The sequence below is a fragment of the Mustela lutreola genome, chromosome X (genome assembly GCF_030435805.1).
Source record: "Mustela lutreola isolate mMusLut2 chromosome X, mMusLut2.pri, whole genome shotgun sequence".
NCBI classification, from domain to species: domain Eukaryota; kingdom Metazoa; phylum Chordata; class Mammalia; order Carnivora; family Mustelidae; genus Mustela; species Mustela lutreola.
This window is the reverse complement of record NC_081308.1, coordinates 106,591,316-107,744,748: the sequence shown is the minus strand read 5'-3', so window position 1 is coordinate 107,744,748 and position 1,153,433 is coordinate 106,591,316. Positions and strand designations below refer to the sequence as shown.

At 37.6% G+C, this 1,153,433-nt stretch overlaps 5 protein-coding genes, 1 long non-coding RNA gene and 4 pseudogenes across 10 annotated transcripts; 4 read left to right on the top strand and 6 right to left on the bottom strand.

The window, feature by feature from the left end:
• Positions 1–50,268: 50,268 nt before the first annotated feature.
• Positions 50,269–52,049, bottom strand: LOC131821876 (T-complex protein 1 subunit zeta-like). Its single transcript, XM_059158226.1, is given in 3 exon segments — positions 50,269–50,798; positions 50,801–51,296; positions 51,298–52,049. Coding segments are annotated over 3 exon segments (1,590 nt in total). The 5' UTR covers positions 52,015–52,049; the 3' UTR covers positions 50,269–50,421.
• An 18,286-nt stretch (positions 52,050–70,335) lies between these two features.
• LOC131821055 (testis-expressed protein 13D-like) lies at positions 70,336–71,905 on the bottom strand. The gene has a single exon (XM_059156837.1). It carries the CDS (start codon positions 71,903–71,905, stop codon positions 70,340–70,342), a length of 1,566 nt encoding a protein of 521 aa, XP_059012820.1. The 3' UTR covers positions 70,336–70,339.
• Positions 71,906–72,286: 381 nt separating this feature from the next.
• Positions 72,287–146,462, top strand: LOC131821054 (large ribosomal subunit protein eL18-like; annotated as a pseudogene).
• Positions 146,463–211,134: 64,672 nt separating this feature from the next.
• On the top strand, positions 211,135–1,012,251 carry TENM1 (teneurin transmembrane protein 1). 4 transcript variants are annotated; one of them, XM_059156964.1, is made up of 34 exons: positions 211,135–211,825; positions 228,062–228,128; positions 454,319–454,599; positions 525,227–525,487; positions 527,134–527,190; positions 668,160–668,400; positions 698,235–698,473; positions 733,191–733,343; positions 755,135–755,334; positions 756,597–756,807; positions 761,541–761,642; positions 762,932–763,126; positions 766,868–767,068; positions 833,655–833,840; positions 835,424–835,447; positions 837,504–837,650; positions 848,658–848,874; positions 866,107–866,226; positions 872,428–872,689; positions 875,171–875,438; positions 889,455–889,598; positions 897,753–898,002; positions 906,208–906,228; positions 911,065–911,297; positions 938,452–938,606; positions 965,098–965,464; positions 967,507–968,017; positions 980,190–980,362; positions 981,265–981,500; positions 995,583–995,879; positions 1,001,791–1,002,178; positions 1,002,908–1,004,128; positions 1,004,903–1,005,045; positions 1,006,826–1,012,251. In XM_059156964.1, the coding sequence occupies exons 3-34, from the start codon at positions 454,383–454,385 to the stop codon at positions 1,007,582–1,007,584; spliced, it is 8,199 nt and encodes a 2,732-aa protein (XP_059012947.1). In that variant the 5' UTR covers positions 211,135–211,825; positions 228,062–228,128; positions 454,319–454,382; the 3' UTR covers positions 1,007,585–1,012,251. The 4 variants fall into 4 exon arrangements, with proteins under 4 accessions (XP_059012947.1, XP_059012948.1, XP_059012950.1 ...); XM_059156965.1 differs by having other exon boundaries at positions 211,135–211,829; XM_059156966.1 differs by lacking the exon at positions 211,135–211,825 and adding an exon at positions 211,911–211,993.
• LOC131822254 (5S ribosomal RNA) lies at positions 665,372–665,495 on the top strand (annotated as a pseudogene).
• Positions 864,524–864,593, bottom strand: LOC131822435 (small nucleolar RNA U3; annotated as a pseudogene).
• Positions 965,206–989,258, bottom strand: LOC131821155 (uncharacterized). Of its 2 annotated transcripts, none has more exons than XR_009349849.1 (4): positions 989,117–989,258; positions 988,883–989,012; positions 988,192–988,484; positions 965,206–965,338 (listed from the first exon to the last, which is right to left on the bottom strand). It is a non-coding gene; the product is annotated as an uncharacterized LOC131821155 (long non-coding RNA). The 2 variants fall into 2 exon arrangements; XR_009349848.1 differs by lacking the exon at positions 965,206–965,338 and adding an exon at positions 982,570–982,618.
• A 2,814-nt stretch (positions 1,012,252–1,015,065) lies between the features above and the next one.
• SH2D1A (SH2 domain containing 1A) lies at positions 1,015,066–1,037,682 on the bottom strand. The gene is made up of 4 exons (XM_059157949.1): positions 1,037,304–1,037,682; positions 1,023,238–1,023,301; positions 1,017,848–1,017,980; positions 1,015,066–1,016,799 (listed from the first exon to the last, which is right to left on the bottom strand). The coding sequence occupies exons 1-4, from the start codon at positions 1,037,438–1,037,440 to the stop codon at positions 1,016,759–1,016,761; spliced, it is 375 nt and encodes a 124-aa protein (XP_059013932.1). The 5' UTR covers positions 1,037,441–1,037,682; the 3' UTR covers positions 1,015,066–1,016,758.
• On the top strand, positions 1,024,251–1,024,332 carry LOC131822257 (U4 spliceosomal RNA; annotated as a pseudogene).
• An 11,400-nt stretch (positions 1,037,683–1,049,082) lies between the features above and the next one.
• On the bottom strand, positions 1,049,083–1,051,774 carry LOC131821864 (testis-expressed protein 13D-like). The gene has a single exon (XM_059158207.1). It carries the CDS (start codon positions 1,051,634–1,051,636, stop codon positions 1,049,087–1,049,089), a length of 2,550 nt encoding a protein of 849 aa, XP_059014190.1. The 5' UTR covers positions 1,051,637–1,051,774; the 3' UTR covers positions 1,049,083–1,049,086.
• Positions 1,051,775–1,153,433: the final 101,659 nt, after the last annotated feature.

Below are 1,153,433 nucleotides of genomic sequence, written 5' to 3'. Positions count from 1 at the left end.
ATAATATAAATATAGATTTAGATATCATCTATATATAATATATATATATCTCACATCTTTCCATTCATCAATTCATTACCCTTTTCAAACAAAACTAAGCATGAATGTACCCCTCTGTTACTCATAAAGTGGCATTAAGAACACATAATCCACATTGAATCCCTGAAAAACAGTCATTCTCATTTAATGACCATGCCAAATAAAACTGTAAAATACAGCTGTTTCATATTTTCCAAAAATGTGACATTGCTGATCAAAAGGTTGAAAGGTATCGTATAATAAACATAATGCTTCTCTCTGGAGCATCTAAACAGTTCAGTTGGTGTAGCATCTAACTCTTGGTTTCAGCTCAGTTCATGATTTGGAGTACTGGGATGAAGCCCCACATCAGACTCCATGTTCAGCAAAGAGTCTACTTGAGAATCCTCTCCCTTTCCTCCTACCCCTTTCCCCACTCATGCTCACACTTTCTCTCTCTTTCTTAAACAAATAAAATCCTTTTAAAAATAATGCTTCTTCCTGATTTGTTATGGAAAATGTACAAAAATACTAAGCAAAATAAACAACCATCAATACTAGTTAATGATGATATGCTAGGTATCAATAAACTCTGATTTCAAAATTAGTAATTTCTGTCTTCTAAGTCTGTAAATCTTCTTTTTGTCCTGCTATCCATTATTATAATATATTCTTTGTCATTAGAAAAATGTGTACTCTTAAAAAATCTGAATAATAAATAAATGTCTCCTTTCTAAAATAAAATGCACCTAGAGGGTTTTAAGGATAAAGTGATTAAGTTGTGGCTCATAGTTCTTCATACCCAAAAGGAAAATATAAAGGCCCCTAGAACATTGGCTCATTTATGAGAGTGAATTTGCCAATGAAATCTACATAACCCTTAACAGAATTTTTTTCTCAATTTTAAGTTCTTTGTCATTTATTTTTATGATCTCATGGCAATACTCTAAAAGCTTAATAAAATTGAGGAGGGTACAACTTAAAATTTTCATCTGAATCAACAAGTTCCTATAATTTATCAATTCAAAATTTAAAAGTTCCTGGGCCAAGCAGTACTTACTTGTGGTACATTATGCACATCTAAACCTGTATGAAGGATTATTCATGAACAAACATTAAGGGAAATCAGGCCAGTACTAAATATTATAGTCTAACAGGAACACCAGAAGCAGCAAAGTCTTCCCAACTCAATAAACAAAACCATTTTCATATTCATGGGAACGATGTGATCCGTAACAAACAAGTACAAAAAAATTCCTGGTACAGATAATATTTCTATTTCCCTGAAATTATTCAATACCTCAAGAAGATTTTATATACTGTCCCTTGGAGCTCCATGAAGTCCTACTCTTCCAATAGAATATGTCCTCCATTTTAATTTTAGAAATGTCTACTTTATATCAAAGAGAGGGAAAAGATTTATTCATTCAGTCAGCCATTCAAGAAATAGTTTTAGTGCATCTATTATGGCAGGAAATAGACCAATAAATAATTATTTAATAAATGAAAAGTTGATAGATGATATGGAAAGGATAAACAAAGAAATAGGAACTGATAGGGTAGAAAAGTGGAAGTGTTGCCTCACAGATGAGAAAGACTCAAAGGGAATGCTGTCAGGAACAGAATGATCCAGGATTCTAGGAATCCCAGACTCCTTTCAGAGACTGATGTGAACAGGACAGAGGACATCATAGGATTCATCCAAATAATTTCAGAATACATAATGGAGGTGAAGTTAGGACACTAAGGGGTCCAGAAGAGTGGTGGATCAAAGTCCTAGGCCCTTCCCTTCAGTCTTGCCAATGATTTCTGGGAAAGAAGGTAATTTTATCCTGAATTAATGGAGTCCTGGGACTCCTTCTTTACTTTTCCTGAGTAAGATATAGAGGCCTCCACATAATAAAATAGAATGTGCATTTTTTTAACACCTTAGAAACAGTGAACAACCTATTAAATGAAAAACAAAGGAAATGTTTTTACAACTATAAATAAAGCCTCACACCCACACTATTTGAGAGATGGCAAAGACTTGTGGACACACTGACAGACTTTAGTGAATTCTTTTTTTCTTAAAAAACTGTACAAGTTCATGGGGCTAGAAATTGCTGATAGACTTTACTTCATGTCTTACAGATATTTTATTGAATAGCACAATATAAAGCAAAGTACAGTAATCATGTATAGTTCACATTTATTCTTGAGTTTCTACTATATTTTACTATCCACTAACATAAAAACAAGTAACCTGAGGCACTGGCAAGACTTTATTGTGGCATTCTTCAGTAACTTTTATATACTGTTTCCTTACATAATTTGAGAAGCAATAATGATTTTTGCTATAAATTTCTTCATAAATATTTTTACTGATGGATGATGCATTTATTTAAGCATCAGTGGACAAATAAAGTTATCCACGGGTGACTAACAACCTTGAATAAATACCACTTCACTTGGTTGCTATCCATAGTACCTAAGAAATGCAATTACATGCTGGGACCTATTATCCCAATTAATGGACTGTTTTATATTCACTGTGCATTATACTTCAAACACTTTAGAGGCCTGGCCTTCACTTAGCTACAGGCAAAGTAAAATTTATAACAAATAACCAAAAAAAGGCTTTCATTTACTTACCAAGATATGTAGCGTGTAATTATACTTTAAGCATAACTAGGCAGGAATCAAAAATGCCCTTTGATTTAAACCACAATAAAAGTATATTTGTAAAGCTGTAACAAATATAAGTTTGTAAGGAACAAGTTGTCATGGTTTGCTGCAACACTGGCGGTTTCATTATCAACTATGTCTATCTTTCTCTTCTTGTAAGGATATGGCCAAAGGTTAAATCTGATTATTATTTATTATATTCAGAGAGAGAGTCTCATTATTTCAGGCATATAAACTAAAAGAGCACCAATACATGGAGGTCTTCAGCTAGCTAGATGGGTAAAAAAAAATAAAATAGTCTGCTAAGAAGTACACAATCCCTGTTGTGTTGCTATTTTGTAAATGTCAGCCTTAGGCTATGTTTTACTGCAATGGAATTTGACCACTGAAGTTTAACTCTACTCCCTCTGGTGGTTTCCAAAGCTGTATTACCAAAGCTATAAAATAAAACACAGTTGTAATTCTTCTCCTTATTGTAAGAAGCATTGATTGCCTCTGATTGTATATTATAGCAAAGGGGCAGTCTATTACATAAATTTATTGCATTTTCTTCCTGATAATTACTGGAAGTTATTGAGCAAGGCAGGGAGTTATAGCCAGTAAGTTCCTGCTCTAGCTGAGGAAGCAAATCTACAGATATTTAGTGGACCTAAATAGCTGTAAACAAAACATCATGTTTACAGATTACTAGAAATTTATAATATACAGTGCATTTGAGGTTTTTCTAAAATCATACTCTCAATTCCACAAATATAGAATTGAAATATGAACTGTAGCAAAATACCATGCTAAGTACATCATCTTTGTTTTTTTAAGCCAATTTGACAACCTTTTAAATGTCAAAAGTCAAACCATCCGAACTTGGTATTTCACTTTCCTAAGACAGAGGTGTTTTGTTAATTTTTTTTAAATGTGTCATGTGTAGCAGATAGATCATCTATGGTCATGTTAATTTCTGTACTTGAAATTATAATTATTTATATATCTAAACTCATCCTTCTTTAGCAGAAAAACTGTCCAATAATCAAAAATATAACCAAATTTAAAAGCATCCAGGTTACTAAAAGAAAAAGATACAAGTTAAAATACAATATTTAATGTCTCTTTCTGCAAAATACAATATATAAAATAAAATATAGGGGCACCTGTGTGGCTCAGTGGGTTAAGCCTCTGCCTTCAGCTCAGGTCATGATCTCGGGGTCCTGGGATCGAGCACTGCATTGGGCTTTCTGCTCAGCAGGGTACCTGCTTTCCCCTCTCTCTCTGCCTGCATGTGATCTCTCTCTCTTTGTCAAATAAATAAAATCTTTCTTAAAAGATTTTAAAAATAAAATAAAATATAAAAAAATTAGAAAAATAAAAAAATAAAATATTTAAATATATAGGTATCCAATTCATGCTACCCTAAGTCTGAACTAAAGTTAAACTAAAGTTATATTTATACAGCATAACAGTCAATAAAATGTAGATTGAGATTCAGCTAGCACCATTCACTAGCTTTTCTTATTCATATATTCTAAAATCTAATTGTTTAGATGATCTCTCATAATGGAAGATTAATTTTTACAAGATCAACATGCCTACAGATAACAATTTGGGGGAAAAAACTCTGAAGACACTGGAAAGCAAGCAAAAGGAGGCAGATACTTTAGGGAGATTAAACTTGGAAGGAAAGGGCAAAGGTTGAGTTTTCATATTTTAGAGCTTTTTGCCTGAAGAAAGGCCCAAGGCAGTCCCATCTGAGGTAGAAAAAATTGAGTAGAAAACCCAAAACCTTAATGACTTGAAGAAACAAACAAGAGACTTAGGAGCAATGACAATAGCTGGAAAGTGGAGGCAGTAATTCATAAAGAAGAGAGCCCAGAGGGAGGCCCTGAAACTCAGTGTACAAAATCTTCCTGTATATCTAGGTCATGATCTCAGTGTTGTGAGATCTAGCTTGTGAGGTCTGCTTAAGACTTTCTCTAAAAAGAAGGAAGGAAGGAAAGAAGTAAGGAAGGAAGGAAGGAAGGAAAGAGAAATAAAGAAGAAAGAGAATCCCAGCGAAGAAATAAAACTATTTTTCAAAAGCCAAAGGGAAATTGGGAAAGGAAAAGAAAATTTCTGAGACAGAAATTCACCTGAATGGATTTATTACTATCAGATGGGAGATGAAAGAATAAAAGGTCAACAAACATGAAGATAGATCAATAGAAATTATCCAACTTAAAGAAAAGAGAAAAATTATTGAGTCTCGATAAACCTAAGGGATAACATCAAAAATTTAAATATACATGTAAATGGAGTATGAGAAGAAGAAACGAGAGTAATAAAATGGGTTGTGAAAACAAAATATTTAAAGAAAAATGACTAAAATTTTCTCAAATTTGATGAAAAATATAAGTGTAGAAATTCACAAAACTCAGCAAACCCCTTATAAGTTAATAGAAGGAAAACCATACCAAGGCATACCATGTCATTTTACTGAAAAAGATATAAATAGAAAATGCTAAAAACAAAGAAAAATGGTAAATCATATAGGGAAGACCATTTATATAAATTATTGTTGATTTTTCATTAGAAATAATGAAGGCAGAGTACAGTGAAATGACATTTTGAGATAAAAACAAAACTAGTTTGTTGTAAATAAAATTCATTAAGTTGAAGGAAAAGGATATCAGATAGAAATTTAGGTCTTCAGAAATTAATAAAGAACACCAGAAAGGGAAGTATGTGAGCAAATGTAAAAGATTATTTCTCCTCTTAATTACTTTAAAATGTATATGACCATTTAAAACAAAATTATTATATTGTGAGATATGTAACAAATGCAGATGTAATACATATGAAAACCTTAGCATAAAAGATTCCTAGAACTAAATAGTAATTTAAGCATAGTTTTGTGGTACAAGACTAATGTACAAATATCATTTTCACTTTAATAAACTAGTAACATTTAGAAATTATCATTTTTAAAAAATTGATTATTTATTTATTTATTTGAGAGAGTGAGTGCAGGGGGAAGAGCTTGTGGAGGGGGGAGAGGAAGGGGAAAAATCTTAAGCAGATTCTCCTTTGAGCATGGAGCCTCAGGTAGGACTTAATCTCATGAACCCAAGACCATGACCTAAGTCAAAACCAAGAGTCAGATGCATAACCAACTGAGTCACTCATATCCCTGAGAAATGATCAATTTTAATGCAATTTTATTCAAAAACTGCTGTAAAACATTATAGTAATAATTTGAACAAAAGGTATGCAAAATCTCTGCACTGAAAACTACAAAACATTGCTTAAAAAAATCAAAGATCTTAAAAATAGAGAGATATACTATGCTCATGGTATTGGAAAGAGACAACATATACTTTAGTATATGTTAATTTCTCCAAAGTTGTATTTATTTATACATATAGATAGATAGATAGATATACTGAAGGCTTATAAATTGTATATAAATACATGACATGTAGATATTATATAGCTCTTTTATATTATATATCCAAATATCTATATATTTATATCTCTCCCTATATATAATCTCATCTTTTTCTATATCTATATCTGTAATGTGTGTGGGGGGGGGTGTGTGTGTAGGCCATTTGGAGACTTTGATAAGTTGTAAAATTTATGTGGATTTGCTGAAGACCTAGATTATCTAAAACGATCTTGCAAAAGAATAGTGTTGGAGGGATTATACTACTTAAATTCAACATTCATTATAAAACTACAGGAAATAAGACAATGTAACACTGGCATAAGAACTGATAAACATCTGGCCAGACTTATCCAAAAGAAAAGAGAAAGGATCCTAATTAGTAAAATCATGAATGAAAGAAGAGAGATAACAACCAATACCAAGGAAATACAGGCAATTGTTAGAACATATTATGAGAACTATGTGCCAAGAAATTAGGCAATCTGGAAGAAATGGATACGTCCCTGGACACTTATAAGCTACCAAGACTGAAACAGGAAGAAGTAGAACATCTGAACAGAACAATAACCAGCAAGGAAATCAAAGCAGTACTCAAAAACCTCCTAGAAAACAAGAGTCCAGGGCCAAATTTCTTCCCAGGGGATCCTAAAAAAAAAATTTAAAGAAGAAATAATATCTATTCTACTGAAACTATTTCAAAAAAATAGAAATGGAAGGAAAACCTCCAAATTCATTCTATGTGGGCAGCATTACCTTGATCTCAAAACCAGACAAAGACTCCATCAGAAAGGAAAATTACAGACCAATATCCCTGATGAACATGGATGTCAAAATACTCACCAAGATACTAGCCAATAGGATCCTACATTAAAAGATTATTCACCACAACCCAGTGAGATTTATTCCTAGGATGTAAGGGTGCTTTAACATTTGCAACTCAAATAATGTGATAGAGCACATTAATAAAAGACAAGACAAGAACCATATGATCCTCTCAATTGATGTGGAAAAAAGCACTTGACAAAGTACAGCATATTTTCTTGATTAAAACTCTTCAAAATATAAGGTTAGAGGGAACATACCTCAATATAATAAAAGCCATATGGAAAGCCCACAGCAAATATCATTCTTAATGGAGAAAAACTGAGAGCTTTTTCCCTTAAGGTCAGGAGCATGACAGGGATGCCCACTCTCACACTACTGTTCAACATAGTACAAGAAGTCTTAGCCTCAGCAATCAGAAAATAAAAAGAAATAAATGGCATTCGAATTGGCAAAGAAGAAGTCAAACTCTCTCTCTGCAAATGACATGATACTTTATGTGAAAAACCCAAAAGATCCCACTCTAAAATTGCTAAACTCCTACAGTGATTCAGCAATGTGACAGGATACAAAACCAATGCATAGAAATCAGTCGCACTTCTATACACTAATAGTGTCTGAAGAAAGGGAAATTAGTGAATCAATCCAATTTATAATTGTACACAAAACCATAAGATATCTAGGAATAAACCTAACCAAAGAGGTTAAAGATCTGTACTCTAGAAACTACAGAAAACTTACGAAGGAAATGGAGGAAGATACAAAGAGATGAAAAAGCACTCCATGCTAGTAGAATGTAAGAATAAACATTATGAAAATGTCTATGCTGCCCAGAGCAACCTACACATTAAATACAATCCTTATCAAAATATGATCAATATTTTTCACAGAACTGGAACAATCTTAAAATTCGTATGCAGCCAGAAAAGACCCTAAATCACCAATGAAACATGGAAAATGAAAAACAAAGCTGGGAGCATCATGTTGCCTAATTTCAAGCTATATTACAAACCTGTGATCACCTGGATAGCATGGTACTGGCACCAAAAGAGACACATAGACCAGGGGAACAGAATGAAGAGCTCAGAAATAGACACTCAATTCTATGGTCAACTAATCTTTGACAAAGTAGGAAAGAATACCCAATGTGGGGTGGGGGAGAGAGTTTCTTCAATAAATGGTGCTGGGAAAATTGGATAGCCACATGCAGAAGAATGAAAGTGGACCATTCTCTTACACCATACACAAAGATAAACTCAAACTGGATGAAAGACCTCAATGTGAGACAGGAATTCATCAAAATCCTCAAGAACACAGGCAGTAACCTCTTTGATCTTGGCCACAGAAACTTCTTCCAAGACATGTCTCTAAAAGCAACAAAAACAAAAGCAAAAATGAACTATTGGGACTTCATCAAGATAAAATGTTTTTGCACAGCAAAGGAAGCAGTCAACAAACCTAAAAGGCAACCCATGGTATGGGAGAAGATACTTGCAAATGACATAACAGATAAAGGGCTGATAACCAAGATCTATAAAGAACTTATCAAACTCAACCTTCCAAAAATAGATAATCCAGTCAAAAAATAGAAGACATGAACAGACACTTCTCCAAAGAAGACATACAAATGGCTAACAGACACATAAAAAATGTTCTACATCACTTGCCATCAAGGAAGTGCAAATCAAAACCACAATGAGATACCACCCTACAGTGCTCGCTTCGGCAGCACATATACTAAAATTGGAGATACCACCCTACACCATTTAGGATGGCCAAAATTAACAAGACAGTGAACAATAAACGTTGGCAAGGATATGAAGAAAGGGAAACCCTCTTATACTGTTGGTGAGAATCGAAGCTGTTACGGCCACTCTGAGAAAGAGTATGGAGGTTCCTCAAGATGTTAAAAATAGAGCTACTTTATGACCCAGCAATTGTACTACTGGGTATTTACTCTAAAGATACAGATGTAGTGAAAAGAAGGAGCATGTGCACCCAAAGGTTCATAGCAGTAATGTCCACAACAGACCAACTGTGGAAAGAAATTAGATGTCTTTCAACAGATGAATGGATAAAAAAGATGTGGTTCATATATACAATGGAGTATTAAGGCAGCCATCAGAAATGATGAATACCTACCATTTGCATCAACATGGATGGAACTGGAGAGTATTATGCTATGTGAAATAAGTCAAGCAGAGAACAACAATTATCATATGGTTTCCCTCATATATGGAAAATAAGGAATAGCCCAGAGGACCATAGGGAAAGGGAGGGAAAACTGAATGGGAAGAAATCAAAGAGGGAGACAAACCATGAGAAACTCTGGACTCCATGAAAGAAATTGAGGGTTGCAGAAGGGATTGGGTGGGGGCATGGGATAACTGGGTGATGAGCATTAAGGAGGGCATGTGATCTGATGAGCACAGGGTGTTATGTGCAACTAATGAATCATTGAACACTACATGAAAAACTGGTGATGTATTATATGTTGGCTAATTGAATGACATTTAAAAAAAAAAAAAGAACAGACAACTATATCAAGGGAACAGAAAAGAGCACCCAGGAATAAATCCACATTAGAGGTCTATTAATTTTTTACAAAGGCAGCAAAGCAATCCAATAAATGTTCCTAGAATAATCTACCTTACATCATACATAAAAATTAATGTAAGGTGGGTGATAGCCCCAAAGTAAAAATAAATTATAAAATTTCCTGTAGAAAATACAGAAAATTGTTACTTGAGGGTTAGCAAAGGTTTTTTTTAGACATAACCCAAAAAACAGCAATAATAAATGAAAGTGATGAATTTACCTTTATTGAAAGTAAAACTTCTGCTCACTGATAGACACAATTAAGGAAATGGGTGCCCAAAATACAGGCTAGTAGAAAATATTTACAAAGCATAATATGATAAGGGACTCATGACTTGAATTGACATTTTAACAAAAAAGGTAAACAAGGGGCCAATAAGAATATGAAAAAATGTTCAACATCATTAATCACCAGGCAAATGTAAATTAAAACCAGTATTATACACCATTACACACCCTCCAGAGTAGTTATAATTAAAAGATTTGACAACATCAAATGTTGGCAAAGATGTAATCAGAACTCTCATACACTGTTGTTCAGAATGTAAATGATAATAACCACTTTGAAAAAGCATCGAATAAGTTTTTTTAATAAAACTAAACTTATATTTACACTATCACCTAGAAATTTCACTTCTAGCTATTCCCCCCAAGAGAAATGAAAAGAGATCTTCAAAAAAAGATATAAGAGAACATTCAAAGTAGCATTATTCATAATATCTAAAATCTGAAATCAAATCAGTTGTCTGTGACCAGAAAAATTGATAGACAAACTGAAATACATTAGTACAATAGAATTCTACCTTGTAATAGAAGGGAATAAACCTCTGATAAATACAACATGGATGAATTGCAAAAACACAGACCTAAATGAAAAAAGGCTTATACAAAAGAGTAGAAAAATCAACAGTAATGTTTATATGAAATTCAAGAACAGATTAAATTCATGATAGAATAAATCAGGTAAATGCCTTCTTAGGGTACTAGATGCAGAGACTGACTTAGAGGGACATTCAGGAATTTTCAGAGGTAATGTAAATATTCTGTGTCCTCATTAAGTTACCTTCAGGATTAGGTTCGGAAGTATATGCATTGGTTAAAACTTTAGCAAATGTTGCTTAAGATCTGTGAATCTCATTGTAGGTCCATTTTCTTTCTAAAGAAAAATATGTAACCATATCCTGGATTCTAGTTAAAAATATTCATGCTAAAATGTTTAGGGATGAAATATGCCAAGTCAACTTATTTTGAAATGCATCAAAAATAAGATATCTTGATGCATCAATAGAGGAAGGGTAAGATAGATAAATGTGTGATAAAGCAAAGCTGCCAAAATTATTATTGTAAAATGGTGCTATATAGGTGAGCACTGTGTTATTCTTTCTACTTTCCCATATGTTTGAAATTTTCAGATTTTTAAGTGTTGGAAAGATATATAATTAAAGAGACTTGGCCTTTTAGTTACCTACTGCCAATAAAGAAACTATTCCAAGACCTGTAATTTAAAATAACAACAGTTTTACTTTATCCCACAATTATGAGAGTCAGGAATACAGACAGGATTTCGCTTGACAATTCTTCATGTGTTGTTGACTGGGATAACTTTAATATTCATTTAGCAACTAAAGTGATCTGGAAAATAAATGGTTTCACTCACATACAGGATTGACTAGAAGACTGGGCACAGCTGGGCCCCTTGCCCTTTTCATATTGTTTCAAGAGTTCTCCTACTGATCTTGCCATCCATATAGTTGGACTTCTTACATGACAGTTCACTGTTCTAAGAATCTATTGTGAAAGCTGTCTTAATGGTTAGGCCATCATATTTTGTTAATCAAAATAATCACAAACCAGATCAGATTTAAAGAAAGGAATATCAAATAATTTGTACCTGTCTTTAATCTGCCAAACTTAGCATAAGGGCTTTAACTGAAGCAATGTTGGTATTTAAGTGTTTGAACTATTGAATACAAATTTATTGACTTCCCAGTATAAGTATTCAGAATTTAGTGATACATGGTTTGATAACATGATTCCTACCCTCAATGAACTTAGAGTTTAGGTTGATAGGGAGAGGAGTAAATATAAACTTACAATACAATATGATAATTACTTTAATAGATGTATATAAAGTGTAATTGGGAACATAGGGAAGGGAGAAGGGAGGAGTCAGGGAAATTTTACTAGAAGAGAGAAAAACTCTGTAGATTCTAATCTTACTAGAAGAGGGAAAAACTGTTGATTCTAAAACAGTAGCAGAAATTTGCCATACAGATATTAAGAAGATGGTATTCCATAAAGAGAAGAAAAGCATGTTACTTGGAAATCCTTTATTGTCCTTTTTATCCACTACCTAAATAATACTCCCCACTCCTTTATGTCCCACTATAGTTACATGCATTTCCATCATAGCACTGAAATTATCCATTGTATTTATTTACACACATATCTCCCACACTGAAACAAAAGCTCCTTTATGGCAGAGAAGATCGCTTACTTATCTCTGTATCTCTGATGAGTGAAAGATCTCAGTTAATAAATTTTTATGAATGAGATTAAAAAAATTCTAGCAGTTGTTCAGACTTATTTTGGGGTCCAAATTATGGGGATATTTTAGCCTGTAACTTCACAAAATTGTCGAGGTATGTGACTTTGGGCATTGAGCTGGAAACTTTCTTGAAATCCATCTCAAAGTGGGAAAAGAGATGCATTTTAGTATTATAAAATTGCCTCTGTAGAGACAGCCAAAAGGAAAGAGGCCTCGAGCTCTGTTTCTCACGCTGGCACTTCTTCATTCAGAAAAGTGTGAAAGGAATGCACTTGTGATGAACACCAGGATGTTGTATGTAAAGAATGTTTCACTAAATTCTACACCTGAAACTTATATTACATTGTATGTTAACTAACTAGAATTTAAATAAAAACTACAACAGAAAAAAAAGTAAAGCCCCAATCTTCAATAACATAAAAGCATGAAAGTTAAGGAACTGGAAACATTTCTATAAATGTATGAATAAATGAAAAACTAAAATAAAGCAAATAAAAAAATAAAACAAATGATGAAATAACTAAATGTCAACATTAATTCCATATGGGAAGAAGGGACACTACGTGAAGCCCTTAATTTTCATTTTTAAAAATTAGAGTAAATAAAAAGCTAACAGATGTTCTATCAACTGAGGTGAAAAAAGCTTGTTTCCCCTCTGATCCTCTGCTTGAAGAAAGGAGTCAGAGTATGAATAACATCTTCAAATTTCTTCAGTGAGACAGCCAAAAGCAGAGAGTCCTTTTCTCAGTAGAGCCTTGATGAAATACTTTCATACTAGATTCCCATATGAGCCAGGACTGTCTCAATCATTTCCCTGTCTAATCAGCAATATTAAAACCTATAACAGGAGATGGTGTAACTGGGTGATGGGCATTAAAGAGGGCATGTGATGTGATGAATACTGGGTGTTACAGGAAACTAATAAATTACTGAGCACCACATCTGAAACTAATGATGTATTATAAGTTGGTTAATTGAGTTTAAATATAAATAAATAAACAATAAATAATAAAAACCTATAACAAAGAAACTTCTGTCTCTTCATAAAAAATCAGCTTTACCTGATACCAAAGGCCTTGTAGTAAATTATCATTAAAGAGAATAAAATTATCACTCCTTAGTTCAAGAAGTCTTCTCAAGGCCATTCTGAAAACCCCAATTATGAGAAAAGCCCAGCCTAAGAAAACAAGTGTACAATTTTCATATGGTTGTAATATTCAGAAACACTGGCTGTCACTTAAAGCAATTAATGCTGTAATAAACAAGGACACTTGTGAGAGGCAAGTAAGAATTGTGAGCAAAAGAAAAATAAATACAACCATAACTAATATGTTACTGTACATGTTAATAATTGCTCTCTTTGAATTTGAGAGGCAGGGTGGGGTTCATGGGGTCTAGGGAGGGGAAAAAATGAAACAAGATGGGACAGGGAAGGAGACAGACCGTAATAGACTCTTAATCCCAAGAAGCAAACTGAGGGTTGATGGGGGATGGGAGGGGAGGGATAGGGTGGTTGGGTGATGGACATTGGGGAGGGTATGTGCTATGGTGAGTGCTGTGAATTGTGTTAAGACTAATGATTCACAGACCTGTACCCCTGAAGCAAATAATACATTATATATAAATAAAAAAAGAAAAAAATAATTGTCTTCTTTTTAATTTCTTCTTTAGCTACAGATCTTTTATTTCCATCTTTCTCTCTCCTGTGTATATAATTTGAATGCACATTTACTCTGATTGTAAATTTTTTCATATTAGTACAATTATTTTGTCATTTGAATAAAGATTTATCTATACAGCACATATACTTAGAGCTAAAACTGAAGAAAAAAATGAATTTTGATACATATTTCCAAACTTCTTTTGTCTATAATGGAAATTATTAAAATCGTGTTGTTATTATTATGAATGACAAGCTTCCCTAAATATTGTTGGCTTAACAAATATATATGTCATTTTTACTTTATATTTATTGACACATCATATTACTTTGGAGAAGATAAAGGATTTATCTTTAGTATAAAGCTATTATTGCCATAATATTTCACAAGTGACTTGCCAATTTCCTCCATTATCATAAAATCCAAATTATCCCTGATGATCAACCAAGTCAGAAGTAAAGACAGAATAAAAGATACCATATTAAAGGAAAATTTAAAACAATTCATCATTGTCCCAGCTTGATTTTTAATATAAACAACTTTAGATAAAATATTTAGAATTGTGCCCTTTAATCTTTGTTTTTAAATAAAATGGAATTATAATGTCTTAAGATCTTCCATCCCTAAAAAATCTTTCCTCCCCAAATATTAACATTTATTTTCTGTTCAATGCATATTTTATTGTTTACCAAATATAGGTGATTACTGTTACTTAATAAAAGCTGAATTCCTATAATGTGCCGGTTACCATTTTAATTGTTTCATATAATATTAACAATAACATTAATAATGACAGATAACATTTAACAAGTGTTTACTATTATATCTCATGTATTATTCTAAGTGCTTAAATTCATTTAATTATAAAAGTCCTATGAGATAACATAATTTTTACATTTTTACAGATGAGAATATTGAAGCACATCAAGATTAAGTAACTCATGACACCAAAAACGATAGCAAGAACAAAAAAGCTTTTGTTCTTAAAATAACATCAACAAGAAAGTGAAAAGATAACCCACAAAATGGGAGAAACTATTTCCAAGTCATGTATCTGATACAAGGGACTTGTATCTCAAAAATATAAAGAACACTTACAATTCAATAATAAATGACAAATAACCCAATTACCTAATTAGGAAATGCGGAAAAGTCTTGAACAGACATCTGTAAAAGGAAGATGTATAAATGATATCATTATTCACCATGGAAATACAAATCAAAACCATAATAAAATACCACGTCAATCAAATGGGATGGCTATATAAAACGTCAGATAATAACAAGTGTTAACAAGGACATAGAAAAAATTAAAATCCTCATGCAATTTTGGTGAACCATGTAAAATGGTACAGTCATTTTGGAAAACAGTCTGGCAGTTCCTCAAATGATTAAATATAGAGTTACTATATGACCTAGCAACTCCACTCCTAGGTATTTATATACCCAAGAGAAATGAAAACATACACCCATACAAAAACATATACAAATGCTTATAGCAATATTAATCATAATGGCCAAAAAATGGAAACAACCAAAACGCTCATCAGTTTACAAATGGAAAAACAAAATTTGATATATCTATACAATGTAATATTATTCTGCATAAAAAGGAATGAGGCTGGGGAGCCTGGGTGGCTCAGTGGGTTAAAGCCTCTGCCTTCGGCTCAGGTCATGATCCCGGGGTCCTGGGATCAAGCCCCGCATCGGGCTCTCTGATCAGCGGGGAGCCTGCTTCCCTTCCTCTCTCTCTGCCTGCCTCTCTGCCTGCTTGGGATCTCTGTCTGTCCAATAAATAAATAAATAATTTTTTAAAAAAAAAGGAATGAGGCTATAACTCATGCTAAAACACAGATAACTCTCAAAAACATTACACTAATAAAGAAGTCAGTCACAAAAGACCACATATTATATGATTCCATTCATATGAAATGTCCAGACAGGGAAAACTACAAAGACAGAAAATGGATTAATGGTTGCTTAGGGCTAGAGTTGGGGGTTGGGGGGTGGAGAGTGGGGGGATGGTGGGATAATAGCTAAAGGATATGAGAGTTTCCTTTTGTGGCAGGGAAAATGTTCTAAAATTAACTGTGGTGATTGTTACACATATATATGAACATACTAAAAATAATTTAATTGTAAACTTTAACTGAGTTAATTACATGATATGAATTCTATTTCAATAAAATGGTTTCTTAAAAAAATAGTAAATAACTTGTTCAAGATTTCACAGCTGTTAAGTGACAGAACTGGTAATTAAACTCATGCAGTTGAGTTCCTGAGTTCAAAATTTAAGCACAACACCTTTAGAATCTTATAAGTTTTCTTTTGTTTAATCTTTACAGTAATCCAGAGATGTGGGTACTATTAATAAAATACATGTTTTAGATAAATAAAAAATGAATATATAGACATGGTCTTCACCTTCAGGGAATCTTTAATTAAGCATGAGGAGATACATGCATTAAAAAAACTAAGCATAACACAAGACAAAATAAAATGAATATTGTAAAGGAGGTATGGAATATTGGTAAAAAATGCAAAGAGATCAAAGAAGCATTTGTTATATAAAACTTTTGTTGGATCTCATTAAAAAAAATTAGTCTATAAAACACTGTTACTTTGAAGTGACCAAAAGGGAATTAGAAATAACATTTTTAGAAACTATTCAAAAACCTTCACTTCTCTTTCTATCTTACCCACCCATCATCACACTGACCACAAAATGAAATTCAAACTTCCCTTTGATGATATTTAGGATCTACAACCCTCTAACTTTAAATGAACTTCTTACATCATCTAGATCCTAATACACATCCTATGCTTTAGCCATAGTAAGCCATTTCTTTTCAGGCCTTACCACTTCTTGTCATGATTCCAGTATGGAATCCCATTTCTCCCTTCTCTTTTTATTAAAAAGGCAATTTTCATAGCTCAGTTGAAATTTCAACCCCTCCACTATGTTATGCAGTCTCTACCTATAGGTAGAGACAATCCATCATATATTCATTCCTCCTTTCTAGAACCTTAAGCACCATAAATGTTTGTTGAATAAATTTCTTCTAATTCCAAAGAACAATTATAAAAGTGTTCCATTGTACCTATTTTTTTTTAATTTTTTCAGTGTCCCAAGATTCATTTTTTATGCACCACACCCAGTGCTCCATGCAATATGTGCCCTACTTAACATCCACCACAAGGCTCACCCATCCCCCCAACCCACTCCCTTCCAAAACCCTCAGTTTGTTTCTCAGAGTCCACAGTCTTTCATGATTCATCTCCTCCTCCAATTTCCCCCAATTCACATTTCCTTTCCTTCTCCTAATGTCCTCCATGATATTCCTTATGCTTCACAAGTAAGTGAAACCAGATAATTAACTCTGTCTGCTTCACTTATTTCACTCAGCATAATCTCTTCAAGTCCCATCCATGTGGATACAAAAGTTGGGTATTCATCCTTTCTGATGGAGGCATAATACTCCATTGTATACATGGACCATATCTTCTTTATCCATTTGTCTGTTGAAGGGCATCTTAGCTCTTCCCACAGTTTGGCGATGTGGCCATTGCTGCTATGAACATTGGTGTACATATGGCCCCTCTTTTCAATACATCTGTATCTTTGGGGTAAATACCCAGTAGTGCAATTGTAAGGTCAGAGGGAAGGTCTATTTTTAATTTTGTAAGGAATCTCCACACTGTTTTCCAAAATGGCTGCACCAACATGCATTCCTACCAATAGTGTAAGAGGGTTCCCCTTCCTCCACATCCTCTCCAACACTTATTGTTTCCTGTCCTGATCATTTTGGCCATTCTAACTGGTGTAAGCAGGTATCTCAATGTAGTTTTGATTTGAATTTCCCTGATGGCTAGTGATGATGAACATTATTTCATGTGTCTGACAGCCATTTGTATGTCTTCATTGGAGAAGTGTCTGTTCATGTCTTCTGCCTATATTTTTTTTAATTTTTATTTTTTATAACATATATTTTTATCCCCAGGGGTACAGGTCTGTGAATCACCAGGTTTACACACTTCACAGCACTCACCAAAGCACATACCCTCCCCAATGTCCATAATCTCACCCCCTTCTCCCAAACCCCCTCCCCCCAGCAACCCTAAGTTTGTTTTGTGAGATTAAGAGTCACTTATGGTTTGTCTCCTTCCCAATCCCATCTTGTTTCATTTATTCTTCTCCTACCCACTGAAGCCCCCATGTTGCATCACCACTTCCTCATATCACGGAGATCATATGATAGTTGTCTTTCTCTGCTTCACTTAATTCGCTAAGCATGATACGCTCTAGTTCCATCCATGTTGTCGCAAATGGCAAGATTTCATTTCTTTTGATGGCTGCATAGTATTCCATGGTGTATATATACCACATCTTCTTGATCCATTCATCTGTTGATGGACATCTAGGTTCTTTCCATAGCTTGGCTATTGTGGACATTGCTGCTATAAACATTCGGGTGCACGTGCCCATTTAGATCACTACATTTGTATCTTTAGGGTAAATACCCAATAGTGCAATTGCTGGGTCATAGGGCAGTTCTACTTTCAAAATTTTGAGGAACCTCCATGCTGTTTTCCAGAGTGGCTGCACCAGCTTGCATTCCCACCAACAGTGTAGGAGGGTTCCCCTTTCTCCGCATCCTCGCCAGCATCTGTCATTTCCTGACTTGTTGATTTTAGCCATTCTGACTGGTGTGAGGTGATATCTCATTGTGGTTTTGATTTGTATTTCCCTGATGCCGAGTGATATGGAGCACTTTTTCATGTGTCTGTTGGCCATCTGGATGTGTTCTTTGCAGAAATGTCTGTTCATGTCCTCTGCCCATTTCTTGATTGGATTATTTGTTCTTTGGGTGTTGAGTTTGCTAAGTTCTTTATAGATTCTGGACACTAGTCCTTTATCTGATATGTCGTTTGCAAATATCTTCTCCCATTCTGTCAGTTGTCTTTTGATTTTGTTAACTGTTTCCTTTGCTGTGCAAAAGCTTTTGATCTTGATGAAATCCCAATAGTCCATTTTGCCCTTGCTTCCCTTGCCTTTGGCGTTGTTCCTAGGAAGATGTTGCTGCGGCTGAGGACGAAGAGGTTGCTGCCTGTGTTCTCAAGGATTTTGATGGATTCCTTTCGCACATTGAGGTCCTTCATCCATTTTGAGTCTATTTTTGTGTGTGGTGTAAGGAAATGGTCCAGTTTCATTTTTCTGCATGTGGCTGTCCAATTTTCCCAGCACCATTTATTGAAGAGGCTGTCCTTTTTCCATTGGACATTCTTTCCTGCTTTGTGGAAGATTACTTGACTGTAGAGTTGAGGGTCTATTTCTGGGCTCTCTATTCTGTTCCATTGATCTATGTGTCTGTTTTTGTACCAGTACCATGCTGTCTTGATGATGACAGCTTTGTAATAGAGCTTGAAGTCCGGAATTGTGATGCCACCAACGTTGGCTTTCTTTTTCAATATCCCTTTGGCTATTCAAGGTCTTTTCTGGTTCCATATAAATTTTAGAATTATTTGTTCCATTTCTTTGAAAGAGATGGATGGTACTTTGATAGGAATTGCATTAAATGTGTAGATTGCTTTAGGTAGCATAGACATTTTCACAATATTTATTCTTCCAATCCAGGAGCATGGAACATTTTTCCATTTCTTTGTGTCTTCCTCAATTTCTTTCATGAGTACTTTATAGTTTTCTGAGTATAGATTCTGTGCCTCTTTGGTTAGGTTTATTCCTAGGTATCTTATGGTTTTGGGTGCAACTGTAAATGGGATTGACTCCTTAATTTCTCTTTCTTCTGTCTTGCTGTTGGTGTAGAGAAATGCAACTGATTTCTGTGCATTGATTTTATATCCTGACACTTTACTGAATTCCTGTATAAGTTCTAGCAGTTTTGGAGTGGAGTCTTTTGGGTTTTCCACATATAATATCATATCATCTGCGAAAAGTGATAATTTGACTTCTTCTTTGCCGATTTGGATGCCTTTAATTTCCTTTTGTTGTCTGATTGCTGAGGCTAGGACCTCTTGTACTATGTTGAATAGAAGTGGTGATAATGGACATCCCTGCCGTGTTCCTGACCTTAGCAGAAAAGCTTTCAGTTTTTCTCCATTGAGAATGATATTTGCGGTGGGTTTTTCATAGATGGCTTTGATGATATTGAGGTATGTGCCCTCTATCCCTACACTTTGAAGAGTTTTGATCAGGAAGGGATGCTGTACTTTGTCAAATGCTTTTTCAGCATCTATTGTGAGTATCATATGGTTCTTGTTCTTTCTTTTATTGATGTGTTGTATCACATTGACTGATTTGCGGATGTTGAACCAACCTTGTAGCCCTGGAATAAATCCCATTTGGTCGTGGTGAATAATCCTTTTAATGTACTGTTGAATCCTATTGGCTAGTATTTTGTTGAGTATTTTCGCATCTGTGTTCATCAAAGATATTGGTCTGTAGCTCTCTTTTTGGATGGGATGCTTGTCTGGTTTTGGGATCAAGGTGATGCTGGCCTCATAAAATGAGTTTGGAAATTGTCCTTCCATTTCTATTTTTTGGAACAGTTTCAGGAGAATAGGAATTAGTTCTTTAAATGTTTGATAGAATTCCCCCGGGAAGCCGTCTGGCCCTGGGCTTTTGTTTGTTTGGAGATTTTTAATGACTGTTTCAATCTCCTTACTGGTTATGGGTCTGTTCAGGCTTTCTATTTCTTCCTGGTTCAGTTGTGGTAGTTTATATGTTTCTAGGAATGCATCCATTTCTTCCAGATTATCAAATTTATTGGCGTGGAGTTGCTCATAGTATGTTCTTATAATAGTTTGTATTTCTTTGGTGTTAGTTGTGATCTCTCCTCTTTCATTCATGATTTTATTTATTTGGGTCCTTTCTCTTTTCTTTTTGATAAGTCAGGCCAGGGGTTTATCAATTTTATTAATTCTTTCAAAGAACCAGCTCCTAGTTTCGTTGATTCGTTCTATTGTTTATTTTGGTTTCTATTTCATTGATTTCTGCTCTGATCTTTATGATTTCTCTTCTCCTGCTGGGCTTAGGGTTTCTTTCTTGTTCTTTCTCCAGCTCCTTTAGGTGTAGGGTTAGGTTGTGTACCTGAGACCTTTCTTGTTTCTTGAGAAAGGCTTGCACCGCTATATATTTTCCTCACAGGACTGCCTTTGTTGTGTCCCACAGGTTTTGAACCGTTGAGTTTTCATGATCATTTGTTTCCATGGTTTTTTTCAATTCTTCTTTAATTTCCAGGTTGACCCATTCATTCTTTAGAAGGATGCTGTTTAGTCTCCATGTATTTGGGTTCTTTTCAAACTTCCTTTTGTGGTTGAGTTCTAGCTTTTGAACATTGTGGTCTGAAAATATGCAGGGAATGATCCCAATCTTTTGATACCGGTTGAGTCCTGATTTAGGACCGAGGATGTGATCTATTCTGGAGAATGTTCCATGTGCACTAGAGAAGAATATGTATTCTGTTGCTTTGGGATGAAATGTTCTGAATATATCTGTGATGTCCATCTGGTCCAGTGTGTCGTTTAAGGCCTTTATTTCCTTGCTGACCTTTTGCTTGGATGATCTCTCCATTTCAGAGAGGGGAGTGTTAAAGTCCCCTACTATTATTGTATTATTGTTGATGTGTTTCTTTGATTTTGTTATTAATTGGTTTATATAGTTGGCTGCTCCCACGTTGGGGGCATAGATATTTAAAATTATTAAATCTTCTTGTTGGACAGACGCTTTGAGTATGATATAGTGTCCTTCCTCATCTCTTATTATAGTTTTTGGCTTAAAATCAAATTGGTCTGATTAAGGATTGCCACTCCTGCTTTCTTCTGATGTCCATTAGCATGGTAAATTCTTTTCCACCCCCTCACTTTAAATCTGGAGGTGTCTTCGGGCTTAAAATGAGTTTCTTGGAGGCAACATATAGATGGTTTTTTTTTTTTTATCCATTCTGATACCCTGTGTCTTTTGACAGGGGCATTTAGCCCATTCACATTCAGGGTAACTATTGAGAGATATGAATTTAGTGCCATTGTATTGTCTGTAAGGTGACTGTTACTGTATACGGTCTCTGTTCCTTTCTGATCTACCACTTATAGGCTCTCTCTTTGCTTAGAGGACCCCTTTCAATATTTCCTGTAGAGCTGGTTTGGTGTTTGCAAATTCTTTCAGTTTTTGTTTGTCCTGGAAGCTTTTAATCTCTCCTTCTATTTTCAATGATAGCCTAGCTGGATATACTATTCTTGGCTGCATATTTTTCTTGTTTAGTGCTCTGAAAATATCATGCCAGCTCTTTCTGGCCTGCCAGGTCTCTGTGGATAAGTCAGCTGCCAATCTAATATTTTTACCATTGTATGTTACAGACTTCTTTTCCCAGGCTGCTTTCAGGATTTTCTCTTTGTCACTGAGACTTGTAAATTTTACTATTAGTTGACGGGGTGTGGGCCTATTCTTATTGATTTTGAGGGGCGTTCTCTGAACCTCCTGAATTTTGATGCTCCTTCCCTTTGCCATATTGGGGAAATACTCCCCAATAATTCTCTCCAATATACCTTCTGCTCCCCTCTCTCTTTCTTCTTCTTCTGGAATCCCAATTATTCTAATGTTGTTTCGTCTTATGGTGTCACGTATCTCTTGAATTCTCCCCTCGTGGTCCAGTAGCTGTTTGTCCCTCTTTTGCTCAGCTCCTTTATTCTCTGTCATTTGGGCTTCTATATCACTAATTCTTTCTTCTACCTCATTTATCCTAGCAGTGAGAGCCTCCATTTTTTGGTTGCAACTCATCAATAGCTTTTTTTATTTCAACTTGGTTAGATTTTGGTTCTTTTATTTCTCCAGAAAGGGCTTTTATATCTCCCGAGAGGGTTTTTCTAATATCTTCCATGCCTTTTTCGAGCCTAGCTAGAACCTTGAGAATTGTCATTCTGAACTCTAGATCTGACATATTACCAATGTCTGTATTGATTAGGTCCCTAGCCTTCGGTACTGCCTCTTGTTCTTTTTTTTGTGTTGAATTTTTCCATCTTGTCATTTTGTCCAGATAAGAGTATATGAAGGAGCAAGTAAAATACTAAAAGGGTGGCAACAACCCCAGGAAAATATGCTTTAACCAAATTAGAGGAGATCCCAAATCGTGAGGGGAGAGAAAGGGGATAAAAAGAGGTTCAAAAGGAAGAAAGAAAAAAAAATAAAACATAAAAAAAAGAAAAGAAAAAAATTAAAAAAAAGAAAACAAATAAGAAATATATAAAAAAGAAAAAATGTATATATTAGATAAAGTAGTTAAAAAACATTAAAAAAGAAAAAGGTAAAAGTTAAAAAAAAATTTTTACCAGAAGGTGAGAAAAAAAACAAAAAATGAAAAAGAAAAATATTAAATTAACTGCAAGACTAAAAAAAATCACAGGGAAAAAGCCATGAGTTCCATGCTTTGCTTTCTCCTCCTCTGGAATTCTGCTGCTCTCCTTGGTATTGAAACCGTACTCCTTGTTAGGTGAACTTGGTCTTGGCTGGATTTCTTGTTGATCTTCTGGGGAGGGGCCTGGTGTAGTGATTCTCAAGTGTCTTTGCCCCAGGCCTAATTGCTCCGCCCTTACCAGGGCCCAGGTTGAGTAATCCGCTCGGGTTTGCTTTCAGGAGCTTTTGTTCCCTGAGTGCTTTCCATAGAGTTCCGGAGGACGGGAATACAAATGGCGGCCTCCTGGTCTCCAGCCCGGAGGAGCCGAGAGCCCAGGGACCCACTCCTCAGTGTGCCCTCAGAGAACAGCGCCAGTTACTCCCGTCTGCCTGACCTCCGGCCGCGCTCCGAGCTCACCGAGCCTGTGACCGGTTCAAGGTAAAACCGAGCTGTGAGCTTACTGTCGGCTCTGTCTCTGTAGCCGGCTTTCCCGTTCCAATACCCGCAAGCTCTGCGACACTCAGACACCCCCGATCCTTCTGTGACCCTGCGGGACCTGAGGCCACACTGACCCCGCGTGGGCTTAGCCCCGGTTTAGCCTCTGGAGCGATGTCCCTCAGCGGAGCAGACTTTTAAAAGTCCCGATTTTGTGCTCTGTTGCTCTGCCGCTTGCCGGGAGCCGGCCCCTCCCCCCGGGGTCTATCTTCCCGTCGCTTTGGATTCACTTCTCCGCCGGTCCTACCTTTCAGAAAGTGGTTGTTTTTCTGTTTCCAGAATTGCTGTTCTTCTTCTCTTCGATCTGCCGATGGATTTTCAGGTGTGTGCAATCTTTAGATAAGCTATCTAGCTGATCTCCGGCTTGCTGAAGTAGTCTCAGCCTGCTACTTCTCTGCCATCTTGATTCCTCCCCTACTTTTTAAAAATTTTACTTTGAACTCCAGTGTAGTCAACATATATTGTTAATATTAGCCTCAGATATACAATATAGTGATTCAAAAACTGCATCAATCACCCAGTGCTAGTCACAAGTGTACTCCTTAATCCCCATTATCTATTTTACCAATTTCCCTACCCACTTCCCCTCTGTTAACCATCAGTTCTCTATAGTAAAGAGTCAGTTTCTTAGTTTGCCTCTCTTTCTTATTTTTTGCCCTTTGCTCATTTGTTTTGTTTCCTAAATTCCACATAGGAGAAAATCATATGGTATTTGTCTTTCCCTGACTTATTTTCTTTAGCATTATACTCTCTAGATAACCCCCATGTCATTGCAAATGGCAGGATTTCATTCTTTTTATGGCTGCATAATATCCCATCATGTATATATGCCACATCTTCTTTATCCATTCATCAATTGACAGACACTTGAGCTGCTTCCATAATTTGGCTATTGTAGATAATGCTACTATAAACACATGGATGCATGTATCCCTTTGAATTAGTGTTTTTGTGTTTCAGGGACAAATACCCAGTAATAGGAGTGTAGGATCAATAGAGTACTTCTATTTTTAACTTTTTGAGGCACCTCCACACTGTTTTTCAGAATGGCTGAACCAGTTTGCATTCTTACCAACAATGCAAGAGGGTTCCTTTTTCTCCACATCCACCCCAACACTTGTTTCTTGTGTGTGTGGGTTTTTTTTTTTTTATTTTAGCCATTCTGACAGGTGTGAGGTGATATCTCATTGTAGGCAGAAAAATTGCACAGGTATTTCTCTAAAGAAGATATCCAGATAGCCAACAGACACATGGAAAGATGCTCAACCTCACTCATCATCAAGGAAATGCAAATCAAAACTACAATGAGTTATCATCTGACACCTGTTTGCTGATTTTTTAAACAGGTTGCATTTATGCTGTTGAGATGTAGAAGTTCCTTATATATTTTACATATTAACCCCTTATCAAATATATGATTTGTAAATATTTTCTCATTCCCTTGGTTGCCTTTTCACTCTCTTTTTCAGTGCAGAAACTTTTTTAGTTTGATATACTCTCACTTGGAATAGGAAAAAGAGAAAGAGGAAGCAGCAGTGGGCAAATGTCTTTATTGGGAGTCTAAATGGAATACACAAGCAAAAGACATAAGGTGATTTTATTGGTGTGTTTGAATGTCGGTAAGTCACAGTCAGGAAAGGGAAAGAAGGAACATAATCTAGAGACCAGCCTTATTACATTGGTGCACTGGTCACCCGGACAGGGTGCTTAAGCCTATCTGTGGGGATGTTGAGGCAGAAGGAAATTATGAATTTTTAAAAAATTTAAAAGTGTTATTTTTGTGTGTTAAACCTTTGTTGCCATCACAGAGATAAATCCCACTTGATCAAGCTGTCTTATCCTTTTTAATATGATGTTGAATTCTGTTTTCTGATATTTTATTGAGAATTTTTTGCATTTAAATCCATAAGCAATAATGTACTGTAGTATTCTGTGTTTTTTTTTTTTTTCTGGCTTTGATAACAGAGTAATACCATCCCCATAAAATGAGTTTGGAAGTACTCCATACTCTTTGATTTTTTGGAAGAGTTTGAGAAGGACTGGCATTAATTCTTCTTTAAATGTTGGTAAAATTCACTAGTGAAGCCATCTGGTCCTGGGGTTTTCTTTGTTGGGAGATATTTGATTACTGATCCAATCTCCTTACTAGTTTTAGAAATGTTCGAATTTTCTACTTCATCATGATTAAGTTTTCATAGTTACGTACTTCTAGGCATTTATGCATTTCTTTTAGTTCAGTCAATTTGTTGACATATAACTGTTCATAGTCATCTCTTTTAATGCTTTTTTACTTCCGTGGCATCAGCTATAATGTCTCCTTTTTCATTTCTGATTTTGAGATTTTATTTTTCTTAATCTGTCAATTTTGTTTTTCCTTTTAAAAAAACAACTCAGTTTCATTAATTTTTCCATTGTTTTTCTATTCTCTATTTCCTTTATTTCTGCTCTTTTGCTATTTCCTTCCATCAGCTTTAGGCTTAGTTCTTCTTTTTCTATTTCCCTGAGGTGTAGAGTTAGGTTGAGAGTTTTCTTCTTTTATTGTAGACATATATGGCTATAAACTTACTGCTATATTATTGTTTTTGCTGCATCCATAATTCTTAGTATGTTGTGTTTTCATTTTCATTTATCTCAAAATACTTTCTAACTTTGCTTTTGTTTCTTGGTTTGACCCATTCGTTGTTCAAGAGTGTGTTGTTTAATTTTGACATATATGTAAATTTTCCAGTTTTCTTTCTGCTCTTGATATCTAGTTTTCATTACACTATAGTTGGAAAAGATACTTGGTATGATTTCAGTCTTCTCAAATTTGCTAAGACTTGTTTTGTGATCTCACATGTGATTTATCCTGGAGAAATGTTCCATGTGTGCTTGAGAGTATGTGTTGTGCTGTTAGGCAGAATGTTCTTTATATATGTTTATAAAGCCTGTTTGGTCTTTAGTATTGTTCAAGTGCTCTGTTTCCTTATTGACCTTCTGTCTGTATGTTCTATCCATTATTGAAAGTGGGATATTGATATGTCCTACTATTATTGTGTTACTATCTATTTCTCCCTTCAGTTCTGTTACTGTTTGCTTCATATACTTAGCTACTCTGATGTTGAGTGCATGTATATTTATAATCGTTATATCTTTCTAGTGAACTGACCTTTTTACCTTTATATTAGGTCTTTCTTTATCTCTTGTGACAGTTTTGGGCTGTGTCTATTTTTGTTTGATGTAAGTGCAGCATGCTTTCTTTTGGTTGCCACATTTGTCGAACAAAATGGAATATATCTTGATTTTTATTCATTCAGCCACTCCATGTCTTTTAGTTGGAAAGTTTAATCCATTTAATCCAAATTTATTTATTTTTTTAAAGATGTTATTTATTTGACAGACAGAGATCACAAGTAGGCAGAGAGGCAGGCAGAGAAAGAGGGGGAAGCAGGCCTCCCGCTGAGCGGAGAGCCCAATGAGGGGCTCCATCCTAGGACCCTGGGATCATGACCTGAGCTGAAGGCAGAGGCTTTAACCCACTGAACCACCCAGGCACCCCAGTTTAATCCATTTATATTTAAATTAATTATTGATAGGAAAACATTTACTATAATTTACTATTGTCATTTTGTTAAGTGTTTTCTATTAGTCTTGTAGTTCCTTTGTCTTTTCCTCTCTTGCTGTATTCCTTCATATTTCATTGATTTTTTTTTTGTAGTGACATGCTTTGATTTCTTTCTCTTTTTCTCTTGTATATTTCTTATAGGTATTTTCTTTGTGGTTACCATGAGGCTTACATAAATCATCTTATACTTACAACAGTTATAATCTATTTTAAGCTGGTAACAATTTAGGTTCGGTTGCATACAAAAGGTACACTTATTTCTCTCCTCCTCCAATATATTATGTTACATTTATTACATCTTTCTATGTTATGTATTCATTAACATATGTTTATAGGTAGTTATTTTTATTCTTTTTATTTCTATGCCAGAGTTAAAAGTGATTTATGCATCACTGTTACAGTATTACAGTATTCTCTATTTGTCTATATATTTACATGAGCTTTATACATTCATATCTTCTGTGTTACTGATTAGCATATTTTTATTCCAAGTTGAAGGACTCTCTTTAACAGTTCTTGTAAGGCAGATCTGATGGTGAACTCCCTTAGCTTTTGTTTGTCTGGGAATGTCTTTATCTCTCCTTCACTTTTAAGATATTTTTGCCAAGATATTCCTGGATGGGAGGTATTTTAATTTTGGCACTTTGAATGTATCATTCTGCTTCTTTCTGGCCTGCACAATTTCTGCTGAGAAATCCACTGATAGTTTTATGGGGATTCCATTGTACATGATGAGTTGTATTTATCTTGCTGCTTTCAAAATCCTTTGTCCTTGAATTTTGACAATTTAATTATAATACGTCTCAGTGTGGTCTTGTTAGGGTCAAGTGGTATTCTTTTTCTCGGGGGGGGGGATTTTTTTTTTTAATTTTCAGCATAACAATATTCATTATTTTTGCACCACACCCAGTGCTCCATGCAATCCATGCCCTCTCTAATACACACCACCTGGTACCCCAACCTCCCATCACCCTGCCACTTCAAACCCCTCAGATTCTTTTTCAGAGTCCATAGTCTCTCATGGTTCACCTCCCCTTCCAATTTCACCCAACTCCCTTCTCCTCTCTAACTCCCCTTGTCCTCCATGCTATTTGTTATGCTCCACAAATAAGTGAAGCCATATGATAATTGACTCTCTCTGTTTGACTTAATAATCTCTTCTAGTCCCGTCCATGTTGCTACAAAAAATGGGTATTCATCTTTTCTGATGGAGGCACAATACTCGATAGCGTATATGGACTACATCTTCCTTAACCATTCGTCCATTGAAGGGAATCTTGGTTCTTGTCACAGCTTGGTGACTGTGGCCATTGCTGCTATAAACATTGGGGTACAGATGGCCCTTCTTTTCAGTACATCTGAAGAACATGCAGCCAAGAATACTTTATCCAGCAAGACGGACATTCAAAATGGATGGAGAGATAAAGAGTTTCCAAGACCGGCAAGGCTTAAAAGACTATGCAATCACCAAGCCAACACGGCAGGAAATATTAAGGGGGGTTCTATAAAAGAGGAAAAATCCCAAGAACAGCTTTGAACCAGAAATATAGAGACAATATACAGAAATAAAGACTTCAAACATAACATGATGTCAATAAAAACGTATCTATCAATAATCACTCTCAATTGAATGGCCTAAATCCACCCATAAAATGGCAGGGGTTGCAGATTGGATAAAACGACAGGACCCATCCATATGTTGTCTACAAGAGACCCATTTCGAACCTAAAGATACACCCAGACTGAAAGTGAAGGAATGGAGAAGCATCTTTCATGCCAATGGGCCTCAAAAGAAGGCTGGGGTAGCAATTCTCATATCAAATAAATTAGATTTTAAACTAAAGACTGTAGTCAGAGATACAGAAGGACACTACAAAATTCTTAAAGGGACTATCCACCAAGATGGTCTAACAATTGCAAATATCTATGCCTCCAATATGGGAGCAGCCAACTACATAAGAAAATTGTTAATCAAGATAAAGAATCATATTGATATGAATACATTAATGATAGGAGATCTTAACACTCCTCTCTCAGAAATAGATCATTGAAGCAGAAAATCAACAAATAAACAAGAGCATTGAATGACACATTAGATCACATGGACCTCATAGATATATACAGAACATTCCACCCTAAAACAACAGAATACTCATTCTTCTCAAATGCACATGGAACCTTTTCAAGAATAGACCACATGCTGGGTCAAAAATCAGGACTCAACCAATACCAAAAGACTGAGATTTTTCCTTGCATATTCTCAGATCACAATGCTTTGAAACTGAGCTCAATCACAAGGAAAAGTTCAGAAGGAACCCAAACACCTGGAAGCTAAAGACCACCTTGCTTAAGAATGCTTGGATCAACCAGGAGATCAAAGAAGAACTAAAACAATTCATGGAAACCAATGAGAATGAAGACACTTTGGTCCAAAACCTATGGAATACAGCAAAGGCAGTCCTAAGGGGGAAATACATAGCCATCCAAGCCTCCCTCAAAAAAATTGAAAAATCCAGAACACAGCAGCTGTCTCTACACCTTAAAGAACTGGAGAATCAACAACAAATCAAACCAACTCCACACATAAGAAGGGAAATCATCAAGATTAGAACTGAGATCAATGAGGTAGAAACCAGAGATACAGTAGAACATATCAACAAAACTAGAAATTGGTTCTTTGAAAGAATCAATAAAATCGATAAACCAATCCAAAAGAAAAGAGAGAAAGCCAAAATTCATAAAATTATCAATGAAAGGGGAGGGATCATGATTAACACCAAGGAAATAGAAATAATCATCAGAAGTTATTAGCAAAAGTTATACCTCAATAAGTTAAGTAGCCTAGAAAAATTAAATGCATTCCTGAAAACCTATAAACATCCAAGACTGAAACAGGAAGAAACTGATAACCCAAATAGACCAATATCTAGTAATGAGATTGAAGCAGTAATCATAAACTTCCCAAAAAACAAGAGCCCAGGACCCGACGGATTCCCTGGGGAATTCTAAAAACTTTCAAAGAAAAAATAACATCTATTCTCCTGAAGCTGTTTCAAAAAATTGAAGCAGAAGGAAAACTTCCAGACTCTTTCTATGAAGCCATCATTACCCTGATACCCAAATCAAGTGGTATTCTTGAATCTGGATGCCCATTTCTTTTCCTAAATTTGGAAAAATTTGGCCCATTATTTCTTTAAATGAGTTTTCTGACCCTTTCTCTCTTTTTCTTAAGGAACTCCTGTAATGTGATGTCTCACCCATCCCTTAGGTTTTCTTAATATTTTTTTTTCGTTCTTTTTAATTTATTGCTCTTTTGAATAGATAATTTTAAGTGGCTTCTCCTTGAGTTCACTAATCCTTTCTTCTACTTGATCAAGTCTGCTCTAGAATCTATATAGTGAATTTGTCTGTTCAGTTATTATATTCCTCAGCTCCAAAATTTCTGTTGATTCTTTTGTGTATTTTCTCTTTTTGTTGAAATTCTTATTTTGTTCATGTAATATTTTCTGAGCTCACTGAGCATCTTCACAATAGTTATTTTTAATTCTTATATTCAGATAATTCACATACCACATTTCTTTAGTGTCGATCGCTGGAAATTTGTTTTGTTCCTTTGTTTGGACAATTATTACCTATTCATGTTCCTTGTAACTTTGTGTCAGTATGCATACATTTGAAAAATAAATAAATAAACCAGCCACCGCTCACAGAATTTATAGACTGACTTTGAACAGAAAAAGACCTTCACCAGTCAGCCTGGATAGAGATTCTGAGGGCCTCTCAAACTGTTTCTGTGGATGTATCTTCTCCAGCCTTTTATTTTATGTTCTCCATAAAGGATTTTTCCAGTTTCTTTTTTTAGGGGCCTGCCATCTCCTGTTCCTTCTAATATTTGTCTGCTATACCATGTTCCCTTTGAACCACAGAGTAGCAACCTACCACCCACCTCCTTTTGTTCTCAGTGGTCTCCAGGCATCTATAATATGCTGTGTCCTGTCTACTTCCTAAGTTAGGTAAGACACAAACCAATTCCTTGGGCAGCTCTCCAAAAAAAACTGAATATGATATACTTGCTCCACTCTTTGTTCACCCTGAGGAAAAGTCCATTAAGCTATATTCTCTAATTTACCAGATCCTCTGGAACAGTAGCATGAAGCCCAATTCTAATTTGTTCTCAGTTCCCCCAGGCATCTAGACTATGTCAGATCCTGTCCATACTTGAGACATGTGAGACAGAAACCTATCTCTTGGATCGCCCCCCAAAAAGCTGGAATGTTGGATGTATGTTACACTCTTCCTCCCAATGATGTGGTATTGTGCCAGGGAGAAAGAATATGATGAGAAGATGTAACAAATTTTCCAACTGGTTTTAGTGTAGATGATTTTGTACTTGCCTGGGGTACGAGAGTCTCTTAATCGGCTTCTGATTTCTCACAAAGGGAAACAGTCCATGTATTGTTGAATTGGTGTCTCTATGAAAGGAAAAAGGGCCCAGAACTTATTAATCTACCATTGTGCTGATGTCACTTCCATGCATCTTGATTGGTAGTATACAGATAGAATTATTTGGGAATATTATTTTCATTCCAGTAAAATTAAAAGAGATTTCAAAAGAATTATGTCAGATTATGTTTTTCTAAGATCCAAATGCATGTTTGTCATGCTCTTTTTAACAGCAATCAAACCACTTAAACTTTGCCCTTCTACTTTAACAAACCAACTTCATTAGCTAGGTCTCCTTTAATTTTAGTCTAGTTTAGTTTAGCAGTTTATTCATTTACTTATTCATTCACCCATTAATTCACCCTTCCATTAATTCACTTATTAACATTCTGCACTTTCATGAAGGGGCTTAGGAGAAACACAGATTCCAGAGGTAAGCATACTATGACCCAACTCCAACACAACTCACTACCTGTTTTTATTAAAGTGCTATTTGAATACAGCCAAGCTTATTCATATTATCTAAGCATACCTTCATGGTACAATGGCAGAGTTGAGTAGTTGTTATCATGACCATATAGCCCACAAAGCCTAAATATTCATTACGTGGTCCTTCACAGAAAAATTTTGTGTATCCCTACTCTATGCTGTAGTTAGTTCTCATCATTGGCTTGTATAAACATTGTTCTTCATATAAGATAATGGTATTTCGAAATGTTTGCATTTAAATTATATTTATGTGAGTTGAAACGTGCTATAGGAACGCCATCTTTAAGTTTTGCCATCCATGAAGGAGTCCTTTTCTAGAACAAATAGTACAATGCAGATGTTCTACCAGATTTAAAGTATCACCCAGATAAGGTGGATGACATGCCAGTGGAATGACATCAAAGAGCATTTTGGTCTTAAAAATAGGATATATGTCTTTTATAATCCACTATTTAAAAAGTTTCCATTTTGAAAATAAGGTATACACAGAAGCATCATATACCAGAGCTAAGATTTTAAATTATGACCACAGAGCTTTAGAGGTGGAATACTTGGCATTCATTTGAAACATAATTGTGATTATTTCTTAATTTCTTTTTCTATTTCTTTTAAACTTGTATTTTTATATAACAGACTATTTTAAAGTAAGTTGAAATTTTACATTTACTTATATTTGTACATACACCATGCACTTTATACATATAAATATATTGTTCATGTTTGCATGAGTAACTGCAAACCAGAGCCCTGTTCCTAACTTATGTATTACATTACTATTTTATCTAAGAACCTTCCAAAATCTTCCTATAGTTGTATTATGTTACTTTTTAAAATTTTCTAAATGTACCTATTTTAAATAAAGATACCCTTATGAGTAATAAAGTGCATTTTATTCAATCATGTGTATATGTTAAATAGAATAAATAAATTCAATAATCAACAATATGTTATTCAGCAGCTACTGTAGTAGAAATCATTTGACATGTGGCTTTACCCGTTTTCTAATGCTCTAATTAGAAATGGGAAAAAAACTAAATTCAGTATTTCTCAGAAGCTATGTATCATTATCGATATATTAAAAAATCCAACTTTTTATTAGCAAAGTTAATCAGCTTCTCTTCTGATTTTTATTGTAAGTAATTATGTCATAAATTGACTTTGCCTACATGATTAGAAAAAAACATAGTATTCCAAATTAAGTATTCCACTATTTAAAAATGTGCAGTCATGATTAACAATCTCAGCTTTTTATATATAATACTTATCCATATATCTTATTTTCAAAACACAGAATATGTCATTTTTAATAGTGAATTTTAAAACACATGTTTTATGTTTTAAACACCAAAGGCCTCTTTGGTGTCATTTTGCTGACACACCAAGCCACCTCTAAATGTGTACTAAAACAAAGAAGTTCTCATTTTACAATTTAAAACCTCCAGAATGTATGCCACTATGCCTAAAACATTTATATTTCTGCTTAAATAAAGGATGGATGCTCCAATCTTCCCAGTTCTTTATTTTACCAAGCATAATCTGAGTAAAATAAAATGACCTTGGCCATATTTTAAAAAGAGATGTTTCTTTGTTAGAAATTCTGTACACTTTGGCAAAATTATTTTTATGGTGAGAAAAGCAGCTACAGTTGCAATCCATTAATTTAGTGTCTATTCTGCTTTTATTAAGCTCAGCTAATACAGATAGCAAGGACAAGAGTTGATCCCAATCTGAACTTATTGAAACTATTTAAGCAATTGATATGTGAGTAAGTCAAAAGTTGTCCTGTTTTAAGATGATGGTTCACTCATCATTTTAAATCTTTATCATCATCTTTATCATGTTTTTGTCCTGTTTTAAGATGATGGTTCACTCATCATCTTAAATCTTTATCATCATCTTTATCATTCTAACAACACAAGCAGATTTAATTTACTTTAATTTAATTTAAGCAGTCAACAAACATGAAGACCATGTACACCATGTAAAAAGGTACTACATTGGGCACCACCAGTTGTAGATAAGTAAAAACCAATATCTGTGAACTGGATCTTTAGAAAACAATAAGGTGCAAATGTCCAAACAGCTATAATATATGGCAAACCATACTGCTTACCATTTAAGTGGTAGAGTACTGGAGGGGTTCAGAAAAGGTAAAAAGGGCATCTGACTAAGGAATCCTGAGACATTTTATGATTGAGGTACCCTTAAAATAAGCCATATCTAAAAAAATTAAAAAAATAAAAATAAAATAAGGCATATCTGATTATAATTATAATTAAATACTGTATTACAGAAATACATATTTAATGTATGTTTCCCTAAGTAGAATTTAAATTTCATGAAAACCGTAACTATGTTTGTCTTATATCCAGTACAATGCCTACAACATTGTAGGGATCCAGTAATTGTTGAATGAATAATATATGAGTTAAAATGCAAATAAAATATTAAAGAAATATGACACATTTTAGTAATACTAGAGGAAAATAATGGAGCTTTATATAATTATTGTAGGGAATTTCCTTTAAGAGTAACCATAAAATAGAGGGAGCATAAGTTCTAGAGCAAGACTGCCTGAGTTTCAATCACGACTCTCATTTATAAGCTGTAACCACAGAAGAGTTATTGAATTTCTCTGTGCCTGATTTTCCTCATCTGTAAAATGAGAACATTAATGGTACAGAACCCATTATTTATTGAGAAGTTAAATGAGATAATGCTAGTATAATACTATAATAAAGCCTGGCATACAGTAAGCACTCAATAAATGTTAATTGTTATCATTACTGCTGCTGGTACTACTACTATCACTGTTATTATATATCATAAACTATTATTAAGGGCCAAGGATCCGAAGGTGGATAGTACCTCTCCATAGATTTTCGGGGAAAGAGATAAGGAAGTGAGTGATTACAGCAAATATTAGCTATTATTTTTAAAGACAAAAAATGGGATTTTTATATTAGGTATTGTGACTAATATAATGTTGCTATACCTGCTATGCACAGATCACCAATCCCCAAGGATTTTAGCTCCAATGAAGTATACTTGATGCTAAAAATAAAACTGCATATCCTAGAAGAGAATACAAGAAGTAACCTCTTTGACATCAGCCATAGTAGCTTCTTACTAGATATGTGTACTGAGGCAAGGGAAACAAAAGCAAAAATAAAGTATTGGGACTTCATCAAAATAAAAAGCTTCTGCACAGTGAAGGAAAAATCAGCAAAACTAAAAGGGCACCTACAGAATGGGGGAAGATATTTGCAAATGACATATCTGATAAAGGGCTAAGATCCAAAATACATAAAGAACTTATACAACCCAATACTCTAAAAACAAATAATTCAGTTAAAAAGTGGGCAGAAGATATGAATAGATATTTCTCCAAAGAAGACATCCAGATGACCAGAAGACACATGAAAAGGTGCTCAACATCACTGATCATCAGAGAAATAGAAGTCAAAACTATGATCAGATAATGCCTCACACTTGTTAGAATGGCTAAAGTTAACAACACAGGAGACAACAGATGTTGGCAAGGATGTGGAGAAAGGAGAATCCTCTTACAGTATTGGCGGGAATGTAAACTGGTGCAGCCACCCTGGATAACAGTATTGAGGTTCCTCAGAGAGTTAAAAATAGAAGTAACCTATGACCTAACAATTGCACTACTAGATATTTACCCAAAGGATACAAAAATACTGATTGGAAGGGATATATACATCCTGATGTGTATAGCAGCATTATCAAAAATAGCCAAATCATGGAAAGAACCCAAATGTTCATTGACTGATGAATGGATAAAGAAGAGGTGGTGTGTAATGGAATATTACTCAGCCATAAAAAAGGAAAGAACTCTTGCCATCTAAAACAACATGGATGGAGCTAGAGAGTATTATGCTAAGTGAAATAAGTTAGTCAGAGAAAGACAAATACCATATGATTTCACTCCTATGTGTAATTTAAGAAACAAAAGAAATGAACATGGTCGGGGAGAAAGAGGCAAACCAAGAAATACCTCTTAACAATCGAGAGTAAACTGATGGTTACTAGAATGGAGGTGGGTAGGTGGACAGGTTAAATAGGTGAGTGGATTAAGGAGTGTACATGTGTTGAGCACTAAGTATTATATGTAACTGTTTAAGCACTAAATAGCAAAACTGAACTAATACATTGTACATTAGCTAATTGGGATTTAAATAAAAATGTGGGGAAAGAAAAAAAAATAACGAGTATTTGGGACCCAAATCCCTTCTTTATCCAAACTTGGTAGATGCCTGCTATGTCTATTCTCACACCAGCAGAAGTTGGGGTTTTATTAAGTAGGGCAATCTCTGAACCACAAGAGGCCAGGCACATACCCTCACCCCAACCCCAACCCTAACCCTAACCCTAACTCTTAATTCCTAATCCGTAACTCTAATTCTAACCATAACCCTAAACCTACCCTCTGAGAGGTCTCTGAAATGCAGGATATCAAGCACATATCCTCACCCTAACCCTAACCACTAACCCTGAACTCCTAACCATAACCATAACCCCTAACCCTAAAGCTATCCCTCTAAAAAGGTCTCTGAACTACAGGCAGGATAGTAAGCACATACCCTCACATGGTCCCTAACCCTAACCCTGACCATTCTTCTGGCCCTAAACCAAACCCAGTGGAATATTACTACATCATCAAAAATATGGAATCTTGCCATTTACAATGATGTGTAATATTCTCTATAGTATATTATGCTATAGAGCATAAAGTTAAATCTCAGTTTTAATAATTTGACTATGGGTATATAAGGACATTAACAATCTGAATGAAGACATTGAATAGAATTATGTCTTGGGTGCCAAGACATATATACAAATACACTATATTTGTATAGAATATACTATAGAGAGTATTATGCTAACAAGTCAGTCATAAGAAAACTAATACTGTATGACTTCACATGAGGAATTTTGTATCTGGAATTTAAGAAACAAATGAGCAAAGGGTGGGGGGAAGCAACAGAGAAGCAAACCAAGAAATAGGCTCTTAACTACAGAGAACACACTGATGGTTACTAGAGGGGAGGTGGGCAGGGGAATGGGTGAAAAAGATGATGGGGATTAAGGAGTGCACTTTTGATAAGAACTGGGGTTTGTATGGATGTGCTGAATTACTATATTGTACACCAGAATCTAGTATTACACAGTATGATAACCAACAGGAATTAAAATTAAAAACTTAAAGTTTTTAAGTTTTAGTTTACTTCTTAAATAATTCAAATGCAATTCTACTGTTTGCATTGTTTCAGGGTCATAATTCAATGACAAGCTATCAAGTATGGGAACACCTGTTAATGGACACTCTGGTTTGTCAAAATTAGAGGGAACCAAAACTGATATTTACAGAAAGATAATATGTTACAGGAGTATATTTAGGATTAATCTATTAATTTATCTAAATAAATTGTTCATTGTGAAAATGCTAGCAGTAAGTCTACCCATCTTGGGTATAACTAACTTAAACATGAAATTAACTGGAGCAAAACTGATGCAATGAATAAATATCACATTATTTTATAAAGTCTACTCTAACAAGACTTCAGGGAGAAATAACTATGACTATTAAATTACATTTAATGAAATTAGCATAAATAAATGAGATTATTTGTCAAAAGCATTATACATCCACTGTTATTCCTTTACTCATTTTAGGAGGAGAGGGAGCAAAGTGAACACTATACAGCATTTATTTGTATGTCTGTGTGTGTCTGTGTGTGTGCATAAAATACATATATGGAAATGAAGACTTACATGCTCTCTATTCTTGATCTTGCTGAGAAATACCTAATATAGGTACAGTAAATACCACATATGTTCCTTTAAAATTAATAAGTATAAATCCCAGTATTTGATAAGAAATTAGAATTCAAGGACTTTAGTTAGTTGAAGACATGAGTATATCTGTCTTCAATTATTTCTTCCAACAAAAGATTTTTAACTTTTCATTAGTAAACTTGATCGCAAAGTCCTACCAATTTTCAGGAAAAACAAATTTTTTTTTTTTTGCACTGAAAGAAAGCTAAAACACTGGCAGGGAAAAAAACAAGCACATTTTAGAATTTGGAATATTTCCTTATAATGATATGTTTTGTTGATTCTATTATGGGAATGTAGCAGTATGCCCTGTGCTGCTTTTTGGATAAAAATACTGAAATAGCAAGAAACCCCTTGATCAATCATCAGAATGTGAAACTTAGACTAGCTGCTACTGTTGGAAATCTTGGGATTTTAGAACATTTGGTCATTGTGCAAGGAAAACTGAAAGAAATAAGCCCAATGGGAAACAAGGTTTTCGTGCTCAGATAATCGAATCTATCTACCTCTAAAAGTTCAGGTTTTTCTCCCAGTTTGGTGTGGAAATGCACCAATTCTACATTTTCTTTTTTTTTTTTTACTTTTTATTTTCAAATAATTTTAGACTTACAGAATAATGGCAAAAACAAGACATAATTCTTTTTTTAAGTATATTTTATTTTATTTTATTTTATTTGACAGAGAGAGAAACAGTGTGAGAGGGAACACAAGCAGCAGAAGAGGGAGAAGGAGAAGAAGACTCCCCACAGAACAGGGAGCCCAATGCAAGGCTCAATCCCAGGACTCTGGGATCACAACCTGAGTTGAAGGCAGACAGTTAAGGACTGAGCCACCCAGGCACCTCAAGACATAATTCTATTCAATGCCTTAACTCAGCTTGTTAATGTCCTTATATACCCATAGTCAAATTATTAAAACTGAGATTCAAATTTGGTACACTACTAGTAACTAAACTAGAGACTTTGGATTTAACCAGTTTTCTAATAATATATTTTTAATCTTGTAATTTTAGAATTTGTAATTATTGGGACACCTGGGGGGTGTAGTTGGTTAGGCATATCCTACTCTTGGTTTTGGATCGGGTCATGATCTCAGGATTGTGAGACCAAACCTTGCATTGGGGTCCATACTCAGCACAGAATCTACTTGGGATTTGCTCCCTTTGCCCCTCCCCCACCCTGCTCATGCACTCTCTCTCAAGTAAATCTTTTTTAAAAATATGCATTCCTCTAACAACTAATGATGTTGCACATCTTTCATGTGCCTGGGGGACATTTATATATCTTCTTTGGAGAGAAGTCCACCTGGATCCTTTGTCTATTTTATGATTGGGTTATTTGTATGCATATGGTTGAGTTATAAGAGCCCTTTATATATTCTGCATATAAATCCCTTATCAGATAAATCGTGAGGAAATATTTCCTGCCATTCTCTACATTGTCTTCACTTTCTTGATAATGTCCTCTGATCAGCTCTCTGGTGGTCTACTGACTAGGATAATGTCCTTGAAACACAGAAGTTTCCAATTTTGATGAAGTCAGTTATCTTTTTTTAATTGATTGTTCTTTTGGTGTCATAACTAAAAAAACTGTGAGCTAATCCAAGGTCATGAGTATTTATGCCCATTCTTTTCTGAAAATTTTTAGCTTTAACTTGCATTTAGGTCCATTTTGAGTTGGCTTGTGACTGCCGTGAGGGAGGAGTTAAAGTCCATTCTCACAGCATCATTTGCTGAAAAGACCATTCTTACCCCCACTGAATGGTCTTGGAACACTTGTCAAAAAGAAACTAATCATAGATGCATGAGTTTATTTATGGACTCAGAATTCCATTCTTTTTCATCTATATGTCTATCCTTATGCTAGTAACATACTGCCTTGATTACTGTGGGTTTACAGTAAGTTTTGAAATTGTGCAAGTGTGAGTCCTCCAACTTAGTTGTTTTCCTTTGGCAAGATTTTTCTGACTATTTAGGGTCCCTTGAATTTACATATGAATTTTAAGATCATCTTGTCATTTCTGCAAATTATTGACTCCTATGATCAATTTTGGGAATATTTACACATTTAAAATCCTTAATCTTCCAGTCCATAAACATGATATATACTTCCTTTTCCTGTGTTTGCTTCTAAGATTTTCTCTCTCTTGTTGACTTTGCACAGTTTTATTGAGAACTGTCTGTGTCTGTCAAGGTTCTCCAGAGAAAGAGTATATAAACATAAATATAGATCTTAGATACCTGTATATTTACATGTAGAGATATATCCACATTTGGAGAGTGAATTAGAGAGAAAGAGACAGAGAAAGGAGAGATATTTATTTTAAAGAATTGACTCCTGTGGTTATAGGAGTAGATTAAGCCTGAAATCTTCAGGACAGGCTAGCAGGCTGGGTATTCTAGCAAGAGTTGATATTGCAGTCTTGAGCTCAAAGTTTGGAAACTACAGCAAAATCTCTCCCTTGCAGTATGAAGGCAGAATTCCTTCCTCTTCGGGAGACCTCAGTCTTTGCTCCTATGGCCTTCAGTTGACAGGATGAGGCCCACCCACATTATGATATGTAATCTATTTTATTCAAAATATACTGATTAAAATGTAATCACATCTTTTTAAAAAACCTTCAAGCACAGACTAGCTATTGTTTGGCAAAAGAACTATAGGCAAGCCCAGGTTCACATATAAAATTAACCATTATAGTGTGATTTTCTTATTTTGTTTGGTATTTCATTGGGCTTTTAGAATTAGTGGCTCAATGCTTTCCATCAGTTTTAGAAAATCTTCAGCTATTATCTCTTCAAAAATTGCTTATGCTTCATTTTTTCTCTTTTCAATATGAGACTCCATTACCATATATGTTAGACTTTCTGTATATTTTATGCCCCTTACATTCTGTGTATTGAGTTATTTTGTCTCTGTGTTCTTCAGTCTAGTTATTTACCTGACACATTTTGTTTCCCTAAGTAACTCTTTAGCTGAGCCTAATCTTCTCAAGACCATCCATTGAGTTGATTTAGTTCACTGTATTTTTTAAATTAAAAAAATTTTATTTGGTTCTCTTTTATAATTTTCAGTTATCTGTTTCTGTTTACTGTTTATACTCCTTTATCTTCATAGGTAGTTATTTTAAAGTTTGGTTTTCATAATTTCATTAGAATTTTCTGTGTTTCTCTCTGTGTTGTGTATTGTTTTTCTTTCGCTAATTTGTTTGGTTTTGGTCACTCTATCTCATTATCTTCATGTGCCTGGTTTTTTATCAAGGGCTGGCTATTGTATATTAACATCATAAAAATGATATTGAGGTATGAGATGATGCCATCTTCCTCCAAAGAAGATTTGAATTTGCTTCTGGGAAAAGGGCTAGGATACTAAAACAATACAGATCAATGCAACCCAGTCACAGAGTATGATATTTTTTGAAGCATACTTTCAGTTTCTGAGCGTTCCAGAGTATTTCTGGCTCACCCTTAATCTGTTATAATCCTTTAGAGTCTCAACCCCAAGTATAAAGGGTTCATAAATTTTCCCATTCCTTGGTAAGCCCTAGAGAACCATATAACCTATGCTCAACTTCTCAGGTTTTCAACAGCCTCTTCTAATATTAGCAGATATAATTTAGGGAAAAGCTCACCCAAAGCAGAACTAACTGGTTTAGGGTTTCTTTGTTCTCTCAGTTCTTGACTCCATAATTCCTCAATATTAGCTTTCTTTAGTCTTCAGATAGATGTTTTAAAACATTTTGTTCATGTCTTCTATTTGTTCACAGTAGGACAATTGATCAGCACTAGCTAGTCTGTCAGAGGAGGTGAAAGTTTTCCTAAATATGACTTTAATGAAAATTTTCAAACTTCTTCCAGCCACTATGTTGGAACTTGATTGTTTTCTCCTTTTTCTGCCCTAAAGTTCAATTACCCAAAAATAGGTCAAAAGAGAAAGGGGAAAAAAGAAAAATAATGCACAACTTGGATAAATCCTCTTAACAATCAAGAACTAAGTCATTTTAAATTAAAAATAAAATGTGCATTAATTAAACTGAGATAATCACTATGATGAATACTGAACACTAATTATTTCTAAAACTTTGTTTTTTTAATTAAACTTTTCATTGATTAGTCCCTCCTTTCTCCCTTGATCTAAATGCCACTTCTGTCATATACCACTTTCTTATTTATGTGTATTTCTGTTCTGCTGATTCTTCTCTCTCTCTCCCTAATATGCTACTCAATATTTTTGCATATATGTTTCTGATATTGGCCTGTTACTGTCCTTTACTTTACTGTTCTTATCAATATTATGTATCAGGGTTATGAAATTCTCATAAAATTAGGAGAAAAAGTCTTTTTCTTCTATTTTCTGGCACTGTTTGAATAAAGAAAAGAATCACCTGTACCTGGAGGGTTTGTAAAACATGTCTTTTTAAACCCACTAGATCAAATTCTTTCGTAATATTAATTCAGTGTATTTAATGTTCATAGGACTATTCTGAGTGTTTTAGTAAATTGATCTTATTTTGAAAATACATTATCTCTGATTTACTTCTTTTGCTTAGTGTCATACCCTCTAGTTCCATCCACATCATTGTAAATGGCAAGATTTTGGTTTTTTTGATGGCTGCATAGTATTACATACTATATATATGTCACTTCTTATTTATTCATTCATCTGTTGATGGACATCTAGGTTCTTTCCATAGTTTGGCTATTGTGGACATTGATGCTATAAACATTCGGGTGCACATGCCCCTTTGGATCACTACATTGTATCTTTAGGGTAAATAAGCAATAGTAAAGTTGTTGGGTCGTAAGGTAGCTCTATTTTCAACTTTTTGAGGAACCTCCATACTGTTTTCCAGAGTGGTTGCACCAGCTTGCATTCCCACCAACAGTGTAGGAGGGTTCCCCTTTCTCCACATCCTCGCCAACATCTGTCATTTCCTGACTTGTTAATTTTAGCCATCCTGGATGGTGTGAGGTGGTATCTCACTGGTTTCAGAGAAAGAAAATCATCTTATGATTGTATGATAATTATCATATGATCTTTCTGATATGAGGAATTTGAGAGACAAGGTGGGTGATCATGGGGGATAGGGAGGGAAAAAATGTAACAAGATGGGACCAGGAGGGAGACAAACCATAAGAGACTCTTAATCTCAGGAAACAAACTGAGGGTTGCTAGGGATGTGGGGGAGGGATAGGGTGGCTGGGTTATGGACATTGGAGGGTATGTGCTACGGTAAGTGCTGTGAATTGTGTAAGACTGATGATTCACAGACCTGTACTCCTGGAAAAAATAATTCATTATAAGTTAATCTTTAAAAACACATTTGTTATTATGTACTCATACTCTTTAAATAAGTATAATGATGTATTAAACTTTTGTTTCTTTTCTTTCAAAAAATTATAAAGAAAATACAGATTTACCTGAACATTTTTCTCACTTCATCTTGGTTTTCTAATTTATAGAATGAGAAATATCCTGTTATTAACTTCAAACGTTCCTACCAAAGCAATACAATGGTCCCCTTTTCATGATAATACTTTTTAATTTTGTTTTTTATTTGTTTAACATTATTGTCAGAAGTTCCTATATCTTAATAATTATTATAAATATTTAGTATTTCAATTTTTAATCCTGTTGTTTCTTTGTATTTTCTTTAATATCTGTTTTCCTACTTGTGATTTTCTTCTATTTTTTGGTTTTATACTAATGTTCTCTGTCTAACTTTTCAAAGTGAATGTTTGCCTCAGTGATTTTCCATCTTTCTTCTTTTCAAATACATTTATTTCAGGCTATAAATGTCCTTCTAAATACTGGATTTTTCTGCATTCTACAAGGTTTGATTTACAGTGGTTCCTTTGTTCTTCAGTTTTAAGTATTTGATAATCTCCATCATGGCTTCTACATGGTTTCTTATATAAATCTTTATTTAGAAATTTCTTCCTTTAGGTGTTTCTGATTTCCACATATGGCAGTTGTACATGCAAGCTTTATTTGGGAGACACATTGACAGGTTTGCAGGCATGCAGGGAACTCCCTCACAGCATGTGACTGCTCAAAGGCTTTGGTGATGGTGGTGGCTACCATCCTGAAGGGGATGACCAGGGAAATCCAAGGTGAGGGGTATATCAGAGATGGGTCTCATGGTTCTAGGTGATGTCCCTCAGCAGCACCGCAGGAAGTCTTTGAGTTCAAAAGGTCTGAAGAGCAACAGTGGTTAAGAGCTTTACAGTTGGAGGATTTCTCTTATCAATGGTTAACATGTCTTGTAGTTTCACAGGGTATGCAAAGCAGGCAGATTCTAAATGGCTAAATATCTGCTTATTTCGGGTATGTTTAAAACAATTAGATGTGCAGGGGCACCTGGGTGGAATAGTCAGTTAAATCTTGACTCCTGATTTTGTCTCAGGTCCTGAGATTGAGCCCCAAAGGGGACTCCATGTTCAGTAAGGAGTCTGCTTGAGATTCCCTCTCCCTCTGCCTGTCCCCCCACTCTCCTTCACTCTTTAAAATAATCAATCAATCAATAAATAAATAAATCTTAAAAGAAAAAACAATTACATGTGTAAAAATTTGAGTTTAGTGCCAAAGGGAATTTAGGATAATGGATCTCACCCTGCTGTGTAGGAATAAACAGTCTAGGGACCAATATACAGAGACCATCTTTGGTTCATTTATATAACATGTAAAATAAGGGCATGTGCATTCGTCCCATATAGCATGTTGCCTGAACTGCTACGTTTAGTTTTTTGCCAATGGAGCATTATGCAGAAATAATTTATATTTCAAGTATACTAGGCTGATTTCTAAGGAACTATTTTTAACTCTATTACTAATTTCACAATACATGGTAGTACAGTAGTAACTGGCAGCCTGTGGCCAAAACCTGGTCTTTCTATATGAGCCAAAGTAACTAAAATGTAAGATATTTGAGAGGAATGAAACTTGGAGCTAGATAATCTGATCCAATGCTTCATTTAAAAATGAAAAAACTGAGTCACAGAAAGACTAAATGTATTATTTGCAGTTACATACCTAATTAGCGACAGAACTACAATTATAATTCAGATCTCTTGGTTCCTAGTCTAGTAGTCTTCCTGCTATGCTATAACAAGGTAAATCTACTAGGTATATTAATAATTTTATAAATAGTATCTACCAATTGCTTTGTTTCTACAGTAATCACTTATGTATTTTAGCTACATTCTTCATTTTTGCCTTTACCAAACCTCATGTTACAAATGATGGAAGTATAGCAAAAATGTAAACAGATATAAAGCCAGGGTTCACATCTAGATTTTGGTTCCCCCAAGCTCTTCCTCTTCGTGATACACAATGGTAATAGTGAGGATACATTTATAGTTAGTAGAGATACAGTTAGTACTACATTGCTATGCTGAAATTCCATCAAGACAATCATTGTTTCTTAATAAATCAGTTATATCAAAGTGTTACATGAAAAGAGCAACACCGAACAGGTTTATCAATTTCAATTATTTCTTACCAATGGGTTGTCATTTCAATAAATACTTATCTGAGTACAAACAAGTTTCTGCTTGCTCCCTAACAACTCTAACATCACAAGAAAGAGAAGGTGTATTATGAGATATGAGGGATATATACAATGGGTTTTATGTTGTTGTGCTCATTGCTGTTTCATGTTTCAAACAAAGTCTATTAATAACATTTACCATGCATTTATCATTATCTCTTGTCACTCAGATTTTTAAACATATAGACCTTTATGAGCATGTATGTTTGTTTAACTACTGTCTTGAGTTATAAAATTGAAATCAGGAATGCTTACAAGTTGCTTCAGTGCTCATTTTAAGTTTAGACACATTTTTCTCTTCAAGTGACATCTTAAAGCTAATTTTGGCTTAAAAAAAAAGCTGAGTATACAGTAAGCACAAAATTTACATTTACACACAGACATGAGAAAAGCAAGAGAGTCTGCTCTGAAAGGTGAATATTTCAGAAATATTTCGAGCATGCATATTTCAAAAGTAAGTTATGCTGATAACCTATCAATCTTGGATCATAGGTCATCTGTAACTAGAGTAATTCACCTGAGTCATGTTACTTTTACAGAATAAGGTATTTCTTCTTGGTTTATTAGTCTTCTTTTATTGCTGTTAGTACAAAGTGCTCCATAAGAAAAGTAACACTGATGACCAGACAATAGCATTTCATAAGTGTCTCTGGCATTAATCAGTGTGCTTGAATCCATGGAGCTATTATTTTATCCACATTTAAATCCTGATTACATTTTATTCTGTCTTGGCAATGCTCACAATGTGATCTTCATTAGAATGTATTTTAAGCTTTCACATGCTGGCATGACCATTATTTGTATCCAACGCTGTGAGCAGTAAATCATGTGGAAGATATCTAGATACAGAGTTCCAGGCTCCAAAATTGCCTTCTTGTTTTCATTTCATTCTTAGTGTTCTTCAAGGTCTGAAAGCGAGTTTAAAATGTAACTATCTCTGGAAACTAAGCACTTTAACTGGAGAACCTTAGAGCCCTACCATTTGCAAATAAAGATGTCTACCCACTTCCCCCAGTACCTCCCTCTGATGAGTAAACATGAAGTAGTTCGAGTGTATCTGGCTATCTTAGTCCATAGTCTTAGTCTGCTGAATTATTTCAACTGTTTCAGGTATTTGCAGCAAATGTTAAAAGGCCTGATGTCCCAAAGCTCTTCCTATACCACTTGCATTTTTGTGTCCCCACTCTGGAGGTTCTTTTAATTCCCTTAAAAAGGGGCCTCGAGTCCTCACATTTTGTACATTTCCTTTAAGCAGTGTGAAGCTCTAATATAAGAAGCTATTTATGATGAGTTTTCCAATAATTGTGAGTTAGGTCAAATCTGGTATCCAGACCTGGCTTCCTATAACATAAAGCCTTTCATTTTGCTTGCTATTCAGGGCTTATCAAAGTCATATTCAATAGAGACAGTTTCACATAATGTTGAAATCACAAGATTCTGAATTAGATAGACTTGAGTTTGAGTCCTAGATCCCTACCTTATAAGCCTCTAACCTAAGGCAGTTGTTTTCAACCCAAGATAATTTTATACCCTGCACATTCCATGCCTAGAATACTTGGCAGTGTCTAGAAATATTTTTGGTTATCACAGCTAGTGAGTGCAACTAGAATCTACTGGGTAGAGATTAGGGATGCTGTTAAACATCCCACAATACACAGAATAGGCCCCTAAAACAAAGATTATATTAGCCCAAGTGTCAATAATGTCCAGGTTGAGAAGCCCAAATAATAAGGCAAATTATTTGAAAGTTTTTAGCTTCCTCATATTTAAAATGAGAGGAGTATAGTCATCTCTCAATCATAGGGGTCAAACTGACTATTTGGACATTAACTTTGTTTAGAGTTCAGTGATTGACTCAGAATGTACACCTTATGAGGAGAATAATTGCTCATTTTACCTCTAGACATATAAAAGAGGAGGCAAATTGCCCTGTGGTTAAAGCAGAGATAGAGGAAGAGGGCCAGAACTCCTCTTGCTAGGCCTCTCCATTTTATACCAGTCCCCAATTTAATCAGATTTATATCTGGCTAAATATCAGAGTATAACAGAGTCCTTTCTTGGCAACTTGAGTTAGTGCCCTTCTAAAGATAGTGCCCCCTCCTTCTCATTGTGTTTCCCATCAGTGATTCTCTAATGGCTAGAGTTTCAAATCAAGAAGGAACACCATGAAAGTGCATTACAAGAGACAGTTTTCTTCTATTTGGTTCTTTCAGTATCCCACACAGCATACAATGGAGGCAGCTAGCTATCCTTCTGAAACAAAATACACCTTGTGGGTAAGTACATGAGACATTTATAACAACACTTATTTAGCATTATGTGCAAGGCATTATGCCATCTAAGTCCTTTACATTATTCACTCACTTTAATCCTCACACAAACAATATGAAGTAGTTACTAATATCTTCTTTTTACAGATGAAGACATTTGGACACTGGGAGACTAAGTACCTTGCTCAAGACAATTATACAGCTAACAAAGTAGAAGGGCCAAGATTCAAAACCAGGATATCTGGCTCTAGAGAATCCAGAGCCTGTGCTATTAACAACTATACAAACCAGAGTCTCAAATAAGGAATATAGAAGAAACTTGGAGTATAAAGATCTGTATTCCAAATAAATCTTGTTAAAAAGGCAATTGGATTTTTTATTTTTTATAAACATATATTTTTAGCCCCAGGGGTACAGGTCTGTGAATCACCAGGTTTACACACTTCACAGCACTCACCAAAGCACATACCCTCCCCAATGTCCATAATCCCACCCCCTTCTCCCAAACCCCCTCCCCCCAGCAACCCTCAGTTTGTTTTGTGAGATTAAGAGTCACTTATGGTTTGTCTCCCTCCCAATTCCATATTGTTTCATTGATTCTTCTTCTACCCACTTAAGCCCCCATGTTGCATCACCACTTCCTCATATCAGGGAGATAATATGATAGAAAAATAAATAAATAAATAGATAGATAGATAAAATTTAAAAAAAGAAAAATAAAGCTATTAACTATTTGGTTAATTGGTTATTGGATAAAAAAAAGAATACTGCCTTTTTAAAACTAATCTGGGCTTTTGTAGACCTGTTTGTAAGACACATATTTGCTGTAATTTCCACATGTTTAAAGACAGAGAAATATGTTTTACTTTACCTATGAAATATGAAATCTTACGTATACATTAAATTTTTTTCTAAAGACTTAATGAAAACCAAACCCTCTTGACTATAGTGAAATGAATAATCTTGTATGTGTTTCATATTTTAACCAAGTGTATTCCATTTATGTTATTGAGTAAATTAACAAGATTTTTTTACTAAAAAAAAAAAAAGGTAATTGGAGGGGTGCCTCACTGGCTCAGTCAGAAGAGCATGTGACTCTTGATCTTGGGATTTTCAATTCAAGCTCCACATTGGGTGTAGAGATTACTAAAAAATAAATAAACAAACAAAAAGAGGCAGTTGGAGTTTCATGAATTGGGTGGGAAGAAAAGTACAGTTAAATGCATAAAAACAAGTCAAATTTTAAAGTGGAAGTTAATGCAGCATAGTGGAATGTATACTGGCTTTAAAATCAGAAAGATTCTGGGCCTAAATTTATCTAAATTTCTTAGATAAAAGAATTTAGTGATCTTGGGCATATTACGATAGTCCATGATCCTTACTTCTTTTTGAAGGCAAAAATAACCAAATTTGCAAAATACCTCTAACAGTACCTAGGACATAATAGGCATTTTATAAATGTTCGTTTGCATTCTTTCCCCCAACATTCTGCTTACATCTGTTCTTCCTGAAGGAACAAATGAATGTTTTCCTTGGAGTGCCCTAATCTACAAAAAAACATATCCTAGATCACATAGAGGAAATGGTGTCCTAGACAATATGGAGAGCTGTAAATTCTCATCGTGCTTAGTGGTGATGTATTTCTAAAACCTTTGAGTATATGTCTCTCTACCTCATGAATGAAGATGATGTAGTGCATCCATCATCATCAGAGATTCCACCTTAGAACACAGAGTATTAGTGGATTAAAAAAGGCAATATAATGGTCACCCAAAAAATTTTTAATAAAATAAACTAAACAGACTTATAAAACCAAGCAATGAGCATAAATATTGTGTTATGAAATAGTTGTTTTGACATATATACACACAGGCATATGATTATGTTCATATGCATATATTCTTATGTGCATACATATGTACATCTACAATCATAGATGGATAAATAGAGAATAAGCCTTGACATAAAATGCATTTGTTTTGTGGGGGATAGATACATGATACTCTTGATGTAAAATGCATTTCTTTTGTGGTAAATCAAGATTGAAAAGCACTGTGTCAGAGTTGTTGGTTTTTTTTGTTTTTTTTTTAATCTGACAGGATATGTTCACAATGTGCCATAAATAATCTCACAGAAAACCGCCCTTGTGATCAGGGCCCTGAAATTATAAGGTGACTAAGCTAACATGAGTAGGGCAAACAGGCTTACATCGTAAAAATACGATGTAAGAGAGTATTTTTACGTATTTTTTTTTTGTTTGTTTTTCAAGTTACATTTAGTAACAAGGTAGATAACATATACTTAACTAACATGGGACTTTTGTTATCACTCTAGCTAAAGCAAACATCCTTCTCATTGGGTAAAACCGGTCTGCTTGATGGGTGTATACTGCAGTGCGATTTAAAAAAAATACTGTAATTTCAGAACTTCAGAATTTAGGTGTCAGTGTTCTCTGTTTTCATATGGGAAAAGAAGATGCTTTTGAAAATTGTTTGAAGCTTGGACAAAATTGTCGCTATATTCTTAGAATCACTCTATAGTCTTCATGATTTGGATGACATGAAGGAAGCTTCAAATTCAACCTTTTAGAGAAGACATTCCAGCTCGCATGATCTCATCAACCAAGAGAATGTTGGTGGCAATCACAGTGCAGGATCGAAGCAGCTGCTTCTTTACAAAATAGTTATCCCATATGCCTACTTCGGCTGCTACCATTGGCTCACCTGTGTTCAGGTCCACACCAACAAGTTGACCTGATTCTGAATGTTCTGCTTGAACTTTAACTAGTGTTTCCTGAAGGTCAAAACCAGAATTCTGAGCAAGTACCTCGGGAATAATGAGCAATGCATCAGCAAATGCTTGAACTCCCAGCTGGGCCCTGCCCTTTACACTGGGCTTGTACTTAATCAAGGCTTCTGCCATTGCCACTTCTACTGCACCTGCTCCTGGAACTCACAGCCATCATCAAGAGCATTTTTAACAGCCCTCAAGCCATCTCTTATTGCATCTTTGATTTGTGTGAGTGTGTGCTTATTTGGTCCTTTGATCAATAATGTGACAGAGCGAGGATTGTTACATTTCTCAATAAAAGTGAACTTCTCTTCTCCCAATGTATATTCATAGACAAGTCCTGCATGTCCCAAACAATCAGGACTTAGGTCATCAAAGGAATTTAGAGCCACTCCACCACAAGCAAGAGTCAGCCTTTCCATACTTCTCCGTTTAGCTCTACACAGAGCTACTATACCTTCTTTTGCAAGAGCATCTAAGGAAAAGGGGTCTATTCCCTTTTGATTAATAACAATGAATCCTTTATCTGAATCACCACAAACTTTCTTTTACAATTCTATTATTTTTTTAACTCTATCTTCAATGAATTTTCTTTCAGCCTTTACAAGCTTCTCTCTCTCTTCCGCACTCTTGTAAAAAAAGCCAGAATTCTCTTCTGTTTTTTTCATATTCTAATGACACATTGCATGTGAGGATGTATGCATCTTCTACTCTTTTTTTCATATCCCCATGTGCCCCATGGTCCAAAACAAGACCTCTGATTAAGCTTGTATCAGTTTCAGATTTATGTTTCATCTCCATGATCTCAACCATGAAGAGGTCGATAGGTTCATCTTGTTTTTTAATGGCCAAAATGGAGTCTACCACAGCCTCTGTTAAGACATCAGCAAGTTCAGCATACACTTTAGTACACAGAGATGTTTTGACCACATCTATAAGTGTTTCCCTGTCCATTTCTTTGCTTACTTTGACTTGTTCCAAAAACAGAAGTGTCTTTTCCTTTGCAGCTTCAAATCCTTCTGTTATCATTCTGGGATGAAGACCTTCAGAAATGTAGAGATCTGCCTGCTTCAGTAGCTCACCAATGATTAGGACATTGGAAGTGGTACCATCACCAATTATGTCATCTTGGGCTGCTGCTACTTTGGCTATTAAGGAGGCTGTTGGGTGCTGAATTTGCATTTCATGAAGCAGTACATTGCCGTCTTTAGTGAGCTTGATGTCTCCAGCTCCCGAAACCGGCATCTTCATGGTGCCTTTAGGCCCCAAGTTGGTCCTCAGCACATCCTGCAGGTCCCGGGCCACGCTGATGTTCACCGCCAACGCTGCCTGGGCTCGAGCTACCTCGGCCTTGGGGTTCAGGGTCTTCACGGCCGCCATGGCTAACCAGCACAGGAAGAAGAAGAGACTTGGTGGCGCACTGAGTGCCCAACGCTGGCGCAGCATGGCCTATTTTTACGTATTTTAAGTATTTTACGTATTTTAAGTATTTTAAGTATCATATTTTTACGATGTAAGAGAGTCACTAAAAAGGACCACATAGTTATTTCTTGGTGTCCCACAGTACTCTCAATAGAGTAAGAAGTTAATAAATAACAATCGATTCACGTTCATGAAGCAATGCAGTAACAGATGAAGCACTACTTAGAACTTTCAGAACCATGTCCTAAAGCAGCCACAGGAGAACTTTTGTACTGACTCAACAAAATTTGCAAAATATATAGATAGATAGATATAGATATATATTTTTTATGTTCATTTTCTATTCTGGCAGGCTCAATAATTAATAGTCCAAGAATATACCCAACTTATCTTACCTATTCCTTTTTTAGCATTTTTTTTAAATTTTTATCTTTACAGTCATATTCCATCCCTTCATTGTATTTACCCTTATTTTTGTGTGTATATATATATATATATATATATATATATATATAATTTTTTTTCTTTCTTTAAAATTCTGGGAGGTAGTTTCTTCTAAGAGACCAAAATACACCCAAAATCAAGTGGGTGGCTCTGCTCTATTCACCAGTCTAACATATACATACACACACACACACACACACATACACACACATAATTATTTGTTTAATTCTTTCCCCATTTCCTCTTCCCCCAGTTTTGGGTCTCTTCTGATTCGGTTAGCATACGTTTTTCTGGGGACTTTGCCACCCTTTTAGTATTTTATTCTCTCGTTCATATATTCTTATCTGGATAAAATGACCAGGTGGAAAAACTCATTTACAATCAAAAGACACAAGGTATCAGAATGGATTAAAAAAAAAATCAATATACTATCTACAAGAAACTCATTTTAGACTTAAAGACACCTCCAGATTTACAGCGAGGGGGCGGAAAACAATGTACCATGCTAATGGACATCAAAAGAAAGCTGGGGTGGCAATCCTTATACCAGAACAAATAGATTTTAAGCCAAAGACTATAATAAGAAAGGAGGAAGGACATTATGTCATACTCAAAGTGTCTGTCCAACAAGAGGATCTAACAATTTTAAATATCTATGCCCCTAACTTGGGAGCAGCTAAATATATAAATCACTTATAAAAAAATCAAAGAAACTCATCACCAATGATACAATAATAGTAGGGGACTTTAACACCCCTCTCACTGAAATGGACAGATCATCCAAGCAAAAGATCAACAAGGAAATAAAGGCCTTAAATGACACGCTGGACCAGATGGACATCACATATATATTCAGAACATTCCATCCCAAAGCAACAGAATACACATTCTTCTCTAGTGCACATGGAACATTCTCCAGAATAGATCACATCCTGGGTCCTAAATCAGGTCTCAACTGGTATCAAAAGATTGGGATCATTTCCTGCATATTTTCAGACCACAATGCTCTGAAGCTAGAACTCAATCACAAGAGGAAATTTGGAAAGAACCCAAATACATAGAGACTAAACAGCATCCTTTTAAAGAATGAATGGGTCAAGCAGGAAATTAAAGAAGAATTGAAAAAATGAACAAAACTAGGAGCTGGTTCTTTGAAAGAATTAATAAGATTGATAAACCCCTGGCCAGACTTATCAAAAAGAAAAGAGAAAGGACCCAAATGAATAAAATCATGAATGAAAGAGGAGAGATCACAACCAAAACCAAAGAAATACAACTAAAAGAACATATTATGAGCAACTATACACCAGCAAGTTTGACAATCTGGAAGAAATGGATGCACTCCTAGAGACGTATAAACTACCAAAACTGAACCAGGAAGAAATAGAAAACCTGAACAGAACCATAACCAGTAAGGAGATTGAAGAAGTCATTAAAAATCTCCAAACAGGGGCACCTGGGTGGCTCAGTGGCTTAAACCTCTGCCTTTGGCTCAGGCCATGATCTCAGGGTCCTGGGATCGAGCCCCTCATCGGGCTCTCTGCTCAGCGGGGAGCCTGCTTCCTCCTCTCTCTCTCTCTCTCTCTCTGCCTGCCTCTCTGTCTGCCTCTCTGCCTACTTGTGATCTCTGTCAAATAAATAAATAAAATATTAAAAAAAAAATCTCCAGGGGTGCCTGGGTAGCTCAGTGGGTTAAAGCCTCTGCCTTCAGCTCAGGTCATGATCCCAGGGTCCTGGGATCGAGCCCCATATCAGGCTCTCTGCTGAGCGGGGAGCTTGCTTCCCTCTCTCTCTGCCTGTCTCTCTGCCTACTTGTGATCTCTGTCAAATAAATAAATAAAATATTTTAAAAAAATAAATAAAAAATAAAAATAAAAATAAAAATATAATCTCCAAACAAACAAGAGCTCAGGGACAGATGGCTTCCCAGGGGAATTCTACCAAGCATTTAAATAAAAATTAACACCTCTTCTCCTCAAACTGTTCCAAGAAATAGAGATTGAAGGAAAACTTCCAAACTCTTTTATGAGGCCAGCATTACCTTGATCCCAAAACCAGTCAACGACCCCATTAAAAAAGAGAATTACAGAAAAATATCCTTGATGAACACAGATGCGAAAATTCTCACCAAAATACTAGCAAAGAGGATCCAACAGTACATTAAAAGGATTATTCACCATGACCAAGTGGGATTTATTCCAGGGCTGCAAGGTTGGTTCAACAACCACGAATCAATCAATGTGATACAATACATTAATAAAAGAAAGAATAAGAACTATATGATGCTCTCGATAGATGCTGAAAAAGCATTTGACAAAGTACAGCATCCTTTCCTGATCGAAGCTCTTCAAAGTGTAGGGATACAGTTTACATACCTCAATATCATCAAAGCGATCTATGAAAAACCCACCACAAATATCATTCTCAATGGAGAAAAACTGAGAGCTTTTCTGATAAGGTCAGGAACACAGCAGGGATATCTATTATCATCACTGCTATTCAACATAGTACTAGAAGTCCTAGCATCAGCAATCAGACAATAAAAAGAAATTAAAGCATCCAAATCAGCAAAGAAGAAGTCAGACTATCACTCTTGCAAATGATATGATACTTTATGTGAAAAACCCAAAAGACACCCCTCCAAAACTGTTAGAACGCATAAAGGAATTCAGTAAAGTGCCAGGATATAAAATCAACGCACACAAAATCAGTTGCATTTCTATACACCAACAGCAAGAGAGAAGAAAGAGAAATTAAGGAGTTGATCCCATTTATAATTGCACCCAAAACCATAAGATACCTAGCGATAAACCTAACCAAAGAAGGAAAGTATCTGTACTCAGAAAACTATAAAGTACTCATGAAAGAAATTGAAGAAGACACAAAGAAATGGAAAAACATTCCATGCTCATGGATTGGAAGAACAAATATTGTGAAAATGTTGATGCTACCTAAAGCAATCTACACATTTAATACAGTCTCTATCAAAATACCATCCATTTTTTTCAAAGAAATGGAACAAATAATCCTAAAATTTATATGGACCCAGAAAAGACCCTGAATATCCAGAGGAATGTTGAAAAAGAAAACCAAAGCTGGTGGCATCACAATTCCAGACTTCCTGCTCTATTGCAAAGCTGTCATCATCAAGACAGTATGGTCCTGGCACAAAAACAGACACATAGATCAATGGAACAGAATAGAGAGCTCAGAAATAGACCCTCAACTCTATGGTCAACTAATCTTCGACAAAGCAGAAAAGAATGTCCAATGAAAAAAGACAGCCTCTTCAACAAATGTTGTTGGGAAAATTGGACAGACACATGCAGAAAAATGAAACTGGACCATTTCCTTACAGCACACACAAAAATAGACTCAAAATGGATGAAGGACCTCAATGTGCGAAAGGAATCCATCAAAATCCTTGAGGAGAACACAGGCAGCAACCTCTTCGACCTCTGCTGCAGCAATTTCTTCCTAAAAACATCGCCAAAGGCAAGGGAAGCAAGGACAAAAAAATGAACTATTAGGACTTCATCAAAATCAAAAGCTTTTGCACAACAAAGGAAACAGTTAACAAAACCAAAAGACATCTGACAGAATGGGAGAAGATATTTGCATTTGACATATCAGATAAAGGGCTAGTATCCAAAATCTATAAAGAAGTTATCAAACTCAAGACCCAAAGAACAAATAATCCAATAAAGAAATGGACAGAGGACATGAACAGATATTTTTGCAAAGACATCCAGATGGCCAACAGACACATAAAAAAAGTGTTCAACATCATTCAGCGTTCAGGAAATAGAAATCAAAACCACAATGAGTTACCACCTCACACCAGTCAGAATGGCTAAAATTAACAAGTCAGGAAATGACAGATTCTGGCAAGGATGCAGAGAAAAGGGAACCCTCCTAAATTGTTGGTGGTATGCAAGCTGGTACAGCCACTCTGGAAAACAGCATGGAGTTTCTTCAAGAAGTTGAAAATAGAGCTACCCTAGGACCCAGGAGTTGCACTACTGGGTATTTACCCTAAAGATACAAATGTAGTGATCTGAAGGGGCACGTGCACCCGAATGTTTATATCAGCAATGTCCATAATAGCCAAACTATGCAACTGTCCAAAATAGCAAGCTATGCAAAGAACTTAGATGTCTGTCAATATATGAATGGATAAAGAAGATGTGGGATATATATATATATATATGCAATGGAATACCATGCAGCTATCAAAAGAAATGAAATCTTATCATTTGCAATGACATGGATGGAACTAAAGGGTATTATGCTGAACAAAATAAGTTAATCAGAGAAAGACAATTATCATATGATCTCCCTGATATGAGGAATCTGAGAGGCAGAGTGGCGGCCTTCGGGGGTAGGGAAGGGAAAAATGAAACAAAATGGTATTGGGAGGGAGACAAACTATAAAAGACTCTTAATCTCACAAAACAAACTGAGGATTGCTGGGAAGAGGGGGATTATGGAGATAGTGGTTGTGCTATGGACATTGGGGAGGGTATGTGATATGGTGAGTACTGTGAAGTGTGTAAACCTGACGATTCACAGACCTGTACCCCTGGGGCAAATAATACATAATATGTTAATAAAAATAATTTTTAAAAAACCAACTAAGTGCAGCATGGGAATGACATGGTTTAGCAACAATACATATTTCAAAAAGAAAAAGACTGGACATTTTAGTTTAAAGTGAATACAAAATGAGTCAACCTTCCAAAAGTGCATTACAATTTAGGTTATATTACTATACAGGCAAAAATTTTAAATAAAGGAGTTGACAATCTTGCTCAGACCATACCTGAATATGGCACTCAGTTCTGAAAGCCATACTTTAGAATTTGTTTATGTGAAAGCAGTCAAACTGATGACAGAACTTGAAACCATTTTATATGAAGAATAGGTAAAAGAACTAGTAATATCTAAGCTGTAAAGGTTAAGCCAAAGAAAGAATACTAAACTACTTTTGTGAACTCCTAAAAGAAGATACTGGGACTTCTGGGTGAAAACTGACACATGTCAGCTTGCATCTTTTTTTTTTTTTTTTTTTTTTTTTTGACAGAGAATGAGAGAGAGAGATCACAAGTAGGCAGAGAGGCAGACAGAGAGAGAGGGAGAAGCAGGCTCCCTGCTGAGCAGAGAGCCCAATGCGGGGCTCAATCTCAGGACCCTGAAATCATAACCCGGGCTGAAGGCAGAGGCTTAACCCACTGAGCCACCCAGGCACCCCTGTCAGCTTGCATCTTAATGTAAGAAAAACTTTGCTGTCTCCAGAGATTATAAATCCCTGGATGGAATGATGGAGTTTTCATTTGGAAACCAGTCATTTTTCAGGAATGTGGCAAATAAGATTAAAATATTATTAGAATATGATTTATAGTGACTTTTAAGGTCCCTTCTATCTTTCAAAGTAAATAATTTTAAAAATAAGTGCTATACATATTATACATCATTTTGTGGCCCTAGGATTGTCCCTAAATAGAAAGAAGAAGAAGAAGAAGAAGAAGAAGAAGAAGAAGAAGAAGAAGAAGAGGAAGAGGAAGAGGAAGAGGAAGAGGAAGAGGAAGAGGAAGAGGAAGAGGAAGAGGAAGAGGAAGAGGAGGAAGAGGAAGAAGAAGAAGAAGAAGAAGACGACTAAAAAGAGGAAAGAATATTAAAAGTCCACAGCCTGGTGGTGGGTATTAAAGAGGGCATGTATTGCATGGAGCACTGGGTGTTATACATAAACAATGAATCATAGAACACTACATCAAAAACTAATGATGTACTGTATGGTGACTACCGTAACACATTAAAAATATAAAACCACAGGATTACAAATTCTTTTTTTAAGATTTTATTTATTTATTTATTTGACAGAGAGAGATCACAAGTAGGCAGAGAGGCAGACAGAGAGAGGGGAGTAAGCAGGCTCCCTGCTGAGCAGGGAGCCCGATGCAGGGCTGGATCCCAGGACCCTGAAGCCATGACCTGAGCCGAAGACAGAGGCTTAACACACTGAGCCACCCAGGCACCCCAGGATTATAAATTCTTATATCAAAAATTACGTGATAAATATTAGCTGACATTGCCTTTACGTTTGGCACCAAGCAAAACTAAAATCTGTAGTAGAATGTATATTTTAAAGGAATAAGTATAATAAGCTCCATGATAGACTTCAAGTAGTTAGATGAAAACTAATATATCTCTCTGATGCCTAACAGATTATAAGAGACAAAATTTCACCCAAGTGTTTTTAGAACACCTGTATGGTAGATCTCACACCTATTTTAAAAATTGAGGTATCACAGATTTTTTTTATATTTTTTTATTTTATTGTTAGATAAATGGAACCTGAATCCTCAATTGCAGACTGATTTTCTGGGAGCAAATTTGAGTTGGCTGCAGACATCCAGATGTTCTTCTATTCATTTGGTAGCTGGCAAATAGCAGAATTAGTTCAAATACTGCCCATTTTGGCAAACTGCTTTTTCAATTGTAAAAAAAAAAAAAAAAAAAAAAAAAAAAATCCCCGGAGGAGCATTCTTAATAAGATAATAGTCTTTCAGTTATTCAATCATTAAAACACAGAAAAATATGTAAATAATCAAAAAGTTGGATTATTACCACAGCACTGTTGAATTTTTACCATTTGTTTATAAATTCCCCTGAACAGGCTCTTTGCTGTGAGTTGTCTCTTTTGGCAGGCCACTTATCAAAGAGTTTTTAAAAGCACACCAAATAAAATGATTGGTTTCACTAATCATGTCATTGATGGTATTAATCATTGTTTTATTCCTAATCATGTTTATCACTGCTTCTAGGAGAGCAACTATATAGCCACTAGGCAGTAAGGGACCTTTCAATACATAATAGCATAGTATGGCACACCAAAGTATATCATAACATACAATCATCATGGAACATAGATATTTAAAATATTAGGTGATCAAAGTATAAATTTTATCTGCATGAATGTATTTATGTATATAAAAATGAATGATTTTCATCCCCAGGTCTGTGAATCACCAGGTTTACACACTTCACAGCACTCACCAAATCACATACCCTCCCCAATGTCCATAATCCCACCCCCTTCTCCCCAACCCCCTCCCCCCGGCAACCCTCAGTTTGTTTTGTGATAAATATATGTTTATAAAAAATAAAAAATTAAAAAAAAAAAAATGAATGATTTTCAGCCGTAATGGCTTTTGTACAGTCTAAAGCTGAGGTTATTAAATGTTGAAAGTTAACAGAAAATGGTAACAATGAACACATGCAAATACACCAATATATATTTTTTCTTATCTTGTCAATCTTATGCATGTTTGCATTTAATTTATTTTTTAAAGGAAAAAACGTAGTCATATAACATGTATTATCTTTCATGCTATTTATTTATTTATTAAATCGCTTTCTTATCATTATTACTGGGAAGTATTAATTTTTTTGATCTCATAACATCTTACAGAATATTACAAGTGCAAACAAAGAAGATCAAGAGAAAATTAATGTCATGTGCATTTGTAATATACCACAGCAGATAAAGTCATTTGTTTATTTCATTACCTTTTCTCTGGCAAAGAGAAGCTATGACTTTAAGCTTCAGAAAAAAGTTGGTCTTATCTATTTTACACACATGAGAGATCACACACACATACACACGCCCACAATTATAAATTATTTTAATCAAAAATAAAGTATCCAATGTGTAAAATCAAACTGTATGCAAAAGAAAAAGTGACTTACTCCAATCTAGTAATAGATACCACATTTTTCTTTTAAAAGTGAGGAATATTTTCGCTTTTGTTTCCTTTGCCTTTGGAGACATAGCTTGAAAGAAGTTGCTGTGGCTGATATCGAAGAGATTACTGCCCATGTTCTCCTCTAGGATTCTGATGGATTCCTGTCTCACATTGAGGTCTTTTATCCATTTTGAGTTGATCTTTGTGTACAGTGTAAGAGAATGGTCGAGTTCCATTCTTCTACATATAGCTGTCCAGTTTTCCCAGCACCATTTATTGAAGAGACCATCTTTTTTCCACTATATTTTTCCCTGTTTTGTCGAAGATTATTTGCCCATAGAGTTGAGGGTCCATATCTGGGGCAATGGGTGTGGTGAAAAAATAATGAATACTGTTATGCTGAAAATAAATAAATTTAATTTTAAAAAAAGAGAGAGAGGGGCACCTGGGTGGCTCAGTGGGTTAAGCCACTGCCTTCGGGTCAGGTCATGGTCTCGGGGTCTTGGGATCGAGTCCCGCATCGGGCTCTCTGCTCAGCAGGGAGCCTGCTTCCCTTCCTCTCTCTCTGCCTGCCTCTCCATCTACTTGTGATTTCTCTCTGTCAAATAAATAAATAAAATCTTTAAAAAAAAAAAAAAAAGAGAGAGAGAGAAAAAAATAAAAGTGAGGAATATTAAAAAAGTGAGGAATTTAACAAAGGGCCACGCTGTAAATATATTTCTTCTAAACAAAAATGTGTTTTTCTTTTCTTATTATCTTAGCTCAAAGCAGCTTTATAAAGCATTCATTTTTTTCCCAAGTGATACAATGTGATTATATGTGAATTGTTCTTTGCTAGTGTTTTAACTCATCATGTAAGTCATTATTATGAGGAAGTCAAATCAATATGCTCACTTTGCTTTTCTTATAAAGGCAAAAGGATGTGCAATTTGAATCCTTACCAAGTTGTGATTTTTTCAAGAAACTTCAGAGCAAATCCTGCACTTTCAGTGTTCCTCATTACAAATCTTCCTACTCATAATAAATCAAGAAAAAAAACAGTTTTTCATTTGAGACTTGTTTCTACATGTCTAAATATTGAACCATACAGGGGTATGATAAACTGCACAAAAAATAGCTGAAGGTCTTAGATATATGTAAGAATTTTCTGTGTGTGGATTTTAAGAATTAGCTTATTATTTCAAATTTCTGTTGCTACCTATCTCTCATAAGAGAATAAGAGAGGTTTCTGTATTTTCATAATAAATTTTAATTCATTCTAATTCCTTTAATTATTTTTCCAGTGAAATACACGATCAACTTATTCTTCAGTGAAAAATAATGCTGTAGTGTATGGTTCACTGATACAAAATATGATTTGTATTCAACAAAAAGTAAGTTAAGAACCAAATGCATATATCAAAATTAGTGTGAGGTATTCATAAAGGTGGAAAGTTTTGTCTTTTAATTTTCAAATAATTTCATAAAATTAATTTTAATTTTGACTTTACACATATGTAAAATACACTCATTATAAAACTTTAAAAGACTAGTAACATTTTAAACAAAGTATCTCTTGAAATCAAAAATCCTTTCACGTTTAATATTTTTTCACTTCACTTTCTCATATTTCTATATATCCACATACATACATATTTAAAATATCTTGTAAAAGAAATTACAGCAAATGGAAAAGAAAACTAAATAGTGTAAGAACAGTGAGCTAGGAGAAAGGTTTCATGATTTCAAACATAAGAGAAATGCTGGGAGTATGTATCAGTACTTGTGATGGGCAACTTCTAACATGAAACCCAATGGTCCTTGTCTCCTGGAATTCACAACTTTGTGTGATCTCCTCTCCTCTGTAGTGGGCTGGACCTCATGACTTTCTTCTAACAAATGTAATACACCAAAAGTGATGAGATGTCATTTCTGTAACTAAGTTACAAAATACTGTGACTTCCATCTTTCTAGCACCTTCTCTGTCTTGTTCTTGCTCTTTCTGAGCGTTTGCTCTGATGAAGCAAGTTGGAGGGATCCACATGGCAAGGGACAGAGAACAGCCTGAGGCCAACCACCAGCAAGGGAGTGAGGCCCTCACTCCAATAACCAATCACCCTTGAAAAACTGATTCTTTCTGGATTTGTTTACTATTGTTGCTATAATAAATGTTCACATACTTAGCATTTTAAAACAACACAAATTATTATTTTATAGTTCTAGAAATCAGAAGTTTGAAATTAATCTCACTGGGTTAAAATCAAGGCACCAACAGTGCAGCATTCATTTCTAGGGGTTCTAGAGAAGAATCCATTTCCTTGCCTTTTCTAGCTCCTAGAGGCTGCCTGCATTCTTAGCTCACACCCCATCCTGCCATCTTCAATGCCAGCAATAGCCAGCTGAGTCTTTCTCATATCACATCACCCTCACACTGATTCCTCTTCTGTCTCCCACTTCCACCTTTAATGCCTACACTGGGCTCACCCAGATAATCTAGGATGATCTCCTTATATTAAGGTCAGTTGATTAGCAACCTTAATTCCATCTGCAACTATAACTCCTTTTTACCATGTAACATAACATATTCACATGCTTCAGGGATTAGAATATGTACTTCTTTAGGGAACCAATATTCTGCTTACCACATTGATCAATAACCAGGTTAGTGAGCTTGGAAGGTAATCATTCCACAGTGGAGACTTCATGTGAGTCCCTAAACCCTGGCTGATACTTCGATTGAAGCCTTGTTTAGCAGAGAACCAAGCTAAACCATATCTGGATTCCTGACCCACAGAAACTGTGAGATAATAAATGTACATTGTTGTAAACTGCTAAATTCTGGGTAATTTGTTACACAGCAATAGGTAACCATTACAGTACTTAAAACTAAATTATTGTTTGTATTTGCACATTTCCCTTAGATTTTATTTTGGCAGCCATTTAATTAAAAATAAATGTACTCCATTGATTTCAAGTTGTGGAAATTGCAGGTTACATTTAAGTTACCCTAACCAATAGCTAAAATGATCAATTATGATAGTGTTTATAATGAAAAGCTCCAATTTGCTATACTCACACAGTAATTCTATTACATCAACAATACAAATCACTCTTAGCTACAGACTGATCCTCAGAATAGGATTACAGTATAGGAAGATGATCAATCAGAAAAGGCATGGTGGCCCAGCTATACCACAATGCTTGTAATTATAAGGAAATTGTGGTGCATTCAACAGAAATTGTAGCTACTGGAATCAAATTAATGTGTTTTTACTTACATTTGTTATTCTTCAGAAATTAAGGATGGTTTCACTTCTTTATAAAACAAGGAGCACCAAGAAATGAAATTACTATAAAAACTGAGAAGCTGACTTATCTTTTAAAGCTTTTGGTATAGTAAATGAGTGATATCTATTCCAACTGATTTGTAACTGACTCACGCAATTAAACCATAGGGAAAATGACTGAAGCTAATTGCCCTAGATAGAATAGAACTCACGACTGTTTCCCTAGCACTAGAAAACATCATGAATATTGGCAGAAGCTTTGTCTCTCACTAGCAAGAAAGTTTAAAATTATGCATTTCCAAATATATTTTATTTGATAACTTTTCAGACAGATTCCTTATTTAATGCCTATCATTTGGGTTTCACTATTTCTTCTAAGTAAGGGGGAAAATTATACAATTGTCTTACAAACTGAAGGTAGCACTGTTTTAAGTGTGTTTTCATATATTATTTTATTTAATCCTCACAACATCCCCTGTTCAGTACATATAATTATTCTAATTTTATAGATGGGAAAATTGAGCCATAGAAATAATAAGCAACTTTGCTTATCTAGCTAGCAGTCACCAGTGAATTCAAACCTAGTTTGAGAATTCAAACCTAGTTTATACCCTATACTAGAAACAAGTTCTGAGAGTTTAGTCTTAATAGTTCTTAAATTCAGAATCAAAGTAGAAAAACAACATTTAAGTGTCTTAGAAGTTAAATTATGTCCCCTAAAAATTCAGATGATGAAATCCCAAACTCCAGAACCTCAGAATGTGACTTTTCTTGGAACAGGGTCATTGCAGATGAAATTAGCTGCAGTGAGGTTGATAGGGTGGGCCCTAATCTGACTAGTGTCCTCATAAAGAAGGAAATATGGCCACAGAGGCAGAGACACATAGAGGAAAGATTTTGAAGATGCCCTGGTAGAAGAAGCCATCTACAAGCTAATGAGAGAGGCCTGTAACAGATCTTTCTCTCAGGGCCCTCCTAGCCCAACTTTGCTAACACCTTGATTTTGCACTTGTAGCCTCCAGAACTGCAAGATAGTAAGCTGCTTTTTGTAGACCACACAAACATAATAGATTGAACTTTGAGATGTTAGAAAGCTCTACTGAACAATGTCTTCTTCTAAGTTCAGGAAAACCGATTTCATTTAAAAAATGAGTAACGGAAGATGATAGGAGGAATTTTCAAACAAAATTATTATAAACAAAAAAGAGAATAAGAAGCAGAATGACATCTCTCCTGTCAGTGTGGGTTTGTCCTGGAAGGGAGCTCTGGCTGCAGTTTTGAGAGCTCATAATGCCTAGATAATTCAACCCCTTCAACCTTAGGACGTATCACTTATACTCATTCTAGTTTCACTTGCTTTTCTCAACTCAGCCAACTGTTTTATCTAATTTGTACTTGTAGAGTATTTTAATTTGTAGAGTATTTTAGCATTTTCCTATCTTCCAGTCTGTCAGATGATCCATTGTTTCTTTATGATCACCCCCACACAGATTGCTCAGGTCTTACAGCTGTGAATTGCCCCCAGCCTCTTTTATTTAGAGCTCATGGAAACATGTTATCACCTACTTTTTTGTAGATGTTGTCCATGGATTAATTAATTACATAATGTATTGCATGTTCAATTCACTTACCCTTTGTGGCCTCCATGGTTCTGTCCCTGCACATCCTCTGGGCCAGAGGCAATCCCCTCACATCCAGCCTAGTGCCTGTGAGATAAAGCACCACAGGCAGAGAAAGGCATGCGTGAGAAGGGAGGTTTGTGTGATAGGTGGCCTGAGCCAGACTCCTTATAGACAAGTCTGGGATAACCAGAGTCCAGCACCCAGGAAGGGCAACCCAGCTATTTCTTTTCCCAGGACTCCTCTGCCAGCCATGTTAGATCTCCTGAGATCTCACGAGATCATGTTCCTCTGGGAAGAGTGATACCAGCAGCAGCATTTCAGATGTAATATCGACATCCTCTGAACCACATTTAAACCTCAGTCTATCCTAGCCCATCCTCTCTCTGTCCCTCTACCTGGACCTGAATTTACACCCCTATACATACCCGAAGCTACAGAGCATATCTGGAGGGCTCCAACTGCCCTGTTTGCCTTCTTTGGAAAAGCTACACTATATCCAGCTGGACCAGTCCCCAGCAGATAAGTGTTCTTCCTAGTGTTCAAAAGAGGTAAACATTTCCTGATGGAGAGGCTTGGGTGAAGGGGCCATCACTCGGTGCTGGCATTTGGACGAGGTCAGAGAGAGCAGAGAGCAATGCCTTAAGGCTGTACTTCGGGGTGAGAGGCTGGAGGTACAGGTAGCAATGATCTCCTGGGTCAGATTCTATAAGCTTTGCTTCTATGGAGGGAGAACAACTGGCCCCAGCGATGTGTGATGGGACAGTGCATTTCAGTTGTTTCAGCCTTGGACCTTGGCAGACATCAGATTGGAGCCTCAGGGTTGTGTACCAGAGGCCCGTGTCACTGCTGAGGGGCCTTCGACCTCCAAGAAGGCAATAGACTTGCTGCCAGTGCTTGCACAGTTTACCCCTCCATTCTGGCCTCAGGCAGTCCTGCCCCACATTCTAGTCTAGCCTCTAGATTAGAATCTGGTCCCTGACACCTGGCCATAGGATCCTGGGGTGAAGTACCACTGCCCCTGTGACTCTGAGTGGGGTGTGGGGAGGCACTAACAAGGATTGGAGTTTGATAGGTAGTGTGTTGGGACCTTCACCTAGCAAGGACTAAGGTATAAAAGGAAAAAATTAATATGTTAATTAAAAATAAGATTATATTAGGTATAAAGTTTCAGTAATGCAAGATAGAAAAACACTAAGGAACTGCTGTACAATGTTATGGTTATAGTTAGTAATGTAGTTAAATTTCAGTTAAAATTTTGTTAAGAGAATAAGATATCATTGTTTTTTTAGCCACCACAAAAGATAAGGTTATAAAATATTCTGTATAATTCCACATAAAGGATATTTTAAAAATCTATCCCACCTATCTCTGTGTACATATGTGGAATTAAATACATAAAAATGTAAACAGTGGTACTTATCTCCAGTGGTGGGATTATGATTAAATGTTTTTTTTTTCCTTTTTCTGCATTTTCTAATTTTTCTAAAGTGAAATCAAGCTATATTTATAATCAGAGACATACTTAGAAAATGGTTTCTTCTGTTTCAGATCTCCTTGGTTCTCTTTTCATTTCTGAAATCAAAGAGGACTGGCCCCATCAGAAGACAAAACTCCTGTCTAGGATCAGACATCTTCAGCTGAAGTATGGTTTTATCCCCCAAATAATTATTTTGAATTACTCCACCATTTCAGTCCCTTGGTCTTTACCACATATAATTCTCTCATCCCTAAGGGATCTTGAAGAATGCTGAGCCCTTTGTTCCTGTCCCTTCTGCCCCCAGAGGCTGCTGCTTCCTCTTGCCTACCACAGGAAGTTTTTCCGTATCCCACACCTGTCAATATGGTAGCTGCAGATGCTCCTACAGGAACTACTCTTATTAGAACCACTTCTTCTAATTCTGCTTTTGCTAGTGGAAGTGGAAGGAGATAGAAGTGGAAGGAGATAAACGATAGGTGGTATATTAATTGTGGAAATGGGAATGAGAGTTTGAAGGCATTGCTCCCATGAAGGTCTAGTTGCAGGTATGAAGTGAGGAAAAGGGTGAGAATGTGGAGTACAGGAGGTTATTGCCATGATCCTCTGCCTTTTCCACACAGAATTTTGCCTCTCCCACTTTGGAGATCCCCCAGAATCTAAAAGTCTTTTTCCCACATCCCCTGCACTCTCCTGTTCAGAAAAATAGCTATTCTCATTCTTTTATCACTACCACCTTCATAAGTGCCTGTAAGGCAGCTGTACTAGGCCCACCCCTACCAACAGTAACTGTAGTACTTGCTGCAAGGTCTGATTCTTTCTCCTCTTTCTCCAGCACCATTTGAACTCTTCCTTTATTGTACCAGCACTAATCTTAGACCCAGCAGGAAAAATATCAGTACCTGCTCATCTTTCTAAATACACAGGAGACATTAGGATCCACAGGATATCATAGTATCTCCTCTCCTCCCCAGCCAAACAGTTATATGTTTGTCCCCTCCCCCCCCCCCCCCGACAGCCCTCTTTTATTCCTGCATTCCTATCCCAGGTAACCAAGGCCCTCCCTGTTAGTCATATCTCAGAGAAAAGGGATTTCTGGTATGACAGGATAGTTTTTGTTGTCCACACCCTCATCTCACTATACCCATTCCAAGAAGGTGTCCAGATCTTTATCCCCGCCTTATACCAGAGGAGATTTACAGTACCAGCCTGTATTTAGTTTTATATAATCCTGATCATTTTTTTTCTAAATTTTTCATTTAAATTCAATCAATTAGCATGTATTGTATTATTAGTTTCAGAGGTAGAGTTCAATGATTCATCAGTCTTATATAATACCCAGTGCTCATTATATCATGTGCTCTTCTTAATGTCCATCACCCAGTTATTCCAACTCCCCACCCCCGCCTGTCCCACCACCCTCAGTTTGCTTCCCATGATTAAGAGTCTCTTATGGTTTGTCTCCCTTCCTCATTATCTTGACCAAATTTTGCTAAGGAAGAGAGGAATTACTTAGAGAACAGAGTGAATGGAGGAAGAATACTGTTTATGATACCTATGCACTCTTTAATCCCTGCCATGACCCCAGAGAGAAGATAGAGTCCCAGAGGGGAATGGCTACCTGGTGCATGTAGGGAAATGGACCCTAGGCATTAGGGCTTCCAGCGTTGGCAGACATCTCCAAACCCCACTGACCCTGAAGAAGCAAACATGCTTAGCTTCAAGGAACCATCTGGACTTGGTCAGTAAGGGTAGCATGGAATGAAGGCCCCAGAAAATACACTTCCCCCTCCCATTCTTGGGTAATTCTTATTATGAAAGGGGCCCTCTCATAATGAACAAGATTGAACTTTCCTTCACTTTGTTGGGAAAGAAGGAAGACACAGATTTAAGCTGCCACCTCTGACCAACCTGTCCCAACACATGACACAGAAGATACAGGGGGCAGTGCATACTCTTTATTACTAATTTGGATCAGAAAAACCCTGGAAGATATTGAGCTAGGTAAGCTGGGCAGATCTCATGGGGGAAACTATAACATCTTTTAACTATAACATCTTTTAACTATAACATCTTTTAACTTATAACTATAACATCTTTTGTTCAGACTGAAGATGATCTACCTCCCCACCCCTTGGGCTCAACCCTGGCTCCCTCCTTCAGCTACTTCAGAAGAGCATAGATACTTGTAGAGAATACACCAAGTGGGAGAGAAGGGGACCAGGGGAATTCTCAAGAGTGTTTGTCCCAGTCCAGTATTATTTTTAATCTAATCCAAGAGAAGCACGATGTCTGTCCACCTTGTGAGCTCTTCATCCACTCTTGACTGGAGAGGGACTTGGGATGGAGGTAGACAAGACTGAGGGTTCATGTGTATAGCCAATACTCCCTCAAACACTTTCTTTAAGTCACCCAGTAGTCTTTCAGGCAACCAGGAAGAATAGTTTTTCCATCTCAAAGGAAGAAATTACACTTTCAGAAAAGTCCTGCCTTTACTTCCTCATGCTACTTTCCAAATCTTTGCCACTGCTCATTTGTTTCACCTAAGAGCAATGAGATGATTAGTCTAGTAATTCTTCTCATGAAAGTCTCTTATGTTGCTCCCAGAACTGCAAAAATAACTGTTATTTTAATTAGCTTTACCCAAAGGCCATAGTATACACAAGGCAAAGAAGTCACCTCTTATCTCAAAGTATGCTCCCTCTTATTATCTAAACAAACTCACCAAAAAGTTATGATGTGTGCATTAAATATTAACATATGGCTCTAGCTCCTAATATACACTAGGTAATCAACAACTACTTGTTTAATGAATTAAATGTAACCCATAAAATTTGCTATCGTCTATAGAATTTAACATTGCAAACCCCTCAACTCTTCCAAATTAATCCCTTGTCCCAACAGAGAAATTAAATTCTAACAAAATTGTTTTGCTGTCCTTTCCCCCCTAATGAGTGCCAGAGCATCTCTTCTTCCCTGACTTCCTCTCATTCTTCTCAGTTACAGCCAATGGGGGTCTCAGTGAGGTGTGGGTCAGCTGGAATCAAGGTGTGATTTCTTTAGACTCCTGGGAGATCTTCTAATGGGATGGGTTCGGCTTCTTCAACAACAAACAAGTTCCGCAGGCTCAGAGACACAAAAACAGGCCTTCACCTATAAAACTTAAAAACAAGAAGCAACATGAACACTGTAGTAATTTAAAAAGGAATAATAACATTTTCAAGGAAAAACAATACTCCTGAAATTCAATACAGTTGTAACTTGAAAACACATGGTTGTTACTAGCCAGCAACATAACATTTTCAGGAAAAAGAGGTTAATAAGGAAACTGAAAAAAGTGAAAAAGGAAAAGGCTTCATAACTTCAACCTCTCCAGGGTGTCAACCAGTCAGCATCAGTTATCCAGAATCCACCATCTGTGAACTTAAATGAAATTAGGAAAAATCCCCTATTTAAAATGTGTGATACTCAAAAAGTAGTCTATCCTTGTTAAAATAGATATATAAAATAAAAACATAGATATATCTATGCTCGTGTGTGTGTAATCAGAATGATAAAAAGTGATTATTGGTATTGGGATAATGGACTACTTTATTTAATTTTTCTGTACAATAATTTTGGTTTTCAAATTTTCTGTGAAGTAAATGAGCTACTTTTTGATCGGGGTAGGGGGGCGTCTTACGAAATTGGTTTTTCTTTGGAGTGTTTCCATTCTTACTTACCTTCCTAAAATTAGTGAGGTTCTCCTGTGTCCAGGCCTCCACTCTCAACTGCCACACAGACTTTCTTGCATTGATAGCAGGGTGTGCACCATGAAAAATTCATAGCTTTACACCATGGGCAGTCCCAATTCTTTGGACTGCATCCTGAGGCAGGCTTCTCCTGGAGTTGGGAATCTGAGACTTTTTTCCCTTTTAGTGGCTTGGCTTTCTGCCCTGGAGGTTGCTGTTTCTTGGGGCTTTTTATCACACCACTGCTCCTGCTGCTTCCCAGTGGGGATGTCCCCTGGGGCCTCTCTTGATCTTCTTGGCTGTGGCTCTTGCTGTTCTCCAGGGGGTACTTCTCCTGGGGCATCAATGGACATTCCTTATGATTGGAACTTCTGTCTTCCAGGGGTGTTGTCCCCTGAGGACTCTCCAGATCTTTCTGGCTATGGCTTCCACTGTCCTCCAGCGAAGTCTTTCCCTGGGGACACACAGGACCTTCATCTTGGCTCTGGCTTCTGCTGTCTCCCAGGGGACATCCTCCCTGGAAGGTCTCAGAACATTCCTCCTGGTCACAGAACCTCTGTTCACACAGTGGTGCCATCTGCTCCTGGACCCCCACTGCAGCCCATTGGCCAGGTGGGTAGACCCCCAGGGGTGGCATGAGGGGCATCTGGAGTGGAACTGCTGTTGCTGTTGTTGTTGCTGCTGCTGTGTCTGCTTCCACAACTACTGAGTGTGGTAGAGGTGCCCAGTATGGGAATCCCATTTGGAATGATGCAGAGAATGGGAATGGATGTGGCACCTGCACTGGCAGAGAGGTCTGCAAAGCCTGGGCCCAGGAGCTTGGAAGTGCCTGCACATAAAGCATGGCTGCGGGAGCTGCTGCTGCGGCTGCCGGAACTGCTGCTGCGGCTGCGGGAGCTGCTGCTGCGGATGCCGGAGCTGCTGCTGCGGATGCCGGAGCTGCTGCTGCGGATGCCGGAGCTGCCATCCGGGCCTCCAAATGGTGCATGGCCTGTGCCTCTGTGGCCATCATCTTGCTCTTCTCATCCATATCCCCTGGCCAGGCAGCGGCCCCACCTTGTTCTGCTCCTGACTCAGAGGTGACCTCCTGAGGAGGTTGGTCAACCCGGCCCGACTTCTCCGCCCGGAGCAGTCGCCCACGCAACACATTTCTCTCATCCACCACATGCTGCAAAGCAGCCTGCGCACATCGAAGCTGCGCAGCCACCTCCTTGCGCTCCCTGCATAGCCGCTGCAGCTCGGAGGCCAGGGCCCAGGCAGCAGTCTCGCGCTCCTCTACTTGCTCCTGCAGCCAATGGACCCGGCACTCCTGCTGCTCCCGCTGCCTTGCGCCCACGCGCACGCTCAGGGCCAGCGCGCTCCAGGCGCAGGCCCGTTTGATGGCGTGCGGCACCTGCGGGTCCGCCACCACGGCCCGAAGCCGGTCCTCGACTTCGTTCCAGGGCCGTGAGCGGAAGGCCACGTAGAAATCTGGGCCGCCACCGTTCAGGAGGACTTCATTGTTGATGAACCTGATCACCTCGGTATGGCGGAACCCGCTGGCGTGGTCCCCAAAGTTAACCGCCATGGCTGCTGCGGCCTAGTTAACCGACTGACTGCTGGGGCCTAGTCAACCGCCCGCCTCACAGGCGATGCCGCTGCAGCCGCCAGTAAAGGTCCACCCCTCAGCTCCCTACTGAGTCCTGCCAAAGTCCTCTCCCAGTCCTAGCCTCCTCCTTGGCTTCTTTTCTCCCTCACTACCAAGTTTTTCCTTTAAAAAAAAAAAAAAAAAAAAAGGAAAAGAAGAAGAAAGAAAGGTGGATTCTCTCACCACACCAGCCCCCAGTGCGTGAAGGGCGACAATAGCGTGATGCGTCACAGACAACAGCTCTGAGCTACGCACGCCACCGCAAGGTGTGCTGGGACCCATCTTTCAGGCTAAGTGCCCCCTGGAAGGCGAACCGGGTGGATGACTGCACTGGGTAGTACAATGGTCCTAGACAGGGACGAGGCACATCAGATTCCTCGGCGATAATAATAGTTGTCGCTCATGCACATAAGGTCTTGGGTGGGACTTTCAAACACACATACTCCCAGTCTTAAAGAAAGGGTGAATCAGAGAAGGTCAGAGAATTTCTAGGGGAGGGAGAGAGTCGAGGTGGAATCTGATGTTGCCAGACCCCCTGTTCGGGGGCATAAATAGGGTGCAAGTCTGGGGTCTATCAAAATCTAGAAAAGGGACAGGACAGTGTTGACAGTGAAGGCTGTGGTTGTGCTACCGCTGTGGGAAAGGGAATGAAGCTGCATGTTGGGGCAGCAGTGGGAACCAGGTAAAGAACAGGAATATGTCACCCCAAAATATGCTACTTTGGCACATTACTTTGAGTTGAAGTTACTTAAGAAACAGCTGATAAGCAGGACATTCTAACCCTCCTTTGTGCCCCTGAAAGGAGGAACTAAATCACCCATGTGAAGTATATCCACTCTATACTCTATACCCAAAGAGTAGAAGGCACCTTACCACCAGAAATAGGGAATGAATTTAGGGCTAAGAAGGCTACATAAAGGGGCGCCTGGGTGGCTCAGTGGGTTAAGCCGCTGCCTTCGGCTCAGGTCATTATCTCAGGGTCCTGGGATCGAGTCCCGCATCGGGCTCTCTGCTCAGCAGGGAGCCTGCTTCCTCCTCTCTCTCTGCCTGCCTCCCTGCCTACCTGTGATCTCTGTCAGATAAATAAATAAATAAAATCAAAAAAAAAAAAAAAAAAAAAAAAGAAGGCTACATAAAATACCTTATTACTTCCTCACTAATTTACAACCCCAAACTCAAACCTCTTTGTCTTATGAATTCTTTACATTTTGCGGGGGGGCGGGGGGGGTGGCGGGGAGAGGGGATTGAAGTTATAAAAGCTGCCTGCTTGGGGCACTTGGGTAGGCTCTCTGCTCAGCGGGAAGCCTGCTTCCTCCTCTCTCTCTGTCTGCCTCTCTGCCTACTTGTGATGTCTCTCTCTCTCTCTGTCAAATAAAATCTTTAAAAAAAAAAAAAAGCTGCCTGCTTTGGTCACCTTTTTTTGAGTCATATTTATATGGAGTTCTTATATGTATGAAATTAAATTTGTTTTTCTCCTATAAATTGTCTCATATTTATTTAATTATTAGCCCAGCCAAAGAACCTAGAAGGGAAGAAAGGAAAAGTTCCTCATTCCCACTTCTGCAGTTTTGGCCCCTGGCCTATGACCCTCCGCTACCTGGACATTACTCATTCTGGGGCTGCTGCACCTGAGAGATCCTGGGATCTGAAAAGAGAACACAGAAGGTAATAATTCTTACCACATCAGTCTCCTGAATCTCATGGGGTCTGGCAGAAGTGAAAGAGAGGGTCCTTTTCTTTTTCTAAATTTAATTTTGCAGAATATATTTGTGTGATCAAGTTCCTTGGATATAGTGACTCTGGTAAATATTTATTATCAGTACTCTTGTTTTCTTATTTTTTAATATTTTATTTATTTATTTATTTATTTATTTATTTATTTGACAGAGCACAAGCAGGGGGAGGTCCAGGCAGCAGGAGAGGGAGAAGCAGGTTCCCTGCTGAGCAGAGAGCCCAATGTGGGGCTCAATCTCAGGACCCTAAGATCATGACGTGAGCCAAAGGCAGACACCTAACTGACTGAGCTACCCAGGCGCCCCCAGTGTTCTTGTTTTCTATTGATCTCTTTCCTCCCAGAGATGGGCATTGTTTTCTTTGGTCTCTGTCCTTTGTGTCATTTGTCATAAGGAGGGAAACAATAGGGTAGAATACTTCACAAACTGATGAGTTCACGGTTCTCACCAGACTGGCATCTGTTTAGACAAACTTGGCTGTGGGTCCTTTATGTAAAAGCCAGATGAGGTTTTCTTTTCATCTTGTTCTGTCCTGAGCATATGGCCTTGTGACCAATAAGAATATTCCCTCTGGTCTCTGCCAGCCAGAAAGTACAATTACTGGCTTGCATCTGGTAGCCAGCCAAATGGGCTGGGAATCCAACATATGAACTCTCAGGCAACATTCTCTTTGTCCAACTGTGCCAGCTCTCAGGGGAGTTTGCCATGAGGTATCCCAGTTCATAAAGGGCCTTTGTTGTCTAAACCACTGTTGTCTTGTTAGTGCTGAAAAAGTATAATTATTTTTTTTAAATTTATTTATTTGACAGACAGAGATCACAAGTAGGCAGAGAGGCAGGCAGAGAGAAAGGAAGAAGCAGGCTCCCCGCTGAGCAGAGAGCCCAATGTGGGGCTCGATCCCAGGACCCTGAAACATGATCTGAACAGAAGGCAGAGGCTTAACCCACTGAGCCACCCAGGCTCCCCAAAGTATAATTCTAATAGCACCTGCTCAGTGGCACAGATTAGTGGGTCTGTGATTGGAGGCATCTCGTTCTCATGAGAAATTGGAAACATCATTTTCACTACACCATTCTTACTACTGGTGACAACAAATGTTTTGTTTTCTTAGGCTAATTCTGGGATTGAGCTCTCTGGATCTTGTGAACACTGCATCTTTTGCACTCTCTTTTGGGATGCCTCTTATGTTCATGATTAAGCTATAAAAAGTCTTTTTGGTTTGAGTCTCTATTGAAATTAATATAAGATCCTGCTTGTCAATGCCAGACAATAAATCCTTTGAATTAGAAAAACTTCAATATTTGAAAAATAATTAAAGAGCTGTCATCCTAAACAACTGCTTTGTTGTACCTATGGAAACACCAAATTATAAAATGGATACAGAGGAGTATAATTGCTAGCCTTAGAGACTCCCTTAATAAGATTAAAGAATAGAAATTAGAACAAAAATTAAAGTCCACATCCAATATAAATTCCTCTTTTTAAAATCCAGCTGTGTCACTAAATTGTACACCTGAAACTAATATTACAGTGTATGTTAACTAACTGGAATTTAAATAAAAACCTAAAACATAAAATAATAAAATCTAGCCCTATCTTCTCAGCAAATTCCCTTAGCTCCTAAAACTCCTCCATGTTCCCCAGAAAATCCCTTAAACATCTAGCTGCCTGTTTAAACCTCCCTTTCCCTACAAGATTTACTACAAGCACTCTGGCCTGGTTTCCAGGTCTAGGGTATACATGTTACTCATGTAAATGCTGAAAGGCAGGAAGTGAATTTAACAGAAACACAAAGATGGGTGGTACAATTCACTTTGCCCTGTCCCTTACAACTCCCCATCCTCTCCAGAGCTCTGTAATTGGGCTCATTTGTATTTCCCTTGGATGCAGGGAACAAATCATATTTCAATAGGAAAGAACAGATTGGATTTCTGGTGACAGTCAATGGTCAGAAAGATATTTCTCTTTTAGTTGAGAGGCAAAGTGGGGGGCTTGGGGGTAGGGAAGGAAAAAATGAAACAAGATAGGATCGGGAAGGAGACAAACCATTAGAGACTCTCAATCTCACAAAACAAACTGAGGGTTGTTTGGGAGAGGGGGTTAGGGAGAGGGTGGTTAGGTTATGGACATTGGGGAAGTTATGTGCTATGGTAAGTGCTGTGAAGTGTGTAAACCTGGCGATTCACAGATCTGTACCCCTGGGGCTAATAATACATTATATGTGGATAAAAATTTAAAAATTAATAAAAAGAAAGATATTCCTATTTTGCAGTAGATTGAGCCAAGAAAGAAAGAAATGAAATAAGGTAAGAATCAACAGTGAGAAAAAGGTATACAGGTCTGGTCCAATCATCTTGGGAAAGTGGTCTCCTTCAGCTATCATCAGCTTCAATTCCTAGAAATCTTTATATTCACATCAGCAGTTGGAGTGCAGATCTAGTCAGGTTTTGGTGCTTTCTGTAGATGTGACACATGGATACAAGGGTCTATTCTTTGGAGTTTGGCAGCACAGGGTTGGTTAACAGTACCTGATATGGGTCTTTCCAACAGGGTTGAAGAGAGTCTTTCTGGACATGTCTTTTCTAATAGATGAAATTCCTGGGCTGCAAGGTATTATGTTTAAGGTCTTTGTCTCTGCAGAGTACACTGTGGAAAGATTGCTCTACTAAAGCATGGTGATTCCCAACAGAAGCAATTAGGCCTTTGCAATATTTAAGCTTATCTCCTTTTACCATTCCTGGATCAAAAGAAGCAGGAGCAAGGACACTGGCCATCGTGTGAGAGTTAATGAATTCCAAAAGGGGTTGACCTGAAATTTAGAACCACTAATGGCAGTGCTGTTGGTTGGGATATTTGAAGATTCTCTACAAATTTTGCCCAATAATGCTATTAGTGCTTTCAGTTAACTCTGAGGATTGAAGGCAGTAAGCACAGTAGAAGTGTTGTAACACTGGTCAAACATCACAGACCTGTTAAAGTGAGTTCCCTGGCCACTATGGAGTTTGAGAGGATTTCCCAGGTAGGGGTGATCTTTTCTAGTAGAATTTTAGCCACAAAACTAGCAGTCCAGTAAGAAAACATACAAACCATTACCAAGATATGTTTATATCCATGAGATAGGGGAAGCTAAATAAAATCCATCTTCCAAAACTTGAGTGGTCCATTGGGCAATTTGAAGGGTCCAGGAGCAGTTGTAGACTGCTTTTTCTGAATTATATTTCGGGCAGGTGAGATAAGCAAAGTAGGCAGTCTGTGATCTTATTAATATTTAGTCACTAGTATTGGCTTATAAAGGTTTTTATCAGTAGACTAATGATTCATTGCATATGTAGTAATGGAAATTTTAGAGTCTCTGGCAGCACCGGATTATTATTTGACTAAAACCAGAATTCCTTTTTTATTGAACCAACATTTAGATTTCCAATATTGTTTTACCCTTTTCTGCGGCCAACTGTTGGACATCTCTAGTCTATTTTTCTGGATTATTATTTGAGGGAACATCACTTTGGCCTAAGGCAGAGGTTTAGTTGTTTCTTCCTTTGAGAGCAAAATACTTTGCAGAAATAATCACCCTGGTGGTTTCCATTAGCCTCCAGGGAATCAAGTTTGGAATGTCCAAGGAACTTGATACTGGACAAAGTGCCTGCAAGAATATGACATCTAATAATATCTGTATATAAAGGCCATTGTTAATTTTATCCCTGCTGGAAGTAAGAAAGCCTTACTGTTTCCGTAACATTTTAAAGTCAAAAGCTATTCCAACTTACCTACTGTTAGTATAAATATTTACAGTTTGGCCTTTGGCTAAAATGCGGGCCTAAGGGGCACCTGGGTGGCTCAGTCATTAAGCGTCTGCCTTCAGCTCAGGTCATGATCCCAGGGTCCTGGGATTGAGCCCCACATCGGGCTCCCTGCTAGGTGGGAAGTCTGCTTCTCCCTCTCCCGCTTACCCTGCTTGTGTTCCTTTTCTTGCTGTGTCTCTCTCTATCAAATAAATAAATAAAATCTTTTTTAAAAATGCGGGCCTAATCAAGAATGGGAGAAGATATTCTCAAATGACAATACAGACAATGGGCTGATATCCAAGATCTATAAAGATCTGCTCAAACTCAACACACACAAAACAGATAATCACGTCAAAAAATGGGCAGAAGATATGAACAGACACTTCTCCAATGAAGACATACAAATGGCTGTCAGAGACATGAAAAAATGTTCATCATCACTAGCCATCAGGGAGATTCAAATCAAAACCACATTGAGATACCACCTTACACCAGTTAGAATGGCCAAAATTAACAAGACAGGAAACAACGTGTGTTGGAGAGGATGTGGAGAAAAGGGAACCCTCTTACACTATTGGTGGGAATGCAAGTTGGTGCAGCCACTTTGGAGAACAGTGTGGAGATTCCTTAAGAAATTAAAAATAGAGCTTCCCTATGACCCTACAATTGCACTCCTGGGTATTTACCCCAAAGATACAGATGTAGTGAAAAGAAGGGCCATCTGTACCCCAATGTTTATAGCAGCAATGTCCATGGTCGCCAAACTGTGGAAAGAACCAAGATGCCCTTCAAAGGACGAATGGTTAAAGAAGATACGGTCCATATATACAATGGAGTATTATGCCTCCATTAGAAAGGGTGAATACCCAACTTTTCTATCAACATGGACAGTACTGAAGGAGATTATGCTGAGAGAAATAAATGAAGCAGAGAGAGTCAATTATCATATGGTTTCACTTACTTGTGGATCATAAGGAATAACACGGAGGACATTGGGAGATGGAGAGAAGTGAGTTGGGGGAAATTGGAGAAGGAGACAAACCACGAAAGACTGTGGACTCTGAGAAACAAACTGAGGGTTTTGGAGGGGAGGGGGGTAGGAGGTTGGGCGAGCCTGGTGGTGGTTATTATGGAGGGCATGTACTGCATGGAGCACTGGGTGTGGTGCGTTAACAATGGATTCTGGAACACTGAAAAGAATTTTTTTTTTTTAAGAGTATACAATTCAGTCTGTTGGGCCAGTTTAGCCTAGGGCAAAAGTGTTGCTTCAGTGACTTCAAAAGGAGTTTCAATAGCATACCCAGCATCATATTTATCATTTTCACCTTTTAAATAAGAACCATCAGTAAACCATGGAGAGTTAATGTTATACAAAGCAGTTTTCCATAAGTTAACATGGATAGGAGGTGATCTGTCAGAGTCAAAGGCATGATGGGTATTGCTATAGAGAAGGGAAGACAAGTGGAAGGGTTAAGATTATTACAGTGAGAAAAAGAGAGTTTGAAATCCAATTTTGACAGTAGCCAGCTAGCCTGAGAAAACCTAATTAGCACTCAGTTTGGGGATGTTCAGGATGCCATGAAGCTTATTTGGATTTAAATACAGCCCTTGTTCTGAATATCAGGTCCCGCAAATATCCAACCTGAGTCTGAGCAAATTGCAGTTTCTCTTTGGAGACTTTTGTCCCTTTAAGGTTAGAAGTTTTAACAGGTAGATGTTGCCTTCCTGCAAAGAGGCCTGAGAAGGGGAGGAGAGAAGCAAGTCGTCTACATATTATAATAAAGTAAAGCTTCCAGCTAACTTTATATCATTTAAATCCACTTTTAAGATTTGGTAGTAGGGAGGATTTTTAGTAAAACCCTGGGCCATTACTGTCTAGGCACACTGCTTTCCTTCCCAAGTAAAGAATTATTAACTGACCTTATCCACAGAGAACTCAATCACAGAAAAAATCTGATGGAGCAAATAAAAGATATTGCAATGTCATCTGATTTACTTAGTTGACTATTTTGGTTGCTATCAAACTCTAGAATCATCTCACCCTTTCAGGAGAAAAATTCCAGCATGATATTTCTCTAAAGAATCTCAGCCTAATACATGAATAAGGGTGGAGGAACTAAGAAGAAAAGGGAATAAGTTTATAGATAGAAACCTTTTTGTATTTATTAAAGATCCCCTCTCTTTGAATTGTTTCAGTACTTTGACATAAGGAGCTATTTAATAACAATAGGGTCAAGCACCAAAAGTGTAGCTCCAGTTCATAAGAAGTTCATAAGTTCATAAGAATTCTCTAAGCCTGGTAAGAGGAATGATTGGGAAAAGCCCTGTAGTTCCTCAGAACTGTATAGCTGGGTGTTTGAAGGGTATCGGAAAGGGTGGTTAAAGGGCTAAACACACATAGGATGCTTACATTTGGAACAATCTTTCCTACAGCATCTTGGTTTTTGCAAGAGTGGCAGAGGCCAGGAGGGGTTTGGTTTTGTTTAGGGGCTTCTATTTGTTAGATCTGGAAATCAAAGATCTTACTGGTGTTCCTTTTACTTGAATCCTCTAGGATATAGGTGAGTTGATTTGCTAAAAAACTGAATCTAGAGTGGATAGTTTTCCATTCCATCCTAGTTCTTTTAACTACAAGAGAAATATCCCAGTTCAGCCCTTTAATGAACAAAGTTGAAGGTTACCTTAGTGGATTCAGCATCCATAAGGAGGGCAAAATTTTCCTTAAAAACAATGTGGAAGTGATTGTAATAGTTGTTCACAGGTTCACTGGGTTTCTGAATTGCCCAGCCTGATCATATAAAAAGGCAATGGGGTTGGTCTCTCATTTAAAATTCTAGAGATTTGTTCAGGATCATCCCAATTAGCTGTTTTCATCCAGCGTTGGGCTTGGCCTTCACCAACATGCATGTGAAGTAGCTGGAACAAATCTAAGGAACGTGTTTGGTAAGTCTGAATGACTATATCAAATTCCTTGGCAAATCTATGGAGAACATCAATAATTCCAGGAAAATCTTTGTCTATGGCTTATAGTTCAGCTTTAGTCAAGGGGACATGGGAAATTAGGGGCTTAGCATTAGGATCTTAGCAAAAGAGGTGATTTCAGAGTCCTCAATACACTTGGAAGCCTCAAGATACAAATTGAAATAGGGGTTCCATTCAATTTTTTCATTTTAGAGCAATGGTTCTAAGGAAAAAAAAAAAAAACATCGGGGAGATCGAAAACATCCCATGATAGCCATTGGAATTCTAAATTATTTTTGGTTAAATTGGTCCAAGTAGTAAAAATTGCACATGAGCAGGGACCATAGGGTTTGTTTGTGTTTTTTTTTTAAAGATTTATTTATTTATTTTAGAGAGTGAGAGGAAGAGTGGAGCAGAGGGGTAGAAGGAGAGGGAGAGAAAACTTTAAGCAGTCTCTGCACTAAGCACAGAGCCTGACTCGGGGCTCGATCTCATGATCCTGAAATTACAACCTGAGCCAAAACCAAGAGTCAGACATTTAACTGACTGTGCCACCCAGATGATCCAGGACCATAATTTTTGAACATAAAACTGGCCTGGGTAATAGAAGGAGGTCCCTCCTAAGAGAATTTAGCAGATGGGGATCCCATTACTCAAAACCAGAGGATCAGAAAACAGAAGAGTACTCAGCAAGAACAGCAGTGCCTTCATAAAAACAAGAACAGATCCTGAATAAAGTCAGAGAGCTCAGCCAAAAGGAAGGAGTTCATATCCAAGAGGAGACTTACTTAACTAAAAGGAAGAAGATGACTCACAGAAGCAGAGAGCATAAGGGACTCAAGTGGGTACTTCACATGATTCCGGAGATCATTAGTTTCTGATGGGTTTGTCTCCTTTGGGTCCCTTCCTGGTCACCATAGTCACCATGTAATGTTAACCTTAGAAAACGAAAAATCTAGTTATTTTACTACCAATTTAGTGCATTCAGGAATAGCAGAAAATTGCAATTCAGGACAAGTAAACTATGGCAAACCATTGGCAAGTCTGGAGGATAGATGAGATGAGCCTGCTTTTATACAAGAAAAGAGGAAGCTGGAAGGGGCTGTTTTGCTGAGTTCTCATTGGCTCAGTTTTTGCTGGTCAAGGAGAAATTCTTCCTCCTGCTGGGATATGAAAAGTTTCTTTCTCATGGGGGAATGTGAAGTACGATGTTCTAGAAATAATTCTAAGTACACTTAATTTAACAACCTCAAACCTCCTCTCTTCATCTGAACATGTGTAGATATTATAAAAGATTGGGACTTTAGAAACAGAACTGTCCTGTACTTAAGAAAAAGATAGAAACTTACTTTTAAGAAATAATTACCCTACACTTCTGATAGTAGAGAAATATACCACAAAACTCCTAAGAGAAAACATAATTTTTGCTCTATCCCTTGAAGATCTAAATCTTAACATGTCTTTGAAATATAAACAACCCAGGAGATAAAACTCTGCTCACAATCACCTGAGACTAAAGAAAAAAGGGAAGAAAGAAGCTTTTTAATATACAAACTTCATTAAAGGCTCCTTTGCCCAAACACTAGTTCACAGCCTTCTTAAGATTACTTATCAAAAACAAATACAATTCTTAAGAGTCTTCTCCACAAATATTAGTAAAAAGTTTTACTTTTTAAAAGTAGACTTTTAAAAGCAGGTACACATTTTACTTCAATTACAGAAACAGTTTGAATCCAACTGTTATTTATAAAATAGTGAGTTCTGTATTACTGTACCTAATTCATGACCAAAATTTAGAATGAAATTTATAAGGTCTCTGTATGTTTATGTATGTCTATAAATGTATGTCATGTATATGTGATATTTTCTTAAACCAGGATGGTATTGCCAAAATTAATTTTTTAAAGGCTCCACTTAATGGCTTAAAGAAAAATAAATGCTGATCAAAATAAATACTTCTAAGCTTTCAGAAATATATTTGAAACCAACAGAAATGTTTTTCAAGTTCACGTGATTTGGAATAATCTTCAGTAAATAAAAGCTAGCTTAATTATATTGGTTTAATTTTTAAAAAATAATGTCTTCAGAGTTATCAGCATTAAATGTAGGGCAGACATACAACTTTTATTCCACCTGGTCTTATTTGTCAAATAAGTTCATGTTATCTCTGTTAGAAAAGTAACTTGAGATGATGGCTAGCTGCTTTAATATCTCGTGAAATTTTCATGAGCAATCTAGATATGATTGCTTTAAACAAATGATTTAAATAGATGTAAATGAGATAAAAGTTAATAAGTAAAGTTTTCAATAATAATTAGATTGTATAATATGTCTACTTAAATAGTTTCCAAAATCTTCTTTGGTAACTTTAAACCTTAAAGTTTTGATAAATTAAGTTAAATGATGGAAACTCATTGACTGAATTATTTCCAAACAAATTAAATACTGAAAAATTAGTTACTAAACATAGGTCTAACCCCTTTTGGCTTCTTATTACAGAGAAACTAAAGATATTTGGCTTGGTCAGTAAACATGTCTGTGCCACACTGAAAAACTGTACTATATAAAAAAAGTATATGCTTCTAAAAATCATGAAATATATTCATAAATCTGCCAACCTAAAGAATGTTGGATTTAACAGATAGTTCACAATTGCTCCCTTTTCAGCTTTTACTAGAAATTAAAGTTTCTAAGGGTTAAAAACTATAATTAATTTAATAATTAGTTAACTAATGAGTTAATTTAGTAAGTGTACTTAAAACTCCCAGAAATAGTAAAGGAAGTGGTTTGGGCTTCTGCCTTCAGCTCGGGTCATGATCTCAGGGTCCTGGGATCGAGCCCCACATAGGGCTCTCTGCTCATCGGGGAACCTGCTTCCCCCTCTCTCTCTGCCTGCCTCTCTGCCTACTTGTGATCTCTCTCTGTCTATCAAATAAATAAATAAAAATCTTTAAAAAAATTAGGATGTGTTTTTGACTAAGAAAAGTATGAGGTATGGAAATGTATTTTGTTAAAGGAAAAATAGTAATTTTGTTTAACATAGAAAATCTGGTAATTTCTGATTAACAAAGAAGAGAATAGAGAACAAACTAAATGGATATAGAAAGTTGAAAAGGAAGAAGGAAAAAAATCTTTCCTTATGTAGTCAAGCGGGCTAAAATTGAATAAATTTAAGGGCTTTTAAAATAAGTTTTAATAAAAATTGTATAATTATGCTTATGTAAAACTAAAATTTAATATTCTTTCTTCTGCTAAAAGGACAAAGTTTTCTTTGACTATTGATCTGCTTCTGATAAGAGATTATGAAAGACTTTTTTTTTTACCTTTTAAGTAATCTGATTAGAAAACAAAGATTCTGTGTTTTATCAAAATAATTTAGTGTGTTTCATGCTGTCTTCATCAGGTCTTTCATTGTTTAAAACTCAGTCTTAATGTTAGAAGAGCTAAATTTTGCTTACAACTCTGTAACCTTTTGTAACTGCCTTTAAATTGTCACTTTGGTTAAATGTATTGTTCCACAGTGATCTGTGATCCTATTTAATCAAGTATTTTAAAATCTTTCAATATTTTTTTAAAGATTTTAGGAATCTTATACAATTTCTTGTATAGAAATTGACAGAAAAAGAGTACGAGTAGGGAGAGGGAGAAGCAGGCTCCCTGCTAAACACAAAGCCTGATGAAGGGCTTGATCCCAGGACCCTGGGATCACTACCTAAGCCAAAGGAAGACACTTAATGGACTGAGCCACCCAGGTACTCCATAACCTTATAATATTTTTGACAAATTTCCCCAAAATCAAATTTTAAATGAAGTTGATGTAGGAAAGACATTAGGGTTCAAAGCTGATGGCCAAGAAAGAATTTTTGAGATGTATTTGGTGCAAAAAGTTAATTTTATTAAAGCAAAAGTATCCATGGGCAGAAAGCTTCACTGGGGTCATGAACAGTGACCTATTATATACTTTCAAGTTGGGAGGGGGTTAGGGAGAGTGTAAGTCTCTAAGGAATTTTGAAAACAAGTTTTCCAGGACCTTGTGGGAGCTAGCTATTATTGTTAAAAGGTCATTTATTACCATCTAACAAAACCTTAGTCATGAAACCCTTCAGATGTATATTGGTGGGCCATATGCTTGGGGAAGATTGATTGTCAATCTTGGGGGTTTAGAGACAAAGGAAATTTCTAAAGGAAAGTTTGTATGTTAAAGTAGGCTTGCAAGATCCTGGAGTGAGGGGGTGGGGGTCGGGCTATGATTGCCTTTTGCCCTTAGCAAAGTGTCAACACCAAGGCAGTTGAATCTCTAGAGGAATGTCACTCAGTCTGTTTCAAGCACAGAGTCAATTACAGTCAATGGGCTGTAGGTAATAAGAAAATTTAACAATTTTTCTTCTGCCTTTGGTCCCCACATCAAAATCATTTTAATGTGGAACAAACTTTGAGATTTCCAGAGGGTCCATGGAACATCTCAAAGTTTTGTTCTCTCTCCTCCTAGTGAAAGAGATGTTAAACATTAGTGTTGTTTATGTTAAATTACATGGTCAAATAAGCATTGTCAAATAAGAAGTGATATTTAACCTCCTTAGGTTATGTTCATATGGGTATAGGTTATTAATGTAAGTGTTACAGAAATTGTATAAGATTCCTAAAATTGATATGTAGTGTTATCAGTCATAATTCCAATTATTAATATTCCATATTAAAGTATATGTCACAGAAATAACCAAATTTCCTTGTCAATTGTATTATACTGAACTCTTATCAGATCTTTAATCATGGCCATTTTTAAGTCCTTTACCATTTATACACAGTTGCTGTTTAACTCTGATGCTTTTGCAAGGATGTTCCTGCAAAAGTATTTCATCTTCAAGGAGACCCACAGAAGGGATTCTAACAAGTACATATTTCAGATGACTTTCAGACCATACCACTAACTAAGGATTTACAGAACTCTAATGAAGAACATGACAGCTTCATTAAAATGCTAATAAAAGATCAAGACAAAAAAATTAATTACTTGGGACTGAATGAACTGATGAAGATGATTATATAATTTAAATGAATTTTTGAAACATTTTCGCTTATTTAATTTTTTATCTAGATTTAAGGAAACTATTTTCTCTTTTCTCTTAAACTACCAGCAGTTTGGTAAAGTATACCTTTGTGAAGATAAAACAATTATTTTTTTCCTTACCTGATCTCACCAGAATTCATAAACTCCTGGCAAGTATTCTTATTTTTGTGGTAGTATAGTTATTTGTAGAGTTCCATAAGAATCTGTTCTTCTTATAACATGACATAATTGAAACATTAGTTATATGACCAAGGCTTTGACTGGAATGTCATATTTGAAAAAGATGTACATAGACCCAGATATGACCAGAAATCCGTAAGGACCTAAGGTTGACTTTCAGTAGCAAATATAGCCCCTTGGAAAAACAGTCTAGTAACTTGTTTACAAGGTTCTGGACAATCTCACCAGATGAGTAAGGAGAATTCCTTCCTGCAGGCTCAGGAATAAGGATATTTTGGGAACCTCAATAAGAAAGGAATTAATCCAAATGTGTAAGTATTGCAGGTCAAGACTGATGTTGTGTGTGTCCTTGGCTTGGTTTCCTAGGCTCAAGAGACTTCAAAGAGTTCAATCTGAATTTTTTTAATGAAAAGTTCTAGTGAAACAGACTTAAAGGAGCCTATATGGTCTATCACTATATTCTTGCTGTACTTATGAAAATAATCAAGTTTATTGTTTAAGGCCAAGTTTAATGAGACTAGACTTAACTTGCAAACAAATTAGTCTTACTTTGTTTATCTCTGATAGAAATGAGGTGACTTTCAAGAAAAAAAAAATGTTTTCAGTAAAATCTATAGCAGTCTTGTGGATATCAGATTCTGAAAGACCCGCGGATCCCCTTACCCAAGAATCCAACACTGCCACTGGATGCAATCAGCAAGAGGTTCTTTATTGTTACGCAGGCGCCTGCGGGTGGTCAGCAGCTCCTGCTAGCTGAGCACCCCTGGCTGGGGTGGTGCAGGAGCAGTTAATTAGTTAACGACGGGGGGGGGGTGGTCTTTCAATTCTAGTCTTATTTATTGTCTTTGAGGTTTTGTTATCTACCTATAAATTGCACTAGACTATCCAGAATTCTTCCACCACAATTCTCCAAAATAACATTTCTAGTTTTTCTCTCTCCCTTCTGACTTGAAACGACTAAGAACTAAAACTGCCCTTTTCCTGAAGCCATGCAAGATAAAACTGGATAACTAGATATAAACTTCAGAGAAATTACAGCAGTTCATGTATGGACAGTCTTCATGTCTGTTGCTGTGTGGGCCACTCAGAAAGATCACCAGAGACATTCAAAGTACAAACTAGGAAAATCTGTCAAAATTTCCACTGCTTGCCTGCCTTCACTCCATCACAAGATGCTTTGAGCAAGACATCTAAAAATTTTTTGACTGGCTGCCCTCAGGACTCATACTGGGTTTTTAGTCCACTCCAAATATTAACCATTGTTTTCCTTTTGTTTCCATAGGAATACCTCTTATTAAATACCTGATGTACATATTTACACCATACAGGCCTAACTTTGGGAGCATACCTACAGCACTGCCTCCTGAAATGAAACACGGTTATTTAACTAAACTGACCAATTTTCAAGACTAAAAGACTAGCTCAGTTAAATGGAGAGATCTATCAACTCAACTTCTGAATTGTGAAATTTCTTGCAAGTTTCAAAGGCAGGACTGAAGGAGAGCAGAATATGCTACCCCAAAATATGCCATTTTGGAATATTGATTATTTTGAATTAAAGTTACTTAAGAAAGAGCTGGAACAAAAAGGACATTGTAATCCTCCTTTGTCTCCCTGAAATGAGGAAATAAATCTCCCATGTGAAAGGTACCCTTCCTGAGACAGAAAGGTAGAAGGCATCCTTATCACCAGAAATAGGGAATTTAGGGCTGGGAAGGCTGTATAAACAAACTTTGTTTCTTACTCACTAATTTACTACTCCCAAAATAAACCTTCTTGTATCCTCAATCCCTCACAGATTTGTTGTTTCTTTATTTAGAAGGTATGAAAGCTGGTTGGTATGGGCACTTCTTTAAGTCTCATATTTTTCTGGGGCTCCAGGACATATGAAGTTAAATTTTTCTCCTATTAACTTATCTAATGTCAATTTAACTATCAGACCAGCCACAAACCTAGAAGTGAAAAAGGGAAAAGTTTCTACACCTGCATAGGTTCAGTTATGTACCTGACACATGAGTAAAGGGAGAACCTGACAGCTATGAGGGATTGTAAGTCTCAAACCATTGGGGAAGTTTGGCGATGGGCACTAGAAAGAGAACCACTGTGATACTTGAGTGGATAAGGAAGAAAGGGAAGCCAGACCAAGATGCTCTGGAAAAATAGGGAGCTATCAAGAGCAGGAGGTTATAGTGAAGATGAGTGACCTGATTCTGTGAACAAGAGGGAAAGACATTTCTGATTTCAGCATTCCAAACTGGAGTACTCTGATGGATGATGAGACAATGTTTATGAATATGTATGGAAAGGTGACTTGTGGATGCTGAATCTCAGATCTTTCTGGGGATTTCCAGAGGATACCACAAGCCATGTAGAGTGGTTTACAATTATGGAGTAGAGCAAAGGGAGCTGCCCTTTGCTCAGCTCCTTCTCTTACTTCTTGGTTGCCAAACTGTCCTCGAGCCTCCTGCTTAGTTCCTGCCTAACTTTTTCTCACAATAAACATTAAACTTTCCCTTATCAACAATCAAGCTAACTTCACATATGATTTAGATCCCAGCCTCTTCCATCTCTTCAGAAAGTTCAGTCCAGTCATGGTCTCTCCACTCTCTTTTCTATTTCAGTCTCTTCCTCTCTACTTATTCCTTCCCCATCACAGTATGAATAAGCTTTTAAGCTTTTTCTATGCTGTATAATGTTCTTGTCTACATTTCCTGTACCTTAATCTCCACCCATAAAACTGCAGAAAGTGTTCTAAGGGCACCACTAGTAACCGTCTCCCCTCTCTTAATCCAACTTTCTTCTAACTTGAAATGTCTGTGGTCTTTGACTAGGTTGACCACTCCCTTTTTGAAATTCATCCTCCTTTTTCTTTTGGAACACCAAACACTCTCAAATTTTCTCCCATCTTTATGGCTACTCCTTCTTAGTTTCCTTTTGCTCCCTGCTATGTTTTCACTCATTCCTAAATGCTGGCGTCTCCCTGAAAGTTGTCCTCAGACCCCCTTCTTTTCCAGGCACTTTCCCTCATTTCAAATACTTTATCTGATCTTGTCTATTCTCTTGATCTTAACTACCATCATTAATTGTGAAAGACTCACACAGCTTTCAAGTCCTCCTCCGTGTCCTACTAAGCTTCAGATTCATGAACAACTTTCTAGAAAGCTTTACCTGGATCTTCCATATTCACCTTATTCTCTACAAGTCCTATTGTCATCAACACTACTTTGAATTAATGGATTGCCAACTTTCTCAACATTTCTAAGGATCTGCTTCCTCAAAGAGTTGTTGCAAAGGTAAAATAAGAGCATATATATTATATGTATATGTATTCATATATATAGTCTTATATATATGTATATGTATCCATCTATATATTCTTACATATATATGTATATATATATATATATATGTATTCATATATATGTAATTCTCCCTTTCAACATATCATTCTCATTAGTATTAAAGAAGTCTTCATGCAGAAGGTGGGAGTTTATCTGGAAAGTGTGATTTGGACAGCAGGTAGAATTTAAGTGAGGATAGTGAGAGGGGAAACAAACCTGAAATTGACAAAAGATATTACTCTGTTATTTACTAATGACCTGCTTGGCCAAGATTTGTTCCAGGTCACCCTGTTCTGCCATATCCAGTTGAATTATATTGCTCAATTCATATGACAACTGCCTCTTGTGCTTTCATTCCATTATGTTTTTAGAAGCTGTCATCTGGTCCCCCACCTACCTGCCTTCTACATTTCAGCTATTTCCATGGATGCTCTTTGCTAGAGCTACACATCTAATACCACCAAGGAGGCACCATGTGTGTACTGGCATTTTTGATATTTGCAGGATCTATGTTGCCTTCTGGGTGCTGAAGGCATCATCTGCCTCTGATCAGAAATGAAACATATTCTGTATATGCAAGTAAAAACGGTAGGGTTGTTGAAGCATAGAATTAAGACTACACTTGAAATATGCAGAAAAATAAAAATTCATATTAAGGGGATAATTATGAGGGTAAATGATTTTGTATACAATAATCATCTTTTCTTAGGCCAGGAATAGAAAAAGAAAAAGAAAATGGACAATTCCAGCATGACCCTGAAATATGAAAAAGCCACATTTGATGTGTTTATCTAGTGCTTTATATAGATAAGATAGATAACACCTTTACCTAAAAATAATAACTTTTTAATGTTTGGACCAGTTCAACTTGCTTATCATTGAGTAAATATTATAAGTAGCAGCACTGTTTTTACTAGCTATATAAAAAATCATTCAGGTGTAAGAGGAAAAATTATCAATATTACCAGCTCTAATTTTCAAATTGACTCTAATCATTGTTGCATATTAAGTGAAGGTAGAAGTGATTCCATTTATACTAAAAGTAAAGTTGTTCACTGATGATCTTTTCAATAGTCATTTGCATATTTATGTTATAAATAATAATAATGGTGCCAACAAAAAGTTTCTTTACTGGCCTTTTTAAAATTTTTATTTATTTACTTATTTGACAGACAGAGATCACAAGTAGGCAGAGAGGCAGGCAGAGAGAGAGGAAAGGAAGCAGGTTCCCCGTTGAGCAGAGAGACCAGTGTGGGCCTCGATCCCAGGACCCTGGGATCATGACCTGAGCCGAAGGCAGAGGCTTTAACCCACTGAGCCACCCAGGCATCCCTTTTCTGGCCTTTTTAAACAGTAGTAAATAATAGACAACTTTTTAGTACTTACTCTGTGCTATATGCTTTGCACACTTGGTGTGCTTTATTTTATATAATCATCACCACAACCATGTAAGTTAAAAAGCAGTATTACCTCCATTTTTTAAATAAGTAAAATGGGGCTTGAGAAAGCTACATAACTTTTTTAAGAGCCCACAGCTAGTGTATGGGGAAGCCAGAATTAATACTTTGATTGTTTCAGCACAAAACCCATGTTCCTAATATTATATATACTGCCTGCAATGACATGTTTCCCCAGAACTCTGATACCCAAACTAATAAAATCAATGTGTGATAATGTGATAATATATGTGCCCATATACAATCCAGCTGTCCCATCAGGACTACCCCAGCACAACATGCACCAGGACACCCCTGGCCCATGTACACTCTAACTCCTGCTGTCCTGTAATTTAAAAAAAGAATAATCAAACTGAAAAATACACTAGAAAGGATCAAAAGCTCTTTAGATGATACAGAAGAATGGATCAGTGATCTGGAAGGTGAAGTAGTACAAATCATACAGAACAGCAAAGAGAAAAAAAAAATTAAAAATGAGAATAAGGGACCTCTACAACAACATCAAGCACAGTAACATTCATGTTACAGTTGTCCCAGAAAGAAGAGATAAAGAGAAATGAGCAGAGAACATATTTAAATTAATAATGGCAAAAATTTCCCTACTGTGGGAAAGGAAACATACGCCCAGGTCCAGAAAGCACAGAGAATCCCAAATAAGATGAACCCAAATAAATCCACACTAACACATACTTTAACTAAAATGGCAAAAGTTAATGATAAAGAGATTATCTAAAAGACAGCAAACAAATAGTCACATACAAGGGAAACAATTTAAGACTATCAGCTGTTTTTTCAGCAGAAACTTTGCAGGTCAGAAAGGAGTGGCAGGATGTAGTCAAAGTGTTAAAAGGGGAAAATTTACAACAAAGAATACTCTACCTGACAAGATTATCATTCACAATTGGAAGAAAGATAAAGCATCCCAGACAAGCAAAAGCTAAAAGAGTTCATCGCCACTAAGCTGGCATTGCAAGAAATGCTAAAGGGTCTTCATTAAAGTATAAAAAAGGATAAAAGTTGGTTCACAACTAGAAATGAGAGAATATATGAAAGAAAATAAATCTCACTGGTAAAGGCAAAAATAGTAAAGGTCATAAATCAGCCACTTTAAAAGTTAGTATGAAGGCAAAAAGACAAAAACAGTGAAATCAACTCTAACTACAATATGTAGTTAAGGGACATGCAAAATAAAAAAGATGTAAGATAAGGTGTCAGAAACATAAAGCATGGTGGGATAGTGAATAAAATTGTAGTGTTTTTACAATGAATCTGAACTTAAGCAACTATCAGCTTAAAATAGGCTATTATTTATATAGATCAGTATATATGAACCTTGCAGTAAATTTAAACCAAAATTCTACAGTAGATACACAAAAATAAATAGAAAGGAACCCAAACATAACATTAAACAAAACCACCAAGCCAAAGGGAAGGAACAACCAATAGAGGAAGAAAGGAATAAAGAACTACAAAAACAACCAGAAAAAAAATAATCAAAATGGCAATAACTACATGCTATCAATAATCACTTTAAGTATAAATGGACTAAATACTCCAATCAAAAATCACAGGGTCAGAGAATGGATAAAAAACAAGGCCTATATATATGCTGCCTATAAGAGACTCACTCAGATCTCAAGATATACACATATTGAAAGAAGTGTATGGGAAAAGATATTCCATGCAAATAGAAACAAAAAGGAAGCTGGTGTAGCAATAATCATATCAGACAAAATTGACTTCCAAAAAAATACTAGAAGACAAAGAAGGGCATTACAACATTATAAAGGGATCAATTCAAAAAGAAGATATAACAAAAAAAAAGATATAACATTCATAAATATTTATGCACACAACATAGGTGCACCTAAATATATAAAGCAAGTATTAATAGACATAAAGGGATAAATTGACAGTAATATAATAATAGCAGAAAAATTTAACATCTCACTAACATCAATGCCTAGATGACCCAGAGAGAAAATCAATAAGGAAACATTGGCCTTGCATGGCACATTAGACCTGAATTATTTAATAGATATATATACAATGTTTCATTTTTAAACTACAGAATATACATTCTTTTCAAGTGCACATGGAACATTCTCAAGGATGGATCACATGTTAGGTCACAAAACAAGTCTCAATGAACTCAAGAATATTGAAATCATTTCCAAGCTTCACTCAAGCATCTTTTCTGACCGCAATAGTTTGAAACTTGAAATCAGTTATAAGAAGAAAACTGGAAAAACACAAACACATGGAGACTAAACAATGTGCTACTAAACAACCAATGAGTCAAAGAACAAATCCAAGGAAATAAAAAATACCTTGAGACAAATGAAAATGGAAACACAACTTCTGAAAGTCTACGAGACACAGTAGTAGCAGTTTGAAGAGGGAAGTTTATAGTGATATAGGCCTATCTAAAAAAACAGGAAGAATCCTCACAGAACATTCTTACTATATACCCAAAAGACCTATAAAAATAACAAAGACCAAAGTTAGTAAGGGAGAAAACAATAAAGATCAGGCAGAAACAAATGAAATCAAGACAAAAAAAAAATAGAAAAGATCAACAAAAGTAAAAGCTTGTTCTTTGAAAAGACAAAATCAAAAAAACCTCTTCCCAGACTTATGAAGGAGAAAAGAGGACCCAATAAATAAAATCACAAATGAAAGGGAAGTTACAACTACTACAAAAGATCTTAAGAGACTGCTACAATTATCTGCCAACATATTGGGCAATCTAGAAGAAATGGATAAATTCCTAGAAAGACACCACCTTCCAAGACTGAATCATGAAGCAAAGGGAAATCTGATTAGGCTAATCACAAGCAATGAAATTGAGTTAGTAATTTTAAAACCCCCATAAAACAAAAGTCCAGGAATAGATAGCTACATAGGTGAACTTATATCAAACTTTTAAAGAAGAGTTAATACGTCTACTTTTCAAACTATTGCAAAAATTTGAAGAGGAATGTGTGATTTCAAACTCGCTTTATGAAGCTAGAATTATGCTGATAATAAAACCAAATGAAAACACTACAAAAAATAAAATTATAGATCAATATTCCTGATGAACACAAAATTAGTAAACCAAATTCAACAATACTTTGAAAGGATCATACAATGTATCAAGTAGAACTTCATGGATTCAAGGATGGTTAAACATCCACAGATCAATCAACATGCTATGCCACATTAACAAAATAAAGGATAAATCATATAACCATCTCAATAGATGCCAAAAAAAGTATTAGAAAATTCAACAGAATTTCTCAACAAAGTGGATTTAGAGAGGACATTCCTCAACAGAATAATAGCCATATATGACAAACTCAGAGCTAGCATCATACTCCATGGTGAAAAGTACAAAACTTTTCTTCTGAGATCAGGAACAAGACAAAGATGTCCACTCTCACCATTTTTAGTCAACATATTATTGGAAGTCTTAGCCATAGCAATTAGGCAAGAAAAGGAAATAAAAGGCATCCAAAATGGAAAGGAAGTAAAACTGTCATTATTTGTAGGTGACATGATATTATATATAGAAAACCCTAAAGACTCCACCAAAAGCTATTAAATAATGAATTAAGTAAAGTTGCAAGATATAAAATTAGCATAAAGAAATTGGTTGTATTTTTACACACTAATGAGCTATCAAAAAGGGAAATTAAGAAAAAAATCTTATTTACAAACTGCATTAAAAAAATAAAATACCCAGGAATAAATTTAACCAAGGAGGTGAAAGACCTGCATTCTGAAAATATAAGACACTGATGAAAGAAATTCAAGATGACACAAATAAATCTAAAGATACACCATGTTCATAGATTGGAAGAATTAATATTGTTAAAATGACCATACTACTCAAAGCAATCTACAAATTCAATACAATCTCTACCAAAATACCAGTGATACTTTTCACAGAACTAGAACAAATAATCCTAAAGTTTGTATGGAACCACAAAAGATCCTGAATAGCCAAAGCAATTTTGAGAAAGAAGAACAAATCAGAAGTTATCACACTCCCAGATTTCAAACTTTTCTAAAGCTATAGTAATAAAAACAGCATGATACAGGCACAAAAATAGACATATAAATCAATGAAACAGAATATAGATGTCAGGGGGCGCCTGGGTGGCTCAGTAGATTGAGCCGCTGCCTTCGGCTCAGGTCATGATCTCAGGGTCCTGGGATCGAGTCCCGCATCGGGCTCTCTGCTCGGCAGGGAGCCTGCTTCCCTCTCTCTCTCTCTCTCTCTCTCTCTGCCTGCCTATCCATCTACTTGTGATTTCTCTCTGTCAAATAAATAAATAAAATCTTTAAAAAAAAAAGAATATAGATGTCAGTATTAAACCCACATTTATATGGTCAATTAATCTATAAGAAAGGAGGCAAGAATATAAGAATATAAAATGGAGAAGACAATCTTTTCAATAAATGGTGCTGGAAAAACTGGACAACTTGCAAAATAATGAAACTGGACCACTCTCTTACTTAATTCACAAAAATAACTTCACAACAGATTAAAAACTTGAATGTCACACCTGAAACCATAAAGTTCCTAAAAGAAACTACAATGAGGAAGCTCTTTGATATTTGTCTTAGCAACATATTTTTGGACCAGTTTCTTCAGACAAGGGCAACAAAAGCTAAAATTTAAAAATGAGATTACATCAAATTAAAAAGATTTACACAGAAAAAAAAGTCCAAGTGGAAAGGCAACCTACTGAATGGGAGAAGCTTTTGCAAATCATATATCCAATAAGGAGTTAATATCTAAAATATAGAGAGAACTTACACAACTTAATATCAAAAAACAACCTGGATAGGCATTTTTCCAAAGACATACAGATAGTCATCAGATATATGAAAAGAAGCTCAACATCACTAATCATCAGGAGGATGCCAATCAAAACCGCAAAGAGATATTACCCCCACACCTGTCAAATTGTCTATTATGAAAAAGACACAAAATAACAAATGTTGGCAAGGGTGTGGAGAAATGGGAACCTTGGTACAGTTGGTGGGAATTAAAATTAGTGCTCCCACTATGGGAAACACTATGGAAGTCCCTCAAAATACTAAAAATAGAGCTACCACATGATTCAGCAATTCCACCTCTGGGTATTCATCTGAAGAAAATAAAAACACCTATCCAAAGAGATATATGCACCCCTATGTTTACTGAGGAATTATTTGCAATAGCCAAGATCTAGAAACAACCTAAGTATCCACTGCAGAAGAATGAATGAAGATGTGTGTGTGTGTGTGTGTGTGTGTGTGTGTGTGTGTGTTGTGACAATATGGGTGGATAATGTGTATGTGTGTGTATCTATAGATATAGATATAGATAGATATAGATATAGATATATAGTAACAATACAGTTGAACCTAGAGGGTATTGTGCTAAGTGAAATAACTCAGAAAGAGGAAGGCAAATACTGTATGATTTCACTTATATGTGAAATCTATAAAAAAAACAAATGAACATACAATATAGAAAAAGGCTCATAGATACAGGAAACAAACTGATGGTTACGAGATGGGTAGATGTTGGGAGGCAGGTGAAATAGGCAAAGGGGATTAAGAAGTACAAAATTCCAGTTATAAAACAAGTAAGTCATGGGGATGCAATGTACAGCATAGGGAATATAGTCAATAATATTGTAATAACTTTGTAGTGACAGATGATAACTAGACTTCTCATAGGGATCATTTCATAATGTATAAAAAAATCAAATCAATATGGTATATACCTGAAACTAATAAGATATTGTATGTCAACTATACTTCAACTAAAAAATTAACTAAAAGGTAAAAGAAATTACAAATAGTGACATTTATTTTAAAAAAAATTTAAGATTATTTATTTATTTATTTGACACAGAGAGAGAGAGAGAGAGAGATCACAAGTAGGCAGAGAGGCAGGCAGGGGGGTGGGAAGCAGGTTCCCTGCTGAGCAGAGGGTCTGATGGAGGTCTCGATCCTAGAACCCTGGGATCATGACCTGAGCCAAAGGCAGAAGCTAAAATAAAGTTTTAATTATATGTTATAGTAACTGCCAAAATTCCCCTAAAGCAACACTCCTCCCTGATTTTCTACTTCAAAAATGGGCATTCTATAGCTAACAAGAATTAACAATTCATTTTAGATGTCTCTAATAGGATACTATTGCTTTTGATTCACCTCTTTAAGTCAGCATTGTTTATTTTCATAGTAGCAAGCAGTGTATTATATTTTCTAGAAAAATTATTTATTACTCTATTCTTGTGGTCTTGCTTCTGTTATTTTCTTCTCAATATTCTTTGCCAGAGAGCTAAAAATATTGTATTACCTTTCTCAGATTGCATTTTAATTTGACAGGAAAATTAGGATACAGTCCAATCCCTGCTCCTATAGTTGTATGTCAATAGGGCAAATAAAGCCTTGAGTAATAGTAATCCATTTGGTGTCAATTCAGACAACATTACAAATAGTTCAATGGGTAAGTGTTATAAAAACATAAGAAATGCCTTTATCCATTTCACAGGTTAATGAAGCCCCCACAAATAACCTTTTTATTAATAAATGCCATGGATCTGCAAGCCACAAAATTATCTAAAAATTTTAATTTTTTTTCAATCTGTATTACATCTTAGAAGTTAGAAATTATAGTACTCTTACACCTGCTCTATATAAAAGAAAGGAAGGAAACATCCTTCTATTAATCCTAAATATTGCCCTCTTAGCTTCTCACTAAATGCTTAATTTCCTGCATTCTGGGCCTTATAACCCACTACTTTACACTTTTCCACTGGTGATAAAATTACAGCTCAAGTGTTCAAATATTGCCTATGTTCTCATAACTCCTACATCTATATCTCTAAAGTAAATCAGTCATTCAGGCTTAAGACTTGTACTAAACTGCACGCTAAGTGTCTTATAGAAATCTTAATACTACAATTGAATTCATCTCTAAATTCCATATTATATAGTCTCCTTCCTCTATAATTATTTGGCATCTGTCATCATCTACTCAATCACTAAAACCAGAAGTTTTAAAGTCATCTGGACTCCCTTCGCTCCTTCCCTCCCCCATATCCAATTGGTGACTATATACTTCTTAATATTCTATGGGTCTGTCATCACTTTAACATCCACACTATCATTACTCAAATCAATCATCATCATTTGCCTAGACTAACACAATGTCTTCCTAACTGTTTCCCAACCTCTTATATATTCCCCTTCAAATTTATCTGCCAAAAAAGTTCCAGGCCAAACTATTTAAAACTTTACATATAAGCACATATAAGCATGCTTTAAAAGTCTTCAGTATCTATATTACTTATATAGTAATGTCCAAACTCCTTAATATATTATTTAAGCTTTTCATGATTGTCCCTATTGGCCTTACCAAACTCATTTTTTATCCATTCCTCTATTAAATGTTACATTCAACCAATGCTGAACTTCTTGTCATCATTCACACATCTTCTTGTTTCTCATGTATTTCCTTTGTCTTTTTAATTTAAATTCAATTAGCCAACATATAGAACACTATTAGTTTCAAAACACAGTTCAGTAATTCATCACTTGCATATAACACCCAGTGCTCATCATATCACATGTCGTCCTTAATGCCTGTCACTCATTTGCCCCATCCCCCCACCCACCATCTCTCCAGCAACCCTCAGTTTCTTTCCCAAAGTTAAGAGTCTCTCCTGATTTGTTTCCCTCTCTGATTTCGTCCCATTCCATTTTTCCCTCCCTTCCCATATGATCCCCTGCACTGTTTCTTATATTACTCATATGAGTGAAACCATATGATAATCGCCTTTGTCTAATTGACTTATTTTGCTCAGCATAATACCTTTCAGTTCCATCCACGTGGATGCAATTGGTAAGATTTCATCCTTTCTGATGGCTGCACAATATTCCATTATATATATGTATATCACATCTTCTTCACCCACTTATCTGTCAATGGACATCTTGGCTCTTTCCATAGTTTGGTTATTGTGGACATTGCTGCTATAAACATTGGGGTGCAGATACCCCTTTGGATCACTACATTTGTATTTCTGGGGTAAATAACTACTAGTGTAATTGTTGGTTTGGAGGGTAGCTCTATTTTTGAGGAACTTCTATGCTGTGTTTCAGAGTGGATGTACCAGAATGCATTCCCACAACAGTGTAAGAGGATTCCCTTTTCTCTGCATCCTCACCAATATCTGTTGCTTACTGACTTGTTAATTTTAGCCATTCTGACTGGAGTGAGGTGGTAGCTCATTGTGGTTTTGATTTGTATTTCTCTGATGCCAAATGATGTGAAGTCTTTTTTCATGTGTCTGTTGGTCATTTGTATGTCTTCTTTGATGAATATCTGTTCACGTCTTCTGCCCATTTCTTTACTGGATTATTTATTTTTGGGTGTTGAGTTTGATAAGATCTTTATAGATCTTGGATACAGCCCTCTATCTGTTATGTCATTTGCAAATATTTTCTCCCATTCTGAAGGTTGCCTTTTAATTTTCTTGATTGCTTCCCTCATTGAGCAGAATCTTTTTATCTTGATGAAGTCCCAATAGTTCATTTTTGCTTTTGTTTCCCTTACCTTTGAGACATGTCTTGGAAGAAGTTGATGTGCCCAAGGTCAAAGAGGTTACTACCTGTGTGCTCCTCTAGGATTTTGGTGAATTTCTATCTCACATTTGGGTTTTTCATTCATTTTGAGTTTATCTTTGTGTATGGTGTATGAAAATGGTCCTGTTTCACCCTTCTTCATGTGGTTGTCCAATTTTTCCAGCACTACCTATTGAAAAAATTCTTTTTTCCATTGGATATTCTTTCCTGCTTTGTCAAAGATTAGTTGGCCATAGAGTTGAGGTTCCATTTCTGGGCTTTCTATTCTATTCCATTGATCTATGTGTCTTTTTTTTGCCAGTACTATACTGTCTTAATGATCACAGTGTTGTAATAGAGCTTGAAGTCCAGAATTGTGATGCCCCCAGCTTTGGTTTTCAACATCCCTCTGGCTATTTGGGGTCTTTTCTGGTCCATACAAATTTTAGGCTTATTTGTTCCAACTCTGTGAAACATGTCCATGGTATTTTGGTAGGGACTGCATTGACTGTATTGATTCATTGATTCATGCTTAGGTTTATTCCTTGGTAACTTATGGTTTTTTGGCACAATTGTAAATGGGATAAATTCCTTAATTTCTCTTTCTTTTGCCTCTTTATTAGTGTATAGAAATGAAACTGATTTCTGTGCATTGATTTTATATACGGCCACGTTGTTGAATTCCTTTTTTTCTGCTATTAAGAATTTTCTTCCTATTTCCAAACACTTTTCACCTGGTTGACTTCTAATCATATTTTAGTATTTAAAGTATGTATCACCTTATCCAGAAAGCATTCTCTGACATCTCCACCTCAAGTTTTTTCCCCACTACCATATGAGTTATTTTGCTTTATTCATCTTTTTATCTCCATCCTCTAACATGGTACCTGTAATACAGTGAATGTGTATTGAATAAAGGAATCCAAATGATAATTCCTATTAAATATTGAGATTTAATGAACATCTCTAAACTTATCCCTTCCCTTACAATGTGTAACCTTCAGCTTTCACCTTCTTAGACTAAAGAAAGCTACTCTTTATACTCTACTTTTAAAGATCTTGCTCATCAATCATCCTGATAACTTGTTACTTGTATTTAGAACTTTTCCAGTTCAAACATATCTTCTGGATATGGAGGTAAATCTTTAATTTTCGCACAAAGTAGAATATTGCATTTTTATGTTTAATATCTACCATGATTATGCCCATTATTTTCTTAACCTTTTGGCCACAGCAGCATACTAAATTGATGCCCTTAGGACATTCATGTTTTCAACAAATACTTAATAAATGTCTGTTTTGTGCTAGGAGCTGATCATTCACCACAACAAACATAGCAAGAAAAACAAGGTCCCTATTCTCATGCAGTTTGCATCTTATTTTGAGCATAGAGGAAGTCAACACAGACAACAAACAAATAAATAAAGAATAAACAATAAAATATGTGTGGCAAGTGCTATAAAGAAAAAAAAAAAGCAGGTGGATGTGATAAAGCATCCTTGGGTGCCCAGAGAGGCTACTTTAGGCAGACTCAGCTCCTGTCTATACATGTAAATGGTAAACTAGGATTCCATTAACATAAATTTAATTTGTGTTATTTCCTTCAAATGCATGCTGTGTACCACAGTCTCATCAGTGTCCTGCTCATTCACCTTTACAAGTCATACTTACTTTCTGTAATCAGTATGACACATCTTCCAATTCATTTGTGCCAGAGAAATGTTAAAAGTTATTCCACAGAGTCCCTGGTTGAATTCACCTGCTCACATTACAGGAAGTTAGAATGATTTTACAGAGAATGACTTTTTCTGTTTTACAAACTCCAACTTAGCATTTCACTTCCTAAAAGACTATGATGTTAACTGCAAATTTGCCAAATGTATTGTAGATTTACTCTTCCACATAATTTTATTTGACAAACATTTAGCAGACATTATATTATAAATTTATGAAAAGCAAGATTAGTCTCAGCATCTATACTTCTGAGACATCCCAGTTTCTACTTGTCTACCCAGAGAAGTATTTGGCTAGCTTCAGTATGTCTACCCAGAGAAGTACATAGCTAACATAATAAAAAGTGTATGGCTAATATAAGTATTGAGCTCATGTGCTCAGTAACCCCTTCACTGTGATAAAACTTTTGTTTCTTTTTGAAAAAATACATTTAAAAATCCAACTGCTTTTGTTGGTATAGAAATAAAGAGAAAGAGAAAATGAGAAGATCTCTCAGAAAGTGATGGTTCCTAGCCAGCAAAATAGAACTTTTACATGGGAAATTTTAGTGATTATAGTGCTATTTGCAATATTGAGAAATTCTAAAAGTCTCTGGATATGTCTTTTGTGAACATTAAGAGTCTACAGTAGTATTTTCTAAAATTGCCTGATCATCAAAATCACATGAGTCACATGCAAAAGACACAGATTATGGGCTCCCTTCTCTGGATACTATGATTCATGAAATAAACTGAGGGTGAGGAATCTGTATTTTTAACAATTGTACCAGGTGACCGGAATATACTGGTCTATATTACTTTCCTCATAGGATAAAGAACTTGTGAAAATGGATTGTGGAGGTTTTCACAAATAATAAGTACTTCATAAATGTTATCATCTTCTCTATTTCTTCCTTGTTTTTATGGCCCTTCTATGAAGTTGTAATATTTAAGGAAGTCTATATATCTCACTTCTAGAGCTCTGCTTCCTATGTGAAAGTTCTTGCATTTAATTATGGTCTTCTCCCACATTATTACCATATAATCCCAACACGTTTGTTCACCCAAATACCATATTACTAACACGTCAAACCTTCTCGGTAACTGAATTTTATTCAAGCTTTTTTTTTTTTTTTTTTTCCAAATCAGAGAGAGAGAGAGAGCATAAGCAGGGGAATGGCAGGCAGAGGGAGAAGCAGGCAGCAGGCAGAAAAAGAAACAGTCTCCCCACTGAGCAAGGAACCCAATGCAGGACTTGATCCCAGGATGTTAGGATTATGACCTGAGCTGAAGCCAGCTGCTTAACCGCCTGAGCCACCCAGGCATCCCTAAGCTTTGTGTTTAGGCCATTCATCAGTATTATTTTACATTTGTCATGTTTTCCATTCAAGTGACTTTCAATTCTCAATATTTTTCTTAGGCTTAAAATAAAGATGATTTCATCCAATTTGTCATGCTTTAGAAAGAACAGATTGTATTACTATGACAGTATTTTAATCAGGACCATCATAGAACTAATTAGAGGAAGAAGTAAAACTTGAAAAGTTTTATTAATTCTTAGTCCAATACTCTTCCCATCACATTGCACTGCATTAATGTAAACAATTATAAATGCTCATTTCAGAACAATAAACAAATTGTTAGCTATTACTTATTCTAGAACATCTTTGTTCTGCTGAATCTATAAACCATTTGTACTCAAACTCAATAATATATTTGGAGTAAATATTAATTTAATTTTTGAATTATCAAATAGAATTAGTGTTATCATTATACATTTCTAACCCTTTTACCCTTTTACATAGCAGAACTAGATATGTCAAGTTTCACTGTAAAGGTGAAAAGCAGGGGCGTCCAGGTGGCTCAGTGGGTTAAGCCTCTGCCTTCAGCTCAGGTCATGCTCTCAGAGTCCTGGGATCAAGCCCCGCATAGGCTCTCTGCTCAGCAAGAAGCCTGCTTCTCTCTCTCACTCTCTCTCTCTCTCTGCCTGACTCTCTGCCTACTTGTGATCTCTCTCTGTCAAATAAATAAATAAAATATATTTTTTTTTAAAGTGAAAAACATTCTAAGATGCATTCACTTCTGTTTACCTAAGTTTCTCAGAAATGACATTATTAGGAAAGCTTCCAGTAACACATAGATTTTTAAATATGCTGCATCACCTAATATGACACAGCAGAAGTTTATGGGCTAATTATAAATTATATTTGAATTTATATTCTTCTTTATATTGTTAGTTTCTCATCCATATGTCCTGTTTTCCCATACTAGATGATCAGCTCTCAGAGAGCAGAAACAATATGGTAATTTTTTTTTTTTTTTTTTTTACCCAGAATGAAGTAAATTGTCATTAAGTACTTGCTATTTGGTTGATCATTTTCTCAGAGTATCACAAGGCAAAACAGAATCTCCTGGAAGCATCTAACTGATTTGGACCCCTTATTAAAATGAGGTGAATGGGGGCGCCTGGGTGGCTCAGTGGGTTAAAGCCTCTGCCTTCAGCTCTGGTCCTGGTCTCAGGGTCCTGGTCTCAGGGTCCTGATCCCAGGGTCTTGGGATCGAGCCCCATATGGGGCTCTCTGCTCAGCAGGGAGGATGCTTCCCTCTCTCTCTCTCTCTCTCTCTCTCTCTCTCTCTGCTTGCCTCTCTGCCTACTTGTGATATCTGTCAAATAAATAAAATATTTTTTTAAAAATGAGGTGAATGATTAAAACGTAGTTTTCACAGACTTCCCTCAAGCTGAACCTAGTCTTCATAGAACAGTCGTCATCAGATTTTTAAAAGAAACAATCTCAATAGTTCTACATCCGCACTTTTCTGACATTTGTTACCTGCCTGTCATAAAGTAGCCACTGATGCCATTCTCCTCATGAAAATCTCTAGAGGAAAAGACTTCAAATATATAAATCATCAATTGAATAATCAAGAGTTTGCTTAGTAACCAACTCAGACTTCACTTTCATTTTCTTGCTTCTTTTCTACTTTTCAGTGATTAGACCAAACAAAATATTTCACATTACAAATCTTATATTGAACGATTGTGACCAAACCACCCCTTAGCCATCCATTCTCAAGGGGAAATAAACCTAATTCATTTCATTCATTTTCACAAATCTATTTTTAATACCTTTCATTCTATTTCACTGATTCCAAACTCACCATCTCCAATCCCCACCACCACCAGTGATTAGAGCCAAATATAAACAGAACCATGTTCATTCCCTTACTTTAAACCCTTTCTGGCATCCTGTTGACTTTAAACCATTTTTGGTTCCCGTTAACCAAATCCCATTACTATGGCGTATAGGCCCTGAGGACCCAACTTCTAGAAAATTCTTCCACATAAATTCTTGCCATTCCTGTTTTTCATTCTATGCTTCAGCAACTTTATACTTGTGTTTCCCATTGTTTACTTATATGCTTCTGCTCCAAATGCCCTCCCAACTTGGAGTACCCTTACCAAGTTGTCTCCACCAATTTCTTACTCATCCTTTAAGGTTCCAGCTTATTCCCATTCTCCACTGATTTCCACAGTGAGGTGCACACACCTGAGGGGGTACACAGATGATGTACTGGACTGTGGAAAATACTGGAACTTTCATGTGTATGTAACCTTATCTTTTTATTATTGACTTTCTTATTGTATCTTTAATAAAAAATATAAAATACACACATGTACATCTAAACTAACATACACACACATGCCTAAAGGCTAAACACTTTTATAAATGAAATACATTACCAATAACATTTAGAGTCTACTGCTTTCCTCTTTTCACTTTTGATTTCTCTAAATGACAGTGTAGCATCATTTAACATCTAAGTATTGATGACTACCACATCCATATTGTGAACCCAAACATTGCTTCTAACCTTCACATTTAAATTTCCATGTAGGTGTTCTGGACTTATTTCAAAATCAATCTTTCTTAAGTTTGAACCAACATTTTGTTCCTCCTTATCTCCCCAATCTGTTGTTCCTCATTTTTTTTTTACTTTCATTAACTACAAAATTTTCTGAGTGAGCAACCTAGAAGCCTTTCTTGACAGCTCCTTCATTTCCTCCAAATACATTTTCTATTGTATACCCCCATGATGATATGTTTATTTTAAGCCCTCAATTTTTTTATTATAACTGAGCTGTTGGAAGCCTCTTAACTAGTTTCTCGACGTCCAGTTTTATTTTCCTTCAGTTCCTCCTTCAGCCTACTGCCAGAGAATCCTTATGGATTGCAAATTAGATTATGTCATTTTTCCTTCTTAAGACTTTGTCAGCCACCACTGATTTCTCAGTAAAATGCATGTTCTCTTAGCATGGCCTGGCAGGCATAGAAGGCCCTTAATGATGATAGGGATCTGGCTATCTCTCCAGAGTCATCTTTGTCATCTTTTCACCCTCTCACAAGATATAGACAAGGGCTTGCTGTTTCCCATGCACCATGCTCTTTCATTGTTCAGTGTGTTTACTTAGGTCATTTGCTTTCTCTAGAATGCCCCTCCCTTAGAGTCCCTTGCAAAACTCAACTCATATGGCCAATTCAGTTCAATTGAATTCAAATTCAAATTCCTCCTCTAGAAATTCTTTGCTGATAACAATTCCTTCCAACATTTGTTTTGTCCATCAACTGTTAACAAAGAAACAATTAATTGTTAACAAAAAACAATTAATTGCTTATTAAAAATTGATCACATTAATCTTCTTAGGTGTTTCATCCACAGTTCTATTATGTGTACAGTGTGAATAAATATTATTTTTGAATGAATGAATGATTTGAAGCTATTTTCTGAAAAATCTCCAAGTTACCCATATATCATTAAAAATTCAAAGGAAAAAGTTTATTTTTATTAGATCTGAACTATTTCAGAAGATGGTGGAAAGATGACTTCACTATAACAGATTCTGAGAAATTTAGAGCTATAAGGTAACTATAGCCGCTGATTATTCTCACTCCCATTTTGCTGGTGAGAAAACTAAGACTCAGAGTTTACATACTTGCCTAAGCTATGTAATTAATAAGAGGCAGAGCTGGAAATGAAAATAATCTCTCCTGTCTCTCTTTTCAGTGTGTATTTTCCTGACTACACTAGAAGTTCCTAACCCTTTTTGTGTCAGAGATTCCTATGACAATCTGATGAAACTTATGAATCTGTCCTCAAAACAATATTTTTAAATAAATAAAACATATAAGATTACAAAGAAACTAAATATGTTGAAATAAAGTTATCAAACTTGTTGAAAATTGTGATACAGTAAAATATATGTTTATTAAAGCATTAAGTAATAAGATCGATTGGCAGGTTTAATAATTATTCTAATTTTGAAGTAGTGATGACCATAACTGATGTTTTGAGATAGCTACAAGAACTATAATGTGGAGGTGCCTGTGTTGCTCAGTGGGTTGAGCCTCTGCCTTCAGCTCAGGTCATGATCTCAGGGTCCTGGGATGGAGCCCCCCCTTCGGGCTCTCTGCTTAGCAGGGAGCCTGCTTCTCTCTCTCTCTGTGCCTACTGGAGATCTCTCTGTCAAATAAATAAATAAAATCTTTTTTAAAAAGGAACTATAATGTGACTTTTATTAATAAAAAAGTAATAGGTACTCCTAATACAACTGTGTAGGCTTTTAGTTTGTTTGTTTGTTTGTTTTTTAACCTACATTGATCATTGAAGAAAGTGCAAATTTTCAATAACAGAGTAGTGGAAATAAAGAAGTAATAATTTTCTGATGAAAATTCATGGACCAGATATTTGAAACTACACATGTGATAAAAATGTATAGATCTAAACACGCATACCTACACACACATGCACACACACATGTGTGTATGGGTATAAATCTAGAGAAATCTGAATAGGATCAGTATATTGTATAACTCTTAATGTCCTAATATACTATAGTTTTGCAAGATGTTTTCCATTGGGAGAAATTAGGAAAAGGGTAGATAGAACCTCCCTATGTTTTACAAATATATATGTATCTAAAATTACCTTAACAAAAATCTCAGTTAAAACATTCAAACTCCAAGTTAAGAACCCTCACACTATCAAAATCTTGTTGCAGTATTTCCCAAAGTGTTCTTGAAGATTTGTTCTAAGGCATATGAAAAGGACTGGGAAATCAAGAAACATTTTTTTAAATGCTCTAACTCAAACTTGTCTAAGAATATTTGCAAAAAAAACCACATTATCTTTGTGAAATACTTAGTATCTCAAGTGGACTTGCATTCCACAAACTCCAATTTAAAAGTGCTGCCTTGTTCATCACAGGATCATGTCATCCCTTATCACAACAGCCCATGGAGAACATTCAAGATAGCATTTGAATTAGAATATTGCAGCAGACTGTTACCTCTCTTCTTTCATCCTTGTTTTTGAGCAACATGGCTTACTTTGGGGTGGTGTCTGTTTGGAAGGATAAGGCAACCAGGTGGAAGGGCTATGTGGGTGTACTATAACACTTTCACACTCATTATTTTCCTTTGCAATTCAGTGAGCTGTACCGAATTGAAAATAAATCTGTCAACAACCAAATCAAAAGAAAAAATTAAAATGTTCAGGGCAAAAGAAGAATCAAATTTAAGGGAACATAGCAAAAAATATTTTAAAATAAAAATACACTTACTATAAGATATGTACAGAATTCTCTTCACAAACTTATATACATAAACTCACATTTGAAGAAATTGAAGCATGATCTTTTTTGCATTTTCTTAGAGAAGGGACCCACCCCTAGGTTGAGTTTTGTTCAGCATATCAGTCTTTCTGAATTTTTCCCCCCAAGATTTCTGAGGGACTACTACTTTGAAATGACTATAAGTTGTATTCAACTTAATGTAGTACAATATAGTAAAAAGAGCACTCAGCTTGGAAACATGCAATGAGGATTTTAATCACAACTATGCCACTCACTGTGTGACTTTAAGCTAGTCATTTTGCCTCCCCTGAACTTCTTCTATATGTGCTTTGTTGCCTACTCTGACAAGTGAAAGAGAATAAAGTTTAGACTAGCTGATCTCAAAGGAATCTTCTAGCTATACAGAAAACTTCTTGTCTTTCAATTATCATATGATCTTTCTGATATGAGGAATTTGACAGGTTGGACACAGGGGGAAGAGAAGGTAAAATGAAATAAGATGGGACCAGCAAGGGAGACAAACCATAAGAGACTCTTAATTTCAGAAACAAACTGAGGGTTGCTGGAGGGGAGGAGAGTGGGATAGGGTGGGTGGGTAATGAATATTTGGAAAGGTGTGTGCTATGGTGAGTGCTGTGAATTGTGTAAGACTGATGATTCACAGACCTGTACCCCTGAAACAAATGATGCATTATATGTTAATTTAAAAAATAAAAATAAAAAACTTTTTAAAATTAAAAAAAGAATTCTTGTCTTTGATCTACTATACAAAACATATATTATGCTCAAAATGAAAGTATAACTGCCAGCATTTAATGAATACTACTATGCAATAACTATTTCATGTGCTTTACATACATTAGTTATTCTATTATTTATTTATTTGTTTGTTTGATTATTATGTTACTTGGATTCTCACTAGACCCTGTGAGGTAAATATTACTATTACTCCTGTTTTATAGATGAGAGACATAGAGAAGCCAAGTAACTTGTCCAATGTCATGCAGCTAATGAGTGGAAAAGCAGGAATTTGAACATAGGTAGTGTTGATGTGATACACAGAGACAGAAGAAAAATTATTAAATTTCCTTATCCACTGACAAGTCCTTCAAACAGGCAGAGTGACATTCCTCTAGGGACTCAACTACCCCCACCTTAAGGCTTTGCTAAGGGCAAAGGGCAATCCTAGCCTGACTGACTCCCTACCCCCAAACAGGATCCTGTAAGTCCACTTTAACAATAACTTTGGAAACTCTATCTGTAAACCCTCCAAGATAGTGTTGACAATCAAACCCATGTATATGGCCCACTGATATACATCTAAAAGGTTTCACAAAAACATTTTATTACTGGTAATGAATAACCTTTTTCTCAATAATAGCCAGCCCTTGCTTCCAACATTCCTTAGAGACTTACACCATCTCTGACCCCCTCCCAACTTGCAAGCGTATAATGAACCACTTCTCACAACCCCAGGACAGCAGCTCTTTCTGGCCACGGGTCTTATCCCCACACTTTAATAAACCACAATTTTGTACAAAAGATGTCTCAAGAATTCTTTCTTGTATGTCGACTCTGAACTCTACATTATTAAACCTTATCTATATACTAAGACTTCATCAGTCTGACCTCAGAAACTATGAGTTTAACCAAGATATTCAAGGGGAGCAGAATTTGCCACCCCAAAATATGCCTCTTTGGCATAAGAATTATTGCAAGCTGGTTATGTTTTTAATTGAAGTATAGTCTATATACAATGTTATATTAGTTTCAGTTATACTCCAAAGTGATTTGACAATTCTGTACATTACTCAATGCTCACCATAATGATGAAGTTCTAGAACCTAGGTGAGGTTTGGTGGGCTGAGGTCCGGAGCCGATGACCAAGAAAGAATTCTTGAGACATCTTTGGTGCAAAATGGTGGTTTATTAAAGCACGGGGACAGGGCCCGTGGGCAGGCAGAGATGTGGCCGCCCCGGGTTGTGAGGGGTGGTTGGTTATATACGCAGGAGTTGGGTAGGTGAGGACAAAGGGGTATTCAGAAGGGCTATTGGGGCAAAGAATACTATCAGAATATTGAAGGCTTAGTTACTATCAAGTAAAGACAATTGAGAGTCTCCTGGTGGAATGTTACATTCCTGCTATCAAGCATCCTTGTTAATGAGATTTAGGTTTAGAAGAAATTTAACTTTATTTACTTTTCCTTCTACCTCCACCTCCTTCGGTTTTTATGGAGGGGAGGGTGACATTAGGCTTGAGGAACTGAGTTCTGTGTCTTTGGAAATTGGGCTATTGATAAGGTAACTTCTTTGTTGTAATCTCAAGGACATTTGCAAACCAAGGGAGACTCCTATCGTGCAGGATTGTGATCTCAGCAAGTTAACTATTTATCATTTTATGGCAGTCAGGGGTGCCTGAGCAATGCTACACCTCTGGAGGGGAGCGGATGAAGGGGGGGGTGCAAGGCGCCAGCTCTTGCTTTGTCCTCAGCCAGCCTCCTGCTCCCTCATCAATAATAAGTATATTCACCATCTGTCATCATACAACATTATTACAACATTATTGACTATATTTTCTATGCTATAGTTCCAAATTACACAAGCTCGTTATTTTTAAGAAACAGCAGACACAGGGGAAGCTTTGAAAACAGGGTAAAACTACCCTTTTGTAAGGGACATTTACATTTATAAGGAAAAAATCTCCATTTGTAAGGATGTCTCCCTTCTGTACCAGGTCAGAGATCACTCTAAATTTCTAGAAATACTTATCAATGGAGAAGACAATGATCTAAATCCGTATAACACTCATACCCTTGTTTTTTGTGCTTTTCCTGATACCCTCCTGGAACTGGTCCTCCCACTCTGGAACATTTTTTGTTTGTAGATAGAGATGGCATTTAAAGTAATAGCTGGGGGACCCCTGGGTGGCTTCATTGATTAAGGATTAAACGTCTGCCCTCAGCTCTGGTCAGGATCGAAGGGTCCTGGTGATGAGGGAACAGAAGGCTGGCTGAGGACAAAGCAGAAGCTGACACCCTCCAACTATCCCCCACCCCCACTCCTGGGTGGGACATATGTTATATTCTTTAGGAATCTCCCACCCATCTTAATGTTAATACCTTGCTAGAGGGCAAAACGACCTTGGCAATGGCAAGGCTTCTGGTATCCAGTATCTTGTCGGTCTTCTTAAGCATATGAAAGTTCTATTGACACCTCCCTTTTCCTTACCTGCCCCCAATTCCATGGTACATAACCTGCCACCCCTCACAATCCCAGGCAGCAGCTCTTCCTGCCCACAGGTCCTGTCCCCATGCTTTAATAAACCACCATTTTGCACCAAAGATGTCTCAAGAACTCTCTTGGTCATCTGTCTTGGACCTCACCGCACCGAAACTCACCTATATTCTAGAACTTCATCACTGGGGCCCAGTGTCCTGTATCAGGATCCGTTCTCAGTAGGGAGCCTTCTTTTCCCTCTGCCTGCAGCACCCCTGCTTGCTCGCTCGCTCTCTCTCTCTTTCTGAAAAATAAATAAAATCTTTAAAATAAATAAATAAATAATAAAGTGATAGCTTGGGCCATTTGGGGGTGTTTCTCAGTTTTCTGGGTATATTCTGGGCAGACAAGAGATATGTATAATATTAAACTTGTTTTTCTCTTAGTAGTCTGTCTTTTAGAGTAGGGAGTCTCAGCCAAGAACCTTAGAAAGGTAAAGGGAAAATTATTTTCCTCCCCTAAAATATGAAAGAAAACTGAAGAAATAAATACACATGCAGAGAGAAGATGGACCAAAAAAAAGAAGAAAAAATGCTCTAACCATCCAATTTCAGTAGTTATGTATTCCATATGTATGTCAATACCTTAAGTGGTATTACACATATAGAACAACATGAAGCACTCAGGAAGCTGTTTCACTGTTCTGAAAGTTATCCAATAAAAGAAAGACACTATTAGAGAATAAAGCTTTAGTGGCCTCAAATCCTTATTCCCTGGACTTATTTCTCCACTCAAAAAAAAAATAGATCAATGTGTTGTTGCAGCAGCTTATGAATAAAATGTTTTTCTTCTGGTACATTCTGTTTGGCACATATAAAATAAAGTGTGTGTACTTTGTAGATAAAGAGCACTAGCCTATATGCACAGAAGAAATCTTAATAGTTTCCAATTTACCAGTGAATGGTTATACAACAATATTTTGGTTGGCCATTGTCCTTAGTTGCTGGGAGATAACTTCTAATTCCTTGGGATTTCCCAAGTGATAAGAATGTCTTTGTTATTTATAGTAGGCTGTGATAGTTTATGCTATTAAGGTAACTCATAGTGGGCTCCTATATAGTTTAAACCAACTGAGATGACCTAGGTTAGGAGATGGCCAAGGCAAAACAAACAAACAAACAAACAAAAAAACAGCTATGTGATTATATGTTGAAGGCTCTAAATCCTTTAACCTCTGGGGAGGGAAGGTGGTGGAAGTTGAACACCATCCCATAGCCAGTGATACAATTAACCATGACTATATAATGAAACTGGAGTAAACAGTCTGGACACTCAAGCTTACGTGAGCTTCCCTGGTTAACAATACTCTGTATATACTGTTACATATAAATATGCCAGGAAGATGAAGCATCTTGACTCCACTGGGAAAGGACACTGGAAGTTTCATATTTGGCACCCTCATAGATATAGCCATCTACATCTTTGCTTTTGGCTGATCTTGAGTTTTACACTTTTTGCTATTATAAAACTATAATCATAAGAGGCACTTTCTTGAGTTTTGTGAGTCATTTTAGTGAATTTATTGAACTTGATGGGGGTAGTGGGAAATCCTGAATTTATGGCCAGTTGATCAGAACTGCTGATGCCTGTGGACCTCCAAATAGGTGACTGATGAAGACAGTCTGAGGAAGATTGTGCCATTAACCTATGAAGTTTGAAGTTTGGCCTAATTCCAAATAGTGAGCATCAGGACTCATTTTAATAGTGTAGTAAAAACTTAGAGTATGACATCAAAAATATTTAAGAGAAATTGACTATAATGAAAATTTCTGGAAATTTCTATAATGCTTCAGGATTATACAAACAGCTCTTCATATAATATGCTTCTAATTTTTAATAATATAAATCATAATAATTTTGAACTCTAAAATAATACTTTTATAGTCAGTCATTAAACCAAACTCATAATCTATGAAATCATGCATTTCAGTGCACTCAAAACTGAATTTCTTGGTGTAAACCAAGACATTCGCAATTGCTTTTTCTTTACTAAAATCAAAACCTTTCAACTTAGATATTATCATGACACTAGATTGACTGATTATATCCATCAGCCTTATGTCAGCATTGGGTAGGCAATTTTTAAACAAAATTTTATTTTTCTTTCACTGAGTCTAAATCCAAACTTTAATTTTTTATCTCTGTCTTTCAAACTCAACTTTCAGTGACATCAACAAGGTTAGGAAAAAGTCTTATTGTGTAATATGAAGATAATAGTGATGAATTTTCAGTAACATCACAGTTCTATGAATATGTCCAGTGATATAGAAACTTGTTATCAATACAAAAGAAAGCCATTTTGGTTGCTGACTATAATGGATTAATCTTATATCCAGATTAAAAAAAAATATCTCATTAAGTGAAAGAAGGCTAGGGTGAAATAAGGAATGTAGTAAATAAGGAATTAATTGAACTCATCCCCAACACTTGGAGGGTGAGTTGATTTATTTAGTATTTCTGAAAGAAGCTGTGACTGTCCAGACTGATTTTCTAACTAAATGAAGGATTATTGACCATTGCTGCTTAGTTCAGTTTTCCAATCCTCATGACAAAGAGTAGTTTTAGATCTAGTGCTTCATTTATCTTTTCAATTTATTTAGTACTCCTTATGTATCCAGCACTATGTTAGGTACAAAGAAAATAGGAATTAAAAAAAAAATTCACTTCCTCCCCTAATGAGCTCTTATCCAATGGGAAAAACAAGCAAGAGAGCAATATGGTAAATTCTGTAAAAGTTATACTCAGTCTATTGGAGCAGAGAAGAAGGAGAACTTACTTCTGGCTGGAAGTATCAGAAAAGCTTTCACAGAGGAGATGGATTGATTGGGCCAAGACTTCAAGCTGTAGTTTGAAAATAAATCAAGGCAAAAAAGGAGAGTTGTAGACATAGAATAGAGGCATGGAAACAGGGTCACTACACATCCTGCTTTTGCCAGAACTGAGGGGACACAGGATTTACAGTGCTAAAACCAGGAAAGTCCCAGGCAAACCAAAATGAATTGGTCATATTTCAAGGAAATTGTATTCCTTTAGTAGGTGAGGACCAGAATTTTTAAAAACAAAGAATGTATTGCAAGGTTATTATTTAAACATTTTTGTTTCAGTAATGTGAGGGGCATGTGTCTGTGTGCCTGTATGTGTGTCTGCATGTGTCTCTCTGTGTGTGTATGTGTGTACATGCACATGTGCATAAAGAAAACCCAAATCTAAAAATATTTTTTTAAAGATTTTATTTATTTATCAGAGAGAGAGAGGGGGAGAGAGCAAGCACAGGCAGACAGAATGGCAGGCAGAGGCAGAGGGAGAAGCAGGCTCCCTGCGGAGCAAGGAGCCCTATGTGGGACTCGATCCCAGGACGCTGGGATCATGACCCGAGCCAAAGGCAGCTGCTTAACCAACTGAGCCACCCAGGCGTCCCCCAAATCTAGAAATCTTTTTCAGATTTTTTTTCAACGATTTTTAAACACTTTTGAGTGGTTACCTGTTCAGAGAATAAACAGGGACCTATTTTCCCAAATAAGCACATCTTGCAACTAAGATAGACTTTATGTGCATAAAATCCATGTAGTAAAGAGACTCTGATCCCAGAGGAGGCCTCACATTTGATTTAATGTTCTGCTGTCACCATCGTGAAATTCTGAATACTTTTTGGTGTGCATGTGTGTTTTACATATGAAATCCAATGGCACAATGGAGTATGGGCATGCTGAAAGGAGATATGCCTCGTGGCAGCACCCACACCACCACCACATAAGCACTGAACTTGGGGCCTGAGACCCACTTGCTAGCTTAGGGTAGTCTAGGCTCTTCAGGGACCTGAAGAAATGACTGGGCCCAAAACCAAGGCCCAGATAGAGAGATATAATGGTGGCAGCAGCAGTGGAAGTAGCAGTGATGGTGATAGTGGCTGTGGTCTGGGGAAAAGAAGAGGTTCCTCAAGGAGGCAACACTCGACTTGCAGTGGGAGATCAGCTTGCCCATCCATCCTAGCATACTGTCCCTATATTTAAAGAAGTGTTAATACCTATTCATCTCAAACTGTTTCAAAAAATAGAAATGGAATGAAAATTTCCAAACTCATTCTACAAGGCCTGCATTACCTTGGTTCCAAAACCAGACAGATATACAACTGAAAAGGAGAAGTATATTTCTATATCCCTGATGAATATGGATGTACAAATTCTCAGTAAAATACTGGTGAATCAAGTGGGATTTATTCCTACAAAGCTACAAGGGTAGTTCAATATTCACAAATCAATCAGTACCATACACTACATTAATAAAAGAAAAGATAAGAACTACATGATCCTCTCAATGGATGCAGAAAGGCATTTGACAAAGTTCATCATCCATTCTTGATAAAAACTATCAACAAAGTAGGCATAGAGAGAATGCACCTCAACATCATGTAAGAAAGACCCACACCTAATACTATCTTCAATGGGGAAAAATTGAAAGTTTTTCCTCTGTAGTCAGGAACAATACAGGGATGTTTATTCTCATCATTGTTATTTACCATAGTATTGGAAGTCCTATCCTTGGCAATCAGACAACAAAAAGAAGTAAAATCATCTAAGTCATCAAGGAAAAAGTCAAACTTTCATTATTCTCAGGAGACATGATACTCTTTGTAGAAAACCCAAAAGACTTGACCAAAAAACTGTTAAAACTGATACATGAATTCAACAAAGTTGCAGGATATACATTAAGGTACAGAAATTTGTTGCATATCTATACATCAATATTGAAACTGCAAAAAGAGAAACCAAAGAATCAATCCCATTTACAATTGCACCAAAAACCATTAGATACCTAGGAATAAACCTAACCAAAGACGTAAATGATCTATACCCTGAAAACCATTGAATATTTGTGGAAGAATTTGAAGATGACACAAAGAAATAAAAAAAAAATTCCATGCTCATGTATTGGCAGAACAAATATTGTTAAAATGTCTATACTACCCCAAATAAACTACATTTACTGTAGTCCCTACCAAAACATCATCAGAATTTTTTACAGAAATAGAACAAACAATCCTAATATTTGTATAGAACCACAAAATACCCCAAACAGCCCAAGCAATCTTGAAAGAAAAAGAAAAGAAAAGCTGGAGGCATCATGGGGCTCCTGGGCGGTTCAATCAGTTAAACGTCTGTCTTTGGCTCAGGTCATGATCTCAGGATCCTGGGATCAAGTCCTGCATCATGATTGCTGCTCAGTGGGGAGTATGTTTTTCCTTCTCCTTCTGCCTGTTTCTCCCCCTACTTGTGCGCTCTCTCTCTCTCTATCTGTCAAAAAAATAAATAAAATCTTAAAAAAAAAAAAGCTGGAGGCATCACAACTCCTGACTTCAAGCTATAAAGCTATAGTCATCAAGACAGTATAGTAGTGGCTTAAAAATAGACATATAGTTCAATGGAACAGAATAGTAAACCCAGAAATGAACCTACAAGTATATAGCCAACTACTCTTTGACAAACCAGAAAAGAATATCCAATGGGTATTCTTTTCTGGTTTGTCAAAAACAATCTGAGGGGTTTGAAGTGGCAGGGGTGGGGTGGGAGGTTGAGGTACCAGGTGGTGGGTATTATAGAGGGCACAGATTGCATGGAGCACTGGGTGTGGTGAAAAAATAATGAATACTGTTTTTCTGAAAATAAATAAATTAATTTAATAATAATAAAAAAAGGAATATACAGTCTCTTCAACAAATGGTGTTCAGAAACCTGGATAGCAAAATGCAGAAAAATTAAACTGGACTGTTTTGTTATGCCAAACAAAAAAATAAATTCAAAATGGATGAAAGACCTAAATGATAGACAGGAATCCATCAAAATCCTAGAGGAGAATACAGGCTGCAACCTCTTTGACCTCAGCTGTAACACTTCCTACTAAATACATCTCCAGAGGCAAGGGAAACAATAACAAAAATGAACTATAGGGACTTCATCAAGATAAAAATTCTTCACGGCAAAGGAAACCATCAACAAAACTAAAAGGCAACCTATGAATGGGAGAAGATATTTGCAAATGAGATATTTGATCAGGGGTTCATATCCAAAATCTATAAAGAAATTATCAAGCTCAACACCCAAAAAACAAATAATACAGTTAAGAAATGGGCAGAAGACATGAATAGATATTTTTCCAAAGATTGCATCTAAATGGCCAACAGACACATAAAAGATGTTCAATCTCACTGATCATTATGGAAATACAAATAGAAACTACTATGAGATTCCACCTCATGTGGTTAGAATGGCTAAATTAAAAACACAGAAACCACAGATGTTGGCAAGAATGAGGAGAAAGGGGAACCCCCTTACACTGTTGGTGGAAATACAGGTTTGTGCAGCCACTCTGGAAAACAATATGAAGGTTCCACAAAAAGTTAAAAATAGAACCACCCTATGACCCACCGACTGCACTATTAGGTATTTACTCAAAGGATACGAAAATAGTGTTTTGAAGGGACACTTTCACCCTGATGTTTATGACACCATTATCAACAATAGCCAAATTATAGAAAGAGCCAAATGTCCATGGACTGATAAACTGTGGTATGTATGTATGTGTGTGTGTGTGTGTCTGTGTGTGTGTGTATATATACCACAGTATGTATGTATGTATGTGTGTGTGTATATACATATATATACAGTATGTATATATGTGTGTATGTATATATGAGTGTGTGTATATATATGTGTGTGTGTGTGTGTGTGTGTGTGTGTGTGTGTGTATACATACTAGAATATTACTTGGCCATCTAAAAGAATAAAATTTTAACATTTCCAAAGGTAGAGGAGCTAGAGTGTATTATGCTAAGCAAAACAAGTCAGTCAGAGAAAGACAAATACCATATGATTTCACTCACATGTGGAATTTAAGAAACAACAGATGAATATAGATGAAGGGGGAAGAAAGGAGAAGGAGGGAAACCATTAGATACTCTTAACCATAGAGAACATAGGGTTGATGTGGGGGAGGTAGGCAAGGGTGGGCTAAATGGGTGACGGGTAATGAGGAGGACACTTGTTGTGTTGAATGCTTGGTGTTATATGTAAGTGATGAATCACTAAATTCTATTCTATTCTATTCTATTCTATTCCTGAAACCAATATTACACTATATGTAATATTATGTAACTAACTTGTTATATGTTATATGTTAACATACTTGAATAAATAATAATTTGAAAAAAATAGTTACAAATCATGTAAGCACTTTCATTTCTTCAACAACCTTAACAAGTTACAGAAAATGTCAGGAAATATTAAAATGCCACCATATAAATTTACATTTAAAATTAAATTCAAACTTACATGAAAGTGATTTGTATGAAGTTAAGTCTTTTTAGAAAAATTGTTCTGTAAAAGAATAATCAGTTTAAATGTGCTAAAATTTGTATTTAGAACTAATTTATAAGAAATTATCCCAATGGTGTCATTGCCTAGATAAAACTCATAATAGTTGCATCACTAGAAAGATCCTTATCAAACTTAAAAATTAGCAAAACTCATTTGCAATTTTCCATTTGCCAAGAGCAACTGATGTCATTTGCAAATCAGCGATTGAAAATAAAGTTACTAAAGGTATATATTTTAATGATCTTAATGACCTAATAAATGAGTTTACAGAAAATGAGCCAGAAAAATATTTTGATGGGTCAAGATATCACATTAATAAAATATTATCATTTATCATATAATATAAAATAATTATACAAAAAATTCTTTGTTCAATTTGCAAGGTTATGTTATCAATAATATGTTGCTAATGCCCTCATTATGGTTTCTTTAACATTTGTAATTTAAATTCAATTAATTAACATATAATGTATTATTGGTTTCAGAGGTACAGGCCTGTGATTCATCAGTCTTATATAATACCCAGTGCTCATTACAACATATGCCCTCCTTATGTCCATCACCTAATTATGCCATCCTTCTACCTCCCTCCCCTCCAGCAACTCTCAGTTTGTTTCTTATGATTAAGAGTCTCTTACGATTTTCCTCCCTCTCTGGTTTTATCTTGTTTTATTTTTTATTGCTTCCCCTATGATCCTCTGCTTGGTTTCTTAAATTCCACATCTCAGTGAGATCATATAATAATTGTCTTTCTCTCACTGACTTATTTTGCTTAGCATAATGCCCTCTGGTTCCATCCAGGTCATTGCAAATGGCAAGATTTCATATTTTTGATGGCTTCCTAATATTCCACTGCATAAATATACCACATCTTCTTTATCCATTCATCTGTGGATACAGATATGGGCTTTTTCCATAGTATGACTACTGTAGACATTGCTGCTATAAACATTGGGGTGCGGGTGCCTCTTTGGATCACTACATTTGTATCTTTGGGGTAAATACCTAGTAATGCAATTGCTGGGTAGTAGGTAACTATATTTTAAGGAAAAATGTTTCATAGTTTAGTGCCTTCACACTTTCTTCTTGCTTTTGAATAAGGGATCCCACATTTCCATTTGCACTAAGCCCTGCAAATTGTGTAACCTGCACTTATTACAAGTATTATCATAAAGAGAAACAAAATTTTAACCATTCTCCAAATAAATTTTTATTTTTAATAAATAACACAGTAAAAAAAATGAGGCTATGGTATTATAAAAGTTATTGTCTTTGTCTATTCAAGATATTTTCCCAGCCCCATTTCTTGTAAAAATAAGTGAATATGTGACCCAGGCTAAAACCATTATAGTAACCCAATTGTATGACCCCAGTGACTGACACAGGATAAATATGCCATACTTTCATGCAAGCCAAGTCCTTCTTTGGGATTTTTCAGCTGTAGGTAATGGTGAAATGTCTCTCTTATCTCTAGTCAAGGAACTGAGAGGATACCAAAAAATTATAAGGATATGTCACTAGAAGTGTCAGAAGCTATTTTTTCTGTCAGGTATAAAAGCCTAGGAAGAAGAAACTAATTCGTTTTTTTTATATTTCTTATCAGCATAACAGTATTCATTGTATTTGCACCACACTGAGTGCTCCATGCAATATGTGCCCTCCCTAATACCCACCACCTGACTCCCCCAACCTCCCAACCCCCGTCGCTTCAAAACCATCAGGTTGTTTTTCAGAGTCCATAGTCTCTCCTAGTTCATCTCTCCTTCCAATTTCCCTCAACTCCCTTCTTCTCCCCATCTGCTTATGTCCTCCATGTTATTTGTTATGCTCCACAAATAAGTGAAACCGTATGATAATTGACTCTCTCTGCTTGACTTATTTCACTCAGCATAATCTCTTCCACTCCCGTCCATGTTGCTACAAAAGTTGGGTATTCATCCTTTCTGATGGAGGCATAATACTCCATAGTGTATATGGACCACATCTTCCTTATCCATTCGTCCATTGAAGGGCATCTTGGTTATTTCCACAGTTTGGTGCCCATTGCTTCTATAAACATTGGAGTACAGATAGCCCTTCTTTTCACTACATCCCTATCTTTAGGGTAAATACCCAGTAGTGCAATTGCAGGGTCATAGGGAAGCTCTATTTTTAATTTCTTAAGGAAACTCCACACTGTTTTCCAAAGTGGCTACACAAACTTGCATTCCCACCAACAGTAGAAGAGGGTTCCCCTTTCTCCACAACCTCTCCAACACACATTGTTTCCTGTCTTGTTAATTTTGGCCATTCTAACTGGTGTAAGGTGGTATCTCGATGTGGTTTTGATTTGAATCTCCCTGATGGCTAGTGATGATGAACATTTTTTCATGTCTCTGACAGCCATTTGTATGTCTTCATCGGAGAAGTGTCTGTTCAATATCTTCTGCCCATTTTTTGATATGATAATCTGTTTTGTGTGTTGAGTTTGAGGAGTTCTTTATAGATCCTAGATATCAACCTTTGTCTGTACTGTCATTTGCAAATATCTTCTCGCATTCCATGGGTTGCAGCAACCTAGATGAAATGGATGCATTCCTGGAAAACTATAAACTTTCAAAATTGAACCAGGAAGAAATTGACAACTTGAATAGACCAATATCTAGTAATGAAATTGAAGCAGTGATCAAAAACCTCCCAGAAAACAAGAGTCCAGGACCTGGTGGATTCCTGGGGAATTCTACCAAACCTACAAAGAAGAAATAACACCTATTGTCCTGAAGCTGTTTCAAAGAATTGAAGCAGAAGGAAAACTTCCAGACTCTTTTTATGAAGCCAGTATTACCATGATCCCCAAACCAGGCAAAGACCCCACCAAAAAGGAGAATTTCAGACCAATATCATTGACGAATATGGATGCTAAGATTCTCAACAAGATCCTAACAAATAGGATCCAAGAGCACATTAAAAAGACGATCCACAATGACCAGGTGGGATTCAGCCCTGGGTTACAAGGATAGTTCAACATTCACAAATCAATCATTGTGATAGAACAAATCAATAAGAGAAAAGAGAAGAACCACGTGGTCCTCTCAATTGGTGCAGAAGAAGCATTTGACAAAATCCAGCATCTGTTCCTGATTAAAACGCTTTAAAGTATAGGGATAGAGGGAACATTCCTGAACTTCATAAAATCTGTCTATGAAAGACCCACGGCAAATATCATCCTCAATGGGAAAAAGCTGACAGCCTTCTTGTTGAGATCAGGAACATGACAAAGATGCCCACTCTCACCACTCTTGTTCAACATAGTATTAGAAGTCCTAGCAAGAGCAATCAGGCAACAAAGAGAAATAAAAGGTATCCAAATTGACAATGAAGAAGTAAAACTCTCTCTCTTTGCAGATGACATGATACTTTATATGGAAAACCCAAAAGACTCCACCCCCAAAGTACTAGAACTCATACAGCAATTCAGTAACACGGCAGGATACAAAGTCAATATACAGAAATCAGTGGCTTTCTTATACACTAACAATGAAAATACAGAAAGGGAAATTAGAGAATCGATTCCATTTACTATAGCACCAAGAACCATAAGATACCTGCGAATAAACCTAACCAAAGAGGTAAAGGATCTGTACTCCAGGAACAACAGAAAACTCTTGAAAGAAATTGAAGAAGACACAAAAAGATGGAAGACCATTCCATGCTCTTGGATCAGAAGAATAAACATTATTAAAATATCTATACTGCCTAGAGCAATCTATATTTTTAATGCCATTCCAATCGAAATTCCATCGGTATTTTTCTAAGAGCTGGAGCAAATAATCCAGAAATTTGTATGGAATCAGAAGAGACCCTGAATTACTAAGGAAATGTTGAAAAACAAAAATAAAACTGGTGGCATCACGTTACCTGATTTCAAGCTTTACTACAAAGCTTGATCACCAAGACAACATGGTACTGGCATAAAAACAGACACATAGACCAGTGGAACAGAGTAGAGAGCCCAGATATGGACCCTCAACACTATGGTCAATTAATCCTCGACAAAACAGGAAAAAATACAGTGGAAAAAAGACAGTCTCTTCAATAAATGGTTCTGGGAAAACTGGACAGCTATATGTAGACGAATGAAACTCGACCATTCTCTTACACCTTACACAAAGATAAACTCAAAATGGATAAAAGACCTCAATGTGAGACAGGAATCCATCAGAATTCTAGAGGAGAACATAGGCAGTAATCTCTTCGATATCAGCCACAGAAACTTCTTTCAAGATATGTCTCCAAAAGCAAAGGAAACAAAAGCGAAAATAAACTTTTGGGACTTCATCAAAATCAAAAGCTTCTGCACAGCAAAGGAAACAGTCAACAAAACAAAGAGGCAATCCATGGAATTGGAGAAGATATTTGCAAATGGCAGTACAGACAAAAGGTTGATATCCAGGATCTATAATGAACTCCTCAAACTCAACACACACGAAACAGGCAAACATATTAAAAAATGGGAAGAAGATATGAACAGACACTTCTCCAGTCAAGACATACAAATGGCTATCAGACACATGAAAAAATGTTCATCATCACTAGCCCTCAGGGAGATTCAAATTAAAACCACATTGAGATATCACCTTACACCGGTTAGAATGGCCAAAATTAACAAAACAGGAAACAACATGTGTTGGAGAGGATGTGGAGAAAGGGGAACCCTCTTACACTGTTGGTGGGAATGCAAGTTTGTGTAGCCTCTTTGGAGAACATGTGGAGATTCCTCAAGAAATTAAAAATAGAGCTTCCCTTTGACCCTGCAATTGCACTCCTGGGTATTTACCCCAAGGATACAGATGTCGTGAAAAGAAGTGCTATCTGTACCCCAATGTTTATAGCAGCAATGGCCACAGTCGCCAAACTATGGAAAGAACCAAGATGCCCTTCAATGGACGAATGGATAAGGAAAATGTGGTCCATATACACTATGGAGTATTATGCCTCCATCAGAAAGGATGAATACCCAACTTTTGTAGCAACATGGACAGGACTGGAAGAGATTATGCTGAGTGAAATAAGTCAAGCAGAGAGAGTCAATTATCATACGGTTTCACTTATTTGTGGAGCATAACAAATAGCATGGAGGACAAGGGGTGTTAGAGAGGAGAAGGGGGTTGGGGTAAATTGGAAGGGGAGGTGAATCATGAGAGACTATGGACTCTGAAGAACAATCTGAGGGGTTTGAAGGGGCGGGGGAGTGGGAGGTTGGGGTACCAGGTGGTGGGTATTATAGAGGGCACGGATTGCACGGAGCACTGGGTGTGTTGAAAAAATAATGAATACTGTTTTCCTGAAAATAAATAGATTGAAAAAATTAAAAAAAAAAGAAATAATAGAACTGAGATTTGGGGGAAACTATTGACCCAAGTTTATATAATGGTAAGTAGCTGCTGAACCACTGGTTCCCCTTGACAACCAGTATTTTCTATATTACGATTGGCTCTGTTTTTGCCATTGGCTACACAAAGGTGAGCAAGATTTTAGTCCCTAGTCCCAAAGAATTCAGAGTCTGGTGCAATGGTTCACAAAGACATACTCCTTATTTCTTAGTATGTCCTTTTCCATATTGTTGAAATGATGAGTCTGGTGGTAGGTTTGTACTAACTACATTTACCAAAAGTTCTCATAGTACCTGTGAGATAGAAAAATAGATAGATATCATATTTTAATTTTTATCAAATGATAAGATAATTTCCTGGATAAAAATGACCTCCTTCCATGGGAAATCTGCTGCATCCAGTACAGTATTAAAACGTGGCTTGTAATGGACACTTAATGAGCTATATTGTTGCACTCCCCACTACCACCTCCAATTAGTCTTATTTAGAGGTAATGTATTCGGGTACTTAAAAGATTGGGATTTTGAGGGGTGCCTGGCTGGCTCAGTCTCTTAAGTGTCTGCTTAGACATCTCAGATCATGATGCCAGAGCCCATGTGGAGCCCCAAATGGAGCCTCGTACCTGGCACCTCCTCAGGGAATCTGTTTCTCCTTCTCCTTCTGCTCCTCCCCAGCTCAGGCTCTCTCTCTCTCTCTTTCTCTCTCTCTCTCAAATAAATAAAATCTTTTTTTTTTTTTTAAAAAGATTGGATTCTTGAGACAAAAAGGACTTGGTCAAATTTCTGTTCTGCTACTTATGAGCTCTATTACTACTAGAAAGTTTCATAATTTTTTTGTGTGCTTTACTTTCCTTATATGTAGCATGGAAATAATAACAGTACTTATCTCAGGATTTCAGTGTAAGGACTAAATGTAGTGTAGCAATGTAAAGCACTTAGCCTATATTTTGCTGCATAATAAATTTTAAATTTGGGGCTTTTTTCCTAACTCAAAGTTAAAATAAAGTATAAGAAATACCAGCAGGTTATTACATAATCAAAACAGTGTGATCTATAATAAATAAAAGGCATGCACAATGCTATAATAGTACACTGTCATAATTAAATAAATGAGAAAGGCTTACAGACAGCACTTTATATGATTTTGCCACTAAATATCTTTATTTAATTCTGTTTTGACATTACTATTGATATCACAACCACATTATTTGCAAGCACCTAGTTTATGAAACTTGCATGGTTCATATATTATCAAAATTAAAATAAATTACAAAGTAAACTGTTAATTCTATAGTTGACGTCAATAAGGAATATCCATTGAAATCTTTTTTCCCCTATTTACCTCCTTTTGAGAATAACACTACCCAAATTTCTTTTGGGAATTAATATTATTTAAGAATGAACATGAATTTAGAAGTATTCAGTGGATTAATCTACATATCTTGTTAATTTGTAGTAATTGCCTTAACTTTTTTCTATTCTATTTTTTAAGAGATTTGAATAGCAAAGTAGCATGCATTGATTAAATTTGTAAATTGACAAAGTCTATTAATTTGGGAAGCATACATTTTATGCAAAATATCTGTAACACATCCTACTTATTTCAATGTAGGATGAGCGAATATGGTGATCAAGATGCATGTAGATCAAATACCAGCTTCAGTCCTATAATATATTTTTTTAAGATTTTATTTATTTATTTGACAGAGATTACAAGTGGGCAGAGACACAGGCAGAGAGAGGAGGAAGAAGGCTCCCTGCTGAGCAGAAATCCCAGATGCGGGGCTTGATCCCAGGACCCTGGGATCAGGAGCTGAGCCAAAGGCAGAGGCTTTAACCCACTGAGTCACCCAGGCACCCAGTCCTATATTTTTTTAAAAGAAAGAGTTGCTTTCAGATGCTGAATTTCAGTTATTCCTCATAAACATTTTGAATAGTTGCTCAGTTATAATGCATTTATTTAATGTTTACAAATACTGTATGTATTTTGGCTTACCAAAGACTTCCTTTGTTTCATAACATTTCCGTAGTATAAATCAGGGGTCTGCAAACTGCAGCCCGTGGGCCAAATCCAGCCTGAAATCTATTTGTGAATAAAGGTTTTTTGGAACACATCCACCCACTCCCAAATGTTTACGTATTGGTTGCTTCCTTGGCTTTATAATGACAACAGTATTGTGACAGAGACAGGAAGACCCTGAAAATGTTTGCTGACCTCTCATTGAAATAACTCAAACCATTACATCATTTCTCTAATATCATGAATCTGTTCCTTTCCACTGGAAGTTTCACTAAACCAAATTTGATTTGGGAACTCCTTTCAACTATGTTTCACTTTCTTTCCTCAGTCAAATTTGTTTAGATTTAGTATAGACCCATTGGTCACATCTAATAAACATATATTCATTCCATGCCCAACTGTTCTATTTGAAGTTTCCTAGAGTTAAACAATTTTAGGAGTCTCTTTTTAATCTTTACTATTCTAAACCTCTCATACATGACACATATGATCATCCCACCAAGAAAGAACTCCTCTCTCATTGTTTGGCTCAGATATATGATAAAATATATCTCTCATACCTATGGGTGCTCTTCTATAACTCTTCTTCCTCTCACCCTCTGTGAATGTTCTTCTTGGCCTTCTTCTAGTTTGACACTATGTATGTTCATTAAAATTTTCATTTATTCTCATTATTTTAATCACATCTATGACTGCTGACTCCAAAAAGACCACCAACAAATATCTGTTGGTCAAACAAATTTGGAAAATATTACTTGTTGTAATTAGGGAAAATACTACTTTGACAGTTTTTGTAGTATCTTAGAAAGGGAAAGTCAAAGGCAGAGGTTTATAAAATTTGAAGGCTTGATTTAAGGTACCTTTTTCAAACAGGGATCTGATTAGAATTGGACAAAATTTGTGATATAGATTTTTAAATGTATGAATTGGTGAATACAGCAAAGCGAGAGTTTAAAGTAAGTCTTGTGTACTTTTTTGATTAATGGAGGAATTTTCCCACTGACTAATCTGAGAATGGGGATATTTACCCTGATGAGTAACCTCTCCACTTGAGAAGAGCAACTATTTGAGCCAGCTTACTATTTAGATAGGTAACTTCTCAGAAAGTTCCTGAAACAAAGTTATTTGCAACTTTATCTTCATAGGCAACAATTTCCCAGATAGTAATGTTAATACCAATATCCTTACATTTCATCCTGTTGAACAGTATGTCTGTAAGAAATTTGTTTTCACTTCTATTTTAGTAACTATCAAACATCAGCTACAAAATGGTCCATTTACTCTGGTTCCCTACTATACCAGCTCTCATTCTTAGTTTCCTTTCTTTTTCATCTATTTCAGGCATCCTTCCTACACCCACCCCTCTGGCAACCATCAGTTTATTCTCTCATAGTTGTATTTGAGTGTGTTTTGAGGAGGTGAAGTTGTTCGTTTTGTTTTTTAGCCTTCACATATAAGTGAAATCATATGGTATTTGTCTTTTTTCATCTGACTTATTTTACTTAGCATAATACCCTCTAAGTCCAACTATGTTGTCACAAATGGCAAGATCTCATTCTTTTCTTATAACTGAGCAATATTTTATTGTATATATGTAGGGGTGTGTGTGTGTGTGTGTGTGTGTGTGTGTGTGTATATATATACCAAATGTATACCAAAACGTTTTTATCCATTCATCTATGAACATTGCATTGTTTCCATATTTTGGCTATTACAAATAATACTGTGATAAACATAGGGGTAATATATCTTTTTCAAATTAGTGTTTTCCTCTTCTTTGAGTAAAAAACTGCATAGTGGAATTACTAAATATGACATTTCTATTTTTCATTTTTTAAAAAGATTTATTTATTTATTTATTTAACAGAGAGAGATCACAAGTAGGCAGAGAAGCAGGCAGAGAGAGAGAAAGGAGAAAGCAGGCTCCCTGCTGAGCAGAGCCAGATGTGGGGCTTGATCTCAGAACCCTTGATCATGACCTGAGCCGAAGGCAGAGGCTTTAACCCACTGAGACATCCAGGCGCCCCTATTTTTCATTTTTTATTTTTTATTTTATTATTTTATTTTATTTTTTTTAAAGATTTTATTTATTTATTTGACAGAAATCACAAGTAGGCAGAGAGGCAGGCAGAGAGAGAGGAGGAAGCAGGCTCCCCGCTGAGCAGAGAGTCCCATGCGGGACTCCATCCTAGGACCCTGAGATCATAACCCGAGCCAAAGGCAGCGGCTTAACCCACTGAGCCACCCAGGCGCCCCTATTTTTCATTTTTTAAAGAAAAAAATACTCCATACTGTTTTCCACAGTGGTTGTTCCAATTAACATTCTTACTAACAGTGCATAAGTATTCCTTTTTCCTCCATATCCTCACCAACACTTGTTATTTCATGTCTTTTTGATTCTAGCTATTCTGACTGGTGCAAGGTGTTATCTCATTGTGGTTTTCATTTGCATCTCCCTGATAATGAGCGATCTTTTCATATGTCTGTTGGCCATCTGTATGTCTTCTTTGAAGAAATGTCTGTTCTTATCCTCTCCCCATTCTTAATTGGATTATTTGAAAGTTTGGTAATATCTTTATATGTTTAGGAAACTAATCCTTTATTGGATATGTCATTTGCAAATACCTTCTCCCATTCCATAGGTTACCTCTTAATTTTGTTGATTGTTTCCTTTACTAAGCAGAAGATTTTTATATTTTGATGAAATCCCAAGAGTTTGTTTTTACTCTTGTTTCCATTGCCTCAGGAGACCTATCTAGAAAAAAAAAATTTGCTCAGCCAATGTCAGAGAAGTTACTGTCTGTGTTTTCTTCTGCGATTTTTGTTTTCAGGTCTCCCAATCAGGTCCTCAATATATTTTGAATTTATTTTTGTGTGTGGCATAAGAAAGTGGTCCAGTTTCATTCTTTTGAATGTTGTTTTCCAGTTTTCCCAACACCATTTGTTGAGGAGATTGTCTTTTTACCATTGCATATTCTTGCCTTCTTTGTTGAAGATTAATTGACCATATAATTGTGGGTTTATTTCTGGACTCTTTATTCTGTTCTATAGATCTATGTATGTTTTTGTGCCAATTATATACTGTTTTGATTACCATAGCTTGTACTTTATCTTGAAATCTGGGATTGTCATATCTCTAGTTTTCTTTTTTCTCAAGATTGCTTTGTCAATTCAGGGTCTTTTATGGTTCCATACAAATTTTAGGACTATTTGTTCTAGTTCTGTGAAAAATACTGTTGGTATTTTAATAGGGATTACACTGTTGGTATTTAATAGGGATTAGTTGGGCAATATGGACATTTTAATTATATTAATTCTTCCAATCCATGAACATGTCATATCTTTCCATTTGTTTGTGTTGCCTTCCATTTCTTTAATCAGTGTCATAGTTTTCAGAGTACAGGGCTTTCTTTTTTAAAAATGTGTTATATTTATTTCACAGAGAGAGAGCATGAGAGAGAGAGATCACATGCAGGGAGAAGAGGTAGAGGGAAAAGCAGACTCCCCATTAAGCAGGGAGCCTGACACAGGACTCGATCCCAGGACCCTGGGGTCATAACCTGAGCCAAAGGAAGATGCTCAACCAACAGAGCCACCCAGGTGCCTGAATACAAGTCTTTCACCTCTTTAGTTAAATTTACTCCTAATATTTTACGATTTTTGGTGCAATTGTAAATGGGATTTTTTTCTTAATTTCTCCTTCTATTACTTCATTATTAGCATATATAAATGCAAACAATTTCTGTATAATTTTTGTATCCTGCAACTTTACTGAATCCATTTGTTAGTTCTACAAGTATTTTGGTGGGGTCTTTTAGGTTTTCTAAAAATAATATCATGTCATCTATGTCATCTGTAAATAGTGATGGTTTTACTTCTTCCTTAGCAATTTCAATGCTTTTTATTTATTTTTAATTTTTTATTTGTTTGTTTGTTTTGCCTTACGGCTGCAGCTAAGACTTTGAGTATTAAGTTGAATAAAAATGGTGAGAGTGGATATCCTTGTTGTTCTTGATCTTAAAGGAAAAGCTTTCAGTTTTTCACTATTGAATATAGTGTTAGTTGTGTTTTTTTAAAAGTCTTTATTTATTTGAGAGACAGCAAGAAAGAGCATGAGAGGAGAGAAGGTCAGAGGGAAAAGAAGACTCCCTGTGGAGCTTGGAGCCCAATGAGGGACTCAACTTCAGGACTCCAGGATCAGGACCTGAGTCAAAGGCAGTTGCTTAACCAACTGAACCACCCAGGTGCCCTAGCTGTGGTTTTTTAATATAGGGCCTTTATTATGTTGAAGTATGTTCCTTCTAAATACACTTTGTAGAGAGTTTTTACCATAAATGAATGTTGAATTTTGTTAAATATTTTTTCCGCATCTAATTAAATGATCATATGATTTTTAACCTTCATATGGGTAATATGATGTATCACATTGATTAATTTGAGGATATTGAACCTTCTTGTATCTCTGGAATAAATACCACTTGACTTATTTTGTTGAGAATTTTTGCATCTATGTTCATTAGGCCTACTGAACTTTAATTTTCTTTTTTTGTAGTATCTGTCTGGGTTTAGTATCAGATAATGTTAGCTTCATAGAATGCATTTGGGAGTTTACTTTCTTTTTCTATTTTTTGGAATATTTTGCGAAGAATAGGTGTTAGTTCTTTAAATGTTATTAAGAAAGTCATTGGGAAGGCAAAATACATTTGTAGTACTGTAGTTTAAACAATCCACATATAAGTGGACCCACACAGTTCATTCTTGCTTCTCAAGGGTCAACTGCACAAGGAAAATCTTCATTTGCAAGGCTGTCACCTTCTCTATAACAGGAAGAGAATAATGATTTAATCTCTAGAAATTTTTATCAATGGAGAAAACAATGACCTCAGTCTGTATAACAATTATACCCTTGTTTATTGTGCTTTTCCTGGTAACCCTCTATAACTGGATTCCCCACCTCCCAACATTTTTTTTTGTCTTTAGCTGGAGATGGTATTTAAGGTGGCAGCTTGGGCTGTTGCAGGGACTTACTTAGTTTTCCTGTATATCTTCTGGTTATATGTGAGGTATACATGCTATTTAACTTCTATTTCTTTTTCTCCTTAATCTTTTATTAGATGGGTGTCTCAACCAAGAGCTAAGGAGGGTAGAAAGAAAATTATTTTTCCTTCCCCACAACTTTCAGCATTCAACTAATCATTATGTGCTACCTGTTTACTCTATGAATCTCTTTGATGAAACTCTACAAAAAGGTGATGAGATTGGTCTAAAGAAGAAGTAGTTGCACAGAGTTATGTAGCATAAGACCAGAAGATGGCCAAGGAGAACATTCACAGAGAGTGAGGAGAGAAATATAACCGAGAGAATGTTATGAAGAGGTAGGAGAAATGGGATATTACTCTGTGTCAGAGCCAGGGAATAAGAGAGGACTTCTTTTGTGGTGGGCCAATCCTAATTGTCATGAATAAAATGTTTACAATAATAATTAAAACGAGAATAAGTACTTATATTAAACAATGCAAGAGTTAATTATTAATTTGAGGTTTAGGATTATACAACTTCCAGAATTGCAATATAGAAAGAAAAGTTTAACTTACAGGGTAAATGATGGGAGAGAGAGATCTGGAAACCATTGGTAAAACTGAAAGCAAAATTTGCAATGCTATGAAAAATCTTAATTCAAACCTACAACCAATTAGAAGTTAGAGGTCCAAATCATTCAATTTCAGTATTCAATCAGTATACTAAGTATAAAGTAGAATGAGTATTAGTTGAATTGAAATAATGAACCTTCACTATATTTGTAAATTCTCCAGGAGTAAAGGCAATATATTGTTGCTCTGTCTTAATGTACCCCAGAAGATAGAAGCTATAGAAACTAACAAGTCTCAACAAGTTGTTGAGCTTCCCTCAACCACTTCAATTCCTTTCCTCCTGCTGATATTCTGATCATGGATAGTTTGAATATTTGGGGAAATTATTCTAGTTACCCATTGTCAATGAAGTCCCCATTGTAACAAATAGACCTAAGCTGTTTTGGCAATTCTGTGACTGTCAAGTTCTTCTGGTACATATCAGCAGCCTCTAATGATTAGAATAAATGGGGGAGGATCAAACTCAACATCCCAAAACCAAAAAATTCAGTCAAGAAATGGGCAGAAGACATAAACAGACATTTCTCCAAAGAAGACATACAAATGGCCAACAGACACATGATAAAATGTTCAACATCACTCAACATCAGGGAAATCCAAATCAAAACCACAATGAGATACTACCTGACATGGTCAGAATAGCTAAAATTAACAACTTGGGAAACAACAAATGTTGGTGAGAATGTGGAGAAAGGGGAACCCTCTTACACTCTTGGTGGGAATCAAGCTAGTGCAGCCACTCTGGAAAACAATATGGAGGTTCTTCAAAAAGTTAAAAATAGAGCTAACCTAAAACCCAACATTGCACTATTAGGTATTTATCTAAAGGATACAAACATAGTGATTTGAAGGGGCACATGCATCCCAATGTTTATAAGCAGCAATACCTACAATAGCCAAACTATGGAAAGAGCCCAGGAGTCCATCAACAGATGAATGGATAAAAAAAGATGTGATATATACATACAATGGAATATTACTCAGCCATCAAAAATAGTGAAACCTTGCCATTTGCAGTGATATGGATGGAAATAGAGGGTATTAAGCTAAGTGAAGTAAGTCAGTCAGAGAAAGACAAATACCATATGATTTCACTCATATGTGGAATTTAAGAAACAAAACAGATGAACATAGAGGAAGGAAAAGAAAAATAAAATAAGATGATAATAGAGTGGAAGGCAAACCAGTAAGAGAATCTGAACTCTAGGAAACAAACTGAGGGTTACGGGAGAGGGGGTAGGTGGGAGGAAAGGTAATTGGGTGATGGGCATTAAGAAGGACAGTTGATGTAATGAGTACTGTGTATTATATGCAACTGATGAATCACTAAATTCTATCCTGGTAACTAATAATACAGTATATGTTAACTAAATTCAATTTAAATAAAGAATTAAAAAAAAGAAATGGAGGCTGCCTATCCTCTATTCTGAATCCTGCTACCAGGAGAAAATAATTCTCAGACCAAATTCCACCTAAGGTACTAATATTTCTTGGAAACTCATTTATCAATTTTTTAAAAAGTTCTCTTCTCTGTCTCAGATCCACCTTGCATGAAAGACTCACTCTGAAAAAAAATGCAGTTACATTCTTCCACCCTAAATGGCAGGATGTGGAAGCCTTGTAGTCATAGCAAGTGCTAAAGTTTTCAAGGAAGAGGAGATGCATGGTCAATAAGCTACAGATGTGAAGCACTGCACCCAGAACATAATTTTGGGCTTGCCAATTTTCATCACCTCATTCATATAAAGGAGATTAGTCTTCTTGCACTATTCTTATCTACTTAAATACCTTAGTACTGATATGTTTTCTAATCAAAATTACTTTTAACATTTCTTGTACAAATCAGATAATCCTAAAATGATAGTTTCATTTAAGATACTTCACCTGTTAATAAGCTAGCCTCCAAGTGTTGCTATAGATAAAGATGTTTCATATGGTAATTAGTCACTCCTAGGAATTTAATTGGGATTATGTTTTTTTTTCTCTTACTCATCGCACTGCTTATACAGTCCTAAAATATTTTAAAGTGAACATTCAGACAATATTACTTAGCAACTCCTATAGTCTCATATATGTATAAGCACCAACAAAGCCTTTCTCAGCCTCTGTAAACTCGCTGCCAAAATGTGGGAGAACTACCTTTTATAGAGAAGTAGGATAAATTCAGCTTGACTCTTGGCTCTGCTCTTAATGTATAATTTAGTATTTATGTCCATTGCCCCTACTACAATTCTAAATACTCTAAATATTATCTCTTTCTCTGAATTACCACAGCACTTTCGGATCTCTTATAAGATACTTAAGGCAAGGTCCAGTCTGTCTTGATTACTGCTCTATTCATGGCCCATAGAAAAGTTTCTGATGAATGAATGTATCAATGAATGAACACATTAATGAATAAGCTGAGTGATCCCAGACTACTACTGAATCACTGTGAGCCTCCGAAGTTTCCTTATATAAAGAATAGAAATAGTAATAGTACTCAATTTATATTACTAATTTGATATCCTTAATTCAAGTGCACTCTACATAATGTTACCACATTAATTTTCTTGAAACACTATTTTATACAACCCTACCACTGACTGCACTTTCCACAATACTGTGCATAATTATCTCTTTTCTTGTCTGATTTCCCCCCTAGATTGTGAACTTGTTCAAGGCTGAGACTTGACATTTTAAATTGTATCCCTAGATTTAACACGGTGAAAAGCACATAGGAAGTCTCAGTGAAAGATTGTTGAATGAATAAATCTGCCTGAGCCATTGAAATTGTTAAAACAAACCTAACCACAATTGCCCTCAAATATCTGAGTACCAATTTAATGTTTTTCTTACTTCCAAAGTTTGCCCACTCTTAAGATTTCCACTCTATTATTAAATTACATCATGTTAGAAGTTAGCTTTTCATAGAAAATGAATTCCTCAGAGTAAGTTAACTGAATCAGTTGATTTGTGGCTATGTGTACAAAGGCAAATGAAATAGAAAGTTGAGTAATTGTTCTGTCAATTTAGTCAATATTGACAGCCATTCTAAAGTACTCACACAGTTTACTTTTTACTTAAATAGTACAGATAATTGTCTCAAATTTTAAAAGAATGACCCTGAATTTGTTTCCCACATGACATAAAACGGGTTGCTGTGAAATGGAAAATTAGAACTCATACAAAGATACTAGTACAGGAGTACTGTTCTGTAAGTCTCAGAGGAAATAGTTTTAAAGTGATTTTCCCTATCAGACAGCTGCATGGCATAAGCCTTGAAGAGAATACCAGTGGGGAATATACAGCTTTCAAGGGAGGTACCAAAGAGTTGGAATTTCTATTACAACCAAAACTCATTATTTACAATTCCACACCAACATGCTTAACCCTTCTTCAGAAACCTTTGTCCTACAAGTAAAAAGATAAAATTACTAGAGTCATAATATTTCCAATTGTTCTGGCATTATTCTAAAATAAACAGAGACCTTTAAATTTTGAACTTTAAATTGTTAAATACAAAAAAATTGAAAAATTATATTTCCAATTCTAGTTCTTACATATTAAAATCATTTTCCCTCCATTCTTATCTTAATATTATTTTTGCTCAAAATCTGAAAATTATTTCAAGAGCTATAATTTATTTTACCTTGTTTTTATTTGATTTGTACTGTCAATCAGTTCCACCATTCATTAAAATTATTGAGTTGATTTAAATATTAAAGCATATGTGATGATTGTATACCAATTGTTAGTAAGAATAGAATTTTGCTTGGAGATTAGGTTGATCTAGTTATAATTGAGTCTTGAATTTAGTGCTAATCTTCCTGGATTCAAATAAAGTGAGCATTATGGGGTTATATAGTTCTTACTTTTTGTAAAAGGCACTAAAATATTTTTTTTGCAGAGACAAATGTTATTGGCATTAAATTATTACATAAATTTGTACATGAATGAAGAACATGACACAGACATAGAGGCTATGACTGGCATTGAATTCCTCTTTGATTTGATAGAAGATACAGAAATATTTTCCATGTGGCCATTTCTTATACAGACTCAAAAGTAAAATATAAAGTCATGACAGGGCGCCTGGGTGGCTCAGTGGGTTAAGCCGCTGCCTTCGGCTCAGGTCATGATCTCAGGGTCCTGGGATCGAGTCCCGCATCGGGCTCTCTGCTCAGCAGGGAGCCTGCTTCCTTCTCTCTCTCTCTGCCTGCCTCTCAGTGTACTTGTAATTTCTCTCTGTCAAATAAATAAATGAAATCTTTAAAAAAATAAAAAAAATAAAGTCATGACAGAAAGTTGTGATCCAATAAAATTGTTGTTAGAAAAAAACAAAAATTTAAGTTCTGTTGAGATAATCTCAAATTCCTTCTCCAACAATACTGCCCAGTCCCAGCAGTCTCATGAATATACCCTTCCTCCCTCTTCATTGAGTTTCCTGTCAACTCTTTAAATGCAACAGCCCTAGCTGACCCTGGACCAAATCCACCCAACTAACCAGCTCCTAGATCCCCGACTAACAGAAATTACAAGATAATAAATGTTTGTGTTTAAAAGCTGTAAGTTTTATGGTAATCTGTTACACAATTGTAGACAACCAGCATGCAGATAAAGGAAATATTATCAGATGCAAATGAGCAAATTTCTGTAATGTATATCTTTAAGGAAAAGCACAACATTTTATTCTCTGGACTGCAGGTTGGCTCAGTCAGCAGAGCATACCACTATTGAACTTGGGATTATGAGTTTGGGCCCCATGTTGGGTGTGGAGATTAGTTAAAAATAAAATTTTCAAAAAAGAAAACAAATTAATTAAAAATAAAATAAAATAAAAATTTTATTCTCATTACTAAATCACTGTTATGACCAAATGGGCCTAACATCTAGACTCCCATAATGTAATTCTGTGGAGTCATTAAATGAATCAACAAAACTAGCTTTGAAATGATCATTTTGTGCCTGATGCATGTGCCTGTGGTATATCTATATATGTTTGTATACACTATAAAAATTATAATATTGAAACAGTCTCACTCTATTTTCTCTGCAGAATATTGTTGGTGCCAAGCACAATACCTGGCACAAATTATGAGCACATTTTATAATGTTACATTGAATTTAATGGAAGTTGATAATAATGCTGACACTTATCAAGAATATAAAAATTTGTATTTTATGTTTGCTGGAGGGAAACATGGCATAGTTCAGTGATTCTTAAATTTCTATACACAGCAGAATCTATTAAAGAGCTTGTTTAGAACTCATATTTTTAAAAAAAGAAGAATTTATAGTCTCAAACCCAAGGCCCACGGATTTATTTTAATACGTTGGAGGGAGCCACATGACTTGTATTTTTAACAAGTACCTTTAGGTGATTCTGATATAGATAGTCAGCATTTAGTATTGTATTTTGGACATGAGCTTAAGTATAGCTCAGATGTTAGCAAGTCCCCTTTAATATCCAAACAAAATGCCTCAAGCTCTCATCGTCTCTACTGTGGAAATTTGTCACCATACTCCAGCCTCCAGTATTTCCAATGGTTTCTTAAATATGATACCAAAAGCCCAAGAAAAAAACAGACAAATTTAAAATTCACCAAATTTAAAAATGTTTGAGAAAATGAAAAGACAACCCACAGAATAGGAGAAAGATTTACAAATCATATATTCAATAAGGGTCTAGAATCCAGAATTCTTACAACTCAATGACAGAAAGACAAATACCCCAATTTAAAATGGGCAAAAGATCGGAATAGACACTTCTCCAGCAGCCAATAAGCATATGAAATAATATTCAAAATCATTAGTCACAGGGAAAATGCAAATCAAAACCACACTATCACTTCACACCCACTAGGATGGCTATAACCAAAAGAACAGACAAAAAAGAAGTGTTGGTGAGGAAGAAGTTGCAATCCTCATACAGTGCTGGTAGTAATGGAAAATGGTGCATACACTTTGAAAAACAGTTTCAGAGTTTCCCAAAAAATTAAATAAAGAAGTACTATATGACCCAGAAATTGCACTCCTGGAACATACCTGAAATAATTGAATTATTTCAATTCAGATGTTCAAACAAAAACTTGTTGAATTATTTCAACAATTAATAAAAACTAATTGAATTATTTCAATTCAGATGTTCAAACAAAAACTTGTAAACAAATATTTGTAACAACATTCACAATAGCCAAAAGGTGGAAACAACCTAAATATCCATCAACAGATAAGTGGATAAACACAAGGTGGTATATCCATACAATGGAACATTATTCAGTCATGTAAATAAATGAAGTAATGATTAATTCATAATACATCATAAATGGAAACATTATACTAAATGAAAAAATCCAGACACAGACACCCCTACATTGTTTGATTCCATTTATATGAAATGTCCAGAATAAGATAATTTATAGCAGCAGAAAGTAGATTTATAGTAGGGGCTGGGGGATATGGGGATAAGAAGTGACTACTAATGGATATAGAGTTCCTCCTCGGAGTGATGAAAATGTTCTGGAATTACATATCGATGATCAATGCACAACTTTGTGAGCATAGCAAAAAAATCACTGAATTGTACACTTTAAAATAATTTTCACAGTATGTGAATTATATCTCAGTAAAACTAAAAACTAAAAAGTAAAACTTTTCTTTAAAACTTTTCATTTAGGGGCCTCTGGGTGGCTCAATTGGTTAAGTATCTGCCTTCAGCTCTGGTCATGATCCCAGGATCTTGGGATCAAGCCCGTCTTGAGCTCTGTGGTGAATAATGTGGTGAGGAATGTGGTGAGGAGCCTGCTCCTCTCTTTTCCTCTCCCTCTGCCTGCCACTCTGCCTACTTGAGCTCTCTCTCTCTCTTTCTCTCTATCAAATAAATAAAATCTTTTTTAAAAAAACTTTTCGTTTAATAAAGTTCCATTTTAATTGGGCATTCCACATGAAAATTAATAAAAACGTTTCAAGTATTGAAATGAGTATTTCAGACTATAAGGCACATCACTACAGTTGTGTTTTGAGAGAAAGCATTTGTTAATATGAGAGCTAGTATCAAAGCTTTCTCCTTTCTTCATTCCAAATTTTATCAGGTATCATTTAGTTGGGTACAAAAAAAATCTGACCAGAAGTGATATAAATAGCAATATTTAATTATTTTTCATAACTAGAATTCTGGAATCAAGCTGTTTCAGAGCTGATTTTGGACTTCAGTGATTTCACAGTACTACTGCTAGGTTGATATCACTTCAATTCACTTGGCTGTTCTATTGTAATAAAAAGATTATTGCCACAGCTCCAAATACCACATTCTTACACCAATATCTGAAACATGGCAAAAGGAAAAAAGGAATTTTTTCTAAGTTCTCACCCTTTTTTGAAGGGGGGATAATAAACTTTCCCAGGAAACCCCCATCAGACTTCTTTCACTTGCAAGAATTAGGTAACAAGCCTACACTTCCACCAATCACTAGCAAAGCAAAGGGTAACTTAAAACAATCATGATCCATTCCCTGGGGCTGGGAATGAATTTAGGGTTCTATGTTGGCAAATAAGTTGAAAATGCCTGCCACAGGGCAGTCGAAATACTTTGCCACAATATCATTGGTCTCAGAAGGGCACAATAATTCTTAATAACTCTGATTACTGACTTCCTGCCACTTTACAAGAAATTCTGTGTTGAGGCACCTGGGTAGCTCAGTGGGTTAAGCCGCTGCCTTCGGCTCAGGTCATGATCCCAGGGTCTGGGATCCAGTCCCGCATTGGTCTCTCTGCCTAGTGGGGAGCCTGCTTCTCCCCGTCTCTCTTTCTCTGCCTGCCTCTCTGCCAACTTGTGATCTCTGTCTGTCAAATAAATAAATATTTTTTTAAAAAACAGAAAGAAATTCTATGTTGTTGGAGGAAAAAAAGCAAAACAAACAAAAAAAATTGCTCTACATAGATGCCCCAAGTGTTTGAAGACTAAAACTGATTTCTTTCCATAAAAATTACTACTGATTTTCCCTGATTATTCTAATTTTTATTGACCTCTCCTTCCTGATTTCCTTCAGCATGAATAACCTCTACTGAGGGGTGAATCCAAACATTGTGGGGAACTTAGTTTATATATAATTTGGGGAACTATATTTAAGAAACTTAATATACAGTTAAGTTTAAAAGTGAACAATTGTTTAGAGTTAGGAAATAAATCACAACAAATTACACCTTTCAAGTTACTGACAAATACCACAAGCATTGAAAAAAAATCAAGAAAAATAACAAATTTTATTACTTATCTGCCTGACATATTCATTTTTTGGATGCATAATATTGATCATATCTTCATAAGAGTAATATTTTATAAGTCTTATTGTCTAGAGAGGGAATAGAAATTAATCTTTCTTTTACACAGTTGATCCTACTTGGTGGCTTTTCTAATATTACTAATAAATATGCATAAACATGTGACATCATACAGATGCATTCACTATTTATAATAGTGTTATAGATTAAGTTCCCTGCAAACAGAAATTGTGATAAATTATATTTCATATAATTTCCCAAAAATGAAAAGGAACATATGATCCTTTTATAATAAAATTATCAAGAACATTCCTGATAGGAAAGAACACTTGACTAGACTCTGGTGACAACTAAATCTTCTGCTAATAATTTTATATATTTAATGTTTTTCAGACTTTTGCATAAACAGGCTTCTGGTTTCATACATTTCAAATCTTGCTTATTCTTTATTTCCTTCATATTTTGTATTTCCAGTGCCCAGAGCTATAGGTCCTGTTCATATCACAACACACCTCCAACTTTGCATCTTTATGCTGTAGGCATAGGAGGGGATAGGAGTACTCCTGCAAACTACTCTTATCCTGGGGCAGCTAGTAATGACTATAAATAAAAGTAACTGTGAACCACATAGATAAATCCTCCTAAAGCCAAACTAAAAAATTTCCAACTCAACTTCCTCTTAGCCAGATCCTTAATGTGCTTGCAGCTGCTTCAGTCCCAATCTATATGAGCCAAATGAAGGTGGGGGAAAAAGGTGAAATGTGGAAATGGCTTTGGAACTGAGTAATAGGTAGAGTCTCGATGAGTTTTGAGGTGCATACTAGAAAAAGCCTAGATTTTGCCTCGATTGCACTGTAGATACCATTGATAGAAATATAGGCATTAAGGGCAATTCTAGTTAAGAATCAGAAGGAAAAGAGGAGAGCTATACAACACTCTTATAATCTTAGAGATATACATATAGCATCATGAACAAAAAGGTTGGTAGAAATGTGAATAGTGAATGCTAAAGTTATTTCTATTGAATCTCAGGTAGAAACGAGGAACATGCTATTGGAAACTCAAGGAAAAGTGATCTTTGTTATAGAGTGGTAAAGAACTTGGACAAATTGCAGTCTAGTGTTTTTTAGAAAGTATAATTTGTAAGTAATGAACTTGGATATTTAGCTGAGAAGATTTGTATGCAATTTGTTGAAGGCCTGCCTTGGTTTCTTCTTGATACTTACAGTAAGTTGTGAGAAAAGAGAGAATATTTGAAGAAAAGATTATTATGGAAAAAGGAACCCAAACCTGAAGATCTAGAAAATTCTCAACCTATTCATATTGCAAAAATGAGAAAGCATGTTATGAAGAAAACATCAAGGGTATGGCAGAACAACTATTTGCTAAACAGATTATACTGTATTACTTAAGGAGTCAATCAACCAACCATTTCAGAAGAAACTGGAAATAGAGAAAGAGTTATACCAGTAGAAATGCTGCCATCATGGCCTGAAGGGGACTGGAAGAAGGCTGTCAGACTTCTGGGATTCTCCAGGATGGTCCAATAGAGCTATCTGCCTGCGAATGGGCTTTATCTTTCAAGTAAAAGGAAGAATTACCCTGAAAGCAGTTCAGAGGTCAGTGGGGCTGCTATTGCTACTGTGGGCACAGGGGACCCAAGTCTGGGAACAGAGCCTTCTCCTCCATTCCAGAGACATCAGGCAAACACCCAGAGTTGAGGGAGTAGGGCCACCTTCCAGAGCCAAGGAAGGGAGACTGTCACATTGCTGGACCAGGAGGTAGAGCATCAAAGTCAAAGATCATTCTTGAGCCTTAAAACCCAATGTCAACCTATAATCAGTTTCTTGTTTTAAATTTCTTCCTTTTTGGAATGGGAATGCCTGTGCCACTGATGTATTCTGGAAGCAGATAATTTTCTAGTTTCATATGATCACAGCTGGAGAGAACTTAGGTTCAGAATGCATGAAACCTGGAGTCTCACCAATATCTGATTTAGATGAGATTTAGATAAGACTTTGTAATTTGAGTGGATGTTGAAATAAGTTAAGGCTTTTGTGGATGTTGGGATGAGCTGAATGTAATTTGTATGTGGTAAGGACGTGAATTTGTGGGGGGGGACTAGAGGGCAGAGTATTATGGATTGAATTGTGTCTCCCCTAAATTCCTGTGTTGAAGTCTTAACTCCCCGTGACTGAGAATGTGACTGTATTTGGAGATAAGGTCTTTAAAAAGTGATTAAATAAAAATGAGGTTCTATGGTTGGAATATATGATTGGTATCTTTATAAAAAGAAGAAATTAAGACAAAGACACATACTATATGAAAACACAGGGTGAAGATGGCTATCTCCAAGCAAAGGAGAGAGGCCTCAGAAGAAACCAATCTTGCTGACACTTTGATCTAGGACTTCCATACTCCAGAATTGTGAGAAAATAAATTTCTGTTTAAGTTACCAGTCTGTGGTACTTTTTAATGGCAACCCTAGGAAACTATCCCCCTAGGACCTTGCAAAGGACCCCTTCCAATAAGGGTCTCTGAAGCCAAAGTTTTATTAGTTTTGTGATATACAATCTCTATATCTCACAATTTATCACTTAATTTCCCTCTATCTTATATCATTCATTAACTATTCTATCCAATTCTCCTGTAAATGCCTCAAGGACATGGACAGTTTTCTGAGTTTTCAATATCCACCCCATGCTTACCTTACCCCTCTTATGTCCCAAGAGAAGACTGAACACAGGAGACTTTTAACAGTTAACTTTTACTGATTTACTCACCACACCTACATGTCATGTCACCTGGAATTCTTAAAGGATTATTGAAGAGAAAGCATTTGCCAACTCCCTAAGATTAACTTCTTCTCTGAAGTTATGGTTATTGTAGTACAGATTTTTCACATAATACTTTTGTTAAAAGCCAGTGTAATTTTAGTATACTGGTGAATACTATCATAGGCTGAAATTATGATATATAAATGTTAAATACCAGGTATCAAATAAATATCTATTAACAACTAAAAATAAGAAAACTAATTTATATCCAGGACCCATATAAATGTCATGAAAAGAGAACTAAGGTAAGTGACCAACTGAGTGTTGATAACCATTAACTTCATGTTTGTTGAAGCCAGGGCCTACTCCAATTAATAAATTGTTAATACAGTTTCCCAAGAGTATTATACCCCTCTACCCCCATCTTGGAATCATAATCTGAAAAGTGTCTTTACATATGCAAAATCTTAGTTTCACTTTTTCATATTTGCAATTCTGGTAAATATGTATAAATAAAAATTGTATTTAGAAAGTAAACTCATGCCTGTTTAAATCTAAAAATATCTATATATATCCTAAATTCTAAACATCTGTAATGTATTGCTCCAAATTCTGTTCTTTCTATGATAGACTCTTAAAATTGGTTTGATTTCTATTTGCTATTCTTTTTTTTAAGGACTTTATTTATTTAACAGACAGAGACAACAAGTAGGCATAGAGGCAGGCAGAGAAAGAGATGGGGGAAGCAGGCTCTTAAAATTAATTTAATTATTTTCCTGATTAATAATGTAATGGGCTTTACTCTCCTAATTCATTAAAAGAAAATACCCAGGGCTGGGAAACACAATAACTGTTATTTTCATAATGATTTACATGGTTCTCCTGATTGTTTCCTAGGTGTTGTCTTGAAAATGAGGTTTAGGATATCTAAATCCATATTCAAATTTCTGACTTTTGAAGGCAATCCGCAGACAGACATTCGTATCAATCAATAAAATCCCACAATCGAGCAAGCCAGTCCTTTTCTTTTTTTTTTAATTTTTATTTCTTTTCAGTGTAACAGTATTCATTATTTTTGTACCACACCAGTGCTCCATGCAATCCGTGCCCTCTATAATACCCACCACCTGGTTCCCCAACCTCCCACGCCCCGCCCCTTCAAAACCCTCAGATTGTTTTTCAGAGTCCATAGTCTCTCATGGTTCACCTCCCCTTCCAATTTCCCTCAACTCCCTTCTACTCTCCATCTCCCCTTGTCCTCCATGCTATTTGCCAGTCCTTTTCTTAAATGAAACCTTTGTTTTACCTGTCAGGTATATGGAAAAATGTTAGATATGGCCCTGGAAAAAGAGTGATAAAATCCCAGCAGGTCACATCCAGGAGGAGGAACAAAAAATTAAGTAAGTCTTATATTATCTAAGGTTTTACAATGTGAGGAAAATTAAAACTAAGTATTATAAAGTAAGAAAAAAGCTGTTGAATTGGATTTTCAAAAATCATGAACAAGAATGAAATAAATGTACAATGAAGATATTTTAGTCAATGGGAAGTAGAATGTTTAAAGCATACCTATGTAAACTACCTATTTTCAGTTATGGGTCAATGTTTTGTATGTAATAAAATATTAGGGTTATTGGGCATCTTGACAAAATGGTTATAGTAGTACATGTTGCTTGTTTATTTAACCAAAAACATATAACTGTTAATGGTTTCAGCTAATAACCTTACAAAGCAAAAAGCCTTGCTTCTCTTTAACCTGCCATACTGAAGGCTAAAAATGTGTTTTATAAAGGGCTTCTGCCTTGATTATCATCATCATTATATAAAAGGGTAGATAATGAATGTATTTTCTAAGTTGGGCTCCACGATATGAAATGCTGAAATAATAAATTATACTTTCATAAAATCATAAGACAAATAAAATAGATAGGTGTTTGAATTGTCCAACCAAAGTCTGGTTATTGACTAGAGTCCCATTAATTAAATATGCATTCTGACTTTAAAAATAATATGTGCTAATTATAGAAAATTGAGAAAACAGAAACATTTAAAACTAATACTCCATATACAGCTGTATCTCATTTTTTCTCAAACATTGCATATCTTACACATCTCTCCATGTACTTCATAATTTTTTGCAAACATCGTTTTCAGTGTTTTATTTTAATGGCAAATTACAATAATGAGCTAAAGAAAAGGTTACACTTCAAAATATATTAGACATATTTAAAACTAAATATTCTATGTCAAGAAAGAATATATGTAAGCAGAGTCTGTTATATGTTTATTGGACAACACTACATTTTTTAAAAAAATTATCTGTTTTAGTGCTTCATTTACTTGCTTTCTCATTTATAAAAATGAATAACCATGCCTGAATAAATATGTCTAAAACACATAAAGAAAGTATGTCATTAATACTTTCTTAGAAGAACTTTTAATTCAGACTTCCCCTAATTGATAATTGTCGTTTCTGGTTAAATTGATGTAAACATACAATAATTCAAATACTTAGCCACAAGACTTTTTAACACCCTAAATTATGTCTTCCCTAATTAAGGAACTCATTAAGCTAAAGTTTAAGGTAGCATATATTCTCAGCACTTCTCTGAACTTAGGTCAGTCACTTGGTTTCATTTTTAGGCAGTGTCTATTCTGAGATTTTCCAGACCATTTTTAAATGTTATTAAAAGACTGTGACAAATTAGTGAACTGCTCGTGAACCTGTCCAAAGTCTTTACCAATAATTAAGAAAAATATCCTACTTTGTTCTCGATGTGGTTTCCTTAGAATAGGGAATAGTGAAAATCTTGAGATTATTTTTAACACATCCATTTCTAAAGAGAGAGAAAGAACAGGTGGCTTAAAGAAAGAATTTTAACTTATGAAAGTGACTAAATCTTTCTAAATCCATAAATAGTATCCAGTCCTCCAGTTGTTCAATTCTTAAAGTTTAAGTGCTTTTGGCTATAAAAATATTGCATCTAATAATTTTGAAGTATGCTTTCAGTAATGCATTTTTTATTTAAAAATGTCTTAACATTGAGAATGTCATTGTGAATTATGGAACTTTTCTATATTTAATTTTATTTGGTGCCATGGGCTATGAGGAAAAGATTTTAGTGAACTAAGGGCTAATAATAACTTCACTTTAACCTTAATTATTTTTCTTTATTTCTTTGTTCTTTTTTTATTAGCTAATCATAATTGAGTGCCCTTTAAATCAGGACACCAATGACACTTTGTTTCCAATTAACAGTAAAAACCTTCTTTGATCCTTTGACTTTTTTATGGGATAAATTTATATTTTCCAGACTAACATGCATGACAACATAATTCTCTATACTCATTAATATTCAACTTTGCTGCTTTAATGAGAGAAACCAGGAGAAATGTAATGTCATCTGCTTATCTAAACCATTAGTAACTTTTGTTAATATAAAGAAACCAAAAATGTTTTTTGAATAATAAAGCCAACATCAATTGAGCACTTGCTATATGTCAGACAGCATTCTAAGTGTCCATTATGTAGGAACTCATTTAATACTCAAAAAAGCCTTATGAAACAGGAACTACAGACTAGTGAACACAAATAAATACATTTAACCTACTTTTAGATTTAGTCTTTTATTTATTCCTTGGTTCTATGTTACCACTAAAATGAAACTCTGAAAGAGAACAAACTGGTTCTCTCTTTTGTGACCTGGCTGAGCAAGAGGCACCATCATTGGAGTCAACATTTGCCACAAGGATGGAAAGTTTTGGCTCAAAGATCCCAAGATCTAGAACATCTACCTGAGACTGCTAGACAAACTGTACATGTTTCTGGCCAGACAAACCAAATCCACCTTTTACCAAATTGTGTTAAAGAGGTTGGTCATGAGTCTCACTAACTGGCCTCCTTTGCCCTTTTACTGGATGATCCAGAAGATGAAGCTGCCTGGTCCAGAAGACAAAACATCTGTGGTTGTAAGGACTATAATCCATGATGTGCGTGTCCAGGAGAAGCCCAATCTGAAGGTATACGTACTGCTGGTGGGAAGCCATGCCCAGAGGAGCATCCTCAAAGCTAGGGGCAAGATCCTCACCTTTGATCAATTGACCTTGGACTCCCCCCAGGGCTATGGCACCGTCTTGCTCTCCGGTCCACACAAAGGCCAAGAGTATACAGGAATTTTGGCAAGGCCCCAGGAACACTGCCCAACCACACCAAACTCCACCTGCCACAGAGGGGCAGGAAATTAGGCTGTGCCAAAGGACACAGGGCCAGCCTAGACTACAGAAACTAACCCCAGATCCTGGCTTCTTATTAAAAAGATTTTAGATACTGAAAAAAAAAAAAAAGGGAAAAGAACAAACTGAGGGTTGCCAGAGAGGAGTGGGGGTGGGGGTTGGGTGAAATAGATGAAGGGGATTAAGAGGTATAATCTTCCAGTTATAAAATAAATAAAACATGGGGATATAATGTACAGCATAGGGAATATAGTCAACATAGGGAATATTGTAACAACTTTGTATGGTGACAGATGGTAACTAAACTTACTGTGGTAACCATTCTATAATGTACATAAATATCAAGTCACTAGGTTGTACACCTGAAATTAATACATTGTTTTGCAATTATTTTTCAATGAAAAAAGAAACTCTGAAAATGATGCTTAAAACTAATATTTAATGACATGGAAAAGTGCATATGCTCTAATGCTTAAACTCCATATACAGTGTTATATTGGTTCTATTTTACACAGATATATATTCCTGTATATATAAAGAGAAGTTCACCAAATATGCATAGTGTTCCCTCCAGATAATGGAATTTCAGGTGGGTTTTCATTTTCTTCTTTGTATATTCTGTATGATTTGAACCCAGGCAGCACCCACAAATTTAGTCTGACAATAGAATATTAACAAAAATCACATGAAGAGGCACCTGAGTGGCTGTCAGTTCAGCATCTGGATGGCTGTCATTTAAACATCTGCCTTTGGCTCAGGTCATGATCCCAGAGTCCTGAGATGGAGTCCCTTGTGGAGGGCAGCGGCCAGGGGGGAGGAGGGAGTGTGTCGGTTCCTGCTCAGTCAGGAGTCTGCTTCTGTTTCTCCCTCTCTCCCTCACCCCACTTGCACATGTGCTTGCTCTCTCTCTCACACACAAATAAATAAATAAATAAATCACATGAAGGTTGTGGACTTGACTGATAGAAAAATGTATTGTACATTAGTGATTAATACTCCAAGACAGAAGGACTAGGTTATAAGAATTGTCGGTCTAGTTTCAGCTGATATTCTGGTGATCTGGAAGCTGTATTTGGTCCATAATAAAATGTGCAGGAGACAACATAAACGTTTTCCTTTGTTCTAATGAACCAAATGATCATATACATAAACCTTATTGGTCCATTTCCTAGTCTTCTAAAATTAGATTGAAGTATCCAATGCTAAGGATACAAAAATAAAATCAAAGCATACTTTTTAACTTTATCCTATATAAATCCAAAGAGGTCCGTTTAGTTCTGATCCACATTTTAAAGGATTTAAATGAAGTGTAATGAATTTGAAAGGGGTTAATTATATCTTTATGAGAATGTATACATTCACTAAAAATATTAATTTGAAAACATGATCATAGGGACGCCTGAGGGGCTCAGTCAGTTAAGTATCTGCCTTGGGCTCATGTCATGATCCTGGGGTCCTGGGATCAAGGCCTCATCCATCAGGTTCCCTGTTCACCAGGGAACCTGCTAGCATCCTTCTCCCTCTCCCTCTGCCCTTCCCCCTAGCCTGTTCTCTCTCTTTCCGTCTTTTTATCTCAAAATAAATAATTAAGATCTTTAAAAATTTTGACCATGTATAGCAATGGCAACATATTTAAGCTGATATAGAGAGCTGCCTATGCAAAGATTTCTGAAAGTATGACACCCTAGGTCATGTGTATCAGATTCATCTATAGTACTTGTTTAAAATGCAGAATGCTAATAAAATAAAAACAAAATGCAGAATTCTGGATCCCTGTCCCAAACTAATTGAATCAAAATCTCTGGGAGTGGGAGGCATATTATATGAATTTTCTTTTTTTTTTAAGATTTTATTTATTTATTTGATAGACAGAGATCACAAGTAGACAGAGAGGCAGGCAGAGAGAGAGAGAGGAGGAAGCAGGCTCCCTGCAGAGCAGAGAGCCAGATGTGGGGCTCGATCCCAGGACCCTGGGATCATGACCTGAGCTGAAGGCAGAGGCTTAACCCACTGAGCCACCCAGGTGCCTCTATATGAATTTTCAATAAGCTCCCTAAATGATGTTAAAGTACACTAAAGTTTTATAATCTCTATCCTAGAAGTAATATTTTATCTCTGACAATGAGATATTGTTTATTTTCACAATAAACATAAGAACCATAATAGAGTATGCAGTTGTATTGCAAAGCTCAAAATTAAGGACTCAATTTTCCCTAAAGAAGAGAGTGCTGAGGGTGAACACCTCCCATTATGCCTCTTGTGGTAACTTTAACTAATGCTTCTTGAATCTGGTTGATTCTCAGAATTTCCTGGCAAGATTTTAAAAGCACAGATTCTAAGGCTCCACATTTCACCTACTGAATCAGAATCTCTGAGAACAGGATTTGGGAATCTAATTTTTTAAACTCCAGGAGATTTTGATGATCAACTATGTTTAGAAACCACTAGTTTAGATTACATGGTAGGCCAAGGGTTTCATTCTGAACTAGTTTTCCTCTTTACCTAGAAGTTCATCTTTCTAGGCCCCAGAGTCTGCCCTAGAATGAAACTGATATTTTTCATTTTATTTTGTTTTTTGGGGAACTTGATGAAAATACTGTTCACTTTGACATCTTGTAGAATCTAGTTCATGGGTGTAGCAATGTATCATTTGATCTACTGACACTGATTTCTGCTAACTGCATTGTACAAATAAACTGTGGCCCATCAGTTGACTAAACATTAACAGCCAATATCAGTGATCTGCCGTGAGTGGCTTATCTGTGCGTAAAACCAAAGGACTGAAAATTTAAAACTAATTTGATTAAGTTTATTTCCCACCCAATTGAGAGTTAGGATCGAATCTCATGAACCTTAATTATAATAAAATATTCTATGATTCTTTTTCTTAATAAGTGAAATTATCTGAAAACTGACAATTCCTTCAAATTAGGGAAATTCAAAAATGGTTATACAAGAAGCCTTTAGTAAATATGCCTAACCACTGCCTGGTTCTTTACAGTTTTGTTTTTGTTGTTGTTGTTGTGTGTTTGTTTGTTTGTTTGTTTGTTTTAAGTAGGCTCCAGGCCCAGTGTGGAACTCAACATGGGGCTTGAATTCATGACCCTGAGCTGAGGGGTGCCTGGGTATCCTCATTTGGTTGGGCATCTGCCTTCAGCTCAAGTCAATATCCCAGGGTCCTTTGATTGAGCCTCAAGTCAGGCTCCCTGCTCAGCAGGGAGTCTACTTATCCCTCTGCCCTTCACCCTGTACATGAGCTTGCTCTCTCAAATAAATAAATTTTAAAATTTATTTAAAAAATGAAGACCTGAGCTGAGACCAAGAGTCAGACCCTTAACCAACTGAACCACCCAGGCACCCATTTACTGTTTTCAAAAATCTTTCACATGCATTGTTTTATTTGACCCTCAGAGAAATTGGGTCAAATAAGGATGTTTAGCTTTCCAAATTTTATAGAGTTGTAAGTTAAGGTCTAGAGATCAACTACTTTGTGTGTAAAGTCAGTTAGAGGTAGTACAATCATAGAACCTGGCCCAGAAACCAAATCTTCTATCTCTTAGTGTTTTCCCCCACTATATGATGCTACCTCGTTTATTAAACTGCACTCAATGGCACAAAAACAGACACATAGATCAATGGAACAGAATAGAGAGCCCATAAATAAACCCTCAACTCTATGGTCAACTAATCTTCTACAAAGCAGGAAAGAATGTCCAATGGAAAAAAGATAGCCTCTTCAACCAATGGTGCTGAGAAAATTGGACAAACACATGCAGAAAAATGAAATTGGACCACTTCCTTACACCACACATGAAAATAGACTCAAAATGGATGAAGGACCTCAATGTGAGAAAGGAATCCATCAAAATCCTTGAGGAGAACACAGACAGCAACCTCTTTGACCTCAGCTGCAGCAACTTCTTCCTAGAAACATCGCCAAAGGCAACAGAAGCAAGGACAAAAATGAACTATTGGGATTTCATCAAGATCAAAAGGTTTTGCACAGTAAAAGAAACAGTTAACAAAACCAAAAGACAACTGACAGAATGGGAGAAAATATTTGCAAATGACATATCAGATAAAGGGCTAGTATCCAAAATCTATAAAGAGCTTAGCAAATTCAACACCCAAAGAACAAATAATCCAATCAAGGAATGGGCAGAGGACATGAACAGACATTTCTGCAAAGAAGACATTCAGATGGCCTGAATGTCTGAAGACATTCAGACACATGAAAAAATGCTCCATATCTCTTGGCATCAGGGAAATACAAATCAAAACCACAATGAGATACCACCTCACACCAGTCAGAATGGCTAAAATTAACAAGTCAGGAAATGACAGATGCTGGCGAGGATGCAGAGAAAGGGGAGCCCTCCTACACTGCTGGTGGGAATGCCAGCTGGTGCAGTCACTCTGGAAAACAATGTGGATGTTCCTCAAAACACTGAAAATAGAGCTACCCTATGACCCAGCAATTGCACTGCGGGGTATATATCCTAAAGATACAAACGTGGTGTTCTAAAGGGGCACGTGCACCCGAATGTTTATGGCAGCAATGTTCACAATAGCCAAACTATGGAAACAACCTAGATGTCCATCAACAGATGAATGGATAAAGAGGTGAGATACACACACACACACACACACACACACACACACACACAGGAATACTATGCAGCCATCAAAAGAAATGAAATCTTGCCATTTGCGATGACGTGGATGGAACTAGAGGGTATTATGCTTAGCAAAGTGAGTCAGTCAGAGAAAGACAACTATCATATGATCTCCCTGATATGAGGAAGTGGAGATGCAACATAGGGGTCTTGGGGGGTAGGAAAAGAAAAAATGAAAGAAGATGTGATCGGGAGGGAGACAAACCATAAAAGACTCAAGCTCAAAAAACAGACTGAGGGTTGCTGGGGGGAAGGGGTACGGGAGAGGGTGGTGGGGATATGGACATTGGGCAGGGTATGTGCTATGATGAGTGCTGTGAAATGTGTAAACCTGGCAAGTCACAGACATGTACCCCTGGGGATAAAAATACATTATATGTTTATTAAAAATTTTTTAAATAAAAAAATAAAATTAAAAAACCGCACTCAAGGAGGCAAAAACCGGATAGATAACTATTTCCTCTTTGGGGGAAGAAAAAATATCTTTAATTGGAGTTTTTTCTGAATTCTACCTTCACTGAATGCTGCCTTACTAAAGCAACTCATTTCCAATAGACTTTGTTTAGTTCAGCCCCCTTGCAGATAACTCAGTCATCTAGGCTACAAATCAAAGTATGCAGCACTTCCACACTGATATATTCATAGTATTAAAAAGACAATATCCTTTACTGATAAACAGAGTTTCAAACCACTAATACATTACTTCATAAAAACATAAAAACAAGGAATGCTGTGCAATACTCCAGATATTACCATTAATGGACAGCTAACAAAAAGAAACCAAACCATCATGACTGTATTTGCAAACAATAAGAAGGAACATTATCCACAATTTGATTGCTATTTTAAGGATAAAAGAAGATTGTAAAGATGTTATTAAATAAGGACCCTAAAAGGTAGGTCATACTGGCCTCATCAAGGTATTATCAGGTTACTGACAAAAACAAACAGGAAAAAATGGGGGCATTTTGAAAAAGAACCTATGTCAGAATGGTGATACAGAATAAAAGTAATTGTTTTTACTTAGGAAGATAGCCCTTTATACTGACTGCTTTGTGACAATTTTCAAGGACAGTGAATAATACAGATCATCCTTTCAAGCCCAGCAGGAAACCTCTTGCTACCATGTGGAGCAGCACATTGGTAGGAATTAGAATAGTTTGTTTGATTCAAATCAAGGACTTATACTGGACCTTAAAAAAATCATTTTATTTGTTGAAGAACAAGCCCTTTATCTCATTCTGTAACCGTCATCTCTTAGCTCTGTAGAGGTTTCAAAACAGAGGAGCCAGATCTTAGCAAAAAAGTATAAGCGGTTTTTGAATCTTACCAGCAAACGTTTTCTTGATCAAAGCCGACTTTATCCAAACCAGATTTTTGTAGAGAATTTATGTGTGCCTAGAGGGTAATAAGCACTATAAACCCAATGAATAAAATAAAATATATTTGGCCATATTCTCTCCTGTGCCTAAGTCTCTCCCTGGAAAGTGAGCAAGGTGGTTAAGGAGGTACATTAATGTTTTTAGGCTACTTACTGCATAACTGTGAGAAGGGGTTAGTACCTTAGTGGGCTCCCTAGCCTCTAACTTACTCCTAAAAAAAGACTTACTGGGAATATTAACCTCCAAATTATATAAAAAGCTTGATCAAGTACTAAAGGTACAAGGGAAGTATTATTCTAGATATGGAGGGGATAGAGCCAGCATGACATAACCTACCTAGTGGAAAAAAATGCTCCAGAAACTGCAATGGACCATGTTTCCCAAAGGAAAAAACAAGGTTTAAGCTACCCAGAAGAAATGAGTGTTTTTATTTTCTTACACAGGAAGAATTACTTAATAGCCCAAATAAATGTGGTTCTCCATTGCTCTATCATATGCTTACATAAAGAAAAATAAAATATAACAAGGATACTAAATACTGATCTGGGCAGGTGTGTGTGTGTGTGTGTGCACACAAGTTTGTGTTTGTTTATTTATGCTTAAGGGAGAAGGGTTCTCCTAATCATATAGATACAGATAGATACACACATACATGCATCCTCTTAGATCAGTATTTGGTATCCAGTATTTGGTATTCTTGTTGTATTTTATTGTTGCTTATGTTCTTTTATATTTATGACATAGTCATCTAATTGTTTTAAATGGAAATATGTTTTCTAAGTGACTTCTATTGTCATTGTTATTGTTCTGTTTTTTCTTATTGAAATAGCAAAATGTCTTCTGTTTAGAAAAACAAGCAGGAAAAAAGAAAAATAATAACTCCCCAAATCCTGCCATTTAGATAAAACCACTATTAACATTCATTGTCCTTCCATTCACTTTTCCAGCATGGATAGAAATATTTTATGCTAAAATGCAAGTTTTGGACCACCTGGTGGCTTAGTTGGTTAAGTTTCAGATTCTTCGTTTAGGCTCAGGTTGTGATCTCATGTGTCATAAGATCAATAAGCCCCATGTCTGGCTCTGTATGGAGTCTGCGGGAGATACTTTCCCTCTGGCCTTCTCCCTAATCTCTCTCTCTCTTTCTCTATCTCAAATAAATAAGTAAATCTTTTTAAAAATGTAAGTCTTTAAGTCAAATGGTTTTATATGTTATCCCTCCCTCATGTACAAAGATAGTATCTTTTCTTTGACTTATATGGAAATCTGTTCATAAATGTTGATGTGAATACTCACATATTTATCATTCTATTATTTTAATCTAGGAATGTGTATTTAGTTGGACATGCAAAGGTTTCTAAAATTCTATCAATTAATAGACAGATGATTTCTAAGACCGAGCCATCTTATCTGAAATAAAATAGTGCTTATCATAGTGCCTTTCCAAAGAGTTAGGATTCAGTGTTTGACCTGGATTGAACTTTGAATTAGAATTTTATTATCTATGTTTTAAAAATTGAGTCTTTATTTAAAAAAAAAAAAGAAGCAGAAGGAAAGAAGGGGCGAGCAGTATTTTTTATTTACTTCTAACATGAAGAAATCCTTATTATTTAAAATTTATAATAATATCTATATGTCAAAACATAACCTAACTGATTTAGTACATTAAAAGATTGTGGGAACTAGGCATGATACATGAAAGCAGTGGGGCATGTACTAAAATCTGAAAAAGATACACCTGAGTGGAAATGACTAAATATTTTAAATTAAAAGTAGAAAAATAACTAAAGCATTTGTACTCAGTGGGGAAAAATATACTAATACTATCAGTATGCATATCTTAACATATCTTTATTTACTAAGTAAAAAAATAAATTGTATGGAATCTATTCTTCCACTGAGGCATGAAGATATTATATAGGGTAGTAACAAATGAATCAATGAAAGAGTAAGCCATTTAGCATTTTGCAATTCTCTTTTTTCATTCATTCCTTTTCCCACATGAATATGACCCAAACCTCAGGACCAGAATCTACAAAATTACAACCTACAATAACATTCACTTTCCAGAAAAGTGCTGTGTGTTAGGACTTTGTATAGCTAGATATGTTTATCTTTGAGATTTGGGAACATTTATAAAAAGCATTATGCTTATAAAGTATCCTGTTTGAGATACCCACATTGAAAATATTGTTTTAAGGCAATACTTGCATTACATTTTACTTTCTTCAGCTATAGGCCACACTCTCCCCCATAGAATTTTGCAGAGCTTTTCCCGGCAAGGGATTTCTCACTGCCTTCATATTTCAGATACTGGTTTACAGGAAATTCATACACCCTAGGAAATTTCTGGGAAAGAGTAGTACCCGTTTGTTCAAATCTTCTTTTAATTAAATACGTGTGCATAACATAGAAGAATTTAATTGTGTTGCATATAAAACACTGATCGAAGCTGCAAGGGGTTTCAGGGATATGGAAATGCAGCTAACAAAAACATTTGTAAAATAAAAAATGTCAGGTGAATTTATCCAGATTCTATTTTTGATTCTTTGCATAGGGAATCAAATGAAAACATTTAGATAAATCAATAGTCACAAATTCTAACACTATTTTACCATGTTTCAGTTACACAAAATAAGAGATCCTTAGAAATTCCCAATGGAGATAAAACTCAACAACACAGAATCAAGGAGATCTGAAGAGGTTAGGGTACCTAGCCCCAGGGTCCTAGAAGTATATATATATATATATATATATATATATATATATATATATATACTGTCTCAGATATTTTGCGCTATCATTCTCTTCAGAAAGATTAACCCCTCAGTCACCTGGAAATTCCTAATTCTGAATTTCTGATGACCAAAATGAATTTGGAACTGAAGTTTGCCTTTGTAATAATTGCAAAAGAAAGATTTTATAGAATTATGGGTTTGAGTCAGATAGCAAAACAAACATTCAATTTGATAAGCGAGCACACTTTCCAAACCCTCTTTAAAAATCACTTTAACTGGGGCGCCTGGATGGCTCAGTGGGTTAAGCCTCTGCCTTCAGCTCTGGTAATGATCTTAGGGTCCTGGGATTGAGCCCTGCAACAGGCTCTCTGCTCAGTGGGGAGCCTGCTTCCCCCGCCTTCTCTGTCTGCCTCTCTGCCTACTTCTGATCCCTGTCAAATAAATAAGTAAAATCTTTTAAAAAAATCACTTTAACTGTTCTTTTTTTTTTTTTTTTAAAGACTTGATTTATTTATTTGACAGACAGGGATCACAAGTAGGCAGAGAGACAGGCAGACAGAGAGAGGGAAGCAGGCTTCCCGCTAGAGCAAAGAGCCCAATGTGGGGCTCAATCCCAGAAACCCTGGGATCATGACCTGAGCCGAAGGCAGAGGCTTTAACCCACTGAGCCACCCAGGCGCCTGACTTCAACTGTTCTTTTTTCCACTAATGGAAAACTTAGGGAAAAACTCAAAAGCAGAAAGAAGAAAACTCAAAATTCCCAAAAATCCAATTAGTCAGAGATACCCACAACTAATATTTTAGATAGCAAAGGTTAGCAAACTTTTTTGTAAAGGTACAAATAATAAATATTTTAGTTTTTGTGAGCCCCATAAGTTTTCTGTCACATTTTTGTTTTGTTTCATTTTGTTTTTCAAACCCTTTCAGAATGTAAAAATCATCCTTAGTTCAAAGGTACACAAAAACAAATCCTAGACTGGACTTGGCCCATGCACTATAGCTCTCCAATCCCTTTTTAGTGTATATCACTAACAGTCATTTCTCTTTTAAAGATTATTATTTTCTATACACCATATCTTAAATAGTCAAAAATAACATTTATAATATTAATATTTTTACTTTACAATTTTCAGTATTAAACTTTGCCATATTTTATTTTAATTCTTCCTTCAAGGACAACTCAGTATTACAGATACATCTGAAGTCTCACTCCCTTCCCAGCAACCAACTTCTAGGGGTTTTATTACCCTGAAGTTGTATATGTATTACTCCTGCACGTGATTTTCAAGCTTTTACTAATCATTTATGTACTCACAATGATATTTTTGTGTGATTTTTAAATTTATATAAAATAATATTATCAAATGAACCTTGTGTTTTACATTCAACATTACATTTTTGAGATGTCTCCAAGTGTTTTCCTCTTATTTAAGTCCCCTTGATAATGCTGTGTGCATATGTATAAGTTATTATAAGTCATTCTAACCTAATTTGGGAGTTTGTATTTGGCAATGCTCTGTTAACAATTAGTCTGCATTACTGAATATGTTAACCTCACACCTTACATATCATAGTTTAGAGCTGAGGGCACTCAGAGACTATCTAGTCCAAATCCCTTATATTACAAATGAGCAAACATGCCCAATAATAATAACTAGCTTGTCCAAGATCACACAGTAAATTCATATAATATTCAGAACTAGAACCTGGTTTTTGTGTTTGTCACTTTGTAAAATTAATAAAGCTTTTACAACTCATGTGTTCCCAGGCCATACTAATCTTGCATTATAATCAGGGCACAATTACAATAACGAAGCATTTCTCTGGCCTTGCTAGCACTTGTAGAGTTGCTGGAACTCCTGCACCCTTCAACTTGCTCCAATTCGGTGAACATACCACAAAAATTTGAACATGTGCATTGTTTGAATGTGTCACCATGTTCCTTTCAGATACCTTCCAGATCATAATCCTCTAGGAGGTAATCTTCTTGAATATGTTCTGTCTTTTTCTTTCTCTGGCTCCTAAGTGCCATCACAAGTGCTCAAATGGATAATATTCTCTTTGCCTTCTACTTTATACCCTCAGCAGAATGGTGTGTTTTGTTGTCCAATGTCCTGTGCACATTTTGTATTCTAATAGTGACCACAAATGAAGAACATGTCTATCACATGCCTTGTTATAAGTCCTACAGAGATTTAGTGAAACAAATTTTTAAGAATTTATTGCAGCTCATCTCCTTAGGACTGTGGTAGATGAATATGAGGACTAGACAATGGGACAAATAAAAGTGACAAAATCATTCTGCCCATATGAACCTGTGGTCCCTTGAACAAGGCTTATTTGCCCAATTTTCTTTTTGCTAATAACGACCTTCATCCCCACTCTCAATCCAGGATTCTTCCTGATACTTCATGAAAATAGTTTCCTTGCAAATCAACTCCACCAACACTTCAGATAATGCCCAGAGAGCGTAGCTCCTAGGATGATCAGTCTATTTCTCAAACAATGACTTCTTGATACACTACATTTAAAAAAATTTTTTTACATTTAAAATTTTATGAAAGAATTGTTTATTAATTTATTCCAGCCTTCCTTATATCATTTTTATTCTGGTATTAAAGATTTATGAGAGTACATTACCTTTAATGAAAGCACTACATTCTTTTTTGTCTCTTCAGCTCTTTTGAGATATAATTGACATATGACATAGTATAGGTTTAAGGTATGTAATGTGATGATTTAATATATGTAAATCTGGTGGAATACTTACCACAATAAGGTTAGTTAACATATCCTTCACTTCAATTAATTGTCATTTTGTTGCTGCTGTTGTTGTTATGGTAAGAACAATAAAGCCTTACCTCCATAGCAACTTTCAAGTATATCAATACAGTATTAACTATAGTCACCATGCTATACATTAAATCCTGGGAACTTATTCATCTTATACCCAGAAATATGCGCCCTTTGAGTCACCATTTTGCTCTCTTTTTCTATGAGTTCAGTGTTCTTAGTTTCACATATAAGATTGTACAGTATTTGCTTTTTCTGTCTGACTTAGTTCACTTAACATAATGCCGTCAAGGTCCATCCATGTTGTTGCAAATGGCAGCATTTCCTTAATTTTTATAGGTGAAAAATATTCAATTATATATGTACATAACATATATCTATTATATATTTACATACATGTATGTGTGTGTGTGTGTATCATGTTTTCTTTTTCCATTCATCCATTAATGAATATAGGTTGTTTCTATGTGTTGGTTATTAAGACAATGCTGCAATGAACATGAAAGTGCAGAGTTCTCTCCAACTCAGCAATTTCATCTCCTTCAGATCTATATCCAGAAGTAGAATCACAAATCATACGGTAGTTATATTTTTAGTTTTTTGAGGAAACTAAAATGATGTGTTCCATACTGGCTATGTGAATTTACATCCTTACCATCAGCAAGTACTGTATTTTTAATCCATAGGAAATACCATGTGAGATTTCAATATTTAACTACTATTACTATGAAGGAAAATTTATTGTTCATCTTTTTTTTTCCTTCTTCTCTTAATAATTAGTCAGGGTTAATGTAGGCATAATAATGGTCCACATCTTAACACTTGGAATCTGTGTATATGTTACCTTATGTGGCATTAGAGACTGCAGATTTGATTAAGGGTAAGAACCTTGAGATGGGAGATTATCCTGAATTATCTGGGTAGGCCCAGTGTAATCACAAGGGTCCTTAAAACTATAGGGTCTTTGCAGGATATAGTGAGAAGGAGATATAACTATAGAAGAACTGTCAGCTAGATGTGACTTTTGCTTATTTTAAAGATGGAAAAGGAGCCATGAGCCAAAGAATGCAGGCAACCTCTAGAAATTGGAAAAGGCAAGGAAATGCATTCTAACCTAGAGTCTCCAAAAAGGAATGTAGTCCCGCTGATACCTTGAGCTTATCTTAGTGAGATCTGTATTGGACTTCTGATTCGCATAAGTATAAGATAACAAATTTATTTTGTTTAAACCACTACACAAACTTGTTAAGACATCTGTGATAGCAGCAACAGTGAACCAATCCAGTTAACCATCCATTTACAGACTATGTTTATTTATTACCCGTTTTGTTCCCAAAAATGCATAGAAGGATGCATACCATAAAACAAAGCAGTATAAACTAAATATAGGCACAAAAGAGGAAAAAGGCTAACTAAGAATAGCAACATAATGGGTGCCTGGGTGGCTCAGTCGTTAAGTGTCTGCTTTCGGCTCAGGTCATGATTCTAGGGTCCTAGGATGGAGACCCACATCAGGCTCCCTGCTCAGAGGGAAGCCTGCTTCTCCCTCTCCTACTCACCCTCCTTGTGTTCTCTCTCTTTCTGTGTGTGTCTCTCTCTCAAATAAATAAATAAAATCTTAAAAAAAAGGATGGCAACATAAAATGAAACCTAAGAAAAAGGTTAATACAAAAATGCACACAATAAATATATGTATTACAGATGATCTCTAGCTTTCTAGTTGCCGATGTAAAGAAGGAAGTCTGATCAGTTCCATAATTCAAGTTATCATAGTATTCATTTAAAACAATGAACCATATGCTCAGAAATTCAATTTTACTGGAAACTTGGATCAGATGAGAAGTTTTCCTGAAAGAGTTTATAATATATTATGCAATGATAGTGTCCCCACCAAACTCCATATGATAGACATAAGTCTGACTAAGCTAAATTATATACCATTAGTGCCATATTTTGATGAATAAAATTTGGTCGACAATTTGCCTAAAAATCAGTGTAACAATGATCTAAGTTACAAATCTTCACAAGCTTTCTTTCTAGTCCTTGAATCAACTGGAATTCTAGTTCCTAAAATCAAGGAATTTTAGGTCTCAGTGACCTTGAATATCACCTTGTTTGACTCCAAACCTCTACAGAGTTTTAAGATAGAGATTCTTATATCTAGAATCACACCACAAATTACTGTCAGAGCTGGAAATAGAATGCAGGTGTCTCCACTTTTGTTGGTTCCTCCCAAGTCCTCTGTAAACTTCTTTAAAAGACCAGGCACGGCTTCTTTAAAATGAAGGCACAAATTCCTTTTTTAGACATATTCCGCATCATAATTCCAAAGGGTACACTCTCCTCCTCTACTCCAAGCACCACATTCTTGATACATAGACAACTCACAAATATTACCTTTGGCTGTTTCAAAACTGGCAGAGTTAACTGGCTAATGTATTCTGTTCTTTCAGTGGATTGTTTTTTCAATAGCTAGATTCCTTTCTTCTCCACAGAACAGAATTTCTTTCACTCTGTATACTCTTAAAAGTAGAAACTTCAGGATATTGCAGGTAGAATAAACTCTTAGTAGAGGGGGAAAAAAGAAAGATGGGTCAACATTAAATAAACATTAGCTACTTATAACTCATTGAGAAAAATGCTTTTTAGGTCAGAATCAGTGTTGCTTCATTTAGTCACACAGTTCTGTCTCTAATCTTCCTGGTAAAATAGTGGCAACAGACTGGCTTCAACCAGAATCCAGAGTGATCTTTTAATCGTATCTCATGCATTATCTCCCATCTGAATACACAGATCCTTTTAAAAACAAGAGCTTAACACATGGTAGCGAGAAATGAGTGACAGAGCAACAAAAAATTTGAAGGGCTGCTATTAATCTGTATTACTGGATGTCATGGCTTTGTTTTGATTATGGTATTTGATGGATAAAATTTATCATTTCTATTGAATATTTAAATTCTGTTTGTACATTGTCTATTTCAATACTGTAATCCATTGAGATCTTTAAATGCTTCAAATTTGACAAATGAAAGTTAGGAATCAGTTATTATCTTAAAATATGGAGCTACGTTTTCATACTTAGGGAGTTTTTATTCTTTCTAACTAAAACAATATGGTCCATTGTTTAACATTCTAAAATCAGAAATATTACATCAGCCATGCAGATAAAGTACTAGACTTTACAATGAAATTTTAAAAGAAAAAGTAATTACCTAAGAGCTGTAGGGATGAATGTATACATAAGGGGCAGAATATGCCAGAGCAGAATTGACAGATTGCTAAGAATAAAACTCAGCAAAAAGCAATAAGACAATAATCGTTTTCAATAGTTTTTTCGAGTCCGATTTGTACTCATAGACTCAGACATATTTTACATGTATACTTAGTCAATGTCTAAGCAAGTGTCAAGTGCCAAAGAGCATAGATAGTAGAATCCTATTTAGGATGAGGTGACTGTCACAAAGCACATCAAATAAACAATGGGAAGAGTGGGACACTTGGCAAAGTTTACAGATACCCCAGCCATAGTGTATTTCAGAGAAGGAAAAATCACCTGTGGATTCTATGTAGCTACCTTGTGTGGGCCTGAACAACTAGCCTTCTGGAGGATATCCTATCTTGTTTCTTAAGAAATAACTAAAGCCCTCTTCCGTTGTCTTTAGTTTTTTGGTCAAAGGCCAAAGGCCCTCAGGAGGTCATCTTACCTTGTGCATTTAACAAAGGTAAAACATGAGGAGAATTCAGAAGCAATATAAACTCTTATGCAAAGTAAATAGCACAGTGCTTACAGACTGAAAATTTAAAAACTTCCATTTAAAGCTCTAGTCTTAAAACTGATATATATAAGACAGTGCTCAGAAAGACTCTGCCTTGTACACCGCTTCCTACTTTCAAATAATGTTAAGGAATTAAGTTTGAAACTTACCTGTCCCTAAACCCTTGACTAGCCTTAGTAAATCTGAATACTTCTTATTAGGGAACTTCTCATTTGCATTGATTAGAGAACCATCTGGTCTATTTCAACACAAAAGTCTAGAGGTAAAAATGATCATTTTTTCTTCTTCTCATTCCTAGAATAATATGTTATTTCATAGTGGTATGAACTTAGAACATGTATATTATAGTCTAGCTCTTCCTGTTTGGGTTTTACGCCCTGCTGGCACTGTGCAGTGGTAGGAAGTGGTAAACAAAGCAATGTCATTTTTTCCTTTCTAATTATTAAGAAAGTAGCAATTTATCTTTAGAAGCACGGAAAATAGAATGTGCACATTTATTTCAATTGTGAATAATACCAAGAAAAAAAGCATTAGCTGGAAAAGCCTAAGAAATTAGGATGGTGATATATTAAATCATGCAGATGAAAGAAATTTTAGTCAAACATACTAATTATTCAACACACAGTTTCTGTGTTCTTAAAAGAAATTCATGCCTGAGAAGGAAAAGCTGATATGGTAAAATATTGTGATAATGTTTAATACTAAATACTAATATTTAGTATTTAATACTGAATAGTCCTACTAGTGGACTTTCTGTCTCTTAATCTGGACTAGTCAGCCACCTAATGTAAACTAGAGCACAGATTGCCAATTTCTTCCTTTTATAAGTTGCTTGGTAACTAGAGAGAAAATCTCTTTTCCCTTGTCACAGGCTACACCACTTAATAGCCACTGAGGAAATGCATGTACATAGGGGAATGTAGAGGGCTCAAAACACTGTGTCCTCTTGTCTAGGAGAAAAACAACACATCTCCTAACAAATGGGCTACAAATGACCTCTTCATATACAAAAGATGGTTCGTATTGTCTTTGAATCATGTTCATGACTTTGAGATTGCCAGAACTCTTACCATCTTTATTCTTCCTACCCACTCCTCTTCTACGTAGAGTATATGTTCATTTAGCCCTGAATTCTCAATCCCTGATATCACAGAAGGTGTTAATCTTTCCTCCAAGGGTCAGAATGGGTTCTGGTAAATCATAAAACTGATGTTCTCAGAAGAATTCTTATAATTGCTGTTCTAATAGAGTTCTTTGTGTCTTTGTATCTACAGAGGGGAGGAAAAGTTTTCCCTTTCCTAATTGCCTTTGCTTCTCCTTAGAATGCCCATTTCATTTAGTAGAATTATTTCAAAACTATTATTTAGAAAATGATTTCTGTCATTCTTTATATCTAGTTCTTATGGGGCTCATTATACAGGTGTCCAGTCCAGCCTTTTATCTGTATGATACACAAACAACATTTTTTCTTCTCCATTTTCACGTCTATTTTTGCTTTAATCTCTACCCCTTTTTCTGTTGTCACCTTTAGGTCTATCACAAAATAACTTTGTGATTTTGAAACTCAATAAATAGGGTGCCTGGGTGGCTCAGTTGTTAAGCATCCCAGCGTCCTGATATCAAGCTCCACATCGGGCTCCCTGCTCTGCAGGGAGCCTGCTTCTCCCTCTCCTATTCCCCCTGCTTGTGTTCCCTCCCTTGCTGTGCCTCTCTCTGTCAAATAAATAAATAAAATCTTAAAAAAATAAAATAAATAAAAACTTATTTTAAAAGTGCTCAGTTCTCAGAGTTGGAAGAATACTAATACTAAGAGAGTGGCTGTCAGAACCCACCCAACGTGGCCTTGAGGCACATTAGCCCTAATAAACCAGTAACGCCCCCAGCTCAGCATTTCAGATGAGTTCACTGTCAGAACCAATTATTCTTTAGCTCCTCTCCATAACACAATACCACAGACCAGATGGCTTAAGGAAGAGAAATATATTTTCTTATGCTCTAGAGGCTGGAAGTTCAAGATTAAGGTGCCAACAAGGTTGATTCCTGCTGAGAGTTCTTTTCCTGGCTTGTAGGAGACCACATTCTTACTATACCCACATACGGCCTTTCTTCTGCATAGAAAGATCTTTAGTGTCTGTCCACCTTCTTAAAAGACCACCACTCCTATCAGATTAGGGCCTCGTCCTTTAACCCTTATTACATCCTTAAAAGCCTATAGCCAAAGTAGTCACAATGGGGTTAAGGGCTTCAAAATAGGAATTTTAAGGAGATAAATTTCAGTCCATAATAATGCTGTTCTAACCTTGACTATCATCCTTCCCCCTCTCCACAGTATTCAGCCTTTCCCCTCTCAATAGTATAACTTACTGTGACATGACTTTTGAGTGATTGTACTTGACTTTTCAACCTGTTGTCTTGGTATTCCTAGTTCTTGGCTCCTTTGCCTCCATGGTTCAGGTACCACTTCTGTAGTTCTGACTCTGTAGTGAGACTATTCAGTGACTTGCCTCCCCAGTAATTTCCCTCATAGAGAGGCTTTTCTAGGAAATGATAGAAAGATTTTCATTTGATGTTAATATCCTAGCTGAATTCCCTTAGAAATTAGTGAACTTCCCCCACTATCTATCTTCAACACACCCACCCATTCCCACACAGACTCATGGCCTGCTTCTCCCTGTCCTGGCCACAATCAATTGCTGTAACACTATACTCAAGTCAGTAGGCCCTGCTATGTCCTGCCTGAGTTTTTTTAAAACCCACAGAAACATCAAACAAACCATATAACCTTACAGCTGTTGGTTTATTTGTTATTAATAATAATAAAAACACCACTGCCATTCAATAGTGACCCATAAAAATTACAAGTTCAGGTTTTTGGAAGAGCAAAGGTTTTTTGTTTTGTTTTGTTTTTAAGATCTTATTTATTTATTTTTGTGTGCGCACACGAGAGAGAGAGAGAGGGAGAGAGAGAGAGAAGAAACAAACACAAGTGGGGACGGGCAGAGGGAGAAGCAGACTCCCTGCTGAGTAGGGAGCCTAAAATGGGACTTGATCCCAGGACCCTGAGATCATGACCTGAGCTGAAGGCCGAAGCTTAACTGACTGAGCCACCCAGGTGCCCAGGACAAAGTGAATGTGACGAGCTGAAGTCAATCGTTGACAAAACTATCATGAGATTTATTTAAATGTATTTTTTCATGTCTTTTATTAAATTTTAATTTATGATCATGCCCACCTTCCAACAATTACATTTTCTTTAAATTGAGCCATATGTATGTCAGCTGATACTTCTCCACACTCTAAACTTATATAAAAAAATAATTATCTCCATGGTTTTGTGGTAGTTTCTTCCATAATAGTTTTTGGACTCTTTTCACTATCAAGCGTTATGGAAATTCCAAGTAAATGGCTTAGATTCTTGAGGGTGGGGTAGGTAAAGGAGAAAAAGTATTTCTACTGAGAAAAAGAATCCTCTGAAGCATTTTGTACACCAGTGAATCCCAAAGAGAGAATTGAAATTGATGTCTCTGGGGCAAAAGAGCTCATATAGCCATAGGCCAAATTCTACCTACCTATCTAAACACATCTAACTGATGAGAGACTATGTTGCTTGAGATTCTTCTGTATTCCCAAATGTGCTTAACTTAGATTTCTATATCCTTTGTGCTTTCAGTGGAAATGCTCCAGGAAGAATTGCAGTGACTTAAAAATAGATACATGCCATACTTTTCTTTCCATATTTCATGGCAATTGACTGCATATTATTTCAGAAGTTTGAATTCCAAAATATCCTAAGCCTGCACTGAAAATAAACAAACAAAAATCTATGAGTTCTGTGCATTCATTGTTAATGCACAGCTCCTGAACACAAGAATTTCATGTGTCTGTCACAAAATCCAGAAAAAACATTGGTGTTCAATGCTTCAGTGTCTAAATGACTGCCTAATGCTGAAGGATGAATAAAATTTGTCTTCAGAATTATTGTTTCTTTATAGTTCATTATGTCTTTAACTGAAAAGATTTTCAAAATAATGTGCATGTTATAAGAAGATTGCTATGCCAAACCCTTTCGTATGGATTTTTTTCTTTTTAATGTTTTCTCCATTGATTACAAAAATACTGTATACTCAGTACTCATTTTGTAAACTTGATAAAAATGTATAAAGAAAAAGAAATGGTCTTTTCATATCCTACCATCTTGAGATGATCACTTACATTTCAGCAAACATCTTTTTTAATATTTCTATAAATTTTACATAGTTGAAATGTATTACATGATTTTTGTATTATTTTAATTAAGATTATACCATAAGTATTTTCTTATATTATTAAAAAGGTTTTTTTTTTTTTGGTTTTTTTTTTTTAAGATTTTATTTATTTATTTGACAGAGAGAGATCACAAGTAGGCAGAGAGGCAGGCAGAGAGAGAGGAGGAAGCAGGCTCCCTGCCGAGCAGAGAGCCCGATGCGGGACTCGATCTTAGGACCCTGAGATCATAACCTGAGCTGAAGGCAGCGGCCTAACCCACTGAGCCACCCAGGCGCCCAAAAAGTTTTTTAATGTAATATTAAATAGCGCGGTAATATCCCACCATATAGACATCCCGTATCTTTTTTATTAGAGAAAGAGAGGAGCAGAGAAGGAGAGAGAGATTCTTAAGCTGGCTCCCAGCCCAGCATAGAGTCCAATGCAGGGTTCGATCTCACAACCCTGAGATCATGACCTGAGCCAAAATCAAGAATCAGACACTTAACCAACTCAGCCACCCAGGCGCCCGACATTCCATAAATTTTTAAACATTCCTCTAATGTTGTGGATTTGGGTTGCCTTTAATTTTTTGTTTCTATACATAATACTATGATAAATATCTTGATACTTAAATTTCTGAAATTTCCTCATTATTTCCTCAGGTTAAAGTTCTAAATGTGGAAAAATTGAATGGATAAAATTATTTTTAAAAACAAGACAACTTGGGGGGTGCCTGGGTGGCACAGCTGGTTGGGCACCTGCCTTTGGCTCAGGTCATGACCTCAGATTCCTGGCATTGACCGGTGTTGGGCTCCCTTCTCAGTGGGGAGTCTTCTTCTCCCTCTCCTTCTGCCCCTCTGCCTGCTTGTGCCTCTCTCTCTCTCTCTCTCTCTCTCTCAAATAAATAAATAAAATCTTAAAAAAAAAAAAAAAGACAACTTGGGACACCTGGATGGCTCAGTCAGTAAAACATCTGCCTTCAGCTCAGGTTATGATCCCAGCCCCACATCGGGCTCCCTGCTCAGTGAGAGTCTGGTTCTCTGTCTCTCATGAAAACACATTAAAATTCTGAATATAAAAAAGCAAAATTTAATTTTGCTTAAAAGCAAATTTCAGTGATATTGTCTTTGTTTCAAATAGGAATTCAAAATTTAGATGACAACACATGCAGTGTGAGTAACCAAATGACTTTTGATGGTCACAAATTCTAAAAACTCTGACACGAAATTGTGTAGAATAACAAATTAAATCACTCAGCTTTGTCAGGTGAAAGTGAACATGTCAAAAGAGCTTCAGAATTCTCCAAGATACTTCCAAGTATAGTTATGTCTTAGTATGTCTTTTGTTCTCCAGTAAATAAAGCCATCTTTTGTCAGAATTTACTTTGTTGATGAGGTTCATTGTACTAAGAGATCATTTATAAATCTATGATATAACATCCACATCTTCTGAGCAGGAACTTTAAGTCAGTAATGGTTTTAAGTTATGCTCTAATTTCTGCATATAGAGAAGTTGATCAAGCTTTTCTACCCAGCAGAAAGAGTTTGCCCACATTGACAAAGTTTGTAGATTTGCCTGTTTGTAATCCCCTCTTACAGAACAGCAAGCTTGGCAAAAAAAAAAAAAAAAAAAAAAAAGAAAGCAACAATAAAACTTGTAAAGTTTTTCCCCATGGCAACCATAATGGCACTTGCAAGACCTTAAATGAGAAGATTCTTCTTAATCCTATGGCCAAAAACCATCAAATAAGCCAAACACTCATTCTGCAAGAGAGAAATAAGCAAATAAGTAAATAAATTTAATTTCTTCATATATTTCAACCAAGCATGTTAGGACTTGTTTTTTAGGAGGCCAGCAAAATCCTATGTAGTAAAAAATTTCAAATTCTGTTTGTATTTCTCCACAAAGTTTATTGAGAAAAAAAAAAGTTGATGCAAGGTTTAGGCTTTCAGGAAGTTGACACATTCTACAACACCATAAGCCTAGCGAATAAAAAAAAAAAAAAAAAAGACAGAAGGGAATAAGTCTCATGATGCTAGTCTGTGGAGGCACCACAAAAATGCCAATTTAGCCTATACATGACCATGTATATGGAGATTGGGCTTACTATAGAGTGAATGTTTGTGCCCCTCCAAAATTCCTATATTGAAATCTAATCTCCAGTGTGATGGTATTTGGAGGTGGGGCCACAGGGAGGTGATTAGACATTGAGAGCAGAGTGTTCCTGAATGGCATTAGTGCCCTTATAAGACACTCTAGAGATCTTCCTTGACCCTTCTGCCTTGTGAGGGAGCAGTGAGATGTCCCTCTATGACCAGGTAACAGGTCATCACCAGACACCAAACCTTACCAGACACAGAATCTGCTGGCAACTTGATCTTCGAATTCCCAGTCTCTAGAGCTGTGAGAAATAAACTTCTGTTGTTTATAAGCAACCCAGTCTATGGCATTCTGGAAAACCTGATGTATGGTCAAGACTTGCAGATACTCAAACTGTATGAAAGACTACCAAGATATTATTTTCACTACTGAAGTTTTGCTTGGCAAGTAACTTTTCATTTTCAAGACATCAACAACATTTAAGTCTCTAAAATGGGCTCCTAAAACAGGGATTCTTTTACGGCATTAGAATGCTTTTAACATATAAATACCATATGCAATCTACACTGAGAGATATGAGTGGTGCTATCTTATTCCAGTTCTTGCTGGAGCAAACATTTTAGCTGCCTACTTCTTTATGTCCCATTTCAAAATATTAGAAGAAAAATTATTAATTACAGTGTTTATTAATTTGAAAGAAACACTGCCTGTATTTTCTTTGTTTTCTCTAACTCACAATCCAGTTCAGCGTCTTTTAGAGCACATGACTTCTCCTAATCCCTCAAAGTATATGTGGCATATTTTGGCTGGCAGTGTGAAAAGCAATCCTATAGGAAAGTACTAGAAAAGGTTTTGTGTTGAAACAAATTCAAGTGTTGATTATTTCCTTGTCTTTTCAAATTGAGCTGTCTTTTCAAAAATCTACACTGTTGGTTTTGAGTTTCCACAAATGAAATTTTTGATATCTAGGAAACATGATGGCTTTGTCACATCATATTCATGAATGAAAGTGAAATCAAAGTATGCCTTAAGTATTTTAATACATTATTTTAATCATTTTTGCATTTTCCAACTTAGGCTTAGGGAGATATAAACAACAATATGTCCTTTATTGTAAACTAAGTTTTCTTTAATATGAACCAACATTAAATTATATGAAAAGTCAGAGTATTGTATTATTACTTGATAGTGACATTTCATTCCACCCCACAGTTAATAACATAATTTGGATAAAATATTTCAACACAACTTTGAAAATGAAGGGAAAAATATATACCCACACATATAAGTACATGCATCTATAGACATACATACATACTTTATACGATATACACTAAGTAAAATTATTTGGAAACCGTTTTTTCACGTAATTTCTAAAGTAATGAGGAAAACATTGAAGTCATGTACATATATTTACACATATATATTTATATATGCATGTGTGTGCATGCACACACATATAATTTTACTGTTAACAGTTAACAATAACTGCTATGCATCCTAACAGCTTCTGTGAGCATGACTATATAACAGGGATCACAGAATATGGGTATTCATGGTGAGGACTTAGTATAACTCCTAAACTGGAGTTATACTCAGTAGACTATAAATTCAGGGGATGAGTAATCCTTTTTACAAATATTTCCATCAAAAAATAAACTGATTTTCAAAATGTACAGATGTGCTTCTTCAGTTTTCATTGGCTGGAACTATGTTACATTAAAAGTGTCACAGTTTTTGTATTCTATCATGTCCAGCAGTGAAATAAATTCAATGTATACTTGACATTTTTGTGCTTTCTCATGTTGGAAGTTTTCTAACTTAAGTTAGGTTCCTTGTACACAAAAGCAATCATCCATGATTATAATAGCTGGATATATTTTCCCTTATTCCTAACAAGGGAAATAATTCTAGATGTCATAATGTGACAATAATAAGAATCATATACTGTTGGTGCTCATTTAACATGCCATGCCACCTATGTTAATCAGAATAGGGTAGGTTGAAGTTGCAGTAACAAACAACCATATTTTAATAGCCTAACACAGAAAATGTGTAGCTCTCATTCCCACAAAATCCAGTCTGGAGCAGGGCAACTCTCCAGGATAGTTTTCCTCCATGTCATGGTAATTCCTACAGTAATTTGCCTGGCCCCCTACAATAATTTGACTCAATCATTTTAACAGAGAATTCCACAAGTGCCACAGAAAAGAAGGAAGAGCTGGATAGTTGTGCGCTATGTCATAAATGTTTCAGTCCAGAAGTAACATGTACTGTTGTCTACTTAGCCATTTGACCAGAAATAGAAATATGATCCCACCTACACATGAGGGATCTAGGAAGTTAGTCTTACAATTACAGGAGAACAGGACTGGATATTGGTGAGTATTACTAATGTCTACTATACTGTTCTAGACTACCTTAGAATGAAGCAATACTTTAATAATATTATTCAAAGAACTAGGGAGAAAACCAAAAACGCTGTAAGGATCTTTTGGACCCTGGTTAAAGACTCTTGCTTTACTTCCTAAAAGTTAGAAATCCAACTTTCACTCAATTTACTCCAATAAGAGGCAGAATTATTTAATAGATTAAACTTGAATTTTGTGCTCAATTCTCAGCTGTATCATTTACTAACCATGTGAGCATATGTTCTTGGACAAATGACTTAATATCTTTAATCACTGATTTTCTCATCCTTGGAAGGAGGATGATAATGCCCAGCTTCCATGGAACTTTTGAAGAGTAAGTGAGATAATATGGAAAATGAACTAGCACTGCCTCTGGCACATTCTAGATTCTTAATAAATACAAGTTCCTTTCTCTATCTCCTTTTCCTTTTTCCCTTCAACTTTCTAAATATTTGCATTTTTCAAAGAAAAGAAAGAGCTTTTGTGGTTATGTGATTGTATTCTGAAAATACAGAGTTTGTATCTTACCTGTCACACACTACTGTGTAATCTGGGGAAAATTACTTAGATCTCTGAGCTTCATTGTCCTCATCGGTAAAATAAGGGTCAATATAGTATCTAACTCATAAAATTTTTAGAAGGATTAAAACATAGTGTATATAAAATAACAGATTTCTCAATAAATGTTAACAATAATTATTATAATCATTATCATTATTAACAATGCAGGGTACAGATTTACATCACAAGTTTGACCTCCTTAAACCAAGCTATAGAAAATGCATTATAGTATTGTATGGTGACTAACATAACATACCTTTTTTTAAAAGATGTGGTATATACATACAATGTAATATTACTCAGCCATAAAAATGAACGAAATCTTGCCATTTGCAGCAACATGGATAGAGCTAGAGAGTATTATGCAAACGCAAAATATGTCAGTCAGAGAAAGAAAAATACCATATGATTTCACTTATTTGTGGAATTTAAAAAACAAAAGAACATAGGGTAAAAAGAGAGAGAGACAAACCAAGAAACGGACCCTTAACTCTAGAGAACACACTGTTGGTCACCAGCAGGGAGGAGGGATGGGGGAAATAGGTGATGGGGATTAAAGAGGGGACCTGTTGTGATGAGCATGGGGTATTGTATGGAAGTGTTGGATCACTCGAGTGTACACCTGAAATTAATACTACACTGCAGGTGAACTATATTGGAATTAAAATAAAATAAAATAGTAAAGAATTAATTAAAATGCATTATAAATAGTTGTTCAAAATATAACCCATAAACCAGCAAAATTGGCATAATTTAGGAGCTTTTTAGAAATGTAGACACTCGGGCCCTGCTCCAAGTTCACAACAAAATCTATAGTTTAAAAAGATTCTCAGGTGATTTTTACACACTGAAGTTTGAGAACACAGCCCTAATATGTGGATTGGCTGAGTTTTTTTATGTGCTATGCATATTATCAGAATGGTGACAAATAGGACATCCAGGAAGACAGCACAATGTTTTGAAAGGGACAATTGATTGGGAAACAGAAAATCAACATTTAAATTCCAACTTCCCCCCGCCGGCAAGATAATTGACCTTATGCAAATCTTTCAATCATTTTGGGTTTTTTTTCCTCATTTATAAAATTAAGGAGTTAAACTCTACGTGTGGTTCTTAACCAGGAAGACATACCGAAATTAATAGAGGCGTTACTACAAAATATCTGACAAGCCTGGGGCACACGAAGATTCTGATTCATTAGGTCTATCTTGGCATCAAAACTAGGGGTAGGGGGTGCCTGGGTGGCTCAGTGGGTTAAAGCCTCTGCCTTCTGCTCAGGTCATAATCCCAGGGTCCTGGGATCGGACTACGTCCGGCTCTCTGCTCAGCGGGGAGCCTGCTTCCCCACTCTGCCTCTCTGCTTGTGTGTGCTTTCTGTCAAATAAATTAAAAAATTTTTTAAAAAACTAGGGACAGCCACTTTTATTATGGAAATCTCCAGAGGTGGGAGGAGTAATAATTGGAGGGCATTTGTAAGACAGTCTCAGAAAAGAGCAGAAAGTGGGAACCTGGAAGCCAACATGCATCATGAGACAGACTTAAGTACTCTGGTACAGGACAAAATCCCATGAATAGGGCAGGTTGAAGAGCTACTATGCTCAGTGTTCTTGTGGGAAGAAAAGAGATTATATGGGGAAAGTGATTAGCACAGAATGTGGTACAGAACAGACTCTCAATAAACTTTTTCTTTCCTATTTCCCTCCTTAAGGAAGTTCTTAATTCATTTCAGAGGAATCTTACCAATTTCCACATGGCATACCCTACTCCAACTCTTACAGGTACAACAGACTGGATACTCTCAAAAAACAACAACAACAACAACAACAACAACAACACCTGGTAAGTAATTTGGGCAAATAAAACAGAACAATAAACATAATGTCTCACTTTATTAAACAATAGACCAAGACTCCAGACTGGTCATATAATTTGAGGGAGCTAGCGCAAAATGAAAATATAGGGACTCGTTTTACAAAAAGTATTAAGAATTTCAAGGCAATGACAGCAGAATATTAAACCAAGTGTAGGTCCCTTCTGCACACTGGGGCTTGTGTGAAAGCACAGGTCAGATGCCCTGCAAGACTAAAAGAACCCTGGAATTGAAGTCTGAAGACCTGGAAAATATGCTAAATTGGCAGCTTTCTTGCTGGTTGATCAGCATCCCATCACTTTATTTCTTTGTATCTTAATTTCCATATCTGTAAAAGCAGCTCTGATATTTTATGGCTCCATGGCACACGGCACACCTTGGAATTTCCTAAAAATAGGTCGCTTAATTTTTTATTTCTTTGAATAATGTTTAAATGGTATTGAGTCCATCAAACAAATTCATTCAAAATTTTGATTCCCCCCAACCTTTTATGTAATTTATGTTACTCATCAGACACTACATGGCTAATATAATTAATAAAAAATACTTTTTTCCAATATCTGAGGGCAAAGAGTCCAGATTTTCAGATAATAGTGGAATAGCCATAAAAGCACTTGGAGTTTCTAGTGCTGCACTGGAAGAAGGCTACAGATTTGTATGGAAAAATAGTAAAGATAAACACCAAAGTCTAATGATAATATGCATGCATTATTTGGACTCCTCTCAATTATCTGAAATACTTAGTCTTACTAATAGCTTTCTCTATCAAGTTCATTATCAAGTAAAACAATGACTGCTTCAAAAATACAAAGGTACTTTAAATGTTCATCCTCCTCCTTCTTATCAAGACTTTCATTTCATATACTAATCAAAGAGGAGAATTTAGACAAGCACCGGTGAAACAGAAGCTTAGCACATATGACCAAGATTAACTCAAAATTACTGGAAGAGAGACAGGAAAGAAAAAAGTTCATCCATATGCCCTTGCAAGGGATTTTTTTTAAATAAGCAAAAAGCTTGATAAAAAAACAAACCCTCCATGTCAAAGACTATTTGGACAAAAGCAACACTTAAACAAGATGAAACAGAATACTGCAGGCAGAACAGAAATGGTATCCACTGGAAAGCTAATGTTCCCCAAAGAAGGAAACTCCCCAGAAATTCAGAACAAAGTAAAGGCATAAAGGACCAAAGTGCACATTAAGAATATTAAATTCTACTAAATAAACAAAGTGCTTGATTCATAAACAAGCACAGTAAGGAAGCTTTCTGCTGAGTATTGTGTTCTGCCAGAAAACGTAGGCCATGAGAACATTCAAACAGGTATGCATGGCCATGCAGAGACCGACACCTTATCATAATGCTGTCTTTGGTGTTCACAGCATGGGACCACATTATGGATGAAATAGTCTCACAACGGGGTGGCTATGGACTGAATTATGTTACACACACACACACACACACACACACACACTCATATGTTAAAGCCCTAATCCCCAATGTGATGGTATTTGGAGGTGGGGTCTTTGGAGGCTATTAGATTTAGATGACATCATGAGGATGGAGCCCCTAAGATGTGACTATAAGACTAGACCTCTTTTTCTCTCTGCCTTATGAAGGAACAGAAAGAAAGTGCTGTGGGCAAGCTGGAAGAAGGTTATCACCAGATACCTATACTACCAACACATTGATGGTGGACTTTCCAGCCAGCAGAACTATGAGAAATAAATGTTTGTGGTTTAATCCACCCAATTCATGGTAGTTCTTATAGCAGCCATAGGTGATGCGGCCAAGGGTTCTTTTCACACTCTTAGAAGTAACATTTACACCCTACTCTGTGAAATCAATAAATATCTAGAGATAGCTAATCTAAGCTGCTTTGGAAAGTTTTGTAAGTTTTGCTGCATATCATTTGTAATTTTTAATTTTTAAAATTACATTTTATGTTTGCTTCAATTTATGAAATGTTTATTGAATACCTAGTATTTAAACAAATTCTTGTCATTGTATTAATGATTAAGAGTAAAGGAAAGTGTTATCTGTCCCCAGGCTATCTGTATTTCAAAAACCAACACTGGAGAATGCAAAGCATTCATCGTAAAGGAATGATTCCCTAATGGTGGGTCTGCTCACACTGAAAAGCATGGGACTTTTCACCAAACTTCTAAAATCATATTGGATAAGTAGGCACTTTGTCTACCTATAGAAAGGCTGATATCCAGTTCTTTAACCTGTGACATCTTTATTTCTTTTTTTTTTTTAAAGATTTTATTTATTTATTTGACAAAGAGAGAGAGAGAGAGATCACAAGTAGGCAGAGAAGCAGGCAGAGAGAGGGGGAAGCAGGCTCACTGCCGAGCAGAGAGCCCGATGCGGGGTTCGATCCCAGGACCCTGAGACCATGACCCGAGCCAAAGGCAGAGGCTCAACCCACTGAGCCACCCAGGCGCCCCAACCTGTGACATCTTTAAACGACAATATACATAGCTTCTAGTATGGTATAGTGGTTGTTTCATTCATTCATTCACTCATTCAACCATTCTTTCTTTCTTTTATGTAGTCATTTATGTAGTCATTCATTTGAAGAGCCATATACTGTGCTACAACACTGGAAATACAATGGTAAACAGTACTGATATTGTCCTTTGCCTTTCAGTTATAGAATAATTAAGTATGATGAATTTCTTTTATTATTTTTGTTATTTTTAAAGTTTTTATCAGTTCTAATTAGTAAACATATAGTGTAATATTAGTTTCAGGAATAGATTTAGTGGTTTGTAACTTACATATAACACTCAGTGTTCATCACAAGTGCCCTCCTTAATGCCCGTCACCCATTTTTTTTTTTATAATTTTTTTATTTTTTATAAACATATATTTTTATCCCCAGGGGTACAGGTCTGTGAATCACCAGGTTTACACACTTCATAGCACTCACCAAATCACATGCCCTCCCCAATGTCCATAATCCCAACCCCTTCTCCCAAACCCCCTCCCCCCGGCAACCCTCAGTTTGTTTTGTGAGATTAAGAGTCACTTATGGTTTGTCTCCCTCCCAATCCCATCTTGTTTCATTTATTCTTCTTCTACCCACTTAAGCCTCCATGTTGCATCCATTTTTAACCCATCTCCCATCCACCTCCTTCCATCAATCCTCAGTTTGTTCTCCATCATTAAGAGTCTCTCTTATGGATTGCCTTCAACTCCTCTTTGTTTTTCTTTTCCTTAGTGTTCATTTTTTTTGTTTCCTAAATTCTACATATGAGTGAAAAAATATGGTATTTGTCTTTCTCTGACTTATTTCGTTCAACATAATATCCTCTAGTTCCATCCACATCATTGAAAATGGCAAGATTTCATTCTTTTGGATGACTGATTTATATTCAGTGCATATACATACCACATCTTCTATAGTCATTTCATCAGTCAATGGACATCTGGGCTCTTTCCATAATTTGCCTATTGTAATAATGCTTCTATAAACATCAGGGTGCATGTACCCCTTCAAATCAGTATTTTAATATCCTTTAAGTAAATCCTAGTAGTGTATTTGCTGGGTCATAGGCTAGTTCTATTTTAAACTTTCTAAGGAACTTTTATACTCTTATAGAGTACCTGTACCAGTTTGCATTCCCACCAACAGTGTAATAGGGTTCCCATTCTTTGCACACTTGCCAATATCTGTTGTTTCCTTGTTGCTGTTGTTTTATTTTGTTTTTCTTTTTTCTTTTTTTTTAGCGGTTCTGACATGTGTAAGGTGGTATCTCTTGGTAGTTTTTTTTTTAATTTTTTATTTTTTATAAACATATATTTTTATCCCCAGGGGTACAGGTCTGTGAATCACCAGGATCTCTTGGTAGTTTTTATTTGTGTTTCCCTGATGATGAGTGAAGTTGAGCACTTTTTCACATGTCTGTTAGCCTCCTGAATGTCTTCTTTGGAAAAATGTCTATTCATGCCCTTTCTTTTGCCCATTTCTTAACTGGATTATTCTGGGGTGTTTCCAGGAATTTATCCATTTCTTCCAGATTTCCCAATTTGTTGGCATATAATTTTTCATAATACTCTCTTATAATTGTAATTGTTTATATTTATATATGTATTTATAATTGTTTATATTTATAATTATGGTGTTTTTCTTTTTGATAAGTCTGGTTCTTGGTTTATCAATTTTATTAATTATTTCAAAGAACCAACATCTAGATTATTCTGGGGTGAGGGAATTGAGTTTGATAAGTTCTTTACATATTTTTGGATATGAACCCTTTATCAGATTTGTCATTTGCAAATATGTTCTACCATTCTGAAGGTTGCCGTTTAGTTTTGTTGTTGGTTTCCTTCACTGAGCAGAAGATTTTTATCTTGATGGAATCCTAATAGTTCATTTTGCCTTTGTTTCCCTTGTCCCCAGAGATGTGTCTAGTAAGAAGTTACTATAGCTGATGTCATAGAGGTTGCTGCCTGTGCTCTCCCCTAGGATTTTGATAGTTTCATGTCTCATATTTAGATCTTTCATCTATTTTGATTTATTTTTGTGTATGGTATAAGAAAATGGTCCAGTTTCATTCTTTTGCATGTTGTTGTCCAGTTTTCCCCACACCATTTGTTGAAGAAGACTGTCTTCTTTCCACTGATTATTCTTTCCTGCCTTGTTGAGGATTAGCTGACCATATAGTTTTGCTTCTATTTCTGGGTTTTCTATTCTGTTCCATTGATCTGTGTATCTGTTTTTGGTACCAGTACCATACTGTTTTGATGATTACAGCTTTGTGATACAGCTTGAAGTCAGGAATTGTGATGACTCTAGCTTTGCTTTTCTTTTTCAAGATTGCTTTGGCTATTTGGGGTCTTTTGTGGTTACATACAAATATTAGGATTGTTTGTGCCAGCTCTGTGAAAAATGCCGGTGGTATTTTTATAGGATTGCATTAAATGTGTAGCCTGCTTTGTTTAGTATATACATTTTAACAATACTCGTTCTTCCGATCCATGAGCAGAGGATGTTTTTCTGTTTCTTTGTGTCATCTTCCATTTCTATCATCAGAATTTTATAGGTTGCAGAATACAGATATTTTACCTCTTTGGTTAGGTTTATTCCTAGGTATCTTACGGATTTTGCTGCAACTGTAAATGGGATTGATTCCTTGGTTTCTCTTTCTGCTGCTTCATTTTTGGTGTATAGATGTGCAACAAATTTCTGTACATTGATTTTATATCTTGCAATCCTAGAAACATATGAACTACCAAAACTGAAACAGAAAGAAATAGAAAATTTGAACAGACCCATAACCAACAAAGAAATTGAAACAGCAATCCAAACTCTCCCAACCAACAAAAGTCCTGGCCCAGATGACTTTTCAAAGGAATTCTACCAAATATTTAAAGAAGTGTAATGCCTATTCATCTCAAACTGTTCCAAAAAAATAGAAATGGAAGGAAAACTTATAAACTCATTGTATAAAGCCAGCATTGCCTTGATTCCAAAACCAGAGACCCCACTAAAATGGAGAATTATAGGTCAATATCCCTGATGATCATGGATGCAAAAATTCTCAGCAAGATAATAGCAAATTGAATCTGACAGTACATTAAGAGACCCACAGCTAATGTAATCCTTAATGGGAAAAAAACAAGAATTTTTTTTTCTTGCAATCCTTACTGTATCTTATATCTTTTATATATATATATATCTTTATATATATATATATAGATATAGATATCCTATATTTATAATATATATAGAAATAGATATATCCTACATATATAGATATATCTAAATATAGATCTATAGATGTATATACATAGATCTATGATATAGACTCCTAGATTTGGATGTCTGTTTCCTTCTCCAGATTAGGGAAGTTTTCATCTATAATTTGCTCAAATAAGACCTCTGCCCCTTTTACCCTCTCATCTTCTAGAACTCTGATACGAATGTTATGCTCTATGGAGTTGTTAAATTCTCTAAATCTACATTTGTGATCCAGTATTTTTCTTTCCCTTTTCTTTTTAGCATCATTATTTTCCATAATTTTATCTTCTAATCATGTATTTGTTCCTCTGTTTCTTCTGTTGTGGTGATCATTATATCCAGTTGGTGTTGCATGTTGGTTATAGTATTTTTTATTTCAGCCTGGCTAGTTTTTAGGTCTTTTATCTCTGTGGTAGGGGACTCCCTGATGTCTTCTATGTTTTCCTCAAGCCCAGCTAGCATGATGATGTTGTTTTAAATTCTGGATCAGACACGTTGCTCATGTCTGTTTCTACTAAATTGCTGGGCATGACATTTCCTTGTTCTTTTTAGGGAGACGAATTCCTCCATCTTGGCATTTTGTCTAGGTTTCTGTGTTCTTCTGTGTGTTAGGGAAGCCTGTTATGTTTCCTGCTCCTGAGAGTAATAGCTTTATTAAGAAGAGGTCATATACTTTCCAGGGCCTGTTGCATCAGGAAATGTTTCTGGTGTGTGTCATGTGCACTCCGCTGCTCTGTTTTGTTGCTCTTTCCCTTGGGTCAGTTCTCTGAAGAGTTTCTCCTTCCTACAGTGGGGAATGTTTTGACCGTGTCCAGAGTGTGGTGAATTTTACTAGCTTTGCTCTGGTCTTCTTGTTTAAAAAATCCAGATCCTATTTTCCCTAGGCCTGAAACTTTGCAGCGCTCTAGGGTCAGTAGACTTGGTGCATGTGGTTGGGGGGGGGGGGTGCTGGTCTTCTGGGAGAGGGGCCCAATACTCTGGTTCTCAGGCACACTTGTGCTTGTAAAGAAGCAACTGCAAAATGCAGGGAGGCAGGGCTTGGTGTAAGTGGCTGAGCACCCCATTGTTGGTGCTGTTCTGCTCTCTGAGGTTGGTCTGTGTCAATGGGCAGGGGGGAAAACTGATGGCAGCTCTCTCCCTCATCCCACTCCTCCCACTGCTCTTTGGGATGTCCTCACAGAAGAGCAAACAATCTCCCCTTTATGTGTCCCAGGAAACCCTCAGATCCCTGCTTTCACCCTGTCTGTGTCTGGGTTGTCTACCACCCTGTAACACAGTATACCTGTGTTTTATCTCAAGCATGCTGACTGAATTTTAAAAGTCCAAACTTTAGGGGTCCCACCTAGTGTAGACCCTCACTGGTCCTCTGGGGCAGGGTCTCACTGTGCTGGACCTGGTGTTGGTTTACCCCAGAGGGATAGTTGCACCAATGCATCAGGGCTTGGAGTTTAAAGTGCAACAAAAAGCCACCATCCAGGTTAGCTGCCCTCTGGTTATCTGCTCTTATGATAAGGAATGGGGCAGTACTATTGTGCCCACCAGCTCTTTTGTCCCCTGAGAGGTAATGCCACCTCTCCCAGATGCACTCCAAGAAGAGGGAAAGTCTAAGTCTCTCCCAGTGCATCCCAGGGGATCCTCAGATCATGCTGTCCACTCCTGGCCCTATGGCCCCCACCACCACCACAGAAGCACCGCAACTCCTGCTGGGATCCACCCTGACCAGAGCCCGGACTTCTAAAACTCCAGTCTTTGAGCTCCACTGGTTGTAAAAACTCACAACAACCAACCCTTATTGTTTTCCTAGTCAAAGGTTTTGGAGAAGTTTTTTTTCTTTTGCCATCCTCTATGTGCTTCTCTCTCTCCCTCTCTCTCTCTCCTGTCTTTATGACTAGCACTTCCTCCCCTCTGAAGTACCCATGATCCTTTTCTCCCCTAAATCACATCTCTACACCTTCTGCCTTCCACAATGTGGCATCTTGTCTTCCTCTAGTTGTGTAGTTTATTCTCTCAGTCCTCAGATCAATTTCTTGGGTATTAAGAATGATCTGATACTTGTCAACATTTGAGGGACAAGGAAAACATAGGGTCCTCCTACTACCCCACCACCTAAAATGATGAATTTCTAAGATATTATTTGGAACATACAGCAATGGCTATTTTTGTCTGCTATATATTATAGGTAAAGGTAGCCTTATAGCTTGGATGTAAAATAATTTAAATCACAATGGAGACATGCTTAGTTATCTTGTGAAGAGGAAGAAATTAATGAAAAAAAATCTACAAGGAAGTATTGTGAATTAGATAGCAATCTTCCGCAATGAATTACTTTTTGAATGAGTAACTTCGGAGAATGTTCACATCAATATGGTTTGTTGGGTTCTGTGAATTTGGAAAGGAAAATTAGCTAGAATATGTTAGAAAAATGAGGGCAGTACTTCCCCACTTCTTGACAAACTTTAAAATACACTTCTCTTTACTTAAAGATGAACAAAAGGACAAGTATTTTTCAGGTCATTCAGCATTTAAACAGATCAATCTCACTAAAAATCATTGAGATTCAACATATTAAATGATAAAGCAGGGATATTGTTAAATACAGGGCTTACAGTAACAGAGCTGAAGAAACACATTAAGACTACTCCTTTGACATATCACTTTTAGTAGATGCCCTTTACAGAAGACCACTTAACTCTTCCCATTTAATAATCCATTCTTTGCCTTCTGCTTTTGGAAGTGCATTGACATTTGCCCTTCTTATTTCTGTAAACAGTGTCATAAAGCTTAATTTCAATCACAAGTTTCAACAGATTAGAAAATTTGTACCCTTCCATTTTTGTGATGAAAAGAAATATATTTTTCCAGAAGAGAAAAGTGTAATGAGGTTAAGATTTAGTGTTCATGATTATAAGTGATTTCTGTAGTTAATCAACTTAAGTCTTTTTAAAACGTGTTTTGGTACCCACTTAAGCCCCCATGTTGCAAGATGGGATTGGGAGGGAGACAAACCATAAGTGACTCTTAATCTCACAAAACAAACTGAGGGTTGCTGGGGGGAGGGGATTTGGGAGAAGGGGGTGGGATTATGGACATTAGGGAGGGTATGCGCTTTGGTGAGTGCTGTGAAGTGTGTAAACCTGGTGATTCACAGACCTGTACCCCTGGGGATAAAAATATATGTTTATAAAAAATAAAAAATAAAAATCCGTAAAAAAAAAAAGAATTCTAATATATACATATATTTTTTATTGCACTTGGGTTCTCAAAATTCACAGGATTTCTGCTCCAGTTTAGATAAGTGCTCCATTTTCCAAGCTCCATCATTTTTTCTATTATGGAATCTTTAAAAAAGGAAAGGCAAAATATTTTTAAGGTCTATTTCTTCTATACCTCAATGACATAAAAATAATGTGGATAATCTTTTTAAAAGTGATTTTAAAAATTGTTTCATTCTATGTCATCTCCCTGCACATTCTGCATATAACAATACACAGATAATTGTTATGTTTTCTTTTTACTTTTTAAAGGTTGAGTATAAGAGAGAAATAACAGTAATAACATTGAACTAAGTCACAGAGCTTCAATGTGACCTGGTTGGATGTCACCCAATTTATGCCTTGTCCAAATTAGGTTTCTCAACAATAATGTCGTTCTATTGTCAAATGGTCCATAATTGTAAACAGTTCATTTTTGGTTTGCAGAACTACATTTCTTTTGGCAATATAAGAAGAGTGAGAAATCATACAAATTTTTATTTTCAGTATGTAATGAAAGATTATGTTAATCAAAGAAATCACAGCTTGGGTATCTAATAGCAAATCAAAGGTTTTTTTTCTCCTTTAGTAGGAAAATGCTATTATTATTGTGCACTGCTTTTCAACTAGGAATTCAACAACTGTATATTTTCTAACATGTATACCTTGTTTCAGAAACTCAGTTCATTAGTTTTATTTATTTATTTTATATAATAAAAATTATTTTATTAATAATTTATAAAATATATTAGTTCATTAGTTTTAATAAATTCTTTTGATTTACATGATGCAACATTTAATATTTTACTTTACATATTATTATCTCCAGGACTGTTTTAGCTACACCTCAAATAAAATGTGCTATTCCTGTATCTATTCACTGCTTTCTTTGGGAGAACAGAATGAGTAATTATATATGAAAAGAGTAAATGAGGGGCACCTGGGTGGCTCAGTTGGTTAAGTGAGTTGACTCACTTAACTTAAGAGTCATTGACTCTTGATTTCAACTCAGGTCATGATCTCAGGGTCATGAGATCAAGCATCCAGCTACATGCTGCTCATGGATTGTGCATGAGATTCTCTCTCTCTCCCTCTCTGTCTGTCCCTCTCCCTGTGTATGCATTCTCTCTCTCTCAATCTGAAAAAAAAAAAAATCAACACTTTAATACCTTTGTGGTTAAAGCTATTTTTAATTTGTTACAAAATAGCAGACTTAAACAGTAACTCCAGTCAGTTTTATAAATATATGGAAGGCACAAAGAGGATTTAGACAGAGAAAATTAATAAATCTATTGTTTTTATAGAAAGGGAAACCAACCAAAGACTATGTCCCACTGAGGAAGGGACAGTAGTGACACATTATAGGCGTTCATTGAAAGCACTGTGTGTTCTGCATTGCTATTTTAAAGATGGAGGTATCTCTACTACCACGTGATGTTAGAAGTAAAATAATAATGATAATAATAATAATAATACATGTATGTATGTTTACAAAATGTACTCTTTGGCACACACACACACACACACACTCTAACCAAATCCACAAATCGTTTCGATATCCTAGAATCTAGGAATTGGAAAGAATTCTACTTGTAAGACTTTCCAAGCACAGTTTATGAGCAGTGCAGATTCCCTCTGTGCTACTCCTGGTAGGTAGACATGCAGTCTCTGCATAACCCTGCCAGTAATAAGCAGTGATGAACAGCATGAAAAGTAGCCCGTTATTGTACAGTAATAGTTTTGAGATTTTGTTGTCTTACTAGGCTCTCTGTACTTCCATTTATTAGGACTAGTTGGCTTTTTGAAAAGGACAGAATTAGACTTAATCTGTTCTCCACATGACACTATTTTAAGGTAACAATTATGTTCTTTCTCTTCCTTTGGCTAATCACTGCAGATTCTGTTAACCATTCTTCATATGGAATATTTTCATAGAATGAACATGCAGCTCTTAACTTACTACCTAATTTATTGTGGGCCAAAGATCACATGGTGAACCTTGTAAGTTATATGTGAGAAAGAGTCACTTATTTTCTATCTGCAACTTCCACTTAATTCTGAAGTTAACTATTCCTTTCCTGAAACTTTCATGAGTGAAACATCTTCCTCTGATATCTCACTATGCCTGTTCTTAAGCAATTTAAAAAGAAAATGTCTTTAACAAAATTGTTGCTTGATGCAGAGGCACTTGAATTTGTTGTATGTGATCATGTATCCATGCAGTTAAAAGGCTCTCCTCCTCATGTGTCAGCGTAGCATGCTTTCTTTTGACTGTTCATTATCTTGGCCTTGTGCCTACCCTATCAGTTTTATCCACATATTGCCATCAGTCACAGTCCTTAGGAAGTCATAAACATGTGCTTTTGTTTTCACTGTGTGAATCTAAGTCAAGTCCAGGTGAGCAGAAGGCTTAAAGGCAAACATTCTTAAGGCTATCGTTTATTTTACCCCTTCCATCTCTTATATACACATTAACACTGAAACAACATGAGACCAACACTCTATTCAGAAATAGAGTGAAGCCATTTAATCTTGTCTTCAATTTTTTTCTTTTTATTTTTTAAAGATTTTATTTATTTGACAGAGATCACAAGTAGGCAGAGAGGCAGGCAGAGAGAGAGGAAGGGAAGGAGGCTCCCCACCGAGCAGAGAGCCCAATGCAGGGCTCGATCCCAGGACCCTAGGATCATGACCTGAGCTGAAGGCAGAGGCCCAGCCCACTGAGCCACCCAGGCACCCCTGAATTTTTTCATTACATATGCCTTCTCCAACTCTCAAGCCTCTATTACCTTGAACTTCCTCCTTCCTCCCAGTCTTCCAATGAGAAGACTTCCCCTCTTCATCCTTCCAAAGTCTTCCTCCTTTACATTGCTTTCCACTATGCCAATCTGTTCCATGATAAGCAACCTACCTCTTCTTCACTTCATGAAGCAAAACGTTTGCTCTCTCTCAAGGAAAAGGAAGCTTCCTACAAGAAATCCACTGGAGGGAAAGCTACTTGTCAGTATGCTTTAGGTGAGTGGAGTGAAGCTAGTATTCCCGGGAATAAGTATTAGCTAGTTCTCCTTACTGCTTTCAAAATGTTGCTTCTCTACCCTCCTATTAATATCTTTCCTTGAAAACGGCCTTACCATTATTTGACCCACTCCATCACTATAACCTATAGACTTCCTGGTCAGCTTTCTACTGTTTAGTTCTTAGAAGCCAAATCAGGTTATAGTTTTTTTTTTTTTTTCTGGAATACAAAATAGCAACATTTGAAACCCAGGATGAAATAAACAAAAATTTCTAAGACCAAGGTCAGAGTCTATTGCCATCTGCTCCTGCCTCTCCTCATAGCGAGAGTATATTCATTCATTGTCTTCATTTCTGTTTCCATGCCTCCATTTGGTAAACTCTCATAGACTACAATTGCCCTTTTGCCCTACCACTGCAAGTGAACTGTTCTCATTAAGTTCTCAATGTCTCCTGGTGGACAAATCCAGTAGATACATTTATTTGACATACCAGTCAAAGAAAGTAGGTCATTCTTAAAAGATCTTATACTCTGGCTCTATGACATTACCTTTCTCTAGGTTTTCCTCTTATTTCTGGTACCTCTTTCTAACCATCCCTTACATGTTGATGTTCCTCCACATTCTGCCCTAGGATCTCTTCTGGTTTTTACTTTATACCCTCTCTTTTGGAAACAGAATCTTTCTTTTCATCTTTCCCCCTTTACCCTGATCCCAGACCTATCTACTTCTGTCTGATCCTTCAAGTTTCAACCCTAGAATTATTTCTTCTGAGGAGTCTTCCTTGATTCATTTCCTTTCTAACGCTTAGAACCTGCCACACTTCTTGTTCAGAATATGTATTAATTAAATCTTACCTTTACTGTGTCTTAACTTTTTTAAAAAAAGATCTTATATATTTATTTGAGAGAGAGACAGGAAGAGTGTGAGCAGAGGAGCAGAGGGAGAGGGAGAAGCAGGCTGCCACTGAGCAGGGAGCCCAATATAGGGCTCTATCGCAGGACCCTGGGATCATGACCTGAGCGGAAGGCAGATGCTTAACCAATGGAGCCATGCAGGCATCCCTGTCTTAACTTTTTTTTTAATTTTTTATTTTTTATAAACATATATTTTTATCCCTAGGGGTACAGGTCTGTGAATCACCAGGTTTACACACTTCACAGCACTCACCAAAGCACATACCCTCCCCAATGTCCATAATCCCACCCCCTTCTCCCAGCCCCCCTCCCCCCAGCAACCCTTAGTTTGTTTTGTGAGATTAAGAGTCACTTATGGTTTGTCTCCCTCCCAATCCCATCTTGTTTCATTGATTCTTCTTCTACCCACTTAAGCCCCCATGTTGCATCACCACTTCCTCATATCAGGGAGATCATATGATAGTTGTCTTTCTCTGCTTGACTTATTTCGCTAAGCATGATACGCTCTAGTTCCATCCATGTTGTCGCAAATGTCAAGATTTCATTTCTTTTGATGGCTGCATAGTATTCCATTGCGTATATATACCACATCTTCTTGATCCATTCATCTGTTGATGGACATCTAGGTTCTTTCCATAGTTTGGCTATTGTGGACATTGCTGCTATAAATATTCGGGTGTACGTGCCCCTTTGGATCACTACGTTTGTATCTTTAGGATAAATACCCAGTAGTGCAATTGCTGGGTCATAGGGCAGAAAAATGAAATTGGACCATTTCCTTACACCACACACGAAAATAGACTCAAAATGGATGAAGGACCTCAATGTGCGAAAGGAATCCATCAAAATCCTTGAGGAGAACACAGGCAGCAACCTCTTCGACTTTTTTTTTTTTTTTAAGATTTTTAAAATTTATTCATTTGAGAGAGTGAGAGAGAAAGAGAGAGTGGGAAAGAGAGCACCAGCGGACAGAGGGGGAGGGACAGAGGCAGAGGGAGAAGCAGAGTCCCAACTGAGCAGAGAGTCCAACACAGGGCTTGATTCCAGGACCACAGGATCAGGACCTGAGCTGAAGGCAGACGCTTAGCTTACTGAGCCATTCAGGTCTCCTTAAGGCCTATGGTTTATTGTCTGTGGTTTGTTTCTTGTTTATTAAAGGTTTAAAAGGGGTCATCCTTGCTGAATGTTTCTATTGTTAAGATTTCCTAAATCAGTTCTGCATTATTAGTAAATATAAAGTTCAAAGCAATATTTCCTATTTGTTTGGTGCTTTCTCCTTTCCTTGTGAGGTACCAAATTGTCAGCAACATTAAGATAAGAATGTATAACTCTTTCTACTTTCAGAAAAAAATATGTATATAGGTAAATATATATAGGTAAATATGTATAGGTAAATAGGTATATAGGTAAATATGTATATAGGTAAAGTTCTTATCCCTATGATGTCTTACCCATGTAAGAACTGATGTATTTTAAAACAGATATCTACCATATTCTCTATTTGGGTAGCATATATATGCTTTAAAAATCACATTATTTATCTCTCCTTTTCCTTTAATCTTATAAAATGTTCTTACCACATTCTATAGTAAGATTCTTGGATTTTCATGTGGGTGCTCATTTTGATGAATGGTGTCATTCCACAATTCTTGTTTTTTATTTCCACCAGTTATAGTCTAATTATTAATCACATTTGTGGTTAAGCAACATTCTAAGATGGCCTTGAAGATTCCCTCCCTTTGATATACAGAATTTGTATAAGCCTTTTAAATGTGATTACACCTATGAATATGATGAGACACCACTCCTCTGTGTAAGTTACTAATCAGTTTTCAGGTTTTTTTTTAAAAAAGATTATATTTCAGAGAGAGAGAGAGAGCACTAGAGGGGAAGAAGGGCAGAGGGCGAGGGAGAAGGGAGGGCTGAACAGGGACCCGACACGGGGCTTAATCCCAGGACCTGTCCTGAGCTGAAGGCAGACCCTCAACTGACTAAGCCATCCAGGCATCCCCAGTTTTGACTTTGAATTAATCAAAAGATAGTGGGCCTTGTATAATCAGGTGAACTCTTTAAAAGAAGTGTCAGAGAGACACTTCTGCTGACCTACAAAAAAGCAAGCATTCATGTTGTGAATTGCCTATGGAGATCACATGACAAGGAGATGTGGGCAGCCTTGAGAAGCTAAGAGAGGTCCCCAGGCAAAAGCCATTAAGAAAATGGGGACTTCAGGCCTACAACTAAAGGAACTAAATTCCACCAACAGTCAGTTTTATTTCAGTCCCCAGGAAATTCAATTTCTTTACTGTTCTGAGTCTCCCATTATTACAGTTTAACCGTATCTTCCAAATTTCCCTGGTGATAAGAACCACCTAAGTACTTGATAAAAACAAACCAAAAAACCTCCACAAATTCCCAAGCCCCACTCACACCCACTGAATAAGAATCTTTAGGAGGAGGGGCTTGATTATCTGTTTTACAAATAATTCCTTCTAGTAAATTTTATCCAGGAAATACGGAAAATGCTGTTTTATATCATGGTCCAGAAAATCAGTTTATCTTGACACCAGCTATGGAACTACCTGATACACCAATATATCCTTTTAATGCTTCCTAAATCATGATGTTCGACTGGAAAAAAAAAAAATGAAAACTGCACCTATGTCCCCACCCCCTCCATTTCCTATCCTGAATCAAAAAATTACTGGAGATTTATTATTGCTTTCTTCTGGTAATAACACATATTTTCTAATGCTTCATACTACATTTGGATCTCTTCCTCTTCATCCCATTGGTGATGGAAATATTCCCATCCTTATAAGAATGGCTGAACATATGACATCCATCACTGGACAGATGTGACTAGCAACAGTTTATTAATCACATACACTCACAGTCTACAGGAGGAGGATACCACACGCCATGCAGAGCCACCCAAAATAGGGTGGGGATTTTACTTAGAAATCCAACGAAGTACCAGGAGCTGTAAGAAACAGGCTTTGTAGTACCAAGAAGGTGAGAGTGACTCCTGGTGCTCTCAGGAGGATATGATTGATTTGTTTGAATAATTCCACAGGCTAATGGAGAACTAAAACCTGCTACTCAGGGATAAGCAGGAACTATGCCTGGTTTCCTTGATAAGGATGGTTGTTAGACTAGGGGACCTTATCCATGGGAGCAGAGTGAGGTGGAAAACTTGTGCTATTTGAGGCCCTCCTGGTTTCACCAGATACCCAGGCAGCACATAATTTGGTGCCTTAATTTTAGACTTACGCCACACACTAGCTCTGAGGAACAATGGCAGGCGAGACCCTTAGTATATCCTGAATATGTGTACCAGGAAGATCGTTTATGCCCCTTTAATCATGCTGGAGTGAATCTTTAATGTATATTTACATGTAGTCATTTTTTGTTTGTAATATTTATAGCAATAAAAAATCATGTTCCTGGATTCACAGCTGGATGCATGTCATGCATTTATTTCTTGTTGAAGTATCGAATTTTCAAAATTATTAATGGAGGAGGGTTATTAAACTATGTTATCATGTAGTTAAAGTCTGTTTTCAAAGTAATCCGTTTCAATTGTACTTAAAATATCTTACAGAATGGAAACATTGAGAAGACTGTAATGCTTTAAATCAAATAAATTTGTGCGTACTTCTTATTTCTTGGAAATTATTAAAAGACATATTTGTCTAAATAGATTTATCCCTGGCTCCAACTTCAGAAACAAAGAGCAGAAAGTCATTAGGTTTTTCATTCTTCTAATAAAAAAGTAGACAATTCTTTCTATATGAAAAAGAAATTTAGTCATAAATTTTCTTTTTATTTTCTATATCACTTAGAAAGCTTTTTCTTTCTTTTTTTTTTTTTTAAAGGCTTTATTTATTTATTTGACAGACAGAGATCACAAGTAGGCAGAGAGGCAGGCAGAGAGAGAGGAGGAAGCAGGCTCCCTGCCAAGCAGAGAGCCCGATACGGGGCTTGATCCCAGGACCCTGAGATCATGACCCGAGCCGAAGGCAGCGGCTTAACCACTGAGCCACCCAGGCGCCCCTAGAAAGCTTTTTCAAACTGGACATAAGTGCCCTCTTCTTTTCCTCCCTTTCTCCTCCACCATGTGTTGTTGCCCAGTAGAGGAGAATGCTTCCTCCCATATACATAGCTTATAAAGAAGAAAAATAAAGCTATATCCATCTGAACTCAGGGGAAACCATTATTATTTAGACATGCATTCCTATACATAGTACCCTTACTGACTGGGAGTAGTGATTATAACTGTAATAAAAACAACTAATGAAAAAACCCTAACTCTAGTGAGCTAAACTTGCAAACCCAACTTATGCAGTAATCACAAACATCATGTATGTCAATGCAATAGTTGCAAAAATGAAACATGATCTAGTTTAAACCACAATTAATCAGATATGGGCAATGGTTCAGAAATGTGCTGTTTCCATTTTAAAGGTGTTAAAATTTATTACCATATTAGCTTTAAAAATTTTTGGACACTGGGTTTAGGTTTGGAGGAATTTTGAAAATCAAAACTGACAATACATTTTTGATTATCATAAACCACTCAGCAATTACGCTTAGCTGCTATAGTATCGTCCAATAACTCCACAATCTAAGAACTTCTGTGCATATTGAGATTCCTATGGAAGTTATAGCATTAATGAAATTGAGTTTTAAATTTCCCTAGGCTCAACCTAGACATTAAGAATATAAATGTAAATTAACAGAGAAGAACTAGCAGCCATGAATACTAACACTCAAATCACATTCATTTTCATTTAAATTTTACACAGACATCAGGGAAACAATTTCTCCTCCTTCCCTCCAAAGAAATTATATTAATAATTTTGGCAGCCTTCTTGTGAAGGAACAATGTGCAACATCTTTACATTACTTATAAAACGGGCATATTGAAAACTAGCAGTTGATAGATTATGTTTGCTTTGCTTGGGGCAATTTTAGATACTGAACCTAAATAGGCTACTCCTGAGTTTAAAGAGATTCTAAGGTTTAAATGTATGAGTTGACTATACTTACTAATCAATAACTGGTTAATGATACATAGTAAGTACTACCAAGTATAATAAAAGAAAGCATAACTTAGTTTAAACAACAAAAACTGTGCATAATGGTATAACTAGTAACTTCTCCCCCATTTTTCTAAAGATTCTGCCACAACCAGAGGGTTGTGTGTCTCTTCCCTAGCTTGACTTCTCCTTCTTTCTTCCTCCTTTCTGTCAGACTTGTTGAACAAAAGAGGGGGAAAGAGTAACAAACTGCTAGCTATTTAGTGGTTCGTTTACTTGACATTTGGTAAAGGAATGAGTTTCCAGTAGGCAGAAAGATAAGTACAAGTCATTTAGAGCTCCTGGGCAGACAAGTGGATACCAAGATCAATCTCTGCTGAGAGCAAAATGAAAGTTGTCCCATAAGTGGCTTCATTCCAAAGTTGTTTATTTGAGACATGTATTTATTCATTTAAGTATGGTTAAGTAGGACAGTAAGAGCAAGAAGCTTAGCTATTTGTCCTATCTCTTAGGACTTTCACTCAGGATAGGGATCTGATCCTCCTCATATGCCTCATAAGGCCTCCTTACTGGACTTCCCATTTGGATTCTCTTCTCTGACAGAAGATTATTCTTTAGTGTTACAGATAATTTTCCTCTGGGACATACATTCTTATATTTTAATTTTCACATAACAATAATCCAAATTCATAATTAATTTTCCACAAAATTCCTGATAAAGAGGTAGGGTCATTATAGGAAAAAAATCTGGGTAGGAGAAAGATCTTCTCTAACGTTCATATAGGTGAAAAATAAACAAATTTTCTTTTTACCTAAATAAATAAATAAAAACCAGAAGAGTGAGAGAGGAAGAAGAATGTCTTACTGGAGAGATGTCAAAACATACTATAAACCACTATTAATGTAACATGATATTAGTTCAGAGAAAGTCATTCAAATCATTGGAATAGAATTGAGAACTTTTAAAAAGATGTATACAAGTATGTTAATTTTATTTACAATAAAACTGATTGAAGGATTGTTCACATATAATGCTATATTAGTTTTGGATGTACAACATAGTGATTTGACAGTTTTATACATTATGCAATGTTTGCCCTGTTAAGTGTAGTTACAATCTGTCATCATACAATGCTATTACAATATGATTTATAATGACTTTAGATAACTTAGAAAAAGATAGAGCTGTTATAAAAGGTTTGGGGACAAATGGTCAAATTGAGAAGAAAAAAAAAACAGGCTTTACCCTTAATGGAAACCATCAACAAATATGAACTTAAGAGTTATGATTTTAAAAATATTTTGAAGATAATAGAATAAAAGAATGGAAACTTTTTAAATAGGATGTGGTAAATTCTTTTTAAGCAAAGTGCAAAACCCAGACTCCATGAAGGAAATAACTGACAGACTTGGCAAAATCAAGTGAGACTGAGACAAGATATTGGCAATATATATAACAAAAGAGCAATATCTAGAATACATCAGAATTCCAACAAGTCCATGAGAAAAGGAAAATGATCTGTTATAAAATCAAGAAGTGACAAAAAGAAACTTTAAAAACAAAAACTACATTAAAAAGTTCTACCTCATAGGTGATCAAGCAAATGTATAATAACACATCTGTGAGATATTTTTGTCCATCAAATTTAAAATGGTTGATGATGACACAGTGCCTGGGTGGGGCAGTCAGTTAAGCTTCTGACTTGGTTTCTGCTGAGGTCAGGGTCTTGGGGCTGTGAGATCCAGCCCTGTGTTGGGTTCCAGGCTCCATGCTCAACAGAGTCTGCTTGAGATTCTCTCTTTCTCCCTCTACCCCTCCTGCTCGCTCTCGCTCTCTCTCAAATAAATAAATAAATATTTAAAAAATAAATAAAATGGTTGATGATGTGCAATGTTATTGAGTATAAGGGAAATGAACACTTTCAGACACTCCTCCTAAACCCTGTTTGAAGGGATATTTTGCAATATCAGTCTTTAATCCACTAAATCCACTCAAGGAAGTTCTTCCAAGGAATTTCTCAAAGAATTATACAAAAATTTATAATGAAAAAAATGAGGATGAATTCATGAATGTTTATTGCAACATTATTTGTAAAAAAATAATAATAATAATTGGAAACTGCTCTGGTATCCATCAGAAAATGGTTAAATAAGCTATATCACACTCACATAATCTACAAAATTGAATAATATACAGATGTTTTAAAAATGACATAGAGAGACACCTGGGTAGCTCAATTAGTTAAGTGTCTGCCTTTGGCTCAGGTCATGATCCCAGGGTCCTGAGATTGAGTCCCACATCAAGCTCTCTTCTCAGTGGGGACCATGCTTCTCCCTCTCGCTCTGCTGCTCCCCCTGCTTGTGCTCTCTCTCTCTCTCTCTCTCTCTCTCTCTGTGTCAAATAAATAAATATTTTTTTAAATAAAATACATCTATAGGTACTGACCTTGCTATATTTTTAAGTAGAAAAAGCAAGTTTCAGAATCCTGCATATATTGTGATCCAATTAGGTAAGGGAAATGCATATAGCATATTTATATACATAATTGTGTAGAGCCAGGACTAAAGAAATGAATACCTAATTGCTGACGTGTGAAAGTAAGAGCAAGACTAAGAAGAGTTAGCAGAGTGGTTAAGAGCATAGACTCTGGGGTCAGAGAGTTTAGTGACTTTGCTACTTATTAGCTATGTGACCTTGGCAAGTTTCTTAACCTCTCTGTGCCTCAGTTTCTTTCTCTACAAAATGGTGGTGTTATCATTGCTTAGCTATAAGACTTGTTGTGAGGATTAAATGAGGCAATGTATGTAAAACATTCCAAATAAAGCCTGGCATACAGTATACGCTTATTGTGTAAACGTTTGCCATTTTTAAAGGTCTAATTTATTTATTTGAGAGAGAGAGAGTGGGGGGGGGGGCAGAGGGAGAGGGAGAAAGACAATCTCAAGCTGACTCCAAGCAGAGCACCAAGTCCAACCTGGGGCTCAATCTCACGACACCGAGAAGATGACCTGAGCCAATATCAAGAATCAGAAGCTTAACCAACTAGCCACCCAGACACCCTAAGAGTTTGCTATTATTATATTCCTTAAATATTTTGGAGTGAGAATGCATTCATGGATTTCATATGTAGAAAAAAAAGAAACTAAAGGAGAAACTAAAATGAGAATGGGACAGAAATGTTTCTAAAGGAAGAAGAAAAAAGGAAAAAATTATATCATCTACGCTGTAATTTTAAGTACAGCACAACACAATAAAACACTGAATTTGTAATCAGTCATATCTTAAATTGTGCCTATGGTACAAAGAAAAGCTTGGCCACAATATTTTGCAGCTCTCTTAAAAGATGAACAGTCCAGGGGTATGTGGGTGGCTCAGTTGATTAAGCATCTAACTTCAGCTCGGGTCATGTAATGAGGGTCCTGATCACCTGATCAGGTCTTGATCACCTCATCACTGGGCTCCCTGATCAGTGGGGAGTCTGCTTCTGCCTCTCCCCTCCACTGATGCTCTCTCTCTCTCTCTCTCAAATAAATAAATAAATAAATAAAATCTTAAAAAAAAAAAAAAAGATAAGCAGTCTATTTCTCTGGTCCCGATTTTCTTTGAAAGATAGAACACAGCACAAGTAACATTGTATGTGTTCTGAAACCTAGGCTTTTCCAGGCCTTGTTGCTTCTATCTTTGCTGTCATCGTGGAAGGTTGCCCTGACACCAGCATATCAGGCCACTAGTGTAGCCTACCACACCTACTGGATTTTCCTACTACACCTACTACATTCTCCTACTGGAGAATGAGAGACCGTGTGGAAAAGAGCAAACATCTGAAGCACCCAGATGACACCCAGCACCTATTGCCAGATGCATGAGTGGGGCCACTTCCTACCTTTCAGCCTAGATAAACTTCCAGCTGAATGAAGCTGCACGAATGTGTCAAGGAAAAACCAGCATAGAAAATGTGTAGTTAATCCATAGAATCATGAGAAAAAATAAACTCTAAACTGCTGCTGTTTTAAGCAACTAAGTTTTTTTTTAATTAATTTATTTATTTTCAGCATAAGAGTATTCATTATTTTTTCACCACACCCAATGTTCCATGCAATCCGTGCCCTCTATAATACCCACCACCTGGTTCCCCCAACCTCCCACCCCCCGCCCCTTCAAACCCCTCAGGTTGTTTTTCAGAGTCCATAGTCTCTCATGGTTCACCTCCCCTTCCAATTTCCCTCAACTCCCTTCTCCTCTCCATCTCCCCATGTCCTCCAGGCTATTTGTTATGCTCCACAAATAAGTGAAACCATATAATTGACTCTCTCTGCTTGACTTATTTCACTCAGCATAATCTCTTCGAGTCCCATCCATGTTAAGCAACTAAGTTTTAAGGCTTCTTAGGGCTTAAGTTTCACTGTCATACAACAATAGTTAACAGAGGATATGAGATCTGATTGAGTTTTAAGGCTTCTTAGGGCTTAAGTTTCACTGTCATACAACAATAGTTAACAGAGGATATGAGATCTGATGGAGAAAGGCTACATGGACAGAGAGACCCGGATGCCTTAGTTGTTCAAGACACCCAGCTGAGTCATTAGACATATGCAGAAGGCCATGTGGAATAAACCCAGCCTTAGGTGACCTGTCAACTGAACACAGCTACTTGAGTGATCCTTGACAAGAACAGCGGAAAAAAATTTCCCACCTAATTCACAAAACTGTGAAAACTGGTAAAATCTTTTAAGCTATGAACTTTTGGGGCAATTTGTTATGTGACAGTAGATAATTGACACCAGATCCAAGAAACCTAACTTACTAAATACATAGGAAGAATCTCTTTTAATTCAGCCCCCTGTTGGGCTCTGCACTGGGTATGGGGCTTGCTTGGGATTCTCTTTCTCCCTCTCCCTCTGCCCCTCCCAGCCCCCATCCCTGCTGGCATGCTCTCTCTCATTAAAAAAAAAAAAAAAAAAAAAAGAAGGAAGAAAGAAAGAAGCTCTTTTAAACACAATATTACCTCTTTAGACATTACCAGGGCATGGACTAAGTAAAGATGGTGCTAAATCAAGGCAGCAGATTTAAAGAAAATTTCCTCTATGAGGTAGGAAACTTGAATTCTAATTAAGCTTGGTCACTAGAACATACTACTTTTTCTCTTAAATATTTTCATTATTTTAATAGTTTTCTTTAGTTATAAAGTTGTTAAATTCAAAACTTTTCTCCAGTTCTTTCTTTTTTAAAAAATGATTTTATTTATTTATTTTATTTATTTATTTATTTATTTATTTATTTATTCGAGAGAGAGTGTGTGCACCAGCATGGGAGACGGACAGAGGGAGAGGGATAAGCAGACTCCCTGCTGAGCAGAGAGGCCAATGATGATGTGGGGCTCGATCCCAGGACCCTGAGATCATGACCTGAGCTGAAGACAGATGTTTAACTGAGTGAGCCGCCCAGGCGCCACTGTCAATTATACTCCTGCCCTCGAAGAAATAAACCTACAACAGGAGAAATAAGCATCTAAATAAATAACTATAATCAAATAAGAATGAGATAAGGGACAAGAGAAGAAAGTACTTTAGCAATTCAAAGGAAAGAGCATTTCAGGATGGAAGTCCAGAGAGCTCTTCTTGAAAAAAGGGAGTAATGAATAAAAGTCTGATAAATATGAATGTACAGCTAGAAATGGAGAAGGAATGGCCTCCCAGGCATATGTAGGAGTTTTTAAACCAATTTTTAGGCTTTATTTACAACAGTGTTTGAATGAAAAGATAGATTGTCTCACTGTAACCAAGTGTCCATCTGATGGCCTATGGAATAAACTATACACTGTCTCAAGACAGAAAGAGCTATAGTAGCCTGGAGCATCTAGAAATTCAACCAAGATGTCAGGTATTCTAGAAAACTGATGAATCTACTTTGTGGTGATAGATGAGTCTTGCCTATGCTCATTCTATGATTAGAATTCCATTGGTGATAAAAGAAAGTGGTCCTAGAGGAGTCTGCCTTACTAAAATGATTATTACTGAAAAAGTATGTTTATAGTTTCTCTTGAGACAAATATAATCATACTTTTAAAATTGAAGGCAAGAGTAGGTATAAGACTTATAAGGAAGATTAGTTATATTTTTATATTTTTAATAATACCTTTCTGATCACAAATTAGTATGTATTTATTATGGAAAATAAAATATACAAAATATAAAAAAGAAAATTAAAACCACTAACAAGCTCATGAATCACTATTAACACTATAATATATATTTCCTGGTCCTTTCACCATGCATCTATTTGTAAATATTTTATTTTTAGTCAATTCATAGAAACATGAGATTATATGTTTTCGTAATCTCCCATTTTCCTATTTAAAAATATATTGGGAATCAGGGCACCTGGGTGGCTCAGTGGGTTAAATCCTCTGCCTTCAGCTTTGGTCGTGATCCCAGGGTCATGGGATCGAGCCCCTCGTCTGGCTCTCTTCTCTGCAGGGAGTCTGCTTCCTCCCCTCTCTCTCTCTCTGCCTGCCTCTCTGCCTACTTGTGATTTCTCTCTCTCTCTGTCAAATAAATAAAATCTTAAGAAAAATTTTTGGAATATGGAATATGGAATCAGGTCAGTTTAAACAAGTTGAGTTTGGAGTAATTATGAGATAATAAGAAAGAAATGTCCAGCCAGCTATTAGAGATGGAGCCCAGGAGGAATGCTGGGACAGGGCTGTGATTTGGAAGTTATCGAACTAGAAGTAATTGTTGAAACCTGGAAATGGGATGAGATCATCCATACTTTTCCCAAGTGTGGGTTACTGGGTTAAGAAAGCAGTGATTTGCTTGGAATAGAATAGATAATTTCAAAATACATCACACAGCAGTTGTAAGTGACCATTCTGGATTGCAGTAAAAAAATCAATTTCTTATTGTGAGTCTAAGGATTGAGACTTTAGTAAGAGTGAAAAACACTGATAAGAGGGAAACTACAGCCAGTTTTAAGAAAAGAAGATCAATGGTTGGCATTGGTCTCTGGACACATTTACGAAACTGTGCAAAATTTCTGAAGCCCCCAAAATGCTATTATCTTTGTGGGCTATCTCCACTGGTATTTCTTTAGCAGAAGTGAAAACAGACATAAATAGTAATGTATCGATACTCTTAAAATGACAGTAATAAACTCATTACATGTTAATATATGTAACATGTAACATGTAAAACATAACTTTTATGAAAAAGTAATACATTTTCCCAAACAAAAAATTATTGAGAGTTATAGTATTATCTTTAACTCCTGGTTTAATAGAACATAGCTAAATTCTTCTGCTTTTGCTCAATTAATTGACCTATGTTTGTAAGAGAATGTGAGTGAAAGGCAAATAATATCTTAGTATTATTATGAAGATAATTTTGGCTACACAGATACCCTAAAATTCTCTAAGGAAATCCTAGGGTCTCTGGTATTAGAGACCTTTCTTCCTATCTCTGGGATAGAAAGCTCAAGAAGAATAAGGATAGAAAAAGATTTATAATTTGGGGTCAGCAAGTACAAAGACTTGATTGAGATCCACTGAACTGTAAATCAAATCACATCACACCTTCCTGGACTTCCCACTGTCCCTAGGGCAAAACTGAAAAATCTTTATCATGGTCCCTAAATCCTTGTATGACTTTGCTCTTTTCTGCCTGTCCTGCCTTATTGTATGTCACTACTCCTCCCCACCTCCTTTCCACTTTTTTTTTTTTAAGATTGATTGATTGAGGGGGAGGAGTCAAGATGGCGGAGAAGTAGCAAGCTGAGACTGCTTCAGCTAGCCGGAGATCAGCTAGATAGCTTATCTAAAGATTGCAAACACCTGAAAATCCATCGGCAGATCGAAGAGAAGAAGAACAGCAATTCTGGAAACAGAAAAACAACCACTTTCTGAAAGGTAGGACTGGCGGAGAAGTGAATCCAAAGCGACGGGAAGATAGACCCCGGGGGGAGGGGCCGGCTCCCGGCAAGCGGCGGAGCAACCGCGCACAAAATCAGGACTTTTAAAAGTCTGTTCCGCTGAGGGACATCGCTCCAGAGGCTAAACCGGGGCGAAGCCCATGCGGGGTCAGCGTGGCCTCAGGTCCCGCAGGGTCACAGAAGGATCGGGGGTGTCTGAGTGTCGCAGAGCTTGCGGGTATTGGAACGGGAAAGCCGGCTACAGAGACAGAGCCGACAGTAAGCTCGCAGCTCCGTGTTACCTTGAACCGGTCGCAGGCTCGGTGAGCTCGGAGCGCGGCCGGAGGTCAGGCAGACGGGAGTAACTGGGCGCTGTTCTCTGAGGGCGCACTGAGGAGTGGGGCTCTGGGCTCTCGGCTCCTCCGGGCCGGAGACCAGGAGGCCGCCATTTGTATTCCCGTCCTCTGGAACTCTACGGAAAGCGCTCAGGGAACAAAAGCTCCTGAAAGCAAACCCGAGCGGATTACTCACCCCGGCCCCGGGTAAGGGCGGTGTAATTCCGCCTGGGGCAAAGACACTTGAGAATCACTACAACAGGCCCCTCCCCCAGAAGATCAACAAGAAATCCAGCCGAGACCAAGTTCACCTACCAAGGAGTGCGGTTTCAATACCAAGGAGAGCAGCAGAATTCCAGAGGAGGAGAAAGCCAAGCACGGAACTCATGGCTTTTTTCCTGTGATTTTTTTTAGTCTTGCAGTTAATTTAATTTTTTCTTTTTCATTTTTTTTTTTTTCTCGCCTTCGGGTAAAATTTTTTTTTTTTTTAACTGTTACCTTTTTATTTTTTAACGATTTTTTACTAGTTTATCTAATATATATATATATTTTTTTTACATTTTTCTTAGGTGTTTTCTTTTTTTAAAAAAAATTCTTTTTTTTTTTTTTTTTTTTTTTTTTTTTTTTTTTTTTTCTTTTTTCTTTCTTCCTTTTTGAACCTCTTTTTATCCCCTTTCTCCCCACTCACGATTTTGGATCTCTTCTAATTTGGCTAAAGCATATTTTCCTGGGGTTGTTGCCACCCTTTTAGTATTTTACTTGCCCCTTCATTTACTCTACTCTGGACAAAATGACAAGACGTAAAAATTCACCACAAAAAAAAGAACAAGAGGCAGTACCGAAGGCTAGGGACCTAATCAATACAGACATCGGTAATATGTCAGATCTAGAGTTCAGAATGACAATTCTCAAGGTTCTAGCCGGGCTCGAAAAAGGCATGGAAGATATTAGAGAAACCCTCTCGAGAGATATAAAAGCCCTTTCTGGAGAAATAAAAGAACTAAAATCTAACCAAGTTGAAATCAAAAAAGCTATTAATGAGGTGCAATCAAAAATGGAGGCTCTCACTGCTAGGATAAATGAGGCAGAAGAAAGAATTAGTGATATAGAAGACCAAATGACAGAGAATAAAGAAGCTGATCAAAAGAGGGACAAACAGCTACTGGACCACGAGGGGAGAATTCGAGAAATAAGTGACACCATAAGACGAAACAACATTAGAATAATTGGGATTCCAGAAGAAGAAGAAAGTGAGAGGGGAGCAGAAGGTATACTGGAGAGAATTATTGGGGAGAATTTCCCCAATATGGCAAAGGGAACAAGCATCAAAATTCAGGAGGTTCAGAGAATGCCCCTCAAAATAAATAAGAATAGGCCCACACCCCGTCACATAATAGTAAAATTTACAAGTCTCAATGACAAAGAGAAAATCCTGAAAGCAGCCCGGGAAAAGAAGTCTGTAACATACAATGGTAAAAATATTAGATTGGCAGCTGACTTATCCACAGAGACCTGGCAGGCCAGAAAGAGCTGGCATGATATTTTCAGAGCACTAAACGAGAAAAACATGCAGCCAAGAATACTATATCCAGCTAGGCTATCATTGAAAATAGAAGGAGAGATTAAAAGCTTCCAGGACAAACAACAACTGAAAGAATTTGCAAATACCAAACCAGCTCTACAGGAAATATTGAAAGGGGTCCTCTAAGCAAAGAGAGAGCCTACAAGTGGTAGATCAGAAAGGAACAGAGACCATATACAGTAACAGTCACCTTACAGGCAATACAATAGCACTAAATTCATATCTCTCAATAGTTACCCTGAATGTGAATGGGCTAAATGCCCCTGTCAAAAGACACAGGGTATCAGAATGGATAAAAAAACAAAACCCATCTATATGTTGCCTCCAAGAAACACATTTTAAGCCCGAAGACACCTCCAGATTTAAAGTGAGGGGGTGGAAAAGAATTTACCATGCTAATGGACATCAGAAGAAAGCAGGAGTGGCAATCCTTATATCAGATCAATTAGATTTTAAGCCAAAGACTGTAATAAGAGATGAGGAAGGACACTATATCATACTCAAAGGGTCTGTCCAACAAGAAGATTTAACAATTTTAAATATCTATGCCCCCAACGTGGGAGCAGCCAACTATATAAACCAATTAATAACAAAATCAAAGAAACACATAAACAACAATACAATAATAGTAGGGGACTTTAACATTCCCCTCACTGAAATGGACAGGTCATCCAAGCAAAAGATCAGCAAGGAAATAAAGGCCTTAAATGACACACTGGACCAGATGGACATCACAGATATATTCAGAATATTTCATCCCAAAGCAACAGAATACACATTCTTCTCTGGTGCACATGGAACATTCTCCAGAATAGATCACATCCTCGGTCCTAAATCAGGACTCAACCGGTATCAAAAGATTGGGATCGGGGCGCCTGGGTGGCTCAGTGGGTTAAAGCCTCTGCCTTCGGCTCAGGTCATGATCCCAGGGTCTTGGGATCGAGCCCCACATCGGGCTCTCTGCTCTGCAGAGAGCCTGCTTCCTCTTCTCTCTCTGCCTGCCTACCTGCCTACTTGTGATCTCTCTCTTTGTCAAATAGATAAATAGAATCTTTACAAAAAAAAAAAAAAAAAAAAAAAAAAAGATTGGGATCATTCCCTGCATATTTTCAGACCACAATGCTCTAAAGCTAGAACTCAACCACAAAAGGAAGTTTGGAAAGAACCCAAATACATGGAGACTAAACAGTATCCTTCTAAAGAATGAATGGGTCAACCGGGAAATTAAAGAAGAATTGAAAAAAATCATGGAAACAAATGATAATGAAAATACAACGGTTCAAAATCTGTGGGACACAACAAAGGCAGTCCTGAGAGGAAAATATATAGCGGTACAAGCCTTTCTCAAGAAACAAGAAAGGTCTCAGGTACACAACCTAACCCTACACCTAAAGGAGCTAGAGAAAGAACAAGAAAGAAACCCTAAGCCCAGCAGGAGAAGAGAAATCATAAAGATCAGAGCAGAAATCAATGAAATAGAAACCAAAAAAACAATAGAACAAATCAACGAAACTAGGAGCTGGTTCTTTGAAAGAATTAATAAAATTGATAAACCCCTGGCCCGACTTATCAAAAAGAAAAGAGAAAGGACCCAAATAAATAAAATCATGAATGAAAGAGGAGAGATCACAACTAACACCAAGGAAATACAAACTATTATAAGAACATACTATGAGCAACTCTACTCCAACAAATTTGACAATCTGGAAGAAATGGATGCATTCCTAGAAACATATAAACTACCACAACTGAACCATGAAGAAATAGAAAGCCTGAACAGACCCATAACCAGTAAGGAGATTGAAACAGTCATTAAAAATCTCCAAACAAACAAAAGCCCAGGGCCAGACGGCTTCCCGGGGGAATTCTACCAAACATTTAAAGAAGAACTAATTCCTATTCTCCTGAAACTGTTCCAAAAAATAGAAATGGAAGGAAAACTTCCAAACTCATTTTATGAGGCCAGCATCACCTTGATCCCAAAACCAGACAAGGATCCCACCAAAAAAGAGAGCTATAGACCGATATCCTTGATGAACACAGATGCGAAAATACTCAACAAAATACTAGCCAATCGGATTCAACAGTACATTAAAAAGATTATTCACCACGACCAAGTGGGATTTATTCCAGGGCTGCAAGGTTGGTTCAACATCCGCAAATCAGTCAATGTGATACAACACATCAATAAAAGTAAGAACAAGAACCATATGATACTCTCAATAGATGCTGAAAAAGCATTTGACAAAGTACAACATCCCTTCCTGATCAAAACTCTTTAAAGTGTAGGGATAGAGGGCACATACCTCAATATCATCAAAGCCATCTATGAAAAACCCACCGCAAATATCATTCTCAATGGAGAAAAACTGAAAGCTTTTCCGCTAAGGTCAGGAACACGGCAGGGATGTCCATTATCACCACTGCTATTCAACATCGTACTAGAGGTCCTAGCCTCAGCAATCAGACAACAAAAGGAAATTAAAGGCATCCAAATCGGCAAAGAAGAAGTCAAATTATCACTCTTCGCAGATGATATGATACTATATGTGGAAAACCCAAAAGACTCCACTCCAAAACTGCTAGAACTTATACAGGAATTCAGTAAAGTGTCAGGATATAAAATCAATGCACAGAAATCAGTTGCATTTCTCTACACCAACAGCAAGACAGAAGAAAGAGATATTAAGGAGTCAATCCCATTTACAATTGCATCCAAAACCATAAGATACCTAGGAATAAACCTAACCAAAGAGACACAGAATCTATACTCAGAAAACTATAAAGTACTCATGAAAGAAATTGAGGAAGACACAAAGAAATGGAAAAATGTTCCATGCTCCTGGATTGGAAGAATAAATATTGTGAAAATGTCTATGCTACCTAAAGCAATCTACACATTTAATGCAATTCCTATCAAAGTACCATCCATCTTTTTCAAAGAAATGGAACAAATAATTCTAAAATTTATATGGAACCAGAAAAGACCTCGAATAGCCAAAGGGATATTGAAAAAGAAAGCCAACGTTGGTGGCATCACAATTCCGGACTTCAAGCTCTATTACAAAGCTGTCATCATCAAGACAGCATGGTACTGGCACAAAAACAGACACATAGATCAATGGAACAGAATAGAGAGCCCAGAAATAGACCCTCAACTCTATGGTCAACTAATCTTCGACAAAGCAGGAAAGAATGTCCAATGGAAAAAAGACAGCCTTTTCAATAAATGGTGCTGGGAAAATTGGACAGCCACATGCAGAAAAATGAAATTGGACCATTTCCTTACACCACACACAAAAATAGACTCAAAATGGATGAAGGACCTCAATGTACGAAAGGAATCCATCAAAATCCTTGAGGAGAACACGGGCAGCAACCTCTTCGACCTCTGCCGCAGCAACATCTTCCTAGGAACAACGCAAAAGGCAAGGGAAGCAAGGGAAAAAATGAACTACTGGGATTTCATCAAGATCAAAAGCTTTTGCACAGCAAAGGAAACAGTTAACAAAATCAAAAGACAACTGACAGAATGGGAGAAGATATTTGCGAACGACATATCAGATAAAGGACTAGTGTCCAGAATCTATAAAGAACTTAGCAAACTCAACACCCAAAGAACAAATAATCCAATCAAGAAATGGGCAGAAGACATGAACAGACATTTCTGCAAAGAAGACATCCAGATGGCGAACAGACACATGAAAAAGTGCTCCATATCACTCGGCATCAGGGAAATACAAATCAAAACCACAATGAGATATCACCTCACACCAGTCAGAATGGCTAAAATCAACAAGTCAGGAAATGACAGATGCTGGCGAGGATGCGGAGAAAGGGGAACCCTCCTACACTGTTGGTGGGAATGCAAGCTGGTGCAGCCACTCTGGAAAACAGCATGGAGGTTCCTCAAAATGTTGAAAATAGAACTGCCCTATGACCCAGCAATTGCACTATTGGGTATTTACCCTAAAGATACAAATGTAGTGATCCAAAGGGACACATGCACCCGAATGTTTATAGCATCAATGTCCACAATAGCCAAACTATGGAAAGAACCTAGATGTCCATCAACAGATGAATGGATCAAGAAGATGTGGTATATATACACAATGGAATACTATGCAGCCATCAAAAGAAATGAAATCTTGCCATTTGCAACAACATGGATGGAACTAGAGCGTATCATGCTTAGCGAAATAAGTCAAGCAGAGAAAGACAACTATCATATGATCTCCCTGATATGAGGAAGTGGTGATGCAACATGGAGGCTTAAGTGGGTAGAAGAATAAATGAAACAAGATGGGATTGGGAGGGAGACAAACCATAAGTGACTCTTAATCTCACAAAACAAACTGAGGGTTGCCGGGGGGAGGGGGTTGGGGAGAAGAGGGTGGGATTATGGACATTGGGGAGGGTATGTGATTTGGTGAGTGCTGTGAAGTGTGTAAACCTGGTGATTCACAGACCTGGGGATAAAAATATATGTATATAAAAAATATATGTTTATAAAAAATAAAAAATTAAAAAAAAAAAAAAGATTGATTGATTGATTGATTGATTTGAGACAGAGTGACAGAACAAACAGAGAGAGGGGCATAGGGAGAGAGACTCTCAAGCAGACTCCCCACTGTGCACTGAGCCATGATGCTGAGATTATGAGCTAGGCTGAAATCAGGAGTTAGGAGCTTAACTGACTGAGCCACACAGGGGCCCCTCTTCCACTTCTTACACTCACTACACTCCAGAGACAGAGGATGTCCGTGTATTCATTGACTATGCCAAGATACTTCTCACATCAAATACTGTAGAGTCTTTTCTCTGATCCTGGAATATTAACTACTGCACATTCTCCAGGCCTCCGATTAGTAGCCACTTCCTCAGGGAAGCCTATCTAACCCCTCCAATCTCAATCTAAATTATGTCTCCTCTGCTGTTCCCTTGTCAATAGTGCTCTTTTCCTTCAGAGCATTCATCAGTTTAGAAGTGCATATCTCATTGTGGGATTGGTTTTGTCAGTCTCCTACCAGTGGACCATAATCTACACAAAGATAAGAACAAGTGTGTTTTGTTTATCACTCTGGTCCCAGTATTTAGCACTAAATAGGCACATACTAGGTATTCTATAAATCTTTGCTTAATCAAAGTATGAACAAAAGGATGAAGACACGTATGAGAGCCTGTTTCCTTAGTCTGAAAAGATATTATTCATGTTTATTGTGTTGCATGGAAAATAATATTCTAGTTTCCAATTTTCATATAAAATGCATTTAAAATCTGTTTATGATAGATTATCCTAATAATTGTTAGCATCTAATAGCAATTGTTAATGTATATGGCTATAAAAGTCTTCTTATGGCTGTTATTAAGCATGCGTTTTAGAAGCACTAAATGCTTTAGTTATTTCAATACAAATTAATAGTTACCTGTAAGTCAATCATGATAATAATTCACTTTAAAGGTTATTATGATGAGGTCACAAAGTTAGAGAGAAGTTCAAGTGCATTTAAATGCCAACAGAACAATCCTAATTGTTCTACACCCTTTTCAAATCTCTTTCTGGCGTGTAATTTCATCTCTCAAACAGAAATCATGGTACATTTTGAAATCAATATTTCCCCTTTTCAACAACTGTAATAGTTAAAAAGTGCCAAAAAGTAATGTCCTTATAGTTAAAAAGTACCAAAAAGTAATATTCTTAAAAGTATTCCCAATAAAAAGACAAACACTAGCATAAAGCCAGCTTTCAAATTGGCAAGGGAAGGCACTCTGTTATCTTTATGAGGGTAGAAATTATTGCTATTGCCATATTTTTATGTGTATGCATATCAAATATAAATGGATTTCATATAAATTAAAGGCCAAGGTGCCATTCTTTTCATTGTCTATAATTTCAAATTTAGCAATTATTTGAATCCATTATAGCAGTAATGCAAATGAATTGCCACTGCACCCTATTGAGAAGTCTTAGTTTTGAAGGTTATGATTAATCTGCATTAGGGATACATTTTATTTTGAGAGTAAGGTGCAGGAGCACTGATGGAGCCTTTCCAATGAGGGATATTCTGTATGAATGTACACCTCTGTAAGCAGGGCTTGCTATGTGGAATACAGAGTGACTGGCTGAAGCTCAAAGGGGGAAAACTATTTTGCTTCTTCTTGGAACTCCAGTCAGAAAAATGGATCTTCAGGATTCATTTGGATACCAAACAGAAATAGGTAAAGTGAAGACTTTGATTGGCTTGTCAGTTGTTCTCTTGAGCCTTAATTGGGTGTGTGAAAAAACAATGTGCCTGATTCTGTTCTGAACAGATGGATGCAGAATCCTGGCTACCAACTGTTCACAACCAGGTTCAAGTGCATTTCCTCCAATGTGACTGCTGTCCCCAGAGGGGCCCACAGCCAGCCAGAAATGGGCACTCCCTAGCAGCATGCTGGTGATTGCAATTTTACAGCTCTGTTTATGCAAAGTGTTTGGGTAGAAAATCATTAAGCTACCTCTGTTGCTTCCAATCATTATAGCCAAAAGTTAAGGTGCCAGCACCATTCATAATCTCTGGTAGCTGATCTCTGGATGACATTGTTATCAGTTGCAATAGGAAATAATGGTGCACCACAGTATGTATTGAAAATGTGCCTTTGAATACATCTTCCCATTAGACAAGCAACCAAACAAAACTCCTTCATTTCAGATAGTTCACATTGATTTTCTTTATGTAATTGTTATTGACTTTAGTCTTCTGATATTATTGTACTTACACTCTTACTTATGAGGGTACTTAGAAACAAGATTGAAATAAGTGATATTCTCCGTTATGCATTCTTTGCAGAGAATGAAACCTATGGATGAAACAAATACATTAAAAAAAAAAATTCAAGGCCAGAACATCTAAATATTGTTCTCTAGTACCGAATTGTTCTAGGTACATGGTAATGGCCACTCGATATATGCTTGTCCATTAGTGAATTGTTCACAAATCTTTGAACATCTCTTAGCTTAAGTCTCAATTTCGTTACCTATCTCCATTGCTGGCACAGTTCCTGGAATTTAGTAGATGCTCCATAATCATTTGCTGAATTGAATTTGTGTAATTACATTGGTTCTGGGAATAAATGTCCAAAGGTGTATGCGTACATGTGTGTGGTCTTTGTTAATGAAAAGGCTTATCGCTTTTAAAATTCCTAGCAAATTATTTGAATAATATAACCTAGGCAACTGAATAACTGTCCTATACAGATTGTGTACTCCATTACAATTGGTTATATTTTCCTTTACATTGGACATCCTGAAACTGGCAATTTAGTGTGTCTTCTTCCTGATACTCACATACGAAATAGAAATTCTTGCTCCCATGAGCAAAACGACTTGAAAATTCTGCAACTTCCTGCTACTTTAATGTGTCTAGGGAATCCCTAAAGTTGAATAAATGATTTAGGAAATTCAGCTACAGTATCAGGTTGTGGACTTCCAGAAGCAGTAAATCAGTTCTTTGGAAAGGAAGAAAAGTTGACAGAGCCCTCTATACTTTGGAATTAGAAATGGAAACAATGTTTTTGAAGGAACCAAGGGGAGACAGCTGCAGACCAAAAGAATTAAGGATTCCTGGGAGCTGTGGAAGACTGGTAAGGAAAATGAGAGGGAAGAATGTGAGAGAAAATACAATGAGGATACAGCAAGTGAGAGAATTAAAAAAAATAATAATAATTAAAAGGACTGTCGAATTGCCAAGAGAGAAACAAACTGAACTTCCTTTCATGAAATCCCTAGTTATTAACCTCCCCTTCTTTCCTGGGTCTTCCAAAAGACAAAAGAGACAGTAAGTGTGAGTGAGATGATCCTGGTTTTAAATCCTATAGTCTATTTGCATGGCTGTTATGGTTTGTCCACCTCCCATTCTGTTAGAATTTCGTTTTCATTTATGAGTTCTTTCCTTAATAACTGGTTACAGAATTTCCTTAGACTCATAGTGTTTGGAGTCACTGGAGAAGCGACTGGCCATATGTTTCTTTTTCCTTCTTCTAGAACTCTTAGTTGGGAATTGAGGAGGTGTCCTGAAAGTCTTTTCCCTCCACAGTTCAAGATTCTGGTGGTTCCTAACAAGGAATCTTTCTTTCACTTAAGATATTTATGTATGTTTACACATATACATGTTTTTTGTTTTGTTTCAGAGGAGGGTAGTGGGTTTTAGGAAGGTTCATTTACATATTCATGGCAAGACACAGGTTTTCCAACCATGCCTTCTCCGGTTGTCTTTTCCACAGCTCAAGAGAGATGGTTCTGGAAGCAGTTGCTATCCCCTCACAGAGTGGAGTTGTCATCTTTTGTTTCTTTGTTGGCAGAGAGGTGGGGTGGGGGTGAGGGTGGGGGTGGGGTGGTGAACGGCAGGGATCCAAAGGATTCCTGCCCAAAACTGAAGGCGATGTTGGAAAAGGGACGAAGGAAAAAAAAAACAGCTCTTGATTCCCAGATGATTTCCCCGAGTGTTAAGCTCGGTATATTTTATTTCCTCTCCTCGGTGGTGTGCCGGGCTTACAGTGCACCCTCTTTGCAAATACCTGTATTAAAAACCAGCAGGATGGGAACACACGGTTCCAAGATCTCCCCCTGGCGTCACCCTATACTACTTCTCTTTCGGAAGTCGAATCCGGTCCCCCCTGCTCAAGAGCTCGAAGACCTTACAGCCCGGAAACCGTCCTCGCGCAGCTGCCACCGCCCAGAGCGGAGAACAGCTGGACGCTTTGGTGCGCGCCCACCGCGCCGCGAGCAACTCTTCCGGTAATTAGCGCCCGCCAAGGCTCCAAATGTGCCTTCTTGCAACCCCTAGCGGGCTCTCAACTCGGTAATAGCTTCTCGCTTTCCTGTCCCTGCTCTTGCGGAGCAAAATTACAAACGTGAGTGCACACATACACATTCACACGCCCTTCTTTCTTCACTCAAGAAAACCGGCAGTAAACGTCGTTCTCCCAAAGAAGGTTCGACTCTTCCCGCTCTCTTTTCTTTACCTAGAGGTTAGCAGTACCGCGAACACACGTAGGGCTCTCTCTCTCTGCTGCTGCTCTGCGCGCCCCCTACCTGCCTGCGGCGGGGGTGACGCTGGGGGGGAAGGGGGTCTGGGAGTACGCAAGACTCCTGTTTCTCCAGTTGGTGCAGCTCCCCTGGCTCGGCACTTGGTATCTCCCACGGTCTTGCTCTTGCTGGGAAGCCGGGAAGGAGAAGGCTCCTGTGGGCGTCGCCGCCGCCCTTTCCGGAGCCGGAGCCAAACTCCAATAGGGCGCCAAACGCCTCCCTCCTAAGCCTCACATCTGGCCCAGCCGTGCAGATGTTGGCGGCCGGAGAGTTCCTCCACCAGAGGCACCCCAAGTCCTGAGCATGCCCAGTAGGACCCTTAAAGCTCCCGAAGCGAGTTTCTGGACATGTAGATTCCGCTTTTCCGCTTTTTAGAGGAAGCTGAAGAGGGTGTTTCGGAAAGGAGGGATCCTGGGCTTGGGGCAGGGCGCTGGGTTCGCCAGGGTACGTGCCCTCCGGCCCGGCCGGGTGGAGGGCAGAGCCGGTTGGGGAGTCCAGGGACCAGGGCGGCCTGACAGGGCAGAAGCTGGAGTATTGCCCCCCACAACCCCCTCCAAGAGGACTTTGTCAGTGCTGAGCTGACGCGCCGCCAGGAGGCTGCGGGTGGCCGGCCTTGGTGCTCTGGGGTCACACTGTCAGCTGGTGGCAGTCAGCGGTGCTCTCACACAGACGGACGCGAGAGAGCTTGCGGATCACTTACGCACGACACTCACGGGCTTGGCTTTTCTGGAAGGCGGGGGAGAGGGGAAAAGGAGGAACCCAAACAATTTCTCTCGTTTGCTCGCTTTTTTTCTTTTTTCTTTTCTTTTCTTTCTTCTTCTTCTCCCCCCCCTCCAAAGTTATACTGGCAAAAGACTTCACATTCTTTCTATCAGTCCTGAGGCTTTACACAGCGCCGCGGAGATCACGCTCCTGTGTGTGTGTGTGTGTGTGTGTGTGTGTGGTGTGCACGCGCATTTGTGTATGTCATGACTGTGAAACACTGTCCCAGGCTTATCTTGGGGATGACAAACGCTCCTCAGAAACCCCTACCTCACCTAACCCTCGAGGGTTAAAAAAAAAAAAAAAAATCTAGTCATGAGAGTCCCCTGGCTAGGAACTTATTGTGGTACAAAATCTGAATTTAGTTGATCCATATTTCTTTCCTGTGTTCCCATCTCCAGCTTTCTCCTTCCTTCTCTCCATCCTCTGACACCCTGATCTTTCTCATCTCCACTTCCTTTCCTCTGCCGGTTACCTGCTCCCTCAGCCCTCCTCCTCCTCCAGCTCCTCCTCCTTCCCTCATCTCAGCTGCGGCTAAAACCTGGAGTCTTGGGGAAAAGGGGAAAAAAAAATCCTCGGCTGTAGAGCTGTCAAACCGGGCATGCTCAGTAGACAGGGCAGGTTTTTTGGTCTCGAGTAGCGGAGAAACATTTTTTGCACCACCGCTACCAGCCTTAGAGCGCGGCGGCGGTGGCCACGGCAACATCAGCACAGCCATCAGCCGTGCAGACGCCCCGCACCCGGGAGCGCGGCGGGCTCCGGCTTAGCCCGGAGTTCACCTCCGAGTGCCCCGGGGGCTGAGCTCACCCCTTCTGCTCGCACACACACGCACACTATCTCTTTCACGGACACGCACACGCGTATACACACACACACACACACTCTCTCTCTCTCTCTCTCTCTCTCACACACACACACACACACACACACACACACACACACACGACCCCGGGAGCAAGCAGCCTCTTGGCAGGGATCGTCCGCTGGCGCGGCAATAGCCAGGTTCGGTCCCTGCCCCCGGCGGCCGCCGGCTTGGAGCACCGCCGCCGCCAGCCAGAGGAGAGCGATGCGGGGGCCCAAGCGGCAGCTCCAACAGTAATGTGGATTTACAGTCGTTTCCCGCAGGAACCGGCTGAGACGCCTGAAGTCCCAGGCACCGGCTGCACCCGGCGGGGCTGAGCACCTGGCGAGGGGGCGGAGGACCGCACCTGGGGACGCCACCGAAACTTGCGCCTGGACTAGGTAGGTGCGTTTCTCCCCGCCCTCATCTCCTTCCCTCTGGCTCGAGGCCCCCACCCCCACCTCCCACCCCAAGGACTCGGGCGAACTTCGCCCCGAGGCTGCAGGCGAAGGATGGCTGCACGGGGTTGTGAACCGTGGGCTGTGTCCGCGCTGGGAGTCCTGCCCGAGGTAGCAGAACCTTAGCTCCTTCTTCTCTGGGTCTCCGCCTGGCCCGGGGCTCTGGACCACCCGGGAGAGGTGGGAGGTCGGCCTTGTTCGCAGTTCAAGCTTCCAATGGGCCCTGGGGGCGCTGCTTTCGGGGGCTTGCTGGGCTTTACAGGCGACACTTTTGCCAACCAACTCCTTTGGTTGTAAAAGGGGGGCCCTCGCCTTGGCTCTTGCGCAGAGCCGGGGCGCTCTAACAAGTGGACCTGGACGCTGGGAAAGGGGGGGGCTCGGTCCGAGAAGAGACAAGGGCGCCTCTCCTCCGGCATCCCTCCCACCTGGAGCGTTCGCTCGGGGCTCGACCACTTGGGTCCCGCTAGTGCCCTCTCCGAGAGAAGATGCCTAGGGGCTAGGACGCACTTTAGTACCTGTTTGCTTCTGAATTTCTCTTTGAACCTTAACGCGGGGAGCCCAGATTCGGGGCAGGGGGAACTCTAGAACCCCCTTCTAACCTACACCGTTTGGGGCCCCACCCGGTGCGTCCTCCCTATACCTCAATCTTTGTCAAAAGAGACAATCATTACGCAGTAGTCGGTATTCGGGGAGCCGTCGGTTTTGGCTTTAACCACGCGCTCAGCTGCGCGGGTTTGTGTGTGGGTTTTTTGCATTACATCCCGGGAATCTAGTAGCGGCTGGTACAACTGCGGAGCGCCAAGTACCCTCTAGGCATGCCTGGAGAAATGTAACCTCACTTCCTTCCACTCCACAACCGGCAGATTGACAATTCAGTTTTAGGATGCTTTTCCTAGAGGTGGTGAAGGGAGACTGTTAGCGCGACTTAGTGAGTGGATGTGTTTGCAGTCAGGAGTGTATTTAAACATTTCAGCAAACCCAGTGCAGCCAGTTGTTTACAATTGCAGAGACAGACGATCTCCCTCCACTAGTAGATGTTGTCTCGACATCTATTTCGACACCAGGAGAGTAGGGGCGGGGGCGAGGGCTGGTTTGCAGCTCCCGCTTACTGTCGGCAGCTTCGGGTTAGCAGATCTGCATCACTGCTATTGGCGATATGCTAATAGGTATAGAAAAACTCCACATTTTCAATATGAAGCAGCTGGTCAGGAGTCGCCTCAACTTTCCCGGGTTTTTTTCGCCCTGGAATGTTGATCCCGAGGTGTGTTTTGGGTGGCTCAAAGAAATACGAAAAGAAGTTACTGGTGCTATGGAAGGGCAATTAGTAGCCATTCGGTTTTAGAAACCAAAAGGAAATGAAATACCCCAGTGGACTCTAATAGGTACTGTTTGATTAACATTTAGTTGATCGCGTTTGTGGTAAGGGTCACAGACAGCTTCCTTGAATTTTAGATTGTTGTTCTATGATTACAACTAACAAACCAGGTACACTATACTGTGAGAATCAGCCCCTATTCTTAACCTGTTCCGGGAAGACATTGCAGATGTCTGCTCTATTATTATCTTTTGGCTAAAATATCCTGGTTTATCTTCTTAGTCCAAAGACTTTCAATTTGGAGCATAGGATACTTAAGTGCTGCCAAGAAAGAGTACAGTCTAAGAAGGAAAGGCATTTTATTATTATTATTATTAAAAGTAGAGCCACAGCTTTACATTATGCTCCATGATTACCCAGTATTTGCTTATTTGCTAAACACCCCCTCTTTGCTTTTCACATCTGCAATGTGGGGGAAATGAATTTTTATAAGACATAGTATGCCTCTTAAAGTAAATAACTGGAAAAGCAGAATCTTAGTTTTGCCATTTTGGTCGAAGTTTATAAGACTTTTCGGGGTGATGTATTAACTTATTTACTATTGCAGAATTGGTTTGTTTTTGAAGGTAGTTCAAAGCTTTCAAATATATTCAGCTAATGTTGGAACATTTTAATGATAATAAAAGTCACAAGATACATTTGAAGAGAGGTTCAGGTAATTTCCAAAATGAATCCATGCTTTAAATGTTAGTTGAAAGTGCTCAGATTGTCCCCCAGAATATTTTTGATAAACAGGTGTTTCTGGAAAACAACTCTACAAAGAGATTTTGACATTTGCATAATAAAACTAACAGAGTCTAGTCCCCAGAACAATGCCAGACACAGTAGAAAAATGAATATTTTTAATACATGAATTAGTATTTGCCATTAGTTCTAGGTCCCAGTTATGAACATAATATGTAATGAGGCTGAAGGAAAGAAGGCTTTGTAGAATCATTGTGCTGTAAGGGTGATTAAGCAAGACTCCAAATATTCAAACATTTAGGAGTGTTGAAAAGTAAAATCAGATTATATGTAATTACGGTCTCATTCAAAGGCCTAATTCAACGTCCGTCCGAGTACAAATACCCTAGAAGTCTCATTGTTTCAATTCAGCTATCGTATGTGTAAATAACACTGACATAATCATAGTTTCCTTTATAGTCATTGTACCTTTCTGAAGCCCTTAATACAAAGACTCTTGCTGAAGCAGAACAGCTCAGTATAAGTTTATTCTGTACAATAATACTTTAAATGATCAAACTGCAAAATATTCTTTTGGCACATTGCTTCTGAACATTTTCCATGTCAATCTTAAAAACTTAGAAGTGGTAAGAAGGTTCAGTACTAATTAATATAACAAATTTTTTTTCTATTCTGTTAGAGATAGCCGTTAGAATCCATGTAATTTTTGCTTGAAGCTTGCTTTTCCCAAATGTTCATCAGTTTCAGTTTTTAGTTACTAAGTGCTTAGTATAGATTATGACTAATAAATCCCCTAAGGTTTCCTAAACTATTTATTTATTTATTTACCCACTTACTGACCTGAGGTCAATAGAAGACCAGTGCTTAGCATACTCATCATTTTTTTAATAAAAATAAATCTTTTATAGTACTCACCTATTTTTTCTTCCCCTTGCTCTTTCTCTCTCTTGCTCTCTCTCTCTCTCACACACACACACACACACGCTATCTCTGAAGAATGCCATGCATCATACATAAAACATGTATAATAATTTTATTAAAATTCTATATTTTTAAAAAATTCCTGCCAGTTTACCCTCAAAAGTAGTAATCCATGCACACTTAAAAAGAAAAGAAGCTTCCCTTCATTTACCATTTGGAATAAAGGTTTGAGCACAACTACAGGTAAATTAAATGATGAATATTGTAAAAAGCAATTCTGATCAACAGTATATATCCATAGCTGGGAATGTAGGTGCTGATTATAAAAAATTAAGAAGAATCAAATTTCAGAACTGTTTCCATATACAATAAGTGCTTTAAATCATCTGCAGGCTCTGTGTATTAGGTTAAATCACTGTATTGAAGGTAGATTACTATTATTTTTCTTTCCCATGAAAGGTAAAACATTCTGAATCCTGGGTTAATACGTTATTTCTCTTTCTTTCTGTTATCCTGGCTTAATATATTATTTCTATTTCTTTCTGTTTTCCATTAATTTGTTTTAGAACTGAGGAAAGTAAATATCAAATAAATATCACCAGCTAGAACTGTGCTTAGTTTGACCAGATGAATGCTAGAAAAGGGTTCACACAGCTTTTGATTATTCCAATAACCTTGATAGTCCAACCATAGGTGTCTCTTCAGTATGTGGTACTCTGTTATGAAAATTATATAATGTATAAGGATTTTGTAGATTGCTAGATGCATGGAGGTACAATTTAGCAAGACCAAAAAAACTGCTTACATTTGGAACCCATGAAAAGTAAGGCTGAGGAAATTGGAATTTGATAGCATAAACTGAAAATTATTGTATAATAATATTTATATCACTTGGACTGCTAACATTTTTGTGTACAATCAAAGCAAACTAGCTTTAATTGGAGATAGTAAATATTTTTACAGTTGATGTTGGATCCCTAATATTTAAAAAATAATAATTTAGAGTTTGATAAATAAAGCCTGTTAAATTCTTATGTAACTTTAGGACTCATTTCTAGACCTGGAAGTATAATCTTGGATAATTTACAATTTTTAAAAAAATCCGACTTTTACTTCCTGTCCAAGCCTCCACTTTAGGTAAACAATAGCATATGGTGAAACATGCGTATATGCCAACTAACCACTACCTCTTGGATGATGTTTTCAATGTGATGTAATGATTCTGAAATATTGGGTTTTCCGTTCCCACCCTACTCTAACTGTATGAGCGGAGAAGTTAAGTGGAAAATGGAAATAGGAAAATGTGTTAAATACTCTCTTTTTATATTGGTAGATCACCCCCAGTGAAGGTCTTACTCTGAGCCCTCATACCTGTGTTTTTGTAGGTATGTGCCAAGATTAGTATTTTTTTTTCTGGGTGCTTATGACAGGTTTCTATGGCGCTGTCTCAAATATGTGAGTGAAAAGTTCCGTCAACCATCTAGCTGTTTGGGGTGATGCAAACAAACATCTGGTTGGTTGAGAGAATTTTTTACTTAGTCTCTGGATGTTTGGAGTCACTTAACAGGCTGATGAATCTTAATATCCATGCCCAAAACAGAAAGCAAAAATAAAATTAAATACTTTAAAATAATGTAGAGTACCTTATACACTCTCGGATTACTATAAAATACATAATGACTTGTATGCCATCCTAAATATACAGCCTTCTATGAAATGTGTAAGATGTTGCTTGTATCCCTTAGCAATTACAAAACAGAAACACACTGGCCTTTTCAACAAGCCAGGAAATTAAAAACTTTAGCTTCAATTCTATCTCCCCCCTACGCCCCCACTACTGATTCATCAGTTTAAAGAAATCAACTTAAAGAGTTTGATATGTTAGCTTCTTAAAATTTTCTGCACCTCATTTTCCACCGATTCTTCCACTGCCATGGAAACTAGACGGGACAGACAGCTGGGAGTCACTAATTCAGGATGGGAACCTGCTTGTTAATTTAATTTCATGCCAGCCTGTTGGTCCCTGAAAGTAACCGTAAAAGGCTGGGGGAATTGAATTTGCGAGCAATAAATGATTACGCAGAACAAAAATCAGTGCCATCTTTGTCATTTTCCTGAAGATCTTACCGCTTACCCTTTTTGTCCCCTACTCAAGCAGTTCTTTCAAAATAATCACAGAAATAGAGTCTTGATTTGTGCATTCCTGTTGGTATTTATGTGTGCTGCAGAGCATTTTAATTCTATGAGGACATTTACAGCTGCAAAATAGTTTCATAATAGCTATTATATTGAAAAAATATGTTCTTTCAAATAATGATTTTGTAGACTTTGAAGAAACCTAGTTAGTGATCATAGTAAAGTTAAATATAAATGATGCTTGAATATTCCAGTAGGACTGGTTATTTTTCCTTTCCAAATATAAAAACTATTTTATTAAAATATCTATGCCCCACTTGTTTTTTTTATTACAGAGACCAAATGGATTTGAAAACATTTATTTGAAATCTGTAAAACACTCATTTTACCCGTCACCATAAAGCATACTGATTGTTCTAATTTTAATTGACTAAGTTGTCACTTGATAAGTAGTCAACAATGAGGAAATTGCCGTTTAATGTTTCTCATATTCTGTTGTAACATTTTTGTGGCTGATTATGACTTACAAAATTGAATTTTGGAATCACAAACTCTAATATGAGCTGAATTGCAATCCATGTTAAGCCTTTTGCAATATTATCAGTTATGGGTCCTGATCAACTAATATTTTTTCCTGTGAATTTATGGCTATAAAAAAATTTCTATATTATGGCTAAGAAAGAGCGATTCCCCAAAAGGATTTTCGTGGTGAGAAAAGAAGGAAAATCTATATTTATACGTCATTAGAATAAGTGACCAGAATTTCAAAATATAAATATCCTAGGCAGAATTATTAATGATAGAATAAGGTAGTGATTTAAAAATAGAAAAAAATAAGAAAAATAGTATTTACATTTTTATATTTTAGGGAATATTGATGATATTGGTATTTATTTGTGGGATATTGAATTGCATATATTTTGTTCAGTGGTTTATTTTTGTTACGTAAGCCATATTAGTGTGATATGAAAATACCTGAGTAAAACATGAAAAATGCAATCATCATCATTGAATATGTAGATTTCCTAGTATCTCTCTGTGTTCTTCTTCTGTATCATGTCCATTTCTTCTGGCCTTTCAGCAGATGCTTGGCATTTGGATGTACAATAGCAGTCAGTCATCTAAATGGTTCTAAATATCTGATCAATGAAATTTAGTTATTCATCCAAGTAATGTTCTGCTGTTAACACCTTAGTTTCCCTTTTGAAATTACTGTATATTTACTTTTCAGTTGTTTTCCTATTTAAATGTAAGGTTTTGTGAATATTTGGGATGCTGATGTAGTTGTATATATAAAACTTGCAGTAGAATCCCTATATGGTTATATCAAAGGAAATCCATTTTCATTTTAATGTTTGGAATTGCAGCTTAATGTTTTTAGCTGTCTGTTTGAATGAGAATTTTTAAAGCAGCCAAAATAAAAGCACATTGCGTACTTCGGGGAAAATCTGATCATTAGCTAAGGTCAAGAAGAAAATTTCCCAGTTGCATGGTTTTGCCTAATTGGTGGATTCTAAGTGGTTATATTACTTCTCATGCCTCTGTCTGGTTTAGACACCTGTCAAACAGAAGATGACAGAATAGATGGTCAATTGGTTTATTAGGTATTATAATCTCTGTGTCCCAGCTGTATATAGGCATTTTAAGAAAACTCTTCAGTTGTTCAGAGAAATTAGAAAAAGATACTGCAGATGGCCTATCTCAATGATCCAGGTTTTTTCAGGTACATTTAAAATTAAATGCCCTAAGAGATGATTAATTCAGGGAAGTTATTGATAATGAACTCATCTTATGCTACACATCCTTTGCACCTATGATGATGCCTTATTAAAGGTGTCTCAATCTTGCTAATTACCACCTGTGTTTAAATATAGAGGTGCATAAATACACTACAACCACAGGGTGACTGGAAGCCTTCTAAATCTGCAGTGTTCCTAGCTAACTCAGTTCCTATCAACATAATGTTTCTGATCAACGTTTTGAATTTATACTCTTTGCATTACCTCCCTTTAGCATTAATGATTTTCTTTTTTTAAAGCTGCTCTTCTTAAAATTGCAAGCATTTGAGTGATATTGATGTGTGATCTCTTGCTCTATTAACTAGCCCCAAAATATGTTTGTATTTATATGTGAGGGGATGGGATTTTTTGCCAAAGGAATATTTATTAAAAAGTATATGTACATTTTTGACATGGATTTCACAAGCATCATTCACAAATACATACATCACTTATTTCCTTACTCTATACTTGAAATGAATATATCTTTGTGATTGTGACTGGTTATATGTTTAGAACTTTAAACAATGTAGGAAAACATTGACATCATTGCTATGCAAGTCAAATAAGAAACTCCTTTTGGAAATACAGTATTAATTTCACTAATGAGATCTAGTGACTTCTAAGGGAAAAGGCTGTGCAGTTGATTGGCCAATTGATACCTATAGCTTAGATTTGAGAAATCTAAGTGCCTTGAAATAACAATAAAGTCACTCTCATTTTCTCCCCCTTCTCTTTCTCTTTTCTTTCTTTCTAAGAATTGAGGTAGTGCATAGGTTTATGAAAAAGGAAGCTCTGAGACACTAAGTTTTTGCAGCAATTAATCTTTTTATTCTTTTTCTAAATCTGACCATTTCTTTATGTGTATCCTAGAGAATTCTAAATGTAATGTGAAATATTATTCTTTGTATTGTTTTTGGCTCATACATTTTTTCAATGATCCTGGGTAGAAGCTAAAATAATACACTAATTTCCTGGGTTGTTATTCTTTATTACAGATGTACTCTGTGCACATATCCATACGTTGTTGGTGCGTTTGTGATTTCATGTTTAGTGTAATAAAATGTCAACACTTAGGTGTGACACCATTTATTTTTGGTTTCAAACCTCTGAAGTGTTAACACAAGGGTGCTACATTTTTTTCATTGTTTTGTTCTTTTCCCGTATTTGAGATAGTGCCTTGATGAAACATTGGACAACTTGAGAAAGTGAGGTAATTTTAATGTAAACAATGAGAATTCAGTGCAACGGAAATATTTTAAGGGCATTTCAACACAGAATAGACAAAATTTCAGCAATATATTTCTGTAAAAAATGGAATAAAACATGTTTAAGAAATGTGTAAAACAGGAATAGATGTAATGAGAGAACACTGGTCCCAGATATTTAGCAAAATACTTGGGACTTCTTTGTTGTTGAAAAGGCAGAAAAAGAATCAACATTACAGAGACTTCTAGGGCAATGTGTATTGAAGTCTCAAGTCTTTTCTATGGAAGACTCTCTAGGTCTTATGGACTGCCCTCTTCTTTTCCTGAAGATTTCAGTATTACATGGGTTAGATTTATACATCATAAAATAATCTTCATGAAGAAAAAACTTTGTCTTTTCATTTCTTCATTCACCAAAACTTTTTAAAAAGCCTCTGTTTACCCAGTGATAGAAGGACACTTTAAAAACTTAGATTCTAATGGAGGAGACAAACCTATATGCATATATTGTTATCTTGTAACCGATGCTCTAGAAGAGGAATAATGAGAATGTTTTGGAAGATCAAAGGTAGATATAGTTTTGTAAAGGATGTGTCATTTGAATTGGCTTAGTCAAGAGAATATGGCGAACCACATTTCATATGGGAAAGGATTGTGAAAGGGCACAAGGCTAAATTAGCAAGGGAGAACACCTACCCAGGGTAGTAGAGTTTAATTTTTATCCTATCCAGATGGGGAAATGGAGGTCAAGGTTAATGTCTTATTTTAAATCTATGTGCCTGACACACAGAAGATGCTTAGTATATATTTGTGGAGTGAATGAATGTATTAAGATTTTCCTGTATGGAGAGTTATACTGGAGAATGGTAGTTTCCCTGCCATTTATCCAAACTCATGCAATGTAGTATGTTGTAGCAGAGTCTATGGAATTAGATGAAAGGTTTTAAAGTGGGGAGAGGTCACCAGCTTTGGTTTTTAGAAAGATTGTAGGAAGAATGGTTTGAAGTGGATTAAGAGTAGTAGCATTGAGAGATTGAGAGACTCTGTTGCAACTGTGAGCAGTTATGAGAATAAGAACCAAGACAGTGACAGTATAGATGGGCAGTGGAGAATTCGAGAGCCTCTTATAAGGTAGCTTTAGTGGAATTTGGGAAATGAAAACATTTAGAGGGTGAGAGAGAGGGAGGAGTGACTTAGCGACTTTGACTTGGAAAATTAGGTAATGCCATTAAGCAATTTGGGAACATAGAAGAAAAAGTTTTGGTGAGGTTAATGAGGTCAGGTTTGTATTTATTTAATGTAAGACACCATCTAGACATCCAGTTGGAGATGGTTTGTAACAGAAGGAAATTACAGATCTGAAGATGAAGTCTGGAGGTAGATACTTGTGTGTCATTGGTCAGTGTAGTAGTCGAAATCATAGGGATAGGAAGGGGAGTTCTATAAACCTAGGGAGGGTTTATAGAGTAAGAAGAGAAGCAAGGGTCAAATCTTAAGAAACACTCAATTTAAGAGGTTGATGAAATAAGAGAAGCCTTCAGGGAAGTCACATTAAGGTCAGAGAGGTAAGAGGCAAACCAGAAAATAGTGAAATAGAAGCTAAGGGAAGAAAGGATTTTATAAATGCCATCTAGACAAACCATGAAAAGATTATTCACACAAGGAAATAAAAACGGCCAATAAATGTGAAAAAAGCTCAAACTTCAATAATAAAATTAAATGCAAATTAGAAACAAATACAAAGGTGGGTTTTTTTGTTGTTGTTAGTTTTGTAGGGTAATGCAAAGTGTGCTTGCTTGAGTACTACACCTCAGAGTCCTTGATTCATCTTTTTTCACACCTGACATCCAATCAATTAACAAATGTTGTTGACTATACCTTCAGATTATATCCTGTCTGAATCATTTTATCTTCCTTCATCACTAACACCTTAGACCAAACCACCATCATCTCTCACCTAGGATACTGAAATAGCCTCCTAATTGTACCCCTACATACATTTTTGCCCCTCCATAGTTTTTCACATAGCAGCCAGGGTGACCCTTTTATTTATTGTTTTAAAAGATTTTATTTATTTATTTGAGTGTGTGAGAGCGAGCATGGGGGTGATGGCGGGAACGGGAGGGAGAAGTAGACTCACTGCTGAGCAGGGAGCTCAGAGCCTGGTAACTTGATAGAGGGCTCCATCACAAGGTGCTGGGATCATGACCTGAGCCCAAGGCAGATGCTTAACCCACTGAGCCACCCAGGTGCACCCAAGGTGATCCTTTTAAAACATAAATAAGACCTTCTGATTTTCCCTCTCTTTTCCCTCCAATAGCTGCCTTCTTCTCACACTTAAAATAAAATTTAAAAAATAATTTAAACATCTTTGCCATGGTCTACAAGACCCTACATGATTTGGTCTCTATTGGGCCTCACATCTTACTATTTTCCCTACCAAAACTTGGTCATAACATTCTAGTTACACTTTCCCAACACGCCACGCTTTTTTATTTCTCAGGGCCTTTGCACTTGCCATTTCCACTACCTGAAATGAATTTTCTCCAAGATTTCTATAAGCTTACTTTCCTGCTTCATTCAGCTCTTTGATCAAATATTTTTTAATCATAGAGACCTTCTTTGGCCATCTTATGTAATGAGTCCTGTCATGATTCTTCATTTTCTATGCCTTTATATGCTTTTATTTTTCCTCATACTTTTCGTTACTATCTGGTATCCCACTGTACTTTTGTTTATTTATAATTTGTCAAATCTACTAGCATATTAGCTCTATGAGGGCATGGATTTTTATGTCTGTTTTCTTCACTACTTATTCGTATCACCTAGCACAGTGCCTGGTACATGGTAGGTATTTAATAAGTAGTGGTTGAGTAAATGCATGAATATAAGGACATGATGAAATGTTTGTTGGTCTATATTTGGCAGTTTGAAGGAAAAGCCTCAAAAATGCTCATATCCATTTGACCCAATAATTCTACTTCTGAGAATTTGTCCTAAAGAAATAATGCAAAGCACAGAAAAAGCTTTATTTGCAAAGATTTTCACCATAAATTATTTGTAATAGTGGAAAAAAATGAAGGAACCTAAATGTTCAACAAGGGAATTGCTAAGTGATTTATGGTATACCGAGACAATGTAATATTTTATGGCCATTAAAGATGATGTTTGCAAATATTTTATGATAAAAGGAAAATGTTTATGTTATGCTATCAAGTATTAAAAGAGGATACAAAATTATATTTACCCACTATGTAAGAAAGGAAAAAAAAAAAGACTGGAAAACCATGCACAATAGTGCTAAAAGTGATTATGTCTCCTTGAGGGAGGTGGGTATTAGGTGATTTTTTTTTCCTTTATATCTTCTCTATTTCCCAGATTTTCTACAGCAAGTCTGTATGACTTTCATTGCAGAAAAATCCATTTACAGCATATCTGGGTGGCCAGTCAGTTAAGCGTCTGCCTTCAGCTCAGGTCATGATCCCAGGGTCCTGGAATCGAGCCCCACATATGGGTTCCTGCTCATGAGGTGTCTGCTTCCCCCTCTACCTGCTGCTCCCCCTGATTATGATCTCTCTGACAAAAAAATAAAATCTTCCTTTTATAACATTTATTTTTTTTTAATTTTATTTTTTCAGTGTTCCAAGATTCATTGTTTATGTACCACACCCAGTGCTCCGTGCAATACATGCCCTCCATAATACCCACCACCAGGCTCTCCCAGCCCCTCAACCCCCTTCCCCTCCAAAATCCTCAGTTTGATTCTCAGAGTTCACAGTCTCTCATGGTTCATCTCCCCCTCTGATTTCCTACAACTCACTTAATAAAATCTTTTTAAAAAGAAAAATAAATTTACAAAACAAAGAGGAAACAAAAAACACAAAAATAAATATTGAACCTTAAAAGTGAGGTTTAGGGGCGCCTGGATGGCTCAGTGGGTTAAGCCTCTGTCTTCAGCTCAGGTCATGATCCCAGGGTCCTGGGATTGAGCCCCCGCAGCGGGCTCTCTGCTCAGCGGGGAGCCTGCTTCCTCCTCTCTCTCTCTGCCTGCTTGTGATCTCTCTCTGTCAAGTGAATAAAATTAAAAAAAAAAAAAGTGAGGTTTAGGTAGTAAATAACAAAGAGGATAAACCTGGTCTCCTTGAGAGGTGGTGCTAGAGGGAGAGGAATATACCAGCTGTAACTGGGGCCAACTGTTCTCTGGCTGCTTCATTCTGAAGAGATCTACCGACAAGGAAAGTAATTGAGATCTACTGATCCAATCTAGTCTTTAGTCATTGGAGAACCAAGGAATGCTGAGTTTTCCTGTCAGGATTTGAACAAGATGTTCAAGGGAGATTAGGCAAGTTAAGACTTTATATTGCTGTGGAGAGCACTAGCAATTTGCTTCATGTAAAACAGGAGTGATTACTCACTATATTTCTTCATGTCATGTAGTAAAAACAATTAAGTGAAGTTAGACTATAGATTGCTTGGCTATTCAGCCACAGTCCCCTCTAATGGAAGAGAAGAAAAATAGCATTGACAAGTTTTGGCAGGTCTCATCATTAGAAATGCCCATATTGCCAGAACAAAAAGAAGCTGCAGCCAATAATGTAAACCAAGAAGTTCTCTAGGCCCCAAGGAAGAAAGTGACAATACAGAGTGCTGCAGCATTAATTGTCTGAGAGTACTGATCATTGTAATGGGGAAACTGTCTCTGCTATTAACACAATTATTTTCTACAAGGTCTTGGGTAAACGTCCCATTAGAAAAATGATAGGGCTTTTGAAGTATGTGTAGCAAAATGTAAAGATATACTCATTAGTAAAATGAAGTGTGACCTATATGCAGCCCAAAGTCCCTTGAAAACAGAAAGTGTTAATAAGTTGTTATAGTTATAATTAGTATATAATTGAATAATTATTGAAGACAAGTAAAAAATGACCCATTTCCTAAACAAATAGGAGTTAACACTTTTTAAGTGCATCTAAGATATCTATCCATACACACATGTATGCATATTTTAATAAATGTGTGTTCATATATATAGATGTATTTTTTGAACCAGACTCTTAGACAATTCTTTTATTCATTTACCTTCAATTTATGCATTTCATCTCCACAGCCAATATCAGATGATGGTTTCATTTTAAGAGGCTGAGAACTGAAGAATGTAGAATATTATTCTCTATGTAGGACCAAACAAGAGGCAGTGGCACTAATTAAAGTGTGAGTTAGATGAACTCTTAATGAGCTGTTCAGATCTGACTTTAGGACTTTGCTTGCAGGCTCTAGCCTATTTTCAAAACCAATAGTCAATAGTGTGACATGCATTTCTAACATTTGTGGCTCCTGCTGTTTTTGCCTCTGGTGTGCATTATTTGGTTGTGTTCAGTGATGGTCCTGTCAAACTTTCTTACTTTTTTTTTTTTTTTCCTAAAGGGTAGCTGGCCCACATGCAGTATTAAGACAGTTAGCAGTTTCTTTTTTGGAATGAATTCTTGAGTGAAATAAAGAGGTGAAAGGTGAGGGAAGTGGTACATGTTTGAACTGGTAAGTGATGGCAAATGACTTGGGGTATCGTATATAGATCTATGTATGAACTGGCCTTCTTTAGTCATAAATGGGAAGGATATCTTCCTGAAGGCTCCAGTTTGAAGTTTGAGAAGTGAGCAGAGAAGAGCTAAATCATTTCAAAGCCCTCTTGCTTCCCAGTCCTCTGTGTATCTCAGTGAGGCAAAATGCTCCATATAGGACAGTTTATTTATTTAGATTTTATTTATTTATTTGACAGAGAGAGATACGGTGAAAGAGGAACACAAGTGGGGGAAGTGGAAGAGGGAGAAGCAGGTTTCCTGCTGAGAATGCAACCCAGATGTGGGGCTCAGTCCCAAGACCCTGGAACGATGACCCCAGCTGAAGGCAGACATTTAGTGACTGAGCCACCCAGGCATAGGGTGGCTCATCATCATTTCTAATGATGAGACCTGCCAAAACTTTTTAAAGCATTTTTTGCTAACCTCCTTGCAGAATCACCCTGATGGGTATGAAGCCAATTTCTACAGACTTGCTTTCGTATATGTGGCAAAAGAGCCAGAAATACTTTTTTGTAGTCTAGATCTAAGTACTTTCTGAAATGTCTTCCCTTGAAAGATTCTAACTTAACGCTGTTATGGAACCACATGAACACTTGAGCAGAACTATGTCTTTTTTGAGCAACATTAACAGTGATGAAAAATGTACATCAGGCAGTTAGATTGCAACTAATCAAGAGCACTACTTCAGTCTATTAGGAATGATAGTATATATAATAATATATATATTATATTATACTATATATACTATATAATATATATAGTATATTGGATATGGCGATCATTAGTATTAATATAATACTCTATTATTATCATTACAAGTTCACATAGATGATCTTTGTCAAAGGTGACAATAATGCTATTGACCTACATTTTTTTAAAAATTGCATTTAGATATTCTGTCATGATTTACTGTGCAGAAATTTTTAAATTGTTTGCCTTTATTACTGAGATTTTTGCCTCAATATAAAAAGAATAGGTTTGGGGAATACTTGATTGATAAATTGGGGCCATAAGGTTAATTGATATCAATCATAAAATATTGGAATACTAAAGTTAAAAGTTTTTGTTTTCCTTTTTCTTTTGTGTTAATTCACCATACTGCCTTTTCTAAAATGGATTTTTGAAACCTTTTTAAATTTGTTTCATTTTCTAAAATTTATATTTCAATTAGTTAACGTGCAATGTAATACTAGTTTCTGGTATACAGTATAGTGATTTAACACTTCCATACAACACCTAGTGCTCATCATGACAAGTGCCCTCCTTCATCCCCACTCCCTATGTCTCCCATCTCCCCACCCACCTAAAATGGGTTTTTGGAGAATTTAAAGCATAGTTTTTTATGTATGAGTCATATATGTTTGTTATAGAAAAATTAGAAAATACGGATACACAGAAAGACAAAAATCATATATATATTACATACATATATGTCTGTTTTTTAAAAGATTTTATTTATTTATTTAACAGAGATAGAGAGAGAGAGAGAAAGAACACAAGCAAGGGGAGTGGGAGAGGGAGAAGCAGGCTTCCTGCTGAGTAGGGAGCCCAATGTGGGATTCTATTCCAGGACCCTGGGATTGTGACCTGAGCTGAAAGCAGACGCCCAACGACTGAGCCACCCAGGTGCCCACATATATGTCTTTTTTAAAGCCAGACTCATGTAATTACTTTATAATGTGCTTTTTAAAAATTTATCAATATATTGTTAACACTTCTGTGTCAATAAAATATGTATACACACAAACACATGTGTGTATATGTATGTAGAGAGAGAGACATGTATCTCTCAAGTTGGGTGAAATGGTAGGGATTATTATAGGACATATTTCCTGCCCTATTGCCCAGCACCAAGTGTAGCCCATCAAGACATATAGTTAATTTTATAACTGTCATGAAGAAAGTCACGTGAGACATTAGAAAAATGACTGAGCTGAAAGTGAGGGGACTTGGATTCTAATCCTTGCTCTGCCACTAACCACAAATGTGACCCTGTGCAAGCCATTTTACCTCTCAGTCTGTTTCTTCAGGGTTGTTTGGAGGATTAAATGAAATGTGTATGTGAATGTTTCTGGTAAACTATAAAGGACTATTTTAGTATAAGAAATTTAAATTACTATAAAATATTTATATTGGTGAAAATTCCTTGAAATTGTGGGCATTTCATCTCAAAATGAGTGATATATTGAACAATAATTGAATACTGTTAAGCTGGGACAGTCTTTGTGGGTGAGAATTCCATAGACCTTTAGGTATACACATTGTTAATTAAAAAATTCTTCATTAGCAACATAATATGATTGAAGTTTCAAGCAGACCTTTTAGGAGACTGACCCCATTATTCTTTGTGAATTGCAAAATGAAGTCTTTCATTCACAACCCCCATGCCTCCTCCCACCCCAGCCTCTCCTGTGTCTCTTCCTTTCCCTCATAGAAGGACTGCTTTGGAACTGCTTGTACATATGTTTGAAGGATAATTTGGCCTAATTTGTTTACAGGAATTACAAGGGTGACCTTTATTCAGCTGTCTCCTTTTTGATTCCCATAACTTCTGGATCTATCAAGGTATGTGCATTCTACACTGAAATTTACTTGGGGGAATTGAACATTTTGTTGCATACTGTGAAAGGAATGGAATGTTGTATTCATTGAGTGTCATATAGATGAAATGCATTATTTTAAACCCTTAAAATGGCCATGGTGTAGATAAGTTTGTGTCTGTGCTCCATAACTGTTAAGAGAGTTTTTGCAAAATCTAATATGCAAACTATCCTACATATTTGAATGAAACTGTGACCTTTTCTATATACAGCTGCTAAAACCAAGAGACTCCTTCACTAATGGGTGTATCTGCAGAGTACAAGGACCAGTAGTGGCAAATGAGGATGTCTGGAAACTATTTAGTAGTTCTTGTTGACTGCAAATAAGCATGGCATTTCTCCATATTAATGGAAAAAAAAAATTCATTCAGAGAATTTTACAGACAAAATAAATATTTGTCTCCTGAAATGAATGTTTTAATTTTTTAGGAAATTCTCAAGTAAAATATCTGTATTGACATGGTATTGCATTCATTTAGTCACCCTTACGCCCTTCTTTTCATCCATCCCTCTACCAGTCTATATGCACAATTAATATTTATTGTGCAACTACTGGGCAAAAATTATTGTGTCTTTTATTTTTGTAAATGTACCAAAGTGGATAGAATTCATCTGGAATATTGAGAAAGCAATTGCTTCTCTATTCAGTACTCTAGTAGAAGGAATATGCAAGAAAATGTAGCAAGGTGGGGAGACTTTAGGTTAATCAAAATCTAAACTTACCTGAAAGACTTCCCTCATTGACTTTCATTCTTACTAAAAATACTGGTCGAAAAAAAAAAAAATTGGTCAGGGCGCCTTGGTGGCTCAGTGGATTAAAGCCTCTGCCTTCAGCTCCAGTCATCCCTGGGTCCTGGGATGGAGCCCCGCATTGGGCTCTCTGCTCGATGGGGAGCCTGCTTCCCCCTCTCTCTGTCTGCCTGCCTCTCTGCCTACTTGTGATCTCTGTCAAATACACAAATAAAATCTTTTTTTAAAAAAAGAAAAGATTATTTTTAAAAATTGATCAATATTCGGTACGTAGTAAGAAATAGAGAATATTAGTTTTTTCCTTTGGTACCTATATTTGGTAGTACTACACATTATTCAAATATGATTCTCATCCCAACTTGTAAAGAAGTCAAAAGGATGATCTGAATTTTTGATAAGTCTTTGGAATCACTTGATACTTTAAAGTATGTAAAACAATGAGATTACATAAATAATGAAACACTTAAAATCTTGGAATTTGCATTGTCAATTGAAAATATAGTACAAATATGTTAAGTTTTTTTTTTTTTTTTAATTGGGTTCCAGTTAATTGAGATTAGTCTGTAATGGGAATTTCAAATGGATTTGTCAGTTTTAACAATGCATGTAGTTCCATTTGCTATTCTTCTTGAGGTACTGCCTTTAGGGAATTGCTGGAAAGTTTTGATCGCTATAGGAAAAAAAGTATCAGAAAATAAATGACAGAATAAAAAAGAAATTCACTAAGGAAGGAAGTCAAGATTTTTGTCTTTTGTATCATTTGTGAAAATAAGGCTCTTAATTTGGGAATTGTGAGTCTGCCAGTGTGTAATATTAACTGAAAGGTATTTTTTCATACTTAAGAAGGCTTAAGTATGTGAAAAATGATAGTCTTCTTAATCTTATGTGAATGAATAGATCAGAATGGAGGAAAAATGCCTAAAAGGCCAAAAGAATGCACATTTATGAAAATAATTGGCACTAAATATTTAAAAGGTTCAGAGAGCAGCTAGTTTTCCTCCCTTAGAGAGACAACATGGTATATTAGAAAAGCTTTTGCCTGTTAATCAGAAAATCTGGGCTCTGCTCCCAGTCTTATACTGCTGATATGGTCCTCCTCGGGTCACTTTTCCACTCTGAGGCTTGGTTTTCTCATATCTATAATAAAAACTTTGGATAGCTCTAACTTTCTTACTCCTCAGTCTATGATTTTTGGGAAGTTAAGGACTCCTCAAGTGTGCAAAATGGAATCAAGGCCATAAAACTGGAATACATATATCAGTTGTTAAAAAGATTTCTGCTTATTTAAGTGTTTTAGTGCATTGGTGATAGACATTTATTTATGTTTTATGTTAAAGTAATTGTGTTTCCTGGGGCACCTGGGTGGCTCAGTAGGTTAAGCCTCTGCCTTTAGCTCGGGTCATGACCCCAGGGTCATGGGATCGAGCCCCACATTGGGCTCTCTGCTCAGCAGGGAGCCTGCTTCTCCCCACTCTCTCTGCCTGCCTCTCTGCCTATTTGTGATCTCTGTCTGTCAAATAAATAAATAAAATCTTAAAAAAAAGTAATTGTGTTTCCTAACACCACTGCCCCCCACCACATACATATCAGTATTGGCATTATAATAAATAGAGTCAAGTAGAAGTTTAGTTAGTAGTCTTATTTTTTCCTCCTTGATAAAAATGCTTAACTTTGGAATGCTGATGTGCTGCTCCTCATTAAGTCTCTTGAAATTCAGCAAAACTCTATGTTTTCTCCCTCTTGCAAGGTGGTCATTCAAGGTCAAGCATCTCTCTGTAACTTGGACTAGCCAAGTGCATAACCGGATGGGTTCAGACTCCAGTGCTTTCAGTCTGGCATCCTTCATGAGCACTGAGTTCATATTAAAGGATTTAAAATATATTCTTCTTCATCTACATATCACAGCAATAACAACCTAGGCATAGGACAGTGCCTGGGAGCAAATAACCACTTGGAGTTAATGATCTGAGGAGCAGCTGAAGGACCATTGATTCTTCCTAGTCAGTCCTTCATCCCTATAAAATGCCTAGTCCTGAGATGGCAAGCCTTCAGTAATTTTTCTGTCTCACATCAGATAGAGTAGTGGCCATAAATAATAGCATTTAATACATAATAATGAGATGTTTTAATGCAATAAAATATCAACAATTCTAGTACCATACAGAGATGGCTATTGTGATCAAACCAAAAGGAGTGGAAAATGAAGTTCATGAATCATAATATTTTAGAAGTGACTTTCCCTTTATTGATTTGAAATGAAATATAAGAATTCATATGGTTTAGGGGAGCAGTTCCCTTTTATTTTTTGCTTATTCTACTGATGAATGATCCATATTAGAAATAATTTTAAAAATGCCTCTGACATCTATTTCAAATAGATTTTTAAAATAGTGTATGTTCAGCTTCCCCCTCCCTTTTTGGCACTAGATTCAACTTTCAAGATATGCACAGCTTTGAACTAAGTAACAAATATAATTCTACAATTTTTTTTCCCAGAAGAAACATTTTTCACTTATTTATTACTGTGACAAACAAAAATTCCTATAGTGTGCCAGGCATGGTAAGGGCCATGGTCCCCAACCACAGGCTCATGGTAGAGAGGTGAGGCCTGACTTATATACAGAGAAATAAAATAATTGTTATAGGTGGGGAATGCATATGAATTTACTTACTCATACTATTCATATTATATATTTTAATTACAAATATTCACATATCAGAACCTACTCAGTAGGGTAATGAGATATATAATCTCAAATAGCTTCCCACTCAAAAGTCTTTAGGAAACACTGGTCATGGTAGGCAGAATGGCCTCCCAAAGATGTCCATGTCCTAATCCCTGGAATCTGTGAATCTGTTGCATCACATGACAAAGAGGAATTAAGATTGCAGATAGAATTAAGGTTGCTATTCAGTTGACCCTATTTTAGATTATCCTGGTTCACTGGGTGGACTCATTTTAATCATAAGGGGCCTCAAAAGTGTAAGAGGGAGGCAGATGTGAGAACCAGAGAGAGTGCAGCTTGAGAAGAGCTCAGCCGGCATTGCTGGCTTTTAAGACAGTGGCCATGAGCCAAGAAATGGGGGTGGCCTCTCGAAGCTGGAAAGGGTAATGAAAAGGATTATCCCCACAACCTCTAGAAAGGAACACAGCCCTGCCAACACCTGTACTGTAGTCCATCAAGACTCATTTCAGATTTCTAACTTCCAGAACCATAAGATAAATCTGGATTATTTTATGCCACAGAGTCTGTGGTAGTTCATTATAGTGGCAACAGAGAAGTAGTACACTGGGTTTTAACCAGAACAGAAAATCTGCAGCAGAGTCTCTAGTAGCAGTCATGATTGCTGAAAGGCATGGTTTATTTTGATCTTGGAGCACAGAGATGTTTGTCTATGACCGTTTTTGTTTTTTCTGGATATGCATTATCGGCCCCAACTTTAGAAGTACAACCATTTATGAGATCCCTAAAATCCTGCTGATTGTGTCAAGAAGAATATAGCCTTCTTTCTCTCTCCTTCTATGGACCATTTAGGTCCCTTTATTTCATCCCCTTGTCCCTCATCCCTCTGCCTTGATGTCTACGATGCAAGGTTTGTGGATAGGTGAAAAGTAGAAAGTTACCTTTCTTTCATGGGACACCTACAGCAGCAAGAAAGATATGGGCACTACTATCCTAATAAATTATCTTGATGTGGGTTTTATGACAAGCATAAAATTGGGAATTGAATACAGTATGAAACAGGAGTCTCAAGCTAGTGGCCTACTATTCAGGATCAGTCTTTAAATATGTTTTATTTGCAACCCAGAGCTCTTCTTTTCCTCTCTTCCTCCCCTCTGCTTCCTTTTTTTAAGATTATACCTTGAGTGTACCCTGTTCCATTCCACACTGTCTGCCACCCCCTTTTGTCTTATTCCTTGCTTACCTAACTCGTGTGTTGTGAGCCTGGGCCCTGTGCTATATATATAGAGGTTAGGTGCATATGCTTTGGGGTTTAAGTAGATAAGGTGATCCAATTCTGCCACATATTTGCTATACAACTTGGGCAAGTAGATTAAATATAATCTTTCCAAACCTTAGTCTCCTCATCTTTAAAATGGGGATTATAACACTTATCATGATGAGCACTACATTATGTATAGAATTGTTGTATCATTACATTGTATACCTGAAACTAATATACCATTGTATACTAGTTATACTTAAAATAAAAGGAGGATAATAATTATACCTCATACTTCATAAACTTGTGAGGTTTAAGATGGCACTTTACACAATGATTGCATATAACATAGATCAGCTATTACTCTCACTGCTGTTATTGCCACTGTGAGAGCACAGAGAAAAGTTAATCAATTGGATCTAGCAGAGGGATGAGAAGCAGACATCTGAAAAGTCTTCATGCAGAAGGTGGTGCTAGTAATACTGGAGCCATCCTAAAAGTGTGGATTGATAGGAGATAGGGAACAGAAATTTGGTATTATCTAGTGAACAAATAGCAAGGATGGGCAGATGTTCTAAGCAAAAGAAGCAGTGAAACAGAAACATTCAATAGTCCTTAGAGAAGCTGCATTCTTTCTATATAGGTAAAGGTGATGTGGAAGGTAAGCATGAGAGAAGATGAGGCTGGAGAGGTAGCCTGGAGATAGATAAAGATGGACTTCTATGTCCTAAGGAGCATCTCCTTTCTCTTGTTGGCCAATGGTTTTGTAAAGCTACTTGTGAAATTTGAAGTTTGGTCTACTACCCACTGAGCCTCTGTATTGCCTGAGAGCAACCCTGGAAACAAATTAACTTCAGAACACAGTTTAAAAACCATTTCTATAGGCATAGAGGAGCTAGGGAAGGATACTAATATTCACATTTGTGATATGGAGGGTTCACTTTGGTGATAGTATAAAGGATGGCTTGGAGGATGCAATATTGAAGGCCAGGGAACCAATTAAGAGACTGTTGCCATAGGCCAGATGAGATGATGAGGGCCAGGTGGCAGTTGACAGTGGGAATGATGATAAAGAGATGGATTTGAACAGTGATTCTCAAACTTGAATGTACATCAGAATCACTTGGAGGGCCTGCTAAGTTGCAAATTGCTAGACCCTTTCCCCTAGTTTATGTTTCAGTGCATCTAGGGTGGGGCCCAGGAATTTGCATCTCTTTTTATTTTTCAAGATTTTGTTTATTTATTGAGAGATAGAGCATGAGCAGAAGGAGGAGCAGAGAGAGAGGGAGAGAGAATCCCAGGCAGACTCCTCTTGAGCTCAGAGCTTGAAGACCTGAGGCTAAATCAAGAGTTGGATCCTTAACTGACTGAGCCTGCCAGGTGCCCCAAGAATTTGTATTTCTTTATTTTAATTTTAATTTTGTTTATTTACTTATTAATTTGAGAGAGAGAGGAAGAACAAGCAGGGGGAGGGCAGAGGGAGAGGAAGAAGCAGGTTCCCCGCTGAGCAGGGAGCCTGATGTGGGGTTTGATCCCAGGATCCTGAGATGATGATCTGAGCCAAAGGCAGAGGCTTAACCCACTTAACCCAGGTGCTCCTGGTTGCTACATTCTTTTTTTTTTTTTTAAGATTTTATTTATTTATTTGACAGATAGAGATCACAGGTAGGCAGAGAGAGAGAGAGGAGGAAGCAGGCTCCCTGATGAGCAGAGAGCCCAATGTGGGGCTCAATCCCAGGACCCTGGGACCATGACCAGAGCCGAAGGCAGAGGCTTTAACCCACTGAGCCACCCAGGCGCCCCTGGTTGCTACATTCTTAAAGGGTTTTTAAAATCCTGTTCCACTTAACTTCTGTGATAGTTTTCATTTCAATGAAAATTTGAGGATTTTTAGAGGGAGCCTGATAAGAAGCTACTGGTCACAATCAAGAACATACTTTATATACAGTGTAAAATGTGCCATCTGAAGTTTCTTGCATGTTTCAGGAGAAATTCTTTTAAGACTCAGATATTTTTAAGATGATAGCATTTCATCCTCATTTCTTTAAGTAGATAAAGTTAAACTGTCTTGGGCTCATCTCTCTCCCACCCATATCCTTTACTCTGGTAACTAACTTTCTGCATCAATAATTACCGTATTTTGTTTTTGAAACTAGTAAAGACACGTTCCGCTAATATCGAGTAGCTTCAAGTATCTTCAGATTCATGTCCTATACTTCAGTTTGTAGATCTAAAAGGTATATAATATGTCTCATAAGAATATGATTCTTTTTAAAAAAAAAAGATTTTATTTATTTATTTGACAGAGATCACAAGAAGGCAGAGAGGCAGGCAGAGAGAGAGAGCAGGGGAGGGAGGCTCCCTGCTGAGCAGAGAGTCCAATGCTGACCTCGATCCCAGGACCCTGGGATCATGACCTGAGCTGAAGGCAGAGGCTTTAGCCTACTGACCCATCCAAGTGCCCCAAGAATTTGAATATCTATTGAATATCTAACAAGTTTCCAGGGAATGCTGATGCCACAGGTCCAGGAATGATACTTTGAGCACCATTAGATTTGACATATGCTAATTGGCATAGGTCACTCATTAGATATAAGAAGTGAGAGAAAGGTTTCTGGCTTGGGAGACTGGGTAGATGGTAATATCACTCAGTATTACTGAGTTCAAGTTGAAACTGAGTTGAAAAAAATTTTTTGTGGCCTTAGGGTCAGCTAAAAATTTTTAAACATGATTTGTAATCAGATCCTTGGCCCTTTTCTGGATATCTTGACACTGTTCTTTTGTAATGGTTGTTCCCACCCCACATCACCCCTACTCCTACCCAACTTCTATTCATCTGCTTTGGTGCCATTCGCCTTCAGGGAGTGAAAGTACAGATTTTGGCCTTCATGGGGGGAAAAGGGGGGCATAGATGAGGATAATGAGTTCCATTTTATACCTGTTGAGTTTGAGGAGCATATGAAACATTTAAATGATAGAATCTCAGAAAAATAATTTAGGCTTCAGTTTTTGTTATTCTGAATTTAAGAAAAGTCTATCTCCTTATTTCAGTTTGGTCATCATCTTCTCATTATGCAAAACCAGAATAGTCAAGACATAGGTCCAAATGTAGTTAGATTGAACTTTTAGTGTTTGTGTAGTTAATCCTTTAAGGATATCTGAGTGTTAAATTTTCTCATAGCTGACAATCATCCTTTTTATAGTATAGATCAGTGAATCCAAAACATGTTCATTTTAAAATTCCCCTTGAACATTCCAGTGACCTAGCTTTCTCTACTGATTCACCAAAAAGAAAAATCAAAGTACGGCAGAATATCCATGCTGTTCAGTAGGGGAGAGTAAGAGAGTATCATGTAGGTTGCCAGTTTTTTATTTTTTCTTTTCTTTTTTTGTGTATGGCCTATTTCACTAATGGTCAGATTTTACACCAAAGGTACAAGCCATCTCTCTAGGTTTGAGAGTAGGCAATGAAAAGATCTTTCAACAGGATAAATTACCTACATGCAATGGTGAGATGAGGAATAAAACAGGGCCTAATAGACTTTAGTGAAGCAGTAGAAGTGGATACCTAAGCAAGAAGAATGAAACAGAATGACTTGATTTTGTTGCAAGGGGGCAGTTTGAACGTTTCTGGCATATGGTATATCCTTACAGATTAGATGATAGATTGATAAATTCAGAGATTGACAGATCAATAATCGATAGATTGATAGATCAATGGATAGATATGGATTCTCAATTAAGTTGTCAGCTCATACTTCCATGAAAGTGTAGAATCATCCTTAATGTGTGGGCAGAAATGTGGTAAGGTGTTCAATTTTATCCACTTACTGCCATAAACTTCCTTGAAAAGATACATTTAACTGTGCCATCATTCTCTTTTGGAGTCTACTCATCTTAGTGACTGATTACATACTTGTATTTTGTGGGTAGGACAACCATTCATAACACTTCCATCTGCAAGACACATAATGAAACTTAACTTGTAGATTGCATTCATTTTCTTGAAGCATTTAGCTCTGATCTTTTAAGGAAAATGGAAACATTGCTCGGTTGGTACTTAGTCCTCAACCTTAGGCGGGGGGAAATACAGAAAAACAACCATAAAACTGAAAACAAAGCCGTAGGCTTTTGCTAAGTGTTTATAGATAAGCCATAATCTGAAATGCATATGTATTTGCCAACAAGAAGTCCCACATTAGATGTTTAGGAAATGGGTTCAGAGTTAATAGAAATGGCTTTTGTGGTTTCTGGAAAATCTCTGAGCAGAACTTCTTTAGGGGTGTTATTTCAACCCCATGATATTGGTATCCTGATGGCTGAATGCAGCAAGTGTCTTTTGGTTGAGGCAAAGTCCAGCCCTCCATTTCACCTTAATAAATTTGAAATCACTATGTCTTCAGCCTGACACACTTCCAAAGTATATTGAAAATCACTATATATTCTTTTTTAAAAAGCTGAAGAAAAGTGGAAAAAAAAAACAATGACAAAAATTCTGAAATAAGTACAAAGCGGTAATGTACTCACATGCCATGTGTGGCACAGTATCTGAAGTAGCCAGGGTTCTTTCTATAGGGTAGTCATTGAATTGCTGACCTTTACGTTTTGTCCTGTATTTGCTAGATGTCTGACAAATGTCAGATGAAACTGTTCAACTTACATGATTTTAAATGGCTGTTTTCCAAGAACACATCAGCTACCTATTTTATCCCAGACGTATGTATACTACTGCATGGGAACCTCAATTTTGAAAGATACACTTTAACTGACATGGCTGGCTATCACTGTGGGTGACAGATGACTGATTTTGTTCTCTTATTTGCAACACTCTCACCTGGTTAAATGGGGAGGGTATAATTCATAGTGTATGCTGCAAACCTCTAATGATAAATTAACATTAACACTGTGAGTTTTCAATGCCCTTTTTAGTTTTATTTAATTTTACACCCTTCTTTGTTCAAAAGCACCTTGATTGATGCTTGAATAGTTCGTATAGTGTATGAACACAAAATGAAAGATGCACTTGTGGGCATGCCTTGATCCAAGCTTACATCTACATACTGTATGATGTGAGTACCATCTCTGAGTACTAATTTGGGCTTTAATCACAAGAAAACACACAACATTACTATTCATTTTGCTGTTCACAATAGTGTGAGGAGGCAGAGGAAGGAGCTCAAAGAAGATTGGTAATTCTAAGAAAGGCTGATTTCCAGTTAAGTACATTTTCGTAAGTCATTTTGTCATTTGGTAAACACACGATGATTATTCCTTCAGACAGATGAAATATTCATTAGGAAGAGAAGTGAGGAAATCACAGTGCTATTAAAGAGTCGCAAGGGAGTGGGAGACCTGTCAAGAACATTCTGACCCCAGAAAAAAGAAATCAGAATTGACACAGAGAGGGACCACAGAATGCAAACTTTTTTAAAGGTTATTTCCATAAAGTCTGAGGAAATCTTGGCCTCCATTAAGATTTTTGTCCCTGAGAGCCTAAACTGTAAGTATGGTATCTGCTTTGTCTGCAGAATAAAAAAGGAGATCTTCGCTTAATCATTATCTTGGGAGCTGAACATCCTGCTACATTTGAATAAAAATGCCTACTTCATTACTGATGGGAACAGAGAGTTCGGGGTACCAAATGATTTACAGTAGAGCTTACTGACAGGGTTACCTTATAAATGAACAGGCTGTTTAAAGAATACTGGTTGTTAATGTGTTTATTATCAAAGGAAGTCTTGCTGACAATAATGCCCACAAATTCTAAAAAATTTACCAAATGAATGCTGTCTATTAAAAAGCAGGTTTGTTATGCCTTTAGGTAAAATGGGAAAGGATGACGTAGGAAATAGAACTGTGATGTGTCAACAGTATCATCAGCTTTCCTTTCTCTCATGAAATCTCTTAAAAATGATGAGAAACAGAGCTATGAAATAACTGAGCTTCAGGGGACCTTGAGAAATCATTTGCTCTAGGCTTTTGCTTTCAAGAATGTGAATGTCTACACAAAGAGTTTAGGGAGTCATGTCGTCAGGCCTGAGTGTAGTATTCTTTATTTTAGCAAATATATATAGCAATTTATGTGTCAGGCACTGTTCTTAAGTGCTTTATAAATATTAACTGGGCAAATCTGTCACAGCACTGATTTTTCCCTCCTTTCTTATTCTTTCTGCTTGTTTTTTCTCTCTGTATCTTTTCCTGTTCCCTTTTTCCATTATTTGTTTCTTAGTTTTGCCATTGGCCCTCCTCAGCACTGTTCCGGGCTTGTCAGGCCCTCCAGTTAGACTATTGAACTCTAGTATAAACCCCCTTTTTTTCCCTCATTGCTTTTAAGAATGTCATAGAATTTAAGTCAGATTTCTTATTGAAATCAAAATATTTTACCATTTTGCCTTCATCTTGTCATTTTATCCTGGAAGGAAATAAAACTGGCCTAGAAAAATTTGATATCCGCATAACATTGATAGTTATTTCCAGTGTTTTAAGATCATTTCTTTAATGATAATACTTTTGGATAAGATTGGAATTGGAATGGGGATTGCATATAGACCATTCCTCAAATAATTTCCCATTTAAAATTTCCAGTTTGCCAAACCACATGAGCATCTTCTCTCTCTCTCTTTTTCCTCATTCCTGACATTTGGCAAAAGAAGGTGAATAGGCTTTCTTCATTTTATGCTTTCTCTTCTCATTCTTGAGTTTGTGTTTTTTTATTTTATAAATGTTGATGTTCTTTATAAATGACTTCTCACCTTGTTCTTTCACTTTTCTGTCTAGGACATAGATAATCCCACGTGACTGACATACTTATATTTCAAATAATAGTAGATAATTTGGATTTTAGCTTATTTTTAAAAAAATTATATGGACTTTTCTATGTGTTGTTAATTGACATGAACATGTATATGTGAGAGAGATCTGGCAAGTTATGAATAATTGCTTTATGCCAAGGACTGTTCTATTTTAAACCTGTTATCTCACTTAATCCCCACAATAATTTTATGAAGCCTGTACTATTATCATCTCCATTTGTAAAGCTTAGAAGACTGAGGCCAAGAGAGGTTAAGTAATTTGGCTAAGGTCACTAAGTGTCATGGCCAGTATTCAAATAAGATCTGGGCTACTATTTTCGTATATCTCTATTTGTTCTGAAATCCGTTAAGAGAAGAATCCTGTTTTCTTTTTAATCTGACTTATGTTTATTGTTTGGGTGCCCTAATTTAGGAATTCCCAAGTTAAGACGTCTGAATCTTAGACTGGACCTTAAATTTGGCAACAGAATTGCAGACACCTGCACGGAGAGTGTTCTTACTGTGGAATACTTCAACTAAAGGATCCTAATGTGACCCCTCTCAAGAATGATGTTAGTATATATTCTAAAATATAATCTTGAAATGTTGCAGTAGCCAGGATGTCTGGGTGACTCAGTGGGTTAAGCCTCCAACTCTTGATTTTGGCTCAGGGCATGATCTCAGAGTTGTGAGACCGAGCCTTGCATCGGGCTCAATGCTGAGTGTAAAGCCTGCCTGAGATTCTCTCTCTCTCTCTCTCTCTCTCTGATCTGCGCCCCCTCCAAATGTTTCCAGTAGCCAAAATCGATTGATCAATCAGTGGATAGATAAGGTAAATCAGAGAAACCTGATTTTCTGGTATCCCCTCATCCTGTGCCTATCTATATTGCCACTCTGAGAGGAGCTTGTCTTCTCTTTGGTATCGATGTTATTCATTTCCTGTGAATCTTCCTTGAGAAAAGAAACTGGAGGTTTCCTCCTGGATTATTTTCTGTTTTCTGTATTCAAACTGTGTATATATTCAAGATCCATTACTTGTTTTCTTCCCTCTACCTTTTCTTCCTTGGGGATTTCATCTACATTTATGACTTTAACTGGTATTTCTTACATATATGAATTTTAAAACCTATTTCTTTCACTATAGTCCCATACCTCCAACTTCTTGCCACATGCATATCCTTGGATATTCTGCTGATGTCTGAAATTCATCATATTTCTCAAGGTGAGCACATCGTCTTTTCAAGGTTGGATCCCTTGTCCACCTTCTCAGTTTCTGTCAGTGATACTATCATTCTTCCAGCTACCCAGGCTTAAAGCCTTGGGTTTTCTTTGCCCCATCTTGTACTTTGCCTTCCATATATAATCTGTCATTATGTCCCACAGTACTTCATAATGTCTTTCACTTCCCTCCTTTTTTTGTATCACTGTTATGAGATTTACTTCTAGTTTAGACAATTTAATATCATGCTCATTAATTCCCTCCTAAAGCTTAGTGTATTTCCTTGCCCACAGCAGGAACTTGGTGTGTTTTGGTCTGTGACTGACTGAAGAACAAGTTACTTCCTCACTCCAGCAGCAGTGAGCAAATCACTTTTGGAAACAGAGTTTTTGGAGTCCATGTTTTCCTGCATGTGTGTAGTATCCCTTTGGTAGCCAGATGTAAATATGTTATTAGGGTTGATATTGTATATCTGTCTTTCATGAGCTACTAGAAGGAAAAGGACTTAAATTGATCCTGAATTAATGACTTCCAAAGTTTAGAAGGACAATCAGTGCATTTTATCCAGTAAGAGTGGGATAATAAGCTCCATGATGATGGAGGCTGGGTAGACTTTATTTACTGCCAGATTCCAGCACCTAGCTCTGTCCCTAGCATGTAGTAGGTACTTTCAAATATGTGTTGAATGAATTAATATATAAATGCAATGATGGTGATAACTGTGTTGCCCCCAAACAGGAGAAAAGAAATCTTCTGCTGACTTGTCTTATTCCCTCTAATGTATTAGATTGAGGGGATGATACCCAACATACTGAGTTTTTTTCCACATAGTCTTATCTTTAAGACAATAATTGAATCTTTAAGTAAAATTTATGTCCATGCTAAATTACGCTTCTTGTGGGATATCATGGCATTATTCTACTTGAGCACCACAAATTATATTGATGGGGTAAAATATGTTTTCATGTCTATTTGTAAAATGTGGAATATTATTGAATTACTTTAAGTGTCATGTTTGAGATGAGTTTAGGCTGGTTTCTTTGCATTTGACACATTTCAGTCTGTCATCCTGTCCTTAGAGATGTTGAAAATTAAATGGGGATACTTAAACAATTTAATTTATAAGCTTGCTTACAGCTATGTGGTTTATCAAGCCAGATGTCGGTAGCCTCACTTTCTTGCAGCTCAGATGCTGCCAGACATAAATTAAAATTGTTTCTGCATGTCGGAGATTAGCATGTAGAAAAGGAAACTTTCTCTCAGATAGCCAGTCTCAATGTAGTCTCTGCAGGACATTGCCTTTTTTTCTTAGTCATTGACTAATTTTGAAAAAGAAGAAGAAGGAGAAGAAAAGAGTATAACTCATTCATAAAATAAGCTTATTTATATTTCTGGGGAAATCCAGTGCCCTGTGCATATGATGATGTAACTCACTTCTCGGTAACACAAAGTCTATAATAGAGATGTCATTCTAGTTTCACGCCTCCCCCTCCCCAGAAGCCATTTTATGTTGTTGTTTAAATGCAGTAGATTTACTCAAGTTTTTATGGCTATACTGTCAACATTTCCAGTTTCTCTTTTAAAAATTGGTCTAGACAATGTTTTAGCAGGGTGTTTTTCCTAGCAAGCAAGTAAGCATCTGAGTTCATCTCCCACACAAACAGAAAATAAACAGTCTCTGTATAATTTAAATGAGGTGTTGTAGGAGATGACTCCAGTGCATAGAAACAAGGAAGGATTTCTCTCCCCTCTCTGCCTGCATTCACCGTGGAACCTTGGGTAAGTCAGTTGCTCTATCTAGGTTTACTTCTTCTTATATAAATGAGGAGTTAAGGCTGAATCATCTGTGTTTCCTCGCATGCTCTAGAATTCTTTGAGATGTTTTTAAGTCTTAGGCGGCCTTTATTTCAACTCTTTTTGCATGGTTAAATTCTTTCCAACCTTTAAGACCCATGAAATAATCCAAGCTGCATGACTCTAAGTTGACTTTCCCATTTTTTAAAAAATTCCTACAACATTTATATAGACAGAATGCAGAGTTTTGCATGTTTGTATAGTCATATTCTTTTTTTTGTGCATTAAAATTATCTCCACAATTATCAAGGGTCTTGAGTATAGGAACAATGTCTTGTACTTCTCCTGTTTCCTTCGTTAAATCCATTACATTATGAATTACATAAAATTATTAATTGATTTGGATGAAATGTGAATTGCTTCTCACCTGGATTGAAAGAATTTGGGGTGTGAACAGAGAGAGCCTCTTTTCATGAAAGTTTGATTCATTTGGTAGCTAAAAAAGAGCATAGAGGTCTCCAGTGAAATTATTGCCCTAAAGCCCTTATACTGAAGTAATATCCCAGTCAAAAAGAATTTTTTCTGGGTCTTTAGATCTGGGGATTCCATTTGAGACAAACAAGTCCCTGTTTGGCAGGAAAGAGCTATTTTGGTCATTTTTCTTTTCTGGACCTCTAATATCAATTTTCTAATCCAATCCAGCCAACATAAATTGAGCACACACTATGTGTCATGTACTGTGATATACACTGTGATGGGCTAGAGGAAGATTGGTATGTGTAAAGATTGATAGGACAGGATTTTTGTCCTTGAGGGGTTCACAGTGTAGAAGTTGGGGTATAATTGACACAAAAAAAAACCAAGCAAAACCCCTTACAATATAATATAATAAGAACAGTAATAGAGGTACATATGAAGTGATATGGAATCAGAAACAAGGAAGCTTCTGACTGTATCTCATGTTTTATGTCTAGGAATATACTACAGAAAGATGACATTTATTTGGGCTTTAGAAAATAACTAGGAATTTGGCTGTTAGGAAAGGTAAGGAAGTGAATCTAAGGTGGATATATTAAAGTAAGTAAAATATAAAGGCATGCAGTCTATAGTATGTCTGAGAAGGGCCCATCTGATATGGCTAAATTGCATGATGTTTAGGGAAAACATTTCAGAAGAAAGGACTGGAGGAGCAGGCCAGATTCCTGGCTTATTACTGATCATCCAAGTTCATTTAATTCCCTAGAGAATATATATCCTTGAGCATTTTCTAAAAGTAATGAAGGCCATGGGGTGGGGGGAGACCGTATACAAGAGAAGCTTGTGGAAATATATTCCTTTCTGCCAGCAATTTTTCAGAGCCACCTTCTTCACCTGTCCTATATATTCAAGACAGGTAGGTTATTTGTTTTCGTTTTTGTTTTTTGCTGCTGCTCTTGCATACCTATTAGGAATGAAGAGATTGTTTTAATTCATTTTAGGACTAATTAAAATAGGAAAAAATCCTGAGTATGCATCTGAAACTGAACTCTTACAACACAGAGCAGTACACAGCAACACACTCAGGCTTTGATACAATAGATACAGGAAACTTCTGAGCAAGTTGGGAATGTGGACCTTGCTTTCTTGTGTAACTTTTCCAATCTAGGTGGTGGTCAACACCGGTTCTTCCCTCAGGCAACCAGGGAATTTACATTTTCCTTCTTCCTTTGTGTCTGCTCCCCAGAAAACAAAGCCTACTCAGAAAAGGATCTGACAAACTTAGTCATTTGGCACCCTGAGCCACTTAAGGCCCTGGTGGGATGGTCTCCCAGTACTGTTTCTGTTTTCACAAGGGGAAGAAGGCCTTGCTGAACTTAAGAGGCTTTTCCTGGTAGTTACTACCCCAGCATTGAGAACAAGTCACTGATAACACTTCGTGGCCCTTTATCTTGTCCAATAATATTAAGCTACTTGAAGTCTGATATTTCTCACAACTGAAATATGAGAATATAGAGCTAAATTTTTATAATAAAAATGGAATGAATGATTGGATTCTCCAGGCTATTTCTCACATTTACCGTTTCCCTTTAAAATAGTGATTAAACAATATTTTAGCTGGAGAGAAAAAGAGAATAAGAACAAAAGAAAATTTAAAAAAAGGAAAGAAGAAATGATTTTCTGGCTTCTCTTACATATTGCTGAGTTTAAGAAACTGATTTTTGATTGGCAAGGAGAGTGTTAAGGTTTTGAATGGAAACGTAGCTATTAAAAGAACTGTATTTTACATAAGCAAATTAGCATGGGCTCAGAGTGTTTAGTTTTGAGATAAAAGTAAGTCTATTAAAAACTATCTAAGGGTCAGATTATTTCTCAGTTCCTTTAAAAGCAAAGCCATAGCCTGACTGAGAAGCAAATTAAGATAGAGGAAAATAATTCTGATTTATACCAGCCATGTGTGGCCACCATAACCAGTTTGTTAGTCAGTTCATTGTAATTGGATTTCTGAATTATTCTTTTTCATCCTACATTATTGCCATCTTTAAAAGGAATGTGGTCATTTTTTAGCTTCTTGCATTGATAAGTAGGTACACAACCCCCACTGTTTTTCATGTGTGTCTAATTTTTGCCACTCTGCTGAAAAATATGTGACAAAACAGAAGTCTGTATACTGCATTTTACTTCCTCAGTAGAAAACAGTTTCAGCAGGAGGTACAGTATAATACCTAGTGGTCACAAGTAGAAACTATTTATTTCAACCAGCTATTATGTCTGTGGTATCCTTGGCTGGGCACTAGACACTGGGAGAGAAACAAAGCAAAAGATGTGTCTTCTTCCCTCAAAGTGCTTATCCTCTAGGATGAGAAATAAGATCTGCACAAATGCAGGTATATTGATTTCCTATGGCTCTGTAGCAAATGAGCACAAACTGAGTGGCTTAAAACAATACCAATTACCTCTATTTCCGTAAGTCAGAAGTCTGGGCATGACTTAGATTTCTCTGCTCAGAGTCTCACAAGGGTCCAGTCAAGGTGTCTGGGTGTTGGCTGGGCTTGCTCTCATCTGGAGGCTAGGCTGGGGAAGGATCCATTTTCAACTCCCTTGGGTTGTTGGAAGAATTAACTTCTTTGCCCCTTTAGAGTTCATGGCAGTTTGGTACTTCTGATGAGGGAGCAGGAGGCTGGCTGATGACAAAGCAAGAGCTGGCGCCTTGCACCCCCCCACAGGTTCTGGGACTTCATCACTTCAAAGCCAGCCATGGTAGGAGAGAGAGTCTCTGCTGCTTCAAATCTCTAACTTCAGAGGTAACTTTAACCCTCTTGACAAAAAGGCCCTCCTGACAATATCTGACCCGCATAAGATAATCTCCCTTTCGATTTAGCTAAGGACAACAGATTTAGGGGCCCTAATTACACCTGAAAAATCCCTTTGCCTTTTCTAAATTCTATTCATTAGAAGCAAGTGATAAATGGGGAGAGGGAATTGCATAAAGATGTGACTTACTGAGTGTTATCTTAAGATGTGTTGGCCACGTACATCAAACACTAAATATAAGCATTAGCAATAAAAGTACCTTGGTACAGACAACAAATCTAAGTGGAAAGTAGTCACAGGAACTGAGGGGACAGAGAAAAAGGGTGATCCCTGCTTAGGAGTAGCTCATTTACTCAGCAAAAGTTTACTCTGCATTTACTATGTACCAGGCCTTGTGTTAAGCTTTGAGACTAAAGCAAATACTGAATGGCAAGTGCCTTAGGTTATTCTAGAAGATTCCAGAATCCTGTTAGATGTACTTAGCAGAAAAAGAGATACTAAAGAAATAGATGATAATAAATACATTTAATTATAGTTATGGGTTCCTTATATCTTGTTTTAGAGGTACAATACAGATACACAGGTACACATACACACATATATATATACATACCTTGGGGTAGAAAATTGTAATAATCAAGACCAGGTTTGAAGATCTCACTACTGAGTCAATTCAGATAATGTGCCTGGGAAGCAAAGAAGCTTTTCTTATCAGTCAGTGAGTTTAGTATATTAAAGTTTATTTGAATATTTTTTTCGATTTATTACATATTGGATCTGAACACCAGCTGTACCACATACACAGAGCAAAGTCCCACTCCACTTTACCCAGGAATTCCTTAGATTAGTTAAGCAGGATAGTGGAAAACAAGGGCTAAAACCTAAGGTCTATTATTCCAAATCCAGGGTTTTCTATATGATATTTATGACTTAACAATAAGGAAGTAGGATGGAGAAGAAAATTAATATAGAAAATAAAAGTATGTGGCACCTGGGTGGCTCAGTCGTTAAGCCTCTGCCTTTGGCTCAGGTCATGATCTCAGGGTCCTGGGATCGAGTCCCGCATCGGGCTCTCTGCTCAGCAGGGAGCCTGCTTCCTCCTCTCTCTCTCTCTGCCTGCCTCTATGCCTACTTGTGATCTCTCTCTGTCAAATAAATAAATAAAATATTAAAAAAAAAAAGAAAACAAAAGTATCCAGGTTCTCCAGTTGTAACTTGTAATGTGAAATTTCCCTTCTGTGTTTGGTGAACACTTTTTTCCCCTCTTATTCATTTTTAAGCCCCAAATCATAAGCCTAGAGTTCTTTATGGACTCAGAATACTTATACTCAGAAATTTAAGAAAATTAAAGTCATTGTCCCTGGAACACTTTTTTTTTCCTTGTTCATTTTTAAGCCCCAAATCATAAACCTGGGGTTCTTTATGGACTCAGAATGCTTATACTCAGAAATTTAGGAAAATTAAAGTCATAGTCCCTGAAATGTGCCCTTGGACTCACCTAGAGGGACCACTTCCTAGGAATAAGCTCTACTGAGAGTCCAAACAAGCTTACCATTTTCACAAGGACTGTAATGATGTGAACATTGACCCATTGGGAATGAGAATTAAATCACCAAATAATTTTGTATAGGCTATTGTACAACTGATAGTTATGATAATAAATTTCAGGACGCTGCTGTCTGCTTGTTCAAATCCACTTTGGAATGTTTGCAGTTCACCCAGTTTTGCCCCAGATTTTGTGTTCTTAATTACTATTCAGGCTACTTTAAGCCAAATGTTTAGTCAGTTTTTCATTTTGTATCTTTACTGTCTACATTCAGGCTTCACATAGTATACTAGAGATACTGCTTGGTTATCTAAAGCTGCTAGGCCCTGTCAATGGGAAAGTGTGCTGCAAACTAATTCCTGAGAAAAATGGGCCTTGCTTCATATAGGTGTCTCATAAGTTAATTGCAAAGGGCCTCTCAGGATTCCACTGCAATATTTGCTTTCTGCAGGTGAAAATTGAAGATTAAACAACAGTGTCGTATCTGACCAAAGCTAACAGCCTCAAACCGAACTAGTTGTGGGGATTTGATTATAATAAAATGGAATTTAGGATTCCATTGTCATTTAAATACTCCCTAATATGCAGTTTTATTTGTCTTCACTTACTTGTATCTCATTTCACAGACACATTGAAGGTACAGTACCATTGTTGGTAGCCTGTTTCTCTAAAAATCTCTCCAGAAGATTAAATGTAAAGTTTTCTAGTACCTCAGTATTTAATATATTATAGTATAAACATAATGGACCTTTTATTTTTACACTATAAATACATTAGACTAGTAATTTCAGTCTTTGAATTTTAATTGCAAACTTTATTACTAACTAGCTGTGTGACATTGAGAAAGTCACATTACCTCTCTAGGTCTTGGTTTTCTGATTTATTTCCCAAGGCTATAGTAATGAAATATCAAGATAGTGTACACAAATAATACTTTAAAGAAAACAAAGTGGGGGCGCCTGGGTGGCTCAGTGGGTTAAGCTGCTGCCTTCGGCTCAGGTCATGATCTCAGGGTCCTGGGATCGAGCCCCGCGTCGGGCTCTCTGCTCAGCAGGGAGCCTGCTTCCTCCTCTCTCTCTCTCTGCCTGCCTCTCTGCCTACTTGTGATCTCTCTCTGTGAAATAAATAAATAAAATCTTTAAAAAAAAAAAGAAAAGAAAACAAAGGGCAGTGGACAGAGTAGTTATTAATAATAATAGCAACTGTTGGTAACTTGGTTGGCATTGTTGTTTAAATTCATCATATCATAAAACTTGTGTAAAAGCTGTTCACTCCCTCATGTGCATATGGGCATTCTTAAAGTAGCACTATTTCCTTTGAAGTTAAATGACCTTTTTCAAATGAGGTTAGGATGTTTTACAGTTATCAGGTGTAAATGAAAAGGGCCAAGTTTTTCAAAGATCCCTAATGATATCTTTTTTACATAAGACATTATATGTTATTAGATTCTATTCCCTAATAAGTAGCATACAAAATGAGGAACAGATATTGATTTGTTCTGCCTGCAATGCTATTATGCATCCATTTGCATTTTTGAAACATGCTCTATCTCAATATATATCACATGTGCAAATCTCGAGTGCCATCAGCACCAAATCATTTGAGTTATTCTTTACTAAAATTATTTTTCCCTCTAATGGCAAGAATTATGACCCTTGAAGTACCCGGAAAATAACTCAAGCCAACCATGATGGCTTAAAAATGTGATTACTTTATTAGTTTATGGCAGTGATAAACTATATGGTGTATAAGGGGAAGACAAAATGTTTTCCAAAGGAAGTGTCCATGTAATTTTCTTTACCTGAGTTCTCCGTTGAAGCAAGGGTAAGGAGTTAACATAGTACTCTTCCTGAATTGTGGGCCTAGTGGTGCCAGTCTTTCAAAAGTTGAACAGAAAAGGAGCTCAGCTTTTATCTTCCTACTGTCATTAAAAACATCTCTGTTTCTCTTCCATCTACATGTACCCATAGGATTATCACCACATCAAGGAACATTACCTGTCATTGTAGGCCTTTATGATGCAGGTGTCCAAATTTTTCTTTTATTCCATAGTTCACGTAGTAAATTTAGGCTTTCTATGGAGAGAATAGCTTATAAATGAAATAATTCCTCAGCTCTGCATTCACATTTTTCTATGTTAGTGCCTAATGATTTTGTTTTGAGCCATGGGTATATTGGCTATTAATAGAGCCAGAGAATATGGCAAAAATCCAACTTCCTCCACATTTCTATTTAATATGCAAAACCAGTCCTTCTCCATCCTGTTCTTTCCCGCCTTCTCCTCCTGTGTCTCTTCCATCCTCATAATGGTGTTAAGAATTGGTATGATTTCATTAACTAGAGGTTATGCAAATTAATATAGAAGGTTTCTTTTGATGGCCTAGATAATGTGAATGAGAATCACTTTCTCACTGTAAACTAATCTGTAATGACAGATACTCAATGTCATTTGTGTCACTGACAGCTTTTAATGCTAGCTTTAGCAACACTTGTCCTCCCGAATCAAGTTTGTTTTCTAGTCATAAACATGATATTCCATCATGAATACCTTTTTTGGTGGAAGTTAAACTGAGAAGGTGATTGGTATTGGAAGTAAGCCTTACTCTTTTTCCAGAAACTTCCTGTACTTAGGCCCAGTGCAGGTTGACTCTACTCTCTTATGTCTTCAGTGACAGAACAGTGCCTACAATTATGGTATACTGACATAAATTAACATTGATTTAGTGAAGAATGAAAGGCACACAGGAAAGGAGCTTTTCCCTCTTATTTACTTAGTGAAGTATAATTTGAAAGGCTGTTATCACACCTTAGGTGCATTTTTAGCCCAATGGAAGAAGTCAGTGAGGCAAGTTTACAAGTGTTCATGGAGTGTCTACTATGTGCTAGGTACTCTGTTAGGTGCTCTTCCAGGTAAAAAGCAATAATTTGACATTTCAAGTGTTCACTTTATGTTCTTTAGATTTTAAGTGCAATACAAATTGAGGTAAGAGAAACTCAGTGCAGACTGTAGTGCTTATGGATGCCTTTGTAGAGGTACCAAGGAAAATCTACAGTCTGGGGAGATTGAGAAGTGAAAATATTCGATTTGGGCAGAATGTCATAATCAAAGGCTCAGCCTTTATTTCATAGGCTAGATAAAATTATTTGAGGATTTTAAGCAGGAATGCGACATGTTAAAATGGTATCACAGGAGGGATAGAAAGTGGCTTGAGAGGTAAGTCTTTGTCATTTAGAAGGATATCACAGTAAGCCATGTTTATACATTACTTAAACAAATGGCCAGTTTCAGGCTTTGTGTACACATGTGACTGAAATCAGTCAAAGAACTAGTTGTTTTGAAATTAACTGACTTGGAACTGTTGTGAAAACAACCAGTTTGATTGAATTCCGTTGTTTCTCTCCAAATCAGCTCATTATTATAGAGGCACTATGTGTTAATTACACAGAAAAAAATCACTTAAGCTTGTTGTTTCATGGCTTACAGGCAAACCAGCTTGTAGATTACCTAAAAATTTGGCTTTTCAGCTGGAAGTTTCAGTGTTGTGTCGATACAGCCTTTTAAGAGTTGCATAGCTATTGGCAGGCAGTACTAAGATATGTTAGAATTACTAGGTGTTAGGAAACAGACTTAAGTTATCAACCATAGCAAAATAAATCCTGGAGCAAAGAAGTGACAAAAACCCATGCGGCATACTTATTAAATTATTTTCAGTCGTTTAGAATTTACTAACTTATAAGTTAAAATTTACAGAAGGGAGGATAGAGGAGAAAAATAGAGACCAAGAGGTACTTTATTTTATATATAATACTTAAAATAATCCATAATGAAGACTGTATTATTGTTAGGCAATAGGCTTTTCTGAAGCGAAGGCACTCATTTGTCAAGACTGTATTCCAAAGGGTTAGTACCAGGCTAAACATTGAGCAGAGGTCATGAATATTTTTTTAAATACTTATTTTCTCATATCTGAATGTCATTTCAAACTTAACTTTTCCTGAAGGAACACCAAACTGCTCTATCCTTAATGATATCCTGGGGCATCTTTATTTTTGCTTTTCATAGCCAGCCTGAAATATAATGGCTATATCAGTATCTCTAGAACATTAGCTGCTATGCTTTCTAGATAGCTTTTATGATGGTGGAGTCAATGCCAAGTAAGTCACCTGGTTGTGACAACCTGTAGCAAGGGTTACTCACTGGCTAAATGGCACCACCCTAGGAGATGTAGGGCAGTATGTAGCTTCTTTGAGAAAGGGATATTTCTGTGGCAATTCTTGCCCAACAACCACATACTGCCACTATCAATTTCTTTCCTGCTTCTGGTTTATAGCTGTATCAGTAATACAACATCCAGAGAGACCAGAGACAGGGATACTATTTGAGAGGCCTTTGGCACAGCCTAGGAAAGTGGTAATCCATATTAAAATAGTGGCAGTGGGGGGTAGTAAGAGATTGACATATGGTAGAGACATCATGACAGTTGAATTTTCTTTTTTTTTTAAAGATTTTATTATTTATTTGACACAGAGAGAAAGATCTCTGTAAGCAGAGAGGCAGGCGGGGGAGGGGGGAGCAGGCTCCCTGCTGAGCAGAGAGCCCAATGCAGGGCTTGATCCCAGGACCCTGAGATCATGACCTGAGCAAAAGGCAAAGGCTTAATCCACTGAGCCTCCCAGGTGCCCCGACAGTTGAATTTTCAAACTTTGGTAATTCCTGGAAGATGGAATGTTAAGAGTGAGAGGGAAGGTCAAAAAGATCCCAGAGTTACAGTTTTGAGCAACTGGGGGTACTGTTAAGTGAAACTGGGATTCACAAGTTAGAGTAGGTTTGGGATGGGGAAAGAACTTCCATTCTGGATATGTTGTCTTTGAGCTGCCCAAAGGAATGGTAGTCAACTGATTGTTGGGATTGTGAGATTAGGGGGTTAGATAAGAGAACAGGGCTAGAGAATCAGATATGGGAATCATCAGTTTGTTCAGAATTTAGGTGTTAATTGAAGGTGTGGCAATGAATACAATTGTCTAGGGAGAGAACTAAAGAGTATACAAAACAAATCAAAACGGACTGAGGGAAAGACTTGAGGGGCGGAGAGAGGAAGAGTAGCCAATGAAAGAGTTAGTGAAGGAGCAGTCAGAGAGATAAAATGAAAACGAAGATAATGTAGTGTTTTGGAGTCTAAAGGAAAAGAGGGAATCAAAAGGTATGAAGGTGGTCAGCACTATGAAATGTTGCAGAAAAGCTAAATAGGCTGGAGGTTGAAAAAGGCACTTGGCACACTGGTGACCTTATTTAAGGGTTAATTTCAGTGGAGTGGAAAGAGCAGATATCAGATTGCAATGAGTTAGTAAGGAAGTGGAAGAAGAAAACAGATGTTAGGTCAGTCACACATTGTCAGTGGTAGGAACTATTGTGATAAAGTACAAAAAACATGAAAATTTCCTTAAGATTATGGATTTTAATTCTGAAAGTGTACAAGTGCTTCCTCCGTGAATCCAAGGTAGCACCCTGGAATTCTGTCAATAGCTGAGAGTTTTTACAGCCAAAACAGGGAACAACAGAGGTGAAGTCAAAGAAGTTATCCTCTTACTGAGTCCTTTTCACAGTTCCTCTGGGTCTCATAGTACCTGGCACATAGTAGGCCCTGAATAACTGTTAGCTGAATGGAATTGAATCCTTTGAGAATCTTTCTCTTAACATACTGATTGTCTTAGTGAAAAAAAAAAAACAAATAAAAGCTTTTCCACTGGCCAGGGCCCATACATGCTACCATGTCTTTTGGGAAAGGAGAAGTTGACATTTTAATTCTTCAGTGTCACCATTTGGTACTGGGCTTGTGGTAAAATGTCCCCAGTTTCTTTGTCTTCCAAAGTGATTTTAATATTAGGAACATCATGTTTATTAGCAAAGGATCTTAACAGAAAGTGCCTCACCTTGATAAACATGCACATACACATACTGCTTCAAAGTCCTTTGTAAAATGAAGGGTTTTCTGTCTGGAACTAAGAATGATCTAGGTTTTTTTTTTTTTAATTAAACATTTGTCATGTTGTCGCAGATAAAGTGTTGCTAACATTCTTTCATCTGATTGGTTTATCATCCAGACTTAACCATCTGCATCAAATCTACACAGCCTGGTATGATTAGAACTCCTGTTAACATCCAAATTCTAAACATATGTAGTACTTAAACTTCCTTCCTCCAGAGTTTTTGCATGTATTGTTATCATATTAAGATTTTCCACATAAGGCTTTATATATAAGAAAGAATTTTCTGGGAGACCTGTTGAACATTGTAAAGTGATGGAGAGGGGAAAAAAACTAAGGAAATTATTCTCTAAAAGTCTACTAATGATTTAAATAAGTTTCTCTCTCATAATGGAGTGTTGAGGTTTATGTTCAGACAGGGTTGATGGCTGTTTTAATAGGACTTCATAAGGAATTTGCTAACTCTTAATTTTAAATGATTATTTAGTCACCTCAAGTTGTTTTGGATCAAGACAGAGTATAAATAGATAAATTTTATTCCTTAGGATGCTCTTAACTACAACTTGAAAAAACCCCACAACTTGGAATGACTTTAACAATAGAGATTTATTATCTCACATAACAAAAATTCTTAACATAGGGTTGGCCACTTCTGTGGCTTAAAGACATCATTTTATATCTTGCTTCTCCATCAACAGTATGTAAGGTAGCTTATTCTTCCTGGTACAGTATGGCTGCAAGAGCTTCAGGCATCATATGCTCATACAGTACAGAAAGGGCAGGAAAAAAAAGAATCATTTGTTCCTGTAACTCTCTAGTGCTAGAAATTTTTCTCACCCTTTTACCCCAAGAAAACTTTCCCTCATACTGCATTGGTCAAAATTGGGTCCCATGACTCTTCCTTAGCCAAAGAGAATGAAATTATCATAATGTAGTTACATTAATCAAGACTGACACTCTGTGATTGAGTCTGGATTTGGGTCTGGGTCTGCAGTTTCACTTGGAAGTAGGGCTAGGGCTGTGGATACAGATTTCTTAAAACAGCTTTATTGAGATACAACTTACATGCAAAAAAAAAAATCATATATTTAATGTGTACCATTCAGTGGCTTTTGGTCTATTCACAGAATAGCCACCTTTGAACATTTTCATCACCCCTAAAAGAAATACCATACCATTTAAGTAGTTACAGTCTATTCCCTTTGTCCCTAGCCCCCAACAACCACTAATCTACTTTCTGTCTGTATGGATGTGCCTATTCTGGGTATTTCATATAAATGGAATCATACATTATGGGACCTATTATGACAAGCTCCTTTCACTTAGCAAAGTTTTTTCAAAGTTCATCCATATTGTACCATGGATCAGCACTTCCTTCCTTTTTATGGGTTTATAATATTCTCTTTTATGGATACAACACATTTGTTTATTCATATGCGTTGATGGAAATTTGGGTTGTTTCTGCCTTTTGACTATCATGAAAATGATGCTATGAACATTTGTGTACAAGTATTTGTGTGAAATATGTATTTACTTCTTTTACATATATACCTAGTAGTGGAATTGCTAGGTCATATGGTAACCCTATGCTTAAATTTTTGAGGAACTGACAAACGCTTTCCCATGATGGTTGAATGATTTGTTCCAATTTCTCCACGTTCTCTGCAATACTTGTAATTATCTATCTTTTTTCTGTAATTATCCTAGTGGGTATGAAGTGGCATTTTATTGTAATTTTGTAGTCTTTCTTGAAGCATGTGGGCAAGTGGAAGAGAAACGATGCCTGAACAAATCTGGGATCATATTAATAAAAAAGGAGAGAGAATTTGGCTGTTATAGGCCAATAACAGATTCTGATCACAAATAAATAAAAAATGTTCCTATTTAAACTGATTCAATAGCCTTATTCATTTTACTTCAACTTTACTTTTGTTATATGTTTTTAACTCAACATTTTCTGATTTCTCAGTTACTGACTGGAGAAAGATTCCATTATATAATAAGCAAATATATCCGGGCATAATAATTCTATAATTAAAATATGGCATGAACATTTTTTCATGAGTCTGTTAGTTATCTGTATGTCTTCTTTGGAGAAGTGTCTGTTCATGTCTTCTGCCCATTTTTTGACTTGATTATTTGGTTTTTGGGTGTTGAGGTTGAGAACTTCTTTACAGATTTTGGATATCCACCCTTTATGTGTAAACTCATTTGCAAATATCTTCTCCCATTCCATGGGTTGCCTCTTTGTTTTGTTGACTGTTTATTTTGCTCTGCAGAAGCTTTTTATCTTGATGAAGTCCCAAAAGTTCATTTTCATTTTTGTTTCCCTTGCCTTTGGAGACATGTCATGAAAGAAGTTGTTGTGGCCAATGTCCAAGCCTGTGTTCTCCTCTACAATTTTGATAGATTCCTGCCTCATGTTTATGTCTTTCATCCATTTTGAGTTTATCTTTGTGTATGGTGTAAGAGAATGGTCGAGTTTCATTCTTCTGTATCTAGCTGCCCAATTTTCCCAGCACAATTTATTTAAGATACTGTCTTTTTTTCCCTTTGGATATTTTTTCCTGTTTTGTCAAAGATTATTTGACCATAGAGTTAAGGGTCCATATCTGGGCTCTCTGTTCTGTTGCATTGGTCTATGTGTCTGTTTTTGTGCCAGTACCATGCTGTCTTGGTGGTCACAGCTTTGTAATATAACTTGAAATCATGCAACATGATGCCCCCAGCTTTGTTTTTTTCTTTTGCAACATTTCCTTGGCAATTTGGGGTCTTTTCTGATTCCATACAAATTTTAGGATTGTTTGTTCCAGCACTTTGAAAAATGCTGGTGGAATTTTGATCAGGATGACGTTGAAAGTATAGCTTGCTCTGGGCAGCATAGACATTTTAACAATGTTTACTCTTTTGATCCATGAGCATGGAATGTTTTTCCATATTTTTGTGTCTTCTTCATACCTAAGTGTTTTTTGACTGAATTCAGTTTCCAACTGGTTAGTTGTGCTCATATTGTATTTTAAAATCTCACCTCTTCATGTGCTCATGAACTATTTCTGCCTTTGCTCTCCTACCCAGCTTGGGTCTCTGGAAGCTGACTCTAACTCTTTTTTTTTTTTAATGATTGGATACTGCTATTTAGTTATCTACCATTTTCTCTTCCTTTGTTGTTAACATAACGTCATTTTTTTCCCGGGTATCCTAGAATCCTAGTGTCATAATTGCACTTGGTATTTTATAAATTAAAGAGAACTTAGAAGTTATTTAGTCCCCATTTTCTTACTGTGGGAGCTGCATTCAAGCCCATACCTTCCAGGTAGGCCTGGAACCTCAACCAGTGATCTCCATTAGTACTCACAGATAGACACAAACATACAGTGATTCCTTGATGTCGGTCTGAGCATCAATGTGAGTGATTTTTCTGACAAATACCATATGGGCCCTTGTTCTCTCTTGGGAACCTATTAAATCAGAATCTATAAGGAGTGGAACCCCAAATTGGTAATTTACAGGCTCCTAAGAATGATTAAAATATGCATCTAGTTCTGAGAGCTGCTGACTAGCATACTTCCCCAAAAATTGCTTTAAGAAGTTTGGATGTCAATGCCATAAAGGGCTGTGCTTGGGTACTACCCTCAGTTTTTCTGGTTGATATCATGTAGACAACCATGACCCTTTATCCCTGCTCTGAAATGCTCCTTGGTACCTCTATAAAGACCATCTTTGACTGGGAAGGACCATAATTGATTCAGTTTGGTATTTTCCATGATTTAAAAAAATATTTATTATCTATGTCAAGATGTAGGTAAGAGCACATCCAAAAAATATTTCTTCCTCTCCATAAAATTGTTGTCTCTATTTTTGGTTTAGGGATGTATGTCTTAGAAAGTTTGATTTCTTTACATTAGTGTCATGCATGTTATATACATTTGGCTTAAAAGATGGGTTTTAGGAATCCTGAGGCACATTGACTATTCTGCATTTTTACCCATTATCATCTAGTGAGTTTGTTCAAATGATGACACATTCCCCCCTGATTCAGTGGGATTATTGCTCAGATATGTATTCAAGCAGTGTTCCAGGGAACATATTTAGGCATTTCCAGGTTTTTTTTTTTTCTGTGAATTATACCCAAATTTACTCTGAATAACATATGATTGTATTTTTATACCTTAGTTTTGGACTCCTATCACTTTAGATGTGCATTCCAAACACGGCCATTGGTGTCGAATTCATAATGCAAAGTTGTTTGGAAATCGTGGCATGTTATAGTTTGTTCACACCAAATAGACTTGCTGGGAGGTGAGCCGTTCTTGGAAATTGCTCCCAGAGAAACCAATCATCATCAAGTTTTATTACATGTGCATGGTGTAAAGTGCTTCAAAATCTATAACAGCAACAAAAAAACATGGTATCAGTCGATGGATACAAAAGCATATGTAATATATAAGTGTCTATCTGCAAACAGCCTTGTGCTGAGCATGTGGACTGTGACCTGATACTGACATTTATATTTGCAAGCTGTATTGTATATTGGGGTGATTGCTATAACAAGATAGTTAAATAGGAGCAGAAAATTCTCTGAGAGGTTCTAATGTAAGGTAAACAGCCTATGTCTACATGTATGACTATGGAATCATTTTCTAAGTGATTAAGTCAAAAATGATCAGCTAGACCAGCGTTTCTCAGCTCTGGCTGCATATTAGGATCACCTAGGGAGATTAAAAAGAAATAATGACACCCAGTCTCTACTCACACAGATTCTGACTTAATTGGTCTGGGGTGGGGCGCAGGTGTCAGTATTTTTTAAGCCCCTCAGGTGATTCTAAGGTGCAACCTAATTTGAGAATTCCTGGACTTGACCATATGCCTTGTGAGGTCAGGACAGTGCCTAACATACAGCAGTTCAATAAAGATTTGTTTCATGCAAAGTTGCCAGCAGCAGAGTTGGTAGAAAGCTAAATATTTAGATTCATTTTTTCAGGCATTCAAATGACAACATTTGCTGAATGTTTAGAGTCGTCGGAGAGCTGTGGATGTTTACAAAGAACGTGATCTCACAAAAACCCTCATTAGGAGGGGTTCTTAACTAATGGCCTATTATGCTTGTGTCTGGCCTAAGATACAACTGTCAAGAACAGAAATGCACAGGTCCTGACGTCAAGGTAATCTGCAAAACTCTACCAATTTCCCATGTTCTCCTTTCTGTGTGGTCTCCTTCCTGCTCTTACCTCTCTTAAGAAATGTAGACAAATTCTACTGTCAGGTGGTCTGCTTTTTCTTTTCATTATAATATGAAGAGGAAGGTGAAAATATGTTGAATAAACAGGACAAGAGACCCCTGTGGAAGTTTCAAGATTGTTTCCAAGTCTGTTAGTGCAGTTAAGTCTGGGTTAAAGGCATGCTGTAACTTCCTACTTTGAGATGTAGCTTACTCTTTTTTTTTCAATTGTGTTATGTTAGTCACCGTACAATACATCATAAGTTTTTTATGTAGATGTAGCTTACTCTTAATTGCATCTCAGAAACTTTTCCAAACAAACATTTCAAGCTAGTTTCCATCTCCTACTCTTTGTCATAACTTCGATGACTTCAGAGTCTTATCCCAAACACCAAGGTTATGACTCCAATTTAAATATGTAAATTTAAGAAATGTAATGCCAGTGCCCTTTCTTTTTAGTGTAGATTGGCTCCAAACACTGGCATAGCTGGGATTCCATAATTACTTTGGCCTATAGTAAATCTAGTTGGGTAGTGAATCAGGTAACATTTAACTAATTGATTGTATTTTCTTTTTATTAATTCCATGTTTGCAATTGAGTTATGTATGAAGCAGTAAAAACATCCTGCTGTTCTTTGAAAATGGTGTTATATTTTATCACAGTGTCTAAAGCAACCTAACGTTTAAGGAGATGACATGAGGATTAACCTGCAGCTTTACTTTATGAGCAACATACCTCTTCACAGTAGTCGACACAACATACATGTAGTGAAAATGACAGTAAGCTGATGTATTAAGTGTGGGGACTGGTCTTGTGTAAAAGTTATCTGTGTCACAGCTGGGAGACGTGCGTGTGCATTATTCATCTCTGCTCAGGCACTACATTCAAATCCTTTCCAAGTGTTCCCTTTTGAAGCACTTTTCATGCTGAATTGCTGTCTGTGAATTTGTGTCCTACGTTTAACACCCAGTTTGACTTTTCGCAGAATCACGGTAGCAAAGTAGGGTAGAAACTAAGGGTCAAAGAGTAGCTTAATCTGAAAATTCCAGCTTTATGTAGATACAGTTGGTTTAAGAGGACTCAATGAGGAAGTGCTCTTCAAAAATGAAAGCTCTACAAATGTTAGGTGGGATTATTGTACTCAAGTATGCTTGGCATGAAAACCACTCTGTTTTGCTGATTAGTAGACTTTCACTAATTACCCATCAAGAAAAAGGAAAAAAAAAGAAGTACCTTTCAATTCTGCTTTCATAGTCTCACCTGAGGAATATAACCAGTTAGGCTTTTTTTTTTTTTTAAACACTCAGGAGATTAATTCGGTTTATATCTAAAAGAGGAAAATACCTTTTTCTTCAAGGGTTGACTAGTGTAGAAAGGCCTATAATTAATGCAGCAAGTGATATTCTGGAAATTGCATTTGAATAGAATCATCTCCCCGCCTCTCCCCCACCGCCCCCCCCCATCATTCACCCCAAGGACATTCTAACAGTTGAAACTCAGGGAGAAAATTCTGCTTGTTTTACCTTGTGTGTCTTAAAACAGAACACTTGGTGGCAGTCCTCCTTAAGCACCAAATTTTCTTGATTTAGCTCTTTCTTGGGGGAAACAAAAGAGTTTCCCTCAAGCTTTTCTTGGGCTCCTGACAGATTCCTTTCTCCTTTATGTGGTAACTGAATTACTAAGACATTTCCTCCAGTGAGGAAACAGCAGCTGGGGGACTCTAGCCTTATGATTGCTTTTTCATTTGAGACTCAACTTGCTTAGGAACGAATTATTTCCTTGGGGTTTTTAAGGCACACCTCTATTCTTTGTATTATCACTGATTTAATTGTTCTCTATTCCTTCTTCCTTCTCTCTTTTCTCAAGCAGCTCTTTCAGTAAGTGTGATTTGGATTTAGGCTTGTCATATTGTCCTCTTCAATAACATCTACCAGCCTCTTGACCATACAACACATTTTGAATCCAGAAGGTATTCTTGGGTGGCAATAACGTTGGTCTTCTTCACAGTATCATAGTTCGCACAAACTATGGTCCTAGGACTGTATGGCTGTCCGCTCTCAGAAATTTCCTTATGGAACAATGGCTCCTAAGTTATACTGGAAAACTTTCTCTAAATACCATGAAAGGAGAATCTAAACGTCTGTGTTCTTTTTGACCGAATGAACAAAACCTGTCATTTTACTATAGTTCGTGTCCTTTTCTTTCATTGCAATTGAGTAGTATTCTATACATGTGACTTTTTTTCTTATTAACCACCCACATCTGCACTATGCGGGGAGGGAAAATGATTTTTCCTGTACTCTTTTAGGTTCTTGGCTGAGATACCCCTGTGCTAAAAGACAGAGTAAGAGGAGAAAAACAAGCAGAAGGTTAATAACATGTTTACCTCCTGAATGTGTGGGAGGTACCCAGGAAAACTGAGTTACTCCCAGAAATGGTCCAAACCAACACCTTAAAAATTATCTCTAGCTAAAGAGAAAAGAAATTTGGGGGGGGGGGTGAGAAGCCAGTTATGGGAGGCTATCAGGACAAACACAGTAAACAAGGATAAGGTTGTTATACAGTTCTAAGTCATTGCTTTCTCCACTGATGAAAGAGTTTCTAGAACTTTAGAATCATCTTTCTCTTTTTGGTGCAGAGAGGGAGACACCCTTACAAATGGAGATTTTCCTTACAAATCTGAAAGTCTCTTATAAAAGGCTAAACTCTACTCAGTTTTCAGAGCTTTACCCATGTCAGTTGTTTCTTAAAAATAATCAGCCTAAAATAATCCTTATGGCAAAGAGGCATATTTTGGGGTGGTATATTCTGCTTCCCTTCAGTTGGTCAAATCATCTTTTACCTTCTTTTTTTAAAGATTTATTTATTTGAGAGAGAGCCAGAGAGCACATGCACAAGCTATGGGGGTCAGAGGGAGAAGGAGAGACAAACTCAAGCAGACTCCATGCTGAGTGCAGAGCCTGACCCAGCACTTGACCTCATGATCCTGAGCCCAAACTTGAGATAAATCCAAGGGTTGGTCACTTTACTATCTTGTGCTATGTTTTGTACACTGCTTGGGCATGAGATCCAAGATGCTACTCCATATGACAAAGTTCAGTCTTTGTTAGCTAAAGTTCTTCTGAGGTTTCTATATATTCACTTCATCCAGGGTTTCTCCACAAAGGCACTATTGGCATTTGGGGTTGGGTGATTTTTTGTTGTCAGGCATTTGTCATGCACATTTTAGGATGTTTAGCAGGATCACCGTCTTCTACCCACTATGTGCCAGTAGCATACATTCCCCAACAGTGACAGAAACATCTCCAGATATTGTCAAATGTCTTCATGGTGAGGTGGAATGGGGACAAAATTACCCCCAGTTGAGAAGTCCTGGGTTAGAACATCTGGTGTCTGGCCTTTCATTAAAAAGGTACAATCAGGTATCAGTACAAACTGTATATATAGTGCCAGTTATACTGTGTGTTTGCACCACACTCATGACCTTCACTATACTTCCTATATTTGAAGAGTTAAAAATAGCCTCATCTGTTTTCTATGATTGTGACATGATTATCCATGTAATTTATAATATCCTTCTTTAAGCCCCATTTTCAAGCATTTTCTCTTACAAAGCAATAATCTATAATATACCACAAATGGTTCATCTGTGTCATTTCTGCATTGGTCTCTGATCTGTGTGTTCTGCTGACTTGCCATTATTTTTAAAGCAGTGATGCTAAAACTATTTTGGATAAATAGTTTCATTGCTCTGTAACTTTGCTGGAAAGATTAAAGATACTTTATTTTAATATTTTGGGGAGATTTCTTTTTTACTAAGGATTTTTAGTCTGCATTGGTTTTTAAGATACCATGTTCTGATGATTTATTTTGTATGTTTACCCTTTCAACATAACTGCTGCTGTAAGCCTGAGATGCATCATGCATTTTCAGAACCAGTCAGGCCACTAGAATTTCCATCCCCCACCCCAAAATTCCCAGGAATTTTATACAGACAGATTTCCTATGTAAAGATAACTTTGATTTTGTATAAACCTCACTATGCCATTTAAGTAATAAATATTGGTGCATGAACTGGTTTGACTTTCTGCTGAGAACTGCTAAAAGCCTTTTAATAGAAAACAATAGGGAATGTCAAACATTGAATCACGATCTCACTGAAGCAATTTTTCTTAGAAAGACTTTCGTCACACAGAAGTTTTATCCTTGCTCATATTTTGCCAGAAATTAGTCCGGTTAGAATCTACTATGATGCTTTGTGCAGCTTGTTTACCCATGTTTTTATGAATAAAAGGCATGCTTTTAATATGTTGCTACCTTTTAATGTATTTAATTTTTATCTATCTATCTATCTATCTATATCTATATATATTTAGAGACTAAATGAGATTATGACTTCTTTTTAGGTTAGGCATTCACTAGGAGAGTGGCATAATAGCCACATGCCTGTTTAATAGTATATGACTGGTTGCTTTGAAGCAAATAAGCTAGAATTCTCCCAGGTGAGCTACTTATTTTTACTCTGTCTTCTTGCCAGTCTTTGCCCTCTAACCTAGGCTACCTGTCTCACAACATAGACCATGTGAAAGGATTGTAGACAGGGCAGAGTTGTCACCACTATAGAAAATTAGTAGTAGATAGAAACTAGTAGGCTTATTTATTTTGGTCTTTTACAACTACAGTACATTCTCTGTGAGTTTTCACTAGGCCTTAATTTTTAGAACTCCTCTAGATCTATTTAGAACAGTTGAGAAGGGGAAATGAAAGTGAAAACCAAACAGTAACTCAGATTACCTCTTCTGGCCTCATGTAAACACAATCTTCATGTGGGAAATGTGAAAAGTCCCTTTCCACAGCTAACCACCATTTTATTTATTTATTTGGTTTTTAAAGATTTTTATTTATTTAACAGAGAGAGAGAGAAACTGACTGAGAGGTCACAAGTAGGCAGAGAGACAGGCAGAGAGATAGGGGGAAGCAGGCTCCCTGTGGGGCAGAGAGGCCGATGTGGGGGCTTGATCTCAGGACCCTGAGATCATGACCTGGGCGGAAGGCAGAGGCTTAGCCCACTGAGCCACCCAGGTGCCCCACTAACACCATTTTAGACATTTCCTTATCTCTCTTTCTTCCTCCTTGCCTGCCTTTGTCCCTTCCCTCCCTCTTTGCCTTCCTTCCATTTCTTAATAGAAATGTTTAGCTGGTGATGGTCTCCATTACTCATGCTAAAAATGTGTGTTCAGTGCTAGAATAATAGTCTCAGTAAGCTAAGAAATAAGAATGTTGGGGCGCCTGGGTGGCTCAGTGGGTTAAGCCGCTGCCTTCGGCTCAGGTCATGATCTCAGGGTCCTGGGATCGAGTCCCGCGTCGGGCTCTCTGCTCAGCAGGGAGCCTGCTTCCCTTCCTCTCTCTCTGCCTGCCTCTCCATCTACTTGTGATTTCTCTCTGTCAAATAAATAAATAAAATCTTAAAAAAAAAAAAAAAGAATGTTGTCTGTGTTAGAGGAGGTGGTGGGTCCTAAGTCACCTAAAAGATGTAAGTTGTGGACAGATTGTATTTTATATTCCCTCATTGCATACATCCACCTTGATTTAGTGCCTCACATATGGAAGGTAATTAATTTTACTTTTTTTCTTTGATCAGGGTATCCTTACAGTAGAAGAAAAAGCTGATTCTGTTCTCTTCTATGTTTAGTTTCTTTGATGAACATAGTTATTTCCTTTTCCCAGAGGGGGACAGAAAATGCTCTATATAGCATTACTGCATGATATCTTAAATATGCTCGATTCCAGGGTATTTAAAGTATTAGGATTTATCCTTTGTTACATAGAAGTTATTTTTCTTAATAATTAAATATATTGGTTAATTCATTGACTGCCTACAGATTCACTGAGAACTAAATATTAACCATACTCGGTGCTAGGTTCTGAAGATATAAATAGATGTCATTCTTGTCCTTGGGAACTAATAATCTGGTTGATGAGAATAACAAATAACAAATAACTGTGGCTCTGGTGGAACAAGGGCTATAATATAGATATGTACAATATGCTGTGGCAAATAGAGGAGGTTAATTTCATTAATGGAGATGGAGTGGGATATAGAGGAAGATGGTAACAATTGAGCTGGTCTCAAAAATTGGTTGGAGTGTACCAGTTAAAGAAGTAAGAGTGTATGCTGAGTGCAGGGTGGAGTGGTATTCCTTCCAAGCTACTGGGAGAGCACGAGCTGAGGCATGGAACCATATGACTTGTTTGACATGTATATCATGTGTTCCAGTGTGGCTGGAGCATAACTTGCATTAGAACCACTTAAATTATATAATACTAGAAAGATAGAATCTTGAATGCCAATTAATGAATTTACACTTTATTCTGTAGGCAAAGTGAGCCATTAAAGTGTCATTTTAAAGTTTTTTTTTAAAAAAAAGATTGTATTTATTTATTTGGGAAAGAGAGAGAGACACAGAGCAGGAGTAGGAGAGGGGCAGAGGGAGAGGGAGAAGCAGGCTCCCCGCTGAGCAGGGACCCTGACAAAGTGCGGCTCCATCCCAGGACCCTGGGATCATGACCTGAGCTGAAGGCAGATGCTTAACCCAATGAGCCACCCAAGAGCACCATTAAAGTGTTTTAAGCTGGATTCTAATATGATCTTGTTTCCATTTTGTGGAGAGAATTTTGATAGCAGTATTGAGAGTGAACTAGAGGGAGAAGATATAGGATATGAAGGAACAAGTTAGGACTTTACTACAACTATCCAGGTGTGAGAGATGAGTGCCTAAATTAAGACAGGGCAGTGTAAAGGGAAAGGAAGAAATAAACAGAACTTAGTAACCAATTGTATATGGGGCATAAGGACCAATAGACTATTTGATAGACCAATAAAGACCAATAGACTATTTGGTAGACCAATAAAGACCAATAGACTATTTGGTAGACCAATAAAGACTACCAAAGAATGGTAGTCTTTGGCTACCACCTAGATAATACCAAAGGAGGAGAAGGGTCAGGTTTGACTAGGAAAAGTGATGTGGGATGTATCTGTTATAAGATTACTATAGAACACTAGGCATTCAGAACTATTAAAATGGAGTTCAAGAGAGAATTCAGAGCCAGAGACATAGATTTGAGCATCATCAGTATATATGGAAAAGTTAAAACTATGATCTGTGAAATTGCTCCATATGAGCATGTAGAATGAAAACAAGGAAGAGGACATAACTCAGGGGAAAGACCGGTTTTAAGAAGCTGGTAGAGAAAGAGAAGTAAAAGGATCAAGTAATCGGGCTAGAGATGTAGTAGTTAGATGATAGGAGAACTAACATATAGTGGTGCTTGTTGAGGAACTCAAAGACAAAAATGAGAACAGAAGGGATGAGAAGGGAGTGATTAAAAAACAGGGAAAGACTGAGGAATTAAGAGATGGAGAGAGATTGAGAAAGTAATTGCATTTTGGAGAGAGAGCAAGAGAATGAGCAAGAGAGAAAAAGATTGAAAAAGAGTGAGGTAGAGACAGATGCTTATAGAGAGTTAGAGAGAAATTTTGAGAGGGAAAATAATAGAGCACAATTTCAGAAGGAGCAGTACAAGGGAGATGGAAGTTAAAAGCACAAATGAGGGAAGCTTATTAGAAAATTAGGAGGACATTTCTTCCTTTGGTGCAGATGAGAAAGGAATAAGAATAGATGAACATGCATTTAGAAGGAAAAGGTAAGACAAGTTGAGAGTTCAGACCCTGATGAATTTTGACTTTTCTAAGAATAGGAGAAGTTGCCCTCCATGGCCATGAGAATGAGTTGGTCTGAGAGAAGCAGGGGTGAGTAAAAACAACAGTGCTAGATTTTTAAGGACCAACTGCTGTGAAGCAAACAAACATACATACAAACAAAAATCTTCACAGAGCTGCAGTAGAAGATGTAGGTTTTCTCTTGCTCTCAGCTGCCAGGGAGCAGGAAGGGAGAGAAAAAAGAATGAGGGCTGGGTGCAGGCTTGTCAGTCAGTGCTTCAGATGAAGAAGCAGGTGGGGCATAGGGAGTCTGTGGTCACTGAGGGCCAGGTAGACCCAGGAGTGTCATCGGAAAGGGGCTGGGACTGGGGACTTAGACACAATGTGATTGGAAGTTTCATTGAGGTTAAAAAACAGATTAGTAAGAGTGAAGGAGTATATTTTAGGTCTAATTATAAGGTTAGAGTTTTGCAGATTTAAATAGAAAGTCTGTTCTAGCTCAAATAAGTTTTATAACTTAAAGTAATGTTGAGTAGAACATGAAAAGAGTCCTTAAACTCCCATGAAACATGTGCCTGTGATTAGAGTTGTGAAAGCTCATATGAGTAAGATAAGAAAAACTGAAGCTGGAAATGAAATGCTCTGTGTTTGTGGGCGTGTATGTGCATGCTTGTGTGCATGCATGACATAAAGCATGAGGATACATGACTTGTTTGACATGTGTACTAGAGCACAAGTTGCATTGGGAAAAATTAAAGTGTATGATACTAGAGAGAGAGAGAGATATACAAACATTTATACTCATTGTTATATATAAATACTATTCTATATAATACACATCTTATAGATGTACATATATTTTTTTCTTTCATCCTATTTGAAACAAGAAAAGCTGAAAAAATTTGGTGAATCTCTGTTTTAGGGAAAAGGGAAGGATTGCCCCTGAGAGGAGCTGATGGAAATGATTAGGGTCTATGGTGAGATTCTTTGTAGGTGCGCTTAGAATTCAAAGGAACTTTAATATATTGAAGAAATTATTAGATATAGCCCAATTCAATGAGGGCATGTTATGGAATAACATGGGAGGCATTAAAAAAAGGAAAGGAAAGGAAAGGAAAGGAAAGGAAAGAAAAGAAAAAACAGAAGGACAAAAAAGGAAGGAAGAAAAGAGAGAGAGAAAGGAGAAAAAACATGAATAAGGAAGGCCTGGTTCCTAATCATAAACCCTCTAACTCTTTTGTATGCCTCACTAAATATGTGTTGCATTAACTTAAAAGATGAGTAAGTTTTCCCTGTCAATGGGAAAAAAATCTGCCAATTAATTCTATCCTTCACTCTGTATCCTAACTCTATCTTTATCTACCAAAATTCTCTTCACAAAATGGGAACGGATCATGCTAGAAGCCTGCTTAAACCACTTTTAATGACTCTTTGCCTATAAAATAAAGTCTAAAATCCCCTATTCAGTTGGTCCCTAATTATGGTTGATTCTACCTCAGAAATATTTTCTTGAGTTGATCTTTATTCTTCTGGGTTGACATACTGGCCTTGTGTTTGCACAAAATTCACACAGATTGTCTAATAAATTTTGCTGGTCATTTATGCCAATTAAAAGGTAACACACTGGTTGTAAAAGCTCTTTCTGAAAAGGGACAATGTTCTAGTTAGTTCTGCTATCATAATGTCCTCAATCAATATGTTTTCTATAATTAAGAAAGTTAGGAAGCAACTTGTAGAGATTTAACTTGGTTCTATGCCAGTGAACCCAAGCTGGATCAAACTTGAGTTCTCAGCTCCAAGAGGGGCATTTGTTCTGTGTTTTCTGCTTGATTTCCCTCAGTTGAAGTGAAATGGATGGAGAATTTTAATTTGTCTTTTTTTTGCATTCAAACATAAAAAGTCATTGGATGTTAGTTGAAAATTTATGAAGCGACAGTCTTGTTAATAAAGATAAATGAGATGGCTTGTTTTATTAATATTAATGTTGCACATAATATAGCTTTGCTAAATAAATATAGGGTTATCATTTGAAAATTTTGCAAACTAAGAATCTATAGCAAATCTAGAGCTTAAAACCAAATTGTAATTTTCAGGTGCATTTCAGTTGTTGGTAAATTTTAAAAATTAGAGAGTCACTTGGATTTGTTTGAAATATTTGGGAGGTAACCTGGTTATAGCCTTAATGATTTCCAGTATTTGCAATGATGTCTCAATCATCATATAGTAGTGAGGACTAATGCAAAGCATAAAGTGACCTAGTAACTGAGAAGCAGGCTTGGTATCAGAGAATGGTGTAATACAAGTCAGTCCCAACACTGTGTACTCCATGGGGGGCACACGGTCTGGCTGCAGTGAAACGCTTGTACTCTCAAAGGAGCAATCAGGCCTACTTTTCCTATGGGAGATGAAGGTATGATTAATAGTTGGGGGAGGGATGGAAAAAGGGAAAGGAGAAGGCCTTAGACATGCTATTTCACTCACTCATTCATTCATTCATTCATTCATTCTTTCATTCAATATTTATGAGTACCTATTATGTTTCAGGTCCTATGCTAGGTACTGTGAATAAAGGCAGATAAAGTCCTTGGTCCTGTGGATATTTATCACTTTACTTCTCAGATATGGTACTCGTGTCCTCCTGGGGTGTTGTAAATTGTTTGGAGAATTTGGCTGAGTCTTTCAAGTCCAAGTCCTAACTTAGTAAAATTGATTAACGATGTTGAGGTAGAGAGAAGGCAGGGGAACTGTAGCTGAACAGAACTGATGTAGAGTTTAGTTCTCTTCTCACCTCTTCCCCCTTGACTGCCTATCTCACTTTTACAATGGATCAGCAAATGGGATGTGTTCCACAGGCAGTACATGACTTCAAGTCTTTCATGATCGTTTTGAAAAGTGACAGGAATTAGTAGGCCACTATTGACAGCACAGGAGGTAGGTGTGACATTTATTCTGGACCCTTTTTTTCTCTTTAGTTTTATGATATGACTGTATGATTACAAGTGTCACTGTATTACTCTGTATTACACTGTATTACAGTGTAATCTCAGAATAAGCATTAAAGTATAAGAGAGGAACAAACTGTAGACATTGAGCTACATCTTTAGATTTACTGGAAGGTTAGTTTTCCTAATGTATTCTTTCATAAATGACTCAGGATCACTGACATTGCTAATGAATTGAACCAAAATTTATCATCAGAATGATCCTCAGACCTTGTGTACATTTGGATTTAGTAATACACGATTCTGTACTTCATGGGGAACAAAAACATTTCAAAACCAATCTGTTTTGGGGAATTTAGTTACTGCTTGCTTTCTTAAATAAAATGATTTGCATTTTGACTCAAAATTTCTGTGTCAGTGAGACATTTGAACTGTGAAAAAATAAAAACTATCCAAATGTTTTTGAAACATGCAGCAGTTTAATTTTATGGTTTAGAAAAATTAACCTCTAGATTGACTATTTCTCCTGATATCCAGAAATAATATTTTAAATAAGGTAAGGGGAGAAGAAGTAAATGCTATGTTAGTTTTTTTCACAAGAAGAATTGTGGCTTTTTTCTACTTTTTTCTTCACGGTAATTTTTTAATACCTCAATGTTAGTATGTAGGTCTTTTGGTGATAGGTACTTTAAAGGAAAGTTATGAAGGGTTGCACTACTTTCACCTAGCAGCTAACATTAGTTTCCATGGCTGAAGACATGTAAGCTATTGTCAGTTTTGACAATATAGAAATAAGATCAGCTTTACTCAAGAAAGTTTTCATTTAGGTTAATAATATTAGAGTAAAATCCCAGCTGAGTCTACATCAGAACATCTTTTATGCTCTGGTATCATTACACATTCAAGAATAACAACCGTTACTTTAAATAAAATTAAAGGGATTCAATTTGAGGCTGAATAAAAAAATATATTGGAAAACTGTGTATAGTGGAGATATATACTCTTGCTCTGTTGGGAACCCATTTATCTCTGACTCTGAGACTAATCATATTATTAATAGTCATACACACTCTAGCAACTTGAAAAACAATCAGTTTCTTCAGTTCCAGAAGGACTCTCTGAGATATCTTCTCTTGCCTGAAAAACCCTCAGTTTGACTCCATTTCTTTATGAGATTATTAAGTATTTCTCTACAATTTTTGCTTTTGCATGTATATCTACCCCATGATGATGCTTCATACTTGAATTGTCTTTATTGTTCATATTCTTTTATCTCATTTTTTCTCCTTGGTGGAACCTGTCAAGTATTACTGATCAACAGATGTTCCCTTGGTGAGCCAGTTTGAGGCTCTACATCTTATTTCCAAAGAATCTTGCTTACCGCTGATCTGGTGAATCCAAACCCTCACTGCTGTTTCCTTTTGATAAGTTTGTTCATGAATGTATAAGCAGCATACACCTATACCAATATACTTAAGATCAGTATTATTTTTAGGTGGCAGTTTGGATCCATGTTAGAAAGAGAAAGACCTGAATTTGTGTGGTTATAGCTGTATTAGAATGAGGTGTCAAATAATGTGGATGTCAGACTCTAGAATTGCAGTCCAGATTTGATGTCCATGCCAAGGGAAAGTGGCTATGCTATATAACAGTGGAGTTTTATAGCTTTTTTTTTTTTTAAGAAGTACAACCATCTCTTTAAGTAAAATCCTATGTGGAACCCCAGTACCTATAATTAAGAAAATGGAGCTGCCCAGAAGAGAGGGCTGAGGCCCAGTCTCTTACCTTCTCTGCTTTCTGTTTGACCTCCTTCTCATCCTATAACCATGACCCTTAAAGAATTTCTCTGGAGACCTAAGGCTCTGAGGAATGAGATTGAAAAACCACTAGGGTAATAATAAAATGTTTTTCTTAGATTATTGATCATTGACTTTGGAATGTTCTTTTAAAAATTTTTTACATTCCATAATCAAAGTGTTGGCTATTTCATGAAGTCCTATCAGTTCACATAAAAATAATTAGTCTTATCATCCAACTGGCATCAGGTAGAATTAAAAAGCTGCCCATATTTACCAACTTATCAAAAGACTAAGTAAACATAAAAATTAATGAAGTTTCAAGTAATTTGAAAGGCATTTCCATAACAAGCCCCACAAATCCATTGCACTGACATGAGGGGAACTAATATTTGTTGAGCATCTACTACCTGCCAAGTGTCCTGTCATGTGCATTATATTCTCTAATTCCCATAACAATCCTGGGAGAGAGAAATTATTCCTATTTTATAACCAATGAAAATTTGACTTCTAGAGATTTTAAAAAACTAAGGTCACTTAGCTAGGAAGTGGAGAACCTGATTCTGAACTCTAATCTGGCTGGCTTAAATGCTCATACCCTTTCCCCAATATTAGGCTACCTTCCCAATAATACAATGAAGGGAAGCAAGAAGATAAAGAAAATTACATGTAAGAGAGTTCTGAAAATCTGTGTGGAGATGCCTTTGACCACAAATGCACTCTTTTTCATTTTCTACCCATGTACTACTACTGTGTTTGTGCCTCTTCTGTTTATTTGTAATACATTTAGTATACTCTTCCTTCTAAACCTGTCTTCTAGCATGCCTCTCTCCTTTCTCCTTTTCCTTCTCTCTTTACTGCCACCTTTACAGTTATACGGTCTTTTTAAAAAAAAAAAAAAAGAAAGAAAGAAAGAAACTAAGAGGTTTTTTAAATTATTTTTTTAAATTTTTTATACATTTATTTAGTTATTAAAGAGTTGGGGGGAGAGGGGCAAAGGGAGAAGGAGACCCGCTGGAAGAACAGACCCGCTGCTGAGCATGGAGCCTGATGGGGGACTCAGTGCAGGGCTCAGCATGGGGCTCAAGATCATGACCTGAGCTAAAACCAAAAAGATGGTCACTTAACGACCTGAACCACCCAGGCACCCCTACAGTTGCACAGTATTAAGAGGGCTGGATCCTCCTCTTTTCTAGTCAAGGTTCTTTTGGTTGCAAAACATGGAAACTCACTTAAGATAAAGTGGAAAGGTTATCAAAAGAATATAGAGATCTCACAGAATGCAATGGCAGGGTAGGCTTACTATATTAAAACTTAGTGGCTCTTTCCACCTCTCTGTGAGTGCATACTTTTTCTTACATCTGCTTCTTTCTCCTGGCTTTTCTCTGAACATCTCCTTTCTTCCCAAATACCTCTGCTTCCCTTGATTGACTTCCTCTTCTCAATTGTCTTGAGCATTGCTCAATATGGATATCCAGGCCCTAACTCAGCATGAGCTTTCAGACATAGTACCTGGATCGTTCCACTACATCTTTAGGCCTAAGTTTCTGATGGCATAGGATTGCCATCTTGGCCCAGCTCAAGATAGAAACCTTTGTATATTATGTGCTTTACTCTGGTCCAGTTGGCTGAATTGGTATGGTAGGTCACAGGTTCAAATATGGTTCCTTCAGTAGAGACTATATATAGGGTCTGAACCCCAAGACATGTCAAGTATCCTTTCCTTTACACTAGACTTTGATTCCAAATGTACTTTCCTCCCTGTACCCTAATTATTCTAGATTAGGAGAGGAGGGACCCCTGTAATTAGCAGGATGTTCTTCTACAAAGGAAGTCATATTGTTCAATTTAGAACTTACAGTCAGAATATATTCAGCTCAATAAGGCCTGGGCATCCCATCATGTAGCAGAAGGCTCAGGAACCGTTGTAGGAAAACAAATGGAAAAAAAAATTTTTTTTCTTGTGTGTTTTTTTTGGTTTTGTTTTGTTTTGTTTTTTGTTTTTTTTTTTTTTTTTTTTTGCATGGAGTCAATCCTTACAAAACTGCTTTTCAAACTGGAATGAGCAACAGGAGAAGCCTTTACCATTGGACACAGTTGATTTAGACGGGTGAAAGAGATGAGTATAATCCACTTTGCTTCAAGTTTTCTTACTTGGGTAAAGAGTAGGCAACAGGTTTCTGTGAATAAGATGTACTGGATGCTTTGTTTGTGATGGGTTTGTCCATACTTGGAAGAGAAGAATCTGTGATGCTGCTGCCATTTAATTCCTGATAATATATTACAAAATCATTCAAAGAACATTCTTCAATTACAGGGCAGCCCTTTCATACTGTGTGTGTGCGCTTTGTGTGTGTGTGTGTGTGTGTGTGTGTGTGTGTGTGTGTGTTGAGGATGCAGAATTGCAGTGTGAGCTGGGAGTAATGCTTGTGTTATAGGCTAATGAGGGTATGTTAAACTTTGGCTCTAGGAGTTATGATTTGAGTAGATGATAAGAGTCCTGATATAGAAAGACTTGATTAAGATCATTCTAGAGTGTGTGAGTCTAGTCTTGATTACTCATGTTGTGAGGTTGCAACTATTTAATTTTCCAAAAAGCCTAAAAAGTTTTTTTAGTACTTCTTAAGCATTTTTCATTATGAACATTTAACCATGGAGGTGTTAAGTTGCAAAGTTCAATTGAGTAAATTTTAAAGATCTTATTGGCTTTATTCAGTGATTCATGGATTGGGCAGCATCCCATCTAGCAGATAGAAAGGAGCTCCGAGTAAATGTGCAAAATGAAAGACATATATAAAATAATCAGAAAGCAGGAGGACAAGGAAGTTATACCAGCAGAAAGTGAACTGGTGTGTGGCAGGGATCTATGAGGAAGATTACCTGAATAGGGCTGACCAGGTAATTTCAGATTGACTACTTTAAGATTCCATTCCTGAAAGAGGCTGAAGCTGTACTTAGGTTAAGTCTCTGGTGATATGGAGCTTAGCATGAGTGACTCCACTTTGAGCCTCTTGTCTCTCTTAACAGATGTAAAGAAGATGATTATAACCAATAAGTTTTCAAACCCAGAAACATATCACTTTCAGATTTGAGGGTTTTTCCTGAAACTGCTTTGCTTCTAGATACCCCCTCTTATGTTCCCCACAGTGTCAGCAGGTTTAGTGGTACCTACAGAGAGCTAGCCACTCTGCTTCTTCAAGATTTTCTACCTCAGGACCTTCCTATATGATGATTTCCCTAAACTTCATGGATGATGACTTTCCACTTCAGGGAGGCCTTCCCCAACCATCCTATCTAAAACAGACCTCCTCATCCCCCCTCTTCTCTCATTTTATACTCTGTTTTATTTTCTACATTTTACTTATCACAATCTGCCGTTATTTTATTTAATTATTTTATGCTTTACTGACTGCCTTTCCCACCAGACTATACGCTCTGAAAGGGTGAGGACCTTATATGTGTCAGCCATCATCAGTATCCCCAGTGCTTTCCACAGTTTCTAGAACATAAAAGGTGCTCAGTAAGTATTTGAGGGACAGATAAATGAAGAAAGCATTAGAACACTATCATCCATGTTTACAAATGATCTACCTAAGCCACTGTTTCACTTTAGAAAACACTTAAGAAACCTATTGTCACAGTGGCTGTGTCTCTTATGTTCACTTGGTTTTCATTAGTCTTTTCCATGAGAACAGAATGAGGGATTTGAGCAAATCATACTGCATGGAAAGTCCCCATATATACCTTTTAAAAACAATACTTATAAATATTATATATATATCCTTATTATAAGTGTGCAGGCTGATGAGTTTTTCATACACTGAACATACCCATGTAGCCAACATGCAGATCAAGAAACAAAATATCCTTGATACCCTGGAAGCCCCCCTCATGTCTGCTTCTAGTCACTATTCCTTCAAGGTTAACTACCATCTTGCCTTCTAACAGTATACATTAGTTTTGCCCATTGTTACTTTATATAAATGGAATAATAGTTTGGACTCTTTTTAATATTATGTTTGTGAGGTTCATCCATCAGCCATATTGTTGCATGTCCACACTTAATGTTTTTAAACAAGTGGAAATGAATTCCAAGACACCATGAGAGGTCAAGGTAAAAGGAGAAGGAAGTTAGTCATTTAGAATGAAGATTGGGGATTTATGTGCTGAAGCAAGCCATGTTCTATTAAATTCATTTTGCCTTCTTTGCTTCCTCTAGCCTTGCTTCCCAAATCTTAAACATGTAGCTTACAAATATCTGCCCTTGGGAAAAATACTTACCGATCCACTGAAAATCCATCTCTGCTACTGCAAAATAAATAAATAAATAAATATTTTGCACTCATGCTCTCTCTCTGAGGTGTATCAGTAGTATAATTTCTTTATATGAAGGACAGCATTTAATTATTGATTCTTAATGCATATGTTCTGAAGGTGTTTATTAAACTGAGTTTAGGGATATTGTTCTTTGCATCTCAGTGCGGGAGGTATGAGAAGACCTACATAGGGAGGGGTGATGGAAAACTGATTAAGTTTCTGGACTTCACACAGAGACAGATAAAAATAGGATACTATGTGTGATTTAAAATTGGCAAGGACAGGCTTTCAGTATGAGGAAATTTCTTAGAGTTATTAATCGTGAGTTATATGTTTTTGTGACAGTGAAAGGTAGAAGCTTTAATTAAACACACCTTAATAACCTCCCCTTAGAAAATCTCTTTTTAAAAATAAATGTGGCATCAGATAATCTATGGAAGATGTGGAGTAACTCTCCTAGAGTCCTATATAATGAGGAAGCACTCCCTGACAGAGAAGGTTGCCAAGTATTTGCACAAATTACTAAGGAAGGCTGGGGAATCGATGGCCATCTGTTCAGCATGGTTCTCATGCAAGTGTTCCTGGAGCCAGGGGGCTGGTTGACATGATCTTAGAAGGAAAAGACCTTTCGTTTTTCATTTGATAATTATCAGGGTTCTTCAAGCCTAAAAAATCCCTTCAAATTTAAGGGATGAAATAAGTATTCCTTCGGTTCATGCAGTGTGTCTGCCTCTCTCTTAAGCATTTTCAGACTTAATGCCAGAGACTAGTTGGAGGCAAAAGACACCATTTATTTTACTCCTTCCACTCTTAGAATCACTCATTAAAAAAAAAGAAAAAATATTGTGCTGTTGCTTGGGCAAAGAGCTATTATTTACTGTTCCTCATTTTAAAAATATTATTATTATTGCTTTTTAAAGTGGTCAAAATGACACTTTTAAAACCCACAATTTTGTGTGACCTGCATATTGAACCAGCCCAGACACCACTTGAAAGGTCTTTGCAGGCCACTATGGCTCCATACTCAATAATAATCAATACCACTTAGACTACTTTTTGGGTGCATACAGGGTGCCAGCACTTTACATATATTATCTCATTTAATTTCTTAATGATCTGGCAAGGTAGGTATCATTATCACCCCACCTATAAATGAGGGAAATATTTTTTGGCCAAGTCAGAGAACTAGCCCTCACTCACATAGCTAGTCTTTTCAAGCACTGAATTATGCACTCCCATCCGTCTGACTGCAAGGCCCACATTTCTTTTCTATATTATGATTTCCTAATACTTTGAGAATCCTAACCTATTTAAAATAAGACTGAAACAAATACACCCCCTGATTTGGATATATTTTTAGGTTTAACTGATTTGTTTCCTAGTCATTTTTTATATACTGGTGAGATTGGGCTTTAGAATCAGATAGTCCTGTGTTTAACCCTGCCTTTTCAACTTGTCATTTATGGGACCTGTAGCATGTGACCCTTCAGGTTCCTCTTCTGTGAAGTAGATCAAATAATAGAATCAACCTTATAAAACTGTTCTAAGGATTAAAGGATATGATGCAAGTGAAACCGAAATTATACCAAATTATACCAAATACGAAATTATACCAAAATAATAAAGAGCACATAGTAAATGTTCAAGAAGTATTAATAACAAAGATGCTAGGAATGGTTTTTGAACTCATGGGACCTCGACAGTCTCTCTTGTCCTGTTCAATATTTAACTTGGTTGCCTCCTTCAGAAGCTTTTTCTATTCCATCAGGGCCAGAAAATGTTTCCTACTATTCATAGCTTAGATTTACCAATTAAATGGAGGTTGTCAACAAAAGAATCATGGTTTTCAAACTTAGATTTTTTTAGCAGCCTGACTTCCCATCATTAAGGTCCAAAGAATAACCACAAGAATATAAACGAGCTTCAATCAAATGAATCATAAGTGTCCTAGAATCTCAGATCTTCAAAATACTGTAACAGCAGAATTCTTGCCTATTTACCTAGCCCTGTGCCTGTCCTATATGACAAACCAAAGACTGTGCCACATGGTCTTATAGAGAATTTTCTTTTTTTTTTCTTTTTTTATTTTTTATAAACATATATTTTCATCCCCAGGTGTACAGGTCTGTGAATCACCAGGTTTACACACTTCACAGCACTCACCAAAGCACATACCCTCCCCAATGTCCCTAATCCCACCCCCTTCTCCCAAACCCCCTCCCCCCAGCAACCCTCAGTTTGTTTTGTGAGATTAAGAGTCACTTATTGTTTGTCTCCCTCCCAATCCCATCTTGTTTCATTTATTCTTCTCCTACCCACTTAAGCCCCCATGTTGCATCACCACTTCCTCATATCAGGGAGATCATATGATAGTTGTCTTTCTCTGCTTGACTTATTTCACTAAGCATGATACGCTCTAGTTCCATCCATGTTGTCGCAAATGGCAAGATTTTATTTCTTTTGATGGCTGCATAGTATTCCATTGTGTATATATACCACATCTTCTTGATCCATTCATCTGTTGATGGACATCTAGGTTCTTTCCATAGCTTGGCTATTGTGGACATTGCTGCTATAAACATTCGGGTGCACATGCCCCTTTGGATCACTACGTTTGTATTTTTAGGGTAAATACCCAATAGTGCAATTCAGGTACACAACCTAACCCTACACCTAAAGGAGCTGGAGAAAGAACAAGAAAGAAACCCTAAGCCCAGCAGGAGAAGAGAAATCATAAAGATCAGAGCAGAAATCAATGAAATAGAAACCAAAAAAACAATAGAACAAATCAACGAAACTAGGAGCTGGTTCTTTGAAAGAATTAATAAAATTGATAAACCCCTGGCCCGACTTATCAAAAAGAAAAGAGAAAGGACCCAAATAAATAAAATCATGAATGAAAGAGGAGAGATCACAACTAACACCAAAGAATTACAAACTATTATAAGAACATACTATGAGCAACTCTACGCCAATAAATTTGACAATCTGGAAGAAATGGATGCATTCCTAGAAACATATAAACTACCACAACTGAACCAGGAAGAAATAGAAAGCCTGAACAGACCCATAACCAGTAAGGAGATTGAAACAGTCATTAAAAATCTCCAAACAAACAAAAGCCCAGGGCCAGATGGCTTCCTGGGGGAATTCTACCAAACATTTAAAGAAGAACTAATTCCTATTCTCCTGAAAGTGTTCCAAAAAGAGAATTTTATTTTATTTCAGATTTATAATCTGATTTATAGGATAAGATCTATGGAAGGCTTTACTTATACATTAAATTATATATGTTATACACAAAATTAAATGTGTTTTATGAATCACTTTTATGGGGAAGAATGTAAGAATTCCAGAGTTGAACTCTCCCTAAGATCAGGGATATGTGCCACACCACATCCTTCTTTTGAGTAAAAGCCTATCAGCAATGTTTTTTAGTATACTTGTAAAGCACCTAGGTAGAAGGTAATTAACATCTACTGCAATGTTAATAACTACATTCCAGAATTTCTTTTGGTTTCTCTTGTATAGCTTCACTTGTAGAGCTCTTATTAATGCAATGATAAACTTACAGAAACACATACTTTATTTAATTTTTGGTGTCGGTAAAAGTGATGCATATTCAGAGGGGGGAAAGTTAATTAGCCCCAGGGTTTCATAGACATCATTTAGTAGTCGTCCAGTTAATCTAAGATCCTGCATATAACCAATTACCATTGTAATGAGAACTTTAATTTTTAAACTTCCTATCCAATTTCTTTCAATCATTGCTGCAAAACATTTGAAAGCCAACAATGCAGAAGTTGCTTTATAAGGCTGTGTTAGAAATGGTTAGATCCCCAGAGAGCTAAAATACAGATCACAGATGTGGAATGATCTTCTTTTTACTCTGAGCATTATATAATTTAGACTTTGAAAAAAATAAGGTTATACAAAGGAAGAAACCAAACAACTTTAAGTGGGTACGAGAAGAATAAATGAAACAAGATGGGATTGGGAGGGAGACAAACCATAAGTGACTCCTAATCTCACAAAACAAACTGAGGGTTGCTGGGGGGAGGGGGTTTGGGAGAAGGGGGTGGAATTATGGACATTGGGGAGGGTATGTGCTTTGGTGAGTGCTGTGAAGTGTGTAAACCTGGTGATTCACAGACCTGTACCCCTGGGGATAAAAATATATGTTTATAAAAAATAAAAAATTTTATTAAAAAAAATATTGCACAACCATTTTCGTAGAATACACACCAAAGGCCATTTTGCCTCCTTAGCTTTTGAAAGAAACAATACTATTGAAACTGATATCTTAATAAAGCATGTTGAAGGCAATGGGTGTAAGATTTCTCGTTGGATTCTGCAGGTCTCTGGTTTTTGTTGTTCAGGACCTTTGCTGCTTTTCTCCTCTCCACTTTCCGCTTCGACCTCTTCTTAAAAAGATCGACCTGTAAGCTGAGGATGATTCATTTCTACTAGTGGTGAAAGACATTTTCATCCACTACTCTGAGGTTGTATTAATCTGCTAAGCCTTCATAAATTTCATTGTGAAGGGACTTAATTTGTTTCCATTATGAGAACTTTTGAGTACGTTTAGTTATCATAATCAAAAAGCATTTAACTGCATGTGTGCTATGCCAAGAGAATTACAGTGACACATTTTCTGCCCTCTGAGGGGTCACGTTTAAGAGTAATTGCCAGGTTTTGTGGATCGCTATGCAGAAGGACAAGATGATGCTTGATCTTGGTGAGCAAACTTGGGATCAGGTTGTCAAGCTACACCACAGGATCTGTGTCACCACTGGGAATTTCAGGGGTGCTGGGAAGTGAAATGAGAGACCCAGCCATGATAGGGACATAAAGAGAAGCCTGGTTAGTTTGTGTGGATTGGAGAACTGCATCCAGAGGGTCAAGCGCAGCAAGAGGGTGCAGGCAGAAGTGGAGTCCAAGCATCAGAGCAAATTGGTCAAATTGCCATGTCAGGCAAGAAGAAACAGACAATAGAGTTTTAGCCCAGATTCAAAACAGATAGGAATGTCCACTTAGTAACACAGCCGTGTGGCAATCTGTTTTCCTTCCCTTGCCCAGGTTTTAAACATTTCTGGTGTGTTTGGTTGATGAATACTGGTTTGGACTGCATCTTCAGGTGAGGCAGGCTGCTATAGACGTTGGGTATGGCAATACAGGCTGAGATCCTGGAGTGGGCTCCTTTAATTTTACCTTTGAGACTACATTAATCTGAATAAACATTCATTTGAAGGTCAAATGATATCTGGTGTCTCAGGGTTGCAGTGTATTTGGACTTCTTAAGATTCTGTCTTTCTTGGCAGTGAAATACACAATATAGGCTGACTCCCATCAAAGCAGCTTTTAACATTTAGAACTGAGGGAACCAATTGGTATCTGAATAGAATGGTTTTTTTTTTTCTCCCTCTTTCTCTTAGTTCCTAAGTGCAATAGACTTCCCAGAAAGAGATCTTAGATTGTGGTAAACTCCAGGTGATCAGTCGATCTGTTCAGTGGCAAGTACCAAATTAGTCTCTGTTTTCAAAAAAAAAAAAGTTCAATTTTTATTTGTTTTTAATTTTTCCTGATGAAAAGTAGCCACCCCTTTAGCTGCAGGATTTTACCTTGACCTCTAGTCATCAGTTAGTTCGATGCACATTGGCCACTACACTGATTTCAGTTTTCACAATGATACTATGTTTGTATAATGTCTTTGTGATTTGATAAACAGATACTAGTGCCCTTTCTGGAATAAAGGTAAACATAAGCCCTTGGATGAATGAGAGGGGAAGAGGCAAGGACTTTAAGCAATGCTTAACAAGCTGTTAATTACTCTTGATGTCATTATGCCACAGTGCCTGTATTAAGGACCATGAAGATGTCTGGAGCAGGGAGCCAGAGAGTATCACTTGGAACCCTGAAGGCAGGGATGAGGTAGTGGGGGAAGCCATTCTATAAAACTCTGGGGCAATCAGTTCGAGAAAGTTAGGGCTCCAACTGAGTTTGGCAATAAGCTCTCAGTGATACCTGAAGAATTAAACTGTCTCCTGGGTTCCTAAAGAGAGAGGGAGAAATGGGAGAGAAAGGAACCCACCATTTGTGCATTTGATCTTCATAATGACATTATCAATAAGGCATTTATTATCCTCTTTGTTTTGCAGTTGAATAACCTGAAGCTCAGAGAAGTTAAATAACTCACTTCAGCATCATGGTTAAGAATTGAGGCTCTGGAGGCAGAGGAAACTGAGTTTGAATTTTGGCTTCCCCTAATTTGTAGCAGTAAGAACTTGGGATAGATAGACTTTTTGTGCTTTGGTTTCACCATCTATGAAAGGAAGAAAATAATAATATGTATAATCAAAGGCACTTTGTGGATATTTAAGGGCAAAATGTGTGTAAATAACTTAGCACTGTCCTATATTCCTAGTAGGTGCTCAAAAAGGATATCTATTTATAGTTCCCCTCCTCCTCATAATCATTACCACCATCACCACGTAAATGTGTCAGGCCCCAAAGCACATGTTGTTTCTGGAACATTATAGTGCCTCCAAGTGCTAGTAAGAGTGGTGGTAAGAAGGACTAAGGAAAGTAGGGAAAGTTAATGTGTATAAGTAGAAAATGAAAAGATAAGGCAGTGAGAGGGAAAAAAGGAAGGGCAAAATTTAAAAAGGATAAAAGAAACTATAATAAGAGGCATGGTCAGGAGAAGGCCGCTGTTAGCAATTGTCTCAGATGCCACACACAGTGTGGTATACACTAGAACAACTCTTCCTTTCTGAGTCCCTAAGGTCACTAGATTGTAAAGAAAAAAACCTCATATGATCAATCAATCAATGAGATTGATTGATAGACCTTCATTAAGCTCTGTTTTAAAATACATCTAATAGTTCTGGTCCTTACCCTAACTCAAAGGAGATTAAAAACTAATTATAAGGCCATGCACATGCAGTGAAAAATAATGGTCAACACAACATGTTTATCTGTCTTTAATGGCTGAATTGAGGCAGTTCCATGACCCAGGGGATAGAAGAAATTATTAATTAATTAATTAAATATATTAATCTCCCAAAGGCATGGCTTATCAATGTGCCAAAATTACTTAAATTGTACAAAAACTGTGAAACTATCATGGAACACTTGAACTCAATTATAAATCATTGCATGAACTTTGATATTGATTCATATGGATGTTCACTGCAACAGCATTCAACAAAGTAACCAACTATGTGCAGCCCTTGGAAGAAGAATGACTCTACCATGTCTAGATGTACAGGAAAGCTAATTTGTAAGCTAGATGGAGCTCAGTTAGCTTAATGAATTTGTCTTCCCTGTGCTTGCTTGTTTGACCTTTGTTTTATTATGAAAGTAGGGATAAATAGGATCTTTTTTACTTTTCCTCTAGTAACTGACCACCATTTATACTAATTCATTCTCAGGTTCTACCCCATTTTCTAAGGGGGAACCAGATGCCTTCCACCTGAGAAATTCCTGGTTCTAAGCTTCAGTTATTTTCATGAGTATTGAGTTCAATACACAAAACTATGGGACAATAGCAGATGAAGATTTAACCCCTTTTGGCCAGGTGGGACTTTTAAGTTCTGGGTAGAAATTTCTCACATTCTGAGATTTGAACTTTTGACCTATAGTGGGGCAGCTGATACCTTAATCAAAGCAGTGTTCTCTTTATACGCTGGGTGGCAGGATCTCCTTAATATAAATGTGAGGGAATACTATAAATGCATGTTTAGACCAATGCATCACTAAAGCTGTCATTTTATAGAAAGAATGCATGCAAATGTGAACCCCTGAAATATTAAAACGGAACCTATGAAGAAAGAAATCCTTTGTGTTAAGCATGGCAGTTTAGGATTTAATAATAGAAAACAAGATTATTGTTCCTTTACATAATGCCATTTTGAAGAAATTCCAGTAGTAAATTAGACAAAAGGGAATGAATTAATAAACTAATTTATTCCTATTTTGCTGTTTGAAAGTTTACTTCTTCCAGATCTCTGTTAAAATGCCATTTTATTAGTGGGAACTTAACTCCACTAGCATTCCCTGACTCCTGGATGTTGCTTTGTTTTCTCCATAGCACCTGTTGTGTTCTGACATACTTCATATTTTACTTGCTTATTTATTGTGTGTCTACTCTACCCTGCCCCCAAGAATGAAAGCTTTATAGGCAACGACTTTGTTTTATTCACTGTTGCATTCCTAGTATCCAGAACAGTGGCTGGTACATAATGGCCATTCAGTGCATATTTATTGAATGAATGGATGAATGATCATAAACAAATGAAGGTAAAGTCACAATAACTCGCAAGTTGAATTTTATCTTCGTAGGGCACCTGGGTGGCTCAGTTGTTAAGTGTCTGCCTTTGGCTCAGGTCATGATCCCAGGGTCCTGGGATTGAGCCCTGCATCAGACTCACATCAGACTCCCTGCTTAGCAGGAAGCCTGCTTCTCCCTCTCCTGCTTCCCCTGCTTGTGTTCCCTCCCTCACTGTCTCTTTCTCTGTCAAATAAATAAATAAAATCTTTTTAAAAATAAAATAAAATAATCTTTTTAGAAAAGATAAATTCAATTAAGGCATGATCAAAGTAAACATTTTATACTATACAAGTTTTAATTTTATTTTTCTATAATCATAAAAACATAAAATACTGTAATCTAAGGAGTCTAGTCTCCATTTTAACACTTGATGGTATCTAAGGTAATTAATTTTTAAGTAATTATGTCAAAACTGTTAGCTGTTCTTATATATTTTTTTTTATGATTTTATTTATTGACTTGACAGAGATCACAAGTAGGCAGAGAGGCAGGCAGAGAGAGAGAGAGAGGAGGAAGCAGGCCCCCCACGGAGCAGAGAGCCCGATTTAGGGCTCGATCCCAGGACACCAGGATTATGACCTGAGCTGAAGGTAGAAGCTTTAATCTACTGACCCACCCAGGTGCCCCTGGATGGGGCATATCTTTAATCTCATACCTTTAATTCTCATACCTTTAATCAAAATAATGAACCTTGTCATTGATAACATTATGATTTCCTGGCATTTTACTCTTTGATTTTAGTTTTTATTTGTGTTTTGAGCAGTTGTGTAATATCTTAGGAAAAATAGATAAGATGGTGATAACATTAGACAATTGAATTTGTAGCACGTGTGTGTTTTTAGTTTTTAAATATTCAAACTGCCTCTGCAGTATATCTTTAAAGTTTTACTTGTGATGTGGTAAAGAAAATCCTAGACTGAACATCTGAAGTCTTGGTTTGAGTTTTCTTGGCTTTGTTACTTTTCAGCTAGATGACTTTGGCAAAGCACTGAATATTTCCAAGCCTCAAATCCCTTCTACATAAACTTGATGTAAAAGTTTTTACCCTGCCTTTTCATAGGATTATTGAGATATATCAGAAATTCTCTGTGAAATGTGAAGTCCTATTCAACTATAATGAGTTATATCATGTTCATAAATAATCTCGTTTGTCGGGGTGCCTGGGTGGCTCAGTGGGTTAAAGCCTCTGCCTTCAGCTCAGGTCATGATCCCAGGGTCCTGGGATTGAGCCCCACATTGGTCTCTCTGCTCAGTGGGGAACCTGCTTCCCTTCCTCTCTCTCTGCCTGCCTTTCTGCCTACTTGTGATCTCCATCTTTAAAATAAATAAATAAAATATTTTTTAAAAATCTCGTTTGTCAAATGATTTTGACTTTATTTTTCTAAATTTTTTTCAGTGTTCCAAGATTCACTGTTTATACACCACACACAGTGCTCCATGCAATACATGCCCTCCTTAATACCTACCACCTTGCTCACCCAATCCCCCAACCCCCTCCCCTCCAAAACCCTCAGTTTGTTTCTCAGTGTTCACAGTCTCTTGTGGATTTTGCCTTTAGAATTAGATAGAGGTTGTTTTTTTTTTAAACAAAATGTGTAATATTCTCAGTGTGATTCCTTAGAATGAAATAACATTGAATTGAGGAATACGTCAGTGTTAGGAACAAAGGAGGCGTTTGCAGAGCAGGCATACTTTGCTAAGGAAGAGGTCACCTGTGCCAGCTACTTCAGAGAGGGGTAAAGAAAAGTGAAAGCTAAAAATCCATTGGACTTGTATTTTGAGAGGTCAGTGGTTTGAGTATTATGGCACCAGAAACTAAATTTCAGAGAATAAAAGAAAAAGTGGAAATAGACAAGTGAATATGAAACACTTTATTATGTGGTTTGATGGCATAAGAAATCTGGGACTTGCTGATGAGCCTGGAACAATCTTGGCACTGGATGGTTGAGGTGGGGAGGGAGCTTCTAAGCCAGTAGGTAGAAGGGTAGTCTGAGTGAGAAGTCAAGTCTGAAATTTCTGAAATGCCATGTGTGTGATGGTGAGCCTCTCTATATGGCTGGGTGGGGAAGGATAATATATGCCCATAGGGGAGCTAAAGTCAGAGGCCTAAGAAAGTGGGTCTGTGGTCCAAACAAAAAGAAATAAGGTAACTAGCCAAGAAGCTAAGAGAGCTTAGGGGGATTCTTGGAATGTAGCTGGTGGCACCATAAAGTTTCAAGATCCGTAGCATGTGGTGAGCTGCTGCTTTTATATGAACCTAGTGTATTTTGCATGTGTATGGTCATTTCTTTTCAAATTGCTGAACCAGGGGAGATGGGCAACAGGAATGAAGACAAGTTTCGGTTTTGTCCAGTCTTGATTATAGAAATTATTTTTCTAGTGGGAAAGGGCTAGTATACATGATAACAATATCTTTTGAAAAGTATCCCAAGTTTCCTGTTGAATATCAGCATAGATGGACCTTACTTAAGTTTCTCTTCCACAGTACAGAATCTTTCAAGTACTTTGTTTCTAATACCCTCATGTAGGACTTGGATATGCTCAGGCTGCCATAACAAAATATCATAGACTGGGTGACTTATACGACAGAAATTTATTTTCTCATAGTTCTAGAGGCTAGAAGTTCAAGATCAAGATTCTGGCTAATTCAGTTTCTGGTAAGAACTCCCATCCTGCCTTGCAGAGGGGCTGCCTTATCACTGTGTCCTCACTTGATCTCTTCTCCTTGTGCATGTGGAAAAGGCTAGGTCTCTGGTGTCTCTTCTTTTAAGAGTTCTATCTGATCAGGCTCCACCTTTATGACCTCATTTAACCTTAATTACTTACTCAGTGTCCTCCTCTCCAAATACAGCCACATGGTGTGGGGGCGGGGTTAGGGCTTCAACATAAAAATTGGGGGGAGGGGTCCCAAACATTTAGTCCATAACAAACTCCAACAGCATCCTACAGGAAAGTTTATAATAGCTGACTTATATTGAACACTTTTTTGGGTATTCCAGGTACTGTGATAGTTACTTTAAATGAATAATCTCATTGTAGTAGTCAAATATTATGGTGATTTATCACTTATTTGGTATTCATATCATTATCCCATGAGGGTCAGTAAGAGGAGCTCTTTTCCCTGTAATTACTTAAGATCCAGGCTCTTTCCATCTTGTGGCTCTGGTCTCCTCTCAGTCCTAGGAGTCCTCTCATTTAGTCAGTGGATGATTAAAGAGAGTCAGTATGGCCTAAGGGGGGTTTTTTACTGCCCATGCTTGAAAGTGGCGCATGACCAATTAATCATTAGCAAGAATTTAATCACGTGGTTAAACCCAGTAGCTAAGAAATACAGTCTTCCTGTGTTGAGGGAGAGGTGAACAAGGAAATGCAGATATTGGTGAGCTGTAGCAGTCTCTAGCACTTTCATTGAGTCTTCATAGTAATGTACTAAGATAGGTACCATCATTGTCCCAATTTTACACACGAAGAAAGTGTGAGTAGTTTGTTCAAAGTAACGCAACTAGAATTTGGAGATGAACTCAGTGTGGCTTCAGAGGTTTGCTTTTAGCCATCTGTGCTATCTTTTCTGAACTCAGGATAAGAGTTTTATTTCATTACTGTAGTGAACGTTAGACGCTTTTGAACTATCCCTCAAAGAGGTTTTAGTAAAACACTTATGTTTGGGTAAGTAACAGATCAAATACTTTGTTTAGTTTTACTTTGTTTTGTTGCTAAAGGAAAGAAGGAAACAAGAAAGAACATAAATGAAATGAAGAAGGGAGGGAGAACAAACAAGAATTACAAGGCATTTGTGGAGATGTTGGATGCTCTTTGATTATATTTAATCTTGTGTACTTGTTAATACCAGCTTATTCACCAGAGATACTTTGAATATATTTAGGGTATGGTTGTGATATCAAAGTATATGTGGTCTTTGTCCCCACATAGGACGAAGTCTCTCTGTCCAGAGAGACTGTGTAGACTCATCTTAGAATTTGAATCCAGGGTCCCTGGGTGGCTCAGTTGGTTAAGCGACTGCCTTCAGCTTGGGTCATGGTCCTGGAGTCCTGGGATCAAATTCCACATCAGGCTTCCAGCTCAATGGGAAGTCTGCTTCTCCCTCTGACCTCCCCTCTCGTGTACTCTCACTCTGTTTCTCTCCCTCTCTCTCTCAAATAAATCTTTAAAAAGAATTTGAATCCATTTGTTCATATTGAGCACAAGTTGAAAGGTCAAGGACTAAGATACTGCTTCTCATTGAGCTAGGGGGTTCATGAGGTGGGGAGGGGGAGGAGCGATAGGAGATTCCCTCTTTCCTTTTATCTAAGTGAATAAAGTGCTGAACATAAATTACAGTAGGCTGCCACTTGTTTTTTTGGGTCTGGGTTGACAGTATAGACACCTGGGTTTGGCTTCCTTTCCAGTGTACTACATTAAATGTGCATTGGTTGTTTTGCAATATTCAACAAACATCTATTTTTCCCTACTCTTCTATTGTAGTTGGGAGTTAATTTCCTTTTGATAGAGAGTACAATACTATCCCAATTCTAGATAAGTTGCACTAACAAACTACAGAATATGAAATTCTAAGCTTCTGAAAGTTATTTTCTTACCATTCAGATGGTATGTTTCCTAAAATGCCAACATATCTCAAAGACAATTTAATTCAGTCTTCTTGAAGCACAAGAAGGAAGTATTTTTCTAGCAAAGCTGTTCTCCTACCATATTAAGTGAAATTTCTTCAGTACTGTAATAGTCCTGGTAGCTTTTGAAGGTGGAAGGAGATAAACTGTTTAGACAGAGTGTGAAAAAGCTTAAATGCTTCCTTCCTATATTAAGGAGAGAAGCACTCTGGGATGGTTTCATCTTAAAATAAATTTGTTGGTATGTGGTTGTTGGTAAAGGGATAGGGAAGCAGACACTGGACTGACCCATTCCATTATTAGCAGCCAAGTCAAGATTATTGCCTGTCCATATATACGTGGTCAAAGGAGAGTTCATATACAATGATATTACATTACACTTTCATTCTGTGCTGTTGATAGTAACAATAATATGCATCAGGCCTAGCTTACCCATTCTGAAACACTCTATAATCTGAGAAAGCATTGAAATCAGACTTGTAGAACTGAATTAGAGATGTATGGGTATTAAAATACTCCATCCAACCCATTTCCACATGTACCATCTGTTGTTTCCAGATGTACTGCTTCCTAGAGGCGGTATTCATGGGCATGGTATTATAACAGCAACAAATCAGCATTCCTAGTTCTGGGAATTAATTCCCAGAAATACAAGATTTCATTGGGTGCACTTCAGGGAATTAGACTCCTCTGTGGCTAGGGACATGCCATTACAACCATGGTAACGGAAATAGACCAATTCAGAGCTTATAAGGCATCAGGGAGCCGTCAAGTTGGGAGCAGTACAAAGTTTCTCTTATGTACCTGTAAGTTGGGCAGTGCTATTAATTCTCCCCCCTTTTGGTGATTAGATATGCCTAGCTCATTGTAGATAAGGTGTTGGAGGTATCTCTTCTAAGTTAAGTTTGATAAGGGAAGTTATAAAACGCTCCAAAGGCTCTAGAGTATATGCTTAAAGCCTCGTATATAGTCCAGCACCTTAATCGGGTGCTGTCTGTAAAGCAATGGGCTGTCACCTCCCTCAAGACCACTGCTTGCCTCATTAATACCACTGGAACAAATTATCACTTCACAGCCCAGAAATCTTCTATAGCAGTTGTGGTGATTGATGTAACAAGGCTAAAAAATAATGATGAAATGCATGTTCCAGAAGACAGATTCAAATGGCAGGAGCTTCAAAGGCAATTAAATGTGACACAGAAGGAGTCTTCCTGGAATAAAGTATTTTCAAATAAATGGTAAGATAAGTGTGATAATCTCCTAGACTCACATTACACATAAATTAGTTTGCTATGAATAATTATTTCTGAAGGCTTGGTGTGCATTGAAGTAAAAGTTTAGAAACAGCCAGTGTGAACCATTTAAAAAAATATATATATATATTTTTTTGGTTTAAGATGGAGCAAAAAACAATGCTTTGGGCTGGCCTCTATGCTTATGATAGGATTTATTTATTTGTGGCCATAGTATTTGAATGACATCTTTTGATATGCTTTAAAGTTTCCCGTTGGTTGGAAAGTAAAGAATCGTGACTACAGATGTCAAGTTTAACTGCCTTCCTCCAAAGTGAGTCAAATGATTCTCATGATGTATTGATTCTATACCACTAAGTTACTAAGCTGTGGGAGGAACCTGCCTACTCAAGAGAGTGCAGCTGTACATTAGATGGTCACACCAAGGTCACTGTGTAGGGGAAATTTAAGACATGGGAGTAACTAGAACAGCTGTGCAGTGTTCAAGCACTCTGGCATCTAAAGCCTTGCAAAAGGTATACCTCGAACTGTCATTTTGGGTCTGTAAGTGCTATTCTCTCTTTTTTTTTTTTTTGAAATACAAACATAGGATAGGAAAAAGAAGTATTGGCTTAGATGCTTAGATGTAGCAAGAGGATTTTACAGGGTTTCTTAACTGAAAGATGAGTTAATTGGAAGACTAGACTTTTAGAGAGTTTTAAGAATAGATTTTAGAAGTAACTTTTAAAAATAATGTTGTTTGAGTTAAGTGTAAAATGATCTGAAGCTGTATTGGATATTTGTTTTTAAGTTATTTCCTTGCTAATCTATTATTAGCTAAACTTGATGAGGTCATTTGTTGATTCCTTGGCAGGATCAAAGGAACACATTTATTGAAGGTAGAATATGTATCATTCTCACCCAGGATTATCTAGATAAGAGTCAATGCAACCCCACAACCATTTATTGCATTTTAATAATCAGTTTGACTTTTTTTTTTTTACAGTATCTTGGCTGCCCTCTTTAATAACATGATCGAATGATTCAGAAATTTGTTTCTCATTGTATAATCATTACACTGTTATTTATCCTGAAGGGGTTGAAGTGTCCTTTTAAAATACAAGTTAAAGACTATTTTGACCTAGTTCTTAAAACAAGTAATGCTTTTGTGCCAGGACACTAGTTAATATGTAGACAACAGATAGAAATATTCACCAACTGTCAAAAGAGGCTGAGAAATTATTTCCACTCTAAGATGTCTATAATTCACTAGTTAGACAAAGAGACACATACATGAATCAAGTGACTTGTTGTTGTTTTTTTAATGGACTTTTAAAAAGTGCATTAACCTCTTAAAAGCCTTGAGTTCGGACTTGGGAAATTCTGCCTTTTACTTACCTGCTTGTTAATTTCTTGTACATACTGAAAATATATACTTATGGGTCATGGATGGCAGAAGACACATATGACTAATATAACAGCTGCTTGAAATAGAAAAAGCAATAAAATGACTTTGTACTTTTATGATACATTTATAGGCTGGTACTAAAGCTCCTTCCTAATCTCATCCTCTCATCACAACACCCAAATGATTTGTGTAATTATTATTTTATCTATCTTTTTAAACAATGAAAAAAACATAAGATGAACCTAATGACCCAGTATTCATTTTTTATTGTTACCATCCTTCAATTACATGCACATAGTCATTTTTTAAAAAACCCTAGGTTTTTTTTTTTGTCCTATCCAGAAAGCATGTCACTAAATTTTCATATCTTGTGGCAACTAGCAAACAATAGCTACAGTGGTTTTGTTTTTTTCTTTTTACACTGTGATTTTAAACAACATTAAGAATTGATTGCTTATATGGTGTAGTTCAATTAAAGCACATAGATAAGCCTTTTTACTGAATACTTGGAACCACCCAATTCCAAATTTGTCATGTAATATTTTAAGAAAGGAAATATATTTACATGCACTGAGTGTCTGCTCTGGGCCAAACACTGTCATATATGTAAACTTACTTAACAGCAACTTCACAACAACACTGTGCGGTGGTTATTTTTAACCCTATTTTTATGGAGGAAGAAACCCAACCTCAGAGATGTTATGTAGCTTCTCCAGTGACACACCAGCTACTCAGTGGCAGAGCCAATATTCAAATGTGCATCTGCCTGCTTCTAACTACTACATTATACAGCTTTTAAATAAATGCGGAGAATATGTTTGATAATAATGGCTAAATCGAAATACATTGGAATAAATCTGTGTAATACTGTTCATCAAGGTAAAATTATGTGTTTAGTTTATTAAATTGCTTTATCCAAGACACTAGAATAAATTAAATGCATGAGTGATATCAGAATTTATAGAATTATGTTTATTGGATTAATGCTGTTTTATAATTTATAATGATGTACATCTCTGAACAGTCTACACAATATTTAATGGAAAAGATAAAGTTATTTGTACTCACACATTCATAAAATTATGGTTTTTAAAGCTAGAATTTCTATTTTCCACAACCTCATATATAAAATAGCCAATTACTGAAATTAAAAAATGATATTACTTCAGATTTGAGCTATCTATTGCTTGGTGTGAGGACTGTTAAAGATATTCTGGTACAAATTACTATTTAAAAAGAGGGCTTAAATTAAATACATTCAGCTGTATAATATACTTTTGGCTTTAGGGTATAATATAGTCAATTATTTCACTGTAATTTAATATTGACATATACCTGTGAAGAAAAAATCCAATTACTATGGAGAGTAATTGTATGATTCTACATGTGTAGAAATCTTGCAGTATAATTGCATTCCAGTTATTTTTTCTACTAATCATTTATGAATATTTAAGGCTTTTAATTTTTTTCACTTTCAATCTAAATGATACTTTCTTTTGCAGAATTACAGAAAAAATAGGTTCACTCTAAAAATGACTCTACTATTAGAAATAGTAACTATTCCAGAAAGTATGGCAAAATAAATTCCTATTTCTTCACCAAATCAAGTGCTCAGTACGTATAACCTTTTAATTCAATATGACCTTGTAATTCTGTACCCTCTGTGAGCCTATTGCTTATCTACAGAATGGGATAATAACTACTTCTCGGGGTTGTTATGATAATTGCATTATACAACATATGAAAAGGGTAGTGAACAGTGCCTGGCAATGAGTAGCTATCAAATTGTTATTAAATCAGTTAATGTATTATGCATGTAATTCAGCATTTTGAAATACGACTTTGGAACATCTTATAATCTGATGTAGAAATTGATTTTAAAAATGAATTAAATCTCAGATACAATGCAGCTGCTTATCGAATCCCTTTGATAGCTTCCCCAATATTGATCAAAATTATATAGACCTCTTAAGAGCATGCTTCCTTTGCCACATCCTACCTTACATCCTTCCTTTTGTGTTACACTAATTTCTCTCTCAAAGGAGAGCATTTTGATATAGCTGTGTTTCACATGACCATTTTGAGAGGCATACTGACATAACCATATCCAAATAATCCTATCAAATATAAAATCAGTTTTTTTTCTTCTTCCAAGGATTGTTTATCTTATGAGACATTTCTGAGCCTGGTTCTGTCTCTACCACCCAGACTGCATGATTCCTTCTCTCCTACTTTACTTATATTTGAATTGATTTTTTATTAAATTTATTCCTTTTACAGTCATAAAAACCATAAGTATTTTAAAAAATTCATACAATTGAGTTAATCTCTAAGGGAGAGGTGATTTTTGTCCCCCAAAACTATTGTTATGAAAGAGTGCTGCCTCATAATTTATGAGTACCGTTGTGGAAACCATTAAAGGAATTGTTCTCATAGCTCATCCCCAATGTCTTATGGGGTTAGCAAAATCAAGAAATCTACCAAAAATAAGCAGCCACTTAAAAAACATTTTCTGCAGGAAAACAGGACAAATTCCACAATTACAGTGCTAAGCCACTAGAGGTTAAAAGCATGACTGTTATAATTTTAAAAGATCAGATAATTTGACCATTCAGCAAACAAAATGAATTATGACTGATACTCTTTTGTGAGAAAAGCATATGCGATAAGCATGGGACCCCTAGTTCTATATCACCAGATGGTGCCGAACCCTAACCTCATCCTTTACCCCATTTCTGAGTTTGTTGTCTTCTCATACTCTTCTGGCATATAGAGCAAGGATGGGGTGAGGCTCAAAGATAGGATGAGGATGATTACCTCACATACTGCTTGATTCACAACAATCTGAATATTTAAACACTTTGCTGTTTAAACCTGGTCACATTCTCAAATATCAGGTACCCTCTCTTCTTTTCTTTTCTGTATACTTGTCTCCTCTCTCTACCAAAACATCAAGTGGTAGATAGTTGTGCTACAGGACGGAGTTTTATGTCTGTGTGTGTGCACATTGGTGGATGGGGATAGAGTGGAGAATGAAGTATGCAGTTGGTATAAGAGGCTGGGCATTATCTTCCTTGATTTTTCATTTTGATTGCCTGCTTCAATGTCATGAGACAATTAAAAATTCTACAATTGTATTTTAGAATAACAAAGGATAACAAAATCCTTTTGTTAAAGGATTTTAAGATATTTCTAAATAATAAAGAATATCCATTTAAAATGGGTTTTCAAACCAAAAATTAATCCTTATTCAAAGATAATGTCTTGGAAAATGCAGTAGAAAAACCAGAACATCTGCAAAAGGTACAATTTACTCGTGTCATTATGGGAAATATGTGACATATTTAAAGAGATATTTGTGTAAAAAAAGGCTCAATTTTTGCAAGTAAACTACCTGATTACAGTTATGCAGTAATAGACAAAGATTTGAGTGAGTAGATTGATGAGAGAAAACATCAATATGGAACAAGCTGGTGGTATACTTTAGAAGGCCATGTTGGCCATTGCATATCCTATACAACAGGCATATGTTAACACAGTATCAATAATTATGTATTTGTTGAGCCTCCATGAGCAGTGTGTTTTTATAATATAATGGATGCGGACATTTTAATTCTTCACTATAGATGGCTTTCAGACTAGAGGGGACCATATGATATGCTGACATACAACTGATTGTAAAGAAGAACAGTCTTAAATATTGCTTAGGTAGATATTTAAATATTGTTAGTGCATAGATATGATATAATCTAGGTTAATCCAGAAAAGGTCTCTGAACCTTAAAAGATCAAATTTCTAGAAAAGGGTTTGGTTACTTGGTCTTATTTTTAAATCAGAGGTTTGGAAGACTGCTCAAGGAACCCTGTAATTTATATTATTTCTAAGTCTAGAGAGAAAGAGTCCTGTCACAAGAAAAAGTCCATGAAGAAAGACCGACAGAGGCGTTGGTTGGATGGTATACTATAATGACTATTACACACCACTCATACAATTAGAAGATAGCAACCGTTCATTTCCATTTTGATCAACCTTATTTTTTTTCTAGGATATTTGTAGCTTGTAAAATAGGATAACCTGATTAAATTTAGTCCCTGAATCAAAAGGAATTCTAGATTATTTCCTTTTTAATTCTGGGAGAACTTAAGCCATCTGTTGCCTTGAAGCAGAGAGATTTAGTAATCAGGCACAGCAGTAAGAAGATATTTGTCTAGGGATGCTATTAATTAACAAACTTGGAAAGCATTCCGCATTTCTTATCTTAAAGTCAAAGTACCCCTAACAAGTATATTGGACAATTAGATGAGAAAAACTGTCTTGGGTCAGATGCTCTTTATATTCTGCTTTGGATAGTGCAGAAGAAAATATGAATAGAACGTGCTGGATCCAGTACCATGGGAGGAAAAAAGCAGCAAATAACAAGAATTATTAATTGTGAGATCCCAAATAAGAAAACCCCAATATTTCTTACCTTATGGTATTTACGATTATTATGATAATCATAAAGTCTTATCAAATTTTTACATAATCCTTTTCACTCAAAATTTGTTGCTCATGGGCGACTGGGTGGCTCAGTGGGTTAAAGCCTCTGCCTTCGGCTCAGGTCATGATCTCAGGGTCCTGGGATCGAGTCCCGCATCGGGCTCTCTGCTCAGCAGAGAGCCTGCTTCCTCCTCTCTCTCTCTCTGCCTACTTGTGATCTCTCTCTGTCAAATAAATGAATAAAATCTTTAAAAAAAAAAAAGTAACTCTCCTGGTTTTCCTTCTAATTAACTCCTAAATTTAAATTGGAAAATTTGAGCGACAAATTTTTTTTTAAGATTTTATTTATTTATTTCACAGAGATCACAAATAGCCACTTCTCTTCTCACAAGAGAAGCAGGCAGAGGGAGAGGAGGAAGCAGGCTCCCTGCTGAGCAGAGAGCCTGATGTGGGGCTCCATCCCAGGAGCCTGGTATTATGACCTGAGCCGAAGGCAGAGGCTTTTAACCCACTGAGCCACCCAGTCGCCCATGAGCAACAAATTTTGAGAGAATTAAAAAAAAAACATGGTTTTTTGTTTCTGTTTAAATCAACTTTATTTAGGTGTAATTACCATAAAATAAAATGTACCCTAATTTTAGTGCATACTTTGAAGAGTTTTGACAAATATATATACCCATAGAACCACCACCACTACTCAAGACTTAGGATGTTTTCATCACCACTTAAGATTGATCCTCTTTTGCTCCTTTCTAGTCAATTCTCCCTGTCCCGTCTCAGAGAACCACTGATCTGCTTTCTCTCACTATAAATTAGATTTGTCTTTTCCAGAATTTCATATTAGTCATATCATATACTACTCTTTTGTTTATGACTTATTTCCACTCAGAAGGAGGGTTTGTTGTTTGTTTTTTTTAAACCATCTTTATTAAGATATAATTGACAAATAAAAATTGTTTACATTTAAGGTATGCAACTTGATATTTTGATGTATGGATACATTGTGAAATAATTGCCACAAGGTGTTTATCATATTCATCAACTCACATAGTGACCATTTTATGTTATTTTATTTTATTGTGGTGAGAACACTTAAGATCTACCGTCTAAGCAAATTTCAAGTATACAATACAGTATTTTTAACTCTACCCACATAACTGTCCATCAGGCCTCCGGAATTTATTCATTGTGTATAACTGATTGTACCCTTTGACCACTATTACCCATTTCCTCTTTCCCCTAGCTTCTTTATTTTTTTCCCTCCAGCTTCTGTCAACTACCATTCTACCTTCTGCTTCCATGAGTTTGACTATTTGAGATTCCACATATAAAAGTGAGATTTTGCAGTATTTTTCTATCCATGTCTGGCTTATTTCACCTAGCTGAATCTCCTCCAGATTCATCCGTCTTGTTGCAAATGGCAGGAATTTCTGCCTTTTTAAAAAATTTTTTATTTTTTATAAACATATATTTTTATCCCCAGGGGTACAGGTCTGTGAATCGCCAGGTAATTTCTGCTTTTTTTTAAGGCAGGATGACATTCCATTATGCATGTGTGTACGTATGCATACATATATACTCATTTTCTTTATCCATTCATCTATCCACAGATTGTTTCCATATCTTGAAATAATGTTAATAATGCTGCACTGAACATGGGAGTGCAGATATCTCTTTGTGATTCTGATTTCTTTTCTTTGGTTTTATACCCAGATGTGGGCATACTGGATCATAGGGTAGTTCTGTTTTTAATATTTTGAGGAGCCCCCATACTGTTTTCCATAGGGGCTGCACCAATTTACATCCCCACCAACAGAGCACAAGTGTTCCATTTTCTCCACATCTTCAACAACACTTGTTAGCTCCTGTCTTTTTGATAACAGCCATCCGAACAGGTGTGAGATGATATCTCATAATTTTGATTTACATTTTCCTGATGACTGGTGATGTTGAGCACCTTTTCATATATCTGCTGGCCATTTTTATGTCTTTGAATACATTTAGGTCCTTTCCCCATTTTTCAATCAGGTGGTGTTTGATTTCGTTATGGTTTTGGTTTTGTTGTTTTGCTATTGAGTTTTGTTAACTCCTCATATATTTTGAATATTAACTCTTTGTTGGATAGATGGTTTGCAAATATTTTCTTCCATTCTGTAGGTTGTCTTTTCATTTTGTTGTACTCCAGTCCTCATATGCCTCCAGGATATATAAGAAAGTTGAGAATATTCAATCTAGACTTTAAGCAGACCTGTGTTTGAATCCCAGCTCTTCCACTGACTATCATTTTACTTTTGGCAAGTTATTTAACCGCCCTAAATCATTGTTTCTTCAATTCAGAGTTAATGAGTGTACTTTGTGGATATGATTATTGCTAGGATTGAATGAGATAATGTGCATAAAGTGCTTTTTTTTGGAGGGCATGTCTTCTGGACTCTCCCAGTGTGGGTGAGTAAACCTTTTTTTAAAATTAACATATAATGTATTATTTGTTTCAGGGATACAGGTCTGTGATTCATCAGTCTTACACAATTCACAGAACTCACCATAGCACATACCCTCCCCAATGTCCATCACCCAACCATCCAATTTCCCCCACCCCAGCAACCCTCAGTTTGTTTCCTGCAATTAAGGGTCTCCTATGGTTTGTCTCCCTCCCCAGTCCCATCCTGTTACATTTTTCCCTCCTTCTCCTCCACCCGCCTCTCAAATTCCTTATATCAGAGAGATCATATGATAATTGTCTTTCTCTGATTACTTATTTTGCTCAGCATAATACCCTCTAGTTCCATCCAAGTCATTACAAATGGCAAAATTTCATTTCTTTTGATGGCTGCATAGTATATATCTACCACATCTTCTTTATTCATCTTTTGATGGACACCTAGGTTCTTTCCATAGTTTGCCTATTGTGGACATGGCTGCTATAAACATTTGGGTGCACGTGCCCCTTCGGATTACTATATTTGTATCTTTAGGGTAAATACTCAGTAGTGTGATTACTGGGTCGTAGGGTAGTTCGATTTTCAACTTTTTGAGGAACCTCCATACTATTTTCCAGAGTGGCTTGCATTCCTACCAGCAGTGTAGGAGGGTTCTGCAGTGACTGCCACATAGAAGGTTACCACAAATGTTGGTCCTTTTCTTATTCTCTTTGGTCCTTCTATCAGTTAGCTTAATTCTCAAGTAAACTTTTATACCTCCTGTCCTTCCCCAGTCCAAACTATCCTATGTACTATAATCATAGCACTCTCCTAAAAATACTTTTGGATCTTGCTGTGCTCTGCCAGTCTCCAATGGCACCGTGTTACCTCCTGGCTAAAGTTTTAACTTCTTAGCCTAATATTCAAGGCCTTCCACAATCTGGCCCTAGCTATTTCCTCCCTATCGTTCTACATGAACTTTTTACTCAAGCTCAATTAGTAGACACCATTGTTTCTCTAAGAGGTTGGAGGGCTTGTTGTTTAAGGATAAGAAGGTTTGGTATTGTGGGGAAGGCTGATGGGGAGATGATGGTGGTGCTGATAGTGTTTCAGAGGAGGACATGATCAGAGAAAACATTTCTTTTTTCCTCTATTCCCCTTCCATTAAAATAGCCTTCCATGAAATAGGCCCAGATTATCTTAGTTAGGAGTATTTCTTTAAAAGACCCACAACTCTTGCAAAATATTACCCTAGGAATGAAGACTATACTGACCTTCTCAATGAATTTATCACAAATAGAAAAAGTAGACATGAAAACAAATAATTTTTAAAATTGTAATGATGTGATACTGCCTTTCTGGGTGTATGTATATGTGTATATATGTATTTTCTGTAAAAACATAAAGGGAAGAGTGACAAATTGATATAGGTAACCAATCATTCATTATGAAGGTAACATTTGAGTGTGAACTTGAGGTGTGTAAAATTTCAAGGTGAAGAAGAGCATTGAGTAATGGTAAGACAGGCAAGACATTTGAGACATAGGGAACAGAAGATGTAGAAGGATAGAGATATGAAAGCGTTTGATGTGTTTAGGGAATCACACAAAGTCTAATGAGACTTCAGCAAAGGACTGGCATGGGGAGAAGTAGAAAACAATAAGAAATAGGTTCTGGAGTTAACTTTGAGCCAGCTTGTGGATTATATTATATTACAACAATAACCAAATTATAATTTATTGAACACCTATTATATGCTAGGCACACTGTAAAATCCTGTGTATTAATTGCCTTTTAAAAGATTTCTTTTTTTTTAAAGATTTTATTTATTTATTTGACAGACAGAGATCACAAGTAGGCAGAGAGGCAGGCAGAGAGAGAGAGAGAGGAGGAAGCAGGCTCCCCGCTGAGCAGAGAGCCCAATGTGGGGCTCCATCCCAGGACCCTGAGACCATGACCTGAGCCGAAAGCAGAGGCTTTAACCCACTGAGCCACCCAGGCGCCCCAGCCTTTTAAAAGATTTCTATCAACCATATGATGCATAAGAAATATTATTATCCCCATTTTATAGATAAGGAAACTGAGGCAGAGATTAAGTAATTGCCCAAGGTTACCAGTTGGAGAAAGTAGAGCCAGGACTCAAACCTATGTCTGTGTGACCACAGAATCCACAAACAGGAATGAATGAGGTAATGATGGTAATGAGGTCTATATAGAGCAGAGGGTGTAGACTCTCAGGCATCCTCTTAGGTAGAAAGTGTTAGTGTGGCTTGATGACAGATTTGATGTTTAGGGATGAAGTAGAGTGAGGCATGGAGAATAACTCTAAGGTTTCTAACTGGGGACATATTGTTTGGAGGATATGGTAAACCCTTTTGCAGAGATGGGGATTTTAGGAGGGAGAGGAGTGATGGAGGGCATTATGACCAAACTTCAAGATCTTCCAGTAGACTGAAGGTAGTCACTAGACAGTTATAAATACACCTCAGGGGATCAGGACTGAACATAATAGATCTGGAACCATCAGGATAATGGCAGTAATAGGAGGTTTAATCATGGATAAAATTGCTCAGGGGGAATGTCTAAAGGTTAAAAAAGAAGAGCACCAAGGATGGAATACCTCCTTTCTTTGAGATTTTTTTTTTAACATTTCCATGTTAAAATAGCAGAAGCTTCCTAGTGTTATATAGGGGATGTTGTTTTTGTTGTGTGGTTTTATTTTGTTTTAACCTCTCTGATATTTTTTGGACTATCATCTACTTGAGAATGGAGACCTCTGTAGTTAATTTTGACAAGCTAACTGCTAACCAGCATTTAGCAGAGCCTTGTGCCTAAGTGTGAATTCATTCTATTGGATTGTCCTAGAACATGGAATTGTGTTATGGATAGGCCTCTGAGAAACTATGAAAGAGGTGCTTTTTGGAGCTGTCAACTAGGAGCCAGAGAGAGTCATGCAGCAGGAGCAGTAGTGCCAAGAAGTTCTTTATGGCTCTTGTCTTACCAAGGCTTGGGCTATTTTCCTCATTTAAAGGTGGAAGTAAGTATTCTCCGGCGTGGCATTTGTTAGAACTTAGTGGAGGCAGAGAGAAGTCCTTCCACTAGAGCTTTCATGTTCTAAAGAAAACTTGCCAATTGTAGTAAATGACAAACCCAGTTTTTTATTTGTTTTCAAATTTAGGAAAAATATTTCAATAATGTATCACAATGCAACTGTTTAAATGAACTATTCTTTGATTATTCTGGGAATGGAGAAGACACAGGCACCAAATAAAGACTACAATTATTATTTCATTGTTGCTAAAAGACAAAATCGATACTTGATTACTCTGAATTAGTATATCCAGCCATGCAAATCTTTAACCTCAGATTAACTAAATGTAGGACCGTGACCCAATCTACAACATAACATTTAGAAATAGAGAATTAACTGATGCAAAGCTTATTTATAAAGCGTGGAGTCCACTGATGCCCAAGCTAGTTTTGTGACTATCGTTCTGTCTAAAATAGTTGCAAAATTATAGAAAGCAAAATTTTAACTAACTGGCATTTCTGTGATCCTTCCCCTTTCCCCTGTCTTTACTCCCCATTTTATAACACAGCTCATGAATGAGATCTTCTACCCACAGTGGTACTTTTTCATCATAGTACAGGTTGTTTCTTTTGTTCATATTCCAAATAGTTTTACAAATTGTCATTTCTTGTATTTCTAATTATTCTTTAAATCATTCAAAATTTAACAATTACACATTTCATACCTGCTCTGTGTCAGGTAGTATAGTAGCGTACCAGGCCTTGGAGCTATCGTGGTGAGGAAAACTCTCAAGGCCCCAGTCTGTATATCACCAGAACCAGGGGATCAGGTTGGAAAAGGATTCCTCCTGAAATGAGAGACAACACGAATCTTCCTAGAGTAGAAGCACAATTTTTTTGCAGTAGAAGCCCAGTGACAGTTGCATGAAGGTGCAGCTGTTGAGGTGCGGGTATGTCTGAATAGAAGACAGGGAAATGTCCCTCAGAAGGCATCCATCTCAAAAGGATGGGAGATACCCTATAGTATCATGAGATATCTCTCATGGGAGATACCCTATAGTATCACTAATTTCAGCCTGTGCTTCAGGAGATGTCATGATGATGGAAGCTTTTCCTGTCTGAGAGAATTTTGAAATAGAGGAGTTTGAGTTCTCTGGTTTTTACACATGTCCAAGGGACAGGGACTATGTGTTGGGGGTGTTGAGTCCTTAGGAAGGCAGTCTATGTAGTGCAATGTGGATAATGTTTTGGATTCCACCTGAGTGAGGGTAAAACTATGTATAGAAAGAACTCTCTAGTTCCCCATTCTTAGAGTCTGTGTGCCCCAAATTGCCTTCATATTGCCAAAAGTAACTTCATCTATTTGTCCTATGCTGACAAATGTGGTCACATGTGCAATCTAATTCAGTCATCAACCAAACCTACAAGGTAGGTTTTATTCTGTCAAAGATTATAAAACTAAGAACTATTGGAGATGCCCTCAGGAAAATATCAATCTTCACAAAAAATGTAAGGAAATGAACAAATGTGGTGAATATCTTAGAAATGGAGCCAACAGGATTATTTTTATAGATTTGGTGTGGAAGAGAAATAATATAGCTTCTTTATCATTACTAGTCACAGAAATTGAATTAATTAAGGTTAGTCTATAGGTGTTGCTAAAAAGCAACTATTAATTCTTCAAACACATTGCTGTGTTTAGGTCTCCAGCAACTAAAATAAAAACTTTTAGAAAGGCTTTTCCTTTTTTTTTTCTTTCTAGTTATTTTATCCTTGAGGTAGCTGTAGATTAAGTCATCTAATTATGAATATTCTGTTTTTTGATATTAGGTATGAGGTTTGCTAATGTAAAACATTTTTAATGTGAGGAACTTGGTTGTTTCCTTTAGAGGGTCAGGAGATTTGGTTGGGAATTGAGGGAGTTGGATCTTCAAAATGGGAGAAGACACTTTTACTAATGAAAAGTAGACTCCAGCTATACAGTGACAGATGGATCCAAGGAGGTTCAAAACTTTGTGAAGGACATTTGACAATATATTAAATGGAAGGATGGAGTTAGAGATCTTATTTTTCCTAGACTTTTGTAATCAGTGATATGCTACATGTGAATCACTTGCCTTTCACGAAGTTGTTCTTCTTAAGGAAAATTTTGGAAATAACTGGGGAAGAGGAATTGAACTCAGATTTGTACACCTCTTGCTGTGTGCCAGGAATTGTGGCGAGATTTTTCTGGATGTTATGTCATCCACTTTCCACAAAAACATTGGGAAGAAGTATTAAGCCCTTTTCACAGGTGAAAGGATGCCACTGAACCTTAAAAAGGTTAAGTAACTTACTCAAGGGACAAAGCTGGTAAGAGGTAGATTCAAGATTCAAACTCAGGTGACTCCATAGCCTACCTTCTCTTTGTACTACAGACTTAATGGTGACATGAAAGAACTGACTTAGTTAAAACTGCCAATTTACTCGCATTTTTAAAATGTATGTCATAACCAAGCTTCTGACTGTGGTTAAATTTTAATTTTACATTAAGCATGACTGACCTCCCTAACTGGGGAAATCGGATGGTTATGGTTATGGTCACATTATATGGTACCTCATTTTGCTGTCAGGCTTAGGAGAGAAATCCCCCCTAATTAATAATCATAGTTTGGGGCTTCTGTTTTCTATCAGAATCTAAAGGGTTATAATGAAATCAGAGCCCTAAAAATGTGAAAGAAATCATATGTTGGGTCAAAGAGAACTCCAAACACTACCTAGCTTGGGAACCATGGCACGTGATTATGTACCATGGTACCATTAAGTCCTGCAGTGTTAGCTCCAAATGAGGACAAAATGGGACTAGAAATGTTTACAGCTTTCATGATGAATTTCTAATATTGAAATCAAATCAACTCAGGGTACCATTTTATAGTATCTATGTCAAAAAGAAAATTATTAGGGCTAGGAGAATCTGGGAAAAGCCAATAAGCACTGAAAAAGAAATCTTTATAATTGGATTTGTAAAATTCAGAGTATATAAATTCAACATAAATACCTACTTTTTGCATCAGAGTTGTAAAATTTTTTATTACAAAGGAAAATATATTTAATGTCAAGTCTGCCACCTCAGTAAGAATAATTTATTGAGAGTCAAAATGTAGATTTAAAAATAATTTCAAATTACAATTATTTTTATCATGGACATTTGTTAATTTGTTTCTTATACTTAAGGAGGATTTATTTCAGCAGAATTTTCCTTACTATTTTGGCTTAAGTTTCCATCTCCAGGACATAATCTTGCAAGATCACCTCTCACCCTTATCTCTTGGTGACTGGATACTGAGACAGAACATTATGAACTTGATCTGACAACTTAATAAGATGTAATAAGACCTGAAATAGGGGCAGTGCCCTCTCAACTGAGAAGTTCTAGATAGGCACAGAATCTTTTCAAGGATATGTCTAACTAAATTCCATTTAAGACTTCCCTTTAAAGCATTAAATGTCTTTTCCTGTTTCAAACTGTGATCAGTTGGAATATTGGTGAGGAACAGGTCATTAGCGAAAACTCCAATGAAGACAATTGGCTTTGGGTTTGATTTTCCTGTTTTTTTGCGGTTAGCTTAGCACCAGATGGTGCCCTAGTGAGTTCTGTATAAATAATACAATCATAAGGTTGAGTGATTCTCTACCAGTCACAGACTCAAGCAGAAAATAGCACTTCTCTTTCCACATAAGCCCATGTAGATTCTCTTATTGCTGAATCGTTCTTATGCAGCTCTAACCTTAAATTGTTGTTATGGTTGGTGGTTTTTTTTGTTTTTCCCTGTTTCTTTATTGGGCAAGCAAGCAGCCAAATCCTCACTGTGTCCCACAGGGAAAGGCCACTGAATTTGATGCTCTTTAGCTCACATATCCATCTATGGCACAGAGGAGGAGAGATAAAGAAGCAAAATCTCTGTACTCCTTCTATCATTCCTAAAAGGGAAGTGTGGCCCCAAAACTCCCTTGACAGTTGGTGCACATTAGGGGGTGATGGAACTGGCTTTGCTTACAGAAGCTCTGTGGCAACCCCTTGCAGGCTTTCAAGGTCCAGCTCAAGTGCCAACTTCAGCCCATCATGCTCAGTGATCTTTCCTCTTTTTCTGAGTTTATATGACAGTTACGGTTTTTACCTCAAGATCTAGCTCTTTATTATATGCTATTTGGTATAATACTTGCCCTGCATCTCTGCCTTTGGATGTAAGTCTTGTCTTACCTACAGGATTCTAAGCTCAAATCTATTTTCTTACAATCTGAACTACTTAAGACAGAATTGGGCATTTAATAAGTGTTGTTGACTTGATAACACGTGTGTGGGTCACAGCTCCCACACATTGGAGCACAGTTTTAATGATTAGTACCCCATTCAGGGAACAGAGTTTGTTCATAATGGCACAAAGTATTCTAGTTTCTTAAAAGTGATAAAGAAAATGAAAAGCCTCCCCCGCTCTTCCTTTTCTCTTTACTGTCTAGAAGATTTGACCCATATAGTAGCAAACCACAGAAAAGGTGATGAAGCACATTAGGGGAAAATACGCAAAATCACTAAGAAACTTTTTTCTTTTGAAAGCTTTCTGTATTTTAACTTTGGAAGCACAAATAACCATATGTATCTAGCCTTCACATAGACCTGCAATAAAATTGACCCATTCAAGTGTCTTTCTCAGTGAGTTTGGGGTGCCATTTCCAAGTGACTGTTGCATTTCCAAGTGATTGTTGCTTCCTATGTATTTGTTGTTTTGTGTGATCTCCCTTAATGTCAATAGGCTATTCAGATCAGGCTACTTAAACCAGTAATTTATTAAATATTCAAATGACCCATTTCACATATTTTCCAAAATATTTTATGGTGTGCAGAAGAGTTCTTGAAGTGTGTCCTGTGGAATATTAGTATTCCATGAGTTATTAATAAATGCTTCTTGAAAACAAATTGGTTGTTTGGTTGTTAAGAGAAATGTTACATTCTCTATTTGTCTTTTGGAGCTTCATATAGCATATTAAAGGCCCCAAGGAGTCCTGCAGCAAAAAGATTTGTTTAATTTGTTTAACTTGACATTTAGCAAACATATTTGACCTTAAGAATAGGAATAATATTTAATGACTATTCTATGCCAGGTATACATTAGGTCACCAAATTTTTGCAGTAAGATTCTAAATTGGGTGTTATTATGTATACTTAGAGATGAGGAACTTAGGTTCAACTACATTTTTTAGAAAGATTTTATTTATTTATTTGAGAGATTGAGAGAGAGAGACAGAGATCATGAGTAGGGGAGAGGGGCAGAGGGAGAAGCAGGCTCCCTGCTGAGCAGGAGCCTAATGCAGGACTCTATCTCAGAAGGAGCTGAGCTGAAGGCAGGCGCTTAACCGACTGAACCACCCAGGTGCCCAGGTTCCACTATGTTAAGGGGTTTGTTCCATGCCATACAGTGACAGATTTTTGTACGGTGAGTTCTTACATTGACCCTGTCACCAATTTTGAATAAGTATGTCAACCTTAATTTCCTTATCTGTGAGTCCCATTAAAATAATAATGTTGTGTGCAGAAGAGTTGAAAGGAGTTGAATTTACATTACTATATTTTGACGAAAAAAAATTATGACACAAGTAGCATTTGTACCTTACAAAAATAGAAAGAGGAGGAAGAGGGCAACAATTAGTCCCAGGAAATAACATGTTCGCTCATAATGTATAATGCTAAGTGCTAGATTTTTAAAGCAAAAGCAAACCAAAAAATAGTAGCTGCCCCGAATGATCACCAGAACACATACATTGTCATTTGTAAGTATGTGTATTTTGGGCTTAGTCAGACTCTCAGACTCATGGGTTGATCAAATTGGGTAGTATGGCATTAAGGCCCCCAGCAGTCCTGTTGGGAAATGTTAAGACTAGAAATACATTATGACTAGATACTGCAACTTTGGTCCTTAACTGCAACTTTCCTTGCTTCTATGGTTATAAGCCAGAAGCTGAGCTTCTTTCAATTTATTTTTGTGTCATTCATTAAAAAGGCATTACATAAACCACTTGTGGCTCTGCCTTTTCACCCCACCAGTTCCACCATATGGTATCTGATTCTTAGGACACCATTGTCTCAACTTGTCAGATTTACCATATGAGGCAAACCCATTTATTCTTGCCCCTTGCAAGCTGAGTTTTGCGTGATTTTGATGCAGATACCTTTTCCGCTTGATTTTTGTCTTTATATAACATTGTTCTACCTGTAAATTCCACAATAAACAAACAACACAGTATTTAATGTAATACAGAGTTCCTTTTCTCTCTAAACTTACTCTACATACTAACCTGAATGTGGTGATGGGTCTATGACAACAAGGAAAAGGACTACTAATTAGACGTCTACCTTGCCAAATTGGAAACTGATTTTCTCGTTACCTAAGTTGAACTGAATCCCGTTTTCAATCTAGAAGTAATTACCAAGGCAGTGCACAACTCAACTGGGGCAGACTTCATTTTGCATTCTGCCTCCCTCAACTATCATTAGCTGATATCATAAATATTGATATATAGTATAATACTCCACCAAGATTATTAAAAGAATAATTTAGAAGTCCATAGTGGTTTTATCATCCAGGGTTCTACCATTCTCAAAAGTGTGAGGAGTGTTTCCATGGTTTTCCTACATTTTGTATTTATGAGTTGTTTATGGCTCTGACATTATTTTATGCCAGAATTCATTAACCTTTAAAAAGTTTCTGATATGGTTAGGTGCTATTGTCACCTCTGGTTTCTAGACACACAGAATGCATCCTAAAAAGGGGAGGTGGAACTGACAGCATTCAGATTCACTGGAATCTGCTTTCTTTGGCCACTTGGTCTCTGAGGTGTAGGATGGATGTACTGGAGAGGGCAAAACTGCCTTTGATGTGATGACATTACAGTTCCTTTGTTAGAGCCCCAAATTACAAGCTTCTTTCTCTGAGAATTGTGATTTCTTGAATGGTGCGCATCCATATCTTTACTGCAAAGAATAGGAGAGAAATAATACCACTCTTTAAAGAATGATTTCAAAATATAAAAAAGGGTAATTACCATGGAATCTGTGCATAGCCTTAACGAGTTTGTATTCTGATAAAAGCATTGCTCTGAAGCAACTCCATGGGTAGATTAATGCTACTATCTGTGGTCTGCTCAATAGAGCTTATGGGACTGAATGGGATGGACAATAAAAAACAAATGGACAAACATAAAAACAGAAACCTCTTCTACTTCTTTCTAAACCCTCTGGTCTTTATGTAGCTCAAAAGATGAAGCAAGTATCAGAAGTACTTATTAACACTTTTTTAAATAGTGAGGCTTCTGCTGCGAAGTAGTGACTTAGGAAGGACTAAGGCTGAAGTTAGGTTTTTTTTTTTTTTTTTTTTTTAAACATCGATTCTGGTCTGAAATAAATGTTCATGTCCTTGGTATAATTTGCTGGTGGTTGTTTGTTCATTATTTTCTTTAGATATTAAATAGGAAGTCCTTTGGTCTCCTTCAAGTTCTGGATGGGCTAATTAGCCATTTTGTAAACCAATATAGTACAGTATTTCATCTGGATAAATTAATTTATAGTCTTGCATTGAAATGTAATTAAAATGTTGTTGCAACTAGTTTTTAGTCCCTAATCAGCAATTGCTGTTACTCTGTACATGAATTGGATGGTAAATTTCATCAGCTTGTTTTCCTGGGCAAAAGATAGTGTCTAATCAGAGTCTCTGATCCACAGAGCTGCAGGACAAATCCTTGACTTGAGCTTGCTAATAAGCAAAAGTTGTTTATGCCCTGTTTTAAAGATACGAGGATAAAGATGCTCCGTTTTGTTTTGATAATGTATTTTTCATTTCCTTGATGTTGTCTATATGCTTGATAATACCTGCCTTATGAACTTGAAAAAATAAAGCTATTTTTTGCTACAATTTAAGCCAACATTCATTTATTTTGTTCTTCCTTCGTAAATGCCAGGTACAAGTGCAATCGATTCATCAGTTCGTAGCCAACGCTACTGAAAGGTAAATTTTAGCATTGAAGCTTATCCATTCACTCCATTTATTCTGTCACTCAACAAATATTTATGTGTGACTACACTGTTCAAGGTATTCTGCTTAAATAGACCCTATGTTTTTTTTTTTTTTTGCAAACATAAGACAGTTTAAGTTTAAAATCTGATGTTAGTCAAATTAAAATTTTAAAATATCAGATTTTTAGCAGAATGAGACCAAATTGGTGACAGTATTTATCAGGAAGCATATTGCATCTTCAGGACTTTAATACTTAGTACCCAATTGTGTAAAGAGCAACGTATTTGCTGAATTAGTGACTTTTTTGGAAATTTAAATTGCTTGACTAATAGCCCTTTAAGAAAACACTGAAAGAATTTTCTGTAATGGTCTGTGCAATCATGTGATTCCCCATCGATAAGCTTTTTTTCCTGGGAAGGTATGTTACCTCAGGATCAAAATAAGAAATACTGTACTATGTTTCTGTTACAGACCTCAAATTTTAACACATTTAGTAAATTCAATTGAATGAATTAAAAATCGGTGGGGCTTTTTGGTTGCCAAAGGTTATTTAGACTTTTTGGTAACTTCTTAGATGAAAGTTTTTAAAATGCTAGTGTTGCTGTTCAACATTGCTTGAATTTGTAGAAATGAGGTTTTCTGATTGTTTCTACAAACACACACACATACACGTGAACACACACACACACACACACACACACACCAATTAATACCACAGTTGAAAAAAGCTGGCTGCCTCAGTAGTTGGAGATGTGACTCTTAACCTCGAGGTTGTGAGTTCAAGCCCCATATTGGATGCAGAGATTACTTAAAAGTGAACTGTTTTAGGGGTGCATGGGTGGTTCAGTCCATTGGGCGTCTGCCTTCCTCTCAGATCATGATCCCAGGGTCCTGGGATGGAGCCCTGCATTGGGCTCCCTGCTTGCCCAGAAGCCTGCTTCTCCCTCTCCCACTCCCACTGCTTGTGTTCCTGATCTCACTGTCTCTCTCTCTCTCTCTCAAATAAATAAAATCTTTAAAAAATAAACTCTTTTAGAAAAAAAAGAAGTTTGGTTTTAGTCAGAACTAGTAGACACAGCATAGTTAATGAATCCATTTGTCTAATTCAAAGTATACCTTCCTGATTGGTAGGGGATAGACCAGCAAATGATCCAGAAAGGGGTAAATTAAGAGCAGAAAACAGCCTCTCACTGAGAGGTGTTCTCAGACATCAGATCACAACTCTCAGTACCAGAAGCCCAGTCCTCAGTGGGTAGGTCCAGATGCATAGCCAGCTTTCTAACATGAGGGTATGAGGGTGGTGGTGGTTGGTGAGTGCCGAGGCTAGCCAGGCCTGGAGCTCAGGACTGCACTTTTCTGTGGTGGCTGAGCACACAAAACAGGATGCCACTCTTTGACCAGCTTCTCTGTGTCCTACCAGCCTCTCATTTTCACACTGCTATCTCTAACATCTTTTCACCAAAGATTCAATCATCCTTCTTCCAATAGTTTATCATTAAAATAGTTGTAAAGACAGTCCCCCCAAAGCATGTGCTTGTTGGAGGGACTGTTTTTCCCAACACTCTGCTATTGTGGGAATTCTCTAGAGAAGTTTCCCTCACTAGATGCTCTGCTCCAGATGTCATAGGCAATTAGGGCTATTTATTAGTTTCAGTTAATCAAGTAGCATAGATTCCCAAGAGTAGGAGGAATCCTTATGGTCACTGAGGCCAGCATTCATCTGATGTTTGGATCGCCTCTGTTTTTAAAGAGTCTCACAAGTAACTGCCTCCTGAGATAGCCTTGATTCAGTATTTTCACAGGGGTGTTTTCTTTAATGCCAGTCCTAAAAGGTACTTTTCAAAAAGAAGTGGTCCATGGTCAGATAAATTTGAGAAGCAATGGTTAATTACCACGTAGGCTCTGAGCATATTCCTTCAGAAAACAGGCTTGATTAAATTAACCTGGAGTTTCCTTCAGGTGATTTTGTCATAAACCTCCTCCTCCCACATAACACATTTTAATATCTTATTCCACAGAAAATGCTTCAGTATATGTTTTTTCAGATAACACATATTTATTAAAACAACTTAAAATAGCATTGGCTATTTGGACTCCTATCAAGCTGATCTTTGACTCCATGAGTCTTATTCTTTAGTACAACTTGCTCTTTAGCCACATCTTCTTCATGTTTTACTGTACTTGGTTTTTGGACTCAAGTGTTGCTCTACATTTTTTTTTTTTACATTCATCTTATTGGATCCAGCTCACTACTCCAGCTTGCCTTTTTGGATCCTGGTTATGTCACCCTGCACGTTCACAGTGGCATCTACTGATGTAGAGGGAGCATTCTCTCTACATCTTTATTCAGTTTGTTGATAAGAAATGATCAACAGGACTGGGAAAGGTTGAGATCATTCCATAAACCACCATCCTGTGGTTCAGATCAGTAATCTCCCTAATTAGTAACAAATCCTTCAAAAGAGAGATTCCTAATAGCTGGTGCCTCTAGGCTTTGCGGTTTGTAAACCTATTTTCTCTCTAAGTTTTTTCTAAAGCAAAACTGGTAATAATTTTGTTTCTAAATATAGTTGTTCATCATCTCTTCATAAAACTGATGAAACCTCTTTTGAAGAAGTAATTTTGATCAAAATCCCACTTTATATTTTGCAGAAAATATTTTTGGGATGCCTTAGAAGACCCGTGGTGTCTTTCTGGTGTCTGGATAATTTGGTTTGTGTGTGTGTGTGTGTGTGTGTGTGTGTGCGTGTGTTTTTACTGTATTTGTATTGTAATTTCCTATCTGGAGGAATAGTCTCTTGAAATTTTATACACTAATTAGTGTGGTTTGTAAAATAATAGATACTTTTCAATGTGTGGGAGGTAAGGCTTTCAAATGCAACATTTTAATATAATTGCTGTTTAAACATCATTTCACTTAAAAGACATGTATTCATTAATTTTTCTTTAACTGGATGTTTGGGGTGGCCTGTTGTTAATTAATCTCCACAGAAAGCAGAAAAAAGTCCAGTGTATTTCCTAAACTTGCCCCAAACATCCTATTTTCCCCCCACACATCCTATTTTTAACGTTGTTTATTTAGACTTATGTGCATGTATTTGCAAAGGCTTAACGCCTACTATTAATTTCCACTAAATAGAATTCTGGAGAAAATTTTTACTTTGTTTGCAAATCACTAGGGTAGTATTACTGAGTTTGAATTTGCTTTTTTATATCAGAACATCATTAGATTTTCATTATTAAGGTCAATTTAAGAAAGGAGTATGTCAGAGTCATAGAGACCTCAAGTTCTGAGACTGAAAAGACAGGAGTTCATAATTGATAGCATGCCACTTTCTAGCTGAGATACCCTAAATAAATTATTTAGTGTGTCTACACCTCAATCCCTCATTTGTAAAATTGAGATGAGGATGATGATGGATTATGTACCTCACAGGATTGTTTTGAAGATTACATGAAGAGCATTCAGATAAAGCACTTATTACATTGCCTCACACACATGGAGAGATGGATAAATGATTATCAATCTCTTAAGTTTTATCTATAAGCAAAACCCTTAAAATGTCCAGGAAAAGTTGGCATGTTGTAAATAAAACTTCTATTTGCATAGACTGGCAATCAAAACGGTTATCAAATCTGATGATGACTTTTGGTTACATTATCTGCCTCATAGTCATACAATATAGCAGTATTTTGGAATTCAGACTATTCCAGACAATTTGTTTAATATAACCACCATCCAGTAGTACCCAAGATGTATCTCTGTCATGGCGCTTAGCAGAATGCACTGAAATGTAGATTGTAAGTAGGGTAAAAGGGTCTGCTGCCCTTGCATGGATCAGACACCGCCCTGGCAGTCAGTCTGGAGGAAGAACAAAACAAAACAGTGCCTTTACAGCGCACATCTGACTGTTCTGAATTGTTAAAGTGGAAATAGGTCTCTTTAAGATCATTTAGGTTTAGGATGTGGTTCTGGATATTTTATTTCTCTATCAAAGCCAGCTAATTTGGTTAAAATTCTATTTTTCATTTCTTAGGAACAGCCTAAGTTACAAAAATATGGCAAGTGGTACTGTGGCTTGGAGTAAAATGTCTTTGGATGGAGTACACCCCTATGTAATATTAAAAGGGCAATGAAATTTAGTGACTACCAATCCCATGTAAGGACCCAGAAGAAGAGACCAGTCAGCTGCCCAAGTTCTCTGGAGAGACGACCCAGAGAACAAATCTAGTAGATGATTATCAGGCTGTCAGCAGGATCTCAAGGTTGCTTGTGCAATTTGGTTATTTGCATGAGGATGCCCTAATGAGGGGACATGAGTTTAGGCTTGAAATCATAGCCTGCACTCCACTCACTGTGGGCCCTTTGTAGTTGTTCTGACTAAAGATGGCATCTTGTTGGAATTTTTCCTACCAGAGGGGGTGTTTTATTCTATTTTGCATAGAGGTACCTTACAAAGACTGCAGACCTGACAATCAGTCTCCACTCAGCCTTTGTTTCTACCCCTGTATGCCTTCTGACTATACTTTGAAGGGACAGAACCCTTTCATACAGAATTGTCAGAATTGTCATATGGTAGGGACTGAGAAGGCATCACCTAGTCCCTCTTAGAAAGATACTCTTGGTTCCTACAATATTGTGATTATATATATATATATATATATTCATTCAGTTGACCAAGGCTTTCAAATGCAGCATTTTAATGTAATTGTCTTTTAAACATCATTTCATTTAAAAGACATGTATTCATTAATTTTTCTTATAACTGCATGCTTGGGGTGATCTCTTGTTAATTAATCTCCACACAAAGCAAAAAAAAAAAAAAAATCTGATGTATTTCACAAACTTACCCCAAACATCCTACTTTAAATGTAGCTTATTTATGTTTATGTGAGTATATTTGCAAAGCCCCAACTATATATTCACTAAATTGAATCTTATAACTTTTCAGATAACCAAAAATATATTTCTCATATATCTGGTTTTCATTCTTGGCTTCCTAGCTCACAACTCCCAAAACTCTTGGAATTTCCTCAGTATTCAGAGTAGTAATGGTATCTTTTGTATGATAATGACATGACCTTCAGAAAACCCTAAGGGTGGTGGCTGCTTGCCAAGGTAACCGACCTTGTGATTAGAGGGTTGGAACTTTCAGTATGCCCACCCACAACCTCCAGGGCGGGGGAAGGGGCTTAAGGTTGAATTAATTGCCAGTGGCCAAGGATTTAATCAGTCCTGACTGTGTAGGGAGTCCTCAGTAAAAATCCAAAAGGACAGGGTTCAGAGAGCTTCCAGGTTGGTGAATAAGAGAAGGTTCTAGAGAGTAGTATGCCTGGAGGACTAGGAAGCCCCTAACCTTTTTCCATTCTCCTGACCAGGTATCTCTTCCATCTGGCTGTTCCTGAGGTACATCCTTTTATGGTAAACCAATGAACTAGTAAATAAAATCTTTCCCTTGAGTTCTGTGAGCCACTCTAGCAAATTAACTGAACCTGAGGAAGAGGTCTTGGGAACCTCTAATTTATAACCAGTTGGTCAGAAGCACAGGTAGCAACCTGGGCTTGTGACTGGTGTCTGGGTAGGGGCAGACAGTCCTATGGGACTGAGTCCTCAACCGGGAGAATCTGATGCTGTTTCTGGATAGATAGTGTCAGGATTGAGCTGAATTATAGGACATTGAGCTGGTGTCCCTAGGATTGCTTGTTGGTGTGCAGACGCCCCCTCCTTGCCCCATGTTGGGAACTGAATCTCACAATACCAGAAGAGTTCCGCAATATCTCTAGGAACAGTACAAGGACCCACTTAGTGATAGGATGGAAAGAACTGAGACTTTGTAGTAAGAAATAAGAAATCCCAGGATTTCTTTTTTTTTATTATTAACATATAATGTATTATTAGCCCCAGGGGTACAGGTTTGTGAATCACCAGGTTTACACACTTCACAGCACTTACCATAGCATACACCCTCCCCAATGTCCATAACCCAACCACCCTCTCCCTAGGCCCCTCCCCACAACCCTCGGTTTGTTTTGTGAGATTAAGAGTCTCTATGATTTGTCTCCCTCCTGATCCCATCTTGTTTCATATATTCCTTTCCTACCCCCCAAACCTCCTGTGTTGCCTCTCAACTTTCTCATATCAGTGAGAGCATATGATAATTGTCATTTTCTGATTGATTTATTTCTCTCAGCATAATACCCTCTAGTTCCATCCACATCATTGCAAATGGCAAGATTTCATTTCTTTTGATGGCTGCATAGTATTCCTGTGTGTGTGTGTGTGTGTGTGTGTGTGTGTGTACCACATCTTCTTTATCCATTCACCTGTTGATGGACATCTAGGTTCTTCCCACAGTTTGGCTGTTGTGGATATTGCTGCCATAAACATTCAGGTGCATGTGCCCCTTCAGATCACTACCTTTGTATCTTTAGGATAAATATCCAGTAGTGTGATTTCTGGGTCATAGGATAGCTCTATTTTCAACTTTTTGAGGAACCTCCATGCTCTTTTCCAGAGTGGCTGCACCAGCATGCATTCCCACTAACAATGTAGGAGGGTTCCCCTTTCTCCGCATCCTCACCAGCATCTGTCATTTCTTGACTTGTTAATTTTAGCCATTCTGACTGGTGTGAGGTGATATCTCATTGTGCTTTTGATTTGTATTTCCCTGATGCCGAGTGATATGGAGAACTTTTTTATGTGTCTGTTGGCCATCTGGATGTCTTTGCAGAAAGGTCTGTTCATGTCCTCTGCCTATTTCTTTTTTTTTTTTTTTTTTTTAAAGATTTTATTTATTTGTTTGACAGAGAGAAATCACAAGTAGATGGAGAGGCAGGCAGAGAGAGAGGGAAGCAGGCTCTCCGCTGAGCAGAGAGCCCGATGCGGGACTCGATCCCAGGACTCTGAGATCACGACCTGAGCCGAAGGCAGCGGCCCAACCCACTGAGCCACCCAGGCGCCCCCTTCTGCCTATTTCTTGATTAGATTATTTGTTCTTTGGGTGTTGAGTTTGTTTTTTTTTTTTTTTTTTTTACTTTTGTTATTTTATATTTTTTTCTCTCTCTCTTTTTTTTTATAAACATATATTTTTATCCCCAGGGGTACAGGTCTGTGAATCACCAGGTTTACACACTTCACAGCACTCACCAAATCACATACCCTCCCCAATGTCCATAATCCCACCCCCTTCTCCCAAACCCCCTCCCCCTGGCAACCCTCAGTTTGTTTTGTGAGATTAAGAGTCACTTATGGTTTGTCTCCCTCCCAATCCCATCTTGTTTCATTTATTCTTCTTCTACCCACTTAAGCCTCCATGTTGCATCACCACTTCCTCATATCAGGGAGATCATATGATAGCTGTCTTTCTCTGCTTGACTTATTTCGCTAAGCATGATACGCTCTAGTTCCATCCATGTTGTTGCAAATGGCAAGATTTCATTTCTTTTGATGGCTGCATAGTATTCCATTGTGTATATATACCACATCTTCTTGATCCATTCATCTGTTGATGGGCATCTAGGTTCTTTCCATAGTTTGGCTATTGTGGACATTGCTGCTATAAACATTCGGGTGCATGTGCCCCTTTGGATCACTACATTTGTATCTTTAGGGTAAATACCCAATAGTGCAATTGCTGGGTCATAGGGCAGTTCTATTTTCAACATTTTGAGGAACCTCCATGCTGTTTTCCAGAGTGGCTGCACCAGCTTGCATTCCCACCAACAGTGTAGGAGGGTTCCCCTTTCTCCGCATCCTCGCCAGCATCTGTCATTTCCTGACTTGTTGATTTTAGCCATTCTGACTGGTGTGAGGTGATATCTCATTGTGGTTTTGATTTGTATTTCCCTGATGCCGAGTGATATGGAGCACTTTTTCATGTGTCTGTTGGCCATCTGGATGTCTTCTTTGCAGAAATGTCTGTTCATGTCCTCTGCCCATTTCTTGATTGGATTATTTGTTCTTTGGGTGTTGAGTTTGCTAAGTTCTTTATAGATTCTGGACACTAGTCCTTTATCTGATATGTCATTTGCAAATATCTTCTCCCATTCTGTCAGTTGTCTTTTGATTTTGTTAACTGTTTCCTTTGCTGTGCAAAAGCTTTTGATCTTGATGAAATCCCAATAGTTCATTTTTTCCCTTGCTTCCCTTGCCTTTGGCGTTGTTCCTAGGAAGATGTTGCTGCGGCAGAGGTCGAAGAGGTTGCTGCCCGTGTTCTCCTCAAGGATTTTGATGGATTCCTTTCGTACATTGAGGTCCTTCATCCATTTTGAGTCTATTTTTGTGTGTGGTGTAAGGAAATGGTCCAATTTCATTTTTCTGCATGCGGCTGTCCAATTTTCCCAGCACCATTTATTGAAGAGGCTGTCTTTTTTCCATTGGACATTCTTTCCTGCTTTGTCGAAGATTAGTTGACCATAGATTTGAGGGTCTATTTCTGGGCTCTCTATTCTGTTCCATTGATCTATGTGTCTGTTTTTGTGCCAGTACCATGCTGTCTTGATGATGACAGCTTTGTAATAGAGCTTGAAGTCCAGAATTGTGATGCCACCAACGTTGGCTTTCTTTTTCAATATCCCTTTGGCTATTCGAGTACAACATCCCTTCCTGATCAAAACTCTTCAAAGTGTGGGTGTTGAGTTTGATGAGTTCTTTGCGGATTTCGGATACTAGCCCTTTATCTGAGATGCCGTTTACAAATATCTTCTCCCATTCTGTCAGTTGTCTTTTAGTTTTGTTAACTATTTCCTTTGCTGTGCAAAAGCTTTTGATCTTGAAGTCCCAATAGTTCATTTTTGCCCTTGCTTATTCACAAATTACTACTTCTTTAGAGTACTTTACTAATATGAAAATATTTATTAATATTTACTAATTGCCCTTGCCCTTGCCCTTGCCTTTGGTGATGTTTCTAGGAAGAAGTTGCTGCGGCTGAGGTTGAAGAGGTTGCTGCCTCTGTTTTCCTCAAGGATTTTGATGGATTCCTTTCTCACATTGAGGTCCTTCATCCATTTTGAGTCTATTTTTGTGTGTGGTGTAAGGAAATGGTCCAGTTTCATTTTTCTGCATGTGGCTGTCCAATTTTCCCAACACTATTTGTTGAAGAGACTATCTTTTTTACATTGGATATTCTTTCCTCTTTTGTCAAAGATTAGCTGACCACAGAGTTGAGGGTCTATTTCTGGGGAAAGCCCAGTATTTCGATCCTAATTTTAACACTCACTGGCTTTGTGATCTTCATAAAGTTAATGAAAAATATGGGATATACATCATCAGATTGATTCTGTAATATTTTAAATGGTCACATATGCTGTGGATTTTCTTACATTTGAATGAAACTTGGCTTATGAGCAGAAAGAAATAAATGACTTTTGAGACAAAGAAATGACTCCTCACTATTATAAAGCAAAATAGTCATCCTGCCTACAATATTTACCCTAGGTAAAAATCTCCTCTGGTCCATGGAGACTGATAGAATATATGTATGATTCTTAAAATTGTGTGAATTCTTAAAATCAGAGAACCAACTCTACTCTAATGAATGCCTCTGGGATTTAGAGGAAGTGACTCTTCTTGCTGTAATCTGGCCCACTGAGGTTTGAGCTGTAGAGGGGAAATGCCCCACACCAGTACATTTTGAATAGCTTGAAATTTGAGAGCAGCAAACCAGATCACAGAATTCAGTCATTGTAATATCCACTTTGCCAGGCTTACAAGTGTACTTCAGAAATTGCTATGTGGCTTACAAGAATCCTATTCTGCCAACGAAGGTTTTTTTTCTTTAATTTCCGAAGTAGAAAGTCCTGTGGGGAAGGGCTCATTGCATATAGAATACACTTATCAGCCATAATATTCCAGAGTTTTTATTTGTATAGGAGTCGGGAAAGCCAATTGGAGGCTCTAGGTAGCTTTCATTGATAGAATATGCTGTGTGTATAGATTCTCTAGTTGCTAGTCAGGCATTAAGTTGTTTAGCAGGAATCCTGAAGTGTAACCCAAGAAATACATAAGTACAAAATTAAACTCTGGTAATACCCTTATAACTCTTACTAGTCCCAGGAGTATGGGAAGAAGTCCTCCAGAAAATGATTTCCTTTCATGTAAATACTATCAGTAAACAACACTGAATCATAGAGAATATTCTGTGTATTGTTTACTAGTCACTTTTATAATTTGATCTGTGGTTCACATTTATAATTCTGTTCCATATCTATACCTTGTTATTTTCTGTTCCATATCTATACCTTGTTATTTCTTGTTATACATGTTATTTTCCTTGGGTCAGAATCCACATTACTTTGTGGTTTCTCAGGTTCACAAATTACTACTTCTTTAGAGTACTTTACTAATATGAAAATATTTACTAATATTTACTAATATGAAAATATTTACTAACATAAAAATATCTAATATGAAAATACTAGACATAGAGCTAAGCTCTATCTAAAATTTGAATTTTCTAGCGTCTGTGTTCCTTGAAAGCACATTTGCTGTTGGATTTCACTTTCCTGAACAATATTGTCTTTCATTTGACTCCTTTTAATGTGTCTTTGGTTTTTTATTGTTGCTTTCATTGACTACATTTTTGGGAGAAATGTTAGATTAGTTCTATAACTCTTTTTGGCTTCTATAAAGTCTATAAAGCTTTAACTGCAGAGTGGTATCGGGAAAAATAATAATCTTATAATGCATAAAACACTTAATCAAGTTTAATATGACCTTTCCTTTTCCTTTTCTTGATTGAATAGCTTCCTTCTGTTGGGATCCTTAGATTGACAAGCTAGTTAAGCAGGAAATGTGTTTGGTAGATTGTTTGAGTTGTCACATTCTAGAGAGTTTTGCTTTGATGTGTGCTTTGATAAAAAGAAATTTATATACAAGAGAGTGGGGCATAATTTCAGCAGTTGGTAGGGACTACTGGGAATTTTTTTTCTATTTTCACGTGGATATCTTTCTATTCAAAATATTACATTGACAGATATTGGTGTAAATCTATTCCTAGCCAAAAAAAAAAAAAAAAAAAAAAAAAAAAAAAAAAAAAAAAAAGAAGTTTTAACCATCCATTGTCCTCATTACCACAAAATCATTCACTTATCCTCTAAAAATATTCTTCATGGTTTTAATTATAGCTCCACAGTAGATGCAAACGAAACACTTTCTCTTTTGTATTATTTTGGTTTGGGTGTTCGGTTCCCTAGCTGATAGATTTGGATCTCATGAAACTCTATTGTGAATGAACATTGGGCTACCCCTCCTGATCCCTAAATGGTCTTCTTGAGGGCAGGTTTCTGGCTACCTGTCATTACGAGTCCCCATGGATCAATTCTCTGACCCCTGGGATCATTTGCTTGACCCACTCAACCTACTTGGTCTCCTCTTAGTTGACTATACTATGGTTTAAAGATTCCTAACTTCATTGAGCCCTCAGCATTTCTTTTATAAGACAATCTTTATTCCTCCACAGTAAGCTTCTTTTTCCATTCCACTCGATAGCTGTCTCTAGCCATGTCTTCCTCCCTCCCATTAGATGATTAGACCCAATTTCATGAAGAAAATAGAAGTTACCAAACATAAACTCCCTCAGCTTTCCTCATCTCTGTCTTCAAAATATTGTCAAGCATTTTTTTCTCTTCCCTTCTTGTTTTTGAGTAACAAGCCTGCTTTGCCAATATTTTTTCATCTGTCCTTTCACTTTCTACTTTCTTGCTGCAAATCCTGTAATTCAGGCTGTCATCATTTGTCATCTTCTAACTATCATTGTCTCCAGTCCTCTCCCCCAACCTGCCAATCCAGTCTCCACAGTATAGCCAAAGTGAATTTCTATTCTAATCACATCACTCCCATTTCCAATTCTTCATTGCCTTAAGTTAAAATCTAAAATACTTAACATAGTGAGCAAAGTCCTTCCTAATCTGTCTCATTATATTCCCACTTTCCACCATTCCTTTTGCTGCAGTTATGATCACTGCCTCCTGAACATACCATGTAATTTTATATCTTTGTGCTTTCCCAGGCAACTGTCTTTGTTCTGTTTACCTAGAATGTCCATGTGAAGTCTTTCCCAGTTCACCAGCAAGACAATGTTAATTCCTGTATATTTCCATGGTCCTCTTTGCACACTTTATTACAGTGTCTCCCCATAGCCTTGCACTATTTGTTTATGTGCCTTTATATCCTTACTTGCCTGATGAGCTTTGTGTCTTAATTATTATTATTAATTATATAATTAATTAATATTATTATTAATTAATTATTATTAATTATGTCTTTTTTTATTCAACCTTCTAATATAGTGCCTGACATGTAATGGACACTCCACAGATTGTTGAATGAGTGAAAGAAAGAATGACAGGTAGCACAGGTTTCATTTTGGATAGTTAAGCATAACTTGAAGCTTCAAACTCCAGACACTTGAAAAGATAGCAACATTCCAACAAAATTTGAAAATTTCAAAGAGGACGATGACATGGATAGTGTCGGCAGAGAGCATTATTAGATCTAAAGCCATACACTTGCCAAAACTCTTGTGTGGTGGTGGGAACTTAGGGGAGGCAGGAATAGACCAAGGAGAAGTAGGGAGGCAAATGAGTGGTTGACAATGATAGGTCCCTTCTCCATCCGATAGCCTTGACACATGTACCCTTATGTATTTTATCTGGATCCTCTTATGATCCTCTTATGTAAATATGAGAAGTCAGTATTTTCTATTTTTCTCCAGCATTTTCTCAAAGGGCCTTTGACTGTGTTCCTGGATGTTTTTCCCAATGCTCCTCCATGGCAGAAACACCAAAGGGAGGATGATTCAGCTCACTCCCTTCTTCAAATTACTACCATCTTCACACTCCTCCCATTTGGCTTTATCCCAGACAGCATGCCAAATATTTTTATGTAGTTCTGTTTCAAAAGGCTCTAAATAGACTTATTTGCACATTAAGAGTTATGACATAAGTTTAAATTATTAGCTTCTAAACCAAATTTGTTGAAAGATTGCCCCCATTTATTCATTAATTCAACCATGAGATTATGAGTTCCTACTGTGTGCCAAACCACAGAGTTCTAAGAAAAATGTTCATTGTGCCTTCCAGGGATGGCATATTCTCTTATACTAATTGGAATGGTGTACTCCTCCTGCTTTTTAAAGATTTTTATTCATTTAAGAGAGAGGGAAAGGGAGACAGAATCTCTCAAACATAATCCTGCTTTGCACTCGGTGCAGAGTCCTGCATGTGGCTGTTTGTTGACCCCGAGATCATGACCTGATCCAAAACCAAGTGTCCCTGGCTCAACCTATTGAGCCACCCAGGTGCACCCTCTGCTTTTTAATTTTTAAGTAGTTTTTTGGAGTTTAATGACCAGTCATGCATAAGGATGAATCTTATACCCAACAATCTTAAAACAATCTCATTGCAGATGATACCAGGAAAATTTTGACAAAACATGTTCTTAAAGATAATGGTTTTACCATTCAGTTTGGTAAAACCATAATAGAGGGTTCTTTAATTGTGAGGATGACCTTGAAAATTAATGAACCTTCTCTGATTCATTAAAAGATCCTTAGGAGAGATGAATATCCCGCTAAAATGTTATAGACAATCATAAACTTAGACCTGTTGATCTTTCTGAGGTCCTTTGAGCCCTAAGATCCTGTGATTAGAATCCATGCTTGATATCATACATTGTAGTACAAACCCCTCTTCATCTCTCTGATCTCTTTTTTAACATCCCATTTAGAAAAATGTAGTAAAGTTAAGCAGTCTTTGGGCTAATTTTAAATATAGTCTATACTCTTTACATCGCTGGTGATGGGGGAAACTATTCTATCAAGATTTTCCTGTATATTGGTATTTTTGAAGTTATGATTTGGCATGTGATATATAATTTCCTATTGTAATGACTTGTGACATTGACATTTAGATTAAGTGGATTTGATATTAGGAAAATCTTGACTAGTGTCATTGCTATACCCATTTTCCTTCAAAAGGTCAGTTTCTCCTCTTTCTTCATTATAATCCTGCAATTTTTCTGACCTTTGCTGTTTTTTAAAAAATAATCTTTAAAAATTAATAAACTATTTTTAGAACATTTTTAAGTTTACAGAGTAATTAAGCAGATAATAGAGATTTGCTATTACTATACCCCCCCAAACTCCCTCTAGCACAGATTTTCCTTATTAACATATTGCATTATTATGGTAAATTTGTTACAATTAATAAGCTGATACTGATTCATTATTACTTACTGCAGTCCATAGTTTATTTAGATTTCCTTACGTACCCGATGGGCTTTTTTCTGTTCCAGGATCCCATCTAGGTTACCACATTACAGTGAATCGTCATGTCTCTCTAGACTCTTCTTAGCTGTGAAAGTTTCTCAGACTTTTTTTGTGGGGAGTGACTTTGGCAGTTCTAAGGAGTACAGGTCAGGTACTATGTAAAATGACCTTCTTCTGGAATGTGTCTTAATGCTTTTTTTCATGATCAGACTGGGGTTATGGGTTATTGGGAGGAAGGCCAGAAGCAAATAAAATGCCACTTTGTTCACAAAATATCAAGGATACATATTATCTATAAGACTTACTGTTGCTGTTGGCCTTGGATTGCCTGGCTGAGATAGTGTTTGTTAGGCTTCTTCACTGTAAATTTTATCCTTTTTTCTCTCTTTTCTATAATGTATTCTTTGGAAGGAGATCGTTATGTGCAGCCCACACTTAATGAGTGTGAATTAGACTCTACTTCCTTGAAGGCAGAATATCTATATTACATTATTTAGAATACTGCATAGGGTATTTGTCTCTTCTTCCCCATTTATGTTTATTCAGTCATTCATTTATATACATATGGACTCATGGATATTTATTTTATACTTTGGGTTATAATAGAGTACTATAGTTCATTGCTCATATTGTTCCAATTTTGGCCATTAAGATATCTTTCACTTGGTTCTTGTGTCCCTCTAACATATCTCCACTGATGTAGGGTATTTTTTCTAGCATTTACTTAGTTTTTGGAACAACAAGATGCTCTGTTTCTTTATTTCTTTTTTTTTTCTTTTTTTTTTTTACACTTTTATTTTATTTTATTTTATTTTTAATTTTTTATTTTTTATAAACATATATTTTTATCCCCTGGGGTACAGGTCTGTGAATCACCAGGCTTACACACTTCACAGCACTCACCAAATCACATACCCTCCCCAATGTCCATAATCCCACCCCCTTCTCCCAAACCCCCTCCCCCCGGCAACCTCAGTTTGTTTTGTGAGATTAAGAGTCACTTATGTAGAGAAATGCAACTGATTTCTGTGCATTGATTTTATATCCTGACACTTTACTGAATTCCTGTATAAGTTCTAGCAGTTTTGGAGTGGAGTCTTTTGGGTTTTCCACATATAGTATCATATCATCTGCAAAGAGTGATAATTTGACTTCTTCTTTGCCGATTTGGATGCCTTTAATTTCCTTTTGTTGTCTGATTGCTGAGGCTAGGACTTCTAGTACTATGTTGAATAGCAGTGGTGATAATGGACATCCCTGCCGTGTTCCTGACCTTAGCGGAAAAGCTTTCAGTTTTTCTCCATTGAGAATGATATTTGCGGTGGGTTTTTCATAGATGGCTTTGATGATATTGAGGTATGTGCCCTCTATCCCTACACTTTGAAGAGTTTTGATCAGGAAGGGATGTTGTACTTTGTCAAATGCTTTTTCAGCATCTATTGAGAGTATCATATGGTTCTTGTTCTTTCTTTTATTGATGTGTTGTATCACATTGACTGATTTGCGGATGTTGAACCAACCTTGCAGCCCTGGAATAAATCCCACTTGGTCGTGGTGAATAATCTTTTTAATGTACTGTTGAATCCTATTGGCTAGTATTTTGTTGAGTATTTTCGCATCTGTGTTCATCAAGGATATCGGTCTATAGCTCTCTTTTTTGGTGGGATCCTTGTCTGGTTTTGGGATCAAGGTGATGCTGGCCTCATAAAATGAGTTTGGAAGTTTTCCTTCCATTTCTATTTTTTGGAACAGTTTCAGGAGAATAGGAATTAGTTCTTCTTTAAATGTTTGGTAGAATTCCCCCGGGAAGCCGTCTGGCCCTGGGCTTTTGTTTGTTTGGAGATTTTTAATGACTGTTTCAATCTCCTTACTGGTTATGGGTCTGTTCAGGCTTTCTATTTCTTCCTGGTTCAGTTGTGGTAGTTTATATGTTTCTAGGAATGCATCCATTTCTTCCAGATTGTCAAATTTATTGCCGTAGAGTTGCTCATAGTATGTTCTTATAATAGTTTTTATTTCTTTGGTGTTAGTTGTGATCTCTCCTCTTTCATTCATGATTTTATTTATTTGGGTCCTTTCTCTTTTCTTTTTGATAAGTCGGGCCAGGGCTACACCAACGGCAAGACAGAAGAAAGAGATATTAAGGAGTCAATCCCATTTACAATTGCATCCAAAACCATAAGATACCTAGGAATAAACCTAACCAAAGAGACACAGAATCTATACTCAGAAAACTATAAAGTACTCATGAAAGAAATTGAGGAAGACACAAAGAAATGGAAAAATGTTCCATGCTCCTGGATTGGAAGAATAAATATTGTGAAAATGTCTATGCTACCTAAAGCAATCTACACATTTAATGCAATTCCTATCAAAGTACCATCCATCTTTTTCAAAGAAATGGAACAAATAATGCTAAAATTTATATGGAACCAGAAAAGACCTCGAATAGCCAAAGGGATATTGAAAAAGAAAGCCAACGTTGGTGGCATCACAATTCCGGACTTCAAGCTCTATTACAAAGCTGTCATCATCAAGACAGCATGGTACTGGCACAAAAACAGACACATAGATCAATGGAACAGAATAGAGAGCCCAGAAATAGACCCTCAAATCTATGGTCAACTAATCTTCGACAAAGCAGGAAAGAATGTCCAATGGAAAAAAGACAGCCTTTTCAATAAATGGTGCTGGGAAAATTGGACAGCCACATGCAGAAAAATGAAATTGGACCATTTCCTTACACCACACACAAAAATAGACTCAAAATGGATGAAGGACCTCAATGTGCGAAAGGAGTCCATCAAAATCCTTGAGGAGAACACAGGCAGCAACCTCTTCGACCTCTGCCGCAGCAACATCTTCCTAGGAACAACGCAAAAGGCAAGGGAAGCAAGGGAAAAAATGAACTACTGGGATTTCATCAAGATCAAAAGCTTTTGCACAGCAAAGGAAACAGTTAACAAAATCAAAAGACAACTGACAGAATGGGAGAAGATATTTGCAAATGACATATCAGATAAAGGACTAGTGTCCAGAATCTATAAAGAACTTAGCAAACTCAACACCCAAAGAACAAATAATCCAATCAAGAAATGGGCAGAAGACATGAACAGACATTTCTGCAAAGAAGACATCCAGATGGCGAACAGACACATGAAAAAGTGCTCCATATCACTCGGCATCAGGGAAATACAAATCAAAACCACAATGAGATATCACCTCACACCAGTCAGAATGGCTAAAATCAACAAGTCAGGAAATGACAGATGCTGGCGAGGATGCGGAGAAAGGGGAACCCTCCTACACTGTTGGTGGGAATGCAAGCTGGTGCAGCCACTCTGGAAAACAGCATGGAGGTTCCTCAAAATGTTGAAAATAGAACTGCCCTATGACCCAGCAATTGCACTATTGGGTATTTACCCTAAAGATACAAATGTAGTGATCCAAAGGGACACATGCACCCGAATGTTTATAGCAGCAATGTCCACAATAGCCAAACTATGGAAAGAACCTAGATGTCCATCAACAGATGAATGGATCAAGAAGATGTGGTATATATACACAATGGAATACTATGCAGCCATCAAAAGAAATGAAATCTTGCCATTTGCAACAACATGGATGGAACTAGAGTGTATCATGCTTAGCGAAATAAGTCAAGCAGAGAAAGACAACTATCATATGATCTCCCTGATATGAGGAAGTGGTGATGCAACATGGAGGCTTAAGTGGGTAGAAGAAGAATAAATGAAACAAGATGGGATTGGGAGGGAGACAAACCATAAGTGACTCTTAATCTCACAAAACAAACTGAGGGTTGCCGGGGGGAGGGGGTTTGGGAGAAGGGGGTGGGATTATGGACATTGGGGAGGGTATGTGATTTGGTGAGTGCTGTGAAGTGTGTAAACCTGGTGATTCACAGACCTGTACCCCTGGGGATAAAAATATATGTTTATAAAAAATAAAAAATTAAAAAAAAAATGATGTTAACAACACAACTTCAATGTTGTTGCAATTAGTTAGGTAGAAAAAGCACAAACACAAAATAAAAATGTTTTATTCAACAACTTTAGATTAAATAAAAATGCAAAATGAAAAGAATCATTTAAAAAAAAAAAAAAAAGAGTCACTTATGGTTTGTCTCCCTCCCAATCCCATCTTGTTTCATTTATTCTTCTTCTACCCACTTAAGCCTCCATGTTGCATCACCACTTCCTCATATCAGGGAGATCATATGATAGTTGTCTTTCTCTGCTTGGCTCTGTTTCTTTATTTCAATTCCATTTTTCATATTTGCTTCTTTGCTTTTAATATCCGTGGTCATTGTAGACACTGTTAGAAGACCACAGATGACCAGAAAAAGCTGGTTAATGTCTTAGAAAAGTAGTGTGACTTCATGCCTTTTTTTAGTCTCTTATTATGACTTCAGATTGTAGTTAACAAGAACTCTTCTTATGCTTTATATTGATTCTTCCCCAAATTTAACTGATCTCTATATTAGAAAACTGGAATTGTGAGTGATGACTTTCATAGGTTTGTATAACCTTGGGGGGATTTTAAATTCACTGAATCAGCCTTTGTCTTTAGATGAAAGTAGTTGATATGTTTGTACCCAGGTATCATAGACATTAGTTACAATTCTATATAAAATATTAAAAGTATGTTATATTATTTAAATAATTGAAAAACCATGTAGATTATGTCCTGATAGTAACTTAAAGGGAGACAATGGACATTAAACATGATAAATAAGACAATGATTTTAAGAAAATAACCATATCGGCTTACATTTAGTGTCTCTGTATACAGATATTGTCACTTATACATGAGTGACATTACAGGTGCTCATGATACTACAATCTTCTTTTGTAAGGCTTGTCAGCATTTTCATAATAAACCTACTTTTCAAGGGCATATAACATCTCCTATAAAATTTCATTTAGGATTTAAACTTGCCAAACACAATTGCAGACTATGAATTTTTTTTGAAAAATTTAATCAGAATCATTGTTTTTGCCCCAGTGCTTTGACTTGTGTGATAGCTACTTTCTTCCTTCTTGTACTCTTGATAAATGGTTTCTCTCTCATCTGAGAATGATGACTGTTGAATGAGAACATTGCCTTAAATTCTCTGAGTTTGATGGGTGGTGCATAATATCATAACTCTTTGATTCTACAGCAGGCAACTTCCAGCAGAGAATATGTTTTCTAAATGGCAGTAAGTGTTTCTTCTTTTTTATAATGGCCTATTAATGTAGTCTCTATGGGTTGTGCTGTACTTCTCTGTTGATGTATTAATAATAGCCAGTTAGAAATTATGAAAAAGTTTATTGGCAATACTTAAATATCTTCAAATTCTAAGAACAAGTTTAATAAGAAAAATATGAGGCTTATATTTTCTTCAAAACTACCAAATTTCTGGAGGAACAAAGTAAGATTTAAATACATGGAGAGATATACCATGTTCTTGGCTAGGATATGTGAATATTTAAAATATATAAGTTTTCCCAATTGATATATAAGCTTACAGGTAGAAGAAATTCAAAATTAGCTTATAGGTTTCATATAAATTCAACACAAGTTTCTCTTCACTTTTTAGACAATATTCTGAAGTTTATTTTTGAAGAATAATCAGACTAATAGTTAAATGTTTTAAAAACATCAGCAAGAGATACTAAAATGTATCAATTATAGTAATTACTAATGTGATAAGGTTGTAAGAATGGAGAGGTGATAAAATGAACTAGATAGCCTTGAAAAAATAGATATTAGGCCATTAAATCTCAAGTTAGAATTTCACTTCACAATATATGCCTAAATACATTTTTGAAACATTTAAGAGTTAAATGTTTTTTAAAGTTTTAAAATAACAAAGTTGACTGTTCAGCTTATTTTATGATGATAAGAAATCACAGAAGAAAAAAATTATGGATTTAAATCTATAACAGCCTGTATTTTTTTTTTAATTTTTTATTTTTTATAAACATATATTTTTATCCCCAGGGGTACAGGTCTGTGAATCACCAGGTTTACAAGCCTGTATTTTTTTTAAAAAAATCATTAACAGAGTGAAAAGGCAAATCAAAATCGTAGAAAATAATATGTGCAATATATATAATGATGTCCTAATATCTGTAATATGTAAATATCTCTTATAAATCAATAAGAAAGGGGCACATGGGTGGTGCAGTTAGTTGAGCAGTGGACTCCTGGTTTTGGCTCAGGTCAGGACCTCAGGGTCCTGGGTTCAAGTCCCACATTGGGCTCCCTGATCAGTGGGGAGTCTGCTTCTCCCCCTGCCCCTCCCCACCCTCGTGTGTGCTCTCCATCCCTCTCTCTCCCTCTCTCTCTCAAAAATAAATAAATAAATAAAATCTTAAAAAAAAAAAAAACAATTCAAGTTTTAGCCCAGGAATCTTGTTTCTAGAAAACAACCAAGAGATAATAATCTGGATATATGCAGGGACAATCATTTTATCGTTGTTATTAATAATGAGTGACTGGAACAAATCTAAATGCCTGCAAGATGGAAGGAAACATTAAATTATGGTACATGTATTAGAATAATGTAAAGGCATTTACAACCATGTTATGTACATGGTTTAAGTTATTTCAGTAGGTAACTTTTTTATCTTGCACATTTCATCCCTGAGCTTGATCAAATTAAAAGATTGGTATTTGAATCAGGGAAATTTTTGCAGCATTTCCAAATCTCCAGAAAGTTGCTATTCACTGGTTTATATGTTGGATCTTTTGGCCTGGGTCAGGATGAAGCTCTTTTGCTCTTTCATGGGTATCAAATTACACTTGTGATTTGCTTAGATGTCATAACCCTGAAAAGACCTCAGAACTTGTGTCCCAGTAAAGAACCCAGCTTCTCTTCCCCAGTAGGCATGTCAAAATTTTGACCATTCACTTTCCTGCAACTGTCTTCTCTTTACTGCTAGGTCATTTCTCTCTCCTTATTCACCCATATTTCTACTTGTTCCAGTGCTATCTCCCTACTATGATGGGGGAATATACCATGTAGGTCCCTCAAACAACCCTCTGCCTTTCAAAATGACTGTGTTTAGGGTTAAGACACTTACTCCATCATGAAACAGAATGATAAGCATGGGATTTGGGGTCACACAGACCCCAGCTCTGCTACAAGTTAGTGGACTTTGGGTGAATGACTTTACCTCTCTAAAGCTTAGTTGTTATGGATTAAAAGATAAAATGTACATAAAATGCATTGGTTCATTGAGATACAATAGGCAATTAAATTGGTAGTTATTGTTATAACTATTTTGCATTAGGGACTGCAGGAGACCATTGAATTTCAAAAGAAAATACTGATGTTTTAGGAAAACTTTATTATTATTAGCAGCTAATGCTACCAAAAGGGCAGTATCAGCTAAACTGCCATTCTGAGTTATAAAGGAAAGAAGTAGCTCTCAGGAAATGTTCTAAGCAAGTGGCACTTAGAGACCATGCTTTATCTACCTCTCTATCGCCAGCACCTAGCACAGTTCCCAGTAGGTAGTAGTGCTCAGTAAGGATTTGTTGAATAGATGGATGGAAGGATGGCTGGCTGGCTGGTTGGCTGGCAGAGGTGTGACAAATCAAAGCCTCTGGTATCCAGGGAGTAATGTCAAGGAACCTAGTGCATGTGTATCTGGTAAGGAGAGGTAGGGAGGAAGTAAAGGGAAGCTTGATACAAAGGGAGATGGAGGGGTATGAAAAGATACTTCTCAGTGCCTTTTGGTATTTTCTAAAATACAAGGATTTTGTATCTTCTAAAATACAAGGGTTTGGGGGGGGGCTTTCAGAAAGGATGGTACTGTCATGGATTACACACACACACACACACACACACACACACACACAGTCATGACCAGGCTAGAGAAGCCCAGGTAGGACATGTTCAGTTTCAGGTTGTAGAGGTGTAGGGACCAACAGACATGGTGTTAATCAAACTTGACCAGTGAGGATAACAAAGTAGACTCCAGAACACCGGAATTCAGGAATAAAAATGGGACTGCAAGGGAGGATTAAGCATTTACTGGGATTGGTGTATAATTATTTATGCTTTGTAAGTAGACCAAGAAGTAGATGCATTTGTTCACTAGGAAACTGAATCTTTGTGAAAAGACCCCAAAAGATGTTGTGCTTTATGAAAGAGGAAAAGTACACATACGCTGTTGGTTTGAAAAGAGAACAAAATGAGGAAGGTTTCAAAGACAAAGGTGGTGTTGACTATCATTCATTCAGTCAACAAATACTCTTGGCAAACCTCTCCTGTGCCAGATAGTGTTGTAGGCACCAGGGATATAACAGATCTACCAGTTTCCTGCTTTCATGGAACTTACCTTCTAGTGGGAAGACAAACAGTTAAGAGAACAAATACACATATAATGTGTTAAGTGGGGATAAATTTATAGGGAAAAGAAACCAAGACAAGGGACTAAAGAAGGGTGTAGTGCAGCTGGAGTGTTATTTTAGCTATGATGGTCAAGGGTCTTCTCTCTGAGGAAGTGACACTTGACCAGAGACAGAAAGGAAATGCTGGAGCTAGACGTACAAAACCTAGAGGGGGAGTGGAGTGACATTCCAAACAGATTGGTTAATAACTGAATATGTCCTGAGGTAGTATTAACCTTGGTGAGCTGAAAGCAAGCCAGTAAGGTTAGAGTTTAGTGATATGAGGGAGGCAGGGGCAGTTTGTTATAGGGCCCTGTACAATGTGATGGAGAATTCATTTTATTTTGAGTTTGACTGAAAGCCATTGGAGGCTTTTGAGCAGAGGAGTTAGGTGATCTGATTTATGTTTTAGAAAGATTACACTGGTTGCTGGGTAGAAATTTTAGGAAGGTGAGAATTGAAACAATGAGACTAATTCAAGTTTTGTCATAGTCTGGGTGCAGGCTGATGGTGGTGTGGCCAACAATGGGAATGGTGAAGGTGGTGAGGCATGACTAGATTCAGAAGATACTTTGAAAGTAGACCTGGTATAACTTGACAATATCCCACCTGGTGGTGGGATAGGAGGAAGAAATTTTCCTTGGTCCAAGCTTCTAGTTGGACTAAGAACTAAATTAACATGAGAGAGATCAATAGGAGAGAATCAATGTTCATTTTGTACATAAAGGGAATCCACACAAACAGGAAATTTTAAGACAGGCAACATGAAACTTCTATGACATTCTGAACTGACGAGAGGAATAGGGGTCTAACGATACAAAGGGGAGGAAGACCATTAGCAGAAAGGTGAGAAGAGATGTTCGGAAAACAAAGGTTGCTGAGTTATGCAGGTAAGTTTCTCAGGGAAAGAGGAATCTTTGACCATAGCTCTCCTCCTGGTACAGGCTCTGCTTTCCAATGTAAGTTTGGACAGTTGAGGAAGAGTTAAGAGCTTTTCCTGAATCTGCTGGGGTTTGATTGCTTATGAAAGCACAATAACCATTGTGCCAAAATGGCCCATCTTGGCCATTATGGTTTGGAAAGAGGAACCAGGGAGGGCATCAATGTTTTTGGTCTGAGTAACTGGGTAAGTAGTAATACCACTTATAGAGGTGGGGTTATAAGGGAAGGGAAAGTTGGGGAGGAAAATGAAGGGACAGATTTTGAACATGTTAAGTTTGAGATGCATGTACTATAACCAAGTGACGATTAGGAGTATGCAGTTGGATTCATGAGTATGAGGTGCAAAGTTGATTAGGATTGAAGTTTTAAAGGATTTTTTTGAAGATTTTATTTATTTATTTGACAGAGAGAGAGATCACAAGTAGGCAGAGAGGCAGGCAGAGTGAGAGGGGTAAGCAGGCTCCCTGCTGAGCAGAGAGCCCGATGCGGGACTCAATCCCAGAACCCTGAGATCATGACCTGAGGTGAAGGCAGAGGCTAAACCCACTGAGCCACCCAGGCACCCCAGGATTGAAGTTTTAATCTGAAGAGTGGATATGTACTGTTTAAATTGTGGAACTAGATGAGATAATCTAGGGGATGAGTGTAAACAAAGAAGAGGTTCAACACATATTCGTTCCATAGAAAGTATCCTCACTGAGATTTATTCAGTCAACAAATATTTCTGAATGCTTCTTATATGTTAGGCACTGTTCTCAGCTCTGGGGATATAGGGAAGAACCAGACAGATAAAGCTAGAGTCCTTTGAGATGTTAGAATGAAAAGCTACATGGCTAATAAGAGGATCAGGACAAACGTGTTGGTCAGAAAGATAGATTAAAACATTGAGCTGTACAAAGAATAAAACAAACCTAACAACTGCTAAGTCAGAGTGCTCTAGTTAAGCCAGAAGGCAGAGAAAATAAGGATTCAGGATATGGGTGGGGGATCGGGGAGCAGGAGAGGATCAGAGTCAGGGACACCCTCAGGAATTAGGTTAAATATCTCTGGAGAACATACAGGTAGAGCTGAATCCTTGGATAGAAATTTTTGAGCCTATTGGGAAAATGTCTTTCACACAGAGTAGATGTGGAATGGAAGGCATTCACATTGTGGCAGAAAAGACACCCTGGAGTCACAAGTAGAGAAAAGAGCAGAAAGACAGTAAGTGGTTATGAGCTTGGGTTCCAAAGTCAGACAACCGTGACTTTTTATTTGCCACCTTTAGCTGTGTGACTTAGGCAACATACTCTTTCTGAGTCCCAGTTTTCCCATCTGCAAAACAGGGAAGAAAAGTACTGAACTCATATGCTGGATGTGAGGATTAAAGTGACGATGGATTGAAAATATCTAATAAGATGCCTTGTATATAATAAACACTGAATAAATGTTAGCTTATAATAATACCGACTCTGATGATAATAAAGTATGACCGTCTTCTACAACTGAGCTAATATTGATCTCCATCAAGCTGGTATTTCCTCACAACAAATGGAGGACAGAAATGGGGTTCGTGAGGCTCATGGGTAAGCTATGTTGATGCTTGGTAAATAATGCCTGTTTTTGTACTTTTGTGACTTTTTGTTCTCAATTTTACATCTCATCCTCTCTAGAGCAGTGCTTCTCAAACTTGAATGTGCACAGGAATCACCAGGGGATCTTGCTAATGATTCAGATCCCTATTCAGTAGGTCTGGGCTTCTACAAGCTTCCAGGTAATGCTGTTGCTGGTGCTGCTTTCAATAAACCAAACTCGGTGTAGGACTGAGCTAGGAAACTTTTCTGGGCTCTAGACAATGAAGCAGAGCTGGGGCAATCAGTGATCCGAGTCTCAAAGAAGTGAGGCATGCCAGCCGTGATTACACCTGCTTCTTATCTCAGTCTCAAGTGGTTCTGTTATGTTAACACCCAGTGTAAAGAGAGGATTTGGGGGTGGCAAATGGGGTTATAAAAACATGAATGCTGCACGCAATCCCTTACAGCTTCCATGTTGCCCTGAAACAGATGTGAGTGCACAGCTGTCTACTACAAAGAGAGCTTCTGAAGGAAGTCTCCATGGAGCAATATATCTTACTTTTATCATTCTCCTCTTTATGATGTTTTCTTTTCTCAATCCCATGAAAGATCACATAATGGGATTTTATTGTAGCCTGTTTGAATGAATAGGACAATGGAGAAATAATGTCAAGAAAGCATTCCCACAACTAGGAGTTTATCTGAGAAATGTTTGTGTCAGAACATAAGCAACCATTAGAAATGAAATTTGGGCAAGATGAAAAATCATTCAATATAAATTGCATATCGTTTATCAGAAATACTTGTAATATACAGAAAGATTTTCATTATGATTATTGAGATAAAGATGTGTCTTTCAAATACATTGTTCCAATATGACCAGCATATTTTATTGCAAAAATGGTCCTTCCTCAAGAAAGACCTCTGAAAAATAGAGGTGGAAATAGTGTATTCAGATGCTATTGAATATCCTCAGATATCTTTCTTTTCAGCAAGTAAACCAGAAATTGATGATGACAGTGTTCCTGGTTTGTTGGCCTTTTCAATGTGACCCACTCTTTTAAGGAATGAAACATTGAGTTTTATTCTGTTAAAAGGCATTTATTATCTTTGTATATTGTTCAGTCATTCTTTGTTATTTACAATCATTTAGTTTTTTATTTTTAACTCACAGTTTTTATTTTTTCTGTGTCTGATTGATTGATATGAGAGGCAGAATAGTGAGGCATTTAAGAGCATGGGCTTTAGGAAAGATTTGAATCCTGCCTGGTACTTACTATTTATGTGACTTTGGAGAACAAACTTAAGCTCCTGGCATTAGTTTTTTCCATCTGTAAAATGGGAATAATAATAAGAGCCCTTAGTTTATGGAATTGTGTGTAACACGTGAGTTAATATATGTAAAAGAGCCGAAACTAATGACCAGCATATTTGTGAACCCTTACAATATTAGAATATTTCAGATGATTTTACTAATGATGTTACATGATAAACCATTTCATGGCAATGCTCACGTTTTATCTCCCCAGCTGGACTACAAACACATTTTAAGTATGCAGGCAATATCTTTTATTTTCTGTTTATTTCCTTCAGTACATTATTATTTCTGTACATTTGCCATCATCACTATAGATTTGGTTTGCAGATGCAGCTACCAAGAAGTGCATTATAAATTAAAAAATGGAAAGACCAATTAGGAAACACTGCCATCCATAAGCAGTGGGTAATGAGGTGGGGTAAATGGAAAGCACATATTTTCTCGCTAATAATTAATTCTAATTATAACAAAACTATTTATCAAGTACCCATTTTACTCTGTTTAGACACTTTATGTCATCTCTTTTGTTCCTCGCAATAATTCTATGAATTGGAACACCAAAACTTGTAGAGGATTAGTAACAAGTTTCAAGTTATTCAGTTAGGAGTCAAATTGATTACTCTCTAATTGCAAATACTTTGTTGGTTCTTCTCTTTTTTAACAATCTGAAATACGATTCTTGGCTAAAACAGCTGAACTGAGTTTACAGAACAGTTCTGCTTCTCACGAACCATGTGACAGCTTGGAATTCAGAACCCGTGCTTATAAGAAAGACTCTGAAACTAAAGCTCCTTTGTGAAAGACTTCATCCTCTGCCACTCCCTGCCCGGCTCCTGTCTGTAGAACCACATGAGTTGATCATGTCTTCCAAATTTCCTAGTTAATTCCAATTCAAGACTGCACATTGTCTGTTATCATGCCCCAGGATTTGTCCTCCCTTTCTTCATAGGTATAAGTTATGATAATGCATTTCTGGTTTTCCATTCAGTGAGAATAATCCAAATACGAAAACATTGTATTTCTCCATCTGTTTTAACACTTGGGCTTGCTATCACATTGTAATTAGTTAAATTCTACTCTGAGGCAGTGGTGCAGAACAGAAAGAGGATGATCAATATTTCTGGTTCAACTCTAGATGTACTATAATGAGCATCTTGAACATAAACAGGATTACTTTGGTTGATTTATAGTCTTGGTATCAGCAGATTATTAAATCAGTGATAATCTCCTAGCTCTGCTTTGCCTGCAGCCAATAGTTTCAAGGGGTTTTCCCTTCTCTCTATCACTTATGTTCCTTGCTATTGTTATGGGAGTGCCCAATGATGGGTGGAGGAGTTGGTCACTGGTAAGAGTAGAGTGGTAGATCAGAGAATAGGAGGAACTGTGAATGTATTTTTTATTCCCAAAAGTTCTTAATATGAGAATATATTTTAGTTTATATTGATTCTGTCACCTGAATAATATGTATCTTCAAAGTTTTGATTACAGATCCTTCATTTTCTTTTCTCCCAATTTGAGTATCATTTGCAAACTAGGAAATGTTTGCAGTATCCTCATCCAAATAATTACATTCATATAAAAAAATCTGTTAATGAAACATTAGAGCTAAGGGCTTAATTGCTGAAAAATCAAATCTCAGAGCTAGAAAATTCAGTTTAGGTTCCATGGCAACAAGATCTATTATTAACTGTATAAATGTTATCTAATAACATTTTAAAATTAACATGCTAGTTTAGGTACTTGCAGGACTATATGTAAGGTAAGGTGCTGTTTAAAAATAAAATAGTCTGTTTAAATAGTTTCTCTGGATGAAAATTACGGAAAACATCCAATTCGTTGCAATTATTTTATTTCTTATCAAATTTTATGCTCATTTCTCTATCAGTTAATGAGAAAACGCCTCATTTCTTTTGAAATACGACAGCATTTAATGTCCATGAGTCATATTTCTGTCTCACTTTTTTTCTAAAGAAAAATCTAGCCGAAAAGGAAAATGCAAACACAAACTTAATGAAGTAGGAAAGCTACTATAGAATGTGTCCTGAGGAGGGAATCTAGGAGAACAGATTGTCCTTTGAAAGAAAGAGTTCTAGACATGAGAAAATATTTGTGAAATGTTTAAGTGTGATAAGGGTGACAAAGGTATCTCAAGTTGAGTAAAAGATATTACATACTTACTTGCTACAAGGTGAAAACCGGCCCAGACTAATAAAAATGAGCGTAGGAAGGTGGCAGGAGTTTTTAGAATAACCACATAATTAATAACAAGGCAAAAATGATTGAATGTTGAAACTGCTGAATGTATGACTGAGAACTTGCAGTAAGCATATTGAGTGGGACATCAGGAGTGGGACGCTATGCTGGGATTTTCTTAGTCAGACAATGCCCATGTTATAGATGGCAAAACGGGCCAGGGCCAGGCAGCAATTTTCCCAATGGCACACAGCACAATAGTATCAGCCTCAGCACAGCAAAAAATGCCTGGCTCCACCCACCAGAGAGAAAACTTACCAGTATGAGAGAATCCTTCATGATGATGGGATTCAAATACTGGAAGAAGCATTTATTTGAAACACACTCTAATTTTTTTGAATATTTTATTTATCTATTTGATAGACAGATATCACAAGTAGGCAGAGAGGCAGGCAGAGAGAGAGAGAGAGGAAAGAGAGAGGAAGCAGGCTCCCCACTGAGCAGAAAGCCCAATGTGGGGCTCAATCCAGGACACTGGGATCACGACCCAAGCTGAAGGCAGAGGCCCTAACCCACTGAGCCACCCAGGAGCCCTGAAACACACTCTTTATTCATCACTGTGTTGGTTAACTTATGGAATCCAAGCCAAAAAGACATGGTATTTGTCCAGGAAAAGCTTTTTTCAATTTTGGAAGACAAGATCTAACATATTTACATTAAGATCTAAGAACAAGTCCAAGTTCAGGTAAAACATAAGAATCTAAAAGACTACATGGTACAAGCTATATACATGGTGGCTAGAGTAGTTAATTCTAGGTAAAGATAGATAGTTCTGGGGTGAGGTGACTCTAAAATATGATGGAGCTTCAGCTGGACATGATATATTGAAGAGAGGGAAAATGGGCCTTAATAAGAGTAGATATTTAGGTTAATAACAAGGAATAACTTTCATTAATTAAAAAAATATTGAGAACTTTTTAAAGTACTTTTTGGGGCAGAGAAATCAAATGAATTCTAATATGTGCTTCTTGCTCTTCCAGACTTTATGGTTTAGTGTTAGATACAAAGTATTTTTTTAAAGTTTATTTATTTCAGTAATCTCTACATCCAATGTGGGCCTGGGACTCACAACCCTAAGATCAAGAGTCACACACTTCTCCAACAGAGCCAGCCAGGGACCCCACATACAAGGTATTTTTGAGGTGTAAGACAAAAATAAGGAGGTTGATAATCGATTAAGTACTAAAGAAGACACATAAACAGGAAATCAAGTAAGCATTATAGAATGCTCCCAGAGAAGGGGGACTCTGAGGATTAGTGACAACATGGTGATATGGAAATACTGTAAGATATGGAGTCATATAGATTGTGTTCCTATGCAGGCTTTGATGCTTATCAGGTGTGTGGCTTTGCTGAGCCTCTGTTTTCTTTATCTGTAAAACTAGGGATATAATACCTAACTTGTAAGGATCCTATTAAGATTGTCAATAATGGATGCAAGGGTATAGTGTTTCTTTTCGGGGTAGTGAAAATGTTAAAAGATTGATTCTGGCGATAGTTGTACAACACTGAATATACTAAAATCCACTGAATTGTATACTGAACTAGGTGAATTGTAAGATATATATATATATATATATATATATATATATATATATATGAGATATAGTATATATATCACATACATATCACACACACACATATATATAACTGTAAGATATGTGTGTCCCATGTATAAGCTATCAAAAAAAGTTAAATATAAATTTACCATATGATTAAACAATCTACTCCTGGATATATCCATAAGAATAATAAGAATATATATATACACACAAAAACTTATACTTGAATGTTTGTAACAATATTTAATTCCTAGTAGCCAAAAAGCAGAGACACAACCCAAACGTCCATCAACTGGTAATGGATTAGGAAAATCCAGAGGTAAAAGAATACATATTGTATGAATCCATTCATACATAATTTTCTGAAAAGGCAAATCTATAGAGACAGATAATAAATTAGTGGTTGCCAGGGACTAGAAGTGGGATGGGGAGCGGCTGCAGATGGTCACAAAGACCATCACTTTTGGGGTGATGTAAGTATTCCAAAACTGGTTTGTGGTGGTGGTTGCACAACTCAGTAAGTTAACTAGAAATCACTGAATTATACATTCTAAATGGGTGCGTTTTATGGTGTGTAGATTATACCTCAACAAAACTGTAGCAGAGTCAAAATGTCAAGTAATATATAATAAATGGTATATAATATACAATAAATGGTAGCTTTTATCATTGTTGAAGCTCTCAGGAAAGGCCTTCTGGAGGAAGGGGACCTTTAGTAGTGGGTGATAGGTAGGGTTTGGCTGGAGGATGGGGAAGGGAAGAAGGTAGGAGAGGGAAAGAGTAATGAGCAGGAACCTGAGTGAGAAACGGGCCTGGTGTAATTAGGGTTGCTTTTAAAGCTGACTAGAGTATGGAGCATGGAGTTTATTTGAGGCAATATTGGTAGATAAGGAACTGCTGGAATCAGACCTGACACTGAATAAGGACTGGTGACGGGCCCATGGCTGGCACATAACAATGATGAGTGGGTATAAATGAAGAGGTTTGGGTGATACGAGGCCCAGGTGATAGAGACATTTTTATCAGCTGGCAGTTGCCGATCCAAAACCTATAGAAGATGAGTTAGGAAGAGGTCAGTGATAGGATGTGATTGGTACAGGATGGTGTGATTGGTGTGGCCTGACAGGTGCCTAAGCAGTAACTTATATGGGATCAGTTTTGTGTCTGAACAAGTAGGCTAGAAGGGCCAGCCCAATGGGCCAGGCCCAGAGTGACTGGCTTGGCAGCTTGTGAGGTAAAGTTAGTGTTGTGGAGACCTGTAGGTAAAGAAAAAAAATGGTGATGCAGCTGGCTACCTTTTCTCTAGCTGCTCGTGGAATCGCGTAAGCACTGGCTAACCTGCCTTCCAGTTTTATGAGTTATTTAAGTAAGCAGCCCTGTCAACATTATGCCCTCCAGCTTTCCAGCAAATTCAGTGAGGTCACTGGGGGAGAACTCTGAGTGTCTTCTTGAAGTTGTCTAGAATTTTAAAGATTTCCCAACCAACTTGAAGCAAATTCTTACAGTGCTTAATCTAAGTGATGTGATAAGATCATGACCTTTTCAGAAATGCCTTTGATGTCAATCCTAATTCTGCTAAATTTTACTTGACAGGGTAAGAATGAAACATTATAAGCCAGTTTGTCAAGCATTTCAGTAATCTGTTGTGGCAATAATCTGCTACAACTCAGGTCTGCAGTGATGGGGCCTGGTGAGTGATGTTCCTTGACTTAGAAGGAACTTATTAAGTGTTTGGCTGTTGATTAATGAAGTAAAAATTCACCAGGGGGGCCTTGAAGTGATAAACTGAACAGGAACCTTGGCAACCATTAGTCCCTCCTGTCCACTACCCATACTGTGATATATTTTGAAAATGATGACTGCTCATTTTCTTACGCCTACAGTGACTCAGAAAAACCAGTGTTGACAGTCAAAAGATACAGAAGTGAAAAATATTATAGGTAGCTCATTTTGAGTTTTAATTGTCATTATAAAAATGGGGGAAAAAATGTACCTGTAAAGGAGTAGAGTTGTGAAAGCCCATTTTTCTTCAAATGGCCTTTCTGCTGTGTAAATTAAAAAGCTATGCTATCATTTTCGATAATATAAACATAAAAAAGCAAGGAAATTGAAATTGCATTTTTATTTTTTCAGGTATGTTTTATGATTGGTCATAACAGCAGAGTAATTATGTGATTTTTTAAGTTGATCATTTATTAAGTTTTAGAATGCTTTTCATCTCTTCTTCATCATTGTATCTCCTTTTCCCAGAGACCATAGACACTATAGTTCCCAAACAGAAGAAATGGGATTATTTCTGTCTTTGTTGCTTTTCTTAATATTTTTGTGAGCCATCATCTTTCTTTCTGTTAAAATTTCCTTCCATGTCCACATAGATTATTGAGTGCTTAGAGGATTGGCAGCATACAGCAAACTAATTTTCCTGCCCTCTGCCTTGTGCCTCAGTGTGATGCCTGAGGTTTGATTTGAAATATTTGATACTTAATATAGACTAGCAGCTCATGAATTCCTATTAACTTTTTTTTTGTTTTCCAGGTTAGACTTTAGCTTGTAATTCCAGACTGTAGTCTTTGAGCTTCTTTTTAGAGGTATCTGTCAATGTGATCATAAGGCGAATGACCAAAAACCTCCTACTTTATCATAAAAGGAAAGACCTTACATAGCACTATGAATGTAACAGAACATTCAGAATGTTCAAAACCAAGTGAGCTACAAAACCAAGGTGGCACGGAAGATTCCATCAGATCTGGAATGTTTGCCGGTGTTGCCTCGCAGTTTCTTTCCTGGACTTCTAAAGGCCTTTTGTTCGTCACAGCCCCTCAGAGCTTTGAATACTACAGCCCCAAACCTTGCTTCATGACATTCCCTGTCTGAGCAGTTCATTACCAAAAATTAGGATTTCTTAAAAATGTAGTCAGAAGTTCTTAGTCTGGTAATACAAAGCAACTCTTCATGTTTTGGTGTCCAACAAGTACTCTTATAAATTACTGACAAGTAATAGATGGGAATTCCTGCATGGTTTCCACTGATAGATAAATGTATGCCATGTTATCCCTGCTTTTATTGTCTCTTATAAAACATCATCAGATTGATTTTAGAGTAGCAAGGATATAAAATAAATACACAAAAATAAATAAAATAAAATAAATACACAAAAAACTTTCCAATAAAAGAGCAGGAAACCAGCCTTCTTTGTGCCCAAGATTTTTAGTGTCAAAATGGAATGACATTTCTGAGCCACTTCTTGTTTCAGCAAGAAGTATATCCATATCCTACTCGACTCTAAAAAATACAGAGCCAGTTTGTTGTAGAAGAAAAATCACAGGACCAGGAAAGAGAAATACCAGTGTTTAGTCCTGCTTCTCACTAACAAGCTGTATGACCTTTAACAAGTCACTTAAGTTCTCTGCACTTTAGTTTCCACCTCTGTAAAATTATACAGTTAAATTAGATGACCTTCAAGATTCCTTTTGGTTTTAATATCCTATAGTCTAAGATGATGAATGCACATAATACCACATGTACTATATTTATAATTATGTACCTTATTTGTATGGCCTGATGGCAATATATGACTACAGAGGTAGCAATGTTTTAAAAAATTTTTTTTATTTATTTATGAGAGAGAGAGAGAGAAGGAGCACAGGGAAGAGCAGAGGGAGAGGAGAAAGCAGACTTTCTGCTGAGCACAGAACACAACAGTGGGATTTAATCTCAGGACCCTGAGATCATGACCTGAGCAGAAACCAAGAGTCGGATGCTTACGGGACTGAGCCACCCAGGTTCCCCCAGAACTAGTAACTTTGTGAAGATGAAAAGAAAGAATGCAGGGCACCTGGCTGACTCAGTCAGTTATGTGTCTGCCTTCGGCTTGGGTCTTCATCCCAAGGTCCTGGGATTGAGGTCGGGCAGTTTCCTTGCGCAGTGGAGGGCCTGCTTCTCTCTCTCCCTCTGCCTCTCCCCCCACCCCCTGTGCTCTTTCTCTAACTCAAATAAATAAATAAATAAAATCTTTAAAAAAAAAAGAATGTGGCTGCTGATGGTAATAATAATATAATAATGAAATAATAATAACTAAAACTTCAGTATTATTAATTCAATCAACGAATAATCATTGAACTCCTAGGTGCCATGTCGGTGGTAGGTGTAGAGGTAAAAAAGATATATTCCCTTTCCTTGCACATATAATAGTAAAGGCCATGGTTCTATAATATAAAACAAAGCCTTAATTAATTAAATGCTTAGGGAAGGGGATACTAATTGAGGCTTTTAAAAAATTAAGTAGCACAGCTATCTTTTATTTCAATCTTTGTGGTTGGAATATTTTATAAAACTGTAGTCCATTTTACTACTTTAATAAGTACAGTTTAGTGAACATAATTGAATTTTACTTTAGTATTTGGAATATTTTTTTAGGGCCTCAAGTGCATCATTCTGAAATTAGTTCTTATTTTACGAGACAAGTAGGAGACTGTGATTAATTTATATTGGGCCAGACCACTTCTTGGGAGTTGAGTATGTTTTTCTTTAAGATATCTGCTTGCCTAGTTACCATGTTTCCTTTTCTCATAAAAGTTGAGTATAGGACATGAAATAAAATGTTTCATTAGTTGGGCTTCAGTTAATTAAGGTTTTACTGTACATAAAATTCTAATTAGTAACATAGGGATCCAGTTGCTTTTTTGGGGAGTAGTATGCTCAGTTTTCGGTGCCAGATTTGGTTAGGAACATGGGCTGAAAAACACGATGGTGTCCTGAAGAAATCAACTGGAAAGATGAAGGTAAAGCTTGTTGTTACTGTTTTTTTCCTACATTTATTGAGATATAGTTGACATATAACATTGTGTAAGTTTAAAGTGTATTATGCAAAATGGATAAAGGAAGTTAAAGTGTGTGAAGTGAAGAGAAAAGAACAGGAGATATATCTACTGTCTATATGAAGAGCTATATGAAGAGCTTTCTTGTGGAAGAGAGTAGAATCTCTTTTGGAAGGGATCTGAAAGGTGTCTACTTAATACCTTATCTCCTTCTCTCTCTCTCTGTCTTTATATATATATATATGGATGGTTATATAAATGGATAATATAATATATATGGATATATATGAGTATATGTGTATATATATATATATACACACACACACACACACATATATATATATATATATATATATATATATATATATGGATAATATAATGCTTTAATCCCTTCTACAGCATTCCATTAGGTGACTGAGAACATCTGGAGAACTTCAGAAGCAGCCCATTCCACCCATGACTACCCCCTTTAGCTCTTCTTCATACTGTGCTCAAGTACGTATAGCCACTGGTTTGAGCCATACAGAGTGTACCTAATTCCTTTCCACACCATAACCCCTCAGATATTTGAAAAACAGTTAAGCATGTCCTTGGACTGGGTCTCATTTTCATTCCCGTGAATCTTAACAAGTAGACTTCACTCTCCAGAAGGTGGAGCTAGCATCAAAAACACTCCTCTGCTTAAAACCTGGTGCTTGCTGTTACCTGCAAGATACTGTACAAGTTCCTTGTCATGGCATTTAAGGCTCTGCCTAATTTGATTTTAATTCTTTCTACTTCTGCCACTACAGGCTATACTCCAACCTCCCTGGGCCTTTCTCTGTTTCTTGAACAAGTTATTTTGTTTCCACTCATGCCTTTGCTGATGAAGGCTTTCTCTCTTCTGAAATAGCATTCTTTCCTTCTGAGACCAATGAACTTATAAGAACTTGATCAAGGAAAGCCCAGGTCAAATGCCCTCTCTTTTGTCAAATCTTCATATAGTCCTCTTCATACCCACTTCCTTTCCTCAGAAAACTGATCCCTAATATGTTCTTATACTCCTAGCCCATGCCTCTTTTAAATATTTTATATCATTTCATTATTTACCCAGCCAGAATGTGAACTTTTGAGGTTAAATACCATGTCTTGTTCATACTTCTTTCCCCTAGATTAACATATTTGCAAAAAATTAATGTATAAGTGAAATATAAGCTTCATTCATCAATTTCGTGGGATGTTACCCAGTTTTACATTTCTAAAATGTGACTCATTCAATCCACAACTTCATTTGTTAGATTTTCATTATGTACCATTCTTAACCTTTGTCTTTCCAGGTTGAAGATGCTTAATAATACTTTTTGTTCCCTATTCCATTCATTCTTTTTTCTGGATCTTTTTCATATCTGTCATGGAGCAGAACACTGAGCAAGTCTAATTGGGGTTGGTGGGGAGGCACTGTGGCAATTGATAGGATAATCATTCTGGGTGAAAATCCTGAATATTGTCAGACTACCATTACCATTCTTTTCACTCTATCTTGCCTCCCCCAGGGACAGCACCTCATTCTTACTGGATCACATAGCATTTGTGATCATTTCCAAGTCTGTAGCATATTATTAGTTCGTCTTTCTTTGCTCAATAACACAAATCAGAGAGTGTCCTTTTAAAAGGATGTGCACTTTAGTTTATAGTACTAGAATGTTAGTTCTTACTCTTCCCTTGCACATATATTTTCTAAAGCACTGCAGGTCAATTCTGAATCAACTTTTCATAGAAAAGTATAGGATACTTCAAAACCAACTTTCATTTTCTAAAAAAATAGAGAGGAAAGATAAAGAGGAAAAGCATAAAGTGTTGAATGGGAGCCTGAAGTCAGTTGCTTCTAGGTAAAAATTGGAAAGCAAAAACAACCTCCATCTGAAACAAAAACCACACAAAATGAGAGAAGCCATTTCAAACTCTAGCAGTATTAAGAAAGCTGTAGCCTGCTATGTACCTCAGACACGATAGAAGTTTGCCTGCCTCACCAATAGTCTTTGAATAAGCATTCCTTTTGATGACTTTAGTTCATGAAAGCCTAGGAAAGTGATATAGTAGATCAAGTGGAACCCAAAAGTGAGAAACAGAGATGAATGCTTTCTAAAACAGAGGGGAGCAATAGGGAAAACTTTCATTAGATAAACTATGTATTTCCCCCTCCCTGTGAACAAATAGCATTTCTTTCTCCCAGAGTCTCTGGAAAAATGCCCCTTACTTGGAAGGCTCCAACATAATAAACTGAAATCTATTTGAACACCAATGTTATTTTTGGAATAAGTGTTCTATAATTCTTGGGAAGCTACTCATGTCACAGGATTTTTGATGAGATTGGATTTTTCCCCAGACCCCTTGAGTTGGAGTCTAAGGAAAATTATCCCTTTCTTTGGGGGTGTTGAGGCAACAATGATGTGCTAACATTTGCTGTGCATTTCTGCAAACCAATGTACTATTATGGAGAGAAGAGAACTGTGATTCTCTGACCCGCCATTTCTATTTCTGAGACAAATTATATTTAGAAGTCACTGAAAATGAAATACTTATGCCTTAAATCCTACATCTATAAATACTACACATTTGGGCCTTTCACTTTTTCCTATGCCAGGTATTTCTGCCTTTTAAATAAATGACATATCTAGACTCAAATATGTAACTAGAATCAAAAGCTAGAAGAAGCTATTTTAATTTGAAGAAATTCTGCTTGATGAAATTTCATAGTAGGGAGTCCCAGGCTCACTCCTCTTCGGTGGTCTGATAGGGCCTCTGACCTTCTCTCCCAAGCATTGAATTTTGGCGGAGTTCTTTTTTCACTTATCTGGCATTTGCATGCTAGGAGGCAGCTCTTTAAATGATTGTGTGAGATTCTATCAAATTGAACTAGTGTTTTCATGGGGCACCTGGGTGGCTCAGTGGGTTAAGCCTCTATCTTCGGCTCAGGTCATGATCTCAGGGTCCTGGGATCAAGCCCCGGATTGGGCTCTCTGCTCATCAGGGAGCCTGCTTCCTCCTCTCTCTCTCTCTCTCTCTGCCTACTTGTGATCTCTCTCTCTGTCAAATAAATAAAATTTAAAAAAATAAAATAAAATTGGACCTAAGTTTAAACAAACCAACCAAACATCAGATGAGAGAACATCTAAAGCATTTGGTACTAGAAATAAAACTATGTTTTCCTGAATCACTGAACTTAAAGTTCCTTGCTTTGTCTGGAATGAGTATGTACGTGGCATGGCAGTATTTCATTCCGTTTAATTCACTGAGTCAAATGATGACTTCTTTTCCTTTTTTTTTTTTTTTTTTTGTTGTTGTTGTTGACTGATAAAAACCATAAAGTATTCTTTAAAGATTAACAGTTATGATAGAATCATAGTACATTTCAATCTGAAAGTGATTTTAGAGACCATTTAATCTGACTGCCTTCTTTCTCAGATTATAGAATTGAGGAAAAAAATCCAAGAAAATAGACTCATGCAGGTTTTATATTTCCTTGGTATACTCTCAGTTCAGTGATCATTCCAATACTACAAAGTGTTCCCTCTGCAGTCAGCTCATTGGGGATTGCAACTTGAAGAGAACAATAATGAAGGACAATAAAAATTGCCACTAATTTTTGTTTCCCTTTATTAGCATAAGTAGCTAGGCTCTGAATCAGGTTTATTGAAGGAGGGACCCTGGGCTAGAAGCCAATAGGAGATGGAACTGAGGAAGGTAGTCCCAGACCATCTGAGTTTCAGAGAAAAGTTGACCCCTCAAAGATTTATCCATGAAATACCCATAGTCCTGTAGCAACCCCTGTGTTCCTTAATTCCCAGCTCCCTACCAGTTTGCCCTCTTTAAGGCACAGACTCAGGCTTGCAAGAGTCCTTATATATAAGTCATTTATTCCTGTTTTGTGTCCTTTGCAAAACATCCTTGACAAGTAGCCATTGAACACATGCAGGAATGACACATCTTCATGCCATTCAGCTATCCTAGTCCTCTTCTCCACACAGCGTATTTGGTCTGTGGTCTTTTTAAGAGGAAGGGCCCATAGTTGTAATACAACAGTCTAGGTATAGTCCCAAATTACATCAAAAATGGTATCTTTTTTCTTTTGAGGGTCTACATTTCCATTTACACAGCCTGTGTTCATGTCAACCACATTATTCTGCCAACTCATTGTGCTTATAGTCAACTAAAATCTCTTAATCTATATACATATGCTATCTTAAAACCAATTCTCCCACAATGTACTTAATGTAGTAGAGATATTTTTAATGCAAATATAGGGTTTTATATCTGTCTATAAAATTATAATATGTTATATTTGGCTCATAGTTACATTCTGACCTGAATTTGGGGCATCCGACTTGTATTATTCAACAGGTTAGCTATCCTGACTAGTTCCATGTCCTCTAAAAATTACTTCTTCACCCATGAAATGGATAAAAATATTAAATAAGATGAGGGAGAGGAGATAAGTCAAGACAAACTAACCAAATGAAACCTTGGTATTGTTGTTCATTCATTTATGTGTAAACTTAATTGCACCATCATATAGTGTTTAAACTCATCCAATAGTCTATCATGACAGACTTTGCAAAGTGCTTTGTTGAATATGAAACACTTAAATGTACCCATTTCCTTGTCCTGTCAATTTAGTCAGCCTGTTCAAAAGGAAAGTGAAGTTAGTCTGTCAAGACAATTCAAAGTATGTCCATGCTGACCACAGTACTAGTTGCTTTCTACTCTCAGAGGCAAGTCCTTACTCTCAGTAATCTTTCACGGGGGCCAAGGAACATAAATGTTTTTTAACACTACCTCCTCATGAATGCTGGGCTTCAATTTATTCTTACTAATGATTCTGATAGTCTTTCTAGTCCAAAAATAAATCTCTTTGACAGGAAAGACAGATGCAAAATAGAGGTTATCTACTTACTGATTTTAGGATGTGTTTGACAAGTATCATTATACCACTGACTCTAGAGGGTTCACATTTGCTCATTTTTAATCTTGCCCTAGATGTGCCTACAAAAGCTTCTACTGCTGTGTTTATTGGTCTCTACATCTTTCACAAGTTGTATTAGTTTTAGCTCAATCAGACCCTATTCTTGATCCTATGTTATTATTTCCATTTTTTAGCATTATGGTTTTTAAAAAATCATCTGACTGTCAAAAAGTTCCCAACTGTGGCCATATCTTAATCTTACGTAAATTTCCCCTTTGTCTCCACCAATATTACCAGGATAATGATGATAGAAGGTTATGAAGATGTCCGTGACAACAACAACAACAACAACAACAGTATTATAAGAGCTAATAGCTATTAAGTGCTTACTATGTGCCAGGCACTCTTCCATCTTCATCCATTCAGACTACTCAAACAAATTAATAAAGACTGAGTGGCTTTTAAATAACAAGAAATGTATCTCGCACAGTTCTGGTGCCCAGGAAGTCCAAAATTAAGATGCCAGCAAATTCAGGTTCTGGTGAGACCCTGCTTCATGTGGTGGTGGAAGGGTGGTGGTGGAATCTCTATTATGTGCACACTGGTCCCGTTCAGGAGGCCTCTATCCTCAGGACCTAATCACCTTCCAAAGACACCCCACCTCCCAGTGTTGTCACACTGGAGGTTAGGATTTCAACATAAGAGTTTTGGGAGAACACATTCCATCCATAATATACTTAAAGTGCTTTTCCAATGTTAACTCTTAGCTTTTTAACTTAGAATTTTTAACTTAGAGTTTAACTTTTTAACTTAGAGTTAACTCTAACTTTTTATACCAGCCCTTTGAGATAGATTCTGTAGATCAACATCTCCATTTCACATATGAGTATATGAAGGAATGGAAAGGTAAAATTAGTTCGTTCCAAATCCCATGGTGAGTTAAGTCTCAGTACTGAAAGCCTTACATTTTGATTTCATAACATGGGATCCAAACCTTCATTTTATTGCTTGAGAACATAGGTTATACACTGTAAGTTTGAATCATTAGGGAAATCATGATGCAGTCTCAGAACATCTTCTAGGCAAAATTGTGGCTTATTTTGTACACTAATTCCACATTTGTTTTTGGCATGCCCCATCTCTTCTTCTGCACATTTAACTATCTTTACTCTTTCATGTTGCCAACCTCTGGGTTTCCTCTACTTGTAAGCTCTCCTAAGCTCTTCAGCTAAAGTCCTTCATTACCCACATACTGTAGTCAAGCACACTGTTAAACCTGGGGTGTATGTGAAATCTTTGTAGGATTAAATAAATGAATTCCAAACTTTGGAATTCATTATGAATAATGAGTTGTGTTCTTCTAGAAGAGGTATGTGTGCACATGTGCATTCAGGAGCTCGAATGCTTTCCCAAATAAACAATGAGTAGTGAAGGCAAACACAGTACCTGGCATATAGCAGAGCTCAGTGACTGTCTACTAAATGAATAAGTGATTGAGTCAGGGTTTCCCTGGATAAAGATCAATATCAATTGTTCCCATTTCTTATTTCTACAAAATACATGCCCTTTTGAACCATTAACTAATTGATGCAGTGTGCTAAGGTCTTTCATTCACATCTGAGTCATAGTAATTATGCCAGCAGTTTACAATACTATTTCATTACAAGTTCAATTAAAAACATGTGTGTGGATCTGTATGGGAAGGGTGTGTGTGTGTGTGCACGCGCGTGCGTATGTGTGTAATCTCCAAAGAGAGAGAAGGATCTGATGGCTTTTTATTTGGGTAAATAGATCAACTCCTGGTGTCTTTCACCTAGGTGAATACAGTTTATTATCTTAGTATCTGGGTAAATCTTGAGGTGCAAATTGACTCAGACCTATTCAAATTTAATATCAGACTTTAGACAAATCCTTTCATAACAAAAAATAAATGGATAACATATGATGGCTTAGGTCTTTTATATATAATTATATGGTTCCCAGAGGGGAGTTATAATTGAATTATAAGCTGCCTCATGAGTATTCTAGCCGGTGTTTAGAGAACCGCGAAGCAGAGCTGAGCAATTTTTTTTCACCAGCTAGAATGTGAACAAGACACCCTATAATTCAATTATAACTAGCCTCCAGGAACCATATAATTATATTATAAAGTAGTTTGGGCAAACTAGAAAACTGAATGTTTTTCAACACATTGTATATGTTTAAATGATAATATGATAATTTTACTTTACCTCTTACCTTTACCAGTCACACAGGTATAGGGACACTTTTTGTGACCTTATTCCCATATACTTTTCACAACTTTCAGAATAAATTACCATCCTAGGAAGTCCTTAGTTTATTTTCCTTTGATTATAGGACTATCTGTACATACCTATGCATCACTTAAACTTTTTGGTCTTCAATTATTTCAACTATAAACTGATAAGATTTAATTTGGGTGATCTGTAAAGTGTTTTCTAACAGTAACACTTGCTAAGTCTTGTATTAGTCTGGATTATTCAGGGAAGCAAAACCAAGAGGATCTGTCTATCTGTGATGTGGGTGGATATGTGTGTGTATATATCCACATATTTGTATATATAGGATGTATATCTATCTATCTGTCTATCTGTCTATATATGTTGAGAGAGATTTGTTTTAAGGAATGGGCTCATGTGATTTGGGGGACTGGCAAACCCCAATCTGCAGCGTAGCCTGGCAGCCTGGAGACCCTGGAAAGAGGTAGTGTTGCAACTTGAGTCTGAAAGGAGAATACCTTGTCTCCCAGGGAAGCTCATTTTTCTCTTAATGCTTTCTACTGACTGGATGAGGCCGACTCACATTATGGAAGGTAATTTGCTTTACTCAGAGCCTGCTGATTTAAATGTTAATCATATCAAAAAAATTACTTTTATAACAACAGTTAAGCTGGTGTTTTACCAATACATGAGTACCATGGCTTACCTAAGTTTAAACATAAAATGAACCATCACAAGTCACCATAACAAGAGAATTTGTACTACTCAGGGTCTACTTCTCTAGACGGTAGATTATCTTTGGGGGATAAATTTACATTTATGTAAATTGGGAAGGTGAAACTTTAGCTCTGAAGCTTTGGTACAATTCAGCCTTGTTATGGGTATGATATATGGAGAAAGCAGATGCTATTATTTGTAACAAACACATCATAAGAAATATTCTTTCAAGAAAGGAAAATGATGTGTTTAGATCTATTTCCTATTGAAAACTTTCTCAGAATTTCCACTCTGTAAATAACTGATGGAACAGTAACTCTCATAGAAAACCTACCCTATCCACTTTGCCACCATCTTATCATCTTCTGGAGGTGAAACTTCATCTTCTTGAGGTTTCCTCTGAACAACTAATAGCTATATTAATTTTTAAAATTTGGACTAGTTTTTATTAAAAAGTAATGCATACAAGTTGCTTTGTTACAATAAAACTAAATGTGTACACACACACACATACACAAAGTAATGCATACACATGAGTATACAGGTACATAAATGCTCAGAGCAGCACTCTTCAGCCCAGATGTCTATCAGCTGGTGAATGAATAAACCAAATGTGGTATATACATACAGTAGAGAGTTATTCAGCCATAAAAGGTAATGGAGTTCTGATTCATGTTACAGTAATGATGAACATTGAAAACATTATACTAAGTGCAGCAAGACACTCACAAAATGTCACATACTATATGATTCCATTTATATGAAGTACCATGAATAAGTAAATCCATAGAGCAGAAAGTAGGTTGGCAACTCTCAGGGACGTAGGGCAAGAGTGGGAAATGGGGAGTGACCACTGATGGGTACAGAGTTTCTTTTTGAGGTAATGAAAATGCTTTAAAATCAATTATGATGATTGCACAACTCTGCCTAGACTCAAAGCCGTTGAATTATACACATTCAATAGGTGACTTACATGGTATGTTACGTGTATCAATAAGGCTGTCAAAAAGTAAAATACATATGGTAGAAGATTCAGACAACATTGAAGACTATATGTTGGAATTTTAAAGTCTTCCTCTCACTTGTACCCCAATCTGTATTCACCCCCTACTCCTTACAGCAACCACTGTTAATGTGTGTTCCAAACACTGTTTTTGTCCCTTGATTTTTTTTTTTACTCAGTGATGTTTTAAAATTCTTTCTGTATCATCATATAAGTATCTTTGACATTCTTTTGAACAGCTGTCTAATACTCCATGTGAATGTATCAAAAGGTATTTAAACATTGCCCTTCAGAGGAATTCCGAGTTCTTTCCAGTGCCTGTGACAATGCTGCATAAACATTCCTCCATATCTATTCACAAGACAGTGCACAAATACATCTGTAGGTTATATTCTAACCCAGGAAATTGTTGAGTAAAAAGGAATGTGCATTTTAGATTTTGCTAAGTATTGATTGCTACATTGCTCTATACAATAGCTAGGCCAATTTAGACTCCCATTGACAGTGCTTGAGAGAGCTTGTTCCTCCAATTAACACTAGATATTATCAGACTCATTAATCTTTTTCAATATGATGGGTAAAAAAATTTTCTCATGTCGGTGTTTAATTGTGAAAAAAGTCGAACATCTTATATCTTGTCGTATATATTTTTTTCTTTGAGTTTTCTGTTCACTGTTTACATTTCTATTGGGTTATTGGGTTTTTTATTATTGATTTGGAAGTGCTCTCAAACATTAAGAAAATTAGTCCCTTGTCTGTCATAAATGCTGCCAAGATTCCACACTTTCATTTGTCTTTATCTTGTGTTTATGGCATTTTTTGGATGGATACTTTTTTAAAGCATTCTTTTTGTTGCTTTCAAATAGATTGGAATGTACAATGGAAAATATAGTACAAACTGAAAACATACTTTTATGTGACTCAGTTTTTTAAATCAGGCCATGAAGTCCCCTCTAGAGGAAACCCTGAAGTTACCAGGGGTGTCAGTACTTTACAGACCCTTACCCTCATGGATATCAGATATCCCTTAATTCTCATCCTGAAGTTTGCTTTTAGATAAGGGTATTTTTTGTTGTTTATTTTTTAATTGGTCACAGCTTGATCAATAAAAACATGATAACATTGAACAGATTTCAGATCTTTTTTCCTTTGCCAGGGCATTCTCACTTCACTCAATGGAACAGCTGCCACAGTGCTTACATTATTTGCTAATTTAACGCTATTACTCCTTTCCTATATACACATCAGAGTCTTTACAACATGCGATTTTAACACGGAGACAAAAGGACACATAAAATCGTTTAAAGTAAAAAATGCCATTAAAAATCTGAAAGACCGGACAATAGGGCATTAACTATTAGGACTTCTTTCCTTTTCTCTTCCCTTCCTCTCTGCTTCCCTCCCTTCTATTCCTCATTTCTATTTTAGTTTTTTCATTTTTTGTTTCCTTCCTTTCTTTGTTCTTTCCTTCTTTCTTCCTTCTTCCCTCCCTCCCTTGTTATAAAAGCAATACACTCTCACAATAAAACAAATGTGTATAGATAGATACAGACATATCCTTATAAATAGTGTGTAGGGGCCCCTGGATGGCTCAGTCGGTTAAGCATTATAAACAGGGTGTCTAAAGTAAAACCTTCCTCACTCCCCTGTCTCAAATTGCCGTTCACATGCCCCAGAAAGTACCAGTTTTTTTTAGTGTTATTGGCTTTTGGAATTTTCTATGGGAATACGAATGGGTGTGTACGTATGTGTGCATGTGCATGTGTGTGCACACGTGCAATTTAATATATTATCTTGCAAGAAGATATGCATACAAATGAGTTTGATTCCCATGGCAATAATCATCTCAGGCTATACACTGATGCCTATCATTGCTAAAAATTTTTCTTAGGGTTTCTTTCAGGCTATTGCTTTTAGACCCTGGGAATTTTCATAAAATGTTCTCACTTCTGGGGGCATCTGGGTAACTCACTTGGTTAAGTGTCTGACTCTTGATTTTGGCTGAAGTCATGATCTCACGTTCATGAGATGGAGCCCTGCCATGGCCTCTGTGCTCAGTGGGGAGTTTGCTTGAGATTATCTCTCTCTCTCTCTCTCTCTCTCTGCACCGCCAACCCCCCCGCACCCCCCCCCCCACTGCAACGCTGGCTCATGCACTTTCTCTCTCTCTCAAGAAAATCTTTAGAAAATGTTCTCACTTGTGGACTTTGTTTTCTTTGAAGGTGGATTTCATTTTTGGAAATAACCAAATGCTCTTTGGAGTCAAGTCTTTTCAATGTAGGTGTTCAAAATATCTACTATGACCTTTGATCAAAACTCTAGAGTAGTAAACCCAATTTTTTAAAACAGCTTATAAACCAACACTAAAGATAATTATCAATAAATAATTCTAAAAATGTTTTGAGTAATGACAACATTGTATGTTTATGGCATCACAAGGTGACATAATCAATGAAAGAGCCAAGGCTCATTTGGGTGTATGAATTCTGCTTTTCTGGTTTTGGGAAGACAGAGTTTTGCTTACAGAATTTGCCTTAGTTCCCCTCCTTAAGAGCCTAAGGAGCCTCATTCTAGGTCAAAGGTTTGGTGCATCCAGAACAGACTTCTGCTTCTGACAGTAGCCCTGTTGGGGTACAGTGACAATCTCAGAGGTGAGGAGAGAGCTCCCTGGATATTTTTGGTGGTCTTTACAAACCCATGGTATAATGGCTCTTTCTTTTCTTTTTTAAAAAAGATTTTATTTATTTATTTATTAGAGAGAGAGAGAGAGAGAGAGCACACAAGCAGGGCAGAGGGAGAGGGAGAAGCAGACTCCCCACCCAGCAGGGAACCCAACACGGGGCTCCTTCCCAGGACCCTGAGATCATGACCTGACCTGAAGGCAGAAGCTTAACTAACTGAATGGCTCCTTCTTTCTAATATATATGTAATATATATATATATATATATATATATATATATATATATATAATTTGATATATATATTAAATATATATATCAAACATTATATGTAATGTTTGATTATAGTCTTTCAGGAATAGATATGTTGTTTGAGTTCAGCTGAAATTCATTTATTATCTCTTTAAAAGAAGCAAGATAGACAGGACATACTCTATCATCTTTTATATTGAGACATTTTTTTTAAAACTTTTTAAAAGCTGTCACTTAATGAAACCATTATCATGTTCTAACGTTCAAGAAGTCTTTGCTTAAGGACAGCTTGTATTTTCAGTGGCTTTGATAGCTAGTTTGGTAGCTTAGAACTTAAACTAATGAAGCATACAACAACGATCTATGGTAATCTGGCCTAGTTTGGGTAGGAATTATGGCCCAAATGATTTTTGATTTAAGTATAGTTGATACAGCGTTACATTGGTTTCAGGTATACAACACAGCAATTAGACAAACGACTTTCTTTTTCATTCTGTAACATGTGCAAACACTAGATGCAACAGAACTAGGAAAAACATTGCAATGTGATTATAAAGAGGATTTGTGGTACTAGGTGTGGGGCATGAAAGAAAATAATTATAAAAGCCATTCATGAGAAGTGAGCCTTGGTTTCTAAGCATAATAGGGTAGACAGGAGGACTCCAGTGATTTGGACTCTTAAGAGCCCTGATTTTCAAAATGAACAACAGTGTTCTAAATTAACTGCATATTTCCTTCAACATTTTTTTCAGATTAAACATGAAACAGCAACCCTTTGCTGATTAATTATTTTAAATATATAACTGTTCAAGTTTACAATGATGCCCTTTGTTAGGCAGCCATAGCTCTTGTTAAATAAGGACAGCCATATTCCTACTCATTGGTTTGTCCTTTTCAAAACATGGCCTGTCACTGCAAATGAATGAGTAAAAATGTGGGTGAAAGTGTTTTCAAAAGGTTTTATTGCATTTATGTTGACAAAATGTCATTCCTTTATTTCAACAGCATGTGTTGAATACACACTATGTGATAGTTACTGTGATGGTTAGTGGGAATATATAAACCAGGAAGATAGCATCTTCCCTTGCAGAACTCATAGGCTGAGGATAGAAGCTGAAATAGAAGTAGATCTGATCATCTGGGCAATAAAGTATAAAAGGTGCTGGGAAAGAAGTATTTTTGTGGTGTTGATTGACTATACTAAAGGCTTTCTCAATCTTCTCTTCCATTATAAAAGTAAATAAAAGGCAAACCTGAATTCAAATTGCAGCCCTGTCACTTGACTATCTGCAAAACCTTGTGCAAGTTCTCCAGATTCCGTGAGCCTATGTTTTCTCTTTGTCTAATCGAGATAATACTAATAATTACCTCACAGAATTTGGGCGAGCTTTATAATTTATACATATAGTATGACAATTCTTTTGTAAACAATCACTAAATGGCAGCTAGGATCATGCATATTAATACATAATTTGCTTATACAGATTACATGATGTGTGACTGGGGTTTTTTCTTACCTTTTCAGAAACAAGATTTTTCCAATTTAAAAAGTGGCAAGTGTTAGAAAAGAAAATGGCTGTATTTCCCCAATGCCCTACAAGTACTTGTAGATCGCATCAAACATGCTTTTATGGTTACACATTTTGTATCTGTCCAGCATGGGATGCATATTATGCTTGCCTTAAACACAGTAATTTCATTTGCTACTTAATTGCTGGCTCACCCTTTGTTTTTTTTTTTTTTTGTATTTCCCTTGTAGAGGTCATGCCAAGAAAGGCTGTACACAGAAGAATGTTAGCTGCCCTTCCCCCCCACATCTCCTTTCTATTCTCTGCTATCTTTTTTGTCAAATTAAAGTCTTAACATTGGGCTTACTTTAGGACATAAAAAGCCATCACTGAATAAAGAAACAAAAATACTTGACCGTGACTTATGGCAGAAACTTACATTTGCTGTTTCCTCTCTCTGTCCTTTATGTTGCTGGCTTCAAGCTTTCTCCACTTAATGTTGAAATACTCAGTCATTGGGGGAAAAAAATCAGCCAAACTAGATGGCCATTTATAGATGGAATTTTCTTAACTGACTGCACTTCTGGAGATTTTTGACTTCATGATATGCTGTTGTAGACTTATATGTATCTTGCAAATGAGAGATAATATTTGTTTTGGAAAGGAATGCCAACTTAATCACTTTTTTTGGTTAACTGACTATTAAGCTTAAGTTCATTTTTAGTTTATTACTAGCTAAAAGCCCAATAAGTAATTTTACTTCCTTAGTAAATTCAATAAAGGCATGGATAGCACATTGCATATGTGTAAATTAAGAAATATGTGCCAGTTATTATGGTACCCACTGAGGAAGCTAATAAGATGTTCTTTCTTCCATCTTGGAGAAAGAAGAGTCACAGTATAAACAGAAACTTACTATAGAAATCTCATGTGTGCTATGATAGAAAAATGAACAGATAGGGTAATTACCTATCATTTATTCACTTAAGAAGTATTTCTTGAGCACCTATGAAATGTTAGTTACTATGGAAAGCATTAGGTATTTAACAATGAAATAGACATAGTCTGCCTTTATGGAATCTAAAGTTGAGACAGATAAGAAATAGCTGTAAAATTAAAATTGTGATAAATGTGGTGAATGATAATTATCAAATGCTATAAGAAAATTTATCAAAGGGGCACCTAGGTGGCTCAGTGGGTTAAAGCCTCTGCCTTCAGCTAAGGTCACGATCCCAGGGTCCTGGGATTGAGCCCCACATTGGGCTCTCTGCACGGCAGGGAACCTGCTTCCCTTCCTCTCTCTCTTTGAGTGCCTCTCTGCCTACTTGTGATCTCTGTCTATCAAATAAATAAATAAAATATAAAAAGAAAAAAAGAAAATTTATCAGGGGCCTTAATTTCAGTCTGGTGGGGAGGGAAGTCTTCCTTAAGTGACATTTAAGTTGAAGGTTGAAGGAACTGCAGTAGTGATCATTGCAAAGAAAGTGAGACAAGAATTTATTGCATTAGTATAGTAGTTCTCGGGGTGCCTGGGTGGCTCAATTGGTTAAATGACTCCCTTCAGCCCAGGTCATGATCCCGGAGTCCTGGGATAGAGTCCCGCATTAGGCTCCTTGCTCAGCGGGGAGTCTGCTTCTCCCTCTGACCCTCACCCCTCTCATGTTCTCTCTTACTCTCTCTTTCTCAAATAAATAAATAAATGAAATCTTCAAGGGAAAAAAAAAAACAATAACTCTCAAGTAGGCTTGATTTTGCCACCTCTTCCAGGAAACATTTGCATATTTCTAGAGATATATTTATTGTGTACTAGGTATAGGGGTGGGAGACATCATTCTCGTTCTTAATGGAGTTACTCTAGTAGAGAAAATGTAGGTAAACTCTAGAAATAATAGAAGTGATATAAATAATCATTCTGTGCTAAGGAAGCACAGAAGGGATATCTGTCATATCTGGAAAAGGTCAGAAAAAATTTCCCCACAGATAGGATATTTGAATAGATTTTAAGTTGTGAGTAGGAATTCATCTTTCTGAAACTTCTGGAATCATTGATGGAAGAGAGTTGGAAATGGACTGTAGAAAGTTAGAAATGGACTAGGGAAATGAAGACTTGGGAACATAAGACAAAGGTATGACATTCCATAAACTAGCAAGCAGGTTCATGGAAGTGGTCCCTGGAACAAAAGTAGAAATAGGGACCCAGGCCTGTAGCTTGACCCCCCCTTCCCTGTCATCCTTATTCCTGCACACACCATTTGGGCAAGGAATTGTAGGGTACAACGTGGTATGGATGGAGGGGAATAGCAGGCTTGGTGTGGGCATGGCTCCCTGGCTGTGCAAAATTCCCCTTCTGTGAGCAGGGGAGTGTCTAGATAAGAGCCAAATCAGGGTCCTCTAATGTGGGATTCAGGGAAGGGGATTTGGTAACCCCAATCCAGAAAATGGAGGTAGAGATTTGGAGTCCAATGAGTAGTTAAAAGTCAGGCAGGACACAGAAAACACGAGATCAGGTTTTTGTTTTTAACACAAGATTAGTTTTAGGTAATGGATGTATTCTGGATTTAGGATAGCTTCAGGATAGTAAAATGAGACAGCCCTAGCACAGACATCTTGTTCCTGAGATTCCAACCTCTGAAACACCTGTCTCACCAGAAGCTTCTTGTATTATCTCCTACTAGTGAAGGAACCAATGTAAAAGTATAAGCGCACAAAGGGAATTTCTTCAAATTAATTCAAAATGTTGGATATCTAATGTTCATTCTTTTTTTTTTCTCTACAGGATTGTAGCTAGAGATTTAGTTGATTTTATCTTGGCCCTTGGGATTAGGCTATGACTAAATTCTGATATTAGTTTAATTACCTCATTGTAGAACTATGAGTTTTTTTAAAGCAAAGAGATCCTTAGAACTCATATAGTCTGATGGGCTTCAAGATTCTATATCTTATTTTTTAAGCATCAGAAACATTTATTTTTGAGATGACATTGCATAATGGTTAAGAGGGTGGATAGTGGACCCAGCCTGCCTGAGTTCAAATTCTGCATCTTTTATTTACTAACTTCAGAACACGGCCAAGTAAGTTACTTTCTCTTTGTCTCAGTTTTCTTCTGAAAAATCACAGTCATGTGAGGATCAAGTCAGCTAATGCATAAAAAGTACATAGAACACTGCTTGGCACAAAGAATGTATCATTTTTTTTTAAGATTTTATTTACTTATTTGACAGAGATCACAAGGATGAAGAGAGGCAGACAGAGAGAGAGAAGGGGAAGCAGGCTCCCTGCTGAGCAGAGATCCACCCAGGACCCTGGGATCATGACCTGAGCCAAAGGCAGAGGCTTAACCCACTGAGCCACCCAGGCGCCCCAAGAATGCATCATTTAAATACTTAGTACTTTTCCAAAAAGTAATCTTTTATAGAATCTAAACTTTAGTAGCAGGCAAAAGAAGATCTGCTCTGGTTGAAGGGGAAAGGGTGGCAGAAGTAAAATTGGTGGCTGGCCACACCCCACCCTGATTCATTCCTTCTTTGCCCCATAAAGGCAGCCTGGAAACACTTGGAAAACCTGAAAATATTTGGAAAACCACTGATCTGAGCCAGTCATCTCTTTTTGCAAATGAGAAAATTGCATTAGGTGTGTGAACTCATTTAATCCTCACAAAAGTTTCCATGGTTTTGAGGTTCAATAACTTGCTTAAGGTTAGGCTGCTAGTAAACTACACAGATGAAATTTGAAGCCATATAGGAAAGCTAGTCAAAGAATATGGATATGTTGGCTGTCATCTCTACCAACTGCAAAGACTGTGGCACCTTCCCCAAAGAGGACTTTGTCAGCCATGGATTAGATACCTGATTTTGGAGTCATCTCTTAACTTCATTTAATCTCAGTTAAGTTAGAACATAGTGAATTAGAATATAGTAAATTTTCTATCAATATTAGCTATTTTTTCTTGCCAAAGATTTTCACAGTCACCTTCTACTGTGTTTTCTTTTTTACATAATAGTCTTAGCAACTATGTTAACATACTACCTTAAAATTTTCTTAATTAAATTTGTGAAGTGTGTAAACCTGGTGATTCACAGACCTGGGGATAAAAATATATGTATATAAAAAATATATGTTTATAAAAAATAAAAAAAAAAAAAAAAATTTGTGCCACTTTTGGAAAATGTGTTTGGGGAACAACCATTATCTCTTCTTCTGTTTTCTGTTAGCAAAGTTGTTACATTTGTCTTCTGCTCATAAAAACACTTGGTGCTGTTGAGTAGGGGTGTGGGAGTTATATTATGTTTGATTTTATGGATCTGTCCATTGGATTGCAATTTTTTATATTTTAATAATATTACTCTTCATGTACATAATGAACTAAATGTTCATTTCACATTATTATTATTATTTTGTCTTTAAAGGAGATGAGACATCTGGTTGCTTCCTTTGATTTGATGTTGTTAGATATTTGACTGTGTGGGCCACTATAGTGTAGGGGTTGAGCTTGCTCCTGCAGGAAGGTAAACAAGGTTTTGGTGACTTGGGTTGGGCTCTTTCCAGTATAAAGTGTCTTCAGTTAAAATCGAATACATTAAATTTCTCTGCTGCATCCAATTGCTCCAGTAATTGAAAAGGACAGCATTCTAGTTTAATTATGTGTTCTCATTTCTGCATTTCTTTTAATTTATGGAACTATAAAAAGTAAAGCAATGCAAAAAAACAACCATTTGAGGAGGCATTTGGTAATGTTCCTCTTTGACCTTGTCCATTTGAGATTTCCAGATTTTCTGTGATTTTGGTCTGTCTTCCTAAGCATGGTTTGTTAGCTTCACTGGTTATTTTCAACAGCACATTAAATGTCCCCTGGAACCCTGTTTTCTGGCTGACATTTGACACTGTTTCTGCTATCACCCTTAAGATTCTGTACTTCTCCAGCTATTGGGCTCTGTAGTAATATGCCTGTGTTGCTTATATCAGAATCGTTCAGAAATTACAAGGAAACATGAATGGGGATGTGATTGCATCAGTATTTCTGATGAGCACTTTACTTCCAGTAGTTAATAAATAATAATAATAATAATAATCATAAAAAAGAAGGGGAAGACCAAGGTGGGGGGAAGAGGAAGACACCATCAAGAAAGTGAAATTACACCCCATAAAATGGGAGAAAATACTTGTAAACTATGTATCTCATAAGGGACTTGTATCCGTAATATATAAGGAACTCTTGTAAGTTCATAATGTAAAAGTAAATTACTCCAATTAAAAAATGGTGGACATCGGCAAGATTGTGGAATAGAAGGTATCAATACTCATGTGCTGTCCCCCTCAGCAATAATACTGTGATAGCCATTCGTAAACATAAATACCTTTCTTAGAGCTTTGAACTCCCAGTAGGAGACTATGAAACCCCAGTGGAGCCCAGGACTGAGGAGGGCCATTTTGAGAAGTTAGGCCTCTGCCCAGGTGGCAGATTTCCCAACCATGGTCCCCAGAAACAGCTTTGTCTCCTTATAGACTCAACAACAGCCCTATTTGGATTTAGTCCTGCCACCAGCATCATCTGCCTAAGAACCTGGCCAGAGTCATGCCTGTCCGTGCCCCAGATAACAGGCCTGTTGAACTCAGCCCTTGCTGTGGACTATGAAGTGACTGTGACTTCAGCCCCTCTTAGCGTCCAGTCCTTCCTGCCCAGGAGTTGGCAGGAGATGTGCCTGACCATGTCCCTGAGATAGTCCTTCCAACCTTGGTCCTACTGCACATACTGAAATCATCCTGTCACTCAGTCAACCCCTCTCAACCATGGATAGGCAGCACTCCTGCCTACCCATGGGACTACGTGGGACACAAACTCATCCATGTCTCTGAAGCAATGTCTGTCCAACTGCCGATCCTCAACTGGCCCTGTGACTCAGCCCAAGCCCTTCTTAATCATGGGCCAGGAACACCCCTGCCTATCCAGGAAGATGCTGAGAAACCTGCCTGTCCATGCCTCTGGAGACCACCAAACTTGGTTCGGCTATGGACCTTGAAGCAACTATAACCTGGCTCTAGCCCTTCGCAGTTGTGGCCAAGGAATGGTTCTCTTTCCCAGGGACCTGGAGGGAGATTTGCCTGTCTGTGTCTCCTGAGGCAGGACTACTGACATCACTCCAACTGCAGATCCTTAAGCAACCCTGTGACCCAACTTCTCCCCATGCATTCACACTCTGTGGGCAGTCCCACCCACTCAGGAGCCTGATGCAAAGCATTCCAGTCTGTGCCCCTGGAGGCCAGCCTGTAATCCGAGGTCCCAACTGTGGATCATGAAGTAACCCTGTTCCTGGGATCCAGCCCCTCTTGACTTTAGTCCAGGGCCAATCCCACCTGCCCAGGGATCTTCCCCAACTTCCTGACCTGTTGGGAGTTTTCCCAGGGACCTGGAGGGAGCCACAACTATCTGCATACCTAGTTAACAGGCCCACTATCTGCAGACACTGAAAAGAACTCTTGTCACATTGCCAGCCCTACTGGCCAAGGTCCTGGAGGCAGTCGCATCCACCCAGGGATCAGGCAGAATCCACCCCCACCCGAGACCAGGGTGACAGGCCTCCCACCCGCATACTCCACTGCGGACCCAATAGCTGTCACACAGTCTAACTCTTAATACCTTACCCTCAATCCCAGAGACAATACCATTAGACTAGGGACTCTTTAGGACATGGATATTACCAGCTGTAACCACTCTTTAGAGACTGGAAGAGTTATTTGCTCCTTCAAGCACACCAACACCAATGCAGAGCTACACAGAGCAAGAACCAGGCAAACGTGACACCACCAAAGGAAAGATTCAGTAACCAACCCCAAAGAAATGGGGATCTGTGAATTCAGATAATCCCCCTAAAGAAATTATGAGATGCAAGAGAACACAGATTAGCAACTAAAAAAAAAAAATCAGGAAAACTATAAATTAACAAAATTAACAAAAAATTAACAAAAAGAAACAGGAACCATCAAAAAGCAGAACAAAAATCCTGGAACTGAAGAATACAGTGACAGAACAGAAAAATTCAATAGTTTCAGCAGCAGACTTGAAGGAAGAATCACCAAACTCCAAAAGAGGTCACTTAAAACTAGCCAGTTAGAGGAGCAAAAAAGAAAATGAATGAAAATCCACACTTAATGGGGAGCCTGGGTGGCTCAGGCATTTAAGCAACTGCATTCATCTCATGTCATGACCCCAGGGTCTTGGGATCCAGCCTGGATTCAGGCTCCTTGAATCTGCTTCTCTCTCTGCCTCTGTTGCTCCTTCTGCTTCTGTTCTCTCTCTTTCTCTCTCTCTCTCTCTCTCAAATAAGTAAACAAAAACTTCAAAAAAATAAATAAAAAGAAAAAGAAAATCCAGACTTATATGGTCAACTAAATTTTACGAAGATATCTTGAGGAAAGAACAGTCTCTTTAGTAAATGGTGATGGGAAAACTAGATATCCACATGCGAAAGAATGAAGTTGGTCCCTTATCTTACACGATACACAAAAATTAATGTGAAATAGATTAAAGACTTAAAGTAAAACCTGAAACCATAAAACTTCTTGAAGAAACATAGGGAGAAAGCTTCTTGATACTGGTCTTGGCAATGAGTTTTTTGAATGTATAGGTAATGCTTTTGGGTATGATGCCAAAAGCACAGGCAACAAAAACAAAAATAAACATGTGGGCCTGCATCAAAACTAAGAAGCTTTTTACAGAAAAGGTAACAATTGACAAAATTCAAAGGCAACCCAGGGAATGGGAGAAAATATCTGCAAATTGTATATCTGATGAGGGGTTAATATCCAAAATAGCAAGCATTTCCTACAATTAAATAGCAAAAAATCCCCCAAATAACCTAATTTTTAAAATGGGCAAAGGACCTGAATGGACATTTTTCCAAGACATTCAAATGGCCAATAGTGTGAAAAGGTGTTCAATATCAGTAATCATCAGGGAAATGCAAATCAAAACCACAGGGAGATAATAACTTCACACCTGTTAAGATGGCTATTATTAAATGGACAAGAGATACCAATTATTAACAAGAATGTGGAGAAAAGTGGTAGGAATGTAAATTGGTATAGCTATTATGTAAAACACTATGGAGTTTTCTCAAGAAATTTAAGATAAAACTATAATACGATCCAGCAATTCCACTTCTGGATATTTATCTAAAGAAAATGAAAACACAAATTGAAAAAGACATATGCATCCTCATGTTCATTGTAACGTTATTTACAGTTGCTAAGACAGGAATAAACGTGGGTGACCAAAGGATGACTGGATAAAGAAAATATGGTATATGTGTATATATAATGGAATATTTTTTGACCATAAAAAGGATGCAATCTTGTCATTTGCAACAACATGGATGGACTTGGAGGGCATTATGTTAAATGAAGTAAGTTAGACAAAGGAAGGTACCTACTCTATGACCTCACTTACATGAGATGGAGGTGAAGGATAGGGGGTGAGCAAAATGGGTGAAGGGGTCAAAAGGCACATACTTCCAGTTATAAAAGTAATCATTATTACTGCAGTTAATAACACTGTATTGAATATTTCAAAGTTGTAAGAGAATAAATTATAAAAGTTCTCATCATAAGAAAATAAATTTTCATAACTATATATGGTGATGGATGTTAACCAGACTTGTTGTGGTGACCATTTTGCAATATATACAGATAGTGAATCATGTTGCACATCTGAAACTAATATGTTGGATGTCAATTATGACAATAAAAATGTATAATAAAATATAAGTAGATATTTTCCTTCATAATTTAAAAAAGGTGCTTTCATTTACTTTCATATTCAGTTATGAATATTTAAAATGATTTTATTCTACACACATATCTTGGACACCAATACTTTGTTATGATATGGAATTGTGGGTAGGAAGATACATTGGAGTTTTGATTTCCCTTTTTGATGGAAAAAAAATAAAAACAACCCCCCAAAATATGTCCAATTTACTCTAGTATTCATAGCAGCATTATTCGTAGTAACAAAAAAATAGAAATCCACAAATGTTCATTTGTGGAATGGATAAACAAAATGTAAAATATAATTACAAGGAAATATTATTCATCCATAAAAAAGGACGGAGTTCTGATTCCTGCTACAACATAGATATACCTTGAAAACATGATACCAAGTGAAAAAGCCATACACAAAAGGCTGCCTACTGTATGATTCCATTTATAGTAAATGTCCTGAACGGCCCAATCCATAGAGCTAGAAAGTAGATTAGTAATTGCCACTGTGGGGAGAGAAGAACTGGAAGTAACTGTTAATGACTATGGGGTTTCTTTTTGCAGCACTGGAAATATTTTGGATTTAGAAAGTGGTGATGGTTTTACAATTTTGTGGTTATACTAAAAACTGAATTATACACTGAATTATACACTTGAAAAGAGTGAATTATACACTTGAAAAGGGTGAATTCTACACTATGTGAGTTAGATCCAATAAGGCTATTACTTTTTTAAGGAGAATAATAGCCAACACCAGGCACTTATATTCTAGGCATTAAGCTAAGTACTTTTCTAGCCATGGTCATATTTAATGGTAACAATAGCTGTATATGCATAGGTGCTGTATTATTTCCTCCATTTTACAGATGTGAAAATTGAAGCTTAATAACATTACTCAAGTTACTTTGTAATTTGCCCAAGGTCCCAAAGCCTTAAAACCCAAAACTGGAATTTAGAAACTGGATAGCCATTCTGTACTCTTTGAGTAATACATGTTCTTCCTGCCCATATACATACATACATATATACATATATGTTTTTTTTGAGAGAGAGAGAGACAGAGAGAATAACAGTGGTCTGGTGGTAGAGGGAGAGGGAGAGAAACTCAAGCAGACTACATTCAGTGATGAACCCAGCACAGGGCTCAATCTAAAAACCCTGAGATCACTACCTGGGCCAAAATGAGGAGTTGCTGCTCAACTGAATGAGCAAGCCAGGCACCCCCTGCCTACATTTTTAATATTAGCTTTAAGATATTGTTAACATGCCCTGTCATTTCCCAATGTAAATGGACCAGCCATTTAGATTTTTTTTAGTATATTTGCAGATATATGCAACCATCACAATAGTCAATTTTAGGACTTTCTTATTATAAACAACCCTTCTTTCCCAGCCCTAGGCAACCACTAGTCTGTCACTGTGGTGATAGATTGATAATGACACCTATAGCCATTTGCATCATTGTGTTATCTATTAAAATTGTGTGAGTCAATTATGAGAATTATGAGATGGTAGGATTCCTTTAAAAAGTGGCTTGGAAACCTCCACTCTTAGGAGAGAGAATAACTGAATATGATACTTCTAAAGGCAAAGGATATACATTACAGGTGTTGATTTGCGTTTCTGGAGTTCTGTGCATTGTTTTACTGAGGAAGTGGGTCTGCTCAATAAATAAATAAGTAAAATAAATAAGACAAAGAAGAAAAAAATCTTGATTGATAAAAGTATATTTTGCTTCTGAGAGAGAATGCAGAAATTGTCAGGAACTTTCTTTGCCTTTGAAATTGGCACCATGCCCTCTAGCTAAATGGTTTTGCTAAGTGGTTTAGCTAGAAACCTTTCCTACCCTCCATGTCCCGAAGCTACTGCTTTTCTTCCTGACCCTCTTGACTTCAGTTTGAGTATATGTCTTCCAGTTAACAAGTTATTTGGGGGAGTGTCAAAAGGTAACTAGCATCCCCTGGGTTACAATTAACCTAAAAATTAAAAGGTGCAGTTTAAAATCCTCATTAAGTATAACAAAAACATAAAAGGGAATTTCTGAGTTGGAGTTGGATTTAGAAAGTCACCCTTGAATTAATGAAACTGACTGTACTTGACCATGTACCAGGCTAGGCATTTGAGACAGGATATATATTTGAGAAAGGATATATAGTAAGTTCGGTGGCGATTAGTGGTTTAATCAAAATGAGTTGAAAAAAATATTTCGAGGAGGTTTTTTCTGTGATCCTACCCACACACAGTGTAAATGCTAATGCCCTTCAGTTTTAATTGCCACTAATTCCTGAAATATGTGAGTGTTGTATTATTTGAATTAAAAATTAGTGTTTTATTATTTAACCTGGCTGGATATTTGGCAACATCATGTTTCCCTAAGAAATTTTGTTGATTTATTTTTAAAGGTAACATAATAAAAACAGCTGGGGTCTCTAAAAATGATTGATAGTGAATTCTTATGGCTTAGTAATAAATTCTATCTAATATGTATTATTCATAGTGGATGCCTATATCTTGTTAACTCTAAGCTAAGAGTGGGAAACTGCATTATGGTTCTTACTATATAAACCTCAAGTACCCTTTTTGTGCTTAATAAACTCAAAGTGTAATGAATGCTTAAAATATTTAGTAGTTCAGATATGCCAATGTTGATTTTTAAATACTTCTAAAAATTGATTCTAAAAGCAATGAGGTTCTGGGTGGCTCAGTTGGTTCAGTGCCCAACTCTCAGTTTCAGCTCAGTTCACGATCATGGGTCATTACATGGAGCCCTGCATTGGGTTCCACACTCTGCGTGGAGTCTGCTGGAAATTCTCTCCCTATCTCTCTGCCTCTCCCCCTGCTTGTACACTCTATCTCTAAAATAAATAAATAAAATCTTTTTTAAAAGCAAAATGGTTTGTACTCTAAAATAGCATTTAGAATTCTATTTTATAGAAATCAGTTTGTGATCTCTAGAAGCAGAAGTGTATAAATATTACAATCATCTGCTGAACAGAAAACACTGGGGAAGGATTAAAAAACACTGCTTGGGGCGCCTGGGTGGCTCAGTGCGTTAAAGCCTCTGCCTTCGGCTCAGGTCATGATCCCAGGTCCTGGGATTGAGCCCCGCATCGGGCTCTCTGCTCAGCAGGGTGCTGCTTCCCCCCCCCCCATCTCTACCTGCCTCTGTCTACTTGTGATCTCTCTGTCAAATAAATAAAATCTTTAAAAAAAAAAAAAAAACACTGCTTTTTTGGAATATTCAAAACTGAATTGTTCCTGCTGATGTGCATGCCCTTTCTTCATATATTTCTATTAAATAATGCTTCAGTAGTAATAAGCCTCATTTACTTATTTAAATGTATTCCTCTTACTCCATTCTTTAACTTGAACACACACACACACACATGTGCATGTGCTTACGAGTGAACAAATATGCTGTGGGTGCCATCGTTTTCAACTTCTCAAGTTGCTTTGCTTTTAGGGAAGTTCATTTGGGAACACAGAAAGATTTAGAGATGAAATGAAGATGACCCTACTGACCCAAAGTCAGCGGGACAGGTCTCTTGAGTTTAGAATGCATATGGCCTTGCCACTTTCTTTGTAATCAGTAAAATACATTTCTGCAGCAGTTGTTTGGGGTTAAGCTTTCCTCTGTATCTATGATACAAAGAAAAGATGAGGGGCCCATTTGAAGATGAACCTCCCCCTTTTTCTCATTAGTGCTGGGCATTAACCAACAGATACGGAATTACAAAGAAGAGAACAAGTAACAAGGAACAACTAGGAATTTTATGGCTGACAGAGAGATAGTGTAGGTATCTAGGACATTTTCTTCTTCATTAAGAATGTCTCTGAAGGCTCACACACTTGAGTTCTTTGGAGAGCCATTTAAGATTTCTCACGTGTAAGGTTGCTACTAGATTCAAACAGACTGTGGGTTTCTTGACTGAGGTCAAAGAAAGGTTCTTAGTTGGTGTGAGTGCATGAGCAAGCTTGACTCTTTTTAAAATACATGCTGTGTACAGATAAAAATAATACCTAAAAAGTATAGTGCTTTGTACTTATATCCTTCATCTTCAATACATCTGTAAAAAGTGAATAGATTTGGTTACTTAGTAGACCTCTTCTCAATTTAGTTCATATCACCAGAAATGGCAATATTTAGAATTTGCATTTTCTGTTTTTAGTACTACTCTTTCAATATTTTGTTTTTTCCAAAGTACCTCCAAATCAGGAGTGCAATGTAGGATGGTTGCTCTGCTTCAAGAGAGGAAAAATGTTCAAGAGAAAAAAATTTCTAGTGTTTGTAAGTGAAAGTGGTCTATCAATGAATATACAGGGGGTCTTTTAATTAAAATTAAATTGAAATTAATAGGTGAAACTGGCTTTAGCTGAATGAGCCATTGATGTGCTTTAAACTCTTCCAATAAACAAATACTTTTGTTGGGGAGAAAGAAATTTCTTCTGCCCTTCAGAGTCCTTGTAGCTGGACTAAATCAAATTGACATGAGATAGATTAGGATAAACTCAAATTTGGTTTTGTACGTAAGGGAATATACATAGATATGAAATTCCATAGACATTCAGGCAACATGAAGTTTATGACATCCTGAGCTGAGGAAAGGGATAGGGGTCAGAGGATCCAAAGGGGAGGAAGACCTTTAATAGTAGAGTGAGAGGAGATGTTTGCAAAACAAAAGGTTACACTGTTATGCGGTTAAGTTTTTTAGGTAATTAAGAATCTGTTAATATTTCTTTTAATGGTATGGGCTCTTCTTTCCAATGTAAATTTAGGCACTTGAAGAGGAATCAAATATTTCCCTGAATCTGCTGGATTTTGCTTGCTTTTAACTCAAAATAGTTTTCATGCCAAAGTGGCCCATCTTGAGGCAGCTTGCCTTTGGCTCCTACAATTTGATGGTAGAATATCTAGAACTGGCTGGTGATAATTTACTGTCTTGCCTTTTGGGAAATGACTATTTCCTATTTGCACTGAATTCACAGTGATGGTCAGAATTTCTATTGACAGGCTCATGCTCATGAACTCAGTAAACTGGTTTTCTGTCCCATACTTTATTAGTTTATGCAGGTCATTTTCATGATTACTAACTGGCATAATGATTAAGAAATGTGGCTTTTCTGAATCCTGAATGTAGATTTCATAATGTCCCTGGCATTTAATATTGATCAGCTTAAAGCCACAAGTGGTAAGGCATCCAGGAGGAAATGAAAAAGGAAGAACAGACTCGGTTCCAACTTTCTCCATGGGTATATACATAGGAATGGAATGTCTTAATATAGCTAGTTTACTTAAAACCAGCAACTAAACAAAAATTCTCCATAGCTTTGGGATTAAGTTAAATATCATAACTTTTAGGTATTTTTCAGAAAGAAATTATTATTATATCATTAAGAAATAAATCACTTATAGAATACTAACACTAGTGTTAATATAATAAAAAAATCATCATATCTTTTAACAAATTTGAAATTATTCACCAAGTTACAAGATTGGGTATTATGCTTAAGCTCCCATTCCCCAGATGTGTGTGTTTTTTTTCCATCTAATAGAGAAGAATATCCTTGTATAAGGACTTGGATTTAATGGAAAGATGTGAATATTTTCTAGGCTGATAATACACCACAACCTAGAATTTTTATGGTCTTCTTGGTGGTTAGTGATGAAAACTTAGGCTAAAGAGATGTATTTTTGTTTTAATATAGGTTTATTGAGGATGGTATGATTTTATAGGTTTTGTGTTTTTTATTTTTTTTTTTGATTCTGTAATTCGATAGGTACCTATTCATCTTTAAAGATGAAGGTCAAATTAACCTGTTCCTAAGCTTTCTACCCAAATGTGATTTCTTACCTGTAATACCCTAATTTGTAGAATGTGCTAACCAACGTGTTATTTAACTCTATGTCTGAATCTTACATTTGGCAACTCTCATCCCTCCAGATGTTTCAAGTATCAGCTTCTAGTCAAAGTTTTGAACTTTGTAATTTAGTGATAGCCTCTTGTAATTGTTCAATCACATTTTTTTTAACAGTCCCACTTGATAAATAGTATAAAAGAAGAGGATTTCCCAGCAGTGCCCTCTCCGATGTATCTGTATTTTTCTTTTCTTTTTTCCCCAAACAACTCCCACCTATACCACTATGGTGCCTGAAATTCCTTCTTTAGAGTTAAGGCATTATTGCCCTAAGAGTCCCAGACTAACTTGCAGTTACATGTAGTGACATATTTTGATTGATTAGTTTATCTAGGTCATTTTCAGATTTCTTATTTGGGAGCAGAGTCCTAAAGGAAGTTTAAGTTGTAGCTTGGCTCAGGGGTGAGAAGAACAAGTCTGAAGATCATACTATTGTCCATTCTGCTTTTCAGTCAGAAGACTGTGTAAAATTACCGGTATTACCTAATAAGATCAACAAGGGGTGAGATACAGAAATAGGAAAAGAGGACTTAGAAGGAAAAGTAGATCTACATTATCTTCTTTATCCAAGCCTGCTTCAAAAATCTAAAGGTAACTCAGCTCGTTACTGGCATTCACTTAAAGGTGTATTGCTGGTTTTAAACTTAAACCATGTCTAATTCCGTGATGAAGAGAAATTAATGAACAACCTCAGCTTTCAAGTATTTTTTTTTCTCTAAGAGCACTGAAGTCATACTTAAAGCTGTTGAACATAAAGTGCCCATTAATTGAAGTATGGGATATGTCCAGATACAAGAGGTTTTTTATCTTATGAAAAGTGCAATGAATAATATAATCTTCAGAAGTCATTAAAGACACACATTCTACTTGACCTGCTATATTTATGTAGGCTTTGCCAGCATTTACCCATGTGGTTATATCCTCTTCAGTTTTTTTCTTGTACTTTGCCTCCTTTTTATCCTCCTTACTATTCATACATGCTTCCTTTGGCTCTTCTGGACATTGCCAAGCTAAAGGAGTATATTATCCCATAAGTGGTACCACTGAGTGGTACCATTTGACGGATGTCACAAGATTTCCTTGCTAAGGAGGATCTTCTGCTGTGTCCTGCACTGGTGCCTGAAATTTCTAACGTTTGGGTATGGTTTGTGGCTAAAGCATAGCTCCCTCCGTCCCCCCGCCAAAACAAAAACAAAAACAAAAACAAAAACAAAAAAAAAACACACAAAAAACTCCATAAGGATAGTGTATATGTCCCAAACATGTACATTCACATTTATTCCTTAGAAGGCAGAGAGAAGATAAAATGTCCCATTTACTTAGGACTTCGTAGCCTAGCATGTTAAACTCAGGAAGGATCTTTGAGGTCATCTCCAGTTTTTAAAGTTGGTTATTTTTTTTTTAAAGATTTTATCTATTTACTTGACAGACAGAGATCACAAGCAGGCAGAGAGGCAGGCGGAGAGTGGGGGGAAGCAGGCTCCCCACCTAGCAGAGAGCCCGATGTGGGGCTCGATCCCAGGACCCTGGGATCATGACCCGAGCCGAAGGCAGAGGCCCCAACCCACTGAGCCACCCAGGTGCCCCAATTAAAGTTGGATTTTTTTTTGTCTCCTTTATGTTTTGTTTTAGAATCTTTTCATTAAATGAGATTTGATACAAAAGTTCAATGAGTAAAATAGATGAATGAGAGAATATTAGGGCTCGCCTCCTCTGTTCATTATCCATTATGTAAGTTTAGTGGTTCTACGGAGTTTAAAATGAACTCAGTCCCAGAGACATTTTGTGGAGACAGAGTTACTAGAAGCCAAATCTTCTGATTCTTAATCTAAGGCTCTTTCCATCCATTGAAATAGTCCCAGTAATTACTTTATTCATTAAATCACCCAAATTTCTTCTGCTCCATAGAGACATTCTTAATTAACATGCTACATAATAATATTGCAGGAGTATATTGCAGTGGTACTAAAGAGTGAAATGACAGCTATAGGGAAAATAATCCTAAGGGGGAGGAAGAAGGATGATTCTGAAACAAATCTTACTGGCAGGGTCTACAGTGTCTAAGAGAATCTCTGAAATACATAGCTGACTATGGAGATTGGGCAAGTGTATTGTATTATTGGTAATTTTATTCCTTTAATGACTCCCCAGGTGACTTTAAGGCAATATCCAAGTGAAGTGGCCTTTAATAGGAGGGGGAATGAACTGTAGGTCCAATTCTCCCAACTCCAGAAGATTACTTTCTAAAAACAAATAGCAATATCTGGTGGAAACCAGTTTACTGAGGTCATGAGCCTAAATTTTATTGCAAAGCTCCAAATGATGAATAGTGTCAATTTTTTCCCCTTCGGGTCAGACTTTTAACATGAGAGAAAGGAATTTTATATATGTCAAAATAGATGTAATCAATGAATACAAGTAGAACAGTTATTGGGCAGTGAAAAACTGGCTCCAAATAGAATCGTATTAATAAGAATATGCTGTACTAATTAAGATAACAATGAATATCATAACTTACATCTAGTGATGTCTTAAAAGATTGTAATTGATGAGAGTTGCCCATATTAAACATATGAATTTTTTTTTTTTTTTTGCAGTGGATGGACCTTAGCAGTTTCCCACTTTGTGGGCACTGCAATCTGAGTGTTTCAGAGGTGCTTACCACGACACAGAGAAACAAATATCATATTCTGACATATTATGGTCCTAAATTCCATAGAGTTCCAATTATTTGGTTTTTGTTATCCTGTTTCTATAGCTCTTCCTTCAGAGACACTTCTCTTTCTGAAAGATGTGCAGGCAGATGGCAATATATATTTTGTTGGGGCCTGAGGTTTATATAATTTGTGGTCCCCTCTTTAAACCACAATACAAGATCACAAATGCAAAATTTGGTATAAAAGTGAATATTTAGAAGGCCTATGGAAGTGAGGTGCCCTGAGGCTTAAGCTTCAAGGTAAATCCACTAGTGCATGCAGAACACACCACTAAATAATTTAGTAGTTGATCAGTGAAGGAGAGGGAAATTTTTCAAAAGCCACAGCTCTTTGATATTGGAAGGGTTTTTGATATGTTAATGACATGTATAAATACAAGTGACAAGATTGCAATCATTTGGTCAAGAAAGGCAGAATTATAATGCACAGTTTGATAAGATGAGATCTAAATTAGATCAATTAAACTTTGATAGTGCTGAGACAATCTGGTATGTCTTTATGCAGTACATCTTGAGGAATTTAGTTACAATTATTTTAAATCACTGATAGTACATTTTATACCAATAAAATGGGAATTACCAAGAAATATATTCAGTTTGTTCAACGTTAATAAGAAAAGGCTCAACATTTTCATAAATGTCCTCTTAAACAGATGTTCTTGTGTAACATGTAAAATGAAATCTAGGACTAAAGTAATGATTCATTTTTTAATTTGTGATATAAACCATTTATCATATGGGTTGTTCACTAAATAATAACATCTAGTTTTCTTCAGCCTAAAAAACTTTGTGTACATTTTTTTTATCAGTTTTAGGTTTAGCTATATTTTTTAATTCAGTGGAAGCTTAATTTAAGGTCTATCTATATAATTACTAGCAGAAAAATTAGAATATATACTAATGGTTACTAGTGGTGGATGAACATGATTGACTCATGCTTTGGGGATCAGCCATATAGGCTAGAGAAGCATCTGGCTCCCAGAGTGGTACCATTTGAAGGGGTACCTCAAGATCTACTTGTAGTAATGTCTCTGTGTCTTCACTGATACCTGAAATTTGCACTGTTTTGGTTATGATTTGGGGTTAAAATACTGGCCTGAAAATACAAATCATCAGAAAAATTAAACTTGCCAGATGAAAAGAAAACTCACCTGATATCTACCCATGTCAAATACAAAACTAATCAGAGCTTAGCTATAAATACAGTAAATAATGTATAGTCAAGAGGAAGATAATGAGTGTTATTGGAATGTATTTATAGTTACACAACTTGAATTTAGGGATAGTATAGGTATGACAAATTGGCTTATTGCTAAAGAGACCTTAGTCCTACTCTTTCCTGACCTGGTTATTAGGTGTGATTTCAGGATTCATTTGAAAACCGTAAGTTGTCCATCACTGTAACATGTAGTAATTGGTACCCTCCAGTGACAGAAATTCTTTTTACTTAAATACATGTTGAGAATCAACATTTTTTTAGCTTGATGCTCTGGAATATTAATCCAGAATTAATTAAATTGAGGTCGATAAATCACTTGTCACTGATGATCCTAGCAGTTAACATTTGGTGCTGTTCTACCAAATTCATATTCACTTTTTCCCTTTTCTAGTATTGACTTTTGGTGTTAAGGCCTTGGTCAATTATAATGGTTTGTGAGATGAAAAATAAATTGAAAATGACAATTTTATAGGCTGATTTTATTTTATTTGTTTATTTTTTGCAAGATTTATTTATTTATTCGAGAGAGACAGAGTGTGCGTGCTCACGCATACACAGTGGGGAGGAGCAGAGAGTCTCAAGGAGATTCTGTGCTAAGCACAGGGCCAGACCCAGGGCTCAATCCCACAACCGCAAGACCTTGACCAGAGCCAAAACCAAGAGTCAGGCATTTACCCGAGGGTGCCACACAGGCTCCCCTAAAGGCTGATTTTAAATTCTAACTGGAAAATTGCCTGCTATAGACATGTAGTCATAATTCAAAACAGGTGTGAATGTCCATGTGTCCGTGATATCTATTGCATGTATTTGGATGTGGCCCTCAGAGAAACCACAGTAGAGTATCAGTTTAAAGAGCAGCGTGTGCCATTTGCCCATAATAGTCATCATAAACAAGAGTGATTTTATAAAGCAAATATATTTATGTAGCACTACTTATGAATCAGGCCCTGTTTTAAGCACTGTAATATTTACTGATTTAATCTTTACACTATTATTATCTCCATTTTACAGATGATCAAATTGAGAAACAGAGATGTTAAGTAAACCTGCCTAAACTCAGAGCTCAGAGCGGCAGATGGGAGGGTTGAACTGTCTGATGCTGGAGTCATACTGAGTAAAGTAGGTATAGTAAGGAACATGAAAGAAGGCTAAAATGTCAAAGGTCATAGAACATGTCTGTAAGTAGCCAAGCAGAACTATTTCACACCTAGGAAAATACATTCTAAAGCACATATAGTTATTAGGAGCCACTTACAACAATAAACTGCAAGAGTGGCTAGCATGAGACAAAGAAGAAACAGTTGGACAGATGTGAAAAATGGGACCACGAAACTCTGTTTTCTTTTCTTTTCTTTTTTTTTTTTTTTTTTACTGACTCTGTCTTGCTGCCTTTGTGTAATAAGGTATACCCATGAATGTGGCTTTCCACAGGCCAGTTTGAAACTGTTAAAGTTCTTTCCCACTCAATTCTGTTGGAATGACATGTGGAATTCAGGGTACCTTATTTAAAAAGTCTGGGAAAATGTAGTGCACACTACTGAGAACATTCTAAGAACCTAAAGAGACTAATTTATGAGGAAAGATTAAAAGGATTAATTATATACGGCTTGGCTAAGTAATGACTAATGAGAAACATGAGAACTGTCTATGTGTAACTGAAGAACAAATACACCAAGGAGAGAAGGGATTTACTTAGTTAGGCACAAATGATGAAGCTAGAAACATTGGTTGAAATTACAGAAAAGATCATTTTGGCACAATAGTTTATGAAACTTCTTGACAGGTGATATCTACTGGTCTGTAAAATAGATTCAGGAAATAAAACAAAGTACAAAAGGGCCCAGTATGACCTTTAAGTGTATCAGCACGGTTTTGGGAAGGTGCAGTGATGTATATTAAGCAGTATAGTCTAGGTTGAATCCTCCGGTCTTACAGTATGATAACCCTTAGAGTTGGGAAGGTCACTGCCCATCCTTCGCATAACTGTTCTGGTGCAAATTAAGGTTGTTAACGTTTTACTCACCTTGCCCAGTGTTATGTCCAGTAGTGTTTATGCCTGGTTGTCAGAATGGGTGTTGCAACAGGAAGAGAGGGGACACCACTGAGAACCAAAACCTGTTCTCCTGTGGGAGGAAGTGTTTCAATCAGACACCAGATGCTGGATCCCAAGAGATTACATTATACATTGGGCATTTTATTTAACATAGTAGATGTTCATTTATTGTTTACAGAATGAACAAACAGATGGATGAACAAGCCTCACTGAATTGAAATGTGCTTAGCTATAAAATACAGTTAGCAAAAAGTGCATACCCATTAGCCAAATTAAAGAAACTAACTAATGTATGTGAAACCTGACAAAAGGTATATATTCAATAAATGGTGGCTCTTTTTCATCTGGTGCTCAGCGAACTGGTATAGAATGATACTTAAGATCTTCCCTCAACTATTCTCTGCCCTTGTACCCCTGATTATGCCTACCTCATCAGGAGGGTGTTGACAGAGGTCATAATACTTAAACTCTTTGGAGGAATTCAGGACTACGAAATGAGCCACTATTGAAGCTTTCACTTTTGGATTCAAATTAAGTCATTCTGCACAAAGCAGAAGCCTGATGGTGCCACTGAAAAGAAAAATAAAATACCATGTTTCACAGTGTTGTTTTGGTAGAAGAGATTAAGATTATTTTATACCATAGGTTGCCCTACTGTTTTCCTATCCTTTTGATTCTTTGTCACTAGAAATCACCCGTGTTAAATAAGCTGAAAGTCCCCACTGGCCATTGAAATAGTCTCAGAAACACTTAATTTTGGTGAGCAAGGCAATATAGGAATCCCCTGCTTTTTGAAAGTTCCTGTTACACTACTTCGTTTTTAGGAATGACAGGCATGAATACCTGTTTTCGCTAACGGAAAGGAATCCAGGGAGGATTTTTGCTTTTGTGGAAAAAAGCAAAAAGCAAAAATAGCATTCAGCATTGGTTTTGCAACTAGCTGTTATAAAGGCAGCTGGCACCTTGAGCAGTGAGAATGGCCGCACCAAGCTCCTTCCACAGGAACTACGCTGAGCATCTCAAACTCAAGCCACCATAGCTTTGAACTGTGTCTGTGAACATCTGTGCTTCATCTGGATTTATTTTGTGCATCTTTTAGCATGATGTATCCTAAGGTATCAGAAAAGTGTAAGAGAGCTTATTTTTCAGGTCTGGGAATTCTCAAAAATGTTTTCATATAAATTAATGGTAATTGATTCTTCATGTTACACCATTTGGCTTATGAAAGGTTTCATAGGACTGTTCTCCTTTCAGACAGTGAGGGAATCCTATACTTTTCAATACAAATGTATTATGTCCTAACCTCTCCCCAGCACCCTGTATTATAGCTGAAATCTATGTAGTCTTTGTCTTTATGGTTCTCTTTTACAATTCTTTGTGCATTTTGACACCTTAACTCACAAGCATTTCAAACTTAAATGTGTTTTTAATTCTCAGATGTTTAAAATCAACACAAGTGTGTTGCAAAACCACGATGCTTTATTTAGGGTGAAAAATCATTCTTTTTAAAGATACAGTGGTTGAGCTTTCAACAAATGAATCCTTAAAATGAATATAACAAAAGCAACACCAGGCATAAATTATATTCAAAGATAAATCAGGTGGAAATAGAAAATTTTGACTAAATGCCAACTGCTACATAATGTTGCTAAGACTTAAAGAATACATTTACATTTATTTAGCGAAGATTAAAGGCATCTCTGTTTGCAAAATGTCAATTAATAAGGACCTGCAGTTTTAGAGTGAGCATGCATTTTAATTGTTTCTGTGGAATTTTAATAATGCTTCAACTGTCCTTGTAACCCGATTACTAGCCCTCAGTCTCTAGAGTAGCCTGGGAGATAATACATAAAATAGTTTCTGCAATATTTTTTAATAAACTTACCCATTGAGAGTGACATGCTATTGTTTCTAATGGAGGACCATAATGGGAGGACAGCACACCTTCTCCATTCACAAGGGATAGGCCCTGAGACCTTCTTGACTCCCCATATCCTCAAATATCACTCTAGCATATAATTTCCCTCATAAAATGCAGTAAAGTATAACTGAAAAATTTAACAGACCCTTTTCAGACCATTAATGATTCTATAAATACAAGACTGAAGTCATTTACAAAGCCATTCTCTAAGAACTAGCACTTTCTTTTCACTGCCAGTATTAGCACTAGCAGTTTATCTTTTCAGGGTTATTTTTCATGTAGAAATCAAGTTATATTTTATCATTATAGTAGAGATGCTGCATATATCCCAATATATGTAGAAAGGCATAGAGTTTTGGATGCCGGGCAGTTGGCCAGCTTGCTCACTAGCTATAGTATACCAGCCTCTCAAATCCGAAGATTCAAATTCATGTGTTAGCAACATTATAGGTTAACTACAGGTCATGGGCCTGTGGAGTCATCTCATGAAGCGTTGAAATTACAAATGTTAAATCCATACATTCCAAGAATCTACCATATTTACCAGCTTAATGAGTTTGGAAGTTGCTTTTCACTGGTTATAGCCAAGTATCAAAGGCACTGGAGTCACTGGTGCTATCATCAACCCTACTAAGAAATCTAGAAAAATGTTTTATGTCATAGGTGTTAGACACCAACACTGGCCTTTATGCTGCTATCCATGCTTAGTTTTTGGCACTCCCAAATGTAATATACCATTTCCAGTAAATTTCATTTATTTTACTATTGAAAATGTAGAGAGCATTCTCTTTGTCTGAAAATTAGACGCTAAATAGTATGTATAAGCACTTACTACCTGCAATATCCAAATACTGTGCCGAGCAAGAGAGTGAATAAAAACATTACTATAGATGCTTTCATTCGGTGGTTACTCATCTTGTGTCAGACATTGGGTAATCCCTTTACCCTCCTTATCTCATTATTCCTAATGATGAGCCTATGAGGAATTCTCTTTGCCCCTAAGGGGGTCTGTAATCTATTTGAAGTGATTAGTCATAAATGTTACATCTGATTGATTCCTTAAGGTGGCCTGACAGACATGAGGGATTTTACTCCCAAAATATATTAGAAGTCCAACATCCAATTTTCCAAGTCAACTGCATTTTCCCCACCGCAAACCAACTAACTTAGACTTTCTGTTAATTCAAGTATCTCTGAAGTATAGATACCTTTGTATATCTAATTTTTTAAAAGATTTTATTTATTTATTTACTTACTTACTTACTTAAGATAGAGCAAGTGAGAGAGAGCATGAGTAGGGGGAAGGGCAGAGGGAAAGGGAGTATGTCTAATTTTTAAGAATTTATCGGGAATATTAATAGGAAGATATTATAGTGAACACTTAGTCTTCATTGGACCAATCTGCTTTTGTGCTTTTTATTCTATTAAAGTAGATTCTACAGCTTATTGGACTTGTGGTAGTTTGTAAGATACTATAATTCTTTCCCTGATCAAAATGTCATTATTTTACATGAGAGTTGCAGGCATGAGACAGTTCAAACATTGTTCCTTTAGAGCAAGCTCAACTTACTGAGTTAGAATTTGTTGATCAGTGCAGATTGACGCCAACTTTCGCAAATGACAAATTTTGGTCTCCCGCCTGCTCTGGTGTAGAGTTAACTAAGAACAGTGTAACATAGAAAATCCTGCAAAACCAAACAGATTGCAGAAGTCTAGCATCTCGGATGGTATGTAGATTTGTTGCTTTTCCTGGAGGGCTCTTCTTATCTGTGAAGCAATAAAGACAGATAAATAAAGTCTCCCGAGTAATATATTGTCTAGGGAGTCAAGAGCTCTGGCTTCTCGTCCACGCCTCAACACAGACTATGTGACTTCTAGCAAGTTACTTTATTTCTGGGGACCACAGTTTCTGCAGAAAAATAAAATGGGATGATCATTTCATAGTGCTATTGTAAGGGCAAATGCAAAAAAAAAAAAAAAATGTGTTCCTTTCAGAAGAAAGGCACAATGTACATTCAAAGTAGTGTTCTTAAATATGCATGTATGTGTTTTTTCATTATAGACATGTATAATGAAAACTATTTGTCATTTTATTTAACTGTTGCATCCCAACAAGCGGTACAGATGAATAAAATTTGGTTATAAACAAAGGAAGAATATTGTATAGATGAGCTGAGTAAATTTTTCTTCGGCAATGTATGCAGTTTATGATTATTATAGTCAAGAAGAGGGATATGAAAAAAGAAAGCAAATCTGCAGTTAGTCAGCACCAATGTGGATACAGTAAAGTGTTCTACAGCAAACCCATGGTTTAAGAGAAGAAACTGAGGCTTCCGGTGTTTTACCAACCCTTTATTCCCAGTCTCCTACTACTTATTGTCAGAGGCTGCTTTTTGCACTCCAGAAACTTCATAGCTGGCCCTGAGGAGGTTTAGCAAAGTCTATTGTCACAGCTTTGTCTTCTTTATTGATTTCAAAATGCAGTGAGGATGACATGATAATCTGTACAACTATCCTTCCCCTGAATGACATAATAAACACCGAGTTTTAGGGTTCTCAAAAAATATATTTCGGGGTACCTGGGTGGCTCAGTGGGTTAAGCCTCTGCCTTCGGCTCAGGTCATGATCTCAGGGTCCTGGGATCGAGCCTTGCATCAGGGAACCTGCATCCCACACCCCTCTGCCTACCTCTCTGCCTACTTGTGATCTCTCGGTCAAATAAATAAATAAAATCTTTAAGGAAAAAAATATATTTCAACTCAGTAAGCTTTACCTAGTACCTACCAAGTATCCAGCCCAGCATGAGATACTGTGAGCAATTGATGGAAAATAACCAATGTAGTCCTGACACCAAATAGTTTATGTGCTGAGATATAACATTTTTATGCATGACTCTCATACCATCTTTCCTTTGAACCAATAAACTCATTGAGTCCATGAGTCTTGTCTGGTTAATTTTGGGGCCTTATCTAGTAACTTTTTGGGAGAGAGAATTCTTTATACTATGGGACTGCCCCACACCATGGCATGATAAATATCATCCCTGGTTTCTCTAACTAAATGCCAGCAGCATCTCTCCATCACTGTAAGAACCAAAAGCACCCCTCCACACAGACATTTTCAAACTTGGGGCATCTGTCCCCCCAGCTGAGACACACTTTTTATAGTTTTATAGATATTACTTATACACGATAAGAGCTCTGTATACATGAAAAGAGCTCTGTTATATTTTCTTGAGGGAGAAATTAATGAAACATAACAATTGGAGAAGAATACAGCAGAGCATAAAATCACATGCAAGAATCTTTGGAACAGAATACTAGTATATTAGGGCTCTGGGAAGTAAGACTCCGTTATGTTGAATTATCTGTATGAATTATCTTGGGCTGTGTCTTAAAGCATAGGTAGGCTTTCAAAACTGGGAGAGCAGCAGCCCCTGTAAGTAAGTCAAATTTAAATAAGCACGGTTGTTGGAAGAAACCATGCTGACTGGGTTGGAAGATTGCTTTGGGGATAGGCTAAAGAATGTTTGGATATGTAGGAGTGGACCAGATTATAGACAGCTGAAAAGTCTGGACTTGATCCTGTAACCAACAGTTTGCTCCCAAAGGCTTTTGTACAAGGTTATAAGGGTGGAAGTCTTATTTTATGAAGATGAATTTGGTTATTTGGATGTGAGTTGGATTTAAGAAAGCCCATACTGGGGCCTGGGGACAAGTTGGGAAGTTACTGCCATAATCTAGTTGGAGAATATGTAGTTTCCTCTTTTTGTTTGTTTGTTTTTCCCATACTCGTTTTTCTTATATTGCTTCTTATCTCTTTTAGGTAGTGGAATTTTCTTTTGAAACTAAAACTCATTAATGTTTTCTTTCACTTCTCCTTATCCTTCTAACACCAATGGAACATATTCTATACTTTTATAATTTAAAAACATCTGCTTAGTTTTATCTTGTAGCCCTGATTTTACCATTTAAAACCCTGAAACTTAAAGTATTGGAAAATGGAAACAAGAAGCAACTCACTGATCAATCTGTTCTCCTCCTAGAAGAACTGGAAAGCTTTAAATCCAGAGGTTCTTGGGCGCCTGGATGGCTCAGTGGGTTAAGCCACTGCCTTCGTCTCAGGTCATGATCTCAGGGTTCTGCGATCGAATCCCGCATGGGGGGGGGGGTCTCTGCTCAGCAGGGAGCCTTCTTCCCTTCCTCTCTCTCTCTGCCTGCCTCTCTGCCTACTTGTGATCTCGCTGTCAAATAAATAAATAAATAAATCCAGAGGTTCTTAAATATGAATGGATGAAGTTCACAGAGTAGCAATGCTTTCTAGTTTCTGAAAAGAAAAACTTGATGAATTTCATTATATTAACTCATATTTTTGTTTGCAGATCCTTTTATTCATTTGCCAGTAGTTTAAAATTTTGGTTGGAACTGGGTTAGAAGAGGGGAATGATGTATGTCCTTCTTAAATCAATTATCTACTTAAGATAACAAGAAAAGGGACAATATAATTAACATAGCAATATAATATGGCAACAATCCATTAATTTATATTCATAAAAATGATTAAAATTAATATACTAATACAAGATACCTAGACTAGTTGTTTAAACTTTTAGAGGAATACATTTCCAAAACATGTTTCTACTCAAGCATCCATTTATATACAAGTAATCAATATAGTAGTTCAAATTATTTTTATCTACTCATTAAATGTCCTAAGGGACCACTACTAGTAACACTTAGGGGTTAGCAAGAATTGTTGTTTGCAAATGAAAGTAATAAAGCTATTGCATTAATTAAAGTACTTTAGAATTTAGACTTTGTAAAAGAATCACAATTTTCTCACACCACCAAGATTTTATTCTCTGTATAATATATGTGTTAACGTATAACATTAAGCAAAACAACTGTTAGACTTTAGGTAGAGATAAATGAACTTTGGGCATCTGTCATATATAGTTTGAAAGAGCATTCTGGGGAATAGAACAGATAAGATTGAACATTTTTCATGAACAGATAGTTAAGAAAGTCTGGAATATAAAATCTGAGATGCTATAGGAAGCTATTCTGGTGACTCAAAACTAGAGAAAATAGAGCTGTGGCTTTTTACCTTGATGATTAAATTTCCTTTGACATCTTTTTTGAACTAAAGTTTTTTGATAGGCCAACAAAAGAACATCTAGGGTAGATACATTTATGGGGCAAAGAAAACAATAGTTAAGAATGAGAGATGTATTTTTCCTGTAAGTAAGAGTCCAGTTGAGCTTCCTGGGTTTCTAAATGCTAACCTTTTTTTGAGTTTTTCAGGATTTAAGTTTGATGCCTAGCCAATTGTGATTGGGGGCGGGGAGGGGAAGGCCTCATGCTGCCTGCGAACTCTTGCAAAAATTAATTTGATCAACCAAATTATATGCAACATAATAATATTTAAAATGCCTTGAAGTACATATTAGTTAAAAAGTAGAAGGTGATATATATATAGTCAGTGATCAACTTCAATCTTTAGAGAATACAGATGGGTTGCATCCTTAGGCAGATCTCTTTCTTTCAGTTGTGCCAGTAAGTGGACCAGAATGGTCATTTCCAATCTTATTCTAAATAGCTACCATGGCCAAAGTCCCCCTGCTTGGCAACCTTGGTCCTCCGTTCTGATCACTGCCTGACCCTGATGAACTGGGTTGAACCATGTGTCAACTGTAAAGACCCTTTTTGCCTTAGCCATGGGCAGGCTACAGGGATGTGGAGCACCACTGGTTTTCTCTTGGCTTTCTAGAAAAGGCCTGTAGTGAACTTGATCCTGTGTTCCCTATTTTTCTTATTGTAGCTGCATGAGTCCCCCCACACACCAATAAATATAAATAAATATATAAATAAATAAATAAATAAAAAGAGAGCAGTGTAATTTATTATACCTTCAAGGTTTACTAAGTTATCTTAAACATAGGAGAAGTGCATGGACTTTGTAAGCAGGCCACCCTAAATTCCAGTCCTAGGTTTGACAAACATGTGCTTTGTCATGTGATTGCAGACATGTTGCCATATCACTCTGAGTCTGGGCTCCTCATCTATAAAATGCTAAAATGCTTAGTACCTGCTAGAATGTTTTGGCTTTAAAGTGAGGAGAGGCATGAGAAGGGTTGGGGTATCTTTTTCTGGATATTTGAAAGAGTTGGTATCATATAAACTGGTTCCAAACAAGGGTGATTAATACCTGTTGTTGAGGTTTAGACTGAGGATAAATAAGAACTATTCTTTTTTTTTTTTTTAATAAGAACTGTTCTTAACATCTGGCTTATGAATAAATTTAAGGAAAATCAAGTAGGACATAGATCAGGATAAAAGTAAGACTCCAAGGGACTGGAGATAGAGAGCTCTCCAGAAGAAGTATAAAAGAACTACCTATAAGTTCAGTGTTGAGCAGTCTAAAGACCTACCCTAAGCCAAGTGCCTTCATTACTTAATGTGCATCAAGGTGGAATCAGCAGTGCTCAAGGTATCCACAGAGCAGAAATTCAGACTATTTCATGGCCAACATGTATAAAATGGAAGACTATGCCAGAAAAACAAGATGTGCAATGTCTTTTGTCTAATGCCGACTGGCCTCATAGCCTTTTTGCATCCATTAAGTCAATTAAGTCTCACCACAACTCTGTGAGGTAGGCATGACAGTTATTTCTATCTCCATCTTTAAAACTTCTTTTTAATAGACCAGTACAGAAATAGGTTTTGGAGAAGCAGGAAAAGAAAAAGATAAAAGGATAAATCCAGGCCCACCCCTAACATTTACCAGGCCTCAGAGTATGAGTACATATATATGGAGGTTGACTTACCATATCAATAAAAATTTAAAAAGTTATATTTTAAACTGGCATACTTTTAAATAAAATTAATTTGACAAATATACCTTTTTAGTGACCTAGAGGGCCAGGGTCAAATTTAGAACACTTGGGTACCTTTAAGTGTCCTAACATACACACAGTTGGCATTCCAGCCCATGTATAATCTCTAGCCACATCTTGCAAACAGCTATTCTTGACCCTGTTGGACCTGGGGATGTGTACAGAGAAGTCACATCTGCCTTTAGGGGTAAGGACTTGGGGAAGAGACCCTTACAAATCTTGGAAATGGCTTCCAGCTTTTTGGGTAGGAAATTCCAGGATCTTGGGCAGCAGAATGAGGTCTCTGCCTCTGTTCCTTCCTCGCCCTCCCTCTTTCCTTCTCCATCTATCATCTATCTGTGAAATTTTAGGTAATTATTGTGGAAGATATTTGACTTCAAAAGCCAAATGTCATTAAAGCAGCCTAGCAACAATTTGTAAGAAATTTCGGAATTTATCTGCAGCTCACAATTTTTAGGCTTCTTTACTTTCCCTTCTAACTACTACAATTTGGTGGTGGGGTGTAGCATTAAGTTGCATTAATATGTATTTAAATCAACTTCTCTGACCATTACATCATTTGATGTTTTATAGAATTTAGTATTTGGGGGGTTAATATTTGGAAATCTTTAGTGGCACGTGAAGTCAACATGTAGCTGCAAAATGCCAACTTAATTCCTCAATATGAAACTTTTCATTCTGCTTGAGCTTATCTTGGGTTTTCAGTGCCAGGCTGATGGCTGATTCATAAAGTGGAGAGAAATTTTTAGGAACATTCGATGAGATAGTTTTTATTTTCCCCTGTGTTTTTTAATGATGAAATACATCAAATGTACAGGGATTTCATATAGCAGATCCTTATATGCCTATTACTCTTTGACTCAACTTAAATCTAACATGTTACCATATTTTCTTTAGATTTATTTTTAGGAATTAAAACATTACAAACAAAATAAAAACTTATTTACCCTCCCATCTTACTTCCCTTCTACTCGAATACTACTCTTAGATGTAACCAATATCCTGAATTTGATATTTATCATTCCTGTATATACTTTGTTTTTTTTTTAACAGTGTTCATATAGGTTTCTATTAAATACATATCCTTCTTCAATGTTCTTTTGTCTCTTGTTTCTGTGATTTAACTGCTGGTATGTGAGGTGCTGTTTCATTTTGTTAATTTATATATGTGGTCAATTAGATGAATATACTAATCCTCCTCTGGTAATGGACACTTAGACTATTCCCCAAATATAATTTTACAAACTATTCTGCCAGTAAACATTTTTGTGAGTACTTTTTGTGTGTATGTGTGAAAGAGTATGTTAGAGTATACACCTATAAGTGGAATTTCTTAGTCAAAGGACATGAATATTCTCAGTATCCTCCTTTACTAGCTGTTGCCAAATGGCTCTCCAAAGTACACGAGAGAGACGCCCACCATCAGTAGAAGAAATTGCTAATTCTCTATATATTTATCAACATTTGTTCTTGTTAAATCTTTGCCAGTATGCATACATATTATGAGCCCTCACTGATGTAATTTACATGCCACTGATTGTGAGGCACAGGGCTTTTTCATGTGTCTGTTCAGGTTTACTTGTCTGAGAATTGCCTGGTGATAATATTTGTTCATTCTTCTGCCTTTTTTTAAGTTGTCTTTTTATTAAAAAAAAAAAAAAGTAAATACTGAGTACTAATCTTTGTAGTTCTGATCTTTACAGTTGTCTCCCAGTTTGTGACTTGTGGTTTCAATTTGCTTCTCGTGTCTTTGATTGATTGGCATTGCATCAAATTTATAGATGAATTTGAGTACAATTCATGTTTTTATGATATTGAGTCTTCCAACTGATGAACATATTTTATTTCTCCATTTGTTATAATCTTTTATGTCCTTCAATAATTTTTGCTGCTTACTCTATAAAAGTTTTGCTGAGCTTCTGCTAGTTTTATTCTCAGGTTCTTTTTAGCCTTTGTTAATACTATAAATAGTATCTTAGTTCTTATTGAATTATCTAATTGGCTATTATTTGCATAGGGGTTTGCTATTGATTTTAATATATCAATTTTGTTTCCAGAAACCTTGCCAAACTTTCTTGTTAGTTCTGATAGTTTGTACTTACTCTTGGATTTTTCTATGTTGACATTTCTGTCATTTGCAAATAATAACGGTTTTATCTCATCCTTCCCGTTGTTTTAAAAGATTTTATTTATTTATTTGACAGAGAAAGACACAGCAAGAGAGGGAACAGAAGCAGAGGGAGTGGGAGAGGGAGAAGCAGGCTTCCTGTGGAGCAGGGAGCCCCACGCAGGGCTCGATCCCAGGACCCTGAGATCATGACCTGAGCTGAAGGCAGATGCTTAATGACTGAGGCACCCAGGCGCCCCTCATCCTTTCCATTTTTATATCTGCTTTATTTTCCGTGTTTTATTGTACTGTCTAGGACTTTGATTAGAATATTAAATAGAAGTGGTGAGAATGGGTGTCTTTGTCCTGACTTTTATGGGAACACTTCTAAAATCATAGCATTATTATGTTTAAGTTTTTAAAAGATAATCTTCAAGAAGTTAAGGAACTACTGATGTATTCCTAATTTGCTATATAAAAATAGGATTTTAAACACGAAAAATGCTGATTTTTGTTAAATGCTATTTCTGCATCTATTCAGGTCACATATATTTTTGTTGTTTTATTTTGTTAATTGGGTTAATCACACTGAACCTGGAAGAACTTGGCTAAACTCAGTTTGGCCATGATATATTTTCTTTATCACATTCCCGGATTTGATTCGCTATTCTTTAAGAGAGTTCTGCATAAGTAAGATTAGTCTGGAATTCTTCTCTCTCAAATTTTCCTTGTCAGATTTTGTGTTGTGATATGAGCTACAGTGAATGCGTTGGATAGCATTTGCTCTTTTTTTTTTTAGTCTCTAAAATAGTTTATATACAGAAATTATGTATTTCTTGAAAGACTGATAAATTTTTGCATCGGAAATTGTGTGAACCTGTTATATCTTCAAGTGGGAGACTTTTGATTACACATTGCATTTGTTTAATGATTATTGTTTGGTTTTCATTTTTAGTTTTTTAGGTCTTCCTTAGATTGTTTTGGTTTTTTACATTTTCCTAAAAAATAGTCCTTTTTTTGTTTTTTGTTTTTTGTTTTTTTTTATTAATTTTTTATTTTTTATAAACATATATTTTTATCCCCAGGGGTACAGGTCTGTGAATCACCAGGTTTACACACTTCACAGCAAAAAATAGTCCTTTTATCTAATTTTTCTCTTTATCAGTTTTGCGAAATGATTGTTTATTTTATACCTTTTATAATGAACCAGATTTTCATTTTTTTGTTCCTTTCTCTGCTTTCTACTTTCTATTGTAATAATTCCTAGTGCATATTTTTATTTTCCTTCCTTTTAACTTTAAGTTCAGTCTGATGTTCTTTTTCTAACTTCTTGAAATATTTTACTTACTTATTTTTTCACCTTTCTGGTTGGTTAATAAAGGCACTGAATGCTGTCTGTTTACCCCATTGTATACCTTTAGGTGTATCCCGCGAATGTTGCCATGTAGTGCTTTTGCTGTCTCTAATTTCTAAATATATATATTTTAAACTTCTATTGTGATTTCATTTTTAACTCATTTAATGTTTAACAGTGCTTTTAAAGTTTCCATACATCTAGGGGTTGAAGACTGTCATTTTAGTGTTGATTTCTTAGTGCTCATTATGTTTTAGGGATCTCACTAATTCTGTCCTTGAGGCAGTACTTAGCTCCAGGCTGGAGCCTGTGCCTTGTTCTTTTCTCTCTAGGTCAGCCTTTGATTATAGATCTGTAACCCTGTTCAAGAAGCCTGTGTTACTCACCTAACCTGCCTCAGTGTACTTATACCTGACACCCTTCTGGAGCTGAAGTCCTGGGTAGCATTGCATATTTCTGGACTCAGAACCCAGCACATCATTTGTTTCACACTGCTTTGCAGTTTCTCTTCTGTTCCCAGTCCAAGGAGATGTTAATCTTGTCTTTGAACACAGCTGGTGTTGTTGTTGTTGTTGTTTTTGCTTTTATCTTTTTTATGAATAATCTATCATTTCTATGTATTTAGAATAGAGGGATTTTGACTTTCAGTATCTTTCATAGTGTTAAAGCATTTACTCCTCTGTAAGGATGAAGAACTGACACAACATCCTCACTTCCCACTTCTCAACATCAAATTACACTATATGTACTTACACTCTAAATTTTTTATTTTGACTAAGTACCTCTCTTCATACAATTTTGAAAATTTCTCTTTGCTTTATGGTCATGCAGAACAATATTTTTATAGGAACATCGCTCCTTTTTCTTTTGGACCCTTCAGAAGTTCTAAATTCCTAAATAAAATAACACTTTTGCATTGTGTTGGACATTCTCAATATAACTTTTAAAAAATTTTTAACTTTTCATATAAAATTGAAGGTCATGTTGCCTACTGAGAACCAGCTCATGCACGTAACAATGAATCATAAGGCCAAACAGAATTGATTGGGAATTGTTAGGACTCTGCATTCTTAGGGCTTATCAGGAGATTTAGTGGAAGCTAATCACTTCACTGCAAAATGAGCTAGAAATGTGAAGCTTCCTCTTGCATTTAGTAAAGCATATTGATAGTACTTAGACGATAATAAGGTAACTAAGTGCATTATTCCAAGCATACTAAATGAATAGTAAGAATATAGGTCTTGGTTTAAGGGAGATATTAAAGAATGTATGTCTCCTGTCAGCAGCATTCATGACCGAGAGTTGTGGCTCCATGCTTTAAAACAATTTTTAATAATTTTTTTTAGGGAAGCTCTATGCCAAATGTGGGGCTTGAACTCATGCCCCTGAGATCAAGAGTCATATGCTTTTACCGACTGAGTCAGCCAGGCACCCCAAGTGGCTACATGTTTTATACAGAGCTAGCCAGGAACATTCTTTATTCCGTGACCCATCCACTGAATTTTTTTAGATCCTTATTCATGAGGCACAAACTACTCAGTAAAATTGTACGCATGTCATCATCTATCATCATCCAACATTACTCTTCTGGAGCATTACCCTCTCCAGGATGATGAAGAGCCATAAGACTTTGGTCAGTCTTCTAAATATAATGTTAGTACATGTTCAGGTATAAAACCTAGCCAATAGGGAATTCTACAGCCTGATACTTACGGCTTTCAGAACTGATGTGGCCCAAAGCTTAGTGGACCACCTTGTTCTTTGAATACTGCAAATTCTATTCATTCAGTATGCAGAATATGTGATTTATAATAAATCTACATGAAAATGAATGATAACTGAATTCAAAAAAGAAATAAAGGTTATAAAACTAAGTTGTGTTACTTGGGGGTTCCACAGAGAATATATACACATTTAATGTAGACCTATGTTTTCCAAATAGAGGATATCAGTTGTACTTTAACTCATACCTCAGAGGGAAAAATGATCTGTTTTAGTAGGAACTGCCTTTCTCTAAATTAATTAGACCCCTTGATGTTTGGGATGCTAAACAGAAATTTTAAAAAATAATTTTGTAGTCATGGAAATACTCTTAGAAAGGTTCATTATATATCATATTTGAGACTGGAGATTTTAGAGCACTGGGCTATTATTTGAGTTCCCAAAACCAAGGATCAAACTCGGTTTACCGTCGTAATTTTGCTATTTGGTCCTCATATCACAATGCTATCTGAATCTTTGAAGAGTTAACTTAAAAGTAGATCATATATTTTAAACATTTTGACCTGGAAGTTTTCATGTTGTTTTCAGCTTAATTTTATTGAATCCTGAGTACCATTTCTGTTTGTGCCTTATTGCTGTAGTTTTAGTTTCTTTGAAAAATCTGTATGGGTCTTTCAGCTACTGGGTGTAGAGTCACTAAGCTCTAAAACAAGACCTTTTTCTTGTGGAGAAACTTGTATGGCCTGTGGAGGTGAAGCACATAATAATATTTGAATGTTGGGGGACCCTTGCTGTTATATACAAGGAGATAGCAATTTGTTTCAAGCCAGCTAGGCACTCAACAAATAATTTGCTGAGTGAATTAATGGCCATAAATTCTTCTAGAACTTGCTACAACTTCTTTAACTTTTTAGCGCCGTATCTGTCATTATCGGAGGTAAAAAGGAAAATATTTTCTGCCATGTACAAATGTCAATGGACAACTCATCAGGCGTTGGCAAATTATGATCCTCAGCCAAATATAGCCTGCCTTCTGTTTTTGTATGATTTGCAAGCTAAAAATTATTTTTACATTTTTGAATGGTTAAAACAGAACATCAAAAGAAGGATAATATTTTGCGACATGAAAATTATTTGAAATTCCAGTTTCTGTGCCCATAAACAAAGCTTTATTGAAACATAGCCACATTCATTTATTTACATATCACTTTTGCACTATAAGGGATGAGCGCTGCGTAGTTCAGACAGATTCTATATAACTGCAAAGCCTAAAAAATTCACTCTGTGTCTCTTTGAAGGAAAAAAAAAATATTTGCCAACCCCTGACTTAGAGGATTGATGAAATGGTTTTCATAAAGATGTCTACTAGGGGAAAAACAGTGCTATATAAGCACAAAAGCGTTATGACTATTTCATTTCTAAATCTGTTGCTATTATTTCTGAGCCATTTGCTTGTGGGCCTTATAATGGTAACAGGTGCTAATGCACAAGAATAGAACAATAACTCCTACCATAATTGTCCACATTCATAGGAAACTGCAGGTATAGCTGCAGCCAGATGTTTGAAGAATGGGAACTGAAATGAAAATGTAAAAGTCTTTACCGGGGGATAAAAAAGGATAAATGATATCGGAATTGTACCTAAGACCTGCTAAGAAGCACAGGCAAAAGAATTATATGTCTTTAATTCAGGTGTATAATCCCTGGGATGGATTTTTAATTGACAATCTCACAGAAATTTTATAAGACCATAAACTGGTTTTCTCTTCTAAGGCAAAAACTTTAATTTTCATGATGTTTACGTAACATCAACCTGTTCGGGTAAAGTTACATTTGATTTTATAAACAATGAGTCATTTAGAAGAAATTGGCAATTTATTTATAATTCTAATATAAAACCTTGGTGAGATGTTTATATCTCTATGGGGTAAGTGTATAGGGTTTTAATTCTGTGGTGGTGGGGGGAAAAGAGTGAGATACCAATTTTGGAATAATATACGGAAAATTGAGCCAATTTTAGGACTATAGCTAGCCATATTTAAGGCTAAAAGCTTACAACAGGTTATCTTAAAACAGTACAAATGGAAGTGTAGTTTAACTAATGGAGTTCATTTAACTAATGTAGACAATAAAACCAGATATTTCACTCCTCAAATGGGATTACATTTTGGCAGTTATCTAGTTAATTTGATTCATGGGGATTTGTAAATTGGATCATTCAGAGTCTGCAGTGAAATGGTGATTTGAATGCAGCCCAGTGGTCTCTGGAGAAATAATCAATTCTTTGGAATTCGTCTGAAGAATTAAGTTTTATTCTAATTACTCACCTGGAGAATTGACTTGAGTCTTCATTCATTTGACTAGGTAAAAAATAAACTTGGGCCTACATTTAGAAAAACCCTCCATGGAACAACTTTGGAAAATTTTGAGCACAGTAATGACAGACCTAAAGCCTATGTACTTGATCAAAAACAAAAAATCAATTATATTGCTTCAAGGGATTAGGAGATCTGCTCACTTGTTTATTTAGTAAATATTTATGAAATCCTTCTATATACCAAGACTTTGTGTAATCACTAGGAATACAGAAGTAAATATGTGGATGAGACAATAGGTTCTCTGCCTTCTTGGAGCTCATGTTCTTGTCAGGCAAGAAAGAGAACTACGTTTAAAAAGATAATTTCAAAAAAACTAAAAAGATAATCGCAGATGACAACACATTCCATGTCATAAAACAAGGTAATTCAATAGAGATTGAGATATGAGGCAGTGCTATAGCAGGTGTGGTCAGGGAAGTCCTTCCCTAGGAGGAAGTCTGGAGCCAAAACCTGAAAGGCAACAAGGAGCCGGTCATGAGGAATAGAGAAGATCTACCCAAAGATGTGAAAATAACCCGAGTATGGAAGCCAGTTCATTCTGTAGAGTATTTGGTTTTGTTCAACAGTGAAGCCCATCCCATCTTTTTAAAAAAATTGTTTAAATGAATACTAATGAAACACCTTCGAAGGACAGTTATGACATCGACTTACTACTATCATTAGTTTTGTTATAATTAACATTTTGTAACTAAGAAGTTAGGTCTTTCCATGCACATAATTCCAATTTGAGCCTCATGTGGTATGGGTACTAATAATCATCCTATTTCATAGAAAAGAAAACTTGGGGTACAGGAAGATCAAGTAGCTTGCTCAAAGCCACCACACAGGAGAAGAGTTTCATAATTGTGGAAGTAGGGCCTGAAAGTCAGATTTTTTTGTTCCAAATTTCCAAATTGCTCATTTTATTACACCGTTTATACCTTAAGTTACACTTGTAATCATGAGAGTCTGGGTACTAATTAATAGCCACTGCAGACAACATATTTCTGTCTGATAAAGATTGCTACTATGTGCTACTTTAAGAAAAGTGATTTAAAAAATTTTCCATCTGAAACTTCATGATGGTTTATGATCAAAATAAAGGGTATGATGGTATGATCAATTTTATATACTATCACACGTGATTGCCCATATTTAGTTTTTTGGCTCCCTCTTTTCAAAATAACTCAACTTGGGAAAATATCAACAGTGTTACATGTTTATTTTTTTTTATTATTATTATTTTTAGATTTTATTTATTTATTTGACAGACAGAGATCACAAGTAGGCAGAGAGGCAGGCAGAGAGAGAGGAAGGGAAGCAGGCTCCCCACTGAGCAGAGAGCCCGACGCGGGGCTCGATCCCAGAACCCTGGGATCATGACCCGAGCCGAAGGCAGAGGCTTTAACCCACTGAGCCACCCAGGTGCCCCCCACATGTTTATTTTTAAATGGAGAATTGTTCTTTGAACATCAAATCAGTAGTAGTATAAATCTGCAATCTGGTGGGGGTTGGTTTGGTTTATTTTTTGTTCATTTTTGTTTTTGAGCTGCCCTGACACTAATGCTAAAATGCCCATCTACTCTGGCCTGGGTTTGCGGGGGTATTCATTGACTTAATGTCCATAGTAAAGTAGTGTACATCGTCTTATGTGCAAAACACTTTTGGCTATGGTTGACAGGATTTTCATTTTCCATTCACAGATGTAAAGCATTTTCAATATAACACAAACCTCAGCATAACAAAGTCAGCAATTTATGAGAGGCTCACAGCTCTGCTTACCTTTCATTTGTCAAAGGTTGATGGGAAACATCTATATTGCTTGTTCAATCTGTTAATTGTATGTTTTCATCCAAGCTGAACCGACAAGCTAAGATCTGTCCACTCATATTAGTCTGTAGGGATGTGCTTGTCAATAAGGCCTTTAAACTGCTTTACATGTGACCTATAACTCAAGTAATTCTTAATAAAACAACATTCAAAAGGTTATCTACACTTTAACATTACATTTATGGCACACTCTAAAGAACAGGATATAAACCTCAAGCAGTTTCGTCATTGCTAAGGTTTAGAATTTAGTTAATTTGAGATTGGTTACCATGAACTTTGAGGAAGGAATTTGGAAGTTTACCATTAAAAATACTATGCTTTTATTTTTAAACTACTCAAACTTTTACAAGGAATTTGGAGAAATTTGGATAAGTAACATAGTGAGTTTTAGATATTTTTCTCCCCAAATAAGATCTGAAAAAATTGTTTCAAAATCCAAAGTGTAGAATCTTTGAACTAGAAGCACAGTGGACTATAAGCCCCTTGAGAGGAGTATCGCAACTGCTTAGCTCTGTGTCTAGTGTATAAAAGGTGCTTAGTAAAAGACTGGTGAATAAATCACCAGTCTAACTTACTAATTTTTCTGTTTTTGAATCGGAGGCCCAAAGAGGTGAAATGACTTTTACATGGTCACACAGCAGTTTATGGTAGAAGAGAGAACTCTGTTTATAGCAGCAATGTCCACAATAGCCAAACTATGGAAAGAACCTAGATGTCCATCAACAGATGAATGGATCAAGAAGATGTGGTATATATACACAATGGAATACTATGCAGCCATCAAAAGAAATGAAATCTTGCCATTTGCAACAACATGGATGGAACTAGAGCGTATCATGCTTAGCGAAATAAGTCAAGCAGAGAAAGACAACTATCATATGATCTCCCTGATATGAGGAAGTGGTGATGCAACATGGAGGCTTAAGTGGGTAGAAGAATAAATGAAACAAGATGGGATTGGGAGGGAGACAAACCATAAGTGACTCTTAATCTCACAAAACAAACTGAGGGTTGCCGGGGGGAGGGGGTTGGGGAGAAGGGGGTGGGATTATGGACATTGGGGAGGGTATGTGATTTGGTGAGTGCTGTGAAGTGTGTAAACCTGGTGATTCACAGACCTGGGGATAAAAATATATGTATATAAAAAATATATGTTTATAAAAAAAAAAAAAAAAAAAAAAAAAAAAAAAAAAAAAAAAAAAAAGAAAAGAAGAGAGAACTCTGGTCTCTTACATTCCATTCCACTCACCAGCCTTTCCTCTGTGACCTCGTGTTTCTTCTAGTTTGTTTATTTTATTTCCTCAATCCTAATTTCCAGTGACTTAGATTTGGTAGGCGAATGGCTATGTAGGCTAAGTCCCAATATAAGGCTGCACTCTCAACACAAAGAAAGCTTAGATACTCGATCACAGCCTATGTATGGAGCTTGTAAGGTTAATAATGATTCCTCCATAAAGGGGTCAGTTTTAATTTGCTGTGCCTACCATAGGTTGAATCTCAGCAGTGACAGCTGAAACTAATGCACAGCACAGCTTTTTCTCATTAAAGAGCTGTTGGGAAACATTGGGAGAAGAACAGTTTCTGAATAAATGATCAAGTTGAATTGCTTGCTCTGATATATTACATATATGCTCCTATGATATATTGCATAATCCTTTGGGAAGTGTTATCTTATTTATGTGCTGGAGGGAAAGTTTCACTAAGGATTGCCAGATAAAACACAAGACGCCCAGCTGAATTTCAACTTCAGATAAACAATTAATATTTCGTTTTCATATAAATATGTCCCAAATGGGATTTATTTGCTAAATCTGGCAATCTGAGATTATTGGTCATGCAAAAACACCCAAGGATGTCTCTATTTGCTTTTTGACAGCCTGCTCTTCATTGCTTGGTTTTAATAGTTGTAGTGATTGCTTTGCTCACCATCTTTACCGTGTTTTTAGAGAATCTTCAGGGCATTACTTCAAGTTAGTTGCTAGAGTGCTGGTGATTTACATGACCTGTTAACAGATTAGCAATCCAGGCATAATGGAAGCATTTCCCCAGTTGGGAGCTGGGACTAAACCCCTGAAACTCTTTTGTAACCTATGCAAACACATACCTTCTTTTAAGAAATATAAAAACAGTGTCCCCCTGAACACCACTGAGAATGTAATTCTCTATAGCTTCTTTAAGAAACTATTTTATCTTTTCTATTTTACAAATATAAAATTGCATTATGATAGTAAGTAGGCTTTTTCAAGTTATATTCCATATAACATTGCTCTAGAGATTTTGAAATCCACCCCTAGAGAACAAGGCCACCAGTCAAGAATAAGTGCTCTGTGAGAGGGTAAAACCAATCAGTGAAAAGTCAACTATTCTCTCAAGCTCTGTTCATTTAAAATTTGAGGAGTACCTGGGGACTCAGTTGGTTGAGCGACTGCCTTGGGCACAGGTCATAATCCTGGAGTCTGGGGATGGAGTCCCACATCAGGCTCCCTGCTCCCTCTGACCTTGTTCCCTCTCATGCTCTCTCACTCTCTCTCTCTCTCTCTCTCAAATAAATAAACTCTTTAAAAATAATCTAAAAAATTTTTTTTATTTTATTTTTTGGTAAGTCATTGTTTCTCAGAGGATAACTTTGGCAAAGGTTAAATAATAATTACATAATTATTCTAGTGTGAATTAGAAAATAATGGTTTCCATTCTGTTATAGAGATAGAAAGCTTCAGTTTGGAAACCACTGGCCCATAGAAAAGCAGAGAAATAGTTTGTCTCTTAAAAAATTCTATTACCTTCCAATTTTTTCCTCCTAAATTGATCAGCTGGGTTGGACCTTTTGGAGGTAAGAAGAAGACTGCTGCCTTTAAAGATGGCAGACCACAGGGGCACCTGGGTGGCTCAGTGGGTTAAAGCCTCTGCCTGCAGCTTGGGTCATGATCCCAAGGTTGTGGGATCAAGCCCCGCATTGGGCTCTCTGCTCAGTAGGGAGCATGCTTCCCCTGCTCTCTCTGCCTGTCTGTGATCTCTGTCAAATAAATAAAATCTTTAAAAAAAAGATTTCATTTATTTGAGAATGAAAGAGCGAGCGAACATACCTCTCTGCCTACTTGTGATCTCTCTCTCTCTGTCAAATAGATAATAAAATCTTAAAAAAAAAAGGTTTTTAAGAAAAGATGGCAGACCACTTACATACTTGAAAATCCTTTTATTGTGTACACTTATGTAACATTATAATACCTTGCATTTGTTCTCATTTATCTTTTCAACCCAGGGATATAATGATATTATTCCCATTTTGCAGATGAAGAGACTAAAATTCAGACTAAAGAGATGCTTGGTTAAACTATTGAGGATTGGATTATAATCTTTATTACAAACCATAGCTTTTTAAATTTCTATTGAATTAATTTAAAAAATTACATTATTGTACATTTCTGTGCTTCAAGTGTCTATTGATATGTGAACTATTAGATTTAAAGGAAAAAGTTTTATGGGAAGATTAATATCTAGGCAATTATAGCACTAGGAAAGAAGCTTAGAACCATGTATTAATTCTCCTCATAGATGTTTGTTTTATTTTCATCCAATGGATAGTGTTAGCATACATAAGAAATACGTAATAGCAGTGTTTTGTATTGTCTCATCCACTTGTGGATTAAGTTTGCTGAGCTGCTGTAGCAGTCCCAGGATTCTCACACTTAATCTGGTTAGGCTGTTGCCTGCCGATTAACTAGGGTTTATTGATTTTTTTCAAGTTGGAGAGCACTGTGACTCAGAAATCTTTACCCACTGATTTAATCAACCTAAAATAAATACCAAACTTAAACTGATTTCTGAGTTTATAACATAATATCACTCAAGCGTGGACCATCATTTATCATCGTGGCATATCCTGGCCTGCTAAAAAAGGAAAACACAAATTACCTAGTGTAATTTTTTGGTGGAAAGGTATGATAACACCATTTTGTTAATTAATTAGAGATCTAATATTAGTTCTTCATGCTACCAAAAGTCAAAAATGAATAATCAGGGCCTTTAGTGGTTTCTGTAATATGAATTATGTATTTTAAGGTTATTGCAGATTAAAGTATTAAGCACTGATTACTATTAAAATTAAATACTTAGATATTTATCAGGCTAACTTTATAATGCATAGTCTGTCTTATAGCAAAATTTCTACAGCTTTAAAATTTAGATAAAATGTCTAAAATCTTACCCTAAAGCAATCATTATATAGTTACTCTTCTTTTATGACTGCCCGCCCTCATTTGCCTAGACATTTTGATTTTTGATACAGTTTCGTCCTTTCTGTTTATCATCTTAGAACATAAAAAGTTATCAGCTGCTTTAGAGAGGAGGACAATGGGGTGTAGAAAGATTAAGTAACTTCACAAAGGACTTTTCTAAAACTTTTTCCTCAGCCAGCACTAGATAGAACTGTAAATATCGAACATTTGGGGGCTCTGTTTTCCTGATGGAAAAAATCATTCCTAAAACTGTGAAATATTGCTTGTTAACTAAGTAGCCAATTTGCACAGTGCCCAACTTTTAAGTACTTTGAAGATATCTGGTTGATTATTTTCACCGGTAAATCAGATGCTTGACAACTATGTTGACCTAGCTATCTTCTATATACTTACATAAAGCTAAAATACCATTTTAGTCAATCAACTAGATACTAAATGACCTCAACTAATATCCATGAATTGTTTTGATCTTATGCACACCCATCGTAGGTCTTGTACTATATCACTGTTTTCATATTTCCTTCCTTTACTGTCTATTTGATTTTAGGGATAACAAAGTACATTTCACGTTAAATATAGTTCTCACGTGATTCAGAGTGTTTTGTTACAAATCTAATTTTTATAGTATTCTGTGGATATTTAAGTCACTTCCAATTGATTACAATGAGATTATCAAGATATATATCAAAGAGAATACTTTAATTAAAGTAATATAATCTAAAAAACTGGCTCTGGGTATGAGGATATGATTAAATTATTATAATTATATGATGCCTTTATTTTAAAGTACAGTTGTAAATATATTAAATTTGAAAATTTGATACTTAAAAACTTTAAGGAGCCAATTCCTTTCTACATAGGTAGTCTCATTTTAATATTTGAAAGTGAACAGGAATCTGTTCTTACTTTCTATCACTGGAATGTGGTATCAGTTTTCTGCCAGAGTATTCTTGAACACTTAAGTAAACCTTAAATTCTGTTAGTGGAACACTTATCAAAATATGTTTTCTAGAGATAATCCTTAAATAACACATGCACATGTACACACACAGCCGCAGCAAAAACAACAATCGAAAGTTTACCATTTAATATGATGGAGAGATATTGCATACTTACTGTCCTTTCATCTTGGAGATTCCCAGCATATCTTAGTTTACTAGACACTCCAAAAATTACTGCAATAAAGAAATCTGTTTAATTAACCCAGGATTTCCTAAACTCATTTGACCATAGAACTCTTTTTGTGGATGTGTATAATCATTTTTAGCTCCTGAAGAATGGATATTACGGGGAACACACTTTGGCTAATGCTGGCCTCATTTAATTTCTTTCGTTATTCTTTTGGACTGAATTTTGAAGAACAACTTCATTTCCTGGAAAGAGCATTGGTCTAAGAGGCAGGAAACTTTTCATTACCATATTCCTAGTGCCCAGCACAATTTCTGACACAGAAAAGGGACATGTCTCCTCAGTTGTTACAAACTTGCTCTAGTATCTGGGACTAGTCTTTGAATATTTGATTCTTAAATATTTTTGTCTTAAAGAAGGAAAGATCACTTGGCCCATATACTAATAGATGTTGAGAAAATAATGGAAATGAAACTAATTTGAAAGTAAAAGTAAAATGTAAAATTATGTTCTTTTATGCAGAAATATTCAGGGGAGAAAATATTATGATATCTAGAACTTACTTTAAAATACTCCAGCTTAAAAAAAAATGAAGCACATTTAGCAAAATATTAGTAATTATTCAATCTAGGTGATAGGTATGTGTGTGTTTATTATACTGTTATCTATTTCTAAATATGTTTCAGAATTTTCAGAATAAAAAGTCTTAAAAATTCAAAAAATGGTATGCTCTTTGTATACAAAGCTACAGTTACTAATTCAGACATGTTTGCATGATTTTATAGAACGAGGTGTAAGATTGTAGAGACACATGCCTATTTAGTCATCTTGTTCTCCCTGCAACCAAGGGCAGACATTTGTTGAACTGTCAAGTCTTATTAGGGTGGTCACATCAGAATTTTCCAACTGACTGAAATGAGATTTGAACTTAAAACCCTATCCTCATTATGACCATGCTTTAACATAGTAATTCCCAAAATGTGTTCCTTGAACCAACAGCAGTGTGAACAAAGCCTGGGAACGTGCTGGAAATGCAAATCCACAGGTCCTATCAGAAGCTCTGGGGGTGGAGTCTAGAAATCTGTACTGTAACAAGCCTCCCAAATGATTTTTTTTTAAGATTTTTTATTTATTTACTTGAGAGAGAGAGAGAGAGCACAAGTAGGCAGAGAGGCAGGCAGAGAGAGAGGAAGGGAAGCAGGCTCCCCACCGAGCAGAGAGCCAGATGCGGGGCTCGATTCCAGGACCCTGGGATCATGACCTGAGCCGAAAGCAGAGGCCTTAACCCACTGAGCCACCCAGACGCCCCCTCCCAAATGATTTTGATGCATGTGCGGTTTTTAAAATCCCTGCGGCAACCTATTGTTTTGATCTCTATAGACTGAAGTGCAATATGAAAACTCCATTTTTATAATTGGCATTGTGTGAATTCTCCCTTAATTCTAAATAGGAAAAAGTTAACAGGGATTGTATCATGGGTTGACTTATTATGCTGCTTCTCTATCTTTAGGGTACTGTTTACACAGGTTGAGTAGATTGAGTGAGGAGCTAAGAATGTTCTACCATTTTAATTACCTGAGAGCCTTGCTGCATACCACAGTGGTCCCATCCACACAAGGCATGCTTGTGGGATGAGAACCTTTCATTCTGCAGGTATATTTAGACCCATCATTCAAGTTGTTGATGGCTTATTATCTTGGTTTTGTGACAAGGATATTATCTAGCAGGGTCTGCTTATCTGTGGATAGTAGATAGCAGCCTATCTCCATCTCTGCAGCATATATAAAAGCACATGAGTTACTGGACCCTAAAGTTTGGGCTCAGTTGCTATTTAACTATGAACTGGTTGCTGAAGTGGAAACATTCTTCTCAGTTTTGATAAAAAGCAAAAGGGACCCATAGTCATCAGACTGAGGCTTCCAGAAGTTATAAAGTGGTCCAAACTGTTCTCCTTGAGGCTTTCTGGTAGAGGTGGCAAATGTTTTGTATCTTGAAAATAAAATTCTAAATCAGGCTTCTTCAGAGAAATTTGTAAAGCTTTGCATTTCACTATTAACTTGTTGAATTGGAGAGGAGGGTAATTATTTCCGTACAGGGGGAAATTGATGAGGAAATGGAAATTTGGGAACTTTTCTCTAATTGCATAGTTGGCATTATATATGTATTCTAAATGCAAAGCAATATAGCCCTCTTTTCTTACAGTTTTTAATAAGGAAGTCCATTTTCTTGGTCATATTTCACTTTTTATGATAACACTTGGCAAAAGTTCTTCCCTAATGTTCATGGAAACCCAGGACTCAGGCATAGCACCACAGGAAATTTCCTGAAATCATCTCCTTATTTTTGTTGCCCCATCAAAAAATGGCAAAAGCTTTTGGCTTCATAGGGACCATGGCCATGTCTGATCATGATAGCTGCAGTGTGAGATTTACTGGCACTTTCTTGCTGGCAAATTGAGGGCATGTTCTCACTTTGTACATTGAATTAGTATTGCAATAGGTTTTACCATTTACAGTGTTTCCTTCTCTGCCTACTCTTAATTTATTCAATTCTAGAGCAATGAGGACGGTGAAAAATTTCCAGTCCCATTTAAGAAATCTCTTGGGTCTGTCAGAAATTCAGTGAATTTATGAAAAAGTGAGTTATGGAAACCAGAGTGTCTTTTAATTAGTTAATAGAATTACTTGGGTTTGTAAAGGAAGGACCCAATTTTTTTGGTCTTTATCTTGCGGTTGCTACAGCAGAGTCTAGTAAGAAGGAAAAAATGAGGGAGTAAGTCTTACAGAAGTGGTCCATTTTCTCCTTTTGCTTGATTTTCATCTAAATCTATAGGAAATTTTTTTAGTCAAAACCCATTTGGAGAGGGCTTAATTTTGTGAGTCGGATGTACAGCATTAAACATTGAAGTCATTTTTCAGCTTTATTGAGATATAATTGACAAGTAACATTGTATGTATTTAAGGTATACAACATTTGATTTGGTATACATTGAAAGTTGAGTGCCACAATCAAGCTAATTAACACATCCATCACCTCACATAGTTACCTTTATTGCATGTGGTGAGAACACTTAGGATTTACTCTCTTAGCAAATTTCAAGTACAGAGTAGAGTATTAACAATCATCACCATGCTGTACCTTATATCTCCAGAGTCTGTTTATCTTGTAACTGAAATTTTGTATTCTTAGACCAACATCTCCCCCATTTCCTTCAACCCGCAGTCCCTGGCCACCACTATTCTTATGATATTGGGGACTCTAGCAGGCTTTCAGTCTAGGATGGGTTAAAGGCAAGTTTGTGATTAGAAGTGTTCAAACGATTCAGGGGTACCAAGACACTTTTGTGCTTTGACTTAAGCAGGAAAGGACTCTCAATCACTCAGGAGAAGAGCAAGTGGCTTAGAGGACAGGTCTGACTGAAAGCTTTTATGTATATAATTCAGGAACTATTTTGTTGGCCCTAGAAGGCATTCTCCATTTACAGAATTAAAAGAAATTCACCAAGTTCCAACTTTGATTGAACAAATATTGAGCACCTTGCTCTCTGAAGGAGACAGACAATGTATAGCAATTATAAAGTAATAGGTTAATGGTAGTGCAAGGATGGGTGCTGTAAGAGTCAAGGTGAGAAGCACTATGTAATTTAAGCCCTTGTTCATTTATCAAACAAATATTTACTGGATACCTACTATATTCCAGGCACTAGGTGCTGAGAATGCAGTGGTGAATAAAAAAGACTTAGCTCCTGCCTTCCAGGGGCCATATAGTACAGGAAGGAAGAAAATTAAACAGCTATAATCCATAAGTATGATCAATTTAGTCATTCCAGGGTCATAGATACCTTCATGATAGGCAATGGAACCTCATCTTTGGCCTGAAGTATGTGTGTGTGTGTGTGTGTGTGTGTGTGTGTGTGTGTGTGTGTGTGTGTTTAAAATCTCTCTAGACAGATAGAGGTGTAAGTAAAAGTAGCAGTAGGGGTAAAAATAGGTCTATGCCAATGAAGTTAGGGTAAGTAATACTTACTGCTGTAACAACTCTCAAATCCCATTGGTTAAATACAATGAAAGTTAATTTTTTTTTTTTTTTTGCTTACCTCCTCATCTAGTGTGCATTGGTGGGATAGGAGCTTAGGGATTCCACCCTATGCTCCCATGTCTCTCATTTTGGTACACAGCCTTTTCCTACCCTGTAGTGCATCCTTATATGGACATATCTTAACACCCTAACTAGGTTTCTAGCCTCCTTTAGAATCTCACCTCTTAGTTTCCCAGTGCTGATCATACGCTTGTTGAAAATAATTTTCTAGAGATGTGTAGATTACTAAATAATGGAGTGGATTCAAAGGGAGTTGAATCATAGATGGTGAAAGCAGGGAAAATAACTTGGAGATCACCAAGTTCCAACTACCTCACTTTACAGATAAGGAAAGGGAGGTCTGCAAAATAGTTCTAAGACTATCATTTCTCTCAGTGAGTCTCACTTGACATAGTCAGCCAAGGGGAAACCCTGTCTTCTATGGAAAGGGTATTGTGGAACCAGAGGTAGAGATTAAAGGTAGTTAACCATGGTGTTCCCTGCTTCCCATTACTTTGCAACACAGGCTAGAGCGGTGCTTTAGCTAACAGTTTTTAGTCCTTGGACCCCCTTTGTCATCCCATAAATTTATATGTACAATGATTCTTTTGAATATATAGCAGAATATAAAAAGAAATGAAAAATAATAAAAATAAGGTCATCATATATATGCACTTACTGGATGACTGAAGTACACTCATACTGGGCATGCCCTTGGCAGGCTTATAAGCAAAAATTCCTCTGGAATGTAATCAAGATTCTAGTTTGAATTGAAATAGTTGGGGAGCAGGGGGAAGTGAGCTCATTCAACTACAGTAAATTTAATTCCAGAGAAGTCAGTTCCTGATTGTGATTAGAAGTCTTAGGGAGCTGTAAAAACTAGGAACAGGAGCCTCAACCTCATAGAGTTAGCTGCTCAAGATGAATTTAGGAAGGGTTTAGCTCAGAATATACAGGCATGCTTCATTTTATTGTGCTCCACAGATATTTTAAGTTCATAAAAGCCCTACATTGAGCAAATCTACGGGCACAATTCTCCCCACACCACATGTCTACTTTGTGTCTCTGTGTCACATTTTGGTAATTCTTGCAAATATTTCAAACTTCATTATTTTTTAAAGATTTTACTTGATTGAGAGAGAGAGAGAGAGAGCAAGAGAGCGAGCTAGCACGCATGTGTGAGCTAGGGGAGGAGCAGAAGGGGGGGGGGCAAGAAGACTGTGCTGAGTGGAGTCTGTCCTGGAGCTCTATCCTAGGACCCTGAGATCATGACCTGAGTGGAAACCAAGAGACAGATGGATGTTCAACTGACTGAGCCACCCAGGTGCCCCCAAACCTTTTCATTATTACTATTGTATTTGTTTCAGTGATCTCTGATCAGTGATCCTTGGTGTTACTATCAATTTGGGGGGGGGGGGAGTGTGTGTGTGAACCGTGTCAATATAAGACAGTGAATTGATAGATGTTCTTTGTTCTGACTGCTTTCTTATGGGCTGTTTCTCTGCCTTTCTCCCTCTCCTGGGCTTCCCTGTTCCCTGAGGCACAACAATATTGAAAGTAGGCCAATTAACAACTCTATAGTGACCTCTTGACTATTTAAGTGAAAGGAAGAGACCCAGGTCTCTCACTTTAAAACAAAAGCTAAGTCATTAAGCTTAGTGAGGAAGATATGTTGACCGCCAAGATAGGCTGAAAGCAAGCCTCTTGTGCCAAACAGCTAAATTGTGACTACAAAGGAAAGTTCCTGAAGGAAATTAAAAGTGCTACTTCAGTGAACACACGAATGATAAGAAAGCCAAACAGCCTTATTGCTGATAGGGAGGAACATTGAGTGGTCTGGGTAGAAGATCAAACCAGCTACAACATTCCCTTAAGCCAAGCCTGATCCAGAGTAGGGCCTTAACTCCCTTCAATTCTGTGAAGGCTGAGAGAGGTGAGGAGGCTTGCAAAAGTAAAGTTGGAAGCTAGCAGTGGTTGTTCAATGAGGTGTAAGGAAAGAAGCCATCCCCATAACAAAGAATGCAAAGGGGAAGCAGCAGTTCTGATGTAGAAGCTGCAGCAAGTCATCCAGAAGATTAGCTAAGATCATCAGTGAAGGTGGCTACACTAAACAGCAGATTTTCATTGTAGACAAACAGGCTTCTATTGAAGAAGATGCCAGCTAGGACTTCAGTAGCTAAAGAGGAGAAGTCAGTGCCTGGCTTCAAAAGCTCAAAGGAGCTGACACTTGTTAGAAGAAAATGCAGGTGGTGACTCTAAATTGAAGCCATTTGACCATTCTGAAAATTCTAGTTCCCTTAAGAATTATGCTACATCTACTTGGTTCTCTCTAAATGGAACTACAAAGCCTGGATAACACAGCTGTTTACAACATGCTTAATTGAATATTGTAAGACCTACTGCTCAGAAAAAAAAATATTCCAAAATATAACTGCTTGTTGACAATGCACCTGGTCACCCCAGAGCTCTGATGGAGATGTACAATGAGATTCGAGTTGTTTTCATGCCTGCTAACACAACATCCATTTTGTAGCTCATGGATCAAGGAGGAATTTTAACTTTCAAGTCTCATTTAAGAAATACATTTCCTAACACTCTAGCTGCCTTAGTGATTCCTCTCATGGATTTGGACAAAGTAAATTGAAAACCTTCTGGAGGGAGTCACCATTCTAGATGCCATTAAGAACATTCATGATTCATGGGAAGTAGTCAAAATATCAACATGAACAGGAGTTTGGAAGATGTTGATTCCAGCCCTCAGGGATAACTTTGAAGTGCACAAGAGGAGGGAGTAACTGCAGATGTCGTGGAAATAGCAAGATAACTAGAATTAGAGGTGGAGCCTGAAGATCGGACTGAGTTGCTGCAATCTCCTGATAAAACTTGAACTGATGAGTTGCTTCTTATGGATGAGCAAAAAAAAGTGGTTTCTTGAGATGGAATCTATTCCAGGTGAAGATGCCATGAAGATTGTTGAAAAGACAACAAAGGATTTAGAATATTGCATCAAGTTAGTTGATAAAGCAGTGTCAGGATTTCAGAGGATTGGCTCCAATTTTGAAGGTTCTACTGTGGGTAAAATGCAACCTAACAGCATTGCATGCTACAGAGAAGTCATTTGTGAAAGCAAGAGTTAATGGATGAAGCAAACTTCATTATTGTCTCATTTTAAGAAATTACTACCAACCCAATTTTCAGCAACCACCACATTGATCAGTCAGCACCCATCAACCTAGAGGGAAGAACCTGCGGTGGCAAAAAGATTATGATTCACTGATAGCTCAGATGATGGTTAATGTATTTTTTAAAGATTTTATTTATTTATTTGACAGAGAGAGACACAGTGAGAGAGGGAACATAAGCAGGAGGGCAGCAGAGGGAGAGGGAGAAGCAGGCTTCCTGCAGAGCAGGGAGCCCGATGTGGGGCTTGATCCCCGGACCTTGGGATCATGACCTGAGCAAAAGGCAGACGCTTAATGACTGAGCCACCCAGGCGCCCCTGATGGTTAATATTTTTTAGCAATAAAGTATTTTTTAATTAAGGTACATACATTGTCTTTTTAGACATAATGTTTTCGCATACCTAATAGGCTATAGTATAATGTACACATAAATTTTATAAGCACTGGGAAGCCAGAAAATTCATTTGACTTGCTTTATTATGACATTTGCTTTATTGTGGTGGTCTGGAATCAAACTCTCAATGTCTCCAAAGTATGCCTGTATCCCTCAAAGGGCTGGGCTTGCTGGCCAGCAAAAAACCCCATTTGTTTGCAACGAATATAACATGTACCGAGTCATTTCTCATTTTATGGTAAAAGCAGACTCAAATAATGTCTAGAAGTTTTCACACAGTTTATTACTTAGTTTAAAAAAAACGAAGAGGGATGCCTGGTTGGCCCACTCAGTTAAGCATTCTACTCTTGATTTCAGTTTAGGTCATGATCTCATGGTTGTGAGATTGAGTCCTACGTTGGGCTCCACACTGAGCGGGGAGCTTGCTGGGATTCTTTCTCTCCCTCTTCCTCTGCCCCTCCCCCATGCTCACGTGAGTACTCTCTCCCTCTCTCTTTCTCTCTCTCTCTCAAGAAAATAAGTAAATAAACTTGTCGTTTTTTTAAATATTTTATTTATTCATCTGACAGAAAGAGAGATCACAAGCAGGCAGAGAGGCAGGCAGAGAGAGAGGGAGGAAGCAGGCTCCCCGCTAAGCAGAGAGCCTGACGTGGGGCTCGATCCCAGGACCCTGAGATCATGACCTGAGCCGAAGGTAGAGGCTTTAACCCATTGAGCCACCCAGGCACCCCAACTTATCATTTTGTTATTAAGGCAAACAACTTCAGTTCATGCCAGAATCTCAGAATCTCACCCGAGTATAGTAACATGTCTCCTCTCATATTTGTAACATTTGCGTTTTGGGAATGTGATGTTTTTAAAAGAATTCTGGAAATACAAATCCCACAAAACAATGTAACTATCCTTTGTTCATTTACTAGTCTTTGTATCCTGACATAAACAAGAAGATGGCCCCAGTGTTCAGAGACTTCTGTTATTCTCAACCATGAATTTCAGATGAACTTTGAAGTTTCAACATTTTCCTTGCTCTAGGTTAGATAGTATTTTCAATTATTAAAACCATAATCTTGAAGACAAGCATAATTTTTGTAGCTTACTTGTAAATTTGTAATTTTAATGACTTAGTTTATGCTGAACATGAATAATAAACTATCACCTATTAAACCTGGAGAGCACCAGAAGTTACTAATATGATTTACAATGCGCTGCAAAATGAGATTCATTATTATCTTGCATTTTTAGATTTGCAGTAGAGTAGTGTAAACACGTATTTACTTTAATTAAGGAAATAGCAAGTATTTTTTTAGGGCTGTATTTTATGTAGAAAATAGTTATCCAAGAACCTGAAAGCTCACACTCGGTAAAAAGAAATCGCTGCATTTACTGAATTCTACCAGAAAATCTGTTCATCCTTTTGAAACAATATCTACGCGTTCCTGATGGCTCCTTTCAGTTCTTGCCAGCTCACCCTGTCTTTAAAGCAAGGTCAGTGAGGAGGGCCTTTATTCAAGGGAAAGAGAATTTGAAGTATCCATGTTACTTTTCTTTTCTTAAATTACCTTTGTAGAAGAAGACATTTATTAGTGGGCCTTGACAGACTTTTGAGACTTACAAAATCACAGGTGGAGGGATAATAGGCTAACTTTAGATCATGTTCAGACTTCTCAACTAACATTCCTTCAGCAAACGGCCGCCCTAGCCTGTAAACTGAGTCCACCATTCTGTGTCTGTCTCTTTTTGCTCTCTAACATTAACATCTGCTTCTATTGATGTTTCATTCAAAGATGGGTTTTAGAAGGCTGCTATTTCATATGGAGTTGAGTGTTTTTCAAGTCCTCTTTTGTTAGGAAATCAAGTTCGATTCCTGTGTCCTCCATGGAAGATCATTTCCCTTGCTTGTTGAAATTTAACCCACTGGTCAAGCCCAGGTTTTCCTCACTGCTCTCCATGAAGTCTTTGTCAACTAATCTAGTTAATGATCATGGCCACATAATTTGAATACCCCTAGGACTTATAATGTATCTGTGCTTGGATATCTCATATGGGAACATTGTTATTCTCCATGGGTCTTACATAAAATGTATGATGTGAAATGTGTAACCTATTAATACAAACAAGATTTACATTTTTATATGAACATACATAACTAGAAACAGAGTTTCTTTCGTTAAGTTTTCTTCTAGGGGAGTTAATAGTGAGTTTAGAGATGTCGCCATTGCCCCTGAATTTTGGCCAGGGAGTGCTTTCAGAGAAAAAGTCCGTCTCATTTCTTCATGTCACATTTTGTTTTTGACCCCAAATGAAATTATCCAGCTTGATAACTCATTTCATTTGACAGACTTCCTTCAACTTATTATTTTAGGTATTTCTAAAATTTAAATTGAACCTCAAAGATAGAGTATTTCCACTAGGGAATAGGATGAGTGTGTTCCAGGTTTAGAACACAATCAGTAAAGAAGAGTTCCAGAAGTGTTTGGAGCAGTGTAAGTAAGTGTATGGCTCCCTTACGGTGACTACTTTGAATAAGGCAACCCTCATTTGTTAGTATAAATCCTGCTCTTTTGTTAAAAATAAATCCATGATTGCTCTGTTCTCAGGAGGCATATATTAAAGTGTATAGCTAAGTCTTATTGCCTTAACCAGAAGGTAACCTCATGCTTCAGTGAGGCATTTCACCTCAGGAAAGTTACTGAAGTTCTCTGTGTCTCATGTTTCCCCTAAGTCACGTGGTTATAATAAGGCCTGTCTCATAGGATGCTATAAAAATGAAATGAGAATATGTAGAAAGCATTTACACATCAAGCATGCCATGCAATAAATACTCAGTATATGTTAGCCACTATTGTTGTTGCTATTATTGGTTCTGTAGAAGTCCTTGATTACATATATTCTCTTTTTACAAATCCTGTAGTTGGATTTTATATTTTGGATCCCAGTCATGTTATATTAAGTCACCATGCATAGCATTCCTGCTTAAATATCTGTTTCTGAATTTACTACTTTTCTTGAAATCACTTAGTGGCTTCTTATTTACTTCTGTTCCAACATCAAACCCCTTGAAGCCAGTTTCCATGCTTATATCCTATTACCCTCATTGAAGACAGAGACTAGACTTCTTTATGGTATCTAGTTCATGTAAATTACATTAATAAATAATGGTAATACTATAATGAGCTACATTGAAGGACTAGAAAACCTGAAAGGCACTTAGGGGAAATAACTGGTAGGAATTTTTTTTTTTTCTAAAATGAAACTCTCCAGTTTGAGGCCACAGTGATTGGCCATAATGCAGGATCACATGTGAAGCAATTGAAAAACTCACCCCTTCTAAAGCACATGGACAACTGATGCTGTTAATAAACAAACTCAGGGATCACTGCCTTGACCTTGTACACAGATGAAAACAGAGTGGTTTAGGAGATAGAGGCTTTCCCCGGTGGTTTAAAAAATGGTCAGAGGTTGTTCTACTTGAACAACCTTACTATCCATGTTGAAAATGGGACAAGGGAGCAATCACATCTAAAGTAGAAAATTATAGCCCAATTTGTGTTCAGGTCTCCTTTGTGTCTCCTTTTGGTGTCCAGAGTCACTGCCTCAGACCCTGCACTAAATGTACCAGGGGATGCAAGACTTTGGCATTTGACAGAGCACATTGTCAAAGTTCTTATCATTCCCTTGACCTAAATTAGTGGAAGCATTCATGACAAGAGCACACCAGTAATGTTAAACCACATTAAACCCAGACCTTTTGTCTCTGCAGAATAATGTTCTGTTTTGAGATTTCTCATTACACAAAGTAATGAAACAGCCAAATCACTATGTACATCTGTGTTTGTTGATACTTGACATTTGGTTTTAAAGTGAGATTTAGGAGGACCCTTATTTAATCCGGGTTGGACTCTCCTGTGATCCAATTTATTTGCTGCCATTTGGATTTCATTTCTATGTTGAGCATCCAGTTGCCCCAACATAAAATTAAAAGGCCCTCTTCCTTTAATTAATTATATTTACCATATGCAGCACCATTATTCAGTTCATTCACCTCGAAGAGTTGGAATTAACCCTATCGCAGGGCCATAGACAAACGGTAGTCTTAGCTAAAACTGGACTTTGGAGAGATTTTAGAATACAGTTGTAGTTGCTGTTGGCTCACATTCAAACTCCTTAATCTAGCATGTGAGGCCTTCCATAATCTGGCCTCAATTTTTCTCATCCTCTCATAAAACCCCTTGCATGGTCCCCACACAAGGTATTTCTTAATGAATCAGTTATGTTCTACCTTCTCCCCAGCTTTCCTTGTTATGCTGTAATTGAACTGGTCTCTTCATGTTTCTCTGCTTTTCAAACCACCCATCCTTTAAAGTCCACTGAAATCCCACCCTTTCTTAAGTTTTCCTTATAGGGCGCCTGGGTGGCTCAGTTGGTTGAGCAGCTGCCTTTGGCTCAGGTCATGATCCTGGACTTCCAGGATCGAGTTCCGCATCGGGCTCCCAGCTCCTTGGGGAGTCTGCTTCTCCCTCTGACTTCTCCTCTCTCATGTTCTCTCTCACTCATTCTCTCTCAAATAAATAAATAAAATCTTAAAAGGGAAAAAAAAAAGTTTTCCTTATAGCCTCCATTTCTCTTTCTCTTGTTTCTCTGCTCAGTGCTGGTGGCTAGTTGATAAATGTTTCTCATAGGTAGATCTCTTCAACAAGATTATAATGGCCAAGTGGGCGCAAGGACTGCATCTCATTCACTTGTCTGTCCTCCAGAGTGCCCACCACAGTGCTAAGCTTATAACCAACACTTACTTAATGATCTATGACAGAGTAATGGATTGGTCTTCTGTACCTTTTAATTGTTTATTTGATGAGTATATACTGCTTCCATGGAGTATATATTTCTTATGAGGGGGATTATGAGAAGTTAGAATTTTATGGTGAATGACATATGGGGTTGATTTTCATTTGAAAGTGCAATTATATCTTGTGCAATTATATTATTCTGGAAGGATAGAAGTGGGGGTATTTTTTGTTTACTTTGTTTTTGTTGTTGTTGTTGTTGTTATTTGCCCTTTGGCTGTAATGGAATCGGTAAATCCCCTCCTGGTTTAACATGGAATCTGTTGGTAAGCAGCTGTTAGGTTTCTAATCCTGAAATGCAGAAAATAAAATTGGACTTTGAACTGGAATATCTATTTTTAGGAGTGCTGTATTAGACATGTGTTTTCATAGGGACTTCTCAGAACCCAACTACATCTGTAAGATAGTTGCTAACATAGGGCAGCCTGAATAAATTGGGTTTTTGTGTCACTAAAATATTTTCAGGGACTTAACAGTGTTTGCAAAAAGCTAGGTCAAAAAGTTAATATGGAGACGGATTAAGGAATTTGAAAGATCAAGCACCTATTAGATGATTATAGTACTTCAGGATTATAACTTGGATTTTCTAAAGAATATGCATAATTCTAAGATTTCACTATTAAAAGTCTACTTATTAGTTTAAAATAAAAACCTTCTAAAAGTAGTAGTTTCTTCAGAGAAGCATTTCATACATTTTCTTTATTATTTCACTTAGCATTAAAAGCATAAAAATACAGATATTTCAGCTCATGTGTCTTTTTTCAAAGGAATAACAGTGTTCTAGTTTTTTTTTTTCTTTCAAATAAGTAGCAACTCAGTCTGTGAGTGGTTGTTTGTGATGCTTCTATAAAAACATTAGGCATTTTAAAGAAAAATGAAATTCAGAAACCCGGGTCAGCAAATTGGAAGTATTAGGGAAAAAATTTCAAAAAGAATTTAAATACTTATATCAGCACTACATGTTTTCCTTTTATGGTTAATGCTCAAATGCTTCCCTTTAAAATTCACATATATACTACTTTGCTGATAATAACAACACTCTGTACTCCTCTTCTTTAAAGCATGTGATTTATTGTTCTAATGTGGGACTGAGTTGCTGATGCATTCATACACTTCCTTTGGTGAAAAATGCCATGCATATGTTTAGCAGCTGGCAGAAGTCAGGGTTTTAGTTTGTTGCCAAGAAATAGAAAAACACTGAATGTCCCAATCCTATGTTGTTGGCCTAAATAGAAGCAGTACTGTGCCCTGTAGAGTTCTGAACTTGGACTTAGGAAACATGGATTCTAACTCTATGAACTTCTGGAAATTCATGCATTATTTCATAAAATTAATATTTATTGAGCTAAGGACAAAGCACTGGGCTAGGTATTGGGGCAATAGGAGACTAAAATAGGCAAGATCCCTGCCCTGATTAAACTTACAGTCTAAAGATGGACATTATTAAAATAATCACACCTATAAATTGTTAAACTGTACCTATGATAAGTTTATGGAAGGAAAGATAGAATGCTACAAAGGAGCATATAATAGGGGAACTTAAACAAGTCAGGAAGGTGAAAACAGACATCCCTGAGGAAGTAATGGTTTAATGCCGAAGTCACAAACTGGGCAAAGGTGGGAAGGGAATATCATTCCAGACATAGGAAAAGCATGTGCAAAGGCCCAGTGGTGTGAGGAAGTTTGGCAAATTTAAGGTACTGAAAGCAAGTTAGAGTGATTAGATCAGAGAGTGAGGACGCAGGTAGTAAAAGATGAGGCTACAGAGGTCAAGACGAGCTGGGTAGTATAGGGCCTTTTAGGTCATATTAAAGAGTTTGCTATTTATCCTAAGATCAGTGGGAGGCCTCTGAAGGGTTTTAGGTAGAGATGGGATGTGCTCAGATTTGCATTTTGAAAACATCAATGACTAAGGCAAGAGGAGCAAATCAGAATGGGGCCAGAGGAAAAGCGGGGAGACCACTTAGGAAGACAGTTGCAATAGTCAAGGGAATGATGATGGCAGCTTGGATTAGGGTGGTGGCAGTGGAGAGAAGTGGAAAAATTCAACAGGGAGCATGTAAAATTAGATGAGCTTAGACTGGATCTAGGGATGATGAGGAGGGGGCTGTCAAGGAAGAAAGATTTGTAGATTTCAGGCTTGTATAACTTGGTAGATGGTGTGTCATTCCTTAAAATGAGGAACACTATAGAAGAACTGTCATTGGTTTTGGGGAACCAGTACAGTAACAAAAATCGTGCATTTTTTATTAGATATATTGAGTTTGAGTCATTTAACCTGTTGGGCCTCAATTTCCTAATCTGTAAGATAAGGGCGATGAATCATTGAGGTCTCCTTTGCAGAGATCAGTAAATTTTTTTTCTGTAAAGGGCCAGATAGTATGTTTGGCTTTGTGGAACTTGCAGTCCCTGTTGCAACCACTCCACTCAGCTGTTGTAGCTGAATTAAATTTACCAGCAGTAACAGTCCTTAGGCCATGTCAACACAAACCTGCCAATTGATTGGATCAGCTGTAGTAAATAATAAGTCAATTCACTGACGAACTGATGGTATCATAATTTAATGAGTCAAATCAGTAAGATTAGGAGATATGGTAGACTTGAACAGATCTAACAATATGTATGTGTTACTGCTACCACCTTAAGTGGTGAAAATCAGGAGAGTATGGATTACCCAACAATGCAAAAACTAAGCAAAGCAAATCAGAACAATCATCGTGAAATCAGGGATAAACTAGGCACTACTGTCTTGAGTAAAGTTTATGTTTTAGCTGATGTTGCTTCCTGTTCCAGTCATGGGTGTTGCCCCTGCCTCTGTCTTGGAGCTTCAGTGTAGCTAGTGGGACAGTCCAGCAATGGAGATGCTGTGTGTGTGTGCGCGCGCATGTGTGCATGCACGTGCGTGTGTGCAAATGCACACACTTAGGAAATACTGTATTATAATCTGCTTTTTAACTTAATAAATGTTTTGGACATTTGTTAATTTTATTAACTTTTGTTCCAAATATACTTATTCTTAATTTTGTGGATTGTCTGTATTTAATTCTCATTTGACTTTGTCTTAGCCACCCCAGATTTTTTTGAAACTGTGTCCTGTCATTCTCAGTTGGTATATATTTTGTCCATTGGCACAGCTCAATAAACATTTGTGTGGAAGTGTAGAAGCATCATATAATGTATTCCTAAGGTTCAATAACTTTAGGTTTTAAATAATATACTATTGTTGATGAACTGTTTTTTCTGCTTCTTACTATTAACAAGGATGATCAAGGGTTAACTGTGTTTGAACATTATTTATACACTAGGTATGCAAAATGAGGCTTCTGAGTATATGGACTATGGCAATTGGGTGAATAATTGACTATCTCAGGAAAAAGTGAAAATTTTAATCGAATCATACCCATAATTCATCCTTTTGAAATAGTAGTTCATTTCCATTCTTTACAGCTTGTTATGAATGAATATAAGAAAGCTAAGCCTAAAGCCAAAGATATTTTTCATAAAATTCTTTCTATTTGGGACAGGTAGGTTGACATTTTCATGATTTATTTAATGAGATACTTTCTCTTTCATGCTATATTATTGTTATTTAATATTTATTGAATACTTTACATTGAGATGGCTGGAGGGGGGAAAGAAGGGTGTTTGTCAAGTCTTAGTTTACACCAATAATCAGCAAAAGTTTTGTTTTAGCATTGAGTCAAAGCCACTAGCTCTATCATGACTAGGATATGGCAATAAGGTAGCCCAAACTAAAGTGGCCAAAATCTGAAAGCCAGGAAGATGGAGAGGGCTAGACAGAACATTGCAAAGATCCAGAAAGGTCTTGGTGGTAGGTAATAAACCAAAGGAAGTCTAGACATGTAGGTAATTGTCCTCAGGGAAACTGAGCTGTAAAATAAAATATCTAATAAGCAGGTTGAACATGCATCAGAGAAGGCCAAAGGCACAAGTTTAGTACTCTGCTAGTCACTAAATGTCAGGCGTAGCCCTACTGGAAGATGAGAGGACCTGAGATTTGCAGCCAAGTTTCCATTCCACAGAAGAACTGGAGTGAAGGCACTGCCCACACCTGGGGGAACTGTAGTTCTAGGCAAGGGAGTTACAGGGAGGCAAGGCAAAACATGTGGTTCCTGGAACTAGGATCAAAGATGGGGTTTAATTATAATGGAGCAATTCTGAAATACTAAGAGTTCTCAGGGTGAGAGCAAGTCCAGCAGCAAAGCTGGTTTGATGCCAGACATCTGAGTCATGTAGAGCTTTTTTTTTTTTTTTAATTCTTCCAGTTGTTTCACAATTGCTCCCAGATTCAGGGATGGAGAGGGAACAGGGAGCCTTGAACATAAACATGGGGTCTTAGCGACACTGGCTCTTTATATTAGAAGACTGTGGAGTCAAGACACATCTATACTATCATTGTCAGAGTCAAATGATAAGTGGTATAATTTCCTTTTTTCATCAATTATGTGATTGAAAATTATGGTAGAAATAGTCACAAGAACCACTTTGCTACGTAAATTTGAATTCTCTTACACACACACACACACACACACTCTCACACTTTCATAAATTTGTACATCCATAGGAAGAGAATGGAACTGTCCTTAAGTGCACATAGCCTTCCCTATGGGGAGGTGCTCTCTCCCAAATCTAGCCATCTCCTGCCTTGACTGGTCTGAAATCCCTATACAGCCCACTCCTTTGGGAAGAAAGAGAGATGGTTGCTACATGGTTGCTTTGAAGGAAATATATTTCAGATATTTCAGGGAAGACATAGAAGGGGATTAAGAAGTGGTACAAGAATCCCTGATTGATTCTTTAGGTTTTATTTATTTATTTATTTGAGAGAGAGGGAAAAAAATAGGCAAGCGAGAGGAGGAGCAGAGGGAGAGAGAATCTTTTTGTTTTTTCCTAAGATTTTATTTATTTATTTGACAGAGAGAGATATCACCAGCAGGCAGAGAGGCAGGCAGAGAGAGAGAGGGAGAAGCAGGCCCCCTGCTCAGCAGAGAGTAGATGTGGGGGGCCTGAGATCATGACCTGAGCGGAAGGCAGAGGCTTAACCCACTGAGCCACCCACTCTCGCCCTGGAGAGAGAGAATCTTAACCAAACTCCCTGCTAAACACAGAGCCCAATGTGGGAGGATTGTCTGGTACAAAATCCCTAAGTAGGGACAAAACAATCTTTGCCTCTCTCTTACCTCACTTCTCATACACTTCTCCCCAATATGTCGCATCTATCAAATTACGTTCAAACTCTTCCGCCCCAAAATAAAACTCCCAGACATAATAGCTTCAATCTAGCTTTTCAGCCTTATCATTCCCTGCTCTCCTATACTGTCCCTTGACTTCAGACAAACGAACCTACTCAGTATTCTGTGAATGTCAGCATCTTCCCACCACCATGCATGGGCTCATATACTTCCCTCTGCCTAGAAACCTTTCTGTGGGATCCCATATTTGCCTTTTGCAACCACCTACATTCTATGTATCTATATCACAGTTCTTCCATGTAACTCTGTGACTGTGAGCAAGTTATTTCACCTTCCTTAAACCTTGGTTTCCACACATGTAAGTTGAAAATAATAGTCCCTTCCTTGTAGGGGGTTGTGAGAATTGGATGAGATAATGAATAAGAAGCACATAACAAAGTGCTCATGCTCTTACTTGCTCACACTCTTCCTCTCCCCACTTTCTATGTATGTTTCATGATTGCATCTTAAATACCCTCTCTCTTTCATGAAATCCCTGCTTGATTCTTTAGGTTTTATATATTTATTTGAGAGAGAGAGAAAGGGAAAAAAAAGGCAAGCGAGGGGAGGAGCAGAGGGAGAGAGAGAATCTTAACCAGATTCCCTGCTGAGCACAGAGCCCAATGTGGGGGGCTCAGTCCCATGACGCTGAAACCATGACCTGAGCTGAAGTCAAAAGTCAGTCACCCAGGCATCCCCTACCGACACCCTGCCCTTGATATTTTTTGTGCTTTGGACGTATTTCAAGATTTCTTTTCATTTCTAGAAATTCTTTAATAGTTCACTATCACTCAATGATAATAGATGATTGTGGTATTGTGATTTATAAAAAAAATATATATGTTTGGTCTTTGTCCACTGTTCCTGGCACAAGGCTCCTAACACCCTTGGAATTTCCTAAGTGGTGAGAGCAATAAAATTGTCTCTTGCTTTGTTAATGAAGTGACTTTTGGACCATACCCGATACTGATTGCCACTGGAGCCAACCACGTGACTGGAAGGTTGGAACTTTCAGTCCCATCCCCTGAGTTTTATGAAAGGGGGTGGGGGGGGGCTCTGCAGATTGAATTAAAATGCAAATGACCAAAGATTTAACCAACCATACCTACATAATGAAACCTCCACACAAAAAATGAAAGGATGGGGTTTAGAGAACTTTCAGTTTGGTGAACATGTGGAGATTTGGGGAGAGTGGCACCCCTGGAAAAGGCAGGGAAGCTCTCTCTGCTCTTTTTCCCATATACCTTTAAGATGCATCTCTATCTGGCTATTCCTGGGTTATACTCTTTATAATAAACTGGTGATCTAGTAAGTAAAATATTTCTCTGAGTTCTGTGAACTGCTCTATCAAATTAATTGAATCTGACAAAGGGGTTATTGGAACCTTGCCAATCAAGAAGATGTCTAGGTAACGACTGGGACTTCAAGTGGTATCTAAAGTGGGAGTGGGACTGAACCTTTCACCTGTAGAATCTGCTGCCATCACTGGGTAGGGAGTGTCAGAATTGATTTGGTATCCCAAGAATTGTTTGCTGGTGTGGGGAACTTCCCCTGCTACATAAGAATTGATACCAGAATCAATTTAATAATAATAGTGATAGCAGCATCCACTTTTTTGAGCCCTTATTTCATGCCAGGTACTATATTAAGTACTTCACTTGCATTATCGCATTCCGTCCCTGCCACAATTCTGTAGGGGAGGCACTTCCTACATTTACTCTCTCTCCAGGCACCAAATTCTCCGTGTCTATGGGGAAGGTTGAAAATAAATTTCTTATTGTCTGTAGTCTGAGAGACTAGCACTGTGGCTGTCATGGTATAGGTATTCAATGGAAGATTACTGGTTGACTGAGTGAATGCTGTTTCCTTGCTCCTCAAAGCTTCCCATCATGATGTGTTACCTAGGCTTGAACACCTGAGCACATTCTTAGCTCCACCCCCATTAAATTGTATCTTTCCAACATTAGATACCCTCAGGGTTTTTATTTCTGCTGGACAGTTGATAAATTAATCCTGATAGGATGATAGCAGCAGATAATTACTGTGAGTATGTTAATGTGTCACCCCTCCTACATAGCTTATTTGCATTTTAATGGAGCAATTCTGGAGATAATCCCTTAAGGCAAAGGAATGAATCTTGAGGGTGAGAAAGCCATATTCAGTGCCAAGCTGCAGTTGTGGGGGTGGGGAGAAAAGTGGTGATGTACATAGTTCAGAAATGACACCATTGAGATAGCTGCCTGCTTCACCTCTGTGTTTTGCCAGCTTTGCTGGATAATTTTTAAAAGCCCAGAATTATGATCTAGTGCTGTCTTTTCTTAATTTTATATTAGATTTGTTGATTCTCTAGAGCAAAACCTCAGAGCCCTTTTGGGCAAAGATGAATGGCTAAGCCTAATAAGATGCATGGTGCTGTGAAATTAGATTAATTAACTCGGATTTGAGTTGAAGTTGTTTTTAAGATACAACTTGTCCAAAATGTATTTGTATGAAATGTTCATTTGCAATGCCTACAGAATGCCACATTGAATGTAATTCTTCTCTTGATACTGGGAAGGGGAGCATGTAGTCAGCCATCAGGAAAGAGGAGAAAAAACCATCTCGTTCTCTACCCTTCTCTCATCCCAAAGGTCTGTTTAACTCACCATGTATATTTGGTCAATTATATCCCTAAGAAGTCTATAAGAAATACATTACCACAGACTTTTTTAAGTTTTAGTAATTTCACCTAAAACATGCACATAGTCAGGTTTTATACATAAATGATTCATTTTGAGGTTAATGGAGCTAGATTATTTTCATAACAAGATGATGTCATTTACTACAGAGGATTAATTAAATCTCTCCAAATGGCTTACTGACCTAGTGTGAATGCTTAAGATGCCCATTTATTCAACAAATGTTTGATGAACACCAACTATATATCAGAAACTGAAAGACACAATGGAAATATAAAAATTATTAATAAATATATTTCATATATTTTCAAGCCAGATGTTGGGTTTCTTTTTTTAAGATATTTTATTTATTTATTTGTCAGATAGCATAAGCCAGGGGGAGCAGCAGACATAGGGAGAAGCAGGGTCCCCACTGAGCAAGGAGCCTGATGTAGGACTCGATCCCAGGACGCTGGGATCATGACCTGAGCTGAAGGCAGATACTTAACCAATTGAGCCACCCAAAACTTTTTTCCTACAGAAGACTTCTGTTAGAAACTGCTTCCATTTGGTTTACTGATCTACGTATCTTTTCTTACAACAAATACTATACTTTCTGGATTACTGTCATTTTGTAATAAGTTTTATAATCACGTAGCATAATTCCTTCAACATTGTTCTTTTTCAAGATTATTTTTGCTAATCTGAATCCTGTGTTTTTCTACCTGAATTTTCGAATTGACTTGTCAGTTTCTACCAAAAAAGCCCTCTGTTACTTTCACTGGGAAGTTTGAGGAGAATCAACATCTTAATGGTATGTATCCACAAACATAATATATTTCTCCATTTATTTAGATCTTGTTTAATTTCTCTCAGTAATGTTTCACAGTTTTGCGCATAGAGGTCTTGCAAATTTTTGTTAATTTTTAAAAAATATTTTGTGGAGGTGCCTGGGTGGCTCAGTTGTTAAGTGTCTACCTTTGGCTCAGGTCATGACGCTCGGACCCTGGGATAGACCCCTGCATCCGGCTCCCTGCTTACCAGGAAAGCCTGCTTCTCTCTCTCCCACTCCCCCTGCTTGTGTTCCCTCTCTCTATCACCGTCTCTCTCTGTCAAATAAATAAAATCTTTAAAAAATATATATTGGGGGCGCCTGGGTGGCTCAGTGGTTTAAGCCGCTGCCTTCGGCTCAGGTCATGATCTCAGGGTCCTGGGATCCGGTCCCGCATCGGGCTCTCTGCTCGGCAGGGAGCCTGCTTCCCTCTCTCTCTGCCTGCCTCTCCATCTACTTGTGATCTCTCTCTGTCAAATAAATAAATAAAATATTTAATATATATATATATATATATATTAAATATTTTATTTATTTATATATATATATATTAAATATTTTATTTTATTTATTTATTAGAAACTGCTATATATATATATATAAACTGCTATATATATATATATATAGTATTTTTTGATGCTACAGTAATTGGCATTTTAATTTTAATTTGCTAGTTATTGCTAGTATATAGAAATACAACAGATTTTCATATAGTGATCACGAATCCTGTGACCTTCATAAATTCACTTTCTGATTTCTTTCAGCTAATTTGTGATCACGAATCCTGTGACCTTCATAAATTCACTTTCTGATTTCTTTCAGCTAATTTGTGATCACCTTAGAATTCCCTTAGAATTCCCTCTGTAGACAGTCATGTCATTTACAAATTTACAGTTTTATTTCCTTCTTTAACATCTGAATCCTTTTTATTTCTTTTGCTTACTTGATTGTGTGGTCTAGGTTCTTCAGTATAATATTGATGAGAAGTGGTGAAACCAGACATCTTTTCCTTGTTCCTGATCCTAGGAGAAAAATTTCTCATCTTTCTCTTAAGTGATGCTAACTATAACTTTTTTTTTTTTTTTTTTTACATAGGCGCTCTTTATAGATTGAAGAAGTTCCTTTTTACTGAGTGTGCTAAAAGCTTTTTAAAATCATTAATGAGTATTAAGTGTTGTCAAATATTTTTCTGCACTCTTTAAGGTGATAATATGAATTTTATATTTTTTTCTTTCAGTAGTGTGAGTAACATTGGTTAATACTTGAATATTGTACCAACCTTGCATCCCTGAGATAAACGCTATGTAAGGTTTATTTGATTTATTATCCCTATTTATATATTGCTTAATTTCATTTGACAATTTTGTGTTCGTGATTTTATGTTTATGTTTATAACACATAATAGTGTATAATTTTTTTTCTTGTAAGGTACTTGTCAAGTTTGTGTATCAGAGATATACTGGCCTAGTAAAATGAGTTGAGAATATTTCCTCTTCTATTTTCTGAAATAGCTTGTTTAAGATGGTCATTTTTTATTTTTAAAATGTTTGATAGAATTCATCAATAAAACTGTCTGGGTCAGAAGTTCTTTTTTGCAATTGGTTTAAAAACTGTAAGTTCAGGGGCACCTGGGTGGCACAGTCTGTTGAGTGTCTGATTCTTGGTTTTGGCCCAGGTTGTGATCTCAAGGCCGTGATCTCAGGGTCATGAGTTGGGCTCTGTGCTCAGTGCAAGACCTACTTGGGAGTCTTTCTCCCTATCCCGCTGCTCCTGCCCCCACCATATTCTTTCTCTCTTTCTCTGTCTCTTTCAAACAATTACATCTTTTTTTTTTTTTTAATTTTTTATTTTTTATAAACATATATTTTTTATAAACATATATTTTTATCCCCAGGTCTGTGAATCACCAGGTTTACACACTTCACAGCACTCACCAAATCACATACCCTCCCCAATGTCCATAATCCCACCCCCTTCTCCCCAACCCCCTCCCCCCGGCAACCCTCAGTTTGTTTTGTGAGATTAAGAGTCACTTATGGTTTGTCTCCCTCCCAATCCCATCTTGTTTCATTTATTCTTCTACCCACTTAAGCCTCCATGTTACAATTACATCTTAAAAAAAAAAAAAAACCTACAAATTCAATGTCCTCAATAGGTGAGGATAATTAGCTTTTCTATACCTTTTGGGGTAAGTGTTGCCAGCTTTTAAAGGAACTTTCCGATGTCATCTGTGATATTGAATTTATTGTTATGGAGTTGTCCTGACAATTCCCTTATTATTCTCTTTAATGTCTGTAGGATATGTGGTGATGTCCACACTCTTCATTATGATATGTCTTCCACCTTATTTGGTGGTGGTTAGAAATAGTTCAATTCCAAGTACTGTTTAGTTACAAATGTCCCTCTTTAGCCAATGCTGCTTAATCTCCAAGCACTTGTTTCTCTTTCTTTTCCATAACCCACCACTCACCTTTCCCAAACTATATATTTACACAGAAAAGCCATTTTATTTTTCTGTATAAACTACTGCTAGTTTATTCCAGAGAATTTTTTAATCAATGAGAAAAAATAGATTATCTTGAGCCAATCAAACTTGATACCAAAAAACAGCTACTGCCTTTGAACTTTGATAATCTATAGTAGTTTTCAGATTGAAGAACAATAAAAATCCAGTGTTAGTGTAAATGCTTGGATTAATCATCCAGAGGTCATGTTCTAGAGGTGTTCCTCTAAAATCCTAAGGTGTGAAACATAAATGTAGTTAGGAAACAAAACAGATGAACATAGGGTAAAAGAGAGAGGCAAACCATAAAACAGACTCGACTACAGAGAGCAAACTGAGGGCTGTTGGAGGGGAGGTGGCTGATTGGATGTGTTAAATAAGTGATGGGAATTAAGGAGGGCACTTGTGATGAGCACTGGGTATTATATGTAAGTGATAAATCATTAAATTCTACATCTGAAACTTAATATTGCACTATATGTTAACTAACTGGAATTTAAATAAAAGCTGAAAACAAAGAAGTAGTTAAGAAGTAGGAAATCTTAGCTGAAAATTAATAAGTGTCTTTGAAGACAGACTCATACTGTCTTTTAAAATTGAAAGATAGGTGAAGAGGATTAAGATGTACAAACTCCCAGTTATAAAATAAGTAAGTCATGGAGATGGAAAGTATAGTGTAGGGAACATAGTAATGTAATAATGTTGTATGGTAACAGATGGTGACTACTCTTATTGTGGTGAGCATTGAGTAATATATACAATTGTCAGATTACTGCATTGTACACTTAAAGCTAATATAATATTGTATGTCAACTGTACTTCAATATTAAAAATAAAGAAAAAAGATACACACACCCATAATGCAGAGGATGTGGACAGTATATATTATCCATAGTTCCAGCATCATAACTGTTACCACTTTTATGCATTTTCATTTGGTCCTTTTTAGGTGTTTCTGTTTGGTAGTTTTATGCATTGATTTGTTTTTAACTTAGTTATAAACAATAAAGTATATTTATATTTCCTTCACTTAACATTATATCATAAGCATGGTTTTAAGTCTCTACATCGTTTTCTTTACCTTTACTTTTAATGACGGCATAATAATAAAGTAAGTGGCTATACATAAACATAACTATTTTCCTACTTTGACCTGTTAGATTTTTTTCCCCAGTATTTTGAGTCTCTAAGCAGTACTAAAATTGAGTATCTTCACATCTATACCTTTTCCCAATATTTTGCATTTTTAATTAGCATAGTTGCAGAGAGGTGACATTATTATCAGGTGTTAAATAAGAAAGCCACAGGAGGTTTTCTTTCTTAATTTGTCAACTGCAGAGACTTTGTGATCATGAACTTCTTATTGGATTTCCTTACATGTTGAAGATGATGACTAATATTGTTATCATGAGATCTCAACTTGACATACTGAAAAAAATTCTCGAGTGCAAAAAGAAAGGCATAGTGTAGCAGAAACATAGGGACACTTTAAGCCTTTCAAGATCATGGATTTATTGGGAAAGGAAGTGGTGAAGGGGTGTGCAGTTAATCCCACTGAAGAGCCAGATGACGTGTAGCAGCTTAAAAAGTCCCGCCGCTGAGGGATCTGAGACACATTCACTGGGAAGGCCGTTGTTTCATAGAAAAGCCATTTAAATATTCTTTGTAAGAATTCAAAGCTATAAACAATATGATTGCTTCTGATGTTGTTAGGCAGTATATTGCCTTGTATTCAGAGAGAAGCATAGAAAGTACTTCATAGAAGATTGTCTCAAATAGAGTTTTGTTTGATCAAGTAAACCCTAGGACAGTAGCCTCCACACTTGGAAATGTCAAGGAAGCTTTCAAATTCTTTCTCAGCATAAGGTTTAAGTAGCATATGAAAGTGACAACTTCATTTCATTTCTTAATTAAGAGGAGAAAGGTCACCCTGACCATCGTGTACAGAAAGATTCATGAAAAAATTCAGAAGTATATGCTATGGATACCGTTAGGTTAACCATTCCCAAAGAAATTTCACACCCGAGTATTTCATTTTCACTGCCTGAAAGGGAATCAGTGAAAGGCAAATACAAGAAATAGATGATGAAAGAACTTCTTATTTCACATATATCTGATTTTGAGTAGAGCTATTATTAGTATTACTATTTAAACAATAATAGTGAACATCCCTTCTTATATTTACCCCTATGTGTCTGCTTGTTTACCACTTTTTCTAACTTACGTGCTGACTGTTGGTTAGAGACCGTAAACTTTTAACTACCAGATTTCCCCCCACTGGCACTGGAGCTCACACTTGATGTGCCACATTTAATTTTCAATGCTTTTTAAAATGATGTTTGAGTTGTGATGTTGTGTAGAAATGTCAGGGCTACTGACTTGTCAACCTCATTATGCTGTGCTCTAGTGACTGCTTCCCAAACATTCATTACATTGCACAGAGACCATGTCTATTGTTTTTAGGGCTTTTTCCCCCTTAAACTATGAACTTTAAATTGCTTTAAAAATTAAATGCAGCTAATTAGTGTTTATGATATTTTCTTAATTAAACACAATGAGAAGTCTAGGCTACGTTTTATATGAAACACTCACAGCATTGCCAAAAGATAGCTCACACCCAGTTCATTTTCTGTGACAAGTAGTTCATAAATGATTACGACTCATGCCACATTTGTCAACCTATGTGTATTCTGATGTCAAGATACCTTAGAGATATAAATGACTACTTATCTTTAAACATAGTGGTTGTCACCCATGTGTTAGTCACACTTACTCATGAGTAAATACTTTAAGGTGACACTGCATCAAAGAAAGTTATAGTGGGCCTAGAGGTTGATTCAGAGGTGGGTGCCTTGAGGGTAGTGTTTTTATAAATTGAGCATGTTTGAAGATTCAGATTCCTTGCTTAATCAAAGGGGGTGATTTGTACCACTTCCAAGGAATAGGAATTTTGTAAACTATATTAAATATAAAATGATAATGAATAGCATATAGTCATTTTTTTTTTATATTCAAAAGGCATTTCCAGTTTATGCTGCTCTTCAGGGTCATCATTAGAATTATCTTTTATGGTACTGGCAGAAGCCCCAATCAATAGAGTTTTCTTGCTGACAAAATGCCAGAACACAGAGTGTTGACTGTAATTCACATGCTTTGTTGAAGCAAAAGGCTCAGCGTCATTTACTGTGGGCATTTTTAACCTTAGATTTTTGAAAGAAACACCAAATAAGATGCAGTTAAGAAAAAATTTGAGAAATACCAATTCTTTTTTAGTCATTTGAGGCCAGTAGCTTTTCTAGGACTTGTATTAACATTGGCAGAGGGGGAAAATTGCTCTAGCTTTGTATCACTGAATCATTAGAAGAATTTTATATAAGCACATGGATACTACAATTCATAGGAAGTCCCAAATGTTAACTTACTCAACAGTGTTCATTCATATGTTGAAGCAACCGGTAATATAACATGGAGTCTCTCTGAGGCTGTGAAGGGGAAGAAATTTATCATTATTAGTTTCTATCTAGGGATGAGCTCAATTCTTCTCACTTAATATTAAATCTACAGAAGGCATTCCATGAGGATTTAGGCAAGTCCTGTCTCTGCCCTGAGGCTCAAACAATCAGGTCCTGCTAGAAATCAACCCCGTAAAAATCAGTTGTTGCTAGGGCATTTTGACTTAGGAAGCACAAAAGAAAGCACTTTGCAGTCACAAGATACCTTCCTCAATGGTCTACTCTGGGGCCCAAATATCAAAACTAAAAATTAACACCTTTAGTGAAAGTTGGGGAATTTTCAAATAACCTCTGTAAATTTTAACTTCTTCTGGGAGGGATAACCTATTTAGTTTTGATTAGTCATTAATCACTTTGAATAAGTTGTTGACAGGTTGACATCTGGCAAAGACCTGAGAGAAAGGGATATGTAGATGTACAAGTAACCTTTGATGAAGGAGAGGAAAGAGGGATAGATTTGGAGTAGGGAAGAAGGGGAAGTGCTATAGGAGTGTCTTTTGTTCAGTCTGGGCACAGCAAAAAGCCACTGGGATTCTGAAAAAGTGAGGGGAAGGAATTACCGGTGCATGTGTTGAGCGCACACACATTGACATGACTGAGAGAGAAGGCAGTGGTTTTAGAGAAAAACTTTACCTACTGATTGTAATCTATAGGAATTGGTAAGCAATTATTGAAGAGCATTGTTATTCTTTAATTTTTATTATTGGAAATTCCTTTTCTTGATGTGATTTTATTTGTCTATGTCAAATCTTCATATCACTCTTGCATATACTGTCCCTTTGTCAAGATTTCCCACCACCTTAAGTAGTTCTGATTCAGTGAGGGCTTATCATGGTTGCTCAAGTTTGGGTTGATAACTTTCTCAACCAAATCTGTTTATTCATGATTCATGAAATGGGATGTGTCCATATATGTATGTATGTCAGACAGTATGTCGGGCATTTTATTTGCTTCTAAGATATACAGAACTAAATAAGCTATGAAACCTATCTAAGCCTCTGTTTTCCCACTTATGATAGGAAAGATGTTATACTAATGACAACAATGATGACAGCCAATGATGAGGAAGTGAGGACTTATTGTGTGCCCTACACAAGAATAGGAACTCTATATATATTATTTTAAAATAATATGTGATATTTTTTCTTTATATTAGAATGTGTTCATTGTAAGAAAACACAAGGCAATAAAAGAAAAACAATAGAAGTTTGCCTTTAATCCCATCATCTAATAATCAGCCTAAGAGTTCTACCATCTAACCATTGCTGATACCTTGATGATGTATATGTTTTCAAACTTGTTGCTACAAAATACATCCAACATAGTTTTTGTTTCTCATATCAACATTGCAAGGTAGACATTGTTATTCCAATTTTATAGATGAGCAAACATGAAATTAAGTGAATGGAAAAGCCGGTAATAGAACCCAGGTCTGTCTGACTCAAAAGCTTACTTCAATATGCCGCTTCTCATTCTTCTTTAATAGAGATACTCAAGGATACATATGCCTCCCTTTGGCCATCCAAATGTCTGCATCTGCAATGAACTCTAGAATATTTTATTTCTTCTCTTGTATGAACCACCTTCCTAGTAAGCAGTCATCTGCATGTAAGACAAGGTTTACCAGATAAGAAAGATTGATCATACCAGTTGTGAGGACCAAGTTATCCAAAATGACAGGGATGTTTCTGGAAAAGACCCTGGTTTCACCTAGTGAATGCCTCCACTTAAACACAAGGTCTTCTTTCAGAATTGGTATTTTCTCTGAGAGTGTTTGTTGAAGTGGTAACAAAGGTTCTTGTAGCAGATAAAGTAAAAATTTCTTGTTCTTAAAAATCTACAGACATGACTTCTTCAAACACCGTGTGGTGCTCTGCTCTGCTCTCCAGCATCTCCCTTCCCTGTTAGAGAAGAAACAGACTCATTTGTAACAAGGATTAGATCCTTTTCACCAAACTAAGGTCTACTTGGGGATTTTACAACCCTTCCAGGCACAAAGATATCATTCTATATAAGAGCACTTAGCTGATGCATACGTTGTTTTATTGTGCTTTACTTTGTTGTACCTTTAAGATACTGTGGGTTTGTTATTTATTTATTTATTTATTTATTTATTACGAATTGAAGGTTTGTGGCAACGCTTTGTCAAGCAAGTCTATCAGGTGCCATTTTTCCAAGAGCATTTGCTTACTTTGTGTCTCAGTGTCACATTTTGGTAATTCTCGCAATATTTCAAACTTTTTCATTATTAATGTGTTTGTTATAGTGATCTGTGATCAACAATTATTACTTGCTGAAAGCTCAGATGATGATTAGCATTCTTAGTAATATTCTTAATAAAAATATGTACATAGGGGCGCCTGGGTGGCTCAGTGGGTTAAGCCGCTGCCTTTGGCTCAGGTCATAATCTCAGGGTCCTGTGATCGAGTCCCGCATCGGGCTCTCTGCTTGGCAGGGAGCCTGCTTCCCTCTCTCCCTCTCTCTGCCTGCCTCTCCATCTACTTGTGATTTCTCTCTGTCAAATAAATAAATAAAATCTTAAAAAAATATGTACATAATGTTATTGACATGATGTTATTGCACATTTAATAGATTCCAGAATTATGTCAGCATAACTTTTATATGCTCTGGGAAACCAAAAGATTCATTTGATTCATTTTTACTATGATATTTCCTTTATTGTGGTGGTCTGGGACTGAACCCTCAATATCTACAAAGTATACCTGTATTTTTAATGTACTTAGTTGCTTTCTGGATTAACTTCATTTTCTTTTTTCTTTTTGGTGGGTTGTTTTTTACTCTCTGAAATTAAAAATCCTTAATCTCCAGCCCAGAGATAAACCCAAGACCCACTTGTATCCTCATTTTCTCTGAGCTGATTGGGAATCCAGATGACAATCTAGAGTCCTTCGCTACAGTGGGTAATCTGGATTGTTTGTACCCACAAATGGGTCAAGCATATTGCATTCAATGTTCCCTCAAGTCATGCCAAGTCCATGCTCTCATGGGTTTAGATTTCAAAAGAAAGGGCTAGGAGGTTGTGCATTTCCTGGCATGGGGTATACCTCTTAGTGAAATGAAAGATACTTTGCAGACCAAAAGCTGGCATGAAACATACCTTTGATTTCATCAGCAAGCATGCCATATGTCACAAAATTCTCCTGCTTCCTCCCTGTTATTTCATCTGAATGCCTCTTTCCTGCACATGGCTCTTGTTTGCAGTTAAGTAAAATGAATAGTACAGTTAATTGATGTAAGTAACTTGAATTCAATTGGCCTGAGTTAGTTATTTGCTAAATTAATAGTATTCTGAATTGGATACTCTTTATGGGAGGAAACATGTTATAGTAAAAAGAGCACCAGACTAGGAGTCATGAAACCTGGGTTCTCATCCAGTGTTTGCTACTGCCTCACCAGGTTTTGCAAATATTTGAGGCTCTGTTTTCTTATCTGAAAGTGAGAGTAATAATGTTTTCCTCTGGTGTGCTATGTCTGTCGTAGGGGTATAAGCATATAAATTGTAATATTGTATATGAAATTTAGAAGGTTTAAAATGTCTGAAATGCTTTGCCACGTGTAAGGTACTATTACTATGTACCTTATAATGAATGGCCAGATGGCTACACATCTAGTTGGGCACGGATAGAAAGAGCAGAAAGGCAAGTAAAAATTACAAGTTCTCCACATAAAACTTGTCATTCCTATTTTTCTGATGGAAAAGTAAAACATCCTCAATGTAGAGAATAGGGAATATGTAATAAGGAAATAAAAATTACTCATAATCATACAACAGAGATAACTCTCATTAGCTATTTTGATGTATTTCCTTTCAGTTTTTCAATTTTTTTTCAAATAATTGGTAATAAACCTCTATGATGAGTACTGTTTTTCTGATTAAAAATCAATAGAGGTTAATTGTAGAGAATTTAATAGAAAGTTAAAATTCTGTGTAATCACCCCTCTTCACCTCCCATGAAATTAGTTTTAACAGCATTTCATTTTTTATTTCAGTTTTGTATCTTATTTTTTTTTCATATAACATTGTATTCTGGTGTTTTCACAAATCATTGTTCTCCAAAACTGTTTTAACTTTTTATTATCCAAAATTTTAAACATAAGCTGAAGTAGAGAGCATAATTGAATGAACCCAACTCTTAGCTATCACATAACTTCAATAATTTTCTTTTCTTTTTAAAGATTTTTTTATTTATTTGTGAGAGAGAGAAAGAGCAGAGAGAGAAAGAGCAGAAGCTGGGGGGAGGGACAGAATGAGAGGGAGAAGCAGACTTCCTGCTGAACAGGGACCCGGATGTGGGACTGGATCCCAAGACCTCACGATCATGACCTGGGCCAAAGGCAGACAATTAACCAACTGTGCCACCCAGGCATCCTAATTTTCAAATCATGGACAATCTTGCTTCATCTACACTCCGACCAATTTCCTCTCTTACCTCCCTCAATTTTTTGAAGTAAGTCCAACATATCTTATAATTTCATGCATTATACTTCAGTATTTGATTATAAGATATGAAGACTCTAATTTAACTGTATTACCCTATTGCACCTTAAAAATAAACAATAAATCTTTAGAATCATTAGATATGCTGTATATTTCCAAATTTTCCAGACTATCTCATAAATGTATATGTCATTTTTTCATTTGTTTGCTCAGATGAAAATCCTAAATAAGAGGTACACATTACAGGACATCTGGGTGGCTTAATTGGTTAAGAAGCTGGCTCTTGAATTTGGCTCAGGTCCTGATCTCAGGATCCTGGGATTGAGCCCTACATAGGCACAACAGGGAGTCTGCTTGACGTTCTTTCTCTACCTCTCTTTCTGCCCCTCCCCAAGCCCTCTTGCTCTCTGTCTCTCTCTATATATAAAATAAATAAATATTTTTAAAAAGGGATACACATCACAATTTTTTTTAAAGATTTAATTTATTTATTTGACAGAGAGAGATCACAAGTAGGCAGAGAGGCAGGCAGAGAGAGAGGAGGAAGCAGGCTTCCTGCTGAGCAGAGATCCCGATGTGGGACTCGATCCCAGGACCCTGAGATCATGACCTGAGCTGAAGGCAGAGGCTTAACCCACTGAGCCACCCAGGTGCCCCTACACATCACAATTTATAGCTGTATCTCTTAAGTCTCTTTTAATCCCTGCATTTCCCTTTACTCTTTTTGTTTCTTTCTCTTAAAATTTATTTGTTGAAGAAATTGCATAATCTTTTCCTATAAGGTTTCTTATGCTCTAGATTTCCCTCTTTGTATCCCTGTTACATTATTTATGTTTCTCTGTCTCTAGTATTTTTTATAAACAGGATACTAGATCTAGACTATAAATATAATGCAGAACATATATTTTTCATAATCCTGGGGAGTCATATTAAAAAAGAAAAAATGAACAGGTGAAATTCATTTTATTAATATATTTTACTTAACCCAGTATGCCCAAATATTTTAGTATGAATATATAATCAATGTATTTGTATTTATTTTAAGATTTTATTCATTTATTTGGATGAGAGAGAGAGCACATGCATGAGCACAAGCAGGGGGAGCTGCAAGCAGAGGGAGAGAGAGAAACAGGCTCCCCACCGAGTAGAGAGCCTGTTGTGGGACTCAATCCTAGGACCCTGGGACCATGACCAAGCCAAAGGCAGATACTTAACTGACTGAGCCATCCAAATGCCCTGAATATATAACCAATATAAAATTATTAATGAGACCTTTTGCATTGTTTTTCTTGTATTAAATCTTTGAAGTATTGAGCAAAGCCCCCACAAATCCTTAACATATAAGATTTCTACAAAGTCTGCCATTACAAGATCAGTTGTGGGCAGCTGTAGAGGATTCACAAATCCACTTCCTAAAAAACAACTATAAACCATAAAGCTTGAAAAGTTGACAAAAATAGCCCTTTAAGCACTCTGGGAATCAACAAAGACATATAACAATCCAAGAAGCACTTATACTCCAATAAATTATTGGACTGTGGGTAACAAAAGTGGATATCCTCTGGTGTTTGGCCTGGGGCTTCTCATGTTCTACCAACCCCTTCTCCCAAAGATGGGTCAGTGCTCATGGTGGGGTAGGCTATAAGATTGTAGAGGCACTACCATGGTTGAAGATGGTTGACTTGATGTGGACACAGGGGCATGACTCCCACATCCAGTGACAGTGTTTGTAGAAGTGGTAGTCTTGGTGGCGTTTGGTGTGTGCAGAGGGTAAACAGGTCTCCTAACCTGAGTAGTGAAAAGTATATTCATGTCTTAGACTATGCATGTGTGCAGGAAACACTGAGGATTTAAAAGGGCTCAAGCTAGCTACACTTGTACAAGAGAGATACAGAAAGGACCAATGGAAAATAAAAGTGGCAAACTTGAAAATGGCGTGAACTTCAAATGTGCTCCCTTTCCCACACAGAGATCTATTGCAGAAGATAAAACACAGGCTTGAGATGGTTAAGCACAACCTCTGTGCATCATTGGCCTCAAAGTTATAGGGACAGAGTTCAGCCTTAGGAAAGCAGGCTTAAACAAATAATATATCAACGTGCCTGGGCAGCCTAGTTGGTTAAACATCTGCCTTTAGTTCAGGTCATGATTCCAGCGTCCTAGGATCCAGTCCCACATTGGGCTCCCTGCTCAGCAGAGTCTGCTTCTCCTTCTCCCTCTGCCGCCCCCCTGCTTGTTCTCTCTCTCTCTCTATCTCTGAAATAATAAATAAATAAATAAATAAATAAATAAATAAAATCTTGAAAAAAGAAAGAAGGCAATAACTTAAAAAAATACAATAAAAATACAACCAAATAAATCAGTGGACACACATCATTGGGCAACATGTTTCACAGAGTTAGCCCAGGAAGATTACTAAATAAAGAATGAAAAAAATCAGCAACAATTACCTTCAGGGAAAAAATCAGAATCCAGAGTTGCTACAATATATTACTATCCAAAATGTCTAGTCTTCAACAAAAATTTATCAAATACGGAAGAATAGGAGAACATGACCTGTTCTCCGTAAAAAAAAAAAAAAAAAAAAAAAATCAGTCATATAAACTGTCTCTGAGTGTCTCCAGATGTTGCAATTAGCAGACACATCTTCAAAGCAGCTATTAGAAGTATATTCAAAGAAGTAAAGGAAAACGTAAATACTTAATGAAAAGTATGACAAAAAATGAACAAACTAGTAATTTTCAAGAAGGAAGTAGAAATTATAAAAAGAGCCACATGGAAATTTTATGATTGAAAAGTACAGGACTTAAAATAACAAATTGACTAGAGAGACTCAATAGCAGAGTTAGGATGGCAAAACAAACAATCAGTTACCGTGAAGACCAATCTGTACGAATTGTCCAATCTGAAGAACAGACACTAAACAAATAAAAGTAAAATGAACAAAGATATTTGAGGTAACATCAGGAATACCAGCATATACATAATGTAAATCCCAGTAGGAGAGGTGAAAAGGCCAGGGGCAGAACACAAATTTAACACATGTCAAAAGATTATATTTGGAAATTAACTGAACATGAAATACTAATACATGCTAAAGCATGAATGAACGAGAGCCAGATGCAAAAGGCCACATATTGTATGGCTTCATAGAACAGGCAAATGTATAGAGACAGAAATTGTATTAGTAGTTCCCAGGGGCTGGAGGGAGGTTGAATTGGGAGTAATTGCTTCATGGAAGTGTTTTAAAACTAGATGGTAGTGATAGTTTCACAACTCTATAAATGTAGCCCCACATCATGAAATTTTACACTTAAAATAGATTGATATGTGTGTTATATAAGTTATACCTCAATTAACCTTTTTAAAAAAGAAGTAGTAAACCAACAATACAAACAAGACAAAAAGATCAGTAGCATTGACAACTCCGAGTAGTATTTTTCCAAACAATAGATAACCTAGCATTGATACATTTACTGTTGCAAAAATCAGCAATTAATAATTACAGCTATATAAGCTGTTTTATATTTTGCATGGTGCTTTCATATGTATTATTAGACTCATCTGCAAGCACTCTTAGGAAGGAAGGGCAGTTAGCCTTTATTATGCCGAAGGAAAAGAGGTTAGCTCATTTATCCAGTATCATACAGTCAGTGACACAATATGGGCCCAAACTCAGACTTCCTGACTCCAAAGTTAAGTGCCCTTCCTACATTATGCCAAACCGACTCTCTGTGGTGGCAACCCAATTGTAATTACATTGTATTACTCCCTGTAGGTGAATATGGAAATTTAGATATTAGAAGAGGGAATCACAAAGGTGAAAATTACAGTTTAATCCACGCTGTGTTCTTACTGAGTATCTGTTGATAAGGGGGCTGAGAAAGTCTAGTAAATTTCTTGCTTGTGAGTTGGCATGGAATAGAGATTTGTATCAAATTGGACACACATGACCCAGCAGTACCAAGTCAATTCTTGCTTTCTCATCTGGAGTGTCTAGTAAATGCAAAATGTGGTAGGCAGGGGAATTGTGTTGCACACTGACACCTTATAAGTAAAAGAACGAGAATCTGTGACCCTCATATTAGCAAAGAGGTTAAGAGTATAGACTCTTAAAAAAAAAAAAAAAGTTACAATGTGCCTGAGTGGCTCAGTGGGTTAAGCATCTGCCTTCAGCTCAGGTCATGGTCTCAGGGTCCTGGGATCGAGCCCGCATTGGCTCTCTACTCAGCAATCTGCCTGCTTCCTCTGCCTACTTGTGATCTCTCTCTCTCTCTGTCTCAAATGAATAAATGAAATCTTTAAAGTATATATATATATATATATATATATATATATATATATATGTATATATGTATATATATACAAGATTACATTTACCATTCTTTTAAAAAAATGTTTATTTATGTATTTTCAGAAAGAGAGAGAGAGCGAGCACACAACAAGCAAGGGGAATGGCACCACACCCAGTGTTCCATGCAATCCATGCCCTCCTTAATACCCACCACCTGGTTCCCCCAACCTCCCACCCCCCTCCCCTTCAAAACCCTCAGATTGTTTTTCAGAGTCCATAGTCTCTCATGGGTCACCTCCCCTTCCAATTTCCCCCAACTCCCTTCTCCTCTCTAACTCCCCTTGTCCTCCATGCTATTTGTTATGCTCCACAAATAAGTGAAACCATATGATAATTGACTCTCTCTGCTTGACTTATTTCACTCAGCATAATCTCTTCCAGTTCCGTCCATGTTGCTACAAAAGTTGGGTATTCATCCTTTCTGATGGAGGCATAATACTCCATAGTGTATATGGACCACATCTTCCTTATCCATTCGTCCGTTGAAGGGCATCTTGGTTCTTTCCACAGTTTGGCGACCGTAGCCATTGCTGCTATAAACATTGGGGTACAGATGGCCCTTCTTTTCACGACATCTGTATCTTTGGGGTAAATACCCAGGAGTGCAATTGCAGGGTCATAGGGAAGCTCTATTTTTAATTTCTTAAGGAATCTCCACACTGTTCTCCAAAGTAGCTGCATCAACTTGCATTCCCACCAACAGTGTAAGAGGGTTCCCCTTTCTCCACATCCTCTCCAACACATGTTGTTTCCTGTCTTGCTAGTTTTGGCCATTCTAACTGGTGTAAGGTGGTATCTCAATGTGGTTTTAATTTGAATCTCCCTGAGGGCTAGTGATGAACATTTTCTCATGTGTCTGACAGCCATTGGTATGTCTTCATTGGAGAAGTGTCTGTTCATATCTTCTGCCCATTTTTTTATATGTTTGTCTGTTTTGTGCGTGTTGAGTTTGAGGAGTTCTTTATAGATCCTGGATATCAACCTTTTGTCTGTACTGTCATTTGCAAATATTTTCCCCCATTCCATGGGATGCCTCTTTGTTTTGTTGACTTTCCTTTGATGTGCAGAAACTTTTGATCTTGATGAAGTCCCAAAAGTTCATTTTCACTTTTGTTTCCTTTACCTTTGGAGACATATCTTGAAAGAAGTTGCTGGGGCTGATATCGAAGAGGTTACTGCCTATGTTCTTCTCTAGGATTCTGATGGATTCCTGTTTCACGTTGAAGTCTTTTATCCATTTCGAGTTTATCTTTGTGTACGGTGTAAGAGAATGGTCAGTTTTCATTCTTCTACACATAGCTGTCTAGTTTTCCCAGCACCATTTATTGAAGAGACTGTCTTTTTTCCACTGTATATTTTTTCCTGTTTTGTCGAAGATTATTTGACCATAGAGTTGAGGGTCCATATCTGGGCTCTCTACTCTGTTCCACTGGTCTATGTGTCTGTTTTTATGCCAGTATCATGCTGTCTTGGTGATCACAGCTTTGTAGTAAAGCTTGAAGTCAGGTAACATGATGCCCACAGTTGCATTTTTGTTTTTCAACATTTTATTAGCCATTCAGGGTCTCTTCTGATTCCATACAAATTTCTGGATTATTTGCTCCAGCTCTTTGAAAAATACCGATGGAATTTTGATCAGAATGGCATTAAAAGTATAGATTGCTCTAGGCAGTATAGACATTTTAACAATGTTTATTCTTCCGACCCAAGAGCATGGAATGGTCTTCCATCTTTTTGTGTCTTCTTCAATTTCTTTCATGAGTGTTCTGTAGTTCTTCGAGTACAGTTCCTTTACCTCTTTGGTTAGGTTTATTCCCAGGTATCTTATGGTTCTTGGTGCTATAGTAAATGGAATCAATTGTCTAATTTCCCTTTCTGTATTTTCATTGTTAGTGTATAAGAAAGCCACTGATTTCTGTACATTGACTTTGTATCCTGCCACGTTGCTGAATTGCTGTATGAGTTCTAGTAGTTTGGGGGTGGAGTTTTTTGGGTTTTCCATATAAAGAATCATGTCATCTGCGAAGACAGAGAGTTTGAATTCTTCACTCTCAATTTGGATACCTTTTATTTCTCTTTGTTGCCTGATTGCTCTTGCTAAGACTTCTAATACTATGTCGAACAAGAGTGGTGAGAGTGGGCATCCTTGTCATGTTCCTGGTCTCAACGGGAAGGCTTTCAGCTTTTTCCCATTGAGGATGATATTTGCTGTGGGTCTTTCATAGATAGATTTTATGAAGTTCAGGAATCTTCCCTCTATCCCTATCCTTTGAATCATTTTAATCAGGAACGGATGCTGTACCTTGTCAGATGCTTTTTCTGCATCAGTTGAAAGAACCATGTGGTTTTTCTCTCTTTGCTTATTAGTTTGTTCTATCACATTGATTGATTTGCAAATGTTGAACCATCCTTGTAGCCCAGGGATGAATCCCACCTGGTCATGGTGGATAATCTTTTAAATGTGCTGTTGGATCCTGTTTGCTAGGATCTTGTTGAGAATCTTAGCACCAAGGGCATAGACTCTTGAACTGGACTTTTTGGATTTGATGTCTGTCTCCACTAGCTGTGTGATCTGAAGAAAATTACTTAACCTTTTTCTGCCTGTTTCTTTTTCTACAAAATAAGGAAAACATATCTCATTATGAAATTTTTGAAGATTAAAAACAATCATGGATATAAATTTCTTTTAAAAAATATCTGCATTTTTTTTCTAGTCCTCCAACTTCTGATAATAATAATAATGGAAGAAGAAGAAGCATTATTATTTAAGCAAGCTGACCACTTAAACTTCTACTAGGACCTTTCCTCTGGTACTTGTTTTTTAAAACTGTTAATCATATTATTTTCATGGGCTGCCGTGACCACCTTGTGAAAGTCATAGGATAAATGATAGTAGGTATTTTTCCACTTTATAGTAAGAAGATGGTGCCATTGTACTTTGTCATAACGCGGGGTGTAGAACCTACATTTTGAAGCCCCTTCTAATATAGGCTGCTGCCTTTGGCATACCATAGCCCCCCCCCCCCCCCCGCTCTTATCCATGGTTTCACTTTCTGTGGCTTCATTACACATGGTAAACTGAGGTTTGGAAGCAGATGATCCTCCTGACATTTCTCAGAAAGTCAATAATAGTCTAACATCGTCACTAAGGCCTGTATCATTCCCCTCACTTCGTCTCATCCTGTAGGCACTTCATCATATCATATCGTCACAAGAAGAGTGAATGTACTACCATAAGGTATTTTGAGAGAGAGACTACATACATTCCCATAACTTTTATTATAACATATTACAATTGTTCTACTTTATTAGTAGTTATTGTTGTTAATCTCTCATTGTGCCTACTTTAGACTTTCAGTTAAATTGTATCATAGCTATGTATGTATAGGAAAAAACTTAGTTTGTATAAGGTTTAGTACTATTCCTGCTTTCAGGCATTCACTGGGGATCTTGAAACATACACCCTGCAGGTAAGGTGGGACTATTGTAGTTAGCATTTTCCTAGAAGAACCAAATACTGGTGCAAACCCCTGCAATCATTATTAACCCCTGCATCCACCTCTATAATTAAATCACTAAAGGGTCTATATCTTTGTAGCATATGCAATGTTAATTTGATTAGCTCCACTTCCATCTAATATTTAACATAATTGAAAACAAGGTTCAAGTTAGGAAGCAGTGAAAATGCTTCTGCTTCCAATTGTTAAACATGAAATTTGAGAGACTTACTGAAAATGTATGATTTTCACTGAACTAAGGCAGAATGTGGATAGCAGTAGAGAGCTATGATTAATAATTGCTATCTGTGGGGTACCTGGGTGGCTCAGTGGGTTAAAGCCTCTGCCTTCGGCTCAGGTATGATTCCAGGGTTCTAGGATTGAGCCCCGCATTGGGCTCTCTGCTCCTCAGGGAGCCTGCTTCCTCCTCTCTCTCTGCCCGCCTCTCTGTCTACTTGTGATCTCTGTCTGTCAAATAAATAAAATCTTTAAAAAAAATTGCTATCTGTAAGCTATGGAGGAAAGTGATCTCTCTGTTCAATACCATATTTAAAACCCATTACTTCTCAAGATACCATATTAAATTTGATGCTACATTTTAGATAAGTATGTTAATACTGAAATTACCACAAAATTTACAAAATCACAATGGATTTCATTGTAAGAAAAATGAATTGAAAATGATTGTTTACTTGGTGAAATCAGCTATTGCTCTTCTCCAAAGAGTAAAAAAAGCTTTTATACATTGAGTCACCTTCAATTTTCTTGAAGATTATTCCTGTATTAAGTGTTTAGCTGATTTACATAATCCACCACAAAGGATATTGAAAAGTTATAAGAAAGATAATTTGAAATTACTTTAGGAAGTTGTTGGAGTTTGAAAAGACATGATGTGATGGGGGTAGATGTCACTGCCATTCAGATGTAGTATTATTTTCAAATTTCTAAGGGATAGAGATGTGCTTTGTAGTTATACAGTTAAAAAAAAAATCTCTGCCTCAATTGGAAATAGCAACTGGAGATTCTGGGCCCTCATTTGGCATGCACTAAGCTGTTGCCATTTATCTACTGATATACTCAACATGGGCACCTAAGTGGTTCAGTCTTTTAAGTGTCTAATTCTTGACTTCTGCTCAGGTTATGATCTAAGGGTTGTAAGATTGAGACCTGCATGGAGCTCCGCGCTGAGCATTAAGCCTGTGTAAGATTCCCTCCTGCAGCCCCTCCCCTGCCAAACAAAAGCCAAAACAAACAAACAAAAAAAGAAATACCTACAAATCTTTAAAATCGGGATTTGTATATTCCAGTCCGCAAATCTTTGTCCACGTTCATGTAGGCTTGTGTGTGTGTGGTCTTTGGAAAGTTATGGAGTCCAGATTCCCTAAGCAGAATAGAGAATATTAAATGAGAGAAAATATTTCAAATAACTGGTTTAGAGTTCTGGTTATTGGTTTTTCTTTCAAAACTATTTTCCAGGTTAGAGTTTCTTTGTAGAATCTGGTGACAGCACCAATTTTTCTATTTATAATTCTCTTTCTCCATTTGGCTCAAGTGATCTAGCATCAGTGTCCATAAAAATGTCCAAAAATAATGAGAAAAAATAAAGATACACGCAGCCAGAAAAAAAAAAATCAACATCTACAGGGAGAGATGTGAGATTAATTAATCACTCTTTAGTTGTGGAATTACAAGGCTTCCATTTTTATCTTTCAAAATGGCCTGAAGAGTCTGCCCAGGCACTGTGAGGACACCCACTGCAGGTGTTCTCAGAACTGAGTCAAATCAGTTTTGGAGGAGTATTTTTCCAGGAGGGACCTTTCAGCCTTCCATTGTAACACTTAAAAAATGCTAATAGAACAGTTAGCTTAAACAAGCACATCCGAACCAATGCAGGAAACAAAATTTCATTTCAACTTTTGAGTGTTATCTGTTTGATATAATAGGATATGTATGTAGCACAAAAGCAGTCTACTTTGAAAGTCAACATTTCCTGGATAAGAAGCCCCATATGCAGTACATAAAATCCTCAGCCTATCTCCTGAAAAATGATTTATTTCTTTTTATTTACTAAAATATTACGGTTGTGACCATGAGATAGACACCAAAATATCTGGCCAATTCCGCAACAAAATGAAACTAGGCTTTAGGTTTTATGTACCTCTCTGGGCTCTCATCACACACAAATTGATTTTTAAAAAAAATTTATATATATTAGAATTTAGTCAAACTATAGTTATTTAGTGAATAACTAAATGAAGTCAATCAAACAGCTGCTGAGGAATTAGATACTAACAAATTGTTTTCAGAATAACTCTTGGTTTTACTAAGTTTATCATATTTTTCTGAAACAGGTGCTTTCTGTCCAGCCAGTGATCATGCTTTACTTTTAGTATAAAGTTCAGTCATCTAAAAAGGACCCCCAAAAGGGCAAACAATAAACTATGAAAGATAGTTTCAGCAAGTGTTATGGATAAAGGGTTTATTTACTTATTATATGCTACTGATATATTTTAATTAAAAATAAAAAACCTCAGTCAGGTCCTCAGTAGATAAATGTGCAAAAGCCATAAGTAGTTCACAAGAGAGGAATTAGACCTAGCAAATGCATGTCAAAAAAATTACTCAGCCTCACTAATAATCCGGGAAATTAAAAACTAAAAGAAGATACCTTTAAATTTACTTATTTCAAATAGACCTTAAAAAATAATACTCAAGGTTGGCAAGGGTACAATGAAAGGAGAGTATTGCTAATGGCAGTGTAAATCATTACAATCCCCCAAAGCCACAAATATGTTCAAACCTTTTGGCTTATTAATTCAACTTCTTGGAATTTACCCTAAGGAAATAATAAAAAATGTTGAAGACATGCGTGTTATCTTCAAATGACTCCAGTTAGAATATTTATAAATGGGGAGAGAAAATGTAGAGACCGAACAATAGGGGAATGGGTATGCAAATTATGGTACATCCACTTTACATTGCTATTAAAAATGACAGTTACAGAAATTTTGTAGAAAAATGCAAAGATATCTAGACTGAAGGAAGCAACATGAAAAAAACGTATTTGTGTATTATGACTGGAAGGAAATGGACCAGAATGACAGCAGGTAGGATAAGTGGGGCAGATTTCTCTCTCAGTCTTTGAAAGAGTCAAGTGATTATCTTGCTTTTACAGTTTTGTTTGTTCCCCACAATTCACTATTTATGTGTTCCCTTAAGAAAAACAAAGGTGGGAGAAAAATCAGACAAAAGTTCACGTTCCATTTAAGAGCTTCCTAAGTCCAGTCTTTTCTTTCTTTCTTTTTATTTAATTGAAGTGTTGTTGATATGTTTTATTAGTTTCAGGTGTACAATATAGTGATTTGACATTTATGTACATTATGTAGTGTTTACCATGTTAAGTGTAGTTACCATCTGTCACCATACAAAGTTATTATAATATTATTGGCTATAGCCCCTATGCTGTACTTTATATCCCCATGACATATTTATTTATTTTTTTTGAGGATTTTTATTTTAATTAACAGAGAGAGAGATCACAAGTAGGCAGAGAGGCAGGCAGAGAGGGAGAGGGAAGCAGGCTCCCTGCTGAGCAGAGAGCCCAATGCGGAGCTTGATCTCAGGACCCTGAGATCATGACCTGAGCTGAAGACAGAGGCTTTAACACACTGAGCCACCCAGGCGCCCGACATATTTATTTTATAACTGGAAGTTTGTACATCTTAATCCCCTTCACCTATTTTTTTTTTAATTTTTTATTTTTTATAAACATATATTTTTATCCCCAGGGGTACAGGTCTGTGAATCACCAGGTTTACACACTTCACAGCACTCACCAAATCACATACCCTCCCCAATGTCCATAATCCCACCCCCTTCTCCCAAACCCCCTCCCCCCGGCAACCCTCAGTTTGTTTCGTGAGATTAAGAGTCACTTATGGTTTGTCTCCCTCCCAATCCCATCTTGTTTCATTTATTCTTCTCCTACCCACTTAAGCCTCCATATTGCATCACCACTTCCTCATATCAGGGAGATCATATGATAGTTGTCTTTCTCTGCTTGACTTATTTCGCTAAGCATGATACGCTCTAGTTCCATCCATGTTGTTGCAAATGGCAAGATTTCATTTCTTTTGATGGCTGCATAGTATTCCATTGTGTATATATACCACATCTTCTTGATCCATTCATCTGTTGATGGACATCTAGGTTCTTTCCATAGTTTGGCTATTGTGGACATTGCTCCTATAAACATTCGGGTGCATGTGTCCCTTTGGATCACTACATTTGTATCTTTAGGGTAAATACCCAATAGTGCAATTGCTGGGTCATAGGGCAGTTCTATTTTCAACATTTTGAGGAACCTCCATGCTGTTTTCCAGAGTGGCTGCACCAGCTTGCATTCCCACCAACAGTGTAGGAGGGTTCCCCTTTCTCCGCATCCTCGCCAGCATCTGTCATTTCCTGATTTGTTGATTTTAGCCATTCTGACTAAAAAAGAGAGCTATAGACCGATATCCTTGATGAACACAGATGCGAAAATACTCAACAAAATACTAGCCAATAGGATTCAACAGTACATTAAAAAGATTATTCACCACGACCAAGTGGGATTTATTCCAGGGCTGCAAGGTTGGTTCAACATCCGCAAATCAGTCAATGTGATACAACACATCAATAAAAGAAAGAACAAGAACCATATGATACTCTCAATAGATGCTGAAAAAGCATTTGACAAAGTACAACATCCCTTCCTGATCAAAACTCTTCAAAGTGTAGGGATAGAGGGCACATACCTCAATATCATCAAAGCCATCTATGAAAAACCCACCGCAAATATCATTCTCAATGGAGAAAAACTGAAAGCTTTTCCGCTAAGGTCAGGAACACGGCAGGGATGTCCATTATCACCACTGCTATTCAACATCGTACTAGAGGTCCTAGCCTCAGCAATCAGACAACAAAAGGAAATTAAAGGCACCCTTCACCTATTTAACCTGTCTTCCTATCCCCCTTCCCTCTGGCAAGTGCCTGTTCTCTGTATTTGTGAATCTTGTTTCTGTTTTGTTTTGCCTTTTGTTTTGTTATTTAGATTCCACATAGAAGAGAAATCATATGGTATTTGTCTTTTTTTGATCTGACTTATTTCACTTGGTTATAATACCTTCTAGTTCCATCCATGTTGTCATGAATGATAAGATTTTATTTTTTTATGGCTGAGTAATATCCCCCCTCTTGTGTGTGTGTGTGTGTGTGTGTGTGCACATGTACCCCATCTTTATCCATTCATCTATCAATGAACATTTAGGTTGCTTCCATGTCCTGGCTGTTACAGATAATACTACAATAAACAGAGGAGCCTGTATCTTTTTGAATAAGTGTTTTTGTTTTCTTTGGATAAATACCCAGAAGCAGGATCGTTGGATCATACTGTATTTCTGTTGTTAATATTTTTGAGGGACCTCCATGCTGTTTTCCATAGTGGCCGTACAAATTTACATTCTCCTCAATAAGGCATGTGCTCCCCTTTCTCCACATTCCTCACCAACATCTGCTGTTAGTCCAGTATTTTGTGAATGAGTCAATCTGGATTAATGTAAAAGGTCCTCAATGAAGAAAAATTAGTATAATAATCCCAAGGAGTACTCTCCCCTTTTGCTAGCTATTCTCCAGGTGCTAGGTGGCCTCACTTTGTCTGTCTGCTATGTTCTGGAAAAGTCCTATTCTCTTTGAACAATGTCCAATGTATTTTTTAATTTTTTCTGGAGTAGAGTGTGTCATTTTGGTGAAGGCTCCAATGCGTGAACAGTTGCTATAACTAGGACAAGCCAGTTTTCCATTTTGAGAGGGTATATATATGATTATTAATAAGAAATGGAAAGAAAATAACAGAGGAACAGGAAGGGAAGTTATCCCAAGTACATAAATATATACAGATCAATGAATTCAAAAGTAATATTTTAGTTAAAATACGCCATAATAGATTGGAATGTGTGTCAAGGGTTGGGAAGAGGGAGAGGAAAGGAACAAAAGCGAGGAGGGGAAGGGGACTGATAAATAATATAGACTTGGCTTGGAATAAACCCACCATTTTTTTCTAGTTCTTTTTAAACTTTTTATTTAAATTCCAGCTGGTTAACGTAGAGTATAATACTAGTTTTGGGTATACACTTATAGTGATTCAACATATCCATACATGACCCAGTGTTCGTCCCAACAGATGCACTCCTTAAGCCCCATCCCCTATTTCTCCCATGTCCTCACCCACACTCCTCTAGTAACCATCAGTTTGTTTTCTATGTTTAAGAATCTGTCACTTATTTGTGGAGCATAACAAATAGCATGGAGGACATGGGGAGATAGAGAGGAGAAGGGAGTTGGGGGAAATTGGAAGGGGAGGTGAACCATGAGAGACTATGGACTCTGAAAAACAATCTGAGGGGTTTGAAGTGGCGGGTGGGTGGGAGGTCAGGGTACCAGGTGGTGGGTATTAGAGAGGGCACGGATTGCATGGAGCACTGGGTGTGGTGCAAAAATAATGAATACTGTTATGCCGAAAATAAATAAAAAATAAATTTAAAAAAAAAGAATCTGTTTCTTGGGGCACCTGGGTGGCTCAGTCTGTAAAGTGTCTGCCTTCAGTTCAGGTCATGGCCTCAGGGTGGTGGGATCGAACCCGGAGGCCCATGCTCCGGAGATGCTTGAGATTCTTTCTCCTTCTGCACCTCCCACTGTGCGCGTGCTCTCTCTCTCTCTCAAATAAATAAAATCTCAAAAAAAAAAAAAAGATTTTGTTGGGCCTCCTGTGTGGCCCAGTGGGTTAAAGCCTCTGCCTTTGGCTCAGGTCATGATCTCAGGGTCCTGGGATCAAGCCTGGGATCAGCAGGGAGCCTGCTTCCCTTCCTCTCTCTCTGCCTGCTTCTCTACCTACTTCTGATCTCTCTTTCTCTCTGTCAAATAAATAAATAAAGCCTTTTAAAAAATGATTTTGTTCTATTGCTTTATCTCTCTCTTCCTTTGTTCTTTTTGTTTGTTTCTTAAATTCTATGTAGGAGTAAAATCAAATGGACTTGGGCCTTTCTCTGACTGACTGATTTCACTTAGCATAAACACACCATTTTTTTTTTTTTGAGAATTAGTCTAAGCTTCCCTTCAATTTCATATACAATCGTGAGATTTTAGAGCTAGAAGAACTCTTTGAAATAATTTAATCTCCTTCTTACATTTAGAAAAACTAGAGGTCCTAAGAGAGAGGAGGTGATATACCTTAGGTCACTGTGCCAAGTGTCTTCTGATTGACAATGTGAAGAAGCGATTAAGAGTATGGCCTTTGGAGCATATTGTATAAATTGAGATCTTGGCTCTGCAATTTACTGGGTATGTGACCTTGGTCTAGTCACTTAACTGCTCTGTTCCTTGATTTTCTTTATCTATAAAATGTACCTACTTCATCAGAAACAGTAAGAATTAAAGGAGTTAATGTGCAAAAAGCACTTAGAACAGTTCCTGGTGGGCCTGCTACATGAGACCTGCCACCTGAGTTAGCTGCTGCTGCTGTTACGGTGCTGATTCTGCCATTCCAAGGCCAATGATTTTCACTACCAAGTTGTCTTTTCATAGACTTATGGTGACTAAAGAAACATGTACCTCCCTGGGTCTTTTCCAAAGTCACCTTGGAGTTTATCTTAGTAGCAAGTAGCAAGTAGAAAACACAAAGGTAAACCACAGGTAGTGACATTTGAATTTATACTGTGTGACCTATCTGACTGTATCTTTTGCAGTAGAGAAGATAATTGACTTTGATTTTCACGGTTTCATACTAGCAGCATGTATTTTACCTACACAGTTCCTTTTTGTAAAGTTTATCATTATCAAAATAATAGAGAAATAAGAAAAATTGTTTTGCTGTGAATAGCATTTGTGTACATTTGGTTTTTCTATGAGTTGATAGTGTGCTCATCATGTCTAAAGAATGTATGCTAGTCAGCGGACCTCTAGGATGCCTTGTTGAGCACTGAATGAAGAAGTCAATAACGCACATATGAGCCTGTCCTTAACCTTAGAGTATTTAGAACAGCATCTTTTCAGAATTATTGTGCTTTCAAACTCTGTTAGATTTAAAGTATTAATCTTTCTCTTAATGTTGTCCAATTTATTTTATTTCCAAAAAGTGAACCATTTGTGAGTGACTCACAGCACTTTAGTAAATATCATAGTTTCCAAGCTCTAGGCACCAAGTAGGGTACCACCATATCATGTGCCTAAAGAGAGCTGGAATGTCTCTTCTGCTGTCTGGGCCCACTGACACAAACATTAAGACAGGAAGTCATGATTGAAACAGGTTAGGGAGCAGGGAAGGATTATTTTCTCTTGGTTTATACCAATTTGTGGTTTAAAGGAAGATTGCTTCAAAGAACCCTCAATAACCTTGAATAGATGTGACATTAGTAGCTGATTCATAGCTGTGAATAGCTGTGATTAGAACTCCAAGAATGGTTCAAAATGGATATAGGAATATTCCTCTCCCTCTCTCTGTCTTTCTCCCTTCTGCAACCCCCCCAGGAGTTTTCAAGTTGCAAATAAACATACTGAGGGGAAAGAGAATGTCTGCATTTCATACATAAAAATAAGGGTGATTTTAACATCATAAATCATAGTTGCCAGAACACAACATTAGGCATTAGAAGTGAGATGTTTTTCATTTTTAAATTTAACTTGTTAGGTTTGAATGGTGTTAAGATATGTGTAAATTCATAACCAACTGAGGCTTAAGAAGGAATGTTATTTTGACCATACCTCTGCTATGTTAATCCCAATCAGAGTGAACCAAACTTGATTGAAAGAACAAGTGAGAGATGGGAAAGAAAACTATATATATATATATATATATATATATATATATATATATAATATATTAAAAATAACTTAATAAAATGCTTTCTGTTACTATATATATAAAATATATATATACAAATATATATAGTAACAGAAAGCATTTTATTAAGTTATTTTTAATATATACTTTATATATATATATAGTAACAAAGCATTTTATTAAGTTATTTTTAATTATAAGGTTCTTGATTGATATTTTGTTTTTAAGATTTTATTTATTTATTTGACAGAGAGAGAGAGAGAGAGGGGATACAGCAGGGGGAGTGGGGGAAGGAGAAGCAGACTTCCCACTGAGTAGGGAACCTGATGTGGGGCTATCCCAGGACCCTGGGATCATGACCTGAGCCAAAGGCAGATGCTTAACTGAGTGAACCACCTAGTGCCCCAAAAGAACTGATTTTATTTTTATTTATTTTTTAAAGATTTTATTTCTTTATTCATCAGAGAGAGAGCACAAGCAGGGTGGGAGCAGCAGGCAGAGGGAGAAGCAGTCTCCCTGCTGAGCAGGGAGTCTAATATGGGACTGGATCCCAGGACTCTGGGATCATGACTTGAGCCAAAAACAGATGCTTAATGATTGAGCCACCTAGGCGCCCCTCTTGATTTGTATTTTTGCATCATTCATGTCCTTATGTGGAAAATAGCTCTCCACCCCTACTTGGTAAACTTTCATTCCTTAATGAATGAAAACTCCTACATGTTGGCTCAAGTGAAACTAGATTAATTTTACTGATGCCTCCTTTTCTGGGTGGAAGTCCAATTCTCTGCTGCTAAGATACTTTTCTAGAAGTCTGCTATTGATAGGTTTCTCACTTTGCACTATTTGTAGTAAAGTCAGGGTCTAAAATCCAGCCAGCTGTCCACCTTATGATGCACATACTATGGGAACTTAAGGAGAGAGGGATTAAAATTGGCCTTCATCATGTAGATGCCCAATATAATTTCAGTGGTTGTTATGTTGGCATTAGTGATGAACAGACAAGCTGAATCAAGTCCAGTCTTTTCCAATATCCTCACCTTTAGTGCTTAAACACTGCTTTGTCTTTGTTTATGAGTCCTTTCATTTGGCTTGATAGTGGAGTTGTTTATCACTAGCATTGGACTGTGAATTCCTTGGGGGCGGAGAGAATGACCTATACATTTCCACATTCTCTCTAGCCCCTCTTGTGAATGCTGGGCCACAATGTATTCGGTTCATTCAGCAAGTATTGATCAAAGAAGCATAAGACTCAGATTCTGCCTTCATGTAGTCTACTACATGCCAGACATTGTGCTTGTTTGGGGGATATAACAGTGAATAGAAAAGATAAAAACACTTAATGGAGCTTATATTTTAGTAGGGGAGAGACAGATGACAGACAATAAACAAATAAGCAAAATATATAGTATGTCATTTGGTGATAAGTGCTACAAAAGATAGGAAGGAGGATGAGAGGTGACCCCTTTCTAGTGGTTTACAACGGTGTGTTGCAAAGGCCCTGAGGTGGAAACTCACCTGAGATTTTCAGAAACCGTGAGAAGGCTGATGCACCTAAAGTGCATGAGATAGGTGGAAATACTGGGAGATGAGATTAGAGAGGTTAGGGTAGATCAAGGTGAACCTTGTGGGGATCTTGTTGGTCATTGTAAGGATTTTGGCTTTTCTGTTGAAGGAAATGAGACACTAGTGTTGCTTCTGAGCAAAGGAGAGACATGACATGACTTAGATTTTAAAAGCTTCATTCTGGCTGTAGTGTGGGGAATGTGCTATAACGAGAGCAGTGGTAGAAGCAGCACATCAGTTAAGCTCTTGCAGTAATCCAGGTGGGAGATGATGGTGTGAACAAAATGGGAGTGGGGAAGTGGAGAGGTGTCATTGGATTCTGGATATATTTCAGAGGTAGCACCAACAGAATTTACTAATAGATTACATGTGTGTGGCAGGAGCAAATGGAAGAGAGGAGCTGCCATTTACCTTTTACCAAGATGGGGAAGAGGAGCAGTTTTGGCAAGCCATGGGAATTGGGACATTGGTTTTGAACATAGTAAGTTTGAGAAGCCAGGTAGAGATACTGAGTAGGTGGTAGGATATTCACATCTGTGGCTCAGAGGAGAGATTATGCTGAAGCTATCAGTTGGAGAGTGTATAGACAGTGTGTTTTATGAGATGACGTGAGATTAGATTGTTGCCAAATCATCAGTATATATTCACTTAAAATACTTGATTTGCTTTCTCCAACTATGTTCATCTCTGGTATTAAGTGATACCAAACTCGCTGTTTCTGTAGACCATTTATGGAACTTGTAGGATAGGTGTTAGTTTCTACTATGTGTGTGCCTAGAGTAGTGTTAAGTGGTATGGGGGCTGCAAAGAAGCATAAGACTCAGATTCTACCTTCAAGGACCTTATCATTCACTTAGAAAAGCAATACTTCGGTTCATGAAACTGTTCAGACTACAAAGGATTAGGTACCACTGAATGCCTATCAGTCAATGCATAAGCTTTATTGAGTAATTTCTGTATTCTCTGTGTTTGCTATACACACAAGAGAAATTCCAAAAAACGAGATTCTGCACATGATTTAGGAACCACAGTCTAGATGTCTGTAGATTTCATTGAAAATACCTGTGGCTATGGGATGCTTGGGTGGCTCAGGTGGTTAAGCAGCTGCCTTTGGTTTGGGTCATGATCCTGGAGTCCCAGGATCAAGTCCCACATCGGGCTCCCTGCTCAGATGGAAGTCTGCTTCTCCCTCTGAACTTCTACCCTTCATGCTCTCTCTCTCTCTCTCTTTCTCAAATAAATAAATAAAATCTTAAAAAAAAATTCCTGTGGTAAAGAACTTAAGAAAAATAAAGGAGTCCATTTCACTGCAAAGTAAAATCATAAAGTTATTTAGGTTTGAACTAGATTTTTTTTAACATTGCACAGAAAAGGACCAAGTTGCAGAGTTGCAGCATTTGATGAACATTATAAAATAATGTAAGGAATGAAAATAAGTAAATTTTTACAGGGCTTTACGCTTTTCAGAGGACTTGGACATCTCAAATGGCATTTGACGTTCTCAAACCTGCTCAAACCTCTCTGTGGTAAGGCAGAAAATGCCTCTACTTGCCCTAAGAGCCTTAGCGACTTCAAGCTCAGCATTCTGTGGGGGAAAGCGGGGTCTCTCAGTGATTTATCATGAAGCTTTAAAATTTCTATCTCTAAACCCAATTCTTATACCAGTATACTCACCAGAAGTGTTGTTTACATCCTCTTGGAACTATGAAGAACAAAAATTTACCGCCACCTAACTCATTAAAAATTCTCTGCAAGCCCAAGGCTCAAAAGCCACAATATGGACACAAAGAGCTCAGTCCCCCTCAAGGACACTTTATTTCATGAGCCTCCCTCATTCACGATTCTTCCCTTCTTTAAAACCCCTTTCTTTTTTTTTTTTTTTTAAGATTTTATTTATTTATTTGACAGACAGATCACAGGTAGGCAGAGAGGCAGGCAGAGAGAGAGATGGGGAAGCAGGCTCCCCGCTAAGCAGAGAGCCCGATGCGGGGCTCGATCCCAGGACCCTGAGATCATGACCTGAGCTGAAGGCAGCGGCTTAACCCACTGAGCCACCCAGGCGCCCCGAGGCCCTGTTAAAACCCCTTTCTTAAATGCAGTATTAAACCGGAGGCAACACTGTGGGGTTTTTTGCTTTGTTTTGTTTTGTTTTGTTTTGTTTTGTTTTTTCTGAATGTCCTTCTCTTACCAGTTTTCAATTCAAATGTGGGATCTGCTAGGTTAGTATTTGTACTCCTGGCCACTTTCAAATCTTAGAATTTTTTTTAATCTAACCACTGACATTATCATTAAGAACACGCACACACCTTAGAAAATGTTGTCCTTTATTTGCATTCCAATACAAATAATTTTGAAGGTTGTCTCTCTTCTACCTCAAGTATTTTCTGATGCTGCAACCTCCAGTTTAATCCTAAATGCTTGCCAATGTGTGTATGTAACACAAAGTGTTATTATTGCCTCAGGCTAGCTTCATGTCATCTAGTTTGTCTTTTGCTTCACTCCTTTGATAGTATTATCAGAACCAATTGTGAATCTGCCAGATGCATTTCCTCTCAAAAGGACAAATCTAAGAAGGCTTGTGTTTTTCCCTCTCTTCCAGGACTGCTTACATTAAAGGAGTTCCTCTTCCTTCATTTCATGAAATTGAGCTTGCTTAATCAGACATGGAGCAAACAGACTGCAAACCCTACCAGCCTCTCTCAAAAGTCAAACATGAAATGGATCTAGCTTATACCAGTTCTTCTGATGAAAGTGAAGATGGACGAAAACCAAGACAGTCGTACAACTCCAGAGAAACTCTGCATGAGTATAACCAAGAGCTGAGGATGAATTACAATAGCCAGAGCAGGAAGAGGAAAGAAGTGGAGAAATCTACTCAAGGTATGTTTTTACTGGATTTTTAGAACTAATAGTATTCCTCAGTAGGGAATGCTTGTGTGTGTAAACTTATGTTTCAAAAACAAATTTGCTGATGTTAACTGGTTAATAATGCTCACTGCTTACATATGCTTAGTGAATCTGTTCATATGCCAGTCCAGCCAAGGTTGTAGGTTACATGTGCTTTTTATGGATTATGCATGAATTTAGATGCAACAATCCTCTTATCAGAGCATAAAAAAGTTGTCTAATCCTACAAATAGCCATTTACAGACTGAAGGATAAATAATTTATAGTAAGATGAAAAATAAACAGCTAAGTGCTTTTCAAGCCATTGCCTATATGGGACAAAAGTCTCAATAAATATTTGGCTTCTAAAAGAGCTTTAGAAAGGTTAGTGGAGACCACCAAAGGCCTGGAAAGTCTGTCATCAAAATGTGGACACTTTGTGCAACACAGTCCTAAGGGAAAACACGAATTTGTTGGAACCCTTCCTACCATGGCCACTATGTAGAGCAGATCCTTTGGACAACTTTGGTTTCTCAGTTAGGAATTGAGAAGACAGTTTTTAATAAATAGAAAACCCGTAGATAGAAATATGATTGGCATATTCTTTTTGATTGATAGTTAAGCAGTGGTAGATGCTCTTAACTACACAAAAGAAAAGACACTGACCAGTAAAGGTTAATATATATTTTTTAAAGAATACATCAGTGCTGAAATGAAAAAAAATAAGATTTGATGATTTAGATCAGTGGTTCTAAACTTAGGGACCCTGGAGCAGCAACAGCAGCATCACACGTAGGACTTGCTAGTGATGCAAATTCTCAGACTCCACTGCAAACCTACTGAGTCAGAAACCCTGAGGGGGAAACCCAGCAATCTATGGTTTAACAAGCCCTCCAGAGGATTCTGATGGCAACTCAAGTTTGAGGACCACTGCTCCATCCCCCCTTTTTTTTTTTTTAAAATTAGAGATTTTGTTTATTTACTTGACAGAGAGATAGGGAACACAAGCAGGGGGAGTGTGAGAAGGAGATGCAGGCTTCTTACTAAACAGGGAGCCCGATGCAGAGTATGCAGGCTCAATCCCAAGACCCTAGGATAATAACCTGAGCTTAAGGCACATGCTTAACGACTGAGTTACCTAGGAGCCCCTGCCCCATCCCTTTGACATCTCTTTTACTCAGAGAGCCTCAAAGATCACATCTAGTTGGATGACTTCCAAGTATTTATCTTCAGCTCCATCATTTTCCCCAAACTCTAGCCCTACATTTTCAGTTATCTGCTAGGCATTATCAAATGAATGGACACCTCCACTGGCAGCTCTAAATTAATATATCTAAAATGGCAGCAGTCATCTTAACATCTCTAATTGCATCCCTTTTCTTTCCATCACAGCATTTGTTAATGATGCTCCCATTCTCCCCAGCCATCTATGTATACTTTCTGTACCTAATCAACGGCCTCTTCCAGCAGATTTAATTTCTACTTGTCTCAAATCCATCTTCTTTCCATTAGCATTATCACTGCTCTCATTTTCTTTTACCTAAACTCTTTTTTTTTCCTAACTGATCTCCTTGGACCTTACCTCATCCCTTCAGTCTTTTTGCCATGCCATCACCTTTCTGTTGGAATGCCCTTCTTCACCATCTCCCTTTCTCCATATTCAACCATCTTCAAGGCCTAGTTTCCCAGCAACTTTGCCACAGAGCCTTTGTTGCACTGTCATCCTCTTTGTGCCCATTTCTGATTTTTATTATTTTTGTATATACTTGTCTACAATGTACACTCAGTGAAGATGCAGATCATGATTTATTTACTGATTTCTATTTTTCTATAATACTTTGCATATAATCTGTGCTCTATAATTTTTAATTCAAGGAATAAGTTGTTATCAACCAAAACACAAGTACTTACAATACATTGAAACCTGCTTTTTAAATACTGACATTGACGCAGGTTACTTTTTTTTTAAAGAGTAATCCATGCTGAGATGAAAAAAAATTCATTTGATTATCTAGATCAGCGGTTGTCAAAATGTGAGGCCTAGACCAGCAGCAACAGCATCACCCATGAACTTTTTAGAAGGGCAAATTCTCAGCCATTGCCCTGGACCATGTAAAATGCAGTTATTATAAATGAAAACTATTGTACTCTAATTAGTATCAGAATCTTACATTAGAGGAATTTTAAATTGAGTCAAAGATTTTATATATTCATACTAACATTAAATATAGCTTAAATGTTTATGATATTAGCTATATTACACATTTTTAGCTCTTATCATAATTAATAAAAGTTTCATATTTGTCTTTTCAAGTAATTCATTTTAATCTTTCCTATTTGTTCTGCTAATGACTGTAAATTTGTTATAAAATATTTTTATTCTTCTATTTTTGGCTCTTTTATGCCTTAACAAATGGACAGTTCCCATTAAAATATTTTTCTATAAGTTTGTTATTACAGAATATGAACTTACAATTGTGAGTTATGGGTTATGGGAATGAAGTGTAGAGTGCTTGACCTCATATGTTGTGAGTTTAAATAAGAATTCACGTCTAGTGGCAGTTTGTTCTAAAAATATAAGCAATTTTGTACTGAGTCAGTGTAAAGAGCCTCTAGCCAGCCTCATATTTTGTCTCTGCATTGTGATCAAAATAAATTTTGAGAAGACGAAAGTTTGTTTTCTATGATGCCATCCTAACTTTTTTTCAGTGACCTATTAGTATTCAATAAGCTTTTACTTAGTACTTGGGATGTGTCAGACCTTGAGTCAGTGCTAGGGTTGGAGATGACTCCAGTAGTTTCTGCTTGCAGGAAACCATACACTATAATGTGGTGGAGAAAATAGATATCAAACAAATCACTGCAATTGAATGTAGTAAGTACTTTTATAAATAAAGTGATATGGAAATACACAGGGAATTGGGGTCCATAGAAATGTAATATTTGATCTAGGTCTTAAAATTTGAATACGATCTTACTTGGAAAAGGATATTCCAAGAGGGTAGATCAGCAGGTGCCGAAGAATAAAGCTGTGAAAAGGCCTGGGATGGTGAAAATCTCAGTGTGGCTAAGAGTAAGGTATACTGGAGCTAGATCAAAAAAGATATTGCATGCCCAATTTAGGAGTTCTTTTTTTCCCTTGATGTATTAAAAACCACAGCTTTTAAGTGATGGAGAATTTCATGTTGAGTATGATTTTTAGGATGAGAAGTGTAGGAGAGAATTATGGATATATAAGTAGCAGTATAACAGATTGATTGCAGGTGGGAAAAATTGGATGCAGAGAGGCAGTCTATGAAGCTACTGAATTAGCCCAGGCTAAGAATGGTAATGACGGTATAAACTCTGGCTATCTCAGAAGAGGTAAAGAAACATAGTACAGAGATGTCAGTGTGGAGGAATTGATAGGAGTTGGTAAGCGATTAGTTGTTGAGGTTGAAAGAGATAACAGAGGAAAGGACACCTCGATTTCAAGTTTGGGACACTGGGAAGATGACGCTCCATTTACTAAGAGAAGGAAAATAGGAAGGAGGGTAGGTTTAGAAGGTAAAAGAATGAATTTCTTTCTGGACGTGTTTATGTGTAAGATGCTTGGGTGACATCCCAGTTGATTTTCCTATCAGGCACTTGGAAATGCATGTCTAGAATTCAGGAACAATCTGGACTGTTGATATAAGTAGATTTGAGTTCTTTAGTATCTTACAGTAGGAAATGCCTGGGGTGGATGATATCACCCAGAGAGAATGTGCAGAGTGAGACTAGAAAAAGACCAAGGACAAAAACCTGAATCTATCATCCGTGAACTTACATAAATACATTTTCAACCTATTTAAATTTTTAGCTAGCACTATCCTTTGGTGCACTGACTTATATATACTCAAGTATAAAGATCCAGGAGGTAAAAGTCCAGAAACTTGGGATATTATCAGTCACTGACTCGCTGATCTTTACAGATATCTAAGGGGAAAATAAGGTTTTTTAGGTGGGGGGAAATGAATTATTTCTCATTAGGCAAAACCGTGAACCCAATTATCATCTTCTTTGTTGAGGTCTGAAATCTACTTTGTTGTCTTATTCCATATATTACTACCCATGAGCAAAAGAAAATATTAATAACTTTCACATATTTATGTGGTGGTAGTACTTTGTATTAACCTAGAATTGTCATTATCTTTGAGGAATAAAATTCTCAGAAAATTGTTAAGTCAGGAAGGAAGAAAGCAAATATAATCGGGCACCTAGCATAGTGGCAGACACTCTGCTAGATGCCTTTCAGGCTTATGGGCTATGCTGCCTTAAGCAAGTTACTTCGGCTCTCTGAGCCTGTTTTTCATCTGCAGAATTGACTTCATTATCATCATTAACAACACCATAATCACAGTGTTAAGAATAAAAATAATAATAAAAATAAATCTTGACAAGTACCTACTCTGTTTCAGGACTCTGCTAGGTACTCTACATTCGCTCCTTAAACACCTTATGAAATATGACTTATTATCTCCAGTTTACAGATAAGGTAACTGAGGCTGAGTGAGAAATAACAGGTCAATTTCTGCAGCTAAAAACTGGTAAGAGTTGGGCTGGAAGTCAAGTCTTTGGCTCTGAAGTTCCCATCACTCACTACACTATATTCCTTCCATACCTACGTCATGAGGATATGGTAAGTATCAATTATGATTGTAAGTGTGAAAATGGTTAGGAACTCCACAAACATTAATTTCCCTTCACTTCCTTCCCTGACAACCTTGCCAGCCTCTTTTTGTTTCAGTCACTAAGGGTTTACAAAGAGGTTTAACAAGATTTTTTATTCTGTTGATCTTAAGAAAAGGGCAGATGATGTGCTAATTTATTAAAGATTTTATTTATTTGTTTATTTGACAGACAGAGATCACAAGTAGGCATAGAGGCAGGCAGAGAGAGAGAGATAGGGGGCAGCAGGCTCCCGACTGAGCAGAGAGAGCCTGATGCGGGGCTCGATCCCAGAACCCTGGGATCATGACCTGAGCCGAAGGCAGAGGCTTTAACCCATTGAGGCACCCAGGTGCCCCGTGCTATCTAATTTATAATGAGATATTCCTGAGTCTGTTTGTTTGTTTCACTTTGTAGGGAAGTGGTTGTGCCATCTAATTCAAGATTTATTTGGAGGAAATATTAATAAGAGGAAATCCTTAATCCCATCTGAAAATATCTTTAAATTCCTATTTTTGTTTGTCAAGAAAGCAGCACCCACTGCCCCAGGTACACACAAAGTACTGGATTCTAAAACTGATTTTCTTATTTCCAAAAGCTTTCGAATTAAGGGATGGACACTAATCTAATATTATTCACAATTCTTTACTGATGGGTTAGATGAGCCCTAGGCAAACTTATTTTATGTGCTTTTCGGCAGGTCTAATAGCCAAGGTAGATTTCCCAGAGGCGCAGAGGCTAGCGGTTTTTCCGAAGCAGACTCACTTCCATGGGAGACATCAATTAACTAAAAAAATTAGTATAAGCCAAATGAAAATATCAATATATGAATGTATGAGCCAAATATAATAATTTTAGTTATGAGAAGTGCCCTATAATTTTATAATAAGATTCATTTTGAATGTAGCCATTTTATGGATCAGTAATTATGAATGTGAAAGAGGTATAGTGAGGACCTGTTACAGATCCCACAAAATCACAGACTCTTGAGATACTACATCTGACACAAACATTTTCTCTTTGCCTTCTTGCTCTTTTGTGGCTTCTTTTTCTCCTGATGTGGTTTTTGTTTGGTTGGTTGGTTTCCTCTGTCTTACAACCTAAGCTTAAATCTCACATTATCGCCATCTGGTGGAAGAAATTTAGAACTGTTGATTTGTATTTACCAAGATTACATGGAAGCAAACGTTGGCATCCATGCATCCGTAAATCCATCCGTCCATCTGTCCATCTGTCCATTTTTTTTTTCATTTACTCATCAAGCTTTCATTTAGTGTCAGCTGTGTTTCAGGTACTTTGCTAGATGGATGAAGTTAATCTTCAAGTAAATGGACACAAGTGACTATTATTTCTCCACTCCTTGCCCCAGGCAATATTCCGTAAGTGGAATATTGCCCCTTCATTCCACAGAAGCTGCTCAAATACCATTGCCACTGGTGCATTCAAGGAGCAAACAGAAGCCCAAATTTGAGAAGCACATTTTTAGATTCTTATTTCAAGCTCTTAGCAGTAGTATAAACTATTATTTGTTTAGCATATAGACATTTTGGGTAACAGTTCCTATGAAAATCCTAAAAGAACTTTTAATCTTAGAATATGTATTTACATGTTAAAGATCACAGATGGTAGGTATAATAGAAGGTAGCAAGGCCTATAAAATGAAAATTTTACCAGCATTTGATAACCTCTAATGAATTCAGTGTTGTGAGCATATCGTACCTCTAGTTTTCACAAGTTTCTGGCATAAAAATCTGTGACTACCCAGAAAGGACCTAGACTCTAAAAGAAAACTATGTTATTTGGCAGTAACTCCACTTGGTTCATGTCTTTTAGTCAGTTTCATTTGTTCATAAAACTTACTTGATAAATATTTACTTACATATTATCTTAAAGTGTGATGAAATGTCAGTGGCACTTGGGCCACTGCTCCCTCTAACTTGCCCCTTGGCAGACGTCCCTGATCAAATCATGGCATTCTTTCTTGGTGAGCCCAACGGCAACCTCACACTTCCATCAACACAGCATTCCATGCAAGCATTGTCAGTAGGTTGTCAACAGTAATTAAAATGAACCTCCTTGAGATGAAACCTGCTTTCTATCTGTGCTCTGCTTATCTGTGCCAAGTTTTGTGTTAAACTCTGAAGATAAATAGATGAATAAGAAACAGGTTTTGCCCTCAGAGAATGCAGAGTATGGTAGGAAGGCAAATATAAACCAGCAACAGTGGCACAAAGTGACTGATGTTATAATAGTGATATATGTAAAGTACCATGGGAGTCTAGAAGCTAGAACCACGTAATTGGCTTGGAGATGATAACAATGATTATAAGAGAAAAATCTAACATCTATTAACCACCAGGCACCAAGTAAGGCACTTTAGATGGATTATGTTATGCACTCAACCTAATAATGCTATAAGGTTGGGATCATTTTATCCCTGTTTGCAGAAGAGTATAGTGAAGCACAGAGATGCTAAATAACTTGCCTAATATTACAGAGGTAGTAAGTAACAGGAATGGGATTGGAACCCAGACAATCCGACATTAGAGCCCACTGCCATAACTACCACATAGAGATAGCTCAAAATTCAGATCTCAAGTTCGAGGAAATGATGTTACTCTGTGTGTGTGTGTGTGTGTGTGTGTGTGTGTGTGTGTGTGTGTCTGTGTGTGGTGTGTTTGGAGTCATCTATAAATAGATGGTTCCAGAAGCAGTGGGAGTGGAAGAGATAATCTAGGGAGAATACGTACAGTTCAAAATAAAGAGAGCCAAATATGATACCCTGAGGTACAATTGCACTTAAAATAATGGGCAGAAGAAAAGAGGTGGTCTAGAGATATCAGAGAAAGACCAAAAGGAAAGGGTATCACTTAAGCCAAGGGAGGGGACTTTCTAGCAAAAGATGTGACTAATATCGTCAGACTCTTCAGAATCAACAAGAAGAATGAAAGTTGATAAAAGTCAGTAAAACAGGCAGTTTAGAAGGTCATTGCTGACATTAGATCAGAGATCCTCCACCTTGGCTGGCATTAAAATCACCTGGGGAGTTTTATGAATCCCAGAGCTAAGACTGGTCCTTAGATGAATTAAACCACAATATCCACAAGTGAGACCTAGGCATTTAAAAGAATTCCTCAGGAGATTGCAGTGTGCATCCAAGACAGGGATTCACATCCTTGGAGCAAACAATTTCAGTAATCTTAGAGAAAGATCCCCGATCATAAGGATTTGAGGAGTGAAGCAATTGAATGTGATGACAGGAATAAGGCTCTATTGGAGAATGTTTTAGGATCTCAGGTGGAGGGAAAGGTTTTGAAATGGTTTGGTGCCTCCTCTGAGATAGGAAATAAGTTCTGAAGTGGAGTGGCAAAAGTTGAAGTTCATGTTGTAATGATCTCAATTGTCTTGGATAGAGACAAGGTTATCTGATGAGAGTGTGGATTGAGTCGGGAGTTTCAGATGAGTGACAAGAGAGGTTCTTGACAAATACATCTGGAGGTCAGGAGAGGTGAGAGAGAAGATGGAGATGTGAAGATCGTAATGGCAATAAATATTATTGACAACTCTGTGTCAAACATTCTGCTGAGTGGGCTCACATATAGTTTTTATTTAGTCCTTATCATAACTCTTTGATATAGAGATAATCATCGTGACCCTTCAATTATAGTAAATAGATGTAAAATATAAATCCATGAATTTTTTCAGACTAAAGCCTATATTCTTTTCCCAACACTGTTAGGTTTGGCTCTAGTTGGTGATGTCCACACTGTGCAATGAATAGTCATTCTCATTTGGGAAAATGGTTCCCAAACAGTATTGAGGGTCAAACTAAAGCTGAAAAGTCTGTACTTTTGGGGTGCCACTCTGTGACAGATTTAAGGGAGCTAGGATGCATAGCTGATGAGTTGAAGCTTCTTCTAAGGACAAGCAAAATCCAGACTCTCCTCTGTATGTTACCAGTGATCTTTCTGAAACACAAATCAGATCATACCATTCTTTGGAATATCCTGTAGTGTCTCCCAGTGCTCAGAGTAATGGTTTTTCACAGCAAGGGGTACAGGAGGAGAAACCACTAAATGCTTTAAGAATCTGATCAAAGCTCTGAATCTTCTGTTCAGAAGGAAATGCACATATATACAATATCTGCCATGCATTTCAAGGGGCTCAGGAAGCCCTTGAAGTCTTGCATCCATAGATCATGGGTTAGGATTCTCTGCTAAGGGAATTTGATTTGTACTTAGTTAATGCAACTTAAATCTTCCAAGATTTAGCACTAAAAGGAGCTACAAGGAGAAGCCGTTGGGGGTGGGAGCCAGCCAAGTAGTAAACTCAGCCCCTGAATTTCACCTTCCCTTGGCATTATGTCACCTTGATTTACTACTGTCATCATTAACCAGGAAGGTTTCCACCCACTGCTAAATCCACAGATGGTCTGGATTATGTTTCTAACAAGGGAGGCTATCGTTCCTTATATTGACATTTATACAACACACCCTGACACACAAATGATATTTTTAAGTTATGCTGATGTGTGCAGAGATACATATCATTCAGGTAAGTTATGAACACAATTTTGGAGAAGGGAAGGGAGCCAGAAAGGTGGAAAAATGGAGGAAGGGTATTCACAGTGATGAGTATAGAGCGTGCACCTGCAAACATCCTCCTGAACGCCATCATCTCTGTAAAACTCCCCTTTTTATCTTTATCAGATAGCTCCGAGTATTAGGTAACCCTAGTCCCGTACAATTCACCACTTCCTAAATACCAATTCATTGTCAAATGAGTAGTATTCACCTAGTAGAACTAAATTTGATGGAAAAACTTCTTTCTATAGATTCTTAAACTAATTTTACGAAACAGCACAGGGTTACCATTAATTACATATATATTACATGGGTGCAATTTTACCTTTGATCATCTCTCTTGCTGTTGAACATTCTTTATCCAGGCATAGGCAGGTCAGTTTCTCAATTCTTTTGCTTGCTACTTCTGAGCCGATGTGGCCTTTTGCTCTCAGTCTGAAAATATCTGTTGCCTCTGCACATCCATTTCTCTTCTGCTGTCTGTCCCTGAGCCCACTTTGCCTAATACTGAGTTTAACCCTCTAATGTTTCTTCTTACATCTCTGTTAAGGCCTACACTACAGTAGGGAGAATGATAATGGTGTTCTCTTCTTAAACAACTCTTTACTCAGTGGAATTGTGTACTTTCCTTTGAGGATCTGCATAATTTCAGAACGAAAGGACTGGCTCCCTGTTGAGGTGTCACATAGATGACCAGGCCCTGGGAAACAAAGCCACTGTCCTCTTTCAGGTACATAATTTGGTTCCTCTCTGTGAATTGCTTCAGCTCCGGGGGCAGGATCAAAGGGGATAGATAGCCCTGGGATTGTGGCAATGGGGGACCAAAAAAAGCTTTGTTCTTTTCCTTTTAACTCTTGGCGGCCCATTTATCATATGGTTAACACAAAGGCCAGGCAAGGGTAAGTCAGATAATTTGAATGACAAACAAGAGAGGTGAGGTGGCTGAGACCCAGAGACTATTGAAGATTCGGTTCAATAGATAACAGGGAAACTGAGGCATCTTGGAGGGTTTCAGTTCAGAGAGTTGATTGAGACTATGTCGGCGTTACATGCTGATTCTCTTTGATTACAAAGATTTGAGCAAGATTCATAATTGGCATTTCAAGATGTAGCTTTTTATTCATGTGAACAGTCAAAAGCAGCTTTAAATATCTGCAGAGGCATGACGCTGAGGTATGCCAGCATGTCCTGTCAGGAAACCGTCCTGTCAGAAAACTGTTATTCTGTTTTTTTGGTCATCTGTGAGGCAGAACTAGCTCCATATACAAATAAGTTCTATTTATTTTCAGAACTCTTTTCTTTCTCATTATAATTCTGAAAAGGTCTAGAGGTGACAGAAGATAAATCTTGAATCCCCTGGAACCTTGGAAATATTCTCATTTGAAGCCTTTATATGAAAAGCTGAGGATTCTGCTGCCCTGTCAGTCTAAACTGAACCATATGCAGTGCTATTTTTGGTGCCAGTCATTCCCGTAACACATGAAGTAGTTAATTTTATTACTCTCAAGTCTTTATCTGTTTGAGCAAATGACCCTTTGTGTCTTTTATGTCATGTAAGAAAGCAGTTAGAAATGAGCTCAAAGGCAAGAAAAAATTAAAAAGGACACGCCCAAACCTTTCATAGAATTTAAAGGTTTGAGTTAAGATTCATTTCTCTAGCTTCAGCTGAGACATTTACAAGGCTTCACCAGTAAAGTCCAATTATGTCTCCTCATTAATGGTTCAAGCCCAGAGTTTCAAGAACACTTTAAAAAAATTATCACATTGATGTACAACCAGGCTAAATGCTAACGTGTCTTAAACTAATCAATAAATAAGTCCCAAATCACCTTCACTAATTGGAAGAAAAGCAATCTGTGGTTTTGAAAAATGAGAGAGTCATAAGAAATGGAGAATTATATTGTATGTTTCATATGTATACATATACATGTATATGTCATATATTTGGTGATGGTCATAGTTTATATATAATAAATAATTTTTCATTTTATATTTATAGGTCTAACTTACAAATAATTACATATGATTTAAAGAAACAATGAGGTGGATCAATATCCAATGTAATCGCTCTCTTGTTTTCTATGAATTGCATTTTCTTAAGCAAGACATAGATGTATATAATAGAGAGGCAAGACAGAAAAGAAGCTATATGGAGCAGCATCTAAAATTCATACGCGGACACTTATGTCTCCTCTTTTATAGCTTCTCACCCCAAATGCTTGAAGACCCATGTATGCTCGCAAGTGTTAGTGGCTGGCAAGCTCTGTGTTTCTCAGTTGCTTCTCTCAGACTACCTCTTGCATAGATAGCAATAAAGCTGATTTCTGAAGCATCCTCAGTGTAACACACAGCCAGGGCCAACGGTCAGCATGGCTTTGCAGTCTGCACTATGATTAGCAGGGCCAATTTGTCTGGTCTATGGACCATGGTACCTCTCTGATCAATTTGACTTAAAAATGCAGTCAGGCTGGCTGTGCCATCTTTCTGCCATCACGCTTTGGCAATTAACTTGAGAGCCTAGAACAATATTTGGCACATAATAGGTGTTCAGTGAATATTTATTGAACAAGTGAATTTACTAAATGTGTAGCACTTAGCATTCTCTTCAGTTACATTAAATTTGTAAAAGGCTCAAATTTGAATACTGGCCACCTTGATTGCTGTGTATCTTTTTTACTTTTCGGGGAAACGTATTTGATAGTTTTAGCATATAATGTTTTGTCTGAGTGGTTTATAGTCCTTGCCATACCGTAAAAAACTAGCTGAGATAAAATGGTTATGCAGTTGAAGTGTAAGTTCAAAACCTTCTGCAGTTAAAAACAATTAGCCCAAAATCCGTTGACAGAAGGCTTTCTAAAATGTATGAGTCCCCCCTTTTTTTCTCCATGCCGTGGTTTGTAGAGTTGAATTTAGATGTGGAATTAAACGGTTTAAGACTTCATGTGTATGTAGGAGGATATTATTCTGATCAGTTACTTCGACTATGATTGTACTAGACTTTAGATATTGAAGCCATTGAATAGGGGCCTCAGTGTACAAATAAAAAACCTGAAAGCTTGGAGATGGCTTTGTATTGTTGATATTTGTCTCATTCTTTTCAGTGCCAACTGCCAGTGGTGAGGGGAAAGGGAGGTACTTGAACTAAATGAGTCTCCCTATTATTTAGATTTTTATTAATTATGGTTATATTGTTCTAATATGATGACCTAAAATGTATATTTGTAAAAAATGTGTATTTGCAACTCTTACTGGCACATATGTACATATTATGGGATTGAGATTTACATTTTAATATAAAGTTTGGAGTTTATGTCATTAGAATTCTGCCTTCATAAGAACACTGTGAAGGGCTGTCCTCCTGGGATTTGTAATCTTACATGACATCCAGATTCAGCTAGAGCGCCATCAGAAAGTTACCTTTGCAACAAACTAGACTGACTCTCATAAATCATTCTCTTGGTAAAACACTTGAACTTTCGCTAAAATAATGCTTAAAAAAATAGAAGCTGTAAAAAGAACACAATTAAGCAGTTTTTATTACTCAGGTTCCAAACCAAAGTTCAAAGCACTTAAAATTGAATTACAAGGCTGCCAAGGACCTTCAGAGGACATGCCTTCAGGCAGGACCACACTAAACCTACCCCTTAACAAATTACATCAAATCTGATTCTATTCCAGACGTATCACCAGGCTTTGGTAAGACTATGGTGTGTTGATTTCTCCCTCCCTGCATTAACATAGTGATTGTAATTTTTCCTCTCTATACTTTTAAGTCTTACCAGAGAATCCGTAATCAATACTTTCCAGAGGAAGCATTCAGTATTTGTTAATTGTTTATTTTGAAAGCGTCAAGAAATTTCTACCTTTTTCTGGTATTTGACCGTGTTTACTGCTAAGTGTATGTTACCAAAATTCCACAGGTAGCACTTTAAGCCTCTTTCACCTTGTCCTGTCTTTGGAACTCATGGAGTAATAACCAGACATCATTAACCAGTAACTGGGCACTTACACATAGTGCACCATTTTGCATGTTGTGGGCCACACATTTAACAAATACTTTTAAATTGAATTAAAAAGTTGAGTACTAGGATGCCTGGGTGGCTCAGTCAGTTAAATGTCTGCCTTCAGCTCAGGTCATGATTCCAGGGTCCTGGGATGGAGTCCTGAACCTGGCTCCTTGCTCAGTGGGGAGCCTGTTTCTCTCTCTGCTTGCTACTCACCCTGCTCTCTCTCTCTTTGAGAAATAAATACATAAAATCTTTAAAAATGGGGGCACCTGTGTGGCTCAGTGGGTTAAGCTTCTGCTTTCAGCTCAGGTCATGATCCCAGGGTCCTGGGATCGAGCCCCACATTGGGCTCTCTGCTCAGCGGGGAGCCTGCTTCCCCCTCTCTCTCTGCCTCCCTTTCTGCCTACTTGTGATCTCTCTCTCTGTCAAATAAATAAATAAAGTCTTTTTAAAAAAATCTTTAAAAAAATTGAGTGTCATTGGGGTACTTGGGTGGTACAGTCAGTTAAGTGTCTAACTCTTGGTTTTGGCTCAGGTCATGATCTCAGGGTTGTGGGATCAAGTCCTAAGTAGGGCTCATCACTCAGCACAGAGTTTGCTTAATACTCTCTCTCTTTCTCTCTTTCTCTCTCTTTCCCTCTGCCCCTTTCACCTAAAATAAATAAGTCTTAAAAACAACAGATTGAGTTCATTGTTTTGGTGTATTTGTTGATTAATTTTTCAAGGTGGTATAATATAAAGAATACTGACCTGGAATCATGACCTGAACTGAAGGCAGACATTTAACTGACTGAGCCACCCAGTTGGAGTTCATATTGTTCTTTTGCTTAATAGCCTAGCACAGTGTTACCACACAGTAAGTACTCAGTAAATATTTGCTGGTGGAATGAATGGATTGAGTTGGATGAATGAAGTCTTGGGCACCTGTCTCAAACATGACTCCTCAGAGGCCACTGTTTCTCCGTCAGTCACGCTCTTGGCACTACTCTGGCTATCCTACCCTCTGCAAACTTCCATCCTGACTGCAACACTAGAAACTCCTTACCCTCATGTTAAATGCCAACAAACCTCAATAAAACAAAGAACATGCTCCTTTGTGATGCATGCCATCCAGCCATGCCACTTCGCTACTCTTAAAGGTATGGTCCTTCATTTCTTTCATGGTTTTGGACTCGATAAAATTCTACCAGTTGAGTCCAAACTGTTGATATAACCCTGGGTTCCTTTGTAGCAGCTTTCATTTGTGGCTGAAGTATTGGAACAAACCTGCTTTTTCTTTCTCTTCATCTGGCTAGGTCCTTCTCAGCCTTTTAGTCCCCATCTAGACACTGGCTGATCTGGAATGCCTCCCTTGATTCTGTGCAATCTTGACTGGATACCCTTCCCATGTGCTCCTATAGCACTCTGCACGTACTCCTACCATAGCACCCATTGTCTTTAATTGTAATTGACAACAGACAGTTGTTTCCTTGTTTGTTTCTCCAACTAAATTTTAAACTTCTTGAGGGCAGGGACTGTGTAATTTTTGTTCTTGTAAACTCTGCCACAAAGTAAGTGCTCAAACAATATTTTGTTTTCTTTTAATAAGAGAACTTTTTACCAGGTTTTGCTTCCTCTTATGTAAAATGAAGCTAATATTGCCTTGCAGTGGTACAGAGGATCAACTGAGATTGTATACATAAATCATTCTGAAAACTGCCAGGACACAAATATTATTCCCAGTTGTCAAATCCTTTCATAGTGCCTTCAACTCACAGAATGCCAATTACAGCTATTTTCAGAGAGTGATTTCTTGCCCATTCTTAGGATCTGGGAAATTGTGTCACTGGAAATAACATGAAAATGAATGAGGTAGAACTTTGTGCATGGGAATAAGGGAGCATGCTATGTCCCCATTACCCAGTCCGATTTCATTGAAGAGTCCATGTTCCCATGCATTTGATGTTGTAGCTTAACTGTATAGAAGACAAATAGTGGAAACAGGCTTAACAAACTTTTTAGCCCTGTCATAGTGACTAGAGTTTGTAAGACCTTCGATTAAACTGCTTTGAAACACAGAGAATCAGTTTTGGTTCAGTTCTTCTCCAGAATGTCTCAGCTAAAAATGATATGATTAATGCCAAATAATAAAAATTTTAAATCCTGAAAGAGTATTGATGAAATCCCTGACATCCATCTTTTCAGTATTGTAGTCAAGTACATTAACCAATTGGATTAGAAGAATCTTATTCTGCCCTAATCTGCCAAAAGCATAGTGGCTTTTGTTATACTGTAGGTCTGAAAACTCTATCCAAAGTAGGGTTAGCGTTAGAACATATACTCTTTCTAATACTTGCTGATGGCATTGACCTCAAGGATGGGGTTTTTGTGACCCTTCAACAGCAGAGGAGTCTTATCCTGTCCGATCCTTCATCACTTTCCATTGACTTTGCCACAAGTCCATTTGAAAGGTTTTATGAACCAATCTCATTTCAGTTACTGTCATTGCATACCCATATTTGTTCATAATTCTGTACATACTAATGGGTATTTATGTTGGGAATGCTCGAGAACTAGTTAAAAAATTGAACAAATTCATCTCTTCACTTTCCTTTGTTGATAGACTATAGGTGATACATGCTATTGATGCTGTAGTTTGAATAAATGAAACATTACTATTTAGTTTGTTATCTTGATGGCCATCCTAACCAAGCATCCACTGGATTATTTTGCAATTTAGTCTACTCAGAAAATGGGAGAGTTTCTAATCTTCTAGGGTATTTTTTTTCTTCCTTGAAAGGTTATGATAACTAGAATTGGTAGCTCATAAAAAGCCCAAATCAATATTGCCATTGACTTAATCCACATAAGAGGCTTAACTTCATAGGTGACTTCTGAGCAGCTGAAACAAAACAAAAATCAGTCTCTGGTGAGTTCCCAAATTTAAAATAAAATTGAAAACTGTTCAAGAAAAATGCTTCTAGACTAGCAAAGAGAGCAGGGTGGGACCTTGTAAGTAATTATATTTCAGCAAATAAATCCTCATGCTTTCCCATATTCAATAAGAGCTAATATTTATTATGTGTCAGGTACTGTGCTAAGCATGATCTCATTTAACCTTTTAAACAATCTTATGGCATTTAGATACATGTATAATCCCCAGTTTACAGGTGATAGAGACTTACGGAAAAAGGTTTAACTTTTCTAAGATGACACATCTAGGAATTGGCCCAGTTGGCACTTGAACATATGTGTTCTAGGCACTAAAGGTCATGCTTTTAATTGATACACTATATATATTAAATGGCATTCATCTGATAGAGTAGTTGATATTCATGTGGGTCTATGATAGAAAATAATCCTCCTTACCTAGCATAGAAATATCTGGATGATTTTCTTAGATATAGGAAAATACCCTGAGCTTTCTGACTTTAATGTCAGGAATTCTCTGTGATTAGCATCAGGCATTAGGCCAATAATATTTGCAAGATGGCCAGCCATGCATGACTAAAGTGTATATTGTGGCCATGGGACAGTACGTGCGTGTGTGTGTGTGTGTGTATTTTGTCAGGATAGTTGTCTAGGTTAAAGATCAAATTCTTGACCTCACTCTTTCTAACATTATGTACTAACTGCCTGCATTAACTGAACCAGAGGTGATTTACTCATTTACTCATTGATAACCAATTTATTCCAAGGCCTTTAGTTTAATAGCCTTTCCTGTTTTGAAATTCATACCGTCTGACTTTTGTTTTCTCCTTCCTTGTACCTAGTTAAAGTGGGCCACCAAGGCACCTGGGTGGGTCAGTTGGTTGAGCATCTGACTATTGATTTTGGCTCAAGTCATGACCTCAGGGTCCTGGGATTGAGCCTGATATCAGGTTCTGTGCTCAGCGGGGAGCCTGCTTGAGATTCTCTCTCTGCCCACCACCTCCCCCAGCTGGCTCGTGCTTTCTTTCTCAATAAATAAATAAAGTGGCCTATCAATATTCAGTCATTTTACTGACAGGCATTTTCCAGTGTCTTATTGTTGCATCGTGGTCTTCTTCATTTCATTCTCTACTAGTATGTACAAGAAAGCTGACATTCAGGTTAACAATTTTTCTAGTATCTAAGCCTAAGAGTTTCTGGACATTCTTAGCAAATACCCTTGTCAAGATCACCAAGGCCTCCACATTCCTAAGTTCGGTGGTCTAGTCTTAGTTCTCATCTTGACCTTTCAGCAGCATTGGACTTTGTTGATCATTCCTTCTTCTTTTCTTGATTTTCGGGATGTCATATTTTTCTGAGTCTCCTCCTGTGCTATGGACAATTCCTTCGGAGTCACCCTATGATCCTCCTCATTCTCCCAACCATGAAACACAGGAGACCCTGAGAACCTCTTCTCTGATCTTTGAGGCACTTATTCTCTCGCTCATACCACCCTGTCTTGTGTTGTTAATACCATTTATATTCTAAAAATTCTTCAACTCCAGTTTGAACCTCTCCCCTAAAATACAGATTCATATCTTCAGCTGGCTATTTTTCATCTCCATTTAAATGGCTGATATGTATCTCAAACTTAACATATCTGTACCAAATACCTCTTGTTCTCTACCTCATGTTCTCTCATCCCACCTTTTTATTCCAGCTGTTGCTGCAGCTACCAGTTGTGTGCATATGTGCACTACCAATACCTCTTCTCAGCTGCACCAGATGGCTCTCATTTTCTGCCTTTTCTGTTACTTTTTTTGTGGAATGCCTATAGCAACCTGCTCAACCATTTTGAAGCAGGTGCAAAGCTGGAAGTGTGAGAGAGTTAATATGCCATGGACAACTGCTTGACCTATAAGAGAAAGCCAGTCATGAATGCCTCCCACTCCTGAGTTCAAACAATCTTTCAGGAGTTTTTTTAAAACTCCTCAGAGGTCCCCAGTAAGATTAAGCTTTAGTTGCCCATAGCTGTGTCCAGCTCAAAAGCCCACCCTTGGATTGACTTCCTTTTCTTTTCTATTTCACTTTTTCTGGACCTCTGTTCTTGTTATGGGGATCACTTCCCAAAATTCAGTCTCTGCACACAGTCCCTTGTTTTAGCTTCTGCTTTTTAAGAAACCTGATTGAGAAAATATTCAAAAGTAAACTCCTGATTGTTTCTCCAAAACTTGTTTCTCCTTTAATCTTCTCCAATTTAGATGATGACAACTCTTCTTTCCAGGTCCTCTTATCAAAAACCTGGGTGTGGGCTTTTTCAATTTCTGTGAAATAAATGTCATTCGGATTTATTGGGGATTGCAATAAATCTGGATTGCTTTGGGTAGGCTGGCCATTTTTACAATATTAAGTCTTTCAATTCATGAACACGGGGATATCTTTCCTTGTTAGCATCTTCTTTAATTCCCTTTATCATTGTTTTATAGTTTTTAGTGTACAAACCTTTATTCCTTAGTTAAGTTTATACCTAAACATTTTAGTCTTTTTGATGTCACTGTAAATAAAATCATTTTCTTAATTTCCTTTTCAGGCAATTCATTGTTAAAGCATAGAAACATAACTAATTTCCATAGGTTAATTTTTTATCCTGTAATTTTCCTGAGGTATTTTTTATTTTATGTTGTTTTATGGAGTCTTCGGCATTTTCTACATATGTGATTATGTCACCTGCAAACAGGTACAATTTTTCTTACCTAATTCCTCTGGCTAGGACTTCTCATTCTGTGTTAAAAAAAAAAAAAAAAAGTGGTCACTGTGGAAAAACAAAGCAAAACAAAAAAATCTAGGTGTGATCTCTCACCTCATCTATTTTATCAATAGACCTTGTCATCTCTACCTTCAAAATATATTCAGAATCTGACTAATTCTTCCTACTTCCTCTGCTACTACCCTGGTCCAGGCCACTGTTATTTCTCATTTTGATTTTCGCAGTAGTCTTCTAACCTATCCCCCTACTTCTGCTCTTGCACCACAGATCATTCTCAATATAGTAGCTAGAGAAATACTTTTTTCTAGAGAGGGGGAAATAGAGAAAGATAAAGAGAGGAGGGGCAGAGGGAGAGGGAGAGAGAGAATCCCAAGGAGACTCCATGTTCAGCACAGAGCCCAAGGTGGGTGGGGCTCAAACTCACAATCCTGAGATCATGACCTGAGCTGAAATCAAGAGTTGGATGCTTAGCTGACTGAACCACCCAGGCACCCCTAGAATACTTTTTTAAAGAAGATTTATTTATTTATTTATTTGAGAAAGAGAGAGCATGAGCAGGGGTTGAAGAAGAGGGAGAGGGAGAGAGAGAACCCTCAAGCAGACTCTCCGCTGAGTGCAGAGCCCAACTTGGGGCTCGATTCCAGGACCCTGAGATCATGATCTGAACTGAAATCAAGAGTTGGACGCTCAACTGGTTAAGCCACCCAGGTGCCCCTAGAATGATACTTTTAAAGTTGGGTGTTGGGCATTAAGGAGAGCATGTGATGTGATAAGCACTGGGTGTTATACACAAGTGATTATTGATTACTACATCTAAAACTAAAGATGAAACTAATGATATGTTGGCTAATGGAATTTAAATAAATTAAAAAGAGGAGTGGAAAAACCCGAAGAGAGATCATGCCTCCTCCCCCCAGTCAGAACCTGCAATGGCTCCCTATCTCACTCAGGGTATAGAAGTCTACATAATGTGGTCTTCATTTATGTTTGTGAGCTTATCTCCTACTAGTGACTACTTCATTCATCTTGCTAAAACCACATTGCTTCTGTGTTTCTAAAGCAGTACACAAATATTTCTGTCCCAGGGCCTTTACAATTGCTATTCTGTCTGTGCAGGATGTTCTTCCCCTTGAAATCTACAAGACTTGTTCTCTCACCTGATGCAGGCCCTTACTCAAATGTCACCTTCTTAGTGAGCTATTGAAAATTACAGTCCTTCTCCTCAAACTTTTTTTTCGTGCTTTTTTTCCCCTCCATAGTACTTATCACTTAGGTGACTATAAAATTTTAGTGCACACTGAGACTTTTTTTTTTTTTTTAGAGAGAGAGTGTGATTGGGGGAGGAAATAGAGGAGCAAAGGGAGGGAGAGAGAGAATAATAAGCAGGTTCCATGCTCAGTGTGGAGCCCATGTGAGCTTCTGTCTCACGACCCTGAGATTATGACCTGAGCCAAACCAAGAGTTGGATACTTAACCAGCTGAGTCACCAGGTGTCCCCAAGACTGAGACATTTTTGAGTGTGAAAGGGTACAATAAGAATAATCACGCTAGGACCATAGACAAAAACCAGGTCTGAAACAGTGGAGACATTATGGTCATCTTACTTAACACCATTTAACATACTATCTTGCTCATTTTTTATTTATATTTTATATATTTATGTATAATTTATGTATTATATCTACTTACTATACTATAATGTTCAAGTATTTATACTTATTACTTTTTTTGATTTACTCATTTGTTTTCTGCCTTCCCCATGAGAATTAAGTTCTGTGAGAGCAGGGAGTTTTGTCCATTTTGTTCTTTGCTGCATCCCAGTACTTAAACAGTGCCTGGAACGTATTAGGCATCTGATAAATGTTTATAGAATTAATACAAACCCACTAGAATAGTGTCTGACACATAATTAGCTCTCTCTCTCTAATATTAGTTATTGTTATCAATACTTATTATCATCAAATAGAAGTGATTGCTTTTAGCTCTAAGAATGGTGCTTCTTGGGTGGTATTAGTCTATTTTATTTACTCCTCAGTGATATTTTCATGTGCTACTTGTATAGAGATGCTTGCAGCTGCCAAATAACTTTTTTTGAAATTGTGTTCTCCAGTTTTTTGACTTAACATGCCTAGTATTTTGGTGACTTAGAATAATTTGCGATTCATGACATAACTGGTGAATTGTTCTTTTGTACATCAGCCAGATAAAAAATTAACTGGTAAAACCTTGCATGAAGTTTGTGTTTTAATACACTGGATTAGCGTGTTTAAAGTTCAGTTGTGAACATTTTAAAAAAATGCTTGAACTTCTAATTGTAATAACAAGTAGCACATCCCCCTCATACACTTTATCCAGTTGGAGAGTATGGCTAAAAATATCTTAGAAGAGTGATTTTGAGTTCTTTCAGTAGAATTCTAGAAATGCAAATTCAGATAATTGTAATGATCAATCATTTACTGGTATGTTAATTTCTTAATGCATTCAATTTATCAGCAGCAGGTTTTTCCTAATTCTAAAGAAGCAACGCTTAATTCTCTTTTTACTGATTAATTGTGGAGAATTATACTTCTGGCAGTTGACAAAGGGACTTACATGGCTTGCTTCAATACCATTCAAGACATAGGTAAATAATAAAAGTAAACAATTCATGAGAAGTGGAAACATAATTAACAGCAGTCTTATGAATGTTTGTCTCCTCTTGTAAAAATCCTGGCTTGAGCTTCCGGTTTTCTTTGGATGAGAAGTACTTGTAGCTAATCAATGTGTAATCCCAAATGCTCCTTAAACATTTAAAAATTGACAGTAGCCAATTAGGTAATTCAGTTGGACAAGAATTTATGGAGAATTTACTATTCAAAGAATTTCCTTTTGGTCACAGCCACAAATTAAATACAGCAGCATCCCTTTGTAAAGCTGATGTTTGGAAGCATAACTGGTAGCTTTTTTTATTTTGGCTTTTGTCTTACTGAGCCTTTATATTTCAAGGCACAGGCTTTTCTCTACAGTACATCTGTAGCCTTATAATCATGGGATGTGTTATAAGAGGATTGTGCTTTATTGAGATAGAATGGATGCATTGAAAGTTCACTTGGTAAGTTCTTTTATTTTAATACCGAATTCCATGCTGAGAAGCCTTGTCTTCCAACCTTTTGTGCAGATAGTGTCCCTTATTCCCATTTGCCCCCCTTTGGATTGCCTCTACTATATTGTCTACTAGAAAAATCACATCACTGGGTCAAGACTTATGCTTTCAATTTTGCTTCATTCACTCACTGAATGACCTTAGGTCTTCTTTTAACTGCCTTTACTAGTATATTAATAGTCACCTGGGGTCTTGTGGCACAGTTAATCAAAGTCCTAAAAATAATTTGAAATGTGCAGCCCTCCCTTCTGCCTCTGGAGAGAATCTTTGAACCAAAGAAGAAAAGTAAAATGGAAAGGGAGATTTGCTAAGATAATCAACAATATCTCTGTGTGATGATTTCTTTTTTGGCACTGGCCTGTCTGATCCTTCTTAGTCTCCTAAAACTGAAATACTCATTTCTGAGATTCTTCTTTATAATTCTTCATTTGAAGAACAGACCTTAGAAAATGACAAGACTGACATCTATTTGAAATAAAAATAATCAAAATGGTTATATTTCTTTATGATGCCTATGTTGAGGTGCAAGAGTACAGAAATGACTTCCAATATATGCTAATCATATAATATAGGGCTTGATCTGCATATAGATATGGCTCAAAAGAAGTGATTGAACTCCAGCAATATCTAAGTTGTAATAAGAAGTGAGGTAAGAATTAAATTCTTCTCTAACTTGCATTGCCATCTCTTTTTCTCCACTGTTTTTTACCTCTCTATTCAGTGCTATTACCAGTATTTAGTGACTTCATATTGATATTAATAGACTTGTACTTTACTTAATTACAGGCTTATCAAAATAAGGTACATTTTGAACTATTTAGTGAGCCCAATGTGTGTGGGGGGATATTATTTTCAAGATGAACTTTGGTGTTTTTTAAGTACATACCTTTCCTTGGGGACAATTTCATAATTTTTGTGATTTCTGTTGGCAATGTGGTGGATACACATTGAAAATTTACCAGTTAGGAAGACATTAAAATCGAGAAAAAGAGATGATTAGGGGCCTAACTTCGGCACTGAATGTTTGAACAAAGAAAAGGAGACCTACATGAGACAAATCAGAATTGGCAGGATTTAGTGGCTGATAGGATGTGGATGATGAAAGAAAAAAAGGGAGTGAAGGTTTTCATCTTTGGTAAGTCAGTGAAGATGGTTGGTAGCAATCAAGGTAGGTAAGATGGAAATGTGGATTTTTAGAGAAAAAATATTCTCTTCTGGACATAACTTTGCAGGGGCATAGGTTGTCAAGGTAAAAAATACCTAATATGAAGTTAGATGTGTAAACTTGGATAATGGTGTTAGAAAATGGATTTGGGTGTTGTTGCAAAACTGATAGGTGAGATTGGATGTGATCACTTAGGAAGAGTGTGTATGGTATAGAACACAGAAAAAAAGAAGGTAAGGGGCAAAATCATGGTGTACACCAACATTTAACATTGGCAGGAAGAGGCGTCCAGAAAAACTGTTCAGTAGTTAAGAGAACTAGATGGAGAATCAAGAAAGAAGGAAAAAATCTAGAAAGAGAGGTAACAATATGATATATAAAGAAAGGTCTAGTAAATACTCTGAAATCTTTACCAGATTTTGCAGTTAGGCATCAATTGCTGACATCCAAGAGAGTTTTAAGGGACAGAAGACAAATTCCAGTGGGTTGAGGAATGAGTGGAATGAAGTGAAGACATTAAGTATAGACTTTTAATATTCTAGGCTGAGAAGGAATGTGATGGCTAAGAACAGGGACAACAGGTTCTGGGAAAGAATTTTTTTTGTCTTGTTTTATGGATGAAAAATTAATTGCCCACATAAGCTAGCTGAGCTCTGTGCTTCCCATAGTAGTAATGAATAAATAAGTATGAATGAATGAATGCATGCTTATCAAAAGAGGGAAGTGGACTAATGAAGAAAGAAAATTTCAAGCGGTAAGAAAAAGGTAATATCTGGTGGGGCAATGGCCTGGAAAAAGTTTAAAGGGCTATGATCCAGAATACAGATGGAAGTTTTAGTCTCTGCAACATGAGAGAAGAAAGGACTATTGAAGGAGTTCATGCTATCTCATAACATAGCTCTAGTGAATCAAATATTATCAGTGGAGTCTCGAAATCTTTTTAGTGGTCTTTATATTTAAGTTTCATTTTCTTTTATGTACACAGTAAGAAATACAGCCAGTAAAGCCTCAGGAACTTCTCTTGCAGCCCTAACCATCCCAGAGAGAAGAATTCTGTTCTGTAGGCTTCAGTCCTAAAATACTAAGCAAGGACTCTGATTACTCCTGCTTGGTCCAGTGGCCCAATCCTGGATCACGACCAGGAGTGGGATCTGTAAAAGGTACCTTGATGGATAAAACTCGGGTTAGGTTTTCACACGCCAACTGATTAACTCTGGCAATTCATTGCATCAGTCCACCCATATTTATTGAGTGCTTACAGTGTGCCAAGTCTTATTCTGGTGACATATTGGTGACATAGTGGTGAAAACACAGACATGGTTCTTACCTTGGGGAGCTTATACTTCAGGAAAGGGAGATAGATAATAAATAAAATATTTCTAGTTATTGATATAGTCTCTGAAGAAAGTAAAACAGGCTTATGATCCAGAGTAACTGGTGGTGGAGTCTACTTCAGGGAAGTCTGAAGAGCTGACACCTAGATCACAAGAAGAAGCCAGCTATTTGGAGTTTGGTGAAGAGCATTGAGGCAGAGGGAAGAACAAGTGCAAACGCCCTGAGTAGAGAATGAACTTGGCATATTTAATTGAAGGTCACGGTGGCTGGATCTTCCTGAGTAAAGGGAAGAGTAGTGTGAGATGACGTTAGGGAAGTGGGCAAGAGCCAGATCATCATAGGACCTTGTAGTTCGTAATAAAGGATGGCCTGTGGGGCTGGTCCAGTTAAACCAAATGGCAATTTTTGTAGTAACCATTTGGATGGAGGGCAGTATTCCTAGGAAAGGGATACTTAGCACAGTAACATGAGTTTCTTTTTCAGCCCATGTGCCGAAACAGTGGGAAACAAGGTAAGGCCTCCTCCTCCAGAACTGACAGGGCAGGTCAAATGGAAAGATGAAGGGGAAGGGAAAGGTAGTGTTGCTGAGAGACTAGTTGAAATGACTGATCCTGGATTCATGACCACCACAGTAAAGGGCTGATGTTAGGAGGTGGTTGTCATGGTCTTCGTCAAAGCTGAATAGTAGATTCTATAGCCATGAGAAAATCCAATAAGTAGAAGTGTAGGATATCATCTTCAGAGTGAGATCTCCTAGTCAAAGTTTAGTTATAATGCCCTTTCTCTTTCGGGTGAATATTTGTTTTTATATATGTAAATCTATTCAACCCAAGTCCGTGAATACCTAGTTTCAAGAAACTTGCTGATGTGGGTTCAAATTACCTTCTCCTTCACCCCTCCCTTTTTAAAATTGTGATCTTTTCCATTATTAAACATTGGCATTTTTCCCAGGGATGGCACTGAAGAAGAAAATCAATGACATATCTAGCCAGCCGCCTTGGACTGAATGGGCATTCAAATAGACTCCAAGGGCCAAGTACAGATGGTGATTTATTGTGCATACAACTTCTACAGAATGCCTTCATTTGAGCATTGATGTATATACAATTACTTACCAGAATGCCGCAGTTTTACAATTTAGCCAAGAATCTGTGGAGAGATTATATTCACTAAGAAATCCACAAATGTAGCTTCCATCCTTTTCAGTAATTCTACAAACTCTCAGTAGTCTTCTGCATGAAGAAAAGAGATTTCAAAAATAGTCCTTCCATTTTACCATATTTCTCACTATTTGCCTCCCCATGCAATTTCCATTTTGGAACCAATTTAGATTTATTAAACCATATTCCCCTCTTGACATGTGAGTAGACGGAGTTGCTAGAGGCAAATCACTCACTGTGGTGATTGTGAAACCCAAAATTGCATTAGTCATCTACACATATCACAGGCTTGTTCATTGTAAAGATCATTTTTAGGCAGTGTTTATGGGATACTGAAACAACCAATTGAAAGTTGAATGATTTAAGTAAACCAGATACTTGACATCTCACAGGCAGAAATAAAAAACAATGAGGGTACCCCTAAATTCCTTTTTCTTATTGAAAATGGTTTGAATTACCAGCTTGTCCTTATAATCTGAACCTCAGTTGAAATCATAAAGGTGTTATTACCTTCAGGAGGATAACTTCCAAATTTTGTTTTTTCTCTCTGGCCAAATATTATCTCATTGCTGGTGCTATTTTGAGGATGACACCCCAGTCCAAACATTTTTATAATATTATGGAGAATGGGTTGTTTATATCTGGAATTAAATTATGATTTTCTTTGCACCAACATACACAGGGTTATATCACAATGTATTTTCTTCAATATTTTGGCTAGATTTCAGTGAAAAAATGTTAATCATTTTAATAGAAACACTTCAGACAACTCTTTAATGCAAACAATACACGGTCAAGATTAATAGAAGCTATAAATAAAAAGAAGCTGTAATAGTATTGATAAAATTCAGCTTGGCAAATGAAAATAAGGAAGTTCAATAACAAATAATATACTGCAATGACATAGCCCATCGAGTTGCTATATGAGGCAGTATGAGTAATAGCCCTTCGAATTATGTACTTTATAATACAATCAGCATCTTGGATGGTAAGCTACCAGAAGGTATAAACAAACTTATTATGTATGGTGCTGAACCTAGTAAGTACCATCCCCAAATTAAATGTGAATATTCATTTGATGCTGCATGATGGTGCTTCTCCTAATGTGATTGTGCCCATCATTATTGACTAACTTTCCAGTTCTCATTAGTATTTTTTTTAATCTGTATTGCCTCTGTCCTTTCTCAGGGATTTTCCTCATTTGAATCTTAGGGTGAGTTTCATAATGGAAAAGCTCATAGTCTCTGTCTGTTAATTCAGGGAGAAGCACTGACATGAACATCATTTATTTGCTGAGCATTGAAATTGGTACTCTTGGAGCAATAAAAACAAAATAAAATCTATGAATGCAATTTTCCCATGTATAGAGTCTAGACAGGAAGGATAAAAATATACCTGTGGAGGAGTTTAAAGGCATGTAAATACAGCTTACCACAATATAAAAACAAATGAAAGTTCCATTTTATTTTTAATTGGATCCATCCATTCATGATAACAGTAGTTCTATAGATAGATAATCATTGTTTTATTGATTCCATACTACCATATGATTTGTATATTATTATGAATGAGTCAATAAATGGGTGAATGTTTTCAGTGGCTGTTGTCAGTTTTTATGGTGAGGTGTCATGGATAAGTGCTAAATAGTTATAGAACATTTTAAGAGTTGTGACTAGCCACTAAAGATCAATTTATTAAGAGCAGCCCTCCCTCATGATTAGCTGTAATTTGGTTTTGCATCGAGGACAGTATCATCATTATTAGCACCCTCAGTCAATTATCTGTTATGCACCTGCTTTATGTTACATTCCAGAAATATATAGAGAAGCAGAATAGCAATTAGGTGCTAGGCACTGTACAATGTGCCACAAGAAACAAACGTAGATTCTGCCTTCATAGAGCTTATGGTGGTCTGGTAGGGGAGATAGTGAACAATGCTGTGAAGGTAACCAACAGAGTATTTTGTTCAAAGATAACAGGATAAGGCTAGGGATCTACTTAATATGTTCAGGGAAGGGCTATCTAAAAGAACCTTCTGTAAACTGAGGTAAGAAGGGTAAGAAAAAGCCAAGCATGTGAGGAACCAGGGGCAGAGCACTCCAAGGTGGGGAAACAGCATATGCAAACCTTTAAGGTGTGAAAGGTTTCAGTAAGTTTCAGTAACTTTGAGGAGACCAGTGTGTCAATAGCATAGATAGGGAGAAGAAAGATGGTACTTGATGAGGCTGGCCAGGTAGGAAGAGACCTAGACCTAGGGCTCTGTAGACCATGCTGAAGATTTTAGTCTTTCTCTTAAGGGTAATGAATCAGGGAGATACTGAATAATTTTAATCAGGGGTAGGAGTAGCCTTTACATATTTAAAAGATAACTTTGTAGGGGCTCCTGGGTGACTTGGTCCTTTGAATGTCAATCTTCGGCTCAGGTCATGATCTCAGGGGCCTGGGATCCAGCGCCAAGTTGGGCTCCCTGCTCAGCAGGGTGTCTGCATCTTCCTCTCCCTCTGTCCCTCCCCCACTGCTCATGCTCTCCCTCTCTCTCTCCTTCTCTCTCAAATTTAAAAACAAAAAATAAAAACAATTAAAAAATAAAAGATAACTTTGAGGGCACGTGGGTGGCTCAGTCAGTTAAGTGATGGGCTTTTGGTTTCAGCTCAGGTCATGATCTCTGGGTCTTGAGATACAGTCCTGTCTTGGGCTCCCTGCTTATGGGGGAGTCTGCTTCTTTCCCTCTCCCTCTGTGCCTCCCCTTCCCTTCTTTCCCTCTCCCTCTCCCCTCCCCTTCACCAGCTCATGGTTTCTCTCTTTCTCTAAAATAAATAAGTAAATCTAAAAAAAATGACTTTGGCTGTTGTTTGGATAATGAATGGGGGATATAAAAAAGAATAGGATAGGTCAATTGCAAAGTTATTGCAGAGGACCATGCAAGAAGTGCAGCTAGAAAGAAGTGGACTAAATCTAGATATACTTTGGAGATACAACCTACAGAACTTGCTGTTCTGTGTTATATTTGAGTCGGGAGGGAGGAGAAAGAATTAAGAATGAATCAGTTTTCTGGATGGAGTGACTGATGTGGTGAAGACTAAGAAAAGTATGTTTTAGACTATAAGTCAAAAATTCTGTTTCAAATATTTTCATTTAGAGATACCCATTAGATATCTAAGAATATAAATAGTTTCATTTACCAGCCAATGATGTATCAAGTTCAGAAGTTTCTACCATGAAAATAATTGATGAGTAGTTTGACAGTCCTGCTTTAATTAATTCAACAAACATGTGTTGAGTTTCTGCTGTGAGGCAGGTATTATGCTAAGTGCTAGGAATAACAAAATAATCATAGTCACTGCTGGTAAGGAGTTTATTATAACCTACTGAGGAGACTGAAAAAACCTGGATAACTTAAAATCCAGTGTGATAAGAACAGTAGGAGGAACATTAACTCAAACAGGAGGTTGGAAGGGTCAGGGAAGGATTTCTGGAAGATATGACATCTGAGTTCAGTTCAAAAGTAAGATATCTGGACTAGCCAGACACAGAGGAGCAAAAGGTGTTCCAGACTGTCTTGATTAGAAAACAAAATAGTATCTATAATGAACTTAAAACAAATCTGAAAAAGAACATTTTCATATTTTTCTGACCACAGAGTATTTTTATTGTTGTGCAATATGATAATCGAATATATCCATGTCAGAATCATAGAAGTGAAAGAGCTCTTAGAAACCATTTAGTACAGATGATCCATGACTTAAGATGGCATGAAAGCAATATGCATTCAGTAGAGACCATGCTTGGAATTTTGAATTTTGATCTTTTCCCAGGTTAGTGATATGCAGTCCAATACACTCTTGTGATGCAAGACACACACCTGCCAGCCAGCCACGAGATCATGAGGGTCAACAACTGATACACTCACAACCATTCTGCACCCATACACCGTTCTGTTTTTCACTTTCACTACAGTATTTGATAAATTACATGAGATCTTCAATGCTTCAGTATAAAGTAGGCTTTGTGTTAGATAAATGTGTCCAACTATAGGCTAATCTAAGTGTTCTGAGCAGGCTTAAGGGAGGCTAGGCTAAGCTATGATGTTTGCCAGGCTAGGTGTATTAAAGGCAGTTTTTCTTGACTTACAATATTTTCAATTTAAGATGATTTTTTTGGTATGTGACCCTGTTGTAAGTCAAGGAAGATCTGTATAGCCACCTAGTTTTACAGATGGGGGTTAGACTCAGAGAGGACTGACCTCTCCAGATAATCAATTCCACTGTTAATTTTTTGTTTTCAAATACTGCGAGTAAATTGTGAATGCACAGTCTAAGATAATTATTCACCTGTAAATAAAATATTGTTTATTTGAGAGAGAGAGAAAGAGAGAGCTTAGCCTAGCCTCCCTTAAGCCTGCTCGGAACACTTAGATTAGCCTATAGTTGGGTACATTTATCTAACACAAAGCCTACTTTATACTGAAGCATTGAAGATCTCGTGGAGGCAGGCCCCACGCAGGGTTCCATCTCAAAACCCTGAGGTCATGACTGGAGCTGAAGGCAGACACTTAACCGGCCGAGCCACCTGGGTGCCCCTGTGAATGCCGTCTAGATGGTGCCCCTAAGCATTAATTTAATCTTCTGAAATGCCCACCTATTATAAGAGAATATTTTGTTCCCAGAAAGATTGAGTCACACAATGATTCTGCTCAGTTATTATTTCCCCCTTAATTCACAATGAAATAACATGAGGTAATCCTTCAGTAAGTGTATGTGCAGGGGCACCTGGGTGGCTTGGTCGGTTAAGTGTCTGACTCTTGATATTGGCTCAGGTCGTGATCTCAGGGTCCTGGGACGAAGCCCTTTGTGGGGCTCTGTGCTCAGCAGGGTGTCAGCTTAAGGTTCTCTCTCTCCCTCTTCCTATGCCTCTGGCCCTCCCCCAGCCCTCCTCTCTCTCTAAAATAAATCTTTTAAAAAATAAGTAGTATCTGGAGTTCAACAGACTATTTAACATTATAAGGCAACATTTAATGTATAATCCTTCAAAATAATAGTACTGGTCACGTTTTCTTATCTCCTAAACATAATGTTCCATTTTCTTCCACTGGACACACCAGTGTTTTAGGGCAAATGTGAAAGAGCTGACTATTCAAAGTTCACTTATATTTGGTTGTCTCATAGCTCTCTGTTCCTATCTTTGCCAGACTGACTCTCTCTTCAGCTACACCACTGACTTCACACCTGTTCTGCCACTGCTGTTTCTAGTATTGTTCACAGTAGAAAAAGGAATTCCTCACAAACCATATACAGCAGTGTCCCCTTATCCGCAGTTTCATTTTCCATGATTTCAGTTGCCTGTCGTCAACTGTGGTCAGGAAGCAGGTGATCCTCCTACCAAACCATTAGAAGGTCAGGAGTAGCCTAATAGTATGACACAAGGCCTATGTCATTCCCCTCACTTCATCTCATCAGTGAGGCATTTATCATCTCACACTGTTACAAAAAGAAGGGTGAGCACAGGACAATAAGATATTTTGAGAGAGAGTGAGGGAGAGAGAGGGAGACCACATGCACATAACTTTTATTACAGTGTGTTATTATAATTGTTCTCTTTTCTTATTGTTGCTGGTTTCTAACTGTGCCTAATTTATGAATTAAACTTTATCGTACGTATGTATGTGTAGGAAAAAAATATATATATAGGGTTCGGTACTATCTGCAGCTTCAGGCATCCACTGGGGTCTTGAAATGTATCCCCCATGGATAACAGGGTCTACTGTACTCAGTGAGCAAAAAGAATACAAAAGCAGAGAACAACAGCATTTCCCTTTCTTTATACTCCCTGCAATGCTAAATACAGTAAATGAGCTGAAGCCTTTCGCAAAGAGAGCAAATTATGCCACAGTAATAGCAGTGCCTTCAAAATCAAAGGAAAGAATTGTATAGTAGATCCTCACTTAGACAAGTTAAAAAGAAGCTCATCTGAAATGTTTGAATATATTAGTAAGAATCACAATTTTATTACTTTGAAATACAGACAGTCATGCGCTCTTATGTAATGGAAGTCCATGCAGTCTCTTCAGGGGCTGATTTTGGTAATATCTGAGAAAAACAAAAGGAAAATCACCTTAAATCTCCATCAGTAAGGACTGGTTAAAAAAACCCATTCTTCCATGTAATCTAATACAATGCAGCCCTTAAATAGGATGTAAGCAGATATATCTCCAAGATGCTATGGTGTTAAAGAAAATAAAGTATAGAATTGTCTACGTCAAAAACTTTCATAGTTCGTCTGAAATATATTATGCATACACACGTATATGCAAATACACACATTACACTTTACATATTACACATACGTGTGTGTATGTGTAGAAGATATGTAAATATTCTTAATTGTTACGTCGAGTTGCACTTAGGAAGGGGCATAAAAGGAAGTATTGCTTTTCATCTTATATTTTTTATACTTTTAGAAATGTTTTTACCCTGTGCAAGTATTCTTTTTTATGATAAAAATGTATGAGATAACATGAAAATATTACTGTGAGGAATATATTGTCCAAAATAGTATACATAGTGCTGTGGAGCTATATAAAAATTATGGGATAAAGTATGCCACAGTCACTTCAAAATGCAGAGGAACTTAAACTGACTAAATAAAGTGTGGCCAATTAGAGATTCTTTAGAGTCCGTTTTAATGAACAGATAAGAATGATTACCAATTATTGGAATGTAAATGCATGTCTTTAAAATGCCTTGCAAAAGCTTATTTTAAATAGCTTAAACTTTCTTCTCCAAATTTTAATTTTGGGATTAATTTCTTTTACATGCATTTTTCACTAATAGTAAGTTTCTAACAAAACCTTTTGGAATTCTAACAAATTCTGGATTTGTAGAACATGAATGAGGATTTTGAACATCTTTTCAATAATAATGGTAGATAATATTTTATCCCTCTTTTAAAGTACTCCTTGAAATATTAAATTAAATATTGTCTATAAGTTGAGTAATCATTCCAGATTGTTCTTAGCACCTTCATGAGTCTTTAGATTTATTAATCCTCTTTGAAGTCATGGACATGTTCTGTTGGATGAACCAAATGCTCAAACTTTGGGTTGTTGAAAGAGGATTTTCACAGTTGGTGGATTGTGTGTGCCTTTCTCTCTTTGGCTGCTGGGTTTGGCCTTTTCACTCCTTATTAACACCTTCATGAAAGTGCAGCTGACTGAAAAAGAAAAAGGTGAAGTACAGACTGGTTAATACTGCTGCCCCTAGGGTAAAAATCTCCGAGGAGGATTGCATGAAAACCGCAGGTTAATTTTCTGTCACACTACCACATAGATAATCAAGAGTTGGAACCATGGAGTTGGAGGATTTGGCTTTAAGATTACTCTTGAGATTATTTTTAAATAGAATTTATGAATAATATGAAGGTGAATTCACCAAGAGTAGTGACTTCATTATGGAGCCCATTCAGAGGCACCTCTTGGGATTTTTTTTTTTTTTTTTACTCCAGCACTGATTGTGATCTTAAACTTAAGTATGCAGAGATGTCCAAAATTTAATTAAAGTAAAAATTTTTAAATTTGTTTTCCTGTTTGAAATTCTATGCAACTTTAGTGGGGAAACCCACCTGAATTGTGATGATTTATTTTACTTTAATCTCTAGGGACTTTCATTTCCATACTAATAAGAATACCTACACTGATTCTTATACTCCAGAGTAAACATAGTAACTGTGACTCATGCTGAAGGTCATATTTGGAATCTCATATTTCCCTCGAGTTTTAGTTACAAACATTCTTTCTGGGATTCTTTCTTGCATTTGCAAATCCTATCCATCCCGCAAGGCCTTACTCAGGTCTCCTTTTTTTGATAAAGTCTTCCTTCCTGACTTCAGTGTATATTGCTCACTGCCTTCTGTGAACCCTTACGGTTATTACTGTCTGACATTCACAGTCTTGCAGTTGACTATTTACTGGCTTAAGCACTGGTCGTAAAGCCTGTCTCCCCAATGAAATGGTAAGTTCGTAAGGGTAGGGACTGCAAATACTTCTGACTGTACTGATGTAAAGAGCTCTTGAGTTTCTTATAATACTTAACATAGAGTGCCTAGTAGGTGCCCAGAAATAGTAGATTTTTGTAGCCCATTTTTGGGCCATACACAAGTTACGTTTAAAATTCCTTCTATCTCGCTATTGCCACTGCCTCAATTAGTTCCATCCCTTACTATATCATTTTTTTTTAATAAGGCAGGACAAAATATTGCCACTGATATTGAACTCTAGTTTGGCTTATCTGCTGGCAGCAGGCTTTCCTGTAGGGCATTGTGAGCGTTTACAAAGCTAGTATAGCTAATCTGTTACGGAGCTATCTTGCTCTTTTGGTCTGATTTATTTTCATGGGGCTGCAATATTCTCTGGATGACTGTGGAAGCTCAGAATTCGACTTTTGCAAGCATCAGTGACCAGGTAGTAACTCTGTGGAACCAGAAATTATGGCGTGTTCACAAGTGACCATCTCCACTTAAAGGCCAAGCACTTCCTGTGGTGATGAAGGGCCTTTTGGCAAACGTATGTGAGAGGAAGTGGGCATGGCAATGTATTTTCTCTCCCCCCTACCTTTATCTACACTATCAGTCCTAGCAGGCCTCATGCTACCTGAGATCCAATACCTTTAAATAATATTTTAATGTAGCACATAATAATTTCTCTCCTTTCTCCAGCATAGGCCATAGAAAATGTTTGCCTCCCTCCTCTGCTCAGCTTTTTAAGGAATTGCCTTCTATCTGCCAGAAAATTAACTTGAGATACTATGAAATTGGAGAGACTTCCATGGAATCTTGTGTGGCGACTCTGCAGTCATTCCTGCCAAGGAAATAACTCCAGAGGAATCAGGGACAATATTTAAGGCTCGCAAGATGCATCCTCACTTGCTCTTAGGCATTTTCTGCTGCTTCAGCCTTGTGGTTCCTTTCCCTGAAAAGAACAGGTGTGCCTGACAGCAGGTGTGTTTGTTCTACTTTTCCTATGGCAGCTGTCACTCCCCAGGTAACTCCCTTTTCCAGGTGGTGAATTCTTACAACCCATCATCTTCTTTCCTGGCTACCATTACTTTAAAAAAAAGGTTTGGCTGTCAATCCTCCCTCGTTGGACTTTAGATGCTGTCGAAACGTTATTGTCATTGTTGATATTTTTGCTTTTGCATTTAAGGTTGAGTTTTTTTTTTTTTAAGGGGAAATATGTCTTCAGATCGATTCCATTTACAAAGCAGACAAACAACATTTTCCTTTCAAAAGCCTCCCTGAACGTCTGCAGCCCTTTTTGATTTGGATTTGAGTTTTGAAGCCTTCTTCTGTGACAGCTTTGGATTTCTCCATTTTTGCATTTTCCAGTAGATCTTGGGGTTTGTCCTCAGTCAAGGCACCTGCTGCTGGGACTGCCAGTCACCACATGCTTGGCTTTCATCCTCCCTTGTTTCTATTCATAGCCTGTACTTCTCATAACTCTAAAGGACTATTTGATGCCCCCACATTGTTTAATATCTACATGATTAAAGCAGCTGAGAGAATTAGCACATGTCCTAAGCCCAAGGAAAAATCCAGTCCAGGAAAAACTGTAGGCCCAGATCATTTTTAGTAAGCTCTGTTGCTCTCAGATTTACCTGTTTTTCTGTTGGACTCCCTTGAGCATTTTGTAAGTATTTGAGGGTTAGCTTTAAAAGCATACTTTCAGGCATGTTTTCACTCTTAGTAGAATAACATTTACTGAGCTCTCATGGTATGTATGACCGTTACAGTGGTTTCATGGTGAGATACAAAAGAAGTCAGCATACCATTCTAGTACTTAAGGAATCAAGTGTTCTGGAACTTAAGATGGACTGACAGAGACAAAATGCACACACAAAAAAGACTAAGGTTCTTTTTGAAGGCACCAGATGAGTGAGACATGAGTACCAATTGGGTGCTGGGGGGAGGTGGTGCATGAAATGAATATGTTGTCACAATTGGAAGGAGTTAGGCATCTTTAGTGAGAGCCCCAGAGGAATGAATGGTGTGTGAGGGCTTTTCTCACGAGGGTTCTCAGGGACTTCAACAAGAGAGTGAACAATGCAGAAAACAAGCTTGTCTTCCCATAGAGTTATATGACAATAGTAATAGTAACTGTTGCTATTTGTTGAATTTTTACTCTATGCCAATGTAAAATGAGTGGAAGAATAAGAAAATAAGAAAATATAAGGTTTAAAGAAGTGCATTCTATTTATTTATTTTTTTTAAGTAGGCTCTACACTCAGCACAGAGCCCAATGTGGGACTTGAACTTATGACCCCGAGATCAAACTTTAGCTGAGATCAGGAGTTGAACAGTGAACCCACTCAGCTACCCAGGGGCCCCTAAAGAAATACATTCTTAAAGTGTCAAGTCTATGACCATGGGCTTTAGTCTAGCTAGTGAAGTAGGTAAAGTGTGTGTGTATATGTGAGTTTGTGTGTGCATATATGTGTGTGAGAGAGAGATAAAGACAGGGAAAAAAGATGGGGAGGGACAGAGAAAGACAGATACATAGAGAAACTTGGAGAATGGGGCTGGATCTGAGAACTAGAGGTTACAGTGTATAGTAGGTCCCGCCTTCCCCATGGTTTTATTTTCCATGGTTTCAGTTAACCATTGTCAACTGTGGCCCAGAAATAAATGCACTCCATCTTATGAACTCACCAGAAGGTCAGTTTAACACTACGTCACAGTGCCTACATCATTCCCCTCATGTTATCTCATCATGTAGACATTTTATCATCTGACATCATCTCAAGAAGGGTGAATACAGTACAATATTTTGAGAGAGCATATTCATGTAACTTTTATTATAGTATATTATTATAATTATTCGCCTTCATTTTTAGTTATTGTTGTTAATCTCTAACTGTGCCTAATTTATGAACTAAACTATATCACAGGTATGTATGTTATATAGGGTTCAGTACTGTTATATAGTTATATAGGGTTCAGTACTGTCTATGTTTTCAGACACTCACTCGGGGTCTCAGAATGTATCCACCATGGATAATGGGGAAACACCATAGGTGAATAAAAAGTTAAGTGAGGAAAGGAGTACAATAAGAGAGAAGCTGTGTTCAAAGAGAAGGATCCATAGTTCTAGGTCTGGAATTAAAGTCTCTACCTTCTGAATGGATTTTTCAGTAAAACCTTGGACTTATTTTGCTCCTGCATAATAAAATAGAATATTTAAATTTGAAAGTGGAGTTTTCACAGAAAATAAAGTGTTTCTTTAATATGCTAAATTCTTGATTTGTAGAGTACAGCAAATTTTTCCACATATTTGTAATCCATAGTAATTCTAGGGCATAGCCTATTGGAAATTAGAATGCCAAGGCCATGTCAAAAAACTAAGTAGGTAGAGATTTACAGCGAATTATTTAAGAGACTCACATCATCACATTAACACATGGCTTAGCTGTATTATGACAGTGGAAAACCTGGCATAAGAGCCTTCTAGAGCACCAAGTAATATGCCTGAGATCCCTTTCTTGCAGGTGAATTCTCTAGTGGCAGTTATCACAATTTATGCCAAAGGCTTATATTTATGCAGACATAATCTCTGGCAGAAATTTCACAGCCTTTACTGACAGAACTGACAATGTATATAGACCCAGGCTACTAGACAACACCAGCAATCAGTTATTAGTAAACAAATATTAACTATGTCTTGACCATGTACCTAACACCAAGCTAGAAATAAAGGGGATATTTAAAAAAGAGGCATGCACAGTCCCCTCAAATACTGAAGAGTCTAGTTTGAGCAATAGGTCTAAAGAAACTAAAATAGTGACAAGGCTATATTTAATCAAGAGCCATGTTAGGGAGTGGTGAGTATTTTAGGATGTTAGACAAGGGAGAGGTCAGTTAGAGTGGCAGACTGGGGAAGTCTTCATGAAGGAATTGGAAATGGCCCCACAACTCAAAAGACAGGTAGAATTTAAAGAGGAAGAGTGAAAAACAAACAAACAAACAAACAAACAAGAGATCTGTTCACCTTGATAATAAGTCAAAAGAAGGCAGAGAAGAAACCTGGTATTTTCATACCTTCTTCTCAAGAGGGATACAAGTATGATTGGTGTGGGAGACCTGTATGAGATCAATACAAAATAAGTTAGGTAAGGCCATAATTATCAAGGGACCTTGACAACCAGGTCAACTACTGAGAAATGAAGACCACTGATAGTTGTAAGGTGGGAATATAGAATGATCATTAGGGGAGCATTTTAAGATGAACATGAAACTGATATATAGGACAGTTTAGAGAAGGTAGGGAATCATATTCAAATGTTACCATTGCTATAGAACATATTTGATTGCATTCTCACTTTTCAAAGAAGTTATGGAAGCCATTCCCAACCAAGTCTTAGATTCTGTTGTTAGAGGGACCATGCACTCGCCTCAGTGGAGGAAATCTCTTGCTTTCAGTTTTGATTCAGTTTCCACCAATGTTTTTTAAGGAATTACCATGATTTTTTATTAGAACAACCTCTCAGATTTTCTACATCTGAAACTGATAGAATAGTTTGGCAACCCCTGTTGTAGGAAAAGTGGAGCATATAAAAAAAGTGGCGGTTTCTTTTGGGAGAAACAGTATGTTTTAGAAAGAGACGATGAGCAAACCAGAATAATTTAGGTGGATGACCTAAAACCCAGAATGTAGCTGAAAATAGAAGGGCAACCAAGTGCCTCACAAATAATGACAAGCTAGAATAAGAAGATGGGCAATGCAGAGAACGCAAACATGAACCAGATTTTAAGACAACTATACATAAACATTGATTGTAAACATTAATTCCTTATTTCAGCTTTGATTCATGTACTTGGGTATTTCCTTATCCAACTTTGTAAGTATAAACCCAGTTAGATTTATATCATCATCAAAGGAAAACTGGTTGCTAGATTTGAAAGAAGGAAATATTTTTCTTTAAAAAAAAAAATTGGAGGGGTGCCTGGGTGGCTCAGTTGGTTGAGCCTCTGCCTTCAGCTTGGGTCATGATCTCAGGGTCCTGGGATCGGACCCCATATTGGGCTCTCTGCTCAGCAAGGAGCCTGCCCCCCCCCACCGCCGCCTTATGCCTGCCTCTCTGCCTACTTGTGATCTCTCTCTCTGCCAAATAAATAAAATCTTTAAAAAAATTGGAGGTGGGGATACAGGGTAGCTACTTCTCCAATGAAAACCTTTTAAAGAAAATTGATTATAAAGAGTGGGTTAATTAAATGACACTGTAAGGAAAAGAAAGTCAAGTATATCTTTACTTATTTGTCTTTTGCCTTCCTCAGTTCTTTCCCTAGAGCATGATCTCTTTTCTTTAGAACATGGTTCTCAACCCTGGTTGTACATTAGGATCTCTGTGGGAGCTTTCAAAAAGTCTTCTGCTAAATAAGACTTTACTCTAGATTAATTCAAGCTTTAGGATCAATCCAAATCTTTCCACGGTATTCTTATTGGTAGCCAAAGTTGAGAAGCACTATATTAGATTAGTACCAGCGTCTTTCCCCCTTCCCTCCTTTATGTAGTCCCTTAAGGCATAAAACTTTTTGCAAGAGACATATATTTTAACAAAACTAAAAACCGTGACCCTTAAGATTGAAAGCTCTTGAGGACAGATCCTTGGTTTGTTCACTTTCATATAATTCATGGGGCTTTGATCAATAAAGTTTACTAAATTAATATTAGGGAGAGATGTAAGTAGTAACCAGGATTGGAAGTAGGACCTAGGACAGATGAGTTTCTATGTAAGGGGTGAGGGGAAGGGAGACTTCATAGTGTAGGATATAGTAGTGGTGGCTGTAGTGGGAAAGTCTTGGATAGGTCCCGTGGATATAAAAAACAACTTTAGAACTATAGTCTGTTGCTAGATCTTTTAGCTATTTGTAATGTGACTTTAGGTAAGTTGCTTATTACTGAATGTCTCTGATCTTTGTAAAGTGAGGAAAGTAGTTCCAGCCCCATCTACTTCACAAGTTTGATGGGAGATTCAATTGAAATTTATAGTTATGAGTGTTCATTTGACAGTATTTTTACATACAATATGCTAGATATATGTAAAATTGTTATTACAATTCATAAAGCCAGTGAATAGACTTTTTGTCAGGATGAAAAGCCTAGAAGAATTAACAAGAACAGTATAAGGGTCTTTAACCCTCAAATCCAGTAGGAGTGGGAGGAATAGATTGCCTTTGAAAGGCTTCATCTGTCAAAGATTGCATTCTCATAAACCTGAAAGATTATGTTCATGGTAGACATTGCCTAATTTTGGCAGGCTTCAATAATGCAATGAAAATAATCCTAGAGAAGAAGCTTGATAGGAATTCAAGTTCCAGGTACAGTATTAACTGTCTTTATGAACTTGGGCAACAGACACATACATGTACTTTGATTTGTTCATTTGTTAAAGGGAAGGAATCAAGGCATTATCATTTGTTGAAATTATAGGTATATACATATCATACATGTATATGTATATATGTATACATATCACATGTATATACATATGATTTCAAGTAAACAAATCAAATCAGCATATATTTATTAAACACCTGTTAGGTGTCAGGAAATATTTGGGGGGCTGTGAATAGAGCAGTTAAAAAAAAAAGAACAAATATTCCCTACTGTCATGAAACTTATTTTTCTAGTATGAGTTGGGCATAATATAATTCCAGGTACCAAGAATTGCTATTGAAAAACAATAAAAGCAGGGAAGGGACACAGAGTAATAAATTAAGACCAAAAGAGTGGATGTCTTCTATGTGCCAAGATACACTGTAGATACTTCCCATGTGTTAATTTCATGGAATCTTTATAAGTATCTTATGCAAGACATATTATTATCTTCATTTTGAGGAGAAGGAAACTAAGGTTCAGAAAGCTTAATAAACTTGCCCAGGTTATATAGTGGCTGCATAATAAAGTTAGGCTTGGAACGCAAACCCTGAGTTTAAATCCCATGGCCTTTCTACTATATGTGGCCAGCCCTTATGTCATTTAGTCTATGTTCCTATATTCCTTTCTGCAAAGAAGCAATATTGGACTTCATCAGAAATTTAAATCTGGTGTGCCATGCATTGTACATGTCTTGTGTATTTGAAGAGAGTAAGATTTATTAAATTGAATTACTTATTAGTATTTAAAAGTAAGAGATTTCATATACAATTAATGATTTTCAAATTGTCTTAAAGCATGGGAAGCTCAGCAACCCAGACCTGCATTCTCAAATGTCAATACCAGCTGAAGCTGAGCAGTCATACTTCTTTTAGACAGGACAGGTACTCTCTGGTTCTCCATGGTCCTCTCCAATTCATGAGGCCATCCCTGACCCTCTCCACTCATTTATATGACCTTCCTGGGCCATGCAGGTATCTATTTATTTATTCATTTTTATTTATTTATTTTTTAAAAGATTTTATTTATTTATTTTTATTTATTGTTTTATTTTTTTAATGATTTTATTTATTTATTTGACAGACAGAGATTACAGGTAGACAGAGAGGCAGGCCGAGAGAGGAAGGGAAGCAGGCTCCCTGCTGAGCAGAGAGCCCAATGCGGGGCTTGATCCCAGGACCCTGGGATCATGACCTGAGCCGAAGGTAGAGGCTTTAACCCACTGAGCTACCCAGGTGCCCCCCATGCAGGTATTTAAATTTGCAACTCACCAGACCACATAGTGTGAAAAGCCCCCTCCAATTTCAAAGTTATGATCTAATGCTGAAAATTCAGTCTTAAGCTTTATATATTTCTTTTAGCTTTTAACTATTCATTTGACAGCCTTAGCTATATTTCAGTGAATTTTCTTCCTTCGTTTGTTCTTCACTTTGCTTATTTTTTATGGTTTAGCAACCATGTAAATGATAATCAAAACTGCACACTAATTCCTTTATTTTTTCATTTTATAATATGATCCAGTGAGTCTTTATGCAGGAATAAACGTGAAACATGCTAAACATGTTAAAAGCCACAAGAATGCATATAAAATATAAACAGCATAATTAACAAGTAATACATAATTGTAGTTAAATTCTGCCAGTGTGGAAGCATGCAAGCCAGGTTAGAAGTCCATGTTTTAGTTATGTCTAGAATTCACTATAGCCTTTAAAATCCAAATAATTTATTAAGCTAATATTCGTTAGAAGAGAAAATTCAGTGATAATACTGAAGGGGGTTCAGGAAAATATCTCTTCCATGAAAAACATTCAAAGTATAATTATTCTTAAGCACAACATTATTAAAATGTATTTCTATAATATGAAAGTTTTTATTAGTATTCTGTGATATAAAGTGCACCATTGCAGCATAATGTTAAGTTCTTTTTCTGTATTTGGAAGTTTCATAGCATTTCTTTTATAGTGGTAAACAATGGAATCTCTGCTAGGCTTAGAGTGAATTACAGTTGTTGAATGCTGTGGGTACAAGTTGTTTTGTCAACTCAGAGGCCTCATTATCTGTCTGTGTGGTTGTCCTAGAGCTGCCCTGAGGCACAGTGGCCTCTACAGCCAGGATATCCAGATTGTTTTGTGGTTCATACTCTATAGTTTACTTGTTTGATTTCACACAGGTGGAGTAGGAGCCCACTTATATAGTGTTAGGTGAAGGATGACAAGGAGTCCCCTTCCTGTGTTCTAGCCACAAATGGCTCCCTGTATAGCCTAACACAATGCCTGGGATTCCCAGCTTTGAAGAGTCATTTCTTTGGGTAGAATTATTGTTCCCTTCTGGAAAGCAGAACCATTAGGAACAGGTTAAGCCATTGTACGAGATATAAGTAATAAAGGCTTCATTACAGCATGAAATCATTGGTTTGTGTGCCAAAGTGTCATGGACTGTAGAGTCAAGTCTGGGGAAACAGGACACAGAATAGCAAACTCTGGATGTGTGTGTGGGATGCTTTGAAATATTTGGGTCAATAGAAGGTATTCACCAGGAAGGTCATGCCTGGGATGAAGCTTTTTGGTAGAAACTCTTAAACAGTACATACTTGGTTGGGGGGAAAGGGCTGTGTATAAAGGAAAGGGACAGTAAAAATGGGGAAGTAGGAGTGAAATAAAGTTAAATTTCATCTACTTCCTGCCAGTCCCTCCCTGGGTTTAACCCTCATGATATCTGTCGGTTATAAATTAAAAAGATAGTAAACCTTTAATTACTGTGAGTGCTTGAGGAATGGGGTGCTAAAACTGAAAGCTTTTGTTAATTTAGATTAAAATATACTGTAAAATAAAGATACCAAGGAAGTTGCAAATTGCTGTGAAGGGGCAGATAAGAGAGAAAAAGCCAATTTAAAAATTAAATAAGAAAATGGAAAGAAGAATAAATAATGAAGAAGAATATTAATGTCCTTATTTAATTTTTTAATTGACTTTTTCACATTATCTGGCTACCCCTCCACTCTCAGTAATTTGGAAACATACTGTTATCTACGTTTTACAATATTGTATTAGTTTTCCATTGCTGTAATAAATTACCACAAACTTAGTGGCTTAAAACAACACAAATTTGTTATCTTACAAAGTTCTGGAAGTCAGAAGTTTGAAATGAGTCTCACTAGGCTAAAATCAAGTTGTCTGCAAGGTCGTGTTACTGTCTGATGCTTTTCAGGGAGAATCCGTTTTCTTGGCTTTTCTGGCTTCCAGAGGCTATCCACATTCATGGGTTTATGGCACCTCCCTCCATCTTCAAAGCCAATAATGTTATATATCTCTCTCTTATTTCCTCTTTTGCTCATTCTTCTACTTTTAATGCCCCATGTGATTATATTAGATGCACTCAGATAACCCCAGATAGGTCAGTTGATTAGTAACCTCATTTCCATTTGCAATCTTAATTCCCCTTTGCCATGGAACCGAATATATTCACAGTTTCTGGGGATTAAGACATGGACATCTTTGGGAGGCCATCACATATTCTGCCTACCACAAGTATAATAAACATAAATTATTACACTATGATTAAGACATTGTATTTGTCGCAATAATATAAATAGCTTGACATTATTCCCAAACAAAAATTTACAGATTTACAAGCTTTAGGTAAGTACATCTTAAAGAGAAATATTAAACAAAATGATGAAAAACGTTTCAAAAACAAAGGAATGGACAAAGATGTGCAAGAAATTCTCAATAAATAGAGAATAGAGTGAGAATGTCAGTATGGATAAAGTGACATTTAAGACCAAAGCATTAAAGTAGAACCTATGTGTATTCATTCATTCAACAAATAAAACTTTTTGTGTATAGCTATTTGGAATAATACATGAAGCATTTAATAAAACTACAATGACAGCTGTAGAATAGAACTCTCAGAATTTGAAAAATAAGTAGGCAAAAAAGTAACAAGACAATAGATTTTTTCCCCCAGGTTCTTATTTAAATTCCACCTAGTTAAAATAGAATTCAATATTAGTTTCAGGTGTAGAATTTAGTGATTCATTACTTCCATACAATACCCGGTGCCAAAACAATAGATTTGAATAATATAGTTAAGAAGCTTGACCTAATATTTTGACAAATACACAGAATTACACACTCTAATGCAAAATAATACACATTCACATCTTGTGCTCTGGACCATTTACAAAAATTGATCCTGTATTTTGCCCCCAACCACACACTCATTAATAAATTCCCAAGTGGAGAACTGATAGTTCATATTATCTAATGAGAATGTTATAAAGCTAAAGATCAACAATAAATATATGGCAAAAAGTAAACAGAAAAAAAATCTTGGAACCATGGCTCAGTTGGTTGAGTATCTGTCCAACTCAGCTCAGGTATTGATCTCATGGGTCTTGGAAATCAAGCCTTGTGTGGGCCTTTGTACCCAGCAGGGATTCTGCTTGGAGATTCTCTCCCTCTGCCCCTCCTATCTCTCTCTCTCTCTCTCTCTCATAGAATGAAATTAGAAAAAAATCTTCTCTCGAATAATGAAATTAGAAAAAAAATCTTACCTTTAAAAAAAATTTTTATTCATTTATTTATTTGAGAGAGAGAACATGGAGGGAGGGACAGAGGGAGAAGGAGAGAATCTCAAGCAGACTTGGCACTGAGCACAGTGCCAGAAGTGGGGCTTGCTCTCACAACCCTGAAATCATGACCTGAGCCAAAACCAAGAGTCAGACGTTCAACTGACTGAGCCACTCAGGTGCCTCTGTAAAATACTTCTGATAAGTAATTTTTTGCATCAAAGAAGAAAGCTAACAAATTTAAAATTATTTTAAAATAGGGGCTCCTGGGTGGCTCAGTGGGTTAAAGCCTCTGCCTTCGGCTCTGGTCATGATCCCAGGGTTTTGGGATCGAGCCCCACATCAGCCTCTCTGCTCAGTGGGGAGCCTGCTCCCCCCTCTCTCTTTCTCTGCCTGCCTCTCTGCCTACTTGTGATCTGTCTGTCAAATAAATAAATAAAATCTTTAAAAAAATTATTTTAAAATAAAAATATGAGACGACTTCATAAAAAAACCTAGAGATGTGGCTAAGAACAACACGAAGGAAGATTTATGGCATTAAAGGAGTTTAAAGAAATATTGAAAAAATTAATCCAACTCAGGGAAACAGAAAAAGAAAAAATACACATGTCATCACATGACATGTGGAAAAGTAGGTGGACAAAACTAATGAAAGTAGGTGGATAAAACTAATAAAAATGTTAGTCAAAATTAATTACAGAATTTAAATGTGGACTTAAAGCCAAAAGCTGGTCCCACAAAAAGATTCATAGAAGAGAAGGTTCTTGGTTCTACACTTAAATATATACTAATAAATTTCCTGAACTCCAAGGATAAAGAAAATCTTGCAGGATTCCTGGCAGAAAGACAATATTATCTACAAAGAAAAAGAATAATAAGAGTGCTATTGGTTTCCTCATCCATATCATGGAAGCTAGAAGACAGAAGAAGAGCATCTAGAAATTTCCAAGAGAAAAGGACTACAATCCAAGCATCTTACCGCCCAATCAGAAAATTGTTCACCTGCCTGAGTCAAAGAAAGATGTTTGAGGACAAGCAAGAATTCAGAAATTATATCACTCTCATATGCCACTGAAAAAAGTTTGAGAAAAAACTCAAAAGAAACAATAAGTGAATCAGAACTAAGACCTCAAGATGACAGAAGATAAGCAAAAGGGGAAATAATGATAATCAATGAACCTGTGTCTCTGGAAAAATAATTAAATTTAAATGAAAATACAGAAGCTTAGTATAAAGTTGCAGACTGGAGTTTTTTAAACAGAAAGGATATTTTATAAGGGAAATGTAATAATACTCCAAAGCAAAGTGTCCAAAAGAATTATAATGCAACATATGTATATATGTGGAGATAATTTTAAATTGTCAAGTAGCCAGCATTTTAAAAATTAAAAAATAGATGAAATTAATTTAATAATATATTTCTTTAACTCAGTATAACTAAAATATTATTTCAACGTGTAATCAATATAAAAATTAACGAGATGTTTTACTTTTTTTCATGTTAAGTCTTAGAAATCTCACATGTATTTTATACTTGTAGTGGGTCCCAATTGGGACTAGTCACACTTGAAGTGCTCAGTAGTCACATGTGGCCAGTGGCTACTATGTTGGACAATGGAAACCCATAACTGAAAATACTAAGCCATCTCAGCAGAAACATTGGACTTGGGATGAGAAGAAAGGGAGAACATCTCATGAGATCAGGAAGATAGGAGAGAAGGATGTTGAATGCAATATTGTTTGTAGGGTTAACAATAACAAGAACTTGGATGTATAACAACAGGACATTCATCAAATAATTAATGACACATTCATAACATCAAATATTCCCGGATAATGAAACAAGTTAGAGGCATAGCCTATCCTCAAGGAGCATCCATGTTATGTCTTGAAGTATAATAAACAAGTGTAGCATAATGCATAAGATATCCCATTTTCATAAAAATAAGAGGAAAGTCTCTTTTTTATGTGTCTATATATTTGTATATATTTTTATGTATATTGAGAGAAAAGTAAGGAAAGATTCTCACTCTACAAATGAATATCAGTTGCCTTGATAGGACTGGAGGAGCCAGAGAAGGAGTTATTAATTCATAATTATCTTATGAACATTTATATTGTTTGAAGTGTTATAATGAGGGATTTGGGGGACAATTTTTAAAAATATCTTATATAGTATGAACAAGGGTGAGAAAGAAAGAGAAATAAACAACATTAGCTCCTGGTGCATGGACAGGACTTCGATAGAGTCAGACAAAGCCTGCTTTGAGAGCATTATTAAGTCATTAACAAAAGGAGTGTGGGATTAATGAACAATAGAAATGAGGTATCTTTTTGAAATAATTCTGTTATACAGAAGTCCATTCTTAAGTCCAGCATGAATCTATGGCCATACCACCCTGAACATGCCCAATTTTATCTAAGTCAAGTATGAAACCCAGAACCCATAATGGAAAAAAAACTGACAGATTTGACAACATAAAAATTGAACACCCATAAACAATATTGAGAAGCAATAGGTTGAGTGAGAATACTTAGGACATATAAAATGCAATGAGATAGTATCTTCTATGTACAAGTGAAAGAATTGCATAATACCGATAAACGTATGAAAACACATTCCAGTCAAAGGAGATATAAATACATATAAATAAAATACAAATGAAAATAAGATCACATTTTCACTTCTAATCTGATGAAAGGAACAGAAAGATGTTTGATGGCATCTGCTGTTGACAAGGACATAAGGAAGCTGGCACTTGGGTACACTATTGGTGGGAATGGGAATTAGAATGATCTTTTGCAGCATAATTTGGCAGAAGCTAACAAATCTTAAAAGGCACATATACTGTGACCTAACAATCAGACTTTCAGGAATTTGTGATACAAAAGAATAGCAGGAGTGCAAAAAGATGTCTGTGTAAGGATGGATGTTAAATTCCAAATACTTGGAAACAAGCTAAATGTGTGGGCCTAGTTAAATAAATTATGATATCCTCAGACAGTAGAATTCCTTACAGTATTAAAAGAATTAAGTTGATATATATGTTCTGCCATAGAAAAATGTCCATGGTATAGTATTGAGAAGTGAGAGAGACAAGTCACAGAACAATACACAGCACGTGTATTATATGTAACATATAACACTCTTGTAAAAACAAAAAAATACATTAAAAAATCCACTTCACACATGTGTGTTTTCAACATTTTTCAAATAATACATAAAACAATAAAAATACAATACAATTTCAGTCTATATAATGCTTAGAGAATGAGGAATTCAAGTTAATCCATATTTTTGGTTGATTCAGAGGTAACTGTAATTACATTTATAGAGCTACAGTTCAAACCTAGGTCTGTCTGGCACCAGATTTTTCCACTACAGAAAAACCCCTGGTAGCCTCCCTTATTGTATAAATCCCTAAAATGAAATTGTTTGGGGTGCCTGGGTGGCTAAGTGAGTTAAGCCTCTGCCTTCAGCTCAGGTCATGATCTCAGGGACCTGGGATCAAGACTCGCATCAGGCTCTCTGCTCAGTGGGGAGCCTGCTTCCCCCTCTCTCTCTGCCTGCCTCTCTGCCTACTTGTGATCTATCTCTCTCTCTGTCAAATAAATAAATAAAATCTTTTAAAAAAATAAATAAAATGAAATTGTTCATTTTCATTTACTTCTTCCTCATAGTAGAAGGTTACCTGGAAAATGTTATTTGGTTAAAAATTTTGGTCTGTTGAGTTCCATCAGTTAATGTTCTATGTATTTATCCCACAACCCGCCACCTACCCAGTATAAGAAATAGATTATCACCACTACCTTTTTGGCTCCTCTGTGTGATCCTTCCAGATCTCAATTCTCACCCCTTCTCCTTGCTTTTCTTTAGAGTTTGACCATGTATGTATACATCCCTAAATAATATATTATTTATCAAACCTTTATAAATGTAGGATATGTATTTTTCTGGGACTTGCTTTTTTTTTGTATTCAGTATTACATTAGTGACACTTGTCTATGTTAATGTATATAGATCTACTTCATTTATTTTCAAGGTTATATTCTTTCTTTGTATGACACTACCACAATTTCTTTGTCATATAATATTTCATTGAAGAATTTCATGGAACAGTCTTAAATAAACTACAATATCATGGATGCCATAAACTACTGAGTACCTGCAGGCATAGCCCCTGTTATCTGTCTGCTCAGTTTAGCAATGGAAGAAACAAACAAACTGAAGAACTGCTATAAGGCATTTAAATAATAAGTATTAAAATAAAAGTGTAAATAGAAGACTGTGGAAGTATTTAGGGAGGGCCAGATTAACTGACTGGAACAAATCTTTGAAAAGATATTATTTAAACTGAGTCTTGAAAAAATAGAACTTTCAACAGGTAGATATAGAGAAGTTGAAATTTCTATGCAAAAGAATCACTTAAGCCTAAAAGTGGGAATGTAAGGACAATATTCAAATAATGAATAGCATGTGTGTGCCTGGACTGTAGGTTTTTGAAGGTGGCTTACTTAGGTTAAGCAGGAACATAGTTTAGAATCACACAGATCTGTGATCAAATTTCAGCTCCATTTTTTTAATTGGCAGGATTACTTAACTCGACAGGTGACTTGACCCTGTTCTCTCATCTGTAAAATAAAATTAATAATTCCTACCTCTCTGAGTCATTGTAATGATTGTATCTCTAAATTGGAAATAAGATATACAGTATCTGGCACAAAGTTAGTGCTTACTGCATGTCATTTCCCTTCTCTTCCTTGACATTGACTTGAGTAAGGGTTCTTACACTTTTGTTTCTTACGGAATTGAATGGATAAACAACGGAGAGTAAATTTTTCTTGGAATTTCTCTTCAGTCTCAGAGCCCCATCTCGACACGTTGCTTCCGGTGGAAAATGAGTGGCTCTCTGACCCAACTTGTTAGCATTTTCATTGAATTGTTCTCTTTCTAACCTGTGTATGCAAATATCAATTCCCATACTTTCAGAGACAGCCCAAACTAGGATATGAAACTCAGGCTAAGGAGTCTGAGTAGCAAGAGGGAAGAATATAGACAAGGTTTCTGTTTTGTTAAACTGAGCTGAAAAACAGCATCAAGAATAGGTTTTTGAAATTGAGTCCAAATCTAATGAGTTAGGTGTTCCCATTCTATATCTATATCTATACATAGGTGTTCCCTTTCCATATCTAGAGGCAGAGCTGATGTCAGAGTGTAGAGACCTCTGGCCTATATATTACTTGGCTAGCATGGAAGATCATTGAGCAGCTCATGTCCAAGGGACTTTATTTTATTTGATGAGGGTGAGAAAGCCAGACAAGCCAGTGAATATACTAGGAAGAAGCAGAGTGTGCATGAGTTAAACAGGGGTGTCCAGAGTTGAATCGTATCAGCAAGAGACAGATCTGTAAGCAGGCACAAGCACATAAACAGGGCATATTGGAGTTGAAGATTAAAAATCTGTAAGAGAAATATATCACAATTCAATTAGTTATCAAGCACTGATTATGGACCAGGGGCTTTTCTCTTGGTCCTGGTGATATGCCATAGGGGAGTTCAAAATCCAAGGCAAGAACCAAGAAGTCTGTGTGGGATTAAAAAATGAGGTACAAACATCCATTAGCAGAGACTTGACTGTGAAGATATTTTTCAAATCCATCTCTAGGCTATTTCCTCTGATTTGTTTAGTAGTCAGGACTGATTACAATAATGGAAACCCAACTTCAAGTAGCTTAAGAGGAATAAAATTTTTTCAGCTCATATAACCAATCAACAAGATGGATGTGGTCTTAGGAAAGCTGGAACACAGGTTGGAAACATGGACTTGAACACTGTTAAGACTCCTACTTAAACCTAGTGTTCTCTTCATGTCAGCTTCATTATGTACAAGATGGAAATCTGGCTGCTGCTGACTACTCTGGTCTTTCAACCTTACAACCTGCCTAACTGAGTAAAAGGGACAGGGTCCTCCTCTGTCTACTTGCAGTAAATGTTTACAACATAAGGAAAACTCAAGGATAGATCTGAATGTGGCCTGGATCCTATACCAATGTCTGGACCAGTCTCTGTGGACAGGGAGGGTGTGAGGTATTGACCTACACTGATCAGATGTCCATCCTTTGAAAATCACCGTGGCTAATACTGCAGTCCAAAGGTAGGAGCTTCTTTTGAGATCAAAAGTCTAGATTGGGAATAAAAAGAATGATGTCTTCAGATTAGTAAGTATGGACATGGCCACTGAGAGAATCACTGTGAGCCAGTCATTCAGACATGTGTCAGTTCTACTGGGCAAGAACACGTATGGTTTAAAGATATTCAGGTAGGGATAGGTACTTGGAAACATTAGGCTGAAATGGAAAATACAAGAACAATTGTGATAGTAACAGGTACGGAGAGGCAGTTCTGAACCAGCTGAAAGACTTAGTTATTCTCTGTTGCCTATAGAACACACTAAAAAATACTTATCTTTTTAGTTGAGATCCTTCACAATCTGCCTTTACAATATTATCTTCCTTTTCACCCTGTATGTGAATTAATTAATTAATTCTCTGATCTGGCCAGAATCTGGTCTACTGAGCAAAGAACCCTGTGCTGAAGTTACCCTCAGTCCATTCCTATCTGTGTGCTTATGCTGCTGTCATTACTGAGAATGCTTTCTTTTTCTTTTTTTTTTTTTTAGATTTTATTTATTTATTTGACAGAGAGAGACACAGTAAGAGAGGGAACACAAGCAGGGGGAGTGGGAGTGGGAGAAGCAAGGAGCCTGATGTGGGGCTCAGCTCCAGGACCCTGGGATCATGATCTGAGCCAAAAGCAGATTCTTAATGACTGAGCCACCCAGGCGCCCTGCGAATGCTTTCTTGATACACTCCTTTATTCACCAAATATGTATTGATGCTTCTATGTTTTAAAAAGGTGTTCCCGATACTGGCTAGGATGATCAGGGGAGACATGGTCCCTGCCTTTAAGGAATTTACATTCTGGTAGTGTAGGACAATCATTACATAACTATATAAATGATCTTAAATTTAAAATTATAAGTGCTATGGAGAAAAAAAAAAAGACCGAATGTCATCTCTAGGACCAAGGATTGAGCTAAAATCAGAAAGATAAGAAGGAATTATCCAAGTGAAGATATGGGAGGGGGCAGTAAGGAAAAGGAGGGAACCATGTGTACAAATGTCATGAGGTGAAAAGGATAAGATATTTGAAATACTAGAAGAAGTACAGCGTTGCTGGAGCAAGAGAGTAAGAGGCCAGTGTAGGAGGAGATAAGGAACCAGATCATCTAGGGCTTTGTTTGGCATACTAAGGATTTTGGTATTTTTCCTAAAAGTAGCTGGGAAATATTAAAAGGATGTGATGTGATTAGTTTTATCACACCTTTGATGGCTATGCAGAGACTGAATTAGAGGGGCATGGGATTAGAAACAAAGAGACCACTTAGGTTATTGCAGTCATCTAGGCTAGATATTATTGCAAGTGGAAAAGGAAAGAATGAGATAGATTCAAAGTGCAATTTTGAGTTAAAAATGGCAGGATTTAGTGTGTTGCATATGGGCAGGTAAATCCTAGGTTTTTGGCTTTGTGCAAACTAGCGGATGGTTGTTGCATTCACTGAAAGGTGATGCCAAGAGGAGGATCAGATTTGGAGACAGTGATAATCATATTAGTGTTGGACCTTTTCATTGTATTAGAGGTGTCTTTCAAACATCCAAATTAGATGGCAGATGAACAGTTAGATATTAAAATCTGGATCACAGTATTAGAGTCTAAACTCTTCCCTCTGCTCATTCAAACACTACCTATTAAATCCTAGCTTAATCTACTACTGCCATGAGATGTCACTGAGTTAGTTTTCCCATTCTGAGCTTCCCTTCCTAGTGCTTGTTGCCTAGACTACTCCTTAGGCTCCAGTTATATACTGTGCCATGTGTATGTAAATCTGTCTTGTTTCCATAATCAGAAAAATTTTTTTTTTAAGTAGGCTCCACATCCAGTGTGGAACCCAATGCGGGGCTTGAACTCATGACCCTGAGATCAAGACCTGAGCTGAGATCAAGAGTAGGACACTTAACCAACTGAGCTACCCAGGCACCCCAGAAATCTAGCTTTTTGATATATGAGACCATGTTAGATTAGGCTATCCCTCACTAACATCACCAGTTATACATAGAGTTAGAGTTCATTTTACTTGGAACAGAGTGAATGCATATCCTTTCTGCTACTAAGCAGTAGATAGAAACAAAAGGTGTTAAATACAGATGACCGGGATTTGAATTTTGACTTCACTAGAAATGAAGTGGCCACAGTCAAGTGGCTTAACTGCTTCAGAGTCACAGTTTCTTTAGTAGTTGATTTAGAATATTAATCCCTGCCTCCAAGAGTTATTGTGAGAATTAAATGCAAAATTGTTAGGTTTAAATGCATAATTGTTAGGATTAAATGCATAATGTATGAGAAGTATATAGCATAGTTTATGGCACATAGTAAGCACTAGATATGTACTAATAGTTGTTATTGTTATCATTATTGTTGTTGTTATTATTATTTTTTTAAGATTTTATTTATTTATTTGACAGAGAGAAATCACAAGTACACTGAGAGGCAGGCAGAGTGAGAGAGAAGGAATCAGGCTCCCTGCTGAGCAGAGAGCCCGATGCGGGACTCGATCCCAGGACCCTGAGATCATGACCTGAGCCTAAGGCAGCGGCTTAACCCACTGAGCCACCCAGGCGCCCTGTTATTATTATTTTTATAGGGCTCAGAAGCTACCAAAATTTACGGACATCCAGTGGCTAGGGAAAGGTGACAAAGTGAAAACAGAATTTAGTAAAAGCACATGCCTGCTCTTCCATGCTTTTTTCTATAATAGGATTTCTTGTCATTCTCTAGCTTGCAGATCAGACATCAATTTGTCTCCTTTATCTCTGGCTGGAGTTTGGCCCCTAGTTTTGGAGACATTCTAGTGGAGTCAGTTTGTTTCTTATGTTTTACAAAGCATAAATTAAGGTGTGGTTGAAAATCACAATGTAGGAGCTGTGTGCACATGTGGATATATTACATACATAGGTACCTGTTTCATCATTTTTATTAAGAAGATCCATTTCTGATGATGTGTGCCATGTATTGGTCACTGTGTTGCTGACAAGTAAGAAGAAATCATTCATTTGCAAGGAGAAAAACGTATTAACTCTTAAAACTAGTAAGGGGTACTTTTAGCAAATTACTTCATTGCTTTAATTGTGCCCTTGTCGCCCTACACGAATGTATCTGAACACTTTCTGTCACCTCGCTAAGAGAACTAGGATATTTCTTTCTTAACATGAATAGCCTTGGGAGAGAGTGTGGACTTTTTTCTTTATTTGTATTAAAGAAATATTTATTTGTGGAATCACATTGGGAAGTATATGGTAGATGTAAGTTGCTACTTCCACTTATAAAAATCCTGAATATCGAAGAGGCTGTCTTTTTTCCATTGGACATTCTTTCCTGCTTTGTCGAAGATTAGTTGACCATAGATTTGAGGGTCTATTTCTGGGCTCTCTATTCTGTTCCATTGATCTATGTGTCTGCTTTTGTGCCAGTACCATGCTGTCTTGATGATGACAGCTTTGTAATAGAGCTTGAAGTCCGGAATTGTGATGCCACCAACGTTGGCTTTCTTTTTCAATATCCCTTTGGCTATTCGAGGTCTTTTCTGGTTCCATATAAATTTTAGCATTATTTGTTCCATTTCTTTGAAAAAGATGGATGGTACTTTGATAGGAATTGCATTAAATGTGTAGATTGCTTTAGGTAGCATAGACATTTTCACAATATTTATTCTTCCAATCCAGGAGCATGGAACATTTTTCCATTTCTTTGTGTCTTCCTCAATTTCTTTCATGAGTACTTTATAGTTTTCTGAGTATAGATTCTGTGTCTCTTTGGTTAGGTTTATTCCTAGGTATCTTATGGTTTTGGATGCAATTGTAAATGGGATTGACTCCTTAATATCTCTTTCTTCTGTCTTGCTGTTGGTGTAGAGAAAAGCAACTGATTTCTGTGCATTGATTTTATATCCTGACACTTTACTGAATTCCTGTATAAGTTCTAGATGGCCAACAGACACATGAAAAAGTGCTCCATATCACTCGGCATCAGGGAAATACAAATCAAAACCACAATGAGATATCACCTCACACCAATCAGAATGGCTAAAATCAACAAGTCAGGAAATGACAGATGCTGGCGAGGATGCGGAGAAAGGGGAACCCTCCTACACTGTTGGTGGGAATGCAAGCTGGTGCAGCCACTCTGGAAAACAGCATGGAGGTTCCTCAAAATGTTGAAAATAGAACTGCCCTATGACCCAGCAATTGCACTATTGGGTATTTACCCTAAAGATACAAATGTAGTGATCCAAAGGGACACATGCACCCGAATGTTTATAGCAGCAATGTCCACAATAGCCAAACTATGGAAAGAACCTAGATGTCCATCAACAGATGAATGGATCAAGAAGATGTGGTATATATACACAATGGAATACTATGCAGCCATCAAAAGAAATGAAATCTTGCCATTTGCGACAACATGGATGGAACTAGAGCGTATCATGCTTAGCGAAATAAGTCAAGCAGAGAAAGACAACTATCATATGATCTCCCTGATATGAGGAAGTGGTGATGCAACATGGGGGCTTAAGTGGGTAGGAGAAGAATCAATGAAACAAGATGGGATTGGGAGGGAGACAAACCATAAGTGACTCTTAATCTCACAAAACAAACTGAGGGTTGCTGGGGGGAGGGGGTTTGGGAGAACGGGGTGGGATTACGGACATTGGGGAGGGTATGTGCTTTGGTGAGTGCTGTGAAGTGTGTAAACCTGGTAATTCACAGACCTGTACCCCTGGGGATAAAGATATATGTTTATAAAAAATAAAAAATTAAAAAAAAATCCTGAATATCTTTTAAATGACTGGTAGCAGTAAGAAAAAAAATACGATAAATGTTCTTCCAACTTCAATCCTCGCATACTTTACTTATGAGTCCGATTTTATACTTAAATTATTCTACTAATTCTTATTGTTAAGGGCTTTTTTATTGAAATGTGGCTTTGGAATCTAGTGGTATTTTTAATCTACTGGTAGACAATATGTATTTCAGTTTCATATGTGAATAATTAGAATTCAAAATGGCCTTTCCAGTTAGTTTTCTTTTCACACCTCTCCTAAGGCCAATTTGAATTTTATGTAGGTTAAGAAATAAAACTGATTTCCTAGATGAATGAAAGTTATCTTTCTATAATTTTAGCCTAATGCTAAAATTAAATTGTTCACAAATGGACTGTTTTAAATAACCCTGTCCAGACTTGAAATTCTTATGGCAAATATTATTTGGCATTTATATAGGATACCCTATTCAGAATGGGCTTTTATTTATTGATTATATATCATGAAGTGGAACAGTGATATGCTTATAACTTTATAGATTAAATTGTGGAGTAATTCAATTTTTCTTTTCCTCCCTCCTAGCAAGACCCAATCACCGAAGACTGCCTTTCTCCTTTCTCCCCTACCCTCAAGATTATTTTCAGCTCCCAAGTATTTAGCCAGAAATCTTCTGGGAAGCAAAGTGAATGCATATATAAGGGCCAAATGCAGCATATTTTAGCATAGCTTCCCAGGGTCCTCAACTTCCCTAGTGGAGGATGCACAGGGGACATCATTTTCACATAGTAAATTGCACTTGTTACAAGAAACTAAATTCCTGGGTGTTACTGCTTTCATATACTCAAGGTTTAACAGAGGCTCTGGCAGGACCCTGAATGAATACCCAATTAAAATACATAGATAATAATGCACAAATTAATATGCAGATGAAAATCTGTGTGATTCTGATGCCAAGTTTAATCTGACCTCCGTTATTACAAATTTATTCCAGCTAGAATATGAGCTTTATTGATGGCAAGGGTCTTTGTTTTGTTCATTGCATTTTCTCTGGTACTTGGAACACTGCCTACCACATTATATGGCTCATAAATATTTGCCTAACAATTTCTTTATATTCTGGATTAAAACTCAAAGCTCTAGAGTTTCCAGGCTGCTTTGTAGATTTCTGAAAAATTCTTAAAACTTGGTTGTGTATAGATGAATGATTCTGGAGTCCTCACATATAGAAACACTAAGCAGCATGGGATATAATTTGAAACAAGTAAGTCCCAGTTCCTTAGCATGGCATGTAAGGCCCTTTGTAAACTGGCTCCGCTACCCACATACCTGTAGTATAGACACAGGGAATTGTTTGCTATTCTTTGAATTCACCATTCCCTTGCATGTATCTTTGCCTTTTAACACAGAGATTCTCTCTGCCAGAAATGCTTTTACCACCTTTTTAAGATGGCGAAAGGCATGTTTACCACCAGAGGCATATTCATTCTTTGAGATGTAGTGCAAAGTATCATCTGTTCTCTGAGGCCATTCTCATCTTTCAGGGTGGATGAGTCCCTCACTTCCCTTAGAATCCATAGTCTTCTGTGTACAAATTTGTCCTGGCACTTACTTCCTGGTTTTGTCGTCATTTCAATGTGTGCTGTAGATTGTCAGTCCTTCCAAGGCAGAGAATAGGTCTTTTTTTTCCCCCTTGTTCTCATCTGCCTGGATCCTACCATAGTGTGTATTGCACAGGAGGTGCTTAACAAGTGCTAACTGAGTCACTTCTAAACTGCGTGTGTGAAAAGTAAGGGTGTAAGTGTTCTGTTAAAAATGATACTGTACGGTGTCTGGGTGGCTCAATCGGTTGAGCATCTGCCTTTGGCTGGTGTCAAGATCCCAGGGTCTCGGGATTAAGTCCTGTGTTGGTCTCCCTGCTCAGCGGGGAGTCTGCTTCTCCCTCTGCCCCTTCCCTCACACCGCTCTCATGCTCTCTCTTACTCTTTCTCTCTCAAATAAATAAAATCTTTAAAAAATGATACTACTATATAATTTTGCGTGGGTTTGGAAAGAGTAAGTATACAAAACCCAGCTTAGATTTATCAGCTTTGCTAGCACGGTGCTGCCCTTTGAGGCAATTGGCTGAAAAAAGGAACATTTGAACAAAAAAGGAGAATTTAAAATGGTGGGAGGGTTCTAGGTAAGGAAGTGAAAGTGTGGAGATTAAAATACTGGATGCTGGATATGGAGTGGGAGAGGTTAAAAGACAAGTAAACGGACAGAAGGAACTGACTTACCTTAGAATCCTGTCTAGGACAAACCTTGGAACTAGTGAAAGCCAGCAACTGTGTCCAAAGTGAATGTCCAGCCAAACAGATGTTTTGTCAATGTAACATCACATCTCTGCTTGGCTGTTTTTTTTTTGGAGTGCTTTGTCTCCCGAGATGATGATTTGGGGATTGAGTGGAGACAACTGTTCAGTCATTGTGCAGACTTGAATTGTATATCAGTAATGTCCTTGAACAATCCTCATAGATTATTTGACCTGCAAATCTTTCTAAAAGCTATAAAATGAGCATGATTGCATTCATGTTTATAAATTGTCCATTGTTTCTTAAGTGCCTGAAATGTTCATTTGCTTATTCGGGTTAAATGTTCTGAGCAACGTGAATAAGGAATTGGGCCATATAAGTTTCCAATTCAAAAGCACTAATGTTATTGTTGCTGTTTGTATTTGTTTTCTAGCTTTAAGAGGTTTTGAAAAACGCATTTTGTGGAACTTGCCTGCAGTATTAGCACTAAATGATAGCCAAAGAGAAGCATGCTTTTATCTAATTTCATACCTCCTTTATAAATTTAAAATAAAGAAAACTCCTCCTCAACATTTAATCAGAAACTGTAGGATATTTTCAACTCGGAGTCTTTCTCTGAAAGCTGTAATACATGTAAAATTCTTTGTGTATATCACAGATTTAGGCTCTGTCTATTTAGCCTGAGATGATAACACTACCTTGCAAACAGGAAATGCCCCCAATTTTGATCTGTCTCCTATGGCGGGGTGATAATGTGCTGAAGTAATACTCCAACACGCAATTCCCAATGAATAATACTCATCTCATCTTTGTTAATGTTGTTAAATAATTTCAAAACTCTCCTTAAGGCAGCTGCTGTGAGCTAGGGAGCTAAACACGGGAGAGGCCAACGTTTTCTTTTATTTGTCTGCCTGTAGACACAGATGTTGTTTGTGTTGTCTAGAAACACAGAATATGCTCTAAAATATCACTGTTATTTTCAGTTAATCAAAGTGACATGATGCTGGTGAAGTGAATCCATAAGAATTAGTACCAAGTGGATAATACTTCAAAAGGAGGTATAAAAATACATTAAGTCATACAAGAACTAATGAGCTAATAGATGTACAGCTTAAGGGTTTCTTTTTTTATACTGTCAGTGACAAAGGAAATGCCCATTGTCTCACAGCTGCCATATCCCTCAAAGTATTTTGGCGGCTGGCTGTGAAAATCCAGATGGAAACAGCAGCAGCTGAATGAGACCTGGGAGCCGAGAAGCAGGAAGTTCTTTCACCAGCCACACACATATTGCATAAATGAGAACTCGGCTGTTAATTTGAATGTGTTACTTATTACTTCATAATGCTGTATAAGGTGATTAGGATTCTGTTAAAGTTGTTCTGAGTTCACTTTGCCAATTGGTATCTGTGTGGCCTTTGGACAGTTTACTTAATCTCTCTTTGAGGCTTAGTAGCTTTTTTTAAAAAAATATATATAAATAGAGATAATAATAACCTTTCTTGGGGGCACCTGGGTGGCACAGTCAGTTAAGTGACCCACTCTTAGATTCGGCTCAGAGACATGTGATTGAGCCTGACTTTGGGCTCCACAACTCAGCATAGAGCCTGCTTAGAATCTCTCTCCCTCTGCCTTTGCCTGCCCCCACCCCACTTGCTCTATCTTTGTCTCACATAAATAAATTTTTAAAAAAATTTTTCAAAATATAATAGCCTTTCTCACAAGGCATACTGTGAGGATTAAATCAAATAATGTATGTTTTGGGGCCTGGTCAATAGAAGATGCTAAATTCATGTTTGGATGTACTTTCTTTCTTTTTTAATGTGTAAAACTGCGTGTTCCTTGGTAGCTTGACCTCCATCCACTTGTGCTCTAGGACTGGACAATGTGTGCTTTGAAATTAGAACTAGTAGTCCAAGTGGCTTAGTCTAAAACCTTGTACTTTTAAAGGTAGATTAATTTCCCAATTTCCACAGTAAATAGAGAATGACCTTTCTTTCTAAATATAAGTTTGTACTGGCAGGACTATAATGTAATCACATTCTCAAAAATAATTCTATCATTTCAGATCAACTATACTCCAGAATGAGGTCAACAGTGGCCCAGATTACTAGAATGTTTGACTACAATGCTGCTGTCTCTATATTATAACCCATGCAGCCATTGACTATATAATATATGTATATACGTGCTACTAAAGAGCTGTTGCAGAAATCAGTGGTAAACATGGGAATATCACTAACCTCTCATTGTTGAGAAGTAGATTTTGAGAGTTGTTTAAAGAGTAGGGCTGCATTTGCACTAAATTAACCAGATCCTCTCATCTTAGTCTTTGAAACACATGACAAGCATTTGGTCAGAATGATTAGCCAGGATCATGAGAGAAATCCGTAGCTATAGAATAAAACAAAAGCAGGTAACTTGCTACATGGGAATGGCAAATGTGTGTCACAGGTATGTAGACGACCTGCTTTATCATGGTACTTTATTGCTCAGCCCAGATTGGCCCAGAAATTCTTCATGCCACATTAGGATCAAACCTAATTTGTTGATCATGTGTATATCAGTTTATAATGATCTGAGCATTTTGGAATTTCATTGTCTAGAATTGAAGCCCTTGTGATTCCACTAGAGTGAAGACAAAATGGCAGACAAGTCAAGAGAAACTCATCTATCATTTCCCTCATTCGTGGCAGTTTCTGAACACAGATTGATTTTTTAGTGTTATCAATCATGTTACTTTGTTCCATTGTTTCCAGTGTTCAACTGGGACATTTAAATTAAGCAGAAAATATTCTTATTTCCTACTCCTATTTTCTGAAAACTTGCTTATCAAGGTATAATATACAACAAATTGCCTATTTGTAGTGGGCAATTTGGCAAATTTTGATAAATATATAGACCCATGAAAATATCAAGACAGTCATTATAGTGAACATATTTATTACCTCCCAAAAGTTTCCTCTTGCACCTTTATAATGCTTTTCTCTCTGCCACTACCTATCCATTCCACTCCCAGGCACCCACCGATCTGTTTTCTGTCATTAGGATTAGTTTGCATTTTACATAAATGGCTTACGTACCATGGCTCAAGTTACAATTTTTCCATTTATGATGGTGTTAATGCGATATGCATTTAGTAGAAATGGTACTTGGAATTTTGAATTTTGATCTTTTCCCAGGCTACTGATATAGGTTAAGAAACTCTATCATGATGCTGAGCCAGAGCTCCCAGGCAGTCGTGCAATTACCAGGGTCAACAACTAGTACACTGACAACCTATACAGCCATTCTGCTTTTCACTTTTAGTACAGTACTTAAAAAATTACATGAGATATTCAACACTTTATTATAAAATAGACTTTGTATTAGATGATTTTGCCCAACTGTAGGCTCCTGTAAGTGTTCTAAGAACACTGAAGGTGCGCTAGGCTAAGTAAGCTATGATGGTCAGTCAGTTAGGTATATTACATGCATTTTTTACTTCCAGTATTTTCAACTCACAGTGGGTTTATCAGAATGTACTCAATGCCCATGAATCACGAGATTTTTTTTTTTTCACTTCAGCTGTTGGGAACAGGGACTATTTCCAGCCCTGTTTCAGACTCAAAGTTGTTTCCTTTAATCCTTTTAGGTGGTTTGTTGTTCAATCTCAGGTGATTTTCATCCATGCTTGTGCCAGTCAGGACTCCAGTGACTAATGGAGGTTTGGAGTGGGGGAGCTCTGCAGGTCTCTAGAGTTCTCTTTCTATGTAGCTCTCTCCAGTTTGGCACTTCTGTACTGCAAATTCTAGCTGTCTTGGCTTTCTTAGACAACCAGATCCATCTCCTTAACTTAGAGAGGCTGCTGGGATCCACCTATGTTCTTCCTCCCTGTGCTGAGCCCTGGAAAATCTTCGCAGACAGTAAACTGAGGCAATCATAGGGCTCATCTCATGCATTTCCCCTACCTCAGGAATCACTGTCCTTTGTTGCCCAAAGTCTAAAACACGTTCATTTCTTACATTTTATCTGGGTTTTGTTGTTGTAGTTTCAGGTAGGAGAATAAATTTGGTCCCTGTCATTCTGTCTTGACTGGAAATCAAGAATTTAATGTTTTAATGCTTTAAATTGTCTAGAATTTAGTGCTTTCCCATAAACAGAATTCACATTCAGAAGTCCCTGATGTGTGTCCTAAGAGTTCTTTCCACAACCTTTGCTCAATTGGAGAGTTTCTTTTATATTCCTGAAAAAAACATTTCATGAAAAGTCTTTCTGAGGAGCCACCTACTCATACTCTAGGACACTCTCCAGATTTGTTAAGATAGTAATTTCTATCTGGCAAATGGTATGAAACTGATGGATGAGAAGGATGAAAGAAGTTTCCACTCAAGCTAGCTGAAAGATTGTCTTTACCCAGGCTTTTACACTGATTCTAAGAAGCTTCCCAGTTCTATACCCCGGGGTATATTTTGAAGAATTTTAATACGGAGTCATTTCCCAATTCATTAAACCAAACAATATAGTGAGGGCAGCTTCCTTTGTGATACTATTTCAGTCAGAAGACAATAGAGAGAACGTGTTCTCCATTACTCTGATACTGCTATAAATTGTTTTTCCTGATTCCACAGCCAGTGGGCTGCTGTCTCTCTCTTCTTGGCAAATTTGTGGAACATCTATCATTTGAAATGCATAGCTGATTTACCAAAATAGCAATTTTTCAATTTGCAATAGTAGGCATTGTTTTATGGTAAGCAAAGCTATCTCATATGCATTGGAATTATATTCACAAATTTAATCCTTTCAAGAGTGCTTCCCTATTAACTACTGACTTTAAAACTTTGGTATTTAATGATCAGTCCTTGACTAGAATTATTCTAGGGCCTGAGGGGATGACAAAACTACACTATATTTATGTAGTCCTTAATAAATCATACAACACTTTGTGGAAATTATCTCATTTGATTTTGAGAGATACCAGTAAGTTTAGAAAACACCGTAGGAAGTCTGGAGGTCAGATTTAGTAGGTAATACAGATGATACACATGTAGACAAAAAAGAAGTCAGGTATAAAAATATATAGTAAAAATTAGAAATGCTGTGGATGAGGATGCTCTGGAAAGAGGGGAGGAGAAATTTGGAGAATTATTTGTGAAGGTACCAACACAGGCTGGATATTAGGAATCAGATTAGTGAAAAACCAGAGAGGGGGGAGGTATTGCAGGAAGCCGGCACAATATGTCCAGAGATACACAGGCAAAGGAGAATGGGGCATCTTTGAAAGATGGTAAGAAGAACTCCCTTAAAGAGCAGAATGTGGTTTATTCAGTAGTAGTAGTAGTAGTAGTAGTAGTATAGTAGTTGTTGTTTTAATAAACAGTGACTCCAGTGCACAATTCTATTTTGGTATCTTTACTCATTCATCATAAAATAAATGCTTACAGATTAGTGTAGAATGTTACAGAAGTCACACTGTTTGCTTTTCTAAGTATGGTCTGAAGCACTCACAAGTGTTTTTTGTGGTCACTTAACTCTTCAGCTCACCCGTCTTGCTTCTGTAAGTGGACTTGTGCCACAGATTAATGCCGTTTAAAATTCACATGCACACACACATTAAACAAACAGCTTCACATGCTTCGTGAACATAATGAAAATGCAAAAGTATACCTGGAAGACCACAGTGGTCAATAAGAATTCAGGATTCGAAGTGTTATGAACAGTCAGAAAATTGGACCAACAAAGGTAAGAAATGAGAAATTTTTAGGGCCATTGAGCACCATGCATTTTCAGTGTTCAGTAGCCCTGAAAATTTCTCATTTAGGCCAGGAAGTTTCTGTCTCATTCAAAATGTTGAAATAAAGGGAACATGCACAGGCTCTCATTGATCTAAATTTCTGTTGAAGTGCAGGACCTCCCACCATCTTTTCTAGTCCCTGATTATTTTTCCAGACTCTTGTTATGAAGACTATAGAGCAAGCCTCACATTTTTCACTGTGGTGGGAATTGCTGTGTGTTAGTGTCAGAGCGAGTTCGCCCATCTTCTGTGAGCACACTCTAACTGCGTCCTGCACCGACGTGAATCACTAGTTCAAGGAAATAGGCGGAAGTTGCTTCTTGCCATAGTAAATGTCCTTCCTTCTTAGCTTGATGAAAGTTGTTCTCCTAGCTCTCTAAATACGATTGGAATCCCTTTTGATTCCTTCCAGGTTCCTACGTCAACTCCCTTCCTTTTGACTTTCTGTTAAAATTCTGTATCCTTCTTTGGTCTGAGCCATTTTGACAGATTTGCAACTCAGCGTACTCCCAAGAGCATCCTCTTTGGCATTAACATGGTCTGTTAACTATTTTCTAGGTTGACTCCAGTTAGCCAATATTGGCCACAAAGCATGAACATTTCTACTTCAGGCTTTTAACTCTGCCCAGATTTTTTTTTTTTTGCTGTGCTTGTCGCTGTACTGACAGATGGAGAAATCTTGAAAATTAAATAGGGCATAATTGGTAGATCCTGAGTACCCAGATAATGGGTACATTTGAAACCATGAGTGGGGAGATTAGGCTTAGGAAGCTTTGCTGTTTTCTTTAAGTCCTCTGATAACCACAGGCCCCAGATGTACATGTGGGAGCACTCGGTCTCTCACTGCTGTGCCCCAGAAAAGACTGATAAGCCCTCAGCAGAAAAATAAAGGTCACGTCTGGTGGTGTGCCTTTATTACTTTGTTGTTATCTGGACCTTAAACAAAGCTCTCTGTGGAATTTGCTAAAGGACATGACGTGGTCCTGTTAACTCACTCTGCTCAGTGTCTCGTACAGTACTGTGCATTCGATACAGCTTTTTCTTGAAGTAAGAGAAGAGGAAATTAAATTGGGCTAATTTTCTAAGACTAAGAGGAATCAGAGAAGTCTATTTTGTTTTGTTTCCTTGACTTGAAATTGAGTGGGTGTTCAGTGGAGCTGTGTTTAAGTAAACTTACATGAACTTGTTTGTTTGACAATTTGATAGCATTTTATATTCAACCCACTACACTGAGAAATACAAAATGGTACCCAACAGTGAAAATTATCTGTGTTCTTTCTGGTGTTGTTCTTATCTGTGTTCTTATCTGTTGTTCTTTCTTTCCTTCCTTCCCCCTTTACTTTCTTCCTTCCTTACTTCCTTTCTTTCCTTCCTTCCCTCCTTCCTCTCTTGCTTAAGATTGTAGTAACTCATTATATTTTTCCCTAGAGCTGGTAATGAATTATTAGCGGGTCAGTGATACTTTTTAATTGTGTGACTTTTTATTCATCATGCTATAGAGTACAGTTTGATAGCCATGTTTATAAACTGACAATTTTATGTCTGATGAATAATTATTTATTCAGTTGATTTTATTATGTTATTTACTTTACATACTCTATCACTACTCTTGCAATTCACAATGAATACCTAAGCTGTATCAATACTTTAATATTGCAAGTCTTGTAATCATGACACAAGATCTTATTTAGCTATCATGTGTGATTATCCTTCACAATAGAACTGTGAATAGCACCTTGATTTAAAAAACCACTAATTCTTTCCCCATTTGTAAATATTAACCATTCCACACTTTGCAATAACAGGGCAAGCTATAATTACAGAATTTTAGAACAAGGGTGTTACCTAGAGATCAATGTCCAGGTAGACCTGAATATTTTACAAGTGGGGAAACTGAGACCCTAAGATATTAAGTGGCTTATCCAAAAACAGCATGGCTAATTAGAAACATCTGCTTTTGCATGTAGTTCATAAGGCTTCTTATGAATCACAGTAATTAAAGCTAATAATTTTATACCCCTCCCTCTTCCTTACTTTGGAAATGGACTACACTCTTTAGAAGTTATATCACAAGTTACTCATATCATGCGTAAGATTAATCATGCTTTTTGGTCTCCAATTATCTATTTGGAGTGTGATGCCATAAAGCTCCCTTTTTAGAGGAATTTTGGAGGGGTGGAATTTTAAGGAAAATGAAATCTTGAGCTTATTGAACTCAAAATGGCATTTCTAGAAAAATGCTGATATAGATAACTATGACTTTCCCTTTCAAGTTTTGATAAATGACTTCTCCAGGCTGAACACCTGAAGATCAATCCCTAGATTCAGAGAGAAAACTCCATAGTTCATTTTACTGGGCACTTTATAGCATTTAAAAAATATATTAATTTATTAGCATTAATAGTGGCCTAAAGTGATCCTTTGTGCCAGATCCACTCAACTTAGTCTCATAATCCCCAGCTACAGAACGTTCCCTTAGATGCGGAAAGTTCACTAATAATCAGTGTCATTCTTTGTTTCCCTCCTACAATTAGCTTTCAGCTGTTTATGTTCCTAGGGAAAAAAAGTGCTCCCTAGAGAATCACAGAGAAGTCATGCATCAGTTAGCCCTGATTGCTTGTTGACTTAGATAGAAAGCAAGAGAGCATTTTGACTACCGTTTTATTCATGCTACATGAACTTTATTCCACAAAGAGGAAAAGAATAGGGCCTGCTTCTAAGTCAAGACCTGTGGCTCCACCTATGAAAATTGACTGTGTCTCTGGTCTCCACACTGTCCAATTTCCTGGTGGTATAAAATCCACTAAAAGAATTTTATAGAGGTATAATTAAAGTACAATAAACTATACACACTTAAAGTGTACAACTGATAAACTTTGGCATGTATACACATGTGAAACTATTGTCACAATCAAGACAGCAAACCTGTTTCCTTGTGCACCTTTGTCCTATACTTCTCCCTCACTCTCTCCCTCAGGAAACTTCTGATCTATTCTTTGTCACTATAGATGGGTTTGCATTTTCTAGAATTTTGTTTAAAGGGAAGCATACATTTAGACATGCTGTTGGTCTTCATTCCCATAGCATAATTGTTTTGAGGTCCATGTATCTTGCCATGTATCAGTAGTTCATTCATTGTTAGGACTGAGTAGTATTCCATGCATCCTGTGTGTATAGCTCTACCACAGGGAGTTTATCCTTTCAGCTCTTCGTGGATAGTTGGGTTGTGTCTTTTTTTTTAAGTTATTATGAATAAACCTTATGAACAACCTTGTATATAATTTTGTTTGGACAAAAGTTTTCATTTCTTTAGGATAGGTATCCAGGAGTACATTGATCTCCTGTTAAGGATTGCTTTACCTTTTTAGGAAATGGGCAAATTGTTTTCCAAAGTGGTTGTACCATTTTACTTTCTCACTTGCAGTGTATATGGTTGCTCCACATCCTTGTCAACACTTGGTGTGGTCAGAAGTTTCTTTAGCCGTTATGGTTAGGACTGTAGTGGTATCTTATTGCAGTTTTAGATGACTAATGATGTGGAGCATCTTTTCAGTTGCTTATTGGTTGTTTGCATACCTTTTTTGTGAGACATTTTTTCAAATCTTTTACCCCTTTAAAAACTGGATTTCAACTGTATTGATTTGCTCATATTTTGTCTCTTATGAGACTGCAAAATAGGTTTTCATTATAATAAAATTTAAATACATATTTGTGAAGCCCCAAGTACTTCATTCACTTGGCAACATCTGTATCTGTTTATTCTTGAATTATAATTTCTTATGATACCAATCTATCTTTTTAAATCTTAGATATCCTAAGAGTGTACTGTCATTTCTCTTATGGTTAGGTTTGGTAAGAGTAGACCTATAATAAATCCAATTGAACTTCATCTTCTCTAGGGAATATATAGTATTTTAGGTAACAAGGTTATATGTGCAAGGCTAAAAACAACCACTTAAGGTGCGTTGTAAGTGCTTTATAGAAAATGCATCCTATGGGAATTTTGAACACCACCGAGACTTTTGTGTATTTAAGGAAATAATTCACAGTGGTAACGTTGATTTTAAGAAAGGGAAGTGTTCAAATCCTTTACTGGGAGTAAGGGAAACCTTTTCTTTCTCTCCTTTTATTTTTGTTTGAACATTAAAAAACAACTGATAGCTTACTTGGATTGTTACTTTTTCTAATTATGTATCAACAAGGGAAGTGTATTTTTACCAGGTTGTTTTAATTACAGAATTTGTAGTTTAATCTTTGTGTTCAGATCAGACTATTGCTCCAATGGAAATCTTACGTGATTTTTTTTATCATATTACACCACATTTCCTTAAAAGGGAACAAATCCATGTTCAGATTTCTTTTTGAATGGGAAATAAATCTCTTTAACAAAAAGGCATTCTTCTTACATTTGCCAGTGATCTTTATTTTTTAACCATATCTAGCATTTTATTATATAAAATGTCAAATTGGCTGTGTATTTATTTTTATTTGTTCATCCTTTTCCAGTGAATGTCTTTACCATGACTCAGATGCTCATATTGTAGTCTTTGGAAAATAACATCTCAGTGTCATTGTATGAGTGAAAATAAATGCAAGGCTGTGCTTTTGAAAGTAAATTTCCTAATTAGTGCCCTGAATCCAGGGGAAATAAATGGGGACACTTCATAGCAATTCAATTCAAGCCCTTTCTTTCTTGTGTCTCCAAATAGGATTACAGTTGGTTGCTGCAGAATCTTTGGTAATGCCCCAGTAAGGTTGTTCTCTCACTTTGTCCCTTTTCCTGGCTCCCACTGACTTCAGGAAATATCCAGGGATGGAGTTTTCAAGGTGTGGTCCCTGAACCAGGAGCATATAGGCCTTACCTGGGAGCTTGTTAGAAATGCAGATTCCCCAGTCTTCCTCCGGACCTTCTGAATCAGAAACTGAAACTGGAGGGCAGGCACAGCAATCTGTATTTTAAGAAGCCTTCCAGGTGATTCTGAAACACGCTGAAGTTTGGGAAGCATTGGTCTAGGGGAGTGAAGGAAGTCGTGAATGCAGGCATGTATAAAATTCCTTTCCTGCAGCTTTAAGCTGACAGGTTCATGGTCAGGTTGCTGTAGCAACAGTTGCACAGTAGGATTAGATAATGAAACATTGTGAAATTAAGAGGCATGAATATTAACTGATCACAATATTCTAGATCACTAATATTTATATTGGGCAAAATGGATTTTTGCTTTTAGCCTTATGTCATGGAGAAGCACAGTTTCCTGAGGTTATATGTTTGACAGGTAGAAAACACGTCTATTTTTAATTACTGCTTTGGAATTTAGACAAATTTCTGTGGAAAAACAGAACTACTCTTAGAAACATGCAGCACAGAAATCCTAAGTAATGAGCTTAACAGTGACTTATAACCCTGAGAAAATTAATTTATAATTGAATTATCCTAATACATTATAGTAGCCTTCTCTGCCCACGGTATCTGTTTCATAGAGCACAGTGTTGAGCACCTAATGGCTATTAAATAAGCATTAAGATTTGATTTGTTAAATCCTTTTTTGGCAATTATATGTCACATAAACAGCTATTTTTAAAACACATATTCATATTCTGTATTCTTCTATCTAGTGCATGGTCTGTCTATATAAATTCTAACACTTTCTGTATTCAAAGAATTGAATTCATTTTAGGGTTTGCATTTTATTGATATGTGCTAAGGATTAGATGCACTCAGTTAAGCTTCTTCCCAGCCAAATGACATACCCTGTCTCTGATGTCAGTCTGAGAAAATCCTATATAGTGTACAACATCCCCGGATTACCTTATCTAAGTATTACATGGACATTTCAGATGATATATCTTGGCATGTGGTCATTTTTCATTAACTTATTAGGGACTGTTAAAAGCATTTTTCCCCCTTTCTGACACCTTGCCATAATTGAATGCAAAATTGAATGTAAGACTGAATGCCTGATATACATACAGTAAGTGGATGGGGTTTCACCAGTGTCTAGTGGACACCGTGCCCAGATGGGTGTTTTAGGAAAAAGGGATCTGTTGCTACCTGCCATGTGCAATAGACAAATGATACCTACACTTTGGACCTTATTTTCCTCAACGGTAAAAAGAGGGGATTCATTACATCGTCGGCAATATCCTAAGCATTATATGGATCTAAGACTTGGGGAGAAAAGTGGGGGAATCCAAACTATGAAGCTCTGCTAAGGTGAAATATACAATTGAATATTTTTTATGTATTTGTTAAAATGAATGAATGAAATGAATGGATGAAACAGAATCATTAGCCTCAGGTAGGCCTCAAACCCCTTTGGAGACTATGGGGAATAATGATATTAAACACTCATAGTTTCAGGTGGTTAAGCTAATGTGTTTTGGGAAACATACTTTAGAGAAGTATGTTTAAATATGTAACATTTCCCCCCAGATTTTTCACATTGAATTATTTATTCTTAACCCTAATGTGTATGAAATACTTAGGAAAGCCAATAATTTTATTATTTTAAGCATAGGTGTGCGCTAAGGATCATATATATTCTTCCTAGAAGAGAAATATCTTTTAAAGGACAGCTTTCTACACTTTATATTCGTCTGCATTCACTTATTTCATTACATTTTGTGCAACCTAAAATTGTAGCTATAAAGCTATTTTGGGCATGCTTTTTCCAGAGCCTTGTAAGAATCAACAGGAGCATAATTTTAAGCTACAGAAGTGCAAAATAAGCACAGAATCCTAGCTACCATAAATAAAAAGGCCAGAATTCTAAGTTTGCAAAAACACGTAATTACTAGCGGGGGGGGGGGGCGGGGGGCGTAAGGATAGAAAGTAGAATTTTATCGGATCTTTCTTCCTATTTCTAAACTTTTCCTGTGAACTTCGTTTCTTCTCAGAGATGGAATTCTGTGAAACTCCTCACACTCTGTGTTCTGGCTACCAGACAGACATGCACAGTGTTCCTCGGCACGGGTACCAGCTAGAGATGGGCTCTGATGTGGACACAGAGACCGAGGGTGCGGCCTCACCTGATCATGCTCTGAGAATGTGGATACGGGGGATGAAATCAGAGCATAGTTCCTGTTTGTCCAGCCGGGCCAATTCTGCACTGTCCTTGACTGATACAGACCATGAAAGGAAGTCGGATGGGGAGAATGGTAATAGAACTATCTATACTATTTAAGTAAAACCCAGAGAAAATGCAGTTTTTAGCCTTTGATTTGTTTTTCTTCCCTCTGTCTGCTTATCTTTCATGTAATGTACAGCATAGAAATGCAGGTTAGTGGGTTCCCATGGACAAGGTACGTACCCAAGTATCTGGAAAATAGACACCCCTATTTGTAATAATAGATAAAATGCTTGTTATTTCTGGTGATCCCCCAAAGGAAATAATCTCATGTCATCATCGATATTACGCATGTCGTATTTATTACTCACCTTTTTTTTCTTCTTTATTTTCCAGTGCACTACTAATGGTATTTATTACAGAAAGTATTCATTTCATGTATTTTGGCCTTTACATCAACATATAAACAATGAGATGAATGACTGTATACCAAGCTTGTTCTGTATATGCTTTCTGTTTTAATTTGGACTAACCTGTCAAATGTACAGACAGATTCAAATTAACCAGGTTAGACTGAAACAATAAAAAAAAAAAGCCCAAAAGGTAAATTAACTTCAGCCATTTGCCAGACACTTAGTAATAATACCAATATCATTAAATTACTATTATATATTCTTTTTTTAGAACTTTTAGAAACAGAAAAATTTTGTCTTTTTGAATTGGTGAGAAGAGGTTAATTTATTTTACTTCTGTCCCTACTGAAGAACAAAATCCTTTCATAAAAAGCACATTAATGCTTATTAAACACATTAGTCTGTGCTCTTCATTCTGTTTGTATAAACTTCATAGGTCCCATTATTGTGACCACAGGTCTCCTCTGTTAGCAGTGGCTAATTAGTGTTTTCTCAGGTGACAGAGCGGTAGCCAGCCACCCTATACCTACAGCTTTTTCTATTCTGTCCTCTGCCTTGTTCAGCCCATAGGGGACCCTGGCCACAATGATATAATCAGGAATGAACATTTACCCACTAGTTAGAATATAACTTCCTTTATGTTAGACCATAACATTTTGTAATATAACCAAGTATGCTTGGAGTCTTCATTTTTTTTTTTTTAGTTTATTTTCATGTATGTATGTATGTATGTATTGCTGGCTTTGGCCAAGAGTGTAGGAGGTGAATTATGAAAATGAGAAGGGAACATAGGTGATCTATGTATGCATAGTCATATAAGTGAAAGAGCATTAGGATAGAAGTAATGAGACCTTGGATTAGTCTCTAAAGTTTTCTGGGCTTCAGCTGTGAAACAGAAAAAAAAATGACCAAATTTATGTAAAAAGGATGTTAGATGATCTACAACACTGAGACTTCTTGTACCTCATGTCTATCTTGACATACGAAGTTATATAGCAGTTCACTGCATTAAAATATTAAAATGAAAGAAGTTTCTCCATGGATTTCCACCATTCTTCCACTTCCATAAGACTCTAGGTGTATGGGGTTTCTTTTGAGGTAATGGAATAATTCATCAATATATTGGTGATGGTTGCAGAACTCTGTGAAAATACTAAATACTACTGAATTATACATTTTAAGAAGGTGAACATTATGATATGTGAATCATATTTCATTGAATCTGTTATTAAAAAAATACTACCAGATGAAGGGTAGGGATTAAAGATTGAGAATCCCAGATACATTGGATAAGGATTAATTCGTAAAATGTTTAATATTACAGGTTTTAAATTCTCTCCTGTTTGTTGCGACATGGAGGCTCAAGCTGGGTCTACTCAAGGTAAGTCTATCCAAATATTTGGCCACTGATTATTTTTACCTCACCCCATCCCTGATACCCATCCCACAAAGTGGAACTCTGCCCCCCGACAAACAACACACCGGGCTGGTTATTTAACCTGTCAAAGATTAGTTCATTGGCTGCTTATTGGTTTGCATTTCTCTGGAAAAATTCATGTGTGTGTGTTGGTAGTGAAGAAGAGGTGAGGCAAGAGCGCCGGACAAGGACAAGATAAGATCCAAGCTGAGGAAACATTGATTTAGCATGGAGGTGTAGATCTTAAATCAAGATGAATCGCGTTTGGCCTTATGATTTCCTACGTTATCTATGATTTTTTTGCATGGCTGTAGTCATTAATTTAATTCAGATATTGTCATAGCTTTACAACACCTAGCAAATGGCTTTGGTCTTTTCTTCAGATGCTCTGGCTTGGGTTTAGAATCCTGCTATATCCATGTCATCAATTATAAATAGCACCTTCAATGAAAGAAATGTTGTTCATTCTTCCCTGTAAACCTCTGTTTATATTGTATCATTTTGTCAGTGAGGAGTATTGGTGTCCTTTTTACTTTTGTCTTCATTGCGCTCATTAGGTTTTGCCTCTTTTCCCGAGGCATGAAAGAAAGCAATATTTATAAATGATTATGATGCAAATCAAACTCTCGAGGGGGAGGGGCAATTCTCATATCTGACAACAAGGCAATGACGTGAAATTGGAAGGTGGCGGGAGAAAGGGATCAAAGAAAGATATATCAGAATGAGCTTTATTAAAATGCATATTCTCCTCCCCTCCCCCCCCACCATGAGAACTGATGATTGGAGGGAGCCACTATACTGTGTCACTGTGTCTTACTCATTGGATGTATTAGGCACTTTCAAGAATGAAACTATTCAGTTTCATTTGACCCTCGGTCTAATCAACCATCTGTCTACCTTGACAGTGTAATACTATTTACTGAGACAGAGTTGGAAGACACAGGAGTAAAGGACATGCATCCTTTATTTTCCTTGTAGGTTTATTTTCCTTATGGTTTATTTTAGGAACTGGATAGAGTATCACAAAATTGGGCTGGGCTGCTAAGGAAAACCAATGATTGAGTCTGCTAAAAACTCATCTTCACTGTGAGACTCTATTGGCCCAATAGGTACCTCTAAGAATGATTTCAATTTTTGAGAGGTAGTAGAGCATAGTGATTATAAGTTTGGACTGTGGAGCCAGGGGACCTAGGTTTGAATCCCAGCTGTATAATGCTGGGAAAGTTCTATAAAGTTTCTGTGCCCGAATTTCATCACCTGTAAAATAAGGATAATATTAATGTCTACCATGAGGATTTTGTGATGATTGAATAAACTGATGTATATAAAGATTTAGAATAATATTTGTAACATGTAAGTACAATTTGAATGTTCATTATTATTATTGATCAGCACAATTTCCAAACAACACTTAGTATCTTTATCTCATATGATCTTCTGATCACTCGGCGAAATAGATTCTCTTGTTATATGTGAGTCAAAGAAGGAAAGAAATGGCTATTTAGAAAATAATCAGTTGCACTTAACTAGCTGGTTTCTGAATTGCAACTGATTATTTTCCAAATAGCCATTTATTTCCTTCCTTGACTCAAATATAATGTGAACTTATATAACTTTTTCCTTCTTGGTGAGAGATCTATACATCTTACTCTGACTCCTACTACTAATTTTCAATAAAGAGTATACAATTTAGAATCTTAATTTATGATCTATAGTACGATTTCACCAATTTGATTCTATAAACTTTCAGTCAGTTATAACCAGGTGTGAGCAGTCTTCAACATTTCCCTAGGTTCTCACAGAGGAGGTTTGAGTTAAGATTAAAATATAAATGGTTGGGGCGCCTGGGTGGCTCAGTGGATTAAGCCTCTGCCTTCGGCTCAGGTCATGATCTCAGGGTCCTGGCATCAAGCCCCGCATGGGGCTCTCTGCTCAGCAGGGAGTCTGCTTCCCTCTCTCTCTGCTTCTCTGCCTACTTGTGGTCTCTGTCTGTCAAATAAATACAATCTTTAAAAAAATATATAAAAGGTTTTTCTAAAAGCATATTAATTTGAAGAAATAGTTATTTTCAATGAATGGAACTTAATTTTTTTGTGCAAATGTTGCTATTCATTTCCCATTGATCTCATCCATTCCTGGAAGGAGGCCTAGCAGGGCATCTTTTTCATTAATCTGACTTTGTATATACTATATTTGAAAAGAGTAAAATGGCATAAATTTTTAAGATTTATGTATTTTACTATTTTAGACTCCATGCCACCCCATCCCTGTGCCTCAGTTAGTGTCAGTGACTCTTTCTTTCATTTCCGTCCTCCTGTAGATTCTGATTTGGGGATTATTGATGAAACAGTGGCCCAAATATCATAGACCAGCTTAGGACAATTTAGGCCTCACTCCTATAAATGTGGGAGAAAAGTGAAGATTGGGGGAAATTGTTAATTTGGGTGAGTTATTCAACTGAGACAGATTCTGAGACATGATTTCAAGGATGCTTTCAATTCTGTCCATCCTAGATTATCACTTGGATATCCTACTCATATTTCAAAATCATGTCTATAAGGACTTGTATCTTTCATTTCATTAATTGGTTAAGCCTTTCAAAATGTTTATTTTTTTCTCATTTTCGCAAACTCTATTTGGTTATCCTTAATTGAATTTAAGCCTCCGACATACTATAACGTATGAGGGATTAAAATAAATAGCCGCCCATTTTAACACTGATACTCTTGGACTGAGCTGCCTGAAGCAAAGGGGAAGGGAAGGAGAACATAGGGTAGCAGAAGGGAATCCAGATTTCTCAGCTTTCATAGGGTGATCGGAACACTAATGGAGTTTATTTCCATTCCCTCAGATTTGTCCTGAGTAAATTGTCTATTGATGCTTAATGGTCTGTTTAGGAAAAATGCAGATTTACTCAAGTTAGCTTCATCCTGAGGCCTGTGAGCAGGACCCTTTGCTATCAACCATACTTCTTTATTCATTTTTACCCCTTCACCATTCCCATTTCACCTTACTACCAACATTGCCTGAGGAAAAAAATAAAACCGAGAGGCAATATATTTTTGTAGCTCTTCTTTGATCTTACAAGGATAGAAATGCTGGTGGGTCAAACCTCTGGTTCTCTAAAACACAGTTCTGCCTCTACAGGTGATCCAGTGGGCATTTCTTAGAAGGATTCTGCAGTCCTGCTTGAGTATCAACCTCAGCAACTAGGGTACCCCTCATAATTACATTTGACTATACCTCAGACTGGAGGAATAAACGATATGGGCAGCTAAATTTGGGTAATCAATTTCCAAGAATGTGTTTTTCACATATGGCCTAAATGAAACAGTTGGATTATAAAAAGTGAAAATGAAATTGCATATCAAGAAGCTAAATGGAGAGAAACAAAGAAAAAGCATTTTAAACCTGTAACTAATAAAGTATACAGATGGTCCCCAATTTACAATGCTTAGACTTACATGCTTTTGACTTTATGGTGTGAGAAAGTAATACTCATTCAGTATTAATTCTACTTTGAATTTGAATTTTGATCTTTGCCTGGAGTAGTGATATGCGGTACAATCCTCTCGTGATGCTAGGCAGTGGCAGTCACAGCCCCCAGTCAGCCACTTGATCACAAATGTAAACAACCAATACACTTACACACATTCTGCACCGGTACAACCGTTCTGGGTTTTTTTGTTGTTGTTTTGTTTTGTTTTACTTTCAGTACAGTAGTCACCAAATTATGTGAGTTATTCAACACTGTATTATAAAGTAGGCTTTCTTTGAGATGATTCTGCCCAAAAGTAGGCTGATGGGAGTGTTCTGAGCAAGTTTAAGGTAGGCTAAGCTATGGTGCTCAGTAAGTTAGCTGTATTATGTGCATTTTCGATTTACAATATTTTCAACTTGTGATGAGTTTATAAGGTCATAACCCCATGTAAGTCAAAAATGATCTGTAAATCATGAAGAAATTTATAGCTATATTCTTGTTTATAATGATATTCCTGTGCAAGCCATATTTATTGAGTACCTACTCACTGCTAAGCTCTGTATGGGAGACTGGGGATATGGTAAAAGGTGAACAGTATAGAATCCCCAATCTCAAAGAACATACAGTCTAGCATGAGGGATTAAGGCCCTGTTAGTTAGGATTATTCATTATCATTTATCACTGTTAATGCAGGGAACAGAAACCAACTTGACATAGCTTGAAGGAAAAACCACATTTACCTAAAAGAGCATGAGAATGCTTCATGGCACCAGGGCAAGAGTGACTAGACAGCAGGAAGGAATTAGATCAGAAAACTTGCCTGGACTTTGCCTCTTGCTTCTGAATCCAGTTCCTTCCTTCCTGCCTCTGCAGGTTGATTTCCTCTAAATCTCCATTTTAAAGACACGCCTAAAACTGCACACAATCCCTCAGTTTATATATCTTCTGTTCAGGGGAGAATTTAAAATTAACCTGAAATTTTCAGTGCCATTTCTTTTTAAAAAAATTTTTTTTAAAGATTTTATTTATTTATTTGACAAAGAGAGAAAGATCACAAGTAGGCAGAGAGGCAGGAAGAAAGAGAGATGGGGGGTGGGGGAAGCAGGCTCCTTGCTGAGCAGAAAGCCTGATGCAGGGCTTGATCCCAGAGCCCTGAGATCATGACCTGGGCTGAGGGCAGAGGCTTAACCCACTGAGCCACCCAGGTGCCCTTCAGTGCCATTTCTAAATTCCAAGGAGGCAGGATAATTTTCCCAGCTTGAGTCAGATATCTGCCACTGGACCCATCAGCTATACCCAGGGAATGAGGTCAGTAATACAAATGTTGCTTTGTAGGAACCCACCCATTGGGTTCTTAGAGCAATTCTCAATGCAGGACAGTCAGTCAAGTGGGCACATATACCCAAATGGCTCTATTAGAGAGGAGAAGGAGCTAATTTTAATATAATCCAATCAATACTGTGATAAAGATAGGTGCAGTTTGCTGTGAGAATGCAAGTGATCTCAAACCATTTATCACAGTAAAAAAGGTTATATTAATGCAATCTAAATAAATTTTGCTCTCTATAGAGTATGTGGTTAAGAACATGGTCTATAGTATAAGGTAGACCTAGGTTTGTACTCTGGTTCAGCCATTTACCTGCTGTGTGTCCTTGAACAGATACCTAAAGCTCTCCAAGCCTCAGTTTCTTTGTCAAGTGGAGACATCACCTTTGCAGTTTTTTTGTGAGGATTAAGTGAGAAAATGAATATACTGCTCTTCACAATGTATCTGACATATGTTAAGCACGCAGTCAGTGTTAGTGGTGGTTTTCTATCACTCAGCAAGAATTTATTATGTGCATAATCTGGGGTAGGTGCCTCCAGGTGAAGGCTCTCTTGGCAAGGATTAACCAGACCTGCCAAGTGACTTCTGAAATATCTAGCGTCCCAGGAATCTCTAGCCTTAGGAGGGTCTGGCCTACTTTCTCCTCATTTCCATCTGGGTAACATGCCATGTACTTGTCTTACCTTCAATAATACATCATTTCAGTAGCCAACAATCTTGTTCTGCCAAGTATAGAAGACTGTGAGAAGAAATTAAATGAAGTACTTCAGACGTGGCTGAAGGATCACTTGTACCATTGTTTTTCTGTGGTCTTTGTAGTAGCCCCTTAAGGTAGAACTGGGATTTCAACTACGCAGAAGCCCTGTCGATTTCCATGATTGTTGGGCAGCTGAGATCCCTATATGCTGGTCAGGAACTTTACAGGTAAGGGATTATCTGATATAATCCCATAATAGCCAAAAAAAATCCATTAGTACTGCTCCCTGTTGTTTCTGTACTGCATACCACAGAAACCTGGTAATATACTATGTGCTACCAATAAACACCATGCCATCATAGCCATGCATATGGTGTTCAGACCCTAAATTGCTTCATCAGAACAGCAGGAGTTGTGAAAAAATAGCCAGCCTAACACCTGGGTTTCTTGAATGACATGCAATAGTTATACCCAAATGAGGAGTCATTCCTTCTGATATTTGACCATGTGGGGCCATTCATGTGCATTTAATGGAGGGAATTGGTTTGTTTGTTCTACATTTCTTTCCTTTGGTTTTTTGTTTTCCCCTGATAATGTAAGTTGTACAGGACACTTCCCTAGCAATGATAACAGTTCCTAGGGAACCATCTGAATGTCAAAGGAAGTGTGTGAAACAATGCAATGACTTGGTAATAGCTTTGGCAGGAGCCTTGCCATATAACTGACATCCTAATGGCTCTGCTGGACCCATTAGGCATGTATAAGACAGCACAGTTGACTTTGTAATGGCTCCTTTGGAGATGTTACACGATCACAGGAAGTGTGTAAGTCATTGAGATTACTTTATGTGTGGGTGAGGCACTTCTGTGGTGACTGTGATAATCTTACAATTGAAAACAATTTTGATATTATTGAAATTCAAGCCATTATAAAGTTAGATATAATGAGCTCATATTTTCTTTTTTGTAGGTTATTTTAACTAGTATTTTTTGTAGTGTTGAAGTACTATCAGAGGGTGGTTTAAAAATTGAAACAGTAAACACAGGCTTAAAGCAAAAAATCCTTCTCCCTCTTACACTTCAGGTGCCACTCTTGAGGGGTGGCCAGTGTTAGCAGTGTATTATGTATCATTCCCCAGATGTTCTGTACATGTACAAATGGGTGGACATACTATAAAAAGCCTAATAACTTCTTCTAGTTAATATTCTATTTTGGACGTTCTCCCATATTTGTAATACATAGATCTGTCTCACTCTTTTTAATGCTTGTGTAATATTCTGTTTCTGTATCATTTATTTAGTCAGTTCCCTTATTCATGGACATGTAGATTTCCAATGCTTTGTTATTAAAAAACAGTGCTGCACTTAGCATCTTTATACACATCTTTTTGCACACCTATTGGATAATTTTGTAGAAGTGGAAATGATGGGTCAAGGATATGTACGTTGAACATTTTTTCTAGATATTACTAAATTTCCCCCTTAAACAACCAATTTATCTTCCTACCAATGTGCCTGTTTTCCCATGTCCTTATCAACACTGACAGTGATATAAAAGATTTTTAATATGTAATCTGCTAGATGAAATATGGTATCTTCTTGTGCTATTATTTTGCATTTTATTGATGAGGGACCCTGTGTATCTTTTTATATGTTAATGAATCATTTGCATTTCCCCGGTTCTGAATTGTCTTTTGACATTCTTCACCCGTTTTTCTATTTGAATTTTTACATTTCTTACTATTTTTCCAGAACACTTCATATATTAAGGTTAAAAATCCTTGCTGTCATATATTATGCTTGTTTCTTAGTTTGTCATTTGCCTTTTGAAATAGGTTCATAGGATGTGTGTGTGTGTGTGTGTGTGTGTGTGTATTTTTTTAAGTGATCAAATTCAATCATCTGTACTCTATGACTTCTGACAGTACATGTAGAAGGAGGGATAGGTGATAGGCAGATATAGAAGTAGTTATCAACATTATGTCCCCAATTCTAAAAACAAATTGCTTGAAAATTTATTTTAACTTTGAATTAGAATCTAAGTATCTACACACAAATAATCTAAATGTCTGGTATGTATACATGTGGTATGCATTATGGATATATTTACATGAACTCAAACTTGAATGTAAAAGAAGTTAAATATAATATGAATAATGTTGATATTAAAGTAAATTAGAATTGTTTATTAGTCTTTATTGTTTAACCACTTACTTCTTTAGTACATTAAATAACATGAAAGAAGCCAAAATGAGTTAATGTGCTCACAGAATTAGCTTATCAATAGATTTTTTTTTAAATGTATGAATTTTTAAATTCAAATTCAATGCAGATCTTGAACTCAGGGCTCTAAGATCAAGATCTGAGCTTAGATAAAGAGTCAAGCACTTGATGGACTGAGCCACCTAGGTGCCCCAGTAGATTAAGAGGTTAGGAAATGTAAGAAAAAATATGGTTGAGCATATACTCACTAGGAATAAATGACAGTGCATGCATATCTTGGTGCTTCACAGATACCATGTGTGGTACAAATTGAAGGTTTATGGCAACCCTACTTTAAGCAAGTCTGTTGGCACCATTTTTTTCTATGGTGTGTCACATTTTGGTTCAAAATTTCAAACTTTTTTATTATTATTATATTGGTGATGGCGATCTATAATCAGTGACCTTTGATGTTACTATTGTAATTGTTTTGCAGCACCACAAACCATGCCCATATAAGATGGTGAACTTAATAAATGTTGTGTCTTCTGACTGTTCCACCAACTGGACAGTCCCCCATCTCTCTCCCTGTCTTCCAGCTACCCTATTCCCAAGACATAACAGTACAGAATTTAGCACAATTAATAACTACAATGGCCTCTAAGTGTTCAAGAGATAGAAAGAGTATCACATTTCTCATTTAAATCAAAAGCCAAAAATGATTAAACTTAGTGAAGAAGGCATGTTGAAAACCAAGATAGGCTGAAAGCTAGGTCTCTTGCACCAAACAGTTAGCCAAGTTGTGAATATAAGGGAAAAGTTGTTCTTGAAAGAAATTAAAAGTGCTACTCCACTGAACACATGAATGGTAAGAAAGCAGAACAGCCTTATAGCAGATGGGGAGGAAGTTTTAATGGTCTGAATGGAAGACCAAACCAGCCACAACATTCCCTTGAGCCAAAGTCTCATGCAGAGCAAGGCCCTAACTCTCTTCAATTCTATGAAGGCTAAGAGAGGTGAGGAGACTGAAGAATAAAAGTTTGGAGCTAGCAGAAGTAGGTTCATGAGGTAAGGAAAGAAGCCATCTCCACTGCATAAGAGCAAAGGGGAATCAGCCAGTGCTGATGGAGAAGCTGCAGCAAGTCATCCGGAAGATCTGTCTAAGATCATCCATGAAGGTGGCTACACTAAACAATGGATTTTCAATGAAGACAAAACAATCTTCTGTTGAAAGATGATGCCAGCTAGGACTTTCGTAGCTAGAGAGGAGAAGTCAGTGCCTGCCTTCAAAGCTTCAAAGGATAGGCTCTTATTACATAGATAGACTCTTATTACATCTGAATTCAGCTGGTGACTTTAAGCCGAAGCCAATGCCTGTGGGAGGGAACTCTACCTTATTTTTGGATATTGAGAATTCCAGTATTTCATTACTATAAAAATGTTAAAATAGACATCTTTGTGATCAAAGCTATGCTTTGTTCTGCTTTCTTATGATAGACTTATACAACAAAAATAACTGGTTTCAATAATGTTTACATTAAGACCCAAGATACATATTATGAAATTATTTCTGAATTCATAGCTCTGCATTAGCAAAGCATGAAAATAGCAGTTTCATTGTTCACTCACTTATACTAGGTGATTTACTTTAAAATATTTCTTGCCAATTTTTCAATGAAAGGGAAAAAAATGAAGCTGTGTATTTAAAATTACATGTCAGGGTGTCTGTGTTGCTCAGTCGTTTAGTGTCTGCCTTTGGCTCAGGTCATGATCCCAGGGTCCTTGGATTGAGCCCTGCATCAGGTCCCTGCTCAGCGGGAAGCCTGCTTCTCCCTCTCCCACTCCTCCTGCTTGTGTTCCCCCTTTCGCTGTGTCTTTGTCAAATAAATATATAAAAATTTTAAAGTAGTTGGTAAAAGTGAACATCCTTGTTTTGCTCTTGACTCAAGAAATCCTTCTAGTGCTTCCTCACTTAGAATAAAATTGGGTTTTATGATTTTACATGACATCATGCTATGGAATCATATATATTTTTAAATTATAAATAATTATATTTATATATGTTATTATATATAATTATATATATTATAATTACATTTATACTTATAATGAAGTATATCATTTAATTATATATCATTATAGCATAATAATTATAATAGCATATATAATAGAATATAGAAGAAAGTAGATTTGTATCAATATATAGGTATATTTAAATAAGAATCTCTATGAAAAATTGGTGATCAGCAGTATAGTAGAGTGGTTAAATGCAAGGGTTTGGAATCAGACTGCCTGGATTTGAAGCTTGGCTTTGCCACTTACTAGAAAAATGACATTACTTATCTTCATTATAGCTCAATTTCTACATATGTAAATGCGGATATTATTAGTACCTAAGTCATGGAGTGATTGTGAGAATTAAACTCATTAATATCTGTAAAATACTTAGAACAGTGTCTACAGAGAGTATATAGTATGTATTTATTAAATACAACTCTGGATTTTATTAAATGCCTTTTAGTATCTAAGCAATTTTTCATATGATTTATCTATTCATAGAGTAAATTAGAATAACAGATTTCCCAATAGTGAACCATCCTTGCATTCCTAGTGTGAAGTGCACTCTGTAGTAGGGTATTTTTCTTTTACTCTATTGCTGGACCTTGTTTCCCAGTTATTCCAAGAAGCTTGCTTCAATATTCACAAGTACAAGTGGTTTTTAGCTATATTTTGGGAATCCTTTTTCCACTTTAAATCGCAAAGTTTTTCTTGCTCCCAAAAAGTTTTTAAAGATTTGGAAGCTTTCACTTTTTTTATGCTCTGAAAATATTTAGGGAGCACTGAAATGATATGTTCCTTAAAAGACTGGCAGATCTTGCCTATGAAACTAATTCTGCTACTTTTTTTGGTTTGGGTAGTTCTTTGGCAATTTCGTTTCTATTGCATAAACCAGAAAGTTTAGATTTTTCTCTGTCTTCTAAGGCCAGTTTTGGGCATTTATACTTTTCCTATAAAACCAACCACTCTACCCAGGTTTTTTTTTTTTAATATTTTATTTATTTGTTTGATAGTGAGAGAGAGAGAGAGCACACACACAAGTAGGGGGAGCAGCAGGCAGAGGGAGAAGCAGGCCTTCTGCTGAGCAGGGAGCCTGATGCGGGGCTTGATCCCAGGACCCTGGAATCTTGACCTGAGCCAAAGGCAGACACTTAACGACTGAGTCACCCAGGCGCCCCTCTACCCAGGTTTTCAAGTGTATCTTCAAAGAGGTGCACAAAGTAGTTTCTTAGGAGTTGTTCAGTTTCCTCTTTATCTATAGTTATTATGACAGGCTTGTTTTTTTTTTATCTTCTCCCCTTTCCTTGATTATGTATTCTATTGCCCCCCAACCATGAAATGACTCAAATGGAAAGCTATGTCCTGTTCTTGGAAGGTAAATCTCAGCATCATAAAATTCTCCCCAAATTAATTTTTAATTCTAACATGGCTTCAATAAAAGTATCAGTTGGCCTTGAGTTACTGGCTCTGATATTCAGATTAAAAACAAACAAACAAGTGAGAACACTTGGAAAATATTTGGGAAAAAAAATAATGTTGTGATAGTAAGTTTGCCAGTTATTAAAATGTATTTAAGTTCATTTTAATTATACTAGTGTGGTGCTAGTATATGAATAAATAAAGTGTTAGAATGGAAAAGGAAACCCAAAAATGGACTCAAATATAGACAGGAATATAGAATATTTTAACGATGGCATGTCACTAACAGGAAAACATGAATTGTTTAAAAAGGTGTTAGGGCAATTAGGTAGCTATCTACAAAACAATAATATTGGTTCTCTATCTCACTTCCTACACCAAAATAAATAAATATTAAAATAATTACTAGAAAAAAACATGGGAGAATTTTTTCCTGATCTTAGAATAGGAGAAGCTTTTCTAGATACAGGATGTGAAAACAAGCTGTAAACAAAAATTTTGCCATGCTATATTTGTAGCATCCAGAGCAAAGGGTTAATTTCCTCTTAATGTAAGAAGTACTTACAGTCAATAAGAAAAAAGCTCCAACAGTAAAATGAAAAACAATTGATAGAGCCCATAGAAAAGGAAAGAAGAATGGTTCTTGAACATTTAAAAAATGTTAACCTCACTCCTACGAGAAATGCATAATAGAACCATATGTTATTATTTATCACCTTTCACATTAGTAGTAATAACAAGCTAATAATATGCTTTGTTGATAAATGTGTATGAAATATTGATTATAGAAGTATAAATAGAGTCTCTATGAGAGGAAATTTAGCAAAATCTAGCAAAAAGTCTACCTCCTTTGACTCAGCAGTTTTACTTCATAGAATTTATCCTATAGATATTGAATGAATATGCAGTGATATGTATGAGGATGTTTACATTAGCATTGTCCAAAATACCAAAAAATCAAGATATGGACGAAAATGTTCATCAGTAAGAGACTTCTTGAATAATTTATGGTACAGTCATGCAGTGGAATATTCTACAGCCTTACAAAGAAGGAGATATACGTGACGGGAAGAGAAGAGGAATGGTTTAGGAAGAATTGTGTAGGGCTATTTTAACTCTGTTGATGCCATATTTGTTTGTTATTTATTTACTTGTAGCATTGTATTTCTTTTTTTTTTTCAGATTATTTTTATTTATTTATTTGATCGACAGAGATCACAAGTAGGCAGAGAGAGAGGCAGGCAGAGAGAGAGGGGGAAGCAGGCTCCCTGCTGAGCAGAGAGCCCGATGCAGGGCTGGATGCCAGGACCCTGGGATCATGACCTGAGCTGAAGTCAGAGGGTTTTTTGTTTTTTTGTTTTTTGGGGTTTTTTTTTAATTTATTTATTTGACAGAGAGAGATCACAAGTAGACAGAGAGGCAGGCAGAGAGAGAGAGAGAGAGAGGGAAGCAGGCCCCTGCTGAGCAGAGAGCCCGATGTGGGACTCGATCCCAGACCCCGAGATCATGACCTGAGCCAAAGGCAGCAGCTTAACCCACTGAGCCACCCAGGCGCCCCAGCATTGTATTTCTTAAACTAAGTGGTGGTGGGTACATGGGTGTTTAAATTATATCTTTTTGTACCCTTTTCTAGATATCTGAAATATTTTAATAAATAATTTAACGTGAATAAAATGAGACAACTCTGTGTATTAAAGGAGAATGAACTTCGACATACATCATTAAACAAAAACCAGAGGGTTTGAGCCATTGTGTACAACAGTAGCTTTTTTGTTTGTCACTCAGTAAGAAATACTTTTTACATTGTGACCTAGTTTGTAATGAATGTATAAATAAAAATAAAAATTAGCAACAAAAGTTTCATAAGAAAATACCTACCCTTACTATGAACAACAAACCCTCTGACATTTTTTATTCCATTTTATTTCATGTCTTTGTAGTGTTAATTGTGATCCAGCACATTTATTTTATAACCCACTAATGGGTCACAACCTCCAATTTAAAAACTGATATCTAGCACACACTACACTTGGTGTGTAGTTTTTAATGGAGCTACATATATATATATGTTTCTATATACATAGAATTTCTCTGGGAGTATTCACAATAAATGGATAATTCTGATTAAATTTATGGAGGGGAACTAGGTGACTGTGGGGCAGAGGTTAGAGAGAGATTTGTTTTTCTATGCACTCTTTTGTACCTTTAGAACTTTGTACTATGTTTTCAAATTTTTTTATTTAACATAATTAAAAACTAAATAAAATGAAAATGATATCAGAGCGGAATAAATGCAACTCACTTACTTTCCAAACTACATTTTAAAATAACCAATATTTGCCACTTAGAGCTCTTTCCATTGTTTCAAAGAAATGGGAAAAAAAAAAAAACCTCCTTCCCTATAAACATAGGATTATAAAATATTCCCTTTGTGGCAATCCTCAGATTTAGCTCTTGATTTATTTCTTTAACACAGCTTTTTTTGGTGTGTGTTCTTTCTAAAAACAACGTGAGAAATCTGTTAGACTGAGGGTAACATTTTGGTCTTTACATTACTATTAAGTCACTTGCTCATTCTGACTGTCAACACAAAATTAGAGCTCTATAGGTGTAAGAGCGTACTCTACTTTTCTTGAAAAAGCTGTGTTTGGAGATCAAGTTTCTGTCTTACCCAGGAAAGAAGGCACGGAAGCCTGGTTATCCAGTGGACCAGTAGTTTTGTTTCAAATTTCTCAGACAAAATTAGCAGTTCTAAAACAAAAAGGCAGCTGCAAATTCCAAACCTTTCATGTAACATACACCGTGCTGTTTTCCTTTGAAATAAAAAACATGTATTTACCATTTAACAATTTCAAAAGTGTACACCCCAGTTGTGTTTCCATGAGCAAATGGCTATTATGCTAAGTGTTTGATTTTAAATAAAATTTCCTTATTCACCAAAGTCCATATTTTTGACATTTTATTTTCAATTTTATTTTTTTATTAGTTTCAGAGGTAGAATTTAGTCATTCATCATCTGCCTATAACATCCAGTGTTCATTCCATCAAGTGCCCTCCTTCATGCCCACCACCCAGTTATCACTTCACCCATCCACCTTCCCTCCAGCAACCCTCAGTTTGTTCCCTAGAGTTAAGAGTTTCTTATGATTTGCCTTCCTCTCTTCTAGCCAACATTATCTGAAAATCGCACTTAAAAAATTTTCATTTTGATGTCTGTAAGTGCAAAACTAGTTTAAGATCATTGATCCTTTATTTTCACTGTTCCTTGGCAAGTTTATATTTGCTGAAATAGTTCTACAGCCAGATTGATTGTGTGGCCTATACGAGTTTTCTCTGTAAAGGCTTAATAAATTTACTGTAAAAAAAAAAAAAAAAAAAAAAAAAGGCAGTCTTGTGAAATTATCCAAACCTTTATCTTCTACCTGTGCTTCATAACCTGGGTTACCACTGCTAAACAAGGACCAAAACAAAAGAAGTATAAAATTAGGGAGTATCCCACTCCCTGTTAAATGTGTGAGTTCTCTCTGCTTTCTTCACATGGCTTCTGGGCTACCGTGCTCTTCATTTTACTCTTATTTCAGTGGTCACTTCTCTATCTTAATTGCTGAGTCTTCCTCTTCTCTCTGACCCTTTAATGTTTTCGAGGACCCAGTGTTCAGTCTTTGTCCTAGAATCTTCATTAACACTCACTCACTTGGTGATCTCAGACCATTCTTGAGGCTTAAGACACTATCTAATACACTGATGAGTTCCCAATTCATCTCTCAGCCAAGACTTCCAACATCCAACTTAAACTACCTACTTGATAATACCACTTCACTATCTAATACTCATCTTAATTTTTACTTGTCCAAAACCGAACTCCTAATCTTCCCTCTACCCCAGGCTTGCTTCACTTGCAGACTTGCCTATCCCAATTGATGCCACTTGCTTGGACCAAATATCTTGGAGTCATCCTGAAAACTCTCTTGCTCTTGTAACTTAAATCCACTCTCAGCAAACACTGTTCCTTTACTATCAACTCCAGTACTCCCACCTTCATCCAAGCCATCATCATCTGCTACCTGCTTAATTCAGCAGCCTCTAACAGTTCTCTGTTTCCCAGAGTGATCCTTTTAAAATGAAAGTCAATTCTGCTGAAACTATTGCAAGGGCTCATTTCAGAATAAAATATTTACAGTGGTCTAACTTGCCCTCCATGATCTAGCTTTCTCTCTTATCTTACTTCCTTCTGCATTTCCCCTTGTTAGCTGTGTTCTAGCCACACTGGCATCTTTGTCGGCCTCCAAAAAACCAGACCAAAACAAAATCCTTCCAGCACACATCTGCCTTAAGGACTTTGTTCTAGCCGATTCCTGTGCTGGGAACTCGGTTCCTCTAGGTATCACATATTTAACTCTCATACATCCTCAAACATTTATTCAGCTGTCTCCTCCTCAGAGGGGCCTAATCTGAACCATAGCTATAGAATATTGCAATATTCACTTCCAACCCCAAAAGTCCCAGTATGTTTTACCTGGCTCTACCTTTTCTTTTCTTTTTCATAGCATATATCATCTTCTATATAATTTACCTAGGTAGTGTGATTATTGCTTATTCTCTGTTTCCCACATCAGAATTGTAAGTTCCACAGGGGCTGGGATCCTTGTCTGTTTTATTCACTGAACTCTTTATAGCTCATAGAATAGTTCTCAACAGTAAGTAGGTATTCAGCAAATGTTTTTGAATGATTAAGTAAAGATATGTAATTCTCGGTATATACATTTTGGCTGTCCCTTTACACAGAACTGAACAACCGTTTTTAATTTATCTGAACTTTTATTTTTTTTTGCACAATGGATTTTTTAGGGCTTTGTCTTTATGTGTAAACCAATTTGGCTTCTGAATGAGTTGGTCCATCAGCTCAATGAAGTCAGTAGTTTTGAAACTCCTTAATTAATAGTTGAATCTGTCCCTATTTTCTGGTTTCCTATTCACTTAGTTTCAGTTTGTGATGACTGTACTTGCTTGTATAGGTAGAATATTCAAATGAATCTGTGCATGGAAAAACAGCAGCAACTGATATGCCAAATCAATGCATGTAGACATAACCATATTCAATCTCAATTAGACTATAAGACAAATGAGTATTATAGGAGAACTTTATAGTCAGCATAGTTGGTTTTAAGGCTAAGAAATAACAAATACCAATTGACTGAGTGTCCATAAATAAATAAAATACATACATGTATCTTTTTGAGTGATTTATGAAAATAAGCAAGTCAGTCAAAATTTTCAAATAAGTTGATTCATTTAAGACATTGCCTAAATTGATACATTGTCTGACTGAATTGCCTGGTCATTCCAGTGGAAACTACTGAACCTTTTATTTATGAAGATACAACCATATTTTAGAAAATAATGCATCAATTGACTTTTTAAAAAGCACTCTGATTAGAATTGATCAATCGATCCAGTCAAAATTGTCAAGAAATGTGAGTCTATAGGACGGTCAAGTCTAAAGTAAAGCTAGGATAAGAAAGTATAAGATGTTAAAGTAAAATGTTACTAATCCCATGTTATGTCAGTGTTTTGAGGAAATGTCTGAAAAAAAGAGTGGGAACTGGAAGTTCAAACATTTTAGCTTTGAATGAGTCATAATACCATCAACTCATGACATTTTCACCAGTCTTCCTGTTCGTACTGGTGTCAAAACAATGCCACAGCTGACACTAGGGGACCTCATGAAGGCGAAACAAGGCAGACTAAAGCTGAACAAACACAAAAAAGGAAAGAAAGGAAAGGAAACACAATAGTAACTCCATGGATTAAATACTTGATATATTTTTTGATTTGCTCTCAACATATGGGCAGAAATTATTTTAACCTTTGGCTGCTTTCATTTTAGTCCTGGACCTATAGGATACCTTTTGTTGATTTGTATAACTTGTGTGGCAAACAATAAGGATTTGGAAAGGAATTTTATCTTTTTCTTCAGGTATAGTTTTGTCCCTAAGCTCTGTCATATGTGCATCAAACTGATACTGACATTTTTCTCAGCTTCATCCACAAAGTTTATCAAGATGTTTCTGTTTTACTTCGGTTTTTAAGCAGCTGCCTAGAGCTGGAGTCCTTTGGATTTTTTTTTTTTTTATCATGTTCTCCTAAGAGCCACAATTTTATAAAAAGAAATTAACACAAGGTAACTCTCAGCAGAAAAGTGGTTTTCTCTGATAATAGTTTCCCTCCAACGTAGATGCTGGTCTTTACTCACAAGAACTAGAAAGAATAATTTGGACATATTTTTCTGGTACCTTATACCTTGGGCCTGTGAGACGTAAAATAAAGAAATATCTTGCTTTCTAAGAAGTTAGGTTTCAGTTGTTCCAGATTGAATTAGTGTAAATAAAATAGAAAGAAGAGCCCTAGCAAATCAATACTGCATTGGTAGTAAACTGGAAAATACTGACAAATTATCCTTTTAGGCCTTAGCGAGGTTTAATCTAAACATCGTTTTCTCCTGACAGTATGAGAGAGAAGAGAGTAATTTATTACACAGTCCTGATATGGATGAGAAAAGACTGCTGCTTGTTCTTCACTGTTCTGGCTCTTTCCTTCACCATGCCAGTTCAATTTTTGTTTTGCTCCAGAAAATCATTCTCCAATAATATGTTTACAGGTCTTGTAACTTGAATACATAGTGCTGCTGCCTTACCATGGTACATCTGAGTACTTGCTAGCTTGTTTAAGGATGTAGATTTTTTACTGCTCTGTTGGAGACTCAGGTTTCTCTTATTATATTCCTGAAGCCCATTTCTAAAGCATTGTATGCAAATCATCTCCTAGTTTTACCTGCTGCATGAGATAAAGTAATCTTAGAAAATCTGGTCATATTATCATGCAAATAATTACCATTTCCCCAAATTTATGATTTTCATGACTGATTATTTTTGTTTCTTGCATTTACTTAAGGTGGTCCCTATTTTTAGTGCAGTTAAAATGTACTACCCATTTACAGGAAAGAGAAACTTTGTGGTTTTTGAAGGAAAGAAATAGTGTTTCTAATTTCTTACAATGTTTAATTGTTTTGTCATATAATTCTTATTCTATGTGATAGGTGTGAAGTACAAATATGCAAAATGTGTGGCAGAAAAATTAGGTCAGCAATTTGTTTATGTTTTTCTGTTAAACAAATTAGTCATGTTAAATGTCACGTTTTCCAACATAGATATGATAAAATAACATTTTTAATTAACCCAAGAGGGATATGGACATAAGAAAACCAAGTACTTTCTTGAGGCAGAATCATTTCTCAGAATACTGCATGATGAACAATATTTAAATTACTGGTTATATTTATCCCACATATTTTCCACAACTTAAAGTCTTATTATATTAACATTACACCTCAGTGGTTATTATGAGAGTAGTAAAGAAATGAACCTCAAACTTTTTACACATTTTGGGGATTGTATATACATTTAAATATTAGTAAATGTTTTCCCACTTAATGTACCCCATACCAAATTAAAGCCTTCATACGTTTAATTACTCATCTAGACTCCAGAAATATTTAAATTCCCAGGTCCCTTTAGCCAAAATAATTAAGTAATTAAGTTAGGAATGGTGAGCTTATTTACAAAAGGGGGAATTTTAATAAGAAACTCAGTTAAATTTAGTTTTGTTGGTTCAGAAGGGAAACAGATTTCTTCTGGAAAATATTTTCTAAATGTATTATGGATGTATGATTGGACTATCAAATATAAATGTTGCAATCTTAATCTACCATAGACCAAGACATTGTGACAAGCTATACCTTATATAATTGGCAGCCTGCTGAATATGCCAGTGAATTAAAAAGGAAAGAGGATCAATTTGATGCCTTGAACATAATTAACCACCATGTTTGAATTTGCCTTATTTCAGATATTGTCTGAAACATTATTACCATTTTGCAAGACCTTTTAAGTTATTAAACATTTAAAAATTCCCTTTGGGAGCATGACACCCATTATAGGAGAGATTTGGGTGTGTAGGGGGAGAGATGATTAAAAATAAATGTGATCACCAGACTTCTATTTAGCAGCTTGCTTCCTTAGACCTAATGGTGCTGATAAAAGTAATTCTGATGGCATTATTAGCCTATCTTTATACTACTAGGCCAATTGACAAAAATAAAATCAATATTTTTTTCCAATTGTCAAGACAGCCAATCACCACGGGTTTGATTGGATCACAGCATGGTCGATCTAATTCATTAGTTAAGATTACCGAAATAAACCACACTTGGAAAAATTCAAATGCAGGTTTGTGGGTAACTGCCAAGTAGTGGAGCAGTTCTATAAAAGCAAGCTCATCAAATGATTTCTGCAAGTCATTATTTATGTTCAGAATTGATTCTGTGAATAAAGTCATTTGAAGGGTCTGGAAGATAGAAGTAGAAAAAAATGCTTTTTAAAATTTAAAGTGAAAAGATCCGTTAACATTTATTAAAGTCTGTTTAACACTAGAATTTATTTATTCAGTAAGCATTTGTCAAGCACCCACCATGTGCAAAGGATTGGGAACCCAGAAAGGAACAATTAGACATTTCCCTGATCTTGAGAAGGTCACCCTCATTGGGCAGGGTTGGGGAGTAAACAAAATAGATAAATAATTATGGTGTGATATAGTAAGTTTTATAAGAAAGATGTATGCAAAATGCATGCAATGAAAGCATAAAGAATAAAATAACAAACAAACTGGGGGAATCTGGGAATCCTTCACATAGAAGGTGATATTTGAGGTATGAAAACAAATCTCCAAAGCAGAAAAGAAAAGGAAGGACACTTCAGGCAGAGCAAACAGAATGTGTATGAACACAAAGGCATTAAAGGGCATGGCATATTCTAGAAATGGCAAGAAATTGAATCTGGCTATGTGATAGCATGCTAACAGAGACAGATAATACATGATACATGAAAATAATTTGGGGCCAGTTTGCAAGAGCCTCATAAGCAATGCTGAAGAGTTTAGATATTTTTCTCCTGAAAATGTGGAGCCACCAATTTAATTGTCAATGTGATAAGATTTGTAGCTTAGAAAGACAACTCTTATGTAATTACAGAATGAGGATTGGAATTCATTCACTAATTCAACAATTTATTGAACACTTACTATTTGTTCAGCGAGTGGTGGAGATAAAAAGACCAATAAATCACAGCCTCTGCCTAGAAAACTCAGACTTGTAGAAAAACAGATATGCAAACAATGAAAATTCGATATAATATATCCAGTATTATAACTATGCCCCCAATACAATGAGAACATAGAGGAAAGAGTGCCTGAGTTATCCTGAGGAAGTCAGATAAAGCTTCATAGAGTATGTTGACAATTGAGTTAAGACTTGAAGGATAAGTAGAAATTTGTCACCTGGGCAAAGAAGAAAGACATTTTGGGGTAAGGAAAATCTAGAGGTAACTTATGTTCTTTGAATGGCAGAGTGAAATTACCCTACTCTTTCTCTTCTCTGAAATTACTTAAATACAACAAAGAGCATGTAAGAAACAAATAACTTTACGTCCAAACTACATGAATGAATGAATGCTGCCAAGTGCAGTAGTGATCAAGGAGTATAGGAAGATGCCCAGAGATGACTAGTTTTCAGACAAAGCCGAGCATACTTCCCCAAAGTAATGAGCTCACATCGTGAAATAAACCAACAATCCTTTATTTAGAAAAAGAGGAATAGGATCTAAGAGACTGTTGGTGGAAGCTTCCATGGGCCAAAGGGAGTTCAAGTATTAACCAAGAAACACATACATAAATCATCTTTGTAGTAATCATTTTGAAGAATGATAGAGGAGAGAGGCTGAATTTTTAGTCACTCTACAGCTTCCAATATTCACTGACTGGAAATAAATAAAAGCAAAAACAGCTCTGTCTGTCTGTGTCTTTGTCTCTTTCTATGTCTCTCTCTCTCTCTCTCACACACACACACACACACACACACACACACCATGTCCAAAGGAGCTTCATTCTAAACCAAGGAGAATTCCTGTTAGTCAGGAACAATGCATTTGACTGTCTCCTACATAAACCTACTACTAATAGCTGGTCTAAGAAGAACTAACCTCATTCAAAGATGGGTGGTAATCAAAGTGGAATGAGAACATACTCTATACAAAGGAACTACAAGAAAAATAAATAAGTAGGAAAAACAAATGGCCTATAAGTACTCACCAGAGAAATGTTTCCCCCAAGCAGAAAAAAGTAGGACATATTGCCATCAAAAGACATAGTATATAAATCAGAGAGCTCAAAGGAAAGTGATAGAGTTATAATGAAACAACATAAAAGAATAAAATATGAAACAGATATGAGAAAAAGGAGAAAAAAATTAATCATGAAAATGAAGCAAACATTGAAGGCAGCACAAAGAACAGATATGGCCCAAGATACCATAAGACACATGAATGACAGAACAAAGAGAAGCAAAGAAATTAATGGAATAAACAAATAGCTTTAAAGAAATAGAAAATAAAATCCATATAAGATGGGCACAGGAGATCCAATTGAAAAATCTAAGTGCAAATGTTATTCCAAGAAGGAGAACAAAACAGAAGAAACAAACAAACAAACAAAAAATATGCAAAGATATAATTCAAGAAACATACGAGAAATTAAATAAGACTGGAATTTATAGGTTGAAAAGCATAACATATCCCAGGAAAAGTGTTGAAAGATTGATCAACATTGAGACACACCCAGGTGAAATAACTGGACTTCAAGGATCTCATGGGTATCGAGGCAGAACAATTAAGTATATATAAGAGACTATTTAACAAAAACCTTCAGCACTAAGAGACCATAAATCAGTGCCTACAAAGTCCTCAGGGTAAAAGATAGATCTCATTAAATGTAAGGCAAGCAAGGTGCTTAGGGCACAAAATTTAAGGTAGCACTCAATCTCAGGTGCCAACACTACACTTACACAAAAGAGTGAATGCCTTTTTAAATTCTGTGCCCTAGGAGCCTCACTTGCCTCTCCCTATATCAGCTCTGAATACTGGCTAAAAAAATATAGGATACTTTAGAAATATATATATATATATATATATATATATAGAGAGAGAGAGAGAGAGAGAGAGAGAATACTTTATAAATTTATAACTACAAAGATAACCATTAGGAGGAACAGTAAAACTAAAAACAGAATACAAAACTTCCACATTATCAGAAGAAATGTGCATACATAATATATACAACAGATAAAATATACAGTATGTCAATTAAAGGAAAAGAAGCAATAAAATATATAGAAAAATAAAATATAACCTAACAAAGCACAAAAACAGCCATATTAATTTTTAATGGGCAGAGACAGTTTGTCCTCAATACCCGTTTTTTGCTTCTTACTTAATAATGAACCCACAGATGTCAGCTGGGTTTCTGGCCACCAGAGTAGACAAAGTTTAATCTTCCAGGGGCTCTTACACCTAGATTTGGTCATATGACTAAGTTCTAGCCAGTGGAATATCAGAAGAAAGGATATGTACAACCTCTAGGAAATATTTTAAGGATAATGGTTTCTCCTCTTTTTTCCCTTCCATTGGCTGAAATAAATATGTTATGAATGGTGGTATCACAATCATTAGGAGCTACAGAGGGAAACTATGTGTTGAGGATGGCAGCACAATAAAATGGAATGAAACTTAGTAATGATTTAATGACTATGACGCTACCATATCAACCCTAAACTACCAATCCATATGTTTTCATGAGAGAGAAATAAACTTCTATCTTAAGGAAGAGCTTTCTTTTCCTTAGAGCTGAATTTATAACCTACTTAATCTGCTCATGTGCTACAAGAAGGAGATCTCAGAATGCATCACAAAGTATACCATATATATGGTAGGCGGAATTCTAAGATGGCCACTATGATCTACACTCTGATGTTACTCCTGTGATTATGTTGGTTACATTGACAAAAGCAACTTTGTGCATGTAATTAAGGTTAGTAATCAGCTGACTTTAAAATTGGGAGGTTGCTTGGGTGGGTCTAACCTAAATGCATGAGTCCTTTAAAAGGATAGAGTAGCTGGTGGCAGAAAGGAAAGTCAGAGAGATTTACAGAGTGAGAGGGATGTGATGTGAATTAGGTTCTCTGTTGCTGTCATGGAGGCAGCCATGGGACAAAGACCTGAGACAGGACTCTGGGAGCTGAGAGAAGTACCTGGTGGCAGAGAACAGTAAAAATGGGGGACCTCAGTCCTAAACCCACATGGAATTGAATTCTGCAAACTACACTAATGAGCCTGAATGAGGCCCCTGAGCTCTAGGAGAGAATGCCTACACCTTGGTTTCAGTCCTGCAGTTTCCTGCTATTGTCTCCATTTTGCAGACCTTCCACCATAAAGTCATCTTGCATTTTCTAGTTGTCTCCTTTTTTTTTTCCTGTAGACTCTGAACCATAAAGCTTTACTCCTTATATCTACAAGGCTTTATGCATTGTAGCTTTGAAATTGCAGCCAAGTCCATTAGCAGTCTTTTTAACATGACCACCAACCTAGTCCAGGCCTTTATCACTTTGTGACTAAGTGGCTCTAACAACATCATAGTGAACTTCCCCAACACATATTCTCTCCCTTTCCCATCCCATGACCTATCCCATATTAAAGTCATGCTGTTTAACTATGCTTTTTATCACATTTCTTTATTCTAAAATCTTTGGCTTCCCAAATTCTCTTACAAGACGTTTAAGTTTCCCTTTCTGGCATTTAAAGTAATTCATAATCTGACTTCTCTTAATCTCTCCATCTTAATCTCTCAAAAAAGTGAAAATTTTATTATAGTCTTGCCTGTCATCTCTAGACTTCAATTTGTTTGTTCTGCTGAGAATAGGATGGAATCTTTTTCTCTACTTGGCTGTATTTTATCCCTTCTTCAAAGCGTGTCTCATATATGGGGTCATCAGGAAGCTCTTACTATGTATTCTAGTCCATATTGACATCCTTTTCTTAACTTCTGCAATACTCATATGTTACGCTATCTCTAATTGTTTTAACTCTTTGATATCTATACTTGGTTCCTTATATGTGCGTGTATACATTTGTTTTCCTATCTTCCTATCTAGTCTATAAACTTCTTGAGAACAAGAGAATGCCTTGTATTTCTTTCTCAGTCCATGGTACTTAGCACAGTGCTTTGTCTAATGTGAACATGCAGTCTAAATAGTTATTCATTGGTTTCAGGCGATGAAGCTAGCTGGTAATGTATTTGTTGGTCAAAAGGACCTATATTGTTGCCTCTTTGAATCAGACAATAACTGCCTTATCTGTCTGTTCTGTAAATATGTATCTTTAGTGAAACTTTATGACTAATATATTATATAATTCATACTCTTGGGTCCCCGCTTTGTTTTTTTCCCCTATTCCCTACTTGCTTCCATATTGATTTGATTGGGAACGGAGTGGGACCTCCAATTTTGCTGTGTTAATTTTAGTACATTTCTGCAATCATTCTATATGCTGTGATTATTAGGTGGTGGTGGTTTTACCCTTGAACTGAAATGACAAAGTGATAGACAGGTATTGAAGCATACCGTCACAGGATGGATATACTTTCCAAGTAAACTATGCTTTTTCTTATGGTTTTTAGCAAGACTCATTCTCCTCACAACCTATGCATCTTGCGTTTTTCTTTTTTAAAAAAATATTTTATTTACTTATTGACAGAGAGATCACAAATAGGCAGAGATGCAGCCAGAGGTGGGGGTGGGGGTGTGGAAAGCAGGCTCCCCACTGAGCAGAGAGCCCGATTCGGGGCTCGATCCCAGGACCCTGGGATCATGACCTGAGCTGAAGGCAGAGGCTTTCACCCACTGAGCCACACAGGCGCCCCATTATGTTTTTCTTTATAGTGTTTTCAAAGACTGTGCACACACACACATGCCTGAGTATGTACATAACTTAGTACACTTTGAGAGTGACATGACCCAGTTCAGTCTGGCCTAAGGACAAGGTGAATGTTTGACTACAAGTGTATATTTGTCTTCAGGTATGGCTTGATCAGAGCTCAATTTATGTCACCAAACCCAATTTATCTCTATCTGTTGGTTCAGATTCTACTCTCTAGTTGTTAGCTACACTGTCAGGCTATGTAATGGTGGCAAAATCTCTTCTAATGGGGGAAGAAAACCTTCCTTCTCCCCAGAAATCTTAGGAAATTTCTAAGTGGTTCTTATTACCTTTGGTTTAGTCATTTGCCCAGCATTGAAGAAGTCACCTTGGCCCAAGGAATGACACTGGCTGATTTTTTAGGCCCATTGAAGACCTACCTGTGGAGCTGAGAATGGGGTCAGCCTCACTCCTCAAAACATGAGAGCTGGATTGGAAGTGTGTAAACCTGGTGATTCACAGACCTGTACCCCTGGGGATAAAAATATATGTTTATAAAAAATAAAAAAATTAAAAAAAAAAACATGAGAGCTGGAGAGAAAGGTGGTTTATTAAAAAAACAAACAAACTTAAAGTACAATATATATTTTTTTAATAATAAAAAGTTTGAAAAATACTGATAGCAAAAACAATAGCTCACCACCATAGTCTGGACTAGTGGTTTCTTTTTCTGACCTGTATTTACTACTCAGATTGCTTCTGAACCTCTTGTTTTTGAAAAAAATACTGTTCTGCTTTTTTTAAATAGCTTTATTGAGGTATAGTTCACATGCCATGCAATTTAGTGCTCTTCTGTACATTAACAGCTATGTGCAAATATAACCACAGTCAATTTTAGAACAATTTCATCACCTCAAAAAGAAGCCCCCTTTACCCTTTAGCAATCACCCTACCACCTCCACATCTTCCCGCTCTAAGAAACCACTAATCTTCTTGCTGTCTCTTTAAATTTGCCTGTTACTGACATTTCATACAAAAAGAATCATGCATTATTTGGCATTTTGTGTCTGGCTTCTTTCACTTTGTGCATTTTCAAAATTCATCCACAGCATAACATACATCAGGATTTCATTCCTTTTAATTGCCAAATAATGGTTCATTGTAGGGATATGACAAATTTTGTTTATCCATTCACCAGTTGATGGACATTTGGTTGTTTTCATTTTTGCCCTTCCATTTTCATAGAGAGATTTCTTTTTTTTTCTTTTATGTTTCTATTGTTCATCTTGCTGATTTTTAAAGTCATTATAGAGATTTTTATGCATCTATATATCATTTTTCCCAGTTGAAAATTATTTGTTCTCCTGAGAATCAGATAAATGTGGTTTTCCCTCAGATGATAATAATCTTCTGCTCATATCTGTGGTCATGAGAGCTTTACCCTCTGTGAGATGCAGAGGTAGCTGCATTTTAGTCCTTTTTTGTATGGAGTTATTTCCTTGGGTGGAGAATTACACACCAAGCAGCAAATTTAAATCATGCCCACTTTCAAACTTTTTTTGGCATAGATTCAAATAAGAAATTCTTTTTCATTGCAACCCAGTAAACACATAATACATGTATATAATTAAATAAAAGTTTCACAACACAGGTTACAAAACACTACATACAGTGCACTATGGTATCTTATTCTATTCTGTTCTAGTCTATCCTATCCTACCTTATTCTTACCCACCATATTCTTTTCTCTTGTTTTCAGTGTACCTTTCATGACCCCATACATTACTTTCACAACCCACTAATGGTTTGCTACCTGAAGTTTCAAAAACACTAGCCAGAAAGATCCTTTCTCATCTTTCTGAGGTGAGGGTTGAAGAATGATCTTTTATTTCCGGATACCGACCATATGTTGATGGATCATAGAAAGCCCCTATGTTGACAACTCTGTTTCCAACCTACTGACCTTGAGAAGCAAAAGTAATTATTAGCATAATTTATTATGCTGGGAACAGCTAGAGTAACTATGCTATGTATTTTATCCCCTTCTTTTAGGAATTAACTACCCTGTATGACCCATAATTTTTTTTTTGTACCAAGAATCTAATATTTACCATTTAAATGCTTTATGATGACAAAGTCTTTATGGGCCTTCCTGTCTGTACTTTAAAGGATGCCTTAAGGTTACAAAGTGTCTTTGGAGTGACAAGTCCAAAGGAAGCAGAAGCAAAATGTTCCCTGTGGAAACTAGAATAACCTGAAAGACTGTTCAGGCTCATTTCTCATATGACCCGCTTTACTAAATTTGGCTTTAACAGTTTAGCTTCTAAAAGGAGGGGTAATTGCCAGTCAGAATTGAAATGGCAGTGAGTGAAATGTGTCTCTAGGACACAATATGATAATATATAATAGCGACCTATTTTTTTAAAAACTACAAATCCTCCCCACCTTACATTATGTCCCTCGTGCTTCCCAAATGAAGGGACAGTCTTACTCTCTTCCTATGATGCCTTTATTGCTGACTTTACTCCCCTCCCCACATATTCCTCCCCCCCCATATAAGCTGGGAAAACTCCAAAGTACCTCCTACCTCCTATACACAAATCTGCCTTTCCCCTTGTCTTTATTTTTCATGTTCCCAGAGCCTCTTCCACCTTGTATTTGTGACTGCCATTTCCAAAAGACCCCAAAATTTAAAATTGACAGGAAACACAATCTGAATTAGAGAGAGGGGCAGAAACTTCAACTTGTTTTTTTTTTCCTATTCAGTTGTCTCCGTGATCCTTCAGAGAACTTAATTTTTGATTGCAAAATTAAAATCAAGAGGTAACCACACACTGTGAGGAGCTCCAGGAATCCCAAAAAGGAAGAGAGTAAAGATATTCAACCCTCCCGCTTGTTACATGTTCCTCATTTTCCTTATTCAAACTCTATCCTTTTTTAAATCTATATTTCCAGCATGGTTCATCATAGCATAACATCATGGTTCAGCATAACAGCTCCATCAGGCATTCCATTTTAGTCCTTTTTTGTATGGAGTTATTTCCTTGGGTGGAGAATTACACACCAAGCAGCACATTTAAATCATGCCCACTAATGGCTAGGAAAGATGGGTTTGTATATATACTTTCCAAATGGCAGATAATGTCCTAATCAGGTAAGAAAAAACAGAAAAGTCATAGGTGAAAGTTAAGTGAATGCTTCTGTAATGAAGGCTTATCCTGACTTCAGCTAAGAACTATGACTCATAAAGGTAAATACAAGAAGGTCTGGATATCAGTTATCAAATGTAAAATATATTAAAATCTCACAGACATATGAAATAGCAAATATGTTTTCATTTATTTGTGGGCAATAATGACTTCAATTAAGTCAGAACATCTCAAAATAACAATAATGAAAATTACACAGGTTAGAAGACTATAAAATTGACTTGAATAAATAGTTTCATTTCACCTTAGAGATGTTGGTTATTATTCAGTCTTTAAGTATAAAATATTCTTTACATGTCCATTTGCAAAAAAGATCATTTTTAACCCAATTCAATTTTACATTTTTCTATTATCCTACCAGGCAGAGTTCAATGCAGTATAGTTGGACTTGTGTTATCTTTTATTGAGTAAGTTTATCCTACTTGTCCAGAGTTAATACATTTTTCTACTTTGGAAGTCATTATTTAAACTCAAATGTGTTTTCCACTATTTTGCCTAACAACAGTTTGGAGAATCTATTTCATTGAAGTATGGCTTTAGATTTTGAGATTCTTTTCCTAAATAGTATTTATAAAACACATTTTCTGTTGTTCTATTGTGAGAGTTTTTTTAATAATTGGTATTTTAATATGTTTTGGACCATGAGAATGATACATATACTAGATTTATCCTCCTCCTTATTTTTGGTTTGGACAGAAAAAATTACTATTGTTTCAGAAAAAAAAAAAATCTTCTTAACAATACAGAACAAACTGAGGGGTGATGGAGGGAGGTGGGTGGGGGATGGGCTAGATGGTTGATGGGCGGTGAGGAGGGCACTTGTTGGGATGAGCGCTGGGTGTTGTATGTAAGTGATGAATCACTAACTTCTACTCCTGAACCCAATATCGCACTGTATGGTAACTACCAGAGTTTTAATTTAAAAATTTTTCATGAAGGGATGTTTAAAAAAAGAAAAAAAAATCCACTTGAAATAATCTGCCTCTATTTTTTGACAGACAACCCATCTGAAACCCTAACTTCATAGCTCCCGACCTTCTTCCAGCCAGTGTTCATTGCCTCCACTCTGCTTCAGCAAGTCACTTTTACCTCTTCACTCCCACTGACGTACCTCTGATGTATCATCAAGAGCTCTAGGTCCCTCAATCCTCCCTAGCTTCCTATCTACTCTTCAGATTTTTTTCATGCTTTCTGTTTTACTAATCCTAACACTTTTTAATCACAAACTCATTGACATCCTTGTGTCTCACCATGTCACCAGTCCTCAGCCTTGGATCATTTTTACATGATGTTTTCTTTCTTCTTCCCATTATGCTTCTCATTGCCAAAGACAATCACACCTGATTTGCCACTGCAAATTCATAGTGTCCAGGCTTAGCCAAGCCCTGAAGACTACCCTGTCTTTATTTTTGTGCCAAAGTCAGATCCCTTTCTAAGAATGCCATTCTTACTGTTCTGATGCCAGTTTCTTTGGACTACTTTTTCCACACCCTGTCAGGCAACAGAAAATGTTGCTTCCTACCTCAGAGAGAAAATAGAGGTCATCAGTCATGTTACCTCCAACTTCCTACCACGCTATCTTCAACATACCTGTGTTTATACTTAGTCTTACAAGAAGTTTCATGATCAGAAATAGTCATCCACCTTTTCAGTGCCAACTCTCATTGTGTGTTTTCAATCCTATACACTCCTCACTTCCTCTGGAGCTGAAACTGTTAGTTCTCTATCATTACATTATTCATTTCTCCATTGTAAATACTTCCTCCTTTACCATTCAGTCCTCAATCTTCCTGGATTGGTCCTTAATTTTTTCAGGTCTTTACTTAAATATGACCCACTCTGAGAGTCCTTTCTACATTATCTAAAATTACAACTTCAGAGACCTTACCCACAAATGTGCTCCGTATCCCTTTCTCTGTTTTAGTTTTCCCTTTAGCTCTTGACACCATCTAACATACTTTAGGTTATCTTGTTGCTCTGCTTTCCCCACTAGAATATAAACTCCACAGGGTAGGGATTTTTGCTTGATTTCGTATTACCTATAATAATATCTGGCACAGGGGGTCCTGGGTGGCTCAGTGGGTTAAAGCCTCTGCCTTCAGCTCGGGTCATGATCTCGGGGTCTTGGGATCAAGCCCCGCATTGGGCTCTCTGCTCAGCAGGGATGAGCGCTGGGTGTTGTTCCTCTCTCTGCCTGCTTCTCTGCCTACTTGTGATCTATCTTTGTCAAATAAATAAATAAAAATATCCAACTTTTATAGCAACATGGATGGGACTGGAAAAGATTATGCTGAGTGAAATAAGTCAAGCAGAGAGAGTCAATTATCATATGGTTTCACTTACTTGTGGAGCATAACAAATATCATGGAGGACATGGGGAGTTGGAGAGGAGAAGGGAGTTGGGGGAAATTGGAAGGGGAGGTGAACCATGAGAGACTATGGACTCTGAAAAACAATCTGAGGGGAATGAAGTGGTGGGGGGGTGGGAGGTTGGGGTACCAGGTGGTGGGTATTATAGAGGGCACGGATTGCATGAAGCACTGGGTGTGGTGCAAAAATAATGAATACTGTTATGCTGAAAATAAATAAATGTAATTAAAAATATATTTAAAAAAAATAATGTTTGGCACATGATAGGAATGGGATAAGTAATTATTGAATGAAACGAATCAACAAACAAATTTGACTTCTCTTTCCACTACTCTATAATCATGAAGATCATCACTGACATTTTGGCCAGATCTTCATTTTTGTTCTCATCCAACTTGAACTTTCAGTAGAAGTTAGTACTGGTGTCCACTTGTTCCCTTGGGAAAAATGATTTCTCCAGGTTCTTCAAAGTTTTTAGACTCTTTCAAAGATACCTCTTTATCATTACACCCTTTAAAATTCTCAATGTTCCCCAAAGCTCTGTCCTTGGACCTTTTCAATTTTATGCTCTTTATTCTGAGAAATACCTTTAAACACCATCATTGGCTTCCCAGTCTATATCTGTAGTCCCCACTTTGCTCCAAAACTATTTCTGATTCCTGTTGGGCATCTATAGGATGGTCCACATGGTCTTCGAACTCAATACAACCAACATCAATTCATCATCTTCCCTTCTTCCAGAATGCCTCATTTTCAAAATGCCATCAACATCTGTCCAATTTCTCAAAGTATATACATTCTGAATTTATTCTAGGTTCCTTCTTCTCCCCTACTTCTAATTCTGCTCCATATTCTAACAACTGTACTTAATTCCACTTCTGACCTATCCCCTTTATCCCATGTCCAACATGTCTGCTTTAATTCCAAGCCTTATAATTTTTCACATGGGATGTAACAAATTGTCTGATTTTTTTTTAATCTTCAGGCTTGCCTTTATCCAATTCAGCTTTTACACTATCACCAGAAATTCCTTTGTCAGTACATATTTTCCCATGCTAGTCTCCTCTTGGAACATTCAGTGACTATCTATTACATTGTGAGAGAAGCACTTATATTCCATAAAGTCCAGCTTCAACCTACCTCTCCAGCCTCTGAAATTCAACAGGCATATTTTTTTATTCACTTTTCTTTCAAGTGCACCAAGCACTTTCACAGTTCTTCAAATATAGTTCCTTTTACCTACAATGTTAGTTTCTTTCCCCTAAATCTAGCCAACTGTTAAGCACTATTTAAAAGCCAGGTCAGGGGGTGCCGGGGTGATTCAGTCAGTTAAGTGTCCGACTCTTGATTTCGGCTCAGGTCATGATCTCGTGGCTGTGGCATTGAGCCCTGTGACTGGCTCTGTGCTCAGTGCAGAGTCTGCTTCAGAGTCTCTCTCTCTCCCTCACTCTCTCTCTCACTCACTCTTTCTCAGATAAATAATTTTTAAAAAAAGCCAAATCAGCTTCCAGTTCCTCTATAAACCTTGTCCAGATCTCACAAAGAAAGTTACCTTGCTCTCTAATCTTCTAGCATTCTGTATCATACATCTCTGTTAAAAACATGTCTACATTGTACTTTAGAAATTTGTTTAGCTTTTGGTCTGTTACTGGATCGTGAACCTCTAGCTCCCAAGTAATTAAGATAGTCTAGCTGAGGAGATAAAATTTAGACTTAAAAGATTAAATAGTGTAAGTTATGATATGATGATTATTCTATGAGGGAAACAGGCTAAGGGTAGAAAAATGGAAGCAATCAGGATTGGTTTGGGAAGGCTGCATGGAGGAAGTGGATTTTGAAGTTTGAATGAATTTTGGACAAATCAAGAGGCAAAGACCCATGACTTCACTTGAGGATTGTACTCTGAGCCAACATGAGAAGCTAGAACTAGAACAAAAATGTCAAGAAGAGGAGTAATTGGATACATACTGGGACAGGGAGATTTGAATCTAATTGTGGGTTGCCTGAATGTCATGAATTTATTGCTGCATTGTGTATGTATGTTCATAGGCACATACGTGCCACTTAGATACAAGATATACGTTTGTCTGTTATTGGTTGTTTTTCTTCCCATTCTCACTCTGGGTCTGAACCAAAAGTTTTCTGAAGTCCTCAGAGAATCTGATTATCCTCTTGCATTATTCTATTTATTTAAAACTGTCCTCCTGGAGTCTCCTCTGTTCATTTTGATCAGTCTCTGATCTCAGGGGCTAAATTATACATTGTACTGATTAGGGAAGGAAAGCAGAAAGGAGAAGGTCCTAAATGGGATAAAATGTGGATCACGGAGATCGTTTGCTTGATGTGGCAACAATTTTCAACTGATAAGGGGAAAAGGTAGTAAAAGCAGCAGTGCATATGGGTCTGCATTTTGAACAGCAAATTGTAACCATAGCATTGGATGTCCCCCTTACTCTCTGGTTGTCTCTTTATTCAGAAGTCTAAGTTAATTAAACTTGGCTTTCCTAGTGTTTGAATGCCAATTCTAAATGCCTGCAGTGAGAAAATCACAACCTATAAAATCAGTCAAAATGCACATTCTAGAAGAGTCATCACAATTGATCGTGATATTTCCTAACATCCTTCCATCCTGGTATTCCTGCTTTTTTTTTTTTCTCTACTGTTTTTATTTCTAATTATTATCTGTTGAGATTAGTGGCTTGCCCTTTGCTTTCTGGCATGGCACATTGTAGAAATGCTTTGTGGTGGGACTTTAATTTGTTCATGATGACACTCTTCTGCCTTTGCCCATGGGAAAAATAAAATTGAGTCATTCTTCCTCTGGCCCTCTTCAGCTACATATCCTGTCAGTATGATGTTTATCTCAACTTGCCTATTGATGATTACATTGATTGTGTTGTATTCTAGTATGCAGCTCTGTGCTGCTGGCTTTTTAGTTTTGTAGGGTTTGCCTCCTCTAAAAGGATGCCTGTGTGAACTTAAAAAGTCACTGATCTCCTGATACTAAGGAACAGACGAACTATGCTTGGTTTATCAGCCACTACTGGGTTGAGCCACTACTGTATTAGGGGTAACTCAAAGAAGAAATTATGTGACTGGCAGAATATATAAAGCAGTGTGATAATGAGCCACATTTATAGCCAGGTTCTCTTGTAATAACTCCTCAGTTTTTATTGTAAACCACTGCAAACGAGTGCAGGAAAACGTAACAGATTTGAGGGAAAAGAAGTAGGATTAGAACTATTATCTTCGACGGGATAGCTAGACTACCAACTTCTTTTAATCACTGGTTTTTAAAGTGAAAGTAAAGTGGGTTTTTAAATATTGGATCATTTGTTGATTTTTACATTCTTTTTTATGTCCTGTTAAACACAGGTCTGGGGTATGAATCTTGACTTAGCTACCTACTAGATACCTATATCTTGGGACAATTTTATAACCTCTTAAATCCACAATATTCTTATCTATGGCCACTTCACAGGAGTAATGTGAGGATTTCATAAGATAAGAGATGTAAATGTATAGGATAGTGCCTAACAAACAGAAAGTGATTTATAAAGCTCAAGTGTATACATTTGTCAGTGGTTCAGCAGGAGGGAGTTGGTAGACAAAATAGTTGGTTGAACAGATTCCCTTGTCTTCTGCTGGTTAGTTTGGCATCAGACAGATTTTAGAACAAAGTAATTATATTAGTTTTATGTTGCTGTGTAATAAATGAATGCAAATCTAAGGACTTAAAGCCAACAGTCATTGTCTCAGAGTCATTATGAGTCAGGAATCTGGGCACACCCACTGGATCGTCTGTTCAGGGTCTCTCCAGAATGAAATCACAGTGTTGGCTGGGACCAAGATCTCATCTAAGGATCCTCTTCTGAGCTCACGTAGTTGTTGGCAGAATTTAATTCCTGTGGTTTAGGACCAAATATCCCATTTTCTTGCTGGCTATCAGCCAGGGGTCACTGTCAGCTACTAGAGGCTACTCTATAGTCCTTGCCACATGGCCCCTTCCTTCCGTAGATCTCCTCACAGCATGGCAGCTTCTTCGGAGCCAGCATCTGGCAGATAGACAGAGAGAGGGAGGGAGAAATGCTCTTTACTCATTGCTAGTAAAATGAGTCTTATATGTATAAGCAATACTATAATTAGGGGAGTGGTAGGTCATCACCTTTTCTATATTCTATTGGTTAGAAGCAAGTCACAGGCCATGAACATGGGGGCACTCTGGGATCTATGGGCCATGGTACACAAAGAAATAATAGATAATTCACTGGCCTAAAACCAAAGAGAAATAATGGGTGTGTCCCTGAATACTTTCATCTGCTTGGTGAGAAATAATATCAAATGGTTTTCATTTTTTTTCCCTGAGTTTATGACTTTTGAAACTAATGTTTTAGAGATGATTGCAGTAGGATTTTCCTTAAAAATGTATCAATTACACAAATAACACATAATTATATGCTTATTGTAAAATGAAGTAAACCACATGAAAGTATAAAACTGAAAAGTCCCTTATTCTTCACCCCTACCTGTCCCAACCCATTCCTGTATCCAGAAGTGCTCAATAATAATAGTTGGGTAGGTATCCTTCTATAAATTTTTTAAACCTACATCATATCAGGGTGCCTCAGTGGCTCAGTTGAGTGTCTGAGTCTTGGTTTTAGCTCAGGTCATGTTCTCGCAGTAGTGAGATGGAGCCCATGCCAGGCTCTATGCTCAGCAGGGTGTCCGGGATTCTCTCACTCCTTCTCCCTCTGCCCCTACCCTGTTTGTATTCCCTCTCTCTCTCAAATAAATAAATCTTAAAAAAAAAAAAAAAGCCCTACATGGGATCATGCTGCATATGTTCTATGGCTTGATTTTCCTGTTTTCTATGTCAGTATAGATAGATCTGCTTCTGCAACTTGATATTCCTTTATATGCATGGAAAATTGGGTCATTTTCAAGTTTTTACTTTCATGAGCAACACCACAGTGAGTTCCATGTACATGTATATTTGTGCACCTGTAGAATTGTCCTGTAGGAACAGATTCCCTGGAAGTGGATTTGATGAGGCAAAGGATACACACATTTAATATTTTGATAGAAAATAAATGAGAGAATCTAACATTTATATACCACATTTACAGGCCTACAACAGTATGTGAGAGTGCCCATTCTTTTTCACTGAACGGTCTTTTCCAAAATTAGCGGTATGTGACTTTTAGCAACTTTATATGAGGAGCAATAGAAGTTGGTGAGCATGGGGATGAGTAGGAGTTGAGAAAATACTAGAAGCCATGAGCAAGGACAGCACTCCTTTGGCCAGCCACAGAAAAGTTAGGTACACTAATAGTTTTGAAAATGACTTCCAAGGCTGTATTAAATCAAAACATGCTGTCTCTCATGGCCTATAAAATTAGAGTACTCATTCTAATCCAGCCCACATTATGTCCACATACCTACCACGTATGGAAAGGAAAGGGGAGGGGTAAAGAGTGAGACTGGCTCATTTAGTGAGTGAACATTTGGGGAGTATAAAAAATGTCATGGAATGTTGGTAATGCATGTTATTAACTCAACAGCTCTAAGAGTCCTTCTTCAAAGCTGTTTCCAAATCACCTATGATTACATGATTAGAGACCTCTTAAAACAAGTAAAATAGTTCTGTAAACTAGGTTATCTCTCAGAGTACTAAAAAGCCTGCTGAGAGCTATCATGTAAAAGTGTCACAATGTGTACCCCCCAAAAAAGAAGTACAATTGCCTTGATAATATATAATAATGCAGGAAGATATATTGTAGGATAATATTGGAGATTTTTCAATTTGCTGATTACAAAGCCTACTCAGAGAGACCTCTTAAAACAAGTAAAATAGTTCTGTAAACTAGGTTATCTCTCAGAGTACTAAAAAGCCTGCTGAGAGCTATCATGTAAAAGTGTCACAATGTGTACCCCCCAAAAAAGAAGTACAATTGCCTTGATAATATATAATAATGCAGGAAGATATATTGTAGGATAATATTGGAGATTTTTCAATTTGCTGATTACAAAGCCTACTCAGAATCTCAAGGCTCATTCCAAACCACTGTGGTTTGTTGAGACCTGCATTTCTTATTCAGTCTTCTGAAAGTACTTATGAATGCTGCAGAAAGACTCAATTTTATCTAACTTCTGACCACTACATTCTGATAACTACTCCCATTTAGTTTTTTTGTGTTGAATGAGTATATATATAGGAGGAACACAACAAGCAAATAAACCTTTGTCGGTGCTTTCTGCTTTGCGTGTGTACACTTTGGGTTAATAATGTCTACAGTTTGCGACTCGATCATGTAAAGTGGTAATCTTAGTTTAATCCAATTGGTTTAATCACTCTAAATTACATGTCTAATACAGAAGTTATACTACTCTACCAGTGCTGAAAGGTACTGATTACAGGGTATCATCAGCAAATAGTGTTTAGAAAGATTTGAAGACATTTTGTATGCAAGCAATTTTTAAGGAAATAATTTAAAAGGTTTCTACCATTTCTTAAATTTAGAGATAAATTATTTCAAATATATCCTAACTTCCAAAAATATATTATGATAAAACCCTAGTTTTGTACTATGTACTAAAAAAGAGAAACAGTCACTGTGTTTATGAAAATGCTGCTTACCATATCCAGCTCTTGGTAATTGATGATAGATGTCAACATATTAAAGACTGAGAAATCCTATAAAAGAGAAACCTGTAGAGATATGTTTAACACAAAGTTTCCAAAGTTTATTTGTATTGAGAATTATCTTCTCATACAGCACTCACTAATATTCCCATTCATTAGGAAACACTGATTTAAGAGATATTACTCGTATTAGCATAATTTAGTTATAAACTATTTATTTCAACAATTAGCATGCTATTTTCTAGTCCTTTTGATTCATTTGATGAAAATTTTAATTCCCTTTAAAAATACAAATATATCTTAAAATATTAAGGTAATATATTTAGCTGGCATTGATGGCAGCTTTTGTTTATAAAACTCATCATAAAATGCTTATTAATTAAGATTGTTGAATTATCCGTGCAATGGGGAGGAAGATGATTTTGGATAACCACACCCCTCATTTCAAAACATTATTTGATTCATGTTTAGTAAAAAATGCAGCCCTCAGAAGATGGTATGTGATAAGCCCTCATCCTTTGAATTAATTTATTTTTCCTGTTATCATTGTAGACTTTGCTTGTGAAAGATAATCTAAGGGCACCTCAGGAATTAGATAAAGAAGGAGTGCTGGGTCACCTTCATCCAAGCGATGAACTGATAACTGTGATTGAAAATTGTAGTCAACTTAAAACAAAACAAAATAAAAAAGGAAATTACTGTCAAATGGAAGTGTGGCTTTGAAAGCTGAACCCTTATAAATTGTATTGACAGGGAACCTGCACCTGAGCCACGGTGAATCACTTCACTTGGATTATATTTAATGGCAATTGGAAATATCCTTGTTCCTTATGCTTTTATTATATGGCACTTTTTTTGTGTGTGCGGTGGTTCATCTTAGAGACTCAAGTTTATTGGGAGATAAATTTTCAGTGTTTCATATGTTGTCTTTAAAGAAACAGTGGTCACCACCTGCCGCTTGACACCCACCGATGTCGTTTTTCTTCCCAATCAAAAGAAGCAGGTCAGCAATTTCCTAGCAGGATGAAAGTAATAAAGGTTACTTTTTTCCCTGCACTATATCATGGTCAAGGCTTACCCATAGTAAGATTTGGGTGTATTTCTTCCTGACTTCCCTCCAACCACCTCACTCCCCACAAGAAGAAACAAGTATTTATGTAATTATCATGAGGCTGAGAATTCCATATTATCCTCTCATTTGGATTTGAGTAGATAATGTGTTTTCTGCGAAGGCTCCACTTTGACTAAGTGACTTCCTTGTGCCAAACTTTTACCACTTCAAAGCATCTGTGTAACCTGTTCCCTGTGCCTGCAACATTCTCTTCCCCTCTCTCCTCTGCACGTCCACTCACCCATCTTCTGCCCTGCCTACCAGACACCTATGCATCCTTTATATTTAAACTTAGGTGCCACTTTCTCTAGAACACTTCCCTACCCCCTCCTGTATACACCTAATCACACCTATAATTTCCCCTCCTTGTCAAATAAAAACAAGAGTGTAAGTCCCAGGGGGTTAAGAACAAGACAAAATGAAATTTTTGAATTTTTAGACTAATTCAGTGTGTTTCTTTTATTTTTAGTCCCCCTCCGCGGATTCAGTGGTTCTCCAGCTGTAATGGGCCTGCTAGTCACCTGTAGTGCTTATCATACATGTTGATTTCTAGACTCAGCGCCAGAGATTATCACGTGGCCTGTGATGGGCCCATGGATCTGCATGTTTAAACAAGCTGCATAGGTGGGTCCAATGCAAGTGGCCATGGACATCATTTTGAAAAACATTGGGAAGTCAGAAGTGATAGAGAGAGAGAGAGTGTGTGTAATATATACTTATTAAAATAAACACCATCTGCATCTAGCCAATTGTAGCCATCCCTAAAAATACAGCACCAAATGGCAGACAGTTTATTTTCAAGGGACCAAGTGAAGAACATATTTTACCTCCAGCACAACTTTTATTCATGTTTGCCAAAGTTCCACAGTCAGTGACATATAATTTTTCAACATGAAATATTACTTCTGTGGCGGAGCCTGTGGTTAAAAGCCTTAGCTATCATTAGCTATCAGAGAGCATATAGTCTTTTACTGGAAGCACTCAAAACACAGTACAAAATGATCACCCCTCTTTCTCCATCATCACCACCCCATTCAACCACATAGTTCATCACAACTCAGAGACTACTGCTCAGAGCACCCAAGGGAATGTTGCAGAAGGAGAATTTTCTCTTACTGATCCAATGTAGATTATAGACTATAGCTTATGAATGTATAAGAACTGGAGAATAATGTGGGTCATGATGTGTCTATTTGCCTGGCAACAGATTCTAGAATTGAGTAAGTGGATACATTAGACATGATAAGCTGGAGTACACCTTTACAGTAGTTTGTGTGCTATAAATAGTAAAGTATTTCTATATTTGTAAGGCTTTGAAAATTGCTTTCGACTTGATTGGAAGATCCAGTGCTGTACACTCTAGGTGATGCAGTAAAGGAGAGGGTTTGCCTATGTGTAAGTAAAGATTCCATAGAGCCCTGAACTAGAGAAAGATAAACCTTTCCACAAACCATGCATCTAGAGAGCAGCATAAGGAAAGCCACTGTGTGTGTGTGTGTGTGTGTGTGTGTGTGTGTGTGTGTGTAATGTGGCTCCCCTGGGAATAGAGCAAGGAAGCTGGAAAGTTGATCAAAGTTCTTGATTCCTCTCTGGCTGCTAATGGTAATGAATCATTTTATGCATCTGTTCTTTGCATTCCTGTGGCATCCCAGGAGGAGAGGAAAGTAAAACATAAAACCCCAAGGAAGTCAAACAAGAACACACAATGAAGAAAACACACTCTAGAAACTAGGTATCTCAGTGAATGGTGGTACAAGCCTCTAGTGGTGCTGCTTGGAGGTAGGGAAGCCCAGCTGAGATCTGCGTCATGACTTATAGATGTATAATGAAGAAATAGAATCAAGTATGGACACTTCCTTTAAAACAAAAGTAATTTTGGCTGAAAGAAAAATGCAAGGGTTATCCGAATTTCCTCCCAAAGGGCTGCTGCAGTATTTTATAAACCATGTGAAAAATAAACTGGTTAGTTTCTACTCAGGTTCATGCATTGTTCAAATTAGCTGAAGAACACTTAAGGGAGGGTTGTGAGGTGAGGAGCAGATCTCTGAAAAGAAGGAAGTTGTGATGAGGGTAAGATAAATGAAAAGGCAACAGGAACTGGCTGTAGTTAATTTGCTCCTAGACTCTGGATCAAGTGCTAACAGCACATTCATTAGACTCCCAGGTACTGAAGGTGTTGCAAATATCAGTAAGAATAAGGGGTTCCAGATGAATAGAATATCGGCCAAAACTGCTCAGGAAATTGGCATAGGTCTAGAAAAGTAGAAGATAATGCAACTTGGATAAAAACACTTTCTCATTTTGAAAGAGAAAGAATGCTTCATGAAAACAACTTTTATCTGTTTATTGTAAATAATAGAAACACTGTTGGCTATGTAATCTTACTTTGACTCGTATGCCAATAGTAAGACATAGTATATGATCGCTTCTTGCTACTCCTTGCATTTGAGCTTAGACACCCTTCATGACAGGATTTGAGGCTTCCACTACTATGAGTATGTTCATGTTTTTTTTAATTTTTAAGACTTACTTATTTTAGAGAGAAAGAAAAGCTCGAGCGGGGGGAGGGGCAGAAGACGAAGGAGAGAAGCAGATTCCCTGCTGAGTGCGGAGCCTAAGGACATGGGATTCTATCCCATGACCCTGACATTCTGACCTGAGATGAGACTAAAACACTCAACTGACTGAGCCACCCAGGCACCCCCAAGTATGTTCATGCTTCATGTAAAGACCTAAGGTTTGGAAGAAGAGGTTAGAGTGTACAGGAAATGTCATTGTTTCATCTAAGGGAACCTGAATAGAACGACTGGCAGTAGTGGTGTTGAAGAATTCTGTGTCATGAAGGGTGTCTAAGCTCCAGGAAGAAAAAAACTATTTGGTTTATTTTTTTCTGGAACATAATCTGCTTGCATTCTGATCTTCAGACTAGAAAACCTTAGTAGTTAACCTGAACATAAAGTCATGTTCTATGGACTGAATTGTGTCCCTCAAAATTCCTATGTTGAAGCCCTAACCCCCAATGTCATGGTATTTGGAGATGGGATGTTTGGGAGGTAATTAGGTTTAGGTAAGGTCATAAGGGTGGGGCCCTCGTGATGGGATCAGTGCCCTTGTAAGAGGAGACACAGAGAATTTGCTCTCCCTCTCTCTTGTAAGGACCCAGCAAGAAGGTGGCTATCTGCAAACCAAGAAGACAGTTTTCACCAGAACTCAGCACTCTTATGTCAAACTACCAATTTCCAGAACTGTGAGAAATAAATTCCAGTTGTTAAACCACACACTATGGTATTTTGTTATAGGATTTAGCCTGAGCTGATGAAGGCGCAGTGTGGTTGTCATTCAATTTCCAACTTGGTTTCTTTCCCAGGAAACCATCAGCAAAGGAATATGCTGCTTGTGAGCAAAGAATGGGTGATGTTTGTATATCAGCCTTAATTATTTCAAACCCACGAGATCATTCCATTTTCACAGTCACATTTTCACATTTCACAGTCATTCAGGAGAACCCTGAGGAATCATGTCTGGTCTAAGTTTTTTTTTTTTTTTCATTCGTTTGTTTATTGATCACAAATACTCATCAAGCACATACTCTATATCATAAGGTACTGTAGGCATTGGGTCAAACTACTGTGAAGCTCTAAGCAGCAGACTGCAAGCATGGAAATCCCAAGGGGTGATGAAGAGATATCAGAAGAAACAAGGAAAACTGAGGGAGAGGGAAGGTAAACATCTATGCCATGATTTTATCTGCTGCAAATCTTGAACTATTTCTAGGGACCCAAATTGAGCTTCTAGAGGCCAACTGTTCAGTGACAAATATAACTTGCTATTGAAAAACGGACCACAAATAAACCAACTTAGGCTGATCATACACAAAAGACAAAGTTATTCAACATGTTCTTGATATGTCCTGGAGGCTTTATTTTAAGATTTTCCAGAGTTTATATAATCCCCAGCAGGTCCTCTGTTTCCATCAAATGATGCTGGCATCATTTGTATTCCCATTCAGTAAGTAGACCACGGTTTGAGAGCATCCAAGGTGATAAAGACATAGTAGGTCTTGACCACAGGTAAAAGGACCAGTAAGTGGCATGTTGATTCCATGTCTGTTGAAACCTCTCTAAATTCATTCCCTGTTTTTCATCATTTTCAGAAAGAGGCAGCCAGATTACTCACCTGCTAGCCAAGGTGGGTCACAACCTGTGCTCTACATGTGGAGCTTTTGAGAAGCCACAGGTTACCAGGAATGATGCTGAAGCAATTGTACATGATTGGTACTCCTCTGGGCTAGTTTTTTCCATTCTTTCCTACTAATGGGGAACACATGTTGTGTACTGAGGAATTCCTTTTGCCTTCACAGGAGTCCATGCTTTCATTTACAGAATACAAGCCCCCTAAATGTTGTAGCTGGGCTTAGTTTTAGTTTAGACTCTATTGCTTATCTGTTTGCTCCCCTGTTTTCCTTCTCTTAAACTGAAAGGACAGAAGACGGAATGTTTATCTAAGTGTATGCTTTCCACTGAGGTAGAAAGGCATGGGGAAAATACTTTTACCACCCAACTGAGGGTAATGTTTAGAGACAGATAACTATTTTCTGACTATTTTTGCTGCTTGTCATTTTACCAGAAGTATCTAGTTACACGGAAAGGTTTTACTCTTCTAAGCCCTCAGGTGCAAACTCTCTAGAAGTAATTTTAGGCATAGGAATATCTTATCCATGTCGACCATGCCCTATTTTGGTCAATAGAAAAGAGTAAATCACCTTGAAATAAGCACAGAGAATCATATTCTAAGCTCATTCCTGTTCTGTTAGAGAAATTGAACCGAAACGTAAATGTGAAAATGGTGTATTAACTTTGTTGTAACATATTAATGCCTAAGTATGTGTTTGTGTAAATACCTGGGGGGGTTCTTCAGGCTCAGTTTCTTTCGTTCTTTCTTGCTTTCTTTCTTTCCATCTATCTTTCTTTCTCTCTTTTTTTCTCCCTTTCTTTCTTCTTTTTGGAAATGTCATTAGTATTGAGCACTTAGAGCTTTACTTTTGAGGTGGTCAGATAGGCAGCTGGGTGCTGATTATGATTAGCACATATTTTAAGCACAATCTGATTTATCGAAGGAAAATAGATCAGCAGCTTTTTGGAGCATAAGACATTTCAAATATGTTGTTCAGTGTGTGTTGGCAGGTTGGTGTGGTTTCAAAATTATAGGCGGCCTCTTTTCTGCACATTTCTCTGCAAATGTCCATTTGAGGAGTTAATCTTAAATTGTTTCAAAAGCTTATCACCTAACATAATGTGTACACATAAAGATACTTGAGTGGTCATTCTGTGAGTTAAATAAATGTATGAATTTTTTCTATGCTTCTACCATCTTTATTACTAAGTCTCATTGCAAAATGAATAGATAAGGCCCAGAGTTAGGTAATGATTAGTCTGGAAATTTAGTAAATACTGTATAATTGTATTATGCTCTCAAAGTATTCAATATGAGCCAGATCAGTCTTGAGACTCTTCCAAGAGAGTTTAGTTGATGGAAGTGCTATAAAGGTGGCTCTTGCCTATAAGGAATCTCATATCATATGTTCCAGTGACATCATTATCATAAGATTATTGTCTAGCACCTTGCCTTTATCTAATCATGGGCATCCAAGAAAAGATGCATATTTTAAAAGTAGGATCTGGTGGTCAGTATTATTATCTTCATTTGAAAGATGGAAGAACAGTGGTCCAGAGAGATCAAGCTACATGTCCAACTTATAAGAAGTCATTGCCAGAGACTGAATTCTCAAGGCTCCAATCCCATACTCTATCCACTCCTGTCACTCAGCTGTGAAGCCATCAAGGATTTACTATAAGCAGAACTAAAAACAGCAGGACCTCCTCCACTTGTGATGTACCAAAGAGATAAGGTCCAATCACTTGACAGACTGGATCGAGGCTGATTGCATCTGAAGGACATGCGCCAGATGATTTAAAAGGACTTTTTTTTTTTTTTTTTTTTGTCCATGTCTAAAATGACCATTGAAGTACTTCACTTAAAAAAGATGTTATAAAGATAAAGTTTCATTAGTTTCCCTATTCTGAATATGGTACCCTTTTTTGACTAATTGATACACATTCTTATTGCCTGAAAAGAGCCAATTCCATTGCTTCTGTCTAATCAGCAACTTTACTTCACCCTTTTGTACACTGAGGCACTCCATTTTCTGTCCCTTGTCTTTTGTCCACACACAAACACTGACTTTTTTTTCTCCTTAACCTTTTCAACATACAAAAAAAAATGTAACATTTTTGTGCTCCCAACCAATATTACACCTATATTTACAGCTTGCCACATTAGTCTCATGGTGCTTTTTTGTGAAAGAAACAAAATGTTAAACACTTATGTAAAGTTCCACCCCATCCTTTCCTTCTCATAGTTAGCCACTCTCCTGAAATCGAAGTTGATTCATATCATTTCATGTATGTTTTCATAATTTTATTATATATGTAAGTGCCTACCCATCACTAATACTTATAAAACTGTTTTGCCTCTAAAATTTACAGAAATATCGTACATGTTTCACAAATGGATTTTTTTCAAACAGCTTTTATTTTGGGGCTTTGTCCATGTTGATAAATATAGATCTGGCTAATTAAGTGCTGTGCAATATTCCATTTTGTGACTAAACCACAGTTAAACCATCCATTTCTTCTGCTGATGGACATTGAAATTAATTGTTTTAATTTTTTTAACAACATGATTAGGGCTTCAATGAACTTCCTTATTCTTTTCTCCTAGAATACACCTCTAAGAGTTTTCTAGGATAGATACCTAGAAGTGGAAGTGGGTTTTCACCTTCAAATTTACTAGGTAGTTTAAGTTGTCTTCCAAAGTAATTTCATTTGCTTTCACTCCTACCAGAGATTTGTAGGTACTCCTGTTTCCTCCTGTCCTTGATAACACTTACTATTATTAGGCATTCTAATTTTTTTCAATCTAATGTATGAAATAGAATCCCATATTGGTGGAGTCAAGTATCTTTTCATAGTTATCAGCCATTAATTTCTTCCTCTGTGAATTACTTCATTTTGTCCTTTTTCTAGTTTTCTTTTGAGCAATTAATGTTTTTCTAATTGACCTGTAAGAATTTATTATATATTCTGGATACTGATTCATTTTCAGTTATATACATTGAAAATCTCTCCTCTCGGTCTGTGGCTTGTCTTTTCACTTTGTTTAGGGTTTCTAACCTTTTCCAAGCTTTTTCTTTTATTTCAATTTTCAAATAGAAAACAAAAAATGATAGAAAACTTAGACTCATATCCTATTAATCCTATTATTAGACAAAAACATCTCTGTAAGTACAATTCTTTTGATCTTTCTTCCATATAACTTCCAAACTCAGTAAAAATCTAGAACAAATTCTATAAAAAGATCACTGCATCTTTATGATCACAGAGCAAAATAAAATTAGTTTTGGATTGTACTGATGTGGTGCACATTTATTTCTTTTCTTCTTGGTCTTTCTGCTTCAGCACAAAAGCTAATTGATTATGCATTTACCAGGCCCATCTGCCCAGTTGAAGGAACAATCTCTCTAGCTAGCTAGAGAACTGCTCTTCTTCACAAGTTACATGAGCTGGTATGCCTGGAGGACATGTCTGAAGTCTCTCTGCTCATGTTTTATCCTGTTTGATTTCATTATCTTTAAATGTGAGCGATGTATCTTTTGTTTGTGAGTAAGATTAGAGAGCATGTTTTTCCAATACACATCTGCAAAAGGAAAAATGTTTGGCAATGCATTTTTGGCTTTTTTACACCTAACGAGATAGCAGTTAACATCTGTCTCTGCAGTGTTGTAAAATTCTTTGTACCTGTTGTTTTCCTGTCTAAAACCTATAATTAAAATAATGCTGTGTTTAAAATGTTTTTCCATTGCCACCACTCTCATGAGTTTCAGCAAATCCTTTTTGTTATGCCATAGATCCAGTAGACGTGTTAGATGGGGAAGAGGCCATGTCACATTCACTCAGATGTGATTGTTTAAGGTTCCTCGATGGATGTAATATGATATGTTTAGAGGCAGTGTTTAGATGGTTTGAACATAGCCCATTTTACACTTCACTGATTTCTACCAAGCAGAGAACATGTCTGCCTTTGTTTGCTACGCTGATGGAGCCATGTTCACCTCTTTAGACATAATTGCCTTCAAGGAGAGGAAGTCCTTTTTTTCAACTCTATTGAATGGAAGTCTGAACAAACTGATCGAGACATGAGAGAGTAAAATATGTGTGTCATAGCTGATTGGCAAAACCTAAGCCTCAAATGTGAATCTGGATTATACGAGGTTGAGACAGGTGAGCAGCCCAGGAACATAACCTGATTAACACCACAAGTCATGGGATTAATAAACTGGCATCAGTAGGGGAAGGATACAAATCGAGATAGAGGTCAAGGATCCAAAACAAATACTGTGAGAGTGACAAAGAACCAAACTCAGAAAGCCAAAGCAATAGGAGTAAAGCAAGGATGATGTAATAGCAAACTAAGAGACAGTGTGCAGACTCTGCTTTCCTAAGCAAGCCATTTTATTTCTTTGAACCTCAATTTCATCATCTTTAAACATGAGGATTTGATTATTGACAAGGACTCTTCCAGCTTTAACATGTTTTAATTCCAATTCTAGGATGTAAGAAAACACAGAGGACTAATGCTAAATCCGGATACCAGGCAACTGTCTATGTTTATGAAAGGGACATATCAGCAGGCAGACAAATAAGGTGGTGGTGTAGAATATTTGGGTGGTCACGCTGTATTTTGAATCTTTATAAATTTGCTAGAGCTTGAATATATAAGGAGTAGAAAAGTACAAGGAAAATATCTTCCTTCTGAAAAAGGATTAAGACTTTCTTATGCTTATATAGTGAGAAAAGTGATGGTCAGACTGGTAAAGAGCAATCTAGAGAAGAGCAGGAGGGAAGAGGTAGGAGAAAAAAGAAGAAAATAGAAAATTTTGGAGGTAAGGGTTGTAAGGAAGCTGGAAGAGAGGCTCAGACACTAGCAATGAAAGAGGGCTGAATAGGACCTGGAGACCAAAAATAAATGGTGCTTTGAAGGGAGGGGGATACTTATTTTCCTGCACAATGACAAATATATCTGTAATTCATACATATATGTACTCTTCTTTAGAAACTACTGATGTGGACACAGGAAGTGATACCACATATTTTAGACAGCAGTTCTTAGTATGACATTATATTGAACATCCTTCAATGGGACGACGTGGAATTGTAATTTTAGAAGGTTCATTTTCTCAGCCCCTAAGCTAATATTGCTAAGCCACCTGTGGTCCATGAAAAATTGTTTTATTGCCAAAGGTATCATGTGCCTTTCCAGAGTCCACCCTCTATATTTTAAACCCAGTTTTGCTCCTGCAAACACATCCTTGTGTATGCCACAGCTGTGCCTCTTTCCTGTGTCCTTGAAGTAACTTTTAACGAGTGGGTAAGTGAGATGATTCCCCTGAGGAGTGATATTCGAATGATCATTTCTCACTTGTGGAGCCCCATTTTTGCTGTTATTTCTCTAGTTTTAATAATTCTCATTACCTTGAATCATTTATGAAGGTAGCTCTGTGCCAACTCTTAGTGACCAGACCAACTGAAAACAAATCAGTGACCTCTTAGAAGCTAATGTGGCGAATGTGTCCTATTGCTCCCAATAGGATGGGAAATATTAACACTTAGGGTAAGAGGTTAATAAAAACTTGAGTCAAATGTTGTAACGAATTCATTCATAGAGCAGAAATGTATTTTAACATTTTGTAATATATATAAAACATTTATAAATATCAACTAATGTATATTTAATGAACATAGCAAGGATTCTACTGCCTAATATCCAAACATTATATTTCAAAATTATGATCTGCTCACTGGGCAACATTTCACAGATGAGAGGTCATGGCTATGAAAACAATTTTTAGAAGCATAAGCCCCAAATGTACATTTTATAGCATTTTAGCAAATCAGATTACTGTATTTACCCATGTTCGTCTCTGTCCCTTAATTTTGAGAAAATAGACTTTATTATTGTTATTTTAGTCAGAAGATATTTACTGAGCACTTGCTGTGTGCTGTAGAGTCTGAAAGGACACACAGGAATTTACTAGGTCACAAAACGGGGCCGACCTTTTCAGACAGTGGAAATCCCACGTGCAAAAAAGCCAGAGCCACAAGAACATGGAATTATTGGAGAAACTAAGGCTAGCGTGGTTTACCCAGAGCAAAAGTTACCTGAAGGAAATTGAGGTGAGAGAGATGAAATTTACCAGCAGCCTTCTGTGTCATCTGTGGGATTTGGGCTGTGGGGAGCATGTAAGTAACATGACTGCATTTGCATTTCAGAAAGCTAAATCTAGCAGCAGCTTGAAATAGAGACTGAGAGAGGGATGGTTAAATCTGGACATAAGGAAGCCAGTTAAGAGGTTATTTCATTGATCCAAATGAGAAAGATTGGTTGGGACTAAAGTTGTGGAAGAGGAAACGAAGCGACCAAAGAAGCAACATGGAGCAAGTGAGCATGGGCCTTGGAGTCCGTCAAAAATACTCTTAATTCCTGTGATAGTATTTTCTATCTCTGTGGCTGTTTGAAAGTTATTAACTTCTTTGAGATTACAGTGATGTGGTACAGTGCCTGGTGTGAGTGCTCAGTAAGCAGGTAATATTATTTTACTATTTGGATGGTGTGGTCAGTAGGACTAGGTGACCAGCTGTATGAGGGGGTTGAGAGAAAGAACAAAATCTATAAGAGCGCCCAAATTTTCCCTTCAGATAAAATTGTCAGTGGCAGGCATAGCCCCTGAGAAGTTAAAGAGTGGTATAAATGGCTATTTTTCAATAGTAGAGATTATGTGTGCCACCCTATTTGTACATTTATATTTGGGGGTGTGGTATCAAAATAAAACCAGTGGCTGGTGGCTGTGGGGTAGAGAACTGGAGAGAAAAAGAAAAGCTAAGCAAGACAGATGAAACAACTAGAGGTAAGAAGTTAGTCTTCATAGAGCTTAACTGAAAGCTAATGGATGATTTTAAGGAGGCAAGTAATGTAGTAAAAATATGAGGAAATGTTGTGAGTCCTAGATCATTGAATTCTAAAGCTGAAATACATTATAGAGTCCATCCAGCTCAATTGCCAAACCTATGACTTCAAGAACCAGCTAAGCACATAAGCATTTCTGCACAAAAGCTACCTGTGCCTCATCCAATTCAGTATCTTCTGGGCAGAGCCTTTTTGGAAAGGATGATGGTGATTTTTTTCATAAAATCCTTCTCCAGACCTACAGGGGCCATTTGGTAACCACTCATAGATCTAGCATTAAAAAGTGTCGGTAAAAAAAAAAAAAAAAACCTCTTGTGCAGATTTAGCCTATGTTTAGAAGTTCATCTTTCTCCTTATAAACCCACCAATTTAGGTACCAGTGTGTACCTTCCATTTTAGCTGTTGACTCTTGATAATTTCCACCTATCAGTACAAGGCGTGTAATTTCTATTGGACTTTCAGCTATTTCATTTTTTGCTATTTGCCATAAAGAAGATGTGCTTTGATGGCCAAAATTGCATGTAACCAAGTTTTGAGGGTTTTTTTTCCCTATTACATCTGATAATGATGAATAACAATAACAATAGTAAAGAATAACAACAATGTGTTTACAACATACTTAATATCTGCCAGACACTCTTAAGTGCTTTACACATATGGACTTCTGTAATTCTTATATGTGATAGACATCTTTATGTTCCCATTTTACAGAAGAGGAAACCAAAGCCAGAGAGCTTAAGTAGTTTCTCCAAGTCACACACCTAGTAAATTGCAGAGCCTATATTCAAACACAGGTAGTTCCAGTCTGACTCCAGAACCCAGGCTCTTAACCCTTCATCGTACTGACCAATAATTATGTTTTGCTGGCTAAGAAACAGATGCTGCATTGAACATTACCTAGCTCTGATCTCTTCAGGTATAATTATTATAACTCCCTTACTAGTATTTATTTCTCTCATTTTGCTTCTCCCAAAATCTTCATCCAAGCATTTACTTCTGTTTTGACAATGGCCTTAAGATGAGTATATTTGCATTTGTTCTCATTTTGTTTAAGATCTTGATTATGAATATATGCCCTGGGCAATAGCAAGGGTTACACAAAAAAACAAGGGGGAGAGAATGGATGAATGGATGGATGGATGGATAAATAAACAAATGAGCCCCCCCCCACACACACACACTTCTTGGCTCTCAAGGGACTCTGAGATGTGATAAAGCAAAACACTGTTAAAAATTCATACAAGTAACTTGCATTGTATATTATGCATGGCAACTAAACTTTTTAATGTCTTGGCAAAGCCCTGGGGCACTAGAGAGGTACCTCAGAGCAGAGAAAGTACATTTGAAATGGTAATGAGAAGCGAACGGTGTGACAAAGTGCTAGTCAGTGAAATATTTCTCTGAGACAAACATATATTTTGGAAAGGGTGGAAAGTCATTGACTGCCGCCATAACATGACCTATTTTAATGTTTTCTTTGTTGCCCCCACGCTATGCTTAGATGACTTTACAGAGGACACAATTTTAAGAGTGCAATAAATACCAGTCCTTCGGAAGCTTGATGATAACATGTTGGGTTGTTAGTTCTCAGGATGGCAACTTTGGGTTTCCTTGTTTTAAGCCAGCAGTAGATCCTATATTAAAGCATTTCCAAGGTTTAGAATCCTTAAAATACTACTCTTTTTTAAAGAAAATTCCAAAGTTCTTCATCGTGCCTTAATAGACTGTAAACTTGCTTTTTCTCTGGACCATTGGATAAACAGTGAGTGAATTCCTTATATAACAAATTTTTGTAGGTACAAAGTTCATTAAAGTCTCAGCCTTCTGGTTGCTGATGAATAAAATATGATAATGAAAAAGAAGCAGCTTCCAAGTTTGCAAGAGTCATTGAGTACCATTTCTCACCACACACAAATCAGCTTCAGTATTCAGTACAGCCTGTGGGATCCTAGTATAATGCGCTGCCTTAAATCAGCTGGAACTTCCAGAGGCTCTAGGTTTTTGTTCAGTACTTTGGAGTAGGAGATTGGGAAAGAGAGGCTGTCTAGGGAAGGTTGCAGTCCTGGCCCCTAAGAAGAAATTTAAGGGAGCAGGGGAGGTAGGCCACAGTGGATTGTGAAAACCACAGGTAAGATCTCCAGAGATAGCGCACTCAGAGGACAGAGAATGAAGTTGTGTAAATATTGCTTTGGGAACAAGGAGAAAAGGCAATGGATACACAAATCTTCAAAAACTTGTCCTTCGCTAAGGCAAAGACAAGTATGGGCTGGCCCTGCACTAAATCATCACAGCCTTTTACCCTCAGGAGCTCCAAAAGAAAACACTGGAAACCTGGAACACAAACAAGCAAAACCAGGATCTACTTCCAGTGTCGTTTGACATATATGTGATGCCTTTTGGTTCCTTTGAGAAGGCTTTGGAGTTCAGTGTCCTGACTTTGTAACAAACCTTGTGTGCCTGAGGAGTGGAAGTGGTCACGAAAAGGCTCAACAGCCTGGTGCCGTGAATTTTTCTTTCATTATTCAAGGACCATAGGCTTTCAGCAATGTAGAAACAGATGAGTCAGTACTCGGACTTCTCCCTGGCATCCCTGTAAGCACTCACAGGTATTCCCTGCAATTTTCAGGATCACAGCTTCTCACTGAGTCTTTCCAATGATTTTTGGGCTCGCTGCCCCCACCCCAAGTATATTGCATGCTCAGAACCAGTCCTTTCACAGTCTTCTGCTCTGGCCTTCCTATGGCCATTGCCACAACTAATGGTACACTCTCTGTGTGTATCTTTCAGGGCCCCCAGTGTTGCCCACCCCTTCAGTGTCCCTCACTGTGTCACCAAGGCCATACTCTGTTCTGTGTAGAAAGGAGCAAACTGCCCCTGTCCCCTCTTCTGTGTTTGTTTTTGTTACCTGGCCCCGGAAGAAGCACTACAGATGCTCAGTCCCTCATGAACACAGTTCCTTCGGTTTATGTCCGTAACCCTTATTAAGTAACAGATTTGTGGAGCCAGACAGAGAAGACATATTATGCCAGGCCATTGTCAGTTCCCTATCTCTAGGCCCCAGGTAGAGCCCTCACCACAGATTTCCACAGGATGCCTGTATTCAAAGGTCTCCCCCGACCCATCCAAATAACCAGTGCATTAAACTGCCCTGGGAGGTGTCGTAGGCCCTATGCTCATTCTAACTTATGCTGAGCCTGGACCACCCAATTACCTAACTGGGGGATTCCTAGTACCTTGGAGGCTTACTATGTTTGAGGTACTGGGCCAAATGATTTTCCCCAGGTTTTAAGTGCTATCTGAAGAAACACTAGGAATGAGTATTTAAGAGGAGGTTTGGGGGTTTTGTTTCTTTTTTTCTTTGGAGGTGTGGTAGAGAGTAGATACTACTTGTGATGAATATGGCCCACGGACTATAACACAATAAACTATGTAACAGCTACCATACAACCACAAGGCCAGACAGGCTCAACTTTTAAGTTTACAGAGGGAGAACACTTAGAGGAAACAATAACAATGTCCAAACTAAACGATTTTTCCCTTTCTTCTGAATCTCTCACCCACTAGCTTTTGTTGCCTTGGACCTTTTTAAAGTAGAGGCCACTAGTCTTGTATATTGTGCCCCTGAGACTAGGAATATGCTGGTTTGAAGAATGTAATGTCTTAGAGGACACAGACTGTGTCTCCTGTGTATCTTTCCGTCATCTGGCATGCGTGTACTCTCAATGAATATTAAACAATAAGGTGTGACCCTCTTAACCATAAGAGATGATTCCTCGTTTTGCGATGATGTGCCCTGGGAATAAAGAATGCTTCCTTCATTTTCCATGGCTGTCAAACTGGCATCTTTCATCAACACTAAATTTCCTTTTAAGTAGTGGAATACCTTACAGTTTTAACAGGAAATCTCTCAACACCTCTAGCTATTTGTTGAAAAGAAAACAACTCTTTTTTTTCCCCAGATACATCTTGCAGAAAACCATTTCACAAATAAAATACAAAAATGTAGTATCATATTTAGAGGGAAAGAAATAAGGTCCTGAATCATAGTGCCAGTTTCATGTTTTCCTTAATGTTGCAAAGGTGATTATTTTTGCCATAATCTTCTGGCCGTTAGCCCAGGATGGCAAGCTGCATAGTGCCTTGTTAAATAAAAGAGAGGGGAGACTTTCTCAAAGCCATTTTTTTCAGAGGATTTGTACATATGTATGTGGGAGGAGTGTGGATAGAATTCTCAGGACAAAAACTTCCCATCGATTGCTTTCATAATAATTCATGAAAACATGGAGGTCTATCACTTGTTATTAATTCAAGCCCAGGAAATATACTCTGATCATCAGTATTGTTTCCAAGCAACATATAAATATCATGGAATGTTCCAAACCACCAAATAGCTTACACTCATGATGCATTTTGTGGCTCACCCCTTCCTTCCTTCTTTCCTTCTTTGCCTTCTTGCTTTCTTTTATTTTTAGTTGGGAGTCTGTGTTGGTTCAAAAAGGAGAGGAGTGGGCGCATACAGAATGGGTTAGTACCTTGCCTCCGCCTCCAGGATAATCACTCTTTACATTTGGGGATCCATTCGAATGTGTATAGTTCTAAAAAGAACAGTTTGTTTGCAAAGGGGCTAATTCGCATGAGCTGCCACTGCTGTCACGGGAAGTCCTGCTGACAAGGCTGAGGTTGGCAGAGAAACAAATAAAAGCAACTGATAAATGTCAGAAGTGAGTTGTAGTAAAACATACTGTTTGTTTAATGTTGATAAAAGGGCAGGTGGAAAGTACATCAAATCCTCTTCTCAGGGAGTTCTTGACTTATAAATTGCAAATAGTCACAAGAAATTAAATTTATGTCTTACTTAGTCATAGCTAAAACAATACAAGTGTCCTAGGAGTAGAGCACACAGCAGGCCACGCTACTATTCCATGCTTACTTTTACCAGATCCAAGAATTATGAAAAGTTATGTTTCAAAAAGATGATAATTCTAAGGTGTCCTTTCGCCCTTGTAATACCAGAGCAGAGGGACAGTGGCATTCCAGAAAATAACCCCAGGGTAAGATAATTTGTTGTTTGAAATCAAAACGTTGTTGGATAAAATGTGTGTAAATGGTTGTTAATCAAAGTCTGTTTTGAAAGCGACTTGATTTCTATTCAAATTTCTGAGATGCATTACCTTCCACTCTGATTACTCTTAAATTGGCCATGACTCCTAATGTTTTATCATAAGTTTTAATTCCCTGCTCTCTTTATGTTATCTGACAATACTAGCCCTATTTTAAAGGTCACCTTCTTTTAAAATACACACATATAAGGAAAAGGATGGACTTGCGTTGTGAATAATAATTTACTTGTTTTTCCTTGTTCTTTATGTCTATGTTAACTATATTGGCTTTTCCAAAAGAAGCAAGATCTGTGACTAGTTAGAACAAAATATTTTAAATTACATGTTAATTTCTTTTAATGCAGTAATACAAAGTTCTGACTTGGTATTACAACCATGCTGTTCTTGGGATAATAAGGGCACACATGCTACTTATCTGATTGACACTTCTTTCAGAAGCAGGAGATAGTTTTATTGACTTTGGTGTAAATCCCATGGTCCAGGCTTCCTTCATATAAAAAATAATAATGCGAACCTTGGCTGTTGGGAAGGTCACAGACTTTGGATTTGAGATGAAGATATGTTTTATTTGGGGCTCCCAAGCAAAATTTTCATACAAGAACTCATCAGGTTCACTTCATGGCAAAATAAATGCATTTTTACTCCATCCCAGGTGTAGGGTGAGAGACCCCTATGTTGTAGGGGTCGGCTTGGGTGGTATTTACACTTCAGTATTGAGTCCCTGTAAACTCAGTTAGCAAAGTGCAGGTCGTCCAGGTGGGCTTGATAAAAATCAGAAATACCTACCTGAAAATTTGAGCAAATTCACTTTTTTTGCTTTGCTTTACTCTCCTAAAGAATCTGTGATTTGGAGAGAAGTGACATTTTTTTTTTAAAGATTTTATTTATTTATTTGACAGACAGAGATCAGAAGTAGGCAGAGAGGCAGGCAGAGAGAGAGAAGGAAGCAGGCTCCCCGCTGAGCGGAGAGCCCGATGCGGGACTCCATCCCAGGACTCTGGGATCATGACCTGAGCCGAAGGCAGAGGCTGCAACCCACTGAGCCACCCAGGCGCCCAAGAAGTGACATTTTTAATGTTGGAAACATTTGTCATCGTTATTGTTTGAGACACCACTAATGTAAGAAACAACCAAGGGGTGTGGCAGTGGGCAAACAAAGTGACCTTCACAGATAGGGATGTCACCAAGAAAACTCAGAGTCTGAACTTCTGATGCCAAGACTTTTTAAATTTTATTTTTTCCTGATTTTTGAGGAAGTAAATAGTCATCATAGAAAATTTAGAAACCACAGAGCAGTAAATCTTGAAAATATGGAAAAGTATAAAAATGCAAGGGGGAAACTTTATTCTTCTACAAACCAGAAGGAACAACTATCAACATTTTGGCTTATCTTCTTGCAGTTTTTTCATTTTTTATTTAATGTGAACCATATTATTTATGTTATGTTACATCTTGTCTTTTGTTTAACGCTAGTCACGTGTAAGTTATAATACCAGTAAATGACTTTTTGGGAAATCATTTTAATGGCTCTATCGTGTTCCATAATTTACTTAAAATTCCCCTGATGCTGGATATTTAGAGTGCCTCTAATTTTTATGCATTCTAAATAATTCTACATTGACTACTTTTTTGCTTGCATCTTTGCCTGCATTTCAGAGTATCTCCCTAGGAGAGCTTCCAGCAATAAAATAATAGGTCAAACAGAATGAACATTTTTAAGATTTCTATTATGGTTTCAAATTCATTTCCAGAAAACCTTAGCTCATTTATGTTACAACCAACAGTGTTTGAAAGGACCTGTCTTATTACTTGTTTTCCCAGCACTGGATTTTAATAATCTTTGCTAATTTTGTTGATACAGGTTTTGTGTTTGTATGGTTTTGTGTTTTAATTACCATTTCTGCCTTTGATTAATTTTCAAACTAGTGTAAACTTGTTTTCAGACCTGAAGACAAGATCCTGCACCACTTCCTTAGGAGATGAGATGTTTTATTTACAGTAAGAATTGCCTGTTGAGTATTGGTGCATATTTGAAGTGATATAATAACTATTTCACACACACATATTTTATATCAGTTAAATGCAAAGAATAGTTAATTACAAAAGGATTACAAAAGGATGAAAGGAAAAACACTTGCATAATTAATGCTTGATTCTTCTATCCTTTCTTTATTCATTACTTTTTCTCATTTGAAGAGTTTAGTTGAGCAGAAATCTGTTAGAATGCGGCAGTGCTTGACTAGAAGTGGTTAGGAGTACTCCCCATTTTGAAATTTTTAATTATGGCCATTATACCCCATAAACTTAAAAAGGTGCAGCAATAGTAAACCTCGCTTGTTTGGATCTTTTTGGATTGGTATTTCCTGCTCAGTTTTCTACCTAAAAAGGGAAATTTAAAAAATTGACTCATGTAATGAAGAGAAATTCTTCATTTTCCACTTGTGGAATATCATTCAGTCCAAAATCCATCTGCATGATAATAATACTTTCCTTACTTTTCTGTATCTCATCACCTTCCTGTTTCAAAATTTTTACTTCAATGCAAGTAACACGTGTAGAAATCAAGTAACATGGGGAAGAAATCTCTGCCCTTTTATTACATTTTATTTTTTATAAGACAGACGTTGGGATGTGAGCTTAATTTATTTCTAGAAAGCCTCAAGTAGGAAAAAATACTGCCCTTAAGAAAAACAGAACTCTGACCATAAAGTATAAAAGAGGAGGTTTGGGAGAAGGGGGTGGGATTATGGACATTGGGGAGGGTATGTGCTTTGGTGAGTGCTGTGAAGTGTGTAAACCTGGTGATTCACAGACCTGTACCCCTGGGGATAAAAATATATGTTTATAAAAATTAAAAAATTATATAAAAAAAAACGAGGAGGTAATACTGCACATTAGTAGTATTGCACATTAAATGGGTTGTATTTTTAAATTTCAAAATTACATCCTGCTGTTGTTTTATTTTACTATTGCTGTTATTTTTATCTGGGCCTGATTAAAAAAAAAAAAAAAACTGGCAGTGGTTTCCAGCATGGACTTTGAAGTCAAACAGACTTGTACAAACTCCTTTCATTTCTTATACCTACCTGTTTGGTTCTTTTTTCCATCAGGTGGCTATTAACCACACTTTGTGTTGTATGTCTTTTATGGCTCTACGTGAAGTGCATGAAAAATATGTGTACAGTGGATATAGCAGCTACAAAAAAGAGGTGCTGATGGGTACAGAGAGCTTCAGGTCTAAGACATTTGCCTCATTTACCTTCAATCAGCTGAGCTAAAGAAGCATCAATTTTCTCTTGAAAATTTTTGACTAAAAGGCAAATCCCTCTAAATATCTTATTAAAATATTGATAACTCTTTTTATCCCTACATTTTGTGCAATTACTTGCGAATGAAATAAATGTGAAGGAATGAGGAGACAAAAAGACAGGAGGGAGGTCCTATAATGGAGGTCTGGTTAAATAAATTAGGGTATTTTTCTAGAGTAGAACCATTATGCAGCATTAACCATAATGCTTTAGAAGACTAATAACATGAGATATTTTTCATGATATGTTAAGTAGAAAAAAGCTGATTATAAAACAGTGTCTATGTAATGATAATAATCTCTCAGAAAACATAATTATATATGTTTTAAATCGGCTAGAAAAATGTCCACTAGATTGTTTATGATGGTTCTCCCTGGGTGATGATTGTATGAAACCTGTAATAGTTTTGTACGTCTAAAATATTGTTTTCAGGGAAAGGAGGAAAAATAAACTCTATAAAGATAGTATATGCAAATACTAGCCTTTTGGGCTCACAGATATTTTTAAAAACTACTTTTTCGTGTTTCACACTTTTGTCTTTTAATTTTCCCCTTTGCCAGCACAAGGAATTATGAAATGTTATTGAATAATGACATATCAAAGTACAAAGAAGAAAAAAAATTGTTACAGCAAAGTTTCCCTTGTTCAAATCGTATTTTACATTGACTTAGAATGGTAGGGGAAAAATAATAAATAATAGTTAATAAATTTCACCCCAAGATTTCCACACAAATTGGCAAGCATATTTATTTGTTTCTAAATCATTTCTTTGAAAATTTGAGGTAAATTTCCATTTTTACAAGTGGCGATTGCCCCTTAGTACCAAACCTAACATATATGTCTTTGCCATATTACAAAAATGATAGTGAAATGTGAAGACAAGTAAAAGAAAACCAGCATAATATAACAGTGTAGGTTTTAGGCTCAACATGGTTCTTGGTCCATTCAGTCCTTGACTCTACTAAGCCTTTGGCAAAGGACAAAATTTGTTACTAAGGCACATTTTCCCACAATCCACTTAGGAAGCAGTCATGAATATAAACTTTTAATGGTTAACTACCATGCATTACTTTACTATTCCTTCACTGGTGCAATGAAATGCTGGATAAAGAAGGGAGCACAGAACATTAGGTAGCAGGGTTATAGGTAAAAATTGTTTTAGGATCAACTTGTTACCGATTCTGGGACATAGATTCTTTTCTGCTTCTGTTGTCCATGACTTGCTCCAGGCTCATTCTGCTACAACAGAAGGTTATAGAAAAACAGCATGAAGCTCAAGTGTTTCAGTCCTTCATTCAGTCAATAAACACTTCTTGAGAAAGTCACAGTACTGACACTTTTGAGGTTACACAGGAGAGTAAGATAGGAACTCACTACCATGAAGTTTGTTCTGGTAGAGGACATAAGCCATACACAAATAGAACTTACTTTATTCACTTAGGGAAATGAAAAGTCCTGGAGCGCCTGGGTGGCTCAGTGGGTTAAAGCCTCTGCCTTCCGCTCAGGTCATGATCCCGGGGGTCCTGGGATTGAGCCCCCATGTCGGGCTCTCTGCCCTGCAGGGAGCCTACTTCTTTCTCTCTCTCTGCCTGCTTTTCTGCCTAGTTGTGATCTCTGTCTGTCAAATAAATAAAGTATTTAAAAACAAAAAGAAAGAAAAGAAAAGAAAATGAGAAGTCCTTTGAGAAGGGGACAAAGAAGGTTATGTTCAGCTGGTGGAAGCTTGGAGATAAATCAGGAGGGGATTTGCGGAGAGCTTGCATTTCAGTTATGACCTAAAGTGCAGGGAGCGCTTTGGCACGAGTAGATGGATGCAATGGATGCACATAAAAACAAACCCTGGTTGGCTCAGTTGGTTAAATGTCTGCCTTCGGCTCGGGTCATGATTTCAGGGTCCTAGAATCAAGCCCTGCATCAAGCTCCCTGCTTGAGGGGGGTCTGCTTCTCCCTCTCCCTCTGCTCCTTCCTCCTGCTTGTGTGGGTGCTCGCTCACTCTCTCTCTCTCTCTCTGAAATAAACAAACAAATAAATAAATAAATAAATCTTTTTTTAAAAAATAAGCCCTTTAGTTTCCGGTATATAACAATGATTATTTCCATTTGTTAGGGTAAAAGGCTTAGTTGCTGTAACGAAATAACCCAACAGAAAAAGTTACTGTACTTTTATAGAACAGCCTGAACAGTCCCGGGTGGGTGAGCAGACACCTTGGCTGCACACAGTCATACAGGGACCCAGATTCCTCACCTCATGTTATTCCATCGTCCTCTAGGGCCACTGTTATCATCTGGGTGGTTGAAACTGCTCCTACCACCTCCTAACTCCGGCAGGTAGGAAGGGGAAAGAGTGGAGGGAACACTTGCAGTGGGTTAAGGTTTCCACTGGTAAGCAGTCACCTAGCTAAACTGCGGCCAGGAAATGTAGTCTCTGGCTGCATGGTCATGTGATTTCTAGAATTCTGTTACTAAAGAAGAAAGGGAAAACAGATTTTGATGGGTAACTATTATTACTATTGCATAGTACTGACCATCACCATCTCGTCAATGTACCCTAATAATCTGAGATACCGAGTCCATCCCCCTCAGCAGTGCATTTTCTACTATACAAGTGGCTTAAGCCCAAGGTATTCTTGTCATCATTCCTATGGAATAGAATCTAAACCATTCCCAAGGCCTAGCTCAAGCTCTTATTTGGTAAACTTCCCTCATGCTTCCCTCATGCTTAAATACAGTTTGTATCTTTACCCCTAAGTATCCCAGGCTGTGACGAAATGGGTTGTAGAGTGAATGACAAAACCAGCAGATCCAGCAGCACTGAATTCCCTGGTTTTTTTTTTTTTTGATTAATGTATTTCACAGTACAGTGGCAAGGGGAAAATTGATTGAAATGTTTTATTCTATACTAAATTCCTCTCTTTCGCCTTTTAAAAACCATTTACTGAAAAAAAAATCTTCAGGTTCATTTTGAAATTTCAAATAATAGCTCTATTTTTGTGAAATATTTTGCAGTAAATTAAATGGGTAATAATGAATGCTGTGGGGAGTTTATACCTTTCATAATATGCACTTTTGTAACTGTTCTAATTTTTCATGGTCATCTTGGATGAGAAGTGGCACATCATCTTATTTAAGCTTAGGAATTATACCAAATGGGGATTTTGAATGCTGTGCAGAAATGTCTTTTTTTAATCAATTTTTCATTCTATATCCTGTCGACATAGTGATTTGTTTGTGACTCAGAAATGGCAGGACAAGCCACCAGTCTGTAGTGATCACTTGTCTCATAGAATCTTAATTGTAATGCTAATTCAGTCTTGAAGTTAGTGAGACAGTCAACTAAATGTAAATAGTATAAGATATTGATAAATAACAAGTAAGGAAAGCATTTAGTAAGTCATTGGGAATTCTGTTTTATCTTAATGTGTTGAAAAATTTGAAAATTAGGAGAAAGAAATAGGAGCATATGTATGAAATTTTATAAAGTAACTACTGAATCTCAGATATTGTTCTAGATGTTGTAGAGGGTTTTAGAAATAGGAAGAGTGAACTCAGCCTTTGGTTGATCTTTGCCTCTACTGAATGGAAGGCAACAGATATTTTCAAAAGGGAAAGTGGTACTGACAAGGCAATCTATCAAGTGTAGGTTATAGCAGAAGACAAGAATTGGTCTGTCAGGCAGGAGATGTGGCTTTCAGGATATACACCAACTGGATATGTGACCCTCAGAAAGTTTCTCCTTCTCTCTAGGCCATAATTTCCCCATCTGCTATATTAGTGGGTTGCATTAAGTAGACTATGATCCCAAAGAGATTATGTGATTAACTTATGTAGGTATATAATATAAATGATCTACTTATATTAAGAGAATGCAGAGTATTGAGGGAAAACAATACAAGTGTGAGAAGTTCACATTCCCTGTGATGATGATGTTTAATGGACAAAGATTATCTAAGATTTTCAAGTGATTACTTTCAATGACTTTCAAGGACACTTCTAACACTGAGGTTTCATGATTATTGGTAGGAAAAAAGTGAGATCTCTTTTATTCTCTTAAAAACCCTTAGAGGATCTAAATTAGGTGTTATTTTCACATCTATATCTGTACTCATCAGATGGATTGGAGAGAATCCAAATGGAATGAATAAAAAATGAAGGTCTGTCTAGGTGTCTTTGTAGGGGTGGGAGGTGGGTTCGACTTTGGGTAAGATAAAAAACTTTAATTTACATAACCATCAGGAAAACATGAAAATAATATATAACTTACTGAAAAGTGTAAGTAAAAGCCAAGTCAAGAAAGAAAAATGAGTTGTTTGATACAGGGAAGAATTGGAATGAAAATGATGGGATGCGTGTCAGAAAAGTAGAATTGGAACAGAACACTAGGACAAAAATCCATTGACTGACATATGAAAAAAGAATGGGGTTGGAATATTTTAAATTCAGATGTCCCAGTGTCATTTAGATTAATTTAAAAAACTTGAAACTTGAGAATTTCATGATGCTTGTGCATAAGAGAGGGCTAAGGTTAGCAATAACTTTCAAAAGCAAAGAAGTTTCTTGCAATGATAGAGGCCAGAAACATTTCCTCCCTACTCTCTCAGGCATTATGTTTTCTTGCCTGTTTCCTGAAGGAAGAGCCTGTATTGGTTAAGTTTCAGTTATACCACTCTGTAATAAAGGAAGAATTATAGCTTAAGGCTCTAGGTATGAAATCATTGAGACCACATGATGTAGTGTCAATTCTAGATTCTAGTCCATTCTGCCAGCGACACCAATGACACATCAATGACTTTACCAAATCACTAAACCTATCTATAAGAGTTTTCTCATATAACCAAAGGGACTACCACCTCCTGTAGTTGGATATCATGAGAATCAAATAGGAGGTAAAAGACTTTGAGATTTTGAGGTGCTATAAAAATTCACCAATCTTCTGTACCTTCTTTGCTGTCTTAGTTTACTTTTTAAGTAAGCTCTATGCCCAGCATGGGGTTTGAACTCACAATCCTGAGATCAAGAGTGACATGTTCTACTGACTGAGCAAGCCAGGTGCCCCATATTTTTTTTAAGTGACTTGGTTCATAAGATTGTGCATGAAAATATTTTGAAATTTAGGATTGGTTGAAGCACCTGGAAGATTTAAAATTCAGATGAATTGGGGCACCTGGGTGGCTCAGTGGGTTAGCCTCTGCCTTCGGCTCAGGTCATGATCTCAGGGACCTGGCTGGGATCAAGCCCCTCATCCGGGGCTCTGCTCGGCGGGAAGCCTGCTTTCCCCTGCCCTCTCTTCCTGACTTTCTGCCTACTTGTGATCTCTGTCTGTCAAATAAATAAATAAAACCTTTAAAAAGTTCAAATGAATTTCTCTGATTATCTTCATCCAAGACCTTTTGTTATTAGAAATAAGAATAATCTATAGTCTGTCTAACCTAAGAGCAGCCACTGAATATTGTGGTTGGACTGTTTGGAGTGTTTAAAATTTGTTGGATTATATTAAATTTGTAGTCTCCCCAGAATTATGCCATTATGTCAATTACCTTATTTTGTCTAGAACTGGCCGGGGGTGCATACCCCTGTAATAACCTTACTCTAGGGTTACTGTACTTGCTCATAGGCAAATTGCTTAATTTCTTTCTTAATGTTTAAAATATTCTCACACAACCTGACAGCTTTCTGCAGTGGACTGACCTGAGCCAATTAGATCATGTGGAAGTTTTAGTTTTTGTTTTTCATAAACAATGGTAGCCTCTGGTGAGGTCTCCAGACGATTGAGGGTTATTCTCCAAAACCTCTCTATCAGATTATAATATAAGCAACTCTCAAATCAAATGTTGCTATACACACATTTATTATTAAAACAATTATTAGCAATTCAGCATATAAAAACAGTTCATTCAACCTGTTCTGTAAACTCAAAGAAATCCCAGTTCACTATCCGTACAAGTGCTCTAGAGACTCAGAGACAATTTCCCTCAGATCTGAAATACTGTAGGGTTAACCCTGTCATACAATAACTGCTCCTAGAAGTGAGTGGGTGTAGGTAACCATGGTATTAAATTTAGATATGTTGTATTGTTTTTTGTTGCTCCATTGAGAAATGATAATGGTGACAATGATGGTAATGATAGAAAGATTAACAGTAAAAGTAGAAAGCACATTACTGTATCATATTTCCATCCCCAAAAGGTAAATTTCACAAGGGCGGGAACTTTGTTTTATTTACAACTCTAACTTTAGGACGGAGAATTGTGCCTGGACCATAGTGGGCATTTTATAAATTTCTGTTGATTGAACCAATGAACAACAATAACAACAATTTGAGTAACTGGTGGGTCAGGCACCGTTTTAAGCTTTTTCCATGCATTATTACATTTACCACATAAACCCAAGGAAAGCAAATTAAATAGAGTAAAACTTTTACTGATATAAATGTTCAGGAAATAAAGTATATTAATTAGTTGAATTTTTTGGTTAACAGAGCATTACACTTCCAATTTCTTTTTACTTTAACCCTTTTAATTACATTTTTTTTTAAAGTCAGTGACTTTCCTGCCTCAGTAAATTGGATCTAGAGGACATTCTTTAATATTTGGTGAGCTGACTGAAGATTTTCTCAGGGCCCGGGAGAAACCCTAAGCATCTCTTGTTTCATGCAGAATCATAAATGGGGGTGTAATACATTGGATTAAATGCTTGCATAATTTCATAGCATTCTCTAGAAGCTGTTTTTTCTTTTTTCTTCCTTGGGGGTGTAGTTGAAGTTGTGTGGGTGAAATTTTACTATAATCTTGTTTTTCTCTGCTGGTTCTCTCATTCACTCTTACATATGACCTGGAGAGGCAGTAGAATATGGTGGAGGAAGCAGAGGTGTTGGAGTATGAGAAGACTATTACAATTCTAGCTCTGTCATTTAACTGCGATGTGATTGAGGCAAGTTTCTTAACACCTCAGAACTTTGTTTCTGCTTGTATAAAATGGGCAGAATCCCACTGAGTATAGGTTTGTTGTGAAGATTGAACGAGGTAGTGTATATAAAGCTCCTTTCACATAGCTATGGCTGCTTCTGTGATAATCTCATGCAATCTGAAGGCAACGTCAAAAACAACTTGCTTTAGAAATACATAAAGCACAAGAAAGAGACAATTATTTGAAAATTTGTAAATCTTCTATAAAATGTATCAAATGATTAATTAGAAAAGTACTTTGTTCCATTTAGATGTGATAGAATACTAATCCCAAATAACTAAAATAATTTTTAAAGTTTTAGAGCAAATCGTCCATTTAATAAATCCAGTATAGTAAAATGTCTTAATTTTGAATCTAATTATTTATGATTATAAGTGCAGTGGCTAAACTACATTCCATTGCTTTGTTTTAATTGTGGATTGATAAGCAAATTCAGACTTTTGAAGTAAGGTGGCAAGAAGCAGAAAATACTTGATTTTCAAACATTTTTCAAACACTTTATAAGTACTCCTTTATATATAACTAACTGATATGGAAATTGTGAGTCATTCTTTTCTATTTTCAAAAGCAGGTGCTTAGGGATATTTCTTTAGCCTGTATTGAACTATTGTATGTACTCTAAATATAGTATGTGTACACATACAGACATAAATACATACATGCATATATTAAACATTTAAAAATGTATTAATGAGTTATAACTGGCATATACTATTATATGACTTTAGGGTTTATAGCATAGTGATACAACAATACACTACTCAGTTCTTACCATAGTAAGTCTAGTCTCCATCTGTCACCATACAATGATATTGCAATATTATTGACTATATTATTATACTTCTCATCTTCATGACTTATTTGTTTTATAACTGGAAGTTTGTACCTCTTAATTCCCTTCATCTATTTCACTCACCCCCCCACCCACCTCCCTTCTGACAACTTCTGCATTTAAAAATATGTTTGTATTTTTGTTTTGTTCATTTGTTTTGCTTTTAATATTCCACATATAAGTGAAATCATATGGTATGTGTCTTTCTCTGTCTGACTTATCATAATACTGTCTAGGCCCATCCCTGCTGTTGTTATAAATGGCAATGTCTCATCCTTTTCATGGCTACATAATATTCCCATGTGTGTGTGTGTTTGTATGTGTGTGTGTATTTGTGTATGTACCACATCTTCTTTAGCCATTTATCTATCAATGGACACTTGGAGTGCTTCCATATCTTGCTATTGTAAGTAATGCTGCTATAAACTTAGGGCTGCATATATCTTTCCAAATTAGTGTTTTTGTTTTCTTTGAGTTGTTGGGAAGGAAAAAAAAATTTCTTCTACTCATCAAGGTCTTCCAGCTGGACTAAGAATAAAATTGCCATGAGACAGATTAATAGAAAAAAAAAAACAAGTTTTATTACCTAAACACAGAGGCCCAATAATGAAATTGAAACTTAAGAAAGTGACCAAGACAGACAATTTTTTATACATTTTAGACCAAGAGACAAAAAATTTGTGAATAATTGACAGGATAAAGAAAATAGATGTTTGAGATTATTAATTAGTAAAGAATTCTAAGTGGAATTTCTGCTAAGGTAGTGGATTAGTAAAAAAGTAGTAACAAGGTTTGTTGTCTGCAGCTTTTTCAGCTTCAATTTGCTTATCTCTGGTAATAAGGCTGTTTTTGTCTTTTTAACTCTTAGTACAGAAAGGATATTTTTCACGTGGGAGATTTGTTTCCTGCTTTCAGGGGGACAGAAAATGGTCTGAGTGCCCTCACACTGACTCATTCTTAAGTAACTTTTATTTAAAATAATCATGGGGCACCTGGATTGCTTAGTAGGTTAAGTGTCTGACTCTTGATTTAGGCTCAGGTTGTGATCCCAGGTTCATGAGATCAAGACCCACATCAGGCTCTGTGCTGGGTGTGGAGCCTGCTTAAGATTCTCTCTCCGTCTCTCATTGCTCCTCTCCCTCTCAAAAGTAAAATTAAAAAATAAATTAATTAAATAAAATAGCCTGCAAAAGTGGGTAGCTGGCCTTTGGTCCCTTGCAAGGGACCAAAATCCCCAGTAGTGAAATTATTGGATTGTATGGTATTTCTATGTTTAATTTTTTGAAGAACCTCCATATTGTTTTCTACAGTGGTTGCGCCAATTTACATTCCCAGCAGCAGTGCCTGAGGGATTCCTTTTCTCCATATCTTCACCAACAATTGTTGTTTCCTATCTTTTAGATACTGACTATTCTGACTGGTATGAGGTGGTATCTCATGGTTTTGATTTACATTTCCCTGATGATGAGTGATGTTGAGCACCTTTTCATGTGTCTATTGGCCATCTGGATGTTTCTTTGGAAAAACGTCTATTCAGGTCTTCTGCCCATTTTTTAATCCCACTGTTTGGGTGTTTTTGATCTTGAGTTGTAGAAGTTCTTTATGTATTTCAGATTTTTTATTTTTTATTTTTTTAATATTTTATTTATTCATTTGACAGAGAGAGACAATGAGAGAGGGAACACAAGCAGGGCGAGTGGGAGAGGGAGAAGCAGGCTTCCCAGTGAGCAGGGAGCTGGATGTGGGACTTGATCCCAGGACCATGGGACCATGACCCAAGCCAAAGGCAGATGTTCAACGACTGAGCCACGCAGGCACCCCTGGATTGTTTATTTATTTATGAACTGTAATTCTTAAGAATTTTTTTTTATCAAAGTGATCTGAAAAAGAGGTTACATATTTTGTTATATTTTATCAACCCTGGCTTTGTCATATCCTTTCTTTCCTGTGATGCTGGTGTAATTACCATTTTATGCCCAGAGGTTGATTTTGTCTTTATGACAGCTGTATGATTTTCATCTTTGTAATCATCTCTTGGTATATTCACAAATAGAATAATTTCCAAAACATTCAGAAAGAAACAAAAGGATGTTGTGTTCATTTTCAAACATCAGGCCAATTCTTTTTCATTAACACAATTTTGTAATATTTTAAAATACATTTACTAATTTTCAAAAACATGTAACCCCTAAGTAAACTAATTTTCTTTAAAACTTGGATCAAGCTATTTTTTCCTCCAGAGGAGTCTTTCTCTCTGCTATTTTATTTCCTTTTGTTTCATACCAGTGTTTCTATTCTGTCTACTGCTCAAATAATTCTTTGCCAAGTCTTTTCAGATTGTTGCATTGAACAATTCTGTTTCATTGAACAATTCACAATGTCTTAAATCAGCTTTATTTCCCTAAGTACAGTATTTAGATAAAATTTTCTTTATTCACCTAAAGTACTCCTTTTTTAATTAACAGAGAATCTTTTATTATTGAAAATTATCTCTAAATTATAAAATGCTATGTACATACTGATGGTATTTTAAAGAAAAAAATAGAATCTATTTAGCTTCTGACCATAATTTTTCTGGCAACTATTTCAGAAGACAATAGTCATTTAAAATTTAATATTGTTTGGTGTTTTGCAAATTCCCAATTAGAACATTATAATTTACTGTATAATGAAATCACTGTTGGAATAAAAATCTCTGGCTTTAGCAGAGTAACTCAGTTGTGTCTTGGTTTCAGGAAAATTTCTTTAATGCATTGTTTCATGCCATCAAATTAAAAATTGTCTTTATGAACATTGAGGAACACTACAGGTTGTGTTATTTTATTTACTTATTTGCAGCTGGGCTACAGCATATAATTTGAGAAAGATAAGCAGAGTCTTTTATTTTATGCACATGGGCTCCTTGGAGTGGATAAATAAGCCTTTCTAAAACCCGGAACTGATTCTGACAGAGCCCAGGTATTGATGTGGTAGCCTGCCAGCCATCTACGGTCATGCATAGCCTCTTGAACTCCTCATTAGGAAATAATGAGGAGACAGTCATAAATACATCCAATTGATCAGGCATTACTACTGATGCTTACATTTCCTCTCAGTACTGGTTAGGTCAACTCTAGTGTTTTAATTAACAGTTTGTAACACTTGCTGATGGAAACATCAGATACATGCCATCAAGACAGAAATAACTTTTTTGCTTGATTTAGTAAAAACGTTAAATCCTGTTAAGACTTGACTACTATAGTATTAGCATTGGAGGTTACTTGCAGGGTCAGCTCACACCCATAGGATTCAGTTAAATAAACTGATCAGAAACTGGAGTCATTTCTGGCCACTGGTGCCAAGCACATGCTGCCTATCCTCCATTCTTTCTCATGCTTGCTTGTGTCAGCCCTACTCTATCAGTCAAGGTCTAACCAGTAAGAGAAATAAAAATTAAAACAGAGAGATTTAATATTGGAACTTGGTTACACAGGTTATGGAGGAGTTGAAAAGCTGAATATGGGACATTGAGGCTACCCAAGTATCAGCAACAGCAGGAAGCCACCACTGCCTCCAGGCTGAAGGGGGCAAAGAAAGAGTCACCTGCCATGAAAGCCTAGAAATGGGAAGCAGGAATAAGATGCAGAGGAGGAGAAGCATGAATAGTGGATATGAAGGCAAATAGAACCAAAATAAGCACAGCTGTGATTGGCTTTGGGAGAAAAATAAGAACAGAACAAAAATTTAAAAGTAACTTTGAAACTCTGGAGGAGTGAATAAGCCATGTCAATAATAACAACAACAATAATGATATTAGTGGTGGTGATGATAATGCTCATGCTAACAGCAGCTAACATTGTGGAGCACTATGTGTCGGGCATGTTCCTCAGCATGTTAGACATTAGGTCTATGTTATCCAACAACATTCTGATGAGCTCTGCACTATGCTTATTTCCATTGTATGGTTGAGACCCGGGTACAAAAAGGTTATTTAGCTTTTCCAAGGTCACATAGCCAAGGCCAAGGCAACCTTACTCCAGAAATGGGGCTCTCTGCCCTACATCTAATATCCAAAGATACGCTATACTGTTTCTCTCTTGGCCATCCCATTCTCCACAGCCATCTACACAATTGATGAGGTCTTAAGTTCATTTGATGGCACTATACCAACTCTAGTAAAAAAAAAAAAAATAACAAAACCCTTTGCATGAGATGTAGCTTTAATTAAAACATGTCCTTTTTAGTAATAGGTAACACATTCATGTAGTACAAATGCAATGGTGTTTTGAACAAAATGAAATTACTGTTTTTCTGTGTCAAAAACAGTTCAGTACTGGCAATTTCTTATAGTTAGACCTAATGTAGAGAGGGTATCCAGTAAGTAAATATCTCCCTCCCTCAACCCTCACCCCCAGTTTCTCTGAAATCAACTGCTCCACCCAGTTTCTTAGGTATCTTTTCAGTGATATTGTGGAAATATGCAATCATATGCAGTTATATTTCCTCTTGGAGCCCAAATAGAAGCACACTATATTTGTTGCTCCAAACCTTGTATTTTTTTTTCATTTAACAGAGTATCTTAAAGTATCTTAAACAGAGTATCTTAAAGGACCTTATTTTAAGCAGCTGCTGCATTTCCAGTTGCACCACTGTACTGTAATGCATTTACCCATACTGCTTTGAGTTAGTTTAAGTTAGTTTTATTTATTTGCTATTACAAAAACATACTAGTTTTATTTTACACATGTAAAGTACTAGAAGTAGAGTTTGTATCCCAAATTATTTGCACATTTTTAATTTTGATAAATATTGACAGTATTTGTCAGATTGTCAAATTACCATCAGTAGAAGATGGACTAACCTGAATTTACATTAGCAACATAGAAGAATGCCTATTTCCTCAAACACTTGCAAACACAGGGTATGATCAAATGTCTTGAATTCTGTCCTATGATATTCTCAAAATCCAATATTGCTATATTTTCATTTCTTTTTTTGCTATATTTTTCATTTCATTTCTTTCATTTCCATTTCTTTTATTATGAATGAGAAGGGGAATTTTTCATGTTTAAGAGCCATTAACATTTCACTTTCTATAAGCTATTTGTATTGTTTGTCACATTGGATTGTTGGTCTTTTGTTATTGATTTGTACGTTTTTGTATATTAAGGAAATTATTTATTTGGGACTTGATTTATGAATACTTTTTCCAGTTTGTTTTTTGTCTTTTATCATTTTAATGGCATATGTATGTTTATGTGTGTGTAATTGTTTTTGAAAATGTTCTGTATGCTTTAAAAATGCCCTTACTTCCAAAAGCAGACTATACCTCCTATTCAAAAAATCTGAAGGAAAGAAACTATATTATTAAGAGTTTCAAAATTGGCTGGCTTGGGGCACTTGGCTGGCTCAGAGGAACATGCAGCTCTTGATCTTGGAGTCATGAGTTTGAGCCCCACATTGGGTGTAGAGATTACTAAAATAAATAAACGTTTAAAAAATGGCTGGCTCAGTTTGGATGAAATTGGGAAAGTGCTAGTGGTTTGTTTTATTATAATCAAAACTATCATATCCTTTATCTCAAAATTTATATCCTGGATTTTTAATTAAAAAATGATTATGTATAGAGGTGCCTAGGTGGCTCTGTCAGTTGAACAGCCAACTCTTGGTCATGATCTTAGGGTCCTGGGATTGAGCCCCATCTTGGGCTCTGTACTCAGTTAAGAGTCTACTTGGGATTCTCTCTTTCCATCTCCCTCTGCTCCTCCCCCCACTCAAGCTTGCTTTCGCTCTCTCTCTCCAATAAGTAAATCTTCTAAAAAATGATTACATATAGGCTTTCACTGCAGGCTTGGGAAACTGTCACATAAAATGTATAGGAACATTTTTTCCTGATACCACATTGTATTTCTATAAAAGTAAAAGTAGAATAAGATGGAACAAGAAAGCCTTTCAGCATTTTCTTGCTGTGATCCCTGTTTCTGATTTGTGGAAACAAATTGGAAGCCTTTGACCAAAATGATTTATAAAAACTTTGGAATTTTATGGTATTGATGCTATCATTAATTCTACTGACAAAGTCATGACATTTTCTAGGTAAGTATCACAGTCATTTGTATCTATCTATATGACCGTAAAATAAAACCTTAATATTTAGCAGTGCTTGAGACCACATGTTTCTTTTCATTCTTGCCAAACATGAATGTTTAAGAAAATCATTGATAATGATACATTATGTGCTATCTTGTTTTAGATGCTTTTAATTTTTAAAATATTATTTTGGACTTTTATTATTGTATTCTAAGCCTATTTGATAACTGTTAACAAATATTTTACCTGTCCATTAGTTATTAGCACAAATGATTTTCTTTTCCAGAGCTTTTTCTTAGTGCCATGCTAAATTTCAGTCTGATTTACATTCATGATGTCACAAATATCTCCCATAACCATTCATTCCTTTATTCATTCATTATAGTAATCAATATGATTGTATTGAGCATTTCATATACAGTCACTGTGTTTTGTGTTGGAGGTAGAGCACTACTGAGGAGCTTGTGTTCTGACTCTTTTAGTGAAGTTGCCTTCTTTATCATCATCACACTCCATTCCTCTCTCACCTCTTTTTACTCTATCAGCTTCTGAAAACCTAGTATGCTCTTTTTTTTTTTTTTTTTTTTTTACCATGTAACTCAATTTATTTGAATTTCTACCTCATCAAATCCAAACTCTTCTTTAAGGATTCCTAAGTTAGAAATATCATCTATTGGTTCCTTTTGTATCTATTTGATGTTATTTTCCATGACTCCCCACAAAACTTGCTTTTGTACTAATCTCCTCTGCACAGCACACTGCAGAATCACTCTTCCCATTACTCATGTTTTCTTCTCACCTTATCTGTCTTCCCCACCCTTCAAGGCTAGCATGTAGCTGAGTGAGAAATGCATACAGTGTCATATCTGGATTCCTGTCCCAGATCTTACCAGCTCTTAAAAACTGTGTAACCTTGAGCAAGTTAAATGATATGAGGCAGCTAGCATATTTCCTGCCACAAGGAAGATACTAAATTTTCTTTCCCCACCCTCAGTCCACATGGTTTTCCATGGAGACTTCCCTAAATATACACTCTCTTCCCTGGACTGCAAATACTCCCTATGTCACACAAACCAATACTATATTGTAATGCTGTTGTTTGTCATTCTTTTCTCCCTAACTAGCTTATAAACATCTTTAAGTGAAACTTTACTCCTTGCACATCCATTAACCCCCTCTCCAAAGTATCCATTATAATGCTAATGTATCAGACTCTCAATAAATAATTGGTGCTTGGTTTGTCTATAATTTGAAAATAGGAGAGCAGTGTCAAACTTTCTTCTATTAGTAAAATAGAATTCTAGGTACACATATAGTCTGAGGACCTAGTACTTCCTTTTTCATTTTGTCATAATCCCTGCTGATGTCTTACAGATGATTGGATACAATAACAAGAACCATGTTATGACTCACAAAAATCTTTTTTGTCAGAAGTCACTTTTCAATACCTCTTAATTGGTATTAGGATTTTAAGGGGAAATAGAATCAAAACTGTAGTGATTTAAAGTATCATAGGATAGAGGAACCAGGAAATCAACATATGTAATTATAGATTTTGAATGACTTCAAAGGAAACCCTGTTTTTTTCAAGGGATTAAACCAGGAATTGGGCCCTTATTACAGGAGGCCACTTGGGCCTCCATTTAGCTAGTTTCTGGCACATTCATTGACAGGAATAATTTAATGATTGTGAATAATCACCAAGTGTAGGAAATAAGGTCCTCTTTAAATCATAAAGCTTTTAAACATGAAAAATATTATGCATTTGTTTGAGAATGGTGAAATGTGTGAACTAATTTCATATTGTCCTACCAATTATGAATGTGTTATTTCTGGCAAGCAAGTCTCTTTAAAATTGCATATGCTTAGTTCTTTGCCAGGGAGGTGAGAGAAAAACATTGTCAGCCTCTTTATACCCAGCTGGGGCCAGGTGTTGTTCATTAACATGTAAATAGTGCAATTACTGCCAATTAAGATTTTTAAAAACATTAAAGTCTATGGGAACACAGTTATATTACCTATAAAATTTAGAATATATATATATGTACATCTTAGTGCTTTACATTCCTACAAGTCATATAATATTACTTGTACTATTAATTACACAATGCAAGTTGCTATTTCTTTGTAGAATGTCACTGTATTGTGGTTAGAATGGAAAGTAACAGTACATTGATTGGGTTAATGATTACAGCCAAATATTGAGATTTTTATAGGTTATATTGATAGGTTATAGTGCTTCATCCTTGAAACATACTGTTGAACTCCTACTGTGTTTAAGAACCTGTGTTGGATGCAAAGTATTCAGCGATGAACAAGGGAAACATGGTCCCTGCCCCAGGGAGCTTATAGTCTAGTTGGGCTCCACATAGAAACACACAATAAGCATACAAATAAACAAATAGAACAATATTGTTATAAGCACTCATTTAAAATGAAAGGGTGCCATCAGTAAACATGATAGGGTATAGGAGAGATTAGAGACTTGGAAAGAGAAAGGAATCTCTCTGTGAATAAGCAAAATTTCAACTGAAACCCAAAGGGCTGGCAGGTGGTAACCTAATGAAAGGAGTGGGGAAGGCGGCATGCCAGCAAGAGAGAACAGTGCTTAGGACACACTTCAGGATAGTGGTTGCCTCTGAGGGGTGGGGGAGCAGAGTAGAATTTAAGAGAGGTAAGAATGGGATTTCAAGAGCTAACTATAATGTTTTCATTCTTTACTAAGAGGCATGAAGCAAATATGATAAAAGGTTAATGTTTGTTAATTTCCCATGTGGATTTATGGATGTTTGTTATATTACTCTCAGTACTTTGCTATGTGATTAAAATATTTGATCACTGAAAGAAAAAAAGCAAATGAGAAGCAAGAACATGGAGGTGAAAACGTTTTTCAGTAGTGTAAACTCAGCTTAATTTGTTAGAAGACAGACTTAAAACTTTCAATCTATTATTGCCTAAATCTAGTCTTTAGAAAAATACTCTTCATGTTACTTGAGGTTATTCAAAATCCTTAGTTGCTCCTGATACTTAATAACAAACCCTTTATCCAGTGATGACATAAATGCTATCAATAGATGTAACATGACAACAGACACATCTTTTTGCTGCACCCTACTTTAAGTTGCAATAATTTGTTTTTACAGTAATAAGGCCACTTGGGGCTAAAACACCGGGACTTAAAAAGATACCTATGCAGTTAACTTTTCCAGGTAACCAAATCCCTTTATTAAGAACAACTAAATAAGCCCATTCTGCATCAAATGCCATTATCACTGAGCTAGCATAGTTATCGTGTTTCCAGGGAAAAATAAGTCATGCCATCCTCTCTGAAAACTGCAGTCAAGTGAATAAGGGACTCTTGAAAGAAAGTTTTTGAATTGCAGTACTTTAAACCCTGCTTTATCAAGGTGATTTTATGCCTGGATTGACAAATTTCTAGGAATACATGGTGATTGAAAACACAGGAAGAAAAATGGTCCTATAAATTGTCTTGAGCAGCCCCCAAAAGCTATGTGATACCTAAAACCACCCAGAGACTCATCAATGAGGGGTTGCCCTTGTTTTTCTGTTGTCCTGGCTGAAGACATGGAGCCAGGCCCACTCAGTTCACTCACATTAGCACAAAATTTCAGTTCAACAAATATTTGAATCATTACCATATACAAGGCACTTCTTGGGCTACAAAACTGAGTAAGGTACAACCTGAATGCACAAAGACTGTGGAGATGAAATACAAGTTCTAGTCTGTTTTGGAGCAGGAGTAAGAATGGGAGTGGGGGACAAGGTAAGGTGGCTGGGGTTAGGAAATGACTATATTTCTTTCAACTCCTAGATAAAATTATTCAAATTAGACTGATGCCCTTATGCTTATCACATTCTCATAGAAGACAAACTAGTAGAAATTGAGAAATATTCATTGTAATTAAATGGCTGTTTTAAATACCAAAGGGAAATTAGTTATATATAATTATCTTTCATAATCCAGGAAGCCTTTTTTTCCATAAAAAAAAAGTCCAATTATAACAATGAATGTCAAGGTCCCTTAACTGTAAATCTTACAGTGGATGCTTAAATAGCTAAGGTTGTATTTAGCACTCCAGAAGATACAGGTTGGTACATTATATAGAAATTTTATCCTGCCTTAGAAACTATATTCTTCTATATAGTATAATAATGAGCCTGCCCCAGCAAAGTACAATATTCTTGGAATGTAATGTTTGATGCTGGTCCCAAGATGGTGGTACTCAAGGTACTTGTTTTTGAAAGAAGAAAACAGAAAGATTATCCTGTGTTCTAAAGTTGAGAAGTCCCGATTTTATAAATGACTTGGATAGAAAAGTGCATAAAATATAATGTGAAAGTCAGAGGGGTCTGTTATCTATTCCAAAATAGTGATCCCTGGCGGAAAAGCAATGTAGTGCATATTGCCATGTGTTGTGTTGTACCATTGTTCATAAGCAGGACCTGCTGAACCGAATAAGCACAGATGTACTTCAAATTAATATTTAATCCAATACCAAAAGCACTTAAAGGAGTTAGGGATATGAGTTCCTCATAAGAAATGACTTCTTTCTCACAGAGAGCAATTATGGAACCACAAGATAACACAAATAAGATTGACATATTCTCCTTAGGCTTAAATAGTAAGTCTGGAGGTGAAAGTATATTGTTGGCTTTTTTTTTTTTTTTTGGAATTTACTGACTATTTTTTTAAAAAGAAAAAAATATTTTTGAATGGCATGGCATGGGTCAAAAGTAAAACTAATAGAGTGACTTTGATTGAGAGACTATCTCAGTCCTCAAGAATAGATAAGAGTACCTTTTAATTGACATTATTAGAATATTATTAGAGTAAAATAGAACCAGGTAACCCTTATTAATCTTTAAAAAGAAAGTGCCTACAATTAAGTTACAATTCCTCTTCCTTCCTATTGCTTTTTGAGGGCATCTTTAGAAACAAATCCCCAAAAGAAGTTTGAGTCCAGAGCCATCTCCTGCCTTTTATTTTAACCTCATTTTGTTCCAACTTTGGGCCTGTGAAGGATTTTAGAGTGACATTACATATTGAGTATTCAGAAACTATCACCTTAGGTTAAAGTGACATTGCAATTTCTAGGGTTTGTTTTTTTTTTTTTTTTTAATTACCTGTAAAACAAATGACTGAACCTACCAATTCAATAGGAGGTTTAAAGCAAAGACATTTTGAAAGTATAATAGGTATCAACTGGAACCACTGTACAACAAAGAAGAGCAAGCAATATTACACTTACTGTCATGTTTCACTCTAAAATGTTAGCTCATTCTGAAGGACAGTTAGCCGTTATATGATCAAAATGCTACGTAGATGTTGTATTGAGATGACTATTTTTAAGTGGTGGGTTCGGCTTATACATTATGACAATAGAAGCTTTCTACATCTTTTAGTTTGAGAGGAGATTAAAAAGCATTCCTTCCAGTTATTCATTCAACAAGTATTGAAATGTATTACTTATTCATCCACTCAATATATTTGTTGAGCACCTATTATAGCCAGATGCTAGAGAAAGAACACTGAACAGTGATGCTTATGGAGCTTATATTCCAATGTGGAAAAGAGGAAAATCAAATAAAGAAAAAATATTGAATTAATGTTATAAGCACTATGAAGGAAATACACAAGATGTGATGAGGCAAGGATGGGCAAGGGGGTGGGGGAAGGATCTTTCAAGCATAGACAAGGGACTTGTGATGGGAAGATATAACCCCATCTAGGACAAAAAGACCAATGTGCCAAAAATAAGGCGGACCAGGAGAAGAACAGCTCAGTGGAAACTGTAAGCTAAACAGCAGCCAGTTCACAGGCCTTGGAGGCCAAGATAATGAGTTTGAATGGCTTCCTAAATGTAGTAGAAAGTCACTGGAGGGATTTAATAAGCAAGGGAGGGGAATTTCCAATTTGTCTTTTCAACTTTATTCTAGACCTGATTATCATACAGGAAATAGATCAAAGCGGGTAAGATTGGAAGTGGGAAACCAGGCAGGAGACTGTTCCAGTTATTCGGGTGAGAGATGATGGTAGCTTGGAATAGGGAACAAAGAGAGGTGTGTAGATGCAAGATATACTTCTGAAGGAAGCCAGTGGTGATGAACTGGATGTAGGAGGTATACAAGAAGGAGAAATCTGAGATGATCCCATTTTGTTGCTTGAGCAGTTAGATACCTTGTGGTGTCACCTAGGTAAGATGGGGGAAAGGAGTATGGTGAGACTGAGGGAATTAGGAGTTGCATTTTAAGCATATTAAATGCAGGTCTATGAGATACTCAGAGCATAAATTGAATTTCAGGTGGAGGTACAAATCTAAACCCCAGAACTCTGGAGTTAGTCTTCCGCTAACTGGGAGGAGTCAGCACACAGCGACATTTGCAGTTTTCATAGTTCTTGATAGTCCCTGGACACTTACTCCTTTTATTCAGGACTGTGCGCAAAATATCAGCACTGCCTCCCTGGTAATTCATCCTACTTGATGTTCTCTTGTGACCTTGACTTGAGAGAAAGTGCCATAGGATGAAGGAGTATTGTTAGGATACAGAGGGTTAAAAAAAAAAAACATACACACACCTGGATTGTATAGTTTTATTTAACAATGCAGATTTGGGTGGGAATTCACAGTCCGAGGGGAGGGAGGAACCTCTTGGGAAGAAAAGAGGCAGCTGTAAAGGAAACGGAATTTAAAGAAAGAGGGAAGAAAGCCCTCCTTTTTGTTTCATTTCACAACTTTGTATCGGACCAAGACTGCCACTAAACATTTATCTGTAAATTATTCTGCGTTCCTTTTTATTAATAAGAATGGCCAAATTTAATGAGCACTTACTGTACATCCAGCACCATTCTAAGTACATGAACTAACTCATTTAGTTCTCTCCAGAAGGTGTGGGATATTTGTTATTTGACCACATTTACAGATTAGGGAATAGACACAGAGAGGTTCAGTAATGCCTAAATTAATGGGCGTTAAGTGATGCGCTGGGATTTGAACTTTGGTAGTCAGTTTCAGAACTTCTGGTCTCACCACTGCACTACACCTTCAAGTTCACATGTAATATAAAATGTGATTGTAAATGGCATTTTTTCTTTCTGTTAACTAGGTCTTTTCAGTGCCATTAACATCCTAATATTAAAAAAAAAAAAACATCCTAATATTCACTTTTCTTATTCTGTAAGCGTCACATGTTTTATGGCACAGAGAATGATTGTGATGATGGTTCTGGAATATTAAGGTATCTGCTTTTTGGGCTAATTCTGTGACTTTTTTAAATTTTTGTTTTCTTCCCATATTTCTTAGCTCTTGCCCTTTAAAAACAGTAACAAGAGCAGTATTTACTGGTCATTATAGAAACCACTACCCAATTCTGCAACACTGTTATATTCACCATGATTTATTGATGAAGTCTGCCATCTCAAACTCTTCATCCATATTTCCTCCCTTGGGGAGAAGACTATAAAATTATCTCTTTGCCTGGCACAGTTAGTTCCAGAAACTTCTCTCTAACTACTGTCATGGTGAACAACTTCAGCAGCTGTTCCAGATCCAGAGCCATTTTACCCCATAGAGAAAAATGAAGTATGCTAATTGGCTAACCTATCTATTATAATATTTATTTATTTAATGATAGTTAAAAATTAGTTTAGCCGTATCTTAAAGCACATGTTTAGAAACTAGCCTATTTTCAAACTAACATTTAAGAAGTGCTCAACTGTCAAGAAAAATTTGATTGACTGAAATTTATAAACAAAACAAAAATGATCTTTTACTGAATTTAAGATATTAATGACTTGCCATTTTTAACCTCAAAATACTTAAAACTCATTGAAACTTTGTTATAATCAATTGATTTTCAACTCACTAACTTGAAAGCATTTTGCCTTTTTAAAACAATTTTTTAAAAATCCTAAAGGAAACTTTTCTTCCCCTGATGCTCAGGTCCCATCTGTCATTACGCATATAGGCTTGCCCTTTTGGTTTATTTCTCTTTTCACATGTTCAGATTTTCATGAAAAATATGAAACAGTGTTTGCTCTTATTCTGTGGCTGAGAAATAGCATATTAAGACACTAAGGAGTTGATTACTAAGAAACTTATAGATGGATCCTTGCAAAAGGAACTAAAAAAGTTTCTCTCTTCTGATTATGGTCAGATGGTTGAAGGTGGGTTCAGAGATAATTCCCTTGTCACTGGCGTATTTTTCTAATGCACTGACCAGGGTATAGGCACAAATGACTTACAGTTAATGAAAGCTTATAGTCTGTAAAGACTCTGGAAATCTGCCTCCAGAATACCTAGCATAAAACTTTTATTTGACATTTAGTAGGAAAAGAAAATGCAAATTCTTTCAAAGAAAAAAATTTATCAGAAAAAGTGTTGGGGAAAGGAGGGAGTATGGGATTGGGTAGGGGGGATATAAATTGGATTACTTGAGTTATTGAAATGATTCAGGGAGGCAAGTTTCTAGAACTCCCAGTCTCCCTCTGAGATAATTTAGTCCTCCCAAAGATAGGTCGGGTGTTTCCCAGAGAGAGGAAATATTGTACTATCTGAAAGAAATAAAATCCTTGCCTGGATCCATCCTTCATAGGAAGGTTAACATCTCCCTGAAGGCTCTCTATCACCTCTGGAGACAGTGTGGTGTGTCTGGGGAGTGTATCTTTCAAACACATACACACACAATCTCTCTCTCCCCCACACACACATATATACACAAACCACTAAAATAAGAGAAATAATGACTCTACTTATTGCCAGCTTCTGACTGAAATGTGCCAATTCCATTGCTCTCATAATGGAGAAATTAATATATCCTGTCAAGACCACATGATAAGAATAGTGAAATGCTGTGAAGTGACTGCATATAGAAGAGTCGGGAAATCCACTTTGATCTACATTTTTGATGTTTGATAATTGCACTTATTATCGGGTCCTTTATGCTCTTTTTCTTTGACATGAGATCCATTATCAGTGACAGCATGAGTGTGAGTATGGGTTTGGTTTGAAAAACTACTTAAGATGAGGTAATGGAAAAGAAGCTTTTTTTTTTTTTTTTTTGTCCAGGCATATTAAGAGAATGGAAGAAAATTAAGTTTCTTCATACAATGCCTCACTTGAATTATTTCTCTTTTCTTTGTAGTATTGTTTTGGCACCTTATGAAGTTACTTCTTTTTTAAGGATTTGTTCCCTAAAACGTTTTGTGTATACATAGACTGCTATTTGCTTTGATGCTTTCATTCTACAAGAAAGCATTCGGTGAACAGTTTTAAGAAATTCTGGTCACAAAGAGTTGTACAGGTCGCATAGCCAACCTTTGCTTCTTGAGAAATCATTATAAGTAGAATTCATAGGCATATGTGTATAGGAAAGGACTAGAATCAGAAGACAAACTCATATTTATAGCAAGACAGATAATTGGCAAATTCATTAATTAGGATTTTTTCTGTATCTGTTAATTTATTTTAAATAACACTTGTTACCTTGATGCAAGTCATTATTGGCAATTAATATGTGATAATGTATTTGAATGCTTCTGCTTGCCTAAATTTCACAAGGGCCAAGGCTAATTTAGCACTTTAATGCAGAATTTTACACATTAACAAATTAGTATTCATCACAGTGAAGCCTAAGTAAAATGCTGATTCATTCATTTACTTATAGGCATTACCTACTGCTTGGTCTTTGGCTGTCAATATGTATAATATGGTATAAATAATACATAGTTGTAAAATTCTTTCAGCCAAAACTAAATTCTATTCCTATACTTCTGTTTATGTAGGAACTGAAAATTTTTCTCTACTTCCTTCCTAGGTTCATCCACTGATCCAATAATTAATTTAATATAATAAGACAGATTAATGAGAAAAACAAAAATTTAATAACATGTATACCTCCTGCATAATTGGGAGAGACCCAGGAAAACTCAGTAACTCCCCTAATGGCCCAAGCTAACACTTTAAACACCATCTCCAGCTAATGACAAAAACATTCAGGCAGTGGGGAGCCAGCTATTAGGAAGGCACAGTAAACAAGGTTATGATTGTTACATATACTTAAGTCATTGCCTTCTGCAAAAGAGTTTCTAGAGATTGGGTCATCCTCTCTTTCTGGTATAGCAAAGGAGACACCCTTACAAATGGGAATTTCTTGGGGTCCCTGGGTGGCTCAGTGGGTTGAGGCCTCTGCCTTCAGCTCAGGTCATGATCCCAGGATCCTGGGATCGAGCCCCACATCGGGCTCTCTGCTCAGCATGGAGCCTGCTTCCTCGCCTCTCTGCCTATTTGTGATCTCTGTCGGTCAAATAAATAAATAAAATCTTTTTTAAAAAATGGGAATTTCCCTTATAATAAATGTACATGTTTCTTACAAAAGTGTTAACTTCTATTTGGTTTTTAGACCTTCTCTGGTGTCCACCTCTTTTGTTTAAATAACCAGCTTAAAATAATCCTCATGCCAAAGAAACATATTTTGGGGTGGCAAATTCTGATTTCCTTAAAGCTTTTTTTTTTCCATCCAATTTCACAAAATAGTAGAAAAGCTTATATCATTGTCAGAACTCCTTTGCTGTGCCAAAACCCGATGCTATGGTTTGAATATGTTCTCTATGGACAAAAGGGAACCAGCTGGGCATTGGTGACCCTCCAATACCTTTTTGATAGAGGTTGACCCTGGTACTAAACAATAAATATCAGGCTACAATAAGAGTTATCACTAAAGGCAGAGCCTGAAGTCAAAGGATTAAACAAAATTACTAAATTGGAAAGGGGCCAAAAGCAAACCTGATCTAAAATCTGCCTATATCCAATAACATCAAGACAAGATTTATTAAAAGGGTAACCTTTTGCAAAGTTTGTGAAATTCTTTCACTGAATTAATTCCATGTGGTGAAAGTACACACAAAATGTTTGTAGAGAGACATTAATTGTTGGTAAGATTATACTTCCCAGACATTTTCACAGAGTATTAACTTTGATACCTGATCGATACCATAGCTGATGACCTCAGATATTTCAGTTCCAACTAGTATACATCTGCTTTTGTATAGAAGTGTTAATAATTAGCACTGTAATGAAATGCTGTATAATACTTTGAAATTGAGGGTTGTGTTGGGTGGACAATAACATTTTCATTTAAGTGATAGAGTAGGGTATTGAATGAAATTACTAATGTTTTCATGAACATTAAGAGGAAGCTATATAATCTCTGCAATTGCCTCTTTTGATTTGAGACTTTGGTGTCACATTTTCATATTGAGTTGTTACATTTAAAAGCATATTGGGAGGGAGACAAACCATAAGTGACTCTTAATCTCACGAAACAAACTGAGGGTTGCCGGGGGGAGGGGGTTTGGGAGAAGGGGGTGGGATTATGGACATTGGGGAGGGTATGTGATTTGGTGAGTGCTGTGAAGTGTGTAAACCTGGTGATTCACAGACCTGTACCCCTGGGGATAAAAATATATGTTTATAAAAAATAAAAAATTAAAGAAAAAAATAAAAGCATAAAAAGTAGTCTGTCTATCACATATTTGCATTGAGTTGTTAGGCCTTGTTCATTCCTTTGCTTTCTCTTTTTCACTTGCTTTCTGCATTATCATGGATAGTGTTAAAGAAAAATTCAACTGAGTAAATTTGAAGATCTAATTGACTTTATTAAGCTATTCCTGAATTGGGCAGCATACTGTCTAGCAAATGGAAAGAAGCTCCAAAGAGTCGTATAAAATGAAAGGTTTTTATAGGAGGGAGAGTGAGAAAAGGAAATTACTAACAAAGAAAGAATTGTTTCAGGAAAAGTCACTTTTTCTAAGAGAGGAAAAGCAGGGGTTCTTATGCAGTTGACCCTATCTTCCTTTGGGAGATAAAGAGGACCCATCTGACAGATTACCTCATTGGTGCTGAACTGAAAATTGTTGACTGGCTGGTTAAGAGCACATTTCTGGAGGAGACTGAAACTCCAATTAGGTTTAATATTAAGCCCCAGTTTGGTGACTTGGCTTAACATAAATGACACCATTTGAGGCCAAGGTTTTCTTTTTGACAATTGGAAGGAGAAGGCAAGGATTCTAAAAATGATTTGCTTTGTTCACATAAATAGTGACTCAGATGAAAAAATAGCAAGTTGTGGAATCATAATATTGCATTCCAGTTGCATTCCATATTAAAATTTGACTACAGGAGCATCAAGCTTCCGTTGAGTTTTCATTTCTGCTTTGTAACGCGTGCATGCACGTGTGTGTGTGTGTGTGTGTGTGTGTGTGTGTGTGTGTGTGTGTTTCTTTTAAGCTCTTTCATTTGGATGAAGTTGATTTCCAGAAATCTTCAATGTGTGGGTAGGGTTCACTTAAGAATTTCATGAGTGTTTGAGAAAATAATTTGAATGTTGACTGATGGTTCACTAAATCCTTTGAAGTTGACCACACAGTTCTCCCACATACCATAAACCAAAATTTGTGTGGGTAGGTATGAAAGGAGGTAATCTATAGAAAAAAGTTACTTATTTTGTAGAAGGATTTATTACAAATTCATTTTACAACATGTGGTTAAAACATAATTTAACAGATAACTGATCATTTATGTACATTTTCCAGAGCATGTGTGTTGGATATAGAAGAGATATATCTGAAAACATGATGGCAGAAACAAATACCTTTATTAATTTGTCAACTACTTCCCACTTTGAAAATATGAGTTAAGGCAGAGAGCTAAGGCAGAGAATACAGAGTAACTTTTTTCCCTACTTCCAAATAAGATAGAATTATAGTGAATATTATGCTTTATATTTAATATTCTCACAATGTACATTTTCCAGCTTTACCTGGAAATGTCCCAATACATTTATATATATGTAGATTATTTTTTATATTCAAGAGTAATATTATTCTATTACACTGATAATAAAATATATGATCCATATATAGTTCCTACTTGAGACAAATGTATTTCCAGTATGAAGCTATTATAAGATGTTCCAAATATGCATGGACTATTCAAAACTAGAATAAACACTATTAAAAAACAAAATTCAACTGAGTAAATTTGAAGATCTAATTGGTTTTATTCAACGATTCATGAATCAAGCAACATCTCATTGAGCAAGTAGGAAAAAACTCTGAAGAGCTATAAAAAAATGGGAGACTTTTACAGGCAGAAGGGGGGCAGGGACAGGGAAGGAGTAGATTAGCACTCTACTGCTGACCAGAAAATTCCAAAATAACTTGTTAAGATTACATTCCTGGGGGAGGTTGAAACTGCATTGAAGTTGGCTGTTGAGATTCAGTTTGGTGACATAGGGCTTAGCACAGGTAACTTCATTTTGGGCCTGTCGTTTCATTTTTTTTTTTTTTTTTTTTTTTTTTTATTTTTTATAAACATATATTTTTTATATACATATATTTCAGCAATGTCGTTTCATTTTTTTAAGAATCCTCTCCTTTTGACCAGACTCTCAGCTCAACTGAGAGATGCAATCAAAGTTTAAGACATTAGTGCCACTACCAAGTACCACTCTGTAGTTCTTACAGCTTTTATCGATCTTCTGTGTGATATTCACAAGTCTTAATGATTTTTGCTGAATCTCTATGGTAGTCATAGGTCACGACTTCGGGCTTACAATTTTGAAGTCAATCATTCCTTTCATTTCTTTTCTGACATTCCAGTTTTAGGGAGATCATTTACTTGGTTGTTAGCAGCTGCAAACATGCATTTAAAGCTTTTGAGAAGATACAACACACCAGGGAGATTACTATATTATTATAAGTAGAATAATTCTCAATGTCTGGAGTAACATTTCGATCCATAGTCCCCAAGATCCAAACCAATCAAAATCAAATAAGTCAAAGAAAAACCCTGCCAAAGAACTCACCTTCTTTTTTTTTTTTTTGATAGGACCCATATTTATTTCTCCCTCTTGTCCCCTGGCCCATATTTAAAGAGGTGGTAAAATTTAGAAGCATAGCTTTTCCGTAGAGATTGAGAAGTTACCTTTCTTTTTTTTTTTCTTTTTTTTTTTTATAAACATGTATTTTTATCCCCAGGGGTACAGGTCTGTGAATCCCCAGGTTTACACACTTCACAGCACTCACCAAAGCACATACCCTCCCCAATGTCCATAACCCCACCCCCCCTTCTCCCAACCCCCCTCCCCCCAGCAACCCTCAGTTTGTTTTGTAAGATTAAGAGTCACTTATGGTTTGTCTCCCTCCCAATCCCATCTTGTTTCACTGATTCTTCTCCTACCCACTTAATCCCCCATGTTGCATCACCACTTCCTCATATCAGGGAGATCATATGATAGTTGTCTTTCTCTGCTTGACTTATTTCACTAAGCATGATACGCTCTAGAATCAACAAGTCAGGAAATGACAGATGCTGGTGAGGATGCGGAGAAAGGGGAACCCTCCTACACTGTTGGTGGGAATGCAAGCTGGTGCAGCCACTCTGGAAAACAGCATGGAGGTTCCTCAAAATGTTGAAAATAGAACTTCCCTATGACCCAGCAATTGCACTACTGGGTATTTACCCTAAAGATACAAATGTAGTGGTCCAAAGGGGCACGTACACCCGAATGTTTATAGCAGCAATGTCCACAATAGCCAAACTATGGAAAGAACCTAGATGTCCATCAACAGATGAATGGATCAAGAAGATGTGGTATATATACACAATGGAATACTATGCAGCCATCAAAAGAAATGAAATCTTGCCATTTGCGACAACATGGATGGAACTAGAGCGTATCATGCTTAGCGAAATAAGTCAAGCAGAGAAAGACAACTATCATATGATCTCCCTGATATGAGGAAGTGGTGATGCAACATGGGGACTTAAGTCGGTAGGAGAAGAATAAATGAAACAAGATGGGATTGGGAGGGAGACAAACCATAAGTGACTCTTAATCTCATAAAACAAACTGAGGGTTGCTGGGGGGAGGGGGTTTGGGAGAAGGGGGTGGGATTATGGATATTGGGGAGGGTATGTGCTTTGGTGAGTGCTGTGAAGTGTGTAAACCTGGTGATTCACAGACCTGTACCCCTGGGGATAAAAATATATGTTTATAAATAATAAAAAAAGAAAAAGAAAAAGAAAAAAATTATAGGGGCTTCTGGGTGGCTCAGTCAGTTAAGCATTCAGCTCTTCATTTCAGCTTAAGTCATGATCTCAGAATTCTGGGATCAAGCACCATGTCAGGCTCTACACTCAGTGGGGAGTCTCCTTGAGAATTTTCTCTCTCTCTCTCCCTCTGCGCCTCCCCCACTTGCAAACGCTCTATCTCCAAAATAAATAAATAAATCTTTAAAAAAACATTAAAATCCTCCCCCTCAGCTTATTCAGTCCCATGTTACTAATTCTTGTTCTGCTTGAATCCAGTTTCTCCATTAGTTCTGGAAATTCTTACCCAGCTTAGTTTTATGATCTTAAAGTTATCAGAACCTAGTACATGTCAAAAGTCTTTTTCTTGAATCTCCTTGAAGATGAAGGCTTTTGTAGGAACACTTTTGCAAAACATTAGAGTAAAATAATAACTGTCTGTAAATGACAAACAACTCAAAAATGCCCATTGTTAAAAATATGATGAGTTTATTATAATGGAATCGACAACGAAATTTGGTTATTTTTATAACATACCACATTTCAAGATAATAACTGGGCTTTTGACTGCCATCACATATGAGATATTTAGGAATTTTATACAGTTTCTGGAACACTTATATTAATAACATGCATACAAGGATATACAGAGGTTTAGCATTACTTATTTGACAATGCTTCCCATGTTTTAACATCTCAGATATGCCTAATTATTTTAACATCTTCCTTTTTATAAAAAGAGAGAACAAATCAATTGAGATGTTCTAGGATACCTCTGAAAAATCCCAAAGTTAGTTCAAGGTCAAAAACACTTCATTTAGCATTTGATTGGGGGGAGTTTGTCAAAAATATCAAAAGGTTTTAAAACACTTAATCAAATAGGATCATAACTCACTGTGAAACAGCACTTAATTATTCCTTTAACCATGATGACAGTTAAAGACTTTGTAGGCAAATACAGAAATTTATATAGTTGCACAATTTCTTATTAAGGGTAGGTCAATAATCCACAAAAACTTGTCTTTTCAGCACATGAAAGAAAATTAAGAATTAGCTTTATGTAACTATACTGTTGATATTAAAGCTTATTTTTAAAAATGCTTATAAAAATTTATTCAATTTTATCCAGCTTGACCATGCATTAAATTCCTTAACAAAGATAAATCAATCTTTCTTTCTTTCTTCCTTCCTTTTTTTAAAAATAAACTTTCTATGATTCCATTCTTTGTTTTTCCACTTTCACATTCTGAAATAACCAACCTTTCTTTAGGCCAAAGTTACTTTATTTTCCCACAGAAAAAAAATGCATTTCAATTCCTTATATCTTCTTTTACTGAAAACACATATCCCATTTTCATCACATATGGGAATGTTTCCCTTATTATTTCTAGTAGTTGTGGTTACATATATTATAATTCTTAATCCTTAAAAACTTTAATTTCTCATGAAAATAAGTAATTCATTGCAAACTGTCTTTCACATTGATATTCTATAGTTTGGCAAATTTATAAATATTTTTAATAATTTTCAGAGGCATATACTTTCTCAGAGTCAATCAGTGTGGCACAAATCATGTTCATTAGTAGATGCAAATATCTTTAATTCCTCCATAAAAGAAAGCATAAAGTAGATCACCTGTATTCAGTAATTAACATTTTGGTATTTTATCTTATTTGGAAATGTTCTGTATGTTAATGACTTTAACTTATCATTTAACTTAGCAAAACTTTAAGGTTTCGGTTACTGGAGATTTGGGGAAACTATTTAAAAAGTTTTTATTACATTCACATCTACTTAATTTACTTGTTTTTAACAACTATATTTACATTACCTACAAAAATTTTCCTAGACATTAAACATCAGTCATCATCCTGTTATTTTTCTGGTTGACAAGTTTTATGACTGATAACATGAACTTATTCAATTAGTAAACCAAGGTAGAATGAAATTTTTATATTTAAAGTTGAAAACTCTGAAGATTTGCCAACTTTAAACTAACAAATTTTAAATTATCTTTAATACCAAATATTTTCCCAGGTCACATGTACCTGAAATTCATTTGGTTGAGTTTCTAATATATATTTTTTTGGGGGGAATTTAACTTATATAAGCATTTAATTTTCTTTAAGCCAGTTAAATAGAGCTGTTTAACCAATTAATTTTGGCAATAACATCTGGAGGTAGAAAAATGCCACATATCTACAAGATGCACATATATAGTAGACACACATGAACATACAGACAGAGAAGAGACCTTATAGTTTTCATTCTAAACATTTTAACCATGATATGGGTAAAGACATTTTTTGTGGATAAGACATTTAAGTTGTTTATTATTATTTTTTTTTATCATTCACCAAAGCTTCAAATAACTTTTCCTTCTGATAAGAATTACCTCCCTGAAGTTAGTACTTTACAGAAATGGCCTAGATTTATATCTCAAAGGCACAGGGATAGAATGCCAAATTCCTCCAAGAAGAACTTTGTTTCCTGAGGCCAGAATATGTACAATACTCACAAGCCTTTGGAAATAAATAAGGGAAGTTTTAGGATTGGTAAAAAATAATGGGTGGACTTTGAACTGCCTCAGGAGCTGTACAGTTAGCTTTACAAAGATCTTTAAGATTAGGACAGTTGTTCTCAATTCCTCAAAGAAATGTTGCAGCCTAAATGACATCATAGGTTCATCTACCTGTCCACCTACATTATCCTAAGTTTACCTTTTCTTTAAGGGTGAAGATTTTTGACTAAAGTGGAAATCAAAAGATTGCTTCTATGGTTTGGATTTAGAGCTGTTTGTTTTAGTAAATCCTTCCAGGGATGCTTTAGAAGGCTTTTTTTTCTCCCTCTGGGTACATAGTTCTATTTCAACTTAGGGAAGAAGGCCTAAAAAAATCCTATCAGGCTCTAAATACCAGCTACCAATTTGTGACCACAGAGGTACTCAAAAATTCTTTAAAATATATTGTCAGTTTTCAGCTGGGACAAATAGTAAATATTTTTGTCTGTATTAAATAATACCCTGGACTTAAGAGGCATTCCCAAAAAGGGTACAAAAGATATTTTACTTTCCTCTCTTTACTGGGTACTACAGACAGAGATTAGGGAGAGCTGACTCTGGTAAGAATACACCCTTAGATGGCTTCTGCCAGTTTTTCCAGGGTCCCATTTGTAGGGTCCAAGTGGGGTTTAAAATAGAGGGTGTATCTTTGGTATCTATCAGAATTTGACAAGGTTTTTCACTACTTTTCATTTTCTTTTCCCCTTGGCTGTTTAAGGAAATAACGTTAAGAGTTGACCAGAAAATCTCTAGTCTCCTCATCAGCCCTGGGAGGGGCTCATATGGGAGCCATCCTTCAAAGGTAGATATGGTGTGTGTAAGGCCACTAATTCAGCAAACTTCTGTTTATGACTGTGTAGTCTTTTCAGACCGGAAGGATAATTCAGGATTACTAGAATGAGTACTCAAATAAAAGAAGACAGAGGGAAGTATTATAAGTTATGTTGGTCTTATGACCATTTGTTTTATGTCCTTAATTGTTTGTTAGTCTTTTGCATTGAATTCTTTTAATGAAGCTATTTTGGAATTCTTGAAGTCTTTTGAAATCTACTTATATACCAAGTAAAGTAAGTGTCCCATTCCCATTTGTTTGATTCAGAAACCCTTACTTTCAAATGCACTTCTTAAATGAATGAGCTTGTCTAACTGGAACACTTCCAATAGTGGCCATTGTAATTCTACATCATTTTGAGTAGGATTTTGCAATTTTAAATTAAATTTTAAATTTGCAATTTAGCTCCAGGACCAAGTTCTTAGACATAAAATAATCAGGTGTGCCAGAGAAAGCGTGCTTAACCCTTTGGAATTTAAAGATCTTATTTTAAAATCTATCTATCACACCAGTCAGAATGGCTAAAATCAACAAGTCAGGAAATGACAGATTCTGGCGAGGATGCGGAGAAAGGGGAACCCTCCTACACTGTTGGTGGGAATGCAAGCTGGTGCAGCCACTCTGGAAAACAGCATGGAGGTTCCTCAAAATGTTGAAAATAGAACTGCCCTATGACCCAGCAATTGCACTATTGGGTATTTACCCTAAAGATACAAACATAGTGATCCAAAGGGGTACGTGCACCCGAATGTTTATAGCAGCAATGTCCACAATAGCCAAACTATGGAAAGAACCTAGATGTCCATCAACAGATGAATGGATCAAGAAGATGTGGTATATATACACAATGGAATACTATGCAGCCATCAAAAGAAATGAAATCTTGCCATTTGCGACAACATGGATGGAACTAGAGCGTATCATGCTTAGCGAAATAAGTCAAGCAGAGAAAGACAACTATCATATGATCTCCCTGATATGAGGAAGTGGTGATGCAACATGGGGGCTTAAGCGGGTAGGAGAAGAATAAATGAAACAAGATGGGATTGGGAGGGAGACAAACCATAAGTGACTCTTAATCTCACAAAACAAACTGAGGGTTGCTGGGGGGAGGGGGTTTGGGAGAAGGGGTTGGGATTATGGACATTGGGGAGGGTATGTGCTTTGGTGAGTGCTGTGAAGTGTGTAAACCTGGTGATTCACAGACCTGTACCGCTGGGGATAAAAATACATGCTTATAAAAAATAAATAAATAAATAAATAAATAAATAAATAAATAAAATCTATCTATCTCTCTACCTACCTACCTCTGTATTTTGGGGGCTGTCAGAGCTAGACTAATACCACAAAAGAATGTGTTGCTAAGTCAGGAATTGTGTGATTTTTAAAAAATATTTTATTTATTTATTTGACAGAGCGAAAGAGACAGCAAGAGAGGGAATATAAGCAGGGGAAGTGGGAGTTGGAAAAGCAGCCTTCCCGCTGAGCAGGGAGCCTGATAAGGGGCTGGATCCCAGGACCCTGGGTTCATGACCTGAGCTGAAGGCAGATGCTTAATGACTGAGCCACCAAGGTGCCCAGGAATTGTGTGATGTTTTATAGTGTGCCTCTCAGGGTAGTTTTCTTGAGGTTGGCAAGTGCCCAACCTAGTGTCAATCAAACCCATTCCATGACCAACTTATCCTCACACTGGAGTCTGAGTTATGTGGGCAGCATTATAATAGCTTTTACGTGCTCAACCCATGCCCACTAATTTTGCAGCTTTTTTTTGCTTTCAAGATTTCCATTAGTAATAGCCTTTGCTTAAATTTTTGTTTACCCAAGGCCTTGTACTAGACTCAGTCCAGCTTATATCTGACCCATTCCATTTCTGGGCTCAGTTCAATTCTTAAGTCAGATCTAGTCCAATTCCAGCTGGCAACCATCAACAGTTACCATTATGGAAGCTGGGAATTAGGAAAAGATTTAAAACAGCAGAGCTCAACAGATGAGGAGTATGGACTGTAGGCTCCATATAAATGGGAAACTGTGAAGTGTCACTAACAGTTCCCATATTGATCTTGTGACAGAATCAAAGGCTGGGGTTTGCAGTCAATTTGGGAACTATGGAATGCCAATTAGATCAGGAGGATTTTTTGTTTTTTTTTTTTTTTTTTTTTTTTTTTTAAAAACTCAGAATTGAGAGGAACTTATTTATAGCCCTTGGAAATGGTGAAAAAGACAGAGAATTCAAAGAGTTTGTCGGGTACCATGCCTCTGTTTGTCATTGTCCCCAAATGCCATCAGAAGTTTACTTTGGATCTCACTCCAAAATTCACTTTGGTTTCTGCCACCATCTGTTTAAAAATTTTTGAAGATTTGGTTGGGATTATTCAGTAATTCATGAATTGGGAAGCATCCCATGTAGCAAATAGAAAGGAGATCTGAAGAGCTATTAAATAATGGGAGTTTGATAGGCAGAAGGGAGGAGAGATAAGGAAAGAGCAGATTACTTCACTCTGGCTGACCAGGAAGTTCCCAACTGACAGGTTAAGATTACATTGCTGGGGAAGTTTGAAACTATAATAAGGTTAGATATTAAGTCTTGGTTTGGTGACATGGGGCTTAGCACAAGTGACTCCATTTTTAGTCTGTTGTTTCTTTTTTTAACACTATTTAACAAAACACAGTATTTGGGAATCATCTGAAATTTCACTTATGTGAATATTAATTACAGAGAATGATAAGATAGAATTATTATCTAGAAAGACTGTATTGCAAATCAAGGCCTCTTGGGGATATAACTATCATGTTCCACTATTTGGTACTTCAAATCCATTCTATTTTTTTTTAAAGATTTTATTTATTTATTTGACAGAGAGAAATTACAAGTACACTGAGAGGCAGGCAGAGAGAGAGAGAGAAGGAAGCAGGCTCCCTGCTGAGCAGATAAAAGATATTATTTACCTATTTATTTTAAAGAGGGAGAGAGTGCATGTGAGCAGGGGTAGGCAGAGGAGGAGGGAAAGGAAGAGAATCTCAAGCCAATTCCACACTGACCATGGAGCCCCTCATGGTTGATCTCATGACCTTGAGATCACAACCTGAGTCAAAACCAAGAGTCTGTCACTTAACCAAGTGAGCTACCCAGGCACCCCAAGTCCATTCTGTTCTTTATAGCATCAAGAATTACTTGATCATCAAGGGTCTGCCTTACCTTAACCAAACTTGTATAAAATCAGTAGGTCAACTGATTAATTTAAAATATGAAACATGGGACGCCTGGGTGGCTCAGTTGGTTAAGCGGCTGCCTTCGGCTCAGGTCATGATCCCAGCATCCTGGGATCGAGTCCCACATCGGGCTCCTTGCTCCGCAGGGAGCCTGCTTCTCCCTCTGACTCTTCCTTCCACTCTGTCTGCCTGTGCTCACTCTCATTCACTCTCTCTCTGACAAATAAATAAATAAAATCTTAAAAAAAATAAAATAAAATAAAATATGAAACATAGCTTTCAAGCTGTTTAAAATACTTCTGTCAATGGTCCGAGCATTAATTTCCTGTTGGGAAGCTACATGAAAAGTCAAATGATAACCAGGTTTCTAGACAACAATGGACATGAGAAGGAAAAAAAGTTTGTTTAGAAGATCAAACTCTTGGGGCACCTGGTGGGTCAGTTGATTGAATACCCAACTCTTGGTTTTAGCTCAGGTCATGATCTTGGGATCCTGGGATACAGTCCTGAGTCAGGTTTTGTGCTCAGTAGGGAGTCTGCTTGAGATTCTCTTTCCCTTTCCCCTTAACCCTCCTGCCTCTCTCAAATAAATGAATAGAAAGAAGATCAAATTCTTAATATCCCAGTATAGGATATGTGGTAATCTAATACCAGATACTTAAGTTCCTGAAACAGGGGACCCCCCCTTAATTCAGCAACATGGGTAAGGGGGGACAATGATAAATTCTATAATTCCCCTTTTCTATCTCACATGTTTCTGATAGCACATTCTTTCTTCAGGTAATTTACTATAATTCTTAGCATGTCAATTTAATCTCACCTGGCTATTCCTGAAATACTTGACCACTCAGTCATGGATTATTATTTAGGATGGGTTTCTTCTACAAATAATTGATCTCATTCATTACATTTTTGTCCTAATTCCCTTCTCGAGTTCTGGTGTTTACGTTTAAATTTGGGAAGGCACCTTATTTTCATGTGTATATTGCTTCCGATTCTTAGCCTTGAACCATTGCCACATCCAGGACCTCATCGATAGATGAATAGCCAAAAAATAGAAATATATGTAGCTATGTAACTAAGACTCTTAACTGCAGGTAACAGAACCATAAACAAAACAGTGAGAAATTGAACTTATTATAAGAATATGAGATTATATCAGAAAAACTAAGGACAGAAATCATTATAAGGCCTATGAAGCACTGGGACCAGGAATTAGAAAGAAGTCAGTAACTCGCATGGTCTCAATCTCTCCAGGTATTTCTCTGCCCATTTATTTTCTTCTCTCTGCAGATAATCTCTGTTTGTTTATTTCTGTACATGACTGGAAAAGGCGACACCTCTGATTTTTAATTGACATGACATCTTAATTTAAAAATCTGACCAAGACTGACTAAGGCTCTGTTCCAATTCTAAAATCCTGGAAGAGATAAACCAATTAGTAAATCTTGGATTGGAGACCCACTGCCAGAATATTTAACTGTCAAAATATTAGGAGAAGAATTACATAAGAGCGATGGGGGACTTATTTCTGTAAGTGTTTGACAGTTTTTAGAAAAAGGAGAAGGTGAGCTAAGCACATACCCCCAGATTGATTGTTATATATGAAGAGGCTAATAAGAATTGGGTATTTCTTTGACTTGAATTTCCTCAACTTTTATTTCAAATATTGTAATTTTCACTTTAATTTCCATTTGCCTTTTTATATTTCCTTTTTCTCTGATAAGATTTTCTTTCTATTTATTATGACCATATCGTTCTTCATATCTATGAACATAGTTACAATAGATACTTTGAAATCCCTTGTCTGCTAATTCTAACATCTGTGTTACCTTGGCATGAGTCTTGGTAATGCCTCTTCTCTTGAGAATGGGTCACATTTTGTATTTTATCATATATTGAATAATTATGCTTTGTATTTTGGACATTATGATTGTTACACTGTAGAGACTCTGGATTCAACTATATTCCTCTAAGGGATATTGATTTTTTTTCTTTATATTTTAGCAAGCAACTCGATTGTTTTGACTCAGACAATAAACTTTGCCTCTTGGATTGCAACTCTAATCTCAATTCAGTTCTATTATTCTTAGGTGGAGTCTGCCTCACACATAAATTCTTCTAGGCTCAGCTGGAGATTTGGGCAGAGTTTATGCACAGTGTGGGCTGCAACCTTTCCATCTCCTTTTGGGGATTCCCTGATGACTCTCCAGTGGCTGTAATTGCCTGAACTCTGTCCTCTGGCTTTAAGCCAATTTTCTGTCAGGGTTTTTGTTACCTTGTGTAACTTAGATAGTTTTCTACTTTCAGGTCAAAGAAATCCCACAAAAACTTGAAACTCACTTACCACTTCTCATCTTCCCAGTGTTGATTCTCCTCCAGAATCTACTTGCTTTTGATTACACTCTAGTGCCTATAGGTCATTGATATTTGTATTTGATTTTGTCCAGTGGTTGTTATCTGCAAGAGGGAAGGGTATGGCAGAAGTTTATTCAACTATACTCTTCACTTATGAGACAGCTCCCCCTGATCTTTATATGATAAGTTATTTTTTTTGTTTTTAAATGAAAGAAGATGTGGTATATATACACAATGGAATACTATGCAGCCATCAAAAGAAATGAAATCTTGCCATTTGCGACAACATGGATGGAACTAGAGCGTATCATGCTTAGCGAAATAAGTCAAGCAGAGAAAGACAACTATCATATGATCTCCCTGATATGAGGAAGTGGTGATGTAACATGGGAGCTTAAGTGGGTACGAGAAGAATAAATGAAACAAGATGGGATTGGGAGGGAGACAAACCATAAGTGACTCTTAATCTCACAAAACAAACTGAGGGTTGCCGGGGGGAGGGGGTTTGGGAGAAGGGGTTGGGATTATGGACATTGGGGAGGGTATGTGCTTTGGTGAGTGCTGTGAAGTGTGTAAACCTGGTGATTCACAGACCTGTACCCCTGGGGATAAAAATATATGTTTATAAAAAATAAAAATTAAAAAAAAAAGAAAGTAACACAAGCTTATTGTAAAAGAACAATTTAATAAAAATAGCATTTATATAATGCTTAATATATGCTAGGCCCTGTTCTAAGTACTTCATGTATAATAGCTAGTTCATGAAATCAAGTACTGCAAAATTATGTAAAGTACATTTAAAAGTTCTACTTCTCCTAAAAAAAAAAAAAAGAAAGAAAGAAAGAAAGAAAGAAAAGAAAAGTTCTACTTCTCCTGGGGTGCCTGGGTGGCTCAGTTGATTAAGGCTCCGACTCTAAGTTCTGGCTCAGGTCATGATCTGATGGATGATGAGAATGAGCTCGGGTTTCATGATGAACTGACAGTCTTCTTGAGGATTCTCTCTCTCTGCCTCCCCCCAACACTCATGTGCTCAATCGTTCTTTCTCAAATAAATAAATATGTCTTTAAAAACTTTCTACATCTTCCATCATTCTACTCCCCAAGAGACGAGTATTCTTTCTGATACTGTTTTTACAGAAATGAGATTATACTGTATATTATTTTTCTATGATCTGCCTTTTTCACACTCACAGTTTATCCTGGGTATCATCCCAAGTTATTTGAAATCTTGAATTATCTAAAATAAATTGGCTTCTACAACAACACCTGCGACTACTGCAACCTACACATACAAACATGCGCATGCTTACAGGCTGTATACTTTCATAAAGAAAGTTACATGGCCATTTTGAGCAATGAGTTTTTATGGTTAAAGTAGCTTTAACTAATTTCTCTCCCTCCTCCTTGAGATGGTTAAACAATGCTCATGCACAGTGTCAGAGTATCGAGATCAAGACCACACTCTGTATTTAACTGTACTTTAGACTATACTCTGTAGTTAACTGTACTTTAGAATTAATTAACTTATTTTAGTCCACATAATCACTATGAGGGTAAAAATGAAAAAAATATATGAAAAATACTTTGAAAAGCTTAAATTGCTGTTTGAATCCAAGTAATACCAATTCAACCTGTATTTCTTGAGTGACTACTGCATGTGAGAGTCTGTGCTCATTGCTGGGGTTTATAAGAATGAATAATAGTTGTCTTTCTCTGCTTGACTTATTTCGCTAAGCATGATACGCTCTAGTTCCATCCATGTTGTCGCAAATGGCAAGATTTCATTTCTTTTGATGGCTGCATAAGTGACTCTTAATCTCACAAAACAAACTGAGGGTTGCTGGAGGGAGGGGGGTTCGGAGAAGGGGGTGGGATTATGGACATTGGGGAGGGTATGTGCTTTGGTGAGTGCTGTGAAGTGTGTTAACCTGGTGATTCACAGACCTGTACCCCTGGGGATAAAAATATATGTTTATAAAAAATAAAAATTTAAAAAAAATGAGTGAGATACAATCTCTGTTGTCGAGGTGATACGATCCAGTTTTTAAAATGAGCATTTGAACATGGCTAAACTATGTACCAATTTAGAAATATAGTTAATGCTATGATACAGATTTTTAAACCGTATTATAGGAGTAGCAATGGGAGACCAATTAATTCTGACAAAGAGGATCAGAGATGTCTCAGAGCTGATAAAATGTGAGTTGGACTATGAATGATAAAAAGAAATTAAGGTATGGGACAGAACAAAGAGAATGGATTCTAAGATGAAGGAACAACATAGGTTCAGTCATTAAAGTTATTTTTTTCTTCTGAGAATACCAAGAAATATATTGTGGTTGAAACAGAGGTATGGAATTTGACTGTGGGATAATGGGAGGTAAGGATTAATAATTTAGAATGAGAACAGTAGAGTGATTCACATTTAGATTGTGAAAGACCTTATACCCATCTTTCTAAGGATCTGCATGGAGTATGATAGCTAATAGGTGAAGGATTTGGGCCAGAGGAATATCATAGTATAGTAGTAAAGACATTGCTATCTTCTATTACCAACTACCCTAAAAATGTACAGTGGCTCAAAAATAGCTATTTCTCATTCACCTAAATGCAACCTGAAAATTCTTGATTACTAGGCAGTTCTCCAAGTTTTCACCCAGTTCTTCCAAGGTCCCAGTCTCTTTCCATCCTACTCCATTGTCTTTTACCCATGGCTTGAAAAGTTGCCGTAGTTTGTGTACATTAAACTAGAGGAAGGGAGAAGAGCAAAAATGGAAGTTTTTATGGACCAGACCTGAGAGTGTGGTACTCAACACTTCTATATTCTAGGCTCAGTCATATGTCTAGACCTAGCAAGAAAGGCTGGAAAATATGGTCTGTGTTCCTTAGAAGAGGGAAAGGATTTAGTGAACAGCTTGGTAGTCTATGTCATGCACAGTCAGATTTAATTTTTAGGAAGTATATTCTGGTGGCAGTGTTGATGGATTCAGGTGAGGCTTCTAAAGGCAGTAAGAACAGATAAGAGGCTGTTGTAAGAGTTCAAGTGAGAAATAATGAGGCCCCTAAGACATTTGCAGCAGGGATAAAAGGGATACATTATGGAGGTAGGATTTGATGACAGATTTGGGGGATGTGGAGGTTGATGACACAATCAACTAAATGAATAGTAAATTTCTCTATTTCATGCTGATAATGCTCATCCAAAAGTAAAAAGTTGCTTTCTTAAACTCATTAATTATTGAGCACTAGTTGATCAGAATGCTTTACTAAGAACTATAGGAAAATAGAGAAGAAATATTTGATAACGCCCTTTTGCTTAAGGAGTTTTTAATCTTTAATACACCCAAAGAACAACTTTAGAATTTTATATATATCCACAACACAAATTAATTCACCACAACCTGAACCCAGAATGCTAGAGATATTCAGGAGGAGAATTGTGATCAGGAGTACATGGGATCATTTAGATTAAGTTTAGGGTTCAGATTTTATTTCTTCATTTAACAAGTTATGTATTAAGTGTATGGTGTGCCTGATAATTGTATTCCCTGGCTTATAAGAGGTCGATGTGTTGAATGAAATATTAGCTGTTGAATTAAACAAATAAAGCACAACCCTTGTTTTTGAAGGACTTAACTAGAAATAAGTAATAGGATCAGTAGGGTTAACATACAGATAAACAAGCTAGATAAAGTGTAACAGATGCTATGATAGAATAGTCTAGTTAGGGCACAAGGAAACAGTGTTCAGGAAGATGATTATAAAGGAGGAAGCCCTTGAACTTGTCTTGAAATAAGACTGCCGGAAATGACACAAATCAAAGATGAAAGGTGGAGGAAGAAAGGTCTTTTCAATGCCAGGGCAAAGAGAAAGAAATGACAAGTGAGTGGGCAAGATGTGAAGTATAGTGTTCCCTGAGGGTAGGAACTAGGTTATGTTAATATCTGTACCCTCTTGCCTACCATAGTACTTAACCCTTAACAGATGCTCAGAAACATTGGATTCTGTCCCTAGGACTATTCTCATAGCCCTTGCTAGTGTGTCTACTTTACTTCTGTCCAACTTCAGACATTTAAGTAATTAACAGAGGTGGTAAAATAATGATTTTTCCATCAGTAGTTGAAAGCTCTGCTTGTCCCTGCTGGTAAACTCATTCTGCATTCCCCTAAGGCTACAAAGTCATGTGTAGGTGTATGTGGTTGCTTTAAATTGCAATTGCAAACCTTCATTGATAGAAGCCATCTGAGTCCCAATTTCTCTTCAAGTGAGATGCCTAACTGAAAGAATAGTATCACCAAATACCATCTTGAATTCAAGATCACATTGAGGCAATAAATAAAGATTTGTGTGATGTGAATCACTAATGGTTTGAGTATCTCTTACTGGAGCAGAACTGTATTTCTTAAAATCTAGCAACCATATTTTCTTAGTGAAATTTACCGTTTGAAATGTGTAAGTACACTTTGGTCTTTGAAGGGTAATAATTTTAACCTGAAATATTTAAGAATAAGATAATAAGTTAACACTTGGCAGAGTTTGAAAATGTAATTTTATTTCATTGGAATTTTTCCATCTACATATTTGTATATTTATGCATAAATAAGTATCTATTATAATTTAGGTGCTGTACTTTAATTTTCCATGAACTCAATCCCTAATCCACACTGATAATGCTTTTATAAAATTTTTATTTATTTTTTTAAATAAGTGTTAAGTGTCCAACCCTTGGTTTCAGCTCAGGTTTTGATCGCAAGGTCATGAGCTAAAGCACTGTCTTGGGCTCTGTGCTCAGCATGGAGTCTGCTTGAGATTCTCTTTCCTTCTCCCTTTGTCCTTCCCACTTGTGCACTCTCATTCTCTCTCTCTCTTTTTTTTCATTTTTTAAAATTTATTTTCAGCATAACAGTATTCATTGTTTTTGCACCACACTCAGTGCTCTATGCAATCCGTGCCCTCTCTAATACCCATCACCTGGTTCCCCCAACCTCCCACCCCCTGCCCCTTCAAAACCCTCAGATTGTTTATCAGAGCCATAGTCTCTCATGGTTCACCTCCCCTTCCAATTTCCCCCAACTCCCTTCTCCTCTCTATCTCCCCATGTCCTCCATGCTATTTGTTATGCTCCACAAATAAGTGAAACCATATGATAATTGACTCTCTGCTTGACTTATTTCACTCAGCATAATCTCTTCCAGTCCTGTCCATGTTGATAGAAAAGTTGGGTATTCATCCTTTCTGATGGAGGCATAATACTCCATAGTATATATGGACCACATCTTCCTTATCCATTCATCCACTGAAGTGCATCTTCCACAGTTTAGCTACCATTAAGAAAGATGTTAGCTCTTCCAGTTCTGTCCATGTTTCTACAGAAGTTGGGTATTCATCCTTTCTGATGGAGGCATAATACTGTGTTATATGGGCCACATTGTCCTTATCCATTCATCCATTGAAGGGCATCTTGGTTCTTTCCACAGTTTGGCAACCGTGGCCATTGCTGCTATAAACATTTGGGTACAGATGGCCCTTCTCTTCACTAAGAGAAATGTTGAAAAAGAAAAACAAAACTGGGGGCATCACATTGCCTGATTTCAAGCTTTACTACCAAGCTGTGATCACCAAGACAGCATGGTACTGGCACAAAAACAGACACATAGACCCGTGGAGCAGAGTAAAGAGCCCAGATATGGACCCTCAACTCTAGGGTCAAATAATCTTCAACAAAACAGGAAAAAATATACAGTGGAAAAAAGACAGTCTCTTCGATAAATGGAGCTGGGGAAATTGGACAGCTATGCACAGAAGAATGAAACTCAACCTTTCTCTTAAACCATACACAGATAAACTCGAAATGGATAAAAGACCTCAGTGTGAGGCAGGAATCCATCAGAATTAAGATACATCTGTATCTTTGGGGTAAATACCCAGTAATGCAATTGCAGGGTCATAGGGAAGCTCTATTTTTAATTTCTTGAGGAATCTCCACACTGTTTTACAAAGTGGCTGCACCAACTGGCATCCCCACCAACAGTATAAGAGGGTTCCCCTTTCTCCACATCCTCTCCAACACTTGTTGTTTACTGTCTTGTTGATTTTGGTCATTCTAATTGGTGTAAGGTGGTATCTCAATGTGGTTTTGATTTGAATCTCCCTGATGGCTAGTGATGATGAACAGTTTTTCATGTGCCTGTTAGCCATTTGTATGTCTTCATTGGAGAAGTGTCTGTTCATGTCTTCTGCCCATTTTTTGACATGATTATCTGTTTTGTGTGTGTTGAGTTTGAGGAGTTCATTAGAGATCCTGGTTATCAGCCCTTTGTATTGTCATTTGTGAATATCTTCTCCCATTCCATGGGTTGCCCCTTTGTTTTGTTGACTGTTTCTTTGCTGTGCAGAAGCTTTTGATCTTGATGAAGTCCCCAAAATTCATTTTTGCTTTTGTTTCCTTTGCCTTTGGAGACATATCTTGAAAGAAGTTGCTATGGCCAATGTCAGAGGTTACTGCCTATGTTCTTCTCTAAAATTCTGATGGATTCCTGCCTCACACTGAGGTCTTTTATCCATTTCGAGTTTATCTGTGTATGGTTTAAGAGAAAGGTTGAGTTTCATTCTTCTGTGCATAGCTGTCCAATTTCCCCAGCTCCATTTATCGAAGAGACTGTCTTTTTTCCACTGTATATTTTTTCCTGTTTTGTTGAAGATTATTTGACCCTAGAGTTGAGGGTCCATATCTGGGCTCTTTACTCTGCTCCACGGGTCTATGTGTCTGTTTTTGTGCCAGTACCATGCTGTCTTGGTGATCACAGCTTGGTAGTAAAGCTTGAAATCAGACAATGTGATGCCCCCAGTTTTGTTTTTCTTTTTCAACATTTCCTTAGCAATTTGGGGTCTCTTCTGATTCTAGGGATATCTAGGGGCACCTGCGTGGCTCAGTGGTTAAGCATCTGCCTTTGGCTTGAGTCATGATCCTGGAGTCCTGGGATGGAGCCGGGCCTGCATCGGGCTCCCTGCTCAGCAGGAAACCTGCTTTTCCCTCTGCCACTCCTCCCCCTGCTTGTGTTCCCTCTCTGGCTGTGTCCCTCTCTGTCAAATAAATAAATACAATCTTAAAAAAAAACTAGAGATATCTAAATTCCTTAGGTGTTTTCCTGTTAGTAAATACTTATATTACAATAAATGGGCAGGACGAATATTTGAGACCAATCAGACTCAAGTTTAGGTTCCAGGTTTGCAACTTACTAACAGGGTAACCTTCCTGAGACTTTATTTCTTCACCTGTGTCTTAATCCATCTGGGCTACTGTAACAGAGTACCATAAACTGGGTGGCTTACAAACAACAGAAGATCAAGCACTTTCTCAGTTTTAGAGACTGAGAAGCCAAGATCAAGGTGCCAGCAGATCCATTGTCTGGTGAAGACCCATTTCCTTGGTTCATATAGGCTGTCTTTCTAGTGTATTTCCTCATGGTGAACAGGGTGAGATAACTGGAGTCTTTTTCTTTAAGGGCACTAATTCCATTATGAGGGCTGTATTTTCTTTAAGATTTTATTGATTTATTTGACAGAGAGAGAGAGAGAGCACAAGTAGTTGAAGTAGCAAGCAGAGGGAGAGGGAGAAGCAGGCTCTCCACTGGATAGGGAGTCCCATGTGGGCCCCAATCCCAAGACCCTGGGATCATGACCTAAGCCATAGACAGCCACTTAACCAACTGAGCCACCCAGGCTCCCCGAGGGCTGTATTCTTAAGGCCTAATCACCTCCCTAATGCTATCACAATAGAGATTAGATTTTAACTGACAATTTTGTAGGGACAAACATTCCATCTGGAGCAGTATATAAAATGCAAATAGTAACAACTACCTTCTGGTAGGATTTTGTGAGAATTAAAGATTTTGTTGTGGAAATTACCAAGTATGAGGTCTTTAAAGATTGGAAACTTCTGCCACCAGTGGTGTTGGCCGTATCTTTCAAGTCAAGTCATACTTCCTGGGGGAAGGGAGCAGGGAATTGTGTTTGGAACTGTTCTCTGCATATTACAATTTGAAAACTTCTTCCCTTTGTACCAATATTATGTGCAACTCCAATGTGTATAACAAATAAAAGTGAAAATGAGGGCCCCAAAGCTCTAACCTTCATCCTAGTCCCTAAGACATGTTCCTGAAACAGAGTGAAAACCATTCCCTCAGTGGCACCCATTTAAAAATACAGGGGAAACTTAAAACATGACATTGATAACAATAACAAGATAGCTAGGAAAACATTCTGAGTTTCTTGGAGATCCCTATATGATCTAAATATTTACTCTGTGGTCACTATGATAAAATCACTACAGTAGAGATGTATGAGGAAAGTGTGCACTATGCCTACATTTTTTTTAAATTCTAGTATAGTTAACATACCATATTGTATTAGTTTCAGGTGTATAATATAGTGATCCAACAATTCTATACTTTATTCAGTGCTCATCACCTATTTCACCCACTCCCCCACCCGCTATCCCTCCTTAAAAATACCAGTTTTTTCTTTATAGTTAAAAGTCCACTTTTTGGTTTGTCTCTTTTTTCCTTTGTTCATTGTTTTGTCTTTTAAATTCCACATGTGAGTGAAATCATATGGTATCTGTCTTCCTCTGACTTATTTCACTTAGCGTAATACCCTCTAGACCTATCCACGTTGTTGCAAATGGCAAGATTTCATTCTTTTTCTTGTAAGATTTATTTATTTGAGAAAGAGAGGGGAGGGAGGGGCAGAGGGAGACAGAATCTCAGGCAGACTCCCCACTGAGTGGAGCCCAGTATAGGGTTTGATCTCACGACCCTGAGGTCATGACCTGAAGCAAAATAAGTGTTGTTTCTTAACCAACTGAGCCACCCAGGCACCCTTCATTCTTTTCTTATGACTGAGTAATATTTCATTATATATATATATATATATATGCACACACACCACATCTTCTTTATCCATCCATCTATCAAAAAACACTTCAGTTGCTTTCATAATTTACCTATTGTAACTAATACTGCAATAAACACAGGGGTTCTTATATATTTTCAAATTAGTGTTTTAATATTCTTTGGGTAAATACACAGTAATGGAATTACTGTATCATCTGGTAATACTATTTTTAATTTTTTGAAGAACCTCCATATTGTTTTCCAATAATGGCTACATCAGTTTGTATCCCTACCAATAGTGTACCAGGTGTTTTTCTTTTCTCCACATCCTTTCCAACACTTGTTGTTTCTTGTGTTTTTTATTTTTACCATTCTGACAGGTGTGAGGTGATATCTCATTGTGGTTTTGATTTGCATTTCCCTGATGAATGATGTTGAGCAATGTTTTCATGGTCTGTAGGCCATCTGTGTGACTTTTTTGAAGAAATGTGTATTCATGTCTTCTGCCCATTTTTTAATTGGATTATTTTTTTTTGGCATTTCTGACCTATCATTTTAAAAAGAGACAAATAGAAATGGATGTCCTTTGACTAGAGAAGTATAAACTTTTCATGGTTTCCCGTCTTGGCTGAAGTTTTGCAGATGAGGTTAGCTACAATAATTATCAGGGGACTTACAATTATTAGAGAAAGGGACTAATTCCCTCAGAGAATGCAAGGCCACAACTAGACCAAATAACCTTTAAAACATGAATAAAAACAACAACCCTTCCTCAAGATACTTTGTTATAATCCATTTGAAAATTACTATAAAATATTGGTTGTTAGATTAAGATGCTGTTTATAGCCACCTTCCAGAAAACTCTTTTAATAAGTCTGTAGGTTTTCAGTATCCTCAGTGATCCACAGCATCCCCAATATGAATGGCACACCCTGGAATGGAGCACTTTTGTGTAGTGTGCAATCTGCATATCATTATACAGTGACCCTGACGATATCCATATTTTTAAATGAAGATGAATTGTTTTGGTAATTAAAAATGGCAGCTAATTAAAAATTCAATTTTCACTTAATTTTTTTTTTGCAGACTCCTTAGGAAATGAGTTAAAGTAATGCAGTAAAACCACATAGATTCTTGAATTTCAAGGGCTTCTCTGTAGGTAGATAAAATAGCAGAAATTCAGCTGTCAACAAAATTATAAGCACATCAGGTGCTATCTATGAATTTAAGTGTAAAATTTGTAGTACTCTTCCTGGAGATGATTGAGCTGAATATAATTTACTCAAATTGGCAGATGAAATTCCTTCTTTTGCTTATTTATGGTTTTAAATATATTGGATATATAAATGTATTGTCTTGACTCTTAAGCTTAAGTACCTTCAGAATATTGAAAAACCAAGGAAACATTTATTTTATTCCTAAAAAGGAAACTTTTAACCAAATTTCCACTTACTGGAACAAAAACATTTTGCAGTTAAAAAAAATGATTAAATAACCCTGGTAGTAAAACTCTGTTTTGCGAAATGAATCCACTGGGTAATGAAAACCAAGCCAATACAACAGGGGTCAGCAAACTATGGCCCCTGCGCCAAATCTGGCCCACCACCTGTTTTCATAAATGAAGTTTTATTGGAGCATAGCCACATATTCATTTACATATTGTCTATGATTGCTTTGGTGCTAGACAGTAGAGTTGAATAATTAGACAGAGACCATATGACCAGCAAAGGTTAAAATATTTAGTATCTGGTCCTTCACAGAAAAAGTTTATAGACTCATACAATATTAAATTGTTTCAGTTAAATATTAAATTATAATTTAATATTAAAATATTTCAATATTAAATTATATAGGGTTATAATTTAATACAAAAGTATTTCAATATTAAATTATGTGGAATTTCAATATTTAATTATATGGCTTTATGAGCAATTCATAAATATAAGAAAGAATATTCCACACCACTTTACTTTAAATGTTAATTGTTATCAGGAAAGGTATTGGAAATTAAACAGAATACTTTAAGCTCCCTGTTGTGTGGCTGTAATGAATCCAGACATAAGATCACTAAAAAGCATCAAGGACCAATACTGATATCAAACCATCCCATAGAAGGTGCTGTTGTGATAGTCATAATTTGAGGAAGATGCAAAAAGTTCTGGAATATGGTTCAGCATCAAGAAGACTAAGCAAAACACTAATGGGGGGGATGGTTCTCGGACTTTATTTGCAGAACCCTTTCTTCAAACAAAATTTCAAAGGGAAGGAAACCCAAGATACAAAAAAAAAAAAAAAAAAAAAAAAGGTGAAGGTGATGATAAAGCTGGGGTGGATGAACTTTAAAGTTCTGCTTGATTGGATCCCTCTATCTCTGGCCTTCTCCTCTGTACAGAGGAGCTTTGTATTTTCAAATTAGTAACATATCACTGAAAGTGAATCAGAAAGCTTACTCAAAGAAAAGGCATATTTGTATGTCCATCCAATTGAATTTCCAGCATGTCCTAATATGTTTCTTATGCTCTGTTGCCATCTCCCACTTATTTTGTCTTTTATTTTCCTGTTATGAAATATTTGTGACAAATGAAAAAGGTTGAGTTTAATATTTACTCAACAAATTTTGTAAAACTTTAACTCAGTAAAAGTACACATAAACAGAGAAGTATTTTTGGTATGCTGTTCAGCCAGTAGTCATAGAAAAGTTTAGTACTTCTTGAAAGAAATAGTATTTTTTACATTCTGTTCCTTGGTTAAACCAGTACTTTCACAACAGTGAATAATAACTGTAATGGATATAACTTATTGAGTACTAGCCATGTGCCAGGCACTATTCTTGATACTTGCTGTGGATTAATGCATTAATCAAAATTCCTATGACATGGAATCTATTATTATATTCATTTAAGTTGGAAAAAACTAAGGCTCAGAGTAGTTAGTAACTTACTCCAGGCTCCCTAGCTAGTGAGTAGCAGAGCTGGAATTAAAGATTTGAACTCAGTCTGATGATAGCCTTCTCTCATTCTCTCATAATCACTGCTTTTAAATTTTTATCTTTTACTGCCCTCTATTGAATTCATTTTACTTTATTCTTTTTCTCCCTTTACTAACAATTATTCATTTTAGTTCTATTATTGTAGGACATACCTTAAATTTTTATCACCTTTATTTGGTTTGAAGTCTAAAATTAATAAGTTTCTCTACCCTTTTCCTAAACAATAAATGGAACTTAGAATGCTTTCATATGGATCGTCCTCTCTTCACTTATGTGTAATTATTCTTGATTATTTTGGTTCCGTTTTTTCGTAACACACGAAATTATAATATTTTCTACATTCACTGCCCATTTAGATTTACCCGTGTGTTTATCAATTACTTTACTCACCATTCCTTTTTCCAGTTCAGTCCTTCCTTTTAGATTGTTTTTATGCTTCTTTAAGTGCATCCTTTCATTTTTCTTTCATCAAGGGTCTGTTGGCGGTAAGTTTTCCATCCTTCTAGAGAATTGTCTTCATTTTACCCTCAGTGTTGACTAACAGATTTGCTAGATGTGGAATCCAATATTGGCATTTTTCTCCAAGCATTTTGAAAATATTACCTCATGAACTATCAGTTAGAATCCCTCCTGATATAAGGAATATACCAAGACTATTCAAAATAGTAGTTCAAACAACAACAATACATATTTTTCTCTCATAACATGCAATCCAGACCTAGGCAGAACCAGGGTTGGTCAGTTGAGCAGCTCAATATATCAGGGCTCTGGATCAGTTTCTCTGTGACTTGTCTTTTATGTTACAGTTGTTAAATGGCTGACAGCTACAAAATCATGTCCTAATGATGACAATGCCCAAAGGCTTGAAAATAGAACAGATTTTTCCTTACACATCTCTGTATATATCAGATAGAATAATCTTTGTCAGAAACCTCTCAGACTTGCTCTCATCCAGAACTGGGTGACATGCCCAGCCTCTAATCTAGGCACTGGCAAAGGTGAATGGAATATTCTAGTTGCTTGAACTAGTAATGGCACTCAGGGTGGGGCACATCTTTCATATCTGAACAACTAAGGGTTCTGTTAGCAATGTGAAAGAGGTTAATGGCTATTGGATAGGCAATCAACAGTGCTTGCCACACATTATCTTATAGCTCCTGTGGTGTAATTGAGAAATCTGCTGTCAATCTAATTAATTATAGTTCCATTATAGGTAATCTCTTTCTATTTAGCTGTTTTAAGTCTTTCTCTTTGATGTTGTGCTTATTCGCATCATTCAGGAAACAGGTGCCAAGATGTGATTAGATGGGCAAGTTTTCTGGAAGACTCTTTGAAGGAAAAAAGAGAGGGAACAGGAGAAGACGGAGGATATTCAGGTTCTGACATTTATGGAAGAGAGATAAATGAGGAGGAGGAGTCTCAGACTACTATGCAGATTTAATAAAGTTTTGGCCAGGCTGGTGGAGAGTCCTAGAACCAAAATTACCATTAAAACACTTCCCTATCTTGTAGAAATGGACTGTATTAATACCCAAATTATGTTCAACATTTGAGGGGGACGTAGACCACAACCTAGCCTTTAGGGTGGACTTAGTACTGGATTCAGAAAGGCAGGGATTGGGGCTGTTAGTCAACAATGCACTCCTAACAGATCCAGGTGGTATATGTTCATGGCTGCCTCAAATGTTCTTAATGTGTGGATTTACTTTTATTTATCCTGCTTAGGGGTTGTGCTCCCTGAATCTGAGAATTTTCTCACAATCTCATTTTTGATTTTTTAATCAGTCTTGGAAAATTCTTGGTCATCATCGCTTCTTCCTATTTTCTTTATTTTCTGCTTCTAAAATTTTTATTAGGTATGTATTGTGCTATGTCATTCTATCTTCCATGACCCTTACTCCATCTTTTAGATTTTTCATGTCTTTATCTGTCTTTATCTGTGTAATTTCTTCAGATATGCATTCAAGTTCACTAGTTCTTGCTTTATTTGTGCCTTACTTGCAATTTAACTTGCTCTTGATGTTTTATTTTCCATTGAGTTTTGCATTTTGATTTTATACTTTTCTTTTTTCTTTTTTGATTTTATATTTTTCATTTTTAGAATTCTTATTCTTTTTGAAGTCTACATGATCCTTTTTTTTTTTTTTTTACAAATGGTGTTTTATTGTTATGTTTTACATTCTAACTTTAGCCATTTTAAATGTGCTTTTTTATGGTCTCTAAACAAAGGCACTGTTACCTGATATTCTCAGGGATCTAATCTTATATTTTTTTGAGAGTATCGGCTTTTGTTTGAAGTGGACTATTTCCTCATATAATCTTTAACTTTGGATTGTGATCTTGTTTGCAGTTGTCTCTACCAAGGCATCCAGATACTCCATATGGTGTCCAGATACTTCCATACTAATGTCTCATATTGGTAGTTGCTAAACCACACAGAAAATATAAACTCAACCATAATTCATTGCATGATCTATATCCATACTTATGAATTCTCAGGAATGATTTTTTTATTGTTTTTACCCAGCGCCCAGGCCAGAACAGACAAGATTCTTTTTTGTTCTTTTATGCCAATGGGCAGATTTTTTCCTAGTACACCCTTTTTTGAAGTGTCACATTCTGAAGGTCCATATATAGGCCACATAGGCAGGTCTCAGTTGCAACTTCCTGCCTTGGGATAACTCAAATCCTGTGTCCTGCTTCTTTCACCTTAGCCTTAAAAGCTTGTTCTTAAATCACCCACTTGCAGAGCTGCTATGTCAAATCCTGAGCATGCCATTCTTATTGAGAATTCCCACCCTGGTTTTGGCTTCTGAGTTTTTTTTAAACTTCTGAGCGTCATTCTTCATTTGAAAAGATAAATGATATATTCACCTAGCATTTTTAGGTGCTTTGTGGTATAAAACATTTTAGGTTTTCTAGTCTATTATTATTTCCAGAAGCTGAATTCTTAGCTCCTACTCTATACTGTTCCTCTGTAGTTTGATTTTCAAGCATCAAACTTTGCTGGCCATCAATATACATTTTCTTTATAGTTTAAGAAATCATGATATTAGAAAAAAAAATCTTGATATCACTGACTTCAGAGAAAACTATAGTGCTTCCAGGGAAGCTACAAGAGATCACAGATATGCTAGGCATTGATGCTGGAAAACGTTTTGACCAAGCTTACCATTGTGTCACTGGAAGAGAGCAGATGCCTTTTCTAAGGAGTACTAGAAAGTCACGTTGTTTGTTTTGTTTTTGTTTTTGTTTTTAAGCATAAGTCATTGTTTCAAGGAAATTGCTCTAAATGTTACCTGTTTTCTATCATCTCCTAAGAAAAAGAGAAGAAATAAACTGCTGTGACCCAGCTGGTTAGTTGTGTATGTTATGAAGTTTTATTTTGTAAATAAAGTGTTACTTTTCTTTTTTATTTTTAGAGGGGTATGGCAGGGAGGCAGAGGGAGAGGGAGAGAGAAAATCTCAAGCAGACTCAGAGCCAGACATGGGGGCTTGATCCCACAATGACCTGAGTTGAAATGAAGAGTCCACATTTAACTGACTGAGCCACCCAGGCATCCCAAGAGTTACTTTTCTTGAGAAAGTCTATTTCTGAGTCCTGTAAAACTGGATGAAAGGCAGTCAGCTGCTAGATTATTATCACAGATCCAAGGTCCCATCTAGTGGCAACAGTTTATGTAAACTTATGTCCATATAATTCACAAAAATAAAAGTAGGCTCATTTTTATGTAATTGACATGTATCAAGCTTTCCAACATTAACTTTTTGATAAAAATGTTTTTTACAATACATTGTAATATTCTTTTAGGACTTCTGTAGAGGAGATTTCTAATGGCTATCTACCAAGTAGCTATTCTAAGTTAGAGATTTCTTTTTAAAAATGTTTACATTTTGTATACCATTTAAGGAACAATTTGTGAGTTAATATAACAAAGTCTCATAATTCAAAACTTATTTTCATGTTGATAGAGCTAAGCTGAAACCTACCCTGAGATATCCCATCGAAAGGGTACTATGAAGATTGTAGAAGGTTTGTTTCACCTGCTGAAGAGCACAAACTATTTTATACATGTTAAAAGCAAGAAGAATACAATTAGCATTTTTATTGTTTTTAAGTTGGTGACCATAAGGGCTTCTCTAAGACATGAGTAGTAGTAACATTCATGCAGTGCACTTGAGAGTAATTATCACACGCTTATATTTTAAGTATGATTTGTACTTTACAATTAATAAAACTTGATTTTCTGAATTAGGCTGAATTAATAGAGTTTAAAAATATCTCTAGTCATTGTCTTAGATGTAAATATTTTATATTCTGAAGGAAAGCACAGTGTCCTTCTCTTAAGCTGTTTCCTTTGAGGAATCATTACATTTTCATGACTCACACCTTTGGGTTCCGTTTTCACTTACAATTCCAAATCGAGCTGTTCATGTCTCTTCTCTATTTCAAGCAATTTTTGCCCCATTCATTTTGAAGATGTGGTCAGAGACAGGGGATGAGTGGATAATATTCAATCCAAACAACATGACTACACATAATTGAAAACATTCACTGCATTTTAAACTGACATTTAAGGATTGCTCTGGACTAATTTATCCTGCCCTCTTCAGCCTACATATTTCTTCTGTGCATAATTCCTTCTTGAAATTAATGGGAATTTGGCATGTGGCAGGAGTACATGTTTCATGAAATGGGAATCTAGGACCTGTCATTTAATAAGAAATCTGCTCCTACCTTAATTGGCCTGTCTCCATATTGTCTTTCACTATGCTATAGCAACACAGGCAAGCCTTCCATTCCAATGGGAAATGCAACTATTTTAAAATGCAAGGCCCATGTGGACTACCATGAGAAGGAGGCAAGTAGTGTGATCTATTAAGACTGAAGGTGGAAGGATTTTGAAATGTTATGCTTACCAGACATAGCATAAAAATAAAAATTTCTATGTGCTGCCTTATGACCATTTTTATTACAACATATATTTTTACTTACCCATACCAGTAAATCCTGGAAAACATCTTAATTATACAATGAGCTTTAAATTGAAGAGAAAGTAAGGGTTTTTTTTAGTTGTTCTTCAGTACTATGCACACTACACTGGAGTTTAGCCTTTACCTTAACATCTACACTTTCTACATTTCCATTATACAGATAAATATTCTTATAGATAAAGCGAAATAACTTTTAGTATCTAAAACATTTTCAAGTAGTTGTTAATATTTACCAAACACATTGACTAAATTATAGTATCCGTGCAAGGGAGTACTATGTAGCTTAAAAGAAAAAATGATGAGGAAGATTTCTGTGCTGTGTGATGTGAAGCAATCATAAGATGTATTTTTAAGTGAAAAAAATCAAGATGTAAAAATATGTATGTGGTATACTATATTTTGCATATGGAAAGGGACAAATAATAGTATATATTCATATGCTGTATATTGGCAAGAAGAATACTGGAAAGATGAATAAGAAACTAGTTTAAAAAGGACCAACTTCAAAGGGTTGGATGAGGAATGGGGTGAAGGGGGAAGGAAAAGAAAATGAAGCTTCTCAGTGTGTATCTCTATATACAGTTTTGGGTTTTTTAAATTTTTATTTAAATTCAATTTAGTTAGCATATAGTGTATTATTATTTTCAGAGGTCGAATTCATCAGTTGCATAAAACACCCAGTGCCCTCCTTAATGCCCATCACCCAATTACTGAAGGAGCAACCTTCAGTTCATTTCCTAGAGTTCAGTGTCTCTTAGGGTTTGCCTCCCTCTCTATTTTCATCTTATTTTATTTTTCCTGGCTCATTTTTAGTTTTAAAATTTAAATTTAATGGAATACATAGAAAAGGAATTTACCAATACATAAAAGACTGTTTTACCCTCTGATTCCCCAAGAATACTATAAGTTTACGTGGTGGATCTAGATTTTTTTCTTGAGTCTACTGTTAACTAGCTATATGACCTTAAGCAAATCCCTTACCTCACGTGGACTTCAATATTGTAAAATAAGGAAGTTAAAATAGATGGTCACCAAGGCCCTTTCTTGTACTAACATTCCATGACATAAACTGGGTGACCACATAGTAGGGGCATATAGAAGTCAACATTTTGTTTTAATTCTAGTATAGTTAGCATACAGTGTTATATTAGTTTCAAGTCTACAATATAGTGATTCAATTAAGTCAGCTTCTTAAGGATTAGAATTTTATCTGATTGATTAGAGTATTTATTGCTACTGTAGGGTTTTCAGTTTTGGCTAATTGTTTTCTCCAAATAAAATAATAGTTAAAATGGGTTTTCTTACTCAGGCAGTTAGGTGCACATTAGGTATAAATTACCTTTTGAAAACCTGTATTTACTGCTGTACTAAAGAGAATTTCTTTTAGCTTTGGACAAAAACCTTATACAAATATTTTTAATTATATTATAAATGTACTAACAGATGAACTTAAAACTAACTTTATTTGCTAATCAGTATTTTGATAAGCTTCTGAGTCTTTATTAATATGTGTTCATGTTTGATATCCATTCTGTTTAAGCTTCAATTATTTAATTACAGGTCTTGATATGAAACTAATCATGCATATATCTATACGAAGCTTGCATACTGACAGGATAAAATCATTAAATAGTCATTACTGTAAACTGACGTTGGCCTGAAATTTTTGCAGTTAACGGGGGAGTTGATGCTTGATGAACAATCCAATTAAAACTGGCAACAAAAGACCTAAAATGTCAGCCAAATTGCTTTTTAATAGTCAATGCAGCCGTCACAAAACATAAACATTAAAGTCCCCATAGAAGCATAAAGCTTCATGGTGAAACAATTCTAGAAAATGAATAATAATTACAGCATCTTGAGGATTCTTTTAATAGATGTGCAGTCATTAAAAATATTTTGTTGGTTAGAATCAGATGACAAAGTATGTTTTGCTGAATACTTCCTCATATTTGTTATTGTCATGGTTTTATTTCATGTAAGTATAATTTCTAATATTATAAAAAAAAAGTTATTTAAAAGACATTTTAAGAACCCTGAAGATAAGGTTCTGAAAAAAAGAAAAAGAAAAATATACAATATGACCTGCTAACATCTCAAAATATAAAACAACAATGAGTCCTCAGTTACCCTAAAGTTTAAATGAAAAGACAGGGAAGCCAGTTGTTATCTCCACGGGCAACCTGAAAACAATGGCTAACATTTAGACTCTTGAGGCTCTAAGTGTGTAATAGTGGACACGTGACTGGATTAATCACCATGATGTTTCCTACTGTCCAGCAGCTTGATCTTTAGTTGAAGATACAAATTCATATATTTTCCTGAACTTTTTACTTTTGGTTTAATGTTTCACACATGGAGACCAAAGGTTTAGAATGCCATGAAAAACTGTCTTGTATTTTAAGAGTAATTCAACTTCACCCTTTGGCCTTACTGCCATGTTTTTTCAAAAGCAAAGAAAGAAGTGAGGTTTTTGTCTTTGTGGAATTATAACACAGGAGAAAACATCAAGTGGCTCCTCTGGGAAATGTTCAAAACATCAGGCTTTTAATGATATATTCATTTCTTTTCCCAGTAAACATTTGCAGAACACTTCTTATGTGTCATCCAAATGTTGTCCACTCTGTGAATCTGGAGATAAGTAAGATTTGGATACCGTCCTAAGCTTCCTTTTTAACTGAAGGTTAAACATGTAAATAGTCAACTGTAATACAAGGGGGAACTTTGTGAAGAATTCAAATAGAGAAAATAAAAAATACTTCTCTCCCAGATTCAATGTGAGTTAGGACTCCTTAGCCTACCATATATTTTTTTAAATATTTTGTAGCATAGATATAAACAGTAGAGCACTCAAACAGATGGTGTCCTAATACATTTATGTATTAGAATTTCTGTCAATTAAATATTGCCTTCCTCTACAATCATAGTATAATTTTATGTGCTATGAAGGGTAAATTGATGTTCATACTTCTCCAGCTGTGGTTCCTCTGTTTTATCTGTTGAGGAAGTTAGTGATGGGTTTTCAGAACAACAATTTTAAAAAAAATCTCTCAAAGGAGTGATATAGGCACATTGGGACTTCAAATTCTATTAGCTGAAACAGTGAGGAGAAAAGCCTATAGGAATATAAATGAAACTTTAATGGCACCATATCACAAAATATGGAGGGAAAATTCTAACATGTAGGCTGTATCTCTAAACCATCATCTCAGCCTGTGGGAAAATAAAAGTGCCTTGTTCTGTATCATGCATGTAATCAGATAAAATGATGTCAGCAATTTGATTAAGTGTTGGCTTAAACAGACCAAATCAACCAGCTCTTTTGTTAATATATGGACCACAGAATAATAAATATAAAGATAATTTTCTATTCCTAAAGCAATCTTTTAATATTCACACATTTCTTTAAAATGAGCTTTCAGGGGCGCCTGGGTGGCTCAGTGGGTTAAGCCGCTGCCTTCGGCTCAGGTCATGATCTCAGGGTCCTGGGATCGAGTCCCGCATCGGGCTCTCTGCTTGGCAGGGAGCCTGCTTCCTCCTCTCTCTCTCTGCCTGCCTCTGTGCCTCTATGCCTACTTGTGATCTCTGTCAAATAAATAAATAAAATCTTTTAAAAAATAAATAAATAAATAAATAAAAATTAAAAAAAATGAGCTTTCAGTGTGAAAAAGAGTAGATACATAACATACATACATAGAAATTCTTGTGACCTCATGTGAATTGCTTTATGTATATTTTGCAGTTTGTCAATGTCCATTCATACTAAAAAATATGTCTCACATATTTTGCAAGGAATTGAGCACCTTTATTACCTAGGCATTGTGTTGGACACCATGGGTGCAAAGATGAGTAAGATAGAGACTTCAGTCTCAAGGACCTCATTGCCTAGGTAAGGAAGCTTACACAAAGAAATAATTATAGTGCTGTGAGATCTCTGATAACTGTAATAAAGCATATGAGAACACAGAAAAAGGAAATGGATAAAGCCATCACAGAAAAGATAACTTTGCCTAGAAGATTTGTGTTTGCCTAGAAGACATGTTCATCCTTTAAGAACCAGCTTCACCGAGGAAGGAAGGAAGCAATGACATCTAAGCAAAAAGCATGTACAATGCCTTAGAGACATGGAAGTGCATGGCCTATGTGAAGTGGAGGGATGGGAGATAAAACTTCCACCATTTATATGCCCCACTAAGAATTTTGTACTACATCTTATTGGCAGTGAGCAACCACTGCATTAATTGTAATTAAGAGAACAGTTGTGGGATTCACTGTTTTGGGTTACATATTGATAATATATAAATTAAATAAGTTGTTAATAAATTCCAGAGATATCAAATGTTCTTTTTAGATAAAAATCCAATGCTTAGCTTTCAAGGTGCTATCTGTAGTCAATGTTTTCTACATTCCCCTGATATATTTAAGTCAGGTAAAGATTTTCTAAGATGATTTATTTATAAAGCATGATTAGCATTTTCCCCCATAAAAGCAGGAATAAAACTAGTATTGTGCCTATACAGAAACCCTAAATTTTTAAATATAATATTTAAGTAGAACTCTTAAAAGAGGTCAAACAATGAAATTACACTACATAATTCATAACTAACTCAAGGATGGTCAGAAAATAAATTTTTACTATCCCAGTTATTTTAATGTTAAAACCAATAACATGGAGATTTGGTCATTATAAATTACTTTTGAACAACTTAATAATTTAGTAGGCAACATGGTATGTAGATCAATGACTTCCCATTTATTTATCTCACCATATCACACAGAAATATATTTCACATCATAATAGACAAAACTGAAACAAAAATTTCGTGAAATAGTTCTTACCTTTACTAAATAAATTCTTAACTTCACTGAAAAGTGAAATCATAGAGCTGATGCTCTGTGATATATTCTATTCTATTTCATTTTTTAGACGCTAGTCAAAATCAGTTTCATGATCCAGCATTTAGTCACAGGCAGAAGTTTGGAAAACATGGTTATAAATAGAACAGTTCAAAGACTTGGGTTCTTTTTCTAGTTTCTCTTCACCACTTACCATCCCTGTGATCTTAGTAAAGTCTCTTGACTTCTCCACTTTTTGATATACAAAGTGAGGATGATGCCTTCTCTGTCTATCTTGCGAACTCCTGTTACAAGGAGCAAATGAGATATTTCAATGAGCTTTGCAAAACCATAAAACACTATATAGGTATAAAAAAGTGATATCCATAAAATGAAACTGTACTTCATTGTTTTGTATTTCGTGTGACTTTGGTGAACCTTTTAATTTTTCAAATGCATCCCTGGAAAATAATTTCCTTGGGGGTATCTAGACACACCAGATATATCAGAAAATAAGGTTGACAAAGTGTTTCCAGTTCTGAATAAGAGACAGCAGTGACACTAGTTCAAGTATGGTTTACATTTTTGGCTTCTCAGAAGAGAACCTGATACAGATCACCACCCTTTAAACTAAGAAGAAGCTTGTTAAAATAATGGGAGGAATGCATGGCTTCATATTGTGTAATTTGCTTATATGACCCATCTTTTATGAAACCTGGTTCCCCTGTAAAAGTTAGCCTTTGGCAAAGATATGTCATAAACACATTTGCAGAGCTCTAATAGGAAGAAATCTATAACAGTGAAGAGGGAGACAGGCAAGCCATTCATTTGAAAAAGCAATGTTTAGTAAAATATTATTATGAACTGCCTGTGTTCAGTTCTTGCCTCACCAAAAATGACCTGAGATTTAATATAATTTGATGATCAGTTGCCCACTTTACTCCATTCTTCCAGCTAGCATTTATTGAGCACTGACTGTGTGCCACTCTGCAGATGTTATAAAGTCATGAAAAAGAAGAAGCTGTGGGCACTGCCTTTCAAAGAATTTCTGCTCTGTTAGGCAAAGTAAAACAAGTATTTAGATATGAGGCACAATGTTAAGCCATTTTGGTTGCGTGAAACAGCGACTTACTCAGACTAACTAGCTCAGGTGACGAGGATTTATCATGAATATGCATATCCAAAGATTGAAAATGAATCCAGCTCTAGAAGCCTCAGCCATACAAGCTTGTGAATCTTCAGCCTGGGATTCTGCTGCTCATATGACATAGGGACTGGCCTCATGTCTGCTATTTTCTGTGACCATCTGCTTCTCTTCCTGCCACCACCTAGCTTCATATATCTTAGGAGGTGCCAAGAGCATAAGAGGAATATGGTGCTGTAGGAGGTCAGAAGAGAAAAATATTGCTTCTTTATTTAGATTTCAAGGAATGCTTAATGAAAGGAATAGCATTGGTATTGGGCCTCAGAGGAACAGTGGGATGTAGACAGAGTATGGGATGAAAGGACATTCAGAGTGGAAAGTCAAGTATGAAAATAAAAAGTCAGTGATGGAAAGCACCAGTTGTCTCTTTTGAATAGTCAACATTGCAATTTGACTGGAGAAAAGGAAATATAGAAAGGTAGACTAGGGCAAAATCATGGCCTTTTAACCTCCCAAATGCATAGTTTTAAACCTTGAAATTGAACTCTAATTTAATCAACATATACATACATATTAAGTGTATTACAATAATACACAATATCATATATTACATAATAAGATTTAACACAGAATGTTATATAACAATCATGATACCGATATTATGTATGGATTATACTTACATATAATTAATTTTCCAATTGCAGAAACAGTTCAAACAAAGCATACTTCTGAAATATCTTCCAGTGGCCTTTGCTTTGGTTTATTTTGCAGAAACTGGAACACATTTGTCACTACATTGGCAAGATTATCTAGCGAGGCATGGCATTAGGCATCGCATGGATTGATAACATGAGAAATTTACTGTCTTTAGAATCCATCATTTAATTGAGGGACAAGACAAAGAAGCACAGACATAAAGGTTCCAGAAGCAGGTGCCTCTGTCACCAAGTGCTTGCATCATTTCTAACCAAATAACAACCCAACCCCTCTTGTTAGCTTTCTTGCCCTCTTCATCTTTTCTCAGGTCCCTTACTCCTCAATCTGCCCTACAGCAGCAGCAAGAGATACCTCAACGGTTCTCAAATTGAAATAACTAGTCCTGGGTTTAAAGGCCACCCTCATATTCATCTGACTATGTTCATTTCCCATTTGTACCTAGCTATGCTCTCCTCTCCAGGGTGGCAGACCATATTTGTCATTGGAAAATACTGTCTTGAGGATTCAGAGTCTTAATAGAAGGCAGAAGAGCAAACAAGGAATCACTGATAAAATTTGATTGCTTTTGATAAAGTAACATGAATAAGGGCTTAAAACATAAATTCCTTGATAAATGTTGGGTCAAAGCCTAACCAAACTCTGCAAATAACAGTTACATGTTAAGTAGTCGAGATACGCCAGCAAAAGACTTTTTTTTTTTCTTACCAATTCTCCAGGAAATAGAAGCTAACTAATCCAAGGTGACATAATTACAGAAAGATTCAACAAATCCTCAGTCAGATCCGGGATAAAAGGGTATCTTCTTGCTTCTTTTGAATGCTCTCCGGAAAGAGAAGGCCACATCCAAGAATATTCCAAACCAATTCCAAACCCAAGAGATCTCTCTGTGCCTTTTATGTGAGCCAACTATTGTCATAGCAGTGATCATATTGTAAACCACACATAGAAATGACTCTATAAAGATATGTGTTCACATAAAACCTGGAATATTTGTGGAATGATTATATGTGCATTAATGATGCGGCAGTTAGTAGTGGCAGTTCTACTGAGAATAGCAGGCAGTCTTCTAGGGAAACAGAACTTCATGTCTCATTATTTTTTTCAACCGACTCTAAGCTTTTGGAAGGTGTGTGTGTGTGTGTGTGTGTGTGATAATGAAATTAAGCTTTTTTATGCAATCTAAAGATTTAACATGTAATTTTGTTTTATTGAACTTCTTTCCAGAATCTTAGATTAAAAATATTTATAAGGTGGGAAAACAAGGTACTGCTAGTTCAGTATAAAATATTATAATAGATTCATGGTAGAAAATAATTTGATACACTAAGAAAGTATTTCTAAAACTAAATGGGCTTGGCACCTGAAAAATGTAACTAAAACTAGGGTCAGGTAATGTGCTTTAATTGTATACATGTCTGTCCCCCATGTGCTGGCCCCCAACCCACCCTACTGATCTTTTGAGGGCAAGGATATTCACTTTCACCATTTTTCTTGAGAACAAAACAAAAAAGTACTCAATACACACTTGTTTAGAGAATAACCAGTTTGGGGTTGGGAAGGTAGTACCTTAGCATTAGCATGCCTTTTGTTTCCTGTCCTATCTCTTATTTCATTGTTTGCCTCTGCCACCTTGCCATTCCCATACACAGTTCACTAAGCCGTCAACAAACTGATCTCTTTCAGTTGGGCCTTTTCCCATACCCATGTATCAGTCAACTTTTCGGTGAAATCTTACTGACTAGTCTCTTATCTTTTTTTTTTTTTAAATTTTTTATTTTTTATAAACATATATTTTTTATATACATATATTTTTTAACTCTGCCACCATTCACTATTCCCTGCTCAGTCAGTTGTGTTTATATGTATGTGCTTAACCTTACCCCCGTGTCAGTTGTATGACCTTTTTCTCTGATGACCACCACTATTTCTTGCGAGTTTTCAGGTTAATACATATGTTTGCGGAGGGGGAGAGAGGATTGAATGGCAGATCGATGTCTGCAATCTTTGCAATGAGGTTAGTCAATAAAGAATTCGCACAAATGTATTTTTGCTCTTCTTAGTCCACACTATAGTTTATTTTCTGAAAGACATGATGCTGACCATTTGGTGTAAAGGTACAAAGTTGTTATGATAGCAAGTAAAGGCATCCTCATCACAAGTGCTACCCTTGGAGACCATGTGATCATGGGCAAATAACAAATTTTCCACACTTCATATTCCTTGTCTTAAATTTCATTGTATTTATGGATTGCACTAGCAACTATATCCTCACAATAACTTACTACATCTTATAATGGGAATGGTGTATTTACAGAATGATATTTGCAACTCTCTGTCTGAGAACTGAGAGTAATTACAGTAGAAAACCATTTACTTAGAATGTCTGAGACCTGATCTGCTCTAGATTAATTATACCAGTGTTTAGATATTTTAATTCCAAATGAGAAAATAATTGTTAAATATGCTAGTTCATAAATTGTTGCATTTAGTGTGGTTTGTAAAGTATAGTGAGAAAAAAGTTTAAAATCATCTATGTGAGAGAAAGTATGATACATAATATGGACTGTAAACTATGATAGAAAATAAACCAGTTTGTAAAACACAGGTCTTAGAAAATACTTATTTACTGGTAATACAGTATCTGATCAACTGAAGCATAGGTTGGGGCTGGGTACTGAACTGTGTCTTCTCCAAATTCATATTGTTGAAGCCCTAACCCTCAATATGATGGGATTTGGAGATGGGCCTTTGGGAGATAATTAGGTTTAGATGAGGCCATAAAGACAGAGCTCTCATGATGGGATTAGTACCCTTATAAGAAGAGACATCAGAGAGCCTGCTCCTTCACTCTCTCCCTGTCACGTGAGGATTCAATGAGAAGGCAGACAATTCCAAGTGAGGAAGAAAGCCTTCACCAGAAACCAACCATGCTGGCACCTTAATCTGGGGCTTCTCACCTCTAGACCCATGAGAAAAAAATTTTTTTGTTGTTTTAGCCACTCAGTCTATGGCATTCTGTTATGACAGCCTGTCCTTATAAAGACTCTTGCCTATGTATCATTTTATTACCTCCAGATTTTGGTGAGTAGTAAGTAATTGTTTTTCTTTTATCATCATTTGATAAAGTCCCAAATTTCCAAATGCAATCACTTTTCTCGTTTTAATATGTAAATTAAAGAATGAGCTATATCTGTTAACAGAATTCAGTGCATTAAAACTGTGCTTACCCATTAAAGCATAAATGACCAAGAACATCATATTTCTTTTTGCTACCAGCAAGATTCACGATGATAATCATGTAATCATCTAATTGGCCCACCCTCTTCATAATGCTTGGATTTGGCTACACTTTGATGTCACTAACCTACATTATCACACTATCAATCACTGTATGACTGAAGTAAAATAAAGAAGCAATTAGTGAAGGAATGGCATGACTTTTCTACTGTGGCCAAAAGAACAAATAACAAAATTTGCCATTGTAACCATTTTTAAGTGTATAGTGGAACACTGTTACTTATATACATACTGTTGTGCAAGGGCTCTCTAGAACTTTTTCATCTTGGGAAACCAAAACTATTCCCATTGAATAGCAGCTCCCCAATTTCTCCTTCCCTCAGCCCCTGACCATTTTCCTCCTAAAAGTTTGATTACATACCTCACATAAGTAGAACTACATGGTATTTTTGTGACTGGCTTATTTCATATGTAATATCCTCAAGGTTCAATCCATGTTGCATTGTATGACAGGATTTTATTATTTATTAAGGCTGAATAATGTTCCATAGTATGTATATACAATGTTTTCCTTTTCAATTCATCCATCAATGGACATTGACATTGCTTCCAACTTTGGCTAGTGTGACCAATGCTTCCATGAACATGGATGTGCAAATATATTTTCAAGGTCCTGTTTTCAGTTACTTTGAATGTATAGTCAGAAGTGGGATTGCCAGATATATGGTAATTCTGTTTTCTAATGTCTTTGAAGAACATTTATACTTATTTTCCATAGGATCTGTAACATTTTACATTTCTACCAGTGATGCACAAATTTACAGTTTCTCTGTATCCTCTCCAAATCTTATTTTCTGGTTGTTTTTCTTTTTATTGTTGTTGTTGTTTTGTGATAGTGGCCATCCTAATGTGTGTCAAGAATATGTCATTGTGGTTTTGATTTGCATTTTCATGAGGATGTTGATGCATCTTTTCAATATGCTTGTTGGTCATTTATATATCTTCTTGGAAGAAATGTCTCCTCAAGTCCTTTGCCTATTTTTTTAAACAGGTTATCTTTTGTTATTGTTGAGTTTTAAGATTTCTTTATTCCTGATAGTAACCTCTTATTAGATATATTGTTTGAAAATATTTTCTCCCATTCTGTAGTTCGCTTTTTCACTCTGTGCATTGTTTCTTTTGCTGCACATAATGAGTAATCATTTAAAAAGTCATTTTCTTAAAGATTTTATTTATTTCACAGAGAGAGAGAGAGAGAGAGAGAGAGAGAGAGAGAGAATTCAAGCAGAAGAGTGGGAGAGGAAGAAGCAGGCTTCCCATTGAGTAGGGAGCCCGACCGATGCAGGGCTCGATCCCAAAGACCCCAGGATCATGATCTGAACCAAAGGCAGACACTTAATGACTGAGCCACCCAGGCACCCCTAAAAAGTCATTTTAGAAAATCACTGTTGTTCAGATAGACACTTATATTCATTAGATTCCTATATAAACAAACCTCTCTTGCAATGTTTAGATCATTAGGGGTTTGGTTTTTTTGTTTGTTTTTACATTTTTCAGGTCTTTCAAATGGAGGTGCTGTATAAATTAGATTAGAATGTATTATGAAGAATATAGTAATTGGTGCAAAACAAGTCACAAAAGTCCATAAAATATAAAATAATATTTAATTTTCTTTAAAAGAAAAGAGATCTAATACCCCTAGGGTTTTTAGACTTCAGATTTTGGCATATCCATGAAGTATTACACTGTGGATTTGTATAATAGACCAACCATTAGAGCTGTTTTATTGAGGAACACTTGTAGTAGCTACTTGGACTACCATAACCTCATCATTATCCATTGCTGGAACTTTAGCATGTCTTTAGAAACGGAAAACCCTCATCCATGACTCATAATTTCAGGATATCCATGTTATTTTAATAATATTTATTTGAAACTAGTTTGATAGTTTCTGTGAATAGATAGATGGTCATCATGAATGCAAATTATATAAAATGAGAATTTATTTTATAGCCATAGTGTTTCATTAGTAAATATGGTAAGGGGTTTTTTAGTTTTTATTTTATTTTTTCGGTGTTCCAAGATTCATTGTTTATGCACCACACCCAGTGCTCCATACAATACATGCCCTCCTTAATACCCACCCCTAGGCTCACCCATCCCCCCAAACCTCTCCCTTCCAAAACCCTCAGTTTGTTTCTCAGAGTCCACAGTCTCTCATGGTTCATCTCCCCCTCCACTTTCCCCCAATTCACTTTTTCTTTCCTTCTCCTAGTGTCCTCCATGTTCTTCCTTATGCTCCACAAATAAGCGAAACCATATGATAATTAACTCTCTCTGCTTGACTTATTTCACTCAGCATAATCTCTTCCAGTCCCATACATGTTGATTCAAAAGTTGGTATTCATCCTTTCTGATGGAGGCATAATACTCCATTGCATATATGGACCATATTTTCTTTACCCATTCGTCTGTTGAAGGGCATCTTGGCTCTTCCCACAGTTTGGTGATTGCAGCCATTGCTGCTATGAACGTGGGGTACATATGGCCTTTCTTTTCACTACATTTGTATCTTTGGGTAAATACCCAGGAGTGCAATTGGAGTCGTATGGTAGATCTATTTTTAATTGCTTAAAGAATCTCCACACTGTTCTCCAAAGTGGCTGCACCAACTTGCATCCCCACCAATAGTGTAAGAGGGTTCCCCTTTCTCCACATCCTCTCCAACACTTGTTGTTTACTGTCTTGTTGATTTTGGCCATTCTAACTGGCATAAGGTGCTATCTCAATGTGGTTTTGATTTGAATCTCCCTGATGGCTAATGATGATAAACATTTTTATCAAGTGTCTGTTAGCCATTTGTATGTCTTTATTGGAGAAGTGTCTGTCCATATCTTCTGCCCTTTTTTTGATATGATTGTCTGTTTTGTGTGTGTTGAGTTTGAGGAGTTCATTATAGATCTTGGTTATCAGCCCTTTGTATTGTCATTTGCAAATATCTTCTCCCATTCCATGGGTTGCCTCCTTGTTTTGTTGACTGTTTCCTTTGCTGTGCAGAAGCTTTTTTTTTTTTTTTATAAACATATATTTTTATCCCCAGGGGTACAGGTCTGTGAATCACCAGGTTTACACACTTCACAGCACTCACCAAAGCACATACCCTCCCCAATGTCCATAATCCCACCCCCTTCTCCCAAACCCCCTCCCCCCAGCAACCCTCAGTTTGTTTTGTGAGATTAAGAGTCACTTATGGTTTGTCTCCCTCCCAATACCATCTTGTTTCAAAGACAACTATCATATGATCTCCCTGATATGAGGAAGTGGTGATGCAACATGGGGGCTTAAGTGGGTAGGAGAAGAATAAATGAAACAGAAGCTTTTGATCTTGATGAAGTCCCAGTTCATTTTCGCTTTTGTTTCCTTTGCCTTTGGAGACATGTCTTGAAAGAAGTTGCTGTGACCAGTGTCAAAGAGGTTACTGCCTATGTTCTCCTCTAGGATTTTGATAGATTCCTGCCTCATGTTGAGGTCTTTTATTCATTTTGAGTTTATCTTTGTATATAGCATAAGGGAATGGTCAAGGTTCATTTTTCTATACATAACTGTCCAATTTTCCCAGCACCATTTATTGAAGAGACTATTTTTTTTCCCCCACTGGATATTCTTTCCTGCTTTGTCGAAGATTATTTGACCATAGAGTTGCAGGTCCATATATGGACTTTCTACTCTGTTCCACTGGTCTATGTGTCTGTTTTTGTGCCAGTACCATGCTGTCTTGGTGATCACAGCTTTGTAATAAAGCTTGAAATCAGGCAAAGTGATGACCCCAGCTTCGCTTCTCTTTTTCAACATTTCCTTAGCAATTCAGGGTCTCTTCTGGTTCCATATAAATTTTAGGATTGTTTGTTCTGGCAATATGGTAAGGTTTTAATGTGCAGATAGAAAAATAATGTAAATAAATCGTTCAGTTTTCTTTTTAAAGAAAGCCCATTAAGCAATCTCTTCTGATATTTTCAGGATCAACTTGGGATAAAATGTTATACTAAATAAGTTAAAGACTATTAATAAGTATCACATAAATTATATAAGTACTACTGAAATGAGGATATTTGCTACTGAGAATTAGAAGGAAACATTTAATGATGCATGCATGAACATATTGAATTGCATCTACAAATAAAGTAACCCATTACATGGATTTTATTGTAAGTTGTTACATAGCTAATTCAGTCCCAGAATTTTATCTTCAATGTTTACAATAAATAGGAATGGCAAGTGTGATAGAAGTACTGTCAATAGGGTTTGCTTTGAATCCCGGGAAAGATGGCTGAGTGACAGTAAACAGAGTCAGTTCAATGCCACAGGACCTAATGCCTAGGGCTAAATTCTTCACTTCTCTGTCTCTAAAATGCGTACAATGTATGACCTTAAAACATCAAATTTTCTTTAAAAAAATAGAAAAAATTTATCTCCTTAGAATATTTTCAAAATCCCATTTTCTTAACAATTTTTTAGATAGTCCAGTGTCATAGCATACTAATTATGTGAGCAGGAAGATAGAATAGAGAGGTACAAGAATAATAACACAAAGAAGCAGTACATAAAGCTGATAATATCTTCACAATGAATGTGTTTAGGCTAATGTTTTGTTTTCATGGCACCAACACAATTGATTAAAACTCTTCTAAGTCAGTTATGTCTTTTGGATTATGAAAAGCCCCTAATCTGGTATGGTCTGTTTTAATGACAAATCCATAGCTATAGTCTCTGTGACAAGACATTATGTAAATGATTTCAGGAAGGTCAGAAGAGGTCTTAACATCTGAGTAGCCATGCCTTTCCCCATCTTGAGCTGCTGCTCCTAAAAGAGAAAAGGGATGTATTTTTCCTTTCATCTTACTTCACAGGTACATATCTTAATAAGACATACACAGGTACATATCTTAACAAGATATAGATAAAGAACTATAGTAGTTCCTTCTTTTCCGCAGTTTTGCTTTCTGCAGTTTTAGCAAGCCTTGTCAATCACACTCCAAAAGCAGATGATCTTCTTTCTGACATATTGTCAGGAGGTCAATAGTAGTCTAACGCTACGTCACAAAGTCCACATCACTCACCTGACTTCCTCTCATCGCACAGGCATTTTATCAGCTCATATCATCACACAATGAAGGGTGAGTATAGTACAATAAGATATTTTGAGGGAGAGATTACATTCCCATAATTTTTATTATAGTATGGTGTTTTAATTGCTCTATTTTATTGTTAGTTATTATTGTTAATCTCTTACTGTATCTAACTTATAACCTAAGCTTTATCATAGGCATGTATGGTTCAGTACTACCCCTGGTTTCAGGCATCCACTGGGGGTCTTGGAGTGTATCCTCCATGAGTAAGGGGGGGATACTGTAGGAGCAGCAGCAACACTGAATTCTTTGAAAAACAGCTGTCTTCTAATCTAAATTCATGAGAACAATTATGGTTATGAGTATATTGGTAACTAAAATTAACCAAGTTTATAACGTCTACCAGACAATCTGCTAAGTACTTAGCATACAGCCTTGGTCTGATGTCCATGCTCTTTACATGTACTATACTAGAGTATCATTAATATGCAAAGCTTTAAAATAAATATATTTGGATATAGTATAAGGCAAGTCATCTACCACAAATTAGGGTGACACATAGTTACATAATTGCTCAAATATCATTAGCTTATAATGTGGATGTCGATCCTGGTGCCAATATGACAAAGTTCCTGTGTATTTATTTAATATGAAAGCTATGCCTATGGAACACCATACTTCTAAGTAGCAGACATAGTTTGTTCTGTGGCATTTTGCTATATGCTATTTTAAAATGTCTCTGAATATTCCTGACACTTTATCCAGCTATCTGCACTCCTTCCCTCATGGGATTTTATATACTTTGAGGGAATTCTTTGAAAGCCAGTTTTGCTTGCAGCTTTGCCCAGTGAATAAAGCATCAGATAAGTGAATAAAGCATCAGATAATATTTGTGAAGGTTTTTGAGAGATGCAGATGAAAGGTGCTTCCTAAATACAAAGCACTAATGTTGTATTCATGAAAATGGTTTTTCTTCATATCCTTTGCTCAAATGTTAAAGTCCCAAGGTGTTACTGCAATAAATACTTTAGAAATGCATGTATACCCCCAAATCATTTAGTATAGGAGAAAATGCAAGTGAATGCACTCAGAGCACTTAAATAAAAAATCATGAAATAGAGTCTGTTATCTGAAGTAAAAGGGACTGAGAGCATAATAAGAAAGCTAATCAATAGAGAGTGTTTGGTGTGGCTTGGAGGAACAGGAAAGGAGTCAACTGTTCTTATATTGACTCATGACTTCAATAATAGCTTCTTAGAACCATTTTGAAGAAAAGAAATGTGTGAAAATTGTAAAATGTTTTTTAATTCTAATGGAGAGTTTTAAATAATCAAAGATGTTGGAATCAGATAGCTTTTCTCTTAAGTTACTTACTAGATGGTACCTGAATTTTATAAATTTTGCTGAGTTCAATAATTAATCATGCTTTTAATAATATTACTTAGTGGTTCTACGTGCCAGGCAGTCTCTAGTAAGTGCTTTATACATGTGACCTCATTTAACTCTCAAAAAAACATTGAGATATTTTTTTAGAATCCCTATTTTACAAATAAGGAGACAGAGGCTTGTAAAGGTTTGATTGCTCACTATCAAACAGATAGTATGTAGTGGAGCTGTGATTTCAATGCAGACTGATCTGATCCTAATGTCTGTAACCCAACTACTACCTCATCAGGAAATGTCCCAATGTTCTCGCTAATTTCAACAGGTCACACAGAGATGAGTTCCTCTAAACAAGTAAATTGGTAGTTGAGAAAATGCTCTACTTGATTCATGTTATTGAATGTAAACAAATGAAACCAAGATACTTTCCTCTTTATCTGCTACTTCTGAGTATAACATGTTCCATAACAGATTTAATCCCTTCTCTACTTTGGCTTCTCCATCATTTCTTTGGAAAGTTATAAGCGATAATACTGTATCTCTATACCTTGACCTGCAACTGACTTTTGATGATCACTACTAGAAGGCCCCGTGGGAGACTATGGCCAGACCTGCCCAGAGAAGTCCTGTAAGGGAGTGTACGTGGGCAACACCTAGGCCCTGTATTGTCTATACACAGAAGAGATAATTTGTCCTAGTGCTGCTCTAGCAAGAATTTGGAGATTGGAGTGCATGACATGAAACCTGCATGATAGGACTTCCTGAGTAACAGAATTAGGCTTTATATAAGCTGCTTCCAAATACTAATGAGGCTGAAAGTACAAAAGACCACAATCTCATAGTAATATGTTCTTGCACCTTGTTAGACTCATCACTGTCTGCAGGCCAACAATACTACCAAATCAAGGCTTGCCTTTGTGGAGTACAAGGAACGCAGCATGGAGCCATGTACACATGCCTGCATTCTAATTTTATTTGTATCCTTTGTGTGCTTACTTGCAGTTGGTGAGTAAACCAAAGCAAAAACAAACTCGAATCAAGTCCAGGTTGTCATCTCACCCATCATCACCAGATCACACTCTTCAGTTGGGTCTGGTGTAGACCCGGAGTATTAATACACAGGAAGGAGTTTCTCTGCACTCGTTCACTGATTTCAAGCACTGCAAGAGGTCTCTTTGAAAACTGCTTCTTATAAGCATGTGTGTTTAATCCTCTGTCCCTCTCAGCAGGTCTTCTATTGTACATAAAATGTTTCCCCCAAGAACCATTTGAAAAAAGTTATTTAAATGACCTTAACTAAGAATTAAGTTGCTTAAGATACTTTGTTAAAGAGTTATCAGTCACTACCTATGGAGTATTTCCTTAATTTCTAGGATTACCATTTATCTTTATTAGTATAGTCTCATACTAATAGTTTCTTCAACATCTGTTCTCATTTTTTCTCCTGTTTATGCCAGCTGACTGTCTTCCCCTTGAGACAAGCTAATTTTTTTAGTTTTCCCAAGGCATCTACATGGTAGGGTGGGGAGGAACCTGTCTGAATTCACCACTTATTCAATCTACTCTAATGTTCTATTAGTAGATTCCACTAATTTGCTCATTTTGATGGACATTTCACTTGATCCACTAGCAAACACATCTATATCAATATATCAGTATGTTTCCTAATTGAGCTGCCTTCTTGTGACTTCATTAGCCATCTTCCAGTTAATGAAGTCTCAAGTGCAATCTATATGTAATTTGAGGCTACATGTGAAAAGACATCATTACAAAAGAATTTGTCAGATAACTTTTTTGTATTCTGGATGATGTTCATCCAGAATCTTGCATTTTGTTTGGGGAACCATAAAGACCTAGTTAAATTGGAGGGAGTCCAGGGAGATAAGCAGTAATGTAATTGAGGGAATGAATCAGATTTTGAAGGAAAAATAAAATGAGTTAAATATGCATAGCTTAGCATAAGCAAAGTTTATAAGGCAGGCTTAGTAATATATCTGAATGTTGGTACCTCTCCAACAAACAGCTCTCTTTAGCATCTCACTAAAATAACATGTTGAAAAACTAGAAAATGAAAATTTGTAATAAGGAGGAAATTAATCAATGAACATTTCAGGCAGAAAGCTTCAGATACAAGCTGTGCCCACACAATGCCAAAACAACTGGTAGGAACGGGAAGAATTCAATCAAATAAGATATTTGGCATCATAAAACATTCTCTCACACCGTAGATATTGTAATTGTTTTTTAATAAAATAAACTTACTTAAATTCCAACCAAAACTTTAAATTATTCCAATTAATTAAACTCATGAATAAACAAAATTTTAACCTTGCAGTGACTGAAATTATGGGCTAAGTGTTTGGGAGATATAAAGACGATTCAGACCTAGATCCTGATGTAAGACAAGGAGATTCGTAGCTTGATTGCAAGCTGGGAAATAAAACCTACTCTCTCCCTCCTATATAACTATCACTTCCCAGTTCATACCTATTAAGAAACTCCCTCAGTAACCCAAAGATCAGGCAAAAAGGTTGATGGCAGCCAGTTGTATTCTGCCATCAGCCATCAAGATCACAATTCTCAAATAAGTCAAGCAGAGAGAGTCAATTATCATATGGTTTCACTTCTTTGTGGAGCATAACAAATAGCATGGAGGACAAGGGGAGTTAGAGAGGAGAAGGGAGTTGGGGGAAATTGGAAGGGGAGGTGAACCATGAGAGACTATGGACTCTGAAAAACAACCTGAGGGGTTTGAAGGGGCGGGGTGGGGGGTGGGAGGTTGGGGGAACCAGGTGGTGGGTATTAGAGAGGGCAAGGATTACATGGAGCACTGGGTGTGGTGCAAAAACAATGAATACTGTTATGCTGAAAATCAATCAATCAATTAATTAATTAATTTTTAAGAATCACAATTCTCATTTTTTTTTTGGCCCCAACATATTTGAATAACATGTACATGTGTATAACAGTCCCGTGAGAATACCAAGATTTTTGTTCCCAATCCCCACCCTGCCCCATTTTCTATTTTGGAGAGGAGGAATAAACAAATTTTTCATCACCCCCATGGTATGCGTATAATCGTTTTACCAGGAAGTGGGTGTAGGAACTAGTGATCAGAATGGTTTATGGGATCACAGTTGATCATCAAACTTTGGTATGTTTGGATCTTATAGTTGAGAACTTGCTGAACTCTGGCAAAACGTGGGTGAAATGTGAGAATTGTCTGGTCTTGTGAATGCTATTGTAACAGTGCTGTCTGTCCCACACTGTTTCGGGTGGTAGCTATGTACCTGTTCAATCCCCAGGTATACATACTAGAACTCATCTTCACCACCCCATTGGATGTCCACAGGTCTCCTTTCTTCCTAAAGTCATGCTGGGGGAGAGGAACTACAGAATATGTGGAACATTTTTCACCAAATAGCCAGATAGTATTGGTTAGATAATGGTATTAATAATCAGTACATTTCTTCAGTCTTTACTTGAAATAAAGTTTGGAGTGGAGGGGCTAAAACCTCCCCAGCCTTCCTTAGTCCTCCATGCTTTGTTCCTATCCTGTAGGATTGCTTTGTCTTTTACTTCTTGTTTTTTATTACTCTTAGTATAGCTTGCCCTCATTATTTAACATATGGTAGTATGAAAAATATTTTTCTTAGAGTTTCAAACACAGTCATAATGTTTTCTTGATTTGTGCTCCAAACATTCAGAGTTCCATTTTCATAAATAACATTAAAATGATTTTTATCCATTGCTTTTTGAACAAATACAGGATGACCATTTGTAATAGTCTAATAAAAAAAAAACCCAAAGCTCTGAAAGTGAAAACTTTGTAAAATTTCAGAATATGTTATTAGCTAATTTATTAAATGATTCACTGTCAATTAATTCATAACCCTTCATTACCTACTTGCAAATAAATAATGAACTTGGGATTGAAAATAATTGAAATACCTACACACAACTTTGGTTTGAGGATAAAGTAAATATGAACTTTTAAGGATCATTACTTTCTTATATTTTCTTTTTGATATACTTCACTGCCTAATAATGGAAGCCACAGCATCATTGTCAGCATAAGATAAAACAGGGCAATTATCTATTTCTTGTTTCCTGGTACATAATGGATAATAGAGTTTCCTTCAAGACCACAGTGAAAAAGGCTTTGGCCAACCACTAATTTCAATTGTTAATTAATACTGTATATTAATATTTAGAATTTGACATTTAAAATTCCAAGTCATACTATAAAGTAGAGCTCTTTACCACTCTATTTAGGAAAATGAATAGGTAACAATTGTATTGACCTCACTTTTCCTTTTTTTATAACATTGCCAAACTGCTCTGAAAATATAAGCAAGGATGTATCCATCCTGTATTTTCACAACCAAGAAAATTAGGTAGCTTGAACATTTCAATAATTTAAGGAAAACAGCATTTAGCCACAGTCCTGTCTTTTTTTTTTCTTGATTGTGAAGTCCTAGTTTGTTTGTCTTAATCTGTGTCAGAGAGTTGATTGAGTTAACAAACCAGCCACTTATTGGCAGGAATATTGACTATTATTCGTAAGATTGGCTAATTGCGCTATGTAAAGCCAATACAGTGCACAGCACAGTTGGATTCCCCCTGTAACAGGGAGAAATGGGTTGGGAAATGTGTAGCTTGTACAATACACAGGAGAATAAGAAAATAAATTAATGAGACCTGGAAAATAAGAAGCTCAAACTTGCTGGAGGTAGACCAGCACATCCTTTGAAGATAAGCATCAGTTTATAGAGAGACTAAAGTGTAAATACAAGTTTCAGCATAAACATGTCAAAGGAGTGTAGGTGCTTCAATGTTGACCTTTATTTTCAATGTTTGTACCAAAGATCAACCTAACTGACAAAAATTAATAGAGCATACTCTTTTACTTGCTGTCTTGGTAAGAGAACCATTCGAAGTCCTCAAAGGATATACTTCACGGTCTCAAAGATAGTATGCAGCATCGCAGAGCCCTGGAACCATGCATAGTGCAGTCATCTAGAACCAGAATGAAACCATGTAAACTGGAAAACATTATTTATTGTTGACCTTCCCCCCAGATCTTCTGTGACTCTTCTCCTGCAGTCATGTGCTTTAAATGCCAATTCTCTGTTTCTCTCTCCTGCTGCCTCTTTCTCTTGTCTGTCTCACTCATATACATGCCCATACATACACACAAATATCTATTAAACATTAGCTATTTAATAGACTTTATTTCTGTTCTCAATCTAATTGTTTATTTAACTAATGAATCTGCTTTTATTGAAGGCTAAGGGTACATTAATATTAAAGTTGTATTATTTGAGCCAGGGAAGTGATAAGGTGTACCTGTTTACTCAATTTTCTTCTGAAAACCAATTTTCTTACCTTCATATTCTTTGAGCCTCTAATAATAATTATAAGGTGGAGAACAGAAACGTCCACAGCCAGATACACTTAAGACTAATTTGGTGATCACCAAGCACTATCAAGTTAATGGATATTAGCCATAACATGCGAATTTATAAACCACCTCCTCACAGGTTGTGAAAGCTCCTTGTGGAAAGTAAAGTAGTATAAAGTAGTAATATACATTTAGAATTAGTAGTAATAGTTAATATTAATAATAAACCTCTCCTCTTTATTTTAAACCATTTCCTCTTTATTTCCTCTTCTGCCTAGAAGGGCGAACAGCTTAGAAAAGCAACCCAGGGAACCAAAGGCTTATAATTGGCCTCAAGAGACTTGACACAAGTAGTTATGGCAATAACCCTTGGTGCCCTGATGTTCCTTGCTCATGTAGATTACCAGGGCCTTCATAAGCATTAATTAATGTTACCTCATAAGAGTTCGGAGAGGCGGTTAAATACTAATACAGGCCCATAATCCTTCATCAAAAATCTTTGGGGTCCTTTTGTTTCAAAATTCAGAATTTTTCAGATTTTACACAGGTAATGCCATGCATATATTATATGTTATGTAACTCTCAGCATGCTTTAATAATGCATCAATATTTCTGTAACTAAATGTATAAAAATTCTCTAAATGAAATAAAGACCATAAATACCTTTATTTCAGTTTAGATCAAGTTTTGCTACCAAATGAATGAGAAAGAAAAACAGTTTTCAGGAATCTTTTGATTCTGGAGCTGCCGACGAGGTATTGTCCCTCCATCTTCTCTTTGGCCAGTGATGTACTGAAATACAGGGGCGCCTGGGTGGTTCAGTGGGTTAAGCCACTGCCTTCGGTTCAGGTCATGATCTCAGTGTCCTGGGATCAAGTCCCGCATCCAGCTCTCTGCTCAGCGGGGGGCCTGCTTCCCCCTCTCTCTCTGCTTGCCTTTCTGTCTACTTGTGATCTCTCTCTGTCAAATAAATAAACAAAATCTTTAAAAACAAAGTTCACCTTAAAAAAAAATTCTTATATGAAACACAGATTGAAGGCCAAGAAAGGCAGACATGTTTTCTGACTCCCTGTGACCTTTTTCTATACCTTTGAGAATGTATGTGCTCGGGGTGCCTGGGTGGCTCAGTGGGTTAAGCCTCTGCCTTCGGCTCAGGTCATGATCCCAGGGTCCTGGGATTGAGTCCTTCATCGGGCTCTCCGCTCAGCAGGGAGCCTGCTTCCTCCTCTCTCTCTGCCTGCCTCTGCCTACTTGTGATCTCTGTCTGTCAAATAAATAAATAAAATCTTTAAAAATAAAAAGAATGTATGTGCTTCTCTTGGCAACATATACTGCATAGTAACTTTGGGGAAGAAAAAAAGACATTTTGAAGATTATTGTCCTAGTATCAGTACAGAAAAGTTTGATTGGTTAACAGGGATCTGGTGTGTCTACTTTGGTCACATTTTTCAGAAAAGAATTATCCATTTGGCATTGCCGTATTAATGACAGTATTTATTTTTAACACTTACAGAAAATTATTTTCATGTACAGTCAGTTCTGCTACAACACATGTTTTGAAAACATTAATTTGTTCTCATGCTATTGGTATCTTTGAGAACAATTTGAACTTAAGACAAATTTCGTGTTTGCATATGTGTGATTCCATCTGTTAAAAATACTGGGGAAGGCAGAAAACTGCACCCAGCAGAACAAACCATGTAGGAATATACAAAATGCACACGTGCATATACCTGAAACATCTACCAGTTGTCTTGGACAACTGGTCGCGTTCTGTTAGGACATTCGCCCATCCACAGTTGGGGTTAGATCTTTCTGTGTGACTCAGACAACCCTCCTCCCATCACTCCACAGTAACTTGTAAGTTGCAACCCATCTGACACCCACTTTCACAAGCAAACTTCAGGTCTCGTGCTCCAGACCCTTTTTCCCCATAAACCCTTTTCCAGTGCATGATTTTGCATAGGGCAATGAACATTAGAAATGAATGTAACTATAAGGATAGCCCAATGGACTGTTAATGAAGCATAGGGGGTGGCACCCTAATGGACCCTTCAATAAGTTCCCCCACAGTGTTTCTGAGTAGAAGTATTCTAATTTCTGGCGAAAAGTTGCTCGAGCTAAAAACCAACAAAACCGGAGGGCCTGCGTTGCTCCATGAGTTAAGGGCTCTGCCTTCGGCTCACGTCATGATCCCAGGGTCCTGGGATCGAGCCCCACATCGGGCTCTCTGCTCAGCGGGGAGCCTGCTTCCCCCTCTCTCTCTGCCTGCCTCTCTGCCTACTTGTAATCTGTCTGTCAAATAAATAAATAAAATATTTAAAAGAAAAAAAAAAAAACAGAAAACCCAACTAGGCATGCCCACTTTCTTTTCCCGCTTCCCTTTGGAGACAATGGCAATGTTGTTTCTGAAGGCCTATACTTCTGTTAACAGTTTTGCCACGCCTGAAATGCCTGAGATATACAATTTGGAGGAATTTTCCTTGCCTGGAGATTTTTCTTACCAAGTTATTTTGGACCTCAAACCTGAAACTGGATCCTACCCAAGTATATTATGTGAATTAGACCTTTCCATCTGAAATCTTAATTTACTTTCAGAAAGGTTTATAAGTATGTCCAGATATCCACATTTGCATAATCACTACACCTCCCCCCTCCCTTGTGTCTCTCTCTTGGACACAGAAATGTATGGCTGCCAGATACATTTGGAAGTGAGTGCATATGGACTCTTCACCCCTTGGAACTGGTGTTCTAAAGCTCCTGACACTGAACCCTAATGTATTTTTCATTAGTGTTTAATGTTGGAAAATCCCATTTCATGGAGCCCAAGGATTAAATTACTTCATTTGGAAGAGAGCAAGTGCACTCCCCATCTTTTTCCTGAGGTGAAAAAAAGAATGAAGCTGAGATCATTTGCATTTCATAAGGGCTTAAGGTCTGGATGTATTCCACTCAATTCCACAATCCAATATTGTAAAAGCTTTTAAAGACAATATTAACAAGTAGGGAAACCACTGCATATTTAAAATGTGGAAATAAAATACACAATAAAATAGTTATAAATCAACCCCCCCCACACACACACAATCAAAATAACTATACAAAGCAGTTCTACCTGTAGCAGAAGTGCTATAATATTTTATAATAATACCATGATTGTACTTTTCAATGAAGCAGAATTTTTATCATGTTTCATAATAAAGGAGTTGCAAAGATTTTAAGGAAATCTAGCAAGCAATAAATCCAGATGGTAATGAGTGATTATTCTTTTGAACAATTGTACTGAATAGAGACTTTGTATCTTTTGAATAACTGTACTGACACAAATACCTACTGATTAAGATAATAGATGTCTCATGCCATTTGGAGGTGTTCTGGACCCAAGACCTAAACTTGATTCCTTTTCTTCTTCTGCCTCTGGACTCCCACCTTTCATTTCCCTTGCTTGCATCATTAAGTTCATGGATTTAGATGGCAAGTCCATAGAGTGTGTCACTGCAGCTCTTTCCGTGTCTTGGACGGACATGATTTTAAGCACCTTCTTTGGGGTATCACTGTCCTTCTCCATGGCCGTTGGAGAGAGTTCACTAAGACCTTGAAGGGGAGTCTACAGCCATACCACCCTGAACGCGCCCGATCTCGTCTGATCTCGGAAGCTAAGCAGGGTCGGGCCTGGTTAGTACTTGGATGGGAGACCTTGAAGGGGAAAACCTACTGGCTCTGTGAACTATCAAATAGATACCCAATGGCCACATCAGAATGAAAGAGCTCAGGGGACACGGAGAGAGGTTCTCTAGGTCCCATGGGGGAGTGAAATAAAAGCTCTTAGGAATCTTACCCTGTACCTAGCATTGTGCTTATATGATACGCAAGAAAAGGAGATGATCTTGCTCTATGAAATATGCAGTCAATTTTGGTAGATAAGACAAAAACATGGGCTAACAAAGAGACTACTATAATATTGCAAACCCAGGGGCCAAAGTTATGATAAGAATAGTAAATGTTAAAGTCAGAGAAGACAATCATATTTATTTTCCAAAATACCTTATGAAAAAAAGTGCTGGGCTGGGCTGGGTGGGAGTCATCAGACATAGGCTGACAAATTCATGCAAGGTGAATGACTTTGAGCAAGTCACGTTACCTCTCTGAGCCTTGGTTTCTCATCTGTAAAATGGAGAGAGGAGAAGGGAGAGCTGAACTAGGTGATCCCTCTAGTCATTTCCAGTCTGAAAGTTTCATCCTTTGACTACATTTAATAAACAAGCAGTCATTGACATACTATGTCCAAGCACGTTACATGAATTAAATTTAATTGCTAAGAGAAAGGATGATTATCTCCATTTTACAAATAAGGAGTTAACATTTCTAAATGACAGAGGCAGAACTCAAACCCAGGTTTGCCGTAGCCCCAAATTCTACGCTCTTTCCACAATGCTGCACCACATACTAGCACACCAAATCATCTTCCTTTTCCACGTTTAAGGAGATAAGATCTAAGAGAGGGAAACAGACATATAAACAAATAACCACAATGGAAGGTGGTATGTCTTAAGTGAAAAATCCAGAAGATATGGAAGAGTCTGTGTCTCTAAAGCTTAAGGGGGTAAAGAAAGCTTGTATGACAAAGGTCTACATGTAGTGAATGGAGCACTGGCCAGAGAGTCAGGAGACGTGGGTTCTACTTTTGGCCATGCCAAGTGTCCCTGGATAAGCTGTTCTCTGGACATCAGTTTTCTCATCTGCAAAACGAAAGTATCTTCAAGGTCTTTGGGGTTCCAACATTTAATGCTTTTCTGAGTCTAAAGATGGAAAGCATACTTCTAGTTATGGTTATGAATATGAGCCCAGAGGTTTAAAAAAATTAATGAGATGTTAAGTGCTTGTGATGATATTTTTAGTGGATATGGGATTTGGGCTGGGCCTGGAATAATGGGGCTGATTTTGAAAATTCATGAAGCATTTTAGTTCCTTTTAAATAGCCAAGGGTAGCGGACTATCTAAAGGGATATTTTATATTAAAATGAATGATCACTACTCCTTTCCCTATCTATCTTTTGTACATTTTCCTTTTTCATACAGCAAGTTTATTTAAAGTAGAAAACATAGCCAAGAATTTGTTATGCTCTTGGGGCACCAGTATTATTTTAAAATATGAAAACCATGCCAGTGTCTTCGAAATTCAAGTTTGAGGTAAAAGGATGGAAAGAAGCTATTTTTTTCCCTGTGATCAGCCACTGCAAAGTGAGTCTCAGCACAAACCAGCTGAGCCCTTTTGCTAGGCATGGAAAGCCTCTGGCATTTTTCTGCTTTTCAACTCTCAGTCATTTGGGAGGTGGGACAAAGCCATGCTGTCTACAAAGTTTATCCAGAACGTGCTGGTGTTACAAGAGATCACTTGACATCTATTATGTTTCTCCTGTAGAAAAGAGGTGGCTATCAGCTACAATAGTGATTCCTTTTCAAAGGGGTTTAATTGGGGCATTTCTCATGGGCCAAATTCTAACTCGCTGCCTATACATGTGCCTGCCAGGAAAACAGTGGAAAAATACCAAACAATAGCAACAACAGAAGTCTGAGGACCGCTGTCCCAGGCTGCCCCCGCTGCAAACAGGCAGAGAGAAAAAAAAAAATGGTTTCCCTTCTGCCAAAGCTGCGGCTAATATGGCAGAGCTCCTAGAAAGGTGTGGCAGGTGGGGGAGGGGAGCAGATTGTGTGCTGCACGGCCATGGAAATACATATAATAACCTGAACAAACTCCTTTTAGCCTACCTCGAACAAGTAGCACTCTTAGTTGGGGGCGGGCTGGGGGTGGGGGGATGGGTGCTGGCGAAGAGATGAGTTTCAGGCAGTCGAGTTCCACACTCAAGGAGCTGAGCTGTTTTTCTGAAGTAGGGATTTGCTCCTGGGTAGGCAGGCTAGCATCCTTTCCTGAGGTGAACCAGAAGGTGGCCTTATACTTTTATTTCGAGGGTCGAATGATTTCTTTGTAACAAATTTGTGCCTTTCACTGGTATTTTCTGAAGTGAGACTTTTGCAACTGATGGAAATCGGCTCACTTCTGTTCTGTAACTTAGTGTCTTCTTGATGATTTATTTGTTCGGTAGCAGAAACTATGACAAATTGTGTGAGGCAGCCTCATTTACTTTTTAGCTGCTATAGCCCTGAAGAATTTGCATGTAAATGCAACTGTGAATGTTTTACATTTCATAAGCGTGCTGCACGTGTTTTTGTAAGTTAAGTGACATTTTTACAGATAGACTGAACTTGAGACTCCTTGGCCCCCACCCCACAGGTTATATTCTTCTAAAATCCTCAGTCTGACAAGCTGTGTTTTCCTGACTGCCAAGTGGGAGAGTAAGTCTCTATTTGGTGTTTTTCTTCTCTCCTCTTTAGACATGCAGAGCAGCCCACACAACCAGTTCACCTTCAGACCCCTCCCGCCGCCGCCGCCGCCTCCGCATGCGTGCACCTGTGCCAGGAAGCCGCCCCCTGCCGCCGACTCTCTTCAGAGGAGATCAATGACTACCCGCAGCCAGCCCAGCCCAGCTGCTCCACCTCCCCCAACCAGTACACAGGATTCGGTTCATCTGCATAACAGCTGGGTCTTGAATAGCAACATACCCTTGGAGACCAGGTACTTCAGCTATTATTGATCCCAATAACTTAAATATTGGCAGAGGATGATCCCACCTAGTGCCGAAATTCATCTCACCATAGACCTCTACAGAGACACACAGATGCACTCAGAGAGGCACACCCAGATGCCTGGGCAGAAGGCAGCCCCTCTGCAGGCACAGGAGCACACACAGATGCACACATCTAGATTTGAACACACTCACTGACACAGACCAAAACAGATTCACTTGGAAAGATGAAAGCACAGTTGCATAAACACCCCACAGGCAGCCACCCCCAAAACATATGAAACAAAGCAATTATCTAATCTACCAATGCTCCTTCCATGTAAAAGGAACTCGCCCCTTGTTTTAGGAAACTGCAACATTACAGGAAAATCCAAACACAATTAGAGGAACAGTGATAATTTGGATTTTATTTATTATAAGATTCTTTCAAAAAGTAAGTTGCCTTCAAATGTTTCTAAAAAGGATTTGCTTCATAGATTGAAGGTCCATGTGTACTTTAAAAAAAAAAAAAGGCTGTCTTTTTTCCATTGGACATTCTTTCCTGCTTTGTCCAAGATTAGTTGACCATAGAGTTGAGGGTCTATTTCTGGGCTCTCTATTCTGTTCCATTGATCTATGTGTCTGTTTTTGTGCCAGTACCATGCTGTCTTGATGATGACAGCTTTGTAATAGAGCTTGAAGTCCGGAATGGAGCCTGCTTACTTCTCTCTCTCTCTCTGCCTGCCTCTCAGTGTACTTGTGATTTCTCTCTGTCAAATAAATAAATAAAATCTTTAAAAAAAAAAAAAAAAGATTTTATTTATTTATTTGACAGACAAAGATCACAAGTAGGCAGAGAGGCAGGCAGAGAGAGGAGAAACCAGGCTCCCCAAGGAGCAGAGAGCCCAATGCAGGGCTCGATCCCAGGACCCTGGGATCATGAGCTGAGCCAAAGGCAGAGGCTTTAACCCATGAGCCACCCAGGTGCCCCTCCATGTGTACTTTTAAAAACTCAATTCTGCCTCTAGGGTGCTGTTTGGTCTTCTGACAAAAACTTTGCCTCTATTTTTCTGGCACTTCACATATTTGGGCTTTCAGATTCACTCTTTAAATCTTTGGCATGGGATTAAAGTTACAGATCTAGGTGTCTGGGTCATAATAGACTTTAGCACTAGAGGCGATTAAATGAGAAATTATTCATCATATCTAGGCACTCCCTCTTAAATCAAAAATTGCAACTTTCTATTAACATAGAAAGACATTACCCAATAAAACATATGATTTTGTTATCTTTTAAATTCAAGGACTTCCCCTTGCCTTCTATATGCCTTATTTAGATCTACTACCAAAGCTTTTTCTGAACACATTTGTATGTAAACAATGGGTATAATATATCACTTGATAAGCAATGTGTGCTGTCAACTCTGATCAATTTCCATCCCAATATCTGGGAATTGGAATGGAAAGGGGAGGACTAATAAACCCACATTATGAGCCTGCTTATTTTTTTTTCATAGCAGATGAAGTTGTATGCCAGCTGTGGCATCGGTGAATATGTCACCACCAACAAACTGAGAGCATTGTGGCTCAAATCCAGGAAACTCTATATCATCCATCACTATTAGATTAAATAGATTCATAAACTGATATTTCTGTTATCTCCCAAGAGAAAATGTAACAGTCAGCTCTGATGGTGAAGATAACCCAATTAAAACTGTACTAGTAATAGTGTTTGTGTATCGTTTCTTTCTTTCTTTTTTTTTTTTTTAATGAAAGAGGAAGGTGAATGAGGTGAGAGAAGCAGAGAACAATGTATATCTTCAAGGAGTTTTTGCTAATGTTGGTGATTTACTCACTCCTGTTTAAAATTTATTTACTCACTCTTTTAATTCCTTTGCAGGGCTTAGTGATAGAGAGCTAAGGAAACAATGGGGCAATCTGGTTATCTAGCAATCATGACAAGGAAAAAAAATCATGACACACTCCTTCCCTCTAAGAAGCTGAATAACAGGAAATCTGGAAGGAGGGTGGGGAATGGGTCTCAGGCAAATGAAAAGGGAAAACTATTCTTATTTGAAGTGTACATCTAGGCATGTTTGTACAAACTGCACCCACGGACCTTCTGTATCCATGCAACGAATGTATTAATTGGTCTCAGCTTCATAAGAAGCAGAGAAGAACATAAGTTTTCATGTGAGATTGTGCAGAGAGTACCTTTTTAGTACATTTGGGGATATATTCAGTATCACAAAGACAAATTTTTAAAAAACCTAGAAACCCTATCAGCTTGATGAGATAGGATTTCCCAAATATATCCTTTAAAATGCTTGCTTCGCATGGAGTCAGTAAAAGGTAGCTCTGGGGGTGTGTGTCTCAGCTTCCTCATCTCTAACAGTGAACATAGAAATGCCTGTCTCAACAAGTTGTGCAGAAGATCAAGCTAGTATGGCAGAAAGTGCCTCGTACATTGCAAAGCGTTATACAACTCAAAGGTATTACATTTTTTAATTTTTTAAATCATTATTAAATTATTTTAAAAATTAAAAAAATAAAAATTCTTATAATTAAAAATTCTATTAAATGTAATTTTATTAAACTTTATTAAAATTCTATTAAAAATAAAATTTTTAAAAATACTGTTATCCTTACTAAGTAGTCACAAACCTCTGCTTAAATAGCTCCAATACAGGTAATTGATTTATTCCAAAGGCATTCCATCCCATCTCAGGCAACTATTGGAGGATACTTCTTGAACCCAAATTTCCCACCTCTTTTTTTTTTTTTAAAGATTTTATTTATTTGACAGAGAGAGATACAGCAAGAGAGGGAACACAGCAGAGGAGTGGGAGAGGGAGAAGCAGGCTTCCCACTGAGCAGGGAGCCTGATGTGGGGCTCGATCCCAGGACCCCGGATCATAACCTGAGCTGAAGACAGACACTTAACGACTGAGCCACCCAGGTGCCCCCCAAATCTCCCACCTCTTAATTCTGCCCATTTCTTCCAGATCTAGTTCTACAGTCTCCCAGAATAAGTAAAATGCCTCACACGCCTGACAACCCTTCACCGCTCCTGATCCTGTTCTTTGACCGAAATGTTTCCCCATCAGCTGGTTTCAGATCCTCCATCTTGGTCTCTTTCTTAGAATACAGTTCTAAACTGCTGCCTGCACTTCTCTTAAAGTGTCCTACCCAAGGCTGAATGCAGGTGGGTAGTTTTATTAGGCTCCTTGGTAGCAGGGAGCAGTTTGTCTAGGTTGCCTCAAATAACTGAGAACATCTTTTCAAGATTAAGTAGTCCCCCGTTATTGGCAGTTTTGTGTTCTATAATTTCAGTAACCCATGGTCAACTCTGGTCTAGAAACAGATAATCCTCCTTCTGACTTAGCATCAGAAGGTCAGTAGTAGCCTGATGCTGTGTCAAAAGGCCTCGGTCAATCCCACATTTTATCTCATCAGATAGGCATTTTATCATCTCACAGCATCACAAGAAGAAGGGAGAATACAGGAAAGTATCTTAAGAGAGAGACCATATTCATATAACATCTATTATAATATATTGTTATAATTATTCTATTTTACAATCAGATATGTTGTTAGTCTCTTACTGTGCCTGATTTAGAAATTAAACTCTATCATAGGTATGTATAGGAAAACATAGTATATATATAGGGTTTAGCACTACTGTTCTTGATTTCAGGTATCCATTGGGGATTTTGGAATGTGTGCCCTCAGATAAGGGAAGACAATTAATTGTATTCTCTCAGTCAGGTGAAGCCAAGGGGAGAGAAAGGGTCATATGCTTTAAAAAAAAAAAAAAAAAAAAAAACTACAGCACAGCCACCTCTAGTTGCCCCTTGAGCAAGGGCTGGGAGCAGAGCTGATGTACATTTAGATGAAACTCTCAGCAATCACCGTGATTGACTCATTCCAAAATTTGTGCTGTGACTGACAGTTGGTTTCCTCCTTTGTTCTTTTTTGTAAAAAAAAAAATTTTTTTAATATTTTATTTATTCATTTGACAGAGATCTCAAGCAGGCAGAAAGTCAGGCAGAGAGAGAGGAAGGGAAGCAGGCTCCCCGCTGAGCAGAGATTTTTATTGGTTTATTTGAGAGAGAAAGAATGAGCAAGAGAGAGAGCACAATTGGGGGGGCGGGGCAGAGGGGGAAGGAGAAGCAGACTCCCTGCTAAGCAGGGAGTCCAATGCGGGACCCCAAGACCGTGACCTGAGCCACAGGCAGATGCTCAACCAACTAAGCCACCCAGGCACCCTGTCCCCTTTGTTCTGACTAAATATTTCCATTAATGCTGTTTACTCCAATATCAGTTTTTTTGTTGGTTACATAACACTACTGGTATACATTGAGAACACTTAGTAATTGAACTCTTACAACTTCTTAAAAAGTTCTGAGGCTAAGCCACCTTTCTTTTATTCTAAAATTGTATAGTTGGAGATTTTAAAAAAGATTTTATTTATTTATTTGACAGAGAGAATGAGAGAGAGAGAGAGCAACAAGCTGGGTGAGGGGCAGAGGGAGAAGCAGGCTCTCTGCTAAGCTGGGAGCCCAACACAGGGCTCAATCCTGGCACTCTGGGACCTGAGACAAAGGCAGACTTTCAACTGACTGAGCCACCCAGGCTACCCTATAGTTGGAGATTTTTAACTGAGTGTTTGGGATGGGGGGTGCAGGTAGAAATATGTTTAAAGCCTTGATTTGGCTTAATTTGATTTCCCTTGTTAGTCCATGGAGGTATAGTTGAATTCTAATTCTGTCATACAAAGTATTTGCATTGTATTGATCCCATAACTGTATCATCTGTACTTTTGTTAGGTTTGCTCTCCTCATTTCTGTGTCAGTCATTAGTAAAAATGTTATGTAAGGGACACCTGGGTGGCTCAGTCAGTTGGGCGACTGCCTTCAGCTCAGGTCATGGTGTCAGGGTTCTAGAATCAAGCCCCTTGTTGGGCTCCCTGCTCAGCAGGGAGTCTGCTTCTCCCTTTCCCTCTGCTCCTACCCCTGCTTGTGCTCTCTCTCAAGTAAATAAAATCTTTAAAAAATGTTATGTAGGACAAGATCAAGGTGGGAGATCTGTGACATGCCCCTGGAGTCCATCCTAGGGGTTGACACTTATCCATCAGGCAACATTCTTTTACTAGGATACCACCCACATTTCTCCATCTTGTTTATAGGCATATCATCAGAGACCTTGTCAAATGCCTTGTTGATATCCAGATACAATATGCCTACATTTTTACTGATCTGCCAGTCCAATAGCCATGTAAAAATAAAAGTGAAATGAGATTTGTTTAACATGACTTGTTCTTAGAGAATTTGTGCTGCCTACTCATGGTTACTATCTTTTTTTTCTATTTTTCTTTTTTTAAAGATTTTATTTATTTGACAGAGAGAGATCACAAGTAGGCAGAGGAGCAAGCAGAGGGGTGGGGGAGGAAGCAGGCTCCCTGCCTAGCAGAGAGCCCGATGCAGGACTCGATCCTAGGACCCTGAGATCATGACCTGAGCTAAAGGTAGAGGCTCAACCCACTGAGCCACCCAGGCAGCCCTGGTTATTATCTTTTTAAAAAGTGCTTGCAAATCATCCTATTAACAACATGTTCTAGAATTGTGCACGCAGTCAATATCATATCCCTTGATCTAGTTTAAGGATCCCATGTACTTCCCGTTTCTTTTAAAAACCAAAGCCAGTATGCTGTCTCCAGTCTTCTGACACACATCACCCACACCATACCTGAAACTTTAGCAACTATGACAAGGCAATAAAATCTACAAGACTTGTCACCACTCTGGGACGGAATTTTAATTTATTTAGAACAGTTGAGTGCCTTCTTATAAATGACCTTCTTATTCTAAACCTATATCTAAACAACAACAACAACAACTTTACGTTGTCTTCAGCAGGGTTTTTTTTCAAGTTTCAGGCTAACTTGGGGTAGAAACCTTCTTCGCATTATTTTCATCACACCCTCTTATATTTATTTATCCTTGATTTTCATCTCCTCCTTTTGTTCCATGTTCTTTAGAAATCTAAACTGAATAGAGAACACCCCGTGTGGGCATACTGGTTTCAATAGGCAACAAACCTTTCCAACTCTTAATTCATCTCCTTGTTTTTTAAATGTCTCAGGGCATAGAATCACATTGTCTTCACTTTAGAGAATGGTTTTCCTAAAGTCTAGGATTATGCTTCGTAATGTTCTTTTTGACTCTAAGCTACATTGGTTGCTTCCACAAAAGGTTCCCATCACCTCAACTCACCAGTTTCTCTTCTCCAGTCAGTAAGGGAAGCAAGGCTTATTTTCTCGACCTTCTCAGAGGTAGAGTTTTCAGCAAAGGAGGTTGAGGACCTGTCACATATTTGCCTTTAATTAAATGATACATCTAGCAGTTGTCTTTGGAGTTGAAATCACTCATATTCACTATGCTTTACTCTTAGGACACTTTTGTGGTCTGTGTTGGAAATGAGCAAGTGGCTTTTTGGAGACTCCCTGATCCACCATCTATTAGGATATAAACTTGGGCATACTGTGTTAACACTACCTCAGTCTTCTCGTCTGGAAAATAAGGATGATAGTAGCAGTAGCAACATTTTCATAAGGCTGTTGTGAGGATTAAAGGAGTTAATATCCACAATATATTTAGAGCAGCCAGGCACATAGTAAGCACTTGGTAAATGTTAAAATAACAATACCAACAGCAATACACAAGAAACTCTACTTTTGTTCCTATTTTTGTTTTCATCTAATTAAAGATGTTTCTACCCTTATGTTCATGCTTTCCCCAGGTAAACACATCATTTCACTTCCTTTCTTAGTATGCTTTTAAATAGAACATACTCTTTTGCCACTGTCTTAGTCCAAATGGGCTGCTGTAACAAAAACGCTATAGACTGGGATTTTTAAAGAGCAGACATTTATTTCTCACAGTTCTGGAGGCTGGGAACTCTGAGATCAAGGCACTGGCAAATCTGGCATCTGAATTCCTATGTCATAGACTGCTGTCTTCTCTCTGTATCTTCACATGGCAGAAAAGGCAAGGGAGCTCTCTGGAGTTTTCCACTCATAAGGTCTAATTTGGGGAGCTCTCTGCCCTTATGACCTAATCTCATCCTAAAGGCTCAACCTCCAAATATCAACACACTGCAGATTAGATTTCAACATGTGTATTTTGGGGGGATACACTCAATTTATAGCAACTACCAAATTCCAGTCATTAGAACCATTTCCTCCCTTAGGTTGTGATGGCACATGTCCGTGAGGCTTTGTAAGAGTGCCCTATGATAAATCTTTAGATCAACTTCAGATTGTTACCTGCCTTGTGTCATTCATAGAAATAACTCTCCTACTACCCAGTATATTCAGAATTATGTCCTGCCCTGAGCCCTCCCTTACTCAGAAATCAGTCTTTCCAGATCCTCCTCTAAGCCTTATCTTTTTTGTGGTGGGATGAGAGGAGCGTCTTTCACAACTGGGAAAGATGCACACATTGCCAAGATGGAGAGAGAGAGTCTGGGTGATGTGTGTAAGTGTACATGCTCAAATAACACTGGACTAAGCTACTTGATATAGTTGTGATTTGGGACACATTGCTTAACTTCCATGGGTCTCGATTCCCCATCTGTTCTGTGGAGAAAATGGCAGATCCTCCCTTGTGTGGTTGTTTTAAGAACCAAATAAGATAATCCCTGTAAAACATCTGCTCAGAGCTGGGCACGTAGAAAGTATACAGTAAACAGTATTTTTTATATAAAAGCCTGGGACTGACATGCTGGCAAAGAGAAGAATTCAGGGTCATGACATTTGGAAGATCAGAAATAGGAGGTCAGATTTTGAACCCAGGCTGTAGGGCCAGGGTCTTTACATCCAACCACTTATTGTAGTAAGGAAGGCAAAGTGAAATAAATAACAATACCATAAGTGCTCTATTAAATTTGAGTAATTCCAAGGTAGGAACACTTGGAGGTGGTAGATCTAACCCTATGGAATTGTTGAGATAGGGAAATGGGAAAGTAGAAATTTTCCTGAGAAAATGGCCTGAATGTAATTTATTACTACTAATAAATATAATTAATAATAAAATCATGAGGCAGCAGTAGGTGAAAAATGGAGGAAAAGGCATTCTGGGAAGAGTATTACACTCAAAGGCATGCATAGTGACCAGTTATCCATTTTAGTAATATTAAGACATTATTTTTTTTAATTTTTAATTTTTTATAAACATATATTTTTATCCCCAGGGGTACAGGTCTGTGAATCACCAGGTTTACACACTTCACAGCACTCACCAAAGCACATACCCTCCCCAATGTCCATAACCGCACCCCCCTTCTCCCAACCCCCCTCCCCCCAGCAACCCTCAGTTTGTTTTGTGAGATTAAGAGTCACTTATGGTTTGTCTCCCTCCCAATTCCATCTTGTTTCATTGATTCTTCTTCTACCCACTTAAGCCCCTATGTTGCATCACCACTTCCTCATATCAGGGAGATCATATGATAGATAAATGAGGCAGAAGAAGACATTATTTTTTCTATTCTTCCCCTCCCTCTTCTTCCATTTGCCATTTATTTATTTAAATTTTTTTTTAATTTTTATTTATTTATTTGAGAGAGAGAAAGAGAGAGCATGCTCACGAGTTAGGCAAGGGGCAGAGAGAGAAGCAGACCCCCTGCCGAGCAGGAAGCCCAACGTGGGTCTTGATCCCAGGTCCCCGGGATCATGACCTGAGCCGAAGGCAGATGCTTAACCTACTAAGCCACCCAGGCATCCCCATTTATTATTTTTTTAAGATTTAATTATTTATTTGAGAGAAAGAGAATGTGTGCCTGAGTGCAAATGGGGGGAGGGGCAGAGGGCAGAGCCTAATGTAAGACTCCATCCCAAAACCCTGACATCTTGACCTGAGGCAAAATCATGAGTCAGATGGTTAACTGACTGAGCCACCAAGGTGCCCTTCCATTTGCCATTTAAACCTTTTTCTAGCTTGTCTGGTCTAGATATACTGGTCTGATATATTCCTTTTAATACTAATAAGAGATCATCATTCTGGAACCAAGTCCATAATTTTTAAGCTATGATCCAGAAATCAAAATTTCATTCTGAAACTCCTGCTGTTAAATTGCCATATTCTCCATTCTTGTCCAGAGACTCATCCTTGGATATATACTTCAATTTGCAGATCCTTTTATTCTGATTCTTCTCCAGAAGGTCTCTCTTCCCCTGCCTGTGGGATAAACCTCAATCCCAAAACTGTTCTATACTTTTAGTGGTACAGTGTTACACCTTCTTCATGAAAGTTGGAAGAGTGGTTAAGAGTTTTGATTGTAGAAGCCAAAAAATGTGGGTTTGAGTTTCAGTTCTGCTCCTTATTAACTGTCTATATTTGGGCAAATTATTGCACCTTAGTTTCCTGACCTGGAAACTGGGTTAATAACACTCATTTTCATACTGCTGTTACAAGGATTATTTTAGACCTCACATGTGATTTGCCCTCATTTTAGTTTCCTCCCTCTTTCTGTTATTCCTCTGCGTCATATTCCTCCTTTCTCCATTCCATTGGTACTGGCTTTTGTTCCATTCTAGCTTCTCAGAATCCTGACTGTACCACTTTTCTTTCTGTGTTGGTCTTTCATTTCTGTCCACACACTTTGTATGTGAGTAGATTGCTCTGCCTTTAACACAAGGTTAAATGGAGTACTACTCATTTATATCAGGAACTCAAACATAACCCATTCCCCACAGAAAACTGGGACAGTTCTCTTAGCTTCTTGACCTCTTCATCTGGATTTACTTTGAAATGAAACTATGGCCATTTTTAGTTTCTCTTATTTATTCTCTTTGCTACTCCACAATTCAAACTCCTAACTCAAACTTTACTTGATACTCTTACTCATGGGGAATTTTTGGCCAAGTGTTGGCTCTAGACCTTTACTTGGATCAGCCCTAAGAGATGATGATGGACATTAGCCATGATCTACTCACCATAATGAGTCTTACTTAGAGATTTTGCTGTGATATTTAATACTATTGAGAACTTGGATTTACTATTAACATAACTGCTTCAACTAACAAAGACGAATCAGAATTGTGTGGAGGAGTCATGCCTGGCCAGAAGAGGGGGTAGCAGCTATTTTCATTGACTTTTAGTGTATTCTGACAGATGGCTGTAGCTTGGTATGAGGCTAACTGCCCTTGCTGGCTTTAGGCCAGTGTGACAGTCAACAGGATTATTTTTACAAAAGAAGAGACAGGGCCATTGATGGAGGAGATTTTGGCAAAGAAAGGAAATAAATGAAATTTATATGACGCATGTTTGTGACCAGACTTTTAAAGCTAGTGTCTATCTTGGGGAAATAAGAAATATTCATTAATAGTGATGGCAGTGATTTAAGTATTTATGGACTAATACTCCTTAAATATTAACCCATAAAGGTAAGTTCTCCAGGGGTAGTTATATTTCTTTGTTACATAGTACTACTAAAATATACCTAACATTTATAAGTAGGATTTTTTTCTTTAGTACATTTGCAATGGAAAAGTAGATTTAGAGACATAATTTTTTCTTTCAATAATGACTAAAGAAAAAAAACTCAGAATGTACATATTCAGTGCTTAGATCTAACAATATCTCATGCTTTAATCCTTTAACAGCACTGGGGTTAGCAAAATCTATCTTCAGCCACAGATTTAAAGATTCTTTTTAAGACGGGAAAAGACTTCGTAGAACTAATCTATGCCCTATAAATCCTGTTTACTACAGATGAGCAGGAATCAACCAAGCTTTTCAGCCTACACCAAATGATGGATGTGGAATATGTTGAATTTACATGAAGGAGAATTCTGTAGCCTTAAAAATATATGTTACATAGGGAGAGTAAAAATAGATCTATAATAGTCTATTGTGCTAAAGCAGTGAAGAGCAGTATTTTGGAGATTATCGTGATACAGTCTCTAGTCACTTTGGTGGTGGTATTATTTTTTAAAAAATGCTTTTGATTTGAATATTTTCAGTTTCACTTTCAAAGTATAAGCCATAGGCAAACATAATGTGTTTCATTTTATAAGGAAAGGAAATTTCACCATAGGTGAAATGAAATCTGGTGTTAATATGGAGACTTTTTTTTTTTAGCAATTCAAATGTGAATCTAAACAGATGTTTCAGGAAATTTTTTAAAAAATGAGTTGGTTGGTGAAATATGTGAGTGTACCAAACCAAAATTAAGGGTTTTTTTAAAGATTTTTATTTATTTATTTGAGAGGGAGGGAGGAGAGGGAGAGGGAGAAGCAGGCCTCCCCGCTGAGCAGGGAGCCGGATGCAGGGCTCAATCCCAGGGGATCATGATCTGAGCAGGAGGCAGACACCCAACCAGCTCAGCCACCCAGGTGCCCCCAAGATTAAATTTTAAAGGAATCTCTGTATAAGACTTTTTGCCTCCGCTCCATCATATATACTTACCTATCCTGGGTTGTATATTTAAAATAGAAATACCTGGTTTTGATCAAAAGAGATACTAGTTCTTAAAAATTTCATTGACTACAAAGTTACTTATCCAGTTAATCATAATAAATATTTACATTGCCATGTCAAGTTAATAGACACTTGTCTGTTACATTTTACTAGAAGTATGAAATGTATTTGAAGTAACAAAGAATGATTTTCCTATCAATTATTCTCATTTTCTACAGAGGGGTGTGTGTGTGTGTGTGTGTGTGTGTGTGTGTGTGTGTGTGTGAAAGACATTCTACTAAACATCTCCCTTTGGGAGAACCCAGCTGGCTCTTTATTAGTTCCACAACACAAAAATGTTTGCAGCTTTAAAAGCAGAAGATAAGATCAGGTTAAGTCTTGAGGTCTTTGAAATGTCTCTGTAAGAATTGTGAAAGTGTGGTACTGACTATTCCATTTAAAGAACAAGAAAACTCAAAAAGAATTGTCCCCTTTGGCGAAGAGATAAGCAAACAGTAACATCTGCTTCTCCATTCTGTTAATCTTTTCTGGTGTGATATCTGAGTATATAAGAATGTGTGTAATGTGAATATGTAAAATGAAAAACAGTTCAATATAAATACTATGATAAATTAATTCTAGCATAAATAAGTTTTTGTAAATTTTGACTAATATTTGTTGAGTGCCCACCATGGATCAGCCAGTATTCTAGTTGCTGAGGCTACAACAGAGAACAAAACAGGAAAAACCCCTGCCTTTATGGAGCTTACATTCTAGTGAGGGAGCTAGCCTTTATCCTCAGATTTAATTACATTGGGGCTAATAATAATTTAGGACCAGGGATCTATAGATGTAGTATGGGAGAAGGAGGAAAGGAGTCAAAAATACCTCTTAGAAGCCTTTCTTAACCTGCCTTTGCTTTCCCATAGTACCTTTCATAGAATTTTCCCTTATCTGTGGGCTCCCAGCATCCTGTGTGTATGCTTATGAGGACCTTATTCCATAGTACATTTGCACTCTCCAAATATTTTATTTACTTGTCTTTATTCACTGTTGTGACTTGAGTGAAGGACTATGTCTTCCTTTTTTGCTTTGATTCCTCAGTGCTTAGATAATATTGTTCAACAAAATTTTTGTAAGGTATATGGACAGAGTGAGCAGAGAATTATAGATGGAGTAGATTTCTGAAATTGGAAATAGTAATTGGTTGGAGCAGATAATGAGGTTTGTTTGGGGAATATTGAAACATCCATGAGGGATATCCATACTGGAAATGCTCAATATCCAATAAATAGTTGAAAATAAGGATCTGGGTCCCAGGAGAGAAAGAAAGAGAAAGTTTTCCTCCTACCACCTACCAAATGCTTGCTCTATGCTGAACATTTCGTCAAGCCATTATCACATTTATTCTTAACTTACATTTTTTAAAACTGAGGCTTAAAGAAGTTGAACAATATGTTGCAAGGTCACCAGTTAGTATGTAATGGAGCTAGTTCACTCCTGTGTCTGTCTGATTCCAGAGCTCATGATAGACATGAATAATGGAGAATTTCATGGGTAGACATAATAATTGAATTTCCATGAGTGACAGAGGAAACACTGAAAAACCTAGACAGGGTTTAGTGCAAGAAGTAGACCATAAACCAAACCATCACACCATTTACATCTTAGAGTAGTTCATGAAAGAAAATAAGCCGGCATAGATAATTGAGGAGTAATCATGGAAGAGAAGACACAATGGAAACAATTTCAAGGAGATCACCATCACCATTTTCAAGTGCTTCAGAGGAGTGAACTTGAATGTGGATGAGAAGAGACCATTCTTTCTGTCAACTACATACAGACTTGTTGACTTTGAAGCAGCCAATTTCAGTAGAGTGACGAGACTGAAGCTAGACTGCAGTGGGTTGAAAGAATTGGTAAGTGGTGAGAAAATGGAAGTGGAAGGTAGACTACACTTCCGAAATGGAATAGTAGATTGAGAGGAAGCTGAATTAGGACAAAACTTTCATATAAATTGAAAGGAGGAAAAAAAGAGGGGAGGCTACATTCAATGTGGAGGTCGATAGTAGTCACCAGTAGAGCAGTATAGATGATAGAAAGAAACCAACAGACCAAGTTGGAGATCAAGTTTCCTTACTGGTAACAAACGTGGAAACTTGCAGGAATGGTCACATAATGCGGAAGAACCCTAAATGATCTCTTACAGTGGTAGAGGTTTTTCCAGGCTGCCAGGTTTCAACAAGGGAATACCGCTGATGATGCCACCACCTCTGAAGTTTGTTTTCCTATTCTTACAGTAGAGGGTGGCCCTAAACCCTTTCACCCTTATTTAATGTTGGCTCAAATATAAGTCATATTTGATAAAAGGGCAAGCAGCTATCACTGGCCAACCCAAGATTATCATTTAGACTTCCTGTCTCCATCTGTCATACACAAAACACTAGGTAGTCCTCTGTTGCTAATGAAGATACTTAATAGTGACATATGTACACACAGGGCTTTCATAGACATTATAAAATCTAACTTGTGATTATTTTTAATTCAACTATCAAAATATCAAGTATAACATAAAAACACAGATATCACTGATTCTTTCCTTTTCTAGTGTAATATTACTCTCCCAAATAAATTGACTTTCTCTTCTGAAAGAAAATATTCACACTCTGCTATTTCCCCTACCTTTCGACTAAAATAATTGTTTTTCTTTAAAATCTGTAACAGTCTTATTCTTCCACATTTTGTCATTCAGTAGTATTTTATGGTAACATGGCTGGTTACTTTTTAATAGATACATTTTCAACTAAATGCTTTTTCTTATTTGCCATCTTCCTAAGACTCAGACTGTAGACAATATATATTGTATATATATGTGTGTATGTCTGTGTGCAAATGTGGGTATATGTGCCTATGTTAGTGTGTATGTATAAGTTTCTGTTCTTCAGAGTCCTTTTGCTGGTTATTTCATTTTAACACGAAACAACCCTGAGAAGGTAGACATAATAGAAATTATGCCCAACTTAAAAATGAGGAAACTAAGTCATGGGAAATTTTACTAATGTGTCCCTATGGCAGTTTAGAGCAAGAATTGGAGCTAGAATTCAAATCTCCCTGCAGCCAATCCAATATTCTTTGCACTCTAACAGTTTGTCTCTGGAATGTAAGCTATCCCTTTTTGTCTTTCAGTGAATATTTATAGTTCAGCTAAATTTCCCTGCCTGGAGATGTAATCTACGTTTTATTCTATTTATATTAAAATCTTGATGAGCCTAATGCCCAGAAAACTGGGGGTTCTGGTTAATTGGATTTGGTGAATAGCTTAAGGTTAAATAGAGCTTTTTAAAAATTGCCATTCTTGTTGAAAATCATTCTTAAATATGAATCTACTTTCCATTTTAATCCAAATGATCATAATTTAATCTATTATAATTGAAAATCTTATGTTAAGTAGGGGTTGTCATTCTGAACATGATTTTTTTTATTGTATAGCACTTTGAATGTAGAAAATATTGTAGAGTGAACAAAATGCATCATGGTTCCAAGATATCTTTGGGAATTTTGGGTGGCCTTTCCTGAGTAGTTGAAAAAACACTGGATTTAGAACTGGAAATCTTGAGACCAAGTCCAAATCTGCCACTAAATAGCTATGTGACCTTGATAATGTCTCTTTCTTCCTCTCCAACCTCGTTTTGCAGTCAGGTGAGGGAAAAAAGCTAGATGGTATTTGATGTCCTTTTGGTCTTTACTTTCTCTGTTATTCTGTAGCTTGTGTTCTTATTATTTGCTCTTCTGCTGAAAGAATCCTGCTTAGGGTATCTTTCCAGTTAGTTGGATGCTAATGAATTACAAGATTACAGATTCTAAGTCAGATATCTAATAAGTCAGATAAATTGAAATTAAACAGTTATGATTCCTTCAAAATTTCCAGAAGCCAAGAAGAAATGAAGAAAACACTGCACATCCCTATCAGGGGTAATGCTAATAGCAGACAAACATAGGAAACCAATCTTAGGCCAGTACAAGACTAGTCTGTGAACACGTTTTACCCCATACACATAGGTGCTCAATAGAAGTTTATTAAATACATGAATTTAAAAACAAAACCCTTTATAGAGACAGGATTCAAGATGCAACACCTCATAAAGACGTCTACCTTGCCTTGGGTCATATTGAGAAGCCCCCAGTGTTTCAGAATTTTCTTTCAATTTGCCATTTTCTGTCTAATTAAGAAATAAATATAACTTTACTTTATGTTTCTTATTGAAAGATAAAAATGCAACCTGTGTTGGGTTTAAGTTCCAACCAGACATTTCTGTGCTCCATTCTGTGAATCTATGATGATACTTTTTTCTGAGTACTGACAATGATGCCAAGAGAAAACAAGTTTAGACTCAATATTATATTTGCCAAATAGAGATGTATATTTAGAGGTCAGAGAAGTGCGTGGAATGATTATATTCTTGAAATTGACCTGACCTTGTTTATCTCCTTGTGCTGTCCCTGACTAATTAAAGCAAACCAATGGGTTTCTTCTTTGTACTCTTGAATCCATGCAGCATGGAACCAGAGAGAGAATATTTCCCTGGAAGGAATGCCTGGTTTCCACAAATTCTCCTGTGTTCACGTGGGATTTTAGTTTCTGAGCTTTAGAGCATAGCACAAAGCTAAATTTGACTGTTTCTTAGGTGACCTTACCTGAGGGGGGGTTAATGTTGTTTCAATTGCTATGATTATTGTATATTCTGCATGTTTTAATAAGTATATCAGGGTTTGGATTTATGCCTTGTGACAGTTCTTGAGAGGTACAATTTGAACAGCAATTCTAAAAATTGAAAGTAGAAAGTGTTTTCTATTCTCCATATCTTACAAAGATTTCCTTGTTTGGTCAGCAGGGGTAAAAGTTGGAGGTAATTATGAGTGAGCTGAACGTGCTCCCCGGCCCCAGGATTCAGGGTATTTGCTTGGATAATAAACCAATCCCAAGTGCAGATAGCCTCAAGGGAGGAACAGCTGTGAGGTTGGAAGGAAGATAAGATCATGAGTGACTGGCAAGAAAATCTTTTTTTCTGGGAGTCTTATAAAGAATGACAGATTCCCTCCCACAGGGATGTTGAAAACTTCAAAAATGCATGCTCCAATCAGAGGAATAGTTTTAGACCAACGTTTCTCAACCTCAATATGGCATTTCAGGCTGTATGATTCTTTGTTGTGGGCACTTTCCCATGCATAATAGAATGTTCAGCAGCATTCCTAGCCTCTTACCCACTAGATGCCAGGAGCACCCTCCCCCTAGTTGTGTCAACCAAGCATATCTCCAGACAATGCTAAATGTCCCTTGTGGACCAATTCATCCCAAATTGACAAACACCATTTTAGACTAATGGTGAAACAAAATCTTTTGTTTCCTTACCTACTCACTTTACTCAACCCCTCTTAAGATTCTAGCAGTTTCTTTTGTTCCCTTCCCATCTTCCCTCTTCATATTCCTTTCTTCTGAAGACTTTGTTAGTGGGTTTAGATAATTCTCTAGTTTATAGTATAATTTGTGTTGGAAACCGCTGCTATAAATTGAATGTTTGGATCTCCCCAAAATGCATCTATTGAAAACCGAGATGATGGTGTTAGGTGGGGCCTCTGGGGGATGATTAGGTCCTTAGATCCTGAGGGTGGAGCCTTCATGAATGGGGACTAGTGCCCTTGTGAAAGAGGCCTCCGATTGCTCTCTGACCCCTTCTACCCACTAGATGCCCACAGCAGGCTGGGGAACAATCTGCCCTTCACCAGAACCCTACCATGCTGACACCTCGATCTCAGACTTCCAACTTCCAGAACTGTAAGAAATATATTTCTGTTGTTTATAAATAAAGAACTGAAGTTGATGGTATTTTGTTATAGCAGTTCTAACAGACTAAAGCAACCGCTAAACTAAATCCATTTAGCTCTAGGTTTCCCCACCCCCACCAACTGGTTTCCTTTTCATATAGAGGTAACTCCTTATATAACTTTATCCCCAATTAACTTGTCATATCCTGCATTTCTGTGTGAGAGTCTTAAGCAAGAGGAATATATTTTTGACTGTGTATCAGTTTGTATATATACTTTATTGGCCTGTTTTCTGGGAATACAAAACCTGGAAAAAGCAATGTATCACTGCTGACTATTTGGATCAGATCCAGACAGGGGAGCCCCAGGTGACCTCCAAAGCCACTAACAAATGATCCTATACCGTGGCATATATAGCCATATCTATCTATCTCTATCAAATTTCCTTTCTTATTCCATTCCTTTTTCGTCTATGCTCTTCATTCTCCCTTTGTTCATTCTTTGTTCTCTCTCTCTTGAATTTACTTTAGATCTACACTACTCTTGGGCATTTCGTAGCTCTTCTGATATTGTTCTTTGCTGAAAAGCTTACAGGGACACAGAAGCCTGAAAGAAAATGGCACATTTGGGAAACCACGCATGACAGGATGGCCAGAGCTTAGAGTGCATTGGAAATAATGGCAGTACTGAGTTTGAGAGGTCTGCGGAGGGCAGACTGTAAAGGACCTTAATAAAGTAGTGCACCTTCATTCCAAAAATAGGAAAAACACATTAAAGTAGCTACAAATGCCACTACCCAAAGATAGTTACTATTAAGATTTCTGTGTTTTCTTCTAGATCTGATCTCTATAGAGTAAGGATTTAGAGTTGGAGTTGTTTGTGTGTGTGAGTGTGTGTGTGTGTGTGTGTACAGCACCTAGCTTTGCTTGTACTGTATGAGTTGTTTTTTCTGCCAACATGGAAAATTATTCATTGCCTTAGAAATTATTTGGTTAATGAAAGAGAAATGCTTTAAAATTAAATCAGGTAAAGGGGAGGTTTTTTAAAAATGATATAAGATAATCTCCCAGGGAAAGAAAAGGACAATAAATACAGCCATGCCTAAAGAGAGATGGAACTTTCTCCGTTGTTCTCTTGCTTTCTGGAGCTGCATGATGTCTCATTACTGTTTCTTTCTGCACATATTCTCTCTTCTAAGGTGTCACTTTAGATGGAATTTGTTTATCTGTTCCCCTATCATGTTGTCACTCCAACTCTGGCTCAACATAACTTTCATCTTGGCTTCCCTAGATGATGAGTTTCTGTGTCTAGATTTCTGAGACAGGGAGAGGGAGAGAATACGATTGTCTCCAAGGTTGGTTATCCAGTTCTACTGCAGTTAACTCTGATTACAAGCAATGCAGAGTGGGATTGGGACAGTCATGGATAAGGGTGCTCTGTGCAGGCTCTGCTGAGAGACAATTATCGGCATAATATGCTAATGTGGTTGAAATTCTTAATACAACTTCATAATATTCCATGGAATGAACATACTAGCCCCCCCCCCATATTTGAGTCTGGTCTTTTAGTCATTGGATGAGTAAGGAGACCGAGGATCCTGGATGGAAGAGTTCTAGGGAAGAAGACTGGAATATCAGGTATCACTTTTGCTCACACTTCCGATGAGCCAGAATTCACATGACCATACCTAATGGAAATGTGACTGGGAAATATAGTCCATGTGTCCAGAAAATAAGGCAAACAAGAATGCTGGTGAGGAACAGACAGCTTCTGCCTCAGGCCGTTTCTTTGATTTTGAGATTGATAGTTCACAGGACAGCCGTGCCTTTTGTCAGTCTGTCCCTCAGAGAAATGTTAGACTGGATAGGTTAGAGGACTGATTTGAGTGTCATTTCTTCCTTTAAAGCATTATAAAGCATTGTTTACTTTAATGCACATGTATGAGTAAGACAAACCACTAAAAGCTAATATAAGGCTAATGTTGATCAACACCCTTCAAACAGTGCATTAGAATGATTATCTGTATTTTCAAACTGAAGAACTTAGTGGGAAATGCTTAGGTTCTCTTCTTACTATACTCCTTCGAAATACTCTTTCTTTAAAATCAGGTGTCCTGGGGTGCCTGGGTGGCTCAGTGGGTTAATCCTCTGCCTTCGGCTCAGGTCATGATCTCAGGGTCCTGGGATTGAGCCCTGCATCAGGGCACTCTGCTTGGCAGGGGGCCTGCTTCCTCCTCTCTGCCTCCTCTCTGCCTGTGTCTCTGCCTACTTGTGATCTCTGTCTGTCAAATAAATAAATAAAATCTTAAAAAAAAAATCAGGTGTCCTTGTCAATAGATTACAGTTCAATTAAAACAAATACAGAAATGTTTGCCATGTCACCTGGCTCTTAACATAAATGGGGAAAATACATATCTGTAGAAAATAAGGACGAATAAAAAAGTAATCAAGGCATAGAATACTCTGCCCACTACCCACTTCTCTAAAAAGAAAGATAAATAAGTAAGCCAAGTAACCAGTGATACCAAGTCTATAAAACCAGCAAGTTGCTCTGTTAAGTAAAATTGGGAGTGGACATTGAGTTTGTAAAGAGACGTAAAATCTAATTTCTTCCCAAAATCAAGATTTTTTTTAAAAATCCCAGAAAGGGGCGCCTGGGTGGCTCAGTGGGTTAAGCCACTGCCTTCGGCTCAGGTCATGATCTCAGGGTCCTGGGATCGAGTCCCACATCAGGCTCTCTGCTCAGCAGGGAGTCTGCTTCCTCCTCTCTCTCTCTCTGCCTGCCTCTCTGCCTACTTGTGATCTCTCTCTGTCAAATAAATAAATAAAATCTTAAAAAAAAAATCCCAGAAAAGTTGGGGCCTGGTTTAATTTCAAACATGTACCCATAAATTCTGCCTTGATCACATGCTTATTCCCATTTAAAATGGTCCCTGTTGGGAAATGAACTACAGAAAACTCTGGAGCAGAATTCCACTATTCCTTCATGGAAATGATGTATACAATCATAATAGGATTCAAAATTTCACCCACCAACAGCTTTTTAAATTTTTTTGAGTTTGAAGAGAGATTACAGCTTTCACAGCATACCTTAGGAACTAAATTACTATTAAGTATAAAGAAAATGAAAAATTGGTAAGCTTACTTATCTAAGTAAATAATTTTTATGTTTTGGCCTGAGCCTTTTCAAACAGGAATATTTACATTAATAGAAAATATTAATTTGATATTTACCCCTCAACTAGTGTAGGATTTTTTAATAAACATTTTTTAAATTAAAGTTATATCTACAGAGAATGGATCTAACTTGGAAAATGAGAATGAGAGTGTGTCTTGAAAAGGCACTATTATAAAATAGAGGATGATTGTTTATTTTAATTTATTTTGGGGTCCACTAAAGCAACTCAATAAAACAGAATATATAATAATTTCTTTCTCCAGCCTTTATATATCTATGCCAGCACACCTAGCTCAAACTTATCTCTGAATATCCTGTTACAGAAAATTTTAATTTATATAGGGAAGTCTGATAACACTATTACATAAAAGATGTTCTGATGTCTTTCATATTTTAAAAAGGAAGACATGACAATTAGCTCACTGTGTACCCTCCTGATATCATTTTGTCATTTCTGTAATTTTAGGACTTGAAACAAATATTTCCATAAAAACATCTTCAGTGGAATACTAAACATATATATTCAGTTTGAGAAGAAAATACCAAATGATCACATGAGTTAAGAAGATTTTGTTAACTAGTGATTAACATTATGAATCATACCAGTGATGTCATAAGTTAATATGAAGTTAATATGTGCACAGTGGTTAAGTAAATGGGTTTTATTGTTCATGCATGAGTTTAAAACTATTTTCTGAGCACCTACTATTTGCTATGCACCATTCTAGATGCTGAGGTTATAGCAGTAAATAAGACAGACACTTCTACTCTCATGTAGCTTATATCCAATAATCAACAAAACTGAAGTAGATTCCCAGCTCGGTCACTTACCAGTTTTGTGAACTTGAGAAATTTATTTAACTTTAATAGCTGATTCTCAGCCTCCTAAACTGTATATGCACAATAGCACCTTCCTTTATGAGGTTATTGTGAGGATTCAGTGAGAAGGAAGCACAAGGTATTTTAGCAGAGTGCCTAGTACATAGATGTGGTTTAGTGTATGGTCATTGCTGTTGCCATTATTATTAGCAGCAATTATTTTTAATTATTAGTATTTTTATTAACAATGATTCATTACCCAAATGTCTTACAAAAAGAGATGAAATATGAATTAACTATTTCTTTGATTCATTCCTTTTAGATTATGTGAAAACAAAATGAAAGCTTATAGTTGCCCTTTTACATTCAATAAACCAAGAGATATTTGCTCACAAGTGAAACTTAGTTTAGAATTCCCAAGCCTCATTCAAGAGCTTTTTAGAAGAAGCAAAGGCATCATACAAATCAATATATATATTCATTGAGTACCTTTGAAGTATGAGACAACATACATAGAAATTAAGACTTGGTCCCTGCGCTCAAGGAATACACAATACAGGCAGGGTAGATATTCTGATTAAAAGAAGAGCAGGAGTAATAGCCACAAAAATATTTTTTAAGATTTTATTTATTTGTTTGACAGACAGAGATCATAAGTAGGCAGAGAGGCAGGCAGAGAGAGAGGGGAGGAAGCAGGCTCCCTGCTGAGCAGAGAGCCTGATGTGGGGCTCGATCCCAGGACCCTGGGATCATGACCTAAGCCGAAGGCAGAGGCTTTAACCCACTGAGCCAACCAGGCACCCCCACAAAAGATTTTTAAGATAGCTCTCCTGTTAGCTACAAACTACCTCACTTGCAAAATTACAATATCAGTCTAAACCATAGCATTGCCATTCAAGTATAAACAGTAGAACTAATGCTTAAACCTAGAAAAATTAAGGCTTAGATGGGTATCCTGAAACTCTTTAAAAAGAAAAAAAATGCGTAAAAATATACAACAGAGAGAGAGTATAGATTTTTTTTTATAAACACTTAGGATGTAATGTTTGGAGGGGATATATGGGCAGGGATAGCTTAAAATTTGGAAGAAAGAACCCTCTAGCAAATAAAATGAAATCCTCCCTTACGTAGCCATTAGGAGAGAAATACAATTTGTTACCTTAGGAGGTTGTCCAAGGTGGTAATTCCATTGAGGTTCAGAAAGAGTTTGGATGAATACTCTTTAGGAGAGCATATTCTAAAAAGGACTATGAGGAATGGCCTACGAAAGACAAACTAGAGATGCTGAGGTTGATAATTTTGACTAGTAACCACACTTTTCTGCAAAATAACATTAGGTGTTCTTGTCAGAGAAGAAAATGGAGCTGACCCAGCATGGAGTGTTTTAAAATTTTCTCACGTTTTTGAAAGCATAAGAATAAATACCTATGAATAGACATTTCTCCAATGATGCTATAAAAATATCCAACAAGCCTACAGAAAGATACTCAGCATCATCAGTCATCAGAGGAATGCAAACCCAAAAGCACAATGAGATGCCACTTCACACCCATTAGGATGGCTACCATCGAAAAAGAAAAGGACAGCAGGAAGGAAGGAAGGGAGAGAGAGAGGGAAAGGAAAAGAAAGGAAAAAAGAAAAGAATAGAATTTAGTGTTAGTGAAGATGTAGAAAAATGGAGCCTGTGTGCACTATTAGAGGGATTGTAAAATGGTGCAACCGCTATGGAAAATAATATGGAGATCCTTCAAAAAATTAAAAATAGAGGTGTTGTATGATCCAACAATCCTACTTTGGGGCATATACTCAAAAGAATTGAAAAAGGATCTAAGAACATATTTGCACACTCATGTTCATTATTCACAATAGCAAGAAGAGGAAGCAGCCCAGATGTACATGGATATATCAACAGGCAAAGAAAATGTGGTAGGTACATATAATAGAATATGATTCGACCTTGAAAAGGAAGGATATCTTGTCCTGTGCTACACATGAGGTAACTTCTTATGCTAAGCGAAATAAACTACAAAAAGACAAATACTGTATCATTCCACATATATGAAGTATCTAAACTAGTCCAGTTCATAGAAAGAAAACAAAGTGGTTGGTTCCCAGGGGCTGAGGGAAGGGGGAAAATGAGACTGCCTAATGGGTATAGAGTTTCATATTTGTAAGATAAAAATTTCTGGAGACCTGTTTCACAACAACCTTAATAAAGGCTACTGAACTGAACTGTACCCTTAAAAAATGGTTAGGATGGGTGCACCCGTTGGCTCAGTTGGTAGAACATGCAACTCTTGATCTCAGGGTCGTGTGTTCAAACCCCACAGTGGGCATGGAACCCACTTAAAATAAAAAATGAAAACAAATAGGATGGTAAATTTTATATTTTGTAATTTTTTATCATAATAAAAATGCATTTAATAATTTTTTAAATGAATATATGTCTAAATGCCACAATTCTCTCTGAATGTGATTTGGCCATAATAACTTGACTCAAGGCTTTTTCATTTCAGTCTTCTGTTTTATTTTATTTTTTTTAAATCACCCTCAGCTGTGAACTGGAAATAAGTTGAATTCCTTCTTCTGGGTATAAAAATGAGTCAAATGTTTATAGCTAAGGGAATACAGGTTTAGATATTCATCTCATAAGCATGTTTACAAGATGTAAAAGAAAAAACTTCATTGGTTATTTATGCATCTGTTGTTCAAAAGCTGTAGATTTCTGTCTATTTCCTATAGAATTTTAAGTGCCACATTAAATCACATTATTTAGTGCTAACAGATACCCTCAGAATTATGTAGCATGAGGGGTTTGGAAAGAGAGAGTACATTTTCCCCTTTCTTATAGATGATTTTAAAATCCTTACAGGAACATTTATTATATTCCCACTTACCACCACTGGGTCTCATCAGTCTTGAAGATATTTTTTTTTCTCAATTTCCTCATATGCCCATTTCCTTTTGGCAATAGCTTGTTTTTCCTTTTTAAATTTGAACTTGAATATTAAAACAGATGCAAAGGAGAGTACTACTTACACATAAACTCTTGAACTGCATTTTTATCATTTGCTCTGTGCAAAAAACCCAATTGTATGAAATTGATAGCAACATTTTAGTATATCCTCCGGTCCCCAGGGAAAAGCAATGTGCTTAGACAGATGATCTGATTTTATGAGCACATAGCTGAAGTCTAGTGCTGCGCATTTGTCTTTATGCTCCTACTTTTTTCAGGGACTATGAAAACACATTTAGGCAGTAGTTTCACTTTCCAACAATGGACTGCAAAGCCTTTGACAATACGTAGCATTTGCAGTGCTGTTTTTCATGATGCATATCAAAGTATAGATCACTTGAGCAAAGAATCTTAATCTCAGCTTGTTAATAAGAAAACAGGAACCTTACTATATGAACTCATTTTATTATCTACCCTCACTGAGGGCTGTGATTTGGATTCCACTCAAATATGAATTAGTTTAAATGTTGCTCTGCTGCGACTGCTGAATTTATTCATTATGCTGTAATATTTTACTTATGAAACTGCATTTGGAAATCCTTTGGTGTATATCACGATGAAATTACAGTGCTTGGGGATATTGATTATTGCTTGTAATTGCCATCATAATAGCCAACAATTCTCTGTCTTTCTTTGTCTTTCTTCTCCCCCTTAATGATATACTAAACCAAATCAATATCCAACATATGGGGCCACTTACATTGTCTCGAAAATCTGATTGTTCTTCATAAATATGTAAAAGATCGAAGATTTTATCTCCAATCACTGGGTGAAAAGCACTCCCATACTGCTGGATTTCCCTTTTATCCTACAGGAACATATCAGGGTGTTGCTGTGCAGGACTGGTTATACCTAAGTGACATCTTGTCACCTCCACAGTAACCACCAGTTTGTTAGTGGTGAGGAGATGGGGAGGCTGCTCCACTCTGCTGTCCATAAAGTGTTACATGTCTTGCTCACTAGTAAATTAGATAGCCAGAGGGGAAAAGATCAGCTGGAAGCACTAACCAAACAGTAAAGAACAAGTTCCCCTCCTTATAAATGGAAGAGATGGTTTCAGGGACTAAAGAGGAAGTACAGGGGAACCTGGTTGGCTCAGTTGGTTATGCGTTTGCCTTCGGCTTGGTCATGATCCCATGGTCATGATCTAGCACCGCATCAGGTTCCTTGCTCAGTGGGGGAGTCTGCTTCTCTCTCTGCCTGCCACTCCCCCTGCTTATGTGCTTTCTCTCTGTCAAATAAATAAATAAAATCTTTAGCTAGATAGATGATAGAGAGAGAGAGAGAGAGAGAGAGAGAGAGATGATAAATAGCACAATTAAATGGAAGGAGTATAATGGTGTGAGTCACTTTTTCAATATATTTATCCCTTATTTCTAACTATATACTGTTTGTTTCTCCATTCTGGGGATACTTTAGGTAACTTTAGAAGCAGTAATAACTCCTTTTCCATCTTAACAACTAAAAGGTAACTTCATTGTAATGCTTCAACGTTCATCCAAAATATTTAAGGTGGTCTTTAAAACTTACCTTAGTTTTGAGATAAGTGACATATGGAAGAATAGACATGTATTATGTAGTACTGTTTAAATGGATTGTTATCTGTTTAGCCTGGATCAGTTAACCCAGGAGCTTAGAACCTGGTGGTAGTCCAGTGAAGACTGGTTGACAGGTCACCTGGTGCAGAGGAAATACATTCTTTTGGAAGTCCCTGATTCCAAGTTCATTTATGCCATTAAGTACCTGTGCTACTTTTAGGTAGTCCATTTCATTTTCTGGGCCTTGGTTTCCCTAACTGCAAAATCGGCGTGCTGGGCTAGTAGATAATCACGGAGATCCCTTCTTTCAACTCTGTAATTCTTTAGCTATCATTCTCATGTTTGTCACTGTTCCCAAGGGGAACAGGGTAAATGTGGCTCAATTCAGTATTACCCACATGCTTCTTCTGTACCTTAACAGGTCTGCATTCGTACCTTGATATGTCCATGACCTGCCTCACCCAGCAGAGTCAAGGTTAAGAGCAATTGGCGGCTCTGGAGCCGGCCTGCTTGTGTTTGAGACAACTTCCCCAGTTACTAGCTGTGGGACCAAGAACAACTTAACCTCTCTGTGCCTTGCTTTTCTTATCTGTAAATGGAGATATTTATTTTAATGGGGTTGTTGTGAAGATGAAATGATATACTGGTTTATTAATTACTTAGAACCATACTCGGCACAAGTGAGCACTTAATGAATGTTACCTCTTGTCATCATTATAATAACTACTATTATCACTACTTTATTCCTGCTGAAAACCTCTTTTGGTCTCTGTTTCTTCATCTGAAAGATGAGACTAATAGTATCAGCCTCATAAATGTATGAGGACCAAAATATTGCACATAAAGTGCCTGGTGCCTGGACTTTCTAGGTGCTCAGTAAATCATGTTCACATAAACAGAACCAGCTATGCATATGGTTGGTATTAAACAGTGCATTTTTTCCACTTACCCCACCTACCTTTTTTCTGATAACTTGTTACAAAGGCAGTACAAGATCAAGGCAGAGAACTTCAAAAAAAAAAAAATACCAAAAGATAACACAAGTTACTATTTTTACATGAGCTCATATTTTTTTTTCATTTTAAAAATTGTATCCTGGGGCATCTGGGTGGCTCAGTTGGTTTAAGCATCTGCCTTTGGCTTAGGTCGTGATCTCAGGGTCCTGGGACTGAGTCCCACATCAGGCTCTCTGCTCAGCGGGGAGTCTGCTTCTCCCTTTCCCTCTCGCTCAATCTCTCTCTCTCAAATAAATAAATGAAATCTTTTTTTTTTTTTAATTGTATCTTATTGCCCATACTGTTTTGAAACCTACCTTTCTTCCCTTGTTGATCTCTTTAAACACTTCCTAGTGAAGAGATCTTCTTCTACAGTACCATTTGTAATGGCTATACGGTATTTTACTACGTGTTTGTAAAATAATTTACTTAATCAAGTACTTATTATTGAGCACTTGGGTGTTTAATTTGCACTATTACAAATTACACTGAAATGAACGATTTGTATACATTGTCAGACACATCATTTCCTAAGGATAAATTATTGCAGGCTGCATATTTAAAATCTTCTGATACTAATGACAAATTGCCCTCCAGAAAGGCTTGCGAATGTGTACTACTCTCAGCAACCCTGCCCTTTATATAACCTTTACCCTTATGGTACTAACACAGAATTCTCTAATGTGGAGATTTTTCATGAACTGGCAGCTTAGACAGTTGTTTTTTCCTCTAAACATATATGCTTTTGTTCTTTAAAGTGAAAGTTGGAAATCAGACTTATAATAGTCTTCATGATTTATACATTTGGTCGTGTGTGACAGGGTGATGTTGGCTCTCTAGTGGAGGGGTTTCTTATAGTTAAAATGTAACACTAGAATGTGTTTTGCTTAACAGTGCATTCTACTGCTCCAGGCAGCACAGTAGAGAGGTTAAGATTAAGGATTTTGGAACCAAAGTGACCTGGGTTCCTATACTGGCTCTGTCATTCACGTACTAGGAGGATGTGGGCAAGTTTTTTTTAAAACCTTCTTAGGCCTCCATTTTCTTAAATTCACAATGAGGATAATAATACAGCCTATTTATTTTTAAAAAGATTTCATTTATTTATTTGATAGAGAGAGAGACTACAAGTAGGCAGAGCTGGAGGCAGAGAGAGAGGAGAAGCAGGCTCCCCGCTGAGCAGAGAGCCCAAAGTGGGGCTCGATTCCAGGACCCTGGGATCATGACCTGAGCTGAAGGCAGAGGCTTAAATGACTGAGCCACCCAGGTGCCCCAATATAGCCTATTTCATATGAGTGAAGACTCACTGAGATTATGTGTTTAACACAAAGCCTGGCACATAGCACTCAGTAAGTGTAAAGTACATGCACAAAAACATACTTTAATGTATTTGTTTTTGGCAGCTCCTTCCATGTCCCTAAATCAGTACTGTTTATGAAATATCCATATTGCAATAGTCATAAGCAGTCAGTAATCATCATATAGTAATTTAGACATGACAGCAGCATGAAGTTCTAGAACAGGCAAAATTAATACATGGTAGGAAAGATGCTAAGTAGTAGTTACCTGGGGAGGTGGGGTAGGGACTTAGAAAGGCAAGAGGGAACTTCCTGTGGTGATGGGAATGTTCTCTCTCTTGATATAGGTTTATGTTGCACAGATGATTGCATTTGTCAAACCTCAGCAAATGTATACTTAAAATTTGTGCATTTCATCATGTATATTTTTTTTTATTGAAACATACTTACATATAACATTATGTAAATTTAAGGTGTACAACCTGTTGATTTGATACATTTATATATTGCACCATAATTGTCAATGTAGCATTAGTTAACATCTTTATGATGTTGCATAATTATCATTTCTTCTTTGTGGTGGAAATAATTAAAATCTCAATTAGCAAGCTTGATGGTTATAATACATACAGTTGTCTATAGTGACTGTACTGTACATTACATCTTCAGGACTTACTTATATTCTAGTTGCAAGTTTATACCCTTAAACATCTTTCCTATTCTCTGACCTCTCAGGCCCTGGTTACCAGCATTCTGTTTTCTGTTTTTATGAGTTCATGGATAGACCTTGAGGGCATTATGCTAAATGAGATAAGTCAGACAGAGAAAGACAAATACAGCATGATACCACTTATATGTGGAATCTAAAAGAGTTCAACTTGTCATGGATAAATTTTACACTTAAAAATCTGTAAAAAAATGTTGAACTCTAGATAATATGCAAGTTAAAAGGGAAGGATAATATTCTGATATATGCAATTTATTTTGAAAGGCTGGAAAGTTAAGATGGACTGATGTATGAAGGCAGGAATGGAGATATGGATAAGTATGTGATAAAGTTAGTATAGTCATATGTTAACTGTAGCATCTAGTTGGTAAGTATATGCGTGTTTACATAAAATCCTTTCAACTTGGCTGTATGTTTGACAATTTTTATAATAAAATATTGCTTGAAAATATGTCTGTGAAAGCTAAGCCCTAAATAAATATACTGGTTTCTAGACCATTCAGATTTCAAAAATGCCTGATGATACTTCTCATTTGTTTTTGAATCAACTCTTGAGTATCATATTTAACAACAAGGAGCAGGATAGTGAATAACATCAAATGTGAATGTCAACACTGAAGAGTCTGAGAAATTCACTAGCCAGCAATCAGGGGACAGAGGATCTCTTTCTGCCTCCTAAAGGTCTAAATGAGAAAACAAAGGAGACCACCAAATGCAATTTGGAATTAAATGTTAGGTAGATGAAAATTTTGAGACTCTGTCAGTTTTCCTGAGCCTGTCAATGTGTGATTGTTGGAAATGAGTGGGGCTTGTGTTTTTGTAACAACTGGCTTTGTTTGTTGTTGTTGTTGTTGTTTGTTTTCATTTAAATTCAATTAGTCAACATAGTACATCATTAGTTTCAGAGGTAATGTTCAAGAATCCATCAGTTGCATATAAGGACCAGTGCTGGCTTTGGTTTTTATAGCCCCAACTTGTGTTTCCTTTTCCCAGGCATTTCCTGTTTAAACATGGATCTGGTTCCTCGGCTATCTTCAGTGCAGCAAGTCAGAACTACCCGCTGACGTCCAATACCGTGTACTCACCCCCTCCCAGGCCACTTCCTCGAAGCACCTTTTCCAGACCTGCCTTTACCTTTAACAAACCTTACAGGTGCTGCAACTGGAAGTGCACGGCCTTGAGCGCCACTGCAATCACGGTGACTTTGGCCTTGTTGCTAGCCTATGTGATTGGTAAGCCTTTTCTTCCATGCCTGTTTTCTTCTTAATCAAATCTTGTTTTGCTTGCGGTGGAGGTCCGGGGTGGGGAGCCGGGAGGGTCTCTCTTAACTCAGACCTAGAATTTGAAGCAAGACTTAGTATTATAGTATTATAAATAACAAATGGATTGCTAATGAATGTTGTTTTGGTCTTTTTTTTTTTTTTTTTTGCACTTCCTAACTTTAAATACTGCTGAGGAGAGTAAGGAATGCTTTTTGAGAAGAAATATTTATACTACTAACGCAGTCTTATTGATTGCAATTACTGTAGTTAACCATTTTCCCTTCAATTAAAAGGTTGTTATGGTTTTCTCATTAGAAGTCATAAGTACCAATCTACAATAGCTTCTTAAATTATAGTTAAACAATAATACTGCTACTGGATTTTCAGGTAGCAATTTCATTAAAGTAGTAGTTATTTGGAAGCTATCGGAAAATCCAGGGCATAATTTCTCCCCAAGAATTTAGTTTTACACTGGGATTTTTTAAAAAATGTATTCTTATTTTCACACGGAAAATGGCTATGGAATTGTATAGATACTATAGAGAAGTAAAGGAGAAAACAGTTGTGAAGCGCTCTTTCCACACGTTTAAGAAAAATATTGTTTGGAGTCACTCTGATTAAAGTCACCCTCACTTGGTAGCAAATTGTATTGATTTTGGGGATGGCATTTTATTTTGACTGAACATTAATTTCTTTGCTTGAGTGGTTCTGCAGTCTAAAATGTAAATTAACTAAAGAAACATGCACTTGTGGAAGCACTATTCCTAGAATGAATAGAATATCGTTGTAGAAAAAAATTCTATCCAGGTATGGCACTGGCGACTTCTTTTCAGGTTTAACCCTGTTTCCTAATTGAAGCAGAATTACTCATGAGGATACAATGAATATGATTCTGAGAAGTAGATCACAATGGGTTTAGACTTTCTTATAATCATAAATAATAAGGGAAGTTTGGTGTATTCTGATTTATTCAAAATGTGAACAATAAGAAAGTTCCCTTAACCAGATTTATTGGAGTCCTAGAGCTGGGGCTCCTAAGTTAATAGATTTATTTTGTAGGGAAGTCACTGATAATGTCAAAAGTATAGGATCATAGCCTATATTGATGTTCATAATTATCTCTTTTATATTTTTATCATGCTATCTGAATACATTTGAACAATGCTTCTATTAAATGTGGGTAACATTACCTATAATATTAAATATTTGTCTTTTATCTCAGACATTTTAAGGTAACCCAACATGTATGTTTATTTGGTTTGTAATAGCCTGTAGTGATAAATAACGCTGAAGGAATGAAGGTATTGGACGAGAAAGTACTATAATACAAACCCAGTTTTAATATGGAATCATTCAAAACAAGAAGTAATTTGAGAAATTTAAATACGTTAGAGGCCCTTTTAAATGTTCTTGTTCAATTATGAGACAAACTCTTATCTTACAGGTTATCGTCTATTACCTGTTACTATATAGAGAGATAATGTTTTAGATATAAGACCTAACCCCTGGTATAAACAAATCCAGATAATAACAAGCTCTTTATTAATAAGTTAGATGGTGTTCAAGCCTGTTTCCATGTAAATTTATTATGATAGCCACTCTGGTATTGAAACTCTGAGACTTGTTTATTCATTCGTATATTTATTGAATTCATAAGTGAAAATAGAACATTTCAGTCATTTCCAAGTCTGCCTTTTTTTTTCCCCCCTGTGGCCAAGTCTGCCTTTTTTTATAGGGTGAACAATAGAATATGATGTCGACATGACAGTAAGGTAACATAGCGTGGTCATTATTTTCAGACCTCTACCCCTTATTAGGCATGGTAGCTTGGGCAAATTATTTAGCCTTTTAAGGCCTGCATTTCCTCATCTGTTAAATGGGCCTAAAACAGTACCTATAACACAGAGTTGTTGTGAGAATTAAATGAGTCAATATAACTAAAGAACTTGGAATAGTACCCAAAACACAGTAGGTATACTATAAATGTTAAATATTATTATTGTTGTTGTTATCATCATTCTCTTTATAACTATGCTTCACTATTAAAAGTCAGTGGTTCTCAGAAGTAACCATTTTGTTCACAGCTGTATCTGAACACCGGGGTCGGTGCCTGGCACATAACAATCCTATCGGGGAAATTTGTTGACAGAAATGACTAATGCTAAGCATTTTACTTGTATTAGCTCATTTAATTCTCACAACAATCCTTAAGGGCAGGTATCAGTATTATATATAGTATAGAGATGAGTAAACTGAAGCACAGCAAAGAGAAGAGTGTCCATAAAGGTCATATTGAGATTAAGAGGTTGCATCCCTGAGAAGTGGGATCCTTAGCCTTATGCCAGAGTGGACTGACTCCAGAGCTCACACCCTTCAGCACTAGGTCTTGCTGCCCCTCTAACACTCCAGTAAACTCTGCAGCTTACTGACTTCTTAGTCTGCTAAATAAATCCACCATTTTTTTCTTACTAAATTACAAAGTAAGTTACATTTACCAGGTCATCTACTGCAATGGTGTGTGCAGCTAAGCTTTGTTGATTGGTGGGAGTTATCTGTCGAAGTCATTTACTTTGTGACTTTTAGATGTAGAAATATCAGGCTAATTGCTGTAGCACAGTAGGTTGAATGGGTTCAAAATGAGATGTTAATGGCTAATGCCAGAACTTTTTTCCAAGTTCTGTCATGAACTGAACATTATGTGACTTTGGATAAGCCCTTTAAAATCCGTTCCTCTACCCCATCTGTGCTATATTGCTAACCACCTCAAGAGGGTAGAGTAAGAAATCATCAGTAGGCATACAGGTGAAAGATGTCACATAAGAACTGTAACATACAAGATGATTTTCAAGTGGCTTTCTGTGGTTGAAGTAAAAAAGTATTACATTTCAAAAATATGAAACTATTTCACTCTCCACTCTTGCCGAGTCTATAAGAGTCATCAGGATTTTTTTTTTCAATCCCCCTTTACAGTTGCTGTTTAACCCAAGTAAAATCTTATTTACTGCTTCTGTTTCCCGTGCAAATTCCTTTCTGCTCTTTTATTTTCCTCTATTATCCATTATACATAACCTTCAGATACTAATGTCTAGGCACTGTGCCGCCCTCAGTCCACTGGGGGAAATCCCATTGATATCAATGGGACATCAGTAGACTCTGTAGACATTATGGCTCTGTAAGTGGACATTGGAAAACTATGGAAATTCAGCACGTGAAAAGCCAGAGCTAGGTTGTTTGGGCAACCAGCCCCATCCCCACACCTACTCACCCTGTCTTTTGGGTCACCAAGAGAGTAATTCCTTTAAATAAGTTTTTAGGTCATAAAATTTGGTGATGGGAGGCATGGAAAGGTACTAATTATATGAAGGTATCATGGAATGGCTATTGTCATCACTTTCCCATAAATCTGTACTATTTTCCATGTGAATCAAAAAATATGTCCTTATGCTTCATCCTCTCTGATATTTTGGCATCAGTGATGTATCAGTGCCAGACAGAAGCACATTTGCTTGAATTTACAAATAAGCTGTATGAAGTAGTAGTCAGGAAGACAGACGACCACATGCAAGGCATCTAGAGAAGGCGAGGTTAAGGTACTTCATCAATGGTTGTGAAGGGCACAAATGCAGCTTCTCTGGTAATCTTTGATGTTTTGATCAAGTTTATCCACAGTCAGCACTTTCTATAAAAGGCAGTAGAGACTCACAGGAATACATTGTGCCTGGAGTCAAATGGCCTGCTGCACAGAATGTGTTGGAGGAGAGTAGGGATTTCTGGCTCTCAAAACCAATACTATCAGTTAATGACTTGGATGTTCCTTTTCCTTTGCCATGAAATTAGAAGCTGTTCATCCCACCCTCAGGGTATGTAGGGAGTGTCCAAACTCTATAGATGAAATAATTTAAGTCCATAATTCTCCTTGCCATGACATACGATATAGCCCACATGTGGAAAGTTGACCAGAATGGATATTAATACAGATTTAGGGGACAGAGTGTTGAGCCCAGTACTTTGATCAAAAGTTTAGGGATGAAACGATTCAAGAGGGCAAAGGGCCTACTTCACTTTGCTCTCTGCACCAAAATTGAGTAACATTGATTTAGTGCTTTCTTGTGCCTCTTTTATACTGATCCAATTTGCCCTGCTTTCTGGGGCCATTACAGTGGAGTAAGAAATGCTGGAAAAGATAGAATGAGAGGCATAGAATGTGTTCATTTTGTCTCCTTCTCAAAGAAAGTGTAACTACCTCACAATAGAGTGAAGAAATAAAACAGAATATGGCAAATTTTGATTTCCGAAAGTTCAAGAACTTAGATTTTCTTTAATGTAAAGAATAGAAATGGAGGGTTTTCCCCCCATTAAATCTCAATACACAATGCCCCTTCACACAGCTTTTTTTGTTTGTTTGTTTGTTTAAATGGGAGAGCTTTTTATTTATTTGGGGGGGCAAGTTTATTTATTTGTTTATTTTATTGTTTTTATATTAGTTTCCATACAGTACATCATTACTTTTTGATGTAGTGTTCCATGGGTCACTGTTTGCATATAACACCCAGTGCTCCATGCAAGCCGTGTCTCCTTAACACTCATCACCAGGCTCACCACCCCCCCAAGTCCCCCTCCCTTCTAAAACTCTCTGTTTCTGGGAGTCCATAGTCTCTCATGGTTCATCTCCCTCTCTGATTTTCCCCCCTTTATTTTTCTCTTCTCCTAATGTCCTCCATGCTATTCCTTATCTTCCACAAGTAAGTGAAACCATATGGTAATTGACTTTCTCTGTTTGGCTTATTTCACTCGGCATAATCTCCTTCAGTCCCACCCATGTTGATGCAAAAATTGGGTATTCATCCTTTCTGATGACTCAATAATATTTCATTGTGTATATAGACCACATCTTCTTTATCCATTTGTCTGTTGAAGGGCATCTTGGCTCTTTCCACAGTTTGGCAATTGTGGGCATTGCTGCTATGAGCATTGAGGTACATATGGCCCTTCTTTCACTACATCTGTATCTTTGGGGTAAATATTCAGTAGTGCAATTGCGGGGTCATAGGGAAGCTCTATTTTTGATTTTTTGAGAAACCTCCACACTGTTTTCCAAAGTGGCTGCACCAATTTGCACTCCCATCAAAGGAGTAAGAGGGTTCCCCTTTCTCCACAACTTCTCCAAAATTTATTGTTTCTTGTCTTGTCAATTTTCACCATTCTAACTGGTGTAAGGTGGTATATCAATGTGGTTTTGATTTGAATTTCCCTGATGGCCATGATGATGAACAATTTTTCATGTGTGTGTTAGCCATTTGTATGTCTTCTTTGGAGAAGTATCTGCTCGTGTCTTTTGCCCATTTTTTGATATGATTGTCTATTTTGTGTGTGTTCAGTTTGAGAAGTTCTTTATAGATCCTGGATATCAACCTTTTGTCTGTACTCTCATTTGCAAATATCTTCTCCCATTCCGTGGGTTGCCTCTTTGTTTTGTTGACTGTTTCCTTTGCTGTGCAGAAGCTTTTGATCTTGATGAAGTCCCAAAAGTTCATCTTCACTTTTGTTTCTTTTGCCTACAAGAGACATATCTTGAAAGAAGTTACTGTGGCTGATATCGAAGAGGTTACTGCCTATGTTCTCCTCTAGGATTCTGATGGATTCCTGTCTCACGTTGAGGTCTTTTATCCATTTCGAGTTTATCTTTGTGTACGGTGTAAGAGAATGGTCGAGTTTCATTTTTCTACATATAGCTGTCCAGTTTTCCCAGCACCATTTATTGAAGAGACTTTTTTCCACTGTATATTTTTTCCTGTTTTGTTGAAGATTATTTGACTATAGAGTTGAGGGTCCATATCTGGGCTCCCTACTCTGTTCTACTGGTCTATGTGTCTGTTTTTATGCCAGTACCATGCTGTCTTGGTGATCACAGCTTTGTAGTAAAGCTTGAAATCCGGTAACGTGATGCCACCAGTTTTATTTTTGTTTTTCAACATTTCCGTAGCAATTCAGGGTCTCTTCTGATTCCATACAAATTTCAGGATTATTAGCTCCAGCTCTTTGAAAAATACTGGTGGAATTTTGATCGGAATCAGAAGAAGTGTTTGTTCATGTCTTCTGCCCATTTTCTGACTTGATTATCTGTTTTTTGGGTATTGAGTTTGAAAAGTTCTTTATAGATCTTGGATATCAGCCCTTTTTAAACATTTTAATTTATTTTTTAAATTTCCTTTCAGTGTTCCAGAATTCATTGTTTGTGCACCACACCCAGTGCTCCATGCAAATACGTGCCCTCCATAATACCCACCACCAGGCTCACACAACCTTCTACCCTCCGCCCCTCCAAAACCCTCAGATTGTTTTTCAGAGTCCATAGTCTCTCATGGTTCATCTCCCCCTCCCATTTCCGCCAACTTCCTTCTCCACTCCATCTCCCCATGTTCTCTGTGTTATTTCTTTTGCTACACAAATAAGTGAAACCATATGATAACTGACTCTCTGCTTGGCTATTTCACTCAACATAATCTCTTCCAGTCCCGTCCATGTTGATACAAAAGTTGGGTATTCACATGCTTAGCAAAAGCCATCTCATCACTTTCTAGTTATTTCATTAATATCTCTGTGCCTCAGTTGCCTCGTCTATAAAATGGGAATGTTGATAATACCTTCCCCATGGATTTTCTTTTTAATTAAGTGAAATGAAGTACGTAAAACACCGAGAACATTGCTTAGCAGGTCTAAATTAAGATTGATTATTATCAGTGGAACAGGATTATTATTAGGATTATTAATTTGAGCCAAGATAAGCATAATGAGCATATAATTTATCCTAACATGAACTACTTTTATTTCCCTTCTTGTCAAATTCATCTGAAACAACTTTTTGAGAGCTGGAATGTCTATTTCATAAGAATCATCTAATGGGTTTGTTGTTTGTTGTTTCCTTCTGCCTGGCCTAAAATATCTGTAACTTTGCCTTTATTTTAGCAATTTCCCTTTTCCTTGGTGTTTTGACCCTTCAAATGGTTTTGTATTTCTATCTGGAGGCCATATCTGGGTTGAAACACATTTTCATTAAAATACATTATAGCTTATAACATTCAATAAATGACTCAGCATAAAATGCTAAAAAGCATTTTACTTTATCCTTATAGAACATTATCAGTCCTTTTGGTGTCCTGTTTAATACTTATTACTATTTCCAGTTCACTCTCGTGGACCCATTCATGATAATGATGACAGATTCTACATTAACATTGACTTTGCCTCCTACCCATGAATCTACTAACTTTCTAGCAATCTCTCTAAGAAGAGATCTGGGAAATGGTGGTATAACTTCAGTCTAATTATAAATCTGCCATCATGCATTTATCAGAGCTCCTCTTTAGAAAAGATTTATATTTTCATCTGACATCACCTTTTGGTATAATATGTTCCATAAGTTTTATCCCCACCATGTTAAGAGGCACTTTTACCTGTCATAAATAAAAGTATAAATTCAGTCCAAATCAAACATACTAAAATAACAGGAAGAAACTGTATCACATACAACTAATTTTTCAGAACTGCAGTTAACACCTATTGCTTAAAATGAAGGCATTTCAATAAAAAGCAAATATTGTACTTATTTTTTTCTTGGAACTCTAGCATGCTGTGGATTTAAAACATAGAGTAAGAGAGAGAATTTCTTGGGTGAATGAGTAGTGAGTACTAAATATGTGTCTTATGTCAAGAGATTATTTTGTTAAAAAGAAAAAGGATGGAGCACCTGGCTGGATCAGTAGGTGGAACATGAAACTATTCATCTCAGGGTTGTAGGTTCAAGCCCTACATTGGGTGTAGAGATTTCTTAAAAATAAAACCTTAGGGGCACCTGTGTGGCTCAGTTGGCTAGGCGTCTGCCTTCAGCTCAGGTCATGATCCCAGGGTCCTGGGATTGAGCCCTGCCTCAGGCTCCTTGCTCAGTTGGGAGCCTGTTTCTCCCTCTTCCTCTGCCTGCAACTCCCCATGCTTGTGCTCTTTCTATATATCTCTCTGACAAATAAATAAAATCTTTTTAAAAAAGAGATTATTTGGGGCGCCTGGGTTGCTCAGTGGATTGGGCCTCTACCTTCGGCTCAGGTCGTGATCTCAGGGTCCTGGGATTGAGCCCCGCGTTGGGCTTTCTGCTCTGTAGGAAGCCTGCTTCCTCTCTCTCTCTCTCTCTCTCTGTCTGCCTCTCTGCCTACTTGTGATCTCTCTGTCAAATAAATAAATAAAATCTGTTTTTAAAAAAAGAGATTATTTTGTTGTCTCAAAAAGAGGCACTCACCCTACTAAGTACTTCCTATACAGCACTTTCTTTGCCTAGGGAGAGAAATTAAAATAAGGCATTGTGAAATAGATAAAGATCCACCAGAAGGCATAATAAAAGAGGACTGGACAGAATGTTAGCAATTTTGCAGCTTTATATGCTTAAGAAATTTTAGAATAGCAAGAATCAATTTTGCAAATTCTGAAAAAAAGTCTCAAGAAACGTCTGATTTCAAAGTAAATAATGTGAACTCTACTGCATAAAGGAAATTTCATTCTTGTTTAATTTTCTCTTCATCCAAATTTTATATATAATACATATATATTATATGTTAGGGGAATATTTTTAGACCCACATTGCATAAGTCGTTAAGCTATACTTACTCTGAAGTGAATAAGAATATACTAAATTAGAGCAATGGCTTCGAAACAGATGGCAGGTTAACCCATTTTAAACTTCAGAAATGTGGCTGAATTCTCACATAGAACAGCCAGAGTGTGGAAGGCCAGTCTCAGCAACAGAATATCTGATTCATCGTAGTCAAAACTAAGAGGTGGCATCTTATGGGGTGGAGATGCATTCATTTGGGGCTTAGCAATATTCCCATTACAGAGAGGTGAAAAGGCACAATTTGTTTTATTAGATACAAGTATATGGGAAAAGCCGAGGAAGCACGAATGGAGGACATGGGAGAGTGGTAGGAAATGAAGGTAGTAATCAGGAGCAGATCATGAAAGGCACTTTAAGCCATGTTAAGGAGCTTGTAATTTATTCTGAGAGGGAATAGGGTGTTTTTACGGTTTTCATAAAAGCAAGAAAATTATTTGCTTGGATTCACTTTTAGAAAAATCACCTGATGGCAACAGGAAGTTGGAACTGGCAGGTAGGATGATGAGGGCTGTGAAGTCGAAGGATTGAAAGGATAAGGACAAATTAGGAGAGTATCATAGTAATCCAGGTGAGTGAGAGTGAAAGCGTTATCTTCTGGGAATGGAGAAGGAGAAGATGGAGTCAAAAAGTACTTAGAGGATAAAACACACTTGACTTAGTGACTGCTTAGGTGAGGCAGAAGAGGGAAGGGTTGTTTGGCTTATAGGCTGGGTAGGTAGTGATGCTGTTAGACCTGCCATCATGTTAGAAGAAAGAGGTTTAAGGATGAAAATGGATATTCAGGTCAAGACACTTCACACATTATTAGATATCTGGTACTGAACATTTAGAGGTGTCTATCAGTGAGAACACAAAAATCAAGGGAGTAGAACAAGGAAAAAAGCATGAAGGCTAGAACTCAGGGGAACACTAATATTCAAGAAGACCAAGCTCAAAGGATCTGGTGAGCAGACTAGGAAAGAGCAACTAAAGAGGTTGCAGAGAAACTTAAATGGTGGTAATAGAACAGAAGTCCTCAGTGTGTGGTCTGGGGACCTCTAGGGACCCCAAGACTGGTTTGAGGGTCCACAGAGTAAATCTGTGTTCATAATGGCATGAGGACATTATTTATCTCAGTCATTTTTATGATTTTATAAAATAGACTTATCACAAAATAACATTATTTATGTTAAATTGTAATGGTTTATTGTTATTATTCAATAAATTAATAAATACTGGTAAGAAGTTATCAGTCAGTTTTTAATACAGTTAGTATTAACTCTATATAGCTTACATCAACAAAGTCTCTTTGGTGCCCTGAGTAATTTTTAAGAGCATGAAGAGGTTCTGAGGCTAAAATATTTGTGAAGGGCTGAGGGAGGGAGACAAAACACCTAATGTTTCAAGAACTATTAAGTGAATTAAGGGACAGTTATTGTTTACACCAAAGTAGAGGCTGTCAGGTGGAGTGCAGCAAGAGGACAAAGGGATAAGGAAATTATAGTTGCTGGTGATAGTTTCTGAAGTGATCAGCCAAAGGACCAAACTTAGAAGGGCAGGAAGATAGAAGCTAAACAAAAGGCCAGTCCAAATGTCTAGACCCCTTAATGATTTTGTAGGGTAGTAACGGCTATGAGTAAGCTTAATAGCTAAAATGAGATAATCAAACGGTAGTGCATCAGAATTTTAGATTTCAGACTCACAAAAAATGTGCAAAAAATGTGAATCCCTCAGATATTTTAGACCATGAGATATGATTCCCTCATATATTTTAGACCAAGTCAAGAAACATATATGAGGAACTCCTTCCAGGTGAAATTTGCTCAGGGAAGCCTAGATTCTTGGCTAGGTATAATCTCACAAGGGCCCTGGGCAGACTCATAAGCCCACCAAAGTATGGATAATGTTTAAATAAGGGCATTGCATTACATTGGATCCCCCAGGATAGGCAGGACACATGTGGAATTCCAGATCACAGTATGGCTCCTCAAGATCTCCTTCCTTGGGGTTTCTATTGATCTTTATGGGATAATAATGAACAAATTAAGAGGGTCCAAGATGACCCACTGTAATTTTCTGCTGATCAAAACCTCATCATAGCATTGTCAATCTAGTGAAATGTAGGCCATCTATAACACATTATAGTTAACTTCTAGAGTAACTGCTTACTATGTGAGTTTCTAAGGAAGGGCCTCACAAATGATAGGAAATCCTTAAATAAGAAAAGACATGGGATAAAAAAACAAAAAAAAAACTACTCTTGATTATATTTCTTTTATATTAAACAAGTTTTGTTTCTTAATTAAATGATTAAGAAACCGAAGACTATCATAATGTATATGGAATGTCAGAAGAGCTTGCTGAACTCTTAGCTAAACTAGTTGTAGCTGTGGCTGGAACTGAATGCAAATGTGATTTTGACAGCAAGCAATCTGTGCTATTCTACCACTTAGAACAGAAGAAGCAGATTTTGCTTTTTGATATTCAAAGGTTTCACCAAAAATCAGTCAGCCCTATTGTTTACATTGTTGACAACCTTGTTTCAACTTTAGTTCAGTTTTGGCCTTTGTTCACTGAAGGAAGCATCTAGATTTGCTTTGATCTTGAATTTTATTGTAATTAGACATAAATATCAAATATGGCACATAATGATATTGGATAACGTCCTTTGTGTATAGCCTAACCCCAGGTACTTTGCAGAATTAACTATTAAATTATGGAGTTAGATTAAAATGATATTAAACAGAGATGGTAGATACAAGGTTTTAGATATTACTGTAACATGGGAAGAAAGCCATGAGTTACAACATGGGGGGTTAAGGGGGTAGGAGAAGAATAAATGAAACAAGATCGGATTGGAAAAGAGATAAACCATAAGTGACTCTTAATCTCACAAAACAAACTGAGGGTTGCTGGGGGGGGAGGGGGGTTGGGAGAAGGGGGGTGGGGTTATGGACACTGGGGAGGGGATGTGCTATGGTGAGTGCTGTGAAGTGTGTAAACCTGGCGATTCACATACCTGTACCCCGGGGGTTAAAAATATATTACATGTTTATAAAAAATAAAAAATTTTAAAAAATTTTAAAAAAAAGATATTACTGTAACAAGCCACCAAGTTAATGCCAGTTGTACAGTGCATGAGAGAGATATCCACACTCAAGAAATTAGGAATGAGTAAACTGTGCTAAGAAAGTGGAAATATTTGAAATGGAGGCATTTCGTGAAAGATCATTTGCTACCTCCAGACACAGAATTCAAATTAATCCGAATCCTCTGAAGTTATCCAATCATGAAGTAGTTTCGCCACCGGCTCACAGAGAGCCAAGATGTTTTTATTACCTTTGACCTTGTGGTAAATCTAACCTCAGTTAGTCCATAAGTAGTTGAAGGGTCAGATGGATTTTGAACCTAGGTAAACTATTTGTTTTTTGGAGGTGTAAATCTTTATGTCAGTGGGAAAATGTAGTAAAGCACTGCGCATGCTCAGTGGGACTCCAAGGCTACAATAGCCCATGCTTAAGGATTATCATAGAGGTCACTGCAGAGATGGCACTGGTTAAGATTTACCAACAAAGAAAGCTGTGGGAGAATTTGAAAGCCAGCTGATACAAATAGAACCTTTCTTTGTCATGCCTAAAACAGAGCCTTCTCAAGATTGAATAAAACCCAAACAAGCCATTTAGTATCTTTGGTTTCTGTTCCTGACTGCTGTATATTTTTAGTTTAATTTTGCTGACCAAATCCTGCCCTTGGATTAGCTGGCATTACTCTCTTTGATGATAAGCACTAATCTAGCCCTTTAAAGTAGTGAACGCAGTATAAAACGCAGAATAAAGTATAAAACGCAGAGATAAGAACCTATTAGCAGGAGGGGCAAGGAAGCTGAATTTTCAAAATAAGAGATTCAGTGGACAATCAAGAGTAAATACATACATATACTTCCTCAAAAATGATTAAAAGGGTTTATAGAGTCCAGTAATAAGTATGTCTTTTGACCCAAATAAAACAGACTTAATTATTAGTATACATAGCCAACTGGTGAATATAGTCCTATTTTTATAGGAAATTATTGTGCATATCTCTTTTGTGACTTAAGTAGGTAGAAAAGAACAAAAATGTTTAGATTTCTCACTGACCATCTCAGAAGCATTCCTGCAAATGAGGCCAAGGTCATGAACTCAGTCACTTTTTCCATATTTTAGCTCTGTTCTATTTCATTACCAAAGCCTACATTTTCAATCTCCTATTTTGTTCCATACCCCAAATCAGGAACCTAGTTTTGCCTCCTCTCCCTAATAAAACCTGAACTCAGAAATGAATCTGATGAACTAGACAGGTTTTTTCTTGGACACACAGAATTTGTTAATGTTGTCAACTAATTTAAAAACTTGTCTAAAGATTTTACATAAAATCTCTGGTTTATTATAAAAAAAAATCTCTGGTTTATATAAAATTTCTAGTCTCTCTTGAAAAATAGAAATTTCTGGCATACTGAAGCCTGCATTCACCCATTTGCCTATGCATTTATTGAGTGACTATGAGCCAGGCACTATTCTAGTCTTTGTGTGGCAAAAATAATATGACAACCATTGAATAGAGATAAATAGGGACTTCTTCAAGAGGACCACGAACTCTCCAGTACATCAGAATACCCATGCTTCTGTCGTCACTCTCTCATATTACCTACCTTCCTTCCAAGCAGGTATTTAAGCTTGCAACCCATATAATAAGATAATTCACACTGAAGTAAAAATGGCTGTGACAAAGAAAATGCATTATATCTCCCTAAGATTTATTTGCATTTTAACAGAGAAGACAGAGTTGGAAGCCAGGAATGGCAAATCTCTGACATTAATATCATCACTTCCCTTTCCCAGACCCATAGAAGATATAAGTAATCACATGGAACAAACGTTCTTTACTACCTAGTCTAGATTCTTCAGTCAGAGTTTACTCAGAAGTTGAAATATATTTGCCATCAGTACTTTGACTTAAAGAAATGAGATAATCATTATGAATTTATTATTAGAGGTTTAGGAGGAAGAATTATGTAGGACCAAAAAACACACCTGAAAACACAACTCAATCACCCTATTAGTAAATCTGCCCTGTTCACAGCTATGCATGATAGCCCTGAGTATGGCCAACTATCTCATAGGTATGTAGAATTGAACATAAAGAACACTGAGCAGGTAAAATTATAACATATCCGCACTATTAGAGATTCATTTCAAATGAATGTCTTATCAGTACTGGGTACACAATGTTCAAGTGTGTCTACACATCTATTCCATAAATATAAGAATAGATACTAATAATGAGTTCTGAGTTCCTGTAGAATAATATTGATCCCTTAAATCTAAATCTGTCCACCTCGTCCTCCATAAAGAAATGCAAATCAACAAATAGAGCAAATAAAACCATACATGAACCAGTTCGATAGCATGTGTAGGAGATTGAGAGTTCTACACACTTCAAATTATACATAAGAAGAGAAATAAACACCCAAAAGAAGCAAAGCTAGCTCTATAGCCCCAACCAGAGCCCAGAGTCAAAAACTAAATAGAGAAGAAAATAAGAGAGCTGACGCCCAGTGGTGGCAGAATTAATAAAATAAAGCTTCCATTAACAAGACACCCCACCTTTAGTAGACAGCTACTGAGAACAGATCTCAGACCTGGATTTGGGAACACTGGCTACTGAAAACTGAAATGTGGAATGTACTTCAAAGCATAAAGAACTAGAGTTGCTAACTTGGCAACCACAACTTCCGAAGGCATAGGGGAACTGACTTGGAAAGAATGTCCCTTAAAGGCTTGATGGTGAAGGGAAAGAAGGAAGCAAGAGGTAGAATTTTAGAATCCTACAGAAATAAAAGTGAATCACAAAATTAAGGGGTATACCAAACCCCCTATACAAAGGGCACTGTTGATTTTTTTTTAAATTGCTCTTTACCAAAGGTCAAAAATTATAAAACTATATCTTATTATAAAATAAAATATATCTCTTCTTTGCCGATTTGGTGAGTGCTGTGAAGTGTGTAAACCTGGTGATTCACAGACCTGGGGATAAAAATATATGTATATAAAAAATATATGATTATAAAAAATAAAAAATTAAAAAAAAATAAATAAAATAAAATATATCAAAACAAAAAAAAGAAATTGCACTTTAATAAAAACTAAGGAACATAGTAACCTGTTAAGTCACCCAAACTCCTGACTCCTATAGGCATATGACTATTGTTGCTGCCCTAGGAAACTATTTCAGAATGAACATAAAAAAGCAAATTTTTCTGTAAGAGGAAAAAATAAGAATCCTGTCAACTGATGAAGAACCTCTCCAAATAATCACCCCAAAGAAGAAGAAACAGCAACAAAATACATCAATTTTTAGTATCCTTAAACAAATATTTGAAGATATGAAAAAACACTCAAATGATAAATTTTAAAACTCAGAACAGAAATGTGCAAAAGGAAGATGCAAAATCAGAATTGACTGAACTCAGGAAATAAATTTCAGAAAGTCATCTTGAAAAAGAAGACCATACAGAATGGTGAGCAAGAGAGAAAAGATCTGAAAATATAATGAGATGCAGTGATGGAACGTACTAGAATAGTGAAGACAGTGACATAGAAATAATGAGGTAAAAGAGATCAGAGAAAGAAAGTGACTGATATAGGAGATAGGCAAAGCAATTGGACTATATATAATTGTCATTCCCAATAAAGAAAAACCAAAGAATAAAAGAGAACTAATATTTAAAACTATAATCAAAAAATACTTTTGAAAAATAAAAGACCTGAGTGCAAGTATTTAATGGAAAAACCGGAAGTACTCTGGAAATCTGATTCAAAACAGCCAACGCCAAGTCATATCTTAGGAAAAATAGTAGCCTTTAATGATGAAGAAAAAATAAGAATCTCGTGGGCCTTGGAGCAGGATAAGTCTTTTATAAATGAGAGAAAGAAAAGTCAGGTTTGGCATCAGACATCTTCACAGCAGACAAAGCCAAGTAAGAACAAAGCAACATTTTCAAATAACTTAAGAAAGGGATTGTGGGCCAAGGATTTTATTCAAACAAGTTCTCTTTCAATTATTAACGGTATAGAAAAACAGTTTTAAACATGCCAGAAGTTCGGGAATACTGTACTCACAAGCCATACAGATCTGGAGTACAAACTTTTTCTGTGAAGGATCAGACAGTAAATACTTCAAGCTTTGCAGGCTGTCCGTCACAAGTATTCAACTAGCACCAAAAGCGGCCAGAGACAAGATGTAAACGAACGACTGTGACAGTGTTCCAATAAAATTGTATGGACAACTGAAATTTGATTCAGTGAAAATTTTCACATATCCGGAAATACTGGTATCCTTTCAAATTTTTTCAACTATTAAAAACGTAAAGATCATTCTTAGCTCACAGGCCATATCGAAGCAAACAGTTTGCCAAGTTAGACTGAGGGTTAAAGTTTGTTGATCTATGATTTAGAGAACAAGCTTCATCCAACTAAGACGATGCGGAAATCTTTGGCAAAGGCCTATTGGTGAAAATTAGATCTATTTAATTGTGGATTTAAGATTATAACAAAGGTGGGGAAATAGATGGAAAAATGGTATGGAAAATAGTATGTAAATCTTATATATTTTGATGAAGTAATAGTAATTCAGCTACATCCGGGAGAAATGAAAAGGCAAAAGTCAAATAAGCTCATTGATTGCCACATAGAGGGTCAAAATATAACTTTAAGTTGTCAAACCAAATGGTAGATAATCAAGCAAGCACAGGGGAATAAGGGCATTATAAAAGATAATAGCATAAAGGTACTCAATAGAAGAAAAATAGAAACCTTCTTAAATACCAAAAGAAAAATTTAGAAACCAAGGAAAACAAATGACATGGAGAAATACAATAAAATAACATAATACTGTGAAACATAAATGATACGGTACAGTTGTGTCATATCCATAAATGTAAATGGGTTAAACTAACCTATTACAAGGAAATGATTTTCAAAATAGGTACAAAGCAAAACTGAATTCTCTGCTGTTTATAAGAGACACACCTGAAATAAAAGGAGTCAGAAATGGCTAAAAATTAAAGAATTTACCAAGGTAAATGGAAGCAGTAAAAGAACAAATCTTACAATCTTCATTTCAGGTGAAGGAGAACTCAAGCCAAAAACCGTAAAACACAACAAAGAACATACTGTATGCAGTGCCATGACTATCTCTGCATAAATAACCCAACAACTGATTTTATAAAGCAGAAACTGCAAGAGATACAAGAAGAAATAAACAAAAAGAACTGGTAATAGGAAATTTTATCCTCTCTGGTCACATGGACAGAAACTTACTAAGTATATAGAAGACCTAAAAAAGCAAAATCTTGTGGCTATATATTGAACTTAACATCCTGATAGAGAATATACCTTGTTCGCAAATGCACACAGAACATTCACAGAATTTGATCTTATATTAGGTCCCAATAGGAACTTCAATGAGTTTCATAAAGTAGAAATAATACAGACATTCCCAGATCACAGTGAAATGAAAATAGAAATTAATAAAAATTTTAAAAACAAGGCTATTCACCTGGAAGTTTTTTTTTTTTTAATTTAAAAAAATAAATAAATAAAATAAAACCTCTTGGGGCGCCTGGGTGGCTCAGTGGGTTAAAGCCTCTACCTTTGGCTCAGGTCATGATCCCAGGATCCTGGGATCAAGCCCCGCATCGGGCTCTCTGCTCAGCAGGGAGCCTGCTTCCCCCACCCCTCTCTGCCTGCCTCTCTGCCTACTTGTGATCTCTGTCTTTCAAATAAATAAAATCTTAAAAAAAAAAAAAACTTGTGTAAGGGGAAATAAAACTGAAAATTACAAAATTTCTAAGAATAATGATAAACACACCACATGTCAAACTGTATGAGATAGAATTAAACCATTTATGAGGAAAATTTGTATTCATAAATATGAAAATAAAGCTTAAAAAGCAATAAAATAAACTAAAGAAAGCACAGGAAAAGAAATAATAAAGATAAAGCACAAATTAATGGGGTAGAAAACAGCAAAATAATAGAAAAATAAAGTGTTGTTAAAAATCAATAGGGGATAAAAATATATGTTTATAAAAAATAAAAAATTAAAAAAAAAATCAATAGGCAGACCACAAGCCACGTTAAATCAAAATAGAGAATATAGTCCGTGATATTGTAATAGCATTGTATGGTGACACGTGGAAGCTAGACTTGCAGTAAGCATGCCATAAGGACGTAGGGAGATAACAGGTCACAATGTTGAACACCTAAAACAAATGTAACTCTGAGTCCACTATACTCAAAAAATTTTTTAGAAGAAGTGGGGGAAAACATACAGAATACAAAAGGAGGGGCACCTGAGTGGCTCAGTGGGTTAAAGCCTCTGCCTTCAGCTCAGGTCATGATCCCAGGGCCCTGGGCTCCAGCCCCACATCCGGGGGTGGGCGGGTCTTTGCTCAGCGGGGAGCCTGCTTTACCCTCTTTCTCTCTGCCTGCCTCTGCCTACTTATGATCTCTGTCTGTCAAATAAATAAATAAAATCTTTAAAAAAAAAATACGAAATGAGAGGAATTGATCATTGAAACAAAGAAAAGTTTTTAAAAAATGGTAAGTGGCTTTAAAAAATAAAATTAGGGATGCCTGCCTGGCTCAGTAAGTAGAGCATGCTTCTCTTGATCTCAGGGTCATGAGTTCTAGCCCCATGTTAAGCATGGAACCTACTTAAAAATAAAATAAAATGTTAAAAAAAAAAAAAAGGTACGTGGCTCCTCTGCCTGGATCTCCTTCACAGGGGTTGTGTAGTATTCAGTAGACCCACCAACAATGGGTGAAATTGCCTGTGTCCCTGTGGACCTACCACCCTGGTGTGTCACAAGCTTGTGAATCTTTGTCAGTGGGATAGGTTAGAAAGGTTATCTAAGTGGAGTTTTATTTTGTATCACGAATGAAGCTGAACATCTTTTCATATGTTTAAAGATATTTTTGTGAACTGTATACTGTTCATGTCTTTTGTCCATTTTTCTGTTGAGTTTGTTTTTTTTTTTTTCCTTTTGGTTCTCTTTGTCTCAAATTTTAAGAGTTCTTTATGTATTTATTAGGAATTTCAACCTTTTGAATACATAACTGTATACCCTCAGAAGAACATATTCTAAAGACAAAAAAAAACTTTTAATTTCACTTAGTAGGTTTCATTCTGGTAGTGGTCTTGGTGTAGGAATTCTTTTTTTTTTTTAATTTATTTGACAGAGATCACAAGAAGGCAGAGAGGCAGGCAGAGAGAGACGAAGGAAAGCAGGCTCCCTGCTGAGCAGAGAGCCTGATGCGGGGCTCAATCCCAGGACCCTGAGATCATGACCTGAGCCTGAAAGCAGAGGCTTTAACCCACTGAGCCACCCAGGCGCCCCTTGGTGTAGGAATTCTAATACTATTTTGTGTATCTTGTATGATAAGCAGATGAGTAAACACTGATGTTATTGAGAACAGGGTTCACCGTGTGAAAAAGGAAATAAAAATATGGAATGGGGGAAGGGAAGAACTCTGCGATATGGGATTAGTATTAGAGATGTAAATATGAACTCATTCTTTTAAAAATATGCAGATATATGTGTATGTGTATATACATATATGAGTGTATATACATATATACAGGTATTATGTATACATACATGTTAGCAAAGCAGGTAATAAAATCTGAAAGTTTTGTTCTATGAGTACATATCCCTGCTTTGTCCCCTAAAGGACTTAAAAACAATGACACATTAGTAGTAATGAGCATATCTTATGCCCAAACTTAGGTTTCTAAATACATTTTCTATTAAAGGCTGTTTGCAGAAATGGCTGTTTCTAGGTGCGTGGCAGAGAAGGTGAGTGCAAGGTAAGCCTAAAACATTTCGTGCTCAAAAGCAAGACATGTCAAAATGACACAGAAACCGATTTGAAGAGGCTCCCCCTGGCCTAATTTGAGCTTCAAAAAGAGCTATGATAGTAATGGGTTCAACACTGAACAACAAAAGAATCTGTGAGTCTCTAGTAATACTAAAAAATAAACGGGCACATAATTTCTAGAAATGGACATGATTTCTCTTTAACTCACACAGGTCCCTTTACTCATAGTCATGATATCTTTCAAATTAGGTATTATTATTTTTAATTTACATAAGAGAGAACTGATGCTCAAGGGTCCAGCAGTTTGCCCCAAACCAGCAAAGCGAGTTGGTGGGAAAGCCATCACTCTTCAGGTCTAACTTTTCAAAAAGAGCCTATGCCCTCACTTATTACACTAATCGGCATCTAAAAATGAGTTCATATAATAGATACAGTTATATAACTTCCCTCATGAATATATTTATTATTTAATATTTTTCTATAACATTATTTTAGTGGCAACATTATTGTATAGATATAGTTATTGATTTAATCAATCCGTATTTGCTGGACATTTAAATACTTTTCAATATCTTAATAATATAGCAACATCATGTTGAACATGGTTGTTTTCAAATCCATTCTGTTCCTTTTCTTAGGATAAATTTTTAAACATGGAATTGCTGGACCAAAATGTTTAAAAACATTTCCAACACCTTAGATATATATTAACAATTTGTCCAAACATTTTGCAATAATTTATACTCCTAGCAGCAGTATGCAAGAGCGCTCATTTCCCTGAACCCTTGAAAACTTCTGATATCATCATCTATTTAAAAAAAAAAGTAAAGGGAAAAAAGCCATTTTGATTGGTAAGGTTGTATTTCACTGTTTTAACTTACATTTTTAAATTACCACTAGGGTTGAACATTTTAAAATGTCACTGCTAACTTACATTTCTTCTTTTGTGAATTGCCTACTGATGTTTTTTGCCCATGTTTCTCCTAGAGGGTTCAGCTGATGTTTATTGATTTATTAAAATTTTCATATATTAAAGATTTTAACATAAACTGCATATCTTAACAATAAAGAAACAAAATTACAATTTTAAACCATGAGGAAAAAAATAAAAACTGAGAGACTGCTGTATTCTCTTTCTACATCTTCTGATAGCCTGGCGAGACATTTCAAGAAATATTAAGAAAAATTTTAGACCTATTTTCAGGGGTTATATGAGGTTCAGTAAGCTTCCCACATTCCACGTTTCCTTTAAAGCAAAACTTGAATCTATTTCAAAGATAGAAAATAATGCTTTGGGCAACAAAGTGATCAGATTTAACACAAATGCTAAGAAGGTTGGGATTTTTTAAAAAAGAGGTTGTAAAACCAATAGAAAATACATTGCATATATATGACTCCAGTTACATGTGACCCACTAATCCAATAAAATAGTGTCCATATGAACAGATGATTCTACTGATGTTCAGGTATTTTGAATTTATGGAAGGTGGTTATAGAGCTTCCAGTTCTTTTCTATACACTTACCTAAGCTGGATAGACAAAATGAGTTTCAGTAATCACTGTGTGGGCAAAGAGCAGAGTTTTCCTCTGTACAAAAGCAACTGGTTGGCATAAAATTTTAAGCTATAACTTTGGCCTCATTAGCCCAATATTCTATCTAAATTACTTCAGTACTTAATGTCATTGGATGGTAGAAATAGATCACATCTTCTCTTGGTCCTGAATAAGAGGGAAGCTAGTCTCTGTGTGTCCTGGGGCAAGCACTTCCTCTCCTTAAACTTTAGTTTCCTCTTCCATAAAATGAGGATACTGAGCCAAATGGTTGATCTGTGGTCTCTCCTTTTCTGAAATAAGATTTTAATTTTAGAACACTTTTTGATCCACAGAAAAAAATGCAAAGATAGTACAGAGTATTCCCATATACTCATCTGGTTTCTCCCATTATTAACGTCCTGTACCACCATGGCACATTTGTCACAACTAAGAAACCAATATTGATAATTACTCTTAATTGAACTTGATACTTGATCTGGATTTTATAAGTTCTACCCCAATATCCTTTTTCTGTTCCAGGATCCCATCCAGGACAGGATATCATAGTCAGTGTCATATTTCCCTTACCTCCTCTGGAATGTGACAGTTTTCTGTCCTCAGTGACTTTAACAGTTTTGAGTAGCACTGGTCAGCTTTTTTGCAGATTGGCCCTTGATTTCAGTGGTGCTGATATTCTCGTGTTGAGATGGGCGTTATGGAAGAAGACTGCAGAAGGACCATTACCATCACATGATATCAGGGATACCATGTGCATGACATGCTGTCATGGACATGCTGTCACTTATGAGATTAACCTTGGTCATGTGGCTGAGGTAGTGTTTGTCAGGTTTCTCCACTGTAAATTTACCTCCTCCCTCTTTTCCAAACACTACTAGTCTGTGGTCTTTTTAAGCTCTAACATAACATGATTTTATTTTTTTATTTATTTATTTTTTTTACCATGATTTTATTATGTTCCAGACAGAGCTCATTCACAGATCAGTTTACTGGAGTTGATCGATCACCTGGGAATACATACTTCCCTGGGTAACTCAGCTGAAAATTTCCTTGGGACCCATTTCATACAAAACACAGCTCTATGACAATACTCAGTTATGGTCCATAAAATGATACTCTAACCATTTTCTGCTAATCTTTGTAGAAAGTACACTCTACTTAAAGTAGAGTGATAACAATTTTACAAATCTGAAGGATGGTCTCATTTCTGGAAACCTTTCACAAAGGGAGCCCAAAATCTACATCTTCCAAACCTCAGTGATCATGATGATGGAGGGAAGGAAATGAGCAGCTTTGGGAAATGTTGGTGGGGAAAGGAGAGAGAAGAATGTCTGCTCTAAATTAAGTCCAGGGTTTAGAATTAGGAAATTTCATGAATTTTTTTTTCTGTTTTCATTTTATTCCGCTATGAAGCTATGTGAGGATGGCTACTGAAATTCTCTTAGAAACCTCGTTCCCTCTATGTTGCTCTCACCAGAAAAAGGTTTTGGAAAGGCTAGCTTGAGGGGAGAATTAACCAGGTGTAAAAATAATAATGACTAACTCTTACTGAGCATTTATTACATGCCGGGCATTTTTCTGGGTACCTTACATGTATGGACTATTATCATGCAAATTTAATGGTGAGACTACTGAGACACAGGGATTAAGTAATTTGCCCAAGTGTAGCAGAGCTGGGATTTGAAACAAGGTACCTTCTCTCCAGAGTCCATGCCCTTAACTACCACATGACAACTGTCTCCCTTTAGATAGACTGTAAGCTCTGGGAAGCAAGGGTTTTTTCTGACCAAGCAATTACTGTTGTATTCTCAGAACCTACGACAGTGTGTAACACATAGTAATCAGCTGATAAATAATTACTGCATGAAAGGAAAGGAAGCCTTGATAATCCTGGTAATGAATCAAGCCCAAACATTGGTGACTTGTCCAGAAGTCAGCTGTCCTGGTGCCACCTCAGAAAACCCAGAACAAACTGGGTCATTATAATCTCCTGCACTTTATTCTCTGTTTTTTACCCCATCTGATCAAATTGTGTAAGGCAGCTATAGTTTTCTACCACTCATCTGTCTTCCATCTTCCCATTTATATCTCCTGACTCCCCAACTTCATACAAGCCCTGCTCTTTAATGCTAACTCTGAATAATCAGGTAATGCAAACTCAAGTATTAAAATCTCAACATCTAAAAGTTTGCAGAAGAACACATACCGTGTATCTGTGTCTCTGATGACATGATGAAAATCAAAAAAGTGAGTTTTAAAGCATCAACTCTCATGGGTTGATGACATAAATATTGAATGTATTTCCATTTTATAATTTAAATACATCCAGAGCAAATAGTAAGATGAGGAGAGAGCTTCGGTATGGGTCTGTTTCTTATTCTCCATATTCACTGGTTTCATCTGGATCTTTATAAAGAAGTATTATTACAAATACGTATTTGCATATTATTACAAATACGCCCTCAAGCCAGTTGTCGGTAATGATGAAGTAACAGGCAGTAATTTAGACCATAGTACAAGGGAGAATTTGCTGAGCAGAAAATGAAGTAAAATGGAAAGAAAAAGAAAATTTTAAAGAAGAATGAAAAAGTGCTGATTCATGGTCAGATGGATATTTTTGCTGCATTATTCATTAAATGATTCTTTTTGAAAAAATTTATCCCGTCATTATGCCACCGATTCCTCCTGACTCCACAAAGCAAATAATAATATAAAGGTAAGACAGACTTGAGTTATGGAAAGCACTTATTGGTGCTGTGACTTGAGATGAAAACACTAAATAATTGTGTCTGTCTGATAAGGAATACACAGATGGGCCTGTTATGCAACTGCAAATGGAAATCATATATTACACCTGTGATAAGGTACCCAAATAGACGTGTTATTTATAAATATTGCTGCAGCCTGGGGATGGAAAATATAAAATACATAGTAAATGAAAGTTTTAAGATAATATAATATAGAACTAGGATATTAAAATGATTTATTACTTTGATAGAATCTTCTCTAGCCACTAGCCTAGATATAAAACTAGAACCGTACTAAGTCCAAAAAGGAAAAAAATAATGTCTGCTGCAATACAGAATAATTCATTTCATTTAGAAAAGGAGAAGTAGGGGTTCAAACATGTGGCTCAGCAAGAAAGGTGTCCTTGGTGCCTCTGATTTACCACCTCAATCTTTTCTTCATTTGGCATTGAATTTTACTGTTTCACCATAGCAGGCTTGCAAAATGTGGTTTGTAACCGAATCAAGGAAGAGGGATTTTTTCTTTTCTTTCTTTCTTTCTTTTTTTTTTTTTTTTTTACTTCTTTTGTTTAAATCAGTGAAGTCCTTTCTTTCAAAGGGAGTTTTACCCAGCCCCAACACAACAGCTTTTCAGGCTTCCAAAAATGTTTGAGAGGAATCTCAAAGCCATTCTGACTCCATTCAAATTACTTTGAAAAGGAACAGTTACGTATGTTTTACTTATGCCCACGAGGTAGTACAAGCACAAATAATATTTTTAGTCGAAAATGTATATGTATAACCCTAGGAAAAAAAGAAAACGTGAATGAAACTTGCTGAAGCAAATGGAAGCCACCATAAACAAACACGCATTGCTTATTTTATTTAGTTCTTCAAAAATGCTTCTCTGAAAACTAATGGTTTTCCATCTTGCATGTAATCTGGTTATTACCTGGATAAAACCAAGATTTGAAGGTAATTTGTCAAAGGACTATAGTTCACTCGTATACCAATTTGATGTTCAATATAATGAAAATGGGATTTATTTTAAGATAGAAAGGTAACCTGGTTTCTGTAATATTAGCAGTCACTGCATTTAATTCAAGTAGCATTTATTTCTGCAGTGATGTTCCTTATTACAGAAGCATCTAGCATCACATAATGTCCACTGAACTATTGGTCTGCTGAAATGGCTTCCCCTAGGAGTTAACTTGAAAGCCTGAAGTCATCAGGGGTCACCATCTGGATAATGTACTTGGCATATTTTTCAGGAAGGGAACTGTTCAGCATACAAGTAGATCTATAGCCTGACAAGCTTTGGAAGTAAAGTGCAAAAGCAGTATCATTCCCTAGCCTGAAGGAACATGAAGCAAGATAAGTGAGGGAACCAGTGGAGGAAGAATGGCTGAAAGAAAGGAAAAACAAATTATCTTGAAAAATATCACATACTTTTATCTTGGCAGGATTTGAAACTTATGACATCATCTATTATGGGCAGGATTTTGTTTGTGAGACAGATTTCAAACTTTCTAAATAGGTTATTTAGTAGAATTAGAAGGTAACACCAAAAAATTCTTGCAACAAATAAACCTTTCTTAGCTGAATACGTGTACCTTTTGAGATGTAAGGTGAATTCCTTGAAAGCAAACTTAGAGTGCAGTTTCAAGGTTTACCTGTGTATTTAGTATCAAATCCCAATTTATCTTGTTATTAAGTGGGTTTTAGTATTATCTAGAAGAGAGTGGACACAAAATACCAAAAGATACAGAATAACATGACAGGTTTCATATGTCCTGACAATACCATTGTTAGAGGTATTACAATAGATTTAACTGCCAAAAGAGAGTTCTTCCAAACACCCACATTTTTCTTGTTCATATATTCTGAGGATAATTTTTGAGACCAGTAGATTTCAAATTATGTCTTTGGAATTTGGGGGCAACTCTTTTAGAACCCCAATCTCTTTCAATCAAGAGTTCTGTTTTATCTGTTTTATGTGTTTGGGGTTGTCCTTATTTAATTGCTGAATTGCTCTTCTGCTTTAAATTGTTCCAAAAAGTTTTGTTTTAGACAGAAGATAATAATACAAGAGAATGAAAAAACCAATGCATCTATTCATTCAGCTTAAAAAAAAAAAAAAAAAAGGTTTGAGGGGGATGGTGCAGTTGGTAAAGTGTCCAACTCTTGGTTTCAGCTCAGGTCGTGATCTCACCATCCTGAGATCAAGCCCCAAGTGGGGCTGCTCAGAGTCTCCTGGAGATTCTCTCTTTCCCTCTCCCTCTACCCTTCCTCACCATGCACTCTCTCCTCTCTAAAACAAATAAATAAATCTTTAAAAAAAATAATGAAAAATTAAAAAGTTTTGTTGGGGGCACCTGGGTGGCTCAGTCAATTAGGCATCTGCCTTCAATTCAGCTTAGGTCATGATCCCAAGGTCCCTGCTTAGCAGGGACCCTGCTTCTCCCTCTGCCTGCTGCTCTCTCTCCCTCTAACAAATAAATAAAATCTTAAAAGGAAAAGAAGGTTTGTTGAGCACCTAGTATTTTTTATTATATAACACATGATGAATACGTTATCATTGTAAAAGATTCTAAAATTACTATGAAAATGTTGAAGTCCCAGCTCCCCATTGTAAAGATCAACGGTTTGGGGGTATGATCCTTCCAGTTCTCTCTGTATGCATTTATATATAAAGAGATACTTTTTTTTTTTTAACTTAAACAGGATCATCAGATATGCATTGTTCTACAGTGTTTTTTTTATACAAAACCTAGAGCTCTTTTCATGTCAGTACGTGTAGGTCAACCAGGGGTGTGTTGATGTTTGACAACAAGCTCTCTGTGGAAAAAAAAAAAAGGATTTGCAATGTTTTCTGGTTCCTGGAATGTTCATAAACCCACCATGGGTGATTTCAACTACCAACATGAAGTCATTGAAGGTGGAATTGGGAAGACATGTGCACAGTTGGCTCTTATAAACCAGTATAAGCTTGCTACAGCACACCACTGAATCAGTTCTTTTTTTCTTTTTAGGCTTTTTATTTTGAAATAAATTTAGACTTACAGAAAAGTGAGCAGATGTAGCTCTGAATTGCTGTGTACCTGTCACTCAGCTGCCAGTATTAACATCTTGCATAAGCATAGTACAATTATTAAAAGTAGGAGATTAACATTGGTGTGATGCTATTAACTCAAGAGTTTAATACTGGTTTTTCCTTTTTTTTTTTTTTTTTTTTTTTTTCCTGTTCCGGGATCCTATCTAGGATCCCACATTGCATTTAATTATCATGTCTCCTTCAATCTGACAGTCTCTTGAGATCAGTACTTTTAATTCTTACATAAGATTTCATAGCTTGGATATACCACCTTCTCAGAGATGGATGTATTGGTGGTTCTTTTTCTTTTTTTCTTAACTATATTAACAAAGTCATTATGTTAACAACGTTAGGTTGAATTCCCTTGTACATACTCCTTCATACACAACCGTGATTATTTCTTTAGTAGATTCCTGGAAGTTGAATTGCTTGGTCAAGGAATATTCCCAATTTAAATTTTGATTGATATCACAAAATTGTTTTCTAAAACTCCTTTACTACTTTATAGTCACATACAGAAGTATGTAATTAGAGTACCTCCTGACTACCAGGCACCGTGATTAGGACCAGAGATAGAAAAACAAAGACATGGACCCTTCCCTTTGAATGCTTTCATAATAATGAGGTAGACATATCAATGGATAGCTTCGATATAACGTGATAGGTCCCTAACCCTAAAAGAGAAACATCCCATCTCTTTGTGAAATGTTCTAGATAGGCAAGGTCAACATTGGCCAATACAAATACAAAGCAAACCACATATGTAATTTGAAATTTCACAGTAGCCACATTCAAAATGTGAAAAAAAGTTGGGATTAATTAAAATTCTTATTTAATTTAATATATATCTAAAATATTGTCATTTCAATATGTAGTTACTATAACAATTATTTATTGGATATATTCTATTTTTTCTTTTATATTAAGTCTTCAATTCTGACTAGCCACATTTCAGATGTTTGGCAGACACATGTGCAAGTGGCCACCATGCTGGACAGTACAGACCTAGGTCATTCAGCACTGATTTCCTACTTCTACTTCTGAAGCATTCCTATGGTGTCTCCCAGAGGGGAATATTTTTGCCTTTTGAAGGGGAATGGAATGAAGAAGCAGTATCAATTATAAATATTAATAGAGACCATCAGTCTTACTTAAGAGAAAAAGACCAACGTCCCAACAGAGAGTACAGAGAAGTAACTGCAAAGAGACTCGGAGTTTTCAGCCTAGAGAAATGTGCAAGTTAAGAAGAGCTTATTCTCCCAAAGTTAGCCTGCCTTGAGATCCAAGGTGCTTGATTGAGTTTGGTGATCAGGCATGATGAGATACTCCATTTGTTACCTTTGTAATACATTTATAATTTCAGAGTGTAGCTTTGTGCAATTGGATAAACCAAGAAGGATAATAATTATAAAATGTACAAGACTCAACTCTAAGGAATATTTGTTAGAGGAGCATTAAGGACTGCCATTCTTAATAAGCTGAAAAGACATTATTCCTGGAATATTTGAATAAGCATATGCATTCTTTCTTGCCATTGAATTTCAGTAAAGTGCAGTGATACGGTACTGGTATTCCTGGAGAGATCTGGGTCATGTCAATCTTTATTCACTGAGGATGTATATTTTTATATATGTCTTTAGGAAAAATAACTTTGACTTTGGGGCCAGGAGTACTTCAATTAGACCTACTATAACCAGCATTGCTCATTTGGAGGTGGATGTTCCAGTATGGGTGATTTTAGTTATATTACTTTCTATTCACTTATAAAGTTTATGAGTGGCCAGTTTGTGAAGTTGGTTAGAACACAGAGATAGTACAATCATGGGTGCAGTCCTTCAGTTTAAAAGTTTTCCTACCACCCTTCTTCCTGACTGAGCTCCATTCATACTGGGATCCTTAGTGTTCCTCACACATTCCACACAAAGCTTAAGGGTTTTGTGTAATTGCTATTCCTTCCTCCTGGAAGGTTCTTCAACTAAATATTCATATGACTTCACTCCATTCAAAACTTGGTTCAAACATTACCTCCTCTGAGCCTTCTTTGTTTCCACACAGCTATATTATATTAATTATAGCATATTTTTATTCATTGTCTACATGTCTAAACCCACCACCCTCTCGTATGAGTTCTGGGAAGGTAGAGATTTTGTAAAAAATTTTATTCACTGCTATAAACTTAGAAAAACGGTGCCTGGTGCAAGTAGGCACTCAAAAAAATATTTGTTGAATCAATCTATAATATAATTTAATACTGTCTGTTCATTACCAGCTATACCCTTAATTCTTTTTTTTTTTTTTAAAGATTTTTATTTATTTATTTGACAGACAGAGATCACAAGTAGGCAGAGAGGCAGGCAGAGAGAGAGGAGGAAGCAGGCACCCCACCGAGCAGAGAGCCCGATGCGGGGCTCGATCCCAGAACCCCGGGATCATGACCCGAGCCGAAGGCAGTGGCTTTAACCCACTGAGCCACCCAGGCGCCCCTATACCCTTAATTCTAACAGTTGGTTTATAATGTCTATACTTGGGTTTGGGAGGCTTGCCTCAAAATGTGGCTATAAATACATAGCATAGATCTGATTGGAGATCCACTAGAAGCTGAAGACTCTCTATCTTAATCCTGCATCCAAGGCTGATGTGCCATCAATGTATCCTTGTGAAGCTGCATTGGTTGTTCATTTCCGATTCCCTATTGATCAGCCAGTATCTATGGTGTCCTGGATGTTAAATATTTTTTTTTTTGCCTTTGCATGTATTTCCAACGTTTCCAATGTGCCAGGATATGCTTTGAAGATATTTGTTGAATGAATTAATAAATACATCCCCATAGAAAGTACTGCCGTATCTTTCTAGTGATGTATGGGTATGTCCCAAAGGTCAATATAATTTAATTTTATTGGTCTTAATATGAACAAAACATTATTTCTAATAAAACACAAAGACTGGAGTTATGTAGTTACCTTAGTCTACCTGCACATACGTTTTGACTTCCTTTCTCAAATCAACAGAGGAAAGTTCATTTTGGAGGAGAGGAAAGACTATGTGGTTTTTCTTTGGTACCCATAGTCTATAGCAAGTAAGTTAACTTGCATTATGTATTCATACAAATATACATTATAAATAGCTTCTTGCCTGTAAAAGACAAAGTAAACTGAAAAAATTATAAAGCTTCACTGCCCTGAAAGGTTGTTCTACTAAATGTGCCCACACCTCTCTATCTGTCTTGATTGGTTGGAAGCAGCCTAATTCATTCTGTGGTGAAAAATTAATCCTTGCCTTATTATTTTGAAGTGATTCTCAGCACATGGCTGAGAATTTTTTCTGTCATTTTTGAGTGCCCTCAGGAAACTGGCTTAACTTAAAGTGTATAAAATATCCCCCTTGAACTTTAAAATGAAAACTGCTATGCCTTTTGTTCCTTATGGCCAATCTAATTTCACAAAAGTAACTGAACCAAGGGAATCCAACACATTTTCAATATGGCTTCTAACATCCGTCATATTCACATTATTGGGGAACAGAGTAGATAAAATTTTCTTAAAAAAAAAAAAAAAAAAAAAAAAAAAAATAATAAGCCTCTTTAATTGGAGTATGTTAAACTAACCATACTTCGAATCTTTTGCCATACTGTACCTGACTCAGTACCACTATCATTTGAGTTTCAAGGGTTTCCAGTAATTGCAAGAGAAATTCATCAGGCAGCACTGGCCTTAATCCAAAGAAACGGATAGAAAGCAATTAAATGCTTAAAAGTTTTAAGGATAAATTAGGAGGTAGGTGTTAAAAATCTCTAGCTCCAACAAAAAGTGGATGAAAGATTTTTAAATAGGCTATCTGACTAGCTTTCCTGTTCTCAGTTGCAAATCCATATACTGTATATGAGTATTAGACATACAAATTAACCCCTTTTACTATGCCTAGGAACATAAAGGAAAAGGTTAGTGGGTCAAGAGCAGATACCCCTTTTTGGTAAGATTTGGTTGATGTTTAAAATTGCAATGAGAAAACAGATAAAAGGATTTCCAGAGCTTCTGTCCTAGTTACTGTTTTCTTCCAACATTATCTGCCCTCAGTGACCTCATTCACTCTCACAATGTCAGCTGTTGCCTCTGTGCATACATGATTCCACAGTCTTGTTCTAACCTTAATACTTCACCAGAACTTCAAACCTCCAAAGCTCCTGGGTCAAACATGACTTTCTGGATAGCCCATTGGCAGGTGGAACCCAGCACCTCCAAAGATGATTTCATTATATTTCTCCCAGCACCCCACCCTGCCACAAACCAAGTAGTCATCAGTCAACAGCTAGTTCAACTAGTCATCATTTAACAAATCCATCTCCAGCACCAGTTATCTGTAGCTAGTGTTGGGCTAAGTGCAGAATCCCTTAACTCTATTAAATCACTGCCCCATGCTTTCAGTTACTCAGGCTCAAAACCTAAACCTTGGATTCCTCCTTTTCCCTCATTTTTTTCTATTCTTGCCCCCAGAATATTCACATGTGTACATGAGCACACAGGTGCACACATACACACACACACACACACACACACACACACACACAACACAACTAGCTGCCAAACCCTGAGACGACATTTATGCCATTTCTCCTTAAAGAATCGCTTTCTTTGCACTCCCACTGCCACTGCCCTAATTGAGACGCTCATTATTTCTCACCTTGATTATTGCAATGCCATCCCAATTTGTGTGCCTGCCAAATCCTTAGGCCTCCAATTCGTTGTTCTCCACATTAGTATTGGATTTATCTTTCTGCAAAGGGTGCTCTGATGATATCATTTCTTTACCTAGAAACCATCAGTGCTCCCCATTGCTATCAAATTAATCTTCCTAAAGAAAACTGATCATAACACTCATTTGCTCAGAAAATAGCAATGCCTCCCTGCTGCCTAATAAATTGAATCCAAATATCTAAGTGTGGCATTCAGCGTCCTCTACAATATGGCCCTAATCCTCCCTTTGAGCCTTAACTTCCACTACCATCTATGCGTAAATATACTCTAGCCAACCCCAGCAATTTCCTTTGCCTCAAATGCATGTTGTGCTTTACAATGTCATATTTTCTTCAAACTGCCCCCTCACCCTACCCATTGCTGTCACCTGTCAGAGCCCTACACATTTTTCAAGGTTCATCTCAAATCCTACCTCGTTAAAGCATCCCTGATCAGCCAAGCTGTTGTTCCTTTAAACCACTTCTTTTAAACGGATTTTATTTATTTATTTGACAGACAGAGACCACAAGTAGGCAGAGAGGCAGGCAGAGAGAGAGGAGGAAGCAGGCTCCCCTGCGGTGCAGAGAGCCCGATGTGGGGCTCGATCCCAGGACCCTGAGATCATGACCTGAGCCAAAGGCAAAGGCTTTAAGCCACTGAGCCACCCAGGCGCCCCTAAACCACTTCTTTTTTTTAAGTTTTTATTTTAATACTGGTTAGTTAACATGCAGTGTATTATGAGTTTCAGGTGTACAATTTAGTGATGCAACACTTCCATACAACAGTCCGTAATCATCACAAGTGCCCTCCTTAATCCCCATTACCTGTCTGACCCACTCCACGACCACCACCACCTCCTCTCTGGTAATCATCAGAGAGTCTATACCTTGAGTATAAAACAATTAAGTTTTTCAAATATGTGTTCTCTAGAATTTAGAGTCTGTTTCTTGGTTTGCCTTCCTCTCTTTTTTCCCCTTCGCTCATTTGTTTTATTTCTTAAATTCCACGTATGTGTGAAATCATATGGTATTGGGCTTTCTCTGACTTATTTGCTCAGCATTATACCCTCTAGCTCTGTCCATATCTTTGCGAATGGCAAGATTTCATTCTTTTTTGTGGCTGAGTAATATTTCACCATGTATATATATCTCACATCTCCTTTATCCATTCATCAGTCGATGGATACTTGGGCTATTTCCATAATTTGGTTATTGTCGATAATTCTGTTTTAAACATGGGGTTGCATGTATCCCTTTGAATTAATGTTTTTGTATTCTTTGGGTAAATAACCCAGTACTGCAATTGCTAGATTGTAGGGTTCTATTTTTAACTTATTGAGGAAACTCCATACTGTTTTCCAAAGTGGCTTCCCCAGTTTGCTTTCCCACCAACAGCGTAAGAGGATTCCTCTTTCTCCACCTCCTCACCAACACCTATTATCTCTTGTGTTGTTGATTTTAGCCATGCTGACAGGTGTGAGGTGGTATTTTATTCCTGGGTTGCAAGGGTGGTTCAGTATTCACAAATCAATCAATGTGATACACCACATTAATAAAAGGATAAGAACCATATGCCCAATGTAATAGATACAGAAAAATCATCAGACTAAGTACAACATCCATTCATAATAAAAACACTCAGCAAAGTAGATTTAGAGGGAACGTACCTCAACATAATAAAGGCCATATATGGAGACCCACACCTAACATCATCCTCAGTGAGGAGAAACAGCTTTTCCCCTACAGTCAGGAACAAGACAGGGATGTCCACTCTCACCACTGTTATTTAACATATAGAACGGAAAGTTTTAGCCACAGCAATTGAAAAATAAACCACTTCTTTTCTTCTTAAAAATATTTTGTAAGGCATTTTATTTGAAACTAGAGAATAAACAATTTCTTTTAAAACAAAAATTCTCTTCCCCCAGATGGCAAACACAGCCCATTTTCATTGTAAAAAGTATCAACAATACATAAATCCTAAAGAAGGAAATGAAAATCCTCCATAACCTCCATGTTGTGAACATGTTGCTATATATCCTCCTAGCCCTCTCTCTCCCCAGACATCAACACATCTACACACACACACACATATTATAGATCATTCTATTCATACTGTTTAGTAGCCTGATGTTTTTCATTTGATGCATCATAATTATTCCCATGCCAGTTCATAATCTTCTGTAACATGATTTAATAGCAGTGTAACCTTGTACTATTTGTAATACCAGTTATTTCATTAATTTCCTTCTGATGAATATTTAGACTCATCATAACTTTCTACTAGTTTTTAAGTGTTACAAAGATAGCTTTTTAGTTTGTACACATTCATAATTAACTCATAGAAATGGAATTGTAGGCTAAAAGGGGAAGCCAAATTTTAAGGTTTTTTGGATAAATGATGCTATGTTACCTTCCACGAGGGTGGGTGTTTTTTTTAATACTCTCATGAAGAGTATATGAGAGTGCCCACTACACTCTGATCAACACAGGTATTTTTTAATCTGGTAACAATTGAGCCTGTACTGTGTCAGTTATGCTGCATTATAGTAATTTTACACTTGTATTCTTCCAACTCCTACCCTAATAGGCATCTATATTTTAACATCTGCAGTAGCTATCATGGGACCTTATGCATACCAGGCACTCGGGAAACTGGCTTAGTGAAGGCCTACCATGTTCTCATAATTGCCTGTCCACCATCACTCTGCAGTTTCCATATACAAAGTAGAGTTCCATGACCAAGGGAAATGAGAAGGGATAACAGTGTTGAAGACCAGCATCTAATCCCATTGTGGTTGCTTCACTAATGTCCCAATGTCTATCACTGGGATAGCTAGAGCCTCAACATTTTAACAATAGCTATTTATAAGGGTAGCTCATGTATGATACAGGTATAAACTCAAAGCTGCTTGGCCCAACTAAAAGAAAACTGGTCATGGCATTTTTAGGTGGAAAGAGACAGCTGGTTTGGAGACTTCCTCAGCAAGTCTGGAATAAGTTCATGTATGGCTTGTTTTCTTGCAGCAGTACATTTGTTCGGCCTGACTTGGCAGTTGCAACCAGTTGAAGGACAGCTCTATGAAAATGGAGTTAGCAAAGGGAACAGAGGGACCGAATCCGTGGATACTACTTACTCTCCAATTGGAGGAAAAGTTTCCGATAAATCAGAGAAAAAAGGTACAGTGATCAAAATGACTGATTTATTGATTATTGATTACTTTTCTTCTAATTCGGTTATTATAACCAAAGCTGGGATGTTTTCACTTCACATTAAATTTCATGACCACTCGAAAGAAGTACTCTACGTGGACAGAATAAATACATGTAAATGTCTTATGAAAGCAAATTTTCCTTTCTCTAGTGCCTTGAGTATAAACCAATTAAACTTTTCAAATATGTAGGCAATTTTGAAAATAGATAAATATTTACAGGATGGAGGTTTCAATACAATGGAAATTGCATTTCACATATAACTACCCTGAAGCAACATGGGATTTTGATTAAGTTCGCTGTGTCCAAGCCTAACATTTATATATAACATTTTACAAAGGGTATATGGAAATTTCTTCTGTTTATAATAAGAAAAAGCCTTTTATGCTTAATATAAGGGTGAATGTTTATGTCAAAGTGGGGGAACATGAATTTTTTTCTAGTGGGGAACATGAATTCTTTGCAGTTGGAAAAAATAAAAAAGTACTCTGAGTACTGAATTGTTCAATTTAACCAATGTAAGCTTGAGCTACCTGACTTATTTACAATAAATGTCACATACCAGCACTCCCAACATCTTCACATTGAATGATCTGAGTCTCAATATACAAGTATTGAAAATAGCTGGAAGTTTCTATTCTCATTTCTCTTGAAATAGGATTCAGCACACAGGGACTCAATGTAAAATTTCAGGATGTCAATTCCAAAAGCAGAAATTGAAAACAGAACATAGAGCACAATCCTAAATATTTTTAGGAGATCACATTCAAACAGATGAATGAATGAATGAATGACCCAAACCCTACCCTCAAGAAACTTAAAATCTTACGGGGTAATAAGACAGTCTTACTTTGGCTGATGAGTTGCAAACAAGATATTTTGTTTTGTAACTGCTCGAGTTACTAATCTTTACTTGTGTTTCTAGTTTCTTTTGGGGGTTATTGGTAGGGTGTACTGTTTGGTTTTTGCTTGCTTTTGAAAATGTAATTCTATGCTTCAGTAAAACTCATGCTTAGGTTTCAGGAAAACATTATGATTTATCCTAGTTTTTGATTCACAATGCAGCTTGCTTTATGTCCTTGTTTAGAAATACTGTCTCTAGCCTGGGCTGACCTTTCCCAGCAATTCCATTGTTGCTGCTGAGACGGGCTGAGGGTCAGAGATGACAGAGGAAAGGGTCTGAGTATACTTGGACTCTGGCTTTTTCTCTCTTATCTTCTTTCCCACTCTTTGATTCCTTTATATGTGCAAGTGCAAGAGCCACCATTTGGTGCCTAGGGGTTTCTTGCTGTTCACACTTGAAATTCATGAGTTATCTGTTTGAGGACAAAAAACATGCAAGACAGAAGGTCACTACATAGTCGTTACCAGAACATATTCATTTGTTTACTCTAATTCAGACATCTGTAGTTCCTTTCCACAAAGTACCGTTGACCCTTGAATAACATGGGTTTGAATTGCCCAGGTCCTGTACAGATTTTTTTCAATAAATACAACACAGGGCTGGAAATGTATTTTCTCCTCTTTATGATTTTTTTTAATAACATTTATTTCCTCTAGGTTACTTTATTGTAGGAAAACAGTATATATTACATGTAACATATGAAATCCATGTTAATCAACTGTTTGTATTACTGGTAAGGCTTCAAGTTAAGTTTTGGGGGAGTCACAAGTTATACGAGGATTATTTGACTGCATGGGGTTAAGAGGGAGAAGATGGCTATACCTAACCCCAGTGTTGTCCAGGGGTTAGCTGGAGTTTTCTGATGACTGGAATTTTTTGCATAATTAACCATGTGCCAAGAATTATTCCGGACCCTTCACATGTATTATATCATGAAGGTAACATTACGGACCTCATTTTCCAAATAAAGAAACAGAGGCTCAGAGAGGTTAAGTAACTTGCCCAAGGTCACAAAGCTAGAAACTGCAATCTGATTTTCTGTACAGGGTAGAGATTTTCTCTACCCTGTACAGAAATTCACACACGAAACATATATGAAAACCACAAAAGACACTTTACCTAATGAAAGCAAAGCCCCAGAGTCTATTCATGATGGCTTTTAGAGAAATCCTATACAGCTATATTTTAATGTGTTGTAACAAGTTTCATAAATGAAAAAATGTTTTTTAAGTTTCTGCTCAATTATAACAACAAACATGCTGAACAATTCCAATTTAATACTTTATGAGGAAAAATTATTAAGGATTGAAGCCATATATACCAACTTGTTATCTTAAACTGATTTTTTTGGCAGTCTGAACAAAACCTTAACTGTAACTGCACATCATGGTTCTGCTGTATTAGGTCTTTACTGCATATCACTCACCGAGTAAAAACATAGCCCCTGTTTTATAATGCCATGTGTACACTAAACCAAACCTTGCAGAAGATGAAATATACCTAAAAGGATATTTTCAACTGGTCATCTGTATCCTGTTATGATTTTCTAGACATCGCATACCCCATAAATACAGTTGTAGAAGCTTGTCTTAATGATCTTGTATGCATTAAAATACAAAACCAAAAAACAAATAATCCTTTTTTTACATTGTAAAATTTCAGGATGTCAATGTTTTTTACATTGATTTCCTCACTCTCCTAGAGGACTGGACATTGTAGGGCTGTGGTTAAGATCCTAGACTGTGGAGTCAGACTCATCTGGCTTTGAACACTGTGTCATTTCCTGGCTCTCAAGCCTCAGGCAATGAGTTGATACAACCTTGCTGAACTAATATCCTCTTCTGCAACACAAGGACGATAATAATAGTACTTGTCTCATAAGTTGGTTGGGAGGAACAAGTGAGATAATGGTTTTAGTGCACAGTGCCAGGCACCGAGTTAAAGTTAGCAGTAATTATTGGAACAGGTGATTGGAAAATTACCTTGAGTTTATTGACATCCCATTAGGTACTGTAGATCCTGCTTCAAACTGCTATCAGGTTTTCCACAAATGATGGCCTTCTTGAGATTTATGTTTTCTCTTTTTAAAGTTTGATCTCTCTTTGCTTAGCAAGTTAACATCTACTATTTCATAATCATCATTACCCTCATTGTCAAAGATGGATAAATAGAATGACACTGTAAAAAGAATAACAAATTCTACTGGAATTGTTTCCCCATTAACAGTAGTTATATATATCTGCTTCTCCTTAGGAGACTAAAGAATTTTCTCACCATGTAGTTTTCCAAATGAAAGAAAACAGAATATTTGATTATAGACATTTAGCATGCTAATGTTTTATTTTTGAAATGTACTTGAATAATTTGAATTTAATTTCAAAAAGAAGACATAAGTCACAATCACATATTGGAATCTGCCAGAAAAGCCAGCTGTCAGTTGTTCAATAAACATTTATAGAATTGAAAACATTATACTAAAACAGCCCCTACTACCTTAGAAGTTTATAAACTAGTCATAACTCTTTCTCTTTAATGCACATTATGTAACAACTACTTTAAACAGAGCAAGGGACAGAAAAAAGTAAAAGGCTTACTCCCAGACCTAAGTCACATACATCCATAAATTGAACTAAATATAATTACAATGTAATTTAGCAACTAATATGGAATGTTAAAATCTGAAACATTATCAAATCCAAAGTCTTTGTTTAAAGATGAAGAAACTGAGGTCCAAAAGGGTCAAGAACCAGAGAGAAATCTGAACCAGAACAGAGGACATTTGATTGTAACTCTTCTGTTTTCTCATCTGTTATTGAAATAATGTAACACAGACTAAAAATATAAATGGCTAAAGAGGTTTTCTAAGGAAGTGTCAAAGGCAAAAACTGAATAGGTAGGGAAATTAATTTTATTCAGGCTATTGCAATAGGGAAAGCATTCCAGATCTGGAAGATCAGAGTGTCTGAGCAAAGTGGATTTTGCCTTAGACTTTTCTAGGACTACTGGATAAGGAACATGTGGGATGATTTACAGCTGGGGTTGTCTTGTGCTCAGAAGTCTCAGTCAGTCAACTGACCAGGAAATGTTTCTGTCCGCATCTAGCTAGTTGAAGGAGAACAAATAGTTCTGATCTCAGCTAATTATTTATGAGGCAAAGAATAGGCAATTGGAGGGTCTGTATCTGGTCTTTCAACAGGCTCCAGCAAAAGGGGAAAGGTCCTTCTTTGCCGTTGTTACAGGTCAACATAGGAGTCTTCTGCAGTTCTTATGGGATCCATGACAAAGGGTAGACAGAGAGCCATATCTAATAAGTCATAGGGGAAAGAGCTTTTAGTAAGGTTGTTTTTGGTTTTTGGTTGTTGTCCTAAAACATAAAAGAGTGAGAAGATTTCGGAAGACAAAAAGTTGGGAAGATTTCTTACCCAGCAGTTTTCCAGGAGCATAGGGCTCAGGTGAAGTCCAACATTGTCATCCATCATCTGAATAAGGAAGAAGTTTATCGGGTAGTGGACAGTACTAAATTCTTGTAGGTTAGATGCCAAAATAGAGCATGGGAACAAAAAGTGGATGGGGAGACAGAGCTAAAGGATACTCAAGTCCACCTTTATCTCCTTTATAATTTTTGCAAAAGTCTGTCCTTGGGGGAAAGTGGCATTTCTCTTAAATTCATTCTACAAGATCTATCTCCACAAAGTTGAAGGGGGAAGAAAAGGTACTTTCTAGTTCAATGTCTGCTGAATATATGACCATAGAAACAACATAGAGCTGATTGACATGACACAGCGTACAGCCTGTCTTGAAGATGCGTTAGCCTAGACCAAGTGATGACTAGAGCTCTTCACCTCTCTGGGCTCAGGTTTCTTATCTGAAAAAGGAGGGCGTTGGCTTTGTCCGGGTTGAAAAATAATTTTCCCTCTAACCTTCTAGTTTCTAGGCTGAGGCACCCACCCACCCCTGCTGTAATAATAATAATAATAATAATAATAAAACAGATTAACAGGAAGGAGAAAAACAGTTTAATAACATGTTTATGCCCTGCATATGCAGGAAAGACCCAGGAAAACAGAGTAACTCCTGGAATGGCCCAGGCCGCCACCTTACATACTATCTCTAGCTAAAGACAAAAGCTGTCAGGGGCGGGGAGGGAAGCCAGTTACATGAGGCTGTCAGACAAAGCACAGGGAGCTGGAGTATGGCTGCTAGACAGAGTGAAGTCCTCTTTTCCACTGATGAGTTTCTAGAGATTTAGGCACATCTTCTTCCTGGTACAGAGAGGGATCCCCCTTACACATGTCAATTTCCCTTATAAATGTAAATGTCCCCTTACCAAAGGACCTTCTACATGGTTTTTCTGTCTGCCATTTCTTCAAGATGATCCTTACATCAAAGAATCATATTGTGGGGTGCCAATTCTGCTCTCCTTCAGCTTTGAAACTTTTAAGGAGTGGAGGAGGGATAGTAGGCAGGGAAACACATTCTGCAAATTATACCTTACCTGCAAAGCACAAATTTAAAAAAAAAAAAAAAAAAACCAGATAAAAGCCACATCTCTCCAGATAAAATGGGAGGGGGGCTCAGATTCCTGCCACAATTCCCCCTGCGTTCCCCTTTCTCCTTTCTTTGCTCTCCATTCTCCTCCCAGTTGCTAATGCTTTGACAAACAAGGGGTGATGCTCTGTGGGACTCGCTTATCCCTAAGGTCCCCTCCAGCTGTGTACATTAGGAGTCAGTGAATTCGAATTTTGCAGTTAGGGAAGAACAATTAGCCCTTCCAAATAAAAGTGGACCTATTTTTGCAAAAGGCATGTATAACTCCTGGAAAAATGGTTGAAATGTGTGTCTGTAAAATGTGCCAACCACTTTGCCATTTAAATTTACTTGCCGAGAATTCTGTTGTAATTCAAATAATTAATTCCCAGTTTTCTGCCTTATAAGTTTGGATTTCTGACATGTATGTAACAATAACAGTCTGCACTTAGAGAACATTTACAATTTCAAAATACTTTAATGTGTTTCATCCACATAACAGTTTTATGCTGTAGCAGCTATTGTTACCCTTGTTTTACACTTGAGAAAGGAAAACACAAGAAGGTTAAGAGACTTGGCTTGCATAATAGATACAACTACAGGCACAGCTGAAAAGAGGATCTAGTCTTTTAATGTTAGCTCAAGACCCTTCTTTGAGCCTCTTCTTTTAAAATTTCTTTTCTCAAGGCCAGTTGCTTAAGTAACAGCTGTCTTGATTAAAAATCTGCATGTATGTGGCGAAATGTGTATCTTTTCTGTAAGAGTTCTTAGACCTGGATTCAGCAAGACTCCCCTCCTCCTGAAAGCAGAACACATACCCCTTTGGGATTCAAAGTTAACAACCCAAATGTACCTTTCATGACCTCCTTTCATTGTAGACCTAGCTGGAGAGGGGTGTGTGTGTGTGTGTTGATTGTTTTTGCTTTTGTTTTGTTTTGTTGCTTTGTTGTGGTGGTGTTTTGTTGAGTTTTACCTGTGGCATATTTATATTGGAGGCAATTTATTCAATGACAGTTGTGGACCTTAAATAAAAAGTTGAATTTCAGATTTACTTGTAGTTTCACTGACATTTATTTCACAGACCCAGCCAGTAGGTAAAGATTCATTTTGTGGTACAAAAGTAAAGAACTGCACCAACCCCACCCAGGTAATCACTGTGCGTTCGGATGGAACACAGTCCTGCAGTATAATTCTGTGGTTCTTCAATATTGGTTCATAGGACATGTGGATATTAAAATGCACTCAGCTGCCCTTTGAGTCAACCCATAGTTTTGATATCTTTTACTTAAAGGATATTAGAGCCCAGGACATTGTGGTAGAATTGGGAATAATTCATATAAGTACAACAAACCACATGAATAAAATAGTAGTAATGCACTAACAAAGACAACAATGTTGGGAGCGTAACATTATTATTTTTAAAGATTGATGGCAAATTACAGCAAATGTTTCCTATAATGCTATATAGATGTTTCTCTAATACAAGGTTTCAGGGGGTCCAGCTAGAGTGCTGCAGCTTGTTTTCAACTATATTAAATCACTTTATCAATATACTTCAGTTTTAACAAAAGCTTTTCTAAAGCATACTGGAAACCTGACTTCTAAAACAGATTGATGGAAAGGGTTCACTAGGCTAAAAGGCAAACTTATTTACGGTATAAAAAATTCATGTTAAATGTTCTTGGTCATATATGTTTAATGTTTCCTTTTAATCCTTACTTGACTTTGTTTGTTTGTTTGTTTAACTAATAGACACCTTTCCTGTAGAATGTATCTCCTTCGTGGTCCCTCTAGCCTAACAGCATACATCTGACAGGGGCGCTGCTGGTATGCTGTGGAATGGCATAGGGATCCTCCTGGAATAGTCCTTCAAAAGCTAGGGGATCTGCCCAGAACATCTTTATACCATCACAGTTTTTTGAGAGAAACAGTGCATTGTAGAAATTTACCAGCCGTGTGTGTTCCTAATTCTGTTGAGTATCTGTTTATATCTTACGGATATATTATTTTTGGAGGAAGTTCAAACTTCTACTAGCTTTTGAATGAAGTCAAAGGTAATTCTCATATGTAAAATTTGCTTTTGAAAACAAAATCTTAGAGTTTCAGGGTTGAACGCACAAGTCTGCATTTCCCTTTGCGTAACTTCGGCAATCCCGTAGATAATAATCACATATCCTTTCTTGGCCTCCACCTTTCTAATACCATGAGCCCTTGGTTTTACTTCTGAACTCTCCTTGTAACTGTATTTCCCTCGGTCGTTTTACTTGCCTTTTCCTATGTCCATTATATATCCTACCGAAGGTATGAGAACTGCACACAGATACCATAGTCCCATTGCCAGTGGCTCAGAAAGTGGGAAGAATAAAAGCAAAAAGTTAGATTGTAGGAGAAATGATTCTTCACCTCCCCAACCTCCAATATCAAGGGAAGAAAAATGAAATGTTACTGTTTACAAGCATACAAGTTCATGATTTTTAGTGCTATGTGAGTCAAGATGCTATTTTAACTGTACCAAGTACTATGGAATGTTCACGAATGAAGCAGAAGACATAGCTTTTGCCCTTGAGAAAATCCTATTCAGCAGGAAAGCTGGAGGAAGCACGAATACATGCACACACAATGCAAAATAACATGCAACCAACTGGTGTACAGAAATAGAAATAAGATGGTTAGGTGATTAAGAGGCTTAAAAGACAAAAGATGAAAAGATGATTGTTTATTATAGAAGTAGTTTGAGCTGGGCCTTGAGAAACCAGAAAAATCAATCCAAGTTGACCTTAAAGAGCGCATATTTAGGAGAATGGACTAATAGAGTAGTGGGGGGAAATGCAGATGGTAATAGCCTGTGGTAAATGGATAATGAAGCAGTAGAGGCAGCAGATGGAGACAGCTTGGCAAAGAAAGGAAGGAGATAAATAGTATGATAGCTAGATGAAGGGGCAGTTGGGTCATTTTAGTTGTTGTTTTTTTGTTTTGTTTTGTTTTGTCTTAAGAAAGACTTGTGCTTGTTTGAAGACAAAGAATAAGAAACCAGTAAAGAGGTAGACATTGAGAATGCCAGTAAGAAAAGAGAGAGTGAAGGGTCCGAAGTCTGGACAGAAGAGAAGGAAGGAGCCTCAGAGAGAAACTGGGACACGGAATTTTATGGCACACTGAGTATGAGAGAGGCATATTGATGTTGTGAAAATGAGAGGTAGGAGTTCCAAAAGAGGACCCATAGATGTTTGTGTCTTGTTCCATAGATGCTACTATCTTTCCGAATTTCATATTACTGTTGTTGTCATCATTATTTTAAGATTTTATTTATTTATTTGAGACAGAGAGTGTGAAAGAGAGAGCATGAGTCGGGGGAGCAGCAGAGGGAGAGGGAGAAGCAGACTCCCTGCTGAGCAGGGAACCCAACACGGGCTTGATTCTAGGACCCTGAGATCATGACCTGAGCTGAAGGCAGACACTTCACTGACTCAGCCACCCAGGCGCCCCAGTACTGTTGTTACTATGTGTTATGAGTTTTAATTGGGAGATGTTTTAATTTGATATTATTGAATATTTTCCGAGTTCCTTAAAGATGGAAGTTAAAAGCGATAGCAAATACGACAACCCCTGAAAACTGGTGCCTCCCTGGCTGCTTCTTTTTCCCAGGGCCTGGCACAAGAAGTTGTACAATCCCCTTATTACTCTCAACTATGGGATAGGTGGGTCTTAATATAATCGCCTTTATGAAATGCCCGGAAGGTAGATGTCAAGATTTTAGACAGCCATGACTGCCCTGTCCTTTGTGGATTTACATTCTAAGATACAAAAGGGGGTGCTGTATAAATTGAGCCGTAACTAGCCCAGTGTTAGTCTGACATTGTTTAAAAATACAGAAAATGGGCATCCTTGCTGTGTGCTATCAATGACATATTCCAAAATACTGGGCAGGAGACAATTCATCAGATATCAGGTATCAGATAACCATCTAAAACCACTTGGAAACACATCAGAACTCTTGGACAGGTCATGATAGTTTGTGTGTATATGTGTCTGCAGGCTCTACATACCAATTTAGAACTTAGAACCATATCTTTTGGAACAACTTTAATGAGCTATATTTTACATACTATATAATTCCCAATTTAATGTATACAACTGAGGGGCGCCTGGGTGGCTCAGGGGGTTAAGCCTCTGCCTTCGGCTCAAGTCATGGTCCTGGCATTGAGCCCCACATCAGGCTCTCTGCTCAGCAGGGAGCCTGCTTCCCCCCTCACTCTGCCTGCCTCTCTGCCTACTTGTGATCTCTCTGTCAAATAACTAAATAAAGTATTTAAAAAATAATAAAATATACAATTCAGCAATTCTTAGCATATTCAGAGTTGTATAACCATCATGGCTATTTAATTCTAGAATATTTTCATCACACTGAAAAGAAACCTCATAGGCATTGGTAGTTACCCGATATCCCCACTTCTCCCCAGCCCCTGGCAACCACTAATATATTTCCTGTCTTTATAGATTTACCTACATGTACATTTTATATAAATGGAATCATATAATGTGTATTCTTTTGTGTCTGGCTTTTTTTCAGTTAACTTAATGTTTTCAAAGTTTGTCCATGTTGTGGCTTGTATTGATACTTCATTCCTTTTTATGGTTGAATAATATTCCACTGTGTGAGTATACCATATTTTGTTTATCTAGTCATCAACTAATGGACCTTTTGTGGTTTTTCACTTTTTTTGCTATTATAAATAATGCTGCTATAAGCATTCATGTACAAGTTTTTGTTAGAACACTTGTTTTCAGTTTTTTAAGAGGCCAAAGTTAAAAGGGTGCCAATTTCTCCACATTCGTCAACACCTTTATTGTCTATCATTTTTATTTTAGCTATCTTAGTGGGTATGAAGTGGTATCTCATTGTGTTTTTAACTTGCATGTCCTTGATGGCTAATGAAGTTGAGCCTCTTTTCCTGTGCTTATTGGCCATTTGTATTTCCTCTTTGGAGAAATGTCTATTTGGATCCTTGGCCCATTTTTTAATTTGTTTATTTGGATTTTTACTGGTCAGTTTGTAAGTCTTCTTAATGTATTCTAGATACAAACCTCTTTTCTAATATATGACTTGCAAACATTTTATCCCATTCTCTAGGCAGTGTCTTCACTTTCTTGATTGTGTCTTCTGAGGCACAAAAATTTTTAATTTTGATGAAGTCAAATGTATCTATTTTTTCTTTCATATTATGTGCTTTTGATATCATATTTAAGAAACTACTGCCAGGGACGCCTGGGTGGCTCAGTGGGTTAAGCCGCTGCCTTCGGCTCAGGTCATGATCTCAGGGTCCTGGGATCGAGTCCCGTATCGGGTTCTCTGCTCAGCAGGGATCCTGCTTCCCTCTCTCTCTCTCTCCGCCTGCCTCTCCATCTACTTGTGATTTCTCTCTGTCAAATAAAAAAAATTAAAAAAAAAAAAAAAAAACTACTGCCAAACCCCAGGTCACAAAGAATTATGCCTGTAATTTCTGCCTCAGTATTTTACAGGTTTAGTTCTTAAATGTAGAAATTCGGTCCATTTTGAGTTAAATTTTATATATGGTGTTGAGGGAGTGGTCCAACTTCACTCTTGCTTATGGATATCCACTCGTCCATCACCACTGGTTGAAAGGCTATTCTTTCCCCCATTGAATTGCCTTGGTGCCTTTGTTGAAATTCGGCTGACCATAAATGTGATGTTTAATTTCTTGACTCTCAATTCTATTCTATTGATCTCTATGTCTATTGTGATACCAGTACCATTATATACGAAGTAGTCAATCACTCTGAATTTCTTTGGTGAAAACTTGAATGGATATAATGTAGTTTTGTAATAAATTTTGAAATCAGGAAGTGTTTTCCTTTTTTTTTTTTAATTTTTTATTTTTTTTTATTTTTTTTTAATTTTTTATTTTTTATAAACATATATTTTTATCCCCAGGGGTACAGGTCTGTGAATCACCAGGTTTACACACTTCACAGCACTCACTAAAGCAATTACCCTCCCCAATGTCCATAATCCCACCCCCTTCTCCCAAACCCCCTCCCCCCGGCAACCCTCAGTTTGTTTTGTGAGATTAAGAGTCACTTATGGTTTGTCTCCCTCCCAATCCCATCTTGTTTCATTTATTCTTCTTCTACCCACTTAAGCCTCCATGTTGCATCACCACTTTCCTCATATCAGGGAGATCATATGATAGTTGTCTTTCTCTGCTTGACTTATTTCGCTAAGCATGATACGCTCTAGTTCCATCCATGTTGTTGCAAATGGCAAGATTTCATTTCTTTTGATGGCTGCATAGTATTCCATTGTGTATATATACCACATCTTCTTGATCCATTCATCTGTTGATGGGCATCTAGGTTCTTTCCATAGTTTGGCTATTGTGGACATTGCTGCTATAAACATTCGGGTGCATGTGCCCCTTTGGATCACTACATTTGTATCTTTAGGGTAAATACCCAATAGTGCAATTGCTGGGTCATAGGGCAGTTCTATTTTCAACATTTTGAGGAATCTCCATGCTGTTTTCCAGAGTGGCTGCACCAGCTTGCATTCCCACCAACAGTGTAGGAGGGTTCCCCTTTCTCCGCATCCTCGCCAGCATCTGTCATTTCCTGACTTGTTGATTTTAGCCATTCTGACTGGTGTGAGGTGATATCTCATTGTGGTTTTGATTTGTATTTCCCTGATGCCGAGTGATATGGAGCACTTTTTCATGTGTCTGTTGGCCATCTGGATGTCTTCTTTGCAGAAATGTCTGTTCATGTCCTCTGCCCATTTCTTGATTGGATTATTTGTTCTTTGGGTGTTGAGTTTGCTAAGTTCTTTATAGATTCTGGACACTAGTCCTTTATCTGATATGTCGTTTGCAAATATCTTCTCCCATTCTGTCAGTTGTCTTTTGATTTTGTTAACTGTTTCCTTTGCTGTGCAAAAGCTTTTGATCTTGATGAAATCTCAGTAGTTCATTTTTTCCCTTGCTTCCCTTGCCTTTTGCGTTGTTCCTAGGAAGATGTTGCTGCGGCAGAGGTCGAAGAGGTTGCTGTCCGTGTTCTCCTCAAGGATTTTGATGGATTCCTTTCGTACATTGAGGTCCTTCATCCATTTTGAGTCTATTTTTGTGTGTGGTGTAAGGAAATGGTCCAATTTCATTTTTCTGCATGTGGCTGTCCAATTTTCCCAGCACCATTTATTGAAAAGGCTGTCTTTTTTCCATTGGACATTCTTTCCTGCTTTGTCGAAGATTAGTTGACTGTAGAGTTGAGGGTCTATTTCTGGGCTCTCTATTCTGTTCCATTGATCTATGTGTCTGTTTTTGTGCCAGTACCATGCTGTCTTGATGATGACAGCTTTGTAATAGAGCCTGAAGTCCGGAATTGTGATGCCACCAACGTTGGCTTTCTTTTTCAATATCCCTTTGGCTATTCGAGGTCTTTTTTGGTTCCATATAAATTTTAGCATTATTTGTTCCATTTCTTTGAAAAAGATGGATGGTACTTTGATAGGAATTGCATTAAATGTGTAGATTGCTTTAGGTAGCATAGACATTTTCACAATATTTATTCTTCCAATCCAGGAGCATGGAACATTTTTCCATTTCTTTGTGTCTTCCTCAATTTCTTTCATGAGTACTTTATAGTTTTCTGAGTATAGATTCTGTGTCTCTTTGGTTAGGTTTATTCCTAGGTATCTTATGGTTTTGGATGCAATTGTAAATGGGATTGACTCCTTAATATCTCTTTCTTCTGTCTTGCTGTTGGTGTAGAGAAATGCAACTGATTTCTGTGCATTGATTTTATATCCTGACACTTTACTGAATTCCTGTATAAGTTCTAGCAGTTTTGGAGTGGAGTCTTTTGGGTTTTCCACATATAGTATCATATCATCTGCGAAGAGTGACCTTTTTTTTTTTTTTTAAGAGTGCTTTAGTTGTTCTGGGTTCCTTGAATTTCCAGGTGAATTTTAGCACAGCTAGTGTATTTCTGGAAAATGGGAGTTAGAATTTTGATATGCATTGCATTGACTCTGTAGATCGGTTTAGGAAGTATTGCCATTTTAATAACAGTAAATCTTGTAACCCATGAATATGGATGTTTCCATTTATTTAGGCCTTCTTTAATTTCTTTCAGTGATGTTTTGTTTTTCTCAGTATACGAGTCTTGCAAATTTTTTTTGCATTTTTTTAAATTTACTTACTTTTTATTTATTTTCAGTATAACAGTATTCATTATTTTTGCACCACACCCAGTGCTCCATGCAATCCATGCCCTCTCTAATACCCACCACCTGGTTCCCCCAACCTCCCACCTCCCCACCCTTCAAAACCCTCAGATTGTTTTTCAGAGTCCATAGTCTCTCATGGTTCACCTCCCCTTCCAATTTCCCTCAACTCCCTTCTCCTCTCCATCCCCCTATGTCCTCCATGCTATTTGTTATGCTCCACAAATAAGTGAAACCGTATGATACTTGACTCTCTCTGCTTGACTTATTTTACTCAGCACAATCTCTTCCAGTCCCGTCCATGTTGCTACAAAAGTTGGGTATTCATCCTTTCTGATGAATACATGAGTCTTGCAACATTTTTTTAAAAAGATTTGTTTATTTATTTTAGACAGGGAGAGAAAGTGTGCAAGCCAGTGTAAGCTGGGGGTGGAGAGGGGCAGTGGGAGAAGGAAAGAATCTTCAGGCAGACTCTCCACTGAACATGGAGCCAAATGCGGGGCTCCATCCCAGGACCCCGATATCATGACCTGAGTTGAAACCAAAAGTTGGACACTCACCCAACTGAACCACTCAGGTGTCCCAACTTGAAGCTTTTTTTGTTAAATTTATCCCAAGTTTTTACATTCTTTTTGATGATATTGTAAGTGGAAATCATCTCTTTAATTTCCTTTTTTGTCTTTTCATTGCATGGTCCATATTTATTCATTAGCATTTGAAAATTTTTTCTTGCTAGTGGCAATATTATTTTCTTTTAAGGAGGTATTTTATACCATATTGACCATGACTCTGAGTAATTGATTAAATATGTAAAAATGTGATGATAAATTTGAGTTTTATATCCATTCAAGTTTTCACCAAAAAAATTCAGAGTGATTGACTACTTCGTATACCATTGGTAATAATCCACAGACTGAGATTCTACAAACAATTTGTGTTTCAGTGCATGAGATTGTATATCACATCAAGAGAGCCTGAAATTTGGAAACTAATGTTTGTGAATATTACTTAGTGGTCATTATAACACACCAGAAGAGCTGTGAAATTTTTAAAAAAAATTTAGCAAAGTGTAAATCCTTATGGCAGAACTTCAAGAAATACTTCTAAAAAGATAATTAAGTCTTTTAAACAACAATATGTTCAACAAACAGATATACAGGGTCAAAATGCAATTCAAAATTTGTCTTTTAATTAATGGTGAGATTTTAAACAATACCATTTCACTTCTGTCTGAGAAGATGTATGTAATACTAGATGAGGTATTGTATTGGCACATGAAGTCTTTCAGTGTCTGGACGTAATTGTTTACACTTACACACTCAGGTATGTCTCAAGTGTAATATTTGCTAATGGACTTTTCCACACAATCAGTGATCTATTATCAGTGTCAGGAAGGTAGGAGTATTTTATGTCTAAACATATTTTATTCACAGTTAATTCCCAAAGGTCTCCGTGTGATGTTTCAGTTCTTCTTCCCACTAAACCTGATACCAAAATGTCAAAGTAAATGATCAACATTACTAAATAAATTACCAAGATTACTATTTTATTAATTCATCCAAACAATATTTACCAAGTGCCTACCATGTACCAGGTTCATTCTTCCTTTTCTTTTTCCTGCATACTCCTCAGTTATAGAACCGATATAAAAAGCACGTGTAATATACAATCTGGAAAATCTGTCCCTGAAGAACTGAGAGTTGAATACATATTTTTCTTCAATAGTTTATGTAAAGAAAAGTATACAAGGCTACTTAGATGGGAAGGGTAGAATAGGTTTTCACTGTCCCCTTTTTATCTCTTTGCAGCTTTTAATCACAGGAATTAGGGGTTCATTTCACCTCTCCATTTTGTCCCAAGCACTGAAATTTTAAGTTTCATAATGATTTTCAAACTATGAACCGATTATTACGTTTGAAGGAACAAAAGGGAGGTGGTACTTGTGCCATGAGACACACACTAGGATTAATTCAGGTGAATGACCATACCAAAGGTATTTGTTGCTGTCTTCTGAGGATTTTGAACGTGCTATAGGGTGAGGTGAAGGGCAAATATGATCTTAAGGCATGTTTCTTTTTCATCGCTTTGGACAACATCCCCTTCAGTTAATTAAAGCCAGTATCTTGAAAATATATAAATAAATAAATAAATAAATAAATAGATACAAGCCAGTATCTTCTTAGCTTAGATACATTTTATGTATCTATCTATGTAACTTGCAAGTCCCTTAAAAGACTGCTAAGACTGCCGTTACGGACAATACCACAGCCTTTAACCTGGTCATTTTTACACGAGGACCTGATCTTTTTAACGACCGCATGTCAGTATCATCTACTCATGTTTCACTGAGTTTTGTGCAGGATCATTAAATCCGGTCTAGCTACATTAAATAGAAAAAAATAAATACATGTCTATGTCCAGCAGAGCGCTACTTACCCCTGTCTTATAAGGACAGTTTTGTTAATAATTATGTTCTTAGTATTCAGGTATGTGTCTGAGTCTAGAGATAATGAGGGCTTGGTTCCATTGCACACAGTGTCTGTCACCAATTCCGGACCTCTATATTTACCTGCCAGGTAGCTTGACCTTTTCGTTTTAAACTATGCAACTGTCAGTTAGCTTGCGATCCTTCCACACGGCCTATCTGCCATTGGTTTTTACCACTCAGCAGTTGGTGCCTGTGTTGCAAGCTATAAAGAGAGTGTTTAGCTCAAACTAAATTGGGGGATATTGGTGGGTATTGATATGAGCCGTGGCTCTTCCTCTTGCATTTCTGCAAGGGAGTGTTCTGCTACTGGAGAATATGGTCTTCCTGGGCCTTTCGATATGCTGTAGCAATCTAAGTGATTAAATGACATTAAAACGTTCATGTTACAGAATCCGGACCTTTGTGCTTGCTATACTTTAGCCCTGCTGCTAACACTTTGCAAATGAGGGATAGGGGACCATGTTAAGTTTGGCCAAAACTATTCCACTTCCTTATCCTGGCACAGAATGTCTTCCTGAAATCACATTCCATATCGTGGAATCCACATCCGTTTTCTCTGCATGCCATTTTCTTCTCTTTAGTTTTCCCCTTTGAGCTACATTAAGAAAAAAATGAAATAGTAAATTAACTAAGAACACTACATTGTAACCCGTAACAAAATTTGAGAGAAGACAAAATGGAGCAGGCTATTTAGCGATGTAGATTGCTAGCAGGGAGACGTCCCCCTTTCTGATACACTCGATGTTAAAGGTTAGAGGCTGAGAAATTTTCCATCTGCAAGCTGTGAGAATTTCTCTTTAGCACCAAATTGCGGCAACTCGCTTGCTATGCTATTTTTATTTAAATTATAGTCCACATGTTCATTCATGTTGTCATGTCTCTTCATCTATCTTGTTTTAATTGTGATGCAGGCTTTCAAAGGGTAAGACCATCTTTTAAAATCATTTTTATAAATGACTTAGTATATATGCTTCAGATATTTACTAATGCTAGTAACCAGGAAGCTCCAACAACACAACTTCACGAGTTTCTTTTGATTTAGTGAATAACATTTAAGTAGCCTCATTATGCAGTATATGATGCTATAAAGTGCAGAAGGAAGACATGGTGTAGCATTTGGTAAGGCTCGTATATAAAGGTTAATGTCCATCAGCCAGTTTTGCCCTGATTTTTTAAAATGACAGTGTCTGCATTCATTAAAGGCTATTTATAGTACTTTTAAAATAGTGTTTGTTGAACATAATTTTAAATTATCTTATGTTCATAATAGTGTTTGAACAACCAAATGATGCATTTTAAGAAGTGATAAGAGTCGCTGATTGAGGACAGCGATTGAGCAAACTGAACATTAGGTCAAAAACGGAAGTATCCACATAAACACAGTCTGTTACTTGTCTGCTCTTTGAAGACATCTGTCAGCTCCAGGACCTTAGGAGTTAAATGCATAATCAATCCTTTGGGGACAAGACCATTCTGTCTAACATAGGAAAAAGTAACTTTCAGTGAAAAATAAGGTCCTCGGTTGGTCATTTATCATCTCAAAGGGCATATTTTATTATAAATGTCAATTCCACAAAATTATGTGTCCTGTAATACATAATTATGTTCAAAATTGCATTTGAAATCTATTATTAACAGTTAACAGTGAACATTCTTAAAATAGTTATTACTCTTGGCCTTAACACAAAAAGCAATAATGGAGGCATTTTAGGGAGTTAAAAGCTAGAAGGCATTGGCCTCTGAATAAAGCCACTGCAGGTGTGTTTCTTAATGGGCTGTTAATTTTATAGCAAGTGAACACAAAGGACAGAGACCATGTGTGTTTTTAAACTGTGTTTGGTGTGGAGAAAGAGTTGATGGCTGAAAAATATAAAGGCAGTATGAAATGAGACCAAATTGGATTTTCCCTCTTGAAGTATGATCCTTGTGGCTTAAAACCAAGGCAAGCAAATTCTTGCCCCTCCTCTCTACCCCTTCCCTCCCTGCCACCACTTAACACAGAATTCCACAGAAACATATAATAAACTTGCACATCAAAAATAATTAGAAAATATGGCGATAAATAATAAAGATCAGCTTGTCCAAACTCGACATCCTCTCACACTAATCATCTCCTTTTAGTTTTCTTGTTTTTGCCACTGGCATTGTCTGAGTCACCCCAACTCAACAACCATGGAGTCAGTTTGACTCTTCCTTAGCCTCCATACTTAGCATTCCAGTGTCCTAAGAACCTTGCTTCTCAGTGTGTAGCCTGTGGACCATGCAACATGGGCATTACTTGGGAACTTGTGAGAAATATCCAACCTCAGACCTACTGAATCATAATGTGCATATTAGCTAGATGTCCTTCCTTAAGCACATTCAAGTTTGTAAGTGCTGTGCTAGAATCTTCTTTTACATTGTCTTTTCTTCTTTTTTTTTCTTCCTAAGAAAATAACTTTTATTATTATAAATCAGTCTCTTTATATTTTAAATACTTTTTTTTGTAAAATATATGTCTTCAGATTTTACTTTTTAATCCGGAGTGATGACTTTACCTTTTAACATAAGCATTTAGCTCTTTGCTCTTTATTTTATTATAATTTATCTTCCATCTTCTTTATGTTTTCTGATTCATCCATCCAGTCTGTGCCTTCTCGTTCTTGCCTTAGTTTAGATATTTTTTTTATCTCAGTATTATTTTCTCTAGCATGAAAAATAGATTTTTAGTTTTTAGTATTTATGTTTGAAAGTACAATAAGATTTTTAAAATTTATAATAATCTGAAGTTCATTGATATTTGTATCATTCTATAGGATAACCCAGTTTTGGTTTTTTTTTTTTTCTGAGCTTGCTATATTATTTTTTCTTTGGTGTCTAGGTGAGGCTTATTTTTTTTTATTTTTTAATTTTTTTATTAACATATAATGTATTATTAGCTCCGAGAGTACAGGTCTGTGAATTGCCAGGTTTACACACTTCACAGCACTCACCAGAGCACATACCTTCCCCAATGTCCATAACCCAGCCACCCTCTCCTTACTCTCCTCCCCCCGGGCAACCCTCAGTTTGTTTTGTGAGATTAAGAGTCTCTTATGGTTTGTCTCCCTCCTGATCCCATCTCGTTTCATTTTTTTAGGATAACCCAGTTATCAGTAATATATGATTTTGTTATTTTATCAAGCAGAAATTAATAAGTATAATTGTATATATTTAAAGTATACAACATGCTGATTTCATAAACCTATACAATGTAGAAATGATTAAAAAGGTGAAGATAATTAACTTTTTAGGTGTGGTAAGAATGCTTAAGATCTACTCTCAAAAACATTCAAGTATATAATGCCATATTATTAACTATAGTCACCATGTTCTACGTTAGATTGTCTGAGCTCTGCTAGTAACTAAAAAGTCGTACCCTTTGACCTACATCACCCCATTTCCCCCTCCCTCCAATCCTGGCAGCCATTCTAATTTCTGTTTCTATGAAATTGACTTTTATTCTTTTATAGATTCCACACATAAGTGATATCATGCAGTATTTGTCTTTCTCTGTTTCGCTTGGTTTACTTAGCATAATGCGCTCCAGATTGATCCATGTTGTTGAAAATGGCAAGATTTCCTTTTTTTAAATTGAGTGGCTGAATAATATTTCATGTATATATACACAATGGAGTATTATATATATATGTATTGTATATTATGTGTATATATATGTATATAAATAATATACACATCACATGTTCTTTATCCACTCTTTCATCAAAGGATATTTAGGTTGTTTCCATATCTTGGCTGTTGTGAGTATTGTTGCAGTGAATGTGGGTGTGTAGATATCTGCTCAGGATTTTGATTGCAGTTCCTTTGGATATATACCCAGAAGTGAGATTGCTGGATCATATGGTAGTTTTATTTTTTGAGGACCTACCATACTGTTTTTCCAAAACAACTGTACCATTTTGCATAACCACCAACAGTGTATAAGGTTATAAAAGGTTCCCTTCCCTCCACATCCTTATCAACATTTGTTATTTCTTATCTTTTTGTTAATAACCAGCCTAACAGGATATGTGGTGTTATCTCATTATGGGTTTGATTCGCATTTCCCCTAATGATTAGTGATGTTGAGCACCTTTTCTTATACCTATGGGCCATCTGTACGTCTTTTCTAGAAAAAAGTCATTTGCCCATTTTATATTGGATTATTTGCTTTTTTGCTATTGAGTTGGATTATTTGCTTCTTTACTATTGAGTTGTATAAATTCTTTATATATTTTGGATATTCACCCCTTATCAGATACATGGTTTGCAAATAATTTTCTCCCATTTTGTAGGTTGCCTTTTCAATTTACTGATTGTTTCTTTTTTAGTGCAGAGCTCTCTAGTTTGATGTAGTCCCACTTGCTTATTCTATAGTTGCCTGGAATGGACTATCCCATGTAAACTGTTGAGCCCACCCTAAATTTAGATCTTCATGTCATTTCACCTGAATTATTGATCCATAATTCTCTATCATCCTTGTGTTTCCCGGCTCTAGATGATTCCACTTTCTGCCTCAAGATTAGTCTTTCTAATGTACCCAAATATTTCCCCTCTTCTTAAAAACCTTTAGTGGCTTTCCATCTTTACTCGATAAACCCTCAGGATTGGCATGCAAGGCCCTATGATGCCATCCTTTCCTTCCAGCCCTATCTCTAACTGTTCTTCTCCATAGACACATAGCCACCACTATAGCTTTACAAGTTTCTCTTCTCTTTGTTTTGGTGCAAGACGTTCCTTCCCAGTGGAACATTCTTCTCAATAGCTCTGTTGAAATCTTCTCCCTCCTTTAAGGCCCATCTTCAGCACTACTTCCCATAAATACCCTTTTCTCATTCATTCATTCATTCATTTGTTCATTGAATAAATATGTACAGAGCACATACTGTTTGCATACATTCCTCTAATTACTGGGGATAAAACAAGGAACAAAGAAGCCACAGCCTCATGGAGCTTATATTCTATTGGGAGAAAATGGGTAATAGACTAGTAAAACATATGGTATGTTAGGGGGTGATAAGCACTAAGAAGAAAAATAAAGGAAGATAAAAGGCATAGAGACAGCTAAGAATGAGGAGTATCCTCCAACCAAATACCCTTTACTCCTTTGAATACCCAGAGCACTGATCTTCCTTTACCACATAGTTATTATACACTTGTCCTATTTTCTCTCATATATTTAAAGCTCCTTGAAAGCAAGAACTGCATCTTGTTCATCATTGTATCTCCTGTTGCTACCCAGACCACCTCAGTAAATAGTAGTTAAAATGAATCAAATGATGGAAATAAATGCAATAGTAGTTCAAGATAAGGAAGAGACTGGTATAGTGGTTGGTTGGGGAGGGCTCCTTGGAAGATATTTTGGGTAAAGTCTTGAAATATGGGTAGGGGAGGGAGGAAAAAAGAGTTTAGTAAGTCATTTTCATATATTTGTGCTGAAAAACTAAAAACCATTAACTTATAAGTATAAGTTAATATATAATAAATATATAATTATATACATAATATATAATTATATAATATATAAAATAAATATTATATAAATATAAATTAATATTATATGCAATTTTCTTTACCTTTAAAACCAGTGTTTCAGAAGGGACGGGCGATAGACACTGGAGAAGTTGACATTGGTGCACAGGTCATGCAGACCATTCCACCCGGCTTATTCTGGCGTTTCCAGATTACTATCCACCATCCTATATATCTGAAATTCAATATTTCTTTAGCCAAGGACTCTCTGCTGGGAATTTATGGCAGAAGAAACATTCCACCTACACACACTCAGGTATTTGATGTTATAGGTATTTCTTGACCCTTTTTAGAGGGTGGTGGGATGATTAGTTCAGGGTTTGTGAGTCGCAAAGTGTGTGGGAGTCAAAGGTAAAGGCAGACAATGTTTGTAATTGGCAAATATCCAAAATAATCACACCCAAAGGAATGAAAAAGAATGATATTGAGAAATAAGCAATAGCATTTAGTGAGCAAATTCAGGAAAGAAAGTTTAAAAAAATACTCTTGAAATTTGAATTTTGTTTCCTGGAACAGGATGATCATGAGCTGTCCCTGCCCCCTCATCTTACTTAGCTTTTGGGCCCACACCCCCCCTTGGCTGGCTCCATATGGCCTTGACCCTTTGTCCCAAGAAGAATGCAAATCAATAAAGGAAATGAGTCCAAAGGGGAGGTTTTATCTTAGAGGTAGAAATTTTTTCTTGTTATTGTTAATAATAACTGAAATATGTAAAACCTCTATGGCTTACAAAGCTCTTCTATGGTTTACAAAGCTCTTCTATAAATGTTAGCCACTTGATTTCTCTCTTTTTTTCCTTATCTCTTCCTTGCATGAACCCATTTGGGGCCCTGCTTCATCTAAGAAGTAGCATAAGGAATCATAACCAAGAGGGGATTACTTTTTTTTTTTTCAACAGATATGACTTCAGTCCAAACCTTACCTTCTGGATGGGAATAGGCAGGGAATTAGAATGCCATTCAAATGTAACCCCCTTTTAAAAAATGCCCAAGGAAATGTGTGCCATGTGCTTGTCCACTGATTAGGGGAAAAAAGGAGGGAGTCTTTTGAATATTTAAATATGCTACCACAAAGGTAGTAAATTATGATGAATGTTCTCAAATTTTAGATTGTTTAGTTGTTTTAAAAACTATAAAATTCTTGAATTTGTAGAGAAGATCATGGTCACATTTTTTAGGGAAATGTGTGGTTTCGAATATCTTTTGTCTGATACTTCAGTAAAATACCAAGATTCTCTTGCCTAATACTAAATAAGATTCTTTTCTATTCCTTGGCTTACTTATTTTTAGACAATTATTTTGAATACTAATAAATACATAAACTGAAAGGTTTATGATATTTATAAATATAGTGGGTTTTTTTTTTCAGAACCAGGCTTGAGTATACTTAAGAAAGAATAACTCTTCTTTTGCATTCCTCAGAGAAGTATGAAGTAGAAATAGGGCAATTTAAGTTAATGTTTTTCATTAGTCTAGAAGTAAAAGTAGTGGCTTATATTTGTGTGTGTATTTGTTCCAGTTTGATTTTGTAAAACTGATGGATGGAAAACAACTGGTCAAGCAGGACTCCAAGGGCTCTGATGATACCCAGCACTCGCCTCGGAACCTGATCTTAACTTCACTGCAGGAGACCGGTTTCATAGAGTATATGGACCAAGGGCCTTGGTATCTGGCATTTTACAATGATGGAAAAAAGATGGAGCAGGTGTTTGTGTTAACCACAGCAATCGGTAAGCTGCCTTGACTATTATATTGAATTAACAGCATAGTTCTAGAAAGAGATGAGTGATTAAAGTAATATAGATGTTAAAAAAAAAATAAAGTAATATAGATGTTGTTTAAACTCACTGCTCATTTTACCTTAAAGTCCTTATTCAAGATAGGTCACTATGAGAAAGACTTTTATTATTGTTGTCATTAATGTTGTTTAAATGCTGATTACGATTTTTTAAATGCTCCATTATTTGCACCACTACTGTAGAATACTTGCCATGTACCTTTTTTTTATGTTTTCAATAGGAATAATTACCTGGATGATAATATTACCAGGGCTGCATCGATGAACAACTTCAATGAAATAGGGAGTAAGCAAGAAAATCTCTGTTAACTCAAGAGCTATTGGAAAAGAAAAGGCAATAAAAGGTTTTTGAAGTGGAAAAACTAGCATCAGTCTAGTTCTTCTTTAGAACAGCTGGTTCTAGAACGACGATGCCTTCAAAACACAACCTAAGGGTATTTAGAGAAGAGTCTCAGGGATAATAACAGGTCACTCAACGTCCTTTCTTTTAGACTTTTTGAGCCCTGAGGGGAAACATCACACAGTATTTTATTGTGTGATATTTCCTAAAACACATGTCTTTAAAAAGAAGGGAAAATATTTTACAGCTGTCAGTTTCCTATACAACTCTCACCACTTTATCCTTTAGTTAACCTGTTCAACCATATGTTTAGGAAGATGTGTTGACTGTTAATAGATATACCATCTGCTCTTTATAACAATTACATTCTATTTTTACTTGATGCTGAAGACCTTGAGTCAGTAGAAAATGGTATTCTAGCCATAAGATTATCAAAAACTCTCCTCTAAAGTAATCAGAAAGGCTATAAAAATCCACTGATGATTTTTCCCCTAGAGAAAAACTCCACTGATTTCGCATCTTCAAAAGACAACGTATTTGTTAAAATAGAAAAAAATATTTTAAGTCATGACACTATTTTGCAATGCTCACAGAATTAATGGAGCAAATTTAATAGATACACCTTTCGTGGTATTTTTCTGTCAAGGCCCAATTCTCATCATGCAAATGCCAATGAGTTATGAGAGGTTGAGTTTCTCCTAAGAAGTCAAGTAGTTAGAAGATCTAAAACATTTGTGAAGATTTTCTCCCTTCCTGGTATCCTTACCAATAAGCCCAACTTAAAACACTAACCCAACTATTAACCTTTCAAAAATCAATAGACCCAGAAACATGCTTGAAGATTTTTCCCCTCCCTTACTTCCCCCCAAAAAGAAGCTAACCTTTGAGATAGAATTCCTATTATCCACATATCAAGCTGTCAGTATCCTATGCAACAAAGTATTTGCTTTTTCATTTTTTGTTTTTACTTCTCCTGAAGCAACAGAAAAAATTCTGCAATTCCACTTAAAAAGACTCCAAGTAAATTTCTGAAAAAAAAAAATGAAAGGTATTAAGTTATTTATTCTATATTCTCCCCATTTTTTTGTTTTTATAATTTATCTTAATTAGAGTAAAAAGAGGCTAATATATTTGATTAAACAATTAAAGGTTTGTATGCATTTAGCTATGCTAAATGCTACTCATTCTCTCATGATAATGTGAGAATCAGTTGATTGATCTTAACTATATTTGGTTTGCTACTAATAAGGATCAGGACAGTATTAACAACCAACATTTATTGAATGACTAATATAGGCTAGCTGCTGGCCTATATTAATATATATTATTTTCTAGTAGTGTAGACAGAGTTGTCAATATCCCCTAATCTTTAGCCAACTTGCTCTGTAACATGATAATATATACCACTTATGGAGTGCCATTCTGCCCCCAAGCACTGTACCAGATGCTTTACATTCAGTTACCTTGTTTGATTCTCATCACAACCCTGATAGTATAGGTGTAGTGATATTTATATAATAAATAAGAAAATGGAGGCTTGGAATGAGTAAATAATGTGATAGACTCTCACAGCCAGCAAATGGCAAAATCGAAATTTGAGACATCCAGTATGTCTGATTCCAAAGCCCATGCCCTTTGTACCAAAATTATTCCATCAGACTATTCATTACCTTTAGTTTCTCCCATAAGAAAACCTGCCAGAAGCAAAACCCATCATCAGTGCAGATGCAGATACCAAGGGGCTGTAGACTCTAGAAGAACAGAGTTTTATGCACAGACCTTTAAAATCCTTCTCAAGTCTAATGAAGTGCAGTCAAGGAAGTGATTCTGAAGTAAGATTAAAAAGACAGAAGGCAAGATTTCACCGAGGCCAACGTAAATAGAAAAACACATTCTTTTTCACCTCTGGTTACTTACATGCTCCTGCTGTAGCCACCCTCCTCCCAGTGTCTCTTTCAGACCTGGTGGAGGTGGCAGCTTCCAGAACCTCCCCATATTGACTTCTCTTCGCACTTGCATTGCTGGTGTTAAGCTCTGTGCAACAGGGACAGACCTTAGATAAGTCAATAAGATGGAGGGATTTTTATTTATTTTGATAGCAAACTTTATTAAACATTTTTTCCTACAATAGCTAAATTCCCACAAGGCCACTTCCATAAAGTTGTCAATAGGAGCTTGTCTGAAATTGAATTCAACGGTATTTACCTTTGAATGTGTCCTCCATGGCCTCCTATTAACCATCCAGGGCAGGGGAAATCCAAATGTAGATCTAAGAAGTGCCACTATAGCTTGGTACAAGAAAGATGGATTAAGTAGAAAATAGAGAAATGATTGTTCCATCTCTGAATGAAAAAAACTCTGTGCCTCTTCATAATGACCTTTTAAATAAATTAATGATTTTATGAAAATAACTAATGTTTTAATAAGTTAAAAATGGATAGCTCTTTGTCAAATGCTCCATTCCTGCCAGACCAGCTGTAGTTCAGCAAATGCCACATATAAGTTTCTTATCCAGTTCAGTTTTCAAACACAGGGACCAGAGAACAGATTATCATAAACCTGCGAGGAGCCATGTGATATATTCACATGGGGGAAAGAAGAAGAATCTCCTCTGCCACTGGATTCATTCTCAGCTTTCTAAGAATTCCGCAAATAAACTAGATACCACATTCTTCCTGTTTTATTCTACCCAAGGCAGAACTCGAAGTCTACATCAGCAGTTGTCTAACTATGGAAGTTTACTGTATGAAGCATTGGTTCTCAGTGCTTTAATACGATGAGCATCTGCAGGGTCACCTGAGCTGCATCCTTCAGATTCAGTAAATCTGGAATGAAGCCTAGGTTTCTGCATTTTAAGTGCCTCAGGTGATCCTCCTGATACAGGTGGTCAAAAGGCCACAATTGAAGAAATGTTATTTCTCGACCCTCATTATAAATTCTCGTAGCTGAGCGGAAGATGCCAAGACCACTTCCTAGAATATCTCCTTCCAATTGGAAATAGCCTATGCAGGTGAAACTAAAAGAAGTAGATAATTCGGATTGAAAAGGAAAAATTGGTACATACGAGAAGTATGAGTTTAATGAGCCAGAACATAAAACTCTGAATCCAAGAATGCTAAGTATGGAAAACTTCTAGAAGGAGTAATGAGAAGATTATTTAAGAAAAAAAAAAAAAACTGAAAGAAGAAAGCATACATGCCGTAATAGTTCATGGACTTGGAATTTGATTTTATTATATTCAAATACAATTCTAAACTAGAAATAATTTTTGTCAGCGTCTGACTTTTGGGTAACATCATACCCTTTCAGCCAAGTTACTTACCACAAGACTTATCAAAGTTCTATCGCACTGTACATCTTTATGTCACCAGAACTACCTATGGGCACCTTCAAAGCCTTCTCAATTCCCCTGAAGCCTATTCTTCTCTAAGAATGGATTGAAGGGAAATTAGTGGCAGAGAACTGATAAGCATTTACAGTTAAGAAAGCATTTCTCAACAAAATACTTAGGTTCTAATGCTTTTAGTGGTGGTGAATTTAATATGAACACTTACTTTAAAAGCCTTCCATTGTCACTTATTAATGAAAATGAAATACTGATTATCATATTTAAGCTGTCAAGATGGTAGATCAAACATTTTAAGATACTAGAGAAAAAATTTTTTATTTGCTACAACCTAAATTTGAAAAATAAACAGTAGGGGCACCTGGGTGGCTCAGTGGGTTAAGCCACTGCCTTCGGCTCAGGTCATGATCTCAGGGTCCTGGGATCGAGTCCCGCATCGGGCTCTCTGCTCAGCAGGGAGCCTGCTTCCCTCTCTCTCTCTCTGCCTGCCTCTCCGACTACTTGTGATTTCTCTCTGTCAAATAAATAAATAAAATCTTTAAAAAAAAAAAAAAAAAAAAAAAAAAAAAAAAAAAAGAAAAATAAACAGTAGACTTGAGTCTTTTGAGTTGCAATTTTAAGCCCATTTCGCTTTTGAGAAATGTCCTATAATCCTAGGACATTTTTAGCTTTGTTGTGAATGTCTCATAAGAATACAATTCATCTAGACCCTTTATGTACTTTAGAGATAAGGGTTGGTTTTTAGTTTCACTCTTGAAGAGCTAATTCAGCAATTTCAGGGCCCTTTTAATAATTTGGTACTGCATGTGACATCTTGCAAAAATCTTTGGCATCTGATTTTACATAGTAAGTGCTCCAAGACAGTACAGGGCAAGACCGTTACAAGCCCAGAGTTCTTGCAATTAAAAAAAAAAAAAAATTAAGGACACTACAGCCTGACGTTTACTCATTTTTTTTTTCTTTTTCTCTCCATTACTAGAAATAATGGATGACTGCTCAACCAATTGCAATGGAAATGGAGAGTGTATCTCTGGCCATTGTCATTGTTTTCCAGGATTCCTTGGGCCTGACTGTGCAAGAGGTAATGTTGCTCTGTTACTCCAGTTGGTTTAGGGAAATATGTGTCCTTTGAGAACTCAGGATCAGTAGCAATAGGAGGAGGAAGAGAAGTGGCAGTAGTAGTGACAACAGCAGCAGCAGCATCTACCCCCCCACCACCACCACAACCAAGAGCTGAGTACTTACCCTGCCAGACATTGTTCTAAACACTCTGTTACCTCTTCAGATTCATACTTACTGTGATAGCCCGGTGAGGCAGATCTACTGTTTTCCCGGTTTATTGGGCAAAGTAACAATTTCAAAGAGGTGAAATAGTCAGGGTTGCCTAACAGGTGGAATTTGTACCTAGGACATCTGTAACTGCTTATACACAGACCCATGTAAACCAGAAGGAACAGGCAGTCACCAAACCGGTAAGTAGCCTTAGAAAGTAAAAACTGGCGAGCCATAAGTTAAACTTGGCAAACTTTACTGTTTCCTAGACTTGCCAAAGTTTAATTATTGAAAAGCTTTAGGTATGTCACACTGTGTTTCCCCATAGGCTTACAGTTATTACCGTAGAGATGCTTTCTGCTCATTTTCAGTATATTCTTACAGTTCTCAGTCTGCTAATGCTTTAATCTCAGGTTTCCCAGCCACTCAGTTTCCTTAGATTAAATTCTGCACAGCTGAGAATTCTATAGCACTTGCTGGCTTCCCAGGAGCATGATAGGTCTTGCAAGTCTGGGGATGAGAAATAAAGATGACGGCTGGTATTAAAAATTGAATAAGACAAAAGATTCAGGCCCTGCCCTCAAAGAGCCCATAGTTTTAAGAGGGAACCAACATTGGCAAAGCAAAGTATTCTAATAAAGGTCTGCACGTGGTGTCATGGGAGTAGACATCTGTCCAGCATAAATCTATTTAAATGTATAACTTTTTAAGGATAACATTTTATAATATGAATAACTTCCCTATTTATCAGTTTCTACACTTTGGGGGTTTTTCTTTCTAAAAGTGGAAAAATCTGTCTGAGGAAGAAAAGGCCTAAGAGGAAAAAACCCTAGCTTGAAATAATAATAATAATAATAGGTGAAATCAAAGGCAAATTCCTGACATAATTTTTATATTTTTGTCACTTATCCTTACTCCACTCCTATAAGGAAAATTCTGTTAGCAATACCAGACACTTGCCTATTTAATAAAGGCTAAGACAGAAAAAATAATACAAATTTTTGCCTGAAATATTATACAAGAATCAATAGAGAATTGACCCTTCGGAGATTTTAAAAGCTTTCTGAGAACACTACAAGTTCATTTGCCAACCTTCAGATTCGTGCCCTGTGCTGTGTGGCGGGAATGGAGAATACGAGAAAGGACACTGCGTCTGCCGAAATGGCTGGAAGGGGCCAGAGTGCGACGTTCCAGAAGAGCAATGCATCGACCCAACATGCTTCGGTCACGGCACCTGCATCATGGGAGTCTGCATCTGTGTGCCAGGCTACAAAGGAGAAATATGCGAGGAAGGTCAGAGCCCCATTTTCATCTCTTGCTTCAGGCTTTTCTCTCCCCAAACTGTCCAGGTGTCATTGTGTGCTTTTAGTAGAGATGCAAGTCATCTTTGCAAGCTGTAAATGTTCAATATGTCTTTAGTATACGAAGCAGAGGGCTGGAGTCGGGGGAGTTCACGTCTCTTCGGACAGTCTCTGATATTAACATGAGGCTGTGTCTGTGATACTTGCAGATCGGTAAGGAAAAATGGTGCTTCCCCCCCTCATTTCTTTTTTTTTTTTTTTTTTTTTTTAAGATTTTATTTATTTATTTGACAGACAGAGATCACAAGTAGGCAGAGAGGCAGGCAGAGAGAGAGAGGAGGAAGCAGGCTCCCTGCTGAGCAGAGAGCCTGATGCGGGACTTGATCCCAGGACCCTGAGATCATGACCTGAGCCGAAGGCAGCGGCTTAACCCACTGAGCCACCCAGGCGCCCCAGCCCCCCCTCATTTCTAACACTGTTTTATAACTTGAAAATTTCCATACTGATGATATTAGGTGTTAATTCATATACTTTCATTATTACACAGTACATTAGGCTCCATCTTACTTTAAAGCACATGATAAAAATAATAATATATGCACATTTGGAACCATTTCATTGAATGTTTTCTTTGGGAGCAATTTGTAATTACCATTATTATCATTGCTTTATATTATTTATTTTTACATAACTCATGCTGAAACTTGACCTCCGTGCCTAAGGAAGCCAACTTACCACTAATGAGTTTCAAAGCAGTGCCTTTATGTTACAATTCACCCCAAAGGAACCTTTATGCACACATGCACAAATGTAGCTTGAAATGGCAATAGTTTTCTCATTTAAAGAGACACATTGGAAAATAAGTTTACTAGTAATCAGACCTTTTCATGCCACATTCCTCAAATAAGACTGATTTCAGAAATAATATTAAACCATTACCATGGGAGATGGTCTCATCACAACTGTTGTTCAGGAAAGAAGCTGCTGAAAGTGCACTATAATTGCTTTTTAAAGATGGCTCATTAAGACAATTATACAGCATTCTAAAGGGTTTAATCTCATTTTGCTCTAAGAATTTAGCTTCCCACCTCCCGTTAGCAATAGTATAGACTTTTGGTGTGAAGATTATATCTGTTCCAATGAATGGTGTTGGGCCTAGACAGGGTACAAGAGTACCTCTGGACATTGTTTTTATGGTGATCCAACCACAGTCATTATATTTAAGTTGTAAAGTCAGATGTTATGTGGACATATGCATGGTCACCAAAACATGGTATCTCTCACAACACCTACAGTTTGTAATGAAAATGTTTGACCAAATTAATTTAGACCCTTCTAATCAAAATTTGGGAGCAACTGAAAAATGGCTTAGCTTACATTTCCTTTCTAGGGATCGCTAAGAAAATTTGTGCAATAACCAAGATAGCAAGGAAGAATGCTCACCATATTTAACAGTATGAACTTGTCAAATACAGTAGAAAAGAATATTTAAATCAGACCACAGACTAGAAACTCACAGGCTGAACTGGGCTTATGGATGGATTTTGTTTGGTTCACACAGTGGTGATAGCGGTAGTGTTTTTGTTGCTGTTGTTTTAATGTGATCCACTTGCCAAAATATAAAAACAGAGAAGTGTCCTATAAAAACCTCTCTTTTGCCGTCTCTTGAACAACTGGAAAATCTGGTAATACCGGGACCATGTTCCTACGTGGTGATGATTACCTGGAACAAAGAAGCAACAGTTTCTGTTAAACTGGATACTTCCAGTCACTTAGCTGGAAGTATCACACTGGCTTCTTCCGATCAGTTTGTCTATGTCATGTAGTCCTGGCCCATTCAGCCATATTACTTCATGCCTCTGATCTAAGTGACTTAGTTAATCATTGAAGGTGGCCTTTTAATAAAATAAATTATACTAAATTAAATCTCATTTTATTTGTTAAAGTTGTTATGTTTTAATATAACAAAATGACCTCCTTCTAAAACAATATTCTGTACTTTTAGACTTTCCCTTCCACTCCAAATAATGAACAAAATCAAAGTAGATGTACCTTTTAGTATTTATTTGCTGATTAGCTCAGGTAGTAAAGAATTGTGCTAAGACCTTGAGATTTGGGGTTAATTGTAATGGCAATAGCACTAATTATAATAATGCTTAGTTACGCTTACTCTGTTCCATGATAGTAGGCCACACCCAAGACCAGACCTGTCTTGCCATTGAAGGCAGGTTTTTATCAGACTGTTTTCACTGCGGGAAAAGTAATTTAAAGCATACGTCCTCATTATGGGGACTTATTTTAGTCTCATCTTATTTGTATTGGGAGAATAGAAAATCTGAAATCAACCTTGTCATTTCCCCTGGAATGGTCACTCAGGTAAAAGCACAAAACAATTTTCCCCAAGGCAAACAGAGATCTACTCTTAAGAGTTTATACCTTTGGGGGCGCCTGGGTGGCTCAGTGGGTTAAGCCTCTGCCTTCAGCTCAGGTCATGATCTCAGGGTCCTGGGATCGAGTCCCGCATCGGGCTTTCTGCTTGGCAGGGAGCCTGCTTCCTGCTCTCTGTCTCTGCCTACTTGTGATTTCTCTCTGTCAAATAAATAAATAAAATCTTTTTTAAAAAAAAGAGAGAGAGTTTATACCTTTGTTAGAATGTGTCCAAAAATTTCCAAACTCACAGAATCAGAGATAAATAGAATTGTGTCTGTGATATTCTAGAATACTGAAAACTATGTCACAGCATCCTGATGGAAGGAAAAGGTATTAAAAAAAAACTTCAATAATTTTTAAAATTATGCTTACAATGTTGCATTTTCAGTGTTTCCAAGAAATTAATGAAAGATTATAATAAATTCATTATATTGCATGTTTTCACACAACAGCAGTCAGGTCACTTAATACCTAATGATCTAAGCTTTATAAAAAGATATGTATGTTTTAATATTTTATATATTTATATATTTTTATATTTGTAGACACATTTTTGTATGTAGTATATTTGTATATTTTATGTATTTACTTATTTATTTTATATTCTCTGTATAATTATTATGTATATCTTCTTTAGTCACATCAAGTGAAAACCATTTCTCAGAGCTGTAATTCCAATTTCAGAAAAGACAAGGAAGGACTCCCCAAAAATTCTTTGGCGTTTTTACAAAGCTGAGGAATCCCTATCAAAGGCCCACACTGATACACCCACCCATATGTGTGGGAGTACTACACATTGCTCCAGTTTTACACAACAGATGTATGGTTTTCTTTGTCTTCTTTTTTTGGGGTGGAGGGAGAGAGAGACTCTTTTTTTTAAAAGATTTTATTTCTTTATTTGTTAGAGTGAGAGAGAGAGAGAGAGAGAGCACAGGCAGGCAGAGGCAGAGGGAGAAGCAGTCTCCCTATGGAACAAGTAGCCTGATGTGGGACTCGATCCCAGGATACTGGGATCATGACCTGCGTCGAAGGCAGCCACTTAACCAGCTGAGCCACCCAGGTGCCCCACTTCCTTCGTCTTGTAATTTTAGGATTCAGCCTTAATGATACCCTCCCATATTTTTAAGTGTTAATATTCTTCTGGTTTGAATCCAGCCTTTGCATGAGACATGTTATTACCTAATTAAAACAGTATTAATGACATAGTAGGAAATCAGTGTGCGTATCTCAGTTTCATTGTCCTAAGGTATATAGGCCACACCTGTTAACTTTTTTCTTTTTTCCTCCTTTTTGGCACCTTCAGAGGACTGCTTAGACCCAATGTGTTCCAGCCATGGCATCTGTGTAAAAGGAGAATGTCACTGTTCTACTGGTTGGGGAGGAGTCAACTGTGAAACCCCACTTCCTATTTGTCAAGAGCAGTGCTCAGGACACGGGACTTTTCTTCTGGATACTGGAGTGTGCAGCTGTGATCCCAAGTGGACAGGATCTGACTGCTCAACAGGTACATTGGAGTTACCTCTTTCTCTTCCTTCCTACACTCCCAAATCCTCATTGGTCTTTGTCTTACGGTGGCACTTCTCCAAGTCTGATCTGTATGCCTTCATGGGTCATAAGGGACTTCCAAGTGTTTCCTAGGCTAGTATTTGACTGGGTTTTCATAAACAACATACTACTGGACTCGTAATTATATCTTTTGTTGCTGTCAATCTGGATTTGAACCTCTGTCCTCATTCTGCATTTTCCTGCAGTCATTTTATCCTTTCCCATGCCTCCCACTGTCGGTTCTCTACAGGTTATTTTAAATCGGTTTCTCCCTCAAACTCAAATAATCCTTCATTTCCGGTCAGTTGCTGAGTATTTCCGCTGGGCGTTCCATCCCTAAAAAACGGAACTAAGCTCAGGAACTCTAGGAACTCCTTGGCATATTGCCACCCAATTACTATTCCCACAACTTGGCTGTCCTTTTCCTATCCCCTACCTTAAAATCAGCAGTAGATTTCCACTGTCTAGAGATAAACTTCAAATATCTTTGGCTGATATCAAAAGCCCACCAAAAACGATTCCAAATCTCTGTCTCCAGACTGTCTTCTACTTCTGCTTCTTGCATAAATGCCTCTTTCTGCAAAAGGGTTCTCATGTGCTCTGCTCACTCCCAACATATCACACGTTCACATTCTCTTTGTGCCCTTTCCTCAGCAGGGAATGCTGAGGTACCTTTCCATCTATGAAAATCCAACACACCCACCAAGACAAATTACAGTTTTAACTATTCTATAAAATCTCTCCTGATCACATCGAGAGGAGCCTCTAAAACCCTACCGTACTCCTTGCAAGAGAGTAATTGCAAAAAATTGGCATCGTGATATAGTTATTTGTGTACATGATTTGTTTTTCCACCACCTAAACTAAAAATATTGGGTCATTCTTTATACTTTTCTTCCTTATCCTCAGGTCATGTGCACATTAAATGAGTAGAATTAATAAACAATAACTCCTATGGAACCTCTGCCTATGAATTTTTTGGAGGATATAAAATGCCATGTGCTAAACAGGAAAGATGAGAAGCTCTATGAGACTTCTTATATCACTGAATTTGTTTGTGAACCAAAAAATCTATAGTCTCATGCTGTAAAGAAACAAGAAAACCCCTTTGTTAAGAGCATTAATTCTAACATAATTTTTTTTACAAAATTGTGTTGCCTCACATAGAAATAATATGGGACAGAGGATTGCAATTTATAGTTTCAGAAATGGATAAAATGATAAAGACAATGTAATAATAACTAAAATGCAGACTAAAATGCTGAGAGTTTCATTTATTTACGGAACAGATGTATGTGTGCCTGCTATGTGCTTGGCGAGGTGCTTGGTTGCTGGAGCTGTAGTGGCAAACCAGATGGATGTGGTTCTTGCACAGGAGAAGCCTATAGTCTGGTGGAAGAGACACATAGAACAAACTAGAAGATGGTTAGAGAAAGAAAGTAGCTGGGTGTTGCGGCTCTAAACTGAGTACTGATTTACTTGCTAAATGTTATTGAACCCCTTCCAACCTTTCATGTGTCAGACATAGTATGTCTAGAGTTTCAAGTTTAAAACAAGAATGTTAACATTTGCATTATTACTAAAGCATACACTCACATAATTCCTATCTAATAGGCACTATTCTCAGTGTTGTACATGTATTTTTTTAATCTCCATAACATTTTTTAAATCTCTTACCTGTGAGGTAAGTCCTGTCATTGTGCCCACTTACAAAGGAGGAAGCTGAGACACAGAGAGGTTAAATTAACTTGTCCAAAGTCAACTGCATAGTAGTTATCAGAGCCTAAACTTGCACTGAGGTATTCTGGCTTCACATTCCAAACATTTAACCACTGTACTGTATTTATTGATTGAATAGTGATTCTGTATCGTACAATTTCTCCCTAAGGCCACTCACATCTGTATGTGCTTTTTCTGGTGCCTCAGAATTGGGCAAAACCTTTGGCGATATACTAATCACCAGTTGTACAAATTCAAATATTTGTATTTCCAATGAATCAACATGAAATTCATTGTGCTGAGAGTTTCTTTTTCCTCAGTCCACCTCTTCCACCTAATACACAAAGACATGCACCAATCCTATCAGCAGAAATCAGGAGGAAGAAAGGACTAATGATAAACATGCCTCTACACTTGCCCCTCCCCCCTTCCAGATGAATTACCCTAAACCCTACCCCACTCTTCCCTCATCTCAAATCCCCCTTACCCACCCAAACAAATCAAATGATGAGGAAAAGTGATAGTCCCATAGAAGAATAGGTGTGGAAGAAAGTGTAGAGACATCTGCTTCAGTGTTTCATAGGTGTGGTGGTTTCTAGTCCTTCTGCCTCAGCATCACTGGAGATTCTAATACTTGGAGGCACAGAGACATTAAATGGTTTGCCCATCGGTGAAAGCCACTGCAGTGGTCTAACCTCCTCACTTACTTGTTCATTTGCCAGACATTTACTGAGCCCCTATTATGTCCCTGGCAGCATGTGAGGCGATAAAACATAGCCATAGCTGAGGAGACAATTGTGAACAAAGATTTTTAAATGTCTCTCACTTAAGTGCTCTAAAAGAGAGAGAGAAGCAATGCACAAGGTGTATTTCACATTATCTGAAGGTCTAGGAAGTGGTCACAAAAGACTGTATACCACACCTATGAGTTTGGACTTGAGCCTGAGGACAATGGGAAAGCCATTGAAGGGGTTTAAAGAGGTTAATATCATAACCATGTTTATATTTTATTTTATTTTATTTTATTTTATTTTATTTAAGATTTCCTTTATTTATTTGAGAGGGAGGGCGAGAAAAAGAGTGTGAGTCGGGGGGAGGCAGAGGGAAGGGAGAAGCCAACTCCCACTGAGCAGGGAGCCCAATGTGGGGCTCGGTCCCAGGATCCCAGGATCATGACCCGAGCTGAAGGCAGGTGCTTCACCAACTGAGCCACCTAGGTACCCTAACTGTGTTTGTATTTTAAAATGATCACTCTGAAAGTAGTTTGGAGGATATAGTGAAAAGTGATGAAAACTTGATATAAGGGAATTTAAGCACAGATGGAGGCAAAAGGATGGATATGAAAGTAGCTAGGAGACCTCGTTACTGGAAATGTGTTAGGGCAGGTAGGAATTTTCACTAACTCTTTGATGTCTACAGTGGGAGACTGGATGAATGGTGATGACACCGCTAACAGACAAGTGTATTATTTATTTATGAAACAAGTTTTCATTGAGCACCTACTATGTACCGTGTGCTAGGATCTTGGGACCCATCAGTGAGGAGAATAAAGATTCCTGTGCTCCTGGGGCTTGCAGTCTGGCAGGGGTGAGACAAGCAGTAAACAATGAACAGTGGAGGTGCCTGGCTGGCTCAGCCGGAAGAGCATGCGACTCTTGATCTTGGGGTTGTGAGTTCTAGCCCCATGTGGGGTGGAGAGATTACTTCAATAAGCAAGAGTAGGGAAAAAAACAACAATGAACATGTTTCAAGTTTTTAAAACATGAGGAACCTGAGAGCCAGAGAGGTTAAATAGCTCATCCTAGACCAACAGCCTGGCTGGTTGCAAACCTGCAGATAGAAACTGGTTCTGCTGATTTTGTTCCATGCCTGACATTCTTCTCAGCCCTCCATCCTCACCCCTGCCAAAGGAAGAAGGAAGAGTTAGATAGGAGCTGGGACTCCGGTGAATAGATGAACTTACAGAAAAGGGAAAGTTCAAGGAGATGAAGGGCATCAAATATCAAGTGCACAAATGATACATTTTTGTCCAGAGATCCTAGATGAAAGCCACATTCATCCATTCTGGACCCAATAGAAAAAGAACACTTAGAAGCATCTCTTGCTCAAAGAAGCAAAAGAGCGGATAGGTATGACCCAAAACTCAGCAGCCTCTCAGGCAAAAAAAAAACCCTTCCTAATAAAACTACCAAATTGAAAAATAGGGGAAGGAAATGCCTTCCAAGTCTCTAGTGCCACAGTAAGAATAGTCCTTCTGTGATTTTTAAGCTCCATAAAGGTTGTTCCCACAGAGCATATTTAACCATCAAGATGATCTCACTGTGCAGACTTTTAATTGAGTGTGCTCAGTACAGGAAGGAATTTAACATCTGATTCTTATAATGGATCATGTCATTTCAAAGGTGGATAGGCTCTTTGCCATTGATCATTTTCTTCCTCTGAGCGCATGAAGCTTAGCTGTTAGCATGTTATCTGGGCTGCTCTGATACCAAGAGGACTGCCGTGGATAGTTTACTGATGACTTTCGTTCTGTTTGCAGGTACGTTGAGTATTGTTAGCAGCACTGAACTGATACTTGATATAGGTTTCTCTCACCTGAGGGTCTCATGGTAGTTCACAAAGGTTAACTCATTAGTCTTTTAAAAAACCTCAAGAGGGATACAATTGAAGCTTGTTATAACATGGTTGAGATTTGGATATACCACAGGTCAATCACGCTCCCTTAAAACGGAACTCCTTGCCATGAAATCTCAGTAATACATTTAACCTATGCTAAGGCTACTGGCCCTAACCTCTACTATTGTCATTTTAAAGTGCATTTACTATATTTCTTTCATAAAATCTGGCTTCTCCTGGTCACGTAGTCTTTGAGGGGGAACATAAAAGCAGAGTTCAGAGCTTTGTAGTCCTCTTTCCTTGATGAAACTTCCTCTGAGCCACCCCATCTATTGTTACTCATAGATAACTGGCAGCGAAATTCATAGAAGGTAAGCATTCACGTAGAGAGGACAACTCTGCTCCTCTCTACTGTGATCCTCTCTCATTATACTATATCTTAGAAGTAGATTAATCAGCTAGAGAGAGATGGAGCATTCAGCTCTGAGATATTTCTGAACATTCTATTTGCTATACAGCAGAAGCCATATGAGGTACTATCATTGTGTACCCCATCCACACATCCGGGGTCAGTTCCTGAAGATCCCATAAGGCTTTGTTGTAAGGATATTTGTTTTCAGGCTAGTCTGTGACATGTGGCCATCTTGTCCACCAGAGACATGACAGTATATGTATGTGTGTTTAGGTATAGTCACAGCACAATGACCCTGAATGACTTGCGTAACTTCTTGGAGTACCAGCTGCCTCATTTGTGAAATGGTAGATTAGCCAAATGGCCCTTGAGGCCCCTTCCAACACTGAGATCTATGATTCTTGATCCTGTATATTGAGCTTTTGACACTGATTATGAATGGTTCATGGATACAGTCCATAAACTCTTAGCTCCATATTGTTTATGGTGAGAAAATATTAATTGTAGGTTTGTTTTCATTATAAATACATCCATGCTTTGATATATAGACCATGTTGTTTGAGAATTTGCCTCTATTTATAGAGGTACACGTATACACACACACATATGTGTGTGTATATATATATCTTCATTATAACAATGTCTCATTATGTTTTTAAGTGTTCCCTAATGGATGTGATCTGCATCTACTAATAAAACAGGTAATTAGAGAAGGAAGTTGTAAGAGGCTCATATAATTATTTTTTCCAGGGAAACTTTCCTTGATAATATAAAGACTGTATGCTTTAAAAAACATTATTAGTTTTCCCCTTTATTGAAAGTGCCAATAATCAAAAGATTCTCATCTGACCATACATGTCTACCACATACAATGTATCACTTTCCTATAATTTCTAGGTATCGATCAGACCATTTGAAATGATTAGTGTGTACACTGTATTTTTCCTACAGACATTACAGAAACAGCAGGGTCATAAATGCCATTTGACAAAGAAGCTTTGTTCAAAATGTAATGCACACGCTATGGGCAGCACTATGTAGCCATTCATCATGCCAGTGAAGAGAAAAATCTACTCATATATAAAATAACTAGAATTTAGCATCTTCCATAGAAAAGAGATAATTAATGTAACCAGATAGGAGCCTAGCATTGCAGGTGCTTTTCCCTATTTGGTTTTGGACACACACCTGAATTTCTTAGGAACAGTAGCTGAGGTCTCAGAAGAAATGTTTCTGTTAATTAGCAAACAATGTTAGCATATCATAATGCTACAAATTCCCTGTACTTAAAGAAAAGCTCGAATATAGAAAGCTAGCCACTGAAACATGATAGAAGGTTTTATAGTGCTTTTCAGCCTACAAGGACAAAAAGCTTGTGACTAATCCCTACATAGATTCTATTAACTTGCTATTCAAAGTATGACAATCTCTGATCAAATTTATTTTAAAGTAAATCCTTTTCTATTCAGTAAAAGAATGAAGAATAAACCTTCAGGTGGTTCTGATTTGATTGATTTAAAAAAAAAAAAAGAAACCTGATAGATACAGGGGCTACAGCATTAACACTACAGTGAGGTCAAAACATTAACTCTAGATTGTTGAATCAGTAAGCGAAGTTCATTGGAGGCACTAGAAATACAGCCCAAAACCATTCTTAAGAGAATTACAAGTCAAATTGAGTATGTAAGACTAAATCCACAGATATATCTCTGAGAGAGGTATGAAGTAGAAAAAAATCACGCTATTATTATGATTTCCTAGCAACATGTCCCACTCAGAGATAGTCACCCCCTAAGCCTTTTTTTGTCTCAAGTAAAAATAGAAATTGAGCCCCCAAATGTTCTCCTATTCAAAAATCCCATATCTTTATAAAAGAGAATTCATTTAATGACCATTAAATTGTGTATGTATGTACATATGTGTGTGTGTATAGATAGATAGATATAGATATAGTCAGGTGATTCAAAGCACAACAAATATCAAATGTTTTCAAAATACATCTTTTACATTTTGTTCTGAGACTATGAAAACCACACCTGTAATGCCAGCCTTAGCAGGCAGCAATGCAAAATCCGGTGGAACTTTTGACAACTTAACAAGTTTGCACAGAGAGGTAAGTTTGCAACTGCCTCTCTGTAAATCTGAGCTAACTACCGACTGTTCTAGGACATTAAAGCTTTAAAATTGCTTTTCAAACTAGAGACATATATTTAAATAAGGTGGTAATTGTGAGGCAAGAAAATGTAAGTAAGCATGAGTGTGAAGAGGTATGCTTATTTACATGGTTAAAGTATAGTCACTAATAAGGAATACATTTTTACACATCTATAGCAGCATCTAAAGAAAACAGGAAAATTTTGTGCTTCACTTGAAATACATTCCTCTCATTTCCTCAGACTCTTACTCTGCATTCTGAGTTCGTTTGCTAGTGGGCACCTTTCTCGGTTGTTTATCTACATGAAGTGAACTCGGACACAGCGAAGGGCCTATCTAAAAGGTATATTTGGCCCTGTAGGTGGGATCCCATAGGGAGCTGGATGCCCCCCTGCACAGGGTGACCTGCTGCCTGGCAGTCCTCTGTCAGGGCAAAAGGAGGAGGTGGAAAATGTATTATAGTGGAGAAGGCTGTGAGAGGTTAAAGGAAGCCAGAATGCAGTTGTGCAAAACTGGTGGCCAGGACATGGGTAATGAATCAAAATACGTCCCAATTCCATATGTCAAAATCAGATGATTGTGGAGATATACCCCGTATATCTCCCCCCCACCAATAAATTAAATGAGACTTTCATTGCTAAAACACAAATATCCTACATTTACCTGATGGTTTTTATTTTTTCTCCAAATACGTATATACTCATTTTCTTCCTTTCATCATTATGGACATAATATGGGGGTCATTATTTGATGTTGGATTGCACATTGATCTATGGTGATACAAAATGTCTGCAAAATACCTGAAGGACTATTCCAGATTCTGAGTCATTAGAGAGAAGAAGAAGAGGGATGGGAAGAACAGGGTTTAGTCCTTCATGAGAGACTAAGGACAGTACATTTTCACACTAGGTGGAGCTCATAGCAATTCTGAATGGGGTCTTGCATCTGCTATAAAAAACTTGACTTGTACCTAAGCTTCCAAATTCCCAGTAACCTGGTAATAAGGTTTCTGGGAAGCCCTTTCATACTGTCCATAAAGTATGAGTAGGTAATAGTTTCCTCATTTTATAGCTGAAGGAACTAATTTGCTTTGAGATACAGGACAACTTAACTTGATTTTGTATGCTTCAAAGTTGAGGCTGGCAATAGCCTGTCTTAAAGATCACTGCAGATTCATTTTTTTTCAAACCTTGCTTGTAACATGCTGAGTTTCTTGAATGTAAAGATGCTTGTCTTCCATTAATCATAAGAAGTATTTAGTCATTATTTCTTTAAACCTTGGTTTTCCTACATTCTTTATTACCTCCTTTTGGAAGTTCAATTAGACTGCCTACTCTGACCTTTATGTCATTTACTTCTTTTTCCTATTTTCCATGTCTTTGCTTCTTTGTTATAGATAATTTCTTCAAATTTGTCTTCTGGCCCACTAAATGTCTCTTCAGCTCTGTTTATTTTGATGTCTAACACTTCCACTGAATTTTTAATTTCAGTGATTACTTTTTATTTCTAAAATTTTAACTTGTTTTTTTTAAATATTCCTCATTGATTTTTGATAATATTTTCCTCTTTAATCCTGTTTCTGGTTATTCCCTTTAAACATATGAAATAGTTATTTAATATGCTGAGAATGTAACATGTCAAGTCTTTGTGGGTCTGGGTCTGTGTTTTGTCATTTCTATCAACTCTTGCATATGACAACTTGCTTTCTTGTTTCTGTTATTTTTTTTCTTGTGAGTTCAAATATGTTGAAATTTTCTCTCAGTCCTGTGTGAAGCCAGTATTTTCCTGGGGAGGATTTACATTTGTGTCTGCCAGGAGCCCTTCTCCTACAGATCAGGGTAAACTTTAAATTAAAAATCTCAGGTCACAGTTTTTTTTGACCATATAGATAATATAAACTCGGGCTCCACGCCCTCATGAAACTTGACTAGTGGCCATGAAATCTAGGAAGAAGTTAGTTACTTAATATCTTCAGACCTAAGCCTGAGACAGATCATTTTCTTCCAGTCTATCTTTGCAAGGCACATCGTCTTCTAGATGGGTTTCAAATATGGATATCCAGTCCTGCATCAGCCCAAAGTTTAGCTAATAATCTGTTGCCCCTCTGAACCCTCACCAAAACTTGACATACAGCAGATGCTTCCAGTGTCCTGGCAGAGCTCTGACTCTCAATATAATCTTAGGCAACTCATCCACTCTGGGTCTCAATGTACACATCTGCAAAATGTGTTTTTCAACTAAGTGCACATTTAAAATCTATTTTTTAGTAATTTCCATTTTTTTTACTCTAAGTGGATAAAAAGTTTAACTTCCAGTTAAAGAATTCTTTCTACTGAAGTATGGGTAAACACATTAGAGTCCAGCAAACTTAAAAAGAGTTCATTCCATGCTACCAAAATGCTTCAGTTAATGTGCATTAGGAGAACATTCTAAGAAGTTTTGTTCAAAAGATATTTCTGAAACCATAGCAGTCAAATTAACAGTGGAGTCAAGAATAAACAGTTTCAACAATCAAAAAGAGCTTCCCACACTTCTCTGCTAGGTCCATTGATTTTTTGAATTTTATTCTGCATGTCAAGCATCTAGCATTTAAAGTACTCTAAATACCACTGCCTACTTTCTTTTCCAGCACACTCCCTTTTGTTCATTTCCTTGTTGACAGACTTACTGGTATAATCATGGAATGTTTTTACTAGATTAGATCTTAGAGAACACCTAGTTCTGCCCATTCTTTATATAAGGAGAGAAAACTGAGGCCCAGAAAGGTTGAATGACTTATGCTGGATCATGCAGCTAATTAGGCCCATAGTTAATATGAGAAGCAAGTCTTGGGATTTCTGGTTTAGACCTCTTGTTCAATATACCATTCAGAGAGGCTTGCTCAGATTCAGATATTACCTTTCCATTGTCAGCACTGGCACTGAATATCTAGAAAAGTGGCAATAAGCATATACAGAGCAGTATCCCAGCACCTCTTCCTAGACTGTCAGAAAATTATGAAAATTGTCAGAGATTCAGGACAGAAAAAAATTCAGACAGAAATGAACTCACATCCCAGCTCGACTTCTAAGTTACTATGAGATCTCGAATAAGTTACTTGGTTTTTCTGAGTTTCTCCTGTAAAATGGGCAAATAATTCTTACTATGTAGAGTAGTGGTAAGGGTTAAATGAGATAATATATGTGAAACACCTAGCATAATGCTTCTCCCATCATAGACATTAAATTATAATAATAAGTGGCAGCTATTATTGTCATTATATTTCAATTCTCATTGTAAAGACACATTTCAAAGACAAATCTTTTGTAAGTAGAAGACAAATTAGTAGCTGTCTCAAAGAAATTCATTTTCAGATACTGGAAAGCTGAATAAGTTTAAAAGAGTATGAAAATTCTCTCTACTCCAAAGGCATTGCATGCTTTTGTTCCTACCTCAATGGTGTTGTTTCCTGTGTTTGTAGGATAGATGTTTTACTGAAAAGTTGGCTAAAAAGTAGTTGTTCTGTCTTTTCACTCCCTTTCCTTTAAGTTCTGCTATTCATTATGAAATCACAGTCAGAGAACATTTATATTCCAGGTATGTCAGATAAGATTAGAGTTCAGCGACAAGAAATACCTCCCTCAAGGAAAAAAAAAAAAAAGAGTGGCTTAAACAAGACATAAGTGTGATTTTCTCTCACAAAAAAGAAATCTAGAGGTAGGCAGTCCAAAGCTTGTGTGATGACTCCAGAAAGAAAGCTGCTTCTCACTCATACCTCTCCTATCCCCGGGATGGACCTTTATTCTCATAGTATGCAATGGCAGCCAGTTTTCCAGATACCACATCTTTGTTCCAGGCACTAGAACACAGACTAGGGAGAGAGGAGAGGCCTTGTCTCCTCTGGTTTTTTTTTTTTTAAGATTTTGTTTATTTATTTGAGAGAGATTCAGGGCACGAGTGGGGGTGGGAGGGACCGAGGGAGAGAAAGAAGCAGACTCCCTGCTGAGTGGGCCTCCATGTGGAGCTCCATCCCAGGACTCTGAGATCATGGCCTGAGCTGAAGTCAGACGCTTAACTGAGTGAGCCACCCAGGTGTCCCTACCCCCTCTCTTTAAAGGAGACTTCATTGAAGCTACTGCTGGAAATGGTCATCTGTATATTATTGACCAATAACTAAGCCACAGGACCATACCTGGATGTAAAGGAAGCTGAGAAATGTGATCTTTATTTAAGGGAGCTATGTGCACAAGTAAATAAGATCAAATTTCACTGTAGTTTTCTAGCTCCCGACCAACACAACAGGCCAACATGAGCAGTTCTGTGATTCACTGAGTCCCCAAGAGAAAGACAAATGCATGGCTCAACAGAAATAAAACCTTTCTTTGTATTAAGAGCAGTGAAACACTTCACCTACGGATCTTCTTTAAGCTTTGGTAGAGAAATGAATTAAAGTATCTCCTTATTAGTTTCTATATTTACTTCATGTTGAGAGCATCTGCGTGGTTCAGTTGGTTAAGAGTCTGCCTTTGGCTGAGGTCATGATCCCGGGGTCCTAGGACTGAATCCCACATCCAGCTCCCTGCCTAGTGGGGAGCCTGCTTCTCCCTCTAACCCCCCACCCTGTGGTCTCTCCCTCTTTCTCTCTCTCTTTTAAATAAACAAACCATAAACAAAATATTTATATTTACTTCATGTTGAAATGATAATACTTTGGATATATTGGGTTAAATAAATATAAAAATTATAATTATTTATTTAAAAGAGTTTTACCTGTATTTTTAAACATTTTAGTTTAACTCCTAGAAAATTTAAAATTTTTCACATGGCTTGCATTGGCGGTTCACATTCTATTTCTACTGGACAGCACTGCTCTAGCATATGGCAGTATTTACTTTAGCCTACAAAATATAATCAAATGTATCTTCCAAAGTAAACTGATCTCATTCAGATACCAAGGTGCCTGAACAAGTAAACTTATAGTATAGAATTGTTGGCAAAGTTAATCATATGTAGAGGTCTACCAAAAATGATGATTTTGGTTTTAGTATAACTGACCAAGAATCCTTCTTGGCAATAATAAGACATCAGTGATAACCATTCCTAAACCCACCTCTAATGTATGACAATAAAACTGTAATAAGGAGGCATAAAATAATGCTTATAACTCTATTTCCTATTCATTAATAGAGTTCTACAAAATAAAATAAAGAATACAAATGTGGGACAATAGTAGAATAATTAAATGTCTAATGATAACCTACTTCTTGTGAGCCTGTGAAACACGGGCTTTGAATCTCTCAAGAAGGAAACCAGCATATCTTTCAGATAAAATATCTAATAAAGTAGTGGGTTTATAACTTAGATGGAGCAAAGAGGTTTTATGTAATTAAATGAGTTAGAACACTCTGGGTCCAGTCAGAAAACCCACAGAGATCATAAACAGGCAAAGCTTAGAGCTTGTTTTTCAGAGTGGTCTTGGATGGCTCTTAGGCCATGAAATCTTCCTCAGATGTTTTATTTAGCTTGATTGTTTACAAAATCATGTGTTCTATATAAAGGAGAATTACTAGGATCGAGTCAGGTTCCTCAGGGTCGCCAAGATATCAGTTGGCATCTGAGCTGCCATGACCTCATTGTCCATATTTGTACCTTGTGTAACTGCCACAGAGCCTGGCCTCTTTATGGGATGGAACAACTGAATTCAGATATTTCCACAAGGTCATATTAAATCTGAGTTTTTACTTAACAAAAAGCTTTTCATAAACAGAACTTGACTTTGGTAAAAAAAAAATCTAAATCACTTCTTTTTTATTTATGAAGGTCACAGCATTAACTTGGCCAGAGTTCATTGTTTTTCTCTAACATTCTTGTCAAACCACATACTAAGAAAGTAGAGACAGACAGAATATCCATTTTTTTTTTGATGAACATTTCAGAAAGACATTTTATTCTGAGAATGAACCTCAGGTATTCTCAGAATATCCATTTTAATTACCATCAATCCATTCATAATAGGAGCTCTCCTTCACTTGAGGCGCATAAGGGAAGGGTTGAAATGGTCCTTGGGAATCAATGGACCAATAGATTGCGAAAGCCTCTCTCAGTCCACCTCAGCCCTCTTGGCCTCTTTATGTTTTTGGTCCACAACCTAATGCAAACAACCTCCTGAACAGCCATACCAAGGGTTAAAATAGTGAAGAAATAATTAATTTCTTACTTTTTCGTGATATCCATCTTAACCATCAGAATGAGAAAAGAGAAGCTAATCCTAGTCATGAATCCTATACAGCAAATAAAATCTATAACGTTGGCCTCCAGGCTAGATACAAAGTTTCTTGTAGATTTATCCCACATCTTACCCTTCAGTACAAGCAGGTTTGGTGCATAAATACATTTTTTATGTGTGAGGAAATTTCCTTTTGGGTTAATACATCTCTCTAAAAATATATCTCCCTCTAAAAGATTAGTTCATGGACAAGCAACCCACATAGTCCCTGAAGACTTCTGGTAGAAAGCAACAGGATCCACCACCATCCTAGAATTCTGCTCTTGAAATATGATTTAACTCTACCATAAGGAGTAGAGAATGGATAAAAGTTTAAAGATGATTTTAAAAGGACCGTATATCTAGGTGAACTGTGTACACCTTGACTGGAGATATACAAGGGTAAAGGCAAATTATTTCCAGATTGCCAAAGAACTGAATCAAAGAGAAGATAGTCCAGTTACATAAGTCAGATATTCAATAACATTTCTCATTACCTCTGTCAAGTTTCACAGTTAATTGTTTCTTAGCTTAAGTGGGGAGGAAAAGGGGCAAAACTCTCAGATATAGGAAGATACCTGTGTTAAAAAGAGGTTTCATGAAATGCTAAAACCAACCCAAAAAGGCAATGCAACAACAGGGTCTCTACCAATGGAATTCCAGCCTGGGATGTTCCAGGAAAATTTTAATCATCAAAGAACCTATTGGTGACTCTAAGGAATCTATTTCATACAAATAAATACACCTGATGTAATTAAGTTGTATATTGTCTGCTGAAGTTTCTACCACCATTGGACTAGCTCATCCTAAACTGGCAGACAAGACCTCTGGCTGCAGTTTCCAAACCCCTATTTCTAAGAATGTACTAGGCATACTTTTTCTGGCCCAGATAACTTGTATCATGGTAGAGCTAAATAATGATTATAATGAGGAGTATGGTAATAATGATGATCATTACATTTATTGAACTCTTACTATATACCTGCTCTACACATATTATCCATTTAATCTTCAAGACAAGTAAGTACTTCCAAAATATTTTCTATACAGCTGTTTTCTGCAAGTTGTTATAGACACCCCCGAAAAAAATCCGTAGTGAAAAAATGAAAGGAGAAATACTACAGCTCCCACTTGGAAATTCACAAAGTACATTCTCATGTTATATATTACAGATTCTAAAAAATCTATAAAAAAAAATCCCTGCATAAGGAAAGCTGTCTATAAGAGCTTCCCTCAAAATTTTGATCAGAAAACCCAGGTTTTGCTTAATATTTTCTTCATATTCTGTGAAGCTAACAGTATTCTTTGGAACAGACTTTGGGAAAATCTGCTATAAGATGCTATTGCCATTTGATAGATAAGGAAATGAAAACTTAGAGAAATTCAGCAGGTCCATCTATTCCCAAAGCCAATACTCACCTTATACTATAATGACTTAGATAAACACTATCATGGTATTCTCTGTCTATTATATTCAAGATGCTTTACATATTTTGTCTCTCACTCTTGTAACAATCTTGCAGTAAAAGCACTGTGATTCCCATTTTACAAATGAAGAAACTGAGGCTCAGTTAGATCCAATGACTTATCCAAACCTTGCCAAACAAAGAAGCTTATCCAGGATTGTCAGCAGGGATGTAGAATTGGCTGGTTCTGGTCATGTAGTCTTTTTTTTTATTTTTTTTTTTAGCATATAATGTATAATTTGCCCCAGGGGTACAGGTCTGAGAATCATCTGGCGAATCATCTGGCTTACACACTTCACAGCACTTACCATATCACATACCCTCCCCAGTGTCCATAACCCAACCTCCCTCTCCCAACCCCCCTCCCCCCCAGCAACTCTCAGTTTGTTTTGTGAGATTAAGAGTCTCTTATGTTTTGTCTCCCTCCTGATCCCATCTTGTTTCATTTTTTCCTTCCCTAACCCCCAAAACCCCCACTTTGCCTCTCAAATTCCTCATATCAGGGAGATCATATGATAATTGTCTTTCTGTGATTGACTTATTTCGTTCAGCATTATACCCTCTAATTCCATCCACATCATCACAAATGGCAAGATTTCATTTCTTTTGATGGCTGCATAGTATTCCATTGTGTATATAGACCACACCTTCTTTATCCATGGGGTGCAGATGCCCCTTCATGTTTTTTATACTTTATTATTTTTATTAACATATAATGTATTATTAGCCCCAGGCGTACAGGTCTGTGACTCGCCAGGCTTACACACTTCACAGCACTCACCATAGCACATACCCTCCCCAATGTCCATAACCCCACCCCCCTCTCCCAACCCCCGTCCCCCCAGCAACCCTCAGTTTGTTTTGTGACATTGAGAGTCTCTTATGGTTTGTCTCCCTCCTGGTTCTGGTCATGTAGTCTTAAGCAAATTACCTAATGTCTTGAAGCTTCAATGTCCACATCTATAAAATGGGTATAGTACCTCTGACATACAATAGTTATTCAGCAAACTGTGTTACGCAAGTTAGTAGTAAGTTTAGTCAAGCCCATATACAGTAAAATAAATACATAGTGAGGCTCAACATTAGAAGTGTAGTTCATGAATTTATTCACTGCCTCTAATGTAGACAGGAAACTGGTATCAGTCAAGTTTTCAGGCATCATTAGAGAGGACAACTGAGGGCTAGAAAGTAGCAGGCAGCCAAATAAATCCCATGCCCTGTGAGGGAGGATATAAATTCTGTAAAGGTTATACTTTCAGATTCAATTGAAAAGGTTCAGCACAGTGTAGAGAAAAGAGCACAATTTGGAGTCAGATGGATCTGAATGTGATGCCACCTTCCCCCCCTAATTATCCACATGATCTTAAGCAACTTATTTAACGTCTCCACACCACAACAGCCACCTGAAAAATGGAATTAACACTGCCTTGCAAGGTTGCAGTGAAGATTAAATGAGATAATATATGTCAAGAGTCTAGCACTAAACATGCCATTCATTTCATGGTAGCTTTGGCCCTAGGGCTTTGACTTCTCCTTTCTAGAGCAGCATGCTTTAAAACAGAAGGGAAATGTATCAGTGAATGGGCATTGGCCTGGTCCCAGAAATAATGCCTGGAGCCCTCTACAACTTTAAGAGTGGTCTGGGGTGGAAACTGATTTTAATTACAGTCTTTTTTTTTTTTTTCAAGATTTTATTTATTTGACAGAGAGAGACACAGCGAGAGAGGGAACACAAGCAGGGAGAGTGGGAGAGAGGGAACACAAGCAGGGAGAGTGGGAGAGGGAGAAGCAGGCTTCCCGCCAAGCAGGGAGCCCGATGAGGGCCCAATCCCAAGACCCTAGGATCATGACCCGAGACGAAGGCAGACGCCCAACAACTGAGCCACCCAGGCGCCCCTAATTACAGTCTTTTAATTATTAATCCCAAAGTGTCCTTAATCACTGCCAAGAGTGACATGTGTCACTGTGAATGAGGAATCCTGAGAGAATAAAGTAATCAAAAAAATTTTAAAAGCAATGGGGAAGGAAGATTTCCCAACTTTGGCAGCTGATTTACATCTATTAAACTGATATAACCAGGTGCAAAATCCTTGGGCAAAATTTGAATATCGCTATTTTTTTCTTTGAAAATTTCAAGCAAGGTATAAATTGTGTGCATATTTATGCAAATATTTTATAGATGTGTTATAGATACAGTTGAGGAAGGCATTTCCCCCATTCTATGCAGAAGCCAGTGAAATAATTCTGGAGTATGCTCTAATGACTGCCTAAATAGAAGTGCATGTAGCATTTGCACTCCAAGCATGCACTTAAACCAGAAAGTCACACACTCACACACTCGCACAGTAGAACACAGTATCACATGCAAGTCACACAGATGTACAAACATACCTAAACCTATATAGTCCTGCCATATGTACACTCGTGCACATAAACAATCCTCATACATGCACACACACATATACTCGGGTTCTCACACACTCACATAATCTCACATACACAAAGACACTTGCACACTTATGTATGCATTCAACCACATTTGCCAACTCGTGCACACCCATGCACACTTGCACACGTTCACATACTCACATGTTGTTTTTTTACACACACACAGTATGAGTTTGTGTGTCCATTTATAAAAAATAGCATCATTAGTTGGAATAAGAAGAAAATTATTCTACACTAATATCCTACCTCAAGCTTATTTTGTATGCCCATTGAACACTTGGGATTTTATTTACTTAGGTTACATTCTGCATCAGAGACCGTAGAGAATTTTAAAGGCTATAAATTGTATTCAGGCCTTTTTAAAAGTTAACTCTCTCTCATTCTGTCTCCAAATACAGAACATCTTTAAAACTGAAGTGCTTTGGGGAAAAAAATGTAAAATTTTGTAATAGTTGTAAATTGGTATGTGCCCTGTAGAGTAATTTAAAATCATTAGAATGATGCATTTTTTAAAGTAAGTGCCTCACAAGAAAATGAGTGAAGCGATATCACAGTATATTAATGGAGCTCGAGATATCTTAAATTGATTTTGAAATTAAACATCAAAAACTGCAGCTTGAAAAAAATAATTAGGGTAAACCATTATATAGCAATCAAAAAGAAAAAAAAACCTCTTGAAATTTAGGAAATTGCAAATTAAGGGTGTCAGTCATCCTGATTTGGCAAGGGCAAGGATTGTCAATGAACAGAAAACATATGCCTACTGAAAATATTCTTGAAAACTGAAGTGTGCCCAGGGTTTGCTACTCTCTTTTGGTATCTGACATTGGGCTTTCTTTTGCTTGTATTACATATCAGCTTGAGAGCTTCATTTAGCAGTGGGCTTGCAAACCTTTTATCAGTGGAAGACTTGACCCTGTGAGCCTTTTGCAAAGGAAGCCGGTGGCACTAAACTGGAGAAAAGGGTCAGGCTATTCATCTCCTCTTTTCCCACCCCTAAAATTAGATTGAACTATACAAAACTGCTGATACTCCATCTATAAATGTGACATTTTCATATGACTCAACCTAATATTTTCAATATAACTAGATCTGGGAGAAAAATTGTAAGTATCTGGGAAGTGGCCTCCTTGTTTCAATCCCAGCAGGTATACTGAAAATAAAAATGATCTAAAATTCTAGTTATGTAGCTAGTTATTTAATTGCTATTAGTTCATTCATTTAAAAAATGGGAATAAAACCAACTCTCCACACATAGCTCAAAAATTAGAAAGAGAAAATTAAATAGCCAGTATGTTTTTAAATAGTGCAAATTATGGTACAAATAAGCTTAAGTGCATCCTCACTTGTCTGGATCTTTCACTTAGCCAGATTATTCTCAGGTGTAAGCTAGCTTGCACCAAGACTTTCTCCATTTTTCTTATCAGGGTCAAATACTTATCAATTTGAAATATCTCCATACAAAAGTATTTATCTTCAGCCACCCCTGCAGGAGAGGATTTAAGAAGTCTTTTTCAACATTATGTGGCTTTCTCTCTTATATGGACTGAACTCAGTCTCTGCTAATACAGGTGCCTGTCGTTTTGCTCTAGTCCCTTCTTCTGCTCCTATCTTCTTGGGTTTCTGACAACTCCTTGTCAAATGGAGTGACAAGATGCAACCCACCCCCTCCTTCTAGATCACTCTTATTCTTTATTCTTCGTGGACATCCTGGTGATATTTTGTGCTTTGTTTGTGACCTTAATCACTTCTAATAATTATTTCCATAAGACAAGTGGAATGATTTCAGGCCTAGAAAGAACTTCAGTCAGGTTCTCTGTAAGGCAACAGGCATAATTAAGCATCTATTATGTGCTGGATCCTATGTGTTATGGGAGGAGGACATACAAACAAAATAGTGATCCAGACAGACAGCATTTCTAGACAGGAATTTGGCAAGTGTGCAATGCTACTCACAGTGATTATTTAAAATAAAAAGAAATCAGTCACAAATGTGCAGGAGGATCTGAATGGTTAAATAAATTAAAGTGCATCAGGGGATATTGTATTGCCATTCAAATGTTTACAAAGAATTTTTCATTTATATTAGAAAGCTTTAAGATATAGGAAGTCCAAGAGCAAACTGAAAAAAAAAAAAAAAATGCGAATCCAGGGGCCCCAGGCTGTCTCAGTAATTTAAGCATCTGACTCTTGATTTCAGCTCAGGTCATGATCTGAGGGTTGTGAGATTGACTTGAGCCCCGTGTGGGGCTCTGTGCTGGGCATGGAGCCTGATTAAGATTCTTTCTCTCCCAGGGTCTGCCTTGGGCTCAGGTCATGATTCCAGGGTCCTGGGACCGAGCCCTGCATTGGGCTCCCTGCTCAGCAAGAAGCCTGCTTCTCCCTGCTTGTGTTCCCTCTCTCGCGGTCTCTTTTTCTGTCAAATAAATTTTTAAAAATCTCTTTTTTTGAAGATTTTATTTATTTATTTGACAGAGAGAGATCACAAGTAGGCAGAGAGGCAGACAGAGAGAGAGGGAGGAAGCAGGCTCCCCGCCGAGCAGAGAGCCCAATGCGCGGCTCGATCCCAGGACCCTGAGACCATGACCTGAGCCGAAAGCAGAGGCTTTAACCCACTGAGCCACCAAGGCACCCCATAAATAAAATCTTTTTTAAAAAAGATTCTTTCTCTCCCTCTCCCTCTGCCCCAATCATCTCTTAAAAAAATAATAATAATAATATCTAATATCTAAACAAATTACATAAAGTACATAATAGAAGGAAAGACGGCAAAATATTGACAGCACTTTTTGCTAGCTTGAGGGATGCTTTTTCCTTCTTTATTCCTCTTTGTATTAGGGACTCAGGGATTTAGGATTATAGAAAGCAACATATTTTAGAATCCTGGCAAAAAGATCCTTGAGGACAAGTAAAAGCCCTTATTCATTCAAAGAAGACTTCCTAAAAGACTTCAGGCACTTGTAAAGCTTTTCAGACAGGTCATGGTGACCAAGTCTTCTCCAACAGCATTTAAAAAAATAGAATAAAAAACATACATAAAATATAGCAAGAGAAGTCAGGCTGTGGCTATATGGGTGAGTTTCAGTGGGGGAGGGGAGTTTAAAAATCAGAATTGCTTATGATGGCAAACCATGGCATTTTCTTTTTAGGAAGTTTGGACAGCAATTTTTTTCATGTGCTTATTAAGATTCAAGTACAATTCAGGCACTGTCCTGAGGATAGAAGGGTTAACTGATTACATTCTTGAAGTTAAATAAAGCCCTTTGTCCTCAGAGCACATGATAAAGCTCTGGTCTCACAACTTCATACCCTTTACTGTGTGCCATTCTGAAAATCTGTTCAAACCTGTCTTTATAGTCTTTAGGAGAGCAAATGGAAAAGATCCTCGATTCACTAGTAACCAGAGTAATACAAATCAAAAAGCGATTTCTTTTCTCACTCATCGTATTGGTATCTTGGTCAAGAGGGTCGGGAAACAAGTATTTTCTTGCTCTTTTTGTCGGTGTGTTAATTGGTACAACCTTTTCGTCAATATCTATCAAAATTTAAAATACACAGAGCCTTCAACCCAGTAATTCCATTTCAAAGAAATACCCTAGAGAAATGCTGGTACGTGTGCACAAAGAGTCATTGCTGATAATAGAAAAAAGTTTAGAAACTATCCAAATGTCTGTTTGTAAAGAATTATAGAACATCCAGACTACAGTATGCTATATAACAAAGGAATAAGTTCGTTCTAAATAGACTTCACAGTATGTCTTGGAATGATTTCCCAGTTCATGAAAAATATATACAATATTATACCATTTTGGTTAAAAATACACCCACGGAACAGGCATGTATCTATGTATACCTGTGTTAATTTCATGCATAAAAAGATGTCCAGAAAGAATTTTTAGCAAAGAATTATTGGTGGCTACCCTCCTAAGAAGACACTGTAACTGGTTGCTCAAGATGGATAATTATTTAATCTGAAGTCAGAGGTTTTACAATGAGAATGTGTTCCTTAATTAAAGACAAAGGTAACTAAAAATTAGGGTGCAGATATATAATATAGAAATGAAGACAAGTACTAAAAATAGATGTTTGTGGTATCTGACAAGGACAAAAACTAGGAAAATTGGGCTAAACCTAGGAAGGATAGTGGCAACATGGGTTTTAGGGGGAGACAGAAAACATAATGGAAAACACCATGCTTATAAAAGCAAAAAAAATTAAGATTAAATAACACAAAATATGCAGAACTGTAAGAGAACTATAAAACTCTACTGAAGAATGAGTGAAGACTTGTCCCCCACTAGGTTTCAAAAATATGTTATAAAATGTAAGTAAATAGGGTACCTGGGTGGCTCAGTTGATTAAGCCTCTGCCTTCAGCTCAGGTCATGATCCCAGAGTCCTGGGATCGAGTCCCACATCGGGCTCTCTGCTCAGCAGGGAGTCTGCTTCTCCCTCTGCCTCTGTCCCTCTTCTCTTCCCCCCGGCTCGGCTCGTGTTCTCTCTTACTCTCCCAAATAAATAAATACAATCTTCAAAACAAAACAAAACAAAACAAAGTAAGTAAAACTAGTTGGTACTGATACCTGAATAGACACATTATAGAACAGGATAGAGTCTAGAAAGCAACTGAATACGCTTAAGAGTTTAGAGTACAATACATCAGTAAGGATAAGATAGAAAAACCATTAAACTCCAAAACATTAGGTCCCAGCCCAAAAGGCCTGAAAGTCTGACCACACCTATCTGAGTAAGTAGGAAAACGATGGGCGGAATGAGAAAGTCAAAGAATTCCCCAGAGTAGGAGTGAGTTTGAATATTACTGGTTTAAATTTACTCATTTTTCATGTTTTTTAGAATCTATAATTTTACTTAAAGATTTTACTTTCCTGGAGCACTTGGCTCGCTCGTTCGGTGGACCATGTGCCCCTTAATCTCAGGGTTCGAGCTCCACGCTGGGTGTAGAGTTTACTTATAGATAAAGTCTTGCAAAAGAAAAAAGATTTTACTTTCTTGTGATGGTACAGGAACAGGGAGGGGATGTTCGGGAGGACCAGTATGTATGTGAGTGAAGTCCAGGTATTATTGCCCCTTAATATTAACTCTCACTTTCATTTCATCTTCTGGAGAACTTAAAAAGATGGTCTTCTTACTGAGGAATCTCAGTATTATAGAGTCTAAAAGAATTCTAGGAGCTGCTGGGGGTGGGGAACTAACTGGTGAACTAGTTTCCTTTCTGGGAAAAAAAAAAATGATCATCATAACAGGAAGAAAAGCTTAATTCAAGTCCCTGAGGAATTTAAAGTAAAAATCATAGGGCAGCAAGATGGAAACCCCTAGGTTTTTGGAACCAGTCCAAGCTGAACCAGAAGGGCCTAATGCAGTCATTCATTGATTTGAGAGATAGGATATGTCAAAGGTATTAGAGTTATAACGAGGCAACCTACAAGGCAGAGGCTAGCCTGCCAACCTTTACTTGATCATTTGCTGCTTGATATTACTGGCAGGAGGGTCAGAAATATTACCTCTTCCCTGCCCCCTTTCCTCTTTGTGTTATACCTAGTCAATTCTCAATTCCCCTCTGCTTCAGCTCCAGTCACGTCAAAAATAAACATTCTCCAGAAAGCCTACCTTTACTACACATATATCATTGTCTTTGTACCTGGCACTGTTCAATCTAGTCAGGTGTGAAAATTAAGGAAAGATGATTAGAAACCCCTTAGTATCCTTTTGTCTTGGGCCACCCTTATCATTCCCATTTAGTGACACCTGTTCTGTGACACCTGTCAGGGCATATGACAAGATACTAAGCACCTTAGTTCCTACTTAAAAGAAAGAAACCTGGTTAACAACATCAGTAGTAGTGATACTTTGGCCTGATCACAAAGAAGTCTAAAAATTGTAAGAAAAGCCTAAGATTAGTGACCAAACTTCATATACTGGGGAGTTTCTGAGGACTCTTATAAAAACCACTTTTCCTTGTTAGATTTTTCTTTCTTAGCACCAGAGCCACAGGGTGGGGCAGGGGGTCGGTGAGGAGATTCTCAATATGGTAGAGTCTCCCTTCTTCAGATAGAAACATCTTGAGCAAGTAGTTTCCTCATTTTTTGAATTCTTACATAAGAAATATCACCTATTTATTCTGTGTATGTTTACCAGATACTCTTTGCCAGGCTTTGTGCTTCCATGATGCAGATACAATGGCGAAAAAATCCAAACTCAATCCCTCCCTTCATAGAACTCACACTTGAGGTGGTCGAGTGCAGAGAAATCAGATGTTCCATTTCTATTACAGACCCCTCATGAAGATTAAGGATTCTTCCCTTGTTAAATATGTTTCTTAAAGCTCTATAAGGGGATAGACTCTGCAGCAGTACTTCTTAAATTTCAGTGTGCATCAGAAATAACCCAGAGTACACTATGGAGTATTATGCCTCCATCAGAAAGGATGAATACCCATCTTTTGTAGCAACATGGATGGGAATGGAAGAGATTATGCTGAGTGAGATCAGTCAAGCAGAGACAGTCAATTATCATATGGTTTCACTTATTTGTGGAGCATAACAAATAGCATGGAGGACATGGGGACTTAGGAGAAGGGAGTTGGGGGAAATTGGAAGGGGAGATGAACCATGAGAGACTATGGACTCTGAAAAACAATCTGAGGGGTTTGAAGGGGCGGGGGGTGGGAGGTTGGGGTACCAGGTGGTGGGTATTAGAGAGGGCATGGATTGCATGGCGCTCTGGGTGTAGTGAAAAAATAATGAATACTGTTATGCCGAAAATAAATAAAAAATAAATTAAAAAAAAAAAGAAATAACCCAGAGTGCCTACTAAGCATACAAATTTCTGCCCTATCCCCAAGATTCTAATATGGGAAGTCTGGGATGGGAACAAGGTATCAGCATGTTTAACAAGTTTTCCAGATGATTGTGATGCAGGTGACTACAAGGACAACAAATTGAGAACACTGCCTTCACCCTTGCTTATAGCTAATTAGTAATTCGCAGATTTCAACTTAAAGCAATTAACTTTTGTTCAGTCTTTTCTGGACGCAGAAACAGATGCTCAGCATCTTCTTCATATAGGAAGTCTAGACACAGCCTAGAATTGATCACTTTGTGTTTGATTTGAGGTTTTTGACCATATTAATAGCCCATTGCTATGCAATCAATCAGAACAGAAAAGTAGTCATTTCAACCATTAAGAAGGCCAACAAAATAACTGAGTTGATGGTGCTATGGTAGCATTTAGACATGTCCAAAATCCGACAAGTCACAGCAAAGACAATTTTTTAATTCTTTCCTAATCATTGTGACAAAACTTAAAGAAAAATACCTGAGTAATTTCCACTGAAGTGGTTTAATTTCATGATCCACCAATGGGTGGTTCAGATCTGAATGTTGGCAACTAATGGCTGTAGGAAACATTTATGTCCTCATTCCTAAAGGAACATAATAATACCAGCTTATTTGAAGATTAGATGGCATAACATATAAAAATGCATATTACATGGCTCTGGTAGGTGCTCAGTAAATATCTTTTTCCTACTGAATCATCCAGACTTCGTAGAAGTTAATCTATATTAAAAAGTCATTGAGTAGTTGTGATTGCAGTGTATATGATACTACTAAAAACCAAAATACAAAGAGAGACTAAGAGTAAACATTTAGGCAATTCATGAACTATCATTCTTTTTTTCAGTTGATTTTCTAGAAGTTGTTCATTTGGGGCTTCCGGGTGGTTCAGTCATTAAGCGTCTGCCTTTGGCTAAGGTCGTGATCCCAGCGTCCTGGGATTGAGTCCCGCATTGGGCTCCCTGCTCAGCGAGGAGCCTGATTCTTCCCTCTGGAAGAAGGAAGCCTCCCTCTTCCATCGCCCCCCACCCCACCCTGCAACTGCTGTGTTCTCTCTCTCTCTCTCTCTCTCTGTCAAATAAATAAATAAATAAATTCCTCTAAAAAAATTTGTTGGTTTTATGTAAGAGGCTTTGGCTGAAAATGATGCTACCTTACCTTTGTGAGGCATTGCACTTCTCAAAGCACTTTCCCAGTAATGATTTTATTTGATACTTGAAATAACCCTGTGAGGAAATGAAATTATTACCATTCAACAGATGAGGAAACCAAGGCCCAGAGAAAAGAAGTGATTTGTCCACACACACCCAGTTCATGGAGTAACTAAAGTAAATATTGTTTCTTGAGTAAATACAGTTCTTCCTTTATAAGCTATTTAATAACTGAGATCATGCTTGAGTGTCAATAAAGTGCTTACATTTCAACAGCCTTCCAACTCACAGTTTGAAGCCAAGACACTTTCATGCAGAAACACCTCTGATCTAGGCATAAAATGTTACCTTAACCAACATTTACTCAGCTGCTTTGCTTGTCCTTCTATGCCCAGAGCTACACGTTTTTTTAAAAGCATAAATTTTTATATTATCATCAAAACACATTGCTTTCTTCTTCCTTTTGTGGAAAAAACAGGACTTCGGAATGCTGTAGAAATGATAGTTACTGGCCTGATATTAAATCTTGGGCCTATTCCTAGCAATGAGACCCTATTTTGGTCTTGAAAGTACTTTTATCATAACTTTCCTGATAGGAGCATTTTGCCAAATGCACTAAGTGAACCAGGACACACACAAAAGAAAAGTACCTGCTCCATGCCCAGATTTTATAGATTTAGATCCTGAACCATTTGGCTTTGACCATCCCACACCTCAATTCTTGTTTTTTCCTTTTTTTCTTTCAACTTCCCTAATTACGATGTTTAAACCCCTTCTACATGTATACCTTATGCCAAATCCCCTCCAGTTTGAGTCTTTCTCAATTCCCCCTGGTCTATATCTCTGGTTCTACCTTGTAGTCACTGTTCAGTACTTCTATACTGCTATCTAGGTAACCTCCCTTCTAGCTTAAATAAACTCTGGCTCCTTTCCTCGCATGTACTAACCCATGCACGGCCACCTCCATGTCAGTCCAGCCCTGTTTCATGTACATGACCTAGAAATAGAAGAATTAGAGATTGTTTCCATGGGCCAGAAAGCATAGCATGGAGCTTCTTGGAAGGAAGATATATTAACTTCTCAGGAACAATGATCTATACCATGGCTTATTTTTTAGATTACCTTGAGTTTTCACACATCGGGCTGTCAAGAGAGAGTCTTGTATGAGGACTGCACTCTTTACAAGTATCATAGGGGCAAACAGGGCCATCCCAAACATTTGTGCTAAGATTTATGGAGCTTAGAGCCAAGATACAAATGGAGACCACTGGCCTGTGTCCAGACCCTCTTCTCTTCCCAGCCCCAACGCTCTTCCACACCAGGCCCTCCCACCTCCAGAAAACCACTGTCCATTGGCCATCTCTTCAGTCTGGGAGCTGCATATACAGGCAACACATTCCATAATGGGCACAGTCACAGATAGCTCACATAGTCCCACATGGCTCAGGCCATAATCAGGGCATCTCAGGCTCCCAGGAAGTGCTCTAATGGGGGTTGGAGATGCAAACTCTAGGTGGTCCTCTACCACTGGTCCAGTGAACTTCTTGCCCCAGTAGAGGAGTGTGGCTTCAGGTTGGCCATATGGAGCCATTTAAAATGGCCTCAAAAGAGACCCTACCTACACAGGTCTAAGGGTGAGATAGCATAGCATCTTGGAGTTTTTAGTACTAAGGCCCAACCATCTAGTGCTATAGAAAATACATTGGGGAAAAGATTCTTATGATATTATCAGGTGAGCTATGATCAGGAAGGGAAAGAAATGAAATTGAGGCAGAGATGGGCAGATTTAAAGGTAATAAGAATAATTTGAAGAATTAAACACTTAATGACCACCTGACCTATGGTATAGTTGGATCTCCGATTTCCCACTCTCTCTTCATTCTTTGCTTTGATTCTATGTGAATTTTTAAGGATACATTTTTTAATGGTTTGTTGAAATGAGGGTCCCACTCTGTTCTTCCTTGTCTTGTTTTCAGAATAAGGGTGGCATTATTATTATTATTATTATTACAGACATTAAAATCAAGTACACTGGGATCAGCAGGTGTCTCTTTCCCAGATCTTCTCAACTCACTTCTTGCCCTGGTAATTTCTTTTTTTTTTTTTTTTTTTTTTTTTCCTCATAAAGCCTCAGGCCTAGGAAGCAGGGAAAGTTTAAGGTGATATACATGACTTGAGACATTATGATAATGGATCAGAAAGTGCTTTGTAAAGGGTAAAGCTCTATACAAATGTCAGTTGTTGATCATCTCAGCAGGCAGCATCTTTCAGTAGCAGCCTTATTTCAAATAATACCTCTCGCACAGTGCCAAAGGAGAACTTGGAGCTAGGGTATTCGGTTAGCTTTATAGAACATAGCAGGTAAAGGAAGGTAACATCCAGTCAATAGGATGAAATGTGGATTTTCTTTTCTTTCCTGCTCTGGAAAGAAAATGGAGTGGTGGACTAGTAAATTGATGGACTAACCTCCGGTATGATCAGCTATGGTCAGCTATATAGGTATCACATGTGAAAAGTCTGTGCTGTGCATTCGTATGTGAACACAAAATTGATTTGGGAATGTGCTTTGGTAGGCATCCAGGTAGGTAGATAGTAGATCAAAAAATTGATGGATGAGTAGCAGAATAGATAGACAGGAAGGAAAGAGAGGCAGGAAAGGGAGAAAGGGAAGGAACAAAGAACACTCAGATGTCAGGTCCTCCTCTTCTCTCCACCTTTCCAACTTGGCAAATATGGAAATATTCATATTTCCAAATATGGATCTGGAACAAAAATATCCTTATTGTGTATATCATTATGTAATCAGTTGTCATTTTGAGTACATATCACAATAGGAAATCTCTTCTCTCTTGGGGATTTGCTGTTGGGTGAAAAATGCTGCATGCTTTTTAATCCCCACAGTTGGGGATAGATGACACTGCTGGAAGGAGGAGAATTCAGGGTTTAATTCCTAGAAAAGACATTGTCACATATGTTTGCAGTACAGAAGATTGTTCCAATCTTGTAGATTTCAACATTTTTATTCTACATAACCTACCTGAGGGCTGTGGCAGACTTCTCCTCTTGGTCAGGGCAGCTTCTCACAGTATAGATTCTTAATTGAGGTAATTATGAGAATGGGTATGGTGAAGTGTGTCTAGCTTGAAAAAGCTCCCCCCAGGTGGTTGCGCCACCCCCAATACACATACGTGCGCCTTGACATCACTGTTCTACCCATTTTTTTTTATTCTAGGCCTAAACTAGCATCCCTGAAATATATATACACTTTGATTTTTCTCTCTTGATTAAAAACTGTTCTTCATAAAAACTAGTGGTACCGAGTGACCTTTCTCATATTCAAAGCAATCATTTTCCTTCTAGCCATAATTCAATAAAAGAATTTTTGTTTTCTGAACAAACTGTATTTTAAAATTCAACAAGGATGAAAACTTATACCCATATTATATTAAAACATTTACTCTTACATGCAAGGCAAGGTGCTTGTTGGTAAGAGGCAGCTGTGGAGTTCAAAATGAATCTAAAAATGTGTACCTCCCTTAGAAATAGAAGAATAAATGAAACAAGATGGGATTGGGAGGGAGACAAACCATAAGTGACTCTTAATCTCACAAAACAAACTGAGGGTTGCCGGGGGGAGGGGGTTGGGGAGAAGGGGGTGGGATTATGGACATTGGGGAGGGTATGTGATTTGGTGAGTGCTGTGAAGTGTGTAAACCTGGTGATTCACAGACCTGGGGATAAAAATATATGTATATAAAAAATATATGTTTATAAAAAATAAAAAATTAAAAAAAAAAAAAAAAAAAAAAAAAGAAATTAGTTTCTCAACCATGCTGTGCACTTGAAACTTAGCATTCATTATGGGTAACATTGTGTGCACCTAATACATTAGGACATTAAAAGTCACAATATTCCTGAGGATTTTCTGTATCACAGTGGGAGAACCAAAGTCTAGTGAGTAGAACAAAAGACAAAAGAGAGATCAGTCTGTGATCTGTTCTCATTCTAGCTTCTATTTTATCTCATGACCCTGAAAGAGATTATTGGCCTTTTTATCTTTAATAAAAGATTCTTATTCTGTGTATCTGTTTTCTGTGTATATTGGGGCAGGGATTTTGATTTGTGTTCACTAAATCCTAAAGTTCCTTCCGTGTACCTTACTATCTTCCAAAGAAGCAAGGAGAAGTGAAGTTGATTTTGAACTTTTCACCATTTTCTATCCGTTTTCTATAAATAGGGGTTCTAAGTAAGATTTCACGTAGACAAAGGTTGTTGTGGGAGATATATGCTTATTCACCACAAATTCCAATTGTTTTCTCCTGTGGGGCACAGGGCCCCTTTACAGTTACATGGTGCCATATGATTCCTCATGTTCTTTTATCCTGCCTTTGAAAGGTGTAAAAACGTTGTGGTGATGGTAGTGTTTTAAATCAGAGCATCACCTACTGAATTACATTTCATATGTAGAATGAATGAGAGGTGAGCTTCTGTTGTTTCAAGCCACTGAGATCTGAGGGCTCATTTGTTACCTAATGTAACCTATACGGACTGGCGCAAATGTCCTTTCGAGGCCACTGCCATAATAGAAAGAGCAAAATGCCAAGAGTCCTAAATCTAGTTCCAGCTCTGCTATTGGCCAGCCATGTGGCTTCAGTCAATCTAGCTCATTTCTTAAGCCTCAGTTTCCTCTTGTTTAAAAAAGCAGAAATAAGTAAGCTGCATGCTTCACAGAAAGTTTAGGAGATATGAAAGAGTACTTATTTAGTTATCATATTATTTTATAAACTATAATCAGTCTAAATGCTTGCAAATCAATATCATGCTGAAAACTTCTAGAAAGGGGAAGACAAAAGACTGAATTCCTAAATGCTTTCTCCCAAGTGCCTAAGTCCCTCCCGGGTAGAAAAGATCTCAAGTGAAGGCTGTAATATCCCTTTTCAAGCAACTAGTATACCTAGATCTGGCTGATTGAATTCACTAAGGATTCATCAAGAAATACTATCTCCCATTGAGCTCTGACTGCACACACTTAGGAAGAATGCAAGACACGTTATAATCAAAGAATTTAGGTGTTAATAAACTTTATAAAGCTTGTTAAAGACCAAAAAATGGTAGAATTCATAGCTTTTCTATATTGTAGCACTTGATTACTATGAAAGAGATTCCAAAGGCAGCAGAATTTGGAAATTTGAAATGCATGTTCTCCTTTCAGTGACTTCTTATATTCAAAGGTAAAGACTAAATACCTGTTACCTAAACTGTATAAATTTGTATGCCATGGAAGATATTTTCCTTCATTTCTGAGCTTTGAGCTCCTATTATTGTACTAGGGGCAGAATCATGGCATTTTGAGCTTATATATTGTCAGCTTTCTGAAGGGGTTTAGAATGACATTAAGGAGGGAACGTGATGTCATGAGTACTAGGTGTTATATAAGACTGATGGAACACTGAACTCTACCTCTGAAACTAATGACACATTATGGATTAATTAATTGAGTTTAAATATTTTTTAATTTAAAATAATTTTAAATGAAGGTTTTTAGAGCAATATAATCAAACTGCTGTAGGATTTTGGACAAATCATTCTGGGCCTCTGTTTCCCAAATATCAAAACGAAAATAGCTATCTTTCTCTTCACTAGAGGGGTGATTATGTACCTGTTAACTGCTGTAGGATTTTGGACAAATCATTCTGGGCCTCTGTTTCCCAAATATCAAAACGAAAATAGCTATCTTTCTCTTCACTAGAGAGGTGATTATGTACCTGTTAACTTGGGCTTGTGATTTAGAAAGCATTGTGAGCAGTTGTGAGACAGCCCCCACTTAGAAATTGATTATAGGAAATATCAATTATTATCTTCTGATCATCCACAGCTAACACAACATAGCACTTACCAGCATTATCTTTATTCTCTAGACTGCCCTTGGGGGATACCAGGGTAAAAATCTATATGTGAATTTTTAATATCCACCTCGTATGGTGACTGCATATTTACAGCAATAGCCATGCACTTTTCCATCCCTTCATGCTTCCTTGGCTTTAGGCATCAATCTTATATTCAAGGGTCATAATCCTTAGGGACAATGTTGCTCTTTCCTGTACTCTAGCTGAATTATTTCTTCCAGTCTCAACCCTTTGTGTGCACCTGCACTGTAGGTTTCCATGACACTTAACTCCAGTGAGGGCAACCAAGGGTTACGTGAGAGGAGACAGAGGCAAGTCTGGGTTATATCTTTTGATGAATTTCATTTCCCCAGTCCAAGTTCACTAGCAATGATGAAACACAGTTCCTTTGGTATTGCTACAGTTTTGATTAAGCATGTTAAGAGTCTTGCTGGCTGCAGTTTGAACCCCTAGCAACACCTGTCTTACAGTTTCACTTGTAGCATGCCTTGCTCAAAACCAAATGCTTTAGCTACATGTGAGAGAAGAAATAATAGCGCTGGTTCAAGAAATCTGCAAATCCATCTCCTCTAAAAGCTTAATTTTTAAAAAGTTGGTCTTGGCCTGGGAGACTTTTACTTCTTCAATGACTATATCAGCCTAATTTTCCACCCTATCAGATTAAGCTTTTATTCACTTATTGTAAACGATTTCCCACAATATCCTTACTTGATCTGCCAACTTGCACGATCTATGGGCCTTGAGGGGAAATGGGGAAGGCAACTTCTACTATTCAAAAACCCCTCATGTGTTGGCCACAGCATAATTGTATTTTTGCTTTACACCTATATCATGGTTGGGTAAACAAAGTTATACCCAATGGTGAATGAGTAATCCTTTTCAGTAGTATCAATTTCCAGAGCTTTGGCCCCATGAAATGAAATATCTGTTAGTATGTTTACCATTACCAGTCCAACTCATAAGATTGTATTGATTAGATTTTTGCACTGCAAAAATACCATTTTAAACCAGAGTGAAATCAATATGGGTGTGTATTTTTTATATACAAATTGGATTTAGCTCAAAAAGAATATTCTTCGTTGGAGCAGAAATAAATCTGGAAAGAAAATCTGATAAAGCATCCTAAAATGAAAAAAAAAAAAAGTTTACCCTTCCTGGTGCTTCAGTCCTTTCCCCTGACTATTAATCTGAGCTCAGTCCTTGCTGTCTGAGCGGAGATTTCTTTTCTGCTCAAAGCAGATCAATGTTTGCACAAATTAGGACTTGAGATAACATCATCAGCGTGCAAATGCCTTCTTTAGATTTAAATGACACAATAGCGGTCCATTCAGCTCTTTGGGAAGCAGCAGAGACTGAACTACAAAACAGGCAGTGAGACTCCTGATGGCAGTGCGCTTACTGTAAAGCACAGAAGCTCTTTCTCTTGGAGCACTTAATGCTTCAGAAACATCCCACCAGATGGGGTAGGATTATTTCCAGAAAGCAATTAAGGCAGTTACTGGAGCGGTAGTAAGGCATCACTGTGAGTAAGCAAATAGCAAAGTTGCAGCCCCTCAATTTGTACTAGTTTTCATTTGATTTGGTTAAAGCTGAAGTTCAGAGATAATGAATATGGCTTTGGAAAGCTGAAAAGTGATGTCTATTAACTCTGAATGTGGACTTCCCATGCATGAGGAAGACTATAGCTTATTCCCAAAACAATTTTATAAGCACTCAACTAAAACTAAAGACAGTGTTCCTCGGTTCCCTTATAATACTGACAAGAGCATTTTTCTAATAAAAACCCAGAGCACCTGTCCCTGGGCTCCTCACCAGGAAGTGCTCACGAATGTTTGTTCACTGACACTTTTCACTGTGTCAGCTGATGAACATGTGCACTTCATCTTCCCCATACCTGCCACTCCCATAATCTCCCCATCTCAGGAATGCAATTCAGATCTTTCAATACCTTCGAGGTCATCATTATCTCTCATATCTACATCCAGCCCACCAGCAAATCTTAATTGGTTCTATGCTCAAAATGTATAAAGAATCTGACCACTTCTCACCACCTACACTGCTACTATCCTGGTCCCAGGCCACCAACTTCTCTTGCCTGGTTTATGGCAACAGGCTTAGCTGGTCTCCCTTTGTCCACTGTATACCCCTAAAGAATGATCATTTGTAAATGAGATCATGTCACTCTTCTGCTGAGAACCTTCCATTGTCTTCCCATTTTGCTCAGAGTGAAAGCTGACTCCCTGCCTAGGGTCTACAAGGCTCCACAGTCTATTCCTGTCCACTCCCATGACTGCTCTCACACCATCTACTACTACCCTCTTCCCCTTTCATCCACTCTGCTCCAACTACATATTTTGGATTCTGTCCTCTTTCTTATTCCTCAACACTGTGGACATGGTCTCACTTCAGACCTTTCTACTTGGTGTTCTTTTTGTCTTACCCCCAGCTAGGTACAAGGCTCTTTCATAACAGGTATCTGTTCAACTGATACAATAACAATAATTGATACGTTAGTGAAATCACCGTATGTAAAATAGCAACTCCCTACCCTCTATCTCTCTGGATCCCTCTAATCCTATTTTAATTTTCAGCATTACAGCTATCACCACCTGAAATATCCTGTACTCAATTATTTATTATTTGCCACACCCTCACTCCCTTCCACACACTTACACACCAGAATTTAAGCTTCGCAAGGTAAAAATTATCTGTTTTGATCTCTGCTGTATCTCTGCTGCCTGGAACAGTATTTCCAGTGCCTGGAACAATACCTGGCATATAATAAGTTCCCAACCAATTATTTGTTGTCAAGTAAATCTAGCAAAGTACCAAACCATCCACCATTGTGTCTCATTCCCTGTTGTTTCCTTCTTCCTTCTTCTCCATCTCTTCCCTTCTCCATCACATCTATGACTCATTGAAAACATGTTGGTGGGTACTTTGTGGATATTGTTCTGTCTCTTTTAACTATGACAAGAACTCTATAAGGTATATATTATCCTCATGTTAAAAAACAAAGAAATTAAAGCCCAAAGAGTAATGTAATTTACTTGAGATGACTCAATAATATATCAGAGCTATGATCTAAACCATAGTCCGTCTGATACCAAAACTCATACTCATTCCATTTGTGTATCCCTAGTGATTTCTTCAGCTTATCTTCTGATCCCCTTTCCCCTCTGCTCTTCTCCCTGTAGCAACTAGAGCATTAATAAAATCCAAGAATGTCGGATCCAAACGGAAACTTAAACATTAACTTATCTAACAGTCTTGCTTCCTCTCACTCCTTTCCCATTTTCCACCATTTTACAGTTGGTGAAATTAAAGCTCAAAAATATTAAGACCTGTCCAAGGTCAAGTGGATAGATAAATGAAAACTAGAACCTTCTTACTCCCATTTTGCTTTCTCAGTGGAACACATTCTCATCTTTTAATAGCCAACAGGATTACATGAGGTTGTTGAGAAGGGATTCAGATTAAAAGGATGATGAAAGTTCTTAGGGAAAGGAAAAAGAGATGGAAGAATGGCTAGTCTCCCCACACCAAACCACTGGTTCTAAAATAATAGAATGCATGAAAATTACCTAGAATATTGTTAAAAGACAAATTCCCAATCCCCCCGCCAACACATTTTGATTCAGTAGATCTAGAGTGAAGTCCAAGAATCTATACATTTAAGGATCCCCAGCAGGTGACTTGTGAGCTATATTTTGCTAAACCCATATAATCCAAACACACGAAGTGACAAATATATAGTCTTGCTACAAAGTGCCATAGAAATTATTTTTCAGGAAAAACATCACATTGCTTCATTTAGAAACTTGGAGGCAATCGAATTGTCATTTCAATACTGAAAATAAGATGGAGTAGTTTATAAGTTTCAGGCTTTAATATACATTGCCACAATAAGAATTCAACTTTTCAAGTCAGCAAAGTAACACAAGATGAGAAAAAAAGTCTACTTGGTTTGATATATGATGACAAAAATATGTATGCTAATTAAAAGCCTCTCACTTAATGGGAACTATGCATTTATTAATGATGCATGACATTGGCATTCCAGTGGAACAGTAGATCACCTTCCATATTATCCAATGCAGTATATTACAGTAAATACCCCAAGGATTAATAATCTTTCATTATGGGAAAATCAAGTTTAAAATCATTGTTAGGTTACTGGACAAGTGACATCAGTCCTCAGAGGCTGAAAATACAGACAACACTGAGCAAAGCAAACACTACGGAAGATGAAATTGGCAAAGCCAAAACCAGAAGGGTATTTGTAAATGTTATCTAGCTGTGCTTTCAATATTGGAGAGAGATACTGGAGATTCAAAAATGGAATTTGCTCCCAAAGTTCACCAACAATTCTCTTGCCCCTTGACTCCATATAGAACAGAAGATCCTATATAACTCCAGATCACACCTGGAGTTATTTGAGGAATAGACCAATGGAAAAAAAAGTTGTTTTATGTGTGATTTTTAAGGTAAAACTTTCTGTTGGACCCAAGAAAGGATAAAATTGTTCTTAGACACATAAAACCACCTGGTCAAAAGTAGTAAAATTCACCACTTTTATTATCTTTACTGAAGGAAAAGCCCATCTAGTATGGTGAAAGTGGTATTGAACTTGAGAGAACACTTTGAAAACTTGTACTCTAGATATTAAAGGCCAATTTTCCAAAATGCAGCCTCCTTTTTGGCTGAACTCAAATTGATTTTTTCAAGAAAATTCGGAGCCTGACACTAGCTTCATAAGATTTCCTGGGGCTCTGTTCTCAAGGCCTTTTTTTTTATTTTTCTGTGAGTTCCATGTAGAGGAAACCTACCATCTGTCCTAAATGGGTTATCCTCTTTGTTCAGGGTCTAGCGGTGTCCTTCAGAAATAGAAAGAGCATAAAGGGGAGGGACAGAGAAGGGAAATAATATGTGCCAGTTGGTGTACTAAATGTTTTCATAAATATCATCTATTTCAAACAACCATATTGAGTAGATGTTTTTATCTCATTTGACAGACTTGGAAGCTAAGGTTAAATTAAAATTTCCCCAAGTCCACATGGCTAGTAGATGGCAGATCCACAATTCAAATCCAAGTCTGTCAATTATGAAAGCTCATACTATTTCTATATATCAAGATTATGTTGATTTATTAAGTTGTCAAAGATTTTTTTCATATTTATACCATATTTTCAATGTTCCTGTAAGTTAGGATGGATAATTGCATACTCCTTTTTGCAAATGAAGACAAAGACTCAACCCAAACCATACATTCATATTCATGTAGCTAAGTAGCATATCTAGGGCTCCCAGTTGGGTCTCTGGATTCTACCTCATGCACCAATAACTTTGTATTTAAAAATGACATTGTGAGACGGAGAGGGGAATTGAGATGGGGGAAATTGGATGGGGAGGCAAACCGTGAGAGACTGTGGACTCTAAGAAACAAACTGAGGGTTTTGGAAGGGAGGGGGGTGGGGGGTTGGGTAAGCTTATGGTGGGTGTTGTGGGGGGCACGTATTACATGGAGCACTGGGTATGGAGCATAAACAATGAATTTTGGAACACTGAAAAAAATAAAAGTAAAGTAAATTAAAAAAATATAAAGATGAGTTTCTTCCCCAACAACTTCAAACTGATAATCTAAAGTGTTTTTATTTAAAAAAGTAAAAAGTAAAGAAATTTTTGGGAAAAGCAATGTGATTCTGTTTGAGGAAGCCAATGCTTTTAAGGCATCTCCTACATAGAGAAATATTAAAAATACAGGTTTGAACCTACTACACATTAGTACTCTTTCATATCATTGTTAGCTTCTGAAATAAAAATATAATTAAGAGATAATGTCAAGGGACTAGAAGATGTCTAAGTAGAAAAATTTCCTGTGACAGCTCAGCAATCCAAATGTCAAGGCAGAGTAAAGTACCTTCATTTTTGAGGAGGAACTGCTGATTTTGAGACAGCACCATATCACTCTGTCTTTTTTCCATTATGCTGAATAATTTATGTAGATTAAATAAATTTACAACAGAAGTTAGCGCAAAGGTGTGAGAATAACCAAGGAATATAGTCAAATTAAAGGGTGAAATGCTATTGTGATAATGTAATGATTTTATTAAAGTGTCATTTGCATGTATTATAGAGCAAATAGCTTAAATGAAAAAAATTAAAATTGGGCATTTTCATTAGAATCACATCCCCATTTAATGCTGGCTGGAGTAAGTATGATATTGTAGAAGTTAGCATTTTTCTGCTTTACTCACCTCTGGTCTCTCAAAGTAATGGAATGTATTGATAAAGCTTCTATTTCATTGTGATGTACACCTGTACTTATTATATAGCAATGAACTGTCTGGATTTAGGTTCTACTTAAAAAAAATAATTCCCTTTATTGCCCAGCCAATCAGACTTGCTTAGCATATAAACTCCTACCAACTGACGTAGGTCATCCAAACTACTGTTGAGTGTAGTCCAGTGTAGGGATTAAAAGTATGGGTTCTAGAGTCAGGCTGTGGGTTCAAGTTTCTACTGTATTGCCTCGTAGCTATATATGACCTTGGGCAAATTACTAAGCCTCAAATCCCCACCTCTATAGAGTAGGGTTAATAACGGTACCTCAATCATAGAACTGTCGTGAGGACTAAGGAAAAGAATTCATTTAAATCACTTAGCACAATGCCTAGTATCTGAAATTCCCAGTTAATGTTAGCAATGGCTGTTACTATCATATCATTAGTATTGTTAAGTGCCAGAGATCTGTATGTTGAAAATACATTCTGTGTTCTTGATAACCACAGTGGAATGACCGTTTGTTTAAATGACAAGAGAAATAAATTATGTCACAGTTCTGAAAGTTAAAAGTCTAAAATAAAACTATCAACAGGGAAGCATTCTTTGCCTCCTCCAGCTTCTGGTGGCTTTCAGTCTCCAACTCTATGTGGCCATTTCCTCTTCTCTTCTCCTGTTCTATCTCTTGTACATTCATTTATCATTGGATTTAGAGCCACCAGGTTAATCCAGGATGATCTCATCTCCAGATCCTTAATTACATCTGCAAAGGCCCTTTTTCAAAATAAGGTCACATTCACAGGTTCCAGGGGTTATGACAAGGGCATATCATTCAACCTACCACACTCAGTAAAACATCTTTAGTTTCATTTCCTCTGTCTTCATTACCTCTTAGATTGATACATCCAGGAAGAGGGTTTGTCTTACTCTGGGCTACAGTAGCAAAATCCCATAGACTGGGTAGCTTACAAACAGCAGAAATTTCTTTCTCATGTTTCTGGAGGCTAAGAAGTGCACAAAAAGGCACTGGCAGATTCAGTGTCTGGTGAGAGGCCTGCTTTCTGGTTCATAGACAGTGTGTTCTCACTGTGTCCTCAAGTAGCAGAACGGGCAAGCTAGCCCTCTAAGTCTCTTTGATAACGACCCTAATCCCATACCTGTGGGCACCACCCTCGTATCCTAATCACCTCCCAAAGACCCTACCTCCAAACACCATCGCATTGAGGATTAGGGTTTTAGCATATGAATTTGAGGGGTGCACATTCAATCTATACAGCTGAGTTGTGTCATTTTATATCATATTTTACCATGTCAAAAACATGATCTCTCTTCTATACATAGCACCCTCATTCTGCCTAGGATCCCCACTTGCCACCCCACCCAAGTCTTCTTTACCCTGAGCAGTACCTCAGACTCTGGACTTATTTTTTTCCTGTAACTTCCCAACAATTTTATCATTTTTAAAGATTTATTTATTTAGTTTTTTTTAGTTTTTTAATTTATTTTGGGAAGGGAGGGGCAGAGGAACAGAGAGAATCCTGAAGCAGTCTCCCTGCAGAGGAGGGAGCCTGATGCAGAGCTCAATCCTAAGACCCTGAGACCACAACCTGAGCTGAAACCAAGAGTGAAATCATTACATGACTGCCACTCAGGTGCCTCTATTATCATTTATTTTAACAATGTTTTGTTCGTGCATTGTCCCAAAAATCGGTAAGAAAAATAATATAGGCATTACAATTAAAATCTGTGAGAAAACCAACATACTGGGTGAGTTCTTTTCACTAGACCAGTCACTGGTTTTTGAGCTCCATTTTTTGGCAACAGAATCTTCCAGTTAAATCTTCTCCAGTAAAAACCTAAATAAATAAAACATAAAATTGGAGTTGCTCATGTGGACATGGAGGTATCTGAACTATAATGGGATAATACCTTAGTTGTTGAGATTTCGGGCACTGTGAGCCATCTATCCTTTGACTCTAGAATCAATATATTTAACCCATTTCTAATGATGCTGAACAGATAGGACCTTCTCAACCTAAAATCTGTAATTATGTGCTAGCTCTTAAAGTTCTGATTAGTGATTCCAAGTGATAAGAAAACTAGAGAACATTATTGTGATTTATAGAGAAGAGTAAGATTTTCAGCTTGGAGAGTATTCAACTTTGGATTTATTCTGACACCTCAGAAGTTTACTAAGTTAGTCTCAGTGTTTTTTTCCATCACTGAAAGGTTACAGAATTTCTGTGTGTGTGTGTGTGTGTGTGTGTGTGTGTGTACTCATTTAAGGGAGAATAAAGGAAAACTTATGTTTCCCTAGTTTCAATACAAATGATATATCATTCCAGCCTCTCTTGCAAATACCCTAAAATCCCCTGCTCCACTGGTCCTCCTTGGCAAAACTCAAACAATGAATGATGGCAGTTGATACCCTTTTTCCTGCCTGTACCCAGCAACCAAACTCTCTTAAAGAAAAATTGTTCTTTGGGTAGACTGGTACTAAGAAAATTTCCTGGTCACCAGTCTCACCTGGGCCCTCAACACTGCCCACCAATACTACCATGTTTCTCAGGTTACCTCTTTCTATCATCCCCCATAATTATTTTTTCAGAATTTCTCTACTTTTCTCAAACTTCCAATTTTCCCACCATCCATCCATTCTTAATGGAAGGTCTTGCCTCCTGCTTCATGAAAAAAAAAAAAAAGAAAAAGAAAAAAAACCCATCACATGAGAACTTCCTCAGTTTTCTAGCATCAGATCTGAAAAAATCAGATTGTGTCTGTGCCCACGCCTTCTTTCCTCCTCCTGCTGTAATGCAGGAAGTGTCCTGTCAAAGGTCAGTCCTTCCATTTGACCTCTAGATCCCACCCCTCTCCCACTCTTTCTTGCATGTAACTTTAACTCCAAACTACTAGACCTTTCTCAAGAGCTCTTAAACACAATCTTTTCTCTTTCACTTGAAAAAAAGTTTTTTAAATCTCACGTTCTCAGCTCTTGCCCCCATTAATGATTCAGCTTCATTTCTCCACTTCCTCACCTTCCATTCATCTTTTCTTTTCATTTTGAAAAATCACAGGCTTGCAGAAAAGTTTAAGTACACTAGAAAGAATTTTCCCCCGAAACATTGAAGAATAAATTGTTGACCCATTTCCCATAAATCCTTTATTGCATATTTCCTAAAAACAAGGGTTTTTTTCTTTTCTTTTCTTATTTTTAGAGGTTTTATTCATTTATTTGTGAATGAGAGAGAGAGAGCATGAGCGGGGAGAGGCAGAGGCAGAGGCAGAAGGACAAGCAGACTCCTCACTGAGCAAGGAGCTCAACACAGGACTCAATCCCAGGGCCCTGAGATCATGACCTGAGCCAAAGGCAGGCACTTAACCGACTGAGCCACCCAGGCAACCCTGTATTTCTCTACATAACCACAAGACACCAATTAAAATCAGGAAATTAACATTCATACATTACTGTCATCTTATGCTCAGAAGCCATTCATGTTTTATAGTTGTCCCAATAGTGTCCCTTATAGCAAAAGAATCTGGCTCAAAATCAAGCATTGCATTTTAGATGTTACGGCCCTTCATTCTCCCTCAGCTTGGAACAGTGCCTCGGTCTTTCCTTGACTTTGATGATGGACATTCATGAAGATTATACACGCCTCTTATTTTGGAGAACGAGTCTCAATTTTAGGTTTTCTGTTATTTCCTCATAAGTACATTTAGGTTATACATCTTAGGCAAGAAAACCACAGAATTAATGCTGTGTTCTTCTTATTGTATCTCATCAGATGGTGTTCATTATTGATTTGTCTCACTACTGGTGAAGTTAACTTTGAATGTTTAATTAAGATGGTATCTGCAAGGCTTCTCCACTATACTATCTCTCTCTCCACTTGTAATTAGCAAATGTTTTGGGGGGAGGAACTTTGAAGCTATGTAAATATCCTGTTACTCCTCAGACTTTCAATTTATTCATTTATTTGTATCTGTGTGAACTCATGCTTTCCCAATAACTTGATGGATTATATTTGTTACTATTTCTGTTTGTTTTGATATGCAGATTCTTTTGTTTTGGCCAGTGGTCACCCCTTCAGGCTGACTTTTGGGTCCTTTTGACATGTCATCATCATTCTTTGATCACTTCCTTACCTTCTGGCACAGTAAGATGTTCCAGTCTCATTTTATACTTTTCCTGTTCTATTCCTGAAATCAGGCTTTCTCCAAGAAGCCCGATTCCTTTTGGTGTAATGGTATTAAGAAGTCAAGTTCTGGACACTAAGTGTGTTTGTGGCCTGCTATTCACAGGGCCTCACAGTGAACATGGCTAGGGAATATACACATACATTTACATGCATAATGTACCCATTTATATCTATATTAACTGTTTATATAAAATTTTGGATTTCTATTAATACATCCAGTTCCAATCCAACACCACAGTGTTCATTCTAGTTTTCTCCCATTTGATACTTACAACTCTCTTCTCTGATAGGGATTTTAATATCCTTATCCTTAATACATGTACCCTAGTCACTATTAGTCAATTTCATTCTCACTTCTACCCCTCATCACTCTACCAAAATAGCTGTTAACAAGTTATCAATGATCACTTTTTCACTAAATACATTGAACACTTTTAAATGTTCATCTTACCAGACTTCTGGTAGCACTTGGCATAACTAACTGCTATATGTACATATAGTGTTTCTGAGTTTCTCCCTGTATCTACGGCATATCCCTTTCACTCTGTTTTGCTGGATCTTTCACTTCTACTTGACCATTAAAGTTCATCAGTCTTTGGCCCCACTCATTTCTCATCTTAGTCTACACGCACTCCTTTGGCTTTAATTACCAATTTTAATAGTGACTCACAAATATAGCCTCTAGCCTTGACTACTCTTTTTAATTCCAGACCCAGAGATCCATCCACCTGCCACTTGATCTCTTCACTTGGATTCCTCAGTGGCACCTCATTCTAACATGTCTAAAGCTGAACTCATGATCTTCCCCCTAAAATCTGCTCTCCCCTCATTATTCCATATATGGGTAAAGATAACATAACTGCCCACACCATTGTCCATGCCAAACCTCGACACTACTCATGGCACTTCCATCTCCTTTGACCCTGTCTTATCTAAGCAGTTACCAAGTCTTGTTGCTTCTACTTCCTAAAAATATTTTGAATACATCCTTTTCTCTCTGTCTCCATTGCATTCACTCTAGCCTTAGCAACATTGTCTCTCACGTGGAATTCCATAATAGTCACCTAAATGATATTTAATTTCTCCTTCTTCCCACCCTATTCTCTATATTGCATACAAAGAGAACTTTTAAACACACTCCTGATTTTTTCACTCCCTGACTGCCTTTCAATATTTTTCCATTTCTACTACAGTCAAGTCCAAAGTTTTGTCGTAAAGTTTTAAGAGACCCTGAATTCTCTGACCTCTCTTTCTCCAGGCTCATCTCATACCATTCTATTCCTCTCTTTTCTGTGCTTCAGACACATATTACCCATTTCATCTCCCTTATTACCACACACATATACCTGCACATTTTATAGGTTTCAATGTAAATACCAATGCCCGAATGAGATCAGAACCTTGACACCCTGGAATTATATTAGGTCTCCCTGTTGTATTCTCATTGCACTTTGTATTGTCCCTCCATAGTAGATATCACAGTTCATAGCTACATATTTCTTTGAGTATTCATACAGTAGATTTTATGCTCTTGAAGGCAGAGCCATATCTGTCTTTGTTGTATTTCCACCGGTTAGCACAATGCTTAACTCATGGTGCACACTCAAAAAATATGAGATAGATGAATGGCTGAAAAGTTGAAAGGAAGTAAAATAGGAAGGAATGCTAATCTTCACAATTACAAATACTTGGGTAAAAGATAAACATTTCAGCCAGACATTTAAATATATCCAAATGGTCACATACTTTAAGTTTATATACATATAAACAATTATTTTTCTCTTTTAAGTCAGACATAAGAGCCAGTTTGATTGGGTGGCTTATAATCATTTCACTTTGTGTCATTCAGCAATCACTTTGATTTGGAAACCTTTTTTTGTTAACTCAGTTGCTCAAAAATGAAATTGGATTGTATCCTGGACACAGCAGGAAGGTAATTTAAAGAACCCATGAACATTGTTGAAATTATCATGCAAGCTTATTAAATGCAATGTATATTTAAATTGAAAAAACTTTCTTTATTAAACCTAGATAGATGAATTTTTACAGCTTCCAGCACTAAAATATATTAGATTTGAGAGTCAGGTTAGATTAATTTCTAATCTTTATGGAAATCATTTTTATTAAAAAGTGGAAAGTTAAGAATTTGACAGTTACAGGGCTTGGATAACTCTAAAAGGGTCATCATTTAAATATGCAGGGAAAGTAAAATCAGAGTGCTTTCATGATAAAGATGATTTGTTTATTTTATATGCTCATTTTTAAAAGCTGTTTTAATATTTAGACTTGTTAAGGAAAATCTGAAATGTGGTTGAATATATTAAAACCTAAATAAAAGTTTTGACTTCCATTTCTACTTTAAGAGCCAACCAAATAAATCTTGGCCTGGACTAAGATGCTAAAATGAAAAAGATTGAGGATATGTTTTCACTTATAATGTAAGTGATAAAAATATTTAATTTTTATTTGAGAATACATTCTATAATTTTCAAGTTAGCCAGTATTTTCTACTTTTATCAAAGAATATTTCACATAATTGTAATTTATTAGCTGATCATTTCCATTTCATACTGTTTCAGTTTAAAGGACACTTTGGGTATTGGGGGTGATTCACTCAGAGATGCATAAAAATGTTATTTTCCCCAGGAAATGGCTGACAAGAGAGTGGGAAGAAGCTGCCTCTCTCCTTTGAATTTGGATTGCTCTTGGTGCTCTTAAAAGCTGAAAACCAAATATCATAGGAATACAACACTCTCCACCTCCAAAAGAGCAAGGGCATTTGTCTAGTGTGTTTATTAGCAGTTTGCAAGTGGCTGGAGGTGGTAACTGATGAGAACTGACTTTTGAAGTTTTCAAAGGAATTAGCTATTCTCACAATCTGGGCCTTTCAACCAATGATTGTATAGAATGACGTCCTCACTAAATGAAGATAAGAATGAAAAAGAGAGATTCACATATTTACTTATGAGTATCCATCAGAGAAATTTAGAAAAGGAGTTTACCAAGTACACATAAGAAAAGCAGTCCTGTTCATAGCCACTAATTTCATCTTGTTGCATTGATTTAGTGTTATTCTCAGCCAAATGCCTAAGAATTAACACTGTCTCCTTTCCTGCCTTCTTTTTGTATTCACAGCAACACCTAGCATGGAGCTTTCAATGTGTAGCTTAGTAAATATCTATCATTCTGCATCTTTTGCTAGCATTTTAAATTCAACGCATCCAAAACCAAACACAACTCTCATCCCAATCAATCACTATCTTTTCCAGACCTCCTAATTTCCTGCAATGGTGGCAATGTTTTTCTAATCATCCAGCCTGAAAATTCCAGTCAGACACTTTTATGTTTATCGGTAACTTATTTATTCAACAAATATTAAGGTCTTATCATGTCCTGAGCTGTATGGGGTACTTAATAAATGTTTACTAAATGAATTAATGAAATAATTCCCCATGTATTTGTTGAGTGCTTCTCATGTTTTGGGGAATATAAGAGAGAAAAAAGATTGAGACCCAGCTGCTGCCTTTATCACCTTATAATAAGGTAGAGGGAACAATGCATATATATAAAAATCTACAGTAACAGATTAGATGCAGTAACAGCTGTAAGAGATGTATAAACAAAGCTCTGTACGAAAACAAAAGAAATTAATACCACACCTGCCTTGGAGCAATATGGACCATGACCCGTTACCAGAAGTACTTGTCATTCATGCTGCAAGTCGAAGGATCATTTGGGAAGATAGAGATAGGCTGTGGGAGAGGGAATGAAGAAGGATAGGAACACACGATGTAGCTCCAGATACATGAAAAAGAAGGAGATTCAGGACAGGACTTGTAGTCAAATGTGTCTGTAGCAAAGGATACAAAGGGTGAAATAATGAAAGCTTAAGTGAGAAATGTAACAATTGTGGTTTGGATGGGAAGAATTTAGATTTCTAGGCTAAGGATTTTGGACATTAGTGTGCTTTGAGAAACTGAAATATTTTTACATACAATGTGTGACCAGAGCTGTGCTTTGTCCAGAGAAGAGAAACTAAGATGTTAAGAGTAAACAAACCATGGAATGTCTTGTAATATGTAATATGATGAATATTCGAAGGATTCAGAAATGGTTAGAAGAGGAACAACTTTGAGATCAAATAGCTGTTTTTGATTATCCAAGAGACTGGCCAGTGGAAAAGAGAGTCTGTCAATATTTGGTAGATCAAAAGGACAGAAATAAAACACTGGTGAAAGAAGACAGCAGATTTTCATTCAAATCAACAAATTACTTTCTAATATGGCTGAATAAAAATAGTATTGGAATTGACTGGTTTCATGAAGCAAAAACTAAACTTTGGGGAAAATATCAGAAAAGTAGGAGGTTTGCATGTCAAAGTGAGGGGTTGAACGAAATGAATTTTGCACTTCTCCCAATTCTTAAGATTCTAGTATTCTAGCTTAGAGTTGGCTGTGGGATGATTAAAGAGAGAACAGAGCTTTTAAGAAACCAATAGCAAGACTTCTGTGAGACTCAAGACACAAGGTGATAAAGGTCCTGATATGTGTATTGGAAACACATAATCATATTAGCTAACACTTAGATAGCATTTATTAGATACTCAGCACTATTGTAAGCACTTTAAACATATTGACTCACTTGATCTTTACAGCCCCACTTTATAGATGGGAAACCAAAGTACAGAAATATGTAGTGACTTGCCCAGAGTTGCATAGTTAATCCATGGCTGAGCTAGCATTCCAGCCCAAGAAATCAGGCTTCAGAGTCTAGACTCCTAACTACCATGCTATACTGGCTCTCCAGAAAGAGTGAGAGATAGAACTAGAATTGAAAATAGAAGAAAGACCTGACTAGCGCATAAGGGAGAAAGAAGATGAAAACATAATGCCAAGATTCCTAGTTTCGAAAACCAGGAATATTATCACGGTATTAACAAAAATAGTGAAATCAGGGTAAGAAACTGGATTATGAGTAGAAATTAAAAGGTAGGTTATGCACATATTGAGTTTAAGGTGCTGGTGGACTAGCCAGGTAGAACTATGTAGCATGATATTTGTGAAATTGAAAGTAAGTCAAGGACTGTAACTTTGTCTAAATACAGCTAAATTACTATATTACCTATGTATAGCTTTCCTGCAGTCTAGTGCAGCCTCACTGGAATGCTGGTACTGTGGGACAAGGATAGACATGAAGTCAACTTCTTTATTCCATTATTAATCCATAGAAGAATGGATACGGAAGCTTTTAGGACACATATAAAACATTTCTCTTAGAGTCAAATGACACTAATCACCATAGAACCTTTTAAACATTTTAGTGATGGCCATAGAGTAAAATTATAAATTTAAACAACCAAATGTATTAAGTGGCACTAACTTGTGTATTCAAATGATATATAAGGACAGTTATATGCCTTTGTCTTCCTCATGCAGAGGATTTTGTTGACTCTGGATTCTTTACATTTCCTTTCTCCTTGTCATATTTATTTATAGGAGTAAAAATAAACTGTAGGCACGTGGTCTGCTGGGCGATGATGGCAGCTTTGTAAATACATATGCAGCCCTTCGCCATGTCTTTGATAAAAAGCTGCTTTCCGTGCCTCTGTAATGCCTTGAACACTCCTTCTGCGTGAAGGATGCCGGAGCCTACCACAGTTGCACAGGTGGCCTTATGACTGCTAGCATTGTCTCTCTGGTGGACTGCAATTAGACTTCATTTTGTAAAGTCAGAGAGCCCTTCACAAGAGTGCTGAATGAGGAAAAAACCCAACTCTTTAAACCCTTTCAAATTCAGAATACATTGGTCCATCTGCATGAAGTGTCCTTCCACCAGACAGCTTTGGCTTCACCATTGAAGTCTGCTTTCCAATGTGCTTGGGGGCTTCAGTGTGTCTCTGAAGATCTTTCAGTCCATTGTTGGTAGAGCTTCTGGGTACATGGACTTTCCTATGCTAAACTGGGAGTCCTACTGCCTTAGCAAAACACCAGTGTAGGAGTTTAAGATGTGCATCAAGGGAATTAATGAAATTCATTTGGAGGACAAAAGAGGTAATGCCAAAATTCTGTCAAGAACGGAAAACAGGTCTAGTATCAGTCAAGGAAAGGAGAGAAAATTCTCCCTAGTGCAATTTTAACATTATATCAAATCTTTCCAAAAGAGCAAAACTTTATATAGAACAGCTGTCTTTCCAATTAATACTTCTTAAGCAGCCACTCTGAGCCAGGATGTAGAAATAATTGTCCCAATAGTTGTTATATATAGTTTTATAAGTGAGAACACTGTTTTATTGAGGCCAGTGATGTGAGTTTTTTTCCCTGAGGAGCCAGTTGGGCCTACCGTTTTAGGTGGTCACAGACTGCAAATAGTTAGCAAGTATGATAAGAAAGTCTTGGGAAAATGCTGTGAATAGACCACACAGACTTTCCCACAACTAAACACTCAATCCAGAGTACATGGCCTACTACTGAATGATAGGTTGAGAGTTCCCAAAGTTCTTATTTTCTCCTTAAGGGTAATGGTTTACCCTAACAACCTGGTACCTACTGGGTCAGTGAAAAGCATTTGTGAGACAAAGTATCTAGATTTCTACATTCTTTGGCAACTGGGAATACTGTAGGCTAGGTGAGTGCATTGGGTTCATAATAAAAAGATTGAGAGAGAGTCTTGCATTCCATAGCCATGAATGAGTAGAGGCTCACCCCAGCCTCAATGCTTCCGGCCTCTGATCACTGAGATAAGCAAAATATGAGCTCTAGACTTATGGGAGAATATTTTATTTGGCCAAAAAGGAAACAAGATTTATTCCAGGGGAAAGAGTCTAGTATCGAAAAAAAAGGCCAGCTGTTTTATTGAATTCAAAAGTTGTAAACAAGGCATGATTTCTTTCTCTTACCAGCTTTTTCAGATTTACCATAGAACAATTCACCAATTTATAAAGGAAATCTAAAGCCATGTGATAACCATAATCTATGAAACATTAAGTTGAAAGACAATTCTACTCTTGGTCTTTGCATATTAGATTCTTTCACATTTTTGTTCTTAATCCATCAAGAATTTGAGAATCATCTCAAGGTTTTTATAAGTTGGAATGTGTTGTGTTGTTGTTGTTGTTACTCCTGCTTGTATGTTGCTATTTGTGCAGAACGAGCTAGCTGACAGTTTGCTAACCTCTTCAATCCGATTCTTGTTCAAATGTAAGATAGTGTTAAGATTACTAACCTATATTGAAGCCCATTGTAATTCTGGGGCTGAAGGACAGTGTCATGCGTATGTCCTAGGTTTTCTGTAACTAAAGAAATGTTCACTATTACACATCAAACACAAAAAATGTAATCTGTAGCCCAAGATAAAACCAAGTCTTTGTCATAGCAAGGTACTTGTAAAGATCCTATGGACATCCTACTGAACTAATTCTATGCAGTAAAATAAACACATTATCAACTAATATTTTTCCAATTGCTTTTCAGAGAAATAGAGACCAAAAAGATGTGTGTGCACATGCATGTGCGTGCCTGCATGTGTTCTATTAACAGTTACTTATATTAGTCCCACTCTACCACTGAGGAATGAAAGGAGCTGAAAACCATAAAATAAAAATGATTCAAATATTTGAAAAAATAATACCAAGTACACAAATTTTTGTTCTTGATAGTATTTCTTATTTGTGGTTGGTTCACTGCTTGGTTTTAGTGAAGAACCTGGTGTACACGGTAAAAACTTAAGCCCTGGGGCACCTGGGTGGCTCAGTGGGTTAAGCCTCTGCCTTTGGCTCAGGTCATGATCCCAGGGTCCTGGGATCAAGCCCCACATCGGGCTCTCTGCTCAGCAGGGAGTCTGCTTCCTCCTCTCTCTCTCTTGCCTGCCTCTCTGCCAACTGTGATCTCTATCTGGCAAATAAATAAATAAATAAAATCTTTAAAAATTTTTAAATAATAAAAAAAAACTTAAGCCCTAAGCTGTGTGAGTCCACACTGATTACATTTACCAAATCAACTTGCTTTTTCCCCTCTTACTCTTATTTCCCATGTTAATGACACAAGACAGTGAGAAAATCCTCATAATTTCCCCCAAATAACATTGTGTTATACTCTAACAAAGAGAAAGGTTTCTACCTATTCAAAATCATTCATTCCGAATTCTTGATTTTCCTTATGCCCCCAGCCTGATTTCCTTTGATCTTTCTGGACAAGGAGACACATAATTATTTCTTAATTTTTATAAATTTTTACATCAATGGTGTTCTTTCCTTGTTTATAATGTCACATTGTACTATTGAAAATATTACATAACTATATGAAATATATATTTTAGAACCTATAGACATCTAGATTTAATATTTTAGGGTCTCCAGTGTTATCACTGTCGAATATTGGGCACAGCCGAAATGCCAAGAATAAAAGAGTTTACCTTACTGGGAACTTTTGTCTAAAAAGTAAATCTCAGAGAAAGAGTTCTGAGGGAGGCTGTGAAGGATTTACTGTTTAATCAAATTGTTCTTTGTCAGCATGCAACAAAGAAGTGTTCAGTTGTATCCTAGTTCAATTTATACAAGTGTTGTTCATTGTCGACATGCATAAAGAAACTTATTAAAAATGAAATGTCTCAATAGAACTTTAAAGTGTCTGCCTGTATTTTTCATGTTCTTTTCCAATACATTTGCACAGAAGAATGTTTATATTTTAGCATTCTTTTGTCATATTTTGTAGCCTGTAATGTTAAAGTATTTTCAACCAGATAGAAAATATTACACATAGAATAGAACTACTCATGAGACAAATATGTGAGAGCAAATATTATCTCTATCATGTTTATAAATTATACAATTTCCAGCATCTGTTTTCTGTTAGTCCTTGTCCCACGCCTACCCCACTGCTGATTATAAAAAGATTGGGATTGAAAAACATCTTAGAATCGGTCCAGAAACTCCATTTGGAACTGGATGCAATTGCAGGGATGTTGATGCAGTTCAAAATGAGGAATGCTTATTGTTTAAGATCTACTTCTCCATTTGTAGTAATTTATTTCTTAGAGGATTCCTGCACTCATGAGGATATTGCTTCCCACCTGGTACTTGCGGCACTGAAACTATAAATCAGATTAGTGGTTGTGGCTTGTATCCATGGAGGGCTTTTTGTTGAGGAGAGCAAGAGTTAGGGTAAGTCATATCTCTACTTATTTATTCAATAGAACATTCCCTAAAGAAGGTTGTTTCTCACTGGTATAAAATAGCATAATGAACAACTATCAACCCACAACTTAACTTTAAAAATTAACAAATACAAATGAAGTCCCTATGTGTCCTTTTGTGGTCCTATTCCTCTCCCTTCCCTGCAGGGGAAATGCCAGTCCTAAATTTAATCACCCTTGTACATATTCTTACTCTTTCACAAGTACACACATACCTATAAGAATGTGTTTTCTCCTTGTGTTTAAACTTCATATGAATAACTTGCTTTCTTCTCTCATCATTATTTTTAAAATGCTTAACCATATTGAGGCATGTACTTCTCCATTCAAATGAGCTTCTGGGTTTTTTACACTGTATGAAGGCAGCAAAATTTATCCATTTTCCTACTGATACACATTTAGGTTAGGACACACACACACACACATCAATGAATTCACTTCTTCAAAATGTTCTTGGGTATTCTTAGTCTTTTCTGTTCCACATAGATTTTAGGATCTGGTTTTTGAACTCTATGAAAAACGTTGTTGAGATATTGACTGGAATTACATTGCACTTACAGAACTGATAAAGGAAAATTGACCTCCTAATGATATTAAGGCTTGTGGGCCGTGAGCACAATCTCCATTGATTCTTTGTATATCTTCTTCAATTCAAAAAGTTTAAACATCTATTTTGTATTTTATTTTTTTTTAAGTTTTTATTTTAATGCCAGTTAACATACAGTGCTGTATTAGTTTCAGGTGTACAATATAATCAACAATTCCATACAATACCCAGTGCTCATCACTAGAAGCACACTCCTTAATCCCCGTAACCTGTTTCTCCCAATTCCCCCACCCCTCCCCTCTGGTAACCATCAGTTTGTTCTCTATAGTTAAAAGTCTGTTTCTTACTTTGTTTCTCTCTCTCTCTTTTTCCCCCTTTGCTTATTTGTTTTGTTTTTTAAAGTCCACAGATGAATGAAATCATATGGTATCTGTCTTTCTCTGACGGACTTATTTTGCTTAGTGTAATACTCTGTAGCTCATCCATGTCATTGCAAATGGCAAGATTTCATTCTTTTTCATAACTAAATAACATTCCATCGTGTGTGTGTGCGTGTGTGTGTGTGTGTGTGTGTGTGTACCATATATTCTTTATCCATTCTTCAATCAGTTGCCACATGGGCTGCTTCCATATCTTGGCTATTATATATAATGCCACTATAAACATAGGAGTACATGTATCCCTTTGAATTAATGTTTTTGTATTCTTTGGGTAAATGTACAGTAGTATGATTGCTGGATAGTAGGCTAGCTCTGTTTTTTTACTTTTTGAGGCATGTACATACTGTTTTCCATAGTCGCTTTGCCAGTTTGCATTCCCATCAACAGTGCAAGAAGGTTTCCCTTTCTCTACATCTTCGACAACACCTGTTGCTTCTTGTGTTGTTGATTTTAGCCATTCTGACAGCTGTGAGGTGATATTTTATTTCTGGGTTGCATGAGTGCAGCAGATTTCTGTATGGTGATTTTCTATCTTGGAATTTTGCTGAATTTGTGTCTCATTTCTAGCAATTTTTTGGTGGAGTCTTTTGGTTTTTCTTATGTAGAGTATTGTGTCATCCGCAAATAGTGAGAGTTTTGCTTCTTCCTTGCCAATTTGGATACCTTTTATTTCTTTTTGTTACCTGACGTGGCTAGAACTTTCAGTACTTTGTTAAGTAACAATGGTGAGAGTTGACATCCCCGTCTTTTTTCTGACCTTACGGGAAAAGCTCTCAGTTTTTCCCAATTGAGAACAATGTTAGCTCTGGGTCTCATATATGGTATCTACTATGTTGAGATATGTTTCCTTGAAACCTATCTTCTTGTGGGTTTTTATCATGAATGGATGCTGTACTTCATCAAATGCTTTTTCTGCATCTATTGAAACGATCATATGGTTCTTTTTTTTAATATTTTATTTTTTTTATTTGATAGAGATTACAATTAGGCAGAGAGGCAAGCAGGGGGGTGGGGAGCAGGCTCCCTGCTGAGCAGAGAGCCTGATGCGGTGTTCAGTCCCAGGACCCTGAGATCATGACCTGAGTTGAAGGCAGAGGCTTAATCCACTGAGCCACCCAGGTGCCCCAATCATATCGTTCTTATCCTTTATCTTATTGAGATAGGTTTTGCATTAGTTGATTTGGGAATTTTGAACCACCCTTGCAACCCAGGAATAAATCTCACTTGATCACAGTGAATGATTTTTCTAAAATGTATTGTTGAATTTGGTTTGCTACTATTTAAAGTCCCCTACTATTTAAAGTCCCTTACTATTATTGTATATCTTGTTGAGGATCTTTGCATCTGTTTATCATGGATATTGGCCTATCTGTCTCTTTCATTTGTGATGTCTTTATCTGGTTTTAGTATCAGGGTAATGCTGGCCTTATAAAATGTATTTGGAAGATATCCTTCCTTTTCTATTTTTTGGAATACTTTGAGAAGAGTAGGTGTTAACTTTTTTTTTAAAAAAGATTTTATTTATTTATTTGACAGAGAAAGAGAGGCAGTGAGAGAGGGAACCCAAGCAGGGGGAGTGGGAGAGGGAGAAGCAGGCTTCCTGCAGAGCAGGGAGCCTGATGTGGGGCTCGATCTCAGGGCCCTGGGATCATGACCTGAGCTGAAGGCAGACACTTAATGGCTGAGCCACCCAGGCACCCCTAACTCTTCTTGAAATGTTTGGTAGAATTCACCTATGAAGCCATCTGGCCCTGGACTTCTGTTTTTTGGGAGTTTTTTGATTACTGATAAAATTTCTTTGCTGGTTATCAGCCTGTTCAAATTTTCTATTTCTTCTTGATTCAGTTTTAGTAGTTCATATGTTTTTAAGAATTTATCCATTTCTTCTAGGTTGTCCAATTAGTCAGCATACAGTTTTTCATAATATTCTCTTATAATTGTATTTCTGTGATGTTAGTTGTTATTTCTCCTTTCTCCTTTGTGATTTTATTTATGTGAGTCCTTTCTCTTTTTTCCTTGTGAGTCTGGCTAGGGTTTATCAATTTTATTAGCTTTTTTTTTTTTTCAAAGAACCAGTTAATGGTTTCATAGATCTATTCTATTGGCATTTTTTTTAGTTTCTATATCATTTATTTCTGCTCTAATCTTTATTTATTTCCTTCCTTCTGCTGGTTTTAGCTTTTGCTTATTGTTCTTTTTCTAGCCCCTTTAGGTGTAAGGTTAGGTTGTGTATTTGAGATTTTTCTTGCTTCTTGAGGTGGGCTATATTGCTATAAACTTCCCTTTTAGAATCATTTTTGCTGCTTCCCAAAGGTTTTGGACTGTTACGTGTTCAATTTTATTAATTTCCACATACTTTTTAAATTTCTTCTTGTATTTCCTGTTTGACCCTTTCACTGTTCAGTAGCATGTTATTTAACTTCCATGTATTTGTTGTCTTCCCAGATTTTGTGTGTGTGTGTGTGTGTGTGTGTGTGGCTGACTTCTAGTTTCATAGCATTGTAGTTAAAAAAGATGCATGGTATATGAGTTCCATCTTTTTGAATTTGCTGAGGCTGGTTTTTTTGGGTTAATATGTGATCTATTCTGGAGACTGTACCATATGCCCTTAAAAAGAATGTGTATTCTGCTGTTTGGGGTTGAAATGTTCTGAATATATTTAAGTCCATCTGTGTCTATTATTCAAAGCCATTGTTTCCTTGTTGACGTTCTGCTTAGATGGTTTGTCCATTAATATAGGTAGGGTGTTAAAGTCCCTTACTATTATTGTATTATTTCAGTTAGTTCCTTTATGTTCATTACTGTTTTATATATTTGTTTGCTTCCATCTTGGGTGCATACACATTTACAACTGTTTTATATTCTTTTTTGACTATCCTCTTTATTACTACATAATGTCCTTCTTTGACTCTTGTTACAGTCTTTATTTTAAAGTCTATTTGGTCTGATATAAATATTGCTACACTAGTTTTTTTGTTTGGGTTTTTTTTACATCTATTTGCGTGATTAATGTTTCTCCATCTCCACACTTCTAATCTGCAGGTGTCTTTATGTCTAAAATGAGTCTCTTTGAGGCAACATATAGATGGGTCTTTTTTTTTCAATCCATTCTATCATCTTGTGTGTTTTGATTGGGGGGTTTAATCCATTTACATTCAAAGTAATTCTTAAAGATTTTATTTATTTATTTGAGATAGAGTGAGCGCGAGAGAGAGAGAGCACAAGCCGAGGGAGAGGCTTCCTTTCATTAAAAGAGTCCCCTTTAATATTTCTTACAGGGCTGATTTACTGTTTCTGAACTCCTTTAGTTTTTGTTTGTCTGAGAAACTCTTTACCTCTATTTTTATTATTAATGATAGCCTTGCTGCATAGAGTATCCTTGGCTGTGGATTTTTCTCATTCAGTACATTGATTATATGACACCACTCACTTCTGCCTTGACAAGTTTCTGTTGAGAAATCACTTGCTAGCCTTATGGGCTTTCCTTTGCAAGTTACTGACTCCTTTTGTCTTCGTGCTTTTAAGGTTTTTTTCTGTATCACTATTTTTGCATATTTAATTATAATATATCTTAGTGTGTGTCTGCTTTTGTTGATTTTGATGGGAGTTCCCTGTGCTTCCTGGATCTGGATATCTGATCTCTTCCCCAGATTAGGGAAGTCTTCAGCTATTATTTTCTTAAATAAATTTTCTGACCCCTCTTCTCTCTTCTTCTTCTAGGACTCCTATAACAAGAATGCTATTACATTTGATGGAGTCACTGGGTTCTCTAAGTCTATTTTCATTTTATGTAATTCTTCTTTCTCTGTTTTGTTCAGCTCAGTTACTCTCCATTACTCTGTTTTCTGGGTGACTAATCTGTTCCCCTCTTTCTTCCATCCTGCTGCATTCCATCAGGTCTGTTTTTCAATTCATTTACTGAGCCTGTTATCTCTACTATGTGTTAAGGTCCTCACTCATGTCTTCTTCCTTTCTTAAGTCCATTGAGTATCCTTATGATAATTGCTTTAAATTCTCTATCAAGCATGTTATTTATATCTGTTTCATTACATATCTGACCATGGTCTTGTCCTGTTCTTCCATTTTGTCTGACTCTCTGTGACTATTTCTGTGTGTTAAGAAAGTCAGCTCTGTTTTCTGCTCTTGAAAGTAGTGACTTTATGAAGAGGTGGTCCTGGAGTGCCCTGATGTGAAGTATCCCCTGAATGGGGATTCACCAGAATGTGGTACTTCAGGAGAGTATCCTATGTGTGTTGCTTAGGCCCTGTTGTTTGTTGTGCCTGAGTCACTTTTCCTTTCAGTGAAGTCATCAGCCCTGACTCTCTGGCTGTTGTGGTCTGTGCTTATTCTCTGTGGTGCTGATGGGACTGAGGCAGGTCATCTCTGAGAGGGGGTGCCCAATGGGGACCTTGGGAGCAGGTTGGCAGTGTTAGCAATATTTGCATTGGGCCACTAGGACTATGCCAGATCCCCTAAAATGCTTCAGTGGCTAGGACCTATGTGCTAGGGTGGCAGAGGGCACAGTGCAATGACTGGGCATGACATGAGGTAGCAGCTGTGCACCCGGCATATGAGCCTGGTGTACATGGGTACCTGGGCATGTGGCTGGGCACTGCATTGCAGCTGTGCTGGGTGCTCACTCAGCTTTAATGAAATTTGCCCTGAGCCAATGCTACAAGTGCCTGTGCCACCCCACCTCCCACAGGTGACTGTTTATGCTGGAGTATGGGAGAGGAAAATGGCACATACCAACTCCCTCATTTTCAGTGAAGTCCCCCAACACTCTCTGAAATCACATTCAATAGATTTGTCTCCCATTTGCCTCTGGCACTGTGTAAACTGCCATTTTTATGTTGCTTCTTTGCACAGGCTTCTGTCTCTTTAAGGGCAATGACCCAGCTATCACTCACCCTCATGGGTCACCCAGTCCTGAGACTGCTGACTTAAAGCTCCAGGCTCCCAAGTCCCACTGGCTATATAAACTTACAGAATTCAGCCCCTCTGGTTTTCTAAGCCAAATGTTATGGGGCTTAGTCTTCCTCATGTGAAATCCCTGGTGTGAGGGCCTGTTTCTCTGCCCTTTCATCCCCATGCAGCTCCATCCCTCCTGCAGGCAGCTTCCCTCTACCTTTCTGACCTTCCTACCTTTCAAATGTGGCTTCTTCTTTATGTTTAGTTATGGTGTTTGTTCTGCCAGTCTTCAAATCTCTCTCTGGTTTATTGACTTGGATGGATGATATCTAGTTGTAAACATGGGACAGGGTGAGTTCAGGGTCCTCATACTCTGCTGTCTTCCCAATCCCTTAAAAAAGTTCTAAAAATAATACATAAAAGAATGTTGAACTTTTTTTGCTAGATTTATTATTATGAGATTTTTTAAGTGCATATTTTAATTTGGCTTCCTTATATAGACATGATGTTGATCTTTTTTTCTGTTGATCTTTTATCCAACAACTTTGCAGTCCTCTTCTTTTTCTCATAGTTTACCTATACATTCCATTTTGTCTCTTCCTTTTCAGGTATTACACATTATATATTTTTTTGTTACCTTATGACACTAGCCAACATCTCTAGTACAACATTGAATTAAAAGCATTAATTATAGTACTTCTGATTTTAAGAGGAGTATCTTTATTATTTTATTAGTAAGTGTGATGATTACTGTAGGATTTTGGAAAACCACTTTAATAATAACCAGTAAGCCCCCTTCTAGTCCTGTTTTGCTTAGAGATTCTATCATGAGTAGTAACTGAATTTATACAATCCTTTTTCTGTATTTAAGATAATTTTTCTTTAATCCATTATGAAATGAACTTAAAGTGAAGGAGATTAATTCAATAATGAATTATATGACTACATTTTCAAAAGTTAAACCATCCTAGTGTTCATGCTTACTTGGTTGTAAGAACCTTTTTTTAAAAAAAGTTTTTATTTATTTGAGAGAGAGAAAAAGAGTGCCTGTATGAGTTGGGGGAGGAGTAGTGGGAGAGGGAGGAGTAGGCTCCCTGCTGTGCATGAAGCCTGACACAGGGCTTGATCCCAGGACCCTAAGATCATGACCTGAGCCAAAGTCAGATACTTAACCAACTGAGGCAACCAGGAGCCCCAGTTTTAATATCTGTATTTGTGTATGCGTGTGTGTGTGCGCGCGCGCGCGCGCACGCTGCTTTGTTTTCCAAATCTTTTATTGGAGATTTTTGCAGACATGTTTATTAGTGAGATTGGCCTTTTTTCCTTATCCCATTTTGGAACTAGATTATAGTAGTCTCACAAAATCCTTCAGGAAGACGTCTCTCTTTTCTTGTTGTCTGGTATTGCTTAAAGCAGAGATTATCTGTTCATTGGAACTTTAACAAAGTACACATAGAAAACCATGTGGGCCATTATTAGTTTCTTTAATGGGTATTCAGGCTTTGTATTTCCTCTCAAGTCATTTTGTTTCCTTGAAAAATATGTAACTCTTCTAAGGTTTCAAACTTACTGGCATAAAATTGTTCAGAGCACTCTCGTTTATTTTTATATTTTAATCTTTAATGTTTATTTATATCATTTCTTTTCCTACTTTCCTTGCTTTCTCTTGCTAGTGGGTTCACTATTTTATTATTCTTGTCAAAGGCACAGGTTTTGGTTTCATTGATCTTCTCTATTGCTTCTTTGTTTCTGGTTTCATTAACTTCTGCTCTCCCCTTGTTTTTGTTTCCTTCCTTCTACTTATATGCATGCTGTCCTTTTTCTAACTTTTTGAGTTGGACACTTTGTTCATTAATTTTCAATTATTAAGTGTATGTAAAGCTATTAAGTGTATGTAAAGCTGTAAATTTCCTTTAAGTAACTGTCTAAGCTATATCCCACAAGTTTTTATAAATAGTATTTTCAGTGTTATTCAGTTCCTAATTTCCAATATAATGTTTATGTAATCCATGAATTATTTCGAAGTGTGTTTTCAAAGAACACTTTTCTTTGGTGGGTTCTTTTTTTTGCTTTTTGTTTATTGATTTCTAATTTTAGTGCACTTTGCTGAAACACTGTGATCTGTAGGATGTAAAATCTTTGCCATTTATTGAGCCTTGCCTTGTGAACTACTATTTGTCAGTTTTAGTAGGTATTCCCTATGTGCTTGAAAAGAATATATATCATATAATCATAGCTTTGGGGTTCCATATATGTCTAGTATATTAAAGTTGTTAATTGTACTATTCAAATGTTCTACTTCCTTACTAATTTTTTATCTTCTTACTACCTATTGTGAAATTTGTAATTTGTCATCTTATCAGTCTATCAGCTTTTGCTTTATTGATCTGGGAGCTATATTTTCTTATTCGGTCTGGATTTTTACATCTCCCTGATGAATTATTCCTTTTATCATTATGTAATGGCTCTTTTTATCCATAACAATGCTTTGTACCTTGAAATCTGTTTTGTCTGATGTTATAGCTACACCCTGCTTCTCTTGGATCATACTTTTCTAGAGTGCCTTTTTCTTACCAAATTTGTATTTATTTATGGTTTTTTATTACCAAATTTGTATTAGTATATTTCAGTACATCTCTTATTAACAGAAACAATATAAATTAATTTTCTTTTCCACTGAGTTCCAGAGTCTCTCTCTTTTAAATTTCAAGTTCAGCTTGTTTTTATTTACTAGGATTGCTGACATGTTTGGTCTTATAACCCAGAATCTTCTTTTTTGTCTCCTATTCATCATATTTATTTTTTTCTTTGCCTTTCCCCCCTTTCCTGCTTTCTCATTGTTGTTGTTGCATTATTTTTATTCTTTTTCAACTTTAGAAGTTGTAAATTTCTTTATATTTCTGTTCTTTTGGTCATTACAACTGATTTCTTAACATTTGTTAAAATGTAACACATATACAAGAAAAGTACAAAAGTCATAAGTATACAGCCTAGTGACACCTGTTAACTGCCACCCAAGTCAAAATGTAGGATACTATAACCAGAAGCCTCCTTTGTTGCCCTCCCCAATTATTGCCTCCTCCTTCCTTCCTCCCCAACATAACTATCCTGACTTCTAATATTTGCCTGCTTTCCAAATATTTTATCAATAGAATCTTACAGTATGTATGATTTTGCATCTCATTTCTTTCACTCAACATTGTTTATAGAGGAATTCATCTGTATTATGGCACATCGCTATAGATCACCCATTTTCATTGTGACATAACTTTTTTTTTGTAAAATTATCTATCATAATTATATCTTCTATTGTTGATGGATATTTAAAGCATTTCCATTTTTTGGCTAGCACATATAATTCTATAAATGCTTTTATACACATCTTTCAGTGAACATTTGCTTACTTGCACTTCTGTTGAGTAAATACTTAGAAGTAGACGCACTGAACCACAGGGTATACATATATCAAATTTCAGCAGATAATGTCAGAGAGTTTTCCAAAGTGGTTGTACTGATTTACAAAATCACCTGTAGTATATATATGAGACTTTTTATTACTTCACATTGTCACCAACTTTTGTTACTTTCAGTCTTATAGATTTTAACCATTCTTTTGTGTGTGCAGTGTATTTCATTTTTACCTTATTTTGTATCTCCCTGATAAGTGATGATGCTAAGCATGTTTCCATACAGTTTTGTAGACTAGCAGATCCTCTTTTATAAAATATCTCTTCAGATCTCTTGCCCACTTTTCTTTTTTTAAGATTTTATTTATTTATTTATGAGAAAGAAAGAGAGTGGAGGGAAGGGCAGAGGGAGGAGAGGCAGAGAACCTCAAACAGACTCCATGCTGAGCATAGAGCCCAACATCGGGCTCATTCTCATGATCACGAGATCACGACCTGAACCAAAACCAAGAGTCAAACACTTAACCAGCTGAGCCACCCAGACATCCCAAGATCTCTTGCCCATTCTTGTATTGGGTTATATGTCTTATTATTGACTTGAGAAAGTTCTTTGTATATTCTGGATACAAACTCTTTTTCATTTATATGGGCTGTGAATATATTCTACCACTTAGAGCATGTTTTTTCTTTGTCTTTTGATTAGAAAACAATCTAATTTTGATACATCCCAATTTATTATTTTTCCCCTTGTGGTTAGCATTTTTGCATACTGTTTAAGAAATTTTTTTATGCTAAGATCATGAAATTGTTTTCTTATGTTGTGTTCTGGAAGTTTTGATAGTTTATATTTACTACATTGTATCTGGAATTGATTTTATATATAGGGTGAGGGTTTTTTTTCCTAGTGGATATTCAGTTTCCCAGAACCACTTAAAACAGCAGTCATTTCACAGTTGCCTGCCATGCCATCTTAACCATAATTCAAGTATCCTTATAAGTTTTAGGATTCTATTCACTCTCACTGATCTACTTGCTATTGTGTCAGTACCCAATGTCTAAATTAACATAACTTTACAGTAAGTCTTGCTGTTGGCTAGAGTACATCTTCTCACCTTAATCTGCTTCTTTCTTTAGCTGGTTAATATTTACACACATGTACAAACACACACACACACACACACACATACACACAAACTGCCAAGATATTGATTGAGGTTGCATTGAATCTACAGAATAATATGGGGGAAACTGACACCTTTAATTTTGTTTTTCAGGTAATGAGTTTGGCGTAGTTTTCCATTTATCCACGTCTTCTCTAATTTTTTTCATAATGTTTTACAGTTTTCATCATAAGTCTTACACATATTTTTAAAATTTATTACAAGGTATATGATATGCTGCTGTACACATGGTTTAAATATTTCCCAGTGTTTGTTGTTGTTAAAAGGAGAACTTTTTTATATTTTAGCCTAATATCTGAAGAACCTGCTAAATTCACGTATTCTAATAATTTATCTCTATAGATTCTTTTCATACTCAGTATAAACACAATCATACTATCTTTGAATAATGATGGTTTTATTCATTCTTTTTCAATTTCTATACATTTTTTTCTTTTTCTTATATTATTGCACTGGCTAGGACCTCTAAAATTATGGTGTATAGAAGTAATGATCATAGCCATCTTTTCTCAGTTCTCAATAATAGAAAAACTACTTCAACATCTCACTATTAAATACGATGTTTGCTGTAGGGATTTTTTGTAGCTAATTTTTATCAGATTAATGTTCCTCTTAGCGTTAGTACTATAAGGCTTTATCATGAATAGATGTTTAGTATTTTACTAAGTACTTACTGCATATCTATTTAAATGATCATATGATTTTTTCTTTTATTTCATAGATATGATGAATTACATTGATTGATTTTCAGATATTAACATAATTGTGTATTCCTAGAATAAGCACAAATTGATCATTATTTCATGTTATGTAATGCTAGATTTGTTGTTTGCATTTTAAGATTTTGCATTCATATTCATGAGTGAAATTGACCTGTATTTTTTCCTATAATATTCTTGTCAGGATTTTATATCAAGGTTATGCTGGCCTCATAACTCACATTGTGATGTTTCCTCTTTTTCTATTCTTTGAAAAAAATTATTCAAGATTGGCAATTTTTCTTTCTAAAAGTTTGGTATATTTATAAGTGAAGTCATCTGAGATGGTGATGTTCTTTGTGAGAATATTTTTCATTGTGGATTTAGGTTCTTTATAGAAACTATTCAGTTTCCTTTTGTGTGTATGTGTTCATTATTGTAAATTGTGTTTACTAGGAATTATTCAAAGATAGTATGATTGTGCTTATACTAAGTACGAAAAGAATATATAGAGATAAATTATTAGAATATGTGAATTTAGCAGGTTCTTCAGATATTAGGCTAAAATATAAAAAATTCTCCTTTTAACAACAACAAACACTGAGAAATATTTAAACCATGTGTACAGCAGCATATCATATACCTTGTAATAAATTTTAAAAATATGTGTAAGACTTATGATGAAAACTGTAAAACATTATGAAAAAAATTAGAGAAGACGTGGATAAATGGAAAACTACGCCAAACTCATTACCTGAAAAACAAAATTAAAGGTGTCAGTTTCCCCCATATTACTCTGTAGATTCAATGCAACCTCAATTTCATTGAAATTTTCAAATGTGTTGACAAAAAGTTGTTTGCAATGTTGTTTTATGATGTTTTATGTTTGTACATTCAATAGCAGTGTCATATTTTTCATTCGTGATATTCTCTATTGTCTTCTTCATCAGATCCCATCAGTTATCAGTTTTATTGGGCTCTGCAAATTGTCAAGCATTAGCTTTCTTGATTCTTTATATTCTACATTCCTATTAATTAATTCCAGCTTTTTAAATTATTATTTTCTTTTTTCTACCCTCTTTGAGTTTACTTTGCTTTTCTTCTTTCTAATTTCTTGGAACGGATGCATGTGTCATTGTTTTCAGCTGGTTTTCCTTTATACCTTTAAAGTTTTCCTGTATACATGGATTTAATTATACCAATTTTGATATGTTCACTATATTTTCATTCACTTAAAGTATTTTCTATTTTCCATGATGATTTTCTTTTTGCTCCATAGATTTTTAGAGGTATATTTTGTAATTTCCAAAATTATATGGGTTTTATAGTTACCTTTTGTTTATCTTTTTAAATGATTTTTAGAAGATTTTATTTATTTATTTGACAGAGAGAGACACAGCAAGAGAGGGAACACAAGCCGGGGGAGTGGGAGAGGGCAAAGCAGGTTTCCCATGGAGCAGGGAGCCCGATATGGGGCTCAATCCCAGAACCCTGGGATCATGACCTGAGCTGAAGGCACATACTTAACAACTGAGCCACCCAGGCGCCCCTCTTTATGTTTTTATTTCAAGTTTAAGTCCACAATGGGCAGACAATATGCTATAAATAATTTCAATACATGAGATACATTGAGACTTGCTTTATATTTATTATCCAACATATGGTCAATATTCATAAATGTTCCATGTGCACTTAAAAATTATGTGGATTTTGTATTATTTATTGTAGTGCTCTATATGTGTCAATTAGATCAAATTTGATAATCATGTTACTCAAATATTTTATATACTTTCTGATTTGTTGTCTGCTTGTTCTATCACCGGTTAATGAGAAAGGGGGTCATCAAAGTCTCTGACAATGTTGTAAATTTGTCTTTTTCTCTTTTGTTGTTTCATATACTTTCTGATTTGTTGTCTGCTTGTTCTATCATAAGTTACTGAGAAATGGGGGCATTAAAGTCTCTATGTTGTAAATTTGTCTTTTTCTCTTTTGTTGCTTCAATTTTGCTTCATATATTTGGCTTGATATTTTCTACACTATTAGAAATTTCTTAGCCATTATGTGGTCAAATATATCTATATATATATATATTTTTTTTTTCTGGTACCCATGAGACTAACAAAAGTTCCACTCAGCTTCCAAGTCTTCCAGCTGACTCAACCAGAACTGACAGATACTTCTAAAGGAAAAATATCCATAAATGTAAAATTCACCTCTCTCAGTTTGCTTTTTCTCCTAAAATGTGACCCAGTAATTCTTTACTCTTTTGTGAACTCCAGTAATATCCAAAAGTTTTTAAATATATTTTGTCTAAATTTTCCAGTTTACACCAGGAGAGAATAGTAAAGATTACTGAGGTCACGATTACTAGAAACAACTCCACCTTTAAATTTTTATATGCATACTTGACAAAGTATCTTACTTAACTCCTGAATAGTACAAAGTTTTAGAAATATTTCATTCTGTACACTCCATTGCACATATTATTATTAGGTAGTATTTTATTTTAATATTGTTTTCTAATTCCCAAATTTATTACTATTAATGATATTATTAATATCATTATAGTTAATGCTTCCTTTCCATCTCTGTGGGCTAGTGGATAGAGTTTATTAGTTCTTATCTCACTGAGATTGTATCCCTTCAAGCATCCTTACTTTCTGCAGGAATTTCAGTCTAACTCCCCATCTTAATGGGCCAAAAATCTTATCCCTTTTTCTCTGTGTACATAGATACCCAAGCCTCTAGTCATTACTGGGCATAATAACTACTTAGAGCAGCCAAAAGGTTGACTTATATGCTTACTTCTTTGGCTGTTAGCTGCATCTTTGCTTCTGACAGTTGATAATTCTGTTTCTTGTGAGTCAAGACATGTAATTTTAAAAATTATTACATTGTATTCTACAGTTCTAAGGTTTATTAGTTCTAAGGTTTATACTGGGATGGTTTAAGGATAGGCTCGTCTGCCATTTTGCTGATACTGTTCATCTAGTCCTGTTATTTTTCAGGAAATCACCAGAATGATAGTTTTTTCTGTGCTTAGAGTTTATAGTTGTATAAAGCAATATACAAAAAAAATTGCCTCTAATTTTTCTGTTAGCTCTGATTTGATTGGCTTTGACCCATTTAGCTCCCTAATCTTAGGCCCTTTCAGTTCAGCCTTGGAGAAGGCTTTTAAGGGGAACATAATTATAACCTCAGATTCATGACAAGAACAGAAGTTAGAAATCCAGATTATCAATTAGAGATTCAGAAACAAGATATAGAGAGTAGTTGCTATTTCAAGATCAACCTACTTGAACTATCATTTATTAGGCAAAGGACCCACCCCCTTTTCTTGTATTTTGTATTTTCTTGGTTCTGTACTTTTCTTACAATCGGCTGACCCTACACACAGTTTTCCATTCACTGTTCCACCCATTCAAGTCTGACTTTACAACTGCTGCCTTATCAATACAGTTCTTCCTAAAGCCACTAATAATTTCCATATTGATAAATTCAACGGACACTTCTCTGCCGAAATTTCACTTGATCTCTCAGTATCCACTGTTCCTTCTGTCATACCTTGACCCACAGAGAATACTTGTGAATGAATTAGTGAACAAATTGATTTAGATAGTAATAAAATCCATACTCATGTCTTTATCAGAAGAATATTCTCACCCACTGAAAAATAACTCTGCTAAGTGCGCAGTAGAAACCATTGTTACGTAGATAGAGCTTTGTTACAGGTAATATAGAGTAATACAAATATTATTACATGTCAGTACTTCTAAATATATAAAACCTGTTTCAGAATTTGAGATTATGAAAGATAGATGACTTGGCTTCAGAACATTCTCTGTTTCTTTCAAGAGTATATGGCCAGTTGTACCCAAAACTTATTGCATTATTCCTTTTTGCGTTCTTCCTATAGGCTTTTATCCCTCATTTCCTCCTCCAGCAAGGGTATTCAGTCAAGAAAAAGGTCTGCCAAACTTTTACTTTAGCTTCTCTACTGTCGTAACTTTATTAATATTCAGCATGTCTCAACAAAAAGTCAAGGGGACAGAGGAGAGAACCTCAGCAGAGGCAGTATACAACTTGTTTATACTGGCCAAAAAATGAATGGCATTTCCAGATAAGACTGTATTTTAATCAACTAGGATTCATTTTAAATGCTTAAAGTAAATGCAGATATTGTTTGTATGTTCAGGGAAACTAGTTGATTGCCATCGTTGGCAGCTTTACCCTTTGTATATTATAAATTTTATTAGAAAGCTATCTTTCCAATTGTAGAACCTCTCTTCCTGAATGAAGTTAGAGCACCATTTTACTGTGTGTGTGTGTGTGTGTGTGTGTGTGTGTGTGTTTCCCAATGATTGCTTGCAGCATCATAAAATCCTTGTAGCATTATTTGTGATCTTAATGAATTTTTAGTGAAACCCACTTGACATTTGTTTGGCAGTGACTTCATTTCTAAGCCTTGAATGCCATTATCATTTTATGGACGTTTCAAAATCAATTTGACTTAGGGTTTATTTTATACTTAGAGACTTAACTATCTTTTTTATAGAGTTCCTCACAAATTCACTGAAATGCTAGAGGTCTTTGTGACATTTAGTGTATATATTTAAAATATAAATATAGAGTGGGATTTTTGGTAATTTTAATGTCTTTTGGAAGGAACAAACTCTGGTTTTAATAAAATATGTAAACATATCTTCTCTGAATTTCCCACAGAGCTCTGTACTATGGAGTGTGGTAGCCATGGAGTCTGCTCAAGAGGAATTTGCCAGTGTGAAGAAGGCTGGGTAGGACCAACATGTGAAGAACGCTCCTGTCATTCTCACTGTGCCGAGCATGGCCAGTGCAAAGATGGAAAATGTGAGTGTAGCCCTGGATGGGAGGGCGACCACTGCACAATTGGTAAGTACAGCCATACTTTGAACAAAATACATTGGATTAATTGAAGAAGGAAAAGCATGTTAGTGATAAATCACCAGGCTTTTCATAGCATTTGAGGTTGGAGGAGAGAAAAAGGAGAAGGGTTAGCCATAAGTTTGAAAGTTTGGTTACCTGGGAGTATTCCCTCCTTGTTGATAGTATCTTACTTCTTTGTTGTGTCATTTCTTTGCTCGTTACTTCAGTATTTCTTGTATTTTCTGTTTTCTGGTGCACTGAAATGAAAGATGGCACATTGGAATAAAGTGTCATTAGTTAATAAGAGAAGTGCTTTTGTTGTGAACATAACATTCACTGCCCATTTTTCCTTTTGCAAAGTATAGGTTGTTTCACTTGAAAGCACTTAGAGGCAATTTCATTAAACAGGACTACTTTAACAGAAGCCATTTGATATCATTAGGAGCTTTCTTTAATGTATATGAGGAAGGCACTCCTGACCTACCATCAATAGAACATCTGTATTGCATTGTTTATCAAGTAGTATAGAGAATTCGTACTGAGGCATCTACCTTCTCCCACCCCTTGACACAACTTTCACTAATTTTGAGGATGCTGCCTGTGAGAACCGTCTGTGGGTATGACAGAGCCTATGTAATAAATCTATCATGTGGTCTTCACGCTATAAAAAGACCGTAATAATAACTAGAGGTTCAATTTCAAAATACTTTTATTTTTCTGGAAAAAATCCAAGTCCTTGACACATACATATATCTGTAACAAAGGCCTCCTTCATGTATAGACAGACAAGTACAATTCCTATTGTTCAGCTAAGGAAAGTGGGTCACTGTGTGTTCCTGTGGCATTCCGTGAGCACACAGACATCGCATGCAGAGAAAAGGCAAGGGTGCACCTCTGGATACCCAATTCATTGCTTGTGGGATTTTTTTTCCCCACCAGACTATACCACCACTCTTATTTTTAGGTGAAAGTATTTTGTTATAATGGTTGAGACCTGTCAAAGTAATGTATACTATATATAACATATATAACATATAATCTTAATAAACTATATTACTACTGTACTAAAGGTATAGTAAGTCTTGTTCTGTGACTGTGGAAAATATTTAAGATTCATTAAAAAGTGGTGAGGGGTAAGATTCCGATGCGGCATAAGTAATTACATTCCCGCACTACAGTAAGTTTATTGCCTTCACATAAGAGGATTTAAATATTCTGATGATTACAGAAGGTGGTTACTCCAGAACTCCCTTCTAAAGATATTACTAATAAGAAGTTCAAGCCAGTGCTCTTTCACAAAAGTTATTACTGAAATGTAAAAATGCAGTTCTTATACTTTTAATGAAATATGACACTTTTTTAGGAAGCCTAATAGAGTTTCTTGCAGAAAAGCCATTAATATCTTTCCCACAGAAAATATTATTCACAAACTACATAGGCCCATGTACCAACTTTTGAGCTGCAGGCATTTCGGCAGTTCACAGTTTGCTGTTCTGCTCCCAGGCAACAGATGGTAGACCATTAATACAGGTTGGATAGCTGTGGTCTCCAGAAATTCATTCAATCACTCTTTTCCTCCCCCCTTTTAGCTCACTACTTAGATGCTGTCCGAGGTAAGATTTTTCTCACTCATTTTATAACAGAAAAATATTGTAAATGGAAAATATGTATGTGGGAAAGGAAGGCTGGGTGGGGTGTACGCGCGCGCACGCATGTGTGTGTGTGTGTGTGTGTTTCGGGTTTGTGTTTTTACTTCTGGTAGGCTTCCTTAAGTGTGATATTGTCAGGTCACGATATAATAGTCTGACTAAAAATTCATTTGTTTTTCTAACAACAAAGAGTCTTTTTCTTTTGGCCGTAGTGTATAATGGATTGACAAGCAGTTTTAAGAACTGTTTTTCTTGGTCTTTCTATGGAGTGTGTGTCTGTGTGTCTGTGTATGTATCACAGGCAGGTAATTATTAAATGAACTAGGTTTGACTAGACAACGGAACATTTTCTTTAATTTAACAATATGGCCCTAAGTCCGTGTACAGTATCCTTTCATGGGCAGAAGAATTCTCCCCTTATAAGTCACCCATCATGCATCCTCCTAAGGATCTGTCTTTGATAGAGGCAATAAGGGTTTTTCTGTCAGATATCCTGGCCTTTCTTTACCTCAGCCTCAGAAAGTTGACTATGTTCCAAGTTACCCCTGATTTCTCTGTATCCATTGTATATCTATGATCACGGAACTAGATGAGTGGAGCTAGATAAATTATTTTCTTAAATCTATATATATTCATCCTGTACCACTTCTTGAGGAATATATATATGTATATATGTATACCTATATATGTTCATGTATATATGTATACATATATATGTATACATATATATATTCCTCAAGAAGTATATATATGTGTGTATATATATATATATTCCTCAAGAAGAATATATATATGCATATATATATATTCATGTATATATGTATACATATATATATTTACACATAATATATATAATGAGAGAGTCTTCATATTTTCTAACAGCCATCTGTCATTTTATTTTTTAAAGTTGTTTCTTCATCTGGTCTGTTGATAGTTACTTAGCCATTTGGAAGGAACATTGTGTTATATCTACAGATTTTCAAAAATTATTTTCCTCCTTATACTTCTGGAATTTTCTTTCAAAGACAGCAAATGAAAAAATATATTGATTGGATTCTCTCCAGTAAAATTCAGATCTGGTCTTGTGCTGCTACTGCGAAAATTCCAGAAGCTATATGCCATTATTGCCATCTCTGTTCATCTGTCCACTGAGCACTTGGCACATACACAGTTGCCCTTTGGAATGGCCTAACTCTGAACTATTTGTATATAGTTTAGGACATCCCAGAGAAATTAAAAGTCTAAATAGAGACCATTGTTAGTGTTTACGGTTTCCTCTTGACTGTATTTATCCAGTCGTTCTCTAGAATTCTGAAGATCTCAATTTTGCTTGCATTAATTCCACTAACATTTGTTGAGCACCTACTACAGGCTTGATATTATATGCTAGCTTCTGAGGGATACCAGATAAACAAAAAATTTAACCCTTAGCCCTCGGATTAATGATAATCTTGAAGAAAAAAGCCAAATAAATGTAAAGCAACTGCAGCACATTTCTGAGGCATTTATATGGACAAATATTTAATGGCATGGTCTGAACGGCATACCAACATACGGAAGTCCTGAAGCAGTGCCTCACAAGGGAAAAATCAGTACAGACTGGAAGTAGTTAGGGGAAGTTTCTTTTCATAGAAACTGCTGTCTTTTCCCAGCTTATTGGCCATAACTAGATATGGTATCATCTATCCAGTTTTGATTGAGCTGAGAAGGATTGTTTTTTCAAAAAGAAACAAAAAACATTTTTCTGTCCCCATCGGTTTTCATCTTAGCTACACCAGAGTTTGGGAATTGGGGTTAGCATTAATAATGCTTAATTGGCTCTCTAAGGAAAAGCACAGGCAAGTAAGGAATAACAAGTTCCCTGGGAAGGTTTTGTAAGCAAGCAAGTTCCTCTTCCATTTATTCAACACCTCATCAGAGTGGAGCCTAAGCGATTAGAGGCTTTCCTATAGGTAGATACATCATTGCTGCCCAATCCCATTCTGATGTCTCCGATTGTTATTCTTTGCTGTCTTTACAGATGGCTGTCCAGGGCTCTGCTTCGGAAATGGGCGATGTACCCTGGATCAAAATGGTTGGCACTGTGTGTGTCAGGTGGGTTGGAGTGGGACAGGCTGCAATGTTGTCATGGAAATGCTTTGTGGAGATAACTTGGACAATGATGGAGGTGAGTTATTTACAAAATGTAAATATAAGAAAGAAATAGCCCAGCACAGTGATGACCAATTTGGCCAAGAGTGCAAATTAGGAACCCTTTTTAGAAACGATATTGAGTTATATACTTTTTAAATCTTGGTTTATTGAATATTTACTATCAACAGACAATATTGCAAACTCTGCATGCATTATATCTTATTTAATTCTCAAAACAATGCCATGTGGTAGAGGCACTACTTTCCCTACTTCTAGGTGGGAAAGGTAATGTTTAGAGTGGGAATACTGTGTGACTTTTCCAAGATCACACAACTTGAAAATCACAGCACCCAGGTTCCAGTTCAGGTCTATATGACTTCACACTCTGGTTCTCTTAACAGCTACAGCCATGCCATCTCCCATATCTGTGGCATTTATTGTACCGTTTATTATATCCATGTGCCCCTGTCCAAACTGTCAGATGCCTACACTACACACACTGTGAAATCATTTTCTTTGTTCTTAGTTATTTAGAGCAACCTCTTAATTTAGTAATGCTTTGTATCTTTCAAAGGACACAGCATCAAGACAATTCACAATAGAATTTTTATATTTAATTCAAGAGTTGCACATGATGTTTTCAAAAGTCATATTGGCTCCAAGGCCTCAGGGTAACGTAACCACTCTTTTTTCAGTCAAACAAACAAAAGCATCTAATACATTGTTCAGTCAGGCCTCAAAACAGCCCAGATCACCTCTGAATGAACCTAAAACAGCAATTTCTCACTTTCTCCTTTGTTTCTAGTCAAGGAAACATGAAGTTAATAAAAAAAGTTTTCTTTCTAATCTTGTGTATTAGCTTAAAATGAAATAGGTCATTAAATTTGATTCCTCTGCTTTCTATATCTGCTTAGACAATTATATACCTTGTCATTTGAAACCAAACATAAGGCTTAAATCAATAAGGTAGCAATCCCACTTTGAGGATGGCTAGATTTATGTAAGAGTTTCCTCCTTTACTAGTTCTGGCCAGCAGTTTACTTCAAAACTTTTATAAGAATTTATGAATTTTAAATGGAAGCAACTTCGTGATTCAGTGCACAGGGCTTTGAAGTTAAACTTTCTGGCTGCTATGTACTTACTGGCTGCTGTGTGATTTGGGAAAATTTCTTGGTATCTCTGTGCTTCAATTTCCTTATTTCTAAAATGGGACTGATAATAATATTAACTCTCTCCTAGGGTTATTGTAAGTATTTAATAAAACAGTTCCTGTAAACTCCTTAAAAGATGATAGACTGCCCTCTCTTTCCCCTTCACACGTATATAACATATACACACACATTAAACTTAGGATAACAGCCCATTTTTGGAAGAGACTGTTGACTAGCTACCTAAATTGAAAATTTTAGGGGAGGAGAGGAAAAAAAATAAAACAAGACAAAACAAGAGATGGAGACAAACCATGAGACTCTAATCATAAGAAACAAACTGAGGGTTGCTGGAGGGGATGGGGTAACTGGGTGGTGAACATTAAGGAACGCATATAATGTAATGAGCACTGGGTATTATATAGGACTGATGAATCACAGACCTGTGCCTATGAAACCAATAATATACTATATGTTAGCTAATTGAATTTTTTTCATTTTATTTTATTTCTTTTCAGAGTTCTAAAATTCATTGTTTATGCACCATACCCAGTGCTCCATGCAATACATCCCCTCCATAATACCCACAACCAGGCTCACCCAACCCCCCACCCTACCCCTCCAAAACCCTCAGTTTGTTTCTCAGACTCTTAAATTTGAAAAAATATTTAAAAATTAATAAAAATAAATAATGTTGAATGAGGAAAACAATTGAAAAAAAAATTTATTTGGGAAGCCAGAGTGAGATTTTCAATTACATGGTGCACTGATCAACTAGTTGCTGGACTCTTATGGCCCTTTGAGATTCATTATCACTTTACTTTCCCATGAAAACTCTGGCATAATACAATACAATACAGTACAATACAATACAATATAGTATAATATAATTACCAATAATATTAGCATACTTGTATCTAGGATTTACTATGTACAAGGCACAGTGCTGAGTCCTTTATGTGAATTATTTCATTTAATCCCCATGAGGCAGGAACTACTTTTAATATACTCCTCACAAATTAGGAAACCAAGACACAGAGAAGTTAAATAAGTTGCTCAAGATCATATAACAAAGAAATGATAAAACCAGGTATAAACTTTGGTGGTCTGCCTCATTCCAAAAAGGATTTGAGGTTGTAATGGAGATTTCCCAGTTGATATATTGATTAAAATGCTTATGCTCAAAAAATACTTTAACAACCCCTATGATTGTAATATCTAACTCAGGGTTAAGCCAAAATAAGTTTCCTGCCTTAATAAAGTACAGCTTGATAAAAATAATTAAATATTTAATTATCAAGCATTTTTATGGCCTCAAGGTCACCTTGAGGCAGCCAAAAATGTTTAATGAATGTATCAGTTAAATATTAATGAATTGATGGATTACCAGTTCTTAATATCTGTGGTATATATAGACGCAAACGGTATAGAAGATTTTGCTCAATATGTATTGAGCTCTGAGCATTCCTTTAAAACTGTGTATCTATGTGCGAATCAAAAATCAACGACCCTGATTTGAGTTCACTGTATTTTTATGATTGTTTCTTTAGGGAGTGGCAAGGAAGGCTCCTGGAGAGTTCCAATTACCGTTTTTTTCCTTTAGTAGGATTAAGATGATATTGATGATAAATATACATCGGCTTCTACCTTGAGATGGAAAGATGGATTAAATAACCTCAGGTTATTTAATGGATGGATTAAATAAGCCCCAGAACTGAGATTTTGGACAATAATTTGAGTCTTATGCTGTTTAAATATTGTCCCTAGGAATACATTAAATGTCCTTCATTTGGTGGTTTCAGCTTTCCAGCTAACCAGAATGACTGGATTCATTTAGTTGGATGTGACTAGTGATTAATATTTGCATACATGTTTGTGCGTATGTGTGTGTGTATGTGTGTGTGTGTGCTTTAATTAAATCAGAAAGTACCAATTGAACCTTTTGGGGAAAAAAATGGTCCTCGTTTTTAAAATGTAATTCTTAAGAAATCCTCCCAATCAAAAAAAATCACTTTAAAGCAATTGCTTCAAGTAGCTGCTACCTGATTGCTCTATATTATAGCAGATACTTAAAGAATGGCTGAATTTTTTTGCATTCTAATCAGCTTTGAATGCTCATTAAGTATTGCTGCTGTTTCCTGCAGCTTTGACTTCAGTTACACTCTGATTCAATGCATTGTGACTCTTAGTAGCTAATTGGGCTGCATTGAATATGTGGGTGACACAACTGGTCTAGGAGCTACCTAAAGGCTCCTTGAACAGTAAGAACAGAACAGAGAACAAATAACCTTTGGATTTTTTTGTTAACATGCAAAACAAAGAAAGCTATCTTATGCATTGTATATGTAAGAACTAATTACCATAGAAATCACAAACATTTCAAATACCTTGACCTCATTTCTTTTTAGTCCAAAAGCACCTACCATGTGCATAACCCTGTGCTTGGAGGAGGAGACTTAATATTAATGTGAATGCTGACCACAGTTTCATGTATTAATTATGTGTACCGATTTGGGGTTTAGAAAATGTGATCATCATATATTACATGCACATATGAATTGACATGAGAAAAAAAGTTTAGACATTACACCAGAATCAGAGTAACTAAAACAAATAGGACACGTTCAAACTTATCAGACATTAAAGCATATTTTAAAGCTATGATAATTAAAACAAAGTGATACTGGTGGAAGAATAGACAGGTCAGAACAAGCGAATAAAAGCTCTGTCACACACCCCCGTACAAATAAAAATTTAGTGGATTATAAAACCAGCACCAAAAACCAGTACTGAAAAGAAGCATTATGAAATAAATGGTGCTAAGACAACTACTAAGAAAAAAAAACAACCCTTAGGTTTTCAGTTTCTAGCATATTCCAAAAAAAAAAAGATAAAAATACTACTGATTAATAAGTTCTGTGTAAGAAAACCTCAAACACAAATAGAAGAAAATATAGGTGACAGATCTCAAGACAGGAAAGGACTTCTTAGACATAAAAGCAAGGAAAGAATCCACAGTAGGAAAAATAATGATAAGTAGGTCCTCCTAAAAATTTCAAAATTCTTTCTGGTGTTCATCTAAGCTTACAGGCCATCCAACATCTAACCATTTGGAGATATCAAAATCTTCACTGTCTGATATGGTAGCTAATAATGACATGTGACTATTTCATTTTAACTTAAATAACATTTAAAAATCTGGTTTTGGGGGTGCCTGTGTGACTTAGTTAAGTGTCCAACTCTTGGTTTCATCTCAGGTCATGATCTCAGGGTCATGAGATCAAACCCCATGTCCAGCTCAGTGCTCAGTGGGGATTCTGCTTGAGATTCTCTTCTGCCCCTCCCCATCACACTCACTCACTTTCTTTCTCTCCCTCCCTCTAAAATAAATAGATCTTTAAAAATTCAGTTTCTGGGCTCCACTAGGCACATCTCAAGGGCTCAGTAACCACATGAGCCTAGTGACTACTTACTAGCCCAGATCTAAAGCATTCCCATCATTGGGAAGGAATTTTATTGGATGGTACTGATCTAAATGTTTGACCCAAATGTGTACCTTTCAGCCAGACATTGCATATGGAGTGTACCCAATTTTCCACTCATTCATTACTACTTTGTGCCAAGTATTGTGCTTGGCTTTAGGGATCAAATGAGAAGAAAAGCTTCTGCCTTCGTGGAGCTTATGGTCTCGGAAGGGAGAAAGATATTAAATAAGAAACAACACAAATAGCTACATATTTACAACTGTAAAGAGTGTTATAAAATTTTTAGAGTGCTGTAAACATGTATGGGGGCACCTAACCAAGTCTACATGGTAACGCAGGCCTCACCTGAGTGAGGGGCAGAATACCCCAGGCCAAGGAAACAGCATGTACAAACGCGCTACAGTGGAAATGCGCTAAGCTCTTCTAGGAGGTGAAAGGCAAGTCATTTTGACTGGTGTGTGGGCCAAAGAAAGATTGGTAGGAGCTGAGAATATGAAGGTAGACATTAGCCAGATCATACCAGATCATACAAAACAGTGTGAAGTTCATAGGATCTTCAGTTATCAAACAAAGATTACATTTTATTCACTCTAGTTATAGAGGGAGGCAAGTGGTTTCTGATACTGTGGAACGATTGTTAAGGAGGTTAAAAAGATGTGGAATAGGAGTGTCTAATCAGAGCAACCCTTTCCCCCCTGATCTTTTAAGTATTTGTCACATGCTTCCCAAGCTTCTCTTATACAAACTCTTCCAGTGGTCTATATTCATATTCATTGGTAAAATCAATAAGTTAATTGCCTAAAAGAGAATGATCTTCCAGGAATCATTCTTCATAACAAGTCACCATTCATTAAGAACAATAGCTATTTGCAAGCCTGTTTTATGATATAGTGTTTCTAGATCTAGAAATCAGCACCATGGGTGAATTATGAACACATAAGCTCATGGATCAATAAGCCTCATGTTTTGAATGTCACCAGCATGCTGCAGTGTTTAATAAATAGGAAAACAAAATAGAAGGAGCAATGAATTGGTAACATTTGTTCTGTTTAAGGGCCAGACACCCTCTCCACATTTACTTTTAAGATTTGGCTGGGACAAAAGACCTAGCATCGCAAAGTGTAGTCTTAATTATTCTCTTCTGACCATAGCACCCTCGTTTCCAAACAACCTATTTATTAAAGGATCATCACTTAGTTATGAGCGCTTAAACTGTCAAGTAATGCCAGATACAAAACTGGGAAATCTACACTCCGTAACTCACCTAAGCACTCCATGACTTAGATCAGTCACATTATCTATCCACTAAGGCTAGTCATACTTGACATCTGTCTACCTTGCAGTGGTGAAAATGAATGAGCTAGTATTTGAAATACAGTAATTTAAAGAGGCAATAAATGTGTGGTATTAGTAAAGAATCTACTTATAACTTGTGTTTTTTGACACATTAGTTAAATGCTTATTAATCTCAAGGTAAATTTACAAATGTCATAAAAGTAGGATTTTTAAGACATCCATTTATTCATTCAGTACATATTTATTGAATGCTTACTTTCAGCCTGGTGCTCTTCTGGGGCAGAAATAGCAATAAATAAAAACAACTACATCCTTGCTTCCATGGAGCTTACATTCTAATCACGAAAGGCCAACAATAAACCAAAATTTGAAAAGAACTAGTATGATAGAAGATGCTAAGTGTGATGGAGAAAATTTTTTAAAAGCAGTTTTAAATAAGCTGGTCATAGAAAGCCTCCCTGAGAAGATGGCCTTTGGACTTCAAAGAAAGGAAGGGTGATCCATGTCGATAATGGAGAAAAAACATTCCAGGCAGAGGAATAATGGGGAAGGGGGTTATGGGATAATAGGAGGTAAGGTCAGAATGGTGAGAGAGAGGGAGAGTGAAGAGCCAGACTGTGGGGAAGTTAAGGCATTGTCAGGACATGGACCTCTACTCTGAGGGATTTGAGAAGCCATTGATGGCATCTGGGGACAGAGGACATGAACATTAGTGGCATATAAACACTTTACTCTCCTGACCCAGAAGAAGTCAATTGTATGAGTGATTTGAGTGGGTCAAATTCTGAGTGAACTTGAGCCTCTCCCTTTTTCTTCTTACTAATACAGCAAAATGCTGGGGTGAAAGTCAACCTGGTTAGATGAAAAATCAAATGAATTATAGACTATTTCCCAAGGAAAGACAGTCCTATTACCTTCTATGCATGTAACAGCAGCAACTAAGCAAATAGGAATGCCTGGTACGGGGGCCTGCTTTGGTAAAAATGTATGAATGATTTAGAATTAGCCTATTTTTATGGGTTTCTTAAATGCCTGAGAAGATTTTGTTTGACTGAGTCATTGGAATGATCAGCCCTTCGATTTCTTTTTCACTATTAATGTTCTTGGCAGACCCTCTATTCTGTAGATGCTGAAAAGGTTAAGCTTCAATCCAGCCCCTGTCCAAATGATAACAAACTGTGAATTTGTGAAATTCAATGAATAAAGATTTACTGTAGCATTAGTGTCTATTTAGAGCCACACAGGATCCTATCTGTCTGACAACCTAACCAAGCAAAGTTCACAAAAGGAACACATTCGAACGAACTGACTATGCTACATGACAGCTAATTGCCCTCTGGCCACTAATAAGGCATCATCAATGGAAGTGGGCCTGAACATTTTTAGCAGCCACTGCACACCATTGGCACCTACCCTTAGGACTCTAGCCCTAGACTCTTTGAAGTCTATACAGTGCAGCACTTGGTTAATGGCAAACTCTTCAGGATTATCATAGCATGTGATCCTTTCAACAGCTCTGTGGGAGAGGCATTTTTATAATCCCCATCTCGGAGGTGAGGAAGTTGAGAATCCAAGAGATGAAATGATTCGTCCAGGATCATTTAGATTATAAGTGGCAAAGTAAGATGAGACTCGTAGTCTGGTTCTTTGACCTTAAGCGCTGTGTGTATTCTAAATCCCTACATTAGTCAGGTACTTGGAAGTCTTACAGCCTCAGTCGTACTCGCTTAGATGATGTTGCTGATCATGTAGATTTGTAGTCAGAATGCGGGCTGTTGATATGACTCTCAATTTCTCCCAACTGTGCAGCCACATTCGGCCTCCCCTCCTTTATATGTAAATGAAAATGAGAATGTCTACTTAACAGGGTTGTTGTAGGAATTAGTTGAAATTGTAGATATGGAAGTACCTCGGGCCACACCTGGCATATTAACTGATTATACATGTTTCCAAATCCTTTGGGCTACCCTATCGTGAACTAACTGTCCATCTCTATCAAGATGGTAATATAGATTTTGTCCCTAAAAGGATATATATTTACAAATTCACTTTAAGCATTAGAAAAATATGGGTTTTCCCTCTATCATTCATATTCCTTTGTCTGATCATTCTTTCATCTAAAGGCATCCATCTAGGAAGTAAAAGTTTAGTAGGAAATTACTTGAGCATATACGAAAGAACCAGCATCCTTGATCTTTATCAGCCCTGCTCAAGCCTGCCGGCATCGCCCCTAACGGGTTGGCAAAGCTAGGAATGGTGCATGCAGTGTTTAGTCCTTCAGGATAATTTAACCTCTTCCTCTTTTTCTGGCTTTTATTTATTTTTATTCCTTTTAAAAAGGAACAGGCCCTAAAAGTAAAATCTGTGAACATTTGATACCTTCCTATCTGATACCCCGAGCCTGGCTGTCAGGAGAGTGCCACAGCTGCCATTTTAGAACAATAAAAGAACTGGTAATAGTACCCCCCACCAAAAAGAAAGAAAGAAAGAAACCCACACATGCAGTGTGACTCTCATTTTCACTTCTTTGTAACAGTCTAGACATACTGTATGGCGTGTTAGCCAATGTGATAATTGGTACGTAGATCTTTGCCCATGGATTGGGCTTACCTTTGAATTCTAATTTGGGGGTTGCATACCATTATTGGGCTGCCTGCCTGCAGCCTTTCTAGATTCAACAGAAGTCTCGCTGTTCTCTCAGAAAACAGAGGTCTTAGAGGGTCAGCCCGTTATAATAGGCAATTATTAAATATGAAGCATTAATTTGGAATTTATAGCCCATAACTAGATGGGAATGTGAGTCCCAGTTTTGAATTGGCTCTGTGTTTGGTTTTAGAATTCAGTTTTGAAGACCATTTGGTGTTTCTATGTATTTAAACTCAGTTTCTTTTCAAAACTAAGTTCAAATTTGTGGCTGACAGGTTGAAACCTGCAAATGCCTGATCCAACGATCACTAGTCCATTTGTAACCACTTGAAAGATAAGGGCGACTGCCCATTTGAAAAAGGAGTTTTTCCTTGTGCGGTATGTTATGCACCAGTCCCAGACATCAGAGAACTCTTCTAATCAGCCCGATATTTTTGCCAGCTTTTCAGTGCATCCAGATGTTTCATTAGCAGACTAAAGAGATAATGTGCTAATAGGAGACTGACAACCACGTACGGGAGAGAGAGGTGGTGGCGGTATCTAAAATCTATAGAAAATCTGTTAATACGATTTGCTGAATGAGAGGAGAAAGGAGAGCAGAAGGGAACTTCTTACTGGAATGCACCCACACTTAAAAGCTAGTCATCGGTGAGAAAGAAATATGTGTACAGAACAGTAGAAATCGGGGCAAAAATACACTGAACAAACAGGGAAGGCAAGAAAGCAACAAACTGCATTTTAAATCAAAGTAGTGTGTATGGCACAGGGAATTTGAAAGGTCCTCATGTGCGGAAAAATATTTCCTGGGTGCCCTAGGGCTACTGTTCCAAACATCTTCTCTCTGGGTGTCGCTGGCTTTCATTGCCCTCAGCTGTAGCACGCCACCTCCAGCTCTCTGGGAAAGCGAGCAAGCCAAAGAGCAGCGGGAAGCCAGGGGCTGGTAACTTGCAGCAGCCCTAAGGAGCCAGTCATCCATCTGAACCTCTCTATTCTGCAGCCAGCCAAGATTAGCGTCTTTATATTTACCCTTGTTAAACTTCTAAATTAGAGCCACTTGTCTGCTCTAAGGACCTTGGAAGGACTTTGTTTGTTTGTTTGTTTGTTTTGCTCATTGGGTGTGAATGGGGTGTCCATATGCTCAGTTAACCACTCGCATCCCTTCTCTTTGCACGGAGTCTCCTGTAACACTGCACTTTAAACTAGTGTTAAGAGTCAGCTGTTTGTACACCTATTTTCCTACTCAGCTCCGAGCTCCCAAAAGCAGGAAAAGAGTCTTTTAATCTCTTTACTTCCTCAGTCACCTAACACAGTGTTTTGCGCCTATTAGATTCTCAACGTAACCCCTCCTCCTGCAACGCCTGTGCCCCTCTACTGCCTCGTCAATTCCTCTACCAAAGAATGAAGCCTGTATGTGATTGTTTTTATTGTTACAACCATGGATTCAGGCGTGTGGAGTAACCAGTGAAGGCCTAGGAAATGAAAGAGAGCAACTCATCACATTCATATACCTAAGGTTTATTAGTATTTTCATCAAATAACTGCTGTTAGGACCAAGTAAGCTCTAGTTGCTTCTACAAATTAAAAAAAAAAAAAAAAGTTCTGAAACATTAGTGTGCTTCAGAATCATCCAGAATCACCCAGATTAAGTCTGCATAACCCTGGGCTTGAAAAAAATCTGACTTAATAGGTGGGGCTCAAGAATATGCATATTTAATAAGCTCCCCAGATAATCGACTGCACATTTGAAAATCACTGCCCTGCTCCAGACACTTTTTCACTGTGAAAATACCAACTTCTGTTTTGAGAATCACCAGTAGGGATGCCTGGGTGGCTCAGTCGGTTAAGGGTCTGTGTTAGGTCAGGTCATGATTTCAGGGTCCTGAGATTGAATCCCACATTGGGCTCCCTGCGCAGTGGAGAGCCTGCTTCTCCCTCTGCCCGCTGCTCCCCCTGCTTGTGTTCTCTCTCTTTCTTTCTTTCTGTCAAATAAGTAAATAAAGTCTTAGGGAAAAAAAGAAGAATCACCACTAGACAAGAATATTAGGAGATGTTTTAAAAAATACAAATTCAAGCTGGCAAGCATTTGTTAATTGTTTACTCATAAATGTACCTGGTGTGAGAAATTCAAAAAGAATTAGAAGAATCATTGCTATCCTGGAGGAATGTTCTTGCTGAGGAAGAAGGAAATTTCTATAGAGAGTGACACCTCATGGAATACTGTATCCAAATATAAACAATGTGGGATAGCCCACAAAAGCTCAAGAATTCAGGGAAGAAAGATTTGTGAGCAAAATAGTTTGTGCCATCTAAACTCAGAGTATGTTTTCATGAGAAACATGAATTTAATAGATTCTAAATTCAAAACATGCACAGCTACCTTTGTATTCTAGATTGTTCTCCATTTATGCATATTTTAAACAATGTTGTTTCTCTTGAAGCTAAATTTAAAAAAAAATTTTTTTTCAGATGGTTTGACAGACTGTGTGGACCCTGATTGTTGTCAACAAAGCAACTGTTACATAAGTCCTCTCTGTCAGGGCTCACCAGATCCTCTAGACCTCATTCAGCAAAGCCAACCCCTCTTCTCTCAGCATACCTCAAGACTCTTCTATGATCGAATTAAATTCCTCATTGGCAAAGACAGTACTCACGTCATTCCTCCAGAGATCTCATTTGACAGCAGGTATATGTGTATTTATTTTATCCTTAATAAACAGTGGTTATGTTTTACCTTAACTGTGAAAGGAAGATACCTTCTAAAGATCAGGCTACTTTCCATTCCACACAGTACATATCGATTTCTTTTTTAGGCTTCTCTGGAATGCTCAAGATCTTAACTATCAGTTAAGAGAGAGAAGTCATTTCTTGAGATTCTTTATCATACAGGATAAATACGTGTGTGTGTGTATACAGTTGACCCTTGAAAAACAGGTTCGAATTGCATAGATCGACTTGTATGTGGATTTGTTACAGTACAGTACTATAAATATATTTTCCTAATGATTTTCTTGATAACATTTTTTCTCTAGCTTACTTTATTGTAAGAATATAGTATACAATACATATAACATCATATAACATACAAAATATGCATTACTCAGCTGTTTCTGTTATCAGTAAGGCTTTCTGGTCAACACTAAGCTATTATTAGTAGTTAAGTTTTTAAGGAATCAAAAGTTATATGTGGATTTTTAACTGTGTGGGGAGATTGGCACCTCTAATCCCTGTGTTGTTCAAGGGTCAGCTGTGTGTACACACACACACTCAAGATGTGTATTATTTGTAGTAAAGTATGGGTGGGACTTTAAATGACAAAAACAGAATGGAAGTGTAATTTGCCAATTTATTACTTAGCTTCTGGACCTATCCCTTGAAAAACCTTGAATTTCAAAAGCTAAATTTTGATGTAAAATGTTTCTATATGGAAGAATTGGGTGAATTTGACATGCTAATGTGAAATGCAATATTTGTGAAAATCTATCTTCCAGGAGTGCCTGGGTGGCTTAGTCGGTTAAGCATCTGACTCTTGATTTCAGCTCAGGTCATGATCTTGGGGTCCTGGGATCTGTGTGGGGCTCCCTGCTCTGCGTGGAATCTGTGTGGCATTCTCTCTCCCTCTACCCCTCTTCCTGCTCATGCTCGCTCTCACTCTTTCTAAAATAAATAAACAAAATTTTTTAAAAAGAAAGGCTCTCATTTAGAAAAGCTGAGATGCATGAATTGTCCCTAAAGACCTAACAACAAAGCCCAGCCTAGTGTGTAAAGAAATCTTTAAAATTAACTCCCTTATTTGAAGTGTAATCACATAAACTTCTCATTATTATCCTCTGCTTCATCTTCCACAATGATATAGTTTACTAATTAACACTGGACATAAATAAGTCACTGAAGTCAACATTTCGAGTCTCTTAAAAATGTCCTCCTTTGTTCATTCCACGAGGAGATGTTTCACTACTTTCTAGACTTACAAATGGGAATTCAAAAAATCTTGCAAAGTATCTGTCCAGGAGCCCCTGTCTATCCACCACTTTGTTGAATGCTGGTGGGTATGATCAGTCCCCAAGAGAAAGCTCAGTCAAGAATTTATATTAATATTAAAAAATTATATTAATATGAGTGACAGTCCAAAAAAATGACAACCCCATCTGGACCTATACAAAGTAGAAAAGGATAAAATCCAGATGTGCATGGAAATGTAAAATATTAAGCATCCTTTCCACAAACTGTATACAAGAACTGATACTGAAACTTAAAACTTCCTTATTGTTTTTGTTTTTTTTTAATTATTGGGCATTTGTGACCTTTTACATGTCTGACAGAACCCAAAACCCAAATGCCAGCACTTTACCAGAAAGGCCTGTTCCGCCAGGGCATCCGGTGGAAGTTTGAGTTCTCCCAAGAGACTCAGTCATCCCCATTCTGAAATGTTTCTCCTAGCACAGTAATAACTGTGGGATAACTTTCGGAGGGGCTGTAGTCAAAGTCATTATTTAGGTAGTGGAGACTTAGGGATTTTACAACAGAGGGCCAAAAGGAACAAAAGGCAGCCATTACCCCCATTCTCCTATTTAAGGTAGAGGGAAGTCACCTCTCTGCAGCTTTGTCCCTGCTCAGAGAAAATGAGTCCAAACAACAACAAAAAAACAAGTGGAAGAAATAACAACCCCCATGACATGAAGGTCTGTTAAATGACTCTGTGAACTCAAGTGAAGGGAGAGGCCTGAGAGCAGCAGGAGACAAGTCGTTGTGATCCAGAGCAGGACGGCATCAGAGCCATGAACTTTGCAAAGCCAAGAGAGACTTGCACCCCTACGGTTCAGCTTCAGGGCAAAGGAACCGATTACCTGTGTTAGCTAAGGCCCTTCTCCTCCTGGTTTGATTGAGTTGTCCTCATTCCTTTGTAAAATGCTCCAAGGTATCATTTGGCTCTGCAGGTCACATTTGAATTCAGAACGACAGGTCCCCTTTATCTAGTGGTCTCATCTATTAGAGACCTAAGGAATGGGTCAGAAAAGGTGGAGGCCTTTTCCAAAGGATAGAGTTGAGGACAAGCGATCTCATTCTTTTTCCCCTAAAAGATCAACACCTGCAGTGTCACTCTGGGTAAAATCAATCTGACCCCGATCACATATAAATAATAATAGTTACAAGCTCTTACACCTAAATAGTACCTTTTCATTTGCAAAGTCCTCAGACATGCCTAATTTCATTTTATCTTCACAGTATGCCTGTGAAATGGGTGTTTGTATTCATGCACTTTATATAAGAGGAAACAGGTTCAGAGAGATCCAGTAACTTGCCCAATGTCACACAGCTACCAAGTTTGTAGCATTGCAACTCATGTAACCTTTCTGTTACACCACAACTGCCCAATTTCAACTTGTCCTTAAATAAACCTGGTGACTTAGATCTAATTTCTGCTGGAAAATTTACATCTGGGTCAAAACACACACACACACACACACACACACACACACACACACAAAACAAGTGGTGTTTAAAAATCCAGCTCCATTTAATGCATTTCAGTGCCCTTATTTCCAAACTTCAAACCAGTGCTAATGAACTTCCTGTTGGTAGAACACAATTGAATGACGGGTAAAATGGGCCCTTTGCTCTATGTAAATTGTTCTTGAGCATTTATTGTGTGTCAGGTCTCCTACTGAGCATTTACATGGGCTATCTCACTTAATCCTTACCAAAACTCTACGTGGTAGACACTAGTATTATACCTACTTTCCAGGTGAGGAAACCAGGACCAAGGTACCAAGTAAGTGACTTGCCCACGGTCATAACCCTCGAGTGTCAGAGCCAGGATTTGAACCCAGGCAGACTGGTACTGGGAGCCTGACCTCTGAACCACTATGCCCAGCCCCTTTGGCTATTTAGAAGGCTGAGCTAGCTAACCCTGAAAAGACTTACAGCCTTTAGACGTCCCTGGCTGTGGAGTTGCACTCTTCAGACAGATCTAGAACATTGCTGTCCCAAAATCAGGTGACCCACTCTGCTTTTTTGCTTTTGTCACATAACTGAGATCTAGCTGGATAAGCAGATAAAGAGAACATTGTCAAGGGGCTCATTTGCCTGCTGGCAAAGTGTGACCCCACAGATGACTCTCTGTTGAGTGTTGCCACCATCAGAAGCTTTTAGAGCTAAAGACAGTGGCACGCAGGTGACTAATTATTGCAAGGACGCACAAAGGTTAAATATCTGTTCATCCTTGTGCATCCAAGTGAGACTAGTTTTTTGTTGTCTCAAGTTTGCTACTCTGGCATGTGAGAGCCCATAAATGGGTACCTCCCGTGCCCCATGAGAGCGCAATGTCTCTGTGAGCATGTAACCTGTGCACAGTCACATCTCTAGCAAGCCCAACCCAGCTACTGGTTTTTTTCCCATGTACATTTTACCCGATAGCCTGAGTTTCTTTCACTTTTTTCGATCTGCTCCAAACATGACTACAAAGTAAACCACATATTAAACGTGCTCTGTATGACTTATTACTTTTTAATAATGTAAATAGGTGAACAGAAGCATTATTGATCTTCAGTGTCTAAGCATTTAATCACTATTAATAATGTAAAAGGTTTTTATAAATATGTAAAAACAAGAGTACATTAAACTAAACGACAGCAGTAATTTGCAAAGCCAGACATTTCACTCGCCATCACTAATGGAGAAGTGCATTTAAAAAACAAAATCCTACCAGGGTTAGCGCAACCGCTGACAGCAAGGTCTGGCCAAACTCATTTGTCTGTTTTGTAGCCGTGAGAGACTGACCCCGCATCAGTCCATGTCAGGCATCTACATCAGAGGTTGCTTCCTATCATCCCACAGATGTATTTTGTTCGGCCCAACATTTCGAAATTAGAAGATCTCAGATAAAAATTGAAATGTGTTCCTTCCTTAGGAAATTTACAAAGCTGGGCATCTCTACACCCATGGGCATAGCGTAGGCGTAGCGTAGCGTAGGCGCTGTGTAGCAGAGGGCCACTGCCTGTCTGGATGGACTATGACATGTCACTCTAGCTCCCCCTTCGCTGTTCTCCTTATTCCTGGCTCACTTCCCTCTCTTCCATTGGCATGCCTGGCCCTGCTGGTATTTGGGGTTGTCACCTCGGGACCACATAGCTTCTGTAGCCTTCCTTGGAAAGACCTCAAGTGTTTGGTTTTTTCTTTCCAATCTCTTTCCCTGAGGGTCCTTAAATACTTAATCTTATCATTTTACTTAATCTGGGGCCTTTAGTACCTTGGTTTAAAAAGAGAGAAAAAGTGACTGGACATGAACTGGAAATCACAGTAATGCAATATTTCCACCCTTACTAGAGTACCTGCGTTTACCTTGTGAAGAGTTGGCATCCACTCTGCCTCGTACCTTAGGCTCCCTTGAGGCAGTGGATTTTAACCTCAGGTAGCTCAGCTCATCAACCATGAAAGCAGCTAATCCAGGGCCCGCTGTAGTAGAAGCAAAATGTCCACTTTCTATGAGAAGTGTGTGTCTGTTGAGAGGCATTTGACTATTGTGTTTATCAATTAGAAGTTTTAAGAACAATTCAGATATCTAAGAATTTGCAACAGTGGGGCTGGGTGGAGTTATGGCAGCTTCTTTTGCCCATTCCAGTTGGAATGCCTACCCTTAACTGAGAAGTTCTAGAGTGGCGACCAAACTTAATACAGCATTAAGCACATAACAGCACCGTTAACAGACCACAAAATAAAGAAGTTTAACACAATGGTAGGCTTCTTCCACTTTCTATGAAATTGCTATATTTCAGTTTCTTGCTCTACTCTGGGATATACCCAGAATTAGCTCTGTATTGTCCTAATTGCTGAATCTTAAGTTCTGTGAGGACATGGACCAAGTCTGATTTGTTCCTTGTTTTGATTATCTGTTGCTGTGTAGAAAACTACTTTAAAATGTAATGGATTAAAATAAATTTTATTATTATATTTCATGATTCTGTGGGTCAGAGATTCACATAGAGCGTGGCCAGGATGCCTGGTCTTTCTCCATGATGGTTGGGCTCTCAGCTAGGATATCTCAAATAGCTGGGGGCTGGAACAGCTGTACAGCAACCAAGAATCTCTCTTTCTACATACAGCCTTTCTACTTGTGCTTCATATTGGCATGGAAGTCAGCCTTGTATATGGTGGCTCAGGGCTCCAAAAGGGAGCACTCCAAGAGACAAAAAATAGAAGATGCCAGTCTCTTAAGGCCCATGTCTAGAAATTTTAACAATGTCACTTACATTACTTACTGTTAGTTATAGCAGTCACAGAGCTTGCCCAGATTCAAAGTGGGGAAGACATAGATTCTCCCCTCTTGATGAGAGAAGTATCAAAGAATTTGTGGCCACCTTTAATATACCATACCACCATACCCTCAGATTCTAACACAGCACCTAGCAAAAAGCAAGTCAACAATGAGTGAGTGATTTAGCTGTGGTAATATTGAAGTGCCCTTCTCATATTTGCTCATGAAAAACTCATTTTTGTTGCCTAGAACACATAGATGATATTAGGACCTCAAATAAGTTAATTCCCAAACATAGAACCAGCCTAAAGGTAAGATTACTATTCTCCAAATAGCACAGGAACAAATTCATAAAAGATGAAGTGATTATCTAACAGTAGCAAAGTGATTACTTTTTTTTTTTTTTTTACCTTATGAACCATTCCACCACTCTAAGAGCCTACTCATAATTGACATCATTTATAACTTTGTATAAGCATCAATAATCTTCTCTGCCTTCAGTGGGCTAGATAATCAAAATTTAGAACCAAGAAAAAATTAGAAAATAAGGAGCAATATCAGGAAGCCAGTGTGAAGGCTGCTATTAACTGGCTTACTTTGGTATGTGTCATTATTCCATCTCATGAGAAAAACAAAGACAAGTACCCAGGACAAATTGAGGTACTCCAGTGCCTTGAGCGTGGCATTCTTGGCAAACTCTACTTACACAGGCCTTCCCCCCTCCTTTACTATACCGCACTCAATAATAAAACCTTGATTCATGCTCCTGATTATTCATGATACCTGGTCATAGCCATAATTACTTATCATAACTTGTTTAATAAAACATGCTTTTCTGTACTGAGTTGAGCTGGGAATTTATACCATTTGAAATCCTGTGAATGGCAAAATGAGTTACTGAATCAAGAGGGAGGCTAAGTGGGGGAAGGTTCCAGGAAGATGGGTTGTTGATACAGAAATGGCTGATCTTGAATAGAGAGTAGGACTTAAGACTTAAGAATACTAAACTTGAAATTTGTATTTTGAAATTTGTATTTTATTGAAATACTAGTATTTGCAGAGTAACCAAGGACTTTAAATTCTTCTAGAAGAGATAAATTCCTCTGCTGTCCCTAGTGTAGTATAATATCCTGATGTGAGCTCATGTTTTGAAAAGTTAAAAGGATAGATATTCACTCATTTGAGTACCTACTGTGTGCCGGGAACTGTGTGAACGAAAGGAAACAAAAGAGACAAACATTTATCCACAGAACTCCCCTTATGATCAAATGGTAGAGGCAGTCAAACATCAAGTAAATGCAAAAATAATTAACTTAATTACATATTGCAATAAGTTCTGCAGGTTATGAAATATCAGGTTTTTGAGGGAGCCTGGAGTTCATCAATTCTGGGGTCTCGAATTCAACTACTTTGAACCTAAATGGATGTAAGACAAGAGGTATTCTAGAAAATGAAACAAAGTCATTAAACAATGACAGAAGTGAGACTGATCTGGAAGTTTTCAGCAGTAGCTCAGAGATGGTACTAATTAACTTAAGTGAGCATGAAGAGCTGATAAAATTGACACAGACAGGAGACTATTGATGACTTGCAAGGAAAACACAAAGCTTATTTGGACCGTAAGCAACTTAACTATTTGCAAGAAGTTCCATCCTTTGAAAGGTGGAGCTATAAGTAATTTTTTCCTACAATTTAAAATGTTTGTATTAAACAGATGAATTCAATGGGTAAAAAAAAAATCAATCATCAAAAAAACTCTCACTTCCCACAATGAAAAAATTCCCATTAACAACACTTTGGCATCATTTATAATGATGGATCCTACAGTTTCAAGATAATCCTCATTGAGAAAGATTAATCATTTCACTCTTTAGATCGATGACCATTACAATGTTTACTTGGTTCATTTATCCATGTGATGATGGGCACTGTCCTAGGCTCTGAGCTAAAGCAGTTGAAGGGCCTTCCCCATACAGTCCTGTGAGGAAGAGTGATAATGAAAAAAGGTACATATCAGATAGGTATAAGTACTTTCAATTGATACAAAGAAAGGTTAGGGACAGAGAGTGACCATTTTAGACCAAGTGGTCCAGGAAAGTCTCTCTGGAGAAATGACACTCGAGCAGAGACCTCATGGCATTCATTCTATATCTCAGATGACCTTGGGCCCTTATACAACAGAATGTCACACAAGCCAAGGCCTGGCAGAGACTTTTAGAGACCCACTAATCAAGATTCTGTGACATTATGTGAAAAGATAAAACAAACTTTTCTTAAGGAATTACTATACAGTGGTTACTGTACTAGGTTTTCCTGATAAGGCAATGGGGTGCCTGTCCTCTAGGAGTACACTGAGAAAATTTGAATACTTCGGACAAACTGAATAGCCTCTAGAAAGAGAAATGAGCAACAGCCCTAGACTGTTTAGTCATGAAAAAAAAAAAAAAAAGCAGATCTTCATCAATTAGTGTTGAACCCAAACTGGATTAAATATATAGAAACCACTTGCTGATTTGGAAGTAGGAAGAAGAGGCAAGAAAAGCTTACATTTTAGAATATTTATTAAGGAAATCCAGTGTTATTATGGTATTCAAGCATTCATGGAAGCAACACACAGTTGAGTCTACACACAGGTAACCCTCAGAAGGTCTGTAACATTACCATTTGTGATTTTGCTGAGATACAAATTTGAATCCATATGTTTTTTGTTTAACTTTCTCATGCATCTTTTGGTTAAGAACCTCCAAGTCTATTTGCTAATGGCAGGTTTTTGTGTAGTTGTAGTCTAGGAACATGAAAAACGTTATACCAGATACGCAACTAGGGGTTGATAAACACACAGTGCAACAATTAGTGAATAACTTGAATACATTAAGGACTGGGGGAAGCTCTTTCTACAGCATCAGCATCTGAAAATCTGTCTCTTGTTCACCTTTCTTTCTGAAGGGAGCCACTGCCCATGATCTGCCCATATTTGCAAATGGAGTCCCAGGTGTGGTTTGGCTCCACCACAGCTCCCTGTGATTCTATTTGTCTTACCATATTACTTGTCCTGAGCAACCTCCTTTGCTTATCACTTCTGCAGTTGTTGTCCTAAGTGGGAAGGAAGATTGTTGGTACTTGCTAATAAAGCACTTTGATCTCATTGATATGAAAGGTGTTACGCATGTGAAGATGGGATCTCCCGATTTTTCAGACAACTCTTTTGTCTGATGCTAAAGTTTAAAAAACACATTATAAAAATTACAAAGTGCTAAAGGTTCCCAGATTTATAGTGCTGACTAGCTCCTGAAATTAGCAGTCAACACCTACAGGTACCAAAGAGAAAGAACGTGTGACTTTCACTTCCTTGCAAATGTTCCTGGGCAATGAAGAATAAAAAGAAATCAGAGCACAGATCTTCAAAAGGCTGTTCAGTTGATTATCTGTGGTATTTTGAAACTCAAATGCTCTGAGATGCTTAATAGCTGTGATCAGTGATACCAGGAGCTGTCTGTCTATAGCTTATCTCAGTATGGATAGGTATTTTCTAATATTTTATCCATCTTACTGCTCCATTAAGAAATTCAAAAGGCTCAAATCCTTATGACTTACTCCTTAGCCAGACTATTTGCTTGCCGTGTCTCTAGCTGGTTCTATCATCTCAATTTGTCCTGAGAGAGGGTAGAGTGAATGCAAGTTTGGGGAGGAGGAATGAATGACAGGGGATGGCTCATCTCCACTACGCACCCTGCACATAGAAAGTACTCAGCAGTTCGTCAGTGTCAACAGGAACTGATGTCCTATGGATAGCAAAAGCACCGTCCTTGTGGGTAAGCTCCAACTTTCTTTTCCTTTGTAGCCGCATTTTAAGAAAGATTCGCAGTATAGCTCAGAATCCAGGTCAAAGGGCCTCCATCACTCCACCACTTTCTAGCTGTGTTATCTTGAGCAATTTTTGTATTATTTTTAACCTCTCTGGATCTGTTTCCTTATTTTTTAAAATGAGGCGAATGGAAATTAAATGAAATAAGATGATACGGATATTAAATGAAATAAGAAAAATACTCAGCGTAGTACCTGACCCACAATAAGTGCTTCATAAATATTTTATTGACACAAATTTGTCTATATATTTGTATACATTATATATATTTAACACAAAACTGGGGTACATAGAGAATATAACTAGAAAGATATAATTCAAAAGTCATTTTACTGGGTTATTTTACTGTCATGGCAACTTGTGAGATGGCTGAGGATAGGTCAGGGAAAAGTCACAATGGGCAAGTAGTGAGCCAAAACTCCAACTGGTGTGGGTGGAGCTGGCTCCACATTTTCCTCTGTGGAAGGAAAAATAATCGGAAGAATATTCCCCGACCAGGCTATAGCCAACTAGGCAGACTTCCCCTATATTTAATGACTAGTCATTATTTGAAGAGCAGCGTCGCAGAGAAGTGACAAGAAAGGTTAATGAGGTTAATAAAACCCCATAGAGCTGATTACAAAGAAACCATTTGAGTAATGTGTAAAACAGGAAAAAAAAAAAACAACAAAAACGAACTTAGGACTGTTCAAGAGTTGCAAGGGCTTGCAGGACAAATATTTCAGGATTCAAATTCCGGACAAAAATAATCATGCATCTAAATGAAGCAATCTGGCACTTACGTGGTCCTGAAAATGTGACTGTGTCGTCAGTTTTCTTATTGCTTCAAAACACTTGATCTTTTTCCCATTACTTTGGGGATCTCAGGCATCCAAAGCAAGCCTGCTTTTGACAAGCAATTACCAGGGCAGATGGGAAAATAGCCACCGTCCTCAGGGTGAGTGCCCCCATTTTGTTTTACTTGAAACATCACTAGCCATGAGGAAAATAATTCTGCTTAAAAAGCTATCTGCATTTTCAATAGCACCACCTTTCCCAGAGTCCTCGAATGTTGATGGGTAATGCTTCCAGCTGCTTTTAATGTTACCCATTTAGTAGGTATTATTTATTTGGGCTAGTGACCAACTGAGTGGGATTCAATCAGCCTGCTCTATTTAAATAAAAACTAATGAGATTTTATTGCGATTGCATATGAACATTCACTGCATTCGCATTTTCAGAACATGAAAACAGGTTTATGCTATAACATTAAATGTTTGCATGGTGCTGTACCAGGTTAGATAACATATATCAAAAACCCAGCATGTGTTGTGTGGAAAACCCCCCAAATATCTGAATATTAGAACCCTCAAATGTATTTAAATTATGAAATACCACGTTGTAATTATATGGTGATATATAAAGGAATAATGGGGTTAGTGTTCATAAATTAAGCATTTGAGGAGAACTATCCATTCATTCTTCCCAGTCACAGGGTTACTGTTTAATTCCCCGAAGTAGTCAATTATCAAACAAAACTCTCATGATGAGAAATTCACAATGCGCAATCCAGAATGCTGGCTTCTAATAAAGGAATTGTAAGGCATCTGCCATGCAGGAACCTCAAAGTCGTCTCTGAAATCTTTGAAGCGGTGCTGTGAGGGTACATTGCAAGTATCTTACATCTTCATATAAAAATATTTGAGTTGAAGTTCTGCATAGCTTTCTTGAGCAGGTGCCATATACACCAGGCACCGGGAAGGACACAGGAAAATCACAGTCTTTGCCCTGGAGTAGATGATCTAATAGAAAAGGCAGACACATATATAACTCTCACCCAAGACAGGCGAGGACAAGTGTGATAACATGCATCCGAGCACTGTCTAAAGAGAATAATAAGGGTGGAGGAAAAATTGACATTTACTTGAGACAGATAAATCAGGTTAAAACATTGTTTCATTTTATAATCTCTAGATTTGAAAGAGACCCTACAGTTCATCTTGTTGTCCAACCTCCACTTTGTCATGACAGTTTCAGCATGACCCCCAAACTACAATTTGGCAGACTCTTCTCCAGAGGTTTATATGAAGGAGTTACAAGTTCATGCCTCATGGATTTATTTCATAACTGTGCGATGTTGAACCAGTTAATGATTTTGCCTGCCTTTGTGTAGTTTATGTCCTGTACCTTCCTCTTGAGGATTTCCTAGCTCTTCATTGGCTGACCATGTTCTAGTCTTGCTTTCACTAAAACGGTGGTTCTCAAAGTTTGTCGGTCTTTAGACTGGCAGCATCAGCATCACTTGGGAACTTGCTAGGAATGCACATTTCTGGGGCCCCATTCCAGAACTGTGAGTCAGAAACCCGGGGCAGGGCAGCCCAGCCAACTGCTTTTACCGAGCCTTCCAGGTGATTCTGGTGTGTGATCAAGTTTGAGAACCACTGATCTGTACACAAGAAGGATTACCAGGAAGGACTGAGGACGAGGATCACAGTACCCAGATGTGAGGACTTCTCTAAAGAGAAGATCCTTTATTCATTGCATGACGTCAGTGGATAAGTTGTTTCAGCCCAAGTGACACCATCTACAGCTGTGGAATTTCACAGTCTAATAAGCCTGCAGAGATGACAGGAGAACCATTGAACCACACCTTATGTGCAGCACGTTTCTGTTCCCTGGAGACTTGAACCAAATAAGGACTCCTGGAGGAATTTACAGAGCAGAATTCCAGCGCTAGTGAGCACAACGTTCTCGTGGCTTCTCTCAGCCCAGTCCTTTGCAATGCTATCTCTTCACCAGAACTGTCAGCTCTGGAGAGGTTTTCATCTGTTCTTATGGAGAAAGCAACCTAACCTGCCCAACTGCTGCTAGATCCCCTGCTGGCCAGGACCTTGATTTTGAATGTTACCTTTCAAAGGATGCTTATGCTCCTATTAGCAACTAAAGCAAATTGTTATAACTTCCCTACCCTGGGCCACCTTTTCCTTGCAAAAGATTTTAATCAGAAACACAATGCAGTAAATTACATCTTCTTTCAGCAATTTAGTTTTCAGTGTTGTTTTTCAGACCAACTCTTGTGCTTGAGGTTAATGTTTTTGCCTGAGGTGTTGCATGAATATTGGATATTTGACACTGAAGACAAAAGACAACAAATAAGAAAAGAGTAGAATGGAACCAAGAGTTTATTGAAGGCTAGGGATAATTTGACTATGCCACGAAAATAGCAAATACAGAATGAATTAGACCTTTCGCATCAGAACAGTCTAACAAGCAGCTTGTTCGTTAAATAAAAGTATATTCTGACTTGCATTTCCCAGGGTGCCCTGCTCTTCAGACCAAGCTCCAAATACCTACAGGATTCAGCATTTAGTTAAAGGGAGAAGCAATTCCTTTGGGGTTGCTGCTTTAGCATAGCGACAGCAAGTAGACAGCTTGGCAGGAGCCTGTGTTCTCCAGAGAACGGGAAAAGAGACACTTGTTAGGGGTGATCTATCCCCATACATGTTTCTAAAGTCACATAGGTCAGGTCCATCTGAGTTCAAATTCTCTTGCTCTAACCCAGAACAGCAGGGAGAGGTTCTTGTTTTTTTAGGTTCAAGGAAGGAAAGCATCCCAACCATGTCTGTGAATCAAAGAAGAATGAGCACCAAGCAAAGATAGAAATCAGGCAGTACCTGCCTTTGAGGGTACAGTAACAGACACACACAACCAACACCAAAGACAGTCACACAGGGTGCACACCTGCCGTACACATGTGCAGGGCCAGCGTCATGACGGTCCAGACAGTAGCCTTCTTTTAGCTCATTTGAAAGGCTCAAGAGATGGGGCGCCTGGGTGGCTCAGTGGATTAAAGCCTCTGCCTTCAGCTTGGGTCATGATCTCAGGGTCCTGGGATGGAGCCCCACATCAGGCTCTCTGCTCACCAGGGAGCCTGCTTCTCCTCCTCCTCTCTCTCTCTCTCTCTCTCTCTCTCTGCCTGCCTCTCTGCCTGCTTGTGATCTCTGTCTGTCCAATAAATAAATAAAATCTTTAAAAAAAAAAAAGAAAGAAAGGCTCAGGAGAGTCCCATATATTTAATGGGAAAAAAGTTTCAGAAAAAGACGGGTCCTTGAAGGATCGGGACTCAGAATGAGGGTAGTTTGATATGGCAAAAATTTAAGAATTCAAGATGTTTCCCCAAGATGACCCAAGGACAGGCCAGGTATGAATACTTCCTTTAGATGGTGATTTGAGGAAACCCTCTGGGTGAGGAAACAGGGAAGAACCACAATGGGAATGATGAAAAGCCCAGAAGGTGGGATGTGACACTACCAAAGACAGACCCCCGCCATACCGAGCTCTCTCCTTCAACAAGGACCTAAACTAGGAAAAAGATGAATTATATAGGCTGCCTTGGATATAAGAAGCACAACCCAAACAGACAATGTAAAGTGGGGAGGAGAGACTACATTTCAGTGAGTGTGTGACTCCGGAAAAATAAAGTACCTACCAGGCTACCGTCCACAATTTTGAATAATTGAATTTAGAAGCCAGTAGTGCACAGAATGGCAGTTGAGCTAAGCAAAGTGGCACAGAGTGTACCATACTTGCAGGAGGATATATGAAGGCTCCCTCAGGGCCATCTGGAGCAGCGGTAGCCTCAGGAAGCAAATAGCCTCAAGAGCTTTCTTTCTGAAATGGAGAGTTTGCCTAGGAAGATGTTTTCCCTAGATTTCTGCATGCAGTGCCAATCAAGATTACTGCAAATTAGAAAACTTTAATACTGTCTTGAAATTTAGACAACTTCCACTGACACAGGATGACTGATGTTGGTCAAATATTACCGTAAGTACCAGTAATCCAGGAATGAAAGGAGCTGAGAGTTATTCTTGTGAAAAATAGATGACACGGAGTGTGTAAATAATGGGAGAAAATGCAGCAAGATACAGGGAATCTTAGAACATTTAAGGCCTCATACATTACAAAGAGAGCTCAATGCTGATAAATGTAGAATAATAAGTTTTATGGGGTTTTATCATATGCCATAAGTTGGCGTGCATCATAAAACATGAGAAATTTAAAAATAGGGTAGTTGAAAGACAAGTCTGCGCATTATTTATGAATGATGAAGAGTGAAATGAATGAGAAGAAGAACAGGTAGACAATGTCTTGAATAATGATGACTTTGATGAGTCGTTATCACACAAATCTGTGTGCTTCATAAAATATGAGGAATATTAAAGAGCAGAAGAGTCAAAAGACAAGTCTACTCAGAATGAGATACAGAATGAAGGAAGAGAGGAATATAAGAGAAATGCACAGAATAATGATGACTTTTATGAGACTTTCACTCACCAGCCTGGATCCTTCATAAATATAAACTGTATAGAAAATAAAAGAGCAGCAAAGAGAAGAGACAGGTCTGCGTCTGTCATAAAATATGAGCAAATAATGCCAACTAGGCTCGACAAAATAAAAACAAAAATAATTGAGCCTAGTATAGCTGTGGGAAGACACAATGTCTAGAGTAATATGAACAAATAAAATGAGTAAGTGTGGAATTGTCTTGCCCAAAGGGATTAAGGGACCGCCTAGGTAGGCTTTATTGTTGCAAAGACCACCTCGTTAACTGGTAGAGCCTGGGTAGGTTTGGAGTTACTCCCCTGCCCCCCAAAAAGCAGTCAGCACTTGAGGCTCAGGAAGCCATGTTTAACTGATTTCCCAGTACCTCTTCTCAGCCCTTTGACCTTCTTCTATCCCTAAATAGTTTGCAGATTTTCTCAACTCGCTTCTACTCATCTATACCCTGCTTGTCAAATTTTGTTTTACAAAGACCTTCAAAAGGTTACTGTATAAAACCAGAGACATCCTTTCATTTTCATTTCTTGTTACATTGGACTTAGAACCTGGGACCAGATCTGTCAGGATTAGTTCAAAATCCAGAACTCATTGACTTTCAAATAAATGTCTTCTCTATTAGAACAAATGGGATTTCAAAATCTCAAACTTTCAAAATCTCCCCCAAAAGAGTCTAGGAGAATCAGAGGAGGCAAAGCAAGTGCCAGTATGCCATTTGCATACCATTCAGAACCATGATTTATAGAACTCATGAAGTGGACAGCTCATTGGAAAGAAGAAAGCCACTGATCTATGTCAAAACTAGAGGTGTTTGTCTGAGCTCAATCCATCAATAGCAACAGTTATTCTAGCTTACTTTTGGATAGTACTTAGTGGCTTGTAGTTAGTTTGGGGGGAAGGCCGTGGGTAAGGTAGGATAAATCCTATATTAGTAACGAACTATAGAAATGATCCCTGAAAGTATAGTCTTAAAATCCTATATTAGCATAACATATCCAACTCCTCTGATTTTGTGTGACAGAACTTAGTGTGGAGTTTAATGGCTATAACATACAAAACAAACTTTGGCTGGCAACTGTCTTTCTATTTTTCAGAGATTACTTTCCTCTCTCTCTCAAATGAGCTATGTGGCCATGAGCCTTTAGATAATGTTACCTCAACTTGCTAATTCTGTTTGAAGAAGGTATCTTGCCAGGGTGGAATTATTATGGTTAGTTTGAAAAGTCATGTTTGCCCAAATAACATGGCCATCTTTAATCCAAGATTAAGATTCCCTGGATCTACTGAATCCCACTTGGTAAAAAAATGACACTAACTCCCTAGGAAAAAAATCACTAACCTTGCTCAACCTTCCTAAACACTACCAGCTCCAGGTATAAAATGCACATTCTCGAGCTCATGACTGCCAACACTAGGATTGGACTCCCCCATCCACGAGTGGTGAAAAAACTCCCCCCAAACCACTGCTACCCCTTGTAATTGCAGAACAGTAAAAAAATCTTTGGTTGGAATTTGTTCCTGGGCCCTCTTCTTAACTGCCAAGCTCCTGAAATTTGTTAAAACTTGGTCAGACTAGAGTTGAAAGTATATACATTTTAGAAGAGTTGGAAGTATACACATTTTAGTGGGCTATGTCTGGGAGACAGCCCAGTTTAGGGGCTAGTTTAATAGAATCCCATTTTTTGGCAAGGTTGAAATTTCTTTGTTTAAAGGGAAAATTGCCTGATATTTTATTTCAATTAGGCAGAAGAAACAGAATACTATAGCCAAGGACCATGTCTCTTTTGCAGACCAACTCTTAAAATTTATCCAAATAAGTCTGCTTATTTTTAAAAAAATTGTTTTTCCAAAAAGGCAATTTGGCAATATGTATCAAGAGCCTTAAAAATGTTCACACCTGTGTATGTAAATGCATGGAAAATGTACACAACAAAATGATGTTGCTGATTACCTCAGAGGAGAAGACCCAACAACTGGGAGAGGGAGGTGGTGAGCAGAGACTTTAGTCACATATGCTATATACTTATGTATTAACTAATGTAATGAGTTATAATTTTAATAAAAGAAAAATATTGTTCCACAACTAGGACTATCTCCCAAGGAATAATAAGATATTTAGTGCTGGAAAAGTTAAGAAACTATGAAATGTTCTAAAATAAGGAATGGATTAAAGTTAAGGAATATTGTTTTAAGGCTATATTGTATAATCACAAAATGATATGGAATTTCTGATTACATTGGACAATGTTAATTATATACTTTTTAAAATATCAGGATGCAGATCTATACTGAGTATAATCCCAATTTTGATGAATAAAAAAGATATATATGTCATCCTTAAAATGTTATTAGTAGTTACTACTGGATTGGTGAAATTATTGTTTTCTCTGTTATACTTGACTGTTTTCCAAAGTGTCTCCATCTTGGCTTCGGGAATCTAGTTTCAACATGCCTTTATATTTGCCTTTAATCTTGTGTTGCAGGCGTGCTTGTGTGATTCGAGGCCAAGTGGTGGCCATAGATGGAACCCCTCTAGTAGGGGTGAATGTTAGTTTCTTGCACCACAGTGATTATGGGTTTACCATCAGCCGGCAAGATGGAAGGTATGTCAGTATTGCTTCTAATCATTGTGGGGGCCAAATACTGACTTCTAGCTATAAGTCAAATGGCTTAGATGATACAGTGTTTGTAAGCCCATCTTCCTTCTACCTCTATTTCAGAAAGTCACTGGTCATATTTATTTTCTCTATTTCCCAACTAAATCAAACCAAATTTTTCTTCTATTATAACTGTGCACTATTACCCAAGTCTTCTTGAAACCCTAGCCATTTGGAAAGTTTCCTAGACTTCATCCAATTCCATATATCAATCTGACTTCAAAATTCAATGATTATGGACATTGGGGAGGGTATGTGCTTTGGTGAGTGCTGTGAAGTATGTAAACCTGGTGATTCACAGACCTGTACCCCTCCCTGGGGATAAAAATATATGTTTATAAAAAATAAAAAATTTAAAAAAAATTAAAAATTAAAAAAAAATTCAGTGTGATGATGCAGGTCAGAAAGAGGGAGCCATGGAGCACTTGGGCCATCCTTCAACGGCAGCCTCAAAATATTTTAGAAATGAAGACATCCAAAAGGTTTCTCCCAGAAGTACAGAATTCAGCCTCATTAGGATATTTAATGTGTCCTTCCTAGATGGCCTATTTTAACTAGTGGCTGAAACTGATTGACAAGCACGGTCAGCCTAACCAATTCTCTTTGGTGTCTGTATAACTGTAGTGATTTAACCTCAACACCAACCACCAGGCTACTCTCTAAGGGGTAATCAGGTTCTCTGAAACCTGGGAAGTAAGACCACTAAGTAAAACCTTTTCATCCCAGAGAAGGATTTGCTCACAAAAACATTTCTGTTTATCATTTAGGTTGACAGTTTGTCTATCATTTAGGTAGACATTTGTTCAGAATATTTGAGTCAATAGGCTCACATGTCCAGCTTAAAGGTACCTCTTTATGACTCTCAGGAACACTGTAATGATGGCCTTGGGGTGCCCCAGTCTCCAGATGGCTACTCTTAAAAATGAACTACTCATGACAAGCTGCTTTAGGAATCACATAAAGAGATGTTGGCTTGGAAGTTTATCATAGTGTGAAAGACCGTCTTATTTCAAGAACCTACAATCAAACCTTATCAATCCTAACCACTTCAGAATTGTTAATTGTTCAACCTAGGCTATGCTGAATTTATTTTTTTCAACTGCCTGTCAAGAAAAGGATTATAAAAATTAATTAAAGAACCTAATAAGGAAAAGTTTAACATACTTAAGAAAAACTGTTTCTAAGACTTCAGTAAATCATATGAATGATCTGTATGTAAATTATATTGCTAATTATTAACTAGCCATCTATATATTAGAATAAACTCAGCAAAATTACTCTGGGTACAGATAGTCTAAATACACACACACACACACACACACACACACACATATCCATTGCATATATATGTATATATGCAATAAAAAGTACATTTCCTTTTAAATAGTCCATAATTGGAACTCTCTACTAATTCAAAGGGACCTTTCTCCCAATTAGATTGAATGATAAAATTTTGGTAGTTCCCTCACCAGTGACTGGTACACAGAAGTGGCCTCTGCCTTGCCAGCATGTTCAACCATGTACCAGAAATTTTAAAATGGACTATTTCTTTAACTAGAATATGCCCTCAGAGACATTTGACCTCTCTTGGAGAACTCACGGGCCTTTAGGGTTTGTTTTTTTTTTTTAGTATGTGTAGAAAGGTTTCAGTGAATTATTTGATATTTACAAAAGAGCTTAAAAGAAACAAGGTCTAAAAAATCTAAAAATTTCTGTTTCCAGTTTACTGACAACATTAAAAAGGAACAATTTTTGTCGTCATTTTTGTGTTTTTTGTTTAAAGTAAAATGCCAAGACCCTCGTCTGCTGAGTTCTCTGTGGAACTAGGTTTATGTAGATGACAGATACAGCCAGAGTCCCCTCTGGCAATAACTCTCCCCTCAGGCTCCACAAAGGGTGTAAGCATTCAAAATCTGTGCCCCAAATGCCAAGCAGACTGTCCCACTGTCATCTCCTGGACATAAAGTGACAGGGTGATGGGAGTTTCCATTTATATATCTCTGCTTTTTGCTCTCTCAGACCAAGTACGTACATTTCAAAAGCAGAGTATAGTAAAGAAACTATACCCGAGAGCAAAAGGATTCTAGAAAGGCTGAGATTAGCATTTAAATACCCAGTAGACATTTAAAAAAAAATAAAAATAAATACCCAGTAGACAGAGAGTGATAGGTAAAATGCTGTAAGAAGCCCTCTGTCTCCAAATCTCAGTCCAACCTATCTGCCCCCTTGCCTGTAGTTCCCACCAGTGGTATCACTGCTTTAGGTTAAGCTGTTGACTCTAAAAGTCCCAGTTAAATGCAAATATGTTGTGTGGGTTGTAGAACTAATTACCCCCATTATCATCCATTTGCTCAAGTTAATTGACAACTTTCCCTAGAGAAGCAAGAAAAGTCTAGGTCATGGGACCAAAGTGATGTATAAAAAGCAGAAGGAAGGATGTCAGTGGAAGAAGGAGCCCTTTAAAAGGAAAAAGGCATTAAGACGTGCAGATTGGGAGAGGCCAAAGTAGCAGAATAGAAGAAAAAGGCAATTCTAAAGGAAAAATGAATATGTATGAGTGTCTACTGTATGCCAGGCACTTTCATAAGTGTTGATCTGTGTCATCATCCCAACAGCTTATGGGATAGGAAACATTATTATCATCTTCCCCATTTGGCAGATGAGAAAACATATCCAAACTAACACAGCTAATAAGGGTCAAGCCCAGAATTTGAACCCAAGTAACCTGGCTCTTATCTTCTATGATTAGCCACCTTCAACTCGGATTATGTAACAGGTGCTCAGGAAAGTTTTGAAAGAGAACTTTTTTATATTATAGTTCAGCTAGTGAGAAGCACAATAGGTGAAAGGCTGACCTTCTTAGAAGATTCTTGAGAAGCACTAAAAGGTCTCCAGAACTTTGGAAGACTTTGGAAAATAAAATGGGGAGTTCCCTCTGATTCCCCTCAAGTCAAGAGTTATGGATTTATGGATACTGTAAGGCAGAAATAAGCATTTTGCTTTGGCCTCAATAGTCTTCCATCTACCTTAGGACTGGTCTGAGTTACTAGGGATCAACAAGTCTCCAAATAAATAGGTCCTCTCTCCCTTGGGTCTTTTGTACTCACTATCATATGACTTCATAACTTGTTCTTAATGACCCATGCCAATGGAGATCATTTGTGGTGGGGGAAATCCCAAAGAATTAATGATCCCGGGAACATGCAATTTGGCATTGGAATGATTAAATGGAATTTTGGCCCCAGAGCCACATCCACCTCTGCGGCAATTGATTGAGTCAGTCTGACCATGTCTACTGTATATACCACGTAGGCTGGAAGAGGAAAAAAATCAGTCAGGTTTCTTCAGAAAAGCAGAACCTGTGTGTGTATATGTGTGTACATACATACATACAAATGTATACATAATAGAGAGAAAAAGAGCTTTCAAGAAATTGGCTTGTGTGATTGTGAGGTTGGCAAGCTCAAACCTGTAGAGACTGGTAAACTGCAATCTCTTGGGAAGGAGTTGATACTACCTCAGCAGTTTTGAAACAATTCCTTCTTCCTCAGAGAAACTTCAGTTTTGCTCTTAAGGTCTTGCAACTAAATGTATGAGGCACTCCCATATTATCAAGGGTAATCTCCTTTACTTAAGATCAACTAAGTGTAGATATTAACTACATCTACAGAATGCCTCCACAGCAACACCTAGATTAGTGTCTGAATAACTGGGTACTATAGCCCTGCCACATTGACAGATAAAAGTAAACCATCACAGGAAACCTAGGGGAAGTTCCCAGAAGAATTTAAAAATCGGTACCTTCTTCTATAGATAATCAGAAGCTGGCCTACAGTTCATTTGGTCTACACGAGGATACATCTATAAATGTAATAAGGCCAAGGATCCGTTTTGGGAAGAAAGTTAACATTTGTTGAGTCCTTGACCCTTAAGTCTTTCTTGTATTTACTCATTAGCAGTAACAGCTGATTGATGGATTATATTAGCCCCATTTTACTAATCAGGAAACAGAAATTCATGGAAGTTAAATAACTAGCCCAAAGACACAAAGTTAACACGGCAGAGCTGGGATTCGAACCCAGGGGTGTATGAAACCAAAACCCATTCTTTCTATAAAACAAGATGCCTGTCCTGTCTGCTTAATCTTTCTAGACATAGAGAATAATCCCCAGGTACATACGTTTTTCTTTGGATAGTGTGTGTGTGTGTGTGTGTGTGTGTATGAGTGTGTGTGTGTGTGCGCGCACACACACACATTTGTTTTTGTTTTCAAATAAATAAGCACTTCAGTTTTAAAGAGGCAAGAGCCAAGGTTTGGGCAAAGCAAACTTGCCCATGAACATGGAAGTAAATCAACATAACATGTTAATGAGAGGAAAGGTCTCTTGACAAGTAGTGTAGGATTTCCCCCACCATACATGCCTTAAACTGCTTCTGTATTATCATGAATTCAGCCTCTCTGCCTTAAATCATAAGCCATTTGGGTTTTCTTTTTTTAGTTCAAACCTAGATTATTTTCTATAACTATTGTAGTCCTTCAGACCCTCTTTTTGAAAACTGCTTTATTACTACAACCACTTGACTAAAAAAAATAGCAATAAAAAATACAGTGTTAGCCATCCTTTGTTACTGCCCATTTATCTTTATCTGGAAGATTTCTGCAACAAGACATGATTGGCAATCCTATAATAAATATAATAAATGTCATATGAAGGGAATGGTGAGCTATCCATAATTAAGTCTGATTCCCTATTAGGGCATTCTATCATTGAAAAAGTGTTTTACAGAAAGATCTCTTTTAATGCAGGGAATTGCTTACATCTCTCTCCTGTGGATTTAAGTTGCTTTGAATATTAAGGAGCATCATATTGCCCTTTATCCATTTTTATGATATAATGGTAATAATTTATCATTATCTTACTTTTACATAGGATCTTATGCTTTTTGAATGCTTTCAAATACATTATCTCCAAAACATCATTATGCTTACAAGAGAAGTAAGGTAGAATCATCTAGTGCAGAATGAACTGAAATCTAAGTCTGTTATGCTCCAACGCAAGAGTAATGTCAAGTACCACATCAAGTGATGGACAGAATTGGCTTACAGGAGAGGTAGTCTTGCTTTGTCAGAGATAGGGAAGCTGTTGTCAGCGGAGATGGATAGGGTCCATTACAGGCTGTCTTACAAAAGGAAACCAAGGGGCATTCTAGACAGACCCAGAAATCCTAAATGTAGACTTCAAGTAGAATCAGGAGGCGAAGTGGGCCGGCAGATGTGGAGGGTTCAGGCATGGTATTGTTCAAGCAAATTTCACTGAAAAGCTTTCCTCTGCTGCTATCTTTCTCCGAATCCCGTCTCAAAGACACCGCCAGATTTTGACACTATGTTTGTGATTCTGAACAAGATAGTTAACCTTTTGGCTCTTTACTTTTCTTGAGTTATATTATAGTAATTTTTTTGAGGATGAATAATGTATTATATTAAAGATGCTGCTGAATGTTAAGTGGTAAGTTACAGCTTTGCAGAAATACATGCAGTGATTTTGTTTAAGATAGTATTAAAATTGATTTACAAATTCGGGGTGAACATCAACTGGTGATATGGAGTTTTTCCTCAAAAGTCTACTGGATAGTGAAAAGAAGTCATCCATATATTTAGCTAGAAGGAATTTATAAAAACAGAAATATGAATGGGTGGAGTTGAGCCCCAAAGGAAAGAAAGTGCACTAAAATTATGTATTTTTTAAATTTTTTTAAATTTATTTTTTATTTTCAGCATAAAAGTATTCATTATTTTTGCACCACACCCAGTGCTCCATGCAATCCGTGCCCTCTATAATACCCACCACTTGGTACCCCGACCTCCCACCCCCCACCCCTTCAAAACCCTCAGATTGTTTTTCAGAGTCCATAGTCTCTCATGGTTCACCTCCCCTTCCAATTTCCCTCAACTCCCTTCTCCTCTCTAACTCCCCATGTCCTTCTGGACTGGAAGAGATTATGCTGAGTGAAATAAGTCAAGCAGAGAGAGTCAATTATCATATGGTTTCACTTATTTGTGGAGCATAACAAATTACGTATTTTTTAACTTGAACTTTATTTTGGTTGTTCATTTGGTTGAAACTGTCTTCTGTTTTTCCTTCTCAGCTTTGACCTTGTAGCCATTGGTGGTATTTCTGTCATCTTAATCTTTGATCGATCACCTTTCCTGTCTGAGAAGAGGACACTCTGGTTGCCTTGGAATCAGTTCATTGTGGTAGAGAAAGTAACCATGCAGAGGGTTGTATCAGATCCACCATCCTGTGACATCTCCAACTTTATCAGCCCAAACCCTATTGTGCTTCCTTCACCACTCACATCATTTGGAGGGTCCTGCCCAGAGAGGGGAACTATTGTTCCTGAGCTGCAGGTGGGTACATTGGCCTTTAGATGCATGAAATCATAGTATTAAGGAGTGGTTCATGGCGTAAAATGGCTGGATTACTTTTCCTGGTACTTCTGCCAGCCCTGTAATAGGCTGCCCTTCATTTATCAAGAGAGGCCTTCAAATATAATCTCTCTGGCACACATTTGCAAAGTGATTGGCCAGGGCTATAGGGTGCTATCTATAGCCATAGAACAAAGCAAGATGAACTAGCTGTCTTGAGAATTAAACCCCAAACCTTGACCTAATGAACACTGTGCTCTAAGAACAAAGCTAGCTAGCTAGCTCAATAGTGATAACAGTATAATCAATGAGGTGGGACAAGTTTTTGGTCCTGAAATTAAAGCTCCTTAAGAAATGTAGTTTTCTTCCATTGTCTAGTTTGTATCCATTGTCATTGTTCTCAAAAGTCATGATGATGCCTGTTGGTTAGCTGTGTTTGGTAAAGGTGGTTTTCAGTCGTATGGGTTTTGTTTAAAGCTTTGCTTTTGGGTATTCAAGCATTATGGTTAGAGGAAGATGTATTTTTGAACCTTGGTATTTTATAGTTCCTGAGAATGTTTCTTCATTGCGCCTTCAATATTTTCATTTCAATATTAAGCCATTCAAACATCTATAGTATAATTTCCTCATCATGTTGTAGAAACATTTAATGATAGTTAAATTCAGAAGCCACCAAAATGGACCCAAGTCACACAGGTCCAGAATTCAAGGGGTATAATCAAGAGGAAGTCAATGGACATTTTGAGATTGAATTTTTTTTCTTCCATCACAGCATTCCCAGCAGCTGTTAGCAATGCCCAAAGGATACCACCTGTGAAAGACTCCCCCAAAAAATAGTGCTGTGCAGGAAAAGGAGTCCAATGAGTTTCCCCTCCTGTCTTTTCCACTGGTTTTCCTTAGAAAGGAAGAAAAAACCAAGACCATATTTTTTTTTTTAAAGATTTTATTTATTTATTTGTCAGAGAGAGAGTGAGTGAGAGCGAGCACAGGTAGACAGAGTGGAAGGAAGAGTCAGAGGGAGAAGCAGGCTCCCTGTGGAGCAAGGAGCCCGATGTGGGACTCGATCCCAGGACGCTGGGATCATGACCTGAGCCGAAGGCAGCTGCTTAACCAACTGAGCCACCCAGGCGTCCCCCAAGACCATATTTTATGAGTGCATTGAACGTACTCCAGTCTCTGTATATTTGTCATTAGGAAGTACAGGTCTCTTTCTGCACAGAAGTTTTCAGACTCCTCTAGGATTGCATGTTTCCATAGGGAAATGATGCACTAAGGTGGTAAGTGTCCCACTGGCCTTCACTGTTGTACTTCTGCTGTCATCTAAGAAGACAAAGCCATTGGACAGCTCGGGTATCAACGAGCTAATGTAAAGGAAGGAAAATCAGGCAAAGAATGGACAAAAACATTTTATGTCCCCAGAAAAAGAATGACCAGAAATCCTGGACAATATGAGATACCATGTGTCTAACAACCTGTCCTACTATGTGCACTCGTTTGGAAAAGGAACAAGGTTCTGAGCTAAAAATGAGTGAGGACACAAAGTATCCACACTATTCATGTCACCTTAAAAGTATTGGATAGGCTCTTTCTTCGGCTGAGTTCTGAAAATTCAAAGTCATGGAACACAGGATTCAGTTTTAGTGACCACTTTTGGTTGATTAACTCCATCTGTGCGAATAAACAACTAAGCAATAGCAATTAATTAAAGAAGCCAAGTGGTAGTTTCATTCTGGGACCAGCATTTAATGTAAAATGTGCATAAGAGTTAATAGGAGTTATTTGCTTCTCAGTCACAAGTGCCAACTTGGAAAAACTTATTCCCAGCTACTGGTAGGTCGAAGCACAGAGAAATATGTAAGCAAAATTTGATTAAAAAATTGACCCTTAGGGTCATTCTAAAGGTCTAAAGAAGACAGGTTTGATGGCTTCAGTAAAGATTAATTCTAGGGAAACCATAATCTCTGTCATAAAATATCACTTTGCTGAGCCTGTTTCTGGAGTTCTTCCTCCTAGAGAGCCTGGCCTGAATCAGGATTATAGCAGTGGTTTTGTGATATATGACTTAATACACCAAACAAGATTGTCTGTATGTGTATATAAGAAAAAGACCCCTCAGTGCAGCACAGAGCACTGAAATGCTTGACATTCAGCAGTGTGATCTTCTCCAACTCCTACTAAGCAATTTTTGGAACACTGTTGACAAACTAAAACTGTTCTTTTCACAGTCTTTCCTGGCAGGGAAAAAAGGAGCACAGTCCTCAGGGTTGCTTGCATGTCTTGTCCCCATGTGGATTGAGTGGAAAATTCAAAACCTATGGCCACACAGCCTCCCCAAGATTCTTGCCTTGGCAACCTCAGGATCCCTTTAGCCTCTCTCCTTTGGTGTGTCTCTAAGACTAGAAAGCACGCAGTGTCCTCTACCCATGACCACTGATAGAGCTTATCTGGCTTTTTGTCTTTCAGGTTGTACAGGAGGAGATTCCCATTCCTTCCAGCTTTGTGAGGCTGAGTTACCTGAGCAGCCGCACCCCTGGGTATAAAACCCTGCTCCGGATCCTTCTGACGCATTCGACCATTCCAGTGGGAATGATAAAAGTACACCTCACGGTGGCTGTGGAAGGACGGCTCACACAGAAGTGGTTTCCTGCTGCAATTAATCTCATCTACACATTTGCTTGGAATAAGACCGACATCTATGGACAGAAGGTTTGGGGCCTGGCAGAGGCTTTGGGTATGTTGAACTAATTCTTTGTAAATAACAGCATTATGTTCACCAAACAGAAAATACTAGTTGCATATTAATTTGTATGTGGAATAATTATGTACCAGAACATTATGGTTTTCTTTTATTTAAAGGATCTAAGGCATTTTTTTCATCCAGACCACTTTCTTTGAACCTATTTAGTGTCCCCTTTTGACAGATTTTTGCTTCAAAACTAGTTTAGTTCTCCTCTCAGGATGGCTGTGTACCAGAAGCGTCACACACTATCTGACTTGTAACTGTCTCCAGAGCTGAATATTGCCTTCTAACTGTGACCTTTGGTGTGGCATTCTTTAGGCCATGTTTTGGGGTTTGACATTTAGACTGTCATTTCCACTTAGAAACTACAAAATTTTAACTTATAGGCATCTCCACTTATTATCTCTTCTGTCTAAGATAGTTAAACTCCATTAACTTGTTACTTCAATAGGCTAAATGCAAAAAAAAATCATCTCACCTTCTTAGTCCTTTTGATTTGCTGTTATTTCAAGACTTTAAAACCTAGATCTTAGAGATAGTAGGAACCTTTAGAGGTCCTTTGGGCCTATGGTTCTCAGATATTTAATTCTGTCAGATAAATGACATTTAAAAAAATTAACTGAAACAGATTTGCCAACTTTTTATTTTGCCAAGCAAGAATATCTTAAAAAGAAAGGGAAAAAAAAACCTACTATAATCTACTACTCGCCTACCACTACCATAATTTCATCAAGGAGAGGGATATCTTAACATCAGAAAAGAGAATACTCTGTCCTAAAAAAATGACAGTAAGCAATCTAATACTGATGCTCAGAGAGAGACAGACAGCAATGTCTTTTTTGCCCTCTCACCCTATAGAAGACAGTGAAAACTGTCTAAGGGACCTGACACGTGGAGTCACAGTTGGGAGCCATTGACTTTTGTGCCTTCAGGCAGTATTTCATGGAAACCACCCTTGGACAGATGAGAAGACTATTTTTAAAGGTCTCCAGAGGAGATGTTTTCATATCCTCCCTTGGAAGTGTCTATCATGGAATAACTCCCATATAACTGACATTTATCTTTTAGACTGTGGTGTGTCAATTTCCCCCCTGTCTTTCCAGAGAAAAACAAATAGAGGAGGGAAACAAAGACTAGTGACTCTTCTTTGCCCAAGAGATCCTCATATATTTAAAAAATTAACTCATCTTAGTTGGACTTTATTAGAGTGCAAGAAGCATAGAGTGGTTCAGATTTCCTCAGTTAATGAGGAGTTATTGTAAAGACATGGGAAAGTAAGAAAGAACAAGAAAAGGTATCAGCAAACTGCAGCCTTGCTGAAGATACATTGTAATTCTAGGAAGCCAGCATCTGCTCTGTCAACTTAACAACATCTCCAGTTGTCCCCTCTGCAACCAGGGTCCGCTGCCACCCTCCATGGTGACTCAGCTACACTGATGCCTGAACTCATCACTTCTCCCATACAGGCTTCTGCTCAATCCCTATTTCCATGACTGTAGTGGTTAAGAGAACAACTCTGGTGCGAGACTCCCTCTGTGGGTTCAAATCATCACTTGTCTACTTAGTAGCTATGAAACACTGGATCCATGAGTTAATCCCCAGGTGCCACAGTTTCTCCATCTATAAAATGGGTATCATAAAGAGAATGCTGCTCATAAGTTATTATAATAGGAGGATTAAATGAGGTTAATAATGTAAAGTGCTTCACAGTAAGCACTCAATAGATGTTCAGCACTGGTAGTGTTTTTGCTGTTCTGTTGGTGGCTGGAGTATTGAGATCACAAGGTATAAAGCTTGGAACCTAGGTAGGTATTTCTTGTCTCAGCTTCTTTAAGTAGGGAACTGGGTATAGCAGGCAAGCACTCAGTTATTCTCCATTTTCCCTTCTTGCGCCACACACACACACACACATACACACACACACACACACACACACAATCTCTTCTCTACCCTTCTCTGGGCTATGAGAGTCTGGCTTCTAGGGAACCCAATGCCTGGACTCATTCACTCTCTGGCTTCCCATTTGAAGTGGTCAAGAGGTGGCACCATCTGGAGACTGCAGGGTGGAAGGAGAAGGAGGTCAGGGTACTTCCCCCTTGCCCTGCCTCATTGCAGTTCTGGCAACAACTACATTAGAAGATGGCGTCTCCTGCCTGGTAGCCCCTCCTCCACATCCCCAGGCTCGCTGGTCTTCTGTATCATCATTCCCTCCCTTTGCCCCTGCAAACCCGGGAAGCTTCTCAGTGTTGCCAGTCCCTGAGTGGGTCACCAGCCCTTGTCGATTCCCTTCACCCTGCTCGTGTTGCTGTAAAGAGCCCCTTCATCTGACTCTCTGCATGAACACTTGAATATGATGTGTGATTCCTGCAGGGACCTGGACTGTTGCACACTCAAACCTCATGTTCTCTCTGGGATACTATCCTAAGGATTTTGCTTCCCTAGGATAACCCAAAATTCCACTAACTTTTCTCCATAGGGCTTTGTTTTCTACTTTCTTATTTACCCTCCACAGAACCCCTACTGGTTCACTGAGTTTTGTTTGTTTGTTTGTTTTTAGTTTTTTCTTCAGTTGTGACACTTAGCAGTTTACCCAGTACTCTCATGAAGAGCTGACCAAGACAATGTCTAGAAGCTATTTCTTGCCAGGGTTCCCATAAATGCAGCTCAACCTTACTTTTTTTTTTTTTAGGATTTTAGTTATTTATTTGACAGAGAGAGATCACAAGTAGGCAGAGAGGCAGGCAGAGAGAGAGAGAAAGGAGGAAGCAGGCTCCCTGCTGAGCAGAGAGCCCGATGCGGGACTCGATCCCAGGACCCTGAGATCATGACCTGAGCCGAAGGCAGCGGCTTAACCCGCTGAGCCACTCAGGCACCCCTCAACCTTACTTTTTAAAATAATGGTTTTATTGAGATATAATTCACATACCACAAATTTCACCTGTTTAAAGTATACAAATAAGTGATTTTTAGTGTTTTCACAGTGTCATACAACTATCATCAATATCTAATTCCAGAACATTCTCAGCATTACCCCACAAAGTGGCACCTCACGCACACTAACAGTCACTGTTCACTCCTCCCTCTTCTCCAGGCCCTGACAACCGTCAGCCTCCTTTTGTCTTTATGCATCTACCTCTTTTGAATATTTCAAACAAATAGAATCATACAATATATCATCTTTCATATTTGGCTTCTTTCTCTTGGCATAGTGTTTCCAAAGTTCATCCATGTCAAAGCATGTATCAGTGCTTCATTCCTTTCTGTGACTTAAGAATATTCTGTTGCATGGATACCACATTTTGTTTGTTCATTCATCAACTGATGGACATTTGGGCTGCTTTACACCTCTTAGATATCATGAGTGGTGCTGCTATGAACATTCATATGCAAGTATTTCTTTGAATATCTCTTTTCACTTCTTGGGGAAATATACCTAGGAATAGATCTGTTAGATCATATGGTAATTCTGTTTGACTTGTTGAGAAACTCACCAAACTGTTTTCCCTGGTGTCTGCATCATTTTATCAACCTTACTTTATGCATAAAATGTGTTACTTCTCTTTCTTTTAAATACCTCCAGTGCTAAAGATTCTAAAATTTTCTTCCTTGCTGTAGTTAAGCACTCTTCATGACTTAGCCTCTAAGATACCCATGGATTATTGAATAAATAGCTAAAACACTAAGAAAAGCAAAGACTTTCTAGTATACGCACGAGTGATGAAGCCTCTGTTCCTACTGTTTGCCGATGGGTATTGGTTTACTTTCTATTTCTACAGTGATATTCCTGGTTAAAACTTCCTGAAGAATGGGGCACCTCGGTGGCTCAGTGGGTTAAAGCCTCTGCCTTTGGCTCAGGCCATGATCCCAGGATCCTGGGATCAAACCCCTCGTTGGGCTCTCTGCTCAGCGGGGAGCCTGCTTCCTCCTCTCTGCCTCTCTGCCTACTTGTGATCTCTCTGTCAAATAAATAAATAAATAATCTTAAAAAAAAAAAAACCTTCCTGAAGCATTCTAACTATAAATTGGCCTTAATTAAAATGCTAAAGTATATGTTGTTGGTTCACTTTTAAGGCTAGTAACGGTAACAAAAGCAAAAGAAAATTGATGTACTCAGAAATATCCAGAGAGGACAAAAAAAAAAGTGTTACTCATAATATTTTATGTGCACGTAAAGGACATAATTTTTTAGGGTAGAGAAAGAACACTGGCAAAGATCTCCAACAAATAGTCAAAATAATCTCAAGCATGTGCCTAAAATGGGTCATGGAATATTTACCTTGTAGGAAATGTCCCTGATAATCATGGTTAAAGGAATCTTTACTTACTACCTAGTCTCCATATCCATATCCATGAAGACTAAGAGAATTTGACAATGGTAAAATTTTAGAGCAGGTGGTAGAATGAAGTTGGAGAATCTAATTCTCTGCCGATGGATTGTGAGCACCTGAAGAACACAACAGACTATAAATGTTCAGGTCATAAAAGAATGAAGACAAAGGGATCAAGTATGTGGCTGCTGAGCTTGTACCTTAATGGACATGACTAAATCTGAAACATGAAGAAAATATTTAGCTGTACTCCTGCCCATATTTTATAATCGCTTAACTAATGTGAGAAGAAACATACTACATTTTGCACCAGATATTGACAATGTTGCTATATATACGTCATTTCTCAGGTTTGCTTCAGATTCAGAAGTCCTAGTATAGTCTTTTGGCATGCAGAATAACGACCACCGCCCCCAAAGATGTTCATCCCTGATATCTGTGGATGTATTATGCTACATGGCAAAAGAGAATTAAGGTTGCAAAAGGAATTAAGGATGATCAGCTGACCTTGAGATGGGATGATTATCCTGGAAGAAGTGGAAGATGGAGTCAGAAAGGGAGGTCAGAGTCATAGGAAGGTATAACCATAGAAGAAAGGCACAGCAGGGTCAGATATTGCTGGTCTTGAAGATGGGAGAAGTGAGCCAAGCAACAAGGATGCTGGTGACCTCTAGAAGTTACAGAAGGCAAGGAAATGGATTCTTCTTTAGAGCCTCTGGGAGGAATCAGCCTGCTGACACCTTGATTTTAGCACAGTGAGACCCATTTCAGACTTCTTACCTCCTTAACTGTAAGATAATAAATATGTCTCATTTGAAGCCTCTATGTTTGTGGTAATCTGTTACAACAGTAATAGGAGGCAAACCTTGACCTATACAGTCCCAGTTATAGCAAGGATTTGGGTTAAAACTATGGCTGGAAAGTTCTCCCACTCTTCTTTCCTTTTCAAGCCCATTAAATATGAACCTCTGTCCCACCTATTTCTGGGCGATGGAGAAAGAGGAGATCAGCTTTAAACAAGCTGAATTTGAAGTGATGGTGAATATCTAAACTGAAAGGCCCACTTAGTTTGGAATGTAGGACTCTTGTTTCTCACGTAGCTCAGCTAGGGGTATTGGTGGCATTCTGAAAGGATAGAGTGTCTCAGAGGAAGAATAGAAGGTTGAGGGACAGCCACAGTGAGAAAGGAGTGCCTGAGATCCTACAGTATCCCACCGGTTTTTGTTTTGTTTGGTTTTGGTTTTGGTTTTGGTTTGGGGTTGTTTTGTTTGCAATGCAACAGCTTTCGCAAGTAGAGGGATAATACCAGAGTAAGTAAATTACCAACAGAGATTGTGTGAACTACTTCCTTGGGAAAGTATCAATGACAACTGATAAGATTGATTAATCCAAGTACAATATTGATCAAGTAGAAGAAGAGTAAAATCACCCCCAGGGTTGCAGTACAAATACCAGAATCTCTAGTTCATCCGGCTTAAAGATTTTGTTGTCTGATACACAGATAAGACTCCACTGCTAAAAAACTCCATCTGTGCATTTGAAATAATTTGGCCCTAGTACTTGATTCTCTAGTTCTAAATAAGGTATGATGTCTGGAAATCATTGTATATTATTTAGTTTCTTTCCCAACTCTGCCTCTTGCAAAACAGTGTAAAAAAATCATTATTGTTAAGTTCACAGAGCTGTTAAAATTCTAGAGATGGCTTATTTAATTTGACAAACTGGCTTGTTTGGGGGCTCTGATCTGCATCCATTATATGAATTTTGTCAAAATAATTCCCTATGTCTGCCTGGGTCCGCATACATTATCAATATGTAATAATGCATTCTGCCCGGTCTTCATTTTAATTAAATTAAATCGCAGCGGTTTGAAGTCCTGGAAGTTCAGAAAATCAGCCATCGCCTTTAGTAGCACTGCAATAAAGAATTCTATTTTTTTCAAGGTTATTGGCAACAACAATTGCATAATTATTTAATACAGTAGTTTGGCAAGAAAGAGTGGTGTTTCAGAGAGAACTAGACTTCCTAAAGGTTCACGGTGCATAGGAGTCTGTCTAAATTGTGTTAGAGAGAAACAAGGGAACATTAATAGTAATAGGTACTAAGCTACGGTTGCTTTGTGCACACAAAACATCGCCGAGAACGATGCTTTAGTGTTCATAAATTTCCCTTCAGTAAAACCTACGCAGGCTGGGCAGCCACAAAAATCTCAGCCACTGAATATTTTAATAATAAATAGGTAGTGCTTTACAATTTGCGAAGTACTCTCACGTACATGATCTCATTTTAATCCTTATAACATTCCTGCCTTATAGGCATAGGGCAGTGAATATGATCCTCGTTTTGCAGAGGGGGAAACTGAGGTTCAGAAAGAGCAAGTGACTTGCCTAAAGTCCTCTCCAGAGCAGGGATTCAAACTCGGATCTCCCAGTCCTGAGTTCTGCACGCCTCTCCCTGAGGCCTCCTTTCACTAAATTGACCAACCCACCTTACCGAGCACCCAATTCAACGCCCCAGTGGCTTTCTGTCAAAGAAGCTAGCAGAGATAATAATCTTTCATCATTTCGCTCCACTCATGAATTCATAATCGTTAACTGAGAGCAGGGCTGTTTTATCCATTCAGCTTTATAGGCAGAGCACCAAGGATATGAGTTTTTCAAGGACCGGTGAAAATGTTTGCAACCTGAAAAATAAGTATATTGGCACCAAAATATGAAAAGAAAACCAGAAAATCAACATTAATAAATGTTTAAATACATGTCTACAAAATGAAGCATTATGTCAGCTTGTCAATTGCTTCTCAATTTTCACACTTGCATATGAAATATGTTTAATGCAGGGTATGTGTTGTGGGTTGTATCCATTTTAATACGTTTGACAAGATGTGAGATAGGACCTCCAGAAGTAAGCGTGCCTGGAGCCTACCAGGATTTTTAAATGACGCTGATATCCTGGTAAGCAATGGTCCATGCCCATTTCAAACTGCTAGGCACGCCCATTAGTAGATTATGAAATCTCTCTGGTGAGTTGACCAGTAATTTTTTTTTAGGATTTTATTTATTTATTTGACAGAGAGAGAGATCACAAGTAGACAGAGAGACAGGCAGCCAGAGAGATGGGGAAGCAGGCTCCCCGATAAGCAGAGAACTCGATGCAAGGCTCAATCCCAGGACCCAGAGATCATGACCTGAGCCAAAGGCAGAGGCTTAATCCACTGTGCCACCCACTGTGCCACTGCTCCGACCAGTATTTTTTTCATGGAACAAAATGGAACAGAATGGAATGGCATAGAACAAAAGTGAATAGAATAGAAAATACCAGAATGTAAAGCTATTAGGAGAACGTTGTTCTAGAAAACTTGGCTTCGATTATACGCGTGTGTGTGTGTGTGTGTGTGTGTGTGTGTCTCCCCATGTATATGCTGGGTCACAAATAACTTTCAGGCATAAGAATTTGAAAGCCATTGGTAAGATGACATAGTCAAGAGACAGAATCTTTGGATGATTTTCCAAACCATAGGTCCTATTTTCCAAGGTAGCATTTATAATTGTTCTTGCCTTCTAGTCCCCTCTACCAACCCATACCAGAGCAGGATGGAGATATCTCTCCAAGATTGGGTGACCATATAATTTATTATTCAAACCAGGTACTTTTGATGCTTGGGAAGCTGTTCATAATTACATCAAGACAACAACATAACTGGATGCTACTTTGGGCCAACCAGAACACAGGGTACTTTTCCTTCAAGGCTAGGCCCGGCCTCCTTCCAATCCTTATCTCTTTAACTCAGAGTAAATTAAAAAATTATTTATTTAGCACTTCTGAACCATGGGTCTTGCCCTTTATAACTGTGATCTAGCATAGCGGAAAGAAGCACTTGCTGATGAGTCACTGCCATTTACTAGCCAGATGACCTTGAACTAGTCACACTACCTCTCTGACTCTCATCACATCTATCAAATGGGAGTAAATGTATCTTCTTCATAGGTTTTTGTGAGTCTTCCATTTAGGTAATATACACAAAAATGTATTTAACTATTGTGCGTTATATAAATGTAAGGCGATATTATTTTTGTGATAGTTATTAAAGGGGTTGTGGATGAAAGTTCCAAAAGATAGGTAACCCTTCAGGGTCTGGCCTCTCTCAAATGACAAATTATCCTACCCTGGGTAATATCCACTGTATCTGCAGTGCTCAGCCCATCACCTGCATGGCACATAGAGCAGCTCAGTGAAGGTTTGCTGAGTTATTAAATAACAGCCCCCTTCTTTCTATTATACCATTGTATCCCTTTTAATCAATCACATTGTTTTAAAAGATAACCAGTCTATTTTCAAGGTGACTCTATTTCCTAAAACCTCTCCCAAGAAAAATGCCTAAGTACTGCAAGAAGATAGTAATGTTCTGTTTTATTTCACACTGGGAAGAGGAAGGGTTTGTTCTTCATTGGCTTTTGATACACTCGAGAGAAACCCACCCTCTAGGCACCCTGACCTTTTTTAAATCTCCCAGAGATACCAAGCCTCAAGGCCTTGCACACATGCTGCTCTCTCTAGAATGTTCTTCCCTATACTTCGTAAGATAAACCCCCTTCTGCATAAAGAGGCTTTTCCTTGTTTCACCATTCCACCTTAAATTCTCTTGTTATACTCATTACTAATACACTTCATTTTCCCGTCATAACATTTATCACTCTGTGTGTGTGTGTGTGTGTGTGTGTGTGTGTGTGTGTGGTTTTTATATTTCGTCCTCCCACTAGAATGTGAGCTCCATGTGGCCGGGGGGAGAGGCAGTGACAGGAGGAAGTCTTGTCTTGTTCTGTGTTCTTCATCCTCATAGTTCCAGTTCCTAATAAGAGATCCCCATTAAATATTGCACATTGGTTGAATGACTGAACAAATAAATGAACAAAGCTGGAGGCTAAAGCAGACCCCTTAGCCTTGCCTATGAAATGGAATGACATGCCCCCAAGGGAGAGGAGAGCTGTGCCCAGGTACACAGAGGCCATCACAAATGTGAGTGTGAGCCAGAACATCATCCTGCCTTGGTGGCCTCTAGGTCATCCATGTTCTGGGTTCACTACTACACAGTGAGGCTCAAACAGAGCAGCTAGGGGAAAAAAATCTCATTGTATTAGATTTCAGTGTACAGGACCTCTTGTGTGGTTACTTCACTGCTGGATGCTTTTTTCTTTTCCTACTGCTACCTCACTTTTCTTCATCCTGCTACCTCACTTTTAGCACTGTCATGTCTAAACCTTATTTTTGTATACTGCTAGGGTATCAATCCCAAGAATTACCAAAACAAATCCAGTGATTCATTTAAAAAAAATACATGATAACCAAAGAATTTTTTTTAAAGATTTGTTTGCTTGTTTGTTTGTTTGTTTGATGGGGGTGGGGGTCGATGTACAGCAGAGGGAGAGGGAGAGAATCTCAGAGTCCCCACTGAGGACCCTGAGATCATGACCTGAGCCAAAGTCGAGAGTCAGACACTTAACCGACTGAACCACCCAGGTGCCCTGAATAGAGTTTATTTTAGGACCACAAAGATGGTTCAACATTAGGAAGCCTATTGCTATAATTCACCAGCTTAATAGGTTAAAAAAGAAAACTATGGGAATATTTCCATAAGTGCTGAAAAGGCACTTGATAAAAATTCATCACCTAATTCTGACACTCCTGGTGAGCCAGGAATAATAGATAAATCAACAAAGCATTTCAGGCCACTGAGCAATGTGTCAAACTGAGGAGTCTCTGGGGGTCATCCTATCCTATGATAAATCACCAGAGAATAGGAAAAGGTAGAAGTTCTAAGAGAGCATACCTGTTCTCAGTAGATAGCACTATATCTATATAGTCTAGTCTTAGTCTACTGTTGCCAAGGCCTTCATTTGGTTCTTTAGGTCTCTTGTCTTTGGTTGTTCTTGTTTGTTGTTGTTTTGCATTAATCTATTTGAAAAGAATGGGAAATGTTTATTCTATTTAATGATTCCTTTTGGATAAAAAAGCTTTTATCTTGTTGTTTTAATGTCATGAAATTATTTTTAGATATTCCTTGAGTTCATGAGGTAACGTGTCAGTTTCTCACACTATCAAACTACTTTTAATTATGTATTACTTTCATAAATGCAGTGATTATGATTTCTGAAGCCTTATCCTGAAGCTGCTGAAAATCGTCTGCCTAATCTCGTCATATTTTGCACATTAGCTTCCTTGCATAACATCTTTACCTCAGCATTTTCGTTGCCAGCCCCGAAGAGCCCCTCTCCCCCCAATTTTTATTTATATGAAAAAGAGCAGGCATTTAGTGTGCTACAGTCTGCCTCCACGAGAGAAGTCTAGGATTGGTTGCTTCTGTATTTGCCAGTTCCCTGTGCATTTGGAGAGTAGCTCAGCTCTGTAGGGTGAAATGTCTGCCTTCTCCTAAACTGACTGCAAATTCTAGGATTATGTTAAAATGGGCTGCTGTCGGAAAGAAACCTCGCCTTATTACTCTGAGCAAGAAGCCACATGCAAAAATACCCCAACATGCAGCCATTCTCATTAAAGTTAGTTGAGATTTTGGGTAAGTCTTAAGTATAAATTATAACTTTATTAGCTCATAGAGCTTTCTCCCAAGAACGTAAACCTAATAAAAATTAGAGGGAACTTATTAAGTGGCTGCCTTGTTGCTATTTGCCATGACTAGGGGAAAAAAGTAATATCATTGTGGGGTTTGCAGCCAATGCACTTTTTTGTTGTGGACGAGAGAGCAATTCCAAAAGCAGAATGAGGTGAAGAGTATATCTCATTACCATTGCATTGAGAACTCTTTAATTGATACTTTATATAAGCATTTCCTGCCACAGAGTTAGGGGGATCTTTAACTGTTACTGAGAGGGAAAAATCCGGCTCCAAACCACCACCGGAGGTCACCAGGGCACACTACTTATTTGCAAAACTGCATAATCACCTTCCGGACAAAGGATTCTAAGGGAGCTCACCAGGCTTACAATGTACAAAAAGCAGATCCTGACAATGGTAGGGAAGGAGATGATGGCTTTCAGGGAACCTGTAATTGTCGCTGTGATTATTTATTCATCAGGACTTTTAAATGTTGGCAAGAGAAGCAGAAACCGTGTTATTCAACACACCAACATGCCCCCACGTATGCTTTCTCGCCACCTGATTTTGCCAACATGAGATGCGATGCTCTCTTCGACTTTTGGGTTTAATCCCCAACCAGAATCGATCAAACACGATGTTGAGAGAATGCACTTTGGAATCACAGAGTGTTAGTGCTCAAAGGGGCACTGTACGAATTATCTAGTGCAAAAAAAGTCTTTGGTCTGAGATCTCTATCTGGATTTCGGGAGGTCACTGAAGCTCTAGAATTATATACAAAATTATGTGTACATCTTCATTTTTCTTTTTTTTTTAAGATTTTTATCTACTTATTTGAGAGAGAGGGAGAGAGAATGCATGAGCAGAGGAGGGACAGACGAAGATGGAGCTGGAGAAGCATACTCCCTGCTGAGCAGGGAATCCTGACCCCGTGACCATGACCTGAGCCACCCCAGCGCCCCTCATCTGCATCTTTCTAGGAAGAAATCTAAGAAGATTCTTAACTTCTATCAAATTCATAATAAAAGTTTACCTGACCCAAAAGGGTCTAAAAATTAGCAATTCTAGCCCATCTTCCACTGTCCTGACTTTCTTACCAGAGAAGACCATGATTCTCAGAGATGCAGAATAATTCACCTGACACCAAATAGCTAGTTAATGGCAGACCCAAAAGTTGAAACCTTTTTTGACTCTAGCTCTAAAACCAACTCTTTCCACTCTACCAGAGTTGTTTATCAAACATTGTGGGTCATGATATCTAAGAGGTTGTTTGACAGCAATGATTTGTGTCATATCTAAAACCCAAAGTAGACTACCTTTGAGATGCTTTTCCATCACTGAAATTCTGTTTCCATCCACCTTAATAGAGAACAGCATTGACACAGAATGATCCCGAACTAATTTCCATTTAGAAATTATTTCCATTTTATGATTAATCTTTCCCACTACCCATTGATCTCCCTTGCTAATAATGCTTGGTTAAGGCTAATAATAAAATGAGTTTGCTTTCCCTGAGTCTTCACCAGCTGATGGCAGGGTAGAAGGGCATCTCCATCAGGACTGGCTACATAATTTGCAGGGCCCAGTGTTAAGTGAAAATACAGAACCTTGTGTTAAAAAATTATTAAGGATTTCAAGGCAGTGGCAGCAGAGCATTAAACAAAATGTGGGACCCTTCAAAACATGGGCCCCTGTGCGACTGCACAGGTCACACATCCCAGGACGATGGCCCTATAAGATCCCTATTAAAGCTTTGGTAGAGCAAGGGACAAAAAGAAGCCAACATATGATTTAAAATTGACCATAGATGATCCACAATGCTAGAGAGTTGTATATTCATAATCATAAGGACTTTTTGGCTTATATGTACATATGCTCATACACACACATGCACATATAAATCAGTTTGACTAAAATTACCATCTTTTCCCTTCACCCAATGCCAAAACCCGAAACTAGTTTGCTTTAATTTTTCATCTTAGGTCCTATTTTTCTGGCATTGTTTAAGCACATATTTTCATTACCAGTTTTCATAGCCAAATGACAAAAGGTGGGATGAGTTCTCCAGAGGCATCTTAAGAGTCAGGTAGAGACAGAAACTGGAAAAGCAATGGCCAACTACTAGCTAGGGATATTTGAAGCTTCCAGAAAGGGGGAAAGCAGCTTCGGGGTATGCAGTTTAATGAGCCAATACTCTCAGGCTTAGGACATTATGAGGACAGAAAACATTTTAAATTCAAGACTCAGAAATCTGGGGTTCCAGCAGGTAAGCAGGTTTACCAACTGAGAAAATGACTGGGATTTGGTGTACTTGAGCTTGACATATTTCAGAGGAACCCTTGCTACCTCATTTCCCACTTCCCATTTCAGTGACATTCCAGGGTTCCACGTTTAATGCGCAACATCTGTGCTTCATAAGAGTTGAGGCCAAATGTTGGGTGATATCCCATTGGTTAGCTCTATGCAGAAACCAAAATATAATGTGCACAAGGTGGAATTTACACTTGCCACGCTCAAAGCAAACTCCCACTTCTTGGCAAACTAAAGGCCAGTTAGCACAAGAGAAAATATAAATTGGACAAATCGATTTGTATTAATCTCATGTGTAGTCAGTTGTTGTATAAGTGACCCAGCACACCAAAACCGGCTTCCTAAGTGCGTTTTGCACCCTAGAGAGAGAAGAAACCAGCCCTCCTTGCGCCTCTTCTAAAAGAGTAAAGAAAAAAATTGTATCAGCATAGCTTAAGCCTTCAGAGAGAGTGTTTCTTCAGTTTTACAACACAGCCTCCAACCCCAAAGCCCAAAGCTTGATGTCAGTAAACATACAGTATGTACCTAATGACAGAGAGCACGCGCTCACTCATCCGAGTATGTACCCGGTACGTGCTGACTGGTGATCACTTTTGGATGCTGGCGCTCTGCCGTGCTGTGTGAGGAGAAGGCACTTGCAATCGAATTTCAACCCGCATCAGAATTCAATAGCAAATGTAATACCCACATAATTATCAACCATTGTAAAAATGAAGGAAATACTTTGAAATGTGTTCATGTGTTATTAACTCTTTGTTTGCAGTATCTGTGGGATATGAATATGAAACATGCCCTGACTTTATCCTCTGGGAGAAAAGGACAGTCATCTTACAAGGCTTTGAGATGGATGCTTCTAACCTAGGAGGCTGGTCATTGAATAAGCATCATATTCTGAATCCTCAAAGTGGTAAGCAGCTTTTTTATTTTATTTTATTTTCAAAGGATGTATAATTTTTATTTTTATTGTTTTAAAGGTTTTTGTTGGGGCACCTGGGTGGCTCAGTGGGTTAAAGATTTTTGTTTATTTATTTTAGTGGGGGTGGGAGGAGCAGAAGGATGGAGAATTTTATGCAGGCTCCATCAGCACGGAGCCTGCCTCAGGGCTCGATTTCATGACACTAAGATCATGACCTGGGTGGAAATCCAGAGTCGGATGCTTAGTCGACTAAGCCACCCAGGCACCCCCAGTGGAATTTTTTTAAATTGTGATAAAAGATGCATAACAAAATTTACCACTTTGACCATTTCTACGTACAATTCAATGGCATTAAGTATATTCACAGTGTTGTGCAACCATCACCATTGTCCATTTCCAGAATGTTTCCATCATCCCAATGATGGAAATCTGTACCCATTAAATAGTAACTCCCCATTTCTCCTCCCCAGCTCCTATGCTACTTTCTGTCTCTATGTATTTACCTAACTTAGGTATCTCACGTAAAGGGAAAGAAGTACATGTTTCTAAAACTTTTCAGACATACTGCCACGTTTCCCTCAAGAATAATAGTCCATTTCATGGTCAAGAGTGCCCATTTCTTTGCACTTAAGAAGCTTTTAAAATATTTATTATTACTGTTTTCTTAATGCAATATATATACACACATACATAGTGCTATATATATGTATTACACATGCACAACACATATTTGATGCGAAAAACTTGGGAAAGTACAAGGAAAAAGTTACCTGGAAGTCCAGCACCTAGAGATAGCCAAATTAATACATATATCTTCAAATACAGCAATCTGATTTCAAATTAGTGCTAGTATACTGAGACCTCTTCATCATGAAGTTCTATAAATCTGGGTTTTAAGAATCATCTATCATCATTGCTCTATCCCAAGTAATTAACCAGTGTATCTGACGCTAACCAACTTTTTTTTAAAAAAAGATTTTATTTATTTATTTGACAGACAGAGATCACAAGGAGGCAGACAGGCAGGCAGAGAGAGAGGAGGAAGCAGGCTCCCTACCGAGCAGAGAGCCCGATGCAGGGCTCGATCCCAGGACCCAGAGATCATGACCTGAGCCGAAGGCAGAGGCTTTAACCCACTGAGCCACCCAGGCGCCCCACTAACCAACTTTTTTAAAAGTATATTGTGTTTTATATAATCTAACACTCCATCAATCATGCCAGTATTTTACGGGAAATGCTGCCAATTAAACTATGACATACACTGATTGCAAGATACAGACTTATTTCAGAGATGTTAAAAATGTGGAGCAAAATGTGCACCTTAGGATTGAGGAATCATCCATGTGGTAACACTTTGCAAAAGGCTTTGGTGCCCTCCATCCCCTTTTAAATACAACAACCCTGCAGTGTGGCATTAATCCCATTTTAAAAATCAAGAATCAAAGGCTTCCAGTCATGTGACTTCCCCCAATGTTCATAAGTGACTAGAGCCCTGTGCTCTTTCTCTCTACCATAGTTGTTTGTCCACATAAATGTCAGTAGATCCAGTGAGAAGCTAGGAACTGAATCAAGGAACAGTAATGGTTAAAAAAAGAAAAGGCAGGAGGAAGACAGGAGAAGTGGTGAAGGAATCTAGGGAAGAGGGCAGTCCTGGACTTCACTTAGTTTCAAGTATTCCAAGTCTTGGACTTAGGAAAAGAGGAAAAGGCAGAGAGCTAGGACACTGTCATCTTCCATCTGTTGTCCCTTTCTCCTAGTTTGCAATTTACATGTTAACTGAATCAGGAGAGGGAACCCAGGTGGCCCTTGAGCCCATGGTCTCTCAGACAAACTGATTTCACTACCCTGGTTATAAACGCTTCACCCAAGTTCCTCCACCTTGTTTTTCATCTTTCTGGGGAGTTGGTTATTGGTGTTCCTGTCCAGTTTTCATATGAACATCTATTGGGAACTTTTCATTTCAAAATCTCATTCCTTTTCATCCAAAGACACAGATTCTCAGCAAGCATTAGTAGAACATGGACTTTGGGTTATTTCTCCAGGACTTGGGATGCAAATGTCTTGAGACAGTTACACTCTTCCATGCAGCCATCCTTGTCTGCATCTGACCTTTAGGAAACAACTGGTGAAGTTCAGCTTATCTCATAGGGCCATGAACTGACCAAGGCTAAGAGATCCATTTTATAATCACACCTATGATCTTATTTTGTTTGCACCATCATTGAGTCAGCTGAGTCAGCCAGCCACATGGGCTGAAAAATTTTGATTGGCTAAACGAACCAGGTTTGCTTCAACCAAGATGTGACACCACCCACCATAGTCCCAGGATGGGACCCCTTCATTATCCCTCCTTCCACTCTTTCAAGGAACATTCTAAATTCCATTTCAAATTGTTTGTTTTATTTGAGAGCAAAGATTCGGGCATAGATATAAAATGTCAACTCTTTTCTGTTGTCAAAAGGAGAATCACAGTTTTAAAAGTACAAAAACGAAAGGGCAGATGCCACTTATTAAATTATGAGGTTTTTTGTTTTGATTTGAAAGAGTTTGACATTTTAAGCAGCCGGATCTTTTCCACACACTTTTATTGGCTTGTATGGATTGTCTCTTTCAAATGCCTGTCATTGACATTAAGCACAAAGTGGGAAATGACCTCAATTGAACCAGCCCCCAGCTGTGTGTTCCCAGCCCTGTGTCCTCTTACTATTTTCTTCACACAGGCTTAGAAATTCAGAGCAGAGGGGAGCCATTGAGAAAGTTGGCTTTGGGATCCCCCTTATTTCCACAGATGTGTTCTCTCCACCCCTACTTTGCCAGTCAGCAGTTTTTAGGCAAGAGGTACTGAATTCTTTCTGAGAATCTTTTTAACACCTTTTTTGAAGTATAATTTATACACCATGCAACTCAGCCACTTTAAATGTACACGTCAGTGATTTTAATAAGTTGTGGAGTTGTGCACCCAGCACCACAACCGTTTCAGGATATTGTTGTCTCCCCAAAAAGATGCCTTGTGCTCACCCCAGCTCCACTGAATCTGCTCTCTGTCTCTTTCTGAGAATTTTATTCTGAGAAAGAAACCTTATTTTAGATAGTTTTTTCTTTAAAGGAACATTTTTTCATTGGATCATCTCATTTGTAGGCACATTGTATTTCTAACCAAGAACTTGTCACACTTGCCAGGAAACAGATCTGAAGCCAGCTCTGCCACTGCCTTTCAGCCTGACCTTGGACATGAACACCTCTCTTGGGATGTTTTCAAAGTCTAAATCCCACCCACAAAGGCAGTTTTAGAAGCAGGAATGATAAGTGTGAAGGAGCAGCTTTGAAAAGACCAATTTAGAAAGCAATGCTCTTTCCCCCTCAGGTCAGACAGTCTTTTCTGACTGATTAAGGCAAGAGCAACCGTCTTTCCAAATTCCCCCACTCCACTTCTTTCTGGAAAAAGCCTAACTCTTTAGGCACCCTGCTTTTTTGATCTGAGACAGATGGCAGATTAGAAACAAGAATCTATCTTCCCCCAATTTCCTCTCACTGGTTAAAAAGACACCTGTAATTAGATTGGATGTCTGCTGCCATTCACTTCTTCAGTTTTTCTTTAGTTGCAAAATCATTATGCAGTGGGTAGCTTCTAGAAGGCAGTGTTTTCAGACCATTTGTCATTTTAGTTGCAGCAATTATATTTACCTGACAATTAACCATTGGTTGCAGAGAATTGTTTCCAAATATTGTGCCTGATATATGTAGATGGTTTCTACTTTCTGAGATGAAAAAAAAAAAAAAACCAGGAACTTGTATTTTGCAATATTATTCCTTCAAAATACATCTTCTTAGTGATTACAGAAAGTATATATCCTTACCTTTTAAGATAAATCAGTTCTTTAAAATTATGAGGAATAAAATGTGTACATGAATCATCTATTACTGAGGTAAGCTATTTGTTTTAGTCTATCTTTGTATCAAACATATCTCCCAGTTGAGTGTTAAAAAATTATTAAAGAAAACAAGCCAGGGCACTAATTGGATATCGTCATCTGTCTGAAATGGATAAAGAATTTCTTTTAACTTAGTCTCCAAAACAGGCCAATAGTTTGTCGACAAATGGTTTTACTGGGAGGGGAAGTAAATTTCCATTGATCACACTGGCATATCTCCCAGCTTGTGTTTATATCCTCTCAGTCAAGTCCTAAGAGAAATATGTATTGTGTCCCTGGTTGTTCATAAGTCTGAAAAATGGTTTCTTCTTTGAAATCAGCATAAAGCACCACCCACTGGCTTCCGAGGGGAATTTTTATTTCAAACTTATTTATAAGCTTCAAAAGAAGTTCTGAGCAAGGTAGCAGGAGGGTGTGAGTAGTGCGTTTAAAAGTATGCTTAACTTATTATACAGCAGACCTGGCTTTTTGGCAGAGAGAAGGAAAACTTAGGGGAGAAAATGTGCAGTAGGCCCCATTCAGTGGGGTTTCTTTGTTGACTGCCAACAAGACACCCAACCCTTAGCAGGAAGTTGGCCTTCATATAAAAATGTGCGTTGTCCTAGGATCATTTGATTCTGTTTTCAAAATGAGCATGTGTGGCAGAATAAACTGGAAAGGAGGCAGCCGTAATTGATCAAGATTTCCAGGAACATAAACAAAATATTTTCAAAGCCACCTTTTGCAGAAGAATTGGCGTTAAATCATTGTTGCTAGATGGTATGCCCTGGTTCTATGTAATGGAAGGTTAAACAGATTCTTGAAACAACAAAAACACCCTTCAGAATGATCTATTTTTCCAGGGCAATACAAAAGGGGTTTGCCCATTTTTGTTTTGATTGCTTCAGCTTTAAACAGGAATGGTAATTTCAGTACACGGGCACTTTAATACCTTGCATGAAAGCAAGACATCAATTGTTGAGATGTAATCAGAAAGTACATTGCCTTATGTTTTATTTCCTTTAATCATTCTTCTTCTTTGATGGAGTGCTGGGCTTTCTAATAGAAAAGGGGAGTTTTAGAATTGCAGGCTTAGAAGAATGGTTTAGAATAGCCATCTTTAGTTTTTAAATTGCCAGGAGCCTGGTAATAACATGTCATTTTGAAGGTAATTGTTAACTATACCGCTATATTGATATAAAAAAGATGGAGATCTACCTGTGAAAATAGATGTTAATAGCAAATCTGGTATTTCCAAGCTAATAATTGGACATATTTTTGAGTGATATAACCTATAATGCATTGCTGAAATACAGACATGCTAAACAGTTGGTTTCCTTATTTGTTCGAGAACATATCATAGTCTCATTGGTAGGATATTCAGTTAGTGATCATCAGGAGGTTTCTTTTCGATGATGTTGTTTGATGGTCATCCCAGTTCTCATTCACTTCCAATTCATTTAAACTGTAGCGTTGAGCGCATTGCGATTAAGTGTTTTTTTGTGTGAAATGAAATCCAGTCCTATTAATCTTACTGAATTAACTGTTCGAAATCTTACGAATTTTTTTACTGTCTAATAAAGTTATTAATAAGAAAGTAGTGATCCTCATGTTGCATCACCACTTCCTCATATCAGGGAGATCATATGATAGTTGTCTTTCTCCACTTGACTTATTTCGCTAAGCATGATACGCTCTAGTTCCATCCATGATGTCGCAAATGGCAAGATTTCATTTCTTTTGATGACTGCATAAGTGACTCTTAATCTCACAAAACAAACTGAGGGTTGCTGGGGGGAGGGTTTGGGTGAAGGGGAGTGGGGTTATGGACATTGGGGAGGGTGAGTACTGTGAAGTGTGAGTACTGTGAAGTGTGTAAACCTGGAGATTCACAGACCTGTACCCCTGGGGATTAAAATATATGTTTATAAAAAAATTAAAAATTTTTTTAAAAAAAGTAGTGATCCTCAAGATATCTCACAGTTCTACTGTAAAAGACAAATTTGTTGGGACATAAGCTCATAGCTGCTCCTGCAGATCATACGTTGAAAAAATAGGCAAAAATCACCGTAGGAAGGGAGAGTCAAAGTACCTAGACTTGAAATCTGAAGGCTGTATGATGTATGGGACTTGTTTCCTGGAAAGCCCCTTCCAAGTACATATTTGGTGTTATGGTATTGTGCATGTTTTACCCTCTTACTTATTTTTGCCAACAAAGTTCCTATTTCAGAGTGATTAGTGGTGTCTATTGTAGGACTGTGGGACCAAAAGCTGAAATAAAACTGGGGAAGACATTTCAGGAAATGTTTAGGGAGAGTAACAGACAATCCAAGGAGATAGAGAGCAGGGGCAATGGGGGAGGGGGGAGAAGACTCTACAAGATTACTGTATTCATTCACTTACCATCAGTTACTTCTGTCTGACACGTTGGCATGTCTTCTCACAGCATGGGTGTTTTACCTGCCCGGGCTCATTGTGAGCAGACTTGAGCACAGCAGTTCTTGTTCCTTGGATTTTTCTGCCCAGGTTCAGCAGGTTTGCAAAATCACTGGGAGTTGACAAGGAAACTACAAGAGACTCAAAGCCTATTTCGAACATTTACTAAGCTCTTACAATGACTTGGCCACAAAGATTGGCACTAAAACGCAGAAAAGAGTAAGACAGAGAGTCTGTCTTTATGGAGCCCATCCTCTAATGAGAAAGATAGAGAAGTAATGAAAACTGTATCATACAACATAGTCGCTGTTATAACAGAGCTACGGAAAACAAACTGTGAGCACAAAGGGGAAGTAACTCATTCTGCCTGGACAGAGTACTGGGGGGAAAACTGAGCTGAACTTTGAGGGATAGGTAAGAGCTCCCCAAGCAGATAAGATGAGGAGGGCTTTCAAGACAGACGGAAAGGTATATACAAAAGCAGGACAGAATGGGAGAATGTGAAAGTAATTGTAAAACAGTTCATTATCACTGGAATCGAGATACAAATAAGAGGATGATGAGAGTAGGCAGTGGTCAAGTCATGAAGGACTTTGTATGCCTTAATAATAGGGAAGGTGCCCCTTATTCTACGAAGGAAGTGGAGCTGTTGAAAGATTCTAAGCCACACACTAAAACAATCTCAATGGAAAGAGGTAGAGGGGGGATGGTGGGGAGATAGGTATGTGTGGAGACCGGGAGACGAAGAAGTAAAGAAACACTGAACTAAAGCAGTAATGATAGCAATGGAGGTGACAAAACTGGTTCAGCATATCGTAGGAGTTAGACTCATAGTGGGTTTCATAATGAATTAGGTGTAGTGAGTGAGAAAAAGAAGAGCCGCAGTCAAGCCCACATTTCCAACTTGGGTGAATACACTCATGTACACTCATCCTAAGATGAGTAGGCAACACAGGAGGAAGAGCAGGGTTTGGTAGGGGGAGCAGAAAAATAGATTTCCCTTTTACTCTGTTGAGTTTGGGGGGCCTGCGAGGCATCCAAGTGGGGGCGATTGAGCAGGAAATTGCAGGGCAGGTGCCAACTCTGGACAGGAGAAAGTTTCAGCCTACAGAGATAAGAGTTAAATCTGTAAGAATGGATGAGATTGCCCAAAGAGAATGACTACACAGTATTTTCAAGCATTTTCATAAGTCAGTATCTCTATTTCGTGCACTGATGATAGTGAGATATGGTCCAAAAGAGTGGAAAATTCAAGTTCCTTTCTTATATCTTTGAAGTACATTCTAGTGGTATGACTTTTTTTCTTTTCACCGAAGTAGATTACCTTCTTGATGGTGTTTTGCTAAGGTTAATATTAAAATTGACTGATACTTCCTTTTCAGGAACCAGTCAGTTGCATAGTGAGGGTAATTTGAAGTCAGACAGGTGTGTACCGGGCATCAGGAGAAAGTCAGCCATGAGATGAAAAATTAGCCACAGATTATTCACAGAGCCCAAAGTGAACAGGTGATCATTAGAAGTTATTCATCAAATGTTTTATTGAGGCATTTAGAATCAGCACTAACGGGCCTGGATGTATTAACCCACATCACAGGTAGACAAACTGAGGCCAAGTGTTATGCTACTGTTTGTGGTGGCTACGCAGTGAAACAAAACGACAGTGCGTCACTCCCAGGTTCTTTTATGCCAAGCCAAAGTTCGATGCTGCTTTGAACGAGAGGGAGATTAAAATGTTACTGAGAATATTGTGTGGTAATTGTGGGCTTTTTATTCTTTTTTTTTTTTTTCTTAAATCTAGGAATCATCCATAAAGGGAATGGAGAAAATATGTTCATTTCCCAGCAGCCCCCAGTTATATCAACCATAATGGGTAATGGACACCAGCGGAGTGTAGCCTGTACCAACTGCAATGGCCCAGCTCACAACAACAAACTCTTTGCTCCTGTTGCCTTAGCTTCTGGCCCTGATGGTAGTGTGTATGTTGGCGACTTTAATTTTGTAAGACGAATATTTCCCTCGGGAAACTCCGTTAGTATTTTGGAATTAAGGTAAGTCTCCTCTAATCTCTGTTTGCTTAGCGGATGAGGAAAAAGCAAGAATGAGATAACGTGAAGAGAAAGACGTTGCCAGAAAGAGCAGAAAGTGCAGTTGCCCATATTTTAACCCTGAGCCTAAGATGCAGGAATAGGGACAAAGGACATATGTCAACATGCCCACTCCTTTGGAGACCCAGGAAGTGTTGACTTCCCTGTATGTGTGGCCTTCCCTGTTAGCATTGCTGTCACTGACATGGATCTCAGTACTTCCAGCTGCTCAGGTAAGTCACTCAACCTCTGTTGGTCACGATGGACACTGATCAAAAATATTTGTTTCATTCTAGCAGGTAGAGGTAATGCCAGATCCAAAAGGCTACATTTTCCAAGTTCTCCAGGTTCAGTCTTTTGAAGTGGTTACTTCATAAAAAAGAAGCTAGAAGTCTGTGTTTGTGTACCCTGATAAGGAAGGAAGAACTCAGTTTTTTGTTTTTTTTACACTTGAAAGCTCTATTCCATTGGGGGAGGAAAAAAGATTAAAGCATTCATCATTAGACTTTCTTAATCCATTCTAGGAATTTTTTTGGGAGTCCAAAGTATTTTGACACCTTTTGAAAGGAATTCATACCTTCTGGTATTACATGTTCTGAAGTTACACAAAGATTACAACTAAATAGACTATGGCCTAATCAGCTTTATTTCTCCTTTTCTGAGGCCACAGGATGCAAATATATGCCCTCTGGAGTCCTAGAAAAGGGAACCACCCCTGCCCATACCAGTGAGGGTAGACAGACCTGTTTTCTTTCTTCTGGGTAAATGGATAGAGTCTTCTCTCCAGTTGGTTATGACAGCTTTATCCCTGACACATACCTTGGGAACTTTAGGCTGAAAGTTTCTCTTGTTCCAGGAGATTTTGATGCCATCCTATAAACTCATCCATAAAACAGTTGTTGCCTCAGGCATCACCTCATTGTCCTGAAAGATAGTGACCAAAAATAGTGCCTGGGAGAACAGAGACATTGATGGAGTAACTTCTATATACAGGGCACCATCAAGGCCAGTCAAAACATATGAGAAGTCTTGGGTCATTTCCACTTAACATTATGTTCACACAAGCATGGAAATTTGAATATATGAGGACATTCCTTGAAATTTTTCAGATTTTTGTGCTTGCTCTGGAATCTACCTCCTTTTTCTCAGACTAAGTTAGTCCTTCACACCTAGCTGAGGACATCTTCCAGTCACAAGACCCCATCATTTTTCAAAGTAATTCATTCCAATTTTAATGTTTCTTTTTTTTTTTTAATTTATTTTTTTTTTAAAGATTTTATTTATTTATTTGACAGAGAGAAATCACAAGTAGGTAGAGAGGCAGGCAGAGAGAGAGAGGAGGAAGCAGGCTCCCCGCCGAGCAGAGAGCCCGATGCGGGACTCGATCCCAGGACCCTGAGATCATGACCTGAGCCGAAGGCAGCGGCTTAACCACTGAGCCACCCAGGCGCCCCCCAATTTTAATGTTTCTTAATTATAATTGCAGACACTGTCATGGAGAAGAAAGCTGTTAAGTTCCTTGACTGATTTTTTAAAAATAGGCTAACATTAAGATTTTATAAGGGTAAAGTGCACCTAGAGAGTCTAGAGGGGTATTAAGTCATAGCACCCTGCTCTAATCAAATGTTCACGTACCTTAGGGTGTTACACCTCATGGAGACTTGTCATTTCCATCAGTATATCTCTTTGGGCACATACTTACTGGAAAGCGAATGAGGAAGGACAAGGTGATTGTATGCCCACATTTAGAAATGATTTCTACAACATTCAACATTGTTTTCAAAATCCTAGGGATGCTCCTTTTCCATGATGCCAAACATTGATGGAGCACTGAACGATTAATTCACCATCTAAATGTTTCTAGTCATGCAGATATTAGCTCTCAAGTAGACAAAGACCTCACTAATCCTATAAAGCCTATATAGCTAGACCTCTGTAGCTAACTCCTCAAAGGAAAAACCATAAGATTAGCTAGAAAAACAAATACCAAGACTAATAATATTACCATAAAGAAAACCCAGCTAAGTTTAGTCCTTTCCTTTGTGATTTAAATGCAAATTTTCCTAAGGTGGAACAATTTTCATTCACTGATGAGATTCTCCTTTGCTCAGGGATCCTTAACAGTTCACAGATTTGCATTTTGGTCCAAAGTACCTTATGACCTTCAACACAAAGTCATTCAAAGAATAAAATAACGTAACTTGGACCCCAATTGCAAAGTGATTTTCTCAGTATAAAGAAAAATCCATTTCTGGCAGTGTGAAGTATTGTCCAATCCCTCTATTCATTCTTACTCCACAGTACTGTTCTCTCACATTGTCACAGCTCTTCAAACACATAGGCAAGCACACGCCATGAGCTCACACACCCAAGCTCTCTCACTTAGCCTGAATCTAGCTAGCTTTTCTGAGCTCACATCCTTTAAAGCAGTTCTTCTTAACTTATTTTTTTTTTTAATTCTCAGGACCCTTTCAGAATCTAAGGAGGGCTGTTGGACCTCTTCCCCGGGGGGCGGGGGGGGGGGGGGAACATGTTCACACAAAATTGTACGTGTGTTTTCAGGGGTCCCAAATTTCCCCTTTCTGCCTATACATCCCCGCCTGCTAGCAACCTACCCCTTTCATAGACTCATGGTTACCATTCCCTGGATTAGGTTCAAACGGAAAAGAAGTAGTTCTCTCTTGTGTTAGGTTCAAGGAGGAGAAAAATAGTTTTCCCTTATCTACTCTAATACTTATGCTTGGCCATCAGAGAAATAAACTGATTGAATTTACATGATTTTGACCTAATTGATAAGTAACTCCCTATTTTCCTATAGTCAAAACCATCAAACTAGTTTATGTCAGCAAACATTATCTGTTATCTTTACTCAGACACTAATAATAGTTCTTATTAGATTCACCTAAAAACTGTGTCTGGCTTGATCAGTAGTCTATACTTTATACATTGCATCTTTGACGTATGATTGGTAAATTTATTTATTTTCTTTATAGCTTCCAGATTTAAACTTCCTGTAGAGAAATAAGTTGATATAATAAGTCTCTGCTATGTTAAGAACCATAATGTTCAATGGATTCCATTGCATATAGATAGAAACTTCATTTTGTACCAGTTTTTTTGTTGTTGTTAAAATTTGTTGATTTAATTGCTGCCATCACCCTCCCCCTCCCAGTGCGTATTAGTCATTTTACTTGGTTGAGTCATCCGTTTCCTTGGAAACACAGACTAATATAGTCATTATGTTATTGGTTGCACTTAAAGCTGTGAATGGAAGAGCAAGGTTGTCAATAGGTTATTACAGAAGGGATAGAGAACATTCCAGATCTTGACCCTCTGTCAAGGTTATTCATTATATAACTTAACCATTCTGCTCTCTACTTCTCTATCTATAAAACTGATTTCAAGTTAATATTTGAGCATCTTCTTACATGTCTTATGTGGTTTAAGTTGTTTTAAGACCCACAGATGCATAGTTCTCAGCCCAAAGTTTGATGGCATTTTGTTTGTTCTGACATAAAGTTTGCTCCTACTGGATGCCCTTCTATCTTTCCTTCTCTTCCATCCTCTTGTTTCATTGTGGGCCACATTGAAAATTTCCAGGTGCCCTTTGACATGCCAAAGATTGGAAGACTGTAGATTTTTCCTTCCTCAGCTCTGCTGATCCAAACTCTCCCTGATTGAATTTCTTTCATCTGACCTCAGAAATAATTTCATTTTCATTGGTTGCCAATCATTTATTTCCTTTAGCTGGCCCATCATTGACTGAATGGGGAGAGTAAGGAAAAGTCAGTTCTGTCTTTATCATTAGCAATATAGCAAGAGCAACAATATTATTTCTTGTTATTTAAAGTATAAAGTACTCTTTTGCCCATTGACTACAGATTTCATCCATACATACACATCTTAGTCCTTCATTCCAGTGGGAAATTGAGGTAAGATAATAAAGAAGAGAAGATTAAAAGATCATTATGTAAGTAATTAAGCCTAAGGGAATCTTAAAAATACATTCTGTGAGGATTTTTATAAAGACACATTCATTTCTATAAGAGATAGTTTAGGCCTAGTTATCCCTGTGGTTTTGCTTCTCATGTTAAAATTTCATACACACACATTTTGGTAACACAAAAGGAACATCACAGATTTGTGAGCTTAGTGTTAGAAAAGACCATGGAGATATCTGGTACAACATGGCACCCACTACATGCCTGACATTTGATCACATCTACTTTGTTTGATCCCTTTCAGTTAACAGGAAACTTAAATACCCCTCTAGACAGCCCATTGAATCTTTGGAGTGCTCTTTTAGAAAATTCTTGCCTACACTGAACTGAAATCCACCTTCATAAAACATCCACTCAGAAACAGCAAATGTTAGCATCTGCAGCAGCTTGGCAGCCACTCCTCTCTTAGACCTGACACGTTTCCATGTGTGTGAAGACAGACCTCATAGGTTCCTGAGCTCCCTCTTCTTCAGTGTGAACATCCCCAAGTCTACTATTTCTTATCAATTATGACTTCATTTCTTCTTCCTTGGATTATGGCCTCAGGGCCATAGTCGGTTTTCTGAAGCTAATAGGGATAATTATATACGTGAAAATAGGAGGCACCATATCAAGTCCTTTGTAAAAATTCAAATATGAATATCCCTTTGCTTCCCTCTCAACTTCTAATTTCACAAATCTATTAGAAAACCTATTAAGCATGAATGGAAATTATTTATTCTTTATAAAAACCTCATGCTGTTATTGTTCATGATGCTGATATTCTCCAGATATTTATTTTGTCCATCCCTCAAAATGAAAGAAAGATGAAAATAAGAACCTGACAAATGTTTCTTGGTACCTTGAGTAACTTGGACTCAACATATGTCAATGTGACATAAAAATTTCTCTTGCAATTCTACCGTTTCTTTTACAGTGACTGGTTAATATTTCCTCCATCGTTCTCAGGACTTGATTCCTATCCCTGACTAGGGATGGAGTGGAACTAGAGTAGCACCCACTTAGGAGCAGTTAGCATGCAGAAGGCCAGGGGAACTTGTAGAGCACGCTGCTGAAGGAACAAATGGAGTCTGGATTTTGAGAGCTTGGAAAATAACTGAGAAATGGCCAAGAACCAACCTTTTGTCAGCAACACTGGAGCAACAAATAGAGAAACACTCCATGTAGATGAAATAGGTGGTGACCTTACCAGGGTGAGCTCATGTATTAGTGGTAGCACTCAACGGTTCCCTCCCCCGACCCAGAAACATCTTTGCTGGCCTTCCAAGGTGCCCAAATTCCCGCTCTAAGAAATGTGTTCCCTTGAGCTGCCACATTGCATCTTTAAGAGTCCCCAACACAGGAACCTCTGTTAGAATGACCTATCAAGCTAAAATCATCGTTAGTCCTTGGGCACTGATTCATTTTTGTTGGATTGGCTTCCAAGGAACGGCCAGCTAAAAACTGGGCCCTAAAACACAGGACAGGTAAGAAGTGAGAGGGGCAAGGGACAGAGCCAGAGCATGAGGGAAGATAGTCTTAGGTGAGGGTTGCTGGAGTTGGAAGCTCTAAGAAATCAGCAAATGGCAGAAGTGGGAACTCAGTCTTCAAAGGAAGAATATCACAGAAAGATGAGTAGGGAGGGAAGACCACTTTGGGATATCAAATATTTCTGGCTAAGCATAACAACATGCGGTTGAGTGCTATGGCCTCCACAGAGCAGGCCAGGCAAACTCACGATGCCAGATCACTAGGCAGCAACTCCACAGTAGGCATATTCTCTCTTTCTCCATCCCTCACCTCACAAAAGTAGAAAAGGAATGGGTCGAACCTGACGCTAAGTGAAAGAAGCCAATCACAAAAGGGCACATATTTTATGAGTCCATTTATATGAACCACCCAGAATAGGCAAATCCATAGAGGCAGAAAGCAGATTCATCACTCCCTGGGCCTAGGGCAGGTCAGGAATAGGTATTGACTGCTAATGGGTATGGGCTTTCTTCCTGAGGTGATGAAAATGTTCTGGAATTGGATAATGGCGATGGTGGCACAACTCTCTGAGTGGTACTAGAAACTGCTGAATTGTACTTTTTGGAAGGGTAAATTTTATGGTATGTGAATTATATCTCAATAATTTTTTTAATTAAAAAAGAATAGATGGCCCTTTTAATCATCTTGAACTTGAGAAATTCCAAGATCGGCTTAAAGACCCTACCATGGGGAACATTTCTTGCTCGCAAAAAGATTCGCAGTTCCACTCCTTTCTCCTCCTAAGTGGTGGCCAGCTTCAAGTCAGTGAGTTACCAGGCAGCAGTGCCTACCGATGGGCCCAGGCACTTGTGAAGAGCTCACACTGGCACCTCAGCGTGTAGTCAGTTGCTAGCTAGACAACGAACTGACTGGTGGTGGCTCAATCCTGAATCAATAACTATAAGTAATTCTGAGACAGAACAAGGTCACACACTGGAAATAAATTCTGTCATTTTCACTTCCTCCTTCTGAGATGTTAATGAGAGAAGCTGCTCTGCATAATACGGGACATCTTTCCAAATTCACAGCGACATTCTTGGCAGGATCAGAAGCAGCTGCAAGAAAGTCAAACCACTCTCCTCCCCACCCCTTGCCATTACCATTTCAAAACCCTTTGTAGCCACACAAATGGTTCTGTACCATGAGAATCTTCATTTTGGATGAAGCCATGTTTTAATGAGGTCCTTCTAGTACTTCCACAACTAAACTTCCTTTGGGAAATGATTTGAGCCAGCCTGGAGCACACTCACCTGCTAATTTAGAGGCTGCAAAAACAGGCAAGTGTCTACTGATAAAAAAAAAAAAAAAAAAACCTCAAAGAGGTCCAAATGCCTGAGGCCAGATTTCTAATCAGAGCTTCCAGGCTTACCTTTTGACCTTTTGTGTCAAACCACAGGATGCCTACCCTTTTGAGGCAGGCCAGGGAAAGAGAAGAGTCAGTGGATCCTGACCTGTGGCCCAACTAGTAAAATCCCAGAAAGATTTTCTTTATAAAGAGTTGAATCAGTAGGAGCAGATAGCTACAGATGAAATCATTTTGTATCTTCTCTTCTTCCCTGACATTCTGAAGAATAAGAACATTTTCTAGTTTAGATAAAAAGATGTGTTACCTTCATGTTTTTTTTTTTTTTAATGACATAAAGGGCGAGATTTAAAAGGATTTTCAAATTAAAATGACTGTATTTCACAGATGATTATAGCCTTTTAATTCAGGGCAGATTTGACCCAAAGTCAGGCCTGTACACAGACTGCATCCCCGATGTGAGAAGCTTCATCTCAGGTCCCAGAGTACCATGTGCCAAGACACTTACCAATGAGGGGCCCCCAAAGTGGTCTGCTTCTTCTGACCTGATGGGTCTGTTTTGCTGACCCAAGTTGCCCCTTTAGAGCACAAAGCATTAGAAGACACAAGAGCTTAGTAGTTGATGTTCATGATGTTTTACTGAAGCTAATCTGATGCAGCAGTTTTGATACCAGGGACATTCTGCCATGGTCTAAGAGAAAACATATATACTTTTCATTTAAGTTTTTGAGTATTGCTAAGGAATGTGCTGCTGTACACAAGAGATGTCTCTATCTTATTTCTGAGATCATATAAGTGGCTTTGGGATAGATTTGGGATGTCTGTTGCACACAAGGCTTGATTTTACATTTTGGTGAATGGCTTTCAAAACAGACTCTGGAATGGTCAGAATCTTTGTAGTGGTTACTTCTTCAAAGCCAGTGGTTCTTGAGAATCCAGTGGTTCTTAAACCTTTGTCTGTATCAAAATCACCAGCTGGGTTTGTTAAAAATCAAACTTCCGAGCCCCACTTCCACTTCGAGGTTCTGACTAGGGAGAACCCCAGGAAACTGCACATAGAGCGGGAACACAGGTGGTTCTGATGAAGATGTTCCAGAGAGAAAAAACTGCCTTCGAGCTCTGCCCACTCACCAAGCAAGATAGCCAATCACCCTGACGCCATCTTAGAAGGAGAAGCCAGGAGGGGTCAGGTCCATTTTGGCATGTACATCCAATGAAATGATCCCCATGGAGTCTCTAATAGCCACAAACTGAGTTAGAACTGGGTGTGTCTGGTTGAATTTGGCTTGTTGAATGATACTGATGACTCTCTATTTGTTTTTACTTGCCACTCGTGGATAACCTTGTGCACCCTAGAAACAGAGATACCAGACATAGGTAAGCAAACCACACCAGCAGCGACCTAATGCCCCTTCTTGCTTAACAGGCCACCTCCTAATAACAGGCTAACAGGGAGATTTTAGTTTTTAAGTAAAGCGAAAGGAATAATGTGAAAGCACGTTTAGAAGTTAGGATTCTGGTAAGTGTCTAACAAAAGAAGAGAGCTCCACTGAGTGGGAATTTGCTGGAGGATCAGACTATATCGAAAAGAAAACAAGATAAGTGAGACCTGGCAGTTCAGTACTTCATGGGAAAGCAAAGTCTTAAGTCTCATTATGTTTTCCTTAGGTGATATCACAAATGAGTCTGTAAGTTCAAATAGATTCAATGTTTTCAAGCTGCGGTAGTAAGGGAGGTGATACGGCAATCTTCTCAGATCCAGAAATATGTTGGCGAGTGTATTAAAAGACAGTGAGCATGATAACCTTCTTGAATAAGATTTTTCCTCTTTCCTTTTGTGTGACCTCATGGTTTCTATTTCTTCCCACCAAAAAGAAGTAATAGAAAAACTTTAAACCAACCATTTACCAACAATGACACAGAGCTCTGAAATTAATCATAATGAGCATTTCTATTCAATTTGTTTATGCATTACACTTGTCAAAACTGTTCTAAATTACCTGAAATTGCAAAGGAGAAAATTGAATTTGTTCATTTCCGAATGCCAATTGTCATCAGAATGGCACTGATAGGGTTTTTAATTTGGATTTCGTTTGAGAGATGCCACTTCCTAAATGCCAGTGCACAAGCTCAGCCTCACTACTTTGGCATAACTGATTCCTTAAGCAAATTAAGCTGGTTGTCAAATTGCTTACTGGTTAAATGTTGCACAGTATTAATTATAAGCATTAATTGTCCATTTAACAATCTATGTGATTTTAACTAGCATGAATGAAGTGATCTTTGCTAAGTTGAAGGGCACCGCTCAAATGTAAAGCTAACCAGAAGGTGACAATAAGTCTAACACTGAAGTTACAAAAGAAATCTTCACATATCTCAAATTCCAATATGCATGTGGACACAAGGGATTAGAACAAATTGAAATGTAGTCCAGCAGTTTTCTTTCTCGGGTATGGCATGTTTTTAAAAAGTGGAAAGAAACCAATCTCCAAAAAGCTCAAGTGCACTTGGGAAATGGCAAGAAATGGCAAGAAATTACATATCAATATAGGAAACCTTCCTGACTGTTAGCTGTCAAGAAAATAACATTAATCAGATTTGAATTTTGTGTGTTGGGCTATTCCATTTTCTAAAGGCCAGCACACAAAATTTTAAAACAGCCTAGCTGAGCAAAATAGAATATGTTGCTCAGTTAGAAGAAGGCAGGAACAACATTTTTTTTTGCTACCTTCAGGACTAAAGTATTCTGAAGGTACTTTGTACACACAGTCACATAGGATCTAATCTAGTCTCAGTCAGGGCATATCTTGTTAGTGACCCTGGGCAAGCCCTTTATGTGTCTGGGTTTCCTCAGCTGAGATTTGAGGAGAATGATAATTTTAACTTCCCTCACAGGCACATTGGGGATATTCAATAATAAATGAATGTAATGCATTCCACAGTGCTTTTCTGCGAATAACATTTCTCTTGGAAAAATAGCCTATGGACTTTCCTAAACAAAACATGATTAATCTGGCTCAGCTGAAACTTCCACCAACTGGCTACCAAAATATTGAAGGGTGTTTCAGGGAAAGGTTGTGACCCCCTTTTTATTCTAGAAAGATCTTATGGGCACTGGAGAAATTTTATTCTAAAGGCAAAAATTCAACTAAATATGTAAAAACTTTTACCCAAACCCCTATTTAAGCAGTCTTTGCTACAGAGATGTCTTGTCTGATATGACTGCCAAATCAATTCTGGAGTCTGTTGGGGCCCTTTACAGTTTATTTACAGCAGCTGCCATGGTGGTTCCAGGGTTGAAGATGTCCCTGGAATCTACTGAATTCTCTTATTTGATGAAGTGAAGGTAAGTAGAAAAAAATCAAGTATTCCAATAGGATCTGATTTTTTTCCAATTAAAACTATAAACTGGGTCTCAAATCAGTATCTGCTAGCTTTTACTATCATTAACATACACAGATATGCTTAGAGGGCAAATATAATTACAAATATAATCAGAAACATGCCAGCCCTTAAGGGCAACTTAATTACCCTGATGATCCTCTCCCTGCCATTTTGCTGGGGTAGGTAGCCCAGACCTGGACACTTCTGTGTATTAGTTAGTTTCATGTCCTACAGTTTAGTTCAGAAGTAACTGAACATTAACCCCATCAGAGAGTCTGTTGACACTAAAGACAGAGATGAATATGGTTCCTGCCTACAGAGAGTGTACAGTGTAGTTGGAGAGATGTGAAAAAAATAGTGCTTACACCTAGCACTCACATCTTGGTTTCCAGTACCATTCTCCAACATAAGGAACCAGGGGTCATTAGCAAAATGATTCATTCCAGTACTCGGGCAGAGATTATAAAAGATGAACCTTGAGCAACTTTTAATGCCAAAAAGTAGAGAAGGACTAAAACAAAAACAAAACAAAACAAACAAACAAACCAAAAAAAAAAAAAAAAAAAAAAACCCTCCACGCTGATGGATGTATGTCAAAGTGTCTCACAAGCCAACAGGAACAGTGGCCAATGCCAGAGCCTTTTGAACAACAAAGTAAAGTAGCATTGGGTTGTAATAAAAAAAATAAACAAATACCCATCTCTACTGATACAAATGAACACCTGAATTCATAAATAAATGGAGGAGAAAAGATAAAGCTCTCATACAGAAGATTTCCAAGTTGTTTATGTAGACACTCTACCCTCAAGAAGGTGAAGTATAATTCCCTACCCCTCAAGTGTTGCCTTCACAGAGTGACTTCCTTCCAAAAAGCACAATCTGGAAACTGGGAGAGAAAGAGTAACTTTACACTGGAGAAACCTGATAAACTCTACCTCAGCCAGGTGATCAAGGTCAACATTGACAGTGATAAGTCATGTTGAGTTATGTATCTTTGATTTGATTTGATTTGATGAGAATGGCACTTTACCCCTGTGGTCTTCCCCTCCAAAACCTATAACCTCTGTCTAACCAGGAGGAAAAAAAATTAGACACATTCCAGTAGAGGGAATCTTATAAAATACCTGACCAATACTCCTTAAAACATTTAAGGTCATAGAAACAAGTCTGAGAAACTGTCATAGCCCAGGGGGCCTAAGGAGACATGATGACTAAATATAAAATTCCGTATCCTAGATGGAATCCTGGAACAGGAAAAGGACATTAGGTAAAAACTAAGGAAATCTTAATAAAATATGGACTTCAGTTTATCTCTAAAAACAATGCTAATACAATATGACAGGTGCTGATAAGTCATATGTCCCTCCTCAGCTCTTATCTTTCCTCCTCTACTTCTGTTTACACACTTGACAATCATAGCCTATTTGCTGAACCGACTCCCACCTTGGACCATTAATTTCATGAAGAAAGGGGCTGTATCACACAGAAGAGGTCTACAGACCACAGCACAGTTCTCGGCACATTAGTGCACTTAGTAAATACTTCTTCATAGATTAATGAACAATTACATGGTTAGTGGTACTAAGGAAGGAACTCAGATGAAAGAGGAGAGGCTTAGATAATGACCATGAAGATAAAGAAAAGTGGAAAGACTGGAGAAGAGTTTAGGAGGTAAAATTTTTAAAAGCACGATGTTTTACTGGATATGGAGAATGATGGAAAGAAGGAATGAAGAATAGCTCCTGGCTTTAACAACCGGGCATGGGCCAGGATTTGGGGCTAATTAATATGATATGGAATCCCCAAAATACGGGTAAATGCAGTACAAATAACCCAGACTAGAGATTTGGGAAGGCTTTCTTCAGGAGATAATAACTGAATAGAGCCTTAACAGGCATGTGAGGATTTACTAAGTGAAGAAAGGCTTGTCTACCACACCAAGGAATGTTAAAAAGTTTTTAGGGTTCTTAAAGATAGGGATCCAACCTTAGGATCAAGCAAAATATCCCCCAAACCAACATTACCCCAGTCATCGAAAAAATGGGATTAGGAAGAATCAAAATGAATGAATGAGCTCAGCCATGTACACAGATAAAAATATCACAAGAGATCCCATGCAAATATGTAATTAAAGAGTTTCAGGAATATCAAAATCCAATCAAGGTAACTTTACCATCACCTTTAAAAGATGCAGTTGATTTGATTATAACCCTCCAAAAAAGTCAAATATAATCAGTTCTACTATGTCCTGAAAGAAGACAAAATGGATTAGAAAAATGTGGTGGTCAACTAAAAAAAGGAAGATTAGAGAGGAAAAGTTTGGCAATGCATTTCCAGCACAGCCCTCCATAAACAACACGTCTTTCAATTTACAACAGGACCCTGGAGGCTGATAGGGTCCCCAGTGAAGTCGGAAGCCTGGAGAAGTGGGGTTCTGAAGGATGGGAAGGCAGGAAAGAAGGACTTCTGTTTGGGATTTGTTGAGTTTGAGGTGACTGTGAGCCATCCAGGCAGGATTGGAGCGGTATTGATGAAAAAAAATTATTTCACTGGATTTTCTCTCATCTGCTTCTTTCTCTGCTCCCCAAATGGAAGGTATTGAAATGCCAGCTTCATTTCAGTTTAACAGTACACACTGAGTTTTTTTTAATACCCAATCCCCTTACTAGAAAACCAAAGTAGTATCCATTCCCTCAGTACATGAGAAAGAAGATACATTTATTTTTTTTTCATCTCTTAAGAGAATTTTCCATTTGCAACAAAAAACAGATCGCAGGGAATGCATATTGAACAAACTGCTTTGAATAACTTTACTTTTCTCTCCCTTAGCACAAGTCCTGCTCACAAATACTATCTGGCTATGGACCCTATGTCTGAATCACTTTATCTATCAGACACCAATACTCGAAAAGTCTACAGGTTGAAATCTCTTGTGGAAGCGAAAGATCTGTCCAAGAATTTTGAAGTGGTGGCAGGAACAGGTGATCAGTGCCTTCCCTTTGACCAGAGTCACTGTGGAGATGGCGGAAAAGCATCAGAAGCTTCACTGAACAGCCCTCGAGGTAAAAAAAAAAAAAAAAAAAAAAAAATTGAATCTTTTGTTCATCTAAAGACTTCATTTGGCGTCACAAAATCTTAAGACTGTTGCTGTACTGTAGTCCATCTATCTCAATATTGCTTCTGACACACATTGTCTCTGAAGTCCATCCCAGAAGATAGGCATGGTCAAGGCTAATTTCTAGGTAATATGCATTCGTATAGTCATAAGTGTTATTAAAATGTCAAAATGTTTATTCTCCTTTCTGCCTAGGATAACAAATTCAAGTTTTGGATTGGGGGAGGAGATGATTTTGCCTTCTGTGGGAACTTGACCTTACTGCTGTCTGTCCTAAATTTATTCCTCAGTCTTCAAGAGTCAATCCTTAATTCTGTTGCCTGGGATTTGTGAATAGATCTGTGTTCTCTCCATCAGCTTCATAATTTTATAGACTTGAAATCATATTCCCATCTTAGGCCACTAAGCAGAAGGATGGTCAACTTTAAATGTTATCATATATCGTCCACCCTATCTCGTTAATTATTTAAACATTATTCTCTGTTCCTTCTCCATGCTGGGGTGTGTGTATTTGTGTGTGTGTGTGTGTGAGAAAGAAAGAGAGAGAGAGAGAGATGCACACACACACATGCACACTTTTACTTTAGTAGGTTTTATGAAGTATTCATTTGGTGGGTTTTAAGAACCAATGTGGTCCTTTTAAACTATTACACAGATAAAACACACTGGTTGCAGAAAAATTAGAAAAAAGAGAGTGCAAAAAATATTTTTAATTAAAGTCACCCATAATTCTACCACATACAAAAACCAACTGTTAATATTTTGGCATATATCCTTCTAGACTTTTTCCTGTGAATATCATATATTTTATTTTCTAATAATGGAATCATAGTATAGAATGCTATTCTATAATCTGCTTTTCACACTTAATATATTATGAACATCTTTCCATGCCAAAAAGTATAGTGAGGTCAGTGTGTTTCATTTGTTAGATGGTCACTTATTTCAAATATTAAGAGGTTACTCTTTAGCCATTTGACATTTGCCATATGGGTATTAAATTCCAACTATAATCAGAGTTTAAAGCCTTCCCTTTCTTCAAGGCCATATTCAAGTCCTATGTCTTTTGTAAATCCCCTCTGGCTAACCCCAGCCCATTAAATCTGAATTTCTCTAACAGGGTCTACACCACCCAATTACTACTAGATTATATTTTGCCTTCTTTTACTTCTTTTACTTCCCGGTTCTTTCACGAATGGGAGGTTTTTTTATTACCAAGGCAAGCTACTTGAGCTGAGAAGCTACATCTAATATTTCTTCTAAATCTTCCCCACTTCCCCAGCAATATCTTGTACAATGTGGGATCTCCTATACATGCTTGTTGTGTAATTGATCAGTTAGGTAACGCTTATGTATATCAAATATTCCTAAAAGGAATTTCAATAACACTTTAAAAATATGGCCTTTCTTTCCCAAAAGGAATATAAGCCCCACAGGTATCATGGTAAAGTGTTTTAAGATGTTTCTTGTCTGGTGCCAGCTCTCATTCCTTACACATAGTAGGTTCACAATAAATATTTGACGAGTGAATGCTTAACTCAGTGCAACATATAATCAACTCATCTTTCAAGGAAATGTATCGGGCTAGGTCCCACCTTTAACACAGGTTTAAAACTCTTGCCGGTATTATAAGGATTTCTGCATAAGAAATAGGGAGGAATCAAGCTTGTATTGTGCCTGAAATTGACATCCTCCTGAGTTGCTACTCATGAAAACCGCTCATCTCACCTACCACATTCAACCTGCCACATAAAGGAATGAATATCTCGGCTTTTCCAAATAGAGCAAATAATTGGCTCACTGCAGCTTTTTTTTTTTTCTTTTTTCTTTTGCTTGGAAAGCAGCAATAATAGAGTCCTGATGAACAGGATTTACATGAACTCTTAAAGCATCAGTAATGAGAGTGCCAAAATTTATATATCTATTAAAGCTAATATTAAACTAAGTTTTTCTTCTTGTTATGGCTAGTAGTACATTTTCTTTTGGCTTGATTTACTCATCTTTCTATCCAAGAATGGCCTTTAAAATAATCCAGTACACTTTATTCATCCCAAAGCGGGCAGGAGCCCTAAGAACATCTGGCCGAGGCTTCGGAGAGCTGAATGTCTAATCCAGCCAAGACAGCTTTCACATAACCTACTGAAGCTGATGTTGACAACATCTGCTCTGATCTAGTGAATGAACGAGGATATTTAAAGGAGGGGAATGTGTGGCTCATATTCAGTATCCACCACGTCTTCTTCAACCATTTTAACAGTATTTAAAGACCCTGTTAGGGATCTTCAAAATCACTGAGAAGGCAGAACCTGTGTCCAGACATCCATTGCTCTTGAAATTGCTGGTCAGAACACTCAGATGTCTAGCTAAGGCACCTTTCTCTGTGCTGAATACAGACAGCGCTCAACCTTGGCAATGAATCAGAAGTGAGAGTCTCATTATATGGAATGCTGCAGGGCAATTTCATAGACTTCTGTAGAAGAAGGAAAAATCATGCAAGAAGTCATTAAAGCACAGTGTGCAAATTGAGGGAAGAGTATTGCTAATAGCTAATGATATCTTTGAGGTTCTCCTGCAGGTTCTTTATCTCTCAAGAAAGACCAGTTGGTTTGTTTTGTTTTGTTTGGGTTTGGTTTTTTTTGCTTTACAACTACCAAGCACATCAGCTCCTTCTTCCTTCCCCCATAGAAAGACAGCAAATGTTTAATGGATTTCTTTAAGGAGAGGTTTGATTTTTCTCTCCACCAAGAAGCTAATAAGGAAAAGCTGTAGATGAGTAGAAAATGGAAATGTACATCTAGGGAGTACAATTTCTAGGTTAGGAAAGAGAGCTTGCTCTAAGACTTTAACAAGCAACATACTGCAATTATAGGCAGGCTCTCCAACATGTCCTTAATTATGCAAGGTAAGTCAAATAAATGTTAATCTGTAAGACAGCTCATTTATTTTCTGAATATATTCTAAAAATAGGATGAAATGAAATTTGCTTTTGAGATCATTCGTCCTAAAGTCGGAATAAATTACCAAATGGGATTAAAAACCAGTCAGTAAAAGGTAAAAGGTTAGAAACCGCGAGATTTTTTTTTTCTTTCTTTTCCTTTTCTTTTGAGAAATGGCAGCTAATTGTGATGAATGTCAGGTTAGGGAACCTAGACTTTCTTGTACAATCCATGTAGTCAGTGTTTTTCTGGATGACCCTGTGTAAGTCACTGAACCTCGCTGTGGTTTCATTTCCCAGAACACTAAAATAGACTTAATGATGCCATTGACTAGTTGTGTTACACTGGATTAGTCATTTAAACACTGGATCCTGAGATGTATCCATCAGTTGTCAACTTGAGGGTATACGATGATCTCCCTCCCAGCTCTAGTGTATTACAACAACTATAGCTATAACTTTGCCTGTGTTCCATGCTTTCCAATCCAGTACATCTACTTTCCACAAGAATGCACAAGGTCAATTGCATTTCCCCCAGTTCTATAGATGAGGAAACAGAGACTCAGACAGGTTAAGAAACTTACCCAAGTTCTCACAGTGTACAGATAACATTGGAATTCAAAACTGTGATGGGGTGGAGGAAGGCCTGTGATGCCTCCACTATACCTCCTGGTCTCTCTTTAAGCTAAAATCCATGATCTCTGTTAGGTATTCTGGGAGAGTAAGAAATATTGGAAAATGCTTTTTATTTTTATTTGCAAGATATAGGACTTTTAGTCAAGTTTCCTTTTCCTATTAAAATTATTTTTCCGAGGTTTCTGACCTAGCAGTGTACATAGTAGAAGACACAGCATTTACATAGTCTCTAAATGTAATTATTCAAATAAATCTTCAGGAAACCTTGTCACATCTCTTTGGAAGATTCTGCAGTTAAGAATTTCACCAACTTTTTCTTAAGGGATGCAGGCAGGAAACCTTCTCTTTATTAAATTTCTTGATTACAACTAGTAATTTACACATTCTGTTTAAAGGAGAAATGGAAGACTCCCTGAATAGAATTTCATGTAAGATAGCCCCTGGGTACTTCTCCTGGGAATAAGTCTTTATCTGATCCAGTTTTACGCACTTTGAGTTGAATCCCAATAAAGAGAAACATTTGCCATTTTACTCATCAATACTTCACTGTAATGGGGCAAGGAAAAAAGTTTAGCAAAGAGGCTGATGGTGTGCTAATCCCTGGCATTGTATATGAGTTTGAACTGACTTTGAAAGATGCTTTTAAAACATGCATGGATGATGTAGTTGAAACTTAGGTTCCATTTATTATTTTTACTGCAACTTTCCTTAATTCTACAGAGAACTCAAACTAATGAGTCATGTAATAGATGACCAAGTATTTAAGCAGAATGTGAAATGGTACTAGGTGGGAATATAAAATAAAATTTGTGACAAGCTGAATACATTTTTTTAAAGTAGATACAGAGGGTGAAGGAGTGACTGGACAAGATGAAATTAATCAATGACTTAATTTGGTTCTCTTGGACCTCCCCAAGGATTATATCTCTACTTTCATGTGACTCTTTAAGCATACTGACCTCCGAACTCAGGAGGACTTAGGCAATATTCAGATGAGTGCAAACAGCTCTTGCGCCATTCCCTAGCCGGTAAGTGATCCTTAAATTTTGACAGCTGCCAGAGTGTTTTTAGGGTATTCAATGACCCTAATCATACAGGAGTCACTTGAACTTTATTAACAATTAAGAAACCTGGGTAAGCTAAAGTGCAGACAAAAATAATCTGGTTTTTGTTCCTACCCATATATATCTGAGTTAGATCCTGAAGCTCTCCTGACTACGTGCTATTCTGAAAGGCTGGGTTTGGGGCTCATGGAAAGATGCTAAAACTCTATAATGCAGTGTCTCGGGGACACCTTAGACACCTAATCAGTGTGTAAGGGAGAGAGTATAGTGCACAAAAGGTATGAGAATGTTTCTTTGGTTCTCCTGTGCAATGGAGAGCAGTAAGGTTTTTCCGAAATTCCTTTAGGATCCATCACAGTGGCATAACCGTTTGGATTGACACTCGGGCCAGCACTCACCAAAATTACAGGCAAGCCACAACCTGAGTGAAATGAGTGGTACATTTAGGAAACTACAAATAAATCAGTATTGTAAAAATATCCAAGAGTAATAAGAAGAACAGGGGCAGGAACAAGAAGTTTGGGTTTTATCCTATTGGCCAAGGAGTTGAAGTGGGAGAGTGACATAATCATGCAATGCATGGGTATTTGATAGACTGTCGTGGAGAAGGGGTAGTGCCTGCACAGGAGTGAGGCTGGGGCAAAGAAATCATAGACGTACTGATATTTATAAGACCCGCAATGGAAGGGAATCTAATGAAGGAGACAGAGAAGAAACCTTCATAAAAAAACAAAGTGGAAAAAATAAGAAAAGAAAAGAAAGTGAACAGAGCTTGGTATCCAGGAAGCTGAAGGAATCATTTGTTTCAAAAAGGTGTGGAAAACAGTATGACGTGTTACACATTTGTAACCATTGGATTCGGCAACGAGAAGTGCATTGTTGACCCTGCTATTGGTGGTCTGTACAGCAATAGGGATGGAAGCCAGATTTCAGTAACTTAATGAGCCAGTAAGAGGAGAGAAAATAAATACTTCTCAATAAGATCGCTCTCCTGAGAAGTTTAGATGTGAGAGATGCAATGATAAGTAGGGAGAGGACAGGGCGTTCAGAGGAGGCTTCATCTACAGGAGATACATTATTGCTTATAGTTAAATGAAAAGATACAGAAGACAGAAAATAAATGATGAAACCGGGTCTGGAGGAAATGGGGAGGGAGTAGGTCTTGAAAGGGAGAGTAGATTCGAGAGACCATGCTACGATACTGGTAGGTGTAGTGATATAGATAAATTTGTAGGTAGAAGGAACTAGAAAGTTGATGGTACTCCATTCTAATAGCTTCAGTGTTCTCTGAGAACTGGATCTATTCTGCTAAAAATGAGGAAGTCACGTTAGGCAAGATTTGGGAAAGCCAATTTGTGAAGAAGTCTTTCTGGGTGAGAACATTCTACAACCTGGTTCCAAATTCCCAGATCAGCTTCAAGACATCTTCCATGAGAACTTTCCTCCCACAGCCTTGTCCTAGAATCAGAGGTGCCTTGAGAAAAATGTGTTTGACAAAGCCTTAAAATTCAGGCAAAATAATTGTTTTTTTTATTGCTCAGTGATCCTGTGCTATGTCCACTTCTGAAGATTCCTTTCCTAAACTATGTTTTTGATCTCTCAGTTTATGGTAGCTATATGAGGACTGTGTGCCTCTGAGACAACCAGAATGAGAGCTAAATGTGTTCCCCACAGTTGTTCTAATGCATCTGCCTATGAAGGTCAAAAGATTTTGACCTTATATTATGTCAGCAGCTAGAACCTGAGAACCTTTCTGCCTATTCTGTCAGAATCCTAAAGCCATCAAACTGTTGTGGAGAAGTCAGACAAAAGGAAGGCACCTACATTTAGCTGTGACTAATTGGTCCAGGAAACATCACTGGTTGGTACAGAGAAGTCTGTATTAAGTTCATTTAAGTTTTATAAAGGTACAAATACATTATTGAATGACTTTTTCTTCTACATTTATTTTAATTTTCATGCATGCATGCATAATATTCTAGCAAACACAAAGATCATATTTTAGAGGCCAAATACCATAAGAAAGAAGTTCCCAGGTTCTGGAGTCAAACAGAACAGGATGCATATCCCAGATTCACCATTCATTAAATGTGTGACCTTGAATAAGTCACCTAAATTTCCTGAGCTATGGCTTCTTCATCTGTGAAGTTAGAATATTAATAGTGCCTATGCAACCATGTTCAGTAATAGATGTGAAGTGCCTTGTAAAGCGCACTGCCCATCATGTAGTGTGGACACGTTAAATGTCACCTACCATTATGACCAGGCTTGCTGTATTGTTGCTAATAACAGCTTTACTTATAATAGTAACCCAACCATGGAGTAAGTTACTTTGGAGGGAGGCAAGTTCCATGTCCTTGAAAGTCAGTCTGAGACTTGATCATTTCCAAGGAGGAACGGTGCCACAAAAGTAGAACAAGTCAAGGTAGAGTGGAATTCTGGAATTGTATGTGATTTGACCAGTCAATCCTTCACTGCCTTGAGATGCAGTAATTCTAGTGCTGCTTCCTTACACATGTTGCAAAGGTCATTCCGTTAGCTGCCCACCATTACACCATTAAATTCACTCCGTAAGGGTTTTCTTCCGATATGAACTCCCATGTTTACTCCGGGGGCGGGGGATATTGCTTGGAAGAGCAAAGCTTGAATTCCTCATTAAAACACTTGATGTGGGCCTTGAGGGCATGGAGTGCAGGATGGATGTGTTTGGATAAATGAGATCACCCAAGGGTGCCAAGCCAAGGTGGGAGCTACTCTAGGTAGCATGGGGAAATGTGATGCTAGGTATCTAGTGGAATGGAAGCAAAGTGGGGAGAGACAGGGCAGGGGGTGGGGAATAACAGTAATATACTTCTCTGCAGCATTGTCCAAAATGAAGCATAGACTCCTACATATCAAGACAAAGAGTATGGAATTATGATCCTTCCCCCTTTTTATTTAGATCACTAACCAAGACAACTTCACTTATCATAGCTCCTCAGTGGCCCATCTTTCTTACCTGTCCACTGAAGAATCACCTCAGCCGATAAAAAGAACTCCCTCCATACCAAACAAAAATGACAGAGATCACACAAAAACAGACTGCAAATCACTGAAATCATATTTTGAGTGGTGTATTATGGTAACCTATAAATAACTAATTGCATAAAATTGCTTTAGTAGTTTCTAGATGGCAGCTTTAATTAAAAGCACCAGAGACATTTAGAAGTTTAGAAATGGATGGCATGTAATTTGCCCTTTTACCAACCATAAAATGGTAATTAAGGAATTTGATTCACTTCTTCCTATTAAAAGTTTTATGAGAATAGCAAGTTCCTTCTAAATACAGTTTCTCTTCAGCAGAAGGTGGTACGTTTGCTTTATCAGTCTTCTCCAGCAGGGTAAGATGTTTTAATGTACAAATTCTGCAGAAGTTAATTAGGAAATTTCTTTCAATGCAAAATCTTTGTTTTTAAGGCTCTAAAACATGAAACTATATTAGAGCTAACCCTTTGAATCAAGGCCCATTAATGCTCTACCATCTATAGGAGATAACCCAATAACTTGAAGTTTACCCAATGCATAGAGCTGACTATCAAATCAAAGAAAAGAGAGGTCAGTTCCTGGTGAGTCCAGCATGCGTTGCTGATTCTTGAAGGAATCTGAAACCTATAGTGCATTGACTTCCCAGGGAATCCAGAATATTCCCTCCATAACTGAGAAGTCATCAGAAGATGTTTTTAGCTTCATTGATCCTCCCACAATACTGGGTGAATTAGGGGTGCCTAGGTGGCTCAGTGGGTTAAAGCCTCTGCCTTCTGCTCAGGTCATGATCCCAGAGTCCTGGGATTAAGCCCCGCATTGGGCTCTCTGCTCAGCAGGGAGCCTGCTTCCCTTCCTCTCTCTCTGTCTGCCTCTCTACCTATTTGTGATCTCTGTCAAATAAATAAATAAAATCTTTAAAAAAATACTGAGTGAATTAGCAGGTGTCCAGTGTAAAACTCAAGCAACACGCAGCAAACCCAGATGTCTTTAGAAATCCATGATTTTAACATCATCACGAGCTAAAACACAGCTGGAAATGAAGCCAGGAAGCCCATTTTTATTTTATAATTGATCAGTTGATTGCATTTTTGGGGCCACTTCAGCCCAAATATTTTAGATGGCATCACACAGAACATTTAGACCGGAGTTTTGAAGGCACTAATGACTTAAGTTATATGCACATAAGAAAGACAGCTGCAAGGGTTTGTTTTTTTAAGTCAAGCAGATTCTCTAAAGTTGTCTAAGCTGGATGATCTACGCAGCAAACCGATCAAGTAGGACAGGTTTGACATGTCTCCTCTTCTTTCCCTCATTCAGTGATTCCCTTGGCTAACTGAGTCCTTGCCCTGTCCCTCAACCTGTCACCCCTACATAGAAATGCACCCTATTCTCTTCCCACCCCCTCATCAGAACTGGGCAGTGGTATACTAAAAGGAGATTGGACAGTGGGAGGACTATTTCTTCAGTGACATTGTTTAGAATTTCTCGGGAATGGTGATAGTAAACACAGACCTGGTATTCATCTGTTTTATTATTGTTTTTACTATTTGTACTGAAAATTCATTCCCCTAACTGTCAGCACCCAGGACAGACCACTCCCGCCATCCCCAAACCTTGGCACACCCTTGCAGGTATAAGGAAAGTACTCGCCAAAATAGTATTCAGTGGAAAGCTCAGAATACAAACTGTAGAAACTGAGCGCTGCCTCTCCTGTAAGGGTGCAGGGGTACTGTGTACGTCCAGAGAAAAAGTGCAAATGGAAGTTTTCCAGGGGCACCTGGGCGACTCAGTCTGTTGAGCCTTTGGCTCTTGGTTTCAGCTCAGGTCATGATCTCATGGGCGTGGGGGCGAGCCCGCATGGGCTCCACACTCAGCGGGAAGTCTGCATCAGATTCTTTCTCCCTCTCCCTCTGCTCCTTCCAGCTTTTGCATTCTCTCTCTCTCTCTCTCTCTCTCTCTCAAATAAATAAATACATCCATACATAAATACATACATAAATATTTTAAAAAGGAAGTTTATCGAAACATTAGCAGTGATAATTGCTGCCTACGGAATATTGAATGATTTTTATTTTTTTCTCCTTAGTTTTCTGAGCATTTGTTATTTTTATAACTCAACAAAAGACAAAACATGATGTTTTAAAATACGCGCGCGCGCACACACACACACACACACACACACACACTGTCCTGTCCTGTGGCCAGTCTCTGAGGACTTGGGTTACTTTGCTTCCATAGACAACTGCTGTCCAGCAGGGGTGTCCTAGTATTGATGGATGATGGTGGGTTACTCTGATCTGAGCAACCTACTGAAAGGGGCAATACCATAAGTAAGAAAATAAACCTAAATGGAACCCTTTGAAGGCATCCTGGCAGGCCAGTAGTAAAAGATATTTTAATTACATTTATTATTTTTTAAGAAAAAGAGTATAAAAATACAAATTGAAATGGTCTCACCTTCTAGCTAAGTCCTGTTGATATTGAAACATAAAAACAGAAAAGTAATAGTGAGTATGGTTCGAAAGTTTGAACTCTAGAAAGATACGAATAGCAGATTCCAGAACACTTTACCACAAACACACACAACGCAGTCCCTCATTTTAAAAGTAACTAGTGTTGGGAGTTTCTTTTGATTCCCTGGAGACCTTTATATATTTTCCCCCTTATGTGAAAGGAATCATACCATATAGATTACACTTCACCCTACTTTTTTCTTTTAATAAAATATTTTGAAGACATTTCCATAAAAGCATGTACATGCCCTACCTCTTTGTTCTTAAGAACCTTATCATTTGACAATATATGGCTATACCATAACTGAGCCACTTGTTTCTTGATGGATATGTTGTCAATTTTTAAAAAATTTTTTACCACTAAAGTGCTGTGATGAACAACCTAGTTCATATATACTGGAGCACTTTTGCAAATACATACATAGGGTTAATTTTTAGCAGTAGTAGATATTACCAAATTGTCCTCCCATGTTGTATGTAATGTGTAAATGCGTCCATTTTGGCATACCCTTAGTTGCTCTGAGTATCCTTAGACTTTTTCATGTGTGCCCATCTGATCAGTGGGAAATGGGCTCTTGTACCCTATAGCTTTAATCTGAATTTCTTTCATTGTAAATGAAGCTGAATGTCATCTCCTGTTTATTGTGACCATTTGTACTTCTTTTTCAGCAAACTCACTCCACCAGTTTTTCTACTGAACTGTTGATCTTTGTGTTTTGTCAGTTAGAAAGGCATTCCTTTGTCCCTCGTATGGGTTGCAGATATTTTCCAGGTTTGTAATTTCTCCTTTTTTTAACCATATAGAAGTTTTCTAACTCTGTGTGGTCAGATTTAGCAGTATATTTCCTTCAGGTCTCTAAGGTTTGTGCCCTCCCGGAAAAGCCTTCCTGTAGTAAAGGTATTTTTAAGGCAGATGGACAGTCCTTTCACTAACCCCTGAATGTAGCTATGTCCAGCAGCTATGTAGCTTTCTCCTTTGGGTCCCATGAAATTTGGAAAACTCAGGAAGCATTTAGAGTAGTTTAAAAGAAGATACTTTGGAGTCAGGCAGATAAAACTGAGTTCAAATGTATTACCAACATCTTCTAGCCACTGTTTTCTCGTCAGTAAAATGGAGATGGTGCGCCTACCTTCCTTACAGAGTTCTAGAGGATGAAATGACACACTGTGGGCTCAGCCAGTTCCTGGCACAGATTAAGTACTGCATAAAGTAGGAAGAGGAGAACGAGGATAAGTAGATAAGTTTCAAAACAAATAACTGCTATTAACTGGATTGTTTTCAAGATGAGTAATAATCATTTTGGCTTCAAAATTGACCATATTCAAATTCTTTTCTGTCAAACTTCATTGACGGTACATTCGCAGCCCTAACTTAATTCTGTTTGCTCGGAAAATACATTGTCCAGCTGAAGGAGGGATATTGCAACCATGTATTTAAAATACTTGGAGAGAGATACTGGGAAAAGCTCCAATGAAGGAAAAGCTGTGGAAACTCACAAGTGCATATGTGCATATGGAGACATGTGCTCAGATGTCACTACAGTAAAAAAATGGAAACAGCCTCACAGTCCATCAGTAGAGTCTTAGTCACATGACAGAATATAGTATAGCAGTAAAAACAAATTTAACTACATCTACATATAAAAAGCATTAATGGCCACAAAACATACAGTTGCACAAATAAAAGAAAATTGCAAAAGAAATACATGGTGTAATGCCATTGGCATATTATACTGGTAAAAGATATATAAAACAAAAGTTGTACCATTTTAAATATATAAAACATGAAATTTACCATTTTAGCCATTTTCAAGTGAACAGTTCTTTTCTTTTTCTTCAAGATTTTATTTATTTATTGGAGAATGAGAGAGCGAGCGAGCATGGACAGGGGGAAGGGCAGAGGCAGAGGGAGGAGCAGACAGCCCTCTGAGCAGGGAGCCAACGCCAGGCTCCATCCCAGGACCCTGAGATCAAGACGTGAGCTGAAAGCTGTTGCTCAGCCCACTGAGTCACCCAGATGTCCCTAAGTGAACAATTCTGAAGCATTAAGTATATTCACATGCTAATGGAGCCATCACAGCCATGCATCTCCTACATGAAACACATAAACAATCCTAGATATTTACAGACACATATGGATGCAGAAATTCTGTGGAAACAGGTGTGGAAGTGATGCCCGCTACCTGCAGGGTATGGTTACCTCTGGGGAGAAGGGAAAAGGGAGTAAGGATAAGGACATGGGGCTTCAGCTGTATTCATGACATTTTCTTTTGATTTTTGCCTGAGCCATGTGAAGCAATTGTTAACATCTGTTAAATTTGGGTGGTAGATGCAAAGCAGTGTGTCGTGCTATTTTCTGTGTTGTCTACCATTTGAAATATTTCAAATTTTCAAAAAAATTTAAGTCAAAAGCAGGGATTAGAAAGCAACTTGCAAATTGATACCTGACAATTCGATTTTTTGGAAGATTTTCTTTCTTTATTTATTTGACAGAGAGATAGAGAGCACAAGTAGACAGACCAGCAGGCAGAGGGAGAAGGAGAAACAGGCTCCCCCCTGAGCGGTGAGCCTGATACGGGGCTCGATCCCAGGACCCCAAGATTGTGATCTGAGCCCAAGGCAGACACTTAACAACTAAGCCACCCAGGCACCCTCTGACAATTCCATTTTTAAAAGTGATTTGTTTGTTTGTTTGTTTGTTTGAAATAAGGCTTTCATGCCTACAGAGATGATACTCAAAATATTTAACAACCTGTCAGGCACAAGTCCCAATGTATCAGAACACACACTGGCTTTGGCCCTGGAAGTAGGGTCTTAAGGCCTCCTACAGTGGCCAACACACAACTGTTCTTTTCCATACTGATTGGATTTGAAGCTGTAGAGCCTTACCAACACCTCTAGTGTGTATCCATATGTGGGATTTCCTGAATAGCTGACCGTGAATTTCCTCAATATTAAAGAGTCTAAGTAGAATGAGTCTGCTTTATTGTTCCCCAAAGAAAGTCACTGTCGCCTTGGGAGTGAGTCCTGGCCCATTTAAAGTTTCTCCCTGAGGAATCAAAGGCTTAATAACTCAAATGTAAGGTTATCTTCAAGCCCCAAATATCAAAGCCTGGCCAGGAAGCCCCAATGTTATTTGCTCTATATTTCTTCCAGTTTCATTTACTAGCAATTCTGTTTGGTTTTTCAAAAAGCTTGTTAAACTGTGTAATAGGTTTTTGGGAAAAGGAAGGTGGGTAGGTGCCTGATTTTACCACTATTTACTCAAGAAAGAAAGCTGATTACAGCCGTAGTTACCCTTAGAGCTCAGCAATCATTCCTCATTTTGGAAGGCATCTCTCACCCAAGAAAACTGAAGCCATAATAGATTGATAGGTCTGCTTTGCCCCCTCCCAAAGCCAAAATCCATCAGAATGGCTTCTGCCAAGGTTATCTGCTTTGGTTTCTATAATCTTTTCCTTGTGTTCTCTTGAACAAAGTAAAATCAGAACTGTAAGAGACTACTACCCGAGGCCTGCTTTAGGACTTGACTCTCAAAAGGCACGGCCCCACCTTTCTCAGAATTGGGAGCATTTCTGGGGAGAGGGGCCCGAACAGGGGCTACTTTTCAGTCTCCTGATTTTAGCCTGTTAGGCTTGAAATTTTATGAGAAACTACAGATCCACAGAGCACCTTCAAGACCTCTGTTGTGGTTTGTTTTGTTCTGTTTTGTTACTAATGCTAGTATTTTCTTTTCCAAGTATATCTGGTCTAGCTTTAACACATAACTTTATTCAAATTATCTACTTGAATGTTAAAAAAAATTATCCATTAACAGAATACCAAAACCACTGCCTTCTGAATTGGCCCTAAACTGATACCTTCCTAGTGCCTGGAAATGCTAGAGAGTTTTGAATTAAGGAAAATGAGAAAATGGTATCTGGGCTGTATTTTTTTAATGCCTCTATTTCCTTGTGTTTTCACTCTTTTCTTAGACTCACTGTTATTCATTTAGACTGGCTGTTATTAATCTGCTTTTTCCTAGTTGCTCAGATTGTTCCCTTTCTACCATAGATCTCAGTCATTTATTCTATAAACCTTTCTCGGTTTTTATCTTAGTGCTTTCTAGCACTACTGTGCAGCAGGAGCACGCAGCTAAATGCTGTCACCAAACACTGCAGTGATCTCTTGTGACAACAAAGAACTCCTGGTTATCAAACAGGTATCCAAAAATGCCATCATATTAATTAATACTTTCAACATATTTAACTGGTATCTGTAAGACACCAGTGCCAGTAACCAACTATGCTACTTAGAAGACTCCCACTGGTTTTAACTACTCTGACAGACCCATATCATGCTCCCAGTAGATCTTGTTAGGAAAAAAAAAAACCATGTTCACTGAGCTCCACCATTTTGTTCAGCTTTTCAAGCAGCAAATAATCTGGTCTGCCTAGGAAACTTTGGAGATTATGAGTGGACCAAAAAGTCATGGTCCCTGCCCATGAGTGGAATATGATTTGGTTGAGGAGAAAAGAGAGGAATCCTTAGAGAAGACTATAATCTAGCATTAGGTTGTGGGATATAATCTATAAACACTCCAAGGGTTCAGAGAATGGGGAGCTGATTGGCATTTGGAGGAAAAGGAAGGGGAAAATGAGCAGAAGGGGGAAGACGTGGAAGAAAAGAAAGGAATCCAAAAAAGAGGGAAAGAGAGCTGGAAACTAGATTCGAACCTCTATTCTTGATAGGTAAGGTTAAGTAAACTCAAAACAGAATAAGATCAAAGAACCAAGGCAAAGAAGAGAAAGTAGGGCAGTGGAGAGCAAAAAGCCAATGCTAAATGGGCAATGAGTAACTCAGCCCCTCCTATGAAGATGAGGATGGTCCTGAAATGGATTTGTTAAAATGACCCGTACTTTTATCTCAAGTGCATTCTTGGGTCCTGTCAAAAGAACACAGGGTGTCAAAACACCCTGTGCTCTCAGTTATAGGCCAGACCTTAGATTTTCAACCTAACAACACTATGCCTGTTGTGATCCTCATTCCTATCCACTGGGACTGGTAAAATCACATGTCTTCCCCTGGGCTCAGAAGATTTCTACCATCAGCAAAGAATGATGAAATTGTCTGATGTAACTGACAAGGAAAAAGCTTCAACAAGGTATTTGCAAGTCTTTGGGTCAGTTTGTGGATTGTAATTATTGAGGCTAGACTGGCACTGTGTCTTGAAAAATGAGCAGGATTGGGAGACTAGGAGAAAGAAAGGGCCCTCCACGAACAGGGAACATAGCACAGGCAAATAAAGTAGTGATGGCAAAAAGAAAGGTATGTTTTGGAGCCATTATGTAGACCACTTTGACTGAAAAAGTGAAACAGGACCCTGTACACCATCATTGTCAGCATGGCGGAGATGCTGACAGAATTCCACATCAGGTTCCTGATCTCTAAGTCAATCCATGCTGAAGCAGGTACTCACGTAGTGGATAACCGCCAGCATGATTCCAGAAGGCTAAAAATTAATCAAAATCATAAATATGAACATCACTTGTGTTAACCTTTCAGAAAGATTTCACAGAGTAGATTTTTTTAAAGCCTTTTTTTATTAACATATATTGTTTGTTTCAGGGGTACAGGTGTGTGATTCATCAAGAAGAGATATTATTTTATTTGATCTTTACAGTAATTCCCTGACGTGGGCAGCTCAGCTTTTAGTCCCACCCGTAGACAAAGGCAGATACCTGAGCATTGGAAGATTGTGGAAAGTTTTGAAAGTCAGTCAGTCTCAACCAGGTCACCCAGCTTCTAGCCCCAGACTCTTCCTCCTCCTTCTATCTCTCCCATGAACATGTCTGGGTGGTTGAATTTCAAGAAAAGAGATGGGGTTGGCCATGGAGACCCCAATCTCAGCCAAGACAAGGGTAGGGAAATCACCACCCCCCATGAACAAGGCACCCCAGTAGTTTTCAATTCTTTTAAGAAAACCTTATTGCCTACAGATTGTCAAACCTGTACATGAGGATGTGGAAAAAAAAAAAGTGTTGTTTGTCTCCTCAGGCAAAGTGCTTTGACTATTTTTTTTTCTTTTACTCAGCTGTCATATTTATATGTGTGTGTTGTAATCGAAAACTGATTGAGCCCAAATCAGCCCTCCTAAATGCCTCTTAATCTCCCATTTAAGAGGTTTAAAAATTATATTCATGCAGTATTTGTTACCCTGCCTCACCTTTTGCCAATGACTGTTTGCCACTTCTGACTTTGTGAACTTCTCTTCCAGTGTCAGCTTCATTAGTCAAGATGTACAGATGTTGGAAGAATTTTAAATGGGCCTTCTGTATTGTTTTTGAATAGGCACTACATGCAAATAATTATCCTACAGAAATTTTAATTCTTCTTGAGTTAGCCCAATTTTGTGAATAGCAAGCACTGTCAGGCTTAATTCCTCATATTCTGCTTTTATTGAGTATTCAGGCCAAGGTATTCTACTTAGTTTGCTTTTTTATTAGAACCTCTTGGTCATTCACATACCTTGAGAGAGACTCATTTTTCCCTAGAGTGTAACAACTGCAATTAGTTTTTGCTGGTCCATGGGCAATAAATGAACTTTCCCTCCTCAGGCTAATTGTTCACATAATGTTCTTGCGAGGCAGTTTGTTTCCTTAGCATGACAGAGGCATTTCCTCAAAATGTATCTTAGTAGTGTCCCAGATATGGTTACTTGATGTTTGAAGAATTTTTTAAGAGGGGGAGGGAATATAAAGTATTCAGCTTGCATTTGGTAAACCTCATTAATCTTAGCCCATATGTACTGAGTCCCCTTAAATCTCAGCCCGCAGGCATCTTTTAAGCAAGAATTCTAGCACAAAAGTAAGAGATGTGTGTTTCAGCTTGAACTAGAACCATCTATTTACCCCAGTATATCTTACACACACACACACACACACACACACACACACCTGCCTCTTTAAAACAAGGAGAAATAATTCATACCATTACTAGTATCTGGTAATGTTAAATTACTGTAAAATATTGAGACACCACTACCACCTCTGGCCCAGGATCTCCCTGAGCCAACTGCATAGCATGGAACTTCATTTATTTGGTTCTCTGGATGGAAACTTTAGCCATCTCATAAAAGCTTGAAGGTTTTTATAGCAACCGCTCAATTGCAGTATTTCCCCTAAGCTAACAAAATTGTTTTCAACCACTACCTCGTCTATGGTGAATCTAACATAGGGCAACTCTGCTACTGACAAAGGTTACATGATGCCTCATGGACTTCAATTGTATACTATGTCCGTCCAACATGGAAAAGCCTAAAATGTCCAACCAGGGCCTATGTGGAAATGTTTGTCCAGGATTCTAGGCTTAGACAAGTCACTTCCAGAAAAAATTATAGCAATGACTGAGCAATTGGGACACCACTTAACACCACCTTATCCTTTTCAATGTGCTTCCATTTCATTGGCTCTTGTGAGCTTCACGCCATTTTACCCTTTATAGTAGTTGGATCTGGATTAGGAAATCAAGACACTAAGTAGTTTAGTGTCTGAGTAGTTAAATGCCTTCCTCAAAGTCCTACAGCTGATCTATAACAGAAATCAGCCTGAAACCCAGATCCCCTGATGTGACCCTGGAGCCAGCATTCTCTCTGCTTTTCCTTATGTGAAAGCAAAGAAGTGAAGCGCATTAAGGCAAAATCTTGAGGTATTTCTGCTTCCTTAGTATTCCTGAGATGGTAAGATTGGAAGACATCACACGATCATAACACAGAGCTCTTAACAGAGCAAAGTGGATTGGGGGGAGCCTGATCTATTCACTGTGGCTAGCTACATGGATCAAATTAATTTGCAGATCATTGGATCCATGGTTCTTATTCTATTTTGGTTGGTCAACACAACCACTTCCCCTACCAGTACTCTAATCATCACTTATTGATAGGGGACGGTACTCCTATTAAAGGTCTTTAGAGAGAGAAAGTATCATTCCCTCCTTTCTAAACTCACTGTTAGGGAAATTCACTTGCAGCTCTTGACCTCATGGCAGGCTTTACTTGATTTAGGTTAGGTGTGTTTCAACATACAGACAGTCCCCAAGTTATGGTGTTTTGACTTCACTGTGGGGCAGAAGCCATACACATTCAGTAGAAATCATACTTTGAATTTTTATATTTTACCAGGCTATCAAGATGCAGTACAATATCTCAGGAGGCCAGGCGGCAGCCGCACCTCCCGGCCACATGATCACGAGCAAAACACAACCATTCTATTTTTCACTTTCCACACAGTATTTGATAAATTATAGGAGATATTCAACACTTATGATAAAATAGGCTTTGTGTTAGATGGTTTTGCCCAATGGTAGGCTAACATAATTATTCTGAGCAGATTTAAGGTAGGCTACATTAAGCTATGATGTTCAATAGATAAGGTGTATTAAATGATTTCAGACTTAATGATATTTTCAACTTACAATGAGTTTATCAGGACGTAACCTTATCATAAGTTGAGGGAAATCTGTAAATGTGTGAAATGAAGTCTATAATTCAACAAGTTTTATTGAACATCTGGTGCCTGGGTCTACTGGATTTGATGAGATATCAAAGTAAAGCATAGTAAAATCCAGTTTTTGCCCTCAAGGAGTTTTTGCCTGGACAGAGCATGATTGGAGAATTCACATTTTAAAAATCCCCCCAAAATAGAAACCAGCTTCTGTAGGTTAGAAAGCAGAGGGACCAAAATGAACTGGAGTTTGTACGTAAGGCATTCCGGAAAAGAAACATCTTGTAGAAGGCCTAAATGGTGAATAGGATTTCAGTTGGCAAATGTAATAGTCAGGCCAAGCTAACAAGGAAAAGGGGGAACAAAAGGAAAAAGAAAACAACATGCACTCTCAGTGGCTTAACAAAAGCAGTACATTTTTTCTTGCTCACATCATAGTACAAATGGGTTGCCCTCCGGCGGTGAGAGAAACCTCTGCCTCAAGTGGTAATTCAGGGAACCAAGCTCCTTCTGGCTAGTAACTCAATCCCTCTGTATCTGGGTAGCCTGTGTGGGAAGAGGGTGATCCATGGAAGAGCTCAACAGAGGTTTTGTTAGGGGCCAAGCCTAGAAGTAGCATACATCACTTCTGCCCACACCTAACTACAGAGAAAGTTGGAAAAAGAAACCTAGGTCTATTCTCAGAAATAAAAATAGGGTGACCTGAATACATAGCATTGTCTCTGCCATACTAAAGTGGGAGGGTTTTCTGAAGGAAGGACAGGGAAGAGAAAGGTGGCAGACCAAAAACAGAGTTGAGTTCACCTGGGACACCTCCTTTTCTGGATGGATTTGACTGAATTTGGTGAATTTGTCACAAATTTTGAGCTTTGATCATGGTGGGGATAAAAGAGGCTGCATTCTTAGCAAGTATTGTATTGTCAGCCATCCAGATTATTTCATTTTCCAGTGATGAAAATCACAAATACATTTGATTATTTTGGGTTTTACAGTGCTAGTACCAGACATAATTTTTAATAGACTTTAGTTTTTAGAGCAATTTTAGGCTCATAGAAAAATTGAGCAGAATCTTCACACATTGAAACTACTCTGTATGTTACTCTAATGGTAGATACATGACAGTATACATTTGTCCAGACCCATACAATGTCCAACACTAAGAATGAACTCTAATGTAAACTGGGGACTTTGGGGTAATAATGATGTGTCAATGTAGGTTCATCAGTTGTAACAAATGTACCACTCTGGTGGGGGATGTTGATAGCGGGGGGAGGTTATGCATCTCTGGGGGTAGGGGATATATGGGACATCTCTGTAGCAAGACATAACTTTTAACAGCTGTGCTACACTGGTTATTAGATTCACTCCAAGTTCATGGATCTTCTCTGCCCACAGAAGCCTTTTCACTGACATTATATTCCTCATGATTATCCTCTAGCAAGCATCATAAATTGGCAACTCGAGGAATAAATCTAGTTCAAAAATATAATTCGTTTGGCCCATACTCTATTTATTTAAGAAAAAAAAATTGAATGCATTTATGTGGAATGTGCTCTTTTGTGAACCTCAGTTTTCCCTAGAACCTATATAATCTAACATCTGGCACCAATTTACAAATTTATGTCACCTGCCTGACCCCTGAAAACATAGGAGTCTGTAACCCTTGTTTCTAGGGACTACTTTTTATGTGGTAGATCATACTGTAATAGTCAAGTAACCAAAATCCCCATCACATGGAAATTCTGAGTACTGCCTCAAAATTCACCAGCTTTGTGGGGGGTGAAGCCACAGAATATCTTTGAAGGATAATTCTGAAGAGGTCCAAGAGATCCACAGGAATATAAGAACTCTTAACCATCTTTTGAGAAGGGTCATTAGTTGCTCTGACAATTTAACAAAAGCAATGGACCATCTCCCCATACACAAAATACTTTGCAGATAATTTCATGGAGTTTTTTGAAGCCTCTGAAACCAGTCTATACACCACTCCTGTGGTAAAGTGATAGATTGCCCCATTTAGGCTTCATGGAAGAGGGATTAAGAGAATGGGCATTGAACTCAGACAAACGAGCTAAATCTAGAATTTTCTAGGTAGGTAACCTGGAGTTATTCACTCAACCTCTGAACTTCTATTTCCACATCTGAAAAGTGACAATAATACCTACTCCACAAAGCTGCCATGAGGATTAAATGAGAAATGGATGTAGAGAATCCAGCCCCATGCCTGGAATATCATAGTAGACCCAGCAAATGAAAATGGTTATTCTTAAGTGTTAGTAGACAGCCTTTACGGGTTTTCAGTGGCACTTACCTGGATTTCACACTAGGCTCAACAGTAATTCAACACGGCCATTCAGATTTTGCTTATGTGTCACTTACTCCAAGAAATCACTTGTGACCTTCATTTCCCGGGCCCATTCCCCAAGGTTACTCCCACGGCTTCCTGCACTTGCTCTAAACTCTTGCTTATCTCAAGGTGCTGTAATTGCCTTGCCATTGATTCCTTTCCCCCACCAGATTCTGAGCTCTGTTTTATACTACTCTGCTGTACTTCGAGTGCCTAGCACTGTACCTGACCTATAATAGACACAAAATAAATCTAATAAGGAATCAGGAGAGAGAGCTTCCCCAGCTAGCTTTTAGAAAAATAGTGGTTGATGGATATAGGAGAGCCCTTCATTGACTGTGCCTTGCCCTGAAGGTTAAAGCTTTGAGAGGATCAGAAGAAGATGAAGAGAAGACAAATGCTAAAAACTGGTCTTTTTCTCACTCGGAATTCTTGGTTAACTAACCCAAACATCTATGGTTCCTTATGATACCTCTGAAGCCCTTTAGAAAGTACCTTCTGAGCCGTGAAAGAAAGGACTTTCCAGTCAGTAGAATATTCATTTGAATGCTTATCATTTTTAATTTGTATTTAAATTCTTTGGAAATTGACCTTTACTGTTTAGAATATACTGTAACTTTTTTATTAAATAATATCAGATTGAATAAGGCACACCATTCACTAGTCATGTAATATTATAGTGAGTTCTTTAGAGTCTCTTACTGAAGAAATCCTGTTCTCATTGTTAAGGACACAGTGAAATCGCTTCAGCTGTTCATTAAGCTCTGCCTCCTTCCAACCCTAGTGACACACAGATATTTGTAATTCCTCCAAGTTCTAGAAGCTCCATTTAGGGGCGCCTAGCAAGAGGACTTAATAGGCTTACTGTGCAAAAGTAACTTGACCCTTTCTGATCCCAGTGGGTAATTAAGTGGACAGTAATCAGATCAGTTGGAGAATGGACTTTTTTGTCCCTCGGAGAATTTCCATATAGACCAACATATGATACCAATTTTCAGAGAAATGGATTGCACATAAACAAAGCTAAATATTTTAATCTCTTTCTGATTTAAAATGCTCTCTATGATCAACAGCTAATGTCAGATACACAATTCAGCACTTTCAGTGTTGGAGATTGAGCCGATGCCATATTGTGCTTAGGACATTTCCTGAAAGTTTATTTTAACCATTTATCTCTGTATCATAAAATTAAAGAGCACATTGTGGCAGGGAAAAAAAAAAAAAACAGTATTTCAGTTTTCTGGCTGCTAGGGCTCTAGATGGAGAGAATTTTATGACTACTTTCCAAAGCCTATATTCGGAAAGAAGGTTCATTTTTTAATATAGAAATAATAAAAATGTAGGTGGCCTCAACAGCTGTAATTTTTATAAATTAAATACAAAGATGCCTTCTGCCAACATTTAAAATTGGCATTCTGCACAACCAAATACTCTGATCTTCGCTGTTACCTAATTCAGGATTTGAGCCACTGTTTCTGGGCTATTAACCTCCACATCTGGACTCACAGTGACCTCACGTCAGGAAATCCTCTTCCCCAACAAGTGATACATTTATTAGTAACTATCCAGGCCGCCCTAGCTTTAGGCAATTGTCTTCTTCAGAATTATAGTATTTATTCATTGGAGGATAATAAGACAAGGGAAGGAGTCAAATAATTTCGCCTGTAATTTGCAGCTGTTTCATACAGAGCTATGCTTCACAGAGAAAAGAGCCTGCAGTTCAGATATTATATAATGTCCCCTACTTTGCATAAGATGTGGGGAATAATTTTTTTACAAGATGCACTTTATTTATGAGCAGGTCCTTCCATAGAAAGAGCTTGTTAGGGCTTAATGCTGATGAATGGAGACAGCACCATTCACACTTCCAGGTTATGGTCTGTCAGTGCTTTCATTATATGCACTAATTTACAAGGATTTATTTATTTTCTCACAAATGTAAAAATGTGCTCCAAGCTAAACATGCTGTCTGGGCGTCTGAGCCCAGTGTTTTCCTTACTGGAGGTGGGGTGGTGTGGGGACTCCAGCTGTCTGTGTTCTTCTTACCTTCCCCCACCCCTCACCCACTGCCTAACCTTGTGGCAACATCAGACATCTATATATTTTTGCTTGCTCTAAAAATGAATACTGGTTAAATTTTTTTAAACCCTGGAAGTGGTCTTCTCAATGCAATCTAACTCCTATCTTAGCCAAAGACTGTGCCTTCCATTGTGTTTTTAAGTGATAATGAAAATGCTGTCAGCAAGCACATCAACGGATGTGGCCATTGGAACAAATTACACCCACAGCATTAGGTACCAAATTTTGGAAGTCTGGGTACAACAATATCAAAACACGAAAGTCAGTTGCATCTGCAGATCTCACTAGCCCCAGATGGCTTTATGTGCTCTGAAATCACTCACATCCCCGTCCCTGAAAGATAAAGCTTAAAATACACGGGGCATGTGCCACCTTCTCCCACTCAGCCTAACAAACAGTAATAGCATCATTGACTTCCCTGGGCTACAACAATACTCATTATGGGAGGGGAGACCACTCCCTCGCAAGTAATGGCAAAAAGAATTCTTTTCCTGCCTGGGAATTTCAGTTTGGTTTTTAAAATTAGTGAAAACTAAGTATCCCTCAACCCTCACCCGTGAAGAGTTTGTAAAACTAGCTGTTTGAGCATTCTGTTTGTGTGCATATTGGTTAGCTGGTTGGTTGGTTGGTTGGTTGGTTGGTTGGGGAAGGAAAGTGAAAATATGTACATATAAAACATACCTGGATGCATTAAGAAAACATCTATCACACAGCCCCTCAAAGACGTTTCTACTATTTCTTTTTCAACTCCAAGCATAACTCCATCAAATTTAAAGAGTCTCAGGAAAAAACGGACTCTTGTAATTTGGACCATGATCAAAGAATTTCCTACACAAATATATGAAAGGAGAATATCCTACAACCCGTCAGCCAAATAAGCCCTGAAGGCCAACAGTGAGGATTTAATAAGCCTCATCTGTGGAATTCAGCCGACGTGAACAGAGAGAGAGCAGTTCCCAGTGTTCAGAAGTAAACAAAAATTAAAAGTGGAAAAACCATGTTAAGTCCAGGATTATCCTCCCTGGATCGGTACAGACTTTACCCTCTGATGGAGATGAGGAATGCAGTGGTCAAAGGAACAGAATTGTCCTCCCTGGTGTCCACACAAAGATGGAAGGACCCCCCCCCCACACACACACACACACAAACACTCATTTTGAGAACAATACATTTATTTCTCTATACCTTTTGTGAACCTGTTCCAATTTTTAAGGAATACATTTATTTCTCTATCCCTTTTGTGACTCTGTTCCAATTTTCAAGGGATTGGAAGCTCCAAATTTACTGCCTCCTCCTTAGAGCAATGCTTGCAGGATATTCCTCTTAGTTTCTATGCATCTGGATTCTTTGTCCTTTGATCTTCACAGGACTTGGCACAGTGACATTCAGTATGTATTTGGTAAATACTTCATGATTTCAAACACTTCGAGCGGAGCTCCTCTCAGCCTTTCTCTCTCCAGACCTGAGTCTTGATCTTTCACTCAATCCTCTTGTGACGAATTTTAACTTTCACACTCGCTGATATTTAATACAGAGGTCATAGAAGTTAATCATATGCATGCCACAAAGCAGACTAAATAGTAGGCACTCGATATACTGATTTTGCCAAAACAAAAAGCAGAGGTGCCCCTTGGTTCGTCCTCAGCCCAGATGTCCTGGGAATGTAAGAAATGCTTGTGTGCCACCATCCTTTGACCTGCTCAATCTTAAAAGTCTTTTTAAAAACTCCTTAACAGTCTTTCTGTATCTGCAAATGAAAAAGAGACTTATCAACATGAACTTCCCCTTGTTTGGACATGCTGGTTTCCTTGGAGTACGCTCCAAAACATAGATGAATTTAGAGCTATTCGGAGAAAGTTAAAATGAATCTGTAACTTTTATAGATATTAAGGATTAATACTTCATGAGACCTGAGTCTCATGTCAAGTCATGAGACATCAGGGTTAATCAAAGTATACCATAAAGCCAAGTCTTAATATTAACCTGCCAATGAATTAGTTCATCTAAAAGCAGTCTATTAAATTGGGTTTACAAACTGTCTTTAGGTGAATTCACTCTTTACCACGGAGATGATTTTGTATGTGAATGTGCACACACTCCAAAAGGGCATGCTTGTTATCACAGATGTTCCTAACTTGAATATATATTCTGTGTTTCACGAGGTCCACTGGGTAAATGCGAGGTAGGAAAAGACTAAATTGTAGACCAGTTTTTAAAGTAATGCCATGTGGTTATTTTCAAGAGCACTATCAAAAGCACCAAGGGAAGCAGGAGTTGAGCCATATGTTCTTTATATGCGTCTGACACTTTTAAATGTATTATTTCATATGATATTTATAACAACCTAGGCAAAGAGTAACCAACTCATCCCAGTTTGTCCAGAACTGTCCCAGTTTTAAAACTGAACCCTGCCTCAGTCCCAAACTAAGATGGTTGGTCACCTTAGCTTAGATAAGGAGGTAAACAGTGTTCTGAGACTTATTTCCGGCGTGGCTGAGGGTTCCCCCCACGCCGCCAGCAAACAGTTCTCCCATACCAGCTCTGTGCCCTACAGTTTCACTCAATTCTGACACAATCGACCCAGAGAAAAGGTCAGATCCCACAGGTTAAGGGCTCAGTCCCACAAAACTGCTCCCCACACACCTGTGCTTCTGGCCCACCAGCTATAGACTGGAGGTTCCAATAACCCCTTCTCTGGGTTTAGCTAGAGGGGCTCACAGAACTCAGAGAAACTTTTACTTACTAGATCACTGGTTTATCATAAAAGGCTCTAAGTCAGGAACAGCCAGATGAAAGGTCCGCATAGGACAATGTATGTGAGAGGGGGTATGGAGTTTCCTTGCCTTCTCCAGGCGCGCTGCTCTCCACAGATCTCCATGTGTTCGCCAACCTGGAAGGTCTCCAAAGCCTGTCCTTTTGGGTTTTTAGTAGAAGCTCTATTACATAGATGGGATTGATTAAATCATTAGCCATTGGTGACTGAACTCAGTTGCCAGCCCCTCTCCCCTTCACAGACGTCTGGGGGCGGCACTCAAAGTTCCAACCCCCTCTATTCCTGGATGGTTCTTCAGGTTCTCCAGGATTCAGTCCAAAAACCACCTCATTAGCATAACAAAAGACACCTTTATCTCTCCTGCCACTTTGGAAATTTCCAGAGTTTTAACAGCTCTGTGCTAAAAACAGGGACGAAGGCCAAATATATATTTCTTATTATAAATCACAATATCACAAGCAGATAATCTTTTCCATATTTCACAGAAGAGGAGGCTACAATTTAGAGAGACGAATGACTCAAAATCACACAGGAGTTGTAAATGATGTATTCAGTATTAGAACCCAAGCCTTCTAACTGCTATTATATATTTTCCAAAACACCAGGCTGTAATTAACACAATGTGTAAAATCTACTGTGAGAATTTTATTGGCTTTCATTTTTTTCTAGAAGTTTAACCGTTCCCTTTGTGACACCATAATTTTGCTCTCCAAACTCCTCTGAATAGGTAACACAGAGGAAAAAACTCAGTCCAGTTTATCAGAATTATTACAAAGTCTCTCTGTGAGCTGAGTGTGAACTGATGACAATAACTTTAATGCTTTCCAAGTCAGTTATTTCTAATGCAACTATGAAAATAAGCGGTGGCCTGTGCATCTACAGCCTAAACGGAATGTAACGTACCCTACCTCCTCTGTCTTTTCCCATTTATCTTAAAGAGGATTTTTTTTTTCTGTTTGTGGAGCTAGGCAAGTATTGGAGGGGGATGGCAATATAAAGCTAGACAACCCAAAGTGATTAGACCTTCCTTTATTTCCACATGTTACATTTTATCATTTCTTCTCAATACACAAAGAAGTGAATGTGTGTCCGAACAAACCTCTCCCATTACTGTCCTGTCTGTGCTGAGCAAAATTGAATCCATATGTCTTTAAAATGCTTTTCCATTTCTGTGGCTTCTTTCAAAATACGGATCTTGGTGCAAATGTGGCCCACTAGATTACTAATGCTCATTTGCTCTTTCTCAACAGGCATCACAGTGGATAGGCATGGATTCATTTACTTTGTCGATGGGACCATGATTCGGAGAATTGATGAGAAAGCGGTGATCACAACTGTAATCGGCTCAAATGGTCTGACATCCACACAGCCATTGAGCTGTGACTCGGGAATGGACATCACTCAGGTAGGCACCGCTGGTTTTCAAGCGCTATCACCATTTGGCATCATGGAAATGGATAACAATTTTCTCATGCAGAAATTAGGTAGAAAGGAAGCCTGGTGTATCTGTTATAACACCAGATAGCAGAAGTTTCTCTTTCTACAAGTTAGTTACCTTTTTGCCTCCGCAGAAAAACTCACTTGGGAGTAGAGCTAGGTGATTCAAAGTTGAATCAATTGGAGGGTAAGGCCAGTCTTTTGTGAAGTATTTTCCAAGAAATATAATTTTATTATTTTTAAATAATGCAGTAACTCACATTCGAAAAACCAGTGATGACCGAAGTCCTTAGAAATCTTTTGTAATGTATATGTGAGCATGACTTGTTATTCATGTGTATGTAAACAGCTTTCTTTAGGGCATTTGAAAGTCTTAAGCAGAGGCAACTTTCCCTCTGAGATCTAGTGTACATTTGTTTAGGAAAGCTCTTTGACAGAATAAAAAGGAAAATTCAGTGTAACGTTCACCTGAGTTGAAAATTCTGATTTTACCACAATTGTACAAAATTGGGATTTGACACATAGAGAGGTTATAGAGCATACAGCATAATCCCAGCACCCTGTGTGCGTCTTCCTTAGTCTGCGGACACGAAGAGGTTGGTATGTTGAATGAGAAAAATAAACCACACAGACCTCAAAGTGATTTTTGTGCCCTAATAGTCCATGAATCTGTGACTCTGGTGAAGCAGACTATTAGATCATCTTTTTAAATGAATTAGAGTAGAAGTTGAGAATTTTAGGATTGAGTGTATCAGACATGGTGGTTTTGACTGCAAATAATGAAACATGTACCTAAAAATATTTTCAACAATAAGTTCTCCTGATGTCACATGGTGTGATGGTCAGAGGTGAGAAAGATGCCAGCAGACTTCCTTCTTGTGTCACAAGGACAGGAATCGTCCTTATGTCACATGGCTCTTGCCTCCACCAGGCACTGGTGGAGTCCCCTTGAAGTCCCCTTAAAAGGGGAAATGGGGATCACCAAAATGGATTCAGGCCATAGAACAGGGTGACCTTCCCGAAGTCTGTTACTACCTAATCCTTGAGCCAAAATCGGGCTTTTCTTGGCAAGGAATGGAGGGCTGCTGCATGGGGGTGGGGGGGGCAACCAGTGATCTCCTCCACAGTCAGGACATTCCAGCCGCTTCATTCATTCATTCCTGGAACAAGGAAACTCAAGTGAACACATCATCCGGAAACCTTGCTTTAGTCACTAGCTCTATTCTCCCCTCCTATCTCCATCCTCCAAACATACACATGGCTATAAAATTCTAGAAATGTGCCTCTTGGGTTTTTTTTTTTCTTCTCTATGTGCCCCTACCACACCCCAGAAAGGCAGAAAGTAGTCAGAGATAGTCAATTACAAAAATAAAATGGGAATTGGAAGGCCTGGAAAACTGGTCCAATGAATGAACCATCCTTCAGAGAGAATTGAGTAGATCAGTCTGTCGCGTCGTAGAGCAGCCTAACTTTCCATGATGCAAAATCCTACAGAAGGCAAGGAAAAAGAGCATTATTTATGGCAGTAAGGAAGGGTGTCAATGTGTTTCTATGGAGGAGGGGGACGAAAAAGAGAAGATGCACGTATATGATTCACTTGTGGGATATTTTTAACTTAAAATAGGACACTTAGTATCGCAATCAGTCAAGTCTAAACAACTTCTCTGTTTCTGTGTGGAAAAATTATGCTCAAAAGAGAATTCTTTGTCTAAATAGAGCAAACATATGATCCTCATCACCATGAGAAGGGTTCTTTCTCACATGGCATTTGCTAGCCATAATTGCCACAATAAAAGCTATCTCATCCCTTTCTGGCTGGAACTTAGAGTGTAGCCCCTTGAAAAGGAGCCCTGGTAACCAGGAGACAGAATCACATTCTTGCTATGGCATTTCATTCCAAGCCACAGTTTCCCCAATGCCCTCCCTCCCTTTATTTTACAGAACTTCAGCTTTAGAGAAATAGTAGCTTTGGGGCTCCTGGGTGACCCAGTTAAGCATCTAACTACTGCTCAGGTCATAAACTCAGGGTCCTGGGATTGAGCCCCACATTGGGCTCTCTGCTCAGTGGGGAGGCTGATTTTCCCTCTCCCTCTGCCCCTTCCCCTGGCTCATGCTCCCTCTCTCTCTCAAATAAATAAATAAAATCTTTTAAAAAGAAAAACAGTAGCTTTGGGGGGTCTAGGGGAATTTAGTGGGGCAGAATGGGAGGAAGGTATTAGAAATTAGCAAAACTGACTAAAAAAGAAAGCAGGCTTTATGTCCAAATTCTTTGGCAGCTTTCGTTGCTGCTGTCCATTATTTCCTGTTCTGTGCTTAAAGCACTCTAAAGAATAATTAGAACTCTTCCTCTTAGGCTGGCACAAAACAATGAGCCTGTAATGAAGTCTACCTCAGTGTCCAGATGATGACCCTCCACCTTTATTAGGGACTTGCTATTCATGGTTCCATTGCCTTAGTCTGGGATTATCTCTGCTGCTCCAAATCCCATTCCCCATCCTCCTCACACCTCACCTCCTCCAGGGGATGCTTCCCTGATAGTTCTAATCCTCACTGTTATTTTACTCTCTTACAAAAATTTAGTAACACCACATTTAATAAGGTAATCTGTTCTCTTGTCAAACTGTATCCAGCTAGTCTACCAAGGTAGACTGTATGTTCTTTGGGTATGCATAATAAGTGCTCAGCAGACACAGTTAACACATAAACCGATACCAAAAGGACAATATGGTGCAAAGAATATAGAAAAGTGGTGAGAAATAAAGCTAGAGGTACATAGCGATGACAGGGTGATGTTTTATCCAGTGGACAATGGGGAGCCAATAATAACATTAAGCAGAGAAGTACTGTTTAAAAAGATCGTTCTAGGTGTTGCATAGAGAATTGAAGGAAAGGAAATGGTGTTATAGGCAGGGATTCAGAGGCTATTGAAGTAATATATGTGTGATGGGGAACATATATATATATACATATATACATATATATATGATAAGCACCTTGTCAAAAGACTTCTTTAAAAATTAAAACACTTTCCAATGTTTTTTGGATGTCCAGATGATGTTTCTTTGGGATAGAACTCTGGTGACACCGACCATAAAGCTGTTCAGTTTAATGAGGGTTACAGAGGCAAGCAATGATAATGACCAAACCTAAAGAATCAGCAGTACGGATCAAGAAACCTAGGTAGATTCGTGAAATATTGGTGCTAAAATCAAAAAACTTGTTGATTGGACTTAATTTCAGAATTAATGAAGTCCAGGTACGATGGTACCATTCCCTGAGATGAGGAATACAGGAAGAGGAAACGCAAGTTTGGGGGCGAGGGTTGAGTGACGGGCTCAACGCAGGACATGTTGACTTTGAAGTGCCAAGGCAGCTAAATAGGGCTTTCAGGTGATTGGAAAGAGGTCTAAAACTCAAGGCCTGAAATGGAGGTTAGATTTGGGATTATCAGTCCACACATGCACAAATAGGGTGATGGATGAGATCTTCCAGGGAGAGTACATAGCATCAGAAGAAAAAAAGAGAGGGAGAGAGAGAGAAGGCTTAAGACCAGACTCCCAGGACATCAGGGGAACACCTGACAGGTAGGAGGAAAACCAAAAACATGGGCAGTCAAAATGCCAAGGGAAAGAAGCTTTTCAAAAGGAAGGGAATGGTTAATATCAATTGCTGCTTTAACGGTCACATAAAGGAAGCTGGGTTGGGTTTTTTTGTTTTTTGGGTGTTTTTTTTTTTTTTTTAAGAAGCCATTTGGTTTGACAGCATTCGTGACTTTGATAGGAGTGCCTGTGGTAGAGTGCTAATTAATTGGAGTAGGATTGCAGGGGTAGAGTGGGAGGTGAGGAAATGGGGAAAGTAAAAATAGATCACTTTTTTGAGATGCTTGGCTGGGAAGGGGAGACTCTGGCATTAAATCAGATCAGCTCCCAGGTGTATGCAAATCAGCACCCGGGTGTGGCACAGGTGGACAAAAAGTGGCGAACGCTGAGTGAACTCAGCTGGATGAGAGCATATAGTGCCTAGCACGAGAAAGCCAGTGTATGGCACAGCTGCCCAGATGCTCAGCCTCAATGGCCAGTGTTTCCCCCGCTTGTTTAGACAGCTATGGTAGACTGGGGCCTTATGTTTTCCCGGACTGTACTTAAGAACATGGGCTGTCTTCAGCTAGAAGGAAGGAAGCTGACTTGAGAGCTTAGTAACACCTGCCAAGAGCAAAGCCCCCGTTGTTTCTAGTAGTACTTATGGTGATCCAGCTGAGCTTATACAGTGCTCAGTTTCATATTTCAGTAAATCAAAATATATTGATGGGTGAGGATGGAGATAAATGTCTGAGTGAGAGCACACAGAGTCTGCTGACAGAAACAGACAGGAGAGAAAACAGAGGCCTTGCAGCATGAAGATTTGAATCAGGCCTTATGAGGAGCTTACTGATTCTCAGACTGTGTGGCAGCATCATACATTATCAAAAGACCTTACAGAGTCTCCACTGTTTGAAACCTTTAAAGCAAATGTTGGATAGCAACAATACAAGCCTCTCTGGACTCAGGAAGAGGAACCAACTATTCTCTTCAGGCCCTTTCCACCCCGAAGGTTGCTTTGCAGAAATGTAACTCCATTCCTGAAGTTTCTTGTTACTGTCCTTGCATTTCAAAACCAAAAGGGATCCAGCAAGGGATGGCCCATCCATGGTAGCATAGTACCTTCTGAAGTTGAGAAGTGATATGGAGAACATTCTTCTTTCTCTTCCTTGCTTTTGTCTTTTGCACTTTTCTGAGGCAAACCTGAACCCTGAGAAGAATGAATGCTCCATAGTTTGCCTTAAACTTCAGTAGATCATGATGTCCTCCCTACAGTAATTCTAACAAGGACAGCTACCACTTATTGAGAGCTTACTATGTGCCACGAACTATGCTAAGCTTCTTAGTCACACTTTTCCATTTTATCTCCACAACCCAACCAGCCTTGAGAGGTAGATATGATTATCTCCAGCTACAGAGAAGAAAGCTGGTAGTCAGAAGGATTGAGTATCGTGCTATGGCCACGGAGTTATGAAGGGATACAGCCAAGATTCAGGCAGAAGCTTTCTGACCCCCAGCCCATGTGCATTTTTCCAGCTGCTACATTTTCAGTGACAATTGGAGATGACCAAATATCATTTAGTAGTTAGTGGATGACAAATGCTCTTCGGTTGAAGAATATGCTGTATATTCACAGAATGTGTGTTTATTGGCACTTAGGAAATAGTTTAATAAAAACTAATCATCTCAAGAAATGAAATTTGCTTTGACAATAAAATAAGCCATTTGTTCAAAAATCAATATCTTTTTTTTGATTTACTGAAATGTGAAACTGAATTCTCGGTATAAACTCTGAAGCATAACTGCCCTTTGCAAGCACTGCTATAAACAACTAAGCCCTTCACTTCAGGAGATGAGTTGATTCTGAAGAGATTGGGCTCTTTATTTCCATTGCTGCTTTTGAATCATCCTGCTCTGGTAACTCACTTCCATCTCATGCCTGACTGAATGGAACTGGGAGTTAGACCAAGTCTCTTGGTGTTGATAGCAAATTTGACAGCTGGCTTACTCCTCGGAGCCAACCTGATGCTCTCCCAAAATCAGCCCAATAGCAGATACACAAGAACGTGGACCTTTTGTGTGCATAGGCAACGTAGTTGACCCACTGTCCATAAGACACACTTTCAGGTGTTTGTCTAGAGTACCCACTATAGAACCAGTTCTTTATAAATGCTTGTTAGATCATCTGTATACTCCCCAGTGGTTCCCAAAAGCACCCAGTTGTCAAACGGACCTAACAGGTGGAGGGAGGCATCATCCATGGTTAAGGAAGGACAGTAACTGGTTCTTTGGAGGAACAAAGTTTGCTCCATGCAATTCATCTCTTCAGCTAGTCTACTAGGAATCTTACTTCTCCCAATCATTTGATGCTGAACTTTGCGCCAGAATAGTCTCACCAACCAACCTCTCTTCAAATGCCTCTTGTGACAGAAAACTCGCTACCTCTTCCAGGCAGCTCATTCCATCTTTGAATGTCTCTGACTGCTAGAAAGCTCTTCTGGAAGACCTTTAATTTTAACTTTGTAGTATCCTTCTAACTCTCACCATCTAGTTTTACCACAACTCTTGAGGCCCTGTGTTATTAATCTAATTGGTTTTCTATGCAATAAATGTATTAGTGAACCAAGGACTATACTGGGCACTTTCATTTATGTTATCTTATTTATACTCATGACAGTCCTTCAAGATAAGTATTATATTTCCCTATTTTTAATAAATGTGAAAAACACTGTTCAAAGAGGTTGAGTAACTTGGTCAAGTTCACACAACCAGTAAGTGACAGTTGAAATTTAAACCTGATCAACCCGATGCCCAAGTCCACATTCTTTTCACCAAGCTACCACACCAAACTGCCTCTTACACACAATAGCCTTCTCAATCTGTGTGAACAACTCCCCCAGGCCTCCTAAGTCACATACTTGATTCATTAAACTGCCCCTCACTTAGCATGGTTTGGGTTCCTTTGCCATTCCCCTCACTATTCTCTGAACATGTTCCCATTTATTAATATCTCTTTGACAGTGAGGTTTCCAGAAGTGAATCAAATAATCCAGATGTGCTCTAACTCAGAGGTAGAATGGGGACTATCCCAATCCTCTTTCTATATTCTCTGTTTCGGTTCATTTTGCCTAGTGGTTTTCAAAAGGACTTCTGCCAGAGAACACTTACTTCAAATGAAATAAGTCCCCATTGATAAAACTGATGCAAATAGCAGATTCAAACAAGAAGTAATATCCCAGAACCTTCCCTATTCAGGCTCACTCCCACCCAGTGGTACTTCACGTGGCGACCCCCAAGAAGGCACTTTTGCAAAATGCTAGGGAAATAAAGAGCACAGATTAAGAAACCACAGCTAAAGTTAAATTAGACTTTTGGACACTTTTGATCTATGATGTGACTACAGAGGGTTAAAAATTTACATGTCTTTCAACGTCCTCTCCTCATCTTATACTTGTACAGTTGGTTATTTTTGTCATAGTACAGGATCTTACATTAGTCTATATTCAGTTCCATCTCACTAGATTCAGTCCATATCTTGGTATTCTTCTGCCATTATCCAGTATCTTCACTATCCTTCCCAGGCTTTTGTCACCTATTGATTTGATGAATGCCTTCTATGTCCTCATCCATGATAATAATGCTGGACAGATAGGCCAAGATGAAATTGTGGCACCACTAGACTAGTTATCTGTTAAATTGTGAACCCATCTGTTTGAACTATTGCCTGTGGGTTGTGATTCATAGTGGAGCAGGAAATCAATATAATGGCTTATGATGAGCTTTAAGAAGAAAGGAAATAGAACACAAAACCTTAGAGTGTGTCATGTGTAATAAGGGTGAGTAAGTATTGTTTTGTGAAACTTTTATTTCAATTGTAGATCCTGGATAATTGTGTAAAATGTAGTTCTTACTGAGGGTCAGAGTCAAAACAAGCTTGAAAGTCTCTACCATCACCTTTATTTTCTTCAGCTTATCTACAAAGAAACCTTACCGGGCTGGTAACTCTGTTTTGAAGAGAATAAAAATCCCTTGACGTAATTTGTTTCCAGTCAACGTATCCATAAACCCCACTTCCTCATCTAAAAACTAAGAAACAATGGCTTAATAACCACATTTGAGGATCTTTTCCAAATTGACATCTGGTTTCTTCCATGCAACTTCTGAGGCATATCTTCTGATTCTCCTTGAAGTTGAAACTACGTTTATTCACCTCTAATCTTCCAGCACATCTTCTACTGCCCACTGTTTTTCAACAGCCACAAAAAAATTTGTTCTAAAAACCCATTTGCAAGTTCTCTCTAAGAGGTCATTCTTCCTGGTCAGGAAACTTGAACTCAGTTTAAAGAAGTTAGGTGCTGTGCTGCAGTCCCTTCAACTCATCGTGGACTCCAGTAACTTTGAGCCAATATTCTTCGCAGTCATTCCCCTTAACAGAGAAAACAAAACTTTCCCCTCTCTTATCCCTCAGCAGCATTCCACCACCTGCCCCAAGGAGCGCACCTCTGCCTTCCCTGCTTGTTTTCCACTTTCTACATAACTGAAAAAGCCATTTTTTGGTGTCCTTAGAATTTTTTGCAAGCTTCAGATAGACTAATCTCAACTGGGTGTAAGGGGAACTAGAAAGCTTCTTTCTCAAAATCTACATGTCAGTTCAACTTTATACAAGTGGTTTTTAGCATTTTCTGTTGTTTTGGAAAATACATATATAATGACACCCAGGCATGAAAAGTTACAGCAATCAGGGATAATAGGAGGGGGACCAAAAATAGTAGTTTGAAACAGAAAAGGCACCTTCTTTTCCCTTCCTCAACACTTGTCTGATGTTTCTCATTGTCTCTGCCTCTCTTCCTTGCCAACCCTTTCATGTCTACAGAATGTCCTCCATCACCCCGAATGATACAGATGATATTGAAACTCAGGTTCTTCAGGGGTTACCTGCCTTTTCTTTGTGCACTTCCATCACTCTCCCATGTGCACACTGAAAGGGAACAGAATTAGATCTTTCAAATGAAGGCCATTATAAGTAAAATTCCCTGCAGGGACAGACTTCTAAATTTTGTGAAGCTCTGTAGGGAATCAAGAAAATCTGAATTATAATAAGTTTGCTTGAATAAAGGGCTCTCCCAGGGGGGAAAAAGTTTATTTTCAAAGTTTTTGCCACCAGAGATGAAAATCTCACCACCTCCATCCCCACCACACCCTCCCAATGCTTCAGGGACTATGGGGCTGGTTTCACGGTCAAAGAAAAGAAGAGGCCTGTGGCCACACTCCAGATAATCCAGACAAAGGGGTAGGTGATAGAATTCGGGAAGGAGGGAGTTGCTGGCAAACAGCAAGACAGAGGAAATGAAAGCAACTCATCTGAGATCTCTGTAAACACCTCTGTTAGGGGCCAGCAAAACTGGCCAACAGGCCCAGCTAAGGGGGTGTACAAGAAAGGGGACAAAAGGGATAAGAGATTAGGAGTGGAGAATGGCTCAAACAACAGATTAACGAGGCCCAGGAAGTAGTAAAATGAAATAAAAATATATTTGTGGTAACCCTTGTGCCATCCATGTACTTGATCCTATTTGGTCACCTTCCAGTGGTGACTGCCAACTTACGGATTGGATGGCATCAAAACTCGTACCAGGTTGGACAAAATCCAGTGTGCCCCTTCCATAGACTATTACACAGCCTCTAACAACGCTTATCACCTACTACAACATAGATGAAGCTCGAGGATATTCTGCAAAGTGAAATAAGCCAGTGCCCAAAAGGAACTATTTCACGATTCTACTCACAGGAAGGAACCGAAGTCATCATAATCACAGAAACGGAAAGTAGAAAGGTGATTGCCAAAGGAAGTGGGGAGAGGGAATTAGGGTTTCACAGGCATAGTTTCAATGTTGCAAGATGAAAAAATTCTAAAGATCTGTTGCAAACAAAATGAATACATGTAACACTACCAAACTGTACATTTAAAAATGGTCGAGATGATAAATTAAACCTTATATGGGTTTTCCACAACAATAATAAAAAATTCATATACACCAAACCTCCAGTGGATTTTCCCATTTTCTTTCACTGTCTCATGCCTGGACAACATGAATTGTGCAGCAATCTACCTAGTCAGCAATTGGTTCTTGCCGCAATCCAAAGGTAAGCATCCTAAATCAGCAATGTTCTGCTCTATTCATTTGAGCCACATGCTCTCAGTCAATCCCCATCAGTCACAGCCAGTCCCTCCTGCTGATCTGAAGGCTCCTACTATAAATGTAGAAATAAGAGTGGGGGAAGTGCTAGTCTATGCAAGGTAAACAGGGACCTCAGTCTCCATCAACCATGGCAGGAAGGCACTGCTAACATGGCCACACACTCTTCTCAAAGACCTCAATCTATCGGTAACTCTAAATGTGAAATTGTTTAAAATAGAAAATGAAGACTACTAAAAATGAGCAAACTTCCTAACTTCCTAATACAGACAAGTTTAAAAGGTTGGAACATTTTCTTTTCTTCCATATCACTCGGGCATATTTTACTTAAGTTCTCTAATCACATATTTCCCTTTGACCAAGGTAGCATGTCTAGTAGAAAGAACATACACAATCTTGGGTATGAGTCCAGATTCTGTGGTTTATTAGCATGTGACCTCAGGCAGGTTCCTTATGGTCTCCAAGTCTGAGCTTCCTCAACAGTATGAAGTGGGATAAAAATGCACATTGTCTCCTAAGGCTGTCATGGTAGGTAAACAAGAAAACAAAAATGAAAGAACTTTGGTGTTGGAAAGGTTCTTGCAACTGTAAACTGTGAGTTTTAACAGAACTGAAGAAAAGAGAGGGCATATGGCATTGCCTGTAATCTTGGCATTTCCGTGTTCATCTGCCATGCTGGTTACATGGGCAGCATGTGGAAAAGAACGTGGTACAAACCTTGATATAAGTAGCGATCAAATTCTGCTGTCACAGAACTTGAGATGGCAGGTAACATTGTTCACATATGATAGTGGCACCAAGAATCATTAAAGAAAAGTCTTCTTTAAGAGTCCCTAGTGGTGGGGCGCCTGGGTGGCTCAGTGGGTTAAGCCTCTGCCTTCAGCTCAGGTCATGATCCCAGGGTCCTGGGATGGAGCCCCACATCCGGCTCTCTGCTCCACGGGAAGGCTGCTTCCTCCTCTCTCTCTGCCTGCTTGTGATCCCTCTCTCTCTCTCTGTCAAATAAATAAATAAAATTTTTAAAAAAAATTTTTTTAAAAAGAGTCCCTAGTGGCTCTCCACGTTACTCACCTGTAAATGAGTGATCCATAAGGGTTTATGCCTGAAATTACATGATAATGCTAAATAAACACTACCTTTTGTTTCCATTTCTTTATTCCAGAAAAAGACCATCTATTTTTGAATCACTTATTCTGCCCTCCTCTGAAACATGGCAATAGAGAAAAAAATAAATCATTTTTGTCTACTTGTTGACCCAAAAGAGGTTTCTCGATAATTTCAGATTCAGCACTACACTTGGAAAACAAACACTAGAATTTTTAGAGCTGGTTAATTATTCCTCCTTATGAAGGCTAATTCAATAAATGACCCAATTGTTGATTAAGTGTCCTCGCTTTCTTTCATGCGAAAGCACTTGAAAAGTATGAGCCACTTTACAAATATAAGGGATGATGTAAGATGTTAATTGGCATCTTCAGGAAATATTTTCTGTTGATTCATCATGCACTTGCTAAAATGGGAGGACACAAGAACAAAATAAGTCTGCAAGGTGGTTATTCTGATTTGGTAATATCTGTGGTTGTCACTCTCTACTTTAAATGCATTCCTGGATAATGTTATTTATTGCTCATTCCATTCAGACCTACTCTCCTCGCTCTGTCAAATGCAGAAGAACACTTTATGGAATTGCAAAGGAGAGCCGAACTTTTCTCTAAGCCTTTCATAAAGAGTGCAAGAGACCAAATCAGGTCTCTTGGGTAGACTATCCTTCGTAGTTCTACCAATAGAAAAAGTAAAGCATAGTGATTGGGAACACAGGCTAACTGGGTTTAAATCCCAGATTCACCACTTGCTAGATGCGTGCCCCTGGGAAAAATTCTTCATCTATAAATGGCAATGATGATGTTATATTCCTTGATAGGGAAGGTGTGGGGATTAAATGAGATAGTTTATGTGTGAATCACTTAGCAACGTGCCTGGCTCAAAAATGTTGTTAACGAGTAGCAGTTAGTAGCAGTAGTGTTTTGTATTTCCATCCACAGAATGGAGAATTGAACCGATCATTTACAAAGCCAAAGTCAAAAGGTCCAAGAAGTTTGGAATGGCTATAGAAATTGTGTGATATTCCTTTCTGCCCTTTGTACACAGGTGCACCTTTTGCAAAGAGGCATGTGCGTACCTATAGATGAGTTTGATGGGCTATCACCACTAATGTCCTCCAGATACTGGTCGTAGCCTGCTGTAACCTTCACAGAGTGCTTCATCTGCTTAATGCTGATGTGGCACAAATCTAGGTCACTTACAGGATGTTCACTGTAGTCATTGAATGGTGCCCCCAAATCCTTCATTTTCTTTCTACTTTCAAGAAGTGTCATGCCGACTATGGAACCGAGGCTAGAATGTAGTGTGAGTTTCATATGTCTGTGATTTTGATATGTATGGATTTTAGATCATCTTCCATCTCTTTTAAATCAAAAGGTAAAAGAGCAGCTCATTCTGTAGGTGGCCTGCAGCCATCCTAGGTAGGTCAATTTCACACACAAAAAAATAAATATGACAGATAAGTAAGGAGACAGAGTTTATCTAGGTCAATATGGAGAATATGACTCTCCCAAGCCAAAAACAAGAGGCTCCCAGCTACGTAGGAAATCAAAAGGAAAGATGTTATAAGGCTGACATATTCCTAGGAAAAAAGCAGTACTCTAGGATTTTTGAAGCAAGCGTAGTGTATGAGTGGCTTTGTCCATTCAGGGACCCTTCTGTTTTATGAAGATTTTCAGGTTCCAAGCATGTCCGTTTTTAAATATTCTAATACATTAAACCCCAAATTTAACAAAGTAATCAACTGGGGGAAAACGCATTGCAATAAGATGATCCACAGAGTTCCTTTAAATATCATTTCCTTTATCCAAATTCATTTTTTAACTGCATTTTTCAAGCCTGTACCTCTAAGGGAAAATCACAATCAGGGAATAATAACCTATTATAAGAGATATTTGCATTGCTCCCTCCAAAGTGACAGCTCGGGTTGTTTATATAAGAAGTGGAGAACAGCAGGCCAACATCTTCAACTCCAGCATATCCAAATTCTGCTGAAATGTCTGCACACAAGCAAATAACAGAGTTGTCAGGGGCCTTAAAATAAAAGTCAAGTACCGTGCTCAATGCTATATCGAAAACGTAATTTATCACATAAATAAAACTCCCTCAGCAGTGTCCTCTTTCCACACAAAGGACAATGGCACGTTAGTTCTTATTAAAACTATTAAGCACCAGAGGAAAAGCATCTTCAAAGTTCAGGGAGAGTCACAAGATGCAAAGCTTGCAAACTTCCTTTGAACCACTCAGTCTTCCACACATTTCTTCAGCAGGCGCCATGACCTGAAATAAACCTGAAACTCTCCAAGATACAGAGTTATCTGGTTGGTAAATTCAGTGGTTAACATCTAGGTCTATACAGCCAATATCCTGGGCTAAGTCCTTATGTAAGCCAATTGGCCTAACTATATTTCAGACCATACCTTTGAACGTAGCCCCATTCCCTATTAACTATGGAAAGGGAAAGTGTATGAATCGGTGCCAACCCACCTTTGTTAAATGGAAACACAATTCAGAGAAATTTCTGTTGGCTGTCATCAGGAGTGCCATCTTCCCATGCAAAAGTTAGTTTATTCAGAAAAGTGAGCACAGGGACATATAAAACATTTATCAAGGGGCCCCACCTGTTGAGAGGTGTTTACCTTGAGATACATAAGAAGAAGATTCTGAAGGAGCAATCCCGATGTCTGACAAGACTAGCAAGAGGGAATATAAAAAAGATATTTAGTAATAAATGTACTATGACTTATAAGCAAGTGTTATTGTTTATAAGTAAACTCTAAGTACATGGGAAATGTTGTCAGGGGGCAACCTTCTAAACCATTTAGTATAGAATTCTGCCTCCAAAAGAGGCATGTGGGAGAATGGCATGATCCATCATGAAATCTTCCTCAAAAATCACAAGAGTGAAAAGTTTCTAGAGAATAATGACAGCAATATGACAGTCCCAGAGAGTCAGAGAAGCTCTGGCCAAAGCCAATCGCAACCAACTACCTAGAGTCCAAGCACGGTGGATTTACCTTTTTTTTTTTTTTTAAAGATTTTATTTATTTATTTGTCAGGGATAGAGGGAGAGAGAGAGAGAGAGCACAGGCAGACAGAGAGGCAGGCAGAGGCAGAGGGAGAAGCAGGCTCCCTGCCGAGCAAGAAGCCCGATGTGGGACTCGATCCCAGGACGCTGGGATCATGACCTGAGCCGAAGGCAGCCGCTTAACCAACTGAGCCACCCAGGCGTCCCGGGTGGATTTACTTTTTATGCATATTTTCTGGACATGGCGGCTTCACAGGCCAATAAGATAATGCAGAAGATGCTAGTAGCTAATAACTTCTCTGGTTCTTCCCCAGTTCTTGTTCACCTTTACTAGTTTTCTCTCACCACCGGCTTACAATGGGTATTGCTCTTCCTCTCTCCTTGTAAGAGGCTTCAGGCTGTGACTACCAGTCAAAATCCAGCCAGAAAAACATATCACTTTTTTTTTTTTTTAACAGAGAGAATTTAATAATCGGGAAAGGGCTGCACAGGTTTTAGAGGGTTGAAAAAAAAGTTTGAGGGTCGTCTGGGTGGCTCAGTCGGTGAAGCATCTGCCTTCAGCTCAGGTCGTGATCCCAGGGTCCCGGGATGGAGTCTCCGGAGTCAGGCTCCCTGCTCCATGGAGAGCCCACTTCTCCCTCTCGCTCTGCTCCTCCTCTCTGCCCGTGCTCGCTCTCACTTGCACTCTCTCTCTCTCAGATAAATAAATAATCTTTTAAAAAGAAAAAAGGTTGAAATAATATCTGCAGGAATCAGCCACCACCTCTAAGGCTAAGGAAACAAAAGAAAGGTTGGAGTTGTCAGAACCCAGAAAGATGGAGGATTTGCTCTGTGGAGGTAGGACGCACTCCTCTGAGAAGGGAATGCCAGCCAGCTGCTTCTGGTGCCTCTGAGGTGGCATGATGAGACTGATTCTCGGCATTTAAAGAAGGGTCAGCTACTGCCGTGGTGGTGAAGAACTACTGTTGCAGCCATGCTGACTGGGAGAGAAAGGAAGCACGAAGGAGCAAGTCCCTTCTCCTTCCTCTAGCTTTCCAGAGTCGCTTTATTTCCCCGGCTGTCAGGACGTAGCAGAAATCCAGCTGGCAATAGAGAAATGCAGTTAGCAGAGTCCCAGCCCCAGCATCACAAAACAACGACCGAAGGGGTGAGTTGGGAGCTTTGAGACAGTAGCTTAATAACGAGCACACTGTGCAATGAGGTGTTAGATTTCCATGTCATTGTTGTTGCCAGAGTTACTCAGATATGCTTACAGTTTGGACGAAACATTAATTGGAATGGACCGGTTGCCACAGAGGATTTCATCATTCCTGAATCCGTAAGAGGGTGTTATTGGGAAACCTCAACCAGAGTCGCTCGACATGTTTGCGAGAATAATTCTGACTCCCCTTTTGTTGAAGCTTGGATACTCAATATTCATCACCACTTTTTGCTTTTGTTCAGGCTCAAGTCTGTAGCCTGCCTGCTTCCTTAAATGATTCTGTACACATGGTAAGTGGTCAGGTGGCCAGTCTCCAGAGTTCTGGAAGCATGAAGCCTGAGCTGGGCCATCTGTTGAGTGCGTGCTGTTTTGTATCACACACGGGGAAGTGGTGGGCAAAACCCAGAAGCACACTGGAGGCCTAATGAAAATAGGACCAGTTAAATCTTTCCTCTAAATGTTCATTAGGCCATCTGCTCTTATTAGTATCCTTATCATTTGGAAACATGACAGAGTTAAGATAAGAGAGACAATCTGTGGAATGCTGGTCTAACTTGAAATGAACTTTTGAGTAGAGCCATCATGAGTTCTGATATTTCTCTTCCCATTTAGAACCCTGCCCACTTATATCTTAACATCTCCATGGTACAATTTTTTAATATGTCCTTCCTGAATATTATACCAGAAAGAAGGCTTAGCAATAGCTACAGAAATGAAAACATAATCTTGGAGTGGCTGATCAATGAAATCAGACCATTTCATAAAAGCTGTGCAGTCATACTTCTGGCCTGTAAATTGCTTTAGATGCCAAAGGGAATTGGAAGCTTGGTCTGTTCTGTCAAGCCAATACTATAATATTAACAACCTGCAACAGACAAGTTCCTGCAACTTCTCAGCAGGAAGAAACTGCAGAATGACTCCAGGAGCTTCTTCTAAGTCCTTGGCTCCTTTGCAGGCAAAGCCTTGGCTCTCAGGAGGATAAGAGCCCCATTTCTCACTATGTGAAGACCCACATGGTCCTCTCTTGCCTGAATTCACTCAGAATGTATGACCTCATCACCTCCCTCACATTTTATCCCATGATACCTCGGACTGTTCCCTAGTTGTCTTGCCTTCTGCATGCATGTCTCCCACAGTGCTGAATATACAGTAGGTATTTCATAAATACGTGTAAAATGAAAAGGAAACAGAGACTCAAGGGGAAAATAGCAAAGCTTTCATGGGTCTCTCCCTACCCGTGGAAGTGCTGAAAGGGTTAAGTTCTTTGACTCTAATGGTAAAACCCAAGATGCAGAGAGATACAAATAGTAAGTCGGCAAGTAGCATCATGTACAATATGTTCTTCTTACAATAACAATCAAATTTACAAACAAATTAGCTGTGCAGTCTGAAGGACATTCTGTAGTTTTCACACTGGGCCTTCATCTCCTGCTGATAGATGACTTTGACTGTAAATTGAAAACTGGAAGTGGTTAAACATTCTGTGTATTCACAAGTGCCATTTCCAAAATTGAGGCTTCAGAGAGGAGATGCAGAAAAGGGTCGACGGAAACTCAGAGCAATTATGCCTGTTATTAAGATGAGGTAGTGGCAATTACACAGCAGACTCAGAGAGAGTGTGTACGTGCTGATTGCTCGGAGGGAGCCTGTAAGAACAAACTTTTATAGCACCCATCAGGCCTTGGGTCTCTAGAGGAAGTACAGATTTTCCACCACTCTGTCAGTGTGCTTTTGGACAGAGCTTATGGCCCCAGGAACCATCTTGGAAGGGATACATGCTTGTTTTCTTAATGAGCTTGAATGAAACTCTTACATAATAGAATGGCTTCATTCACTGTTTCTTTCCTCTAGGATAACCATTCTCAAGCTTCTGGGCATCAGGACCCCTTTGCACTCCTAAAAACTGTTGGGGATCTCAAAGAACTCTTCTGTATGTGGGTTTTATCTATCAATATTTGCCTTATTAGAAATTAAAATGGTGGGGGCGCCTGGCTGGCTCACTCAGTCTGTAGAGCATGTGACTATAGATCTCAGAGTTTTGAGTCTGAGCCCCATATTGGGTGTAGAGATTATTAAAAATAAAATCTTTTTAAAAAAAAGAAATTAAAACTGTGAATTTTTTCAACACAAATATATGCTAGCCACAGATACCCTCTGTAAAACTCCACTCACTGTACACTCATGAGAATGTATAAAAGGAAAATAGTATTATTTAAAAAATAGTTTGACTTCACAGACCTTGAAAGAATTCCAGGGACTCCTAAAGTGCACAGACCAAAATGCAAATGCCATATGACCTCAATTCTAAGACACCATGGATCATAAGACATAGCATCAATTTGACAGCTTGGGGGTAGGGGAGAAATGCTCCATTAAATGTATGTAGTGATTAATAAGACACATTCTCACTTCAGAAAACTTAAAATATGGAAGAAGTAGGAAATGCACTTCTTAAGATTGAGGAAATATGCCAATTTCTACTAACCTCTGTGGGTCTCCGGAAACCCAGATTTACTGACTCAAACATGTTGATGAAAAATAGTATTTCTTACAACCTATTTGCATTTCATAATTTTTAAATGCTTTCACAAATTGAAAATATTACAGTCAGTGAGGCACTAATGTTTTCATTCAACGAACATTTGCCAACTGTAATGCCAGATACTGGGAATGCAAAAATGAATGAGACCACATCCCTGCCCTTGAGGACTCACAGACCTAGCACAAGGCATAGGAAGGCAAACATATATTTACAGTATGATAAAGAAGCATTGGATCTGAATGAGTCATGAGGCTGGAAGCAGCTTGAAGTACCCAAAGATGGAGCACTGGGTATTCAAGAATGCTTGAGGTTAATCGCTAAGTTTAAGCAATTAGTCATCCCCCAAACAAAGGGCTGCCCTGGTGGACTTTGCCATATGTGTCAGTCACTTTCAGACATTAATGTATTTCAATTTAATTTAATTTTGCAAACACCAGTGATCTACCCAGAGACATAGAACTAGAAATCTGTTAGAACCATTTGACCATAATGGTATAGTCAGTAACACTGGTCAAAAAGAAAACCTAACAGAACATTTTTTTCATTGTGATTAGATTAAACTGAGAATAACAGAAACCCAACCCCCCAACATAACAGTGACACAAGCACAATAGCAGCCAGACTAAGGTATACAGTGCAGGACTAGGATGGCAGCTCCATGAGATCATTTGGGGCCCAGGCTTCTGTATTTCTGCTCTGCCATCCTAACGCATAGCTTCCATTTTCATTGGCTCCTCATGGTCTAAGACATCTGCCAAAAATCTCAGCCAATATATTCATATTACAGAATGGAAGGGAGGGCAGAAAGAGACCCCTTCCAATTGGGTCAGCTCTCTTTACATAGCCACTGAAAGCATCAATTTAATGGTGGATATTTTTAAAAAGAGAGGGGGCACCTGGGTGGCTCAGTCAGTTAAGCATCTAACTCTGGGTTTTGGCTCTGGACAGAGTCATGAGATCTAGCCCCAAGTCTGGCTCCACACTGGGCATGGAGTCTGCTTATGATTCTCTCTCCCCCTCTCTCTGTCCCTCCCCTGCCTCTCTCTCTTTCTAAAAAATAATAATACAAATGAAATAAAAGTGTGGATACTTCCATACTTCCTCTTACATCATATCGACTTGAACTTTATCACATGGCTACAGAGAATTGCAAATAAGACTGGAATATCTTCTACTGTAGACAGCAGTGTGCCCAGATTTTTTTTTTTAATGGGAATTTACTACTACGGAAGAAAGAGTAAATGGATGTTAGGGTAGGCCTAGAACTAGTAGTCTCTGCCACAGGCATCATAGTAACCATAAATTTAGCATTTTGTTTTGACCCTGATACTGTCTGAGCTTCTTCAAATTTATAAAAGCCATCTAGAGAAAGTTTGGTTTTCTGCAGCTAGAAAGCAAAATGACACCTTTCAGAATGATGGCCCCTATTGATCTTGCTTTTAAAAAGTAGAAATTATTAACAGATGAAATACACCAGGACTGCCTTGAAGCTTTTTGTTGTTTGTTTTGCTTTGCTTTGTTCCCCCACTACCAAAACATTTTAAGAACACTGGAGTAGATGTAATTTTAATCTGTAGGTTCAGCAGCAGAATGGTTTTTAAAGATCAGTCCAATTGTACCTCTTGATTAGATTAATCCTGACTATTCATCTGTAGTGAATAATGTGACTTAAATATCCGTTATTCTGATTGGGCAACCATGAAGACAGACCACACTGATGCATTTGACCAAAGGTTGAGAGGTTCCTCGAACTCTCCAGCTGCTATTCAGAGAAACACAAGAGTGTGGGTCTGAGAAAATGGGAAATAATTTGCCAGTTGACAAGTCCATGTAATCCTGGTGTATTTCATCTTCTAATAATTTCCACTTTTTAAAAGCAAGATCAATAAGAGCCGTCACTCTCAAAGTCGTCATCATGCTTTCCAACTGCAGGAAACCAAACTTGGTCCAGGTAGCTTTTTCCCTCTTTTATAAATTTGAAGAAGCTCAGACAGTATCAGTGTCAAGAAATGAGAAGGCCATTTGAAACCTGACAAAAAGTGATGCTAACAATCTGGAGTTGTCAGCTTTTAGAAGCATGGGGAAATCTAACATGGAGTTGGCAGAACACCTGGCAGAGAGCACTCAGTCCCGTCACTGTATCTTCCCCAGGGCTGGCATACTACAGAAGAGATAATCATACATTTCCTGGAAATTCCTACTGAAGAGGCCTCAGAGATCAAAATCAAACAGAGTCGTTTTTCAAATGAGCCATAAGACTGAAAATGTAAAGGATGGAGATTAGAAGTGTCATGTTTAGGATGGGGAGAAGGGGCTTTTGGGAAACAACTGGTTTCCGCAGCACAAACTTTGGGGAAAGAAGTTATGAGCACTTGGTGGCAATTGTATAGTAACAGTCAGGATATGTTTCTGAGGCTCTTCCACAAAAGTCCATTTCTTGAAATAGATGGAATGCAACAGAAATAGTCGAGTACCCTGTGTTGCTAGCAACCCCTTGTAGGTACCGGAAAATAAAGGAAAGGAAGTCAGCAAAAGACTATAAACTCTGTGAAGGCAGGACCCAGTCTGTCTCGGTTAGACTGGCTCCCTAGTGCCTAGCATAATGCCTGAAATAGATATTTATTAGTAAAAGAAAGGAAAATAATTAAAGTAGCATGCTCTGCACTTGGAATTATACCAAGAAGCCTGTTACACAAAGCTGGGGACTCCAAGGAATAAGCTAAAATATTAGCTGTGAAATTGGCTGACATGTATGTAAAGTAATATACCCCTATATAAGCCAAATTTTTTGGAAGGCACATAGCTTAGAAGGATTCTTAAGAAATGAAATCAATGAGCAGGGGGGAAATGGCTGGTGACATAGAAGCAAGGGAAACTTTGAAAGACCATGACTCCTGTATGAGTGAACTCCAAAGTTCATGAGATCACCAAGAGGGAGGATATTGCAATAGACAGGAACTCACCAGAAGAAATTCAGACATGTTCCATGATAAAAAAATAAATAAATAAATAGCAGGCCTTTATAGAGCTCTTCCTGTGTACCAGGTACTATGCTAAGTGCTTTATATAGATTTTTTTCAATTCCTGTAATAAATGCTTGAGAGAAAATATTATTACTGTACCCAGTTTCCAGATGAGGAAGCTGAGGCTCAGACAGGTTAACTGATTTGCTCCAACGTTTAGCTATGTCTGGAGACATTTTTGTTGTCACAGTTTAGGGGGAGGTGCCACTGACATCTTAATGCACAGGAGACCCTCCACAAAAAATGAATGATCTGATCTCAAATGACAATCGTGCCTCAGGGGAGAAATTTAAACCCTGCCCCTGGCAAACATTTAAACATCCTTTATCACCACTATATACCTTACTTCGACTTTATGCCCTAGTAACCCCGACCCACGTTATTTAAAGTCCTGTTTTCATTCTGTCTTTTCCCTCTGCTGAAATCACTTCCTCCCTTGGCTTCCTTCATCTCAGTACCTTAGCTTCATCCTTCAAGATGAAGCTGACGTTTCTCTTCTAGGAGCTATTGTCCCAAACTCCCTCTCCTCTGTTCCCATGTCACTCTGGGCATACGTCTGGCATGGCACCTAACCACATTATATTTAAATTAGTTGTTTCGGGATCTGCTTCTCCCCACCCCCCGCCTTGACTGTGCACTAATCAAGGGCAGGCAGGAACCTGTTTTCTTTCCCTTGATAATAGTGCCTGGCACAGAGTAGGCACCCACAATGCATTGAACCGAAAGATGGCAAGTAACAGAGACAAAGACAAATCACTCAACTTTTAATCAGCTTTGATGTTCTCCGCCAAAGAGAACAACCCTTAGATGAATTCAAATGAGGAAAGGGGAAGCCAGAATTGGTGAGGAGAATGTGAAGAAGTGTGTCCACTCTACTAGCTGAAGAATCGGATGGCATAGAGGCTAAGAGCACATATCCAGAAATGGTTCTATCAGTTGTTTCTTTCTCAAGCGATTGCTCTAAGCATATAAAGTAATAATCCATGCAAAGAGCCTGACACACAGGAAGCACTCAATAAACAGTAGTTACTTTTATTAAAGGCTCAGATGAGTGGCCCTGGAATTGTATAGGTGTTATTGATTAGGATCCATTCAAAGGAAGGGGAGGCACCTATTTATACTTTAAAAGTAAGTCAATTTAAAGAAAATATTACATCAATAACAATGCTGGTGTTATGGGCAGGGCAAAATTCATAAAGACACGTCGACAACTGAAGTCTGGTAAACAGAACTGAAAGGGCACTGTGCTGAATGGTACATGGACTAGATCCCTTCTAGCGCGAAAGGTCTTTGACTTTGAAACCATTATTAATGTTAATCCTGTTTACCATCCCCTACTCTGTCCAGGCACTGCACTGAGCACCTAGGATCACTATGTCATTTAATCCACGCAGTAACTCTACCAGAGAGACTGTTGCTAGCCGCTTTTCCTCGTGGCAGATGAGGAAACCAGACACTCATAGAGGTTACCTCAGTTGCCTACAGTGGCACACAGTACAGGAAGGAACTAGCATTCGAACTGCTAGAAAGAGCCCAAGTATAGAAATTATGGTCTGTGTCGACAGTGGGGGATTAAGTTTATGACTGAGTTAAGTTTATGACTGAGGAATTTTCTAGTTCAGTCTAACTAAGGGCTCATACGTAAATACTGCATTTACACATGGATTTTCCCCTATAGGACTCTGCTGCTTTATGTACTGTTAGCTTTGGTCACAATTAGCTGGATCTTTAAACCACCCACAGGAATGGCTGACCTGAGAGTTAAGTCCCTTTAAGGCACATTTTCAATTAGCAGAGGAAGACATAGTGCTGTCAAGGCTTGACATCCAGACCAAGAGCTCCTTTCCGCTCAGGGTTATTTCTCAGGGCGCATGGTGGCTGGGAGATGGTCACATTCCCCCAGCCGGCGGCTACACCAGTGACCTTTAATGCCAGTTTAGCATAAATATATTTTGACATTTCAAACAAATTAATGTATTTTTACAAGGTGGGGCAACCACCACAAATTAGGCCAAATGGTTTGCCTGTAGGCCAGGTCACCAGGCAGAGATTCCAGAACTTGCCTGCTATTCCATCTCTTTCTGCTCCCACCCCCAAAGGAAATGTTTCTTTGTCCCCAGAAATCATGTGGACAAGTGCCAGCAACCCTCAGGGATTAACCAGAGCTTTACATTAGTAACTCAAAATTCTAGGGTCTCTGCAACTAACAGATGCTAATTCTCACTGCAAGAATCAGCTCAACGATTCTGGTCCATATATTACGTTGTGTGTTATGGAAATGCCTCGGTAGTAAATATAGTGTTTCTATTGTGTGGCTATAAAGCACCAGTTCCTTGAAAAATTATCTGGAAATGGGAGTATTTAACACGAGAAGGATATAAAAGGAACTGACAACCTAAGGGAGGTGAAAATGTCCAGGTTCTGAAAAGGCAGACCTTGGATTACTAAGTAGCCACACATCTTTCATTTGAGCAGATTTCATAGACAAGCTGCCCAGCCAAATCAAATGGGAATTAAAGGGATTCTGTGTAGCTAGTACAGAAAGTATTTCAGAAGCACAAAGGCCACTTTAGTCACAGGAAACTGCCAGAGGGTGACTTATTTGATGGAAAAGAAAACAAACAGACACAATAGCTGGTGTATTTTTGAGGCAATATTAAATCTAATAAACATGACACCAATAGTATTGACTTAAATCAGGTGGGGTGAGTTGAAGAATTTAACAGCTTATCTTCCAACTACCAGCCTTTATCTCCGAGGCAGCCCTGACAGCAGAGAACAGAGTCCAAAACATGTCCTTCTCTGACTCCTGCCAGGTGTGTGCCGTCCCCGGCCTCTGCCCTGGCCTCAGCTCTCAGAATGGAGATAATTAGAACGTCATTTCTGCCAGCTTTGTTTTTTCTGGGTCACTGACTTCAGACTTGATCGAAATAGGAGTGCTATACTGAAATAAATTCATTTCCTCTTCCTCAGCCAGCCCCAGGTTATTTCCTGGGGGACTGTGCTCCACAGGAGCCGCGCACGCAGACAGCTGCTGTATGGGAGCGACAGTGTGTATGGAGGGCCAGAGCAAGGGCTCCTGGTGGAGGAGGCGACACCCTCCACAGCAGTGGCTCTCCTTCTCCCTCTCCCTCTTGGTGACAGGGCGCTGACAGGCACAGGCCTCAGACAGACGTGCTGAGGAACACATCACAGCAAACTGCTCCGGGAGCTGTTAAAGCTGGTGTTTAGTGTTTATCCAATGGCCTCGGTCTGAAAGGCTCTGTAGAACATGCATAACACAACTCAGCTTTATACTCAATTAGTATTCAAATTCTTAGCTGCCCAGAGGCATATGGTGCTGACCAGGGAAGGCCAGTCTATATGGAGGTCGACGGCATGCAGAGACATGGGGTTAGACACTCAGAAACAGGAACAGAAAGCACCAAGTGGTAGGGAGGGGAAGGCCAAAGACAACCTTTGTCTTCATTACAACATCACCAGTTGCCCTCCATTAAGACGCAAAATGAAAGGGAAGGCCTGTCTCACAGTGGCCTTTGTGCACTTCATTACGAAGAGTAAGGCCTCTTCCAGCCAGGGATGGAGTGGGCCTCCCAGTGTAGTGGGAGTCCGGATCTTGTTTTCAGACTTACAGATTCAGTGAAAAAAACTGAAAGTTTCCTTGGGCTTTCACTCAAGGCAAGAAAAGTAGCCAAATTCCTGTTTCTATTTTGGCCAGGAATGGGCCAGCTTTGTCTGTCTTTGTCCAACCTAAGGGAAGAGCTGTAAAGTATAGAAGAGTGAGTGAGTGAGGGGCCAGAGGGTGCGTGGAACACAGTTCCCTGAGAAGTACCCAGTGATAAAATAGCTATTGAGATGTCAAGGCAGGTACTGGACTGACCACTACGTCCAGAAAAGAACTAGAGTGAAGCTGTGTCTGGTTGGCATGTGTGTCCCAAGCGCCTAGCACAATGTTGGACCCAAGGTACAACACACACTCACACACAGCAGTCCTTTTGATTCTGACTGCCCTTAACATGCCTTAAATCCATCTTCTTCTCTCCATGCCCACTGCTACCATCCTAATTAAGGCACTCTCATACCGCACCTGGCCCACTGCACAAGCCTCCTAACTGCAGGCCTGCCTCTTCTCCTGCCTCCTTTACTAGTATCTTCTCAATAGCAGCCAGTGTGTTTCCTCTAGAACCCAGATATGTCACCCTCCTACTTAAAGCCCTTTAGTGGTCTCTCTCACCCATCAGCACAAAGCTGCACATTGCCTGGTGTATTAATGGGCTAGGACTTCTGTAACAAAATACTCTGACTCTTGGTTTCAACTCAGGTTGTAATCTTGGGGTCGTGGGATCAGGCCCTACACTGGGCTCCCTGCTCAGCATGGTCTGCTTGAGATTCTCTCTCCCTCTCCCTCTTCCCCTCCCACTCCTGCTCGCTCGCTCTCGCTCTCTCTCTCTCCCCCTGAAATAAATAAATCCTTTTTTAAAATACCATAGACTGGATGGCTTTAACGAGACAAATTTATTTTCTCACAGTTCTGGAGGCTATAAGCTCAAGATCAAGGTGTTGGCAGCTTTGGTTTCTCCCGAGGCCTCTTTCCTTGGCTTGCAGATGGCCGTCCTCTTACTGTGCCCTCACGTGGGCTTTTTCTCTATGCATACACACCCCTGGTGTCTCTTTGGTGTCTCTTCCTTTTCTTCTAAGGACACCAGTCTTGCTATATTAGAGCCCCACCCTCATGATTTCTTTTCATTTTATTTATCTCTTTAAAGGTTCTGTTGCCAAATAGCGGGTTGCATGAATTTAGGGGGAACATAATTCAACCCATAATACCTAGCCACTGACAACCTCCTTATTTTCATTGCCTATTGGTGAAGTGCTCTTATACCCTCTTCACTTCTTCCTTCTCATAACATGGAGAATAATTGCTTAATGGCTCTTCCAAGGGCTCCACTAGACCATGAGTCATTTGAAGGCAGAGGCTGTGTAACGCCTTTCTTTCGAATCCCCATAGCCTAGCACAAGTCTTTGCCCAAAGTAGGTACTCGGCAAATATTCAATGAAAGAACAAATTCACCTGTTAGCAAGAAAAGAGAGATGTAGAGTGAGGCAGGTCAAGCTAGGTGGCCATGCATTGTGACTTAGGATTCCACACCACCGGCTGATAAACAGTGCCTGAGTATTCCACAAGACGGATGCTAGGTCTGTGCTAATGGAAGGTTCTGTCCCAAAAGGTTGCTGTTACAGTAAAATCATCAAGTTACTCTGGCACTGTATTTTCCAGAAGCCTCTATAACTTTGCTTTTCCCTGTATCTACAGGACAGTGAAAGAGATCTGTATGTCATAGAGATGCAGAAGCCCTAGAACATTGGTCCTTAAACTTGAGTGTGCATCAAAACATGTTGGAAAGCTTATTAAAACACAGATGACTGGGTCCCACCCTCAGGGTTTCTGATTTAATAGGTCTAGGTTGAGGTCTGAGAATTTGCATTTCTAACAAGTTGCCCAGTGATGCTGTTGCTGGTAGTCTGGAGATCACACTCTGAAACAAACACTGCTCTAGGAGATCCTTCTGGAATTATTGAAAACTAATTTTCTTTATATTGGAAATGGTATAAATGATAAATATGTCTCTCAAAACATTTGATCAACCATCCTGCCCCAACTTTGCCAGACAACATTGACATTGCTGAAATTCGTGAGACAGAGGAACCAATAAGCTGATTTTTCTTTCAAGGTAAAACTGCCCCTGGAAAGATATTGTAACCTAATGGTGTGTGTTCTGCTCTTTTTGCAGGTGCGATTAGAGTGGCCAACCGACCTTGCAGTCAATCCTATGGACAATTCATTGTATGTCTTGGATAACAACATTGTGCTGCAAATTTCTGAAAACAGGCGTGTACGGATCATTGCAGGGCGCCCCATTCACTGCCAGGTGCCAGGCATCGATCATTTCTTGGTCAGCAAGGTGGCAATTCACTCCACTCTGGAGTCAGCCAGGGCCATCAGCGTCTCCCACAGCGGGCTGCTCTTCATAGCTGAAACAGACGAGAGGAAAGTAAACCGCATTCAGCAAGTCACCACCAACGGAGAGATCTCCATCATAGCTGGTGCCCCTACTGACTGTGACTGCAAAATTGATCCCAACTGTGACTGTTTTTCAGGTATGACCTTTTTAGCAATTCACCAGCTCCCTCTCTCTGTTTCCAAAAGAAAAACGCACAACAGAAAGGCCAAAAGGAAAACTAAAGTGTTATTTGTGAACATTAGTGTGAGTGAGTGGAGAAAGTGATGGGTTGGGGCCACATAGCCTAGTATCTGGTCATTGCTCTGCAACCAACTAACCAAGTGACTCTGGGAAAGACACAAGACCTCCTCATGACTCACTTACCTCATCTGTTAGAGATGTCACTTCTCTCAGTGATATAACCTTGCTGTACTGAGGGTAAGCTACTATAACAAAGGTTTAATACTCAAGTTAAAATCACTATATAAATATAAGATCATGACATGATTTGTACTTTGGATAAAAGGAAACACAGTAAAACCTGCATTTACTGATTTAGCTAAGGAAAAAATTACTTCCCCTAAGTGACTGCTTTCCAAGTGAATAGTGCTTGCTATTTGAAACCCAAAGTGGGTAGCTCAGTCTGTTAAGCGTTCAACTCTCGATCTCAGCTCAGGTCTTGATATCAGGGTGTTGAGTTCAAGCCCTACATTAGGCTCCATGCTGGGTGTGAAGCCTACTTTTAAAAAAAAATTCTGAACCCCAAAGAGACTAGAGCAGACTGCTTTGAAGATACATGGGCAAAATAAAATCCCACAGTGGAGGGTTTTCAGGACATTAGTCTACTACTTGGACTGTTTAAAAAATGCCCAGGGAGGCCTGGGTGGCTCAGTTGGTTAAGAGTCTGCCTTCGGCTCAGGTCATGATCCCAAAGTCCTAGGATTGAGTCCCGCATCCGACTCCTTGCTCAGCAGGAAGCCTGCTTCTCCCTCTGCCTGCCACTCCCCCGCTTGTGCTCTTTCTCTCTCTAACAAATAAGTAAGTAAAATCTTTAAATTTAAAAATAAATAAGTAAAAATCAATTAAGAATGTCCAAAATTTTCTTCCTAGACAATGGTGCCTATTACTTCCAACTGAAATATATATACATATATATATAGTATATTATATTATAATGTATTATATATTATATATAAAAGTATATTATATATATAAATATATATGTTTGTGTGTATATGTGTGTGTATGTATATGTATGTGTGTGTATATATATATATATATATACACCTTTTCCCCAAAACATGAAGTAGATATTCCAGATAACAAACACTCCTCTAAATGTCAATAGATACATTTATTGCCGTGATGTGGAAATCCCTCCATGCTACCTGCAGTCCTATTAAACTGCTCATCTGGGCCCAAAAGATTCTCTTAACCTTTGCCTTTTCTTGGGCTAGAGGAATCAAGAATGAGCAACTTGGTCGATACGACTTTTGATCAATATTTCCAATGTTTTCCTGGACAATTAGTTTTATACTTCTTTTGCTAATTTATATCTTTCATCCAAGGCAAATCTAATGTTTATTCCAGTTATCAAATTTGATGTTCTGAATCATTGTTGCACTTACAGACTTAGTGTACTTTGACAGTGTGACAATGGGAATTAGCCAAAGAAAGTTCCTGTGAGCATAGTAGAATTGGAAAGTCCTGAGGTGGGTAGGTCCACAAGCACTGACAGGCACGAATCTCATGGATTTCCAGCCACATTCTGTGCAGCTTCCATTATTTCCTGTTTTTGTATCTTGTGATATAATAGATACTGAACTGCAGGATTGAAGATTTCACAAAACTGATATTAACTGAGATAATTTCATCTCACTGTTCATCTTCACTGGTACTGACTCAGGAATTATGAATAAGTTTCAGATTTGTCAAGGGAGGGGAATGCAGAGAATAATGATTCACTGATTGTTCCCTTTTAAATGATTCTTTTCTTTTAGAGATCGTACTTTTAAGTCATCTTCATACCCAACGCAGGGCTTGAACATGCAACCCAAGATCTAGAGTCACATGCTCCGCTAACTGAGAGAGCCAGGCACTCCTAAAATGACTCTAGATGTACAATGATTTCTGTATATGGTTATGTTCTTACAAATGCTTGCGATGACAATCATTAAAATTGTGGTCTTTCTCTCACAGGTGATGGTGGCTATGCCAAAGATGCAAAGATGAAAGCCCCCTCCTCTTTGGCAGTGTCGCCTGATGGTACCCTATACGTCGCAGACCTTGGGAATGTTCGAATTCGTACCATTAGCAGGAACCAAGCCCACCTGAATGACATGAACCTTTATGAGATCGCTTCACCTGCCGACCAAGAGCTCTACCAGTTCACTGTCAATGGAACCCACCTGCACACCTTGAACTTGATAACAAGGGACTATGTATATAATTTCACCTACAATGCCGAAGGTGACTTAGGTGCAGTTACCAGCAGCAATGGCAACTCTGTGCACATTCGCCGTGACGCAGGCGGGATGCCCCTTTGGCTTGTGGTGCCTGGCGGGCAGGTGTACTGGCTGACCATAAGCAGCAATGGAGTCCTGAAAAGAGTGTCTGCCCAAGGCTATAATCTGGCCTTGATGACCTATCCAGGAAACACAGGGCTTTTGGCTACCAAAAGTAATGAAAATGGATGGACAACTGTTTACGAGTAAGTTTCTCATTCTCAACATAGGCTTTATTAGGCTTTTATTTGAAATTATATTATAGTGGGAAAATGCCTTAGTAATTGCTGCGTGTTACATGCTATTTTCTCCTAAGAACCACAATAAAAAAACAAAAAGTCAAGGAGAAAATTTTACCTAACTCCTAGGGTTCAAACCCATTTCTCCAGAGCCGTTTTGCAGAACATAATAATGAAAACACAGACTGAATGAAGAATCAGGTGTGGTACTGCAGGAGACAGGAATGAGGTAGAAGCCTAAGTACTCAAGAAATTTACAGCATAGCTGGGAAAACAAGGTAAATTTTCATTTAAATAACAAAACTAAGAAAATAGTTCTAAAGCAACAAAGAAGCAGTGTGGCTTAACTAGTATTTATTGATCCCTGTGGGGCTTAATGAATGAATAAATGAATGTGTGCCCAGCCCAGCCCAGCCCAACTCAGTATAAGTTGCTGTGGGAGGTAATAGAATTTAAAATATAAGAAGTGGACGCTAGCAAGGGAGTGTAACTGGGAGAGGCTGCGTGCCATTGGCTGCTTCGGTGAGATGTGGAGCAACGCTCCAGCACAGGCTTGGGTTTCCTCGATTTCCCTGCCCAAGTCAAATAATCTGCCACAGACTGGCATTCGCAGACTGGGTCTGTAATGACTTTGTTTAACTGGGAATTAACACAGGGTGTGTCTGACAGCAAGCTACTAGAAAGTGTCATGACACGGAAGGAGACCATTGTCCTTGCTTTTCCAAGCATGGACGACCTTACTTTCAGGTCAACTCATTTAGAATGCTGGTCTGCCACCACTTGACAAGCATCTTTTCTACAAAAGGGAATTGCTGAATTTTTCACCAATGTACTGAGTGAAGATAATCTATGGAATCTGAACCCAGAGTCTAAAGTGGCATCAAAGTTGAAAAGTGTGACGAGTAGAAATGTTAAGTATGAGGGGTTCCTGGTGTGAGTATTCTGTAAGGGTGCAGAGAATATGAAGTGGATATGTCCAATCCCATGAAAGCCTCCTGAGGAAAGGGACAAAACAATCGGCCTTCACATTTTGGATCATTTCCCAAAGAAATGCCACTGTACAATAAAGCTGGACAGCTATTTTAGTTTCACTTAGAAATATGTATTCAGTTGTTTCTGTTGCAAGTCTTACTCTTTTGTTTGAAAACTTACATCTTAATAAGAGTAATAAAAGCCACTGTTCACTGAAGCTTTACTATGTGACAAGTAGCAGCCTGAGTGATTTACATACATTTTTTATTAGATCCCCAAAATAACAACATGGGATAGTTGCTCCTGGTATGGCATTTTATGGATGAGGAAGCAGAGGCACAGAATGCTTAACTTGTCCTGATTCACACAGATGTCTAGGTTGCAAACTCCCAACAGTCTGACTCAAGAGCTCCAATTTTTAAATATACCACCGTGAAGAAAGATAGTTTCTAATGAGAGTATCTTTCAAAAATTCATGCAAGATCACACCACAGATGAAATTAGACAACTATTTCAAAAGCTAATGGTTAACTTCAGTCAAGTTACAAGAAATGGCTGAAATATGAACTAGTTTTCAAAATAGCCAGTTCAACCATTCATTCACTTAGTCATCAATTCATTACACTGTACACTTTACAAATATTCCATTTATTTGTCAACTATACTTCAATAAAGCTAGAGGAGAAAAAAGCAAAACTAACGAGTCCATTTACTTATTTAACAAATATTTACTGAGCACCTACTCTGTGCCAGGCAGTACAGCTGTGAATGAAACAGATAAAAATTCTTACCATCAAGCCACCTGGCCAGCTCAGTCTGTAGAGCTTGAGACTCTTGACCTTGGGGTCATCGGTTCAAGTCCCACATTGGGTGGGGAGCCTACTTAAAATTTAAAAAAAAATTTTTTTTTAATCTCTACCTTCATACAGCTTACATTATACTGGAGGGAGACAAGTAAAATGTACAGAATTTCAGATGGTGCTAAGTTCTGTGGAAAATAAAGCAGGGTAAAGGAGATCAATAGTGTGAGGCAGAAGGGTTTTTCTTTTGGGTACATGGTCAGGGAAGTCCTCATTAAGAAGGTGGCATTTGGGGCACCTGGGTTGCTCAGCGGGTTAAAGCCTCTGCCTTCTGCTCAGGTCATGATTCCAGGGTCCTGGGATCGAGCCCCACCTCGGGCTCTCTGCTCAACAGGGAGCCTGCTTCCTCCTCTCTCTACCTGCCTCTCTGCCTACATGTGATCTCTGTCTGTCAAATAAATAAATAAATCTTTTTTTAAAAAAAGAAGGTGACCTTTGAGTAAATACCTGTAGGAGGTGAGGGAGTAAACCATATGGATATCTATGAGGAGGGAAGAGAAAGAACATTCCAGGCAGAGTGAACAGCAAGTGCAAAGGCCCTTGCAGCAGGAGCCAACCTGATGTGTTGAAGGAATACTAAGGCAGCCACTATGACTGGAATGGAGTAAGAATAGTGGGGAGATAAAATCAGCGAAGTGGCCAGGGCTACTTCATGGAGGACTTTGTGGTCCTCCGTAAAGATTTTGACTTTTACACTGAAGTAAGATGTAGAACCACTGGAGAATTTTAAGTAAAGGAGTGACAGAATCTGACTTACATTCCATCTGTATTGAAGACATCCGACTGTATGGTGGAAACAGGGGAGCCCAGTGGTGGAGAGGGGAGAGGTTTGCAATACTCCAGGCAGAAGATGGTGACTTAGACCAGGGAGTAGGGGCAGTGATAAGTGGTAAAATTTTAAGTATATCTTGGCAGTTGATCTATCAGGACTTAACCAATAGTTTGGATGTGGAGAGAAGAGAAGGAGGGTTAGAGATAACTCCAAATGTTTTCACCTGAGCAACTGGATGATAGACTTTCTATTTATCCACACAAGGAAGACTGCACAAGGAGTGCATTTACAAATACCATAGGCTCTCATTCATATGTGGAACCTAAGAAACAAAACAAATGAGCAAGGAAAATAAGAGAGACAAACCAAGAAGCAGACTCTTAACTCTAGAGAACACATTGATCATTCCCAGAGGCGAGGTGGGAGAGGGGATGGGTGACACAGTGGATAGGGATTGAAGACTATACTTACTATGATGAGATCAGGAGTTCAGTTCTGGATATAATCAGTCTAGTTAGACTTCCAACTGAAAACCAGCAAGAGACCAAGAAGGACAGTCCATGAAGTAGGAAGAAAAGCAGGAGAGTAGGGTGTTCTGGAAACCAAGTACAACAGGAAGGAGTGATCATCTGTGTCAGATATTCCAGATAAGTGAAGTAAGACAAGGACTGAGAATTGACCATTCAATCTAGCACTGTGGACATTATTGTCTACCTTGAGAAGAGCAGGTGCTATGGCTCCATGGGGGACAAAAGCCTGAGCAGAGATGGTTTAAAGAAAATGGATATACACATGTTCATGGCAGTATTGCTCATAATAGCCAAGAAATTTGAAGAACCAATGTTCATTGGGACATGAATAGGCAAAAAAATGGGGTACTTCCATACCATGGAATATTATTCATCAATAAAAAGGAATGAAGTTCTGACACATGCTATAACATGGATGAACCCCAGATACATTATGCTAAAGGAAAGAAGCTAGTCACAAAGGACAAGTATTGTATAGTTTATTTATTATTATTTTATATATAAATTTCATTTATTTTAAATGTTCACAAAAGGCAAATTCATAAAGTCGGAGAGTAGGCGGGTGGTTGCCTGGGACTGAAAGGGAATAGAGATTGGCTGCTAATGAGGAAGGAGTTTATTTGGGGGATGTTGGAATGTCCTAGAAGTAGTAGTGATGACTGCACACATGGTGAATGCACTAAAGCCACTGAATTGTATACTTCGAAATGGTGACTTTTATGGTATGTGAATTATATCTCAATAATAACAATAAAGGGCACCTGTGTGGCTCAGTCAATTAAGCAACTGCCTTTGGCTCAGGCCATGATTCCGGGGTCCTGAGATTGAGCCCCCCCATTGGCCTCCCTGCTAAGCGGGGAGCCTGCTTCTCCCTCTCCCTGCCGCTACCCCTGCTTGTGCTCTTTCTCTGCCTCTCTCTCTCTCTCTCTGTCAAATAAATAAATAAAATCTTTTTTTTTTAAAAAAAAAAGAACCTTTAGAAAATAATAATACTATAAAAGAAAGTGACCAAGAGGAGAGAAAGTGGATACAATGAGTAAGTAATTCTTAAGAGTGCAACCACTGTGTAAAACAGTATGGAGGTCCCTCCAAAAATTAAAAATTGAACTACCCTATGATCCAGGAATCACACTACTGAGTATTTACACAAAGAATACAAAAACAGTAATTCAGAGGGATATAGCAGCATTGTTTACAACAGCCAAGATATGAAAACAGCCCAAGTATCAAGTATCTATCAATGGGTGAATGGATGATAAAGATACACACACACACATATACATGCAATGGAATATTATTCAGCCATAAAAAGAATGAAATCTTGTCATTTGCAATCGCATGTATGGAGCTAGAGAGTATAACACTAAGCTAAATAAGTCAATTAGAGAAAGAGAAATACCATAGGCTCTCATTCATATGTGGAACTTAAGAAACAGAACAAATGAGCAAGGAAAATAAGAGAGACAAACCAAGAAGCAGACTCTTAACTCTAAAGAACACATTGATCATTCCCAGAGGTGAGGTGGGAGAGGGGATGGTTGACACAGTGGATAGGGATTGAAGACTATACTTATGATGATGAAAAATAAAAGAAAATTATTAAACATTTTTTAAAAAGTTCTTCAACTGTATTGGGAGAAGCTTAAAATGAAACACCAGGTTAGTTAACCAAACTTTGGGTCAAAACTATTGGCATCATTTATGGACCTGTGGTAATTTTTTTTTAAATTTGATTTCAAAGCTAAATGATTACATTGACATGATTGTAATAAATTATGTGATGAATGTAAGAAGAAGAGAACTCATCTGAGGAAGTTTGCTATAAAGAGGAGCAGAGAAAATGGACCTGGGGCAGGGGGAATGCGGTAAACAGAAGGAGTGGTTTTAATGACAGAAATAACAGTATATTTGCATACCCATGAAAATGATCCAATAGGGCCAGCGTAAACAAACGCTAGACATTATTTTACAAACAAGGAAACTGAGGCCTAGATAGAGATAGAACTTCCCTGTTCACATTGCTAGCTGGCTGGGTCTCGAGTCAGGTCTTCGAGCGTCTAATTCGGTGTTCTTTCCACTACTACCCCCACTGCCTTCCGGAAAAAAGAGGAGGATATGGGATTGCAAGAGTGACCGTGGGAAGTCTGGGAAGCGAGATTTTCCCGTCCAGTAGCAGGAAAGGGAGAGTTTTTTTCCTTCTCCCTCCTTAACTCCAGCCAGGACGATGCTGAAACCCTCCTGACCAAAAAAGCATCTGTAGAGAGAAAGTCCCTTTTCCTCCTGAAGCACTCCCTTCTGGTGCTGAGCAGGAGTCCCCAGAAAGACACTGCCCCTGTCCCTTCTGACCTGCACAGAAGAGAATGAGCAATTTCCCAACCTACATAATGTAACTAATCCTGCTTATGGCCTTCTCTGTACAAAATTGGACATCTTTCCCTTTTATCCCCCAACGTGTTAGCCAGTTCTGACCCCTCCTTCAAGTTTCCCTTTGTCCTTTCGAGGCTGAGGAACACAAAACTGGACCTACTATCCTCGTCCGAGTCAGAGCCCTGCAGTTCTCTGAGGTGCGGAGGCTGCCGCCTTCTGTGGCCAAAGGGGACAAACTGTTCGCCAAGGTGGAAATAGAAATTCTGTTCTGAGTTGAGAGACAGAAAAACAGAAACAGAAGCAAAATTTGACAGGATGGAGGACGGCCACGTACAGGTAGCTAAGCCAGTAATCTATCCAGCTTTGATTATCTGTGGCAATGGAGAGGAGAAATGACATAGATGACCCTGAACAGTGGATCATCCAAATGGGATTTTAAAATGTTTCTTTTGCAGTGGTAGTATGTGGGCTTGTGTTGTGTAATGTGATGTTGTTTAAATAGTTCACTGATTTTCATAATTCCGTTGGACTTGGACCGGGATCAACATTGCACACCCCAAGTATTAGTACGTGATACTTGACTGCTCCTGAGCATCCTGACCACAGAGAAATGGCTAACAGAGAGGTGATTGTCAAGGCAGGAATACGGACCAAATGAGGCCAGTGTTTTGGCCCAAGGAGGCTGGCAGGTTCGTAACTGCTATGACCTTACAGCAGTGGGGGCCCAAGAGAGGGGCCCAGCAGCTCACAGAGTAGGCAGGCCTTCTTTGCCCAAAAGGCTCGAAGAGTAGTTAGGATGCCCTTGCTTGTTTCCTAAGTATTTCCCTGGCAAAGGCTTCTGCTCTACAAAACTGGAAAGGTTCCAGGCTGAGGCCAAAGCATCAGTGTGGTCACTGCTGCTGGTCCAGGCTGAGTGGACGGTTCTGCAGGCCCTTGCCCTTTGGACTCCTTGCCTGAAGAGAAGGAGATTTCGTGTTTATGTAATTTCTCGATCCCAGGTCTTCTGTATTCTCTCTCTGGACTTTGTTAGCCCATACCCCACTCCCCGAAAAAAGCCATTGACTGACAAGTTAGAAAGCCTTCATAATAGGCTGAGCGCCTCCTAGGCTATTTTATAAATGCTCCGTTGCATGGAAGATGGCTGATGACGGATTCTCCCTCCTCCCTGGTAAGATTAGAAGAAGAGGTAGGGTCAAGGTACACAAGCCATGTCTCTGGGGGAGATATTTACCTGGGCATAGGACACGATTCCCGTGTAAGAACTGGTTATATAATCCATCCAAACATATCAATATGTTTCCAGTGTTCTCTAGAATCTCAGAGTAGAGAGGGAGCTAAGGAACCATGTGGTCCAGCCCCCCGCCTCCAGGCAGGCAAAGGATTTCAGTTAAGCAAGAACAGAGAATTGTCAACTGTTCCTTCGGGTCTCCAGAGACAGAGACTCTCGACACCTTTGCTCAGTCGCCTCTCCATGTGTGTGCTTTATGCCCTTGACAAGGATCAAGAATGGACAGACAGAACTGCCATGGGCCATGCTGGGGACAACTGCAATCGACACAGGGAGTGAACAGAAGCAAGAGAGGCTACTGGCCCAAAAAGCTTCCTGGAGCTGGTAGGGAAGATGAGCTGCAGCACACAGGACATGTACGGAAGCTGAGCCTACCCTCCCAACTCCACCATCGCTGGCTCTGTCTCCTCTCTAAGCACATGGGATGTCAGATCCCCCCCATCTCTTCCATTTCCACAGAAATCATCTTATTTCACTCATGCAACAAGTAGGCGTGGTGAGAATCTCCTCTGTAGCAGATACCGAGAATACAGGCATGAATGAGACCTGGGGGTCCGGCCGTCCCTCTATGGGCATGAATTTACAGCCTAGTAAGGAAGACAAGTCCCAATGATTGGCAATCACAATACATTGAATAAAGGCAAGAAGCCCCCATCTTCTTACACAAATGAAGGCTGCAGCCTTCTTGCAGGTCCCGCTTGTCCACATAAACCTTTCCAAGATTTGCTGCCCCCAAGGCACTGCTTTCATCGTACTGTTCTCTCCTTGCAAAGTCTTCTGTGCCTCTGCATTCTCCACTGCCTCCCAGCTTTCCTCCAGAGCCCAGTACCCCAGGTTTCCTCTGCTCTGGTTGCAACATGCTTCTCGACTTTATCACGTGCTACCCTACTAGAGGAACCTTGTGCCCCAGCAACCCAGGTCTTCTCCTGGACATCCCATCCACCGGCATGCTTTTCTTCATGCCACCACCTGTCTTTGTAATGCCCTCCTCTCCACCCCCATCTTCACCTATCCAGGGACTGAGCTCTACCTACCTTCCAGAATTCAAATACCACCTTTTCTCTTCCTTCTTTTCTGCTCGGCACAGTCGAAAATGACTTCTGTCTCTTCTGAGCTTTGACAGCTTGTTTATGGAAGAACATGGCAATATTCTGGCATTAGAGTGATTTGTGTGAATGTCTTATCTGCCCCACTAGTCTTTGCATTTCATTCAGCACTATATCTCCAGTACCTAGCACGAGACTGGTATTTATTGAGTAAAGGACAAGTGGAGACAGGACGGCATTATGGACTTGCAGCCAAATCAAAGGAAGCCCAAGGAAGTGATTGGTGAGGAAGGGGAATCCAGTATTTCCTACAGAATGTTAATTAGGTTGATCAGGTTTCTGTCATGAGAAGGTAAAGAGGGTCTGTTTCCCTTTAAAAAGTAAGTAATGAATTTTCCTTCTATAATCATTAATATTTTCTTAAGAGCAAAGGTGGGGGCTTCTAGTTTTTACTCTGCATGGTTTAGCCCTGGTTTAAATTATTCTCAAGGGAAAAGGATGGACTATCCCTTATGAGAAAATATCAGACCACATGTATTGTAAATAATGTGCAAATATCCCCCTACCCCCAACTAAACTATATGCTCCTCAAGGACAAGAATGAATTCTGAACTTCCTGTATAAATGTTTTCTTTGCTCCAATGGGGCACGTCTGCATGCACACAAGCACACACATACACAAATGCACACAGCCTTTGAGGTGCTGAGAAAAACAATATACTCAATACTTCATTGATCAGTGCCCTGTGAGACCCTCATAGTGGAATTCTATAAAATCAGGACAGGAAGGGACAATATGAGGGCAAATCTCCTCACACCAGACCCACTTCTAATGACTATGAAGGCGAGACTCATTGTCTGACCACACAATTCACCAGCCAGAATTTGCAGGCCTGGTTACGAGATTGCTACTCCAAGCCTTGGAAAGGAGGGGCTTGCTACCATGTTGTGGCCTGAGGGGATCAGCTGCAGCATATTGGCTTGTACTCTGCACCAAAGGATGCAGGCACCAAAGGGAAACACACAGCATAAGAGGTTTTGATTAAACTTGTATCTTTGACATTCAGTCTGGAAACATGCATTCCCCTGTGATGGAGAGAAAAAAATTCAAGCAAGCCATAAGAAATCAAAGGCTCCCTTTATTTCTTCGCCACTTTTGAGCAATCTTTCCAAAGTTGTGGGAATTAGCAATGATGAATATTTCTGCCTGTCACTCTTCCTTTGGAAATGACACCACAAAAGAGAGGCGGGCCTATATGTTTAGACCTAGGGCCATACAAAGGACAGAGACACTACACTGAAGATACCACCAAATGTGATCACTATGACTGACTGGCAGAATTGGGGTCTGCGAGTGTATTCAGTAAAGGGCTTTAAGGATATTTTGGGTGGTTTCCCTTCATTTTTATTGAGATATAATTGACACATTACACTGTAGAAGTTTAAGGTGTACAGCCTAATTACTTATGTATAAGACTGAGAAATGATGACCCAAACAAGCTTAGTTAATATCTAGCATCTCACAGATACAAAAATATATAGAGAGAAATGGTTTATTCCCTCTGATGAGAATTTTAGGGTCTACTCTCTTACCAAGTCTCCTATGTATGGTAGTACATCAGTGTTAGCTATAGTCATCATGTCACACATTACCTCTCCAGTACCTATTTCTCTTATAACTGGAACTTTGTGTCTTTTGACCACCTTCCTTCAACTCCCCCAGCCACCCCCGACCCCACCTCTGGTAACCACCAATCTGATCTTTTCTGAGTTCGGTGTGGGGGGGCGGGTTGTCTTAGATCCTTCAAGTGAGATCATACACTATTTGTCATCGTGTGACATATTTCCCTTAGCGTTATGCCCTCCAGGTAGAGTGCTTTGCTTATGATAGAGTTAAAGCCAAATACACACTTTCAAAAAGGATGTATGTCCAGCCACAGAAAGGAAATCAGGTACTATAACTTTCCAATACCCAGCAACTGGGCTGACCCCCAAAACTGTTGCCTCCCTCATCAGAAAGGATCATGCAGCTACCACCTCCCAACTAGATCTATCCAGGTAATTAGTCTTATCCAGGACTATAAATCTTTCCTTTTCAAATGTACTCCAGTCAATTTGGGAAGTGGGGATAGGAACAGAATATGTAGGAACATGGCTGTGCTCTTGGGAATCAGCTTTTAAATGTATAATTGCAGACAAACTGCACCAGCGACTGAGCTTAAAAGGTGTTTGAAGGAGGGGCGCTGGTTAGGAAACCAGATTTATCCACAGGCCACTGCTAAGTTTCATTTGAATTTTTGGCCCTGGTACCTCTGCTCATAGATGGCTCAAAAGGCATCTGATCTTGACATCTTGCCCTGAGGAGTGGACACAACCACTGCCTTCACCTTTAGATGAAATCTTGCATTAAAACAAGAGGCTATGTGCCTGAAAAAGAAAGAAACTGCCCCCAAGCTGGAAAGCCCATTGGGAACTTGCATGCCTAGCATCTTAGGTGAGATTTCCTGAGGAATGAGGACGAGTGACCTTGCCAAGTTTTAAGGACACTCCTTAGAAATGAGAAAGGTAATCCAATAGGGCCGAGTTGCTGTCAATGGATGTGAAACGGAGAGGAACTGCCAGCCGAGTCTAGGCTGTTGGGACCCCAATCTCCCTGATGAGGAAGGCAGCTTCCTTCTATCTGCTGCCTAAAAACACCTCCCTACAGGGAAAAGCAACTTGGTATCTTGGGAAAATTAAAGGTAGACACTGTTTTCCTCTCCTGGAAGGAAGACCAGGCAGACAAGGTTGAGGTTGTGCTGGGCATTCCAGCCCTTCCACGGCCCTTTCTCATCAGGGCTCTGCATTTTGCAGCCAGAGCCCCAGAACAGACCATGGACAAAGGGGATGAGCAGGGGCCTGGATTCTGCCATTAACCGCAGGCACAAACAGCACCCTTCAGCTTTTCCTTGATAATAAGGCCTGGGCTGCATAGCAGCAACACGCCAACACCCATTTTGAAGAATACCCCCTTAAACAAAGGATGCCTCCAATTAAATAATTGGGCTTGGCTTATCTGTGATATCAACTGACCTATTTGATTGTTTTCATTTGCATATGTGACTGTAACCCCAAGTTCAGTTCTATCAGATAAAATAAGGTCCAGCCCCTTTGCTGACGCCTACCAAACACTGGTCTGGGTTTTAAAAATTTGAGCAACTACCCAGGCTGAGTTCTTTAAAACCTAGTGAACTAACACTAAATCACTATGCCATTTTGCGTAATTGTCAGAGGAGGAAATAGTAGAGCCAGTCTTCGCCTTTGTGTCCAGGCTGTATTCTGCTCACTTTGGGTAAAAAGAATATAATTGTTTAACATTTTAAAAGCAAATAAAAGTGCTTAAATATTTTGTAATTTGCAACTTGAAAAGAAAACAGTAATGGGTTTCCAAGTGCATGTCTTTACTTTTAATGAAGTGTTTATTTTTCATGGTTCTATTGACAATAAAAGAACAGCTCCACATCAAAAGCCTTCAGGGAAGCAGTTTCCATTTGGAGGACAGTGAGATTGCCAATCATTCTGATTTTTTTTTTATAAAGTAAACTCGCTAGACTATATTTCCGGATATATGTTATTGCCTATTATCCCAGGTAATAATTTTTTTTGTCTCTTACTCATATAGGCAAATTACAACACATTATGTACTATATTATAGAAAGATTTTTTTAGAAAAAATTAACTGACACTGAGATCAGGGGGCTCCAGAATGTTTTAATGAACATGTTTCCATTATCTTCTGTGCTTGTTCATTTTGTTGGAAGAATAATTCATTCATTTCAAATTTGGCAACTTAAACAGCAGCAAATATAATTTTCCTATCACAATGCAAAATCAGTTTATTGCCCTTCCAGACGTTGGGGGCCGGTTGTGCCTCCCGTTCCTTTGCCAACAGCACCCTCTGCTGGTAGTTATTATCCATCACATCTAGTGGGATCGACCCAAATCGCAAACGGAGGCCTCCCTGCAACATTACACACAGCAGGACATGATTCATAAATCAGTTTTCCACCCTGGTGATTCATTACCAGATATATTTTTTCTGTAAAACAGCACAGCTCAAGGAAGTCATCAAGAATTCAGAAGCTGCAAGAAATACCTTCGTTTGATTAATCATCTCTCTGACCTTTTTCTTCTTATTGAACAAGGTTAATAATACTTGTTATCACTCAAAGTTAAACTGTATTAGCTGCCAAGTGATTTTTATTTGCAAAGGCCTGTTATCACTGCCAATAGGCTTCAAAGTTGGGATTGGTTACATTCCTCAGGTATGACCCCGAGGGACATCTGACCAATGCAACGTTTCCCACCGGAGAGGTCAGCAGCTTCCACAGTGACCTGGAGAAGCTGACAAAAGTGGAACTAGATACTTCCAACCGTGAAAATGTCCTCATGTCAACCAACTTGACAGCAACTAGTACTATATATATTTTAAAACAAGGTAAGGATACTTCCCACTTCACCTGACTGTAGAGGTACCGTTCTTAATTTCTACCATCAAACCTCTGCCCACCGTTAATAAATAGAACTCACTTCCGGCTGAGAAGATGGCTTCTTCTCCTTGTTTTCCAGCTATGGGGGCTGAAACCCAAATAAAATCACACCGTTCACAAAGTTCACGTAGCAACATTGGACCACATCTCTATGGGAGCGGTGAGGTTCAAGCCCTGCCCAATCTGCTCTCCCTTCAAGTCATTTCCCAGCACCCAGCTGTTTGTAAAGCTCTTTTAGGCTCTGATTGGGTTATATTAAAGAAATGAAGTCTGTGCCCCATCTGAGATTAGCATTCTAAATCAATGCTGACGTGGGTGAATAACAAGGATGAATTGGGACTCTTGTTAGGTTGTGGGGCCAAACACAGAACCGCCCAGGGTTCAGGTTCACGCTAACATGATGAGTAGCAACCTTTGTCCGTGTAACCATTTTGCAGGGTGTGGCAAGGGTGTGCAACAACCAAGTGCAATGCCAAGCTGAACTTCAGCCTCTTCTCCTTCTAGCTCCCAGCATATCAAACTGAGGAGGCCAACCCACCAGGTCAGAGAAGGATTTCGTGAGGGAGTTCTTTAAAAATGAAAAAGACAAGCCAGAAACAGCCTCCAGTATTAGACAGGAGTCTTTTATCCAAGAAAAAAGAAAGCCCAGCTAGGCGAATAACAAGACCCAAACGGATAGAGAGTGCATGTGGCTGTGAGAGTGGTGGTCTAGCCCAGAAGGCATTTGGGTCCACAGCAACCCACCTGCTCATCCTTCCCCACACTTGCCTCCGGAACCTAAACTTGGCTCTCCTCTGCTTCCTGCACTTCCCTTTTATCCTCTTGTCCTGCTTTTCTCCTCTGCCTACAGAAAACACCCAGAGTACCTATCGGGTGAGCCCGGACGGCTCCCTACGTGTGACCTTTGCCAGCGGGATGGAGATCAGCCTCAGCTCAGAGCCCCACATCTTGGCCGGGGCGGTCAACCCCACCCTGGGCAAATGCAACATCTCCCTGCCCGGAGAACACAATGCGAACCTCATCGAGTGGCGGCAGCGCAAGGAACAAAACAAAGGCAACATTTCAGCTTTTGAAAGGAGACTGAGGGTAAGGCTTGACCAGATGCGAGATACAGAACTTCTGTTTTATGTTTGAAAACCACAAAGCTGGGCGCCTGGGTGGCTCAGTGGTTTAAAGTCTCTACCTTCAGCTCAGGTCATGATCCCAGGGTCCTGGGAATGAGTCCCGCGTTGGGCTCTCTGCTCGGCAGGGAGCCTGCTTCCCTTCCTCTCTCTCTCTGCCTGCCTCTCTGCCTGCTTGTGATCTCTCTCTGTCAAATAAATAAATAAAATCTAAAAAAAAAGAAAGAAAGAAAAAAGAAAACCACAAAGCTGCCCTAATCCAAAGTCCCATTGCGACAAAGCTTTTCTAGGTGACTGACTAGCTTATATGATATACTAATTCAAGAGAGGGTGCTAATGGCTGATAATGGTTCAGTATCCTTAAATGAACATTCTAATAGGAGCTTTCTTTGTCATTAGCCAGCTAAAGTGCTCTAATAGTAGCAATTTCAGGCACCAAGAAAGTCTGGGTGGAGAAATGTGTTGAGTCAGGAGGCCCTCCAGAATCCCTCACAGCATGCCTGGGAGATGTTGTCGGGTTCACTACCTTGACTCAGCTCCCTGCTTTGGGAGTAGTTTAGACTTTGTGCGGAAAGACCAGGCAGGTGCACACGCAAGGATGCAAGACGTAAGGCAACATTTGGACAAAGGCAAATTAAAAAGGAAAAGTCAGTGAATGAATGATATCATTCCCGTGAATACATCACTAAAGGCCAGAAGGGTAAATGGCCAGTACTGAGAGTGGACTAGTGGTGCTCTGAGAGCTGCCCAGAGGAAATCAAAGGTTTTGGGGGAGAGGGGGTTCAAGTCCTCACCAAGCACAACTCACTGAAGTTAGCCAGAGATCTCTGTCAAACCTGTCTTTCTGCAGCACACAAAGCCTACAATCACCGCAGCACTGTGTCTACCTGTCCCTTATTAAGCATTAACCAATGTTCGGATGATATGACCAACTTCCCAAATATAGTAACATGCAATGTCAGCCCCAGAGCAACTGCCAGCTCCAGGGAAACAATCACTCACAATTGAGGCCAGGCCGGCTTTAAGCACCTGTGTCACGCACGGTACAAACTCGCTCACAGTGAAAATGTGGTAACCTTCAGGCTGTGGAAACACGATGAGAGACAACCACCCAGTCCCGGCACGAAACAGTCCAATGAGTCCAAAGGCATGATATGGACAAAATAATGCATGACAGTACTCTTTTTCAACCATTTCTGTTGGTGACACATAGACACAAACTTCAGTGGCCTTCATAATGCCACTAAAAGTTGTCTACATGTGCAAGCCAATTTGCATGTTTTGATTCTATCAGAACACAGATGGGCCCACGGATGGGCCACTGGATTGAGAAGGAAAACCAGTGCACATAGTCACACACCTCTCTGCGTGGGAGGCAGTGAGGGTTTCTGTCAGAATTCTAGAAATGGGATCTCCTCGATAGAGCCCTAAATGGGGAAGTTAGTTGACCTGGCTTAAGAAATGCGTTTATTGGGGCACCTAGGTGGCTCAGTCTGTTAAGCATCTGACTCTTGAACTCGGCTCAAGTCTCAGTCTCAGGGTTGTGAGCTCAAGCCCTGTATTAGGCTCCATACTGCTTGTGGAGCCTACTTAATTCAAAAGAAGGAAAAGAAATTTATTTTCTTTATTTTCTTCACCTGTGAAATGAAAATATCACACTAGAGCAAATGGCTTAACAACCTCATGGATTCACCATAGAATAATTGTATCAAATAAATGATCTCTTAGTGCTTTCCCCAGTTTATAGCCTCAATAAAACATTATGAACCATATCATATACAATGTACCTTTGGGTTTTCCCATTCTTTAGGATAACCCATCCTGTACTACGCGACTTTGGGATTTTCCACTTTCTAAGCTAACCCACCATTTTCTTTTTCCAGGTACACAGATAATGGAGAAATTCCAAACTATAAGTTACACCTCATATCCCAAAGTGCTCTTAATGTTGAAAAACTAATGGCCATAAAACATTTGGGGGATCTTTACTATACGAAGTGAAGTGTTATTTAGTTAATTCTATTTATAATTGACCCATTTCTGGGGTGCCTGGATGGATCAGTTGATTGGGCAACTGCCTTCAGCCTGGGTCATGATCCTGGAGTCCTGGGATCGAGTTCCACATCAGTCTCCCTGCTCGGGTGGGAGTCGGTGTCTCCCTCTGACTCTCTCCCCTCTCCTGCTCTCTCTCTCTATCTCATTCTCTCTCTCTTTCTCTCAAATAAATAAACAAATAAATATACACAAAGAAAAAACAAAATTTTAAAAAACAATTGACCCATTTCCCTTCCTGTGGTATAGTTGAGCAGATTTGTGAAACCGGTTATAAAGGCAACAAATTCAGGACCTTCTCTTCTATGTGACTTCCAGGGTAATTCCTGAGGTCCTCCGACAGAATGGAGCCCCTCCTCAGCTGAGGGGTGTTACCATGCATGTCCCTAGAAACCTAACAGCAATCCTCGACATGTTTAGTACCTCAGAGTTAACAAAATGCTTTCACAGCCAGGATTTTATTTGATCACCACAACCATCAATTGTTGTTATTCCCAACTTACAGATAAGGAGACTAAGGCCCAGAGAGGTTAAGTGATTTGCCCAAAGTCAAACAGCTATTAAGGATCAGAGTCAGCCCTCAAATGCAGGTCTTCACGGAGCGCAGCACTCTTTCCACTACATGATGCTGTGCTGCCTTGATCCTTAAAATAATTAATCTATAAATCATTGCCCCACTCAGTGGAGCCACCTTGGCAAGGCCTGACTCCTCATTTCAATGCTGACAAAAAGAGACAAATAATCGACTCTAATGTACTGGCAAGTGTGGGTGGAGCAGGACAACTGGCTGGCCTCCAGGCAGAGAAAGTGGGGAAGAGGCCAGAGAAGCGAAGCTGTTTAACTGGCTGATTCTTACCTTCTCTCCCCATCCTTATGCACTTTGTTTACACTGATGCCTCGGTTTCCCCAGATTAGGCAAGTCCGATTTTTTTTTTCAAAGATTTTATTTATTTATCAGAGGGGAGGTGGAGAGCGAGCACAGGCAGACAGAATGGCAGGCAGAGGCAGAGGGAGAAGCAGGCTCCCTGCGGAGCAAGGAGCCCGATGTGAGACTCGATCCCAGGACGCTGGGACCATGACCCGAGCCGAAGGCAGCCGCTTAACCAACTGAGCCACCCAGGCGTCCCGGCAAGTCCGATTTAATGGAGGGATATGCTCCCCTGACGTAGGTGTGAACCTGGTTTTGACAAGGCAAAATCCTCTTTCCCCGCTGAGTTTACTATTGCAGAGACGGTGCCCCTTCATTTCTGGTAGCTTTTCAAGGGGCAAGCAGATAGGGTTACGAGATGTAACGTTCTCTCTTCCTGGGCCAGATAGACAGGGACCCATTTGTAGCATAATGTAAAGAATAAGCCTCTCCAATGCCCTCAAGTACCTCAAGGCCTCGGACTGAATCATTTATTTCTCCTGGTGAAGCAGCCATTCCAGAGCAAGGGCAGGTAGGGGTACCAGGGCTCTTGAGACAGAATCCCAGGTCCAGAGAGTCCCATAACATAGAAACCCCTGCTGTACCATAGGAAATAGGACTCCTCTTTGAAAAACCAAACAAAGGGGTATAGAAGAAGAATCAAAGGTGTGATTGGGATTTTTAAACGTGCTTGAGCATCAGGTCATAAAACACTAATTTTTCAGGCACAAAATGACAGATTCCTTTAAAGGCCCATTGGGTAAGATGATGGGCATTCCAAAAAGCTACCTATCACATCGACCCTAGACCTTCTAGCTCGAAGAAAACACAGAGAAGGATAGACTTCTCTTGGAGATCAAGCAACAAGCGTTGCTCTTCTCCGATGACTGGTGAGGGTTTTGCACACAAAGTCAGGGTCCCCTTCAAGGTGAGCAAGGCAGACTGCTGAAAAACAGGATATTCTGCTCAGCCTGGGAAGTTACCTCTGGGCTGTCCTTCACCAGCTCCATTAAGTGAAATAAATCACACCAACATCCTGAGATTTCCTTTATTTTAAAAATCCATTTCCCCCCAACCTGAGGTGTGTCTGAATCATCTTCCTTGCCAAGTACTTTTACATCCATTCCGTGTATCTGTGTCTGCTGCTTAAGCCTGTCCCCATAAATGCATTTCCCAGGACAATGGCGAAATTAGAGATTAGATCACAGTGGAAGCCATTGGGAAAGAATTGGACATTCACCCACAGCAAACCAGTTTAGGAACTTCACCCAGCTTGCACCTTGCCACCTCCACGGATAATAAAACCATTCTAGGAGACATAACCCAGCACTGGATCCCACAGTTTTTCATAAGATTTCACAGACTGAGATGTGAGGTTACAGCAAAACCCTTGCCCTACAGCCTCCTTTATGAAAAGAAAAAAAAAAAAATCCAGGAAGCTTAGCACTTCAAACCAAAGTCATAAAATCAAGTAAGATGATTATGTGTTTACAAGCAAAATGAAACAAAGACTAATCTAAAACCTCACAATTGATTTCTGTCCCCTCTCCACTCAAAGATAACTGAGAACGGGGTAGATTGGTTTTTCAGCGCAACATGTTTATACGTGCTCTGAGCTCTGAAAGGCCAAACAAGCCCAGATACAGCACAGAGTCCCAGGCTGACAAATGATGGCGAATTTGGGAGGCAGCCAAAAGGGTTCCAGCATCTCCCTACATTCTCAGAAAATGCCTTTGCTGACAGGGCACTCAGCTGCGGGCTGCTGGGAGTTGGAGTTCACATCTGCTTCACGCTATTTTAACTTCTTTCTCCCCAGGTTTGGCTGGAGGGAATTATTTTGTGAAAACTTAGATAAGGAGGCTGCTTGCAGATAGATGAATCTATTTAAAAAATATATCTGTGGTTCTCAGCCCCAGATAACCGTGGGTCTGCCTCTAAGGAGTCACCGGGAGACAGGAGATTTCAGGCATCCAGGCAAGTGGGCAGCGTTGGTTTTTTGGGGTCAGGAGATTCTTGGAATCATAGAAGCTACTCTATTTGTTAATCTTGAGTCAACTCCACTAAGATAACTAGAAAGACAGTATGATTTCACATACTATTCCACATGCATATAAACATTAATGATGTGGTATAAAAAATTTCAAGTGTCTGTTGTTACGGTTACACAAACAAATTCACCAACAGGAAAGTATTTCAACAAGAGCAAATTAATATAACGCAAAAAGCATCCAAGGTAAATGATATGGCAGAAGTCAGGTGAGGAGAATGAACAAGATTTTGAGGAAGAACCTATAATCTTGCACCACTTTTCCCGTCTATGAAATGAGGGATGTGGGCTGTGCAATCTCTATCATTAGTAGCATTTTCACAACGGATCATGATTACAGCAGCTAACATTCACTGAGTTCTTACTATGCGTAATGCCATATGTGAACTCATTTAGTACTCATTACACTTTATCAGCTGGCTTCTATTGTTATCATTCTCATTTTAAAGATTAAGAGAGAGGCATAGAGACAGGGCACCTGGGTGGCTCAGTCGGTTAAGCGCCCAATGCTTGGTTTCAGCTCCGGTCAGGATCTCAGGGTTGTGAGATTGAGCCCATGTCAAGCCCCACACTGGACTCAGCCCTAGGCATGAAGCCTGCTTAAGATTCTCTCTCTCGGGGCACCTGGGTGGCTCAGTGGGTTAAGGCCTCTGCCTTCAGCTCAGGTCATGATCCCAGAATCCTGGGATCGAGCCCCACATCGGGCTCTCTGCTCAGCGGGGAGCCTGCTTCCCTTCCTCTCTCTGCCTGCCTTTCTGCCTGCTTGTGGTCTCTGTCAAATAAATAAATAAAATATTTTAAAAAAAAGATTCTCTCTCTCCCTCTCCCTCTGCAACCTCCTCTCAAGAAAGAAAGAAAGAGGGGGCGCCTGGGTGGCTCAGTGGGTTAAAGCCTCTGCCTTCGGCTCAGGTCATGATCCCAGGGTCCTGGGATCGAGCCCCACATCGGGCTCTCTGCTCATGGGAAGCCTGATTCCTCCTCTTTCTCTCTCTGCCTGCCTCTCTGCCTGCTTGTGATCTCTGTCTTGTCAAATAAATAAAATCTTTAAAAAAAAAAAGAAAGAAAGAAAGAGGAAGGAAGGGAGGAAGAAAGAAAGGGAGAAAGAATGGAAGGAAAGAAGGAAGGAAGGAAGGAGGAGACACAGAGAGGTCACACACAGCCAGTGTGTGGTGATAGCACAATTTGAACGCAGTGAGGTCAACTCAATAGCCCATGTCCCAAAATCCCTACGGGCAGTAAGATTTTGTGGGCTGACAAGGTAAGGAGAATATCTTGGCAGTAAAAAAAAAAAAAAAAAAAAAAAAATAGAAGTAGAAGGAAATTCCCGATGGGGTAGTAGCAGCTGATGCTAACATGAAATACACGCCCTGTTCATTTATTGGCAAATCTGTGAAATAAAGGAAGCCTGAGTCAGCCTAATAATTATCAATAAAAAATAAAACCTGTAGCATCGTACAGGTTTCTAAAAATTGATTGAATTTTTGATTTCTAAAAATCAAGTACTAATTACCTTAAAACCATTGAGTGTAGAGTAGCAGGTACTAATTTAAAATCAACTGGTACTTTTCTATCCATTCTCATAAATTCATGAAAATTACAGCACATCTCCCAAACTGTGAGGTTATTATTTGGCCCATCTCACTTACTCACCTTCTGACTTCTTCAGCAAAGTTAACAGGTTAATCCAGTTGCACTGTGAGCTGAAATGCTAGAGAGCATCCTTGAAAATTCAGCTTTCTCTTCTCTGTAGAAGAAATCATGGGGCACCTGGATGGCTCAGTCAGTTAAGTGGCCAGCTCTTGATTTCTGCTCAGGTTATCATCTCAGGGTCCTGAGATGGAGCCCTGAGTTAGCCTCTATGCTTAGCAGGGAGTCTGCTTGAGGATTTTTTTCTCTCTCTCTGCACCCTCCACCAGGCTCATGCTCAAGCACTCTTTCTGTGTCTAAAATAAATAAATAAATCTTTTAAAAAAAGAAATTAACTGCCATAATCATACTTTACTTAGAGTTCAACACATTTTGTTTATGTGTTTTTATGGATATAATTATATATTTATATAATATAATAATAATATATATAATATAATATAATATATATATATTATAATATAATATAATAATAAGTTATATAAATATATTGCCCTTTTTGTAGGCCAAAAACAGCCAAATATCAGCAAGCAACTTAATATATTTTTATCCTACTAATTGAATGAGTATTGAATTGGAAGAGTTGAAAGGACTTTCTCTTAAGCAATTAAAACACAAATTCCTAGGAAGGAGAGAGAAAGGCTCTGAGTGGAGACAAAAGGCCCTTTTCTTTGGAGATTCTGCCCATACCTACCCTTTCAGAGCACTTTGATTTCTACTAGAAATACAACCCGTGGCTCCTTAGGGCACTTGCTTCCCTCTTCCTTTTCTAGTTCAAGTATGATCAAAAAGCAAACCTTTCTCCTTACTTCTCCTTAGCAAAGCTGAAAAAAAAAATAGAAGGGAAACCAAAGGATGAATTAAAGCATAGATACTTCCTCCCCCATGAAAAATTTTTACCAAGTCCAGCTTTCTGATTGCAACATACGTATGAATCATCAGTTATCCAACTCAGAAGTCTCGTTCAACGTGCAACCTGTCCGAAGAGACCCCTTTTAACTTGGGGCTATTACCAAATTTCACCCATTTCTAGAGCCCCTCTTTTTTCCAGCACGAGAACTGGTGTAGACTATTTGGAGGAAGAGTGTGTTGAGGGCAAAAAACAGTTTCCTTCTACCCTTCTAAGTTCTTTGGCTGGTGTAATAATTAAATCGACATAAAACAGATTAAGAGGAGAAAAACAGCATAAGTTTAACAACATGTATACCTCGTATGTAACACGAGAGACCCAGGAAAACTGAGTAGATCCCCAAATAGCTAAAGCCAATACCTTAAGTAACATCTCCAGTTAAAGACAAAAGATGTTGGAGATGGGGAGTCAGTTACAGCAAGTTACCAGGAAAGTGACAATAAACAAAGATGCAGTTGTTGTGCTGTTTTAAATCCTCACCTCCTAGTTGCTAAAAGTTTCTACAGATTTCGTGATTCCCCACTTTCTGGTACAGAGAGACACCCTTACAAATGGAAATTCCCCTATAAATGCAAATGGGCAACTTCACAGTTTTTCAAGAGCTTCTCCTGTGGCTGTTTCTTAAAAATAATCAACCTCAAATAATCCTTATGTCAAAGAAGCATATTTGGGGGTGGAAAATTCTGCTCCCATGCAAGTGGAAATAAAGATGGATGGCCCACACTTAGGTCAAAGGAGATTATTGTCTTTCAAGCAAACTAGTGTTTGTTATGAATGTGAAGCTTTCCCAGCCTTGCTTATGACCCCAACAATCACAGGCAATGAGCTTCTCACACGCAGGAGAGTAAGGGGGACACTGTTGCATCTTTTACTCCTTCACTGCCTTTCAGCTCTTAGCCGAATTTTATAGTAACTTCTCTTTTGGGTTCCTTGACCCGATGCCAATGTGGGAGGTGGAGTTTCCCACACCAAAAAGCCATCCTTGGGACACCAGCTGGCTGTCCTGCAATTCAGTTACAATTCAGAATTGTCCTCCAATTCCCGCACTATTTACCAAGAAACAGCATCCGATTCTGTGGGTTAAGGGTTCAGTCCTACAAAACTGCCTCCTGCCCATGACTTCAGAAACCAGTCACCAAGTCCAAGTCGGTACCAGGGCCTGATGGACTGGCTATAAATCAGAGGTTCCCACAACCCTTTTGTTAGATTTGATTAATTTGCTATAGCAGCCCACAGAATTGAGGAATATTTTGTCTACAGGATTACCAATTTATTACAAAAGGATGTAACTCAAGAAGAACCGGATGCAAGTGATGTAGAAGGTCGGGTTTGGGGAAAACATGTGGAGCTTCCATGCTCTCAGGATGCGCCACTCTCCGAGCATCTCCACTTGTTCACCAACCCCGAAGCTCTCCAGCCTGTCCTTTGGGTTTTTCATTACTTAGGAATGATGGATTAAATCTTTGACCATTGGCAATTGATTCAACCTCCAGCCACTCGGTCCTTCTCCAGAGGTTTGGAGGGAGGTACTAAAAGTTCTAAGCTCTAATCGTGTGGTCGGTTTCCCTGGCAACCAGCCCCCATTCTTTGGTTACTTGAGGGCCCTCCAAAGGTTGCCTCTTTAACATAACAAAAGGAAGCTTGATCTATCTTATCACAGGAGATTCCAAGGGTTTTTGGAGCTCTGTGCCAGAACAGGGTCCAAGACCAAATACATAGCCCTTATAAATCACAATATCACACCTTACAAACCTTTGAAAACATTTTTCAGCAATATCTGAATTTCAGAGTACATTATTCAGAAAAAGAGAAGCATGGTTGCCGACGAACTGACAAGCAGAGAGAGAACATTAGGCTGTCGTCCTCTGCTCTTTGTACCACTTAACAGTGATCCCTGCTTGTGTAACTATAATGACTTTATTAAGAAATGTGTTCTCGAGTAGTAAACTTAATCTATCAGACAAATAAAACCACAGATTTAGTTGAACTGGAAATCACTTGTTACTTTGGCTCTTTAACTATCATTATAACATAAATTCTAACAGTTACAACCGTCTCTGGGAGTACATGGATATTTTACAGCTGTTGTAAATGAGCGTTATTACAGTTGGAGATATGTGGCTATAAAACCACAGGAAAGGTAGTTGAAGAAAGAGCACCTGGTTACGTATAGTTTTCCAAGCCCTGCGTATCCAAAGACAGAAAATATGTGCTTCACTATCGCTTTTTAGGTAGTAACAGCAGGTTACTGTATCTTTACGCACTACAACACTGCACACATTGGCTACAGATGGTTTAAAGAGTCATGATTCCCAATCTGTGTATGTCTCTATTCCCCGAATTAAAACTACCCCTGAGACTAACAGCATTTCCTTTCAAATAATTTAAGTATCTAATCTGTAGTCTTCTGCATAGAATTCGTGGTGTGGAACATTTGATACATCTTTTTTTTTTTTTTTTTTTTTGCAGAAGCTCAAAATTAAGGGCAAATATTATTAGCTAGCTGGTGAAGAAACTGAGCCAAAAGAGATTTTTTTTTTTTTAAAGCAAAGTGCCATATCCCAGTAGAAAAAATGAAAAAAAACCTCATGAGCAGACAATTCATAGGAGATATACATGTCACCAATAGACATTAAAAAAGGTTCAACCTCAAGTGCCTGGGTGGTTCAGTGGGTTAAGCCTCTGCCTTTGACTCAGGTCATGATTTTGGGGTCCTGGGATCCAGCCCAGCATCGGACTCTCTGCTCATCGGGGAGCCTGCTTTTCCCTCTCTGCCTGCCTCACTGCCTATTGCAATCTCTCTCTGTCAAATAAATAAAATCTTTAAAAAAAAAAAAAACACTGCATTACAAAAAAAAAAAGGTTCAACCTCACTAGTTATCAAACAAATGCAAATTTAAACCACACTACTGTGGTAATTTCCCACTCTCATATTGAGAAAAGTTTACTAACAATGCTAATACTTACCTGATGCTGTTAAAGATGGAATTAGATGGATTTCCCCTCCACGCACTAGTTAAGGGGAGTATAAATTTGTAGAAGCTTCGTGCACTATAAACTAATGACTCATGTTGAATCAGGAGCCTTTGATATGTTCTTATCACTTCATCCGGTAATTTCACTTCTTGAGTTCTCTATTAAGGAAATATTTATTTACAAATATGGTCAACAAAATATGAAATATGAAAAAAATAATGGAAACTAAAAACTCTAAATTCCAACAATAGGAGAAAGAATAAATAATTATCATGTAAGAAGATACTAGGCAACCATGAAAATCCACATTTTAAGCATATTTAATAATACAAGGAATGTTTGAGATAAAACGTTAGCTTAACAGGAGGACATAGAGGTTTTAAGTACAATCTTCGTATTTTTGGAATGTATGAACAGATTGTGCATAAAAGAGAGATGAATGGAATGTGGCCAAATATTAACAGTGATTAACATTGGAGAGTGAGATTCCAGGTAATTATTTCTTTTTCTATTCCTTTATTTTTCAATTTTTCTGCGATGAGAAAACATCACTCTTATGCTGGAGAGTGGTGTTTGAAGAAACTATTTTGAAAACCACAGTGAGCAAGGGAAGACTGGACTTTGAAATAAGAATGTGGGCTTTGCAGTTGTAGGAGTGGAAAACTTTTCCCATCTTCCTTTCTAGGCTCTTTGGTTGGTCTAATAAAATTTACGTGAGACAGATTCGTGAGAGAAAAACAAATTTAATTTTGTACTTATGAAGGCTCCACAAAAACACGAGAGGCTCCAAGACAGTCAAGGCAGTTTGAGGCTTCTTATACCAGCCTGAACTAAGGCATGGGAGAGGGGCCTGGGGCTTCAAAGGGGAGGAGGGTAATTCACAGGACAAGAGTAACAGCAGATGTTTGGTAATTAGATGTTTGTTCTGCCATACAGATAGGTCATTCAGGTACAAAGAAATCTCAGGTAATAGCGCTCTTCCTGACCCAGGCCCCCTATCTAAATGCTTTTAGATGGTTAAGGAAGACGTGAAAGATTTTCGGGTCTTGACTGACCTCAGCTCACAATAACACACACACCAAAGTGGCATGTTATGAGTGGCATATCCTGCTCCCGTTCACAGTTATCTGGCTACTAAGATAAAAAATTCTGTCTGGATCTTATATGTGGAATCATTTAAAAAAAAAAACAACAACAACAACTCAGGTACAGAGAACAGGTTGGTGTTTGTGGGGCGGGGGGTGGGGGTCAGTGAGGGAAATAGGTGATGGTGGTCAAAAGTGTAAACTTTCAGTTATGAAATAAAGAAGTCCTGGGGGGGGACACCCGGGTAGCTCGGTCGGTTAATGCCTTCAGCTCAGGTCATGATCCCAGGGTGCCGGGGGCTCCTTGCTCAGCAGGGAGCCTGGTTCCCCCTCTGCCTGCTGCTCCCCCTGCTTGTACTCTCTCCCTCCTACTCTCTGGCAAGTAAATAAATGAAATCTTAAAAAAAAAAAAAAAAGATTATTCAGAAGCCCTGGGGATATAATGGGCAGCATGGTGACTATAGTTAATAATGCTATATGATATTTTTGAAAGTTACTGAGAGAGTAGGTATTTTTTTAAGATTTTATTTATTTATTTGAGAGAGAGAATATTAGAAGGATGAAGGGCAGAGGGAGAAGCAGACTCCCCGCTGTGCAGGGAGCCAGCCATGGGACTCCGGGATCACGACCTGAGCTGAAGGCAAACACTTAACCAACTGAGCCACCCAGGTGCCACTGAGAGAGTAGTTCTCATCACAAGTTAAAAGTTCTCATCACAAGAAAACAAATTGTAACATGTGTGCTGATGGATGTTAACGAGACTTACTGTGGTGATCATTTCACAATATATATAGATATTGAATCTTTGTGTCGTACACCTGAAACTAATATAATGTTGTATGTCAATTTTATCTCAGTTTAAAAAAATAAAAATTTTTCAATAAAAAATTTTTAAAAAGCTGTTTTTGTACCAAGATTTTAAAATTGAACTCTTGAGACCCCTAGAGGTTTCATGATTGGGTTTCAGAGCCCCCTGGAGATTTTATTTATAGTGTACGTGTATGTGTTTATGTGCATTTTTCTGGGGACACAGTATGTAGCTTTAAGATATTTAAAAGGATCCTTGAGGGGTGCCTGGGTGGCTCAGTGGGTTAAAGCCTCTGCCTTTGGCTTGGGTCATGATCCCAGGGTCCTGGGATCAAGCCCCCCATTGGGCTCTCTGCTCCGCAGAGAGCCTGTTTCCTTCTCTCTCTCTCTGCCTGCCTCTCTGCCTACTTGTGATCTCTGTCTGTCAAATAAATAAATAAATAAATCTTTTTTTAAAAAATAAAAGGATCCTTGACCACAGAAATAAAATGATCATAAAGTTTACCTGAGTATCGAGTGAATCAGTTTAGTTCAACTATGATTAATGTAGTCAACGCCTAATGTTGATTTTTTTCTCCCTTCCTCATTAGCCAAATATTTAACATTCTGTTCTGGATCCTGTTGACAATTTCTACAGATATAGATCTAGTACCCCAAACTATAATCACCTTGGAATCTGACACATGGACCCACTGAAAAGCCTAACCCAAATGAGAAAAGTAATCACCGTATTTTTTAAATAACAATTACCAGTATTATTTTTACATTTCACCAGGTACCTGTATATGTAATCTTACTTAATTCTTAGCACAACTCTGTGGTATGAAGTGATAATATCACTCCCATTTCACAGTTAAGAAAACTAAGCCCCGCATAAAAGAAATGACGGGTGCACAGACAAGCAGCTAATGAAACGGCTCCTGACTCCCAGGTTACTGCTGTTGACCCATTTCAAAGTTTTTTGTTTGAAGGAGAACACCTAAAATATGCCTTTTGGGCATAAAAATTATTTTAGGATGATTTTTTTTTTCCCCCTGAGAGTGCGTGCACATTTGTGTGCATGCGCAGTTCCGGGGTGGTGGGGCAGAGGTGGAGAGAGAACCCCCCGCCAAGCTCTATGCTCAGGGCCTGGAGCTCCACCGGGAGCTTGATGCCACCAGCTCTAGATTATGATCGCAAAATCATGACCCGAGGCAAAGCCCAAAGTGAGCCTCTTAGCCGACTGAGCCACGCAGGCACCCTTGGACTGATTTTAAGAAACAGCAAACAGAAGCTCTGAAAACTGAGTAAAAGTTTATCCTTGTGTAAGAGACGTCTATGTTTGCAAGGGAAAGCTCCACTTGCAAGGGTGTCTTCCTCTCTGCACCAGAAAAGGGAGGATTCCTGGCTCTTCGTCTCTGGAAACTCTTTATCAGTGGAAAAGGCAAGGACCTAAATCTGCATAAAAGCGTACCTGCTTTACTGTGCTCTGCCTGAAAAACCTGCCCCTCCCCACCCCCAACATCTTTTGTCTTTAGCTCCAGGTGGATTTAAGTGGCGGGACTTCAGGATTGTGAATGCACTTGATGCGAGGAAACAAAACAGCGCTAAAAATGTGTCTCGTATCTGTTTTGTAGGCCCATAACCGAAACCTGCTCTCCATAGATTTTGATCATATAACTCGCACGGGAAAGATCTACGATGACCACCGGAAATTCACCCTTCGAATTCTTTATGACCAGACTGGACGACCTATTCTGTGGTCTCCTGTAAGCAGATATAATGAAGTGAACATCACATATTCACCTTCGGGATTAGTGACGTTTATTCAGAGAGGGACGTGGAATGAAAAAATGGAATATGACCAGAGTGGAAAAATAATTTCGAGAACTTGGGCTGATGGCAAAATTTGGAGCTATACCTACTTAGAAAAGGTAAGTATGTTGGGAAAATAAACTAGTTTTGAGTTTCTGAATAAGAACACTGAAAATGGCCCGCAATTACCAGTCATGATGAAGAGACCTACAGGAGTCTATTCTGGCTGTTCTGCTCTGTAGAAGTAAAAACAACAACAAAATGTACCTATAAGGATAAGCAGCTTTTCTGTTAAAAACGTCCCCCAACCCCACACTCCGCCAGGTACTCTTGCAAACTGAAGCCAGGATAATGGCTTAGCTTTCTCCTCATTTGAGCGTATTTGTTCATGCTCTTGAAAAGGTATCCTTATTATTATGAAAGCTCATACTGAGGTAAAATAGGTACAAAATTATAAAATTGTGTGTTAATGTATCTCAGGTCTGGAGAAGAGCCTCTTAGAGGATACGAAATTCTAATTTTGTTGGGATAATCAGTGAAGTTTTAGTAAGTATACATTTGAGGACTAATCTTCACAAGTAATCAGTCCGAGCAAATGATGGCAGTGGGGCTTCATTGGTAATAGTCCTTGGTGTGTGCAGTGAGTCTCCAACAGCACCCGTAATGGGAGCCTGTGGGCTCCTGTCTGGTGGAAATAGACATGGATTTTAACCCCATCCCTGGAACCATTGATCAAACAGCCCCCACAAGGCAAAATCAGTAGCAGAGAACAATAAGAGAGAATGATTTCCATCTACCATCTCAATTTCTGATGTCCTCAGATGGCATCTCTTATTTCCCAAATCTGTCCATTCAACTGAATTCACCAGTCCTGAATTAATTTCTGGGAAAACTGAAAAAACACTTTCCCTTGAGGATTCAAGGGTAATCAGTGCACGTTAACCCCTAGAAGTTCTTACAGAGGTCATAGGAGCTTATAGCTCCCATGACAGAATTTCACTATTTGTACCTAATAATGTCAGGCCTTTTTGACACACTCCCCAAAGTTTTTTTTTTTTTTTTTGGTGGGGGGTGCGGGGGGAGTGTGCCAGTGGTTGTATGTCATTATAAAACTATAATACAACTTCCCAGAGGCAGTTGCTAGGGAACTTGCCAAGTTGGAAATGCCAAGGAGATAAAGCAGAATTTCACTTGGGAACCAGGGTAAAGAAGAGAGTTCTCTGTTCTATCCACCCCTTGTCTGCCGAAGAAATAGGTCAAATTTTTAATCTATACTCTACACTGGGAACATCTGAATTTTATAGAGTGGGTCTTTCCTCTTGAATTTTGGTAATAAGAATGATCTGCAAAAATCCTATGGCTCATGTCCACAAAGTACTAAACCTGGCACAAAGTTCCCCGAATCCAAATATTTTGTGGCATATTTACAGGGGTAATGCATGTAATAATGACCTTCATATGAAAAAATAAAAATTAAAATAAAAAAAAAATAAAAATTTTTTAAAAGACACCACTGATTGTTAGATGATAGGCTGATTTGTTTTTCGAGGAATGAGGATGGGTTTGCACTAAAACCCTTCCACAGGTCATACATGGTGCCTAGTGCCGTAGCCACCACTCCCTAGGAATGTGCATGGGTTTGAACTCATAACTTCACTAGCACCGTGGTTTGGCCACTGAGCTCTCTATGACTGCCTGTAGACAGTAGCATCTGAGTCTCTAAGACTTTACCTTTAGGTTGCCCATACAATAGCAAAAGGGCCTATTAAAAACTTACGTTTTAGCTCTTCATACAGCCTCTTTGACACCGACGAAGAAATTATTTTATTTTTTCTCTTTTCTGAATTAACTATTTCAACAAACTTTTCTGAGCAAAGAATCGTGGGAAGGAAACTCCACGTAAGTTCGCTTTGCTCTGGAAACCAAGTTGGCAATCTCTTTAAAAACAAAGAAAACTGAGACTGCCGGTGTCTGCAGTGGACAGAAATAAGACGTGACTATGTATCATCTATCAAGAGAAGCCCTAGTGCCTTCCGAAGAATACTTTACTGGCCAGTGAAACAAATTGAATCACTTGCGCCTTTTAGTTGACTTTTGTCCCTTTCTTGAGTTCACATTTAATTTATTCTCTAATTAAAAGGTAGCCCCAGGGCTCCTGGGTGGCTCAGTCAGTTAAGCGTCCAAATCTTGATCTTAGATCAGGGTAAGGAGTTCAAGCTCTGTGTTGGGCTGGTTACTGGGTGGGTGTGGAGCCTACATTTAAAAAAAAAAATGGATAGCCCTTGACTTAAACAATCATATTATGCAAAATTCAGAACCTGCAAAATAAACAACTATGGAATGGTTCTTTACTTTCCAAAAATCATTTATCATGAGATTGATTTTTTTAAGATTTTATTTATTTATTTGACAGACAGAGATCACAAGTAGGCAGAGAGGCAGGCAGAGAGAGGGGGAAGCAGCCTCCCTGCTGAGCAGAGAGCCTGATGTGGGGCTCGACCCCAGGACCACAACCAGAGCAGAAGGCAGAGGCTTTAACCCACTGAGCCATCCAGGCGCCCCATCATGCGATTGATTTTATTAACGTTATAATTACCAGTAATAATAACTAATCCACTGAATAGTTATGATGATTAAATGAAATAACTGAATATAAAGCACCCAGAACATCTAATCATAAAATAAGTTAGTTTTTTCCATTTACGTAATGCATTATAGCATTTATTTTCCAGTCACTAACAAATGCTACTTATTTACTGCTACTTAAAGGAAAATTAAAATAAGAAAGAACAGAAGGAAGGAAAGGAGGAAGGGAAATGAAGGAAAGAAAAAAGAAGAAAATTAAGACATTTTGAAATTGTGATTCTAGAAAATAGGGAAGGAATGTTGAATTGACCAAAATCCTTTGTACATGTAACTTTTGCAGTGAGGTGGTGAGGTTCTGTGTCTTCCTGTGCTCTTTTCGTCTTTGCTGGCACATTCTTTCACTATGTCTGGGGCAGAGCAAAGACAGAGACTGGCTTTTGTAGTGTATTTTAAAGTAAGAATTCTCAAGCTTGAAAATGTATACCTCATTTTATGCCTCAAAATACCCCTGTAAATTTGCTTGCCACCCGTATACCATGATATATTTAAAAGCAACAGCAAATATTTCACCTTAATGTACAGAAATTTTGTAGAGATCGTGTGACTTCCTCTAGAGCAGTGCAAGTTATGTGTATCATTTTCATGCACAATGGTCTGCAGCCATTAGGAGAAAAATAATTATTTGGGTAATAGCTGTGGTTGCTTAAATGATCTCTTCTCTATTAAAAAAAATCAATTATTGTTTCTTAAACTTTCTCTATGTGGTCATTAATTCTCTATCTTGATTTATGAGACTTCTCTGAGTTAATTATATTTTGAAGACTTGTGGAGCTAAAATTTTGTATTACGGTAAATGTAAATCTTCCGGTTTCCTAAAATCGTTCCTAAGGACTTCATTTTTAAAATGCATTTAAAGATATTTTATAATCATTTAATAAGATGTTTTGTCTGATACATTTACAAAAAATTGCCTCTTAGGGGCTGAAATTTTCAAAGGCTGCCTAAGGGATACAATGCAGGTTGCCTCGAGCTTCCAGGTGGCCCCACACTGCCATCTGGTGGTTATTCGGGTGCTTTAACTTCTCAAATTTCTACCATCGCTCATTTCTATTCTTGTTCAAATGAATATACACGCTTGCTCTTTTTTTCTTCTTTACAATGATGTCTTTCACGATCTCACAACGCATGAAAAAAATACAAAGTCTCCCGCTCTATTGTTTAGACTCAGAAGAAATGCCCTTTTTTTCCTGCTGTAGCCGCACGGTGAGCTCTGGATGGACCCATAAGCATTGTTTTCGAACAAACTGATAATAATGCCCACCCAAAGTGAAAAAGCAGCCAAGTGAGAGCTAAATGGCATTCTGGCAACACAACAGTTACATTCACGAGATTTCTAATCACGTCATCCACATGCCTGCCATTGGCAGAAAGCTTTAAAACAGGGCAGGGAGCTTTTGAGACAGCACAGCGTGAGCAGCACCTAGGACAGGGTCCGGCAGCGGTTCACTGCTGAGCGATGGATGAGACAGGGGAGAGAACACAATGGCAGTGTGCTATAAATGTTTGGCAAGGCACGCACAGCGACTGGAAAAGGCATGGCCCGGGCAGGCTGGTACTAGATAATGTGTGGGAGCCATATGGTGATTGTCCCTGGCCCGCATCACAGGTGACAGATGTCATTTGTTCATGGCAAACTGACAGAAGAGACTGGAAAGGAGCTGAGAAGTCTGACTTTGAGCAGAGAGCTAATGCAAAGGCATTTTTCACCAGCTCCCTCCGGGTTCTGTTGGTTCCGCCTTGGTCAAGGAGGTGGCTCTCCCTTCATGTCCTCGTGCCAAGTCTCCTGCTTCTGGTCATCGGGGCGCTTTCGGAGATGCAGGTTGTCCCCAGGTGATGAGGTGACAGGCTTGTGGCATGCAGCTTTGTACCCTCAAGACAGAGTACTTGGTGGGAAAAAACAGAAAGCAGGAACAAACGAGCGAATAACTGTAGACTTTGACTTCACAGTACTGACATGTGATTCAAAATCAATAATTCTCAGAAGGCAGGGAGGATATGCAGTTCCAAGAAATAGATTTAAAACTAGAATATAATTTCATATTTAGAAGAGGGAAGTGTACATTATATATGCTTCTATAATTTATAGTCATAAATATTTATGTAATTTATGTTTAGAAAATGAAAAGGTACCTATTGTTTTCATAATGCAAACTTCAGAAAATAAAGCTCAAATGAATGCCTTTGCTTGATAAGGTAATTCTCAAGAAGGGAGGGGTAAAGCTTTTTTAGAGAGTTATATCAGAGTCTTTAGGGTGAACATTTTTAATTTTTATTAAAAGATGAGATCTAAATGCTTTTCAATTAGAAATAGGATTAAGTTCTCTGTAAAATAGTGCTCCTTTTATGTTTGTATTTAAAGTTAAATAAGGTAAACCAGTATCAGTGAGATACCTAATCACACACGAGGCATTTAACCTCAACAAATAACTATTTCTGAAATACAGATCAGTTGGGACGAAAGGGGTTGCATATCCAGAGAATTCTTCACTTTTTAATGGCATGGTCCCCTAATGCAGTTCTAAACATGAATTGCTCGTCAACTATACTCAATTTTTTTTTTTAAAGATTTTATTTATTTATTTGACAGACAGAGATCATAAGCAGGCAGAAAGGCAGGCAGAGAGAGAGGGAAGCAGGCTCCCCGCTGAGCAGAGAGTCCCATGCGGGGCTCAATCCCAGGACCCCGAGATCATGACCCGAGCTGAAGGCAGCGGCTTAACCCACTGAGCCACCCAGGTGCCCCCTCAGTTTTTTTTTTTTAATGTCAACTACAGGGACTCCTGGCCAGCTCTGTTGATAGAATGTGAGACTCTTGATCTTGGGGTTATAAATTCAAGCCCCACATTAGGTGTGGAGATTACTTAAAAATAAAATCTTTTTCAAAAATGTTAACTGTACTCAGGGCACTTGGGTGGCTCAATTGGTTGGGCGACTGCCTTAGACTCGGATTGTGGTCTTGGAGTCCCAGGATCGAGTCCCGCATGGGGCTCCCTGCTCGGCGGGGAGTCTGCTTCTTCCTCTGACCCTCCCCCTTCTCGTGCTCTCTCTCTCTCTCTCTCTCTCTCAAATAAATGGATAAAATCTTAAGAAAAAATGTCAACTATACTCAAAAAATAAAGCGTGAATTGCAAAGGAATAATTATATTATTTTATATACAAAATTGCTTGGTTGCTTGTCTTTCTCCTCCATTACACTGTAAGCTCTATGAGGATAGACCTCATGACTGCCCACTACTGTATCTACTAAGGTCCACCTCAGTGCCTGGCACATAGCAAGTGCTCGATAAATCTGTGCTGAGTGGATGAATGTGTTTCTTTAATCTCCTTTAATCGCCTCAGCTTCAGTGGTACGCGTTAAGCCACTTTGCCTTTGTCTCGTTTCAGTCTGTGATGCTTCTGTTACACAGCCAGCGGCGCTACATCTTTGAGTACGACCAGTCGGATTGTCTGCTCTCAGTCACCATGCCGAGTATGGTCCGCCACAGCCTGCAAACCATGCTTTCAGTGGGCTACTACCGAAACATCTACACCCCGCCAGACAGTAGCACCTCTTTTATCCAAGACTATAGTCGAGATGGCCGACTGCTACAGACCCTGCATCTGGGAACAGGGCGCAGAGTTTTATACAAATACACCAAGCAAGCAAGGCTGTCTGAGATTCTCTATGATACCACTCAGGTCACATTAACATATGAAGAGTCTTCTGGAGTCATTAAGACAATACACCTGATGCACGATGGCTTCATTTGCACAATCAGATATAGGCAAACAGGTTTGTTGTGAAAGGGTGGCAGTGGGTCAGTATTTTCTTATGACATTTTTGCTGGCCACAGTGTGACATAGAAGCAGTGACCAATCCCATAAATGTTCACTCTGGTTGTTAAATTATCTTCCGTTGAAAATTGAAAACCTATTATAGACCGAATGAAAGCCGATTCCTTAAATCCCACCAGGCATTTTCTCTGTCTCTGTCTCAGTTCTCAGAAAAGTTGAGATCTAAGCACCTCATCCAACCATGTGCTCCTTCCTAACTCACTACCAGATCTTCCCAGAGATGCAGCTGCAAGAGTTGATCCTCCCTGAAACGATCTCAAGCCCCATGTAACCTCCCTAAGCCTCAGAGGATGGCAAAATATGTTCAAAGTCAGGACTTTGTAGCACAGGTTAAACGAATTGAAAGTACTTTCTTCGGTGATTATAACAAGAAAACATGTTGCTAGTATCAGTTTCCTCACCCCAAGGCACTGGATGGGCTGTTAATTATATAGTTCCTATAATTAAATTATTCTATAACTATAGCATACAGTACTTTTTTCATACTTACTGGCCACAACTATGAGCGTATATATCTGCCCAGGCATGAGATATCAGAAGTCAATCTCTAATTATCTTATTTTGAATGTAGAAGTATCACTACTAAAGGCACTGGCACTAGATCTTTCTGATTGCTCAACATTATGCATCTAGCTCTGTTCTCACTGCTTTTATTTTGATCCCTCAGGACCTCTTATTGGACGCCAGATCTTCAGATTCAGCGAAGAAGGGCTGGTGAATGCTCGGTTTGACTACAGCTACAACAACTTCCGAGTCACCAGCATGCAAGCTGTGATCAATGAAACCCCTTTGCCCATAGATCTGTACCGATATGTTGATGTTTCCGGTAGAACAGAGCAGTTTGGAAAATTCAGTGTCATTAATTATGATTTAAATCAGGTCATAACTACTACAGTGATGAAGCACACTAAGATCTTCAGTGCCAACGGACAAGTTATTGAAGTCCAATATGAAATCCTAAAGGCCATTGCCTACTGGATGACTATTCAATATGATAATATGGGGCGTATGGTAATATGTGATATAAGAGTGGGAGTAGATGCCAACATAACAAGATACTTCTATGAATATGATGCTGATGGGCAACTTCAAACTGTTTCTGTAAATGACAAAACCCAGTGGCGTTATAGTTATGATCTGAATGGAAACATCAACCTCTTAAGCCATGGGAATAGTGCTCGTCTTACTCCTCTCCGATATGACCTCCGAGACCGCATCACCAGACTAGGAGAAATTCAGTATAAAATGGATGAAGATGGCTTTCTGAGGCAGAGGGGAAATGACATATTTGAATATAATTCTAATGGTCTGCTGCAGAAAGCCTACAATAAGGCTTCTGGCTGGACTGTGCAGTATTACTATGATGGGCTTGGGCGACGTGTCGCCAGTAAGTCCAGCCTAGGGCAGCACCTTCAGTTCTTTTATGCAGACCTTGCCAACCCCATAAGAGTTACTCATTTGTACAACCACACGAGCTCAGAGATTACATCCCTGTATTATGATCTCCAAGGTCACCTTATTGCCATGGAGCTAAGCAGTGGTGAAGAATATTATGTAGCTTGTGATAATACAGGCACCCCACTGGCTGTGTTCAGCAGTCGAGGTCAGGTGATAAAAGAGATATTGTACACACCTTATGGAGATATCTATCATGACACTTACCCTGACTTTCAGGTCATCATTGGTTTTCATGGAGGACTCTATGATTTGCTCACTAAATTAGTGCACCTGGGGCAAAGAGATTATGATGTTGTTGCTGGCAGGTGGACAACGCCTAATCATCACATATGGAAACAGTTGAACCTCCTTCCTAAACCATTCAACCTCTACTCCTTTGAAAATAACTACCCAGTTGGCAAAATTCAAGATGTTGCCAAGTATACCACAGGTATAGAACTTTACACTAAACTTGAAATAACTCCATGGTGTTTATTACATGATCTCAGTGCCTCCGTAAATATACTTCCTCTTCCCACCAGCTAGCGCACAAGTTATTGTGCAGTCACTCTCTTCCTTAGTCTTCTAGAGTGAGCGCAACTATGCAAGTGGCATAAAACATGATGCTTTTGCATCCCAGGACAACTATTCTTTCTTTTTAAGCCTTCTGTTTGTAGATTTCACTCTTAAAACTTATATGAGGGGCACCTGGGTGGCTCAGTTGGTTAAGCGTCTACCTTCAGCTCAAGTCATGACCTCAGGGTCTTTGGAATGAGCCTGTGTTGGCCTCTTGGCTCAGCAGAGAGTCTGCTTCCCCATTCTTCCTCTCCCTCTCCCCCTGCTTGTGCTCACTCTCTCTCAAATAAATAAATAAATAAATAAATAAATAAATAAATAAAATCATTTTTTTAAAAAAGCATATCTGAATAATTTCATACAGGAAAAATTCAGGATTATGTTCCATTAGATAAATCTAACATTGTGGTCTGTGTAGCCTCAGTACCATTACCATATTAAGAGTTTCAGTATTGTAAGCTGAACCTAGCTCTGTTATTACCCATGAATCAAAAGGCTTCCCATTTTAGAGCTGGTGAGAGAAGGGGGAATTTTATCCCTACCTTTCCATTGGCTGAACATTTAAAAGGCAGGCTTTCTACAAAGGTTGTAAAATATGGGCTTCGTCATTTTTTTTCTTTTATATTCTTTTATATTTTGTGCCTCACAGACATTGGAAGTTGGTTGGAGCTTTTTGGTTTCCAGTTACACAATGTTCTACCTGGATTTCCCAAACCAGAATTAGAAAATCTGGAATTAACTTATGAGCTGCTACAGCTTCAGACAAAAACTCAAGAGTGGGATCCTGGAAAGGTCTGTAAAAATTTTACCATCTCTATTTATCCAAAAAAACCCAGAAGGGCATCCAATACCATGATATGGCATTAACAAATACTTCCTTACTTATTTTTGAGTTGTCTTGAATATTCACTGAAATGTCTACAATTAATGAGGAGGTAGAAAAAAGCTTCCATGAGGAAAAGATCAGGGAGTTGGAGCTTTTAGAAAAGACAAGACTAACATGGGATTTAATGACCTGCTGTGGTAGACAAACAGGAGAAAATAAACTTTTAAAAAAATTCTGGATCAGGCTACCAAGGGCAATTTTGGATTCTGTATAGAGGAAACTGTTCACTGACAGACATAAAAGCTTCAGATTTCCAACAGTGAAATAATTTAGGGAGTAGCGCATTAAAAGCATGGGCAGAACAGAATTAAATTATTCTGACAAAGAAAAAGTATGTAAGAGCAATGAAGTAAAAATAATAAATACTATAGGGATAAAGTCTCTGGGAAAATAAGAATACAAAACTATTCACAGTTCGGCAGATAATCTCATCAAGAATATGAGGTACAAATGAAAACAAGAGGTAACTGTTTCTTTCAGTTGAAAGAAATGCAGGAGTGTCTCTTTGCAGGAAAGAAAAATTACTTCAGCAAAATAAAACTGATGTTTGGATGGGAGGGCTTGAAATGTAAATGAGGGGCGCCTGGATGGTTTAGCTGGTTAAACATCTGCCTTCAGCTCAGGTCATGATCCTGGGGTCCTGGGGTCCCGTCGGGTCCCCTTGCTCAGCAGGGAGTTCGCTTTTCCCTCACCCTCTGCCCCTGGCCCCCCTACACTCACTCATGCTCTCTCTCTCTCTCTCTCTCAAATAAATAAAATCTTTTTTAAAAAATTATAAGGGAGAGGCACCTGAGTGGCTCAGTGGTTTAAGCCTCTGCCTTCAGCTCAGGTCATGATCTCAGGGTCCTAGAATCGAGCCCCGCATCAGGCTCTTTGCTCAGCAGGGAGCCTGCTTCCCCCCTTCTCTCTGCCTGCCTCTCTATCCACCTGTGATCTCTCTCTGTCAAATCAATAAATAAAAATTTTTTAAAAAATTATAAGGGAAAAACAAATCTAAATAGGTACTGTAGGCTTATTCTGTTTTGTAAATACATATAATATGAAAAAGTAATTTTGCAATTAAAAAGTAATTAATAGTCCTTTTTATAATTAAAAGTCCTTTTAAAAAATGAATCAAAATTTTGAAATTGCTGAAGCTTTGTTGTGGATACTTGGTGGTTCATTATTCTCTTTATTTCCTAGTATGTTTGAAAATTCCCATAATAAAAAGGGTTTTTTTTTTAAGTCCACTTAAGAAGATTAGTGAATTTCTTGCTGATTTGCTGTGGTTATTTAGAAGGTCATAATCTGTTTAAAAGCAAGAATAATGCCATAAGCCGTCTCTACTCCTCACTGTGATTAATGTATCACACCACATACAGTAACAAACAGCTAGTCAGTATTAGTTAAACTGGTGAAGTTGAAATGTCTTTTTTTGGGCAGAGCTGCACCCACTTAACTTGAAGTGACTTCTAGTTCTGAGATTCTGTGATACCAAGTTTGAACATACTTCCTTATGTTTAACTCATCAAGACCTCAAGAAGTATATGCCATGTGACCAAGTAACCTGTTAGTCTTGTCTTTGCCAAATCTCTGGTGAAGAGATTCCGATTTTGGCTTATTGTGACATCACTTACTGGCACAATAAAGCAAGAAGGTGCTCTTCACAATGACCAAGCATTTGAACTGTGCTTTCTTCTTTCCTAGACTATTCTAGGTATTCAGTGTGAGCTCCAGAAACAGCTCAGGAATTTCATTTCCTTGGACCAACTTCCTATGACTCCCCGATACAATGATGGACGGTGCCTTGAAGGAGGGAAGCAACCGAGGTTCGCTGCTGTTCCTTCTGTTTTTGGAAAAGGTATAAAATTCGCCATCAAGGATGGCATAGTAACAGCGGATATTATAGGAGTAGCCAATGAAGATAGCAGGCGGCTTGCTGCCATTCTCAATAATGCTCATTACCTGGAAAACCTACATTTTACCATAGAGGGGAGGGACACTCACTACTTCATTAAGCTTGGGTCTCTGGAGGAAGACCTGGTGCTCATCGGTAACACTGGGGGGAGGCGGATTCTAGAGAATGGTGTCAATGTCACTGTGTCCCAGATGACTTCCGTGTTGAATGGGAGGACTAGACGGTTTGCGGATATCCAGCTCCAGCACGGGGCTCTGTGCTTTAACATCCGGTACGGGACAACTGTCGAAGAGGAAAAGAATCACGTGTTGGAGATTGCCAGACAGCGCGCTGTGGCCCAGGCCTGGACTAAGGAACAGAGGAGGCTGCAAGAAGGGGAGGAGGGAATTCGAGCATGGACAGAGGGGGAAAAGCAGCAGCTTTTGAGCACCGGGAGGGTACAAGGTTATGATGGGTATTTTGTTTTGTCTGTTGAGCAGTATTTAGAACTTTCTGACAGTGCCAACAATATTCACTTTATGAGACAGAGCGAAATAGGCAGGAGGTAACAAAAGAAATCTCTGCCTTTGCGTCACCAAAGACTGCCTGTTTTTAAAACATAAAATGGTTTATTGTATTGGTTTTCTAGATCAGAACTCTGTATATGTAAATATGGAGGAAAAACATATCCAACTGCCTTTCAATGTGACGGAAGATGGTATTTTAATATTGTTTGTTTAAACTCTTTAAGAAATGACAGAGATTTTTAGTTCTTGTGTGGCAGTATTCAAAATAACACAAGTAAAACAGCTAAAAAAAAGTTTTCAGAAAGCACCACTTTAAATCTGGGGAGCCATGCATATATGTTCAAATACAAAGGACCCAAGGTTCTCTATCTGTATTGTTACACGAAATTTCACGTTTAACTGTTGGCAGAACTTGTGGGTTATTTGAAAATGTGGTGCAACAGTATTCTGAACCTTGCGTTTCGAAAGACTGCCAGCCCTTTCACATTTTCCAGATCTGTTATGGGAAACGTACAAAGAAGTGTAAAATGTCCTCAGCCACCATCTCCCAGAGTCAAGACCCATTTGCCCTTCCTCCTTGATTATTCCTCCTTGCTTGTTAAAGTAAATGCCATGTTCTTGTGCTGTGTTTTGGCGTGTGGTGGCTGGGGTCGGCCTACCACGCTTCCCTGTGGGTGTGGTAACCAGACTGAAAGGCCACTATTTGCTTGTGTGTACATGATACCAAGGCAGCTGGCCAGTGTAACTTCTCCCACAAAACCCGTTTTGACTACATTTTTTTTTTTTAACCAAATCGTAAGCATAGCTTTTATTGACCTGGGTAGGAAGTTCTCCTTTATATATAGGGTGTGTTTTGCTTAGAGTTTCACAATAGTCATTCTGTATTGATACACTAATCCAATGGTTTTGTGCACACAAAAGGTAATTTACTACAAATGATTCTGCTAGAAAAAAATAAGAGGCTTTAGCAGGCATACATGCCTGGGATACCAGTAAATATGTTCACTACTAGTGCAGAAATTCACAAGAGCCAAAACCTTTATAAAAACAGACCTAGTAGTAAGACAAAAGGAAAGTACCAAAGGGAAGACCAAACCAAACATCACAGTAGTCGTCGCCACATTGGCTCATCCCACTTAGATTTATCCTTCAAATGTACAATTCTGTATTGAACATCTCCCAGCCACAGTCAAGAAATTTAATTAAGCGAACCCTTTCCGATCTAAAACATTTCAGCTCATTATAGAGAGGCAGACTGTTTTTTACTAAAATAATTTATATGGTCCGTTATTTTAGTTCTCTGTCTCTACCCATTTATTTTGATTTAATCATCTGTCCTGCCTGGGAAAATAACTATTTTCCAGGAAGGGTTATTTTGTCCCATGATCAGTTAAACTTTGGAAAAAGACCAGGATTAGTGGTAACATCAGCTGCAGTTTCTCAATCGTTATGAATCCTAGAGTAAAAAGAAGCCCCTTGGTGAGCTGTGAGATTTGTGCCCAGTGACAAAGAGACAGTTGGTAAAAATGCTGTGTAATTGTAAGTTACCACAAATGAAAATACATGACAGCACAATGCGGCCTGTTGAAAATTCCCCTGAGCCAGCTTCACCATCTTTCATCACTGAGTCTGCACATTTGCTATGTCTGAAGGAGAATTTATGATGGAATGTTACAGTTTGGATTCTTTCCAGCTACTACCTAAATGCAGTGTGAGGTCATTGCCTTGCTCTGTGATGACAGTCTTCTCTGAAAATATGCAATGTCAGAATTCAGGCTCCCATTAAGGTTTTTAAAGAGTCTGACTCCTTACTCCACCAAGCACAAGGAGGGTAAGGCAAGCGCCTGCACACAGCAGGAAAGGGTAGATTCAAACATTTATTTCATTTTCAAACACTTCACATTGGGATTCCACATGTATTCCGAGAGAAAGACAGAGAGAGGTGATTCATGATAAACTCCTCTCTCTTTTTAATTGGAAGCACACCAGCTCAGGCGATTACTGATACACACTACAATCATATTACTGTGTTGTTTGTTTTTCCCCTCAACTCCTGAATCAGGTCTGTGTTAGTGGTACAGTATTTATTCAGGACGGGATTCTAAAATTATGAACAAACTTGTTGAAAATTTGAATACCTCCACACCAGCCTAAAAATGGACCTTAAGTTCCTAGAACCTCTGATGTTCTTTTAAATCAATGGAAAAATAATTTGCGAACTGTATATAGAGAGTGCATTCATAAATGTGATGATGTATTTTATCACTAATCTAAGATGTCAATATTAGAGTCTATTTTGCTTATATTTTAAGCAATTATTATACTTTTTTGCAATTCACTGATGATGAATCATTTTCGAACTGCTTTAAATATCCATTAGAAACAAATATTTGAAGCTTTTACTTAATAGTAATTACCTTGAACTGTGCATTTCTAGTTTGTAATACATATTTATTTAGTTTGTGCCTTTAGTTTCTTAAAGTTATATTTGTATTATATTCAGGAAATGCACTTTTTATCACTTACAGTTGTGGTTTTAATACTGCCTTGAACTACTGTTATTCTCTTTACCACTTCCAAAGTTTTTGGGAGGAAAGAGAAAAAACCCCAAAAGGTTAGCACCAATGAACAGTAAATCTAAGAGAAACATTTTGGCATTTCTTAATAAGAACATGGAGATACTGGGTACATCGTTCAGCTGAGTACAAAGTATGCCTTCATCGTTTCGTAATTCTGAAGTCTAACTTAATGAAAGAACAATTCGTTTGCATTTCCTGGTGAAAGTAAATGCATCTTAAAGTGAAATAGTTGAATTTCTCATACCCAGAGCACAGGCAGCTGACCCGGCACAGCCAGACACCATTCAAGTACGTTCGAATGAGAGCACCCTAGTTGGGGCTCTTGTGAAGAACATTCTGGGTTGGAGGCAGGGAATACTCTGTGGTGGTTTCTTTTTCCTAGTTAGGCCCATTTTATTTGTGCTGTTTTGTTTTGTTTCGTTTTGTTTTTCTCTTGCACTACGGTCTAGAGATCCAAATGAACTGCAAAGTTCGCAGCTTAACATTGAAATCCATTTCTTTTTAGTTGTCATTATAATCATTATTGATTAGAAGCATGACTCCTGAAGGAAAGGGAAATAAAGCCCAATTCATCCCAATTTCTAGCAAAACACTCACCATATAAATAAGCGTATTTTTATTTTTAACCCAGCAAAATATTGTATAAAATAAGCGTGTCCTTTGCTGTCAATTTATCTAGGAGATCTATAATATATAGACTATATATATATAATATAATATATATAAAACATAGCCAAATGTATAAAAACTTGACAATGTATAATTTGGAATTCACATGCTAACTACGTAGAGAGGTATAAAATTGAATGATAATTTTTCTAAGATTTTTCTTTTTCATAACTGTTAACACAGTTTCAAGCACTCTATCATGTTATTCCTACTCTTTCTTTTCTTTCCTTTTTTTAAAATCTATTTTTAACCAGACCAAGCCCCACTGTAATATCACCTGAGAGAGTCAGGGTGAAGTTTTTGCATTTATAAAGATACATTCCTGTAAGGTGATTGTAATGGAAGCCAAAGTACAGTAATCAAGTATTGAAAGACACTTTGGCAGAGACTGGAGTGTATTCTAGCTTGTGGAAAGACAGAAGGCTACAGATTGGATGCAACATTCTTGTTTTCTTGGAGGAACTCACATACACATAGCTGACCTGACTAGTACTTCAGATCTCAGACTGCTCTTCCACAGCCTTCTGTAAGGTTCTTTATTCTGCAAAAGAAAAATAAAAAACAAAAAACATAAAAAAAATTTAAAAAACACAAAAAAAATACAAAAAAGCAAAAACAAAACAAAAAAACAAAAAAAAAAAAAACCAGAAAACAACAAACAACAAAAAAGAATTCAACCACAAAATAGTGACTGTTATTTCAGTGTGTCCTTCACGTGAAAGCTATTAAGGACCAAACCTACTACTGTGTGTAAGAAGAAATTACTTCCTAAACAGTAACTGAAAATAGTTAGTTCAACTTGCTGTGGATTTTGTCTTGGCAGTTGTCATCTTACATTATTTGTCAAAGGAAATGTGTTTGGCAGTTAAAAATCTTTCCTTAGATTTAGTGGTGGACTTTAACCTCTTAAATAAATGTTAGTATATCAGATTGTGTCCTTGAAAAATATTTTACTTGTATGAATCATGACAATGTCTAAATCTTTACTCTTCTTCTGGCAAAAGCATCGGTAAGAAAGAGGGTGAAAAGAGAAGTATAGCCTTTACGTCAGAAAAAGATTCTTTTTAGCTGCTTACTTTCTCATGAACAGTAAAGATGTTTACAGTGTATGCCAAGATTTTCAGTTTCTATATAACAACAGTTAGAGGTTCTAATCATACTGAAAATTGTGTTATAATGGCCTGAGCCATGTTGCTAGGAAACAATAGGTTCCAATTTTGTATTCCTGCTCTCACTCCTGTGCTGAAAAGTGACTGGATACTGTACAGGTTCATGTTCTCTGGCTGCGGTTAAATGGTCTTTTGCATTTTGCTCTGGCTTTCAGGCCAGAAGCATGCATTTTTCTACAAGAGCATCACAACAACATGCTGTAAATATTTAAAGTTCAACATTACGTGTCGATATTTGAAAGAAAAAAGTACTTTGAATATTTCATTTTTAAAAAATAAAATTGCAAATGAACACGGTGTCCCATTTTATTCATGCGCCAAACTGCATTCTGGAATCTGTCTGGTCACCTGAGAATTGAAAAGTAGCTCCCTAACAGGGAACAATAAAACCGCATCATCTTGAAAATGAAGGTGCAGAAATCCAAAAAACACTAATCCTAAGCAGATGTCCCTTCATTTTTATGTTTCGTACAAATAGGATCTCTGACACAAATGACCATTTAATAAAAAAAGAAGAGTAGCTGTTCCAAGTTTAAATGCCTCTAAGCTATTACTTTAAAAAAAAAAAAAAGGTTTCTTTCTCTTGTGGATGCTTTTCTGAGCAATGGAAAGAAAATGAAGAATTGCAAAACGAGTGGGGAGAACAAAGCACGCAGGTGCATTGGCATAAAAGCCAATGGGGGAGCGAGGCAGTCAGGAAACACTAAAAAATAACAGCTCGAGGGTCCTGGGAGATCCCAATGGCCATTTGGAATTTTTCACGTGAAGATATTTATGAGTGACACTGGGAAAGCAGGCCAATAGATCTTGCAAAATTCAACTTGATAGTAATGAGGCACCCATAGTCCAAACAACCTGTTTGTTTCTGAAACTTGCTTGGAATCCTGGAATTTACATCACACTTAAAAGCCCCACTGCCTTTTTATTCAGTGATATATACAGTAGTCTCCCCTTACCCCTGATCTGCAGTTTTGCTTTTCAGGGATTCAGCCACTCACAGTCCCGCAGTCAGCCACAGTCCAGAGGCAGGTGTCCTCCTCCTGACGTTGTCAGAAGGTTAAGAGTGGCCTAATGCCGTCACAGTGCGTGCACCAACCCCTCGCTTCCTCTCATCACACAGGCATTTTACCACCTCACATCATTGCAAGAAGGGTGAGCGCAGTACAGTAAGCTATTTTTAAAAAGACTGAGACCAGGGACGCCTGGGTGGCTCAGTTGGTTAAGCAGCTGCCTTTGGCTCAGGTCATGATCCCAGCGTCCTGGGATCGAGTCCCACATCGGGCTCCTTGCTTGGCAGGGAGCCTGCTTCTCCCTCTGCCTCTGCTTGTCATTCTGTCTGCCTGTGCTTGCTCTCTCTCCCTCTCTCTCTCTGATAAATAAATAAAATCTTAAAAAAAAAAAAGACTGAGACCACATTTGTGTATCTTTATTATAGTATATTGTTTAAATTGTTGTATAGTCTTATTAGTTATTGATGTTAATCTCTTGCTATGCCTAATTTATAAATTAAACTTTGTCACAGATACATACATATAAGAAAAAACATCGTATATGTAAGATGTGGTACTATCCACATAGTGGGCCTACTGGGACAGATAGAGTGAAAAGATTCGTGAAGCAGAAGACAATCCCAATTGCTCCAACACAACCAATCAGCAAAAGGCCATGGGGTCCTCGGGAGGTGGATAGAAGTGTTAGTATCACTTGGTAATTAAAAAAAAAAAAAAATACCCACCCCACCCAACCCTCAGTGTGCGGAAAGAAAGAGGCAAGAGCTCCTACACTGAAAGAATTATTAAACAAGAGAAGACATTTCTCCATATTTCTTCTCTATTCACCCTCACTATTAGAGGTCTTTGAATTTAAATTTTTAGCAATACTACTTCCTTAAATTTATATAATTTTAGCACCTCAGTAATCCTGGGAGGTGAGCAAGCCTTCATTGTTCCTACTTGGCAAAGGCAATGATAGTAACAGACTGACTTACCCAAGGTCACACGGATAATCTGGCAAAGCTGAAGAAATTCAAATATCAAATGTTATGTTGATGGGCTCTCTCCAGTCAATCGCTTTTGTTATATCTTTGTACATAAAAATATTCATTTAAGAGGCCAACGACCTAATGATGACAATTCTGCCTCTTACCACAAGTTTGGCCAATGACCCCAGACTATGAAATTTCCCAAAGTAGGTAGTTTAACTTCACCTCTAGCTGCAAACTCTAAAATAATGTATCCCATTTACTGTGAGGACAAACATAGGCGAAAATGTTGAATTTATAGCTCTCTAACAGGAACACTAGGCATCTTGTAACCTTGAAATGCTCAAGGGCAAATCTGGATTTTATTATTAATAGATTCTGGATTCTGAACTCAATAAAGTGACTCAAATAAAACATGAGCTGATGTCTAAACACTCTTAACAGATTTTAAAACTATTTCTCACATTTTTAATTCTCTATCCGTTCTACCACAAATAATATCTTCAATTCATTTATAAATTCATTTATACTAGGAAGCTTAATCAGAGGCATCCTCTGTAGACTTCTTCTACCTGTGTACGACCACAAAGCTTACTTGCTTGTAATAGCCAAACTGACAATTACCTAAGCTTGTCTCCCTTCCTGACCTTATCTCTTAAGAACAAACTCAGAGGAAATGAATGAGTGTTTGATAAACTGTCATGTTCTTTGTGGGCTTGCTGACACACTTTTTTTCTGAAGAAAGGTGTACACTTGGAAATATATGTGCATTTTTCTATCTTGACTCAGCATCTTACAGGTATATGTTAGCATGGCAATATTTTAGATATGGCAAGGATATGACCTTTCTGTAAAGCCGCAAGCTATTATGTACTGGAAAATAACAAGAATGCTTATGCCGCGAGAGAAAAAGTGAAAAAAACTTTATGAGTAAAAGGCCAGCAGAAGAAGACAGTGGACAGGCACATCAACTGGAAAGTTTGACAGTAGCAGACTCAGAAAAGAACTTACCTTTTTCAAGGAACCTGTCCAGTAAGATCAAATGGCTTTCACCAATGCTTTGTTTAATATATTAATAGCACTTATCTCTGAATATTTTTAAAAAATATTTTAAGACAAATTAGGTAAGTAAAGCTTTCAAACACTTTATTGAAATATGAAAGATCATTAACGATTCAAAAAAGCTTTTTCAAAAAAGACTCTGGTAAAGAAACATGCAAACATAATTCATATATTTGGGATTATTACAGAAAGAACAAGTCAGAGAGGGTGAAAATTATTTACACCTATTAAAATTTAAACCCAAGCTACAAAAAAGGAAAAATTATCTAAACATATGCATTTTGTTTTGAAAGTTGGCTTTCTGAATTCCTTTGCAAAGTTAAAGTAATGCCTTTTTTTCTAGAAATGGTAAAAGGCCCATAATACATTATTATAGCCCAACTCCACCTCTGCACTCCCACTGCAACCATCTTAAATAGTCAGACACCAGATCTTGCCAGTGCACGGAGAGTAGCTCTGTCTCTCGGCAGTTCATCCAGCTCACCCCCACTCCTGCACAACCCAGAATGCCAATGTATTAGTTTACAATAGAATTTAGCATTTTCCTCCAGACCACGGACCAGAGTATTTGTGTTGACTCATTCTGCCTCTAACAACAGATCCACCTTCACAGTTGAGAACCTCATTTAGCATGTGTTTATCCCCTTTAAAGGACATCTTTTGCTCTTTTTTGTGTTACTTTTTTTTAATTGTTACTGTTTTCTTGTCCAACTAGAGATGGAGCTGCCTGAGCCCAGGGGGCTGGGTGTTTTTACTTCTCTACCCCAGTGCCTATTGTGTTTGTTGAATTCTAGGAGCCCTGAAACAACTTCATGTATAATCAAATCACAAAAGTCATAAGGATATACGTGTGAGAAAAAATTTATAAATATCTGTCACTGTGTAAAATCTTGGCTCTCACTTAGGTTGCCATCACTTGGAGCTAACTGTTAATAAACAACACAAGCATAAGGTTTTCAGGACTCCCATAAGGCTACCTCATCGGGAGATCACTTGTAAATCAGCTACTCGTGAGCACAGCTGCTGAAGTTCCCTTTCAAAATAAGGTTTTACACGGAGTACCAACAACTGGGGTGGAGGTAGATGAAAAATCCTGTAATATCAAATGTAATCAACGTTTAGAGCATATTTTAAATTACGGGCTTTTTAAACTCCAGACTGGTCTGTGGATTCTGCTATCCAACATCAGAACACTAGGCAAAAAAGTTGCTTTTAAAATTAAACAGAAATTCTTTCTTCTTTATCCAGTACTTTTTTTTTAAACACACAGCGCACAACTTCATAACTCCTCAAACACCCTACAACACCATAGTCAGTGGAGAGCGTGATACTTAATTAGAACCACACATGACAAAGACGAGGGACGAGAAACCAGCTTCCTGCCATCTAATCAAGAAAGACATTTTAAAATCAGTAGCTGTCAAATAATATTTCACTAAAAAATGATGCGTTTGAGAAAAAACAGGATTTTTTTATTTCTATTTGGCAAGAATTGATATTAATCTTTTATAAAGTATCATTATGCTTTAAATCATTTCCTATTTGTAAATAATACTGAAAAATAACCTTATTTCAAAGCTCCACATTATCGGCAAAATCCATTTCAGCTTTTACATCACGCTAGATACTTGCATTACAGGACTATGATGGTTTTAGAAATACATTTGTAGCTCACTGAACTGTATTATCTACAATATATAAGACTTAGCATATATTTAAATTATAGAAAATAAAGTACAAGGTATTTGATTTTTCTTCACGGTGCTTTCAGGAAGACATCAGGATCTTCTCTTCTCCCTAAAGAAAAATAATAATAAAAATCAAGAAAAAAATAAACTTACAAGCTATTAAAATTACAGGTTAACTGGAACTTATAATCATAAAATTTCCAATGGCATAAAGCTCACAAAGATATAGCCCAGTGATATAGCTCAAGCAACCAGTACTTAAAACTGAATTGTAAAGAATGGAATACAGAGCAGAAAAGAACAGTTTGTAATTGTGATGTGTAATTTGTAAGTTGGCGATCTATTTACATCTCTATTATAAAGGCTAACTACTCATTAATTTAATTCAGCACTTAAGTCTAATTGTCAGTTTATGCCTGAGCCTGGGTCCCTGTCAAAACAGGACATAACATCTCATTTTTCTAATCATAAATATTTATTGTTTCAATCTAGGCATATCCTCTTACTCCAACCAAGTGATTAACCCCTTTCGGGAGATGAATAGACAATCACGCATTTGCAAACGTTGTCCAGTCATCTGTCGTCCCCTTGATACATACGCTAACATAGCTTTGCTCAGGAGATATTAGCAACGCGTGCCTGTAGCATGACAACGTGTACTGATTATGTCTCCTTCGCTACCATAAAATGTCATTAATTCAAGCACCACAAATTCAGAAATGACGATCTCGTGGGCCACTCTAACACTAGCCTTTCCATGCCCGAAGGGAAAATGTAGTTTACTAGGCAAAGGTGAAGGACAGCCCAGGTGTTTTCAGAACTGTGTAAGTCCCATCTTTCAGGCGTTTTGTGTCTGAGTTAGTGAAGTGAAATGGTACTTCTGTTTTGGCAAAAGGGACAGTGGAGACCAAGATGGGAAAAGAAGGATTTAAATGTCATCAAATTCTTTATATGTTCCTGGAGTTTTATTAAAAGTTTACAATAGAGCAGATTGAAATCATAGCGTGTGCATAGTTCCCTCTCGCTCCATTGGCTGGTAACACCTACTTCCCCACTGCATGATTCTTCCAGAACGTCCCATAAACATATATTTATGAACAGGTTGACTCATGACCCTGAGCTGCCAAGCCCTGTAGAAAAGTAACAGTAAACCATACCTGTAGCACCTTGTGAACACTTCTTCTCAACTGGATACTGCAGAGGTATTACAATACCTTGATCTGGCTTCTGAAATGCTGAAATGAGATTTTTTATTTTCCGGAAAAATCTTTTATGAACCCCAGGAGCTGTCTGGAAAATAAAAGGCCAAGCAAATTATTCACCTACCTCCTAATGACACAAAGAGGCCTACAAAATGTGTGTGTGGGGGGAGGCTTAGAGAGGTAACACGTGTGTAACTTGTTCAAATAGTTGAAAACATAAGGAAGAAGGAAAAACAACATTTCTAGAAGAGCTTACTTTGGTTGGCTGAATTTCCCTGCAAGAGGAGCTAATGAGCTGTCATTTCAGCTCTCCCAAGGGTGGTATTAGTTTGTACAAGCTCTTGCTCCTCACCCAGGCCTTCCTGCCTGCTACCCATCACACATCCCGAGCCTCTAAGGGTATACAGGCCATTACCCACAATGAATGCACCAACAGAGACGATGCAGTTAAACACAGAAGGAAACACAGATCATATAGGTCATTAATAAAAAGCCTAAAAAACCAAACCAACAACAGCAAGCCAGCCTCCCCATCATCATTCCACAGTATGGAATTGGTGGTGGTGGTGTTGTTGTTGTTTTGTTGTTGTTGAAAGCTGTTTCTCAGCTATTCCATCTGGAAAATTTTTGAGGAGGGAGCTGTTTGTTAGCATTTAATGAGAAAACATGAAGAAAAATGCTACACAGGAAATTAAAAATTGCCCGTTAACGATACACACAACACATAGCTAGGTAGTCCCCCGACTCTCAACTCACAATGCATCCTGCCTCATCCTTCATGTAAAATTTTTTCCTCCTCGGGGAAACTTCCCTATCCTCCCCAAAATTGCTCTCTGCCAACTCCTCACCATGACAAGGTTTTCTCTATGACGCGAAAATGAAAGACTCTTTAAGGTCACCGTTATTTATTTGTTTGCTTTTGAAAAGATCATTATTTGCAAGTGACTATTAAAATGTGTTCCTTTCCTGACATCAATTCTCTTGTGAAGGCACTGCTGAAAACAACAATTTCCTGCAAAAGCTTATGAGCCCAGCTTTAGGCAGCAGCTCAAAACTGTCATTTTACATAAAATAAAATAGTATTGCTATAAGCAATTGAACAATGACTAGTTTTGGTGTTGTTGTTGTTGTTGCTGTTTTGTTGTTGTTGAAAGCTGTTTCTCAGCTATTCCATCTGGAAGATTTTTGAGGAGGGAGCTGTTTGTTAGCATTTAATGAGAAAACATGAAGGCTGGCATACAAACCTCCGCCAACTAGACTAAAAGCTAAAGACGGCACGCTGTCCATAGTAACTCGCAGTCATTTCCTACACTGGGGCAAGTAACTTTTTTTTTTTTTTGAAAGCACTGAAAAAGCTCTTTTTAGCTTTAAATTAGTGTCCTCTCAGAGGCTCACACAGCTCGGAGCCTCTGTAGATGTAGAACACTCTCCCTCTCTGCTCCACCCTTATGGTCAACACACCTTCCCAGAACTGGGGGCACCTGGGTGGCTCAGTCAGTTGAATGGCCAACTCTTGGTTTCGGCTCAGGTCACAGTCTCAGGGCCCTGGGATCGAGCCCTGCATAGCGCCCTGCATTGGGCTCCGTGCTCAGCAAGAACTCTGCTTGAGATTCTCTCTTTCCCTCTCCCTCTTCCCCTCCCCATACCCTTCTAAAAAAAGTAAACAAAGCAAAACAAAACCAAAAAAAAAAAAAAAAAAACAGAACTCGAACCAAAAAAAGAACCAGAACTCGACTTGAGACCTCATCCAAAATACCATGGCCGTTCTTACAGAGCTCCAAACAATTCTTTGGCTCCAAGACAGAATCTCTAAATTGCACGGTAGGTCAGAAGCACAAAATACCTCCTTGTATCTTTCTCACAGCACTTTTTCAATTCCAGACACTTTCCCATCATTTGCCTCCACTATTTCCTCATAAATCGGCAGTGATTTGGCTGATTTGCTTGTTCCCATTTGACAGATAAGAAAAGGAATATACAAGGATGCCTGGATGGCTCAGTTAGTTGAGCGACCGACCCTTGATCTCAGCTCAGGTCTTGATCTCAGAGCTGGGAGTTCAAGCTCTGTGCTGGGGTCATGCTGAGCATGGAGCCTACTAGGGAAAAAAAGGAAGGAAGGAAGGAAGGAAGGAAGAAAGGAAGAAAGGAAGAAAGGAAGGAAGGAAAAAAGGGAAATCCAAAGGGATAATTTAGCTTGCCCGAGGTCACACAGATAACCAGAAGCAGAACTGGCTCTAGATCCCAGTACCCAGTCTTCTTTCAGGCCAATACCCGCAATGAGTTCACCAACAGAGAGGGTAAGACCAAAGAGTTTCTAGAGAAGTTAGAGTCACCAACCAGAAAAGAAACTGTACACTCCCCCAGTGTGGAAAGATTTCAAACCACACATCTTTTTAGCTGTTCTTGTGGCTTGTAAAACCATTTATCAACAGAAGCATCTTTTTATGGGGACTTACATGCAGTTAACACTTGATTATCCACACTAACAAAAAGGAATAATAGCACTGGATGTACAGTTTGAACATGGGATGTAATGTGTCACTGGCAAATGACTTTCCTAAATGATAGTGTTTTGCTTAGGTTAGTAAGTAAAATTATTTAGCATCTACTGATCTACTGATGATCAAATATCCAGAAAAGCCCAAAGGCACTGAAGTCCACAGGGAGAGGTTAGATTTTTTTTTATTTTACAAGATACTGATGACAATGCACATATTAATAAATCATAGTTGACTATGTGTAGAATTCTCTAAATCAACAATTTAGCAAAATTTTAGCCTGAGTCTCATGAGATAAGTTAATACACTAGGCAACGATAAAACCTAAAAGTCTATCTAAAAGTAGATATTCACATAATATTTGTCTTTCATAATTTGGGGGCTCCAGATTTGTTTCAAAAAAATGCAGTGTTACTGCCATGATTTTTCCTGCATTGTGGCAAACTAAAGCATTGTTCCAAATAGCAGTATAAATATCTGTCATTTAACCAATTTTGAAAATACATTTACCACAAGAATTATACCACTGACAATTCCCATTCTGTCACTGAACTCAGCTATTGTTCGAATTTGCACACATCCCATACTGCCACCTCTTAGTTATCCATGGAAACATGTTTTGGATCACAGCTGGTCTTCAATATGCTCTGGAGAAATTTCTTCCAGTCAGGTGATATGAGCTCTGAGCACACACACTAGTTTAATATTCCCTTTGCAAAAACATAACTAAGAAAGCAAATTTAGTAGATAGAAAAAAATGCAATATGCATTTCAAAAATAAATCTAAAGCATTTTTTTAAAAAACTGTTTTCCCTTTGGAGAAAACATGCCAATCTTCTGCTCTCTTGGTGCAGATAATTACAATATTATTGTTTAAACGGGGTTAGACCAGACAACAGGATGAAAGGACATTTATGTTCCCTTTCTTCCTTAACATGATCACAAGCCTGTACGAATCCACCTATGATGTTATACCTAAGTATAACATTTTAAACAAATTTAAAGGCAAGATTAGCTAAACCCTAATAATTTAAGAACCTTTCCATAAAGAATATTCTTCAGCAGCCAAAGGCTACTTCTCTAGGGAGAAAGGCTATTTCTAATCAAAGTATATGCAAATATATATGTATATATCACACACAACTATTCTTCATGATAAATGAAATTTAATTTCTTATTCAATCCGCTCTGCAGTGCTGCAGAGAATTTTAAAATATAAATGGGTATAAATCGTTTTGATTAGAAATGTTATGGCTTTGCCTCTAATTAGTATTACAGCATTAATTATCACAGATAATTATAAATTAATTATTAATTATAATTAATTATTATTAGTGAATTATTTATTTACGATATAAAGCAAGAACATGTTTCAAAACTTGCCCTAATTCTTCTCTGTAGTTCAAAACATTTGTAGTCTGCAACCTGGGCTTTCTAGTTTACTGATGAATTTGTAAATGTTAGAGCTATTTTAATTTTTTTTAAGTCTAGGCTTTAGAATTTCTTAAGCGTATAGATTGAGTTATTAACAGAGGTTGATATTCACGTTTATGTTTTCAAACAGCTCATAATAAAGTGCTTTCATCATAAAGACAGTCTGTTTTTAAAGACTCAGAAATCCGAGAAAGCATGTGAGGTCAAAGGTTTCAGTTGTAGAGGCCTCTACATTGGTAAGATGTGAGATCCTAACCTGGTACATGGACATAAATTCACTCTGCAGGCATTACGTGCAATGGTATGGTGATTTTCAATGTTTTCAAAGCCATCAGAGCCCATTTTTCTAATGAATTCCTATTCGAGCCCCAGTTGATAAGCAAAACAAAAGCAAACCGTTCAGATCAAAGATGAATTGGGCACCCAAAAGCATACTCACATTTGTCCTCCTCTCCCTCTGACCCCCTACCCCCACCACCCCATGGCACCCCAGTGGAAGAACCTTAGAATTTTGCAGAGCACACCTTTAAAACCACTGCGATGTTCCCTCTAATTTTATTCTGCCTGCCCGTGTCCTTTCCACATGGCCCAGCTGGGAGTCTTACTCCCACACAAAGAGCAATATTGATTACTAATCCTTGGAAAATCCTCCCTTCTTTGAACTCCTATGCTAGATAATATAGCAATTGACCATATACAATCATATTGCCCAGCAGTTTGGGTGAGCTCACATTTTTGAGGGCTTTCTATGTATCAGGTCCCATGGCTAAGAGCTTTCTTTTACATGCATTATCCCATTTAATCTTCAAAATGAGACCTATGAGTAAGGCACTATTTTTAGGCTCATTTTACAGATGAAGAAATTGTTCAAAGAAGAGCTAAGTAACCTGCTCCAGGTCATAGGTGAGGAGGAGGGGGGACCAGACCTGGAACCCAGATCTACCTGATGACAAACTCTGAGCTCTCACATCACTATTTAATTCGTATCGTATCTCCCCAAGTGTTTTAGAGGCTCTTAGAAAACAAGAGTCGTGTTTTTTAATCCACCATAGAACCAGTGTTCATATTGGTACCATTCAGTAAATAATTGCTTATTTAACCATTTTACACATTTTGTATATGCTTTTTAAAATTTCGCATAGGCACTAAAAGTTTGACACAATGCTTCAATTTTTTAAATATTTTCTCCAAAGTGAGATCATTCTATACAATGGTGGCTGAACAGAACTGGGACAAAAATTATCTAAAGCCTTTTTAATGATCCATGAACAATTCTGGGTTGGAGCTTTAGTGATTTGAATCTGATGAATATTGGGGAACGTAGGATTTGACAACTCTTTTAAAAAACCAGGCTAAATTTAAAACACCCCTCTGATACCCCCAGAAGCAAAAAATTAAATAAAAGAACTATACCTCAGCACTCCAAGAACCTGTTTCTGTCTGGGACACTCGGTATGTATAAATGTAACCTTGATACCTGTGAAAGAATAAACTTCAGTTACTGAAACATTCCAAAAGATAAACAGATGCTCTAAATTTGAGCTTGACTATTCCACATAAATGTTACATATACAGGGACACACATTATATGGCACCATTGCATTCATAGGAAGAAAAGCATGGGGGATCGAACTTGCTTGCGTATTATATCTGGCTAATCACTGTTTTTAGAGAGCCTCTTTTATCTTTTCCCTTTTTTAAAATATGGGAGTTCACACTCTTAAGGATTTGTCTAGTTGAGAGACTGGACAGAAAGAAACTAGAGACCTGCTATAATTAGTAAAAACCATGGATTATTAAATAGATTGGAGGAAGTATAGTCTTATTTTTTAAAGATTTTATTTATTTGAGAGAGAGAAAGAGAGTGCACATGCAGGAGGAGTGGCAGGCAGAGAGAGATCAGGCTTCCCGCCAAGCAGAGAGCCTGACATGGGACTCCATTCTGAGACCCTGGGATCACGACCTGACCAGAAGGCAGACGCTTAACCGACTGAGCCACCCAGGTGTCCCCAAAGTATAGTCATACTACCTTTAAGTACATATAGAGCCTTAAGGTGAAAAATATTTCACTGGGATAATGTACTATCAGGTCCACTTAAGAGAAATAATAATATTTAATTATAAATATAATACTATATTTCTATAGTATTACTACTGTGATTACTTTACAATATAATATAGTAATAATAGAAATTTGAATTAGAAAGGACTCCTGGGGCACATCGGTGGTTCAGTTGGTTAAACATTCAACTCTTGGATTCAGTTCAGGTCATGATCTTTGGGTCATGGGATCAAGTCTCCGTACAGCTCCCCACTCAACACGGAATGAGCTTGTTCCTCTCCCTCTGATCCTTCCTCCACTTGCTCTCTTTCTCTCTTTCTCTCTCAAAAATTAATAAATAAAACTTTTAAAAAGACTCTCGCTAAGCTTTGCGCAGTGGCAGTATGGTGGCCAATGGGGTTTATCCGAGGTGCGATCATTGCTAATTGAAAAAGACTCCTGCTAAAGCACTTGAAAGCAGCTTGTCCTTTGAGGTAAACATTCTCCACCATCATGCAGTGTATAAGCATACTGTACAACTATAATTGATGCCACGAGTTATAGATGCTGTATTAGTTTGCTTTGGCTGCCACAGCAAAATACCATAAGCTGGGTGGCTTAAATAAAGAAATTTATTTTCTCACAGTTCTGGAGGCTGGAAGTCCAAGATCAAGGTGCTAGCAACATAGCTTTCACTCTTGGCTCATAGGCAGCTGCTTTCTTGCTGTGTGCTCATGTGACTTTTCCTTGTGTGTGCATGTAGAGAGATGTGTCTCTCTTCTCATAAGGCTACCAATCCTAGGATTAGAGCCCCACCCTTACGGCCTCATTTAACCTAAATATATTCCAAAGGCCTGTCTCCAAATGCAGCCACAGTGTGGGTTAGAGCTTCAACATATGAATTTGATGGGTACACAATTCAGGCCACAGCACATGCATTATCACTTTCGGACCCCACAACAATCCTATGAGCTTTATATTGTGAAATTAATCTTATAGATGAGGACACTAAGACTTTGAGAATCTAAGTAACAAAAACCACACTACTGATCCAGCAACAAAGATGAGATTTGAATCAGGCCTATTTAACTCTAGAGCCCTAGCTCTTGGTCCCATATTGTAATGGATATAGATTATAATCTAACAAATTTTACTTCATAGAAAAGTAGGTTAAACTTTGTTCTGAATTATTTCAAATTATCAGTAGGAATATGGATCAAATTCTCTGGATCAAGAGTTTTATGTTAAACATTTTCTGATTGTTATTTTTAGGCACAGGTTTAAGTCAATATAGATTTTTGGTTAGAATACATGCTAGCCATCAAAAGAAATGAAATCTTGCCTTTTGTGATGATGTGGCTGGAACTAGGGGGTATTATGCTTAGCGAAATAAGTCAAGCTGAGAAAGACAACTATCATATGATCTCCCTGATATGAGGAAGTGGAGACGCAACATGGGGGATTAAGGGGATAGGAGAAGAATCAATGAAACAAGATGGGATTGGGAGGGAGACAAACCATAAGAGACTCTTAATCTCACAAAACAAACTGAGGGTTGCTGGGGAGGGGGGTCAGAAGAGGGTGGTGGGGTTATGAACATTGGGAGGGTATGTGCTATGGTGAGTGCTGTGAAGTGTGTAAACCTGGCGATTCATAGACCTATACCTCTGGGACTAATAATACATTATATGTTTATTTAAAAAAATTAAAAAATAATTTTAAAAAAGAATACATGCTAAACCCTGGTAAAAATAAATGTATTCAAACTTTGAAGAACAGATGATTCTAAAGCATTCTAAACAGAGGGTCATCCTCAAGCAATTGACTTCACTTACCATCAGTTCCCTTTAGAACTAAAAGTCTTTAAGGGGCACTTAGGTGGCTCCGTCAGTTGGGTGTCCACCTCTCAGTTTCAACTAATGTCGTGATCTTGGGGTCCTGGGATTGAGCTCTGTGTTTGGCTCTGTGCTCAGTGGGGAGTCGGCTGGAGATTTTCTCACTCTCTCTCCCTCTGCCCCTGCTTGCTCTCTCTCACAAATGAATAGAGAAGATATTTGCAAATGACAGTACAGACAAAAGGCTGATATCCAGGATCTATAAAGAACTCCTCAAACTCAACACACACAAAACAGATAATCATATCAAAGAATGGGCAGAAGATATGAACTTGGGGCAGAAAAGATATGAACTATGAAGATATATAGTTCATATGAAGATATGAACATATATAGTTCATATGAACTATATAGCTATATAGTTCATATGAAGATATGAACTATGGGCAGAAAGATATGACACTTCTCCAATGAAGACATACAAATGGCTATCAGACACATGAAAAATGTTCATCATCACTAGCCATCAGGGAGATTCAAATTAAAACCACATTGGGATACCACCTTACACCAGTTAGCATGGCCAAAATTAGCAAGACAGGAAACAACGTGTGTTGGAGAGGATGTGGAAAAAAAGAACCCTCTTACACTGTTGGTGGAAATGCAAGTTGGTGCAGCCACTTTGGAGAACAGTGTGGGGATTCCTTAACAAATTAAAAATAGAGCTTCCCTATGACCCCGCAATTGCACTCCTGGATATTTACCCCAAAGATACAGATGTTGTGAAAAGAAGGGCCATATGTACCCCAATGTTTATAGCAGCAATGGCCACGGTCGCCAAACTGTGGAAAGAACCAAGATGCCTTTCAACGGATGAATGGATAAGGCAGATGTGGTCCATATACACGATGGAGTATTGTGCCTCCATCAGAAAGGACGAATACCCAACATTTGTAGCAACATGGACGGGACTGGAAGAGATTATGCTGAGTGAAATAAGTCAAGCAAAGAGAGTCAATTATCATATGGTTTCACTTATTTGTAGAGCATAACAAATAACATGGAGGACATGGGGAGATGGAGAGGAGAAGGGAGTTGGGGGAAATTGGAAGGGGAGGTGAACCATGAGATACTATGGACCCTGAAAAACAACCTGAGGGTTTTGAAGGGGTGGGGGGGGGTTGGGGGAACCAGGTAGTAGGTATTGGGGAGGGCACGTATTGCATGGACCACTGGGTGTGGTACAAAAAAAAAGAATACTGTTACGCTGAAAAGAAATTTTAAAAAATGAATAAATAAATCTTTTTAAAAATGTGGATTAAATTACTATATTTTTAATCAATATACATCAGTAGTGATTACCTAAAGAGCAAAAAAAAAAAAAAAAAAAATCAAAATACTGCAATCAGGTTCATTCAATTTGTGAAACCAAAAATATTCAATTTAATTGCTGGTGTGATTATAGGAAATATTTCATTTTTGCCAGCATATTTAGATCATACCTAAAATAGCTTGATACATGCATATATATAATATGTTAAATAAATATATAATGTTACGTTGTTAAAGTCTTTTTTTTTTTTTTAAAGCAATAAAATCTACCTCAAAGCCCACTGGTTACAGTACGTACTCTACAGGGAACAAGGCAAGGGCTTTGATTTCCATTTTTCACCATGGGAACTTGAAACATAAGGCTTTAAGTGATTTTCTTCGTCACATAGCAAGATGGAGATAGAAGCAGAGAAATAGCATAGGTCCTTGGTTCCAATTTCCCGATGGGAAGCGATTAATGGCAGTAATTCCGTATCATTAGAGGTGATGTGGAAATGCATTATTTAAAATCTCAGCGACGAGGCAAGCAAAATCGTAAGCAACCAGTTTTCACTTTCTGAAACAGCGAATCTCTAAAAAAATACAAAGAATCTCTCTCCCTACTATCATTCAGCCTCATTTAGTCAAAATAAATGAGTCTGTTTTGAAAATTGTTTCCTAACGAATCTGATCTTATCTCACTTTCAGTTAAGCAGCAGGAACCTGAGTACCACTTCAAAAGCCCTTACCTCCTTCAGTCTCTGAACAACCTGGTGTCAGTGGCAACTAAAATTTCTCGTGATTAACCCATCTAATATTAACAATTTCCTACTCCCCCGCCCCTCAGATTTCTGAATGAGCAGAATTGCTTCACCCCACAAATAAGCCAGTAGTTCATCTCTTCCACTTTCAAGTCACAAAGTAACTGACCAAGAATCCCCTGTACTCAACTCTCATTACCCTATGGTCATGGATGGAGGAGATCTAAAACGCGGCCGTCCAAATTACATTGCCAGGGTAATAACATCAGCATCACCTGGGAACTTGTTAGAAATGCAGGGTCTCGGGCCTTGCCCCAGAATTGCTGACTCAGAATCTGTATTTTAACAAGATCTCCAGGTGGTTTGTAAGAACGTTAAAGTTACAGGTAAATTGATTAAAATGCAGAGAGAATGCCCACACCTTGCTGGGATCCTTGATGGAAATTTCTGCAAAGTCAAGCTGGCTTCTTCGACTCACCTAGGGTACTTCTGCACCACCTCCTCCTTAGTCACTCAGTCTCTGCTTTCGGAATTAGGAGTACACTTACCATAAGGAACACTGAGTCATGTATAGAACTGTTGAATCATTATACTGTACACCTGAAACTGATATAACCCTGTATCTTAACTATACTTTAATAAAACTGTTTTAAATTTCAAAATAAAATTTTTTAAAAATAAATAAATACAAGCTGAAGCTTTCCAGTTGCTTCTGTCTTCACTGAGTAGTGTTTCTGTACCATGCACTTCTCTTCTCCAACAGAATTTCATGGTTTTGTTTTCTGTAGCTTGAGTTATTAAATAATAATTTTAAAATATAAAATTAAACTAAAATATTGATAATGTTTTTTTTCAAACTACATATACTCTCTCCTTATCCACTAAAAAACAGTTCTAGGAAATAAATTGGGAATAAAGTTATAAAAAGAGCTATAATTCCGTGCATATTTTTTACTTAATGAATGACCTTGCTTATCTTCTTACACTCCAAGGAATCAAAGGACAAATTAATTTCATAAAGATTTTCATAGTAGTTCCTAATTAAGGAATGTTATGCAAAATAAGAAAATAGTAACAGAAAGAACCATTCAAAATTATACTGAAGTGCAAAGGTATTAGAGTTCTCTTATATTCTTCAAAAAATGTTAACCTCATGGGGTATGTTAATATAAAATTATGGCACATGAAAGAAGTGGACACACAGATACACCCCCTGATTACAACTATTCAGAACTGTACCTATACGTATATTAACTAGAAGCAAATTTAAACTAATATAAATTTATCTTTGCATATTAATTTTTCTTATAAAGTTATAAAAGTATATGTTATAAAGTTATATAAGTATATATATCTATAATTTATATATATATGTATATATATATATACACACACACACACACACACACTTTTTTTAAAGAAAAAGAAACAAAATTATAATTTGGTGCTTTATAAATCTAGTCTAAGGCACAAACCAGAAAAATATAATTTATGTTTAAAATCTGTTACATCCCTTTTAGAATTATCTTTTCTCCGACTCCTTCCATTAATACAGACAAACCAAGAATGCTCTGTATTTTAAATTCCTTCCTCCACCAAATCCTTTGTCAGACTTGTTGATTAGCCTGGAATTTAAAATTTATCATGAAAAAAAATCTAGAAAATGAATAATTAGTAGACAACAGTAGGGGTTTTTTGTTGCTGTTGTTATTATTGTTGTTGACACTATTTTTAGCTAATATTAAAATTTGCCTTCAGTTTTTCAAAAGCTGTCTCAACTCTTAAAAAAATGCTCTGGTTAGAAATGAATGAGAAGAAAGCAACCTGACATTTCTTATTTTCTCAAGGGGTCAGTGTTAGGGACAGACCTTGGTTTAGAACTAACAAAACCACATCAATTCCTTCTTCATACCACTTCAAGGACTACACAAAAGAAAAAGTTTAGTTACATCTGATTCTTTATGACATTGCAAATAAAGCATGCTAGTGACTGATTTTTTAACAAATATTTCAGAACTTTTAAACCCAGAAGAATGGTATCTTATACAAAGCCATCATTATTGAGACTATACTCTGAATCAAGAGATTTCTGAATTTCCTCTTGACAATCTTTCTTTTTTTCAGACTGAACTTGAATTTACAGAGCCATCAAGTCATTCAGCTTTAAGTCTGATGGGAAAACTATGTAAAACCAGTTTCAATGAGTCATGACAATAAATATAATCTTTTCTTTCCCTGAACTGCCACAGCACATTTTATTTATGTACTCCTAGGATGCTCTGACTTTGTATTGCAATTATTTGTAGATCTCTTATTTATATTAATACCTACTACATGTTAACTTTGTATTAACTCATGTAATAATCATCTGAGGATTATTAACCCTATGAGGGAAATGCTATTCTTATCATTTCCCTTTTCACAGATAAGAAACCTGAGATACAGAAATCTTAACTTGCCGGAGATAAAATAGCTAGTATAGGGTCAAGTTGGGATGCAACCAGAGAGTCTGGATGAAAGATCTGAGCTCTTAACCATCTTTCTACGCTGCCTCTCTCTTATATCAGAAGAAATGAATTAATAAATTGGTCTTAAAGTGATTCAAAAAGCACAGTTATCAAAAAGGGAGGGAGTCTGTTTGGCTTCAGGGCTGGAAGTGTCCACCGAGGGAGAGAGGGAAAGAAGGGGCTGAAGGAAAGAGGCCAGTTGAGGAGAGCCCAAAAAAGATTAACCCTAAATAAATAAATAAATAAATAAATTTTTTTTAAAAATTAAAAAAAAAAAAAGATTAGGCCAGACTTTCCCTTCACTTAAGCAAATGTCATCCTCAGACTAATCTTGCACCTTTAATTTCACATTGTCAACTAGAATCAGCACTTGTTTCACTGGCCTGTGAACTGTCCATTTGGTGGTTTATGCAATGCAAGTTTAATCGTAGGTTGGGTTTCAAGCTTGCTCTGCCATTAATGGGTTGTATCAGAAAATCCGAACGAATTCTGATGACCTAAATTATCATGAAGATAAATGCAGTACCAACACACATATCCAATTGTAATAAAAAACTAACTGTAAATTAAGACATAATTTCTCATTCTTTTGAGTTCTTTGCCACAACGTTCCCCTCTATTACTCTGATAAACTGGGATTTTATTTCATCACTGTTCCTTCCCCCATTTCTCCAGTTCAATGGTTTGATAGACTCTTTATTCCCAGTTATCACTTAAATCTCAAAGGACAAAAAGATAACTATTCTCTCATCTAAAGACGTATATGTCAAATGACTTCATTATGTGTCCTTGAAGCTAAAGAATATAACAGCATTTCAGCTTCCAAATCTTCCATTACATAGGTAACAAACAAAGTCAGAGATGTACAGAAGGATGCTAATTATGGAAATAAACTATTTCTGCAAACTAATTATTTTAAATATTTTAGGTTGGTTTTCTACCTATCACAATCAAACTACCCCAGTGGGCATCTTGGACTTTCCTGATGGCTGTCTATATTGAGAATGAGAAAGGAAGAAATGTCGGAATTCAAGTGTACCTTAGTGAGAAGAAAATATACATAGAAAATCAAAAAGGATACACTAAACTACACTCAAAATACAATTTAAAAAATTTGCATTAATAAGAGCATTTAGTACACAGGATGAATACAAGAAAAAATATGTGAGAAAGGAAGAAATGTCAGAGTTCAAGTGTACCTTAGTGAGAAGAAAATATACATATAAAATCAAAAAGGATACACTAAACTACACTCAAAATAAAATTTAAAAAATTTGCATTAATAAGAGCATTTAGTACACAGGATGAATACAAGAAAAAATATGCGAGAAAGGAAGAAATGTCAGAGTTCAAGTGTATCTTAGTGAGAAGAAAATATACATAGAAAATAAAAAAGGATAAACTAAACTACACTAAAATAAAATAAAATAAAAAATATTTGCATTAATAAGAGCATTTAGTACACAGGATGAATACAAGAAAAAAATATGCTAAGTCAGTAGTTTTCTTAAGCAACAGAAAAATATGGTAGAAAAAGAAAATTACATTTACAGTAGAAACAAAAAAAATTGACATGGACATCCATACATACAATGACTAGAAATAAACTTAACAAAAGTGTGCAAGACCTATAGGAAAAAAACTGCCAAACTTAACTGATGGATATAAATTTCAAAAATTAACAAATGGAGAAATGTATCAGATTTTTTGATCAGAAGACTACATTCTTTAAAGATAACAATTATTCCTTAATTTATTAATGAGTTTAATGTAGTCCCAATGGCACTTTTTTTTAACTTAACAAGATTATTCCACATTTCATTTCAAAGAACAGTAAGAATAGCAAATAATTCGGGTTCCTGGCTTGTTCAGTTGGTGGAGCATGCAACTCTTGATCTCAAGGTTGTGCGTTCAAGCTTTACATTGGATGTGGAGATTACTTAAAAATAAAATTTGGGTAGGAAAAATAAAAGCAAATAATTATTTAAGTGTATTAAACATTATCATACTATAGTGTTAGTAATATAAGAATAAATAGATCACTTGAGCCAAATAGACAGGAAATACTAACTGCTATATGTTAGAGTTTAATATGTAGTAAAATAGGCTAGGAATTGATGGGGAATGGAAGTTGTATTTATGAATTCTATTAGAACAATTATTAGCTACTTTGAAACAAAATCAAATTAGATCTTTTCTCATCAAAATGGAATTAAAGAAAATGTAAACTAACCAAACCATAAATTGAAAATGAAAACTGAAGTGAAGAGGTATAGCATCTCTGGAAGAGAAAGAACTTTCTAAGCGAAGGAAGCAAAGGAAGAAATTAAGCACAAAGAAAATGAGCGACAGATTTGACTATTAAAAATGTTAATTTCTTGTGTATCAGAGAAGAGTAATGGCAAACATCAAACTGAGAAAAGATACTTGCAACAGATGAAGGACTAGTATATAAAAATTCATAATGTGTTAGGAAAAATAGTAAGATCCAAATGGTTAAATGGCAAAGCACACAAAGAGCCAACTTATGAAAAAGGAAGTACAACAGCTTACCAACCATATAAAAGACACTCACTAATCAAAGAAATATGAAAGAGTGAGGCACCAAACTTCAAGAATTTTTGTTAACAATATACCCATTTCTAGGAGGGCATAGTGAAATGGACACTCTCGTGCATTACTGATGAACATATATGTAAACTGGCATAACAATTTAGGAAAAATATTTGGCGATCATGTATATGTCAGGAATCCTAAGCTGTTAATGTTCTCTGACCTGGAAATTGCACAACCTCAAATTCATTATAAGGAAGTAAGCACAAATACAAGGAAGTATTTATGGACTAAAATATGAATCATGATGACATTTTAATAGCAAAGAAAAATGGAATGATTCAAATGTCTAAAAATAATGACTTGTTAAGGAAAGTATAGTATGATCACTGGCCAAACTCTCATGCAGCCATTAAAAAGGATGTCTTAAAACATATATGAATAGGTTTTTTTTTCACGTTAAGTGGAAAATGCAATAGAATACAATATTGTAAAAGCACTTACGTATTTAGAAAGCAAATTATTTTATTAAAATATGGAAGGAAACTCCCTTAATTTTCAACAGTAACTATGTTTAGGTTATAAAACTATAGATGATTTCCCTCATTTTCATGACTTACATTTTTCTGGTTTTCTATAAGAAGAATAGATGTTGGGAACTATTTTTAATAGACTCATTATATAAAAATCTGCATTTATGTGTTGAAAATGCCTGAAAGGAAAACTCACTTTAAAGGAAGGTGAGCAATTCTGTAAATGGAAAACTTCTTTAGTAGTTTATGAGATTGAATTTTCCAGAACAGAACAGAGGAAAAGGCCATATCTAAAGGTCATGATTGGGGGCTCAGAACCAGGGAAAGGAGCAAGCACAGTTTAAAAATAGCGTTTAAAATAACCTTTGAAAGGCACACATAATGTATTATTTCTGCAATGAAAATACAGAAACTAAAGCTCAACCAAGCCTTCTTGGATAATGGGAGAAAACCAGAGATGGAATGAGAAAATATTCTGAGCTATATCTTGTTCGTGTGTATATGACACCATTTACGTTGTTATTTCTACTGCATATCATAAGCACACAAGTTTTAGTTTCGAATGAATATGTAGTTTATTTCAAAATAAAATTTGATTTTTGTTACTACAGTGTAGTACTAAAATGGGGCATGAAATTTTTATGTTTATCAAAAGCGACCCTTGGCTCAAGAAGAGTGAGAAACTCTCATAAAAGACAATGTATCCTTGTGTCTTTCCTCTGTAGCACAGCCTGGCAATACATCTAAGACTTCCAGGTCCCAGTGTGCCCATCAAAAGACTGGCTAGGAGACTCCCAGTTGGCCTACCAAATTCTGCTACTTCATAAGGAGGTTTGTATGGAGAGCTTAGAGTCATAAAAATTGCATTTATGCAAGATTCACTTGGGGTAAAAACCTACATGTTTGAGAATTTCCGATTCTGCCTAAGTTAATTCCTGGCCTACATAGGCAAAGGGATAAAAGTAGTCTTCTCTTTTGCGTATTTTTCCAACAGCGATCTTGTACAAAAGGTAGGCACACATTACGATTCCTATTTAACAGGTATGGAAATCAAGACCCAGAGAAGCTGAGTGACCTCCCCAGAGCCCACAGCCTGGCCTGATTATCGGTCTAAAGCTCTTTGCAGTAAAGAAGGGTATTTGCCTTGGCAATCCATTTGTTAATTCAAAAATATTTATTGAGTGTCTATTATGTACTTCATAACATGCCTCATAATGGCTATTATGTGCTAGGTTGTGTTCCTGGTGCAGAAGAGTTTCCATTTTTGCTGAAGGACACAGCAATACGTAAGTAAACAAGCAAATGCCAGCTAGTTTAAAGCTCCTTGAAGAAAAATAACGTCATAGAGTATAGCAGGCACAGGGAGAAGCTACTTAATTTAGATAGGGTGGTCAAGGAAGTGGTCTCTGAGGCAAGACGCAGAAGTAACAAAGTGTAAAGATCCTAGGAGAAGAACACAGTTGGCAGGCTTGAGAAACAACAAAGGTACCAATGTGGCTGAGTCTTTAGGTGCATTCTTACCACACACTGTCTGAATTTACTCTCCCGCCCAGGCTTCTTTTTTATCTCTAGGGTAAGGGGCTCATTATCTCCTTTCTTAGCTTCTTTACAGAAGCCTTTTCACTTGTCCACTCATTCCTCCACACTCTTTTGATAAGAAAAGAGCCGCCGTGTACTAGATGGCTTTCACTGCCCTTCCCCAGTTTCCACTTGGGAAAAACAATTATGTAAACAAATCATAAGGATCTGAGCCCAAGACTAGTATCAAAAAGACAATAAATAACAAGTGTCCGTGAGGATGCGGAGAAAAGTGAACCCTTCCACACTTCTGGTAGGAATGTAAATTGGTTTAACTACTATGGAGAACAGTACAGAGGTTCCTCAAAAAAAAAAAAAAAAAACAGGGAATAGAAATACCATGATCCAATAATTCCATTACAGGGTATTTACCCAAAGAAAACAAAAACACTAATTCAAAAAAAAATATTCACCCCTATTTTATTGCAACATTATTTACAATAGCCAAGATATAGAAGCAACAAGTGTCCATCACCAGATGAATGGATAAAGAAGATGTGGCATAATATATATAATGGAATATTACTCAGCCATAAAGAGAATGAAATCTTGTCACTTGCAATGACACGGATGGAGCTGAAGAGTATCATGCTAAGTGAAATAAGTCAGGGAAAGACAAATACCATATGATTTCACTTACATGTGGAATCTAAAAAACAAAACAAAACAAAATACTCTCAAATACAGAGAACAAACCGATGGTCACTAGAGGGGAGAGGGACGGGGGGGGGGTGGACAAAATAAGTGAAGGGGATTAAGAGGTACAAATTTCTAGTTATAAAATAAAAAATAAGTCATGAGATGAAAACTATAGCATAGAGGATATAGTCAACAATACTGTAATAACTTTGTATGGTGATAGATAACAACCACACTTATCACGGCGAGCATTTTGTAATGCATAGAATTGTCACATCACTATGCTGTACACCTGAAACTAATATAACATTGTATGTCAACTGTACTTCAAGAAGAAAAAAAGATCTGAACCCAAGAGATTCACCTGCTTCCATGTATTTCTCTTAAAGTCTTTATAATAAATGTATTTAGCATGGCCTGAGAGTTGCCACCAACATGGCTTGACCATGGAAAAAAATAATAATAAATAGACAACAAAAATCATCTAATAATGGCCTCAGTGTGATCTTTCTTCACTGACCCGGAAAATATTTCACAGTCTTCCAGTGTATCATTAGGTATCAAAATTACTACCAAGCATTCTCCTTCATTTTGTTTCTGACTAGAACTACTACACAGTGCAGGTGTTTCTTGTGTGACAAAAAGTGATCAAGCTAGTTCCTTCCTTAGAAATGCCCCGTGAGTACTGAAAGAGCTCGACTGAAGACAGATACAATAATAATAACAACAGCTTACGTTTACTGAGCATTTATTATGCATCGAGTCCAGTGTTAAATTCTTGACCTGCATTATCACACTCTCCTATGAGATAGTTCGTATTATTATACCCATTTTATGGACAAGAAAACTGGAAGGCCGAGAGGTTAACTTGCCCCAAGGTCACAAGCCTCCCATCAGACTGGCAGTGGATTAGGTCTCAGATCTCCCTGATTCTGGAGCCCTGGAGCAAAGATGAAGGTTCATCTGATTCAAAATGGGCGTTAGACTCAGGCATGCCTAGGTAAAGGGCAAAGCTGAATCATAACAACGGGTGTTTTTCCTCCATGCCCTCCACCACTACTGTCAGTCCTAGCTTTTTATCAAGAAGGGTCCCATTTCTGAAACTCCCGGCCCCCACACACAGCTCCTCTAAAAAAAGCGAAGTGAGTAGATCCAGAGAGGCAGTCTGACTTCCAAATATCCCCCTCTCTGCACCCCAACCTAACCGGCACTGCATTCTTCAAGTAATGGATTCCGTTTCTCGGTCATCCTCCTCTCCCAGAACGTGATGGTTTCCTTTGGGAGTACACCTCCAATTCCATGTAAAGAGATCTGCTGAGAGGCCTTTCCTTTTCTCAGGAGCCGGCGACCCGGTTCCGGCCCGTCCACCACCCCAGGGCTCCACCTCCCTGGCCTCCACCTGAGGTCAAAACGGGAAATCGGGAGCCGAGATCTTTCTCAGAGCAAAGGTAGATTCTAGGCTGCGTCTCCCCACCCCAAAGGGCATTCTCTGCCGCTGCCACAAAGGAGCCGGGGAGGCCTTTCTGGAGAGTGAAGTCTCTGGGAGAGCAATCCCCATGAAGGGCCTAACCCGAAGCCCAGTCCGCGCCTACCCTGGGCTGGACCTGAGGAAGACGGTCTCATGAGCACAGAAGGAGGCCTCAGCATCGCCTGCTGCCGCCCGCACCCCCAGCCAGAGCCCTCAGTGGGTCTGGTGCTCGTGGCCACCAAGATGTACTCACAGCACACACAGGCAGTACACGCCCGGGACGGTCTCACTGTCTCTCAGCAAATAGCTGCCATCCAGACCCGTGGCAAGTAGGAGCTTCTCCCCCGTCTCCCGGCTGATTTTGCCGTGGTACACAGCCACTGCGTCCATGACCTGGTGGACTCGAGGGCCACTGAGGCGTGGGACAGTGGAAGGCAGAGGCCGCTGCTGCTGCAACCGGGTCCCAAGTCAGCCACCTGACTCCCAGTTCAGCCAGATGTGCAGAAAAAGAGAGAGGAGTGCCGGAACAACAGGATGTTGTCTCTCTGCCTTAAAACCTCCTTTCACACTTCAATTAAAACCAGCTCAGCAATTCAGAGGCTTGGTTATTGCCACAAGGTTCAATCCCCCTCCCCGCCCCCACCCTCCTTACCCCTGCAACACAACACAGGGTTCGGATGAGAGGGGAGGCCAGTTGGAAGGAGGTCTTTGCAAGATCTGGGTTGTACTACGGTGGCGGCCCCTGGCCCACAGCCAGGAATGCTTGCTAATGCTTCCCGTTCCTGCAGTTGTCCCAGGGGCCACCAGGGATGACTTAGCTTCACTAGTCCTCAGAGGTGTTGATGATAGAGGCAAAGGTGGGCATGGCCCTCATGTGGGCCAGAAACATGCTGACAGAGAATGAAAGAACCAAAAGCTCTGAGACCAAAACACAGAAACTACCGGTACTATCAGCTGGGAGTCACTCCTGAGCGCAGCCGGGAAGGTCCTTCACAATCAAAAGTAGTTGGTGAAAAACCTGCCTGGGCCAAGTCTCCTTTTCTACTCTTCCTAGTCCTCTTGAGTAGTCCCGATCCTGAGCAAATGCTGATTTTTCCTACTTTCTTGGCCAAGATCCCAGAGGGCTGATCGAGGGACAAAAATCAATCTATGTCCAGGCCGCCTAGATGGCTCAATCAGTTAGCATCTGCCTTCCACTAGGGCCATGATCCCGAAGTCCTGGGATTTCTGTCTCCCTGCTCAGTGGGGAGTCGCCTTCCCCGCCTCCCTCTGCTCCTCCCCTGCTCATGCTCAGTCTCACTCGTGCTCTCTCTCTCTCTCTCTCTCTCTCTCACACACACACACACACACACACACATATAAATAAAACCTTAAAAAATTAGTCTGTGTCCAAACATGTTCCAATTTTTTTTTTATGTGATGAGCCTTAGATGAGAGAGTGAATCATTTCATTGGTGCTTTGTCTTTATGTGGACTTGTATATGTCCTTTGAGGTACGGGGTTTGCCTTTCCACATTTGGGGCCTAAAACTTGTTTTAAATCATATTGCAAGTGTTGATAATTATATCCTCTGTTGTTAACAGAGTATGTTTCTTCTTCAGTTGAGGCTAAACTATCATTAATTTTTTAAAGCCTTTCAACTTTCATTTCCTTCTCTGAAATGAAGCATTGCTTCTATTTTAAAATATGCAGTTAAGTAATATTCTCCTCAAACTTCCCCTTTTTTACTGGAATAAGACTTTGTTTAATGCTTGAAGCTGGATGGCCTTCTACATTGTTCCTGTTGATTATGTAAAATACTTGTAAAACAGGAATTTAGATAATTGAAGTCCTGTGTTTGTTGTATCTCTTCCACGACTTCAGCACCTAATTCCAGCACCTAATTCCATGAAAACATGGCAAGGCTGGGACCTCAAGGCTGGGAGAACAAGTTCTAAATCCTCACATGCCCTACTAATGGATCAGGTGCACAGAGTTGCTTTGCCTCAGAGCCAGATATGTTTTTGCAACCTGCTAGAGTTGAGAACAATCCTCTCAGATTTCAATGGCAGCTAGTAGTGACTCACTTTTTTTTTTTTTCTTTAAGTAAACTCTACCCGACATGGGGCTCAAACTCATGACCCGAGATCGAGGGTCGCATGCTCTACCGACTGAACTGGCCAGGTGTCCCGTGACTCTACTTGATTGAAACATGCTCAGCCTTAGACTCTATCAACCTTAGTAGATGAAGTGTAAGCATATTTATTCTTGGTGTTGTAAGAGGCTTATGCTTACAACACCTTAGAATACAACACCAAGAATAAATACAGAAAGTAAAATAGTATTCAAGAGGATATTTGGGGGTAGCTCTGGGGAATTGAGCCAAGAGCATCTCATCATCTTTCTACCTCACTTGTTTATGGTCGAGTCCACCTTTCATCCTCCTTCGTGCTTTGGGTCAAGGAAGAAATCAATCTAATAAGTGAATGCATACATCAATATTAAGGATTCAAGTCCGTCCTGAAATATCTATATTTTGAGTGGGCAAATGATTAGCCCAAAGAAGTTCATCACAATGGTGAAATTTCAGACGTGAAAGGGGAAGACAGGGTGGGGGGTCCAGGCCCTCATCCAGTCCATTCGGACAACAGCGCACCTGTGAGGTGAGCTGTGAGAACATTGTGTCACGTAGGTAAAAATGAAACCTAAATGTTGTTTGGTTTAATGTTTTGGTTTTGGGGGGGTGTTTGTTTTTTTGTTTTCGTTTTTTGGTTTTTGTGTTTTCTTTGGTCTCTGCACAACCCTGTACAAATCATCCACAAATTTAGGAACAGCACAACCTGGATCTGACAGCAGAAGTGTACCGTGCATTCTTCTTTTTGTTCTGTTTTTGGTTCTGTGTTGCTAAAATAGCACACCTGTCAAAGCAGCCAGGTACGATGGGGTTCAGCACAACTAAACTCGTATAAAAAAAAAGAACAGATAAATTATAAGGTAATAGTCCAACTCTCACATCCAGCATGTCGTTGTCATCTCACAAGCAAGCTGACAGCTGGGCCAGCCCTCTATTGCAGTGTTGATGAAAAATACCGACATCATCACTCTAGTGCTACACCAGTACTGAACCTGACTTTTTAGCAAATTCAGAACTTTGTGCTAAGCTTGAAATATAGAGCAAGAGAGTTCAAAATGACTCTCTTCCTTCTCTCTCTTGCCATGCCCACAAGAGAGGAAAAGGGGAAAATGAGAGAGGGGAGAAATAGACTTAGTGGAGGTACCAGGAGAGAAAGAGAAAGAATGGGCCCCAAATACAAGTATAATCCACTCAGAAGCAGAATTATCTGATGAATCCCATATTGCCTATCTCCTGCACTAGAACGTAGGGTCTTTGATGGCAGGAATTTGTGTACTTCACTCACCACCACAGTATTCTCCATGTGGCACATTTTGTTTATTTTATTCATCTGTTTTTGTTTATTTTTAATTAAATTCTACACCCAGCGTGGGTCTCGAACTCCCAACCCCAAGATCAAGAGTCTCACGTTCTGAGGACTGAGCCAGCCATGCATGCCCATCTACCACATATTAGATGCTTAAATATATTTGTTGAGTGAGTGAATGAATGAAATTAGTGCTCAAAAGAAAATAAGAGAAAAAATGCATACACATACACACTTGGTTGTACATGCCTCTGGCCCACCTTTGGAATGGCAAAATAAATTGGAAGGAGGATTAATCCAGCAGTTATGAGGGCCAAATTATACTCCATGTTTTACCATGAAATCACTTTCTCTTTCTGAGCCTTACTTTCTCCATCTGCCAAATGGACTTGAACCAGATGACCCTTAAAGCCATTTTCAGCTTTAACATTCATTTTGTGCTTTAAACAGAAGCCAAGAGTACTTTCCAGAGAAACAGACGGGAAACGGACTGAGCTCATTTGTGTGCAAGAAGCAAGAGCTGTTTCCTCAAATCTCACCCAATAGAGGAAAGATTTTTGTTCTTGTTGTTTTTTAAATGACCTAAGAAATAAAAATCATGAGGTGGAGGAAGAGAGCTTCACAGTTTAAAGCAAACTACAACCTTTTAAAATATAAATGCCATTTAAGTCAAATATAAAAGCATTGACAAACTGTCAGCCAAAGTTGAAAGTGTCCTCTTATCTAGACTTGTCACCTCCTGAGGTCTCTGAGAGGTGACAGAATTTTGCATGTGGATGCCCTGTCTGAGGTGCTAATTGTCTTCATTTCAAATGCCCTAGGCTTTTCTCCAACCCAGGTAGATTAAAAGGATGATGCCAAGGGTGGTCAGTTTTATAGAGTGGATCTGACATTTCAAAATCTTTTTCTCTAACCTTTCAAAACTAACTTTGTTCTTCAACTAGCTCATCTATAGGTGTGAATTCTCTTGTGACAGTGTTATGATTTGGCACCTATGGTGACTTTACACATTCTCGCGGCACTTACTAAAATTCACTTCCTTTACAAAAATGAGAAAAAGAAAAAAAAATGTCTTGAAAAGAGCACCTCCTTTTGAAAATATCTGGGTTTATCTATGAGGCTAATTTTTCTAACGCCCCTTTGTTTTGTAAGCGAGAAGCCAGAGACAGGGTTGTGTGTGCTTAAGGCTATTTCAAATATGTTTATTCTTTCAGCCAACATCATGGGCACCTACTGTACGATGGACACTGTAGCAGGTATTTAGGTTAGAGAGAAGAGCTGTGACTGAGTAAAGGATGGGTTTCTGGGGGAACAGTAGCGGGACATCTAATTCAGCTTCTATTCTAAACCTGCACAACCTCACTGAGACAGCAAGTTCTTGATCTTTCTGTCTGCCCCGTATGGTTCCTTGTACTTGTCCTAGTTTTACCTCCTTCATGACTTAGAGGACACTTCCTAATTCAAGCTAAAAAACTCTTGCCTGCTTCTGAAGTTTTGTTCTTGGAATCATAGCTCAGCTTTGCTAACCACATCTTACATTCTAGGCATTTCTCCTAAACATTTTACATGTATTATCTCGTTTATTTTTATCAACAGCCTTATGAAGCAACTTATTATTATTATTATTATTATTATTATTATTACTATTTACCTACATTTTACGAATGGGGAAGCCAAAAGTCAGAGAGTCTATGTAGCCTGCTCAATGCAACACAATTGGTCAGTGTCCCACCTGGGAATTGAATACAGGCTGCTGACTTCAGAGTCTGTGTGTTTCACTAATATCCTTTTCTGTCTCCCACCCTTAATTCTGAGGTCACTGCACTGAATTGGTTGGGCTTCAATCTCTTATCTAGCAGGTGTAATTTTGACTTCTGGAATATTCTTCATATACTCCTCAAGTGTCAACTGTTCTCATGCCCTGACCTGTAGCATGTCTCTGCCTATCTATGTGCTTTATGAGATCAGGTACACTGCTTTAGCCTGGGCCTCATTGATTAGCATGTCTTGGAGGCTCTTACAGAGTCAAGGTCTGTTCACCCAGGCTTACAGATCTGGAACCTGGATCATCAGCTTATCCATCTAAAGTAATAGAACACTGAATCACTGTGTTGTACACCAGAAACTAACACAGCACTGTATGTTAACTCTACTGGAATTAAAATAAAAACTTAAAAAAAAATTAGAGTGAAGTAACAGAACACCACGTGGTCTGGGTGTCTTCTGTCCCGGGTTGGCCCGGATGCACATATGAGATCTTATTAAGGAGTTTTTCTCCTTCTCCTTTTACTCAACCACATGAAGGCCACTCTGGCCCGGTTTTTCCTTATCTTTCCCCATGAAGATAAAATGAAATAACATACATGATGTAACTGGAACCTACGATGAATTCCTCTTGGCACATCGACCTTAGCACAGTACCTGACCTAGTTAGCACCTTTGTTCCCCCTCTCTCTACCTCTGCAGAGAGTGTGGCTTCTTATTTACTTCAAGGAGTCTATCATTTCTGACGCTGCCTTCTTTCACATTCGTTGTTTACCAAGGTCTGTCCTGTGGTCTCCCTCATTTTGGTTTATAGAAACAAGTCTTCTCATCCCATATCTTGGCGCCTGACAACATGTCACCCTTCTGATTTCATCAAGCTAGTTGCCTTTGGATCATTACTGAACCTTCCCTCTATTTCCTTTCGTCCTGGGTGGGGGCACTCTGGGTCTGATAGCACCTCAAGAAAATACCATTTCATTGTAAAGGAGGCTCTAGCTTTCTTTCTAAAAATCTGTTCTCTTTCTTGGAAGTTCAAAAACAGAGAGCTTAAACTAAAAGATTAAAGTCCAAGAGACTGTTATTTTGTCTATACATTTTTTTTTTTTTGCCTGAACATTGTTTTAAGAAACCTCTGATGTTTTGAAACAGGGAAGGCCACTTTGATCTATACCTTATGAACACCAAAATTTGGCGAAAGAACAGGATGAAATGGACTATATAAACGTATCCCTGAGCAGTTTTGTAGACACAAAGGAAATATTATAACCCAGGAAACAAAACAGTTAATAGTAGATTTCTGAATGCATTTTGTAGTTACAAATGTGACATTGGCATCATTTTTCTTTTTATTCTCAGTGATAAATATTTTACGAAAAATGCTAGAAACATTGATCAGTGTGGAGTTTAGTGGTATGAGTCTTTTACAAAGCAGGTCATATATGTCCTGAAATTCAAAACTGTCTAGACAATATCAGGAATTGTAGTGGTAAAGGTATGAACTTTTCAGTCCTTGCTCAATCCTTTTCTTTCCTGAAACCAATACAGTCACTGAAATTATCAAAGTAAATATATATCAAACAAAAAATAAATGAGATTAAATATCCTAAAACTTTGACTTAGAGATGAAACCCTCAGAGAGCTCTTTGTCATCACTTTATAAACACTGGGGTAAGGTTAAATGCTGCCTACCACAAATATAATCACAGGTTTCTGCCTTGTGTGCAATTATTTTTGTAAAGTAATATATAGAATGAAGAATCAAACCTAAAATAGTAGATATAAACATAAAAAGCATAGAACTGGAGAATGTCACAAGTAAAGCTGTAATACTGCATATTATTTCAAAATAAAACAAAGTTAACTTTCTCAGCAACTTTTTCTGTTGACTGGGGGCACAATCTGAAACCATCTGACTGCCATGGAAGCTTTGCAACCCCAAATACATACTGAACATGTATTTTTTTAATCCTTTAACACTTACTCGTATTTATCATGCTTTAAAACTACTAGCTTTCTACAGAATTGTTCCTAATTTGCATCCTCAAAATTCATAGACGTTTAAGAAGGTACTAATGATGGGCTCTAAGGTATTGTCACTATCACAAAGAGCCTAGGAAAATGGTCCATTTGCCTGCGATTAGGCTGCCTGTAATAATAATAGTGATAATAATATTCACTGAATCCCCACAAAAATCCTAAACTTATATGACAAATGACTGCTTTTAGGTGGAAGTATATCAAGTTTGTGTGAGGGAACCTTGGAGATATACATGCTTTCTTAATTTTAAATGAGAGAATAATCACATATTAAATAATGCTGTTTGAGACACAGAATCTTTTGAAAACTGACATCTCCAGGCCAGAAAATATGATTGAATAATTGATGAAAAGGATGATAACTACTGTTTGGAGTATATTTGTCATATTTCTTCTAACCAAATAGGAGATTATAGAGGGCGATAGTAATGACTTCCATGTTGTCTAACACAGTGCCCAGCACATCCGAAGACTTCTCTACATGCATTCTCTTTGTTTGATCTATAAAGTAATAAAAACCTAGGGATTTCTACAGGCACTTCTTCCCTCTAAAACTGACACCAGGAAGAGTATATGATCCTTTTTTACAATTGCTTTATGGCCCAGGGAAGTTGGGCTAGATGGGCCAGGATCTGACCTACTGGAGGGATTCTTAGGCTCATTGAATAGAGTGCTTCCAGCATGAACCCAATAGGAAGTTGTGCTCAAGGAACTGTACTAGGTCCCTTGGGGGTACAGATACTCAGTGTGGCAGCGTTTCCGATGCCTGTCTCATTGTGGTCTTGAACACTTCTCTTAAGTGCCCAAGAACAAGCACTGTCAATGAGAAAAATCTGTTCAACTGCAACCTCCTAAGGTCCCAGGCCAGGATTGTTTCAGGATCCTTAATTTTATGTGAGGCTTAGTTCCAGTGGACGCCCTCACTCTATCATGTGCTAGAAGCGAGAAAAACACTCACGGACGCTATGCACAATGCCTGCACCACATAATAAGAATCTGCCACAATTCGGTGTTGAGACTTTACAAAGCATGCGATAAGGAAATTATGTATTTCTTTGCCATTCTGTCATAGATTTAGTACCATGATTTTTTTTAAAAAGTCAATTCTAGTCCCCATTTTGCAACACCAATCGGGAAGCTTTTGCAGTCTCCTTTCCCCCCTGCTTCCTCGCTGAACAGTATACGTGCATATATATTAGGCTGTTACAGCTGGCCCCTTATCCACTTAAAACAAAAACTGAGTGATTCAGACAGACTTCAGATAAGCAGTCAAGATGGGCTCTATCTTAACGGTACTGAACTCGGCTATTTATAAACATTTCATAAGGCCAGTCTGCTGAATGGAATACAAATCGCCTCCACTGCCTAAATTACCGCCAGCACCTCTTGGTTCCACAGTCTGGAGATAGTAAGTGGTCCTACTCACTGGCAGCCAAGCTGGGCACATGTCACAAAGCTTGAGAAATTCTAAAAGAGCAGCATGACCATGACCACCACCAGACTGTTACTATGTCTCGAAGTCTCTCCGTTACAATCCTGTCACTGGATTTAGGCATTGATGACCCATGTGACATGCAAATGTATTACTCAGTAAGGGTAAAAGGTTAAGTATGGGAATATAATGGAAAGAGCAGAGGAATTAGAGCTGGTACATTTCATTCTGAAGTCAGGCTTCACCAGTTCCCAAGTTTGGGTATTGAGTTACCCTATCTGTAAAATCTTCATACTCACTTTGAAGAACTGCTGATATGGGTACCTCTTCCTACCTTAGAGTCACCAAAAAAGATAATGTGCTTAGAGCATCTGGCATATAGTAAGCACTCAATGGTAGCTCTTGCCATCATTAACGATGCCTTGTATTCATTACCACAGCACCCAGAGCCACAACCCTGAGGGTAGGGAAAGGAGCAACCCACTTTTGTGGGGGCTCAGGGAAGTTCAGTAACTTGTAGAGGGTCACACAGCTAATGAATAGCATCACAAGTATCTGAAACTCAGGTCTCTCTAATCCCAAAGCCCAGGTTCTTGCCTCAGAAACTGATACTGTTTCTTGTGTATATGTGGCTCAGAAAAAAGTAGTGATTTGACAACCTTAATGATTCAGGTTGTTTTGGAAAATGTCAACCCAGAAAGACTGTAATAATATTACACTATATAAAAGCCACGCACAGGGTGAGTCTGCTTTCATGCAGCCCTAAAGGCATGCCAACAAACAGCAGAGTCTTTTCAAAACCATAAATAAAGCAACCATAGTGAGATCTAGTGACCTGCTAGTACAAAGTGGATTATACTGGAAAATTCCCAAGTCCTATCTATGTATCATCTTCCCAAAATTCCAGGGAGCTACCAGCATACGCAAGAGTATCACAAAACCAACCCCTAGCTCAGAAAACCTAGCTTTAGGTTGATGTCCCTGATGGTCCTCCTCCCCCACAATGCTCCCCTCTAGTGAGCAAGTCCTCCCAGTTACCAGGACTGAGGAGAGAGAGAAAGCTGGTGAGGTAGGGCCAGTTCTCTGCCCCACCCCTGTCCCTACACCTAGCAGGCAGCCAGGTTCCACACACCCCCACCCCGCCCTTTACCTCAGGGAACATTTGTCTTATTAACAGGCCATCTAAACCTGAATGTTTTCCAGAATCCTGAGCACCTTGATTGGATTGTGCATAGGAGGGGACAGCACCTTGCAATGCAGAAATATAGGAGGGAGATTCGTGCTCACTGGACCTCTAGGAGACTTGGCCTGAGGGAAATAGTTTCATGGTACACATAGGGAGCCAGGATACCAGGCATCCGGGCTCTCAGCTTAGACAGAAGCCTCCTCCCCACCTCACCTCTCATGACCCTTGGGCCCAGGAGCAGCAGGGACCAGGTGGAGTCAGACAGCGAGGGGAACAGGGACAGTCACAATGGATTGAAGGCCCCATAGAAGCTCCCCCACTCCCAGCCTTGGGTAACTCACTGGAAGAGGAGAGGCCCTCTAACAGTGAATAAGATCGAAATTTCCTTTGCTTTGGTGGGACAGTAGGAAGATGTGGGTTTAAACTGACGACCCGGAGCAAACCGGCCCCGAGATGCACACCACACAGAAGACCCAGAGGACAAGTGCACACTCTTTATTACCAGAACCAGGAAGCCTCTGACAGAGGCTGAGCTTGGCGAGCTGGGACTTCATGGGGGAATCTCAAGAACACCATTTGTTTAGACTGGAGACCATCTAACTTCCCACCCACTGGGCTCTACCCGCCTCGGGGGAGCAGAGAGCCTGCAGGGAACACACCAAATGGAAGAGAAGGGGCCCCGGGCATTCCCAAAAGGGCTTGCCCCAGTCCAGTTCTTTTTTAATCCAATCAGTCTTCCAAGAGGAGCACCATTCACAGCACGATGTCCGCCCTTGGAATCCATTTTGTTCTTCACCCATCTTGACTGGAAAGGAGCTTGAGAGGATGGTGGTCCAAAGCTGAGGGCTTGAGAGCATAGCCAACACTCCCTCAAGTACTGTCTTGAAATCACCCAACAGTCTTTCAGGCAACGAGTAAGAGAGCTGTCCCTCTAAAAGGAAGAAATCAAGAGTATCGGAAAGTCCCACCTGCACTTTCATGAAGCCACTTTCCTGATCTCTGCCACTGCTCACTTGTCTCACTTGTGAACAGAGAGATGAGCAATTCAGTGACACAAGTCCTTTCATGAAAGTCCCCGATGTTACTCCCGGAACTGCGAAAATATCTGGATGTAGGTGCTTAGTTACCTGCCTTCAGCTCAGGTCACGATCCCAGTTTCCTGGGATATAGCCCTACATCTGGCTCCCTCCTCAGCGGGAAGTTTGCTTCTCCCCTGGCCCCACCTTGTGATCTCGCTCTCTCAAAAATAAATAAATAAAATCTTTAAATACACACACATCTGGATGTCATTTCAATTGGGTTTACTAGAAAGTCGTGCTGTATGCAAGGCAGAGACATCTTCCTGATACACTCTGTATCCCAAATTAGGCTCTCTCCTGTTATCTAACCAAACTCGCCAAATCAAGTTATAATGTGTGCACCAGGTATTAACATATAAGTCTAGTTCCTAACACATACTAGACAGTAACTATATATTTAATGAATTAAATGTAATCAAATTTACTATCATCTATAGAATTTAATACAACAATACCCCCTTCAACTCTTTCAAATTAATCCTAACAGAGAAATTAAATTCTAACAAAATTGTTTTGCTGTCCTTTCCCCCCTAATGAGTGCCAGAGCATCTCTTCTTCCCTGACTTCCTCTCATTCTTCTCAGTTACAGCCAATGGGGGTCTCAGTGAGGTGTGGGTCAGCTGGAATCAAGGTGTGATTTCTTTAGACTCCTGGGAGATCTTCTAATGGGATGGGTTCGGCTTCTTCAACAACAAACAAGTTCCGCAGGCTCAGAGGCACAAAAACAGGCCCTCACCTATAAAACTTAAAAACAAGAAGCAAACATGAACACTGTGGGTTACAAAGGAATAACAGCATTTTAAAGGAAGAGCAGTGCTCCTAAAAATTCAATATAGCTATAAGTCAAAAAACACATGGCTGTTCTCAGCCAAAGACATGGCATTTTCAGGAAAAGGATGCTAATAAGAAACCAGAAAGGAGTGTGTATTTACATATGTAGTACCCACAATGATAGAAAAGTTGTTAGTTTCAATATTGGAATAATGGACTTTTTTATTTTCTCTACAATAATTTTGGTTTTCACATTCTCTGTGAAGTAAATAAGTTACTTTTTGATCAGAAGAAGGTCTTGGGAAATTGGTTTTTCTTTGGAGTGTTTTCATTCTTACCTTCTTGAAATCAGTGAATTTGTCCTGGGTCCAGGCCTCTACTCTCACCTGCCACACACACTTTCTTGCATTTATAGCAGGCCTTACGCCATGAAAAATTCATGGCCTTACACCACGGGCAGTCCCAATTCACTGGACTGCATCCTGAGACAGACTTCTCCTGGTGCTGGAAATCCAAAGCTTTTTTCCCTTTGGGTTGCTTGGCCTTCTGCCCCTGAGGCTGCTGTTTCTTTGGGCTTTCCCTCACACCTTCGCTCCAGCCATCCCCTAGGGAGATCTCCTGGGGCCTCTCTAGGTCTTCTTCCTGGCTTTGGCTACTGTTGTCCCCCAAAGAGGCCATCCCTTGGGATCTTTCTGGATGTTCTTCCTTGCTGCGGTTCCCACTGGCTCCCAGGGATACCATCTGCTGAGGCCCCTCTGGATCTTCTTCCTGGCTCTTGTTCCTACTGGCACCAAAGGGGGCCATCCCTTGGGGGATTTTTGGATCTTCTTCCTGGCTATGGCTCCCACTGGCCCCCAGGGGTACCACCTCCTGAGGCCCCTCTGGATCTTCTTCCTGGCTGTTGCTCCTACTGGCACCAAGGGGGGCCATCACTTGGGGTTTTTTTAGACCTTCTTCCTGGCTGTGGCTCCCGCTGGCCCCCAGAGGTACCACCTCCTGAGGCCTCTCTAGATCTTCTTCCTGGCTATGGCTCCCACAGGCCCCCAGAGGTACCACCTCCTGAGGCCTCTCTAGATCTTCTTCCTGGCTATGGCTCCCACTGGCCCCCAGGGGTACCATCTCCTGGGGCCCTCTTGGATCTTCTTCCTTACCATTGTCCCTGGTGGCACGAAAGGGGGCCATCCCTTGGGGTCTTTCTGGACTTTCTTCCTGGCTGTGGCTCTCACTGGCCCCCGGGTATACCATCTCCAGGGAAGTCTCTGGATCTTCTTCCTGGCTGGCACCAAGGGTAACCACCTCCTGGGATTTCTCCGGATCTTCCTGGCTGAGTTTCCAACTATCCCCAAGGAGTCCCCCCTGGGGACTCTCTAGATCTTTTTCTTGACTCTGGCCCCAGCTATCCCTGGAAGGGACCATCTCCTGGGCCTTTTCTGGACCTTCTTTCTGGCTCTGGCTCCAGTTATCCCCAGAGGGGACCATCCCCTGGACTTTCTCTGGACCTTCTTTCTGGCTCTGGCTCCAGTTATCCCCAGAGGGGACCATCCCCTGGACTTTCTCTGGACCTTCTTTCTGGCTCTGGCTCCAGTTATCCCCAGAGGGGACCATCCCCTGGACTTTCTCTGGACCTTCTTTCTGGCTCTGGTTCCAGCTATCCCCAGAGGGGAACACCTCTTGGGCCTTTTCTGGACCTTCTTCCTGGCCCTGGTTCCAGCTACCCTCAGAGGGGACAACCTCCTGGGCCTTTTCTGAACCTTCTTTCTGGCCCTGACTCCAGCTATCCCCAGAGGGGACCACCTCCTGGGCCTTTTCTGGACCTTCTTTCTGGCCCTGGCTCCAGCTCTCCCTAAGGGGGGCCAAGCCCTGGGCCTTCTCTAGACCTTCTTCCTGGCTGTGGCTCCAGCTATCTCCAGGGGGGACCATCCCCTGAGTTTTCTCTAGACCTTCCTGGCTCAGGTTTCCGATGTTCCCCACAGGAACTGTATTCTGGAGGGTCTCAGGACCTCCCTCCTGGCTAGAACTCTTTTGGTCCCATGGTGGGGCCACCTCCTCCTGGGAGCCCACTGCAGCATTTGGACCAGATGAATAAATCCCCACGGGAGGCATCTGAAGCGGGACTACTGCAGCTTCTGCATCCATGACTACTGTCGGTGGCAGAGGAGGCAAGAATGGGATTCCCACTGGGAGAGGTGCATGGAATGGAAGTGGGTATGGCACCGGCATCGGCACAGGGGGTTGTATGGCCTGAGCGCAGGGACCTGGAGGTCCTGGCATGTAAAGAACAGTTGCCGGGGCTGGCACCTGGGCCTCAAAATACAACCTACTAGGAAGCCCCATGGCAACCACATCTCTCTGCTGCTCGGCATTCAGGGGCCAGGCTGCAGTCCCAAACTGCTCAGCTCGAGGCCCAGGCAGCGTTTCAGGGGCCAGCGGGTTGACCTGGGCGGACCTCTCCACTTGCTGCAGCCGCCCACGAAGCACATCGCACTCCGACAGCGCCTGCTGCAGGGCGGTCCGCGTGAAGCGCAACTGTGTGGCCGCTTCCTCTCGGTCCGCACGCAGCCGCTGCAGCTCGGAGGCCAGGGCCCAGGCAGCGGTCTCGCGCTCCTCTACCTGCTCCTGCAGCCTCCGGACCCGGCGCGCCTGCTGCTCCCCCTGCCTTGCGCCCACGCGCACGCTCAGGGCCAGCGCGCTCCAGGCGCAGGCCCGTTTGATGGCGTGCGGCACCTGCGGGTCCGCCACCACGGCCCGAAGCCGGTCCTCGACTTCGTTCCAGGGCCGTGAGCGGAAGGCCACGTAGAAACCTGGGCCGCCGCCGTTCAGGAGGACTTCATTGTTGATGAACCTGATCACCTCGGTATGGCGGAACCCGCTGGCGTGGTCCCCAAAGTCAACCGCCATGGCTGCTCCGGCCTAGTTAACCGACTGACTGCTGTGGCCTAGTCAACCGCCCGCCTCACAGGCGATGCCGCTGCTGCCGCCGCCGCCAGTAAAGGTCCACCCCTCAGCTCCCTACCGAGTCCTGCCAAAGTCCCTTTCCAGTCCTTCTCAGCCTCTTCCCTCTCCACTTCGTTTTCCTCACAAAGAGTAAAGCAGATTCCCTCACCACACCAACCTCTACCAGGCGAGGGTGTTACACGTCACAGAGACGATCCCGAGTCACCCCGCAAGGCCTGCTGGGATCCAGCGAATAGGCTAGAAGACTGCACTGGGCACTGCAGCGAGCCTATGGAAGAATTTGTTTCTAAGAACTTCAGGACAATCAATACCCAGCATGGTGGAATGAAGTCCTCACTGGGTGGTAGAGTTGCATAGGTGGGTACAGTTCTGCTCTTATCTCAGTTCTGTCTCCCATAACTCTTCAGTTCTGTCTCCCATAATTCTTCAGTTCTGTCTCCCATAATTCTTAGGAACTACTTCAGTCCTTCAATATAGTCAGTCATACTGTCTATACACTTCCCTTGCCAACCTGAACGAATGAACTTGGAGTCCCCGTCATCAAGAAAATCCAGTGACTGAGCTATGAATGCCCGGAACTCTCCTTATAAATTCACTCTCATGTTTACTTGATCAGCTATTCTCAAAGGGTGTCTCTCTTCTTCTTTTAGAGTAAATGTTCTTCTCATAATCAGGCTTTCCCTATAAGAAATGCTGAAAAAGTGCTTTACGCTTCATTAAATAGTAACTGGAATCTACATGAAGAAATAAAGCACATGCTAAAGGTAACCACATAAATGAATGCAAAAAATAGTATTCGTGCATTTTGTAATTCCTCTTTTTTCAAAATGTCATTTAAAGAATGACTAACATAAAATAATTGAAGTCTGTCTTCAGGGGCATACAATGTATAAAGATGTGATTTGTGACAATAACAGTATAAACTGTACAGAATGAAAGATTTTTTATACCAATTGAAATTAAGTTTATATTCATCTAAAATAGACTGTTAGACATTAGCATGTTAATTAAAATCCCCCCCAAAAAACACTAAGAAAATAACTTTAAAAATATGCTGAGAAGGAAATAAAAATTATTACCAAAAAAGGAGTCAATGAAACATAAAAGAAGGCAGTAGTGGAGGAATTGGGGTGGAGGGAAATGTAAGACCTTACTTAAAGATGTATTTGCTTATTTGAGAAAGACAGTGAGTGAGGGGGCAGCCGGGGAGGGAGAGAGAGAATCTCAAGCAGACTCCCCTCTGAGCACAGAGTTGGCCACAAAGCTCTATCTCTTGAACCTGAGATCATGACCTCAGCCCAAATCAAGAGTCAGATACTTAACTGAGTGAGCCACCCAGGCATCCCTGATATAAGACATTTTAGAAAGCAAATGGCAAGATGCAAGTCCTTCCTTATCAGTAATTATATTACAATTAACAGGCAGAAATGGACAGAATAGCTAATTTTTTAAAAAACATGACCCAAATATATGTTGTCCCTAAGAAATTCATTTTCGATTCGAAGATGCACACTAGTTGAAAGTAGAAAGATGGAAAAGGCTATTCCATACCAACAGTAATCAACTGAGAGCTAAAGTTACTCTCCAAATATCAAAGATTTAAGACCAAAATTGTTAAAATATAAAAAAGGATAAATCATATAATGTTTTAAAAAGTTTAATCTCCTAGATGGGATTTTTTTTTCCTCAGGAAACAAAAGTGGCTCAGTAAATCAAAATCAATTAATATAATACACCACATTACTAGAATGAAGGAAAAAACCCGTGTGGTCATCTAACAGATACAAAAAAAAAAAAATCCAAAATAATGCAACACAATATCATGAGAAAAATATCTCAAAGAGCAAAATAGAAAGGAATGTCCTCAACCTGAAAACAGGCATTTATGGAAACCCAGCTGCTGACATACTCAAGGATCAAAGACTCAGAGATCTCCACTAAGATCAGGAGCAGACAAGAATGCTATTTTCATCACTGCTGTTCAATATGCCCTGGAACTTCTAGCCAGAACAATTAGTCAAGAAAAGGAATTTAAAAAAAAAAAAAAGATGCCTGGGAGGTTCAGTCAATTAAGCCGCTGCCTTCAGCTCAGGTCATGATCCCAGGATTCTGGGATCGAGTCCCGCATCGGGCTCCTTGCTCAGTGGGGAGCCTGCTTCTCTCTCTGCCTCTGCCTGCCACTTTGCCTGCTTGTGCTCTCTCTCTCTCTGACAAATAAATAAATAAAATATTTTTTAAAAAATAAAAAATTTTTAGAGAGGAGAAGGGAATTGGGGGAAATTGGAAGGGGAGGTGAACCATGAGAGACTATGGAATCTAAAAAACAATCTGAGGGGTTTGAATTGGCGGGTGCGTGGGAGGTCGGGGTACCAGGTGGTGGGTATTATAGAGGGCACGGATTTCATGGAGCACTGGGTGTGGTAAAAAAATAATGAATACTGTTATGCCAAAAATAAATAAAAAATAAATTTAAAAAAATAATAAAAAATAAATGTACAACAACAAAAAAAAGACAGTGATTCCTGAGGCTCCTGGGTGGCTCAGTGGGTTAAAGCCTCTGTCTTCGGCTCAGGTCATGATCTCAAGGTCCTGGGATCTAGCCCCACATTGGGCTCTCTGCTTGGTGGGGTGCCTGTTTCCTCCTCTCTCTCTCAGCCTGCTTGTGATCTGTCAGATAAATAAATAAAATCTTTTAAAAAAAGAAAAAAATTTTTTTTAAATTTTAAAAAGGAATAAAAGACAACAAAATTGGACAGGAATGAGTATAACTCTCTTTATAGAGAACATGATCCTATATATAAAAATTCCCAAGGAATACATAAGAAAGTAACTAAATCTAATAAATTCAGCAAAGTAGGAGCATACAGGATTCAACATGTAAAAATTAGTGGTATTTCTATTTACTAGCAATTCCGTTTCCAGAAAAATTAAGAAAATAAGTTTATTTTCAATAGCATCAAAAGACGAAAACTCTTAAAAATACATTTAACCAAAGAGGTAGGTACAAGATTTACACTGAAAATTACAAAACATTGTTGAAAATAGTTAAAGGAAACCTAATAAGTAGAAAGACATCTTGTGCTTATAAATTGGAAGATATTATTAAGATGACAACACTCTACAAAGTGATCCACAGATTCTATGAAATCCCCATTAAAACCCCAGTAGCAGGGCACATGGGTGGCTCAGTCTGTTAAGCATCTGCCTACAGCACAGGTCATGATCCCAGGGTCATGAGACTGAGTTCCACATAGGGCTCCCTGCTCAGGGGAGAGTCTGCTTCTCCCTCTCCCTCTGCCTGCTGCTCCCCCTGCTTGTTCTCTCTCTCTCTCTCTCTCTCTCTCTCTCTGTGTGTGTGTGTGTGTGTGTGTGTGTGTGTGTGTGTGTGTGTGTGAAATAAGTAAATAAAATCTTTAATTAAAAAGAAAACAGTATCCTTTTTCTTTTTGCAGAAATGTTAAGGCTGATCCCAAAATAACATGGACAAGGGACCCTAATAGCCAAGATAATCTTTAAAATGAAAAATAACGTTGGAGAATTCACACTTCCTGATTTCAAAGCTTACTATACAAGGTTAAAGGATCAAAATAGAGTGGTACTATCATAGAGACAAGCAGATCAATGCAATAGAATTGAGAGTCCAGAAATAAAGCCATGCATCTATGCAATCAATTTTCCACAAGGTGCCAAAACCATTTAGTGGGGAGGCAATAGTCTCCAGCAAATTGTTCTGATATAACTGGATATCCACATTGAAAAGAATGAAAGTAGACAATTACCTCAGTCCATATACATAAATTGACTCAATTTTTGTGTGTTGTGTTTGTTGCTGCTTGTTTGAGGTTGTTGCTTTAGTTACTTTTCTAAATGATTTTTGTGAAGTATCTAATTTTTTTCTTTCATGTATGGCCACTGAAGTCTGTGTTCCATTAGCTCAGTGGTCAGCTAGTATATTGACAGAGTATCTAGAAACACCTGAAGCCTCAGACATTTTTTTCAGAAGTTTAAAGGCTCCCCACTCTTGGAAATTTGCCTCTGGGTTGGGACACTCCTTCAATGCTTAGCCAGGCTGATTACAACACTGCTTTCACCTTTATTCTTGCTTGTGCAGAGCCTGAAGGTCAGCTGGAGGTGAAAGTTTGGGATCTTCGTTGAGGATTAGGCCTTTTCTGAGCGTGTATCCAATCTTGGGCCCATGCTCTTAAAAGCCCTCACTTCCAGGGCGCCTGGGTAGTTCAGTTGGTTAAGTACTGGACTCCTGATTTCAGCTCAGGTTATGATCTCAGGGTCGTGAAATGGAGTTCTGCATTGGGCTCTGTGCTCAGTGTGGAGTCTGCTTGTCCCTCTCTCTCAGCTCCTCTTCCCCACTCCCGCATCAAATAAATTAATTAATTAAATCTTTAAAATAAAGAAAAACCCCTCATTTCCCCACATATCTCCTTTCCCACTCTCTTCCCAGCCTTTTTGATCCATCTGTTTGTCCTGCTAGCCCTTTCCCCAGGCTCATATGGCCAATTCTTTTAAGTGCTTTTTGGCAAATGCCATCTGGAAAGCTACCCCTGACCTGGAAACACTCTATGTTGGGCAAAACAAAGGCAAGCCCTTGTACACCAGTCCTTCAGGGATCTACCGGACAGATGGAAATACACAACTACAGTTCTTTGAGAATAAGGTCTGTATTGGTCCCTCAGGTACTTGGCAACCTTCACTAGTTGCTCAGGGCTGCTTTCTTTCTTTCTTTCTTTCTTTCTTTCTCTCTTTCTTTTTAGTATTTTTTATTTATTTATTTGACAGAGATCACAAGTAGGCAGAGAGGCAGGCAGAGAGAGAGGCAGAAGCAGGCTCCCTGTCGAGCAGAGAGCCCAATGTGGGACTCAATCCCATGACCCTGGGATCATGACCCAAGCAGAAGGCAGAGGCTTTAACCCACTGAGCCACCCAGGCGCCCCGCAGGCTGCTTTCTTCATGGCCACCTCCAATCTGGTATGTGGCGAAGGACAAGTAGGTCATTTAAAACATCAGAAAACAAAATTTAAAAAAAAATCAGAAAACTCTTTTGCTGCAATGCACCTGCTTCTGTTATTAAGCTTTGCTCTGGTTGTTGCAAATTTTCAACTAGACTCCAGAGCTCTGTAAAAGTCGATTCTGACAGTTTTTGCTAGCTCATTGATGGAGGGATGGAAATCTGGGGTTTCCTATTCTGCCATTTTTTGTATAAAGAAAGGTATCCCCACCCGCAAAAATTAGTATTCTGAATGAGATTAATTTCATCTCATTGTCATCTCTCACTCATCCTTGATAGCTCAGCTATCACCTCCTCCAAGAAGACTTTCCTGACCACTCCACGACCAATACTGTAATTAGTGTTTTTTATTCCTCTTTCTCATCAACTAGACTTAGTTCCTTGAGAACAAAGACTGTATACTTTCATTTCTGGATCCCTAGGACTTAACAGAGTTCCAGATACATGCTAGCGCTTATAATGACCAAAGAGAGGGGACAATGGCACAGTGAAAGGGGAAAAGGAAAGCAAGGGAGAAAAACACAAACTATTCCATGATTCTTATAATCATGGTTTCAATCCAAAGAAAAGTAATTTTTTTAAAAAGACACACACATCCCAAAAGGAAAGAAATTCACCATATCCACACTGATGCATCTATCTTTTGGAGAAGGGCTTTCATACAAAGTTAAACTTCATAACAACTTCAAACTATTCCTAAATTAATGCAACATTTCATAAATACTGAGATGTTTTTAAATTATTATTATGAAATTTGAGATACTTTTGTCCTTCAAGACCTTTGTGGAATCAATTTCCATTGTATTAAAACAGGAAGGTGATATAGAATGGCCTATAAAGTGAGATTTTTACAAGTAACCTGAATGGGTTATCATTCTTGATGAAACTATGATAATATCACAAATACCACCACCCTTTACTTTGCAGGTGTGCAAGTTTGCAAAGTGTGAATATATGTTTACAAGAGAGCAGAACAATTCAATTGCATAAATTAATCAATCTGAGAAACCACATTAAAAACATAGCTAATTTTTACATGATTTTCAGTAAGTTCATATACTTTCAATTTTAGTATAACCTCTGTCACAAAGGCTTCATAACAACTTTAAATGATAATCATTGATGATAAAGGAAGGAAAATAACATTTTAAAATTCATCATTTTAGTATGTATCTACGCTTGTGCAGATTTAATCTCCCAAGAATCAAAGGTGGTAAATAGACTAGAGAAAAAGCATATACAGTAAATATAAGCTATATATGCTGAGTACTGAGGAATAATTTTATACTGTTTTAGTTAGGAAAATTTACACCTTTTATTACATTTGCTTTCTTCTCTAATACTTTGCACCCACAGTGACCTCTACAGTATAGCTGCCCAACAGATGCCAAAAGAAAAAAGAGGAGGCACCTGGGCAGTTAATCTCAGAAATACTGGTCACATTCCCTGAAATTTTTTTTCCCCACGTGAGAATACGCCAGAAGGAAACCATAGTAGATAATCAACACAGTATGAGCATATAGCTGAATGCAATGTCACATTGTAAGTAAATATAACTTACAATCAATTTCATCTAACCCACATTGACAACACACATAGTTACTATTGTGCATATGGTAAAATTAGCCATGAAGAGTAAGTAGACCTCATAAATTCATTTTATGCAGACAAACTGGATTTTTGTATTTCCTTTCTCCTTGTTAGTTCTCGAGTATCTGTAAGTGACATCACAACTGAATATTTTCGATGGAGTCATTCACAACTTTAAGTCTTTTCACCCCCACTTCCACCTCAGACATACTCATACACACGATCTCTTACATCTGCTTACATTCCAGGATTCCCTGGAGAACTCAAGGAAGTGGAGACTCTGGGACATTGAGCTCCAGCAGACTAACTAGCTGGCAAGTCATGCTTGGATCACCACCCTTGGAGGGAAGGACAAGGACAGATGAGTCATCAGCCAAGTGTCTTGGTGTGAAACAAAGAGGAATGGACTCTTAATCCTCTAGGACCTGAGAGTCTGAAAGTTGGGCCAGAAGGCATGGGCTAACGTAGAAGGGGAGGAACCAACTGGGTGGCAGATTTGTGAGCAGCTGTTTCTTTCAGGCCAAGCATAGACTGACTAGTACAGAAAAACTGGGGACACAGCCTTTGAGAAAAATCACGGGACTAGAATTGGAGGAAATGGATAGATCCTTTTGCCCCAGCTGTTCTTAGAAATAGCTTACCAGTAAGATCACCTCCAAAATATATTTATATCATTAGTATAAATGCATGTATACTACAGTGCAAAATGACTACTGTTCTGGTTTTGATCTGATGGCAAGGAGGAGACTTTTGAGGGTACTGAGTACCTAAAGGTCAATAGGTGATAGATGATGATTGAATAAACAGGAAGAGGTAAGGTCATCTTCTGTTTTTCACCAGTGGTATGGATGAGCCCAACCCCACACCATCCCTCGGCCTCTTTTGAAATGCCACTTGAGGTATTTCTTTTCCACAACCTTTGTTAACCTTGCTCAGTGGACTACATTTTGCTACTAGAAAGGAATGGGCAACACGGAGACCTAGTAGGACTTTATCCAAATCTTCCTAACTTGAAAAGGACAGGCCTATAAAGCCATTGATAGAAGAAATCAGTTATCTTTCCAGACTTGCCTCAAGGCTGAGAGGAGAGGATGGTGACTTCTTCACAAACTCTTGCAATGCCTGGGTTCCACACCCCCCCTACTGTCCTGTTTTCCACAAGGCAATGACAAGGAAGAGAACTGACCATTCTCTGGAGGCGCCACCCCAGTTTCTGGAAATTTGGAACTAGAGTTTAGAAGAACCCAAATCATACAATGCCTTGTGCCAGGTAAGGGCACTCATTACCCATAACCCTAATAAGTACAAACTCCTATAAACCCTGCAGGAGAGACAGACCCTGAACCCATCAGAGCAGCAACTGAGAAGACAACATTTCCGCCCTATTCTCTCTGTCCAAGGGTGCACTCAGCACTGTGCCCTCGTCAGAGATGTGAGAAGAGGAGGAAGAAAACTTCCTCTGACCCCTCTGTCCAAAGTTCTTCTGGCTGGACTAAGAATTAAATTGACATGAGACAGATTAACAGGAGAAAAAACCCAGAGTTTCATTACCTGCTTATGGAGGTCCAATAATGAAATTGAGACCCAAAGAAATGACCAAGGCAGGCAGGTTTTATACATTTTATACAAAGAGGCAATAAATTTGTGAGGAATTGACAGGACAAAGAAAACTTTTATTTGGGAGCTTCAATTAGTAATGAATTCTCAATGGAATTTGGGCCAAGATAGTAAACTAGTAAAAAGTTATAAGGTTTCTGGGGTGCCTGGGGGGCTCAGTCATTAAGCATCTGCCTTCAGCTCAGGTGGTGACCCCAGGGTCCTGAGATCAAGCCCCACCTTGGGCTCCCTGCTCAGCAGGGGGCCTGCTTCTCCCTCTCCCACTCCCCCTTCTTGTGTTCCTTCTCTCACTGTGTATCTATTAAATAAATAAATAAATAAATGAAATCTTTTAAAAAAAATGTCTCTTTACCTCCTGGTGCAGGAAGGGGCTCTTTCCCATGAGATATTTATTTCCCACTTTCACGGTGATAGAAGAGGTTCTGAATGTGCTTCTTCAATAGGCTATTTTTAAAGTAAACTTAATTCAAAATAATCAGTATGTCATTGTGGTACATTTTGGGGCAGCCTGCCTTGGGTCTCTACAGGTGCTTCTGCTCTGAAGTGCCACATGTCATCTCTCTGAAATGCACCTGTTTTCATCTGCCCTTACTCACCCACAGCTGAATGAATGCTTTTGATACTTTCTTGCTGGTCAGTCATAACAACAACTATGATTTAAGGAGTGCTTACATGCAAAAAAAATTGTATGTGTTACCTCATTTTATCCTCAAAACCATCCCATGTATTATAGGTACAATTATTATCTCCTTTTACAAATGAAGAAACTGGGGCTCATAAAGGTTAAGTAATTTAACCGAGCTCACACAGCTAGGAAGTGGTGGATTTAAAATTTTTGTGAGCACTTTGCAAACTTGCTTTAGAACCTTTTAAGAAATTTAATGTTAATGATACAACTAAAGCTCTTTTCTATCACATTTTCTCCCTCTTTTGCTTCCTCCTTCTCTTTCCAAGTTTGATATACATGTTCTTGTGTATGCTTTTATAGATATGTATTTATTCATAAATGATATAGTATTATCTCTGCAGTAAATAATATCAACTTTTTTCAAACTTGCATTTTCCACTTTCCATGATGTTTTCTAGATCTTCCCATGTTAATAACTGTAAACTAGTTCATTCATTTTAACGGTTTAAGAGTCTCCTGTTACATATCTGTGAGTATGTCCTTTGAAGTAGAATTTTCCCCATGCATGCATCTCCGGTCTTATTATATATTGTTAAATTGTTCTCCAGAACGGTCTTACCTACCAGTTTACATTTGAGTCTCATTACAAGTACAGAATTTCTGCATTCCAGAACTTACTGACCAGAGTCATCTTAAATATAATAGCACAGTTGAAACAATTGATGTTTAAGAGACAGGACAAGGTAGCAGTTCCCAAGCCTAAGTATCTGTCAGAATCACCCAATAGAGTTATAGAAGGACTGGCCCCAGATCAAATGCTCTTTGGGTGATCCTGATGAAGTTGATCTGTGAACAAGAATTTGTAGACTAGTCTCAGCTGCATTCCGACCATATACTCGTCCAAATTTTCATTTTTAACCTACATGTTAGACTACTAGAAAACAACATACATGGCTGCACTGACTGCTCCCCTTTATACATTACCATAAAATATGTGCTTGGCTTTTATAAGGGCTATCACAGAAGAACCCTGTAAGATTGGGAGTGAGGACTTAATCTCACAAAACAAACTGAGGGTTGCCGGGGGCCGGGGGGGAGGTTTAAGGAGAGGGTGGTTGGGTTATGGACATTGGGGAAGGTATGTGCCATGGTGAGTGCTGTGAAGTATGTAAACCTGGTGATTCACACACCTGTACCCCAGGGGCAAATAATACATTACATAAAATAAAATAAAAAGAAATTTTTTAAAAAAGATTGGGAGTAAGGAGGTGGCTGGCTGGCTTAGTTGGAGGAGCATGCAACTCTTGATCTCAGGTCATGAGTTTGAGCCCGACGTTGGGTGTAGAGATTGCTTAAATAAATAAACCTTTAAAAAAGAATTGGGAGGAACGAGGGTTGAAATTATGTAATTCTGTTTCATACTGCTGTATTCTGTGTTGAAGTCCCTAATTAAGAAATAATAGTCTTAGGATGTCTGAGTTGGCTCAGTCGGTTAAGCGTCTGCCTTCGGCTCAGGTCATGATCCAGGGGTCCTGGGATGGAGTCCTGCATCCAAGCTCCTTGCTCACCGGGGAGCCCACTTCTTCATCTTCCCCTTCCTCTTGCCTGCCTCCCCCTGTTCAAGCACTCGCATGTTCTTTCTTTCTCTGAAAAATAAATAAAATCTGTTAAAAAAAAATACTCTTGTTTTAGCTGCCCCAAATTTACCAACAGCAGCCAGACAAGAAAAGGGGAACAACCTTACACTGTAAACTTTTAAAAGAGAGAACCAAGGGGAAAAGTTCTGGTGCTCCCAAACCCACCTCCCTTATTATAGTTAGGACTGAAGAAAGGAGGAGTATTTACAAAAACCATACAACTTCTACCAATTTTCTTCAATTTATGAAGACATGACCTACAAGGGTAAATAGGAATAAAATTGCTTAATTTTTCTTGAGTCAGTTTTAATAAGTCCTATTTTTCTAGGACTTTTCCAACTTGATCTGAAGTTGCCCATTTGGTTATTTATAATACACTCTATCTCTTTAATGTCTGCAGCACATGTAGTGATGCATCATTTTTCGTTTCTGACATGGATTATTTAGATCTTTTCTTATTTCCTTGATCAGTCTTGCTAGAGATTTGTCAATTTTATCCATCTTTTTGAAGGAGCAACTTTGGTGTTGTTGGCCCACTTTTGTATTACTGTTTTTTATTCTATTTCATTAATTTCTGTTCTCATTGATAATGTTAAACATCTGAACCCTGTAGTCCCACCCATTTGTGGACCACTCTGCCTCCACATATACCAAAAGGAGACCAACGTCTACTCTTCCTCAGTGCCTCAGATAAGATCTGTTTCCATCCTTTCTCGTGACTTCCATATGATTTACCCACAATTGCCTTGTTTACCTGCCTCTATAAAACCTCAGACCCACTTCCTTTTCTTAGAGATATTCCTCATTAAGGGGCTTACCTGATTGCAATAGCATGCATAAAATCATCTCCTTAATTGTCCAGTATATTTTGTTCTTCACATCACCTTTACTGCTTTCTTCCTTTTACAATCTTTGGATTAATTTTTTTAATGTAATGAACTCTTTAAATTTCAATCTTTCTTCTTTTTAATATAGATATTTATGGCTAATTTTCCTTAAAAAAAAAAAAGACTAACTTTCCTTTCAGGTACCAATTTAGCCAAGTCTCTTAAGTTTTGGTAGGATATATCTACCTATCTAGATATATAGAGAGATTTGTATTATATATACAGTTGTGAGATATATAGAGACATATATACATATATATATATGTTGTGAAGTTCAAAGTATCTCCTAATTTCCATTATGATATCATTTTTAATCCAAGGATTATTTCAAAATCTATTTCTTAATTCCCCAAATAAAGGGATTTTCTAGATATATTTTTATTTTTGATATCTAATTTAGTTGCATCAAGGTTAGAAACTACATTCTTTATGATTTCAGTTATATGAAATGTGGTAGGAACATCATTATGGCTCAGCTCACGAATATATTTGATAAATGTTTCTGTGTATACTTGAAAACAGTTTTTTTCTGCAGTTTTTGATATAGTACTCCCAATATTTCATTAAGTTTGTTCATTGTACTGTGAATAAAATAATATAACATTAGATTATCACTCAAAATAAATATGTATGAGTCTATACTGATAGAAACAAATGATTGAGGGGTGCCTGGGTGGCTCAGTCAGTTAAGCATTTGCCTTCAGCTCAGGTCATGATCTCAGAGTCCTGGGATCAAGTCCTACATCAGCTCCCTGCTCAGCAGGTCATCTGCTTCTCACTCTCTGACACATAAACAAAAATCTGAAAAAATGTTTGAATAAATACATAAATGGGAGAGAAGGGACAAATCTCCCATGTAAAAGGTTTTGAAATAAATTATATAGATATTTCAACCTAAAGGGGAGGGAGCATAATTTCCTACCCATTGAGTGTGGGTTTTAACTAAATGACTCAATCCAAAGAATAGAGTGTGGAAAGGGGGAAATAATAACATCGCAGTGGAAAAACCTGGCCGACACTAACTTAAACAAGCAATCAGAATTAATATCATCAGAAATAAGACATATTGAAATCACATACCCTTTGATATGATACAATGAGATAGGTACTCAACTTCTATGGTATTCTTTCCCAAAACCCATAACCGTGGGAAAATCAAGACTTCAATCATGAAAAAACATCACATCGAACAAACCTGAATTAAGGGACATCTACAAAATACCTGACCATTTAAAATTAGTAAGGTTATGAAATACAAAGACTGACAAATTGCTACATATTGGAGGAGACTAAGGGGTTAGGACAAATAAATCCCATGTATTATTCAGGATTGTATACTACAAACAAAAAGAGGACGTTCATGGATTTGGTGAAATCTGAATAAGTTCTGCACATTAATTAATAGTAACTGTACCAGTGTTAATTTCTTACTTTTTAAAAACATGCTATGGTTACTTAAGATGTTTATATTAGAGGTACCTTGGTGAAGAGGATATGAGAACTCTCTATCCTATCTTCGCAACTTTTTATATATTTAAAGTTATTTCAGTATTAAAATTTTACTAAAAGCACATCTATTCATTGTGTTGTCTAAATTATATTTATACATATACATACACATGCACAGAAAGACAGAAAGAGTTTTTGTTCTGCCTATATTGTCAATTATTATGAGTATATTGAAATTTACCACTATGATTGTGGGTTTGATTCTCCTCGTAGTATTCTCAATATTTGCTTTTAAATTTTGAGGTTATGTTATTGGAAACATAAACATTCTTTTTTAAAAAAATATTTTTTATTTATTTGACAGAGAGAGAGAGATCATAAGTAGGCAGAGAGGCAGGCAGAGAGAGAGGAGGAAGCAGGCTCCCCACGGAGCAGAAAGCCTGATGCGGGGCTCAATTCCAGGACACTGCGATCATGACCCGAGTCAAAGGCAGAGAGGCTTAACCCACTGAGACACCCAGGTGCCCCGGAAACATAAACATTCTTAATTGTTATATCTCTTGGTGAACTGAAACACTTATTTGTACGACAATTCCCTTTTTCCTCTCTAATAATGATTTTTACCTTAAATTCTATATTGTCTGTAAATAATAGTAAGCTTTCATGCTCTTTACTATTTTCCCCTCATTTTTGACATGCTAATTCCTTACCAGGTTGCCAGTCCTCAGTGCTTGTGGGTATGTAAATTAATACAATTCTTTCAGAATAATTTGGAAATATCTTCTAAAGCTTAATACTTGCCTACCCTCTGACCCAGGAATTCTATTCCTAGATACATACCCAAAATAATTGAATACATATGTTCTTCAAAAGACATGCACAAGAAGAGAAGCTTTATTTATAATAACCAAAAACTAGAAAAAAGTCAAATATTGATCAATAGTAGAATGAATAAATAAATGGTGGTATGTTCCACCAACAGTGTAGGAGGGTTCTGCTTTCTCTGCAACCTCACTAACATCTGTTGTTTCCTGACTTCTTGATGTTAGCCATTCTGACTGATGTGATGTGGTATCTCATTGTGGTTTTGATTTGTACCTCCCTGATGCTGAGTGATGTGAAACATTTTTTCATGTATCTGCTACCCATTTGTATGTCTTCTTTGGAGAAATGCCTGTTCATGTCTTCTGCCCATTTCTTAACTAGATTATTTGGGCTTTGGGTGTTGAGTTTGATACGTTCTTTACAGATTTTGGATACTAGCCCTTTATTTGATATGTCATTGCAAATATCTTCTCCCATTCCATAGGTTGCCTTTTAGCTTCGTCTGTTTCTTTTGCTGTGCAAAAGCTTTTTATCCTGATGAAGTCCCAATAGTCCCTTTTTGCTTTTGTTTCTCTTGCCTTTGAAGACGTGTCTAGCAAGAACTAGTTGCAACCAAGATCAAAGAGGGTGCTGCCTGTGTTCTCCTCCAGGATTTTGATGGTTTCCTGCCTTACATTTAGGTCTTTCATCCATTTTGAATTTATTTTTGTGTATGGTGTAAGAAAGTGGTCCAGTTTCATTCTTCTGCATGTGGCTGTCCAAATTTTCCAGCACCATTTGTTGAAGACACTCCTTTTTTCCATTGGATGTTTTTTGCTGCTTTGTCAAAGATTAGTTGACCATAGAGTTGAGAGTCCATTTCTGGGTTCTCTAATCTGTTCCATTGATCTATGTGTCTGTTTTGTGCCAGTACTATACTGTCTTCATGATTTCAGATTTGTAATGCAGCTTGAAGTCTAGAATTGTGATGCCTCCAGCTTTTCTTTTCTTTTTGATTTTGCTCTGGCTATGCAGGGTCTTTTCTGGTTCCATACAAATTTTAGGATTGTTTGTTCCAGCTCTGTGAAAAATGCTGGTCGTATTTTGATAGGGATTTCACTGAGTGTGTAGATTGCTTTGGGTAGCATAGATATTTTAACAATATTTGTTCTTCCAATCCATGAGCATGGAATGCTCTTCCATTTCTCTGTGTCTTCCTCAATTTTTGTCGTAAGTGTTTTATAGTTTTATAGTTTTCTGGTGCAGCCACTCTAGAATCAGTGTGAAGGTTCTTCAAAAAGTTAAAAATAGAACTACCCTATAACCCAACAATTGCACTACTAGGTATTTATCTGAAAGATGCAAAAACAGTGATTCAAAGGGCACATGCATCCCAATGTTTATAGCAGCAATATCCACAATAGCGATACTATGGAAAGAGTGCAGATGTCCTTCGACAGAGGAATGGATAAAGATGTGGTATATATAGAGAGAGAGATAGAGAGATAATGGAATATTACTCAGCCATCAAAAAGAATGAAATCTTGTCATTTGCAATGACGTGGATGGAACTAGAGGGTATTATGCTAAGTGAAATAAGTCAGAGAAAGAAAGACAGATATTATATGATTTCACTCATGTGGAATTTAGGAAACAAAACAGATGAACATAGGGGAAGGGAAGAAAAAATAAAATAAGATAAAAACAGAGGAGGCAAACTATAAGAGATTATTAACTATGGAGAAGAAACTGAGGGTTGGTGGAAGGGAGGTGGGTGGGGAGATGGGGTAATTGGATGATGAGTATTAAGGAGGGCACTTGTAATGAGCACTGGGTGTTGTATGTACTAAATTCTACCCCGGAAACTAAAAATACACTGTATCCTAAATAAATTCAATTTAAATAAGGGCTCCTGCACTGGGTGTGATGCATAAACAATGAATTCTGTTACACTGAAAAGAAATAAATATAAATAAATAAATAAATAGGGGCTCCTGGGTGGCTCAGTTCATTAAGTGTCTGCTTTGGGCTCAGGTCATGATGCTGAAGTCCTAGGATCAAACCTCACTTTGGGCTCCCTACTCAGCAGGGGAGCTTCTCCTTCTCCCTCTGCCCCTCCCCCTGCTGTGCTCTCTCTTACTCTTGTTCATTCTCTCTCTCAAATAAATAAATAAAATCTTTTTTAAATTGCATTTAAATAATTTTTTAATTGCAGTATGTTCATACAATGGAATATGAGCAGCGGCAATAACAAAGAACAATCTGTTGCCACGAAAACATGGTTGGAGGCACCTCAGTGTTTCAGTCAGTTAAGCGTCCAGCTCTTGGTTTCAGCTCAGGTCATGATCTCAGAGTCCTGGGATCAAGCCTGACGTCAGGCTCCATGCTCGGTGGGGAGTCTGCTTGAGGTTTCTCTCCCTCTTCCTCAGCCTCTTCCCCACTCTTTCTCTGTCTCTCTAAAATAAATAAATAAATCTTTTTAAGAAAATAGTTGACTTTCACATACACAATGTTGAACAAAAGAAGCCAGAAATAAGAGTACTTTCATATAAATGATTCCATTCATATGAAGTTCAAGAACAAGCAAAATTCACTTACAGTAATGCAGTGAAAAAATGTCCACAAGCTTTTTTTCAGCTCCTGTAGTCAGGAGGTAAAGTTTATTTCTCCACCCCTGGAATCTGGAATGGTCTTGTGACCTGCTTTGACCCAAAGAATCCAATGGAGGTGACACTGTACAATTTCTGGGCAATTTGCTGTTGTCTTGTTGGTTCCCTGAGATGTCCATGTAAAGTAGTCCAGTCTAACCTCTTAGAGGATTAAATATCCATAGGGGGAAAGAGGGGCCCAGCTGACAGCCAGCACCAACCACCAGAAATGTGTATGAAACCATTTTGGACCATCTAGCCCAGTCAAGCCGCCAAATGACTGCAATCACATGAGTGACCACAGGTGAACTAGCAGTATTGCCCAGCTGAGCTCAACCTAAGTTCCTGACCCACAAAATTATGAGCAAACAAAATGGTTGTTACTTGAAGCCCCTAAGTTTTAGAGTGGTTTGTGATAAATAAAACTGATACAGTGTTGGAAATCAGATTACTGGTTATCTCTGGTGGGTGGATATTGACTGAGAAAGAGCCTTCATCATGTCCACCAAAGAAGTCTCAATTCTTGGAACCTAATATGGAATATGATAGGTTACCTGGAAAGGGGCAATTAATGTTACATATGAAATTAAGGTTCCTAATCAGCAGATGGGGAAATTGTCCTGGATCATCCAGGTGGGTCCCACATCCTTAAAAGTAGAGGCAAGAGGCAGAGCACTGGAGTCAGAGGGAGAGGTGACTACAGAAGAGATCAGAAAAAATGCAACATCTCTGGCACTGAAGATGGATGGAGGGAACCACAAGGTAAGGAAGGCAGGCAACCCCTAGAAACTGGAAAAGGCAAGGCAATGGATTCTCCCCTACAGACTTTGGATGGAACTAGCTCAGCCCATACCTTGATTTTAGCTTTGTGAGACCCATTTCAAACTCCTGATAATAAATTTGTGTTGTTTTAAGCCACGAAATTTGTAGTAATTTGTTATAGCCACCGTGGAAAATGAAGAAACTGATGTGGATGGATCTGCTTATACCTCCTAGGGACCAACAATTTCATTCTACACCCAATTACTTCCTCAGGTGGTAAAACAACCCTAGAAAAGCTAGGGTAAGAACAAAATTCTCCTGTGCACAGCCTCCAAAGGCCAAGACCACCATTGAGGGCTGACTTCTTGGGTATAAAATCTGAGCAGTTACACAGGGGCACATGCTTAGGAGGACCCCACCCTTGATTTAATGCTGTGCTGTTGCTCTTGAAATCCTTAATAACTCTTGAACAAGGGGTCCTGCATGCTCATTTTACACTGGGTGCTGCAAACTACATTGTCAGTCCTACCAGCATCCAGTTCATTCTTCTTTACTCACCACCAGGACCAGACCAACAGACCAGCCTCTCTTTATGTTGTTGGTGACTTTATTTCATGAGTCCAGTGATCTTTCCTGGCATTAGGCCTTAAAGAGGGCCACTCTCCTCTAACTTGATAAATCCTCCTAACTCCAAGTCTCAGGACAGAGGGGTTAGACATATAAGTCTGTCCCCCCCCCCCGCCCCGCAGACTTCTGCTCTAGACTTCTATACATCTATCACGAAGATCTTCATAACTGACGTGGCCTCTTGAAGACCTCCTGCAGGGTGCCCTTCTGATTGCCTGCATAGAGTGACTGACAGGTCATTTCTCTGAAAAGGAAAAAATGTAATTATCTCAGACACCCTACTACATATAGAACACTAGTGCCTGGAGATATTAATAAGTATTACATGAAAGAGGAGTGATGTAGCCAAGGATCTTTGTCAAACTGACTTTAAAAAATTAAATTGCTTTTTTTTTCTGAGGGATTTCTTAGCTTACCTGATGTGCTAAAGCACATTATGACTCTCCAAGGTGAGGGCTGAAAAAGAGCTGAAGTGTACAGTACTTCACGAGCCTATTTGACCTCTTTTCTCCTAGGGCTCTTGCAGGACTAATTTTCCACAGAGAGTCTTGAGAACTGTTCTCCTAAACCAATGAAGCCCATACCAAGCTGAACCTTTAGTTTATCTCCTTTTCCATTGAAATGTAACCATACAAGCAAGCACACAGCTAGGTGAGAAGACGTCCTTTGTCTAATTCTTCCCTTCCTCTGCCCCTCTGCTCATATACATACTCTATACAGAAGGATGGGAGCCTAGGGGGTACCATTCAAATCCGTGCTTATTGGGTGGGACCACAATAGTGATGACGATGATGATAGCTAACGTTTATCAAGCACTTGCTCTGTGCCAATAAGCACTGTTCTAAGCACTTGTCACATACCATCTTATTTAATCCCATGGCTTCTTTAAAGAATACCTGGCATTTGACACAAAGATTCTCAATATACAGTTGATGTCAATGGACACAGGTGATGGTAGAGTGGGCATTTTTTGTCACAAGCACATCTCCACCCAAGAGATTATAGAATTACTTTTATATGCATAAAACAAACAAACCAAAAAAATAAAAAACCCTTTCTAAACCAACAGTGTGAACTATTGACAGTCGATTGTAAACCTGTTGGGGATGAAGTTGAAACACCTGGCACTTTTTCCGTTCAAATATACATCAGCAAGTGACTGATGATATTGCTGTTCAAGAAAACCTAAGATTTGTTCTAATGATTACTCAAGTGAGCTCTAAAGCAAATGCTGGGGGAGATATGCTCTCAGCCTTTGAAGTTATTCTCAGGTCATAAAATATTTCTGTAAACACATGTAGAGGATGTTCAGTTAATGAAATACTGAACACAAAAAGTGAGTTCACTTGGTTTTTGATCTTTTATATAAAAAAGTGATAATAAAAGCCAATATGATGGCTCTCACTCTCACAACAAATTGCTTTGGAAACCAAATTTCTTCAGGCCTCTTTAGCCTATGGATACTAGAGGTCCTATTAAACATAATCACCAAATTTTGCTGGTTCTTCCATTCAGTGCACCTAACACCTCAGTTTCTTTGATTTAAGGGCCCTCCAGAGTGTTTCTAGATGTTCCTAGGGAATGAATATCACCTGTGAGCCCAAATGACTGTCTAATCAGCTACCAAGTGCTTTTTGCTACTCTGTTTCCACCTTCCCTGCCTGCTATCTCTGCTGGGCACCATGGCATCCTGATGCCTCTGTCCTCCACCAGGCATCTTCTGCCATTACCTACTGAAAGAGGACTTCAACTATCTCCATTTTGACCTCAAACTTTCTAATTGATTAAGTTCTTTCCAGCTTATTTCTTAACTCAGGCAAAAGTCCCTGTGGGCAAATCATCCTGGAGTGGGAACTGAAACCCCCTCAAGCATTATGAACTGCCCTGAGCCAGCTAGACCCTGCATGACTGACCTCAGGACAGTGATCAGCCTGACCTTTCCTGCCCACCTGCATGTACCCACTAACTTTTGTCCTACATTTTCCTTATATGAACCTGGAAGGATTTTCAGCACTGTGGGTGCGTGTCTCTGAGATGTTAGTCCACTGTGTTCCCGGTGGTGGCCTCTCTGAAATAAATCCTTCCCTTGTATCACTACCACTCGTTTCTCTGCCTTTGGATTTTGCAATGGCCAAGCGTGGTTTGTTTGGGACCCCTGGAGCTGAGGGCTCTCGCACCCCTGAGCCCCAGTTACACCACCAGGGTCCTCCGATGTCTCACTGAAGCCAAAGCCCTGGAATCCAGAGATGTCAGCTGTGTAGGGTTAGGGTAGGGTGCTCTGAGGACAAATGGGGAAGGCGGCTGCTTGCGCTTTAGAATTTTTTTCAGTGAAAGGAGGAAGAGTGGGTAGTATAAGTAAACTAAAGCCTCATCATTCTTATTGGGAGCACGCAGATATCACTTTCATCATAACTATTGAAGGGGAGCAGAATTTACCACTCCAAAATATGCCTCTTTGGCATAAGGATTATTTTCGCCCTGTTATTTTTAAGAAACAGCAGACACGTTAGAAGCTCAGAAACGCAGTGGAAGTTATCCTTTTGTGAGGGAAATTTACATTTATAAAGGAAAGCTTTCTTTGTAAGAATGTCTCCCTGTCTGTACCAGGAAGAGGGGGGTTACTCAATCTCTAGAAACTCTTATCAGTGGGGAAGGCAAGGACTTAAATCTGTATAACAATCCTACCCTCATTTACCGTGATTTTTCCTGGCAACTTCCCAAAACTGGTCTCTCCAACAACCCTCAACATCTACTTTTGGTTTTGGTTGGTGATGGTTTTTAAAATGTCGGCTTGGGCCATCTCAAGGAATTACTCAATATTCCTGGGTGTGTACCATGTGTACAAGAGGTATACATATTATTAAACTTATGTTTGTTTTTCCTCCTGTTCATTACAGTGGGGTGTTTGCCAGGAACCTAGAAAGGTTATTTCTCCATGCCTACACTACTCAATCTCACATGTAAATGGACAGGGACACAAATTTGAGTGATTCTTTTTTCCTTGAACAGGAGTTCCTAAACATTCGGTGTGCCATGCACACCTCTGGCGGTCTGTTGAACGCCATGAACCCTTTCTCAGAATAAGGTTCTTGAATGTATCAAATAAAATGCATCAGATTACAAAGAAAACCAATTGCATTGAAATAGTTATCAAACTATTTTTAGCACAAATTTTATATGGTAATGCAGCTGCTTTTATTAACACATTAAATAAATGATCTAGCAGCAAGTCTAACACCACAAGTATTCAAAGGGGTGCATGAGTAAATAATATTTTAAGACATCTGAATAAAATTGCAATGTAATATAAAAATATCTGTGATATTGTTACTATGATTGGGGTTTGTTGCCTATGTTCATAATTGAGAGAAATGCTAAATTTCAAAGCTATAACTATTTCCCCTTCCAAGTTCATGGATCCCATGAATTCTATTTGTGAACCCTAGGGTAAGAATCACCGCCTTGAGGCACCTGGCTTGTTCAGTCTTGATCTGGTCATGAGTTCAAACTCCACGTTGGGCATAGAACTTACTAAAAGGAAAAAAAATCATTGCCTTAGAATAAGTTCTCTTTAAAGAGTCTGAAGGGAAGGAAAAATTCTTTTCTACGCTCAAGGTCTTCCAACTGGAAAAAAGATTCAATTAACATAAGACAGATTAATAGGAGAAAAAAAACCCAAAGTTTTATTACATGTGCACAGAGGCCCAATTATGAAATTAAGACCTAAAGAAATGACCAAGGAAGATAGTTTCTATCCTTTCTAGACAAAGAAATCATACATCTGTGAGGAATTGACAGGACAAAGAAAACTGTGGAAGCTTCAATTAGTAAGGAATTCTAAACAGAATTTGGGCTAGAGTAGTAAATTAGTTAAAAGTAACAAGGGTTCTTTATACAGCCCTCTTGGCTCTAAATTTCCCATTTCTGGTGATAAGGCTGTCTCTACCTCCTGGTACATGAGAGATTTCCTGCTTTCAGGGGGACAGAGGAAGGTCTGAGTGTCCTTCTTGCACAGGTTATCTCTGAATGTTGCCAGGCAACATTCTGAACATCTCTGAATGTTGAACTGGGGAAACCTAGAACCTCTCCAGCCCATCCTAAAGATGTCACAGAAGGTTTTGTCATGAGAAAGAATTCAAGGATGGACACAGAAAGCGGACAAGCAACACAAGCCAGAACACTTATTAAAGCAAAAGTACATTCTTGAAATGGGAAAGCAGCCAAGCTCAGGAGAGAGATGTGATCCTGGGGTTTGGGTTTCTTTTACTGACAGGTGAAATATTCATTATGGGGGCAGGGATTTCTTGGAAACAGGGTTTCACGCCTTTTCTTCCTTATGTGGTCAGGGGTTTCTTGTCATGGCACCTGCCATCTTCGGCCTAACTGGTTTGATCTGGCTTCTTGCAGAGTGCTCCCAGGACAGGCCTTTCTCCATACCTGGCCATGACTTCCTCTTGGCTGGCCTCCAGGTATCCTGTTAGAACCTAACTAACTGTCTCTAACATTAACTTTTATTTATAATAATCAGTATGCCAAAGTGGTCCGTCTTGGGGCTGCCTGCCTTGTCCCCACAAGTCCTTACAGGGCTCCATACTAAAAGACTTAGAGCTGTCCATCCCTGCGGCTCACTGCATTACCCCAGACAAATTCAAATCCTAGCCAGGACTCAAGGTGGGAACACTACTGTATTTAGACAAAATGTTTTTTTAAAATAGATGAGTCTATTATTAGGATATTTCTAGATAATCAAAAGATCTCATTGACTCACTTTTAACCAAGCATTGCTTCCCAGTCCCCACAATTCCCATCAATCCACCCACCACACTGTGACAAGACTGACTTTATATCTATTTATTTGTTTTTTTAATTTGACAGAGAGAGATCACCAGCAGGCAGAGAGGCAGGCAGAAAGAGAGGGGAAAGCAGGCTCCCTGCTGAGCAGAGAGCCCAATGTGGGGCTCGATCCCAGGACCCTGAGATCATGACCTGAGCCCAAGGCAGAGGCTTAACCCCCCTGAGCCACCCAGGCACCCCAAGAGTGATCTTTTTAAAATGTAAATATGATCCTGTGACTTCCCTACTTAAAACACTAGGTTCTTCTGGCCCTGTCACTTTCAGGGAAAAAAAGACATTTCATAAGCTAATTCCTAAATGCTACCCCACCCCCTCCCTTATCCAGCTGTGGTTTATGCTGCTATGATTCAGAATCACTGAACCACAAGCGCTCACCCATATGCACCTACTTTTGTACACACTCTTCCCTTTTCCTGAAATGTCCTCCCACCCCATCCTTTTTTATTTTTAAAGATTGTATTTATTTATTTGGCAGAGAGAGATCACAAGTAGGCAGAGAGGCAGACAGAGAGAGAGAGGGAAGCAGGCACCCTGCTGAGCAGAGAGCCCGATGCGGGGCTCGATCCCAGGACCCTGGGACCATGACCCGAGCTGAAGGCAGAGGCCTTAACCCACTGAGCCACCCAGGTGCCCCCTCCCACCCCATCCTTACCTGGCAAATTCCTTCTTGGTGTTTAAAATCCAGCTCAAACACTAACTCCTCTGAGAGAAGGTGTCAGGCCTTTCCTGGCCTCCCTGGGAAGAGTTTATTACTTTCTCCTATGTGCTACCACTCACTGAACCTTGACTATACATATAGTGTGGCACTTATATAAACTAGTTTATTGAATGAGCTAGACACAGTAGGGTGTAAGCAGAAAGCAATATAATTCTTTCACACCACTGCTTCACACCACAAGCTCTGTGGAATCATTTTTCCCCACCCCTGCATGAAATTTCAGACAGAACTCATACCTTTTTCAGTCACTCTCAGATATTAAAAAATAGTTTTGTTTTTGGGCATTAAAAATTCCAGTCTAATCTCATACATCACAGCTTTCACCCATCACTGATTTCCAAGTTTCTCCCCTCCCTCAGTTCCATCAGGAAACTTGTAGTGGGGAAAGGGTAGGGATTGTGGTTGGCCTCCCCCACCCCATATACTTTCTCTTCTATCCCTCCTCCCCCAGTCACTGTGCTGTCTCAAACCCTGCCTCTACGGTTGAAGGAGAGGGAAGGTCGAGAAGGAAGAGCCAAAACAAGCTTTCATTACTGCTTCTGTTTTCACCTGGCATTGGAGAGTGCCACAGATGTCCAAAGCTGACACTTTCTCTGGAGAGTTGCTTGGAACTCCCCTGTCACTGGGCTTCTCTCACGAGCAGTTTCTTTGACTTGGGCAACAATTTTTCTGGCTGGCTTCTTTCAACAACTCTGTCCCTGGGTTCTAGGAGTCCTTTCTTCTGCTAGGAACAATTCATACCTCTGAGATATCTTCCTAGAGGATATCCCTTATAAGATGACCCAACTCTAAATCCCTACCTTGGTGACTCCTTCTGGTCCCTGGGAAACAGACAGCTTTGCCCATATGTTGGTGGATGTACCGCTCCCTGCAAATGCAATGCTCTCTTTCCTCTGTTGTCACAGGTTGTTTTAGCCATGGTCTCTCTCACCTTAAGATTTTGTTTTCGGATGTAAGTCAATTGCCAATCCCTGCAAACCTCAATCTCCGGGGGATATATGTCAAGCCCTTGGAATAGTTCTCTTGCGGACCCATTTTCACTTAAGTGAATGGGAAGTGTCTCTTTCACTCTCCCATGAGCTAAAGAAACTCTAAGATGTTCTCACAATTCTTCAAAACCATCCTTCCTCTCATCAATCCCCAAACTTCTCTTTATATACCTTCAGGGTGAGTAATAGGGGTAAGAGATTATAGTTTGGAAGTCATGCTTTAGCAAATTCTATAAAGATAGTGTATCTCCTCTCTTTAGAATATGTGACTCCTTTGTTTTCAGCTTTGGATTCTCAGCCAAACTGAAACAGGAAAAGTCCCATTTTAATATCTGTTGCATAAGGGTGGCATCCATTACGACACTGTGAGTTTTTTGACACCAGGAAATAAGTTTCACTAATTTTTCCATCATTAGAACCCAGCATAGTACCTGGGAACAGAAAATTGCTCAAAACTATTTGTTGACTCTAGTTCAAGATGTTGGACTTGGTACATCTTCACAATTCCTCCTAGAGTCCATTAAAATAAAAGTATAGCAGAACATAAAAGAATAAACCTCTAACAGGAAAAAGAATGAGATGAAGGTGAAAGTATTGCCAATAAAAGAGATCCCAACACATTTCTGGGAGAAGGAAAGTAGATGTGAGCAAGTTGGCAGGTGAAACAGATGGATGAAACCACAGTCTAGAAGATATTATGAGGAAGCTACAGCGGAAATGGAAGCCAGCCTGCCTGGCAGAACCCTGGAGATACTCTCGGCTCTGAGTCAGTAAGTACAGAAGGGAGCAAAAATGAGAGGTGGGGATTTAAACTGGGGAATTAATTGAGGATTTGTAAGACAGAGCAACTGCATCAGTCTCCACTACCATATTCCTCCCTAAATCTTTTGCCCAGAGTAATAGCTACTGGCATTTGCCAATAAGCAAAAAATAAATTTTTTAAAAAATTAGAGTGCTTTTAACTGAAAAAAATTAAATGCCACGGAAAAAGTTAAGACTTCTAGTTTGGATATTGGCTTCTCAGAGAAATACCCTTTCTCAGTGGGCATTTGGAAGGCCCATTGCCAGACAGCCAATTCCCAGCCTACCCACTTTAAAACAAACCTTGACAAGCAACCAGTCCCTCCTGCCCTGCATCATAAAGATGTCCCTGTGAGAATTCCCAGTCAGCCATTCCAGGAAAGAACTACCTGGAAAACAGACTGCCTTCATCTAGAAAACAGATCTGCTTTCCAAAACAGCAAGAGGAAAACTCACATCAGCTACACAGTAATCTTTCTTTAAAAACAAATGGACAGGATAGTGACATCACCAAAAATGGCACAATAGGGAACTATAGAGCTCCATCCCTCCACAAAAGCAACTAATGAGCTGGCAAAAACAGAATCAACTTTTGCAGAACTCTGGAATCTACTCAAAAACATAAAACATCCAGGGAAGGCTTGGCAAAGAAAGAAGTGGCTGCTATGTGGTAAGAGATAGATGTAGCATTTTAAATTGCCTGCCTATCATCCCCCAATCTCCAGATTGTCGGTGGCTCTGAGGATGGCAGCCCACACTACTGGAGCAGACTGTTAGTAACAGAGGGAGCAACAGAACTTACTCTCCAAGACTTGAGTTCATCCATTTCTATCTGTCTGGTGGCCCCCTGAAGAACAGACACAAGGGCTTGCCTTCGTTTCGTGTGACTCAGTGCATTCTCAGGACTGGAACAACTGTTTAGGCAGCATTTACCAAAAACATTTAAAGGCACAAGTATTGTCACAGCAGAATGTGACAAGGGACAACAGTTAAGACAAGTAATAGGCCAAGACATATGGAAAGGAAGGGGTTATAGAAGGAGCTATGTGTGGGTATAATGGATTTTTCTAAAAGATTGCATTCATCCATTTGAGAGTGAAAGAGAGAGAGCAGGGGGCGAGGGAGAAGCACACTCCCTGCTGAGCTGAGAGCCCGACATGGGGCTCAATCCCAGAACCTGAAGGTCATGACCTGAGCTGAAAGCAGACACTTACCCATCTGAGCCTCCTAGGCATCCCGGGTATTAAGGATTTTTTAATGTTCCCATATATTCCAAGGAATTGAGAAAGCACACACATACCCAGTCCCAAGTGCATGCACAGAAAATATTATTGAAGACCTTAAGCTTTCACTTCTGACTCACCTTCAGGCTCTGCATAAGCGTGAAGTGAAGACTGAAGCAGAATTGTAAACAATGTGACCAAACATTACAGGAGTACCTACGACAAATTTAATGTATCAAGAATGGCAAAAGATTTTTTTAAATTTCTGTGGCCTCAGGCACTTAAACTCTGTCAGAACACTAGGTGACCCATAGATGTCATTGGCCACACACAACAAAGAATAGGGTTCTTACAAAAATTGTTCAGAAAAATCACTTAAAAACTATAACCCAAAACATAAGCAGTAACAAAAACTTGGGCTGGGGAGGGAAGGGAGGATCTGATCTCCACAAATGGCATGTTAATATTCAAAATGTTTTCAAAGTTTTCAACAAAAAATTTCAAGGCATAAAAAGAAATAAAGTATGGCTCATTCCAAGGAAAAGATAAAATCAATAGAAATTGTCCTGAGGATCCCCAGATTTGGGCTTACTAAACAAAGACTTCGTATCAAGTATCTTAAATGTTCTTAAAGTACTAAAGAAAACGACGGAAAGAGAACTAAAGGAAACCAAGAGAACACTGTATCATCAAACAGAGATTATCCAATAAAGTAAAAAAAAATTATGAAAAAGAAACAAAATAGAAATTCTGGAACTTAAAGTTACAATAAGTAAAACAAAAACTTCAATAGCACAGTTTAACAGTAGATTTCAACAGGTAGAAGAACAATGAGACCTTTTTTTAAAAGATTTTATTTATTTGATAGAAAGAGAGAGTGTGCGTACAAGCAGGGAGGAGGGGCAAAGGGTGATTGAGAAGCAGACTCCCCACTGAGCAGGGAACCCAAAATGGGGCTCTATCCCAGGACCCTGGGGTCATGACCTGAGCCAAAGGCAGACACTTAAACAACTGAGCCACCCAGGCACCCCTAAATGAGAGAAGTTGGAGATAAACGAATTGAAATGATCCAGTCTGAGGAGCAGAAAGAAACGGAATGAAGAAAAAGGAATACAGCCTAAGGAACATGTAAGATACCATCAAATATGCCAACATAGGAATAAGGAGTCCCAGAAAAAGAGAAGAGAGAGAAATGACCAGAAAGAATATCTGAAGAATTAATTCCCAAATTCCCAAATTGGGGATGCCTAGCTGGCTCAATCACTGAAGCAGGCAACTCTAGATCTCAGGGTCATGGGTTCAATCCTCATGTTCAGTTTAGAGCTTACTTAAAAAAAATTTTTTTAACTCCCAAATTAGATGAAATATTTGAATCTAAATATCCAAGAAACTCAACAAACAACACTACGTAAGATAAACTCAAAGGAGACCCACATTAAAACATATAGTCATATTCTTTAAAGATTTTATTTATTTATTTATCTGACAGATCACAAGTAGGCAGAGAGGCAGGCAGTGGGGAGGTGGGAAGCAGGCCCCTGCTGAGCAGAGAGCCCAATGCGGGGCTCCATCCCAGGACCCTGGGATCACAACCCGAGCCGAAGGCAGAGGCCTCAACCCACTGAGCCACCCAGGTGCCCCAAAACATATAATCATATTATTGAAAGGCACACAAAAAAAGAATCGTGAATCAGAAAGATAGAAGTAATTCATCATGTACAGGGTAAGATCAACAACCAATTTCTTTTCAGAAACTATGGAGTCCAGAAGGCAGGGCTTTAAAATATTTAAAGTGCTGAAAGAGGGAAATCTTGTCAGTCAGGAATTCTATATTTGTCAGAACTATCTTCAAAAATGAAGTCAAGGGGCACCTGGGTGGCTCAGTGGGTTAAAGCCTCTGCCTTGGGCTCAGGTCATGATCTTGGGGTCCTGGGATCAAGCCCCGCATCGGGCTTTCTGCTCAACAGGAAGCCTGCTTCCTGCTCTCTCTCTGCCTGCCTCTCTGTCTACTTGTGATCTCTGTCTGTCAAACAAATAAATAAAATCTGCAAAAAAAATGAAGTCAAAATTAAGTTATTCACAGATAAACAAAAGCTGAAGGAGTTCATTGATAGTACATCTGCCTTACAAGAAATACTAAAGTGTCCTGCCAGCTGAAATCAAAGCACACTAGACAGTAACCTGAAGCCCTATAAAGAAATAAAGAACACCAATAAATGTTCTTTACATATACAGATAAATATAAAATCTAATATTTTGAGTGTTCAACTCCTCTTTTTTCCTATATGATTTAAAAAGTAAAAACTACTAGAACTCATAAATGAATTCAGTAAAGTTGCAGGATACAAAACCAATGTACCAGAATCTGTTGCATTCCTATACATGAATAATGAAGCAGTAGGAAGTGAAATTAAGAAAACAATCCCACTTACGATGACACCAAAACAAATAAAATATATAGGAATAAACTTAACCAAAGAGGCAAAAGACTTGTACTCTGAAAACTGTAAAACACTGATGAAAGAAATTGAAGATGACACAAAGAAATGGAAAGACATTCTATGCTCATGTGTTAGAAGAACAAATATTGTTAAAATGTCTATACTATCCAAAGCAACCTACCCATTTGATGTAATCCTTATCAAAATACCAAGAGCATTTTTCACAGAAGTAGAACAAACAATCCTAAAACTTATATGGCCACAAAAGACCAAGAATAACCAAAGCAATCTGGAAAACCAGAAACAAAACTGCAGGTATCACAATTCCAGATTTCAAGTTATATTGCAATGCAATAGTAATTAAAACAATATGGTACTAGCATAAAAGTAGACACATAGATCAGTGGAATAGAACAGAAAACCCAGAAATAAACCCACAGTTATATGGCCAATTAATCTTTGACAAAGTAAGAAAGGATATCCAATGGGAAAAAGATAGCCTCTTCAACAACAAATGGTGTTGGGAAAACTGGACAGCAAAGTGCAGAAGAAAGAAACTGGACAACTTTATTACATCAGACATAAAAACAAACTCAAAATGGATGAGAGACCTAAATGTGAGACTTGAAACCATAAAAGTCCTTGAAGAGAGCACAGGCAGTACAGCTGTAGCAACATATTCCTAGATAAATCTCCTGAGGCAAGGGAAATAACAGCCAAAACAAACTACTCAGACTACATCAAAATAAAAAGTTTCTGTACACTGAAGGAAACAATCAACAAAACTAAAAGGCATCCTACTGAATGGGAGGAGATACTTGCAAATGACATATCCCAAAAGGGTTAGTATCCCAACTACATAAAGAACTGATACAACTCAATACCCCCCAAAACAAATAATCCCATTTAAAAATGGGCAGAAGACATTAACAGACATTTCTACAAAGAAAAACTCCAGATGGCCAAAAGACCCATGCAAAGATGCTCAACATCACTGATCATCAAGGAAATGCAAATCAAAACTTCAATGAGATAATTATCTTAAATCTGTCAGAATGGCTAAAATCAGCAACACAAGAAACAACAGGTGTTGGTGAGGATGTGGAGAAAGAGGAATTCTTTTGCACTGCTGGTGAGAAGGCAAACTGGTGCAGCCATTTTGGAAAACCATACAGAGATTCCTTAAAAAATTAAAAATAGAACTATCCTATAATCCAGGGATTACACTACATGGTATTTACCCCAAAAATATGAAAACACTAATTCAAGGAGATACATGCACACCTATGTTTATGGCTGCACTATTTACAATAGCCAAGATATGGAAGCAGCCCATATGTCCACTGATAGATGAAAGGATATAAAAGGAGTGGTATATATATAAAATGGAATATTATTCAGCCATACAAAAGATTGAACTCTTGCCATTTGCAGCAACATGGATGGAATTAGAGAGTGTAATGCTAAGCAAAATAAGTCAAAAACAAATGCCACATCATTTCATTCATATGTGTAATCTAATAAATAGAACAAATGAGCAATGGAAAAATAAAGAGAAAGAGAGGGATACCTGGGTGGCTCAGTCAGTTAAGTGTCCTCCTTCAGCTCAGGTCATGGTCCTGAGGTCCTGGATTGAGTCCTGTATTGGGTTCCCTGCTTAGAGAGGAGCCCACTTCTCCCTCTGCCTGCCACTTTCCCCTGCTTGTGCTCTCTTTCTCTGACAAAGAAATAAATAAAATATTTTTTAAAAAAATAAGAAAGAAAGAATGAGAGAAGATAAACCAGGGAACAGACTCTTAACTATAGAGAACAAACTGACGGTTTCTAGAGGAGGTGGGTGGGAAGATGTGGGAAATAAGAGATGGAAATTAAAGACTATACTTATGATGTGAAATAATAAAATAAAAAATAATAAAAGACTAAATATATAGAATAATAATTATAAATCTATGTTAATGTGCACACAATGTATAAGATGTAATTTGATATAATACCAACATAAAGGGAGGACAGAAATTTATAAGATTAGTTTTATATACAATTTTTGTATTTTTTTAAGAGAGTGTGCACATGCAAGTGTGGTAGGGAGAGGCAGAGGAAGAAGGAGAGAGGGAGAATCTTAAGCAGTCTCCACATTCAGCACAGAACCTGATGCAGGGCTCAATCTCACAACGCCGAGATCATGACCTGAGCTGAAATCAAGAGTCAGACATTTAATGTACTGAGCCACTGGCTCCATAGCTCAGGGGTTAGAGCACTGGTCTTGTAATGTACTGAGCCACCAAGGTATCCCATATATACAATTTTTGTATACAACTGAAGCCAAGTTAGTAGTAATTCACACTGCTTTGTTATGCATTTAACATGTAACCACTAAGAAAATATCTTAAAAATAACAAATAGCATGGAGGACATGGGGAGATAGAGAGGAGAGGGAGTTGGGGGAAATTGGAAGAGGAGGTGAACCATGAGAGACTATGGACTCTGAAAAACAATCTGAGGGTTTTGAAGGGGCAGGGGGTGGGAGGTCGGGGTACCAGGTGGTGGGTATTATAGAGGGTATGGATTGCATGGAGCACTGGGTGTGGTGCAAAAATAATGAATACTGTTATGCTGAAAATAAATAAATAAATTTAAATATATATATATACAGAAAAAAATAAGAAAGGAATCAAAATGATAGACTAAAAAAATCAATTAAACACAAAAGAAAGCAGTAATGGAGGAACTAGGAAACAGAACATATAAGACACATAAAAAACAAGTATTAAAATGGCAGAAGTCCTTCCTATTCAATAATTGCATTAAACACAAAAGATTTAAACTCAACAATTAAAAGAGATCAACAGAATGGATAAAAACACATTGTCCAGCGATACGCAGTCTATAAAAGACTTAATTTAGATCCAAAAACAACCGATTTGAAATTGAAAGGTTGGGAAAAGATACCATATGCAAATAAGAGCTAAGAGAGCTGGGGTGGCTATACAAATATCAGATAAAATAGTCTCTAAGTCAAAATTTTTTTATGAGACAAAGAAGTACTCTATACATTGATAAGAGAATCAACCCATCAAGAAGATATGCAATTATAAACATTGACACATCTAACATCTGAGCCCCAAAGTGTGTGAAACATTGACAGGAATTGATCATAATGAAGTGAGAACTAGTGCTACAATGATAGTTGAAATTTTCAATACCCCTTTCAATTATGGATAGACAAAGTAGAAAAAAGATCAATAAGGAAATGGATAGCAACACTATAAACCAATTATACCTAACAAAAGCATACAGAACACTCCATGCAAAAAGAGCAGAATATATAGTCTCCTCAGATACACATGGAATATTCTCCCAGATAAGCCATACATTAGGCCACAAAATAAGTCACAATAAATTTGAAAACATTTAAATCATACAAAATGTCTTCTCTGACTACAATAAAATGAACCTCGAAATTAGTAACAGAAAGAACACGGGAAAATGTATACAGACATGGAAATTAAACAATATATCCTCAAATAATCCGCACGTCAGAGAAGAAATTTAAAGAAAAATTAGAAAATACTTTAAGATGAAGATGAAAAACAACATACCACAACTTATGAAATGCAGTGAAAGGAGTGTTCAGTGGAAAATTTATATATGTAAACATCTACATTAAATAAGAAGGAAGATTTTGGGATGCCTGGGTGGCTCAGTTAGTTGTCTGCCTTTGGTTCAGGTCATGATCTCAGGGTGCTGGGATCGAGTTCCCTATCAGGCTCCTTGCTCAGTGGAGAGCCTGTTTCTCCCTCTGCCTGCAGCTCCTCTTGCTTATGCTCTCTCTCTCTTGCAAATAAATAAATAAAATCTTTTTTTAAAGGAAGATTTCAAATTAAGAACCAAGCTTTTCACCTTAAGGAATAAGGGAAAAAAAGAACATACTAACTCTAAAGCTAGCAAATGGAAGAAAATAATAGATTTTACTGCAGATATAAATGAAACAGAGAATATAAAGACAATGGAGTAAATCAGTGACATCAAAAGTTGGTTCTTGGAAAAGATCAACAAAATGGATAAACCTGGAGTCCTGGGTGACACAGTTGGTTGGGTGTCTGACTCGTATTTTCGGCTTGGGTCATGATCTCATCCTCATGGGATCAAGCTTCCCACACACTCAGCATGGAGTCTGCTTGGGATTCTCTTTCCTTCTTCCTCTGCCTCCCTTCCCTCTCTCTCTCTCTCTCTCACTCTCTCTCTCCCTCTCTCAAATAAATAAATCATTTTTTAAAAAATGAATAAGACTTTAGCTAGACTAAGGAAAAAGAGAGAAGTGAAAGAGAAAGAGAGGAAAAAAGAGAAGTGAAAAATCCTTTCTCTAAGGAAAAGAGATAAGTGAAAAATCAGAAGTAAAAGTAGGAACATTGCTTCCAACCATACAGTAAAGATGCTCAACATCAATGGTCATTAAGGAAATGCAAATCAAAACCATGAGATTACCACTTCACACCCACTAGGATGGCTACAATCAAAAAAGAGAAAATAGTAAGTTGTAGCAAAGATGTAGAGAGATTAGCAGCCTCACACATTTCTGATGGGAATGAAAATTGTGTAGCCAGTATAGAAAACAGTTTGGTAATCCCTCAGTGATGTTAAACATAGAATTACTCTATGACCCAGCAATTCCCCTCCTAGAAATATACCCCCCCAAAACCTGAAACATATGTTCACACAGAAACTTATAACAAATATTCATAACAGCATTATTCATAATAGACAAAAGTAGAAACAAATGTCTATCAACTGATCAGTGGATAAACAAGATGTGGAATAACCATACAATGGAATATTGTTCAACCGTAAATAGAAAGGAAAGGAAGTCATGATACACACAACAACATAGATGAACTTTGGAATCAAATCCTGAAAGAAAGAAGTCTGATACATAAGACCCCATATTATATGATTCCAGTTATATGAAATATCTGGAATAGGCAAATCCACAGAGACAGAAAAGAGATTAATATTTGCCTGAGGCTTGGGGAAGAGGGAATAGTTACCGGGTTAATGGCACGAGTTTTCCTTTTGGATAACAAAAATGTTTTAAAACCAGGTAGAAGTTATCATTACACAACATTTTAAATGTACTAAAATATCAATGGATTATATGATCAGATGGTAAATTTTATGTCAAGTGTATTCTTATCATAATTTTTTAAATGGGCAATATAACAACTGATCAAAACTAATATTACAATGAATACACTATAGAAATGAAAATAAACTACAGGTATACACAATCATTTGATGAACTGCATAAACATAAGTTTAAATAAAAACCAAACACAAAAGGATACATTCTGTATGATTTCATATATATAAAGCCCAGGAAGAAGCAAAATAACTTCAGTGCTAGAAGTCAAAATGGTGCTTATTTTGGAAGATGAGGAGTGGGAATTAGGAAGAGATATGATAGAACAATTTGAAATGGTAGTAATGTTTTATTTTTTTTGATTTGGTGGTAGCTATTTTAGTACATTGATTTTGTGATAAATTTATAATCATTTTACTTCTTTTCTTCATGCTATATTTTAATAAGTTTTTCATTTAAAAAAACTAACATTACTAATAATGGTAAAACAGCACTTGCCCCCTGATATAATGCGCTGAGGACACATCATTTCTATGTTATTTCCACCAAAAAAAAGCATAACCTGAATTTAATCATAAGGAAATGTCATACAAACCAAAATTAAGAGAAACTTTGTAAAATCCCTGGCTGATACTCTTTAAAAATGTCAGGTCATCCTCAAAAAATTAAAAATATAACTATCATATGATCCAACAATACCATTTCTGGGTATTTATCTGAAGGAAACTCAAACACTAACTTGAGGGGCATTGGGTAGCTCAGTCAGTTAAGCATCTGACTCTTTGTTTCGGCTCAGGTCATGATCTCATGGGTGGGATCCAGCCCTGCATAGGACTCTGCTCAGTGGGGAGTCTGCTTGAAAATTATCTCCCGCTGTCCCTCCCGTCATCCCACTCACTTTCTCTCACCTCTCTAAAATATATAAATCTTCTTTTAAAAACCACTAACTTGAAAAGATATATGTATCCTATGTTTATTACAGCATTAATCACCCTAGCTAAAATATGGAAGCAGCCTAAGTGTCCATCAATGAATGGGTAAAAATGTGGTATGTGTACACACACACACACACACACACACACACACACACACACACAGGAATATTACTCAGGCATACAAAAGAAAGAAATCTTACAATTTGGGACAACAAAGATGGACCTTGAGGGTATTAGGTTAAGTGAAATAACTCAGAGAAAGACAATACCATATGATCCTATTTATATGAGGAATCAACAACAACAACAACAAAAACCCTAAACTCATAGACAACAGAGAATAAATCGGTAGTTGCCAAAGGCAAGGTATGGGGGTGGGGGGTAATGAAATAGGTGAAGGAAGTCAAAAGGTACAAATTTCCAGTTTTAAATAAGTCATATGTGCACTAGATAAGCTTCATTCAGGCATGAGTTATATTACTGTTGGCTATGATTTCTTAGGTTAATGAATCAATAATATATATTAAAGTGTCTCTAAACAGAGACACACATAAAACAAGGTTATGTATTGATCGGCTGATGAAAATATTGTGACCCAAGGCTCACAGGAACTTAACCCTCTATTTCCCAGAAACAATGGTTCAGGATTCACTAATTCACAGTTGGCAGTGACTTTATAGAGTGTAACTACTACAAATAATAGAAATCAACAATTCCATCATAGTGCTGATCAGAGGTTTTAAGTATATGCTCATTTGTGTAGGTTTTAAATGCCTGTTTTTTTTTCATGGAATCTAGCTGAAATTTATCCTTAATAGCTTTTTAAAAATTATGTTATGTTAGTCACCATACAGTATATCATTAGCTTTTGATATAGTGTTCCATAATTTTTTGTGTATAACACCCAGTGCTCCATACAATACATGCCCTCCTTAAGTGTCTGTTTTCTAAAAAATTCATGGGATGTAATTTACAGCATGGTAACTATAGTTAGTAATACCACATTATATATTTGATAATTGCTGAAAATAAATCTTACAGGTTCTCATCACAAGAAAAAAAATCTGTAGTTATGTGTGATAGGCATTAATTAGACTTATTGTGGTGATCATTGCACAATATATACCAAATCATTATGCTGTACACCTGAAACTCATGTAATGTTATATGTCAATTATATCTCAATTTGAAAAAGTATCAGATCATAAAAGGCACCAAAAAAATGAGGAACTGCCACGAATTAAAGGACACTAAGGAGACTTGACAACTAAATACTTCATGTGCTCCCGAATTGTATCCTGGAGCTGGAAAATGACATTAGTGAGCAATTGATGAAATTTGAATGAGTTATATTGATGAGATAATTTTATCAATATTAATTTCCTGATTTTGATGATTGTACTATTGGTATGCAAGACATTTACATGTATACAAGAATTCTTTGTACTATTGTTACATTTTTTAAGTCAGAAATTGTTTCAAGGGGCGCCTGGGTGGCTCAGTGGGTTAAGCCGCTGCCTTCGGCTCAGGTCATGATCTCAGAGTCCTGGGATCGAGTCCCGCATCGGGCTCTCTGCTCAGCAGGGAGCCTGCTTCCCCCTCTCTCTCTCTCTGCCTGCCTCTCTGCCTACTTGTGATCTCTCTCTGTCAAATAAATAAATAAAATCTTTAAAAAAAAAAAAAAAAGTCAGAAATTGTTTCAAAAAGAAGAGGTTTAAAATTTTTAAATTAAGCAATATGGAGAAGCAATCAAGAATCGTAGTCAGGAATCTAAGCTTCTTTTATCTTGTTACTTCATCCCCTGGGGACTTATTTCACGCCTGTTCCAAATTGGTGCACCATTGCGTGCATCCACGTTCCAGGTAAGGGACGGAGGGGGTAAGGATAGAGGACAAAAGGAAGGATAAGAAGGGTACAATCTGGAACTTCCAAGTACCACTTGCACTTAAATCCCATTGGCCAGAACTTATATAGTCACAGTTACCTGCAGGGAGGGCCATGGAATATCTTTATTTTTCCATCTAAAAATTAGGGGGCTTCCTACTGTTTTAGAAGGGGAGACTAGAAATTAAAGGGCAACTGGCAGTCCTGGTCAGGACCTGATCCAGAAAATAGTGGATTCTTCTCAGGAGGGCAGGAGAGGAAACTTTAGTATTATGACCATGCAGCAGGCCTTGAGAACAACCAGTCCAGATCCAAGCAGAAAAACAGACATGGCAAAAAAGAATGTGGCCTCAATTTAATAAATGGCAGAATGAAAAATTTGGAGAAAATTCAGTTACTACAAAGTTAAATAGAATTAAAATAAAGTTGCAATGCTAGTTTCTCGGTGTGATTGAAAGTGACTTTTATGCCAAAAAAAAAAAAGCTATTATTAAATGGGTTTCATTTCAATTGATTAAAGCTAGAAAATTTAAAACACGTTTCTCTTGATTTTTTTCATTTCAATTTGCAAAGTTATTCTATTTATTAATCAGTCCAATTTTAACTTAATTAACTAAATTCCCTTAAACACTTAAAGTGCATTTTCAAATATATATATATATATTTTTTAAGATTTTATTTATTTATCAGAGAGAGAGAGGGGGAGAGAGCGAGCACAGGCAGACAGAATGGCAGGCAGAGGCAGAGAGAGAAGCAAACTCCCTGCCGAGCAAGGAGCCCGATGTGGGACTCGATTCCAGGACGCTGGGGTCATGACCTGAGCTGAAAGCAGCTGCTTAACCTATTGAGCCACCCAGGCGTCCCTCAAATATATTTTTAAATACTTTACATGCCCCTAGCAAGCACTAAATAATTAAGTTAATTAAACCATACTTAAACAATTCTAATAAACATAATAAATGAAATGTATAAATATAGGCAAATCTGAAGTTTGCATAAGTGTTCTAATACATAATTTCCTCAATTTACAATAGGGTATGGGTCTCAATAAACCAGTCGTAAGTTGAAAGTATTTTAAGTTGAAATGCACATAATACATATAACATACCAAACATCATAGTTTAGCCTAGCCTACCTTAAACGTGCTCAGAACACTTAAAGAACCTTATAGTTGGGCAAAATCATCTAACACAAAACTTAAAATAAGGTATTGAATATCATGTAATTCACCAAATACTGTACCACAAGTGAAAAACAGAGTGATTATTTGGATGCAGAATGGTTGTCAGTGTATCAATTGTTGACCTTCATGATCACGTGACTGACTGGCAGTTGCAGCTTGCTGCCACTGCCCAACATCATGAGAGTGTAATACTGTGGTGCCTGGGTGGCTCAGTGGGTTAAAGCCTCTCTGCCTTCAGCTCAGGTCATGATCCCAGGGTCCTGGGATCAAGCCCCTCATTGGGCTCTCTGCTCAGTAGGGAGCCTGCTTCCTCCTCTCTCTCTGACTACTTGTGATCTCTGTCAGTCAAATAAGTAAATAAAATCTTTTTTAAAAAAGGAGAGAGAATGTAATACTGCACATTAGTAGTCCAGGAAAAGATCAAAATTCAAATCCTGAAGTACAGTTACTACTGAATGTGTATCACTTTTGTACCATCATAAAGTTGAAAAATCTTGAGTAAATTCTAAGAAAAAGTAAAGTTAGTATCGTGAATGGGCTATTAAAGCATGTGTTGGGGTGGCGAGGAAGGAGCACAACCTGCAACCTAGCAATGCCATTTTCAGTTAAAAAAAACCCTAGAGAATCTCTTGTATATGCACATAAGGAGACCAACATAAGAATGTTCATTGCTGGGGCACCTGGGTGGCTCAGTTGGTTAAGCGTCTGTCTTTCACTCACGTTATGATAACAGGGCATGGAATCAAACCCCTCGCTGGGCGGGGAGTCTGTTTCTCCCTCTTCCTCTGCTCCTCTCCCCTCATGTTCTCTCTCTCTCTCTCTCTCTTTCTCTTGCTTGCTCTCGCTCTTGTTCTCACTCTCGGTCTCACTCTCCATCTCAAATAAATAAATATCTTCAAACAAACAAACCAATGTTCAGGGGCGCCTGGGTGACTCAGTCTTTAAGCATCTGCCTTTATTTTTTTTTAATTTATTTTTTATTTATTTTCAGCATAACAGTATTCATTATTTTTGCACCACACCCAGTGCTCCATGCAATCCGTGCCCTCTATAATACCCACCACCTGGTACCCCGACCTCCCACACCCCCGCCCCTTCAAACCCCTCAGATTGCTTTTCAGAGTCCATAGTCTCTCATGATTCACCTCCCCTTCCAATTTACCCCAACTCCCTTCTCCTCTCTAACTCCCCATGTCCTCCATGCTATTTGTTATGCTCCACAAATAAGTGAAACCATATGATAATTGACTCTCTCTGCTTGACTGATTTCACTCAGCATAATTTCTTCCAGTCCCGTCCATGTTGCTACAAAAGTTGGGTATTCATCCTTTCTGATGGAGGCATAATACTCCATAGTGTATATGGACCACATCTTCCTGATCCATTCGTCCGTTGAAGGGCATCTGCCTTTAGATGCTCAGGTTGTGACCCCAGGGTCCTGGGATGGAGCTCCACCTTGTCGGGCTCCCTGCTCACTGGGAAGGCTGCTTCTCCCTCTCCCACTCCCCCTGCTTGTGTTCCCTCTCACTGTGCCTCTCTCTGTCAAATAAATAAATAAAATATTTTTTTAAAAAACAGTGCTCATTGTTATACCTCTTATAATAATAAAATTTTAGAGCCACCTAAATGACCATCTGCAGGGGAATGGGTGAATAAATTGTGATACAGTCATTCAATTGTATACTACAGAGAAGTTATTGTGAAAGGACTAGAGCTACATGTATCAACATGGAAAATTTCAAACAACATTGAGCAAAACAAGCAAGTTGCAAAATTATAAATACAAGATACTGCTGCTTGTGTAGTTTTAAAAAGGAAAATCAATACTAAATATCATTTATAGATATATATACATTAAAAGTATATATATAGGGCACATGGGTGGCACAGTCAGTTAAGCATCCAACTCTTGGTTTTGGCTCAGGTCATGATCTCAGGGTCATGAGATCCAGCCCCATACATGTGCAGCATGAAGCCTGCTTAAGAACTTAAGATTCTCTCTCTCCCTCCCTCTGCCCTTCCCCCCTTCTAAAATAAATAAACTTTAAAAATATATATATATATATATATACACACATATAGATATATACATGAGGAAATGTTAAATATCAAGTTCAGGATAGTAGTTATCACTGGGGAGAGAAGGAGGAAGGGCAAGGAGACCTTGATATTTCAACTGTATTTATTTATTTTTTTAAATATTTTATTTATTTATTTGACAGAGAGAGATCACAAGTAGATGGAGAGGCAGGCAGAGAGAGAGGAGGCAGCAGGCTCCCCGCTGAGCAGAGAGCCCGATGCGGGGCTCGATCCCAGGACCCTGGGATCATGACCTGAGCTGAAGGCAGATGCTTTAACCCACTGAGCCACCCAGGCGCCCCTGTATTTATTTTTTTAATCAAAACAAACAAAATTAAGTGTTTGTTGAATAAATTCATAAATACACACGTCAAATACCTGATATTTGGTATATTTTCAGTTTTATCTTGAGGTTTAAATTCACAAGGATTTTATGGCCAATTATCCAAGGCTAGGTAATAAATTCAGTCACTGTCATATTTACACATTGAAGTTTTTAGCCTGAATAACCAGGAATAGCAAACAGTCATTTCTCCTACTAGTAAGGTTTCCAAACACAATTAATTAATAAGAATATATGATTTGCATCATATAGACCTATAGAAGCTAAAACCAAATAGTGAGCACTATCATCAAGAGCTAGTACCTTAAATGAGGAAGCAGGTATTCCTAGGGTAACATCTGTTCTGCATGCATTGCACACTGGTGGTTTGTTTATGGTGACAACGGATGATGAATGATAACGGTGATAGGGTTATAGAAGAAATCCAAGCCAGACAATGGAAGTGAGTGGAATAGAAAGGCAACTTACTCCTAAACAAAAGCTAACTATAATCGAAAGCTGGATAGGCTCAGTGGTGTCTAGGTCTTATCACTAAACATTTATCATTATTTTTTAAACTCTACTTTTACTTAAAATTCCTGTAGAAAACAACCCAAAAACATCCAGGAAAATAGACAACAGGAAAGTGGATAAATAAATTGCTCTATATTTACAAAAGGAAATATTACATGTCAATAAAAAGAATAAACTACTGATATGCAAAAGAACATGAATGAATCCCAAAAACATTGTGCCCAGTGAAAGAATCCAGACATAAAAGAGTACATACTGTTTGATTCCATTTAAATGAAGTTCTATAACAGGCAAAACTAAACTATAGTAGCATAAATTAGAGCAGCAGCTGTGGGCCAGGAAGAATTTGCTAGAAGGTGCAAGGAAATGTTTCTCGTTTTGATTGAGGTAGTGGTTACACCAGTGTATAGATTTGTTAAAAACAAAAACAACAAAACCACCTCACTGACCTATACATTTAAACCGGATGCATTTAATTGTATGCAAATTATACTTCAATAAAGCTGATTATTAAAAATCCCTACAGGAAAAATAACATTGTAATTACAAGTCAGAAAACTCTCTAGTGCAGAGATCACAAACTGGCTGTCCACAGATGTGTTTTGTTTGGACTCAATTATTTTTTAACTGAATTAGTCACCAACATTTGGAAATTGACATTGAAGGGGTTTTTTTTAAGATTTTATTTATTTATTTGACAGAGAGAGATCACAAGCAGGCAGAGAGGCAGGCAGAGAGAGAAGGGGAAGCAGGCTCCCCGCTGAGCAGAGACCTGAGCTGTAGGCAGGCCACCCAGGCTCCCAAAAGTTTTGTTTTGTTTTGTTTTGTTTTTTATGTCCAGCTTCTCCTGAAAAACCATGACATCTTGCAATATTAGGCCAACAGTTTTTCAAGACCATAATTTGCTGGTGTACTGTCCACATTATACAAAGCATGTACTCATTCTCCACCACTGCCACCAGGGTGGCAATTTCATTCAACCTGTATTACCTGCTTAGTGCCTGTGGACATTTAAGTTAGGTACCTCCACTCTAGTACCACTCTACTTCCATTTTCCCATTAGAAAACTTGTTTTGTACAATGAGACTTTTTTTAATAACATGTGGTTTCTCAGGAATGGAACTATTAAGTTATGACCAAACAAATTATTACAAGAAATAAAAACAAGAAAATTGAAGAGAAAGAAATAAGAGTAGGGAAATTGGTGAGTTTATTTGTATACATAGTGAATTTGAAGTGTTAAAAGGATGCCCCACTGAAAAGATTTATTAGCCAGCTGGAAACTCAATACTGGGGTTCAGGATGGTCAAGCCTAGACATAAGGATTTGAAGTCTAAATTGGAGTAAAATTTCTTGAGCACCTACCGTGTAATAGTTACTGTGCGAGGAACTTTAATAGATGTCATCTGCATAGTTCAAGACACAGAACTGAATTCAATTACTAAGGATGTACACAGAAAGAAGTAAAGGCTGAACACAGAATCTGGTGGAAGGAATCTTCAAATGTAAAGAGTTTTAGAAAAGATGAGAATTGAGAGAACATTAGAAGGGGTTAGAGATGGAAGAGCAAGAAAAAGAAGTGCATGGTGCCAGATGCCAAGAGAAGAGAGAATGTAAAGATAACCACAGTGTCCATTGTTACAGAGAGAGCAAGGAAAATGAGGAAACAAGGAAAGATCATTTGGGCAATTAAAAAGTCTCTGGTGAGAACAGACTTGAAAGGTTTCCACAGAGTACTGAGAATGAAGGTAAGATTCAAGAGGTTAAAGAGTAAAGGGGTAGTTAATAAATGGGAGAAGCAAGTGAGAGGGGATAATGGAACATAAGGAAGAAATAATGCTAATATTTAAAGCCCATCACCAAAATTCTCTGGGTTATAGAATAGGTCATTTCCACATCCATCTTCTTACATCTCTGCTCCAAGGAGCTTGGACAGAATGAAGAGAACATATAGACCATGTCCCTACCCTCTTAAAGCTCATGGTCAAGTGAAATGGTACCAGGAAAGAGTTACTTTGAAGGTGGGATAAAATAGAAATGCAAAGCAAAAGGTTATGAAAAGAAAAAGAAGAAAAAAGAAGTCAAAAGGACAGTTACAAAATTACAAAACAAAGATAAAAATAGAAATCTTCCCAGTTATTTTTTTTAAGTAACCATAATCAGGGTGTCTAGGTGGCTCAGTCCTTCAGCATCTACCTTCAGCTCAGGTCATGATCCCAGGGTCCTGGATCCAGCCCGGCATTGGGCTCCCTGCTAGGCAGGAAGCCTGTTTCTCCCTCTTCTGCTCCCCCTGCTTATGTTCCCTCCCTTGCTGGGTCTCTGTCAAATAAACAAATAAAACCTTTTTAAAAATAATAATAAAGTAACCATAGTCCTTACTCCAAGCTGATAAAGATAGCATGTATACATACACACAAACATAAAACCAATTTTATTTATATGTGCAAAACTTGCATATAAAGTACAGTTAAGTGAATCCAACACCATATAAAAATAATAATGCAAATAATATGAATACAGTTATTTCAGGAATATAAAGATAGTTCAATATAATTAAACCTAACTACATTATTCATCAGAGCAGCAAAGGAAGAAAATATTGTGTTTATAAACACAAATGGCAAAAATACTTTGATTAAATTCAATTTTTAATAACAGAATGAAAAAGTCTCTTAATAAACTTGAAATAGAAGGATGTTTCTTCATTAAGATAATTGTTACTTAATCCTGGGAAATTTATAGCAATACAGGCCTACCACAAGAAGAAAGAAAAAGATCTCAAATAAACAACCTAACCTTACACCTAAAGGAATTAGAAAAAGAACAACGAACCAAACTTAAAACCAGCAGAAGGGAGGAAATAATAAAGACTAGAGCAGAAATAAATGATATAGAAACTAAAAAACAAACAAACAAACAACAACAACAACAAACAGATCAATGAAACCAGAAACTGGCTCTCTGAAAATAATCAAGAAAATTAAAAAGCCTTTAGCCAGACTTACCAAGAAAAAAAGAAAAAGGATTCAAGTAAATAAAATCACAAATGAGAGAGGAGAAAGAACAGCCAACACCATAGAAATACAAACAATTATAAGAGAATATTATGAAAAACTATGTGCCAACAAATTGTACAACCTAAAAGTGAATAAATTCCTAAAAACATATAGCCTCCACAAACTTAATCAGGTAGAAATAGAAAACTTGAGCAGACTGATTAGGAGCAAAGAAATTATATCAGTAATTAACAACTTCCAACAATCAAATGTCCAGGACCAGATGGCTTCACAGATGAATTTTACCAAACATTTAAAGAAGAGTTAATACCTATTCTTCTCAAACTATTCCAAAAAACACAAGACGAAGGAAAACTTCCAAATTCACTCTATGAGTCCAGCATTACCCTGATACCAAAACCAGATAAAAACAGCAGAAAAAAGAGAACTACAAGCCAATATCTCTGATGAATATAAATGCAAAAATGCTTAACAAAATATTGGCCAACCAAATCCAACAATACGTTTAAAAAGTCATTCGCCATGATCAAGTGGTATTTATTCCTGAGTTGCAAGTGTGATACAATATTCACAAATCAAGCTGATGAAGATAGCATGTGTGCGTACGCACACACACACACACACACACACACACAAACATAAACCAATTTTATTTATGACATGATACATCAGGTCAATAAGAGAAAGGATAAGAACCATATGATCATTTTAATAGATGTGGGAAAAGCATTTGACAAAGTACAACATCCATTCATGATAAAAACCCTCAACAGAGCAGGTTTAGAGGGAACATACCTCAACATATAATAAAGGCCATGTATGAAAAATCCACAGTTAACATCATACTCAATGGGGAAAACCTGAGAGTTTTTCCCCTAAGGTCAGGAACAAGACAAGAATATCCACTCTCACCACTTTTATTCAGATTAGTACTGGAAGTACCAGCTGCAGCAATAAAACAACAAGAAGAAATAAAAGGCATCCTAATCAGTAAGGAAGAAGTAAAATTCTCCCTATTTGCATATGACATAATCCTATATGTAGAAAACCCTAAAGACTCCATCAAGAAACCACTAGAACTGAAAAACAAATTCAGTAAACTCACAGGATACAAAATTAATTTACAGAAATCTGTTACATTTCTATACACCAATAATGGAGCAGCAGAAAGTGAAATTAAGAAAACAATCCCATTTATGATTTATAATTGATATTCCCCAAATAATAAGATTCCTAAGAATAAATCTAACAAAAGAGGTGAAAGACCTGTACTCTGAAAACTATAAAACACTGAGAAAGAAATTAAAGAAGACAAAAAGAAATGGAAAGACATTCCATGCTCATGGACTGGAGGAACAAATATTGTTTAAAATGTTTATATTACCCAAAGCAATCTACACATTTAGTGCAATCCTTTTCAAAATACCAACAGCATTTTTCACAGAACAAGAACAAACAATTGTAAAATTTGTATGGAACCACAAAAGATGGCAAATAGCCAAAGCAATCTTGAAAACCAAAAGCAAAGCTGGAGGCATCACAATTCCAGACCTCAAGTTATATTACAAAGTTGTAGTAATCAAAACAGTATGGTACTGACACAAAAATAGACACATAGATCAATACAACAGAATGGAAACCCCAGAAATAAATTCACTATTATATGCTCACTCTTTGACAAATCAGGAAAGAATATCCAATGGGAAAAAGTCTCTTCAACAAATAGTGTTGGGAATACTGGACAGCCACATGCAAAAGAATGAAACTGGACCACTTTCTTACATCACACAAAAAAAATACATTCAAAATGGATAAAAGACCTGGGACGCCTGGGTGGCTCAGTTGGTTAAGCAGCTGCCTTCGGCTCAGGTCATGGTCCCAGCGTCCTGGGAGTCGGGCGTCCTGGGAGTCCCGCGTCGGGCTCCTTGCTCCGCAGGGAGCCTGCTTCTCCCTCTGCCTCTGCCTGCCATTCTGTCTGCCTGTGCTCGCTCTCTCTCCCTCTCTCCCTCTGATAAATTAAAAAAAAAAAAAAATGGATAAAAGACTTAAATGTGAGACCTGAAACTGTAACAATTCTTAAAGAGAGCACAGGCAACAATCTGACATTGGCAACTTTTTCTAGATAGGTCCCCTGAGGCAAGGGAAACAAAAGCAAAAATAAACTATGAGGACTACCTCAAAATAAAAAGCTTCTGAACATTGAAGGAAACAACAACACTAAAAGGCAACCTACTGAATGAGAGTAGATATCTGCAAATGATATATCTGATAAAAAATTAGTCTCCAGGGCGCCTGGGTGGCTCAGTGGGTTAAGCTGCTGCCTTCGGCTCAGGTCATGATCTCAGGGTCCTGGGATCGAGTCCCGCATCGGGCTCTCTGCTCAGCAGGGAGCCTGCTTCCTTCTCTCTCTCTCTCTGCCTGCCTCTCAGTGTACTTGTAATTTCTCTCTGTCAAATAAATAAATAAAATCTTTAAAAAAAAATTAGTCTCCAAAATATATAAAGAACTGATACAACTCAGGCATCTTGGTGGCTCAGTCAGTTAAGCGTCTGCCTTCAGCTCAGGTCATGATCCCAAGTCCTGGGATGGAGCCCCACCTCCCGCTCCCTGCTCAGTGGGGTACCTGCTTCTCCCTCTCCCTCTGCCCTCCCACATGCTTGTGTGCACTCTCTCCCCTGCTCTCTCCCAAATAAACAAAATCTAAGAAAAAGAAAAATTACAAAAAAGAACTGATACAACTCAACACCAAAATACAAATAATCCAATTAAAAAATGGATAGAAGATACTAACTGACATTTCTCTAAAGAAAACATCCATCTGGCCAACAGACCCATAAAAAGATGCTCAACATCACTGACCATCAGGGAAATGCAAATCAAAACTACAATGAGGTATCACTTTACATCTATGGCTAAAACTAAAAACAAGAGAAACAACAAGTGTTGGTGAGGATGTGAAGAAAAAGGAACACTCTTACACTGTTGGTGGGAATGCAAACTGCTGCAGCCACTCTGGAAAACAGTATGGGGATTCCTCAAAACATTAAAAATATAACTTCCCTACAATCCAATAATCTCACCACTGGGTATTTACCCCCAAAATACAAAACCACTAATTCAAAAGGATATATGCATCCCCATGTTTACAGTGGCATTATTTACAATAACCAAATTATGGAAGCAACCCAGTGTTCATGAATGGGTGAATGGATAAAGATGTGGATATATACACAATGGAATATTACTCAGCCATAAAAAAAGAATGAAATCTTGCCATTTATAATGACATGGATGGAGCTGGAAAGTATTATGCTAAGCAAAATAAGTCAGTCAGAGAAAGACAATTATAACATGATTTCACTCATATGTAGAATTTAAGAAAAAAAAAAAGGAGCAAAGGGGAAAAGAGAGAGGCAAACCAAGAAACAGAATCTTTTTTTAATCTTTTAATGTAGTTTTATTTTTTTCTTCCAAGTTTTTATTTAAATTCCAGTTAGTTAGCATAGAGTGTAATACTAGTTTCATGTGTAGGATTTAGTGATTCATCACTTACATATCACACCCAGTGCTCATCACAGGTGTCCTGCTTAAAACCCAACACCTGTTTAACCCATCCCTCTGCCCACCTCCTCTCCAGCAACCCTCAGTTTCTTCTCTATAGCTAAGAGTCTCTTTTATGACTTGCCTTCTCTCTTTTTTCATTCCCCTATGTTCATCTGTTTTGTTTCTTAAATTCCACATGAGTGAAATCATATGGTATTTGTCTTTCTCCAACTGACTTGTTTCATTTAGCATAATACTGTCTAGCTCTATCCACATGATAGTAAATGGCAAGATTTCATTCTTTTTATGAGTGAATAATATTCATAAGTTATATCGATAGATAGATATTTATATATTTTTTAAATATATATACACAAAATATTCCATTATAGGTAGATAGATACAGATATAGCACAAATGGGTATATATGTGCCACATCTTTTGTTTCCTTTTTTCTATTATGTTATGTTAGTCACCATGCAGCACATCATTAATTTTTGATGTAATGTTCCATGATTTATTGAAGAAACAGACTCTTTTTTTTTAAAGGTTTTATTTATTTATTTGGCGGACAGAGATCACAAGTAGGCAGAGAGGCAGGCAGAAAGAGAGGAGGAAGCAGGCTCCCCACTGAGCAGAGAGCCCGATGCGGGGCTCGATCCCAGGACCCTGGGACCATGAACTGAGCCGAAAGCAGAGGCTCTAACCCACTGAGCCACCCAGGTGCCCCTGGAGAAACAGACTCTTAACCATAGAGAACAAACTGATGGTTACCAGAGGAGAGCTGAGTGGTAAGATGGGTGAAATAGGTGATGATGATTAAGGACTGCACTTGTCACGATAAGCACCAGCTGACTAAAATAAAAATGTTCAATAAATAAACGTTCAATAAATAACTAAATAATTAATTAAAATACCCCAAAAAAGTTTCTTAATCCAAATGCCAAAATCTTACTTAAGGGTAAAACACAGGAAGCATTTTCTCTAAAGTGAGAGCTAAAATAAGGATTCCCCCTACAATCAGCATTATGAACATTTTCTAGAAATACTTTCAATAAAATATGAAAAAATAATCAGAAATATGACTATTAGAAAGGATACACAATTATGATTCTTATTAATTATATGTTTGTCTTCCTAGAAATGCCAACATAATCAATTAATTGAAAATCTAAGGGAGTAAATGGCTGTATATAAAAAATAATTACACAAAATCAACAGCCTTCCCAGATAACAGCAATAACTTATGAGAAAATATATTATATGAAATGGTTAGAAATATTCTCACTAAGAAGCCCATAAGACCTATTCAAAGAAAATTCCATGAATAAACTGAGAGATTAAAAAAAGATTAGAATAAATGGAGAGATGTATAAAGTGCCTGGAACATAAGCATAAGGCTCATCATCATAAACATGTTGGTTCTTCCCCAAGTTATATCTGTAAGACAATTTCAATCAAATTGATAGAACAGAAATTATTTTATTGGAAAAACAAAGAACTTTTTCCCCCAAAGTTTATACTGAAATGAATTCTAAATGTATTCAAGAGCTAATTTCCTTTAAAATAAACCTATAAGAATATCTAAGGTAGAATATATATATATATATCTGCTATCCGAATGATAAAAGCAATGGAGGAAAAAATATAAAAACAATGGGGAGAAAGGAAAATATTGATAGTTAAATATATAGTTAAAGCCTGTAATTTCATAAAAAATATAACAAAATGCGGACAGGAAAAATTTCAACGAATATGATGGATAAAGTATTCATATACAAAGGACTCTTAATGAGCAAAGGATATAAACAGATAAACCACAAAATAAGATATACAAATGGTCACTCAGTGTGTGAAAATAATATTCAGGCTTGGGATGCTTGGGCAGCTCAATCGATGAAGTCTGCCTTCGGCTTAGGTCACAATCCCAGGACCCTGGGATCAAGTCCCGCATTAGGCTCCCTGCTCAATGGAGAGCCTACTTCTCCCTATGCCTGCAGCTCCCCCTGCTTCTGCACTCTTTCTAACAAATAAATAAACTCTTTAAAAAATAATAATATTCAGGCTTATCCTAGTCAAAGAACTAATCAGATTATTTTTTTCTTCTATCAAACTGGAAAATGTGAAAAAAAAAGGTAATATTTAATACCGACAAGAGTTTTAGACAAGATAGTCTATCTCATGCACGGCTGGCTAGAGTATAACATGGTAAAACTTCTGTAAAACAACTTATCAATATGTATCAAGAACCTTTTAAACTGTTTCTCTTCTTTTACCCAGAAATTCCTTTTCCAAGAATCTGTCTTAAGGAAATGATCAGGTAAATGGACAGATATTAGATATTTATGTTTAAATTAAGAGGACATTATGATTTTTCCTCTGAACTAAGCTATTCTTGAGAGTTAAATAAGGCATTGTTGATAATTATTCCAGGACAACAGACATAAACAGGAATAGTCCCTGGCAAACTGGGTCATATGGTCATAGTTTAAAGCCAGTGATTGCTGCATTAGAAGCTTAAAATGTACATAGGGGCACCTGGGTGGCTCAGTGGGTTAAGCCTCTGCCTTCGGCTCAGGTCATGATCCCAGAGTCCTGTAATCAAGCCCCGCATCCGGCTCTCTGCTCCACAGGGAGCCTGCTTCCCCCTCTCTCTCTGCCTGCCTCTCTGCCTACTTGTGATCTCTGTCAAATAAATAAATAAAATCTTTAAAAAAAATAAAAATTAAAAATAAAATGTACAAAGAAAGGGCAAAGGTTGAGTAATAGCACATCTATATGATAGACTAGAATGTAGCTAATTAAAATGATGTTTCAAAATGCATTTAAATATAATTTTGTATGTATGTTAATAAAAATAATTTAAAAATAAAATAAATATATAAAATATATAAAATAAAAATAATTTAGAAATATATAATGTGTGTATATATATATATATATATATATATATATAATGTATATATTTTTAAATTAGGATAATAAACTATACCTAATATGATTCAAAGTGACCAGGGCGCCTAGTTGGCTCAGTGGGTAGAGCATGTGACTCTTGATCTTGGGATTATGAGTTCTAGCCATTGGATGTAGAAATGACTTAAAAATAAAATTTAGAGGCGCCTGGGTGGTTCAGTGGGTTAAGCCTCTGCCTTCAGCTCAGTGGGTTAAAGCATCTGCCTTCAGCTCAGGTCATGATCTCGGGGTCCTGGGATCAAGTCCTGCTTCGGGCTCTCTACTCAGCAGGGAGCCTGCTTCCTCCTCTCTCTCTGCCTGCGTCTCTGCCTACTTGTGATCTCTGTCTGTCAAATAAATAAATAAAATCTTTTAAAAAAATAAAATAAAATCTAAGAAAAAAAAAGTAGTTGAGTTCCTTGAGGTGCCTGGTTGGCTCAGTCTGAAGCATTTGTGTGGCTCGGGGTCTCAGGGTCTTGAGTTCAAGCCCCACACTGGGTGTAGAGATTACTTAAATAAATAAAAACTTAATTTTTAAAAAGTGGCTAAACACGTAAAGTGTAAACATTCCTTGACTGCCTGTCTACCATCTAACCCCCCTTGTCTCCTTCCTAAAAGCATTCCTATTTCCCTCCCTCCTTTTGGCGGTGTCTGTCCCTGGATGGGCAGGTATTAAGTGGAAGACAAGAGCCACAGCTGTCATCTGGCCACGGTTATTAGTTCCTATTTGTCCAGTGAGTGGAGAACTTAGGACTTTTATTCAAAGCTTGCTGTGAGTCCCCAGAAGCGTTGCTCCCTTTCCCTCAAGATCTAATCCATGATGGAAGTCAACATCTTAAAGAGAGAAGCTAAGAGACTCTCAGAGAAATTTAGCTGGAATCTGATCACACAATGCTAGAAGCCTTCATTACGTCTAGATGTTTTAATTAACAGGAACCAAAATATTTATTCTTTAAGCCAGTATTCAGTGGCGTTCCTGTTACTTGCAATCCAAAAATATGAAATGACATAGATACATTACAGTAGTCTTCAATCTGAACTGTACATTAAACTCACCTAGGGAGCTTCTAAAAATGCCTATACGTAGGTCGTGTACCCAGAGATTGATTCCAGGTGTGTTCCATGTTCCAGGTGTGGGATTTGGGTACTGGTGTTCTTTTAAAACCTTCCCCTGGTGATTTAATATGCAGTGAAGGTCAAAGACTAGGAATATATTATACTATATATATGTTAGGTATATATAAAAGATTGGAAGGAAAGTACATCAAAAAGTTAAGAAGGATAATCCCTGGGTATTGAGACTGTAGATCCCCGGATCGTGGGATCGAGTCCCACCTTGGGGTCCCTGCTCTGCAGGGATTCTGCTTCTCCTTCTCCCTCTGCTCTTGCTCATGTGTACTCTCTCACTTATTCTATCTTACAAATAAATTTTAAAAATCTTTAAAAAAGAGAGAAAAAAATACAATCTATGTGTGGCATCTCTGTGGGCAGATTTTACCCATGTTATTTGTATACATAAATGTTTACTATAATAGGATTTTTATTATATGCAGTTATCATAGCAAGTGATAATTCTCTTTATATCTAACTCCAAAACACAAATGTTTTTATTAATATCTAATTTATTCCAGTGTTTATTTGCAAAATAGAAATTTATTTAGAGAATATAGAAAATTCCTATGCATATTACAGATCTACAAATAACTTATAAAATATATATTTCATAAATCTAGATTATCCATAATTTTATAAATTTGTAATTCTTATATAGGATTTATATTATAAACATAATTTGTTTAAAAAGTATTAATTTTGTAAATATAAATATATTTCTCAATATAGATATCATATAGCTTACTTATAGAATAAATTTCTGGAAACGATTTCTAAAATAAATTATTTCACAAATGGTTACTAGAAGAAGGAGAAAGGAGGTATTTTGAGGCGCTTCTTTCTGGATCTTTGTTTCCTGTTTTGATATCCTGAACTCAAAGGAAAGATTCAATCACTAAGGAAAGAAGAGCTTCCTCATTGTGTATGCTTCACTGAAGGGCATGCCTAATAAGCTCACAACTGTTTAAAAACCATCCGAACTAGATTCACTAAAGGGACTCACTAAATAGCAGATGAGCGTAGAACTGAGGCACCTGTTACTGCATTGAACTGCTCTGTTCCTTCCACACTAACAGTTGAGCCTCTTTCAATTTGCAGTAACAGAAAGCAGTAGCAACACATAGAAAGCAGGATCGCATATATATCATCACTTCTCTGTGATTTTGAAGCTCATTAAAAAATATATTGTCCAAATGATCTAGCAATTATTTTTGTGGTGCATCCATGGAGTGAGACATATTCTGATAGCATGTCAACAAAGTGCCAGGCCCTGCGAGGGGTACTCAGGAATTATTTAAACATTCTGTTCAGTTGGCTGGGGTTTCTTTATTATAAGTTTTTTTTTTTAATTTGGCCATCAACATTTGCTATTTCTGCAGGCTCCTCCTGGTTCATCAGACCATGTCATCAGCACAGGTGACTTACTGTGTATTTATCCAAAATAGTCAACAATTAAGTCATTTCAATGGGAGGTATGGGGAAGGACACCTAAGATAAAGCCCTGCTTCACTCCACTGCCAATTATAATTTAAACAGGCAGGTATTTTTACCAGCTCTGATTCTTACAGAATTGTCTCTTTTCTTTTTCCAGAAATTTATAATACCCATAAAACTTCAGAAGATAATATAACAAATACATATGTTTTCATCATCCAGAACTGAGGATTGCTAACACGGTCCTCAGTGCTTCGAGTTTTTACACACACACGAACAGAACACTGCACTGAAGACAGTTCATGGTTGTCCTCAAAAGCCATTTGTTAAATTTTTTTTGCAATTTTGAGAGCTGATTGCTAAACCTTTAGTAGCCTGAAATTGGCCAGGGTGGGAATATCATTCCCTGGAATCCACCAATGTTGTAAATCAGGGTTTTTTCAATTCCTGGAGAACTAGTTGTTAAACATTTATCAGCACACGACTTCTCATATATAAAAGAGAGAAAAACTTACAGGTAAATTGAGCTCATCTTGGACCCACACTTGCAATCCCATCCATTATGCTTCTCCCTCCTCCGAGGCAGTCACTATTATGAATTTGGTGTGCATTATTCTAGAATATAGTCTATACTTTAAATGTATTCTTTGCATGTATCCATGAAAAACAGCATAATTTGGGTGTATTTTAAAATGTGCTGGGGTGCCTGCATGGCTCAGTCAGTTAAGCAAGCATCTGCATTCAGCTCAGGTTGTGATTCCAAGGTCCTGGGAGGGAAGCCTGTATCAGGCTCCTTGCTCAAAGAGGAGTCTGCTTCTCTCTCTGCCTGCTGTTTCCCCTGCTTGTGCACGCTTGCTTTCTCTCACACTCTCTCAAATAAATAGTCTTTTTTAAAATGTGCATATACTGCAACTTACATTTTTCACTTGACATTTTGTTGCAAATGGATGTAGATCATTCTTTTTATCTACTATTGAGAAGTCTATCATCTGAACATATGTTATCCAGACATGCTGCTGTTAGTGGACACCTCGGTTGTTTCCAATGTTTTGCCATGAGAAACAACGCTAAAATGAATGGTCCTTGTCTATACGGACACCAGTTTTTCTGGGTTTATATGCAGATGTATACTTGCTGGGTTGGATGCCTGTTGTCAAGTTTACTAGATATTGCCAAGTTCCTCTCTCAAGTGTATAAAACCAGTTTATAACTCTAAACCTAACCCTACTTAACAGGAGTGAATGAGAATTCTCTTTGCTCTACATTCTAGCCAACATTTGGTACTGGCCGACTTTTAATTTTTGTCAGTCTGATGGGTGTAAAATGACATCTCATCGTGATTAATTTTTGTTTCCTTGGCTGCTAGTGCGGTTGCACATTTTTTTCTCCTATTTATTGGCCATTTGTGTTTCCTACTCTATAAATTCCCTTTCCTTTGCTCGTTTTTCTTTTGGGTTGCTTGCCTTTTTCTTCTTGATTTATAGGAGTTTTCAATACATTCTGGATACTAATACTTGTCATTTCACTTTGTTTATGGTAAGTTTTTTTAGGTTCTTTTGTTTATTTGTTTTTTGGTATTGGACTGGGTGAGAGGCAGGTACATTTCATCTCTGTGGGCTTTTTCAGGATGTAGCCTGTGGGCCCGGCGGTCAGAGGACATGTTTCACTTGCCCAGGGTGATAGCTAACCGGAAAGATAAAACCTGAAAGATACAGTTTCTAAGGCCATGAGTTCTGGTCGGCAGATCTACAAACTAGAGACTTACTACGTGCTGCAGCCAAACTGAAGGGTTTGGTTTGGTTTGGTTTTTTTCAATTCCTCCTTACGATCTTCCTTCTAGGCATTTTCACATGCCGTGGAATGCTCTGCGGTCCCCTGTGTGTGCCCCCGAAGTACCTTCTACTTTTTCTCAATCAGCACTTAACCACACTGCACTGCAATAACCCGTCTGCTTCTCTGTGTCTCCCACTAGACAGTGAACGCTGCGTGACAAGAGAGGGGTAATTTCTGCCTTTGTAGCAGAAGACTACCAAATCATTGCTAAAGTTTGTTGACTAAATGAGTGAATGAGTGAGTCCGGTGAAGATAGGGGCTGCTACATGGAGGGTCAGAGAATATTTCATTTATTCACCCAGCACCAAACCATTAGCTCTTGGCAGGGACCAGCTAGTGATATGGGCGCTCCCCTCACTCGTGCCTGCCAGCACAGACCACTGATGTGGGTGTCTTGAGGGAGAGAAGCAGAGTGGTGTGAACACGCACGGGAGACAAGTGTATTCCAGCCAGCGAGTGCGAAGGAGTTTGGAAAAATCTCTCCCTTGAAGATGTAGATAAAGCCAAGAAGAGATGACTATTTAATAATCAGTCTCTTAATTAGAGTGTAAATGAAATCCTCCCCAGCAATCGTCAGAGGCTGTTGTTTGGCTTTCTTAGAGTAAATGAGTTTGATCACGTGTTCTTTTTCCTGGGGTCAAGTTACAGCAGTTCGTATCAGTGAATCCCCAGTATATATGCCCGGTCACGCACCTCAGCTTTGCCCCTTGGATAACAGAAGAAACTCAAGGGTCACTCACTTCCCAATCCCTTCTTATTCTACATTCACTCCTTCTAGCTACAAAATGCTTCCCATATCCGCCTTGATTCTCATTCTCACCCCCAAACCTGGATTCTCCACCAACCCTCTGCAGCTCCTTCATGCCACCAGGCTGACTGCCCCACTACAGTCTGTTCCCCTTCGGTGTCATGTTTGTACTAGGCACTGGCTATGCCCTGAGAACTGAAGAATGAGTAGGAGCCAGCCATCAAGATTCTCAGGGAACAGCTTTCTAAGCAGAGAAAAGGGCTAGTGCCAAATCCTCAAGGTGAGATAAAGTCTGGAATACTCTAGAAACTGATAAAAAGCCAGAGAGATAAGAGCTTCATAAGTGAAGGTAGAATAGTACAAGATGAGGTTATAGAGATGGGCAAGAGAAAGCCACTGGAAGATTTAAAGTAAGGAAATGAGGGGCTCCTGGGTGGCTCAGTGGGTTAAAGCCTCTGCCTTCAGCTCAGGTCATGATCCCAGGGTCCTGGGATCGAGCCCTGCCTAAAGCTCTCTGCTCTGCAGCGAATCTGCTTCCCTTCCTCTCTCTCTGCCTGCTTCTCTGCCTACTTGTGATCTCTGTCAAATAAATAATAAATTAAAAAAATAAAGCAAGGAAATGATAAGTTTTCTACTAGGTTTTTTTTTTTTTTTTCACCTCTATGGCATCTGCCAGTTCTCACCATAAAGGCGGGGTTGGATAAAGTGTGTAGTCCAGCTCTTAGGGAGGATCTATACCCTTAGGAAGGGTCTGTGCACAGTCAGGGATTTCCAGGAGAAGTTCACAGAAGATAACGTTCTGGGGTATTGTCAAAGGGGGACCGCAGTTCAAGGAAAGCACAAGCCTGGGAGAGTGAGGAACAAGCTGTGCAGGCTTTATCAGTACCCCTCTCTGGCCCTGGTTCATCAGCTCTTCCTGAATCACATTGCAAAGCTTTTTCCAGTCTCTATCCCCAGAGTAATCAGCATCCAGGCATTAAGGGCCAGACTGGGCCAAAATGACGTGCAAAGATTGGAGCAAGCACAGATTTATTTGCGAGTTGCTGTCTGGGACTCAGGAATGTGCACCTGCACGGGAACACTCTTCACTCCCAGGGCAAGGGACAGCCGGCACATCTCTAGTTAGGAAGCATTTCAATGGAGTATTACATCATTGACACAACATAACAGCCTCCTGGGTCCTTTTTCTATTGTTCAAACATCTGTTTCCTCTCTTCTCCCTTTGCCTCCTTCTGGGGTTCAGGAGCCCTCTTTTGCACATGGTTCCTTTCCTGAAAAATCATTCTTACTTATTTTCCTGGAACTAGAGAAGAATTAGAAGGTCTGACCCTTTCCCTTCTGGACTCTGCCTCTCAACTATTAAGGCCTAAAAACAAAGGTGTTGGAAACAGAAAGAGCTTCCTTTCTCTCAGGGACAAGAAACCCTGTCATAATTTGCCTGATGGTTCTACTGTGCTCACAAAGCCTGCTGTTTGCTTGAACACAGGTTCCTTGCTCAGGGCCTGGTTTCCTGATCTCTGGTTTGTTTACAGATACAGGAGCATATGTCACTGGTGGCCATGTTTTATAGCCAGCTGAAATCTCCGGTAGACCAGGATGGGCCCAGCAGCAAGGTGGACTGCCCCAGATTGAACAACCCAAAGAACCAACCCCCTTCTCAAAAGGAGCCAATGTAGGGGCACCTGGGTGGCTCAGTGGGTTAAGTATCTGCCTTCAGGTCAGGTCATGATCCCAGGCTCCTGGGATCGAGTCCCACATCAGGCTCCCTGCTCAGTGGGGAGCCTGCTTCTCCCTCTCCTCCCAATTGTGCTCTCTCTCTCACTAGCTATCTCTGCCTCTTTCTCTCAAATAAAATCTTAAAAAAAAAAAAAAAAAAGGAGCCGGTGCTTTGCTATGAAGAAATGTGCCAGAAACTTCTCTGAGACCTCCTCCTCAAAACTGAAAAAAAGTCAAAACCAATCACTGGGGGTTTATTCCTAGCAGATTTCCATCACTGGAATAATAAAGCTCATGCTACTTACCAATGAAATGTGATGTTCAACTCAAACAACAAAAGATGTTTATCTATATTCAATTTTAGATCTCCTTACATAGATGCAATTATATTTCATCAGGTGATTTTTTTTAAGTCTGTACAAAGCTCCCTCCAACTCTGGATCTGATATGAAGCCAGTACTTTTCAATACTGCTTAGGAAAAACAAAGAGGAAGCCTGAGGGACAGCAGTGGGTCAAGTATGCATTTGTGTGTGATTCTATATACGTAAAATTCTACTCACCTCTCCCTCTAACCACTCAATCTGCTGGGAAGACAGATGGCACCAGAAGAAGAAAAATATAACTCCATCATGAAAGCATTAAGCACCCATTTGCCTTTCTCTCTTACTTATACAAAATAACTGGTCTAATTCTAATTGAAATGCTACCTGTGCCCCAAAGTCTTCTTTTTTCCATAAAAAGCTGAAAAGCCACCTAAATTCCCAGCCTAAAATTTGAGATCATGCAAAACAGGTTTCATTTCAAAGCCCCTTCGATGTGGAAAACAAAGGCAAAATAAAGAATTAAATTTCCTTACTACTTACAGTCCATTGACAAGTCCCTGAAACAGGTAGAATGACCTTCCTCTGGGAGCTAAGCTGCCTCTATGTTGACATTTTGCTAAGGGCAAAAGGCAATCTTAACACGACCCACCAGGATCCTGTGATTCTTTCTTAACATATAAAAATTCGGGGGCACCTGGGTGGCTCAGTGGGTTAAGCCTCTGCCTTTGGCTCAGGTCATGATCTCAGGGTCCTGGGATCCAGCCCCACATTGGGCTCTCTGCTCAGCAGGGAGCCTGCTTCCCTTCCTCTCTCTCTGCCTGCCTCTCTGCCTACTTGTGATATCTCTCTCTCTCTCTCTCTCTCTCTCTCTCTGTGTCAAATAAATAAACAAAATCTTTAAAAAAAAAAAAAATTCGTATGGTGCCTGGGTGGCTCAGTCAGTTAAGCATCGCACTTTGGCTCAGGTCATAATCTCAGGGTCCTGGGATTGAGCCCCATTTTGAGCTCCCCACTCGGCAGGGAGTTTGTTTCTCCCTCTGACCCTCCCCACACACATGGGCACACGCATGCGCATGCATGCTCTCTCTCTCTCTCTCTCTCTCTCTCTCCCTTTCTCAAATAAATAAATAAAATCTTTAAAACAACACAAGCATTCCTTTGGAAGCTCCCTGTATTTCTACCCCCCCAACAAGATATATGTTAGGAATCATCCTCCAAGCATATGGCCCACTGATAAACATCTGATTGATGTTTCATGATTAAGTTTTTACTAAACAGTAATAAATGACATTTTCCTAACAATAGCTACCCCCTCAGGATCCTGGAAGCCTTGCTTCCAAAATTACTTAAAAGATTTACAGTCTCCCTACCCACCTCCCAACTTGAAAGTATATAATGGGCCACTCCTCATGACCCCAGCGCAGTTCTTTCTGCCTATGCGTCCTGTCCCTGTGTTTCAAAATAAAACCACCTTTTTGCATGAAAGACATTTCAAGAATTCTTTCTTGGGGGCTCTTGGGTGGCTTAGTGGGTTAAAGCCTCTGCCTTCACCTCAGGTCATGATCCTGGGGTCCTGAGGTCAAGTCCCTCATTGGGCTCTCTGCTCGGCGGGCTGCCTGCTTCCTCCTCTCTCTCTCTGCCTGCCTCTCTGCCTACTTGTGATCTCTGTCAAATAAATTTAAAGAAAAAATTTTTTAAAAAAGAATTCTTTCTTGGCCCTCAGTTCTGAACCCCAACATTTTTCTACATCACCCTCAAATCATTTTTCTCCTCACAGGCACATTTCTTCATGTCCCTCTACACACCCACACATTCTCATAGTTCCCTCTATGAAATGTGTCATGAAAGAGAAAAGTTATCAAGATTGTGTCTTTTTTCAGCTTTAGTGAGGTATAATTGACAAAATTGTAAGATATTTAATGTATATACACACACATTATACCTATATAAACATTTAATTTCTACTCTCAGCAAATTTCACCTATACTATACAATGTTAACGACTATAGTAACCATGGTATACACTAGATTCTCAGACTTTTTTCATCCTATAGCTGAAAGTTTGTCCCCTTTCCCAACCTCTGCCTATTTCCCCAAGTCCCCAGTCCCTGGCTACCAGCCACTTTTCTACTCTGTTCCTATAAATTTGGCATTTTTTTTAGATTCCACATATAAGTGATACATGCAGTATTTGTCATAATTACCTCTAAGAAACATATCCTGAAAGAGGAAAATTGTCAAGATTATATTATAAAGGAATGGAGAGGGACAACTAAGTTTTAACCTTGAGCTATTTGGGTCTTTCACTTGCTTCTGGGTCCCTTCCAAATCCTCACTAAAAGAGGAACAACTCAAAAAAAAACAAAAAGATTAAAAAGAAAAAGAGTCAGATGCTTAACCGACTGAGCCAACCAGGCTCCCCTCTGTGTCATATCTTGATAAATCTCACTGAATTTCAAACTTTCAAAAATAAAAATAGCAACAATGTATTTCATGATGTATGCTTATGAAAATCTTTGTACATGTACACATACATATGTGTGTGTGTGTGTATAATATGCTTTTGTGTGCTTATATATAAGTGAAATGAATGACAGCAATGACACAAGGGATAAGAAGGAGGAATTAGGATTAGATTGTTTTATAAGGTATTCACACCACCTTTGAAGTGATATAATGTATGAAAGTGGATTTGGATTACTTGAAAATGTACATTGCAAACTCTAGAGTGACCACTAAAAAATGTTTCAGAAGAAGTATTTAGGGGTAGCTGTGTGGCTCAAGTAGTTAAGTATCTGCCTTCAGCCCAGGTCATGATCCCAGGGAGCCTGCTTCTCCCTCTCCCTCTGCCTCCCACTGATACTTTCTCTCGCACTCTCTCTCTATCTCAAATAAATAAATAAAATATTTTTAATAAAGCATTTTTAAAAAGTGTAATTGTGACATCTGGGTGGCTCAGTTGGTTAAGCATCTGACTCTTAATTTTGCCTCAGGTCCTGATCTCATGCAGCATGAGGTGGTGTGCCACCTAGGTCTCCATGCTTACCGGGGAGTCTGCTAGAGATTCTCTCCCTCTTCCTCTGGCTTCCCCCCCTCTAAAATAAATAAATAAATCTTTAAACAAAAAAAAAAAGTAGGAATGACTCATTTCTTTGAACACCCCTCCTGGTCCCAGGGCACTGAAGCACTTCTTCATTTGACTAGTCATGAAAAGTCCAAAAGTCCCCAGTGATCACTAGTTACAGCTAACTTTGATGAATGCAGGAGAATATGGGAGACTAGGGCTCCATCTGGTTTCCATCCCTTCCCCTGTGGCCCCAACAAAGCTCTTCAGAACCCTCAGCACTCCACAAAACACAGGGTTGGTTTTTTTTTAAGACTTCATTTATTTATTTCAGAGAGAGAGAGGGAGAGAGAGCATGAGCAGGAGGGGGGAGGGTCGAGGGAGAAGCAGGCTCCCTGCTGAGCCTGAAGCCCAATATGGGGCTCAATCCCATAACCTTGAGATCATAAGCTGAGCCAAAAGCAAGTACTTACCCAACTGAGCCACCCAGGTGCCCTGAAACAAAGTTTTGAAAAACTGGACAATTCTACTTCCCCCATTCTGCTCCCTTCTCCCTTGGTTGAGCCCTGTTGGGTCTGTTTAGCCTCTCTTCTTTTTATTTATTAAGTTTTAATTCATATAACATAAAATTAAACATTTCAAAGTGAACAGTTCAGTGTGAATTGAGTACATTCACAGTGTTGTGCAACTACATTCTGTATCTCCTTCCAAAACATTTCCATCACTCCAAAAGGAAACCCCATCCCCATTAAGCAGTTCCCCCAGCCCCTGGCAACCACCAAGCTGCATTCTGTCTCTATGGATTTATCTATCCTGGATATTTCATATAAATGGAATATATAATATGTGACTTTGTGTCTGGCTTGTTTTCACATAGTATGTTTTTGAGATTTATCCACATTCTAATATGAATTACTACTTCATTCCTTTTTAAGGATGAATACTATTTCATCATATGGATGTATCACATTTTGTTTACTCATTCATCCGTTAATGGACTTTCAGATTGGCCTCCCTTCTTCAGGCTCCTCTTGTTGCAGTCATAAAAGTCTCTGGATCTCATCTGTCAAAGCAAGTGTAGCAGAATCATGCAATCTGTAAAAAAACTAGAGTCAACTTATGGGAACTCTGGACCCGAGCCTGTACCCTCTTTTAAACCGTAGTTTCTCAAGTGGGGGCAATTTCACTACACACCCTCTGCCACCCTGGGGTCATTTGGCAATGTCTGGAAATATTTTTGGTTGGCACAACTGGGTGTATGTTAGTATATAATGGGTAGAGGCCAGAAATATGTTTAAACATTCTACAGTTCAAAGGACAAAACCCACAGTAAAGAATTGTCTGGACCAAAGGGGGAAAAGAAAGAATGAATTTAAAAGATTTTTTAAAAAGATTTATCTGGCCCAAGATGTTAACAGTGACAAGGTTGAGAAACTCTGTCAATTTAATGTGAGATCAGCTGACTTGCCAGATGTTCCAGAGCAATTTGATAGAATGCACAACTGTTCGTAGATCTGATCACTTTGACTCTCTTGAAACTGTAGTTATGTATAAAACATTCATGGATTTGATATACATGTACTGAGCACCTATTTATTGGACAGAGTCTGGCTTGTCTCAAAGTATTCACAACCTGAGTTTCATATAAAACCATTCATTTATATATCTTCTACATGAGATGTCATAAAGCTAACAAATCTCCTTCCTAGGGGTATGAGATTTTCGGTGTTAATTTTGTAAATTGTAGAAACACTAAGAAACTAGTTACTATATCTATAGCATATTGTGTTAGTACCATTTCAACACAATAGACCATCTTATTTGACATCTCTCAACTTATACATTCATACTTCTGTGGCTTAGTGACCCTGTTTCACAACAGGCTTTATAAGCCTTGATCTCATCTTTTTAGACTGATTCTTTCATTTCTTTAAAAAAAAATAGAGAAAAATTATGTTCTTTCTTGCATTCTCTTATTCTTGGTGGCTGAGGTGTGTTTTGAGTTTTTGCTTATTTGCTTATTTGATGACAAAAGGGAGAAATTCAATGGCAAGGAAGAAGGCATCATACGAAAACCTACACTGTAGGAGCACTTGGCTGGCTCAGTCAATAGAACATGTGACTCTTGACCTCGGAGTTGTGAGTTCAAGCCCCACATAGCAGGGGTAGATTAGTTAAAAATAAAATCTTTTAAAAAAAGAAAGAAACCTAAACTGTTGATATAAGACGTGTCAAAACTGCCTCCCCACTCTCCTCCCACTGTGCAAAAAAATTACATAAATGGCTCCCTAGGAAATGCTAAATGTCAACATCTACTACCCCCCTTTTGCCTAGCCTATACACACTGGTTTATGATTAAGAGGAAATCTTGATTGCCTAGGCTATACTCTAAGTGTTATGGTGAAGCAGGAAGTTGATCCCATTGAGATTTATTTTACTGCTGTCAAGGGATATTAAAAATTAAATCATAATATTAAATATTTTCATAAAGGTTAGGTAGGCATGTTTGATTTCTTTATTGCTCTATTGAATGTCAGAGGCTAGAGCATTCACAAAGGACTGACAGTGAAGAATGATGGTATTTATGAAACAAATGTCATTAGGTTTACATTTGAAGAAGATGCATTCTTGAGACTTCACTTAGAAAACTATACACAAAGTAATTCCTATGGTAAACTAGTTTTTTTCCCCCAGTAAGATTGTTAGTATCAACTAACAGATTCTAGATTGTCTACTTGAAAAGCCATCACAACAAAATATATCTGAAACAATGAATGAGTCCTATTACGGGTTTCTTCTAAGCTTGGCATATACATCGGCAGGGACACATAAACTCAGGAGGCTCTTGAAGAGCTCTGGCTGCCTCACACAGCTGAGGAGAGCAGCGAGGCCCTCAGCAAGACAATGAAATTGTTCTTCGGGGCCCAAATCTCAAGTTTCTGTGTTCCTTTTTTCCCCCCAGAGAGAAAGGTAAAATTCAGCCAGTACAGAACCCAGCCGAGTAGTGATAGAGCTAAAGCATTCAGCAAGACTGGTCAGATGAGATGAAGGTGGACATTCTAAGAAGAGGTCATTCACCTAGAGAGTATGGAGCCTCAAAATGAAAGCAAATTAGAGAGATAGTATGTGTATGCATGTCTTTATTATATATAGTATTTCTCAGCATCTTTAATATCCTAAGATGCAATATAACGGTATAAGAAAGAAGATAGTTTATTCTGCAAACATGATTTGACCATTTTTCAAAGAATATTCATGTCCTGTGGGACCCTGTCGTTTCATGGAACATAGTTTAGGAAATGTTGCCACAGGTGCATATATTCAGAAGTCAGCAAGGCATCTGATAAAGCTCCTATAATATCCTTGTGAATAATACAGAGTAATGAGAACTGGATTAAAAACCTGCTCGTAGGACTGCCAGATAAAATCCAGGATACCAAATATTGCATGGAACATACATAGTTTAAAAAATTATTCATTTCTTATATAAAATTCAAACTTCAAATTTAACTAGGCATCCTGGGATTTTTGTCTGTCTGTTTCAGTTCAATCTAGCAACCATACGCTCCTAATAAGGTTCATGAGCTTCCTAACAAATGTTTTTTTCTGTCTTCACAAGATACATTTCATTGTTTTTTTTAAGTCGGCACCATACCCAGCATGAAGACCAGTGTGGGGCTTGAACTCACGGCCCTGATATCAAGACCTGAGCTGAGATCAAGAGTCGTACATTTAACCATCTGAGCCACCTGGATGCCCTGGTGCATTTCATTCTTAACCAGCAACCTACTGTTCTACTACCATGAGTCACAGTCCAGATCCTTCTCAGCATCATGAACGTGGTCAACTGTTAATTTCCATTCTCTGCCTAAGTCATCCCTTTTCCATATAAAAAAATAAAATAAAATAAAATGTAACCTGTACTCCAAGCCCTTCAAGTTTTACAACCAACTTTAGAATCACTAAAGAGCCAGTTCAGTCTTTTTTGATGATGTCATTTATTCCCACAGGAAGCAGCAGATGTGGATAGGGGTCAATGAGCTCAACAAATCTTGGCTGAATCTGTTTTGTGGCTGTACACTCCAAGGAACATTGTGGCAGTTCTGCATTGCTCTCTGTCCTCCTTATTCATTTACTGAGCACAGAGTTCCCAACCACCTAGAATGCACCAGGCCCTGTGCTAAGCATTGGCTATATACAAAAGCTGAAAAAGACAGACATAGTCCCTGCCTGCGTAGAGGTTACATTCTAGTGAGGAGAGAAGAGGGGGAAAAATAAACAAGTAAATAAACTACATTGTCTCACATAGTGGTGAGTTGCTATGAAAGACATCAGAGGAATGGGACACTGTGAGTAGGCTGGAGGAATGCTGGCTACATTAGGTGGGATGGTCAAGGTAGGCTTCTCTGAAGAAGTACTATATAAGGTGAAGAATGAAGAACTGCAAGTTCAACACGCCAAGAGCCAAGGGAGTAGAAATCCGGGCAGCACATGAGCCACAAACTGGCCTAGAATCAGTAACAGGACCAATGCTGGCACAATGCTTGCTCTCTTTCTACTGAGGGACAGCAACCTCAAAGGCTGAAGTGAAGGAAACAGAACAAAAAATAAGTCCTGAAGAAACAGAAAAGCAAATGGCATTTGACCTGTACCGCCATTTAATACAAGAGAGAAAACACGGAGGCAATGGCTGGAGAACAGTACTTTTATCACATACAGCCTTTATTTTCAAGGAAGTTCTGGAAGTTCTCACCTCAAACCTACTGTGATCTTTTAGATTGCCTCTGTCTGGCTTGCTCCTTAGGGAAAATATGCAGCAGTGTTTTTTGGACTCAGCACTCAAACCAGATGATTTGGCTCTGAAGAGTGGAATAAAAATGATTCTCAGATCATTTGGGGGAACTTTCCCTCCTTAGACTGGGTAGCAAAAACAGCAAAAGCAATTAGTCCTCAACTTCCTTTTAAGCTCATCTTGGGTTTGAGCTTTTCACATTTATTTTTAAAAGACTCCCAAATTACCTGCTTTCTGAGGTAACAGAATGATCAACTGTTTTCTCATAGTTTGGTGTGGTTTACTATGAAGTTGCTAAAAGTGAAGGCGGCGGCCAACTGAAAACTTGAGTGTCAAATACCACAAGTAAGAGATGCAGACTGACTAATGTAGGTTGTTTCAGAGTGGTATTTACAAAATGTAACACAGTGAATGTAGGCCAGATATGGAAAAGATAAACTAAGATTCTGCATGTTAATTATGTATGAAAATGCATAAAGTTACTTTAGCTTTCAGATAAGAGGAAAAGGTGTTGTGACTGCCAAAAGGTGTTTTTAGGGAAGTTTTGAATAGAAAAGGACAGATTGGGGGCTCCTCAGAAGCCTGGCTGGGTGTTTTCCAAGATCCCTTTTGGGGCAACAGCAACTTAGTGAATTTCCCATTGTCTGACCTTCAGCCTTAGATCACAGCAGCCTTACTTTGTCAGCATACCCAGGGTAAACTCAATTTCCAAAAGTCTCCCCATTGTTCATTCTACAGTGTTCCATAAGAGCCTTCTGTTTGCCAGACTCTGTGTTCTAGACACTAAGATGTAATGGTGAGCAATAAGATATTGTGAGCAACAAAGCCCTTCTGATGGGTGCACTCTTTCTTCAATTCAGTCAGTACCCTTACAACCTAAATGCCTCTGGTTTCACTGTTCCATGAGGTCACACAACATTTTAGGGACCAAATCTGAGCATTCCTCCTACTCAACTGCAAAAGATCTGGTCTTTTACCAAATTCCCCTCCCTGGGAATATTTGAGGGTCTCCAAAAGATACTTATACATTCTTTAGACCCATCCTAGTTAGCCAGTACAGCAGGTATTCAGGAAATAATTCTTATATGAGTGAATGAATTGGGATAATCCCTTACATTTAGGTTTACAAAGCACTTCATGGCTCTTTCACCTTAATTAATCACTCAATAAGCACACCGTAGACTATGTGACACTCTGGGGGATAACTCTCCCTGACTTCAAGTGGCTCAAATTTCATCTATGGAAAACAAATATATACATATGACAGCTAAGAATCCAAATGAGCAATATGGCTAGTGAGAATTGCAGAAGAACTCAACAGAGCATTTGGTAGCTAGGCAATGGTAATATGAAATCCTAACACAGCAAAAGGAAAAGATGAGCTGGGAGCTGTTCATCATGGTTAGAGCCCAGTGGTAAGACCCATCTGGCTGGAGCAGAAGGCATGGAAGGAAACAGATTTGGATAGGTCAGATGCAGCCACGGTAAATGACAGGACTTCAGGGCCAGGTTCAGAATGGGGATTAAGGAATACACTTGTCATGATGAGCACTGGGTGATGTACGGAAGTGTTGAATCACTCTATTGTACACCTGAGACTAATATTACACTGTATGTTAACTATACTGAAATTAAATTTAAAAAGAAGTTTTGGCTTCGTTGGCAAACAGGGAGGGGTCATTTTTGATTGGTGCTTATGCAGAGAGAAACATAATGACCGTCAACATTTCAAACTTCACTGATGAGAAAAGTGAGACCACTGATGGAAATGGGAAGCTGAAACATTTCAACATATGAAAAGAGTTATTGTAACAAGATTTGAGGTTAGAACAAAATCAGAATGTCTTTCCAATATATGTTAGTTAGCAGGGAGAAAGAAATAAACTGGTTGAAAGTATCTAATGTCAGGTTTTAACTAGATTCCTAATAACCCTGTCTTGATAGATCTTTCCCACTAATTACATTCAATTAAACAAATACCAACTGATCAGCCGGTATATACTTATGTGTCAGGTTCTGTGGGTATAGGAAAGAAGCACAGAGCACCTTGTACAGTCCCAATCAACAGGAGGTAACAACCTGGTAGATAATGTTATCATTATTGAGAACCTGCCAAATGCTAGATTCCTTGCTAAATGCTCTCCATGAATTTACATGAATTTAATCCTCTCAACCACCCTGAGAGGTAGGTATTAGTGTCTTCATTTTATGGATGAAGAAACTAAGATTCAAAAGAGATTAACCAAAAAAAAAAAAGCTAGAATTACTTGCCCTGGGTTACAGAGTCAGCAATCAGTGGACCAGGATTCAAATTAAGGTCTGTGTGATGTCTGCTTTTAACTACTACCCCATTATCCAGGGCTTACATGCATAAAACAATTAAGGAACAATACCAGATCAAACCACTCAGCACTTCTCATTCCTCTTTGTGGTCTTGTGTGCATTGTGTGACTGAAGGCAGGTTCATAAGGGAAATGAAATGTGCTGTGGACTATTATCTTGAGATAATCTTTTGAGAACTAAAGGTGGGTCAAGCTGGAAAGAGAGAATACACAGAATTTCAGTCCCTCAGGGTTCCTGGGTGGCTCAGTGTGTTAAGCCGCTGCCTTTGGCTCAGGTCATGATCCCATGGTGCTGAGATCGAGTCCCACATCGGGCTCTCTGCTCAGCGGGGAGCCTGCTTCCCTTCCCCTCTCTCTGCCTGCCTCTCCATCTACTTGTGATCTCTCTCTGTCAAATAAATAAATAAAATCTTTTTAAAAAATTTCAGTTCCTCAATACTGTGATTCATTTCTCCCTCTCTGATTAATGATCTACATTCTCCAGTGACTTTCCAGCTCTACTACTTCACCTTGACCTATCTTTAGACCTCCTAGATATGTAGCCTTTCAGTGGACTACTTTGAGCCAAGCATAGAACATATAATATTCATAGAAGTGAGGCACAAGGGTAGCATGTACCTTACCTAAATATCCTTTCTCTCAGCTAGGCTCTTGATAAGATTTGGGGCAGATAATTCAAGGTCATATTCACTATCAAGCATCAAAAGCAAGTCGGTGGTCTACTCCAATTTTTTTAAAGGTTTATTTATCTTAGAGAGAGAGAGAGAGTGCAAGCAGGCAGAGGGGTAGAGGGAGAGAACCTCAAGCCAACTCCTCACCGAGCAAGGAGCCCAACAATATCGGGCTCCTTCCCACAACCCTGAGATTATGACCTGAGCCAAAACCAAGAGTTGGACCCTTACCCAACTGAGCCACCCAGGTGGCCCATCTTCCAAATTTTTTTAAAAGATTTTATTTATTTGTTTGCGAGAGGGAGAGAGAACATGAGAGAGGGAAAATCAGACTCCCCAAGGAGCCAAGATCCCAATGCAGGACTCAATCCCAGGACTCTGGGATTGTGACCTGAGCTGAAGGCAGTGGCTTAACCAACTGAGCCACCCAGGCGCCCCTATCTTCCAAAATTTTAACCCAGTCAGTTAAAGCACAGAAAAGCACATACTCCAAATAAAAGTAAATGTAGATTTATTTAAAAATTATACATGCAGACAACTATACTAATATATTGCTTATATTGCAGTATAAACATAGGAAACAAGAATTTTGGAACATGAGAGAAGATGAAATCAACAGTATTTAAAACAATTTTTTATTAGTAGCACAAAAATAATTTTGTCCTCACTTAAAAGAATTATTCAGCATAATTTTCTAATGAGAATAATATGACTTAACACGTTTCCTTAATTTTTTAAATCTTATGATACTTCCATTTGAAGGACTGGTTTTGAATGTAGGTGATTTTGATACTAGTTTTTTTTTTTTTAATTTATTTGACAGACAGAGATCACAAGTAGGCAGAGAGGCAGGCAGAGAGAGAGGAGGAAGCAGGCTCCCTGCTGAGCAGAGAGCCTGATGTGGGACTTGATCCCAGCACCCTGAGACCACGACCTGAGCCGAAGGCAGAGGCTTAACCCACTGAGCTACCCAGGCACCCCTTGATACTAAGTTTTAATGGATATCTTGGGTGAAAAAGAGGTGACAAAGACACATAGATCCAGAGGATGTATATCATTGTCTGTACTTAACATATCGTCAAGAATGTGTTTTTTAAAATTTCATACTCCAATCACTCAAAGGTTTTGTTGTAATTTATCTGATAAATCCTTTATATTTCCCAATGTCAATCAGTTATGCCTGCAAACTAATCAGCAGGTGGATAGCTTAATAGTTTGAACAAATGGGTTCAAATTTACTAAAAGTCTTCATCTGAAAAAGTGTTAAAGATGTTAGAGATATTTTTTCCAATTTTTAAAAATTATGCAGCTAGCAGAAGTTTTTTCTTAAGTAACAAAGCAACAAAAATCACATTAAAGAGAAACATTTTTCAGTATCCATTTTATTTTATTATTTTTAACTCATTGAAAATTTTTATTTTAATTCTAGCTAGTTAACATACAGTATCCATTTTTAAAATATATTTTTTAAACTACTTTTCACTCATTAAAATTCACCTTGAAGGGATAGATTAAGTCTTTTTTTTTTAACTAATCTTCTTGGTATCATACTATTGCCAATTACTTAACAAGTGAAAGTCAGCAAATTTGGAATATTCAATCTTCGTTTAAAAGAAAAGAGGTATCTTTAAGTTCAACAACTTTTAAAATCTTTCCCTCAAGATAACTAGTGAACCCTCAGGCAGTACAAAAGATTTCCATGGTCACTCTCCTTATAGAGTATTCAAAAAAGTTCTGTTATTTGAGATACAAGCCAAAACCTTCTCCCTACACAGGTAAACCACAGTATGCTACAATATACTAAAAGCAAAACAAGCGAGGCCACTACTGATAACCACTAGGAATTGTGACATATGTGACACATCTAACCCAGAGATGCAAATGAGTAGGCAGTGTCTATTGACAGATTAAACATTAATAAGGCTTAATTTCTTTCTTTTTTTAGAAACTTTTATATTATTTATTTGTTTTAAAGATTTTATTTATGTATGTATTTGTCAGAGAGAGAGAGAGCACAAGCAGAGGGAGTGGCAGGCAGAGGGAGAGGGAGAAGCAGGTTCCCCACTGAGCAAGGAGCCCCATGTAGGACTCGACCCAGACCCTGGGATCATGACCTGAGCCGAAGGCAGATGCTTAACCAACTGAGCCACCTAGGTATCCTTCTTTCTTTTTTGGATAAATAATAAATGTAAATTATAATGTTTTCCCCACATCCAAATAGACTATCTTGCACACCCCCTGTGGGTCTATAAATCTTTGGAGACCACTGGCCTGGGTTAACTGATTAAGTTCAAGCTGTGAACTCCAAAGCCAAATGAGTAAGTATATGGTAGGGAGAGCATTACATTAAGGGTTCAGAAGCTCTCACAATGTGTCAACCAGGGGAAGGCCATCCTAGGTCTGCCCAGAAGTGGGCTGAAGGAGTAGCTAAAACAAAATAGAATCAGTGGCTAAACTTAACACTATGAAGTGCTTAAAACAATATTCAGTTCCATACTAGGAGACGTACTTGGGGAAGTAATAGACTTATTTCTGAAAAAAAAAAATAATTAGGAAAAAAATTTCCTGTAGAAAATAACACACCTAAAACATATTAGTAATAACTAGCACTTCTAATGCTTTCTGTAGACTTAAAGCAATCCCCCACTTCCTATAGGCTTAACCTGTTTACCTGTGAGGTAAATATAGTCTCATCTCCACTTTCTATATGAGGAAATGGAGGCCAAGGGGAAGACTTCACTCGATGAAGGGTGCACACCCACAGAGCGGCAAAGCCAGGCTTAGGATACACGTGTTGCTGCTCTTCTTTGAGCTGAAACATGGCGCACAACAGTGCTGTCCTGAAACCAGCAGCTCAATTCGGACACAAAACTATTGAATCCCACCTTCAGGAACTCCTTTCCTCATCCCTGGGTTCTGACATGGGATCTTGTCTCTGAGATGGGATCATGACATGGGGCCAAATGCCCTCTCCTGGCTCCCTGACTTCCCAGACACTGATAAATCCCCTGAAAATGTGCACTTTGCTGTCTGCAATCCTTAGTCTTCCAAGGACAAGGAGCAACTCTGGAAATGTACTTAGTGCAATGTGGTTTGTTTTCAGCTACAGCATATGCTTATGCTTATTCCTCCTACCAGACCATAACCCATAGCCCATGCATCGGGGTTATGCAATGGTTCTTCTTAGTTACCCCCGCAACAGCCCCTAGGACAGGGGATGCGATGCACAGAGTAGGAACTACCACAAAATCTTATCAACTATGACATATGTGGATAGAATAAAGGTGAAAATATTAAAATTCCTTTGGCTTTAGCACTTTGAAATTTAATGTAGCATCCTTCATAGAACTAATTTGTTCTTCAAGGCAGCTTATTAATGGGAAAGAGAAATGGAATATTCCTAAGGGAATAATTTCAGTACAGATGAAGGTCAGCTAGTCTTTCCTCTAGAAAGTGTTAATATCTCAGCATGGCACAAAGTAGCATGGCACACATCTAGCATAGTTACCCACATCATTTTCATATCTACATGTGTATGTATACATATATGTCAATTATTTATATGCATGTGTATGTATATGTACGTATATATGTCTATGCATATAAATATGTGTGTATATGTGTATACATACACACAAATATATATATTGGAAAAATAACACATGAAAACCAGAGTAATTATAATGATTAGAGAAGCTACAGAGCGTCACAGAAAAATATGGGTTAAACTAACAGTGCAAACCTGGGAAAATTAACTCTTTGTGTCAGTTTCCCAGTCTTTAAAATGGCAAAATAGGGGCACCTGGGTGGTTCAGTGGGTTAAGCCACTGCCTTCAGCTCAGGTCATGATCTCAGGGTCCTGAGATCAAGTCCTGCATCGGGCTCTCTGCTCAGCAGGGAGCCTGCATCCTTCCGCCACCTCCACCTGCCTCTCTGCCTACTTATGATCTCTGTCTGTCAAATAAATAAATAAAATCTTTTTAAAATGTCAAAATAATCATTTCTATCCCATTGGATTATCAGGAGGATGAAATATCTAATATTTGTAAAATCCTCAACACACTGCCTGGCAATTAGTAAGCACTCAATAAATGATGGCTTTTTAAAAATGATGATAAGCTATCATTATTATGCTAAGAGCAAGAAGCCTAAAATCTTCCTCTCCCTCTGTCCCCGATCCCATTCATGCTTGCTATCTCTCTCAAATAAATAAAATCTTAGAAAAGAAGCTTAAAAATTCATTTCTTTTGGAGTGAACTGAAGAAGGTCCACATTATCACTACAAAAAGCTATTTCACCAGGAGAAGACTTGAAGAATGTGGTCCAATAGTCTATGAAGGGATTTGATGAGTACAATGCTAGAAAGTTCTTTTCAGTGTAAGTGGAATACTGACCAAGGGGAAATGGGTAAAATTCAAGTAGGAGGGACACGGTTGGAAATAAAGTTTCTTGAATTCCTAGGAAATGGAACAGGCTACTGAGAGAGCTGGTGGCACCCCATGCCTAGATATTGACCAAAACTTAAAAAACACCCATTTGCCCAGCAGAAAGCAGGTCTCAGGTCCTAAGTATTCTATTTATGAATCTCTAGTACATCATATGCCCACCAGCTGTAATGGGAAATTTCCATTATCAGTCTCTAGGTAAACCATACCAGAACCCTGGCTTGCGCCTTTGACAAAGCTAATTCACACGGCCACAACGGCCGCACTCTGCCCCGACACCAGAAAGATCATGATCCCCAGGTATACCTTCCCAGCACCACTATCACTTTCACCTTTAAATGTCATCTGAAGAGATTAATGGGCACATTAAATTTTCCACCTGCAAATGAGCAAATCCAATTTTTTCAGATGACTCAAGCTGAGAAATAATCTGAATTTTCCGTCCAACACTGAACTCAGAAAAGCCAACCCCGACACCCACATGGGGTTTTAACTTTCTTTACCCCAAACTAATTTGAAAAGTACATTTCTTTCTGAACACAAAAGGCCCAGTTGTAGAATTATCAAAGTGAGACAGGATCATGACATAAATTAACTATTTTATGTCAAAGAGGTATCCATGAGCATGCCATTAGTTCTGGCCCTAGATTTTGAGTTCTGTGATACTACTTCTCTGCAGATCCAATGCTCCTTCTGTATTCTGGGGGTTAGATAAACCTCTGGACTGATCTGACTTCTACATTTTAAATACTGGAATCCAACATTTGTCAAGACCCTATCCATCTTCACAGCTTCTTAGAGTACATTTCCCTCAATTTCAAAAGAAAAAAGAACTGTATGTGTTTTCCCAACTTAGTAAGAGATTGGACAGATTACTAAAAATAGCTTGGAAAAGGGGCCCAAGAGGCAATTCTGCTTTTTGAGAAGGTCAGTTTTCGAGGTGCAATGCAGGACCATACCTAGGGTGCAGAGTACAGAGAACACAAGCAGGAAGCTTTGCTTTTCATTTCACTTTATTTGCTTGCAGAGGGTGATACTTCGGGCTCTCCGCACACACACTAGACAGCTCTGCTTCTAAGCTACAAATCTAGGTTATTTCTAGAGAAGTGACAACTTCTCTAACGGCTAATCTCTCCATTCACGTCATGGGCTTCACACTCCTGACTTTGCTGGAAACTAGCTACAGGGTGTTTAAGAAAGCCCTCTGAGATGCTCAGGCCAAGAATGCCTCAGAGGATCACATTCTTGATTGATTCTTAGTAATCTCTGTGGTCAACCTGCACTTTGAGTGATATGAGAGAGAAGCTTAACACCTTGGAGAATAAACCAAACATACAACCAATGAACTGAAATGTTTATGTGCACTAAATACTGCCATTCTAATCTATATGGGGCCAGCTTTGCGCAAACACGTGACTCCCAGCATGCACACACAGATGAATGGATACACACACACACACACACACACACACACACACACACACATATAAACTCACAACCCTACCCTATCCCATGGGTCCTACGCTTCCCTGCAGTTCTGCTACGCTAATTAGATAAACTGCTTCACAGCAAGGCTCTGATAACTATTTCCAGCTTAATGTGTCGGTGTCCCTCCCCACCTAGCTCCCTATATTTTAAATATAGGCTCCAGAACACATAATATTTTATTTCTTTTTCTAAGGAAAGTTCAGGCCTTGGGGCCTGCCTGTAGGGGAAGAATTTGGCAAAGGAAGATCCTTTCCCCACACCCTACAAATCACGAGTCTTGGGCAAATGCCTACTCCCTCGACATAAAGCTGGCTCCAAGTCTAAACACACACATATGGTGTCCAGCTGCCTCTCACTTCAGAGTCAGAGACTTGGCCTTCCTCTTGTCTTCCCCAACCTACATTCCATCACCTCCTCATAGATCACTGATGGGAGCCATATGTTCAGAATTTACATGTAGTGTATTCACAACGGAAAAATCTGGTCAGACTTCTGCAATAGATATCTGGATGTCAACTTCGTTACATTTCTCTGGACATAGAGCAAAGCCATTTGGCAGTCATATGTCTCTCCACATGTTATAAAAAGTAAAATAATAATTTTTTGTCCTTAGGTAGACTTCCTTGACTGTAGATTTTGAAGACTTTTGTAAATATTCTCACAAGCATGTGATTCCCTTTCATCTGTTTAGGCTAATATATCACTTTTAGAGGTGAAACTTAACTCTTTACATTTCTAAATACATTCCAATCTGTCCTCACACAGAAAAATATATACACCTCTAAGTCATTCAGTTGCAGAAGCCTATATTCTAGCCCAGACAGATGCTTTCCCATCTCCTGCTCTGTGCCAATTTAGCGCTTGCTTGTACAGTGTCTTATACGGTCTTCTAATTGCTTCCGATGTATTAAGCCAATCTTGCCAACCATATTGTAAAATCCTCGAAGCCCCTCCTTACATAGCCCACAGAACCTACCACAGTAGGGAGCATACGGTAGGACCATTAAAGTGAATGGGTGAATCAAATTAATCTTCTTAATCTATTCTCTAACTATTGGGGAGGACATTTTAAAATAAAATCAAGGCATACGGGTGGGAGGAGAGTGTGATAGCGTGACGGAGTTTTCTGGGGAGATGCTTACATGAATCTATAAATGTGTTAAAATTCATAGAACTATACACTTCCCCAAAAGACAATTTGACTATAATTTCAAAACTTAAAAAATTAATCAGAAAAGTGAACATTTCTTTACCTATTATTTCTTCACTAATCTTAAAACTTACTCTGGGGCGCCTGGGTGGCTCAGTGGGTTAGGCCACTGCCTTCGGCTCGGGTCATGATCTCGGGGTCCTGGGATCGAGTCCCCGCATCGGGCTCCCTGCTCAGCAGGGAGCCTGCTTCCCTCTCTCTCTCTCTGCCTGCCTCTCTGTCTATCTACTGTGATCTCTCTCTGTCAAATAAATAAATAAAATCTTTAAAAAAAAAAAAAACTTACTCTAACCCTTGTTTCCTATCCAGATTTGAATAAAATGTTCCTTTCCAATCACCCTGAATTTCATAGAGTCAAGTTCCCCAAAACACAGTTTAGAAATCTGGGACAATCATCACATATGGTTCAGATACCTCTGCTCTTGGATAAAGGGTATCTTCTGAATCATGCTAGATGTTACAATATCCAAGCAGATCTAAGAAAACTTAGGGTCTAAGAAGTTTATTAAAATGACAGAGCATGGACTAGAAGCTATTTCAAACCCAGTGCTTTTTCACTGTACCATGGAAGTCAACTAATCTGGGATTCTTCTATGTATATGTTTATAGCTTTCCTCATACCACCAAGGATTTGAGACAACTTGTAATAGTATATATAATAAATTACATATAGAAATAATATTATCTACAAATCAAGACCAGGAAAAAAAAAAAAAGCAACAAAGTCAGAGGGAAGAGTAAGACAAATATATTCAAGCCAGAGAATCCTACATGGTTAATAATGTTGGAGTTGCCAATTTGGCACTGAACATCCTGGCAGCCAAAGCAAATGATCATGTAGAAACATGATCATTGACCAGATTTGTATTGTCCATGACGCATAAAATCATACCGGTTCCTCAGGATAAACAAAGTTCTTCCTAGTACTTAGTTCTAAAATTTTTCACAGGGGGCTGGAGGGGTGTCATATAGAGGACACTGAACAAAAAAATAGATTAAGTCTTCAACAACAGCCTTATAAGATATTTAATTAGTTCTGCAGGATTCTAAAAAACAACCTGTAAAAAATGTTCCTCAGTCAAACAAGTTGTGACTTCAGCAAATTAACTGCCCTACTCTGAGACTGTTTCCCCATCTGTGAAATTTGGATGTTGGAGTAGTTGACCTTTTAATTTCCTACCAGCACCAACAATCTTTGTCCCTGTGACTTCATAAATTTTGTTTTTCTACCAACTATGTGATCCTTTCCAACCTGTTTTCATAGTGTGTATGTATGCTGGATATATCTTCAGTGGTCCAGGGCATTCAGTTTCTCTTCTGCATCCTCAAACGACGCCAACCTCAAATGTAGACATAACCAACAGTTTGCAAACAGATATAGTGATTTATGAAGGAAAAAAAAAAAGCTCTTCACAGCCTCCTGACAACCCCCTCAAAAAATCAAAAAACAATAAAACCTTCTCTACAATTCTTGATGCCAGAAAGTATGCTATTCCTTGGTCAAACAGTAGGAGAAAGGGAAAAAAAATGTATTGACCATCCACTATGTGCTAGATACTCTTAACATAGATTTTATCTCATGTATTATTTACCAGAATCTTGAGTGAGGTATTATTATCCCCATTAAGAAACAGGCTTGCGGGGGCGCCTGGGTGGCTCAGTGGGTTAAGCCTCTGCCTTCAGCCCAGGTCATGATCCCAGGGTCCTGGGATGGAGCCCCACGTCAGGCTCTCTCCTTGGCAGGGAGTCTGCTTCTCCCTCTCTCTCTGCCTGCCTCTCTGCCTACTTGTGACCTCTCTGTCTCTCTCTGTCAAATAAACAAAATCTTTAAAAAAAAAAAAAAAAAAAAAGAAACAGGCTTGCGGTGGATTTGTCTTCTGTCACCTTAGCTAAGCTGGAACTGGGGTCTCTAGAATCCTCTACTCTATTCCAAGTAATTCAGATTCAGCATAGGCCATGAGAGAGATTTTTTCATGAAATGTGAGAGATAGAAGTGAAATAATGGCCATCATTTTATACCCGGATGGTATGTGCAGGGCACCAGGTGCTACTACAACTTAGGCATGCTGCCTGTAAAACATCCTGGCTCTTGTTCTTGGCTTTTCAGCAGTGTCTGAGCCCCCCAGCAACCACTAAGATTCTTCCTTCAGCTGCTGTGAATTTGGGGGTAACACACATAGGCAACAACTCCTCTCTTCCCCTCCTATCAGAGCTCCTTCTCCAGCTTCTCTGACTCAGGGGCCAGGTGTGTGCTGAGCTCCATAAGGAAGTACACCACCTTCTCCTGCAGGACTCTCCCAACTTTGAAACCAGAGGTTTAGAGGCTGTGAGAGATTGACATGGAGTCCAGCTTGTTCTCGTGCCTTCTAGCTGGTCCTCATAAGTTCTAGACTGGCCTTACTCTCTCCTACTTCACGCTCATCTCTCCTAACTATATGTCCTGTTGACTTCAAGTCCAGCATCAGATGCAGAAGCAGCAGTCTGATGTGAATTGTTTCATCAGCTCCCATGATTGTATAAGATCAAATCCCCAAAATAAATACTTTGTTTTATATACTCCTAATGGTTCTGCTCCCCTAATTCAACACTAATAAGGCTCAATGAAGTAAAATCGTGTGCCCAAGGTCACAAAGCTGGGAGCCGAGTTATAAATTAAAATAGGTTTATCTGGGGTGCCTGGGTGGCTCAGTGGGTTAAGGCCTCTGCCTTCGGCTCAGGTCATGATTCCAGGGTCCTGGGATGGAGCCCCACATCGGGCTCTCTGCTCAGCAGGGAGCCTGCTTCCTCTTCTATCTCTGCCTGCTTCTCTGCCCAATTGTGATCTCTGTCTGTCAAAAAAAAAAAAATAGGTTTATCTGACTCCAAAGCCCTTTCTTAATAGCTTAGATAAGGAATTTGCTGTTACTTAAGCTCTGATGAGAACTAGCACTAATTTTCCCAGGGAGATAGTAAGAAACTGTACTCACAACTCCAAGCCCCGTTCTTTTTCTTTCTTTTTTTTTTTTAATTAACATACAATGTATTACTTGCCCCAGGGGTCTGTGACTTACCAGGCTTACACATTTCACATCACTTACCATAGCACATACCCTCCCCAAAGTCCATCATCCAGATACCCTATCCCTACCACCCCACCACCAGCAACCCTCAGTTTGTTTCGTGAGATTAAGAGTATTTTATGGTTTGTCTCCCTCCCAATCCCAGCTTGTTTCATTTTTTCCTTCCCTACCCCCACAACCCCTATCCTGCCTCTCAAACTCCTCATATCAGAGTGATCATATGATAATTGTCTTTCTCTGGTTGACTTATTTCGCTAGCATAATACCTTCTAGTTCCAAGCCCCCTTCTTGCTTTATTTCCTGCCATAGAATTTATCATCATTTAACACACTATGTATGCATTGAACTACTAGATTTTGTTCACTGTCAGTACACTAAAATATGAGCTCCATGAGGGCAGAAATGCGTGTTTCATTGGTTCATTGATATATCTCCCCTACCTTGAAAAAATTTTGCACATAGCAGAAGCTCAACAAATATATGTGGTAAGATGAATGGAACTGTCATACCAGCCACCAGGGACAGCACTTTGAGGTAATAAGAAACACTAAAAGAACCCAAATTTAATTAATTTTAATTAAATTAAAAAATTTAATTTAATTTTAATTTAATTTAAAAATTTAATTATAGGGCACCTGGGTGGCTCAGTGGGTTATGCCACTGCCTTCGGCTCAGGTCATGATCTCAGGGTCCTGGGATCAAGTCCCGCATCGGGCTCTCTGCTCAGCAGGGAGCGTGCTTCCCTTCCTCTCTCTCTGCCTGCTTCTCTGCCTACTTGTGATCTCTGTCTGTCAAATAAATAAATAAAATCTTTAAAAAAAATTTTAATTATAAATTTTCTGAGTATCAATCTCTCTTAAAACAAAAGTTAATGGTGAGGACAAAGTGTATTAATAGTGTCCAGAACTTATCTACATAGTGAGAAGCCACTACTAATAATGACACAAAAACTTAAAAAAAATGTATTGTCCATGATAATCTGCTGTCCCTGACAGTAGCTCACCTGTACAATAAAACTACGTTTGCAAGTAGCCCTACTTGTAAATCAATCATTGTTTGACTTCTGACCTTCACCTCCTTAGGAAATAACAACTAGAGGACGGTAGGAAGAAGCACAAATACCAAAGTATAGACTGTCAGAGCTAGAAGTACTTCAAAAATAATCTTTCATTTTATAGGTGAGGAAACAGAAGCCTAGAGAGAAATGATTTATCTAAGGTCACACAGCTAGATCTGGATCTGGTCTCCTGCCATCTAGAATCAAATTTCTACTGTGACTTATCTAAGCAGTAAAAGGAGAAGAATAGAATCTACCTCATAACTGACATGAAAATTAGATGAAATAACCTATAAAAAATTTAATAACTCTGTTTAATTTAATAATAATTTAATAATTCTGTGCCAGACACACACACATACACTACACCTCCCCACAAACACATACACTATAACCCATCAATATAAATCTTCCCACTTTTCTCCTTCTTTGTCTATATATACACACCACTCCCACCACCTAAACAAGCTTTTCTACTTATTTTAACTATCCTTTATAATGACGATTCTGGAACCACTTTAAGAATCTAAGGAACCCCAATAAAAATGCAAACTTCTGAAACAAGGACACTTATTTGCTGAACAAACAGATTCATAGCTGGGTTTCTTTAGCTAGCATATTCCACTGACACATTTAAAATTGGAATTGTTTACCAAAAGCTATCGACTACCACTTCAGGATGAGGAGCAATGGCAGAGTTCCAGGCACACCTGCATTCATTTCAAACCATCTGGAAAATTCCTGACATCCTCATTTCCCCCAGTGTAAGTTTGATGGTCCCCATGCTGTTGTCTGCCCTCCAAAAGTTGATGAAAAGGAAGTCACTTTTCAGAGGGGAGTTCTATTCTGAAAAAACGTTGGTAGTAGAATCTCTACTGAATCTCTACAGCATTTTGCTAGGAGATTCCTGAAGGCACAAATAAATTAATTGAAGAATGAAGCAATGACTGGAAGTAGAATTTGGTGGGGGGTAGGGGTGGAATACACTGCCAGCTGTTTCCTCAAATATCATTCTGTAGATAACTACATCTTCTGCCACTTTTTAAAGCTAATTCTGTTGGGGTTACCTTGAAGATGTTGCTAGAAAGCTAAATGTGCTCTCCACAGTCAGTGAAGTCTGTCCAGAAAACCATGGTGAGAGCACATACCTATCTTACACTTTAAGGTCAAGACTGAATTAATTTTCTAACTATTTCCAGTCATTAGCCACTAGTAGTCTGTCCTGAAAGACTGTCCTTCTCCACAGCTATCAAAGTGCTTGTTTACTCCTAGGGTCTTGACAGGCAATGGGAACTCAAATTCTGAGTAGGTTCTGCTGCACTCCAGTGGCAGAGCAGAAGGAAAAATGAAAGTGAGGCTCAAGTCCAATTCCTAGCCCATCCCATGATCATATAAGCACTAAAGCCATCACTAGATCCTCCCAGAGACCCCCAAAAGAGACCACTGCTGCTGTTTTCCATAATTCTCTTTGGACTCAAGACTTGCTATGTGACAAGCTTTTAAGAAAAATAAAGGCAGGCAATCAAGCCCACCAACCACATTCTACCTATGGACCAGCCTCCAATCATTAAGAACAGTTGGAGTTCAGAAATTTCTCTTTTTTTTTAAGATTTTATTTTTTTTTATTTGACAGAGAAAGAGAGATCACAAGTAGACAGAGAGAGAGGGGGAAGCAGGCTCCCTACTGAGCAGAGAGCCCAATGTGGGGCTCAATCCCAGAACCCCAAGACCATGACCGGAGCTGAAGGCAGAGGCCAACCCACTGAGCCACCCAGGCACCCCCAGAAATTTCTTTTAAAAGCATTCTTCATGTGATAAAAAATACCATAAGATAGATGCTTTTGGTCATAACACATAAGAGATGTAGAGTCTCAAAGAGCTAGGTTGGAATCCAAGTTCTATCACTTTCTAGTTGAGCATCCTTAAAGAAATAACTTAATCACCCTACATTTCAGTTTCTTCATCTGTAGCATGGAAATTCTTAAACTACTACTTCACGGGACTGTTGTATTAAACAACATAATACTGTTACAATGTCTACCATTTACTTCATAATACTTCAGCAAAGACAGTGTGATAATATTTATGTGATGGTGGGTTTCAGCTTTACTTCTAGGGTCAGTCATTTCCCCTCATCAGGATGCACAGATGGGGAAAGGAAGCCACAGTTATGCCAGAAAGGGTCATATTCCAGAAGTGATGGTCACAAGTGCTTTTGTTACCTATATCTCACAGAACTATCTATACTTTGCTAATTAGCATAATAAATGTCAAAAATTGGCTTTCATTGATGAAAAATAGTGGCCTGTTAACTTGTATGATACATATTTAAAATGGGATATAACTAGTTAAAAAATATTTTAGAAACACTCTCACCTCTGCATGAACAGGTTATAAAAACCTAGGGAATCCTATAGCCTGTCTGTACCCTTACAGAAAGACTCCAAAATTAATACCTAAAGAGTCCAATTCCAGCCATTGCTTAAAAATTTCTCTTAGTTGTCTAACGTCTACTATAAGACACAAAATTCCTGCTTGTAGGAGGGATGTCCCTAGAAACTAGAGGGCTCCTCCCTAAAAGTAACTAATGACCACACAGATCAACTTTTGAAGAACTCTTGAATATAAAATAAAAAACTGACAATAACCAGGGGACGACTTGAAGAAGAAAGAGGCTGCTTTGTAGTAAGAGAACACTGTGTCATTCCAAATTGCCCACCCACCATCCCCACCCCATAGATTGGCAGTAACTTTGCAAACCACAGCCTGAGCCCTTGATGCAGATTACTAGCGCCAAGGAGAGCAATATGGACCTTATTCTCAAAACACAGGGTCTTAACCCATCCTGCATTTCCCCTCAAGGACCAGAGCAAAAGCTATCTTTTGTTTTGCCCACTTGGAGTTCCCAGTATTAGGGCAGTTTCCCAGGGAAGAGCACTCAAAAAGGCACAAGTACTAGTTATAGATGTCTGGGAAAATGAACAACACTTGGGACAGGATAAAGACCAAGAAGCCTGGAAAGGAAGAGATTCGAAAAGGAGCTACATATGGAAATAAGGGCTATTAAAAACTCCTGTGCATACCAGACAATCCAGGAATGCACACACACGCCCTAGGGGGATGCATATTCAGAAAAGGGCAGGGAAGACCCAAAACTTTAACCTCTGGTTAGGCTTCAGGCTCTGCACAAGTTGGAAATAAAAACTAAGACTTGTAAATGGTTAAGCATTGAAGAAGGACGTCAACACAGAACCAATCTGCAAAGACCAGGAAAGTAGTCCTTTCTCTTTCTTTATTTTCTCTTCTTTTTATCTTTTATTGGCTGTAGACACTTAACATAACTCTGTCAAAATGCAAGCTGACCACTAAGCTAACAGAACAGAGACTTTAGGAGCCACAGACGATAAAGAATATAGACTTTAAAAAGTAGTTTAGAAAAATCCACAACAAATAACAGCAACAAATTCTGGGAAGGGTGAAGAATCTGATTTCTAGAATTGTCACATTGTAATATTCAAAATATCCAGTTTTCAACAATAACAAAAAATTACCAGGAATGCAAGGATACAAGAAAGGATGATCCATCTATAGAGAAAAATAATTAATTGAAACTATTCCTTAGGAAGCCCAGGTGTTGGAGTTAGTAGACAAAGATGTTAAGCGAACTAACTGTCAAATATGCTCAGAACCTAATGGAAACCACAAACAAAGAACTAAAGGAAACAAGTAGAACGATGTCTTAACAAATAAAGAATATCAATGAATGGATAAAAATTAAAGAAGAAAATAAAAGTGGAAATGAAAACTTTACAAGTGAGGTTTAGCTACTGTTTGAGGAAGCAGAAGAATCTGCAGAAGAAAGGATCGGCAAACTTAAAGATAGATCAGTTGAGATTATTCAGTCAGAGAAGATAGAAAAAAGCATGAAGAAGACCGAACAGAGCCTATGAGACTTGTACATCACCATCCACTGTGTGCCAATGTATGCATAGATTCCCAGAGGAAGAGGAGAGACAGAAAGAAGCGCAAAAATATATTGAAAGGAGTTTTGGCCAAAAACTTCCCAATTAGATGAGAATATGAATCTGCACATCCAACAAGCACTACAAAACCCTGTCATCAAAAAACCAAAGATCTTTGCACCAAGACACAATAATCAAATTGTCAAAAGACAAAGGAAAAGCAGCAATTTTAAAAAATATTTTATTTATTTATTTGAGGGAGAAAGAGAGCACATAAGCAGGGGGAGGAGCAGAGGAAGTAGGAGAAGCAGATGCCCCGCTGTGCAGGGAACCTGATGCAGGGCTCAATCCCAAGACACTGGAATCAGGATCTGAACCCAAGGCAGATCCTTAACTGACTGAGCCACCCAGGTACCCCAGGAGCAGTTTTTTGAATACCTTTTTTTAAAAGAATTTTTAAGTAATCTCTACACCCAATATGGGACTTGAACACATATTCCCAAGATCAAGAGTCGCATGTGCTACTAATTGAGCCAGCCAGGCACCTGGGAGCAGTATTTTTTTATATTATTGAAACTTAATATTAATTCAAACTTGATTAGTATAAAGTTAAGATGTTAATGATAATCTCCAGGGTAACTGCTAAGGAAAAAATAATTTAAAAATACAAAAAACTGAGAAGGGAATCAAAATCATACATTATAAAAATCAATTAATCACAAAAGAAGGCAGGAATGGAGGAATCGAGGGACAAAAAAAAAAAGGTCTACCTCAACATCCAAAGAAAAAAGTAAATGAAAAAAATGGGCAGAGGATCCAAACAGACATTTTCCCAAAGAAAATATACAAATGGCCTATGAGCACATGAGAAGATGCTCAACGTCATTCAACATTAGGTAAATGTAATTAAAACTACAATGAGATACCATTTCATACCCACTAGTGTAGGTATACGTTCAGAGAGAGATGAATGGATAAGGAAGATGTTAGATATAGATCTATATCTCGATCTAGATCTATATAGATCGAGATATAGATATCTATAGATCTATATAGATCTAGATCTAGATCTAGATCACACATACACACACACACACACAATGTAAAAGGATCAAAAAGAATGAAATCTTAAATGTAAAGGCAAATCTTGCTTTTGCACCAATGTGGATACAACTAGAAGGTGTTGTGCTAAATGAAATTAGTCAAAGAAAGATAAATACCTTACGATTTCATTCATATGTGAAATTTAAGAAACAAAACAAATGAACATAGAGGAAGGGAAGAAAAAATAAAATAAGATAAAAACAGAGAGAGAGGCAAACTATAAGAGACTCTTAACTATGGAGAATAAGCTAAAGGTTGCTGGAGGGGTAGTGGGTATTAAGGACACTTGTATGCAAGTAATCACTAAATTCTACCCCTGAAACTAATAGTACACAATATTTTAACTAACTTGAACTTAAATAAATTCTTTTTTTTTAAGTGAGAATATTTATTGAAGAGGAATGGGAAAAAAAGGTCAGTTAACAAATATAACGGCAATAAAATACTCCAGAAGGATATTGGGGAAACTAAAAAGCAAAACAAACAAAAACCTTATTTCTGAGAAACTTCTAGATAGAGTGAAACAGGAGTAAACAAACAAGCAAAACAACAATAAAAACAGCAAAACCTCATAAAATTCCAGGAAAAATATCTCCTGTGTTAATGATTGAGAAAAAGAATATGTCAAAAGTGTATTAGGAAAGTAAGATAATTTTTTTTTAATTTGACAGACAGAGCACAAGTAGGCAGAGAGAGGAAGGGAAGCAGGCTCCCCGCTGAGCAGAGAGCAGGCTGGATCTCAGCACCCCTGATCATGACCCGAGCCAAAGGCAGAGGCTTTAACCCATTGAGACACCCAGGTGCCCCAGGAAAGTAAGATAAATTAGATAAATTTAAGATCAGTTCAAGGTTTATAAGAACAGAGAGAAAGGAAAGACAGAAAGTGAGTAAGAAAAATGTGCTTTGCCGCCCCCAAGAAGAATGAACTGTGCCATGTGTGCAACTCTTGTGGCTTCGAGGTGGCTGGGGACTGGGGTAGGGGGTGGGGGATGGGGTGGGGTAGGAGCTGGGGGCAGGGCTGGTTGGAGAAAGTTCTGTACAGGGATGGCCTGTGTCTCTGATGCCAGTCCCAACTCCTGCCCTTCCCTCTCCCCCATCCACCATTCCTGGGACTTATCCTGGGGTCCTCATAGCTTCTTGCAATCCAGAAGGAAGCCGGAAATATTAATAAGGAACTTACTTTCCCCACCTCCTTGGGCCACTAACTTGCCTTTCATTTCGGAATGGTTTGTGTAAACAGAACTAAGCTCTGTAGAATCAAGCAGATCAGAACATTTTAAAAAGAAAGCAAAATTCTATTTTCTGGGAAACTTTGCCGAACCAATGCTGAGACCAGCTATTTTTGAATCACAAGATACTTTTGTATCTTAAAGGAAAGACTATCTTGTTTCTTGTAGAGCATTTCGCAGACAATTCTCACTATTTTTTTGAAAATGTTTTTAAAGACTTTATTTTATTTGAGAGAGAGAGAGCTGGCCTACACGTGTGAGCATGAATGTGGGGTGGGGGCTTTGGGGGGAGGGGCATGAGGGTGCAGGGGAGAGGGGCAGAGCAGGGAGGGAGAAGCAGACTCCCTGCTGAGCAGGGAGCCCAATGTGGGACTGGATCCCAGGACCCTGGGATCATGACCTGAGCTGAAGGCAGACATTTAACCCAGGCATCTAAAAATTTTCACTATTAGAAGGTGGTTGCATATTGATTTGTTTGCTTTCTGCAAATAATTCTCCTAGTTCCACCTATTATCATGCTAACATGGTAACTTCTAGCATTTAAAGTGTAAAGTTTTGGCACATCCAAAATATCCATGGCCATGGTATTGTCACTTGCTATCAGAGGACTTATTTTGCCTGGAAACTTCAGGTTTTAGCTCTTCCCAGAAGCAGCACAGTTTGGGAGAGAAAGCTCGGTCCTGCCTCCAAAAGATCTGAAGAACGGAATGAAGTTCACGTATAAGCAAACATGTTAAGCGTCTACACTGAACCACCCCTGGGTATACTGTAAACTGAACCAGTATGTCAGGGCCTCACTGTTATGGCACCATGGGGACAGGAAGAGAAGTGGTCTGCCTCCCCATCTTCTCCCTTGTCCACTAGGGCCTGTGAATGAACTCCTTTCTGCAGAAGCAGGAGCGGGATGGTTGGACGCTGAGGGCTGGAGACTCATCTGGACGTGGAGCCTGGCCGAGAGCAAAAGCAATGGACAATATCCAGTTTGGGGGTTGTCTGGGAAGCTAGAAGCATACAAATCCGCATTGAGAGAAGAAGGAAGGATGCCGGCCCTCTCTTGGAGAATATCTGTCTACAGAAGACTATGAGCATTAAGCAAAAATAAATAGGACTACTTCTAGATATGTGCCCCAAACAACAGATAGCAGGGACCTGGATATTTGTACACCAATGTTCATAGCAGCACTCTTCCCAGGAGCCAAAAGGTGGACACAATCCAAATGTGCACCAGCAGATGAATGGATAAACAAAATGTGGCAGACACATATGACGGAATATTATGCAGCCATAAGAAAGAATGAAATTCAGATCCAGGCTACATTGTGGATGAAACTTGAAAATGCGCTACATGGAATAAGCCCAAGGTAAAAAGATAAACACCGCACAATTGCGCTTATCTGAGGGACCTAGGAGAGGCAAGTTCACAGTGGTAGAATGTAGAGATTATTAGGGTTGGAAGGAGGAGGAGGAAATGGGAGTTCCTGTCTCATGAGGACTGAGCTGCTGTTGGGGATGATGAAAAAGTTCTGGAGATGGATGGTGGTGATGGTCGCACAACAGAGGGAAGTACTAAATGCTCCCTAAAATGCTAAATTTTGTATTATGTATATTTTACCATAATCAAAGTAAAAGCAAAGGCAATAAATACTCAAAACCTTAAAAAAAAGGGGGGGGGGGACAAAAGTACCACATAGTTCCAATGCGTGCCCATCACGTGGATACTGCCCAGTGAATGCTAGTTTTTCTTTCTTCTCTCTTGCTTCTTCTCCCCCCACCTCCCCAACCCTGCCTCCTTCCTCCACGCAGGGCTCTCAGTGTAGTATCCTACTCCGAGACACTCCATATATTCCATTTAATCTTACCTCAGAGGAAACTGTTCTTAAACATCCTCGAAAGCGGGTGCAGAGTAGTTGTAGGACCTCATTCTAGTAGCTTCCTTTCTGTCTCCTGTATCGTCACTGTCTCCCCTTCAGCTAGGTCACTCCCATCAGTAGACCCATGAGTGCCCCATCATTAAGAACAACCAAACAAACAAACAAACAAAAAATCATGAGTCCATGTTGCTCTCTAGCAACTGCCCCAATTCTGTGCCCTCACTCAAAGCAGAAGTTCTTCATCCTGTTTAACCACAGCCCTGTCCTCAACCACTGCCATCTGGCCTCCTTCTCCCAACTTAAATAAATTCTTGAAGGAAAAAAAAAGAATGAAGTGTTGGCAAAAGAATGCAAGTGTTGGCAAGGATGTAGAGAACTAGAAACAGCCATATATTACTGGTAAAATGTTGCAGTCCAGTGAAAAGCTATTTGGTAGTTCCTTAAAAGTTAAACAGAATTACCATCAGACCCCAAAATCCCACTCCTAGGTATATACGCCAAAGAACTGAAAACAGGTACTTGATCAAATACATGCACATGAATGTTCACAGAAGCACTATTCATAAAAGTCAAATGTAGAAACAACTCAAATGGTCATAAATGGATAAAAAAGTGGGATATCTCTACAGTAGAATATTACTCAGCCACAAAAAGGAATGATCTATTGATCCATGCCGCAACATAGATGAACCTTGAAAACACCATACTAAGAAAGGAAGCCAGACACATAATGTCACATATTGTATGATACCATTCATATGAATCTTCCAGAATAGGTATATCCATAGAAAGTGTAAGTAGATGAGTGGATTCCAGGGCCTGGAAGAGTGGTTAGGGGAGAAAATGAGTGGGGGAATGAATGCTTCATGGGAATAGGGTTCTCTTTAAGTGTGACGAAATGTTCTGGAATTGGAGAGTGGTGATGCTTACCCAATATTGTAAATGCACTAAACGCCACCAAATTGTACACTTTAAAATGATTAATGGTTCATTTTATATTAACTTTACCACAATAAAAATAATTTTTTTAAAATTCTGTTTCCAAAATGTGGCTGTGCCTTCCTCCTGTGAGCCTTCTAGGTATGTTGTGGTCAAAACCTTTTAAATGACAGATTGCTGAGACATTATCAGGTTTACAGTACAGGTTGTATGAACTGTTTGTTTTGTCACCACCATTAATGAATGTTCATTTAATAAACGTTGAGATGTATGACAAAATTTAGTCTAAGACTTGCTTTCATTGTAACTCCCTAGGGAGGGATATTGTGAAAACATAAATAACCCTTACCCATCTCAAATTCATACTTCTTTGCCAGCCACCATTATCTCCAAATAAATAAGCATAAATAAAATCAAACTGATTAGGGCCAGTTTATAATACCTGGTACGTGTTCAAAGAATGTTAATTGTTATTAATTTCAAAATGAATTTAATTATTGCTCATTAACAGACACAAGAACAGTAGAAAGGGAGGGGCTGATTAAGAGACTCTCCAAATTAAGCACATATGTATCACCAGACAAAGTAAAATCATATGGAATACAACTTTCAGAAGTGCATTACCATCACCACACATGCAGAACTACAAACGCTGCCAGGAAAATGGTTGGGAGGCCATCAAATACCTTCAGGCAATAACATAAGGTATAAGGTTTATGCTTAATCATAAAAGCAAATTTACCAATTCCTACTGGTTAAAGAATGCTCTCTTAAAAACAAATTGCATTTAAATTTCATTTAGAATAATACATCCTTAAATTTGCAAAGGCTTTTCACTTTCCTAAGAATGCTCACATAGCTAATGATCTTATTCTTTCCACACCAGTGTGACATAGGTAGGGCAAGCATTATTCCTATTTTACAGATGAGGAAACTGAGGCACCATGCAAAGGAGTAACTTGGCTAAAGGTACACACAGACTGAGGTCTTCTAATTCTCTGCCCAAGGGTTTTTTTCAAGTGAATTTCCAATTATATAGATTCAGGTTCAAATGTGTTCCAGGCAAAGAGAGAATCACAACTGAGACAAAAAAGCAAACAATTAGACAAAAGAAACCAAAACAGTGTGAAGCCACAGAGCAAAATACATGATACATTTTTCTCCATTTTTCACACTTTTCTTCATCCCCATTTGCAAAATCACCTTGCAACAACTTAGGTAGCATTCAGAGAGAACAGCCAAATAGATTCAAATGAGAAAATCATACCACCAGCACTACACCATCACCCCACCCCACCGGAAGCCAAAGCCATTGGCCTTTACCAATGTGAGGAACAGGCCACTGAATGCAAGCGCAGAGCTGCGGCAAGTCAGGCTTTCACCTTGCCCCAAGAGTCAAAGCAATAGAAACTGTAATGGAGATAACTTCTATCCAAGTAAGATCACCTGCAACTCTGTTCCAGAAATCAAGCATGGAAGCTACTGACAGGAATGGAGTTAGCAAAAAGGAAGTAACTCTGCATGGATGTTCCATCTCTTTAAACTGCAAACAGTTCCTCCCGGCTCCGATAGTACTTTTAGCTTATGGTACATAAATACTTAAAAAATTGGCAAGCGTCTATACAATACTTTTTGTATTGGCTCAGTGTACAGTAAAATTCAGAAGGGCACAAGAGAGAAAAAGTGGCAAGTACAGTGCCTACACTTCAAAGAGCCTTACTATCAAGTTGGGGAGAAAAGAAACCTATATTCATGAAACAAGCAGGCCAAAGTAGAGGGCATTAGATAATAAAAGGCTAAGTTGGATAGGAAAAGGAGAGGCAACATGAAAGGTCAGAAAAGAGGCAAGAAGAAAAGGAACTTCTTATTTTTTTTAATTTTTATTTTTTAAAGATTTTATTTATTTATGTGACAGAGAGAGATCACAAGTAGGCAGAGAGACAGGCAGAGAGAGAGAGAGGAGGAAGCAGGCTCCCCGCTGAGCAGAGAGCCTGAAGCGGGACTCGATCCCAGGACCCTGAGATCATGACCTGAGCCCAAGGCAGCAGCTTAACCCACTGAGCCACCCAGGCACCCGAAAAGGAACTTTTTAAATCCTAATTAACCACCTTATGAGTTAGAAACTAATATTATTCCCACTTTACAGAGGAGGAAATGGAAACTCAGAAAGGTTACAGAAAAAAAAAAAAAAGCAAAGATTACGTAAACTGCCCCAAAACAGGTGGTTAAGTGGTGGAGTCAGGAGTTCAACATAGATCTGTCTGAATCCAAGAGGACTGGGTAAGCAGAGAACAAATGCCTCCTGGAGGAACTAGGGCCTGAACCAGGCCTTAAAAGATGAGATGGGCTTGAAATTTTAAGGACCTTGAAAACAGGCAAAAATTTGGTAACCATCAAAAGGCATCGTGTTGAGTCACATAATGAAGGCAGCATGTTAGGACCATGACTCTACGGTGATATGCAGAATAACCTAAAAGAGTAAAAGACTTGAGTCAAGAAACCAGCCGTGAGTTGTTACAGAATGCAAGCATGCAATGCCGTACATCAGCCTAAACCAGAGTACAAGGGGCTATAGTGGAGTTGAATTAAAATATCTCAGGAAAAAAAAACCCACCAGGGTGAGGTGACTTTAAAAATAGGGGTTAAAGGAGATGGATAAAAAAAGATTCCAAGAGGATATGTGCTATGGTGAGTGCTGTGAAGTGTGTAAGCCTGACGATTCACAGACCTGTACCCCTGGGGCTAATAATACATTTTATGTTAATTTTAAAAATTTAAATTAAAAAAAAGATTCCAAGAATCTGAGCCTGAAGTACCCTGAGAATACTGGTACCACATAATGGAAATGTCATCAGGAAGGGAAGCAGGCTGAACACTTGGTTTTGAGCAAACTGAGATTGAGATGTGGACAAAAAAAAAAAAAAAGTCCGAGTAGAGATGCCAGGAGACAGTTGAAGAAATAGGTCAGGAGCTCATATGAGGTCAGAGCCAGAAGAGGCAGTCTCCACATAGACATGCTAGTTGAAATCAGGAATGCTGATTAGTTACTATGGCAGGCATTGTGGTTTGCCTACCAAAAAACTATTCCTCATTTCTTCCTTCCTTACAGAATCCTATTTTTTTTTTCCTAGAGCAGACACTTAAGGGAGGCAGGAGCTCTCATGCTCCAGAGGGAAAAATCAGAAGGACTGATCTAGGCCAGTGGGTCTCTACCTTGCTTCTGTAAAGGAATCAACTGAGGAACATTTTTTTTAAGATTATTTATTTATTTGACAGACAGAGATCACAAGTAGGCAGAGAGAGAGGAGAAGCAGGCTCCCTGCTAAGCAGAGAGCCTGATGCAGGGCTCGATCCCAGGACCCTAAGGACCATTACCTGAGCTGAAGGCAGAGGCTTTAACCCACTGAGCCACCCAGGTGCCCCTCAACTGAGGAACTTTAAGACACTGAGGCTTGGGTCCCACAATTAGAGATTCTGATTTAATTGCTCTAGGATATACCTGGGCGTGGACTTTTTTTTTTTTAAAAGCTTTCCAGGTGATTCTCATGTACAGCCAAAATTGAGATCCTCTGGTCTAAGCCAATCATGGTAGTTTCATTCCTCTCATCTGTAATTAATTTATGTAATCTTAAACCACTGGGTCCTGAAGGGAAACTGGGAAGGACGTGGAAAGTAGGGTTTTCTTATTCATAAATGCACTGTAGGAAGCAAATTTGTAGTTCTTAAAGTAATATGCTAAAGATAGCAGACGGAGAGACAGAAGACCCCTGGGTTCTTAACGCTCTCTTGAACCACGGAACTGACCAATTCTGTTATAAGAAATAATATTTGTACTTACTGTTTAAATCATCTTGAGTTTTCTATTACTTGCAGCTCAAAGCAACCCAATTGGAAACATATATAGATGTCTCTGCCATGGATTTCCATAAAAAGATTTCACATACACTTTAGATATGAAGTATTCATTAATTTCATTCATTGATTTTCTTTCTCCCTCCCTAGTTTTTGAGTTCCCAGAAGACAAGGATTGTGTCTAATACATTTCTGTATCCCCAGAGCACAATATAAGTCTTCAAACGTGGGGGTCCCCTGCGTGGCTCAGTCAGTTAAGCCTCTGCCTTCATCTCGGGTCATAATCTCAGGGTCCTGGGATGAAGCCCTGCATCAGGCTCTCTGCTCAGCTGGAGTCTGCTTCTTGCTCTCACTCTCCCTCTGTGCTCTCTCTCTCTCTTTCTCACTCTCTAATAAATAAATAAAATCTTTTTAAAAATAAGTCCCCAAACATGAATAAATATTTAAACATTAAAAAAAGTATGGTGGATGAATGAAAGCATACAGAAAGAAAAGGAGAGTGTCCAAAAAAAAAGAAAAAGAAAGAAAAGGAGAGTGTCAGTGACTGTGTCTTCAAGAGAATCCATAGTTGGGATGAAGAAAAGAGGAAACCAGGAAATACAAGAGAGATGTCATCAAAGGGATAGAAGAAAAACTAGCATAAGGCTGGGTCACAGAAGCCAAACTCTTAAAACATTTAATAAGTTAAGGTAGTCAGTGTCATTGGGGACAAGAAAAAAAAAAACAGAGTGAAGAAAAGGCTACTGAGATTTGATGAGAAAAAGATATCTGGGAACCTCTGCTATGTATTTTCACAAGCAGACACAAGCCCTCAGGAGTAATTATTTCTCAACAATCTAAGTTACTCATCCTCTGCAATGGAATCTCTGGCATAATTAGGTGCTTAAGCTGAAATTACTATTCTTAGTCAATGTAGCATTAATGGAATCTCAATAACTCTGTCTTCAGTTTGGTTTCTGGTGATGTTGTCAGCTTTGGGGACCCCCCCATACCCAACAGAAACTAGTTCAAAGTCAAGAGTTATTACCATCATCCATGTAACAAGGTTATAGTATCTTTGGAGAAAGAAGATACCAAGTTTTCTCTGCAGGAAAGTGAAGAACTTTGGGTGTCAATTACTTCAAACACAGCATAGCACCTGTCACAAATACATCAGGTGATATGAAAAGGTCAACTGCTTGCAGCCTTACTTTCCTGCTCTCTAATCAACAGGGGGTTTCCCAGGGTGGCAACACTCTCATTTAAGATATTTTGGAGCCGTAATTTCCATTTCAGATGATATGTTATCTCTACTTTTGATTAAACAAGTAACTTTAACCCATTGACATGGACTTCTTCTGCAAGATTTTGGTGTCTGAGAATGATATTTCTGGGAAGGAGTCTGGGGGAAAGTCCCCTTCTTCAGTACATAAGCCCTTTCTCTTCTTCCAGCTGGGAGCTTTTGCCACTGCCCAAGTAGAAAGCAATAGATCCTGTAGGTAATAAGCACCCTCTGAGAACTCTGTGAGGTCTACTGGAGCCCGTTCTAACCTCTAAAAATTAGCTAAGAAAGGTCAGGAGCTCCCTAAAACCAATGAAGTTTGACCTCAGCATAGTCTCAGAATAGTATGATTGTATACCACAGTCCAGTGTTTCCCATGGTTTCCTGCGATAGGTAAAATAATGACAACCCCCCAAAGATGTCCACATCATAATCCCCAAAATCTAAGGGACGTGTTATATCACATAGCCAAAAAGACTTTGCAGATGTGATTAACTTAAATATCTTGAGATGAAAAGATTACCCTGGATCAGCTGGGTCCAGTAGGTCCAGCATAATCACAAGAGTCCTTGTAAGAGTGAGGCAGGAGTGTCAGAGTCAGAAGTGATGAGGAGAGTAGTGGGGAGAAGGGGAAGATGAGAGGGTTAAAGATGCTAGCTGATGACTTAGAAGATGCAGGAGGAGTATGGATGGCCTCTAAAAGCAAAAAAAAAAAAAAAAAAAAAGCCAAGGAGACAGATCCTCCCCTAGAGGAGGAGCATGGCCCTAATGACGCCTTGATTTTAGGACTTCAGAACTATGAAACTGTAAGATAACACATTTGGGTTGTTTTAAGCCACTGAATTTATGCTACTTTGCTATAGCAACAATAGGAAACAAATACACTTACCGTCATGGTTTCTTCTGAATAATACAAGTAGGTGGTCAAATAAATTTACAGTCTCTAGCCTTCTTTTGGAAATTCACCAGGCACATTGCTTAGTTCACTAAAGGCTCTGAGAAGTCCTATGGAAAAGAAACCTGTTTAACTCAGTGTTGAAAAAATGTTTAGCTGCAACCATCAATTATACTTCAGAACAATGTTCCTTTCTCACCCGTTTGAAGTAATGCTGCTGATAACTGATTGCATGGTAACTTGACTGAAGCTGAAGACAGACGTGTTAACCAAAGAAGAGGCTAGTGTTGAGATCCAGATGGCAGTGAGTCAAAGAACAAGAAACTCTCAGTATCTTGCTCAATTGCCCCAGGAAATCTCATTCTCACATACAAATAGAAGTATTGAGTCCCTGCTCTCTGATCTATCTCGAAGGTGGGGCTATCATAGGCGGATGGCAGATGCCATTAAAATAATCCCAGAATGGAATGAATAAATCATGGGGCTAAAATGCAGAGTATAGGGAATAGACAATGGTATTGTAATAGTGTTGTATGGTGACAGATGGGAGCTCTGCTTGTGGGGAGCACAGCATAACATGTAGAGATTTGAATCACTATGCTGTACACCTGAAACTAATGTAATAATGTCAACTATAGTAAAAAAAAAAAAAATTCGTTTAAAAAATAATCCAAGGAAAAAAATAATAAAATAATCCAAGGAGTTCCCCTAGTTCTCATTCCTTGCTCCCCAAACAACCTTCTTCTATTATTAACCTTCATTTTTGAGTCTGGCCTTACCAGTTGACATGCTAACTCCAGTCTGATAAGCAATTCTCTGCACCCCTGGAAAAAATAAAATGGAACTCTGGCTTTGTATCTCTATCCCTTGTGATTTAGATTTGGTTAGCATGAGTGCTCGCTTCGGCAGCATATATACTAGATTTGGTTAGCATGGGTCTATCTCCATGAGATAACTGACCTCTAAGTGTCTCTTACAAAACTGTCTCTGGGCCTAACTAGTTGCTGACTAAATTGTCAGACAGACAAACTTTCTTACTGACACCTCTACCCTGTCTCATTCCTCTAGTCGCCACATCCTCTCACAAGCAATTTCCTTCTCTGTAACAGCTCTGTCACCATGCCTAGGAAAAGGTCACTGAAATTGTGGTCAGTTGACCGAACCGTTGACTGCAGGAGGAGGTCAAGCGTTATTGCATAGGAGCAGAAGAGGGCTACCTGGGCAGAGAACAGGAGACAACCTCGAACAAATGTGAAGATCCTCTCTTTGGACCGATTCAATGAATATAAATGAAGCTACCACATCCATTACCCATACTGACAGAGGGAGGAGGTCAGAGCAGGGTAACAAATAGTACCGTGTGCCGGTTGTTATCGCTTGGTAGAAGCCAGGTGGAATGAGGAGTTAAGGTTTTGCAGACAGCTATTGTCTTCCCAATGCTTCATTTCCGGGACTTTTTCCTTTCCCTCCTCTATCTACGTGGTATCAGTGAGAACTCCATGTTCCTGCAATGTGACTTGCTGCCTTCTGTCTATAGTTTTGTAAATCCCTCCTGTATGAGTTACATTTGGTTAGCAAAAGTCAATCCCCAGGAAACGGAGTCTAGGACTGAACATCTAATCCAAACTGAGCTAATAAATTCCCTCCAATAGGATTTATTTAATTAAGAGAGGGATCAGTTTCACTCTTTGGATGGTCAGTTTCATCACATATGAAGCTTGGGTGGTATTAGAAACCATATTTTCCTCCATATGGTCTAGAAAGAGAAAGCTGATCTAATGGAAGAAAGAAGAATGAAACGGAGATACGAAGAGATACATGCAAAAGTGGTAGAGAATCCAGGTAGGACTTTCCCAGGGTCCCAGTTCATCTCTGTAGATCACTTACCTTCCGAAAACCTAGCTTTTGGGACATCCCTGAATCCATACTAAAAAAAAAAAAAAAAAAAAAAAAAATCTTATTGTTTAATCTGTAAAATTGGGATAATATCTCTACCTTGTATGGTTGAATTAAAGGAGTCTGTAAAGGGGCACCTGGGTGGCTCAGTCACTTAATCACCTGCTTTAGGCTCCTGGGGTTGAGCACAGCATGTGGTGAGCACAGCATAACATGTAGAGATTTGAATCACTATGTTGTACACCTGAAACTAATGTAATAGTGTCAACTATAATAAAAAAAATTCTTTTAAAAAATAATCCAAGGAGTTCCCCTAGTTCTCATTCCTTGCTCCCCAACCACCTTCTCCCTGCTCAGTGGGAGTCTGCTTCTGACTTTGTCCCTCCCTTCCACTCATGCTCTCTCTCTCTCACTTTCTCTGCCAAATAAATAAAATCTTTAAAAAAGATTCTGCAAAAATCTGTAAATTTATAAAGCCTTTAGAATACTACTTGGCATAGTAAGTACTATATAAAGATTAAAAAGTTTTTTGTCACTTGCAACCAAGAATGCCCTGATTAATAATTAGGGGGTTCAAGGCACCCCCCAGGATCAATGCGAAAGTGTGCTGTGATCAAATAACAGTGAGCCCATGAGAGCAAAAAGGGGAGGCAGCACCATATATATAATGCATAAGAACTATATCCATCCCACTTCACCAACTTAAAGTACAAATTTGAATTGCTTTTACTCTTTAAATTACCATAACTGGGGCGCCTGGGTAGCTCAGTGGGTTAAAGTCTCTGCCTTTAAAGTCTCAGCTCAGGTCACGATCCCAGGGTCCTGGGATCGAGCCCCGCATCGGGCTCTCTGCTCGGCAGGGAACCTCCTTCCTCCTCTCTGCCTGCCTCTCTGCCTACTTGTGATCTCTGTCTGTCAAATAAATAAATAAAATCTTTTTTAAATAAATAAATTACCATAACTGAGTCTTTATAGGCTGGTATTGACAGGAAATTCAGCCTCTATCTTGATGTTCCTTAGAATGCAGGGTGCCTGAGGCTCTTGGGTGGCTCAGTCGATTAAGCATCTGATTCTCGAGCTCAGTTCAGATCACGATCGGGGTCATGAGGTGGAACCCTGACTTGGGCTCCGTGTTCAGCCTGGAGTCTGCTTGTCCCTCTCCCTCTGCTCCTCGCCTAACTTGTGCTCTCCCGCTCTCAAATAAATAATAAACTCTTTTTAAAAAGAGAGAGAGAGAGGATACAGGGTATCAGGTCCACTCCCTGAGATCACTATACAGGCTTCACTGCTGGGCTGGAATATGTCCAACAAGCATGATGAAACATTTGCCCCAGACAAATGTTTCGAGATAAAATAGACCCAGTTTCTTACAACTCTACCATGTACAATGGATCTTTGCTTGTGGCTTAGAGTTGCCCCCAAGAGGGGCCGTATTAAGGCACATTCCGTATCAGAGGCTTCAGAGTAGCGTCTCCTAACCCCCTGCACCACAGACCTCCAGTGCCCAGGCCAGCCACCTGGTCCTGTCTCCTACCCTCATAGTGCTTTTTATCTCAGGAGTCGTGCTGCCCTTTCCCAATCTCTAGAATGGACCAGGACCACGCTATTCCAACCCAATAGATTACAATAACTTTGGGCCTCAAATAGAAAGAGTCAAGAGGGGCATCTGGGTGGCTCAGTGGGTTAAGCCTCTGCCTTCGGCTCAGGTCATGATCTCAGGGTCCTGGGATCAAGCCCCGCATCGGGCTTCTGCTCAGCGGGGAGCCTGCTTCCCCCTCTCTCTCTGTCTGCTTGTGATCTCTCTCTCAAATAAATAAAATCTTTTTTAAAAAGTGGGGGGTGGTCAGGCTCAAAGGCAAGTTCTGGTACTCCTTATGCAAATCCCCGCGTTTCCTCCGGACAGCTGTCAGTCCTGTCACGGGGCATATACTGTTTTATATTTTTGTAACTAAAGGGCCGTTTTCATGACTTGCCCAGAAAAAAGGAAGAAAACCTCAAAGGAAATCAATGTCTTCACTAAAAACTGCCAGTAACTCCCAAATAGTAGCTTCCCTGCTTAAGAAATAAGTGGAGTCCTTCTTCACTGGGAACCGCAACACAGATTTGCCATCCCCGGTTAGAGAATGGAAAGACAGTGGCATCTAGAAGGGAGAAAGGCCAAGTATTTCCAGGTGATGGAAGTCCAAACGAGGCTAGAAGCAACAAATCCACACCACAATTTTCCCTATCGGTAACCTAAGGCAGTCAAGAGGGAGTTATTACTTCTAGGGATTTCACCCTAGCAAGCTGAGAACCTCACGGATAAAGACACGCTCCTTGAAGGAGCACCTGCAGGGAGCCCACAGACCCCACTGCAGGAGGTCAGGGATGCTTTCAGGCCTGCTTATTAGCAACCTGGCAACAAGAGCTTCACTCCCATTGGGTCTACTTATTGAGCAGATCCAGAGCAGTGGATCTCAATGTGTGGTCCCCAAACCAGCATCACCTGCTGAATTTTCAGGTGCCTCTCCAGACTTGCTGAATTAGAAACTCTGAGGGGTGGGGACCAGCCATCTGTGTCTTAATCACCTGATCCTGATCCTGATCCACAGCCTCAAATGTGATTACCACTGGCCTAGATCTATTTTCATCAACAAGCTCTGTGCTTCGTGCTGGGGTGGGTTTACCAGATAAAACATGGAACAGCAAGTTAAATTTGAATTTCAGATAAACAACACTAATTTTAATATAAGTATGCCCAAAATATTGCATGTGATATATTATTCATTTTTATGTATCTGTAAAGGCATTTGTTGTGTACCTGGAATTCAAATTAACTAAGCAAAAAAGAAAAAATTGGGTGTCTGGGTGGCTCAGTTGGTTAAGCGACTGCCTTCAGCTCAGATCACCATCCTGAGTCCCAGAATCCGGCTCCCTGATCAGCAGGGAGTCTGCTTCTCCCTCTGACCCTCTCCCCTCTCGTGTTCTCTTTCTCTCTCTCTCTCAATTTGGTAAATAAAATCTTTTTAAAAAAGAAAAAATTAACTGGGAATCCCTCTTTCATTTGCTAAATCTGGCGACTCTAGGTGGGGGTGGAGATCCCAGAGAGGATGATGGCGGCACTATCCTAGCACTTAAAGGGGGCAGAATTTGCCACCCCATACTATGCCCGTTGGGCATAAGGATTCTTTTAGGCTAATTGTTTTCAAGAACTACAGATGCAGGGAAAGCTCTGAAAATTGAGACGTTCCCCTTTTGCAAGAGTCATTTACATTTATCAAAGGAATCTCCTTTTGTAAGGGAGTCTCCTTCTCAGTACGGAAGAGGAGGACTCTAATCTCTAGAAATTTATCAGTGGAGGGGCCAAGGACAGAGACCTGCATAATAACTGTACTGTGGCTACTACACTTTTCCTGTAGCCTTGCATTAACTGGCTCTCGCCATCCCCAACGTCTTTTGTCTTTTGCCAGCGATGGTATTTAAGGTGCTGGCTTGAGCTATTGCCGAGAGTTTACTCAGTTTCCCTGGGTCCCTCCCACACACACAAAAAGTGTACATGCTATTAAACGTGTTTGTTTTCCCCTGTTGATCTGTTTTTTCATTATAGGGGGTCTCAGACAAGAATCTAGACGGGTAGACAGAAGACAGTTTTTCCCAGATCATTCGGGTGTGCAAAGCTTTAACATAGAGAACAATCAAAAAGAGCGTGTACTTGAGAGTATAAAACTTAGATCTCAGGGGAATTCAAAGCAAAAGCAGAACACTGGGCAGGGGGCTTGTTGGATAAACGAGAAAAGAATGTAGGAATCGGATCTGAGTTAACAGTTTAGAATCCAGGGGTCCTGGCTGCTGCAATTTCTGGCAATGAGACTTGGTTGTTTTGCTTTCTTCTCTCTTCTGACCAAACTCCTGCCTTATAGCCATAAGTCATATCTGTGTGAATTAGAAAGAGGTGCTCTTTCCTTGGGTGACCTGGGTGCAGAACTTGGAATGTGGACCTGGGCTGTAATTCAGCTCCCACTGGCCCTCTAAGCTAGGCACAAGCTATGCAATGCTTTGTGGCTGCTCTGAGCCTACTGCCCCGTGACAGGTCTGCCTATCTGTGGGCTAACTTGGGACTCCTCCAATTGCTTACACTTGTCTGCTTTGTTTCAGGGTCCTGGCCATCAGTGAGGGGGGCCTCTACCCCCCCACCACCCAATGCTCGGCTTTCTAAAGCCATGTTTGTCAAAAGCATCCGTGTGCAAATTCCTTTGTTCATAATGGTGGCATTCAAGTTGAATTGTGCATGAAATTGTCTTGCTAAAGAAGCAGCTTTCTCTCTATAAAAGGGGGCAAGAGAAATTGAAGGATCTGATTAGTTAATAAGAATTCTGAGTAGTCAAATTCCAAATTAGCATAAAACAATTTCTTGTTCAGAGCACGTGCAGCCAGAGTAAAAGAATTCTTTTCTTCCTCTTTTTTGTTAAAACGTTTTGTTCTAAAATAGTATAATCACAATAAGACATTCCAATGTGTGAATTATAGTATATTAAGTCATGACTAATTGCATTGATTTGCATTCTGGGTTTTTTAACATCTGTGTGGTAATTATCCTAATCCAATTTGTTATGCAGAATACAATCAATGTTATGTATGTTAGTGTTTAGAGCCCCTGACACAATTTCCTGTAATAAAACAATGAAATACAAAGGTAGCTCAGGTGGAAAGACAGACACATCTTTTACAGATATCAAGCTCCCTTTCTTGATCTCCCAAATTAGCTGGGGCTGGTTGGGGGGGCAGTGGATCAAGCAAATTTAATTAGCATTTTAAAGGGAGACCCAAGAAAAGAGAGAAAGGAAAAGCAGCATGCACAAGCCTGCTGAGCTCCTGAGAAAGAGCGAGAGCAGGCTGTATGAAACCTTCAGGAAGACTTTTTTCTAACAGGCTGTGGCTTTCACAAGCAGCCAGAAATAATGTCCTGACCTCATCTGATAATGAGGCTATGGGACGGTGTTCTGCTGACGCAGTGCTATTTCAGTAAGGGTTGCATCTTACCTGAGGGTCCGGGTTTAGCTTTAAACCTTTCATTTTCCTGTCCTTTTAGGAAAAAGATAGGACTCTGCCTAATATCTCCCAGAAAGTCCTAGGAATCTGGGGCATAGACAAAGTATCTGAGCCGCTTTTAGG

What these genes read in the sequence shown, in the direction of transcription:
- LOC131821055 (XM_059156837.1), bottom strand. Translation starts at nt 71,905, where the DNA reads ATGGCGGTTAACTTTGGGGACCACGCCAGCGGGTTCCGCCATACCGAG.
- TENM1 (XM_059156964.1), top strand. Translation starts at nt 454,383, where the DNA reads ATGGAGCAAACAGACTGCAAACCCTACCAGCCTCTCTCAAAAGTCAAA. An exon ending in TGGGCCTGACTGTGCAAGAG is followed by an intron (nt 761,643 to 762,931) that starts GTAATGTTGCTC and finishes GCCAACCTTCAG; the next exon opens with ATTCGTGCCCTGTGCTGTGT. An exon ending in GGGCCTGGCAGAGGCTTTGG is followed by an intron (nt 875,439 to 889,454) that starts GTATGTTGAACT and finishes CTTTGTTTGCAG; the next exon opens with TATCTGTGGGATATGAATAT.
- SH2D1A (XM_059157949.1), bottom strand. Translation starts at nt 1,037,440, where the DNA reads ATGGACGCAGTGGCTGTGTACCACGGCAAAATCAGCCGGGAGACGGGG. An exon ending in GTGTACTGCCTGTGTGTGCT is followed by an intron (nt 1,023,302 to 1,037,303) that starts GTGAGTACATCT and finishes ATTCTTTCACAG; the next exon opens with GTATCAAGGTTACATTTATA. An exon ending in CAGGTTCTTGGAGTGCTGAG is followed by an intron (nt 1,017,981 to 1,023,237) that starts GTATAGTTCTTT and finishes TTTATTTTCCAG; the next exon opens with ACAGCTCCTGGGGTTCATAA.
- LOC131821864 (XM_059158207.1), bottom strand. Translation starts at nt 1,051,636, where the DNA reads ATGGCGGTTGACTTTGGGGACCACGCCAGCGGGTTCCGCCATACCGAG.